Genomic DNA, 1,146,801 nt, shown 5'->3' with positions numbered 1-1,146,801 from the left:
GCTCATGGGTGCTTCAAACTTAATGGAGGTTTTGCATCAGCAGACAGAGAGCCACAAGCAGCAGATGATGGGCTTCAAACATTAGGATGGGCATGGATGTCTGAGCAGATGAGACTCTCCGGTCACTTTATTATGCGACCTGTTGTTTGTGGGGCTGGTATACATTTAATCTGGGTCAGAGGTGATCCCACCCAGGAGAGTAGCTCACGGTGGAGCATCCTTAAATAGAAAGATCAGCAGCAATCTTTCTTTACATCTGACAAGGCATATAATAATGTTTTCCTCAAGTATTTGTCGTCCAAGCAGTGTTTATGGAATTATTACTCCTTGAGTGGCACTGTTTATCTTATACATTATTTTTGCACAGAACTAGAAAGAATTGTACATATTAGTTTAGACACACCATGGGGCTGATACTGAGTCTATTTGGCACCAGCACTTCTTGTGGTAGCACCCAATTAGCTGACCTTGGCAGATCAAAGAAAGCATAATATTGTAATGCTCCGGGCACGAAGCACCAGGTGTGCTAGGCAATTCTCTGATGTGAGGGGACGGCCACAGTGCAGAGGCAGCACAGATCAGAAGTGCTTAAATTTTTCATGCCATATTTGAATGGCTGCCTTTCCTTCTGTGTGCAATCGGAATGGGTGCTGGGCAGCTGGAGCACTGCTTGGCCATTCCAGACACATCATGGGGTGGCTGCCTAATTAGCATTAAAGTTGGGGGCCTATTGAACCTAGTGCATAGCTTGCTGTTGATATTGGTTTGTACTGGATGACTCTGGTATATTTTAGGCCTCAGGCCCCTGTTGCCAAGGAGCAGCCTCCTGCCATCATATTATTGGCCTCACATGTATTCAGTTGAAATAAACTACCCCAGACTATAGTGAGGATAACAATTAAATGTATATTTGTTTTACTCTGAATAACATTTTACCTACCTAGAATATTTGCCAGTTGTCAAAATGTCTTTTCCTCCTCCACGCCAGTCTTTTAAACCCAAATCCTACATAAGCTGGTCCCTTAAGCATAGCTGTTGCTTACCCTCCTGATTGGAACTCCAGCTCCTTGTGGAATGTCCAATCCGATTTGGTATGCTTTTTCCTTGCGATGTGACATCATTATATGATTCATATGGAAGGGTCCCTGTCCAGTGCCGACTATGAAAACACAATAATGTCCCCCTTGCAATTATTGCATGTGAATCCACTCAGTACTAGAGCATTCAAAATAATCGTAGTCCTAAAATGCAATGTCATAGGAGTTCCCAGCACACTGAGCAAGGCTCATACTTGTGTTTGTTAATTATTATTATCTATCCATTTGTCCATCTATCAGTCCAGTATGGTTAACGGTTTTCATTATAGTGTTTGTGCATGATAGTACCAAGCCGATTCTCACTGCACCGTTAAGGCTTAGACTAAGTGCATGAGTAAACTATCCAGGTAAGTCTGCTACACAATTGCTACCTGGATAAAATTAATTGATTTGCCCAAATAATAGGTTTAATTGCAGTTATTAAATCATGAGCATTAAAATGTTACAACTGTTAAGTTCATATCGGAAAATGAAAACTGTTCTTACTGTCTTTATCATGTCAGATATTATCCATATGGCAAATTTCAGCAAATGAATGCTGTACTTTCTCATATTGTTACAGCAGATCATTGTCAAGAACTATGACACATAATTAATTATTTATTTTGACTGTTTTGCCAGGTTCAACTTAATTGGCTAAACGTAATAAAATGTTTAAAAGGCTGTTACACAGCAATCATCTGGCTTTTAATTCAACAACACGTCAACCTTTTCAATCCTAGATTACAGTGCCGTTCATTCAAAGTCCACATTTCTGTGTATTAACAGTTTGAGGTTAGAATGGCTCTGTTAATGGATGTGTGGAATTAAAATGACAATCAGTGTGATTTTCAAAATCTGCTCACAAAACCCAAGTAATGATGTTAATCAAGTCTGTCTCAGTAAATGTAAAACACGCACACTGATTTGTTTTGTGTATCAGTGGACTGATGTCTCAGTGAGTAAATGTATGACATGGTCTGGAGCTAAGCTTTACAGACCAGGAAGGTTCAGCTTCCATCACTGCTCAGTTGAGTTAGCTGAAATCAGCCAAAACAGAAAGGGGAATGTTAAGACTTGCTTCAGTTTTCCTGAGCTCAGCAGGAGACGATTTGTTGGTCACTCTCCACCAATTGCAACTGGGACAAGTGTGGTAGGATGCTTTGCGAGGACAGAATCGAGCATGGTTATGATGGGCCACGTTGTCAAATAGCTACTTGACGCTGTTCAGGATCACAAATGAAACATGGCCAAAAAAAGAGGTACTGGACAGCTGCCAATCCTTAAACTCAGTATGAATCTCAGCTCTCACCAGAAGATTATGGGACAAAATCTAAAGGACAATTAGAAGATCTAATTTTAACCAAATAAATCAAATTTTTTACATGAATTCGTGGCAGTGCTACAAATTCCATGAGTGCACAGCAGATATTCCCCTTTGCTCAGCATCGGCAGTCACTGCTATAAGCAGACCGATGTACCCTACAATCAAAAGCCAACCTTTACTGCCCAATATCTAGTTAAATGATAGCATGACTCAATGATCATAACACATACTACTTGTTGAGTGGACTGGATACTATGATCGTACAAATGCAATTAGGGATGGGCAATAAATGCTGGCCTCGCCAGTGACGCCCACACCCCATGAATGAATTTTTAAAAATTTAAATTGCTTTTCAGTCTGTGTTCTCCTGTCATTACGGAAGGCAGACTGAAAAGCAATTTAAAATTTTTTTTATTCATTCATGGGGTGTGGGCGTCTCTGGCGAGGCCAGCATTTATTGCCCATCCCTAATTGCCCTTGAGAAGGTGGTGGTGATCCACCTTCTTGAACCACTGCAGTCCGTGTGGTGAAGGTTCTCCCACAGTGCTGTTAGGTAGGGAGTTCCAGGATTTTGACCCAGCGACGATGAAGGAACGGCGATATATTTCCAAGTCAAGATGGTGCGCGACTTGGAGGGGAACGTGCAGGTGGTGTTGTTCCCATGTGCCTGCTGCTCTTGTCCTTCTGGATGGTAGAGGTCGGGGGTTTGGGAGGTGCTGTTGAAGAAGCCTTGGCGAGTTGCTGCAGTACATCCTGCAGATGAAACACACTGCAGACACGGTGCGCCGATGGTGGAGGGAGTGAATGTTTAAGGTGGTGGATGGGCTGCCAATCAAGCGGGCTGCTTTGTCCTGGATGTTGTCGAGCTTCTTGAGTGTTGTTGGAGCTGCACTCATCCAGGCAAGTGGAGAGTATTCCAGAGTTGTGCCTTGTAGATGGTGGAAAGGCTTTGGGGAGTCAGGAGGTGAGTCACTTACCGCAGAATACCCAGTCTCTGACCTACCCTTGCAGCCACAGTATTTATATGGCTGGTCCAGTTAACTTTCTGGTCAATGGTGACCCCCAGGATGTTGATGGTGGGGGATTCGGCAATGATAATGCCATTGAATGTCAAGGGGAGGTGGTTAGATTCTCTCTTGTTGGAGATCGTCTTTGCCTTGCACTTGTCTGGCGCGAATGTTACTTGCCACTTATCAGCCCAAGCCTGGATGTTGTCCAGGTCTTGCTGCATGCAGACAGAAACTGTTTCATTATCTGAGCGTTTGCGAATGGAACTGAACACTACAATCATCAGCAAACATCCCCATTTCTGACCTTATGATGGAGGGAAGGTCATTGATGAAGCAACAGAAGATGGTTGGGCCTAGGACACTGCCCTGAGGAACTCCTGCAGCCATGTCCTAGGGCTGAGATGATTGGCCTCCAACAACCACTACCATCTTCCTTTGTGCTAAGTATGACTCCAGCCACTGGAGAGTTTTCCCCCTGATTCCCATTGACTTCAATTTTACTAGGGCTCCTTGATGCCACACTCAGTCAAATGCTGCCTTGGTGTCAAGGGCAGTCACTCTCACCTCATTTCTGGAATTCAGCTGTTTTGTCCATGTTTGGACCAAGGCTGTAATGAGGTCTGGAGCCGAGTGGTCCTGGCGGAACCCAAACTGAGCATCGGTGAGCAGGTATATTGGTGAGTATGCTCCGCTTGATAGCACTGTCGACGACACCTTCCATCACTTTGCTGATGATCGAGAGTAGACTGAAGGGGCGGTCATTGGCCGGATTGGATTTGTCTTGCTTTTTGGACATACCTGGGCAATTTTCCACATTGTCGGGTAGATGCCAGTGTTGTAGCTGTACTTGAACAGCTTGGCTAGAGGCGTGGCTAGTTCTGGAGCACAAGTGTTCAGCACTACAGCCAGGATGTTGTCGGGGCCCATAGCCTTTGCTGTATCCAGTGCACTCAGCCATTTCTTGACATCACATGGAGTGTATCCAATTGGCTGAAGACTGGTTTCTGTGATAGTGGGGATCTCGGGAGGAGGCCGAGATGGATCATCCACTCGGCACTTCTGGCTGAAGATGGTTTTAATGAGACAAAGCGCAAAAGTAATCTAACAAACTGGTTTATTTTACATGGAATACATTAATGAATAGAATAACGATTTCACAGTGAGATTCATCTATTTCCTACCACTCCTTGTGCCATAAAAATAATAAAATACATGACTTTGTCACAACTCTGTCACTGTGTCAGCCTGGGCTTAGTGATAGCACTCTCGCCTCTGAGTCAGAAGGTCATTAGTTAAAGCCCCACTCCAGGACTGACCCACAATTCAGATTGGCACTTCAGTGCAGTACTGAGAGAGTGCTGCACTGTCTTTCAGATGAGACATTAAACCAAAGCCCTATCTGCCCTCTCAGGTGGACGTAAAAGAACCCACGGCATATTCAAAAAAGGGCAGAAGGGTTTTCCTGGTGTCCTGGCCAATATTTTTCCCTTGACCAACAGCTAAAAACAGATGATCTGGTCACTTACTTCATTGTTGTTTATGGGACCTTGCTGTGTGCAAATTGGATGCCATGTTTCCCTACATTACAATAGTGACTACATTTCAAAATTACTTTATTGGCTGTAAAGCACATTGGAACATCCTGAGGTGGCAAATGGTGCTATATGAATATGAGTCTTTACTCTAAGCAAGGCTTACTTTCAAGCTAGCCGTCCCTAATATTCTTTTGTTATAGGATGTATGCATTTGCATCTGGGCCGATCTATAGCCTGTCTGTCTGTCTCAGACTCACCTGAGAGAGACACAGAGAGGGAGACAGACAGGCAGAAACAGAGAAAGAAAATCAAAGATAGTCCTCTGACTCCTCCCTCAAGTCAATATGTTGAGGATTGGCTTGCCAAGCTGCCAATCAAAATTACTGCCTTGATTGAAATATCCACCAACCTTAATGTGGGAGCTCATGGCACTGTATGTTATGTTCAGCCAAGCCCCCTGCCAGACACATTGAATGAAAATCATTCTATCACACTGGTGAGAACTGCTCAGAATTAACAGGTCATCTTACTTGACTTAAACAAAATCACTGCTAACTAAACACTTTATTCTCTTCCTGAGCCTGGCCATAGTGTGCGTCACAGCTTTCTATTTGCAGACTTGACTGATTGCCTCCTTCTGTTCACAGCCAGAAAAGAACAGAGACTTCCCAACATAATGGGTGTAAGGCATTTATCAAATTTCAGGACAGGTTAACAAATTGCTTATTATTTAAGGACAATGAGCAAGCAACATTAAAATGAGAGCATTAGTATTTGAACCACAGATCATCTCAGACCCTTTCTTTAAATTTGTATGAACACAACTTTGCTTTAAAAATATTTAAAAGTAGCTCTTTTTTCCAAATCCTTTCTATGGAAATATAGTCCAAAAAAAATCCCAAATCATGTCACATGAATTAAACAAAAATATCTTCCAGACCATATGGATAGAAGTCCCAAAATGTTGCAGATAGGAATCCAAATATCAGAGGAATGTTCTATGTGTTAAAATTACATGCATGTACATCTTTGATTGTAATATTTTGATTTAAAATTTTTAATTACAGTGGAACTAATATCATTTAAATGAATTTCTGTTCTGAGAAATCAATCATAATTTCAATCTAAACTTGAAAAACACCAATCCTTTATCTAATTTAGCTGGAATTATTACAGAGATAATTCACAAATGCCGATTTCATATGAGGTAATTATGAAGTAGGAAATCTGGGAATGCTCTTGTATTCGGGTCACATCAGCTGACTTAGTTGAATTCATGCCTTCGAGAGCCCCTTATAAGCACCCTGTTCCTGTTTACAATACAAAATTAAATTCTGCAGGAAAGTAATGAAATAGTCTCTGTTTGACAAAAATGTTAGGAAAATAGCTTTATCCTAATGGAAGCGGCAGATGTTAATCAGTTTTGAAAGACTGCCACATCCCTGGTGGATTTCATAAAAGCTGATCTGCAGTGAACCATTTATTAAACAGAGAGCTCAAAGTAGACCTTACCAGTGATTATGACTATGCATCATTTGCAGAAGAATATGGTACATAATACATTTGATGCGCAATAAAAGTGTCTGAGGAATAATAATTTCACGCCAGTGTATTAAATCGCATTTCTCTTTCTTCTGATTTATGCGGTCAAATCACTACAATAGTCACGATTATTTTGTGATTGCAATTAATTTCTCTGCCAATGGTTGTGAGAAGCCCAGGTGCAATCTTTTTTCTTTAAAATCCAGAAACCTGGGAATTACAGCCCAGTTGATGCCCCATTTAAATAGCAATGACCAAGGGATTTGATATGAACACATTAAGCTCTTAGACAATAATACTGAACAGCATAATCTGCAGGCTAATATACTTTAATTTGGAACGAATAAGTTGCACGGGAATGTTGTCCCTCTCTGGAACAGGTTGTGTTATTTCTCAGTAAAATCATCTTCTGGCAAGCTTCCTGATGATTCAGCAAATTGATCCAGTGAGTAGCTGAGCCCGACAGGCAGGAAGATCCAAGGTTCAATCGCCCATCTGTACCAAGTCTCAGTGTGGGTGATGGTACAGGCATTACAGTTGGCCTGCGTGCCCTAGGTTAGAGAGGAGGAAAATCAGCCAAAGTTCCTACTTCCAACAGCTATCAGCAATTCCTGCTGGAAGTCCATGTGTGAACATCAAGTGAGAATGGGATTGGCTTCATCTGTGATGCTCTTTCAGTCCAATAGTCCACTGGCACACACCATCAAAGCTCAAGCATGAATAAATGCTGTTTTGGAAAATAATGGTGGGCAACCAGTACCAGTGCGACTGTACCCCAGCAAGGAGTCAACATCTTTAGGAAAAGTGGATGGGGAAAAGAAACCTCTTCATATCAGTCCATTATGATCTTGATCTGAGATTGTATGTTACTAAATACCACTTCTTCCTGTTACTTGACAAGAGTTGCACGCCAAAATAAAATATCCTGCCTCCACAAAGCGGCAGGTAATGCAAATTGAAGAACTCCAGTGTGACTCTCCAATGGGAAATCTCCAGAAAATTAAATAGTTCACTTTTTTTATATAATGGAAAAGTTACAGGGGTTGAAATTCATCGCGAGCAGTCGTGCAAAACTTTCAAAATCATAAACAGTTTCCATAGAATTAAAAAAATGCATTTTTTAAAAATCACATTCAGTAGAAATTTGTAATATTTCATCATCTGAGCCACATAAGTGTAAAGAATATTTTTGGTCCAAACCAGCTGAACTGTTCAATTCATAGGTGAAACAAATGCAAATGAGCTACAGGATATTTCCAGATGGATTTTGATCATGAAATATATTAACATATTCTCTGTTAAACACCCTCAGCGGTACAACAATGAATAAATCGACAGACATATGTCAGACATATGTGTTCTGACGAAAGGTCTTCGAGCTGAAACATTAACTGTTTCTTTCCCCACAGATGTGGCCTGATTTGCTGAGCTTCTCCAGCATTTTCTGTTTTGATTTCAGATTTCCAGCATCAGCAGTATTTTGCTGTCGTCTGTATGGCAAACCTAATTAGTTCTGGACTCTTCCTGGTAAATTACCGCAAGCATACTATCTGATTATTTCTGTATTTTTTAAAATTTCAAGCACCAATCACAAATAACGTTTCCCAGCCATCCACTGTACCAGGTGCTTCGAGTCATAAGCCCTGAACAATTACTGGAACATGGAACACGCCGACTTGCTTCTGGAAGTTTATCTGGAGTCTGTCTGCATAGTTATAGGAACAGAACAGGAGTTGGCCATTCAGCCACTTGAGCCTTATCTGCCATTCAATTAGATCATGGCTGATCTGTATCTTAACTCCATCTACCCGTCTTGGTTCCATAACCCTTAATATCCTTACCTAACAAAAATCTACCAATCTCAGTTTTTACATTTTTAATTGACCTAGCCTCAACAGTTTTTTTGAATGTAAGGAGTTGTACAACACCAGGTTATAGTCCAACAGCTTTATTTGAAATCACAAGATTTCGGAGCTTTGCTCCTTCGTCAACCTGACGAAGGAGCAAAGCTCCGAAAGCTTGTGATTTCAAATAAAGCTGTTGGACTATAACCTGGTGTTGTACAACTCCTTACATTTGTCCACCCCAGTCCATCACCGGCATCTCCACATCACAGTTTTTTTGAGGAAGAGAGTTCCAGATTTCCACTACCCTTTATATGAAGAAATGCTTCCTGACATCATTCCTGAATGGCCTAGCTCTAATTTTAAGGTTATGCCCCCTTGTTCTGGACTCCCCTGTTCAGAGGAAATAGTTTTTCTCTATCTATCCTATTAACTCCTAGATGAAAGAGAACAAAGCATTTCAACCAGCTGGAGGTGGGCACGTGGCATGTTATATTTGCCCAAATGCAGTGAGATGCAATACTTTGCCGATAGACATTGCCCTCTTTTCTAGATAATTCAGGACATTTTAATCATTATATTACAAAATGAACATACATTTAGAAAGTATTGTTATTAAGGAAAGGCTCTCTAGCTCAACATATTCATTTGTTGGTACTTCTTTAAAAAATAACAAAGTGTACTAAATATTAACATGATGGATGTTCTCTCCCTTTTTGTGCTTCAGAAGTGTAATTGAAATGTAATGATCAAAAGGTGGATGTCAAGGACAGATTTAAGCAACATACATTCTAGATTCATAACTAAAAAAGGGAGTTTGTCATCATTTTGCAAAACATTTATATTCAATTGCGGCAGCCACAAAACTGATGCACATATCCTGTTCTGACTGATGTGCAGAATTACTCCTCAGGATAAAGTAACCAGGCAACCATCTCAATGATTCAAATCGAGGTTTTGCGCATACACAGATACTATAGAGATAAATGTGACATGTCCCAAGGATGATGTGTCTCTATTTATACTGTGACCTCGAATATTACAGTTAAAATGTCTCACAAGTACCCTTGTTCAATATATTAAGCTTGTATTATATATGCGCATCGGTCTTTTCTGTATATATGTTGTCCATTCTACCCACATATCAAATTGAGTGTCAAAATCATAATGATCTCTAATTATAGTTAACAGAAATTCAATTAGAGAAATCCATTAGCATCATGCTGACTGTGACGCAATGACTAGCAATTCAATTTATAAAGTTGCTCTTCAAGTAGAGGTGTGCATTGAACCAAGCACAAACCATTTGATCTAATGAGAATCTTTCCAGTTCAGACACATTAGACAAGGAGCAAACTTTGGATTCCAAAGTTCAATCTTAGCCCAGATTCAGTAACTAATGACCCCAATTCTTCTCAAGTGCTTTTTGCAAAAGTGCAAGTATGTTGTGAACCAGATGCAAACAGCTGCTTAACACCAACCAGCACCAGGGGAAAGCCAGTCTCATGCTCAGGAAAGAGTTGTGCTAATCTAAAGAAGAGATAGCCGTGCCAGACGAATAGATATCTCACCTGGTTTATTCGGTCAAGTTTAACATTCGTTGCCATTTCAGACTTATTAAACACAATGGGGGCTAATTACCAAGCGGTGAGTTGTGCCACTTTTACGCCAATGGAAAAAGATTTGCACCCACTGCTGGTCTGCAGAGATCTTTATACAAGAGCTTCCTGGTTCACTTGCATATCCATTGGAGTCGTGATTGGTGTAAATGTAAAATAGGTACAGTCTACTAGAGTGTATGGATATTAGAATGCAGCCTTTAAAAAACAATTCTGGCTCAACACTGCAGCAGCAGACTGGGGGACAGGCAGGTAAGGAAGGAGCTTAACTCATCCATTTGACACTCAGCTAATTTCACTGCATGTCTCATCAACCTTTTTCTGATAATTTACAAGAATGTCTACTACAGGAGCAGTTGATGCGTGCAGCCAAAAAAGACAGCAGGGCACGTCTCACGGACACAGAAGATGCCATAATTTCACCAACTCAGACCTTCAAGCCCTCCTTGAGGAAATTCATAATCAGAAAACGCAGACTGCTGGGTGTCCATGGCAGCAAACCCGTCAGAAATGTCACTCATGCCATGAGGAGGGACGTGCCACTGGCGTAGAGTGCCAATTTTCTCACCCACAGGACTGCAGACCAGTGCTGCAAGAAGTTCTATGACCTGACCAGGACATGCAAGGCAACACACTGGCCACTCGATGACTGCTATAAATGTGGCAGAGTGTGAACAATGCATGCTCCACCCATTTGTACCTAAAAATTGCTAACAGGGTCCTATAACTGGCACGGGATCCTGATGTGTATATGTAAGCAGCTTCCCATCTGAAACAGACAGGCATGCTGCTCGCGTATTTACAAGTCTACCTGAAAATTGCATCAGGTGGGCTTTGGGGCCGAGGAGTCCCCCAAGTTTGAACTGCCAGCTGCCCATTTCTCAGGTGACATTCTTTGCTACTTTATGTAATCTACTACTTTTTAAAATTTGTTCTTGGAACGTGGGCTACACTGGCAAGGCAACATTTATTGCCCATCCCTAGTTGCGCTGAGGAACTGGAGTCACATGCAGGCTAGACTGAGTCGGGGTGGCAGGTTTCCTTCCCTGAAGGACATTGGTGAGGCAGTCAGATTTTTACGACAATCTGGCAGATTTCATGGTCATTTTCTGGTTCCATTTCACAACTTGTCACGGTAAAATTTGAACGCACAACTTCTGCATTGCTAGTCCAGCACCATGACCAGTAGGCTACCATACATTTACTGTACCATCTCATCAGTAATAAAATTTATGTGGTTTTTCCAAATTGACAGAAAGGGAGCCTGGAAGGTTCAATTGATTGAAGAGCCTAAGCATTTTGATTGGGAGGACTGTTTAACACTTTAACAGAGGACAAATACCTTTAAAGACACACTGCTGAGAATGCAAGATAAATACATACCTCAAATTAGCAAGCAAAGACCAACTAATTGTAAAAAGTTAGATTTTAAAAATTACAAGTGAAATAAGGAAGAAAAATTGAATTCTACAAATCAAGGAAAGAGAAAAGTTAGGATTAACTACTATATAAGAACACTCAAACACATCAAAAGAATAGACAGAGGAACAAAGAACTTAGCAATTAACATAGCTGCTTATGAAAAATGTAACAATAAGAAATTCACAATGATGGAGGACTGGAGGCTCTTTCTGGATGGATGAGCTAGAAGAGACCAAATGACCTTCTTCATTCTGCATCTATCATGATCTTGTGAACAGCTGCCCGAAAGTTATTTTTCTTCACCAATATAATTAAAATGAATTGTACAGAAACACCAACTGGACAAAAGGCAATCTATGAAGTTTGTGAACAATCGAAAGAGAGTTGGGAATGTTACTTTCCACACAGTCACGATTACCTGTGCCATTAATATCTTTTACATTTTAGGTACCTTGCAGTCATCCATAGAATTAGACCATCCTTTTTTATTCAACTTTCTCTCTACACTACTCATCTCCTGAAAACAGTGACTGAAGCTGGTGGCCATTCTTCATGAATTAATCTAGACAATAAGGCTCAGCAAGTTACTTGACTCATGAAAACAGGGCTTCTGCCGCACTTTTGGTGAAGTTATGGTGGTGGTGTGGGAGCAGCTCCAATGGAATTCCTGGCATATAAATCATCACAATCAACCCAATGCTTTCCTCACCTAATATCCACATATGCACCTTTCAATAAGGCAGACTGTATTATCATGGGCAATAAATATCGGCCTCACCTACGACGCCCACATCCCATGAACGAATAAAAAAAAACATCAGGAGTGGAAACCTTAGGCAATTTTGCTATTCCAATCCAAAGAAACTGAGACCAATTGTAGCACACCCACTACCATTCCAACTGACACCAGATAACTCAGTACAGATCAAGGCCCGAGTATTGCAGAGTGCATTTGTACACTGGGGCCAAATGAGGCGCTTTACACAATAGAAAGTGATTGTATTTTTGGAACAATAACCGATGTTGCAGCTAATCGTCCCATAACATCACCAATGCTTCTTTCTGTTTCATTTTACAATTGTAGAGTTGTTTGGAGATGGTGCTGTCATCTGGGAGTAAGCTTTGAGCAGTTAGTTAATTAGTTGAGAAGTTAGTAAATTCACTCTTGCATGCAGAGTACATTTTGTGATTTTGGCCCATATTTGATAAGATGTGCACATTTAGGTTATAGCTTGAATCTTAGTTGATAGCTTGTTCCACAAATCTCTAAACTACAGTTTATCCATAATATAATGAAGTCATTAAATCAACAAGTCAATAAAACAGACACTTGAGTTGTTTAGAGAGTGATTCTGTTGCCTTTACTGGTCTAGAGAGGTTTTTTAGCTTATATTGAACACTGAAATCATGGTTGACTTTAAGAGATAGAGGGAGAGAGAGAACAAATATAACATAATTAAAAATAATGGTGACAAAATAAAATAAGAAGTGGTAGCAAAAAAAATTATAGGAGGATATTGATGGTGTAGAACAGGATGTTCCTCGAGATATCAATCAGGGTATTGTGGCTTTGAAAATTATGCTTAGTGCCTCATTCAGGAAACATATTACTTATTTGCTGTGGGAATTAAAATTGCTAGTGGTAATGTAAACCACTCTAGTAGAATTTTTGTCTTGTTTCTTTATGTCAGGAAATGGGAGTGGGAAGGGTCTCAAAGTAAAATGACAAATTCAGGATTAATATTTTGTCATCGTCATCATGGGAACAGTATAAATAAATTAATATACTGTATATTGTTACTAACATTACATTGCTTTTTTTTAGATATCTGACTTGTAATTTGGTTTCTCGTTGCCCCACTTTTCATGGTAATGACTCTTAGTCCTGTACGAGACCTTCATGGTACTGACCCTCATGAGACCTTCATGGTGCTGACCCTCATTCCCACATGAGACCTTCATGGTGCTGACCCTCATTCCCACATGAGATCTTCATGATGCTGACCCTCATGCCCACATGAGACCTTCATGGTGCTGACCGTCATTCCCACATGAGACCTTCATGGTGCTGACCCTCATTCCCACATGAGACCTTCATGGTGCTGACCCTCATTCCCACATGAGACCTTCATGGTGCTGACCCTCATTCCCACATGAGACCTTCATGGTGCTGACCCTCATTCCCACATGCGACCTTCATGGTGCTGACCATCATGCCCACATGCGACCTTCATGGTGCTGACACTCATGCCCACATGAGACCTTCATGGTGCTGACCGTCATTCCCACATGAGACCTTCATGGTGCTGACCCTCATTCCCACATGAGACCTTCATGGTGCTGACCCTCATTCCCACATGAGACCTTCATGGTGCTGACCCTCATTCCCACATGAGACCTTCATGGTGCTGACCGTCATTCCCACATGAGACCTTCATGGTGCTGACCGTCATTCCCACATGAGACCTTCATGGTGCTGACCCTCATGGCCACATGAGACCTTCATGGTGCTGATGTTTATTCCCACTATGAAAATTAATTAGGATGACACGGATTTGGCCATTGGTAATAGCAGAACTGTAGAAACAATAGAAAATACAGACGACACTATAGAAATCAATTGTGGATCTGTAAGGGATTTTGCCATTCATTTTTTCCAAAGAGTGAGAGTCCAGATAAGAGGAAAAGATAGAATATGTTAGTACAACTTAGGGAGAGGCTCAAATTAAGAAATGTTTTAAAAAGTCATGTTTCTTGAGTGAAGGTAGGTCAGAGATTGAAATGAATTTCAGCTGTCAAGGTGAGTAAGTATATGCATCTCGATTTTGTCACATTAAAATTCCCTATTGGGGTTCACTTTGTGACTTGTGGACATGGAAGGCGATTTATTAGCTGTGTTCAGTGCTAGCCCTTATGGAATAACTAATGGAAATATGTGATCAATTTTTCAAATACTTTTCAGGCAGAGCAATCTAGATACAAATATAGACCAGGATTTCCTCCGCATTTGTGCCCAGATACACCCATAATTGAAATGCTTTCCGATTGCAGGTTCTTAAACATACTGTGCCTGATATGCATGAATGATGGTGAAATAAGTTGAAACTTAAAATTTTAAGACTCAAAGAGGAAATATACTGGCGTGTGTTTGGAGTTTCCTTGGGCCCCGATTGTTCATGCTGATTTATGCCCATTTTAAGTTCGGGTGTATTATAATGAGATTGGGAGAATACATAGGTGTAACTTGACATCGGCAAAATGGGCACAGCTTCGGGCACAATCTCGGGTACAACTTCCACGTTGTGCCCACGTTGTGCCCAAGGAGGAAACTCCAGGTCAAAGCATCTGTGAGTTTAAGATGGAGCTTAAGACATAAGTATGATAGTATTAAGCTTAAGATATAAGTATCATACTTGTCAGCTATGGCTCAGTTGTAGCACTCCTGCCTCTGAGTTATAAAGATTGTAGGTTCGAGCCCCACTCCAGTAACTTAAGCACAAAATTTAGGCTGATAATCCAGTGCAGTACTGAGAGAGTACACTTTAACAAAATTACTTCATTGGCTGTAAAGCACTTTGGGACGTCCAAAGGTCATGAAAGGCGCTATATAAATGCAAGTTTTTCTTTTCCAGATGTTGAACCAAGGCTAACGGAGTCTAAACAACCTGAACTATGCTGGGCAGTCACCGTAGCATCAATGGAGCGTCATTGTTAGATTGATCCACAAGCTAGGGATATTAACACTTCAGAGATTGATGAAGGATTACTAGTTCTATGCAAAGCAGTAGATCCTTTACTCCCTTAGTGAATTTAAAAGAAAAGCAATACAACAGCAGTCATCCCTTGTCCCAGGTGATGCAGACTGAAGGGCCCATTGGGGGAATTGATCCTTGTAACTTCAAGTAGTTGTTACCCTTTTTCTGTATAAGAGTGAGGCAACACTCAGTCATTGAGTATATTCAAAACTGAGATCAATAGATTTTTGGACACTAAGGGAATCAAGGGATATGGGGATAGGGTGGGAAAGTAGAGTTGAGGTAGAAGATCAGCCATGATCTTATTAAATGGCGGAGCAGGTTTGAGGGGCCGTATGGCCTACTCCCGCTCCTATTTCTTATGTTATGTTCTAACAACGAGTATGCTTATGAGGGGAGTGGGGGAGGGAGAGAAGGAGAGAAATGGTAAATGTGCTATGGTGCACCAGTCTGTCTTTTTAAATGGCAATGTCCTCATTTAAACTGGTCATTCCTGAAGTATCTGTTAAACTTGTCTTCACCATTAGCTAATCGTTATAATCTGCACTGAAAATTACATTGAAAAAGGCAACAGCTTAATAAGGGACTTTAAATATTTATTTTTAAAGATGGAAGAAACCTACCTCTATCATGTCAATTCATTAAATCTTTGTGAAAGTTCATATTTTTCATGCCAGAAAAAAAAACCTGTGCACGGATAGTGTGAGATTTCTATATATGGACAGATCTAATTTATCTGCAAATAGCAACCTATCCCTTAGCTTCTGAAAGCAGGCTTCATTGCAGGATTAGCGAAGACACCTGAAAATTAAAATGTGTGGAGCAGACCTATCAAATCCTTACAGCTCGCTTAGCATATTAGAATAATGGAATTGGGCACTTTGTAAAACACATGAAGAGTTTTGATTTTTGGCAAACGAGAAAATGGGAATTATGACACCAGCAAGACTGGTACAAGAAGTATGTCTATGTAAGGTAAATTCTGTTGATATTCTTGTAACAATATATCTTCTTAATCTTCTTCACCTCGGACCCCATCCCTCCTTCCATTCTCACCCTTTGACATATTTTCACTATTCCCGTTTGACCTTCCCCTCTCTGACCCCGAATGATCAGTCCTCAGCAAAGGCCAGAGGTTCATCCCCTTATGCTCCCACCTCAATGAATTTCAAGCTCGACATGATGCTGAGCTCTTCTTCCATCACCTTCGCCTCCACGCCCACTTCTTTGGCCAGGAGTCTTCTCCCCGCACAGCGGACCCTTCCTTCCATCTTCAGAATCCTTCTTCCACCTGGACCCCTCCCTCTGGCCACTTACCCTCTCTTGATCTTTTCATTGCGAACTGCCGGCGTGACATTGGCTGATTCAATTTCTCTATTCCCCTCACTCACTCTAACCTACCACCTCTGAACTTGCAGCACTCCCTTCTCTCAGGTCCAACCCTGACATTGTCATTAAACCTGCTGACAAGGATGGCAATGTTTTTGTTTGGCAAACAGACCTCTACCTTGCGGACGCTGAACGCCAACTCTCTGACACCTCCTCCTACTTCCCCCTGAACCATGACCCCACCTCCGAACATCAAGTCATAGTTTCCCAGACTGTCACTGACCTCATCTCCACTGGAGATCTTTCCCCCCACGGCATCCAATCTCATAGTCCCCAAACCCCACACAGCCCACTTCTACCTTCTTCGCAAGATCCACAAACAGGACTGCCCTGGTAGACACATTGTTTCAGCCTGTTCTTGCTCCACGGAACTTATTTCTTCCTATTTCAACTCTATTTCTTTTCCCCTGACCATAACCGTCTCCTTTTCACCATGGACATCCAGTCCCTCTACACCTCCATCCCCCACCAGGACGACCTGTGGGCCCTCCGCTTTTTCCTCGAACGGAGGCCCAACCAGTCCCCATCCACCCCCTCCATCTGGCTGAACTTGTTCTTACATTGAACAACTTCTCCTTTGACTCCACTCACTTCCTCCAAATAAAAGGTGTCACTATGGGAACCCGTATGGGTCCTAGATATGCCTGCCTTTTTGTGGGATACGTGGAAGATTCCTTGTTCCAATCCTACTCAGGTCCCCTCCCTCACCTCTTTTTCCAGAAGACTGATGACTGTATCAGTGCCGTTTCCTGCTTATACCTGGAACTGGAAAATTTCATCAACTTTGCTTCCAATTTCCACCCTTTCCTCACCTTCACATGGTCCATCTCAGACTTTTCCCTTCCTCGACTTCTCTGTCTCCATTTCTGGGGATAGGCTGTCAAACAATATCTTCTATAAGCCCACCGACTCCCACAGCTACCTTAGTTACATTTCCTCCCACCTTACTTCCTGTAAGGACTCGATTCCATTCTGCCAGTTTCTCCATCACATCTGTTCTGACGATGCCACCTTCTACACCAGTGCTTCCGATATGTCTTCCCTTTTCCTCCATCGAAGATTCCCTTCCACTGCAGTTGATGGGGCCCTCGACCGTCTCCGTCCCATTTCCTGCACTTCTGCCCTACCCCTTCCCCTCCCTCCCAGAACCACGATAGTATCCCCGTTATCCTCACCTTCCACCCCATCAGCCTTCTCATTCAACGGACGATCCTCCGCCATTTCCACCACCTCCAGCGTGATGCCACCACCAAACCCCTCCCCTCCCAGCATTCTGAAGGGACCGTTCCCTCCGCGACACCCTGGTCCACTCTTCCACCACCCCTGATGCCCTCCCCTTCCTATGCCAGTGCAGGAGATGCAACACCTACCTTTTCACCTCCTCCCTTCCCACCGTCCAGGGCTCCAAACACTCCTTCCAGGTGAAACAGCGAATTACTTGTACTTCTTTCAATTTAGTATACTGCATTCGCTGCTCACGATGCGGTCTCCTCTACGTTGGGGAGACCAAACACAGATTGGATGATCGCTTTGCTGAACACCTCCACTCAGTCCGCAAGGATGACCTTGAACTTCTAGTCGCTTGCCATTTTAGTTCTCCGTCCCATTCCCACTTTGACCTCTGTCCTCGGCCTCCAGTGAAGCTCAACGAAAGCTCGAGGAACAGCACCTCATCTTGCGATTAGGCACTTTACAACCTTCAAACTCAACATTGATTTCAATAACTTGAGATCATAACCACTGCTCCCATTTTTTCGGACAGCAGGTGCTGGTAATGGTTCTGCTGTTCCCATTTACAATTCCTCGAGCCCATCTTTTGCTCCTTTACCTGTGCCATTACCACCCTCCTTGCCTTGCACCATCATCCCTTTTATCATTTAATTACTCCTACCCTTTACCCTTTCACAGACCTTCCCTTTTGTTCTTTCCTCCCCTCTCCTTCCTCTCCCCCCCACCACCTCCACCCCGCCGCCTTTGCCTGGTTCTGTACTTGCTTAAAAACTGTTAAATCTTTAACTTCTTCCAGTTCTGACAAAAAGTCATCGATCTGAATCGTTAACTCTGTTTCTTTCTCCACCGATGCTGCCTGACTTGCTGAGTATTTCCAGCATTTTCTGTTTTTATTTCAGATTTCCAGCATCCACAGTATTTTGCTTTTGATATCTTCGTAAACCTTGCATGTAAACAATGCTCGGAAGATTTAAAATATTGCAGCTGTACAATAGAACACACATCGAAAATAACTGAAGGAAAAGCTGGAAATGTCGCTATTTTCCCAGTTAAAGCCTTATTATCAAAGGTCATGAAGATATGAATGGCAAATTGCAACAGCTGTTAAAGTGAAGAGTTTAGACTCTACCTGATCTTAACCAGCACAGCTGGCAAATATTTGTACCATTCAAGTAAAATGAAGTGCTTGTCTGCTTTTAAAAATTTCTTGGGGAGATTTTAAATATTTGTTCTTGGGTTGCAGCTGATGCTGGCAAGGCTGCATTTACTTGTCCTGAGAAGGTGGTGGTGATGGGTCTGCTCCTTGAATTGCCACAGTCCTTGACGTGATGTTGCTCCCACAATGGTGTTAGTTAGGGAATTCCAGCATACTGACCCAGCGATGATGTGTTCATATACTGTACAGGTCGGGAAGTTGCAGGCCTGACTTATCTGAGTCACAAACTGTAGAAATACAGGGGCCTGTTAGTGCAACCAGCATGGAGTGCGGCAGGCACAGAGTGAGACAACTGAGAGTTTGGTGAGTGTGGGAGTTCGGTGAAGTGGGGAAAGGAGGTGTAGCTTTGCCTTGCTTTTCCTAACTTTTTCCACAGAGCGGCGGCAGACCTGAGCGGTAGAACACTGAGAGTGGGGAATAAAAGCAGCAGCAGACCTGCAACAAGAGAAAACTACTGTGCGACGTCACAGGTGAGGCAGGAGATTCGAGAGGTGAGTACAGTACAAAAGGAGAGACCTAGAGCGGGAGGAGAGTCTGAGAGGTGAACGCAGTGTAAATCTAAGGCAAGTCATGGCAGCACAGCTCGCACCCGTGATATGCTCCTCCTGCACTATAAGGGAAGTCATGGACACTACCGGTGTCCCTGGCGACCATGTGTGCAGGAAGTGTGTCCAGCCGCAGCTACTGGCTAACCGCATTTCGGAGCTGGAGCTGCGGGCGGATTCGCTGTGGAGCATCCGTGATGCTTTGGATACTGTTGGGGGTGATGGCTTATCAGGGGTAAGCAGCAAGAGCCAAGTTTGTGGCACCACGGGTGGCTCTGCTGCACAGGAGGGGAGGAAGAAGAGTGGCAGGGCTATAGTGATAGGGGATTCAATTGTAAGGGGAACAGATAGGCGTTTCTGTGCCACAAACGTGACTCCAGGATGGTATGTTGCCTCCCTGGTGCTAGGGTCAAGGATGTTGCGGAGCGGCTGCAGAGCATTCTGGAGGGGGAGGGTGAACAGCCAGCAGTCGTGGTCCACATCAGTACCAACGAAATAGGTAAAAAAAGGGATAAGGTCCTGCAAGGTGAATTTAAGGAGTTAGGAGATAAATTAAAAAGGAGGACTTCAAAGGTAGTGATCTCAGGATTACTACCAGTGCCACATGCTAGTGAGTATAGGAACAGGAGAATAGACCGGATGAATGCGTGGCTGCAGGGATGGTGTAGGTGGGAGGGATTTAGATTCCTGGGACATTGGGACCGGTTCTGGGGAAGGTGGGACCTGTACAAGCAGGACGGGTTACACCCGAGCAGGACTGGGACCAATGTCCTCGTGGGGGTGTTTGCTAGTGCTGTTGGGGAAGGTTTAAACTAGAGTGGCAGGGGGATGGGAACCTAAACGGGGAGTCAGAAGGGAGTAAAGTTGAGAGCAGCAAGAGAGGGGAAGACCCAGGAGAAATTTACAAATCAAATAGTACAAACAGTTGTTCAAGAACAAGTGAAAGGGAAAAGCGTAGAGCAGCAGAAAGAAAGTGTACTTTAGACACTACAGATAAAGTGAAAACTAGAAGGCGTAAAGCGATTAACCCAGCATCAAAGCTGAAGGTCAGGCTAGGGTGTGTGGCCCAACTAAGAGTGGAGTATAAGGAATAAATTAAATGAACTACAGGTTCAAATTCAAATTGGAGGGTATGACATGATAGCTATTACTGAGACATGGCTGCAGGATGGTCAGGATTGGGAACTAAATATACCGGGTTATAAGGTCTACAGGAGAGACAGGGAAAATGGAAGAGGGGGAGGAGTAGCCTTAGTGATTAGAGATGAAATCATTTCAATGATAAAGGAGGATATAACGAGAGGTAAGCAGCCAACAGAGACCTTATGGGTTGAATTGAGAAATAGGAAAGAATCTAAGACTATAGTGGGAGTTGTGTATAGGACCCCTGGCAGCAGCTCTGAAGTGCTAGATTGTATAAATGCAGAAATTAGACAAGCGTGTAAGAAAGGCGTAGTGGTCTTAATGGGGAACTTTAACCTTCACATAGATTGGGAAAAGCAGACTAGCAACTGTCAGAAAGGTAGTGAATTTCTTGAGTGTGTCCGGGATAGTTTTCCACAGCAGTATATCCTAGAGGCAACAAGGGGGCAAGCCATACTATATTTAGTAATGAGCAATGAACCAGATTTAGTTAACGGCTTAACTGTACGCGAACATCTATCCAATAGCGATCATAACATGATCGAGTTCAATATAATGTTTGAAAGGGAAAAAAGTGAATCAGCTGCCAAGATTCTAAACTTGGGTAAGGCCGACTTCAATGGGATGAGACAGAGACTGCCCACAGTAAACTGGTCAAATCTGTTAATGGGTAAAACGACTGATGATCAGTGGGAAATGTTCAAAGAAACATTTAACGTGATACAGAACTGGTTTATACTCCTGAGGGGCAAGAACTCTACTTGCCAAAAAAAACAGCCATGGACAACTAAAGAGGTAAGGGACAGTATAAGACATAAGGAAAGGGCATACAAAAAGACAAAAAATGGCACAGATCCTGGTGAATGGGAAAGATACAAAGATCAACAAAGCGTCACAAAACAGACAGTAAGAGCTTACAAAAAGAGTATGAAAAGAAACTTGCAAGGGATATCAAAACCAATACGAAGAACTTTTATAGTTATATTAGGAAAAAGAGGGTGGTCAGGAGCAGTGTTGGCCCCTTAAAAACTGAAAGTGGGGATATTGTCATTGACAATGGGGAAATGGTGGACATGTTGAACGATTACTTTGCGTCAGTATTTACAGCAGAAAAAGAGGATAGTATGCCGGAAATCCCAAGAAAACTAATATTGAATCGGGGACAGGGACTCGCTAAAATTAACATAAGTAAAGCAACAGTAATAAAGAAAATAATAGCACTAAAGAGTGACAAATCCCCAGGACCAGATGGTTTCCATCCCAGGGTTTTAAAGGAAGTAGGTGAGCACATTGCGGATGCCCTAACTATAATCTTTCAAAGTTCTCTAGATTCAGAAACTGTCCCTCTTGATTGGAAAATTGCACATGTCACTCTGCTTTTTAAGAAAGGAGAAAGAGGGAAACCAGGGAATTATAGACCAGTAGCCTAACATCTGTTGTGGGGAAAATGCTGGAGTCTATAATTAAGGATAGGGTGACTGAACACCTCGAGAATTTTCAGTTAATCAGAGAGAGCCAGCATGGATTTGTGAAAGGTAGGTCGTGCCTGACAAACCTGATTGAATTTTTTGAAGAGGTGACTAAAGTAGTGGTCAGGGGAATGTCAATGGATGTTATTTATATGGACTTCCAGAAGGCATTTGATATGGTCCCACATAAGAGACTGTTAGCTAAGATAGAAGCCCATGGAATCGAGGGAAAAGTACGGACTTGGTTAGGAAGTTGGCTGAGCGAAAGTCGACAGAGAATAGGGATAATGGGTAGGTACTCACATTGGCAGGATGTGATTAGTGGAGTCCCGCAGGGATCTGTCTTGGGACCTCAATTATTCACAACATTTATTAACAACTTCGATGAAGGCATAGACAGTCTCATATCTAAGTTTGCCGATGACACAAAGATTGGTGGCATTGTAAGCAGTGTAGATGAAAACATAAAATTACAAAGCGATATTGATAGATTAGGTGAATGGGCAAAACTGTGGCAAATAGAATTCAATGTAGACAAATGTGAGGTCATCCACTTTGGATCAAAAAAGGATGGAACAGGGTACTTTCTAAATGGTAAAAAGTTAAAAATGGTGGATGTCCAAAGGGACCTAGGGGTACAGGTACATAGATCATTGAAGTGTCATGAACAGGTGCAGAAAATAATCAAGAAGGCTAATGGAATGCTGGCCTTTATATCTAGAGGACTAGAGTACAAGGGGGCAGAAGTTATGCTGTAGCTATACAAAACCCTGGTTAGACCGCACCTGGAGTACTGTGAGCAGTTCTGGGCACCGCACCTTCGGAAGGACATACTGGCCTTGGAGGGAGTGCAACGTAGGTTTACGAGAATGATACCCGGACTTCAAGGATTAAGTTACGAGGAGAGATTACACAAATTGGGCTTGTATTCTCTGGAGTTTAGAAGGTTAAGGGGTGATCTGATCGAAGTTTATAAGATATTAAGGGGAACGGATAGGGTGGATAGAGAGAAACTATTTCTGCTGGTTGGGGATTCTAGGAGTAGGGGGCACAGTCTAAAAATTAGAGCCAGACCTTTCAGGAGCGAGATTAGAAAACATTTCTCCACACAAAGGGTGGTAGAAGTTTGGAACTCTCTTCCGCAAACGGCAATTGATACTAGCTCAATTGCTAATTTTAAATCTGAGATAGATAGTTTTTTGGCAACCAAAGGTATTAAGGGATATGGGTCAAAGGTGGGTATATGGAGTTAGATCACAGATCAGCCATGATCTTATCAAATGGCGGAGCAGGCACGAGGGGATGAATGGCCTACTCCTGTTCCTATGTTCCTATGTACCTGTATCACACTGTTGCACAAAGTCAAAGATTTATCTCTTACTGTCTAGGCTCACACAAAGAATGATTTACTTGAGCAAGGTACGTGAGAGTTGGAGCCAGCACCCTTGGGACTCTGCCTGATCCCAACACCATTGGGACAAAAGGGAAGAAAAGTTGGTGGGGGAATTTAAAACAGCTCTTAAAATATATATAAAAATTGATGCGAGTGGCTTGCTTGAAGTGGAAAAGTGACTTGAACCATTGTGTCCCTCCTGAAATATGACTTGCAGCTTTCCAACATTTTACCGTCAGATCATGTTTGGCAAACATAGGATAAACACGGAGAAAATGAACATATTGGCGTTTTGTATTCACTGAAGGAGACATTGTTTGTATTTTTGCCAATAAGTCTATACCAGAACATGTTGCCAAGGTTAGGATGACTTTTATTTATCTGCATTACTCCAGCACTGGAGTAAGCTATCACCAAAATGCAAAGTACTGCCCTACTAACTAATTTACAAAACAGGACTCGCAAACACTTCTGTCTAAACCATTGCAATCAACATGATGAACAGAAAGGCTTGCAACTCTGGGCACGGTCCCAAAATATACAACAGCTTTGTGTGAAGAAATAGAAAGAGACGCAGGGGACTGGTAGACCATCTCACAAAGCAAGTTAGTCAATTACCTGCAGTCGAAATGTTTCCACGTTCCATATTTCTTTCTGTGGTGGATTAATTAACCAGGAACATAGAAAAGCAGAATGTTTGCTCTCAAGAAATGCAAATAACAGTTTAAACAACAAAGTCATCCTTTCAGTCTAAAAGGACATAAGTGTTTGTCTCTTTGAATGGCGTCCATATGACCACAACCATAGCTTGATATCCCTCCTTGATCTCTCTGTTGCCGTTAACATTGAGCATTCCATCTCCTCAAACATCTTTCCTCCAATGTCCACCTCTGTGGCACTGCTCTCTCATGGCTCCACTCCATGGCACTACATCACCCCTACTGGCTTCTTGTCCTGTGCTTGCATGCTCCATCCTTGCCCCCTAAGCGACTCTCTTACAATTTATTTACAATCCTAGCCTAGACCCCCCTCCCCATTGGGCCCACTTCCATCCTTCAGGAAATTAGTATGCCTCATCTCCTTCAGCATTCTAGCCTCCAACCTTAGGCTGGGTCCCCATAAACCTGAGGAGGTGCCACCATTGGAAGTCTCTCACCTTCAACCACAATCTCTCTAACCTTGTAAAGGTTCAACAAAACTATTTCTCACCGTGGAGCACCAGGAAGATCTGCAGCAGAGTCCCCAGTGACAAGTGGGACAATCTCTCATGACTGCTCAGGCTGCTGCTGTGAAGGCCTTACACTCCAATCTCCAAGACACTCTCTTCTCCAGCTTCAACATGCTGGGGATTAGATGGAGAGAGCCATTACACAATGTATCACTGCACTCTTTGCTGCCCAAGATCTGGTCCCATGGAGAACACTGAATGTACTGAGGGACTGCCCATTACTGACGGTGCCAATCGAAGGATATATTCTCAGATCCCAAAGGAGCAAGTGAAAGCCACACTGCATGCCCTTCACTCCTCAATTTTACAGCTTCAAAAATATAACATCCAACTTAAAAATTAAGACTGGATAATAGATTACAAGCTTTCTGGAACTCCAATTTAGGGTCTGGTATAAAGACGAGTTAAAGTAAGATAGCTTTTTTTTCACAGCAGGCTGCATTTCACAGAGCGGTACTTGTTCCAAAAATGCTTACAACAGAATAAATTGTAAACTTTAGAAAATTAACAAAATGGTGGTTCTCCCAAAACACTAAAGCCTGTTTATGCTCAATTACACAGTGCAGTAAATAGATATTTTTAAATGGATAGTACTGTCAAACTGAGTTTTTCATGCTAGGCACAGCTGACAAAATGTCAGTAAACTAAACCAACAGCACAACCTTTGGGAAACAAAAAAAGACCACACAATAAAAAACATTCCCATTAATTTTTCAAACCGTATTCATGTCTTTGGTTGGTTGAATTTTCTATCAACATTCACAGTCTACTGGTCGCAATGCAGAAAGCACAAAATTAAAGACTTTAACCTCTACAATCAGGAAAGCACAAATGACCCACTGATTTATATACTTAATGATCACCTGGCTTTTCTGCAGGAGATTGGAATTCTCTTGATTAAAGAACTCCCTTTGCTTAACATCCAGTGTAATAAGCCTTGAACTCAGTTTGCTTGTAGTTCTGAACAGGCTCTGTCTCCAAAATTATTTTCAGAAGGGTAATTCCCCTGTAAAAAGCATTGCGCTATTTCCCCATTAGCCCTTCACTTCGTCTCACAGGATTGATTACAATGGCCCAGATTTTGTTGGAGCGGGGCATCTCGAGACGTACCCCATTAGTTGGACTTTACCCTCACCCTTCAGCTTGAAAAATTATTTGTCATGCAAGTTGCTGGAAGTGCGAGCTGATAACCGGGGCAATGGGGCATCTGGAACTTTGCAATTCACAATTCACAGGGTATCTCTTCCTCACCACATTAATAACAGCGAGCGCCATTATTTTGGCAGCAAAATCTGGGCCATTAACAACGGCACCATGAAGTACAGGCATAAGTCACAGGTTTAACTTTATTTTAATACTCCCCCATGTGTTTAGGGGATTATCTGACAGGGGTGCAAATACATATGTAGAGTTGGGTAGGACATCAGTGACTATTCCAGGATTTGGAGCTGTAAGGAGAGTGGGATGCAATCCATGTTAAAAAACAATTATGGTGGGAGAAAAAAGACATAGGGGTAAGTATAAAGCAGCGGGAAGATGAGGAGGAAGAGCACGAGGGAATAGTTTTTTTCCTCGTTGACTATAATGATGAGGAGAAGGAACAGGATGAGGAGGACCAGGCTATACAAGAGTGCCTGGTGCACGATTCTGCCCCATGCTTCTCTGTCCGACCCCCTCAATATGATGGCCTGTATCACTTGCTTTCTCACTCCTATGCACCAGCTCAGATAGTTCCACCTGGAGGTATAATATAATGTTAGTAAGGACATGTCACTGAATGATTCACAGAGTACCAGGGAGCCAGTGGAGTGAGATGTGGGTGAGGATGTGCCACCTACCCAGCGGCTTCAGAGTCATGGGACCCAGAAGACATGGGCACTCACCTGAAAAGAAAGATGTTCAAGGAACAGTGTACCTGTGTGCAGGCTCTGAGGTCAGTCTCCAAAGATGTGCGGAAACTAATATCTGTGACTCTTCATTTTACAGCCCTCATTTGCAGCAAAATCACGGAAACCTCTTCTTCATTGCAGACATCAACGGAGCATGTGGCAGCTTCACTGGAATCTGCAGGAGACCCCCATCTAAGAAACAACCAGGGACCAGTCTGTGCGTCCCCCTTGGGTTCTGATAGCTTTCAGTAGACGAAATGTATCCCAGGCTACTGTGTGAGGCAAAGGAGGAGATTGCGGGGGCTCTAACAAATATATTCAGAACCTCTCTGGCCACAGGGGATGTGCCAGAGGACTGGAGAACCGCTAATGTAGTACCATTATTCAAGAAGGGGAGTAGGGAAAAACCAGGGAACTACAGGCCAGAGAGCCTAACATCAGTGGTAGGAAAATTATTGGAAAAAATTCTGAAGGACAAAATTAGTCTCCACTTGGAGAAGCAAGAATTAATCAGGGATAGTCAACATGGCTTTGTCAAGGGAAGATCATGTCTGACTAATTTGATTGAATTTTTTGAGGGGGTGACTAGGCGTGTGGATGAGGGTAACGCAGTGGATGTGGTATACATGGATTTCAGTAAGGCCTTCGATAAAGTCCCCCACAGGAGACTGGTCGAGAAGGTACGAGCCCATGGAATCCAGGGTGCCTTGGCACTTTGGATACAAAACTGGCTTAGTGGCAGAAGGCAGAGGGTGATGGTCGAAGGTTGTTTTTGTGACTGGAAGCCTGTGGCCAGTGGGGTACCACAGGGATCGGTGCTGGGTCCCTTGCTGTTTGTGGTCTACATTAATGACTTGGATATGAATGTAAAAGGTATGATCAGTAAGTTCGCTGATGATACAAAAATTGGTAGGGTGGTAAATAGCGAGGAGGATAGCCTCAGTCTGCAGGACAATATAGATGGGTTGGTCAGATGGGCGGAACAGTGGCAAATGGAATTTAACCCGGAAATGTGCGAGGTGATGCACTTTGAAGGGACTAACAAGGCAAGGGAATACACAATGAATGGGAGGACCCTAGGCAAGACAGAGGGTCAGAGGGATCTTGGTGTGCAAGTTCACAGATCCCTGAAGGCGGCGGAACAGGTAGATAAGGTGGTAAAGAAGGCATATGGGATACTTGCCTTTATTAGCCGAGGCATAGAATATAAGAGCAAGGAGGTTATGATGGAGCTGTATAAAACACTGGTTAGGCCACAGCTGGAGTATTGTGTGCAGTTCTGGTCGCCACACTACAGGAAGGATGTGATTGCTTTGGAGAGGGTGCAGAGGAGATTCACCAGGATGTTACCAGGGCTGGAGCGCTTCAGCTATGAAGAGAGACTGGGAAGATTGGGTTTGTTTTCCTTGGAGCAGAGGAGGCTGAGGGGGGACATGATTGAGGTGTACAAAATTATGAGGGGCACAGATAGGATGGATACTAAGGAGCTTTTTCCCTTCGTTGAGGGTTCTATAACAAGGGGACATAGATTCAAGGTAAAAGGCGGGAGGTTTAGAGGGGATTTGAGAAAGAACTTTTTCACCCAGAGGGTGGTTGGAGTCTGGAACTCACTGCCTGAAAGGGTTGTGGAGGCAGGAACCCTCACAACATTCAAGAAGCATTTGGATGAGCACTTGAAATGCCATAGCATACAAGGCTTCGGACCAAATGCTGGAATATGGGATTAGAGTAGACAGGGCTTGATGGCCGGCGCGGACACGATGGGCCAAAGGGCCTCTATCCGTGCTGTATAACTCTATGACTCTATGACCAGTCAGCTTGCTGATCGGTGGGGACGCAGATCCAGGGCCCAGTGGAGTAGCGATTGCTGGAGGCCACCTGCCTGATACTGCCATCTCTCAGATCAGCAGCACATGCCAGGGCTCCGGCCTTCCCCCTCAGAACACCGCGCCTGTGGAATGTGGGGGGCAAGCTCCCGAGATGCAGCCAGCTGTGGGTCCCTCCCACAAGCCAGCTGCCATAAGAGGAGGACCTCCTCAGTCCCATGACTCTTTTATAGAACATGAGCAGCGAACCAGCACTTGTGATACTGACCCTCATGTTGCACCTTGGAGAACCACAAGGTGAAAGAAGGGCATGTGTAGCCATCTAGGGGAAGCGCAGTGTTAGGAAAGAATAGGTTGGCTTGTATTCACTTTGGATTTTGTTGTAATAAAATACAATGCGCATTTATGTTATGCTTTGTTATTCATGGAGGTTAGAATCATATAGGACAGGTTGCACTTATTTGGTGCTGACTTATTCTATCAGGTGGTGATTATTGGTGGTTATCTGGGAGCAAAGAGGGCTGGTGTGTTGTTATGTTGTAGTTAAGTACTGAACTGAAGGAATGTTCTTTTATTTGGAGGAGGAGAATGAGGTAAGGCATTTGTGTCAAAGGTGGACTGTGTTAAAAAGAAGCAAAGATTTCAGTGATGAGATGTGTTCTGATGCTCCTTGCAGCAGTCATTAGGGAGTCTTCTAAATTCAGGTCATCATGATGGTCTTCTGCATGTCGTTCTGCCTTCAAAGCAGCTAAGTCATATCCCCAGTAATGTCTTAAGTCCAAGCTTTTTGGTATTGAAGTTGTGAAGGGCACAGCATGACACAACTATACATGACAGAAATATGCATAATACACAAGTTAGAGCATACTGTAGAACCCTTTTTGACCAGTCTCAGCTGTGAAAAAGTACCAAAGTCTTGGCTGTGAGAAAGTACCAATGACCAGTCTTATAGAGGCATGTGTCCCATTGTTTCACTCTTCTGCTACTATTCGGGCCACTGTTAGTGGGGTCATTATCCATGGAACAAGGGGGGAAGGCTTTCACCCACAAACCATCCATTGACATGATTTTCTTCTCTGGAGAGGGTAGGGAGAGCTAAATTTTGAAGGATGAGTGCATTTTGACAACTTTGAGTATATCTGGCATGGTCGTATAGAATCCTTTGCATGAAGTCACACACAGTCAGTACATTGAGGGACTGAAAACCCTTTCTGTTGGAGAAGTTGAGGGGTTTTTAATAAGAGCTCACAAAGTAATGCAGACGCCATCAATTGCACCCTGGGACTTGGGAAAGCCAGCAAACCCTAAAACTGATGACACCATCTCGCTGCTGCTTTGCTGTGATATCAAAGATGATGAATTCCCTAGCTCTCCTGCAAAGTGTGTCAGTCACCTGATGAATGCAGACCCATACTGCACTCTGGCTGATATCACAGAGGTCGCCCATGGCTCTCTGAGATGGGTTTGTAGATAGCAGAGCTGCCCTACTGTTTCTTTGGTGAAACGCACTCTTCTTACACACATCTCCTCACTACATCCCTCATAGACCCGTGTTGCTATAACGGAGGGGGGTAATATTTGGTGGGGTCCATCCTCCTTAAATGGTGCCTGAGTTTTCTTTGCTCTATCCTGTGCTGCTCCTCCTCCTCCATGATTGCATACAAAGATATGCCTATAGGGGATGCCATACCTGCTCTGGAGATCCTTGACTGTGGGTGGGAGGAGATGAAAATCTCCCGATGGTCTCACACTGTCAGAAGAAGTAAGAAGCAAATCGAGATCTGTGTGAGCAGAACGGCCAAAAATAATTTCAAAAAACAAATTGCTGCAAAAAGTCATTCAGAAGCAACATATAAATTGCCCAAGTTATATTGCATTTTGAAGGTCAGATTTTGGTTTGTCTCTCATCCAATCTGACCTTTGAAATCCAGTCCAGGAACATAGTAAATAGGTAAAGTCACAAATCAACCACAACACATCATCAACCATAACACGATTTGTCGGTGGTCTCCCACGGGACACGCTGGGGATTGGCCGCGCTTACATGTGGGGGTGGAGATTGACATCCTGATACAGGATTTAAAGTCTTGTAGCAGTTTAAAGGGGAAATGTGAGCAATTGGAGCAGAGGACCAGAGTTGAAAATCACAGCTGCCAGAAAACCTGCAGCAAAAAGAGTCTTCAACTTCTCCGATGCAGAGATGGAGGTACTTTTGGAAGAAATGAGGGCAATGCTGACAAGATGTGCCATGGTGAGGGCACAGTGGAGGGAGGTGGTTGAAGCAGCGAGTGCCACCTTCACAACTCCCAGAGCAGTAATTCAGTGATTAAAAACAACTTTAAGGACTTGACCAGAGTGGCCAAGGTAAGTGCGCCACCCCCGCATCTAAAAGTCATTGGCATTACCTTGGATGGTGTCTTTATGATACAATCAATGACTCAGTGTTGCATGTGCTGCCAGTGTGGACATTGAGCAGCACCAATGGTGTCTCACACACACAGTAGCCAGTCAAACAACTCCCTGCAAAAAACTGTCTCATCACCAACATTGCCAGCTGAAACTTTTTGAGGCAATTTTCAACTGCCAGTGGCCTGTTTCTCACCAGACAAACCGGCAGACGGCAATTAAAGATTGGAAGGGCACCTCAGCTGCACCTTAGATGCACAAGGTCCACTGGTGCAATTTTCAGCCGGGTCTATAAATGGGCAAACAGCATGTCCACCTGTTTCGGATGGGTCCTCAAATGTGCACATTAGGGCCTGATGCCATTGTAGGATTCTGATGTTTTTAAGTATAAATAGATAGAGCATGAAAATGAGATCGCCAGTGACCATTCTGCAAAATTGGCCCATATTTTTTAAATTTAATTTTGTGGAGCCAGGAGGAGCAGGATCTACCAGCTGGCTCAGCATAGAAGCCGGCTGATTTCCTGCCCTCTCACAGCCGGTGAGCTGCGGCGGAGTGCCTGTTTAGTGGCCTGCTACTCGCCGGCTACACTCAAATCAGGCTCGAACCTGAAGATGGTTTGGACGTCCCAAGGCCAGCTTCAGGTGGGTGGCGCGGTCACTCTGCCAGCTTCACGCCCGTTTCAGGTGGAAGTTGAAGACTCCCCCCCCGTGTCAGCCCTCCATGTGTCAGCCCTCCATGTGTCGCAGTCAGAAGTCCTCCAATTTTCATGCAGACAGTCAGTCCCCTGCAGAATTCCCACATGAGTGGAACGAGACAGACATTTAACATTGTTAGCATTTGTGTTGCAAGAAAAGATGGCACAAAATGCCAGGGAAAATCCATTGGGGGTTGAGAGACTAATATTTAGAAATTGACCTCCTACGAGTTGGAAGCATCACCATCCTCAGACATCCATTGGCAGAAGACATTGGAGATGGAGAATTTGGTGGGTGGATGGGTGGCAGCTACAAGTTTGCACAAACCTGATTCAGTTCTTCATCAGAGGCTTCAACAGACAAAATACAATGATTTCTAGGAGAATGTGTCCCGTATTCGAGCGCTTCTAACATTTCTTGAACCAGGCACAGGTTGACCTTTTGGATTGTCCTCATTTGCCTGCTCATCATTATTTCCATCCAGATCTTTCTCCCTTTCCTCAACAAGCCTAAAGTTGTTCTATGCTACCCTGAATGATTCAGTTCTCACTGCTGAATCGCCACATATTCATTTCTGTTACTCTGACCGCCATTCCAAGCTCAATATGCCTGATACAATGGATAAGGAGCCAGCCCACTCCAACTGGCGTCCTGCAGCTCACCATCACCTACCCCTTCATTCATTCCATCACATCCAAGCACCAGAGTTTGGGGGTACATCAGGATAGTGATCAGAGAGAGACAGCCTGGAGGCACAAATCCACAATGGCCCAGGAGGAAGAGGAGGATGGATGAAGAGGAAGATGTCTCTGATCAGCAGGTCCACAGACATCAGACATTGGCTGAGCAGATTTGGGACATTGATCTCATGGGCCCTGCTGTCAAACAAAAGATTATAAAGGAGCATCGTTCTGATTTACAGGCACTGCAAACTTGTCTTCTTGATTGAGCTACAGCTGCCTGGTCAGCTGGAGGAGTCCATCACTCGCATGCGCGGCACCATTAGGGAAGGTTTCTTGGAGAGAGTGGCAACGCCAAGAAGTCCTGCTAAGACCACCCCATGACTGAGACCTCTGGAACAATGTCAGCTTCCCTAGTGGCAGCTTACACTGCTGCCTTGGGGGCCTTGGCTACTCATGTTGGGAGCAGCATGGATAGGGGATTTTCAGCTCTGATTGAGGCCATTCGATCTAACTAAAGAAGTTAAGGATAGTATTAGATTAAAAGAAGAGGCTTATAATATTGCCAAGAAGAGTAGTAAGCCTGAGGATTGGGAGAGTTTTAGAAACCAGCAAAGGATGACCAAAAAATTGATAAAGAAGGAGAAAATTGATTATGAGAGTGAACTAGCAAGAAATATAAAAACAGATTGTATAAAGTATGTAAAAAGGAAGAGAATAGCAAAAGTAAACGTGGGTCCCATAGGGGCTGAGACAGGAGAAATTGTAATGGGGAATGAAGAAATGGCAGAGACATTAAGTAAATATTTTGTTTCTATCTTCAAAGTAGAAGACACAAAAAAATATCAGAAATTGTAGGGAACCAAGGGTTCCGAGATAATCTCCAGGACCTGATGGTCTCCACCCCAAGGGTATTAAAAGAAACAGGTGAGGAAATTGCAGATGCGTCAGTCATAATTTCCCAGAGCTCTCTAGATTCAGGAGTTGTGCCTTCAGATTGGACAATTGCAAATGTCACTTCTTTATTTAAGAAGGGAAAGAGATACCAGGTAACTATAGACCTGTCAGTTTAACATCAATTGTGAGGAAGTTGCTGGAATCGATCATGAGAGACAGAATGACTGAGCACCTGAATAGGTATCAGTTTGTCAAAGAGAGTCAGCATGGATTTGTGAAAGTCATACCTGACGAATCTAGTTGATTTTTTTTGAGGAGGTCACAAGCATGCTTGATAAGGGAATGCCTGGGGATGTTGTCCATATGGATTTCCAGAAAGCATTTGATTATTCCACACAAGTGATTTTAGCAAAAATGAGAGCACATGGAATTGGAGGTAACCTTGTGATATGGGTTGGTAACTGGTTGGTAGGTAGGAGATAGAGAATAGAGATAAAAGGTTCTTTCCCTGATTGACGGGATGTGACCATGCCATTCTCCAGGGATCTGTATTGGGGCCTCAACTTTTCACCATGCATATTAATGATTTGGGTTAAGGAATAGAGAGTTGAATATCCAAATTTGCAAATGACATTAGGTTAGAAGATACTGTACATAGGAACATAGGCACAGGAGTAGGCCATTCAGCCCCTCGTGCCTGCTCCGCCATTTGATAAGATCATGGCTGATCTGTGATCTAACTCCATATACCTGCCTTTGGCCCATATCCCTTGATACCTTTGGTTGCCAAAAAGCTATCTATCTCACATTTAAATTTAGCAATTGAGCTAGTATCAATTGCCGTTTGCGGAAGAGAGTTCCAAACTTCTACAAGTTGTATGAATGGGTGGAGGAAGTTACAAAGGGGCACAGACGGACTAAGTCAGTGGGCAAAACTATGGCAGATGGACTTCAATCTGGGGAAGTGTGAGGTCATCCACTTTGGATCTGAGAAAGACAAATCGGAATATTTTCATAATGGTGAGAGACTAGTTGCCGTGGAGGAGCAAAGGGATTTAGGTGTCCATGTACACAAATCACTAAAAGCTAGTTCACAGGTACAAAAAGTAATAAAAAACACAAATTGAATGTTGGCCTTGGGGACTGGAATTCAAATGTGAGGAAGTGATGCTTTAGTTGTACAGAGCCTTGGTCAGACCCGATCTGGAGTACTGCGCTCAGCTTTGGGCAGTGGTTGGAGGTCACATGAGGCTTAATTGTGATTCCTTCCATAGTCAAATAAGCTTACACATGAAGAATGATCACTTGAGGGTGAGGTCGTCAGAATGTCAATTGAATATTAATATTAGTCAACTGTCTGGTCCCATGGGATCACCTGAAAAAGTATTTTTACAACTATGCTTTACACTGACTAATCCAGGTGTGGGAGGTAACCATTTGCTTTCACAACCTAATTACTTGAGCTGATCCAAAGCCAAAACTGTTTGGCATTCAAATAAACTGGATACTATAGTTGGTCAAATCTAGTCCTGTCTTGTCCCACAAAAAAAACTCTCTCATTAACACTTATTGTGTTTAGAAGGCTCTGAACCCACCATTCAACTAAAAATGTTCAGTGGTGAACACTTTCTATAATATGTTTTCTTGCTTTGCTGAAATTAAATATTCTGCTCTCCATCAAACCAATACATTTAACTGAAGCACCATATGAAAGCAAGTTGGAATTCCCAGGGCAAGGCTTTTGAATTTTTAATAGATAAGTAGCTGTGGATACATTCATAATTGACAATGCACTAATTATGTTCAAATCATAAAACTACTGATGAGTTGGATGACATTAAGCGACAAGCATTTCAGCAATCATTTTAATTAATTCCCACATGCATTGGAATTTCTTTCAAAGTGGCCATTTTGCTATATTGACCTTTCTCACTGGATCAACAGTAGCATACAAGCTATGCACAGGATATTTTCCACAGTATGCTTAAGGATTATTAAAATCAGTTTTTATTGCCAATTTAAAGCCCGTGTTTTCTTTTGAGTTTTTTAAAATAGATTTTAGGGAGTAAATCAGTGGGGAAACATTGGATTCCAAAAAACCTAGCTAAGCTCAGAGAACAATGAAAATCAGTTTTTATTTTGAACAGGCCCAAAACTCAAAGCTAAGCAATGGACTTAAGAAAGATACAATCAAGTTTAATGACAACCCATGATTATTTTTGTAGTTGGCACAAACCTCTTTTATGGGATTGACCAGCAGACACTGAGTTGATAGTTTTTCTAAATTAAAAGTAAACCAGCCACTTACCTGCTACCATGATGGTAGGGTAATAAATATTGTTGGAGCTATCCACAGTTGCAATCTTGCTTTTAGTAAATGATGCCTTGTTGTGTAATCTGAGTCAGCCTTTTGATTGATGCCTTCAAGGGGCCATCAGTATGGTAACTGTATCAGTACACTGCTGTTCTTACTCCATACCAATAAATTGGAGAAGGGTTAGCGTCATGTGAACCTGTTACTAATATTGTATTTGGCAGTATTTGCATTATTTAAATAGACGCAGTTATGAGAACATGAATCAATGTGTAAAACACAAACCTTTAAATCTTTCTCCAAATTACACACCACTCAGCATTATCTTGGGTGTATTTTTTATATTAATGTCATGCTACTAAATGACCACACATCAGCCCTCTTTGCCCCTATATGACCTTGCCAATCAACAACATCTGAATGAAAGTGCAGCATCCCATTGAGTGCACCCTTTCCTGTATGACTCTATCCTCCATCAATAACAAGGTATCATGTCAGTACACATTCTATTCTATTACAGTGCATTCCAAAGTGCACACAATCAACCTACTCTTTCTCAACACTGTGTTTCCTCTGGATGCCTACAGGTGCCTTCCACCCCCCACCTATTCTCGTACTTCTGCTCTTGGCTACACTGCTTCTGAGGCCTTTGATTCACCACTATACTCAAGTTACTTTTCCAGGAACTTTTGGAGTAAGCTCGCAACGGGAAGTTATGGCATACGTCGCCGATCAAACATTTCCAGGAAATTCTGCACCATTGTGCCTGTAGCTGAAAATACAAAGTCAGGTCATTTTGTTTGAACCCCATTCATGCTTTGACCTATAGCTTATCGAATTAAGATCCTTTATAGAATAGTGCATGTGCTATTCTGTAATGTCTATCAAGTGTCAGAAAATCAATATCTCTCCATGTGCCAAAGGCCTGGAAGACATAAGTGAGTAAAAACTTCTCTGCTTATTGAGAAAGAATCTGGGCCTTTGAAGAAGTTTGGTTAATAAGGGAAAGATTTTTGTTCTGAGGTGTGAGCAAGCAGCCTCAACCAAGTATATCTATTTGGCAGCTCAGGCTGGGCTCCCTTGTAAATTGCATGCTCAAGTCACTGGATCAGGAGTGTATCCATTGCACTTAGGGCCATCAAAACTCAGTGTAATACATATTGATCATGTCCAAGACTCCTGAAACTATTTGATAGGATGATCTGAGAAAACAGTTTAATGCATTGGTGAAAGTTAAACATTCTTATTTGTTATTCTCATCTGCTGATTTTTATCATTTCTTTTCCTCCTTATAATTTTACTTTTTCCAATCATTACAAATTAGTCATTTAGCTTGAAACACAAAAGTGTGTCAGTGCAATGTTTTCTGCCAATTTGGAGAGATTAGCAGTATATGGTGGCCGCCTAAAATATTCCACTGGTATTTATTTTTATAATAAAGAAGTTTAATCTTTGTTCTGCACTCTTCTATCCCAGGTATTCCCAGATGTGGAAGCGGATACTTGTGGAGAACCATGAATAAAGTCATGAATAAAGAGTACGGACAAATAGCCCAAATTATAATACCAGTCATCCAGCCTTGGATACAAGAGTAAGAATATACACAATATATCTTACAGAATTCAGGGATTGTAAATTAACATTGAATGATTTTGATTTAATTGATGTTTGTTTTCTAGATTCATAAAAATTATTGTTCTTAGGAAAATAGATTTCCTAAAAGTAAGAAAATATTCATTACTTTTCAGTGGATTGTTCAGGCAACCTGGTTGGCCTGTTATGATTTAATTTATTATAATTTATTTGAATTGTGTTTTTCTGTATGTGGAGTATGTGAGTGTAGCCACACTAAATAAATTCCTCCCTGAACTCCTTAGACAGTCAAAAGCTTGTCCAGTAGATCACGATAACCATACTGATATTGCCTGGTACTTCGCCTACCTTTTATAAGATGTGATCTCCCCACCCCAGAAACATCTCTGCTCATCCTCTTTAGCCACCAAAATAAAATTCAAGGATAAAAGAGTAATGAATGATATACCCACTTGACAATTTTGGTTGCAGCTATCAGAATTCAAACAGTTCACCTTGAAGAAAGTGCTTCTTCAAACAGAGCATAAGTGGCCTTCAATGCCCATGTTATATGAACAGAATAAGAGCACTTACCACTGTGATCGTAAACTGGAGTTGTTTGCATGAGATTGCATATGTAAATTTAGCTTTTGTACCATTTGTGTGACAGCACTGTGCATCCATGTTAAAGGCCTCCTGGGCAATCACATGATACATGAATGAAATAGGGAGGCAGCGATCTGTGTCCCACAGCATTTCCTGGCCTTGCACACACAGAATCCACCAGTAGAAACAATCCCACAGGGCAGAAAAGCTACCTCTTTAGGCTTTACTGGTCCTCTTGCCTAACTAGCCTATCTCTTGCTGTCTCAAGACATTTAGTATGAGGGGAAGGAGGGTTGTTGAGGGTGCAATACTGTGGCTGGTCCCCCTCTGTTTTATAAATGGAATCAGAACCACTGTTGCGTGTTTTCCGGTGGCCCTGTGAAGTATCTTGGAATTGAGATAACCTCCTGCAGATTATTCTTTTCTCAACAGAATTTTGCAGATACCAGACGGGCAAGATAACTGTGGTGTACTATCCTGCTTTTCTTCTTGCTCCTCAGATGCTGGTTTTACTGTTCTAGTGCAGTGCTGAGGGGGTGTTGCACTGTCGGAGGTGTCGACTTTCGGATGAGACATTAAACCAAGGCCCTGTCTACCCTCTCAGATAATAAATTATCTGGTCATTATCTCATTGCCATTTATGGAGCCTTGCTGCATGCAAATTGGCTGCCGTGTTTCCTACATTACAACAGTGACTACACTTCAAAAGTACTTAATTAGTTGTAAAGGTCTTTACTGCAATAAATGAACTGCATAACTGCTTAGAAAAAAATGTTAACGAATGAAATACTGCACTATGATATACAAAATGTTTTAGTTCAATACATATCAGAAGTCATATGGTTAATAAGTTAATACTGATATTTAATCAATTAAAATAATAAAATCACTCACCTTTTCTAAGGCTTTCCTGAATGTAATCTCCTTGTTTAACATCTGGAAGGCATAGGCCGATTTGTTTTCCGTCAGTGACTGCAATGTTTGGGTCGAATTGCTCTCCCGATACCTGTGCCTATCAAGCCTTTTTTGTTGGCTGACCTTTCTGCCTACACATTTCAAGTTGTTTAGATATTTTCTGCAGTCATCAATATCCCTCATGGTTTCTGTTCTATGGATTTTTATTTTGCTGAAGCCTCACAATCTCTTTCAGGAAGTTAATCTGATTTTTGGAGCCAGTGATCGCATTTCTATTTTTAAAATCTTATTTGACCAAAGATTCAAGTTCTGTTTGGTAAACCATTAATTTTCCTTTTAATGAGCTCTTTGTCTTTCATTTCCTGGTATTACCACAATACAACATATCTTCAGCATCATTGACAAAGATTAAGTGACAATTTTTGTTGACTGGTTTGCACAATTACATCTCACCTCCAAGTCAGAAGGTCGTGGGGTCAAACCCCACACCAGGACTTGAGCGGACCCTGAGGGAGTATCACATTGTCAGAGGTGTCGTCTTTCAGATGAAATTTTAAACCAAGGCCCTGTTTGCCTGTTTAGGTGAATGTAAATGATCCCATGGGACTATTCAGAGAATACGGGAATTTTTCTGGTGTCTTGTCCAACATTCTTCTCTCAACCAACACCTTCATTGCTGATTAATTGATTATCTGTGGAACTTTGATGTGCACACATTGGCTGCTATTATTTCCCCACAAAACAACCGTGTCTACATTTCAAAAGTAATTCATTGGCTGTGAATTACTTTGGGACATCACAAGGACCTGAAAGGCTCTATATAAATACATGTTCTTCATTTTCTTTTTTATACTTGGATTTATTATCTTAATTTACATTGCCAATAAAATCCCACTTGTAAAAATGACAATTCACTTGGACAGAGTGGCAGTGCCCCAATTTTACTGCCCACGCACTGGGTTATCCAAACCATCTGTGAAGCAGTTTGAATTCAATATGTGTAATAGTCACCATTTTATCTGGAATTTTGGAATCTGTGGGCTGGATTTTCATCTTCACCACTTGGGCAGTAATCTGGTGGGGCAGATCGCCCCCCAACTTCATAGAATCTACCCGATTTTCACTCCATTGACTTCAATGGAATGAAGATCAGGTGGTTTCTGCAAGGGGGATCCACACCAAAAACTGACCTCCCAGGCAGGCAAGATGAAAATCCACCCCCCGAGTTTCCTCCAGAAGTAGAGATTTAATTTTAATTTATTCCATTTTTTTGAATGACTGTACTAGTTGAATCTAGTAAGCCTGCACTATCAACAGTGCTTTGCTATAACTTTAAAATTGCTTTTTTTCTCTGTTTGCCGGCACAAACTTGCATTTAAACATGTCATGTATGCATAGGGGCATTGACATACATTTATTTTTGATAACTTCATATTTTTGCTGTTCAAACAAAATGTTACATCCATATAGTTTTTTGAATGAAAAGGATGTAATTCGATTAGATTTTCAGTGATTAACAACAAAAGTAACATCCAGCGACAACTTCATAATCACTAATTGTTGTTGGGGGTGAAATTCCTCCTGTGGATAATTTTAAAAGAAGAAAAGAATCAGCCCGAGTACAAACAGAAGAAATACTTAAGCCAATTTTCCCTGAAAAGATTCAATGGTCTCTGCCTCAACCATTCCCTGTGACGAAGCATTCCATGGTCCAACAACTCTCTGCATTTCTTCGATGCATATGCTGGAAAATGGCTGACGAGGTTAAGGTATTCCAACACGCTCAATGTACCACTTCATTTTCCTGATTGAGGGACATGAATTGTTGCTTTCTAACTCTCTGGTTTACTCTCTTCTGTGTCATGACAATGCTCTGCCAACCCTTTTTAAACATCCATCCTCCGATGCTAGTTCATTGCATTTCTCCCCATCCCGATACGAGGAGTTTCTATACATTCAGATATTAAACTAGGGCTTTTTTTTTAAATGCACAATTCAAATCACTACTACTCTTACTTGGCTTTGTGGGGAATCCAGCTGTGGCATTCACCCCGCACTGCATTTCAAATTGTTTACTGGAAAAATCTGTTTCCTTAGAAGCTACCATTATATTTTTAGAATTTCTTTTAAAAGGCAAACGGCAAACATTTTCAGTTCTGTCAGAAATATTTTGCTACACAGCTTGTCTGACTCAACACAGTTTAATTTATTTTCTGCTCTACCCCTCTTTCAATTCTATGCTCTTCAAACTCCTTTCTCCTCCTGACTGCACTCTTCATATCATTTTCATTTACTCTGTTACTGTTCCTCCCTGTTTACTTCCATCCATTTCAACAACAGACACTTTAGAGAAGCTATTTACTTACAATTACAGTCTCTGGCTTTTTTTCCTGGAGTACCATCTGCTGCGGTTTCTCAGTTAAGCTCTCAGCTTCAGCTATTCTCAGCAAATTATCTCAGTTCCATACACAGCTCCAAACGGTGAGCTTCATCTTCTGAATTAACACTCCACCATCATTGATCCAATTCATCTTCGCTTCAAAACAATTCCAAATGATGGGTTCATTTGGTGGGATGAGTGCTGCTTTGTCAGAGTTGCCGTCTTTTGGATGAGACATTAAACCAAGACCCTGTCTGCCCTCTCAGGTGGATGTAAAAGATTCCACGGCACTATTTCGAAGAGCAGGGGAGTTCTCCCCGGTGTCCTGGCCAATATTTATCCCTCAACCAACGTCACTAGAACAGATTAACTGGTCATTATCACATTACTGATTGTGGGACCTTGCTTTGTGCAAATTGGCTCCTGCGTTTCCTACATTACAACAGTGACTACACTTCAAAAATTACTTCATTGGCTCTAAGTGCTTTCCTGAGGTCGTGCAAGGCACTATCTAAATTCAAGTCTTTCTTTCTCTTTCTTTCTTCATCTACCAGATCTCAATCTTCAATAACTGCGACTCAATTCTGTGACAAACAGTTGGCTTGAATGTGTTCATTTTTGGAGAATAATCTTATTTCTGACATATGTAACAGTATGTATTCATGGAAGAGATCAATCACAGTAAAGCACACAGCAAATCTTCACTTGAAGAAAAATACTTGGTTGCATGTTTCAACCCTATCTGATGAGCAACTTATACAGAAAACTGAATTTGTCTTGTGAGAGTAAGAAAAGCAGGCATATTAGCTGTTCTTAAACAGAGGTTAACGTTTTAATCGGCATCATAAAATTAACAATTTACATTGATGATGTACTCAGTGAAGTGTGTAACTACGTAATGAGTCTAGAGAGGCTTTTAAGTAATAAGCTTTCCATTAACTGACCTGAATTAATCTAGAAAGGCAATGCTATAGAACAACATTCTTACGCATTACTTTAGTGCATTTTTATAAGCAGTCGTGAAATATTATAACTCCCAGAAACAAAGAAATTTATAGTTAGAAGTGAGTTAATAATGCTAATCTATGGGCACTTAAAACACATTACTGCCAAATGGGATCAGTACATGTACCATCATAATGGTGTTTGTTTAAATAACGATTGTACGAAGGGAATGTTTTTATTCTCACATATCATATGAAGAGGCTTCTGTTGCATTGCCTTGTGACACTTTGGTTGCAACATTTGATGTCTGCAAGATATTATGCTATCCCATATGTACGGCTTTTAACATTACTTTTGTTTCTTTAAGCTTTGTCTTCTCCCCATTTGTCTACATTAGCTTATCCCAGGTTTTTAGTTCCATTTGCACAAGCAAGATCTCTGTTGTCGAGATTCATTATTACAGTAAAATCAAAAATAGATGGTCCCTGTTTGCAATATTTTATCAACAATCGTAAATATACTACATGCTGAAGCCCAGTATCAAGTGACTGTTAAAATGTAATCAACCAACTAATGATGCCAAATCAAAACATTAACCTTGGGTGAACAAATGGCTTAAAGCAGGTATAGGTGACACATTCATGAGTGGCTCTGGGTTCAATCTGCACAGGTTAGCTATGACAACTTTACCTACTCTGAAGACAAGCACAGACAATGTTGTCACATCCAAGTTGCCACAACTAACTTTGGTATTCCAGTGAAAGTGTCATTTTGTTCACCAAACAATGGGGCTAGATTTTCCACCCCTTGACTGAATGGGCAGATAAAATCATTTTTTTTCCAGCTGATTTTGTCTTCAAATTTTGAGTGAGGTAATTTCTGATGATGGATCTCATTCCATGTAATACAAGTCTTGTAGGAGTTAATGATCATGGTCTAAGCTAGTTCAGTCCTTCCCCAAGCAGTTAATCAAACAGGTATTGGATGATCTTTACCTGGCCCAAAATCAATCACTTTTGCGGCCCCATCTGGGACTTAGATAACAATGGTGGGAAAGGCAATAGATGCAGCAGTAAGTGTAAAAATAGTCTTGCAGATGGATTGACAGTATGGGGGGATTGTACACAAATCAGGAAAAACCACAGCAACTGAAGTAAGTTCAGGATAGCAGTATTAGGAGCAGACTTTAGAAGCATAATAGTCATAGATACCTTATACATTTTTATACTCTTTGAAGCAGTACTTTTGGCATCTTTGAATGTTTTAAAGTGTTCTGTTTTTAAGAAAAGCAAGTTAATGATCTCCACCAATAATACTTTGTGGAACACCTTATGTGACAAACAAGCTATTCCCTTTATTCAGCTGCTGTCACTTAAAGGCCAAATAAAAATGCATTGCTGATTCTAATAGATTATGTGTAATAGAATGAGGATCCATCCTGTTTCAAATAATAACATTTACATGTTACCATTTCATTCCAATTCTAGTGAGGCCAGGGCTCTGGGATTTTTTTAAAACTGTAAGGGATGGCTTTAATTTTGTTAAGTTCTATTTTCTGTCCTTTCAGCTTGAGAGTGTAGGCAAAACAATATGTACATCTGTCTGCCTGGAGGCATTACATGTATATTAATGATAAATTTAAACTGCTTTCTGTTTATTGCTTCCTGCTGAGAGCTACAGCAAGATAGAGAGAGAGAGAGAGAGGGAGAGCAACAGTGAGAGAGAGAGAGTTACAGTGAGAGAGAGAACTACATAAGACCATAAGAGATAGGAGCAGGAGTAGGCCACTCAGCCCCTCGAGCCTGCTCCGCCATTCAATGAGATCATGGCTGATCTGATTTTTACCTCAACTCCACTTTCCCACCCTTTCCCCATATCCTTTGACTCCCTTGCTGATCAAAAATTTGTCTAACTCAGCCTTGAATGTATTCAATGACTACAGTGCAAGAGAGAGAGATACAGTGAGAGAGAGAGAGAGAGCTACAGTGAGAGAGAGAGAGAGAGCTACAGTGAGAGAGGGCTACAGTGCAAGAGAGAGAGCTACAGTGAGCGAGAGCTACAGTGAGAGAGAGCTACAGTGAGAGAGAGCTACAGTGCAAGAGAGAGAGCTACAGTGAGAGAGAGCTACAGTGCAAGAGAAAGAGCTACAGTGCGAGAGCTACAGTGAGAATTACAGTGAGAGAGAGAGAGCTACAGTGAGAGAGAGCTACAGTGAGAGAGAGAGCTACAGTGCAAGAGAGAGATAGAGCTACAGAGAGAGAGAGAGCTACAGTGAGAGAGAGAGCAACAGAGAGCGAGAGAGAGCTACAGAGAGTGAGAGAGAGCTACAGCGAGAGCAAGGGCAAGAGACCTGCAACGAAAGAGAGAGAGAGAGAGAGAGAGCTACAGTGAGAGAGAGAGAGCTACATTGAGAGAGAGAGAGCTACAATGAGAGAGAGAGAGAGCTACAGCGAGAGACAGAACTATAGTGAGAGAGAGAGAGCTACAGGGAGAGAGAGAGAGAGAGCTATAGCGAGAGAGAGCTACAGTGAAAGAGAGAGAGCTACAGTGAGAGAGAGAGAGAGAGAGAGCTAGAGAGTCCAAGAAACATAAAGAGAGAGCGAAAGATTGAGAAAGAGACAGTGAGAGGGAGCGAGAACGAGGTCAATTTTCTTCTACTGGTATAACTTATATCTAAAAGGTTAAGAATAGGCAATAATTGTGTAGTTGGATCAGCTCATTTGCATAATTATTCAGCGATCCAAGTGCAGACATGGGCCAGCGTAGGAAGAATATTAGTGACGGGAGGCAAAAACTGCATTTAACTAAAATTTAAAGGGTGAGTTGGAGTCGGGTGGCATTTAAAAATAATTGTTTTTTGGGTCGTGACCTCAACCCAGCTCCACTTCTGGGTTTAACGTGGGCTCGTAAAAGTATAGGCTCCCCACTAGGAACGCAAAGTCAGAAAATTTTGCGGTCGAGCCCCAAAAATCAACTATTTGAAGGTTAAAATTACCCCCAATTAGTGGGGTAAAAAATTCTGAAAGCCTTTAAAAGGCTTATCAAACCCATTAGCAACCTTTGTCAAAGCTGATGGGGGAGGGGATTAAGAAGCGACAGCAAAAATGAAGGGAAAGGAAATCCCATGTGCAAAGGTTCAGGCCACAACTGACCCATACCGTCACTAGCTATGTCAACCTTATGGTTCATGTCCTTATAGCAGATGGTGCAGCACTATATCCAGCACTCTGCTGACCCAGACCCTACAAAGGCACTTAACCCACATCTGTTGCTAGTAGGCGCGATAATGCCTTCAAATATGGTTGATGGCATCTCGGCGGGTGCAGCTGATGATCAGCCTGGCATGCCTTCATTCACACAATACCACATAAAGAATGACATGACGTGGTTGGGGTGTTTCTGATGAACAACCCAGTATAATTATTGGTAGGGTCTTCAGACATATCTGTGCCAACAGCCCTGCTGTCACAACCTACCTTTAGAGTAGGACCCTCGGCATGCTCAAATCATCTGCCAAAGTGAGATCTGGTCATCTCAGATGGCAGGTGTGCGGGTACCAGTGGGTGGGCACACAGCACCTTTCATGTAGCTTGACGTGTCCAGCTTCTCTTTGGTCGTCCTCCTCTTCTTCTCCTGTATCTTCCCAGCTCTTCCAACAAGATGATTCCTATTGGGAAACCCATTGATGTCATTTATTGTGCTGCAGACAAAAAAATTAAAACAATTGGCAAGAATGCTCGTGAGAACCTAAATGTTAGGAGAATTAAAATAAAATGGGCCAGAAATGGGTTCAAAACTGCTAAATTATTATTGCTGCTGGCCCTTTAAACTTACTTTATATGTACTCCTGTGTACCTCAATCCTAATTATATTGGCATCCCATAGAAGTGGCATAGATCTCGCATATAGGCTGCAAAAATACATGGATGATATCTGAACTGCATTCATTTAATTATGATAATGAAGCTCCCACCTGTTTGACCTTCCTCTGCCCACCCATTTAGCTGTCAGAAATGCATGTGATACACAAAAGGGGCAGGTAACTGGCAATAAGGCCGCACATATAACATTCAGATAGGAAAATAAGCCTTTGCTAATCAAATTAAGCATCTTTTATAGAATGATGTATAAAGGCGTCAAAAAGTGCAAACTTTCAGATTTAGTCCTTCTCCCTGTCCCTGTTGGCTGGGCCATCAAAAGAAGAAACTATGTTTTAGCAAAGAAAGAAAGGCCAGAGTAACTGACATCACAAACACGTAGATCAGAGTGAGAAAGCAGCAGTTTACCATTTATCCCCCTACAAGATTAATTGATAAAAATGTGTTTACTTCCGTGTTGAGAAAGGGGGAAACTTTTCAAAAGAAATTAATTTTTGAGGAAAAGATTGATTTGTTCTAAGTTGTAAGAAGCTGTCTGGACCAGCTGTGTCTGAATGGCAGCCCTAGGTTCTTGAGTTCACTCCATCCAACTATATTTCCAGGTGACTGTGGTGAGAGAATGTGGTGAGGGCCAAGGTGTATGTATCATGGTAGTAGCATAGCAGGTTCAGCACAGGAGGAGGCCATTCGGTCAATCGTGCCTGTGCCGGCTCTTTGAAAGAGCTATCCAATTAGTCCCATTCCCCTGCACTTTCCCCATAGCTCCGTAATTTTTTTTCTTTGAAGTTTTTATCCACTTCCCTTTTGAAAGTTACCATTGAATCTGCTTCCACCTCTTTTCAAGCAGTGCATTCCAGATCGCTGCATAAAAAAATACTTCCTTATTGACTCTGTCAAAACTGTTCATAATTTTGAACGCTCTATTAAATCTCCCCTTAATCTTCTCTGTTCTTAGGAGAACAACCCCAGCTTCTCCAGTCTCTCCATATAACTGAAGTCCCTCATTCTAGCACAATTCGAGTAAATCTCTTCTGCATCCTCTCTAAGGCCTTGACATCCTTCCTAAAGTGTGGTGCCCAGAATTGAACACAATACTCCAGCTGAGGCCTAAACAGTGTTTTATAAAGGTTTATCATAACTTCCTTGCTTTTGTACTCTATACCTCCATTAATAAAGTCCAGGATCCAATAGGCTTTTTTAACAGCCTTCTCAATTTGCCCTGCCACCTTCAAAGATCTGTGTATGTGCACCCCCTGGTCTCTCTATTCCTGCACCCCCTTTAAAATTTAGTTTATATTGTCTCTTCTCATTCTTCCTGCCAAAATGTATCACTTCACACACCTCTTGCATTAAATTTCTTCTGCCATAATTCTACCTACGTCACCACTCTATGTCCACCTGAACTCTGTTACTATCCTCCACTTTGTTTACTACATTTCCGAGTGTTGTGTCATCCGCAAACTTTGAAATTATACCCTGTATACCCAAGTCCAGGTCATTAATATATATCAAAAAGAGCAGTGGTCCTAATACTGACCCCTGGGGAACACGACTGTATACTTCCCTCCAGTCAGAAAAACAATCATTCACCACTACTCTCTGATTTCTGTTCCTTAGAGAATTTTGTATCCATGCTGCCACTGTCCCTTTAATCCCATGGACTTTAATTTTGCCAACAAGTCTATTATGTGGTACTTTATCAAATGCCTTTTGAAAGTCCATATACACTACATCAACCGCACTACCCTCATTGACCCTCTCTGTTACTTCATCAAAGAACTCAATCAAGTTAGTCAAACATGATTTTCCTTTAACAAATCCATGCTGACTTTGATTTATTAGATCATATTTCTCCAAGTGCCAATTAATCTTGACCCACATTATTGTCTCAAAGTTTTCCCACCACCGACGTTAGGCTGACTGGCCTGTAGTTGCTGGGTTTATCCCTGTCGTTTTTTCTGAACAGGGGTGTGACATTTGCAATCCTCCAGTCCTCCGGCACCATCCCCATATCTAAGGATGATTGGAAGATCATGCCAATCACCTTAAACCTATGTCCTCTGGTTCTTGTCTCTTCCGCCAATGGGAACAGTTTCTCTCTATCTATTCTATCTAGAGCTGTCATGATTTTAAATACCTCTATCAAATCTCCTCTCAACCTTTTCTGTTCCAAGGTGAACAACCACAGCTTCTCCAGCCAATCCACGTAACTAAAGTCCCTCATCCCTGGAATCATTCTGGTAAATCTCTTCTGCACCCTCTCTAAGGCCTTCACATCTTTCCTAAACTTCGGTGCCCAGATCTGGACACAATACTCCAGTTGTGGTCGAACCAGTGTTTTATAAAGGTTCATCATGACTTCCTTGCTTTTGGACTCGATGCCTCTATTTATAAAGCCCAGGATCCCATATGTTTTTTTAACCACTTTCTCAACCTGCCCTGCCACTTTCAACAATTTGTGCACATATACCCCCAGATCTCTCTGTTCCTGTACCCCTTTTAGAATTGTGCCCTCTAGTTTACATTGCTTCTCTTCATTCTTCCTACCGAAATGTATCACTTTGCATTTTTCTGCCTTAAATTCCATTTGCCACGTGTCCGCCCATTCCACCAGCCTGTCTATATCCTCTTAAAGTCTATCACTATCCTCCTCCCCGTTGACTATACTTCCAAGTTTTGTGTCATCTGCAAATTTTGAAATTGTGCCCTGTACACCCAAGTCCAAGTCATTAATATATATCAAGAAAAGCAGTGGTCCTAGTACCAACTCCTGGGAAACACCACTGTACTCCTCCCTCCAGTCCGAAAAACAAACATTCACCACTACGCTCTTCTTCCTGTTACTTAGCCAATTTTGTATCCATGCTGCTACTGCCCCTTTTATTCCCTGGGCTTCAATCTTGATGACAAGCCTATTATGCAGCACTTTATCAAACGCCTTTTGAAAGTCCATATACACCACATCAACCGTATTGCCCTCATTGACCCTCTCTGTTACCTCATCAAAAAACTCTATCAAGTTAGCTAAGTACAATTTGTCTTTAACAAATCCATGCTGGCATTCCCTAATAAATCCATACTTGTCCAAGTAGCTGCTAATTCAGTTCCAGATTATCGTTTCTAAAAGTCTCCCCACCACTGAGGTTAAAATGACTGGCCTGTAGTTGCTGGGTTTATCTTTACACCCTATTTTGAACAAGGGTGTAACCTTTGCAATTTTCCAGTCCTCTGGCACCCTCACCCCACCATATCTAAGGATGTTTGGAAGATTATGGCCAGTACCTCTGCAATTTCCACTCTCAATTCCCTCAGCAACCTAGGGTGCATCCCATCCAAACTGGGTGACTTATCTATTTTAAGTACAGCTAGCCTTTCTGGTACCTCTTCTTTATCAATTATTAGCCCATCCAGCATCTCAACTACATCTTCCTTTACTGAGACTCTGACAGCATCTTCTTCCTTGGTAAAGAGAGATGCAAAGTACTCATTTAGTACCTCGGCCATGCCCTCTGCCTCCATGAGTAGAACTCCTTTTTGGACCCTAATTGGCCCCACCCCTCCTCTTACGACCCGTTTACTGTTTACATGCCTCTAGAAGACTTTTGGATTCCCTTTTAAGTTTGCCGGCAGTCTATTCTCATACACTCTCTTTGCCCCTCTTATTTCCTTTTTCACTTCCCCTCTGAACTTTCTATGTTCAGCCTGGTCTCAGAAAAACAGTTAGAAGTATCTGAGAGTTAAGCACTATCTTGCTGTCGTTTCATTTAATTTAACTTGCTTCCATACGCATTTCTTTCTGTTGATGAACATATTTCAAGCTAAACTGCAAATTATGTTCTGACAGTAAGGTTTTTTCCACCCATCAAACAGCTCTGGAGTACATAGTGGGTGATCCATACTGTTTCCAGTATAACTCACTGGAAAAAGGGTGGATTGTCAGCCCTGAGGCACATTATGTCCCAGTCATCCATGCATATTAAGTTTCAGTTGAGAAGATTTGCAGGTCTGCTTGTGGAAGCAGCCTTTTGGGGCAAGCCCAATTAAAGGGTACTGGGACACAGCCTGAATTGTAACACCAAGTGTTAAGTCACACAAGACTATCATCATGTGATTAGGCTGTGACTTGTCTTTTTAATGAGATTCGTTTACAAGAAACTAACAGCATTTTGACTATTTCCATAAGACACTCTTTGCAGAGAATGTCTTGTTCTCTCTGCACAGACATTCCAGTGTAATCATATGACTATCTCGAAGTCATTCTCTTAACGTGGAAATGCAGTCTCATTTAAACTAGAAAGGTCGCAAGCTAAATGTTTAGACTGCAATGTGGGTGGGTGCGAGGACTAAATTCATTGCCCTTGAACTGGAAATGAAAAAAACTTGACCATTAACTGATCTCACAGGCATGGACTGATTAATGAAATGTCAAGAATAGTACACTATGCTTATAAAAATCTTATCCTATGTTAAAAGAAATTGGCTTAAAAATTTATTTAGAAGGAAGAGTATATATTGGAAAGGGAGCAGGAGTATTCTAGTGGCTATGCTGTACCACAGTTGCTGCTGCTCCATGGTCCTCCTCATTTTGAAATGTTTCCAAGATTTAATGAGGGAAAGATATAAATCTTGTACTTTACAGAGGCAGATAAATATACTGTCGAGATTTTTTGACAATTATCCATAGATGGTTGTCAGTACTTTGTCAGACTAACGTTCTCAAGGGCTTCCCTTAGTTCCGTTTGTCAATCAAATACAGACACATCCGCTTCTTAAAGTCAAATACAAGGCCTTTACAGAGGTTGCCTCAGGAAGTCAAACTTTTTTTAGAAAATAAAATGTTCCCGCTTTATTATCTGCCTTCCCCCAGCCCCTCCCGAATCAGAATCCAGATTGCTATTATAAGCAGAGAGCATTAATCACACAAACTGCATTTGTTTCAAACTGACCCAATTTGATTGATCCTGAAGAAAAATATCTAAGTTATTATAGTTTCGTCAGGCTTTGTTGGTTTGCTTGCAAGAAAAAGAAATATCTATCCAACAAAACAATTTTTAAAATTGCAAATTCTGTGCTTACACAAAATAAAAAATAAATAGGTCAGTTTTGGCATGGACTGATGAATAGTCACCTTCATTTTTTTTTTATAGATTTGCATTCAGATTGTTTTTGTTCTTTGGTGCAAATGTAATTCACACAGTCTAAACAGAAAATAAAATACTGCAGATACTGGAAATCCGAGAACAAAAACAGAAAAAGCTGGAAATACTGAACAGGTCAGGGAGCATCTTGAAAAAACAAAGGTCAGTCAATGTTTCAGGTCTTAAGACCCTTATGAGTCGACTGACTTCTGTTTTTCCACAGACGCTACCTAACCTGCTGATTATTTCCGGCTTCTTCCATTTTTTGTTTTCACTAAGTCTAAAATTGTTTATTTCATATGTTTAATTGTTAATCTGCTGCAGTAGGTCCAATGTATGTGGTAAGCTTACAGGGATAGTTAAATACGATTATTATATTTTATAAAAAGTGTTTTCAGTACAATTCTTCACATTGCTCTCTCAGTCATAGCCATCTCCCAAGCAGGCTGTGGCTGGCTAGAGACATACTGGGAGTCGGTCAGATGTTTTTGAAATGGTTTTCTAACTGTACATTGTACTTAGCTGTAATCTGAAGAATCTTATGAACTGTCAACTCTCTATTTGCTGAAGATTAATTTTGGCTTCTCTCCCTTTATTGCAAGAGCAGCTGCTGCTCCCTTTTGCTGTCTTCCAGATTCATAATAATACCACCCAGTGAAACACTGCATAGATCACATTTGATGGAGAATGAAAAGGAGCATTCCAAGATTGCTCAGACATTAGGGCTAATAATCCACAGCCCTTCTGGCACACTCTTGCAGTAAATCCAGCTGGAGTGTGCCGAGGAGCGAGAAAAATTAGGCCAGGACCAGGTTACGCCATGTCCCTTAATATTCGTCATCATCCGCGCCAGACAAGTGCCAGGCAATGACCATCTCCAACAAGAGAGAGTCTAACCACCTGCTCTTGACATTCAACGGCATTACCATCACCGGATCCCCCACCATCAACATCCTGGGGTCACCATTGACCAGAAACTTAACTGGACCAGCCATATAAATACTGTGGCTACAAGAGCAGGTCAGAGGCTGGGTATTCTGCGTCGAGTGACTCACCTCCTGACTCCCCAAAGCCTTTCCACCATCTACAAGGCAAAAGTCAGGAGGGTGATGGAATACTCTCCACTTGCCTGGATGAGTGCAGCTCCAACAACACTCAAGAAGCTCGACACCATCCAGGACAAAGCAGCCCGCTTGATTGGCACCCCATCCACCACCCTAAACATTCACTCCCTTCACCACCGGCGCACTGTGGCTGCAGTGTGTACCATCCACAGGATGCATTGCAGCAACTTGCCAAGGCTTCTTCGACAGCAACTCCCAAACCCGCGACGTCTACCACCTAGAAGGACAGGAGCAGCAGGCACATGGGAACATCACCTGCACGTTCCCTTCCAAGTCACACACCATCTCGACTTGGACATATATCGCCGTTCCTTCATCGTCACTGGGTCAAAATCCTGGAACTCCTTTCCTAACAGCACTGTGGGAGAACCTTCACCACACGGACTGCAGCGGTTCAAGAAGGTGGCTCACCACCACCTTCTCAAGGGCAATTGGGGATGGGCAATAAAAAATTTAATTGCTGTTTGTGGGATCTTGCTGTGCACAAATTTGCTGCTGAGTATGCCGATATAACAGTGACTTTACTTCACAAAAAAGTCATTGATTGGCTGTAAAGCATTTTGGGATGCCCTGAAAATCTGAAAAGCACAATATCAATGCAAGCTTTTTCTTTCTCCCTTCATTACATTAAAACTACAAACATCGAGAGTGAAGCTTTGTATTCTGCACAAGTGGGAAGTCTCAAGTTACAAAGCAAAGATGATCAATGTGGGGTGTTGGTACTTACATTCAACATCACAGCAATTTTCTTTGCTTCCCATTAATGTAATGTCAACTGACTGCCTGTTATGTTATGATGGGCTGGTTACTTATTCCGAATGCCTGGTACTAGACTATCCGAGAAGGTATCCTATGGTGAGCTGAAGTTTGGTAAATGCTCTCATGGTGGTCAGTTCAAAAGATATAAGGATTGCCTAAAGATCAATAAAAACAAAATATGGCACCTCAACTGACACATGGGAACATGATGCTTGTGACAGGAAAAAGTGGCAAAAGATTATTCACGATGGCATGACAAAGCTTGAAGTAAGCCGAAGAAAAGAGAGCCTAAAGGAAATCAAGGAAGGATCAGCAGCTTAAGTCAATCTGACATCCACTGTCCTATGTGTGGGAAAACATTCCTTGTGAAAATTGGACTTTGCAGCTATATGAGAACCCACAACCTGAATTAACTGGAGATGAATCATAGACAACTATGAACAAACCATCATGTCATGATGAGTTTTATCACTTTTCAGTATAGTGCTGACAAAAGGAACAATTCTCACTTGGAAATAACTTCTGGGAGGCCACTTCAGCCTTTACTGATAGAACAACGGGGATGAAATTGGGCCATACAGCACCCGTTTCTCAGGTGCTACGTAGACACCGAATTCCTGAAAATGGGGTCAAAGATGCACATGCACACTTCCAACGGGAAGTGCGCAGGTCTCCATCTTGGTAAAGGGGTTTGCGTGCCCGACTAACGACCGCTGGCAGCATGCAGAGTGGGGAGATTATGATGCTGATCACTGTGCAGATCGATTTAAAGGGATCATGAAGTACTTGCAGGTTAGTTGCTGGATTATTTCTTCTGGCTGCAAGTGCATTTGTACGTGATTTTGGAGGTTTCCTCTACTTGGATAAAGTTTCAATACTCCACAGGGAGAGAGAGTCATCTGGCTGGTTTTGCTGTACTCATTGTGTCATTTAAAATATTGTGCCAAAAAAAGTTGCTTCCAGACATGAGTGGCCTGGTAGGGCTTCCTCTGGGAATTGAACATGATTAGGAAAGTGAGAGAGACCAAGCAGAGCAGGACAAGCTGCTAGAAGAGGGAGGAGGAGGAGGAGCAGGGCACTCAGCAGGAGGCCATATCGAAGGGAGGTCTTCGGGGACCAATTCTCTTACCTCAACTTCAGCGATGACCAGTGCATCAGACGTCTTCGGTTCACAAAAGAGGTCATGACTGAAATTTGTCAACTGCTGCAGCCACAAATGCTGCCTCAAAGCAAAGCAAGGACAGCATTACCTGTGGCTGTCAAGGTGACCGTGGCTCTTAATTTTTACGGCTCTGGTTCCTTTCAGGCTGCTGCTGGAGATATAAGCATCATCTCACAGTTTGCAATGCACTGCTGTATTGGTGAGGTCACTGAGGCTCTCTATACAATGAGAGACAGGTTCATCTCATTCCCACTTGCCAGAGACAAACAGTATGGTGCAGGGTGCCATTGACTGCACGCATGTTGCCATGCATGTTCCACATTTGAACTCAGCCATATTCATGAACAGAAAGGGATTCCACTCCCTCAATATGCAGCTGGTGTGCGACCACACGCAGCGCATCATGAAGGTCAATGCCCGCTATCCTGGCAGCAGTCATGATTTGTTCATTCTGCAGCAGTCCTCTGTTCCACCTGTATTTCAACCAGCACGGCAAGTAAAAGGCTGGCTACTGGGCGACAAGGGTCCTTATGAAATGGCTCATAACTCCGGTCAGGAACGCAAGCACATGTGCACAGCAGGCCTACAATGACAGCCATTCTGCCACAAGCAACATCATAGAGCACACCGTGGGCGTCCTCAAGCATCACTTCCTCTGCCTGGACTGTTATGGAGGAGCCCTGCAGTACTCAGCTGAGGGTATCAAGATTTGTTGTAGTATGCTGCATGCTGCACAACCTCGCCCTTATGAGGGAACAGCCCTTGCCACCGCCTATCAGTCGAGAAACTGAGGAGCATGAGCAAGATGAGAAGGAAGAGGCGGAGGCAGAGGCAGAGGCAACAATGTAAACAGGCCCTTTGTGCCAGGGCTCTGCGTGATCAGATTATTAATGAGTGATACCAGTAACCTCAACATCATCTCCCCATTCACCAACCGTCCCACACTCCTTACCTTTCCTCTCTCACATGACCATCAAATAGTCCTCCATATGATTACACATTGGTTCCTCCCTCAGCTCACCGAAGAAATAAAAACCATCACAACATGCAAATTCAAATCGACTTCTATATATTAACACCAGAAATTATGCAAACAAAATAAGACTATTCACCCTTGTGCATTCCCTTAGTGCCTGTCTTTTGTGTGACTTTACCTTGCCTAGTGCTCCTACGAGGTGCTTCCCCAGTACCCAGAGCATGGGTGGTGGAAGGCTGCTGACCTTCAACAGAGGAGAGTGCAAAATGGCCTTGAAGGACAACCTCAAGCAGCTCGGGGACTAGAGGGCCCAGCTTCAGACTGCACCATCTCGGCCTGGGCTGCAGCATTCTGGGCCGGCTGGCTGACAAGCAACAGCAAGAGCACTGGTGGAGTGGGAGAGGAATGCTGTCATCCTGAGAGAGGACAGCAGGTTCATGTACCATGGAGCCACTGTCACTCTCCCGGGACAGCGCCTCAGCAATTCTGGTGATCTGTTGGAGAACAGATTGCTCAACTGCTGTGACGCCCTGGAAGCCCCTTTCAACAGTAGTACCCAGAGCCACGATGGCAGCAGTCTGAGCTTTGATGGAATATGTTTGTGCTGCAATGGAAGCTGTGACATCGGTCATTAGACACTGCATTATGGTGGGTTCCACAGGTGTGCTGATGGAGAGACCACCCGTTCCATGTTGGAAAGGACAGGCTCCAAGATCTGCACAAAGCCCTGTGCCAAGTTGGAGCTGGACTCCTTCATGCTCCTTAACATTGTGTGCCCCTAGCATTTGGTTATGTACGTCCATCAGCTTTCTTCTGTAGCTTAGCCCATCGAAGTCATCATCTGACTCCTCTGCAGCAATACTAGTGTGTGACCTCGCCCTCCAGCAAGCTGGCACCTGCAGTATCCTCTCCCCCCTCCTTGGCCCAATTTCATCCCCGTTGTTCTATCAGTAAAGGCTGAAGTGGCCTCCCAGAAGTTATTTCCAAGTGAGAATTGTTCCTTTTGTCAGCACTATACTGGCTCATCCAGGCAAGTGGAGAGTGTTCCATCACACTCCTGACTTGTGCCTTGTAGATGGTGGAAAGGCTTTGGGGAGTCAGGAGGTGAGTCACTCGCCACAGAATACCCAGCCCCTGACCTGCTCTTGTAGCCACAGTATTTATGTGGCTGGTCCAGTTAAGTTTCTGGTCAATGGTGACCCCCATGATGTTAATGGTGGGGGATTCAGCGATGGTAATGCTGTTGAATGTCAAGGGCAGGTGCTTAGACTCTCTCTTGTTGGAGATGGTCATTGCCTGGCACTTGTCTGGCGCGAATGTTACTTGCCACTTATCAGCCCAAGCCTGGATTTTGTCCAGGTCTTGCTGCATGCGGGCACGGTAGTGCATTGACCAGTGGATGATGCTAGTAGTGCAGTTGATAGGATATGCTACTTGAAACTTGAACTCACTCCCCTTGACAACTCATGCTAAATCATTGAACTTCTTCTTGCACTGCATTCATGTTCTTGGAGCTATAATCCTGGCATTGACCTCCTCCGCTACTACCTACCCACTACCTCTTGAGCATATTTTAGGAGGGTCTCTTGCTCCCCCGTCCCCCATCGCAGATACAGAATGCCCCTCCTTCTCTCCACCTCTTGCGCCAAGGCCTCCTGTCCACAAAAGCAGGACAAATCCAATCCGGCCAATTACCGCCCCATCAGTCTACTCTCAATCATCAGCAAAGTGATGGAAGGTGTCATCGACAGTGCTATCAAGCAGCACTTACTCACCAATAACCTGCTCACTCATGCTCAGTTTGTGTTCCGCCAGGACCACTCGGCTGCAGACCTCATTACAACCTTGGTCCAAACATGGACAAAAGAGCTGAATTCCAGAGGTGAGGTGAGAGTGACTGCCCTTGACATCAAGGCAGCATTTGACCGAGTGTGGCACCAAGGAGCCCTAGTAAAATTGAAGTCAATGGGAATCAGGCAGAAACCTCTCCAGTGGCTGCAGTCATACCGAGCACAAAGAAAGATGGTAGTGGTCTTTGAGGCCAATCATCTCAACCCCAGCACATTGCTGCAAGAGTTCCTCAGGGCAGTGTCCGAGGCCCAACCATCTTCAACTGCTTCATCAATGACCTTCCCTCCATCATAAGGTCAGAAATGGGGATGTTCGATGATGATTGCACAGTGTTCAGTTCCATTCACAACCCCTCAGATAATGAAGCAGTCCGTGCCCGCATGCAGCAAGACCTGGACAAAATCCAGGCTTGGGCTGATAAGTGGCAAGTAACATTCGCACCAGACAAGTGCCAGGCAATGACCATCTCCAACAAGAGAGAGTCTAACCACCTGCCCTTGACATTCAACGGCATTACCATCGCTGAATCCCCCACCATTAACATCATGGGGGTCACCATTGACCAGAAGCTTAACTGGACCAGCCACATAAATACTGTGGCTACAAGAGCAGGTCAGAGGCTGGGTATTCTGCGATGAGTGACTCACCTCCTGACTCCCCAAAGCCTTTCCACCATCTACAAGGCAAAAGTCAGGAGTGTGATGGAATACTCTCCACTTGCCTGGATGAGTGCAGCTCCAACAACACTCCAGAAGCTCGACACCATCCAGGACAAAGCAGCCCTCTTGATTGGCACCCCATCCACCACCCTAAACATTCACTCCCTTCACCACTGGCGCTCTGTGGCTGCAGTGTGTACCATCCACAGAATGCACTGCAGCAACTCGCCAAGGCTTCTTCGACAGCACCTCCCAATCCCGCGACCTCTACCACTTAGAAGGACAGGAGCAGCAGGCACATGGGAACAACACCACCTGCACGTTCCCCTCCAAGTCACACACCATCTTGACTTGGAAATATATCATCGTTCCTTCATCGTCGCTCGGTCAAAATCCTGGAACTCCCTTCCTAACAGCACTGTGGGAGAACCTTCACCACACGGACTGCAGCGGTTCAAGAAGGTGGCTCACCACCATCTTCTCAAGGGCAATTAGGGATGGGCAATAAATGCTGGCCTCGCCAGCGACGCCCACATCCCATGAACGAATAAAAACAAAATTATCTCTCACATATTCAGCCATTCCTCGGAGTATCAGATTCAGTTTTCAAACAACTCCCACCATTTCTTGCAGCCAAAATGCTCCTCCCAGCCACTCGCACTATTGGGCCCCATGCTGATGCGTGCAGCCAATGATCAGCGCAGATAGCGCTGGCTGCACGCAGCAATCATGGAAATCAGCAGGCAGCACGAATTTAGTGCGCAGCCTGCAGCACAATGAACGGGCACTGGTCAATTCGTGGATAGCGATCCCCACGCCTGTTTTCGGGGATTATCCAATTTAATCCCCAGTGTCTCTCGCCAGAAAATCCACTAAGCAACATCCTAATTCAAGTCATTGGTTAAAAATTTAAAGGCTGAATAAAACATGTCTAAGCTCCAAAACCTTATGGTCTATATTCTATGAAATAGGAGCAAATGTACTTATTTATGACGAATGTGATAATCCCAATGTTTAGATTTAATATTCTGGGTCAATATACAATTACAGGACCTTTTTATAAAATAAATACTTGATTCCTAAAGTTAAAATTAAACTATTAAATGGTACAGCCTGAGGATTTCAAATAATTTTGAGGCAAAGCAGTGATTCTATATAGGTCAAATCATGGAAAATAATTCAACCGCTCAGTAACTGAAAGATATCAGACATTACAGGAACAGCATTGCAGTGTTCAGTGCCTCAGAGGCAAATCCCTTAAAGAGCACTGCAGATGTTTATTGTACTTTGGGATGTGTTAAGTGAACCTCAGCTGTAATCCTCATCCTGTTAAGCATGTGTCGTTCATTGGCAGAGGTATTGTGCTCAATAACTCTCAACATTTGTGCCATCTTAAAGGATGGATGAGGAGATAGCACCCATGTTCTGACCACTGGAATCAACACAGATGTATAATTAAAGGATGGTGTTGGAAAAGCAAGCCCATTGCTACTTTGCAATATCTAGGTTATTGGAGACCTAGGGGTAGAAATTTGTCTTGGGCAGCAGTGCTAAACGGGCGGTAACCCATATCGATACTGACTGCCCGTTATACGCCCCGCTTGATATGCAGTTCTATTGAAGGCAACGGGCATCTGATGCGATACCGCTCCTTTAGCACTGCCGCCCATGATGAATTTCTACTCCATGGATTTTTATTTGTGAAGATCACAATTTTACAACTGTCCAAAACAATGATTTATAGCTAAAATAATGAAAGATTGTATTGTTATCAACTTTGGTGATAGCCAAACCCAGAACTTAATATTTAGGGGAATACAGCATGCACAAAAGAAGCTGGTGTAGCCATACACGTCCAGGACAATTGGGAGGTAAATGAAGTTGATCCGAAACAAACGTGACCCTAAATGGATTAACTAACAAATTAAAAGTGAAGTAAAGGGGAAAAGCACCTCTCCAAATCCAGCATGGAGAAAGGAGAAGCGATATAAGATTATGCAAAAATAATTTATGAGGGTGATCAGAGAGACAAAGAAACACTGAGAAAAAAGCATAACTGCAGAGGCAAAACATAACTGTAAAAACACTATAGTGAGAAGAGGTGAGAACACCAAAAGATGAAAATGGGCTTGAAACTGAGGATGAGCACAAGATAGCAAATATTCTGAACAACTATTTCCCCCACATGTTCACAACGGAAGACATGAACAATACGCCCTTCCCAAAAAAAGAGTATGAAGCCAGAATTTGGGACTTTAATATAAATGAGATGGAATCATAGAAAACTGAAAGGCCATAAAACAAATAAATCCCCACGGCTAGAGACGGTTATCCCAGAGTGTTGAGAGAAATGAGCAAGGAGATTTTTGAGGCACTGACAATCGCTGAGGGAGTTAAAGGACACTAAACAGGTAACAATGGATTGGAAACAGGCTAATGTGGTGCCCGTATTCAAAAAGAGTGATAAAACAGACCCAGGAAACTAAAACAGGGGTTTTATCACCAGAGGTATCTGAACAGAACACTTGATAACACATGTCCTAAACCCAGTTAAAATATCTCTTGTGAATGCTCAGATTACTGCTATAGAGACCTTGGGCTATAATCTGCAAGAGGCTCTCTTGTCCAACTTCAATATGCTGGGGGATTGGATTGGGAGACCTTTGAGGTAGGGATTTGAAGACCTCATTGCTGCCCAGCAATGCCCTCCCCATTCAGTGGTCATTCTGAGGAAGTGCTCAACAGCAGTGGCATGGCAGGAGTAGGCATAGGTAAGGTGACTGTCTCTCAGAGCAACGCTACACCCAGCGTCCCTCAGCGTGACAGTGGATGTGCCAGAAAGTGGGCAGAACCAGTCAGTCCCAGGAGATATCAATGGATCAGTTCCAGGGACATCACAGGAACCAGCACAAGGAGTTACAGGGCATCTAGACATCAACTGGCTCTCATTGGAACCCTGCAGTCAGCCAGCACATTTACTCTTCCCACAAGAGAAATCACTTTGAAAGAAAATACAGGCTAGGGGTGAGACAGTGTACACAATACATCAGCAGTAAGGGGCATCTCCATGGAAAAGAATAGTAATATCATTCACACAGGACACAAAGTAGAGTAATAAATTGGTTGTGCTGTATTTGAACTTGACCCAGAGATTTCATTTATTTGTGTAGAATAAGATAGCAATGTAGAAAATGATGGCTATTAGCAGTGGCTGACGAAGTGCAGATACTGTTGTAGGAGGTACTTTGAGCTCAATTTTGAAATGGTGGCAGGTTGGCAGCGGGGGGGGGGGGGGGCGGGCGGTGGTGAAGGTGCGCGTGGCAAACCCGCATAAACAAAACTTGCTGTTTCCGACACGATCACATTGTAATTGATGGTGATTAACGTGCTCTTCGGGTTTCGGGCCCGGCAGCCAGCCTGATTGACAGACTGGCTGCCGTCAAGTGCTGCAGCACGAGGGGTAAGGAGTCATCCGGCTCTGCAATGGAAGATCGGGGTCGGGTGGGGGGGGGGGTGGAGAGTGGAAGATCGGGGGGGGGGGGAGAGAGGGAAAGATCGGGGGGGGGAGAGGGAAAGATCGGGGGGGAAGAGGGGAAGATCGGAAGATCGGCGGGAAGAGCGGAAGATCAGTGGGAAGAGGGGTAAATCAGGGGAGGGGGAAGATTGGGGGGTGAAGAGGGGGAGATCGGGGGGACATCGGGGGGGGTGAAGAGGGGGAGATCGGAGAGGGAGACATTGGGCATCGGAGCAGGGTGGAAAGGTAGGTTGATTTTGTGTTTTAACTTCGTGCAGTTTTATTTTATTTATTTTGTTTCTTTTTGCCTGATCCAGCCCTTCACTCCTGGTTTCACAAGGTGTGAATCAGAAGCGATGGGCAAGCCGCCCAGGTAAGTTAAAAATCGTTCTAACTACCTAATATGTCACAAGTAAAGTGCCTTCTGTACCTCAATGAGGTACATTTGCTCTTTAACTATCATCCCGCCGGGGGTTCGGGATGCCCGCGCGCACACAGGTGCGTCAGTGAGGAACTTGGAAGTCAGCAGGTTGGAGCCGGCTTCCAAACTCAAACGGGATTTCCCCGTTTTTCGGAGCCCCCATGCCCCCAACTCACTCGCAATTTCCTGGGAAAATCGAGCCCTTTGGTATTTACAGGTTAACAGAAGGTTCATTTAAAAGGAGCAGCTCAGGCACTTTGGTGAATTATTCTGGCATACCCGCCTTCATGACCACACTGGTGTTTCTTTTGGTCAGTTCTGCATCTTGCTTTTGCCGTGTTTCCAAGTAGGCCATCTCCTTCTCATCCCACACTTTTGCATTGCAAAGTTGTGGAACATGCAGGATACAACGATGATCTTGGAGAATCTCAGGAGAGCTGTAACGTAAGGCAACCTTGATTGGTCCAGACATCTGACGTATTACTTTAAGATACCAATGGTCTGCTCAGTAATGATGATACATGATCCTCTTATCTGCACATTGCCCTTGTGGTCTCTAGGAAACTATTGCTTCAAATAAGCCTGGCACAGATGACTGATGGAATCGAAGCCCTTTCTGTTCATGCCGGCCATTGCAAAGTGCCTAGAGGCACAGATGGCCACGTGGGTGCCAATTACCCTGTCCTTTAGGAAAGCCAGGAGTTAGATGTAATCAGGCAACCTTGTCATGTGTTTGTTGTTCAGTAGGAAAGATCAGTCTCATCTTTAATACATTGAACTATGGATAGCAAATTGGTTCATAATACTGGTTTCTCTATACTAACCTGAAATGATCCGGAGGCATAAAGGTTGAGGTCCACAGTCACCTTTGCAGCAACTTGAGTGCCTTCCCTATGTTCAAAGTTGGTCGATGGTCTCCTTGAAGCAGATGGAGTAACTCAAACTGCCACATGCTAAACATGAGCTTCCAGAGGCAGTAGTCATCAATCATTGTCAGGTAACTGTCTCCTAGGCCTGTAGATATGTTTGGTGACATATGGCTGGTGCAGACAGAACGCCTCTGGTGCCACCAAACATCCTTAGCAGCCCTTCTCTGCTCCTGCTTGTCCTCTTAAATTAAATCAAGTGTCAGCTGAGCACTTGATAATTGTAAACAAGTAACTTTTCAAATAAGGTGGGAGTCTGTCACAATTTGCAAATGAAACTCAGGTCAAAAGCTAGGAAATAAGAATCGTTCAACCTATCCAGATGTGAACAGAACCACTGACCTGGAAAACATTGTTACTGAAGAAGACTACTGCTAGGCTCAAGCTTAGTTTATCAGGGCTGTTCAGGTTCCAAGATTAGAAAATTGCCTACAAGCTGAAGAACTGGCTCAGTTGTTTCTAGTTATGAAGATAGCCCTATTGGACATTTATTTGAAATAAAAATCAGTCTCAATAATTAGTTGCACTGAAGGATGGAGGGAGCAAAGGGATTTTGAAGCATCTGGAACAATATGACCTTATATCTCCAAATCTATTTGGTTTTCTGAGTAAATAGGCAATCTGCTGCTTCAACTCTGCCAGTGGTTGGCAGCTTCATTGGATTGAGGAAAGGAAGTGGATAAACATTGGCTCTAAACATAAACCTCTTCTATATTCATATCTATCAATTTAGCCCTTCAGCAAAGTGCAAGTGTCCGACAGAGAATTACAATTTCTAGCCCTTTTCCTGCTCTTTACCAATGAAGCAGTATATGAGATGAAGCCAAAGATTGGCATGCTTGTTGATATTATTACCATCCATCAAATCTTCCCATCTCAAATTGCCTGAGTTATTGTTGCCATAGAATTCAATGGTGACCTGCAGGCATTCAATGGACAAAGCACTAACAGGTTTATCCTAATGCTGCTAAAACGTATTTACTGACACTGAGCCTATGACTAGTCTGTTGCTTATCCTGCTATTATTTTTGTGGGAAACAGGCTGACAGAGGATAAATCCATCATACATCCAAACAACATTATCAACTGCATATATGTATGTCATAGCAGCTCTGCACAAAGGTTATATAGCCCGCAATAACCATGGGAAACCACTTTGTTATAATTATTCCTATGATTACTGAATTTCTTTGTTTACTGAGCTAAATTTTGTAAGATGAATCACTTCATTACAGGAACTTTTCAGTGATGGGAAGGAAGAGCTGCACACTGAGTGGAGTAGTAGGCCATCGTTATACTGCCACTTTCACATCAATATATAGCATATATCTGGAGTTGGAAAACATTGCCACACCACTTGTCCTTGACATTGTTTGGAGTATAATTTCAGTGCCGTGTCCAGCAGATTTAAAAAGTACTCAGACAGTCCATTGCATCACCTGGCCATTTTATGAACTTAAACAGAATCTGAGCCAGGATACCGGGGAGAGCTCCCCTGCTCTTCATCAAAATAGTGCCATGGGATCATTTACAGCTACTTGAGAGGGCAGATGGGACCTCGGTTCAAAATCTCATCCAAACTACGGCACCTCTGACAGTGCAGCACTCCCTCAATATTGAACTGAAGTGTCAGCTTAGATTATGTGCTCAAGTCTCTGGAGTGGGACTTGAATCCACAACCTTCTGACTCAGAAGCAAGAGTACTGCCACTGAGCTAAGGCTGACACCAAGGTTAAGCAAAAGGATGAGAATTATAAATTTGAGGCATTGGGGGACGAGGAGTCGATGTAGTTCAGTGTGCACAGGGGTGATGGGCGAGCTGAATAGTATAGAGACAGCACAGTTTTGGATGAGTTGAAGTTTACAGTGGGTGAAGTATGGGAGGCTGGCCAGGAAAGCATTGGAGTAAATAGTGTCTGGAGGTGGCAAAGACATGACTGAGGTTTTCAGCTGCAGATGGACCGAGGCTGGGACTGAGGCAAGTGATGTTACAGAGTTGGAAATAGGCAGTCTTTGTGATGGAGAGGTTATGGAATTGAAAGCTCAGCTCAGGGTCAAACAGGATGCCAAGGATGTGAACAGTCTGGTTCAACTAGAGACATTGGTCAGGAAACGAGAGGGAGGAGGGCTGGGGACAAGGGGTACAGTCAGTAACGAGGATATGGAGTTTGTGGCAGGTGCCAAAAACAATGGTTTCAGTTCTTCCAATGTTTTACTGGAGGAAATTGTGGCTCATTCAAGACTGAATGTCAGACAAACAGTCTAACAGCGCAGAAGCAGTGGAGGGGACGAGAGAGATGGTGAAAAGGTAGAGCTGGGTGTCATCAGCATACATGTGGAATATAACCCCATGGTTTTGGACCTTGTCGTTAAGGAGCAGCATATCAAATGAAGAGGAGAAGGAGGTCCAGGATGGATCCTTGGGGGATTGCGGAGGTGATAGTGCAAGAGTGGCTATGATCAACTAGGTAAGAGTAGAAGCAAGCATGGTCAGCCTCAGAGCTGGACGATGGACAATGGAAGAGAGGAGGTGTAGGCAGATGGTGTGATGGACTATGTCAACGGATGTAGAGAGGTCAAGGACAATGAAGAGGGACAATTAGCAATTCAGCCAGGAACAGTACTCTGCCCAGATTTGCAATTTGCAGCCAGGCAATATAACAGGAGTCTTGTTGCTACAAATTGTACTCTGCACCTATCATTTTCAGACCAGTTATGCAATGTAACCATTGCCATAGAGTGTTAAAAAAGATAAAAACACTCCACTCTGAAGACTGGTGAAATAACTGAAGATACAGTTGCGAAATTTACAGTGTTTGTTATTTTGACTAACAAAAGAACAGGAGCTTGCTTCGTGTCTATAATTGTAAACCCCCTAACAAGCTGCCAAGTTAAAATAGCTTGAACCATGCCACATTGGTTGTTAATGCCAGACAAAACCTGGCATTATATTTGTTGCTGTTATGAGGGGCATAATGGGGAGAGATCATTAACATATGATGAAGTCCATAGTTACAGTGCTGAATAAGCAAAGGCAGCATTCCGCTACCACACAATGGACAGAACATGGCAACTTTGTGTGCACCCAAGCAGATGATTAGTAGATGGAGCAGGTTCAGTGCCTCTGGCTGAATTTACACCTCAACTGAAGATACTTGGCAGATTGATGCAGTAGGCAACAAAGGTTCCAATATTTTATATGGAAGAGCCAAACTCATGAAATGTCCATCATTCAAGCTCTTTTATTCCAGAGATCATGTCCCCATGGAATGCTTTACTGGTCGAATGCCTAGTCATGAGTAATTATCATTTGAAAGAACAGGGTTCAAGACATTGTGTGAATACAACTGCTGTCTGATCCATCTTCCTTTCAAATTTACCAAAGCAAGAACAGTGCTTTCAATTCATTTTACACAGTGCATGCTGCTTAGTTAATATGAAGTAAGGACAATCATGGATCAAATCCCATTCAAGAGTTGTTTTGCTGACAAATAAACAATTGGTTAAATAAGTGCATAGGTAATTTGTGCTCAGAAAGAGTACAGGTGACAAAATAAAGTGTAGATTGAAAATCAAACAGAAATGTTGGACATTCACTGCAAGTCTGTCAGCATCTGAAAAGGAACATAGGAACAGGAGTAGGCCATTCAGCCCCTCGAGCCTGTTCTGCCATTCAATTAGATCATAGCTGATCTGTATCTAATTCCACCTTGGTTCCATAACCCTTAATAACCTTGCTGAACAAAAATCTATCAATCTCAGTTTTGAATTTTTTAATTGACCCAGTCTCAACAATTTTTTTGGGGGAGAGAGTTCCAGATTTCCACTACCCTTTGTTGAAGACCTGCCTCCTGACATCAGCCCTGAATGGCCTAGCTATAATTTTAAGGTTATGCCCCCTTGTTCTGGACTCCTCTGCCAGAGAAAATTGTTTCTTTCTATCTACCTTATCAAATCCTTTAATCATCACAAACACCTCAATTCAATGATGCGTTAATCTTCTATACTGAAGGGAATACAAGCCTAGTCTATGCAACCTGTCCTCATAATTTAGCCCTTTTAGCCCCTTTTAGAAAAAAAGAAAGTTCCTTGATGAAGTAACAGAGAGGGTTGATGAGGGTAATGCGGTTGATGAGTGTATGGACTTTCAAAAGGCATTTGATAAAGTACCACATAATAGACTTGTTAGCAAAATTGAAGCCCATGGGATTAAAGGGGCAGTGGCTGCGTGAATATGAAACTGGCAAAGGGAAAGAAAGAGAGTAGTGGTGAACGGTTGTTTTTCAGACTGGAGTGCAGTATACAGTGGTGTCTCCCAGGGGTCAGTGTTGGGACCACTGCTCTTTTTGATATATATTAATGGCCTGGATTTGGCTTTACAGGGCACAGTTCAAAGATTGAAGATGACACGAAACTCAGAAATGTAGTATCGGTAAGGAGGATAGTAACAGAATTCAGGAGGGCGTGGACAGACTGGTGAAATGGGCAGACATATGGCAATGAAATTTAATGCAGAGAAGTGTGAAGTCATTCATTTTGATAGGAAAAATAAGGAGAGGCAATATAAACTAAATGGTACAATTTTAAAGAGGATGCAGGAACCAAGAGACCTGGGGGTGTGCATATACAAGTCTTTGAAGGTGACAGGACAAGGTGAGAAGGCTGTTAAAAAGGCACACGGGATTCTTGGCTTTATAAATAGAGGCATAGAGTACAAACACAAAGAAGTTATGCTAAACCTTTATAAAACACTGGTTAGGCCCCAGCTGGAGTATTGTGTCCAATTGTAGGCACCAAACTTTAAGAAAGTTGTAAAGGCCTTAGACACGGTGCAGAGAGGATTTACTAGAATGGTAGCAGGGATGGAAAGACTTCAGTTACGTGGTGAGACTAGAGAAACTGGGGTTGTTCTCCTAAGAGCAGAGGAAGTTAAGGGGAGATTTGATAGAGGTGTTCAAAATCATGAAGGGTTTTGATAGAGTAAATAAAGAGAAACTGTTTCCAGATGCAGAAGGGTCGGTAACCAGAGGACACAGATTTAAGCTAATTGGCAAAAGGGCCAGAGGCATCGTGAGGAAAAGTTTTTTTACACAGCGAGTTGTTATCATTTGGAATGTATTGCCTGAAAGGGTGGTGGAAGCAGATTCACTAATAACTTTCAAAATGGAATTGGATAAATACTTGAAGTAGAAAAATTTGCAGGGCTATGGGGAAAGAGCAGGGGGGTGGGGCGAATTGGATAGTCGAATGGGATAGCACGGTGGGCTGAATGGCCTTCTTCTGTGCTGTATCATTCTAGTGAGTAAGGCAGATGAGCTAAGGGCACTGATAGACATGTGGAAGTACGATATCTTAGCTATTACTGAAACATGGCTTAAATAGGGGCAGGAATGGCAGCTCAACATTCTTGGTTACAGGGTTTTCAAACAAGATAGGGGGGGGATAAAAAAGGAGTGGGGTAGCAATAAGAACATAAGAACATAAGAAATAGGAGCAGGAGTAGGCCAATCGGCCCTTCGAGCCTGCTCCGCCATTTAATAAGATCATGGCTGATCTGATCCTAACCTCAAATCTAAATTCATGTCCAATTTCCTGCCCGCTCCCCATAACCCCTAATTCCCTTTACTTCTAGGAAACTGTCTATTTCTGTTTTAAATTTATTTAATGATGTGGCTTCCACAGCTTCCTGGGGCAGCAAATTCCACAGACCTACCACCCTCTGAGTGAAGAAGTTTCCCCTCATCTCAGTTTTGAAAGAGCAGCCGCTTATTCTAAGATTATGCCCCCTAGTTCTAGTTTCACCCATCCTTGGGAACATCCTTACTGCATCCACCCGATCAAGCCCCTTCACAATCTTATATGTTTCAATAGATCGCCTCTCATTCTTCTGAACTCCAATGAGTAGAGTCCCAATCTACTCAACCTCTCCTCATATGTCCGCCCCCTCATCCCCGGGATTAACCGAGTGAACCTTCTTTGTACTGCCTCGAGAGCAAGTATGTCTTTTCTTAAGTATGGAGACCAAAACTGTATGCAGTATTCCAGGTGCGGTCTCACCAATACCTTATATAACTGCAGCAATACCTCCCTGTTTTTATATTCTATCCCCCTAGCGATAAACGCCAACATTCCATTGGCCTTCTTGATCACCTGCTGCACCTGCATACTAACTTTTTGATTTTCTTGCAATAGGACCCCCAGATCCCTTTGTACTGCAGTACTTTCCAGTCTCTTGCCATCAAGAAAATAACTTGCTCTCTGGTTTTTCCTGCCAAAGTGCATAAACTCACACTTTCCAATATTGTATTTCATCTGCCAAATCTCCGCCCACTCACCCAGCCTGTCTATATCCCCCTGCAGGTTTTTTATGTCCTCCTCACTCTCTACTTTCCCTCCCATCTTTGTATCATCTGCAAACGTCGATATGTTGCACTCGGTGCTGGTTAAAGAAACAATTACGGCTGTGAGGAGGGGTGATATGTTAGAAGGATCATCAAATGAGGCCATATGGGTTGAGCTAAAGAAAAAAAAAGGGGCAGTCACACTGCTGGGAGTGTACAATAGGCCCCCAAACAGTCAGAGGGAGATAGAAGAGCAAAAATAGAGGCAAATTTCTGAGAAGTGCAAAACTATAGTAGGGGATTTCCACTACCCTAATACTAATGGGGATACAATCAGTGCAAAATGTATAGAGGGTGCAGAATTCTTAAATTGCATTCAGGAGAACTTTTTTGGCCAGTACATAGCGAGCCCAACAAGGGCCGGGGGAAGTTCTGGGTTTAGTTTTAGGGAATGAACCTGGTGGAAGGAGTATTAGTGGGAGAGCATTTTGGTGGTAGTGATCATAATTCAGTTAGATTTAGCATAGTTATGAAAAAGGACAAAGATAGAACAAGCGTTAAAGTTCTAAATTGGGGAAAGGCTAATTTTACTAAGCTGAGAAGTGATTTAGCAAAAGTGGACTGGAAACAGCTACTTGAAGGTAAATCAGTGTCAGAGCAGTGGGAGGCATTCAAGGGGGAGATTCAAGGGGTTCAGAGTGAACATGTTCCCACAAAGAAAAAGGGTGGGACTGCCAAATCTAGAGCCCCCTGGATTGCAAGGAGCATACAGGGTAAGATAAGACAAAAAAGGAAAGCTTATGTCAGACACCGAGAGCTCAATATTGCAGAAAGCCTTGAGGAGAATGGAAAGTGCAGGGGTGAAATTAAAAAGGAAATTAGGAAATCAAAGAAAGGGCATGAGAAAATACTGGCAAGTAAAATTAAGGAAAACCCAAAAATGTTTTATAAATACATAAGGAGCAAAAAGATAACTAAGGAAAGAATAGGGCCAATCTGAGACCAAAAAGGTAACCTATGTGTGGAGGCGGAAGATGTGGGTATGGTTCTTAATGAATACTTTGCGACTGTCTTCACAAGAGGGGGATGATGCAGAACATGTAGTTAAGGAGGAGGAGGAGTGTGAAATATTGAATGGGATAAACATAGTGAGAGAGGAAGTATTAAGCGGTTTAGTATCTTTGAAAGTAGATAAATCACCAGGCCAGGATGAAATGTATCCCAGGCTGTTAAGAGAAGCAAGGAAGGAAATAGCAGAGGCTCTGACCATCATTTTCTGATCCTCCCTGGCTACAGGCGTGGTGCCGGAGGATTGGAGGACTGTTAATGTTATACCCTTGTTTAAAAAGGGAGAAAGAGATAGACCGAATAATTATAGGCCATTCAGTCTGACCTCGGTGGTGGGCAAATTATTGGAATTCTGATGGACATTATAAATCGTCATTTAGAAAGGCATGGGTTAATTAAGGACAGCCAGCATGGATTTGTTAAGGAAAGCTCGTGTCTGACTAACTTAATTGAATTTTTTGAGGAGGTAACAAGGAGGGTCGATGAGGGTAACACATTTGATGTAATGTACATGGATTTTAGAAAGGCTTTTGACAAGGTCCCACATGGTAGACTGGTCAAAAAAGTAAAAGCCCATGGGATTCAAAGGAACGTGGCTAGTTGGGATCCAAAATTGGCTCAGTGGCAGGAAGCAAAGGGTAATGGTTGACTGGTGTTTTTGCGACTGGAAGGATGTTTCCAGTGGGGTTCCTCAAGGCTCGGTACTAGGTCCCTTGCTTTTTGTGGTATATATTAATGATTTGGACTTGAATGTGGGGGGCTTGATCAAGAAGTTTGCAGATGACACAAAATTGGCCGTGAGGAGGAAAGCTGTAGACTGCAGGAAGATATCAATGGACTGGACAGGTGGGCAGAAAAGTGGCAAATGGAATTCAATCCAGAGAAATGTGAGGTAATGCATTTGGGAAGGGCAAAATAGGCAAGAGAGTACACAATAAATAGGAGGACACTGAGAGGTGTAGAGGAACAAAGGGACCTTGGAGTGCATGTCCACAGATCCCTGAAGGTAGCAGAACAGGAGGATAAGGTGATTAAAAAAGGCATACGGGATACTTTCCTTTATTAGCCGAGGCAGGGAGGTTATGCTAGAACTGTATAAATCATTGGTTAGGCCACAGCTTGAGTATTGCATACAGTTCTGGTCACCACATTACAGGAAAGATGTGATTGCACTAGAGAGGGTACAGAGGAGATTTACGAGGATGTTGCCAGGGCTGGATAATTTTAGCTATGAGAAAAGATTGGATAGGCTGGGGTTGTTTTCTTTGAAACAAAGGAGGTTGAGGGGAGATCTAATTGAGGTATATAAAATTATGACGGGACTAGATAGAGTGGATGGGGAGGACCTATTTCCCTTAGCAGGGGGGGTCAGTGACCAGGGGGCATAGATTTAAAGTAATTGGTAGAAGGATTAGAGGGGAGCTGAGGAGAATCTTTTTCACCCAGAGGGTGGTGGAATCTGGATCTCACTGCCTGAAAGGGTGGTAGAGGCAGAAACCCTCAACTCATTTAAAAAGTACCTGGGTGAGCACTTGAAGTGCCGTGACCTACAGGGCTACGGACCAAGTGCTGGAAACTGGGATTTAGCTGGATAGCTCTTTTTCGGCCGGCATAGACAGGATGGGCCGAATGGCCTCCATGTGCTGTAAATTTCCATGATGATTCTATGGTTAGCATTTCAGGTAGAGACACTTCAAAGTTATGACGAGTCACTCCCCAAAACCTTTAACCTGTCTTTTTTCTTTTCAGATAATTGTCCTGCTGTCCATTTCCAGACATTTCTGTTTTATTTCTCATTTTAAACATTTGTAATTTTTCTTTAACAGTGGATCTAATTGACCAAAAAGATTGTTGCTTCACAGTCACTTGTCTGTTTGATATCAAAATTTGGATAAACCAAAACTTCTTCCAGCTGAATGTCACGAAACTGAGGCCATGTTCTTCAGCTCCTATCAGCAGCTCCATACCTCTGGTCTTGACTCCATCAATCCCCCTGACTGCCATCTCATGCTGACTCAAGAAATGTGAAGCTTTGGCATCCTGCTTGACACCAAGCTCAGATTTCTCCACTGCATCCACTCGATTACCAAAAACGCTTTCTTTTACCTCTGCACTATTACCCGCCTCTGCCCCATCTCCTCTTCCACTGCCAAAACCCTAGTCCAGGCCTTCGCCACCTAAACGTTTGCCTTCTCTATAAAGTCTTATTTGTCCTCTCTGCCTCAATACTTCACAAGCTTCAACTCATCCAAAAATTTTGAAGACATTTTCACACCTACACAAAGTCCCATGCTCCAGCATAGCCCAGTCCTTTCCAACTCCCGTTGGTTCCCCTGCCCCAACATTTCAGTTTCAAACCTCTCTATGGCTTCCCCCACCCTACCTTTGTGACCTTCTCCTCCTTTAACACCCCACATGCACTCTCCACTCATCTCTTCACCCTCTACTCTATCTGCTCCACTACTGACAGTCATTCAGCCACTATGATCCTGACCTCAGAAACTTTTCACCTAGTTCCCTCTACCTTGCCACCTCCCTCCTTAAAACCTTCCTCTTTGTCTGTGCATTTGGTTTTCCATTCATGTCTCTCCTCTTTGCTTCCTTTCCCATGCTCTATGTCCTTTCCCTTCTCATTGTAAAGCACTTTTGGACATCTTTCTGTATACGGGGGGCACTATATAATTGCGGGTAGTTGTTGCTGTTGAAATAATTGCAAAAGGATGAATTATTTAAAAACCAGCAGCTTAATGATGGCAGCATTTTGCTGCAGTCACATCCTGGGGAAATTCCAAGTCAAGACGAGCTTATTAAAATGAAATAATCCATTAATATGAAATCAAAACATTTCTAACAGACTTCATTTACACAGCTGCTGCCAGGCTATAGGGCAGGAAGGAGTCTGTGCCGAGTGTATTGATCTTCTGACTGACATCTCAGCTAGAATCTAATTGGCCTTGAAGATAAAAGCATCAGTTGAAAGAAAAAAACAAATTCAAATTTAAATGTGTAGTCATCGGCATAAAAACAGAATATATAATGAGAAACATATTTTCTGATGTAATTACGCAAAGCCCAGTGAAAGCAGCCACTGCAGTACAATCTGATGACTGGCTGCTTTTTGCTTGTTACTTGGACAGCAGTTTTCTCACTTGTGAAATACCAGCTGTGTATAACAGCTGGAGATGAGAGTTCATAGCTCTGAATGTTTCTCTAAAACAATGTGGTATATTTGCATTGAATTACATTAGTAACTGTTGTGGATATGTGAGCAGACCATAGTTCAGATACATGGTTCTATTGATTGTGAGCCCACATTAGCTAAACACTCAAAACAAGAACAAAACTAAAATGAATATTTCCAGTGGATCAAGAACATAAGAACATGAAGTGAAGAAATTCCTCCTCATCTCAGTCTTGAATGACCGACCCCTTATCCTGCGACTATGCCCCCTAGTTCTAGAGACTCTAGCCAGGGGAAACAATCTCTCAGCATCTACCCTGTCAAGCCCCCTAATGTTTCAATGAGATCACCTCTCATTCTTCTAAACTCCAGAGAGAATAGGCCCACTGTACTCAACGTCTCCTCATAGGACAACCTTCTTATCCCAGGAATTGATCTAGTGAACTTTTGTTGTACCACCACCAAGGCAAGTTTATCCTTCCTTAGATAAGGAGAACAAAACTATATGCAATACTCCAGGTGAGGTCTCACTAAAGCCCTGTACAACTGTAGTAAGACTTCCTTACTCTTGTACTCCAGCCCCCTTTCAATAAAGGCCAACATGCCATTTGCTTTCCTAATTGCTTGCTGTACCTGCATACTAACTTTTTGTGTTTCTTGTACGAGGACACCCAAGTCTCTCTGAACATCAACATTTAATAGTTTCTCACCATTTAAAAAATATTCTGTTTTTCTATTCTTCCTACCAAAGCGAATAACCTCACATTTCCCCACATTATACTCCATCTGCCACCTTCTTGTCCACTCACTTAATCTGTCTATATCCCTTTGCAGACTCTATGGGAGTGATTTTAAACCCCAAGAACGGGTGGGTTGGGGGCGGGTAGGAGTTGAAAATAGTTGCTTTTTTGGGTCGCAACCGCAAAATTTTCGGACTTTGCATTCCCAGTGGGAAGCCTGTACTTTTCCGTGCTGACGCTAAACCCGGAAGTAAAGCTGGGTTGTGGTCGCAACCCAAAAAACAACTATTTTCAACTCCCACCTGCCCCCAACCCAACCGTTCTTGGGGTTTAAAATCACCCACTATGTGTCCTCCTCATAGCTTACTTTCCCACCTAGCTTTGTATCGTCAACAAACTTGGATACATTACACTCAGTCCCTTCATCTAAGTCATTAATATAGATTGTAAATAGCTAAGACCCAAGCACCGATCCTTGTGGCACCCCACTAGTTACAGCCTGCCTACCTGAGAATAACCCATTTATCCTTACTCTCTGTTTTCTGTCCTTTAACCAAGAAGAAAGTGAAAAATAGCCTAAAATGGGTGGTCAAACTTCAAATATTTTCCTATGCTCATTAGTTTTAATAAATTTGTAAATACATTGATAAACAAACTTGTTTAGAAACTCAGTAAAACTAATGCAGAGGAAAAGATGGGGATACATTTCAGCTAAAGAACGCTGAAGCTCTGTCCCTTTAAAGCTTAAAGTAATAACTACCACAAGTTTAACACCCGACCCAATGGAACTGTGATATATTGAACATGGTGAAGAACTTAATTCATCAACGGGTAAACAAAGTATGAAAATTTAGCTAATTGAACTGATGGAATTCTCAGATTCTCAGAACTGATGGACTCTCAGATTTGCACTCACCCCTGTTCAGAAAACTTCATCCAAATGGAATAGAAGAGTTACAATTTCAGAAACATACCAGTGACTATTTAACACTACTTTCCCAGAGCTGGTATTGGCGAATTAAATAATAACTTTTCCACAGTATACTTTCAAAATGCCAACTCTGTCAAAATTATCGCTAACTTACTACATTTCATGACTTTTTTCACCTCAGATGTTCACAGGCCTGCTTTGCATTCCCAGAATTTGTGGGCTTTTTTAAAACTGAAAACAGTTCTATTTAATTTTATGCAGCATGTTTTCAACAAAGAGACGTTCACGGAAAAGGGGCTAAATATGGGATTCTTTTTCTCATTATATTTTAACCTTTATGTGTCCAAGTGCGCTCTTCTTTTACGAGATGGCAATGAATATACTGATTCATCTCTTTCCCTTCCTGTCTTGACATGTCAGATATTGATCTGGTCACATCTGTAGCCTTGTCACTCTTCAGTACCTGGGCTTCTGATAACTGAAAACCAGGCTTCTGGAGCCTGTTTACAGCTAATGAAAATTTTTTTAAAGTTGATACATTCTCCAAAACAGACAGTAGGAACCAGGATGAAGGAGAAACAAGGAGGCCTATTTTAAGTTTTGGGTGTCCGATCAGCAGAGGCCAGAACCATTTTGAGGCCCAAGCCTCATTTAAATAGAAGTGGCGAGCTGGTGACGCCAAGCAGGCAGCTCGCTGGATTCAGGCCCAGAGGCCGACCAGCAGCAGGCAAGCAAGGTAGAGAGAAAAGGGGTCGCAATCGTGGAATGGGAGAAGCCCAGGGCAGCAGTGGCCCAGATTAGTTTTGTAGGATACGGAGGAGCACTCCTGCTCCTTCTGGCCCCACAAAATTAATTTAGAACGTAGCTTTTCGAGGCCTCTTTGGCTCTACGGCCAGTGAAACTGGTCAGAGATTGCAGAGCACATGGTCCAACCAGTTCTGTCCTAAAATGGCAATTGGGTTTCTACATACATCATAGGTCCCTGACTTGCATCTTAAAAGGGGCCTGGTATCTGAAACAGGCGTCCAGTGGTAGGCTTCTGTAAAAGTGGCAGCAGGCTGAGTCATGCAGTTTAACAACCCCATTTTGAGGCTGTTACCTCCTTGTTAATGCCAATTTCGGCATGTTAAAATGGACCCCAAGGTCTGTACAATGTTCTAAAAGTTGTTTTGAAGAATAAAAACGATTGAAAGAAATGTTTAAAAAAAAGGAATGTAAACAATCAGTTGAGAGAAAAGGAAGTGGGTGAGTAGAATGAAGATATTTACAATTAATTTATTTTAAATTAAAATTAGAACAGGGTCAATACTATAGCAATAAAGCTACCCCTGATGTGTAAGAAGCTCTGTAAGGCTGATGTGAATGTTCCTTTCAATGGCACAGGGTTAAGCTGAAAACTTGAAAAACTGGCCAGTGCAGGGGAGCAGTCATCTCCCTGGAGCTACTGGTCAACGTACGGTTAAAAACAATAACAGAAATATTGCAATACTGGCTTTTACAATGTGATTTACAAAAGTTCAAAGGAAAATTAACATTTAACCACAAGTAACCCTCAATATAACAAGATAATTATGTAGACTCCAGCTAACTGCTGGTGCTGATTGCTATTACCATTAATTTGTGAATATAGCTTTATTAAGTCATTACTAATTTCAAATTCCTAATTATCTGGAAGTTTCAGATGACACTACAATTAAAATGTTTATTAAAAGGTAACACACTGCTGCAACAGCAAATAAAACGTAAAATAAAGTATTTAAAATAAAATCAACTGGAATGATAATTACAATTATGCAATACAGTTATGCAATACAACAGCTCAATACAATTCTTAAGGTCCAATTTGCCGGGTAACTATAAATTTAAGACTAATTAATGTCTGCCGTTTATTTTTCCATTGCCCAATTACATTTATAGTTTGGTCAGAAATGGCTCCACATGCCGGTCTTAGTTGCCAGATGACACAAGCTTGGAGTTTCCAGGTGGTCAGCTTTGCAGCCGTCGAAGGGAGTTAGAGTCACTGCTTCATCTTCCCACGGGTAGCTCCCTTGAGCCTGTACTAAGCAGACAGCGGCATTTTCACAGTAATTTAAGCTGCATTAAATTTGACCACCAATTCATTCAAGTTTAGTGTTCCACCAGTCCAACACTCAGGAGCAATTGCACGAACAGAAGGACAGACACCGATCCAGTCCTCAATTGGAAGCCATCATTCGCTGGGCATTGTTCAGGGAGCACAAGCTGCTTCTGAACCTATCTGGTGGAGACCTTTTGTCTTTGACACCAGGAGGGACAGCTGTCTTGTTGTAATGTCCATATGTGAAAGCGAGGAGGAGAAGCTATGATCATCACATTAGTCTCCAAAATGTGTTCACTGATTGTCAAACAAGGACAATACAATCACTTTAGGTCTGTTAAATTCTCACGAAGTTGACACACTAAGGGGAAGATTTCATCAACCCGCTATATGTAATTAAATCATAAGCTAGTTTATACAGAATAGTTTGTTGTACAAACTGTACAGAGGAAATATTTTCCCCTTGTGATTAGCAACAACCGTGGAAAAGAGCAGCTCAGTTAGAGTGATTTAAAAAAAATATTTTTGCCTCATTTTATTTTAACCCTCATTGACGCTCTTTCGCTGTAGTGAAATCACCAACTTCTTTATGACTCTTGACATTGTGTTCTGTGGTTGCATTTGCTTAATGACATTCAGCGTAATTTGATAAAATGTGTTACGATATTTCCAATAACAAAACAAGTGTATGCTTTACAAAGTATCTCAGAAATTCAGTACTGAAAAGAATTAAAAAGACTTGTAAATCAGTACCTTTATTCCAACATCAGTGATATTTACTGATGCAATGTCCTTCAAATATCAGTTTTCTTTTGTTGTACTTAATTTCATTTATCTTTATGATTTCAACTCATTTTATCTACCATTAAAATGTTATATTTTGTGTTACTTGCATCGTCATTCCTTAATATTGGGGGGAATTTTTCATGAAGATCTCTCATCGGTCTGTGGTCTGATATAATTGGAACGGGGCCATTCTTTAATGATATGCACATGTTTCCTCCAGGATTATGTGCATTGCCACTGATTTACAGTATGTACAAATGGCAATGTCAAATGGCATTTTTATAACACGAGATTTCAGGATTTATACCATCTTTGAGGGTATGAATTCCCCAATTCTGTCCATTTTGCCATGAAAATTTTAAATCAGGCAGCAGTTACTATACTAATGTTGTGACAGCTCAACCCAACACCAGAGGGAAGTGGAGTGAGGTTCCCGAGAAAAGGGAGAAACACAACACTTTGCTTCAAAATCAGTTTGGGCACGAATGCTGAAATTACATTCCAAGTTTGGCATCGGTGCAAAATGGCTTTGGCTTTGCACCAACGCTAAATTTGTGGAGTGTGAATGCAAATGTATCATTCGTGGCTGTGTTCTCGTTTCTCATTTATTTATTCTCATTTATTTATCCTCAATCTTGTACTTTTATATTGGTTTCTCCTGACACAATCTGGTACTTGAATCAGCTTTCAAACTCTGATTTCGGCGAAGTAGCCATTTACATTCCATGCTCCCAAAGAACAACCTCCATATTCTGTTTCTTTTTGTCACACCTTTACATGTTGTACTCAATTACACAGAGAGATTTACAGTAGTCATTTGTACACACTGCTCTGCCAGTTTTCTATTCTGCTTAGCCTATCAGTCCAACTCTATTCTATCCATTGTTAGCACCTCGATGGTTTCAGCCAGTGTTTTATCCCCATTTCCTACACTACCTGGGCCAGATACCACTCCAACCAAGACTATTGACAGAACTGTCCATAATGGGCAAATGCAGCTGTGAAATTTTCAGTTAGGGCTCAGGGATATACGTGAGTTGCCATAAGCCATAAACAAATATAGTCAAATGTGACAAGCAGTATTCACACAGGAGGCAGGAAATGTCCTATCATAGAGTAATTGAAGCCCCTGATCAACTGTTTTAGTAGGAGGCTTTCACTATCACTGTAATTACTAAGATAGCTATGTCTCCAGAGCATGCTTTTGTTTCCTCTTGCTCTCTGGTGAGAGAAACAAAAAGAAACCCTCAAGTTGAGATTTATTGGTATAATGGAAGTGTGAGATTGTGGTCATCAGGAAAGAGATGCAAGATCTCCCTCCAAATGCAGGTAGTTAGTAGACATGACAGTAAGTAGCATGAATAGCAAATTGTCTGGGCCAAAACTCCAATGCAGTAATAATGGATTGCTGCATTGTCAAAGGTAACATTAAGCTGAATCTCTGTCTGCTGGTTAAAGATCTCATGACACTATTCAAAGAAGAGTAAGGCTCTCATTCTCCTCTTGACCACCACCTGAAACAGATCAGCTGGTCATTCACCTCATTACTGTTTGTGGGATCAAGTGTTGGGAAACACTGGGCATCCAGTGTACATCCCACAGAGTCTTCAGTTATTAAGATAAAGCAAATGTTCCTGTCTTGCTCTTCTAACATTAGAAGATAGCCACCAGGGGAGGAGAGCCCTGCACATCAATGTAAGTACTTAAGCACAGAGCCTTCTCATGACAGGCTGGGGCGGGGGGAGATGATACCTCACAATAGAACTCAGCTCTTGATTGCTGTGCTTCACATTCGACAGCTACTATCAGTCTCAGACAGGTAGTGCAGCATATCTGCAACCTTAGGACTCACCTAACCTCTATGTACCACGTGATAAAGTAAATTTATATCTGTGCCTGTCCAGTAGAATAAGAATAGCCAGAATAGGATTATTATAATGAAAGTATTTATGCATGGAGAAGCTAAGCGACTAACAACTGGATTCATTCACTACCAGCAGGACTGTTTCCTGTATTTCCATACGCAGTAGTTCTTACCACTGCTGCAGCCCAAAACCCTTCCAATATTATATCCAATAGGAAACACAAATATACCTTGGATACCATTTACAGATTACAGTCTACTGCTGAAATTTTCTTTTGCATTTGGCTTCACAGCAACTGGAAAACTTCTATTACTCTGTATTTTAGAACAGCAGGGAAGGCTCGCATTTTATTAAAGGCATGGAATCAATCAAGTTCAGGAGTTCTGCTGATCTAATGTGAGCTATTGAATTTACATGCTAATATATTTGCAAAACAATGAGTGCATTTATGAGCCTGACAGTAGCCGTGTCTTTAAAATGTAGTACTAGTCTCATCAGTTGTATACTGTCACAGAGATAAGCAAGCAGACCCAACTGTCTACAAATGAAATATCTTTCCATTAAATCTCTCCATCAGCACACTTCCCATTTTCTGTTTTGTAAAATGCCAAAATCTTTGTTTTTAAAAGCGCATTTTCCTTTTCCTGCTCAGTTTAAAGGCCTTTCTATCTGCAGGAGAAAAATGTATGAATAGTAATCAGGTTTCTGGTAGTTATGTTGAGCTCTGCTAATACATCCATCTCAGACCTTTAATAAACCTTCACTTGATGAGCTGACACTGGGGTAATAGGACTGAAAGTTGTTACAATAGGTAGGAAAACCACTTCACAGTATTTACATTACCAACTTAAATTTATCAATTGAATTTCTGGGAATCTTTTTTTAAATATAGAAACCACAGCTGTAGCAAAAAATTTATCTGCAAGGTGCAAACATTCAAAAGCATGCCTCATTATAAATCTGCTTTTATAAGCAAAACATTTGAATATTTTTATCGTCTTTCAAATTGGAAAATGTTGAAATATAATTAATTGCATATTCAACATTGCAGGAGTAATCACCAAAATGAATGAGATGCTTCTTAAGGATGAAGGAAAGGTTTTTGTCTGGTCTGGTCTACTATGAAGATGAAGGGAGGGCTTCCTCTTCGATGACTTCAGTTGCACATTGAAGCCACCTTATGTTCAGTCCACAGAACTCTTCAGCAGGTTTGACTAACAGAGCAGAGGAGGTTTTGATTACAATAAAAGGTTCAGAAGCTAATTTATGCTACTAGCTATTGTAGATTAGTTTCTGCTGTTGCGACTTTGGCACCAAATCATGGCTGGTGCTGCCATTTATTGAGAGCCAAATTCATAGAAAAACACAGCTAAACTGCAGACCCCACCACTGCCGGCCAGGTCCACTGAAAGTGGCAGTCTGATCACGGACTTGCATTGTATCAGTTCCAGTACAACATGAGGAGCAGCAAAGTGCTGGGGTACCAGTTATAATAGGCTACACTAATTGGTATAAGCAGCTGGGTTTTGAAAATGTCCTTTAACTTTTTCATCCCCAAATCACTTATCAGTGGTAGACAGTGAAATAAGAATGAATAATTTGCATTTATGTAGCACTTTTCACAACCTCAGGACGTTCCAAAGTACTTCACAGCCAATGAGGTACTTCTTGAAGTGCAAAAGAAAAAGAATTTGCATTTATATAGCACCTTTCATGACCTCAGGATTTCCCAAAGCGCTTTACAGCCAATGAAGTACTTCTGAAGTGTAGTCACTGTTGTAATCTAGGAAACATGGCAGCCAATTTGCACACAGCAAGTTCCCAGAAAACAGCGATGTGATAATAACCAGATAATCTGTTTTAGTGATTATCACTGTTTTATTGAGGAGAACAGGGAGAAAATATTTCATTAGCTATAAAGACAAAGGACATGATATTGTTTTCCTTTGTCCGGATCAAAAAAAATGCCCACTCAATACGATTTATTACGAGCTCCACTGTCAATGTCTGACATCATACATTATTTCTCCCTGCTCCATGTGCTTGGGTGCGAACATCAGGCAAATCACCAGCCCTGCCATGATGGATGCCAGTACAGTCTGCTCTAGCAGCCCTCCAATATAAAGATAGTGTGAGAGAGCTAACATTGCAGCCTCTTAATATAACTACTAATGAGTGTAACAGCAATGAGCATCAAAATACAACAGAGGTTATTTTCTACACGGTGGCAAGCTTTAATGTACCACGTACACCCATGCATTCAAAGTCAGTTCCTGACCATGTGAAAAGGTAAGAGAACTGCATTGGGATTCCTAAGGGAGGGACATGCAGAACATCCCCTTGCACAAATGGGAGAAGTTGATCTAGTACCCTGACAATTGCTCAAATTCTCTGCTACAGAAGATCCTGGGGAGTGAGATGATTGAGTTAGTTGCATGCATAGTAGGTTTACAACATAATAGGTTATTTTATGTTTAGTCCCTCCAGCCAATACTCTGTGAATGTCCAGATTTACTCTGATGCATGTCACCAGGGCCAGGGCCAAGAAGGAAAATGCAGGAAAACTGAACACATTAGTACACACTCTGGATATGGGGTGTGAGAATAGCCTTTAATCCACCTCCTGAATGTGTCGCCAAAGGCATTCCCTCGAGTCCTCAGAGATGCAATTTCCATTCCACTCGGTCAAATATGTTCTCTGCAGCCAGGGAGAGTACCAGGTGCTATTATAGTGGTACACCATAATGAAAATCTGTCCGTGTTATCCCTCAAAAAACAGCCCTGTATTTAGTCTGCGTGGACCAAACCAGGCATAACGATATCCGATGTGGAAGCCAGGACTTTGTACGATATTTTATTGTCTCTTTCGAGGAGGGGTAGGAATCTGTGTGACATGTATTGAGTGGGGTCCTTGCCTTTAAATATTAGTATGACTGTAGCTGTCTTGAAGATATTTGGGAGAGTGTTTGTTTCCATTCCATTGCATAGGCAGCTGGGATCAAGTGGATCCCTTGAAGAGTATAGTGATTGCCGGAGTAGAGTTAAGAGAGAAATCAGGAGGGCAAAAAGGAGACATGAGATTGCTTTGGCAGATAAGGCAAAGGAGAATCCAAAGAGCTTCTACAAATACATAAAGGGCAAAAGAGTAACGAGGGAGAGAGTAGGGCCTCTTAAGGATCAACAAGGTCATCTATGTGCGGAACCACAAGAGATGGGTGAGATCCTGAATGAATATTTCGCATCGGTATTTACAGTTGAGAAAGGCATGGATGTTAGGGAACTTGGGGAAATAAATAGTGATGTCTTGAGGAGTGTACATATTACAGAGAGGGAGGTGCTGGAAGTCTTAACGTGCATCAAGGTAGATAAATCTCCGGGACCTGATGAAATGTATCCCAGGACGTTATGGGAGGTTAGGGAGGAAATTGCGGGTCCCCTAGCAGAGATATTTGAATCATCGACAGCTACAGGTGAGGTGCCTGAAGATTGGAGGGTAGCAAATGTTGTGCCTTTGTTTAAGAAGGGTGGCAGGGAAAAGCCTGGGAACTACAGACCGGTGAGCCTGACATCTGTAGTGGGTAAGTTGTTAGAGGGTATTCTGAGGGACAGGATCTACAGGCATTTGGAGAGGCAGGGACTGATTAGGAACAGTCAGCATGGTTTTGTGAGAGGAAAATCATGTCTCACGAATTTGATTGAGTTTTTTGAAGGGGTAACCAAGAAGATAGATGAGGGCTGTGCAGTAGACGTGGTCTACATGGACTTTAGCAAAGCCTTTGACAAGGTACCGCGTGGTAGGTTGTTACATAAGGTTAAATCTCATGGGATCCAAGGTGAGGTAGCCAATTGGATACAAAATTGGATTGACGACAGAAGACAGAGGGTGGTTGTAGAGGGTTGCTTTTCAAACTGGAGGCCTGTGACCAGCGGTGTGCCTCAGGGATTGGTGCTGGGTCCGCTGTTATTTGTTATTTATATTAATGATTTGGATGAGAATTTAGGAGGCATGGTTAGTAAGTTTGCAGATGACACCAAGATTGGTGGCATTGTGGACAGTGAAGAAGGTTATCTAGGATTGCAACGGGATCTTGATAAATTGGGCCAGTGGGCCGATGAATGGCAGATGGAGTTTAATTTAGATAAATGTGAGGTGATGCATTTTGGTAGATCGAATCGGGCCAGGACCTACTCCATTAATGGTAGGGCGTTGGGGAGAGTTATAGAACAAAGAGATCTAGGAGTACAGGTTCACAGCTCCTTGAAAGTGGAGTCACAGGTGGATAGGGTGGTGAAGAAGGCATTCAGCATGCTTGGTTTCATTGGTCAGAACATTGAATACAGGAGTTGGGATGTCTTGTTAAAGTTGTACAAGACATTAGTAAGGCCACACTTGGAATACTGTGTACAGTTCTGGTCACCCTATTATAGAAAGGATATTATTAAACTAGAAAGAGTGCAGAAAAGATTTACTAGGATGCTACCAGGACTTGATGGTTTGACTTATAGGGAGAGGTTGGATAGACTGAGACTTTTTTCCTGGAGAGTAGGAGGTTTAGGGGTGATCTTATAGAAGTCTATAAAATAATGAGGGGCATAAATAAGGTAGATAGTCAAAATCTTTTCCCAAAGGTAGGGGAGTCTATAACGAGGGGGCATAGATTTAAGGTGAGAGGGGAGAGATACAAAAGGGTCCAGAGGGGCAATTTTTTCACTCAAAGGGTGGTGAGTGTCTGGAACGAGCTGCCAGAGGCAGTAGTAGAGGCGGGTACAATTTTGTCTTTTAAAAAGCATTTGGACAGTTACATGGGTAAGATGGGTATAGAGGGATATGGGCCAAGTGCAGGCAATTGGGACTAGCTTAGTGGTATAAACTGGGCGACATGGACATGTTGGGCCGAAGGGCCTGTTTCCATGTTGTAAACTTCTATGATTCTATGATTCTATGATTCTACATGGTGGAAGGATTTCAACAGGAGCACTCCACTTATCAACCTGGCACAGACCTTTGAAGCCAAACAGCCTCTCCGCTCAAATGTAAACTGCTGTCACGCTGACTGGTTTCTTCCTTTGTCTCTCACTAATACCTACTACTATAAGTCTGATTGCAGGCCCCACATTTCTTCAGGGCTAGTGATGCACTTTTGGCAGGGGTTGTACCATAAAGCATTGAGGGTTCAAGTCCTACTCCAGAGACATGAGCACAATATCTAGGCTGACACTCCAGTGCAGTATTGAGGGAGTGCTGCACTGTCGGAGGTGCCGTCTTTTGGATGAGACATTAAACCGAGGCCCCATTTGGCCTCTCAGGTGGATGTAAAAGATCCCATGGCACTGTTTTGAAGAAGAGCAGGGATGTTCTCCCAGGTGTCCTGGCCAATATTTATCCCTCAACCAACATCACTAAAATAGATTATCTGGTCATTTATCACATTGCTGTTTGTGGGACCTTGCTGTGTGCAGATTGGTTGCTGCATTTCCTACATTACAACAATGTCTACACTTCAAAAATAATTAATTGGCCGTGAAGCACTTTGGGATGTCCTGAGGTCATGAAACGTGCTATGTAAATTCTCTTTTTCAATCTGCTTGATAGAACCCCTATTTGAATATTTAAAAACCGTTGCCGCTTGATACAGGCAGACTCCTGGACCACTCAGGTCCTTCAGGCAATCAAAATGGCGGCAGAGCCAATGGAGGCGCGAACAGCGTGGTAAGTAGTGCACTGCAATTTTCAATCTTTAAGCGTCCCATTAGTGCCAGGCGAAACAGGTGAAAATAGGCCCTGTTGTGTGCAATGCCATTGGAGATTTACTAGTTCCAAGGAGAGCATGGAGCTCTCCCAGTGTCCAGACAATATTCTTCCCTTAAACACCACCACCACCAAAACAGATAATCTGCTCATTCATTTGCTGTTTGAGGAAATTCGCTGTGTACAAATTGACTGCAGTGTTTTCCTACGTAACAACGACTGCAGTTAAAAAGTAATCCATCACTTGTGAAGCACTTTGGGACATCCTGTAGATGTGAAAGGTGTTATGTAAACACAAGCTCGCTCACTCCTCACCCTGTGGTGGGAAAAGTACTTTGTTCCAATCTATAACCTTGCTGAACACAATTAAAATAACTTGTTTATTTCTACCTCCTCGACGCCTTTCGTTTATTTTGAAAAGCTGTACCATGTCTCACCTTCGTATTTTCTCCAACAAGCTTTCGTCACTTGAGCCTTTCTCCACAACCTAACGATTTGATTTGTTGCCATGAAAACCCTGTTTATAGAGATTTTATTACATTGTTCTTGTGATGTGAGAAAGGGACAAGGAATTGACTGATGTTGAATACCATTGAACTACAATTGTCAACAAATGTTGAACTTAAGGGAAATTTGGACCTTAGGGAGTTGCTGTTGACTTTGATTTTGGACATTTGAATCAGTAATTTGTTCTTAAGCAGGATTCAATCTAGTCAGAGGTGACTGTCAGGGGGATCTACTGTAGCTCAGTGGATTTATGAGATTTATTCAGCTTTCCACAATTACTGAATTATTGAAAGAATTGAAATGCTTAACATGTCCCGATAGGATAATTAGTTTCCAGCCATATGTGGAGAATTAGATTAAACCCCAGGCATTTCCTGCTATGAGACAATATTAAGTAAATGACAAGAAACAAGCACATGCTGTCACTTAATGTGCATATTGCAGTGATTTCTTTTCAATAAATCACCTGTGATAATGGACTTTTCTAACTTTATGGTTTGCTTTATACAGTCATCCTCAAAGATATCGCACATCAGGCGCTAAATTGGTCCGTGTAGCGCACGTTGTTTCGGCGCTACATGGCCTCTCCAACATCCAAGATGGCTTCTTGGATGCGCACGCACGCTTCCAGCATGACGTGCGCCATACGCCATCTTGGTATAGGAGTTAGCGCAGGCACAGATAACGCAAGCTGGAATCATGTAAAGTAGGGAGAAAATGGCGTCAATCAGTGGGCAACACTGATTTAAAGTGATAGACACTATTTTGGAACTTAACGCTCAAATCAACGTACAGTCTTAACCCCGACCATCTGAACATGTCTTAGAGCGCCTGGAGGACCCCCCACCAGCGCTATTTAAAGGGAACATGCAGGATTTACCGGTTAGTGGCTGGATTATTGCTTCTGGCTACTGAGACATTTGTAACTGTTATTGGAGGCCTCCTACACGTGAATACTAGGATGCGGGGACATAGTCTAACATTTAGAACCAGGACGTGCAGGAGTGAAGTTAGAAAATGCTTCTACATGCAAAGGGTGGGCAACGTTTGGACGCTCTTCTGCAGACGGCAGTTGATGCCAGCTCAATTATAAAAGTTAAATCTGAGATTGATAGATTTCTGTGAACCAATGGTATTAAGGGATATGGGGCTAAGGTGGGTATATGGAGTTTGGTCATAGGTGCACCATGATCTCATTGAACGGCGGAACAGGTTCGAGGGGCTAAATACCACTGCCATTTGCTGCCTCTTGATATGCGCCAGCTTCTCCTGCAAGAAAGCGGGACGTGTGTCTGGGTGATGTGTCTGTCATGGTTGAATAGCAGCCAGTGTGTGTGGCCTGTGAGTTGTGGGTGGGCGGCATGAAACAGTGGTAATGTGTAAGGGTGAGAGGAAGCATCTGGTTGGAAGAGTTGAGTACTGATGGAAAGAGTTTGTTGGTATGTGGGGGATGGGGGGTTGTAGTGCGTGGAGCAGTTAGTAGGAGACGCCACTTGACAGTTAACCTCACTCACCTTGACCACTCGTGTCAAAGCATTGAACGTCTTCCTGCACTGCATCCATGTTCATGATGCTGTGTGCCTGGCATTGACTTCAACCCTCACTGCCTTTTGGGTATATGTCTGGAGGGCTTCTTGCGCGCCCCCCCCCCCCCCCCCAGCACCCCACCCCCACCCCCTCCCCACTGCAGATATAGGATGTCCCTCCTTCTGTCCATCTCTTGCACCAAGGTCTCTAGTGCATCAGCAGAGAACCTTGGTGCATGCACTCTCGCAGGCCTGGTACCAACTCAGATCGGCAGATTGGTGAGCTCTGGCGTGCAGATTGAAGGATGTGGGATTTAGTAGTGCGCAACCTTTATTCAATGTGTCAACATAACTCATCAGTGTGTAAACATAGGGATGAGACCTGCATTTGTGTTTTACGTGTGCGATGTCTGATCTCTGTTCAGACTCCGTGCAGACAGTCGACAGTTATTTTAAGCATATAACAACAGGTACCAGCTACCTTTAAGAGATTTCGAAGAAACATCCTCCCTTTAAGAGATTGAGCTCCCACTTATGGTGGAAAGTGCGAATTGCATTGATTCCACATGCAAGGCCCAGAATGGAACGCTGATTGCGGGTAAGTCCTCCAGTGGGCTGAAACTTGCGTCCTGCCTGCGCAGGGGCCATCGGGCGCGGGCTATTGGAAAATCACGCTACCTACGCCCAAAAACGCCCCTTATCCAATATTTCTCCCATCAATTCTTAAAAGGATTCCATATTTTACCAATTCTCTTTTCCATTCTCCATTCTTTTTTGTTCCTCTGTGCCTCACATTATTACACAACCAAGAGTATAATTAGGAATCTGCACCTTGACCCCCACTGAGAGGTGATATCTCACAGGGCTGCCTTCTGGTGACGTGCTCATTGGTTTTACCAACCTTCCTGTGGGAGAGAACTTAGCAACTATTTGGTGATTTACCCTTTCAGCACTACCAAGATAAGGCACGCACCTTGTAGGGAATTACTACCACCGACCTTCATTCTATCTCTAATGATAGTATCAGCAGGGCACTAACTAAGCACGCTGTTGAATTCCATTCATTAAATAATTTTTCTTTTGTTTAACTTGTGTTGTTGTCACTGAAAATACGCTGGTTGCTTTTTGCAAATCTTTTAGAATGTTAAAAAAATTCTAGTCTAAGATTCCTGATAAAGTACAATCTTATCCGAACGTTAACACTTTGGTATTAAGTGCAGCCTTCCTGCAGATGAGAGCCACGTTGTGCCTGATGGAGTATCCTTAAGCTTTAAAAGATACTTTGCAGTCAGGAATCATCTTCGATTTCCAGGTATTATTCCAACAAAGGCATTCTATTGTTCAATCTTCACCGTGGCCCAATATCAGCACAGACAATTTCTGTTCTCTGAATTTAGCTCTACACACAGCTCTGTCACAAAAGCTATGTGAAAATATATTGTTGCCATCATCTCCAGTCCAAACTGACTAATAAAAAATGGAGAGAGATTGATTGTCAATGATTTTATTAGTTTGTCACTTGGCCTGACATAAGTTGGAGTTACTCAGTATTAGTGTGCGACTGTTCCTATTAATGAAAAAGATTTGGTCACTTTGCTAAGTGTTATTGAGCAGTTAACATGATTAAAATATGTCTTTTTTTATGTGATTGCAGTTTGTAGATTGCACAGTACTTCCTTGCCAGGGCAGTATATTCATTGCATCGGTGTCATTTGAAAGAGTTGTCCCTTGAAGTCTTGATCTAAAGGTTATTTACGATCCTTGGAACAAAATTACATTCATCTAGCAGGACTTCTCACCCTGACTGATAACTGACTGTAACTTCCAGGCACAGTCAGATGGTGTTCAAACCATTTGTGTCATTACTTATGGGAAACTGTGCTATGAAGCCCGAGAGGCAAAACAGTCTGCTGATTTTCACATAATAATATCAAGCCCTGCATTAATTCCTGTGATCTTAGTCTACTAGATTCAATTTTCTGTAGGGTTTTTACCTGCAGGGAGTCTGTCAGATTCTGAAAATAACACACATTTCAAATTTTTAAAAAAATCTTCACAGTAAATAAACATAAATAACCGAGAGATTAGTTTAGTTTAGATAATACAGTTTCTGTAAAGCTTTCTTCAAACTTTAGAAGCCTTCCCAACAGTATTCCTTTGGTTCTGTATATTTCTGATTTGTCTGCCAATGAAAACATTGAAAAGAGAACCAACATTCCATTCAGCCATCAGTTTGAAATGTGTTTTGTTGTTGGATAAATAGTTTGCTCAGTATATTATCAATATGTTTTTCATTTGTAAAGATGCCCAAAGGTGCTTGACAGAATAAGAAAGGAATGAACACTGAGCCTTAACCCTAACCTTGACCCTAACACAGGGCACCAGTGTAGGACAATGAGGAGGAGGGTGATGGACAAGCAGGACTGAGTGTTGGACCAAGATTTTAGCAGCTTAGTTTTGTTCAAGTTGGAGTTTATGGAGGATGGAACATGGGAGACTGATAATGAAGGTCAGAGGATGTTAGAGCAATTGAGTCTAGGGGGTGGTGAAGGCATGAACAGTTTTGGTGCTGATGGTGTTGAGCAAAAGGCAGAACTAGTCAATATTGCAAAGTGGAAGTTAATGTTCTTAGTGATTGATAGAATATGAGATTTGAAGCTCAACTTCAGATCGAACAAGGTTGCACACAGCCTGATTCAGCCCGAGCAAATAGCCAGTGACAATGCTGGAGTCCATTTTCATGAAAACAAAGTTTTTGCCGAAGGCACTTCTGGCCTGTCCACAGCTTACAGCCTGGCAGCACAGGTAATCACAAGGTGGAGGATTGAGGGAAGTGGTGAAGAGGTAGAGCTGAGTGTCATCAGCATACATATGGAAGCTGAGCCAGTACCTGGAAGATGTCATTGAGGGCAGGGTATAGATTCGAAGAGCAGAGGCCTAGTTTAGATCCTTGGAGATCTCCAGAAGTGACCACGCAGGATTGGGAAGACAAGCCATTGCTGAAGCGGAGTTATCTGCATTGGTACTGGTAGGAACAAAACCATACAAGGCAGTTCCACTAAGCTGATCCCACAGAGAAGACATAGTGGAGAAGTATGGTACTGCCAACTGTGTCTAACATTGCAGAGAGGCAGAGGAAGCCAAGGATTAAGCGCCATAGTCACTGAGGTTACTGTTGGAAGTCTTGGCACTATTAGTAGAAGCTAGACTGAAGGGTTTTGAACAGGGAGTTGTGGGAAGCAAAGATGACATATTCAAGGACCTTAAAAGAAAAGGAAAGTTAGCGATGAAGCTGCAGTTGGAGAGACAGATAGGTCAAAGGTAGGATTTTTGAGGAGAGAGTGATGATGGCGGTTTTGAATGGAAAAGGGCCAGTGTCTGAGGAATGGGAATCATTAGAAATGTTGGCAAACATAGAGCCTGAAAAGCTGAGTGATCAGGTATTGGGTGAGGAGGAAATTGGGGGAACAGAAGATAGGTCTCATGGAAGAAGTACGCTTGATGAGGGGATAATAAGGAGATGCTGCAGTGATGGGGTGGGGGGTTCAACAGTAGTGAGAGTGAAGGGCTTGAGATGGAGAGGAGCAGGAGGTAGTAACTGAAACAGCTGTGCGGATGGTCTCAATCTTGGAGATGCAAAATTCATGAGCTCCTTGCACGTGGTGTCAGATTTGAGGGCACGGGCAGGGGCAGGAATTTTGAGGATGCAGTTTGTCATGGAGGGTCCTTATCCTCCAGGATGATCCCAGAGTAGTAGGAGGTACAGCGTTGCTCAACTGCAGCGCGGACTTGATGGGCCGAATGTCCTCCTTCCGTGCTGTAACCTTTCTATGATTCAATGATCCTACTTCTATGACTCTCGGAATTTAGTTGTGCAAAACTGGAAACTGTACTGGGGAATGGCAGGGGTGGGAGGCGATGAATGACTTGATGGGGACCAGGGATTCAAAAGGCAGAAGCAAATTCAAACATTCAAATCACCATATTCAGATTAGATTTCATATTTTGCGATTTTTCTTGAATTTTAAGGCCCTAGTGTAACGATATTTGTCCAAATGCCCTTGAATTTTCTAAAACTAAGAAGGTGCATGAAAGCATCAGAAAAGCTGCGTGACAGCAATTATATTGCTTTCTACTGGTTCATCTGAGCTCAATCAAAGAACCACCCTGTGATGGCAGGGCACTAATCTGAGTTTTCTGACCACAAACTGAGCTGGAATAACAACTTCAAGGAAAATCAAAATGTCAAATACCAATTACATTTTCAACCTGCGACTAAGAACAAAAAGCTCCAGGGAAGATTTTTCAAGAGGTTATACTCAAAAGATGGAATATTTTGTAATTATATTAGTTTTAAAAATTGAATTCAAATCCACCAAATGGTAAATTAATTGACCTGGCACCATACTGCAATGGTAGTATTATAATTGCTTTTTGAATTGCTTATAAATACTTAAAGGGAAAAAATTTGCAGGGCCACGGGGAAAGAGCGGGGGAACGGGACTAACTGGATTGCTCTTACAAAGAGCTTGCATGGACTCGACTGGCCGAATGGCCTCCTTCTGTGTTATAACCATTCTATGAATTTTTTTATTCGTTCATGGGATGTGGGCATCGCTGGCAAGGCCCATCCTTTATTGCCCTTGAGAAGGTGGTGGTGAGCCACCTTCTTGAACGTGTGGTGAAGGTTCTCCCACAGTGCTATGAGGTAGGGAGTGTGATAGATTGGAGTTCCACAAAGTGTGGCTTTGGGTTCCTTTCCTCCTCTAATATCTAAATACACTTGAGGAAAGATGCAAGACTGAGACCAGCTATATGGAACTGTTGGCCAGGGGATGCAGAAACTATTGAGTTTATTCCGAACTGCTGACACACAGGCAAAAGCAACTTTTGAACTGAAGTAACCTGAGCTGGCTGGCCTGAGCTGGCTGGAACCGGTTTGAATTAGCTAAGTTTCATGAAAGACAAAGGAGATGTGATAAGACACAAGTCCTTATTTAGAAAAGGAGTAATGGGGTAATGCTACCTAAGTCCTTGGGACAGAGCCAATGAGGAGAAGACACGGACTAGGCGAGCAAGCCTAAACCAACAGAAGAGAGAGATACAGCACAGCTTGAAGAGATAAGATTCGGAATAAGAATGAAGAATCTCGGGCTTGGAGCCAGCGAAGACTCCGGAGACCAACCATCGCAGAAGTGGAAGAACCAACGTCAGGGACGTAGAGACGACGTCGAAAGAGAGAGAGAACGGAACACCTGGCCAGCGTCAGCTCTCCTTTTCGGGTATTAGCCTTTATATTCTGTGACCACTCAGGGAGTGTCAGAGAAACCTAGTGGGTGTGCGTTTAGATCCTAGTTTGGGTATAAAACTGTATAACCTGGTGCAAACTGCATGTCTATATCTAACCAGACGTATAAGCTATATGTATATGATCCAACGACATGAATAAAGCGTATTGAGAGTTAAGAGAGAATTGACTCTTCTCCTCTTTGTACTAAGCCAATAACCGTAACCGGTGACCTCCGGTCAACAGAACAGAAATAAAAACAAATAGAAAAACCGAAAATTCTGGAAATCTGAAACAGAAATGCTGGAAATGCACTGATTAGTCAGCATCTGTAGAAAGAAAAACAGACAAGACAACTTAACTTTTCAGTTGCAACCCTTCCCAAAACTTCACATCAGAATTTCTGATAAGGGTTGCACCCAGAATATTATGGTTTTTTTTCTCTACGGTTACTGACTGATCTGCTGGGTATTTTCCAGGATTTGCTACTTTTGTTTCATTTAATCGGGAATAAAAGTTCTCTTGTCCTGTTGTTCAACAAGTGATAGAAGGCGCAAAGCCCACCCAAGCGATAGAAATAATTGATATTTATCAGGCCTGCAATCTTCCCATATTTACTATATTTCATTTCATTTCATTGATTATTGTGCCAGATCTTTAAAGGGCCACTACCACTACCTGTGAAGTCAGTCTCAACAGCGATCTCGTTTTATCAGCAGTGCAGCTTTGCTTTATTACATAGAATTACATCGAATTTACAGCACAGAAACAGGCCATTCGGCCCAAATGGTCTATGCTGGTGTTTATGCTCCACACCAGCCTCCTCCCACCCTACTTCAGCTTACCCTATCAGCATTTCCTTCTATTCCTTTCTGTACTTATCCAGCTTTCCCTTAAATGCATCTATGCTATTTTCCTCAACTACTCCTTGTGGTTGCGGGTTCCACATTCTAACTACCCTTTGGGTAAAGAAGTTTCTCCTGAATTCCTTATTGGATTTATTAGTGCCTATCTTATATTTATGACCTCTAGTTTTGGACTCCCCCACAAGTGGAAACATTTTCTCTACCTTCCCAATCAAAGATGTGGAGATGCCGGTGATGGACTGGGGTTGACAATTGTAAACAATTTTACAACACCAAGTTATAGTCCAACAATTTTATTTGAAATTCACAAGCTTTCGGAGGCTTCCTCCTTCCTCAGGTGAATGTTGTGGAAATGAAATCCTCGAACCCTTCGCATTTATAAATCACAGAACAATACCTGGTGATTACAGATAGTCTTTCCAACTGCCCGTTGCCAAGGCAATCACAGTATGCAGACAGAGAGGTGTTACCTACAAGGCCACCGAATATACAAACACCCAAAAAAAAAACAGAGAGAGAGAGGCAGAAACATAGAAACATCCGGAAGGAAGAGAAAGACAGCAAATGACCCATTATATTAAAAACAGATAACATTTGTTCGCTGGTGGGGTTACGTGTAGCGTGACATGAACCCAAGATCCCGGTTGAGGCCGTCCAATCAAACCCCTTCATAATTTTGAAGACCTCTATCAGGTCACCTCTCAGCCTTCTCTTTTCTAGAGAAAAGAGCGCCAGCCTGTTCAGTCTTTCCTGATAGTTATAACCTCTCAGTTCTGGTATCATTGATGAGTGCAGCTCCAACAACACTCCAGAAGCTCGACACCATCCAGGACAAAGCAGCCCGCTTGATTGGCACCCCATCCACTCACTCCCTTCACCACCGGCGCACTGTGGCTGCAATGTGTACCATCCACAGGATGCACTGCAGCAACTCCCAAACCCGCGACCTCTACCACCTAGAAGGACAAGAGCAGCAGGCACATGGGAACAACACCACCTGCATGTTCCCCTCCAAGGTCACACACTTGGAGGGGACTTGGAAATATATCGCCGTTCCTTCATCGTCACTGGGTTGAAATCCTGGAACTCCCTTCCTAATAGCACTGTGGGAGAACCTTCACCACACGGACTGCAGCGGTTCAAGAAGGCGGCTCACCACCACCTTCTCAAGGGCAATTAGGGACACCCACATACCATGGACGAATAAAAAAAAAATTCTTGTAAATCTTTTTTGCACCTCCTCCAGTAAGGTGGTTGAATGGCTTTAGACATGCTATCCTGTACATTTGAAATTTATTTTGATTACCAATTCCTTAGCCAGAGGCTATCTGAAACTGGTTGCAAGTATGGGATGCTCTTCCTAGTTCGCCATTTCTCTTCTCGCTGTACTACTAAACAGGTGGAGGTTACCAAAGGATTCCAGAGGAAAGGGATTCGGTCTCATGTAAAACTTTGACTCTTTGTCCAAACTAAGTGTCATCACTTAGAATTGCCAGTTCTCAAGAGTTTCAGCCTCTGCTGTCCTTCTTCCTTGAGGAAGCCAATCTGTCGGCCATTTTGCAGACCAAAAATGTGACGGGCACGGCAGCCTCTTACAATTCATGACACTGTGCTAAGAGAATACTGCAATGAGCCAGCTGACCAATCCAGACACCTGAATTTTCCTTTCAGCATACCAATGACTTGCTCAATCCCAATTCGTGCGGAGATATGAACTTCATTGTAGCTCTTCTGCTGCACTGGTGGTGAGTAGCAATGGTGTCAAGAGCCATGGGAATATTGTGTAACCATTGCCAGCAAGTAGCCACACCGTGACTTACCCTTGATTTTAAAAGAGCAGGGACACCAGGCTGTCGCAGACAAAGGAGTCTTGAAAGTTCCCCAAAAACTTGGCATTAACATGAAGGAAGCTATGCCTGTAGTCGTACACAAGTTGAACATTCAAGGAATGAAATCCCTTCAAGTTTATTAAATGGTGAAGATTGACAGTCAGGGCTCCTATCGGTATGAGTGCAGTCGATAGCTCCAAGAATTCTTGGAAAACCTGCAATTCTATAAAAATTAATTTACCACTCACTCATCTGTCTGTCACCATTGTCAAAGGAGATGAACTGAGCTGTCTTGGCCACCTGCTTTATGCATGAAAACACTGCAAATTGACCAATATGGCAAAGGTAGCTTCCTGGAATGAGCCTGTAGTATAAAAATGTAACATGATTGTCACTTTCTCTGCTACTCTGAGCGTTCTCCTTGTTCTTGGGGTTGTCTGGAGTTTGCCCTGTAGGAGGGTGCAAAGTCCATTCAGGGCTTCAGCTGTGAAATGAAATGCAGCCTCTGGAAGCATAACTCTAAGGAGATGTTTAAAAAGGATCACGATGGTCTACACAGTGCTCGCAGGTTATCTCTGAGAGGGTCTGGCTCTTCTCCAGTGCTGTCTCATTCATCCGTCTTCTCTAACAAGCCTCTTGCTCTTCATCCTCTTCTATCAATCTACCATAGACAATGTTAATCCTTGTGGAAACCCCATATGGTCTTCAAATTAAATTTCCCAGTAGAAATGGATACTCCCAGAATACTTCAATTTGAAGCTGCAAACTCCAAAATCTTAGCCAATTTGAAAATACCAAGCCAAAGTGAAGTTACAACAAAATTAAGTTTTCTGCAATAGTAAATTCTGCAGTGCCCCTTTAAGAAATTACTTCTGCCTTTATCATGAGGTCCTATCAAAAACATATGTTTTATATGTATTAGAGGGGCAGACATGGCTGAATTTAGGATGGGTGGCATCGTCTAATCCTAAATCTGTCACTTGCATGGTTGCAATGGTTAGAGAGCTGGCACTTGTTCCTCCCTTCGTGTAGCACAAATGGGGTGGAAACCCAGGGGATCCAGAGTCTGTGCAGATTCCGGCCCCTCTGGTATGCAATGCTCCCTACATCTGCCCTCCCTCTCCACCAGGATTTTGAAGCCATAGTTTTTAGCACAAGATATATGAAGACCAATAATGCAATGGTGAGCGCCCAATGCACTGAAATATACTCTAATGCAACTGGCCAACAACTAGAGTGTTGGGAGTCTCGCTTAAGCTGTGTGCAGAGCTCATGAAGGCCCCACATTTTATTTAAATTAGGGTGCTGCCACATAATCCTGAACAGTATTCTAGATGCACAGTGCCCAGCTGGAACAAACACTGAATAGGAGGGATTGTTGCAAGAAAATGTTCCCTACGTGGTCCTTCTCCCTTCCCGTCCCGTGGAAAAATAATGCAGGCGTTCAACAGGCAGCCAGCAGCCCTTCACTGGCTACTGGCGCCCAAAATGCAGGCTGCTCCCCTCCCCTTTGCTCTCAGCACATTACAAATTGCCATTTTAGGAGGCAAGGTCAGCTCAGTAGTGCTGGCACCAGTGGCGCTGCGTGGGGACCGCACTATCAACCCATGGGCCATCAAAGGGCATGCTATTTTCCATCGGTCAGTGATCAGGAGGATACAGTGGATGTATCAACAGTAAACAGTTCTGTTGTTCACCTGGGGTACGTTACACCCCAGTCATGTTTTGGTTTATGCTGCAAATGGTAATATTAAAGTTTAGTACTAGATTCTGGCAGAAGGTGCAGAAAATATTTTTGATAGAATGATTACATGCTGCTGAATTGCTGTATACTTTGCTATTTCAGTATTATCATGTGATAATAGTTGGTGTCCAGCTTGAGTTAAATTTTTGACAATAGCCAAAGCACATACATTATTCCACTTAAAGCAATTACATTATAATAAAGAATTTGAAGTTTTTTTTGGCTTCATATGAATCCAGTGGGTTCATCTCAATTTCCAATATCTTCATTCTAGATTGCAGAAGCCCACTCCTTCACAGGTCATCCATCAGGGACTCTACCCAGCCCATTTTCACCTCCTCAGGAAAGATTCTGCAAAGTTTCTCCCTACCCATAGATAAAGTAAACAAAACTCCAGTTAATTTTTCTAATTTTAAACTGGTTGCATCGCTTGACGTGATGGCTTCCAGTCGCTCAGTAAGCAGCAAGTTCCAAATGTACAATATTCAATTCTCCAACTGTGCTTATCCTTATAATTCTTATTCCCATTCGTAACCAAACATTCATCTAGCTCTTTCTTTAAAGATTCTGATCAACACAGCCATAATTTCTTTGGCTGAGAATCTTTTCAATATGCCCACAATCTTGTGAGAACTTTTTTTCTGATCTCAAGTTTTGTTTGGAACTTAATTTACTCATTCGCTCTAGTTCTGGACTCACAATCCAAGTTAAAAAGAGTGCTGTTTGCATTTGCATTGTCTATTCCTCTCAGCGTTATAAAAACCTAGATCACATCTCCTATTCAATCATCTTCTCCACAATGAAAATAAGTTCAGTTCTTTAAGCATCTCTTCATAACCACCATTGGTAATGGCATACAAATGCTTACTACATTCATAGGACGTTCCCAAATCTGCTATTTAATGGAGGTGTTAGCCCATTTATAATGTAAAACTTAACACCTCTTAAAATAGCAAACAGAGGAAGGTTATGTGAACTTGTGAAGTGTTCATGCATTAAATTATCAATATCTCCAACAGTAATTACTAGGCTGTAGAGCCTTAAGTTCTGAGCACTTTTCTCTAAATCCCCTCCAAAGCATCAATTTCTTGTGTCCAAAATTGCATGCAATATTTCAAAAAAACCTTAACAATAATCTCTATGAGGCTAGAATAACTTGTATTGGCATTTTAGTCAAATGCTGGTGAAGTCCATCCTAGTATTCGGTTAGCCTTGTTGATAATAGTTTCCTCCAGTTACCTACTTGAAGAATGCCGAATATTTGTGAAGTACACCTGCAGCTTCGAAATCCAAGCTGCTCTTTATGGTCTCTGTGCCCTTCAAATGACAGCACCTTGCCAAATGCTCTCAAGCAATTTTCCCCACTATTGACAGCGGGTTAATTGGTCTATGGTTCTCCGTTCCACAGCTCACAGCTTTTGACTATTGGTACAATATTCATTATCTTCTGGTCCTCACATATGGTGTCATATTTGTGGAACTCCTAAAAATATTAACCACAGTTTCAATTATTTTTATTCTAATTTTCCAGAGAATTCTTGGGCCAAGGTGCCCTGTATTAATTTTGAATGATTATGTAACACATGTTTAATGTGTATATATATGTATGTATGTATGTATGTATGTATGTATGTATGTATGTATGTATGTGTATATATATGTATGTATATATATGTAGATAGATAGCAGATTTCCAAGCCAAAATGACTGGATCCAACATTGTTTATTGTCCATTACTGAAGAATGATGCGAAAAATTAATTTAATACCACTTCTGCTATCCTGATACTCTAACATTTATCACTTAGCGAGTCAATTGAAAGTTACTATGTGTACTGATCATAATGTGTTTATAATTTTTCAAGAATTAATAGGACATCTTCAATAGATTTATGTCAAACATTGTTGTTATGAAATCAGAGCTCAGTTTTGCCTTAGATAATGATTTCTATTAGAATTTTTAATGTGTCTTCTGTCAGAACAATCCGTTTTATAATTGACTTCAGTTAGATAGTGCTGAGATGGAGTTCTTTTGTTTTGGTATTAAGAGAGACAAATTTGCCTTGGTGTTGAGAGATACAAATATACAAAACTGTCTGGATAGCTCCATATTTCCTGTTGGGACCATCTGGCCTAGCCAATTCCCCACAGTGCTGCTGTTGCCTCTATTCAGAAGTAAATAGCATCAGAAATTACCTCGTCTTTCAAACACACAAACTTGCAGATTCATATGACAAATTCCAAATGGTCGGGGGCCAAGAGCAAACAATTCAACAAGCAGTCAGGACACTGCCGTTCACATTTTCTGCATGACTAATATCATATGTCTGGCCATTGAGAGGAAACTGTTTGATCTTCAGAGGGAGGCTGCCTTTGGAATCCCAAGAAAGTGTACAAAAACAGCCTGGAGGGGCTTTGTGGAATCTTCACCATCTGATGGAACACCAGAGACACAGTTGAAAAGCTATTGAAAATGAATTTCTAAAGATTCAAGACTGTATTGCTTTTGAATCAGTTTTTGTACTCTGCAAGTATCGTACTGCTGATTTCTTAGTGTGTATTTCTGCTTCTGTGTAATTACCTTCTGCAAATAAGTAGCCTGAGCACAACGGTTTGACAGTGGGATTACCCCTGTAGACTCTCATGTAATACTGGATGAGGGATCAAGTAGTTTAGGAATAGTACATTGTGGAAGAATGGCTAATGTTCTCCATCTCTCCACCTCTCTCTCCTCCTTTAAGATGCTCCTTAAAACCTAGCTCTTTGACCGAGCATTTGGTCACCTGTCCTAATGTCTCCTTCTTTGGCTCAGTGTCAATTTGTGTCTGATTACGCTCGTGAAGCGTCTTGGGACGTCTTACTTTGTTAAAGGCACTATATAAATGCAAGTTGTTGTTGGTTGTCAAAGTTCACATTTCAGTCAAGATTTAGCCAAGGAGGGAGGGCTCTGATTAGGCATATTTTTCTTCCAAACTAAAACTGCCATTTTAAAAAAAATCTTTCTGTGGCTTTGCACATGACGTGTCAAGAAAAGCGAGGTGTTTTTCCCAGTGTTCTGGCCAACATTTATCCCTCATCAAACACCTAAAAAAGGTTTAACTGGTCATTTGTCACATTGTTGTTTGTGGAACCTGTCTGTGCTCAAACTGGCAGCTGCGTTTGCCTTCATAACAATAGTGTCAATACTTCAAAAAGTAATTCATTGGCTGTGAAGCTCTTTGGGACATCCTGAGGATGCGAAAGGCATGATATCAATGAAAGTCCTTTCCTTATAATGGAAGCTGTCTATGTAAACTTGCAAAACTGTATTACACTCTCATACCGACGGTGCAGCATTGCATAGATACAGGTTGTGGATTTCTCCATAGATGCCCCCGAACTTTGCAGGCTGCTTGGAAGACATTGCGTGACTGCATGAAATGCCGATAGTGAGCTATCAAACTGTTTGTAGGTGAGCCCTCGAGGTCAGAATCCCTGAGCTCCGCAGCTGAAGGGCACCTCAAACCGGCCAGCCGACCAGCTCACAGTTTGCACCTGCTCCCCTCCTCCACTTTGACTTGCTCCTCCTCAAATCATGCAATGGGGATTCACCAGGTGCACCCTCCTGCAACTTACGACATGAACCTCCAGAGTGGTGTATCTGTGCTGGTCCCTGCCACTGTAGGAGTGAGTAACCCAGTATGCTGTGAGGTGCTGAGTCCAGGGTGGACATTGGCCTCTGCCACCTGTTCTCTGGACACCTATGAGGATAAAATGAACATATTTTACAATGCTGGCTGTAAGACCCCTTTGAAACACATCTTACGTGGTAGCACATTCCAGTATGTTTTGTGTTCAAGTGTGTAAGGGAATGAATGAATGAATAAGTCAGTGGAGATATGTGGATTCAAATTCAAAAAGATGGTACTAGTCAGGAAAGTGTCCACTTTCACCCTCGTCCAGTGCCACTAGTGCCTCTGTTCCCAGAATTTGCGGTATCTGCTCCTCCTAAGAAGTCAAAAAATCTTAGATTAGGTGGCCCCCATCTGCTCTTCATGTGCTGCCTTCTCCTGCAAGCAGATGGAAAAGGAACATCTATTGGAATGAGGAAGCTGCCAGAAGATGTGTGCTACCACACAGCAGCCATTCAAATCCCCAAACATGCAGCAGATAGATAACTTGTGTTGGCAGCTTGCCTCGTGTTTGTAGTTTGCCACATTTAATGAGCCATAGAACAAATGCACTGGCATGGCAGCAACAGGGAGAGCCGTGCAAAACCATGGATATGCTTGTGCATTTGGAAAATAGGTGAACTTTTGCCAGAGCGTTGTTCATTCTTCCTGGACCAGCAGTGAAGGGCTGTTACTATGTAATGTAAAGCAAGGCTGCAAATTGTGTGCATGCTTACCTTGGCAATGTTTTGAAGACTGGCAAATTTCTTCTTCACCTGCTCCCAGGATCTGGCCACAAATGAGCCAGCATTGAATCTTTCAGCAATGTTCAGACTTATTTGGCACTGCTCTTCACTGGAGGATGTCCCTCCATTCCTCCTCTGCAGAGCTTCCTGCAGCCTGACCTCCAAAGCTGGAACATGGAATGGTAGCATTCTACCTCATGACCTTGTTCCAGCCATTACTCCCCTTCTGCAGTAGAACAGCTGTAAGATCTGCCTTTTAACAGTAGTGAGCACCAGATGACCTGCCCCTTACCCCGGTTCCTTCACCTCATAGGTTATGCACCATGATATTATGTAAATGAGCTGACCTTGCATTGTCATGTCAGCAGGCACAGCACCTGAAGAGTAGCAGTCCCACCACGACCATATAATTGGCCCTTGCTAAGAAAGGGGAGCTGATGGACGGTCCCATCCAAGATGTTAATCTTTCTCTTTACGATCTTCACCAATCTACTGTGCATTTTCAGCATTTTCTCTGAGCTTCATATATTTCAAACACTAATGTTTTGAACAACAGTCGTTAAATCGCTTTCAGAGCTTTACGATAATTCTGTTGCATCAATTGAAAATGAAAATAAGTAATACTGACTTCAGTAACAAGGTGTTCATCCAGAAAGTATGAGCCGTCATTCCCTGGGTGGCAAGGGCATTACTGAGGACGTAATTGCTGAGAGCGGGATATAAAGTAACCTTCCAGGTTATTACAATTTGGTACAGTTGAGAGAAGCCATTTTAAAATTCATACCAATGGTTCTACTGGCTCCTCAGTTTTGTAAATGACCTTTCCAACGACATAACATTTTTGTTTCTTTCAAATATAATTTTTATTTCAGAAACCCTGATAGAAACATTTTCCAATATGTCGGAGAACTAGTTCTGTATATAAGAAAGAATTTGCATTTATATAGTGCCTTTCATGACTTCACAATGTCCCAAAGCACTTCACAGCCAACAAAATACCTTTGAAACACTATCTCTGTTCTAGGTAAACACAACCATCAATTTCCACACAGCAAGGTCCATCAAACAGCAATGAGATAAATGGCCAGATAATCTGTTTTAATATTATTGGTTGAGGGCTAAGTTTTGGTCAGGACACCGGGAGAACTCGTCTGCTTTTCTTCAAATAGTGCCACCTCCACTTAAGAGGGCAGATGGAGCCTCGGTTTAATGTCTCATCTGAAAAACGGCAGAGGAAAAATTGGATAAGGGTCCGTTCTGGGCGATGGTAGCACTACCCAATGGACCCTACGCAGACAGCACGTGAACTTCGTACTGCCTGATGCTTACCATGAAATCTCCATGCAGCAAGCACAGCTGCTGAGAGACTGCACGGAGAATGAGGAAGTTGGAAATGGGACGTGGACAGCGCACATCATCAGCTGCCTGCACTACTTAAAGGTGCAGGCACATTTCCAATGGCAGATACACAGCCAAGTAGGAGAAGGGAGAATGGCATCACGAGTAGCTGCACCAGCAAGAGAGCGGGCACCAAGATTCTCTGACGATGCTCTGGAGGCCCTGGTGGTAGGGGTGGACCAGAGGAGGGCAGCCATGTACCCGCAGGGTGGCTGGAGACTGTCTAGACTACAGCTGCGTAGGCATTGGCAGGCCGTGGCACAGGAGGTGAATGCGGGGAGCATTGCAGCACGCACGTGGGTGCAGTGCCGCAAGAAATTTAATGATTTGACACGAGTGGTCAAGGTGAGTGAATGCAAGTGTCAAGTGGCACATCCTACCAACTGCACCATTGCTCCACGCACAACACCTCCCGTCACCCACCCACCCACCAACAAACATTGACATCCATACGCAATGCATCTCACCCACACATAATACCACACTTGCAGGCCACACAAGTCACACAAACTGGGAGCTATTCGACCACGACAAGCACATCACCCACACACCTTGCAGGACACTCACTGACACACTGTCCTCTGTCTTGCAGGAGAAGGTGGCGTATAACACCCACCAGCAGGAGGGACCTGAGGCTGGACGGGCACGTCTGCACATCCTCACCCCCCTAGAGGAGACGGTGCTGCGGATCATTGGGCGGGCCGTCGCTGCAGCCGTTACAACGTGCCGCGCTGGAGGTCCCGGTCAAGGTGTGGGGGGGGGGGTCTCTGCATATCTAATGATCCTTCTCCTTTTCCACATCTCCCTCCTCCCATAATCTTTTCTGACTCGTGCTGCACATGCTGCCAGCACACACCTCTTACTTGCTCCTCTCCCCACTCCACAACTCAACCTGTTTCCCTTTGTCATTGCAGATACCCAAGAATACGTGACGGCACCGTCCGAGGAGTAGGAGGAGGAGGAGGAGGACACTGAAGCCACACCGTCACTCGATCTGACACTTGCTTCCACCAGCTCAGAGACTGACACTGTGCGTCCTTTAGAGGTTAGGTTAGGGGAGGGATCTGCATGTGGTGAGACACCGAGCACAAGTACGCAGGAGCCGGGGCGGGGGAAACGGATACCACAGGTGCCAGCTCGCCGGAGGGCGAGGTCACTCACTAGTTCTGCTGCACAGGAGTCAGATGAGGACTTCGATGGGCCAGGCTACAGAAGACGGCTGATGGGCGTACACCAACAAATGCTTGGGGCACTGGAAAGCCTGCCAGAAAACCTGCACACAATGAGAAGGGACATGGAGGAGTCCAGCTCCAACTTGGCACAGGGCTTTGCGCAGAGCTTGGAGCCCATCCTTTCCAACATGGAACGGGTGGTCACCTCCATCAGCACACCTGTGGAACCCTACATGATGCAGTGTCTGATGACTGATGTCACAGCATCCATTGCAGCTCAAACATCTGCAATCCAAGGTCTGACTGCTGCATCTGCAGCTCAGACTGCTGCATTGGAAGATCAGACTGCTGCTATCGTGGGTCTAGGGACCACTGTGGAGCGGGGCTTCCAGGGCATCACAGCGCTCCAGTAATCCGTTCTCCAGCTGATCACCAGGAGTGCTGAGGCGCCACCCCAGGAGAGTGGCTGTGGCGCCATGGCACTCGGACCTGCTCTCCTTTCTCAGGACGACAGCATTCCTGCTCCCACCCCGGCTACTCCGCCAGCGCCCCTGTTGTTGCCTCTCGGCCAGCCAGGCCAGACTGCTGCAGCCCATGCTGAGATGGTGCAGTCTGAAGCCGGGCCCTCCAGGCCCAGAGCTGCTCGAGGTCGTCCTCCAAGGTCATCTGGACGTTCCTCCATTGAAAGCCAGCAGCCTTCCATCACCCATGCTTCAGCCACTGGGGAAGCACCTCGTAGGAGCACTTGGATAGGTAAAGGCACACGGACAACAGGCACTAAGGGAATGCACAAGGGTGGATAGTTCTGTTATGTTTGCATATTTTCGTTTATTAATCCATAAATGAGAGTTTGATTTTGCATTTGGTGGTGGTTTTTATTCATGTAATGACTGAGAGGGACACCAATGTGTAATCTGATGGAGGGCGATTTGATTGTCTTGTGGGAGGGGAAAAGTGGGGAATGTAGGACTGTTGGTGAGTTGGGGAATGTAATTCCAATTATTGATAGCGGGCACGGATCAGGCGAGCACGCACAGCCCTTGCAGACAAGGTGTGTGGTTCCTGTTGCAAGTTTGCGTCTTCCTCCACTTCCTCTTCCGACTCCACCCCCTCCTCCTGCTCCTCCTCAGCATCTTCCTCCTCCTGCTCCTCTGCCTCTTCCTCCTCCTGCTCCTCTGCCTCTTCCTCCTCCGCCTCTGCCTCCACCTCTGGCTCAGGATCTTCTGCAGTCATTGGTGGCAAAGGCTGGTCCCTCATGATGGCGAGTTTATGCAGCATGCAGCAGACCACCACAAATCTGCCCACCTGCTCAGGGGAGTACTGCAGGGCTCCTCCAAACCGGTCTAGGTGGTGGAAGCATTGTTTGAGGAGGCCTATGGTGTGCTCCACGATGTGTGTGGCAGCATGGCTCTCATTATAGGCCTGCTGTGCACGTGTGCGTAGATTCCTGACCGGTGTCATGAGCCATGTCATGAGAGGCTAGCCCTTGTCGCCCAGTAGCCGTCCTTTGACTTGCTGAGTCGGATGAAAGATAGCTGGCACGCTGGACTGCCGCATGACGAAGGCGTCGTGACTACTCCCAGGGTAGGGGGCATCGACCTCCAAGATGCGATGCATGCAGTCGCACACGAGCTGCACGTTGAGGGAGTGGAAGCCCTTTCAGTTGACGAAGACAGCTGAGTTGATGTGCGGGGCACGCAGGGCAATATGTGTGCAGCCCATGGCACCCTGCACCATAGGGAAGCCAGCAATACGGGCGAACCCCAGTGCTCGCTCTTTCTGATTGTCTCTGTCGAGAGAGAAGGTGATGAACCTGTTCCTCATGTGGTACAGTGCGTCTGTGATCTCCCTTATGCAGCAGTGCACTGCATACTGCGAGATGTTGCACATGTCGCCAGCAGAGGCCTGAAATGCTCCTGAGCCATAGAAATTCAGTGCCACGGTGACCTCCACAGCCACAGGCAATGCTGTCCTTGCCCTGCTCTGAGGCTGTTGTTGTGGCCGCACCAGTTGACAAATCTCGGTCAAGGCTTCCTTGGTGAACCTCAGGTGTCAGATGTAATCCTCCTCGGTCATGTTGAGGTAAGAGAATTGGTCCCAGAAGGCCCTCATTGGGTAGGGCCTCCTGCTCAGTGCCCTGCGCCTCCTCGTCCTCCATCTCCTCGCAGCTTGACCTGCTGGGCGTGGCCTCTCTGCATGCTCCCAGTCATGCTCAATGTCCAATGGGAGCCCTAGCAGACCGCCCATGGTTGGCAGGAATGTTGTTCCACCAGGGTTGTAACTTTCCGACCCGTAAGGCAATACCTGTCAAAGCACTCTCAAAAGTAGTGTAGGAACTCTCAATAATAGGAAGCTTTAAAAAACACTTGCTACTCCTCTAGCAGCCAGAAGCAATAATCCAGCAACTAACCTGCAACACCTGCATGGCCCTTTAAATAGCGCTGGTGGGGGGTTCTTCAGGCACTGTAAGAAATGTTTAGATGGTCGGGGATAAGACTGTGCTTTGAGTTGAGCGTTAAGGTCCAAAATTCTGTGTATCACTTTAAATCAGCGTTGCACGCTGATTGCAGCCATTTTCTCCCTACTTTACATGCCTCCAGTGTTCGGGATTAGCTCCTATACTAAGATGGCGTCTGGCGCACGTCACGCTGGAAACGTGCATGCGCATCCAAGACGCCATCTTGGATGTTGGAGGGACCGTGTAGCGCCGAAGTAACGGACGCTACACGGCCCAATTTAACGCCCGGCATCTCGAACAGTACGGCACTCCCTCAGTACTGAAATGAAACGTCAGCCTTGTAGGGAATTCCTTATTTCCTGAGATTCTTGGACACTGAACGAATAGTCAAGCAAAGAAAGTCACCCTCACTCACTGTAGTTTCATTAATCAAAAGTAATTATTTATTGATGTTATCATTCATACGAGCATTCATGAAGCAAAATCATACCATACATATGACTTTCCTCTATAAAATCCTGTTATACACTTAATAATTCGCAACATTATTATGTAATGACTTAATAATTCATTCACACATCAGGCAAATCATTACTACATATACAACCTTTAAACCAAGGATTTTGCTCATCGGGCCTGAAGGTTGATCAGCTCTTCAGTACTCGAGGTCCTCTTCTTCTTGTGTGATTTGTGTTTTCACTGCAATGTGCATTCCTTGTGACAGCTGGGTGGTGAAGGGACCGTTCTTCTCTCAAAATCTTCTTTTTATATTTTTTTCACCAATAGAACGTCGAATTGGGGAGGGTCATTCTTTTTGTCCAATCAGTACCTGTTGCTGTGCCTCAATCATTAACATACCTCAACGATCAACAGTTTAGGCTTTGATCATGTGACTGGAGACCATTTGATGTCGAAAAGACCATGTGCTCGAACCATAGATTGTCAAAGACCCCTTTACTGTCTCTGTTTATGGCCTTTCATGTAGAGATAGCCCCTTACATTTCTATGCCAAAACATTCTTAATGGTCTTGATGTCTCCAATTTTGATTGCTTCAGTGGCTTCAAATCCATTCCTTATAGCATTTGACCATATGCTGGATGCAACACTGTTTGATGTTTTACAAATCCCAGTTCTTTGAACAGACTACCAGATAGGAATAAAAAGGCCAATTCCCCATTCACACCTACCATTGCTTTCCTGATCTGAAGCCTTTGATGTCTGTCTTTGTTGCCTTTTCTTACATTACCCCCTGCTGTGTTGAAACGCTTGTGTTTCCAAATGCCTGTGTGCTTTGAAAACCTGACAATGCTTTAAGCTCAATATTATCCATCTAGCTTATTTATTTAACAACCTAGATATCTAGCCGCAGTACAATGTCTTCAATCCCGAAGCTCATACTTCTCCAATGCCATCAGCATCATTGAGGGAAAAACGGGATTTGCGAGATCACTGTTTACCACGTTACTGTGTTTGCAGGTTTTCAAATGTCTTTGTTTAAAAGACAGTTAACCCTTTCATTCAAATGTCTTTTGTTAAAGGAGTTTTGAACTCCACAGCCTGGATTATGTGCTCAATTCTGTGGAGTGGGACTTTAATTTATGACCTTCTGGCTCAAAGATAAGATGCTACCACTGAGCCAAGACTGACACCTGCATCAAAACCCTACATATAATTAGTGTGAGGTCTTTTGTTGCTATGTATCTAGTGCTGGAAGAAGTTCATAGGTACACTTTATCCCTTGTGATTGATGCAAGCTCAGATGAAGTTAATGAGAAGGTAATGGTCCTTGTAAAGTGCCTCTCAGAAAAAAATGGGAAAGGAAAATTACTTTTTGGAACCTGCTGAAAATGAAAAATAATAATTGCTGAAAATAAAGTGTCACAAATCAACAAAATTACACAGGAAAATTCCAAGTGACAATATATCAATCATGATTTCAGGAAAGACACACATTGAGATGTGAAGGAATAATGTTGGCTACAATTCACGTCATCCACATTTATGTAAAATATTACTGCAGTTTCCAAGAGGAAGAACCAACAGTGAAAATGCACTTCTGTTTTAACAAAAGTGATAAATAGTAAAGTGAGCTCAGAGAATTGCTGGGATTATATTAGATGAAAGCGAGGAAATTATTAAATCATTCATGTACAAATTTACTAATTTTTTCATGACGCACTGAAAGGAGGCTGCACTTATGGCCACCATGATACTTAAATATTTTATCATAGAAGAAAGATGTCATGGTCTAGATAATATTAGAGATATTCAAAAATCACACAAAAAGTTGTTCTATGGCCTTCTCTGACATTCCATCATGCTAGCATTTTACATGAACGATACAATTGGCCAGAAATCACTCCAAGCGGCAAGGCAATGGTCACCGCCACTTCTACGAATTAAATTGACGAAATTACTTACTGCAGGCTGTGTGGCGTCAAATTGCTTGATTTTGAACTTTAAAAAAATTGTGCACTATCAACCCAGCCTCTGAGCAGCGCGAGTTGCGATGCGGCTGGAAAAGTCTGTGAGAGGAGAAGACACACCCACAAAATCTGTCAGGAACAGAAGTCACGCCCATAGATTCAGGCTGCATTGCTCAAGCAGGCAAGCGGACTTCATTCATTTAAAGTTAGTATTCTGTATGTAATTGTAAATAAAAATGTAATTTTTTTTATAAAAAGCCAACAAATAATTTAATTAAATAAAAGAAACAGAAAGGAAAAGTAAAAATGTATTTTTTTATATAATGACCAAAAACTATTAAATTAATGAGTAATATGAGACTCCACATTTTTAAAAGTTAATTTTTATTGTTTGTCAGTCATTAAGACTTACTGCGGTGTTAAAACTTAATTTAGACTTGTATTTCTAAGCGGACCTGTTTGGTGACATAATTAGTTACTTTCCAGCTGGGCAGATAAGCAAGTTGGCGCTTTTTCAATGATTTCTCTGATTGCAGCGTGTGATGTCCCTTTAATTCGAAGCTGTCATATCACCGGCGAACCACAAGGAGCAAGTTCTGAATTTCCATGATTCACTGCGCACGTGCGAACGTCAGAACTTGCTCCTCCATTTCGCCACTAACAACGGTGAGTGCTATTGAGCTCCTCCATTATTTCAGGAGCGATTTCTGCCCCAATGATACAGAGTGACAGTGTCAAGACACTGATTACAAACTCCACACAACTGCGTTCTGATAACCAATTGTGTACCTCCAGGTATAATGGAAATAGACCTCAGAAACTCCAAATAAACACATCTGTGATGAAACTTTTCGTTGAATATTTTAAATAGGCAGTTTCTGAGAAGTGAAGGGTCACAATAAGGTACTGTGCTGTTTTGGCGCAGTTTTACAGAGATAAACAGCTTCCATGCATCTGCTACTAAGTAATACGGTCTGCAAGTTGTTCAGAAATTAGTTATTTAAATATCTCAATATGTTAAATCATAATTAGAAAAATCAACAATTACTTTCATGGCTTTATTAAATTAGCAATTCTGTTCAATATTCTCAAATTATATATTGGCCACCTCAACAGAAAATTCACCCAAAATCACCCTGATGCTTCTCCCAGACATTACCAAATACTGGATACAGATGTCTTGATATTCTGCCACAGTTATATTTGAGATCATTTAAATTCCTTGATGATACAAATTAGGTTATTACAAAACTAAATGCATGGCCTGATCAACAATTCTAATTAACATCAGGTCTGTTTTACATTCTATTGGTCTAACATATGCTTGGTCGAGCATATATTAGAAATACTATATTATTCATGTTACTGCAAATTCCAGCTGCATATATTATGCTAATTGCCCAGGACAAACAAAGACAGTCTGCTCCTGAGGGAAGTAGTTGTATGTCATATTGTCCCAAATCAATGCACACCATTATACATAGAATTACATAGAATGTACAGCACAGAAACAGGTCATTTGGCCCAACTGGTCCTTGTTGGTGTTTATACTCCACACAAGCTCTTCCCACCTTTCTTCATCTAACCCTATCAGCATAACCTTCCATTCCTTTCTCCCTCATGAATTTATCTAGCTTCTCCTTAAATGCATTTATACAATTCACCTCAACTACCCCTTGTAGTAGCGAATTCCACATTCTAACCACTCCCTGGGTAAAGAAGTTTCTCCTGAATTCCCTGTAAACCACAACTCCAATTCCTGGAGTTCCCTCCCTTCTCTCATCCATTTGCGAAAGCTCCAATTTCTTATCTGTCACTTCTGAGTAGCAGGCTATAAGGGAGTTTGCTTGTCTTGCAAAAGAAAGCTGCCCAAAGCCTGCTGTATGACTTTTTGAGGAGGAGCTCAGTGTGGATAAGAATACACTACAAAAAAAACCTAAAAACAAGGCATTTCATAGGAACAGGAGTAGGCCATTTAGCCCCTTAAGCCTGTTCCGTTATTCAATAAGATCATGGTTGATCTGTGACCTAACTCCATCTACCCGCCTTAGCCCCATATCCCTTAATACCTTTGGTTAACAAAAATCTGTCATCAACTGCCGTTTGTGGAAGAGAGTTCCAAACTTCTACCACCCTTTGCGTGTAGAAGTGTTTCCTAACTTCGCTCCTGAAAGTCCTGGCTCTAATTTTTAGGCTATGTCCCCTAGTCCAAGACTCCCCAACCAGAGGAAATAGTTTCTCTCTGTCTACTCTATCAGTTCTTCTTAATATCTTGAAAACTGGGTTTCAGTTCTGATGTAGCCAGTTATAAAACACTTTTTTTTTTACTTGGATTTTTTTTACCTTAAGAAACAGACTCTTGAATTGAATGCAGATTCTATTTACATTTATGTTCCCGCACTGTCGAATGGCAGATCTTCAAAGGATTTCTAACCATAGTGAACATCAGTTACTCAGTTTATCTGTATGGTTTTGGTCTTCAACTAAAGGAGGACGACAAACATTTTCACTCATTATAATGTATGCAACTCTTCAGAACTAACAACTGGAGAATTTGTTTAGAGATAGTCGGGGGTGGGGGGGGCGAATTTCAGATACAGCTTATCTCAGACAGGCGGAGAGCAGCAGGTCCAGTCCACCCACTTGATGTTGGCAGGAGGCATGGTCAATTTTCATGGTCATGCCTCATTTGCATTGACTAGGTGAGTTAGAAGACTATTCATGCTGCTCATAGGTAGTTCGCTGCTTGGGAGGGTGAGAAATCTGGTGGGGCAACAGATTGATATGGGTCTTCAGCAGCATCTTAAAGGGGAAAGGTGAAAGGGCAAAAGTGAAATAGAACAGTAGTTTTCGGCAGAAGGGACATTTCTTTTTAGCACCCACAGCAGCAAAGAAATGAGATAATGGAAGCTGTTAAGGTTTAAAGCACACAAAACTACAGAAAAAATGAGTAAAAGACCCAGTATTACTTAATGAGCCAAGCTGATGCATAACAGTAGGCAAAATGAATAGTTGGTAATTTCACTGATGATTCCCCCGAGATAATGACCCTATAGTAAAGGTTTTATTAATTTCTCTATAGGACAAAGTAAACCCAGTTGCCGTGTTAGAGCAACAGAACTAGAGGTAGTCAAAGTTTGTAATTCAGCTTTGTTTGATGCAAAAACTAATGACTTTGAATTGAAATGTGAAAGTCTTGGTCAGAGACGGTTTGTATATAAAGCATTTTTACTACTTGCGTGGTAATGTAAACTTAAAAGTGTTTTTCATGAATTTAATGGGATGCATTTGCATCATCCTTGTTAACTAAAACAGCTGAAGAGTCTAACATTACCAAGGTAACTATTCATTAAATTTATTCTAAGTGGTAATAAAGTTGAAGTACAATGCAGGTATGTGCAGCAACTAATTGACTCAGATGCCAAGTAAAGCACTTCTTACCATTTTATTGTCCTAACAATGAAATTTTGGTCCAATAATTGAAAATCATGAAAGTGCCATAAAGATAATTCATGTGCATTCACTGAGCTTTTGATGTCCTTGAAATTGGAACAGAATTCATATTAAAATCTAATGGAAGTTTCCGTGATTACGGGACTGGAGCATAAAATAACTCCACTGCTAACAATTTGAAGTGTGCTAAACAATAGAAGATTCATTCCACCCCTTCACAGTGAGAGTTAGTGAACAACCATGTAATGTGACCCTCCCAGTGCAGATAAAAGCCAATTTTCCTGAGGGGTAAAGGTCAAAATCGGCTGTACCAGCAGTGCAGCGTACACTTATCCAGAAGAGCTGCAGTAGCATACCAGTTTTTTTCATTCGTTCATGGGATGTGGGCGTCGCTGGCGAGGCCGGCATTTATTGCCCATCCCTAATTGCCCTTGAGAAGATGGTGGTGAGCCGCCTTCTTGAACCGCTGCAGTCCGTGTGGTGATGGTTCTCCCACAGTGCTGTTAGGAAGGGAGTTCCAGGATTTTGACCCAGCGACGATGAAGGAACGGCGATATATTTCCAAGTCGGGATGGTGTGTGACTTGGAGGGGAACGTGCAGGTGGTGTTGTTCCCATGTGCCTGCTGCTCTTGTCCTTCTAGGTGGTAGAGGTCACGGGTTTGGGAGGAGCTGTCGACGAAGCCTTGGCGAGTTGCTGCAGTGCATCCTGTGGATGGTACACACTGCAGCCACTGTGCGCCGGTGGTGAAGGGAGTGAATGTTTAGGGTGGTGGATGGGGTGCCAATCAAGCGGGCTGCTTTGTCCTGGATGGTGTCGAGCTTCTCGAGTGTTGTTGGAGCTGCACTCATCCAAGCAAGTGGAGAGTATTCCATTACACTCCTGACTTGTGCCTTGTCGATGGTGGAAAGGCTTTAGGGAGTCACTCGCCGCAGAATACCCAGCCTCTGACCTGCTCTCGTAGCCACAGTATTTATATGGCTGGTCCAGTTAAGTTTCTGGTCAGTGGTGACCCCCAGGATGTTGATGGTGGGGGATTCGGTGATGGTAATGCTGTTGAATGTCAAGGGGAGGTGGTTAGACTCTCTCTTGTTACCTGCCCCTCATGATTTCCATGCACCATATGTGTGTGATACATTGCTAATAGGTATATGCCCAATCACCCCACAAAGCTGCAGCTCTTCTGCAGGCTTTAAAGGCTTGAATCAGCTTAAAGAGGCAATCCCATTTCACTACCTGCTTCTATCCCACATTGATTAGCTGTATAACAGATTAACTTCCCATAAAATTGTAATAAGTTGCTTTGTTTGTTCCTGAATCGTTTTGTTCCGACTTCTCTTTTGGAACTTTTTTTTTAAATGTTGCGAGAATCTTGTGATGATTACCTCAGCAATTCCTGAAAGAAGCAAAGTGCCCTCCTCTGAGGAGGAACACATCGAACTATTGCTGCAGTTCTTTGGGTTGGGCTCAGCTTTGGGCTGAAAAGAATGTGTAATCCTATTCTCTTTGCACATCAGTTATACTCTAAACCAATTTTTGTTCAGACATTTTTAAACCCATGATGAACAACATATTTATAAATGTTGGAGAAATATATGGTCACATTTTCATTTACAGAAGTCAATTCCACCTACATCCCCAGTCATAGCAAATTCACACCTCCACCACACTTTTGACATGATCTAAGTTGACAGAGTGACCTGGATGGATGAAGTATTTAGACAAATTGGGAATACACTGCCCGGAGAGTCACAAGCATGGACCTACATCCTTGTATCAATTGACACAACAAACTTGGACCAACAATAAATGCATCAACTTGACAACAATTCTTTATATCATGCAAAAGAAATCTTGGGGGTGGGAAGGATTACAATAAAGAATGATTGGGCTAGATCTGCCATTATGCATATTGTCTCCATCTGAGTTTACAATATTCCACTGGTGTTCTTTGCCCTTATGTTGCCTCATTTGCTTTGCTCTGTGTCTGCCCTTTTCATCATCTCTGCTTTTCCTCCATCTCAATTTAAGCAGGATATATTGACAGGTTGGGCTAATCAATCAGCTGGTGACATGACTTCAACAGCATCTCCACAAGAGATTGTTGAACATGGAAGCAGAAGACTAGCAATAATATTGGATTTTGAGGGGCAGGTGGGTGAGGAAAAGGAGGGAAATGGGAATCCAAAGAGTGAGTCAGAAACAGTACCAATTGATGAAAAAGCTGAAGATAATTCTGCGAGAATTTAAATGGCCATATTGGATTTGTACCTAGTTTGATATTAAATGATTAAGTACTAACCCCACCCCCCAGTAAATATGACTGACTGTTCTCCTTTCCCATTCATTTTTTCCTCTCACCAATTTACTCCTGTCTTAAGGACATTGTTTTTTGCTGGGATTGGTTCCACAGGCACTGTTTGGATTACAGCACTTCATCCAAGTTGCCATTAAATCACATGTAAACTTTAGCTACAAGCATCACAGGTAAGGAGAGGGATATAATTAGCAGATGTGTCTGAGCTTGTGCTCAGACCACATTAACAAAAAGCACATTTCCAGCTAGACTCACAGAGCAGCTAGGATCAAGAATCTTGGCTAACTTTCCACTCCTTAACCTATAGACAAGCCAATTTTGGGACCTCATTTTCCTGACTGAGAGACATTGACCCAGCACAGACTGGAGACCAAACTCAGACTCTTCACAGCTGCTGGATTCTCCTGTTAGTAGCTGAACCCTATCAATGTTAAAAGCAGGACCATTCTAAGTACAGGAATGAGATAGAGCCAGAGTCACTGCCCTGGCCTCCACATCTGTTTTTTTCACAGAAGATTAGTTAGGCACAATCCCTTTGAATTATAAAATTAGATGTTTTAACACCTGAACCAGGATTATGTATAGCATTACACCTCATTTAAAATTACAATGCATCCAAAATAGACCAAAAAAAATTGCTTCCCTCATCCTTCACATTTATACTGCTAGTCCACCTGTTGACAAGTTAAGTTAAACAGCATTTAATTTAAGGTGCACATGGAACATGTGAAAATGATACAATCCTATCATTAGGATTCCCAATCCTGAAATAACTTCCTTTTAGGGACCCTTAAAGTGATCATTTAAACAGATATGATGTTGTTTAATCACATTATTTAAGGCTGGCTATATAAGGGTGAAACGTTCATTCAAGCAAAATATCAGGAATCTAATGACAATTTGCATGAAATTCTGGGTTTTTGGGAAAACAACAACAAATTGATCTTCCCCCAGGCCAACTGAATTTTAGGACAGTATCATTTCTATTTCCATAGAACTTTACCTTCTTTGGCTGACCAAATGTACTTTTGGTCCTGCAGACTCTCAATATCCACTTTGAGAAAAATGAGGCTGTGCTTATCCTCTATGCATGCATTCTTGGCTCCTCTTTAAATAAACCAATAAATGGGACACTGTGTCATCAACTATGAATTAAATAAAAGTGCCCCCTAAAGGGGCACAACTAATAAGGAACTTAAACATAAGAAGAAGGAAACTTGTATCTCCTTATCTAAGGAAGGATATACTTGCCTTAGAGGCGGTGCAATGAAGGTTCACTGGATTGATTCCTGGGATGAGAGGGTTGTCCTATGAGGAGAGATTGAGTAGAATGGGCCTATACTCTCCGGAGTTTAGAAGAATAAGAGGTGGTCTCATTGAAACACATAAGATTCTGAGCGGGCTTGACAGGGTAGATTCTGACAGGCTGTTTCACCTGGCTGGAGAGTCTAGAACTAGGGGGCATAGTCTCAGGATAAGGGGTCAACCATTTAGGACTGAGATGAGGAGAAATTTCTTCACTCAAAGTGAACCTTTGGAATTCTCTACCCTGAGGGTTGTGGATGCTCAGTCGTTGACTATATTCAAGACTGTGACTCTAATGGAATCAAGGGATATGGGGGTCGGGCGGGAAAGTAGAGTTGAGGTCGAAGATCAGCCATGACCTTATTAAATGGTGGAGCAGACTCGAGGGGCTGTATGGTCTACTGCTGCTCCTATTTCTTACGTTCTTATGTTCTTATAAACTAAATAATAATATTATACCTAGTGTCGACTATGCCCTCCTGTCCTTGTGGTGTATTCTTGTCTCAATTTGCTATTTTGCATCATGATACAAGTAGGCTGACTAATTGCACTGGCTCGGTGCACGTAGCATATTGAGGGACAGCTGCAACAGCGGGAGACCCATGATGAAGTAACTGTCTGGTGCCGTCAGCTGAATGTATTTGCCAGTGTTGTCACCTTGGGACTCAATGGCACTGCAGTAATGTAAAAGACACTTTACAGGATGGACTCTCTGCTTGATATTGGTTTTCTTGTTGGATCATTTAAGGATTTGCCTGGGAAGCATTTGGAAAATAACAGAAACATCACAGTTCAATATATTGCTCCAGAGAAACATGGAACTTTAACTATTAGAGTGTCTGCCTTATGAAAAGTGGTTGAATGCAGAACCAAATTCAGGAAACCATGGCTTCAGATAGAAACATAGAAACAAAGATAAATAGAAAACAAAAGCAGGAGTAGGCCATTCGGTCCTTCGAGCCTGCTCCGCTATTCAATATGATCAAGGCTGATCCTTTATCTCAATACCATATTCCCGTTCTCTCCCCATACCCCTTGATGCCTTTTGTGTCTAGAAATCTATCTAGCTCCTTCTTAAATATATTCAGTGACTTGGCCTCCACAGCCTTCCGTGGTAGAGAATTCCACAGGTTCACCACCCTCTGAGAGAAGAAATTTCTCCTCATCTCAGTCCTAAATGTCCTACCCTGTATCCTGAGGCTGTGACCCCTCATTCTAAACCCCCCAGCCAGAGGATACATCCTCCCTGCATCCAGTCTGTCTAGCCCTGTCAGAATTTTATATGTTTCAATGAGATCCCCTCTCATTCTTCTAAACTCGAGTGAATACAGGCCGAGTCGACCCAATCTCTCCTCATACCACAGTCCTGCCATCCCAGGAATCAGTCTGGTGAACCTTCGCTGTACTCCTTCTATGGCAAGTATATCCTTTCTTAGGTAAGGAGACCAAAACTGCACATAACACTCCAGGCCCTGTATAACTGCAGTAAGACATCCTTGATCCTGTACTCAAATCCTCTTGCAATGCAGGCCAACATACTATTTGCCTTCCTTACTGCTTGCTGCACCTGCATGTTTGCTTTCCGTGACTGGTGTACAAGAACACCCAGGTCTCTTTGTACATCAACATTTCCCAATCTATCACCATTTAAATAATACTCTGCCTTTCTTTTCCTTCCGAAGTGGATAACTTCACATTTATCCACATTATACTGCATCCACCATGTATTTGCCCACTCACTCAACATGTCCAAATCGCCTTGAAGCCTCTTTGCATCCTCCTCACAACTCACGATCCCACCTTGTTTTGTGTTGTCAGCAAACTTGGAAATATTACATTTGGTTCCCTCATCCAAATCATTGATATATATTGTAAATAGCTGGGGCCCAAGCACCGATCCCTGCAGTACCCCACTAGTCACTGCCTGCCACCCCGAAAAATACCCATTTATTCTTACTCTCTGTTTCCTGTCTGTTAACCAATTTTCAATCCATGCCAGTAGATTACCACCAATCCCATGTGCTTTAATTTTGCACACTAAGCTCTTATGTGTGACTCTGAATTCAGATCATCTGCACCTTTTAAATGAAACAAAAAGGTCACAGGGAAAAAAAGTGATATTGTGATTCGTCCTATTAGTGGAATGGAACTCTCCTCAACTCCTTCCCTAAACCTTTCCAACTCTCTCTTTATCTCCTTGACCAAGCTTTCAGTCACTCTCCCTATTCTCTCCCTTCCAGAAACTTGCATCGGCATCCACTTTTCTTACACCAATTTGTGAAGCACCTTGGGATGTTTCTTTATATTAAAGGTGCTATATAAATGCAAGTTGTTGTTGAAGCATCTTACTGCTCCATGGAGATGTAGGCTGTGGATTTGGAACCACAATTCTCCACATTGGTAATTTCTGGATCTCAGCCGTGCCATCAGAGTGCAAACAAAGGCAATTGTAATATTTCAAACAGAATGTATTTATTCTGTAATATATTTAAATGTCTATTTTTGGTAACAGTTTATAAATTCTCCAATCCTACATGTAAATCACATGCTTTTAGTATAAATATATATTTTTTGCAATTTTCTACAAGTGATAAATGTCCCAAAGAGAGCATATTCAAATCTACTGAAACGTTAGCAATTTGGATACATGATGGGCTCAGTAAAAATTAACGATTCAACAACGATATCGCCTTACTCCTGGGAAATGACAGAATAATAATATAATGCAATTTTCTTTCCAGCATTAAATTAATTCCACAATTTATTTGTCTTATTGCTGTCATGTTTACCAACATATTTAAACTCTGACCTCTTCCTTGGTTTCTCAAGCAACTGAAACCCTATTATGTACAGTTAGATTCAATTTGGATATATACATTGGCCCAGAAATTGCTCTGAGCGATGAACCAAGAGTGCCTGCTGCTCCTGAGATTTGACCTCCCCACCTGAATTACTGCAGTCTTTTTCAAATGCGAATTCAAAAAACTGCACGTTCTTTTCCGGGCTGCGTGAATGGGGAAAGGATCTCTCTGTCCCCTCCACCAATCAGCTTGAATCAAGCCACGCTGTGAGATCCAGGAAGTGAATCTCATTCACAAACTGCGCAGAGTAAGAACCAGGAAGTGTCAGATGAGATTAGTAAATGTATTATAAAATCAGATAGAGAAAGCAAACCAAAAAGAGGGCAAGATTAAAAGACTGAAATAAAAAAGACAGAAAGAAATTAATACTACCACACTGTTAATAGTTAGTTTAGACCTGATATAATTCAGCGTACCTTTTTTCTGGCGAGATTAGTTAATTTCCAGCTGGGCGGGACAGCAAGTTCGCACTAGTCCATTGATTCCTGCCTGCGATATCTCTTTCATGCGAAGCTGTCAGATCAGCAGGGAATCAGGAAGAGCAATTTCCAGATTTTCACTTTTGACTGCGCATATGCGGTCACCGGAAATTGCTCTTGGATTTTGGCATTAATAACTGTTAGACTCACCGTTATTTTACGAGCAATTTCCGGCCCATTATTTAGCCACATTCCAACAGAAGGCTATCGAAGCACCAATCAGCTAATACTGATGCAGCATAAACTACATTAACAGTTGACATCTGAAATATATCTTCTAATCAGGTCAAATATTCCAATCTGGGTGCAGTTTACACCCGAGTGGTTCGAAAAGGGTGTTACATTGACACAAAGTCAGGTGTAATGTTTGCACTTAATTATCAGCTCATTATCATAATTATGCACAGCTTTGGTTGTGTGCAGAGAGTACACTAGAAGTGGCAGCAGAAAATTGCTGGATAATGGATTGCTGACTATTAAAGGGAAGCATCAGAAGTGGGAGGTGGGGACTGCGGGGGAATCCTTACAGCCTGAGCAAAACCTTAGAAGGCATTGCAACCCATTGGCGGTCTTCAGAAAAACTGAGGGGGGAGAGGATGAAGAGGTAACAGGCAAAAATGAAATGAAAGGAAGCTCGAGGTGCAGATATGTATCTGCAGGCAAGTGGCAGTGCAGCACAGCACCTGACCCCTGCCTGCCATCCCATCATTGGTTCGCCACTTCTTCCTCCAACAGATGATGGGAATTCTCACTGGGAAACCCACTGGTGACTATTATGGTGCTGCTGGGGAAAACAATGCAGTACAATGATTGGCATAACGGCACATGTGAACTGAAGTGCTCACAGAAAACAAAAGAATGGTCAAGAAATGACTGAAATACATTGCAACATCGTCGTCTCCTTGAAATGAACTTCGATATACTTAATCCTATAGAGCAACCCTGGATCCCATTTCACATGACGTTCTGCATGCGAGAACATTGGAAAATTGCATGCAGGATGTCCCTGCCCATAATAATATTTTAATATTTAAATGAAGCTCCTGCCTGTCTCCATTAATTTGACGCTGGAAATAGATGTGTGGCGTTACAGGACTCCACCCATATTTTCAATCGGGTTCGATCAACTTACTCTTACAAATCTACTCCTGACTGTCTGGGATCACATGAAGAATGGCCATTTTGGGAAAATAGTGGGGACTGTCAGTGCCTGTAGGACTGTTCTCGGCATGAATTGGTGCCTTATGAATGAGAGAAAATTGGCACAAAAGCAGATTCAGATGCTTTACAACCAAATCAGGCCTTGAAAATAATACCTTACCCTGAATTAATCTGAATTTTCAAACAAGAGATTACATCATTTTAAAATATGAATTTTTCAATGATGAAAATACACAAATGTAAAATGTTTAGAACAAAGTTGTGACATACAGTAAATCTACTGAGTGCTAACCTATTTTGATGCTACATCAGAGATTGTACAATGATAAATGATACTGCTTTGGTGTATAGAATACTAGATGACAAACACTGGAGCACTTAGCATAAGTTGGAAAATTCTAATTCATTTTGGCACTTGAGAAAAATGGCTGGTGATAAAAAAATTAACATGTATTTCTCTGAGGTGTAAATAAAATGCTTTGTATCAATGAAATTTACTGAATATGCTTTCAGTTGTACAAAAGTGTAATAAGTTATGTTATGAAATATAATATTTCAGTTATGAAAATATTAATTATTATTCTGGTAAAATCAGAATTATTGTTTCTTTCGATTACAGCATGTTTCACTTAGTTGTAGACCTGAGTTCTGATTGTTTCGGCAAACAATTAACACTTTCTGAATCTAACTGGATTACATTAAGGCTTGCTAAGTATAATTGTTTGTGGATAACCCCTATCCCAGACTATAAAAGGCCTGGTGTAGGTCGTGTCAGCTGAGTGTGGACAGACCTGCTGAAAAGCTGGAAGTTGAACGAGCAGTTATACAACCAATCCCTCCGTGGCCTCAGCCCACACAACCTTGCAACTCCCTGCAGTCTTATGTCCCCTTCTGCTCTTCGCACTCTGGCCTTCCATGCATTGCCTCTTCCTCCATCCCATTATTGGTGGCAGAGTTGTCAGGCTACTCAGTGCAATGCTCTGAAACTCTCTCCTTAAATCTCTCCACCGCTCTACTTCCCTCACCACCTTTAAAAGGCTTCTTAACACCCATCTTTTCAATTAAGCTTTCAGTCGCCTCTCCAAACACTCCCACCATGCCTCAGTGTCCATTCCTTCCTGCCCCCCGTCCCCCCATAAAGTGCCTTGGGGTGTTTCTACATTAAAGGTGCGATATAAATGCAAGATGTTGCTGTTGTTGTTGAGTTATACTGTCTGTTCTGGTTGTTCTTATATAAATCTCTGCAACACAACCCACAATATTACGATATAAACAGTAATCCTTCATTGCAACATTTTTTGATGCACTCTGACTTCGAATAGAAATGTTTTGTTTATGGCTCCTCTAAGATTTATAATGAATGGCTACTCACAAATAAAGAATCCACATTAAACCATCCCTCCAAAGGGATGAAGGTGTTGGATGCAGCTGGCTTGTCTGGAATATCTTTAAGGTTTGGACTCAGACCATTAATAAGGCCACGTAATATTGCTTCTTTTCAGCAGTATGCCCCAGGAAGAGCTGTTTCTATTTCCCTCAAAAAAAATTCAATACAGGAAAAATAAGTTCCTGCAGAGGCACATCCAAAACCCATCAGTCTTAATTATATCCTCTGGGAGAAAATTCTGTTTTCAGCTAATAATGCAACTAAAAATATATCAATTATAGAGGCCCATGGCCAATTACTCATATCTAACAATGTGGTGATGTAAAGTAGATTCCTGATTACTGGTGTTCCAAGAAATGTTATGCCCCAATCAGAGGCTAGATTCTGAAATGAATGTATAATCATTTTTCAGCATAATTTTTTACTCCAGTCTTATTTTAGATATATTGCTCTTTAACATTTTGGTCTTATTATACCAATTATCCTGTTATAGTTGTGGATTTTGGGCCATTCTTAATAAATAATAGTGAGGTGCTCAATTTACTGTTATGTGTTATTCCTTCAGATTTGGGAAGATAAACACTTTGTGAAAATGACTGCAAAACAAGTACAGAGCGTGTTCTAGCTCCATCCTTGTAACAGGAACAGAGCCTCAGGATGTTACTACTGGCTGAAAATTATGCTTCAGTTGGACATTCATTCATGAGGTTGAGCGTCTTGTTCATCCCAGAAACAGCAATATTACAGGAATAGCTTGACAACAGATGTCAGGTTCCATGTGACCATGTAAGGTTGAATGTGCGACTCTCATTCTGACTTTTAAAAAAATCATTCTTGGGATGTGGGCATCACTGGCAAGGCTGGCATTATTGCCTATCCTTAGTTGCCCTGATAAGGTGGTCATGATGTGGAGATGCCGGTGATGGACTGGGGTTGACAATTGTAAACAATTTTACAACACCAAGTTATAGTCCAGCAATTTTATTTTAAATTCACAAGCTTTCGGAGATTTCCTCCTTCCTCAGGCCTGAGGAAGGAGGAAATCTCCGAAAGCTTGTGAATTTAAAATAAAATTGCTGGACTATAACTTGGTGTTGTAAAATTGTTTACAATTGATAAGGTGGTGGTGGATCATCTTCTTGAACCTCTGTAACGGTTTGATACAACTGAGTGGCTTGCTAGGCCACTTCAGAGGGCAGTTAAGAGTCAACCACGTTAGTATGGCTATATATGGAGTTATACATAGGCCAGGCCAGTAAGGGCGGCAGGTTTCCTTCCCTATAGAATTCTGACCATTCTTTCTGTGGGTCTTTGCAATATACGGACAGAGGGTTTCAGTTAAAATAACTTCAGTCACTTAAATTTGTGCAGAAACTGGATGAGTGCAGCTCCAACAACACTCAAGAAGCTCGACACCATCCAGGACAAAGCAGCTCACTTGATTGGCACCCCATCCACCACCCTAAACATTCACTCCCTTCACCACCAGCGCACTGTGGCTGCAGTGTGTACCATCCACAGGATGCACTGCAGCAACTTGCCAAGGCTTCTTCGACAGCAGCTCCCAAACCCGCGACCTCTACCACCTAGGAGGACAAGGGCAGCAGGCACATGGGAACAACACCACCTGCACGTTCCCCTCCAAGTCACACACCATCCCCACTTGGAAATATATCGCCGTTCCTTCATCGTCGCTGGATCAAAATCCTGGAACTCCCTTCCTAACAGCACTGTGGGAGAACCTTCACCACACGGACTGCAGCGGTTCAAGAAGGCAGCTCACCACCACCTTCTCAAGGGCATTTAGTGATGGGCAATAAATGCCGGCCTCGCCAGCGACGCCCACATCCCATTAAAAAAATGCTTGGATCAAAGAGTTGTTGCAGGAAACTTGGTGGCAATTTCTTAAATAGTTTTGACAATGAATGGGTTGGACTGCTGGAAGGAAATAAAAAATGGTTAACACCGCGGTAAGTCTTAATGACTGCCAAACAACTAAAAATTAAGTTTAATTTTAAAAATATGGAGTCTCATATTAATTTTAATAGATTTTGATCATTAAAAAAAAATTTAATGAAAAAATTTAATTTTTTTTGTTACTTTTCCTGTCTGTCTCTTTTATTTAATTAAATTATTTCTTTGGCTTTTTATTAAAAAAATACTTACAATTACATACAGAATACTAACTTTCAATGAATGAAGTCTGTTTGTCTGCTTGAGCAATGCAGGCTGAATCTGTGGGCCTGACTTCTCTTCCTGTCAGATTTTGTGGGCATGTCTTCTCCTCTCACAGACCTTTCCAGCCGCGGCAACTCACGCTGCTCAGAGGCTGGGTTGATAACGCACAAATTTTTTAAAGTTCAAATTCAAGCAATTCGACGCCACAGAGCCCGCAGTAAGTAATTTCATTCATTTAATTCGCAGGAGCAGCATTGACCATTGCCTTGGCGCTCAAAGCAATTTCTGGCCCATTGTAAAATTTCAACCGAGAAGTGGGTGGAGGTGGCAGGGGAGGGGGTGGGGGCGAGTGAAAGAAGGGAATGCATTGGGCATAAGAAATTGTTTGTAACCCAACAATGTCTTTTAAAATATTTAGAAATTGAGAATAGAAGAATCTTACAGCAGTGAAAGAGGCCATTGTGCCTTTGTGCCTGAGCTGGCTCTTTGAAAGAACTATCCACTTAGCCCCATTTCCCTGTGCTTTCTCCATAATCTTTTAAATTTTAGTTTTGAAATATTTATTCATTTCTCTTTTAAAAGATATTATGGATTCTGCTTCTGGCAGGGCATTCCATGTACTAACAACGATCTGCACAAAAAAAATTCTCCCAAACTCTCCCTTTGTTCCTTTGGTTATGATCTTAAATGTATGCCCTCTAGTTACCAACTTGCTGACCAGTGGAATTGGATGTTCTCTATCAAAACCCCTCATAATTTTGAACACCTCGAAAAGATCTTCTCTTAACCTTCTCCAATGAAATGAGACTCAGTTTCTCATCTGATACTCCATCTTCTGTACCTTTCATCCTTCCTAACGTAGGGTGCCCAAAACTGAACGTAATATTCGAACCTCAGCCCAATCAACGATTTGTATAAACTTTAATTCTTTATTTTCATACTCTTTACCCATATTTATAAAACCTGGAATCCCATGATTTTTTAACAACCATGTTTTCAGATATGCTTCAATATGTTTTTCTGATTTACCATGTGTCAAAAACAATAATTTTTGTCTTTTAGCATTATACAGTTTCAATTATCTAAACAGGAGACTGCTCTCTGGACTAACTATAACATATGAACCAGAGGCACTGCGTTTAAACTATGAAGCTGATAAAGCATTTCCTTTGATGCCATGTTCAAACTCCTAATGTATCCTGTTTGACATGTAGAAATGTAGGCCTAGATTTTCCACTTATGCAGATTTGGGATCTCCAGCATGGTGGGACTTCTACCTGCCACAAAGATGTGGACCGAGCACCATCGTTTTACCTGTCGCTGTCAAGGTCACCATTGCCCTCAACTTCTTTGCCTCCGGATCCTTCCAGGGTGCCACCGGGGACATCACCGGGGTCTCACAGTCATCTACACACAAGTGCATAAGGCAGGTCACCGACGGCTTGTTTCACAGGCCCTCGCACTATATCAACTTCCCCATGGATGACCTCAGCCAGATGGAGAGGGCAGTGGGATTGCACGCTGTGGCTGGCTTCCCACGGGTGCAGGGTGCAATCGATTGCACCCATATAGCAATACAAGCACCTCCACATGAGCCAGGACTGTTCGTCAACAGGAAGGGCTATCACTCCATCAACACTCAGCTCATCTGTGACCACCGCAAGAGATTCCTTCACGTGTGCACCAGATACCCTGACAGCTGCCACGATTCCTTCATCCTCAGGGAGTCCACCGTGCCGCCCCTCTTCCACTCACCCAACACCCTCAAGGGCTGGCTCCTCGGGGACAAGGGATATCCCCTGCACACGTGGCTTATGACACCTCTGAGGAACCCCACCACCGAGCCACAGCGTTGATATAATGACAGCCACATCACTACCAGGTCTACAATTGAGCAGGCTATAGGGCTGCTCAAGATGCGCTTCAGGTGCCTCGATCATTCTGGGGGAGCGCTCCAATACGCGCCACACAGAGTGGGACGCATTATAGTCATCTGTTGTGCCCTACACAACATGGCACAACAGAGAGGGGTGCCGCTGGAGGAGGCCCCATCCACGTCTGCCACCTATATTGAGGACGAGGAGGAGGAGGAGGACGGGGAGGAGGAACAATCCATGGGCAGAACAGCGGCTCATCTGGCTGCTCGTGAGGCCAGGGAGTCACCGATATGTGAACGCTTCTCCTAACATCAGACAGTGTGAAGAGTCCAGTCCTCATCACCTGGACAGAGGAGCGGCCACACCAGCCCCCTCCCCTGCCCCCTGCACAAAACAGTGGTCCAACTACACCTACACCCACTGTAGAGTGACCCAATGGGTGGCATCAAGTGTGCATGTTCATGGTGAACCCCATGAAAGGGACCAATTCCACAAGCCAGCAAGAATGGGCAAGACATGGCAGTAGTGGTGATAATATTAGGATTTATTGTGCATGTGGCAGAAAACAAATATAAATAAAAAACATGACAAATCGTCAAACACCCTTGTGCATTCCCTTTGTGCTCACAAAACTTCGCCTTGCGTTTACGGGAACCCTTACGTGGTGCTACCCATGTGGCTTCAGCAGAGGTAGTGGCAGGTTGCTCTTGTCCATGCCCTGACCGATGAGATGCTCTGCGCGGATGCCCTCTGGGTTTCGGTGCCTGTGAGGGCCCCTCCAAAGACTGCTCCACCTGCACTTGTGCAGGGGCAGACTCGGCCACCTGGAGAGGGGGCAGCATTGTGTCTACTGGTTGAGAGGGGAGTAATGGGTGAGACGTGGGAGCGCTTTGAGTGGCATCCCCACATCCATGTCCCCTTTCACCATCATCCCTCTCCTGGCCCAGGCCCACATCACTCCTTCCACCTTGCTGGACGGCAGTTTGGAGGAGTTGTGTGAGGCCTTGGAAGGCCAGTTGTAAAGTATCTGTCAGCCTGTTCAAGGCGGCAAAATGTTGCTCACCCTGAATCCGAACGGCCGTTGTCAGGGCCTGAATGGACTCATTGTTGAGCCGTGCTTGACACTCGAGGGAGGCTAGCCTCTCCTCCATCGCAGCCGTTCCCGCACCTACCCGCAACACTATCTCAGAGATGGCTTCACGTCCCTGCGACACTATCTCAGAGATACCCTCCTGTACCTGTGCCACCATTCCACTCATGCAGGAGTTGGACTCCTCCATCCTCTGCGCGATTGTGGAGAGTGCGCCTGGCACCTGTTCCAGCACCTCGGCAATGTGCTGCTGCCCCTCGATGACTCTCCTTTTCATGGCTGGCCCCCAGGTTTCAGAATCTGGGTCCAGCTGAGCAGAGCCTGGAGAAGAGTGCTCCCACCGACGTAGACTCTCCACGGCTGCCCCGCCACCAGGGTCTGTTCGTGCTCACATGTGTGTGGTGACTCACCATGTGCAAGCCCAACTAAGTGAGGATGGGGACCCACCGAGGTGTGTGTATCTGCGCTGGTGGATGCTTGGCTCAGATGTGACAATGGACCCTCAGAGGCCGGCAGTCCTCTGAGGAATCGCCCTCCTTGGTCACGGGGCTCGCAGATGGGCCTGCAAGAGAACAGAGAGCAATATTAGGCATGTGGACAGATGTTGAGGTGCTGCAGATGCCAAGTGATGCTAAGATCATTCGCTATCATGAGTGCTGAGTGTTAGATTTCTGTCACCAGCCGCTTGTGCACTCCCAGTCTCGGCATCCGCCACGGACAGGCACTCCAGCGTCCGGCTTATCCCCAGCACCTGCTGCTCTGCGTCTGTTAGTGCCACCTGGTGTGGTGGGCCCCTCCGGTCCGTGCCCTCGCACGAGTGTTCTGGCATCTCTTCTCCTATCAAGGCAAAACACAGGGGCGTGATTGAGTGATGGTTGCATGGTGAGCCGCTGCATGCATTGGTGTGGGTGGGGTTGAGCGTGGGGAATTTGCATGGGAGGGTGCATGTGCGACACAGCCATGATATTGTATGAGGATTGGGTTGCGTAGTAGTGTTCGAATGAGAACTTGGGCGGTGAGTACGTGCAGGCAAGTTGAGGATAATAGTTGAGCATTGTAGTGCAGAAGGAGTTGTGTGGTGGTGGAGGTGATGTGGAAGACGAAGTGTGGGAGAATGCGTAAGTATACTCACTTTGGCTGACCTGGTTAGGTCATTAAATTTCTTCCTGCACTGCACCCAGGTTCGTGGCACATTGCCGCTGCTGGTGACCTCCTCGGCCACCTCCAGCCAGGCCTTCTTGGTGGTGGAAGGAGGACACTTCCTCCCATCAGATGGGAAAAGGATTTTCCTCCTCCTCCTCACCCCATCGAGCAGAACCTGGAGTGTGGAATCCAAAAACCTTGGGGCAGCCTTTCCTCTGGCCTGCTCCATGGTTCAAAATTGGTTGTTTGCTGCAGGAGGAGCATTGTTGGCCTGCCCCTTTAAATAGGGCTCCTCCAGCTGACAGCCTATGCTGCGCATGCGCAGTCCGCCCGCTGCGCAGCTTTCCAGCGGGAAACCCGGAAGCACAGGTAAGTGGCTTCAATTAGCCTGCGATCGCGTGCGGAGTACAGTGATTTCACCGGGCGCGTTACCCACGCGCTCAGTCGACCCCCCGCCGCCCTGCTAATATCGGGCCCATAATATCTCTTCCTAAAAGATTGTGTGTTAAGGTCAGAGAAACCTCAACTGCTTTGTCTAAAAGAACTGTTACATTCCAAGAAACTGAAAAAAGGCAGCTTTCTGAAGATTGTATATTGGCCTCTTGTGGAAGGATTCCAGTTTTCTCATTTGAATAATGCGTTGCTTCTTATTTTACCTGTGTTTCTTTGCTTTCATGTAGCATTTCACTTTTAAATAAGTCCACAAGAGTAAGAAAAAAAGAAGTTGCATTTTTATTGCACCTTTGACAATCTCAAGACATCCCAAAGCTCTTCACAGCCAATGAATTACTTTCTGAAGCATGGTTACTATTGTAAGGTAGGGAAATGCATCAGCCAATTTGCACACATCAAGGTTCCATGAACAGCAGTGGGGTAAATGACAAATTAAACTGTTTTTCGTGGTGTTGGTTTTGGGATAATTGTTGGCCAGGACATCAGGAGAAATTTGAATAGTGCCAACGGCTCTTTTACGTCCACCTGAGAGAGCGGATGAGACCTCGGTTTAACATCTCATCCAGAAGACGGCACCTCCAACAATACAGCACTCTCTCGGTACTGCACTGAGGTCTCAGCCTAGAATATGTGCCAATTTACCATGATTGGAGTTATATATAGGCTATGCGAACCCAAACGTAGCAAAGGATAGGGACATTGCTTTCAGTTGATAGCCTTTGCTTAGAGAAACTGTTGCCAAGTTGATAAAAAGTGTTGGGAAAAAGCTTGAACTGTAACAAGTTCTGTTTTTCAACACTTTTGATAATAGCCATGTTTATCCAATATTTTTTAAATTATTAAGTAAATTAGACATGAAAGAACTTTTCTTCTCATTGGCTTCTCAAATGTACTGTGAGCATTTTTAATATAAATGCTTCAAACCAAACATCCTTTCAAGGGGAATGGCTGCTTTATTTACTAATGCTGTTGTTGATTGTCCTCTGTGCTATCACTGAAAGTGCAATTACAAACTACATTATACAGTGATTGAATATTTAAATATGATTGCCTCCACAACATGGCATTGCCTATATTAATTTGTTGACATAGCAGAAAAATGTGCTATGGTCCCAGAGCAGCATCAGTACCAATAGTGAATGTACAATTGGGCTTTAAATGCTTTTTAACTAACATTACAACTGACAGATGATAACACAATATAGATTTTCAAAATTGTAGCAAAAATGCACAGAATGTCCTATAATATGCAGAACCCTGTCTCCGGCAAACACTTGAGAATCAAAGTAGCTGGAGAAAAGTAACATTTAAGAATATTTAGCTGAGAACAGTAGTGTACTAATAACCACAGCTATAAAGACAAAGTGCAGCATAAATTCTGCAAATCTTCCAGAAAGATCTATGAGGCTCTTTAATGTAACATTTCATTTCTAGCTAAAAATGTTCAGGACTCTATGTCAACCAGAATTGGACCAATTTACACACAATTTACCAGTTGATGTTTTTTCACCCAGTTGTCTAATTCAGATGATTTGGTTTGAGATGGCCTTTCCCAGTAAGAATCCTGTGGCCATAAATGTTTGGCCTTTCTTGTCCGTTCTTTATGTGTATACAGCACCACATATTGTCAGTAATGCAGTTTAAGTGTTTGACAATCTCCACGTTTCTTCATGAATCTTGTTTGAAAGGGATATCGTTTTCATGAATCGTGTTTGAGAATTTTTTTCTTATTTTCTTTGGCTGGAGGAGTGTCAGAAGAGTCCTATGTCATTGAGATATCTCAAGCACATGAAAAATGGTTAGCCAAACATTTTTCATGAAGTCAAGGCCTCATGAAGATTCCAGATAAAGAAACTCTCCCCTCAACAGTATGAGGGTAAATGTCGAATATAAAATCTCCAAAACTTGTAATTTCTTAACCCAGACATTTACACTTAATGGAAGTTTATGAGTGCAGCCAGATAACGATGAACATCCAAGCTTACAGTTTAGATATGATCTCATTTTTTTATTTGTCCAGGTTTAGAAAGACCAAGCGTAATAATGACGATTAAAATGAAATATTAAGATGTAAATTGCTTACCTTTACTGGAGTTCTGATGGGACTGGCACAAATCCTCAAACAGCATGCAGAAATTTAACATCTTGATGACCGCTAATGGTCATTACCATTAATGATGAGTTACATAACAATTTTCCCTGTTTGCTGCAATTATTTGATTCAGTTGGAAATCTTGACCACAGGAAGTACCAAAAAGACAATTTGATGACATCACTATTACGTTTCAAGGAGTGCAGGGTGGAAATTCAGTTTAAAAGCACATTTGGATACATCATTTCCTCACACTAATGCATGTGGCATTTTCCAAACACATTTGAGCACTGCTTTCATGGAGAAATGGTTCCTCTCAGCTCTTCCGATATTAAATTTGACATGAGACTCGATAATGTTGGTTAATACTTACTTTTGAATTTGGATTCTCCAACAAAAGTTTTTGACTGTTGCCATTTTCTAATTATTTTCCCATAGACAATCTCATTTCGTGTGTATAATTTCCATTTCATTTTGTTTGGTGAACAAAGTGCAGCTTTTGATCCTGCTAGATTTCCAGGCCAGTAGCTTGCATGAGTCATGTCATACTGTCTGCCATAATAAATATGGGCATTTTAGATCTGGTTACATTTCAACAAGTTTTCTTTGAAAACATATAAACCATACCTACCTGCGGTATGGTGATCTGTTATGGGATGCACCTCTACATATCAACAGTCATTTGAATTCCAAAACCAATTCACTGTGTGAAAGACTTTGGCACGTTTCAAAGATATGATAAGATGCTATATAAATCCAAGACTTTCTTGCTTTCTTTCTTCCCCTCGTGTTATAATGTAACAAAATCATAAACCTGTTATTAATGTTGTGTTTTCGGGTCTTTTCTGCTTCTCTTACTTTAGATGCTTTGCCATGTGTATTTTTAGATTATTCTCATAGGTAAACTTCAGCTCCCTACAATCTCGAGAATCTCACTGGCCCTGATATTGAGGTAAGTTTCTGATAACATGCCGAGGATGGCAATCTGCAAACCCTTCTGTTCATTAGTTAAGCTACTGGATCTATTCTGCGCCTCCACAGGGACTCCCTCTGACTTTGAAAAGATCAGCATCACAATATCATACTTTGCTTTAGTGTTTTCACTATCAAACAAATTTATTGAACAAAAGATGAACGAGTGAATATATAATAAAATAGAAATAGATTTACTCTAGATATTATATTAACCAATTCCTCAAATTAAAAAAATAATGAATGGTCACAGTCCATATGCTAAGCTATTCTTCTTTTAGTTAACCTTTAGATGCACTTTTATCCCTTTGGTAGTCCTTTATATCTGCAGAAACTAGCTAGTCAAGCCTACCTTTCTCTGCAGGTCCCAACCAACATAACTCATCTCTACCCCACTCAGCACAACTCCATTTCTTGAACAGCTTCAGTGCATTAAATATCCCTAGAAACAGAGGCCGGGCTTCCTGGAATTGAATGACTGTCAACAGCATTCAAAAGTAACTGGCTGCCATGCACATAACTAAGCAAATCACACAGTTTGCATTTGTTTCAAGTGGTTTGGCTCCTCCCCCTCGCCTTTCAATTAGAAAGTCAGACCGGACTTTATTCACCTTATTTTATATTGAATTGAGTTGGGACATGAGATTTTAACTAAAGCTGGGTTTTAAAACTCCTGGGAGGCCAATTTTAATTTCAGTTATGCCCCATCTGCACCAGTTTTGGGCACAGTCAGATGGACCAGACTGTAAACTTAGGTGAAAATAAGTTCTGCCTGATTTCCAGTTTAGCATTTGAAACTCCAAACCAAATCTGGTGTGAACTCCATTTCAACTCTGCACCAATGGGACCTGACCCAGCTCCACTCTTGTGGAATCTGCAAAGTAGGTCATGTAATGTACTGTAAATCCAGACACATTTGCGATAAATAAACTTTTGTTGTATTCATGAATTCTAGCAGTCGTATGAAAAGTTGTGTATCATGAAATAAATCCAAGAAAATCAACTGAAAAAAAATGAATAATCACAGAAAATTTAATCCCAATACATAGCAATAAATAATATTTCTTTATTTTCTTTGTCTGACACCAGAGAAACAAGAAAGGAGCAGAGATCAAACCTGTGACTTTCTTGCTTAAAAGATACCAGAGATGAAATTTCTCATGCTGCTAATTTTACCAAAGAAAGTTGGTAAAATTTAAAAAGCTGGAAATTTTAAAGAGCCCGGCATATTAAACCCTTAACTTTGTATTTACAAGCACAGCACAAGGCATCACTGGTATTTATGTTAATCACATGGCTGCTGCTGTACTTGCCTATGTCTGCATTGATCCTCAGCAGAATCCTCACATTATAAATAACTGTTCCTATACTATCCATAAATATTTCTAATATTTCATGCCACGTCACTGACACACATGCTCCTTTTGCTATTAATGCACAGTAAAGGTTATAGATACTGCTATGTAATGATCAATGGCACAGTACTGTTACCATGCAGCAAACTGCCTGCCATTCCAGTGATAATGATCAGAAATATATTGACACAACCTTTCCCAAATGCTGTATTCCCAGTTGAAATTCCTTTAGGCCTCCAATACATATATTCAAATGTCTAGAAAATCTTTATTTAAAGAGCCTATAATTGATTCATTGTTGACACTCCGTCTTTCCTCACCAAAATAAAATGGATTATTTTTACTTCTGATAGGCTGTAGATTTGATTTTATTCCCTTCAGTAATACAGACTAAAATCAAGGACATTAATCACCTTCAGAAATAGTCAAAGTTGTGACACTTTGCTCTCCTCCAGCAGCCATTAAAGGTTTACTATCCCATTCCATCACACTGATTTAGCACATATTAGCTGCATCTATTGAACAGAAAGTCTTAGGAAAGGAAATAAGCCATCTTCGGTGAGAGCAGGCCGTTCCAGATGAATTACAATTGCGTGTTTGGTGCTGTCAAATTTATTTATTTTTCAATTAAAGTAACTTTCATTTTTCAGACTACCCTTACGTAATGTATGAATAGTGATAGCAGAATAAAACATAATATTAGCACCATTAGCATTCACAGCCAAGCTACCTGCCCATGCATGGTAGCTATTACATTTTTTTAACAGTAATGACTTGTCAGGTTTTATATATCATATGTGATGATAGCAACTAATAGTTTTTTTTTGCTATTGAACATATATTTGACACAAAATTTATCAAACATATGTTTGATGACATTGGGAAGGAGATTGCATGACCATTGGCAGGCTCTGACTGAAATGTAATAATTTAAATTTAGCGGTGCATGTCAGTACTAAATTGTCTCATTCCATTACTGGGAAGGTTGGTACAAGGCCCAGATGGAAGTACTAAGATAAGGACAACATCAATCGCATTGCCTGATGAGTGTCCCTCGCTGTCACAAAAAACTAAGAACTTAGTAGCATCACCGCAACAATGGAAAACCTGATCTGAGGGTTTTTTTAAACAGATGTTATCAGTAATTAATTTGTAACAGAAACTACTGGAAGACAAAGGCTCTCCAGACCACTGAGGAACCAAAACAAATCATTTGAATGAACTGGCCAGTAAATAAAAGGAAATCTAATCTGACAGGATGTTAGTAAACAATTTCCACATAAAAATTCTGCAAGATAATAGATTAATTCTCAAATACCCACGCCCCTCCCCCCAAATGGCGAGACAAAATCCCACCAGCTCTTTGTAGCTTTATGAGATCAATAGGTACATGGATGCAAGTTTAACCAGCCTGAAATCTACAGGGCCAGTATTCAATAGGCTTGTGATTTTGCAGGGATTTCTAGTGCGACTTTCTGTCCAAATGTTTCTTTTAAAGGAATTGTCACTGTGATATATCTGGAGACAAATTTGAAAATATTAGTCAGCAGGATTTTCTGCTGGTCTTGATGTGTTACGCTGAGAATCAGCCTCATCTCTTCCTTCTTTTGCTGTTGTCTACATGTTTTTTTTCCAAAAAATAGCTTACAAATATTTAAACGGGTTCAAAAATTTCCGTAAGGATAAATGTAAGTATGTGTTTTGGAATAGTAAATACAGCTGGCACTATATTCAGTTCAGGTTCCTGAAAGTAACTTTTGTCTAAAGCATTGTTCCAGCACTAACGCGTTATCCACTTGTTAGGTGGCAACTGGAAACAGGAAAAGTTTACTCAGGATTTACCACATTACAACAGTGACAGCACTTCAAAAATACTTCATTGGCTGTAAAGCGTTTTAGGATGTCCTGCAGTCGTGAAAGGTGCTATATAAATGCAAGTCTTTCTTTCTTTTATTCCAACGTCATATTAATTTCTTCCATTTAAAGCTGATGTTAAAGTGCCAGAGGGAGCCAGCAGAGCATTGAACAGAGCAACAGATACTGCGAGCTCTGCAGCATGGCTTCAGCATCAAATCTCTGCTCCGAAGGCATTTGGAGGAGGAACAGCAGACCGCCATGGCTGAAGATGTCAGGGCTATTGGATTTATACCATCAAGCCTCGTTTACTACTTAATGCAACTTCAGTTACAACATGGATATGGTTGTATAGTGGTTATATTACTGGACTAGTAATCCAGAGGTCTGAACTAATAATGCAGAGAATGGGAGTTCAAATCCCACCATTGCAGTGTGAGAATTTGAATTCAGTTTTAAAAATATGGAAATATAAAGCTGGTATCAGCAAAAGTGACCATGAAGCTTTCGGATTGTCGTAAAAACCAAACTGGTTTGCTTTTAGGGAAGGAAACCTGCATTCCTTACCTAGTTTGTCCTATCTGTCACTCCAGTCACACACCAACGTGATTGACTCTAAACTGCCCACTGAAGTGGCCTAGCAAGCCATTCAAACTTTCTTGGAACAACTAGACAATAAATTCCCTGGATTCCAGAACGGTCCCAGTGGTTTGGAAGGTATGTGACCCCGCTATTCAAGAAAGGAGGGAGAGAGAAAACACGGAACTACAGGCCAGTTAGCCTGACATCCGTCATCGGGAAAATGCTGGAATCCATTATTAAGGAAGTGGTAACCGGGCACTTTGAACATCATAATATGAGTAGTCAGAGTCAACATGGTTTTATGAAAGGGAAATCACGTTTGACAAACCTATTAGAGTTTTGAGGATGTAACGAGCAGGGTAGATAAAGGGGAACCAGTGGATATCGTAAATTTGGATTTTCAAGAAGCATCCGATAAGGTGCCACATAAAAGGTTATTACACAAGATAAGGGCTCATGGGGTTGGGAGTAACATATTATCATGGATAGAGGATTGGTTAATGGACAGAAAACAGAGAGCAGGGATAAACGGGTCATTTTCAGGCTGGGAAGCTGCGATTGGTGCTTGGGCCTCAGCTATTTGTAATCTATATTAATGACTTAGATGTATCCAAGTTTGTTGATGATACAAAGCTAGATGGGAAAGTAAGCTGTGCGGAGGACACAAAGGGCTCAGTTTTAAAATGGAAGTGCTGATGCATTGGGGGTGGGAGGGCTACAAAAATCGGGGAAATGAGGACCGGGAAACAAACCCAGCTCCAACACGCCGACTTCTGCGTTTCACAAAGACCCATCTGGTACGCGCGCCATTCCCGAACCTGGAAGTCCCGCCAGCAATTAAAGCCGGCAGGATGATATTTGAAGAAGGGATTTTAAAGATTTTAAAGATTTAAAGAAGCAAATGTACCTCATAGGTACTTAAGGTACTTTATTCCTTACATATTCAGTAGTTAAAACGATTTTCCCGCGGCATTCCCACGGCTTCCGATTCACGCCTGGTGAAAACTGGTTAAACCAGGCGTGAAGAGCCAGATCAGTCAAAAATAAAGGAAATAAATGGAATAAAATAACATTTCACAATGTAAAAAATAAATAAACCTCCCTTTAAAATGATGTCACCTGCAGCCCCCTGCTCCTATGTCCGATATCTCTCCGATGTCTCCTCCCGATGTCTCCCTCTCCGAGGTCTTTCCCCCACATTGTGTCTCCCCGCCCAATGTCTCCCCCCTCAACGTCTCCACCCCCCGATGTCTCCCTCTCCGATGTCTCTCTGAGGTCTTCCCCCGCCCCGCCTGTCAATTAGGCTAGCTGCCGGGCCCGAATCCCAGAAACAAGATGAATGAGCATCAATTACCTCGCAATCACCTGGGGAAAGGTAAGTTTTTATTTTTCGGGTTGCCACGCCCAATGACCCGCCCCACCCTCCCCCACCCCGCTGCCGTCCCACCTTTTTAAAATTGAGCCCAAAGAGTCTGCAAAGGGATATGGACAGGTTAAGTGAGTAGGCAAGAAGGTGGCAGATGGAGTATTATATGGGGAAATGTGAGGTTATTCACTTTGGTAGGAAGAATAGAAAAACAGAATATTTTTTTAAATGGTGAGAAATTATTAAATGTTGGTGTTCAGAGAGATTTGGGTGTCCAATAAGCACAAAAAGTTAGCTTGCAGGTACAGCAAGCAATTAGGAAAGCAAATGGAATGTTGGCCTTTATTGCAAGGGGGTTGGAGTGCAAAAAGTAAGGAAGTCTTACTACAATTGTACAGGGCATTGGTGAGACCACACCTGGAGTACTGTGGACAGTTTTGGTCTCCTTATCTAAGGAAGGATATACTTGCCTTAGGTTCACTAGGTTAATTCCTGGGATGAGAGGGTTGTCCTAAGAGGTGAGATTAAGTAGAGGTGCCTATACTCTCTGGAGTTTAGAAGAATGAGAGGTGATCTCATTGAAACATATAAGATCATGAGGGGGCTTGACTGGGTAAATGCTGAGAGGTTATTTCCCATGGCTGGAGAGTCTAGAACTAGGGGGCATAGTCGCAGGATAAGGGGTCGGCCATTTAAGACTGAGATGAGGAGGAATTTCTTCACTCAGAGGGTTGTGAATCTTTGAAATTCTCTACCCCAGAGGGCTATGAATGCTGAGTCATTGAATATATTCAAGGCTGAGATAGACAGATTTCTGGACTCATGGTGAAATCAAAGGATATGGGTTCAGGCAAGTAAGTGGAATTGAGGTTGAAGATCAGCCATGATCTGATTGAATGGCAGAGCAGGCTCAAGGGGCCATGTGGCCTATGCCTGCTCCTATTTCTTATGTTCTAATGTTCTTATGCCAGCCTTACCAGCGATGTCCACGTCCCGAAAATGAAAATTGAAAAAAATCTGTACAGTTGACATGTCAGCTACCTGAACCTCAGCAAGCAAGTGTGTAAGAAGACACAATTGATTTCAACAACCACTACCATCTTCCTTTGTGCTAGGTATGACTCCGGCCACTGGAGAGTTTTCCCCCTGATTCCCATTGACTTCAATTTTACTAGGGCTCCTTGGTGCCACACTCGGTCAAATGCTGCCTTGATGTCAAGGGCAGTCACTCTCACCTCAACTCTGGAATTCAGCTCTTTTGTCCATGTTTGGACCAAGGTTGTAATGAGGTCTGGAGCCGAGTGGTCCTGGCGGAACCCAAACTGAGCATCGGTGAGCAGGTTATTGGTGAGTAAGTGCTGCTTGATAGCACTGTCGACGACACCTTCCATCACTTTGCTGATGATTAAGAGTAGACTGATGGGGCAGTAATTGGCCGGATTGGATTTGTCCTGCTTTTTGTGGACAGGACACACCTGGGCAATTTTCCACATTGCCGGGTAGATGCCAGTGTTGTTGCTGTACTGGAACAGTTTGGCTAGAGGCGCAGCTAGTTCTGGAGCACAAGTCTTCAGCACTACAACTGGGATGTTGTCGGAGCCCATAGCCTTTGGTGTATCCAGTGCACTCAGCCGTTTCTTGATATCACGTGGAGTGAATCGAATTGGCTGAAGACTGGCTTCTGTGATGGTGGGGATATCGGGAGGAGGCCGAGATGGATCATCTACTCGGCACTTCTGGCTGAAGATGGTTGCAAACGCTTCAGCCTTGTCTTTTGCACTCACGTGCTGGACTCCGCCATCATTGAGGATGAGGATGATTGCAGAGCCTCCTGCTCCTGTTAGTTGTTTAATTGTCCACCACCATTCACGACTGGATGTGGCAGGACTGCAGAGCTTTGATCTGATCCGTTGGTTGTCGAATCGCTTAGCTCTGTCGATAGCATGTTGCTTCCACTGTTTAGCATGCATGTAGTCCTGAGTTGTAGCTTCACCAGGTTGGCACCTCATTTTTAGATACGCCTGGTACTGCTCCTGGCATGCTCTTCTACACTCCTCATTGAACCAGGGTTGATCCCCTGGCTTGTTGGTAATGATAGAGTGAGGAATATGCCGGGCCATGAGGTTACAGATTGTGTTGGAATATAATTCTGCTGCTGCTGATGGCCCACAGCGCCTCATGGATGACTTTGAGCTGCTAGATCTGTTCTGAATCTATCCCATTTAGCACGGTGGTAGTGCCACACAACTTGTTGGATGGTGTTCTCAGTGCAAAGACGAGACTTGGTCTCCACATGGACTGTGCAGTGGTCACTCCTACCAATACTGTCATGGACGGATGTGTCTGCAACAGGTAGATTGGTGAGGACGAGTTCAAGTAGGTTTTTCCCTCACGTTGGTTCGCTCACCACCTGCCGCAGGCCCAGTCTGGCAGCTATGTCCTTCAGGACTCGGCCAGCTCGGTCAGTGATGACATTGAAGTCCCCCACCCAGAGTACATTCTGTGCCCTTGCTACCTTCAGTGCTTCCTCCAAGTGGTACTCAACATGGAGGAGGACTGATTCATCAGCTGAGGGAGGGCAGTGGGTGGTAATCAGTAGGAGGTTTCCTTGCCTATGTTTGACCTGATGCCATGAGATTTCATGGGATCCGGAGTCAATGTTGAGGACTCCCAGGGCCACTCCCTCCTGACTGTATATCACTGTACCGCCACCTCTGGTCGATCTGTCCTGCCGGTGGGACAGGACACATCCAGGGATGGTAATGGAAGAGTCTGGGGTGTTGGCTGAAAGGTGAGTGTTTGTGGAAGTTTCCTATACTTGGAGAAAGTTGCAATATTATATAGAGAGTGGTCTGGGTGGTCATGCAGTTCTGTTAGTGGAATTTAAAATAGTGTGCTGAACAAGGTTGCTGTCAGATATGGGTGGCCTGCTAGGCCTTCCTCATGGAATTGAACATGACTGGGAGCATGCAGAGAGGCCACACAGAGCAGGACAAGCAACTAGAAGAGGGAGGAGGAGGGAGGAGGAGGAGCAGGGCACTCAGCAGGAGGCCATATCCAACGAGTGCCTTCAGGGACCAATTCTCTTACCTCAACATCAGCGACGACCAGTGCATCCGATGGCCGCAGTTCACGAAAGAGGTTGTGGCTGAGATTTGTTAACTGCTGCAGCCACAACTGCAGCCTCAGAGCAGAGCACGGACAGCATTGCCGACAGCTGTCAAGGTCACTGTGGCTCTTAATTTTTACGGCTCTGATTCCTTTCAGGCTGCTGCTGGAGATATAAGAAACATCTCGCCATTTACAGTGCACTGCTGTTTAGGCGACTAAGGCTCCGTACACACTCAAATACAGATTCATCTCATTCCCTTTTAACAGAGACAAGCAGCAGGAGTGAGCATTTCAGGCTTCCCCATGGTGCAGGGTGCCATTGACTGCACGCATATTGCCATGCATGCTCCACATCTGAACTCGGCCATATTCATGAACAGAAAGGAATTTACTCCCTCAATGTGCAGCTGGTGTGCGACCACACACAGCACATCGTGCAGGGCAATGCCCGCTATCCTGGCAGCAGCCATGACTCCTTCATTCTGCGGCAGTCCAACGTGCCACCTATATTTCAACCAGCACAGCAAGTCAAAGGCTGGCTACTGGGCGACAAGGGTTATCCCCTCAAGAAGTGACTCAGGGCTCTGGTCCGGAATGCATGCACACGTACACAGCAGGCGTACACACAGAACATCATCGAGCGCACCTCAAGCAAAACTTCCGCTGCCTGGACCGCTCTGGAGAAGCCCTGCACTACTCACCTGAGCAAATATTGAGATTTGTCATTGTTTGCTTCATGCTGCACAACCTGGCCATTATGAGGGTCTTGCCCCTGCCACCGCCTATCCGGTGAGAACCTGAGCAACAGGCAGAGGAGGAAGTGGAGGAAGAGGAGGAGGAGGAGGAGGAAATGCAGCAGGAAGAGACAGGGAGGCAACAAGTTAGACAGGCCCTGTCTGCCAGGGCTCTGCGTGATCACCTGATTAATGACCGATACCAGTAACCTCAACGACACCTCCAAATTTACCAACAGTCCCACACTCCTTACCTTACTGCTCCCACATGACCATCAAATCGTCCTCCTTACGATTGCACATTGCTTCCTCCCTTAGCTCATCGCACAAATGAAAACCGACACCAAATGCAAATTCAAATCCAATTTATAAATGAACACATGTAATAATTCAAACAAAATGAGACTAATCACCCTAGTGCTTTCCCTTGGTGCGTGTCTTTCGTGTGCCTTTCCCTTTCCTAATGCTCCTACGAGGTGCATCCCCAGTGCCCGGAGCATGGGTGATGGAAGGCTGATGACCTTCAATTGAGGAGAGTGCAGATTACCTTGGAGGACAACCTCGAGCAGCTCTGGGCCGGGAGAGCCCGTCTTCAGACTGCACCATCTCGTCCTGGCTGGCTGACAGACAACTGCAAAGGCACTGGCGGAGTGGCAGGGATGAGAGCAGGAATGTTGCCATCCCAAGAGCGAACAGCAGGTTTGTGTTCCGTGGTGCCACTGCCACTCTCCCGGGGAGTAATCCTGGAGATCTGCTGGAGAACAGATTGCTGAACTGCTGTGATGTCTTGGAAGCCCTGTTCCACAGTGGTACCCAGAGCCATGATAGCAGCAGTCTGAGCTTCCAAGGCAGCAGTCAGACCTTGGATGGCAGATGTTTGTGCTGCAATGCAAGCAGTGACATTGGTCGTCAGATGCTGTATCATGGTGGGTTCCACAGCTGATGGAGGTGACCACCCATTCCACGTCGGAAAGGATGGGCTCCAAGCTCTGCGCAAAGCCCTGTGCCAAGTTGGAGCTGAACTCCTCCATGCCCCTTGACATTGTGTGCAGGCTTTCTGGCAGGCTTCCCAGTACACCAAGCATTTGGTTGTGTAAGCCCATCAGCCTTCTCCTGTAGTCTGGCCCATCAAAGTCATCATCTGACTCCTCTGCAGCAGAACTAGTGTGTGTCCGCGCCCTCCGGCAAGCTGGCACCTGTGGAATTCTCTACCACAGAAGGCTGTGGAGGCCAAGTCACTGAATATATTTAAGAAAGAGCTGGATCGATTTCTGGACACAAAAGGCATCAACGGGAATGGGGAGAAAGTGGGAATATGGTATTGAGATGGAGGATCAGCCATGATCATATTGGATGGCAGAGAGGGCTCGAAGGGCTGAACGGCCTATTCTTGCTCCTATTTTCTATGTTTTTATGTTTCTATATCCATTCCCCCTCTGCCCCGGCTCCTGGCACTTCTGCCACATGCAGATCCCTCCTCTACCCTGGCCTCCAGCGTGTAGTGTCAGTCTCTGAGCTGGTGGCTGCAAGGGTAAGATCAAGTGACGGTGTGTCTGCGTCATCACTGTCATCTTCCTTCGCCTCCTCTGACGGTGCCAGTTCCAGTTCTTGGGTATCTGAAATGATAAAGGGACACGGGTTGAGTTGCGGAGTGGGAAGAGGAGAAAGTAAGATGTGCGTGCTCACACCATCTGCAGCGCGTGAGCCAGAAAAAATTGTGACCTATATGTGACTCCAGACCCACAGCAATGTGGTTGATTCTTAATTGCCCTCTGAAATGGCCTAGCAAGCCACTCAGTTGTTAAATCTCGCTACGAAAAGTCATAATAAGAATAAAACCGGACGGACCACCTGGCATCGGACCACTAGGCACCGGACACGACAACGGCAAAACACCAAGCCCAGTCGACCCTGCAAGGTCCTCCTTACTAACATCTGGGGACTTGTGCCAAAATTGGGAGAGCTGTCCCACAGACTAGTCAAGCAACAGCCTGACATAGCCATACTCACAGAATCATATCTTTCAGCCAACGTCCCAGACTCTTCCATCACCATCCCTGGGTATGTCCTGTCCCACCGGCAGGACAGACCCACCAGAGGTGGCGGTACAGTGATATACAGTCAGGAGGGAGTGGCCCTGGGAGTCCTCAACATTGACTCTGGACCCCATGAAATCTCATGGCATCAGGTCAAACATGGGCAAGGAAACCTCCTGCTGATTACCACCTACCGTCCTCCCTCAGCTGATGAATCAGTCCTCCTCCATGTTGAGCACCACTTGGAGGAAGCACTGAGGGTAGCAAGGGCACAAAATGTACTCTGGGTGGGGGACTTCAATGTCCATCACCAAGAGTGGCTCGGTAGCACCACTACTGACCGAGCTGGCCAAGTCCTGAAGGACATAGCTGCTAGACTGGGCCTGCGGCAGGTGGTGAGCGAACCAACACGAGGGAAAAACTTACTTGACCTCGTCCTCACCAATCTACCTGTCGCAAATGCATCTGTCCATGACAGTATTGGTAGGAGTGACCACCGCACAGTCCTCGTGGAGATGAAGTCCCGTCTTCGCACTGAGGACACCATCCAACGTGTCGTGTGGCACTACCACCGTGCTAAATGGGATAGATTCAGAACAGATCTAGCAGCTGAAAACTGGGCATCCATGAGGCGCTGTGGGCCATCAGAAGCAGCAGAATTGTATTCCAGCACAATCTGTAACCTCATGGCCCGGCATATTCCTCACTCTACCATTACCAACAAGCCAGGGGATCAACCCTGGTTCAATGAGGAGTGTAGAAGAGCATGCCAGGAGCAGCACCAGGCGTACCTAAAAATGAGGTGCCAACCTGGTGAAGCTACAACTCAGGACTACATGCATGCTAAACAGCGGAAGCAACATGCTATAGACAGAGCTAAGCGATTCCACAACCAACGGATCAGATCAAAGCTCTGCAGTCCTGCCACATCCAGTCGTGAATGGTGGTGGACAATTAAACAACTAACGGGAGGAGGAGGCTCTGCAAACATCCCCATTCTCAATGATGGCGGAGTCCAGCACGTGAGTGCAAAAGACAAGGCTGAAGCATTTGCAACCATCTTCAGCCAGAAGTGCCGAGTGGATAATCCATCTCAGCCTCCTCCCGATATCCCCACCATCACGGAAGCCAGTCTTCGGCTAATTCGATTCACTCCACGTGATATCAAGAAACAGCTGAGTGCACTGGATACAGCAAAGGCTATGGGCCCCGACAACATCCCAGCTGTAGTGCTGAAGACTTGTGCTCCAGAACTAGCTGCGCCTCTAGCCAAACTGTTCCAGTACAGCTACAACACTGGCATCTACCCGACAATGTGGAAAATTGCCCAGGTGTGTCCTGTCCACAAAAAGCAGGACAAATCCAATCCGGCCAATTACCGCCCCATCAGTCTACTCTCAATCATCAGCAAAGTGATGGAAGGTGTCGTCGACAGTGCTATCAAGCGGCACTTACTCACCAATAACCTGCTCACCGATGCTCAGTTTGGGTTCCGCCAGGACCACTCGGCTCCAGACCTCATTACAGCCTTGGTCCAAACATGGACAAAAGAGCTGAATTCCAGAGGTGAGGTGAGAGTGACTGCCCTTGACATCAAGGCAGCATTTGACCGAGTGTGGCACCAAGGAGCCCTAGTAAAATTGAAGTCAATGGGAATCAGGGGGAAAACTCTCCAGTGGCTAGAGTCATACCAAGCACAAAGGAAGATGGTAGTGGTTGTTGGAGGCCAATCATCTCAGCCCCAGGACATTGCTGCAGGAGTTCCTCAGGGCAGTGTCCTAGGCCCAACCATCTTCAGCTGCTTCATCAATGACCTTCCCTCCATCATAAGGTCAGAAATGGGGATGTTCGCTGATGACTGCGCAGTGTTCAGTTCCTTTCGCAACTCCTCAGATAATGAAGCAGTCCGAGCCTGCATGCAGCAAGACCTGGACAACATCCAGGCTTGGGCTCATAAGTGGCAAGTAACATTCGCGCCAGATAAGTGCCAGGCAATGACCATCTCCAACAAGAGAGAGTCTAACCACCTCCCCTTGACATTCAACGGCATTACCATCGCCGAATCCCCCACCATCAACATCCTGGGGGTCACCATTGACCAGAAACTTAACTGGACCAGCCATATAAATACTGTGGCTACGAGAGCAGGTCAGAGGCTGGGTATTCTGCGGCGAGTGACTCACCTCCTGACTCCCCAAAGCCTTTCCACCATCTACAAGGCACAGGTCAGGAGTGTGATGGAATACTCTCCACTTGCCTGGATGAGTGCAGCTCCAACAACACTCAAGAAGCTCGACACCATCCAAGATAAAGCAGCCCGCTTGATTGGCACCCCATCCACCAACCTAAACATTCACTCCCTTCACCACCGGCGCACTGTGGCTGTAGTGTGCACCATCCACAGGATGCACTGCAGCAACTCGCCAAGGCTTCTTCGACAGCAACTCCCAAACCCGCGACCTCTACCACCTAGAAGGACAAGAGCAGCAGGCGCATGGGAACAACACCACCTGCACATTCCCCTCCAAGTCACACACCATCCTGACTTGGAAATATATCGCCGTTCCTTCATTGTCGCTGGGTCAAAATCCTGGAACTCCCTTCCTAACAGCACTGTGGGAGAACCGTCACCACACGGACTGCAGCGGTTCAAGAAAGGCGGCTCACCACCACCTTCTCGAGGGCAATTAGGGATGGGCAATAAATGCCGGCCTTGCCAGCGACGCCCACATCCCGTGAACGAATCATAAAAAAAAAGATGTTGGAACCGAGAAGGAGGATTAGGTATGCAGAGACCCTCATCATCGATACCTCCAACACAGCCAGTGGCCGCGGCCACAGCAACAGCCTGCCCAATGAAGGACAGCACTGTTCCTCCATAGGCATTAGTACATGTAGGCACACCAGTCCTCCTCCAGGTCTTTCCTGCTGCCTGTAATGCGCCACCTTCTCTTGCAAGAAAGAGGGAAGTGTGTCAGTGAGTGTCCTGCAAGGTGTTTGGGTGATGTGGCTGTCATGGTTGAATAGCTGCCTGTGTGTGACCTGTGAGTTGTTGGTGTGCGGCTTGCAAGAGTGGTACTGTGTGAGGGTGAGATGCAACATCTGATTTGAAGAGTTGGGTACTGATGGAAAGCGTTTGTTGGTAGGTGGGCGATGGAGGGTGCAGTGCGTGGAGGATTGGATGCGGCTAGTGGTGCAGTTGGTAGGATATGCCACTCTGCCACTTGACAGTTGAAGTCACTCACCTTGGTCACTGCATCCATGTGCATGGTGCGAAGCTCCTGGCATTCACCTCATGTGCCACTTCCTCCCACTGCCTCCTCAGCATATGTCTGGAGGGCCTCTTGCCCCCCTGTGGACAAAGGATGTCCCTCCGTGCGTCCACATCTTGCATCAAGGCCTCGAATGCATCGTCTGAGAACATTGGTACGCACTCTCTCGCAGGCCCAGCCATTCTTCAGTGTATTCCAGAACAGAGTTAGTTGCCACACCAATTCCAGGTCTCCCTGCTGCCACAATGAACCTCTCCTTTAAGAAGTGCAGGCTGCCTTTAAGTCGTGCTGGCCACTCCCAATATCAGGGCCCCCTGCTGGTGCGTACAGCCAACCAGCAGCACAGGTAGCACTGGCTGCACGCAGCAATCCCTGCAATCACCAAGCAGCATGAATGTTACATGCTGCCTGAATCTCAACGACCAGGCGTGGGTTAATCGCGCACCGCGATCCTAGCGCCTTTTTGCGGGGATTAACCAATCTAACCCCCGTTATGTTTTAGCTGTAATGAATCCAAAAATGCTCCCTGAGTTAGCGTGCATTCCTCCAACTGCACTTAAAAGAGGGGAGAAAGGGAATTACCTTTCAGTGAATGCAATCAGTGCACTAAAATTAAATTGAACTGGCTTTTGAGTTGGGCATGAGCATAAAGCACAACAGTCCCCTCTAAGTCACCTCTTTCAAAGCTGAAAAGCCCAAATTTTTACAGTATATGCTCATAAATCAGCCTCTGATACTGGAGGTTACTATCATAGCTCTTCTGTGAATCACCATATATCTCCCTTTGACCAGAACTGGACCCTATGCTTAAGCCGCGGCCTGACCAGAACACTGCGCTGCTTATTCCCGAACACCTCTGACTCGTATTCTACTTCTTTTGCATTCTATTTGCTCTGCCGTTTGCTGCCGTGCAGTGATTGAATGTGTAGACAGCGCTGCTACTTTTCCACATGGAATGAGGAATTTAGTGAAGAAGTTCGAACAGTAGCAGCAAAGGATTAAATCCAGAACACAAGAAATGGCTCTTGTAACAAAATGTGTGCCAGAAAGAACATTTGAAAATGGCAATTATTACTGATTAGAACCCAGAACCATAAATCAATATTATCTCTCACTTTCCAGGAGAAAATTGTCTAGTGTTTTTCTGTTGCTGCAAACATTTAAGGCATTTTGCATTGAAATTGACAAATAACATGTAGATTGCCTTGTGACTTTCCAGGCAGTTTCACCGTTTCAATTCTCTAATTGCTAAAAGCTTATTTTCTCTGAAATTGATTGAAATTTAAATTTGAAAGCACTGGGATTTGCTTAATTAAAAGCATTATTAGGAATGTGAATACAATAACAAAGAACTGTCAAAAAAATGAATACCAAAATGTGCAATTAAAGATTTTGTTCTATAGAATCAGTGTTCCTAACAATACACAAGGTAGTTTAGACACAGAATGGGATGTTGTATTTTGGCTAATGTAAGAAATTATGCAAATTTCAGCTGATGTTTCCCATGTCACTAACTCTTTAGAATATACTTTGAGATGGAGAGATGGGCATTCGTTAGTGGGAAGGAGTTGAAATGTATTTGATGTAGATGGGACATGCAGCTGATCCAAATTTGATCCCTGGCACTTGCTATAGGTTCCCGGGACAACAGGTAGAGCAAAGCAAAGAACTTTGTGATCAACTTAGAAGAGCAGCAGGACAGTACTGTGTTGTTATCATGGGTGACTTTAACTATCCCTCCATTAAGTGGTCTGACGCCAGACAGCCAAGTACAGAAGAAGGCAAGACAGCATTGATTGTTGCTTCCTTATTCAACATGCTAGTGAGATTACTAAAGAGGACAATTTACTAGATTTAGCACTTAGTAGTGATCCTGAGACAGTATCCGATCTCTATTCTGTGGATTATCTGGGCAATAGTGATCATTGTATTTTGCTGAGGCAATTTTCACTTGTAAGGGAAGATTTGGGGAAGGTGCTTTGGTGTAAGCTGTTGAGTAAGATTAACTATCACACAGAAGAAAATTGGAATGTTTTTAAATCTGCACTCGATGATAATAAAGCCTCTGAGGCCCAGGTTTGAATCTCGCCCAGAAAGATGGGATGAAAGGCGCTCTTTGTCAGCTTTAAAGGTGCTACATGATATGACAGTGGCCCTGTTTCCACCTACATCCTACTGAGCTCATCTTGCAACCTTTCATTTAGTGCTGAATTGGAAATCTTGTTTGTGGAGGCCAAATTGATGGCTGGTGTGGGACAACATGAAATTCACACTGCAAAATGACAGTGTAGTTTGCAGTATAATGAATTGCAGCTTTGTTGGAGTAATTTTGGCCCAAATATATTCTATTTACTCCCTGTATGTAATTCAAGTAGATCCTCAAATACTTTGGAGGGCCATGGTTCACCAGCTGCTGGAACATTAGTCACTGCCTCCCCCATTTAGCTGTGTTCAGCCACTGAACTGAAAAGGCATGTCTTCAGACTGAACCATCCATTGTCTGTATTGTTGTCCCTGTCCCCACCATGTCTATTATACATGTACACATATATTTTTACATTCAAAAATACGTATGTAGGATTTGACACAACACAACGTCCATCTCCCCATTGATGTAGTGTGTGCCTCTATCATATGTGAGGTGGTAGGTCGTGTGATATAACTCCAGAAATCTATCAATCCGATTTTTATGATTGGAATGTATTTGTTCCTAGTTAGACAGACCCACTGATATCACAGAACTGTAGGGCAGACAACATGATTGGTATGTCATGTAAAAATCATCCAGATTGTCTGATTTCTCCAGCACAATCATTTTTGACCTAATCCGTTAGTAAAGCTAACTATCTCGCTACCAATCCTGCCCCAGCCTTCACTCTCACTTTACTCCGCTGTCCTCAATATGCTGAATCTTACTGGGGCACGGTACAGGCGTTGATACCCCTACACAACCTTGCCCAACAACCCATTCTTCATATGGGAGCCTCAACACTGACTGTATGTAGACTAAAGCTGAGCCCAACCCTGTTCTTAACTGACACCCACTCATTCCTGCAAGGAGAAGCAAGATTTTCCCTGTCCCATCAATGGGTCCGATTGGAACACCACAACTAAGATGATGTTAACCTGGTATAGATCGGGAATTAAACTTGAGATCTCCTGGTCTATATGACCTAATGTAATACCTGCAAGTGCATTTATCCACTCGGTCACTGGGAGACATCTGTTCAACTAACTGGGCTGAATGGCCCCCTTCTGTGCTGCAAAATTCTATAATTCCCTTAAATCCAGGGCATTATTGATGTCACCCATAAGGCAATCCAGGCACACCTCACAATCCTATGCCATTCATGAACCACCAGGTATTCCACTTCATCAATGTCTTGGTGCTCAATGACTAGCAGCACAGCATCATGCAGGACAATCCCACTTTCATGGGCAGTCATGACACTTCCATCCTCAGAGAGTCCAGTGCGCCTGGGCTATTTGGAGGCGAAGACAGACAGCAAGGATAGCTGTTCACAAACCAATGTTATCATAAACTGCAGCATGCTCCACTGGCCCCAAAGTTGCCCATATAGTCCACACTAGCACAGCGGATCTCTTGAATGGTCATGCACAGCTGCAGCATTATGAACCGTGACATCTTCCACTAGGATACTTTCATACACACTAATGACAGCAAGAAACACTGTTGCTCAGATAGCATCTGCTTTTAAATGCAGGCAAGTCAGGCCTGAATCCCAATGCTTGGTAGCTGAGGCCAGGTTGAAGTGACACTAATAAAGTGTGGCCGGCTGCAGTATGGCTCTGCATGTGAAGCTTGAAAGGAACTCTTCTGCAAGGGGTTATCATGCAGCCTCAGTCAGGAGTAACAGACTGAGAAAGAACTCTGTGTGGTATGCATAATTTGCCCATGTACTTGGTGTGCTGAAATATTGACTAGCCTTACCTTGACAAACTTCCTGAGGTCGTTCGCCCTTTTTCTCACCTGTAGCCACGCCCTTTGGCTATTTGATGCAGCACTCACTCTGTCCATCGCCTCCTCTCAAGCACACTGTATACTTCCCTTGTGGAGAGAGTGACCTGGGCATCCCAAAAACAGGTGGCTCTGCTTCAGCCCCTTTTAAATAAAGCTGCTGCTTTTAAGGGTTGCACGGTTTTCACTGCCACCTGCTAACAGTGGCAAGCCCAATATGGGACAGGAGCTCATTGTGCATGCATCACAAGGCCAACCTTAGGACATCCTCTCGGAGAAGCCCAGCATGACATTGGTAAACATTAATCTCACTGTCCAATGATCTCACCATTGCAGTACTGGGCCCATAAAATTGGCCCTAACATATTTTTGTCCTGGATCTATGCCTTTATTTTGAATGAAAATACCTCTTTTCTGAATGTGGCAGCCTACCCATCTGATATTCTAGCTGGTAATGTTTGCTTGGCCTTGATGAAACCACACAAGCAAAAGCAGTTGATTTAACCATGCACTATTGTCTCCTCCCACTCCCCCCCCGCCACCCCCATCCCTGTCTGATTGTGAGAGAGATGTGCCTGTGCATTACATCAAATTAAAGAGTCATACAAATAAACTGTGGAGACCTCTTTTGAAAGGCCAAGTGCCTTGTTTCGCACTGGTGAATTAAAAGCACCTTCTCACCCTTGGGACACTAGCAGCTGCTCTTTCTATTCCAAGTGTCAGCTATGGTTGAGTGTTCGCATTCTTGCCTCTGAGTCAGAACATCGTGACTTCAAGCCCCAATCCAGAGACTTGAGCATATAATCTAGGCTGACACTTCAGTGCAGTACTGAGGGAGTGCTGCACTGTCGGAGGTGTTGTCTTTCAGATGAGCCGTTAAACCAAGGCCTTGTCTGCCCTCTCAGGTGGATGTTAAAGATCCCATGGCACTATTTGAAGAAGAGCAGAGGAGTTGTTCTGACATTTATCCCTCAACTAACACCTAAAACAGATGATCTGGTCCTTTATTTCAATGCTGTTTGTGGGAGCTTGCTGTGTGCAATTGGCCGCTGCGTTTCCTACATTATAACAGTGGCTACACTTCATAGCATGTTACAGGACAGAAGGAGACCATTTGGCCCTTCGTGCCTGTACTTCATTTGTTGTAAAGCACTTTGGGAAGTCTTGAGGTCATGAAAGGCGCTATATAAATACAAATTTTTTATTCTTTTCTTTCATTGTATTCATTTTTGAATGGACAGCATTAATACTGATACACAGCACTCTCTCTCTCTAGTGGATTTTCTCTACTTCAAAAATGCAACGAAAGTAATGTTATTTTATCCTATAACAACATAAACGCATCTTAATATGAGTAGATATACTTTAAGATCAGGACTGTTCGGTAAAAGTGTGAAGCAGGCAAACAGGCAGAGGAAACAGAAATAACTTTTCACTTTTCCTATTATGTCAGAAATATATAGGTCTAATTTCTCTGACTGTTACATGCATATTAACTCAACACAATGAAAGTGCGATGAAAACATTTTTTTTGAGTTCTGCAATTAACATTCTTTTAGCATGTGTCAAATATTCAGGGAAAAGACCATGATATTTCTATACATGCAAATTTATTCAATAGGTGAGATTACGACCTAAGCAGCAATTTATTGTTCCAACCGAGAACTGTTTAAAGGCTCCCCTGAGCTCCATTAGAGGGATTTTATTGCAACAGCACTTTTCCTGACACTTGCATCGCACAGAACTCTGCAGAAGCCATGCTTAGCAATATTTTAGAGCAACTGAGTTTTTTTTAACAACTATATTTAGCTGCAGCTTCAGATCAGACCGGATGGCTTTCTTGTGACCTGTCGGAAACACCTCCACTGGTATCCTGTGGATCATGCTGTCGGTATCAGCCCAGAGCAAATCCCGGGGAGATCAATCTGTTACCTGAATTTCATTGTACAGAGAAAAGATATGACATGACTGCAAATCAAAACTGTGAGACAAGACTTTTATTAGGTGAGTGAATTATGTGTGTCACACGCTGCATGTAATAAAGGTTACAATTACAATTTGTAATGCAGTTTTTATATTTATATGGCATGTAAAACCTGGCATTTACTAAAGTTCACAAATGTGGATATGTTTTTTAATACTTCTTTTCGGCTTTTGAGTGAAATTCATTGTGCAGTTGGTGTATTTAGAATCGAACAACTACAGTAGGAGAACCATTGCATTGTAATGCAACTCTGCTCTTGAAATATAAGTCATGTTGTAGGTATGGACAAAAAGTTTTTTCAGCTCATGTGATCTCAGAACATCAGCTCTATTTTCTTCCCAACCAGCTGTTTCTTACACATTTCTTCCCTATGGAATTCAGCTGACCCCAAAATATAATAGCACTTTGTATTCTTTGCTTTGAAAAGCTAAATGTGAATTCTCAGAGGATAGAATGTATCTCACAGGGGAATATTTCATGGGGAGTTTTGCAGAAAATTGTTCGTGAATTATTTTGAAACAGGTGGAATTTAATTTACATGATGTCCACTTTAATCGTTGAGTGTTTTTCAACACTTCTTGAACTCTTTTTCATATAAAAAGATGAATTTTTAGAGATAGGACAAGAGTGCAGGAGCATTGGCTGTTGTTGGGGAACACTGAATGACATAGAATGAAAGTAGCATTGACTTCAGTGCGAATAGGTTAATGCATGTTTTGTGGAGCAACGTGTTACAGCGTACATACATGTTTGAGATGTCATAGTTGAAGGTAAGGCTGATATGTGACATCGTTGCACTTGTATTATTCCAATTACTATTCCACAGACAGCACGAATATACTGTTCACTGAAACTGTTAGAGAATTAAACATTGCCATCTTGTGGTCACTATGGCATTATGACATTATTAGGACAGCATTTTTATTGTGCCGTATATTTGCTTGGAAAATAGGAACGTAGGAACAAGAGTAGGCCATTCAATGAGATCGTAGCTGATCTGTATCCTAACTACATTTACATGCCTTGCTTGATATCCCTTAATACCCTTGCTAGCAAAAACCTATTGATCTCAGATCTAAAGAAGTAACGGAGAGGGTTGATGAGGGTAGTGTGGTTGATGTGTATATGGACTTTCAAAAGGCATTTGATAAAGTACCACATAATAGACTTGTTAGCAAAATTAAAGCCCATGGGACTAAAGAGACAGTGACAACTTGGATACAACGTTGGCTAAGGGACAGAAAGCAGAGAGTAGTGGTCAATGGTTGTTTTTCAGTAGAGTTCCCTAGAGGTCAGTATTAGGACCATTGCTCTTTTTGATATATATTAATGACCTGGACTTGGGTATAAAGGACATAATTTCAAAGTTTGCAGATGACACGAAACTTGGAAATGTAGTAAACAAATGAGGATGATAGTAACAGACTCCAGGAGGACATAGACAGACTGGTGAAATGGGCAGAAAAATGGCAGATGAAATTAAATGTGGAGAAGTTTGAAGTGATACATTTTGGTGGAAGAATGAGGAGAGGCAATATTAACTAAATGGTACAATTTTAAAAGGGGTGTGGAAACAGAGAGACCTGGGGATGTATGTACACAAATCTTTGAAGGTGGCAGGACAAGTTAAGATAGCTGTTTTAAAAAAAAATGGGATCCTTGACTTTATAAATAGAGGCATAGAGTACAAAAGAATGGAAGTTATGCTAAACCTTTATAAAAAAAACTGGTTAGGCCTCAGCTGGAGTATTGTGTTCAATTCTGGGCACCACACTTTAGGAAGGATGTCAAGGCCATAGAGAGGATGCAGAAGAGATTAGAATGGTACCAGAGATGAGGGACCTCAGGTATGTAGAGAGACTGGAAAAGTTTAGGCTGTTCTCTTAAAAGCAGAGAAAGTTAAGGGGAGATTTGAATAGTTTTGATAGAGTAAATAAGGAGAAACTATTTCCAGTGGCAGAAGGGTTGGTAACCAGAGGACACAAATTTAAGGTGATTGGCAAAAGAACCAGAGGTGACATGAGGAAAAAAAATTTTCACAGCGAGCTGTTGTGATCTGGAATGCATTGCATGAAAGGTTGGTGGAAGCAGATTCAATAGTGACTTTCTAAAGGAAATTGGATAAATATTAAAGTGGAAAAATTTGCAGTGCTATGGGGAAAGAGCAGGGGAGTGGGACTAATTGGATCGCTCTACCAAAGATCACGCACAGGTACGAAGGGCCAAATGGCCTCCTTCTGTGCTGTATCATTCTATGATTCCATAAAATTATTAACTGAGCTAGCAGCTACTGCTTTTCGTGGTCGAGAGTTCCACACTTCTACCACCCTTTGCGTGAAGAAGTGTTTCCTAACTTCCCTCCTGAATGGCCTGGCTTTGATTTTAAGGTTATACCCCCTTGTCCTAGACTCCCCCACCAGCGGAAATAGTTTCTCTCTATTTACCCTACCAATTCCTTTCAAAGCCTAAAAATCTCAATCAAATCATGCCTGAATCTTCTATAGCCCAAGGTGTACAAGCCTAGTTTATGTAATCGCTCCTCATAATTTAACCCTTGGAGCCCTGGTAACATTCTGGTGTATCTGCGCTGCACTCCTTCCAAGGCCAATATATCCTTCCTCAGGCACAGTGTCCAGAACTGCACACAGTACTCCAGATGTGATCTAACATGGGCTTTATATAGTTATAGCAAAACTGTCTCCCCTATATATTCTAGCCCTCTAGATATAAAGGCGAACATTGCATTAGCCTTTTTGATTATTTTTTGTACCTGACTACTACATTTTAGTGATCTGTGTTCATGTACATCTAAATCTCTTTGGACCTCTACTGTTTCTAGCTTTTCACCATTTAAAAAATATTCGGATCTATCCTTTTTTGTTCCAAAATGGATGACTTCACACTTACCTGCGTTGAAATCCACCTGCCACAGTTTTGCCCCTCACTTGACCTATCAATGTCTCTTTATAATTTTATGCTCCCGTCTACACTACTTACTATGCCACTATCTTTGTGGCCATCGATACACTTGGATATATGGATCTCTATTGTCTTATCTAAGTCATTAATAAATATGGTGAATAGTTGAGGCACCAGCACACATCCTTGTGGGACACGACTAGTCACTTCCTATCAATTCGAGTACATATCCATTATCCCCACTCTCTGTCTTCTACCGCCTAACCAATCTGTTAACCAGGTCAATAATTTGCCTTCAATTCCATGAGCTTTAATTTTAGCTAACAGTCTCTTATGTGGAGCCTTATTGAATGCTTGGTACTTGTGCACTGTAGAATTCTCCTTTACTGTTTTATTTTAATGTTTCTTTCACTTTTTATGTTTGGTTTTACTTTTTTTTGAATTTTATTACACAACTCCCTTTTTATTCTAGCTTGTTTTCATAACCAACAAACAACGTGGGAAGAAACAGATTGGGCCGGATTTTGCACTGAGCAGCGAACTGAGCCGTTCATTAGACTCTGACTTGCCCAAAGACTTTTCATGGATTTTTGCACAGCAAGTTCCTTTTATCCGGTCCTCAATCCAGCACGGCGCCCTCTACAGGGCATCTGGGACCTGTGTGAACAGGGCAAGTTGCTGTGTATCCCCTTACCCAATCAGATTGAAGCATCATTAATAACGGCGCAGAGTCAGAACCAGGAAGTGTAAGTGACGATACCGGATTCTTTACTCTTAGTCTGGTTCAGCAAAAACTGAAAGCGAATAGACTTGAAAGTTTTAACACAATTTATTAGCTGCAGCTGACCCTATCTATAGAATTGATTTCAACTCTTGACAGAGTCTGGTCAATCTCATAGAACAGGCAATTTACACAGTCAAAGTTCACACAATTATACATTTTCAGAGTGGGGAGGGACATGAGTAGCAAGGGGTTAAAACCAATCATAAGCTGAGTCTGGGCAAGCCATACTAACTGACATAATGACCGACCACTCACAGGTGATACCTGTTCATACGTAGGTCACAGGAAAGGGAGTCTCACTTATCTCAGGCCTGGGATGTTTTTCGACCTTGTCCGAAATAAGGATCCATTCATTAGGTAGCTGCAAAACAACACTCCCTACACCTGCTTACCCCAGAATTCAGCTTATCATATCGCTTTGCTTGATTCATAATAAAGGAAATTAATAACATAAACGAATGATCAAGGATAAACTCATTTGAAAAGCTCATTGTTCTAATTCTAGCTAGCAAAATGGGCCACTTATATTAACCCTTGGTTTACCATACTGCCATTTGTTATGGAGGCATCTTATTGAGCTACTGAAAGCTTACTACATATGCATTTCATTAGAGGGGCACCTCATAGGTATTCTCATAAGTTAGAATAGTGAATTCAATGTCAAATCAGTTACAGAAAGCAAAATAAAGAGAGTAAGAAATATTGAATTAAAAGACAGAGATGAAAGAGACAGAAAGAAAAAGTAAAAAAATAAAAATTTTAATTTTTTTTTAAAAACGTCCAACAATTAATATCTGAAGGAATGAGACTCTATACTTGTAAAGGTTAATTATCAGTGCCAGAGAGGTTGTTTGGCAGTCATTAAGATTTATCACACCCTTAAAAGTTTGCTTAGACTTAAAAATCTTGATGCACCTTTTTTTGGCGAGATTACTTTGTTTCCATCAGGGCGTTGCAGGAACTTCACTCTGTTGCATTCATTTCAGCGGTGAGTCAGCTGGCGAGACGCAGTTCTCATGCAGTTTATGGAGGAGCAGGACGTCTGGTACAGCAACTTCCGGATTTCCGCTTTTGACTGCACGTGTGCGGTCGCTGAAAGTTGCTGTACCAGATGCACTGAAATAATGGTAAGCCCTGTTAGACTCACGTTATTTTTAGAGGAAAATCCGCCCCATTAACTAATCTTTCATCTGTTTGTGGGACATTTCCAGCACAGAATGACGGCCATGTTTACCTAGTTAGCAGCAGGCACTGCACTTCAGAAAGGAACTGGTTGTGCGAAGTGCTTTGAGTCATTCCAACATGATAAGATGGAGTGGAATTGTTACTTTTAATTACCACCAGCTGATTCCCCATGGAGTTGCATTTACAGGCCCCCTGACTTTCAACTCCTGGCCACCCGTTTTCAGGTGCAAAATGGATGTCCGTGAGTGAGATTTCTTTACCTTTCCATCTCTCTCTCATAAATGTTAGAAATTAGAATCTCTGTTTTACTTGTGTAAGCAATTAGCATTAACCTTTACAGGCATCAAGAAAACACACGTGACATAATTAGTTAACTTTATAATTCAGCTGGTGTTTTTTTTAATTTAACTAAAATTGAAGAAAGACTCTTTCTCTGCCAATTTCTTTCCCCTTTTTCTCTTCCCCCTTCAAATTAATATACTTTTTAAACTTTATGCAACACAAAACAAAAGCTATAACAGCTTTGCAATCAGAACAGCATCATTTTTTCTCACCCTATCACACATATACAGATAAACACACACACTTCCTTTTTAAAGAAAAATCAATCTAAATTTTACTTTAATAAAACTTTTCCTCATGTTTTCAAAATTTATTTGAAGAAAAGCTACTGAGCCAAAAAGTGCTATAAACTAAAGAAAAATATTCTATCAGCACAGCTGACTGAATGATCTTGATGCATACTGGGAAATGAGGTACTTGCACATGCTCAGACCTCACAATTGAAATTCAGCTCACTGAATCACAACTCAAGGTAAATTTATCAAGTCCAAGCCTAAACTTTAATGAAGGTATTAAAAGACACAAAAGGTAATTCAACAGATGAATTTAATCATGTTATTATAAAATATATAATTGCTACCGCTTTTTACCTTGTTAAAACCCTTATGTTAGCTATTAGAAATGTCAGTTACTGAAGAAAAAAATGGCAGAAAAGAAAATTTAAAAAAGCATTTTGAGCAACTTGTGGGCACCCAATGTCTAGATTGCATAATCGCAGGGTGACGAGTTTACTTTGGCAAAATCCATTATAAGAGTTGACACTGAAAGTGTGACAAAAACACGACACAGGAAGTCAAGTTGTGCAGACTGGAAATGTGCACAACTGTAAGATATTGGTATATTATTGCTGTCATTTGCTATGTGCATTGTGCTTCCAGGCCCCTGTTAAACAGCACTGATCCCGATGTTATATTGAGAGATAATGAATGCTTATCTTGTCCAGTTGTGAAAATGGAGGAAATGTTCAATAGTCTTCACATATTTAAAACACTTCAGCATATTTTCAACTTCCACAATTGTAAAAGAATTAATACAGAATCATAATAAGTATGCAATTTTTACATAGAATTACATAGAATGTACAGCAAGGAAATAGGCCATTTGGCCCAACAGGTCCATGATCCACACAAGCCTCCTCCCACCCTTCTTCATTAAAGCACTTTGAAATGTTGTACTTTGATAATTAGAATGAGAAAATACGATTACACCAGTTAAAGAAACAACAATGTTTTACAATTAAATAATAACAGATTGTACCAAGGAATTATTGGCAAGTTGATCAATGACTCAGTTTGAGTCTTTCGTTACATCCTCCCATCCTTCATTCTATGGTGCAGTATAGATTAGTTCCATTAGTGATGATTGATCACATCTTCCCATTTTTTAATAGAACTGTTTTTATTGGAGGGAAGGTTCTTCTTCTGCGGTTCCATTTATTGAGGTCTTTGGATTATTTAACCATGTGTCGGCATTGGTGAATTGAAGGGTAACATCACACAGTGTTTTACAAATGACACTTGTCAACGTTCTGAATTTGTGAAATGTCTGTAAATATGATTTTCTTCCTAACTCTACTGGGTTCAAATCCCTCCATGGCCTCGCCCTCCCTATCTCCTCCAGCCCTACAACCCTCCGAGATCTCTGCGCTCCTCCATTTCCGGTCTCTTGGATTTCCATTGTCCCACCATTGACGGCCATGACTTCAGCTGCCTCGGCCCTAAGTTCTGAAATTCCATTCCTTTCCGCCCCTCGACTCTGTCTCCTTCTTTAAGATCTCCTTAAAGCCTACCTCTTTGACCAAGCTTTTGGTTACCTGTCCCAATATTTCTTTATGTGGCTCAGTGTTTGATAATTGCTCCTGTGAAATGCCTTGTGACGTTTCACTATGTTAAAGGCACAATATAAATGCAAGTTGTTTTTGTTGTTAGATCATTTTTACAAGTTCTCAGCCCACTATGTTATCGCTGCTGCATGATAATGGTTTTACCAGGATCAGGTCAATTGAATTTAAATAGCAGGGTAATGCAACTAATCTATCTCATGTATATTAAAATTAATGATTGGGTCATAACGTTCCACTGCAATTGTGCCTCTGCATGATGCTGTAATGTCACGTTATGTGACTGGTTAACTCCAATCTGAGGTAATGTTACATGGCTGCCCATCAAAACAATGTTAATCTGTAGTTTTCAGGCTGCATGCTATTTCCAGCCTTTGCCATCTGGTGGTGCTCCACTAGTACCATTGATCAAGTGTTCCAGCAGCAGAGGACTTGGACATGAATGAATGGAACTAATATTGGAGCTATAAATATTGGAAGTCATCTAAATATTCATAATTTTAATATATGAATAACTCCCCCTATTCTTCAGCCTGCCCCTAATTCTGGTCTGCACTATCTCTGCCACCATTCCTGTTCTTGGTGGCCTGATTATTATGTCTCAAGGTCTCTGGATTATCCATTGATTCTTAGCTTTGCTTATCAGCCAACTCACTTGCAAACTTCACTGGAGTGATTTATTTGATCACCATAAGCCATGATTATCACTCCTTCCCCCTCCCCCCTACCCCGCCGCCCCGGCAGGTTTCTGTCTTGGTCCTGGTGTGAGAAATGCCATCAACTAAGAGCATTTACTGCACTTGGCGTAAGGGAGTCTAACCCCTCTACTCTTATGAGGTTGAATCCCCTCAACCTACCACACACCAACTTTGACCCTCCATCCCCATTTGCCCTCTATTAATGGTACTTCTTCCATCCAACTCTCAGTGGTTGAATATTAACTGACTCACTGCGGCTGCTCTCTTCTCGATGATGTGGTGGTCGCCTGTTTAATTGGCAGATTGTACTCCAGGCCCGGGGGAGGCATTGGGAGTTTCCCCGCAGTGAGATGTAAACTGGGTCGAGTGGAGGAGAGGAGAACCCACCCTGCGATGACATTCTGGACCCAGCATTGGGCAGATTTGTTGAACAGATCTTCCCACCCCCAGCTGGGAAATTTTACCAGCCTCCCTCCCCCATTGGGATAGTTTCCCTGCTTTAGCCCTGTGTCCATCCCCCTTTTTCCTTCCTTATCCTGCTGGTCTCCTCCCCCTTCCCTCTCTCCCTCCTCTCTGTCTCCATCCTCCTCCCCTTACCTTGCCCCCTTCCCTCTCTTCCTCTGTTCTTCTCCCTATCTTTTATAATCATGTAGATAACCGAGAAAAAGGAGGAATGTTTTGTGGAGAACAGAGAAAAAATAATTAAAATATGAGTATCTCACATAAATACTGTAAATCCACAGTGGGAGAGAGACAAAACAAATGTGAATATATGAGAATGAAAGGCTTTGAAGAAACAAAACACAAGAAACCACACTGGGTTCCAGTCTATCCATGAGCAATGCCACAGAGATCAACTAGTTTTTTTTTGGTTTTAATTATTTATTCCTCGTCCTATTCAGGTCTGTTGACTGCAGCTGCAACTGTTTTGGTCCAACTTCTTTGAGTGAGGCCTGGCAGCAATCCAGCCTGTATTTCTTCCATTGATTGCGATCATTTGACGAACTGAATGCAATACTTTGTCACTACACAAAGGAGTTCTGCGATGCATCCTCTTACCCATAATAATGCGCACAGGTCATACTATTCCCTTGTGACATGCAGTGAACTAAGACTAGAGATTACTGCAGTTCAAACCGTACGGTACAATAGCATTTCAGTTCAAATCACATGGCTTGATTGCTCTGGCGTGTCATTCGTCATTCCTTGCCACCTCAGCTGCCAGCAAAGGAAAAGCTTGCTGGAAACAGAACAAAACTGGCACCACTGAAACTCTGCCATATATATTTTGCAAACAAGCAAAGGCTGGAATATGTTTCAAGGATGTCTCACATCAAGGGGTTCACACGAAGATAAATCGCTCAAATTTTGTGATATCATCTGTCCATAATATTATCTGAATCCCTTAAATTGTCCTCTAGCACACTCCAGCCTGTGTTTTGAACTTTAAATAATAATAACTTATTAACTTCAGCTGCCATTATTTATCGCTTTCACACTGATGTAAAGATTTTTTGTGTGTGCATTTATTATAAAGTAGTGGCATAAATAGGGAAACAGGTTTGCCTTCTGACTCTTGACTGCATTAAAGCAAGAAATGTAGGTGCACTGAAAATGTAGGTAGACTGAGATTCCTTGGAGCATGTAGCAGGCATAATATAATTCCAGCCCATTGCAAGCCACATTGTAAAAGCACCCATACTCTTCATTGGAGTCCCTGGGAACTTTCTAAACTTACCTTTCAATGTCTTTGATGTTAGGAGAAAGCTGTCCCTCTTGTCCACTCTCCCCCAACATTAAACATTAAACTGTAGGAAGTGGAGATCTGTGCATGCCTCCAAACATGTAGGCACAGTGAACTCAGCTCAATGTGATCCACAACAATGAGCAACTGGCAGAGGGTCGCACTGTACAAATACCAGTGTAGATGTTGCATAGTGCAGATGCTGGTATAGATACTACTAAAGGATTTTGGACTTTTTGACATGGACTTTTTGGTGCCTGCTCTTGAGGAGGATTAAGTAAGGCCTATGGAGCGGGAATTGTCAGGCGTGACGCTCGCCCGGAAACCGTGAGATGGATAAAGGAATGGACTTGAAACCCTGGATTAGCAGGGTGAATATTTGATAAAACAGCATAATTGGTTAAAAGTATGAACAGCAAATGAAGGATAACTCATGTGCAGTCAATACAATTGAGACAAAATTACAGGTAGACTAATTTGGGATCGATAGCCGACTGAGGAATGGATCATTTGTATTGAAACACCAATGGAACAAAGGACTATGGGAACTTGTGCAAAATCAGAAAGCATGCTGGATATTGTTAACTTGACCAAGATCAGAAGGCATCATGGGCTTGTTACTGCGTCAATCTGCCTGAGAAAGATCGTGTACTATCGAGGGACACTGACTACTAACAATAAGATATAAACAAGGTTAAAGATAAGACCGCTGTCTGCTGGACCTTGGGAAACAAGCAAGTTGTTCTCTCAGTAACAAAAAAGAAATAAAAACACAGGCTTACAATGGTTTTTAGGAGATCGCAAGAAGCAATCAAAGAAGAAGTCGTCGATGAAAAATTGACTCTCTCAACTCCTGAAACCGAGGAATTAATGACTCTGATTTTCAAGTTGCACTCCCCAGAAAAGGTTGTATGGCATCTTTATCTGGAAAGCTGTTGTGTCTTAATGTCAATAGAATTCTTTAGAGATAGTAAAATAACTACAATGGGCTCAATTTTGAAATGGTGGCAGGTTGGCAGCAGTGGGGGGTGAAGATGCGCGTGACAAACCCGAATTTTAAAAAAATTAGCGTTTCCAACGTGATTGCAATGTAATTGACAGTGATTGGGTTGCGTGGTAGTGTTCAAATGGAAACTGGGGCAGTGAGTCTGTGCAGGCAAGGTGAGGATGATGGTTGAGTGCATGTAAGGAGTGATGCGAGAGTGTTGTGGTGGCAGTGTAGAAGGAGTTGTGTGGTGGTGGAGGTGATGTGGAAGACGGAGTGTGCGAGAATGTGTAAGTATACTCACTTTGGCTGACCTGGTTAGGTCATTAAATCTCTTCCTGCACTGCACCCAGGTTCTGGATACATTGCCACTGCTGGTGACCTCCTCAGCCACCTCCAGCCAGGCCTTCTCGGTGGTGGAGGGAGGACACTTCCTCCATCAGATGGGAAAAACATTTCCCTCCTACTCCTCACTCCATCGAGCAGCACCTGGAGTGAGGAGTCAGAGAACCTTGGAGCAGCCTTGCCTCTGGCCTGCTCCATGCTCCTAAATTGGTTGTTTGCTGCAGGAGGAGCTTTGGAGGACTGCCCCTTTAAATAGGGCTCCTCCTGCTGACAGCCTGTGATGCGGGTGCGCAGTGTGCCCGCTGCACAGGTCTGGAACGGGAAACCCGGAAGCCAAGATAAGTGACTTCAATTAGGCTGCGATCGCGTGCGGAGCACCCCGATTTACCCACGCGCCCAGTCGACCCCCGCTGCCAACCCGCTTCCCTCCTAAAATCGACCCCAAGGTTTCAGGTCGATGACCTTTCATCAGAATTGGTTCATCGTTGACCTGAAACATTAACCCTATTTCTCTCTCCACAGATGCTGCCTGACCTGCTGTGTGTTTCCAGCATTGTCTGTTTTTATTTTTAGCAATAAGTGAGCCTAGTTTCTTCTTCCTTCTTGAATTGATGGGAAATAGCTGAGCATCACGAGGTTTGTTCTTTATTCAACATCCTGCCTGCACTCATTGTTGTAGTTCCAATATATTATAACCAAACATGGCCTGCAGAATTGAAATTGTGAACAAGGTGAAGCCTTTCTATAATGTCTACTTTTGGGACTAGCTTCAGGTGTTCTCTGAGAGGCCCCAATTCAGAAGCAGTCATTTATTGCTGACACCAAACTTTGCTGGTCTGTGAAGGCAGGTGTTTCTATGCAGCAGCTGGTTAAGACAGGTTTCCCAGTAATATTCATTTTAATATATATATAATGACAATCGGTGTAAATATATGTTAATGATCCAAACTATTCCGAACATGGCCACAGCCTTCTTTAATTTTAGTGACAAATTGTGAAATTTGAAAATCAGTTTACACTGAATTTAATTCAATCAACAGGAAATCATCTACACATTGAGTACTGACAGGTATTCCAGCTTGGTTGAAATGAAATTGCATGCAGAAGCCATGATATCAGTCAGTACTCAAAGTGTAAATGATTTCCTGTTGTGTCGGGTTTTTTTGCCATCTAATTTCCCTCTTTTTTGCTTCTTTCTTCACCTGCAAACCGTGTTAGCTGCTCCTGGGCCAGTGTCAATGTTTGGTCCTGGCTGCCACCACAGGCCTGTGAGGTCGACCCATTGCATTACACAGCACGTCTGATTTTTCCTTCCCATTTTGGACAATATTTCAAAATTATGAAGGGTTTTGATAGAGTAAATAAGGAGAAACTTAATGGAGGGTTGGTAACCAGAGGACACAGATTTAAGGTAATTGGCAAAAGCACCAGAGGGGGGATAAGGAGACGATTATGATCAGGACTGTACTACCTGAAAGGAGGTGGAAGGAGATTCAATGGTGACTTTCCAAAGGGAATTGGATATATACTTGAAAAGGAAAATTTTTCAAGGATATGGAGAAAGAGCAGGGGGTGGGACTAATTGGATAGCTCATCCAAAGAGCCGGCACAGGCACGATGGGCCAAATGGCCTCCTTCTATGCTGTATGATTCTATTATTGGTGCTACAAATGCTAGCCCTTAGGCCACTGGCTCCGTCCGATGGCTCACGCACTGTGGCAATGAATCAATATTACAACAATAAGCTTTGCTACTGTCAGGAGCAGCTATATCATCGCAACAGTAAGCCTGAGCGCTGGCTTCAAAGACCAGTTTTTCCGGGTAATTGAAGCCAATAAGTGTAAAGATTGACGTCTTGGATCTATGAACAGACCAGGTCATTCTTCGATGCAGATTTTATAAGTCAAAATAGAAGCACAATTGCAGGGCGGTTATCTCATCAATGACAACAGCAGCATAATCATTTCCCAGGAAGGAATAACTTATTCGCGGTGCGGTGGGGGTTAATCCTCTGGTGTGATCATAATTGTGTGTCAGGGATGTGCAACCTGCTGTCAGCTCGTGTTCGTACTGACAGCTAGAACTGGCACAAAAATTTTGAATGTGACAGCAGTCAACGTCTGTCTGCTGCTGGCTCCTTTCAGCTGCATTCTGCTGATTTAAGCAGGTGTTAGTCTCTTAGCCTCGGGGTAACGCTTACTAGTTACCGCTCACGGCACAGAACCTCGTGCCTCTGCACTGTGAGCGCTACCTCAGAAAATTAATAACTAGAAAAGTGGGACAACTGCAAATCGGGACGCTATCTTGTGTGCTGGATTTTCCAATCCTCATTCCGAGTTGGGAGTGCAAAGATTTACCCCTATATCCACATGTGTACAGTAGGGAAAACTAATGTCGGCTCCTCGTAAAAAGGTGTGTGTTACTTTAATTCATTCTGGAGATATGGGCAGCACCAGCACGGCCAGCATTTATTGCCCATCCCCACTTGCTCTTGAGATGGTGACGGTGGGCCTTCTTCTTGAACTGCTGCAGTCCATGTGGTGCAGGTACTCCCACAGTGCTGTTTGGTTGGGAGTTCCAGGATTTTAACTCAGCGACCATGAAGAAATGACGATTTATGACCAAGGCAGGTTGCTGTGTGACTTGGAGGGGAACTTGATGGTGTTCCCAAGCACCTGCTGCCCTTGTCCTTCTAGGTGGTGCAGGACGTGGATTTGGGAGTTGCTGTCGAGAAATGTCATTTATGCCAGACTTCTAAACTGACAGAAAAGCTCTGGACACTTCAGGGCACTTACTTAAAGAATAGAAATTATTTTAATTTAAAGATAGTGTTTAATTTAACCAAAGAAAAGACAAGTGGAAAGTGAAGTTCCAAAAACAAGAAATTGTTTGGTGCACAATGTGGACAAAACTACAAAACTCGTGCAATTTTTTAATCAATTAGGTGAATACTGTACCTTGTCTTCTCCTGCGGATGCCAGTAGGTCCCTGCTTATTCAGCCATCCCTATGAAACGATGCTTCTCTCTGGGAGTTGATTCCTCTGTGGAGACCCTCAGTGCTGCCTTTCCCCTTACTGCAACAGATGGCTCTTCTTGCCCAGCTGTCTTGTCACAGGAGGTGATGCCCTCAGATTGGACTGACGTGTTCTGCTCCCCAACCAACCACTTCATTCCTTACTGGTGTCAGATGGTTCTGGTGGTTGTAACAGCCCAGAAGGTCTGACGTTGCCTGGGTAGATGGCAGGATGTCAGCGAAAGCACTGGGGATACTTGTTTCACTCTGGGCTCAAATAATTGTTGACCTTTTTATTTAATTGTAAAAAGATTGCGAAGGAATACTCTACATTCACGATATTTTGGATGTTTTCACACACAAATATTTCAATTATGCTCTACATGTGACAAATGATATATTTTCCAATGCACTAATTAGTGGCAATTTGAAAATGTTGTTGCCTTTCAATTCCAAGACTTAGCACAGCCTACTCAGTCACTGGAGTTTTGCAATGCAGCCTGGGTTTCTTGCTCACACTCCATGGCCTCCAACCTGAAAAACTCTACCACCTGTTCCTTTGCAGGTGTCAACACTTTTCATGTTAATAGCCTCCTTCCAGCTGTCTAACAAGATTTTCATTTGAAAATAATGGCCCAGAATTTCCTGGAGACTTGTGCCATTATAATGGGACATCTACGTCGCAGGGCCCGTTTTACGACGAAAAGTTCCAGGAAATTATGGTGTAAGTGACTTAGTTTCCTGGGACTTTTGTGGCGCTCCACCATTTTCCCTTGCTAAAACTGTGAACAGTTAATTTATAATAAATGCGAATATGCTGAATGAAGACTACTTTGATTGCCACTGCTACTTAGACTGTTACCGACTGGCGCTGGTGGGGCCCTTGGTGACTTGGTACTGGCTTAAGTTAACAGGGTAGAAATTTTTGCGCCCTTTTTTTGGGTGTAAAACAGGCACAAAGCATACCAATTTAGCAGTGGGACGGCCTATGCCCAATCTGCGCAGGCGTTGGTCCCACTGCTAAAATTGTGGGGCCCTTTTGTAGGGAAGACGCCTTAAACAGATGTTAGGCACTTTAAATATGTAAATTAGGGGCCTAACGCCATCCTCGGGCCTCTCGGCTTGGGTGCGTGCTGGTTGCTAAAATGGGCCCAGACCAAAATATACCCCTCTGAACCTAGCATGCTTCATATTAACAATCAAAGCAAATCCATTGCTCCAGCTGTAATCAGATTTAAATGCATAGTGTGGTTCTCAATATGCTTTGTGTATATATAATGGCCCAGAAATTGCTCAGAGCGGCGAACTGACATTGCTCACCACTCCATAGATTTATACGAACCCGCTGACCTGCCGCGGCATTTACTGGGTGCACTTCCTCTAATAGGAAGTGGAGAAGAGCCCAGTGTAAGTTCCAGCGAAGCTAGGACCCATGGGAGAAGCGAGAGGATCGATCTCTCCCCTCGACCAATCATTTTTGACACGCTGCAAACAGTCACTGCAATCTGGAACATAAAAACCAGGAAGTGAAAAGTACAACACTAAAATCATTACAAAAACAGTTATAGACAGCGAATAAAAGAGGGTAAAAAATGATTGAATTAAATGAAAGAGACAGAAGGAAAATGTTTTTTAAAAATTTAATTTTTTTAATTTAAAGCAAAACATTTTTTAATGACCAAAAATTATTAAAATCAGGAGTAATGAGACTCCACATTTTTAAAAGTTAATTTTTAGTTGTTTGGCCGTCATTAAGACTTACCACGCTGTCAAAACTTAGTTTAGACCTGTTTTGTGGCGATATTAGTTACTTTCCAGTTGGGCAGAAAAGCAAGTTGGCGCTGGTCCATTGATTCTGTTGATTGCAGCCGGCGATATCCCTTTAATGCAAAGCCGGCGAACCAGGAGGAGCAAGTTCAGGATTTCCGCGTTTCACTGCGCATGTGCGAACACCGGAACTTGCTCCTCGATTTCAACACTTACAATGTTGAGATCACCGTTCTTTTTTAAGCAATTTCAGGGCCATTAAAACACAGCTGGCAACACGTATATCTGGGGCATAATCTTAACTACTAAATGCAGACAGTACTCAAAAAATTCATGGTCAGTATTAACTGCATTTGTTAATTTATTCTAAAGGAAAGTCCCGTAATACTTAACAAGCAGAATACTCTGTATTATGTTTGTCACAAACCGAATTGCTTGAATTTTCAAACACTGAATTTAATAAGGATCAAAACAAGATGCATCCAAAAAAGATGCAGATTGAAGAGATAAATTTTGCCCTAACAGCAATTACTGACCACTGCATCGCTTTGCATGAAAAGCTAATACCAGATAACAGATGTGGAAAAGTCTTAATAATTCAGGAGTGATTCGTAAAATTACTTAACATCAACAAAACAGTATTGGATTCATTTGGCTAATGGTATGATCGCTGCGAAGCAATTTAAACTTCAAATTATGCACCAAACCTCTTAATTTATTGTTGGTTCTGCAAAATGAAAAGTAGATAGGTAAAATCATTTAGAATATATAAAGCTTTACAATATTGACACATCTTTGGATAATCAGATAAGGGCATCTAGTTTTAATTGTCTACCCTTTGAAATCAATAAACTGCTTCATAAAGCTGGGATAGTTTCCAATTTGGGAAATTATAATTTGTCAAACAGCATGGAATGGTACTGACAGCAAATGAGTGTCCCACTTAAAGCTACAAAATGCCAACGAGAATTATTGCGAATTTGAACAATGAGCCATGCGTGCAGATAGAATTCCCTTTGGTGCAGAGATAGCCATTGGCTGTGCAGCTTCTGATTGGCCACTTGCTGTGGCTTTTTTCAAATCAGTTATCCAGTAAATTTTGGCGTGAATTCATCACTGGAGGATCGAGGAGCACAATGGTCTAACTTATGGCATACTTTACCAATATCACCATCTCAAAAAATTCCGGGCCATTACTTTTCCTGTCTTCAGCTCACATCAGTGTCTCACTACAAGTTTGAGGCATCCTTACTTTTGGCAACACAGTGTACATTAGCTATGGATGCATGTTACCTGGATTCATTTGAGACTGGAAACTGTTTTAAAGTTTTATTCATAGAATCATAGAAAGGTTACAGCGCAGAAGGAGGCCATTCGGCTCATCAACTCCGTGCCAGCTCTCTGCAAGAGCAATCCAGCTCGTCCCACTCCCCCGCCCTATCCCCGTAGTCCTGAAAATTTTTCCTTTCAAGTACTTATCCAGTTCCCTTTCGAAAGCCATGATTGAATCTGCCTCCACTACCCCCTCGGGCAGTGCATTCCAGATCCTAACCACTCACTGTATGAAAAAGTTTTTCCTCATGTCACCTTTGGTTCTTTTGCCAATCACCTTAAATCTATGTGCTCTGGTTCTTGACCCTTCCGCTAATGGGAACAGTTTCTCTCTATCTAGACCCTTCATGATTTTGAATACCTCTATCAAATCTCCTCTCAACCTTCTCTGTTCTAAGGAGAACAACCCCAGTTTCTCCAGTCTGCCCACATAACTGAAGTCCCTCATCCCTGGAATCATTCTAGTAAATCTCTTCTGTTCTCTCTCTAAGGCCTTCACATCTTTCCTAAAGTGCGGTACCCAGAACTGGACACAATACTCCAGTTGTGGCTGAACCAATGTTTAATAAAAGTTCATCATGATTTGCTTTTGTACTCTATGCCTCTATTTCTGAAGCCAAAGATCCCGTATGCTTTTTTAACCGCTTTCTCAACCTGCCCTACCACCTTCAACAATTTGTGTATATACACCCCCAGATCCCTCTGTTCCTGTACCCCTTTTAGAATTGTGCCCTCTAGTTTATATTGCCTCCCTCGTTCTCTCTACCGAAATGAATCACTTCGCATTTTTCTGCGTTAAATTTCATCTGCCACCTGTCCGTCATGCCACCAGCCTCTCTATATCCTCTTGAAGTCTGTCACTATCCTCCTCAATGTTCACTACACTTCCAAGTTTTGTGTCATCTGCAAATTTGGAAATTGTGCCCTGTACACCCAAGTCGAAGTCATTAATATATATCAAGAAAAGCAGTGGTCCTAGTACAGGCCCTTGGGGAACAGCACTGTACACCTCCCTCCAGTCTGAAAAACAGCCATTCACCACTACTCTCTGTTTCCTGTTACTTATTGTAAACAATTTTACAACACCAAGTTATAGTCCAACGATTTTATTTGAAATCTACAAGCTTTCGGAGGCTTCCTCCTTCCTCAGGTAAATGTCAGGAATTCCTCGAAGCCTACGCATTTATAAATCAGAGAACAATACATGGTGATTACAGACTGCCCCTGCAACTGCCCGTTGCCAAGGCAATCACCGTGTTCAGACAGAGAGGTGTCACCTACAGAACCCCCGAATATACATTCAACAAAAAAAACAAACAGGAAAAAAAACAGAGAGAGAGAGAGGCAGAAACATCCGGAAGGCAGAGAAAGCCAGCAAATGACCCGTTATATTAAAAACAGATAGCTTTTGTTCGCTGGTGGGCTTACGTGTAGCGTGACATGAACCCAAGATCCCGGTTGAGGCCGTCCTCATGGGTGCGGAACTTGGCTATCAATTTCTGCTTTTTTGAATCGTTATATTAAAAACAGATAGCTTTTGTTCGCTGGTGGGCTTACGAAAATTTATAAATGCGTAGGCTTCGAGGAATTCCTGACATTTACCTGAGGAAGGAGGAAGCCTCCGAAAGCTTGTAGATTTCAAATAAAATCGTTGGACTATAACTTGGTGTTGTAAAATTGTTTACAATTGTCAACCCCAGTCCATCACCGGCATTTCCACATCCTGTTACTTAGCCAATTCTGTATCCATGCTGCTACTGCCCCTTTTATTCCATGGGCTTCAATCTTGTGACAAGTCTACTATGTGGCACTTTATTGAACACCTTTTGAAAGTCCACATACACCACATCAACTGCATTGCCCTCATTGACCCTTTCTGTTACCTCATCAAAAAATTCTATCAGGTTAGTTAAAAACGATTTGCCTTTAACAAATCCGGACTGGCTTTCCCTAATCAATCCACACTTGACAAAGTGATTGTTAATTCTGTCCCGGATTATCATTTCTAATAGTTGCCCCACCACCGAGATTAAACTGACTGACCTGTAGTTGCTGGGTTTACCCTTACACCCTTTTTTGAACAAGGGTGTAACATTTGTAATTCTCCAGTCCTCTTGGAACCACCCCTGTATTTGAGGATGTTTGGAAGATTATGGCCAGTACCGCCCCAATTTCCACCCTTACTTCCCTCAGCAACCTAGGATGCATCCCATCTGGACGGGTTGACATATCTACTTTTAGAAAAGCAAGCCTTTCTCGTACCTCCTCTTTATCAATTTTTAGCCCATCCAGTATCTCAACTACCTCCTCTTTTACTGTGGCTTTGGCAGCATCTTCTTCCTTAGTAAAGAAAGATGCAAAGTACTCATTTAGTACCTCGGCCGTCCCCTCTGCCTCCATGAGTAGATCTCCTTTTTGGTCCCTAACCGTCCCCACTCCTCCTTTTACTACCTGTTTACTGTTTACATGCCTATAGAAGACTTTTGGATTCCCTTTTATGTTGGCTGCCAATCTATTCTCATACTCTCTCTTTGCCCCTCCTATTTCCTTTTTCACTTCCCCTCTGAACTTTCTATATTCAGCCTGGTTCTCATTTGTGTTATCAACCAGATATCTGTCATGTGCCCCTTTTTTCTGCTTCACCTTACTCTCTATCTCTTTTGTCATCCAGGGAGCTCTGGCTTTAGTTGCCCTACCTTCCTCCCTCATAGGAATGTGCCTAGACTGTACACGAACCATCTTCTCCTTAACGGTCGCCCATTGTTCAATTACAGTTTTGCCTGCTAATCTTTGATTCCAATTTACCCAGGCCAGATCTGTTCTCATCCTATTGAAACTGGCCCTCCACCAATTGAGTATTTTTACTTTATAGAGTGGTCCATGTCCTTTTCCATAGCTATTCTAAACCTTATGGTACGATGATCACTGTTCCCTATATGTTCCCCACAAACACTTGCTCCACTTGGCCCGCCTCAGTCACCAGTAAATCTATCCCCATTCCTCTAAAATGTGCATCCTTCACTTTGTTTCATGTCTGTCATTTTGAGGAGAAAAAGGTAGGGTTAATGTTTCAGGTCTATGACCCTTCATCGGAACCCAAACAAATCACTGTTGATGATATGTTGCTGGGGTTAGATGAAGACGGATGGGAGGAGGCTTGTGGAGCATAAACACTGCATGGACCTGTTGGGCCGAATGGCCTGTTTCTGTGCCGTACATTCTCTGTAATTCTACTTAATCTTGAGTCTAATAATCCAGAGTAGCAAATGAAAGAAAATCTATTGATGTCAGTGATTTTGATCGAGTAGAAAGGGTGAAATTGTTTCCACTGGCTGGAGGGTTGGTAATCAGAGGACACGGATTTCAGATAATTGGCAAAAAAAACCAGGGGGGAGATTAGAAGGAATTTTTTTTATTAGTGAGTTGTTATGATCTGGAATGCACTGCCTGAAAGGGGGGCGGATCCAGATTCAATAGTAACTTTCAAAAGGGAATTGGATATATACATAAAAAGGAAAAATTTGCAAGGTTACGGGGAAAGAGTTGGGGAGCGGGACTGATTGGTAGCTCTTTCAGAGAGCCAGCACAGGCACAATGGACCGAATGGCCTCCTTCTGTGCTTTATGATTCACCCTCTTGCTATTATTTGCCATTGCTGAGGCTGCTTTTGCTGCAACTGAGCTCCCCATCTGAAATACCAGCTCCGTGCTTACACTGTTACCTTTGCAGCTGCACCACCCACCTCAAACACTGTCACTTTGGGCCCCAAGTATGGTTGTCACACAATTAGCAGTACATTTCAAAGCACCATAATTTTGTCCTCTGGGACCAACTTAAGTTTGTTGCTCGATGCCAACCTGTTAAAAACAGCATCCATCACGCACAGTTATAATATAAAGCATTCAGATGGTAAGCTGAAGGTATCGGCATGAAAAGGCAGAAAGATAATTCAGAAGCAAGAGAATTAATGGATTACCTGAAGCAATTTAACATTATGGCACTAGGTAGGAGGTTGTGAGAATGATGACATTAAGAAATAGGAATGATAAGGATGATGAATGTGACTGCAAGTTATGCGATGGTTTGCTGGAAACGGGAAAGTAATTTTTCAAATGGTGCAGAAACAGTCAGAGGAAGAGTTCTCTCTGCCTTTCTCCCAACTTTTCATTGTCATCCATTTTTCTGCACAAGTCGCCTCCCTTGAGGAAGAAAATGCCCAAAATAACATTTTGAATTTTTCCGACTAATTCAGTTGATTTTTGATATTATAACCCTTAACAGTATTAATGACATCTAATGTATAATCATAGAGCATGTGAAGGATCAAACACTGGAAACCCAAAATGCTGTTCCTTCACAATTATCTAAATGTCACGCTTCGGGATTCCTTCACCATTTTTCCATGAAAACAATCCAGATATGGGTTATTTTAAAAGCTGTTTTAATTTAAAGTTTACTTTAAAGGGATTAAATTCATGGGACAGCAGGGCTGGCAGCTTTGTATTGAGTTCCAGATGGGGCGTCTGAAACCAGCATCCTGGAGACAGTGGGAATAGTTTGACATTCCAGTGATCATTACTCATTCCTGTCACAACAATCCTATTCATTTGAACTGAGCAGAGGACTAATTTTGAGGACAATGGCACGGACAGAGTTGCAGCAGAAGGAGATTCTATGAAGAGTGCTGCTGTGATTGGAGGAGAGTGATGGGAAGCAGGGGAGGGAAGGCTTGTGAGTTCTGGGGCTACATGTGGTCTCGGGCAAAGCAAAGAGTATTAGAGATGTGAGTAGCAGTCTTACCTTAGCAGCTCTGGTCGGATCATTGAATTTCTTGCGACATTGCAGCCAGGTCCTGGGCACAGTGCTCCTTGCATTAACCTGCTCTGCCACTTCTGACCAGTACTGCTGGGCTATTTGCCTTGGCACTCTTCTCCTATCGGCTGAAAGAACAGCTCACTTCTCCTAGTCATCTCCTCCAGAGAAGTGTCTGAAAATTGGGGTGTCATTGTAGAACTTGTACGAGCCACCATCTTCTCTTTACAGCAAAGATTCAAAACCGCCAATGTGCACCTCTCCTTTAAAGAGGTGCAGGCTGCCTTTAAATGGCATCACTGATACCCGATTTCTCACCCCGCCAATCAGCGAGCTGTCAATAAGCAACACAAGCAGCACTGGCAGCTCGCCAACCAAATGAGACACAAGCATCAGATTGGCTCATGCCCCCTCGGTGACATCATTGGGCACGCAGAGCAGTCACTGCGCCCATTGTGCATTCATTTTTGTGGCAAGTTGAATTTCTTCCCCACAGTGTTCAAACCATCTTTCACAGCATATCTATTACTTGCAAGTCCTGGCAGGGCTCCCCAAGCACAGTCCATGCACTTTGTATTTGTGTTCATGCCTATATATGTGTGTGTATATATATATATATATATATATATATCCGGGACTGTGGCCGCTATAATATTTCACCATCACCAATGCAAATTCAGGCACATTGTTAGAACGTTGTAAGAATCTAATTGGAAATTGCATCTCGAAGACTTTCTGATATCAGGAAATTAATAAAAATAGTTTTGAAAACTCTGCCATTGAAATCTGTTAATTATTATCATAGCAGATATTGAACTGACTGCGTGATGGACTGCCCTGTGAGAGACAATGGTATGAAGACAATTTATCAAATCAACAGAGCTACTTCCTGCAAGCTGAAGCCTTTTGAATTCTGTTGATTAACATCAAGGAATGGAAAGTTACACTGGTAGGGTGCCCTCATACCACTCAACGGGCAAACTACACAAGATTTTTATGTAGACCCCCATTAAGATGAACTAATGTCCCCACCAAAATAATTCTAGTAGCTGGGATTTGTTCTTCTGATGGATATAATTGCATTAAATTAACACGGTGAGGGAATAGAGGCCAGTAGTAGTAGTAGTAGTATAGTATCAAGGATACTGGTGAAACATTAAGGTTATCAGATGTTAAAATTTAGGTTCCCTCAGTCAAAGGACTGGACAGGTAAAGACTGAGCAAAAACTAGAGAGAGACAAAGGAACTGCAAAATGTAAACGGAATAGCTGTAGGAAAATGTTGGAGTGCGTACAAATAGGTTGGATGCTGGTTTTAATAAGAATGTGTGAATGGAATCACAGGCATAAAGCAGGAACCATGTTGCAGTCTTCCATGAATAGGTTTGTAACTAGGAGTCTTACATTTAACTGGCTGAGAAGATCTGTGGGTGAGGAGGCAGTTCCAGTATTTAATTCGTTTCTCAGGATGTGAAGAACATATTAGAAGCCCAGCCCTCAAAATGTTCTGAAGTTTGATGAATTTTAATGAAATTTGTTAAGAAAAGACTAAGGGCACGAAGAGAGATTATTTTTCATAAGTCAGTGGACTGTGAGAGCACCTCATTGACTGGGCTAATAGAAGCTCAGTACATTTGTAGCAGGAAGGTTTGATTATAATCCAGTATCATGTTAACACTTTGCTTGGATTCTTTATGGATGCACTCAGCCTAGATTTTGTAATAGTGGAATGTTTTTGAAATAATATACAGGTTTTGATTACTTTCCTAAGGAGGCACTAAAAAAAAGGCAATAGTTGGTATTCAATAATTACATTCTCCTGAATGCCATTTGCTAAATGAAGAAGGCTTCCAACATGCCACACAAAGCTGAAGCTTCATGACTTTGATGTCATATAAATGCACAGCTAATGTTAAATTTATTCAAAACACAGATGGAGAAGCCTGGCGAGACATCTTTCTAATGAGCAGCAGCGAGCGTGTGCAGTGTATTGGAGCTATAACGTGCTGTGCCATAGAGAGAACATAAATCCGTGCCCACTGAGCTGCCCATCTTAACTGTGTCACTGTGGGGAAGCCCAAGGCAAATTCAAGCATTTCCCCACTGATTTGCTATCCAGTGCCATGTAGCTTTATCTGTCATAAGTTTGTGCGGCTGTTAATGATAATCAGTTTATGTGAAGAAATACGAAAAAATAAACAAAGCAAAATGTCGTAATTATTTATTGTTAAACTGAAAAGTAAATAAGCACTGACCTCTAAAGTATCACTTCAACTGAGCTACTTCTGTTAAAGGATGAGGATTTGAGTATAAATCTAAAATTGACTGCAATATCATCACAAAGAAGCAGATTTTCCTTCTGTATCTGGGCATGTTGGATTACATGTGAAGAGGAAAATCAGGCAGGGAGCACTATATCTCTATAAGTGAGCCCAGCTAATTTTCCATCCATTCATTTTATGACTCCTGGTCCTATTATTTTCGTTTATTTTAAAATAATACTCAGGATTTACCATATCTAAGCCATTTAATACTTCATATACTTCAACAAGATCCCTCCTTAATGGTCTTTGCTCCAAGCTGTAGAGATTCAGCTTTTTTAACCTGAAGTAATCCCCCTTATAATTGGATTGCTCTTCTCTTCACTCTCCCTAGTGCTTGCTCATCTCTCGGGAGCTGCGCTTAATGAGGTAGACCCTAACTTTGTGTGATAGTGTAAAACAAGTGATAGTGAGTCGGCAGCCCGTTTTACATCTCTCCCGATTTTTATTTCCATTGACCTCAATGGGAGCATGAGACCGTGAATGGACCCGAGTATTCCAAATGTGGTCTGACCAGTGCACAGATGGATAAATTCACTGATCGTGTGTTGTGATCAAAGGGAGCACTGGTCAGAGATAGGATACCACTCACCACTTCCCCCGAGTCTAATGAAACACCTCTCATTTGCGTTATGGGGTCGATTTTAGGATGGCCAAGAGGGTGTGTTCGTGGCAGGGGGGCTCCGAAAATTGGGGATTCCCGGGGCGGGTCCGGAGCCTGGCTCCAACCAGCCCACATCCACGTTCTCCAATGATGCGCTTAGATGCGCAAGCAGCCCCCGCGTGCGGGACTCCCACCGACAATTAAAGCTGGCGGGATCCCACTTAAGGCAATTATTTTGCTAGTTCAGGTTGTTTGCAGATCTGATTGGGAGGATATTTTAGGAGGGGTGGGATTTTCATGTCAACTGAGCGTGTTTCTCGTGCTGGAGGAAACACTCCCAGTTGAAACAGACGTGTTGCAGCCAACAGCCTGTGGGAGCTGCAAAGGTCCATTTGACAGGTGCGGGGGGAGACCCTCACTCATTGCAGGAGGACACTCTGTCACTTTGGACAAAGTTTGGCCTCCACCACCCTCCTCCTAACACTAAAATTCACCAACTTGGAACCTCAACCCCGCTGTGCAGATGCATTTACCTATCTTGCGGACCCCCTCAGATGTACATCTTCTGGATGGGGGCCTCCATAGCTGCAGTCATGAACTCCTCGGAGGACGAACAGCATCACCAGCCTCGCCGGCCACGCTGTCAACCTCTGACATGTGGAGCTCCAAAACACAGTGCAGTGACACATCCACCTGCACAGCAGGAGGGAGGGCCACCACGGAGAGAGATGCGTCGCAGAAGGCACTACACTCGCCACAGGGTCTACAGACCAAGGCTCAGCCTCCTGGACCTCTCTGAGGAGGCTCAGAGTCACTCGACATGTAGTCGTGGACATCTGCAGCCTCCTTGATGCTAAACTGCTCCCAGCTGGCCCGAGCACCATCTTCTTACCTGTCACTGTCAAAGTCACCACTGCCCTCAACAACTTCTCCTCCAGATCCTTCCAGGGTGCCACCGGGGACATCGCTGGCATCTCTCAGTCATCTGCACAAAAGAGCCCTGCAAATATACCGACACCCACTCTGCATTAACATAATGGGTGACATCAGGTGTGGGTCTTCATGGTGATCCTCAGGAAAGGGAATTATTGCACAAACCAGACAAGATTTGCAAAGACGTGGCAGTAGTGGTAATGACAAATTTTAATGTGCTTTGCAAAACAAACAAAACTAAATCAAAAACATGACATTCTGTCATACACCCTTGTGCATCCCCTTTGTGCTCACAAAACCTTAGCCTTACGTTTACGGGAACCCCTACGTGGTGCTACCCCTGTGGCTTCAGCAGAGGTAGTGGCAGGTTGCTCTTGTCCATGCCCTGACCGATGAGATGCTTTGCGCGGACGCCCTCTGGGTTTTGGTGCCCGTGAGGGCCCCTCCAAAGACAGCTCCATCTGCACCTGTGCAGGGGCAGACTCGACCACCTGAAGAGGGGGCAGCATTGCGGGTACTGGTTGAGAGGGGGGCAACGGGTGAGACGTGGAAGCGCTGTGAGTGGCGTCCCCTTCCATGTCCCCTTTCACCATCATCCCTCTCCTGGCCAGGCCCACATCACTCCTTCCACCCTGCTGGACAACAGTTTGGAGGACTTGTGTGAAGCCTTGGAGGCCAGTTGTAATGTATCTGTCAGCCTGTTTAAGGCGGCAGAATGTTGCTCACCCTGAATCCGAACGGCCGTTGTCAGGGTCTGAATGGACTCATTGTTGAGCCGTGCATTAAGCTCGATGGAGGCTAGCCTTTCCTCCATCGCAGACATTCCTGCACCTACCCGCGACACTATCTCAGAGATGTCTTCACGTCCCTGTGACAGTATCTCGGAGATACCCTCCTGTACCTGTGCCACCATTCCACTCATGCAGGAGTTGGACTCCTCCATCCTCTGCACGATTGTGGAGAGTGCGCATGGCAACTGTTCCATACCCCAGCAATGTGTTGCTGGTCCTCGATGACTCTCCTGTTCAGCATCTGGGTCCAGCTGAGCAGAGCCTGGAGAAGAGTGCTCCCACCGACATGGACTCTCCACGACTGCCCCTGCCACCTGGGTCTGCTCGTGCACACAAATGCGTGGTGACTCACCATGTGCAAGCCCAACTAACTGAGGATGGGGACCCACCGAGGTGTGTGTATCTGCGCTGGTGGATGGCTGGCTCAGATGCGATGATGCACCCTCAGAGTGCCGGCAGGTCCTCTGAGGAATCGCCCTCCACAGTCACGGTGGTCGCAGTTGTCCCTGCAAGAGAACAGAAAGCATGTGGATAGATGTTGAGGTGCTGCAGATGCCATGTGATGCTAAGATCATTCGCTATCATGAGTGCTGAGTGTTAGATTTCTGTCACCAGCCATTTGTGCGCTCCTAGTCTCGGCATCCGCCACGGACAGGCACTCCAGCGTCCGGCTTAGTTCCATTGCCTGCTGCTCCGCGTCCGTTAGGACCACCTGGTGTGGTGGGCCCCCTCCGGTCCTTGCCCTCTCCCGGGCATTCTGGCATCTCTTCTCCGATCAAGGCAAAACACAGAGAGGCGTGATTGAGTGATGATTGCATAGTGACCCACTGCATGCATTGGTGTGGGTGGGGGTGACCGTGAGGGAGATGCATGGGAGGGTGGGTGTGAGACATAGCCATGAGATTGTATGAGGATTGGGTGGCGTGGTCGTGTTCGAATGGGAACTGGGGCGGTGAGTAAGTGCAGGCAAGGTGAGGATGATGGTTGAGTGGATGTGAGGAGTGATGTGAGAGCATTGTGGTGGCAGTGGAGAAGGGGTTGTGTGGTGGTGGAGGTGATGTGGAAGACGGAGTGTTGGAGAATGCGTAAGAATACTCACTTTGGCTGATTTGGTTAGATCATTAAAGCGCTTCCTGCACTGGACCGAGGTTCAGCACACATTGCTGCTGCTGCTGACCTCCTCGGCCACCTCCAGCCAGGCCTTCTTGGTGGCAGTGGGAGGCCACCTCCTCCCATCAGATGGGAAAAGGATTTCCCCCCTACCCCTCACCCCATCGAGCAGCACCTGGAGTGAGAAGTCAGAGAACCTTAGAGTGAGAAGTCAGAGAACCTTGGAGCAGCCTTGTAGCGGCATTGGAACTAAGCCGGACGCTGGAGTGCCTGTCCATGGTGGATGCCGAGACTAGGAGCGCACAAATGGCGTGCTTCCGGGTTTCCCGTTCCAGACCTGCGCAGCGGGCGCACTGCGCACCCACATCACAGGCTATCAGCAGGAGGAGCCCTATTTAAAGGGCAGTTCTCCAATGCTCCTCCTGCAGCAAAGAACCATTTTGGGAGCATGGAGCAGGCCAGAGGCAAGGCTGTGATCGCGCGCGGAGCACCCCGATTTCACTGGGTGCGTTACCCAAGCGCCCAATCAACCCCTGCTGCCAACCCTCCTAATATTGGGCCCTATCTGTTTCCTATCCTGAAGGCAACTTCCTTTTCAGTTTTCCAAGCAAACTCTTTTTTTGTTTATATGATACATTTACTTTGTAAACTTTTGCTTTGTGATAAATTGTCATACTGCAGAGGTCGTACCATTTTAGCCTTTCTTTGGCCATCTTGCATGGGCCTGGAGTACACTGGGGTTAATAAATCTTAAGGGACTAAATCATAGCCAAGGAGCCAGTCCTGATTTCAACTAAGCGTTGTGTTGCTTCCAGGAGCCAAAGGATCACTGAATTGATTCCAAGTCAGTATCATGTGATCCCTACAGTGAAGTTGTTTAATCTGGAGTCAAAACCTTTCGGTCAGCTCATTCCAATCTCCCTGACAGCTCTTCCATTGAGACGCCATCAATTTGCAGCTCCAATAACTGAAGTGAAAGAGCAGACCACCCGTTGGTAATTTTGTTGTGAATAAACAATAAATTTAATTGGCTCCACAGCGACCAGTTAGTTAATTCTGGAAGCACAGTTGGTACCCGCTTGGCTCTAACCAGGGATCCATTTACACATCAGCATCTTTATGAGGCATGGGTGCTCTTATTTAATAAAGTGATTTTTGCAGCAAATGCAGCTCCATCTGCACGAATTAGGTGAGTTTTCCTCATCCATTGAGAATTTGATGCGTTTTAACTTTAGGAATGATTGCAAAGTTAATAAAATAAAATTATCACCTGCTTAGCACTGATACTGAGTTTCATATGGACCTCTGACAAAGGATATATTAATTTGAACCATATAGAATAGTAGCAATAGACAGATGCTGAACTCGGGGCAATGGGTATCTAATAGTGTAATGTTGATTCACAACCATCATTAGCTACGAGTATAGTTGATCAGTTGACAACATATGGTAAGATAATAATCAGATCTACTTTCAATCATGTGTTCCTTCTCTTTATAGTGTCATTTGAAGATGTAACAATCTCTGGAGCACAGTATTTTATTGCATTAATTATTGTACATCAGATGACAATATTTCCCAAAACAACTGCATTGTCGTATTTGCAGTTATAAAGGTTGTGTTTTATATAGTGCATAGTACGTTACAAAATATAAATTGTGAACTAATCAAAACCTACTTCATTATTTTCACTAATACCTTCATTTTGCATCAATTGATGCCAATATAACTGAAAAGGTATTTTCCTTTTGTGAATCAGACTGTTTTGGAAAACACCCACAGCATGAAAGTAGATTTTATTTAGAAAGTGTTCCAGGTTATCTTTTATATGAGTTTCAATGCAGCAAAAGTCTAGTCAGGAAATAGCTGATTAAGTTCAGCCAGTTGCTTTGTAAGGATTGTGTATGTCTCTCGCGCTGCATTTAGCTGCCTTTCAGTCAGGCTCACAAGTGCCTGCTTGTTAGCCTGGACCCGATCCCAATGGTAGTTCTGTATCTGTCAAAAGAAGGATATAAAGCACGGGATTAGACTGACAATGGAACTTACATTACAAGGACATAAACTGTACTCTCCAGACAGTCTATTGTTGTTCATGCTCAATTAAGGTTACGTGCATTAGGTGTCTCAATCTTAATTTAAAACTGTAACTGAGGCAAAAGACATATCAAGGGTTAAATATCTTTCGGCAAAACACAACAATTTCTATCAGCCATTCAGATCCACTAATGTCCTATCTTAAACCCCATTTGTATTGAAACCATTGGAAATTATGAAATAATCGGCTTTTTATCCAATATAACCAGTTGGTAAATGATGTGTTTGGAACAGTAATGTCGAGCTATTAACACAGAATGTAACATTTCCACATTTCTCAACAAAATAACTCCATTTCAAAAAGCAGTTCATTGCCTATAGTGCTTTGAGACACCTGGCAGTGAGAGGTGCTGTCCAAGTGCGAGACTTATTACTAGTAGATCTCCTGTGGCATTGCTCGAGGTAGTCAGAGAGCTACTCTTTTATGAAGCAGGCCAAACAGCAAACGTCCCTCATGTTCACAACAGACAGGAGAAACCCTTCCTTCACCCCCTCTGTCCTGTGGCAACATGTTTTGTTATCCCTTTCTCTTCCCTTTGCCCCTCTGCTCAACAAGGTCTCTTTCCTCTTTCAACAATGTTCCTACATCAAAGGTTTTCTCTCCCTACCCCCCCTAACAAAGTATACCTCTTTCTCTCTATCCTTTACAGTGCACTCCGGTAGAAGTTATGGTGGAGGTGTGTTGGAATGGCCACATTCTTTCCCACATTCTTTCTGTCTGACCCCAGAATCCTAGTTGGTAATAACTTACCTCCTTTCGAGCCATTTCAGAAATCTCATTGAATTGTTTGTCAACAATCTTTTTAGCTTCTTCTGCCTATGAAAAATCATATTTTCAATAAAACAATGAGTTTCCTGTAAGCAGTTAGTGAATGCTGTAATATAATCCATTGTGAGTGTTGCCTTAAGTATTACTATGGGGCTGATTTTCGGATGGCCGAGCGGGTGCGTTGGGGGCAGGGGGGCTCCTAAAATGGCGGAATCCTGGAGCGGGTTCGGAGCCCGGCTCCAACCCACTGACTTCCGGGTTCCCCAATGACGCGTTCGGATGCGCACGCAGCTCCCGCATGCGGGACTCCCACCGGCAATTAAGTCCGGTGGGATGATAATTTACATTGTTATTTAGGTAGTTGAGGTATTTGACGGACCACATTGACTGGAAATTTTGGCAGGGGTGCAATTTTGAAGGATTCTCAACGTGTTTCCCGTGCTGTGGGAAACACTCCCTGTTGGAGCAGACGTGTTTCAGCCAGCAGCCAGTGGGAGAAGCAAAGGATTATTTGACAGTTGGGGGCAATACCTCATTTATTGCAGCAGGGCACTCTGTCACTTCAGACAAAGTTTTGGCTGCAACACCTTTGTCTTTCCACTCAAAATTATTAATTTATACCCTAAACTCTGCTGTGCAAACACATTTACCTGCTTTTCAGACCCCCTCAAACTCACACTGTCAGGATGGGGGGGGCGCCATAGCTGCATCACTTCATCCGAGGACGAGCAACATCACCAGCCTCGCCAGGCACGCTGTCCACCTCCGCCACGTGGAGCTCCACAACACAGAGCTGCACCATAGGCACCAGCACAAAATAGTCGTGCAACTACACATACACCCACTGTAGGGTGACCCAAGGGTGGCATCAAGTGTGGGTGTTCATGGTGAACCTCATGAAAGGGACTTATTACACAAGCCAGTCAAGAATGGCCAAGACTTGGCAGTAGTGGTGACAATAATAATATTTAATGTGCCATTAACAAAAATCAAATATAAATAAAAAACATGACAAACCGTCAAACATCCTTGTGCATCCCCTTTATGCTCACAAAACCTTTGCCTTACGCTGACGACTACTCCTACATGGTGTTTCCCCTATGGCTGCAGCAGAGGTAGTGGCAGGTTGCTCTTGTTCATGCCCTGAACGATTCGATGCTTTGGGCCTACGCCCTCTGGGTTTCGGTGCCCGTGAGGGCCCCTCCAAAGACTGCTCCAATTGCACCTGTGCAGGGGCAGACTCAACCACCTGGAGAGGAGGCAGCATTGCAGGTACTGATTGAGAGGGGCAATGGGTGAGACGTGGGAGCGCTTTAAGTGGCATCCCCACTTCCATGTCCCATTTCGCCATCATCCCTTTCCTGGGCCAGGCCCACATCACTCCTACCACCCTGCTGAACAACAGTTTGGAGAACATGTGTGAAGCCTTGTAAGGCCAGTGCTAGTGTATCTGCCTGCCTATTTAAGGTGGCAGAAAGTTGCTCACCCTGAGTCCAAAGGGCCGTTGTCAGGGCCTCAATGGACTCATTGGTGAGCCATGCTTGAAGCTCGATGGAGGCTAGCCTTCCCTCCATCGCAGACATTCCCGCACTTACCCACGACACTATCTCAGAGATGCCCTCACGTCCCTGTGACAGTATCTCAGAATTCCCTCCTGTACCTGTGCCACCATTCCCCTCATGCAGGAGTTGGACTCCTCCATCCTCTGCACGATTGTGGAGAGTGCACATGGCACCTCGCAAATATGCTACTGCCCCTCGATCATTCTCCTTTTAAAGGATGACCCCCAGGGTTCAGCATCTGTGTCCAGCTGAGCAGAGCATGGAGAAGAGTGCTCCCACCAATGCGGACTCTCCACAGCTGCCCCTGCCACCAGTGTCTGCTCGTGCTCACATCTGTGTGGTGACTCACCATGTGCGACCCCAACTAACTGAGGACGGGGACCGCCGAGGTTAGGATCAGATCAGCCATGATCTTATTGAATGGCGGAGCAGGCTCGAGGGGCCGATTGGCCTACTCCTGCTCCTATTTTTTATGTTCTTTTGTTCTTATGTGTGTGTATTTGTGCTGGTGGATGGCTCGCTCAGATGTGACTGTGCCCCCTCAGAGGCCGGTAGGTCCTCTGAGGAATCGTCCTCCACCGTCACAGCGGTCGCTGAAGGCCCTGTACAAGAACAGAAGGCAATATTAAGCATGATGACAGATGTTGAGGTGCTGAAGATGACAAGGCATATTAACATCATTTGCCATTGTGAGTGCTGAATGTTAAAGTTCTGTCACCAGCCGTTTGTCGGGTGGCAGTCTCAGCGTCCCCGATGGACGGGCACTCGAGGGTGCGGCTCACTTCAAGAGCCTCCTGCTCCGTGTCCGTGAGGATGACCTGATGTTGCGGCCCCCCTCCAGACTTCGCCCTCTCCTCTGCATTCTGGGCTCTCTTCTCCTATAAGGGGAGAAAGTAGAGAGGCGTGAGTGAGGGATGGTGATGTGGCCAACCGCTGAATGCATTGGTTTGGGTGAGGCTGACCGTGAAAGAGATGCATCAGAAGGTGGGTATGAGATAGAGCCATGACATTGTATGAGGATTGGGTTGTGTGGTAGTGGTGGGATGAGTACTGGAGAGGTGAGTAAGTGCAGGTAAGTTGAGGATGAGGTTTAAGTGGGTGTGAGGAATGATGTGATAGAGTAGTGTTGGCAGTGCAGAAGGAGTTGTGGGGTGGGGGCGGTGATGTGGAAGACGGAGTGTAGGAGAATGAGTAAGTGTACTCACTTTGGCTGACCTAGTTAGGTCATTGAAGCGCTTCCTGCACTGGATCCAGGTGCAGGAGACGTTGCTGCTGCTGGTGACCTCCTCTGCCACCTCGAGCCAGGCCTTCTTGGTGGCAGAGACAGGTCACTTCCTCCTGTCCGTTGGGTAAAAAATCTCCCTCCTCTTCCTCACCCCATCCGGCAGGACCTGGAGTGAGGCATCATTAAATCTGGGAGCAGCCTTTCCCCTGGTCTGCTCCATTCTGTACTTTTGGTTCTTTGCTGCAGAAGCAGTATTGGAGGACTGCCCCTTTAAATAGGGCTCCTCCGCCTGTGATGCGGGTGCGCAGTCCGCCCGCTGTGCAGGTTGACGACGGGAAACCCGGAAGGCACGGTAAGTGCCTTCAATTTACCCGCGATCACATGGGGAACGGACCGATTTCACTGGGCGGGTTACCCACGCACTCAGTCACCACCCCCACTCCCCCCCCCCGCTGCCATCCCGCCTCCCGGGGCCTTTAAGTTACTACTACTAAATCATTCAGGCAAAACTGCTTTCAATCACCCAAGAAGATTGCATGGACATTCGAGATATGCAGAAAAGACATATGCTGGGAATATCCTCTTGGGTTCTCCCGATCGGCCACCGTAACTTTGGCAGCGGATTAACAGAATCGTCAAATTACCGTGATTGAAATCAGCCAACAGTCTGTGAAATGAACAAATGCAACAGATTTTGTTTTAATTACTCAAGTTCGATGCGTGTCTGCTGACCACAGTCCACTGCAGCAGACCGAGCAGACTTTTTTCATTATTATTATTCTTGGGATATTAACAAGGCCGGCATCCCTAGTTGCCCCTGAGAAGGTGGTGGTGACCCTTCTTCTTGAACCGCTGCAGTCCGTGTGGTGAAGGTTCTCCCAAGTCCTTTTAGTAGGGTGTTCCAGGATTTTGACCCAGTGAGAGTTAAGAAAGAAAGAATGAAATAAAATAAATGAACGTATCTCCTTAAACTTTCTTTAAACTTGGAACTCCATCTGGTGTATGTGAATTCGCTCCTATTAGCACCATCTTCTGAAGCAGTGCAGTACTGCAATTGTTAAGATCACACAGAAGCTGAGTAATTGGTGTCAGTGTTAAACCTAATGCCAGTGGCAAATGTGTGATAGTAACCAGCAACACCGGGGGTGCTGTATAACGCTCACTTGCTGCCCGTTTCCTAACCGTTTGAAAACTACTGTAAGTAGAATTGTGGTGTGAGTGCTAATGGACTCAATTCATGCAATAGCACAATTAACCAGACAGATTTGGCATTTAATAGTGAAGTGCCCGTGTTGCAGCAGTAATCAATTATTCATTGCTGGAGAAGCCTGGGGCCTTCAGTTAAAGTTGAGCTTCTATAAAATTTTCTTTCACATTCCAGGTTTTTTTTGTACTATGGGAACTCCATTCAGTGTTTATCTAGCACTGGATTTAGGAGAGGAGGGTCAGTGAGAGCAGGAAAGGCCTAGCCATGATATTAGGGGATACGCAAGGCATACTATCAAGTCCCACTGTTCCACTACACAGTGGGTTACCATGCACAGTTACCTAAATAGTAACAGTGGAGATGTGCCTAAGGAGGCTGAGATTTAGCAGGAGGCATCAACAGAACTGTGCCATCTCATCCAGGAAGATCTCTGGACAACATGTGATATCTGTCATACTTCCAGTGGCCATCAAAGTCAGCAGGCCCATCGATTTTATGCATTGGGGTCATTCCAGGACAGCAATGGGGTTGTCTGCTATGGCTAAGCCTTTCCTGCTCTTACTGACCCTCCTCTCCTAAATCCAGTGCTAGATAAACACTGAATGGAGTTCCCATAGTACGAAAAAAACCTGGGATGTGAAAGAAAATTTTATAGAAGCTCAACTTTAACTGAAGGCCCCAGGCTTCTCCAGCAATGAATAATTGATTACTTGCTGCCCACAGCGTAAAAGGCGGCTTCAGATAATACGACTTCATAACTTTCAACTGAACAGACAAAGAAATACTTACCAGTATCTTTTTCTGAAGTTTGGCTCTGTCCAAGGTTCGATTTGCATTTTCCACTTCAATCAGTTTGCAGGTTCTCCTGAACAGCATTTCCTTTTCAGTTTCATGACATAAAAAACAAGGTTACTGCAGGAAGCAACAAATACATAGAAAGCTTCAAATCCCTGCTGATGGCACTGGTGAGCCAATGCTTAATGCATTCCAAGACATTCATCTGTCCAGTATTAGTCCTTATTTTAACTGGGTTAATATCTCCATTAATATCACAGACAGAGCAATGACATATGAGTGTGCTCAGTATTTGTCCAGTAATGTTATCAATAGTAGTTTCTAGCCTACAGTTTCTTACAGATTATTACGCCAAATTAAGTTCAATTTAAATAAACATTGCTTCCCATGGTAAAAACAATGGAACATAATAAAAGTCTATTTCAAACAATGGGAAACTTAATGGCTAAGTGAGGGAACATACATTCTTTTAATCTTCTTCAGGGAAAAATATGCCCTTTAATCCAATTTGTATTATTTACTGTTTGTAATAGATGAACTAAGTGACTCAGGGGCATTAATTTAAATAGTTAAAGGAATGGAAAGCTCACAACTAGTTTCCTTTGACGTGGTGAAAAATAGAAACTATTTGGGAAACTAATTTTACAATCAGTACAGTTTTGTCTTAGGTCTACAGCCTTTACTCACCTTCTCAGCATCCTGAAAACGGGAATAGAATTCAAAATGAGAGCCCAGTGTATTAATGTCATTGGCTGCCGTAAATTCAAAATTCTTCTATAAAAAAAATAGGTGAGATGATTTAAGTAACTGGCTCATGTTTCATCATAAAACGTAAGATCTAAGAATGTATTATTAAAAATTAAACAGCTTCATGTCTGTAAAGTAAAGGAAAGCACAAATGTGCAGTGTGTGATAAGACATTGACACAACAAGGAATTGCGATGATATGAACTGAGAACAAAACTTGAGCTGATTTATGCTCATAATTATGCAAAAATTTATGCTATTAGTTATTCTTATGCATTTATTAAAATATAACTGTTATTTAAAATGTACAACATGGAGGATAATATTTTTGTTAAATAAAGTGCAGAGTTATGGTTCATTTTTTAAAGTCTATTGATTATTTCTTCAACTCTTTTCCTAAAAAGATTTTTTGGAATCAAAGTTATCACAATCTCTTGCCTGTGGCGTTCTCATATCGCCTTCTGAAACAAGATCTGATTAATATAGGAATTGCTGGAAAAATATTCTTTTAATTCTGTAACAACAGCAGTGACACAAAGATTGGTGGCATTGTAAGCAGTGTAGATAAAAACATAAAATTACAAAGTGATATTGATAGATTAGGTGAATGGGCAAAACTGTGGCAAATAGAATTCAATGCAGGCAAATGTGAGGTCATCCACTTTGGATCAAAAAAGGATAGAACAGGGTACTTTCTAAATGGTAAAAAGTTAAAAACAGTGGATGTCCAAAGGGACTTAGGGGTTCAGGTACATAGATCATTGAAGTCTCATGAACAGGTGCAGAAAATAATCAAGAAGGCTAATGGAATGCTGGCCTTTATATCTAGAGGACTAGAGTACAAGGGGGCAGAAGTTATGCTGCAGCAATACAAAACCTTGGTTAGACCGCACCTGGAGTACTGTGAGCAGTTCTGGGCACCGCACCTTCGGAAGGACATATTGGCCTTGGAGGGAGTGCAGCGTAGGTTTACTAGAATGATACCCGGACTTCAAGGGTTAAGTTACAAGGAGCGATTACACAAATTGGGGTCGTATTCTCTGGAGTTTCGAAGGTTAAGGGGTGATCTGATCGAAGTTTATAAGATATTAAGGAGAACAGATAGGGTGGATAGAGAGAAACTATTTCCGCTGGTTGGGGATTCTAGGAGTAGGGGGCACAGTCTGAAAATTAGAGCCAGACCTTTCAGGAGTGAGATTAGAAAACATTTCTACACACAAAGGGTGGCAGAAGTTTGGAACTCTCTTCCGCAAACGGCAATTGATACTAGTTCAATTGTTAAATTTAAATCTGAGATAGATTGCTTTTTGGCAACCAAAGGTATTGAGGGATATGGGCCAAAGGCAGGTATATGGAGTTAGATCACAGATCAGCCACGATCTTATCAAATGGCGGAGCAGGCACGAGGGGCTGAATGGCCTACTCCTGTTCCTATATTCCTATGTTCCTATGTCCACAGGCACAGGAGAATTGTCGAGCAATTAATACGTCATGAATCAAACACCACTACAAGTGAAGCTGATCGCAGAGGAGACAAAGGATCTCATGTGGACAATCCTAGAGAGCCTACTGCAAGAGATGAATGAAAATTGTCCTGGTGGAAAAGATGTTGAATGATAGACAACTCTGATCGGGAAGAAATCAGAAGAAATTGAAGCAGAAAAACAGGGAGTTGACAGAATTAAAGTCTGTTAAACAAAACGAGGTCACTTTCAAAATTTAATTTCCTGGAGCTGGAGCCTAAAGGCCATGGTGCTGTATGACAGTCAGCATCCAGGATAGTTTAACACTAATGGTGAGTTCAAATACAATGGATAAATTTTAACTTCCAGCGCAGAAGGGAGCAGGGAACAAGATTTCCAGGTGTGAAACCAGAAAGGTAAGTGGGCGGATCGTGGTCACAGATCGCGACCTTAATGAGGCTCATCAATTGCACTTCCGGGTTTTGCGCCCGGTGGCCAGCCTGATTGACAGGCTGGCTGGCTATCGGGCAGGAAGGCCTGCTGCTGCAGGCCACAGCCGGTGATCAGAGGGAGACCAGGGAGGGGTGAGGGGGTGCGGGGAGAAGATCAGTGGGGGGGGAGGGGTGTGGAGAAGATCGGCGGCGGGGCGGGGGGTGGGGAGAAGATTGGGGAAGGAGCAAGGAAGAGAAATGGGCGAGGGGCCGAGGAAGAGGTCGGGGGGCTGAGAAGAAGATCAGGGCCCTCAGGAAGAGATCGGGGGGCTGAGGAAGAGATTGGAAGACCGAGGAAGAAATCGGGGGGGGCTGCTGAGGAGAAGATCGGAGGTCGGGTGAAGATTCGGAGTTAGGTGGGGGTCCACCATTGGGGGGGTCATCATCGGGGGAAGAGGGGGCAGCCAATCACGGGGATCCTGTTGGCCATGTGAACTTGTTGGGCCTGGATGAAGCACTTCTGCTCCTTTGGGCCCACAAGCAGTGCAATATAGGCACTCATGTCATAGATCCAGCCCTTCTCGCCTGCTTTCACCTGGCATGAATCGGAAGCGATGGGGAACCCCAACAGGTAAGATTAAATTTATTTTGTTATTCCAATACACAAAATATTAAGTATCTCAAGTATTTCAATGAGGTACATTGTCCTTTAAAGTATCGGCCCGCCAGCTTTAAGTGGGGGCGGGACTTCCTAGAGTCTGTTCTCCACACGCAGACAAACCTGCCTGGGTTAAATTCAGAAGCAGGCGTGTTGGATGCGGTCCCACTCTGAAAACGGAGTATTTTTACTCCCCACCCGCCCATTCTTGGAGGTTAAAATTTACCGCAAGATCTTCCATTCTGACCAGTTACTTCTAGCTCAGTCCTGCAATTTCAGTGGCTCCAAGCAAACTCATCAATCACAGGATATTACCATATTGGTATGTCAGGGCATGGCTGGCACCAGATTTAAATCTTGGCTCTAGTGAGGTTTATGATCAGTTTGGGTCTATTTTAATTTGTTGCAGGATCCTTTTCCATCATTTAACAACCTCGGTGTATCATTGTTTTGTTCCACAAGCAATCGCTTCATTGTTCTTTCAAGTTATGTTACCTTCAAGGTATCGAAAGCTTCTGATAACTTGATGCAAATTCTGCGAGAAGATTGAAAAGGGAAATTACATCTTGAGACAAAAAATCTGTTTTATTTAAGATCAAACACTGATGCTGACTCAAATATTTAACGTTGAATATTTCAAACACATTATCTGTGTTGTGTCTTTTATTTCTTTTACTTACTCTTATTGACATTACAAATGCTAACACTGTTCTGGTAGAAGCTGTGTGACGAATGTCTCAGAAATGGCAGAAAGCTGAAGGCACTTCAATGGGTTAAATGTACACATGAGATTTTGTGGATTAAATTTAACTTTGGCAGGGGCGCAAAACAAGTGTTAGTGGATTGACCGTCCGTTTTACACTCTGGCCAATTGAAGGCAGTGGGAAGGAAAATCAGACAGGATGTATCCGTTACCGTCCATTTTGCATCCCCACCAAAGTCAAATTTCACCCCTATGCTACCTGCAAAATGAGGATAAACATCACTATATTGATGCAAGTATGACTTAGAACGGACAATCCCCGTCCTTCCCTTACCGTGTTACACTGTAATCAGTGGGATTATCATCCTGCCCAATCCCAGTGTGCAAAGCTGTAGACAAGTGACCACAGGCCACCGCCATTCCTGTTTAAAGATAAGAAAGATACATTTTAATTATTAAGATTCCACAGTGAAAGCCACAAATCAGAGGAGAAGGGATTATAAAATGAACACCCAATGTCAAAACTAAATTAGATAGCAACACAACAGAACTGCGATGTAGGATGAATTATGTCACTTGAACATTGGGTTAATACATCTTTGACAATCTATCCCATTTCCGACCAGGTTGTATTATTATAGCTGAAGTTGCTATTTTCCTTTGATGTTTCTGAAAAACTGTGCAGTTTTTTACTGACATCATCCAGATTTTTTATGTCTACAAGAATTATTTTTAATCTTTTTAGAAAGATCCAGGTTGGGACCTAGAAAATACTGTTGATGATATCAGTGAACAAGTGCTAATGTATTTGTATAAATTAACATCTACATTAAAAGATTCTACATTAATGGAGAAATGTCACACATGGAGCAATGAGCTTTCATCCACAAATATCACCAACAGTAATTTCGAGGCTTTGGTCTTCTGGCTCTTTCACTACAGAGGGATTCTCACAGAGCAGTTGTAGCTGTAGATCAGTAGCAACTTTTCTTGTTAACAAGAAAATGACCACTAAGAATGCATGTCGTCTCACTCAAGTAATTTACATATTTTAACTAATGCCAGCATATTTCTACCTAACGAGAACCATTTCACCAAATCGAGAGTCAGGTACAGGGAAATGCAGCCACAAGCCCTCATAGATGAAGTGCAAATACATCCTTACTTAATCTTCCATTGCACTGGCCCTTCCTCACGGTTCTCCCCTGTGAGACCAATTTATCTGAGATGTTCCATTTTAGGAATTGTAACCTATAGTTGGGGTCAGGTGATCAATGGGAAGGGAAAAGAGAATAGATGATGGCATGAATCTGGGCCAAACTCTTGTGTTCTTTAAGATAACGATTTTAACACCCTAACATCTTTATAATTTAATTGGGGCCTGTTTGATCTTCAACGGAGTTTAAGAGACAACAAACATTTTTTTTTCTGAAATTACTTAATACGTCCAACACGGCAATACAGAACAAAAGGCTGTGTGCAAAAATAAATTATTCCAACCTCAAAGCACTACAATTACAGTAACCTACTTTGTTCTGAATAGCTCATTTCGAGAAATGTCTGTGGAACATAAATCACATAAATTAATAACATGAAAAGTTTTCAAGAAAACACACTCCTTCTATCATACAAATGCAATGCTTCTTTATGACTCCTTCTACTGAAGTGCCTGAGCAAGGCTCCAACAACAAGCACCTATTTGAGAGGCCCAATTAAAATAAAACATTTTCTCTGGCTCGCTCTTCCAACCCCATCTTCTTTTTACACCATTCATCCCGTTTTCCCCCACTCCCACTCCATCTCTATCACCCACCCCTCCCCGAAAATCTGCTTGTGATCACTGGCAGGAAACAGCTCTTTACTGGTTGACGGCACCCACTTTCCAAACCCTGCCTCCCCGGCCTTCCCAGTGCAACATGAGTGGCACAACTAGAAAATACTTGGGTGTGGTCTACTACGCGTTGTGTACAGGAGCACATAATGGGCTAAGGGGAAACGGGTCCATATTATATCCGCCTCGGGGTGGAGTTCCAGTGAGGCAGGACATTCCCCACCCCCGCCCCACCGCCGATATCTGCCCAGCCCCGAACCTTTGCCCTGGAGCTCATTAAGTATGCATCACAGGCTCCAGGCGGGAATCCCGCCATCAAGATGGAGCCTACCGATGCAAGGGCGGAGAATCCTGGTGGTGCTGCAGTGGGGTCACTGCTGCAACACCAGAAAATCAGGTGAGGGACCTTAAAGGGACAGATGCTCCCCAAATATTTGAAAACAAGACCCACTGAAGGCATGGCGGAGACCGAGGCCTTCAGCAGATAAGCCTCCGGGTGACGACTGGAGGGAGAGAAGCTCACCACAAGGCCCTTTCCCTCCATTGGGAAAACTCTGGCCAGTCATGTGGAAGGTGGCAATCATCCCCAGAAAATGACGGCAAGTGGGTTAGAAAGAAGGAAAATCCGCTGGGTATCCAGGCCCCACCACTATTTGCATGCAGGGAACGGGGAAGGACAAAATAAGATACGGGGTGAATTATGAATTATTTCTCCGTGGCGATCCTAGTAGGGGGCTGACATTCTCTGCTATGGGATCTTGGAGGAGAATCTCCCTGGTCATGTCTTTTCTTCCAAGGCATGAAGTATGAATAAAGTAGCCAAATGTTACTGTCAAATACATATGCACTGTAGTCATCACGGTTATGGTGCTGCTTGTACAAACGCCACCAAACCAGCATTATCTTAGTTTGAAGGCAATGCCTTTTCTGTTAAAGAAACTGCTATCTATCCAGCCAATCTGTCTTGATTGGATTTGCCCTATTTCATGTGGAATATTTCAATTAATACTACAAAATAAAAATGAGAAATAATTCATAATTCACCCCGTATCTTATTTTGTTCTTGCTTTGCTGAAGAAATGGAACATTCAACATCAAATTATTTTGAAAGGGCTGGATTTCCTTAACTAAACGTTGTTCACATTTTTAAATCAACTCTCTGTTTCTACTACCCCAATTAGAGCAGAGAAGATCAAAACAAAAAAATAATTAGATGGGGCATTTCAAGTCTCGATGAAGAGATCATTTACATACTGTGAGGTTAAATTTGCATCTGATCTGGTATGTACGTCAAGCTATCTTAATAGTTCCAGTTAAATCCAAAAAAAATCAAGTTCATCCATTCGTGAAACAGAAAAACAGAGTGTTCTGCAGGGTAATTGCTTTGTGTGATTCTGACCTATAAATATTCAGAATAGTAAAATGACATACAATGGGCCTGATATTTTTGAATCATATGACAAGATCACAATGCAAAATGATGTAAAAATAAAACAGCCTGTCTCTACCCCAAAAACACAATTAAAATGTGACTACTGTACAATTTATTCAAGAGGGTAAAAAATCTGAATGTATTGTAATCCTAGTGATTACAAGGTTCAGACTCTCAGGTGAGCTCCGTCTCATATCCAGAGGGTACGAGCATTAATCCTGAGTTAACACTGCACATGGCTTTACCATAGAATATGTCAGCTACCTCATTTCACTAGTCACAGCAGAATCCAAAAGAACAATTGAAGAACACATGCAGTGGCAGATCACTGCGATTAAATTAAATCAGCTGCCTACGATCAGGATCTATATACCAAGTTGAATAAAATATCATTGAAACATACCTCAGTTACAGATTTGGTGAACGCTGTCAATAAATAATTGTGTTCCCTTTCTGTTTGAAAATAATCATCAATGTCCTAAAATAAAGCACATCAAATAAAGCATTTCTGTAAATGGCCTCTATATCCTTATGAGAAAATATTACAATGAATTAATAGATAACTCTGATATCATGGTTTTGTATAAGTAACAGTCATTATATGACCAAAAATAGTATTTAATCCATTCAAGGGACCAGTTTTGCTCTTTAATTGCTTCTTTTGTCCTGCAGTGTGACATGATTCTGCATTTAACTGGAGGATGTAAGGTAGAAATGTCACTGCTTGCTGCTAGTTACAAGGCGAGTGTGACAAATTATCGATCTTTCCACTAGGGACAGATGCTTCATCTTCATGAGGCATTCTCCAGCACAGCAACGATGATATTCATCACATTCAACTTTCAGTCATTGCCGGACTCCAACATGAACCTTGTTGACACCAATACAATCACTAGTCTCAGCAATGGAACTTTCCCAGGCAGAATGAGTGAGCTGTCCTGTTTATACTCCTGGGTATCTCCACAATGTATTTTTTTTTCTTCTTCTTGCTGCAAACAACTGGGAGTGGGTGGGAGTCATTGAAAGAAGGAATATCAGGAAGTGGGTGGTATGGGGATGCTTCAGCTGACAGGAAGATTGAATGGGTTGGGTAATCCAATTGGTGGTGGGTGGGGAGAGGGGGCACAAACAATCACTTAAACTGTTGTATGAGTTTGATTTCACCCAACCTAGCACCACAATGAGACCTGTCCCTAACGTTGGCATGCATTGACAGTCATTCAGAATTTGGTTCATTTCTAGTTAAAAACTGAATTTTGCATGATTTAGAGTCAAATCAGTGCCTATTTGCCACTGTAAATACTGAATAAACCATGACCATAGTACTGAGGCTGCAATATTGTACATGTTGAACACATGTTGTAAACTGTAATAACGGTTTCCACTAAATAGCATAGGTGAAATAAAAAGAAAAATGAATTGTTATACATTGTATGGCTTTCCTGGTTTGAAACCCGACAGTAGTTCACACTATTTTTATGAATCCCATTACCTAACCAGGAGAGATTAAACAGAGATTTTCCACGTTGGAACTGGAGACACAGAACTGTGCTCACTGGAAGTGCCAATCAGGAAGTTGCACGTCCCCGCCATGTGATTTTACATCCAAAACCAAAATAAAATGAAATAGAGGGTTGATGCCGAAGGCGGACACCCCACGGTCAATTGTTAGGTGCCAAGCACGGGCGCACTTGGTTCAGTTCAAATTACACCAAGTTCGAAAACCTGAAACATTCAGAAGTAAAAAATGCAATTCACATTTTTTCCAACTATGTCATTAAACTTGAAAAGTGGCAACATCCTGAAATGTAATTAGTTTAATTAAAAGGTACAGAAACATAATCAGCTAGGATTTGACCAGCAAGATGTGAAGCATTTATGAAGGTTAATTTAAAGTGTTGTGATTTTATTTATTGCCTCACTGCTGCAGGAAATCCATGCTTCCTCCACTACAGCTCAAAGTTGTGCTGTATGCATTGAGCTGAGATTACATTATTGATCTGAATTAAGATTGCTGCACTGTGCAGGAAGCGACTTTAGGAAGGTAAAGCTAGCAAGAGCCAGTGTGTCACTGCTAACAAAGATGTAAGTTTCATCCTCCGCCTTGCCTCCAGTCTAGCCTGGGGGTGATGATGATTATCTTTTGTCAGTGAATCTCACGCTGTGTTGTTATATTTCTGGATGACGAGAGATTCAGCCACTCCCTGTCCATATTACTGGCAACTCTGGACAACTGCAAACTGTAACGCTGCATCACTCTAATGTCGGCAAGAACTCTTCCCCCGCATCACCAGCTGAAGGATGCTTGACTGTTCCAAATATTTTTTACCTGGCAACAAAGCCATTTTTTCAGATCAATCGTAGTACTGTCTTATTTTGCGCACAGTTACACTCTACTAAGCTAAAACCTCGAAATCTCAGGAGGAAAATAAAACCTTATCATTTTGCAACCTAATTATGTTTTGAAATAAATTTGTTTTTGCCCCGAGGACTGTGTCAAAGGATTAATTGCCCTAATTTTGCCAAATTTAATGAACCCAAATTAAAATGGCAAGAAATTTTGCTGTGGGCACTTTTGTGAAAACCAAACTCGTTGGCAGGAACAAAAGAAAAATGGCCAAACATAACACATTCCTTTCATATTTCTCAAGGAGATAGATAATAGGTATAACTGACACCATTGCTGTACTCCAGCTATGAGGTTCACTCAACTTGTGCATTCTGGCTCCATAAAAATGTAGAAAAATGCCAATTTACCCACAAGGTTCAATCTTACCCAAAGGACATTCTCACTGTTTAAAGAGATAGGAACACAGGAGCATTAGGAAGAAAAGTAGGCCATGCAGCCCCTCTGGCCCGCTCTGCCATTCAATTAGATCATGGCTGATCTGCACCTCAACTCCATTTTCCTGCCTTTGCTTCCACAACCTCCTTCCCCTGCAATCTCTACCACCGAAAAGGACAAGAAACATCATCATGGAAATACCATCAACTCAAAAGAAAAAAACATAATACACCATATATGTAATATGAGGAACAGGGAGATTGGAGTGCACATATATGGATTAATTTAGATTTAGATATAGATCATAGGTGTGACTAGTTGACCTAAGTATGGTACACAATATGTCACAAAATAGATGGTCAGGTATGAATGACTAATGTGTATCTGCTCGTGCACACCTCTGCACATAACAGCAGATCTTAAAGTGTCATATTAGATCTTCATTAATATTTATTCTTATTAGATCTTCAACCATTCATCATTTAATCTCTCTTCTTAATTCACAATGAAGCTTGCACCCAGTAGTGACCAACCTATCACGCACAAACCAACCACACAGCACACAGCCCTTCATACCTTGTGATGCTCCTTGCACATCTCTTCTACAGCTTGGGTCAGCTTATCGAAGATTCCCTTCCTCAATTTACCTTTCATCGGAGGCTGTTAAGTAATCCAAAAATCAGGTTTAAAGTGCAACAAACAAGAAAATTCATTAGAAAATTAATGGAGATTCATCCTTTCGTAGTGAGTTTATTAGAAGAGTGTGATGCAATATAAATTATATCATCCTGCGACTCCAGAGATGTATTTTTGCTCCAAGTAATATAAATAGGTTGTTGCTATTATGTTACATTTTAATAGTTCAAAATTTAACTTTATAACATTTGAAAGATCAAATATCTTATGGATGAGTGGTTTTTATTTCAGACTCTTATAGCACAAACACAAAGAGGCAAAATGAAGTCGGTCATGTGCAACATCAATGTTCCAAAGCTTGGCACAAAAGTTCCAATGTAATTCCAGCTATAATGTTGCATTTTTCCTTTCATGTAACCCAATAAACAGAGAAAGCGAGGAAAGGAAATAAAGTGTTCAGTTATATTCCTGACATAGCTCCCTTCAGTTCTCTGATCTCAGCGGGGATTGATTCCTGATCTAATGTACAATAATCAGCTGGGGTCTGCTTTTGATGATAATGATTTTAGGTTTCATTGTGGTCAGGTACACAATTCATACTTTGTGACTGACAGACAGTCAATCTTATATTCCTCATTTAGGTATCTGACAAAGTGACAACATATCACAGGATTCAGGCTCTGTATTGTAATTACCCTACAATTACATCATGCATCATAATTGCACAAATGGATAAATTAAAATGTTAGATGAATCATCTATCAAAATTGTATTAAACCATATTCAGAAAATAATTACAATCAAATTGTCTATGTTACATATATTTAGTCATGAAATGATTTAACAAAGCAGTTTTCACAACATATAACAGCCTGTTATTTGCTAGTTTTTTTTCTAATGAAAAAAGCATTTTAAAAAGCTTTTGGGTTTAAATTGAACTGTAGGATTGTAACATTTTGGGACTATTTGGCCTGGAAGGGATTTTATTTTAATATATGTCATCTTCTGGATGTAATATCAGGTTCAGCTTAAAAAGGAACAACTCCCAGAGATACACAAGCCATTTAGAATATTGATTAGGATGGTTTCCAGACAATACAGCCTTCATAGACTCCTGACTGTTTACTTTGTGTGTTATATTAGCTTTGAGACAATGAAAGTTATTAAGGGCTGATCCTAGGTATTTCCTGCCATTGTCATAGAATGGCTTTCATTCATTATGCCCAGCAGGGGAGCTTAGCTGAATATACAGACAGATGCCGAAGGCTCCCAATGCCAAGGGGGCAACTTTTCAATCCTGGTAGCAACTTTGATTGGCAGCTTGAAAGAACAATACTGAAGACATCTGGGATGTGGAGATGCCGGTGATGGACTGGAGTTGACAATTGTAATCAATTTTACCTTATTGTAAACCTTTTTAGGTGACACCTTTCTGTCTGCTCACTGTGATTGCCTTGGCAACGGGCAGTAATCACCAGGCATTGTTCTGTGATTTTAAAATGCGAAGGATTCGAAAATCTCATTTCCACACCGTTCACCTGACGAAGGAGGAAGCCTCCGAAAGCTTGTGGAATTTAAAATAAATTTGTTGGACTATAACTTGGTGTTGTAAAATTGTTTACAGAAGACATCTGGAGTTGAGAGAAGAGTCAGAGAGGGGTCTTTGTTTTCTTTCTCTCCTTCTGGAGGGGCAGTCTAAAAGTGACACAGAGGGACCATGCTCTTCAGTCAGTCAGGGACGCTGAAAAATTCCAGGCCTAGGCATCAATGTGTATTGTTAAAATTACAAAGGGATTTCATATCCTATTATTATCACACAGCAGAATTACTACCCTCGAGGGGTATTGTAAATGATGCCCTCGTTATAGCAGAAACTTTTTGAAGGATATTAATGACCTGAATTTGTTACTATCCAGAATTGTTTGTACATTCTTTTTAAAGTCTTTCATTGTTTTTTAAGATGTTTTTCTCTGGATCTTTCAATTTGCTGAGGTACGGTGTTATATACTTTGAATTGTGAACCTATACCATTGTATCCAATTTGTCTGTGGTTTTTGAAGTTTTACACTAGATATTCTATTTGGCTTCAGTATCGCTGGTCACTCCTGCAAGTGGACCTTGCATCCCTTATAAACCAGATTGTTTTTACTTGCACATCACAGGGATTGAACAGAGAATCCTTACCACTATACTCCGATTTACTGTAATATATCACGTGCTGCCATATGATCTCCTCATTATTGGTAAATGGATGAATATACAATCAATAAGACAAAGGTTCAGGCTATAAACCAGCAGACATATTTATTTAATATTTAACAGTTGAATTAACAATGCTCAGTACAAACAGTATATTTACAGTAATTACAACCTTTACTATTCTCCTCAAAATGTCAAAAACAACAAAACTGCTTCCCTAAGCATAAAATGAACCATCAAAGCACAGTCACTAAGGGATCAATTTTCGGATGGCCGAGCGGGTGCATTCATGGCGGGGGGGGGCTTCTAAAATTGGGGATTCCCGGAGCAGGTCCAGAGCCCGGCTCCAACCCGCCCACTTCTGGGTTCCCCGATGACACGAATCAGTGCACTCGCGGCCTCCGCATGCGGGACTCCCACCGGCAATCAAAGTCGACAGGATCCCACTTAAGATCATTATCTGGGTACTTGAGGTCGTTTACAGACCTCATTAGTTGGAGATTTTTGGAGGATTCGGATTTTGGACTACCCAGAGTGTGTTTCCCATGCTGGGGGAAACACTCCCTGTTTGAACAGATGTGTTGCAGCCAGCAGCCCAGTGGCAGCTGCAAAGGTCCATTTAACAGGTGCGGGGTAAACCCTCATTCATTGCAGCAGGGCACTCTGTCACCTCAGACAAAGTTTTGCCCGCCACACCGTTGTCTCCACACTCCAAATTATTAAATCATACCCTAAACTCTGCTGTTCAAACACACTTTGTGGACCCCCTCATGCTCACACCGTCAGGATGGGGGGGGTCCATTGCTGCATTCATCACTCCATTGGAGGACGAGCAACATCACCAGCCTCACCTCCGCCACGTGGAGCTACACAACACAGTGCTGCGCAACAGGCATCTTCACAAAGTAGTCCCACTGTAGGGTGACTCAATGGGTGGCATCAAGGGTGTTCATGGAGTACCTCATGAAAGGGCATTATTGCACAAGCCAGTCAAGAATGGCCAAGACGTGGCAGTAGTGGTGACAATGTAATGTGTAATGTGAGTTGATCAGAAATCAAATATAAGTAAAAACCATGACAAACCCTCAAACACCCTTGTGCATCCCCTTCATGCTCACAACACGTTTGCCTTACGCTTCCTACTACACATACGTGATGCATGCCCAGTGGCTGCAGCACATGTAGTGGCAGGTTGGGTGAGGCTGACCATGAAAGAGATGCATGAGAGGGTGAGTATGAGACAGAGCCATGAGATTGTATGAGGATTGGGTTGAGTGGTAGTGGTGGGATGAGTACTGGCGAGGTAAGTAAGTGCAGGTAAGATGAGGATGAGCTTTGAGTGGGTGTGAGGAGTGATGTGATAGAGTAGTGTTGGCAGTGTAGAAGGAGATGTGGGGTGGGGGCGGTGATGTGGCAGATGGTGTGTAGGGGAATGAGTAAGTGTACTCACTTCGGCTGACCTACTTAGGTCATTGAAGCGCCTCCTGCACTGTATGCAGGTCCATGATATGTTGGTGGTGCTGGTCACCTCCTCTGCCACCTCAAGCCAGGCCTTCATAGTGGCAGAGGCTGGGCACTTCCTCCCGTCCGCCGGGTGGAAGATCTCCCTCCTCCTCCTCTTCCTCCTCCTCCTCCTCCTCCTCACCCCATCCAGTAAGACCTGGAGTGAGGCATCATTAAACCTGGGAGCAGCCTTCCCCATGGGCTGCTCCATGCTGTAATTTTTCCTATTTTCTGCAGCATCAGCCAGTGGAGGACTGCCCCTTTAAATAGGGCTCCTCCAGCTGACAGCCGATGATGCAGGTGCGCAGTCCGCCCGAGCTTTCCAGCGCGAAACCCGGAAGCCAAGGTAAGTGGCTTCAATTTACTTATGATCACGTGCCAAACCCATCGATTTCACTGGGCGCATTACCCATGCACCCAGTCGATCCCCCGCTGGCAACCCGCCTCCCTTCTAATATCGGGCCCTAAGTCTTTCATGGTGAAATACCACAACATAGTCACGGATTTAACCCAATCTCTTTGCTGGCTTCAGATTGACTGCTGGGCTAAGCTCAAGGAGCCAAATATAAGCTCACAATTAACAGCTTGAGGCCACAAAACTGACTGCCGAAGGTGCTGCCCCTCTCACAGCCTGGACCATGTCTTCACCCCAGTCATAGCTGTGAATCCAAACCATTGCAATGGCAACCTACCCTAGGATGTCAATCATCTAGGATTTTTGGAATTGAATGCAATGGCTTGATTTATTGATCTTTGTTAAATATGTTGAATAGCCTCTTACATGGATACGCATCCAGGTAGAATGTGAACAATCGAACTGTGCGTACCAAAGATGTCCTCAACTACACATGTCTCTTGCCCTGAGGTGTGAATATTAGCCAGACTATAATTTTCATTTCCTTCACCTTGCCGAAATACAGTGAAACCTGTACAAAGGGACACCTCCAATAAAGGGACACCTGCAAAAAGGGACACCCATTGACAGTCCCAAATAATTTACTGTACATAGAATGACCATTTTGCAAATAGGGACACCTGCAAATAAAGGACACCTGATGGAAGTCCCATAGGTGTCCCTAATTTACAGGTTTCACTGTAGCTATCAATAACTGACCTCAATCTTGTATGTGTGCTGTGGAAAGCAATAAAAAAATCCAATTAATAATCTCACAAAAACAAAAAAGCTTCATCTTGTCACAAACTGCGACATTCAATTTGTCCATTAACTCTTTCCCATCCAAACCACTTCAAAATATCTGTGGAATATTTACAGTGGTGTAGTAGGAGGTTAATAACATTTAGTTAATGATATTGTTAATGCAGAAATTAGCTTGGATAATCTCAGTCCAGTTTCTAGTCTTATGGGTTCACAGTACAAAAGTTGGATGCAATTACGAATGGGCAATCTCTATCTACATTTTTTCGTCATTGACAATCAAAATCTAACCTAATATCTCAATTGATGTCAGCAGCCAGTGGTGGAATCACATGATAGGAAGGGAAGATGTACTAATACATTGCAATGCCAGACTAGAGGTGTCAATGAGGCAGCTGAGAGGAAATGGATGTTTTACAGTCAGTTACTATTCAGACTTTCAGACTACCTCATACGTTGCAGGAAAGGATGCCCCAGAGCATGGTACATTGGCGAGACCATGCAGACACTGCGACAACGGATGAACGGACACCGCGCAACAATCGCCAAACAGGAGGGTTCCCTCCCAGTCGGGGAACACTTCAGCAGTCAAGGACATTCAGCCACCGACCTTCGGGTAAGCGTACTCCAAGGCGGCCTTCGAGACACACGACAACGCAAAATCGTCGAGCAGAAATTGATAGCCAAGTTCCGCACCCATGAGGACGGCCTCAACCGGGATCTTGGGTTCATGTCACGCTACACGTTACCCCACCAGCGAACAAATGTTATCTGTTTTTAATATAACGGGTCAGTTGCTGTCTTTTCTATGTTTCTACCTCTCTATCTCTGTTTTTTTTTGTTTGTTGTTTTTTTTGGTGATTTGTATATTCTGAGACCTGGCAGGTAACACCTGTCTGTCTGCATACTGATTGCCTTGGCAACGGGCAGTTGAAAAAACTGTCTGTTATCACCGAGCATTGTTCTGTGAATTATAAATGCGACTTCATTTCGAGGACTTCATTTCCACATCGTTCACCTGAGGAAGGAGGTAGCCTCCGAAAGCTTGTGAATTTAAAATAAAATTGCTGGACTATAACTTGGTGTTGTAAAATTGTTTACAATTGTCAACCCCAGTCCATCACCGGCATCTCCACATCATGACTATTCAGACTAGCATTGACCCATTTCATGTAATGCTCACTATTTTTATTTTTCACCAGCTCTTGTCAAAAGAAGAAGCTTTACTTTCCCTGTACAAGTAGTTCTGTCTGTTTGTACTATCTTTAGTTTCCTACAACCTCTGTAATGCATAGCTTTCATCAGGAAATGTTTTACTCCATTTAATTTCTTGTACATTGCAGTAGATTCTTGCACCAACAGAAAAAAAGATACAATTTTATATATGTTCTGGGGCTACATACAATATGTTTCTATAACTCTTCTTTGTAACAGTGAGCTTTAAAATTGATATTTTGCAAATATCACATCAAATATTAATAGCTACTGAGAATATTCACTGTTTGAACATTATATTTTATTGAATAGGGCAAGTGATTCACATATTAATGAACCCATTTGCTGCAGGGAGGCCTCTTATTACCATACCCTATTTTACAGCTAAATTTATGAAATATCAGGTGGTCCAGAGGCTGACCCAGCTAACATCAAGGTAGATCTGGGGGTGGAGGCCTTCGGGAAAGGGGATGGGTATTCTGTGTTTGCCTGGCATGGTCTCTGCCACATTTTCCAAAACTTCTCTTGAACAATTACAGCATTGTTGTCCCAAATAATTAATGGTGGACTATTTCCCATACACCCAGACTTCGATATTATTTTTTTGATGATCAAATATTTGTGTGTGCAACACCTACTCAAGTAAGAAGCTAATGAGTTGAGATCTTGCTATACAATATTAAGATATGTGTTCCATTTCACCCTTAAATTCTCTACCTCAAATTATATGTTGAAATGCAATCATTAAGGCTGTATTACAAAAGTAATAACTATGAAAAGACTTCTAGGGGTTTCATTTCCTTTGACGGTGCACTGGTTAATCCAGGGTTAATGTACACAGTAGGCACCTCAGCATCTGAGAAGAGAAAAGATAGACTAATGTTTCTGGTAGAAACCCATTTCTGATAAAGGGTCTGTACATGTCTTTTCTCTGAAAGAGCTGCTGTGTATTTCCAGCATCTCCTGTTTCTTTTAAAAGGATGAGTCCTTTACCTGTTGTTGCTCACTCATTGAGATGTTCAATCTCACCTCTGCTTTTGTCAGAAAATTCAGGAGCAAAGGACTTCTATTAAGAATTGGATGAGCAGTAACCATCCGAAGGTACTTCTCCAACTCCAGGCAGTACTTATGGCAATCATCTCCCATAAGACATTGGAATCTGTTACCTTGAGACAAAAGATCAACAAGTCAATATTGAGCCTAATTTCATTCATCTTATCTCCTGAATGTTTTTTAAATTTCAAATCATAATCAACATTGCCTGTAGGAAATAATCTTTTGAGAGATATGGATGGGAGGCTATTTAATTTAGGAATGTATGTTTGTGTTTTGGCACTATTCGGTTTATACAGAACTGTACTTATTCTCTAAAAGGTATTAGCATAGATTTTCCAATTAGTTGTGCATGATTAATGGGTGAAAAGTGGTCATAATCAATTGGAAAAATGTATAGAAATCTGTTACACCAGATTGCCTTTTCCAGTGTTCCATTTGGAGTTTGCATGCGGCTGCACCCACCAGTTTACAGTTAATGAAATTAAAATTGGCTCCCAATGGCATTATTTAGGCAATGTCTCAGGATTTATGCCAGTTTGGCACTGAGTCATTTACCGACCCATATAAAATGGGTCACCAGGGCTGATCGGGTGTCCTGTTCATGGAAATACATTTAAGAACCCCTATAGTGAGTTTTGTAGCAGTATTTTGAGGCTATTTCATAACCTTTTTTCCTTGCTTTCTCTTAACCCTGCCTTGTTACTACTTTCTGGTCAGGCAGCTTCCTGCCAAGAGTTCTGGCTTCTTACAAGTGATTTCTCTTGAGCTCCAACACCAGGCTCAATATGGACTGTGAGCTCACCCACAATACGTAAATAAGCCTGACTCTGCACAACCAGGTGGCGTAAGCACATTATCGGTTGTCTAGACGTTAATTACACACCAATCGACTAATGCCTAGTCAGAAACCCAGTCAGAAAATCTACACTCTTGAACCATCTTCAATTTTTTTTTTGCTCTGTAAGGATACAATTTATCAGCTTTGTCAGCAGATTCTATGAGAAGCCAACAGGGATTTTGAAATCCTGTCGCTTTTTTATCATAGTATCATATCATAGTAGGTACAGCACAAGAGGAGGCCATTCAACCCATCGTGCCTGTGCTGGCTCTTTGAAAGAGCTATCCAATTAGTCCCACCCCCTGCTCTTTCCCCATAGTCCTGTAACTTTTTTCCCTTCAAGTATCTTTCTAATTCCCTTTTGAAAATAGTAATTTCTATTGGAAAGCTTGTGACTCTAAAGAGCCCCAGTGACTTACCTGAATGCTTCCTGGACTTTGCTTCAGCATAGGCTGCAGATGTCTCTGGTTTCACTGGAAGCGGAGGAAACTGAACGCAAAATTAGCAGACAGGACAACAGCACTTCAACACATTGGAAAAAAGAACAATAAATAATGTGGTCTTATATGGATGGGAATAATGTACATTTTAAAATTAGGAGTTATTGTGATAAAATTTCTTTTTTAAATCTTTCCCATTTCAACAACTTTTAGCAACTCTGAAAGAACAGTTTGGAATTTTTGCTTTGACAGATGGTGGCAAAATACTTACAATGACCCCTGGAAGTCCCGGAACACCTTCCTGGGTCATAAGGGAGTGATGCAACCACTCAAAATCCTTAAACTGACGATGTACATGGAACCTAACGTTGTCAGCTAGCTATAGATTTTAAACAAAACTCTCGTTAGTGAAGCTGCCCCTTAAACCGCAGTTTTAAACAGATAAAGTTTGTCAGGAATAATTGTCACCTTCAACCATGCATACCAACCTGTAGAGATGTCACCACATAGGTGAAAACATTTCCATCTTTTAAAGCATCTGTGATATTTACTGTGAAAGGCACACTGCTGCGATTCTGAGCTCCTTCCTCTCTATCATTATTCTGAAGACGGAGCAACATCATTAATACATAAACACAAAATTAAAATGATGAAATGTTGATTATAAATATTCACTAAAGTACACCCAGTATAAATATGTGACAATTAAACACCAATGGAAAACAAGTTGTATATCAATTATTACATGACAACAGGAATAATTAATATCATTACCTATATACGGCTACCATCCAAAATAATATGGATTTCAAAAGAAAGGAAACACGTAAATGGACTGTATCACAAGAGTCTGGTAAATGCAAAGAGATGTTGGAAAAACATTAAGAGGGAGCTGTATTCAATGCCATTATCTCATTGCTATCACTGATGATGAGTGTCTTTGCCCCCTGGAAAGGTTATATTTTAAAATGTTCAGAAATAAATTTTCACAACACCAAATATGTACAGTATACTTTCTCAATAATGATCCTCAGAGATTGACACTTCAGTATAATGGACATCATTTTGTGTCACAGTGACTATTTTTTAACGACTAAGCTTTTACAGTCCGTACAGTACTGTACTCTAGTACTTAACACAACGTACTCGATGTTGTCTCTTTGATAAGTTTGGATGTTTACTGTATCTAAAAGCTTGTTTTTTTGCAGAAATAAAATTGTTGCAAATTGTTTCTCACTTCAGTGTTATATTAGTGTTGCAAACATTTCAAAGTCATGGATACCCTTCAGTCCCAAGGCGATCCTAACTGAAGTTCTACTGGTGACTAATTTTGTTCTATTTGTTTCAAAAATGCCATAACATTTATTGAGGTTCAGGATTTTTCTACTGTAACAAAAAATATACATTAATAAACTCCAACATAAGAACTGGTATATGGTGTAATAGGACCAAAAAGACCTTTACTAAAATTTCCATTTCACAGTGTCCCAAAGCAGGAGTAGCACAACAACAACAACAAAAAGAAGAAGAAGCAGCATTTATATAGGGCCTTTAACGTAGTAAAACATTCCAAGGTGCCTCACAGGAATGATTTTCAAAAACAAAATTGATACCAAGCCACATAAGGAGATATTAGGACAGGTGACCAAAAGCTTGGTCAAAAAGGTAGGCTTTAAGGAGCGTCTTAAAGGAGGAGAGAGAGGTAGAGAGGCGGGGAGATTTAGGGAGGGAATTGCAGAGCTTAGGGTCCAGGCAGCTGAAGGCACGGCCACCAATGGTGGAGCAATTAAAATCGGGGATACGCAAAAGGCAAGAACTGGAGGAGCTTGGAGGGTTGTAGGGCTGGAGAAGGTTAGGCAGCTAGGCAGGGGCGAGGCCATGGAGGGATTTGAAAACAAGGATGAGAATTTTAAAATCGAGGCATTCCCAGACCGGGAGCCAATGTAGGTCAGCGAGCACAGGGGTGATGGGTGAACGGCACTTGGTGCGAGTTAAGATACGGGCAGCAGAGTTTTGGATGAGTTCAAGTTTATGGAGCATGGAAGATGGGAGGCCTGCCAGGAGAGCATTGGAATAGTCAACAAAGGCATGGATGAGGGTTTCAGCAGCAGATGAGCTGAGGTTAGGATGGAGACGGGCGATGTTACGGAGGTGGAAGTAGGCAGTTTTGGTGATGGAACGAATATGTGGTTGGAAGCTCATCGCAGGGTCAAATAGGATGCCAAGGTTGTGAGTACATGTCTGGAGTTAAGTGCCGAATTGGTCCTGAAGTGCTGTGTTGTGAAAAGAAGTTAGAAACCAATTAAAATTGAAGAGAAGGGCTTATGAGTACTTTATGAATAATAATAAGGAAAAAACTAAAGAATATGAGAACATAAATTACTATAAATTTACAGGGCTATGGGGAAAGAGCTGGGGAATGAGACTAATTGGATAGCTCTTTCATAGAGCCAGCACAGGCATGATAGTTCGAATGGCCTCCTCCTGTGCTGTACCTACTGTGATACTATGATACTATTAAAAAAGAGAGATTAAGAGTGCGTTATGGAAGGCTAAGAGGGAGTATGTGGAAAATAATTCAAAAAACATCAAAAGGAACAGTAAGGCATTTTACTAAATATAACAGTAAAAAGAGAATTGTTATAAGCAAGGAGGGATTCCTGAGAGGAGAGGAATATCAATTTGTAGAGAATGATCAAAAAGTGACAGAGGTATTTAATAAGTACTTTGCATCGGTCTTTATGCAAGAGAAGGAAACATAGAAACAAAGGAACAGGAGTAGGTCATTCAACCCCTCGAAGCTGTTCCAATAATCAATTAGATCATGGCTGTTCCAGATTTTCACTACCCTTTCAGCCTAGAGGGAGTGGTGTCAAAATTTGCAGATGATACCAAAATAGAAGGTATAATTATTCCTTTGGAAGACCAAAGGAAATTGCAAAGGGATATTGACTAGATGGGGAAATAGGCTAAAAAGTGGAAGATGGAATTCAATGTCAATGGAGGAGCGGAGTAAGGAAAATGGTTTTGTTGGTGGCAAAAATGTATTAGCATCATGAAATGTGACACAAGCAATTTTTTTCAACAAGGGAAATGCAACAGAATTTTTAATCGATCTGCACTCACTTTAACGATTCCCCTGAAGTGCGGTATCTGATTTTTAGCAGGATTAGTGAGCAGTACATTGGTAAAACAGACATCTCTGATTATAAAAGTATTGTGTGTGCTCTGTGCAGTGCTGCTTTCTGATGGGTTAGTGGCTGGCTCCCAGGCATGTGGAAGAGGCCAAACATAAAGTAAACAAGTCCAGCTCTGCCTCAAGGATTCAAAATAATTGAATTGTACTGTTTTTAAAGCACAAGAGTTACAACAGTGACCAACATGACTATGTCAAATTTCTGTTCATTTAAATAGCTGAGGGTTAATATTGTCATTGTATAAATTGATGTAAAATCGCAGTAAAAAATGAAGGTCGAAGCCTTTCAATTCATCAAAGGCCAGTCCTAATCATAATGATACATGTAAATCAAGGAGCACTGCAACAAACTATCACTGATATTAACCCTTTGGCCCAGAATTTGTTGTCAAAATAAATGGTGAGACGAATGGCACTCACCGTTATTTTTGCCCAAATCAAACAGCAACTTCAGGCAAGAGGTAGATGCGAGGTTAAACACGGAAATCCAAAAGTTACTGTCCAAGTTGCGCCCTCCGCCAGTAGCTTCGCAAAAATGGCGTCTCACTGTCTGACTCACGATTCAAATGGATTGAATGGCGTGAAGTTGCTATATTTGCGCAGTAGATATGAACTAAACTTGCAACAGAAAGTTGACTCCAGTCATTTCAAGTCTAAGTACCCTTTTAATGACATGATACGTGTTAATTACTGCCAGTCAACGTCTCTGGCTCTGAAAATTAACTATTACAAGTGTGGAGTTTCATTCCTTCAGGTTTTAATTGTTGGAGATTCTTTTTAAATTAATTTTTTTTTTAAACTTTTTCTTTCTGTCTCTTTTTTCTCTCTCTCTTAATCCAATCTTTCTTTCTGTCTATTTCTCTTTCTATACCTGATTTGACATTGAATTCACCCACTCTAACTTACACTTCCTTCTCAGTCCTTGCGCTGTTAATTTCACAATCCTTCAATCTGATTGGTTCAGGAGATACACAGTTGGTTGCCCTGTTCACTCAGATCCCAGATGCCCTCTAGGGGGCGCCGTGCCATTTCCATCTCCCTCTTCCAGAGACTTGTGGTGCGAAATATCATGGAGATTAAATGGGCAAGGGCAAGTCTAATTAACAGTGGGCGCCATTCGTTGACCGACTACGGCAAATTCTGGGCCTTTATTTCTTAATAAACGTCCCTCCTTTCAGTAGCTGTTTTAGCGGTGCTGTAAACTGCACTTTCTACATCCAATGCCACTTTGTACATCCAGTGCAGGTTAAAATACAGTCCTGACTTGACTTTGGGTTGCAGGTAATGTAATTGAGTACTTCCCTTTCCAAATATATAGAGTGCTTCAGAATACAATAGATGTGTTTAATACATGTACACATGTTGTCTTGACCACTTATCCCAAAACTAACCATTAAAATGTACCTCAAAGGAACTCATGATTGATTAACTTGCCCAGTGTTATGAATCATTTTGAACAAACTAGAATGCATGTAAAAATCTGTTTTTTAAAAAATTAGGCTTTGTTGCAGTTTTAATAGCAGACAGATTTTAATACATTTGATACATTATCCACTATTCCATTGTTACTCAACATCAGAGCAACTTTAGTTTTCCAGAATGAAACATTACCGACAAAAATATTTCAACTGGAGGGTTCGGTTGGCAGTTTTATCTCCTCTCCTTGGTCACTCCCAAATCGAAAATACTGGAATTAATGATCACAGCAAAGGAAAAACATTTTCTTTCCATATCTTGACGCGATTTAATTGACTAACATATATTAACACAGAATTCACAGTATTCAGGTCAAATACTATGGGTAAAAGGGAACAAAAATAGCACTTACCATCTTCAGTCTGTTTTGGGGGCTTCTTTATGTCTGGAGCGGGCTCTGCTATACCTATGATTAATGTTTAGCACCTTAACCTCATATTCTTGTCACCGATCATGTCAAAACTGAGAGACAACTCAGTTACATCTGAGGGAATGAACGCACTGACGGACAAGTGAAGCTGCAAAATGTGGCTATTGGCTGTAAAGGGTCGAAGTGCAGCAGAACAACCAGAGTTCAAAGTGCGAAACTAATGCAATCAGGCAGGCGAGAAAATAATCACAACATGTTACAATATAATAAAGGCACATGAATTACAGCACTTTACAAACAGGATTACTATCTGCTAAGACTGGATGACTGTGCATCCACACATAGCCATTTCATCCTGCATCAGCAAGATGCAAACAGATGGCCATATGATTTTTTTCAGAATCTTATCTTGCCCAATGTTGAATAGAGAGGATGCCCGCCCTTGCTTTTTTTTCTTTTCAGAATTCACACCTATTCTAATCACACAAAGTATCTACTTGTATTTCGCATGTAATGCTATCTCCAATTTTCAGCCTACTCAGATGCTATTTTTCTATCTAGTGATTTTTTTTTCTGTTTCACAAAACAAATGGTCCGGGTGTGAGATTAGAGTTCCTCCTGTCAATATTCTAATGAGAAAGCCAGCGTGAGTACAAAATAGGAAATCCCATTTTGTTCTCGTGCCAGATCTTTGGGTAAAATTGTCGACAGGCAGAGTTTGTTCCCTATATCTGAGAACTGAGAGAGTCCAATTGTGTGCTGAATTGGTTATATGCAGTGACCTCTTGAAGTCCCGCAACTAAAAGAACACAATGATCCCAAGTATGTAATTTAATCTGTGTGTTATGCAAGTATTGTTACACATCTTTAAACAGAGATCTAACATAAATTTCTGTTGTCATTTTAACATTGTGTTCACTGGAGAGCTAGCTCGCATTATAAGATTAAGGGAAACTGAGATGTAACTGTGGAAGAGCAGAAAGGTCACGAGTTACAGTCAGCCTTTTTTTTGTATCCAGTGAATGATTCTGTTGACATTAATAACTGTATACACAAGCTCTTCTGGACATTTGAAATTCCTTTTCCAGGAACAGTACTGAGAATAGATATATTCCAAATAATTATTTGTGTGTAACTGATTGAAATTAATCAACTAGATAGTGAAAGGTGTACTTGCAACAGAAACATCCTGTCCTCCATTTTAACAAGAAGAATGATGGTGACCCAGCAAAATTTTTGGAGAGCTACCAGCCCTGCAACAACAATCTGAAAGATCAATAAACAAAGTAGTAGCAAAAATAGCATTTGTGCATGTTGACTTTTGATTTGAGAGATGTTTAAAATAGAGCATGATTCCATTTGCTGCATTTCTCAGTTGTCCATTTAATTGCTGTTACCAACCACCGAGGTTATCCTGGGGACAATAATTTGCCCAGGAAATTAGTTCTCAATAACCCAATTTACCCTGAATTACAGACAGCAAAATACCTTAAGTCAATTCCAGCAACAAATGGGATGCCAAAGAGGACAACAATGTTGCAGGAAGCTCAAATGGTGTCAGGTAATGAGACAACTTCTAAATTAAACAGATAATTTTAAAAAATGTTTTGCTTAACATTCTACATTATCATAACTTGTAGCAGTGTGCTGAATCATAAGTTATTTGTAAAGGAAAATAAGAAGAACATAAGTTAAGTCAAGGACAATTAAAAGGCAAACCAGCCCAGGGGTGCTGAAACCTATTATGGCACCTCGAACTCTGCCCTGCTCAGGTCAGCTAACTCAACAAAATCAGGAAACAAACCTGGGACTGTATTACTCTGCATAGCTCACCTACTTATTGGATAAACTTGCTGAATCATCATAAGAGCTCAAAAGTCAATGTTTAACCAAAAATATTCAAACTAAAATAGAAAATGCATCTTCTTTTCATTGTTTGCTTTTTTTTCACAAGTAACTCATGGTTCTCTGGAAGTCCCGAAGGGTATCTCATTTGTGAGTATCTAGACATAGTATTCACCAATGTTGCTTATAATACTGCTTAATAAAATCTTAATTTAGCTCACTCTTGCCTGTGAACCTCATTAGGACGTTGCGTCCAATATGGTCTTTCTTTATCATAATGATTTTTGGGTGGAAACAAAGCAGAACCAGTTTGAGGTTCCAGTTCAGGGAAAATTCTGAATATTCACAAATAGTTGGCATCTTTCTTACTTGCTGTCATGTATCTCCTAATGATTAGTTCTAGAGTAGCACTGCCAGAGACCTGGAAATAGACAACTGCACCACTCCATGACTGGAGAAAGGTCTTATTGGACCAAAAAAGGTAGCAGAGAAAATAAAGATATTATATCTTGAGGAACAGTATAAAAAAAATCAAGTAAACTTAAGAAACATTAGTACATGACTTATTTTGGATAAAATATAGTACCTTGCTGTAGCCCATTGGATTTCTAATGGGGGTCCATGAGAGGATTCCATAGGGTCCACAAGGGGATTTTAGGGATCCCTGGGATCTGTCATTAAATTTCTCTTTTGATTTAGTAGTATTACAATTCAGTCTTCTTCCCAATGCTTCAAGTATATGAGGTAGCATGCCACATTTCTATTATTGGTATATGCACTGAAAGTAATACAGCCTACCTGCTATATAGCAGAAAAACACTGTGCTGACAGACTATACAGCTCAAGCTAAAACAACTAATTGGTGTTTATTAAGAAGTAAAATTATACAGAATCTTGGCTAAATCAGTAGATGAATATAACAAACACAGTACTTAACTTCATGTTATCTGTTCCAAAACAATAAGGATTCCAAAGCTTATCAGCTCGGGATGGTAACTTCTGAAAATAAGCACGATTGAACAGGAGTCTGTGATGAAAGGTTTTAGGTGAGAAATGAACCTCATGAAGATCGTATTAGTCCCTAATTTGCTTAATGACATTAAACCGTAAGGAACATATGACACCAGCCTGACCTTATGTCTCTGATATCCAAGCTGCAAAAATGGAAGATAGAAAGGTATTCTTCAAAATTATCAAAACTATTCCACTTTGAATTACTTCTTGCAGTGACAGATCAGAGACAAAAGGAATGCAGGTGTTAACAACTTCAACAAACATAAACCAGCCAAACAGGATTTAGATTACCCTAGTGTTACAGCCATTATTGATAATAATTGTAACTCCTTCTCGCAGTACCACACCCATATACCTGAAGAAGCAATCAAACCATTTTATCCTTTAAGAGGACAATTTCCAAGCATCAACATAGATAGAGGCAAATAATTTCCCTTTGAAGTGCACACCTACATACTTGACAGGGTCTGTGTATTTCTCACACTTCCCTCTACTCATAAAGACAATTTGGCATAGGTATAAATTCATAAAGAAAGGTGAAATATAGAATTTCTTATGAATTGAAACGGGTCTGATCCTTGGATCCTTTGGAACTAGCTCATGATTTCTGTTGTTGATAATATACCAATAAAAATATTTTCTACAATGAAAGCACTGTTTTCCTTTTGGTAGCTGACAGTGTCTTTAAGAGGTCCCTGGGAGCATGTTCATATTTGCAGAGGGTCTCCCAAACATAAATGTTTGAAAACCAGTGCTTTAGCTAACTGACACATTACACCACAAATGCTGGGAAAAAAAATTCAGTATATTGAAAAAGGGATGAGCTAAATATTTTGAAAGAGCATCATTAATGCAAGGGAACATGAACAATTCCTTTAGGAAAGTGACCAACATGTCATAGAACCATAGAACAATAGAAAAGATACAGCACCGAAGGGGGCCATTCGGCCCATCGTGTCCGCGCCGGCTCAAAGAACAACTAGGTGCCTATTCTAATCCGACCTTCCAGCATCCGGTCCATAGCCCTGCAGCTTACAGCACTTTAGGTGCAGGTCGAGGTACTTTTTAAAGGAGTTGAGGGTCCCTGCCTCTACCTCCAATTCGGGCAGCGAATTCCATACGCTCACCACGCTCTGGGTAAAAAGGTTTTTCGTCATGTCCCCTCTAATTCTTCCGCCAATCAGCTTAAATCTATGTCCTCTAGTTCTTGAACTCTCCACTAGGGGAAACAGGTATTTCCTGTCTACACTATCTGGGCCCCTCATAATTTTGTACACCTCAATCAAGTCTCCCCTCAGCCTCCTCTGCTCCAAGGAAAACAGCCCCAGCCTATCCAATCTCTCCTCATAGCTGCAATTTTCAAGCCCTGGCAACATTCTTGTAAATCTTCTCTGCAACCTCTCCAGAGCAATTACGTCCTTCCTGTAATGTGGTGACCTGAACTGCGCACAATACTCCAGCTGTGGCCTTACCAGCATTTTATACAGTTCCATCATTGCATCCCCGCTTTTGTATTCTATACCTCGGCTAATAACGGAGAGCATTCCGTATGCCTTCTTCACAACCTTATCTACCTGTACTGCCACCTTCAGGGACCTGTGCACATGCACTCCAAGGTCTCTCACTTCCTTTACCCCTCTCAATATATTCCCGTTTACTGCATATTCCCATTTACTGTTTGCCCTCCCTAAGTGCATTACCTCACACTTCTCCAGGTTGAACTCCATTTGCCACTTTTCCACCCACTCCACCAACCCATTGATATCTTCTTGGAGTCTACAGCTATCCTCTTCACTATCAACTACATGGCCAATTTTTGTGTCGTCTGCAAATTTGCCAACCATGCCCCCCACATTCAAGTCCAAATCATTAATATATACCACAAACAGCAAGGGACCCAACACTGAGCCCTGTGGCACACCACTGGAAACGGATTTCCATTCGCAAAGACATCCATCGACTTTTACCCTTTGTTTTCTGTTACTGAGCCAATTTTGGATCCAATTCGCCACATTTCCCTGTATCCCATGGGCTCTTACCTTTCTGACCAGTCTGCCATGTGGGACCTTGTCAAATGCCTTACTAAAATCCATGTAGACAACATCCACTGCATTACCCTCATCAATCCTCCTTGTCACTTCTTCAAAGAATTTAATCAGATTTGTAAGGCATGACCTTCCCTGAACAAATCCATGCTGACTATCCCTGATTAAACCATGCCTTTCCAAGTGACAGTTTATCCTATCTCTCAGTTTTGATTCTAATAGTCTGCCCACCACCAAGGCAAGACTAACCGGCCTATAATTGTTCGGCCTTTCCCTCGTACCCTTTCTAAACAATGGTACTATGTTTGCAGTCTTCCAGTCCTCCGGTACCTCCCCTGCATCTAGTGAGGATTGGAAAATGATCCTCAGAGCATCCGCTATTTCCTCCCTGGCTCCCTTCAATAGTCTAGGAAACAATCCATCCGGCCCTGGTGACTTACCAACTTTCAAGGATTCCAGTCCCTCCAGCACTTCCTCTCTCGTTATGTTTACCTTAGCCAATATTTCACACCTCTCCTGTTTAACTACTACATTCAGATCATCCCTTTCCTTTGTGAATACGGAGGCAAAATATTCATTTAAAACCCTACCCACATCTTCTGCTTCTACACACAAATTATCCTTATCATCCCTGATAGGCCTCACCTTTTCCTTAGCTATCCTCTTGTTCTTAATGTATTGATAAAACATCTTTGGGTTTTCTTTAATCTTACTAGCTAATATTTTTTCATGCCCTCTCTTTGCTCTCCTTATTTCCTTTTTTATGTCATCCCTGTACTTTCTACACTCCTCTAGGCTTTCTGCAGTATTTAGTTTTCTGTGACAGTCATAAGCTTTCTTTTTCTGCTTTATCTTGCCCCATATACTTCTAGACAACCAGGGGGCTCTAGATTTGGCAGTGCCACCCTTTTTCTTTGAGGGGACGTGTCTGCATTGTACCCGTGGAATTTCACTTTTTAGTGCCTCCCACTGGCTTGCCACTGATTTCTCCTCAAGTAGTTGTGTCCAGTCCACTTCTGCCAAATCACCTCTTAGTTCTGTAAAGTTTGCCTTCCCCCAATTTAAAATGTTTACTCCTGATTTAACTCCATCCTTTTCCATAATAATGCTAAAACTAACTGAATTGTGGTCACTATCCCCAATATGGCCACCCACTGTCACTTCACCCACTTGCCCATCTTCATTTCCCAGGACTAAATCTAGAATTGCATCCCCTCTTGTTGGGCTTGTCACGTACAGATCATCCCTTTCCTTTGTGAATACGGAGACAAAATATTCATTTAAAACCCCACCCACATCTTTTGCTTCTACATACAAATTATCCTTATCATCCCTGATAGGTCCCACCTTTTCCTTAGCTATCCTCTTGTTCTTAATGTACTGATAAACATCTTTGGGTTTTCTTTAATCTTACCAGCTAATATTTTTTCATGCCCTCTCTTTGCTCTCCTTATTTCCTTTTTTACGTCATCCCTGTACTTTCTATACTCCTCTAGGCTTTCTGCAGTGTTTAGTTCTCCTGGCACCGATTGAGAATTTTGCGCCCTCCGTGCCCCTCACACTGTTTGAATCCCAGTTGATGTTAGGGTAGTTGAAGTCCCGTACTATTATTGCCCTCTTATTTTTGCACTCAGAAATTTGCCTACATGTTTGTTCTTCTATCTCCCTTTCGCTATTCGGGGGTCTATAGTACACTGCTAGTAGTGTGACTGCCCCTTTTTTATTTCTTAGCTCAACCCATATGGCCTCGATTGATGATCCATTTAGTATATCATCCCTTCTCACAACTGTAATTGATTCTTTAACCAATAATGCTACCCCTCCTCCTTTTTTATCACCCACTCTATCCTGCCTAAAAACTCTATATCCAGGGATATTGAGCTGCCAATTATCCCCCTCTTTAAGCCAGGTTTCCATTATAGCAATGATATCATGCTGCCATGTGTCTATCTGTGCCCTTAGCTCATCTGCTTTATTTGTAATACTCCTTGCATTGAACTATATACCTTTTAACCCCATCAAATTCCTGTGCTGAACACTGTTTAACCTTTGCTTCTTTTGCCTTTCTGAGTTGCTAACTACGTCACTAACTGCTTTTCTACTTCCCGTTTCCTGGTCTGAATTTGTCCTATCTGTATCTGCCCTTTGGTTCCCATCCCCCTGCCATACTAGTTTAAATCCTCCCCAACAGAACTAGCAAATGCTCCCGCGAGGATATTGGTCCTGGTTCTGCTTGGGTGCAACCCGTCCAGCTTGTACAGGTCCCACCTTTCCCAGAATCGGTCCGAATGCCTCAGGAATTAAAACCCCTCCCTCCTACACTATCTCTCAAGCCACACATTCATATGGTCTATTGTCCTATTTCTGCTCTCGCTAGCACATGGCACTGGGAGTAATCCTGAGATTACTACCTTAGAGGTCCTGCTTTTTAATTTATTTCCTAACTCCCTATATTCTGCTTGCAGGACCTCATCCCTTTTTTTACCGATGTCGTTGGGTACCAATATGGACCACGACCTCTGGCTGTTCACCCTCCCCCTTCAGAATGTCCTGCAGCCGCTCCATGACATCCTTGATCCGAGCACCAGGGAGACAACATACCATCCTGGAGTCACGTCTGCAGCCGCAGAAACGCCTATCTGTTCCCCTTACAATGGAATCCCCTATCACTATTGCTCTCTCATTGTTTATCCTCCCCTCCTGTGCAGCTGAATCACTCGTGGTGCCACGGTCTTGACTCTGATTGGTATTCATAAATTGTCATTGATTGGTATTCATAAATTTATTATCAAATATCTCTATTTGGGATCAAACATTTTATGCTCAGCTTCAAGGCAAGATTCTCTGTTTTAAGTACAATTGAAGCAGGGATTCTCTGTATTATTTATGCTTCTTTCTGGTCTGTGCAGGTAGTGCTTCTGTTTTAACATGCATCATTGCTCAGCACAAGCAACATGCAAGAGAGCTCCTCAGAATGAAGGTGGGTGTCATCATAATGATGAAGTTCCCTCTAAAAAGCCTTGTCAGCGACAAAACAAGTGATTTTTTTTGTTTCTTTTAGAAGAATTCATCTTACTGTTATTCTATAATTATTGTTGAATTCAAAATCAAATGATCCATATTACCAGTATTAAATGCTTTAACAAACTGATCCATATTACCAGTATTAAATGCTTTAACAAACTGATCCATATTACCAGTATTAAATGCTTTCACTTTTTAAACCAAAATTATAACTGTAATTGATGTAATTTTCAATTCATATTTTATAGTGAATGGAAACCTCTGTGATGAAGTGCACTCCCTGCGACATATTTTCCAAGGCACTTATCCAGACCAGCTTTGCTGTGTTTGCTTCACTTCACGATTCTGTAAAATTAATCAAGTGTGTTTCCCCATCAATTATCTAAAATTACGATTCAGACCAGGGTCATTGCTGGCAGAAAGTATTTCAGGGATAGATATTTAAATATTATAAGTAGCTCATAACAGTGTGTGACTCATAATTGTTACCATAAACATATGGAATGTGGGGCTTATTCCATGTACATGAGAGAACAGCAGGATCAGAACTATACTATTTTCCCACAAGACACTAGCAGTTTAAAAATAAATCAAATAGCTGTGTACTTGATATAATCGTCCACGGACACTAGCTGTAACCATGGTGATTCCTTCACTGACTGATACAATGATTTTCACGCACTGATAGCATAAAAATAAAACTCATCAGCACTACAAAAAAAACCTTCCACAACCTGCAACCAACTCATACACTTAAATAAAATAGAACCAAACACAACGTCCCACTAAACTCACATCTTAGTAACCATCAAGCACGCAAATGCTTTCACTGCAACTTCTTTGAGTGACAAAAAATGCAATAATGACTGCCCTGAGCATTTTGGGATGTTATCTTCTATTATTGTCAGCTTGGTTTAGTCTTGGTATTTTTACCTCTGAATCAGAAAGTTATGGATTCAAAGTCCCACTATGGACTTGAGCACATAACCTAGGCTGACAGCACAATTTTGAGGAAGTAATGTATTATTGAAAGTGCTGACTATTAGATGAGATATTAAATTAAGGCCCATCTGTGTATTCAGGTCATGTGAGAGATATATATTATTTATTCAAAGAAGAGTGGGGATCGGTCCCAGAGTGCGAGCCAACATTTACTCCTCAAAGATTAACTGGAGATTTATCTAATTTCTGTTTGTGGGAGGTTGCTTCGTGCAAATTGGCTGCTATATTTGCATACATAACCGCAGTAATTAATTGGCTGTGAAGCACTTTGGAGTGTCCAGAGAACTTGAAAGGTGCAAAATACATACAAGTCTTTCTTTTACTAACAAAAACAAAATCAATTTTTCAAGCAAAAGTTGGATCTGAAGGTGCTACTAAGTATTCTACTTATGAATAAGACTTTGTCAGTTTATGTGTTATACTGTCTCTTTCGCTTTTGTAATAAATTTAGTATTCAACAATTTAAAATACAGTATCTTCTATTGAGGGACTTTATTGCAGTAATTAAGGGATACAAAAAAGTTTCATCTCCATTTGGCTCACTTTTTCACAACAGAATGCAAACATGAAAAATCTGAAATAATTTAAACAATGCCAATATTCATAACATTATTCCAGAGCTATGGTGGATTAAACCCAACATAGTGAACAAGGGCTTGATTTTTGAGTGAAGTAGCGGGTGCGTTGGGGGCGGAGGGGCTCCGAAAATCGCGGAAATCCCAAGCGGGTTCGGAACTCAGTTCCAACCCGCAGACTTCCAGGTTCCCCACTGACTCATCTGGGTGCGCGCGCACCTCCGGAATCGGAAGTCCCACCGGCAATTAAAGCCAGCAGGATGATAGTTAAGAGACTCATTTAGATACTTGAAGTACTTAATTTTGTCCACATTAAGGCAGGGGTCCGATTTTTAAACATCCTCAGCGTGTATCCCGTGCTGTGGGAAACACTCCGTCTTCTACCAAACAAGTTTTAGCCATCAGCCAGTTGCACATTCAAATGCTTGTTTGACAGATAGGGAGAAAAGGTGAGTTCTTGCTGCAGGGCACTCAGTTCTTTCACACAAACTTTTGACTGTGAGATCTTTGTGTTTTCACTGAAAATTTTTACTTTCAACTTACAATTCTTCTGTTCACACATATTTAACTACTTTTTGGACCCCCTCAAACTGACACCATCAGGATGGGGAGCAGCATGGCTGCATTCGCCACTACATTCGAGGACGAGCAACATCATCAGCCTTGCCAGGCACGGCGTGCACTTCCACCACTTGCAGCTCCACAATACGGTGCTGCGTCACAGGCACCTGCACAAGAGCACAGAGGGCAACAACAGAGAGAGATCGAGGTCGCAGGAGGCACGACCCTCGCCACAGGGTCTACAGACCGAGGCTCAGCTTCCTGGACCTCTCTGAGGAGCAGTGCATACGGAGGCTCAGAGTGAGTCGCCAGGTAGTCGCGGACATCTGCAGCCTCCTTCATGCCGAGCTGCTCCCGGCTGGGCCGAGCAGCATCTCATCACCTGTCGCTGTCAAAGTCACCACTGCCCTCAACTTCTTCGCCTCCGGATCATGCCAGGGTGCCACCAGGGACATCGCCGGGGTCTCTCAGTCATCTGCGCTCAAGTGCATAAGGCAGGTCACTGACCTGCTTGTTTCGCAGAGCCTCGCAGTACGTCAACTTCCCCATGGATGACCTCAGCCAGATGGAGAGGGCAGTAGGATTCCATTCTGTGGCTGACCCTTAAGAGGGTCAGAGGGATCTTGGTGTGCAAGTTCACAGATCCCTGAAGGCGGCGGAACAGGTAGATAAGGTGGTAAAGAAGGCATATGGGATACTTGCCTTTATTAGCCGAGGCATAGAATATAAGAGCAAGGAGGTTATGATGGAGCTGTATAAAACACTGGTTAGGCCACAGCTGGAGTACTGTGTGCAGTTCTGGTCGCCACACTACAGGAAGGATGTGATCGTTTTGGAGAGGGTGCAGAGGAGATTCACCAGGATGTTACCAGGGCTGGAGCGCTTCAGCTATGAAGAGAGACTGGGAAGATTGGGTTTGTTTTCCTTGGAGCAGAGGAGGCTGAGGGGGGACATGATTGAGGTGTACAAAATTATGAGGGGCACAGATAGGATGGATACTAAGGAGCTTTTTCCCTTCGTTGAGGGTTCTATAACAAGGGGACATAGATTCAAGGTAAAAGGCGGGAGGTTTAGAGGGGATTTGAGAAAGAACTTTTTCACCCAGAGGGTGGTTGGAGTCTGGAACTCACTGCCTGAAAGGGTTGTGGAGGCAGGAACCCTCACAACATTCAAGAAGCATTTGGATGAGCACTTGAAATGCCATAGCAGACAAGGCTACGGACCAAATGCTGGAATATGGGATTAGAGTAGACAGGGCTTGATGGCCGGCGCGGACACGATGGGCCGAAGGGCCTCTATCCGTGCTGTATAACTCTATGACTCTATGACTCTAGGTGCTGGGTGTAATTGATTGCACCCATATAGCAATACAAACACCTCCACCCGAGCCAGGACTGTTCATCAACAGAAAGGGGTATCACTCCATCAACAATCAGCTCGTTTGTGACCACTGCAAAAGATTCCCTGGCAGCTGCCACAATTCCTTCATCCTGAGGGAATCCAACATCCCGCCCCTGTTCCATGCACTGAACACCCTTAAGGGCTGGCTCCTCGGGGACAACAGATACACGTGGCTCACGACCCCTCTGAAGAACCCCATCACCGAGCAACAGTGTCAATATAACGACAGCCACATCGTCACCAGGTCTACAATTGAGCATGCTATAGGGCTGCTCAAGGTTCGATTTAGGTGCCTTGATCGATCTGGGGGAGCGCTTCAATACACACCAGAGTGGGACGCATTATAGTAGTGTGTTGTGCCCTGCACAACATGGCACAAGAGAGGGGTGCCACTTGAGGAAGCCCCGTCCACATGTGCCACCCACATTGAGGAGGAGAGGAGGAGGAGGAGGAGGAACCCAAGGGCAAAGCAGCAGCTCACCTGGCTGCTCGTGAAGCCAGGGAGTCACTTATTTGTGAACGGTTCTCCTAACATCAGAAAGTGTGAAGAGTCCAGTCCTCACACCACCTGGATAGAGCAGCGCCCACAGCAGGCCACCCACCCCCACTCCCTGCATAAAACAGTCCTGCAACTACACATACACCCACTGTAAAGTGACCCAATGAGTGGCATCAAGTATCGGCGTTCATGGTGAACCTCATGAAAGGGCCCTATCACAAAAGCCAGTCAAGAATGGGCAAGATGCGCCAATAGTGGTGACAATCATAATATTTACTGTCACTTTAACAAAAAGCAAATATAAATGAAAAAGATGACAGTCTGTCAAATACCCTTGTGCATACCCTTCGTGCTCACAAATCCTACGCCTTTCTATTACAACTTCGTCTTCGTGGTGCATCCCTTGTGGCTGCAGCAGAGGTAGTGGCAGGTTGCTCATGTTCATGCCTTGACTGCTTAGCTGCTTTGGGCCTACGCCCTGGGTTTTGAAGCCTGTGAGGGCCCCACCAAAGTCTACTGCAGACTCAGCCACCTGGAGAGGAGACAGCATTGCGGGTACTGGTTGAGAGGGGGGCAACGGGTGAGACGTGGGAGCGCTTTGAGTGGCGTCCCCACTTCCATGTCCCCTTTTGCCATCATCCCTCCCCTGGGCCAGGCCCACATCACTCCTACCATCCTGCTGGAGAACAGTGTGGTGGATATGTGTGATGCGTTGGAAAGCCACTTCTAAAGTATCTGCCAGCCTGTTTAAGGCAGCAGAATGTTGTTCACCCTGAGTCCGAATGGCCGTTGTCAAGGCCTGAATGGACTCATTTGTGAGCTGTGCTTGAAACTCAATGGAGGCTGCCATTCTCTCCATTGCAGACATTCCCGCAGTTACCTGCGACACTATCTCAGAGAGTTGCTCACGTCCCTGCGACACTATCTCTGAGGTTCCCTCCCATACCTGTGCCACCATTCCCCTCATGCAGGTGTTGGACAGCTCCATCCTCTGCGCTATTGTGGAGAGTGCGCATGGCACCTGTTCCAGTACTTGGCAAATGTGCTGTTGCCCCTCGATCATTCTCCGTTAAGGGATGGCCCCCGAGGTTCAGCATCTGCGTCCAGCTGAGCAGAGCCTGGAAAGGAGTGCTCCCACCAACGTGGACTCTCCACAGCTGCTCCTGCCACCAGTGTTTGCTCGTGCTCACTTGTGTGTGGTGACTCACCAGGTGCCCAACTAACTGAGTACTAGGACCCACCGAGGTGTGAGTATCTGCGCTGGTGGATGGCCCGCTAAGATGTGACGGTGTACCCTCAGAGGCCGGCAGGTCCTCTGAGGAATCGTCCTCTGCCGTCACTGCGGTCGCTGAAGGCCCTGTAAGAAAACAGAAGGCAATATTAAGCATCATCACAGATGTGTCATGTTCCGATGAGCACACTGAGGTGTTGAAGATGGCAAGCGTTGTTAACAGCAATTCATATTGTGTGTGGTGAATGTTAAAATTGTGTTACCAGACGTTTGTGGGGTGCCAGTCTCGCCGTCCCCGACAGACAGGCACTCGAGAGTGTGGCTGAGCTCCAGCGCCTCCTGCTTCATGTCTGTGAGGATGACTACTTGTTGTGGCCCCCCCCCCCTCCAGTCCTCGCCCTCTCGCGTGCATTTTGCGCTCTCTTCTCCTAGAAGGGGAGAAAAAACAGACGCGTGAGTGAGTGATGGTGAAGTGGCCAACCAATGAACGCATTGCTTTGGGTGAGGCTGACCGTGAAAGAGGTGCATCAGAGGGTGAGTATGAAACAGAGCCATCACATTGGTTGAAGATTGGGGTGAGTGGTAGTGGTGGGGTGACCAATGGGGAGGTGAGGAAGTGCAGGTAAGTTGAGGATGAGCCTTAAGTGGGTGCGGGGAGTGACGTGATAGAGTAGTCTTGGCAGTGCAGAATGAGTTGGGTGGGGAGTGGGGGCGGTTTGATGTGCAACACGGAATGTAGGAGAATCAGTAAGTGTACTCACTTTTGCTGACCTGGTTAGATCATTGAAGCGCTTCCTGCACTGGACCCAGGTGCGGGAGATGTTGCTGCTACTGGTCACCTCCTCTGTCACCTCAAGCCAGGCCTTTTTGGTTGCAGAGGCAGGGCACTTCCTCCCGTCTGCTGGGTAAAACACATCCCTCCTCCTCCTCACCCCTTCCAGTAGCAGCTGGAGTGAGGCATTGTTAGACCTTGGAGCAGCCTTGCCCCTGTGCTGCTCCATTGTGGGTGTTTGCTCCAGCAAAAGCCTTTGGAGCAATGGCCCTTTAGATAGAGCTCCTCCAGCTGACAGCCTGTGATGCGGGTGTGCAGTCCACCCGCTGCGCAGCTTTCGGACGGCAAACCCCGGAAGCCACGTTAAGTGGCACCAATTGAATTGCGATCGCATGGGAAACGGACATTTTTTATTCGTCAGGTTACCCACATGCCCATTCACCGCCCCCCTCCCCCCTGCCACTGCCATCCCGCCTCCATTCAAATATCAGGGCCCATAAGTCCATACAATGAATTTATAATCTTAACTGGATCATTAGGAAAAGCAGCAAATACAAGTGAGTTGCTCTGTCCAGTTATTAAGTGAAAACTAGAGGGCAAAGAAACCCACGTCTTTCTTGTGCGTCTCCTAGCCACTGGCGCAAGAACAGAACAAGTTGAAGCATGGAAACAGATTGTACTCTTGGTTATGGAATGGTGTACAGCACAGGGAGGTCGATCTTGAAATGGATAAAAGTGACTGCAAAAATAGGAAAGAAATACAAATGACGTATTTTCTTAAAGAAAAAAACATAATAAAGAAGAATTATAAGCCTATCCTGTATCATAATTTTTGATTGCTGCTGGCTCCCAACAATTGGTCAATCCTAATGAAATCATTTAGTAGCTTCCAGCACAAATTACAAGGATGATGGAACAGTGTGTTAATTTAAACTCCCCAATGAGCTCCTTTGAAGGCTCAGTAAATTCACCTAATGAGTAATTTGAGTTCTACAGACCAGAGTGACACTCAGCACACTACAATTGGTCCCTTGGTTAGAAAGGGGAAGATTGGGTAGGGTTCTCACACCTCCTAGAAATATACATGTATGTATTCCAGGCAAGGATGCCATCAGCCTTAACTATGATGACCCCTGGAGTTAGATCGCCATCCAACTTTCTCTGTCAAGATTCACAAAAAGTTAATGACTATTTGAGCAAGATAGCAGAGGGTAAACAGTGACTGTGGAGCTGCATCTCAACAACTTCAATAAAAGAGGTGGCGAGCGCGGACCTAAGCGGTCAATAAAACGCACGTCGAGAGCAGAACTAAGGGGTCAATAAAAGGCATGGGGAGAGCAGAACTGAGGGATCAATAAAAGGCATGGGGAGAGCGGACCTGAGGGGTCAATAAAAGGCATGGGGAGAGCGGACCTGAGGGGTCAATAAAAGGCATGGGGAGAGCAGAACTGAGGGATCAATAGAAGGCATGGAGAGAGCAGAACTGAGGGGTCAATAAAAGGCATGGGGAGAGCGGACCTGAGGGGTCAATAGAAGGCATGGGGAGAGCAGAACTAAGGGGTCAATAAAAGGCATGGGGAGAGCGGATCTGAGGGGTCAATAAAAGGCATGGGGAGAGCGGACCTGAGGGGTCAATAAAAGGCATGGGGAGAGCAGAACTGAGGGGTCAATAAAAGGCATGGGGAGAGCAGAACTAAGGGGTCAATAAAAGGCACGGGGAGAGCGGATCTGAGGGGTCAATAAAAGGCATGGGGAGAGCAGAACTAAGGGGTCAATAAAAGGCCTGGGGAGAGCGGATCTGAGGGGTCAATAAAAGGCATGGGGAGAGCGGACCTGAGGGGTCAATAAAAGGCATGGGGAGAGCGGACCTGAGGGGTCAATAAAAGGCATGGGGAGAGCAGAACTAAGGGGTCAATAAAAGGCATGGGGAGAGCGGAACAGAGGGGTCAATAAAAGGCATGGGGAGAGCAGACCTGAGGGGTCAATAAAAGGCATGGGGAGAGCGGAACAGAGGGGTCAATAAAAGGCATGGGGAGAGCAGAACTAAGGGGTCAATAAAAGGCATGGGGAGAGCGGAACTGAGGGGTCAATAAAAGGCATGGGGAGAGCGGACCTGAGGGGTCAATAAAAGGCATGGGGAGAGCACATCTGAGGGGTCAATAAAAGGCATAGGGAGAACAGATCTGAGGGGTCAATAAAAGGCATGGGGAGAGCAGATCTGAGGGGTCAATAAAAGGCATGGGGAGAGCGGACCTGAGGGGTCAATAAAAGGCATGGGGAGAGCAGAACTGAGGGGTCAATAAAAGACATGGGGAGAGCAGATCTGAGGGGTCAATAAAAGGCATGGGGAGAGCGGACCTGAGGGGTCAATAAAAGGCATGGGGAGAGCAGAACTGAGGGGTCAATAAAAGACATGGGGAGAGCAGATCTGAGGGGTCAATAAAAGGCATGGGGAGAGCGGACCTGAGGGGTCAATAAAAGGCATGGGGAGAGCAGAACTGAGGGGTCAATAAAAGGCATGGGGAGAGCAGAACTAAGGGGTCAATAAAAGGCACGGGGAGAGCGGATCTGAGGGGTCAATAAAAGGCATGGGGAGAGCAGAACTAAGGGGTCAATAAAAGGCCTGGGGAGAGCGGATCTGAGGGGTCAATAAAAGGCATGGGGAGAGCGGACCTGAGGGGTCAATAAAAGGCATGGGGAGAGCGGACCTGAGGGGTCAATAAAAGGCATGGGGAGAGCAGAACTAAGGGGTCAATAAAAGGCATGGGGAGAGCGGAACAGAGGGGTCAATAAAAGGCATGGGGAGAGCAGACCTGAGGGGTCAATAAAAGGCATGGGGAGAGCGGAACAGAGGGGTCAATAAAAGGCATGGGGAGAGCAGAACTAAGGGGTCAATAAAAGGCATGGGGAGAGCGGAACTGAGGGGTCAATAAAAGGCATGGGGAGAGCGGACCTGAGGGGTCAATAAAAGGCATGGGGAGAGCACATCTGAGGGGTCAATAAAAGGCATAGGGAGAACAGATCTGAGGGGTCAATAAAAGGCATGGGGAGAGCAGATCTGAGGGGTCAATAAAAGGCATGGGGAGAGCGGACCTGAGGGGTCAATAAAAGGCATGGGGAGAGCAGAACTGAGGGGTCAATAAAAGACATGGGGAGAGCAGATCTGAGGGGTCAATAAAAGGCATGGGGAGAGCGGATCTGAGGGGTCAATAAAAGGCATGGGGAGAGCGGATCTGAGGGGTCAATAAAAGGCATGGGGAGAGCGGACCTGAGGGGTCAATAAAAGGCATGGGGAGAGCGGACCTGAGGGGTCAATAAAAGGCATGGGGAGAGCAGAACTAAGGGGTCAATAAAAGGCATGGGGAGAGCAGAACAGAGGGGTCAATAAAAGGCATGGGGAGAGCAGAACTAAGGGGTCAATAAAAGGCACGGGGAGAGCGGATCTGAGCGGTGAAATCAAAAATATCAAGAAAAGAAAAAGAAGTGACATCACAGACGAGCGCCGAGGGTAAGTCAGTGTTGAGTATTCAGTTTATTGGTAAGTGTTTTTAGTGGTTATTGTGTTTAGTGGTTAGTGTCTTTAGTGGTGGTTAGTGTTTTTAATGGTTAGTCTGTTAGTGTTAGTTAAGAAGCCTTAAAACTTAACAGTTAAAGAGAGCGGGAAACAAGTTTAAAGTACATAAATTAACTAGTTTTAAAAAAAACTAAAAATAAACCAAGTCAATTAATTACATTAAAACTTTGATTAATTAAATATATAAAACAAGGTTAGATAGGGATGGCAGGGCAGGTGTTCTGTCTTAACTGCAGCATGTGAGAGTAGGTGGAGACCAGCGAGATCCCAAGCAACCACATTTGCGGTAAATGTCTGCAACTCGGCACTACAAGAGCAGGTCAGAGGCTGGGTATTCTGCAGCAAGTGACTCACCTCCTGACTCCCCAAAGCAATTTCACCATTGACAAGGCACAAGTCAGGAGTATGATGGAATACTCTCCACTTGCCTGGATGAGTGCAGTTCCAACAACACTCAAGAAGCTTGACACCATCCAGGACAAAGCAGCACACTTGATTGGCACCCCATCCACCACCTTAAACATTCACTCCCTCCACCACCGGTGCACCATGGCTGCAGTGTAGACCATCTACAAGATGCACTGCAGCAACTCGCCAAGGCTTCTTTGACAGCACCTCCCAAACTCGCGACTTCTACCACCTAGGAGGACAAGTGCAGCAGGCACATGGGAACACCACCACCTGCATATTTTCCTCCAAGTCACACACCATCCTGGCTTGGAAATATATCGTTGTTCATTCATCGTTGCTGGGTCAAAATCCTGGAACTCCCGACCTAACAGCACTGTGGGAGAACCTTCACCACACGGACTGCAGCGGTTCAAGAAGGATGCTCACCACCACCTTCTCAAGGGCAATTAGGGATGGGCAATAAATGCTGGCCTTGCCAGCGATGCCCACGTCCCATGAATGATACTGATTAGCAATAGTTAACTGTATATTCCTAATATTTAAAGGTATATATGTTATGAACATTTTATTTAGTATATAAAAATTATTCAACTTTTATATTTACAGTTAACATCTAAGGAACAATACAGTTGTGTTACGGCTAAGTTCCCAGAACAGCTATGTTTTGCTTGCCTAAAATCTGTCTTATGTCCATTAAGATGTGCCACCATTACAGTAGATGTTCCTTGTGCACAGCTGTTTACAAATCTGGTCTTAGAAGTGAGAGGGAGAGCTGTAATTTGCAAATCATTTGGTTGATGAGATGACAAGAAGCAGAACACGTGCTTGGGGTGGGGGGAAACGGGTGGCTTTGGACCTATGGTTCCCAAAGCTTTCCACCACAGGGGGTTTCCTCGCCTCATGTTGCAGTCTGTTGTGGACTAATGGATAGAGATTGATTGCCAGAATTAGTCAACAACTCCATTATTGATGTATCATGCGATAGAAAAAAATGACAGGAGCAAACCCATTTATGTGAATACAACGGATATATTTTCCAATGATACTCATTTAAAGTGTTACCATATTAATTGATATATCGGCTTTTTTAAAAAAGCAAAATGATCAGTTTATGTTTGGGATGCAGATTTACATTTTCTTCCTGGGAAGAGCTACGGCCTGTGTGTGTGTTGATACGGTAACAAAAACACTTACAACGACTGAGTCCAAGTCAAGACACTGCTTGCTTTATCTTTAAGATAATTAGCAAAAGAAGCAGAGAGGAGATGAGGACAAATGTTTTTATGCAGCGAATTGTTATGATCTGGAATGCACAGCCTGAACGGGTGGTGGAAGCAGATTCAATAATAACTCTATTGATATATACTTAAAAAGGAAAAATATTGCAGGGCTTTAAGGAAAGAACAGCAGACCAATTGGATGGATCTTTCAAATAGCCGGCACATTCACGATGGGCCGAATAGCCTCCTTCTGTGCTGTATGATTCTATGAGGATGACGGTGCAGCTGCGCCGTATCTGCTTCACGCCAGTGACGAGTGTCCGTTGCAGCCGACAGTTCCGGGGAGGCAGCACCATCATGCCCAGATAAATGCAATTTCCTTCCTTAACATAATGCAGCCTCTATTAAGACCGCAGCAAATCATACGTTGTAGTTGCAAAATCTGCGCCCCGAGTGGCCCTGGAGGGGGGAGCACGCGCTGTCTGCCGGTACGCTTGAGGCTTTCCACGACTGGTGCGGACCGCAGGGCCTGGAGTGCATCCTCTATCAATATAATAAAATCATTATTTGACTTTGTTTATTATTTATTTTTTTAAAAAATAACACACACCCTAACTCCACCCCCCCCCCTCCTTATAAAAGGGGCCCTAAATACACAAAAGAATGAGAACCCAAGTTGCCACTCAATTGTCTCGCCACCCTCCCCTGTGCGCATGCGCGCGCCAGACCGAGTGCGTATATTCCCCACAATGCACTGAGATAAACAACAAAGATGGCGGAGGAGGAAGGAGGCGGCGGCGAGGAGCTGGAGAACCGGCTGATGCTGGAGCCGGGTAATCGCCGCGATCCGGGCCCGGTGGGGGGGGGGGGAGAGTAACGCAGCGCGGGGCGCGCTCATATGCTCGTGTGGCCCGGCGTCCCGCTGACTCAAACCGAATGGGGAAAGTGCGTCAGTGAGCGGCGACCGCGGGCTCGCAACGCCGCAAGCGGGCGGGCGGAGGGAGACGGCCCGACTGTAAGGGAGCCACCGGCCCGGCTGTCAGGGCACCACCAGAGGATTGCAGTAGCTGCTGATTCACCGAGCGCCGGCTGTCATCAGGGTGTCTGAAATACATTTCATTGATGCTGTGGTTCTGAATGAGAATCGGAGCCAATATCTGGTTCCTGTTTATTTGTGTTTAATAGCCGTGGAAATAATTCAATACTCATGTTCATAGTTGATTTGGGATTTTGAGTAGTTTAATATTTAGTGATGATGAATAATTTTGTTTTCAGCATTCACTGTGGTTTGGGAATAACTTGCCTAATATTTCTAAATTCTACTAATAATATAGTGCCCAGATTACAGGCTATTGATAACTGGGGTCGGCTCCATGCGAGTCAAGGTCATTGATGACCAAGTTCTATCAGAAGAGAGACTGATGTATTGGAAGTTGGAGTGCCAGAATTGATTGGATTGCCTTTGGCTAAAGAGGAGAAAAAAAATCGAGTTTCCAAATCTAATTATTTCTGCATATATAAGTATCGGCTGAAGAACAAATTGGTGCTGGTTGTAATGTATGCCCCTGTCAGATCTCCAGCTGATGCACGGTGTCTTTGCTCACATGTGAAGAATGGCCATTTGGATGAGTTACCAGAGTGTGACCAGTAAAACCATAGCACAACATCCTGAGGGGGCTTGACAGGGTAGATGCTAAGAGGTTGTTTCTCACTGCTGGAGAGTCTAGAACTAAGGGGCATAGTCTCAGGATAGGGGGTCAGCCATTTAAAACTGAGATGAGGAGGAATTTCTTCACTGAGGGTTGTGAATCTTTGGAATTCTCTACCCCAGAGGGTTGTGGATGCTGAGTCGTTGAGTATATTCAAGGCTGAGCTAGATAGATTTTTGGACTCTAGGGGAATCAAAGGATATGGGGATCGGGTGGGAAAGTGGAGTTGAGGTTGAAGATCAGCCAAGATCTTATTGAATGACGGAGCAGGCTCGAGAGGCCTTATGGCCTACTCCTGTTCCTATTTCTTATGTTCTTACTTCAGGAGAGGAGGGCAGAACATTTACAGTCACTTTTAAATTAAACCCCATATTGGTGCACACATTCCTAGGAGTTCCTATCAATAGTTGTGTCTCTGCTGGATTCTTTCAAAACTGAAGAGCAAGGAAAAGAATGTCCACTGATAAAGTATTACACATTTTAAATACTCTGTAATAGTATGCTTACTGATAGTGTTGCTGCAATTATAACTATGCTATGCAGCAAATCAATCTGACTTTTGCCATGCTTGTTTCTACCTAATTACTTGAAATTTTGGATTTTATTTTCTCCATTTCCTTCTCATTTGCTCAACTGCTCTCTCATTTCCCCTCTCCTTGTTTTTCCCAGTCCTGATTTACCTCTCCTCCCCTCTTATACAGTTACTGACAGCTCTTTGTTTCATAAATCTGAAGATTTGACATTTTGTATCATGAACTATGTGTGTAATTTTCCAGAGCTGTTCTTGACCAGTTTTGGGTTTCAGGTTAACTTCAAATTTTTGCTCAAACAAATTATCATTGCTTAAAAACATTTGTGACCAGATATTAGATAAATGCTCAAAGAAGTCTGGTCTGATTAAAACTTTTGTTGTGTAGATTGAGATAACATGTCTCATTATTTTAATTTTTCCTTGAAGTGTAAACACTTACCCAACCTTTAGCAAAAGTGGTAGAGGGTGGAGAGTCAGCTTTTGGGAAAGATGAGGGTAAATAGGGAGTTTGACATTTACCTAATTTGGGACAGGTTTTAATCACTGATATTTTATCATTGGCTTGTATTTAGTTAAGCATGTCTTAGTTTTAGTTTTTGTTTTGGTTTTTATATGTTTGTAATAAAAAGTTAAACAAAAGATGCACAATGATAATGCATTTAGGTAGACTTGGATTGTTTAAAATAATATGCAGATTTTGGCGCTGTGAGCTTCTCGTGAAATAAAGTCTTGCTGCAGGCTGCGAACACACAGCCTTGTCATATTGGCAGGGACACCTAGATGGGCTGTTTTTACACTAGGTGGGAGATGAATTTTAAATCTCTACAATATCATTCAACTGTTTTTCCAACCAGTGTGTAAGAAGCAATGTGAAATTTCTGGCTGTAGAGTAAGTTAACTTTTGGAAGGTGTACAAAGAAAAATGGTAATCTATCTTGGGAAACAATTATTCCAAGAAATCTGCCCAGTTTTTGATCTCCACACCACTTTCTCTAGAATCACATTAAGTGAATTCCTCGATTTTTGTTCCTTTATTTTTAATTGTGTACCTTTATTTTTGAACCCATATGTCTATGAACTACTTATTTGGATCAACTTTATCAGTCCCTTTCATAATTTTTGTACATTTCTGTAAGTCATCTTGAAGTCTGTCCTTCATGAGCCTATTTCCTGTAACTTTTTGATGATTAGATGCTTGAGACCTGGTCATCCTATCCTGGTTGCCTGCTCAATGCTTCATCCTGTCAAGAGCCACATATTCTTCTTGTGCTGCACACAGTACTCCTCATGCTTCACATAGTAATTTTATTCTGTTCCCACATTAATGCAAACCAGTACCCTTTTTTCTGTTTTTTTGCTGCTTCCATGCAATGGATTGATAGTTTGAACGATAGTCCCACAATACTAGTTTTTCCCCAAATTACTTTTCTAGCAAAAACAGACTAATTTGTGAGCTGAGATTTGTCCATTTAAAATGAAGGTACACTGCCTAAACTTTTCTTCACTCCCCTGCAACACCCTGTGTCTGCATAGATGTAGCCCCAGTATGATACTTTTCCTGATCTGTGTTCTATTTTACATATGGGTAGCATGGTCTAGTCAGGTAGCTCAGAAACAGTGATGAGGGAAGGTATTTATCATTAAGATAGGACAAGAGTTAGTAAGCAGTGTGAAAAGGAGCAGGGCTAGAGGTTGGTGAGGAGGAACAGTTTATGGAGTGTAATGTTGCAGCTTGGTCTAATAAGGATTAGCTGTTCTTTTAGATGTTTCCTATACTGTATACCATTACAGCAGCTTTGTTCCCATTACTTAAAATTGATGTGTTGGCTGAAATTATTTTGAGTAGAAGATTAGGATGCAGTGGTGACCTCTCAGCTGACAAATATTTACCATGTATGTGAAGTATAGTAAGGATGTACCAATTCAAATATCACTGATGATGTTCTGCAAGAAACTGCTATATCCACAGTAGCCACTAGGTGAAGTCAGTGTGCCATTTTAAACAAGTATTTTAAAAGTTATAAATAAGCTATATTATAGTATGTAAAACACACAGCTGAACAGCAAATAGTGTGCTGAAGTGGTGAGTTAATCATGATGGTGGGGTCAGTGTTGCTGGGGGAGAGTTCTCCTTACACACTTTGTAAGCTTTTTTGTAAAATGTCTGTTTTCTTCACCTTGGTCTTATGTGGATATATTTTCTTCAAAAATGACGAGGTTTTAAGTGAAACAGGGACTTGAACAATTTGTGGGTATTTTAGATACATTTATGCTAAATTAGCTGATCTTTTAAGGAGGTGGGGGCACTGCAATTCTTTGCTGTTCCAGGCAAGAAAAGGGAAAATGAATCAGAGTTTCCACACTACCCAGTGACAACTCCTGGAAAGTGCATGTGTGTGAATGTCAGTTAAGGCCAGAATGGTTTTGAATTCTGGACTCGAACAGGAAGGATAGCCATTTATGTGAGGCACCAAAGGACTGCTGGCAACTGCGAATCTAAGCGATAACTGCTTTGGGAATTCTTGTGAAATCTCAGTATTGTCTTCATCTGTGAATATAATACATTATTCCTTGAGATTTTAGATCTTTTTGAAATTTTCATTCAGATATAAATTTTATTCAGTTTTTCAGAAATTCTGTCTAATTGCTATCTGCATTGAGGTAGTCCATTACAGTGCATCAGATTGCTAAATTCTTGTGATGCTGTCAGTTGACCCTAAATTGAGGCTTTTTTTAATGCGTGTGTATATATAGAGTTGGAAAATGTGGTGAATGAGTGGACTAATCGATGAACAATTGGGTGCAGTAGCATCAAACAGCTCGGGCAAGTTATTCTTCCAACTAAAATTACTAATTGGATTTATTTTCAACAGTGAATATGAAATGTTTCTACTGTGCAGATTTATCTCTATTGTATTTCAAGAGTTTATATATACATTATTTTATGAAGTCTTTGCACATTTTGATTACATGGTGCTTGCGAGCAGAACATATAGATTAATATTTCTTGGTTTGCATTTGTGCTTGCTTGAGTTTAAGCAATTTGTTTGTTCCTTCGATTCAGTTGGGTCAGGGGACAAGGTGATCCTGCCTCCTATTGCTGCTGTTGGTTGGGGTCGGGGTCTTGCCCTTGCCCGTCTATGGGTAGAGCACTGCTGCTGCTGCCCTAGTTCCCTTGTTATCCTGGTCCATCTTCTCCTGGGAGGTTTACATATTGGAGGGTATTTGTGTGCACTACATGATACAACTTATCATCTAAAGAAAGAACTTTCATTCCGTTAACACCTTTCATATCCTAAAGACACCCCAAAGCCCTTCACCGCCAATGAATTGCTTTTGAAACATAGTCACTGTTATGTAGAGTCAACATGGTTTCATGAAAGGGAAATAGTGTTTGACATCCTATTAGTTTTTTGAGGGTGTAACTAGCAGAGTAGATAAGAGGGTACAGTGGATGTAGTATATTTGGATTTTCAAAAGGCATTCAATAAGGTGCCACCCAAGAGGTAGTTACACAAGATTAGGGCTCATCGGATTGGGGGTAATATATTAGCATGGATTGAGGTTTGGTTGACGGACAGAAAACAGCGAGTAGGGATCAATGGGTCATTTTCAGATTGGCAGGTTGTAACTAGTGGGTGCCACAAGGATCAGTGCTTGGGCCTCAGCTATTTACAGTGTATATCAATGACTTCAATAAGGGGACTGAGTGTAATGTATCCAAGTTTGCTGATGATTCAAAGCTAGGTGGAAAAGTAAGCTGTGAAGAGGACGCAAAGAAACTGCAAAGGGATATAGACAGGTTAAATGAGTGGGCAAGAAGGTGGCAGATGGCGTATAATGTGGGGAAATGTAAAATTATCCATTTTGGAAGGAAGAATAGAAAAGCGGAATATTTTTTAAATGGTGAGAGACTAAGAAATGTTGGTAGCCAGAGGGATTTGGGAGCCCTTGCACATGAAGCAGAGTGTTAATATGCAGGCACAGCAAGCAATTAGGAAGGCAAATGGTATGTTAGCCTTGATTGCAAGGGGGTTGGAGTATAAGAGTAAGGAGATCTTGCTGCAATTATATAGGGCTCTGGTGAGACCACACCTGGAGTACTGTGTACAGTTTTGGTCTCCTTACCTAAGGAAAGATATACTCAACTTAGAGGCAGTGCAGCGAAGGTTCCTGGGATAAGAAGGTTGTCCTATGAGGAGAGATTGAGCATCTGGAGTTCAGAAGAATGTGAGGTGATCTCATTGAAATGTATAAAATTCTTGGAGGGCTTGATCAGGTAGATGCTGAGGCTGTTTCCCCGAGCTGGATAGTCGAGAGCTAGAGGTCACAGTCTCAAGATAAGGGATCGACCATTTTAAGACCAAGATGAGAAATTTCCTCACTCAGAGGCTTGTGAATCTTTGGCATTCTCTACCCCAGAGGACTGAGGATGCTCAGTCATTGAGCATATTCAAGACTGAGATCGATGGATGTTTGGACTCTAGGGGAATCAAGGGATGTGGGGATAGGGCGGGAATGTGGAGTTGAGGTAGATCAGCTATGCCCTTGAATGGCGGAGCAGGCTCGAGGGGCGATATGGCCGACTCCTGCTCCTGTTTCATATGTTCTTATGTAGGCAAACACAGCAGCCAATTTGCATGCAGCAAGGTTAAATAAATTAGATAAATGGCCAGTTAATATGTTGTGATGTTAGTTGGGGGATGAATGTTGGTCAGGAGAGCTCCCTCCTCAAATTGTGCCACAATCTTTTACATCCATCTAAACAGCTAGAAGGGATCTTGGTTTAATGTCCCTTTCAAAAGGTAGCACTTATGACAGGACAGTGCAGTGCAATTTGATTTCTGCATTGAGGTATCAGCCGAGGTTATGTACTCAAGTTCGAGAGTGGGGCTTGAACCCACAACCTTCTGACTTACAGCATGACTGCAACCAACTGAGCCCAGCTGACACTATAGTGTTGTTCAATTAATGTTTGTGATTACAATGAATCTAACAGTGTTTCTGCTAATGAGAATTCAAGCAGATTAAAGCACTATATGACATTTGTTTTAATTGTTTTCCTGTCTTGAATTCCACCAAGAAACAGTGAGGCATCCTCAGAAACCATGCAAGCATTGTTTGTGTGCTGATCATCAATAAAAGACAATTGCAGTGAAATGCAACGTAATATGTATTTTGTATATTTTAATGCAAATTTGAGTTCAAAACTGAATCGGTGTGAATACATTTGGATTAGTGAAATGCTTTTAATTTAAGTAGAAGTTTTATGATTACTGCAATCTTCATATAAGATATTCCAAAGTCAATTCATGGCTAACTTCCCCACATCCTACATTTTCATTTATATTACTGCAGCAGAGTAACTGGAAAAAAATAACAGGAAAAAAGGTTCACCTGTCATAGCAACTAGGAGGGTAACTATAAAAAGTGCTTTTCAATTTCAGTGAGGAAATCTGGAATGAGAACAGGCCATTCAGCTTGAAATTGGCATTATTTTTACAAGCCATGTGTGAATTGCTTCATTATAGACTCCATCCAATGTACACTCTTGGAGAGCTGTGTAAAATTCCTTCCTGAAGTTTATAGAAAAGGTTGATGGAGTGAAGCCCAGAATATTTATCTTATATCTTTAAATTATTCAAACACTGATTCACTGCTTGCTATGGTTGATATTCCCATTGAATCATACCAGTACCATTGTGTCCCATAGTGTTTGTTCATCTCTATCAATACTTACCCTTATAACCTGTAATTCTTCACTGAAAATTTCCATTTCTTCGTCTTTTCCACATTTCTTACCTTCAGGATTGGCTTGTTTATATTTTCACATTTCTGCAGCTCACTGTGGACTACTTACTACAAAGAAAGTAAGTCTTCTACAGCTGCTCTGTAACTCTCCATTCGGAGATGCACAAGGGTGACTTGCCAAATGGCTGCCTAGTTGTTAGAAAGCTGAACTGAGCAATGAGATGAGAGATTTATGGAGTAGAGTAGCCTGATGGTTATAGTACTGGACTAGCAACCTAGAGATTGCATTCAAATACCACCATGGTGAGTTGTGAAATGGATGAATACCACACTGATCATGTCAGATTGTTGTAAAATTCTGACTGGTTCATTAAACTCCTTCAAGGAGAAGAACCTGCCACCCCTACCTGGCCAGTCCTCCATTATATGGTTGACTCTTTAATATCCTCAGGGCAATTAGGGATCAGCAATAAATACTGCACTTGCCAGTGTCACCCACATCCCATGAACAAATTTTTTTAAGTAATGTGTGAAAACTTGGGATATACCATTAACAGTACTGAATATACCACCAGTGTATAATAAACCAGCTGGTGCATGACTAAAATGTCCCAGATTGATTCTGATGTTTGTTAATATATCTAGGGTAATGGAAACTGAAACTATATGGAATTTTTTTTCTCTCCCTTTTTAAGAGGACTGGTGTTTGAATAAAATTTTTATTAAATCTGCTTGCACTGCCACCAGAATTTTATTCTGTTCCTGTGATCACTGGTATAACCATTCCTGCACTATTTGTGGTTAGTTATGAAGTTACTTTCTGTTTTTCATTGCTGAGACTTAATGTCTATAAAAGGATTTCATTTTATCTGTAATAGAAACTGGTGTGTAGGAAAATGGGCCAGAGTTAGTCAATTTGACGACACTGAAAGCCATCATAATACACTAACTTTTTAAAAGTTATGTTGTGACTTTTCTACATTATTAGATTTTTTTCAAAAAAAATCTTTCCATTATTAGGTGATGAAGATGAGTTTGCTGAGATGGAGGTGGAAGACCATGACAGTGAAGAGGCTGAAAAACCTAGGACCATCAATTTTGATCCTAGTCTACCAACCACACACTCTGTATGTACAAAAATGCAAACTATTAAGACTATAGAATAGTGACAGGATTTGTTTCTAAAAACAAACTCTACCAACAGAACAAATAAACTCCTGCTTTCAAACATACAACCTACATTGAAAACTTGAGTAGGGAGTGGGTTGTGAGTTGGGTCAACCAGATGATCTGAAAAATATCAGTTTAGTCATTGACTTTCAATGTAAATCCTTTGCATGACTGAGTAGAGTAGGTAAAGAAAGAACTTGCATTTATATAACGCCTTAATGATATCCTCAGCATGACCCAAACTACTATGAATAGGTTGTTACTGGCTTCATGACTTGAGATGTTTGTCATAATTCACTGCCGGCAGTGACCTAATTACCGACCTTGTCAGTTTTCAAATGGGGGGGAAAAAAATTCAATCACGTCCTGTAGCTCAAAAAAAAAAGCTGAAATTGGTTGATACATTTCTTTGTGATGTAATTTCAGTTGACATACAATTTTTATTTCCACTTCTCCACATGATTTGCGACAAATTGGATAAAGAAGTAGGAAGTAAATTGCATTGAGAATGAAAAACATTGTCTGCAAGCGTACTAACAGTCAATTGCAATCATTTGGAAACACCAACTCTTAATTTGCTCTAAAAATGTTTCTACATTAGGACTGCCTGATTGCATCATCTGCTGTTGTCTAATGCAAGCGTCATGCGATAGCATTTTATTTATGAAACAATAGGTAAGCTGTTAGGATGTCACCTGTTCAAGTTCCACAGTTGCTATTGGCAAAGCAAAGTTGACTTCAAGTGGGTGGAGAGATTTGTAGAGCTTTGTTCTTATTGGTAACTTTCTCTCTGATAATGAATAGTGATTCAGAATCCCCAAGAACCATGTCATATTTTGATGCCCAGTGGTTTCTCACAGAACTTCCTAGTAGTAAGTTATTTCCTATTGTAAAAATCATATTTTGTGAACTGATATGAAAAGTGGTGTTAATTGTATATGATTTATATCAATTAGTGTTAATTGTATTCAGGTGGTGCATATAAATTGGGAACACTCTTGTATCCATTTATAAGAGCTGATCCAGGGTGTGGTGTGTGTAATGTGGAGCACTGTGAATAAAGGCTTGGAAGCAACTGAAGACCAGGCTCAAGCATTCTATCCTTCACCACCTGGCTATCCACTAGCAACTCCTCGTTTCCTACTTCGCAATGTTATTGAAATCTTTTAACATTCAGAAAATATGGATAGTGAATTGAAATTTCACATCACTGGAATTTTGATTACAGATAGTAACGCGACCTCTACCACCTAGAAGGACAAGAGCAGCAGGCGCATGGGAACAACACCACCTGCACGTTCCCCTCCAAGTCACACACCATCCCGATTTGGAAATATATCGCCGTTCCTTCATTGTCGCTGGGTCAAAATCCTGGAACTCCCTTCCTAACAGCACTGTGGGAGAACCGTCACCACACGGACTGCAGCGGTTCAAGAAGGCGGCTCACCACCACCTTCTCGAGGGCAATTAGGGATGGGCAATAAATGCCGGCCTTGCCAGCAACGCCCACATCCCGTGAACGAATAAAAAAAAAACAGTTTCAGGCAGGAGAAGACATTTGGTCCATTTTGCCCACCTATCCAAAGTATACCCATGGTGCATTTCTAATAACCCATTTGTTGACAAGAACCTGTCATTCTACCACTCGTGCCAGTAATTTGTTCCACATATTTATCATTTCAATAAAAAAAGGTCTCCTTACATTTCCTATTTTCTTTTGTTACCTTTAATTTGTAAACATGACCCCTGTGCTTAAATTATGTACACAGCAAAAAAAGCTTACTTGAACGCAATTTGTCCAACCCTTTCAGAATTTTAAACACTATCGTATCCACTCTGTCTTCTCTTTTCAGGAGAGAAAAGACCCAGGATAGTCTATCTTTCCTCATGTCATTCCTTAATTCTGAGATCAACCGTGTAGCCCGTCTGTGTACCCCCTCCAATAATTGAATATCTTTTTGAAACATGGAGACCAGAACTGCATGCAATGCTGCAGGTGTGGTCTCACCAGAGCCAAGTACAGTTTTTAAATGATCTGTCTGGATTTATATAATCTATCCCTTGCCATGCATTCTAACAATCTCTTTGCAATGGAAACAAGATAGTATTGGAAATGTAAACCTGAGGAGTTTATAAAGTTGTAAATACATGGAACTTAAAATCATAGAAAACGGAAGGATGTTGTACAGTTGAAGATTTTTAAGCATCTTTGTGCAGGTTGACAGAAAAAATTATTTTGATTCATGCTATTAAGTGAAGCATAGATTGACTCTAGTGACTCAGTTGGTAAAGGCACATTAGTGTAGAACTGAAACATACGGACCAGATAGGCCTCAGATTCGACCCCCAATCTGTGCGTAATTTGTGATCTCAGCTCAGATGGTGGTAGAGGTACTACATTATGCTTCCACAACCTTGAGCTAGGCAGGGGAACGCTGAACGAGGCTTCTTGCCTTTAACCAACCAGTGTTTACAAAGTTGCGTATATAAAAAAATATTGCCTTCTGTGGATTTTGCCCAAGCATTAACAGTAAACGCAACAAACAAAAAATGATGAGCAGCATATTTTTATCTGCAAACTGCAAAAAAAATCTTCAATTTCTTCATAAAGCAAAAACATTTGTCAACATGTTCATGAATAGATGTGACCTTACCTTTCAATTTTGTGATGTACATTGTAAATATATATCGGTTTTAGAAATATAAATTTATATTAAATATATAATCAGCTATTCTATTTTTTTGTTCCTTAGTACTTGGGTGCTGACATGGAGGAGTTTCACGGCCGGACCGTGCATGATGAAGATAGTTGTCCAACCATCCCAGTACTTCCTCATATTGCTGTTATTCTTATTCCTGGGCAGACCTTACCACTGCAGCTCTTTCGTCCTCAGGAAGTATCCATGATGCGAAACCTGATTCAAAAAGACAGGACATTTGGTGTCCTTGCCTACAGGTTAATTTCTTCCACATTCATTAAGCTTTAATAGCTGATCACCTCTTAATTGTTTAAAGGGGCTCCATAAATTACAGAATAGATGCTTTACTTGGGGGGGTGGGGGGGGAGAAAAGCCGATGAAATGAAAAGTGATAAACCATCACGGCACACTGACACCTAAAATCCTTTCACAAAATTACTACTATGCAAGCAGGCTATATGATAGTTCTTCAAAAACATTGAAAATATTTATATTATTGATGAGCAGAATTATTTTGGCAACTGTGCTTAATACATTGTTTGCGAACTAAACCACTGTGTTTGTGCAAGGCATAATCTACTTTTGAAGTTGCATATGCTCAGCCCCTTACCACAGGATAATTTCCTTTTCCACATTCAGTAAGCTTTAATAGCTGGCTAGTTTTTCATCTCTAAGATCTTTATGCAGAAATGTATAAAACTGGCACAAATGTCATTTGAGAAATTGTAGTTATGAATGGTACTAGAAAGACTTGCATTTGCATAGCACTTTATCAATCAGAAATGTTCCAAAGTGCTTTCCGTACATCAAATTACTTTGCAATGCAATGACTGTTGCGTAGGCAAGCACAGCAACCCTCTTTTGCACACAGCAAGATTCTAAAACAGCAACGATATGAACAATCAAGTGAGCTGTGAGATTTTTTGTTTGGTGGTATTGATTGAAAGAGGAACATCGGTTAAGATACTGGGAGAATTCCTTTTCTCCTCTTCAAATAGTGCTATGGGATCTTGTAACCACAAGAACAAGCAGCTGGGGCTTAGGTTTAATGTCATAATCTGAAGAATAACAGCAGAACTGCTTCAGTACTGCGTTGGAGGGTCAGCCTAATTAATGTGCCCAAATACTGGAATACGGCTTGAATTTAGCACCTATTGCATCACAGGTGAGTGTGACCAACTAGGTCAAGCATGAAACCAATAACTCTGATCATGGGGAATAGCAGTCCCTTTGTACATTATAAGGAAGGCCACTTGTTATAGAAAAACAAATGAAATTGTGGAATGTGATCCCCCAACACACAGGTAAAAGTTCCAGAATCCCATGTAATTAGAACAGAATTGACTTATACCAAAAACCAGTGTCCTGCTTTCAGCTTTTCCCAGTGCGAGACTGGCAGCTGTGAACCCAAGTGCTAGGTTGCATTTAGGCTACAAGTTTTGAATTAGTGCACATTTTTTCCAAAAAGTAGTGGTGAAAATGTGGAATTAAGAACATATTTCTCATTTCCTGCTGTACGATGTAAATTATTAATATCTTTTATTTGTGAGTTCTGCCTAAGTATCCATGTGCAGCATGAACTTTGCCTGGATATATTAAGATGGAGGTAGCTCGCTATTATGTGAAACTTCCACCAGCATTAACGGGGAAAACGCTCCTGTGGCTGGAGTCATAGTTGGCACAAATGAAGATGATGTGGAGATGCCGGTGATGGACTGGGGTTGACAATTGTAAACAATTTTACAACACCAAGTTATAGTCCAACAATTTTATTTTTAATCCCACAAGCTTTCGGGGGCTTCCCCCTTCCTCAGGTGGTGTGGAAATGACATTTTCAAATCCTTCGCATTTTACAGAACAATGCCTGGTGATTACTGTCCGTTGCCAAGGCAATCACAGTGAGCAGACAGAAAGGTGTCACCTGAAAAGGCCACCGAATATAAAACCCCCCCCAAAAAAAGAGAGAGAGATAAGGAAGACAGTCAATGACCCGTTATATTAAAAACAGATAACATTTGTTCGCTGGTGGGGTTACGTGTAGTGTGACATGAACCCAAGATCCCGGTTGAGGCTGTCCTCATGGGTGCGGAACTTGGCTATCAATTTCTGCTCGACGATTTTGCGTTGTCGTGTGTCTCGAAGGCCGCCTTGGAGTATGCTTACCCGAAGGTCGGTGGCTGAATGTCCATGACTGCTGAAGTGTTCCCCGACGGGGAGAGAACCCTCCTGTCTGGCGATTGTTGCGCGGTGTCCGTTCATCCGTTGTCGCAGCGTCTGCATGGTCTCGCCAATGTACCATGCTCTGGGGCATCCTTTCCTGCAACGTATGAGGTAGACAACGTTGGCCGAGTCACAGGAGTATGAACCGTGCACCTGGTGGGTGGTGTCCTCTCGTGTGATGGTGGTATCTGTGTCGATGATCTGGCATGTCTTGCAGAGGTTACCGTGGCAGGGTTGCGTGGTGTCGTGGACGCTGTTCTCCTGAAGGCTGGGTAATTTGCTGCGAACAATGGTTTGTTTGAGGTTGGGTGGCTGTTTAAAGGCGAGTAGTGGAGGTGTGGGGATGGCCATAGCGAGGTGTTCGTCATCATTGATGACCTGTTGAAGGCTGCGGAGAACATGGCGTAGTTTCTCCGCTCCGGGGAAGTACTGGACGACGAAGGGTACTCTGTTGGTTGCGTCCCGTGTTAGTCTTCTGAGGAGGTCTACGCGATTTTTAGCTGTGGCCCGTCGGAACTGTCGATCGATGAGTCGAGCATCATATCCCATTCTTACTAGGGCGTCTTTCAGCGTCTGTATGTGTCCATCGCGTTCCTCCTCGTCTGAGCAGATCCTGTGTATTCGCAGGGCATGAAGATGGTAGTGGTTGTTGGAGGCCAATCATCTCAGCCCCAGGACATTGCTGCAGGAGTTCCTCAGGGCAGTGTCCTAGGCCCAACCATCTTCAACTGCTTCATCAATGACCTTCCCTCCATCATAAGGTCAGAAATGGGGATGTTTGCTGATGATTGCAGAGTGTTCAGTTCTATTCGCAACCCCTCAGATAATGAAGCAGTCCGTGCCCGCGTGCAGTAAGACTTGAACAACATCCAGGCTTGAGCTGATAAGTGGCAAGTAACATTCGTACCAGGCAATGACCATTTCCAACAAGAGAGAGGATAACCACCTCCCCTTGACATTCAACGGTATTACCATCGCCGAATCCCCCACCATTAACATCCTGGGGGTCACCAGAAACTTAACTGGACCAGCCACATAAATACTGTGGCTACAAGAGCAGGTCAGAGGCTGGGTATTCTGCGGCGAATGACTCACCTCCTGACTCCCCAAAGCCTTTCCACCATCTACAAGGCACAAGTCAGGAGTGTGATGGAATACTCTCCACTTGCATGGATGAGTGCAGCTCCAACAACACTCAAGAAGCTCGACACCATCCAGGACAAAGCAGCCTGCTTGATTGGCATCCCATCCACCACCTAAAACATTCACTCCCTTCACCGGTGCACCAGTGTGTACCATCTACAGGATGCACTGCAGCAACTCGCCAAGGCTTCCTCGACAACACCTCCCAAACCCTCGACCTCTGCCACCTAGAAGGACATGGGCAGCAGGCACATGGGAACAACACCACCTGCACGTTCCCCTCCAAGTCACACACCATCCCGACTTGGAAATATATCGCCGTTCCTTCATCGTCGCTGGGTTAAAATCCTGGACCTCCCCACCTAACAGCACTGCAGAAGAACCTTCACCACATGGACTGTAGTGGTTCAAGAAGGTGAATCACCACCACCTTCTCGAGGGCAATTACGGATGGGCAATAAATGCTGGCCTTGCCAGTGATGCCCACATCCCGTAAACAAATTTAAAAAAAAAACATTTTGTAGTTTTGCACATAATAGTGATGTCTTTCCTGCCATACTGTTAGCATCAGGAGTGATTCTTTAAGGCTGGTGAATGGATGTTATAAATAGATGTGACACAAATGTATAGGTTCTTTATCCACTAAGATATCTATGGATATACTTCAACAATTGATCCATTACTTTTCTTCTATTTTTCATAATTTGTTTTCCCACTCAACTAGATAAAGGATATTAGTGCTGGGGAATTGAACCTTTCTATTTCAGGCACCCATTGTCAGCTCATTTCACCTCGGACCCTTCTAGCCAGAGGAGACTTGCATTCCATCAGTTTGGGTAGGCTTTGAACCCAGATTCCAAAGGTGGAAGGCTACTGTGGCAACTAGTTTCGGCTGCATTACTTCCAATGAATATAGTTGAACAACAGATGTTCCATTGAAATGCATTATATGCAAACTTCTTGAATCAGAATGGTTTAGTAATATTGCGAGCATTGAGATTCTGAGCAATTGATACATTTATCTTCATGCCCATCCTAAGGCTAAATGGAATTTTTTGCTGAATGGAAAATAGGCATCCATTCTACTGTCTTAGTGTCCACTTTTTCTTTCCTAGTGATCCTTCTGACAGAGCTCCAGAGTTTGGAACAACAGCAGAGATTAATGAATATAGGGAGGAACAAGAATATGGTATTGAGACAGTGAAAGTGAAAGCTGTTGGACGTCAGAGGTTTAAAGTTCTTGAAACAAGAACTCAAACTGATGGGTAAGATAGTAATTTTCAGGCTGCCTTGCCATTCTTTTGATCTTTGTCCCCGACGTAACGTTTGTTTAAAAGTGGTATGATTAGAATTTGAACAATACTTTGGGTGCTAAGAACAAGCATTGGTGGTATTAAATTTTCTGTATTGATCATGTTAGTTCTGTTCTAAAACCACATACAAAAATTTACTGTAAATATATACCTTCGGTTAAAATAATAGCTTAAGAGCTGCCCTGATGACGCACCTGATTCAGGCAGTAATCGTCCAGGCTTGATATGCTAGTTTAGCTGATCGCAAATGGGGTGGAGGTAGGAGCATTGGCATTGTTATCAACAACCCTCGGTTAAGAGAGGAAATTGGCCATGGTTCCCACTGCTGATCACTGACACGGCAGGCACTGCTAGAAGTGTGCATGTCTGCATCTTGGGAGCGGACAGGATTGGTCTTAATTGTGATGCTCACAGAGAATTGACCTATTGACTCACCAACTGGTTCATATATGAACATTGACCATTTGAATGAATTACCAGAGTGCAGCCAATGCCTATGGAGCCAAACCCTATTAACTAGTTCATCCTTTCTTGGAAGGGAGGGAGAAAGTGGCAAGGAGAAGGAGGAAGAGACAAACAATGCTTTGTTGCCCACAGTAATTGGTGTATAACAATATCCTGCTCAGTCTTCAGTGAAAGGTGCTCATCGTTAGGATTTGCCTGTCTGCAAGCAAAAGCCTTTCTCCTATTTATGGGCAATAGAGCAGAAGTTACTCTTACATGTGAAGTACAACCAACCAAGAAGTATTGCTTGTCTTTATTTTATAGTAGTGGGCATTTTGAATTGGTGCTTCCCCCCCCCCCCCCCCTCAACTTTATTCCCTCTCTACAGGCTCACTTACAAGTTGTTTTGGTGCATATTTTTCTCAATGTTGGTTTCACAAGTGTGTTGAATTGTCTTAATACCAATATTTTTATATATGGTGCAATAGCTTCAACTATTTTTAACTCAAGTCTTTAATTCTTCTCATTTTATTCTCCCACAAGTCATTGACAATTTCCCCATTTCCAAATGTCAGCAGGCTTAAGGTTAATATGCAGTAGGCTCTTAATGCTTTGATAGTCCTTTAGCTGCTTTTCTAAAGGGTGACATTCGGAGTGCCAATATATCCAGGTTGATCTCAAGAGCTCTAGTACACAGTGCAAATTGCCTAATGCTGGTAATGTTGCTGCTTTACCTATTTCAGGTATGTAAGATGCTATTGGTGTTTAACTTAGAGCTGCCTCATTTTATTTTCCTGCAAATTTATATTTTTGTGGAGATTAAAGTTTTGCTCCCAGGTTCTGAAACAGTCCCCAACTCTTCCAGCATTAATGATACCACTTTTATTCCCTTCACTTGTTTCTTTCTTAATCCTGCCTGAATGAGTGGTCACAAATATAAAATCCTGGAATTCTTCCTCTTTCATTTCCCTCCCCTGCCCATTCTGCAATATATAGAATATCATCACAACAGAGGCAGTTTATTGTGTGTTAACAAATGTTCAATTAATTTGTTCCTAGAATTCGGGTGGCAAAAGTTCAGATCCTGCCAGAATGGGTCCTTCCTTCGAGCGTATCAGGAGTGCAGCTTAATTCACTTAACAAACTTCACATGTTTGTCTCAAATAAACCCCCCGCATGCCGGTTAAAGCAAGCTCAGAGATGGTGGCAGAAATATCAGAAGGTTGGTTATATAGTCTTGTCTAAAGATATCACTAACCAAGCAATCATCTTCACTAGGAAATGAGAAGCAGGTCTGAAGCTGTTCTCTGGGAAAATTAGCTTCTATTAATGACTGACTTCATACAGATAATTGATCCAGTATTGCAAATGAAAAATTGCTGTTTCTGGACTGTTAAAGTCTGCAAAAAATGCAACTTGTGAAACTGTTTGCCTGTCCTTGAATTAAAAAATCTACACAAGCAGTAACCTGGTCGGTTAAGGGTTTTTTAGTTGAAAATTTGCGCGATGTATTTCCTTGCACTACATTTCTGAACAAATTTCTACCAACTACTTTGCAGTGTTCTTTCAGTTAGATAAAATGCAATGTGCACAAACAAGTATTTGTTTTGTTCTCATTCCTTATCTGTGGAATATATAGCATAGTAACTTGCATTTAATGAGGTTTATCCTAGCGTGGTAAACTAAGCTGAGATTTCTAAGAAAATATTATATTTAAATAGGAAAAGTTTGTGATGTTATAAAATATGTAGTTGTACCAGCATAGCCTTATTTCTCTGAGTCACAGTGATCGATGTGGTATATTCACTATCCTCATCTGTTAGTGATGAGAATGTTGGTTTACATCTGAGATCTTCTGCTGAATTTCTGTTCTGAGCTGTTTAAGGGAGGTGCCAAGCAGAGACTTGTTGCTTTGCTGATGGGAGAGTCATCCTGGGCCCCTCTTCTATACTCCTATCATCCTTTTTGAAAGGGCTTGTCCACCTTGCTAAGCTGGAAGCCTAGCTGTACAGTATTTAACAAATTACTTGACCTTTTTAAGATTGTTGCAATGTTAAGGAACTAATAAATTGTACACTGCAAAGATCAAATCTCTGCAGTTTTGCCTGATTAAGCGCTTACTGTAGCTTGGCTCAAACACCCATTTACAAAGATTTTTTAAAAATTAGATGACAGTTTCTGGAGGCCTAAGACAATAAAGTTGTTAAGCCCTGTTCAGTTGATGGTGGACATCAAAATCATTGCCCAGGTCTTTCAGTGATCTGTTGTTTCACTTGTTTAAAAAAAAAATTGGCACAAAGTGAAATTGTTTCATTTCTAAACTGTGCCAACTGTTGGATTACACAATTGATTTTAAAGCTTCCCCAACAAATTAGCAATTGTGGTGAGGTGTTGACTTGCTCCCATGATTGCTTTTAAGCTAACCAGAATGGGCCAGTAATTGGTCTTCAGATGTTGTCTTCCCCAAACACCCTTCAAATGTGAGGCCTGCCTTTGGCACTTCCCCTTAGCAGTGTGGCTGAGATCAGCAACTCAGTAGTATGTGATCCCTTGCAGTCGAGCTTCATGTTGCCTCAGTATCCTTTTCAACTATAGAAAGTTTTTTTGTGTACTCATTTTAATAAAGCTTTTACCCAAATTTTAATTTTCATTGTTCTTTTCAGAGAAAGTTCCACTGTGCAAATCTGACTTGGTGGCCTCCATGGGTATATTCTTTATATGATGCAGTGAGTATAAATCTAAATTTCCTTTGTGGTAATCAAAATGACAGATGTCAATACTGCAAAATGGAATGCTGTTTCATTTTAGTTACCCATTACTGATGTGAAGAGCCCCTAGATCAGAGAGATATAGCTCGATACAAAAGAAAGTTCCCTCTACTCTGTACTAACAATGTGCCTTAATGTCCTTTGGCAACTTTGTGTTTCCACTTCACATGCCAGCCACCTGCATGAGATTGCTGTGAGGTTGTCCCTACTACAAATTAAGTTGAGACGTTCCAAATTTATTTCACGTGTTGCAGTCAGCAAAGTGAGGAGACTTGTCCCATCATTATGGGCAGGGCTCAGATTCATGTCCATGTCACTACCATAGCGCACTGAAGGATCAGTGCGCTGTGGCAGTGATGTCCAATCTGTTGTTTGCTAGCCAAGTGCGGCCTGCAACCTGATCTTATTCAGCCTGTGGAGCTTTAGCTTTTGGTCCTTCCCACTAATGGAATCTGCTGATGAATTTGTGGGAATTTTTTTTAAAACTCGGGCAGTGCTGCAGGTTCTCTAAGAAGTGCAATGGCTTAACCTGCAGCTCCCGCTCTCACCAGTGCTGCTCTTCTCCTTCAATGGGGACCAACAGTACTGGATTCTTGAAGCAAGTTCAGTGAACCCACCGGCAGATCAGTTATTTCTACCAGTGGGTTTTCCCAGAGGTGAGTTTTTGGGGATTTATGGTGCTTAATTGCAACATGATTATATGGGATAGGCTGGATGGAGCAGCTGATCTTTTTATGTCCCTCATTTTCATATTGAAGCCCTGGAAAAGGTTCAGAGGAGACTCGGTAGAATGTTTAAAAGCATTTCTCTGTGGCTCTGTACTGGGATAGAAGCAGAAGAATGGCCTACCTTGGAGCACCTGACTGACTAGGTTCCCCAATGCTGAGCCTGAGGTTGCCAGCACCCTGGCCCCCACAGTTTGCTGCTAACCATAAAAACTGTTGGACTCTGTCCCCAACATATGGCTGCATCATTAACCTCCCTTCCCACCATGCCCCAGATAAAATGGCCATCTCTAACTTGGCTACCCACTTGAGTCCTGATTCTACTTCTTACTGCAGCTCGAGTCCCTGCCTGTTGCTGCTTCTAACTCAGCCATTCACCTGAGCCCTGTTATGTTGCTTTCACTACCTATAGAAATAGAGAAAGAAAGAGTGCTAAAAGAAGCATAAGAGATAAGAGTAAAAAGAGCAGGAAGAAGAGACAACAGTGAAAGGAGAAATTAATTTGGAGAGGATAAACTCATTTGGAGAGAGACTGATGTGAAGTTAGAGGCTAAAATGAAGGCAGAGAGCAATATAGTGTGTTTACAGTTAATTTTTGCAATATGAGCAAAGCATTTTTTGTTTATCACCCACACTGAAGTTAAAGTATAAATACACCCTTAATCAGCTATTCTCTGACTACATCAGAAGGATCTGGCCCATTACGATAAACGTTTAGTCACCCTTGTGCTAAGCCACAGAATCTCCATAAATTTATTTTATTTAATGTATTGTTTGCTGTAACATTATGTATTATCCAGTTTCATGTCCAGACCTCAAATTTATTATTTAAGGTTAATGTGTTGATCAGAAAATGGAGCTTAAGCTTAGTTGCTAAATGCTTTTACAGACATTGAGAATTTTTTCATTAAATACACCAAACAGATGAGTTAATTCACTATTTTAAAAAAAAATCTTGAGTGATGTTTCGATGTGCTCCAAAGTGCATTTGCCTAAATCGTTGTCTCATATCTCAGCTGTTGTGGGTAAATGCAGCATCTATGTATGCTGCTTAGTGGTAAAAATGGCAGATGTTTGACTACAGTAGCTACCATCGTTGACACTCATGATGGATGTATCTCTAACTGGCTGGGAAGCAGATGGGGATTGAGAACGTGATCTCAAGGCATAAAAGCTATAAACAGATGGAAAATCAGGACAGTTGGACAAACCGTATAACATCATGCTTTGGGTGCCTAATCAGGTGGTCAGGCACTTTAAAATGCTGCCATGGTCATATTCAACAAGCTGGAAACTATGATTAGGTAATGTGTTAATTTGCTACTAATGCAGAAAATACATGGGTGCTTCACTGCCAGTGATGCCCAATATTTTGACACACAACACTGGGAGACCTCCTCAGAAAGGGCATGATCCAGCACAATATGTGTCTTCTCCATTGGAACTTGCCAGATGCGATGTGAGTTCCTGATCTGTGATGTGCAGGCAAAATGCAAAAACCCACAAGGAAGGAGCAAATTGGGGCGAGTCATCCAGCACCACAGTCAAGTACATCCTAGTGACAGGTTATAGAATGAGATTAAGAATAATCTTCAAAAAAGTGAAGATTTTTGCAGCTTTGAATTCTTTGTGTATACTGTGCATAAGTGTGGACATTTTTTTTAACTGAAAATCACTACAGAGAGATCTTGCATGTGTATAATAGTAATAGTACAAGTGTAGTTAAAATCATCAGATATAGATTTTGATTGCATTTCTAAAAAGTTCACATTTGTCAGATATTACACACATCAAATTAGAATCCAGGATTTATTTCACTGAGTAGGGAGGACATGATAATCCACCACGAACTATTGAAATTTAAAAGTTTGTGAAATTAATTGCTAAACTCTTCTAATACAACAGATATGGGGCTGCTGTTTAAAACGGAAATCAATTTGAATGCAGATTGTTGCAAACAAACCATACGCATTGCTTTTTGTTGTATGATTTCCCTCCTTTTCCATATATGATTGCCTACCATCTTGAAAGTTCCATTGTGAAGAGTGAAGTATTAAATTCACCCGTCTGTTTCAAAACCAAGTATTACTTTCACAGATGAATCATGGAATTCTGAATATTTATCTCCATAACTCCATACAGCGATTCAAGAATAAGATCCGTTACCAAGTTTAAGATTCAATTGCGGGACTGAGACACTTCAGCTCCCCCAAATTGCTCCGCAGATTTGGCCAGTGAGTAACTGCACCACAGACCAGGAAGATTTCGACTTTGATCCATGTCTGTTGTTCAACTGAGCCAGTGGTAGGGGCATTACAGTTGGCCTCCGCTCCTCTGGATTGGGGAGAGGAAAATCGGCCAAGAATCCTATCCCTACTGTAAGTACACATTTGTGGATGTCAGGTTGCAATGGATGCAGTTGAATAGTCTGCCAGCTTTAACTGTCAAGGCTTACGTGTGTAGTGGCCATTTTACTGAGGTACCAGAGGCATCTAGGAAACGACAACTTAGCATGGAATCCACTCTTTCAAGACGAGGGGAGGAGAAAAAATTGCATTGGGTGGGGGGGGGAAATATTGCCAGAAACCTTATTTTTCCTAATTTCAGTTCCATACAGCAAGCAGGACATGGAGAAATCATTGTAAAGTACTTGAATACAGGAAATTATTCGAACCATTTCAGAGAGAAGTAACAGTTCAAATACAGTTTTATAATGGCATTCACTAAAACACCTGTTGTATAAAGCAGGTTATAAAGTGTGACTAATCATCCCCTGGTGTATGCAGTCGTTTGTTTACCTCTTTGTCCATATATAGGAAATACTAATGGAAAGAATGAAAAAACAACTCCGTGAGTGGGATGAAAATCTCAAGGATGACTCGCTTCCCTCAAATCCTGTAGGTAAGAATTAATTAAATGTTTCACTCTTTCTTTCATCGTGCATAAAAAGTCTATTGTTAGTTTTGCCATGCAGATTCAAGAAGCTTTTCTTCTGCAGTGCAAATCAGACTGCGGTTTTTAAAAATGTAACTTCTTAACTTGGTTCATGCTCGTCAATGGATTTAACTATATGTTGAAAAGGTTCTGAAGTATCTAGCCCAGATATAGTTTGAAATCTGTGTGCAGTCAATGTGTATTGAGGGGGGGGGGGCGGGGTGGAATTTGCTATTTTTTCTTCAACAGAAACTGTATTATTGTGTTCAGATTTTTCTTATAGAGTTGCTGCTTGTTTACCAATTGATGATGCCTTAAGAATAGAGCTTCTGAAAATTGGTAGTGCAATTCAGCGGTTGCGTTGTGAATTGGATCTGATGGACAAAGTAAGTGCTGAAAAATGTGTTTTACTGTAATAAACTATAATTGTGCATTTAAACTGGTTCAACTAGTAATTTGTGATGTATTTCATCAACCACTGAAACCAAACAAGCAATTCTATCTGTATAATTAAACGCCTTAAGTGTTGCACCCCTTCAACCAATACCATTGTTGAGACCAATGTCCCTTCAACTAATCAGATCACAGAACAATGTAATCAAGGACACTGTCTAAGGTCACATGAAAAATGGGTAATTGGGCAAGTTGCACGATGGCTGCTAGTGCTCTTTTCCAATGAGTCGCAGTTTTCAGGAGAGGGGAGAAAATTAGAAGAGAAGGAAAAAATACAACGCCATACAAATATGTTCACTACAGTGCTGTAGCATTGCATGTAGTAAAAATAACAGGAATTGCCATTTACTATAGTAAATATGTCTTGAATACAGTGCTTTTGTAATGTAACACAATTACAAAAATCTTTACATTTATTTAACTAATTTTTTGTTTACAGTGTACGTCTCTTTGTTGTAAAAGATGTCACCACACAGAAATAACTACCAAAAATGATATTTTCAGGTGAGTTTTCCTTTTGATGCAATTGTCACTGTAGGATTCTAATTCTATAACCCAGCACATGAGATCCTTGGACTGTTAGCATTGCCACAGGCCAGCCACTGCTATTATATAGAATAACAGCCTGGTTGAAATTGAGTATGCAGAAGGAAAAATATGAACAAACGGTTTGATTGGTAATAATGTAGATCTATTTAGTTAGAATCATAGAATCATAGAAGTTTACAACACGGAAACAGGCCCTTCGGCCCAACATGTCCATGTCGCCCAGTTTATACCACTAAGCTAGTCCCAATTGCCTGCACTTGGCCCATATCCCTCGATACCCATCTTACCCATGTAACTGTCCAAATGCTTTTTAAAAGACAAAATTGTACCCGCCTCTACTACTGCCTCTGGCAGCTCGTTCCAGACACTCACCACCCTTTGAGTGAAAAAATTGCCCCTCTGGATCCTTTTGTATCTCTCCCCTCTCACCTTAAATCTATGCCCCCTCGTAATAGACTCCCCTACCTTTGGGAAAAGATTTTGACTATCGACCTTATCTATGCCCCTCATTATTTTATAGACTTCTATAAGATCACCCCTTAACCTCCTACTCTCCAGGGAATAAAGTCCCAGTCTGTCTAACCTCTCCCTGTAAGTCAAACCATCAAGTCCCGGTAGCATCCTAGTAAATCTTTTCTGCACTCTTTCTAGTTTAATAATATCCTTTCTATAATAGGGTGACCAGAACTGTACACAGTATTCCAAGTGTGGCCTCACCAATGCCCTGTACAACTTCAACAAGACATCCCAACTCCTGCATTCAATGTTCTGACCAATGAAACCAAGCATGCTGAATGCCTTCTTCACCACCCTATCCACCTGTGACTCCACTTTCAAGGAGCTATGAATCTGTACTCCCAGATCTCTTTGTTCTATAACTCTCCCCAACGCCCTACCATTAACGGAGTAGGTCCTGGCCCGATTCGATCTACCAAAATGCATCACCTCACATTTATCTAAATTAAACTCCATCTGCCATTCATCGGCCCACTGGCCCAATTTATCAAGATCCCGTTGCAATCCTAGATAACCTTCTTCACTGTCCACAATGCCACCAATCTTGGTGTCATCTGCAAACTTACTAACCATGCCTCCTAAATTCTCATCCAAATCATTAATATAAATAACAAATAACAGCGGACCCAGCACCAATCCCTGAGGCACACCGCTGGACACAGGCATCCAGTTTGAAAAACAACCCTCGACAACCACCCTCTGTCTTCTGTCGTCAAGCCAATTTTGTATCCAATTGGCTACCTCACCTTGGATCCCATGAGATTTAACCTTATGTAACAACCTACCATGCGGTACCTTGTCAAATGCTTTGCTGAAGTCCATGTAGACCACGTCTACTGCACAGCCCTCATCTATCTTCTTGGTTACCCCTTCAAAAAACTCAATCAAATTCGTGAGACATGATTTTCCTCTCACAAAACCATGCTGACTGTTCCTAATTAGTCCCTGCCTCTCCAAATGCCTGTAGATTCTGTCCCTCAGAATACCCTCTAACAACTTACCCACTACAGATGTCAGGCTCACTGGTCTGTAGTTCCCAGGCTTTTCCCTGCCGCCCTTCTTAAACAAAGGCACAACATTTGCTACCCTCCAATCTTCAGGCACCTCACCTGTAGCGGTGGATGATTCAAATATCTCTGCTAGGGGACCCGCAATTTCCTCCCTAACCTCCCATAACGTCCTGGGATACATTTCATCAGGTCCCGGAGATTTATCTACCTTGATGCGCGTTAAGACTTCCAGCACCTCCCTCTCTGTAATATGTACACTCCTCAAGACATCACTATTTATTTCCCCAAGTTCCCTAACATCCATGCCTTTCTCAACCGTAAATACCGATGTGAAATATTCATTCAGGATCTCACCCATCTCTTGTGGTTCCGCACATAGATGACCTTGTTGATCCTTAAGAGGCCCTACTCTCTCCCTAGTTACCCTTTTGCCCTTTATGTATTTGTAGAAGCTCTTTGGATTCACCTTTGCCTGATCTGCCAAAGCAATCTCATATCCCCTTTTTGCCCTCCTGATTTCTCTCTTAACTCTACTCCGGCAATCTCTATACTCTTCAAGGGATCCACTTGATCCCAGCTGCCTATGCATGTCATATGCCTCCTTCTTCTTTTTGACGAGTGCCTCAATCTCCCGAGTCATCCAAGGTTCCCTACTTCTACCAGCCTTGCCCTTCACTTTATAAGGAATGTGCTTACACTGAACCCTGGTTAACACACTTTTGAAAGCCTCCCACTTACCAGACGTCCCTTTGCCTGCCAACAGACTCTCCCAATCAACTTCTGAAAGTTCCTGTCTAATACCATCAAAATTGGCCTTTCCCCAATTTAGAATTTTAACTTTTGGGCCAGACCTATCCTTCTCCATAGCTATCTTAAAACTAATGGAATTATGATCACTGGTCCCAAAGTGATCCCTCACTAACACTTCTGTCACCTGCCCTTCCTTATTTCCCAAGAGGAGGTCAAGTTTTGCCCCCTCTCTAGTCGGGACATCCACATACTGAATGAGAAATTCCTCCTGAATACACTCAACAAATTTCTCTCCATCCAAGCCCCTAATGCTATGGCTGTCCCAGTCAATGTTGGGAAAGTTAAAGTCCCCTACTATTACCACCCTATTTTTCTTGCAGCTGTCTGTAATCTCCTTACATATTTGCTCCTCAATTTCCCGTTGACTATTTGGGGGTCTGTAGTACAATCCTATCAAAGTGATCTCTCCCTTCTTATTTTTCAGTTCTACCCATATGGACTCAGTGGGCGAACCCTCGGATATATCCCTTCTCCCTAATCAAGAACGCAACTCCCCCTCCTCTCTTACCTCCTGCTCTATCTTTCCTATAGCATCTGTACCCTGGAACATTGAGCTGCCAGTCCTGCCCCTCCCTTAGCCATGTTTCAGTAATAGCTATAACATCCCAGTCCCATGTACCCATCCATGCCCTGAGTTCATCTGCCTTGCCCATCAGACTTCTTGCATTGAAATAAATGCAGTTTAATCTAGTCTTCCCTTGGTCTTTGCCCTGCTTTCTCAGACCATCTGTCCGGTCATGTTCTGTACACTCTCCCTTACTGCCTTTTGTTTCTGTCACCACTTTATTTCCCACTGACTTCCTGCATCGGTTCCCATCCCCCTGCCACATTAGTTTAAACCCTCCCCAACAGCACTAGCAAACACTCCCCCTAGGACATTGGTTCCAGTCCTGCCCAGATGCAGACCGTCCAATTTGTACTGGTCCCACCTCCCCCAGAACCGGTTCCAATGGCCCAGGAATTTGAATCCCTCCCTCTTGCACCATCTCTCAAGCCACGTATTCATCTTAGCTATCCTGTCATTCCTACTCTGACTAGCCCGTGGCACTGGTAGCAATCCTGAGATTACTACCTTTGAGGTCCTACTCTTTAGTTTAACTCCTAACTCCCTAAATTCAGCTTGTAGGACCTCATCCTGTTTTTTACCTATATCGTTGGTGCCTATATGCACCACGACAACTGGCTGTTCACCCTCCCCCTCCAGAATGTCCTGCAGCCGCTCCGAGACATCCTTGACCCTTGCACCAGGGAGGCAACATACCATCCTGGAGTCTCGGTTGCGTCCGCAGAAACGCCTGTCTATTCCCCTTACAATCGAGTCCCCTATCACTATAGCTCTGCCACTCTTTTTCCTGCCCTCCTGTGCAGCAGAGCCAGCCACGGTGCCATGAACCTGGCCACTGCCACCTTCCCCTGGTGAGCCATCTCCGCCAACAGTATCCAAAACGGTATACCTGTTTTGGAGGGAGATGACCGCAGGGGACCCCTGCACTGCCTTCCTACTCTTCCTCTGTCTGTTGGTCACCCATTCACTATCTCCCTCAGTAATTTTTATCTGCGGTGTGACCAACTCACTGAACGTGCTATCCACGACTTTCTCAGCATCGCGGATGCTCCAAAGTGAGTCCATCCGCAGCTCCAGAGCCGTCAAGCGTTCAAACAATAGCTGCAGCTGGACACACTTCCCGCAGGTGAAGGAATCAGGGATACAGGAAGGAGCCCTGAATTCCCACATCCCACAAGAGGAACATGACACGGCGCTGGGATCTCCTGCCATGACTTAACCCTTAAGTTAGCTTAACAACAACTGCAATGTCAAGAGAAAAAAAAGGAAAGAAAAACTACTTACCACTCCCTTTAAGGAGTTTACTCCTTTAAATTGTTCTCAATTTAGAGAATGTTAACTACACTAGGGACCTTGATTGACTAAAAAATAAACGCTACTTCCTATAAGACCTGCAGACCTTCCCTTTCCTTTTACTTTAGTTACTGTCGATAAGTAGAAATACTCACCTGAACCTACTCACCAATCAGGTGCCTCCCCTGTGTCGCGTCCCGATCTGATTCCTGACGTCACTTCGAACTCGGTCGCAGCTCCGCTCGGCTCCTCTCAGCGCTCTGAAATCCCGCCTTTTATCGGACGCTCCCTCCGCTCGGCTCGGCTCCTCTCAGCTGTTCTCAGCGCTCTGAAATCCCGCCTTTTATCGGACGCTCCCTCCGCTCGGCTCGGCTCCTCTCAGCGCTCTGAAATCCCGCCTTTTATCGGACGCTCCCTCCGCTCGGCTCGGCTCCTCTCAGCGCTCTGAAATCCCGCCTTTTATCGGACGCTCCCTCAGCTCGGCTCCTCTCAGCGCTCTGAAATCCCGCCTTTTATCGGACGCTCCCTCCGCTCGGCTCGGCTCCTCTCAGCGCTCTGAAATCCCGTCTTTTATCGGACGCTCCCTCCGCTCGGCTCGGCTCCACTCAGCTGTTCTCAGCGCTCTGAAATCCCGCCTTTTATCGGACGCTCCCTCCGCTCGGCTCGGCTCCTCTCAGCTGTTCTCAGCGCTCTGAAATCCCGCCTTTTATCGGACGCTCCCTCCGCTCGGCTCGGCTCCTCTCAGCACTAAAGATTTTCCTTTCAAATTTATAGCATACCATTTATGCATGGTCTCAGTGCAATATTTAATAAATTTGCAATTACTGCTATAAATTTGAAAGGAAAAACTTAAGTGCAACTAAATAGATCTACATTATTACCAATCAAACCGTTTGTTCATATGTAATTAAGATCTGCATTCAGTGCACACCTCAAAGTTGTCATTCACCACAGAGCCAAAAATAATGTCCTTCCCTGCCATCTTTGGACTGTAGGTGTTTAGCAACAGTGAGTTCCAAATTTCACCCCATCCCCCCACAGTATTGCCAGACCAAATGATTCCCCAATGCTACCAAACACTAGCAGCCTCACCTCAGTTCTGCCAAATTTTAGGGCCACCCCCAGTGCTGCCAAAGCCAAGGGGCACGTCTAGCTTTCACAGAATAATGGACAACATCATGGAATTCAATTCCGAAAGCACCATTTTTTTTTTAAATCCCCAAAATGCCTCTTAATAAAAATAGCATTTTATTTATTCAAAGTCACTGTATATCAGTGCCCTGATATAATCACTTACCTGCCATAAGTACCCCCACTGTTGTAAAACAATGTATCCTCCGACTCATGGAAAATCAGCTCGTATATTCAAAAAAAAATTAGTTAGAATATGGTTATTACTGCAACAATCTAATAAGGATGACATTTTTGTTCTGGAACCGATGAACGTAAGAATTGGAGTAGGCCATTTAGATCCGTGCCTATTCCGCAATTCAATTAGATCATTTGACTGATCTGTACCTCATCCCCATTACCTTTGCTCCATATTGTTACCTAACAAAAATTTATCGATCTCCAAGTCTTGAAAAATTTCAGTTGACCCATATTTGACTGCCTTTTGGGGAGAAAGTTTCAGATTTCTACTACCCTTTGTACGAAAAGGTGCTTCCAGATTTTGCTCCCAAATGGCCTAGCTCTAATTTTAAGATTATACCCCCTTGTTCTGGATTCCTCCACCAGAGGAAATAGCTTTTCTATATATCTACTCTGTTGAAACCCCTTATTTTAAACACCTTGATGAGATCACCCCTCCTCGTCCTTCTTAACTCAAACCAAGTTTATGCAACCTGTCCTCATAATTTAATCTTTTAAGTCCTAGTATCATTCTGGTGAAATCTGTGCTGTACCCCTCTACGGCCAACATATCCTTCCTGAGGTGCAGTACTCCAGATAAGATCTAACCAAGACTCTGTACAACTGAAGCATCACTTCCTCACTTTTGAATCCCAACCCCCTTAAGATGGTCAAATTCCATTAGCCTTTTTGATTACTTTTTATACTGGTTCACTAGCTTTGTGATTTGTGTATATGGACACCTAAATCCCTTTGCTTCTCCACATCTCCTCGTCTCTTGCCATTAATATTCCAATTTGTCTTTCTCAGATCGAAAGTGGATGACCTCACACTTCCCCCATTTGAACTCCATCTGCCATAGTTTTACTCACCGGTCTGTATGTCCCTTTGTAACTTCCTGCTCTCATCTACACAACTCACTGCCTCCTAACCTAGTGACATCTGAAAACTTGGATATACAACTCTCTTCCTGCATCCAAGTTATTCAGACATATGTATAAAGTGAAAAGCTGAACTCCAGCAATTATCGTAGAAGTTGAACTACCTCAATGATTGTATATTTTGGTTTGCATGGTTATTCACTGCTTAACTAATTCTTCTCTTTTTTAATAGTTTATCCTTGTATGGACCCATGGCTGCCTATGTGAATGCTCATGGTTATGTACATGAAACCCTCACTGTATATAAAGCTAACAACCTGAACTTAATTGGTCGACCATCAACTCAGCATAGCTGGTTCCCTGGGTAATCTCTAATTTAACTTTGTCTCTGACTATGTTAAATTTCACATTGGCTACTGTACTGTAGTCAGTGAAATACTAAATGTCCCTGTTCTATTCAGTGCCTAATTCATTCTGATCACTTCACTTTATTATTTAGCAATGCTCAATGTTTATATCACAAAGGTAGCACACCATCTATTTTGACAGTATTGGACATTTTCTATTACATAGCATTGATATTATGTTTGACTACTTTTTATGCCGAGCTCTAATCAAAAGAATTACCAGTATTTAAATACTGGTGTTTATTCATATCAAGCAAGCAGTATTGTCAAAGTTTCTGCAAGGTTTAGGCATCACAACAAATGCTGCATTGAAGAAAGTAAACTTTTGGGTTATTGAAGTGGAATTAGATCCTAAACTACTCACTTGGGTGTATGTATATACTGCGTGAAAAAAGCACGACTTGCCTGGATAATGGAGAATTTGGCATCTGAAGCAAGACACGAATTCAATTGATCAAAACCTAAGCATTGAGAAAAATTAATTCACTGGACAGTATCTGCACTGCTGTTTAAAATGTAATATAAATAAATGTTTGCTTTAATAAACTGATATGTGGAACAAATGTGGTTGTCAGGGGGAAAATTGTGTAAATTGCAAATCAAGTGTAGAGTGCTTTATGGATGAACTAGAAAAAAGAAATTAGGGCCCAGTAGTGAGGCAACAAAATCTATCCATGAAATCAATATAAAATTTAATTTTGCACATCTGACTGTTATAACAGAGCTAGTTATGTACATTTCTCATTAAATTTAAATTATTTTTAATGTATATGTGCAAATGCAAAAACAATTATATGAAAGTAAGATTGACATGAGATGAACTGTTACTAGTATCTTCTCAATATCGTTGTTTATCATGTATCGTGTGCCAATTTTGATTTATATCCTCACATGGTTCACTTGCAGGTTTCTTAACACCCCTCATTTTGCTGTGAAATATTTTGCAGGTTTGCATGGACTATCGCCCAGTGCTGCACTTGTGGAAGTCACATGGGCTGGAAGTTTACAGCAACTAAGAAAGAATTGTTGCCCCAGAAGTTTTGGGGATTAACGCGGTCAGCTTTGCAACCCAGGATACCAGAACTGGATGATGAAAATCAGGAAGGATGCTGGCGACCATGTCTTTGAGAGAGAGGGGGTGTGTGTGTGTGTGTGTGTGTGTGTGTATACATATGAATGAAACAGTGAATAGCACTGTAGTTACTTGTGCCAAAAGATGAAACCTCTAGTTCTGCTAATCACAGTTATTCAACAAAAGAATAACAAACTGTGAGTGGTATGCACAACATGGCTCTGTTGGATCTGATTACTTCAAAATTAAATATTCAGATTCAAATGACTGGCAAAGCACTGTTTGAAATATGCTTGCACATTGTCTTCATTAAGTGACAATAAATTACAGTATTGTTGTAGACCAGCTCACCAGATCAGGTGCAATGATTTAATAAATGTTTTTAAAAAAAACATTTTTAAAAAATCTTTTTGAGTTAACATGATAGTCATTATTAAATGTTTCTTGCAATATGGGTAAACTGTATTTTTATTTAGGATGTTGAAATTCTTGGAGAAATTCATGGATTTAATGTACCAAGAAAGCTTTGCTGTATCATTTAGGGTAGGGCCATTCATAGCCTAAATCTGAAAAAGAAAGTAATGTCTATCATATATCTGTGCTTTTTTTTTTAAAAAAGGTGACATTTCAAACGTCTAGTTCAAGCATTTGGTGTTGATTGAGAGTTCTGGGTTATTAAGATATAGTTTTTATAGTAATTCTCTACAACAAGACCTTACCATTGTGTGAAGAATAATCTTCCTGTATCATACTCTGCATCAATTGGCTTCTTGACTAGGACCAGGAACTTAATTGCATTTCTAAGGATGGATGCTGAAAGTAGATATTGCATTGTCTTACATCTTTGCCAACTGCTCTTGTGCAAATCAGTAAAAGAATGTAGGAAGGGGAAGCTAAGCATTAAATCCTGAGGGTCAATTTTACAACCTTGCACTCCTAGTGGGGAGCCCCCTCTGCTGGGAGTGTTTATAGTGAATTTGGGTACATGGACCCTACAATTTTCCATCCACTCATTAGTGGGTTGTTCGGAGTACCTACCCAAATTCCAGATATGTGCTCCCAATAGGCAAGTTTCTTTGTCGGGAGTACAACTCTATAAAATCAGCCCCACTAATTCAGTAGCTAGACTTGAAAGCGAAAAGATGTTCGCAATCCAATGAGGAGGGCATGGTATTTGAATTTTGCATGGATGCTAATAGGTAAGGCCATTGAGCATCACCTTGCATTGTTCTTTTAAGATGCTAACTGACTTCCAGAATTTTATATTTAATGAACAAATAAAAGTAATGTTTTATAACATGGAAACATTATGCAGTACAATTAACTTTTGAAAAAAAATTGTTTTGCATAATTCCAGGAGCTGACCTGTAACAAGATTATTGTAATAACTTAATGAATGCTTTAATTGTAATTTTGTTTAATAAATCTACAGTTATTAGTCTGCTGAGGCTGTTGCAAAAATTATCTGCTGTAGGCATTTCAAAGTAGCAAATATAATATTATTGATAGACCAGAATTTGCTAAAATGCATTAGTGATATGATGAACTTGTTAATAAGGCACTACAGTGCTGTTCTTTGTTTTCATTCATTCTGGCAAATTACTTAGTTCCTAGTGTTACAATGGGATCTATTTTTCTTGGAGACTGTCTGTAAATAAATGGGATTTACTGCTTGTTTAGTAATTTGAGAATCATTGAGTTGAAAGCATTGTTTTAACTGTAAGTGTTCTGAGAAGCAGTGCTCTTTTCAGTAACACTGGCTTTTTGTCTGTTTTCTCTTGAAAGAAAAATTATATTCTTTACAAAGCAAATAAAAAGGATCTGTGATGCAACTGAGCTCATTAAAGAGATTTTGGAGACATTACCTTTAAAAGAATCTTGGTGTTTTATGACGCTAACCTACTTCCATAATTTTATATTTAATGAGAAAATTAAAGTATACATTTTTTATAACATGGAAGCATTATGCAGTGCAATTTTGCCTTTTTGTTTTTTAAAAAAAACATTGTTAAATTGGTAAAGCTACAAGCAGTTTTTTTTAAACTCCTAGTGGAACAGTCAGTTTAAATCTTACTCTGTGTTCTTGGAAGACAAGTCTTTTTAAAACATAACGCTGGTAATTGTGACACCATCTGTCATGTAACTGTTCCAGAAGAACATCCAAAGTATCAAACAGGATGCAAGGCTCTTTTATGACGCAGTGATTGGGGGGGAAAAAATTGTTGCATTCTGTGTAAACTTCTCAATATACAGAATCTGAGCAATTAGAAGTATATTGGAGGATTGAGGCTGTTTTTTTATGATGATTTTGTATTTCTTACTATTGGGAATATATATATACTGTCTTTAGGCGTCCCTGCTCTGCTACTCACATCCCAGTTCCGAAAGATTTGAGTCGACCCTAATTGGTTACGGTGGCACATAATTTATTGTGAACAGTTTAATACACACTGTATTTAAGCAGCAGTTTACAGGATGGAAACTGGAGGTGTATTACCCGCTGGGTCAGGCTCCCGCCTTGGTCCTCGCCTCTCGTAATCCTCACTGCTCCCACCCTCTTGGATCCTGCCTTTTGCAGACTTTCTACACAGGCGTTGGGCTCCTGCCACTTCGTCCACCTTAACAACTCGTCTGCTGCTTCTTGAGGGATCCCCGACACTGAGCCCTTGCTTGAGCTCTGTCTTTATACACTGCTTAGCTGGAAGTCCTGTGGTCAGCTGACTACCCATCCCCAGCCAAAGTAGTGAGGCAGACAGTAGTCCATCAGCTTGACAAAAGGATCTCAATTGCCAGCACCAGGCTGACATCATTGACTTGCTGGGAGAATAACAAAACCCTTACTCTCGAGGAGATGGCTTAATGTTCCCTCATCAATAGTTGTTAATGTTAACAACATGGGACAATTGCCAAGTATTCAGCCTCATCCATGAGATGGGCGGCTCGTCCTTCCCCAGTATCTTGAACAAAGGATGAGCTGTGTCCCCACAATACACATTTTACAGACTAATCACTTCAAAAATACTGTCTGCAGCTGTTCCTAGGAAAATTATAAGCTTGGATCACTAGCTGTCCAAGGAACAGCTAGTGATCCAAGCTTATAATTTGTACAGCATATGTGGTTACAGTTAAATGTATTTCATGATACACACAGTGCATAAACAATTCCTTTTAAATAATATTTAAAAGTAGAATGGATGTAAATTCAACTATCCTTTATGAGTTTCATTTGCAACAACAAACAAAAATCTACTGGAAACACTCAGCAGGTCTGGCAACACCTGTGGAGAAAAGAGACAAGTTACATTTTGGATCCTGATCCTCCTTCAAAACCCTTTTTCTTCAGATCTTGAAGGGTCCATACTAGAAATGTTAGCTTGTCTGTGTTCTCCACAGAAGCTCTCTGATCTGAATATTTCCAGTATTTTCTGTTTTTATTTGATTTCCAGCATCTGCAGTATTTTGATTTTTGGTAGTATTCAACTATACTATTTGTATCTATCATAAGGATATAAATAAGAGCAGGAGTCGGCCATCCGGCCCCTCAGGCTTGCTCTGCCATTCAATAAGATCATGGTTGATCTTCGACCTCAACTTCACATTTCTGCCCGATCCCCATTTCCCTTGATTCCCTTAGAGTCCAAACATCTATCGATCTCTGCCTTGAATATACTCAACGACTGAGCATCCACAGCCATTTGGCGTAGAGAATTCCAAAGATTCACAACCCTCTGAGTGTAGAAATTTCTCCTTATCTCAGTCCTAAATGGCTGACCCCTTATCCTGAGATTATGATCCCTAGTTCCAGACTCTCCAGCCAGGGAAAATAGTGTCTCAGCATTTACCGTTTCAAGCCCTCTGAGTCGTGCATGTTTCAATGTGATCACCTCATTTTTCTAAACTCCAGAGAGCATAGGCCAAATCTACCCAATCTCTCATAGTACAACTCTCTCGTCCAGGAGTCAATCTACTGAACCTTCATTGCACTACCTCTAACGCAAGTATATTATCCAAAGAGTTTACTGGTCCGTTTGAAGCTTCAGTGAATGTTCACACATTCAGAATGCAATTACAGTTCAGCAAAGGAAAAGCTTATTGTCAAATTGGGGGGAAAATAATAATGAAATGAATCCTTGAAACTTCTGTTGCTGAGAGGATATTTTTTCCCCATTAATTGAGCGTGATTCTGGAAGTTCTAGCTATTAACTTTTTTTTAAAATCTCAATTCATTTGCAAGAGTTCCTCGAACTGAAGGAGACCATATCAAACTAGGAAATAATTCAACCACTTTGATGCTTGCGTTCAGAATTATTATCCAGTTGTCAGTTTTAAAGCTCAAGTTTCTATTTTGACGTCTTGATATATGAAGGTGACATAAACAAATTTATAGAGCAAATATTCTGATGTGTAGGAGCAGCCTTGCTGGCATTAATCTTGCAAGTGGGGACCAGAAAATTATTCTGTGAAGTTGGCATATCATTTTGGAGCCCATTTAGACAGCCTGAAGATTTGGCTAATGCCTGCATGTCCATCTTCTCAAGCACCACCACAAAACAGATATAATGAGGCACATTCAGTCAATAATGCTTTTGGTCTCTTGGGGATGTGTTTCAGATGCTTGTCTTCAACCATCTGTCATATTTTCATTGCAATTTTATTTTCCTCAACATTGCTGTAAACTGTAGAATTGAGAGACTTTTAATTAAAGTAAGAAAGGATTAGCCAACAAAACTAAAATATACGGAGCTTTGCAAATTCCATGTAGTTAATCCCTATTCAGGACAAAAACATCAGTGCATAGTTAATTAATAATAATTGAAATCACAACTTAAAATGAGCCTAAAAAGGGATTTTTTTTTCCCTGTTATTTCCTAGAACTGAATTGAAATTGATGACACGTATTAACTAAAGGAGTGACAAAAGTTTCTCAATAGCTGGATCAAGTTCACATAGAAACAAAATCAAATGTAAAACATTTTCATTAATCCTGCTGACTTGCCGAAGAAAGGCAATTAATATTGATCTTAAATTAGTTTAACCTGGAAAATATAGTCAATGAAATACTGAGGTGTAGTCAATATAATATCAAAGAACATAAAACAAAACCAGTCAGTACAAAATCAGTCAAAATAGCATTTTTTCAATTTATCGCAGTCTACCTTGCACAGAAAGCAGCAAATAAAATGTGCAATATACTAATACTGCTTCATTTTAATAAGATGTACTCAGGAGGCAGTGTCATGCTACAAATACTGTAAAATGAAATAGGATTATCTCAAACTGTAGCAGAGCAAATTCACTCAAGTTGTTCCACTGACAATGAACACCTCTAACTTACTGAACAGAAAAATCTTGCACATGGATCCATTTATTCCAAGAATAGAAAATAAATAATCCATACTTTCCTAGTCTCAAAACAAACTCTTATTTTGAGGCCAACATTATATATTTGGTGCCTTTTATAAAACAAAATCTTAGTCACCTATGTGGGCATTAACAAAAGTAGACCCATTTTCAGGTTTCAGTAAGGTATCCTGTATAAACGTTTCTAACAAATAAAATCTATTTGAACAAATGTTGTAATTAATATATGTTAAAAGTCTTTTATTAAAAATGTAAATATTTGCAAGAATAATTCAACTGAATTTTTAAAATACTTGATCCTCAAAGGAAATGGAAGAAAACAGACTTGCTTTGTTTACAGTATGTATAAATGATTTAGAGCTAGTATGGGGAATTTAGGGTCTTTCCCAGAGGTTCGTGGAGCTGGACGATAGTTCAGACAAAGTAACTCACCTGACTTGGTAGTTTTGTGAATCAAAGTGATTATTTATTTATTTATTTATTTATTTAGTGATTTAAAAAGAGCACATAGCAAGAATAAAGCAACTCAATACATGGATTATTCTACCCGGTAATACAAGTGGGGGTTCGCAATGTTCCTTATTTAATGATTTAAAAGAGCGCATGAGCAGGCACAAAGCAAAGGGAGCAAGTAGCTTATACAACCTTATGCATCAAAGCAGCCGTCTCGGTCTAGAAGTAGGATGTCAATTGCTGCAGTAACAGGTGCGTCGTTGAGAGATGTGACGAGTGATGTGTCGAGGTTCTTCTCATCAAGGTTTGTCTTTTCATCAAAGTTTAGAGACAAAGTGGTTTGGTCAAAGCTCAGAATCGAAGTCTTTTTGTCAAAGTTCAGAAACAAAGGGCTCGATTTTCGCACCCCCGAGCGGGTGCGTTCATGGTGGGGGGGTTGCGAAAATCAGGGATTCCTGGGGCGGGTCCGGAGCCTGGCTCCAACCCGCCCACTTCCGGGTTCCCCAGTGACGCGCTGACATGCGTGCGCAGCCCCCGCATGTGGGACTCCCGCCGGCAATTAAAGCCAGCGGGGTGCCACTTAAAGTACTTGAACCGGTACTTCAGGTTGTTTACAGACCTGATTGACCTGATATTTTAGGAGGGGTGGGATTCTGCAATGCACTGAGACTGTTTCCCATACTGGGGGAAACACTCCCAGTTCAAATGAATGTGTTGCAGCCATCAGCCTGTGGCAGCTGCAAAGGTCCATTTGACAGGTGAGGGGGGGTGGGGGAGACCCTCACTCATTGCAGGAGGCCACTCTCACTTTGGACAAAGTTTGGCCTCCACCACCCTCCTCCTAACACTACAATTGACCAACTTGGAACCTCAACCCCGGTGTGCGGACACATTTACCTACCTTGCGGACCCCCTCAAACATACATCTTCCAGATGGGGGCCGCCGTAGTTTCAGTCATGACCTCCTCGGAGGACGAACAGCTTCACCAGCCTTGCGGCCACGCCGTCCACCTCTGACATGTGGAGCTCCACAACACAGTGCTGTGACACATCCACCTGCATAGCAGGAGGGAGGGCAACCGCAGAGAGAGAGATGCGTCGCAGAAGGCACTATCCTCGCCACAGGGTCTACAGACCGAGGCTCAGCTTCCTGGACCTCTGAGGAGCAGTGCATACGGAGGCTCAGAGTCAGTCGCCAGGTAGTCGCGGACATCTGCAGCCTCCTTAACGAAGAGCTGCTCCCGGATGGACCGAGCACCATCTTCTTACCTGTCGCTGTCAAAGTCACCTCTGCCCTCAAATTCTTTGCCTCCGGATCCTTCCAGGGTGCCACCGGGGACATCACCGAGGTCTCCCAGTCGTCTGCACACAAGTGCATAAGGCAGGTCACGGACGGCTTGTTTCACAGGGCCTCACGTTATATCAACTGCCCCATGGATAACCTCAGCCAGATGGAGAGGGCAGTGGGATTCCACGCTGTGGCTGGCTTCCCACGGGTGCAGGGTGTAATCGATTGCATCCATATAGCAATAGGAGCACCTTCACATGAGCCAGGACTGTTCGTCAACAGGAAGGGCTATCACTCCATCAACACTCAGCTCATCTGTGACCACCGCAAGAGATTCTTTCACGTATGCACCAGATACCCTGACAGCTGCCACGATTCCTTCATCCTCAGGGAGTCCACCGTCCCGCCCCTCTTCCACTCACCCAACACCCGCAAGGGCTGGCTCCTCGGGGACAAGGGATATCCCCTGCACACGTGGCTTATGACACCTCTGAGGAACCCCATCACCGAGCCACAGCGTTGATATAATGACAGCCACATCGCTACCAGGTCTACAATTGAGCAAGCTATAGGGCTGCTCAAGATGCGCTTCAGGTGCCTCGATCATTCTGGGGGAGCGCTCCAATACGCACCACACAGAGTGGGATGCATTATAGCCGTCTGTTGTGCCCTACACAACATGGCACAACAGAGAGGGGTGCCGCTGGAGGAGGCCCCATCCACGTCTGCCACCCATATTGAGGACGAGGAGGAGGAGGAGGACGGGGAGGAGGAGGAGGATGAGGAGGAGGAACAACCCATGGGCAGAACAGTGGCTCACCTGGCTGCTCGTGAGGCCAGGGAGTCACCGATATGTGAACGGTTCATCAGACTGTGTGAAGAGTCCAGTCCTCATCACCTGGACAGAGGAGCGGCCACACCAATCTCCTCCCCTGCCCCCTGCACGAAACAGTGGTCCAACTACACCTACACCCACTGTAGAATGACCCAATGGGTGGCATCCAGTGTGCGTGTTCATGGTGAACCCCATGAAAGGGACCTATTCCATGAGCCAATCAAAAATGAGCAAGACGTGGCAGTAGTGGTGATAATATTAGGATTTATTGTGCATGTGGCAGAAAACAAATATAAATAAAAAACATGACAAATCGTCAAACACCCTTGCGCATTCCCTTTGTGCTCACAAAACCTTCGCCTTGCGTTTTCGGGAACCCCTACGTGGTTCTACCCCTGTGGCTGCAGCAGAGGTAGTGGCAGGTTGCTTTTGTCCATGCCCTGACCGATTAGATGCTCTGCACGGACGCCCTCAGGGTTTCGGTGCCTGTGAGGGCCCCTCCAAAGACTGCTTCACCTGCACCTGTGCAGGGGCAGACTCAGCCACCTAGAGAGGGGGCAGCATTGTGTGTACTGGCTGAGAGGGGGGCAACAGGTGAGACGTGGGAGAGCTTTGAGTGGCGTCCCCACTTCCATGTCCCCTTTCACCATCATCCCTCTCCTGGCCCAGGCCCACATCACTCCTTCCACCCTGCTGGACGACAGTTTGGAGGGCTTGTGTGAGGCCTTGGAAGACCACCTGTAAAGTATCTGTCAGCCTGTTTAAGGCGGCAGAATGTTGCTCACCCTGAATCCGAACAGCCATTGTCAGGGCCTGAATGGACTCATTGTTGAGCCGTGCTTGACATTCGATGGAGGCTAGCCTTTACTCCATTACAGACATTCCCGCACCTACCCGCGACACTATCTCAGAGATGCCTTCACGTCCCTGCGACAGTATCTCGGAGATACCCTCCTGTACCTGTGCCACCATTCCCCTCATGCAGGAGTTGGACTCCTCCATCCTGTGCGCGATTGTGGAGAATGGCACCTGTTCCAGCACCTCGGCAATGTGCTGCTGCCCCTCGATGACTCTCCGAGGTGCGTGTATCTGCGCTGGTGAATGCATGGCTCAGATGTGACGATGGACCCTCAGAGGCCGGCAGGTCCTCCGAGGAATCGCCCTCCACGGGCCTGCAAGAGAACAGAGAGCAATATTAGGCATGTGGACAGATGTCGAAGTGCTGCAGATGCCAAGTGATGCTAAGATCATTCGCTATCATGAGTGCTGAGTGTTAGCTTTCTGTCACCGGCCGCTTGTGCACTCCAGCGTGCAGCTGATGTCCAATGCCTGCTGCTCCGCATCTGTTAGCCTGGTGTGGTGGGCCCCCTCCGGTCCTTGCCCTCTCCAGGGCATTCTGGCATCTCTTCTCCTATCAAGGCAAAACACAGAGATGTGATTGAGTGATGGTTGCATGGTGAGCCGCTGCATGCATTGGTGTGGGTGGGGTTGAGCGTGAGGGAAATGCATGGGAGGGTGCATGTGCAACACAGCCATGATATTGTATGAGGATTGAGTTGCGTGGTAATGTTCGACTGCGGACAGGGGCAGTGAGTACGTGCAGGCAAGGTGAGGATGATGGTTGAGTGGATGTGAGGAGTGATGTGAGAGCGTTGTGGTGGCAGTGCAGAAGGGGTTGTGTGGTGGTGGAGGTGATGTGGAAGACGAAGTGTGGGAGAATGCGTAAGTATACTCACTTTGGCTGACCTGGTTAGGTCATTAAATCTCTTCCTGCACTGCACCCAGGTTCGTGGCACATTGCCGCTGCTGGTGACCTCCTCGGCCACCTCCAGCCAGGCCTTCTTCGTGGTGGAGGGAGGGCACTTCCTCCCATCGGATGGGAAAAGGATTTCCCTCCTCCTCCTCACCCCATCGAGCAGAACCTGGAGTGAGGAGTCCGAAAAACTTGGGGCAGCCTTTCCTCTGGCCTGCTCCATGGTTCAAAATTAGTTGTTTGCTGGAGGAGTATTGATGGCCTGCCCCTTAAAAAGGGCTCCTCCAGCTGACAGACTATGCTGCGCATGCGCAGTCCGCCCGCTGCACAGCTTTCCAGCGTGAAACCCAGTAGCAAAGGTAAGTGACTCCAATTAGCCTGTGATTGTGTGCGGAGCACATTGATTTCACCAGGCGCATTACCCACACGCCCAGTCGACCCCCCGCTGAGAACCCGCCGCCCTCCTAATATTGAGCCCAAAGTCTCGTTGGAGGAGCTCATACTGCAGTCGTTAAATCTTGAAGCTTCTTCCAGCTTCTCTGATGTTGTCTGTTTGTTGTTTTGACTACTACGATGTCTTTGTATGCTTCTGAGCAAATAGGTGTGAACCAAGTTACAAGAAGGCCCAATTTGTCCAAAGCATTAAGATGGGTGGCTGATTGGACCACTCATGGATCGTATGAACCTCTTATATCTTCCCCTCTATACAAAGCCAGTGTTCTATCAGTTCTTTGTCCTATGGAGTTGTTGTTGACATCAAAAACCTTCTGGAAGCTTCTCCTTATCAGTTGTTATTGAAAGTCGCAGCCTGTCTCCAGTTTCTGTATCGTCTTGCTCCTGCAGTGTTAAACTGATGTCCAACTGTCCAGTTTAAACGGTTTGCTCTTTGCTGTTTTGCAATTGTGCATTTATACTGTAATGTCCAGGGCAACTTAACCCTTGCTTTCAAACGTACTGTAAATGTACTATCCAAGTGAATGTCCAAATCCTTAAACGGACTGGTTAACCCTTTATGTTGAATCGTCCAGTAGTTCAAAAGAGTAAAACGGGCTTTGACCCAATGTCCAAAATCCTTACAGTCCCTTCTCAAGTGGATCTGACTAATCTTTTGACCGATCCACTTTCACACACTTTGAGCATTGTCCGTGATTGGTAAGTTTTCTTTATCATTGGGCCATGTTCCTGTATAGGATGGGTTTGCCATGGCATACGCAGAAAGAAGATTGCTTTGCCATGCTTGCGGATTAAACATTGCATTACACATAAGCAGATTATCAGAATAAGCACTAGTATACATTACGTACAGGTTAAAGCCTTACTAATCATTCTAACCCACGTGCGTTGTCCAACATTATATACTGTCTCCCACCACTCATGATCTACTAGTTTTTGTATTTTTTTGTTCTATAAGTGCATGAGCTGGTTTCATCTTCACAAAGTTTGTCAGAAAATTACAATGTGCAATATTATCAAGAAACCTTGGCCTTAAAAGATTCTCCAGCTCTCCTTTTACCATTATCCATTTTGTGGATAATTCTTGCTGAGTATAATATCTCCCGAGCCCACAGTTGTCCCAATTTCATTGATAGCACAAAGAAACACAACACTGAACCTTGAAACTCCAAGTTCTATGTTCTTTACTTTAATGAGTTGGTTTCTCTCTGGAGCATGTGTCAGTGCCTTCATCAAAAGTTTTCTCACTGACCTGAGCCACATTAACTACTTCATGTCATGCAAGAGATCGGGGGGGTGGGGGTGGTGTCTGGAGGCCTTTGCTCATCTCTCCCTTCATGGACCCGATGGTTTGGATAGTGGCCAGGCTATCAGGACAGGCAAAGACACAAACATCTCCAAGAGAAAGCTATCAATTAACCATTTCATCTCATTCATGAGCCCTAGGGGAGCTTTAATGTTCAATACAATATTACTGAAACATCGACTAAACATTCCCAGCCTGGTCTAAGTTATACTGTTTGTTTATTTTACTTAACCTCTTGGACCTTTTATTTCCAAAAATATCCCGCTATATTGTGTTTTGAGCCCCATTATGTCATTTACTCTTGCCATTATTTGTTCCAAACCTTTTGTTATTTCGGCTATTGGTTCTGTATCTTATTGGGTTTCATATATCAGATCTCTATCTCCTTTATTCATGCTCTTTAAATGGTCCCACGTTTGTTCCCGCATGCTCTCTAAGTCTGTCTGGTGTTCCAGCCGTGACTCTGATTCATAACCATTCTCATCTCCCTGCCGCCTTCTACTTTGGGTCCCCATACCATTGGTGAGTGGGGTGGTTGTAACATTGTCCCAGACAACGTTAATCACCACATTTGTAAAAGATAGTGCCACAGCTAAACAGTCCCTCATGCCTTTTATTAAATGCTAGCTTTTAAGGTTTCCTTAATTAGGTCTCCTTCTTTGTTACCATCTAGGATCTTTCCTTTCTTCCAGGCCAGGGAAAGGCTTGGTGTACCACTGTCTCCTGTGAATTTACAATGTAGTCCAGCTTCTTCCTCTCTTACCCATCCCAGCTTCCCGTTCCAGTTTTGCCCTGTTGGGTTGCCACCTTGATATACCGTGATGCTACATTCTTCATTTTATTCTTGAAATCCATTTACTCACAACATTAACATATATATAGTAATTTCATTCTTGATGATGTTTCGATTGCCTTTCTCGATGTTGGTCTTAAGTCAGGATCTAGGACAAAACAGAACATGGGTAATGTCTGCTCTTTGTTAATATCTTACTACCTTTTCTTTTATCCGGTTTTGTGTAAATGTCTTCTGCCATTTATGTATCGTAACCATCTTTGTCTGTAATCCCATGGAGGAGCGTACCTATCAGGTAGACGGACTGGCCTTTGTCTCAGTCACCTAGGACTAGGGGTTCTCCGTCCTACCACAGGTGGGTGTAATATGTTATCATCCCCCTGGTCCCATAGGATAGGAGGGAGATAAGTAATCTCTTCCTCCATTGGGCTCGTTACACCATGTACGTCTCCTTTGTACTCTTTTAGTTGGTTAACATGGAACCATTTTCCTTTTCCTTTTTTCTGGGCTACTTTGTACACAGATGGACTGCCTTTATTCACAATGGAATATGGTCCAGAAAAGTGAGCCGCGAATGGCCCTGTTGATAGTTATGTTTTTACCATCACTGTCTGTCCAACATCCCATTTTACTGCTTTGACTTTGGTGTCAAAATACATTTTGTTGGCCTTTTTAGATTGTCCGATATTAATGGCTGCAAAGACCATTGTCTGTTGCAGCTGGTCACGTAACTGGTTGACATACAGTTCCTGAGTCAAGGCCTGATACCGAGGCTCAGACATATCCTGATACATCAGATGTTCAGGGATTCTCATCACCCTCCCTGTCTTAACTCATGGGCTGAAACCTTGGTGGTACGTGACTCAGTGGATCTCATAGCCATCAATGCCAAGGGGCAGCAATCGGTCCCAGGTTTTGCGGGATTGCTCAATCAACTTCTTTAGCATTGCTTTTAGTGTTCGATTCATTCTCTCCATTATGCCAGGTGAGGTAGGATTATCTGAAATATGGAATCATGTTTTGATTCCTAACAGCTGCATAGCAGTTTGCATTACCCTCTCCATAAAATGACTACCTTGGTCCGAGTCGATGGCCTTTTGGAATCCCCATCTGGTGAATATGTGATTCACCAGTATTTTAACAGTGGCCTGTACTATCGCACTGGGGGTTGGAGATGCTTCTATCCACTTTGAGAATGTGTCTACTACTACCAATACATACCGATTACCTCAAGAGGAAGGAGGAAATGGCCCAATATAATCGATCTGTAGATCTGTCCAAGGGCCTGCTGTCGGCAGGGTGTGGCGGATCAGTGCCTTCTTGGTATTAGCATCCAGACTGTGTTGTATACAAATTAAACAGTTTTGACAATAATGCTTCACCTGGCTTTTCATTCCTGGCCACCATGCTACCTGCTGGAGCCTTTCTAACGTTCCCTGTGGACTGGGGTGTCCTGAAGTGGGTGTGTTGTGGGTTTGGTAAAGAAAAGCATTGCGCTCATTCTGTGGTGCCACCCACTTTTGATCATACAGCAGGATCCCACCTTTCACCTTTAATTTGGGCTTATTAGCATATTCTCCCCTTGGACTTTCTTTCTTTTCTAGCATCACCAAGGCTGCCTTTATTACAGGATACTCTTTTTGTAATTGTTTCAAACCGATTGGGTCGGGCAATTTTTTCAGGCTGATTAGTTTCCATTGGGGAAAACATTTCTACCGGATCCCAATCCATTCCCTCCTCTCCTTTCTTAGCCAATTTGTCTGCTTTCTGATTGCCTTTAGGTGCCTTTATTGGACCATGGTGGTGGTTGTGGTTGGACACTTTACACTGCTACTTTTCTTCGTGATATATCAGATTTCCTTCCATCACCGTGGGGAACTGACTTGAATTAAGAAACTTAAAAATTTTATATGCTTGACAAACGCATTGCAACAATAGTATTAAATTTCAAAGAAACCCAACAAAAACATGGAAGAGACTGGCTCGCTTTTCTGTCTTATCTTCTATGGTCTCTCTCCTTTTTACTAGCAGACCGTCTGAAATGAACCCTGTCTATCCCACGCACGCATTTACACAGGACAGCTGAATTTGAAATTTCCAACTCCAAGGGGGTGATTTTAAACCCCAAGAACGGGTGGGTTTCGGGGGTGGGGGGGTGGGAGTTGAAAATAGTTGTTTTTGGGTCGCAATCGCAACCCGGCTTTATTTCCGGGTTTAACATCGGCGCGGAAAAGTACAGAAAGTCTGAAAATTTTGGGGTTGTGATCCAAAAAAACAAGAATAATTCAATTGAATTTTTAAAATACTTGATCCTCAAAGGAAATGGAAGAAAACAGACTTGCTTTGTTTACAGCATATATAAATGATTTATAGTATAGGGAATGTAGGGTCTTTCCCAGAGGTTCGTGGACCTGGACGATAGTTCAGACAAAGTAAGCCACCTAACTCAGTAGTTTTGTGAATCCAAGTGATTATTTATTTAGTGATTTAAAAGGAGCACATAGCAAGCATGAAGCAACTCAATACGTGAATTACCCTATCCGATAATACAAGTTGGGGTTCGCAACGTTCTTTATTTAATGATATAAAAGAGCACATGAGCAGGCACAAAGCAAAGGGAGCAAGTAGCTTATACAACCTTATGCATCAAAGCAGCCGTCTCGGTCTAGAAGTAGGATGTCAATTGCTGCAGTAACAGGTGCGTCGTTGAGAGATGTGACGAGTGATGTGTCGAGGTTCTTCTCATCAAGGTTTGTCTTTTCATCAAAGTTTAGAGACAAAGTGGTTTGGTCAAAGCTCAGAATCAAAGTCTCGTTGGAAGAGCTCATACTACAGTCATTAAATCTTGAAGCTTCTTCCAGCTTCTCCGATGTTGTCTGTTGTCTGTTGTTTTGATGTGGAGATGCCGGTGATGGACTGGGGTTGACAATTGTAAATAATTTTACAACACCAAGTTATAGTCCAGCAATTTTATTTTAAATTCACAAGCTTTCGGAGGCTTCCTCCTTCCTCAGGTGAACGTTTGTTGGAAATCTGTTGTTGGAACGTCTGTTGTTTTGACTGCTACGATATCTTATCTTTTATATGCTTCTGAGCAAATAGGTGTGAACCAAGTTTCGAGAAGGCCCAATTTGTCCATAGCATTAAGGTGGATGGCTGGTTGGACCACTCATGGACCGTATGAACCCCTTATATCCTCCCCTCTACGCAAAGCCAGGTGTTCTATCAGTTCTTTATCCTTCGGAGTTGTTGACATCAAAAGCCTTCTGGAAGCTTCTCCTTATCAGTTGTTATTGAAAGTCGCAGCCTTTCTCCAGTTTCTGTATCGTCTTGCTCCTGCAGTGTCAAACTGATGTCTAACTGTTCAGTTTAAATGGTTTGCACTTTGCTGTTTTGCAATTATGCATTTATACTGTAATGTCCGGGGCAACTTAACTCTTGCTTTCAAATGTACTGTAAATGTACTATCCAAGTGAATGTCCAAATCCTTAAAGGGACTGGTTAATCCTTTATGTTGAATCGTCCAGTAGTTCAAAAGAGTAAAATGGGCTTTGACCCAATGTCCAAAATCCTTACACTAGGGACAGAAACAAAGTTTGCAGGCAATACTAAACTGCAGAGGGCTCAAATAATAAAGAACAAGCAAACCAAAGAGAAAGGGATCTGAATCGGTTGAGAAGGTGGGCTGATAAGTAACAAATGACATTTAATGTGGATAAATGCAAGGTAAGGGGAAATAAATAGCATGAATAGAAATTAAATAACTCTTGGCTACAAAGGCATTACACAGCAGAGGGATCTGGAGGTATTTGGTGGACAGCTGAACCCAAAAGCATTTTGTACAGCAGCAATAAGGAATGTTAATCGGAACTGGGGATGTATAGCGAAACCGCTAGAGCACAAATCCTGGAGGTGAGAATGAATGTGTACAGGACACTGTACAGCCACACCTGGAGTACTGTCTGCATCTTCGCGGATGCCTCTTCGCCAGTTTGGGCGTTCTAGGGCAAGCGATTCCCACGTGTCGGTGGGGATGTTGCATTTTTTAGGGAGGCTTTGAGAATGTCCTTATGGCGTTTCCTCTGCCTCCTAATGATAGCCTGCCATTGCGGAGCTCGGAGTAGAGCACTTGTTTTGGGAACCTCGAGCGTCACCCAGTGGAGCACGTGGAGGCTAAGCGTAAGCAGCGGAAAGAGTGCGCAGAATCCAGAGCGTCTCACCCACCCGCCTTATTAAACACTACCTGCTCCACCTATGGCAGAGTCTGCGGCTCCAGGATTGGACTATTCAGCCACCGCAGAACCCACCCTCCCAGAGTGGAAGGAAGTCATCCTCGACCCTGAGGCACTGCCAAAGAAGAAGATTGTCTGCAATTCTATTCATCATACAATAGCAAGGATATCCAAGCATATCTGTGAAGTAAAGAGCAACCAAACTGATACCAAGTTTAAGCAATTTGATCAATGAGAAGAGGTTTAACAACTTGGGATTTATTACTCTGGAGAAGATTTGTAAGGGAACAGATAAATTGAACCCCGATAATGTGTTAAAGATTTTTGGGACAGGTCAGATAAACTAATCTTTTCTAGTCTCTTTCCCAAGGGCCCCTGTCCCCTTGACAAACTGCTTCCTCAAACCCCTATCCTTTGCACCTGGTATTTCTGAAACATATTTTTGGCTATTTTATTTTGCCCTGCTTTCAAATGGAAAAGACAGAATGGATAGGAAATAACACAGAAAAATGAAAAAAGAAAGTAGCAGAAAACAGACAAACATGCAGAGACAGAAGGAAAAGTATAAACAACAACTATATCCATGTATAAGCACTACACTGAAGCATCACATTCAAGTGTTCTGAGGCATCATTGCATTAAAAATATTACGATTCAACTGTCCCTCTTAAATTCAAGAACTCAAAATATTGATGACAATTTGATCTTAGGCAAGACCAAAGTAAGCAGAGGAGGAGAAAACTATTGGCAAATAAAGATGAATAGAAACTGTTATAATTCATGCTCTCTGCCGATGCTTTCAAATCAAGCTCATGGCAAAATGCAGTTCCATAAACAGATCTACATCTTCTATGAACTAAAGCTTGCTGTCTCATGTATTATGTAAATGGGATCAGTGTACTGCAGAATTATCAATTAACCATTCAACTTTGTATTTTGAACTGGAGAATGCACGTGTTGCCCACCATGTTCTGCTGTTCATTCTAAAGATGGGAAACACCATGATTTCAGACCCTATCATTCAGGCTAAAGTTAAGAGGAAAATTTATTTACAAAGAATGTAATTGCGCAGAAGGAAAGGAGTCCAGGAAGCAGCCAGAAATACAACATTTGACTGAAAATAATAACTGTCCAAAATCTTAGCGTCCTTTTTGGAATTTTTTAACTGAATCTCTGAAGATATTGTACATGGCAAAAACTTTCCACAAAGCCCCTTTGGCAATCCAAACAGGGAAATGGAGATACAGGGAAACTACAGACCCATTATGCCATTCTTCTGAGATTCGAAGGCAAATTACAACATACAGGATCAATGAAATTCTTTCCCCCTCGGCAAGTAATCATGCTACCCGTTCAAGATAAGGTGTGAAGGGTAATCTTCCAGCCATTCTGGTGGTTTAATTTGCATTTGACATTTGACATCCATATCAAACATCACATCTGCTCCTATTTCACTACTTTAACAGGAGTGCTAATGTATTTAAAATAAACAGGCTTATGCCTCCGTTACTGTAAGGTTGTAATTTAGTCTCTATTCAGCAAGGTCAGAGAGAATAAATAACATCCATTGAAACAGGCCACTTTTTTGTCTACTGTGTTTATACTTTTATAATCGTAAGAATTGTGAGCAAAACCATTATCAAAATGAATGAGGTATCAGGTCTGGGGGAGTGCTGGTGGAAGTGAAAGGCAACCAAGACAAGCTTCAAAGCTGAATTTTCAATTTCAAAGCCCTGCAAGGAAAAATTAACTTCCAAGTCAGTTACAGACAATTCTACCATAGGCTGGAGCTCTCTTATAATATTTAATGATGCACGCAAGTACTGTATGTAACATATTCATCTTTCACAAAGTATTTTACTTTAAGAAAATGAATAGCAATTTGTCATAAATGTCATCAACAAGTTGTTAATAAATTATGCCACAGAACTGTTTGCAATTTTTTTATACTGTTCAGCTTTATTATTCATTACCTGGAATGAGATAGTGTGACTATCTCTTACATACAACATCTTTTTTCCTCAATCGTTTTGGTCATATCAGTTAGAATTAATCTCATATTTGAAGAAGAAGGATTTGCATTTGCTGTCCAAGTTATTTTTCATTCAGATACTCAAAAAATATCTACATATCTGCAAGATATCTTCGTCTTTTTTTTAAATTCGTTCATGGGATGTGTGTGTCGCTGGCAGGCACAGCATTTATTGCCCATCCCTAATTGCCCTTGAGAAGGTGGTGTTGAGCCGCTTTCTTGAATCGCTGCAGTCCACGTGGTGAAGGTTCTCCCACAGTGCTGTTAGGTAGGGAGTTCCAGCGACGATGAAGGAACGGCAATATATTTCCAAGTCAGGATGTTGTGTGACTTGGAAGGGAACGTGCAGGTGGTGGTGTTCCCATGCGCCTGCTGCCCTTGTCCTTCTAGGTGGTAGAGGTCGTGGGTTTGGGAGGTGCATCTTGTAGATGGTACACATTGCAGCCACGGTGCGCCGGTGGTGGAGGGAGTGAATGTTTAGGGTGGTGGATGGGGTGTCAATCAAGCGGGCTGCTTTGTCCTGGATTGTGTCGAGCTTCTTGAGTGTTGTTGGAGCTGCATTCATCCAGGCAAGTGGAGAGTATTCCATCACACTCCTGACTTGTGCCTTGTAGGTTGTGGAAAGGCTTTGGGGAGTCAGGAGGTGAGTCACTCACCATAGGATACCCAGCCTCTGACCTGCTCTTGTAGCCACAATATTTATGTGGCTGGTCCAGTTATGTTTCTGGTCAATGGTGGACCCCAAGATGTTGATGGTGGGGGATTCGGCGATCGTAATGCCATTGAATGTCAAGGGGAGGTGGTTGGACTCTCTCTTGTTGGAGATGGTCATTGCCTGGCACTTGTCTGGCATGAATGTTACTTGCCACTTATCAGCCCAAGCTTGGATGTTGTCCAGGTCTTGCTGCATGCGGGCACGGAATGCTTCATTATATGAAGGGTTGCAAATGGAATTGAACACTGTACAATCATCAGCAAACATCCCCACTTCTGACCTTATGATGGAGGGAAGGTCATTGATGAAGCAGCTGAAGGTGGTTGGGCTGAGGACACTGCCCTGAGGAACTCCTGCAGCAATGTCCTGGGGCTGAGGTGATTGGTCTCCAACATCCACTACCATCTTCCTTTGCTAGGTATGACTCCAACCACTGGAGAGTTTTCCCCCTGATTCCCATTGACTTCAATTTTACTAGGGCTTCTTGATGCCACACTTGGTCAAATGCTGCCTTGATACCGAGGGCAGTCACTCTCACCTCACCTCTGGAATTCAGCTCTTTTGTCCATATTTGGACCAAGGCTGTGATGAGGTCTGGAGCCGAGTGGTTCTGGTAGAACCCAAACTGAGCATCGGTGAGCAGGTTATTGGTGAGTAAGTGCCGCTTGATAGCACTGTCGACGACACCTTCCATCACTTTGCTGATGATTGAGAGTAGACTGATGGGGCCGTAATTGGCCGGATTGGATTTGTCCTGCTTTTTGTGGACAGGACATACCTGGGCAATTTTCCACATTGTCGGGTAGATGCCAGTGTTGTAGCTGTACTGGAACAGCTTGGCTAGAGGCACAGTTAGTTCTGGAGCACAAGTCTTCAGCACTACAGCCGGGATGTTGTCGGGGCCCATAGTCCTTGTTGTGTCTGTTTAATATACTGTGGAAACTGCCATAAATCACATTCCTCTGAAATGAGATTGTCTTGGATACCATCACACCTGCAGAAGCAGTGGTAACAATGTTGTAAAAAGGCCTATAAATAAACTGAGATACCACCAAAAAGATTATGAATATTGCTGTTATTTAATAAACTCTCTTTTCTTACTACCCTTCAAATAATCTACAAACTGAATTCAGTTAACAAACGACACGTAGTGTATAAATCATAGGAACTAAATTGTAGCACCAAGGAATGAAAGTTGCTGAACCTCCAAATACTAAATATTTTGTATCTGGGAGATGAATTCTGAACATGCATTGACTCAAGTATAGCCATTTTGGGTAGATTTATGAATTTGACCAAATTCACAGCATATTTGTTTTTTAATATATCTGGTTCTTTAAAAAAAATTCTGCACCTTTCTATTGGTTTTTCAATACTTTGGCAGATAAAGACAAATGACTGTTGTGAACACATGGAACTGCAATAACATAGCAAGGGTCCTTTTTATTTTGAATTCCTAGTGATATAGTGTGGGAGGTCCGATCTCTGCCAATCTAGTGGTAAAATATGAATCAATTGTCCCTCGCAGTTTCAGAGTGCTGATTATCCAGTAATGCCTTTTTCTGTATCCAACCTCTGCTGTAATGTTATTATTTCAAATCCCTTTTATCTCAATCCCTTCTGGTGCACAAGTGAATGTACATCTACATTTCTTAGTGTATGTACTGATGGATGTGTCCATGTTCTCTGATAATCCAGGGAGTCTTGCACACTGCAGGATTCTTTAGATGAGACAATTAATCACGGTCTCATCCTCCGTTTCAAGTGGATTAAATATATCATGGCGCTATTGGGAGGAGAGCATGGAATTCTCCTGTTATCCAGGCCAACATTCCTCCCTCAACTAATACCACCAAAAATAGATTAACTGGTCATTCATCTCATTGCTGTTTGTGGGAATTTGCTGTGTGCAAAATGGCTGTTGTATTTACTTACATAACAAGAGTCACTGCACTTCGAAATAATTAATTGTACGTGAGGTGGTTTGAGATGTTTCTGACAGATGTGATAAAGTGCCATGTAAATGCAAGTCTTTATTTTTCTTTCTTTAGAAGTTCATCTTCAGCTTCAATTTTACAGGATCTAAAGCTCCAAAAATACAATTACTCATGCTTAATGATTTCGTGAATCGATTCTGTTTGCACAAAAGATATTAAGTGTTCAATAACAACTAACTACTATAAATTAAATATGCTGAGTGGGTCGCAACATTCTGTCTCAAAATAAAATATATCAGGCTTTATCAATGGGAAAATCCATTTTAAAATGGCAACATTTACCTGTTCTACCGGTTACACCTGTAGGTGGCACGGTGATAAGACGTTTTCATTTAATGTCATATTAACTCCCCTCTCCTCACCCCTCCCTGGTTCTTCACTTTGCAGCAGCCACCACCAACATCTGGTCCCCCTCCCTTTGTTGACCTTCATTGTATTCACCAACAGCTCACTCCATCCTGCTGGCTTCCAGTGTGGTGCCATTATTTGAAGAAGAGGGGGCGATTCTCCGAGTTTCATGGCCAACATTTATCCCTCAACAAACATCATTATACCAGACTATCCGATCATTTATCTCACTGCTGTTTGTGGGACCTTGCTGTGCGCAAATTGGCTGCTGCATTTCCCCACCTACTAACAGTGACTACTCTTCAAAAGTACTTAATTGACTGTAAAGTGCTTTGGGACATCCTGAGGCGCTATATAACTGTAAGTTCTTCTTGAGGCACTTTACCTAAACAATGGACAGCAAGCTCAACAACATTCGCACAAAAGCATACTTATGGCCACCTATGTTGTCTGCTAAATGCTGCATTAGTGCTGATCAGATTATGTTGTCAATCAATAGCCCAGTAATATAGGCTAATTGGTTCTAGCATCTGGCCACTGTTTTCCCAGACACATAAGTGTATTAGTCATTAATTGTAATTTTTAAGTAGTTCATGCAGAGCTAAAAGAATAAAAGCCATTCTTCCAGTGCCAAGCTGTTAAGGGAAACACAGTAAAAATGATTTATATTAGCTCAATGATTGACCTTGTGATTAAAATAATTGTTCATATGTGAAACAATCCTGGTTGAGGGGTTGATACAGGTTGAGCTGGAAGAATAGAAAAAAAAGGGTGCAAAAAGCTTTGAAAGAGGAATTTGAAACTCTCTGATTGCAGTGAAGCACCTTGAGACTAAATATGGTTCCAAGTCAGCTTTGAGAAGTTGCATTCATATTTTTGCGTAATTACCACAGCTTAGAAAAATCCATCAACCTAATTACTGTATGGAAAAGTAACATGAAATATAATAAATTGCACTTAACAATGAAATGAGAAATTGTAATAAAATGTAAGAAGAAGTTAAGTAAAACCATTTCCTCCAATTAATTCTATCAACAACAGTGTTAATATACATCTCTATGCACTTAACACAGGGGACTAAAATTTAATATGCATGAATTTGGTCTAATGCTTTTTTAAACATGCTATTAATATACATGAAAGTCTGAGTCTTTTCCATAGGTTCACTCTGTGCATTCAACTCATGAATCATAACATTCTGGGTACACAGCTGATGATCCAGCTGGAAAATGTAGATAAGGGGAAAACAACCCCTGATGACCAGCTAGCAAGTAATTCAGCCATTTATTCTATGAATATCCTTTTTCCTTATTTTTTAGTGGATGCAAGATGGTGCATATTGAGCCAGGAAATGTGAAACACACTTTCGTCAATAAGAGAACCTCTTAACACTGGTGAAAAAAGATTTGGATCTGACTATTGACTGAACATGAAGCTCGCTAACTGCTTGGATCCTTCTTCAGATATCCCATTATAACCCAAAACAAGATATTGTAATGTTTCAGAAATACTTGATAAGGCCACATTTGAAATTTCAACTTTCAAGAGGACGTTGCTGTTTTGGGGAAGGTTTAAAGAAATGTAACGAGGAAGATTTGAGGCTTAGGGCTCCAAGTAATGAAGTGAGACGAAGCCACAAAGCTGGATGTGTTTTCATCAAAAAAAAAGATTGAAGAGGAGATATGATGGAGGTCTTTAAAACACGGGAGGAATGCAAAATGTATGTATAAGTAGGTTATTTCATTTGCACAGTGAGCACAGAAGTAGAGAATACAAGTATAAAATTAATGAATATCAAACAAGATTTGAGATTTAAAGTATTTTTTTCCTCCATAGAGTCATGGGTACGTGGAGTGGGTCCCCAGATAAAGCAATTTACCGTGTGTCAATTAATACCTTTAAAAAGAGAAATGGATGAATATTTGGCTATTTTGTGCTTTCTTATATTATGAGCAAGGAGAATATTTTTCTTGACTTTGCCAAATGCATAGAATCCAAAGAACATTAGAGGAGAGATGTTTAAGTGCCACACTACAAATAAAACCAGTCTCAGGGGTATTGATCTTTATTAAGCCTGCGTGATCTCGATTTTGGGTGCATCTTTTTAACAGATTAATCACTGCAACAAGTGTGAATATGTCAAGAGCAATTCTTACTACACCAGTGTGACCTCTTGTTCCCACGTCAGCCTTCATGTAGTCTCTCTCTGAGTAGGATTAGCAACTTATTGATAGTCAGTGCTCAATGGTTGGCAGTGTTGTGCTGTGGATCAGTGCCCACTGGGAACTGGTTCGAATTGCCCAAACCTGTTTCACATAGGACCCTTATAACCAGCAGACAAATAAGACTTTCATCCCATCACTCTGGACAAGATTAGAATCCAGATACTTATTCAAATACTTATCCAATTCCTTCTTAATTTGTGTTATAGTCTCTGCCTCAATAGCCACTTGTGGTAAAGCATTCCATGTACTCGTAACCGTTTGTGTGAAGAAACTTCTAACTTCCCCCATTCTTATTTATAGTGGGAATTCTGAGTTTATGCTCTCTTGATGTTGATTGCCAACCATTTTTTTGAAAAACCTCCATTAGATCACCCTTCCCCTTCTCTGTTCCTGTGAAAAAGCCCAAACCTTTTAAACCTTTCTTCACAGCCAAATTTCTCTTTCGTTGTATCATTCCAATGAAACTTTGCTGCATTCCTTCCAAATAATATCTGGAGGTGCCCAGAACCGCACACTACCTGTAGTCCAACCAATGTCTTGTACAAATTCAACATCACCTTTTTGCTTTTGTATTCAATGATTCTATATATTAAACCCAAAATCCCATTTGCCTCTTTTATGGGCTTTTGTACCCGCAGTTCTAGCTCTAAAAATCTGTACATCAACACCTATAGTTCTCTCTGTTTCATTAATTTGTTAAGAATCTTACTGTTTAGGGTAAATATTTTTTTTAATTGAGTGGAGCTTCGCTTTCTCAGTGACTCGGTAGATAAGTGCATCATGTGGTAAGGTACTGAGCCGCATTATTGGAGATGTCCCCATGTTTGATCCATGGTTTCTGCTAACTTAGATGATCTCAGCCAGGAGATAAACATGAGCACAACATTTGGCCTCAGCATCCTTGAGATAGGGAAGATAAATGTCAGTCAGGGTTCCCGCTGTCGATTGCTATCCATCGACCTCTAGTAGAAAGTGTGCATGTGAACATCAGGTAAGGATAGAATTAGGGTTAACTTTGACATTTCATTGTTAAATAACCTGCTGAAATTCACTGTTTTGCTCACACATGAAGAATAGTGACTTAATCAGGATACCGGAAGGCTGCTGGTGCCCATGAAACTATAATTGAACAAGTATCATTGCCTTTAGAACAAGTAGATTGCAGGAGAAAATTCAGAGGAGAAGCTGGCAAAACATTGCAAATACAGCATGTGTTGTGATATTACAATATCATCATCTGTATTCAAATTGATTGAATCACTATTCAGGTCTGACTTCATCTCATCTTGGTTATCAGATTTCTACCTCTAAATAGATTCAATATGCTTCTGGCTGAAAGAAACAGAACACATTGCCAACTCTGGTTTTCTCTAAATACTACTAGGAACGTGCAAATATATTCACACTATGCATGGTGAATGCAATATACATGTGGATGAGATGTTTAATGCATTTTACTTCTACTCATCTTGTGAGCATAAGTCATAAGCAACTACTTAGAATATTGGACTTCTAACCAGGAGATAAAAGTTGTGTTTTGACTATTATTGACACCCATGCTTGCTTTCTCATCCCATACCTTACTGCTCATGTATATGTCCTGGGAGTAACAAATAAGGAACAACATTGATTGCCATGGACCATCTCTTCATACTGGCAAAAAAGGAGCAGCATGGATTCAAAAGACTGATTTTTTTAAAACTTGAGACACAAGATGAAGGTTAACATAGCAGAGGAAGATTGAAAAAGTTACAGGAAACAAGGTAAATCTTGTGATTCGATAACACTAGTTTAGGTTCTAAAAACCTAAAAACTGTAAGAGGAAGGAAAAACTAAAGGAGGTAAAGAGTTCTATAGTTTTAAATTTCTGGGAATGAATTATAGTAGAATATTGTGTGACGAGTATTGATTTCAATACAGTGAGCATATAGGAAAAACATGTACGACAATAGACTTGCAGCCTAGGAGGAGGAAGAGAGGAAAGTTCAGAAATAATATTAGTGGAATAAAGACAAGAAAGGTTACAATAGAAAGGTTAGAGAGTAGAGTTGAGTGAGAGATTGCCTATCTCATGACAAGGTTTTTCTTGTACACTCTCCTGGGAGCTAGAGGTGTTCGAAAAGTGACTGGAAACATGAGAGTAATATTCAAGTTTTGGATGGGTTTGGGCTTTATGGAGAGTTAAGAGTTGTTGAGGAGAAAAGAAGTGATTGGCATGAAGGAGGAAAGTAACTTTTTGAAGCCATCTTCAGCAATGGAGAAGATGTGAAAGTTCTGTTGGAAGTTAAAGCAGATGGGGAGGCCAGGAATGTCAATTGATGAAGGATGGTGCCATCAAAGGAAAGAAGTAGTTAGAGTTGCAAGAGGCATGAAGAAATTTTACTTTTACTCATCTTCGAAGAATTAAAATAAATAAGATTTTCAATGTTCCACTGATAGGCATGATGGAGACTTTGGGATGGAGAGAAAATGAAAATATTATGTGATCAGGCATTTAGTCTGTAATGGCAGGCCAGCAATTTCTATTTGGACTTCAAGAGGATGCATTCTTGGGAGGATAGGGGGACAGTATTACATTCAGACCTTACAGCGCTCTCTAAATATCTGTGATCAGAAGCTATGTACCATTGTCAATTATATCTGTAATCTTCCAAATTAATTTTAATTTAGATTCCCCATCCATTTTTTCACCTGTATACCATTAAATAAACCTCAAAGGAAGACGATAGTGGTTGTTGGAGGTCAATCACTTCAGCCCCAAGACATCGTGCAGGAGTTCCTCAGGGCAATGTTCTAGGCACAACCACCTTCCCTCCATCATAAGGTCAGAAATGGGGATGTTCGCTGATGATTGTACAGTGTTCAGTTCCATTCGCAATCCCTCAGATAATGAAGCAATGCATGCCCGCATGCAGTAAGACCTGGACAACATCCAGGCTTGGGCTGATAGGTCCAAGTAACATTCGTGCCAGACAAGTGCCAGGCAATGACCATCTCCAACAAGAGAGAGTCTAACCACCTTCCCATGACATTCAATGGCAATACCATCGCCGAATCCCCCACCGTCAACGCCCTGGGGGTCACCATTGACCAGAAACTAAACTGGATCAGCCACATAAAAAGTGTGGCTACAAGAGCAGGTCAGAGACTGGGTATTCTACGGCGAATGGCTCATCTCCCAACTCCCCATCTTCAAGGCACAAGTCAGCAATGTGATGGAATACTCTCCACTTGCCTGGATGAGTGCAGCTCCAACAACACTCAAGAAGCTCGACACCATCCAGGACAAAGCAGCCCGCTTGATTGGCACCCCGTCCACCACCTTAAACATTCACTCCCTCCACCACCGCGCACCGTGGCTGCAGTGTGACCCACCTGCAAGATGCACTGCAGCAACTCGCCAAGGCTTCTTCCACACCACCTCCCAAACTCGCGACCTCTACCACCTAGAAGGACAAGTGCAGCAGGCACATGGGAACACCACCACCTGCACGTTCCCCTCCAAGTCACACACCATCCTGACTTGGAAATATATCGCTGTTCCTTCATTGTCGCTGGGTCCAAATCCTGGACCTCCCTACCTAACTGCACTGTGGGAGAGCCTTCACCACACGGACTTTAGCGGTTCAAGAAGGCGGCTCACCACCACCTTCTCAATGGCAATTAGGGATGGGCAATAAATGCTGGCCTTGCCAGCGACACCCACATCCCATGAATAAATTTTAAAAATAGCAGGCCTGTCCTTATATTATTTTACCCTACAGTTGTACTTTTAATGCCCGTTATTGCACTCTCATGATAAAATATTTAATAAGGGTCAAATTTACTGTTAATAACCTTTGGAAAAAATGTTTGAATTCTGGTTAATTAGCCAGATTTGAATGTTAACATTGTGGTGCTTAGTCTTATAGAGTGGAGTGTTTTTTGTCAAAATCAAACACTGATGCCATATGAGTATTCAGTTCCCCTTGGAAGATTCATTCTAATTTGGAACTATATTTTGTGTTGTGTGTTGGATGCATATTTGAGGTACATGCAAAAATAGCCACCCCCCCAAGTCAGTGTTCTTATACATTCCTACTCTGGTGAATACGTTCTGGTTAGACAGAGAGGATGGAGTCAGAATGAATATTAGAACGAAACACAAATACTGCCTTAAGTGTTTATTCCAATCCCATTACTCATACAAAACAGGGTACATAAAAAGAGATAACCAGTAAACATGTATTCTGAAAATAATGAATTTAGTAAAACATGCAAAAATTGCTATAAATGACATTTAAACGCATTCCATTTTCTCAGAAAATATTTCTAGATATACAAATCATGATTTGACATGGGGCTCAATTTTAAAAGAGTGGCAGAATGGCAGCGGGGGTGATTTGCAGGCGCCAAACCCGGAAGGGAAGTAGGCGGGTTGCGATGCGATCGCAACCCTAATGAGGCCAATTAAAGCCTCTTCTGGGTTTCGTGCCCGGCAGCCAACCTGATTGACAGGCTGACTGCTGACAGGAGCTGCACATCTCGGGGGGGGGGGGGGGGGGTGGAGGAGAAAGAGAGAGAGGGACCTCATCAGCCGTTGCGAGAGAGTGTCGGGGGCTGGGGGGAGACAAAGATTGGAGGGGGGGAGAAGACATCAGACATCGGGGAGGGGGAAGTGCAGGAGATATCGGACAACGGAAGTGGGGGAGAAGACATTAAACAACAGGGTGGGGGGGGAAGTGCAGAAGACATCGGAAATGGGGGGGGAAGACATCGGACATCAGAGAGACATCGGACATCAGAGCAGGGAGATGCAGGTGACATCGTTTGTAAGGTCTGTTTATTTATTTTTAATTGTAAACAATTTTACAACACCAAGTTATAGTCCAGCAATTTTATTTTAAATTCACAAGCTTTCGGAGGCTACCTCCTTCCTCAGGTGAACGATGTCCACATCGTTCACCTGAGGAAGGAGGTAGCCTCCGAAAGCTTGTGAATTTAAAATAAAATTGCTGGACTATAACTTGGTGTTGTAAAATTGTTTACAATTGTCAACCCCAGTCCATCACCGGCATCTCCACATCATATTTATTTTTAACAATTGGAAATGTAATTTTATTTAATTTATTTAGTTTACTTTTGACTGATCCGGCCCTTCTCACCAGACGTGAATTGGAAGCCGTGAGAAAGCCACCCAGGTAATATCAAAATCTTTTAAACTATTCAATATGCCAAAAATAACCTACCTTAAGTACCTCAATGAGGTACATTTGCTTGTTTAAATATCGTCCTGCCGGCTTTAATTGCCGGCAGGACTTTCGGGTTCGGGAATGGCATGCACACCCAGATGACTCTGGGTCGTGCGCGTTCTTCAGTGGGTTGGAGCCGGGAATCCTGCCCGCTCCGGATTTCTCCGATTTACTTTGCCCCCCCGCCTCCAATGCATCTGAACTTTCATTTTAAAATTGAGTCCATGATGTCAAATAAATTCGCAGCCCAATATAATTACAAATATGTTAGGGAACAAAGTCCATAAGCCCACAATTTTTCACAACACAGCCAAACATTCTTAGCATTGAGCAGCTATCTGCCATTCATCCTAACCACTACATCTCATCCTCAGAGATATGTATTTAAACTTCACTTAACAGGAAGGGTGTTTTGAAGTGAGAAGCCAAGGTGGAAGACCTAAGCCAACAGGGCAGGAAACTACCAAGATTAAAATGCAAAGAAAAGACATGGTTAATCATGAAGTGTGCTTAGGTGATGCCAAATTTGAACTTTAAAAGACTAAAAGTTATAGGAAGAGGAAAGGACTGAGGGAGATAAGGAGCTCTATCACTTTGACGTTTGGTAGAGCATAGACTAGAAGGGTGTGTGATAGGTCTTGATTTCAATACAGTAGGTATGTACGGAGGTGGAAAAGTGGCAGCATTTGCTGAAAGGATGCAATGGGGGAAGAAGGGGAAGGGGCGCAGGGTTGGTAGTTGGAGGTAAGAGAGGGATTGATAATTAGACAACAAGCTTTTTCCTGCATTTCTCTATGAATGCAAGAGTAGTGCTTCATGGGTCACTCCAGAAATGGGAGCGGTATTCAGGTCTTGGGCTGTATGCAGAGTTAAGAGTTATTGAGAGGAAAGGGGGTGTTTGGCAATAAAGAAGAAGCCATTGTTCTTGGAGGCAGTTTTAGCAATGGAAAAGTGGTAGCTCTATTCTGATCAAGGGTAGCATAGCATAGTGGTTATGTTACTGGACTAATAATCTGCAGTCATAAGTTCAAATCCTACCATAGCAGCTGGGGAGTTTAAATTTAATTAAATAAACTCTGGAATAAAAAAAAACTGGTATCAGTAATGATGGCCATGAAACTACTGGATTGTTGTAAAAACCAATCCAGTTCACTAATGTCATTTTAGGGAAGGAAACCTGCTGTCCTTACCTGGTCTGATCTATATGTGACTCCAGACCCACAGCAATGTGGTTGATACTTAATCGCCCTCTGAAATGGCCTAGCAAGCCACTCGGTTCAAGAAGGTGGCTCACCACCACTTTCTCAACAGCAATTCGGGATGGGCAATAAATACTGGCCTTGCCAGTGACGTCCACATCCCATGAACGAATAAAAAAAAGAGGTGATGAGGCAAGAATATCAATGGATGTAGGATTAAAGGTAGGTCCATCAAAAATAACAGGTGGTGGTTGTTGGTTGAAAGAGACATGAAGAAACTGTGTCTTTGAAGAATTAAAAGAAACAAAATGTTAATTGTTCTATTGAAGGACATGGAGTAAATTGAGACATAATTCTTCCACCATTGCATTGCAGGGGACTGGAGATTGTGAGCACTGAGAACATGTGATCTGATGAAAATTGGAATTGGAATGGAGAATAGAATTATCAGCAAAGGAATGGATAAGGTTTGTTGATGATTTGGGGAGGTCATATGAAGAAGGAGCATAGTGGGAGAGAGGATATATCCCTGAGGAACCGCTGAGTTAATGGGAAAAGATAAGCCACTAGCTACCTCAGGAATAGTCAGCGAAGTTTATTTTTGTCTATGCAAACAAAAGATAATAAATGTTTAACTACCTGACATAGACAGCAGTTTAAATCCCACCAGTTGCTCAGTTCAAATTGCTGTAATGTGCTAACATAACACTTAAAAATAAATTTGTTAAATGAAAAAAAAACAGAAGAACAGCACAGTAAATATTACCATTTCTTTCAAATTTATCATTTTTATAAAGGATAAATTTGATTAATTTTGAAGGGTTAAGTTAGCTTGAACCAACTTCGGATGATTGTAAAGAAAGGTTGTTTTCCTGCCAGTAGATCCAAGGCCTATGTTACTGCCCAGGCTCATCTGTGAAGAATGACCACGTGGATGAGGTGTTGGAGAGCTGCCAGTGCGTGTGGAGCCAAAGCCCACCATGGTCTTCGGGCAAAGAGGGAAGGAAATTGGAAAAACAAGTATGCTAAAGAAATACTACTATAACTGGCAAAAAAAGATGAAAATAAACTTTGTGATTAGTTTAATACCCTTAAAGTCTGTGCTTTATGATGGGCCAAAGATGAGAACAGGAAATCATCAAAATCATTCTGGGTTATGTCTCTACTTCTTGATCTTCCTTTGTTGTAAATGTGTCACCATAATGAAATTCAATCGAGCATCTTCAGACTTTCTTTCCTTTCAGAGAATCTACCTTGTGCGTTTGTATTGGCCACAAAATAGTCTAACACTGAATGTTATATATTCTACAAATGTATCCCACTGACTTAACTGAAATTCCTTGATATGCACAAATAAACGGCTGTGACTGCTCATTAATTTAAAAAATGTAATCATCCTAGATTCACAATGAGTCTTTTGGTTCGTGCAGATGGTACTGATGAGAGTGGACTCCATAGGAACAGGAACATAGGGACAGGAGTAGGCCATTTTGCCCCTCGAGCCTGTTCCGCCATTCAATGAGATCATGGCAGATCTGTGACCTAACTCCATATACCCGCCTTAGCCCCATATCCTTTAATACCTTTGGTTAAAAGTTAATACTTGCATAGAGTTTCGTCTGGCTGTCAGCTTCCCGCAAAATGATGCAATTAGCCTCTTGGGCATTTTTCCACCAAAGAACAGGTAAATGAAAGGATTGACACAGCTGTTAAGGCTGGCTAAAAGCATAAAGATGGCAAACACCGCATCTGGGAAGAAAATAAGCCAAACGTTACCATCTATTGGGAAATCAAGAATTAAGCATGAACATTAGAACAACTTGCCCCTTTAATGTAATAGTTATCTCAAAATGCTTCATTTAGAGACTAGCAGTTGAAGAAGTAGGGGATCTGAAATTACATAACATTTCTATGTGCTCTGTAAGTTAGAAATAATAAGAGGTTGGTCTATATTTTTAAAAATGTTATCTAAAATATGTAAAACCATTGATTCTAATATGCACACCTTGTATTACAATGCCTTCAAAAATGAATGTTTAAGGACTGGGGAAAGAGGTTTCAGAAAAAAATCTGCAGTTAGAAAGAAAAAGAATCAGTGCCATTTAATGAAAGTATCTTACTTTCTTTTGGTGGGTCGGGGTCCCACACAGACCAGAGTTGCACAGTGAAGAATGGGGACCAGCAGATGATGTACGCCAGCACTATCACCACCGTCATCCTGACCGTCTTTATCCGGGCTTTGGACACAGCAGCCACACTGCTGGCTCTCCAGGCCATGGGTTCCTTGCTGCCGTCCTCTCCGTCCCGGTGCGTCTTGGTGTAGAGGTTGGTCTGGATCGCTCTGCAGATCCTCACCTGGCACACGACTACAGTCAACGTGGGGATTAGAAAGACCGCCAGCGTGGTCCAGGTCACGTAAGCCTTCAGCCCCCAGGGTTCGGCAAAGTGAGCCCAGCACTCAAAGACGCCGGGTTGGATTTCAGCTTTGGAAAAGATGAAGATCTGAGGGACGCTGCCGAGCAGGGAGATGGTCCAAGTGATGCAGACGAGGGCGTTCCAGCACACCCTCTTCCTCCCCCTCCTCTGGTAGGTGACCATGGGGTTGCAGATAGCTTGGTAGCGATCGATGGTCATCGCCACTATCATGTAGGGGGAGGCAAACATGCCGACGATCTGCAGGTACTTGACGAGCCGACAGATCGCATCTGGGCCGAGGAATCTGTCGGTGATGTCCCAGAAGAGCTGGGGAAAGACTTGGAATAAGGCCACCACCAGGTCTGCCAGACACAGGTGGGTAACTAAAACGTGCATCCGTGAGACCTGCTTGCACCTTTTCCAAAGCAGGAGGAGGAGGAGGGTGGAGTTTGTAACCAGGGCCAGGGTGAAGATCACACTTAAAACAACGATTTCAACTTTGGCACGGGAATAGTCTTTGCCATCACTTCGGATCCTCTCTCCCCTGCTGACGTTGAGAACTTTAGGTTGAAAAATGCTGCACATCTCCCCCTGAAATTCGTCACTGTAAATACTCTTCCACAGAGACCTGTTGCGGGAGTGGTTTGTCATGTTGTTTAACCTGTAGGTTAAAAGTAGGAGTTTGGGTAAATTCACTGTTCATCGTGCTCGAGAATAACCGACGAATTGGGTTTTTTTGGAAACAGGTCCGTATTCTTACTGCTCTCGATTCGATTTTCTCAAAAACAAACATTAGGAGCATCAAAATCTGACAACATGCTGTTGACATGTGAAAACACGTAAAAATATGGAAAATCATATTTTTTTTACCTTAATTGAAACATTAAACAGATGTTCTGGTTTTGCGAAGCTGAAAAGGGTTTTGTTCTGTGCTGAACCCCTTTATGTTTCCTTCAAAACAATCGTGGAAAACGATGAGACCTGGCCCCTATCTCGCTGCTTTCCTCAAATAGAACAGAGCCTGCAGCGGCTCATGTTGTATTTATAACCAGTGCAGACAATGTGATTGAGGAGAGTTTCTCAGTACAGTACACCAGTAAACAGCATTCAGTTAGACGTGAGGAATCTCCTGGTGAGGCGAAGCTCACTGCAAATACTTCATGCAAAGGAAGAAAAATATCTGGTGGCTTCGGGTGGAGGAAAAAACAGCAAAAAATTCCCCCCTGGTTGAACTTAAAAGCAACAACCACTTCTGTCAGAACACAACTCACCAATTACATTTCAATACTTCAGTCGCTGCACCGGACGTTTGGTGTTTACGAGGCTGCAGATTGAATTGAATTGACTTAATTGGGGTTGAACTTCTAAAAATCGAAATCGCCATCTAGAGAAATAAATGATTTATGTTCAGAATACTGATCAACACATCGTTTATCATTTTTATTTATGCCTCACTTCATTAAAACACCCAACATATAAAGCTCATTCCATGATACATCTGGTACAACTTTGCACAGTTCTTGCACGGATAAAGTCATTGCACATAGATTCTGGATGGGATGAGGGATGATATTTGGGTAAAAACCAACTCATGATCTTTAGCGTGCATTTCATGTATTTCATGTTTGTGATAAAATTTTATATCTATATGTAAAGAAAATTGCCAACTTTCCTATTTTTATCTCTTAAAATACAAAGGATTCCAATGAACCTGCTCATCCAAATACTTTGAGGTAATGCTGCACTTAAATAGTGGTATATTCACTGATGGAAAAGGCGCAGTGTAGGTGAGAGCTGAACTGATTTATCATTCCTCACCAGGGGACGTTCAAGATGCTGCAAGTCAAGTCTGAAAAGGGAGACACGACATAACGGGGAGTAGTAAAGTGCCCTCCAGCTTTAACCATGTTACATCGAAGTCCACTTATCCAGACATGAATAAACTTTGGGGATCCCCTAACAATGTACTTTTGAAGCAGCACTTCCAGGTCTGACTCAATTTTGTGCGTCCAGAGCTGATCTGACCACGTCAATCTTCAGACGTTCGGCTTTTCTATTGGTTGGCTGAAAATCTAGTCCTGGCCGCTGGTTTTCAGCCAATAGGAAAACAGTCTTTTTGGCAAACATTTCCAAAATGGGAGTGGGAGAAAACAGGTAAGTGTAACGTTTGAAGTTTAAATTCAATTGGATTGAAAGAAATACATAAAAACGAAAAGTATGGCAGATAAAGGTCAAATAGATGTGAGTTTTTTTCATTTAAAATGCTCACGTGTTTTTGTAGTTTAGGTTTTATATTACAGTATTAAAATTACTTTGGCATTTGAGTACCTTTATGGCTGTAACATTAGTGTTTGTTTCAGTGTCATGGTGTGTGAGCTGAGATGTTTAGAAAACTAGTCAACTTGGGCAGATTGCTGATTCCCAGGATCTGCCAACAGCCTAAAATTGCTTTTACATTGATTCTGTTTTAGTTTGGATTCTGGGGGCCACCCCTACCCTTGTGCCAGACCCATTGACCCAGTTTTTAAACAACTGAAACCAGTTACAAATAATCGTAGGAAGATGGTGCATCAGAGGCAGCACACACATTTAACAACAGCAACTTGCATTTACCTCCCAAGGCACTTCACAGGAACGTAATCAGACAAAAATTGACACCGAGCCAAAGAAGGAAATATTAGGACAGGTGACGAAAAGCTTGGTCAACGGGGTAGGCTTTAAAGAGAGTCTTAAAGGTGGAGGGAGCAGTGGAGAGGTTTAGGGAGGGAATTCCAGAGCTTCAGAACTAAACGACTGAAGGCAGTCACCAATGATGTGGTGAATGAAGTGGAGGATGCCAATGTCACTCCACTATTTAAGAAGAGTAAGATAGATAAACTAGGAAATTATAGGCCTATTCGTCTAACGTCAGTTGTGGGAAAGTTACCAGAATCCGTTACTAGGGACAGAGTGACTGAGCATTTGGACAAATATGAGCTGATCAGAGAGACCCAGCTTAGATTTGTGAAGGGTAAGTCAAGTCTAATGAATCTATTTGAATTTTTTAAGGCGATCTAACATGGTAGATAAGGAATGTCTATGGATGTTATTTATATGGGCTTCCAGAAGGCATTTGAAAAGGTTCCATATAAGAAACTATTAACAAAAATGAGAGCTCATGGAATTGGCGGTAATCTATTGGCTTGGATAGGGAATTGGTTAGGAGGTAGGAGACAGAGAGTAGCGATAATGGGTATGTACTCAAATTGGCAGGATGTGACTAGTGGTGTCCCCCAGGGATATGTACTGGGACCACAGCTTTTCACCACATTTATAAATGTCTTGGATGAAGGAATAGAGAGCTGTATATCTAAGTTTGCAGATGACACTAAGTTAGGTGGCGCAGTAAATAGTGTAGATGGGGGTAGAAAGTTGCAAAGGGACATTGATAGATGAAGTGAGTGGGCAAAACTGTGGCAGATGGAGTTCAATGTGGGAAAGTGTGAGATCATCCATTTTGGACCTAACAAAAATAGGTCAGAGTATTTAATAAATGGCAAGAAGCTAGGGACTGTGGATGAGCAGAGAGGTTTAGGGGTCCAAGTACAGAAATTACTAAAAGCTGGTGGACAGGTACAAAAAATTATATAAAAGGCTAATGGAATGTTGGGCCATTATCTCAAGGGGGCTGGAATACAAATGGGTGGAAGTTATGTTACATCTGTACAGAGCTCTGGTTGGACCCCATCTGGAGTACTGCATTCAGTTCTGGGCATTGCACCTCAGGAAGGATATATTGGCCTTGGAGAGGGTGCAGCGCAGTTTCACCAGAATGATACCAGGGCTAAAAGGGTTAAATTATGAGGACAGGTTGCAGAGACGAGACTTGTATTCCCTTGAGTATAGAAGATTAAAGGGTGATTGAATTGAAATGTTCAAGATGATTAAAGGAATTGATAGGGTAGATAGAGAGAAACTATTTCCTCTGGTGGGAGAGTCCAGAACAAGGGGGCATAACCTTAAAGCTAGGCCATTCAAGGGTGATATCAGAAAGCACTTCTTCACAAAAAGGTTCATGGAAATCTGGAACTCTCTCCCCCAACTAGCTGTTGAGGCTAGGTCAATTGAAAATTTCAAAATTAAGATTAGACAAGGGTCTTAAGGGATATGAAACAAAGGCAGGTAGATGGAGTTAAGATACAGATCAACCATGTCTAATTGAATGGTGGAACAGGCTCGAAGGGCTGAATGGCCTACTCCTGTTCCTATGAAGAACAAGATGTATGGAGGAACGTACAGTTCTTGGAGGGTTGTAGGGCTGGAGGAGCTTTCAGAGATAGGGGTGGGCAAGCCATGGAGGGATTTGAACACGAGGATAAGAATTTTAACATTGAGGCGTTGGTGGACCGGGAGCCAATGTAGGTCAGCGAGCACAAGGATGATGGGTGAAATGGGGCTTGGTATGGGTTAGCAGTGTTTTGGATGAGTTCAAGTTTATGGAGGTTAGTATTTGGGAGGCCGGCCAGGAAAGCAGTGGAACAGTCACGTCTGGAGGTAACAAAAACATGGGTGAGGGCTTCAGCAGCAGATGGACTGAGGCAGGGGCGAAGATGAACAATGTTATGGAGGTGGAAGTAGGCCTTCTTTGTGATGGAGAGGATATGAGGTTGGAAGGTCAGCTTAGGGTCAAATGGGACGTCTCAGTTGCGAACAGTCGGGTTCAGTTTGAGACAGTGGAGCAGGATGGAATTTAATGTTGCATTCACTACAGAAAAAATTAATTTGACCAAACAGAATAAATACAAACAAATAAATGAGATGTTCCTTTCTGTACAGGACAAATGTTTTAACACTTATTTGCATTTTAGCAAGTTGGATGTTTTAAACTTAACAGTCTAAAAATTCCATGGACCTTTTTGAGGGAGTGGAATTGTGGTGGGATGGGACTTCTGCTTTAGCCAGGCAGTGACCCTGTTCCAAATCCAGCGAAGGGTCATTTAATTATTTGGGGTGGGCATCTTGCACTAGTAGGGGCACAACAGAGGCATCCGCCCCACTGAGGAGGCAGAACTTAGAGTGGCACACTGCTGCTCTGAGAGGGGACACCTGAGGCCCTTAACAGAGCGAAAATAAGAGACCAAAAAAATCTTTATTCTCAATAGGGAACAGATCAGTAGCAATCTTAAGGTAATCGATCAAGTACCTTTGTTTTATTTACTGTTGGAGCCTTCAAGGGGCCTGGAATGAAATCCACACCAATTTTCAGCAGCATAAGTCCTGTTGGGCCTATTGGGGTGAGCTGGGCGGATTTCCCAAGTTGGCCTGGGAATGCCCCGGACATGCCTCAAAATTAGATGTGCCTGGATGAGTGCAGCTCCAACAGCACTCAAGAAGCTCGACACCATCCAGGACAAAGCAGCCTGCTTGATTGGCACCCCATCCGCCACCCTAAACATTCACTCCCTTCACCACCGGCGCACAGTGGCTGCAGTGTGTACTATCCACAGGATGCACTGCAGCAACACTGCAGTGCCGAAGAAGCATCAGCCCCACCTGGTGCACAATTTGTGAGGGTACTTACGTGGAGCAAACCTGGCAGATCTGGGTTCCACCCCAAATTGTGGTTTCCCCCCTGCTGGAATTGCGCTGGAGTTCCCCCACCCCCACTCCCTGGACTGGAATTTCTAGACGAACATTTCACATCCCACAAATCATCATTTGCACTTTAAATAGTGGAAGTAAATATGGTAATAAGCCATAGAGAATCTGTAAAGGGAAAGCAGAAAGAAGGATTGGAGATGGAACAGGATAAACACAGTCTCATATGTAAGCTGAAGAATTGCTGGTTTGGGTTTGTTTTAATCAAATTGAAACAGGAAAGTAACTTTCCAGTCAGCAGTTTGTGAATGAAATCTTCCAGCCCCAGCTTTATTGATGTCACATAATAATTAAAGAACATCAGATACTATGGTTATTACTGTATTTTAATTAAACTTTAGATTCAATGTATTTTATAGAATAAATTATATGCAGCTACTTTGTTTAAAGCAGAGCTTTCTTTCTTTGATTGTTCTCATTCCCTTTTTCATTGAAATTATGCATTACTGTTCAATAAGTATCACTCAGTACCTCACAGCGCGAGAAGTTTAGTGCTCCATCTATCCAAAATCATTAAGTGAGGCTTTAAATAAAGAATGTGTTTTTTGTGTTGGTGCTTTTCTACATTTTTTACATTTTCCGATGTTACATAACAACAATATCGTTTTGCTATAAAGTTGAAAAAGGGAAATGGTAAGTATTTTTTCTCAGCATACCAATGGAATAAAAGTAACATTTAAAGGCTTATGGACCAGGTTTGAGCTACATTCAGTGGCAATAATTGGACGTCACTAGTTACAGACTGAACCATACACGTTACAATATATAAATAATAAAAAGTGTATATTTTGCTTGCAGTTCGGTTTTAAGGTTGCCCACCTGTTCGTTGATATTTTTGACTGACACAGTCGATGCACCTGTTGAAAATAATAAGCTTTCCTAATCTGCGTTAATGATTGCTCCATTGTTTTGTTTAACAAGCCTTATGCAATGATGAAGAGTAAGATTTATTGTCATTCTGGTTCACAAGTATTAACAGTTGCCCTGCACCTGAACAGAATAAAATAGACTTCCGCTCTCAATTAATGCTGATATTCTTGTGTTCAATAATTTTTCTGATAACAATGAAGGAGGAGATAATTATCAGTCATTGAGAACCTGCCAAATGAACACAGCTTAGGACCATAATACTTCTCAATTAGTTTTTTTATTCGTTCATGGGATGTGGGCGTCGCTGGCGAGGCCGGCATTTATTGCCCATCCCTAATTGCCCTTGAGAAGGTGGTGGTGAGCCGCCTTCTTGAACCGCTGCAGTCCGTGTGGTGAAGGTTCTCCCACAGTGCTGTTAGGAAGGGAGTTCCAGGATTTTGACCCAGCGACGATGAAGGAACAGCGATATATTTCCAAGTTGGGATGGTGTGTGACTTGGAGGGGAACGTGCAGGTGGCGTTGTTCCCATGTGCCTGCTGCTTTTGTCCTTCTAGTTGGTAGAGGTCGCGGGTTTGGGAGGTGCTGTCGAAGAAGCCTTGGCGAGTTGCTGCAGTGCATCCTGTGGATGGTACACACTGCAGCCACTGTGCGCCGGTCGTGAAGGGAGTGAATGTTTAGGGTGGCGGATGGGGTGCCAATCAAGCAGGCTGCTTTGTCCTGGATGGTGTCGAGCTTCTTGAGTGCTGTTGGAGCTGCACTCATCCAGGCAAATGGAGAGTATTCCATTACACTCCTGACTTGTGCCTTGTAGATGGTGGAAAGGCTTTGGGGAGTCAGGAGGTGAGTCACTCGCCGCAGAATACCCAGCCTCTGACCTGCTCTTGTAGCCACAGTATTTATATGGCTGGTCCAGTTAAGTTTCTGGTCAATGGTGACCCCCAGGATGTTGATGGTGGGGGATTCGGCGATGGTAATGCCGTTGAATGTCAAGGGAGGTGGTTAGACACTCTCTTGTTGGAGATGATCATTGCCTGGCACTTGTCTGGCACGAATGTTACTTGTCACTTATGAGCCCAAGCCTGGAGGTTATCCAGGTCCAGGGCTCGGACTGCTTCATTATCTGAGGGGTTGCGAATGGAACTGAACACTGTGCAATCATCAGCGAACATCCCCATTTCTGACCTTATGATAGAGGGAAGGTCATTGATGAAGCAGCTGAAGATGGATAGAGTGTAAATTTCAAGCTTGAAATGTGTGTTTCAGGCCAATAATGGATAGCACATGGTGTTCGAAGCCCTGCTGTAAGAATAGGGTAAGGTTGCAATCCTGCACATTGTGGCTTTTGCATTTCTTATACCCATGGTGTAGATTTAAAAGACAAGGTGGTAGAACACCATTTAACCCTTTTTCTCACTTCAATTCTCTCCTTTCTCCTTCTCTCCTCAAGGCACTGACTCTTTGCTGAGGTGCAGTTCCACAAGCAGGGGTAATCTATATTTACAGGGAAGCCTAGTTGGCAGACTTTCTGACTGTAGAGGACATAAAAGCTGAGCTAGTCCTGTTCTCATCCAGCACCCATATGTGCACTTTCCAGTGGGGGCTGCTGGATCATGATCAGGAGCAAAAGTTTTGGCAAATTTTCCCTTCCTTAATCCCAAAGGCATTCATGCCAATTGTAGCTGCCCCAGTTAAGATCAGCTAATCCAACAGAGGCAAGGGGTAAAACCTAGGACTTTCCTGGCACAGAAATAGAAACTTTACCAGTTAACCTTTTCAGGCTTTTTCTGTCAATTTATTAAATTTTATCAAAAACAAACATAAACAAATTTGACCAAACATTATTCTCTTCACCCACCTCTCGATTAATTTTTGTGAGAGTTTAACCGAGTAAATCACAAAAAAAGTTTTCCCATGTCTAGTTTAAATCATAATCCTGAAAATTACTGGTATTCTTTTTAAGGCATTTCTAAGCACTCACTTTTAATAATCTATTTGCAAATAATATATTTTTCACCTGTTTGCTCTTCATCAGAAAACAGATTCAACATTTGAATTTGGATTTTCAGAGTTTCAGTATCAGAGTTCACTACTTTATAATTTTTTACTTAATAAAAATGAAAGGTTTCACACTGAGGATATGTGGGTCACTTTTGATCCTTGTACTGTTTGAGTACCAAATGACATCAAATTGTTTCCCCTTTTCAACTCAACTTAGGCATTTAACAGCAGATGTACATTTTTCACTAAATTACTGATGGAGGCTTTTTTTAATAAACCAACTGTCTTGTAGTACAGTCATTTTACTATATTCTAAACATTATATATTTTACATTTTAATTGCTCTAGATACTGTCAACATTCTAAAGTATGATGGAATTCATAAAATATTAATATAGTACCTTTCACCACCTCAGGACGTCCCAAAGTGCTTCACAGCCATTTAAGTACTTTTGAAGTGTAATCACTGTTGTAATCTAGATGAATTTGGTAGCCAATTTATACACAGCAAGGTCTCACAATTAACAATCAGATGATGATCAGGTAATCTCTTTTTGGTGGTGTTGGATGAGGGATAAATGCTGGCAGAGCTCCCTTGCTCTTTTTCAAATAGTGCCATGGAATCTTTCCATGACTTCACCCCACCCTACCTCGGTGATCTCCACTAGTCTTGTGTCCCTGCACACAGTTCTACTTCTCATTCTTTGCTGCTCTGTTCCATGACTGGTGGTCAGTTCTTCAGCTACTATTTTCCATCCTCTAAAACTCCCCCTCCTTCCACAGTGAAAAACCCTGGAAGTGGTAGCAAAAGTTGGAGAAATGGCGGAACGGCTCGCTGACAGATTTCTTGCCCAGAAACTGACTGAAAACAGGTGCCAATTTGGAGGAAACGCCTGCTTACTAAGCATTCCAATAAAAGCACTGCACAAAACCATCTCCCTGCGATTGCTTCTACCTCCTTTTGATTTCTGTCCAGTTGTTAATATATTGTGGATGTTTTCTTACTGTCAGGATCGTAAATTTAAGAAGTAGCATTTTGCTTTAATAGTTGATATCAACACCTTGATATGTGGGGCAGTGCTATCATTCAGCTTTGCACTATAATGTGATCATCTTGGACCAACAATTAGATTCCTCATCAGTGCAAATCTGCTAAGCAGTCCTTCAACATACTGGATCAGGTCAACCTTTCCTTGGCCTTGCTGTGAGGGTGCATAATGATTTCTGTTCAAACAGCCGAATCCCACTTTCCAGCTCTTGGTCCATAGCCTTGTAGGTTACGGCACCTCAAGTGCACATCCAAGTACCCTTTAAATGAGTTGAGGGTTTCTGCCTCTACAACCCCTTCAGGCAGTGAGTTCCAGACCCCCACCACCCTCTGGGTGAAAAAAATTCTCCTCAACTCCCCTCTAATCCTTCGGCCAATCACTTTAAATCTATGTCCCCTGGACATTGACCTCTCTGTTAAGGGAAATAGGTCCTTCTTAATCCACTCTATCTATGCCCCTCAGAATTTTATACACCTCTATTAAATCTTCCTTCAGCCTCCTCTGTTCCAAAGAAAACAACCCCAACCTATTCAATCTTTCATCATAGCCAAAATTCTTCAGTCCTGGTAACATCCTCGTAAATCTCCTCTGTACCCTCTCTAGTGCAATCACATCTTTCCTGTAACGTGGAGACCAGAACTTTTCGCAGTACTCTAGCTGTGGCCTAATTAGTGTTTTATACAGTTCCAGCATAACCTCCCTGCTCTTATATTCTATGCCTCGTCTAATAAGGGAAATTTTCCCATATGTCTTGTTAGCCACCTTGTCTACCTGTCCTGCTACCTTCAGGGATCTGTGGACATGCACTCCAAGGTCCCTCACTTCCTCTACACTTCTCAGTATCCAACCATTTATTGTGTATTCCCTTGCCTTGTTTGCCCTCCCTAAATGCATTACCTCACACTTCTCTGGATGGAATTCCATTTGCCACTTTTCTGCCCACCAAACCAGTCCATTGATATCTTCCTGCAGACTACAGCTTCCTTCCTCACTATCAATCACACGGCCAATTAGTGTGTCATCTGCAAACTTCTTAACCATGCCCCCTACATTTAAGTCTAAATCATTGATATATACCACAAAAAGCAAGGGATCTAGTACTGAGCCCTGCAGAACCCCACTGGAAACAGCCTTCCAGTCACAAAAACACGCGTCGACCATTGCCCTTTGCTTCCTGCCACTGAGTAAATTCTGGATCCAACTTGCCACTTTCTCTTGGATCCCATGGGCTTTCACTTTTCTGACCAGTCTGCCATGTGCGATCTTGTCAAAAGCCTTGCTAAAATCCATGTAGACTACATCAAACACGCTACCCTCATTGACCCTCCTTCTTACCTGCTCAAAAAATTAAATCAAATTAGTCAGACATAACCTACCCTCAACAAATCCATGCTGACTGTCCTTGATTAATCCGTGCCTTTCTAATTGACGATTTATGCTGTCCCTCAGAATTTTTTCCAATAATTTGCCCACCACCAAGGTTAGGCTGACTGGCCTGTAATTACTCGGTCTATCCCTTTCTCCCTTTTTAAACAACAGTACAATGTTAGCAGTCCTCCAGCACCACGCCTGTAGCCAGAGAGGCTTGGAAAACAATGGTCAGAGCCTCCGCTATTTCCTCCCTTGCTTCTTTTAACAACCTGGGATACATTTCATCCGGGCCTGGCGATTTATCTACTTTCAAAGCTGCTAAACCCCTTAATATTTCCTCTCTCACTATGTTTATCCCAACCAATATTTCACATTCCTCCTCCTTAACTACTGTGTCTGCATCGTCTCCCTCTTTTGTGAAGACAGATGCAAAGTATTCATTAAGAACCATACTTATGTCTTCTTCCTCCATACACAGGTTACCCTTTTGGTCTCTAATAAGCTCTACCCTTTCCTTAGTTATCCTCTTGCTCTTTATGTATTTATAAAACATCTTTGGGTTTTTCTTGATTTTACTTGCCAATATTTTTTCATGCCCCCTTTTTGCTTTCCTAATTTTCTTTTTAATTTCACGCCTGCACTTATTATATTCCTCTAGACTTTCTGCAGTATTGAGCTCATTCGCTTCCCTTTTTTGCCTTATCCTACTCTGTATGCTCCTTGACATCCAGGGGGCCCTGGATTTGGGAGTCCCACCCTTTTTCTTTGTGGGAACATATTTGCTCTGAACCCTTGCTATCTCCTCCTTGACTGCATCCCACTGCTCTGGCACTGATTTATATTCGAGTTGCTGTTTCCAGTCCACTTTTACTAAATCACATCTCAGCTTAGTAAAATTGGGCTTTCTCCAGTTGAGAACTTTTATTCCTGGTTTCTGTTTTTCCTTTTCCATAACTACTCTAAATTTAACTGAACTATGAGCACTACCTCAAGAATGCTCTCCCACTGATACCCCTTCCACTTGCCCAGCTTCATTCCCTAAAACTAAGTCTGGAACTGCCTCCTCTCTTGTTGGGCTTGTTACGTAATAGCTAAAAAAGTTGTCCTGAATGCTTTTTAAGAATTTTGCGCCCTCTATACCTTTTACACTGATTCTATCCCAGTTAATATTAGGGTAGTTGAAATCCCCTACTATTACTGCCCTATTGTTTTTGCACTTCTCAGAAATTTGCCTCCATATTTGTTCTTCTCTCTCCCTTTGACTGTTTGGGGGTTTATAGTACACTTCCAGCAGTATGATTGCCCCTCTTTTGTTTTTCAGTTCCACCTATATTGCCTCATTTGATGATCCTTCTAACATATCATCCCTCCTCATAGCTGTAATTGTTTCTTTAACCAAAATTGCCACACCCCCTCCTTTTTTATCCCCTTCTCTATCTCGTCTGAAAACCCTGTAACCAGCAATGTTGAGCTGCCATTGCTGACCTTCTTTAAGTCATGGTTCAGTATTAGCTATGCTATCATACTTCCACGTGTCTATCTGTGCCCTCAGCTCATCCGCCTTATTCGCTAGACTCCTTGCATTGAAGTATATATCAACAAGCATTGCAAAAGTTCTTTGTTGTCTGTTTACAACCTTTGTTTCCTCTGCCTTCCAAACTTGCTTACTAATTTTCTGCCTTCCATTTCCAGCTTTGCTTCTCTCCCTTCTGAATCTACGCTCAGGTTCTCAGCCCCCTACCAAGCTAGTTTAAATCCTCCCCAACAGCACTAGCAAACCTCCCGCGAGGATATTGGTCGCGGCCCTGTTGAGGTGCAACCCGACCGGCTTGTACAGGTCTCACCTCCCCCAGAACCAGTCCCAATGCCCGAGGGATCGAAAGCCCTCCCTCCTGCACCATCTCTCCAGCCACGCGTCCATCTGCTCTATTTTCCTATTTCTATATTCACTAGACCGTGGCACCGAGAGTAATCCAGAGATTACTATTTTTGAGGTCCTGCTTATTAATTTCTTTCCTAGCTCCCTAAAATCTATCTGCAGGACCTCATCCCTCTTTTTACCTATGTTGATGGTACCGATATGGACCACAGCTTCGGGGTGTTCATCCTCCCCCCTCAGAATGTTCTGCAGCCGCTCAGTGACATCCTGGACCCTGACACCAGGGAGGCAACATACCATCCTGGAAACGCCGGTATGTACCCCAAACTATTGAATCCCCTATCACTGTTGCTTTCCTGACCTTCCTTCTCCCTCCCAGTACAACTGAGCCACCCGTGGTGCTGTGGACATGGCTCTGGCTGTACTCCCCTGAGGAACCATCACCCTCACCAGTATACTGAATACTGGTTAGAGAGTGAGATGCACTCAGGGGACTCCTGCACCACCTGCTTGGTCCTCCTTGACTGTCTGGCGGTCACCCATTCCCTCTCTGCCTGCACACTCTTAAGCTGCGGGGTGACCACCTCCTGAAACGTGCTATCCACATAGCTCTCAGCCTCTCAGATGCACTGCAGTGACACCAGCTGTTGCCCAAGATCCAAAACCCGGAGCTCGAGCTCCTCCAGCTGACGACACTTCCTGCACCAGTGGTTGTCCAGGACATGGGAAGCGTCCTGGAGTTCCCACATGGCGCGGGATGTGCATTCGACAGGACTGAGGTGCCCCACCAGGCCTCTATTAGACTACTAACTAAACTTACCAGAAATAAACTTAAGACTTAAAAAAAAAAAGCACTCACCAGGTACTCACGAATCAGCTTCTTCCCTTGTTCTGACGTCACTCTAGATGCTTTTTACTGCTCTTCCTGCTCTCGGGCTCCCTTTTATCCACTCTCGGGCTCCCATTTTACCACTTTCCTGCAGGTCCACTCTCGGGCTCCCTTTTATCCGTTCTCCTGCAGGTCCGCTCTCGGGCTCCCTTTTATCCGTTCTCCTGCAGGTCCGCTCTCGGGCTCCCTTTTATCCGTTCTCCTGCAGGTCTGCTCTTGGGCTCCCATTTTACCGCTCTCCTGCAGGTTCACTCTCGGGCTGCCTTTTATCCGCTCTCCTGCAGTCCCACTCTCGGGCTGCCTTTTATCCGCTCTCCTGCAGTCCCACTCTCGGGCTGCCTTTTATCCGCTCTCCTGCAGTCCCACTCTCGGGCTGCCTTTTATCCGCTCTCCTGCAGGTCCACTCTCGGGCTGCCTTTTATCCGCTCTCCTGCAGTCCCACTCTCGGGCTGCCTTTTTTCCGCTCTCCTGCAGGTCCACTCTCGGGCTGCCTTTTATCCGCTCTTCTGCAGGTCCACTCTCGGGCTGCCTTTTATCCGCTCTCCTGCAGGTCCACTCTCGGGCTGCCTTTTATCCGCTCTCCTGCAGGTCCACTCTCGGGCTGCCTTTTATCCGCTCTCCTGCAGTCCCACTCTCGGGCTGCCTTTTACCCGCTCTTCTGCAGGTCCACTCTCGGGCTGCCTTTTATCCGCTCTCCTGCAGGTCCACTCTCGGGCTGCCTTTTATCCGCTCTCCTGCAGTCCCACTCTCGGGCCGCCTTTTATCCGCTCTCCTGCAGGTCCACTCTCGGGCTGCCTTTTATCCGCTCTCCTGCAGGTCCACTCTCGGGCTGCCTTTTATCCGCTCTTCTGCAGGTCCACTCTCGGGCTGCCTTTTATCCGCTCTTCTGCAGGTCCACTCTCGGGCCGCCTTTTATCCAGGTCCTGCACTAGTTCCCAAGCCATTTTAAAATGAATTTTGCCAGGATCCGTAAATCTACCCTCCCAGCTCACTGTATTTCACAGTTCATTGTTTAATCTACTATAAATGAGGAACAAAAATATTGACGGCATAAATTTACTTATCTTAAGTCCAGAACTGCAAAAAATGTGAGAAATTAACATTGGTCAAATAATCGCATCTCCCATTTTTGTTTGTTTTCATATGGACTGATAAAAAAACCAAGTTCAGTGCCATTTTAAGTCAATGGCAAATTTGATCTAGTGTAACACGAATAATATGGAGCTTCAATACATGAAACATGACAATTGGGAGTAACTAGAAGGCAGTGATCTAAACTGGATGTTCAGATTAAAATTTAAGAGTGAAACTGGAATAGTTTACAATAGATAGTAGAAGTCAGAATTACAACCATTTTGTTTACAGTTTGTGTGTTTGTGAGCGAGGGAATGGCAGGAGTTGATTCAATTTAGATTTCACTTTTGTGTGAGCAGCAGCTGTCATTGTATTGTGGATGCATAATGACATTCACACAAGAAAATCAACAATTTCAGCATCATTACTGGACATCTACTGATTAATGGTCTATGGTTTGTTATTCATCTAAATCCCCAAAATAGACTTGAAATCATGCGATGTAGCTGTGTTAGTATTTTTTTATACTTCTAACACAGCTGCAGCATCCATTGAGATGACTAGTGACACAGTTGACTAGTGTCAATGCCATGCCCGAGAACCTCACACATGCTGGTAGTGCACTCCTCCACACTCTCCAACATGTTGCAGAAGCTCCCTGGTGTACAGAAAGCATTTTTATTTTAAAGGCCAGGCCCCAATGTTCTGTTCTCTTCAGTAGAGTTAGGATGTAAGCTAGCCCTCTGGTGAATTGTTTCCTTGCCTGTCCTTTCAAACTGCACCTGCTCACTTGTGCTCAGTGAATCATTCAATGCCAACCTCTCTATCTCACTATAGATAGCACACAGGGTGCTGATTTCTGTGCTGATACTTGGAACGGCAAGAGTGAGTGACAGTGTATCATTGGGAGGGTTCTTCCCTTCACTCTATTCGGGTGCAGGGCTCAAGTCATCTGATGGATCTAGAAAAAGGCCAGAGAGACAAGGCGAAGCAGATGAGTGGTAGCGCAGTCAGTACTAGGTTGTTGTGCATGTGTGAGAGTTAAGTTACAAGAGGAAAAGAAGAGAAGATACCCAAACTGCCTGCTGTGCGTGGCTTTCAGTCCGCGTCCCCTCTTTTTGCCACCGATGTTCATGGCCATTGCCTCCATTTATGTCAGAGTTTGCAGTGCAGCGTGACCTCCTCCTGTTCTTGAACTCTCCCTTTGATTGTGTGCCAGATTCTCCTGCAAGAAGAGTAGTTTAGTCTGTAACCTGTTAAAAGGGTTTTGAAGATGTGTGAGACAGCTTAACATAGTGCATGCCAAGAAAGCAAAGTAGCAAGTATGGCCAAGAGGGGGAAGTAGTTGTGAAGGCAGTAGCAAGCAATGAGTGTGTGAATGCAATCAGAAGGGGGTATAGTGAAGTGTTTGATTATGATTGGACCAGAGGCATGGGAAGTGGGAGGGAAGGATTGAGTGTTGGGACTAAAGAAGGATGGTGTCGGTTTGTACAGAGAGCAAGGGAGATATGAAGGGTAATCTTATCTTGGCAGTCCTCATCATTACATTTCTTCCTGCACTGCAACCAGGTCCCTGGAACTTGCTCCCAACATTGACTTGCCCTCTCCAATGCAGCCAACTAATTTGTTGGGGCACCTGTTGCCTATTGGAGGGGAATCTTTTCTGTTGCTCACTTGCTCCATGAGCATTTCTATGAGTGCATCATAAAATTGGGAGATCCTCAACGACGTCCTTCTGCCTGCTGCCTTCCCCTTTAAGGGACTGCAGACTGCTTTATAGAAACAACTGACTCACTGGATTTCCTGCCTCCCAATCGGCAAGCTGCCCATAGGGAGTAGGATTAGCGCCGGCAGCTCGCCTATTCAATGTAAATGAGGCCCAACCACAAAAATTGATTGGGCCTGGAAACAAATAGTGCCCCAGTAGTGTTTGCCAATTGTAATTAATATTGAAAAGGTGTATAAATGCAGCATATTATCCATGCATAAGTATGAACCAAGTACATAATTGCTAATTAACTAGAAAGCATCAAATTTCATTTTGAAGAAAATTTTTTCTCTTAGTCCTATAAAAACCATGATCATAAGAAGATAGTCAAAATGTACTAGGTTCAAGCTGAATATTTGATCCACTAACTTTACGAATGTTCCAAGGCGCTTCACAGGAGCATTATCAAACAAAATTTGACACTGAGACAAATAAGGAGATATTAGGAGAGCTTGTTCAAAAAGGAAGTTTTTAAAGAGCGCTTTAAAGGAGGAGAGAGAGGTAGAGAGGCGGAGAGGTTTGGAAGGGAATTCCAGAGCTTCGGGCCTAGGTAGCTGAAGGCACAGCCACCAATGGTGAGTGATTAAAATCGGGGATGCACAAGAGGCCACAATTGGAGAAGAGCAGAGACCTCAGAGGATTGTAGGGCTGGAGGAGGTTACAGAGATAGGGAGGGCGAAGCCATGAAGGGATTTGAAAACAAGGATGAGAATTTTAAAATCGAGGCGATGCTGGATCAGGAGCCGATGTAGGTCAGTGAGCACAGGGGTGAAGGGTGAACGGGACTTGGTTCGAGTTAGAAAATGGGCAGCAGAGTATTGGAGGGTGGAAGATGGGAGGCCGGCCAGGAGAACATTAGAATAGTCAAGTCTAGAGGTAGCAAAGGCATGGATGAGGGTTTCAGCAGCAGATGAGCAGAGACAGGAGTGAAGATGGGCGAGGTTACGGAGATGGAAGTAGGCGGTCTTGGTGATGGAGCGGATATGTGGTTGGAAGCTCATCTCAGGGTCAAAGGTTGTGAATGGTCTGGTTCAGCCTCAGACAGTGGCCAGGGAGAGGGATGAAGTTGGTGGCTAGGGAATGGAGTTTGTGGTGGGGACCGAAGACAATGGCTTCGGTCTTCCCAGTATTTGGTTGGAGGAAATTTCTGCTCATCCATTAGTGGATGTCAGACAAGGAGCGTGATGAATCAGAGACAATAGAGGGGTTGGGAGAGGAGGTGATGGTGACGTAGAGCTGGGTGTCATCATCATACATGTGGAACCTGACATTATGTTTTCAGATGATGTCGCCAAGAGGCAGCATGTAGATGAGAAATAGGAGGAGGGGGGCAAGGATAGATCCTTGGAGGACTCCAGAGGTAACAGTGCAGGAGCGGGAAGAGAAGCCATTGCAGCTGATTCTCTGGCTACAGCTGGATAAATAAGAATGGAAGCAGGCGAGGGCAGTCCCACCCAGCTGGACGATGGAGGAGAATTTTTGGAGGAGGGTGGTGTGGTCATCCGTATCAAAGGCTCTGGACAGGTCGAGAAAGATGAGGATGGATAGTTTACCACGCTCACGATCACATAAATAAAACATAGGCAAAGACTGAAACCAGAAAGATGAAATCAGAGAAAAGCAACAGCAAGATTTTACTACTTTCACTCATCTGCAGCCTGACTTTAAGCGTTATGTTATGGTTGTGCCAATACATTTAGTGTGATCCATCAGAATTTTTTGTACTCATTTGAGAATTAGAATCAGACCCTGTGAAATGTACAAATGAAACACAAAGCTTTTCTTACTTCCCCCAGCACTGTATCTCAATCTTAATGCTGTGTGTCAATGATATTTTGATTGCCACATTTTCAGTTCTTGTACCTAAGTTGAATTCAACAATGTTACTTAAAAAAATACATTTTTTGTTCCATGTTTAATGAATTTTAATTTTCTGTGTCACTCTCCCAGAAACCAGGCACCTTTCCCAGTTAAGAGTGCAACCAACATGCACCAAGGCCTCTGCCAATACTGCTTTGCAGCACATATACAAATGTTTCACAGCAGCTCAGCAGGATTCCTCTTATCATTCTACTCAGAAACTCCTGCACAATTGAAATTAGGAACTACAGCTTAGAGAGCAGTAGAGTACCAACAAATTAATTTGATTCAAAATGGGTTGCAAAAGGCATCAAAGAAGCCAGATTTTAAAGCCACAGAATTGCCTCTTGAGAATTTGAATTTTCAGTATTAAAAAAAAGGAAAGATCTCTTGGGCTTGCTATAATAACCACATGCTGCTAAATCCAATAATAAGCAAGGGTAGGGGTATGAAAAATGACTTATATCAATCCAATGAACTAATTTCATTTTTTGCAAATACTTCTGGCACTTCAACATTATGCCAAGTTTGCATCAGCATAATTTAAAAATAAGTTGGTAATGCAGTGCACAATTGGATGTCACCAATCATTTAGTACAGCATTCTAGTGTAACCTTCAGTGATATGATCAGCATAGGACAGTTCATCACAACTAGTTTTACTTTAAATGTAAAGGGTAGTAATTATTTCAGTTTCAAATCGGGGGAGTATGTCGGCCAATAAATCGATACCCACTGGGAGAAGGTGATGGTACTGGAGCCATTTAAAGAGATTGTGTGGCATCACTTACACTTTTTATCCTCTCGGTACTGAAAGTATTTGTATTATGGAAATTCTTCTGAATGCAAGCAATTGCAGTTTTGTGCTATGCAATTGTCAAGTGAATGCTCCAAATTAATGAATAAGATTTTGAAGGTTCAAAGTAATTTGTACAAGTGAGCCCATGTATTGAAGAGTGATTAAAATTATTGGGCCCCCAAAAAGTTAGTGTATCAGTATAAATTATAATTTTGAAAAAAATGCAATGTGTTCCAAGTATCCAAATCATTATTAGTAACTGTTAGAAGTAACACAAGTAAGAAGTTACAGAACATTAACTTTACACACACAAATGTCCTACTCAGTTCTGAACAGGTTTAAGAGCAGCATGTCGTTGTGTGATGAAAATAGGAAAATACCCGATTTTTTTTAAAAAGGGTATCAAAATTAACTGACTTGCAAAAAACCAAAGCCAGAGTTCTAGTTCTGACTACAAACCCAGCTCTGTAAAACAGATGGTGGGGGGTTACATAGGAATTAGACCATAAGACCATAAGAGATAGGAGCAGGAGTAGGCCATTTGGCCCCTCGAGCCTGCTCCGCCATTCAATGAGATCATGGCTGATCTGATTTTTACCTCAACTCCACTTTCCCGCCTTTTCCCCGTATCCTTTGATTCCCTTGCTGATCAAATATTTGTCTAACTCAGCCTTGAATGTATCCACAGCTTTTTGGGGTAAAGAATTCCAAAGATTCACGACCCTCTGGGAGAAGAAATTCCTCCTCATTTCTGTCTTAAACGGGCGACCTCTTATTCTGAGACTATGCCCCCTAGTTTTAGATTCCCCCATGAGGGGTAACATCCTCTCAGCATCTACCCTATCGAGTCCCCTCAGAACATTGTATGTTTCAATAAGATCTCCTTTCAGTCTTCTGAACTCCAATGAGTATAGACCCAACCTGTTCAATCTTTCCTCATAAGACAACCCTTCCATACCGGAATCAACCTAGTGAACCTTCTCTGAACTGCCTCCAATGCAAGTATGTCCTTTCTTAAATAAGGGCACCAGAACTGTACGCAGTACTCCAGGTGTGGTCTCACCAGCACCCTGTACAGTTGTAGCATGACTTCCCTGCTTTTATACTCCATTCCCCGAGAAATAAAGGCCAATATTCCGTTTGCCTTCCGGATTACCTGCTGCACCTGTATGTTGACTTTTTATGTTTCATGTATGAGGACACCCAGATCCCTCTGTACCGCAGCATTTTGTAGTATTTCTCCATTCAAATAATATTTTGCTTTTTTATTTTTCCTCCCAAAGTGGATGACTTCACATTTTCCCACATTATAATCCATCTGCCAAATTTTTGCCCATTCGCTTAACCTGTCGATATCCCTTTGCAGACACTTTGTGTCCTCATCGCAACTTGCTTTTCCACCTATCTTTGTATCATCAGCAAATTTGGCCACAAGACACTCTGTTCCTTCATCCAAGTCATTGATATATATTGTAAATAGTGAGGCCCCAGCACTGATCCCTGCGGCACCCCACTAGTTACAGATTGCCATTTTGAAAATGACCCTTTTATCCCGACTCTTTGTTTCCTGTGAGTTAGCCAATCCTCTATCCATGCCAGTATATTACCCCCAACACCATGAGCTCTTATCTTGTGCAGTAATCTTTTATGTGGCACCTTATCGAATGCCTTTTGGAAATCCAAATATACTACATCCATTGGTTCCCCTTTATCCACCCTGCCCGTTACTTCCTCAAAGAACTCTAATAAATTTGTCAGACACGATTTCCCCTTCATAAAACCATGTTGACTCTCCTTGATTGTATTATGAGTCTCTGAATGTCCTGCTACTACTTCCTTAATAATGGATTCTAGCATTTTCCCAATGACAGATGTTAGGCTAACTGGTCTATAGTTACCTGCTTTCTGTCTCACTCCATTCTTGAATAGGGGTATTACGTTTGCGGTTATCCAATCCACTGGGACCTTTCCAGAATCTAGTGAATTCTGGAAGATTACAACCAATGCATCCACTATCTCTGTAGCCACTCCCTTTAAGACCCTCGGATGCAAGCCATCAGGTCTAGGGGACTTGTCAGCCTTTAGACCCATTAGTTTACTTAGTACTTTTTCTCTAGTGATAGTGATTGTTTTTAGTTCCTCCCTCCCCTTTGCCCCTTGATTTTCTACTATTATTGGTATATTATTAGTGTCTTCTACTGTGAAGACAGATACAAAATATCTGTTCAATTCCTCTGCCATTTCCTTGTTTTCCATTATTATTTCCCCAGTCTCATTCTCTAAGGGACCAATGTTTACTTTAGCTACGCTCTTCCTTTTTATATACTTGTAGAAGTTTTTACTGTCAGTTTTTATATTTCTTGCTAGTTTACTCCCATAATTTATTTTCTCCCTCTTTATTATTCTTTTAGTCATCCTTTGCTGGTTTTTAAAGTTTTCCCAATCTTCGGGCTTACCAGTAATCTTTGCCATGTTGTATGCTTTTCTTTTAACCTGATACCATCCTTTACTTCCTTAGTTAGCCATGGTTGGTTCACCCTTTTTGTGGAGTCTTTCCTCCTCACAGGGATATATTTTTGCTGCGAGTCATAAAATATCTTTTTAAATGTTCGCCACTGCTTATCCACCATCATACCATCTAATCTGTTTACCGAGTCCACTTTAACCAATTCCGCCCTCATTCTTTTATAATTGCCCTTATTTAAGTTTAGTACAGTAGTTTCAGACCCAAGATCCTCGCTCTCAAACTGGATGTGAAATTCTATCATGTTATGATCACTGCTTCCTGAGGGATCCTTTACTTTGAGATCATTAATTAATCCTGTTTTGTTACCCATTACCAGAAACAAAATGGCCGGTTCCCTGGAATTGACTTGCATTGGCAGCTTTTCCTGTTTTGCTGAGTTTTTACATCTTGATTGTGTCTATAATGTGGCCGTGTCAATCTTCAGTAAGTTTGCTAATTAAATACTAGCCTGCATCTTCACCGACAAAAAGTCATCCCCCCTCATTACTCCTGCTACCTTAAAATCTCCAGTGGTTCCTCATGTCCCAGTGAGTTGACTTCAAAATTCTCTTCCCCACCTTAAAATCCCTTCATTACCTGGCCCTATCCTACAGTAATAATCTCCAATTTTATATCCTTGCCTGCACTCCCTACTCCTCTTAGCACTGGGATTTTCATGGCTCTTGCTCTGTTAGCTCCACTGTTAGTGGTTGTTCATTCAGAACTCCAGTCCTGGCTCCCTGCTTCCAGGTCTTCTCTTTAACTGCTTTTAGTTACATAGAATGTACAACACATAAACAGGCCATTTGGCCCAACTGGTCTATGCTGCCGTTTATGCTCCACACGAGCCTCCTCCCATCCCTCTTCGTCTAACTATCAGCATATCCTTCTATTCCTTTGTGCTTATTTAGCTTCCCCTTAAATATATCTATGCTATTTGCCTCAACTACTCCTTGTTATCTTACCACTCTTTGGGTAAAATTTCTCCCAAATTCCCTATTGGATTTATTAGTGACTCTCTTATATTTATGTCCCCGAGTTTTGGTCTCCCCCACAAGTGTAAACATCTTTTCTACATCTACCCGATCAAACCCTTCCATAATCGTAAAGACCTCTATCAGGTCACCCCTCAGCCTTCTCTTTTCTCGAGAAAAAAAAGTTCTAGCCTGTTCAGACTTTTCTGACAAGTATATCCTTTCAGTTCTGGTATCATCCTTGTGCATCTTTTTTTCCATCTTCTCCTGTGCTTCTATACCCTTTTTATAATATGGAGACCAGAACTGTGCATCGTACTCCAAGTGTGGTCTAACCAAGGTTCGATTCAAGTTTAACATAACTTCACTGCTTTTCAGTTCTATCCCTTGAGAAATGAACCCGTTCTTGACTTGCTTTTTTATGGCCTTATTATCCTGTGTTGTACTATAGGATGTTGGTTCCCCCAACATAACCATTTTCCCCAATGTAAAGTACTTCAAAATATTTTCCTGTACATGTACTATTAAAATGCAAATTATTGTATATTTTTCAGAAAGTAACAGCAATGCAATCAAAAAGTTATTCAGGTAAATTCTTGACAGATTTAAAAATTGCATTTTCAGTACTTGGTGGAAGGGAAATTGTGATATTCCTTCTGCAAAATATATTAAATTGAGGATGTATTTTGAGGTCTATGCCATAACTGAGTAATTTTTTTTGCATGTTCTATTTTAGGTTCATTAAATGATTACAAAGTGCTGTAGGATGATGCTCCAAAGAATGTTGCGGTAAGTGGTAAATGCCAATGCAGACAAAATAGTTGGGAAAATACAGAACAAGTGCTTTCAGTGCTGTTTTGGTTCTCAACTGACACAAGTGAAGCATCATTTTATGACATATTTCATTAGCCCACCCAATTCTACTACTATTTACCCTTAGACCACTGGCAGATCTAGAGAAATGACTATGCATTAGTCAGCTGCTTTTGTAAGTTTTCAGCTCAAACACACAAACACAAACTCTTATTTTGCTTTCTGACTTTGTTTCCCCCATGTTTTTCTCTCTCATCTGACATTATGCCATATACATTTAATGAATATTTTCCTTTTAAAAACTACCTTTAAGATTCTGTACTTAAACCTTGTTTCTTTCTCCTGGTTCTCGCTGCCCATTTTGGAGGTGGGAGCAGCTTTAAAAAAAAAGGGCTTCCACTTGCTGAAAACTTAACTGACAGCCATTTTTTTTTCTAGTGGCCAGCAACAAAAAAAAACAGGGCCAGCTTTGAAGTTATCGGGACCAAGGGCTATTACACTGATGTACCTTAAACACAAAGTGGGAGGGTGCAAAGAGAGCACCCCCCCATCAGGCCACAAAAAATAATTTTGTACGACACAAAGACTTAGAAAGGTAAGATAGAGTGGCAAAGCATCAGGCCCAATAGGGGATGACAAATGCCAGCTCCTTGCACGATGGGGAATGGTTAATGGCAAGTGAAGAAATTTCTAACATGAAAGCCTGTAAAAATAGGTTTACAAAGCATGCCACAGGTATACAGTCTATGTTTGTATATTGTTGTTATGGTGGGAGCTATAGTATAATTTTACTATTTCCACACTTCGATAATTTTTTAAAAAACATTTGTTTTTTAAAATTTCTTTTTAGAAACTGTAGTACTCAAACACTGACAAGATTAGATTTTGGCAAATGAATTTGTTGTTTTTGAGGACTAATGACAGTATAGCCAATCACTAACAGTCACAAGCTCATCATGACGGTTAAGTAGTGAAAAATAAGAGGGAAAGTCACTCAAACTGCTCTTGCTCTCTTGCATATGACTGGTGCATGAGACAAAATAAGAGGCTTAAAAAAAAGTAAAATAGCACAGATGAACCTGAAAAGACAAATGTAAGAATAACATTTGTTTACAAGCTCAAATTTTTAATTTTCTTTAAATGTCCTTCATTACAGATAAACTACTCAACGGTTAGAGCATTAGTGGGTGAACCTGAACTCAAATTTCATATATCGGCAGGTTTCCAGATCTAGTCCTTCATTTAGCTAGTACATGGCCAACTACTTTTAGCCACACTAACTGTTCAAACCTTGAAGGTGCAATTAGATGAAAGAGTCACCAAATCCATACTGATCAGAACTGACTCCTAATAATCTGCACATATCCAAATCTACCCAATTTGTTTCAATTTAGACTAAAATCGAATTCTGTTGCTTAATAAAGCTAGTGAACATGTAAGTAAACAACAATGATCTTAGTGACAGAAAAATCAAACAGCTGAATCAACAATACAATAATAAACATGTACATAATTAAGAGTCTGAGGTTGATGACAAGAATGACCAGAGAAAATGTCGCTCTGCTCATGCAGATGCACGAACATTTTAGGAGAATAAAAACTGATTTCAATGTAAAAGTCTTTTTCCCTCCATTCCAAAACCTGTCAGAGGCCTTTATGGATTTTTTACAATGCTCAATAGTTCTTCCTTATCCATCAGGTAACCACTTTTTTTCCATGTATCCCTAAGTTCCTGCAGCATTGTCCCAATCTCCTTTCCAGAAATTATTCCTATTCGTCGTAGGTCATGGCCACTAACAGGAAAGCGTGGAATGGACCACTGCTCCATCTCCTTCAGTAACTTCTCCTCTCCTTGGTACTTCAGCAATTCACACACTCTGCTTTGCACATCTGGTTCTCTGAACTGAAAATTGAGTAGAAAACAGATAAACCAAACCAATAGCATCAGTCCAATGAATAAGTACACCACAGCAGTACCAGGAACTGACACTAACTGTTTAGCAGACAACTGTACAATGCAAAACAACATGTAAACTAATGAACAGATAGCATGAAAAAAAAACAGCCAGACATGTAAGAGCACTGCAATATTATATTGGAGGATTATTAAATGTCATATCTGTGATTTGTCTCTTGCTTTTAATATCTCAGCTAGGCAAAAACTAAAGCTGTTTTAATTTGTTTCAGAACTTCTGTCAGGTATTGAGATCAGTCAATAGTGACTCCTGGATAGTTAAGCAACTCGATGATATGTTTAATGGTTTATTAGTTTGACAGAGCACTGCATAGTAAACCCGATTTTGCATGGTGTGCCTTTTAAGGCGGAATAGCAATCTCACTCCTACTGAACTCTGTAAAGACTGTGATTATACTAGACACTGGTTTGATTCTGGTGCCTTCTTATGGCGACGTAGGAGCCATCAGACCAGTTACACTGCTGGTCTTGTATTTCTGCCCGACCAGGGGAAATGGAGCTCTGCTCATGCAGTATTTCAATCTACTCTTCAGATTGGTGTACAAGTTATTTTCTCTATTCTCAGAGCCCAGCACTCCTTTTCCCCCACAAACACAAATTCCTCACTTTGAACCTGTGGGTTTTCCACCTAGGTTACTGAAACAACTTCAACAAAAAATGTGCAATAGAATCAGACACAATTAGGCCTGGGTATGGATTGAATCTGTCTGATATGTCGTTGCCATAAAAATCCACATACATCAGCTGAAATCTGCCACAAAATTTTCAATTTATCACCTCATTAAGGTTGTGCGATCCCAAAACCGTGGAAATAAATACCACGCTCAGACAGTCAGGGCACAGAATCACTGAAGCCAGAACATTTCCCATTTTAAAAATGCCTCAGTACTACATAGGAATACCTATGGAAATCTTTATGATGCAGGTTATTTTCACCAGCAAATCTCATCATAACTCTCAACTTCAATTTGAAAGTAATCTGAATGCCTCACTTACAGAAAAGCCAGATTATATAAACTTTGATGTATTCTATTTATGTTCCTGCCATTTCTTTTGTAAATTTTAACCAATTTCATTTGTTACTTACGTCTATAATGAAATCTCTGTAGGGTTTTAGTGGATCAGCACCATCAGCCTTGATCAAATCTCTTCTATACTTAACTAAGAATAAGCCAAGTTGCTTTTCCTCTTTTGAAATTTTTAGCCTCAAGTCAAGTCTCAGAACATCGTCCTGTGTTCGAAACAGTGCTGAAAGGACAGTCATGGGTTTTGGAGAGCGATAGTACACATTTTTGCACACTCTGTTTAGTTCTTCCAGGCTGCCTTCAATTACTGGTAACCCTACAGAGGAAAAAAATTGAAGCTAAAAGCAAGGAAATATAAAAACTATATACATCATAAAAATGCCACTTAAACTGAAGAAACTATCTAGCTACTAAGAAGCTATACCATACATTATCAACTCTACAAGGAATGGTACATTACTGTAAAAAAGATCAAGAGTTATATGCCTACCAATATACTGGGCTACATCCAGGTCATACATAAGGCTGACAAGATGAGCAGCATGGTTTCCAACTAGAGTTTTTTTCAGCTCAAACCAGATTCTTTCTCCAGAAATGCCAGCCATGCCCTTTGCATGCTGTTTGATAGACTTCAGCGTCTTTGGGTCATGGTCTCCTGACTCTTCGGCAATCTTGCCATAAAACCTAGAAGACATAAAGTTATCAGTATAATGAACCAGGTCTTCTTCTAAGGATTCAAGGTTTATCTACCTCCCACAACATTTAAGTACTAGTAGTCCAGCCACTCTTCCAGAGAAAAAGAGTCTAGTGTGCCTGAATGTTGTCAAAACATACAACCGAAAGACAGAGAGAAGGATAAGCGTAAAGTGGTTCTTGGGGTAGGGCTCTACATTCCATGGGTCCCTCAGTTTACCAGAACACGTTCATCTTCAGCAGAGTCTAAATATTTTAAACATGGTGCTTGGGGGATAGGGGTTGGCAGTCATGGTGTGGCAAAATTCTCATTTGTCACATAATTTGTATAAAATTAATTTGTGGCTCTGTACTCATATTCTCTGGCCAGAAAACGTTTACAGCTGGAGTCACGAGCAAGGGAGAATTTGATTAGATTCTCAGAAGCATAGACCATATTTTCTTTAATCTCCTAAAGCGGCCACTGTAGCTATTCAATGAAACTATTCAGTGAATGTTTTCTTCAACTGCAATTACCAAAATACCGCTTTACCTCTAAACTTTGTAAAGTATCTCATGCCAAGGGAAAGACTGCTAGTGAAGTGCTGTCACCGTTGGTGAGCAAGAAGCAACAGTTAGACACTTGGACCAATATTTATTTTTGGAGGGGCAAGGGGGAAGAGCAGGGGATAAAAAGGGTATGGGGTAGCAGAGCTCAGTGCAAGGCTGTCCGCATGCATCAATAGAGTGCCATAATGATGATTTCCCATCAATTGCCCACTCAGCTCTCCTCAATCAACAGGACAGTAATGCCATTTTTTTTTAAATGAAAGGCTGGTGTGAATGAAAACTGATGTATATATTGATCTATTGGTGGTAGTCTCACTTACAATTAGGCCAGCATCAAAAATGCAGGGAAACAGCACAAGGTCAGCATGGGAGGTCAGATCTCCTGCATCAGTGGATGTGGATCTGGGTGAAAGCACATACATGTACATAAATTCAGTTCAATATATGGGTCAAAATAAAATACAGGGATTAACAGGCCCCAGCCAGGCTCAAACCAGTAGGCCTGGCAACTTGCAAACTCTAAGACACAAGACTACAAGCAGGAGGACCACCTTGTGTCAAAATCTGCTTTATTCAAATATACTGAGTGACAGTTGTGCCTTGATGGCCTAGAGGGATCCCACAAATAGAGTCCTTCTCCAATGAACATAATTTACTCTGGCCCTTCTCTCTGTAATTACAATAGAGAGCAGTAATCTGCCCCTGGTGGAGTGACTGAATTTAACATCACAGGTCATCATGAAACTTGTCTATTGTATTGATTTTGACCATCTTGGTATTGTTATTCTATTCTCTCAAGTGTATCCTAATACTGGTGGAGGGAGTGCTGAAAGGAGAGTATGAAGGTCTTTCTTAAAAAACAATAATGGTTTCAGTCATCACATCTTAAGTGAAGTATACAAACACTGAAATAGTACTTCAGGTAGAGATTAGAAAGAGAGCTTTAGTTAATTTACACCGTAGGCTGGACAATATTCCTGAAACATGAAATTCTCTTGTGCATAAATTTTAAAATATTTTAGCAAATGCAATGGCTACTTTCTTATGTGGTTCATCAAAAATAGTACTTGCTTTTCTCCCTCAACCAGAATAGAACTATTTTATAGCACAATTGCACTCAAGTTTTCTTCAGGGTTTTGCTACTTTACATGAAAGAATGAGTGGTAAATGCAAAGTTCACCTTTTGCACAGCTGACATATTGCAAGCTACAATATTACATGTTCCCAGGCCTTAAATTTTATTAATTCCAGCAAGGGGAAGGCATAGTAAAAGGACAAGTGCAAGGAATGATGTAAATACTTAGATCTACACAAATCATCTGCAATTACTCCTCTCCCACCTTTAAAAACAATTTTCAGGATTCTACGAAGAACTCTCAATGCTAATTTAATTTCATGAAACAAACGTGCTGGAATGACTTTTTCCTTCGAATGACATGTTCCTTGGAATGTCCTTTCAATCTTGTAACGGTGTGATAATTGATACTTTATTCCTATGCTTTCCTCTTATTCACATAGTCCTTGCTGAGTATTTATAGACGACGAATATGAGGATGAGAATGTTATTCCTTCCAATTACCCTACTATAAAATTTTCCTTCAGAAACCAAGGCCTTCCATTAGTCAGGTTTATTCATAATGCAACATTTTTATAATTGACATAAAACCATCTTTAAATCAAAAAAACCAACAAAAATAAACCAACCTAAAATACCGCATTATTCTCAAATAATCTTCCTGTATCCTCCGTGATGGATCGCCTACAAATCGAACTTTCTTGTTTTTCAGGTCCTCATAGCCATTGAAATAATCATATAATGTACCATCAAGGGCTGAGAAATAATTGAAGATTAAAATCAGTTTCAGTACACCAAAATCACAGCCTAAAAAAATCAATTTTAATGTTTACTTTAATGACAAGAACAAATATTAATTAAAAACATAAATGAAATATTATCTGAAGGCAACACAAGGCATAGTCCATCTGAAACTAAAACAGATTACCTAAAAACATTGAATTGATCGTCAGGTCTCTTCGTTCAGCATCTATCTGCCAGTCTGTTGTGAACTGTACTTCAGCATGCCTTCCATCTGTCACAACATCAACTCGCAATGTAGTAATCTCAAAGTTCTGATTATGCACCTATGCAAGATATTTTAAATTGGTAAATTAATATTTTTCATTCTGAAAACTAAAGGAATATAACAATCTTGACTTGATTTATTTACAACCAACCCAAGCAAATAAATTATTAAAGTGCTACAACTTTATATTCCAGATATACACAAATTCCAGCCATTATGCATCAGGTTTTTCCCCCCACTGTATTTAACAGGGTATTTTTAGACATATTGCATCTGGGAATGTTCTCCTTTAAACATTAGGGTCTTCCATTACCCAACTCAATAAAATTCTGCAGCTACATTAATAAAGTATAACATTGCTTGGAAACAAACTCAAAACTTTTGAGAACTATTTAAACTTCATGCTGTTGAGTTTAGCAAAATAAAAATATACTGCTAGTCTACTGCTGATAATTCAAAGTAGCTTTTTTTTGCATAAAGTGGAATTAATCAATGTAAATAATGCAGCAAAGTGAAAATATAATGCTAAAAAGTCTAAATTGTCAGATAATTTGAATTAAGCAACTTTGAGTTAAGAGTAGACTGTATTCTTAAGTATCTTTCCTGAATCGCTTGTGATACATCTCCTATAAAATCAAACTTTGTACACTATTTGCAAAAGCTGTTAAGTAATGAACATTTATTTTAACCACTGGCTTACTTTACATGTCCTGTTAAGAGCCCCTTAAATTCTTTGTCAACACACATCTTTGGGTAACTTATCAGTAATTTTATTAATCTCATACTTTGAACCTTGAGTTTGATTAATAAAGAGATCAGAATTTCATACAACATTAGCCACAGCAACATCTTAATGTAAGCAAAATCAACATGTCTGTCCTGTGCTGATCTGTAGGCCTACTGCTGAACTGACCTTGTATTTGATCACTTAATTTGAAACTTAATACTTAAAATGGTTTTATATTCCGATTACAGTAACAATTCTCATTTGTTTTGATACGTTTCTAATATTTTGACACTGCATCCATGAGATGAGATTTGACAGCAATCCTTTTATGCCTCCCTAACAAGTGTCTTCATAACAACGATGCCTTTTACAAAAGGGAATGGGCTTTTACAACATAGCGGATCAGCTCAGTCACCGGCCTCATTTAAGAAGCAGGAGGAGATGGATTACTTTCGCATCTTAGACTTACTCTTGCAGTGATGGTGCCGTGCTTCTCCCCTTTGTTGTTGATCATCCGAATACCGGCGGCTTGGAATAATTCTTTCATATGTTCAGGGGTGGCAGTGGTGGCGAAGTCCACATCTTCTGGCTGTTTCCCGCTTAACAGATCCCTGACGGCGCCACCTGCGATTCTCAACTCACGGTTGTTTTTACTGAACAATTCTGAAAGGGAGTGGGGAAAACAAAATGTGCTTGATCACTATTACAGGTTTCCAAAACAATCTCTGAAGTGTAAATAAACATTTCACCAGAGAAAATGTGCAAAAAAAAAATCACGAAGAAGACCGTTGTCCGAATATCTGAAGACTGACAGCGAGATGGGAACAGGTGCATGTTGTGGGTTGAAACAAAGAGGCGTGATTGACAACGGCCTTGTCAACAGTCACTCCGCTCAGACAACGCACCGAGCGGGATATGCGGCAAAGGGACGGCGGCATCAGGTCACAGAACGGCCAGGACAAGAGGCCCCGGTGAATATATAAATTGAGAGAGAGAGAGAGAGAGAGAAATCCGCCCCACAAAGAGCGGGCCGAGACACGATGCAGGAGTGCACAAAGATGGCGGCCCGCCGAGCCTGAGCAGGCGGCGCAGCCACATCAATCCCCGGGGCCCAGGTGGCCTCGTCCTCACCTGCGATGCTCTTCAGGCCGTCCGTGAACAGCGACTCAAACTCCGACGTCTTCAGCTGCATCGTGACGAGGCCTCGCCCCAGGGCCCTGCTTGCACCGGCAATGCGTAGCACTCTGCTCCACATCTACGGCCACCGCTGCTGGGCCGCGCATACCACTCACCGGGAGGGAGGTTGGTCGCCGTTGGTTGGTTGGTTGGTGAGGGAGGGAGGGGGGAGGAGCGACTTGCTGCTGCCTGGAGACCGCGCGCGTGCGCACTCAGCTACCCGAGCGAGCGCCTCACCACGCCTGCGCGTAGGCGAGTCTCGCGCGCTCAGTCAAAGACGAGCACGTGAGCCTACACCTGTCAATCAAACTGTTTGCAGTCGGTTGTCGGGAAGAATCTAAGTCAGGTGCGCAAACTTTACTAATCTTTTTTGGCAAAGGGGTATTGAAGCAACTGGAGAATGGCCAAAGAGGTTGGTACAATTGTTAAGAGATAGCAAAAATGGTTAATAGCTTTCAAGTACTGCAACTGAATAAAATGGTTGATTGGAAGCATGTAGAATGTTTCAATAGTATGGTAAAATTTAAATTATATCACCTCTTTTCTGGTAAAGAAAGCAATTGCTACTAGGCACTTGAGTCCTCTGGATGCACAAAGCACCTCACAGCTAATTAATTACCTTGGCAGTGCAGTCACTTATTTTGTAGGCAAAGGTGATAGCCTATTTTCACACAGCAAGATCCCACAAAGAGCAAGTGAGATAAATAACTAGTAAAATGTGTTCTGATTGTGTTGTTTGGGAGATGTTGACCAGGACACTGTGAGAAGTGTTCAAGTATTGTTGTGGGACTTTTTACATCCACCTGAACATGCAGATTGGCCGGGGCGGGGTGTTGTCTCAGTTTAATATCTCACCTGAAAGATGGTCCCCTAATAATACAGCACTGGACTGAAGTGGCAGCCTAGGTTATATGTTCAAGACCAGGAGTGGGGCTTGAGCCCACAGCCATTTGTCTCAGAGGTGGGAGTACTACCAACTGAACTTGGCTGATGCTATATTTCTGTTTGCAGCCTTTTGCTTTTGTATTGTTATGGCTAAAATATTTAACATTACATTTGAAATGAATTTTATGTGCAGAGTTGCTAATTTTTCTTAATGTCAGCATCTGCTTTATGCCCTTTATAACAGGGCTACATTGCACTTTTCTAAAATTGCTGTGGTTCACCCACTGAAGATTGCCACTCTTAAATTTTCATTGGAATTGGAGCTCATTCTTTTTTGCAAGACTGGCATTAACTACACAGTTAGTATTTCTTTAACAAATCCCAGGTGTTAAACAATTCTTTGATATTTTGCTTAATCCAAATCCCTGGGATGGGAACTGGAATCCACCCAGGCCCTACTGGATTAAAGTGAACCAATTGGGTAATGTTGCTGAAAGAGCTCATAACAATAGCTGGTGTGGATATTAATGATGTAATTGGATATACTGATGAGGCTGAGGTTGGGGCGTAGTAAAATGATGGGACATTTGGTTTTTGACATACCTAGAAGTATTTAAGGTGGAAGAGGCAAATGGGACCAACAGTGTTTGGCAAGCATTTTTTAAATGTGCTTTGAATAAAGCTAGTGGCAAACTCCTTTTACTTCTGTGACACAAATGAAGGATTTTTGTCTGAGTTATTTATTGGATTCTTTCTTGTTAGTCCAAGCATATGAAGGGTTACTGCCAGCTGTTTCTGCAGAGAATGCACATTCCAGTGATCAATGGCTGCTGTTCTCCTTGGATGGGGGCCTGTCTTGCAGATCATTCAAAGAGCTTGGAACTACTCAGTAGGTCAAGGTATTCAATTCAATTGGTGGTATCCTTTAGGATTGTTTACAGCGCATGTTTCTTTGGCAGCTGAATTTGTGTGGGCAAATGTTTCAAATCCTGTGAATATGCAATACTCTTATGTCTTTGTTATGGGTTATCTTTTAAAGAAAATTTGGAGTTACATTGTAATTCATTGCAACCAGACAGCAGTCAGGCTGAAGCCAGCTGTAATAAAGTAAGACAGAAGGCTCCATAGTAGCAAATAGCCATGTAAGAACATCGCCACATTTCAACGGTCAGTTTAATAGATTTTAATCCTCTTTGGATATGGGAGTGGTGCCAGAGGACTGGAGGATTGCAAATGTTACACCCCTGTTCAAAAAAGAGGAGAGTGATAAACCTGGTAACCACAGCCAGTCAGTCTAATGTCTGGTGGGAAAACTTCGAGACACCATTGTCAAGAACAAAATTAATTCTCACTTGGAGAAGCATATGTTAATAAGGGACAGCCAGTACAGATTTGTTAAAGGTAAATTGTGTCTGACTAACCTGATTGAATTCTAAGTAACAGAGAGGGTTGATAAAGGTGGTGCAGTAGATGTTGTGTATATATGGACTTTCAAAAGGCATTTGATGAAGTGCCACGTAACAGACTTATTTGGAAAATACAAACACTTGGGATGAAAAGAATGATGGTAACTTGGGTACACAATTAGCTAAGGAATAGGAGATAGTGGAGGGAATTCCCTATTTTGTGTGATTCTTGGACACTGGACGAATAGTCAAACAAAGTAAGTCACCCTCAGTTTTGTTAGCCAAAAGTAATTATTTAATATCATTCCTATGAGCATTCATGATGCAAAATTAAGCCATATGAATGACTTTCCTTTATAAAACCCCACTATACACTTAATAATTCATGACCTTATTATGTAATGACTTAACAACTCATACACACCAGACAAATCATTACTATAGATACAACCTTTAAACCAAGGATTTTGTTCATCGGGCCTGAAGTAAGATCAACTCTTCAGAACTCAATGCCCTCTTCTTCTTGCGTGATGTTCAACTGAACCATAGAAAAGATACAGCACAGAAGGGGACCATTCGGCCCATCGTGTCCGCGCCGGCTCGAAGAACAACCAGGTGCCCATTCTAATCCCACCTTCCAGCACCCGGTCCATAGCCCTGAATCTTACAGCACTTTAGGTGCAGGTCCAGGTACTTTTTAGAAGAGTTCAGGGTCCTTGCCTCTACCACCAATTTGAATTCCATACACCCGCCACCCTCTGGGTAAAAAAGTTTTTCCTCATGTCCCCCGTAATCCTTCCACCAATCAGCTTAAATCTATGTCCTCTAGTTCTTGAACTCTCCGCGAGGGGAAACAGGTACTTCCTGTCTACTCTATCTAGGAGTCTCATAATTCTGTACACCTCAATCATGTCTCCCCTCAGCCTCCTCTGCTCCAAGGAAAACATTCCCAGCCTATCCAATCTCTCCTCGCAGCTGCAATTTTCAAGCCCTGGCGACATTCTTGTAAATCTTCTCTGCAACCTCTCCAGAGCAATTACGTCCTTCCTGTAATGTGGTGACCAGAACTGCGCACAATACTCCAGCTGTGGCCTTACCAGTGTTTTATACAGTTCCATCATTACATCCCTGCTTTTGTATTCTGTACCTCGGCTAATAACGGAGAGCATACCGTATGCCTTCTTCACAACCTTATCTACCTGTACTGTCACCTTCAGGGACCTGTGCACATGCACTCCAAGGTCTCTCACTTCCTCTACCCCTCAATATATTCCCGTTTACTGCATATTCCGTTTTACTGTTTGCCCTCCCCAAGTGCATTACCTCACACTTCTCCGGGTTGAATTCCATTTGCCACTTTTCCACCCACTCCACCAACCCATTGATATCTTCTTGGAGTCTACCGCTATCCTCTTCACTATCAACTACATGACCCATTTTTGTGTCGTCTGCAAATTTGCCAATCATGCCCCCTACATTCAAGTCCAAATCATTATTATATACCACAAACAGCAATGGACCCAACACTGAGCCCTGTGGCACACCACTGGAAACTGATTTCCATTCACAAAGACATCCATCGACTTTTACCCTTTGTTTCCTGTTACTGAGCCAATTTTGGATCCAGTTTGCCACATTTCCCTGTATCCCATGGGCTTTTACCTTTCTGACCAGTCTGCTATGCAGGACCTTGTCACATGCCTTACTAAAATTCATGTAGACAACATCCACTGCACTACCCTCATCAATCCTCCTTGTCACTTCCTCAAAGAATTCAATCAGATTTGTAAGGCATGACCTTCCCTGAACAAATCCATGCTGACTATCCCTGATTAAACCATGCCTTTCCAAGTGACAGTTTATCCTATCTCTCAGTATTGATTCCAATAGTTTGCCCACCACCAAGGTAAGACTGACCGGCCTATAAATGTTTGGCTTTTCCCTCGTACACTTTTTAAACAAAGGTACTCCGTTTGCAGTCTTCCAGTCCTCCGGTACCTCCCCTGTGTCTAGTGAGGATTGGAAAATGATCCTCAGAGCATCTGCTATTTCCTCCCTGGCTTCCTTCAATAGCCTAGGAAACAATCCCTCCGGCACTGGTGACTTATCAACTTTCAAGGATTCCAGTCCCTTTAGTACTTCCTCTCTCATTATGTTTACCTTAGCCAATATTTCACACCTCTTCTCTTTGACTATTCTCTTTAATTTTCCTTTGTGAATACGGAGACAAAATATTCATTTAAAACCCTACCCACATCCTCTGCTTCTACACACAAGTTACCTTTATCATCCCTGATAGGTCCCACCTTTTCCTTAGCTATCCTCTTGTACTTAATGTACTGATTAAACATCTTTGGGTTTTCTTTAATCTTACTAGCTAATATTTTTTCATGCCCTCTCTTTGCTTTCCTTATTTCTTTTTTTCCGTCATCCCTGTACTTTCTATACTCCTCTAGGCTTTCTGCAGTATTTAGTTTTCTGTGACAGTCATAAGCTTTCTTTTTCTGCTTTATCTTGCCCCGTATACTTCTAGACAACCAGGGGGCTCTAAATTTGGCAGTGCCACCCTTTGTCTTTGAAGGGACGTGTCTGCATTGTACCCATGGAATTTCACTTTTTATTGCTTGCCACTGATTTCTTCTCAAATAGTTATGTCCAGTCCACTTCTGCCAAATCACCTCTAAGTTCTGTAAAATTTGCCTTCCCCCAATTTAAAACGTTTACTCCTGATTTAACTCTGTCCTTTTCCATAAGAATGCTAAAACTAACTGAATTGTGGTCACTATCCCCAATATGGTCACCCACTGTCACTTCACCCACTTGCCCATCTTCATTTCCCAGGACTAAATCTAGAATTGCATCCCCTCTTATTGGGCTTGTCACGTACTGGCTAAAAAAGCTCTCCTGGACACCGATCAAGAATTTTGTGCCCTCTGTGCCCCTCACACTGTTTGAATCCCAGTTGATGTTAGGGTTGTTGAAGTCCCCTTCTGTTATTGCCCTCTTATTTTTGCACTCAGAAATTTGCCTACATATTTGTTCTTCTATCTCCCTTTCGCTACTATAGACCCCCGAATACACTCCCAGTTGTGTGACTGCCCCTTTTTTATTTGAAGTGTGCGTTCCTTATGACTTCTGGCTGGTGAAAAGAAGAGAGCCCCTTTTCTTAACTCAAAATCTTTTTATATTGTTTTTTACCAATAGGACATAGGATTGGGGAGGGACATTCTTTTTGTCCAATCTTTCCCTGTTGTTGTGCCTCAATCATTAACGTACTGCAATGATTGACAGTTTAGGGTTTGATCATGTGACTGGAGACCCTTTGATATAGAAAAATCATGTGCTCGAATGATGGCGTGTAAAAGGGTCCCTTTACTATCTCTGTTTATGGCCTTTCGTGTAGAGATAGCCCCATTCATTTCTGTGCGCAGACATTTTTAATGGTCCATACATCTCCAATTTTGGTTGCTTCAATGGCGTCAAATCCATTCCTTATACCATTTGACTATATGCTGGATGCAATACTGTTTGATATTTACAAATCCCAGTTCTTTTGAACAGATAGGAATGAGAGGCCACTGCTTTTTTTCACACCTATCGTTGCCTTCTTGATCCGAAGCCTTTGATGTATGTCCTTGTTGCCTTTTCTTACATTACCCTCTGCTGTGTTGAAAAGCTTCCAAAACCTGACAACTCTTTAAGCTCAATATTATCCATCTAGCGTATGTATTTAACAATCTAGATATCTATTCATAGTACAATGTCTTCGGTCCCGAAACTCAGACGTCTCCAATGCCATCAGCATCGTGAGGAAAAAACAGAATTTGCGAGAACACAGTTTACGACATTACTGTGTTTGCAGGTTTTCAAATGTATTTGTTTAAAAGGGGTACATTTAACCCTTTCCTTCAAATATCTTTTGTTAAGAGTTTTGAAACCCACAGTAGAGTGTCGTGGCAAATGGATGTTTTTCTGACTTAAGAGAAGTATGCAGTGGCGTCCCCCAGGGATCAATATTAAGACAGTTGCTTTTCTTGTTTTATAAATGACAACTAGGGTATAGGGAGTACAATTTTGAAGTTTGCAGATGATGCAAAACTCAGCAACATAATAAATAGTGAGCAGGATAGTAGCAGACTTCTGGAGGACATACAGACTGGTGAAATGGGCAGACACATGGCAGATGCAGTTTAATGCAGATAAGTGTGAAGTGATCCACAGTGGGAGGAACAAGATGCAGAGGCAGTATAATCTAAATGGTTCTATTTTGAGAGGAGGTGCAAGAGCAGAGGGACCTGGGGTGCATAATCCTTTTGAAGGTGGCAGGGCAAGTTGATAAGGTGGTTAAGAAAGTGTATGGGATACTTGGCTTTGTAATATAAAAACAAGGAAGTCATGCTAAATGTTTACAAATCACTGGTTAGGCCTCAGCTGGTGTATTGTATACAATTCTGGGCATCTCACTAGGAAGGATGTCAAGCCCTTGGAGAGGGTACAGAGGAGGTTTACCAGGAACATACCAGGGTTGAGAGACTTCAATTATGTGGAGAGATTAGAGAAGCTGGGATTGTTCTCAGAGCAGAGAAAGTTCAGGGGAGACCTAATAGAGGTATTCAAAATTATGAGGGGTTTTGATAGAGCAAGTTTGAAAACCTGCAATCACAGTAATGTGGTCAACTGTGTTCTTGCAAATCCTGTTCTTCCCTCACTGATGCTGATGGTATTAGAGAAGTCTAAGTTTTGGGATCGAAGGCATTGTCCTGCATTGTAGAGCTAGTAGGTAGAAACTGTTTCCTCTGGCAGAGGTCACAGATTTAAAATAATTGGCAAAAGAAGTATAGGGGAAATTCTGAGATTTTTTTTCACACAGGGTTGTTAAGACCTGGAATGCACTACCTGAAAGAGTGGTGAACTTTCAAAAGGCGATTGGACATATACTTGAAGAGGACTAATTTGCAGGGCTATGGGGGGGAGAAAGCTGGGGTGTGGGGCTAAATTGGATAGCTCTTTCAAAGAGCCGGCACAGGTACAACGGGTCGAATGGCCTTCTTCTGTGCTGTAAGATTCAATGAATGCTGAGGCTTAATGCAAAAGAAGAATCTTTGCTGTTTTGACATTTGAAGAGTATTAATAAAGTTTATAATTATTGTATAAATACGGTTTGTATCTTCATTTATCTGTTTAATGTTAAATAAATTTGTTTAGTGCTTTTTGGTCTGAGCCATGGTCTAATAGAGAATGTATATTTTTCTGCGTACCAAAGACAAGCCGATCACATGGCAGCACATGGTGTATTGAAGTATAGTTACAAGGGTTCTCTGTTTGTCCCTTGAGTCTTGCAACATTTATCTGTGTATTGGGCATTTGAAGGCATACTTTGATTAGTAGGACACATGAGGTCTGCTTTCAGGAATGGCCAGCAATGTTGATACCAAGGAAATACCCAGAGTTAAAAACCCCAAAATGTAAATTTTGTATAGTTATTGCGAATTTGTCCATCAATAGCTTTCAGGTGTCTTGGTTTTACATGATGTTTGTGGTCATTGCTATAAAGGAAGAACATGCATTTATATGGCACCTTATCACATCTTCCACAGCACTTCATATCCAATGAATTACTTGACATGAATTACTGTTATGTTGGTAACGCAGCAAGGGTTCACAAGCAGCAATGAGATGAATGGCCAGTTAATTTTTTTGTTGGCGTTGGTTGAGGGAAGAATGTTGGCTAGGACATTGGGAGAACTCACTCTTCAAATAATGCCATGGGATCTTTAACATCTACCTGAACATGCAGATGGGACCTCAATGTAAAGTCTCATCCATGGGACTGCACCTCTGACAAAGCAGCACTCGCTCACTACTGTATTGAAGTGTCAGCCTAGATATGTGGTCAAGACCTGAATCCACAACCTTCTGGCTCAGAGGTGAGTGTGCTACCAACTGAGCTAAGCTGACGATTACCATTTATGGGATGTTGGATTCATCAGGTGAATCAGCATCAATGTGTATGCCAGCTTGTTAGGTACATTGCCTATAAAATAGGGGTAAATCCCAAACTGGCAAGAAAGGAAAAATCACTGCCATTACACTGACAAGTAATAATTCATTACAACAACTTGCACTTTTTTTTAATATAGTGAACCCCCGATGTGTCTCCAATCAACCGACAACCAGGAACATCTTCCTGACCATTTTCTGCTGCATTCCTGTCTTTTAAAAAAAAAGAGATAAAATAGAGTACACAACTAAACAAACAAAGTAACCAAGGCTACTGATTGATTTATTACCACAAAAATCAAGTAATTTGAGCGTGAAAATATCAACAATAATCTTAGCATACTGTGTAATAAAAATATAAATTTTGTTTGTTTAGTCGCCATAGATTATCCACCTTTAATTTATTTTTATGTATTAAAGGTTTTATTAAAAATAGGCAACTTTTTCAGAAAAGGCTGGAAATAGTACATTCATTTGGTATTTCTAAGGGGAAAGAAGGGTTATGACATTTCAGGTGTGTACCTTTCATTAGTTCATACAAGAAATTTCATAACCTGTCTTTTCTCTTGGTATTTCCAGCAGTTTCTGGTTTTATTTCAGATAAAAGAATTTCCAGAATTTTCAGTTTCTCATTATTTATCAACTTTATAAGTTTCTTTGCAAATTTTCTTACTAAATGTTTATACATAAGGGACTGTGGTTATGTCACTATCTAACGCTTCACTACGGAAATTTCAAATTGTGTGAATCACTGTTGATATCTAATTTGGCCACCCCCTGCCCAGAGCTATTTTACATCAAGTCCGTTGATAGTTACCTGGTGATGTAGCGGTTTAGCTTAATAATGCACTAGTGTCATGGAGTGGTAGTGTGCAGGTTCACATTCATGATTCCCTATCTGACAAGTTTCAGCCCTCACCATGGCAATTGGGAGAAGCATATACTTCCCTAAAGCAGAGATAAAATATCAGAGCATTGTGTCACACTGGGCTACTCTTAGATTCCTCCTTGCAGCTGATTTCAGAGCATCAAAGACAAAGGCCTGATATCAAATCATGAGGGAGAAAGAGAAAAATGAAAAGGGGAAAAACAGCTGATAAATACATCATGCTTCTTTGGTATAATACCACTGCAATATATGCATTAATAGCTGAATCATCAATTAATTTAACGCTCCAGTCAGTCCTTCTATTTGTGTTTTGGGGCTGGTGGCTGCAATTCATATAACTACCATCTGAGGGCAATATGAAGATAGGAAAACAAAGGAATTTGTAACTGAACAGGAATTTGTAACTGAGGAAACAGATAAAGCAATAAAAATAAATAGAATTTAATAGAAATCTTTCTAGGTGCAAAATTAGCCAGCACATAGTTAATATGTCGACCAAAGACTGCAAAACACAAAGTGAGACATTCTGAAAAGAGCACATCTCGACTCAGAGCAGCCATAGGTTATTGATAGTAATTTGACTTATTCCCATGGTGCATTGTCTATAAAATGTCTGACTTTAGGACAAAAGCAATACATGAGGAAGATACAAGTGTAATAAAGAGTAGGATCAGACGTGGCTCCTGTGCTGTTGATTAACTTGTATATACTCGCTATCCAGGCTCCTGGATGGAGAATGACCACTTAGGTGAGGTACTGAAGGGCTGCCAGTGCCTGTGGGACCGTATCGCAGTGTAAGTCGGAAGAAGGGAGAAAAATCTATGATAACATTAAATGGACATGTAAATTTTGTTTTAAATTTTTCTTCTCTTTATTTACAAGCACTATTTTATTGATCAATATACTTTTCTCTGCTAACTTTAAAGATGTGCATAATGTAGATGATATACCTCATGCTTTTTTTAAAAAAAACTTTCAATTGCAATTAATTCTGGAATAGATTGTAGGAATCACAGGAAACCAGATTTTTAATCTATCAATTTTAATTTGACAAAACCTTCAAATTCTTTAATCAGATATTTTTCTTATTACAATGTTCATTTTGATTTATTAATCTCCAAGTTAATATCCAAATCTATGGTGCAAGATACCTGAGATTATGGAAGGAGGGCAATATATGAATTCTGGGAATATCTTGTGGCAGTTTCACCAAAAGGATCATACATTGAGTTATAATTGACCTGTTGCTAAGTGAAGCTGTCAGAGAAATATCCTTTGTCTCAGTCGCAGTATGTTGTCATGGAAAAATGAATGTGTGTCTTACTGTTTTGCAAATAAATCCAAAGGTAATTCATTTTCAGCAAGAATGCTCTCAACTGAGATTGCAGCTGTTTGGTTACTTCTGTGACTGTGATATATCATTCTCTTTTCATATAGGTTAATAATGGTGGCAGAACTTCTGTTTATATGCTTTATAGGTTGCTGTGTTTTTAGCCTTCTTGAATCTATCTGGAAATATTTTGGTAGTATGTGTACAAAATACAGTTTTTCAAACAAAAGTGGAAGTCATCCCTTTTTTTCCCATTTTAAGTAGGGCTATGGCTCTTTTGTAAAAAGGTTTTTGAAATCATGCCCAGTGGGAACTTCACAGTGCTGGTTGCATACTTCAAACTGTCTTTGCATACTAAATAGTGGACTTCCTTCCAAAATGCATGATGAATGTGGGAGGGTAACAGTAATAATGGACATTTCATAAGAAATTCTGATTGTTGATTTCTTTATACAGAACCTTGCTACCAAAGATTCATATTTTTTTGGACAAGTTATATGTGGAAATCACATTAATTTGTCATAAACAGTATAGGATTCCAGCCACAGTCTTATAAATAAGTGACTATCATAGATTTAAAAATGTAGCTATGTTAATTTCTGGCCTGCATGTCAGAAATCATAAATAGAAACCAATAACGCAAGCAGTTCCCTCTCCCTCTCAAGAATAGCAAACTCACTTGCTGTTTGACATGTAAGTAGCCATTACTGCTGGAAAACAGACTTTTTTAAAAAGCTGTTACCACAATAGCTCACTGGCATCTTCTACGACAGGGTGAACAAGATTTTGTGTAGTTCAGGGACCCTGCTAGACTATGCCATTGTGCATTAAAAATGTAACCTATAAAAGAATTGTTTAATGCAATGTTTGTGATCATGAAATGCATTTAATATGTAACCACATGAATTATATTAATCATATGTTTGTATTAACCGCATTTATTTTATGTAACCACATTTATTCAGTATATTAACCAAGGCAGTTGTATAGTAGTTAGTTTAAACAATGTGTGTTTTTAATACTTTGTTTAAGATTCATAAATATAAAAGAATCTAGCATGTCTGGAAAAAGGCAAGCTACATTTCCCAAAAGAGACAAGGAGAACACCAGGTGTCTTGCCGTTGTCTAGAACACGTCCATCAAAAAATGTTGAGCACTGCTCAACATGTTACTTGCCTCTACGCTGATTCCATGTGTAAAGGGTTAAAGTAAACACAGACTTTTACTGTTATCAACCTAATCTCCTCAACAAGTTGATGAGTTTCAGCATTTTTAACCCTGGTCTCCTCGACAAGTTGAGGTTAAGTTGCCATTTTTAGCCCGAATCTCCTCAGCAAGTTAATGAGATTAAGTCAGCATGCCACATAATCTCAGCTGTAGTGTATAAATATACAGCTTGAACAAAGGTTCAGAGTAGAGGAACCCCCGAGGATGCAGACAAGATTTGTCCGGGCAGACGTAAATGCTGGCAGGAGCCTAACGTCTGAAGAAGTCTGCGGAAAGTAGGATCCGCGGGATCCGAGGGGCGGGGGCCGAGAGGCCAAGGCACGAGCTCCACCCAGCGTAGAAGCAGGTAATGTATCTCCAGTTTCCATTCTGTAAACTGCTGCTTCAATATTAAATTGTTCTTTCCAATAAAGTACTTGCCACTGTAACCAATTAGTGTCAACTCCAATCTTTTGGAACTGGGAAGTAAGTAGTGGAGCAGGGGCTCCCTAAGAGGTCATATACTCTATTTCCTACAATCCTTAAGTTGGTAAATCTGGGAGTTGTCAATCTAGGCTTGGATGCGGCCTGAAGCTATAGCAATTTTTTTTCATACAGTGAAGAATGATGTTATCGACTTATTAATATATTCATTGTCTCATTGAAAAAAATGATATAGTTCCCCTGAATGAGTTCCTTATTTCCATACTCTGAGTGTATTTTTCCTGCTTAACGCTTCAACAAAAGATGAAAAGAAGGACAAAAATAGCCTGCAGCAATGCAAATGCTTTAAAGATCAAATATAGGGCATATCTATTTGGTTTGAAATGACAATTTATACATATGCGATCAAATAATATTTTAATGTTCAGTTTATAGAAATTCTTCTTTTCCAGCAAGGTTAATTTAAACTAATATAAACATTTTGGAGTGAAAATTGTGTTTATATCATTTCCACATGAAGCAATTTATGTATGTAAATTATCATTTGGAGCATCAATAAAGCATCCAAGCTGATTTTATTTTTAGCATGGGAAAATAAGTTACTTGCTGTAGGTGCAGTCATATCTTTGAAAAGGATATAGGAATATCAGATGTCATTTAAAAAAAAAATGTGATGAGAGAAATTGCAGCTGATTTCATTCTTTCTGGACAAAGATGTATAGGTTCTTTTTTGCCTCCCCAGGAAATTGCACGATGGAGAGGGTAGTGTTGATTGTGTGTGAGGCTGCACCACATCGGACTTGATGGACCAGAAGGTTGTTTATTATCTTTTTCTTCCGTTCATAACATTCCAACTATCTATTGGTAAATACACTGAGTATACTTGCCACTGAAATAAAACTGAATGAATTGTTAAATCAGTTACTAGGATCAGTGAAACAGGCAACCTGCCATGTAAATTGCAAAGAAATTGAGTGAAAAGAGTCCCTAAAATTTGGCATTTTTGTACCAGTACCATCTGAACAAAACATACTGCTGATATTTTTGTGTTTATGGTACAACGTATGCAATGCTAAGCAGCTGTCACAATCATTTGGACAGGGTATTTGTTGGAAGTCTGAATACATCTGAAATCAAAAAGGTTTTGGCATCATCATTGGAATGAGCCATCAAAAACTCTGACCCACCAGTTGATGGTGAAATAATCAACACTTGATTTAATTTTTCTAAGTAATGCTGTTTTCCAAATTAAAGTGAGGAAGTGTTAACCTCCGACCATTATCCTACTTCGAACGTTATTGCAATGAATTCCCCGTTCTTTAAAATTCTAACAGTCTCAATTTAACACAGCTCAAAGTTGGATTGTGCTTTGATTTCCACCATGTTTTCAAGCTGAAGCAGATTTTAGCCTTTTATTTTTTCTTTAATCACATTTGCGCTCAACTCTAGTTTCTTTTACATGCTGTTAATTCCAGGGACTACATTTTGGTGCATTAGTTAAGCCACTAAAAAGCACCAACTTTTGCAGCATACAGTGTGCAAAATGTAACATCTACTGTCCAATAAGTGATGATACTGAGTTCTGGTGCTGCTCATTCTGAAAGTTATAGAGCAGACAAAATTTCATTAACATGGCATCAGAAGAGCTGTCAACAAAATTTAGACTTTTCAGCAACACTAATGACACTTAAGCAATTTATTTTGGCGGTATGATATAGTGATGCACAACTTATCTTGTTTTATACATTAAAAGATGTACAGATTTCTAATCGGGCAGAGGTTCCTGCTGTGTACTGCTATTTTGAGTTTAGTACATGCCTGGTGATCTATGCAGCATCCGCCGATTCACTAGAAGCCTTTCTTGGTCAGTGCATACAGAATTACACATTTTGTATTATTTTATAGTTACACAATTTTATTTTATTATGATTTTGTTAACTTCATTGAAATATCAGTTCAGACAGACCACCAGTTCCCAAATATTAGCAATTCGACAATTACTGGCACTATCCAAAATAATATCCCTTCATTGTGCACACAGCCTTGCTGTTTCCTGTTCCAATATACATTACATTACACTTATCTAGATTAAAATCCATCTGCCAGGCCAGCTGCTTAATTGGCTCAGATCCTTTTGAATGCTGTTTATCTCCCTTGTACTTGTCACCTGACCATATTGTGTATCATTTTTTAAAAATATTATTACAAGATGTTATTTATGAATAATAGTGTGCAAGAGATGGCCTCTATTTGTTCTTCCCACTCCCCCTGCCCATGAAAAGCAGCCCAATTTTTTAGGTAGATTTGGGGTATAAAAGGAAGTAAAATTTGGTGGTTTGGCTTGCTGCCACAATCCTGTTAAATAATTGCCCTCAAGATCACTGGCTGGTATTGCGACCCACCTGGAGCCCTTTCCACTGCATATAATATGGGGAAGGTAGGTGTATCTGATGTTCCTACACCATTTTCCCATAATCTGATTTCCTGGAGTACCACCACTATTTAAGTAGAATGAGCAGTGGTATCCCTGAGGTGGATACTGCATTGAGGAGGCCATTTTCGACTGAAACTTACAGGAACTTTGCCTTCACTATTGGTTGATTTATGCTCCTAAACTTTTCTGAAGATTTCTGACCGGTTTTGTGAGAACTTGAAAGTATGTGTTTAGATTAGGGAAATGGATTTCCCAGTCAGGCTCCCTCTATTCCTGTGCTATGAAGAGGAGGATGAGAATATGGAAGAGACGAGAGGCTCTTAGAATGAGGCATCACAGATTTGTTTGTTTGTTACACATCAATACCCACTCTAAAGGGTATACAGCTTGAGAAAGTGTTATTTAGATTTCTCTGTCTGTCAATGCCTCGGTAGGTTACACTTTCCACTGGAAGCTATTGTGGGAGTTATGCCAGCTGCTGGATGAAGACCTGCATCCCACTACTCCAGGAGAACAGCATTGTTCGTAGCAATGAAAGTGGCCACTGCCATGAGTTTTATAGCCACTCGGGCCTTCTAGGCAGCTTCAGGTGGCCTTTGTCACATTAGTCAGGCAGCAGCACACCATTGAATAAAGAAAATCGCTGATGTTCTATTCAGGTGAGCCTCAGTTTATTACCTTCTTCATAGAATCTGTGAAACAATGCCAGTGAGTAGTCCAATTCTAGGGTTCCCACTGTTGCAAGGGGCAATTGAGGGAACACATGGTAGTGAATACCCCATGTCAAATACCAGCCGTGACTATTCAGAACCATGTATTAGGATGGTTGATCAGGGATATCCCCTGCAGTCCTGGTGGCTTATGACTCCAGTAAGCCATCTGCAAACTGAAGGGAAGAACAAATGTTATGAGACTCATGGACTACAATCATTTCAGAGAGCAGAACATAGACATTTTAGGTTCCTTGGCAAATATGCAGTACAGTTCTGCAAGAGTCTCCCAAATTAATGTTGCTTTCTTTGTTCTGCATAATATCACTGAAAAGATCCAAACTTCCTGAAGTTGAAAGGAGTGAAGATGATGATCCTGAATCCTCATATCAAGAGGAGGGTACACAGCAAAGAGAAAAGGTGGATTTGTAATATCCTCCAGTTCTGATGAAGGGTCCACATAGGAACCATCACCTGTTCTCTACGCAGATGCTTCCTGACCTGGGGAGTGTATACAGCATTTGCTGTTTTTGTTTTAGTAGAGAAGGTGGAGCCAGAAAGCCACCAGCCTGCAGCCAGACAAAGGGTCCTGCTAAAAAAAAACAATTTAGCACTATTTGGTAATTAATCAAATAGTTTGAGCCATCTCAAGGTTGGCAATGGTGGGCTTAGTTTTGACCAAGAAAAGAGCCAGTTTAGGAAAGCAGCAACTTTGTCGCTCTTCTTTCCATCTCCCAGTATACTGTCACCAATTACATTTTATGTGTGGCCAAATATTGTCAGTATCACACAGCATGATGCAATCACTCTTGAATAATGATGAAACTAAAATCAAGTTTTGCTCTAGATTATTCCATGGCTGGAAACTTGTGCTTGATATGGTTCTGGTTTGGACAGTGTCCTTCATTTTACTAGATTTTTTTTTTCAAATCAAATTAAGGTCAAATACTGTGCTTGCTATTATATTGTGAGTTCTGACACTTATTTATGAAATGGTGCTTAAAAATGTATATTCTACAATGTTAAGTGCTGTTGTAAATATAATGCTTTCTATTTTTGTAGTGGTGCTTAGCATTCTGTTGCAGTGTAGAAGGTTCAGAAAATATCATTTAAGTCAATTGCAGTGAGATGAGCACCATCATAGCTGTTATTTTACATAATTAGTGCACGAGTTTCATCTAATGCTTTTAATGAGGTTAATTATTTATGCAAGACTATGTGCCACTGTGACAACATATAAATTGTTATATTATTTTCTTTAGAGTAGTAATCCTGAGAACATGAGTTCAAATCCCACCATGGCAGTTTGAGAATTTGAATTAAATTTAAAAACAAAATTGGTGGGAATAAACATCTGGCACCAGTAAAAGTGACCACGAAGCTGTCAGATTGTTGTAAAAACCCATTGCCCTTTAGGGAAGGAAACCTGCCGTCCTTACTCAGTCTGGCCTATCTGTGACTTCAATCCTGCACCAACGTGGTTGACTCTTAACTGCCCTCTGAAGTGGCCTAGCAAGCCACTGAGTTGTATTAAACCGCAAGAAAGGAACAAAAGAACAAAACTGGATGGACTATTCTGAGGCAATATAGCCATTGACGAAGTCACACCCAGCCCAGTCGATCCTGCAAATTCCTCCTCACATCTGGAGACTGGTGCTAAAATTGGGCAAGTTGTCTCACAGAATAGTCAAGCAACAGCGTGACATTGTCATATCTGCAGAATCCTACCTAACAGCCAACATCTCTGGCTCCTCCATCACCAACCCTGGGTATGTCCTGTCCTATTGGCAGGACTGACCCACCAGAGGTTGGGGCACAGTGGTATACAGTTTGCAGGGGGGTTCCCTGGAAGTCTTCAACACTGACTCCAAACTTCATGAAGCCTCATGGCTTAATGCCAAATATGGGCAAGGAAACCTGCTGATTACCAACTCCCGCCCTCCTTCAGCTGATGAATCGGTATTCCTCTGTGTAGACCACCAGTTGGAGGAAGTACTGAGGGTAGCTAAGACTCGGAATGTATTCTGGGTGGGGAATTTCAATGCTCATCACCAAGATGGCTTGGTAGTACCACCACTGACCGAGCTGGCCAAGTCAGCTGTAGTGATAGTGACTGCCCTTGATATCAAGGCAACATTTGACCGAGTGTGGCATCAAGGATTTCTAGTAAAATCAAAGTCAATGAGGGAAAACTCTCGAGTGGCTGGAGTCATAGCTAGCATAAAGGAAGATGGTAGTGGTTGCTGGAGGCCAAACATCTCGGCCCCAGGACATTGCAGCAGGAGTTCCTCAGGGCAGTGTCCGAGACCCAACGATCTTCAGCTGCTTCATCAATGACCTTCCCTCCATCATAAGGTCAGAAGTGGGGATGTTCACTGATGATTGCACAGTGTTCAGTTCCATTCACAACCCTTCAGATAATGAAGCAGTCTGTGCCCGTATGCAGCAAGACCTGGACAACATCCAGGCTTGGGCTGATAAGTGGCAAATAATATTCACGCTAGACAAGTGCCAGGCAATGACCATCTCCAACAAGAGAGAGTCTAACCACCTCCCCTTGACATTCAACGGCATGACCATTGCCGAATCCCCCACCATCAACATCCTGGGGGGCCACCATTGACCAGAAACTAAGCTGGACCAGCCACATAAATACTGTAGCTATACGAACAGGTCAGAGGCTGGCAAGTGATTCACCTGCTGACTCTCCAAAGCCTTTTCACCATCCACAAGGCACAAGTCAGGAGTGTGATGGAATACTCTCCACTTGCCTGGATGAGTGCAACTCCAACAACACTCAAGAAGCTCGACACCATCCAGGACAAAGCAGCCCACTTGATTGGCACTCCTTCCACCATCGGTGCACTGTGACTGCAGTGTGTACCATCTACAAGATGCACTTCAGCAACTCACCAAGGCTGCTTCAACAGCATCTCCCAAACCCATGACCTCTACCGCCTAGAAGGACAAGGGCAGCAGGCGCGTGGGTACACTGCCACTTGCATGTTCCCCTCCAAGTCACACACTATCCTGACTTGAAAATATATCACCGTTCCTTCATCGTCGTTGGGTCAAAATCCTGGAACTCCTTACCTAACAGCACTGTGGCAGAACCTTCACCACACGGATTGCAGCGGTTCAAGAAGTAGTTCAGCATCAGCAGAAGTTAGAATCCAGTTGTAGAAGGCAGAAAATAGGTTAAAAAATGCCCAGAAGTTAACCAGCAACCTAAAAGGACAAACTAGTAAGTAAGCTCTATGGAGGGAATGAGTCCTTTAATTAGTACTGCGGCAGGGTCCTTGCTGCCGGTTAGCACCATGGTTTGCTCACGTGGCAAGTCAGGCGCTGGGTCAGCTAAATTTCTTAAAAGGGTTCTACAACAAGCATAGAACCCTTATTTAAATATTACAATGAGCCTTTTACGTGATTCCGGAGTGCCCCCTGAAGGCCTACGGAGGAGCCCGATCCAACGTGGCGGGCAACACACTTCTGGCACAGAATTGGTGTGTGGACGCTGCCCGCCATATTGGACCGTTAGGCGCCACTTTTAACGCCTGTAAAATGGGCGCAGTGCGATTGAAATTCTAGGCCAAGATCTTTAATTGACCATTCCTCTCTGGCCCTCCAGATTGAATACTTGGCTTGTGTAATTACATTGACATTCAAACATGGAAACACTATTGTGCTACTGAATAAGGTGCAGTTTTGTGCTCTGGTGCACAAAAGCATTAATAAAATGTGAATGGTAATAATAGAATTTGCTTTACAATTTTCCCAAGACTGTATCAAACATTAACATTTCAGCTTCATCTCATCCTTGTGTCACAGTTCTGAAGAGTGTTTTTGTGGTGAGTAATTAGTTTTCTGACCCCTAACTTGTGTTAGGACAGTAGAATTACCTTACGCTGAATGCATATATTTTCTGACTCATGGCAGCTCAAATCGCAGAAGATTGATTCATTGATTTTATTAAAAATGATACATTTAATGCCAAATCTGAAACATTCTGTGGCAATGGCAAATTCTGTGTAAATTGCAGTCATGGTGTACGTACCATATTAATATCTCGAAGTGTGCAGATTAGGATCCTACCTCGAATGAATCAATTTATTCCAAAGGCCAGGTTTTGTATTGTTTTACTCCCTTTAGTATTTTTCTGATTGACCTGTAAATGCTTAGTAATCTGAAACTCCGAGGAATGCACATGAATTTTAACACCTAAAATAAATCTGGTCCAACAGCAGATTAAGTGATGTTAAAATATTTCTTTGTTAATATCAGGGCAGGAAAAAACCTCAGTTTTAAAAACAAAAAACTGGGAATAGCTTGTGCAGCCATCTAGGGCACTGTCCTTGACCTTTTAAAGAGCAAATTGTGATTCAAATGTGGGTGATTTCAGTTCACTGCTGCCAAAGGCTATGTGGGGTCACAACTGAAATGCAGCTGCCTCATTGCATTTTAAAATATATCTTGGTCAACCAGGAGGGGACAGAGATAAAGGAAAAGGGTTAGCTAATTTTGCTGCTTTACTGCCTAATCCTGAATGTTGAAAGAGATACCTGCGTGCGTGTTTGCTGTTTGTCAGTCATTCTCTATGCTATGTTTTATGGTTTCAAATTGGTCAAAGCCAGTCCAGGAGCAGACTTTTATGTAAAATCCTCTCTTCAATTACATCATTCATCAGTTGGAGGCAACACTCCCAATTCATGATATTGGAGAGGAACTTCACTAAAGGAAGAATTTAACAGATAATGTGTGAGCCCAAGCTGCCTGTAGCAAGCTGTTTGAAAGCTCAGAACACAACAATAAGGGAAAGCTGGAGGATTCATTATTTTTACAGATATCTCCCTCTGTTTAGGACAATGTGACAATACACTTCCTCTTTGCTTCCATCTGCAATACTGTGGAATTAACTATATGAAATGAAGACCCCTACAGCACAATGTGTGTTATCCAGGGACTACTTGGATTTTTTAAAAAAAGTTTTATAATAAGGTGCAGCCTGAAGCATCTGAAACCAGAATTAGATCTCATATTGACCTTTGTCATCACTAAGAGCGCAGGAAGATTTGGAGAAATTGCACTTGGATGCCCATGGGCAAATTGCACATTTTCCATTGCCTAATGTTTGTTCCAGCAATCCTGAGTCAATGAATGATGGTTAACTGCATTGAACTTCTGGATACAAAGAACAGTGTTGAAAGGAATAACCCCGTTTAGAAGACTACAATAGGCTGGAGGAACATTCTGCTAAATTACACAGCTTGCATTCTGCATGGATTATTTTGGATTGATGAAGAACCGAGAAATGCACCTCTTTTCCTGTTCCTGGCGTAAAAATGGAGATCTGAATTAAGTGTTAGCAACCTGGCATTGCAACTGTTTAAGATACTGCATTGCTGAGCCGCACAGATCAGGTTGTAGGTAAGGTCAGAATCAGGCCCGACTGTGGTGTCTCCGACGTTGAATGGTCTGCTGACGCTCACTGTCGAGGCTCGTTTGAGCGAGATACTGGAGGGCGACTAGTGCCTGTGAAACTGTAAGCTAACAAGGAATCAATGCTTTAAGGGGAGGAGAGAAGAAAATTAGATTAAAAATGAAGGGAAAACCCCATTTTTAAAAAAATGTGCGAGCAACATGTGCCTCTTAAGTCTTTGTATTGTGGAAGACTGATGACAGTTCAGTGTTTGAGAGTGGGGTCTAGTATGGAGTTGACAATATTGATTAAGTCTGCTGTGACACTGGAATTCAGTCTGCCACACAGTGCTACCATATTCTATCATGGGCTCAGTGGAACTTTCACATTGCCAATGACGACAAGTGGAATTGAGCTTTCTTGAGTGCTCCCACTCTAACAATTTAACATGGTTAACCTTTCCCCTAGTATGGATCAGTTGTGATTGCAAAGCTAATGATCTGAGTATCTAACTGAAGACAGCTTGGCACTCATGAAATAGAGGTGGTCGAGTAAGAATGCAATCAGTCTTTCTCCAGAGTTATTAACTTGGTCCTCTCTGTACTGAGGGTCAGGTGATTAGCCCCTCCCGTGTGTCTCTCTGTCAGGACTGATTTAGTATTTCAAATGGGAATATTCTTTAAAGTGATGACAGAATGGTTGTATTTTCATTACATAGAATTACATAGAATGTATAGCACAAAAACAGGCTAGTCAGCCCAACAGGTCCATGTAAGTGTTTGTGCTGCACACAAACCTCCTCCCTCCCTCCTTCATCTAACCCTTTCAGCATATCCTTCTATTCCTTTCTCCCTCTTATGTTTATCTAGCTTCCCCTTAAATGCATCGATGCTAGTCGCCTCAACTACTTGTGGTAGCGAGTTCCACATTCTAACCACTCTAGGTAAAGAAGTTTTTCCTGAATTCCCTATTGGATTTATTAGTGACTGACTTATATTTATGGCCCCTGTTCTGGTCTCCCCCGCAAGTGGAAACATCTTCTCTACGTCTATCCTATCAAACCCCTTCATAATCTTAAAAGACCTCTATCAGGTCACCCCTCAATCCTTTTTCTAAAGAAAAGAGCCCCAGCCTGCTCAATCTTTCCTGATAGGTATAACCTCTCAGTTCTGGTATCATCCTAGTAAATCTTGTTTGCACTTTCTCCCGTGCCTCTTTTTTATAATATGGAGACCAGAATTGTTCACAGTTCTCCAAGTGTGGTCTAACCAAGGTTCTAACTTCCCTGCTGTTCAATTCTATCCCTCTAGAAATGAACTCGTGTTTGATTTGCTTTTTTTTATGGCCTTATTAACATGTATCACTACTTTTTAGTGATTTCTGCATCTGTACCCCCAGATCCTTCTGCTCCTCTACCCCATTTAGACTCTTATTATCCAAGCAGTATGTGGCCCCCTTATTCTTCCTACCAAAATATAATACCTCACACTTACCTATATTGAAATTCATTTGCCAATTACACGCCCATTCTGAAAGTTTATTAATGTCTTCCTATATTTTGCCACAGTCCTCCTTGGTATTAACTGAACCCCCCCCAATTTGGTGGTGTCCACAAATTTTGAAATTGTCCTTCCGATTCCAGAGTCCAAATCATTTATGTAAATGGTGAACAACAGTGGTCCCAGTGCCGATCCTTGTGGGACACCACTTCCCACTTTTTGCCAGTCTGAGTAACTACCGTTAACCCCTATTTTCTGTTTTGTAGCCAGCTTGCTATCCATTCTGCTATTTGTCCCCTGACTCCACATGCTTTGACCTTAGTCATGAGTCTACTATGTGGTACCGTTTCAAAGACCTTTTGACAATACAAATATGTTACATCTACTACATTACCCTTGTCTACCCTTTCTGTTACTTCTTCAAAGAATTCAATAAGGTTGGTCAAGCATGACCTTCCCTTTTGGAATCCGTGCTGACTATTCTTTATTATATTTTTGTTTTCTCAATGTTTTTCTATCGCATCCATTATCTTTCCTACCACCGACGTTAAGCTAATTGGCCTATAGTTCCCTGGAGTGGTTCTATCTCCCTTTTTAAATATAGGAATCACATCAGCTCTGTGCTGACACTGTTCCCTTTTCTAATCAATTTTTGTATATGTGTAATAGTGCCTCTGCTATATCTTCCCTAACTTTTAATATGTGCAGATGCAATCCATCCGGACCAGGGGTTTTATCCTCTCTAAGTTTGATTAGTTTATCAATTATCTCCCCCCTTTCTATCTTAAATGTTTTTATATCTTTTTTGATCTCTTCTAATGTCACGTCCACCATGTTAGTCTTCCTGGTAGATACTGAGGCAAGGTAACTAATATTTCTTCCATTTCACTCTCATTACCTGTGAGTTTATCGTGTGTATACCTCAGTGACCCTATCTCAATCATGATTTGCCTTTTGTTATTTGTGTCCGTAGAATACTTTACTATTTCTTTTTTGCATTCCTTGATAATTTAATTTTGTAGTTTCTCTTTGTCTTCCTAATTGTTTTTTTTAATTTTCTTTCCTAGCCTTTTTGTATTCCCATTTGTCATCTTCCTTTAGTGTAATCCTTTTTCTTCAGTTTCAGTTTTGTCCGTATTTCTTCATCCATGGTGTATCATTACTGGCAAATTTGTTCATGCTTTTTAGTGAGAGATATTTCTCCTGGACTCTCTTGTTCACCGTTTTAAATGTTTAGCACTGCTGTTCTATTTCTTTGTTTATCAGTAAATTTTTCCAGTTTATTTTTCCAAGTTCCATTCTCATCCCCTGAAAATCAGCTTTTTTCCCATTTATTACTTTGGTCTTCGTTTTACTTATGTCCTTCTCAATCTTCATCTTAAACCTTATTATGTTGTGATCACTATTGCTTAGATGTTTCCCTATGCTTACTTCTCTTATCTGTTGTGATTAATTTCCCATTAATAAATCCAGCATTGCTTCCTGTCTTGGGCTTTTTACATACTGGGTAAGAAAGGAGTCCTGTGCACATTGTAAAAACTCCATTCCCTGTACCCTTTTACCTACCTCTTCTTGCCAGTTTATTTGGGGATAGTTACAATCTCCCATGATTATTATTCTATGTCCTTTACTCATTTCACATAGTTGCTTACATATTTCTTCTTCCACCTCCTTTCCACTATTCTGTAGTATACCCCGAGTAGCGTGAGCAATCCCTTTTTATCTTTTACGTCAGTCCTTATGGATTCTGTTCCTATACTTCTGTTAGTTATGTCTCTTTTTTTCTACTGCCATAATGTTATCTCCAATTAGTGCAGCTACCACACCCCCTCCCCCTTCCCTATCCTTTCTGATTATGTTACAGCCTCCAATATTTAATTGCTAGTCCTGTTCTTTATGTAGCCATGTTTCAGTTATTCCTACTACATTGTAGTGATTTTACAATTCGAGCCCCTTTGGGACTATCCCAGATCAGGTGTTCACTCTCAACCTAAGGTCGAGGTAGCCAAATCCGAAAGAAACTGACTGGGTCTGAAGGTCTGGTCTATCTCTCCCCAAGGGAAAGGGATCACCCGAGAATATTTCCATCCTCCATGTAGCGTTTTTAGCAAGTTCCAGCCAGATTGTAATATCCTGGATATTGTGAGGGTCCGGGGTCTCTCCTCAGTAATGTACCTCTTCACCAAAAGAACATAAGAAATAGGAGCAGGAGTAGGCCAATCGTGTGTAAAGAGTGTACGGAGATGGGGTTCACGAGTTAGTGATACAGAAGACTATGTGAGACAATATAAAAACTATACAGAGGTTTATTGATGAAACAATTTACAATCTACAGCTGGTGAGACTGGTCAATCACAACATTAATAGGTTCTTAAGTTAAAGATTATAATTCTTAAAAGCATTTGGACAGGATATCCATCAATTATCAAGGTAGCTTTTACCTTAAATCCCCGCGTAGTAGAAGACTATAAAATCACCTTCCTCTGATAGCCCTTCTAAGCGAATCTAAAAAACTTGAGCTGAGCTCTCAGAATTTATACCATTTTTTCCCGATTACTTCATCTTGGCTGTGAGCATTCTTGTTGACGACGGCTCTTGTTGATTAACTTCTTATTTCAATTCTTAATATAAATCAAAACTAGTTACATTTTAGCTGACCGCTGTTTTTCTTCAGCCGATGTTCATTGTAAAAAGTTATTTCAAGTTCTGGTTAAAGGTAGGTGTCCTTGACCCAGCTGCTGTTTTCAGCTTTTTGCTTATGTGTCCCATTATGTAGGGTTTATCAGTTACTTGTCAAAGGTATGTTCCCTTGATGAAATCAGTTATCCATGATTTTGCTGACTGGTGTTTTCAGCATTTCATTTACTGCAAAGTATTTTCAAATGATTATTTAAAAATGTTAAAAGTTTGTTGTAAAAGGTCTTCAAATGATTATTAAAAGTAGGTACCCCTTGTCCCCAAATTCCTTCACAACATCTGGTTCCTTGCTACGGATTATTGCCTCCAGTTCCCCTGTTGTATTTTGAAAGTTGTGTACACTGCTGTACAGACAGTTCAATTCACCTTTTAATAGTTGTTCCTTTTACTTAATTTTAAAGAGTCCTTTTATACTTCTGCTTTATAACTCTTTGTTTCTTGACCATTTATGTTACCTTTATTCCTTACCCTGACCTGACCTTTATACTCATCTCCTGTTTGTTTTATCTTTAAGTTTTTGTTATTGCTGCCAGATGCCTCCCCCTATCTTGCTAGTTTAAAGCCTTATGCACCGCCCTATTTATCCTTTCCGCTCGGACTCTGGTCCCATTACGGTTCAGCTGGAGCTTGTCCCAGTGGTACAGCTCCTTCCTGCCCCAGTACTGGTGCCAGTGTCCCATAAAATGGAACCCCTTCTTCCCACACCACTCTTTCAGTCACGCATTCACGTTTCTGATCTGCCCATCCCTATGCTGATTAGCACGTGGCTTGGGTAGTAAACCTAAGCTTACCACCTGTGAGGTCCTGTTTTTTTAAATTTAGTTCCTAACTTCTGATATTCCCTTCGCAGGACCTCCGCCTTGTTCTTTATTTCATATGTGTCAACGTGGACCACGACAACTGGATCCTCCCCCCTCCCTCTCCAAGTTCTTCTCCAGTTGCTCCGAGATGTCCTTTACCCTCGCACCAGGAAGGCAACACACCCTCCTGAACTCTGGTCATGACTGCAGAGGACGCAATCAACCTCCTGATTTTAGAATCCCCGATGACGACAACCTTTCTATTCTGATTCAGGCTATGTGAGATTACTGTGAAAGTGCATTATCCAGTCCCTAACCTGAAAGTTCTAAAATTGTAATAATATTGTCAAAACCCGAGGTTTTCGGGTGGATTGCCTGACCGAGAAGTCACATTTTTTGGACACAAGCCAGTGTTGTGGCAAACACCATTCATATGTGATACACATCTTAACATCCACATTCTGAGGTCAGTTTAATCATGTTAAACCACATTTACTAAGGTGATACATATTGGACACCGAAGCATTTATTTTGGCAATACCACTCATATTCATACTATCTCAGACTATTTATGTATGTCTTCAGCTTATTTGTTTACATTCTCTACTTTGATAGAAACGAGAGAGGAACAACCCCTCATTTTAATACACACAGCATAAAGTATTTGCAACTTAAACAACCTTACCCTGCCAAATTATTCAATTTATAACTTGGCATCCTCTTTGAATGTGTGTCAGTCTGACTGTCTCTGAGACATGACATCTCAAGCAGAAGCCATTCTACCTGATCATAACATGCAGCACATGATACAAGTCTTCATTGACTCACATTTATATAAGCAACAATTTTATATTCCAAAGAGGTAATCAGTCAGTTTGTTCTTGAGTAACTAACAGCAATTATCACATTCCAATTTTTATGTTGCCCAAACTGGATTATAGTCAACCATTTCCTTGAGCCATCGTTTAGGTTATTGGACCAATGCAGAAAATACTGGAAACACACAGCAGGTCTGTACATATGAGGAAAAAGTAAAGTAACATTTTGAGTGTAGTCCATGCATAAGAACTGTTCTTATGAGCATACAGCATATTTCCAGGATTTTCTGTTTTTACATCAGATTTCCTGCTATGCAGTTTGGACCAAAGCTATGCACTGCAGAGGCTGGACTAGAATCTCTCTTGCATAGCTGAACTACAAGAAGACAAGATAATTTACATTGTACAGTCTATTCCTGTTAATTTGAATTCTTTTTCTACAGTTTAAAAAATGGTTGAGCATAGGACACTGCCCTAATTCAAATTATGCAACTTCAAATTAACAGGAATAGACAGTAATCCAAGTTACGTCCTGCTTCCTTCGAGAAAATTTTGCCGGGGCATAGCCTACTACCACTTGACCAGTCAGACTTCGAGAGATTAGTCATTCAGTAATTCACATCTCTCCAGAGCAAGCTTATCCACAGTTCATCACCACTGTTGCAGCAGGAAAGATAGAGTTACAGAGAGGCTAAGACAGTCACTGGACTTTCCTACCAAAGATGCAGTTATTAGCAGGGATTTCAGTGAAGTACTGTATTAACACCTTGTGAGATTTCTTTTCACATCAATTTTGAACACACTTTGCAAGTTAATACCCGGGTACGGTAGCATAGTGGTTATGTTACTGGACTAGTAATCCAGAGGTCTGGACGAATAATACGGAGTCATGAGTTCAAATCCCGCCACGGCAGCTAGGGAATTCAAATTCAATTAATTAAATAAAAATCTGGAATAAAAAAACTAGTATTAGTAACGGTGGCCATGAAACTACCGGATTGTCGTAAAAACCCATCTAGTTCACTAATGTCCTTTAGGGAAGGAAACCTGCCCTCCTTACCCGGTCTGGCCAATATGTGACTCCAGACCCACAGCAATGTGGCTGATTCTTAATTGCCCTCTGAAATGGCCTAGCAAGTCACTCAGTTGTACAATCTCGCTACGAAAAGTCATAATAAGAATAAAACCAGATGGACCACCCGGCATCTGACCACTAGGCACCAGACACGACAACGGCAAACCAAGCCCAGTCGACCCTGCAAAGCCCTCCTCACTAACATCTGGGGTCTTGTGCCAAAATTGGGAGAGCTGTCCCACAGACTAGTCAAGCAACAGTCTGAATAGCCATACTCACAGAATCATACCTTTCAGCCAATGTCCCAGACTCTTCCATCACCATCCCTGGGTATGTCCTGTCCCAATGGCAGTGATATACAGTCAGGAGGGAGTGGCCTTGGGAATCCTCAACATTGACTCCAGACCCCATGAAATCTCATGGCATCAGGTCAAACATGGGCAAGGAAACCTCCTGCTGATTACCACCTACCACCCACCACCCTCCCTCAGCTGATGAATCAGTCCCCCTCCATGTTGAGAACCACTTGGAGGAAGCACTGAGGGTAGCAAGGGCACAGAATGTACTCTGGGTGGGGGACTTCAATGTCCATCACCAAGAGTGGCTCGGTAGCACCACTACTGACCGAGCTGGCCAAGTCCTGAAGGACATAGCTGCCAGACTGGGCCTGCGGCAGGTGGAGAGGGAAAAACTTACTTGACCTCGTCCTCACCAATCTACCTGTTGCAAATGCATCTGTCCATGATAGGAGTGACCACCGCACAGTCCTTGTGAAGACGAAATCCCGTCTTCGCACTGAGGACACCATCCAACGTGTTTGAGGTATTTACCACCGTGCTAAATGGGATGGATTCAGAACAGATCTTGCAGCTCAAAACTGGGCATCCATGAGGTGCTGTGGGCCAGCAGCAGCAGAATTGTATTCCAGCACAATCTATAACCTCATGGCCCGGCATATTCCTCACTCTACCATTACCAACAAGCCAGGGGATCAACCCTGGTTCAATGAGGAGTGTAGAAGAGCATGACAGGAGCAGCACCAGGTGTATCTAAAAATGAGGTGCCAACCTGGTGAAGCTACAACTCAGGACTACATGCACGCTGAACAGCGGAAGCAACATGCTATAGACATAGCGAAGCGATTCCACAACCAACGGATCAGATCAAAGCTCTGGAGTCCTGCCACATCCAGTCGTGAATGGTGGTGGACAATTAAACAACTAACGGGAGGAGGAAGAGGCTCTGTGAACATCCCCATCCTTAATGATAGCAGAGTCCAGCACATGAGTGCAAAAGACAAGGCTGAAGTGGTTTGCAACCATCTTCAGCCAGAAGTGCTGAGTGGATAATCCATGCCAGCCTCCTCCCGATATCCCCACCATCACAGAAGCCAATCTTCAGCCAATTCAATTCACTCCACGTGATATCAAGGAACGGCTGAGTACACTGGATACAGCAAAGGCTATGCACCCCCACAACATCCGGACTGTAGTGCTGAAGACTTATGCTCCAGAACTAGCCGCGCATCTAACCAAGCTGTTCCAGTACAGCTACAACACTGGCATCTACCCGACAATGTGGAAAATTGCCCAGACATGTCCTGTCCACAAAAAAAAGCAGGACAAATACAATCCGGCCAATTATCGTCCCATCAAGCATCAGCAAAGTGATGGAAGGTCTTGTCGACAGTGCTAACGAACAGCACTTACTCACCAATAACCTGCTTACTGATGCTCAGTTTGGGTTCTGCCGGCACCACTCGGCTCCAGACCTCATTACAGCCTTGGTCTAAATATGGACAAAAGAGCTGAATTCCAGAGGTAAGGTGAGAGTGACTGCCCTTGACATCAAGGCAGCATTTTGACCGAGTGTGGCACCAAGGAGCCCTAGTTAAATTGAAGTCAATGGGAATCGGGGAAAACTCTCCAGTGGCTGGAGTCATACCTAGCACAAAGGAAGATGATAGTGGTTGTTGGAGGCCAATCATCTCAGCCCCAGGACATTGCTGCAGGAGTTCCTCAAGGCAGTATCCTTGGCCCAACCATCTTCAGCTGCTTCATCAATGACCTTCCCTGCATTATAAGGTCAGAAATGGGGATGTTCGCAGATGATTGCACAGTGTTCAGTTCCATTCGCAACCCCTCAGATAATGAAGCCCGCGTGCAGCAAGACCTGGACAACATCCAGGCTTGGGCTGATAAGTGGCAAGTAACATTCGCGCCAGGCAATGACCATCTCCAGCAACAGAGAGGATAACCACCTCCCCATGACATTTAACGGCATTACCATTGCCGAATCCCCCACCATCAACATCCTGGGGGTCACCATTGACCAGAAACTTAACTGGACCAGCCATATAAATACTGTGGCTACAAGAGCAAGTCAGAGGCTGGGTAATCTGCGACGAGTGACTCATCTCGTGACTCCCCAAAGCCTTTCCACCATGTACAAGGCACAAGTCAGGAGTGTGATGGAATACTCTCCACTTGCCTGGATGAGTGCAGCTCCAACAACACTCAAGAAGCTCGACACCATCCAGGACAAATCAGCCTGCTTGATTGGTACCGCATCCACCACCCTAAACATTCACTCCCTTCACTACCGGCGCACAGTGGCTGCAGTGTGTACCATCCACAGGATGCACTGCAGCATCACCTGCACATTCCCCTCCAAGTCACATACCATCCCGACTTGGAAATATATCGCCGTTCCTTCATCGTCGCTGGGTCAAAATCGTGGAACTCCCTACCTAACAGCACTGTGGGAGAACCTTCACCACACGGCTTGCAACGGTTCAAGAAGGCGGCTCACCACCACCTTCTCAAGGGCAGTTAGGGATTGGCAATAAATGTTGGCCTAGCCAGCGACGCCTACATCCCATGAACGAATTTAAAAGATATTGTAAATTATTACACTTCTTTATTGCCTGCGATCAAAGCTATGTTATATGGTACATGCATGTGTCTAATTCTACTATACAACTTCATTAAGAATTTGCAGATGATTTTACAAGTGCTTCTACCAAGGTAAGATGTCAATATATTGCAGGTTCGAAGAGTTTATTGCCAGGAATGGTGTATAAAATTTGTAAGATTGAATTCATACCAACATCCACTCCATTGCTGAAACCTTACTCAGCTGTAAGTTATACAAAGGTTTTCAACAGTAGTCATGAATTATTTACATCTAAATATGATGGATATTGCCACTTAGGGCTCAATTTTATGGGTCAGTTGGGGGCGGAGGGGCTCCAGCAATCGCGGAAATCCCATTCGGGATCAGAAGCCGGTTCCAACCCGCCGACTTCTGGCGGGATGACAGTTAAAGAGCCAAATGTACCTCATTGAGGTATTTTAGGCACTTTACCTGTGACTTGTAACAATTTTTGTAACGATTTTAAACTAACTTGGGCGGCTTGCTCACCGCTTCTGATTCACGCCTGATGAAACGAGGCGTGAAGGGCCGGATCAGGCAATAAGAAACTAAATAAATTACGTGAAACAACATAGAAGGAAGTTAAAACACTACCTTTGCACCCTGCTCTGATGTCCGATGTCTCCCTTTCCAATGTACTCGTCGTCCCCCCCTCCCCGACCATCCCCTCGTCATCTTTTTCCTCCCCCCCCCCCCCCCCCCCAACGTTGCAGCGGCACGAAACCCGGAGAGGATGTTAATCATCAGCAATCAACATGCGATCGCGTCGGAAACTGTAAGTTTTGTTCATGCGGGTTTGCCATGTGCACCTTCACCCCCGCCCCACCGCCAACCCGCCACCATTGCAAAATCGACCCCTTAGAGTTTGTAATGCTATGTCAGGGTTTTGAAAAGTAAAGCAGAAGTGTGGGTGCCTCTCCATCAGTCTAATAAATATAGCAGTGATGTACTTGTAAGAATGTAGCAATACAACATTTGGTTTGTAAATTAAAACAATATCAGAAATGTCATTGTATTTTTATTATAGAAAGCGATTATATTAAAACATTTTCAGATACAATGTAAAATAAGTGCCTGACACATTTTATTCTCTCTACTTTTTATTAAATTGTATAGTTTTGCTTTACAAAGAAAGTAATCTTGTGTGTGTGAAGATTTTCTTGCTGTAACTTTTACCTTTCCAACCACTCCGATGTGCAAAAATTAAAACGTAAATTTTTCAAAGTTATCACAACTTCAAGCAAACACTTGCCTCAGGCCCTCGTTTGAGACTCTGATTACAGCTTCCACGTTCCAGCACTGCCACCCAACATCTGTTGTAGAAATGTAACCTGTGCCAAAATACTGTACCTGCAAGGGGTAGTGCAGCAAACATTGTGATAGGAGTTTTAACATTGTGAAGGTCAGTCACAGCACCACATTTAACAGATGCTGCAGGTAAATGTTGACACTTTTAAAATGCGTTTTCCCACTGACAAAGCCTAACATAAGAGTTTTCGATGCGACCCATTTAGTAATTTTTTTTATGTCCAATAGATACATTTCAGAAGTAATCACAGAATTAATTCTAAGTGTCAAGTCCCATCATTTCTCAGCCTGCAGCCATGACTGTACTTTCATCACTATTGTATATATTGGCTCAAACCTTAGGATCACAAATGCATCTATAATTCATCAACTAATCATCCATTGTCTTATCTGGTTTTGTGTGTCTGATTCAGTGTTTTAAAATCCTTCCTGGAAGAATGCAACTTCTATTTTTGGGTTACAGCATATTTATTACTACTAAAGTAGCAACTAAAGTATTTAGCCAAAAAATTCATTAGGAAGAAATATAAACGCAAAATGTTTCTGAGCATCAGAACTACAGGATGACTGACAAATCTGAGGACAAAAGTGAAATGGCCTCAAAACAAGTAATTTTTCGGACACAATTGAAAAACAGACACATTAGCGAGTTTTGATTCAAAATCCTTAATTTGTCGTGATAAGACACAGCACGTAAAATGTTGCAAGATTATTTTGCATAAAAAATGCTTCATGTATCTGTGTTTGAACGATCTTTTGCAAACTATTTCCAGCTCTAAAGATAAATATTCACATGAAAACTTCATTACACCTTTTTGTTTTTCAATCTTTTTGCCTTTCAATTCTGATATTGGTGACTTGCTGGAAATAATGAAACGGGTGTAGTTAGGGAAGCACTTCAAAATACTAACTCAAAGTAACTTAAAGAACTGGATACCATTATACAAACAAATGTGACACTGTTATTTACATTGCCAAGATGAAAACAGGGAAGATCAAGAGTCTTTGTATGGCAAAATCAGACCTGGGGCAAGAATTACATTGGACAAGCATTTTACCAGTAAATTTATTTGTTTTATTGTTTATTTTGTCTACAGTGCACCCTTTGCCTTTGTGGCCATTGCTGGTTTGATGCTAGTGTTTAACAATGTGCAATAAGGAAGATTCTGTTTAATATGTAATGTAAGTCTCAGTAATATTGATCTTGTTGCGCTCAGTTTTACTGCATACTTTAAACATCGAATTGTTTCTGTTGGCTCAATGACTGAGGAGATGGGTAAGAATACATGTTTTGTATTTCTTATTTTGTATTGATGATTTTTCTCTTTGAATAACCCATTGCTGGGGCTGCAGCTAATAAGCCATAAAATGGTGATTTCTAGTTCATACTGGGGTAGGATATCTGTCTTCGTCCATCACTTCTCAGATCAGAAATGCAATTAAATTTCAACAGGATTTAAAGGTCTGACACAGCACATCTGCACCACTTACCCCCTTTCCCTCATCAACACACATGAACATACAGTCCCCTTGCTCCTCTTTAGGAAAACTGAAAGATAATCTGGGGTTTATCTTTTACTCTCGATAATCTTCCTGTGTTTGTAAGCCTGGAAGTAATGTTTCAACCATCCGGCATTTATTACTTCTGAGGCTTCTTTTGAGCGTGAGGATGATTGGAAACCCATGCTTTTTGCAATCTGCATCATTTAATCTTCTGTGAACAGATGATCAGTGTAAGGAAGGCCTAATTCATCTTATTTTGACCATTTCTGTTAATTCCAATCGGGTAGTGCTTTGTAAAATCATGCCTGCCTGTAGCCTTTGGACGGCTTTTTTAAAGGCCCTGTTATGCACAATAAACGGGTATTTCTGGATTCAGAACAAACCATTTGAAACTGCCAGTTTATTGTATTTAATAACTGAATTGCAGAATTGAATTACCTTGTTTGTATTATCATTGAAATACCAAAATTAATTTATCTCCAGGATTCAAATTTATATTTATTGACACAATTGACGGTTAAAGCAATTTGAACACACAAAAAAAATGCAACCTTTAAATGTGCATGACTTGAATTTTGAGAGGAGCAAAGCAACAAAAGGATGGTCAGGATGCTAAATGCATTATCCATGAATTAAATCTGGGATGACTTGTCTGATAAATCAAAGAAACTGATATAATTAATGGTGCACATTGGTACTGCAAACCAATCTGGGCAGACTAGCAACAGAATTTTAAACACATGAATGAATGGATTTAACCTGCTCCAAATATAAAAGCTCAGTTGAGGAAAACACAAGTCATATTTTTAATTTGTTTTTACTTTAAAAGGAAGTTAACATTTGTGATGTGAGCATTCAGAATTTTGTTTTTGTTGCCACATTCAAACATATATTTTCTTCCCCAGTTTTTCTAGGTTACCTGATAATGTATATGCTGGTTAATATGTTCGAAGCCTCTAACAATGCTGCTCTCAAGCAATGAAATATGACATTTTCTGAACCTTGTATGCCTAATTGGAAGCATAGTAAATATCTTTATGGGAAGATACTGTAGAAAACTGGGTAATCACATATGATCTGAGACTGTCCTACACCCAAGAAACCTGGAAACAAATGTTATTCTAGCTCTGCTTCTATTAAATTGATGACATGATCACTGCAGTACTGCTGACTCTTTGGTTAACTATCTTAAAGAAATGCAACAAGAAGTTAAGTTGATGCCTATACCTGCTTATGACCAGTGCAAGTCAACAGCACTAAGTATTGAGGTATTGCTGGCTTCTTGTGTTTTGCTCCGTTTCTGCTCACTCATCCATAGAGCTCCACTCAACAACATTCAAATATCAGTTACATTTATTTTATGTTAACAAAGAGATGATGAGATAATCAGCTCACTGTTAGCATTAACACACTTATAATGGCTACAGTTATAATGGAGCTGATATAATTTAGTGTGAGGCTGTCTCCTTGAAGTGGTCTCATGTGGTTGAGATCGATGAGTATAACTAGTCCCTATGTTAATTTATATTGAAGATATACAACAATAAGTCATTTCTAAAGCACTTGTAATGAAGCTATTCAAGAGATGTTACTGCTGATGCCTGGTTTTAGCATAATGATCCTGTTGACCAATGCATCTGTGGGTAAAACATTGGGTGTGATTGCAGTTGATGTCTGTGCTAACCTGGAAGAAGTCCGAGGCAGCAAAGTTGAGGGTGATGGTATCCTGGCCTGCCATTGGTCGTGCTGTTCATAGGTTGGCTGAAGGTACAGCTCTGCAACTGCTGTAACGTCCTCACCCAGTGCCTGCAAAGATCCTCGGACATTGTCAGGTAGGTATACCAAGGCCTGCAGATTCAGCTGGAGGTATAATAGTAGGTGCGGGCAGTCCAGCTATGGTGCCAGCTGATATCCCTGGCATGCCTTCTTTCAGTAAATGCTGCAATTGGGGCATTTTAAAAGCAATTCCATTGTTAATTTTGAATTAACTTGCCAACCGGGATGGAACACTCCAGCTTGCAGGTAAACTTGTTGTTACTCTGTGAGCTGCGGTGAGAGTTTGTGTTCTAAATACTACTTTTCAGATCCCCTCCTCTTTAGCAATCTTGCTTTTCCATTGAACTCTTATAAATGCTTTATTTGTAGTTGGTGATTCTGCAGACAATATTTTAGTCCTTTTCTATTAACAAAGATATTTTGTATCTTTTGATTTAAAAAAAACAAAGAGCCAGCACAAAAAGACTAGTGAAAATCCCTTCATAAAAAACCTCTGTCCCTTTTTATAATTTTCTTGCTGCCTAGAGCTTTGCTTTTATGTCCACTCCAAGCGAGTGGGCTATGCAATCCCATTATAAAGGATGGAAAATCACTTGAGGAATACTTAAAATACTACTTACATAGAATTGAATATTAAAATTCAATTTGAGTGTGAACACTTCAGAGTGGCTGGAAAATAGCACGCACTGCTAGTTGAGTGTGGATCCAAGAAAATGGATCCCTGCCCATTTTGTACCAGCAGGACCGATCCAACCAGCTTGAATATCAGCCCTCACATTACTCAGTAATACTCTGAGAATCAGGGCTGAGGCAGGAAAGAAATTTTCATACTAATGTTGCTGATCCGGTCATTTTGTACTGACTTCATCCCAGTTTCAAAGTTAATCCAGTACTAAATTGGTGATATATATAGGGTGTGCTGATTTTCCTTTGGAATCAATGCCCCTGTTTTCATTCCAGTTAGACCCTCAAAGCAATATTCTATGCACACTTTTATATTGTGTCCATTATAATATAACAGATGCAGGAGGCTCAAAGTCCAGCCAGTCTTAGTACCAGCCTGAGTCTGATACCACCTCCTTTCTCCCAGGTAGTCTGTAATAACAGTGGTGATAATGGTTTGTGTATCAGTGATGTTTGTGTCTGTGTTTGTGACTGACTGAGTAAAGTGAGCTATGCAGAGTGAAGGCTAAGTACAATATGCTGGATGTCTCCTTTTAATTTCCTTGGAGATGGCACTGTACTATACATAGCCGAGAGACTGAAACTATTATGTTATAATTGGGGCTATGCCAGTAGGTCAGTGATGCTCATTCTGCTGCACTTGTGCAATGGGGCTCTAGTTGTGCAATCAAAAGCAATATCAATGCACATTAACATTATAGGTTTACAGCTACAGGCTTGAACACACTGCTATTTTAACTTAACTTTTGAGAGAAGGCTAATTTTGGCAGATTGATAGTTCTACGTTTTCAGAGACATTGGATTATATGAAACGTATCAGACAAAATAGGAAGATTTCTGTATTTTAAGTTGTATATGATTTTAGGGTACATCTGATCTTAAAATGACTCTTTGGTCATCAGTGCCACAGAAACAATCAACCACTAGACCTATCGATGTATTCAGAGAAACATCTGTCTGGGATGGATTTGCTTTGTTCAGAAGTGACCTAAGTTTAAAAAATTGTTTGGTGGTTGGAACAGATTAATTAATGTATATGGAGATACCCTATTCTATCTGAAGGTTGAGACGTTGGGAAACTCAATGATAAATGTGAAACTTCATGTAAGGGAAACGTATGTGGAATTTCCTGAAATTAACAGCTTTACAGGGTTTAAGATATATTAAACTTTCAGGTTATTTATTTCAAAGAAGTGGTTGAAACATCAAGGATGTCTCATTGCATAAATAATTGCCCTGGTTGGTTAGCTCTAGCTGGAGTTCCAGATTCCATGAATGAACTGTGATTTGCAGCATCCACAAACAACATTACATTGTGGAAATCTACAAAAACTTTGATCTAGAAGTACTACTAGTTGTCAAATGGAGTGAGAAATACAATCTGAAGAGTATTTTAATTCATTGTCGACTGATCCTAATTTTTAAAAAAATGTACTATGCTGATTCAGTATCTTACACTACATTGAGTCTGCAGCACAGAAACAGGCCATTCGGCCCAACTGGTCTATGCTGGCGTTTGTGCTCTACGTGATCTTCCTCCCTTCCTACTTCATCTATCCCTATCAGCATTACCTTCTATTCCTTTCTCCTTAGTGTGCTTATCTAGCTTCCCCATAAGTGTATCTATGTTTTCTGCCTCAACTACTCCTTGTCGTAGCGTGTTCCACATTCTTACCACTCGTTGGGGTAAAGAAGTTTTTCCTGAATTCCCTATTGGATTTATTAGTGACTACCTTATATTGCTGAGCTCTAGTTTTGGATGCCCCACAAATGGAAACATTTTCTTTGCTGTTAATGCATATGTATTATTTAACCTGTAAATAGTTCGATATTTTCCATCTTTCAGGAGATTGTGATCATATGGCATGGGTTTTGGATCATTGGAGTCTTAGTCTGATGATGAAAACTGTTTTTTTTCTATGGATAAAATTGTTGAAAGAAGAGCCTAAGCTCTAACAATGCACAGTATACTTAAAGTACATTACAAAAAAAGGTGTATGCGATTAAATACGTAACTATGTTGTTAGATAAGTCACCAAGATACTACAATAGAGAGTGGGGAAATTTAAATGTGAACAAAAACTTGATTCATTTTGTAGATTTGGACTGCAGTTATATTTCACCCGCTGGCCTAAAACTAATTGCTGCAGAGTGCGCAACGCAGTTGGCAATGTAGTGCTTTGCCTTGAACAGTAAAAATTTTAATGTCTTGAGAGTCAGCGCAGGAACATCTGTTTTCTAAAAACATTTAAAAATGCTGCAGTAAATTTACAATATTATATACTCCGCATGATGCGACGCCCAAAGTGCGGCTTGCATCCCTTGGTTTCAGGTCATGTACAGTCACATCAGGATCTAATTCCAGAGTTGCTCTGCCATTTTTGCATTCTGGTCCAGTCAAAACTGCTGCAAAATAGTATTCGAACTGCACACAGTCATAATGAAAGGTTTTTTGCATAGTGTACACCCCAGAATACTCACTTTTTCTAAATATAAAATGAGCTATTTCAGGTAAAGGCATAAAGTAAACCACCAAATAGCTAATTGGTGAGGAGAATAGGACTTCAGATTCAATCCTTAGAGAATTTAGATTTTCAAAAAATATTAATTGCAGAAAGGAATAACATCTCTTCTGAAAACACTTCAATATTTCAATTTTACTAATCCCAGTATGTAGTGCATGTTACTCTTAATATAATATTTGCACACTTCCTTTCCGGAAGAGGCTGTATCTATTTAACTTTGCAAGTGTCTACTTTTAGTCTAGTTTGAGGACCTGGGCTCAGTCTGTATTTGATTGTATCACTGCTACTATTCCCTACAGTATTTTTGAAAATAAAATACTGAAATGAAATTAAGAAATGGTTACCACCAGCTATGAAAGACGTCCTGTAATCCAATATTGAGCTGAGCTGATGGTCTGGTCTGGCCGTCTCAATATCAGCGTAGCTCCATTGATACTATGCTTAAGGGAATTAGATAAAGCCAATTCAATGAAAAGCTAAATTGGAAGATGGATACCACAGTTCTGGCAAGAGTTATATATTTTGCATAATAAGGCAGATGGCCTATAGTTATTATTAAATGGAACCTTTCTGCTGCAGTGCCATTATTAAAGGATATGAGGAAATTGACTGACATCCCAAACCTCATTAAATTTATAATGCAACCAGATATGGAGCTGAGCCTTCTGTAGAAGCCAAAAGAAAATCGATCAAAGTACTTTAAAAGGGATCAGTAATTCTGTTGCCTTCACGACATTGATCAACATAACAGATTTTTTCAATGTTTTCTGTTAGCTTATGTGTATTTAAAGATTTAGAATGTATTATTGAGTATACTAAGAAAACACCCTGATTTTATGTGTGCTCAGAATAACCACAAAAATTTAGTATTAATAAGTTGGGGTCTCTGACAGCTGTACTTTAATGTATTATGGAATAATATTATTACCTTTGCCTTTCCTTATTCAGCTTGAAGTCTGAAAGCCTTACAATAAAGTTCAAAAGCATTTAGCTCTTGCAATCTATGACTTTCCCACTATGAGTCAGTAAAGATCCTGCTTTCTTGTCTAAATGTATTTCAGGGCACTAACTGATAAGATTTTGCATGAATTACTTTTAAGCTGTTTAATCTTAATCTTAGTCTGCAGGGCAGGAATTTTATCTTGTTATTCTATGGTTTTGCAGATCCTCCGAAATTGGTGATCATGATACGAGTAGCACTGTTGAATGATGTAATGCTTTAGGTGATATTGTGGCTTTTTCATATAAAAACAGAAAATGCTGGAAAAGCTCAGCAAGTCAGGCAGCATCTGTGGAGAGAGAAACAGAGTTAACGTTTCAGGTCGAAGCCCTTTTCGTCAGAACTGGAAGATGTCGCTTTTTAACAAGATTTATCCTACAGAAGTTGGAAGGATTAGTTAAATATCTGCATTTTTTTTTATGCACATAATGTATGTAGCATTGATTTTTAATTAGATTTGGCATTATAGTATCTGTTCTGGCAGATAATATATTTCTGTTTTGCTTTTCCACCTGAACCTTGTCGGCTGCAATCAACACCTCGACTTCCCAAATTGCTGTGAGTTTGACTATTTAACTGCAAAAATATAAAATAAAGTATTTTTATTATCTGTACTTTCTTTTACTCTGAGATTTTTTTTTGTTTTAAATTACCTTGATCATTTTCATTATTTTTACCTGCCCGCTATTTTCAAGATGACCTCCCAGTGCTTATTTGTTTAGTTGTGTCAGCTGTGGCCCGATTTTTCATTTATTTCTTCCTCTGCCTTGATGTTTTCATGGCTCCCTACTAGGCCACCAGGCAGCTTTCTTTCTTTCAGCAACAGACTTGTGCCCTGATCTCTAGATCTCCCATTCCCAAACTGGGTGATGGAGCTGTTGCCTTCCCCATGGGATGAAGAAAGACGATAGGAGCCCCTGTGGCAGTGAAAAGATTGCTGCTTTTGGAACAAAGATATGGTCCTAGATGAAAATTTTGCCACTTTGACAGAGAAGACAAAGGGCTCACTTGTTAAATTGGTGAGCAGGCACCTAAATTTATGAATTCAAGATGAATTATAAATAACTTGGATGAAGGAATAGAGAGCCATATATCTAACTTTGCTGATGACACTAAGTTAGGTGGCACAGTAAATAGTGTAAATGGGAGCAGAAAGTTGCAAAGGGACATTGACAGATTAAGTGAGTGGGCAAAACTGTAGTAAATGGAGTTAAATGTAGGGAAGTGTGAGGTCATCCACTTTACACCCAAGAAAGATAAATCAGAGTATTTTCTAAATGGCAAGAAGCTAGGAACTGTGGATGAGCAGAGAGATTTAGGGGTCCAAGTACAGAAATCACTAAAAGCTAGTGTACGGGTACAAAAAGTAATTGAAAAGGCTAATAGAATGTTGGCCATTATCTCGAGGGCTGGAATGCAAAGGGATAGAAATTATGTTACAGCTGTACAGAGCCCTGGTTAGAACCAATCTGGTGTACTGCATTCAGTTCTGGGCATTGCACCTCAGAAAGGATATGTTGGCCATGTAGGGGATGCAGCGCAGATTCACCAGAATGATACCGGGGCTAAAAGGGTTAAGTTATGAGGACAGGTTGAATAGTCTAATTTTGTATTCCTTTGAATATAGAAGATTAAGGGGTGATCTTATTGAAGTGTTTAAGATGATCAAAAGATTTGATCAGGTAGATAGCGAGAAACTATTTCCTCTGGTGGGAGAGTCAAGGGGGCATGACCGTAAAGTTAGAGCTAGGCCGTTCAGAGGTGACGTCAGAAAGCATTTCTTCACACAAAGGGTAGTGGAAATTTGCAAAACTCTCCCCCAAAAAGTTGTTGAGGCTAGGTCAATTGAAAATTTTAGATTGATAGATTTTAGTTAGGCAAGGGTATTAAGGGTTACGGAACCAAGGCGTGTAGATGGGATTAAGATACAGATCAATCAGGCTTGAGGGATTGAATGGCCTACACCTGCTCCTATGTCCCTAATCTAAGGTGGCTGCCTGAAGGATCATTATTGAGAATCTGTATGGTAAGAGGAGTCTCATTCCCCCCCCCACCCCAACTTGTGGGCAAAACATTCTCACTTGTGAACAGTACTTAAATTGGAACATGAAAAGCATGAGGTAGTTGAGATACTGGATGGACCAAAACATTGATGGAGGAGGACTAGAAAGACTGGCTGTACTTAAAGTAGATAAGTCACCAAGTCTGGATGGGATGTATCCTTAGTTGCTGAGGGAAGTAAGGGTGGAAATTGCGGAGGTACTGGCCATAATCTTCTAAACATTTGTAGATATGGGGGTGGTGACAGAGGACTGAAGAATTGCAAATGTTACACCCTTGTTCAAAAAAGGGTGTAAGGATAAATCCAGCAAGTACACGCCAGTCAGTTTAACCTGGTGGGGAAACTTTTAGAAACGATTATCCAGGACAAAATTAACAGTCACTTGGACAAGTGTGGATTAATTAAGGAAAGCCAGCACGGATTTGTTACGGGCAAATCGTGTTTAACTAACTTGATTGAGTTTTTTGATGAGGTAACAGAGAAGGTTGATGTGTATATGGACTTCCAAAAGGCATTTGATAAAGTGCCACATAATCGGCCTGTCAGCAAAGTTGAAGCCCATGGAATAAAAGGGGCAGTGGCAGCATGGATACAAAATTGGCTAAGTGACAGGAAACAGAGTAGTGGTGAATGGTTGTTTTTCAGACTGGATGAAGGTGTACAGTGGTGTTCCCCAGGGGTCAGTACTAGGATCACTGCTTTTCTTGATATACACTAATGACTTGGATTTGGGTGTACAGGGCACAATTTCCAAATTTGCAGATGAAACTTGGAAGGGTAGTGAACAGTGAGGAGGATAGTGATAGTCTTCAAGAGCACATAGACAGGCTGGTGGAATGGGCGGACACGTGGAAGATGAAATTTAACGCAGAGAAGTGCGAAGTGATATATTTTGGTAGGAAGAATGAGGAGAGGCAATACAAACTAAAGGATACAATTCTAAAGGGGGTCAGGAACAGAGAGATCTGGGGGCATATGTGCACAAATCTTTGAAGGCGGCAGGGCAGGTTGAGAAAGCGGTTAAAAAAGCATACGGGATCCTGGGCTTTATAAATAGAGGCATAGAGTACAAAAGCAAGGAAGTTATGATGAACCTTTATAAAATGCTGATTCGGCAACCACCAGAGTATTGTGTCTAGTTCTGGGCACCGTACTTTGGGAAGGATGTGAAGTCCTTAGAGAGGGTGTAGAAAAGATTTACTAGAATGGTTCCAGCGATGAGGGACTTCAGATATGTGAATAGCCTGGAGAAGCTGGGGTTGTTCTCCTTAGAGCAGAGAAGGTTGAGAGGAGATTTGATAGAGGTATTCAAAATCATAAGGGGTCTGGACAGAGTAGATAGAGAGAAGCTGTTACCATTGGTAGAAAGATCAAGAACCAGAGGACACAGATTTAAGGTAATTGGCAAAAGAAGCAAAGGCGACATGAGGAAAAACTTTTTTATGCAGCGAATGGTTGTGATCCGGAATGCACTGCCTGAGGGGGTGGTGGAGGCAGATTTAATCGTGGCTTTCAAAAGGGAATTGGATAAGTTCTTGAAGGAAAAAAATTTGCAGGGCTACAGGGAAAGGGCGGGGGAGTAGGGCTAGCTGGATTGCTCTTGCAGAGAGCCTGCACAGGCTCGTCAGGCCGAATGGCCGCTTTCTGTGCTGTAGCCTTTCTATGATTCTATGAATTCTATTTATTTTGTGGATAAATTCTGCTATAGAGTTATCAGGGTTTATTCACTTCCCTTACCTCCACCGCCTCCCTTTCTGCCATCCTCTATCACCTACCTTTCTTCTTCCACCACTACCACCACCTCGCTCTTAACTCTTCCACCACTATTTCCCTTCTCCCATCCACCTTCCTTCCTTCCTTCCCCATTAAAACCAACACCACCTATGTCTTCCCTCTGCCGCCGCTTCCCTTGCCCCCCCCCCTCTCCGCCGCCCCTTTCCTTGCCCCCCCCCCTCCCAAATCAGGTATCTAACTCTCCTCTCACAGCTTACTATGCTCTAGTCTCCCCCTCTCTGGTTTCTAACCTCACTCTACTTTAACCCACTGGTCTTTTGTGCCGCAGTCCTCCTTCAGGCCTGGTACAATTGACCCACACTCTCAAATCACTTCACCTGGTCTTGACTACAATGCCTTGGAAGACCAACTACTAAACAGACAAATATATATATATGTGGGTGGGTCGGGCGGGGTGTAGGGGGTAGGGTGGTAGGAAGAGAAGGTAGTGGGAAGGTGAAGGGACAAAGGATGCGAGGGATTGCTGGGACTCAAGTGATGGAGGGAATGGGAAGTGTGCTGCTGGGGACCACATTTTCCCCACAGTCCCTGCTCCAAATGTAGCTTGAAGTTATCGTTGATTCTTTTCCCAATCCTATCGCACTCTGACATGCCACCCACCACATACCACCTGAAATGAAAGAAGAGGAAAAAGACTCAGAAAAGCAGAAGAGGACAGAGAGAGAAATAAGAGTTGGGAAGAGTTGAAGAGAGAGAAGCCGAGAAAAACAGCAACACAAAGACAACAGATAAGCTTCTGTGTGCAACTTTGTGGAAGATCGACGTGTGTGTGTGAATATACTGAAATAGTTTGCATCTCCACTACATCATAGTTCATTGTGTTTTTAATTAAAAGAAACTCCATGTTGAATACTTTACAACACTTCTGGAATGATTTTTTTGATGCTCATTAAGGTAAAGATGGAGAAGACAATATTTTTCACATCACGCCCTGTATCTACAGAAAGCACATGAAGGAAGCATGAATTTTAAATCAATGTGATTTAACCCAGAACCGTAACTGTCATTTCCCACACAAGGTATTCTTATAGCCGATTAACAATTTAGCACCAATTAGTTCCAAATAATTGAGTGTTTTGTTTTACAGATGAATGCCCATTAAGAACTGTATTGAGACTGCGCAAATTAATTACATTCGGGATGCTTTCAGTCAGCAGGGAGAGGAGACTGTCATCACATTACTCCAGGCTGGATTCAAGCCAAGAACCAGGAATCAAAAGACAGCACTCTGACCTGGCTTGCCACGCTAGTCTGTGAGTCATTTATTTTTTTCTCTGCTAGTCTCTTTTATCCTGAAAATGGTGAGCCATCTATGGGTATATTTTCTCGGGTATTGGTGCCTCTCAGGTGCATTGCCCTAGTGGCAATTCTCCTACTGTAAGTTTAGACAGCCAGTGTAGGCAAGCAGTTTGGCCATAAGGGATATTGCAGTCAACCCTGATTGTGTCCTCATCCAATATCCACATGTGCAATTTCCAACTAGGTCATTGAATGACGATCAAGAGCAGGATTAGTTAAAGCCAGTTGTAGTTGGCCTACTGTTGTCAACCTGGGACTTTTCTGCTCTGTACGGCTGCGTACCGTGCCACGCGGTGCTCTGTACGGCTGCGTACCGTGCCACGCGGTGCTCTGTACGGCTGCGTACCGTGCCACGCGGTGCTCTGTACGGCTGCGTACCGTGCCACGCGGTGCTCTGTACGGCTGCGTACCGTGCCACGCGGTGCTCTGTACGGCTGCGTACCGTGCCACGCGGTGCTCTGTACGGCTGCGTACCGTGCCACGCGGTGCTCTGTACGGCTGCGTACCGTGCCACGCGGTGCTCTGTACGGCTGCGTACCGTGCCACGCGGTATATTCTGTTACTGCAAATTTGACCATTATTGCATCCCCGGAACATCTATTTTATTAATGGTTAAAATTATATATCATCCAACCTTCTTGCGTTTGTAATTATTTTAAAATATTTGTAAAAACTCCCATGTCTGCTCTGTGGTTTGGCAACAGGTATCATTAATCTTTGTCAGAATTGCATGCTGATGAGCTGATGTCATGAATTTTAGAGACCGTGAAACCAAGTATCAGATTTCTGCATTTTGTTCTAGCAGTAGAAACTGACTCTGATTGGGAAAATGATCTTGTTGCTTTTATAATAGTTGAAAAACTGAGGTATCTACATTTGTATGGCCTTCATACTGTACCTTTGCTGTTTTGTTAAGAGTTTCAGCACACCAGTGCCAAAAAGTGCAATAGGGCACGGCCAAAGCAGTCCAATGTTGATGTAAATGAGATGTCTCCAAAAGATGATTTTGATAACTTTTGCTTTGCACCAGTGCCAAACAAGCGAACCTTTTCTTTTGGTAGAAAACTAGAAGGCTAGTAAACAGCAGTCCATAGATTGTTACTCTCCCCTCTGTGCTCCCGAGTGATTTTAGCAGGCAGCATAACTGCACCTCCTTGTTTCCAGCATTCAAACATTGTTGGAACTAGACTGACAAGTGCAGTGCATGAACATCATTAGATGACAGCCTGTAGTGAAGATTTGATGGCCTAAATGACACACTCCCCAAGAATATTACATTCTGGTAAACGGACTTAATCGTGTTCATTTCTTATCCATTTCTAAATCTAATATATAAAAGTTGAGCGGATCACAACTTTTCCATTTCAAAATGCATCAAAATCTGCTCTGTCAGCCAATCTCTCTGGGTAAAATGCATTTTAAAAGTGTCCACATGTACCTATTTTGATGTATATGAGACCAGGCCTCAGGTGACTGTGATAGGACTTCACAATGATGTCACATACTGCTAGTTAACATTAGCATGCATATCCACTCTAAAGCCACTGGGTGGCTTCAGAGCAATTCATTGTAGTTTTGGCCCTATTCATTGAATTGTGAGGCATCACTAAGGGTTGTTGATCTGCTGCACGAATCCCTACCCCATTGTTAACAGGAAATACCTGGCACACCAGAGAAACTGCCAGTTTATCTCTGTATCCCCCACCCCACACAGCTTTGAGTAAAATCCATCTCTGCAAGTCGAGCACACTCTGCCTCCCGCCAACCCCCCCAGCCAATTGAGTTGAATAAGACACCAACACAGTGGGAAACACTGCTTACCTTCTCTCTATTGAGATAGAATTCATTATCTGTAGAGGGATGGGTAGCTTGCACCCCAACGTTGATTATCTCTGTTGTAGCCGGCCGACAGATGTATAGATGGCTGTTCAACATCATTGAGATTTTTTTCATACCGCTCGCACTGCTTAAGGAGTTTGCTGCGCAGCCGCCAAAAGAGAGTTTACCAGCTATTTCCACTCCCCCGACTTACATTGTTTACCTTCTCAAACCCCCCCCCCCCTTACATTGTGATTGTTTGCCGATACCACCCCTCCAACTGAGAATAATTGTTGGCCAACCTCCCCTGCGCGCCCCCCCCCCACCACCACCATTGGAATTGCTTCCTACTTACCTACCTGAGATTGTTGACCAGGTCTGCCCCCCCACACACACACACACACAGCTTGTTTTCTGGCTTTCTTCCTTACCTCACCAGCTCCCCAATTGAGATGTTTTCCCTGCCTTTTCTCGTTCTCATTCTGCTCCCTTTGTTCCCCCTCCTCTCCCCATCCCTTCCTCCTTCTCCCCCTCGCCCTTTTTCTCTCTTACCCCCTGCCCAGGTCCAACTATTCTCTCACCCTTTAACCGTTTTTAACCTGAATATTATGGAGTGCCATGGAAGATTGTCTTTTAAAAAAAAATTGGGAACAGATATTTCATTAGGACCTGTAATAGTTGAACTCAAAATTGGCAAACTTGTTTAAATGAATGAAACTATAAATATAAACAGAAATGGCTAGGGATGCATAGCAGTTTTATCAACATCTGAAAAGAGAAAAGGCAGGTTAATGTTTCTGGTGGAGGCCCTTCATCAGAGCTCGATAAAGGAAGATAAGAACATCCCCTTGACGAAAACAAATGGGAGAGAACATGTAATGGCTAAGAGTCAGAAATGGGAACTGCTATTACAAAGAGGCATTAAAAGGATTTAATAGCCTGTGAAAAAAAATATATTTTCATTTGAAAAGTACTGGACAAAGCACAAAGGTTATCTTCTTCAGACTGAAAAAGTATTGAAAAAACAAAGTGTGAGTTAAACAACTCTATAAAAGAAGTAAAATGTGTATGGGAGAAACTGGCAGGAAACAGAAGAGACAGCAAATATCTGAAGTTACTGAAATCATTGTTCAGGTTAAAGCATTGTAGAAGTGCCTAGGAAGATGAGATACTGAACTTGGTCAGAGCAATCAATGTCAGAGGACAAAGGCTAAAAGGTCAGAGTGAGAATTGGAGGGGGACTTGAAGTCATGAGCCAGGTAGAGGCTGCACATTTTCTTACTCAGTGCCTATTAAATAAAAAATTGTCTGCCATTTTTCTAAGTTGCTGAAATTTATATGCCCAAAATAAATTTAAACAAATAAAAAAAATTACACATTTTGGAATAATATAAGTAAAATTTTCCATTGAATTGTCTTTGTCTTACTTTAAGGTCTTAACTTGTCTCAAAAAGCTTGAACTTAGACTGGACATTTTTAACTCTGAACAGTTGGAGCTTTCAACCACATCTATGCATTCTAAGCATGTGCCGATGGCAGAATTTCCCAGCATGCAATCTGTGCGCCAACATGAGTTGAATGTTAGAAATACGTTCCCTCATCCAGTGAGGATTTGGGGGTTTCTGTGTTTTTTCCAAAGGACAGTTTAGGTTCTCACCGCTTAAATGCAGCAAGACTGTTAATTAAGCCTGTTGCCTATCTTGCCTTTTGTCCTGTTTGAAGATGCAATTGACACTCATACAGTAAACCTTTCTTTATAGTTGTTTTGTAAATATTTTAGTAACTAAGTCAACTTGATAATGCATTTTCTGTCTCGATATACACCTACACTTTTTGGCACCTGTTTGTTCCATGTCACATTTTAAATAAATAATTCATAATATGCATAATAGTACATTTTAAGGTTTTCCTCATTCAGTTGAAAGATGAAAACTTTAAGGAAATTTGTAGCATGTTATTCGTGTCCTTATTTTAGCTTGTGGCAGTTGGGTGGTCCATGGACTTCATAGTTTATGTTGGAAGTGATGGTAAAAGTACTTTGTAATGTAATGTTTTCTTTGTTAATAGATTGATAGTAACGGTTTACAAAGCAAAAGGTATGCTTTGCAAAGTGTAAGAATGTATTAGTCTGCATGAGTCCCTTAATGGAAGGAATTTTACTTAGGAAACCATTGTTTTCAGTATGCATGGGCAGTTATACTCACAACTGCTTCAAATTAAGACAATTATTTTTGGTTCATTAAGCACAAGTATTCTTAGCACAGTAAGCATTAACTGCCTAAAGGACAGCATTTTACTTCCAGACAATTGCTGAAGAAAGATATGTGCTGAGGCATTGGTGTACTCCTTACCATCATTAATTGGTGAACTGGCTCAAAATAAATGTATTCTTGCTTTGCCTTGAAACCACAGATCTATCAAACTAACTATAAGTTTTGAGTCTCTCATCCTTGGCTACAGACACAAAACAAACTTAAAGAATCATAGAATGGCTACAGCACAGAAGGAGGCCATTCAGCCCGTTGAACCCGAGCCAACTGTCTGCAAGAGCAAACCAGCTAGTCCCACTCCCCCGCCCTTTCCCTGTAGCCCTGCAAATTTTTTTCCTTCAGGTACTTATCCAATTCCCTTTTGAAAGCCACGATTGAATCCGCGTCCACCGTCCTTTCAGGCAGTGCATTCCAGATCATAACTGCTCGCTGCGTAAAAAAATTGTTTTTCCTCATGTTGCCTTTGGTTCTTTTGCCAATTACCTTACACCTGTGACCTCTGGTTCTTGACGCGTATGCCAATGGGAACAGCTTCTCTCTATCTACTCTGTCTAGACCCCTCATGATTTTGAATACCTGTATCAAATCTCCTCTCAATCTTCTCTGCTCCAAGGAGAACAATCCCAGCTGCTCCAGTCTATCCACGTCCCTGGAACCATTCCAGTAAATATATTCTGCACCTTCTCCAAGGCCTTCACATCCTTCCTAAAGTCCGGTGCCCAGAATTGGACAATACTCTGGTTGTGGCCGAACCAGTGTTTTATAAAGGTTCATCATAACTTCCTTACTTTTGTACTCTATGCCTCTATTTATAAAGTCTACTATCCAGTATGGCTTTTTTTCACCGCTTTCTCAACCTGCCCTGCCACCTTCAGTGATTTGTACACATATACCCTAGGTGTCTCTGTTCCTGCACCCCCTTTAGAATTGTACCCTTTGGGTTATCGAGAGAGACAATGATTTCTTGCCAGTGTTTCAGACCTTGGAGACGAGCCGGAGATTTACAACCCCTACAGCTAATCAACAAATAAACAATACACACTTATTAACCTCAGGATATAATCATTAAAGTGATAGAGCTCTCCCTTAGTAGCAGAACAATATGTTACATATTCATTGTGTAGCACGCTGAAGCAGGCCTAGGACCCAGTGGTCAATTAGTCATGCAAACCAGAGCTCAACGTTAAAAACAAGTGAGGTTTATTCACCCACGGTAGTTTGTCTTTAAGTGCCGAGATGAACAAAACAGTAACAGGGATTACTTGCCAGCATACACATTGTCACTCTTAGCTCCTTCTCTCCACCCTCCTCCCGACTGAACTATTTCCCTGCTGTTTATCCTTCCAGGCTGGGAGTCGTTCCTGATTGACCTTAATTGCCTTTAAAGATGTCTTAAGGCTATACCACCTTGCCTTGGTCATTCTGATATTTTATACCATTTCTTAAAGCTGTACCCCGATAGCGGATCTGAGCTCTCAAAAGCCTATGGCTCATGTATCATCCCTCTCTGTCTCTTTGGTGTGATGCTCCTACCTTAATATGGTGCTTTCTCCTGCTTACCATGAGCAATGCCACAGGAGATGAGCTAGTTTGAAAGAAACAAAATGTATCGTTTTCTTCTTGGACAAAACCTTGTACAGTTTAAAGCACTTGGTAAATGAGCGCTTTAGTTCAGATTGTGTAATTTAATTGTGGGAGCTTGCTGCTCGTTACTTTCGATTGTGATGGTTGAAACCAATGCAAAAATAAACCTGAAAAAGCAATAAAATTATCTCCCACAAATTCCTCCAGAATAATTAAGGCTGGAGCTTGTTTCAAACACAGCTAAAACTTTATTCTTGTGGTTTATAATGTAAATTCAATGCCTCAAAATTTTACGCTTTACACGTTATTCTCTGTCCACCACAATTACGTGTCATTATATGAAAGAGTAAAACACGAGTATTTACTGTACATACCATTGTGTGATATAATAAAACAAAAGGGGCTATAAATTGAGTCACATAGTGCCCATTTTGTAGGTGTTACGCGGCCTTCTAAGGATCCAAAATGGCCTCCTGAATGCGCGCGCATGCTTCTCGCGTGACGTGCGCTGGACGCCATCTTGGTAAAGGAGTTTGTGCACGTGCAGATAACGAATGCCGGCAGCATGTAAAGTAGGGAGAATGTGCGTTAGATCAGTGTGCAACGCTGATTTAAAGGGACAGATACAATTTTGGAACTCAGCACTCCAGCCAATGCACTGCCTGTACCTCGCACAGCTGATTGTCGTAAACAGCATGGAGGACCTCCCACCAGGGTTATTTAAAGGGATCATGCAGGATTTACAGATTAGTTGCTGGATTATTGCTTCTCGCTGCTGATGCAATTGTACCTGTTTTTGGAGGTCTCCTATACTTGAATACTGGGACTAGGGGACGTAGCCTAAAGATTAGAGCCAGTACTTGCAGGAGTGAAGTTAGGAAATGCATCTACATGCAAAGGGTGGTAGAAATTTGGAACGCTCTACTGCAAACAGCAGTTGATGCTCCCTCACTTGTTAATTTTAAATCTGAGAATGATAGAATTTTGTTAACCAAAGGTATTAAGGGATATGGGGCTAACATTATATGGAGTTAGGTCACCGATCAACCATGATCTCATTGAATGGCGAAACAGGCTCAAGGGGCTAAATGGCCTACTCCTGTTCCTATCTTCCTACATAAAGTTTCAATACTCTACAGGGAGTGGGCTGGCTAGCTGACAGGCAACAGCCAGGCTGCTCGCAGATTTCAGATAAATGACAAGACAGCACGAATCTCACGTGCTGCCAGCATCTCAACGACCGGGCACTGGTTAATCGCGCACCGCGGCCCCCGCGCCTGGATTCAGGAGTTAACCCACAAGATGCGTTCTGCGGATCAGAACTGAAACAAGCTTCAAAATCCAAAGTTACCTGAATTGGAACGTTTTGGGTTTATTTGAGTGCCTAAATTGACCGATCAAAAGTAATGTTCTTTGTAATCAAGGGATGGAGTAAATGATTTCACAATTCATGTGAATTAACTTTGCACACTGAGTTGTTCTCACAGTACAGTAAAACCCGTATAAAGGAACACCTCCAAAACAAAGGATACCTGCAAAAAAAAAGGACTCATTGTCAGTCTCAAATAATTTACTGAACATAAAATGACCATTTTTAAAATAGGGACGCCTGCAAATAAAGGACACCTGATGCAAGTCCCTTTGGTGTCCCTAATTTACAGGTTTCATTGAGTACTTATGATTATGTTCTAGGTAGTTATTAAAGACGAGAGATGCTAAATGTTAGCTATTTAATTGCAACCGGACAAATTAATATTTAGCAGTTTGTTCACTTCTATCTTGAAGAGTAAATCTGTTGCAATAGTTTGATTTGGTGTAAATATTGTGACTCATAATGTGCAAGAATGGTGAAGGTCATGTGCATTGTTTTATATATACCACAAATTTTAATGGCAATGCTACACTTGAACAGTGTGAGGCTTTGTGTGCCAGTCATACAATTGCTCATCATTTACTGCCATTTTTAAAGGGCTAATATTTTGAAGGTTTGTCAGCGTAGCTAAGATCTCTGCAAAACAGCTGGGTGTCAGATTTTAGGGCATTTTCTAACTGAAGAAATTTGCATTCGATGTGAAGTACACAGATTTTATTATGTATATCATGTATAATGTGAACACTTAAAGTGTGAACTTGGGGTTGCAAGATTACTTAGAGGAGAGAGAATCACAAGTGAGAAACCTAGGATGGGTCTAAAAGTTGAACGTTAATTGATGGAATTAACTCAGTAATATTGAAGGTGGTAAACCCTTAAAGAATCGTTGCCCAAGTATAAAGAGCAGGGCCTGGTTTGCTGGAGAAATGCCACTTGAAGGCTAGAACCCCCTACGTACTGATTGACTGGTCTCAGCAGCAAGGTATTCATTTGGGTGGAATCAAGCAGCCACTACATTGACATCTGCTGTAAATCAACTCCAAAGGTTTCAGCTGCTTAACCTAATTTAATTTTTGGACATATTATCATAATCGCATTGTGTATGTTTGTTGGAACACTAATTTCAACAACACAGTTTATGTACTATCAGTTGCAAACAACCCATCTCTCTGCTGCAATATTCCTGTTGCTGGAACTACTTGTTCTGAAAATCTGTACACCTCTAGCCAGGTATATATTTTGAATACATAAGCATAATTTAGTATTTATAAAGACAAACACCACTACTGCTTTCAATCTATATATCAGGAGTATAGGGGCTCAATGAAGTGGTCACTCAGATAGTAAACCTAGAGGAATTGCAGTAACAACCGTATTGGTGAGACCGCACCTGGAATACTGCATACAGTTTTGGTGTCCATACTTAAGAAAAGACATACTTGCTCTCGAGGCAGTACAAAGAAGGTTCACTCGGTTAATCCTGGGGATGAGGGGGCGGACATATGAGGAGAGGTTGAGTAGATTGGGACTCTACTCATTGGAGTTCAGAAGAATGAGAGGCGATCTTAATGAAACATATAAGATTGTGAAGGGGCTTGATCAGGTGGATGCGGTGAGGATGTTCCCAAGGATGGGTGAAACTAGAACTAGGGGGCATAATCTTAGAATAAGGGGCTGCTCTTTCAAAACTGAGATGAGGAGAAACTTCTTCACTCAGAGGGTAGTAAGTCTGTGGAATTTGCTGCCCCAGGAAGCTGTGGAAGCTACATCATTAAATAAATTTAAAACAGAAATAGACAGTTTCCTAGAAGTAAAGGGAATTAGGGGTTACGGGGAGCGGGCAGGAAATTGGACATGAATTTAGATTTGAGGTTAGGATCAGATCAGCCATGACCTTATTTTATGGTGGAGCAGGCTCGAGGGGCCGATTGGCCTACTCCTGCTCCTATTTCTTATGTTCTTATGTAACCTTATGATAATTTCAGAAGAGAGACTAAGAATTAGTTAACATGTAAGCGCAGTGGTTCCACACATTGATGGCAGGGAATGCATTCCAGTACTTTGCTTGAATGCCCTGGAGAGAGAACATTGGTGTAGAAGGTGCAACGTTCATACTTATCAGAAAATGGTAGTTCCGCGCTGCAGCAGCACATCCCAGCCCTTTGCAAGAAAGTGATCTCTGACAAAAATATAGTGGTTTTGTTAGTCTGTGTTGGTGGCTGTCCCCTTTGAAATCCAGCCACACTACTTTAGCTGTTTGAAGACAGCTATAGCTTTTTTTCAAAAAAGTCTCATCATGTCCCAGCTGAATTCAAAACAAATGTTGTGAGGATGCTTTCAACTGATTTTCAAACTGTGGGGTTGAAGAGAGCAACCAAGCTACTTTTGAACAGACTTACACAGTTAAGTGTATGATAGCTGAATTTTTTAATCCAAGTTTGATATGATAATCCAAACAAACCATGGCAACTGATGATGTGGTGTATAAGTGACTGGATCTGTTCATTAAGATTAGTTAATATAAGATATTACAAGTGTTTGGAAACTCCACACAAAAAGAAAAGGAAAACTGGCCAGCTCCCATAGTCAGAAGAGATTGCAGGAAGGAAACAAACTACATATATAAAAGTTATCTATAAAAGAATAGTTAAGCAATAGATTGCAATAATAATAGAATCTATTATAAATGATGTGATAACAGGACACTTAAAAAATAATAATAGGATTTGGCAGAGTCAACATGGATTTATGAAAGGGTAATCATGTTTGACAAACCTATTGGAGTTCTTTGAGGATGTAACTAGTAGAATAGATAAGGGAGAACCAGTGGATGTGGTGTATTTGGATTTTCAGAAGGCTTTCGATAAGGTCCCACACAGGAGGTTGGTGAACAAAGTTAGAGCATACGGAATTGGGGGTAATATACTGGCATGGATTGAGAGTTGGTTAACAGACAGAAAACAGAGAGTAGGAATAAACGGGTCTTTCTCAGGTTGGCAGACCATGACTAGTGGGGTACCGCAGGGATCGGTGCTTGGGCCACAACTATTCACAATCTATATCAATGATTTGGATGAGGGGACCAAATGTAATATTTCCAAGTTTGCTGATGTCACCAAACTAGGTGGGAATGTGAGTTGTGAGGAGGATGCAAAGAGGCTTCAAGGGGATATAGACAGGCTAAGTGAATGGGCAAGAACATGGCGGATGGAATATAATGTGGAAAAATGTGAAGTTATCCACTTTGATAGGAAAAACAGAAATGCAGAGTATTTTTTAAATGGTGAGCGATTGGGAAATGTTGATGTTCAAAGGGACCTGGTGTCCTTGTGCATAAATCACTGAAAGCTAACATGCAGGTGCAGCAAGCAATCAGGAAGGCAAATAGTATGTTGGCCTTTATTACAAGAGGATTTGAGTACAGGAGTAAAGATGTCTTACTGCAATTATATAGGGCCTTGGTGGGACCGCACCTGGAGTATTGTGTACAATTTTGGTCTCCTTACCTAAGGAAGGATATAGTTGCCATAGAGGGAATGCAATGAAGGTTCACCAGACTGATTTCTGGGATGGCGGGATTGTCATATGAGGAGAGATTGAGTAGACTAGGCCTGTATTCTCTAGAGTTTAAAAGAATGAGAGGTGATCTCATTGAAACACACAAAATTCTTACAGGTCTCGACAGGGTAGATGCAAGGAGGATGTTTCCCCTGGCTGGGGAGTTTAGAACCAGGGGTCACAGTCTCAGAATAAAGGGTAGGCCATTTAGGACTGAGATGAGGAAAAATTTCTTCACTCAGGGTAGTGAATCTTTGGAATTCTCTACCCCAGAGAGCTGTGGAGGCTCAGTCATTGAGTGCATTCAAAACAGAGATCGATAGATTCCTAGATATTGAAGGCATCAAGGGATATGGGGATGGTGCAGGAAAATGGCATTGAGGTAGAAGATCAGCCATGATCTTGTTTAATGGCGGAGCAGGCTCGAGGGGCTGGATGGTCTACTCCTCCTATTTCTTATGTTCTAACTTACTGCTTTTTCAACCTGAGGAGTTAGATAATAGACTTTCTGCGTCATTGATTATTTTAAACTTAAAATGAGGTCTGATGTGATGCTCTCCTGCCTTCAAAGACTGGAGAAAGGCCTTGTGGAGACAGAGGATGAATTACGGTAGCCAATAATTAATTGCCATGCGGGGTGCGTTGTTCGTTATCCGGGGCACATTACTGAAAACTTAGCTGGATCTCAAGGTTAGAGTAAATACCTTTGAACGTATGGGGAGTTGGGACTCACAGATGAGTGATTTAAGATACAATAGCCAAAATAACCTAGAGTAAGGAGGATAGAAAATCCCCAGAGACATTGGTGTCCATGATTTTCTGCAGATGTAAGTTATTGCAAATCAGCCAGTTTATTGTCACTTGAGACAATCCCCTTATTGTATTCTACTTCATGCCGTACACTCCCAGTGTTTTGCTACAGCTATGTTTTCTCATTACTGGCTTGAGATATTTGGCTTGAAGAGCAAACCATTGCCCATGAGAGTGGATTTGCAGTTCAAGAATATTCTTGTGCCCAATCGTTGCCAACTTACAGCAGATGGCATTACTATGAAGAGGAATAGACTGATCTACCAGAAGTCTCCCTTCAGACCATTGTTGGCATTTCAGAAACTTTTAATGCAAAAACCTATGTAATTACAAAAAGAACAGATGCATAGTATTGTACCAGGATTAGTGCATAAACAGTATGATGTGAAAAAGGTCTGTCTCTAAGCAGTAGATTCATTACAGAAACTGGAAATCTGGGGTGGGAGAAATGCCTTGAGTGCAATTTGCTCTGGATTTTCCAATGAGTAAATTAGGCAAGTCATTTTTTAAAAATTAAGCTTCTAAATTGGAATTTAGTATGTTCTTTCAGCATATTGGCATCTCACAATGTTACTGTAATGCTGGAAAAATGTGCTCGTTTCCATGTAGGAGTTTCCATTAAATTCAGTGGTTCAAGGAAGGATTAACTAATATAAAGTCGTAAAGGATTTTGACATTAGGCTGACAGACCGAACAGTTCACATTTAGATTGGTTTCTGCTTTAAAATCTGACTGTCAAGTAATTATATAGAATGAAGCAGACACTTATTGAGTATAAATTGGCTAGTATGAATCAGTGTTGTTGGTTGTCTGTTACTGTTGACTCAAATAATAACATGAAATAAACGTGAGATAAAATAACTTAAAATACCATTATTAGAATGTAAATATGGTTTTGTGCTTTTTTTCACAATTTCATAAACATGGTTTATGCTACCCATTTATTTTTTTCTGCTAGTGAAATGTAAAATATATGACTGCTTGGTCAGTTTTCTGCAGCTCATGGCTTTCAATTGATTGCAAGAGACAACATGACACCCAGGTACCTAAGGGTTTTAATGTATTTATTCAGGAGGAGCTATTACCTTGGAAAGGTTGGTGATGCCTAATGCCTGATTCCATACCCGTGAGCATTTATGTGTGACATTTTTTGATATTCACAATATGAAACACAGGATGATAACTGTAGGGATCAGTACATGAAACAGCAAAATCACTTGACTCCCAACTTGGAAGACCAGCAATTTCAGCCTAATGCATTTCAGATATTCCAAGTGTCATGGATTCATCGGGTGAACTTGGTCAGTTTTCAGACTGGTCACTGGATTAGAGTGGCACAATTGGGCATTCCGTTGGGAGGGGGGAGCAGATGGGGGAAAAACAAACTCATTCCATTGTAAACATAATTGCTCTTGGGCAGTCAGAGTGGCAGTGACGGTGAAGGAATTTGTGATCTATATCATTCCACTCTTTCAACAGGAGAAGGCATTATCAAGGTGAAAATCAGAGTAAAATATACATATGGTTTAAAAAAATTAAAGAAGTTCTAGTAGCATTTATCAAATCAACACATGTCGGTCACCTAATAGTTCTCTTTTTTCACTTTTAAGGGGAAAAGGAATTTAGGATGACTGATGGAAAGGAAAGATTTTTCTTCCGGTCACTGTTCGTAAAATGGCGCAGTTATATGTTTGATGTATTGTTAATATGAGGAGGACAAATTATCCATTTCTGTCTTCCAATACAGAAACTGATGACTGTAAATATCAGGCTGATTATAAGAGGTGTCCAGTATGGTGGTAACAGTGAAGCTGGCTGTTATTTTCATAATTATAATGATGCTTTTGAGCAGTTTCCATATTACGTCTTTCTAACATTTCAATTAAGAAAATTGCATATTCCATTGTTGGCATCATGCTGAAGACATTTTGAATAAAGTGGTATTTGAAACTGTTTCCGGCTTACGAGACCGAAATGGCTGACAGAAATATCCCTTTAAATGTTCATCTACTGATTGCTAGTGGTAGCAGTTCATGAATAACAGTTTAGTTTTCTCCCTCACCTCAAAAAATGTGGCATCCCTCGTTTATGTGGAAAAAAACTTTAACTGTCCACAATTTCTTCTTGTTGGTAAAGCCAGACTATTGTTGTTTCTCTCCTGTCCCCATCTCAGAGAGTGTTCAAGCAGTTTTCATAGGGCCTACCTTTTAATTCGACTTGCCATGGCTCCAAAAAGAACATAAGAGAGATTTTGTGTTCTTGTAAATACTGGCCAGGGTTTTCCACTGGCGTGTTCACCAGCCCGTGATTTTCCACCCGGTGTCTTCAATTGGCAGAATATCACAAAATGTGCAACCAAAAATTGCATGTATATCCAGATGCTACGTAAACATTGACCTTGTTAACATATCTACTTTAAAAGATTTTTCTTTTATTTTTGTTTCTTTCATACTTGCAGCAAGAGGAGCAACGGGACAATAGATTCAGCAGAACGACTTGAAAAATAACCATACCGGGAGCCAGGCATGTACTCTTATCGTGGGCTGATGGGAATCGCCATTACAAATTTGCCTCTGCAGCAAGAGATTCAACTTTAGAAAAGTAAGCTTAAATAAAACGATCAAAAACTTGACCTTAACTTAACTGGGCTTGTCTAAATCTAGGTTTATAATGTCAAATGGGAACCAAATCATCCAGTTTTGTTTTGACTGCTGTTTGTCATTATTTATGAAGTATTAACCTCAACTCCAGAAGAGCATTTTCTACAGTAGTGTAACAGTTATGTTTCCTTTATATCCTTATGGCCTCTCTGAGCAACATTACTCAATTAATGCCAAGCTGTAAGTGGTTTTATTTTTTGGATTTTTGTTAATTGAGATCTAGGTTGACACTGCCCAATCACATTTAATTTAAGACCCTTTGACATCAATTAGAGCAAGAAAACGTCTCTATTCCATCTGTCTGGGATGGATTTTATTCAGGGTTATAAAGGCGAAAATGCAGTACACTCTAACTCTGTTCTAATCCACTGTGCCAGTCAGTCTCCTACATTTCTGTTTTCATTTCTCCAGGATAAAGATTAAACTACTTCAGTTGCATTGCCATTATGGATGACTCATGCATTTGTCCCTTGTAGACTTGATCCATAGAGTTTTGTCTTTTTCTTGAAAAGATAAATCTTTAAATGGCCAAATAACTTCAGGACGTGGATGGATTCTGTTAACTTTTTTCCTAGACAATGCATAGTATCAACAATGAAGATGCCACAAAGACCATGATTTGCCTCGTAATTCCATCAAACCTAATCTCTTTGCTATTAGAATTGCTCCCTGGGGGATCAGGAGCCTCTGTGCAATGCAGGCTTATAAAGTTTTGACTTATAAAGCACCCCATCTACTATGGTGAAGCAACAAACACACACCTGCAGTTTTATCACTTTCCTTGAGGCCTGCACAACAGGATCCCCTATCGATGGCAAGGCAATTTGACAGCACTGAAAAAGGTAACATTTGGTAGCAATTGACAAAGGAGAAATGATGAAGGATTTAGGATAAAGAATGGAGTCAGTGGTTTCCTCAAAACTATGTACACAAATGCTGAGAAAAAAGTAGGGAGGTGAATGCCTATGCTAAGGAAGGAAACTATAATGTAATGAGAAACAGCAAAGATATAAATGATACTTCATGTTCTAATCAAGCAAGGTCTAAGACAAGTAATGCAGTTGTGATGGGAGATTTCAATTTGCTCAGGATTAATTGGGAAGATTATACTGGGAATATAAAAAAGTGAATTGCTATTTCTGGACCTGCTTATGGACTTGTTGTGTGACTCAAATGGTCAATGAAGCTCAAGACAGGAGGGGAGAGTTATTTTTGCAAGGAATAGTGGATAGTAAGAGGGCAGCTAAGTTAACGATGACTATTAAATAGTGGCATTTAAAATGAGACTTAAATACAAGAAGTGTGCAACTTTTATTTTTAACTTCAGGAAGGCAGACTTTGAGGAAGGAACGAAGAATGATGGATCACCATAGACTGTTAGATGGATGGGTACAGCAAGTAAGTGAAATAGACTCAGGCATAACTTGGGAAATGCAAAACAAAGATACTTCATCAGGTAAATAGTGCGATAGAAGAGGTAGGAAACCACGTGGGCAAGAAGGAAAGTAATGCAGGGGATAAGGATAAAAAAGGGCTTAGATTAACTATAAAATATAGGTATGATTAATGATAATGATTAAGTGTAGGCAAAAGGTGAAGGAGGTGAAGAAATCAAGAAAGAGACACAAAAAGGGTCATGAGATTAGGATTGCACAAAATATAAGATGATTGTTAAAAGTTTCTATAAAGATAATCAGGGAACCAGGTGACAAAGGAAAACAGTGAGACTCTGAACGATCCCTGGGGAATAGGATAACTAATGACCACAATATGGCAGATGTCCTTAATGATTTATTTGTTGTCAGTATTTACAAATATATTTGAGGACTGCCTTCCCCATTGCAGGTTTGGAATTTAAAGGGCAAGAGGAAGAAAAATTGAAATATTAATTGCCAACAAAGAAGTAATGGGCTGATTAAGGATACTGAAAGACTGCAAGTCACTTGGCCCTGATGGATTTCAATACAGACTATTAAAAGAGGTAGCAGCTACATCTTGATGGATATCATGAGGGAATTGCAAAATACAGGAGTTGTGTCAAGGGACTAAGAGAAAAATACACCAATTTATAAAAAGAGATGGAAGAATAATCCAGGGAATGACTGACATGTGACCTTGACTTTGATGGTTGGGAAAAATAATAGAAAATGTCTGAAAGAGAATAGTGTAACATGAAATAATAAATTGTGGTCAATATGGATATACAAATCATACTTAACAAGTCTGAGTTCTTGAGGATACAATTAAGTTGGTTAACAAGGGGAACTCAGTAGATTTGATACCTCCTAGGCTTTCACAAAGTCTTGATAAAGTACCACGCAGGAAATTACTTTACAAGGTGTAAAGGTATGGAATTGGAGGGAAGCTTTTAAGTGATTAAATAACCTGTTGAATCAGAGAACACAAATATCTGAAGGGAGCAGCATCTGCATGGAAAGAGATGACATGGGGAGTGCTGCAGTGATTTGGGCCACTGTTACGTTCAACGGATATTATTGATTTGGAGGAAAGAATGCCAATACCTCTCCGAGTTTGCTGCTGAAGCCGAATTGGGATGGGACAAAAATAGTAGGGAACCGGTGGACCAGTTGCAGAGGAAACTGGACAAGTGGGAAACTTGGAGCAAGAAGTACAAAGCCATGAGGCTAGATAAGGGAAATAAAAAGTGGGAGTACAAAAAAAACCTCAGATCAGCTAGCATCAATTCCAATTCCGTTCAGACCTAAAAGCAATATCTCAAAAATAACACACGTACACATACATTAAAAAAATGAATAAAATGTGAGCCAGCATTTGTTTATGAACACCCAGTGGGTTACAAGTTGTCATCTTTATCTTCTTCGATGTGTCTTGTAGATAACGTATAAAATCACTGAATATAATTGAGTAAATATGAGCTCATGTTGCGAGGCCAAAGATTGGAATATTTCTAACAACCATATTGTTAATAAAGTTAAGGACTACAAATGGTCAACGCTGGCAAAACTCTAGTGTTTTCTGTGAAAGGAGGGATGAGCCAGATGCAGCAGTTTTACAGAGATTAAAGAGCTTTCAATCTCTGATATTTGAATCTCTGCTTCCCCTCTGTAAAACCTCACTCAGGTGTTGGAGAGGCTCCTTCTTAGCCTTGTATTGCTCCATCTGTTTTGTCACCTTATTCACTAGCTCACGGAATACGGGTTCGTGGAGCTGCGCAGTTTGTATCATGTTACCCTGGTTGTCCCGAAATACTTGGTGAGTTACAGGCGCAATTGGTGGAGTGGAGGGGTGCCTGTTTTACCGTGATATCAGGGCCATTGGTCAGAGTCTGGGTCTTCATCCAAGCCTAGTGCGGTGACAATCCAGATAACAACCTTGTGAGCTTTTAATTTCTCCCTCATCTCCATAATGCTTTTACTGCACTCGGCATGACTAACTGAGGGTCCTCTTTGAAACACTACCACAGCCTCTGTTTGCTGTCTAAAAGTTGCCTGTAACTCCTTGTTCCGCTCCTGTACAGTTTCCTTTTATTACACTGTTTTGAGCACTGTTTTAACTACTTGATCAAGGCTTGACTGGTTAGTTCTAATCGTTGGGCCAGCAGGCCTTTTCCCCTTTTAGACTCTTCATCAAAGAGAGCCCTAATCCATTGAAATGGGTCTTTGTGTCAGATTGTGTCCAATGGAAATTCTGTTCCTTGATGTTCAAGGATAAACTTCTTTAAACTCTCATCGAGATTAGATTTTAATCCTGTCTAGGCTTTATAGTAGTTTATTGTAACACGCAAGTACTGGAAGTCGGTAGAATGCTCGAAGCACTAATCCTACCTATCGGAGAAATCAGATTGCGACCTTTAAGTCTCTGTTCTGTGATACACCAACGGGATACAATGCAATGCTCTGGGGTGCCAACTGTTAGCGGATTGTTTTTATTTCTGAAGAGACGTTCTATCTATTGCTCAAAATCAATAAGGTTGTTGAAACATTGAGGTCAAGCGTTCATAGATTTATTAAGCATATAGTACATGTAATAGTACTTAAAAATATGCTCAAAAGATAATACAACTACCCCTGATGGTTGGAGACTCAAACGCATTAACAGTTCTGAGCTCAGTATCCAGTTCAATCAAACTCTTACGAATCCAAATGCTCGTTGCAGTCTGCCACTTTTTATATGTTTCTAATCTACAAGTTCTTTCTCAAAATATGACCAGCTACACAGATGTCCTGTTCATGTGTATAGTATACAATACTTCAATTGATGGAAATGTAAACATCTTGCTTTCTATTTCTAAGGAATTGAACTCCGTATAAGGAGCATCTATTTGGACCTACGCCTTATCAATAACTTCAGTTAATAAGTTGGTTTCTGTGCTATTGAGCACTTTTTCCATTGGGCTAACCAGATCGGTATAACTCCCTTGCAACAACAACTTTCATTTAAATAGCACCTTTAACATAGTAAAACATCCCAGCAGCGTGATCAGGTAAAATTTGAGAGAGAGAGGCAAAGAGGGAGACATTTGGATGGCTGACGAAAAGATTGGTCATATAGGTAGGTTTTAAGAAGCATCTTAAAGGAGGAGAAAGGTGGAGAGACTAAAAGCTTCATGGAGGGAGTCCAGAGATTAGGGCCTAGACGGCTGAAGGCACGGCCACCAATGGTGGTGCGAGGGAATGGGGGATGCACAAGAGGCCAGAGTTGGAAGAACATAGAGTTCTCGAAAGGTTGTAGGGCTGGAGAGGTTACAGATATAGGTCCTCCTTGTCCTCTCTGCGTGGTTAATCACACCATCCTCCAGTGCCTTTCATCCGTTGTCCAGTATGTGGGACTTCCCTCTCGGTTCCACTTTTACTTGTTTGATCATAGCTAGAGCATCTCCAGCAATGGCTTCCTAAACCTCCCATGCACCATTTCCTCGGGTCCCGCAAGGATCTAGCCTTGGTCCTCTCCTCTTCCTCACCTGCGTGCTGCTCCTTGGCGATATCGTCCGCCGACATGGGTCAACTGCCACGTGTACGCTCACGATGCTCAGCTCTACCCCTCCACCATCTCTCTCAACCCCTCCACTGTTGTCTGATATCCATCCAGCCTTGGATGAGTTGCAATTTCTTCCAGTTAAACTTTTGGAAGATTGAAGCCATGGGCCTGGGTTTCAACTTTGAGCTGGGAAGGGAGGGAAGTTTATCTAACGCGAAACCCAGAAGTGAAATTGGCGGGTTGGAATCTGTAGTCGCAACTTAATTGAAGGATAAAAATGTTACTTCCGGGTTTCGTGCCCAGCAGCCAGCCAGATTGACAGGACGGCTGCCTGTTGGACAGGAAAGCAGCTGGGGAGAGATCAGAGTCTTTGAGGTTTGTATGGAGGAGGTCAAGGAGAGATTGGGATCTTAGGGGGTTGGATGGGGGGACTGATCGTGGGGGAAGCCGGCCAGCATGGGTAGGTGAGAAGCTGGCCAGCGTTGATGGTGTTTGGGGGTGGGGGTGGGGGTGGTTGGGTTGGCTGATCGTGGCGGTGAGCTTGTTGGGACTGGATGAAGCACTACTGTTCCTCTTGGCGCTCAAGCAGTGCAGTAAAGGCACTTGCCTCTTGATCCGGCCCTTCTCGCCTCCTTTTCACTGGTGAGATTTATGAGCCTCGAGAAACCCACACTGAAGGCGTTAAATTTAAAGGTCAGTAAAATTCAATTTAAAAAGACATAGTTAATGTCTCATAAGGACGTTAATTGCTGCGATAACTACCCACCCGCCTGAACTAATTAAGTTCCCAACATAATTGGGTTCCTCACATGCATCCAAATGCGCCTCTGTTAAACCCGGAAGTGGGCATGTTGGAGCCGGGTTGTGGTTGCGCTTGAGAAATCAATTATTTTGACTACCCACCTGTTCTTGGGGGTTAAAATGCCCCCCCCCCCCAATCATCTTTCGCTCCTGCCACAAACTCCATAACATTGCCACCAGTCCCATCCCTCTCCCCAACTGTTTTCTCAGGCTCAACCACAATCTCGGTATCCTTTTCGACTCTGAGCTAAGCTTTCGACCCCGTTTACCCCATCATAAAGACCGTCTACTTCCAACTCCATAACATCGCCTGCCATTGCCCCTGCCTCAGTTCATCTGCCGCTGAAACCTTCATCCATACTTTGCCATTTCCAGACTTCACTATTCCAATGCTCTCCTGGTCAGCCTCCCATTCTTCACCCACCGTAAACTTCAGTTCATGAAAAACTCTAATGCCCATATCCGATAGCACACCAAGTCCTGTTCCTCCATTACCCCTGACCTCATTGGCCTCTGGTCGCCGAACACCTCACATTTAAAATTTTCATCCTCATGTTTAAATCCTATCATGGCCTTTCCCCTTCTTATCTCTGTAACCTCCTCCAGCCTTACCACCTTGCTTCCCAGAACTCTTTGTGCACCACCCCCACCATTGGCAGTTGTGTCATTCAGGGTACATAGGGGGTTTACTTCGGTGGGGGGGGGGGGTGAAAAATGCAGCTTTGAGGTGACGTTATTGAGGTGTTTAAGATTTTTCAAGTGAGTAAATAAACTGGATCTCAAAATGATTTCAGTATTACCACAAGCTCGAGTACAAGGGATCATCAAAGAAAAGATGAATATCCAGTCAATATATAACTTCTTCACACGGAGTAGGAAATGTGTGGAAAAGCCTACTCATGAAAGCACTGAATGTAGAGGATATAGATTTTAAAAGGGTGATGGATAAGTTTTTACAGGCTATTGAGGAGAGCAGCCTGCGACCCTTGAGACCATCCTGATGGATGGAGATGATCATTTCCGATTCTATGGCCTCGATTTTAACCCTACCTGATGGGCAGGAGAGGGGTGGGATTAAAATATCCGGATCAAGCAACCCGATCCCATTCCCGGCCGTTTTAAATTTAAAAAACCCAAGTCAGGCCGTCGGGGAGGCTCCTGCAAAATTACATTATTGGCGCCACAACTTAAACTTAAACCCCATGACGGGGGGGCCCGCACTGTGGGATGCCCGGCAGCAGATCCGAGGGGGGAGGCGCTGACTGCCTTAGGTAAGTACAAGATCTGCTCCTTTTTAGCACTCCCCGTGGGCCACGAGGAACAGGAGTGCTCCCCCCAGGCCTCTCATGGAAGGCTTCGCCCTCCCCCTGCCACAATGATGGCTGCGATCACTTTGCCTGCTACTGGACTCCCCCGCACCCTCCCCGTTAACATCAGGGCTGATGTTTCTAAGGAGATTGGTACATGTGGGAGCGGGATTTGTTCAAGTATGTCCAGTGATGCATCATGGGTAATTGTGGTCTCCTTGAGTTTGTTTGATTGCCTTAAAAAGACAAGTAGGAATTTCCCTAAGTTTTTCCTGCCTTCCCCAGGAATTAGTGTCACTCGTGACGTGAGAATGGTGCACAAAGTTACACAATCTAATGGATAGGGTGCCTGCTGATGTCCCAAATGCCCTTTTCTCACTTTTCATAAGTCATTAAGAGTTGTTCTTGTACAGTACAACAGTTTTGCAATTCATCCGGAATGATTTGAATATACTTATGCCACCCTTCTTTAGTATATCTCTTAAGCCATTTGAAGTTTTGTGTTTATAATTCCCTCTTTTATTAGTGGAACACTCTCCATTAGCTTGATGGTTTTAACTGCTTCAGTATAGGCTTGTACATTATTCTTAGTATCTAATACATCTGTATCTTGAAGAAGATTCTTGTTTACAATTAATTCTTTCTTTGAAACATATTTGGCTTTACATTAAACGTCATAATGCACAGCAGAAGACATTGAAATCTTGACTTGATTAATGGTACCAAGCACTTGTGGCCTGTAAATAACTTGAAGGATGCCAACCCATGCAAGTATCTGGCAAATCTCACTTGAGCCCATGCACCCGCAGGAGAATCTACCTTGATTTAGAGTAAACCTTCTGCTTCTGTGGAAGTTTGGGAACAAATGCAATTGGTAAAAGCTTATTTCCATGCTGCTGCAAAGCGCACCTCCCAAGCAGAATTGCTTGCATGTGCACTCACCAGCCCTGTAGGTTTGCTTGCATCAGAAAATATTAAGTTTGGTGCTGATCATACTTTGTTGGTAACTTTCTCAAATGCATCTTTGTGGGCATGATCCTAAACCCACTCTTAAGTTAGTCAATGGATGCATAACAGATAACTTGCCCAAGTCATTGATCGTTGCTAAAACCAGGCATAATTCAGCAACGTCTTGCGGGCAGGAGACCGTTGACCGTAACTAGCTGAACCCTCAGGGAGCCACCTTCTCATGAATTTATTTTGATATTGACTTTAAACTCTATGCTGAATTCAAGGGGAATATTGTGAAATAAATGTCCTTTCATCACAACTGTAGTTCAGTCATTTATTTAAAATGAGGAAAATCAATAGATACATTTTCAGAGATGATTTAGAATATTTCTACCTGCCTATTTGTATTAACAAAAAAAATTAACTGAATCCTCCTTAATTTTACCATAAATATTATTGCTATGTTGTGTATTCAATTTTAAGATCACTTATTTGCTTATGTAATTTTGAAGTTGTGACCTGAACCTTTGACAAATGTTACAAATGTAAAGAACCTCCTTTCTCAACTGCCTTTTTAACTTCTGATGGTACAGGTCAAATGAAGGGAACCCTGAATTCAGCTACACAATTTGCTGAAAGCATTGTTTCATGGTCGTGAATGAAAGGATTTATATCCATGAGAAAGCAAGTCATTAGCTCGTTTAACTAAAATATCTTGCCAGTGCCTTCCACAACTCTGCTGCTTTTCCACTGGTGTTGTGGTCATAACACATTGCTGTGACACAGAGTTGGCCTTCACTATGATTTTCATCATGAGATGCTGTGTTTGTGGACATTCGATCAGAGGAAATGCTTTCAGGCTGCTTCCTATCAGTTCAACAAAGAGCTTTTTGTGAAAGTGATGCCAGTGCCATTTTACCAAAGAGCTTGTTTCAGTGACATTTAACAAATGTCGCTAAGGGCAAAAAGATGGCTGCAACTCAGTAGGAAAGAATTTGGAAAGGCTGTGGCATAGAACAAAGATTCAAATTGGACAGACTTGATATTTTTATACTTTGTCAAGAACAGTGCAAGAGAAATCTAATCATTTTGGTTAACAGCCAAATGTCAATTTAACAGAATATTCCTCTGTATTCTTTTCCACAATCGATGGAGATAATAAATATTTTACATTTCATTTTATATAACACATTTGAGAGACAAATGTATATATCTCTCTTCGAAAAAGTTAATCAAATGAACTATGTGTCTGAAAGTAATATTTAATTGCCCGTAAGATTTTAATAACACAGGTTATGCTTTTAGTTCAACATTAATTTTAAACTGAAGGCCATTTAGACCTAGTCCCTTGACACATTAATGCGCTTTAATTTAACTTTTCTAGCACTGACTCACAGAATCTTAGAATGGCTACAGCACAGAAGGAGGCCATTGGCCCATCGAGCCCATGCCGGCTCTCTGCAAGAGCAATCCAGCTAGTCCCACTCAACCTGCTCTTCCCCCATAGCCCTGCAAACTTTTTTCCTTCAGTACTTATCCAATTCCCTTTTGAAAGCCATGATTGAATCTGCCTCCACCACCCTTTCAGGCAGTGCATTCCAGATCATAACCACTCGCTGTGTAAAAAAGTTTTTCCTCATGTCGCCTTTGGTTCTTTTGCCGATTACTTTACATCTGTGTCCTCTGGTTCTTGACCCTTTTGCCAATGGGAACAGCTTCTCTCTATCTACTCTGTCGAGACCCCTCATAATTTTGAACACATCGATCAAATCTCCTCTTAACCTTCTCTGCTCAAAGGAGAACAATCCCAGCTTCTCCAGCTTCTACTGAAGTCCCTCATCCCCGGAACCATTTGCGTAAATCTTTTCTGCACCATCTCTAAGGCCTTCACATCCTTCCTAAAGTGCAGTGACCAGAATTGAACACAGTACTCCAGTTGTGACGGAACCAGCGTTTTATAAAGGTTCATCATAACTTCCTTACTTTTGTACTCTATGCCTCTGTTTATAAAGCCCAGGATCCTGTATGCTTTTTTAACTGCTTTCTCAACCTGGCTTGTGACCTTCAGCGATTTGTGCACATATACTCTCAGGTGTCTCTGTTCCTGCACCCCCTTTAGAATTGTACCCTTCAGTTTATATTGCCTCTCCTCATTCTTCCCACCAAAATGTATCACTTTGCACTTCTCTGCATTAAATTTCATCTGCCATGCATCCGCCCATTCCACCAGCCTGTTTATATCCTCTTGAAGTCTGTCACTATCCTACTCACTGTTCACTACACTTCCAAATTTTGCGTCATCTGCAAATTTTCAAATTGTGCCCTGTACACCCAAGTCCAAGTCATTAATATATATCAAGAAAAGCAGTGGTCCTTGTACCAACTCCTGGGGAACACCATTGTATACCTTCCTCCAGTCCGATTAAACAACTGATCACCACTACACTCTTTCCTGTCACTTCGCCAATTTCGTATCCATGCTGCCACTATCCCTTTTAGTCCATGGGCTTCAACTTTGATGACAAGCCTATTATGTGGCACTTTATCAAACACCTTTTGGAAGTCCATATACACCACATCAACCACATTGCCCTCATCAGCCCTCTCTGTTGCCTCATTAAAAAACTCAATCAAGTTAGTTAAACACGATTTGCCCGTAACACATCCATGCTGGCTTTCCTTAATTAATCCACACTTGTCCAAGAGACTGTTAATTTTGTTCTGGATTATTGTTTCTAAAAGTTTCCCCACCACCGAGGTTAAACTGACTGGCCTGTAGTTACGGCGTTTATCTTTGCACCCTTTTTTGAACAAGGGTGTACCATTTGCAATTCTCCAGTCCTCTGGCACTATCCCCTTATCTAAGGATGATTGGAAGATTATGGCCAGTACCTCCACAATTCCCACCCTTACTCCCCTCAGCAACCTAGGATGCATCCCATCTGGACCTGGTGACTTATCTACTTTAAGGACAGCCAGCCTTTCTAGTATGCCCTCTATGAATGTTTAGCCTATCCAGTATCTCAACTACCTCCTCTTGTACTGTGACTTTGGCAGCATCTTGTTCCTTGGTAAAGACAAATACAAAGTACTCATTTAGTGCCACAGCCATGCCCTCTGTCTCCATGCATTGGTCTCCTTTTTGGTCCCCAATCAGCCCCACCCCTCCTCTTACTACTTGTTTACTATTTATATGCCTATAGAAGACTTTTGGATTCCCTTACATGTTAGTTGTCAGTTTATTCTCATACTCTCTCTTTGCCCCTCTCAGTTCCCTTTTCACTTCCCCTTTGAGCTTTCTATCTTCAGTCTGGTTCTCACTAGTATTAACACCCTGACATCTGTCGTACGCCCTCTTTTTCTGCTTTACCTTACTCTCCATCTCTTTTGTCATCCAGGGAGCTGCAGCATTGGTTGCCCTACCTTTCTCCCTCGTGGGAATGTACCTAGACTGTACCCGAACCATCTCCCATTGAAAGGCCGCCTATTGTTCGATTACAGTTTTGCCTGCCAATCTTGGATTCCATTTTACCCAGGCCAGATCCGTTCTCAACCCACTGAAATTGGTCCTTCTCCAAATAAATATTTTTACTCCTAGGTTGCTCCTTGTCGTTTTCCATAGCTAATCTAAATGTTATGATACTATGATCACTGTTCCCTTAATGTTCCCCTACTTGACCCACCTCATTCCCCAGAACCAGATCCAGCAATGCCTTCTTCCTTGTTGGGCCGGAAACGTACTGATCAAGAAAGTTCTCCTGAACACACTTCAGAAATTCTTCCCCTTCTCTGCTTTTTACATTATTACTATCCCAGTCTATATTAGGATAATTGAAGTCCCCCATTATCGCTACTCTATGGCAGTTGCACCTCTCTGTAATTTCCCTGCAAATTTGCTCCTCTATATCCTTCCCACTAGTTGATGGCCTATGGAATACACCCAGTAGTGTAATGGCACCTCTATTGTATCTTAACTCTAACCAAATTGATCCTGTCCTTGACACCTGCAGGACATCCTCTCTCTCCAGCACTGCAATATTCTCCTTAATCAATACTGCCACACCCTCCTTTCTTTCCTTCCCTATTTTTCCTGAACACTCATGTCTATCCATCCAATTCAAAGTAGTGAATTTTTAGTATTTTTTTTAAAGACAGTATCATGTTAGATTTTCAGAATCACTATAAGCGACCATACGAAAGTCATTTGCTTTTTTAACACCAGATAGAAAATGAACATTTAACAGTAATCTAATTCATGTCAAGCATCTTAAAACCCATTGCAAGTAATGGCTCTGCAAAAAAGACAGCTCGGAATGTGAGTAAGGACTTTAGCGGTTTAGTTCTCGTTAAAACATTTGGACCACAGGTGGTAAAATTTGAGACTTCACTTGTGATTTGTTTTCCGAAGGAGGTGTTGGCAGCCTGATTCGGCCAGTATACTCTTTTTCTGACTTTATACATAAGACAAGGCATCTGTTTTCTTAAGGATTATATAGGTGCGGGAGGTGGGGGAAGGGATATAGTTCTGTACCCTGGAGATCTAGCAAGACCAGTGCATAAGGCAGCTACATAGCGTTTGGGGACGGTGGGGGTTTGGGGGGAGGCGTGAAATTGGGCCATGTAGCGCCCGTTTTTTAGGCACTATGCGACCAACTAAAATGGGGTCCGACGTGAAGTACACAGGATGCCATCTTGATAAAGGCGTTTGCTGCACGTGCCAATGACCGCCGGCATCATGCAGAGTAGGGAGATTGTGACATGAATCAGTGTGAACGCTGATTTGAAGGCACCGCTGCTATTTTGCAACAATATACTCCAGCCAATGCCATGTCTTAACCTCGCACAGCTGAACACATTGTTAAATGGAGTGAAGGACTCCGACCATTGCTATTTAAAGGGATCATGAAGTACTTGAAGTTTAGTTGCTGCATTATTTCTTCTGGCTGCTAGTGTAATTGCACAAGTTTTTTGAGGTTCCTGACACTTGGCTAAATTTTCAGTAGTCTGGCTGGTCTTGCAGTACTTTTAGTGGCATTTCAAATATTGTGCTAAAAAAAAGTTGCTTCCAGACATGAGTGGCCTGGTAGGGCTTCCTCTGGGCATTGAACATGACTGGGAGAATGAAGAGAGGCCAAGTAGAGCAGGACCAGCTTCTAGAAGAGGGGGAGGAGGATGAGGGCACTCAGCAGGAGGCCATATCTGCAGAGGGTCTTCAGGGAGCAATTCTCTTATATCAACTTTAGTGATGACCAGTGCGTTAGGCGTCTTAGGTTCACAAAAGTGGTGGTGACTGAAATCTATCAACTGCTGCTTCCTCAAAGCCGGGCAAGGAGAGCATTCTCTGGCTGTCCAGGTCACCGTGGCTCTTAATTTTTATGCCTCTGGCTCCTTTCAGCAACATCCCACAGTTTGCCGTGCACTGCAGTATAAGGGAGGGCACTGAGGCTCTCTTATATAATGATAAATACATTCATCTCACAAGAAGGAGGAGCGAGCACAAGGTCTTGCATGGATTGCAGGCTTCCCCATGGTTCAGACTTCCATTAACTCTATGCACATTGCCTTGCCTGCTCCTCACGTGAACTCTGCCATATTCATCAACAGAAAGTGATTCCACTCCCTCACTGCGGAGCAGGTGTGCGACCACAGGCAGCGCATCATGCAGGTGATTGCCCGCTATCCTGGCAGCAGTTGTAATTCTTCAATTCTGCAGCAGTCCTCTGTTCCACCTGTATTTGAACCAGCACAGCGAGCCGAAGGCTGGCTACTGGGCGACAAGGGTTATCCCCTCATGTCATGACTCCGGTTAGGAACCCACACACACATACACAGCAGGCCTACAATGAGAGCCATGCTGCCACAAGGAACATTATAGAGCACACCATCTGTGTCCTCAAGCAACGCTTCCACTGCCTGGACCCCTTTGAAGCAGCCCTGGAGCACTTAGCTGAGTGGTATCGAGATTTGTGGTAGTGTGCTGCATAACCTCGCCATTATGAGGGAACAGCCCTTACCACCGCCTATCAGGCGAGAACCTGAGGAGGAGGAATTGGAAGTAGAGGAAGGGAGGCTTTTTTTTTATTCGTTCATGGGATGTGGGCGTTGCTGGCGAGGCCGGCATTTATTGCTCTTGAGAAGGTAGTGAGCCGCCTTCTTGAACTGCTGCAGTCCATGTGGTGAAGGTTCTCCCACGGTGCTGTTCGGAAGGGAGTTCCAGGAATTTGATCCAGCGACAATGAAGGAACGGCGATATATTTCCAAGTCGGGATGGTGTGTGACTTGGAGGGGAACGTGCAGGTTGTGTTGTTCCCATGTGCCTGCTGCTCGTCCTTCTAGGTGGTAGAGGTCGCGGGTTTTGGAGGTGCTGTCGAAGAAGCCTTGGCGAGTTGCTGCAGTGCATCCTGTGGATGGTACACACTGCGCTGGTGGTGAAGGGAGTGAATGTTTAAGGTGGTGGATGGGGTTTCAATCAAACGGGCTGCTTTGTCCTGAATGGTGTCGAGCTTCTTGAGTGTTGTTGGAGCTGCACTCATCCAGGCAAGTGGAGAGTATTCCATCACACTCCTGACTTGTGCCTTGTAGTGGTGGAAAGGCTTTGGGGAGTCAGGAGGTGAGTCACTCGCCGCAGAATACCCAGCCTCTGACCTGCTCTCGTAGCCACGGTATTTATATGGCTGGTCCAGTTAAGTTTTTGGTCAATGGTGACCCCCAGGATGTTGACGGTGGGGGATTCGGCAATGGTAATGCCATTGAATATCAAGGGGAGGTGGTGAGATCCTCTCTTGTTGGAGATGGTCATTGCCTGGCACTTGTCTGGCGCGAATGTTACTTGCCACTTATGAGCCCAAGCCTAGATGTTGTCCAGGTCTTGCTGCATGCGGGCTCGGACTGCTTCGTTATCTGAGGAGTTGCGAATGGAACTGAACACTGTGCAATCATCCCCATTTCTGACCTTATGATGGAGGGAAGGTCATTGTTGAAGCAGCTGAAGATGGTTGGGCCGAGGACACTGCCCTGAGGAACTCCTGCAGCAATGTCCTAGGGCTGAGATGATTGGCCTCCAACAACCACTACCATCTTCCTTTGTGCTAGGTGTGACTCCAGCCACTGGAGAGTTTTCCCCCTGATTCCCATTGACTTCAATTTTACTAGGGCTCCTTGGTGCCACACTCGGTCAAATGCTGTCTTGATGTCAAGGGCAGTCACTCTCACCTCACCTCTGGAATTCAGCTCTTTTGTTCATCAACGTAGACAGACCCTTTCTGCCAGGGCTCTATGTGATCAGATTATTCATGAGCGATACTAGTCACATCAACTGCACCTCCCCATTCATCCAACCGTCCCACACTCCTTACCTTTCCTCTCTCACTGACCATCACATTGTCCTTTTTATGATTATACATATTGGTTCTTCCCTCAGTTCACCACAGAAATAAAAATCACCACCAAATGCAAATTCAAATCCAAATTTATCAATTCACTCATTAAATAATGCATACAAAATGAGACTATTCACCCTTGTGCATTCCCTTAGTGCCTGTCGTTAGTGTGCCTTTACCTTTCCTAATGCTCCTACGAGGTGCTTCCCCAGTGGCTATAGCACGGGAGGTGGATGGTTGCTGACCTTTAATTAAGGAGACTGCAGATGGCCTTGGAGGATGACCTCGAGCAGCTCTGGGCCAAGAGGGCCGAGCTTCAGACAGCACCATCTCAGCCTGGGCTGCATTAGTCTGGGCTGGCTTGCTGATGGGAACAGCAAGGGCATTGGCGGAGTGGTGGGGGTGGGAGCAGGAATGTAGTCATCCTGAGAGGACAGCAGGTTTGTGTTCCATGGAGCCACTACCACACCCCCGGTCCAGCGCCGCAGCAATCCTGGTGATGTGTTGGAGAACAGATTGCTGGACTGCTGTGATGCTCTGGAAGGCCCTTTCAACAGTCAAACCCATTGCCACGATGGCAGCAATCCGAGCTTTCACGACAGCAGTCAGACCTTTGATGGAAGCTGTGACATCGGTCATCAGATGCTGCATCCTGGTGGGTTCCACAGGTGTGCTGATGGAGGTGACCACCCATTGCATGTTGGAAAGGACGGGCTCCAAGCTCTGCACAAAGCCCTGTGCCAAGTTGGAGCTGGACTCCTTCATGCTCCTTGACATTGTGTGCAGGCTTTCCAGTGCACCAAGCATTTGGTGGTGTATGTCCATCAGCCGCCTTCTTTAGCCTGGGCCATCAAAGTCATCATCTGACTCCTCTGCAGCAGAACTAGTGTGCGACCTCACCCTCCGGTGAGCTGGCACCTGTGGTATCTTTTCCCCCCGCCCTGGCTCCTGCACACTTGTGCCCGGAGGCTTACCACGTGCAATATCAGTCTCTAAGCTGGTGGCTGCGATTGTAAGATCGCGTGACTGTTTGTCTTCATCACTGTCTTCTTCCTCCTCTGACTGGGAAGATTCCAGTTCTTGGGTATCTGAAATTAAAAGGGACAAGGGTTGGGTTGTGGCAAGGAGAGAGGAGACAATAAGAAGTGCTTGCTTATACCATCTGCAGCCTGTGAGTCAAAAAAGATTGTGGGATGAAGGAGGAGAGAGAAGGAGGATTAGTTATGCAGAGACCCTTATCATCGATCCCTGCAATGCTGCCAATGGTCACGGCCTCAGCAGTGGCACCTCCCATGATGTTTTGAATGGCGTGAAGTTCCTGTAGTTAACTGACAGATACGCACTAAACTCTCAAAAAAAAAAGTTGTCAAGTCATTTCAAATCTAAGTACCTTTTTAACGGTGTGTTAAGTCTTAATTACTGCCAAACAATCTCTCGTCACTGAAAATTAACTTTTACAAGTGTGGAGTCTCATCCCTTCAGCTTTTAATTGCTGTTGGACATTAAAATGTAATTTTGTTCAACTTTTTCTTTGTCTCTTTTATCTCTGCCTCTTAATTCAATCTTTCTTAACCTCTCACTTTATTTTGCTTTCTGTACCTGATTTGACATTGAATTCACTATTCTAACTTACACTTCCTGGTTCTGACTGCGCTGTTTTAACAATGCTTCAATCTGATTGGTTAAGGAGATACACAGTTGCTTGCACTGTTCGCACAAGCCCCAGATGCCCTGCAGCGGCCACTGTGCTTTTTAGATTTCTAACTTACAGGAACTTGTGCAAAAGCTCAGAGACTTGTCCTTGCCCATAGACTTTCCAATGAACGGCTTGTGCAGTTTGTTCGACGCTCACCGCAAAATCTGGCCCACAGTGTTTGGAATTTTGAAAATAAATCTTTGTATTTATGTAAATATTAGATGTACTAAATTGAAGAGCAAAAAAATCGTAATACATAACAACGACTTGCATTTATATAGCACCTTTAACGTCGTAAAATTTCCCAATTTCACAGGAGCGCTTTTCAAACAAAATTTGACACCGAGCCACATGAGATATTAGGACAGGTGATCAAAAGGCTGGTTAAAGAGGTAGGTTTTAAAGAGCATCTTAAAGGAGGAGAGAGAGGTGGAGAGGTTTAGGGAGGAAATCCCAGAGATTAGGGCCTAGGCAGCTGAAGGCATAGCCACCAATGGTGGAACGATTAAAATCGGGGATGCGCAAGAGGCAAGAATTGGAGGAGCGCAGAGATCTCGGAGGGTTGTAGGGCTGGAGGAGGTTAACGAGATAGGGAAGGGCAGGGCTGTGGAGGGATTTGAAAACAAGGATGAGAATTTTAAAGTCGAGGCATTCCCAGACCCAGGAGCCAATGTAGGTCATTGAGCACAGGGATGATGGGTGAACGGCACTTGGTGCGAGTTAGGATACGGGCAGCAGAGTTTTGGATGAGCTCAAGTTTATGGAGGGTGGAAGATGGGAGGCCAGCCAGGAGAGCATTGGAATAGTCAAGTCTAGAGGTAACAAAGGTATGGATGTGGGTTTCAGCAGCAGATGAGCTGAGGCAGGGACAGAGTCGGGCGATGTTACGGAGGTCGAAGTAGGCTGTTTTGGTGATGGAGCGGATATGTGGTCGGAAGCTCATCTCAGGGTCAAATAGGGTGCCAATGTTAACAAGGACTGCAATGGTACTCGAATTATTGTTTGCTTCTACGCCATCTGCTATTGCTAATTCTAAGACCAGAAACAACAGGTTGGTTTTGGCTGTGTATTTGGTGGAAGAAATGCAATGGTTTTGAGTCAGAAAGCTCAAAACATTACATCATTTGAACATTGGCGATGTTAGTTTAAAGATGTCAAGATATGGGACATCTGGGAGTGATAACGAGGCAGTCATTTGAACAGAGCATTCCAATGGACCAGACAGCATAGCTCAAGTGCTTTATAACTATTGGGGCAGAAGTTGCTCGTGAAATAATAGTGCGCTGAACAGCGCTCATCGTTGTTAGTGGTAAAATGGAGGAGCAAGTTCTGGCATTCGCACACACAGTGAAACGCAGAAATCCGGAACTTGCTCCTATTGGATCGCGGCAATATGACCGCTTCGAATTAAAGACATATCGCACGCTGCAATCAGAGAAATCATTGAAAAAGTGCAAACTTGCTTATCTGCCCAACCGGAAAGTAACTAACTACGCTTAAAAATACCTAAACTAAGTTTTAACAGCCCGGCAAGTCTTAATGTCAGCCAAACAACTAAAAATTAACTTTTAAAAATGTGGAGCCTCATTACTCCTTATTTTAATAGTTTTTGGTCAATAGAAACATTTTTTTATAAAGTTTAAAAAAATTATAAACATTTTTTTTATTTTTCCCTTCTGTCTCTTATTTTCACTGTCTATAACCTTACATTGGATTTTAATGTTGTATCTTTCACTTCCTGGTATAACAATTCAAGCCGGCACAGAGAGTTAATGCAGCTTGTCAAAAATGCTGTAATCTGATTGGTGGAGGGGAGAGATTGCTCCTCTCGCTTCTCCCAGGGTCCTAGCTTTGCTTGAACTGACGCTGGGCTCTTCTCCGCTTCCGATTCGAGGAAGTGCCCTACAAAAAGACCGCGGTAAGTCAATGGGTTAGTATAAATCTATGGAGTGACGAGCAGTGTTGGTTCGCTGCTCTGAGCAATTTCTACCCCAACGTGAATCCTGAGATTAGACTGCTGTCTTGAAATCAATCAAGGGTATCCGTAATTTAAAAATAGGTGTTCTACATTTTATATCATAGTTTCTTTTAATTTGTCTCTTTTTATAGTCATAGAAGGCCATTCGGCCCATTTAATTTCCTCCTTGTAATATACTAACCCTATCATCGCCCCATCACGTTAACGAGATGAGTCCAGTTTCGTGGTCTCAACAAAGGTCCGTGGAAACTAATTCAAGCTGTTGATCACCTAAATAAAAACATACTTCTTGGTTGTTTCTCCTAACCTTACCTTTCACAACCTTGAACCTGTATCCTTTTAACGTGCTGCCTTGGCACATCCAAAAGTTCTGTTCTGTGTTTACAGTCTCTTTCCCATTAAGCATCTTACATATCTCTTTAACAGTCCCTTTTGTTTGTCTTTTTTAAGGCTGAAGAGCCCCAGCTTATCGAATCGTTCCTCGCAGCTCATCTGTTGTTACACTTCTCCGCATCATCTCTCTCTGGCCTGGCTGGCCCTCTTATGTCACAGAGACCAGAACTGAATGCAGAACTTGAGGTGCAACCAAACCAGAGGACAGCACAGCTTTAGCGTGACTTCTGGGATTTGAATTAAATGATTTGGCAGTATACCCCAGCATCCTGTTTGGTTTGTCTGCTATCACCTCACACTTATGGTGAGTGGTTAATTGCTTAACACACCAAGTCTCCTTCAGCCTTCCCTTTGGTAAGTTCTGTTCCATGGACTACATGTGCCTCATAACTTTTTACTTCCAATATTCAGTATCTTGCATTTTTCCATATTAAACTTCATTTTCCACTGATAAGCCCAGGTGCAAAGCCTTTCAACCCATTTTGTAATATATTGTCTGAATCTTCAGTCCCTTTGCTTAGTACCCTCAGCAAATTTAAATACCTTGCACGTAAAGCTGTGAATCCGGCCCATTTATGTATTCCAGGAACAGATAGGGTCTTAGCACAGACCTTTGTGTGCTGCATGCAATACCTCCCCCATTTCGAACTAACTCTCCAATGACTACCTTCTGCTTTCTACTCTTCTGTATGTTTTGAATCCACATCCACATTTTACCTTTGATAATCACTGATCTTAACTTATAAAAGAGTTTATTTTGCAGTACTTTATCCAAGGTCTTTTGGAAGTCTAGGTGGAATGGATCATTTGGCTTTCACCTGTTAATTTAAAATGCCATCTCCTAATGTCCCAACCCTCAACCCCACCCTCTCTTTTCTGTGGGCACCTCTAGCTTCAGGTAGGTAGCTCATCATTTGTTGCATTATGGTGGCAGTGGCTGTCAGCATAGACACTGACTGCCATTGTGCTGGGCATCATTCATGTTTGGTATTCAAACTGAGAGATTAATGATTGTGACATTGTTATTGCACACGTTTATTGAGCATTTTGTTTGCATATGAGGGTTAAAAATGCAATTGTAGTGAAATGGTATTAAATTTTGAGAAATATTCCCTCTGTCATTGTGCACCCATAGCATTCTTCAGTGAGCCCCATCCTGATATTTCTGTGTCCCTCTCTTTCAGTGTCCATGTTCCTCATCTGCAGAGAGCTATTAGTCAGGTTATAGTTTCCAGCAGTCTCTGTCACGCAAGATATGCCTCTGCCCTTCAGGTCCTGTTCAAACTTTCTCCTGTGATGTTCTAACATTAAAACTAAATACATATGTAGATGTGACTAAGCAATAATACATATGCTTGTCGACTCGACTGGGGAACTTGTAGTTTGGCTGATCACCAGATGATTCACCAGGCTTAGTCCTTGAATCAATAAGATTACTAAACGTTGCTTGCTACAGCACACACATGCAGTTAAGTCATTTCTGTTCATAAGTTCAAAATGTTAGAGAAGATAATCCCTTCCTTGAAGAAACCAGGTGTAATAACACAGTTGGTTTCCCATCTGTGTAAAAACAATGCAATTCGCAGCAGCACCTTGTTTGCTGAAGGTGTCCTCAGATTTTTTTTAATGGATTGTCAATCTAGTATAAAATGTTGGTTAGGAATAGAATTCAATTCAAACATTGCTCACAAGCATAAATGAATATACTGTGATTACTTGATGCTTTTCTATATAGTGTACACATTTCTGTACCTGTACAACTAGTGCCACAACTTGTATCTGCATAGCGCTTTTAACATAGTAAAATATCCCAAAGTGCTTCACAGGAGCATAATTAGCCAAAGAAGGAGACATTAGGTCAGGTGACCAATCGCTTGGTCAAAGTGGTGGGTTTTAAGCAGCGTCTTAAAGGAGTGGAGAGAGAGAGGGCAAGGCAAAAGAGTTTTGTGGAGGGAATTCCAGACCTTAGGGCCTAAATGGCTGAAAGCCGCCAATGCGGGTGAAGGAAGTGGGGGATGCACAAGAGGCCTTGGTTGGAGGAATTCAGAGTTCCTGGAGGTTGTAGGGCTGGAGGAGGTTAGAGATATGGAAAGGGATGAGGCCATGTAGGGGTTTGAACATGAGGATGAAAATTTTAAAATGGAGACGTTGGTGGACTGGAATCAGTGTTGGTCATCGAGTACAGGAGTGATGGGTGAACAGAACTTGGTGCGAGTTAGGATATGGACAACAGAGTTTTGGATGAACTCAAGTTTATACTCATTGGGCTCGATTTTCGGACGTCCGAGCTGATGGGTTCGTGGCGGGGGGGGGCTCCGAAAATCGGGGATTCCCGGGGCGGGTCCGGAGCCTGGCTCCAACCTGCCCACTTCCGGGTTCCCCAGTGACGCGCTTAGATGTGCGCGCAGCCCTCGCATGCGGGACTCCCAGCGGGATCCCACTTAAACCAATTAAATAGATAGTTCAGGTCGTTTGCAGATCTGATTCGTAGGATATTTTAGGAGGGGTTGGATTTTCAACTCAACTGAGACTATTTGTTCCCGTACTGGGAGAAACACTCCCAGTTGAAATGGACATGTTGCAGCCACCAGCCTGTGGGAGCTACAAAGGTCCATTTGACAGGTGGTGGTGGGGGCGGGGGGGAGACCCTCATTGCAGGAGGCCACTCTGTCAATTTGGATGAAGTTTGGCCTCCACCAGCCTCCTCCTAAAAAAAATTCACCAACTTGCACACTTACCCCGGTGTGCAGACACATTTACCTACCTTGCGGACCCCCACAAACGTACATCTTCCGGATGGGGGCCGCCGTAGCTGCAGTCATGACCTCCTCGGAGGACGAACAGCATCACCAGTCTCGGCGGCCACGCCGTCCACTTCTGACATGTGGAGCTCCACAACGCAGTGCTGTGACACATCCACCTGCACAGCAGGAGGGATAGCAACCACAGAGAGAGATGCGTCGCAGAGGGCACTACCCTCTCCACAGGGTCTACAGACCGAGGCTCAGCTTCCTGGACTTCTCTGAGCCTCGTAGACATCTGCAGCCTCCTTGATGCCGAGCTGTTCCAGGCTGGCCCGGACACCATCTTCTTACCTGTCGCTGTCAAAGTCGCCACTGCCCTCAACAACTTCTCCTCCGCATCCTTTCAGTGTGCCACCGGGGACATTGCCGGCATCTCAGTCGTCTGCACAAAAGAGCCCTGCAAATACACCTACACCCACTCTGCAGTGACACAATGGGTGGCATCAGGTGTGGGTCTTCATGGTGATCCTCAGGAAAGGGCATTATTGTGCAAACCAGACAAGATTTTCAAAGACGTGGCAGTATTGGTGATAACAATTTTGATGATTTTTTGCAAAACAAAGGAAAATAAATCAAAACCGTGACATTTCGTCTTTCACCCTGTGCATCCACTTTGTGCTCACAAATCCTTCGCCTTACGTTTATGGGAACCTCAACGTGGTGCTACCCCTGTGGCTTCAGCAGAGGTAGTGGCAGGTTGCTCTTGTCCATGCCATGACCGATGAGATGCTTTGCGCGGACGCTCTCAGGGTTTCAGTGCCTGTGAGGGCCCCTCCAAAGACTGCTCCACCTGCACCTGTGCAGGGGCACACTCGCCCACTTGGAGAGGGGGCAGCATTGCGGGTGCAGGTTGAGGGGGGGCAACGGGTGAGATGTGGGAGCGCTTTGAGTGACGTCCCCACTTCCATGTCCCCTTTTACCATCATTCCTCTCCTGGCCCAGGCCCACATCACTCCTTCCACCCTGCTGGACGACAGTTTGGAGGACTTGTGTGAAGCCTTGGAAGGCCAGTTGTAAGGTATCTGTCAGCCTGTTTAAGGCGGCAGAATGTTGCTCACCCTGAATCCGAACGGCCATTGTCAGGTCCTGAATGAACTCATTGTTGAGCCGTGCTTAAAGCTCGATGGAGGCTAGCCTTTCCTCGATCACAGACATTCCCGCACCTACCTGCGACACTACCTTAAAGATGCCTTCACGTCCCTGTGACAGTATTCCACGCATGCAGGAGTTGGATTCCTCCATCCTCTGCGCGATTGTGGAGAGTGCGCGTGGCAACTGTTCCAGTACCTCGGCAATGTGCTGCTGCCCCTCGATGACTCTCCTTTTCATGGCTGGCCCCCAGGGTTCAGCATCTGGGTCCAGCTGAGCAGAGCCTGGAGAAGAGTGCTCCCACCGACGCGGACTCGCCACAGCTGCCCCTGCCACCCGGGTCTGCTTGTGCTCACGTGCGTGGTGACTCACCATGTGCAAACCCAACTAACTGAGGACGGGGACCCACCGAGGTGTGTGTATCTGCGCTGGTGGATGGATGGCTCAGATGTGATGATGGACCCTCAGAGGCCGGCAGGTCCTCTGAGGAATCGTCCTCCGCAGTCACGGTGATTGCAGATGGCCCTGCAAGAGAACAGAAAGCAATATTAAGCATGTGGACAGATGTTGAGGTGCTGCAGATGCCAAGTGATGCTAAGATCATTCACTATCATGAGTGCTGAGTGTTAGATTTCTTTCACCAGCCGCTTGTGCACTCCCAGTCTCGGCGTCCATCACGGACAGGCACTCCAGCATCCGGCTTATTTCGAGTGCCTACTGCTCCGCATCTGTTAATGCCACCTGGTGTGGTGGGCCCCCTCCGGTCCTTGCCCTCTCCCGGGCATTCTGGAATTTCTTCTCCTATCAAGGCAAAACACAGAGGCGTGATTGAGTGATGGTTGCGTGGTGACCCGCTGCATGCATTAGTGTGGGTGGGGTTGAGTGTGAGGGAGATGCATGGGAGGGTGTGTGTGAGACATAGCCATGAGATTGTATGAGGATTGGGTTGCGTGGTAGTGTTCGAATGGGAACTGGGGCGGTGAGTATGTGCAGGCAAGGTGGGGATGATAGTTGAGTGGATGTGAGGAGTGATGCAAGAGCATTGTGGTGGCAGTGCAGAAGGAGTTGTGTGGTGGTGGAGGTGATGTGGAAGACTGAGTGTGGGAGAATGCATAAGTATACTCACTTTGGCTGACCTGGTTAGGTCATTAAATCACTTCCTGCGCCGCTTCTGGACACATTGCCACTGCTGGTGACCTCCTCGGCCACCTCCGACCCGGCCTTCTTGGTGGTGGAGGGAGGATACTTCCTCTCATCCGATGGAAAAAAATTTCCCCCCTACCCGTCATTCCATCGAGCAGCACCTGGAGTGAGGAGTCAGAAAACCTTGGAGCAGCCTTGCCTCTGGCCTGCTCCATGCTCCTAAATTGGTTGTTTGCTGCAGGAGGAGCTTTGGAGGACTGCCCCTTTAAATAGGGCTCCTCCTGCTGACAGCCTGTGATATGGGTGCGCAGTGCGCCCGCTGCGCAGCTTTCCAGTGCGAAACCTGGAAGCCAAGGTAAGTGCCTTCAATTAGGCTGCGATCGCGTGCGGAGCATCCAGAATTCACTGGGCGCGTTACCCACGCGCCCAGTCGACCCCCCGCTGCCAACCCGCCTCCCTCTTAAAATCGACCCCATTGTATTAGCACAAAAGTGAAGCAGCATGCAGTTATTTGGCAATAAGTCTTTGTAGTAAAATTCTGAAAGCTCTAAATGCAATATCACAACTGATTTAATATACCTTTTACTAGATTGTTCATAAAAAATCATTTAAATTCAGCTTTAGAAAACCGAAAGGAAGTGTCCTGTCGGTTATCCAAACTTGTTTTTTTTAATGAATCTGTTGATTCTCCAAATGCTAGATTTTGTTTTTATTGTACAATATCTTCACTCTTCCCCTTGATGATCACGATTGACTCAAATGCCACCAGGCAATCGCTGGATTATGGATTATCTGTGACAAATGATAGTTCTTGTCCCTCCCCCATGCGTCGTGATTTTGTAGCAGATGTAATGTAAACAAGGGAATGGCTGCAGAAATGGCATGAGTCAGAGTGTTTAATCATACTAATTGAGTTTCAACAGTACAGCTGAAGAATTAGAAAAAAGATAAATAAGTATTCAACATGAATTTAAAATACCAAAACAACCGTTGAGTTGCTGGCTTGAAAATAAATACTTCTTCTTGGAAATCTTGGAGAAAGCCAGGATAACCAAGGCTTTGAAATAGCTTGAAGTGTCAACTTTCTCAAATGGTTTTATTGATAAATGAGTCACACCAGCCCAGAAGGCCCCAAGTTCAGTATTTGTGCGGAGTTAGCTGATTTCAGCCAAGGTGGTGGAATTACAATTGGCATCAGGGCACCTGGGCCAGAGATGGAGGGAAACTGTACACATTCCTTGTTCCTTATTCTCATCAGTTGACCCCTTCTGGAAAATTCATGTGTGTTGCCATCAAATGAGCATAGTACTGGGGTTGGCTATGGTCTTCTCCGAGGTTCAATAGCCTACTGGCAATCGCTGGTAAACTAACAAATGAAGAATGGCAACTTGGATGAGGTACCAAATGGCATCTGGTCTTGTGCATCCCAGCAGAAGTCAGTGCCTTCATGAGAGATCAAAGTGAGGAAAAATAACCTGAAATAACATGATGTGGAGATGCCGGTGATGGACTGGGGTTGACAATTGTAAACAATTTTACAACACCAAGTTATAGTCCAGCAATTTTATTTTAAATTCACAAGCTGTCGGAGGCTACCTCCTTCCTCAGGTGAACGATGTGGAAATGAAGTCCTCGAAATGAAGTCGCATTTATAATTCACAGAACAATGCTTGGTGATAACAGACAGTTTTTTCAACTGCCCGTTGCCAAGGCAATCAGTGTGCAGACAGACAGGTGTTACCTGCCAGGTCTCAGAATATACAAATCACCAAAAAAAACAACAAACAAAAAAAAACAGAGATAGAGAGGTAGAAACATAGAAAAGACAGCAACTGACCCGTTATATTAAAAACAGATAACATTTGTTCGCTGGTGGGGTAACGTGTAGCGTGACATGAACCCAAGATCCCGGTTGAGGCCGTCCTCATGGGTGCGGAACTTGGTTAATATAACGGGTCAGTTGCTGTCTTTTCTATGTTTCTACCTCTCTATCTCTGTTTTTTTTTGTTTGTTGTTTTTTTTGGTGATTTGTATATTCTGAGACCTGGCAGGTAACACCTGTCTGTCTGCACACTGAAATAACATGTTTAAGATGTTGAGAGAAATCTGTTCACATGGTTTAACCTTGTAGAAATTAGTGTCAAATCATTCAACATTTTAGATTAATTATGTGAGAAATATAGGTGCCACCTGCCTGTTTCATACTTCATATAGATGACTGTGACTTTTTTTTAAAAAAGCTAAGTAATACTTGAAGTTAAAATTTCCTGGCACATAATATTTACTGCTACCTGAAAAGGACAACTTGAATTTCTTTGGGATTTATTACTGAAGCTGAAAAATATGGGTACTCATTAAGTTCATTTTTTTCTCTCTTCAGTAATATTTATGAAATAATTTAATTTGGAGAAAATCCTAAGAATAAATTTATTTTTATTACTACTTGATTTAAACTAATGTTTTTGAGATGAAAGGCAAGTTGGACCCTCTGTACAACCCAGGTCATTACTGAGCAACATTTGAGATTTGTTCAAATAATCATGAACGGTTTTGACAAAGTAAATAAGGAGAAACTGTTTCCAGTGGCACAGGGGTCGGTAACCAGAGGACACAGGTTTAAGTGATCAGCAAAAGAGCCAGAGGCAACATGAGGAAATATTTTTTTTACACAGCGAGTTGTAATGATCTGCAATGCACTGCCTGAAAGAATAGTAGAAGCAGATTCAATAAGAACTTTCAAAAGGGAATTGGATAAATACTTGAAGGGAAAAAATTTACAGGGCTATGGGGAAAAAGCAGGGGAATGGGATTAATAGGATAGCTTTTTCAAAGAGCTAGCACAGGCATAATGGGCAGAATGTCTTCCTCCTGTTCTGTAACTACTATGATACTTTAAGCAGTTCCTGATGTTCTACATTAGGCACTATTCAAATTCTAGATGTTTTAAATGTGAATATGGCCACGTGCCAGATAACTGGTTTATGAAGATAACTTTGCCTCAATAGTGAATACCGAAGGCACCATGGTCTGCCATTAAATGTAGTTTTATGCATGGAAAACAATAGTATTTGCCCAATGGTTACTTACACCTGTAAATGTACAAATGGTGAGATTGTAGTGGAATACCATCTTAAGCACTCAACCAATGGGCCACAGGACCGATATAAGAAATTGTAAGCATGTGAAAGGACCATTGTTGATCAATATCAGGTTCAGGATTTCTTAATCTGTACACATTTTTATATGTCTGCAATTCTGACATCTGTTGGGACAAATTCAAATACAAAAACAATCTAAATTAATCACACAAAAAAAATCATGACTTGTTTTGTTGTGCAGTCAAATTGGAGGAGTCACAGACTTTCAGTTTGAACTGCATGAAGCCTTTCAAATGTATTTTAAGCCAGATGGTAAAAGCACTAGTAAAAGATAGTCACTGACATGTGGCTGGTGAGATTGACCCGACCCACCAAATGAGGCAGCAAATGTAGAAGAGAATACTGATGAACCAGATGAGGACGATGAAAAGAGGATATTGTGCTGAGGGTATCTGAGGTGATCAATGGGGTGGAAAAAATACATTAACGTCATTGTGAAATTCAAGAAGTGGACTACATTAAGGTCTCAAACCTGAAACTGATTGCTGCATTTGGAAAGCAAAATACATGGATATTCTTAAATACAAGATCACAAATTAGTACTTCCATAAATAAAAATTAACAAAATATAAGTAGATACAACTAACTGTAGCAACCTGCCAGCAAAACAGATAATAACAAAGTAAGAATAATTTCCAGCAAAATACAACCATAAAAGACAAAGGATAAATGAAACTGGATGCTAGAACTCTGAAGTAAGAATAGAAAATGCTGGATGCACACAGCAGGTTGATCAGCCTCTGAAAGAGAATTCATCTTTTATGAGGAAGAACACAAATGAAAGTGGAAACCCATGTTTGTAAAGAATATATAGATTACCATGTTACGCTGGTCAATGTTCATGCTCTCAGACAGACTCATCACTAATGAGAGTATATTACTATAGTAAATACTGTATACAGATGGACTTGGAAAATAATTCAGAAGTGCATTATTAATGTTGGTTGATCCTTTATAAACTTTTTCCCCAACTTAAGATTTCAAAATATGAAGTTATTTGGCATATTTTAGTTTTATTTTGAATCCTAATCATAAACTGCTCATTACTTATGAACTATTTCTAGAATAAGTCTACTTCTTGTTTCATTTCAAAAGTTTAGGCTGCATTATTTGTATAACTGAACATATGTCAGCACTATTTGAAATATATTATAAAATGTGTTTTAATTTTTATGTAAGTTAACCAAAGTCAAAGTGGTGTACTTCAATCAACAGTACACTTCACTGGGTGAAAAACCCTGAAGTTTAATAACCCATTTTTTAAAAAACCAAACCAAAGAGTGGTGGGATGCAGGCTCACACCCACATGCTTGTTCCTGTTGGTGCATGAGCCATCATGGGGAGGTGCTAGTTAGAGCTGAATTATTTCCCCAGAGAGTGGGAGGGAAGATGGATGGTTGTGTTGACCTGCACTGGTCTTAACATCATTTACCGAGTGGCATTGGTAGAAGTGTGGGAGCAGGTTGTCCGCCTGCCAATTTTGCATTGTGATGCAAACCAAAAAATAACTGCACGATAAAGATAGAATTAAACGTAAATTACCAGATAATTGCAGCCTCTGCATAGCTGATCATGCTTGAAATTAACCAATTTCATCACACACAGTAATCACTCCAATTAGTCACTTGTCATGCTAATCTGGGATTAAAGTGTAATAACAAAAGCAACTTGATTTTTGTTCCATTTTTCATGCTGCCAATCATTAGGTTTGGCCAATAAATATTGAATTCTATAATTAGTAGTGTGGTACAGCCCAATATTCTATTTGTAACAAAACTCATTTCAGGGAACGTCTTCATGTAACCGTTCCCCAACTTATAAACAATGATGAATTTGGTTTTGGTGATTATGCTTATTATTCAATTTTTGGTTCCAGCACCAATCAGTTTGAGGTGCAACTGGACCAGGTTGATTCATTCCTGTTCTTGATTACCAGAATTCATTTAAATCCCTGCTTCTTGTCTGTGTTTCCACAGCCATGATAGATATAAATGTGTAACCCTGTGAATTGGGGAACTTACATAACAGCACAGTACTTCCTAATCTAAATTTGATGTGCTTATTGTTAGGTAAATAGCAGGTGTATAAACTTGTTTTCATAATCCAGTGACTTGACGACATGATACTCAAGTAATTGAGCCACTGGTTGTAAAAATGAAACACCAATGGTATTGGAGATTTAATTGTCACAGACTCGAGAGAATCTGTATCTTGGTAAGCTTGTGGGGGAGGGGGGGGAGTCATGTTTTAAATGATGTTGGTCAATGACAGAGTGTAATAAATGTCAGCCTTCTCCTGGTATTGACAATGTTGTTTCTGGAGGCTGTGTCGGGCAGATGAGTTCAAGTGTCCTCAGCCTAATGTTTTCTTGATTTTTAAACAAATCAAAGCTTCAAATGAATCAAGGGGAATAGGTTTATATGGGGTAATTTTATGAGCCAGTGATGCTAGCAGGGAGTCTTGCCCACTGGAAATGCAAATCATAAAGTTGGGCGTGCACTGTCCCTGTTAAAGTAAATGGTTGGAAAATGGCAGGCAGTCCATGGCTAAATTTCCGATCGGTGTTGGTGGGTGAGGCTCCGCATTTGCATGGTGGTACAATTACCCCTATGGTGCCATCTTTCGTGCACTTATATAAGTAAGACGGTGGGGTACAGAAATCAGTCAACATTAGTCCTCCGATTGGTTGTCTATATTGCTTTTATGCACGCGCTACATGTCACGCGTTTGGAACCTGCTGCGGACACAGAAAGAAATAGTACTTGGATACCAATGGGCATCACACTTTTCCAGCAAATAATGGTAAACTGCAGTTAAACTTCTGTATAAAAAAAGACTAAAGTTTCACCTGGCAACACTGTTTTATGCATTTATGTGTTAAAAAATACCCTTTCATAATTTATGTTAAAATGGAACATATTTAACATCTATAGCTTTTATAAGTATCATGCACTTGGATTTTATTTTAATTCCTGATGCTCTTCGCCTGGTCAGTCTGTAGCCAACCGAGTCACTCATCTATGCCTGGGACTTGGCTAATTTCACTATGTGACTGGCTGCGAGGAGCCATGTGGATTTACCCTGCCTCTGATTGACCTCCATTTCACTTCTTGCCTCCCCCCAGTGATCTGATGAAACATCTTTAGCATTGATCAATGTAAGAATTATATATTCTGGTAAAACAAATTTTAGGAAGCGTTTATTCAGATAAACGACTCATTGGACACAACAAGAAAAAACAGAGGACAACATACGAAAATATATGTTTCATTTCATTTTTCATTAATACAAATTTGAGCACAAATACAGAGCTACATAATGTTATTGGTGTCGCCTTGTAGTGATGCAAAACTCATTAGTAGCTGTGGATGTTTCAAGGGTCATGGCAACAAAGAATCTCATTAAAAAATGAGTAAACCTTTAATCGTAAGTAGCAGCTGATTGTTACTTAGTGATTGTTAACTTTCTAACAGTAATTTTTAATCAGGGTACAAAACCCATTCCATTATAAATTAGCTTTGCTAATGACTATAATCTCTGACTGGAGCCAAGTACTAATTACAGATGTGTTTTACAATCCAGGTCCTGGCATTGCTGTTCATTCTGGTTAGTGAATCAGGTGGAAGTCATCTCTCGAAAACCAAATGTCTCGTTCCTCATCAAGACTAATAAAAAGTGGAAATTCCTTTCCAAAGTGGTCTGCAGATTCTCACCCCACCTACCAACCTTATCTGGATCTGTGGAAGATAATAATGAGGAGAAAAATGATCAGATGTGAGCAAGTACTAATATTTTTCTTGCTGCAATTTTCTCTTCCTTCCCTGAAGGTAACAACTCGTGCTGGATATGGTTACACAGGCAGCACTGGCCTCATTTAAATATCCTTAGTGAGGTTTAAAAGTAATTATTGTGTGTGAATATTAATGTACAAATGGTCATATGAAATTCCTTTATCTACATATCTCAATTTAGGTGTTGATGCCTCAATTAAATGGCAAAGGAATTTCACACCCAAATGTTTTAAGCAGTTGTATACTAATCTTAGTCCTCTACAATTTTAGTCTCGCTCGGTGACTTCATTTGTGATATAAGAGCAATCTATAACTACACTGCCTGTCTTCAGTGTGAAAATTGTAAAGGTGATGCCAGACATATGGCAGAATATGTTTTATCATCACAATGGTTGTTTTTTTTCTTAGCACACATAAAAAGTGGCATATTTCATGAAGCAGAGAGCAGTAAAGTATTCCTTATATGATGGAACTATTAATAGAAATTATATGGCAAGATTATGAAGGTTTAAAATAAAATAAAATTAGCTTCAAGAAAAATCCAGATTGATGAATAATTGGTATGAAAATGGTTAAAAATAGAGTAATTGATGTATGTAAGTGAGCTGCACGTTCAGTGTTACGATGCCTTTGCAGATCATGAAAGCAAAGCTTAAGCAGTTTATAAAGATCACCTGAACCCCAGAATTTGTTTACAGACTTTATTTTACTCTCCGGTATCTTTTGTTCGATGTAATGTATAGTGCACATGGAATTTTAGTTGCAGTTTGCACTGTTCTTGTGAGTTAGGGTTTGTTGAACATTTTTAAGAATCACGTTCCTAGAAGTGCATTCTGCTCTAATTTAAGTTCTATAATTTCAGATTCAAGAGAATATATTCATGATGTGTGTCTTGTTTTATTTTATTCCTTTCAGTGAATTATGTGTTTGTCGTGGTGTCAGCACTGAGGAAAGGATGTGTTTCCACATTGGCGATGCAGTGTGAACCTTCAGCATACCTATGTTAAATATAACCTGACCAGATGTAGAGCAAAGCTGCCTCAACTCTGCCCCAACTACGTCTCTGAGCTTTAATCTCAACGTAACAAACCTAACAACACAATTTAAACGGGAAATTGAGGAGCAAATATGTAAGGAGATTACAGACAGCTGCAAGAAAAATAGGGTGGTAATAGTAGGGGATTTTAACTTTCCCAACATTGACTGGGACAGCCATAGCATTAGGGGCTTGGATGGAGAGAAATTTGTTGAGTGTATTCAGGAGGAATTTCTCATTCAGTATGTGGATGGCCCGACGAGAGAGGGGGCAAAACCTGACCTCCCTTGGGAAATAAGGAAGGGCAGGTGACAGAAATGTTAGTGAGGGATCACTTTGGGACCAGTGATCATAATTCCTTTAGTTTTAAGATAGCTATGGAGAATGATAGGTCTGGCCCAAAAGTTAAAATTCTAAATTGGGGAAAGGCCAATTTTGATGGTATTAGACAGGAACTTTCAGAAGTTGATTGAGAGAGTCTGTTGGCAGGCAAAGGGACGTCTGGTAAGTGGGAGGCTTTCAAAAGTGTGTTAACCAGGGTTCAGGGTAAGCACATTCCTTATAAAGTGAAGGGCAAGGCTGGTAGAAGTAGGGAACCTTGGATGACTCGGGAGATTGAGGCCCTAGTCAGAAAGAAGAAGGAGGCATATGACATGCATAGGCAGCTGGGATCAAGTGGATCCCTTGAAGAGTATAGTGATTGCCGGAGTAGAGTTATGAGAGAAATCAGGAGGGCAAAAAGGGGACATGAGATTGCTTTGGCAGATAAGGCAAAGGAGAATCCAAAGATCTTCTACAAATACATAAAGGGCAAAAGAGTAACTAGGGAGAGAGTAGGGCCTCTTAAGGATCAACAAGGTCATCTATGTGCGGAACCACAAGAGATGGGTGAGATCCTAAATGAATATTTCGCATCGGTATTTACGGATGAGAAAGGCATGGATGTTAGGGAACTTGGGGAAATAAATAGTGATGTCTTGAGGAGTGTACATATTACAGAGAGGGAGGTGCTGGAAGTCTTAACGCGCATCAAGGTAGATAAATCTCCGGGACCTGATGAAATGTATCCCAGGACGTTATGGGAGGTTAGGGAGGAAATTGCGGGTCCCCTAGCAGAGATATTTGAATCATCCACCGCTACAGGTGAGGTGCCTGAAGATTGGAGGGTAGCAAATGTTGTGCCTTTGTTTAAGAAGGGCGGCAGGGAAAAGCCTGGGAACTACAGACCGGTGAGCCTGACATCTGTAGTGGGTAAGTTGTTAGAGGGTATTCTGAGAGACAGGATCTACGGGCATTTGGAGAGGCAGGGACTGATTAGGAACAGTCAGCATGGTTTTGTGAGAGGAAAATCATGTCTCACGAATTTGATTGAGTTTTGTGAAGGGGTAACCAAGAAGATAGATGAGGGCTGTGCAGTAGACGTGGTCTACATGGACTTTAGCAAAGCCTTTGACAAGGTACCGCATGGTAGGTTGTTACATAAGGTTAAATCTCACGGGATCCAAGGTGAGGTAGCCAATTGGATACAAAATTGGATTGACGGCAGAAGACAGAGGGTGGTTGTAGAGGGTTGTTTTTCAATCTGGAGGCCTGTGACCAGCGGTGTGCCTCAGGGATCGGTGCTGGGTCCGCTGTTATTTGTTATTTATATTAATGATTTGGATGAGAATTTAGGAGGCATGGTTAGTAAGTTTGCAGATGACACCAAGATTGGTGGCATTGTGGACAGTGAAGAAGGTTATCTAGGATTGCAACGGGATCTTGATCAATTGGGCCAGTGGGCCGATGAATGGCAGATGGAGTTTAATTTAGATAAATGTGAGGTGATGCATTTTGGTAGATCGAATCGGGCCAGGACCTACTCCGTTAATGGTAGGGCGTTGGGGAGAGTTATAGAACAAAGAGATCTAGGAGTACAGATTCATAGCTCCTTGAAAGTGGAGTCACAGGTGGATAGGGTGGTGAAGAAGGCATTCGGCATGCTTGGTTTCATTGGTCAGAACATTGAATACAGGAGTTGGGATGTCTTGTTGAAGTTGTACAAGACAATAGTAAAGCCACACTTGGAATACTGTGTACAGTTCTGGTCACCCTATTATAGAAAGGATATTATTAAACTAGAAAGAGTGCAGAAAAGATTTACTAGGATGCTACCAGGACTTGATGGTTTGACTTATAGGGAGAGGTTGGATAGACTGAGACTTTTTTCCCTGGAGAATAGGAGGTTTAGGGGTGATCTTATGGAAGTCTATAAAATAATGAGGGGCATCGATAAAGTAGATCGTCAAAATCTTTTCCCAAAGGCAGGGGAGTCTATAACGAGGGGGCATAGATTTAAGGTGAGAGGGGAGAGATACAAAAGAGTCCAGAGGGGCAATTTTTTCACTCAAAGGGTGGTGAGTGTCTGGAACGAGCTGCCAGAGGCAGTAGTAAAGGCGGGTACAATTTTGTCTTTTAAAAAGCATTTGGACAGTTACATGGGTAAGATGGGTGTAGAGGGATATGGGCCAAGTGCAGGCAACTGGGACGAGCTTAGTGGTATAAACTGGGCGACATGGACATGTTGGGCCGAAGGGCCTGTTTCCATGTTGTAAACTTCTATGATTCTCTCAACTTTTCAGTTTTCTGCAACAGCCTGCCTTCTGACCTCACCGAGGGTACCAAATTGCAGGTCATTTTTTTTTGCTGTAGACTCACTCCCCACTAGGGAATTGCATTGTAACTCCCAAACTCATTTTGTTAACATTCTTGCAGCCAACTGGGAAAGAAGAGAATTTCATGCCATCAATTTTGACAAATACAAATTCAGAGATGAAAGTGTGCCAAATCATAGCACCATCCAATTCATTCCTCCTGAAGTATGTGATCATTGTTGGTTTTAACACATACATTGATGCTGCTGTTTTGCTGCACCTTGAGCATCAGTTACACGCTGAGATTTTTGTCATGCCATTGTCAAAGTGCAGCATATTGGTGCCAGTGCCAGGTTGTATTGGCACAGCAAGATAATCTGTAACAGGTGGTCTCACATTCTTTTTGCTTTGCATCAGAGTTGGTCAGTGAAAAGCCTGTTGTTTTGATCGTTGAAAAGTTCAGCTGCCTTCCGAAACAACAATTCCATTTCTGCTGATTATTTCTTCCATTTTCTCAATTAACTCTTTTCAATCAGCAGAAAACTCTCCAGCAGGATGAGGCTGGCGAGGACACACAGTGCTGCATTTGAGCACAAAAATGCAGAGATCTGTCGAGGTGCAATGAACAGTGTAACTGCAGCTTCCTGCATACATGACTACTCAAATGTTGCTGGTATTGCATTCGTGTTACTGTCTCTCCAGATGGTGAACAAGATTATTTTTATAAAAAGAACAATTATTATTTTCAGTTTTAAAAAAATCTTCTGATTTCTGAGCAACAGTTTTAATGCAGAACAATGCGAAGATTCTGAGACTCGATGAAGCTGTGAATATATTGAGTTTTACAGTGGTTCTCAGGAAGTCAATACAATCACTTATTTATAACCATAATCTAATAAACAGTGGGTTAGAACTGTAATTTAATAAAAATAAAAGTCGAGATGCTGTCATAAACGGCAAATGCACGGCACGAGTGGTTTCTGCATGTTGCTATGACACTGAGTTTAAATTATTGCTGTCATCTCATTCAAATTTATTTTTAATTCTTAGAATATGGACAATAATTAGGTCTTGTTGTGAATTCCTAGAATTGCATGCTGCTGAGGTTAAATTTGGTGACATCCTGTATAATTGCACTGTGGATGTTTGTATCATTGCATTGTTGGTGGCATTGTAGAAATATGATGTGGAGATGCCGGTGATGGACTCGGGTGGACAAATGTAAGGAGTCGCACAACACCAGGTTGTAGTCCAACAGCTTTATTTGAAATCACAAGCTTTCGGAGCTTTGCTCCTTCGTCAGGTGACTCCTGACAATTGTAGAAATAGACAATAGTGTGACAGTGTTTAGAAATAGGGTCACTGTATGTATATACATATTTGTTGAACATGAAGTCCCAATATGTATCATATTATAATGGCAAGGATTTTAGATTGTACAATATAATTTGACCAGATCTTTCATGACTTTTAATTATTTTTGATGATGAAATTTATGGGAGGAGGAAGCAATGTTGGCTTTCCACAGTTACACCCTTATTTTCAGACAACTGAACAACGATGCATCACAAAATGTTAAATTATTTTTTAAAAACTAGCCCCAAGATAGTTCAAAACTTATGAGAATCCTCAAATGATATTGGCTATTTTAATTCTGCAGTCTGCACAATTGGATAGAATCAGAGAATGTTATAGCACAGAAAAAGGCCATTTGGCACATAAAGTTTGCACCAATGTTTTTCTCCACATGACCCACCGAGTCAAATCTCAGTGTCCTGCTTGCTGTCCATACCGTTTAATATTCCTCTTTTTGAAGTATGGGCTCTCCTTCTACAATGGTTTGTGACAGAGAATTCCGCATTCTAACTACTTTCTGTATAATTTTTTTCTAAATTTTAAAATTATTTTTGTGATCATAAATTTGTGCCCTCCTGTTATTGTCTTGTCAAACAATGGAAACAATCTATCACTATTTGCCTTGTCATAACTCTTGAATATCTCCATTTAACCTTCTCAGTTTTAGTGGAAAAAGCTCTAACTTCTCATCTCTCTCTTCATAACATTATTCCTTTTCCATTATTTTTATTTCCTTCACCTCTGAGTCAGTACTAACACTGAACTGTATCTCCCACCTATCAGTTCTAGCGCAGGTTTAAGCAGGCTTAAATTTGCCATACCCCTTACTTTTGATTAAAGTCTTTGCAGGAGAAAAACAATCATTCAAAGTGGCTAATTACTGAGAATTTCAGCTGAATGATTTGTATGCTTTTCTATGAAGATAGTGTTTCTTTTTAATTGGTTAACTATTTTAATGTACTGGAGCTTTTTTATAATTTCAAAAAATGTACTTTCAGAAATAAATTTAAAATTTGGTTTGGAGATAACCCAATTTGTTCACCAATGTCCTTCAGGGAAGGGTCCCAGCCACCACTACCCGGTCTGGTCTATACAAGACTCTAGTTCAACAATGTATGGTTGATTCTTAATGCCTCTGAAGTGGCTGCATCACCTTTTAGGGTAACTATGAATGAGCAAGAATGCAACTTTGCCAGTGTCACCCACCCCCCAAGAAAAAATGGGAAACAAAGTCTATGATGGCAAAATTCACCTGTTAGAAATACAGGAGAGCAGATAAGGTTCTCACATTTTATTCACTTAATTTATGAAAGATGATTTGAAGTACTTACTTCAACTATCATAATTACTAACCGCAACATAATTTTCTATTGTTTCACTGAATTAATTTATGAATTCATAAACACCATGGAAGCCAGTTTACAATTATTCCAACTATTGAGCCTGATTGTGGAGGACTTTACATTTGGAACAAACAGCTGCAATAATAACATAACCACTTTGTAAAATATAAAATTTTCAATCCAGTTTCAAAGTATTATTGCTGATTGTTGCCTCTAGATTTACAGAGATAAAACTGAACAACATGTCACAAGTAAGACAGTAATGACTGGGTACCAATATTTTTGTGGTGGAAACTTAATTGAAACAAAAGAAAAAAAATTTGATTTCTTCTCATAATATTGCTATTACGTGTGAGTTGCAAGTTGTGACACCCACCCAATTAATGCATCGTTCTGCTTCATTCTGCAGTGCTATCTTCACAACCAGATTTGTTTCTGCTGATGTGAGAAGTGTCTGGAATAAAATTTTACTGCTGAGTGATTAGAATTAAAGCAACAAGAACACACAAAATGCAAAAGCTTTTAATTTTGTCTTATCCCTAGGAACATAGGAACAGGAGTAGGCCATTCAGCCCCTCGAGCCCGCTCCGCCATTTGATAAGATCGTGGCTGATCTGTGATCTAACTCCATATACCTTCCTTTGGCCCATATCCCTTAATACCTTTGGTTGGCAAAAAGCTATCTATCTCAGATTTAAAATTAGCAATTGAGCTAGCAACAATTGCCTTTTGCAGAAGAAAGTTCCAAACTTCTAACACCCTTTGTGTGTAGAAATGTTTTCTCATCTCACTCCTGAAAAGCCTGGCTCTAATTTTTCGACTGTGCCCCCTACTTCTAGAATCTCCAACCAGCGGAAATAGTTTCTCTCTATCCACCCTATCTGTTCCCCTTAATATCTTATAAACTTTGATCAGATCACCCCTTAACCTTCGAAAATCTAGAGAATTCAAGCCCAATTTGTGTAATCTCTCCTCGTAACTTAATCCTTGAAGTCCGGGTATCATTCCAGTAAACCTACGCTGCACTCCCTCCAAGGCCAATATGTCCTTCCGAAGGTGCGATGCCCAGAACTGCTCACAGTACTCCAGGTGCAGTCTAACCAGGGTTTTGTATAGCTGCAGCATAACTTCTGCCCCCTTGTACTCTAGGCTTCTAGATATAAAGGCCTGCATTCCATTAGCCTTATTGATTATTTTCTGCACCTGTTCATGACACTTCAATGATCTATGTACCTGAACCCCGAAGTCCCTTTGGACATCCACTGTTTTTAACTTGTTACCATTTAGAAAGTACCCTGTTCTATCCTTTTTTGATCCAAAGTGGATGACCTCACATTTGCCTACATTGAATTCCATTTGCCACAGTTTTGCCCATTCACCTATCAATGTCCCTTTGTAATTTTATGTTTTCATCTACACTGCTTACAATGCCACCAATCTTTGTGTCATTGGCAAACTTAGATATGAGACTTTCTTTGCCTTCATCTAAGTCGTTAATAAATATTGTGACTAATTGAGGCCCCAAGACAGATCCCTGCGGGACTCCACTAGTCACATTCTGCCGATGTGAGTACCTACCCATTATCCCGACTCTCTGTCGCCTTTCGCTCAGCCAACTTCCTAACCAAGTCCGTACTTTTCCCTCGATTGCATGGGCTTCTATCCTAGCCTACAGTCTCTTATGTGGGACTTTATCAAATGCCTTCTGGAAGTCCATATAAATAACATCCATTGACATTCCCCTGCCCACTACTTTAGTCACCTCTTCAAATAATTCAGTCAGGTTTGTCAGGTATGACCTATCTTTCACAAATCCATGCTGGCTCTCTCTGATTAACTGAAAATTTTCGAGGTGTTCAGTCACCCTATCCTTAATTATAGACTCCAGCATTTTCCCCACAACAGATGTTAGACTAACTGGTCTATAATTCCCCGGTTTCCCTCTCTCTCCTTTCTTAAAAAACGGAGTGACGTGTGCAATTTTCCAATCTAGAGGGATGGTTCCTGAATCTAGAGAACTTTGAAAGATTATAGTTAGGGCATCTGCAATGTGCTCACCTACTTCCTTTAAAACCCTGGGATGGAAACCATCTGGTTGTGGGGATTTGTCACTCTTTAGTGCGATTATTTTCTTCATTACTGTTGCTTTACTTATGTTAATTTTATCGAGTCCCTGTCCCCGATTCAATATTAGTTTTCTTGGGATTTCCGGCATGCTATCCTCTTTTTCTACTGTAAATACTGACGCAAAGTAATTGTTCAACACGTCCGCCATTTCCCCATTGTCAATGACAATATCCCCACTTTCAGTTTTTAAGGGGCCAACACTGCCCCTGACCACCCTCTTTCTAATATAACTATAAAAGTTCTTCGTATTGGTTTTGATATCCCTTGCAAGTTTCTTTTCATACTCTTACTATCTGTTTTGTGACCCTTTGTTGATCTTTGTATATTTCCCATTCGCCAGGATCTGTGCCATTTTTTGCCTTTCTGTATGCCCTTTCCTTATGTCTTGTACTGTCCCTTACCTCTTTAGTTGTCCATGGCTGTTTTTTTTGGCAAGTAGAGTTCTTGCCCCTCGGGGGTATAAACCAATTCTGTATCACGTTAAATGTTTCTTTAAACATTTCTCACTGATCATCAGTCATTTTACCCATTAACAGATTTGCCCAGTTTACTGTGGACAGTCTCTGTCTCATCCCATTGAAGGTGGCCTTACCCAAGTCCAGAATCTTGGCAGTTGATTCACTTTTTTCCCTTTCAGACACTACCTTGAACTCGATCATATTATGATCGCTATTGATTAGATGTTCACGCACAGTTAAGCTGTTAACTAAATCTGGTTCATTACTCATTACTAAATCTAGTATGGCTTGCCCCCTTGTTGCCTCTAGGATATACTGCTGTGGAAAACTATCCCGGACACATTCAAGAAATTCACTACCTTTCTGACAGTTGCTCGTCTACTTTTCCTAATCTATGTGAAGGTTAAAGTCCCCCATTAAGACCACTATGCCTTTGTTACACGCTTGTCTAATCTCTGCATTTATACAATCTAGCACTTCAGAGCTGCTGCCAGGGGTCCTATACACAACTCCCACTATAGTCTCAGATCCTTTCCTATTTTTCAATTCAACTTATAAGATCTCTGTTGGCTGCTTACCTCTCGTTATATCCTCCTTTATCATTGAAGTGATTTCATCCCTAATTGTGATAGTGAAGGATCATGCGTCGGAACCATCAATGGAATGTGTCAGTGGTTCAGCTTTAAAGTAGTTTGAATTTGTGGTTCGAAATAAGGGCTGAAAATCTGAACACCCCCAATGTAACTCCAGTGGACCGTCTGTAAGTTAGGCTGGGGCATGGACATGATGGGTTCTGGCCAGACAGACAAGTTTCCTGATGGCCTTGTCAGAATTTTGGAGGCACAAACACATTCTCGACCTTTTGGAGAGGAACTGAAGATTGGAGATGCGGTGGCAGTTTGCAAGGATAGAGGGGAGAAGGGTGGATATTTGGGTTGGGGGAGGGGTAATGACGATGGTTCTAAAAGCAAGAGGGATGGAACCTGGGGAGAGGGAACCATTTACAACATGGGGTAACAGGAGGATCAGGAAAGAAAGTTGGGTGATCAGCAATTTAGTGGAAATGGAATCAAGGGGATAGGAGGTAGTTCATGGATAAGATGAGCTTAGAGAGGGCATGTGGGGAGAAAGGAGAAAAACTGGAGAGACATGCAGGTTCAGGGCTAGGGAGACTTGGGGTTGGTAGGCAAGAGAAAGCGGTGAGGAGTCAGTATAGAAAGCTGAATGGATGGTCTCAATCTTAGTGACGAAGAAATTCATGAATTCCTCCCATATGTTGGAGGTGAGGGTGGAGGGGAGAGGTTGTTTCGGGAAACAGTTGGTAGTGAAGAAAAGAAGTTAGGGTTATCTTTGCTCTCCAGCATGATCCTGGAGTCGTGACTGGTTTTGGAAAAGGAGGCCCAATAGCAGATGATATGGTCTGGTCAGCACTGATGGATAGCTAAACCAGTTGTGCACCGGATAGGCTCAAGTTACATCGAAACTACAGCACAGAAACAAACCTTTTGGCCCAACTGGTTTGTGCTGGCATTTCTAATTTTGGACTCCCCCACAAGTGGAAACATTTTCTCTATGTCTACCCTATCAAACCCTATCTTTATCTTAAAGACCTCTATCAGATCACCTCTCAGCCTTCTCTTTTCTAGAGAAAAGAACCCCAGCCTGTTCAACCTTTCCTGATAAGGATATCCTCTCTGTTCTGGTATCATCCTTGTGAATCTCTTTTGCACCTCTCCAAAGCCTCTATATCCTTTCTACAATATGGAGACCAGAACTGCACAATACTCTAAGTATGGTCAAACAAAGGTTCTAAGTTTAACATAACTTCTTTGCTTTTCAATCCTCTCCCTCTAGAAATGAACCCAAGTGCTTGATTTGCCTTTTTTTTATGGCCCTATTAACCTGCATCACTACTTTGTGATTTGTTTATCTGTACCCCTAGATCCCTTTACTCCTCTATCCCGTTTAGACGTTTATTATCCAACCAGTATGTGGCCTCCTTATTCTTCCTACCAAAATGCACCACCTCACACTTGTCAATATTGAGATTCATTTGCCAATTACTCGCCCATTCCACAAGTTTATTAATGTCCTCTTGCATTTTGATGCATTCTTCCTTTGTATTAAGTACACCCCCCAATTTGGTGTCTTCTGCAAATTTTGCAATTGTACTTCCGATTCCCAAATCCAAATTGTTAATGTAAATTGTGAACAACAGTGGTCACAGCACCAATCCCTGTGGAACACCACTTCCCACCTTTTGCCAGTTTGAATAGCTACCCTTAACCCCTACTCTTGGTTTTCTGTTTTGTAGCCAACTCTCTATCCACACTGCTATCTGTCCCCTGACTCCACATGCTCTGACCTTAGTCATGAGTCTACAATGCAGTACCTTATCGAAGGCTTTTTGAAAATCCAAATGTATTACATCTACTCCATTACTCTTGTCTACCCTCTGTTACTTCAAAGAATTTAGTAAGGTTGGTCAAGCATGAATTTCCCTTCTGAAATCGATGCTGACTATTCTTTATTATATTTTCATTCTCTAGATGCCTTTCTATTTCATCTTTGAGTAAAGATTCCATTATCTTTCCTACCACTGACATCAAGTTAATTGGTCTATAGTTCCTGGACGTGTTCTATCTCCCTTCTAAATATAGGAATAACATTAGCTGCCTGACAGTCCTTTTTACCCTTATCTCTTTATTCATCCATGGTGTTTCATTATTGGTGAGTTTGTTCTTGCTTTTTAGAGGAATATACATCTCCTGAACTCTTGATCAACATTTTAAATATTACCCACTGCTGTTCCATTTCTTTGTCAATTTTTTTCCCAGTTTACTTGCCCCAGCTCAATTCTCATCCCCTCAAAATTAGCTTTCTTCTAGTCTATTACTTTGGTCTTTTATCTAACTGATGTCTTTTTCAATCATTATTATAAACCTTATTATCGTTATTGTCTAGATGTTCCCCTATGCTTACTTCTCTTATCTGTTGTTCATTTCCCATTACTAGATCCAGCAGTGATTCCTCTCGTTGGGCTTCTCACATATTGGGCAAGAAAGGAGTCATGTACACACTGTAAAAACTCCATTCCCTTTTCTCCTTTCCCTACCTCTTGCCAGTTTATTTGGGGGTAGTTGAAATCTCCCATGATTATTATTTGATGTTTTTTTACTCATTTCATGGATTTGTCTACATACTTCATCCTCCACTTCCCCTTCCACCATTAGGTGGTCTGTAGAATATGTCTAGTAATGTGATTGATCTCTTATCCTTTGTCTCAATCTATGTGGATTCTGTTTCTATCTTAATGTTACTTTTGTTCCTTTTTTCTGTTGCCATTTTGTTGTCTCAATTGGTACAGCTAACCCTCCTGCCTCCCCTATCCTTTCTAAATATATTATATCCTCCAATATTTAACTGCCAGTCCTGTTCCTTATGTAATCATGTTTCAGTTATCCCTATCACATCTGGCTCCTCACTACTAGTTATTGCCTCCAGTTCCCCCATTTTGTTTTGGATGCTGTGCACATTGCTGAACAGGCAATTTAATTTGTTTTTATTAATTGTTCTCCCTTTTTTGTCACTTTGTACTCGTGTTCTGTAACTGTATTTGTGCCCTGACCATTTATGTTCCCCTCGTTCCTTAACTTGGTGTGACCTTTACTTTCCTTTCTTGATTTTTTTTTTCTTCAGACTTATGTTATCTTCCCCCCCCCCGCCCCCTGTCTTACTAGTTTAAAGTCCTATTGACAGCCCTATATATCCTTCCCACTAGGACACCAGTTCCATTACAGTTCAGGTGGATCCTGTCCCACGGTATAGCACCTTCCTGTCCCAGTACTGGTGCCAGTGTCCCATGTCCCAAGTCTGTACCCCTTGGACTTGAGGGAGCGAAGATAGTGGCCTTAACATGGGGAACAACATTGAAGAAAGAGAGATAAAGTTTTTCTGGGGTCAGGGTCATCAAAGGTGGATGCAGGATCAATGGCTGCAGAATTATTGTGGTGAATGGAGGGCCAAAGGCTACGTAGTTGGATTTTGAAAGTGTAGTTGCAAGTGACTTGGGGGAGAGGTTTTTCTCGGGATGGATACAGAGGGAACTGGAGTTGGAAGAGGATAGGGGGATGTGGGTGGTGAGGAATACAAGGAAGTGGTCAGAGATGACCTTGTTGTGATTGGGATCATGGGAGCAGAGATGCTATGGGAGATAGGAAGGTTGCGTCGGTGGCCATGAATGTGGATAGGGGAATTTAAATGGATGCAGAGATTTGCTGAGGGGAGAGGACAAGATTGAAATCAATGACGATAGGTGAAGAAAGGAGGGAGGATATCTCTGAGAATCTCAGGGTGGAATAGAGGGGTGGGGGGCAGTGAACAGCTAGGATTTTAAAGGATAGGGGCGGAACAAGCTGAGGAATTCAAAGGTTGAAATAGTACCAGAGGAGTAGGGGGAAGAGACTAAGTTGTAAATTGGTGATAAGAGCCAACCCTCACCAGGATGGTTTGGACAGAGTAGGTGGGGAGGCTTCAGTAAAGGGCAAGACGTTGCCACCAGCGAGCCAAGTTTCAGTCAAAGCCAAGTATCAATGTAATCATCCACAATAAGATCGTGAATGGTAAGGGCCTTGTTCGCAAATGAACAGACATTCTGGAGGGAGATGGGTGGTGATTGTTGGTCCATTGGAGGAATCTAAGGCGGCAGTGGTGGGCAGCATGAGCAGGACGGGAAGGAGGTTGTTGAAGTTAGCCCCCAGTGACTGCACTGGGCGGGAAGGAGGTTGTTGAAGTTAGCCCCCAGCGAGCACAGTGGGCGGAAAAGTTGGCGAGAGGATGATGGGGCGGTTGGGTTGCTGCTCATGAAGAGGCAGTGGCCGCTGCCTTGATGGGCGCTTTGTAAAATGCTAAGAGTGGTTATCGAAGATGGACTCAAGCCTGCAATGGTGACCGGAGGACAGGGAGATATGAGTCATGATGAGTAGGGATAGGATTGTGGAGGCAAAATATCCAACAAGAGAGAAATTAAAGGAGGCATAATTGGGTGATGGGAAGGGAAGGCGATAGGACAGAAGTACTCAAGAGGGACCAATAGAGGAAAACAAAGGAAATAGAAGTAATGGGCTTTGGTCCAGAGCAACAGCTGAAATGGGCATGCAAGTGGACATGGAGGGAAGTTGGGTTACGAAGACACTGCAGAGATTAGAAGATATATGTCCGAGTTGTAAATAGAGGACCTTCCTTCATACTCCAGATGCTTTGTATCAGATAGATCAAAAAATTGTTAAACTTGGTACCTAAATGTTATAAAATCTAATTAACAAACGCTGATTAACAAATAGATGTCTCTGTTTCTCACTATGTTTCTCTGTCACTAGCTGCAAAAATGCATCAAAATATTTGTAATTTGCTGAGTAACATCTAGCTTTAAGTAATAAACAAATTTGCCATATTTGTGGTTTTTGATGACTCTGGCTAAGATGTTGCTACAATTCAATAAGATTTTGGGGTTTTTATTGTGGATGTATTTTGTGAAAGACAGAAGGTGTGGATTTCTGATGAGTTTCGGGCACTTAAGTTTGGATTTATTAATGAAGTACTGTGCAATAGTTCTGTTTCATACAAAAATCCCAAAGCCTGCTGTAAATTCATTAGAAATACTGCAGAGGGAAAGATGCATGACATTATAAGCCAAAAAAGGAAAGCTTATGTCAGACACCGAGAGCTCAATACTGCAGAAAGCCTAGAGGAGTATAGACAGTGCAGGGGTGAAATTAAAAAGGAAATTAGGAAAGCGAGGGCATGAAAAAATATTGGCAAGTAAAATCAAGGAAAAGGCAAAGATGTTTTATAAATACATAAAGAGCAAGAGGATAACTAAGGAAAGAGTAGAGCTTATTAGAGACCAAAGAGGTAACCTGTGTGTGGAGGCGGAAGACGTGGATATGGTTCTTAATGAGTACTTTGCATCTGTCTTCACAAAAGAGGGGGATGATGTAGACATTGTAGTTAAGGAGGAGGAGTGTGAAATATTGGATGGGATAAACATCGTGAGAGAGGAAGTATTAAGGGGTTTAGCATCTTTGAAAATAGATAAATCGCCAGGCCCGGATGAAATGTATCCCAGGCTGTTAAGAGAAGAAGGGAGGAAATAGCGGAGGCTCTGACCATCATTTTCCAATCCTCTCTGGCTACAGGCGTGGTGCTGGAGGACTGCTAACGTTGTACTGTTGTTTCAAAAGGGAGAAAGGGATAGACCGAGTAATTACAGGCCAGTCAGCCTAACCTCGGTGGTGGGCAAATTATTGGAAAAAATTCTGAGTGACAGTATTAATCGTCAGTTAGAAAGGCACGGATTAATTAAGAATGGTCAACATGGATTTGTTATGGGAAGGTCGTATCTGACTAACCTGATTGAATTTTTTGAGGATGTAACTAGAAGGGACGATGAGAGTAGCGCGTTTGATGTAGTCTACTTAGATTTTAGCCAGGCTTTTGACAAGGTCCCACATGGCAGACTGTTCAGAAAAGTAAAAGCCCATGGGATCCAAGGGAAAGTGGCAAGTTGGATCCAGAATTGGCTCAGCGGCAGGAAGCAAAGGGTAATGGTCGACGGGTGCTTTTGTGACTGAAAGGCTGTTTCCTGTGGGGTTCTGCGTGGCTCAGTACTCGGTCCATTGCTTTTTGTAGTCTATATCAATGATTTAAACTTAAATGTAGGGGGCATAATTAAGAAGTTTGCAGATGATACAAAAGTTGACCGTGTGGTCGATAGTGAGGAGGAAAGCTGCAGACTGCAGGAAGATATCAATGGCCTGGCCAGGTGGGCAGAAAAGTGGCAAATAGAATTCAATCCGGAGAAGTGTGAGGTAATGCATTTGGGGAGGTCAAACAAGGCAAGGGAGTACACAGTAAATGAGAGGATACTGAGAGGTGTAAAGGAACAGAGGAACATTGGAGTGCATGTCCACAGATCCCTGAAGATAGCAGGACAGGTAGATAAAGTGGTTGAGAAGGCTAACGGGATACTTTCCTTTATTAGCCGAGGCATAGAATATAAGAGCAGGGAGTTTATGCTAGAACTGTATAAAACACTAGTTAGGATACAGTTCTGGTCACCAAATTAGGAAAGATGTGAATGCACTACATAGGGTACAGAGGAGATTTACAAGGATGTTGCCAGGACTGGAGAATTTTAGCTATCAGGAAAGATTGGATAGGCTGGGGTTTTTTTTGGATCAGAGGAGGCTGAGGGGAGATCTAATTGAGGTGTATAAAATTATGAGGGGCCTAGATAGAGTGGATAGGAAGGGTCCATTTCCCTTAGCTGAGAGGTCAAAAACCAGGGGGCATAGATTTAAAGTGATTGGTAGAAGGATTAGAGGGGAGTTGAGGAGAATTTTTTTCACCGAGGGTGGTGGGGGTCTGGAACTCACTGCCTGAAAGGGTGATAGAGGCAGAAACCCTCATCACATTTAAAAAGTACTTTGATATGCACTTGAAGTGCCGCAACCTACAAGGCCATAGACCAAGAGCTGGAAAATGGGATTAGGCTGGATGGCTGTTTTTCGGCCAGCACACACACGGTGGGCTGAATGGCCTCCTGTGTCGTAAATTTCTATGATTTTATGATTCTACGACACAGCCATGTATGTTTTGTTTCATTTTATTTTGGCATCTACCTGTGTAAATGTCGTTTTTTTCTACAGTGCTTAGGTGCATGAATAATTCAGTTCCATACTGCAGCCTGTTAAAATGATATGCCAGTTGTGGAAATACCATTCATTTTGTAATATACAAGTCCTGCGGCCAGATACAGTGGTAGATTGACTTGAAAGTTGGAGAAGTGATTGTGATTGGGGCGGTAATGTTCAAAGCTCAGGACATGATTACACACTTGAGGTCATTTCTGTAACCTGAGGGGCGATAGTTTACCAATAATAGCTAAAAGCTGCAGTCACTGTGTTTTGTACACATATACATATATTGCACCCTCGAGATAACTTTATCTTCAAAATGGGAAATATTTTTACCCATTTAGTGTAGGTTGCAATCTAATGTCAGAAAGCAGTAGTATTTGTTCTGTCAAAAGCAAAATACTGCAGATGCTGGGAATCTGAAATAAAAACAACATGCTGGAAACATTCAGCAAGTCAGGCAGCATCTGTAGATAAAGAAACAGAGTTTGGGGGCTAGAAATTGGGCCGTGTAGCGCTGGCCTCCCGGAGTTCCAAGATGGCGTCTTGAATGCGCATGCATGCTTCGAGCGTGACGTGCGCCGGACGTCATCTTGGTAAAGGGTTAAGCGCATGCGCAAATAATGAAGGCCGGCATTTGATCAGTGTGCAACGGCTGATTCAAAGTGATAGACACCATTTTGGCACTTAATGCTCCACTCAGTGCACTGAGTGACCATCTAAACTTGTGTTAGAGTGCCTGGTGGACCCCTCCACCAGCGCTATTTAAAGGGACCATGCAGGATTTACAGGTTCGTTGCTGGATTATTGCTTCTGGCTGCTGATGCATTTGTAACTATTTTTGGAGGTCTCCTATACTTGAATACTAGGACAAGGTATCATAGCCTAATGTTTAGAGCCAGGACGTGCAGGAGTAACGTTAGGAAACACTTCTACACGCAAAGAGTGGCAGAAGTTTGGAACGCTTTTCTGCAAACAGCAGTTGATGCTAGCTCACTTGTGAATTTTAAATATGAGATTCATAGATTACTGTGAATTAAGGGTATTATGGGATATGGGGCTAAGGCAGGTATATGGAGTTAGGTCACAGATCAAGTATGATCTCATTGAATGGCGGAACAGGCTCGAGGAACTAAATGCCAGTGGCACTTGCTGCCTCCTGTTATGCGCCACCTTCTGCAAGAAAACGGGACGTGACTGGGCGATGTACCTGTCATGGTTGAATAGCTGCCAGTGTGTGTGGCCTGAGTTGAGGGTGGGCGGCTTGACCTCACTCACCTCGACCGCTCATGTCAAAGCATTGAAGGTCTTCCTACACTGCATCCATGTTCGTGGTTCTGTGCTCCTGACATTGACTTTGTCTGCCACTGTCTTTTGAGCTATCGTCTGGAGGGCCTCCTGCCCCCCCGCCCCTCCCCGGCGATATAGGATGGCCCTCCTTCTATCCATCTCTCGCACCAAGGCCTCTAGTGCATCAGCCGAGAATCTTGGTGTATGCACTCTTGCAGGCCTGGTACCAACTCAGACCAACAGATTGTTGAGGTGTGGCGTGTAGATTGGAGGATGTGGGATTTAGTGGTGTGCAACCTTTATTCAATGTTTTAAAATAACTGAACAGTTTCTAAACACAGGGACGGGACTTGCATCTGTGTTTTACGTGTGTGATGTCTGATTTCCGTTCAGATTCCGTGCAGACAGCAGACTGTTATTTTTAAGCAAATTACAGGTACCTGCGACCTTTCAGAAATTTTGTCTGGCTGTCAGAGAGACAGCCTGCCTTTAAGAGATTCGGGCTCCCCCTGCTGGTGGAAAGTGCAAATGTCATTGAATCCTTGTGTCAATGCAGGATTTCAACGCTTGGCTGAGGTGAGTGCTGAATGTCTCGTCCTGCCTACGACAGAAGCACCAGGTGCAGGTTAGTCATAGATCGCGGTTCCCACACCCGGTTTGTGGCCTTATTCAATTTAACCCCCAACGTGTCAGGTCGATGACCTTTCGTTAGAAGTGGAACTTCCAGTTCTGACGAAAGGTCATCAACCTGAAACATTAACACTCAGTATTTGTTTTATTCTGTCCTAAATTTCTGTTTTCAGCCAATCGCATTTATCATTTAAATCATAAAGATATTATATGTGACATTTTAAAGCGAGAGAATACCCACAGAAATCTCTGCTGGACATGAATGTAAACTGGGTGCGGAGCTGATTCCTGTTCCATTGCCACCAGGCGTGTCCAAGGACAGATACTATAACAGTGTGGCAAACATGATCAGCAGTCTTTTGCTTTCCTGAGGCATTGAGCTAATTTTATCCATCCCAGAAGGGTGAAAGGCTGCCAGGATTTTAACTTGGTACCTTTTTGTCCATTTAGTCCAATGCTCAACTGACTGAACTGTCTGGCCCTCAAATAACTCCGAACAGGTTTGTAATAACTTGCTGCGAATCAAAAATGATGCTACTGCTGAAATGGATTAATCACTAAAATCTTGTAATTTTTTTGATGAACAAACTGTGGAACTATGAAATAGCGACAAAGCTGGAAATGTTTTTACTGAAATAGCATATATATTAAAGGCAGGGGTTTCTGCTTGTGCACAAGCCAGCCAATGATTCCTTCCCCCCTGCCTCCCAATTCACTAATTGACTGGAAAATTGTGGGCTGGCTAATGCATATGTGGAAAGCCCCCAGCATATTTATTTAAAAACGCATTCACCAGATAAGATAATAGAAACGTTCATTACGGAGGCAATCAAAGCAGATTTATGGATTTAGACATTAATGAGATAGAGGTTCTGAATAGACTTAGAGTGTAAAATAAATTCTAATGGAAGGATGGAATCTATCCCAGAGTACTAAGGTAGATGAGGAATGAAATTTGTGAATTGCTGACAATAATCCTGAGAGTCACTGAATGCAATGAAAGTCCCACTGGATTGGAAACAAACTAATGTAGTATCCATATTCCAAAAAAAATTACATTCAATCTTGGCAACTGCAGACCCATCAATCTTGCATTGGTAAGCATTCATCTCATTGCTGTTGTGGAATCTCGCTGTGTGAAGAAAGACTGCTGTGTTTGACTCCATAAATTGGTGCACTTTGAGACATTTGTGAGGGATGTGATAAGTCATGTAAGTCTTTTTCAATTCTTTTTAGTTTATTGCAGTAGTTTACCAATTATTATCAGGCTCAAACATAAGGATTACCTGTATGATTTAGTAAATAGCAGCCAACATGGCATCAGGAAAGGAAGGTCATTCCTTGACTTTTTTTGAAGAGTTGCCATTCCAAGTGACTGATTTGGTGGACCAAGATTTCCAGAAATTTTTGGTGAAGTTCCTCATAAAAGGCTGCCATTGAAATTGAAAGTAGTGAGGAATCAAGGTAAAAACCTTTTTTGTGGATAAGAAATTAGCTGAAGGAATCAAAACAACTTGCTCGGGGAATAAAGAAACGGTGTCAAGAAATACTGAGTAGAGTACCTCAAAGATTGGTGTTGGGGCCTCTACTATTCCTAACGAATTAATGACTTGGATTCAGTTGCCCAATGCAAATTAATTACATTTATAATTACTAAACAAGGGTTTGCGAGGGGACAGTCAAGTCATAGAAAGTGGCCAGGGTCCTACAAACAAAGTTAAATAAAATCTGTAAAAGGCACAATAATGGCAGATGAAACTTAATAAAGATAAATGTAAGGTACAGCCCACTGGGTAGGATAGTAAAAACAAAAACTTTAGATTCATTGATAATGCAGTTAGGGGATGGTGGTTTTTTTTCTTTTACTGGATCGATGATTTAAGAAAGGCTGTATTTATCTTCTGATGTGTGATTAAGCATTAGCAAAATAGCTACCAAAACCCCTGAGTACCTATATTTGTACTGTTTTCTGATGAGGATCAGACCAAATTCATTTCCGAAAAAGAGAATCACTGTCATGCATATCTCAGCACACCAATTAGCCAGCAATTACTCACTCATAGTGGCAAGCATTAAGGGGAAAAAACACACTTAATTTTACTAATCAAAAAAACTTTATATGCACACTTGCTGTTGTCAGGATTTTTGTCACACTTTTATGTCAATATTTAACATTCAAACTATGTAAACATTTAGAATGGAATTTTTAAAACTTCATTCTCGGGATGTGCGTGTCGCTGGCATTTATTGCCCATCCCTACTCGCCCTGAGATGATGAGCCACCTTTTTGAACACTGCAGTCTGTGTGGTGAAGGTGCTCCCACAATGCTGGCTGTTTTTTTTAATGGAGGTTTGATACAACTGAGTGGCAGTTAAGAGTTAACCATGTTGGTGTGGACTGGAGTCACATATAGGCCAAACAGGGCAAGGATGGCAGATTTCCTTCCCTAAAGGACATTAATGAACCAGCTGGATTGTTACAACAATCTGACAGTTTTTTATTTCCAGATTTTATTTAAACTGAATTCACATTTTCAAATTGCCATGGTGGGATTTCAACTCCCACTCCCTGGATTATTAGTTCAGACCTCAGGCTTAAAAGCACAGTAACATAACCACGATACTACCTTACCCTTACATGTGTATCATGTATGTAAACAGTTAGGTGTAACAATGCAGTTACTGACTCTCGCCACTAGGTGGCATTTGGAGAAAGCTGAACTTTTTGATAACTCCCACCTCTACCATTTTCTTTGTTTTCCTGTTTTCCAAGTAATTTACTCACAGTTGAAGTTTTTAATTTAATATAAAATACGATACATTACCTCCCTAGTCCTAGCTTTTTACCCTCCTCCCTTTTCCCTTGGGCCCTGCTTCCATTTTGACATGTCATCTCTCACTTTTTTCCACCAACCCTCTTTGGTTTTGTCTCTCCTCCCAGGATCCTACGCTCGTTTTGCCTCTACAGTTTTGTGCCACTGGACCCTGCTCTACCATCAACTCTGCTGCTTAGGGACCATTTCCCACCTCATCGCCCATGGGCCCGACTGTATCCTGCTTCTCCCCGATCGCATTCCACCCCATCTTCCGCTATAGCCCATTCTTCCTGTGGCCCACCCCACTTCTGCAACAGTGATTTTGTGCTGCTTAGCCAACTGCACCCCCCGCCCCCACCCCCACCCCCAGCTCCCCCTCATGTTGACTCTGCTGCTCTCAGACCATTTCCTGCCCTATCAAGCTCCTTTTTACTGCCCAATGCACTGTGTTACCTGCTTCAACCTGCCCTGATCCTGCTCCCTTGCTCCTCGTTCCAATTTCTTAGCCTTGGCCTGCCTTGCTCTTGATCCTGCTTGTGTGCCTGCTCCAACTACTGATTGCCTGGCCTTGTCTTCCTCTGGTATTGTTTATATTTGGGGGGGGGGGGGGCGCGCGGGGGCATGGGCGGGGAGGAAATGCTGAGAAAATAGAGTTTAGGATGCAAGTCAGAAGGCAGAGGGAGAAATGAATGGACTTGTTCATGCAGGGGAATAATATGTTTTGGGAAGCACAATGCAGGGTTCTGGGGTGAGAATGACACCAAGGACTGCGATCACAAGGAGAGCATGCAGCTGGGTTGCGGGGGGTGGGGGGGGGGTGGTGTGGTTGGTGATGGTGGATGATCAAAGTTATCAGGGAGCGAATAGGGAATGAAGCATAATAAGCTTTTAATCAAGGGAAAGGGCCAAAGGTGGCAATGGAGGTGAGGGGGCTGGTGTGAATGGGAGAAAGTTGTGGGAAATGATGCAAAGGTTTGGGGAGGTGATGGGAGCAACATTACGGGGTGGGAGAAAGAGAATAGGCTGAAGATGGATGGAAAGAGGTGGCACCAACTGAGGACGACAAATGGCATTTTTACCATTCCCACTACTGCAAACAACCATATGAAGATGGCATACAGCTAAGAGGCATACTGTATTCACCAACTACCATGATCAATGCCACAGGAGATGAACTAGTGTATATAAATAGAACTGATGTTAAATTATGCAATCCAATTTCACATTCTTACATTGAGACTGCTTTTGCTGTCACAGATTATCTGTGCCTTTGATTGGATTATAACTGGGGTTTTCTAATGTATATATCATTTCTTAACATGTTATTTGGGAAACAGTGAGAATAAAAGAAACGATTTTGGGGTGTGAATCAATTCTTGAAACTGCTGACAAAGAAGTAAAAATGTAATTCTACGGATTTCACGGCACTGTGTATGAGGTGCTGGCATACCTCTGAAAATAACATACCCTCCCATCTGTCCAATGGACTTTTAGATGATTGTAGACTATTTCAACATTAAATTCTATACAATGTGGTTATTAAGTAACATTTAGCAGGAAGGAGTTGAAGATTGTAGTCTAATGTTTCTGTATTCAGAAAGCTGAAGTTTTACTTCATTACCTCATTTAAGAATGGTTAAAGAATTATCCTGGGAAACCGATACTGTGTTACTGAGTATTTCTGCTTTTGTTTCATGATAGATGCAAATACACTGTGGTTGTTTTGTTGACACATAATGAAGGAGCAGAAAAATAACATCAGCAATCAAAATCCCACCAATCTGAAATTTATCTCCATTGAATTATCATGTGCCCAAAAGCTTCAAATGTTTAGACATGGATGATGACAATAAATGACAGTGGTTAACTCAAACTTAATTTGACTCTCTCTCTCCATGGGAAGCACCTTGCTTTCAGTCATTGGTGTTTCCTCCCATGACCTGGTAAAAATTTAGAAGGAAGTACAAATGTGAATCCTCACTCTAGCATTCAGTGGCCCTTTGCATCTGTACAACAACATGATCCATTTCTGGATTGTATAAAGGATTCAGACTTAAGCCAGGTTGGGTTGGCTCAAAATGGAAAAAGAATATAAATTATGATACAGAATTTACCACTATCTTATGTGGTTATTTTGCATTGCTAACAGAAATGACTGGTTGTTTGGAGGTGGGCTTCAAAACAGCATGCAAACTGACCTGTGCATATGAGCAAATATATTTTGCCTAGAGGTCAAAAGGAATAAATCTACTCCAATCTACAGCTGCCTATGGAAGGTGTGTACAACTCCTAACCCCTAAAGCACTGATTAATGGTATCTGCAATTCTCCACTTGACAAGCCAACAAAATCATTCATGGGATCAACCTGGATTTAAAATGACATGTTTGTAGGGTGTTATTTTTGTTTTTAAACTCCCTAAAAACAAAATATAAATTTTACAATATCAGATATTTTGATAACTTCAATTAACGGCCACCCTTAATGTCAGACTGGTACTAGAAGGAAAACTGCCCCCTCCCAAATTAAACATTTCCTTTGTCAAGTTTGTTGAGAAGCACAAAGACAGGAAATATTTATATGACAGCTTAAATAAACACTAACACCTCGGAACACCAACCGAAACTGATCTTAAAACATATCTGGATAAAGCACCTGCAGATTGATTATATCTGAGCAGAGATAAGTGCAATACCATTAATCTGGCCATTATAAGCATTCAATATAAGCTGATTTAGGTCAGATAAACTATTCTGCATAGACATATCTATACTGGATAAATAATGCAGACAGATTACACCCTGTTCCATGTGGTCTGTGAGTGACTTGGGGTTAAATAATTCTGAGAGACAGTGGTGAAAATAACTAAAATAGACACTTAAGATACTAATGCCAGTGCTCCTGGAACATCTGTCCATAATGATGCAATGTTAAAGTAGAGGTCCATTTCTGTTGAACATAGATTTTTACTCAGTCTATAGATACATTTGCAAAACAGGAAAAATTAAATAGAGTCCCACTCTTTAGCTTGAAAAACTTCTAGAAGTTGCTTCAAACAAGCAATTTTTTTATTTGAATTGGAGGTTAGGTGGAACAAATCTGCAATCTACAATTCCCTATAGATGATTAATCAGTTCCACAATTCCCCATCCTCCAAGAAAATAAACACACGTGCACTATTTTTAGTTTTTGCACCAAACACTAATGAAATAATGAACAGATCCTGAAACAGATCACAAGTTTGCAGGTAAAAATGATTTTATTACTACACAATAATCATCTCTTCCCCCTCCCCACTAAATGTGGTTATTTCCATCATTATGCAGTATTTAATTCTACTACAATTTAAGTCAGTACAAGAATATCAACCATCTAGGTACAGGTATTAGCATTACACTAAAATCACTCTTGTACATAGCTTGTTAATTTATACTTCACTGTGTGTGTCTGTGTGTGTGGAAAATGCTGGAAATACACCAAATCTTTTGGGCACTTCTGAGGGGTAGATTCAGGCACAGGAGATTACACTGAGAAATTGGTCCTCCCAACTCTTATTTTTCACCCAGAAATCGGGCACGACGGGGGCCAATTTCTCCCCTACTATTCCTGAACTGTGTTTTGACAGTGTAGTAGACCTAAGAAGGAAAGATTGCAGTGAGAATTGAAGTGGTGAGGTCAAGAACATGTTCACAAACATTGCGCAGATATTTGGTTTGATGTCCATGTGAGATTGGACCATGATCGACCAATACTTAGACTAAATTGGAGGAAGTACATGTAAAAAGAGCATTTGTGGCCCCATACAGTGCTGTTGAAGAAGTAAATGTACAGTTATTGCATCTATTACAATATCACAAGTTCCTGAGGAAGAGGTAGTTGGTTGAGGTGCAGGGGATTGATCGAGCAAACAAGGGTGTTGGAGTGGTAATGATTTCTCTGGGAAGCAGAAAGGGAAAGTAAGAAGGTGTGCTTGGTACTAGAATCATGTTGTATTTTGTCAAAAAATAACCTGAAATGATCTTGGATGTAGGAACTAGTGGGATGGAAGATGAAAAGGGTAGGGACCCTTTGTAATTGTGACAGAAGAGAGAAGGGGTAAGAACAGAAATGTGGGAAAAAGGGCTTTTGCGATGATAATGTTGAAAAACCCTCAGTGGAATTAAAAGGACATTCCAGAAGCTTTGGTTCAGACAGTGGAGTCATTACAACATATGAGACAGATTTTAAAAATGTTGAGCTCAAGGCAAGGAGTCTTTGCTGGAAGAAACCTAATCCAAGTAATAGTGGAAGTTTGTGGGCTTGTAATAGTTGTCTATGGTAAGCCCATTGTCTGAGATAGAGTAAGAGAATTTTGGGAAAGGAAGAGTTAGATATGACCCATCTGAAAGTATGGGATGAGTGGAAATGGGAAGTATACTCCCATCAATTATCCAGATCACTGTATGAGCCAAAGCAGCACTGACACAATCATCACTGTAGTAGAGGAAGGGATCAGGAAATATGTGTGAATAGTATTTGAACAAGAATTTCAGACATCCTCTAAAAAGACAAACTTAGCTCGGACACATGTGGGTTCCCAAAGTGACACTTTAGACTGAGAGGAAGTGTGTGGATGTACTGCAGCAACTCCCAAACCCACGACCTCTACCACCAAGAAGGACAAGGGCAGCAGGCACATGGGAGCAACACCACCTGCATGTTTCCCTCCAAGTCACACACCATCCCGACTTGGAAATATATCGCTGTTCCTTCATCGTCGCTGGGTCAAAATCCTGAAACCCCCTACCTAACAGCACTGTGGGAGAACCTTCACCACACAGACTACAGCGGTTCAAGAAGGCGGCTCACCACCACCTTCTCAAGGGCAATTAGGGATGGGCAATAAATGCTGGCCTTGCCAGTGACACCAACATCCCATGAACAAATTTAAAAAAGACAAACCGTTGAGAGTAAGAGCCAAGTGGAGAAGGGGAAGAGTAGGTGGAAACTAGTTGGAACACATCTGAAGGAAGAGAAAGAAGGCCTAGATATCATCATATTGAGGGATGGAGGCGAAAAGGAACTGCATTTCCATAATGAAGAGAAGACATTGGGGCTGGTATTCTCGAAGTGGTGGACAGCACCAGAGCAATCAGGAGTATAGGTGGGGAGAGACTGGACAATGGGGGAGAAAATAACGTTGAGATAAGAGGAGGCAAATTCTGAGAGATAGCAACAAGCTCAAATCATCCTTGGACTGAACAAAGCAAGAAGCACTGCAAGGTTAATGAGACTAAAGGCAATGTATGGTGAGATGTTTGGTAGAGAAGATCAGTAACAAGCTAGATAGTTTTTTTTTGTTCAGCTTTTTTTGGAACAGGAACATTATACGGCAACAATATTCCAGTCTCAGGCATTATAGAGTTGAAGGGAGCAGTATTTGCATGGGAGGGGACATTCGTTTCTTGGAAGTAACTTTAACTGTGGAGATGTGAGAGTTCCATTTGAGATCAGAGGAGAGGGTGAGTGAAGACTGTCAGTAGTGAAGAGGAGACAATTGGGGCTAGAGAATCTGAAAATGTTAAAATTGCAGGGGACTAACCGGAGACCAAAGATAAGAGGTGACAGTTGTCGAACTTCCACGACACATAAAGGAACTATCTTTGATGAATTGAAATAAATAGATTTTTGATTCTCACCAAAGGAGATGAAAGTGATGAAGACGTAGCGATTCACCCATTTACATTGAGAGAGGAATGAAGTTTTGTGAAGGGATGCACACTGAAGGAAGATAAGTGGAATCATCAGCAAACGAGTGGATGAAGAATGGTTAGTGCCATGGAGAAGCAGACGAGAGAGAACAGAGAGGGGCATGACGAAGAAAGTGTCAGTGACAGGCAATAAGATGTCAACTACAGCACAGAGGGTTGGCAAGTAAAACGTCCAATATCCAGTTGCAGCGATCAGGCCATTTTAGAATTATAAATCTCACCGGATAGGGTTATGAATCTCAACAAAATAGGAGTATAATAGTTCCTTTACTGCAGGGCAATTGCAAACGACAGCTGCCAGCGCGAAGAGTACCAATCTTGGCTTCCCGTTGGTAATAAATCAGCAGTCCCCTCACAAGCTGAGTGTGTGTGTGTGTGTGTTCTCACCCTTCGGACAGTGCAAGAGGCTCAATGCCCGGCAATGGCAGCGCACCAAGGAGCTCGTGCCGCCAGGGCGCGCCCAGCCCTGACTGACACCTCGATGACGTAACCCCCCCATGTTGCTTCACAGAGCGGAATTTGACGGTGTGAAGATGGGATGCTGCACTGAACTGCCTCACAGGTTGGTGCAAAAAAAATATAGAAGGTACTTTAAATTAGAAATTGTCGATTATTAGCCGCCTTTGTGGACTTGAAATGCAGTAAAACGGGATGGGGGGAGGGGGACACTTGTTTACCTGATGAATGCAAAAATGTACTAAGATATTTTCTTTTTTAAAAAGAGACTAAAAATGTCAGCTATTTTAGTAATGTCTGGGTGTAGAATGCATTCTTTGCATCCTCCGAGGAAATATACCCAGCAGCAACAACGACAAAAAAAAATCTAATTCTGTTTTGCGAACATTGTTAAACTGTGAAGTGTATCGGCTTATTCGTTGTAGGTGACTGTTAATAGCGAAATAATGAAATCCAGAGCTGTAAGAGAAACATAGATATGCAATAAGAGCTGGAAGATCTGCAATGTTTGCTTTTGTTACACTGTCTTTTTTTTAAATAAAACACAGCAAAACGTACCCAGAAAAAACACAGTGCATTGTATATTTTGGAAGCATTTTGTCTGCGGGGTTATTTAAACGTGTTTGCAAAAATTTGGGTGTCGTTTCTCAAATTCTCGTTTTCTTTCTTGAACCGTTCAGATTACGTAAAATCTAACCACACGTTCATTGAGACACTCCTGAAGCTTTTCTTTAGGATTCTTGTGCCTTTTTTTTGGCATGTTGTCATGGATTCCTATAAACCGCTGGCAGTGGCCAACGATGCGAGTCACGGTGAGGTCGCCCCTCTTTGTCCACCCCGGAGAAACAGATTAGTCTTTCGCTGGTTGGCAGCAAGTGAAGCTATTTAGCTCGTTTTCGTCCTGGCCCCTGATGGCACTTTTCCCAAATTATTTATTTATTTATTTATTCTTAACAGATTGTCGGAGAAGAAACACAACCCACGCTCCGAGTGAAGCAATATTGTTGTGACCGTGGTATCTTTTTTTTTGTGTTTGTGTGGACAGCACAGAAGGTAAGATTATTTTTAAGGGGCGGGTCCAGTATTTTTTATAAGCGATCTGACCGGATTGGATTGATTTGTACAATCGACGGCTGCCCATTATTGTCTGGAACCAGAACTGAGGTGTCATGTCCAGCGCCCCCACCCAGCATGTGCAGGGATAATTTAGGCAGCAGAGGATGGTGGCAAAACACAGCTCCGGACTGAAGAGCCGTGTTTGTAGCAATGATTAGAATATCTTCAGCTGTGAAACTTTGTAGCTGGCATTGCTCAGGGTACGTGATACCTGCTGCTGGGGACCGCATCAGCACTGAACGCTGCAGACGACCAGCCCCTGATAGTTACCTTCGCGCTTTTTATTGTATCTCGACGCGATACAAATCGAAGGTGTTGGCCGGTAGCAAAATTGCTGCCACTTAGCGGAAATAGAGCATCGCACAGATTCACAAATGATCTAAAATATTGTTTATAAAACTATATATATATTTTAAAGAATGGGTTACTGCTGTGTGAGAACCAACACAGTTTGATTTTAAGTGGCTGCATCGCAACGAAGCAGTCTGGAGATGTCGCCCGTTTAAATCCCATGTATCCTGAGTTTGACAGTAAATGCCACCTTAGTTCGTGTCCACCCGTCGATTTAACATCGCCTGGAATGTCTGCATTGTCAGCATGGTGTGTTAAGTGTTAACGATACCAGTAATGTGTTTTAGAGGAAAAAATATTGGAGGAAAATCAAAAGTGCGCCGGAGCATGTTGGAAGAGCTGAACTGATCTCTGCACAAATGCAAGTGAGCAGTTTGTTGCGTAGCAACCTAGCATTTAACACTTTCACCGTTTTCTAGCTTTTTTGCGGAGAGGAATTTCACTTTTCTAAAGATTGGTTGTCAATTTGATTTTTGTACTGAGAATTGGCAAAAAATATTTAAAATTAATTACTTGATGAAAACAGGCTTTTGAGTGATTCATAATATGCATCACCTTTCAATCCCGAATGAACGTTTTAAAGGTTGTACATCATCTGTTTAATAAAATGGACACAGCAAAAGTGGTACTAAAAAAGAGGTGGTCTGCTCTTGCTTTTATTTTTGAAACAAATGTTGCCAATCTTATTCAACTTAGCTGATTTCTAAGATGCATTTTATTTTTCACGTACTTGAATTTTAACATTATTTTAATGCAGATGCAAATATGAGTCTCAAATTTAGAGTCCAATTTGAATATTCCAAAAATGTAGGGAACTTTGATTCTTAACTAAAAATACCAGAAATGCAGAACAGAGTTGTCAACATGTGTAAAGAGAAGAGGCTGGTGATGATGTTTCAGGTTTTTTGACCCTTCATGAGTTGTGTTGAAGGGTCATGCATCAGAAATAATCAGCCATAATCTGCCTTTTCTCTTTAGATATATTACCTGTTCTGCAGTGTATTTCCAGCATTTTCAGTTTTTATTTCATATTTCCATTATCTGCAGGCCTCGATTTAGATTCTTCTGGGTCGAGTTTCTGCTTGTTTACGCCAGTGATATCAGCGTAATCAGGGCAGAATCGGCCGAACCAACACAAAAGATTGGGGAATTTTCAATTTAAGAGCGTCATGCCCAAAACTACTTATGTTTCCACAATCTGTTACGCTGGTTCAAGATTCAATCTGCTCGGATCAGGCCTCACCCATAAAACTGGCCATGCCCCCAGGTTGAAATTGCGAGATTCTGCCAATTGCACTGGTTCGGGAAGGCTCTTCAAATTACGTTCATTTTTTGAGGTGCACAGGCACTAGCAGGAATGTTTTAAAAGTTTTTTCATATCAAAAAAGATTTTAATTTACGAAGAAACTGACTAGTGTACACCAATTAAATTATGAAATGGTTCAGTATAGTTTTTCAAAATCACTTTCAGTGATTTTAAATCAGATTACTACTGGTGGAGGACGGAGCTCTTATTAAAAATGCTTATTTTTGGTGATAAACCCATTTTCAGCTGTATTAATAAAATTGCACCAGGTCACCACTCTTAAATAAGAGCATAAGAGATAGGAGCAGGAGCAGGCCATTTGGCCTCTCGAGCCTGCTCCGCCATTCAATGAAATCATGGCTGATCTGATTTTACCTCATCTGCACTTTCTCGCCTTTTCCCCATATCCTTTGACTCCCTTGCTGATCGAAAATTTGTCTAACTCAGCCTTGAATGTATTCAATGACTCGGCCTCCACAGCTTTTAGGGGTAAAGAATTCCAAAGATTCACGACCCTCTGGGAGAAGAAATTCATAAGAACATAAGAACATAAGAAATAGGAGCAGGAGTAGGCCAATCGGCCCCTCGAGCCTGCTCCGCCATTCAATAAGATCATGGCTGATCTGGTCCTAACCTCAAATCTAAAATCATGTCCAATTTCCTGCCCGCTCCCCGTAACCCCTAATTCCCTTTCTAGGAAACTGTCTATTTCTGTTTTAAATTTATTTATTTAAATTCCTCCTCATTTCCATCTTAAAAGGCAACCCCTTATTCTGAGACTATGCCCCCTAGTTTTAGATTCCCCCATGAGGGGTAACATCCTCTCAGCATCTACCCTATCGAGTCCCCTCAGAATCTTGTATGTTTCAATAAGATCTCCTCTCGTTCTTCTAAACTCCAATGAGTACAGACCCAACCTGTTCAATCTTTCCTCATAAGACAACCCTTCCATACCCGGAATCAACCTAGTGAACCTTCTCTGAACTGCCTCCAATGCAAGTATGTCCTTCCTTAAATAAGGGCACCAGAACTGTACGCAGTACTCCAGGTGTGGTCTCACCAGCACCCTGTACAGTTGTAGCATGACTTCCCTGCTTTTATACTCCATTCCCCGAGAAATAAAGGCCAATATTCCGTTTGCCTTCCGGAATACCTGCTGCACCTGTATGTTGACTTTTTGTGTTTCATGTACGAGGACACCCAGATCCCTCTGTACCGCAGCATTTTGTAGTATTTCTTCATTCAAATAATATTTTGCTTTTTTATTTTTCCTCCCCAAGTGGATGACTTCACATTTTCCCACATTATAATCCATCTGCCAAATTTTTGCCCATTCGCTTAATCACATCGTGTCCACATCGCAACTTGCTTTTCCACCTATCTTTGTATCATCAGCAAATTTGGCCACAAGACACTCTGTTCCTTCATCCAAGTCATTGATATATATTGTAAATAGTTGAGGCCCCAGCACTGAGCCCTGCAGCAACCCACTAGTTACAGATTGCCATTTTGAAAATGACCCCTTTATCCCGACTCTTTGTTTTCTGTTAGCCAATCCTCTATCCATGCCAGTATATTACCCCCAAAACCATGAGCTCTTATCTTGTGCAGTAACCTTTCATGTGACACCATATCGAATGCCTTTTGGAAATCCAAATATACTGCATCCATTGGTTCCCTTTTATCCACCCTGCCTGTTACTTCCTCAAAGAACTCTAATCAATTTGTCAGACATGATTTGCCCTTCATAAAACCATGTTGACTCTCCTAGATTGTATTATGAGTCTCCAAATATCCTGCTACTACTTCCTTAATAATGGATTCTAGCATTTTCCCAATGACAGATGTTAGGCTAACTGGTCTATAGTTACTTGCTTTCTGTCTGACTCCCTTCTTGAATAGGGGTATTACGTTTGCGGTTTTCCAATCCACTGGGACCTTTCCAGAATCTAGTGAATTCTGGAAGATTACAACCAATGCATCCACTATCTCTGTAGCCACTTCCTTTAAGACCCTCGGATGCAAGCCATCAGGTTCAGGGGACTTGTCAGCCTTTGGACCCATTAGTTTACCTAGTACTTTTTCTCTAACGATAGTGATTGTTTTTAGTTCCTCCCTCTCCTTTGCCCCTTGATTTTCTACTATTATTTGTTATTATTAGTGTCTTCTACTGTGAAGACAGATACAAAATATCTGTTCAATTCCTCTGCCATTTCCTTGTTTTCCATTATTATTTCCCCAGTCTCATCCTCGAAGGGACCAACGTTTACTTTAGCCACCCTCTTCCTTTTTATATACTTGAAGCTTTTACTGTCAGTTTTTAAATTTCTTGCCAGTTTACTCTCATAATTTATTTTCTCCCTTTTTATTATTCTTTTAGTCATCCTTTGCTGGTTTTTAAAGTTTTCCCAATCTTCGGGCTTACCAGTAATCTTTGCCATGTTGTATGCTTTTCTTTTAACCTGATACCATCCTTTACTTCCTTAGTTAGCCGTGGTTGGTCACCCTTTTTGTGGCGTCTTTCCTCCTCACAGGGATATATTTTTGTTGCGAGTCATAAAATATCTTTTAAAATGTTTGCCACTGCTTATCCACATCATACCATCTAATCTGTTTACCCAGTCCACTTTAGCCAATTCCGACCTCATTCCTTTATAATTGCCCTTATTTAAGTTTAGTACAGTAGTTTCAGATCCAAGATCCCCACTCTCAAACTGAATGTGAAATTCTATCATGTTATGATCACTGCTTCCCAAGGGATCCTTTATTTTGCGATCATTAATCCTGTTTCGTTACCCATTACCAGATCCAAAATGGCCTGTTCCCTGGTTGGTTCCCTGACGTATTGGTCGAAGAAACAGTCCCGAATACACTCTATGAACTCCTCCTCAATTTGATTTGTCCAATCTATGTGAAAGTTAAAATCGCCTATGATTATTGCATTACCTTTTTTACAAGCCCCCCTTATTTCCTGATTAATATTTTGCCCTACAGTGTAGCTACTGTTAGGGGGCCTATATACTACTCCCTTTCTTTTTCTTGCTATTTCTTACCTCCACCCAAACTGATTCGACATCTTGATCTTCTGAGCCAGGATCATTTCTCACTATTATACCAATTTCATCCTTTATTAACAGAGCTACTCCACCACCTTTATCTTTTGCCCTATCCTTCCGAAATGTTAAATAACCCTGAATATTTAACTCCCAACTTGGTCACCTTGCAACCACGTCTCTGTAATGGCCACGAGATCATACCCATTTGTTTCTATTTGTGCCGTCAATTCATCTATCTTATTACGAATGCTGTGCGCATTCAGATAAGGAACCTTTAATTTTATCTTTTGACCATTCTTTCCTACCCCGGCCCCATTTGCTAGTGCACTCTTATGTGTGTATGCTCTGTCCCTTTCTGATACACTCTGTTTATCATTACCCCCATCACTTTCCTGTACTACTTCCTTGTCTTTTCTCTTTATCAATCTAAACTTTGCCCCACCTGAGCCCTCTATTTAGTTTAAAGCCTTCTCTACCGCCCTAGTTATTCGGTTTGCCAGAACACTGGTCCCAGCATGGTTCAGGTGAAGCCCATCCCAACTGGTGCCAGTGCCCCATGAATCGAAACCCACTTCTCCCACACCAATCTTTGAGCCACGCATTCATCTCTCTGATCTGATTTATCCTGTGCCAATTTACTCTTGGCTTAGGTAATAATCTGGAGATTATCACCTTTGTGGTTCTGCTTTTTAATTTAGTCCCTAGCTGCTGAAACTCCCTCAGCAGAACCTCTTACTTAGTCCTACCTATGTCGTTGGTACCGACGTGGGCCACAACAACTGGATCCTCCCCCTCCCACTCCAAGTTTCTCTCCAGCCCTGAGGAGATGTCCTTAACCCTGGCAGCGGGTAGACAACACAGCCTTCGGGACTCTCGCTCTTGGCTGCAGAGAACAGTATCTATCCCTCTAATTATACTGTCTCCTACTTCAACCACATTCCTTTATACTCCCCCCACTTGAATGGCCCCCTGATCCACGGTGCCCTGGCCAGTTTGCTCATCCTGCCTGCAGTCCCTGCACTCGTCCACAAGGGCTACAAGAGCGTCATATCTATTGGACAAGTGCAGAGGCTGAGGCTCCTGCAATACTGCCTCCTGGATCCCCGTACCTGCCTCACTCGCAGACACATCAAGGAATACTTATTAATGGAAGGAAAAAAATGGAAACAATTACGTTCCATTATGCTGCCAGATTCCGCTGGTCCATTGAAGTTTTTATGTTGTGATTATGCAAATTAATTTTATCGGAAACTTGAACTGTAACCGAACTAGCACAATTTACTGATTGCGCCCAAACCAGAAACTCTACCCCTAGATTTTTAACCTGTTGGACCAATGATAATTGTAGGGAAAATACAGTCTCCGTGGGCCAACTACATTCTAAAAAAGTTTTCAATTCTCTCACTGATTTGAAGCACTCGTCTTACTGTCGTATAACTACTTATGCCAGGACTAGCATTGTTACTATTAACCCTCTATGACTAAAACAGCAGTTTGCCTGTGTATAGGTGCATCTCTTTGTTTTCTTTCTTTTTCTATCTTTCCGCACCCCCCCCCCCACCCGACCTACCTTGAATTGGATCTCTCTTCTATTTTTTCTCTCTTTACCCTCTCTCTCAAATTTAAGATTATTTCTCCTCCCTCCCTCTTCCTTCAACAGGTTTTTGGATTCTGTTTCACTGGCCGTGAATAATAATCTAGATGGATAACTTCGAAGAACTTTGCTTGTCCCAAGCTTGAATGCATTCGAATTAAAAATAGAATAAAGACTTCTCACCCACTTGCTCTGCCACCGCCCCCCCCCCCCCCACATCAGATGCCTGCATTCTGAGTCAACTACTCTTATGTACTCCACACTATTTTGAACTGACATTAAAAAAGTAGACAGATTCCTGTGCATGTGCACACTAGACCTATAAGTTATATGAAGAAATGCATTCCTTGTGCATGTGTTGGAGCCCGGGCTATGCTGTGGCCATTGGCAATAATGGTCTTTTACATAGGAACACAGATTCCTGCACATGTGCATTTTGTTTGCTTTCATTGTAGGTGTTACATTGAACCTCTGATTGTGAAAATTGTGAAGTATGGATGAGGAGGGTCCGGGATGTTCAGAAGCAATGGGGGGAAGGAATTGTCATAATAGCTGTATGTCACAGAATTTTTTAAAAATAGAATGTGATTAGATCCATCACAAAAGTGATCCATTAGAAATTACATGACAGAGTTGGCATCTAATTGGTCCTCAGTTACATGATTCTGGGATCTGAAAGATTCCTGGTTCTGGGACATGCTTGATTGGAGGGACAGTGGTTCTGGGATAATGTCCTGGGATACATTTCATCAGGTCCCGGAGATTTATCTACCTTGATGCGTGTTAAGACTTCCAGCACCTCCCTCTCTGTAATATGTACACTCCTCAAGACATCACTATTTATTTCCCCAAGTTCCCTAACATCCATGCCTTTCTCAACCGTAAATACCGATGCGAAATATTCATTTAGGATCTCACCCATCTCTTGTGGTTCCGCACATAGATGACCTTGTTGATCCTTAAGAGGCCCTACTCTCTCCCTAGTTACTCTTTTGCCCTTTATGTATTTGTAGAAGCTCTTTGGATTCTCCTTTGCCTTATCTGCCAAAGCAATCTCATGTCCCCTTTTTGCCCTCCTGATTTCTCTCTTAACTCTGCTCCGGCAATCACTATACTCTTCAAGGGATCCACTTGATCCCAGCTGCCTATGCATGTCATATGCCTCCTTCTTCTTTCTGACTAGGGCCTCAATCTCCCGAGTCATCCAAGGTTCCCTACTTTTACCAGCCTTGCCCTTCACTTTATAAGGAATGTGCTTACCCTGAACTCTGGTTAACACACTTTTGAAAGCCTCCCACTTACCAGATGTCCCTTTGCCTGCCAACAGACTCTCCCAGTCAACTTCTGAAAGTTCCTGTCTAATACCATCAAAATTGGCCTTTCCCCAATTTAGAATTTTAACTTTTGGGCCAGACCTATCATTCTCCATAGCGATCTTAAAACTAATGGAATTATGATCACTGGTCCCAAAGTGATCCCTCACTAACACTTCTGACACCTGCCCTTCCTTATTTCCCAAGAGGAGGTCAAGTTTTGCCCCCTCTCTAATCGGGCCATCCACATACTGAATGAGAAATTCCTCCTGAATACACTCAACAAATTTCTCTCCATTCAAGCCCCTAATGCTATGGCTGTCCCAGTCAATGTTGGGAAAGTTAAAGTCCCTTACTATTACCACCCTATTTTTCTTGCAGCTGCCTGTAATCTCCTTACATATTTGCTCCTCAATTTCCCGTTGACTATTTGGGGGTCTGTAGTAGAATCCTATCAAAGTGATCTCCCCCTTCTTATTTTTCAGTTCTACCCATATAGACTCACTGGGCGAACCCTCGGATATATCCCCTCTCACTACTGCCGTGATGTTCTCCCTAATCAAGAACGCAACTCCCCCTCCTCTCTTACCTCCTGCTCTATCTTTCCTATAGCATCTGTACCCTGGAACATTGATCTGCCAGTCCTGCCCCTCCCTTAGCCATGTTTCAGTAATTGCTATAACATCCCAGTCCCAAGTACCCATCCATGCCCTGAGTTCATCTGCCTTGCCCATCAGACTTCTTGCATTGAAATAAATGCAGTTTAATCTAGACTTCCCTTGGTCTTTGCCCTGCTTTCTCAGACCATCTGTCCGGTCATGTTTTGTACACTCTCCCTTACTGCCTTTTGTTTCTGTCACCACTTTACTTCCCACTGACTTCCTGCATCGGTTCCCATCCCCCTGCCACATTAGTTTAAACCTTCCCCAATAGCACTAGCAAACACTCCCCCTAGGACATTGGTTCCAGTCCTGCCCAGATGCAGACCATCCAATTTGTACTGGTCCCACCTCCCCCAGAACCGGTTCCAATGGCCCAGGAATTTGAATCCCTCCCTCTTGCACCATCTCTCAAGCCACCTATTCATCCTAGCTATCCTGTCATTCCTACTCTGACTAGCCCGTGGCACTGGTAGCAATCCTGAGATTACTACCTTTGAGGTCCTACATTTAGTTTAACTCCTAACTCCCTAAATTCAGCTTGTAGGACCTCATCCTGTTTTTTACCTATATCGTTGGTCCCTATATGCACCACGACAACTGGCTGTTCACCCTCCCCCTCCAGAATGTCCTGCAGCCGCTCCGAGACATCCCTGACCCTTGCATCAGGGAGGCAACGTACCATCCTGGAGTCTCGGTTGCGTCCGCAGAAACGCCTGTCTATTCCCCTTACAATCGAGTCCCCTATCACTATAGCTCTGCCACTCTTTTTTCTGCCCTCCTGTGCAGCAGAGCCAGCTACGGTGCCATGAACCTGGCCGCTGTCACCTTCCCCTGGTGAGCCATCTCCCCCAACAGTATCCAAAACGGTATACCTGTTTTGGAGGGAGATAACCGCAGGGGACCCCTGCACTGCCTTCCTACTCTTCCTCTGTCTGTTGGTCACCCATTCACTATCTCCCTCAGTAATTTTTATCTGCGGTGTGACCAACTCACTGAACGTGCTATCCACGACTTCCTCAGCATCGCGGATGCTCCAAAGTGAGTCCATCCGCAGCTCCAGAGCCGTCAAGCGGTCAAACAGTAGCTGCAGCTGGACACACTTCCCACAGGTGAAGGAACCAGGGACACAGGAAGGATCCCTGAATTCCCACATCCCACAAGAGGAACATGACACGGGTCTGGGATCTCCTGCCATGACTTAACCCTTAAGTTAGCTTAACAACAATTACAATGTCAAGAAAAAAAAAGGAAAGAAAAACTACTTACCAGTCACCAGCTAATCACTTACCTGTTGGCTGTGACTTTGTGCCTCCAGCAGCTTTTTAATATATTATAATAAAAGACCCCTTTGATAAAGCAGTGTTTTAAAATATGGTCCTTTGCCAGATATTTTATTCAGTGTTGATTGCACTCTTTCACTGAGTTGTTTGCAAATGGCACTGACTTCTTTCCCTGCTATTGTCTGCCTTGTTGACAGGTACTAAGAGTAAAGAAGGGGGAGGGGCAGTGGGGTGGGGCAACGTGACTGCAACGTTCTGATGTTCAGGTTCTATTTAAGCAAAAAATATCAATTCTGAATATCAGAAGTCAGCTCTTTAAGTGTAAAATTTTGAAAAAAGCAGTTGTCTTGGCTTTATTTTGTAAAATTGATTTTAATATTAAACTTATTCTTCGATATTTCAGAATTAGAGAAACTTTTTCACCAGTTAGATTTTTTCAGTAAAAGTTATAGTGCCATCATGTTTGTGCTCCTTAAACCACATTGTAGAGTTTGTTTACAAGAGCATTAAGGTGAAGGGAAAAAATGTCCTTGGCACTCATTTCCTACCATGTCTTTCTGGATGCTTTAGCTCATATGTGAAAATAAATCAGCACACCTTTCATGATTAATCCCACTGTTCAGTGTTAAAATATGCAAGTAAACCTGACAGCATGCTTCCTGTTTTATTTACCAGTACGGCTACTGTTTACTGATGTGAGCTGATGAAAAAAATGCTCTTGAATAAGAGTTAAGTATGTGTGTTTGGAACCTATTATTTATTTGCATTAAAATTCCTGCTGTCATTAGGACATCTATCCCAGAGTTCTGTCGTACATTATAGACGTCAGTCCAAAGACTGCATGCTGTAGAGAGAGGAAGTATTAAGAGGGTTAACATCTTTGAAAGTGGATAAATCGCCAGGCCTGGATGAAGTGTATCCCAGGCTGCTGAGGGAAGCACGTGAGGAAATAGTGGAGGCTCTGACCATCATATTCCAATCGTCCCTGGCTACAGGTGTGGTATTGGAGGACTGCTAACTTTGTACTATTGTTTAAAAAGAGAGAAAGAGATAGACCGAGTAATTATAGGCCAGTCAGTCTAACCTCGGTGGTGGGCAAATTAATGGAATCAATTCTGAGGGACAGCATTTAGAAAGGCTCAGTTAATCAAGGACAGTCAGCATGGATTTGTTAAAGGAGGGTTGTGTCTGACTAACTTGATTGAATTTTTTGAGCAGGTAACAAGGCGGGTCGATAAGGGTAACGCGTTTGATGTCGTCTACATGGATTTTAGCAAGGCTTTTGACAATGTCCCACATGGCACACTGGTCAGAAAAATAACATCCCATGGGAACCAAGAGAAAGTGGGTAGTTGGATCCAAAATTGGCTCAGTGGCAGGAAGCAAAGGTTGACGGGTGTTTTTGTGTGGAAGGCTGTTCCCAGTGGGGCCCCGCAAGGCTCAGTATTAGCTTTTTGTGGTAAATATTAATGATTTTGATGTGAATGTGGGGGGCTTGATCAAGAAGTTTGCAGATGATACAAAAATTGACCATGTGTTTGATGGTGAGGAGGAAAGCCGTGGACTGCAGGAAGATATCAATGGACTGGTCAGGTGGGCAGAAAAGTGGCAAATGGAATTCAATCCAGAGAAGTGTGAAGTCATGCATTTGGGGAGGTCAAACAAGGCAAGGGAGTACACAATAAATGGGAGGATACTGAGAGGTGTGGAGGTGATCCACAGATCCCTGAAGATAGCAGGACAAGTAGATAGCTGGCTAACGAGGTATACAGTATACTTTCCTTTATTAGCCGAGGCACAGAATATAACAGGGAGGTTATGCTAGAACTGTATAAAACATTGGTTAGGCTATAGCTTGAGTACTGCGTACAGTTCTGGTCGCCACGCTACAGGAAAGATGTGATTGCACTAGAGAGGGTACGGAGGACATTTATGAGGATGTTGCCAGTGCTGGAGAATTTTAGCTATGAGAAAAGATTGGATAGGCTGAGGTTGTTTTCTTTGGAACAAAGGAGGCTGAGGGGAGATGTAATTGAGGTATATAAAAATAATGAAGGGACTAGTTAGAGTGATAGGGAGGACCTATTTCCCTTAGCAGAGGGGTCAGTGACCAGTGGGAATAGATTTAAAGTAATTGATAGAAGGATTAGAGGGGAGCTGAGGAGATTTTTTTTTACCCAGAGGGTGGTGGGGGTCTGGACCTCACTGCCTGAAAGGGTGGTAGAGGCAGAAACCCTCAACTCATTTAAAAAGTACTTGGATGTGCACTTGAAGTGCCGTAACCTACAGGGCTACGGACCAAATGCTTGAAAGTGGGATTCAGCTGGCTCGCTCTTTTTCGGCCAGCAAGGACACAATAGGCTGAAAGGCCTTCTTCTGTGCCGTAACTTTCTATGATTCTGTAATTTACAGATATTTGTATCAGTTGTGACATGTTGGAATGATTTTCATATCCTTTTTTGGAAATAGTTTCTTGTACTAAATGAACATCTAAATACTTAGTTAATCATCTGTAACTGAATCATTAACAGAATTAACTTCAGCAGTGTATTCAGCCTTTTAGACACAACACTGCAGGTTAAAGCTGGGTAAGATTGCCATTGTTTTGTTAGTGTGTAGGTTTGTGGAAACGGGTTCAGTCCTTTGTGCCACACATGTGTGTTAGACAGTGCATCATTCTCTGCCAGATTACTGACTGCGTATTATTTTGTTCTATGCATTTTTGTACAAGTACTTGAGTTTTTGCTCAACATTGTCAGTTTCCTGATAATGTTAAACCAATATATTTAACATAGCCACACATTCTACAAGAGGGCACAGCTTTTTACCTTCCCTCTTCTAAGTTCAACTTAGAAGAGGGAAGGTAAAAAGGCAGCTTGAATTTAACTACTTTATGCAGGTAGTGGTGGGTATATGGGTAGACTGCCAAAAAAATCAGTGGAGTTGATTGTTTCAGCAAATTTGAGAGAGTTGGATAAGTACTTGGAGAAAAACATGATGGAGGGATATGACTGATATTGTGGAATATGATACTTCCTAGACACTGAAACCAACCAGTCGAACTGCAAATGTCTTTTTGAGTCCTGTATATGTCTAAGTTTAAAGCAAGCAAGCTTTGTTCTTATTTGCTTATTCTTTCACACTGCCTACTAAATGCCACCTTATGGCTGAAATGGTATACGGTAGGGATATTTCACTGCTGTCGAGGGCTTCAAGGTAAGCTAAACCACATCTGTGGTGATTCGGATTCAAGGTAAGCTAAACCACATCTGTGTTGATTCGGATTCAAGGCAAGCTAAACCATATTTGTGTTCTTGCTCACCAGGATGGCCATTCATTGACCAGTTGATCTAAGTGGCAGGAAGGCCTGGAACTGCAACCAACCTCTTCCCAATAAGGAGGAAATTATTAGTTGCACAACACCATAAGCAAACTCTGTGTTTTCTTTCCTGGGTTTGGGGGGCGGGGGGCGGGTGGTGGGGTGGAGGAAGCTGTGTGGATAAGAGATCTGGTTCGATTGGTGATTCAGTTTAATTCTTCATGGTATCAGCTGTGGCTTCGTGGGTGGCACTCTTGCCTCTGAGTAAGAAGGTTGTGGTTTCAAGTCCCACTTGAGACTTGAGCAGAAAATCTAGGCTGATGCATCAGTGCAGTGGTGAGAGAGTGCTGCACCGTCAGAGGTGCTGTCTTTCGGATGAGACCTTAATCCAAGGCCCTATCTGCCCTCTCAGGGACGTAAAAGATCCCATGGCACCATTTCGAAGAAGAGCAGGTGAGTTCTCCCTGGTATCCTGGCCAATATTTATCCCTCAACCAATATCACTTTAAAAAAAAACTGAATATCTGGTCATTAACACATTGCTGTTTGTGGGATCTTGCTGTGCGCAAATTGGCTGCTGCGTTTCATACATTACAACAGTGACTACGCTTTGAAAGTACTCAATTGGGTGTAAAACGCTTGGGATGTCCTGAGGTCATGAAAGGCTCTACATAAATGCACGTCTTTCTTATGGAAATGAAGAGATTAAAAAGGAAACTACAATATATGTGAAATCAGGAAATTGAACAATATGAGCAGTTAATTACTCAACTTCATTAACAATTATTCAATTAATTAGTCACTAAATTTCATTGCTTTTTATGATTTAGAAGTGATATATTTGCAGATACAAGGTTTTCATAGTGATTTTTAAAAAAACTAACCACCTTAGTGTACGCACCAGGCTGAATATAGAAAGTTCAGAGTGGAAGTGAAAAAGGAAATAAGAGGGGCAAAGAGTAAACGGGTAGTAAGAGGAGGGGTGGGGCCGATTAGGAACTATAAAGGAGATCTACTCATGGAGGCAGAGGGCATGGCCGAGGTACTAAATGAATACTTTGCATCTTTCTTTACCAAGGACGAAGATGCAGCCAGAGTCTCAGTAAAGGAAGATGTAGTTGAGATCTGGATGGGCTGAAAATTGATAGAGGAGGTATTAGAAGGGCTAGCTGTACTTAAAGTAGATAAGTCACCTGGTCCGGATGGGATGCATCCTCAGTTACTGAGGGAAGTAAGGGTGGTAATTGCAGAGGTACTGGCCATAATCTTCCAAACGTCCTTAGTTATGGGAATGGTGCTGGAGGACTGGAGAATTGCAAATGTTATACCCTTGTTCAAAAAAGGGTATAAGGATAAACCCAGCAACTACAGGCCAGTCAGTTTAACCTCGGTGGTGGGGCAACTTATAGAAACGATAATCTGGGACAGAATTAGCGGTCACTTGGACAAGTGTGGATTGATTAGGGAAAGCCAGCATGGATTTGTTAAAGACAAATCATGTTTAACTAACTTGATAGAGTTTTTTGATGAGGTAACAGAGAGGGTCGATAAGGTCATGCAGTTGATGTGGTGTATATGGACTTTCAAACAGCGTTTGATAAAGTGCCGCATAATAGGCTTGTCATGAAGATTGAAGCCCATGGAATAAAAGGGGCAGTAGCAGCATGGATACAGAATTGGCTAAATAACAGGAAACAGAGAGTAGTGGTGAACAGCTGTTTTTCAGGAGGGAGGTGTACAGTGGTGTTCCCCAGGGGTCGGTACGAGGACCACTGCTTTTTTCGATATTTATTAATGACTTGGACTTGGGTGTACAGGGCACAATTTCCAAATTTGCAGATGACACAAAACTTGGAAGTGCAGTGAACAGTGAGGAGGATAGTGAAAGACTTCAAGAGTATATACATAGGCTGGTGCCATGGGTGGACACGTGGCAGATGAAATTTAACGCAGAAAAATGCGAAGTGATACATTTAGGTAGGAAGAATGAGGAGAGGCAATATAAACTAGAGGGCAGAATTCTAAAAGGGGTACAGGAACAGAGAGATCAGGGGGTATATGTGCATAAATCATTGAAGGTGGTAGGATAGGTTGAGAAAGTGGTTAAAAAAGCATACGCGATCCTGGGCTTTATAAATAGAAGCATATAGCGCAAAAGCAAGGAAGTCATGATGAACCTTTATAAAACACTGGTTTGACCACAACTGGAGAATTGTGTCCAGTTTTGGGCACCGCACTTTAGGAAAGATGCGAAGGCCTTAGAGAGGGTGCAGAAGAGACTTACTAGAATGATTCCAGGAATGAAGGACTTTAGTTACATGGATAGACTGGAGAAGCTGGGATTGTTCTCATTGGAACAGGGAAGGTTAAGAGGAGATTTGATAGAGGTATTGAAAATCATGAAGGGTCTAGACAGAGTAGATAGAGAGAAACTGTTCCCATTGGCAGAAGGGTCAAGAACCAGAGGACATAGATTTAAGGTGATTGGCAAAAGAACCAAAGGTGACATGAGGAAAAACTTTTTCACTCAGTTAGTGGTTAGGATCTGAAATGCACTGCCCGAGTGGGTGGTGGAGGCAAATTCAATCATGGCTTTCAAAAGGGAACTGGATAAGTACTTAAAAGCAAAAATTTTGCAGGGCTACGGGGATAGGGCAGGGGAGTGGGACTAACTAGATTGCACTTGCATAGACCCGGCATGACTTGATGGGCCGAATGGCCTCCTTCCGTGCTCTAACCTTTCTATGATTCTAACACTTATGCAATTAAATGCTATTTGATACGCTTTAATATAATTGTATGTCATTCAAAGATATCCAGACTTTGTACTGTCTCAATAAGAGAGTTTGCTAAACTAGACTGATAAAAGGCAACAAGCTGTTTCCATTCTGAAAGGCAGGAGATATAAGAGAGAACATGCACCTGGCATGTATGGTTAGTGAGACTGGAGTCTTGAGGCTGTCTGTCGGGAGAGCCCAGAATCTGATGCAGCACACTTTTACAGTGAAAATGTAACTGTACTATATCTGGGATTCTTCAATGGTAGCAACTGCACAAATACGGTGTGGTATTATATTTTCTGTTGCAGTGCAAGTAACTAGCTTATTTCATCATCAGGTAGGCAAAAACAATTCATTGCATATCATGTGCACATAAACTGCCAGGAGAAAAAGGAAAGAAATGTAGGTGCATTAAAGGTTTACTGAATTCAGTTTAAAAATTGGACTTTTAAAAAAATTTCAGCCTCCCAAATATCACAACTGTCATTTTTAAAACATTGAAATTTTAAAATGTCTTTTGTGGTTTGTCTGAGTAGTACAAAATGGCTATGAGAGTACATCAGTTGTAGGAATGTTTCTATTCTTTTGAAAGTTTCGGCTATAAATGCAATAAAGTTCTATAGGTCTCTTGCAACCTTTCCCCAGCTCTCGTCACAAAGCTGCTAAATTTTTCAATTTTGCAGCTAATCCATGGGATACTATTCTGCAGGGATCCATGAAGCTTCAAGGTGACTGAAGTATCAGTCTTTGAGCTTGTAGTTAGGTTGTAATGCTGCTTTTGGTGCAATTGGTTGTACTAATCTAGTTGGTAACATTTTGACGATGATCAAGTATTGCCTCAAACAGGACATTTCTGCATTATATTTTTTATATAAGTTTGGAGATGCACAGGATATTTTTTTTAAGTACTTTGGTTAAGATAGAAGCTGTCTTCACTTGCTGGGCTACAGTTGAGGGCCAGAGCTCAGGTGCAGTCAGGCATTTTGATCTGCAGACTTACCAGGATGCCAAAGCTTTGTCCTAGGCTAATCAGAAAGCATTACTTGCCCTTATGAGGCCTGGACGAGGTGTGAACAGTAACTTGTCAAGTTACTCTATTCACCAAATGCAGCTTTGTGACTTTGAATGGGCTTGATTGATAGCTCTTTATTCAGAAGCTTGTTGATTTGGGATAATATATGAAAGTGTTTCCTATAATTTTTAGTTCAATTTCAGTTGAGTCTAAAATGATTGAACTCTATGCAGTGGGCAGGGTTACTGTCTCACAAATGTACAGATGTCATGTTGGAAAGTCTGGTTTCTCTGTCTTGCTTATTATCAGACCTTAAAGATAATCTCTGGATTACTACCTGACCCACGTGCGAATTGGCATAGGAACAAACAGATTAGATGGTTAAATGCATGGCTGAAAGAGTGGTGTGGGAAGCAGGGGTTTCAATTCATGGGGCACTGGCACCAGTACTGGAAAAGAGGGAGCTGTTCTGTTGGGACGGGCTTCACTTCAGCCCTGATAATAAGGGATGAGATAAAGTGAGAAAGGATCTTCGCTCAGAAAATCAGGATGTAGAATCAGTATGGGTGGAGCCAAGAAATAACAAGGGGCAGAAAACACTGATGGAAGTAGTTTATAAGCCCCCTGACAATAGTTATAGTATTGGACTGAGTATAAATCAGGAAATTAGAGGAGCATGGGTAATGCGATAATCATGGGAGACTTTAATCTTCATATATACCGGGCAAACCAAATTGGCAAAAGTAGTTTAGAGGACAAGTTCAAGGAATGCATTCAAGACAGTTTTCTAGAACAATATGTCGAGGAACCAATTAGGGAACAGGCTACTTTAGATCTAGTATTATGCAATGAGACAGGGTTAATTAGTAATCTTATAGTTAAGGATCCTCCGGGGAGGAGTGATTATAATATAATAGAATTTCATATTGAGTTTGAGAGTGATGCAGTTAAGTCCGAAACTAGGGTCTTATGTTTAAACAAAGCCCTATTACTTAGGTATGAGGAGCGAGTTGGCTAAGGTAGATTGGGAAATTAGATTAAAAGATATGATGGTATATAAGTAATGGTGAGTAATTAAAGGAATAATTCTTAATTCTCAACGAATATACATTCCCTTCAAGAATAAAATCTCCATGGGAAAAGTGATCCAACCGTGGCTAACTAGAGAAATTAAGGATAGTATTAGATTAAAAGAAGAGGCTTGCAATGTTGCCAAAAAAGGTAGTAAATCTGAGGATTGGGAGGGTTTTAGAATCAGCAAAGGATGACCAAGAAATTGATAGATGGAGAAAATAGAATGAGAATAAACTAGCAAGAAATATAAAAGCAGATTGTAAGAGCTTCTACAAGTATGTACAAAGGAAGAGATTAGTGAAAGTGCATGTGGGTCCCTTAGAGACAGGAGAAATTATAATGGGAAATAAGGAGATGGCAGAAACTTGAAACAAATATTTTGTATCTGTCTTCTCCTCTTCACAGTAGAAGACAAAAAAAACCTGAAATAGTGGGGAACCAAGGGTCCAATGAGAGGGAGGAACTTAAAGTAATTAAGATTAGTGAAGAAAAAGTACTGGAGAAATTAATGGGATAAAAGCTAACAAATCCCCTGGACCTGATGTCCTACATCCTAGGGTTCTAAAAGATGTGGCTGAAGAGATAGTGGATGCATTAGTTTTGATCTTTCAGAATTCCCTCGATCAGAGAATGGTCCTCGTGGATTTGAAGGTAGCAAATGTAACCCCGCTATTCAAAAAAGGAGGGAGAGAGAAAACAGGAAACTGTAGGCCAGTGGTAGGGAAAATGCTATAATCTATTATTAAGGATGTAGTAAAAGGGCACTTAGAAAATCATATGATTAGGCAGAGTCAATCTGGTTTTATGAAAGGAAAATCGTATTCGAGCTTTTTGAGGATATAACGAGCAGAGTAGATAAAGGGGAACCAGTGGATGTAGTATATTTGGATTTTCAAAAGGCATTCGATAAGGTGCTACACGAAAGGTTGTTACGCAAGTTAAGGACTCATGGGGTTGGGGGTAATATATTAGCATGGATAGAGGATTGGTTAACGGACAGAAAACAGAGTAGGAATAAACAGGTCATTTTCGGGTTGGCAGGTTGTAATAAGTGGGGTTCCGCAAGGACTAGTGCTTGGGCCTCAGCTGTTTACAATACATATCAATGACTTAGATGAATGGACCGAGTGTAATGTATCCAAGTTTGCTGATGATACAAAGCTAGGTGGGAAAGTAAGATGTGAGGAGGACACAGAGTCTGCAAAGGGATATAGACAGGTTAAATGAGTGGGCGAGAAGTTGGCAGATGGAGTATAATGTGGAGAAATGTAAAATTATCCACTTTGTTAGGAAGAATAGAAAAGCAGAATAATTTTTAAATGGTGAGAGACTAAGAAATGTTCGTATCCAGAGGGATTTGGGTGACGTTGCACGTGAATCACAGAAAGTTAACATGCAGGTACAGCGAGCAATTAGGAAGGCAAATGGTATGTTAGCCTTTATTGCAATGGGGTTGGAATATAAGAGTAAGGTGGTCTTGTTGCAGTTATATAGGGCTCTGGTGAGACCACTCCTGGAGTACTGTGTACAGTTTTGATCTCCTTACCTAAGGAAGGATATACTTGCCTTAGAGGGGGTGAAATGAAGGTTCACTAGATTGATTCCTGGGATGAGAGGGTTGACCTACGAGGAGAGGTTGAGTGGAATGGGCCTATGTTCTCTGGAGTTTAGAATTTTGTATGTTTCAATGAGTCACCTTTCATTCTTCTAGAGGGCTTGACAGGGTAGATGCTGAGAGACTGTTTCCCCTGGCTGGAGAGTCTAGAACCCCAGGTCATAGTCTCAAGATAAGGCTGAGATTCAAGACTGAGATGAGGAGGCATTTCTTCACTCAGGGTTGTGAATCTTTGGAATTCTCTACCCCAGAGGGCTATTGTTGCTGAGTCGTTGAGTATACTCAAGACTGAGAGCGATAGCTTTTTGGACACTAAAGGAATCAAGGGATATGGGAATTGAGGTAGAAGATCCGCTATGATCTTACTGAACGGTGGAATAGGCTCGAGGAGCCGCATAGCCTACTCCTGCTCCTATTTCTTATGTTCTTGGAAGAAATACATTTTGAAAAAGATATTTAAACTCTTGTGGACTGATACAATTACTTAAAAAATAATTAAGATTGAATTATGAGTATCTTGCTGTGTTTTTATATAATTGCTGTGTTTGTATAATTTAAGTATCTGCTTTATTCACTGCTGACACTCCTGCCTCTGAGTTAGAAGTTCATGGGTTCAAGTCCCACTGCAGGACTTGAGCACATAATCTAAGCTGACATTTCAGTGCAGTGTTGAAAGAGTGCGGCATTGATAGAGGTACCCACTTTTGGACAATACATTAACCCAAGACCCCTTCTGTTCAGCTGGATGTAAAAAAAGTAATTAATTGGCTGAGAAGCTCTTTGGGATGCTCTGAAAAGCATGACATAGATACAAGTTTGTTTTCTTTTTTCTGTAAATAAATTGGACTATTAGTGATACTTTGAACATAATAGTCTGATAGTGTGTGTCTTTTGGAATACATATAAAAGCAAAACAAGCAGCCAATGGGGTACTGGTTCACAATCCCATGGTGAAAGGCTAATTGTTGGTCCTGTGGCACGGTATTCCACTTATGCATAAGGGTGTGAGCTTCAATTCATTGGAGATGTGGATTTGCTGATGAAAACTACTTTTTTGTTGTGAATATGGGTTAAAAGTGTTAGAAGAAATCTGGAATTTTAATAGCATTCAGCTTAATCTGATGTAGATGTTCATGTATCAAAAGAGCTATTAGCTTCAGCGGTTAGATTCCAGTGCTGTAGAACAGATGCTGTTAGATCAAAGAAACATTAAGTCTTGGACTGGCATTTTTCTGCTCCTGTGCCCGTTGGCTTGGCACTTTCTTCCCATTCATTTTTATGGGCAGAAAATTGCAGACTGGTGATTGTAGGCTGAGATTTTTTGCTTCTACATCTCACTATTTTGTAGTGGTAAGAACAAAATGACAGCCTCAGTACAGGCTGCAACTAACGAGTCATGATGCCTCTTTCACAACAGAATCTGTCAACCAGAGACCTCCCAGACCACTGAGTTGCATTTGATCCTTCATCTGCATGGAGATTGTTCTTGAAGGTTCCAAAGATTACAAACATAATTACAGACAAGAGGAGTCATTCAACCCTTCTAGCTCATTTTCCCATAAAACCACACAATTGTTTGTACTTAATTTCCCTTGCCCACAGTCAAGGTTTAACTTGAAATAGTGGTCTGGATTAATCTTTTGTAGTCCACTTGGTATGTTATCCACCTCTCCCATTAGCCTCCTTTCAAGGCCGAAAATCTTTGCTTATAACCCGGTCCTCTAACACGAGGGTTCAGCTATGTGGCTGTTCTCTTCCAGGCTTAGATGTTGGTCTTGAGTGTCTGTGACCAGAACAGAACTCAGTACTGAAGGTGCAGGCTGATCAGAGCATTATAGAGCTTCAGCATGACACCCTCAGGTTTCATTCTCCACCAATATTGCAATACAGTTCAGCATTCTGTTTGTTTTGTTTATTTCTGCTCTGCAATAATTGCAACATGGCTAAGTGTTTAGTCTGCTGTCATTCCCAGATCACCTTCAGACTCTCCTCCATGCAGTTCAACAGCATTGTTATCTACTTATCTGTAGTGAATTTAATTTGCTGTGTTTCTGCCCACCTGTGCAATAAATTGGATAGCCAGGGGGTGAAGGATAGAATACTAGAGCCTAGTCTTCAGTTGCTTCCAAGCCTTTATTCACAGAGGTCCAAATTACACCCACCCACACTCTAGATCAGCACTCTTATAAATGGATACGAGAGTTCCCAATTGATACGCACCACCTGAATACAAATAACACTAATTGATACAAATCACATGGATACAATTAACAATCTGCACATTATATCTCAGTTCTTCTGTAGCAACTGTCCTGCCCCTTCTAGTTTAGTACCATTTGCAACTTTGTTTATTTCTGAATCCAAGTTGTTTATGTAGATTGGAAACAGTCCAATCTCTGGGGCACTCTACTCAGTACGCCTTCTGAGCCCAACGTCACTGCCCTAATCTTTCATTGAGAGCAAATATCACCTGATTAATTTTCTTTCTGTGTTGAGAGAACTAAAACTATCCACCAAAAAAGTATTTTGTTTCCTTTACGATTTAAAAAAAACTTACTAGGAAGTTAGAAAACTGGATGGTAGTATTTCCTTACATTACACTTTTTGCTAGAACCACCAGAGAAGGTTTGAGCCCATTTTGCCTGGTTTATGGATTGCAATAGTACAGTTTGTAGAAGCTTTTGTACAATGTTATCTGCAGGCTAGTTACATGAAGCAAATTGTATGTTTTTATTAAGTATACTGTCTTAATCAGACAGTTTAGGAGGATGAACATCTTATTGCAGTTTTTCAAGTTGGTCAGCACATTTACATCTCTGAATCCCACCTCCAGGGTCTGCATCAGTTGAGTGTGCTTCTGGTTAAATGTGGAGATTGAATGAGGAAGAATATTGCATTTCGTATTATTGATTCCTCGTTTCATGAATGTAATTTAACTCCCTATTCAAAACTCCTCCCTGTCCCTCAGTTTTGTTTTTGACTTTATGCTATCTTTTAATTTGTGCGCTTACCTCTTTTATACAGGATAGGGAAGAGCACTTGATTCAAGAATGGAAAAGCTTTCAAAGGAACTGTCTCAGCTTTTTTTTCTCTTCTGGATAATAATTTCCTGTTTATAAGTGGAGTTGAAGTACATTTTTAAAACAAGGAAGATCATACCTATGATAAGTAATCAAACATATCCCAAATTGGATATAAGATTATTTTCATGTGTGATAACTCTAACCTCAGAATGGAGCTTGTTCCACAAATACACACGTGCAACAGTTGCATTTTCTGTCCTACTTATCCTTAAGATGTGAATGAGAATGGCTTGTTCAGTATATGCTGTGGACTTGCTTCCACTAACGACTGGATTATAATTAACAAAATTGACTTCATTTAGGGTTGTACCAGTAATCAGAGAGAGGAAACTTTCGTATTTGATTGGTTTTGCCTCAATTCTAAACAAGGTATAATTAATGACAAGCCCGGGAAATTAATTTCTTTGACATGTTGTTCTTCAGTATTGACCCTTCATTATCACACCCTTTTTGTACTTGGCACTTGGATCAGGTTACCCAGGGAAATCCCACAAAGTGTAGGAAATTGCCCCATGACCTGCTGTGGTCTCTCCCCCCCCCCCCCACCCCCCCCCCACTCATTTATACATGAGTTATTGAACTAAAAGAAATAGAAAATGTTGGAAATGCAAAGTAGGTCAAACAGCATCTGGAAAACAAAATGTGAGATGCACTCTACTCCTCAAGTTGTTAATTTATGGAATAATGCAAAATTTCTTTGCACTTTTTAAAACTGTCATTTAAATTACATTGGTTAATTCGAATTAAAGAAAGAACTTACATTTACATAGTGCCTTTTACAACTATGGGACATTCCAAAGCACATTGTAGCCAATGAAGTGCTTTTGAAATGTAATCACTGTTGAAATGTTGGGAAACGTGGCAGCCAATTTGTGCACAGCAATTTTGGCCTGGACACTGGGAGAACTCCGCCACCCTTCTTTGAATAGTGCTGAGGGATCTTTTTTGCCCATCTGAGAGGGAACATAGGGTCTTTGATTAATGCCTCATCTGAAACAGGACAGTAATGATAGTTGCGTACTGTGCATTTCCTGTTGCATCTAAATGAAGTCCATCTTTCAGAATGGATTCATTGAGTTATGGAAAAGTTCCATAGCTTCTGTTGGAAATTACTTAATTCAAGCCTTTCCTATAAATCTGGCCAGCTTTTTAGAATTGGATTTTGATTCTGACCAGGAACTGGAATGATGCATTTCCTTCCTTGCAATGTCTATAAGTGGCACAATCATTTCCTGTAAAACTTTCCCTGTTGCACTTTGTTGATTACGCCTCGATTGTTATAAGAAAATAACTCACCGTGAGCAATGCCACAGGAGATCTGCTAGTAATGTTCTTTAAATCAAACATTTTGCACTGCATCAGTATTAGGTTACCTTCACAGAATGAACTGCAGCAAATATCAATCACTGACTTTTTTAATGTTTCTTTTTATTATAAACTAATGTTTAGAACCAAGTCGGGATCAATAGAATAAACTCAGCCTGTTTTATCCTAAGCCTCTTATTGAATTTTAAATCATTTTAGCAGCATTTCTTTGGTAGAAAAGCCTGATGGATTTCATATTACAATAAATGTTACTTTGGTGTAATGTGTAGCTAATGGGGACAGTTTATACCTTAGGCGAAGAATGGACACATTTCAGTGGTGACTGTAATAAATGTAATAAAGTAAGCACATTTTATCTGAAAGGAAAATAAATTCTTCTTATAAAACTCATTCCAGTTCTGGAAAACTGAGCACATGCACATTGAACTTGTTTTTTTATTCAAGGTAATGTAAACTTTCTTTGTGTAGTGACAGAGACAGTGTTCTGCATTGCACTATTATAAATCATGATAATACTTCATTAGATGATTTGAGCAACCATAAGCTCTTGTATTTATTATGTTAAATCCAGAACCTGAATAGATAAAAGTCTACTCCTGTTGATTCAAAGTTGCTTAACTAGAATTATCTGTTAACTAGAATTGACAGTGTGCAAAAAAAAGTTTCCTAGGCTGTTTCACCTAAATTACTTAATTCAAGCCTTTTCAGAGCTAAAAACAAATTTGCATTAACAAGAGTAGACTGTATTTGAACTGGTTCATAGACATGTTTCCAATCTCCTAGATGCAATGCACACCGACAAATTAATTCTAAGTATAAAATTGTTGCATATTGAAGATCAAGTGTGTATCTCAAAACTGGTTGGTAAAATTTAAAAGATAGACTTAAAAATTGTGTTGGGCCATCCATTTAAAAAAAATATTCATAGGTGTATAAATGGTATTGTTTTTTCTTCATGTCGCCAACTATGAACCCCTCTATGCAGTTGTTCTTAAGTTTTTTATTGTACTATCTGCACTTTGTTTGGTGGTACTCTTTTTCTTCCTTAATTATTCAGGGCTCATAGAAGCTGAGTGGAGTTGGAGGAGGCAAGCTTTTGATTATTATAGGCCTCTGATCCTACTGGCAACAACCCTTTCATCAATGAAGGCATGCACAAAGTTGTTTTGCCCTTCTTGAGCAGAGGTCAGGAAAAGTACATGAAAGCCATCAGACATCTCTCTCCCCGAAATAATGTATCACATGCAGTGGTGAAACATTGAAAATTGTGACCTGTTTCCTGTTGAATATTTTGTTCTAAAACCTGAAGTGTTGCAGGCCATCAGCAGAAATTTCAATTTATCTTGAAAGTATTAGCTGGCATTAACCTATCCATAGCTGTTTGTCTATGTAGTTATTCTGGTATAAGTCTTCACAGTAGTAAAGTTGACAACATCATGCTGCTCTTCCAGTGGTGTAGTATCAATCTGAAGCGTTCATTTGAATTTTTTCTGAGGCAGATTTCAAAGGTTAAAGGTCTTCTCTTAGGCTGCTATAAACAACTAATACCAAAAAAAACTTTTGCAAGATTATGGTCCAATTTTTTGGTGGAAAATGACACTTGAAAGTGATAGTTCTGTTATGCATCACTGTTCCACTAGCAAAGCTGTGGGAAATTATTTTTAAAAACTGTCTTTTAGGAGCTGTCTTGGAAGTTATTATATTAAAATTTAGAACCGTTGCTAAAATATTCCCTTGTATATAATTTAATAGGAATATTAGAATTATTAGTATCCTATTATGCAAGTAATCACAATTACAGTCTTAAGATTGTACTATTAATTTGTTTGGTATTCATTTTGTTCAGTTTTTATTTTGTGAATTCCTCCCTATGTGGAACTGTTTGCAAGCAACTCATTAGCCGCACAGCTTTCTATTGACAGCTGTAAGGAAATCCAGATTCCTTGAACTAGCTATTTTTTTCAGTTCACACACTGACAATGAAATAAGCTGTAATATTACAATAACAAAACTTTATGATGATAATAATCATGAAATATAAAATAAACATAGGAAAACAATTTATGCTAGATGCGTAGTGTCAGTGTGAAGCAAATTTCACTTAACACCAACTCTAAGCTTGCAGTGTAAATCTGGAGTGAGACCTGACCTGATTTTGGAGTGCAGCAGAAGTAGTAGTGTCACACCATTTTAGTTTGACTTTGAATTGAAGTGCTGTCAAACCTGGTTTACAAAGTGTTCAGTGGCTCTCAATTTAAATGCTTGGAGAAAAGATTCTCCTATCTGTGCTCTATAAACATTTCAATTTCTAGCTGTTGGAAGATAACTTTGTGTATACTAGTTCCAGGCTTCCACAGCGCTCTCTCCCAAGCATTGATGTTCCAGCCAGATAGGAGCTAAGCAGTGTAAACATGGTTCTGCCCAGCTGGAACCCACACTACAGCTATTGGTCTTGGACTGGTAGTTGTAGTGTAAAAGCAACCTTAATTTCAACACTCCACTTCTGCTTGCCCTGACTTCAAAGGCCTTTTGTGCAGTTCAATAATCAGTTTCCCCCCTATTCTATTTTATTATTTAGATTTGCTTTTTCTTGAATTCTACTTAATGTCTGTTGTGAGATTTCTATTTTCTTAAAGTAAATGTTGTAATTTTGGTGCTTCAGGAGTTTCCACATTCATGTTAGAGGTCTCTGATGGTGAAACACCATATCAAAAAGTTGACTTAGCTGCATTGGAATGTTATACCGATTTTTAGATTTTTTTTGAACTCCAGTTGGCTGGATAAAAGGCATTTGTAGTCGGTTTTCTGCCAGTCCTACAGCATGACCATTGGTTCCTGCAGTATGATTGTGGCCCAATGAGATAACTTCATTTTCCCCTAAGATCAACACGTGATGTTATTCTGTGTTTGCCGGTTTTTTTTTGCTTCCTTCTATCATTGTCAGTGATAATTCTTTGGATTATGACAACCGTTCTATGTATGTTTACTTCATTATCACAAAATTAGACTTGGTGTTTCAGCCTTTATGAGGATGATATTGTCATAAATTGGATAGCCAGTTGTTGAAGGATAGAATTCTAGAGCCTGGTCTCCAGTTGCTTCCAAGCCTTTATTCACAGAGATCCACCTTTCCCAACAGTGCACCCCCTAGATAAGCTCTCATATAAATGGACATGAGAGTCCCCAATTGATACGCACCACCTGAATACAATTAACACCAATTGATATAAATCATATGGATACAATCAACAGATATGTATTGTTAATGATCAAATTGAGCTGAGAAAGCTCAAGAGCTACTTTTAAACTCTAAGATCATATGTGATACAGGTTGTTCTTTGGTGTAGAATCTAATTTTTCTGTTCTATTGACCTTGAAAAGCCTTGTGACAGTCTGCATGGTGAGTTGTTTTGAAAGCTCTGCAAATGATGTGGGATTCCAGATAATCCTGTGATGATTTTCAGAAATCTGTATTCCTACATGCAGTGCTTTTGTTGCCTTTTAAGATCTCAATATCACAAAAGTTTGAAATAACTATAGGGGTGCAATTTAATGGTATTTCATATGTCACAATGTAGTTTGTTCAGGACCATGAAATGGGTCAGAAGGTAATTGTCATAGAAACATTGACTTTACTGATGAGTAAGAAACTGTGTGACACAAGATCACAATAGCAAATAAAACAACCATGCATGCTAGTTTTATTGTCTGTAAGAAGACCAGTAATGTATATGAATGTAGGAAACCAGAAAAACAAATGGGAGGTTAAAGATCAAAAGATTATATGAAAATAACAATTTGAGAATTGTGTGGTGGTGCAAGATGTTGGAATACTACTGAGTGGTAGCTAGCATGTAGATTTGAAGCAATCATTCTCTATGTAGAGAATTCTTAACATCAACCATACAGTCATGGTTGAGTGCCTGGAAAACTATTCTTCCCTCTCGATTTCTTCCTCATCCACCCTTCAACCCCTGTCCCAAATTGTGATGAGGGTAGAATGAAAATATGAGGTTGATTCACTTTGGGCTACTCTTACGCACCACCTATCAGCAGAGGTCCAGGGATAGGTTTACCTCCTTTCTGTGTGGGATTAAATTAAAAACAAATAAAATGAAATGTGTTCAGAGACCTTCAACTTGTACAGTTAAAGGGGAATGTAACTTTAAAGTCTTTAATTTTTGTTCAAAATACTTTACTTTTTTTACCGAAGAAAGTGATACTCGCCAAAACATTTTAGGACACTTGGGGAAAAGATGTCAATTTTATTGCTGGTGTGGAGGCCTTTGAGTAGAGTTTTCCTTCCTAGGTGGCTGCTCCAATGAGAGTTGAAAGTGGGGGGCTGTGACTTCAAACTGGTCTGAAAGCTGCTCCTGAGCCTCCCACCCCTGGAAAACCTCTGAAGTTGCTAGAAAATTTATATTTCCAACATGTATCATGGTGCACCGGGACTCTGGCTGGTTGGAAGTTGAGCCCCTTACTGCTTACTATAGGGTAAATACAGAATGCTCTCTATCAGTGATGTCATTGATGTGATGTACTAAAGAGAGAGACGTGCCTTGAGAGTCTCCATACTGGCAATATAATTGATGTTTTTACTGAAATGTCAAAGAAACTTATGGTGGATCTATTTCGTTCTATGAAAACAGGACCCCCTGATCTTTTTTTGTCCTCAAGTAGGAGGATATCTATGGAGGAGTAGAACACACTTCTACATTTTTACACCTGTTGTCTACATTAATCATTCAGTTTAGATGCAAGGTGAAGGTTTTGCTGCACTGTGCCAGCAATGTATTTTAAAATTCAACTCCGACTACCACTATGCAAGTATGACGTTTGCCAAACAATTTGTCCTTTGGCCTTTCTGCGTCTGATTCCTTATTAATGCAAGATTCTTGCCAGTTTCTGGAGGGGAAGTAGGCCCACTAAGAATTAAAATGACAAGTTCAAAGCCACCCAGTCCAGTCTTGTTTTTTCATCCTTTATAAGTGATGCAGTTCTATTACACATATTAATTTTTGTGATTCAGCGGCATGCCGAACACTTGACAATGTGGATTCTGTCAAGGTTTGTAAATTCTAAAGTGGCATTTTGATGCTTCAATTTTTGAATAGATTTTAATTAAATTTAGGAATCATATTTTCTTTCAGCAGCCTCTGTGCCCCTTGCAAGAAGTGTGACTTAGTAGTTAACAGTGTATCTCACCATGCTTTTGTGGCCTGCTTGTCCTTTTCACAGTAAATTGCCACATCAGCAGCTTAAATCTTAGATTTTCCCCAAACTTCGTAAGTAATTGTTTAACTAAGTCCGTGGTTGTTTCAGTAGTTTGTTTAATAGAAATTGAAAATAATGATCACTTATCTTCTTGTTAAAAAAATGCACAGTCTTTTTAAAAGCGGAATTAACGATCATGATTAGAATAAATGGATCAAAATTTTAATTTGATCGTTATTTTTTTAAATAGAAGTTCATTTAGGATACCCCTTGGAGGCTTATGAAGAGCTAAAATGAAAATCATTAAAAGACAAACAAGTTAATCAGAAAAACATAACTGCTGATTACAGATTGCAGAATTTTGGAGTAGTATTATGATTTCTATTTTTCGCACATTATGATTTCAGCTTTGTGCACAGAATTAGCCTAAGGAAAAACATATTTTCTTTGTAGAGGTCCCTTATTATCCTATTGGTTAAGACTGAGTTGCCAGGAAGTGGATTTTTTTTCTTCATTTTTTAATGTCTTAAGGCAGTGATGCCCCAGTTGCAGCTTGCAGGTCAAATGCCGCCCACAAGCTTCTTTGATCTTTGATCCAACACGTGAAGCCCCGGCTGGTTCTCTTTACATGGAATTATGTGGAATTAACAGCACAGAAACAGGCCATTCGGCCTGACTGATCAATACTGGTATTTATACTCCACACAAGCTTCCACCCACTATAATTACCTCTTCCCACTCTTACTCCATATCCCTCTATTCCCTTCTTCCTCGTGTGCATCAAGCCTCCCCCTCAATGCATCATGCTATCTATTTCAACAACTCCATGTGGCAGCAAGTTCCACAATCTCACAACTCTCTAAAGATATCCCTCCTGAATTTTTTATTTGATCTGTTAGTGCATGTCTTGAATTTATGCCTCCTTGCTCTGGATGCGCCCATATGTTCAAACAGCTTCTCTGCCCTATTTAACCCCTTCATTATTTTAAAGACCTCTATTAGGTCTCTTCTTAGTCTTTTCTAGAGAAAACGGCCCCGGCCTGCTTAATCTTTCCTGATGGTTGCATTCTCTCAATTCTGGTAACATCGTTGTAGATCTTTGATGCATTTTCGCCAGTGCTTCAATGGCCCAGAAATTGCTTAATAAAGAACGGGGAGCTCAACAGCGCTCACCGTTGTTAGTGACAAAATCGAGGAGCAAGTTCCAGCATTCACATATGCACAGTGAAACATGGAAATCTGGAACTTGCTCCTTTTGGTTCGCCAGCGATATGACAGCTTCGAATTAAATGGATATCGTCAGCTGGAATCAGTGAAATCATTGAACCAGGGCCAACTTGCTCAACTGCCCAGCTGGAAAGTAACTAATATCACCACATAACAGGTACGCTTAAAAATAGCAGGTCTAAACTAAGTCTTAATGACTGCCAAGCTACTAAAAATTAACTTTTAAAAATGTGGAGTCTCATTACTCCTTATTTTAATAGATTTTGGTCATTCAAGAGAAAATTTTAAATTAAAAAAATTAAACATTTTTTGTTACTTTTCCCTTCTGCCTCTTTTATTTAATTTGATTATTTCTTCCCCTTTTTTGCTGTCTATAACTGTTATTACATATAATTTTAATGTTGTACCTTTTACTTCCTGGATTTTACATTCCAACCTGCAGAAACTCTTCGCAGCTTGTCAAAAATGCTGCAATCTGATTGATCAAGGGGAGAGCATGATCCTCTCCCTTCTCCCACAGGTCCTAGCTTCACTGGAGCTAACGATGGGCTCTTCTCCGCTTCCGATTAGAGGAAGTGCACCCAGTGAAGACCGTGATAAGTTAGTGTGTTAGTATAAATCTACAGAGTGGTGGGTACTGTTGGTTCTCCGCTCCGAGCAATTTCTGGGCCAATATCTTTTTTGTAGTATGGAGACCGGAACTGTGCACAGTACGCCAAGATTTCTTCAGTACCTTCAAACTGTTTAAAATTCCTGGGTTTGAAAAGGCTACTGCCTGATTGGTGGATTTTGACCAATCAGGGAACAGTCTTTACCAAGTCCTCCAGGTCTGGCGATTTTGAAGAGTTGAAGTATTCCCTCTCATTTCCTGTGCTGCTTTAGTGGAGTGATTGACGTCTCTTCCACTGCTCAAGTTCAAAGTGGAAATGTCTTTTGAAGCCGGCATTATACTTGTGATGATAATGGAATTTTGCTAAATATTTACTGCGACCTGAAAGGGGGAGAGAGAAGCAGACGAGATCAAGAGACACCACCAGGAGAGGAGAGAAATGACCAGACAAGGGTGGAAAGAAAAGGGATGATGGGGGGGTTGGGGGTGGCAGGGAAATGAAAGAATAAGAGGAGACAAAGCAACCAGCCTTCAGGGAACAGGTGCAAAGAAGTAGTAGCATGAATGGGAGAAAGGAGGGGTGAGGATAAGTGGAGGGGGAGGTGGGAAGAGGAAGAAGACGGTGGCCTTGCACGGTCTCACTTTTTTGGGGGCTCAAATTACTGTGTAGTCATGTGTCAAAAGCAATGAATGATCCACATGTATCTGATCCCCAGCTCCCTGTCTTAAAATGCTCAATTACTTACAAAATGTGATTTTACTAAAGGCAACATAGCACACCAATCAAAAATACAGTTCCAATTCTCCTCTATCTCCCTCCCCGGCTAATTAAATCAGGGTCCTCTCTGAATTCTTCAGTACGAATAGACAGCTGCTAAACCAGACTTTGGTCATGCTATGAAAATGCGCAAACATTGAGATTAGCCCGCTAAATTATTTCCTTGAATCTTTTATCAATGAGCATGGAATGAAAATAAACAAAGTCCAATTTATGTGAGCCAAACAGCATTCATTTTGTCTGATAAAATTCTACTAATAAGGTGTTATGGTCATATTCAGAATAAAATGAGTCAGTTATCTATGAATGAGAGTCTGTGCGCTATTGTTGTGTTTTGCAAGGGTTGTACAACAATGGCTAGTTGCCAATTTCCTGGAATTGAGCAATGCATTTCCCTGGATGTGAACACACTCAGTTGTATTTTCTTTAACTTCAAGGTATAGAGGCAAATCTCTGCTGACTGTTTTTGGAATGCAGATATAGCAGTCTGAAAAACCACACATTTATCCCGCCTGTTCAAATGACAAAAATTAATATGAATAGGAGTGCTGAAGAGAGAGAGAACAACCAATTACCTGTATTCTGTGACCACAATACCTCATTGGCCTCTCTCCAACATTTTATAAGTCAAATGAAAAGCTCTTCAGCAGGTAGATAAGAATTTGTAAAAAGAGATTAAAACAGTTCAGTAAATATTTTGCTTTTTAATGCAAACTGTTCTGGCCTTTTTTTGTTCTACTTAGGTGAAGCCAGTGGGTCACAGTGCCACACAAATACTACAGTAAATGAACAATATTGCTGAGTTTCCAGCTCCCTGCCTTGTTTTCCAAAAGCATGCTGGAATCTTGTCAAGAAAGAAATTACATTAATATTGGTTGGTGTTAGCTAACTACGACGTTTGGTATTCCTCCTTGCAGCAGAAAATGGCCTCAACATTGATGTGAGATGAAGGGAATTCTCAAACAATTTTGTGTGTTAGGGAAACACTTCTGCTGAAACGATTTAAGAACCATTTCAAGAATGATTGTGAATTTTTCATACTCCATTATTAAAGAACGTTCATTAAAGTTCACGAAAGATTCTGGAAAGTCCTTGGAAGTTGAAAATATACAAATTCCCAAATGTTCATTTATGACTGTCCATGTTACCGGGCTCTAAGGGTTAAATTATGAGGAGCAATTACATAAGCTAGGCTTGTATTCCCTGGAATATGGGAGGTGAAGTGTTGATACGATTGAGGTTTTTTAGGATTTTGAAAGTAATTGATAAGGCCAACAGTCAGAAACCTTTTCCGCTGGTGGGGGGATTCTAGGACAAAGGGACGTAATCTTAAAATCAGAGCCAGACCAGTCAGGAGAGAAGTTAAGAAACACTTCTTCATGCAAAGGGTGTAGAAGTGTAGAATTCTCCCCGCAAAAAGCAATAGATGCTCGCTCAATGAATAATTTAAAATCTGAGGTTGATAGATTTTTGCTAGCCAAGGGTATTAAGGGATATGAAATCAGGATTTAGCCATGATCTCATTGAATGGCGGAACAGGCTGAAGGGGCTGAATGGCCTACTCCTGTGCCTATGTTGATAAATATTTTTTAACTGGTGGAGGCACTCATTATTTTAAAACTTGATGGAAAAATATGTAGCTTATTCATAATGAACATCCAGTGATACCGGTCATGAATATTCATCCTGAAATGTCCAATTGGTATATATTTTTGATTATGCAATATTCGCACCAAAAATGTGTTCGTAAAATGCCCATGTAGTTCCACAATATACATATTTACTCAAAATGACTGAAACTTTAAATAACAAAGATTTCATTGGTTTAAATGAGTTATATTACTTAGTCAAAATAAGGTAGTTATTTGCTTGAGTTTAACACAGACCTGGGAATTAATATCTTGTAACAACTCTTAGCCAACCTAAGGTCTGTGTGAAATTATTGCCCTATATTAGCCATCTGTCAAACTGCGAGTGCAAGGAGTAATAAATTAACTTTGCCCTAAACAATCCACATCTTGTCAAATATCAATAAATGATGTTTGCACATGACTCAATCTATAAACCAAATACCTGAATTTGAAATTATATACCATCTAATTCTAATTTATAAAATTTACAGTAGGGATTTGTGACTGCGTAAAGTCAATCTAAAGCTGCAGGAGCTGAGAATAATTCTGGAATATATTTTATCAGAATTACTTCTGTACCACTTTTTTTTAATGGGCAAACTATGAACATTTTTTAAAATTTTTTTTAAAAATTCGTTCACGGGATGTGGGCGTCGCTGGCAAGGCCGGCATTTATTGCCCATCCCTAATTGCCCTCGAGAAGGTGGTGGTGAGCCGCCTTCTTGAACCGCTGCAGTCCGTGTGGTGACGGTTCTCCCACAGTGCTGTTAAACACTCAATCAATAATAACAGCAACAGCATGCATTTATATAGTGCCTTTAATATAGAAAAATGTCCCAAGGTGCTTCACAAATGCATAATCAAACTAAAATTAAAACCAAACCTAGATATTAGATGCCGTGACAAAAAGCTTGGTCGAAGAGCTAGGTTTAAAGGGTCCTAAAGGACGGAGGGAGAGAGGTGCAACTGAATCATACAGACCAAAGGGTCCCCACTTTGATTTATGGTCTTTGCTGAATCAGCAGTTTGGACACTACAATTGCCCTAAGTCCCCGTCTGGCCGGGGGAAAATCGTCCAAACTTTCCGTTTGTTATTGCTGCAGTAACCCAACCTTGAAACTATAGGAACATAGGAACAGGAGTAGGCCATTCAGCCCCTCGTGCCTGCTCCGCCATTTGATAAGATCATGGCTGATCTGTGATCTAACTCCATATACCTGCCTTTGGTCCATATCCCTTAATAACTTTGGTTGCCAAAAAGCTGTCGATCTCACATTTAAATTTAGCAATTGAGCTAGTATCAATTGTCTTTTGTGGAAGAGAGTTCCAAACTTCTACCACCCTTTGTGTGTAGAAATGTTTTCTAATCTCGCTCCTGAAAGGTGTGGCTCTAATTTTTCGACTGTGCTCCCTACTCCTAGAATCTCCAACCAGCGGAAATAGTTTCTCTCTATCCACCCTATCTGTTCCCCTTAATATCTTATAAACTTTGATCAGATCACCTCATAACCTTCGAAACTCGAGAGAATTCAAGCCCAATTTGTGTAATCTCTCCTCGTAACTTAATCCTTGAAGTCCGGGTATCATTCCAGTAAACCTACGCTGCACTCCCTCCAAGGCCAATATGTCCTTCCGAAGGTGCGATGCCCAGAACTGCTCACACCTGTTCCAGTTCATGACACTTCAATGATCTATGTACCTGAACCCTTAAGTCCCTTTGGACATCCACTGTTTTTAACTTTTTACCATTTAGAAAGTACCCTGTTCTATCCTTTTTTGATCCAAAGTGGATGACCTCACATTTGCCTACATTGAATTCCATTTGCCACAGTTTTGCCCATTCCCCTAATCTATCAATATCCCTTTGAAATTTTATGTTTTCATCTACACTGCTTACAATGCCACCAATCTTTGTGTCATTGGCAAACTTAGATATGAGACTTTCTATGCCTTCATCTAAGTCGTTAATAAATATTGTGACTAATTGAGGCCCCAAGACAGTTCCCTGCGGGACTCCACTAGTCACATCCTGCCAATGTGAATAACTACCTATTTTCCCTACTCTCTATCGCCTTTCGCTCAGCCAACTTCCTAACCAAGTCCGTACTTTTCCCTCGATTCCATTGGCTTCTATCTTAGCTAACTGTCTCTTATGTGGGACTTTATCAAATGCCTTCTGGAAGTCCATATAAATAACATCCATTGACATTCCCCTGTCCACTACTTCAATCACCTCTTCAAAAAATTCAATCAGGTTTATCAGGCACGACCATCCTGGCTCTCTCTGATTAACTGAAAATTCTTGGTGTTCAGTCACCCTATCCTTAATTATAGACTCCAGCATTTTCCCCACAACAGATGTTAGGCTAACTGGTCTATAATTCCCCGGTTTCCCCCTCTCTCCTTTCTTAAAAAGCAAAGTGACATGTACAATTTTCCAATCTGGAGGGACGGTTCCTGAATCCAGAGAACTTTGAAAGATTATAAGAGACTTGTTATTGTTACATATCTACAGTGCATTTTATTATGCCATTGAATATTCAAAACATAAATTTTCATTCAGAACATGAAAATTAAGTGAAACAGTACAATTGGTATGAAATATTGGTTGCCGGATCTATAAAAGGCCAAAGTTAACCATATGGATCCGAGAACTGAATTAGAATTAGTCCCACTCACCCATCACCCCTGTGCTCGCTGACCTACTTTGGCTCCCAGTCCAGCAATGCCTCGAATTTAAAATTCTCATCGTTGTTTTCAAATACCTCCATGACCTCACCCCTCCCTATCTCTGTAACCTCCTCCAGCCCTACAACCCTCCGAGAACTCTTGAGTTCCTACAATTCTGGCCTCTTGTGCATCCCCAATTTCCTTTGCCCCAACATTGGCAGCAGTGTCTTCAGCTGTCAGGGCCCTAAGCTCTGGAATTCCTCCCCTAAACCTCTCGTCCTCTCTCTCTCTTCTCCTTTAAGGATTAGAGGGGAGCTGAGGAGATTTTTTTTTACCCAGAGGGTGGTGGGGGTCTGGACCTCACTGCCTGAAAGGGTGGTAGAGGCAGAAACCCTCAACTCATTTAAAAAATACTTGGATGAGCACTTGAAGTGCCGTGACCTACAGGGCTACGGACCAAGTGTTGGAAAGTGGGATTTAGCTGGATAGCTCTTTTTCGGCTAGTATGGATACGATGGGCTGAATGGCCTCCTTCTAAGTCAAAACTTTCTATGATTCTATTCTATGAAGTCTACCAAATGCACAATCAATAACTGATACTAGGGTGTTGCTTCCTTGACACAGATCACACCTCACAAGATTCTATGGCCCCACTACTCCCTTCCTTCATTTGGCCCGTCGAGTCCGTGCTGGCTCTCTGCAAGAGCAATCCAGCTAGTCCCACTCCCCTATCCTATCCCCACAGCCTTGCAATTGTTTTCCTTTCAAGTACTTATCCAGTTCCCTTTTGAAAGCCACGATTGAATTTGCCTCAACCACCCCCTCAGGCAGTGTATTCCAGATCCTAACCACTCGCTGTGTAAAAAAAGTTTTTCCTCATGTCACCTTTGGTTCTTTTGCCAATCACCTTAAATCTATGTCCTCTGGTTCTTGACCCCTCTGCCAATGGGAACAGTTTCTCTCTACCTACGCTGTCTCGACCCTTCATGATTTTCAATACCTCTATCAAATCTCCTCTCGAACTTCTCTGTTCTAAGGAGAACAACCCCAGCTTCTCCAGTCTATCCACATAACTAAAGCCCCTCATCCCTGAAATCATTCCAGTAAATCGCTTCTGCACCCTTTCTAAGGCCTTCACATCCTTCCTAAAGTACAGTGCCCAGAATTGGACACAATACTCCAGTTGTGGCCGAACCAGCATTTTATAAAGGTTCATCATAACTTCCTTGCTTTTGTACTCTATGCCTCTATTTATAAAGCCCAGGATCCCGTATGCTTTTTTAACCGCTTTCTCAACCTGCCCTGCCGCCTTCAAAGATTTGTGCACATATGCCCCCAGATCTCTCTGTTCCTGACCCCCTTTAGAATTGTATCCTTTAGTTTGTATTGCCTCTCCTCATTCTTCCTACCAAAATATATCACTTCGCACTTCTCTGTGTTAAATTTCATCTGCCACGTGTCCGCCCATTCTACCAGCCTGTGTGTATACTCTTGAAGTCTATCACTATCCTCCTCACTGTTCACTACCCTTCCAAGTTTTGTGTCATCTGCAAATTTGGAAATTGTGCCCTGTACACCCAAATCCAAGTCATTAATATATATGAAAAAAAGCAATGGTCCGTGTGCCAACTCTGGGGGAACACCACCGTATACCTCCCTCCAGTCTGAAAAACAACCGTTTACCACTACTCTCTGTTTCCCGTTACTTAGCCGATGTCGTATCGATGCTGCCACTGTCCCCTTTATTCCATGGGCTTCAACTTTGATGACAAGCCTATTATGCGGCACTTTATTAAACGCCTTTTGGAAGTCCATATACACCACATCAACCGCATTGCCATCATTGACTCTCTCTGTTACCTCATCAAAGAACTCAATCAAGTTGATTAAACACGATTTGCCTTTAACATATCTGTGCTGGCTTTTCTTAATTAATCCACACTTGTCCAAGTAATTCTGAATTTTGTCCTGGATTATCATTTCTGAAACTTTCCCCACTATTGAGGTTAAACTGACTGGCCTGTAGTTGCTGGGTTTATCCTTACACCCTTTTTTGAACAATTCTCCAGTCCTCTGACACCACCCCCCCCCGTATCTAAGGAGGATTGGAAGATTATCGCCAGTAACTCAGCAATTTCCACCCTTACTTCCCTCAGCGACCTAGGATGCATCCCATCCGGACCAGGTGACTTATCTACTTTAAGTACAGCTAGCCTTTCTAGTATCTCGTCTTTATCAATTTTTAGCTCATCCAATATTTCAACTATTTCTTCACTTATTGTGACTTTGGCACCATCTTCTTCCTTGGTAAAGACAGATACAATGTACTCATTTAGTACCTCAGCCATACCCTCTGCCTTTGTGCGTAGATCTCCTTTTTGGTCCCTAATCGGTCCCACCCCTCTTACTACCCGTTTAATGTTTACATGTCTATAGAAGAATTTTAGATTCACTTTTATGTTAGCAGCCAGTCTATTCTTGTACTCTCTCTTTGCCCCTCTTATTTGCTTTTTTGCCTCCCCTCTGTACTTTATATATTCAGCCTGGTTCTCACTTGTATTATCAACCTGACATCTGTCATATGCCCCCTTTTTCTGCTTCATCTTACTCTCTACCTCTTTTGTCATCCAGGGAGCTCTGGTTTTAGTTGCCCTCCCTTTCTCCCTTGTGGGAATGCATCTAGATTGTACCCGAACCATCTCCTCTTTAAAGTTCAATTCGAGTTTTGCCTGCCAATCTTTGATTCCAATTTACCCGGGCCAGATCCATCTCATCCCATTGAAATTGGCCCTCCTCCAATTAAGTATTTTTATTTTAGAGTGGTCCTTGTCCTTTTCCATAGCTATTCTAAACCTTTTGATACTGTGATCCCTGTTCCCTAAATGTTCACCCACTGACACTTGCTCCACTTGGCCCACCTCATTTCCCAGGACCAGATCCAGCAATGCCTCCTTCCTCGTTGGGCCAGAAACGTACTGGTCAAGAAAGTTCTCCTGAACACACTTAAAACATTTCTCCCCCTCTTTGCCCCTTGCACTATTACTATCCCAGTCGATATTAGGATAGTTGAAGTCCCCAGTTATAACTACTCTATGGTTCCTTCACATCTCTGTAATTTCCCTGCAAATTTGCTCCTCTTTATCCTTCCCACAAGTTGGTGGCTTATAGACTACCCCCAGTCGTGTAATGGCACCTCTATTGTTTCTTAACTCTAACCAAATAGATTCTGTCCTTGATCACTCCAGGACACCATCTCAGCACTGCAATATTCTCCTTAATCAGTACTGCCACCCGCACCCCACCTACTTTCTTTCCTTCCCTATCTTTCCTGAAGACCTTGAATTCAGGAATATTTAGTACCCAATCCTGCCCTTTTTTGAGCCATGTCTCCGTTGTCGCCACAACATTATATTCCCATGTGGCTAATTGCGCCTGCAGCTTGTTTACTAAGCTTAGTGCATTTACATACATGCACTGTAAACCTATCTTAGACCTTCTTTTGTATTCTATCTTAGTCTGATCCCATCTAATATCGTACTATTTCTTATTCTAGTGCTAGCTGTCTCTCCCAATCCTTTGTGCACCTTGTTTCTCCTTTCCTTTGCTACATCCTGGTGCCCAACCCCCTGCAAAATTAGTTTAAACCCTCCCCCACAGAATTGGCGAACCTCCCTGAAGGACATTTGTCCCAGCTTTATTGAGTTGCAACCTGTCTGGCCTGTACAGATCCCACTTTCCCCAGAGCTGGTCCCAATGCCCCAGAATCTAAAGCCCTCCTGCACCATCTCTCCAACCACGCATTCATCTGCCCAATCCTCGTATTTCTATACTCAGTCGCACGTGGCACTGGAAGTAATCCAGAGATTACTACCTTGAGGTCCTGCTTATTAATCTCTTTTCTAACTCCCTAAACTCTTCCTGCAGGACCTCATCCCTCTTTCTACCTATGTTGATGGTATCGATATGGACCACGACCTCCGTCTGTTCGCCTTCCCCTCCCAGAATGTTCTGCAGCCGCTCCGTGACATCCTTGACCCTGGCACCGTGGAGGCAACATACCATCCTGGAATCACATCTGCAGCTGCAGAAACACCTGTCTGTTCCCCTAACTATCGAATCCCCTATCACTATTGCTCTCATAGCCTTTCTCCTTCCCCCCCTGTACAGCTGAGCCACTCATGGTGCTGTGGACTTGGCTCTTGCTGCACTCCTCAGAGGAACCCTCTTCCTCACCAGTATTTACTGGTTAGAGAGCGAGATGCCCTCAGGGGACTCCTGCACTACCTGTCCAGTCCTCCTTGTTTGTCTGGCGGTCACCCAGTCCCTCTCTGCTTGCACTCTCAAGCTGTGGGGTGACCACCTCCTGAAACGTGCTATCCACGTAGGCCTGAGCCTCGCGGATGCACTGCAGTGACGCCAGCTGTTGCTCAAACTCTGAAACCTGAAGCTTGAGCTCCTCCAGCTGACAACACTTCCTGCACCTATGGTTGTCCAGGACATGGGAAGTGTCCTGGAGTTTCCACACGGTACAGGATATGCATTCGACAGGACTGAAGTGCCCTACCATACTTCTATTTATTAGATTATTAACTAAAGTTTAAAAATTTAAAATAAAGACTTAAAAAAAACACTCACCAGCTACTCACCAATCAGCTCCTTCCCTTGTGCTGACGTCATTTTCGGTGTTTTTTCACCTCTCTCCATGCTCTCTCCTCTCTCACTCCTCCTTTTAGGGCAGACGAGGCAAGGGAATACACAATAAATGGGAGGATATTGAAAGGTGTAGAGGAGGTTAGGGACCTTGGAGTGCATGTCCACAGTTCCCTGAGGGTGGCAGGACAGGTGGATAGAGTGGTTCAGAAGGCATGTGGAATACTTTCCTTTGTTGGCCGAGGCATAGAGTATAGGTGCAGGGAGGTTATGCTTGAACTGTATGGGACACTGGTTGGGCCATAGCTTGAGTACAGTTCTGTTCACCGCATTACAGGAAGGGTGCGATTGCACTAGGGAGGGTATAGAGGAGATTGATGAGGATGTTGCCAGGACTGGAGAATTTTAGCTGTGAGGAGGGATTGGATAGGCTGGGGTTGTTCTCTTTGGAACAGAGGAGGCTGAGGGGCGATTTGATTGAGGTGTACAAGATTATGAGGGGCCCAGGTAGAGTGGATGGGAAGGACCTATTTCCCTTGGCGGAGAGGTCAATAACCAGGGGGCATAAGGTGATTGGTAGAGGATTAGAGGGGAGCTGAGGAAAATTTTTTTCACCAAGAGGGTGGTGGGAGTCTGGAACTCACTGCCTGAAAGGGTGGTAGAGACAGAAACCCTCAACTCATTTAAAAAGTATCTGGATATGCACCGAAGTGCCGTAACCGACAAGGCTACGGACCAAGTGCTGGAAAGCGGGATTAGGCTGGGTGGCTCATTTTCGGCCGGCGTGGACACAAGGGGCTGAATGGCCTCCTGTGCCATAAATTTTCCATGATTCTATGATAAACTCAAAGCCTACAATTTAATATTCCACTTGGTGGGGAATCCTACAGTTGTAAAAAGTTATAAAATATAGTTATTTATTTTAGTGCCAGTTCCTCTTTAGAGTACAGGGGAATCAAGTGATATGGGGATCAGGCGGGAAAGTGGAGTTGAGGTTGAAGATCAGCCATGATCTTATTGAATGGTGGAGCAGGCTCGAGGGGCCATATAGCCTACTCCTGCTCCTATTTCTTATATTCTTATATCCCACGCTCCGCTCTCACTCCTCCTTTTATCACTGATCCCACGCTCCCCTCCCTCCTCTCTCACTCCTTTTATCGCTGATCCCACGCTCCCCTCCCTCCTCTCTCACTCCTTTTATCGCTGATCCCACGCTCCCCTCCCTCCTCTCTCACTCCTTTTATCGCTGATCCCGCGTTCCGCTCTCTCCTCTCTCGTTCCTCCTTTTATCGCTGATCCCGCGTTCCGCTCTCTCCTCTCTCGTTCCTCCTTTTATCGCTGATCCCGCGTTCCGCTCTCTCCTCTCTCGTTCCTCCTTTTATCGCTGATCCCACGCTCCGCTCTCTCCTCTCTCACTCCTCCTTTTATCACTGATCCCGCGCTCCGCTCTCTCCTCTCTCACTCCTTTTATCGCTGATCCCGCGTTCCGCTCTCTCCTCTCTCGCTCCTCCTTTTATCGCTGAACCCGCGCTCCGCTCTCTCCTCTCTCGTTCCTCCTTTTATCGCTGATCCCGCGCTCTGCTCTCTTCTCTCTCGCTCTTCCTTTTATCGCTGATCCCGCGCTCCGCTCTCTCCTCTCTCGCTCCTCCTTTTATCGCTGATCCCGCGCTCTGCTCTCTCCTCTCTCGCTCCTCCTTTTATCGCTGATCCCGCGCTCTGCTCTCTCCTCTCTCGCTCTTCCTTTTATCGCTGATCCCGCGCTCCGCTCTCTCCTCTCTCGCTCCTCCTTTTATCGCTGATCCCGCGCTCTGCTCTCTCCTCTCTCGCTCCTCCTTTTATCGCTGATCCCGCGCTCCGCTCTCTCCTCTCTCGCTCCTCCTTTTATCGCTGATCCCGCGCTCTGCTCTCTCCTCTCTCGCTCCTCCTTTTATCGCTGATCCTGCGCTCCGCTCTCTCCTCTCTCGCTCCTCCTTTTATCGCTGATCCCGCGCTCTGCTCTCTCCTCTCTCACTCCTCCTTTTATCGCTGATCCCGCGCTCTGCTCTCTCCTCCTTTTATCGCTGATCCCGCGCTCTGCTCTCTCCTCTCTCACTCCTCCTTTTATCGCTGATCCCGCGCTCTGCTCTCTCCTCCTTTTATCGCTGATCCCGCGCTCCGCTCTCTCCTCTCTCGCTCCTCCTTTTATCGCTGATCCCGCGCTCTGCTCTCTCCTCTCTCCTCTCTTGCTCCTCCTTTTATCGACGATCTCATGCTGCCAATGCCTCCTTTCCAGACTGAAAAGCCCAAGTGTCTCCAGTTTCTCCTCATAATTCAGGCCCCATACACTAAGAATTAGCCGCCCCCAGCATTTGAATGTCTCCCTTGTTCCTTGGCGACCAAGAACTGGACACAGCATTCAAGGTGCAGTCTGTACAGAGCTCTGTACAGCTTGATGTTGACTTCCTCTGGTTTGTATTTTACTGTTTCGATTATGTAGTTCAACATTCTGTTGATTACAGCTCTATATTGGATGGACATGTTGTTCTTCAAGTCTACTAAGACTCTTGGGTCTCTTTCAACTTAATTCTTAGCAATTTCAACACCATTCTTGGAGTACATGCATCACCTATTTTTCCTTCCTATGTGCAATACTTTATATTTTCCCACATTAAATTTCATCTACCATTGTTTGGCCCACTCACGTATTTTGTTTAGCTCCTTTACATATTTTCTTCAGCTCATTCTGTGATTTCTGGTCTGCCTCCTTCAATTCCGAAGCCTCTGAGTTTGGTATCATATGCAAATACAACCAATTTGCATTGAATTTCAGAATCCAAATCAGGGATGTAAATTAGAAACCGCAGTTGTCCTAACATCGAGCCCTAGTACTTCCCATCGCCCCGCCCCACCCCACCCTGACATTACTCCTCTAACCCATTGTTTTCGACCCCTCAGCCAACTTCTTATCCATACTCAAATGAAACCCTACAGCTTTGAACTTTATTTATAACCTTTTGTGTGGAACTTTATCAAATGCAAATGCCTTTTGGAAGTCTAAGTTCACAATGTCCTATGCTTTACCACAGATGACTTGGATTGTCATTTCCGAAAAGAAATCAAAAAGCTTGGTCAAGCAGGATCTTCCCCATCTAAAGAGGTGTTGACTGCTGTTTACTAGATCCTCAGGTTTACTCCTGATAATTGATTCAATTATTTTACTCTGAATTGAAGATGAATGTGTGTGCAGTTGTCTGTTTGTTTTGTCACTTTTTTTTAGCCTGTTTCCAATCCATTGGTATGCCTTTAGCATCCTTTGACTTCCTCAATGGTTGTCAGTGCCTCACAAATCTCCTTGCTTCTTTTTCTCAACACTCTGGGATAAATACTATCTCCCTTTCAGTTTGCCTAGGATTTCTAGCTCATTTATATCGAAGCCCTGAATTTTGCCTTAGTACTCTTCTTTGGGATGCCATGTTGTTCATGTCTTCCCTTGTGAATACTTGGAGAAGTAGTCATAATATTTATTATGTTGTGCTCATCTTCGGTTTAAAGCCCTAGTTGCATCTATTAATGTTCTCAGCTTTTCTGTGACAGTCTTCTTGCTATTATTGGTTGTGGGTTCAAGTCCCACTCCAGGGACTTGAGCACAAAATCCAGGCTGATACTCCAGTGCGGTACTGATGGCCTTGACAGCTGAAGGCACGTCTTTCGGATGAAACGTTAAAACCGAGACCCCGTCTGTCCCCTCGTGTGGATGTAAAAGATCCCTTGGCACTATTTCAAAGAAGAGCAGGGGAATTCTTCCCGGTGCCCTGGCCAACATTTATCCCTCAACCAACACCACTAAAACAGATTATCTGGTCATTATCACTACTGTTTGTGGGAGCTTGCTGTGCGCAAATTGGCTGCCGCGTTTCCTACATTACAACAGTGGCTACACTGAAAAAAAACACTTCATTGGCTGTTAATGCTTTGGGACATCCTGAGGTCTAGAAAGGTGCTAGATAAATGCAAGTCTTTCTTTTCTTAATTATAGTATTGAAAGAATTTTGTACTGTTGTGATTTATTTCTGCAGCTATGCTTCTTTCATTTTCCCTCTGTGATCACCTTTTTAGCTAGGTTCTGCGTAATCTTACATTCGTCCCAGTAAGCCACTTTTCTTTTGTCTCTGCAGGATTTGTGGAGGTCATTTTTCTTTCTTTCACCGTTAATTTGTTCATCCATTTAGGGTCACGATTAAATTGAACCTGGGACCTCCCTCGTCTGATTATCAAGGCATTGAACTAGGTGGTCATTTACCCATTAGGACCTAATTTTTTAATTGTGTAATGCTTGGTAGTTTGGTACTTTTCTCTTCCTCACTCAGACCTCTGATTGCAAGCAAGTAATTGCTTTCAGAGGTCTGCCAATGTTTTTCTTTAGTTGCCTTCTAGTGAGTGGCTTGAAGCGAATGGACTCAATTTTCCTCCTGCCACTCCTTCCCTTTCCCATGCAAGTGTGAACTAGTTACTGACCAATACTTCCTGCAGTGATTTGATCCTCCCCGGATAGTGAAATACTATGTTAGTGCTATGGATGGGTTATACAGGCATTTACTGTAACTGTTAGTAGCTCATGGTGATATGCCAAACTAATATTACTGTTCCTGCTGTGTTATTTGGCATATTCTCTACCATCAAAAGAGTTCAAGTTTCAACTTGTATTTACAGTTCAGCTATCTCCAAGATATAGAGCAGGACTTTGCTGTGAAAATAACGGTGAGGCTAACAATACTCACCGTTATTCATGCGCAAACTGGACAGCAACTTCTGGCAAGCGCACATGCTTGGCTCCCAATTCAAATGTATTGAAGTTCCTGTACTGACGTCGTAGATACGGTCGAAACTCACCAGAAAAAGTCAGGGCTTGTCCATTGCAGTCTAAGTACCATTTTAACGATGTTGTAAGCCTTAATTACTGCCAAACAACCTCTCTGGCACTGAAAAATAACTTTGACAAATGTGGAGTCTCATTCCTTCAGCTTTTAATTAATGTTGGAAATTTAAAAAAGGAATGTAAATTCAAAAAATTTTACCTTTTCTTTCTGTTCCTTTTATCTCCATCCAGTGTTTCTTTCCCTCACTTTATTTCACTTTCTCTACCTGATTTGACAGTGAATTCACTATTCTAATTTACATTTCCTGGTTCAGTCTCTGCACTACTCATTAACAATTCTTTAGTCTGATTGGTTAAGGAGAAACACAGTTGCTTGCCCTGTTCACACAGGTCCCAGATGCCTTATAGAGGGTACTGCACTGTTTGGATATTTGGCTGACAGCAACGTGCAAAACCCCATAGTAGGTCCATGGGCAAGTGCAAGTTGTGCTGGTGCCGTTTGTTTGCCACTCAGAGCAAAATCTGGCCCATTGGGTTCAGAACTTAGAGAGTTTATTTAGGCCACTGATAGAAATTTGGTGTGGGAGTGTCTCTTTTTGTCCTTTTGAAGGACAACACCCGATGAAAGGATTGGTTTTGATCATATCAGAGCTATCTCCTGAATAAGAAGGATAGTAGACTGCAGTTTCTAGCTGAAACTGCCCAAGGAATGAAAGGGTAGTCTGCAATGTTGTAAACAAGTGTTAGATTTACATTGAGTCTACAGCACAGAAACAGTCCATTCGGCCCAACTGGTCTATGCCGGCGATTATGCTCCACACGAGCCTCCTCCTTTCCTACTCCATGGACCCCTATCAGGATACTCTTCTATTCCTATCTCCCTCATGTGCTTATCTAGCCTCCCCTTAAATGCATCTATGCTATTTGCCTCAGCCAATCCTTGTAGCGTGTTCCACATTCTTACCAATCTTTGGGGAAAGAAGTTTCTCCTGAATTCCCTGTTGGATTTATTAGTGACTATTATATTGATAACCTCTAGTTTTGGACTCTCCCACAAGTGGAAACGTTTCTCTACGCCTACCCTATCAAACCCTTTCATTACCTTAAAGACCTCAAACAGGTCACCCCTCAGCCTTCTCTTTTCTAGAGAGAAGAGCCCCAGCCTGTTGAGCCTTTCCTGATAAGTATATCCTCTCAGTTCCGGTATCATCCTTGTGAATCTTGTTTGCATCCTCTTCAATGCATCTATATCTTTTCTATGATATGGAGACCAGAACTGTGCACAGTACTCTAGGCATGGCCTAACCAAGGTTCTGTACAAGTTTAATATAACTTCACTTTTGAATTCTATTGCTCCAGAAATGAACCCCAGTGCTTGGTTTGCTTTTTTTATGGCGTTATTAACCTGTATTGCTACTTTTAGTGATTTGTGTGTCTGTACCCAAGATCCCTTTGCTCCTCTATTATCCAAGCAATATGTGGCCTCATTATTCTTCCTACCAAAATGCACCACCTCACCCTTATCTGTATTGAAATTCATTTGCCAATTACACGCCTATACTGCAAGTTTATTAATGTTGTCGTTCATTTTAACACATTCATAAGAACATAAGAAATAGGAGCAGGAGTAGGCCATAAGGCCCCTCGAGCTTGCTTCGCCGTTCAATCAGATCATGGCTGATCATTGATCTCAACTTGCCCGAACCCCATATCCCTTGATTCCTCCAGAGTCCAAAAATCTATCCATCTCAGCCTTGAATATACTCAACGACTCAGCATCCACAGTCCTCTGGGGTAGAGAATTTCAAAGATTCATAACCCTCTGAGTGAAGAAATGCCCCCTCATCTCGGTCTTAGATGGCCAACCCCTTATCCTGCGACTATGCCCTCTAGTTCTAGACTCTCCAGCCAAGGGAAACAACCTTTCAGCCTCTACCTTGTCAAGCTCCCTCAGAATCTTATATGTTTCAATGAGATCACCTCTCATTCTTCTAAACTCCAGAGAGTATAGGCCCATTCTACTCAACCTCTCCTCATAGGACAACACTCTCATCCCAGGAATTAATCTGGTGAACCTTTGTTGCACAGCCCCTAAGGCAAGTATATCCTTCCTAGATAAGGAGACCAAAACTGTACACAGTACTCCAGATGAGGTCTCACCAAAGCCCTGTACAATTGTAGTAAGACTTCCTTATTCTTGTACTCCAACCCTCTGGCAATAAAGGCCAACATGCCATTTGCCTTCCTAATTGCTTGCTGTATCTGCATGCTAACTTTTTGTGTTTCTTGTATCAGGACAACCAAGTCTCTGGACACCAACATTTAATAGTTTCTCATCATTTAAAAAAATTCTGTTTTTCTATTCTTCATATCAAAGTGAAAAACCTCACATTTCCCCACATTGTACTCCATTTGCCACCTTTTGCCTACTCACTTGACCTGTCTATATCCCTTTGCAGACTCTTTGTGTCCTCTTCACAGCTTACTTTCCCACCTAAATTTGTATCATCAGCAAACTTGGATACACTACACTTGGTCCTTTCATCTAAGTCATTAATATAGATTGTAAATAGCTGAGGCCCAAGCACCGATCCTTGCGGTACCCCACTAGTTACAGCCTGCCAACCTGAAAATGACCCATTTATTCTTACTCTTCTAGAATCTAGGGAATTTTGGAAGATCATAACCAATGTATCAACTATCTCTCCATCCACCTCTTTTAGAACCCTTGGATGTAGGCCATCGAGTTCCAGGGGATTTATCAGCTTTTAGTCCCATTAGTTTCTTGAGTACTTTTTCTCTACTGGTAATAATTACTTTAAATTCCTCACTCTCATTAGCCCCTTGGTTCCCCACTATTCCTGGTATGCTTTTTGTGTCTTCTACTGTGAAGACAGATACAAAATATTTGTTTAACGCATTTGCCATTTCCTGATTCCCCATTATAATTTCTCCTGTCTCTGCCTCGAAGGGACCAACGTTTATTTTTGCTACTCTCTTCCTTTTTATATACTTGTAGAAGCTCTTACAATCTGTTTTTATATTTCTTGGTAGTTTACTTTCATATTCTATTTTCTCCCTTTTCATCAATTTTTTGGTTGTCCTTTGCTAGTTTCTAAAACTCTCCCATTCCTCAGGCTTACTACTCTTCTTGGCAACATCATAGGCTTCTTCTTTTAATCTAATACTATCCTTAACTTCTTTAGTTAGCCACGGGTGGATCACTTTTCCCGTGGAGCTTTTATTTCTCAATGGAATGTATATTTGTTGAGAATATTGAAATATTTCTTTAAATATCTGCCAATGCTTTTCAACAGTCATACCCTTTAATTGAATTTCCCAATCTACCTTAGCCAACGCACCCCTCATACCAATATAATTGGCTTTATTTAAGTTTCAGACTCTAGTTTCGGACTTAAGTACGTCACTCTCAAACTCAATGTTAAATTCTATCATATTATGAACGCTCTTCCCCAGAGGATCCTTTACTGTGAGATTACTAATTAAACCTGTCTGATTACACAATACAAGTTCTAAAACAGCCTGTTCCTTGGTTGGTTCCATTCTTCCTTTGTGTTAACTACACCCCCAATTTCGTGTCGTCTGCAAATTTTGAAATTGTACTTCCAATTCCCGAGTCCAAATCATTGATGTAATTTGTGAACAACAGTGGTCCCAGCACCGATCTCTGTGGAACACCACTTCCTATCTTTTTCCAGTCTGAGTAGCTACCCTTAAACCCTGCTCTCTGATTTCTGTTTTGTAGCCAGCTTGCTATCCATTCTGCTACTTGTCCCCTGATTCCACATGCTCTGACCTTAGACATGAGTCTACAATGTGGTACCTTTATTAAAGGCCTTTTGAAAATCCAAATATATTACACCTCCTTCATTACCTTTGTCTATTCTTTCTGTTACTCTTTCAAAGAATTCAGTAAGGTTGGTCAAGCATGTCTTTCCCTTCTGAAATCCATACTGATTACTCTTCCTTATATTTTCCTCTTCTAGATGTTTTTCTATGACATCTTTGAGTAAAGATTCCATTATCTTTCCTACCACTGACATTAAGCTAACTGTTCTATAGTTCCCTGTTATTTATATGTCTGTATATATGTCTGATGATTTCTTTTTATATTCCTTGATTTAATTTTGTAGTTCCTCTTTGCTTTCCTAATTGTTTTTTTTGACATTCTTCCTATCCTCTTCGTATTCCCTTTTGACATCCTCCATTTATTGTCTACATACTGAGTGAATGCTTTTTTTTAGTTTCAGTTTTACCCTTAAATCTTTATTCGTCCATGGGGTTTCATTATTGGATAGTTTGTTCTTGTTTTTTAGAGGAATATATTTCTTCTGAACTCTCTTAATCACCGTTAAAATATTTCCCACTGCTGTTCTATCTCTTTGTCAACATTTTTTTCCAGTTTACCTTCCCTAGTTCCATTCGCATCCCCACATTTTTTGCTTTTTTCCATTCTATTACTTTGGTCTTTGTCTTACTTATATCTCCTCAATCATTATTTTAAACCTTATTATGTTATGATCGCTATTGATTAGATGTTTCCCTATGCTTACTTCTGTTATCTGCTCCGATTCATTTTCCTTTACTAGATCCAGCAGTGATTCCTCTTTTGTTGGGCTTCTCACATACTGGGTAAGAAAATAGTCATGTACACATTGTAAAAACTCCATTCCCCTTGCTCTCCCTCTTCTGGAACTATTATTTAGAGGTAGTTGAAATCTCCCACGATTATTATTTGATGTTTTGTACTCATTTCATAGATTTGCCTACATATTTCCTCCTCCACTTCCCTTTCATTATTAGGGGATCTGTAGAATATGCCTATTAACATGATCGATCCATTCTTATCCCTTGTCTCAATCCATATGGATTCTGTTTCTATCTTAATATTCCTTATGTCCCTTTTTTCTATTGCCATTATGTTGTCTCTAATTAGTACAGCTACTCCACCCCCCTCCACTTCCTTCCCGATCCTTTCGAAATACGTTATATCCTGCAGTATTTAACTGCATGGATATTCTTTATGCAGCCATGTTTCCGTTATCCCTACTATATTTCACTATAAATGATTGCCTCCAGTTCCCTCGTTTTGTTTCGGATTCTGTGCTTATTGCTGTACAGGCAATTTAATTTGTTTTTAATAATTGTTCCCCTCATTTTATTTTTAACAGTCATTTTGTACTCATGTTCTGTAACTGTATTTATTCCCTGACCGTTTGTTCCCTTGTTCCTCACCTTGTTCTGACCTTTACTCTCATCTCCTATTTTTTTCTTCAGACTTACGTTCTTTCCACCCGATCCCTCCCCCCGTCTTACTAGATTAAAGTTGTATTGACAGCCCTATTTATCCTTTCCGCTAGGATTCTGATCCCATTCCAGTTCAGGTGGAGCCTGTCCCAGCGGTACAGCTCCTTCCTGTCCCAGTACTGGTGCCAGTGACCCATGAAATGGAACCCCTCCTTCCCACACCAGTTTTTCAGCCATGCATTTACCTTCCTGATTTGCCTATTCCTAAACCAATTAGCACATGGCTCGGGTAGTAATCCCGAGATTACCAGCTGTGAAGTCCTGTTTTTTTTTAAATTTAGTTCCGAACTTCTGATATTCCGATTCAGAATTATTTTTTCTCAGATCTTTCCCTGCGTTTGTTTTACTCTCAGCCGCTTCTCCTTTGCTTTATAGCGCTCCTCTCAGCCACTTCTGCACTTGATAGTGCTCTCCTGAACCGCTTTTCCCGTACTTTATAGCGCTCCCCTCGGCCGCTTCTCCCGCGCTTTACAGCGCTCTCCTGAGCTGCTTCTCCCGCGCTTTGTAGCGCTCCTCTTGGCCGCTTCTCCCGCGCTTAAAAGCACTCCTCTTGGCCGCTTCTCCCGCGCTTTATAGCGCTCCCCTGAGCTGCTTCTCCCGCACTTCATAACGCTCCTCTTGGCCGTTTCTCCCGTGCTTTATAGCGCTCCCCCCAGCTGCTTCTCCCGCGCTTTATAGCGCTCCCCCCAGCTGCTTCTCCCGCGCTTTATAGCGCTCCCCCCAGCTGCTTCTCCCGCGATTTATAGCGCTCCCCCCAGCTGCTTCTCCCGCACTTTATAGCGCTCCCCCCAGCTGCTTCTCCCGCGCTTTATAGCGCTCCCCCCAGCTGCTTCTCCCGCACTTTATAGCGCTCCCCCCAGCTGCTTCTCCCGCACTTTATAGCGCTCCCCCCAGCTGCTTCTCCCGCGCTTTATAGCGCTCCCCCCAGCTGCTTCTCCCGCACTTTATAGCGCTCCCCCCAGCTGCTTCTCCCGTGCTTTATAGCGCTCCCCCCAGCTGCTTCTCCCGTGCTTTATAGTGCTCCCCTCAGCTGCTTCTCCCGCGCTTTATAGCGCTCCCCCCAGCTGCTTCTCCCGTGCTTTATAGCGCTCCCCCCAGCTGCTTCTCCCGCGCTTTATAGCGCTCCCCCCAGCTGCTTCTCCCGTGCTTTATAGCGCTCCCCCCAGCTGCTTCTCCTGCGCTTTATAGCGTTCTTCTCAGTTGCTTCTCCCGCGCTTGATAGCGTTCTCCTCAGTTGCTTCTCCCGCGCTTTATAGCGCTCCCCTCAGTTGCTTCTCCCGTGCTTTATAGCACTCCCCTCAGTTGCCTCTCCCGTGCTTTATAGCGCTCCCCTCAGTTGCTTCTCCCGTGCTTTATAGCGTTCCCCCCCAGTTGCTTCTCCCGCGCTTTATAGCGCTCCCCCCAGTTGCTTCTCTCGTGCTTTATAGCGCTCCCCTCAGTTGCCTCTCCCGTGCTTTATAGCGCTCCCCTCAGTTGCTTCTCCTGTGCTTTATAGCGTTCCCCTCAGTTGCTTCTCCTGTGCTTTATAGCGCTCCCCCCTGTTGCTTCTCCCGTGCTTTATAGCGCTCCCCCCTGTTGCTTCTCCCGTGCTTTATAGCGCTCCCCTCAGTTGCTTCTCCTGTGCTTTATAGCGCTCCCCCCTGTTGCTTCTCCCGTGCTTTATAGCGCTCCCCTCAGTTGCTTCTCCTGTGCTTTATAGCGTTCCCCTCAGTTGCTTCTCCTGTGCTTTATAGCGCTCCCCCCTGTTGCTTCTCCCGTGCTTTATAGCGCTCCCCTCAGTTGCTTCTCCCGTGCTTTATAGCGTTCCCCCCAGTTGCTTCTCCCGCGCTTTATAGCGCTCCCCCCAGTTGCTTCTCCCGTGCTTTATAGCGCCCCCCTCAGTTGCTTCTCCCGCGCTTTATAGCGCTCCCCTCGGCCGCTTCTCCCGTGCTTTATAGCGCTCCCCTCGGCCGCTTCTCCCGCGCTTTATAGCGCTCCCCTCGGCCGCTTCTCCCGCGTTTTATAGCGCTCCCCTCGGCCGCTTCTCCCGCACTTTATAGCGCTCCCCTCGGCCGCTTCTCCCGTGCTTTATAGCGCTCCCCTCAGCCGCTTCTCCCGCGCTTTATAGCGCTCCCCTCAGTTGCTTCTCCCGCGCTTTGTAGCGCTCCCCTCAGCTGCTTCTCCCGCCATTCATAGCATTCCCCTCAGCTGCTTTTCCCGTGCTTTATAGCGCTCCCCTCAGCTGCTTCTCCCGTGCTTCATAGCGCTCCCGCCAGTTGCTTCTCCCGTGCTTTATAGCGCTCCCTCAGTTGCTTCTCCCGCACTTTGTAGCGCTCTCCTCAGCTGCTTCTCCCGCGCTTTATAGTTGTCCCCTCAGTTGCTTCTCCCGCGCTTTATAGCGCTCCCTCAGTTGCTTCTCCCGCACTTTGTAGCGCTCTCCTCAGCTGCTTCTCCCGCGCTTTATAGTGGTCCCCTCAGTTGCTTCTCCCGTGCATTATAGCGCTCCCCTCAGTTGCCTCTCCCGTGCTTTATAGCGCTCCCCTCAGTTGCTTCTCCCGTGCTTAATAGCGCTCCCCTCAGTTGCCTCTCCCGTGCTTTATAGCGCTCCCCTCAGTTGCCTCTCCCGTGCTTTATAGCGCTCCCCTCAGTTGCCTCTCCCGTGCTTTATAGCGCTCCCCTCAGTTGCTTCTCCCGTGCTTAATAGCGCTCCCCTCAGTTGCCTCTCCCGTGCTTTATAGCGCTCCCCTCAGTTGCCTCTCCCGTGCTTTATAGCGCTCCCCTCAGTTGCCTCTCCCGTGCTTTATAGCGTTCCCCTCAGTTGCTTCTCCCGTGCTTTATAGCGCTCCCCTCAGCTGCTTCTCCCACTCTTTATAGTGCTCCCCTCAGTTGCCTCTCCCGTGCTTTATAGCGCTCCCCTCAGTTGCTTCTCCCGTGCTTTATAGCGCTCCCCTTAGCTGCTTCTCTCATGCTTTATGGTGCTCCTCTCAGTTGCTTCTCCCACTCTTTATAGCGCTCCCCTCAGTTGCTTCTCCCGTGCTTTATAGCGCTCCCCTTAGCTGCTTCTCTCATGCTTTATAGTGCTCCTCTCAGCCGCATCTCTCGCGCTATGTTCATTTGTGAAGAACACCAAGCCGTACAATTAGATTTTGTCCTTCCAAAATTGGGTTGGATCTGGGAAGAGCATTTCAATATTACTTGGGTGATGTACTAGGGATTATAGGTCTCCCACTGTTTGATATGACTTACTAAGAATATTAGACAAGAAGCATTTTGGCACACTCATTTCGAACCATACTGTTACTCAAGCTTGGTGAGAACACTGATGTATCTTGCTCATTCTCAAACTTAGTTATGATGAGGGTTAGGGCTGCTAGAAAGTGGCGACATATCAAGTATACTTGTACCTCCTATTTAATTGGCTATGATAGTTGTTGTTATCTTTGTTTGACCTACAATTAATTCTTGCATCATAAACCTTTGCTCAAAGCTGTATCGCACAAACACAGAACTATAATTAGAGTTGTCTGTCAGAAGATTGATATAATAAGCTGAAGGATAATTGTTGTTATGCACTGGGGGAGGTGTTGGGAGTTAAACCTGCATAATAATTGGCTGAGATTTGTTCTGCACATGTCTGCTGAATTCTTGAATGGGAATATTTAGGCTTCAAGTAATTACTGGAGACAACAATTATTTGCCCTCTGTACCACCTGAAATGGAAGGTATCCAAAGCTTGGAGCTATTGAATTAGTTGCTCCATTTTTACTTAGAAATGTCTGTAAAAACAATTTCAAATTCACTTGTCCTGAGTTCAATATCTATCTTTATGTTTTCTCACATGAACATTCACTGTCATTTTTTGCTTTTTGTCAAGATGCATGCAACTCAAATTTTAAACAATTTTATATGTCAGGTGGATAGGTTCCGTTAGATTCACAAAAAAATCAGCAATCATATCACAAGGTGATGCAGCAACGCCCCTTACCTTGGAGGTTCCCATACATTCTGGCTGCTCTGCCAACATCTGAATTGGACAACGATTTTTGAAAAAGATTGGTGTGGTAAATATTGGATGTTTTGGCACAATTACATTTTTTAAAAAATGCAATTTTGCAGGTGTAATATCAGTTGAGCTTTTGCTCTGTTTTGATGTGCGATCACATGCTTTTAGCTCATTTATAATTTATATTTGTTAAAGTCTCAGTAAGATGAATCATAATATATTTAAAATTTGATAGTTGTAATGTGATTCTACCTTAACAGAGGAATAAAGCTACAGAAGAGGGAAAGAGTAAGATAAGAAAAACTGTGAATACTGAAAATTTGAAATAAAAGCAAGAAAGTAGTTCAATCAGCATCTGAAAGAGAAAGAAACTCTGAGGTTCTAATAAAGGGTCATATCCGAAAGGTTAACGTTACTTTATTAAATGCTGAATGATGGGCTGTGCATTTCCAGCATTTTCTGCTGCACATGTTTTAATACATTTGTGCAATTTTTTTTGCTTCAAATGTGAATACAATTGTCTCTTTGGGGAACTAAGGTAGAGAAGTCACTGAGTTCAATAATGTGAGAGATCTAAATTAACATCAATGCAAGTGCAGTTATTAATCTTCAGTATGTGGTTCAGTAATCATATCACTTCAAATCTGAGAGTTAATTCAACACTCTAATACGCCACGCAGCAGTTCTTCCCAGCCAGTTTTTCTGATGATTGTAATTGGAATTATATCACCATAAAAAAATTGAAAATTGATGAAAGTTTAAGAAAACCTTAACTTTCAACTAAAATGAATCGGGTTGAGGAGGGGGGGGGCGGGGGTGCGCAGGAACAAAGAGCTTTTAAAATGTAAAATCTTTTTTTGACTCTGATGGCAGAACTCCATATCCAAGGTCACTTATTATTTGAGATCATAATTTCATTCTGTTCAGTGATTTTTTTTTTATCATTGGCTTCTCGCAATATGTTATTAATAAAGTGGCTGAATGTGTGCTGTAAGTCATATTCCAGTGTCGGTGCATTTTATCCAATGTAGTGATATTTTCTTGGTTACATACATCAGCATCAAAAAATGTACCAGAAATTATTTGGAGCTGTTGTACTGGTAAATGATCTCTCTACTCTGCATCAAGCACAGGTCCCAGGGGTAGTCATTAAGGAGTACAGTATTCAATCAGCTGCCATTTCATGGGCTGTGCAATAGCCTTGCGGCTATAGTTTACTGACAGGTCATACTGCCCACGATTAATTACATACATTTTGGAACAATCTTAATATTGCCACCATTAAATACCTTTTTGCTTGCTCCACCTTCACAAAAGCAGGGCTTGCTTTTTCTTTTTACCTGTCAGTTGAACAAGGTATTTTAGCAGTTTCAGATATTGTTTCTGAAATATTAAATTTTCATCAATTTTCAATTTTTTCACTGTTTTAAAGTCCCTATTAAACATCAGAAAAATATATTAGGAATCAGAACTATGAATTGAATCAGCTGGAAAGACTTGTCAGGAAGCTAAATGCATATAATTCATATCCGGGAAACTGAAATTGATTCCTGGGACATGTGATTAATGTTCCTCTTGCCAGGCTACTTCAATCTGAAATGCCATCTTGCTGCAGGTAGCATGCCATCTGTACTTCTTGTCCTTATACTGCTGTTAATGAGCAGTTCTCCAAACATTTTTCCCCCAAGCTGTCAAGTCGTGCATGATTTTAATATAGACTTAGTTGGGTGTTTTATTGCATTCAATTAGCATTTTCTTAGCAGCTTCAAAAGTTCTGCCACCCATTTGTTTCACCAAGCCTCATGCTAATACTTCCGTACTGTCTTGCTACTGGGGGGAAAATGGACCAAAGTCCATCATAGAAAAGAGAGTAGGGATAAACGGGTCATTTTCAGGTTGGCAGGTTGTAACTAGTGGGGTGCCGCAAGGATCGGTGCTTGGGCCTCAGCTATTTACAATCTATATTAATGACTTAGATGAAGGGACCGAGTGTAATGTATCCAAGTTTGCTGACGATACAAAGCTAAGTGGGAAAGTAAGCTGTGAGGAGGACAAAAAGAGTCTGCAAAGGGATATAGACAGGTTATGTGAGTGGGCAAGAAGGTGGCAGATGGAGTATAATGTTGGGAAATGTGAGATTATTCATTTTGTCAGGAAGAATAGAAAAACAGAATTTTTTTCAAATGGTGAGAAACTATTAAATGTTGGCGTTCAGAGAGATTTGGGTGTCCTCGTACAAGAAACACAAAAAGTTAGCATACAGGTACAGCAAACAATTAGGAAGGCAAATGGGATGTTGGCCTTCATTGCAAGGGGGTTGGAGTACAAGAGCAAGGAAGTCTTACTACAATTGTACAGGGCTTTGGTGAGACCTCATCTGGAGTACTCACTAGATGAATTCCTGGGATGAGTGGCTTGATCTGTGAGGAGAGATTGGGTAGAATGGGCCTATACTCTCTGGGGTTTAGAAGAATGAGAGGTGATCTCATTGAAACATATAAGATTCTGAGGGGGCTTGACAGGGTAGATATTGAAAGGTTGTTTCCCCTGGCTGGAGAGTGTAGAACTAGGGGGCATAGTCGCAGGATAAGGAGTTGACCGTTTAAGACTGAGATGAGGAGAAATTTCTTCACTCAGAGGGTTGCGAATCTTTGGAATTCTCCACCCCAGAGGGCTGTTGATGCTGAGTCATTGATTATATTCAAGGCTGAGATAGAGAGATTTTTGGACTCCAGGGGAATCGAGGGATATGGGGATTGGTCAGCAAAGGTGAAGTTGAGGTCAAAGATCAGTCATGATGTTATTGAATGGTGGAATATGCTCGAGGGGCCGTATGGCCTACTCCTGCTCCTACTTCTAATGTTCTTATGATCATGGTTCCCCTATATTTTAAGTAAGATATAAAGAGGAATGCATTTTACTTGTATTACATATAATCTACAGCACAGAAACAGGCCATTTATACCAACTGGTGTTTATACTCCACGCGATCCTCCTCTAACTCTAATAACCTCTTCCCACCCTGCCCTATAACCCACTATTCCTTTCTCCCTCATGTATGCATCAGGTCACCCCTTAAATGTGGCAATGCTATCCACTTCAACCACTCCATGTGGCACCAAGTTCCACATTCGCGTCTCTCTGTGTGTAATGAAATGCCTCCTAAATTCTTTATTTGGTCTGTTAGTGGATATCTTGTATTTATATCCCTTTAAGAAATAATGGAATTATGCAAGGCCATTTAAACCATCAAGACTGTTCCTTCCACGGACTTGTATTTATTCACCCCATCTTAGACTCTAACTAACTTATTTAATCTCTGGAGGAAGATGAGGCCTCCATCAAGACAAACTGCGAAATTTCTTCCTGATCCCCTAAAGTAATGTAAGGAACTCTTAAATGCCATTGCAAGTTGTACAAATATGAACAAAAAGCAAAAAAACTGCAGATACTGAAAATTTGAAACAAGAACAGAAAATGCTGGACCTGTGGACAGAACAGAAGAATTAAATTTTTGGATGTGGACTTTTCATGAAAACTAAAGGATACTATAGATGACATGCACATGAAAAAATATATAGAATGACCTGTAAAGTGCTTAAATGGAAAACACGAGGACCGAGAAATTGGATTGCACCCAAAACGCTTAGTAGAATAACAGCATCGCTTCTTTGGACTTCTACTTACAATTACCTATTGTTTTCTTTATTGCATCTTTAGTCCTACATTGTGGTTACTGTTTTAACGTTTGGGTAACTAGTGGCTCTTTCTGCTAAATCACCTTCTATAATGGGATATTATTTTTGCATCATATTTAGTACCAATCTGTATTGCTTTACATTTTCAGTTAAATTCTATTTGGCAGTTTATCTCATTTAGTAAGCTAGTGCATACCTCACTGAATCTTCCCTATTTTCTGCAGATCATGTTTTCCTACATAACTTTGTCTCGCCTGAAAACTTCAAAATTCCATTTCTAGTGGCTTCATCAAGATCATTTTTAAATGTTGTGAACAACAGAGGACCCATTGTTTATCCGTGGCTTCTTCTGCTGGTGTTTGCTACCCAATTAGAATTGCCAGAGTGGATTAAAACCCTTTTCCCCCTGCTATTATTTAGCCAGTTCATTACCCAATTTGCAACCACTGTACCTCCTTTCTCCCAAGAAACTTCACATGAGGTATCTCAGTTCTTGTGAGGCATCTTTTCGAACGCTTTCGAAAAGTCAATAATGTTCAGCAATTCTGTTGAAATGCTTGGAGTTACAAAAATGAATTAGGAGTGGCCAACTTTTCAGTACTCGAGGAGGAAAAAGCAATTGTATATTGACAAAGAGGCACAAGATTTAAATGTATATACTAGTACGCTTACCGATGTTCTAGATATAGTTACAAGTATAACATGCAAGAAATGTTGAAACCTCACCAATTAATGTGAAAATTGGCATTCTTTATTCCCAAGTAGTTAGTTTAAATCTAGGTTGTCCTCTCATTCCCTGTCTCATTCCCTCTCTTTCTGGCACACATTCCCTTCTCTCTTCCTGCCTCATTCCCTTTTCTCGCTACTAATTTCTCTCTCATAATTTCCCCTCCTCACAATCCCTTTCTCACTACATGTATTACTTTCTGTCTCTCTGTCCATAGGCATTCAGTTTATAGCCAGCAATCGGCACCTGCAGTAGAATTGGGAACTGAGGTAGAGAGCTGGCAGAGTAGGAAGCAGCAGAGGCACCAGAGCTGGTACGGTTGGCCTTTACAATAAACTGTTGAGTTAATATGCAAGTGTCGTGGAAGCATAATATTTGGGTATTAATTCATAAACTTACTGTAAAAGTTGACTGTTCCAGCAGTGCTGCCTCTCGTGTTCCCAATTCTAGCAGCAAAAGTTGCCTATCTTAGTTGGGAAAATGATCAAGGTAAAAACACGGCAGTGTTCCAAGTAGGCAAAAAGTGAGCTTACGTCTCTCACTCCCTCACTTCCTTTCTTCCACGTCCCCTCACTTCCTGTCCAGCAAATCTTCTGTCTCTTGATCTTTCTCACATTCCTCCATGCCTCTCATTCTCTTTCTCACTCAATGCTCCCTTTCTTCCTTCTTTCCCTTTTTCTCATTCACTCTTTCTTAACTATATTTTGCTTTCTCTTTCCCTTTTGCCCTTTTTTTGCATTGTTCCTTCTCTTTCTTACAGTCTGTCCCTGTCTTGGTCTCTCTCTCATTCTTTCCTTTTATTCTCATTTTCTCTATCCTTTCCCCTCTCTTTTATTCCCTCTTTCTCTGTGTCTCTTTCAAACCTTCTCTTCCTGACTTTGCATTCCCTTCTTCCCTTTTTGTCTCATTAGCTTTGTCTCACAGTTACCAGCAGTAGGCTTTTTGTCTCATAAACCCGAGTGGCATCGACTAGCTTCTTTTCTGCTGCAGAGGCCAGTAACACTGACAGCTTGTGCTTGTGGTAGCTGCATCAGTGTTGCGTCTCATTTCCTTTTGTGCCAAGCTCCAGCTGATGTTGAGGGCTGAGTGTGTGCAGCACCACTTCTCTTCCATTGTATCTGGTCATGCATTCAGGCAAACATTACTTCAATCATAAATGATTCTGGAAGCCAAACAGTAATCAAACTATCGGCCATAGAATGGACATGAATTAGAAAGTCCTATTTTTTTAAAACAACTTCTCTAATTTCTGCCAAAAAAGTAGACCCAATTCATGCTTTAATTATATTTTGGAACTTCAGGCTTTGCGACTTTTGATCAAGAGCTGCTCTTCAGACATCTGAAGAAGCCATGAAGCTTCTTAACCTGAATATTGTACATGCTCTAGGTAGCAGTGACCACAATGTGATTGAATTACGCATTCAGTTTGAGGGAGAGAAGAGTAGGTTTAAGACTAATGTTTTAAACTTAAATAAGGGCAATTATGAGGGCCTGAAGACAGAGCTGGCTAAAGTGAACTGGGAAATTAGGTTAACGAATATATCAATGGAGATGCAGTGGCAGACATTTAATGAGATATTTCATAACACTCAGCAAAGATACATTCCAATGAGAAAGAAAGACTCTAGGGGAAGGACGTACCACCCGTGGCTAACTAAGGAAGTTAAAGATGGTATCAAATTGAAAGAAAAAGCATACAATTCCGTGGAGATTAATGGCAGGTCAGAAGATTGGACAGAATGTAAAAAACAGCAAAGAATGACGAAAAGAATAATAAGGAGAGAGAAATTAGAGTACGAGAGAAAGAAAGCTAGAAATATAAAAACATAAGAACATAAGAACATAAGAAATTGGAGCAGGAGTAGGCCAATCGGCCCCTCGAGCCTGCTCCGCCATTCAATAAGATCATGGCTGATCTGATCCCAACCACAAATCTAAAGAACACAAGAAGTCGGAGCAGGACCCGGCCACATAGCCCCTGGGCCCTCTCCGCCACCCACAGGGCATTGACCGATCCGAACTCAGCTTCATGTCCAATTTCCTGCCCGCTCCCCATAACCCCTAATTCCCTTTACTTCTAGGAAACTGTCTATTTCTGTTTTAAATTTATCTAATGATGTAGCTTCCACAGCTTCCTGGGGCAGCAAATTCCACAGACCTACCACCCTCTGAGTGAAGAAGTTTCTCCTCATCTCAGTTTTGAAAGAGCAGCCCCTTATTCTAAGATTATGCCCCCTAGTTCTAGTTTCACCCATCTTTGGGAACATCCTTACTGCATCCACCCGATCAAGACCCTTCACAATCTTATATGTTTCAATAAGATCGCCTCTCATTCTTCTGAACTCCAATGAGTAGAGTCCCAATCTACTCAACCTCTCCTCATATGTCCGCCCCCTCATCCCCGGGATTAACCGAGTGAACCTTCTTTGTACTGCCTCGAGAGCAAGTATGTCTTTTCTTAAGTATGGAGACCAAAACTGTATGCAGTATTCCAGGTGCGGTCTCACCAATACCTTATATAACTGCAGCAATACCTCCTTGTTTTTATATTCTATCCCCCTAGAAATAGCGCTACGAGCAGGATACGAACCTGCGCAGTAGAACCCCATTGGATTTCGAGTCCAACGCCTTAACCACTCGGCTAAGATAGTAAGAGTATCTGCAGGTATTTAAAAAGGAAAAGAGTAAGTAAAGTGAGCGTTGGTCCTCTAGAGAGTAAGTCTGGGGAATTAATAATGGAGAACAAGGAAATAGCGGATGAATTGAACAGATATTTTGCGTCCATCTTCACTATAGAGGATACAAATAACATGCCAAAAATAATTGTGAATCAAGAGGTGAAATGGAGGGAGGAACTTAAAACATTTACAATCATCAGGGAAAAGGTTCTGAAAAAATTATTAGAACTAAAAGCTGACAAGTCCCCAGGTCCTGACAGGATTTCATCCTCGGGTCTTAAAAGAAGTGGCTGCAGAGATAGTAGATGCATTGGTATTAATTTTGCAAAATTCCCTAGATTCTGGAAGGGTCCCATCAGATTGGAAAATAGCGAATGTAAATCCTCTATTCAAGAAAGGAGGGAGACAGAAAGCAGGAAACTACAGGCCAGTTAGCTTAACATCTCATAGGGAAAATGCTAGTATCTATTATTAAGGAGATTATAGCAGGACACTTAGAAAATCTCAATGCAATCAGGCAGAGTCAACGTGGCTTTGTGAAAGGGAAATCGTGTTTGACTAATTTATTAGAGTTCTTTTGAGGAAGTAACAAGCACCGTGGATAAAGGGGATCCTGTGGACGTGGTGTACTTGGATTTCCAGAAGGCATTTGACAAGGTGCCACATCAAAGGCTACGACACAAAATAAGAGCTCATGGTGTAAAGGGTAAAATATATTACCATTCATAAAGGATTGGTTAGCTAACAGGAAACAGAGAGTAGGCCAAAATGGGTCATTTTCAGGTTGGCAAGATGTAACAAGTGGAGTGCCCCAGGGATCAGTGCTTGGGCCTCAACTATTTACAATCTATATCAATGACTTGGATGAAGGGACCGAATGTATGGTTGCTAAATTTGCTGATGACACAAAGATAGGTAGAAAAGTAAGTTGTGAAGAGGACATAAGGGGCTCGATTTTCGGACCCCCGAGCCGGCGGGTTCGTGGCAGGGGGGCTCCGAAAATCTGGGATTCCTGGGGCGGGTCCGGAGCCTGGCTCCAACCCACCCACTTCCGGGTTCCCCAGTGACGCGCTTACATGCGCGCGCAGCCCCCGCAATTAAAGCCGGCGGGATGCCACTTAAACTAATTAAGTAGGTACTTCAGGTAGTTTACAGACCTGATCAACATGGTATTTTAGGAGGGGTAGGATTTTCCAAACAACTAAGACTGTTTCCCGTACTGGGGGAAACACTCCCAGTTGAAATGGACGTGTTGCAGCCTGTGGCAGCTGCAGAGGTCCATGTGACAGGTGTGGGGGGTGGGGGGAGACCCTCACTCATTGCAGGAGGCCACTCTGTCACTTTGGACAAAGTTTGGCCTCCACCACCATCCTCCGAACAATAAAATTCACAAACTTGCAGACTTACCCCGGTGTCCAGACACATTTACCTACCTTGCGGACCCCCTCAAACATCTTTGGGATGGGGGCCACCGTAGCTGCAGTCATGACCTCCTCGGAGGACGAACAGCATCACCAGCCTCGCCGGCCACACCGTCCACCTATGACACGTGGAGCTCCACAACACAGTGCTGTGACACATCCACCTGCACAGTAGGAGGGAGGGCAACCGCAGAAAGAGATGCGTCGCAGAAGGCACTACCCTCGCCACAGGGTCAACAGACTGAAGCTCAGTTTCCTGGACCTCTCTGAGCAGCAGTGCACACAGAGGCTCAAAGTCACTCGACATGTAGTCGTAGACATCTGCAGCCTCCTTCATGCCGAGCTTCTCCCGGCTTGCTCGAGCACCACTTCTTACCTGTCGCTGTCAAAGTCACCACGGCCCTCAACGACTTCTCCTCTGCATCCTTCCAGGGTGCCACCGGGGACATCGCTGACGTCTCTCAGTCATCTGCAGAAAAGAGCCCTGCAAGTACACCCACACCCACTCTGCAGTGACACAATGGGTGGCATCAGTTGTGGGTCTTCATGGTGATCCTCAGGAAAGGGCATTATTGCATAAACCAGACAAGATTTGCAAAGACGTGGCAGTAGTGGTGACAATATAATAGTTGATCAGAAATCAAATATAAGTAAAAACCATGACAAATCCTCAAACACGCTTGTGCATCCCCTTCATGCTCACGACACGTTTGTCTCATGCTTCCCACTGCACATAAGAACATAAGAAATAGGAGCTGGAGTAGGCCAATCGGCCCCTCGAGCCTGCTCCGCCATTCAATAAGATCATAGCTGATCTGATCCTAACCTCAAACCTAAATTCATGTCCAATTTCCTGCCCGCTCCCCGTAACCCCTAATTCCCTTTACTTTTAGGAAACTGTCTATTTCTGTTTTAAATTTATTTAATGATAAGAACAAGTTGATAGCCAAGTTCCGCACCCATGAGGACGGCCTCAACCGGGATCTTGGGTTCATGTCACACTACACGTAACCCCACCAGCGGGGAAAAAAAAGTTATCTGTTTTTAATACAACTGGACATTCTCTCTCTGCCTTTCGGGTCTCTTTCTCTGTCTGTGTAATCTGACCCATTGTGTATTCAGTATACTGGGATGTAATGTTTTCCGTGGCTAACCTGTCTGAACACCAACGACCCCTTTGATTGCTGTGATTGTCTCCCAGCCTAATATATGCTATGCGATTTTAAAACCCTTCACTCACTCACCTGACGAAGGAGGTAAGCTCCGAAAGCTTGTGATTTTCAAATAAAACTGTTGGACTATAACCTGGTGTTGTAAGATTCCTTACATTTATTGCAAGGGGAATGGAATATAAAAGTAGAGATGTTTTACTACAGTTGTACAGGGCATTGGTGAGACCACATCTAGAATACTGTGTGCAGTTTTGGTCTCCTTATTTAAGAAAGGACATAATTGTTTTAGAGGCGGTTCAGAGAAGGTTCACTCGACTGATTCCTGTGATGAGGGGGTTATCTTATGAGGAAAGGCTGGACAAGTTGGGCCTGTATACACTAGAGTTTAGAAGAATGAGAGGTGATCTTATTGAATCATATAAGATCCTGAGGGAACTTGAAGGGGTAGATGCTGAGAGGTTGTTTCCCCTTGTGGGAGAGACTCGAACTAGGGGTCACAGTTTAAAAATAAGGGGTCTCCTATTTAAGACGGAGATGAGGAGAATTTTTTTCTCTGAGGGTTATGAGTCTGTGGAACTCCCTTCCCCAGAGAGCAGTGGGGGCAGAGCCATTGAATATTTTTAAGGCTGAGTTAGATAGATTCCTGATTAACAAGGGAGTCAAAGGCTATGGTAAGGTAGACGAGAAAGTAGGGCTGAGGTCACAATCAGATCAGCTATGATCTTATCAAATGGTAGAGCAGGCTCGAGGGCCCTCTTAATTCGTATGTTCGTAGAGGATTTTAGGGTGACATAAATTATGTTCTTAACATATACAATGTGTAGAGTTATGCATTCGGGCCACTTTTATAAATGAGAAAGAGTTAGAGGGAGAAAAATGTGTAGACAGAAATGCATTTTAAGGAAAACCACAATCATTAATGTCTCTGGCAACAGATTGAAAAACCTTGGATCTTCTGAATCGCAATCTGCAAAGGAGAATCTGATACCAAACTCATCTCTTAACATTACATTTCAAGAACTGAACTCTGATTTTTTTTAAAATGTATTTATTAACTCCAACCCAGAAGAATATCAATTTAATGAGCAATTTTGTAAATTTTTTACCTTGCTAACACCTACAAAGCAGTTTATCCAATCTTACTGAAATGAGAAACATGTATTTCAGGTTTTAAAATTGCATTCAACACACTAAACTCTTCATTTTAAATAAAAAATCTAAGCCAACATTAACATTTGGTGGTTGAGAAGCATATAAAATCTATTTTCTAAAACAATTTTCAAAGACATTCATCAGAAGAAGAACATTTTTATTTTTCATGTGGATGATAACCCATTTAGGGACCCCTACCTTCATGAAGTTTTGTTACCTAGCTCGTGACATTGCTAGTTTTAACTGCACACCCAGCTGTGAGTTTCTGTGAAGGTGTAATAACATCATAGGATGTTGCTTCTAAATTTTTGGTTGGAATCATTTTGATACTTGGATTCTCTGAGAGATTCTATAAACATGTAAAGCTGTCTCACTGTCAAAAGTTCATTGATGATACTGTGGGCAGTGATGTGAACATTTTCCAACAGAGTCTTGAGACCTTCAAATGCACGGTCAGTTTAATGGCGGATAACAGCTGTTTCAATTGTATGTTGGACAAACTGGTGTTTTTTGTTTAAAAAAAATCATTGCTGTTGCAATAATCATTGGGTTTATAAGGTTCTCCAATATTTTGCAGTGCTTTAGTTTCAAGTTATTTAACTAAAGTTATCTGTTTTGTTAAATCACATTCTACTGGATTTTCTGCTCACCCAACATTTATCTGATTTTCTTTGACCAGACCAAGCCAGGCACTGACATTGTGTAGTCATGGTAACAAAGTCTCTCATAGTCGGTAACTCTGACTTTTTTATAGCATGGATCATTTTTAATAAGATTGGAGTGTGTGATATAAAGATTTTACAGAGCACACTCAACTAACAAGATAATTTTATCGGAGAATTTAAAAATAATAAGCAGCATAATGGTGCATCAGACAGCATGTATTCTGGAATCTTTCATCTTGGATCCAAAATCTTAAAATTACATTGTATGTTGTGCAGACCTTGCAACTCAAGTGCATTTTGCTTATGCCATGGAAGTGTTTTTTTTTGTTTTCCTCTTCCTTGCTAAAATTATCCTCAATGGAGATTTTCCTTGATTGACTGTTGTATGGAAGTGTGCTCTGAGTTTGCAAGCTGAATCTGCAAATCAGTTGATCTCCCATTGTGTGATATTGCAGACAGTGAATAATTTTGTACATTTGTATAAGGTAAGTAACTGCTTTGTTATTATACAGCATTTTGTTGGATCCTTTGGCTAGGTTTCAGAACACTGAGTCACCAACAATGCACACTGTACAGTATGCACTCTTACTGTAGTGTGCAAAATGTCATTACAGGAGATAAGCACATGTTGTATAATTGTTTTGCCTCTCAAGAGTCATACCCAATCATAACTCCTTTACGCCATAGAAAATAGGAAAATGAGACTCTGTAAAATGAGTCCCCAATTCAGTGCAGAGAAGAAGAGCCGAATGGCAGCATCCTGTGCTAAAACAAAAATCTATTTTTTTGTCTCTATCTAAAAACTATTTTGCTGCCTTGAGTCGAAGGGGTTTGAGATTTTACACACTTTTACTTCAACTCATTCCATATCATAACCTGAAGGCAAACACTATTTGATGCTAGTTTTCGAAAACAGATCTGTGTATAATAAAACAATTATAATGTGAAAAGTAGAAATTGTACATTTAAGTGAAATTCATACACATTGAGTATGTGATAAGTTATGTAGTTTGATCCTACTGAGACAATGGTGAATAGAGAGTATAATAGCCAAACCTGTTTGGTATGTGTTTTAGTTCTTTCTCACTTAATCGTACACTATAGTCTTATTGTATTGCGTAACAGGAACTGGCAACAAATGTCCAATTCAAAGGATTCAGTCTTTCAATAAAACCTCTCCAAGAATACTTAATCTTTCACAGATTATTTGTCTTACTTTTGGCTGGCAAACTGAAAATGCCAATGCCAGGAATTTCATTCAGTATGATGCCATTTCTTTGAAAGAAACATTCAAAATGAGTAATTGGCATAAAATATTAAACTGAGCATGAACAATTTAACCCATGAAGTATGTTCTTTCCTCAGACTGTGCACAATCGAATTTGTCACCCAACCTATGTAATCTCATGAGCATGTATATTGCAGAATTTCTCCCAGTACTTCTCCAAAAAGTCAATTGAGTCAAACTTCAGAATATACATCTCCCGGCATTGCCACGGATTGGATACAACTTTACCCCATGCTTCCCCCCCACCCCCTAAAAAGAAGCAAGAGCTCCGTGGCAGCACTACAGGGAAATCTGATATATACTTTACCATTGGCATCTTGAGGTTTGAATCTTTCCTCTTATCTCATTGTGCCATCAGGAAAAATGGGTCTATGCCTCCCATTGGACAGCCAGGAATTGGAAGGTCCCTATCCTAGCAGCCCATAAGTCATAAAAAACAGGAAAACTGTAATTTACCTTTTTATGTTCATAGCTGAAGTCAGAGAGCTATTTTCACCCCTGCCCCATCTACCATACGAGAACAAAACTGATGGCAGAATATCCACAATTGTACCAACTATCATAGTGGTATCATAGTTTGACACAGCACAGGAGGCAGCCATTTGGCTCAACGTGCCTGTGCTGGCGCTTTGTAAAAGCTATCCAATTAGTTCCATTCCCCTGCTCTTTCCCCATAGCCCTGTAAATTTTTTCTCTTCAAGTATTTATCCAATTCTCTTTTAAAAGTTACTACTGAATCTGCTTCCACCACAATTTCTGCATAACGACTCGCTGCTAAAAAAAAATGTTTCCTCATGTTGCCTCTGGTTCTTTTGCCAATCACCTTAGATCTGTGTCCTCTGGTTACCAACCCTTCTGCTACTGGAAACACTTTCTCCTTATTTACTCTATTCATGATTTTGAACACCTCTATCAAATCTCCTCTGAACCTTCTCTGCTCTAAGAAGAACAACTCCAGCTTCTCCAATCTCTCCACTAACTGAAATCCCTCATTCCTAGTACCATTCTTGTAAATCTCTTCTGCACCCTCTCAAAGACCTTGACATCCTTCCTAAAGTGTGGTGCCCAGAATTGAACACAGTACTCCAGCTGAGGCCGAACCAGTGCATTATAAAGGTTCAGCATAACTTCCTTGTTTTTGTACTCTATGCCTCTATTAATAAAGCCAAGGATCCCAAATGCTTTTTTAACAGCTTTCTCAAATTGTCCTGCCACCTTCAAAGATTTGTGCACGTACACCCCAAGGTCGCTCTGTTCCTGCACTCCCTTTAAAATGATACCATTTAGCTTATATGATCTCTCCTCATTCTTCCTACCAAAATGTATCACTTCACACTCCTTTGTGTTAAATTTCATCTGCTATGTTTCTGCCCATTTCACCAATCTTTTTTTTATTCATTCATGGGATGTGGGCATCGCTGGCAAGGCCAACATTTATTGCCCATCCCTAATTGCCCTTGAGAAGGTGGTGGTGAGCCGCCTTCTTGAACCGCTGCAGTCCGTGTGGTGCAGGTTGTCCCACAGTGCTGTTAGGAAGGGAGTTCCAGGATTTTGACCCAGCGACGATGAAGGAACGGCGATATATTTCCAAGTCGGGATGGTATGTGACTTGGAGGGGAATGTGCAGGTGGTGTTGTTCTCATGTGCCTGCTGCCCTTGTCCTTCTAGGTGGTAGAGGTCACGGGTTTGGGAGGTGCTGTCGAAGAAGCCTTGGCGAGTTGCTGCAGTGCACCTTATAGATGGTTCACACTGCAGCCACAGTGCGCTGGTGGTGAAGGGAGTGAATGTCTAGGGTGGTGGATGGGGTGCCACTCAAGCGGGCTGCTTTGTCCTGGATGGTGTCGAGCTTCTTGAGTGTTGTTGGAGCTGCACTCATCCAGGCAAGTGGAGAGTATTCCATCACACTCCTGACTTGTGCCTTGTAGATGGTGGAAAGGCTTTGGGGAGTCAGGAGGTGAGTCACTTGCCGCAGGATACTCAGCCTCTGACCTGCTCTTGTAGCCACAGTATTTATGTGGCTGGTCCAGTTAAGTTTCTGGTCAGTGGTGACCACCAGGATGTTGATGTTGGGGGATTCGGCGATGATAATGCGGTTGAATGTCAAGCGGAGGTGGTTAGACTCTCTCTTGTTGGAGATGGTCATTGCTTGGCACTTGTCTGGTGAGAATGTTACTTGCCACTTTTCAGGCCAAGCCTGGATGTTATCCAGGTTTTGCGGTATGCACGGATTGCTTCATCATCTGAGGGGTTGCAAATGGAACTGAACACTGTGCAATCATCAGCGAACATCCCCATTTCTGACCTTATGATGGAGGGAAGATCATTGATGAAGCAGCTGAAGTTGGTTGGGCCTCGGACACTGCCCTGAGGAACTCCTGCAGCAATGTCTTGGGGCTGACCAGGATATACCTGGGCAATTTTCCACATTGTCGGGTAGATGCCAGTGTTGAAGCTGTACTGGAACAGTTTGGCTAGAGGTGCGATTAGTTCTGTCCTCCTGACGTTTGTTACTTTGCACATAATTGCACATATAGGAACTGCTCTGTGAAGGACTGATTTGCCTAAACCTTAAATATCCCAAATTCCAAATTTGACATTTATATTCTTAACATAATGTGAAATTGCCCAATTGGGGTCAGTTTAGGTGCAAAATTTGATTTATTGGTAATTCATAGTTTCAAGCACAGGAGTTGATAGCTGGGTGTAAGGTCATTGCATTGAAATGGTTCTTAAGTTGTTTTTCATAATTTTGATTTAATAAATTGGTTTAGCAACAAATATTAATGTCATCTCCATTGGAAGTTTATGTCTTGTTTATGTTGTGCATGGCTCAGACATTCTGATAATTATTAATCTGTGTTATGAGAGAAATAGAAAATTGTCAAGCAATATTTTCAATATGTAATACTTTACTCTTTTTAACGTTGAGCCATTCTGTACTTAAATGGTGAAAGCAGATGTGTAATAAATCTTGTTTTGTTGCTTCATCCATATTATGATATTACTGTCTGGAATCATATTGTGTTTTACCATACTACACTGTCTAGTTATTTTTTTTAAAAACACACCCATACAAATGAGAAGGACAAGTAAGCATGAATCAGAAGTATTCTCTGTCAGATTTGTTAACTTACATTTTTGATCTTCATTTATAAACTTGGTACAAGATAATGGGCTCGAATTTAGCAGGCCTGCGGGTTCCCAGCGGGTGGTCCTCCGGGAGCGTGGTCAACACGCTCGGCGAAATTAGTGGGTTGCCCGCGCGATCGTAGCAGGCAACACACTAATAGGAATCAATTACCTGCTCCTCCGGGGTCCACGCTGCTGGTCTGCGCGTCGGGCGGGCTGCGCATGCGCAGTACGATCTGTCAGCTGAAGGCTCTCTCGTTAAAAGGGCAGTCCTCCACTGACAGATGCTGCAACCAATGGAACAAATTGCAGCATGGAGCAGCCCAGGGGGAAGGCTGCTCCCAGTTTAATGATGCCTCACCCCAGGTATCATCAGATGGGGTGAGGAGGAGGGGGAGGACACAGATCTTCCCCCCGGCGGGCGGGAGGAAGCGGCCTGCCTCTGCCACCAAGAAGGCCTGGCTCGAGGTGGCAGAGGGGGTCACCTGCGCCACCAACATATGGCCCACCTGCATACAGTGCAGGAGGCGCTGCAATGACCGCAGTAGGTCAGCCACTGTGAGAACACGAAGTCTTTCCCCTACACTCCGTCTGCCACAACACTGCCCCCACCCCACATCTCCTTCGGCACCGCCAACACTACTCTGTCACATCACCCTTCATACCCACTCAAACCCCATCCTCATCTTACCTCCACCTACTCACCTCGCCAGTACTCATCCTGCCACTAACACGTAACCCAATCCTCATACAATCTCATTGCTCCATCCCATACTCACCCTCTCGTGCATCTCCCTCACGGCCAGCCTCACTCAACCTGCCACCACCTGTGCTGCAGCCACAGGGCATGCATCACATTTGTGCAGTAGGCAGCGTAAGGCAAACGTGTCGTCAGCATGAAGTGGGTGCACAAGGGTGTCTGAGGGTTTGTCCTGGGTGTTACCTGTATTGAATTTCAGAGCAACAAACAGCACACATTATATTGACACCACCACTGCCATGTCTCCGCGAATCCTGTCCGTTGTGTCCAATAATGCCCGCTCCTGGGTATCACTATGAGGACCCACCACTGATGCCACCCATCGTGTTACTGCAGAGTAGGTGCAGGTGTATTTGCAGGGCTCTTCCGCGCAGACGACTGAGAGACATCGGCGGTGTAGCCGGCTGCACCCTGGAAGGATGCGGAGGAGAAGTTGTGGAGGGCAGTGGTGACTTTGACAGCGACAGGTAAGCAGTTGGTGCTGGGGCCAGCCAGGAGCAGCTCGGCATGAAAGAGCCTGCAGATCTCCACGACTACATGTCGAGCGAATCTGCGCCTCCCTGTGCACTGCTGCTCGGAGAGGTCCGGGGAGCTGCGCCTCGGTCTGTGGACCCTGCGGCGAGGGTAGTGCCCTCTGCGATGCGTCTCTCCCTGCGGTAGCCCTCCCTCCTGCTGTGCAGGTGGGCGTGCAACAACACCGTGTTGGGGGGCTCCACGTCTCTGCGGCGGACGGCGTGGACTGCGAGGCTGCTGGGGCTGGTCATGCTGTTCGTCCTCCAAGGGTGTCCACGGACCACCCACCTGGCAGGTGTTGGTCTGAGGGGTTGTGCAGGGTAGGTGGGTGGTTCCTCGCACTAGGGCTGCGGTTTAGTGTCGGTCTGTCCTCTGGCTTGGCGGGGGGTGGTGGAGGGCAGGGGTTGCCCTATTTGACGCAGTGGCCTCCTGCGTGGGTGAGGGCTCTCCCCCGTGGAGTGCACCTTGGCACCTGCCACAGGCTGCTGGCTGCAACACGCCTGGTTGGAGAGAGACTGTTTCCCCCAGTGTGGGAAACTCACTGCCTTGAACCTAAAATCCCACACTTCCTTTTTTGACAGCTGCTTCAGCTCATTAACTGACCTCAACAAGCAAGGTAAGTACTCTCAAGTGGAACCCCGCTGGCTTTAATTGCCTGCGGGATTCCCACCGCACGTCACCGCGGTACCCGGAATTGGGCGGGATTTCGGCGCGATCCGGTCACGTGACCGGATATTGGGATTTTCGGGGCCCCCCCGCTGGAAACCCGCAGGTAACCCGACGCGAAAATCGAGCCCAATGAGTCTGAACAAGATTCTCCTTCACTCCTCTTACTCAATATTTTGTTTTAGCTTGCAAAGAAAGTAATGAAATAAAAAGTTAGATTCCTGATGATTGATATGAGTTGGCTGAAACAGTTTGTTAATTGTATTTTTGATCAGGATTGTTGGAAATTATGTGATTATTATATCAGCCTGACACTTTGCTGATAGAAATTGGAAAATGGAAAGATTTAGACAACAGAATGAGAAAATGTTTTAATCGAAGGGCACTACAGTATTTTACCTTAAAAGCTTATTCAGGTTATGATGCCAAAGGCTGGGTAAAATGCTATATTTTACAATGGCCTAGCTTCTAAATTTTGAGGGTCTATGATGGTATGTCATATTGAATCAATCACAATTCATGTGTACGGATGTTGGCTTAAGGGAATCAAAGATGACTGCTTACATGATTGTACCTTTTTACAATAATATCTTCAAAATGATATGAAATAGTATGATTTTCATATATTTATTGTTTTGACACTGTTTGGAAACTGTTTTGTGAAAATGGCAGTGGTCTTTTAGGAGTGCTGTCATCTCTCATTCTCCTGAACTGGTTTGATTTTGCTGTTCACTAATTGGGTACTTTTTAATAGGCAAGATGAGTACGCTGTGCACAAATGATTATGTAGTAAGATGTGTAGATGCCGGTGATGGACTGGGGTTGACAATTGTAAACAATTTTACAACACCAAGTTATAGTCCAACAAATTTATTTTAAATTCCACAAGCTTTCAGAGGCTTCCTCCTTCCTCAGGTGAATGGTGTGGAAATGAAATTTTCGAATCCTTCGCATTTGAAAATCACGGAACAATGCCTGGTGATTACTGCCCGTTGCCAAGGCAATCACAGTGAGCAGACAGAAAGGTGTCACCTAAAAGGCCACCGAATATACAAACCCCCCCAAAAAAAAGAGAGAGAAGGAAGACAGTCAAAGACCCGTTATATTAAAAACAGATAACATGTGTTCGCTGGTGGGGTTACGTGTAGTGTGACATGAACCCAAGATCCCGGTTGAGGCCGTCCTCATGGGTGCGGAACTTGGCTATCAATTTCTGCTCGACGATTTTGCATTGTCGTGTGTCTCGAAGGCCGCCTTGGAGTATGTAGTAAGAAGGGTTGTTGGCAGGTTGGGAGGAGAAGAGGCGTCTTTAACAAAGGAGAGAAACAATAAAAGAAAAAAGAAAAAATGTAATAGAAACAAGACCACCACAATTTTTAAAAATTTGTTCTCGGGATGTCAGCAACACTGGCAAGGCTGCATTTATTGCTGATCCTCATTGTTCTGAGAAGGTGGTGGGCCTTCTCTTTAAAACACTGCAGTCCTCGTGACAGTGCTCCTACAGTGGTGTTGGGTAGGGAATGCCTGGATATTAGTCCAGGGACGATGAAGGAATTTTCCAAGTTCGGGTAGTGTGTGATATGAAGAGGAACTTGAAGGTGATGGTGTCCCCAACATTGCTACTCGTCCTTCTTGATGGTAGAGATAGCAGGGGAGGGCGATTCTGTCAAATTAACTTTGCATTGCGTCATGTAGATTGTACAGACTGCTGTGTGCTGATGATGGAGTGGGTAGATATTGAGACCTGTGGGAGGGACACTGATCAAGAGAACTGCGGTGTCTGGATGGTGTCCGGGTGAGTGGTGAGTATTCCATCATGTACTCGACTTGAGCCTTGCAGATGATAGAGAGGGTTTGTAGGGTCAGGTGGTGTCAGTTGTTGCCTCCAACTTGATCTTGTAGCCATGGGGTGGATGTGGCTGATGCGTTTCAGCTCCTGGTCAATATCGAACCCCAAGAAATTGATGGTGGGAGATTCAGTGATGGTGGGGGTGATTTTAAACCCCAATAAAGGGTGGGTTGGGGGCGGGTAAGATTTGAAAGTAGTTGTTTTTTGGGTCGCGACCGCAACCTGGCTTTGTTTCCGGATTTATTGTCGGCGTGTAAAGGTACAGGCTTCCCACTGGGACTGCAAAGTCCGAAAATTTTGCGGTTGCGACCCAAAAAAACAACTACTTTCAAATCCCACCCGCCTCAAACCCACCAATTCTTGGGGTTTAAAATCAGCCCCGGGGGTGTTGTTGGAGATCAGCGGGAGAGACTGGGCTTTCACTTGTTTAAGGTGGTTATTACATGGCCCTTATGTGGAGTGAATGCTACTTGCCACTTGTCAGCCCAAGGCTGGATTCAGATCTTGTTGTAGGATGGCGTGTGTTGCCACGACTACCTGATTGTATACCACTGTGCCCCCATCTGATAGATCTATCCTGCTGATTGGACAGGACATACCCAGGGATTGTGATGGAGAATTCTGGGATGTTGGCTGATAGATAATGATCCTATGACTGCAGTTAAATCAGGCTGTTGCAGAACTTCAACACCAGATGTTAGTGAGGAGGGTTTTGCAGGGTTGACTGGGCAAAGATTACATGAATCTCATCCTTATTTTTGAACTTGGTGATTTAAGAGTCAACGGAGCATGGACTTGGAGTCACCTGTAGGCCTAACTGAGAAGGAGTGATATGCTTCCTTTCCTAAAGAGATTAGTGAATCAGTTGGGGTTTTATCGACAATCTGGAAGCTTTCATGGTTACCGGATTTATTGAATTCAATGTCAGAACTTGCCATGGTGGGATTTGAACTCAAATTAAGCTACTGTACCCATATTTAATCGAAGTGAATTACTTCCAAGTTAACCTGCATCTCGTTGTTTTGGTTTACAATTTGTATTGGTAAACTCAGTGGAAAATTTGCCTCTTTACCTAAGCATCGCGAACTATATGTTGTTCCCCTCCCCCCATACACTGGAATACAAAACCATCCAATCCAATATTCAGATTCAGTACCAACAACCCTGTTGCATGTTGCAAGAAAGCTTTTTACAAATTCACATCGTTCCATACAAAATTATTTTGAGTTTTAATTGGTTATTGTTGGAGTTGAAAGCCTTCATTTTGGAGGTTCTAAAATTTAGGTTATCGGCAAGCTAAAACTGATGTAAAATAATGCAACGAAATGTCCATTGACCGATCGTTATGGAATACATACTCATTCTACCAACTCAGAACAACTATCTTCCAAGGACAGACCCACCTCTAGATGAGCAGGAATGAGACCTTTTCCCCTTCTTAGGGCACAAGTCCTACAAGATCTGGAGGAGTACATTTGGATAAAATACATGTACCTGTATTCATGTATCTGTCGCGATTGGATGTCTTCACTAAAACCACCTGCAAGAGAGAAGTTCTGGCATGGGTGACATATTTTGAATTTTTGTGCTATAATTGTCGGCTTGTTTTGCATCATATTGCCAATTGCCAATCTCTTGACATGGAAGAAATATATGGCTTCAGTGAGGAATCCTGTAAATGTAGCTATTTTTAAAATGCATTGAAGACATTTAGGAGGCAGGAATCAACATAGATGCAATTCCCTGAGAGATGACAGACTTTTTTCAACTTGCACTTTGTATGGAACATATTTTGTGATTAAAAATGTAAGAAAATTGCTGCAATCAGAAAAATCAGTCAATAAATCCCCAAAAGTTAAATGTTCTAATATATAAATGATGGGGTCAAATTCTATCAATGTGCAAATAGATTGGTTTATCAGTTAGTGGAATTCAAGTAACTGTAATTGTCTGTATTTCTTTGAGTTCTGTGGAACTATATTAACACCAAATGAAAGTACTGACCACATCCTTTTTCATGTGTATGATGAAAAAGATGAAATGATTGTGTGTATGTCTTTACAGAATAGAAGCATTTTTATGAACATTTTGCTTTGAAGTCTTAGCAATTAAAAATGGGAAAGTACTTCCATGCTGGTTTCTGGGAACAGAATCTTATAATAAGAACATTGTAAGATTGTGTAACACTGGCCTCCTGGCTTTCATGTTCGTAATAGCTAAAATGCGATCCATAGCATGCAATGTTATATTGTTGCTCAAATGCAGTGATTTCTTTGACTGTTTTGAAAAATCTGCTGTCAATTGTGAAGACTCATGTAAGCACCAGATAACAGGGTTTTCAACTTCTTCCATACAAAGTCCCAAAACAGTTAGGTATGTTTGTAATAATTGGTAAAAAGGATACAAGTCATCAACTGCAACAGCACTTCGCATTTTCATGTGCGCATGCTATGTCTCGCTCTCCCTCTCTTCACCCCCTCCCCTCCTGTCTCATAGGGCTTTAAAAACTAGAGGTGTACATGATTAGCATTGACCTTTTCTGTCAACAGGACATGGGTGTAGATGATTTGTTAGCTTTAGAATTCAAATGATGTTTTTTTGAAAATTGAAGTAACATTAATTGAAGAAGACCTCTTTCCATCATGTATCTTTCTTTGTTTGCTCTCTCCCTCTTTCTCAGTTTAATACACTTTTTATAGTTTTTGAACACAAAACATAAGCACAATAGGTGTATCATGAGGATATTGTCATTTTTCTCTCTCTGTATCTCACACTTGGTTGCACTGTTTATAAAGCAAAAACACTCAATATATATTTTGCCTCCAATATAAATTTGTCGTATTGCTCAACTATTTGAAGAAAAGATACTGGGCAAAAACTGCTAGGAGTCAAAGAAAAATAACCCATAGAATGATACAGCACAGAAGGAAGCCATTCGGCCCATTGTGCTCTGCCAGCTCTTTGAAAGAGCTGTCCAATTAGTCCCACTCCTCTGCTCTTTCCCCATACCCCTGGAAATTTTTCCCCTTCAACAGTTTATCCAATTCCCTTTTGAAAGTGAATGTTGAATCTGCTTCCACCACCCTTTTCAGGCAGTGTATTCCAGATCATAACAACTCACTGCATAATTTTTTTCCCCCTCATGTCCTGGTTCTTTTGCTAATTACCTTAAACCTGTGTTATCTGATTACCAACTCTTCTACCACTAGAAACAGTTTCTCCTTATTTACTCTATCAAAACCCTTCATGATTTTGAACACCTCTATCAAATCTCCCTTTAACCTTCTCTACTCTAAGGAGAACAACCTCAGCTTCTCTACTGTCTCCACATAACTGAAGTCCCTCATCCCTGGTACTATTCTAGTAAGTCTTCCCGGCACCCTCCCCAAGGCATTGACATCCTTCCTAAAGCGTGGTGCCCAGAATTGGCCACAATACTCCAGCTGTAGCCTAACTAGTATTTTATGAGGGTGCAGCATAACTACCTTGCTTTTGTACTCTGTGCCTCTATTTATAAAGCCAAGGATCCCATATGCTTTTTTAATAGTGTTCTCAACTTGCCCTACCACCTTCAAAGATTTGTGTATGTACACCCCCAGGTCTCTCTGTTCCTGCACTCCCTTTAAAATTGTAGTATTTAGTTTATATTGCTTCTCCTCATTCTTCCTACTGAAATGTATCACTTCACACTTCTCTGCGTTAAAATTCATCTGCCCATTTCACCAGTCTATGTCCTCCTGAAGTTGTTACTATCCTCTATATTGTTTACGACATTTCCGAGTTTTTGTCATCTTCAAACTTTGAATTTGTGCCCTGCATACCTAAGTCCAAGTCATTCATGTTTCTATCAAAAAAAGCAGTGGTCCTAATACTGACCCCCCGAGGGAACACCGCTGTATACTTTCCTCCAGTCTAAAATACAACTGTTCACCACTACTCTCTGCTTTCTGTCCCTTAGCTAATTTCGTATCCACGCAGCCACTGCGCCTTTAATGTCGTGGACTTGAATTTTGCGAACAAGTTTATTATGTGGTACTTCATCAAATGCCTTTTGAAAGTTCATATACACATCAACTGCACCACCTCCATCAACCCTCTCTGTTACTTCCTCAAAGAACTCAATCAAGTTAGTCAAACACAATTTGCCTTTAACAAATCCATGCTGGCTTTCATTTATTAACCCATATTTTTCCAAGTGCCAGTTAATTTTGTCCCAGATTATTGTGTCTCAAAGTTTCCCCATCATTGACGTAAGGCTGACTGGCCCGTATTTGTCAGATTTATCCCCCTCCCCTTTTTTTGAACAGGGTGTAACATTTGCAACCTCCAGTCCTCTGGGACCACTACCATAATCTAAGGAGGATTGGAAGATTGTGGCCAGAGCCTCTGCAATTTCCACCCTTACTTCCCTTTGCAAACGAGGGTGCATCCCACCTGGGCTGGGTGACTTTTCTACTTTGAGCACTGCCAACTTTTTAAGTACCTCCACTTCATCTATTTTTATCCTATCCAATTTCTCTACTACCTCCTTCTTAACTGTGACATTGGCAACATCCTCTTCTTTAGTGAAGACAGATGTAAAGTACTCATTTAGTACCTCAGCCATTCCCCACTGCCTCCATAAGATTATCAGCTTTTTGGTCCCTAATTGGCTCCACCCTTCCTTTGACTACCCTTTTACCTGCCAGTCTATTCTCTTTGCCCCTCTTATTTCCTTTTTTAATTCTCCTCTGTACTTTCTGTATTCAGCTTGGTTCTCTACTGTATTATGAACCTGACATTTATTATAAGCCTCCTTTTTTGTTTGCATTTTAATTTCTATATCTTTAGTCATCCAGGGAGTTCTAGCTTTGGATGCACTTCCTTTCCTCCTCGTGGGAATGTGTCTAGTCTGAACCCAAACAATCTCCTCTTTTGAAGGCCTCCTATTAGTAGAACTGACTGGTATTGATACATCCTGGGAAATTTGGTACACTGCACATGCCCAGATTGCCAAACCAAAATTAAGCGCTCAATGTTGCAACTCTGGGCAAAGGTATCAAGTCCTAACCCAGGCTTTTGGGAAAGTAATAACTTCAGTGAAGGCATTAAAAGACGTTTCAATGGAAAAATGTCATTGTTATTGTGAAATATATAATAATTAGAAATTTTTATTTTGGTTAAATGCTTATTTTGGACATTAAAAATGTCAGTTGCGGTAGAGAAAAATAAGTGGATGAAAAAAAATTCAGACAGCATTTTGAAAAATTTGTGGGAACCCAGTGGCTAGATTGCACATTGCAGGGTAATATACTCTTGCGACAAAATAGCTATTGGTGTCACACAATGATACCTTCAATATTGAAAATATATATTGATTATAATGCTACCTACAAGAGCAACAGGTACTTTTTTTTATTCGTTCACGGGGTGTGGGTGTAGCTGGCATTTATTGCCCATCCCTAATTGCCCTTGAGAAGGTGGTGGTGAGCCACCTTCTTGAACCGCTGCAGTCTATGTGCTTCTGTTTCAGAAATCTTTTCATTACATGGAGTGAAGAGTAATGTGCAGAATGAAATACATTGATCAAAAGGCTCATCTTTTATTTTCCCCACTTAATATCCATTGAAGAATTTGCAGGACTTATATCATTTTATGAAATTGTTTTACCTAGAATCTCTTGACTTTGTCCTTCAAATCCCTTTACATGATGCTGGTACATGAAGTTTTTCAGTTGCTTTTTAGCTAGAGGTGACTAAAGTTTAAAAAGTTAATGCTAGTAACAATTAATGGTTGGAAATGTGGTTCAATCAAATTTTCAGATGAAAGTTCATTTTATTGTGCAATGATCCAAGGCATCCATTGATTGGAAGAAAACTCAATAGATGTAAGGAACTTCGATGTCTCCAGATAGAAGTTAGTACCCTGAAATAATACGATGGGTTATTAGCATATGAGTTCTTCACAGTTTGTGTGAAATTTCTCTTCCTACTATCTTAGTGGAGTTGTTAACCCATTTAAATGAAAGTTTAAATCGTGGAAAGAAAAATTTTAGATAAACGTGTTGAACATTTTTACTGCAGCATCCCGCCGTTTATTCTCAGGGCCTAAGTTATTAGGTGACACTTGTTTTACTGATCACATCAATAACCAAGAAAGAAGTTGTACTATATGAACTGTGTGAACACTTAAATGTACATTAGATTGAATTACTGTCCTGTTCGCATTCATTTTAAAATTTTCCAAAAACATTCAAAAATGTCAAGATTCATAAATTACGATCTACAATTATATTTAAATATTAATAGTTTTTGGGCCTACTTTTTATCCTATAAATTGCAGTATCTGCCCATGTCTCTATATTAAGTGTAGAAAAAGGAAAGTGGTTGTTATGGATGTTTTAGACGAAGGAGAATAGAGTACTTGTTTCAAAAAATAAGGGTTGATGTTGCCTGTCAAAGTGAATAAATAACACATGCATGGCTGGAGACGTGCAGTTTCCTCAACAGAATAATGTATTGTTTGTTGGTATTCGAATCATACTGCTGGGATCAGTTACATTATTTACTGAACATCATTAACAGCTAACTGAATACATTTTTTAAGCAGGAATGTGAGCTGAACTGAATTGTGCCAATTCTGGTTAATTGGTGATAACTGGGGTGCGGGTTATTTTTGGCAATCCTAAGGGTAGGTACGTGTCTTTTTTTCTTTAGGTGCTAAATGGCCTCTTTCAGATCTGTGCTAGTATTGAGATGTATTTGTGTCTGATATCTTTCAAGTACTTGGGGTCTGAGGACTTCTTGTACATATTCCACAGTAGTCTTAAAAGATATGTGTTAGCTCACACAATCTTTGATTTTATCTAACTTCCAAAAATTGAATCTTGAAGCAATTGAAATTCATATCTCTGGAAACACAGTACAAGTGGAATAGGAAAAAATGCATTTATATAGCAAAGTTTTCACATCTTTCAAACAAATTGAAGTCCTTTGCAAATAATTTCTCTAAAGTGCAGTGGCTGTTGTTATGTAAGTGAACATGGCAGCCGTTTTGCACACATAAAGACTGCACAAGCAGCAATGGCATAGTGATATTGGTCAAGACACTGGACAATGTCCCTGGGTCAAGGCATTGAAATAGATCCAATGCTGTCCTGGCCGGCTCCCACCTTGCACCTTCCGTAAACCTGAGCTCATCCAAAACTCTGCTGCCCGTATCCTAACTCGCTCCAAGTCCTTTTTACCCATCACCCCTATGCTCGCTGACCTACATCGGCTCCCGGTCTGGTAACACTTTGATTTAAAAATTCTCATCCTTGTTTTCAAATCCCTCCATTTCTTCACCCCTCCCGAACTCTGTAACCTCCTCCAGCCCGACAACCCTCTGAGAGCTCTGCGCTCATCCAATTCTGGCCTCTTGCACGTCCCTGATTTTCATTGCTCCACCATTGGTGGCCGTGCCTTCAGCTGCTGAGGCCCTAAGCTCTGGAATTCCCTTCCTCGATCTCTTCGCCTTTCTACCACTTTCTCCTCCTTTGAGACACTCCTTAAAACCTACCTCTTTGACCACCTGTCAAAGCTTTTGGTCACCTGTCCTAATACCTCCTTATTTGGCCCAGAGTCAAATTTTGTTTGAGAACTCTCTTGTGAAGCGCCTTGGGACATTTTACTACATTAAAGGCGCTATATGAATGCAAGAAGTTCTTTTTGGTTTTTGTGGGAACATACCCTGAGACAATTGCTACTATAATAATGAAGTAAAATTAACTGGGTGTGTTGTGAATTTTCAACCTGTGCAAAACCTGCTTGTTGATCCTGTAGAAATGTTTGTAGAATTTAATTATGTTATACAGTAAACGATTTTGTATTTTTTTTTAATGCGATGACATTTTATGTGTTAAACCTATATATCATTTTTTAAAAAATGGTTGTTCAGTTAGTGTGAAATATAGAATCTTTTCCCTGATCTATGTTATCATAGATATCATTTTTTTACTTGCATAGTATTATGGTTGATTTCCAAGGAAGAACCATGTAATTTATGAAAGGTACACTAAGCGTGAGATTTTATTCTAGTACAAGGTTTCCTTAGAATGATTATATTTCAGACTCAATGTAAACTAAATAGTTCATCAGATTGACCAGAATAATGTACATCTCTCTGTTGAGCCAGAGTGAATGATTTTTTTTTGCCAGTTTCTAAAGATGTAATTGGTCAATGATCCTGCCTGCCATTCCATTAACTAGGTAAAGAATAATGGATTTTCTGTGAGTGGACTTTTATAAGCATATAACACAGTTGAACAGTTCTGATGATATCGTCAAGCCACAAGAGTGAAGCTTTGAGTGCTTTATAAATTGTTTTTTTATAACATTTTCAAATTCGTTCTGTTTATGCACAATGCATTTGACGCATGATCTTGGTAGGATTATATTTTGTGGATGAGGTAGAACAGCTGTAACAATCCATCCTGTAGATAGTAAGAAAATTTAGGACTTTCCAAAAAATCCTTAAACTGCCATATTGGATCTTAAATCATTGTAAAATTCAAAATGGGGAAAACTGCAATATTAATTTATAATATTGATTATGCCTGTTAGCTTATTCATACAGATTACTGGAACTGATCAAAAATATAAATACTTTAGAAATCTAAAATTGGAAGGCCTGCGTGTATGGTGTCATATCATTCATGTAATGTTGCTACGAGCACTAATTTCCAAATTTAAAATCGTTTGTGCTTGAGACACTCACCATTTCCATCCAAGACCATTCAGCACCAACAAGCACCAACGTGTAGTCCAAGTCCATTAGTTCTGATGAAGGCTCTCACCTGAGACATCAACCTATTTTTTTCTTTTTCACATGCCAACTGACCTATTGTGCCTTTCCAGCATTTTGTGCACTTATTTCAGATTTTCGGCAGTTCTTGGTTTTCTAGTCAAAGTCTAACTTTACCATAGATCTCTAAAACTACTGGCTTGTCAACAAATGTATGCATTGTATTTTAGAAGAAACTTGTGCCATCAGAGTGTTTTATAAACTTAAAATCCCATGGTATCCTTTGCTTTGATGTCCTTTTCTAGGCAATTGGGTGCTACCTTTCTATCAAAGTTACTTCTTTGCTGCATGTTGGCCCAGATTTAAGCACCCACTGCAAAATTTTAAATATGTATTTTGGACGTTATTTACCAAGAAACATTTGCTCAGATTTTGCTTCTTTTATGCAGTAATGTATCTGTGTTTATCTGTGATAGTAATTTAGGCGCTCAATGTAATATTTTGTTTACATCTCCAAATGAATGAGAGTAAGGTAGAATAAAAGACCTCAGTAGTTTAAAGTTGACACTGAGGGGAAGCTTCAATGAGCTCATCATAAATTTTAGAAATCAGTAAAACTATGTTTAAGAGGTTTCCAGATGGGAAGGGTTAATATCCCGTTAGATATCGCAGGCATTCTTGACCCTTGACCGTAAAAAGCATCACGAGCGGTGGGTTCCTAACTAGGTAATCTAAATTCAAGTCCCAAAGTACTGATTAACATTCTCACCCAGGCCTTTCATGGAGAATGAATTTCATCAATCTGAAGTTGTTTGTATTTATCAGGTTTGCTCATTCCTGTCTGGGATGCTCTGCTCTGTTTTGGGCTCCACTGTTTGATATAGAGACCCTGAGTATAACTGCACGATACTGTCTCTCTGCATTTACTTTGCTGGAACAGGCTGCTTTAAATCAATAGGAGATTTGTCGACATATATTTTTATAGGTCTGTAGATTTAGAAGTGCAGCCAATAGAGGGAGAAATACTGTTCGAAGTTGGATGTACTCTTGTAAAGTAAAAGCACTTGAGTTAAGGGAAAGATAGGGGAGATGAAAAGAAGAAAAGTGAGAGAAAGAAAACTGCATGGTAAATTGTTAGAATTTTGTTTCCAATATTAAAATGCTCAATTTGCATTTCTTTTTATTGTGCATTCAGGCAGCCAGTGGTTAGTAAAACACAATGATGAATACAATATAAATAAAACCCTTTATACTGTTTTATTTTATGATATGTTGCTATAATAACCTAGTTTGTGTTGTTATAACAGAACGTGACACCTACATTCCAGTTATGAAAAGATGGTGACTTTTTAAAATTTATGGCAGATAACAGAAACTGTAATAAGATAAAGTCTTTTTACTATATATTTACTTACAACATTACATTTGACAGAGAGACAGTGTTTTGTGTATTCCTGTACAAGTCTGTCCCTTTCAATGAAGTGCTACAAATAGCTAATGAGAAACAAAACAATCTTAATTAACAGAAAAAAATTATGTTATTTTGTGAAAAATGATCAGGCTTAACCAAAAGATTCTTGAACTTTGCCATGTTCTTTCACTAAATTTTAAAATAAATGACCTGCTTAATATCTGTTTTTAGGTTGTGCATTATCATGAAATATATATATATTTTTTTATTCGTTCATGGGATGTGGGCTGGTGAGGTCGGCATTTATTGCCCATCCCTAATTGCCCTTGAGAAGGTGGTGGTGAGCAGCCTTCTTGAACCGCTGCAGTCCTTGTGGTGAAGGTTCTCCCACAGTGCTGTTAGGAAGGGAGTTCCAGGATTTTGACCAAGCGTCGATGAAGGAACGGCGATATATTTCCAAGTCGGGATGGTGTGTGACTTGGAGGGGAACGCGCAGGTGGTGTTGTTCCCATGTACCTGCTGCTCTTGTCCTTCTAGGTGGTAGAGGTCATGGGTTTGGGAGGTGCTGTTGAAGAAGCCTTGGCGAGTTGCTGCAGTGCATCCTGTGGATGGTACACACTGCAGCCACTGCGCCGGTGGTGAAGGGAGTGAATGTTTAGGGTGGAGGACGGTGGATGTGGGGTGCCAATCAAGCGGGCTGCTTTGTCCTGGATAGTGTCGAGCTTCTTGAGTGTTGTTGGAGCTGCACTCATCCAGGCAAGTGGAGAGTATTCCATCACACTCCGGACTTGTGCCGAGTAGATGGTGGAAAGGCTTTGGGCCTCTGACCTGCTCTTGTAGCCACAGTATTTATATGGCTGGTCCAGTTACGTTTCTGGTCAATGGTGACCCCCAGGATGTTGATGGTGGGGGCTTCGGTGATGGTAATGCCATTGAATGTCAAGGGGAGGTGGTTAGACTCTCTCTTGTTGGAGATGGTCATTGCCTGGCACGAATGTTACTTGCCACTTATGAGCCCAAGCCTGGATGGTGTCCAGGTCTTGCTGCATGCGGGCACGGACTGCTTCATTATCTGAGGGGTTGCGAATGGAACTGAACACTGTGCAATCATCAGCGAACATCCCCATTTCTGACCTTATGATGGAGGGAAGGTCATTGATGAAGCAGCTGAAGATGGTTGGGCCTAGGACACTGCCTTGAGGAACTCCTGCAGCAATGTCCTGGGGCTGAGATGATTGGCCTCCAACAACCACTACCATCTTTCTTTGTGCTAGGTATGACTCCAGCCACAGGAGAGTTTATCCCCTGATTTCAGTTTTACTCGGCCTCCTTGGTGCCACACTCGACTAAATGTTGCCTTGATGTCAAGGGCAGTCACTCTCACCTCACCTCTGGAATTCAGCTCTTTTGTCCATGTTTGGACCAAGGCTGCAATGAGGTCTGGAGCCGAGTGGTCCTGGCGGAACCCAAACTGAGCATCGGTGAGTAGTTTATTGGTGAGTAAGTGCCGCTTGATAACACTGTCGACGACACCTTCCATCACTTTGCTGATGATTGAGAGTAGACTGATGGGGCGGTAATTGGCCGGATTGGATTTGTCCTGCTTTTTGTGGACAGGACATACCTGGGCAATTTTCCACATTGTCGGGTAGATGCCAGTGTTGTGGCTGTACTGGAACAGTTTGGCTAGAGGCGCAGCTAGTTCTGGAGCACAAGTCTTCAGCACTACAGCCGGGATGTTGTCGGAGCCCATAGCCTTTGCTGTATCCAGTGCACTCAGCCGTTTCTTGATATCACGTGGAGTGAATCGAATTGGCTGCGAGAGGAGGCCGAGATGGATCATCCACTCGGCACTTCTGGCTGAAGATGGTTGCAAACGCTTCAGCCTTGTCTATTGCACTCACGTGCTGGACTGCACCATCCTTGAGGATGGGGATGTTTGCAGAGCATCCTTCTCCCATTAGTTGTTTAATTGTCCATCACCATTCACGACTGGATGTGGCAGGACTGCAGAGCTTTGATCTGATCCGTTGATTGTGGAATCACTTAGCTTTGTCTATAGCATGTTGCTTCCGCTGTTTAGCATGCATGTAGTCCTGAGTTGTAGCTTCACCAGGTTGGCACCTCATTTTTAGGTACGCCTGGTGCTGCTCCTGGCATGCTCTTCTACACTCCTCATTGAACCAGGGTTGATCCCCTGGCTTGTTGGTAATGGTAGAGTGAGGAATATGCCAGGCCATGAGGTTACAGATTGTGCTGGAATACAATTCTGCTGCTGATGGCCCACAGCGCCTCATGGATGCCCAGTTTTGAGCTGCAAGATCTGTTCTGAATCTATCCCATTTAACACGGTGGTTAGTGCCACACAACACGTTGGATGGTATCCTCAGTGCGAAGGTAATCAGCAGGAGGTTTCCTTGCCCATGTTTGACCTGATGCCATGAGATTTCATGGGATCTGGAGTCAATGTTGAGGACTCCCAGGGCCACTCCCTCCTGACTGTATATCACTGTACCGCCACCTCTGGTCGGTCTGTCCTGCCGGTGGGACAGGACATTGGCTGAAAGGTATGATTCTGAGTGTGTGGCTATGTCAGGCTGTTGCTTGACTAGTCTGTGGGACAGCTGTCCCAATTTTGATACAAGTCCCCAGATGTTAGTGAGGAGGACTTTGCAGGGTCGACTGGGCTTGGTTTGCCTTTGTCGTGTCCGGTGATCCATCCGGTTTTATTCTTATTGTGACCTTTTTTTAGCGCGATTGTACAACTGAGTGGCTTGCTAGGCCATTTCAGAGGGCAATTAAGAATCAACCACATTGCTGTGGTTCTGGAGTCACATATAGGCCAGACTGGGTAAGGACGGTAGTTTCATGGCCACAATTACTGATACTAGTATTTTAATTCCAGATTTTTATTTAATTAATTGAATTTAAATTCCCCAGCTGCCGTGGTGGGATTTGAACTCATGACTCCGAGTTATTAGTCCAGGCCTCTGGATTACTAGTCCAGTAACATAACCACTATGCTACCGTACCCTATATGAGCAATTTGAATTCACGTCAACTACTTGTCATTTTGCCTGCCTTTTTTTTTGATGTCGCCTTTATTGAGAATGTTTTGAAATATGTTGGAAGTTACAAATAGACAACAGAATGAACATCTATTGTTAGAAATATGAAAGACAAGTCAACTCTGAACATAATCACTTTTGGTTCCCTCAGCTCCCTTCTTGGTTTCCCTCGGCAACTACCGTTCTCTTCAGGCCACTCTTTTTTTCCTCCAACACCTCAAAATTAATTTAACATTTAACCAACCTGATTGCGTTTCGGGATATTTATGACATGATAAGGCACTATATAAATGTAAATCTTTCTTTCCTTCGCTTACTCTCACTTCCGTGTTGTGATCCCTTCCAGCCAAATTACCAAGAGCACTAATGTTAAGTTCAGTGGAACTTACTCACCTGGAATTTCCTTTGCTTCCATCCATGATTTCCCCAAGACTACCAGGCACCTCCCATACCAAGCGGCTGTTATCAGCCCACAAAGTATCACATTATAAAATCAGGCCATCCCTGTCCGTCTAGTTCAGAAGAATCTCCTTGGTGACAGGCTTTATGCATTCCTCTCAGCTAGGTGAGTTTCGAATAAGTATGTGTATGTTATGAGGTTGTCACCCCGTCCAACTCTCTGGTCTTTAATCTTTATCACTGTACTTGATTTCTCTTTCATGCTTTCCTGTTATTTATTTTCCCCATTAAATCTTTTGTCGGGTCTCTTGAAAATACGTAAAATGCTGGGGCTGGCTCTTTCCAGTCTCCCAACTCAATTTATATTGTACTCTTGAATTAAGACTTGGAGGAATGAACAACTCCTCTTCTATTTAACTGTCATATTGCTCTGTGCACTTGTATGAATTGGAAGAATTGTTCCCATGGCAAATTATAAACCTCCTCAAATGGGTGATGCTTTCAAACTGATCTTGTTTCTCCACATATCAATCTATTTAATCACCACTGTCTTTCCATTCTTTTTTGCCATCAGACTTTGTTTCAAGCCCAATTGCAGGTTGTTTCAGTGTCTCACTATCATTTTCATCCTGAATCCCATCCATCCTGCTCTCTTTGAAATAACGATCTACATGATCAAGTTACGTCTGTAACCTAAACAAACCAATTCTTATATTAATTATGACTCCATACTGAAGGTTCTTCATTTTCTGTTATTACAGATTTTTATTTTCTCCTTTAATAATTTCCCCAGATTGAAAATCATTCCTCAGGGGTTTTTATTGATTTTCACCCGAAAATTGCAGACTTGTCAGCTTGCATGACTTCCCAACATTTTGTTCATTTCTGTGAGTCTCTGTCTCTTAACGCTGTAAAGAGGTGTTATCTGGTATGTCTGTAGTGCTTCCTTCATTTCTCTTTGCTGCATCATCAAAGATAAGCCATGCAATTGATTTAATGGTTATGTTTTTATTAGTTGATTCCTGTGGCAATACTTATGGCGAAAATTTTTCAAAAAATAATGTGTCCGTGTCCATCTCTCGCTGTCTGCCTCTCTCTCTTTCTATAACTGTCTCTTGGCTTGTTTCCCTCTTTGTAATTCATTCCGTCTTCCAATCTGCTTTTCTGACTTCCTTGCTTCCTTCTTCCTCACTCTTCCTTCTAACTTGCTCTTTCCCTCTCTGTTGCATTTTTTCCATTTTGTTCCCTTGTTTTCGAGCTCTCTCTCATTCTCTTGACATTTTTATATCTGCTTATGCGTGACTTTTTCTCTCTTCCGTTTGTCTTTGTGATAACTCTTAATTTCCCTCTGCCTTCTCTCTTTTCGGTATGTCTCCCATTCACTATTATTAGGATCAATGACACAGGGAAGAAAAGGAAGGAGGTCCTGCTAAGGGAATATCAGAAGTTAGGAACTAAATTAAAAAAACAGGAACTCACGGGTGGTAATCATTGGATTACTACCCGAGACACGTGTTAATTGGCATAGGGATAGACAGATCAGGAAGGTGAATGTGTGGCTGAAAGACTTGTGTGGGAAGGCGAGGTTCCATTTCATGGAACATTGGTACCATACTGGGACAGAAAGGAGCTGTACTGCTGGGACGGGCTCCACCTGAACTGGAATGGGACCAGTGTCCAAGCAGGGACTAATGTCCGACCAGGGGTCTGTACTGGGATCACTGCTTTTTTTTTGATATACATTAATGACTTGGACTTGGGTGTACAGGGTACAATTTCAAAATTTGCAGATGACACAAAGCTTGGAAGTGTAGTAAACAGTGAAGAGGATAGTAATAGACTTCATGAGGATGTAGACAGGCTGGTGGAATGGGCGGACATGTGGCAAAGGAAATTCAACTCAGAAAATTGTGAAGTGATACATTTTGGCAGGAAGAATGAGAAAAGGCATATAAATTAAATGGTACAATTCTAAAGCGGGTGCAGGGACAGAGACACCTGGGCGTATATGTGCACAAATCTTTGAAAGTGGCAGGACGGGTTGAGAAAGTGGTTAAAAAAGCCCACTGGATCCTGGGTTTATAAATAGAGGCATGAAGTTCTAAATCTAGGAAGTTTTGTTGAACCTTTATAAAACACTGGTTCGGCCACAACTGGAGTATTGTGTCCAATTCTGGTCACTGCACTTTAGGAAGGATGTGAAGGCCTTAGAGAGGGTGCAGTGGAGATTTACTAGAATGGTTCCAAGGATGAGGGACTTCAGTTACGTGGATAGACTGGAGATGATGGGGCTGTTCTTAGAGCAGAGAAGGTTGAGAGGAGATTTGATAGAAGTGTTCAAAATCGTGAAGGGTTTAGATAAAGTAAATAAAGAGAAACTGTTCCCATTGGCGAAAGGGTCAAGAACCAGAGGACAAAGACTTAAGGTGATTGGCAAAAGAACCAAAGGCAACATGAGGAAAAACTTTTTTAAGCAGCAAGTAGTTTTGATCTGGAATGCGCTGCCTGAAAGGATGGTGGAAGCAGATTCAATTGTGGCTTTCATAAAGGAATTGGATAAATACTCAAAGGGGAAAAAATTTGCAGGGCTACAGGGAAAGAGCAGGGGAATGGGACTAACTGGATTGCTCTTACAAAGAGCCGGCATGGGCTTGATGGGCCAAATGGCCTCCTTCTGTGCAGCAACAATTCTATGATTCTATTCTATGAAAGGATAAATAGAGCTGTAGGTAAAACTTTAAACTAGTAAGACGGCGGGGGAGGGGCCAGTGAAATTAACATAATCCTGAAGACAATAGAAATAGGAGATGAGAGTAAAGGTCAGACCAAGGTAAAGAATAAGGGTAACATAAACAGTTGGAGAACAGATACAGTTATAGAGCATAAGTGTAAAATGACTGTGAAAAATGAAGTGAGTGGAACAATTAATAAAAAAACAATTAAATTGCCTGCACAGCATCCAAAACAAAACAGGGGAACTGGAGGCAATAATTTGTAGTGAGGAGCCAGATGTAGTTGGGGTAACTGAAACATGGCTTAATAAGAACGAGATTGGCAGTTGAATATTGCAGGTTATAACCTATTTAGAAAGGACAGGGAAGGAAGAAGTGGGAGGGGTTAGCTGTACTAATTAGAGACAATATAATGGCAATAGAAACAATGGACGTAGGTAACATTAAGATAGAAACAGAATCCATATGGATTGAGACAATGGATAAGAAGGGATTGATCAGGTTAAAATGGTATTCGATAAATCACCTAATAGTAGAAGGGAAGTGGAGGAAGAAAAATGTAGGCAAATCTATGAAATGAGTATAAGACATAGAATAATAATCATGGGAGATTTCAACTATCCCCAAATAAATTGGCAAGAGGAGGTAGGCAAAGGAGAAAAGGGAATGAAGTTTTTACGTCGTGTTCAGGACTCCTTTCTTACCCAGTACGTGAGGAGCCCAAAAAGAGAGGAATCACTACTGGATCTAGCAATGGGAAATGAACCAGAGCAGATAAGAAAATTAAGTGTAGGGGAACATCTAGGCAATAGTGATCATAACATAATAAAGTTAAAAGTAATGATTTGGAAAGATATAAGTAAGACAAAGAGCAAAATAATAGATTGGAAAAAAGCTAATTTTGAAGGGATGAGAATGTAAACTGGAAAAGAATTTTGACAGATAAAGAGATAGAATAACAGTGGGTAATATTTAAAATCGTGATCAATAGAGTTCAGGAGAAATATATTCCTCTTTAAAAAAAAACAAGAATAAACTAGCCAACAATGAAACACCATGGATGAATAAAGAGATAAGGGTAAAATTGAAACTAAAGCAAAAGGCATACTCTAAATACACAGACAATAAAGGAGAGGATGACAAAAGGGAATATCGACAGTTTATCGACAGTTTCCTAGAAGTAAAGGGAATTAGGGGTTACGGGGAGCGGGCAGGAAATTGGACATGAATTTAGATTTGAGGTAGGATCAGATCAGCCATGATCTTATTGATTGGCCTACTCCTGCTCCTATTTCTTATGTTCTTATGTTCTTAATATGAAGATGTTAAGAAAGAAGTCAAAAAACCTATTAGGAAAACAAAGAGGAACTACAAAATTAAATTTTCGAGGAACATAAAAAGAAATAAAGTATCCTACAGACACATAAATAACAAAAGAAAAATCTGTAAAAGTATAGGGCCGCTAAGGGATGCACAAGGTAAACTCATAGCTAATGACAGCGAAATGCCAGAAATATTGAATAGCTACTTTGCCTTCAGTACTTAACAGGGAGACTAACAAGATGAATATGACATTAGAAGAAGGAATCAATAAAGATAGAAAGACATTTAAGATAGAAAGGGGGCAGATAATTGATAAACTAATCAAACTTAGAAAGAATAAAACCCCGAGTCCGGATGGATTGCATCCGTGCATATTAAAAGAAATTTGGGAAGAGATAGCAGAGGCACTATTACAAACATATATATATATATATATATATAGATATAAAAATTCATTAGAAAAGGGAATAATTCCAGAGGACTGGCAGACAACGAATGTTGTTCCTTATTTGAAAAGGGAGATAGAACAGGTTCAGGGAGCTATAGACCAGTTAGCTTAACGTCTGTGGTAGGAAAGATAATGGAATCTTTACTCAGAAATGTAATAGAAAAACATCTAGAAACCGAAAATATAACAGAGTAGTCAGCACTGATTTCAAAAGGGAAAGTCCAACCTTATTTAATTCTTTGAAGAAGTAACAGAATGAGAAGACAATGGTAATGCAGTAGATGTAATATATTTGGATTTTCAAAGGGCCTTCGATAAGGTACCACGTAGTAAACTCATGATTCAGGTCAGAGCGTATGGAGGCAGGGGACGGGTAGCAGAATGGACAGCAATCTGGCTACAAAACAGAATACTGAGAGTAGGGATTAAGGATAGCTACTCAGACTGGCAAAAGATGGGAAGTGGTATTTCACAGGGAGTGGTGCTGAGACCACTATTGTTCATAATTTACATTAATGATATGGACTCGGGAATTGGAAATACAATTTCATAATTTATGGACGACACCAAATTGGGAGATGTCGTTGATACAAAAGAAGAATGCGACAAAATACAGGAAGACTTTAATAAACTTGCAGTATGGGTGTGTAATTGGCAAATTAATTTCAATATAGATAAGTGTGAGGTGGTGCATTTTGGTAGGAAGAATAAGGGGGCCACATATTGCTTGGATAATAAGAGTCTAAATGGGGTAGAGGAGCAAAGGGATCTAGGGATACGGATATACAAATCATTAAAAGTAGCGTTGCAGGTGAATAAGGCCATTTAAAAAAAAGCAAACCAAGCACGAGGGTTCATTTCTAGAGGGATAGAATTGAAAAGCAGAGAAGTTTTGTTAAACTTGTGTAGAACCTTGGCTAGACCACAATTGGAGTACTGTGCACAGTTCTGGTCTCCATATTATAAAAAGGATTTCGAGGTGTTGGAGAAATGAATTTGTTTTGTACCAAGGATGATATCAGAACTGAGAGGATATGCTTCGCTGGAAAGGCTGAACAGCCTGGGGCTCTTTTCTCTAGAAAAGAGAAGACTGAGGAGTGATCTGATAGAGGTCTTTAAGATAATGAAAGGGTTTGATAGGGTAGACGTAGAGAAAATGTTTCCACTTGTGGGGGAGTCCAAAACTAGAGGTCATAATTACAAGATAGTCACTAACAAATCCAATAGGGAATTCAGGAGAAACTTCTTTACCCAGAGTAAGAATGTGGAACGTGCTACCACAGGGAGTAGATGAGGCGACTAGCATAGATGCATTTAAGGGGAAGCTGGATAAGCACATTAGGAGAAAGAATAGAAGAGTATGCTGATAGGGATAGATGAAGAGGGTGGGGGGAGGCTCGTGTGGAGCATAAATGCCAGCATAGACAAGTTGTGCTGAATGGCCTGTTTCTGTGCTGTGGATTCTATGTAACTCTGTATCTATGTATGTGTTCTTCTACTGGTTTATTCAGTTTTTACTTTTAATATCTTTTGAAGCACATAGCACTCAGCACAATGGCAGCCAGTGTGGTGGGAGGTGGGCAACTAGACCACACAAGAAACCACACAAGAACTGTTGCAACACTTGGGTGAGAATGAAACTGGGGTACAGGGGCTTGGCTGAGAGGGAGCTGTGGCCGAGTTTGGGTTGGTGATTTACTGAACTATTGACTATACTTATTAACCACTTAGGTGAGGGGTAAGAGAGCCACATATCCAAGTTTGCATATGACACAAAGATAGGCAGCATTGTAAGCAGTGTAGATGGAAGCATAAAATTACAGAGAGATATTAATAGATTAAGTGAATGGGCAAAACTGTGGCAAACAAATTTCAATGTAGGCAAGTCTGCGCTCATCCACTTTGGACCTGAAAAGGATAGATCAGAGTACTTCCTAAATGGTGAAAAGACCGAAACAGTGGAGGTCCAAAGAGACTTAGGGGTCTATGTACACAGATCATTAAAATTGCATGGACAGGTACAGAAAATAATCATAAAGGGTAATGGAATGCTGGCCTTTATATTGAGAGGACTGGAATACAAGGAGGTAGAAGTTATGCTCCAGCTATACAAAACCCCGGTTAGACCACACCTGGAGTACTGTGTTCAGTTCTGGGCACCGCACCGTAGGAAGGATATATTGGCCTTGCAGCGTAGATTTACCAGAATGATACCTGGACTCCAAGGGTTAAATTATGAGGAGAGATTGCACAAACAAGAGTTGTATTCCCTGGAGTTTAGAAGATTAAGGGGTGATTTGATCGAAGTTTTCAAGCTATTAAGGGGAACTGAGGGTAGATAGAGAGAAACTATTTCTGCTGTTTGGGGAGTCTAGGACGATGGGACGTTGCTTAAAATTAGAGCCGGGACTTTCAGGAGTGAAGTTAGGAAACACTTCTACACGCAAAGGGTGGTAGAAGTTTGGGACTCTCTTCCGCAAACAACAGTTGATGCGAGCTCAGTTGTTAATTTTAAATCTGAAATTGATAGATTTTTGTTAACCAAAGGTATTAAAGGATATGGGACTAAGGCGGGTATATGGAGTTAGGTCACAGCTCAGCTATGATCTCATTGAATGGCAGAACAGTCTCAAGGAGCTAAATGGCATACTCCTGTTCCTACATCCCGGCTGTAGTGCTGAAGATTTGTGCTCCAGAACTAGCTGCACCTCCAGACAAACTGTTCCAGTACAGCTGTTCCAAACTGTTCCAGTACAGCTACAACACTGGCATCTACCCGACAATGTGGAAAATTGCCCAGGTATATCCTGTCCACAAAAAGCAGGATAAATCCAATCCGGCCAATTACCGCCCCATCAGTCTACTCTCAATCATCAGCAAAGCGATGGTAGGTGTCGTCGACAGTGCTATGAAGTGGCACTTACCAATAACCTGCTCACCGATGCTCAGTTTGGGTTCAGCCAGAACCACTCAGCTCCAGGCCTCATTACAGCCTTGGTCCAAACATGGACAAAAGAGCTGAATTCCAGAGGTGAGGTGAGAGTGACTGCCCTTGACATCAAGGCAGCATTTGACCGAGTGTGGGACCAAGGAGCCCTCGTAAAGTTGAAGTCAATGGGAATCAGGGGGAAAACTCTCCAGTGGCTGGAGTCATACCTAGCACAAAGGAAGATGGTAGTGGTTTTTGGAGGCCAATCATCTCAGCCCCAGGACATTGCTGCAGGAGTTCCTCAAGGCAGTGTCCTAGGCCCAACCATCTTCAGCTGCTTCATCAATGACCTTCCCTCCATCATAAGGTCAGAAATGGGGATGTTCGCTGATGATTGCACAGTGTTCGGTTCCATTCACAACCCCTCAGATAATGAAGCAGTCCATGCCCACATGCAGCAAGACCTGGACAACATCCAGGCTTGGGCTGATAAGTGGCAAGTAACATTCGCGCCAGACAAGGCCAGGGCAATGACCATCTCCAACAAGAGAGAGTCTAACCACCTCCCCTTGACATTCAACGGCATTAACATCGCCGAATCCCCCACCATCAACATCGTGGGGGTCACCATTGACCAGAAACTTAACTGGGCCAGCCACATAAATACTGTGGCTACAAGAGCAGGTCAGAGGCTGGCTATTCTGTGGCGAGTGACTCACCACCTGACTTCCCAAAGCCTTTCCACCATGTACAAGGCAGGCACAAGTCAGGAGTGTGATGGAATACTCTCCACTTGCTTGGATGAGTGCAGCTCCAACAACATTCAAGAAGCTCGACACCATCCAGGACAAAGCAGCCCGCTTGATTGGCACCCCATCCACCACCCTAAACATTCACTCCCTTCACCACCGGCGCACAGTGGCTGCAGTGTGTACCATCCACAGGATGCACTGCAGCAACTTGCCAAGGCTTCTTCAAAAGCACCTCCCAAACCCACGACCTCTACCGCCTAAAAGAACAGGGACAGCAGGCACATGGGAACAATACCACCTGCACGTTCCACTCCAAGTCACACACCATCCCGACTTGGAAATATATCGCCGTTCATTCATCGTCGCTGGATCAAAATCCTGGAACTCCCTTCCTAACAGCACTATGGGAGAACCTTCACCACACGGACTGCAGCGGTTCAAGAAGGCGGCTCACCACCACCTTCTCAAGGGCAATTAGGGATGGGCAATAAATGCTGGCCTTGCCAGCGATGCCCACATCCCATGAACGAATAAAAAAAATTGTTCCTATGACCTTTTTGTTCTTGTGTTGTACACAGAGTTAAAGCCCTGACCTGCATTGGCATAACCCTAACCCTAACCCTAATGCAGCTCCAATGCATATAGAGGTGAGAGAAATTGAATCACAGAACCTGAGAGTGAGCACGAGACTGGGACATGGAAAGGAGTGGGTTGGCCATGAGGCTGTTTGTGAGCTCAGGGCTGCAGCAGGGAGCAAGCACGACCCAATAGTGTAACAAGCTTAAGAAAGTTTGGGCTGGGCTGGTATCAGGCAAGTGCTAGTGATGATAAAGTTGGGGCTCTGACAATAGACATGGCAAGGGGCTGGTTTCAGAGGAATGGAACAGCAAATGTTGTCAGTGAGTCTTCTGTGCACGCATATATCTTTTGGTCTGATCATGCCAATGTTTGCTCATATTGGGACTTAAGATGGCTTGGGCAGTGGAGTACTGGGATTTGAATGGATCTGGAATTTCAGGTCTCCACATGATTTCTCCTTGATCTCTTCATCCTTTTGCTGGGTTCAGGCACTCAACCCCATCATCACCGTGTAACATCTACCCTTTCTAGTTCCTGATAAAGAGCAGACCCAAAACCGGGTACAATTATAGGAGATCTGAGAAAGAACCTGACAGAAAGTACACCAACATTGTGGAGAAGGTAGAGTGCTAAATTATCTTATTTCTTGAAGCTTGACTTAATTTGTGAAAAGTTCCATTATACCATGAGCAATTTAGGACTTTTACCTTAATGGCCTTTTCAAGGTGGTAGCAAGGTAACTAATTTCAAAGAATTGAAAATGTTGGTCAGGAAAGTTTTGATCATTCTGAGTTGTAATTGCACTGATTTTTTTATATTGGAAACAGAAGGTTGTTCCTTTGTACTTGCATTAGAGCCTGGTTGTGTGCTGGCCCTTGAGAATTGTAGTCTTGAAGCATAAACATTGTAATATTACACCAGTCAGATCTGGAGGATGACTTCAATAAAGATTGTAATATTACATGAATCAGACCTGGAGGTTGACTTCAATAAAAATTGTAATACTAGATGAGTCAGACCTGGAGGTTGACTTCAGGATGGGGTTTTGCCAGTGGTGAGCTTGCAGTGTAAAATTGAGTGCACACTCCATATTCATTTGCACTGCATTTTGCAACCTGTGATTTTGGGAGGGAGGAGAGGGCAGAATGATGCTGCACTACCATCAAGCATAAGGCTCATTAACATTGAATATTTATTGAAGTTAAATGAATGTTACATGGTGGGGCCATATTATGAATTCTGAGACCTGCCCTCTTCGTGTAGGCTTTGGGATTTTTGATCTTTTTATTCCTTCACTGAAAGGATTTGGCAGTGCGTTAAGTTTAAGTGTTGTGTTTTGAAACAGTATGATTTTGCACATATTGGAAAAAGTCACAGGCTGCAGCTATTGGAACAAAATGGTATTACTCGGCCCAGGCATTGAAGAAATAGTAAAAGTAGGCGAGCCAGTTTATGGAATGCTGTGGCTTACTCTATTTCCAATTTAGATAATAAGAGACAATTGACTCATCCTGGGCTCATTAAGCCAGGATGGCCGCTGATAATTTTGGGAATAGCAGGAGATTGTTTCCTTAGGCCCCTCAAGGTGGAGAGGAAAAGGTTGCTGGTTTTATTGACATACCGACTGGCAAATCACAGAGAGCACTATCTTTCCACTTTCCATGAATTCAGGGAGAGAAAAGGAAAAAAAAGTCATATGGGCAGTCAGTCAGGTTTTAGACAAGAGACTGTGAGGTGCAGGTCTAGGCCTGGACCTGGGCATGGAGTTGAAAGCTAAGGTGCCAGAGGTCAGTTTCTGCAGTTAGAAGTTGTCTAGAAAGGAAGGTAATGCCAAAAACATGTAGGTCAGCCAATGAAAGGGACAGGGCGATTGGTTGGTTGTTTTTTTGAGGAGAGAAGTGAAAATGTAGTGAAGTAAGTGAGGTTCATTTATAGTTGTCACTTTGTATGTTCACTTGGTGTCTATAAAATAATGCAGCTTCATAATTTGTATTTGACCTTGTCTCACTAAAGTGATTCCTCAGTTTGTCTTATTGCAAAAGTACATCTAAAGTACGACATCCCATTGAAATCATTAGGGTTGCTATTATTAAAACCCTGGGTTAAGCTATACTGTTAGATATTGGGCATGATGTGGAGATGCCGGTGATGGACTGGGGTTGACAATTGTAAACAATTTTACAACACCAAGTTATAGTCCAGCAATTTTATTTTAAATTCACAAGCTTTCGGAGGCTTCCTCCTTCGTCAGGTGAACACATCGTTCACCTGACAAAGGAGGAAGCATCGTTCACCTGACGAAGGAGGAAGCCTCCGAAAGCTTGTGAATTTAAAATAAAATTGCTGGACTATAACTAGATATTGGGCAGTACAGGCACACAACTGAATTAAGACGGCCTGACTGCTTATGGGACTGACTAGCATTGCTGCACCCACGAGAATATCTGAGGCTGAGCTGAAACTTGCAACAGCTTCTTAAAAGATTATCGTTTACATTGTTAACTGTCTTTGTTTTTGCAATTAGATTTTGCTTCCTGCACTAACTGGTTTTGCTGGGTCATCTGCATTTTTCCTTTTTTGTTATGTCCTCTTCCAAAACTTTCCTGCATTATTTTAGATTGCTGCTGAAATTTAAATAGCGCCAAAGTCATGAGATTGGGAATTGCTTTGGGGGTTCCCATAGTGCTGCAAATTAAAAATTAGGAAGTCGAGTTGATAAGGAGACAATAAGCACAAGTGCTGCAACAACTGAGGTGTTCCGTCCATATCCATTATTGCTTTACGTTTACATACGCTTCCCCACATACCTGACATGCCACTTGCCTTTAACGCCTCCAGTTCAAGAGAAAGTCTTGGAGTTGTATCACCTGCAGACAGCATCTGGCACAGGAATGGTTTGTCTTGTGTATTTGTAGGTTACCACACAACAAAGCTTTACTGGATTCGTCTGTTAGGAACACTAATAGGAAAGGTTTTATTAAACAATCGATTTTATGTTCAAGACAGTTTTTACAGAATCTGTTCAAGCAGGCAATATCTGTAACATGTCAACAAATCAGCTCAAGTCTGCAAGGCTGTACCAATGGTCGCCATAAAATATAGCTTTGTGTAGTTGTAATTTCATCTATCTGTTTAATGGCTATATCCTTATCTTTTCTGTACATGTATGGGCAGCTTATGGAATGCTGAGCAAAGTAAGTTAGCTTAAACCAGACTGAAGGTCATACAGGAGGTATGATGTAATGGCCTTCTAGCTGAGGAGAAAAAGCGAGATCATTGTAAGAAAGTCACGGAAGATCCATGGAGGTAATCACCCTGCGACTGAAATTGGCAACTTTAATGTGAGGTCTCCCGCAGCCTTTCAAATGGTTGTGTGTGTTGTCGGTGAGTATCATTACCTTCAATAGAATCTGTACATGAAGACTCTGCATTTAGAACCTTAATTCCTGGCAATGAGACAACAGCTTCAAACTGGTCTTAAGGCACCCCAGGGGACATCTGCCACACTAGGAAGTCTGCAGTGCACATGTATCAAACAGGTAACAAGTGCTAGGTTTGCAAGGGGCAACAACTTCATCGCTATACCCATGGAAAGGCAGTATCTGCTGGACAGGGTGCAGAACTTTGACTGGATGCAAGATTCTCTCAAGTACAGGTAGCATAGATGGCACCCATGTTGCCATCAGGTTTCCTAATATTTTCTCCATTGTCTACATGAACAGAAAGGATTTGCACTCAATGTTTAGGTGGTATCTGGCCATAGAAATGTTATTATGCATGTCGATGGCTGTTATCCAGAATGCAGCCATTGACGTGCATAATAACATTATTATGCAGCAGTCTACTGTGCCTGCATCATTTGAAGGAGATGAAACACTTGGAATAGGCTCTTAGGAGACCAACGTTAACCTCTACATCCAAGATTCCTCACCCTGCAGAGAAACCCCTCCAACAGCAGAGGAATGCCATGGGCAGGAAACCTGAGGATCTGTTTGCCATAGCACTGCTGACCATGTCCACCTGCAAGAAGAATGTGCCATCCAACTTTGGCACAATGAATGAGTATATAAAGGTGTAATGGTTGTGTAATGCTTTGTGGTATCTTCCAGAGTTTCCAACTTAAGTTTGTGCAATACTTGAGGGGTCTCACAAAAATATGTGTGCAAAAGTGGGGAGCACATTTCACTTTCTTTCTAACTTGCAGCCATGTACAAAGGGCCTAGATGACTGCATTGATATTCAGCAACCTCCCTCCATGCAATTTGCATCTGTACTTTCATTGGAAGGTACTCATCAGACCCAAATACAGATTTTTTTTTTGGCTAATGTGAGAACGCTTTCACGTAATGTGACTGCAAGATAACAAAATTATGAAATAACCAAAGTGGAAAGAAAAAAATGGTTGAGGAAGCTCATTGCACCGTCTCTGTCTTGCATGCCTTCTGGATTGTAGGAGGCACTTCTGTTGCAACCTTAAGAGGAGAAGGCTGAGAATTATGGTGTGCTGAGCATCAATTGATGGCGAGTTCCCAGAATCTAGGTACCGAGCTGGCTCCTGATATCCTTTTCTTCCAATCAATATTTAATTTCACTTTCATGCAGTCTACTCCACTATGTAATGGCTGTTAATTTTCCATTTCCGGTCATTGGTACTCTGATTACCAATAAGATTTTTTTCTTTATGTTATTTTAAAATGACATCAGATAGTTGTGTCTTTATGAATTTTTCTTTGTTCTGTGACAGTTAGTCTGTAGTTGGCCAATCCACACAGCTGACTGTCATGCAGACAATCCTCGTGGATTTCAGACTTAAAGGTATTTTTGTTGTTTCGTATTCATGTCTTGATGCTCAAAACCCAGCCGATTTGTTCCAATTGAATGCCTCAGGGCTCGTTTATAAATTCATTTTGGTAATGACTGTCTAAAAAGGTATTTCCCAACCGTTGAGTATTAGGAACCAGTCCCGTTTAGTGAGAGGAAACACTATTCATAAGCCATCATCTCATGCTTACTGAAATGTTAGTCTGTTCAAATTCTGTTTATTGAAGACATCTTCAAAAAGACTGCAGGTAAATTCAGAGGGACCCAATGCATAAATATCAGGCCTTGTAGGCATTTTCAGTTTCTTGATATTGTAACTCTACACAGAATGGAGATGGACAGAGTTCTGTAAATAGGAGGCTGGCAAATGTGTACCAGAGACGATGGAGGTTATATTGGATAACCCCAGAAACCTCCTCTTCCACTGTCTGTTGCTCAGGTTCTCACCTAATAGGCGGTGGCAAGGGCTGCTCCCTCATAATGGCGCGTTTGTGCAGCATGCAGCATACAACGACAAATTGTGATTCTCGCTCAGCTGAGGACGACAGGATTCCTCCAGAGCGGTCCAGGCAGCGGAAGTGTTGCTTGAGGACGCCTATCGTGTGTTCTGTGATCCGTGTGGCAGCATGGTTCTCATTGTAGGCCTGCTGTGCATGTTTGTGTGGGTTTCTAACTGGAGTCATGAGCCATTTCATGAGGGGATAACCCTTGTCGCCCAGTAGCCAGCCTTTGACTTGAAGTGCTGATTGAAATATAGGTGGCATGTTAGACTGTCGCAGAATGAAGGGATCATGACTGCTGCCAGGATGCGCTGCCTGTGGTCGCACACCAGCTGTTCATTGAGGGAATGGAATCCCTTTCTGTTCATGAATATGACCGAGTTCTGATGTGGAACACGCATGGCAATATGCGTGCAGTCAGTGGCACCTCACCTGCAGCGTGGGGAAAACTGCAATATGAGCAAAGCCTCGAGCTCGCTCCTGCTGCTTGTCTCTGGCAAGAGCGAATGAGATAAATCTGTTTTGGAGTGTGCACAGAGCCTCAGTGACCTCCCTTATACAGCAGTGCACTGCAAGCTGCAAGATGTTGCTTACATCACCAGCAGCAGCCTGAAAGGAGCCAGAGCCGTAAAAATTAAGCGCCACGGTTACCTTGATAGCTGCAGGCAATGCTGTCCTTGCCCTGCTCTGTTGCTGCAGCAGTTGACAAATTTCAGCCATGACGTCTTTAGTGAACCGCAGCTGTCTGATGCACTGGTCGTTGCTGAAGTTGAGGGAAGAGAATTGGTCCCTGAAGACCCTTGTTGGATATGGATTCCTGCTGAGTGCCCTGCACCTCCTCCTCCTCCCTCTTCTAGCAGCTTGTCCTGCTCTGCATGGCCTCTCTCCATGCTTCCAGCCATATACAATTCCCAGAGGAAGCCCAAGCAGGCCATCCATGTCTGGAAGCAACTTTGTTCAACACACTTTTAAATGCCACTAACAGTACTGCAAGACCAACCAGACCACTCCCAATAGAATATTGCAACTTTATCCAAGTATAGTAAACTTCCACAAACACATGCCAGCAGCCAGAATAACTAATCCAGCAACTAACCTGTAACTCCTGCATGATCCCTTTAAATAGAGCTGGTGGGGGATCTTTCATGCCATTTAAGTCTTGTTCAGCTGTGCGAGGATAAGATAATGCATTGGCTGGAGCGTGGAGTTCAAAATGTTGCCCGCTGCTTCAAATCATCAATGTACACTGATTCACGTCATAATCTCCCTACTCTACATGCTGCCGGCATTCATTAGGTGCACGCGCACAACCACCTTTACCAATATGGCATCTTGCACACTTCACGGCGGAAGTGTGCACCGCATCTCGGACGCCATTTTCGGGGCATAGTTGTCCGCGTAGCACCTACGCAACGGGCGCTACATGGCCCAATTTCGCCCCCTGTGTTTTTCTAAGACTTTGCAGAGAAGACATAAGATGTACACACTTTTTCAAAACAGTGACTCCACTTGGAGATGTCACTGCAGTACTGACATAGAAACGTAGAAAATAGGAGCAAGAGTAGGCCATTCGGCCCTTTGGGCCTGCTCCGCCATTCAAAATGATCACGGCTGATCGTCTAACTCAGTACCCTGTTCCCGCTTTTTCCCCATATCCCTTGATCCCTTTAGCATTAAGAAATATATCTATCTCCTTCTTGAATACATCTAATGACTTGGCCTCCACTGCCTTCTGTGGTAGAGAATTCCACAGGTTCACCACCCTCTGAGTGAAGAAATTTCTCCTCATCTCTGTTCAAAATGGCAACGGGCAGTTGAAAAAACTGTCTGTAATCACCAAGCATTGTTCTGTGATTTATAAATGCGATTTCATTTCGAGGATTTCATTTCCACAACATTCACCTGAGGAAGGAGGAAGCCTCCGAAAGCTTGGAAATTTAAAATAAAATTGCTGGACTATAACTTGGTGTTGTAAAATTGTTTACAATTGTCAACCCCAGTCCATCACCGGCATCTCCACTAAATGGCATACCCTGTATCCTAAGACTGTGACCACTGGTTCTGGAATCCCCAGCCATCGGGAACATCCTCCCTGCATCTCGCCTGTCTTGTCCTGTTAGAATTTTATATGTTTCGATGAGATCACCTCTCATTCTTCTAAACTCGAGTGAATATAGGCCTAGTCGTGCCAATCTCTCCTCCTATGTCAGTCCTGCCATCCCAGGAATCAGTCTGGTAAAACTTTGTTGCACTCCCTGCATGGCAAGGACATCCTTCCTCAGATAAGGAGACCAAAACTGCACACAGTGCTCCAGATGTGGTCTCACCAAGGCCCTGTATAACTGCCCTGTATAACTGACCGTAGAACTGTAATATGTAATGGCACATGGCCTGATCAGGAATGGGGAATTTCATTGTTGATTTCAAGATTTCTTTTACCATTCAAGATTGAGGGAATTACTCCTAGGTAGTTGATGTTTGTGCAATTGTTTTCTGCAGAGGAATGTTACTTGCTGATGCGTACATATCAATCACCTGAGTGTGCAAATGCTGACATATGCATTTGTATCTACACGAACCTTAAAAACTTCACATTAATATTGACTTCATATTAACAATGATGTGAGAATAAGTTACAGGGACTATCTTTTCTATTTAGTGAAGGAGAATAGGAAACGAGGTATGTTTCATTTTCATTATGCATAAACATCAGTAATATTTATATGATGTGGTGGTGTGATTTTGATGCATGTTGCTTCATAGCATTGTAATATCTTACACATACAACAGAGAGAGATTTGCCTCACAATTTTTCATAAAGTCATTGCTTTTGTAACAACATGCCTAAATTTACTCGGGTCTTTCCCTTTCGTATTTGATTCTGGACGGTATTTTCCTCTCTGATGCTATTTGGGGCAGGCTGACTTTTGTCTTTTTTGCTGCTGGTTTGTTTTCCTGTTGCTGCTGGCAACATCACAGGACCTTCTCAGAATGCTTTGTGACCTCTGCCTGTCCCTGGTGGGTCAGCCATTCTTCAAGCCCCTGGAAGTGTCCTGTTGCTAGGCATGCAGTTTCATCTCTTGCCTTAATGGTTGCAGTGATTTTCTTGTGCGGCTTTCTCTGCAGCATGAAAATGTGCCCGTATTTGATGTGCCCTTTCTTCTGAGGTTTGCCTTCTGCTTGATTTTTAACATTCCAATTAGCTTTCCAATGTGATGCCTGTTAAATGGTGAAACGTAGCTGTTACTGTATTTGGAATGAGTGTGGTCATATAGTTTTACAAACTAACACTTTTTTACCAAGATTATGTAGGTTAAGCATTTAATGACATCAAAATAAGGCTGTCGTGTTTATACAGTTAGACTGCTCCAATGCTATTTATTTTTATCCTGTAAAGTATGTATTGTTTTATTTTAAGTGAGAAAGGCTTTCATTTCTATAGTGTTTTATCATGTTTCTGAGAAACATCTCAAAGCAATTCATAAAAAATTAATTGCAGTGCAGTGACCATTATATCGAGGCAAACACAGCAGTCATTTTACACACCAGGATAACTTCTTGCTTTTTGTTAATAGGACTATAGGATCTTTATGTTCAGCTGAATTATTGGAATAGGCAAATGGAGTCTAGATTTAACGTCTCATCTGAAGAGTAGCAGCTCTGACAATGTAAGTGATTCCTCAGTACTCTACGATTAGCCCCTTGATATTAATCCTGTAGCTCAGGTCTCTCTCAGGCCGTGGCCAGGCAAATGTAAAAGTACCAGATTTTGTTAGACCAGAGGCCAGAAAGACTCATTTTCATGATGCCTGCTGCTGATCTTGCTCCAGCCACAGTCTGCAAGGATTTTCAGAAAACTCTGATGATATCATGGTGTAAGGTGTAGAAGAAAGCCCAGGGTATTTTGTGTGCCAGGACATCAACTATTGATGTCATGAAGCAATTACGACGTGTGTGTGTGGAGTCTCAATTTGTTATTTTTGCACTGCACCCACACTCTGCCCCCCACCCCCCACGCCCAGGTGAATACATTCTGCCACCAGTTTAGAGGGAGACCGGCAATGTGACTGCAGTGTAAATTAAGCAGAGTGTTGTTCTTATACTGCACTCCAAAGTATAAAAGAACCTAGAATGTCAGCGTGCATTAAGTGGTGAATTCCTGGAGAGTGGATTGATCCCTACAACCTCCTAATTCAGAGGTGAAGGTGCTTTCAACTAAGCAACCTGTTCTCATACATGTGCTTATATATCGTGAGTGTGTATATCTATATCTATATATACCCCCTCTCCAAGAATTCACCACTTACTGAGTGTGTGTCATCTTCAGCTGTTTCATCAATGACCTTACCTCCATCATAAGGTCAGAAATGGGGATGTTCGCTAATGATTGCACAGTGTTCAGTCCCATTCACAACCCCTCAGATAATGAAGCAGTCCATGCCTGCATGCAGCAAGATCTGGACAACATCCAGGCTTGGGCTGATAAGTGGCAAGTAATATTCGCGCCAGACAAGTGCCAGGCAATGACCATCTCCAACAAGAGAGAGTCTAACCACCTCCCCTTGACATTCAATAGCATTGCCATCACCGAATCTCCCACCATCAACATCCTGGGGGTCACCATTGACCAGAAACTTAACTGGACAAGCCATATAAATACTGTGGCTACAAGAGCAGGTCAGAGGCTGGGTATTCTGTGGCGAGTAACTCACCTCCTGACTCCCCAGAGCCTTTCCACCATCTACAGGGCACAAGTCAGGAGTGTGATGGAATACTCTCCACTTGCCTGGATGAGTGCAGCTCCAACAACACTCAAGAAGCTCGACACCATCCAGGACAAAGCAGGCCACTTGATTGGCACCCCATCCACCACCCTAAACATTCACTCCCTTCACCACCGGCACAGTGTGTACCATCCACAGGATGCACTGCAGCAACTCGCCAAGGCATCTTCGACAGCACCTCCCAAACTCGCGACCTCTACCACCTAGAAGGATAAGGGCAGCAGGTACTTGGGAACAACACCACCTGCACGTTCCCCTCCAAGTCACACACCATCCCGACTTGGAAATATATCGCCGTTCCTTCATCATCGCTGGGTGAAAATCCTGGAACTCCCTTCCTAACAGCACTGTGGGAGAACCTTCATCACACGGACTGCAGTGGTTCAAGAAGGCAGCTCGCCACCACCTTCTCAAGGGCAATTAGGGATGGGCAATAAATGCTGGCCTTGCCAGCGCCACCCACATCCAATGAATGAATAAAATAAAAATGTTCCTATGACCTTTTTGTTCTTGTGTTGTAGCCCTGACCTGCACTGGCATACCGAGGAGCAGCTATTTTAATGTTTGTGAACTTTTGTTCGCATCAAGTGGAATGGAACATTAATTTCAGGCATCCAGTATTAAGTTTAGTACAGTTAGCTGCAGAATAAATTTCCTTTTTTTTCTCCCAAATAACCTCAGAAGAATAACACCTTTCATGCCACCGAGGACATTTTACATTTCCCAAAACAGCCATCCTTTTAATCTCTGAATGAGATTGCCAATTAGTGTCAAATTACAAACAGTTTCGATCTGTGGGTCCGTGCTCTCTGGGAATTGAATTCAGATTGACGGAACTAATTTCGCTGAAGGCTTTTGCAACCCGCAGAAGGAGGATCCCATTAGCCTAGGCTGGATTCAAACCCGGGTCCCGAAGGTCACTGGAGTTTTAGTGGCAAGTCTACTAGCGGCTTGTACTGGCATTCATCTGAATTGATACAAATATATCATCAATTTATTCCAGCACTTCGTCAATGTGCATAATTCGTACAAATAGAGCTCCAATTTAGCCATTGGGAAGGTGAAGTTAACTTCTGTTTATTACTATAGGCATGGTAAAAGCTTAAAGTCTCCTGACAATAATCATTACTGGGGCCTCCAGTACTTTCTGGGTTGTGATAACTTTGAATTCTATCAATCATACAAATTTTTTTTTGAAGATCTCCAAGAATTAGGGGTTACGGGGAGCGGGCAGGAAATTGGACATGAATTTAGATTTGAGGTTAGGATCAGATCAGCCATGATCTTATTGAATGGTGGAGCAGGCTCGAGGGGCCGATTGGCCTACTCCTGCTCCTATTTCTTATGTTCTTATGTTCAATGTAGGCTCAAAGAGCTGATAAAAGAGATTAACTTGAGCAGTAATGGTGTATTACATTATGAGCCAGAAATTGCGCCCAGCGGCGTGGCAAGGCTCTCCGCGCATCCTGCGAAAAAATTGAAAAAAATATATACTTATTGCGGGGTCCGCGATGTCAACTTCCTCCATCTTGACATTTTCTCAAGCTGTACGTTGTCAATGCAACGCAAGTATGGGACAGACTGCGAGAATGGAAGCCACACCCACAGAATCTTTCAGAAAGAGAAGTCACACCCACAAGCAGGCAAGTAGAAATCAATCATTTAAAGTAAACTTCTATATGTCAGTGTAAATAAAAATTTAACATTTTTTAAATAAAAAGCCAAGCAAATAAATGAATTTAATTAAAGAGACAGAAGTTAAAAGTTACATTTTTTAAAAACTTTTTAATTTTTTAAAATAAAATGATCAAAAAAATTACAATAAGTAATATGACATTCCACATTTTAAAATTTAATTTTTAGTTGTTTCACTAGCATTATTAGTCATCATGCTTTTAAAAAGTAGTGTAGACCTGGTATTTTTCAGCGTACCTTTTGGTGACGTAAGTATTTTCGATCCAGCCGGGCAGATGGATAAGTTTATGATTTTTCATTGATTTCCATGATTTTAGCGTAGCATGTCCCTTTAATTTGCAGCTGTCAAACCGCCAGCGAACCAGTGGGAGCAAATTCACGATTTCCGGGTTTTAGCCCGCATATGCGCATTTGTGAATTTGCTTCATCAATCTACTGCGGAGAGAGCGGACATCATTGAGTGATGGCGTCCCGAAGTGAGTAATTTCTGCCCCAATAGAAATGAAAGCGTGTAGTCAGCCCACTCCCGGTTCCATGAGGGGGAAAAAAGGTGTCAAAGCTTAGCAAAGGAGATATTTTCCAGGTTGATGTATCGCCAAGATTAGAAGCCAGGATTGCATTAGCGTAGTGTTGTTTTTTGCCTTTAGATAAATTTATGAAGAAATTCAAACATTTTGAGGAAGGTACACTCAGCCATCTGGATTGTGATTCCAAAACTGGTGAGGATTTTTGGGCTGAGCGAAGAGATGTCATTCCTGAGGAATGAAACACTGACCACATTTGGTCCTTTATGGTTAATTATCATCCACTTCCTCTGTCCCACCACTGCAACAGTGTCAATTTTTCTATTTTTCACAGTGACCACCCTTTGACCTTTCTGAGTGAGAACAAATTAATGCTCAAAGAAATGTGTGAAAAACACAAATTGAAGAATTAGGTTAAGACTGTTCAGGTTTATTTCACTTGTGATTATTGCAGCTGGGGGAGATAAGACTATAATGCTGCACTGAGCTAAATTTGAAGCCAGGTTCCAGAGCTGAAAGGACAGTGCGAAGGCCCCCACCTTTGTTGATCTGTAATTTTAGTGCTTTGTTTTATTTACTAATTAGAAATTAAAAATATCCTAGATTAATTTGCATGAACTACTTCTCCACTATCAAATATTTGCTTGTGTTTTTTTGATTGTGATGAAGACAATATGCACAGTACTGAGAGAAAACATTCAACATGTTGACTTGAAAAGGGAAGTCATTTCCTGTAATAGTCTAGAATGTATTTGATTTATATCAAAGCTTGGTGGCTTGGGTCTTATGTTCACAAAAAAAGTAATTTCGTTTTCCTGTAATATAGAAAAGCGAGAAACATGATTAATGGAGAGAAAAGTCAGAGTGCTAACTACTGATTTGCCCTTGGGAAATCTTGAGGTATTTTATAGCATACTTTGGCTCAGTTGGCAAAGAAACTTTGGTTTCCAAACTTGTAAACAACAAAGGACACCAAGAAATAGAATGCAATCAGCATTGCATACATTACCAATATTGAGAATTGATGCACGAAGGACCTCACAAACGTTTATCTCAAAATGAGCTTTAGAAGCATTTGTGAAGTCCTTCATGCATTACTTCTCACTATTTCTAATGATGCATTAATTGTTCATTAAAAGTAAATAAAATCAGCTTACTCTATTTGTATAATTTATGTGCCAGTCTGCAAGAGTGTGGCAGACAATTCAACCATGTTGGGGCATAATAGCTAAAGCTGATCCTGTCCTCACCAACATTTCCATTCACACATTTGGTGGCATAAGTTACACGATAGGAACCCTCGGCTGATTTTTTTTTAGTCTCCCTTTTCCAAAGGACACTGAGGCCAATTGTGGCATCTTGACTGAGATCTTCACAGAGCAAGGTATTCAATTAAATCTGGGACCTTGCAGTCTGTACAGCTTAGTTATGTACTGCCTTCGTCAACAGCCATTGAGGATCAATATGTGATATTATTTTGATAAATGGTGGTGGTTCTACCCTAAATACTAAAACATGTGCCAATTATATTTTAGCTGGCTCTGAGGCAAAAAAGCAAACTGATGTGAATATAAATCGACCCATTGAATTTTGCTCATTTGGCACATTAACTTGTCTTAATTGCCTTCATTTTTATAAAATTCTGCATGATCAAAAGGTTTTTACTTATAATTTTTGAAATGTTTCCTAGAATTTGCAATTTTTTTGTAAGAAATCCGACAAAGCTTTTGCTTATTGTTCAGGAGGTACAGTGCCATTTTCAGAGAGCTAATAAAATATAAAAATGGGCAGATTTCACTTATATTCACAATCAACACTAGATATATCCCAACACTAAAACAAGAGCAAAATACTGTGTGGATGCTGGAATTCTGAAATAAAAACAGAAAATGCTGGAAACGCTCAGCAGGTCAGACAGCATCTTTGGACAGAGTTAACATTTCAGATTGGTGACCTTTCATCAGAAGTTAGAGATTTAACAAGAGATTTATATGCAAGTACAGAGCCAGGGAAAAAATGGGGAGGGATGGGGTGGTGGAGAAAGAACAAAAGGGAAGGTCTGTGACAGAGTGGATGGCAAGAGAGATTAAATGACAAAAGGGATGATGTGTAAGGCAAAAAGGGATGGTAATGGAACAACAAAGAAACAAAAGAGGAGGTGTAAATGGTTACAGAAGAACCTTTAGCAGAATCTGCTGCCCAAGAAAATGGAAGCGGTGGTTATGATCTAAAGTTGTTGAAATCAGTGTTGAGGCCAGAAGGCTGTAAGTTGCCTAATCGAAAGATGAAGTGCTGTTCCTCAAGCTTATGTTGAGCTTCATTGGAACAGTGTAGGAGGCCAAGGACGGAGAGGTCAGAGAGGGATGGAGAATTAAAGTGGCAAGCAACTGGAAGTTCAGGGTCACGCTTGTGGACTGAACGGAGGTGTTCAGCAAAGCGATCATCCAATCTGGGTTTGGTCTCCCCAATGTAGAGGAGACCGCATCATGAGCAATGAATACAGTGCTAAGTTGAAAAAAGTACAAGTAAATTCTTAGAGGGCTTGACAGGATAGATGCTGAGAGGCTGTTTCCCTTGGCTGGAGAGTCTAGAACTAGGGGGCAAAGTCTCAGGATAAGGGGCCAGCCATTTAAGAATGAGATGAGGAGGAATTTCTTCACTCAGAGGGTTGTGAATTTTTGGAATTCTCTACACCATAGGGCTGTGGATGCTTAGTTGTTGAGTATATTCAAGACTGAGATCAATAAGTATTTGTACACTAAGGAAATCAAGGGATATGGGGATAGGGCGGGAAAGTGGAGTTGAGGTCGAAGATCAGCCATGATCTTTTTGAATGGCGGAGCAGGCTTGAGGGGCCGTATGGCCTACTCCTGCTCATATTTCTTATGTTCTTAAATTGCTCTTTCACCTGGAAGGAATGTTTGGGACCCTAGACCTTGGGAAAGGAGGAGGTGAAAGGGCAGGTGTTGTGTCTCCTGCGTTTGCATGGGAAGGTGCCAGGGATGCAAAACAACTAGCTGATCCAACATGACGACTTGAGCTATTTCCAATTAAAAGCTCACTACTTTTTCTGAATAATGATTGGTACTTGGTTTCTCCACTGGTTATTTTACCTTCAGACATGTTAAGGAGGATGAGACCGTGGTCCCATCGTGAGTTTCCCTCCGTTAAGTCCTTTCTGCTTTTTTATAGGGAAGGTTAGACTTCCACTGGCCTCTGGTATTCGTGTAAGATATTTTAATATTTACATAGCTGGATCACTATATAAAGACAGTGTTAAAGTTCCTTCATGAATTCCTGCTGCTTTTATTGAATTAGCTGTTAGATTGCTGAATTAGAAATAAAGCTTAGAATTTTCTGAAGAATATGTGTTGTGCTCAAGATTAGATGATCATTGTAGAACACTACCTGAGTGCATGGAGGGAGGTTGGCAACAAATCTATCTCAAACAATGTGTGAATTAATTTGGAGATACTTTCAATAGAAACAAAGTTTTCTTTTGTATTCATTCTGAGGATCTTGGCATCGCTGGCATGGCTGGCATTTATTGCCCATCCCTAGTTGCCCTGAGAAAGTGGCGGTGAGTCTTTTTCTTGAACCGCTGTAGTCCATATGGTGAAGGTACTCCCACAATGCTGTTAGGTAGGGAATTCCAGGATTTTGATCCAGTGGCGATAAAGGAAAGCCAATATATGTCCAAGTCAGGATGATGTGTGAGCTGGAGGGCAACTTGGAGGTGATGGTGTTTCCATGCATCTGCTGCCCTTGACCTTCTGGGTGGTGGAGGTTGCCGATATGTTGCAGAAGAAGCCGTGGTAGGCTGTTGCAGTGCATTCTGTAGAAGATAGTACATACGGCACGGCGGTGGCGGGTGTAGTGGATGAAGTGCGAATGAACCGGTCTGCTTTATCCTGGATAGTGTCTATCTTCTTGAGTGTTGTTGCAGCTACACCCATCCAGACAAGTGGAGAGTATTCCATTCAACTTCTGACTTGCGCGTTGTAGGTGGTGAGGCTTTGAGGAGTCAGGAGGTGAGCTGCTCATCGCAGAATACACAGTCCCTGATCTGCTCTTGTAGCCACTTATGTGGTTGGTCCGGTTGAGTTTCTGGTCAGTGGTTACCTCCAGGATGTTGATGGTGGGTACTTGGCGATGGTAATGCCAGTGAACATCGAGGGGAGGTGGGTAGGCTCACTGTTGTTACAGCTGGCCATTGCCTGGTACTTGTGAGGCACGACCGTTACTTGCCACTTATTAGCCCAGATCTTGTTGCACCCGGACATGGACTGCTTCATTTTCTGAGGAATTGCAGTTGGAGCAGAACACTGTGCAATCATCAGTGTACAGACCTACTTCTGACCTTCTGGTGGAGGGAAAGGCATTGATCAACTGAATATAGCTAAAGGCAAGAATGAGGAGGCAGCTTGCTTTTTTGCTTGAACTCTAATCTGTAAAAGAATCAGTCAATATTTAGAACTAATTGGGAATGGATACTTTTACCTGTTCTTACTTAGAGATCTGATTTAAAATCGTGAAGTTTATTTTTTCTTATTACCATATTTTACCTCCCATCCAAACAGTGGAATCCAAATGATATGCTCAGTATTGTGTTTGGTTTCTTTGAGCACATCATTTTTAATTATACTGCCCTACTTCTATCTTCTGTATTGGGAAATATTTGTTCCCATGACACTGTGCTTCTGATGGAATTTCAGATGTGGGATATAATGATGGTTTCAAACAGCTAGTGGCACAAATGAGGGTTTTTGAAACTGGAAAATTTTTGTTGTATTACGATCTAATTTGAATAATTTATTCATCTATGGGGATTGAGATTACTTTCTTACTACTATTTCAATCCCTATAATTACCTCGTTCATTGTCAGAGGAAAGAGAAAATACTAGAGTAGATTTTGTTGCAAGTTCTTTATATATTTGCAAGAAAATAGGTAAAAAATTTGGAAATTTTCTTGATTTTATACAGCTGAAAGGATGGAAACAAAACACAGTTAAGTTGCAGATTTCAATGGCAGAGGCCTCGGAGCAGATCACCTCTGCCTCTCGATCAAGGAATGGTGTGTGGCATTGGGGCCTGGTATAAGACAAGAGGACAAAAAACTTAATAAAGTAGTACTATATAAAATGCTGCAATTATTTTATCGTTATTCTCTTTTGCCCTTCTCTCCTAGAGATGTTAACTCTTAGGTGGATGAAGGAAAAGTGGTTGTAGATTTGGAAATGGAGTGTGTGCAAATGTGATTAGAATTATTTACTTACATGGAGGGTAAATGCTGACATGGAGTGATTGGACCAAATGGTCTGTTTTCACACTGTAACTTCATTGTATTTCTGTGCTGTGGTAGAGTTTTCCTGGTGTCTTACAGCACCTTATTCAAGTGGCCATCATTCAAATGTGAGCCTTGACAATGATTGTCAGCAGGCTATTTCACCACATGGAGAGCAAAGCCAAACCCAATCCTGTCCTCACCTGACATCCACACATGCACACTTCTGTCAAGTGTTGCTCGATAGTGATCAGGAGTGGGAACCCTAGCCAGTTTTCCCCTCCCTAACCTAGGGATGTTGCCCTCTCTGTGACCAGCTAACTCAGATTGAGGGTCAAACCTGGGACCTTCCTGGCTCGCCTAGTCACTGGATGAATTTCTATTATGATAGACCTCGCAATAAAAGCTCAAGAAAGGTTCCTGTTTGCAATATTGAATATTGTATTTGTGAACTGCTCAAAGATTATGCGAACCATTTGCCAAGCATTGTCAATGAAATAGAAGCTACATGCAAAATAGAGAGAAAGCTATAAATTGCTACAGTTCAATGCCATGAAGCAGCAGATGGTAGTTCATTAATAATCAGTAGGGTCATGTAGTAGCATTTATTTGGAACACTGAGCTGACAGAAGCGGATATTGAAGTGCTTCAGGACATTTAAAATGGAATGGAGGTGGAAGCATGTAACTTTGAAACAAAACCTATTGGTGAACTGGAAAGGCAGATTTATGGGCAGGATTCATGTCTGCTAGACCCAACATCTTTGTCAATCAAAATGGGCATGTCCAAGCATTGACGTAAAATGGAATTTTTAAAGTAATTTGCAATGGATATGATTTTAAACTGAATAAGTGGAGGCCCACTAATTGTGAGTTGTTTGGTAAACATGAATCCCGCTGCTCCATGTTGGTGACTTCCAATGAAACTAATATCTGTTTCTGGTATAATGCGAGAGCCAATATTTAGTGTCAGCCTTGCCTCTATGGTTGGATTCTGGCCTCTGAGTCAAAAGGTTGTATGTTCAAGCCCCATTCCAGAGACATGAGCACATAATCTAGGCTGACACTTCAGTGTAGTATTGAGGGAGTGCTGCATTGTTGGATATGGCATCTTATGAATGAGACTTTAAACCTTAGGTGAACATAAAAGATCCCATGACACTCTTCGAAGAAGAACATGGAAGTGTACCTGGTGTCCTGCCTCAATCAACACCACTAAAAACAACTTAATTGGTCATTTATCTCATTGCTGCTTGTAGGACCTTGCTGTGCACAAATTAGCTGTTGTGTTTGCTAACATTACAACGGTGACTACGCTACAGCTATGAAATGTTTGAGTGTCCCAAAGTAATTGAAGGTGCTATATGAATGCAAGTTATTTCTTTCTTCAGCATTTGTTGATTTACTTTCCATGAACCAAAAAACATCCATCAGTTCCATGACCACAGTCAGCAGGGCCGCAGTTCATTATTTATTCAAAGCAGTCACACAAGACAAACAATTGAAGTACATCTTAGGATCTATGGTCTTGTGAAATATGGAGTTAGATTGCAATCTTGATGAAGCAGAATGGAGCAGCACATACTTTCAATTAAAAAATTAATGTCAAGAAGACAGTAACAATTTTAAATTGAACTGAGTGCAACTGAACTCAACCTTGCAGATTTCTCCTTTTTCCAAAGAGAGCCTGGAACAGTCTGTCAATAATGTCGTGTCAGCCAGCTCTAGATACAGAGACATGTCATTACTAATGAGATTTTATATTGAAGGGTATTAAACATTAAACTGCAGTTTCAGATGTATAAAGCATGGGTCATATATTGTAAATTTTTCGAGACTGATATCATTTTGAGAAATTTTGATGCCATAATATTGTGGTGTCTCGTTTACATCTTTGCTTTGAAGCTTCTATACCCTTAATTGCTGTTCACTGCTTACTTGTGCATGTTCCATGTGGATTTTCCAAATTATTAGACTTATGGCAATGCTCTTTTAACAAGTTCACTGCTAAATGGTTCAGGCAACGTAAGTTCCCTTAATCAGGCCCCTTTTTGGATAGGAGATGTCTTGATCCACGTATTACAGCATGTCCCTTGACAAGACATTGACACAGTTTCACTGATACATGCCTCTATGGAGCTTTCACAAGTCTTAATTCTAAGAGTTACAAACTTGCATCCACCCAGCACAGAATGCAACTGTGATCCTAACATTTGGAGAGTTCTGCAAAAACTGATTTCTCCCAATCGAGTCACTGCAGACTGTTGCCCATCTCAGGTGGAGAAAGGGGAAATCGCTGTAGCACTTGGCCACGCATAGCGTGACCAGCAGTGCTACTTAAAGGAAAAAAAAAATTAGCTTTCCTTTTTCCTGCGTTGCATAGTGCAGTCGATCGCTCTGTGGATGATTACACTCAGCTATGTTGCCTTTTACATTTTGCAGTCCAGCTACACTGCCTTAGTAATGTTAGATGTCAAGGATGCACTGGCGCTCCTGGCGTTCAGTGTTGCGAAGGCGTAAATGATGAAAAATACATTAGATGTTCGATTTCTATTTTTTACCGTTTTATTTGAATACGCCCACTTGCATCTGCTATCACTTCTAGTGGAAACTCCCAAAATGGCAGCAGAGGCTAGGGAGTCAGTGGAATGGCTCACTGCTGCATTTCATGCACCCACTTGCTTAGAAACTGTCAGAAAATGGAGGGGTAAATGCTTGGAATTTCTGAGCCTCATTCTGACCACTGAATGATGGCCGGCAAGCATGATTTAAAGGGAAATTTAGAAGCACGTTTCACTTATTGTCACAACAATGCAAACCAAGTTAGGTAAAATACTAACTCAGCATCTCTAAACACATGGGGCAAAATTCTGAGGGACCACCACGTTAGCGCTCGTGAGGCAGAGCAGAACCCACAGCTGCCCAAATGGAAGAATGCCTAGCCAGTCCCAGATTTCATACTAATGGAAAACTGCCACTCAACATTGCTAGGTGCTGTGTTGAAGGTGCAGTTTAAAGGAATTAGATTTGACATATCAGGTGCTGGTAAAAGCTTATTATTGTCTTTTTTGTTTGCTGTTACCAACCACTTTGCCATCTGATTTTCTGCCAATAGATGAGCTACCACTCTTCCTTTTTTTTAAGTCGGGACACAATGGATTTTCCATTGGAGATCCCACTTTATCTTTGTTTCTAGGAAGAAAGGGAGGAGGAGCAGCAACGGGGGCGACCAAGCTGGTGAGATTGCTTCAGAAGATCATGGAAACAAACTGCCAGTACTGCCACAGGCAGATGCAATTCACTGCATTACAGATAGACAATGTAGTCATAATGACACATTTTTCAATGTAGGTATTTCCTCTGATACAGAGAAACGCAGTCCATCCAGACAGTAAAGCAACTAATGTAAACTTAGCACAATATTTCCAAGCTATGAAACGTCATCAAAAGAATATTAAAAAGGTATTTACTTTCCTACTCTTCTCCCTTCCTTACCACACGTAAAGTGCACTGCACCTGTCTTGAGCTGTATTGATAGGTTAGGTCATTTGAATGGCCCAGTTGCACCTCTGGCAAGTCATGTGTTAATGAATTGGATGTCATGATGGCCTTGATTTTCAGAGTGGCTGTGCCTAATTTTCAAAGATAAAATTGATGTAACAAATCAGAAAAGGAGGCGGAGAGCCATAATTGCTGATCTGCAGCCTTTTGGTACATCAATTGCATTCTGAAATGGGATGTGATGAGTGCAGGAAATTCATTTCAATATGTTAATTACATCATTTAGATGCAATGACATTTCTTGAGATTCTTGTGTGTCTGACACTGATTTATCTACCTGCCTGTTTTAAAAAAAAATGAGCATCCAAGGTTACTGAGCTGTACACAGAAGTTTTTTTAAAGAGCCCTGTAAGAAGATTCTTTGCTCAACTTTCAGCCCATTCATTAACCATTTTTCTGAGGTTTTTTTTGGCTGTTATCACGAAGTATTCAGGAGCCTTTGTAGCAATGATTGTGGCACAAGTTTTTTTCTAAAAAGCTGCAATAATACCACAATGTGTATCCACATGGAAATCCCCCTAAATGTGAGATTTTTGGAGAAAGAGGAGGACAGAAAGAGGGATGCAAGGCAGATCAAGCTGCACTAAAGATGTTTTGTGACCACCTGAGAGTATCCCTACACCCAGATTTACAGATTGAGATACGCTTACCTGCAAATGTAAAACAAAAAGTAGTCCTTGTGCAGAACACCTCCCAAAGAAATTTTTTAAATAAGAAACGATGATCCCCAGCTGATAAGCAGCTGCGGACATTTAGCTCCTGGAACAGCACCTGATATCCCACCCTCCAAAGGGCAAGTTGGCAATGATTGGCATTTTTCAGACAAGGAGCTTGCTTCCACTATATAAATGAGGCTGACCCTTGTTAGATCTGAACCCAAAGAATGTTGAAGGGTGAGGACTAATATTTTGCTTTTCCCTGAAGTATTATATTTTGCTCAGAACTGGTGGGTTAATTTTCAGCTTTATCATTTTAATGACTTAATTTGTACTTGTTTTGTAAAATCCCGATGGCAGTTCACATGGGTGATAAATAGTGCACCATATCAACAAGACAACCATACCAATTAATCTACCTACATGACTTCACCTTGCCATGCTATATGTGGATGTTCACTTCTAATGTAATCATCATAGCTGTAGATCTCAGTGACCTTATAACTGCTTTATATAAATGTCATGTGTGAATCATTAATATAATGAGGGAACTACATAAAATAATGTGTCACAAGGTTCTATTTCATATTCATCATTATCTATTATATGTAATTCACAAGGTATTATTTGAAATTTCATGACCTAAAGTTTGAAGATTGAAAAAATATGTGGATGGGAACTAATTGGGCCCAGCCTCATAAATTAGTAGCAAGGACATTATGCTGCAATTAAATGTTCCTCTTCAGTAGAGTTAAATAAAACAGATACTTACTGAAGTCATCAAAATGTTCTTACCATTCACTTCAAGGCCAATTACGCATAGGTAGTGCTACCAACACTACTGTTATTTCATGGTGCAGAGACAGTTCCAAATACATTACAGGAAAAGATTTTGACATTTGGGTTGTATCCATTGAATTTTTGATATACTTTGAGCTGGTGCGGTGTTGGTGTCCGGTATACCATTAGATGCTTACCACCAAAATTAAATAAGTGGGGGTAAAATTTCGGTGGGGGTTCTCCCGATCTTCTGACATAACTTACGTGGAAGATCGGTGAAATCCCTGGAGAATAGGTGTGAAAGGTAGTTTGTGCAATTTCTCCAGGGTTTTTGTCTACCTTCTGTGGAAGTTAGAGCAGGAGACCTGCGGAAATGTTACCACATGATTACTTCCATTAATTAGTGTATGAAGCAGAGAAAAGCTCCTGTTCTGATATTGAAATACTGAGCATGCAGGCGAAGCCATTTTATTGCCAAAGATACATTAGATCAACAAAGATAGATTGAGCTTTTGGCTTATTGGTAACGTGCCTACCTCTGAGTCAGAAGGTATAGGGTACAAACCCCACTCCAGACTGTCCGGGCGAATGGAGACCGGAGCTCTGGCTCCAGCAGGATACTCATGCTTGGTGGGTGTGGGTGGCCCGCCCTCTTTGTATGGGCTGTAGGCATCGCTAAAACCCTTCCGTCGTATAGGACTAACCATCCTATCAGCTAATATAAAGATGCTTACGGCCATGGAAGGAGCATTCACATTGCAGACTGTTAATCAGCCAGTATGTGAATCATTCCAGTACTTCACTTTATTCTCCAAGGAAAGAGTATGAAGATTAAAAAAAACAAAAGATTACAATTTCATACTATATCTTAAAGATTTTAACTTTACAGTAATTATAAAGATGTCAAAGACTGATGGTGGTTTAGGTGGTGGTTAGTCAGTTCATGGCCATGAGAATGTCATACATCAACAATTGGTTAATTAGATCTGTTTAAGTTTATGCTGGCAAATTTACATCACTGTTGATAAGTTTAGGAAGCTGTAGACAGTTCCATGAGTAAATTCAGCAGCACTAATCTACATTGTTCTCATTAATCATTTTTGACTCATAGGATATTCTGTGTAACATATAATATATTAGGGCAATTTACAGTGATTGCATAAGTCAAATTGTATTTTATTATAGAGTACTGTAGGAGTGTTAGATATCTTTCCACCTTCAATTCTATAATTATATGCATATTTGCATAGAAGCTGTAAATCAGTGGCTTTGATTGCTATTAAAAGTTTGTTTAGTTTTATCTCTTACATTTGTTAAACCCCAAGATAGAGTGGGAGATGGTAGGAAAAATGTTATAGGTAGGCTGTAGAAACTGCTCATAGCAATGCTGGCGAGTCGGGGGAGCTGTGTGGAAGGCTGGTTCAGGGTTTGGGAGCAGAGTTCATGTCATGTGTGAGCATGGGGAGAGGTAAAAGAGTCTGGAAGAACCAGGAAGAGGATTTTGAGATGTGGAAGTTGTAGTATTTGAGATTGATTGGAATATGGTAGCATGGTCATGTAGGAGTGGGAAAGAGATGTCAGGATATGGCAGCCATGAGGGGAAGATTATGGAACAGTTCCTGCAGAGTGGAGGGTGGCAAATGTAACCCCACAATATAAAAAAGGAGAGAGAGAGAAAACAAGGAACTACAGACCGGTTAGCCTAACATCAGTAGTAGGGAAAATGCTAGAGTCCATTATAAAGGATGTGATAACAGGACACTTAGAAAATATCAATGGGATCAGACAAAGTCAACATGGATTTATGAAAGGGAAATCATGTTTGACAAACCTACTGGAGTTTTTTGAGACTGTAACTGGTAGAATAGATAAGGGAGAACCAGTGGATGTGATTTGTTTGGATTTTCAGAAGACCTTTGATAAAGTCCCACATAAGAGGTTAGTGTGCAAAATTAAAGCACATGGGATTGGGGGTAATATACTGACATGGATTGAAAATTTGTTAACAGACAGGAAACAGAGAGTAGGAATAAATGGTTTTTTTTCGGGGTGGCAGGCAGTGACTAGTGGGGTGCCGCAGGGATCAGTGCTTGGGCCCCAGCTATTCACAATATATATTAATGATTTGGATGAGGGAACCAAATGTAATATTTCCAAGTTTACTGATGACACAAAACTAGGTGGGATTGTGAGTTGTGAGGAGGATGCAAAGAGACTTCAAGGCGATTTAGACAAGTTGAGTGAGTGGGCAAATACATGGCAGATGCAGTATAACATGGATAAATGTGAAGTTATCCATTTCGGAAGGAAAAACAGTATTATTTAAGTGGTGATAGATTGAAAAATGTTGATGTACAAAGGGACCTGTCCTTGTACATCAGTCACTGAAAGCAAACATGCAGGTGCAGCAAGCAGTTAGGAAGGCAAATGGTATGTTGGCCTTCATTGCAAGAGGATTTGAGTACAGGAGCAAGGATGTCTTACTGCAGTTATACAGGACCTTGGTGAGACCACACCTGGAATACTGTGTGCAGTTTTGCTCTCTTTACCTCAGAAAGAATATACTTGCCATAGAGGGAGTGCAGCAAAGGTTCACCATACTTATTCCTGGGATGGCAGAACTGTGGTATGAGGAGAGATTGGGTCAACTCGTCCTGTATTCACTCGAGTTTAGAAGAATGAGAAGGGATCTCATTGAAACATATAAAATTCTGACAGGGCTAGACAGACTGGATGCAGGGATGACGTTTCCACTGGCTGGGGGGTCCAGAATGAGGGGTCATCGTCTCAGGATATGGGGTACGACATTTAGGACTGAAATGAGGAGAAAATTTCACTGAGGGTGGTGAACCTGTGGAATTCTCTACCACAGAAGGCTGTGGAGGCCAAGTCACTGAATATATTTAAGAAGGAGCTGGATAGATTTCTAGACACAAAAGGCATCAAGGGGTATGGGGAGAGTGTGAATATAGAATTGAGATAGAGGATCAGCCACAATAATATTGAATGGTGGAGCAGGCTCAAAGGGCTGAATGGCCTATTCCTGCTCCTATTTTCTATGTTTCTATGAATGTTGGAATGGGAAGGAGTCCTGGGCAATGGGAACACTGGGTGTGCCAGTGATGGGATGGTGGATTTTGGAGTACGGGAGCAATTGAATGGTGGTGGCACACAGTAGGAGCATTAGGGGATGGAGGTGGTGTGCTGAGTTTGGAAGCACTGGGAAGGGAGGTGTGGAATGCCACTGACATGGCAAGTAACATTCGCGCCAGACAAGTGCCAGGCAATGACAATCTCCAACAAGAGAGAGTCTAACCACCTCCCCTTGACATTCAACGGCATTACCATCGCCGAATCTCCCACCATCAACATCCTGAGGCTCACCATTGACCAGAAACTTAACTGGACCAGCCACATAAATACTGTGGCCACAAGAGCAGGTCAGAGGCTGGGTATTCTGCAGCGAGTGGCTCACCTCCTGACTCCCCAAAGCCTTTCCACCATCTACAAGGCAAAAGTCAGGAGTGTGATGGAATACTCTCCACTTGCCTGGATGAGTGCAGCTCCAACAACACTCAAGAAGCTCGACACCATCCAGGACAAAGCAGCCCGCTTGATTGGCACCCCATCCACCAACCTAAACATTCACTCCCTTCACCACCAGCGCACTGTGGTTGCAGTGTGTACCATCCACAGGATGCACTGCAGCAACTCGCCAAGGCTTCTTCGACAGCACCTCCCAAACCTGCGACCCCTACCACCTAAATGGACAAGGGCAGCAGGCACATGGGAACACCACCACGTTCCCCTCCAAGTCACACACCATCCCGACTTGGAAATATATGGCCGTTCCTTCATCGAGCTGGGTCAAAATCCTGGAACTCCCTTCCTAACAGCACTATGGGAGAACCTTCACCTTACGGACTGCAGCGGTTCAAGAAGGCGGCTCACCACCACCTTCTCGAGGGCAATTATTGATGGGCAATAAATGCTGGCCTTGCCAGCGACGCCCACATCCCATGAACAAATTTTTAAAAATACACCCTGGCATCGTGATGCTGTGAGCAGCACGTGTGAAGGTGTATTGCTACATATCTTACTGGCTGCAGGTGGTGTGTTAACTGGAAGAATAGAAAGAAAAATTTCAGACTGTAATTCTGACTATCACTGCTCCAAGTGAATCAATCAAATTGCTGAAATATTTTTTTTTCTGATTTCTGAAAATTTGGAACGTGAGTGAACAGTGAGGAGGGTAGTGATAGACTTCAAGACGATATAGACACTCTGGTGTCATGGGTGGACATGTGGCAGATGAATTTAACGTGGAAAAATGTGAGTTGATGCATTTCGGTAGGAAAAATGGGGAGAGGCAAACTGGAGGGCACAATTCTAAAAGTGGTGGATGAACAGAGGGATCTGGGGGTACATTTGCATAAATCGTTGAAGGTGGCAGGGCTGGTTGAGAAAGCGGTTAAAAAAGCATACGGGGTCCTGGGCTTTATAAATAGAGGCATGGAGTACAAAAGCAAGGCAGTCATGATGAACCTTTATAAAACATTGGTTCGGCCATAACTGGAGTATTGTGTCCAGTTCTGGGCACTGTACTTTAGGAAGGATGTGAAGGCCTTAGAGAGGGTGCAGAGGAGATTTACTGGAATGATTCCAGGAATGAGGGACTTAGATGATGTGGATAGACTGGAAAAGCTGGGATTGTTCTCCTTGAAACAAAGAAGGTTGAGAGGAGATTTGATAGAGGTATTCAAAATCATGAAGGGTCTCGACAGAGTAGATACAGAGAAACTGTTCCCATTGGCAGAGGGGCCAAGACCCAGAGGGCATAGATTTAAGGTGAATGGCAAAAGAACCAAAGGTGATAAGAGGAAAACTTTTTTACACAGCGAGTGGTTAGGATCTGGAACGAGGGAGTGGTGGAGGCAGAGGCAGATTCAATCATGGTCTTCAAAAGGGAACTGGATAAGTACTTGAATTGAAAAAATGTGCAGGGCTACGTGGATAGGGCGGGGCAGTGGGACTAGCTGGATTGCTCATGCATAGAGCTTTCGCGGACTTGATGGGCCGAACGGCCTCCTTCCGTGCTGTAATTTTCTATGATTCTTCTGAAGATGTGTTGTTTTCTCTGTGAGCAGAGTGTATATATCTAAAATATACAATTTATAGCATAACAAACACTTAAAAACTTAATACGTTTACAAAAGTATTTAAACTTACCTATAAAGTCTTGTGGGTATCAGCCAAAATATATTTTTTTTCCCTGAGAGGTCGACTTGCTCTCAAGCTCGGGCTTGAGTTTTGCTCCTTTTCAAGAGTTTCTGTTCTATAGCTGGAATATCGGTCCTTCCCATTATTTTCTCTCCAGTCACCATATAGCTCCATTAGAAATCAGCTTAGGGGCCTGGAGCACTTGCCTATTTGGAAAGACTACATCATTTCTGAATTGGATGGAACCCTTCTTGCATACGTACACAGAAAAACAGTTCCTCAGTAAATTAAATGTATTAGTATAAATGTATGATTTGTAGGATTATTGGATGTTATTATTGGTTTATTACTTGCTTTCAGAATGCTGGTTCCAAATTTTACTATTGGAACCAGTGTTGTACACAACACTGTATACTCTCTCAACTCAAGTCACATTGTGAGAGCTTTAACGAACACGCTTGGAAGCCAACCCGATGAACGTATAAAAATGAATGATGGGAAATCTGCATTTACTCTGCTGAAATTGACTGTTTTAACCTAACAGCAAATTCACAAACTTAGACTTTTGTGGGTCCTCTGCAGATTCCACTGTTTGTACTGCAGTGTGCAGTTGATGATGGATGAACTGCGTGTCTGCAGTCGGCTGCAGTCCTGCAAAATATAAGTGCATTTAATGTTTCCTATTGATTTGCTCCTGCAGATCTCTATTTTCAGATCATTTTTCTCTTTATCCCATTACTCCCAGTAAACTCGTTTCTCAGCTACATCTGCTATCTTGTAGAATCTTAATCTCTCTCTCCTCTGACAGTTTGAAAAACACAAAGCAAAGGAAAAGACTGGAAGAGCCAGGATGATTAAATACTCAAAACATCAACCAGTTTACTCACGTGTTGCTTTGTTAATCAGACTGCACTGCACTCCCACCACCTCAAGAACATCAATAAAGCACAGTTCAACTCCCACACACTCTTGTTCTGCTCTCAAGCTTCAGTACCTCCACAACATTTCACTCTCCTCTAGCTTTGGGGGAGGGTTTCTGGCTCTCAGTCTGAGAAAATACCTAAGGCAACATTTACCACTGGACCAAAGGAGGCTCCACGTTGCTCCAGAGTCTGGATTTTTACTACTGCTGTTATTTTGTCATTTTCAGTGCTGCTGATTGAGTATTGTTTTGCAAACAATTTAAGATACACGGCCTGTTGAGACAGAAATTCTTGAACTCAGAATTATGACTGGTGTAATCATGCTTTTCGAATCCTTCAGTAACCATTGCTCATAGACAAAATATATTGATGAAAATTAATGTTGAAAAATCTGGTAGATGTTGAACGTTATTGGTGTTTTAATGGATAATTTAATAACTTATGCTCATGATACAGAGCATCGTGTGCTGGGATTGCATATTGGGATATCGGGTGCAGAAGATAGCATGCCTCTTATGCAGCTGGTCTCACTTTTCCATCTATTAATTTTAATGGAGTGAATAGCGATACAGTGTGGGTTGTACTTGTTTTTGGTCGACCCGATGACATCACTCTCTGCGCATGCCCAAAGTGTTTGACTCTACTGGTGACGTCTTGGTGCTGTGCGTTGTCTGAAGTTGAGAGTGTTAATACTATGCATTGTCTGAACTCGGGAGTGTTAGCGATGTGTGTTTGAACTCGGGAGTGTTAGCGATGTGTGTTTGAACTCGGGAGTGTTAGCGATGTGTGTTTGAACTCGCGAGTGTTAATGATGTGTGTTTGAATTCGGGAGTGTTAGCGCTCTGCATTCTCTGAACTCAGGAGTGGAAAAATGAATGTATATGAAAGTATAAGTAAATTTTAAAAACTGATTAAGTACTTTTATGATTTCAGTAGCACACAATCAAACCATTCACTTGGAATTCACAAAAAGGAAGCCTATCTGAACCTTTCCATTAGGATCACATAAATGATCCTTCTCACAGATGTGTAGGCCACAAACAGGATCCTGTGGCCCGTGAGTGTTGCCATGTCATAGAAAAGTGATGTGTTAGGGGCATTATACTGCTTAGATAAAGTGCAACTGATCACAAAGTCGGTCAGCAACATAAAACTCTACGTGGGAGGAAAAATACAGGAAATCAGAACTATTGGAATTTACCTTCTGTAGCAGAAAACTGCTACAGCTTTACCTGGGGGATAACTTAAATTGCGTTTTTACATTGTTTTCATTATACTGCTTTTGATACTATATTAGATCTACACTTCTAATGGATAAATAATTTGAGTATTGAACCTGATTTTATGAGTGTGCAGCAGGCAGCTCCTAGCTTCAACACGTGAGAATATTGTTTAACAGATCAGGCAGTGTCAGTGCTCTCAATCAATATATTTTTAACAATTTTGCTTTGGCTGCACACTTCCTGATCCCAAACTTTAGTTCCTGTTGTCACTATTTTTGGTCATGCTTTTGTGTTAACATTTACCATTATAAATTGCTTTATCAACATTGCTATTCATATTTTGGTATGACAACAGTCACAATATAGCTACATTTTCTGGTTACGAGGTGGTTCTGAGGATCGATTTCTCCCCGCCCAATTCTGTTGTCATCTTGTGTGTATATATATATGTATGTGTATATATATAAAAAAAACTTGTATCCCTCAATGGACTATGGGCACTGCCACAGGCAATTTAATATGCTGTGCATAAAAGGTACAATAGACAAAGAAAGGATAATGCTGCTGTGAAACACTTATAAAGTACATAGTATATGCACTAAAAGATAATTCCATTGTGGCTGATGTAGTTAAGCTGCAACTGAGTACAGTATGGTTTGTGCGTGCTTCACTTTTGAATCCATGGTATGAACATATGAATGTTGCAAACTAGGTAAATTATATCTACCATAGAGGTTCTGTATTTGAGAGCAAGACACTGTGGGGTAGATTTTTGTCTTCATCTTCTGGGCAGTAATCTGATAGAGCAGATCACCCACCGTTTATAGAACCCTCCTGATTTTAACTCCGTTGATTTCAATGGAATGAAAATCTGTTCCACCAGATCACCACCCAGACCGTGAAGAAAAAAATCTACCCCAGTGTGTTTGTGATTGAACTGTCAGTATGTTTGTATTCATCTGTCTAATACTGCAAATTTATACAGTAGACAATGATATACATTTACGGTTTATGTATGAGCCTTTTACATTATATGTACTGTTGTTGCTCAGGGGCCATTTTCTTGTATGACAGCAAAGTGGGTCAATGTTATGTCAGGCACAGACCAACAAGGCTATTTCTGGAAGAATACTTGCCAACAAGTACTTTGTCAATGTGCATGGTTCTGATGTAATGAGACCACAGTAGTTAAACACTGCACTGCATTCAGACAGAATAACTTGATCTGTGTTGGGAGTAGGTCTGAGAGCAAGTTAGTTTACTTGATTCTATTCAGGCAGTATGTCAGACCTACACCACAGGCACAGGCTACTTGTTGGAATTGCAAAATGTAAGTCGAGCTATACAATTCACATCATTACATGTAATGCTCTGATGCATAAATGGTGTGACCTTATGAACTTCCTTTCTTCCTACCAAGTTTCTCAATGGTGATGCGTCTGTGGGTTCACTAACACAAGTGAACTCAGAATGGGACTGTTCGGTCTGCTTTCAGTACCATCTTAATTGCTGAAATGATTCCAAAGCTGGTGATTGCCGCAGTCAAACTAATTGAATGGAGACAGTGTGAACACTACAAAAGCATTCCTGTTTTGTTAAATATTCACTGTTATTATAGTAATGATTTTAAGCTACAGCAATACTTGTTTGGTAATCATTTTCCTTCTCAGAGTCGCTAACATCCTTCCTAGAAATCTTCTCCTTGTGCTTTAAATTCCTCTGTGGCAAGTCTGTGAACAGTCGAGTATCTGAGGCAATTATTTCCCAATCCCTATAAGTTTATGCGAATCCTGATGTATACCAAAATCCAGAATTGAAAAACCTAATCTATTTTTGTATGTTTCACACTGAGAATGAGTTGAATCACCTGGTGAGAGGAGATCATTCTGTATCAACAGCAAATGAGAATGTTTGAGTTGGAAAACTGAACCAGAGTGTATGTGTTTTGTAAAACTCGATTTGTTCAAATAATTACAAAAACATACATTTTACAGATGATTTGTAATTAAAGCCAGAGGAGGATATTGATTAAGATGACCATGATGTCAAGGATAATTCTAGATTCACTCCTTGGTTTTTGCTGGACATTTCTTTGAGGAAGTAACTTCCAAGTTAACAGTGGAAAGCTCTACAAAGTAATTTCCAAAAACTCTTAGCAGGGAATTTGAGCAAAAATCCGTGAATGGATATAAAATTGGCTGAAAAATAGAGCAATGTGTTTCATTTACTATTTTTGGAACTTTACTCTTTGCAATTGGCTGCCACATTCGCATGCAAAGCAACAGTGCTTGCATTTAAAAAATCATTTATTTGCTGTGAATTGCTTTGCAATGTCATAAGGATGTGAAAAGCACTATGTAAAGGCAAGTTCGTTCTTGGGGTTGATATACAGAGTTCCATTTGGAAGCTACGTGGAGCAGTTTACATGCCTTCGGTCATTGGGTGTGGATTTTTATTCTTTGAATGAAAATACACCTCAGTGAGCATACCTTCAGTTCTCTTTCTGACCTGGTGCTGCTTGGAACTTGTATGTTACGTTACTTTGTTGTGTAGTTATAATTTCAGTGCAGTCTCCAGTCAAAGAACTAAAGTTGCGGTTCATTACAAAATGAAAATATGGCAGAGCGGGGGTGTTGCCTGACGACTTAGAGTGCAAAACTTCTTAAGTGATTACCCTCGCTCTGTGCAATGAAAGCAATTTTTTCATACAGAGGTTGAACTTTAGACTATGCCTATAGAAGGTAATACAACTTTTTAAAATTGTGCTTGTGCAGTGCCTTGACAAGAAATGTACGGCACCTATGTGTGCACATGCAGAATAAGTTATGACCAATGGACTGCCTGTCTGCGAGTCAGCAGCATGAACAGAGTGGGTCTTATCAGAACTAGATTTACTGATGTGCTTGATGAGCCCAGAATTGATTTCTTGACCTATAATACAAATTAAACGTTACTCTTCATCAAGTTACTTTAATACACAGGTTTATACATTTCAGGTGATTTGAAGTGAGATGAGTACAGCATGATTGTGGCCTGATCTGTTTCAGCCAACAAGTTTTTATTGGGAAAAGGGAGGATATCTTTAGACTCAGTAATGCATTTGCCCCTTTGTGATGACCCCTACATGAACCACTTAGCATTTTTTTTTCCAGACAATGTTTTTGCAGTGCAAGCTAAGTTTTCTGGAAGTTAACTTTCTTGAAACCAGATGAAATGGTCATTACAGATGAAAACTGGAAACTTCAGGTGAAAACAGTTTAAATGAGAAATAACAGGAGTTAGTCAATTGCCAAGAGCTTTGACATCTTGGAAGTAGTTGAATGGACATACTTGTCTTGTCTCCATAGATTTCTGAATGAATCCAAGAGTAAACATACTTTCTGGCTGGCTCCTTTTTTGCTGTTAAGTCCATTCTCCATACCATTTTAATTAACTTGTCCAGCCCAGCCTTTTAACATAAGGATTTCAATTTGTACTGCTAAATACTTAGGCAGAATGGGGGTAGGAAGGTAGTTCTGAATGGTATGATGATGGTTAGTTTTCTCTATCGTACATTTCTTCCCCTCCTCCCCCACCGTCAAGGCAACTGCATTATCCTTTCTCGGAGCAATGTTCCCAGTTCATGGATTTTTTTTCACATGATGGTGCCCTACTGAGCAACACATTGGTGTGAGATTGCTCACTTACCCCCACAACTTGGCATAAAACATCATTTGAGAGTGGACTTTGTTTTGTTATTACTGAACATTTTTCCAGGTTGATTTAAATGACCAGAAATGATCACAGTAAAATGCAATTGTACATGCATAAAATGTGCAAATAGAATAGAACATAGAGTACACTTTTATCAAGTATTATAATTTTGAATTAATGGGTGTTTGAGGAGTAACTAATTTTAATCATACTGTGATTTCTGTGGGACTAGTTGAAAGGAAAGTAGGTCAGTATGTCTTGAGTAAACACCTCATCACAACTTTTAGGGGAAGCATAGCAGTTTTGGAGCTAATTGAATGAATTGAATAGGGGATCGTAAGTTGTTTGCTAAAATAACGGAAGGTCAAATTGAAATTTGTTATTTGTGGTGAACAGCCATGCTTGTAGCAATCTAATATAGTTGTCCTGATATATTTTTATTCATACAGTGCCTAATGTTTAATAAATATGCATGAGGAGATACGAGAGATGAAGCTACAGTTACACAATTAAGGGATTAATTAGTAGATAATAAATTAACTGTTCATACAAGAGCATTAATTGGACTCCCACACATTGTAATGATCTGTTCAAAGCAAAGCAGACTTGGAACATTTTAAGTACCGGTTTATTATTCACATACATAATGTTTACATTTGTTGAAGAATAAAAGATTAGTACAAAGGACACAGTAATAAAAGGTATATATTTTCTCTATCTCTACACAGCAATGGCAACCCTCTGATGGCAAGTTTCTTTTATCCATTTGATCCCATTGAGCAAACATTGCAGAATGTCTTGTTCAATCAATTGATCAATTTTATTTATGCTCTGTTGCTTGGTTACATGAATTTGGCCAGAGTTCTAAGAGTGCAGGGACTTTGTATTGACAGTGGACTGTAAGACAGAGATCTAAGAAAAGTATTGCTGTTTACCTTTGGGGGAGGGTGAGCAGTAGAGTTCGCTATCCTGAATGCTTGTTGTGATTTTGGGATTGAATCCCACAAATTCATGGTACTGTGTAACAATTCGGATTGCTATTCGTTGTTAATGTCATACTGCTCTCAGGATCTCTGTATATTCCTTTGATGTTGAAAAGCTTCTTGCTTCATTACCAGAAGTGCCGCAGTTCCCAACAGTATCACGTCAGTACAAACTGATACACATTTAAACCAGTTGTTGCAATAACTGTCCTTTTTTCTTTTGGAGCTTGTGGTGTGTATGGTGGTGCCCCAGTTCCTGCTTACGCTCACCAACCAATCATGTCTCTTGTTCACCAGTGGTTCTGTTCTCTACCTTTTTAGCCCCAAAGCCCTGCACTTTATGCTTTAACTCCTTTACTTTGGTTTCTGAATTGAAAAATGATACAAAGATTAGATTTGCTTTTATGTACCTATTATCTGGATTTATATTTGTGTCATGCATTCATTTTAATCTCAACAACTGACATTGTGCAGTGCTGTAATGAAAAATGGTCCAAAGTAAAGGAATATGACTATGGTCTTTTGCTTACCATCTTTTGTCACTTACTAGTTCCTCTGTTTTCCTTTGGAGAAACCATATTTTTGCAATCTGACAAAAAAAATTCACTTAATGAATACTTTCAGAATACTGTGTGCGACTGTATATGATATATATCTCCCTGTTTGTGTGTGTATATATGTATGTGTGTGTGTATATATGTATGTGTGTATATAAAATATTGCTGAAAATGTGTTTTTATTAGAAATCACAAAGGAATAATGAATTTAATATATTAGATTAAAGATACTCATTGAGGGTATTGTTGCTCAGTGCTTACGTACTTTTATATTGGATTTGTTTCATTTATTATTTACAATTGTATTGCAAAGCTGTTTGACTAATAATGAATATATTAACACTAGGGGATCGATTTTTGAGTGAACTAGTGGGGACGGGGGGGGGGGGGGTGGTCCGAAAAGAGCGGAAATCCCGAGTGGGTTCGGAACCCAGCTCCAACCCACAGACTTCCGGGTTCCCCACTGACGCGTCTGGGTATGCACGCGCCTCTTGAATGCGGACGTCCCACCGGCAATTAAAGCCGGCGGGATGATCGTTAAGAGACATATTTAGATACTTGAAGTACTTAATTTTGTCCACAGTGAGGCAGGGGTCAGATTTTTAAACATCCTCAGCATGTTTCCCGTGCTGTGGGAAACACTCCTTGTTCTACCAGATGTGTTTCAACCAGCAGCCAGTTAGACATTCAAATACTTGTTTGACAGATTGGGAGAAAAGGTGAGTTCTTGCTGCAGGGCACTCAGTTCTTTCACACAAAACTTTTGGCTGCGAGATCTTTGTGTTTTCACTGAAAATTTTTACTTTCAACTCACAATTCTTCTGTTCACATATATTTTAACAACCTTTTGGACCCCCTCAAACTGACACCATCAGGATGGGGAGCGCCATGGCTGCATTCACCACTACATCCGAGGACGAGCAACATCACCAGCCTCGCCCGGCACGGCGTGCAGTTCCACTACTTGCAGCTCCACAACACAGTGCTGCGCCACAGGCACCTGCACAAGAGCACAGAGGGCAACAACAGAGAGATCGAGGTCGCAGGAGGCACTACCCTCGCCACAGGGTCTACAGACCGAGGCTCAGCTTCCTGGACCTCTCTGAGGAGCAGTACATATGGAGGCTCAGAGTGAGTTGCCAGGTAGTCGCAGTCATCTGCAACCTCCATGCCAAGCTGCTCCCGGCTGGGCCGAGCGGCATCTCTTTACCCGTCGCTGTCAAAGTCACCACTGCCCTCAACTCCTTCACCTCCGGAACATTCCAGGGTGCCTCCCGGGGACATCGCTGGAGTCTCTCAGTTGTCTGCACACAAGTGCATAAGGCAGGTCACCGACAGCTTGTTAAGCAGAGCCTTGCATTACGTCAACTTCCCCGTGGACGACCTTAGTCAGACGGAGAGTGCAGTAGGATTCCACGCTGTGGCTGGCTTCCCACGGGCGCAGCGTGTAATCGATTGCACCCATATAGCAATACAAGCACCTCCACACGAACCAGGACTGTTCATCAACAGAAAGGGGTATCACTCCATCAACACTCAGCTCGTTTGTAACCACTGCAAAAGATTCCTTCACGTTTGCGTCAGATACCCTGGTAGCTGCCACGATTCCTTCATTCTGAGGGAATCCAACATCCCGTCTCTCTTCCACGCACTGAACACCTTTAAGGGCTGGCTCCTCAGGGACAAGGGATACCCCCTGCACACGTGGCTTATGACACCCCTGAGGAACCCCATCACCGTGCAACAGCGTGCATATAACGACAGCCACATTGCCACCAGGTCTACAATTGAGCATGCTTTAGGGCTGCTCAAGATGCAATTTAGGTGCCTTGATCGATCTTGGGGAACGCTTCAATACGCACCAGACAGAGTGGGACGCATTATAGTAGTATGTTGTGCCCTGCACAACATGGCACAACAGAGAGGGGTGCCACTTGAGAAGGCCCCATCCATATCTGCCATCCACATTGCGGAGGAGGACGAACCCAGGGCAGAGCAGCAGCTCACCTGGCTGCTCATGAGGCCAGGGAGTCACTGATATATGAACGGTTCTCCCATCTTCAGAAAGTGTGAAGAGTCCAGTCCTCAGACCACTTGCATGGAGCAGCGCCCACAGCAGGCCACCTACCCCTCCCTGCACAAAACAGTCCTGCAACTACACATACACCCACTGTAAAGTGACCCAATGGGTGGCATCATGTGTCGGCTTTCATGGTGAACCTCATGAAAGGGCCCTATCACAAAAGCCAGTGGTGACAATCATAATATTTAATGTCACTTTAACAAAAAGCAAATATAAATGAAAAAGATGACAGTCTGTCAAACACCCTTGTGCATACCCTTCGCGCTCACAAAACCTTCGCCTTTCTCTTACGACTACTTCTATGTGGTACATCCCCTGTGGCTGCAGCAGAGGTAGTGGAAGGTTGCTCCTGTTCATGCCTTGACTGCTTAGATGCGTTGGGCCTATGCCCTCTGGGTTTCGGAACCCATGAGGGCCCCTCCAAAGACTACGACACCTGCACTTGTGCAGGGGCAGACTCAGCCACCTGGAGAGGAGGCAGCATTGCGGGTACTGGTTGAGAGGGGGGCAATGGGTGAGACGTGGGAGTGCTTTGAGTGGTGTCCCCACTTCCATATCCCCTTTCACCATCATCCCTCCCCTGGGCCACATCACTCCTACCACTCTGCTGGGCAGTTTGGAGGGCATTTGTGACGCCTTGTAAGGCCAGTGCCAGTGTATCTGTCCGCCTTTCTAAGGCGGCAGAATGTTGGCCTGAATGGATTCATTTGTGAGCTGTGCTTGAAGCTCAATGGAGGCTAGCCTTCTCTCCATCGCAGACATTCCCGCACTTACCTGTGACACTATCTCAGACAGTTGCTCACATTCCTTTGACAGTATCTCAGAGATTCCCTCCCGTACCTGTGCCACTATTTCTCATGCAGCAGTTTGACTCCTTCATCCTCTGCACTATTGTTGAGAGTGTACGTGACACCTGTTCCGGTACCTCGCAAATGTGCTGCTGTCCCTCGATCATTCTCCTTTTGAATGATAGCCCCAGGGGTTCAGCATCTGCGTCCAGCTGAGCAGAGCCTGGAGAGGAGTGGTCCCGCCGACGCGAACTCTTCACAGCTGCCCCTGCCACCAGTGTCTGCTCGTGCTCACTTGTGTGTAGTGACTCACCAGGTGCCAACCCAACGAACTGAGTAGTAAGACCCACTGAGGTGTGAGTATCTGCGCTGGTGGATGGCTCACTAAGATGTGACGGTGCACCCTCAGAGGCCAGCAGGTTCCACTGAGGAATCACTGTGGTCGCTGAAGGACCTATAGCAGAACAGAAAGCAATATTAAGCATCATCACAGATGTGTCATGTTGCGATGAGCATACTGAGGTGTTGAAGATGGAAAGCATTGTTAACATCAATTCATATTGTGTGTGATGAATGTTGAAGTTGTGTCACCAGTCGTTTGTCGGGTGCCAGTCTCGCTGTCCACGACGGACAGGCACTCGAGGGTGCGGCTGAGCTCCAGCGCCTCCTGCTCCGCGTCTGTGAGAACCACTATTTGTTGTGGCCCCCCCCCGCCAGTCCTCGCCCTTGCGCGTGCATTTTGCACTCTCTTCGAGAAGGGGAGAAAGAACAGACGTGTGAGTGGCCAACTAATTAATGCACTGCTTTGGGTGAGGCTTACTGTGAAAGAGGTGCATCAGAGGGTGAGTATGAGACAGAGCCATCATGTTGGTTGAAGATTGGGGTGAGTGGTAGTGGTGGGGTGACTAATGGGGAGGTGAGGAAATGCAGTTAAGTTGAGGATGAGCCTTAAGTGGGTGCGGGGAGTGATGTGATGAAGTAGTCTTGGCAGTGCAGAATGAGTTGGGGGGAGGGGGGGGCAGTGATGTGCAACACGGAATGCAGGAGAATCAGTAAGTGTACTCACTTTTGTTGACCGAGTAGGTCATTGAAGCGCTTCCTGCACTGGATTCAGGTGCGGGAGATGTTGCTGCTGCTGGTCAGCTCTGTCACCTTGAGCCAGGCCTTGGTGGCAGAGGCAGGGCACTTCCTCCCGTCCACGGGGTAGAATATTTTCCTCCTCATCCCGTCCAATAGCACCTGGGGTGAGGCATCGTTGAACCTTGGAGCAGTCTTGCCCCTGTGCTGCTCCATTGTGGTCTGTGGGTGTTTGCTCCAGCAAAAGCCTTTGGAGCAATAGCCCTTTAAATAGATTTCCTCCAGCTGACAGCCTGTAGATGCGGGTGCGCAGTCCGCCTGCTGCGCAGCTTTCCGACGGCAAACCCGGAAGCCACGTTAAGTGGGACCAATTCAATTGCGATCACGTGGGAAACTGACATTTTTTTATAGGTTGGGTTACCCACGTGCCCATTCACCCTCCCCCCCCCCCCCAACCCCCACCGCTGCCATCCCGCCTCCATTCTAATATCGGGGCCTGATTTCTTTCCCATTGACCTGTTTTCCTTACGGTTGACCTGATTCTAATTGTGAATTGTGAACTAACTTTGGACAGCATACCACCAGCACCATTCTGTGTTTACCCAGTTTTTAATCCACTGTTATGATTTTTTTTCCCGCATCAACTCTCTCCCCTCTTGTCCTGAAGATGCCAACTCATGCTGGCCCTAGTTCACAGACAGTGAGCGCCCTCCAGTACCCTGCACCAAGTGGCAGTTCTTCATGTGTGGGCCTGGACAGTGATTATTGGCATGCCATTGGATCTGGGTGAGGGCATATTCCATTGAACCTGATTTTAGACTTGCATTATGTCCAGATAGGCACTTTTCGCCAGGAGTCACTGGCTAGCAACTGGGAGTGGGAGCTATGAATTATTTTCCCAACTCCGCCCAGCTTCGTTGCGCGAAGACTGCTTATAATGACTTGACTGCTGCCCTTACTGAGAACAGTACGGATTTGAAACAAACGTAATCAATTTGTGGTTTGTATGGCTCAGCACTATATTGAGCGGTATCTTTACCAGTTAGAGCTGAGCCTTGTTATTTCTAATACAAATCATGCTACTAGTACATAAGCAGCAAAGCCCAAAAATCTGGTTGAGAAACATGTTTTATTAGAAGCATTTTTGAAGTTTGGCCTCAAATCCTGTTTATTAGTTATCTTGTTCGACTAGATATCATTTTTAAAACGTTGATATTAGCTTGATACATATTGACTGCATACACTTTCCCTTGTAAGCCAAATAGCTTCTGGGAGTGCAACCTCAAACTCTGACTCATCTATTTATAACATCTGTAACTAAGATAACATCATTTTTCCATAAAATATATTAACTTTATGCACATACTCAAACCAAACTTGTTTAAGTCTTTGCAAGACTGAAAGATAATTCCATGATTAAACCCTTTTGTGTGAACTACTTCCTAGCAAGATTTGCATTTCCTTTACAATGACTCACTTCGGATCTGTCTTTGTCCATTGTAAGAACATTCAAGTTTAATTTAAAATCCAATTTCAGTCGTCTGCCTCCTCATAGAGGGCTGGCACTAGAATGTCGTTAGTACACCCTCAAGAGTTAAAAATACAATGCCATTTGCATTTTAATACACACACAGCTCGACTTTGTCAGCAGCTCTTAAAGTAGTTGAAATCCCAGTAAATAGGAAATAAATGTCTGGCAGAGGGAAATAGATCTCAGAAACCCAAAAGTTAATTTCCGCCCTTTAGTCATCAATGAGACCATTTGGGTGAGCCCTAAACTTTGTGTGGTCTCTAATGAATCTGTATAAATTCTTCTGGACAAAGACCTGTGTAATCCTCCTTTTACGTCAGAACAAGGGACTGTCTTGGGAATAAAAATCGAGCAATAAATTAAGAAGGGCTGCATCTTTCTTTTCAGCAGCAAGTTCAGTGTGTATGATTAGAAGCAATTTTACAATGTCAGCCAAGCAGATCCATTGGGCAATAAAGAGGTTCCAATATGGGAAAGTCCCTAGATCGGACAGTTACCAAGTCTAATTCTACTAGACTCTATTCCCTGAACTAACACTCCTCCTGGTAAAACTCTTTCTTTGTGTGCTGGAGCTGAACACCCTTCCAGACACTTTCAAGACAATCACATTCACACCAATGCACATAAAGACCAAAGACCCTACCTCATATACAAACTGTTGACCCATATCCTTGCTCAATACTGATTACAAAATCATGGTCATTTAACTTGGATTCAATGAACCAGCCCACTCCCCGGGCAAAGTCCATGCAGGCCCATTGGGCTTTATATAAAGGCTTCATTTGGGAAACAACAAAATGACTGTTGACCAAGGTGCACCATTGCAGCAGCAACAACTTTCCTCACCCTACTGTTCTTCCTGAAATCAGTGAAGACACTTGATTGAGTGGAATGGGAATTCCTTTTAGTTGTACTTAGGGAAATGGCGTTTAACTGAATACCTGAAAAGACAATACTTTAAATTTTCAAAAGTTTTCATTGAACTCTGTCGTATAGCTGGAGAATCTGATCATTTTGACATAAGAACATGTGAGGCTCAGCTCCCAGCATTGAGCTTCGCTCAACTAAAGTCCAGGGCAAAAACTGGGTTTACGATATTGACCTATCTCTGACCCTTACTTGGGTCTAGTCTGCTGGCAGTGTAGCCTCATAATTTCAGCCTTAAGATGTTCTGCTACTGTTGAACTATGTTAAATAATTCACTGCTAGCATCAAAAGATTTAAAACGGTACTTTGCTTCAAATACTTAAACATTTTGTAAATGCATTAGCAGACGATGTTAGTGTGTTGCAGATTATTCATCTCCTGATCTCGAATTATTGCACATTTATGTCTCTTTGGTGTATTTCACCAATATCAGCAGGTACATTTACAGGACATCTTGGTGCATGGCATTTATTATCAGAAAGTAAAATTTTATCATGTTTGATTTTGATTTTCTTTTCTTTGAATTTTTTTTCACACATGTCTAATGTTATTAATTATTTCACTTATATTTAGGTCTTCCTGCATTTCAGTGAAATAATTGAAACTTGAGTCAATTTAGCCAGAATCACAGTTCGGGTAAGTTATTTAATCTCTTCTTCGTACCCATTGACAAAATGTTGACACAGATGTTGTTTTGTTTGTAAATGTGGCCATCATTACATCACATAGTTTTTGAAACTTGGTGTTAAAGGTTAAATTTTCGATATTTGATCAAATTGTCAATTAACATTCCAATGCTTGTAGAAAATAATTATTAGGGAATTTTTCCTCTTGTATAGCGTAAATTCTAAATCCGTACTTGTTTCTTTTGAACTATGTATAATTTAAACGCATATTGTTCTCCTTTATATTTCACTGAATACATTTTTACTTAACAAGAAATGCAGCTTTGGGATTTAAAATGTAATACTTCACAGTGTGACAACAGAAAATAAATAAAATGTTGTTATTGAAACAACAATTCTGACTTTATCTTGCCATTAAATGCACCTGCATGCAACAGTATTGAAGGAATTTATATGTTAACACTTCCCCCCACCCCAACCCCACTATAGCAAATATATGAAAACTACAATTTTCAGAGCAAGGAAGTAACCTGCTGGAGATCTGCTGTATTGTATGGTGGGTCATTTTAAGGTGGTTACATTAAGTGGCGACTAGTCAGTCTTCCCTACCAAGGATGCCAACGCTGCCGTTCCTTGGCAACTAAATAGTTCAGTACGGGTTGGGCTTGAACTTTTTTTTATTGTGTTGGAGCAGTGAGATCAACTGAGAACAGTTACTGATTTAATGTAATGAGATCCAGGAAAACCTGGACCTGCCACATACAATGCTCAAATATGACTTCACTTTTCAGAAGATCTGAGGTGACAGGAAGCTTTATATTCTTCCTGGGAAAATGGGGTATTTCTCCAAATTCCATTAGTTCCAAACTAATGTAAAAATGGTATTTAGCCCATTCTTTTGAGTAATTTAACTGCACTTAAATGTAACTAGCTTCACCAAGAATTGATGATTCATAACATCTGTTGTGCTTGGTAGTTGTTTTTACATTGCACATGACCCCCACACTGGTTTCCACAGCCAGCTGCAATCAAAATGTAAACCTGATGGGACTTGCTACGAATGGCAGCTGGAAACACCTGCCAGCCGTGGTGAATCCTGCCAGTTTTACATTCAGTTTGCAGCTGTCTGCACAAGGATCACACTATAGGAATTGGCAGCCCAAGAGTGGGTCTTCTCAAGTACAAAATCAGCTGAAAAGTAGTAATTCATGGCCACAAATCCTTTACTGGCTGGATTTGCCTGTAGGTTTACTTAAGGGGAAGATAGACAATTATATGAGGGAGAAAGGATAGAAGGATATGTAGCTAGGGTGAGATGAAGTAAATAGAGTGGCAAGAGGCTTGTGTGGAGCATAAACACCGGCATAGACCGGTTGGGATGAATGGCCTATTTCTGTGCTGTATATTCTATGTAATACTTGGTAGCACTTAAGGTGTACAGTAACCACACAATCTCACAATTACATTTTTTCATTCCTGTAAAGGGCTGCCAAGGTGGAGGTGTTAGTGATTAGAAGTTAGAGGCAGACATGGTGGGGGTTGTTTGAGATGTCGAACTTGACGAAGGTGTTGAATAATTAGTTTCCTGATGTGCTAGCCGCAAATTTATCACCTGGATTGGTTGTTTTTATGCTGCTGCAAAAGAATTGCAGAATGCACCAGGAATATTATGCAAAACATTTATTACCAGAATAAGACAGACTCTTGTGTGGCTGTTTTACTAAAAAAACAATTATGATGGTAGTATCAGTGACTCCTGTCTTGCCTGCTGGTATAATTATTCCATTGGTTGCTGCAAATGAGTAAATGGCTATTCAGTCTGGACCACACTAAACTGCCATTAAATGAATTCTGGGTGTTTATAGGGGACGGACATTCATTTTCTAGAAACTGGATAATATATGTTCTTATGTTACAATTTCTTTTAAGGGGAAATGATTTCTGATTTAATTTGCATATAATCTTTAAAAAATGGGAGTCGAGCCATCAATGCCTTGTTCAGTTCTTCTTGGCTTGGTAAGTAATTGGTTGTAGTATGATCATTGACATTACTTGTATTGTAGAAGAAAAGTAGTGGTATCCTGTTTGTGCTAAACAGACTTTGTCTCTCCATACGAAAATCATTTCAATTTTATACTGATAGATATTGACTTACTGTAACACATGCTAGGTCAATCAAGAATGGAGGAATTGGGGCCTGTGGCAGAGGTGTACTTCATAGATTTATTAACGGAATGGTATAATAAAACTGTCAGTTACCAGGGCAAGATTGCTATCCATCATGCTTTTGTCAGCAGATAATTATGCAGCCATTACTCAAGTTAACATTCTTCAGCTTTTTAAAAATTACATCCAAACCCAACTTAGCTCAAATAGGTTATTCAGGCTTTTCTAAGTTTACTTTGTTTTTTTTTTCAAGTTGCTGTCTTCTTTTTCTCTTGGAATACAATTGATAACACACATGAGGACATTGCTGCTCATAGTGCAGTGTATTTGATTGTTTTGATATTGTTGATATATACACACTTGTGCGTGTTTAGAACCTATCATTGTAAATGAAACTTTTTTAAGTTATGTGAGACTGTACTATTTACAAGAAGTTGGAAGTTATGCTGTGCAATATTGTCGTATGAATGTCTGTATCAAATTTCTCGTCAGCTATTTTATCCCATTTATTTGAAGAAGGTTAGTGCCTCAGTGAAAATAGTAGACAAAGGAATTTAATACCAATAAACTAGATGTTTGTATGATATTGCAGTGTAATTCCCATGCCCTAATGACCAAAACTGGACTCCTATAAACAGAAACAATCTTAGTCATCAGTCATCTTGATGTCATCGAACTACCATCTTGCTGAAAACATTGAAACATAATAAAGTGACTGTAAGTAATGCTAGATATACAGTTTCCCTGGTCAGAAATATATTTATTTAAGTCCAGTTATAGAGAAGTTGCATCAATTACAACTTTGCGGAAAACTACCCTCAACCTGACTGAAATGCATGATTGTAGCATTTTTAACTCTATTGTTGCCATTCTACTGCACTAATAGACTGACACCGATCACTGTAGTGAGCAGTTTGAAGTCAGCAGCACTGCATTTGTACTGTGGGCTGCAAATGAGAGCTTTGGCCCTGGCTGGTAACTTTTGACTGTGGACAGGAGCATCTGCTAACCCAAAATGTTTAAGAAGAAATTGGCTTCTGTTTTTGAAGTGCCTGGTTAGTCCATTGATCTCCTTGAGTGCTTTTTAAACCTGACCTTCCATTAAACTGGAATTATATTCCACATAGTCAATCCTAAGTGAAAGGACTTCATTATGTTCTGGGGTCCAGTCAGGATCTGACTGGAATTATACTGTCACCTTTGCATCGCTGCAAAGTGGAAACTGTTCCGCAGCAATGCAATAGTGATTGTACCATTGTGCCCCTGGATTGCTAACAAGTTTAGGGAAACTCCCAATTTGTTGTGCTGACTGATTTTGTTTTCAATTCACGCATTGTGATGCTGAAATAGTTTTTTGGAGGCACGTATTAATTAAAAAGAATAAACTTAAATCGGAACAATAAATCCAGTAGTTCATGCATAGAAAAAAAAGACTTGCATTTATATAGTGCCTTTAACGACCTCAGGACATCCCAAAGAGCTATACAGCCAACGAAGCACTTTTACAGTGTGGTCACTGTTGTAACGTAGGAAACAGCCAATTTGTGTACAGCAAAGTCCGAGATAATGACCAGATAATCTGTTTTAGCAATGTTGGTTGAGGGATAAATATTGGACAGAACTCCCCTGCTCTTCTTCAAAACAATGTAATGGGATTTTGACATCCACCTGAGAGTTTAACGTCTCATCTGAAAGATGGCGCCTCTGACAGTGCAGCACTCCCTCAGTACTGCACTGGAATGTCAGCCCTCTGACTTAGAGGCAAGAGTTCTATCCATTGAGGCATGGCTGACCATAGACTTAAAAGATTTTTCTGCATGCAAAGAATGAGTTCCAAAGTTGGTTCTCCATTTGAAAATGAAATGGTTGATAATTCTGACTAATTTTATTATTTTTATTTTCCTATTTCTGCTTTTACTTTAGAATGTTTGTTTTTCTTTTAGAAAGTCAATGATGAGATGAGGAAAAATTATTTTGGTAGATTTACTCAGCTCAAAAATAGTAGGAGGAAGCTGGATCAGCAATAGACATGGTGAATAAGTCAGGGTGCCCCAGCAGTCTTTCATTAAATGTGTATGTTAATTCAACTCCCTTCTATTTTCTGCCCCATGCCCCACTTAAACTGCCAACTAGTTTGTACTAACCACAGATAATTTGCCCCAGCTTGTTTTGAAACTCCATTGTGATTTGCATACATTCCTGCACAGTGGTACTGCTGATCTACACAGTGACAGTAAACTGGGACATTCTGTAGCCAATATAATCTGGCTAGACAGGTTCTATTTACTCCAACATTGTTTATCAACCTAAAGATTTGGATTGTGCTGTTGTGTAGGATTAAAAGGAGGTTCGACGTATGATGAATTGTGAAACATAAGGATTTTCTGCCTTAATACTAGTGATGTTTTGATTTTTTTAAAACTTAAAACCAATGCTATTATGGAAAAACTCCTTCAAGTTTATTTATCACTAATGGCATTGGTTTTAAGTTTTTAAATAAAATCAAAACATCACGAGTAGAAAATGGGACTCAGAGAGCATCAGTATCCTAATTATTACAAAAATCTCTTGATAAATGTAGTTCCTCACAAGACCCAAATAACCACAACAACTTCATCTTTAAAATGTCCCAAGGTGCTTCACAAATAAAACTCATTTAAAATAGGGTATCATAATTTCTGCTAGAAATCACAAGAAGGGGTAAAAAGAGATTTCTTCATCGTTCAAGCACCCCTCACATAGCATTAAATTTATCCAATCTTGATTTGGTTTTGGTAATTCACTTTTATTTTCATTTTGTTTTGATATCATTGAGACCACGCACCTGTGACTCTGCTGTCACATTGCATAAAAGTCCTGGATATGTGCAATAGGTCAGTTCTTCCTTTCTTGATTTTTGAGAACATTCATGAAGCTCCCACTAACACTTTTATTCAATTTCCACAGCCTGCTGTTCTCAACAAGTTTTAGGGAAAAAAAGTAGTTTTCATTTTTTAATGCTTATTTCTTTACCATTTGTCTGCCTTTTTTTTTGTTTTTCTTCTAATTTATTTCTCAAGCCCAAGCTATATTGAAGTTGAGTCCAAATAAACCTCCTTAACTTTCAGGCACAGGATAAATGAGCAGCAGGCTTGAATTGCAGATCAGTCCTATTTGATTTGGCATGACGATAGAGGAGCTCCCGAACTCACTGAAGATTTCTCCTCAAGGTGGTCTCACCATTTCATTTGGGTCAGGGGATTGTTGTATTCTCCTGTAAACTTACTCCCCATCAATTGGATGAGGTCTGCAGGTTTTACTGTGTCAATGCACAGAGAGCGGTTGTTTTTATGTTCACTCAGCTCGGGACTTCAGGAAATCCTTGCAGTTATTTGTGTGGTATGGAAAGAAGACCTTTGGTGCTTTGATGATGCAGAGGCCTATAGAAAAATGGCTACGAGAATGCATCCCTGCTGTTAACCAATTGAGTGGTAAATGCTCTCGAGGTCCAGGTTTGGGTTATTCTACTTGTTATATGACTACTTTCTGGGCTTCTCTTAGTCAAGTTTCCTTTCACAATATCTGTAAGGCAGATACATGGAGTACACTTCATACATTTACCAAATATTGCTGATTACATTTGGCCAACACCCAGGACACATTTTTGGCAGCAGAGGTTAAAGCATTCCAGTTTGGGCTTTCCTTCCGTCTAAATTGGTATTACTTTGGTATGGCCCTACTGGTGCGTGAAGGATACTTGAATGATCAAGAAAGAAAAATCACCTACCTTGAAGGCTCTTCATTTTTTGAACAATAGCAACCCACACACACTACAATCCCCCCAACCACGTCTTCAGGCCTCATTGGGGTCGTTAGTCTTGTTTTATGGTTAGAGACGAATTAACAAATTACATTTTAGGACAGCGTTGGTTAAAAAGTATTGAGCTGTCACACATACCCCGATCAGTATGGAAGCAGGGGTTACGTGGGAAGTGAATCTGAAAGAAAAGGGGGAAAAAATGTGATACCCCTGAACCAATCAAGATTGGAAAAGTTCCAACGGTGTGTGAGCAATGCTATAAGGTAATCCTATTTTTCTTGAGCCTCTTCTGCATCCATGAATTTTTCCAACACAGTAAATTACCATGTAATTCTCATCACAGTGAGTAATAGACTGTTGCTTCATTCAAATTTTGTGGCTACTATAAAACATATTGATCGCATTCAAAGGAATCTGGATAAATTCAGTGAATAAGTTAAGGAATACTATTTGCCTTAGAACAGGACTCTGGAACGGGAAATGTATATGTTATGCAGAGATGACCATTAGCAAAGTTGGAAAGAAGTTTAGAATCGATCATTCTTTGAAGGTATTCAGGCATTGTGAAGCTATTGTCAACAAAGCTAGTCATGCATTGGGACCTATCCCAAGCATATTTGAGCATGAATTCACAACATTTATTTTAATCTTGGATGGATCATTTTTGTTATTTTGGCCACCCTATCTTCAAAAGGATATTGATGTATTGGAGAAAGCTCTAAGTTATCAAAAGAGACTAACTGCACTAAACTAGATTTAAAAAAAAGATTAAGAACAGATGTGATCCAAATTTTTGAACTCAAATTGTGAGGGCAGAAGTAAGGAACACGAGAATAAAATTAACCAGCTTCAAACAAGACCTGAGATGAGAAGGAATGTTTCCACCTACAAAAATGTAGGATAAAGCTTAGAAAATAACAGAATGGCTTGTCAAGAATAGGTTTATGGTTGTAAGAATAAGTGCAAATAGAGCACGACTGTTCAAAATTTTCATCTTTGTGCATACAACAGCACCCCACGGACCGCATACAAATGTTTGTTAATTTTCACATACTCCAAGCTGCTAATACTAGTGCTCTTTAGGCAGCCAACAGAGCAATTAAGAAAGCAGAATACAACAAATAGCAGATGTGGGTCTTCTTATTTGGGATTTATTAACCAATGAGAGAGTAGGGGTGAAAACAGACCTTTCCAAACCTCTAGGCCCATGAAATTCAGTCAAGAGAAACCAGTACAGTGAGCAGTATGGAAACTGAATTGTCAGGGTTTCTCAGGCTGAACAACCAGGGCTCGTGGACAATATGGCACACAAGCCATAGTATGAACACATTAAAGATGGAGACAGTCAAATTCTCTGTGCAGCATAATGGTTCCGGGGCTTCTGGGACCAAGGAAGTGTTACATTAGGGAGCACAACTGATCTAAGGTACAAAGTTAGCTTTATTTACGTTTTGAGAGCAAAGAGAAAACTTTGTAGAATTTTTCCTTTGAAAGACTATTAGATATATTCAGTCATGGGTTGGATTGTGAGTAAACTTGTTGGGCTGGACAGCCATTTCTTGTATTGTGCTTTCTTCTTAATTGCTCTGTTGGCTGCCTAAGGAGCACTAATTCAGAGCTAGTAACCAGGAAACTTTGATTAGGATCTCCCTCGGAACCTTTTTAAAAAAAAAATACAAAGAACTCTTCCGGTAAATGTCCTACCTAACTCAAATCAATTGGTATAGTTTTAAATACTTTAAAAAAAAAATTAACTGAAATTTAGAAGATAGGGTAAAAAAAATCTGTAATTTTGCTTGTTTTAAAATTCTATTTTTAAAAAATCCCTTAAGTTTTGATATTTCAGTGCAAAATAAGTTTTTTTTAACTCCATTCGCCTTTTGACAATATACAGAAGAAAAATGGGAAAATGTGATTTTCAAAGCTACGCACACAGTTTCACAAAAGACTGAACAGAATTTGCAATTGAGGGAACCAAAAGAATATTCAAGTTCAACATAACTGTTAGAATTTGTTTTTTTAAGCATTGGTTATAATGATAGTGATGATGGCTGCTTCTTGAAAGCTACATATCATCAAGTTTTAAAAAAAAACCTATGTGCTGGTATTTTTCGAGAATACAGAGATGAATTCTACACTCAAAGAAAAGAATTATAGTCTTCACAAAAGAGGGGGACGACGCAAAGGTTGTAGATGAGGAGGAGGAGGAGTGTGAAATATTGGATGGGATAAACAGTGAGAGAGAGGAAATATTAAGGGGTTCAGCATCTTTGAAAGTAGATAAATCGCCAGGCCCAGATGAAATGTATCCCAGGCTGTTAAAAGAAGCAAGGGAGGAAATAGCGGAGGTTCTGACCATCATTTTCCAATCCTCCCTGGCTACAGGCGTGGTGCCAGGGGATTAGAGGACTGCTAACTTTGTACCGATGTTTAAAAAGGGAGGAAGGGATAGACCGAGTAATTATAGGCCAGTCAGTCTAACCTCCGTGGTGGGCAAATTATTGGAATTAATTGATGGACTGCATAAATCATTTAGAAAGGCTCGGTTAATCAAGAACAGTCAGCATGGATTTGTTAAGGGAAGGTTGTATCTCACTAACTTGATTGAATTTTTTGAGGCGGTAACAAGGCAGGTCGATGAGGGTAACACATTTGATGTAGTGTCCATGGATTTTAGCAAGGCTTTTGACAAGGTCCCATGTGGCAGACAGGCCAAAAAAATAAAAGCCTATAGGATCCAAGGGAAAATGGCTGGTTGAATCCAAAATTGGCTCAGTGACAGGAAGCAAAGGGTAATGGTTAACGGGTGTTTTTGTGACGAGGCGGCTATTTCCAGCGGGGTTCCATAAGGCTCAGTACTAGGTCCCTCGCTTTTTGTGGTGTATATTAATGATCTGGACTTGATCAAGCCCACCACATTCAAGAAGTTTGCAGATAATACAAAAATTGGCCATGTGGTTGATAGTGAGGAGGAAAGCTGTAGACTGCAGGAAGATATCAATGGACTGGTCAGGTGGGCAGAAAAGTGGCAAATGGAATTCAATCCAGAGAAGTGTGAGCTCACGCATTTGGGGAGGGGAAACAAGGCAAGGGAGTACACAATAAATGGGAGGATACTGAGAGGTGTAGAGGAACAAAAAGACCTTGGAGTGCATGTCCACAGATCCCTGAAGGTAGCAGGACAGTTAGAGAAGATGGTTAGAAAGGCATACGGGATACGTTCCTTTATTAGCCGAGACATAGAAGAGCAGGGAGGTTCTGCTAGAACTGTATAAAACATTGGTTAGGCCACAGCTTGAGTACTGCGTACAGTTCTGGTCACCACATTACAGGAAAGATGTGATTGCACTAGAGAGGGTACGGAGGAGATTTACGAGGATGTTGCCAGGGCTGGAGAATTTTAGCTGTGAGAAAAGATTGGATAGGCTGGGGTTGTTTTCTTTGGAACAAAGGAGGCTGAGGGGAGATTTAATTGAGGTATATAAAATTATGACAGAACTAGCTAGAGTGGTAAGGGAGGACCTATTTCCCTTAGCAGAGGGGTCAGTGACCGGGGGCATAGCTTTAAAGAAATTGGTAGAATAATTAGAAGGGAGCTGAGGAGAAATTTTTTTCACCCAGATGGTGTTGGGGGTCTGAAACTCACTGCCTGAAAGGGTGGTGGAGGCAGAAACCCTCAACTCATTTAAAAAGTACTTGGATGTGCACTTGAAGTGCCGTAACCTACAGGGCTACGGACCAAGTGCTAGAAAGTGGGATTAAGCTGGATAGCTTTTTTTCCGGCCAGCACGGACATGATGGGCCGAATGGCCTCCTTCTGTGCCGTAACTTTCTATGAAAAACCAAAATCCCACACAAAGTACAAATGATTTATTCAGTAAGCCTGGAAATTTTTCCATATGACTCTTTATTTTTGCTATCATGTTTTTGTGTTTACGCTTCGAGGTAATCACAGTTAGCAGTTAATATTTTAGACTTAGGCATATTTCTCGACTTTATATAGATATGCAGATTTAAGTACTCAATGTGAAAGATCATTTGTTGAGTAAATTGCAAACATTTCACAATAACTGTGTTGGGGTTGAACAACAGAATCCTGACTCCTGCTTTAAACTCAACATGCTTAATAACTAAAATTTCATTTCTTTTTCCTGTGTGAATCACTCTTTGTTTACTGCAGTCAGCTTTTGCACTGGTATGTGCTTCAACTAAAATTAAGTTTTCAAATGGGAAAATCAAAATGCACTGAGAATAGATCAAAACTCACATAAGGCAGTGTATTAATTTACTGTAATGATATTCTGTAGTAATTGAAGTGAATATGCAACAAGAATTTATTAGCAACAGGTAAATCATTTAAAATGGATTCTGAGTAGGTACTAGATGCTTTAGCACAGGCACAAAAGAAGTGGCAGCATTTCCTTTCCCACTTCAGTCCTGATCTTTCTCCTTTTAGCAGCAATTCTCATTTTAGGAAAAGCCCAGCATACAAATGTCTAATGAACTGTCAGCTAACAATGGTGCCAAGACAGTTCTTTTTTCACATGGTAAAATTGGAGCCCACTTGTGTATGAGCTGTGCTGCCCTCACATTCACATTAGATCGATGTTTGCCTTATTCCTGGGAGGCCTTCTGTAAGCCACTTGGACAGGAATCAAATGCTGATTGCAAAGTGTGAGCTGAAAAACAGAGATTAAATCCAATGGGCTTTCTATATTTGCACTTTGTTGCCAATTAAGATTTTACAACAGTGGAATCAATTTTTGAATTAAGAAAGGTAGGTGAAGGTGAATAATGCAAGACACCACGAAGGTTAAAAGGATAGAAGAGGTAATTTGAGAATTAGTTAATGTCCATTTTTAAAAAATCATTCTGAATTTGGGCATTGCTGGCAAGGCGGTCATTTATTGCCCATGCTTAGTAGCCCTTGAAGGTGGTGGTGGGCCATCTTCTTGAACCACTGCAGTTTGACACAGCAATGATGAAGGAACTCATTATGTCTAAGTTGAGATGGTGTCACTTCAAGATGACGTTCACAAGTACCTGCTGCCTTTACCTTTCTAGGTGGTGGAGATTGAAGGTTTGGGAGGTGCTGCTGAAGAAGCCTTGGTGACTTACTGCAGTGCACACTGTGGCCATAGTATGCTGGTGGAGGAGGGAGTGGATGTTTAAGTTGGTGGATGGGGTACCAATCAAGTGGACTGCTTTGTCCCGGATGGTGTTGAATTTATGTTGCAGCTGCACCCATCAATGCACGTAGAGAGTATTCCATCACACTCCCGACTTGTACCTTGGAGATGGTGGAGAAGCTTTGGTGAGTCGGGAGGTGAGTCACTCACCACAGAATACTCAACCTCTGACCTGCTCTAGTAGCATCAGCATTTATGTCACTGGTTCAGTTGAGGTCCTGGTCAATGGTGAGCCCCAGAGTGTTGATGGTAACACCATTGAATGTCAAAGGGCAATGGTTAGGCTCTCTTGTCGGAGATGGTCATTCCCTGGCACTTGTGGCACAAATGTTACTTGCCACTTATCAGCTGTCAGAGTTCTATTGTCTCGTAACCTTCTTCATACAACAAACGATGGTCCTTTACCAATTCGTATTTCAAAACACTTGTCTTTTAATTCACTACACAAAAATCACACTACCTTTGGCAACACATAGTACACTTTCCACCGCCTCTTCCTTTTCTGGACCTTGCACTTTTATTCTCACTTGACTGGGAAGGTTGCCACCCCCTAATTACTTCTTAAAAGGGGAGGTTTCTTGTAAAGGGCCATTTCCGTATTTGGGAATCAGGGCCCTCATCAGCCTATGGCTGACATACCGGCCCTCAATCACACTGCTACACATCCTCTCCTCCGTTTCCCTCCCCCCCCCAAACATAGTGCCATCGGCTCTAGCAGCCTGCACCATGAGGCAAGACGCTCAGGAGAGCTTATCAGCATTCCCGTAAGCTTCTCCAGCCTGGTGTTCCACCTAGAGCAATAGGGCTGGACTGAGTAACCACAGGCATTTTTCTCCATTAGACCGCATTCATTTGAGGGGCATATGATGGGGTACTGGTTTCTCCTAGTGACCAGAGAGGTAGTATTTTAAGGTTTCTACTGCCCATTTAATTGATAGGTACTTCTCTATTGTAGGCAACAGTTTTCTGCTCAAGTAGAGCACTGTATGTTCCTCTCCCTCCACGAAGAGTACAGCTCCCAAACCCACTTGGGAGGCATCGGTTCGCAAGACATATTTTTGACACAACTCTGGGACCGTGAGCGTGGGATCATTACACAGCGTTTGGCTCAAGTCCCTGAAAGCAGTTTCCGTCTCAGGGTCCCACTTAACCAGGTTAGGTGCCTTAGCTTTAGTCAGGTCAGTAACGGGGGTGACTCGGGTAGCAAAGTCAAGAATAAAGCACCGGTAGTAACCGACAATACTCAAAGCCCTAACTCACTTCTTATTCCCTGGTTGGGGCCAGGCTTTTATAGCTTCCACTTTATTCATCTGAGACTTCACCACCCTGCCCCCTATGGTATACCCTAGGTATTTGGCCTCAGACAACCCCAGGTGGCACTTCGCTGGGTTTGCCATGAACCCAAATCATCTTAGGCTGTCTAATACAGCCTCTACTTCATGTAAATGTGAACACCAGTCTGTACTATAAATAATGACATCATCCAGGTATGCAGCACCATACCAGGTATGAGGCCTCAACAATTGGCCCATGAGCCTTTGGAAGGTGGCTGGGGCCCCATGCAATCCAAATGACATGGTGTACTGGTAGAGCCCCTCGGGAGCTACGAAAGCCATTTTTCCTTTCGCAGCCCCTGTTAAAGATCTAAGGTGGTAAGATAATTCACTTTCCCCAATCTCAATCAACTCACCTACCCAGGGCATCAGGTAAGCATCGAATTTAGATTCCTCATTCAGTTTCTGAAAGTCATTACAGAACCGCCGGTTCCTGTCCGGTTTCAGAACCGACACAGTGGGGCTACTCCGTTCACTGTGATTCTTCAATCACCCCTAATTTCAACATCCTCTGAATCTCCTGGCAAACTTCATTCCATTTGGTTTCTGGGATTTGGTACAGTCTTACCTTTATGGTCACTCCTGGTGACGTCACATCGCCCTCATCCTCCCGGGTCGAGATCCGAGTAGATCACAGTTTACCTGGTGCTAAGCCTGCCTATACTGATCCCCAGCCAGTTCACTAGCAAGGTGTACGGTGCTTTGCACCTTGGAGTCAGGGCCTACCATTTATTGTGTATTCTCTTGCCTTCTTTGCCCTCCCCAAATGCATTACCTCACACTTTTCCAGGTTGAATTCCATTTGCCACTTTTCTGCCCACCTGACCGTCCATTGATATCTTCTTGCCATCTACAGCTTTCTTCCTCACTATCAACCACATGGCCAGTTTTTGTATCATCTGCAAGCTTCTTAATCGTGCCCCCTACATTTAAGTCCAAATCAATAATAGACACCACAAAAAGCAAGAGACCTAGTACTGAGCCCTACGGAACCCCACTGGAAACAGCCTTCCAGTCACAGAAACACACTGGATTCAACTTGCCATTTTCCCTCGGATCCCATGTCAAGAGCGGTCACTCTCACTTTACCTCTGGAATTCAGCACTTTTGTCCATGTTGGACCAAGGCTGTAATAAGGTCTGGAGCCAAGTGGTCCTGGTGAAACCCAAACTAAGTATCTGTGAGTAGGTTATTGGTGAGTACGCGCCATATGATAACACTACTGACGACTCCTTTCATCACTATGCTGATGATTGAGAGTAGGCTGATAGGGCGGCAATTGGCCGGACTGGATTTGTCCAGCTTTTTGTGGACAGGACATACTTGGGAAATCTTCGATATTGTTGGGTAGATACCAGTATTTAAACTGCACTGGAACAGCTTGGCTCGAGGCACGGCTAGTTCTCTAGCACAGGCCTTCATCTCTACAGTTGGGATGTTGTCGGGGCTCGTCGCCTTTGCTGTGTCCAATGCACACAGCTGTTTCTTGATATCGTGTAGAGTGAATTGAATTGGCTGAAGACTGGCATCTGTGATGGTGAGGACCTCAGGAGGAGGCCGAGAAGGATCTTCCGTTTGGCACTTCTGGCTGAAGATGGTTGCAAACGCTTAAGCCTTGTCTTTTGCACTCGTGTTGGGCTCCGCTATCATCGAGGATAGGATTGTTCATTGAGACTCCGCCTGTTGGTTGCTTAATTGTCCATCATCATTTACAACTGGATGTGGCATGGTTACAGAGTTTTGACCTGATCCGTTGGTTGCGGGATCACTTAGCTCTATGGAGAGCATGCTGCTTTTGCTGTTAGCATGCATGTAGTCCTGTGTTGTAACTTTAGCAGTACACCTGGTGCTGCTCCGAGCATGTTCTTCTGCATCCGTCATTGAACCAGAGTTGGTCATCCGGATTGATGGAGTGAGAGATATGCCGGGCCATGAGGTTACAGATTGTGGTGGAATACAATTCTGATGCTGCTGATGGCCCAGAGCCCTTGTGGATGCCAAGTTTTGAGCTGCTAGATCCGTTCTCAATCAATCCCATTCAGCACGGTGCTAGTACCACACAATATGGGTGTCCTCAGTGTGAGGACGGGACTTGGTCTCCACAAAGACTATGCAGTGGTCGCTCCGACAAATACCGTCATGGACAGAGACAACTGCAACATGTAGATTGGTGAGGACGAGTGTACTACCGAGCCACCCTTGGTGATGGATATTGAAGTCTCCCACTCAAAGTATATTCTGTGTCCTTGCAACCCTCAGGGCATCCTCCAAGTGGTGTTCAACATGGAGGAGTACTGATTTATCAGCTGAAGAAGGACAGTAGGTGGTAATCAGCAGGAGGCTTCCTTGCCCATGTTTGATCTGAAGCCATGAGAATGAGACTTCATGGGGTCTGGAGTCAATGTTGAGGACTACTAGGGCCACCCCCCACCCTCGCCCCTACTGTATACCACTGTGCCCCCCACCTCTGGTCTCCATTGCTGGTTGGAATAAATAAAACTAACTTGATTGGTTTCGTTTACAGCCCATATTTAAGAAATGCTTGTAGCAAAAAAAGTGCCAGTTTCTTCTATATAACTTAATTAACCCAGAGGCTGCACTATGGCACATTGTCATACAAATGCTTAATGCTTTCATAAGACATTCATCTGTTTGTTAATTGAACAGAGGCATTAATTTAAAAAAAATAAATAGGTTACTTGCATTAAAAAGCAGACAAAAGAATTTCATACAAATGCAGAGTGTAATTTCCCTGCTAATGGGTCTCATAAAATGTGTGCACAGTAAATCCCATTATTTGATCATTATTTGGCGAACGGAACTTTGCAATGAAAGCATAAAATATTAACTTGAAATTCTAGATTTTAATTATTTTGATGATTCAACTCACTTAAAAAATAAATAAAACCAGCAAAGAATGTTATTGTGCTGGACTGTTTTTATGTGCTGATATTAAAAATCTGTGATCTGATCTTTGATCCCCAAATAGTGGTGATTTAATTATACATATAGGTACTAAAGTCCCTGCATGCGGTCAAGTATAAAATTTGCCTACTCCAAATTTTCCCTCGGCTTTATTTCTCTACTCATCTTTTATCTCTCAATGGGACAGGCTGACTTTTCCTGTGAGCTGTAATTTTGTCATGGAGTTTTTGGGGAAAATCATGTATTAGTCATGGTAAAATGTCAAAAAACAGGAAAATCACAGTAATATTCACAAATAACACAAACATGTTTTGTGGTAACCGTATTTCCTTTATTTTACTATATTTTACTCTCCTGACTTCTTTATTCTCCTCTTTCTCTCTTCCTCCACTTTTATTTCTCTCCACTGTTTCCCTTCTATTTCTATCTCTTTTATTTGCATTTTCTTGCTCTTTCTACTTCGAACTCCGATTTTCCCTCTTTCCTTCTGTCTTATAGGGCTCGATTTTCGCGTCGGGTTACTTGCGGGTTTCCAGCGGGGGGGGGGGCCCCGAAAATCCCGATATCCGGTCACGTGACCGGATCGCGCCGAAATCCCGCCCACTTCCGGGTACCGCGCTGACGTGTGGGGCTGCGCGCGCAAGCCCCGCTGGTGGGAATCCCGCAGGCAATTAAAGCCAGCGGGGTTCCACTTGAGAGTACTTACCTTGCTTGTTGAGGTCAGTTAATGAGCTGAAGCAGCTGTCAAAAGAGGAAGTGTGGGATTTTGGGTTCAAGGCAGTGAGTTTCCCACACTGGGGGAAACAGTCTCTCTCCAACCAGGCGTGTTGCAGCCAGCAGCCTGTGGCAGGTGCCAAGGTGCACTCCACGGGGGAGAGCCCTCACCTACGCAGGAGGCCACCGCGTCACATAGGGCAACCCCTGCCCTCCACCACCCCCCGCCAAGCCAGAGGACAGACCGACACAAAACCGCAGCCCTAGTGCGAGAAACCACCCACCTACCCTGCACAACCCCTCAGACCAACACCTGCCAGATGGGTGGTGCGTGGACACCCTCGGAGGACGAACAGCATGACCAGCCCCAGCAGCCTCGCAGTCCACGCCGTCCGCCGCAGAGACGTGGAGCCCCCCAACACGGTGTTGTTGCACGCCCACCTGCACAGCAGGAGGGAGGGCTACCGCAGGGAGAGACGCATCGCAGAGGGCACTACCCTCGCCGCAGGGTCCACAGACCGAGGCGCAGCTCCCCGGACCTCTCCGAGCAGCAGTGCACAGGGAGGCGCAGATTCGCTCGACATGTAGTCGTGGAGATCTGCAGGCTCTTTCATGCCGAGCTGCTCCTGGCTGACCCCAGCACCAACTGCTTACCTGTCGCTGTCAAAGTCACCACTGCCCTCCACAACTTCTCCTCCGCATCCTTCCAGGGTGCAGCCGGCTACACCGCCGATGTCTCTCAGTCGTCTGCGCGGAAGAGCCCTGCAAATACACCTGCACCTACTCTGCAGTAACACGATGGGTGGCATCAGTGGTGGGTCCTCATAGTGATACCCAGGAGCGGGCATTATTGGACACAACGGACAGGATTCGCGGAGACATGGCAGTGGTGGTGTCAATATAATGTGTGCTGTTTGTTGCTCTGAAATTCAATATAGGTAACACCCAGGACAAACCCTCAGACACTCTTGTGCACCCCCTTCATGCTCACGACACGTTTGCCTTACGCTGCCTACTGCACATATGTGATGCATGCCCTGTGGCTGCAGCACAGGTGGTGGCAGGTTGAGTGAGGCTGGCCGTGAGGGAGATGCACGAGAGGTTGAGTATGGGATGGAGCAATGAGATTGTATGAGGATTGGGTCGCGTGTTAGTGGCAGGATGAGTACTGGCGAGGTGAGTAGGTGGAGGTAAGATGAGGATGGGGTTTGAGTGGGTATGAAGGGTGATGTGACAGAGTAGTGTTGGCGGTGCCGAAGGAGATGTGGGGTGGGGGCAGTGTTGTGGCAGACGGAGTGTAGGGGAAAGACTTCGTGTTCTCACTGTGGCTGACCTACTGCGGTCATTGCAGCGCCTCCTGCACTGTATGCAGGTGGGCGATATGTTGGTTGCGCAGGTGACCCCCTCTGCCACCTCGAGCCAGGCCTTCTTGGTGGCAGAGGCTGGCCGCTTCCTCCCGCCTGCCGGGGGGAAGATCTGTGTCCTCCCCCTCCTCCTCACCCCATCTGATGATACCTGGGGTGAGGCATCATTAAACTGGGAGCAGCCTTCCCCCTGGGCTGCTCCATGCTGCAATTTGTCCCATTGATTGCAGCATCTGTCAGTGGAGGACTGCCCCTTTAACTAGAGAGCCTCCAGCTGACAGATCGTACTGCGCATGCGCAGCCCGCCCGATGCGCAGACCAGCGCCGTGGACCCCGGAGGAGCAGGTAATTGATTCCTATTAGTGTGTTGCCTGCTACGATCGCGCGGGCAACCCACTAATTTCGCCAAGCGTGTTGACCACGCTCCCGGAGGACCACCCACTGGGAACCCGCAGGCCTGCTAAATTCGAGCCCATAGTCTCTTTTTCTCACTTGCTTTACTTATTTTATCTTTCCTTCTTTTCACTTTCCCTTTTTCTTATCTCCTTTCTGACTCTCCTGCTTTCCTTTGCCCTGCCTTCTGGAAGTCTATATAGGCAACATCTGTAGACGCTCCCCTATCCACCATGCTTGTGACCTCCTCAAAAAGCTCAACTAGATAAGTCAGACATGACCTACCGTTCATAAATCCATGCTGACTCTGCTTGATAAGCTCAGACTTGTCCAAGTGCTCAGTTACTCTTCTCTGATGATAGATCCCAGTAAGTTCCTCACAATTGATGTTAAACTAACAGGTCTGTAGTTACCTGGTATCTCTTTCCCTCCCTTCTTAAATAATGGAGTGACATTTGCAATTTTTCAATCCAAAGGCACAATTCCTGAATTTAGAAAGCTTTGGAAATTTATGAGTAACACATCTGCAATGCCCTTATCTATTTCTTTTAATATCTTGGGGCGGAAATCATCAGATCCAAGAGATTTGCCTATCCTAAGTCCCATTATTTTCTCCATTACCAATTTGTTGTTCAAATTAAATCTACTAACTTTTAGGTTCCATTGTATCACTGATATTTTGTCATCTTCCTCCACTGTGAAAACTGATACAAAGTACTAATTTAACAAATCTGCCATTTCTTTATTATCCATTATAGTCTCCATTATGAATCCACCAGAATCCTCCTTCATTGGTGTTACTGTTATTGCTGCTCACATTAGTGCATCAGCCAGCTGCTTACTGGCTAGCTGTAGGTTGCCAGGGGGTTTGTGGACCATATGTTGGGTGATACTCTGTGCTGGATACAGCCTGAAGGCACCCCAGACAACTCTTTTGTATTTCTTACCAAATGTTCCACGCGGTTAGAGTCGGGCAGAAAGGTTCAGTGTGAACAGAACTGGGAGATAGTCAATCCCCATATCACCCCAACTCTTGGGTCTGACTACTTGCTATCCATAGCTGGTGTTACATTGGTGAAATCCTAAGTCCACCAAACGCAGCACAGAAAACAACCCTCAAGCCTCAAGTACTGCAGAATTCATAAAGATAAAAATTGTGCAGTATGAAGTAAGCAGTAGCCACTGGGACAGAAAGGCAAATTCACAAAAAATGTGCATTTGCTCGAGGATTTCCACGTCTGTTTTCATTTTTCCTGTACTTGCTCCCCAAGATAAGAGTGGCTGTAATAGCAATGCATCTCTGTCACCATACTGGATATGAGCCTATTTAAACAATGGAAACTGAACTTGAATGACTTTACCATTATAACACCAGCTATGGCAGCAAGTAGTCAGACCCAAGAGTTGGGGATGATATGGGGACTGATTATCTCCCAGTCCTGTTTGCACTGAACCTTTCTGCCCGACTCTAACTATGCAGAACACTAGGTAAGGAATACAAGAGTTGTCTGCGGTGCCTTCATGCTGCATCTCGCGGAGTATCACCCAACCTATGGTCATCTTCATCTGGTTGGGAAACAGGTGATCCACAGTTTGTAAGCAATTTATGAAATTATGCAAAAATACAGCCCATTTAACTACTATTTACTAGACAAAATTGTAACAGACTGCCTCTGGCATTAACTCTTATTTGTATAACCATTGGATGTCACCCACCCTCGATAGAAGCATCTCTGTCTTTGTCTTTTCCTCTGCTAATAACACAAAACAAGCAACAAAGTATACTCACAGTATGAGCCAAGTACTTTATACTGGTTGTGATATTTGTTTTGCAAGTGAATCAAACATGTGTCCATCAAAATTTTGAGTGGTGAATTGCACAAATTGTGTTAGTGCAACAAGTGTCATTGAAGATAGACAGTAATCTCCGTAAGCTATTTACAAATCATGCTTCTTCAAGAATTTTCTATCATGAAACAAAGCAAATTAATGTTAACTGCCTCAGAAGCTGCCTGACTGAAGCATTATATTGAGTTGAAATAATGCAGTATCAGAATGGAAATCACTTGGGCGAAGATTTTTTTTTAAAAAGCTTCAATAATCTAATTAGCTATCATCCTTGCTGTCCACATATTAGTATCAACCATCATTTATTATCCCTTTGTCCTCCTCGTCTTTATTTTATAATTTTAATCACCCCCTTTAGCCATTGCCATTCACCACTTCTTGGCCAGAAGGGGATGGTCATGCAACCATTGTTACTCTAGAGCCAGGTAAGCTCAGATTGAGTTGCCCCTTTATCTTCTGTGTCTCTCCTGGAAAAATTCTCACCTTTGCTTAATGCTTTCTCTGGCTTATCAGAAACTGTGAACTTATCATGTACAAAATTGCAAGCAGCAGTCCACACCCTATTCCTACATACCATAGTGCATTGCTGCATCAATATGTTGCTGCCCTCGCATCCTTTTGATGAAACAAATGATATTAATTTTTTTCTTTAAAGTAGTTACGTGGTTTTCTTGGATGGCTCAACTGGTTAAGGCTATTTGTAGCTGGACCATACAGACCAGGAAGGTTCATGGTTTGTGCTTGGCTAACTGACCACGGCTAAGGTGTAGGTGGTGATGATACTGTTGGCCTCAGTGATCTTGGGTTAGGAAGGGGAAAATCAGTCAGGTTCCTGCCCCTGATTGTTGTTTCGTTCCCCCACCAGAAGTGTACACTGTAGACACTGGGTGAGGGCAAGGTCTAGCTTGGGTGTGAATGCTCCTCACAGTTCAATAGGCTGCTCGCTGTCACTGTCTAAGCTCGCATTATGAAGAATGACCAATTGGGTGACAAATGGGAAGACAACTAGTATCCGTGGAAGTGAATCCAACAAGGATCAAGGGGAAAAAAATTATGGGAAAGCAGTAAAAACAGCTGTGTGAATAAACCATGTGTGAAAGAGAATTGTCTAACATTGTGTAAACGTGTCAAAATATAACTATTGGGACACAATTATGAATTAAAAAGTATCTTGAATAAGTTCAGTCTAGTGTTACTGTGAGAATAGTCATAGTTTGAATTAAAACTGAATCATTCAGTTTTTAAATTGTCATCATTGATAATATGGCCAACCAGCAATAGCCATAATTATAGTACTAGTGGCACAAGAATAAAATCAAGTTTATTTTACCATTGCTCTTATGGAACCATTAACTTAGATTAAGTTTGAGAATGTAGGTGTTATTTCTGATGCTTGCGTCTAGATGTTTGACCCTTGCTATGACATTGAATCAGTGTGATTATCACTTTCTGTGAACAAGTAATCAGTGGAGAAAGGTTTTTAAATGAAGTTCATCAGCTATGTTGTTACTTGGTGCTAAATTTATCTTTAATGATGTGGATATTGTCGAGAATAATAGAAGCTGCTGCCAGTTATGAGCAGAATATTAATTGAACAAATCTTTGACCATGCATTATCTATGCCTGCGTGTTAAAAGTAAGGAATCTTACAACACCAGGTTATAGTCCAACAGTTTTATTTGAAAATCACAAGCTTTCGGAGGCTTTCTCCTTCGTCAGGTGAAGTGTGGGATTCCCTGAAGGTTACCGCATTTATAGTCAGAGAACAATGCCTGGTGATTACAGATAATCTTTCCAACTGCCCGTTGTCAAGGCAATCAAAGTGTTCACACAGAGAGATGTTACATACAGGACCACCGAATATACAAACAGCCAGAACAAAAGACAGAGAGAGAGAGAGAGAGAGAGAGAAACATCCGAAAGGAAGAGAAAGAGAGAGAATGACCCGTTGTATTAAAAACAGATAACTTTTTTTCGCTGGTGGGGTTACGGGACGCAACCAACAGAGTACCCTTTGTCGTCCAGTACTTCCCCGGAGCGGAGAAACTACGCCATGTTATCCGCAGCCTTCATCATGTCATCGATGACGACGAACACCTCGCTAAGGCCATCCCCACACCTCCACTACTCGCCTTCAAACAGCCACACAACCTCAAACAGACCATCGTTCGCGGCAAATTACCCAGCTTTCAGGAGAACAGCGTCCATGACACCACACAACCCTGCCACGGCAACCTCTGCAAGACATGCCAGATCATCGACACAGATACCACCATCACACGAGAGGACACCACCCACCAGGTCCATGGTTCATACTCCTGTGACTCGGCCAACGTTGTCTACCTCATACGTTGCAGGAAAGGATGCCCCGGAGCATGGTACATCGGCGAGACCATGCAGACACTGCGACAACGGATGAACGGACACCGCGCAACAATCGCCAGACAGGAGGGTTCCCTCCCAGTCGGGGAACACTTCAGCAGTCAAGGACATTCAGCCACCGATCTTCGGGTAAGCGTTCTCCCAGGCGGCCTTCGAGACACACGACAACGCAAAATCGTCGAGCAGAAATTGATAGCCAAGTTCCGCACCCATGAGGACGGCCTCAACCGGGATCTTGGGTTCATGTCACGCTACACGTAACCCCACCAGCGAAAAAAAGTTATCTGTTTTTAATACAACGGGTCATTCTCTCCCTTTCTCTTCCTTTCAGATGTTTCTCTCTCTCTCTCTCTCTCTCTCTCTCTCTGTCATTTGTTCTGGCTGTTTGTATATTTGGTGGTCCTGTATGTAACATCTCTCTGTGTGAACTATTTGATTGCCTTGACAACGGGCAGTTGGAAAGATTATCTGTAATCACCAGGCATTGTTCTCTGACTATAAATGCGGTAACCTTCAGGGATTCCCACACTTCACCTGACGAAGGAGAAAGCCTCCGAAAGCTTGTGATTTTCAAATAAAACTGTTGGACTATAACCTGGTGTTGTAAGATTCCTTACATTTGTCAACCCCAGTCCATCACCGGCATCTCCACATCATGCGTGTTAAAAGGGATACTTGAACAACACAATCTATTAAAAATCTTCAGATGTTTTGGATCGTAGTATGATCAGGATGTCATCATGTAATCATGGGAATCTCTGTTGCACTTTTTGAGCAACCTTATCATTGCTTTTGTATCCAACATATCGCATTGACTCCCCTCACCCAAAGTGCCACAAACAATTGCTCAATTTTCATTCATATAATGTTTCTCTACGTTTGTGTGAAGTGTATTTAACAAGGTAGTCAGTGGTAATTTACAATCTAACCTTACGGTATATGTGCTTGTAGGTATGGAAAATGGGTTTTAATAGCTTACCAGCATAATCACTGAAGTCTACTTTAAGCTATTTGAAAATGATTATTTATTCAAATTAGATTGGAATATTTTCTCTATCTGTTGAAATGGAAGACTGGAGGTCTTTACTTTAAAATATTAAGCTTCTCAAATTAATAAGCTAGATTACTTTCCTAATTTGGTGAGTGAGGATGATTCAAATTATCACCAGTTGCACAAGTTTTGTTGTATCATTAGAGTTATGTAGAACATTATCGCATGCTACTATATGAAATATGTGTAAATTAAATTTTCCTGTGTTGTACCACCAGCTGTTTCGAGTGGATGAACCATGACTGGAGTGGTTGAAAACGACATAAAATCTTTTTAGGAATGAAAGCAACTTAAATAATTCCACCTTTATTATCAGTCATACGCTAAAGCGAATGTGATAGCTTTTTGATCCTCAGTGATAATATTGCATAGTTTTGAGATGCAACTGTCATACTTCAGATTTTGCATATATAAATTATTGTTCTACAAAATGAAAAGAAAGCAAATAATTTTGAAGATATAGGCAAACTTTCCCACCAACAGAAAATACTTGATAATTAACTTTAGGAGTGACATTTCAAAAAATATATTTAGAACAAAGAAATTGATCTGATGTTCTGTCTAAGAGCAATTAACTTCCAGCTGACCAAAGACAACACAGCAATCATACCTTGTAGCTTTAAAGGGACGTATTAAATTACACACTGTTGTACTTTAGTAGCAGAATAATACATTGTACCTTACACATTATTATGGTGCTGTCCTTGTAAAACAGCTCATTCTCTTGCTTACCATGGGCTGGACCATGTGAATTCAATTAGTGTTTATCTCTTTCTATTTATTACTGCCAACAATACTAATGGGGGCCCTTCAGCTCACAAAAATGCTACTGTACAAGTCAATTGTTGGATGTTACACTAGCAGAGCCCTGTCATGTCTCATAACATTTCTGTATTATATCTCTTGTGCATCTTTAAAATCACTGTAGTTAGTTGTATTCTTCAGAATTGTTTTGGACTTTGTGAGGAAGTAAAACCATACACAAATCTGTCCAGAGGTGGCTATTGATTTGGGAGGAGGTGACTAGTCAGTTTCCCACAATAGTCCATTACCTGTATTTAAAATTAATGGCACCAGTAATTCCCTAATTTTTTGAAAAAATTTAAATGTATGAAAAGATGCAGACAACAATCAGACTCTCTCGGGTAGTTCTCAAAATCAAGCTACTTGATATGCAAGTCAAGCGTCAAACGGAAATTAAACCAACAATTAACCAAGGGGATGCTGTTCCCACTCTTAAACCTGAATAGTAAAATTGATTAATAACATAATTGCTCGCCTAGTGGGAGACAACACTTTTGATCTTGTGTGATATATTCAGCTGTAGAGACCCTGAAGAATGGGTTTTCCTTGTTTTGTCAGCTTAGTGTTCAAGTCCAGAATCCAGCTTTCAGCTATGTTTCAATTTTTAGAGTTGATACTTCGATGCTGTGTGGTAGGTAGGAACATCATCTCATCCACGTACAACATTACATCATGAAGCCGGTGGACATCTGTCCTCCAAGAGACTTGCAGATTATTGGACAGTGTAAGAAATGCATTTGGAGAAGATGTGTTATTGCTCATTGTCTTGTTCAGTCTTTGTTGTTTTATAATTATTCATATGATTATTATCTTGTGGCATTATTTAGCTCCTGTGCAAATGTAGTTCATATAAATAAATTCACTGATTAGTTTCAGCCTGGACAGTAAGGTCTGACGGCCTGGCGTTTTCTGCCTTTAAGAGTGGACAGGAGAGCATGGTGGACAGCCCATGAAATTTCCAATGCAAAATATTGAGGTAAAAAACATAATTAGCAATACTGTAGCATGATACTCATTCACCGCATGTGCATGAATGTAAGTTTTGGATCACAGGAGGCCTGGTTTGCTTATAGAAACTGCCTTTTGCTGTGAACACAAATAGAGTTGGGAGAGGGCCTGAATTGTACCAGTGGACATTCTGGTCAATAGATAGCATCTATATGAAGATAATGTCCCCTGTGCATTCCATAGGGGAAAAATACTGTTGGCTTGTAGAAATAGTTTAGACTGGAAATGTTGCTCTATAGGTGGATTCTTGGGTTGACTTGCAAGACATCCAATATTCTAACCAAAATACAATATAACCTAGAACTCGAGGAAATGAGAAAGAAAATAGCTATGGCTGTGGTCAAGATAAGAACCCACAAAATATAAGTACAGTATTTGAAGCCTGAAGAATAGAAAATGTTATCCAGAATCTTAGCATTTAAAGTAAGAATAGGACTGAACATAGGTAAGAATTTCTGCCTTTACACCACCTCCTGTAACTTGTGATTTTTTTCCTTTCTGACATCAGAATCACACTGTGACCAACAGTGTTCCTAAGTTTCAGGTTGGATAAATCCAAATTAAAAATGACATCAACAAGCTATGTCTTGGGATGTTTGTATGTGATTTCCTTTGTTTTGTGGAAAACTTAGTGCATAGATGGTCAATACACATGGTTGACTGCATGCAAACAGTCTTTGGCAAGTGTTGCAATGTGACTGTCCTGAATACATATTAATTGTTTCAACCCATGCCTGGCTGGCCTGAACACAGCCCACTGTCTGTTTATATGCGTTCCTCTGTATTGCTACATTAATTCATTCATTTTTGTGTGTCCAGCATCGGCTGGACATATTGTTTGAACGAGAAGGGTGTGTATACCACTGAGAAAAGACATAGTTCCTTGGCCTTTACTTAGCTTACTGTAATGTGAGTCTGTTTAGATATTGTTTGCTGAAGATGTAATATTCACAAGACACTGCACTAACAAAGAAAGAGACATGTTTATAATCCAGGGACTTTCTTCAGTTTTGTATTCATCAAGTCGTATATGTGTACAAGCCAGTAGGACCTTCAAAAGAAATAATGTGCTTTTACTATCAGAGGCAGTGGCCTGGATTTTCCTCTGGCAAACTGCCTGTACTTGGGTGGTCCTGGAGTGGCGCAGCATGCAAAATGGGGCATGAAGGCCTAATGCCAGTCATAGCATCCCCATTGCTTCCTTACCTCAGATCACCATACTCAACGCAGACTAGAAATCAAGTTTCAGACCTTCTAAATTGTTCTGAATTGTCTGGCTGTTACACACCACGTTTGCCAATTGAACTTTCAGGAGAAGATGGCTTTAACAGCAAATTAGCTAGCTAATTTCAGACTAGTTCAGTAATAGAAAGCTGAAGCTTGTAGAAACCAGAACAAGTCCTACCTGGAGACAGTGACTGATGAAGTTCCACAGATGTATGTTTAGTGTCCATGTTCATAATATTTGTAAATGATAACGATACCATTATCTGTAAATTGCTATTAACAAATAATGTAAAGTACAAAATAGAGAGCAACAATTGTGGAAATGATTTCTGCACTAGTGCTGTTTTGGGCCTAGTGCTGCTATTTGGCAATGAGGCTAAGAAAGGCATAAAAATACAGGTTTTGCTCCACCACAGTGCATTGTGTTGGCATTGTAATAGTAAGGACTGCATGCAAGTTGTTAAACTTTTAGCAAAACTTTCATTAAATTTCCATTCAGTGCTCTGGGGTGGAGGGTTAGACTGATTGGATGAAGTTCTCCTTTTTTTTTTCTGGCTGCAGAGAACCTATATTAAATGGGTTTTAGCAAACCTCCATTGAAATACATAGAAATGCATCGGAGTTACAACACCGAAAGAGGCCATTCGACCCAACCAGTCCCTGCCTGCGTTTACCCTCCATGCAAGCAAATAGTTCCAATCACATTTACCCACCTTGTTCCCAGATCCCTTCAACCATTTTCCCTTCATCCACCTACCCAATCTAATCTTGAATGTTGAAATATTTTCTGTCTCAATCACTAACTTTGGAAGCCAGTTCCACAGCCTCACAACTCTCTGTAAAAAAAAAAGTTTCTCCTCTGCTCTTTCTAAATCTCGCAATTAATTTTGTTTCTCATTCTTGAAACCTCAACTACTGGAAAGAGTATGCTTCTACCTTTCCTGCCCTATCTTGAGCACAGAGGTTGGTAAAAACAGAGAGTGAACCTCTAACGCAGTGAATTGCTAACAGAGTGAGGAGTTTCAACTGGGAATTTGGTGAGTATGGGAATTAGGTGCGGGGTGGGGGGCGGGGGAAAGGAGGTGCTAAATGATTAAAACCGAGAGGTTATAAACTAATCTATCAATTTTTAAAACTTTTAAAACTTAAATAAAAAATACATACATTTTTTTAAAAGACTAAGTAATTACTAATTACTTTGAAATCAAGCTGAAGGACAGGATTGGTACTAAATATACCTGGTTACAAGGTGTTCAGGAAAGATAGGGAAGGAAGAAAAGGAGGAGGGGGGTGGCAGCATTGATTCAGGAGAATATTGTACTGCTGGAGAGAGAGGATGTCCTTGAGGGGTCAAGGACAGAATCTATTTGGTTAGAGTTGAGAAAGAATAGAGGCGCCATTACACTACCGAGTGTATTCTATAAGCCATCAACAAGTGGGAAGGATACAAAGGAGCAAATTTGCAGGGAAATTACAGAGAGATATAAGAAGTATAGAGTAGTGATAATGGGGGAACTTCAACTATCCTAATATAGACTGGGGTAGTAATAGTGTAAATGACAAAGAGGGGATGAATTTCTGAAGTGTGTTCATGAGAACTTTCATGATCAGTATGTTTCCGGTCCAATGAGGAAGGAGGCATTGCTGGATCTAGTTCTGGGGAATGAGGTGGGTCAAGTGGAGCAAGTGTCATTGGGGAACATTTAGGGAACAGTGATCATAGTATGATAAGGTTTAGATTAGTTATGGAAAAGGACAAGGAGCAATCTAGAGTAAAAATACTTAATTGGAGGAGGGCCAATTTCAGTGGGTTGAGAACGCATCTGGACCGGATATATTGGAATCAAAGATTGGTAGGCAAAACTATAATCGAACAATGGCGGCCTTTGAAGAGGAGATGGTTCAGGTACATTGTGGGTACGTTCCCATGAGGGGAAAGGTAGGGCAATCAAAGCCACAGCTCCTTGGATGACGATAGAGATAGAGAATAAGATGAAACAGAAAAAGGGGGCATATGACAGATGGCAGGTTGATAGTACAAGTGAGAACCAAGCTGAATATAGAGAGTACAGAGGAGAAGTGAAAAAGGAAATAAGAAGGACAAAGAGAAATTGTGAGAATAGACTTGCGGCTAACATAAAAAGGAATCCAAAAGCCTTCTATAGGCATATAAATAGTAAACGGGTAGTAAGAGGAGGGGTGGGGTTGATTAGGGAACAAAAAAGAGACCTACGCATGGAGGCAGAGGGCAAGGCTAAGGTACTAAATGAGTACTTTGCATCGTTCTTTACCAAGGAAGAAGATGCTGCCAAAGTCACAGTAAAAGAGGAGGTAGTTGAGTTACTAGATGAGCTAAAAATTGATAGAGGAGGTACTGGAGAGGCTGGCTGTACTTAAAGTATGATGTGGAGATGCATCTGGATTGGGATGCATCCTAGGTTGCTGAGGGAAGTAAGGGTGGAAATTGCAGAGGTGCTGACCATAATCTTCTAATTTTCCTTAGATATGGGGGTGGTGCCAGAAGACTGGAGAGTTGCAAATGTTGCACCCTCTTCAAAAAAGGATGTAAGGATAAACCCGGCAACTACAGACTAGTCAGTTTAACCTCGGTGGCAGGGAAGCTTTTAGAAATGATAATCTGGGACAAAATTAATAGTCACTTGGACAAGTGTAGATTAATAAAGGAAATCCAGTACAGATTTGTTAAAGGCAAATCGTGTTTAACTAACTTGATTGAGTTTTTTGATGAGGTAACGGAAAGGCTTGATTAGGGCAATGCGGTTGATGTGGCGTATATGGACTTTCAAAAGGCTTTCGATAAAGTGCCTGTCAGCAAAATTGAAGCCCATGGAATAAAAGGGGCAGTGGCAGCATGGATACGAAATTGGCTAAGTGACAGGAAACTGAGAGTAGTGGTGAACGGTTGTTTTTCGGACTGGAGGAAGGTATATAGTGGTGTTCCCCCGGGGTCGGTACTAGGACCATTGCTTTTTTTGATGCATATTAATGACTTGGACTTGAGCGTACAGGGCACAATTTCAAAATATGCAGATGATACAAAACTTGGAAGTGTAGTAAACAGTAAGGAGGATAGTAATAGAATTCAAGAGGACATAGACAACCTGTTGGAATGGGTGGGCAAATGGCAGCTGAAATTTATCACAGAAAAAAAGTGCAAAGTGATACATTTTGGCAGGAAGAACGAAGAGAGGCAATATAAACTAAATGGTAGAGTTCTAAAGGGGGTGCAGACCACACTTTGAGTACTGTGAACAGTCTGGTCTCCGTATTATAAAAAGGATTTCGCGGCACTGGAGAAGGTGCAAAAAAGATTTATTAGGATGATAGCAGAACTGAGAGGTTATTCCAATCAGGAAAGATTGAGCAGGTTGGGGCTCTTTTCTCTAGAAAAGAGAAATCTGAGGGGTGACCTGATAGTGATTTTTTAACGTTATGAAAGGGTAGTCTTAGAGAAGCTGTTTCCACTTGCGGGGGAGACCAGAACAGGGGCCATCAGTATAAGGTAGTCACTAATAGATCTAATAGGGAATTCAGGAGAAACTTCTTTACCTGGAGTGGTTAGAATGTGGAACTCGCTCCCACAAGGAGTAGTTGAGGTGACTAGCAGAGATGCATTTAAGGGGAAGCAAGATAAATACGTGAGGGAGAAAGGAATAGAAGGGTATGCTGATAGGGTTAGATGAAGGAGGGAGGAGTCTTGTGTGGAGGGTAAACACAGGCATGACCAAAAGGTCTGTTTCTGTGTTGTACGTTCTGTATAATTCTTTGTAATCTTTTTATTTTAAACACATCTTATCAAATCATCCTACAATCTGCTTTTCTCTTTAAAAAAAATTCAAATCTTCCTTCCTGCTCATGTTAACTGGTGCTTATAACTCGAAACACACACAAATATGACTCTAGACACTTCTCCAATTAATGACTATTTGGTTGAAAGCAAGTTAGTGGCTAGTTTCTGTTCTTTCAGTTTTTCATCTTGGGGTAACATCACATGCAGGTGAAAGGATATTTGGTGAACTGCTTATAAGTCCCCACTAATTGTGCTCTGAAGTAGCACCTGAGAGTGGCCCAGTGATAATTCTCCCTCTAATTTTTCTACTGTCCAACAGCAAACCACAGCAGCACAGCTGAGATTAGGAACATCTCACTAATCTGTAACATGCTGTGTTGTGCTCATTGATTTTTGTTTTATTTGAACAGCTCTTGTCAGTTCTATCTTCCGTGGTTGATCTTAGTGGCGCTGTCGAGGCAAAGCTTGAGCAACACTGTTTTCACTAAAAATAATGTTGATGACATTCCACACACACCAAATCACAATTAAATGCCGCCACTTCCTCCACTGTGATCAAGCAATTTTGTCATGGGTAATATTTGGCATCATTTCTGCAATGATGCGGAAGAAAGAAAATGTGCTGTATGTTCTGCAACAAAGCTATTTTTAGAATCGTTGGAAGAATATTATCATTCTGGTTTCTGTGTGATCCTCTGGCCTCTGTGTCATGACAGCAGGAGACTCTGCCATTAGCAACTTCATTCTTTTTCAAAAGCACAATAGCAATATCCTGATTTTCAAAACCAAGGTGAGTTGAATGCAGTTGAATCTGACATCAGGCAACAGCAATATTAAGTGAGTTCATTAATGGCAATGTTGTAGTTTTAGTTGCCCCTTTGAAGTAATTTTTCTCTGATAATTCAGCAGAGAATCCAGGGTACGCAAGGAGAAGTCAGAGTCGTCATAGATGTGACAGAATTTGGCAGAGATTTGAAGCTAACTGGAAAACTGGAAAGAGAGAAAACTAAGCTTTAGGGAATTATAAAGTGATGGGTTACATTGTGATTTGCACACCAGTATTTCTCTATCTAATTTATTTTCAAAATTTTAAGAACATTGAACCAAGATGTGAATTACAGAATAGAGATAAATTATCTGAAGTATCAAAATATTCAGCTTTTAAAAGAATAATGAATAGTTAAGGTCAATGGCTTATCCTGCTGTCTTCATTTGGAAATAACACCCATGTTTCCACTTTAAAACAAAGAAGTGAGTGCTGGCTGGCTTCCCAATTGGGACTGCTAACTTCCTGTTATCTCTGAGGCTTCACGCAGGAAAATGTTTTATTTATTAACTTTGTGTTGTAATAAACCCATGCTGATTTTTTTAAAATGCTATTTTCAGATGAATACTCAAGTACATAGCCACAATAGAGCCTTACTGTAGAATACTCAAATATTTTAAGGACATAAGTCAATTTTGCAGCACCCTTGCCTTCCATTTTACAGATCAAGTAAACTTATAGTTGATATATGTGATCATTTTAACTGCTGTTATAATAATTTTCTGGAATTGGCTTTTTTCAAGGATCCTGTCCATTATTAGAAAAAGTGTGAAGCAGTTTAATTATTGTGTTCATAAGAATCTTAATTGCATTTTATTTTTATTTAAGTATCATCAAAATTGCAATTTGCTCCATAATTGGTGCTCCTCCCTGGCTACAGGCATGGTACTGGAGGATTGGCTAATGTTGTACCGTTGTTTAAAAAGGTAAAAAGAGATAGACCGAGTAATTATAGGCCAGTCAGTCTAATCTCGGTGGTGGGCAAATTATTGGAATCAATTCTGAGGGACAGCATAAATCGTCATTTAGAAAGGCACGGGTTAATCGAGGACAGTCAACATAGATTTGTTAAAGGAAGGTAATGTCTCACTAAATTGATTGAATTTTTTGAGGCGGTAACAAGGAGGGTTGATGAGAGTAACACGTTTGATGTAATATACATATATTTTAGCAAGGCTTTTGACGAGGTCCCACTTGGCAGACTGGTCAAAAAAGTAAAAGCCCATAAGTCTCTAATGTGACTGTAACAATTGCCTTAAGAAAATTCACACATTCAACACCCATCACATTCTCTTCATTCCGTACACTCCATGGTTTCCTCAAAAATTCAATTAAATTAGTCAAGTACAGCCTGTATTTTACAAGTCACTAATTTCATCCTTTATTATGGACTCTAGAATTGAGTTCCCCATAACCAAGGTAAAACTGGCCTGACTCATGTCTTTCTGCTTTTGTGAACAGGAATGTATAACTTGCTACCCTCTACTCCTTTGGGACAATTCCCGTTTCCAACAATTTTCAAAAACTATGGTTTACGCCTCTGCGAACTCATTCATTATTCAGGGATGGATACTATTTGGTCCTGCTAACTTTTTTAAAAAGTAGTTTTCTTTTGAATACGCATCTCCAGTAGGTGCCGCCTCTTCATCCTCCTCAGATGCCCCATGTAGTCCTACTTTTATCTCCTCCAAAAACAGATGCGAAATACGAATTAAGGATTTCCACCATATCCTGACTGAAGGACAATATGCCTTCTTCATCTCCAAGTGGTCCCATCCATTCTTTAACTAACCATGTATTTCTTATGTGCTCATAAAGTTTCTTGCTGTTTCTGTTAATGTTGATAGCCAATCTTCTTTCTTTTTCCCTCTTTGCCTTCTTTTGGACCTGATATAATACGCATAGTTTTTTTACCTCCTTTATTTATCATATTCCTCTTTTAGGATCTGATTTTTGTTCTAACCTGTACCGTATCCATCTCATATTTAGGATCTGTCACCACTGGTCTGCAGTTTGATATGCCATTTGTTTCAACTAATTTGGATTCATTCCACTTTCATGCCACTTAAATTAGCTAATTGGTCATCCAAAGATCGTTATCTTCATTTATTTTCAGTGCAAACCTAATTAGGTTATGGTCATTATTTCTGAAATGTTCTTGCTTCAGGTAATGTACATGTACTGCTTCATTATCCAGAACGAGATCTGGCAAAACAGCCTTTCTTGTTGTACATGCAACATACTGATTAAGGAAACTAAAATAGTTGAAGTCCCCCATAATTGTAACTTTGTTATCTCTGCAAACCTCTAAATTGCCTACTCCAAATATGATAATAATTGTTTCACTATTTCTTATTCATATCCAGACAGACTCTGTGTTAGCATCATTATCAATACAGGGGTGCCCCTACTTCCTTTTTTTTCATTCTCTATTACTCTGAAAATTTTATAGCCAAGAATATCGGGTGCGTTCCTGGCGGGGGGGCTTCGAAAATGGGAGAATCCCGGAGCGGGTCCGGAGCCCGGCTCCAACCCGCCCACTTCCAGGTTCCGCACTGACGCGCCGGCGTGCGCGCAGCCCCCGCTGGTGGGAATCCCGCAGGCAATTAAAGCCAGCGGGGTGCCACTTGAGAGTATTTATCTTGCTTGTTCAGGTCATTAACAGACCTGATTAAGGGATTATGTGAGGAGGGGTGGGATTTTATAGAAAACTGGGACTGTTTCCCATACTGGGGGAAACACTCCCAGTTCAAATGGACCTGTGGCAGCTGCAAAGGTCCATTTGACAGGTGGGGTGGGGAGACCCTCACTCATTGCAGGAGGCCACTCTGTCACTTGGGACAAAGTTTGGCCTCCACCACCCTCCTCCTGACAAGAAAATTCACCAACTTGCACACTTACCCCGGGGTCCAGAGACACGTACCTACCTTGCGGACCCCCTCAGATGTACATCTTCCAGATGGGGGCCGCCATAGCTGCAGTCATGACCTCCTCGGAGGGCGAACAGCATCACCAGCCTCGCAATCCACGCCGGCCACCTCTGACATGTGGAGCTCCACAACAGAGTGCTGTGACACATCCACCTGTACTGCAGGAGGGAGGGCTACCGCGGAGAGAGATGCGTTGTAGAGGGCACGACCCTCGCCACAGGGTCCACAGACCGAGGCTCAGCTTCCTGGACCTCTCTGAGCAGCAGTGCACACGGAGGCTCAGAGTCACTTGACATGTCGTCGTGGACATCTGCAGCCTCCTTCATGCCGAGCTGCTCCCGGCTGGCCCAAGCACCATCTTCTTACCTGTCGCTGTCAAAGTCACCACTGCCCTCAGCAACTTCTCCTCCGCATCCTTCCAGGGTGCCGCCGGGGACATCGCCGACGTCTCTCAGTCGTCTGCACAAAAGAGCCCTGCAAATACACCTACACCCACTCTGCAGTGACACAATGGGTGGCATCAGTTGTGGGTCTTCATAGTGATCCTCAGGAAAGGGCATTATTGCACAAACCAGACAAGATTCGCAAAGACGTGGCAGTAGTGGTGCCAATATAATATGTAATGTGAGTTGGTCAGAAATTCAATACAAGTAACAACCATGACAAACCCTCAAACACCCTTGTGCATCCCCTTCATGCTCATGACACGTTTGCCTTACGCTTCCGACTGCACATAAGTGATGCATGCCCTGTGGCTGCAGCACAGGTAGTGGCAGGTTGAGTGAGGCTGACCGTGAAAGAGATGCATGAGAGGGTGAGTATGAGATAGAGCCATGAGATTGTATGAGGATTGGGTTGAGTGTTAGTGGCGGGATGAGTACTGGCGAGGTGAGTAAGTGCAGGTAAGATGAGGATGAGGTTTGAGTGGGTGTGAGGGGTGATGTGACAGAGTAGTGTTGGCGGTGCAGAAGGAGGTTTGGGGTGGGGGCGGTGATGTGGCAGATGGAGTGTAGGGGAATGAGTAAGTGTACTCACTTTGGCTGACCCACTTAGGTCATTGGAGCGCCTCCTGCACTGTATGCAGGTGCGTGATATGTTGGTGGTGCTGGTGACCTCCTCTGCCACCTCGAGCCAGGCCTTCCTGGTCGCAGAGGCAGGCCGCTTCCTCCCGCCCGCCGGGGGGAAGATCTCTGTCCTCCCCCTCCTCCTCACCCCATCTATTGATACCTGGAGTGAGGCATCATTAAACTGGGAGCAGCCTTCCCCCTGTGCTGCTCCATGCTGTAATTTTTTCTATTTGTTGCAGCATCTGTCAGTGGAGGACTGCCCCTTTAAATAGAGCTCCTCCAGCTGACAGATCTTACTGCGCATGCGCAGCCCGCCCGACGCGCAGATCAGCAGTGGGGAACCCGGAAGACAAGGTAAGTGGATCCAATTGGGCTACGATCGCGTGGGGGGCTGACTAATTTCACCGGGCGCGTTACCCACGCGAACCCGCAGCCCTGGTAACATCGAGCCCCTGGTTTCCAGTCTTATCCTGGCTGGAGCCAAGTTTTCATCAAGGTTACATCATGTGCCTCCATTCTAATTAGTGCCTCTAGTTCCCTGACTTTATTTCTGAGCTTTACACATTTGCACACAAAGAGTGCAACCCGAACCCAATCATATTCCTCAGTACTCTTTTCCCTTCTATTTTTTCCTCATTATCTCCTTCACTATGTTTCTCTTCAACCTCTCTTCTGTCTTCCATCTTCCCCACCACCCCGCCTCCTACAGTTTACTATTTTGTGCTGCTTTACCCCTTCACTATAGTTATTCTTAGCCCCTCCCATCTCACTGCTGTTTGTGGAATAACGCTGTGTGCAAAATGGCTGATTTTCCTTTCTTTACCACTGCTCTGTCCTCGGTGTTCAAAATCTGCTCGCCAGATATTTGTTCCCTTCCCTTCTGCTCTCCCTGACAGCAAAATGAAATGAGAACGAGTAAACAGCATTACAGTGACATTTCCAATGACCCATTTTAAATTTCAACATCCAAACAAGACAGTATGTAGTACAAATTAAATAAATTAATCAATCACAGGCTTATGGAAAAATAAAAAAAATGCCAGGGAGTAATGTTTTTTCCTTCAGCTCACTGTTAATAGGTTATATTGCCCAGCATTACACAAGCTTATTTCCCGTAAATTGCGAATCCCAATTATTTTAATTTCTATTTACATTGTAGTCATATTCTGGAGTGCCCACATTTTTATTTACTTGAGGCTCTCATTTGGCTCTACACTTTATTTTATAGCTTCTTGTAGTTGGGTGGCTTCGTCCACTGAGAAGTTGAAACAGGTTGTCTGTGCTCATAAGTTATTAAAGAACGAGATTTGCATTATGACATTGAAGAGATGGAAAAGGGGTGATTGCAAATGTCAATCTATTCACATCTATGTTGCCAGGAAACCATAAAGGCTGAGAGATATAACTCCAGAACACAGCATATACTCTATAACCATTTAAAGGTGGTAAATGAAAACAAATGCAAGAAGCACCAAAGATTAAACCAGGCAGTAACACCTTGAAACAAACTTCAGCTCACTTAAGTCATTTATTGTCGAATAACATTATTCTGCTTAGCCAAAATTCCATTCTTAAAATCAGTAATGTGCAATTCAGCAATCTGAAATTATGCTTCACTCATACGTGACATCATTTAACAAATGGGTACTTCTGTGCCCAGTTTTGCAAACCCTAACGTGCATAGCAAATTATTATTGCAGTTAAGAAAGTTTATAATAGTTTATGCAAATTTCAATATATTGAATTATTAATATTCAATCATTAAATGCTTCCTTGATTTTTTTTTTATTCGTTCATGGGATGTGGGCGTCGCTGGCGAGGCCGGCATTTATTGCCCATCCCTAATTGCCCTTGAGAAGGTGGTGGTGAGCCGCCTTCTTGAACCGCTGCAGTCCGTGTGGTGAAGGTTCTCCCACAGTGCTGTTAGGAAGGGAGTTACAGGATTTTGACCCAGCGACAATGAAGGAACGGCGATATATTTCCAAGTTGGGATGGTGTGTGACTTGGAGAGGAGCGTGCAGGTGTTGATGTTCCCATGTGTCTGCTGCTCTTGTCCTTCTAGGTGGTAGAGGTCGTGGGTTTGGGAGGTGCTGTCGAAGAAGCCTTGGCGAGTTGCTGCAGTGCATCCTGTGGATGGTACACACTGCAGCCACTGTGCGCCGGTGGTGAAGGGAGTGAATGTTCAGGGTGGTGGATGGGGTGCCAATCAAGCGGGCTGCTTTATCTTGGATGGTGTCGAGCTTCTTGAGTGTTGTTGAAACTGCACTCATCCAAGCAAGTGGAGAGTATTCCAACACATTCCTGACTTGTGCCTTGTAGATGGTGGAAAGGCTTTGGGGAGTCAGGAGGTGAGTCACTCGCCTCCTGACTCCCCAAAGCCTCCGACCTGCTCTCGTAGCCACAGTATTTATATGGCTGGTCCAGTTAAATTTCTGGTCAATGGTGACCCCCAGGATGTTGATGGTGGGGGATTCGGTGATGGTAATGCCGTTGAATGTCAAGGGGAGGTGGTTAGACTCTCTCTTGTTGGAGATGGTCATTGCCTGGCACTTATCTGGCGTGAATGTTACTTGCCACTTATGAGCCCAAGCCTGGATGTTGTCCAGGTCTTGCTGCATGCAGGCTCGGACTGCTTCATTATTTGAGGGGTTGCGAATGGAACTGAACACTGTGCAATCAACAGCGAACATCCCCATTTCTGACCTTATGATGGAGGTAAGGTCATTGATGAAGCAGCTGAAGATGGTTGGGCCTAGGAACTCCTGCAGCAATGTCCTGGGGCTGAGATGATTGGCCTCCAACAACCACTACCATCTTCCTTTGTGCTCGGCATGACTCCAGCCACTGGAGAGTTTTCCCCCTGATTCCCATTGACTTCAATTTTACTAGGGCTCCTTGGTGCCACACTTGGTCAAATGCTGCCTGCCTTGATGTCAAGGGCAGTCACTCTCACCTCACCTCTGGAATTTAGCTCTTTTGTCCATGTTTGGACCAAGGCTGTAATGAGGTCTGGAGCCGAGTGGTCCTGGTGGAATCCAAACTGAGCATCGGTGAGCAGGTTATTGGTGAGTAAGTGCCGCTTGATAGCACTGTCGATGACACTTTCCATCACTTTGCTGATGATTGAGAGTAGACTGATGGGGCAATAATTGGCCGGATTGGATTTTCCTGCTTTTTGTGGACAGGACATAACTGGGCAATTTTCCACATTGTCGGGTAGATGCCAATGTTATAGCTGTACTGGAACAGCTTGGCTAGAGGCGCAGCTAGTTCTGGAGCACAAGTCTTCAGCACTCCAGCTGGGATGTTGTCGGGGCCCATAGCCTTTGCTGTATCCAGTGCACTCAGCCGTTTTTTGATATCACGTGGAGTGAATCGAATTGGCTGAAGACTGGCTTCTGTGATGGTGGGGATATCGGGAGGAGGCAGAGATGGATCATCCACTCGGCACTTCTGGCTGAAGATGGTTGCAAATGCTTCAGCCTTGTCTTTTGCACTCACGTGCTGGACTCCGCCATCATTGAGGATTAATGTAAGGAATCTTACAACACCAGGTTATAGTCCAACAGTTTTATTTGAAAATCACAAGCTTTCGGAGCTTACCTCCTTCATCAGGTGAGTGAGTGAAGAAGCCATGCCCCCCGTGCCTCCCCCCCCATCCATACAAACAAAGACTTACTTGAAGACGCCCTCTCCCTGGCTGGTCTCCCATCAGACTGAGACCAGCCTGTCAATCAAGTCGGTCAGACGGACGGCAAACCGACAAAGAAAAATAAAAGACGTCCTTAGGTCAAACTCGTACTTCTGGGATCCCCTTCCCAATTTGACTCCCCACCCTCCCCCTTCCCGTGCCCATAATATATAAATCATGCCCATAATATATAAAACACCAGTTTAAACATGTTGAATTCGCCCCCCTGACCCAGTCTCAGAATTTAGAATGAACTGGAGAGCAGCAGCCAAAGACTAATTTTTAAATCTTACTTTATTGTGAGGTGACGGCCAACAAAACAAGATTAACACAGGAGATTGTTTTCGGGTGCTTGAAGAACTGTTTCCTAAACACACTGATGCGACGACAACAACTTGAATTCTATAGTGTGTTGAGCGCAGGAAATGCCCCTAGGTACTTTACATAGGACAAAGGGGTATGTAGCATACTAGAGCAGTTAGGAGATATAATCAAAACCATAGTGAAAAGGGCAGGTTATCAGGAGGCTTTTAAAGGTAGGGAGCGAAAGATCAAGGTAGAGGAGTTTTGCAAGGGAGATCCAGACTATTTGCCAATGCAGAAATGACAGTTTAACAATTGAAATAAGTACATATAAACGTGCTTGCTCGATGAACGATCAGTAGGAACACTTACCAACATGTTCCATTCAACAATTCATTTTACTCTACAAAATTTTCCTGCTTGTGCAGTCTTTTTGTTGTGGGTTGTCCTTCTCCCATCATTCGAATTTTCTCTGTCTGCTTGTTGCTTCTCTGTGATTTTGCTTCTGTCTCTCTTAGTCTTTTGTGGTTCCTTCTCTGTCATGTTATTTTCTCTGTTTTGTTTTGCATTTTATCTGTCTTTTCTGGTGGATGACATGGATGGAGGCTGATCAAGCAATCCAAATGAGGCTGCAGAGAGATTTCTGGTCATGGGTAAGGGCAGGAATCTGGCCAAGGTGCAACACAGCAACGGAAAGCAATGTGAAGAGAGTGGCTGTCTAACTGTCTTGCTGTATGTCTGATCCTTCAGTCCTGCATCTCGTGTCCTCCCCCTTCACTCTGCAAGCTACTCTCCCAATGAGCCCATGTGGACCTCTTTTCCTTTTGTCCGGTGCCTTGCTGCTGTTGTGTGCTACACCTTGACTGTGTCACCTCACCCGTCCTGACTCCTGCTCCTTGTGCCCCTTCCAATATTCACAAATCACTCGACTTCCTTCCCAGTGCTCCCAGACTGGGAATTCACCCAACAATCTCAGATCCTTGGCCCCCCTCCCAATGCCCCGATCCCATGATCTCCCTTTGCAATTAAAAGTATTTTGTGTTATTTGACATTTTAAAATAACTCTTGATAATACAGTTTTTTAAAATTAATTCAATATACAAGTGACTGTCCATGTAATACAAGATAATGACCCAGTAATTGCTCCCGGGACAAACGAATGGCGCTCGCCGCTTTGTAGATTTATTCTCACCCACAAGCTTACCGTGGTCTTTACTGCATGAAGTTCCTCTAATTCAAAGCTGAAAAGAGTCTAACGTTAACTCCAGCAGAGATAGGACCATCCGAGTGACAAGGAGAGCGCTCTCTTCCCTCAACCAATCAGGTTGCAACATTTTTGACAAGCCGCGAAGAGTCAGTGAGTCAAAACCAGGAAGTGAAAGGTAAAAAATTAAAAACCTTGTAAAAACAGTTAGAGACAGCGAAAGAAAGAGAGGGTAAGAAATGTGGAATTAAAATATAGAAATAAAAGAGAAAGAAACAGTAAAAGAATTAAAATTTAAAATGTCCAACAACTCTTAAAATCACAATTAATGAGACTCCACATTTTTAATATTTAATTTTCAGTGCCAGAGAGGTTGTTTGACAGTCTTTAAGACTTGCCGCGCCGTTGAATCTTAGTTTAGAGCTGATATTTTTGAGCATACCTTTTTTGTGGCGATATTACTTAGTTTCCAGCTGGGCAAGAGAGCAAGTTGGCGCTGGTCCATTGATTCCAGCCGGCGAGGTCCCTTTAACGTGAGTCAGATCATCGGCGAACCAGGAAGACCAAGTTTAACTGCGCATATGCGGAGGCCGGAAATTGCCATTCGATTTCGCCATTAATCACGGTGAGCGCTGTTGAACTCACTGTTATTTTAGAAGCAATTTCTGGGCCAATAAAAGGATCTTTTCAATGACTTTGTGTTTAAGAATGCCAGTGCATGTAGCTGATTGTTATTTGGAAGTCCATAATTGCCAACACTATTGATTACAGCTTGAATCAAAGAAGATTTTTTCCATCTGCATTTTCAAAAGGCCTTCCATAGCAGTCATGAGTCAATTAAGCTTTCTTTGAACAACGTTTGGAAGTGTTTGTGTGCAATGGGATCCTTTGAAGATGATTTGGCAATTATTTTTAGCGAATGCATAAAATCACCTCCTAGATTCCCTTTTCACCATTTCTGTGGCAGGCTGTACAGTTGAGGAAACTGAAAGTTTTAATTCTTTATTTCTGGTCAATGTGGGTTAAGGGCTGCTAATACAGTATCAGGTTACGAGCAATAAACCCCAAAGTAACTAAGGAAGCAGCCTTTTTAACCGCTATAGTGGGGGAAGATATGTTTGTGATGGGATCGTGTCGTAGGTGGTGAAAGATGGACTTCCATATAACAATCAGCTACAAGCACTGGCATTCTTTAACACAAAGCCATGAAAAAGATCCTTTCATTTTCTTTGCTTGTGTAGTCACTTGGATACTGATTTCATTAAAAAACAGAATTGTCAAGAAATATTTTAAAATGTCAAATAACACAAATACTATTAATTGCGGTGTCACACATATACTTTCATTGTCTTAAAATGAACACTAATAACTTGCATTTAAGGGTAAAATGGACAAGTACATGAGGGAGAAAGGAATAGAAGGATTTGCTGATTGGGTGAGATGAAATAGGTGGAAGGAGGCTCATGTGGAGCATTAACACCAGCATGGACCACTTGGACTAAATGTCCTGCTTCTGTGTTATAATTTCCATGTAATTCTATAGTACCTTCAACATAGGAAAATGTCTCCCAAGTGTCTCCAAGAACAGAGGGAGGAGTGAAATGTTGGAAAATCTTCTGATTCTTATCTTTCTTTGTTCGTGATCCAAGTTTGCTTTGAATGTACAAAGCCACAAAAACATTTAAGGTCTGTATTATTTGTGCAAACTTAGCGAGTGAATGAAAATGCTTTGGCTTTTGAAAAAAGGGGAAAAATTAGCTTAAAGGAGAATTAGCTTTAATAGAATTCAAGGTACATTGAATGTGCAGCTGGTCCTAAAATTAACATGATCCAGATCATCTGCTGTGTATGGATTGACCACATGAGTACAACATTCAGTGATACTTCAACATCTTTTGCCAGCATATCACTTTTATATTTGATTCACTTACAGACAATCAAATAATGCAGGTGCGCAATATGCTTTGAAGTGTAGGGTTTACACCAGTGAGCAAATGTTTACAAGTAAGGATTTAAATACATCAAACAGGTTGCATTGCTGAATAGCTGTTTGTGTTGTGCAGTGACCCTTATTCAAGGAAAATTAATAAAAACACGACTGGATACACCATGGCAATGCTCCTGAGGAATAGGGAGATGTGATGCTCCCTAATGTGGGCCCACTAAGCTTTGATAGCAACCATGTCTCCTAATCCAAGAACAGTCAGGTATCATTCTCTCTCCGGCAACAGTATTTTTTTTCTCTTTTTTTTCTCATTCCTATTTCCAGAGCCGTTACACTGCTGAAATAAATCGTTATGAGTTTGGTCGTCAGAGGTGGATCATTACGCACTTGTGTATCACTTTTTCTCTCCCTCCATTTCTCTCTCTCCCTCCCTGTCATCCACTTTTTTAAACCGTTTTTTCCCTTTAGATCTCTTTTCCTCACTTCTTTCTTCATGTCACTTTTCCCCCTTTCTTTCCTCTGTTTTTCTCCAGTGTTTCGTCATTAACATTTCCTTCTCGCCATCTGTTCCTCTTTTTCCTACCCTCTCTTCCTTCTCTTGGCTTTTTTCTTGCCCTACTTTACTTCACTTTGCTTTTCCTCCTGCAATTTTTTTCATTTTCCCTTTTTCTGCCTTTTCTTAATCTTCAGTTACACCTCTCTGACATGTTTCTTTTTGCATCATTGCATCACCCTGTTTCCGGTAGCATTTGCACTGCTTGATGGTGAGACTGGCAAACTGGATGCACTGGGGGATCAGGTGCCAATGTAGGTTAGCGAGCACAGAGGAGATGGGCGAATGGGACTTGTTACTGGTTAGGATACGGGCAGCAGGGTTTTGGATAAGCTGAAGTTTATGGAGGGTGGAGGATGGGAGATCGGCCATGCAGCGTTGGAACAGTGGAGTCTGGAGCTTATAATGGCAAGAATAAAAGTTTTGGCTGCAGTTGGGCTAATGCAGGGGTCATGAAGGGCAATGTTACAGAGGTTTAAGTAGACGGTCTTTTGTGATGCAGAGGATTTGGGGCTGGAGGCTCAGCTTGGGGTCAAATAGTATCCCGAGGCTGCGAACAGTCAACTTCAATCGGAGAAAGTGGCTGGGAAGGGGGATGGAATTGGTAGCGAGGATACAGAGTTTGTGTCCAGGCTAAATAAGATGGCTCAGTCTTCCCAATATTTAACTGGACGAAACTACGGCTCATCCAGAACTAGATATTGGACAATAAAACTAACAACAAGAAGCAGTGGAGAGATTGAGCGGGGTGGTGAATAGGCAGATTTGGGTGTCATTAGCATACTTGTAGAATCTCACACCATGTCTGTGGATGATGTCGCGAAGGGGCACCATGTAGGTGGGGAAGAGGAGGGGGACAAGGGTAGATCCTTGGGGGACTAAAGAGGTAACGGTGCGGGAGCAAGAAGAGAAGCCATTGCTGGAGATGCTCGGGCATTGATTGGATAGGAACCAATCGAGAGCAGTCCCACTCAGCTGGACAACGGAGGGGAGGCATTGGAAGAAGATGGTGTGATTGACCATGTCAAATGCTGCAGACAGGTCGAAAGGGACCAGGAGAGATCGTGCACCATGGTCACAGTCACAGAGGATGTCATTTGATTAGGGCCGTTTCAGGGTTGTGGCAGGGGCTCACTCGTGATTGTTTTCAATTTCCGCAAAAATACTCCATAGCTCAGTGCCTTGCCAAATAAAAAAAGGAATTCAATTTAGTTAACACAAGAGGAGCTTTGACTTGTAATTCAAAGGTTAATGCTGTACACTACACGCATCTACAATATCTGCCCAATTGCAGATTCAGAGACTGTGTTGCCAACACCCATTTTCTGACATATAATGAATTCATTCATGTGGAAATGTTTATTTCTCACTCAGATGCATGAATCATAGTTGCAGAGCTGAGCATAACTTTCAGATGAATTTTGCATTTGGAGGGATATAAATTACAAAATATATCTAGAGGAGAGGAACTGCAGGCGGAAGGAATGAATCTTGGCCTATTGATCTCCTGGTCCTTTTTTTCTGGTTGCATACAGGTAGAGGAAAATTGATTCTACAACAGTTTTAAGGTAATTATTTATTAAATGTACCTTGTACTGTTAAGCATGAGTTATTGGCAGCTTTATCTACTTTAAAACCAGGTGTGTACAGAGGCGCCGGTGTAATAATCAACGTCATCACACAGATAGCTTTTACTATTTGGAAGTATGTAGTGATGATCAAAGACTCCTTGTGATGCTTAGGAAGCCCACATTCCCACTGCTGTGATATATATGCTACTGTTTTCCTTTTCTTTTTTTCTCCAATTTTCCTTAATCCTCCACTTGCCCTCCATCCACATCACGTCAAGAACCTCGAGCTTCCAAGCGATCGCACAAGCGATCTCCTCATCCGTGCTATTCTAGCAAGCTACCAAGAGAAACAAAGCCCACTGGAGTCTATTTTCCATGTGAACTGCTCAGTGTCTCCCCACACCAGTGTGACTGAGAATGGAAACTTGAGAGAGTGAGAAAATCAAACCTCTATTCCATCACTTCATGATGTGAAATGTGTATTGTCAATCCATTACTTGGGAAAGGGGAGGAGCTTTATTCTCGTACTGGGGATCACATATTCCCTCTGTAGAAGCGCTTGATTCTAGACACAATTAGGCTTTGCAAAAATATATAAGTTGTGCTTTTTTTTAAGGTCCATATAATTTTATCAGTTTCCTTAAACCTATTTCATTTGCTGTTGAAACATTTTAACATTCTGCATAGGGAAATTTAATACAACTTTTTAAATAAAATTTTCAAAATTTATTTTAAAAATTAATTTAACAACTTGGGTTTTACAGCTTATCTCTTAAGCATTAAGAAAATAAAGTAAAAATGCAGTGTGAAATAATTATAGAACAAGAGGAATAGAATATAGCAAGACTTGACTGCAATTGGTTTCAAAATGAGCGAGGGAAGAAGTGAAAAAAAACAATTTGTAAATATTGAACAGAAATTGAAGAGAAAAATAAGCTAGAAAGTTTAACGGATGAAGCAAGAAGTTTTAAAAAAAGGGAAGAATACAAGAATTTTTTAAAAATCTTGATCAAATGAAATAAATAAAAGCTTGTGGTTTAATATTAAGTTTTGGCCCATTCTTTTAAGAGGATTTCTCCATGTCATTTCAATTGCTTGTGAGGTGCCAGCTATCAAATATTTAACTGCAGAGAAAATGAAAATAACAAAATCCTGTATGTGTGAAAATCTTTGAAAAGTTTTAAATTAGCCTTTTGAAGTGATATTAAAAAGTAAGGTGAAAAGTTTCCTTTTTATCTTCCAAGAAGTTCAAATAGATTCTGTACGCTCTGAAAGCAGTAGTATGGTAGTTTGGGTATATATTTGCTATAGCTGAGCTGAGAATTGTTAATAATAGTTGTTGGTGATGCATGAAATGTACAAGACTGTTCATGTTCATTAAGGTTTTGTCAAACCAGGCTAGTGTTGTAATAAGCAATTTTAGATTTGTCGAAATGACTGTTGATAGGAATTGTAAAACATGCCATCTCAAAAAAACTGTAGCCTGCTGTTAAATTATGAATAATTCCTATTAGGATAAAGTACTACTGTACATTGTACAAAAACATTATCTATACTTGCTTTGTCTTTATTTTGGGAATGGTTTAATAGTAGCTGTCAGAGATTTCATGACTTAGTAAATGAAAGAAGCACACCTCACAGTACATTTTGTGTAAAGGATCATATTGGTATTCAACCCGAAACCCTTGATAATAGTGCGGTTGCTGCAAAAGCCTCTTATCTTTTAAATCCTACACAAAACTAGAAAGAGAAAATTAATAGTTGGGTTGCTTTATTTGCATTGGGATGTTCCACAGCTGGAAGCAATTCAAGTTGTAGCAAAAGTACACTTGGCATCACAAACAAGTGCATACTGTGCCTTGCACTTGTACTGTGCGTCTCTTTATGTGTTACCCTGCATTCCCACGAGTGCATTTCCATTACAGAAATTCACTGTTACATCTTGTCCATAACAGCTTGCTTTGAATAAGGTTGAATTCAAGCACGGATTGTTTTTTGTGTTTAGCTGACGTGGTGAATGCTGTCTCTGCACAGCTGAGGGTTGCAGAAACATGGAATCTTTGTGACAAATCAATTCAAAAGAATGAAACTTCATTAGGTAAAGCTATTTGCAACATTTAAACTATTTCAAAATAGTATGCTTGCAAAACATTATTTGGTTTCCAAAACTGTTATTAATTTATAGCTAAAGGATTTACTCACTTCCACATAGTATGTTTGCAACAAAGCTAAAGACAACTGTTTTGTTGAAAGCGATGTATAATTACCCTTTCATTCACACCTCTCAAGTTGTTGGGTGACATGCATGTGGAGCTGGTATAACAAGTTCAGTATATTTTTGAAATTGAAAACATTTAAAAACTTTTAGACTAATCTCACTATTGCATGTGTTATACTCATTGTAATGAACAAAGACTCAGGAGACACATAGTTCACAGTCGTTCAGACCTAATGCTGAAACCAATTCAGTTTTAACCAGCACAGTCTGCATGAACTGGTCACTGCACATCACTCTCTCACTTCTGACCTCTGCTGATCAGATTGTGCAACTGTCAGATACAAAACGTGGAACAGATTAATACACTACATCAAATGACATAAAAACTATGAAATGGATTAATACACAATGTTAAAGGGGAAATTTTGTGAGGCCCCATACAGTGGTTTCATATATAGTGTTCTCATCAGAAAAACATGTGTCTGCTGCTGCTGAGGACCATTGAATTTTAGATCTACAACGTGAGCCTAGCCTGTAACAACTGGGTGCACAAGAGTTGCAGAACCTGGTCTGCTGAAACAGACTTCACAAACGCAGAAAGTAAGTTTTTAAATTTTTGCTTTTTCTTTCCTATTTGTTTGGTTTTGTTGGGTGCCCCTCCATTTTTGTACTTCCATTTTTTTTTCTTCCGACAGTACTTTGCTTCATTATTCTTGAATGCTGCTGGCTTTGACGTTGCACCTTACATAATGCTGAGGATGGGTATTTCTTTCATCCTTCTGAACCCTGCTGTGCACAATTGAGATGAGGAAGATGAGTTCCTGAAGGGTTAACAAATACAGGCAACATCCTTTTTGGTGTTTTAGCCACACCCATATTACCCCAGGATCTGTACTTGGATATGTCAAAGCAAATCTGTCTTCACCACCTCCACTTAAAAATACATGTTGCCACAGAGTTGTGCATTCTGCTGTATAATTACCTACGTGCAGTATCGAAGAGAGCTCTTTCCCATATAATTGAAGGTTACTATAGGAGGAAGATTACATGCTACTCAATCATTCTAAGCCACCCAGGAAACAATTAGCACGTCAGGCAGTCTGCAGTACAAAATATGCATCAGGGAAGGAACCACTACAGTATTTGTAAGAGGCAACACCTTCCATTGCTTCTGTGGAAATGAGGCATCAGGGATGGCAGGGTTCCCTTAAGTGCAAGGAGTCATGTTATTATTGGGGCTCTTCATTATTCATCCCATGGCCTTCATTTGCATTCATTTTGCAATTTTCAGGTGGTATCTGCCACATAAATATCATTGTGCATGTTAGTGGCAGTTATCCGAGAAGCAGCCATGATGCCAACATTGTGAGGCATTCTGTGGTACGCAGATTATTTGAAAAAGGGGAGAAAAAATGACTGGAACTGAACTGTATCAAATGTAAAGAGAATGAAAGGAACAAAGAAACATGGCAAAAAATTTTTTCGACATTTATAACAAGATACAGTCTAACATAGTCTGCTGGAATAGGGTCGTTATATTATAAGGATGCTTGATGAAGCTTAGAAAATTAGGAGGTGATATTCGAGGCAGCATAAGAAAACAATACACAAGGAATGGAGAATTTCAGACTGTCAAATAACACTGAAATTATGTCCAAACTTATTCCTAGTATTATGTTGAGAAGAACTATTACTCAGAAGTTCCTGGTGTAGTCAGAAATGCAACATTTGTTTTGTTAAAAAAGTTAATCGTTATGATTTGAATTCAGTCCCGTACTTCTCTCACATCCATCATAAAGAATTCACTTCCATAGGCAAACCTTTACTCCTTATTAACTGAAATGTGACCTGATGCATCAAGTAATCCGAGATAACGGGCTGAATTTTAAAATCAAGTTGTGGGTGCGTGGAGGTGGGGGGGGGGGGGCTGTGAAAATCCCGATTGGGTTCAGAAGAAATTAAACAAAAAACCATTGCACAAAGTTTTAAAAAAACAAAGTAAACCTACCTTTCCACCCTCCTGCGATGTCTGACATCTCCCTCTCCGATGTCCCTCTCTGCCCTCGATGTCTTTCTCCGATCTCCCCCCACCACCATCACCCCCCCCCCCCCCCCACTGAAACCCGGAAACAACTTTAATCACCATCAACTACATTGCGATCACGTCGGAAAAGGTACGTTTTTTTTATTTGGGTTTGCCACCCGCATCTTCACACACCCCACCACCACCCCCACCACCCGCTGCCAACCCACCATCATTTCAAAATTGAGCCCAATGTGTTGTAAGCGAACAACATTCTTTTTTATTGTTATTGGGTATCACATGGCCCTTCCCCTCCATCTCGCATTAGAAGACCATTAACATCAGCCGAGCCTGGCATTTCTACACTAAGCTGAAGTATTGAACAGGCTTATTTGTGGATAGAATTATTTGCAGAAGAGAGCAGTAAAAGCAGGTTACTAAAATAAGCTCTGAAATAAGCAGTAGTCAGGAGCTAGTTCATTAAAGGTTAAATAGACAAACCAGGAGTCCTTTCAAAGGTTTTTTTTGCACTTCGGATTGCACAATTTATGTAGGTTTATTCATGTGAAGCCGTAATATAGCTTTTGTGTTCCACATCCAGTTCTGAGATGTGCATGCACACAATTGAGCATTGATCCAAAAATGGTTCATCAGATAATTCTCAACAGTGAGTTCTCATGAGATTAGAAGGTGAAAACATGTGTTGAAAACTAGCCAAACAAAGTTTCAAGTAACAGCCTGACAGATATAATAGATGGCCAACTGCGCAAATATTTTGGTGAGACATCAATTCTTTGCAATTAAATTGTTTCGTCAGTGTTTTTGTAGCTGGCAAGATTCTTGAGTCAAAAGATTCGCTTTTAAAAGAATGTACAGCTTTCATTTGAAGTGTTAGTATTTAAAAAACAACTATTTTAAATTAAGAAACATAGTAAAAGAAATGCAAACATGAAAAATGTACTCCATTTTATCACAGTTACATACTGTGAAAAAGTGGTGTACAGAATAGGAGGGTGCATATGTTGAGCTCCCAGGTTTTCAAGTTGTATCAACTCAACATGGGAGTGCAATTGGTGCAGCCATTTTAAAGTATGAGTGGCGAAATGCAACCTTGACTATTATATTGTTCAGTACTCTAAATCTTAGTGTAAATCCTTAGAAAAAGCTGAAGAATAACTTAATGTGGATTGCAGGCTTCAGCTACTTTTGAAAATTGTACACAGTTAGTGAAATAATAAATCAGTCACTTTAATCTAATTTGCACTTATTAATCTGAGCTCTATATCGATGTGTCAAGAAGGTATAAAATCACTAAGATCAGTTCAATAGTCTCTCAATGTGAAATGTGACAGGAGCAGTCTGCTTTGCTTCAAATTGTAAAATCTCTGTTATATCTTGTTCATGTGAATTTTAAATGAATACAAAATAGTTTAAACTATGTGTTGGGGACTTGGGTTTGGCAGTACTGAGATGCGATCTTAGAGGCAAGCAGAACTTTGAAGGGAATCCTGGCGTCTGAGAACACATGAAGGGAGTTCTTGGGATCTAGGAGCATTGCAAAGAGGAATTCTGAGAGTACTGGGCTTGTTCGCAGGATCTGAAAGCAGTACAAAGCAGCTGAAAAACTGCCAGTGAGAAACCACCAAGGACATACGAAAACAGCCAATCTTGAATGAAAGAAAGGAAAATGTGAACCCATCAACCATTCAAAATGATTTTTGAAATCATTTTCATCTGCCATATTTTTATGAGTAACTGAAATTTCTAATGTCCACAATAAGTTTTAAACAAAATAAAAAAAAATTAAAATTCACAATAGCATGATTAAATTTACCCACTGAATTACCCATTGTGTCTTTTATACATACATTAAAGTTTTTACTTCAAGGCCTCAGCCTGTCTCAAAAGCCAGGGGGTTTTACCTGCATATTTTACCTCAAAAATAGCTAGAGGGAGATTTAAAAATGAATGCATTCTGAGTATGTGCAGTTTGCAGAATTTCCCAGCATACATACTGTGCATCAACAGGAGTTGAAGGGTAGAAAGGTGTCCCTCATCCTGTGAGAATTTAAAAGTTTTTCTGCCTTTTCCAAAAGGCTGCAAATTTAATTTTCAAGATTTTTATTTCCGGCAAGTGATGACATTTATACCAATGTGGCAGTCGATCTTCCATGGCATTGCAAATAGTAAATTAAGAACGACTGCAGCAGTTAAGGGCGGGGGAGATAATTGAGCCCTAATGGGGGACAGAGGAAGAGATAGAGCAGAGGAGAGGAAGACAATGTGGGAGTGATATAGTGGGGGAGAGAGATGGTGGTGTTAAGTCAGGGAGCAGATGGAAAGCTGACAAGCTCTCAAGCACAAGGGGGGGCGGGGGGAAGGAAGGAAACAATTCTCTCCTTCTGTTAAAGATTGGGGCGGGATACTTCCTGCTTTGCTTTTTTCCACCTGACCTGGATTTCCCTCTCAACTGGGGAGGGGGTTGCAGTGAGCTCCCCTTACCTTCTCCAGGTTCAGATTTTGATTTCACTCCAAAGCATCCAGGGCTCAGTGGTAGCTGGAGAAATAGGAGGGAAAAAAACAAAATAAAATGAAAAGGGCCCACAGGGTAGCTGTGAAGGAGAGTGGAAACAAAGATATATTTATGCAAATCTGCCTGTGACTGCTGGTGTTCTATAATGGTCCTCAGTGAGACTAGCTGGAAAACAATCTGCAATTTCAATATTTCTGGAACTGCACCATGCATCCTTATAATGGGAGCTAGAAACCCAGGCCTTGATTTTAACTCCAGGTGGGTACTAAGTAGGTGGATAGTGGGGTGAGTGGTGAACTCATCCGCTGCCCCAGAGAACTGGCCTGGAGTATTTTAACTCCTAGGCATCATGGGCGGGTTTCCCACTTAATACGCTGAAACTCATCCACTTCTGGAGTGCAATATCCAGCAGGTCAGACCATGAGGCCTATTTAAAGCAGGGTGGCATTTCCCTCTGCAAGATTTTGCAGTTTCATTGCTGGAAAAGGAAATTGCTCAGAAATGAGTTGCAGGGCAGCCCCCTGGTTCTCTTCAGACCTCCCCGCAGGTCCTGCTGGAAGAGGTTAGCATGAGGAGGGAAATTTTCTTTCCAGCCAGGAGGATCCTAAAACACCAAGTCTATCAGGCATGGAGAGAGATTGCTGAGATTGTCAGCTCCAGGAGCATCACTCCCAGAACCTGGATCCAATGTAGCTAGCGCTTCAATGACCTCAAGAGTAGCAAGAGTGAGTAGAACTCTTAATTTCTCCATCTCTCCCAACAACACATTGCAACAGTCCTTTCCCCTCACCCCACCACTCTCAACAATTCCCTTCCCTCCGTCACATCCTTCACCACCCAGCACAAGGGAACTCTATACCACTTCTCATAATCATAACAAACACGCACTCAACTCTTCCTCGCTCCCTTCACAGCAGCCACCGGCACCATTCTCTTCTCACTTGCTAGCCTTTGCACAATTACCAACTTTTTTTTTGATGCCATGTTCATATATAAATGGCATTCAGTATAGTAAATGTGGAGTCAAAAAGAATATTTTTTCCATTTTCCCATATCTTCTACTTCAATATTAAAAAGGCAAGATGTACTTTATATAAATGTGCTATGTCATCTCACCATTTTGAAAATTAGTACAGTCAAAACAATTTTATTTGGTTAATTGCTGCCTTTTTGTATCTGTCATATTCTTGATTAACCCCTCAGTAGTGTATGATATTTGAAGAAAAGCTATTAGCAAAGGAGATTAGGTTCATAATTGTTTAGCTGCATTTAATAGATCCATATCTGGGCAATTTTGAACATCATGAATAAATTCAAAGGTGTCAGGTTCAAAACACTTCGGATTTTTCATTCCAATTGATGCTCCTTCAGTTTGTGTCTATATTATCATGACTACTTTTTTAAGCACTGAATTTCCATAGTATTTCAAATTTTGAAAAACTGTCCTATACAAGTATAGCTTTCTTGGCGCTATTATCATAGAGATGTGTTTGGCAAATGTTTTATTTTGTGGGGAAAGAAGAAACATTTAATTTTAGTCTCTGTGTTATTAGGTTTTAGTAACATGTTATGATATGATTTGTGGCATTTTATTATGTACTTGCAGACAAGAGTTTGAACACTTTTTCCCATGAAGACAATGCCCCTTGAAGTTGCAATGCTGAAAATTATTGTAGAACAGAGAATAAGGAGCTCAGTAATGAGGTTTTTTTTTGCATAATAGTCTTTGAAAAAAGGTGAAGAATATGAACCTCAATATAATTTATTCAGTGGTGTAGAAATTGGCAGGCATATTCTCTCAATCTGTCTTTGTGATCCTCTTTATCTCTCTCTTTTTCTGCACCTGTTTCTTGTTCTGTTTCTGTCTCTATCTCTTTCTATTACCAGGATTCTCTTTTTCTGTCTCTTTAGGAACAATTTTAACCCCCACCCACACCACGCTGGTGGGAATGGTGAGGGCGAAAGCTTATGATGGCTGATTTCGCCCCCCCCCCCCCCAAAAAAAAAACCCTGACTTAACTCAGGGCGGCCTGACCCCCACCAGTTTTGACTCCCGCCTGCTGGCGATGATGTTGTTTCCACTGGCTTCGGGCGGGAATCAATGTCGAGCCATGTAATTGAGGCCTGGGAGTTAAAATCTCCCAGGCCCCATGCTCCAAGGAGGTGGTGGGCAGTGGAGGGGGGGAGAGGCGAAGACGATGACATCAGTTTCCCCAATAGTTAGCTCGAGGAAATTGCAGCTCATCCGAGACTGGATGTAATACAAGCAGATTTGACAACACAGAGGTAATGGATGGGTGAGGTGGTGGAGAGGAACAGCATGGTGTCATCAGCGCAAATGTGGAAGCTCAACCCATGTCTGCAGATGATGTCACCAAAGCACAGCATGTTGATGAGGAAGAGGAGGAGCCGAAGGACAGATCCTTGGGGACCTGAGATGTAACGTTGTTAAATGGCATGGAAAAGGTAAATCTGGAATATGACTTCAAACTGAATTGAGAGTAGGACAAAGGGACACTGATTCACACTAATCATAGATAAAAAGGCAAATTTAAGAGTGCAGTCAGGAAGTTCTTCCTTGCACAGAATAATCAATACATGGAATGAACTTTCAGGTAATGCTGTGGTGGTGAAAGCCCTGGAATCATTCAAGGCAAAATCAGATGTTGCAGTGCAGGAGTGCAGGGTCCTCTCTGCATGTCTGAACTAAGAATGGGCTTCCTTACCTGTACTTATTTTGTGATCTATCGCCCTTAGCTTTTCACGTATAAAGCTTGTGCAGTGACAGGAGCACCAATGTAAACTTACAAGATCTGCTAAGGCTGGTAGCTGGATGATCAGTTTTTGTCTGAATGTTGAGAGCCATTGGCTTTAGTATATCTGACAAATTTATTTTTGGTCTTGCCACCAGCTATGCAAGAACTGTGGGTTGGGAATGTAGAAACAAGAAGCACAGTACTAGAGCAATATAAAAGCAGCTTTACAAGATGGAAAGTTATTAAATGCTAGGCCAACATAACTTCAAACCTTCTTCCCTTTTTTGTTTTCCTTAAATTTCTTTCCCCCATGCAATTTTCTTCACTCGTTTTCTGAAGGCACCAGTGTGCTTTGATGGTTGCACGGATGCAGCAGCCATCTAGATCTTTGGTCAAGTGCCTGTTCTTTGTGTGACCTTACACGGTGAGTGCTGGCAGGCTATTCTACAGTGATTGAACATAATTCCATCCTCACATGGGGCTCGATTTTAGGGTCGGGTTTCCTGCGGGTTTCCAGCGGGGGGGCCCCGAAAATCCCAATATGCGGTCACGTGACCGGATCGCGCCGCGATCTCGACCACTTCCGGGTTCCCCGATGACGTGCGGGGCTGCGTGCGTGGCCCCCGCTGGTGGGAATCCCGCAGGCAATTAAAGCCAGCGGGGTTCAACTTGAGAGTACTTACCTTGCTTGTTGAGGTCAATTAATGAGCTGAATCAGCTGTCAAAAGAGGAAGTGTGGGATTTTACCTGCATCGCTGAGTGCTTCACACACTGGGGGAAACAGTCTCTCTCCAACCAGGCGTGTTGCAGCCAGCAGCCTGTGGCAGGTGCCAAGGTGCACTCCACGGGGGAGAGCCCTCACCCACGCAGGAGGCCACCGCGTCACATAGGGCAACCCCTGCCCCCCACCACCCCCCGCCAAGCCAGAGGACAGACCGACACGAAACCGCAGCCCCAGTCCGAGGAACCACCCACCTACCCTGCACAACCCCTCAGACCAACACCTGCCAGATGGGTGGTGCGTGGACACCCTCGGAGGACGAACAGCATGACCAGCCCCAGCAGCCTCGCAGTCCACGCCGTCCGCCGCAGAGACGTGGAGCCCCCCAACACGGTGTTGTTGCACGCCCACCTGCACAGCAGGAGGGAGGGCTACCGCAGAGAGAGACGCATCGCAGAGGGCACTACCCTCGCCACAGGGTCCACAGACCGATGCGCAGCTCCCCGGACCTCTCCGAGCAGCAGTGCACACGGAGGCGCAGATTCGCACGACATGTAGTCGTGGAGATCTGCAGGCTCTTTCATGCCGAGCTGCTCCTGGCTGGCCCCAGCACCAACTGCTTACCTGTCGCTGTCAAAGTCACCACTGCCCTCCACAACTTCTCCTCCGCATCCTTCCAGGGTGCAGCCGGCTACACCGCCGATGTCTCTCAGTCGTCTGCGCGGAAGAGCCCTGCAAATACACCTGCACCTACTCTGCAGTAACACGATGGGTGGCATCAGTGGTGGGTCCTCATAGTGATACCCAGGAGCGGGCATTATTGGACACAACAGACAGGATTCGCGGACACATGGCAGTGGTGGTGCCAATATAATGTGTGCTGTTTGTTGCTCTGAAATTCAATATGGGTAACACCCATGGCAAACCCTCCGACACCCTTGTGCACCCCCTTCATGCTCACGAAACATTTGCCTTACGCTGCCTACTGCACATATGTGATGCATGCCCTGTGGCTGCAGCACAGGTGGTGGCAGGTTGAGTGAGGCTGGCCGTGAGGGAGATGCACGAGAGGGTGAGTATGGGATAGAGCCATGAGATTGTATGAGGATTGGGTCGCGTGTTAGTGGCAGGATGAGTACTGGCGAGGTGAGTAGGTGGAGGTAAGATGAGGATGGGGTTTGAGTGGGTATGAGGGGTGATGTGACAGAGTAGTGTTGGCGGTGCCGAAGGAGATGTGGAGTTGGGGCAGTGTTGTGGCAGATGGAGTGTAGGGGAAAGACTTCGTGTTCTCACTGTGGCTGACCTACTGAGGTCATTGCAGCGCCTCCTGCACTGTATGCAGGTGGGCGATATGTTGGTTGCGCAGGTGACCCCCTCTGCCACCTCGAGCCAGGCCTTCTTGGTGGCAGAGGCAGGCCGCTTCCTCCCGCCCGCCGGGTGGAAGATCTCTGTCTTTGCCCTCCTCCTCACCCCATCTGATGATACCTGGGGTGAGGCATCATTAAACTGGGAGCAGCCTTCCCCCTGGGCTGCTCCATGCTGTAATTTGTATCATTGGTTGCAGCATCTGTCAGTGGAGGACTGCCCCTTTAAATAGAGCGCCTCCAGCTGACAGATCGTACTGCGCATGCGCAGCCCGCCCGACGCGCAAACCAGCATCGTGGACCCCGGAGGAGCAGGTAATTGATTCCTATTAGTGTGTTGCCTGCTACGATCGCGCCGGCAACCCACTAATTTCACCGAGCATGTTGACCACGCTCCCGAAACCCAACCCGCCGGAAACCCGCAGGCCTGGTAACATCGAGCCCATGATATCCACACATATGCAGTTGCCACCACTTTCTCCTGAAGGAGGGAGTCTCATTCCACTTCTTCACTCCAGGGCTGTAACTCTGGATTTACATTGCACTGATGTGAAGCAAAACACAGTTTGTATTGTACATGCAACCTTAGTAAAAATTTAAATAACACAGCTCTGAAAAAGTTGTTCAATAATGAATATGTTTTAAGGCAGCAACACACTCACAATTCACACAATAGTGAAAACTACTGAAACTTTGCTCTTGCATTTAAGTTCTTCAAACCTTTGGGTTTACCAAACCTGTTTTAGGTACTTATAACAAACTTGCAGCCATGATTTATTTTCAATTTTTACACTTTCCAATTGAATTTTTTTTATTACATTCTGTTCTGAATTTAAGTTAGTTGTTTTGTTGCTTTTCTGCCATGTTTACAGTTGAGGTCACCTTCACAATGGAGCAGTTACACATGACAGGAAGTTGGAAGTTAGTATTTGCAGTGTGCTACCATAATATGCATTTTCTCATATGCATTAAACGGATTGAAAAAGGCAATTTTCAACCAGCATTATAATTCAAATGTTCTTTGAGCGGCCTTTATCTGAAGAGTAGTATTTAGTCTGAACTGAATGACAGGAAACACAAAGATGGTGAGAACCTGTCTTGAAGTGTTTTATTGACATGTAGACATGTGGCTGCAAAACAAAATGAATCATTGTAAACTTTGTCATATTTAAATGACTTTGGAATGATAAATATTTTGGGCTGTAATTCTATTAACAGATCCATTGATGAGTGATGCATGATGAATGCACTGCAGAGGACTAAATGAAAGAGAAACAGAAAACACTGGAAATACCCAGCAAGTCAGGCAGCATCAGTGGAGGAAGAAACAGAGTTAATGGGGTTGATTTTAGGATGGCCGAGTGGGGGCTCGTAAAATCGGGGAATCCCAGAGCGGGTCCGAAGCCCGGCTCCAACCCGTCCACTTCCGGGTTCCCCAGTGACGCGTTCAGGTGCGTGCGCAGCTCCCGCATGTGGGGCTCCTACCGGCAATTAAAGTCGGCGGGATGACCATTTAAATACTTACTTACCTAGTTGAGGTACTTGACAGACCTCATTGACAGGAAGTTTTGGCAGGGGTGCAATTTTCATAGATTCTCAGCATGTTTCCCGTGCTGTGGGAAACACCTTGGAGCAGATGTGTTTCAGTCAGCAGCCAGTGGGAGATGCAAAGGATTTTTTGACAGTTGGGGGGAATACCTCATTTATTGCAGCAGGGCACTCTGTCACTTCAGACAAAGTTTTGTCTGCAACACCTTTGTCTTTCCACTCAAAATTATTAATTTATGCCCTAAACTCTGCTGTGCAAACACATTTACCTACTTTGCAGACCCCCTCAAACTCACACCGTCAGGTTGGGGGGGGGGCGCCATAGCTGCATTCATCACTTCATCTGAGGACGAGCAACATCACCAGCCTTGCCAGGCACGCCGTCCAACTCCGCCACGTGGAGCTCCACAACACAGTGCTGCGCCACCGGCACCTGCACAAAATAGTCGTGCAACTGCACATACACCCACTGTAGGGTGACTCAATGGGTGGCATGGAGAACCTCATGAAAGGGACTTATTGCACAAGCCAGTCAAGAATGGCCAAGATGTGCAGTAGTGGTGACAATATAATATTTAATCAAATATAAATAAAAAACATGACAAACCGTCAAAAACTCTTGTGCATCCCCTTTGTGCTCACGAAACCTTTGCCTTACGCTTCCTACTACTCATACGTGATGCATCCCATGTGGCTGCAGCAGAGGTAGTGGCAGGTTGGGTGAGTGTGACCGTGAAAGAGATGCATCAGAGGGTGAGTATAAGACAGAGCCATGAGACTGTGTGAGGATTGAGTTGAGTGGTAGTGGTGGGATGAGTACTGGGGAGGTGAGTAAGTACAGGTAAGATGAGGATGAGGTTTGAGTGGGTGTGAGGAGTGATGTGATAGAGTAGTGTTGGCAGTGCAGAAGGAGTTGTGTGGTGAGGGTGGTGATGTGGAGGACAGAGTGTAGGAGAATGAGTAACTGTGCTCACTTTGGCTGACCTAGTTAGGTCATTGAAGCGCTTCCTGCACTGTATCCAGGTGCGGGATATGTTGGTGGTGCTGCTGACCTCCAGTGGTACCTCGAGCCAGGCCTTCTTGGTGGCAGAGGCAGGCCACTTCCTCCCGTCCGCCGGGTAGAAGATCTTACTCCTCCTCCTCACCCCATCCAGTAAGATCTGGAGTGAGGCATCATTAAACCTGGGAGCAGCCTTTCCCCTGGACTGCTCCATGCTGTAATTTTGGCTGTTTGCTGCAGAAGCAGCATTGGAGGACTGCCCCTTCAAATAGGGCTCTTCCAGCTGACAGCCTGTGATGCGGGTGTGCAGTCCGCTCACTGCGCAGGTTTACAAACCCGGAAGCCAAGGTAGGTGGCTTCAATTTACTCGCGATCGCGTGGGGAACGCACCGATTTTACTGGGTGGGTTACCCACGCACTCAGTCGACCCCCCCCCCCCCCCGCCCGAAGCCAACCCGCCTCCCTGGTAATATCGGGGCCAGTGTTTCAGGTCGATAACCTTTCATCAGAACTGGAAGAAGTGACACTTCACTCCTGGGTATTTCCAGCGTTTTCTGTCTTTATTTCAGATTTCCAGCATCCGCGGTATTTTGCTTTTCACTAAATAAAAGGCCTGAGAACCACAATGCATGAAGTAAAAGCCTGTCAATTACAGTATCAGTAATAAAAAAAATAATTAAATAAGCTTTAAAATATTACGTGAGCAATAATGGAAAATATAATTATTTCAGAATACACTATGCGATGTGTCTGATTTTTCATTTTCACTGCGGTGCTGTTAGAGGAAATTCACTGAATTGCATTGCATTGGAATTCCAAAAGGAGTTCACAAAATGAGAAACTGAATCTGAGATTGAATATAAAATTCACAGCGGTCCACTGGGAACGTTCTAAGATTTAAACTAAAAAAAATGGAAACTGAGACTGTGTCTGCTTTGAGCTTTTCTTTTACAGATATTTATTGTGTAATAATGAAAACTGATGTAGCAGGAAATAGTTTTTTGGGGTAGAAATTTGCTTGTGTTTCTCCCAGTTTTTGGACCTGAAATCTGCGTTAAACTTACCGATTTCGCGGTGGGATGTCCCGCTTTAGAAGTGCGCACAATATGCGGGGGCTGACAAATTGGGTAAGGCAATCCTTAGTCGTCCCTGGTGGCCACCTGAAATAAACACTGGCTAATTAAAATATTTAAATAAGGGTCCTGCACTTTAATTGAGAAACTCTTTTGGGAAATTAGTGCCTGGGAGTGTTTGATTTGCTCCAGATTGAAGCAACGATATATAAGGGGATCCCCAACTCCATTAAATCTCAGAATAGTTGTTTTGGCTGCTGGGGATTTTTTGTGCCAATGTTTGGCTGCTTTGGTTGAGTTTGAAAAGTTTTTCATACTAATTAGTTGTTGGAGAGCTGATTTTTGGCTGTAGCTGTACTCTGTCACATCACTGGCTGCAGGGGCACTGGAAAAGATGAGAATATTGCCATTGAAGCTGCCACAGCAGCAGCAACAATAGCAGTGGCAACAAAAACCTGTAGAGGCTCAAAGAAGACAGCGGAGGAGGCCTTACAGCATGTGGGTGTTTTGCAACAGGATACCTTGCCTCAACATGACAGAGGAGCAGTGTGTGAGGAGGCTGCGCTTTAGGCAGGCAGTCACTGACCTATGCTGCCACTGCTGCTGTTCCTGCTGTTGCAGCAGAAACTGGAGCCAAACACAGAGGGACACACAGCACTGACTGTGGCTGTGAAAGTTACGGTGGCACTCAACCTTTAAGGCACAGGTTCATTCCAGGCTGCATAAGCAACATCAGTCAGTTTGTTGCCCACACGGTTTTCAAGCATGTGACGGATGCCCTATTCAAAAGGATTTCTCCTTTTGATCAGCAACCCTCTATCAGGTTGCTGATCAAGAGGAGAAAGTATTCGCATTTGCCCACATTGCTAGATTTCCCCAGGTGCAAAGTATCAAAGAGAAGGTCGTGTTGACAAACTTGATTGAATTTTTTGAGGAGGTAACAAGGAGGGTCGATGAGGATAGTATGTTTGATGTCGTCTACATGGATTTTAGCGAGGCTTTTGACAAACTCCCACATGGCACACTGGTCAAAAAAATACAAGCCCATGGGATCTAAGGGAAAATGGAAAGTTGGATCCAAAATTGGCTCAGTGGCAGGAAGCAAAGGATAATGGTTGACTGGCGCTTTTGTGACTGGAAGGCTGTTTCCAGCGGGGATCCGCAGGGTTCAGTACTAGGTCCCTTGCTTTTTGTGGTATGAATGATTTGAACTTAAATGTAGGGGGCATGATTAAGAAGTTTGCAGATGATACAAAAATTAGCCGTGTGGTTGATAGTGAGGAGGAAAGCTGTAGACTGTAGGAAAATATTAATGGACTGGTTAGGTGGCAGAAAAGTGGCAAATGGAGTTAAATCCGGAGAAGTGTGAGGTAATGCATTTGGGGAGGGCAAACAAGGCAAGGGAATACACAATAAATGGGAGGATGCTGAGAATTGTAAAGGAAGTGAGGGACCTTGGAGTGCATGTCCACAGATCCCTGAAGGTAGCAGGACAGGTGGATAAGGTGGTTAAGAAGGCATATGGAATACTTTCTTTTATTAGCCGAGACATAGAATATAAGAGCAGGGAGGTTATGCTAGAACTGTATAAAACACTAGTCAGGCCACAGCTAGAGTATAGTTCTGGTCACCACATTACAGGAAGGATGTAATTGCACTAGAGAGGGTGCAGAGGAGATTTACAAGGATGTTGCCAGGAGTGGAGAATTTTAGCTATGAGGAAAGATTGGATAGGCAGGGGTTGTTTTCATTGGAACAGAGGAGGCAGAGGGGTGATTTAATTGAGGTGTACAAAATTATGAGGGGCCCAGATAGAGTGGATAGGGAGGACTTATTTCCCTTAGCAGAGAGGTCAATAACCAGGGGACATAGATTTAAAGTGATTGGTAGAAGAATTAGAGGGGAGAAGTTTTTTCACCCAGAGGGTGGTGGGTGTCTGGAACTCACTACCTGAAAGGATGGTAGAGACAGAAACCCTCATCACATTTTAAAAAGTACCTGGATATGCACCTAAAGTACCATAACCTACAAGACTATGGACCAAGTGCAGGTAAGTGGGATTAGGCTGGGTGGCTCATTCTCGGCTGGCGTGGACACAATGGGCCAAATGGCCTCCTTCTGTGCCGTAAATGTTCTATGATTCTATGAAGTCTAAGGCCAAGCAATGCTACCAGCTGCCAGAGCTGTAAGGCAACAAGTTATTGAGGAAACATTTTCTTGCGCAAAGCCTCCTCCCAGCGCACCTACAGTCCAACCTACCATCTGAATTCCCTCCAACACTACTACCACATGGGCCTTCCTCTTACATATCTAGGAATATACAGACCAACATAAATGCACAAAAAACTCTTCATTTAACATTTTGCACATTGTGGATTTAACAACGTTTCCTTCTCTTCATATTGAAATGAAATCACTCTTGTGCAATCATTTAGTGCCTAGCCTCTTTGTGCCTTTATCTGTTCTAGTGCTCCTATGAAGTGGTTCCCCTATCACAGGAGCCTGAGAGGTGGAAGGCTGCTGATTAACCACTGAGGGCACTTGAGGTGATCTCGAGCAGCTCGGGCACTTGACACTGTGTCGTCATGAGTACTGCTCTTTTCCAGCTCCTCAGCTTCTAGGTGATCTACATTTTCTTCACCATAAAGGGAAGAGAGGGAGAAGGATTAGCAGTTAGTGTCGAGGATAAGCAGAGACAGATGAGTGGCTGCTGAAAGCAGCTGCACTTTGTCAGGCATAGTGTGCGAACATGAGATTTCAGTGCGAAGGTACTGGGTGTAAGATAGCCGAGAATCACGCAGGATACATCCTCCAGCCTCGCCACTCGCCATGCCATTGACTCGACCCATCCCCAAGATCTGGACGACGTCCTCCTCGACTTGGGAGAGGGCCTGAATAGACACCCTCCTGTTCGCAAGTAGTAGCCTAGTGAGAAGCGTTGTGAATGTGTATGTCAAGGCAGAATAGTGGTGCTGGTGTGTGAGGGGTGGCAGCGGTGTGTGGAAGTGAAAGCAATAATAGTGAGGAGAGTGTGGCATTAGGAGCAGAAGGAGGTGGACTGAAGTGTGCTGCAATGAATCAAGGAGAGTGCTGGTAATCGGGAAGGGTAGAGTTGAGAGTACTGGGGCTTCAGGTATTGCAGGTTTATGAGAGATAGGAGTTAGGAGTTTTCCCTTAGTCACCCTGGTCAGGTCATTAAACCTTTTCCTGCATTGCAGCCATATCCAGGAGGCAAGGCTCCTGGTGCTGATGCACTCTGCCACCTGTGCCCACTGTTGCCGAGTGCTCATCTGCCACCTGGTGGAAAGAGGACATCCCTCTTACTGTCAACCTCCTCCACCAGCACCCCCAGTTTTGCTTCTGAGAAGTGGGGGGCCCTTGAAGCTGGTCCTTTTGGTCTGCCATGTTCAGAAGTTGCCTTCCAGTTGCCTGCAGCCAAAGTAGACCTCCCCTTAAAGAGGTGCAGGCTGCCTTTAAATGGTGTCAGGGACATCCATTATTCCCAGCTGCTAATCTATTGCGCCAATAGTGATTAAACATAAACGGGTCTGGACAGATTTCTATCCCTTTGTTTCTTGAAATATCAGCAATTATTCCTGAGACACTTCTGGCTTTATATTTGTTTGCCGTATGTGTTTTTGCATTTGGGCACATATAAACTAGATATTGAGGCGCATTTCAAAAACAAACAACGCAATTAGGTTGTGTAAAATGACTCAATGGCCTGCAATTTCCTGGAATTTTGGGCACAACTATGGCCCAAGGGTGGAGTTGCGCTGTTTCACCGCGAAAATTAACGTGTAACTGATTTACGCCGAAACTTTGCGCACAAATTTCATCATTGTTTGCGCGCTTCCGCGATATGTCTGCCGAAACCCTCTGCTGCTCATTAACATAGCTCCGCCCCCTGCAAAAGACCACTTCACGCAAGTTTCATGCATTTACGGGGATAATGTGCTGCTGTAGATCTATGTCCAAAAATATAGGCGCAACACAGCCCAAAGTCACCTAATACCTGCGTAATTCCGATTTCTAGAGTTTGGTAGCGATTTTCACAGTAATTAAAAAAAAAATTCTATCTGAAACCTGCACAAGACTTAACCAAAGTGCCGTCAGTCTCAGTAAACCCGAACCTTTTTCGATCTCTGCTCTCTGCGTGTTCGGAAGGACTAAGCAGCTGGAATGACCTTCCCAATGGGCATAGCCTGATCTGCATAATAATGGAGGAGGTAAAGGAGCAGCAGAGGCAAGAAGCTCTGAGAGTGAGGCGCCATGGCAGAAGACAGCAGCCCACTCGCTATTACCACTGTTGGACGCGCTGCATTTGCGCTTGTTTTACACTGGTTTTTACATTCTGCTGTAGACAAAAGAGCTTAGCGAGAAATTTTGATGCGAGTTAGCATCAGTGTAAATTTCAGTATGATTTATGCGTCAGTGTGATCCAAGAGATTCAGGGCCAATCTACTTGGAGTGCAGTTCTATTGCCACTTTTGCATTGCTTCTGAATGCTTCCTCACGCCACTTGAGCTTGATATCGCCTGGAGTTTAATTCCAGTGCAATGTCGGAACAAATTTAAAAAGTGTTAAAAGTGCTCCCCAGGGCATTTTATAAATTTAAACAGAGTTTTACATTGGTATTTTAAGAAAGTGGACATTCCGACCTGTGCGCTCAAAACATAAATATTGTACTAGTTGGGAGCAGCGATTTATCTGTGTGTAACTTGTATGCTGTGCCTGCTGCCCTCAGGCAGCTAGTGCACTATAATTGCAGTACTGCCCCACGGTCATTCATCAACAAATGAAGGCTTACCTGATGAAAAGCCAAGAGAGGTGATGTATATCCCACAAGTGGATAATTCAAATATTAAAGTTGTAAAGTTATCTTTAGCACCACAAATCACATCTCAGTCTTCTGTCTATGACTCCTTATCATACATCATGCTTATATTGCACATCAGGTAAGTAATCAAAGTTAAAGAGCCAAGTTAGAAGCACGTAAAATGTAAATAGGAATTAGGATGATGCATAGAATGTGGAGTAGTATTGAGAGATTGGTATGAAACAGGGTTATCTTGCAGTGCCATCTTTTATCAATTGTATCATTACTCCCATGAAATATGAAAAATATTTTCTACACATAGCAACAAGTATGTGTAATACTAAGGTATATAAATTTAACTAGTCCACTCACCCCAAATCTGTGGCAGCTTGATTTGTTGTTGTAGGCTAATTAATTTTAATTTACAAATCCTGGTATGGCCTTGTGATACTAATTCCTTCTATTTATTTGGCTTGAATCTGTACCCATTTTGTATTTAGTGTTTGAGAGAGTCAAAATATTTATGGCCTTAAAAAGAGAGAATACTTCTCAGCTCAGATAAAGCAATCCGATCTACCTTCACCCTCCTCTCCTAAACATTCCATGCTCCCCTGTGCCATGTACCCTTCCCTGACTAAGTGGTTGCATTGATTACCTGCTCAGACCTCTGTCAATGATGCTTTTAAAATGGTTATTAGGAAGTACACTGGACTGATGCAGGTTGACTTGCCCCTGATTCTCTTCAATTTGTTTCCTCCTCTGATATGTAGGAAAGGAACTAATTTTGTTTGTCAATTTGGCTAAGAATAGGAAATTATTGCGTTGGGAGTCATGGGTGCAGATTCACAATCCATTGTTTTATTCTATGAACCATGTTAATCATAGGGCTTCCCTTGTTTAACATTTTAAAATCTCTGGAAATACTTCCCTGCAAATTCCCCAATCAACAACTGTATCAGTAATGGATTTACTTACAACACCACAGTAAGCATCATTTGTACTTTCTGCTGCTACATTTCTTCCAGTTGGAAACAGTGTTTGCCAATAGAAATATGATCATCTGCATTATTTGCAGCTGCTGTTTTCTTCCTCCGATAAACCATATATGCTAAACAAATTAAATTTAACCAAACTAGAAGGCCTTCTGACTCTCATGCTGTTGTTCTCATTACGTCAAGTGATTTGAACTCAGATAATTGTTGCATGCTGTAACAATACCGAGACAGTTTACAAGGTGTCCGGCAGTTGAAAATGAGAGAAACAACAGCCACCACTGGGATGCCCAAGGCCCGCCAGATATGATTTTCAGATGGGCCTGTAAATGGATGCCCAGCACTTCAGCCCAAAGTATGCAAATTACAGGACCCCTTCGTTAGGCCGGTTGTCGGACCCTGCTGCAATTTCCGGATACAAATGGGCAGAGCTTTCGTTGCACATCTGCATGTGTCGTCTGTCTGTAACCAGATGGTCAGTGGCTCAGCCAGCGGTCCTTAAAGTGACTGCTGGAGGTTGCTTCAAAAATGGCCTGGGGGCATGCTTATAGGGCCAGAAAGAACAGGAATGCTCCTCCTGGCCCCACAAGAACACTGCGGCCTGCTGCTGGCAGCTCGATGGTCTCCAAACCCCATCCCCCCTCCCCCGCCCCCCCCGCCTTTTAGTACCGACTACCAGCTGGGTTCACCCAATGATCTGCCACATTTTCAGCCCCCCGCTTTGCTGCCCCCTAGTGCTCTTTGAGTGCAGGGTAACCTGTCTGCTGTATTGTAATGAGGCCCAAACCTGAAAATGGTTCAGGCCTGCTGCTGAAAGGTTTGGGCAGGAACAGATGGCGCACCATCAACTTGGCGCCCATTTCAGGTGTATGTTTAAAGTCTCTCCTATTGTCTGTTATTACAGAACATGGTGCCACTTGGAAAAGGTACAGAACATTTGATTTTTTTGAGAATGTTAATTTGTATGTAGGATTCTGAGATTGGCGATCAGCTACCCACAAGCATCATTCCAGACTGAATAGTAATGCCCAAAATATTTTATAAACTTTTTTTAAAATACAGTTTCTTTCTGGCCTTTCTTTGCCTTAATTTAGTTTGTAAATGTAATCACCCAATAATGCTAACCTTTACTATTTTATAGTAGCCTGTGGAAATTATGGCTTGCGGTTTTGGTCAATGGCTTGCATTCAATGTGTGTAATTTCTTTTCACCAATAATTTAGCCTTCCATATAAATTGTGTTTAGCAGTTCTACTACAGAACAAATTTTTTTTTATTCGTTCATGGGATGTGGGCGTCGTTGGTGAGGCCAGCATTTATTGCCCATCCCTAATTGCCCTTGAGAAGGTGGTGGTGAGCCGCCTTCTTGAACTGCTGTATGGTCCCATCAGTTCAAAATTGTTTGACTAATACATGAGACAATGTATTAAAGTTTGTCATTATAAGAAAGAGACAGAGCCATTATCTGTAATGGCTAACTCATCGCAGGTATCCTGCTGGGATGTTGTCGTTTTCCTATTAACACCCGAGATAACGGGCTTTGTTTTGTTCCGATTTAGAGAAGAGCTCATCAAACAGCATCCACTTCCCATCCACCCAGGAGACTGAAATAATTACGATTGATTCCTGATCTGTTGACAGAATTTAGAGCTTCTGCTAAGTCCTTTGACTTTTGTGAAAACTTTGCTTTTGATCTGAAGTGCCAAAATTTGCCATATTTTGTATTTTTTCTATTTCACTGAGTTAAGGAAGGCTGAGGCATGCCCTGCAAAAGAAACATCAAATGGCTCACATTATTTCCCCTTCTCTTCTAGTTCTCTCCTACTTTTTCTTGTTTGTTTCTTACTGCTCCTGCTTCACTTCTACTGCTTTCTCTACCAGTGTGAAGAATCAGAAAAAAAGACATTAGCTAACTGTCCATAGAAGTGAGATTGGCTATCTGCAATGCTTACTTCCTGTTAATTGTAAACAATTTTACAACACCAAGTTATAGTCCAACAAATTTATTTTAAATTCCACAAGCTTTCGGAGGCTTCCTCCTTCCTCAGGTGAACGGTGTGGAACCGTTCACCTGAGGAAGGAGGAAGCCTCCGAAAGCTTGTGGAATTTAAAATAAATTTGTTGGACTACTTCCTGTTACTATCTCTGTTGCTCTTCAATTCTCTCATACTTTTTCTTTATGTCTCTCTTTCTCTCCCTCCACAGCTCTCACAAGGATTCTCATTTTTGCCTCTGCACCTGTTTGCTTTTGATCCTTTCACGCTCTTTCTGTCTTGCACTTTCTCTACGCCTGCCTCCTTTCTCATCTGCACATTTTTAAAGAATTGTTTGTGTGTATACTTCACGTGATCAAGTAGTTATTTCTTAATTTCTACTGTTTGCTGGTTTTGGAAAAAAAAACGTGAATTGAGATCTGATTAGTTGCTACTTGTCTTTCAATTTTAATTGCATGGTAGTTCAGCTTTGATTTTGGATGTCAGATAATTTAATTGTAGTTTAATAGTGGAGTCAGCCGCAGACATTAATTCTAAGCTATATAAACAGTACAGAATTTTAATTTGCTAGCATCTTTAAGGGGTGATTAATTTTGAGGAATAGGCTGGTTTTCAGCAATGGGTATTGTAATTAATAACAGATTCCTTAATTAAGCCATGACTTACATTTTCATCTTTTTAATAGAACTGCTTATAACCTATTGTACTGTTGTTCATTACTATTTGTTTAAGCAGTGAGTGTTGGCTACCAACAAATTATTTTTTGGCGATCATAACCTGACTATTGTGTGTGCAACCACAAGTATTACTGACTGCCATGAAAAACTGCCCACCATTTTCATTGTGATGACATTGATAAAATGTGTTTCACTGATTTTTACCATCATTTTGTGTTTTTGGCAATAACCGAAAACCAGTTTGCTAACAATTTGTTCTATGATAAATGTGCCCTTAGAAGATAGTTCATACTTTGAGAATAGAAATTAAATGTATTTCTTTACTTTAACGACTTGTGAGCTGTATATTATACATTGGGGAGATTATTTAACAGCATTTATTAATAATATTGGTCTACACGCCTCCCAATCCTCATTTTAAGAAGATAAAAAACAAAGGGTTTCATTGGAACCCCATGCTAAATACAATTCACATGTTAAAAATCCAACCCTTAAATTACAATTGTAAGAGTTAGAGAAATAACAGATGTGTGTTGAAGAGAGTTCCAAGTAGGATGACTGAAGTGGCTGAAGGCTTCACCACCAATGGTGAGGCAAAGAGAAGGGACGCACAGCTTTTATTCTGTTGAGAGGCCTCCAAGGATACAACTATCAATTGAATCAGATTTCAAAGATTCAGTGGGTGCACATATGAACATTTGCAGAACAAAACTCATCTCAGTGACAATCAGACATAACAGTTGCCTGTCCAAGCAGGATACTCCCTGCTAGGACAGCAATTACAAACCATTAACCGTTATCTGCTAGTTTGCATTCTTTGACAACTGCCTGAGAGAAATTTCCAAAACAAAAGATCACTGTTCTGAAAAAAATCCTTAACTTGATGCATAGAATTCAAAGGGAAACTGGAATGGCAAACCAGACCTGGTTTCACATACCAGGGTGCAGAAATAATAGCTTCTCTTGGGAAATTGCAGTCTTAAGTCTATTTTAAAAATCCTTGGGCATTTTAAAATTTTATTTAAAAATATTAGTACAAAAGCAAGGAAGTGATGCCAAATCTGTACAATACATTGATTAGGCCACAGTCTGGAGTACTGTGTGTGCTTTAAGGCACCCTGCTATGGAAAGGATATCGAAGCAATAGAAAAGGTGCAATGTAGATAGATTCCTTGGGATAATACCAGGGATGACGGGATACAGTTATGACAGATTGAGAAAGCACATACTTCAATCTGTGGTCACCATCAATCCAGGAGAGCAACCCTGGTTCAATGCGAAGTGTAGAAGGGCATACCAAAAGTAGCAGCAGGCATACCTTAGAATGAGATACGAACCCAGGGAAAGTGCTGCATAGGGCTACCTGCATGCTATACAAAAAAATATCAGGCTATAGCCCGAGCTAGGTGGTCCCATAACAAATGGGTCAGAGCAAAGCTCTATAGATCTACCACATTCAATCGCGAATGGTGGTGAGCAATTAGAAGTATCAGGACGTGGAGGCTCCACGAACATCCTCAACCATGGTGGAGCCCAGCATGTGAGTTCAAGAGACAAGTCTGAAGTCTTTGCAAGTATTTTCAGCCAAAAGTGCTGAGTGGATGATCCTACTCAGACCTTGTCCTGAGATCCCTACCACCATAGATTCCAGTGTCCAGCCAATTTAGTTCAGTTCATATGACGGTAAGAAGTGTCTGAGTGCACTGGCAATAGCAACGGCTGTGGGCCTTGACAAGGTACTGAACATACTGCTGAAGACCTGTGCACCAGAGCCAGCCACTCCCCCAGCCAAGCTGCTCCAATACAACTATGATATGGCATCTGTCTGACAATGTGGAAGGTTACCTAGCTATCCATAAAAAAAAAAGAATAATTCTAACCTGGCCAATTGGCACCCTAACAACCTCCTCCCAATCATCAGTAAAGTGCTGGAAGGAGGTATCAATACTGTAATAAAGCAATATGTAATCATCAATAACCTGCTTACTGTTACTCCGTTTGGATTCTGCCAGGACCACTTGGCTCCAGATCTCACCATAGCCTTGATCCAAACCTGGATACAAAAGCTAAGTGCTAGAGGAGAAGTAAGAGGAGCTGCCTTTGACATCAAGGCAGAATTCAACTGAGTGTCACACCGAGGATCCCTAACAAAAGTGAAGTCACTGGGGTTCAAAGGGTAACCCCTCCAGTGACTGGAGTCATGCTTGACACAAAGGAAGATAGTTGTGGCTGTCAGGAACCAGTAATCACAGCCCCAGAACAGCACTGCAGAAGTTTCTTCAGCGAAGCGTCCTTCGCCCAACCATCATCAATGGCCTTCCCTTCATTGTAAGCTGACTATTTCACAGTGTTCAGCTCCATTAACAATATATTCGATAATGGAGCCCATGTCAGTCTACAACAGGACCTAAATAACATCTAGGCTTCGGCTGACAGGTGGCAAGTAAAATTTGTGCCAAATAGATGTCAGGTAATGACCATCTCCAACAATAGAAAGGCCAGCCATCCCCCCTTGACGTTCAACAGCACCACCATTACCATCTCCCTCACCAGTGGGGGTCGCCACTGACCAGAAACTTAACTGGAACAGCCATGTTAACACCATGGTTACAAGAACAGGGCAGAGGCTCAGTGCTCTACAATAAATGGTTCGCTTCCTGAACTCTCAAAGCTTCTCCACCACCTACAAGGCTCGACATAAGTGTGATGGAATACTCACCACTTGCCTACAATGGTGCATCCACAACACTCAAGAAGCTCGACACCATCCAGAACAGAACAGTTCACTTGATTGGTGCCCCTGACACTGCACTCAATATCTACCCCATCACCATTAGTGCACAGCGACGACAGTATAGAGGGCTATGACTTGAGCCGCATAGCACCCGTTTTGTAGGCGCTACGCGGCCTCCTAAGGACCCAAAATGGCATCCAGAATGCGCGTGCACACTTCTAGCATGATGTGCGCCGGATGCCATCTTGGTAAAGCCGTTTGCGCACATGCAGATAACAAACGCCGGCAGCATGTAAAGTCGGGAGAATATGCAGTAGATCAATGTGCAACGCTGATTTAAAGGGACAGATGCAATTTTGGAACTCATCGCTCATCCTAGCTGAACAGGTCGTAAACATCATGGAGAACCCCCCCATCAGCGCTATTTAAAGGGACCATGCAGAATTTACAGGTTAGTTGCTGGATTATTGCTTCTGGCTGCTGATGCATTTGTATCTGTTTTTGGAGGTCGCCTATACTTGACTACTAGGACTAGGGGACATAGTCTAAAAATTAGAGCCAGGACTTGAAGTTAGGAAACGCTTCTACACGCAAAGGGTAGAATGCTCTTCCACAAACGGTAGTCGACGCTAGCTCATTGCTAATTTTAAATCTGAGATTGATAGATTTCTGTTAACCAAAGGTATTAAGGGATATGTTAGGTCACAGATCAACCATGATCTCATTGAATGGCGGAACAGGCTTGAGGGGCTAAATGGCCTACTCCTTTTACTAGCTTCCTATGTTCCTAGAATAAAATTTCAATGCTCTAGAGGGAGTGGGCTGGCTAGCTGACAGGCAACAGCAAGGGCACTGCCTGAGTGGCAGGGGTGGGACAGGAATGGTGTCATCCTGAGAGAGGACAGCAGGTTCATGTTCCATGGAGCCACTGCTACTTGCTGCCTCCTGTTATGCGCCACCATCTCCTGAAAGAAAGCGGGACGTGTGTCAATGACTGTCCTGCAAGATGTTTGAGTGATGTGCCTGTCATGGTTGAATAGCTGCCAGTGTGTGTGACCTATGAGTTGTGGGTGTGCGGCTTGCAACAGTGGTAATGTGAGAGGAAGCATCTGATTGGAGGAGTTGAGTACTGATTGAAAGAGTTTGTTAGTATGTGGGTGATGGGAGGTGCAGTGCGTGGAGCAGTGGATGCAGCTAGTGGTGCAATTGGTAGGAGATGCCACTCGACAGTTGACCTCACTCACCTTGACCACTCGTGTCAAAGCATTGAACATCTTCCTGCACTCCATCCATGTTCGTGGTGCTATGCGCCTGGCATTGACTTTGTCCCCTACTGCCTCCTGAGCACATGTCTGGAAGACCCCATGCCCTCCTGTGGATATAGGATGCCCCTCCTTCCATCCACCTCTTGCACCAAGGCCTCTAGTGCATCAGTAGAGTACCTTGGTGCATGCTCTCTCACAGTCCTGATACAAACTCAGATCGGCAGATTGGTGAGGTCTGGCCTGCAGATTGGAGGATGTGGGACTTAGTGGTGCACAACCTTTATTCAATGTTTTAACATAACTCAACAGTTTGTAAACATAGGGATGGGACCTGCAACTGTGTTTTACATGTGCGATGTCTGATCTCCGTTCAGAGTCTGTGCGGACCCATATCTTATATTTTGCAATTAAGAGGTGCAGGCTGCCTTTCAGAGGTGCAGGCTGCCTTTAAGTAGTGCTAGCCACTCGGGTGATATCGGAGCTTCCCAGCTAGGCCCGGCTGCTCGCAGGTATCAGATAAATCACCAGGCAGCACGAATGTTACATGCTGCCAGCATCTCAACGACCGGGCATGGGTTAATCGCGCACCGTGACCCCCACGCCCGGTTTTGGGGATTATCCAATTTAACCCCCATACGCTCTACGGGATGCGACTCACTGGGGTTATTTTACCAGAACCTCCCTTCCCTGCTACTTCTACCACCAAGAAGGACAAAAGCAACAATGTCACAGGATCATGATCATCTCCAAGTCATTTATCACCCGAGTCCACATAAACGATTTAGGTACTGGTCAAGTTTCCAGAATAGAGTAAACCAGTGGAGGCTGTTGAAATAAGCAGCCAGGGGCATAAAAAAGGAATTAGATAAAATCTGCAATTGGGCAAATCTGTGGCAGATAGCTGCAATGAAAAAGGCAGTAGGAAAAGTAAATTTCACAAGTGTGCTACGGAGGAGGTAGGAGAAGCAGAAGGTGAGGTAGAAAATGATCTGGGGGATGATAGTAGATTTGCCACTTAGCGTGTAAAACAACTGTGGAGCAGAAATAAAATGCTGAAACAGAATGCTGCATTATGTTGCTAAATCAGTGTAGAATAAGTTGGAGAATGTCATGCTAAAATTGCAATGTCATTCTAAAACTAAAACTATCTGAGTAAACATCGAGTACTGTTCAATTTTGGACAGAAAGACTTACAAGAAGGATCTAAAACCTAGAGGTGGTGCACACAAGAGCTAAGAGACAGATCATTAACACCAAAGGATTGAATGACTGGAGAGAATGGGGCTTCTTAGCCTTGAAAGGAGGTGTCTTGAGAGGGGGCTTATAGAAATATACATGGTATTAAATGGCATAGATAAGGTCAATTGAGAGCACTGCTTTAAGGTATATTGGTAAAATAGAACAAGGGATATGGGTTAAAACTAATGAAACAAAGTTTAGGACAGACATTAAGAACTGACTGCAATAATGCAACTTATAAAGTTACTTCGACAACACTTTCCTCCTGTGTAGCCTGTACCACAGAGAAGGACAAGAGCAGCAATGTCATGGGAACACTATTGCCTCCAAGATTTCCTCCAAGTCACACACCATCCTGACTAGGACACGTATTGGCATTGATTCATTGTTGCTGGGTCAACATTTTGGAATTCCCTACTTAACACCTCATTTCAAGGACTGCGGCGGTTCAGGGAAATGGCTCACCACTATTTTCTCAGGGCAACGAGTGATGGGCAATAAATGCAGCCTTGCTACTGTTACCCACATCCCAAAAACAAAGCAAACATAAACAGTAGGGCCAGTATTGCATGGAGCTGAGAAGATCAAGAGGGAATCAGTGAAAACATTCAGGATTATGAAAGGATTTGGGAGAGTAAATATTGACAGAGTATTTCCATCTTCTGGTGGATAGGAAAGGGAATTGTTAACTTAGGATTTGTGCTAGATGCATAAATCGGGAGTTTAGAAGAAATGTTCTGGGCATGAAATACCTTCTCACAAGTGGCTATTGAATTTAAGTTAATAAGAATGTTTAAGAGGAAACTGAAGCAAAATATTAAAAGATATGAGGAAAGAGTGAAATAGGATTAAAGTGGATTGCTTCAATATTGCGTGAGCACTGGAACAGACATGATGGGCCAAATGGCTTCCTTGTGTGCTAAAATTTCTATGGTTTTATGCTCTGTTTATGTTCTTAAGTTGGTATGCATGAAATAGTGATAATGAAAGATAATTGTTGGAAATCCTGAAGGTGGCATTTGAATTATTAAGAATTTAGAATTGGTCAATAAATTTGGAAATCAATTGTCCATCAGCAGGTTTGCTGAGTTTCTGGTTGACAAGCTACACCCTCAATCGTTACCTAAATATTGGAGGTGGTACATATTTGGGCAGCACACAGCAGTTCTGTTCATAGACATTTAGCCATACTCGAGTTCTCTAGAACTCAACAAAATACACTTAATTCAGAAAGCAAGAAGATGAATTTAATTCAGCTGAAAGAGACCGAATTTCCTGAGTTTCCCCACTGTGCTTTGCATTGATTAAGTTAGACCATCAATTTCAGTATGCCAGAATACCACAAAGGCATGAATGGGGTTTCTATAAAGGAAATAATGGATGTCTGTAAAAATGCCTGTGGGTATTTAACATATTTATTTGGAGTTGCTTATGAGGCTCTTCAGAATGTTTAGCAAATAATAGTTGGTGTGGTAGGAAAAGAAACACAGACAATAGAAAAACAACATTAGATACTGTCACAGCTGTGAGAGCAAAATGGAGGTTTTATATGAATCCAGAGACTGATTGAGTTTTACAGCGAACATTAATGTTTTTTTTCTGGAGACAACAACCCTACATTATTGAATTTTTTAAACTTTTGCCTTTCTTATCCTCACAAGAAAACATTTGTATTAAATTGCCTTTGAAATAATTGCATTTTTAGTAATAATTGATTTTGAAATGTAAGTTACAATATGCCCCTTCATTTGTTAATCATGGGATTTGTTGTGCTCAGCATGCACGATTCATGTTCATTCAGTGGGTTAACTGTTAAAATAGCTTCATTGTACTCTGAATGTTCAAATTTACCCATGAAGAATTAAAACATAAGATATAGAGGATAAGATCCTGTACAGTTTTTGTACGGGATATATTTTGTTATTAATCATGTCTCTATTAATATTGTTGGTATATGATGTAAAGAAAACTTGGTAGTATAATGATATAATGAAAGTTATTACAGATATCTAGCTATTTAGCCAGGTCATCTGTGTAAGGCAGATTTATAATATTCCAAAGGATCTGGATAAGTTAAGCAGATGAGCAAAGGAATGGCAGATAATAATGGGGATATATATATAAGGTAATGCACGTGGGAATAGGAAATGTGAAAGACATAGATAATGGGGCTGATTTTCAGTTCCCCTACCCACCCCAAGTTTGGGCACAAGTCGGGCAGAACTGTTTGCTGGACCAAACCTGGACCTGCCTACATTTGCAGGTTCAAGTCATGAGCTTAGACCCAACGCACCCCAGGTGCAGGAAATAATAAAGATCTGCAGCAATGGTAATGGCCACCATCTGCACAGCCTTTTGACAGTTGCCCAAAAAACAGTAGTCAGTAGGCCTCCAGCCCCATGAGTGTTTCTTCTGGCCCCTGCAAGAAGGTGGCACTACCCTGTTTCTTTGCTGCCTGTCTTTCTCAGATCCTCTGAGTTGCAGGACCTAATTTCTACTTCCTTTCCTAATGGGTGCCCGTCCAGCGATGGGAGAGGAAGAAGAGGCAGACAGCATCTTTGTTCCCTCCCACCCCTCCCACTTCATTTGTATTGGATTAGAATGCTGACACCTGCTCCAGCCAGAGGTTCTCTTCCCCCTCCTCGGGGGAAATCCCAGGGCGCCCAAAGGGGCTGGACAGCAAAATTCTCTCCTTTTTACCTCTGCTTTATACCCAGGTTCCCCAAAGTATTCCCCAAATACAAAGCAGAGGAAACTCAGCCCCAATAAATGGACCTCCAATAGCAAGGGAGGAAAAAGATTTGAATGTGATTATCAATTGTTAACTGAAAGTATTCAGTCAATATGAGGCTTCTACAACAAGGTTATTTCAGCACCCATGTGCATTTCCACTGTATTTTGTTAGAAATAGGTTATTTGTGAGGTCACAGTCAGACTATTAAGGGCAATTTTGGATACTGTTCTTTCAAAAAGACATTGATATGGTGACAAGTGTTCAAAGAAGTTTGATAAATGTCGTTTGAAGGTATAGGGCTCAAAATTATGAATAATGTTCAATTTCAGTTCTTTTCAATGGAGAAGAGTTGGGCCTAAAATATCATATATGTCTTCAAAAGTCTGAGAGATGTCAATAGTGCAGATGTAAGGAAGTTATTAAACTTGGTTAAGAAACATGTAACCTAGTGATGTTAAAAGTGTGCATTTGTTTCGAACATCCACATGTTCAAAGTAACATGTGGCTCCGCGTTCTTCATTCTCAAACAAAGCACAATGTTCCTTTAAACTCCTTAGCCAGTTATTTAACTCTCTACACATTATATGCTATATTAAATAATTTTAACCAGAACAACAACAACAACTTGCATTGATATAGTGTCTTTTACACAGAAAAAACACCCAAGGCGCTTCACAGAGGCTTAAGAAGAAAATAGACAACGAGCATATTAGGAGCGGTGTGATCAAAAGTTCGGTTAAAGGAGGTGAGGGAAATGGAGGGCCAGAGAGATTTAGAAAAGGAATTCCAATGCGTGGAGCCGAGATGACTGAAGGCACTGTCACCAAGGGTGGGAGAAGGGCCAGAGCCTTCTCCCAACAGAGTAACAGTTGGGTGGGCAGGGGTTATAGGGTTGGAAGATGGGAAGGAGCAAGGCCATGAAGGGAATTAAACACAAGGATGAGAATTTTAAATTTGAGGCACTGGGGGACTAGGATCCAATATCAGTCAGCAAGGACAGGGGTGATTGGTGAGTGGGACTTAGGTGCGGGATAGGATATGTGCAGCAGAGTTTTGTTTGAGCTGAAGTTTATGGTGGAGGATAAGTGGGCGTTTCAGCAGATGGAGCAGGGGCGAAGGCTGTCCATGTCACAGAGTTGGAAGTAGACAGTCTTTGTGATGGAGAGAATATGGGGTTGGAAATTCAGCTTAGTGTCAAATAAAATGACAATGTTGGTAAATGTAGATAAGGAAGAGGAGGGGGTCAGGATCAGAGCCGTTTTGGAAATGGTGTAGCTGTGATCAGATAGGTAAGAGTGGAACCAATCAAGGGCAATCCCAATAAGCTGAATAATGGAGCACAGGCTTTGGAGGATGATGGCTCGTGTCAAAGGGTGCAGAGGAGGGATAATGCATCACAGTCATTTGTGACTTCGGTTAGGGGCTTTTTGGAGCTGTAACAGGGACAGAAACCTGATTGGAAAGATTCAAACATGGAGTTGTAGGAAAGATTTGGGAGGTAACAAAACATTCAACGACTTTAGAGAGAAAGGGAGATTGGAAATTGGGTATTAGTTTGCAACACAGAGAGCAAGAGGGTGGGTTTTTTAAGGAGATGGGTTTTTTTGGGGGCCAGGAAGGGAAGTTGGGCTAGTGGTTTAGTGGGAATGGGGTCAAAGGAAGTGGATTTAATGGACAAGATGAGCTTGGAGAAGGCATGAGGGAGATTGGAGAGAAACTAGAGAGAGACATGGATTCAGGGCTAATGCAGGGAGGAAGCCTTGGGTGAGGTTTGGCTCAATGTGGAAGGGTCGGGGGGGGGGGGGTCGGGAGGGCAAAAGCAGCAGGGGGAAAGTGGCAGAGGCAGCTGAACAGTTGGACTCAACTTTAATATCAAAGAAGTCCATGAGCTCCTCACAGTTGTTGGAGGTGGGGGTGGAAGGGGCAGGGGAGAAGGGTTTAAGGAGACAGTTGGTAGTGGAGAAAAGAAGTCAGGGGCCTGCCTTCACGTTTTGAGATGCATTGTCTGATGTCTTGCATGCTGAAATAAGAACAAGAAATTAATCTTGGTAACTCAGACAAGGAAGTCTCATAAGAGGGTGGTGCAGAAATTATGGAGGGAGATAGCAGAGGCACTCAATGCGATCCCCACCACCCTGTGTACTGCCACAGAGTGCAAGTAGTTGTTTAATGATCTCACAAGAAAACAATGCGAACTGTTGAGGAGTATAGGGACCTACATCTCAGGGCCCAGCCTTCAAAAAAAAACAATGATGTACGTCTTTCAGGGATAGCAGCTTCAATGAGACAAATATCGCCTCAGTCCTCGAAGGCTTCAGGGGAACTGTTCCAGTTATAGACTCAACCTCTTGTCACTCAGAGCATCTTTTAGGAACAGATGATTTAGAACTTGAGCTAAGTGGGTGAAATAACATGGCATGGCTGATGGTAAGAGGGAATAGCATTTCACTAGTAGGATAATTTTGGTGATCATTTCTTGTGGTGGGATTGCGACATCTGATTTTACTCTTTATATTTTAAGCCTCCTGAAAACGGCTAGTTTTCCAAAGGAAAGTCCAGGCCATACTCTCTCTGGAAAGAGAAGGCTTGAGGGATATGATGAGAATGTCAGTAAGTGGGAGGTAGTGTTTCAAAAAGGGAGTGATTTACTGGGCTTAATGACTATCCTGTTCTTAAAAATTCTCATTGGGGTAGATTTTAGGGATTAGCACTTCTAGCTAAGACCTTCTATTGGGAATTGAGGTGCACAGGTTAGTGCAGTTTTTTCTACATTAATTTTAATGTTTGGAGAATAGCACTCTGATCTCTGTATCCAAACACCTAAAATTTGCTCCTGTTGTATGAAGTTCTGTGTCAGATGCACCAACTTGTATGGCCACCCAAATTATCTCATATACAGCAGGAACAATTACATAGCAAGAGGCAGCAGGATTATGACTGAGAGAAAGCTGCACGAACATACAAAGGATTCGAGAGAGCATGTTGGTATGCAGGAAAAATGGCTAATTTTGTTTTTTAAATCATCCATATTAAAATCTTTTTTTCATCTATATTTTTGTGTAATGGGTTGATTTTAGTGAATGCTACTTCATTTCGGGTTCCCATTCTCTCTGCTTTTGAATTTCTGCTTTTGAATTTCGACTTTCATGATGATCATGTGACTAGCAGTGAAAAGTGCTGCGCTCCTGCAATTGTCACACAAGGCTTCTTGAAAGGCTGGATTAAAAACCTTGGAGAAGATGTTAGTTAATATAGGAAGGCAATAAGAATGGATATATTCATGCAGTATAATAACTCAGTAGTGGTCCATCTGACTTTTGACATATCAGAGATTTTCAGGGCTTTTTTTTGTAAAATACAAGTAATGAAATAAAGCAGTGCATCTGAAAATGGAAAATAATTCTGGTATTTTTAGACTGTTGCACAGTTTTAATATCAATCAGAAGAATAACAATGATACAATTTTTCATCTTTGTTAGATACATGCAAGTGCAAGTCATTGTGAGTGACAGCCAGAAAAGGAAATGAAAGCAATTCCTTTCAGTGCTTCCAGAGTACAGAAACCAATCTAAGGAGAATGAATGTATATTTTATACAATATAAAATAAAAACAGAAAAAGCTGGAAACACTCAGCAGTTCACATATCTGTGGAGATAAAAACATTTTTTTATATTTCAAAATATACTTTATTTCATAAAATTTAAAGATACACACAGTTCAATGTAAAAAGACACAATTTCAAGCAGTGTAGTTTGAACCAATACAATGCAGATCATACACACTATGATCTCATTATTACAATTCAAAACACAGTATATATCTTCTAATACATTCTGTACAATACAAAGTGGGGTGGTCTTACGCGGTGGCCTTTCCCCATAGAGCCTTTGCGTAGGTCGCACCTCGCTTCAGTGCGTCCCGCAGCATGTACTCCTGGACCTTGGAATATGCCAGTCGGCAACACTTGGTCATGTACAGCTCCTTCAGTTGGAAGACCAACAGGTTTCAGGTGGACCAAAGGGCCTCCTTCACCGAGTTGATGGTCTTCCAGCAACAGTTAGAAGCATAGAAAGGTTACAGCATGGAAGGAGGCCATTCGGCCTATCGAGTCCGTGCCGGCACTATGCAAGAGCAATCCAACTAGTTCCACTCCGCCGCCCTATCTCTGTAGCCCTGCAAATTTTTTCTTTCAAGTACTTATCCAGTTTCCTTTTGAAGGTCCTGATTGAATCTGCCTCCACCACCCCTTCGGGCAGTGCATTCCAGATCCTAACCACTCGCTGTGTAAAAAAAGTTTTTCCTCATGTCACCTTTGGTTCTTTTGCCAATCACCTTAAATCTATGTCCTCTGGTTCTTAATCCTTCTGCCAATGGGAAAAGTTTCTTTCAATCTACTCTGTCTAGATCCTTCATGATTTTGAATACCTCTATCAAATCTCCTCACAACCGTCTCTTCCAAGGAGAACAATCCCAGTTGATATCTGTTGGTGTGCGTCCCGGGGAACAACCCATAGAGCACAGCGTCCTGTGTTACCGAGCTGTTGAGGATGAACCGGGACAGATACCAATGCATCTCTCTCCACTCCTTCTGCGCAAAGGGGCAGTCCATCAGGAGGTGGACGACGGTTTCGTCCCCGCTACCGCCTCGAGGGCAGCTCACGATGGTGCTGAGATTGTGTCGGAAGGACCACACTGGGAGGGCCCTTCTCATCGCCATCCAGGCTACATCCTGGTGCTTGTTGGTCAGTTCTGGTGACAAGACGTTCTGCCAAATGACATCGACCTTCTGGTCGAGGAACTGCCCGATCGGATCCACCCTTTCCTTTCCCTGCAGGACTCCCAGAACGTTCCGTGCCGACCACTGTCTGACGGCCTTGTGGTCAACAGGGTTCATCCTCAGGAACTTCTCCACCTGGGACAGGTGGTGGGATATGGTCCAGCTGGACGGGACGTCCTGCATCTGCTTGGCCAGTGTGGCCAGTCCCAGCCTTCTCAGTGTCGTGGATAGGTAGAAACTCAGCACGTAGTGACACTTGGTGTTTGCGTACTGGGGCTCTACACACATCCTGAGGCAGCCACACCTGTTTCTGTGGAGATAGAAACAGAGTCAATATTTCAGGTCGATGACCTTTCATCAGAACTGGAAGATGTTAGAAGTGAACAGCTTTTATGCAAGTATAGAACCAGGGAAAAGGGGGGAAGGGCAGGAAAGAACAAGGGGGAAGGTCTGCGATAAGGTGGAAGGTAGGAGAACGTAAATGACACAAGGGATGATAGTGCAAGGCAAAAGGAGGTGATAATGGGACAAGTAAAGAAACAAAAGATGGGCCCAGAGGGGGTGTAAATGGTTACAGCAGAATAGCAGAGGGAGAGGGAAGCATGGAAAACCTGGCAAAGCGGAGAGGGTTGCTGTGGCCCAGGAAAGTGATGGAAGAAAGGCAGGTCGACCCCAGGGGTGCGGACCACCCCGCTGGCCGTGTACCAATAGGGGATCCCCACCGTAAGCACCGACCCACTTCTCCTCCACTACCAGTGGGTCTGATGTAGTCAGCTTCCATTACCAGCACCCGCTGTCGGAGAGAAAATGGGAGGAGTGGTTAATATCTTCCAGGAATGTTTATCTTGGAGAAGTTCTGCTCTTCTCTCCGACAGGATTTTCGGTTGTCTCTTTTACCCTGTTCACCTTCATTGCTATCTGTTTCCCTTCTTGTGTTTGAACCAGGATGTGTACATTAATTTTGCTGTTGCATTCAATTTTCAGGTTTTATAAGCATAAAATGAAGGCATTTTAAAATGAAATCAATTTCCAGCAACAAAATAGTACACAAAAAAATTGAGATAGATATTTGCTTCAAAACCAATGAGAACATTGACTTCAAAAACTTCAGATCATAACCGCTGCTCCCATTTTTACGGACTGCAGGTGCTGGTAATGGTTCTGCTGTTGCCATTTACAGCTCCTGTAAACCCATTTTTTGTTTCTTAACCTGTCCCATTACCACCCTCCTTGCCTTGCACCATCATCCCGTTTGTCATTTAATCACTCCTGCCCTCCATCGTATCACAGACTTCCATTTTGTTCTTTCCTCCCCTCCCTCTCCCCACCTTTCCCTGGCTCTGTACTTGTTTATAACTGTTAAATCTTGAACAACTTCCAGTTCTGACGAAAGGTCATCGACCTGAAACAATAACTCTGTTTCTTTTTCCACAGGTGCTGTCTGACTTGCTGAGTATTTCCAGAATTTTCTGCTTTTATTTCAGATTTCCAGCATCCGCAGTAATTGTTTTTGATTTAGTATTACGTATGTAGTTATTTGCTATTTTATATCCATTTTCTGGACATACAAAATACTTAATTTCTACTGCATGAGTGAAAATTGTATAGAGTGCAGAAGTTAAGCCTTTTTTGTTTCCTCAATAGCCGCTGTGCTGAACCATTTCGTGCTGAATAGTGCAAAAAAAATGTAATGCTCAGTGAAGGTTAAAATTATTCCTAGTTGTAGCATGTGAATAAAATTGTTGTATTTAATTAGCTGTTAGGACCTGTAGTTACAATAAGACAGTTTTGAAACAAATTACAGTAAATGCATGTTACCTCACGCTTGCTGAGCAATTTTGATAATCACCCTGAAAGATGCTGCCTGCAACTATTTAAAGAGTTAAATGCTTTTCTGTGCACTCTGAGGTATTCCAACGTTGATCAGCTCCCTCTGCTGATAAAATTCTCTGAGAATAGTAAGGAATCCAAAATAACCTAACTCGTTGATGCAAGTCAAAAATGTCATTTGAAAATACTTGATAGAGCTGGCTATCCTGTCAAAAACCCATCATGGAAAATCTGTATGTAAATTCTGGTCAACAGAACCCTGAGTCCACTGTTTTTTATTATAATGCCATTTTTAATCCATGAAAAAGATATGTGGGTAGATATTCTGCCAGCATTTATTGTGCCACTGGAGATGTGGCGGTGTGGAAGTTCTGCCTGCTGCTTTGGCTCAGCCGTGACCTTATCCCCAAGATTATTACCATAATGGAACGGGTGTCTGAGCCAGTTGCAGTGCTACGGGGGCAGCCACCAATTGGAGTCAATGGGATGTCAGAGTGGCATCCTGTCTCTCCGTCCGAGAGAGGGAGCACAAACCTGTCGGGTTAAAGAAATAAACTGTTGCAAGACTCTTTGGAGAATCTTCCTTGCTGATAAACCACCAAATCAAACGGCAGTCGATTCCTCTGGTGCCCAGAATGGCATCAGCACCTGCTTTCTGCAGGTATTGGTACTGCTGCACCTTACAGCGCATCTAGTGGGACTCACACGGGAGCCCAGGAACACCCCCAGGCTTCTCCCAGCTGGTTTCTCCCCTCCCCCCCACCCGTGTCCACAGACACAATGAGGTCCCACAGCCTGTTTGTGCAAGGATGTCATAAAGGTCTCTGAGCCAGATGGTTATAAATTAGTTCTCTGTTTAAACAAATATTAGTCTGACAACAAATATGTCAGGACATGGGAGGCATTTGTAGTAAAGTCTAAAATCTGCTGTGAAGCCAGCAGATGTGAGTTAATGGGAACTGGAACTTGCTTGTCCAATTGTTAGGTAGTGGAGCATCTGCTGTCCACTGACGTCAGGGTGGGTAGGAGAAGTGTGCACCCATCCTCTGTTTCAATTTGCTGTTCCTGCACAGAAGGAGGGGGAAACCCAGTGGAGCTGGCTTCCGCTTCAACATCTGGTCCCTCCGCTAGCCTTACACCCGAATCTGCCTCCAAATGGAGCAGAATTTAAGGGCCATGATCATCTTTCTTTTTAATAAGACACTTATTTTTAAGAAGTTTCAAATGAACAATACTACAATATTAGGTTGACAATTACAGTATGTCAGGTTGATAACACAAGTGAGAACCAAGCTGAATATAGTAAGTTCAGAGGAGAAGCGAAAAAGGAAATAAGAGGGGCAAAGAGAGTATGAGAATAGACTGGCGGCGAACATAAAAGGGAATCCAAAAGTCTTCTAAAAGCATGTAAACAGTAAACGGGTAGTAAGAGGTGGGGTGGGGCCGATCAGGGACCAAAAAGGAGATGTACTCATGGAGGCAAAGAGCATAGCTGAGGTACTAAATGAGTACTTTGCATCTGTCTTTACCAAAGAATAAGATGCTGCCAGAGTCTCAGTAAAGGAAGATGTAGTTGAGACACTGAATGGGCTAATAATTGATAAAGAGGAGGTACTAGAAAGGCGAGCTGTACTTAAAGTAGATAAGTCACCGGGTCCAGATGAGATGCATCCTAGGCTGCTGAGGGAAGTAAGGGTGGAAATTGCGGCGGTACTGGCCATAATCTTCCAATCATCCTTAGATACGGGGGTGTGCCAGAGTACACCCCCAGAGGACACAAGGATGTAAGGATAAACCCAGGAACTAGAGACCAGTCAGTATTGGGGAAACATTTAGAAACAATAATCCAGGTAAGAATTAGTAGTCACTTGGACAAGTGTGGATTGATTAGGGAAAGCCAGCATGGATTTGTTAAAGGCAAATCGTGTTTAACTAATTTGATAGAGTTTTTAGATGAGTTAATAGAGAGGGTAGATGAGGGCGGTTGATGTGGTGTATATGGGACTTTCAGAAGGCGTTTGATAAAGTGCCGCATCATAGGCTTGTATTCAAGATTGAAGCCCATGGAATAAAGGAGGCAGTAGCAGCATGGATACAAAATTGGCTAAGTACCAGGCAGCAGAGAATAGTGGTGAACGGTTGTTTTTCGGATTGGAGGGAGGTGTACAGTGCTGTTCCCCAGGGGTTGGTACTAGGAACACTGCTTTTCTTGATATATATTAATGACTTCGACTTGGGTGTACAGGGCACAATTTCCAAATTTGCAGATGACACAAAACTTAGAAGTGTAGTGAACAGTGAGGAGGATAGCGATAGATCAAGAGGATATTGAAAGGCTGGTGGAATGGGCGGACACGTGGCAGATTAAATTTAACGCAGAAAAATGCAAAGTGATACATTTCGGTAGGAAGAATGAGGAGAGGCAATATAAACTAGAGGGCACAATTCTAAAAGGGGTACAGGAACAGAGAGATCGGGGGGTATATGCACAAATCGTTGAAAGCGCAGGGCAGGATGAGAAAGCAGTTAAAAAAGCATACGGAATCCTGCGCTTTATAAATAGAGGCATAGAGTACAAAAGCAAGGAAGTCATGATGAACCTTTATAAAACACTGGGTCGACCACACCTGGAGTATTGTATCCAATTCTGGGCACCGCACTTTAGGAAAGATGTGAAGGCGCAGGGTGCAGAAAAGGTTTCCTAGAATGATTCCAGGGATGAGGAACTTTAGTTACGTGGATAGACTGGAGAAGCTGGGGCTGTTCTCCTTGGAACAGAGAAGGTTGAGAGGAGATTTGACAGAGGTATTCAAAATCATGAAGAGTCTAGACAGAATAGATAGCGAGAGACTGTTCCTGTTGGCCGAAGGGCCAAGGACCAGAGGACATAGATTTAAGGTGATTGGCAAAAGAACCAAAAATCACATGAGGAAAATCTTTTTTACGCAGCGAGTGGTTAGGATTTGGAATGCACTGCAAGGTGGGGGAGTGGGGGACTGGTGGAGGCAGATTCAATCAAGGCTTTCAAAAGAGAACTGGTTAAGTACTTGAAAGGAAAAAATTTGCAGGGCTACAGGGACAGGGTAGGGGAGTGGAACTAGCTGAATTGCATAGATCCGGCATGACTCGATGGGCCGACTGGCCTCCTTCCGTGCTGTAACCTTTCTATGATTCAAAAAAATCTGTCAAACTAAGCTTACTAATGTTTTTGTCATTTCCTAAATTAGACAGGAGCTTTGCACAAGAACATTTAACAAGTTGAAAGATAAAGGCAAAATAATTATCGTAATCTTTTACCATAATTGCCACTCACAGATTGGGAAAGCATCATAACATTGTTTATTCAGTTTGCTGGCATGTTTATTCTGTTTTTTAGTCACACATGAACAGCTGTAAAGTGGACAACATCAAGCTACAGGATTTACCATTAATGTCCTTTACTATGAATTTTATATCTATTTATTAGTTATTGGTGGCAACTGGAGATAATCATGACAGTAAAGTAAATTCAGAGGCTACGGTCAGGGAATGTGATGCTGTCTTGTAGTACTGCTGCATGTAGAGAAGAAACCACGTCAAACATCACTGAGAGGGAACAAATAAGCTGATATGACATATCTGGCAGATACTGAGGTACCACAGCCTGCTTGTACAAGCACATCATAAAGGTCTCTGAGCCAGATGGGTATAAACCAGTTCTCTGTTTAAATGAATATTCGTCTGTCAGCAAATATGTCAGGACCAGCAAGGCATCCGTAGAAAAATCTAAAATCTGCTGTGAAGCCAGCAGATGTGAGTTAATATGCACTGGATCTGGCTTGTCCATTCTTCGGTAGTGGAGCATCTGTAGAAGAATGGAAGTTAAGTGTATGCATATCTCGAGGATTGAAAGGTTTTTTTTCATTATATTTGGTAAGTCAGCCAAAAAAAACACTAAGCGTTGGCTTTTTAAAGTATAAACAATATTGTCCACCAAGCCCTAAGGCTTGATGCAGTGGTATTACAACTCCTTGTCCAAGGCATATGCGATTTTTTGCAGACAGTTTGCAATATTTTACATTGAAAAATGGTCCAAAACCCAAGTGCGTGTTGTACGTGAATGTACGTTATATGCTAAGCTTTTTCTTGAAAGCAGAACTTGGACTGATTTTTGTATGTACCATCCACATTTTGAAGTAGAATATTAGCCTGGAAACCAGGTGTGCACAAAATGTGCATAATATGCAAAAAGTGCGATTAAGACAGGGAAGAGTGCTTATTTATGCAAGTGCATGAAGTTTATATTTTTATATGAGAAAATACATACGGGAGTAGGGTTTCTGCTTTGGGTGCAGTCGGCAAATTGAGTGCAAATTGCGCTTGAAATTACACTGGTTAGGTTACAGTTCAAATTTCTGCTAAAATATATTTGCATAATCACAAAAGTAAAATCTTCTATGAACCAGTGCAATAGGACAGCATAATAGAAATTAATTTTTTTTTGCATTAAAAATATTCATTGATGCATTTAAGAGTGGTATCCTGTGTAGTTTTACTAATACAGCTGTAACTGGGTTTATCACAAAAAATAAGCAATTTTAATTAGAGTGTCCAGTACCCCATCTGTGAGTAACCTGATTTTAAATCACTGAAAATAACTGTACTGATCCATTTACTAGTTTCATTGGTGTACACTGGTCAGTTTCTTAGTAAATTAAATAGATTTTTAATATGTAAAAACATTTAACACATGCACCTAAGAAAACAAGCTTAATTTGAAGACCCTCCTCAAACAGGCGCAATCGGTGGAAACTCGCAATCCTCGTTATTTCGATCTGGGTGTGTGGTCAGTTCTGTGGGTGGGGCTGGCTTTGGGCACCATGATTGTTGAACTAGCTTAAAGATCGCGGAAACTCGATTTACACTTGACGTAACTTACGCTTGATTTTCTGCACACTTTTGCGCTGTTTAGAGCGGGTTGCGTTGATAAAATCAGCGCAATCTAGCGGAAACTCTAGGCCCTCATCAATAAACAGGCGTGCAGACATAAAATAATGTACAGGATTATATTAATCAATTATGAGTTCTGGACTTCAAAATTAAATTTTTTTTGGTTTACATTTTCACAGTGTGATATGGCCCTCTACAGAATTTGGGCTTTCATTAGCTGCAAACTGGCCCTTAGATTTGTACATTGGTTCTTATTCTCTGGAACATTGTGCAGTTCTGGCATGATTGACAGGCTAGGTGTGTAAGCAGCATAGGAATAAAAACAGTTGCTACAAATTCAATAATATTTCCATTTTTGTATCTGAGGTTAAAAGAATTTTAAATCAAAATGTTTGCCGCAGCCTAATTATTTTTGCAATGTCAACAAAAACCATAGCTCATTTAACTGTAACAGCCTTGAAGCCATTTATTAATTATTGAACATATTGATTACTTAAACAAGTTCAGTGTTTGCTGCTGTTTTCAAGCATTTTCTCACCTAATTGCTTTTTGAGATATAAACAAAGCACAGCTCTGTCATACGTTTTGTATGGTTCTGTTGACAATTATGTGGAAATCTGTGGTTTATTAGAACTTTTGTAAGCAGTCATTAACTGGATGGAAATCATTGCACATATGTATGAACTTTCAGATCGAAGTAATTTTGATTGTCCTTCAGCAACCTTAAATATAATTTAGAGTCTTAATTTTTGGTGACTGTAGAGACTAATATAGATCACTTCGAACAGAATTGTGTTAAGTCCTGTTGCGAGTTTCGCACAGGAGCAACTTACACTACTTCCCAATGAAACTCCGAAACACACCAGCCCTCCTCTACTCCACTGATTTTGTTTACGAATCCAAACGTATGTCCGATTTTTTTTGTTTTCAATCTTCACGTTGTGATATACAAAACCTAAATAGTGCAAATGCCAATGTACAATGCATACCTGATTCCTTAGCCTGATACTGGAAAATCATTGACGCCAAAGCTTTTTGCTGAACAAATCCCATTGAAAAATTGCACAACTGATCAGAGGATACCTGATTTGGGAATAGCGGTGTATGGAACACAATAGGGGTTCTGTATCTCCGCCATGCCATTAGTACTTTTGCTTTATTTGGCCTGATCTGCTGCTGCTCCCCATTCTACATCCCTTATTATGACCAGTTCTGACAGGAAATACAACCTGACTGCTGTCATAGTTGCAGTGTTTATGCTGCTGTGTCTACAAAAACTTGTCAAACTATTTACACCATATTATCAGTTTCTCTTGGTTAAGTGGAAGAATAGTATCGATCAATAAAAATGTTAGGTTTTCTCCCTTTTATGTCAATATGTAATGTGTTGTGGGTGAGAATGTAAAAACTATGTAGAAAGGAATATTGTTTTTACAAGTTACCAGATACTGGAATATACCCAATTTCAGAAACAGAATACGCTTGAACTGACAAATAATAGATGCATGGGCAGGGGGAGCAGAGACAAGAATTGTGGAGGTTCATCTTTTGCACAATATTAACAGGGGTCCAGGTTAAGCAGTTCCATCTTTTTTAATTAGTTGGATTAAAATGAAAACTATTCAGAATGTTATGGCCAATGAGTTGCAGGCATGCTTTAAGAGATGAGAGTTCCACTGCCTTGCACATTCTGCTCCACAGAGCATGCTGCATATCAGTTGGATGGTTGATGGACCATGCTGTCCTATAACTGTCAATGCGAGACAGGTTGTAGCCTGCAAGGAATTTGTATAGGAGAGATGCAGGATGACATTTCCTTTTCTCTACAAAGTGAGTGAATTCATTATAAGTCGAATTCATAAGGATCGGATCCAGAGCTATTCTGAGGGTAGCTTTCAGTACAAGTACTCGGGCACTGGGGATTTGAGAAGGATAAGGTTTTTATTTAATTAAAAGTCATTTGTGTTGTGAGATAAGATATACATGTGTGGGGGTAGGGGAGGAAGGAATGGGTACTGTTATCTCAAACCAATCTTATCCTTCCAGAGCATTTTATGGCTAATCTCAAGTCTCTTATCTCACCACACAAAAAGTCTCTGAAATATTAGGGAAGCATCATTCCTTACGGAGCTCTCAATTTCAGCTTGCTTGCCATGGAAATTGTACAGAAACAGGGAAGTGTTTCTGTGTCTGGGTGGTGAATCAATAATTAGAGAGTGAGTGCTATTCATATGTAGCTAATTGCTGTTGACAAAGATTCATTTGCGAAGCCTGGAAGCAAGTAATTTATTTTCCTTCTTTTTTGGGCAAGGAAAGTTTATAACAAGGGAGCACGGAAAAAGGGAAGGAGAGGCTTCCTGAATGAGGTACAAGGGCCAGAAAAGTCCCATTCAGGCTGTACTAAGTTAATTGACCTCAACTGGGGCAGCGGTGGAGGCAACTGGCGTCACTGCTTCTCCGTTAGAGAGGGAGACATCAGCCAGGATTCCTGCTCCCGATCACTATTGAATAATCCCTTCTGGCAGTGCACGTGTACGGACATTGGGCAAGGACAGGATTGAGTTCAGTTGTGAATTGGTCTACAGGACAGACTTGACATTTAAATGAGTTAAAGGTAGGCCAATAATAGCTGCCACCATGGTCAAATATCCTGCTAACATTCACTGTCACGGCTCACATGATGAATGCTCAATTGGGCACAGTATTGGAGAATGTGTGGCACCCTTAGAACTGTACATCAGCAAGAAGTCAACACTTTCAGGATGGGCGGGGGAGAATTGGTGAGAAAATGAAAGGGAGAGGAAATTACGAAATAATACAAACATTTTATAAAGTATTTCGTGGAAATATGAGAAATAGTTTGGATGAAATAACATTTCTCTCTAATTTGGGTCATCATACCATGAATTATGTTACCATTGCTTCAGAGAGAGAGCTAATTAATTCCAATATCTTCAATTAATACTCTTTGAAACTTTGGGAGGATAAGTATTTTTGGGAATATGATAATACAACGTGTTGACAACAGGTCACTTGTGTTAACTAATGTGTGAGTAAACCTGAATGCATGCAGTTACTGGGGATGATTTCCCTCTCTGGATGCCCGACAGCCGTGGTGTGCTGGAGGTGTGCTACTTGCGCAGAGGGAGAGGATCCCGCTATTTTCCTGTTCTGGGACCCAGATGCACTCCGAGCAGCCCTGTCCCCTGGCCGCAACTAGTCCCAAAAGACAGGGCAGTAAATAGGAACCCAGCTGCTGGTCGCTGGCATCAAGGCCTTCTGGCTATAGATGAAGAGCAGTGCCCAGAAAGTTCCGTGGCTTGAAGATCGTTGCCGGGTGTTGGGGGGGGGGGGGCGGTTTAGTAGGGGGGAATGCTGGCACCCGACTGCCCGGTTTCTTCAAGTGTCCCTGGGGTGTCCGATAGTCATCGGGTGAATAAGGTGAGGCCAGAGGCAAGGATAAGGGCCTCCCCCTTCCCCCCCCACCTCATCAGCATTGCAACCCTGGGCTTGTGCCTACTCTAAAGAGCAGGCCCAGTGATGCACTGTTGTGGTGTAGAGGAAATCCCTACATTGTATACGGGGGCACAGGGGCAGAAATCTAATGTAACAGGTCTCCGGCCCTTTTTCCTTTCTGCTGCACCGAGGGATTACTCAGGCGCTGAGAAGAGGAAAATTACACAGAATAGTTCTAGAGTGAGATAGCAGGTACTGCACATGATGAAAATGTCAAACCATTGGATACGTTGTTCCCATGTACTGTTATAAATTTATTTTCCATTGTCTCAATCCCAATGAAGCATTGTTCCAATGCTTCTCTGGCTGAAGGTAGATAGGGCCATCTCTTCTTAGTTCTTAACTTTGCTTTATAATTGCACATTAGCAGGTATACAGGAAAAAAATATTTAAATTTTTCCTCCGGTATTCCTCTTTGGAAGCAGTCCACTTCTGCTTGGGACACCATTGTGGGGCTCAGTTGGATCAGTACATAAGCATGATCTGATTGGGTTTGAGGTGTCTCCATGATGACACACTGGTGATGGAAGCTCTAAACTAAGTCGATCCTCTGTGGTAATCCAATACCTGAACCAGGCAGCTGAGCAGTACTCCAAGACGCTGTTAATCATTGATCAGACAGCCTGGCTCACTAATGAAACCTGCGGGGGTGCATCTGCCAATGAGGGCAGTAAAAATGCCTATTTACAATCTTAATGGAATGGGCAAATAGGTTTTTTTAGCTTCTCATTTTCTGTTATTAATGTGAGGGCAAAACTGAAATTTATTATCTAAAGTGAACTCTCATCTGAATTCTAGCTACTGTTAATTAATTACACGATTGTATAAGTAGTTAGTAATAAAACTGCATCTTTTAGAAAAGCCCAAGGATGAAATAAATGCAAAAACTGTTTTGGATTATTATCTAAATGAGTAACAGAACCTGTTTCCCTTTTTCAATTAAATTTAGATTATTGTTAAAAGGTAATGAGCGGTTAGATATCAGATGAGAAATAGTAAAATTTTAATTGGCGAACTCATGATCCAGGCTTCTGTTTTCTGGCCATTTTTTGTTTTCAAGAGTACAATTCATCGTCAATACATTCTCACGTGAACCTCAACGATCTTAACAAGGTGTAAGATGTTTTTCTTAAAAATAGTTTCTAAGAAATAAACAAAGCTAAATATTTTGTCATAACAGTACAGTTGGCCAGAGTATGTTTTCAGCAACAAATATTCAAAGATTTTTATGTTAAACATGATTATAGGATATTTTGTGATTTAAAATGTTTCGGTTCTTTTTTAAAGCTATAAAACACAATGCACAACTCATTATCCAGCAACAGATAGATGCGCTCAGGGAGCTGTACAGTATGTAGTCCATGAGTAGACGTTTAAACATTGGTCTTGACCTTTTGGGAACAAACTTGATACCAATCAAGGGAAAGGTTAGCAGTGACTTATAATTTCAAATTCCCATTCGAGACCCAATGGATGTGAGTCCACAACATACAACTGTCCCAAATGTGTAGTTTGCCCTCAGGGAGGTGTAGGTTAAAGATGAGAAGAATTGAAATCTCACACAATGTAGCTGGGGTGCCCTTTTAATATTTGATTTGGGGTTGATTAAACTACAAGCACTTAAAGCTGGCATGAGAGAGAAAGCGAAGAAATATTTCATTCTTCAACCTTGTCAACTCTTACTATGTCAGCACAACAAGAGGGCAAGGCAACACTAGTGAGAATGTGCAGTGTCAGTTTTAAATGTCTTAAGGCCATAAGATCTGAAACGTGAAAATTGTTCAGCACTCAGCGCTGCTGAGGGTGAAGCTGCAGTTGAATAGTGCATAATATTGCCAACATTATGTGACCTAATAACAAACAGGACTGGCACAATAAAGACAACTCAGTTTTTCAGTAACTATTCTTTCTACTGAGTGCACAATTACTTGTTTGGTAAATAAGGTTGCATTGTGGACATTAACATACTGGATGTAAAGCATATAATTTTTCGATAAAATTGATTTAGATATTGTCTTTAGTGTATTTTCTTGCAGTTTATCTTGATCAATATATTGCTTGTTTGTTTATACTTTCCTCCTATTTCCTCTCTTTACCACCCTCAAGTTAATCCCTCATACTCACAGTTACCATTCTTATTAAGAAAGTGTGATGGTCTAACCCGTGGACATCTGAAGAACTTCCAACAGAGCCACTTTTTGATCACCCCACCAATGTGATGTGCTAGAAACTTGTAAGGAGGCGTCTCACAACAGTCTGTATTCATTTTTCCTGAGTAACCCATCTGGGACTGCCAAAATCCAACTTTCACTGGAAGCTTGAGTGATCTTCCCATTTAAATTTCAGTAGTCTGGTGTTATAATTACTGTGCTGCCATTGCTTATATTTTAACAAAAGTTATAATGGTTTTAACATCACCACAATGAAATTGAAATTCTGTGTAAAATAATTCACTTTAATTTGCTTCAAAGGATGCTCTGTTTGTATTCAGGTGACTTCAACAACTAAAACATGCATTTCTATAGCACCTTCAGCGTAGTAAATGTCCTACGGTGATTCAAACAAGATAAATGGATGCCAAATGGTGGTAGAAGAGTTAGGAGTCATAATCTAAAGCCTGGTTAAAAAGATACATTTTGAGGAAACTTTTGAAGACGGTAGAGTAACAGCACGTTGGAGGGGCTTATGGAGGGAGTTCCAGACAGTAGGGCTCAGATGACTGAAGTCACTGCCACCAGTGATGAAGCAGAGAGAGAGGAACACACAGGAAACAGAAATAGACCAACCAAAAGACATGAGCTAGGATGTAGGGCTGGTTAAGATTGCAAAGGTAAAGAAAGAAGGAGCTTCTTTCTATTACTCATTTCATGTCTTCAGGACATCCCAAAGTGCTTTACAGCCAATTAATTATTTTTTGAAGTGTAGTTACTGTTGTTTTGTAGGCAAACGTGGCAGCCAATTTGCATACAGCAAGGTCCGACAAACAGCACTGAGATGAACAACCAGTTAATCTGAACTCGGCTGCTTATCTTTGAATACTACTGTAGGATCTTTCATGTCCACCTGAGCAGAAGGACAGTGCCTCAGTTTAATGTCTGATCCAAAAGATGGCACCTCCAACAATGCAATATTCCCTCAGTATGGCACTGAAGTGTCGGCCTAGATTATGAGCTCAAGTCCTGAATTGGGACTTGAACCCACGACCTTCTGATTGAGAGGTGAGGGCACTGTCACTGAGCCGAGAATGACACACGGGAGGGTGGGGTGATGTCATGAAGGGATCTGCAAACGATAACAACGATTTAGAAATTGACTGGGACTGGGAGCCAATGGAGGTTAAGTGTGACTTTGTGCAGGACTTGATGTGAGTGGTGGAGTTATGAATGAATTGAAGTTTGTGTAGGGTGGAGCTAAGGAGACTGGCAAGCAGGGCATTGGGGAAGTGTAGTCTGGAGGTAACATAGGCATGGATAAGAATTTCAGTGGTAGTGGGGGTGAGATAAGGAGGGAGGACTGCAATGCTGCAAAAATAGAAGTAGGCAGTCATGAAGATGATTAGGATCAAAGAGGACACTAAGATTGTGCACTGTCTGGTTTAGCCTGAAATGAGATGGAGTCAGGATCTGGGTTACAAAGTTTTTGTTGATTCTGATGTAAAGAGTTATAAGGTGACTTTAATCAAGATTTTTTTAAAAAAGAAACTGCATTTTAAATTGTCATATTGTAAATTTATCATGGGAATTTTTCAACGTGAAAGGCAAATTGGTAGCAAGGATTTTGCAATATGGTGATAAAATATTCATAATAAGAGTCCAGAAAAAGAGTGTCAATAATAATGAGGTGCTCCAATAATTCCACTGTACATATAATTCTTTGCTTTCCTTCTGATTAAAAGAATCAAAACTTCCACTGATAAACTGTTCTGGAAAAACATGAAGTGAAGCAGAAACTATTTATATTTATGTAAAAAGAATGACTACTCAACTGATTGCTTTCCAGTGTCACCATTTGGTTTACAAATAGGTCATTTGTTTATGAGGTCTTCACTGTTACACAAAGAGCATTGCCAGTTAGGTAATACTCATTACTTTGCTAAGGAGTCATGCGCTCGATGGCTTTTCTCCATTTTAATTAAAGTGACAAGCGTCTACATTTTTTTTTGTACGGCAATGAAATGTAATTAATGAAGAAAAGCTGCCAAATCTTATTTCAGTGCCAGAGTGCTACTGTTCCTGTGGCAACCAATTTTAATTGCTGGTAGCTAAGCCTTCTGCACATCTGACATGTGTCAACCAGTACATTATGCATGTGGTCTTATGACATCTACGTAACTGTTGATGCCTGCTCATATTGTTGGATTTGGTTAAAATACATCATAAGATTTTTATGATCTTACATAATGTACTTTGGTTGGGTTAGACTGATATTATGGCCTGGTGGTGGTGTTGCTCTTTCGGTAAATTTTGGATCACTACAAAAGCTAAATATTTAAAAAATAAGGGGTGAAACAAAAGAATGGTGCAGTGGTATTAGACACTGGTCTTCACCTCAAGTAGAGGAAGCTTCATTCTGTATCTAATTATGCTATACCTGACTTCAGAGTGCTAAATACTGACACTGAGGGAGAAAAATTGGATAGGGCCTATTTTTGGGTGGGGGTAGCACGATTCACTATTACCTCGTGCCCAATGGCCCCTTCGCAGGCAGGGCGAGACTTTCGTGAGGCCTGAGGACTTATCTTCAAGTAGCGTTCCGAATCAGCGTTGACACGAGGATTCAATGCAATTCGCACTTTCCACCAGCAGGGGAGCCCCAATCTCTTAAAGGCAGGCTGTCTCTTAAAAATTTCTTAAAGGTAGCCGGTACCTGTTATTTCATCCGGCCTCAGTACTCATCATGAAGCAGTATTGAAATCTTGGCCTTCCATGATGATTGAAGTAAATGCACGCTTTCCAGCAGCAAGGGGAGCACCAATCCCTCAAAGGGAGGCTGTCTCTTAAAATCTTTAAAGGTAGCCTGTGCCTGTTGTTTGCTAAAAATAACAGCCTGCTGTCTGCATATCGCACACGTAAAACACAGATGCAGGTCCCCTCCCTATGTTTACAAACTGATGAGTTATGTTAAAACATTGAATAAAATTTGCGCACTACTAAATCCCACATCCTCTAATCTGCATGCCAGACCTCACCAATCTGTGGATCTGAGTTTGTACTGGGCCTGTGAAAGAGCGTGCACCAAGGTTCTCTGCTGATGCACTAGAGGCCTTGGTGCAAGAGGTGGACAGAAGGAGGGACATCCAATATTTGTGATGGGGGGGAGGGGGGGGTGCAAGAAGCTCTCCGGACATATGCCCAAAAGGCAGCAGGAGGCAGTGGGGGACGAAGTCAATGCCAGCACACAGCACCATGAACATAGATGCAGTGCAAGAAGAAGTTCAATACTTTGACACGAGTGGTCAAGATGAGTGAGGTCAACTGTCAAGTGGCATCTCCTACCAACTGCACCACCAACTGCGTCCACTGCTCCATGCACTACACCCCCCATCATCCACATACCAATAAACTCTTTACATCAGTACTCAACTCTTCCAATCAGACGCTTCCTCTCACCCTCACGCAATACCACTGTTGCAAGCCACCCATCTACAACTCACAGGCCACAAACACTGGCAGTTATTCAACCATGACAGACACATCACCTGACAGGTGTCCCGCTTTCTTGCAGGAGAAAGTGGCACATAACAGGAGGCAGCAAGTGGCAGTGGCATTTAGCCCTCGAGCCTGTTCCGCCATTCAAGGAGATCATGGTGGACCTGTGACCAAACTCCATATACCCGCCTTAGCCCCATATCCCTTAATACCCTTGGTTCACAGAAATCTATCAATCTCAGATTTAGAATTCATAATTGAGCTATTATCAACTGCTGTTTGCGGAAGAGTGTTCCAAACTTCTCCCATCCTTTGTGTGTCGAAGCATCTCCTATCTTCACTCCTGCACGTCCTGGCTCTAAATGTTAGGCTATGTCCCCTGGTCCTGGTATTCAAGTATAGGAGACCTCCAAAAACAGTTACAAATGTCTCGGCAGCCAGAAGCAATAATCCAGCCACTAATCTGTAAATCCTACATGGTCCCTTTAAATAGTGCTAGTGGGGGTCCTCCAGGCACTCGAAGGCACATTCAGATGGTCGGGGTTAAGACTGTGCATTGAGTTGAGCATTAAGTTCCAAAATGATGTCTATCACTTTAAATCAGCGTTGCACACTGATTGTATCCATTTTCCCCCGACTTTATATGCTTTCGGCGTTCATTATTTGTGCATGCGCTAACTCCTATACCAAGATGGCATCAGGCGCATGTCACGCTGGAATCGTGCGTGCACAGCCAAGACGCCATCTTGGATGTTGGAGAGGGTGTGTAGCGCCGAAACAACGGATGCTATACAGCCCAATTTAGCGCCCTTTGTGCCTGAATTAACAGTGCCCAGTGTGAACAACCCTCACCTTGATGAAAACAAAAAAAAAAACAACAAAATGTAAAGGAACATTTTAAATGTGAAATAAATATCAAAATCTGTGAAATGTTTCTCAGCAACCCTCGCAGGAATGTACAATCTATCAGATTAATGTTTCAGACCACTGTCATTTTTTTCATCATGTCAGGTAAATACCATGTCAGGAATATTTTAATAAAATAAAATGGAGGTAGATGCACTGCTGAGAGGTCATAAGGATTAGTGCTAAAGCCTTGATTGTAACCATGGGGGATTATAATCTTCCTGACATAGTCTGATACTTACAGTGGGGACAATCTGTAGGCATGAGAGACTTTATTGAACTACTTGGAGAATCTTTTCTTAAACAGCCAGTGAGGGAACCCATAAAGGGGAAGGCATTATTGAATTTGCTCTGAACTGATGAGAAGGTAGTGATAAAGATAAATTGAAGTAAGGCAACATTTGGGGTCTCATGATCATAATTTTAATTTTGAGTTTGACATGAGGACAAAACAGATAATCACCATTAAGAATTTGTATTTCAGTAGGGCAGACTCTGAGGGGATAAAATGCTGTATGAAAGGAATAAAATGGGAAGAATAATTTAAAGGGAATGGTGTGAAAGAAAATGGATGCATTTAACGGAGATATTTTTTATATTGCCGAGCCATTTTATCTCTAACAATTTGCAGACTAAACAGGAGAGGAAAACTGACACACATGAAAAAGGAAGTTCGAGAAAGCATTATGGGGAATGAAATGGCATATAAAATTCTGAAAAGTACAGGACAGGAACAAGATAGGGAGAACTACAAAATCAAGAAACTGATAAGAGGTGCAAAGTGGCATGAAAGAGATATAATGTAAAATATAAAGGGCATAGGAAAAAAAACAATCTTTAAATATACCAGGAACAAAAGAAGGACCCAGAGGAACAATGGACCATTTATCAGTGGCAGCGGGGAGGTAGTGTCTGAGGAGTGGAAAATGGTCGAATTAATCTTTATTTTGTGACTGTCTTTACTATTGAAAGAGGCTGGAGAGATGCCTGAGTTAAGAAGGGTATAAAGGAGAAAGCAGATGGGATACCCTTTGTACCATAAAGAAAGACGCACTAGAAAGTAGAAGCTTGAAAGCTCCACAGGTGAATTTGGATCCAGGAAAGTCCTCCTCTCAGGTACAGGATTCAAGAACTAGAACACACAGTTTACTAAGTTAAGGGTATCAAAAGATAACAAAAAAAATTAGGCAACAATTTTTTCATGAGAGGGTGATAAAATTTTGTAACAGATCAGCGGGGGTGATGCAACAGAAAATCATGGCAGGTTCTAGAAAGGACTGGATGCATTCCTGTTAGGACAAGGGGATACAGGGCCATTAGTTCCAGCATCATTGGAAGCAAACTGGTGGGAGATTTGGAAGTGTAGGTTAGGATGCCCGTAACATTGCAATTTTACCATATAGAGTATTTCAGATAACATAACACTGGACACTGTTTAATTTAGAAAGGAAAGCAAGTCTCAGATTTTTCATTTGCCTTGTGCCTGTGTTGAAACAATCCATCTCTCTATTTGCTTGTAGCATATTGCACAAAGACAGATGTAATTGACCATAATTTGTTGGTTCAGCTGATCTGGATGGAGCTGGGATCAGCTGAGTTGAGAGTCTGCTAGAGAAACTATTTTTAACATTTAGAAAAGTAATTGTTGGAAGAATGAAAGCATCTTGCATTCTGATTTCAAAAATAAAATCAGGCCTACCACTCATTTAAACTTACTTGGCTATGCTGTTTGTATAACCATAGTAAAAAAGTTCGGACATTAGGTGTATCATTTTAAAAGATGTCTTCGAAACTTTAACCAGAAATTGGTAGTAAATTGTGGAAAATATAAACATCACCTGGAAAGGAATTGTCTTTTTTAGTTTTTCACACTCACCATGTGCATTTTGATCAAAATAGGTTACAGAAATATTATTATTCTTAAAGGTACTGCTAGTTTTTTTTAATGCATCAAGGAATGAATGGTAGCTCCCCAGATGGCTCAGCAAGTTGATCCAGTGTAGAGCCATACAGAGCAGGAGTTTCCCAGGTTCGATCCTGATGCTGAATTAGCAGATCAGGGATGGTGATGGGTGAGGTCTTGGGTAAGGGAAGTGAAAATTGACCAGGTTTCCTGTTGTTATCCAGCAACCCCTGCTGGGATTGCATAGTGAGCACAAAATTGTGACATGGTTTAATACTGCCTCTGATTGTGTAGCCTGCAGATGATCACTATCAAGGCTCACACCTGAATAACAGCCACATGGGCAAGGAACCAATGGGTGCCTGTCACCCGTGGTAACATTGCTCAGAAAGGGCCAGACGCCTTTGAGAGAGGGGTCAAGCAAATTATTTAAGAAAGCTAGCAAGAAAAATAAAGTAACAGTGCAATGGAGCCTTTCAGGTGCAAGCGTCAGGCATTTAGGAGAATGCAGAGAGAAATAATAACTTCAGTAGCAGTGGTGTCAAATATAAGACTAAAGGCACAATTTAGAGACCATAGTAGGATGACAAAGGTGAATTATATCTTGTATTATAAGTAGTTTTTTAAAGAGAAAACCTTAACAGATACAAATTCTGTACTGATTCCTAATAACATTTTCAGTGGAAAGTTGAGGGCTGGTGGAAGATTGAACAAAGTTTATATGTGCTAAAATCCTAGCCTCTTTATAAAGCAGTTTTGTGTCTGAATTCTATTGAAAGAACATAAGTGGTCTCTGGCAGATTTTGCAAGTGCAATAAATATTTAACATCGGCACCCAAGGGAGACCTGCAGATTGTGTGGGAAAAATGAGGGAAGGTATTTTAAAAACACTTGTGTCCCAGTAGTCCTGTGCTTGAAGTATTTTCCATATGCTGTTGTATTTGTAGTTTATGGCTTTCAGAATTTTCTTTACTTTCTGAATCCTATATGTTTAACCTCAATGCGCATTAATTTGCAGAGTTTATTTTTGGTTGGTTTGGGCACTGTAGAGTTGACACAATCAGTAAAAATAATAGGGCTGATTTTCATCTCAGCACCCCTGGCAGGAACTGGAGGCGTGCTGCACCTGCTGAAGAACCAGTGCATTCAGTTTCCTGGCTGGGGCCATTTGCATCACTTGGGCGCCGTTCTGGTCCACACCTATTGCCTGGTACGGCCCATGCGTTGGTATAGCACCTAAAAAACCACCCTCACTGAGATCGGCTAATTCGCCACAAACTGGAGATTGAATCTGAATGGCTCACCAACTCATTGGATAACTTCACTGGGAGTAATTTTAACTTTGAACGATAGTGTAAAATGGGCGATATCGAATTGACTGCCCATTAAACACCCCATCCGATTTTCCCTGCTATTGACTTCAATGGAAAGGAAAGTTGAGTGTGGTGTATAATGGACAGCCAATTCGATATCGTTAATTTTACACCATCACCCAAAGTTACAATTACTCCTGCTGAGCCATAATGCTTACAATTTCCCTAGAAATAATAGTCAGAGGAATTCTTTACAAACATATTTACCATGTTGCTTCATCTATCAGATAAAGGAATTCTTACTCTTGGATAATGGTAACAGACAATATGAACCCTGCCAGTAAAACTCCAACAGGAAAGTTCCAAAGCAATTTGAAGGAAAACTAGATTTTTTCAAAACTAAACAATCTGAACTATGTACATACTCCTTGGATGTTTGGATGACTGTGTAAACCACTCGAGTTTTGCTATTGCGTTATGTAGTACATAACCCTCTGAGTGCACTGCAGTAATACACTCCCAATCATTGCTTCCTTCTTGTTTATATTTCAAAGCTGCAAAACTTTTTTGGTTTTTTTAATGTCTATTAATAGTAATGTGATTCCACTGCCAGCACAGATGTGGGAATGCACAGTACATTCAAATGAGAGGGCATTCAATGAAATGTATCAATGTGTATGGTTGATTTCTCACATAAGGAAGTGAATAACTTGAATAGCTGTCTGATTTTTCTTTGCTCAGATGATTGTCAGGGGTATAACATACTTTCATTAGGCGAGCGGCTAGCAGAGAACATATGTTACCTGATTGAATTCCATCCCTGTTGACTAGTCATGTGGTGTTGCTCCGTTGAAAACTGGAGCCTTGACAAATTTTGGCTGAATATTTTATGGCAATAGAATTGCAATTGAAAATGAAAGAGAATTTTAAAGCCAACATACAGTGAGATATAGATGTTCTGATAGCACATGCTGGTGAGTTTACTTTCGAAAATTTTGAGTGTGATCTATATTACAAGAATATATAAGTATTACAAATCTGATATTCCACTCAGGAACCATATAAATTCACAATCAATATGGCCTCTATCTCTGGGACCTAACTTTTGTTATCAATAATCTAAATTAAAACAAAATCGTTTCCAGCCCATATAGGTAAACTCTTAAAATGTTACAGTAACCATTGTAAGTGTGCAGACTGAAACAAGATTGGAGTGAATATGTTGAATTGAGGATAATACTGCAGTTAAACACAAGAGCTATTATGAGCAGTTTATAGGATGAGAGCTATGGTTATGGGTGTGGTGTCGGGAGCGAGATTTTAGGTTCTTGGTGAACTGCAGTAGCTTTTGGGAAAGAGGAAACTTGCACCAACTAAATGGGCCTGTCAGAAAGGATGGATAGACTGACATAGGGATATGTAAACTAAGAAGTTGAGGGATGAAGGTTAGTAAAGGTAAGCAAGATAACCAGGAACATTCAGATAGGACACAGCAAAATCATGTGTACATCATAGTATGAGAAGATAATACTTCGTAAGAAACCTCAGGTAAAGCAAGGAAGAAACAGTAAAGGGAGAAAAGTGGAGAATAAATGGGACACTGGTGAAGGAATGGAAAGGGTGTTATACACATGCTAGATGTTTAGCGTCACAGATGGCTGAATTATAAGAGTTAGTGCACACAGAACATGTGGAAATTGTAGGTTTAATGGAAGCTTAGGGGGAGGAGCACAAATCGAGTACAACACTGTAATGTTGTACATTGTTTTGAAGTGTTAGATGTAGATGCAGGGCTGGAAGAGTCGCTTTTTATAGAAAGGATAACGTAAAGGTGCACAAAAGGCAGGATATCAGAGAGGGCATGGCACAGACTGAATCTCTCTGGATCAAGCTTAATGAGGGAAATAAAGGGAAACTACAAGTGGAAATTTGCTACACCATTTCCAGTGCCTACCTCAACAGTAAAAGGTTAATTGTTCATCTTGAAGCCCACTAGCCTAGGTACTTTGCACACAGGATCATAAAGTGAATGTTTGCCTATGGAAGCTGATTTTTACATTCAGCACAGAGAAAAAGTAGCTGCAGAGTGTCCCAATCACAACAATTCTGCTTTTACACATTCTGTGAATTAGTTATGTAAATTGCAGCAGAAATATTCTGAGTAAAGTATTCTTGCATAAAAGCTAATTGTAAGTAATTAAATCTATGTTAACCAATGGTTGTGGGGTGTATTGTGAAGTAAAGTATATTCTTGATTGTGATATCCAGTAAGAACTGATGAATTGGGAGAAAATCTGTGACAAAAGCATGGTAATGATGAACAGTGGGGGAGAAAAGAAAATTGATTCATGTGAATTTACTGATAATCACATAATTATGTTTAGATTCTCAAAGTATTAATGCAACTTCTCAGCATCATAACTGCAAAAATGTTGCTGGATCTCTTACCAATTTTGGCTAGGGTTTTTCACTTCTGTGCTTTCCAGCCCATGAATTTCCATCACCTTAAAGTAAATGGGTGGAACATTCTCGGATGTCGAACACAAAAGTGGAAAACCCCAGCCATAATCTTCTCTTCTGCACTTAGATTAAGATTCCTGAATGTTTTGCCTAAATCTCTGTGATATTTATGTAACTTAGGCTTACCTACGTGTCCATTTGTAAGCACAGCTTGGCTGCCACTCCAGACCTAAGCCCATTACTCTTATTTTTCCTTTATTGGCCATTCATGGACCCTGCTTTCCTCGGCTCTCCTCTTCCCCTCATCTGGCTATGCCACCTTTTATCTTCCCCCTTCTCCAGCATCAAGCCCCCCTTGATCCTGACTCTACCTATCAGTACTCCTCAGCCTACCTTCTCTCCAGCTGCTATACCAGACTAGAATCCCTCATGAATGCTCACCAGCACTCCTGTCCTTGCTGACCAATGTGCACTCCTCATCCCCAGTGTATTCAATTGAAGATCTTAATCTTTAAATTCCTTCATGGCCATGACAGTGTTTTCCAACTCTATATTCCCTCCCCCATCCATTTATTTCCTCTGACTTCGGACTTTTGTGCATCCCCCCATCCCTCTGGCTACAGAATTGGTAGCAGAGCCTTCAGCTGCGTGGGTGCTTCTTTTTGGAGTTGGCTACATAAACCTCTCCATCACCTCCTCCTCCTTTAAAAGTCTTCTCAAAACCCATCTGTTGGCCCAAGCCTTCAGTCACACCTCCTAATCTCTTGCGTCTTGGCCCAGTATCTCCTATCCTTAACCCTGTTTGTGAAGTGCTTTGGCATGTTTTTATGTTAAAGATGCGATATAAATGCAAGTTGTTCTTGCTATTGTACAATTAGCCCTTTGTGTCATATGACAGGATATACTGAAAAGCTTAAGTCACAACAGTGGTAACATTATGGATGTTGAAGGAGACGGTGATGGACCCCAGTGTTGCACAGTTAACAGTAACTCCTCATAAATATAAAGCTGAAATAACGACAGTATATTAAGTAGAATAAGAGTTTAACTGGAACATGTTGTAATCTTTATGATTATGGAGTTTTAGTGGCATTCATAACTTTTTGAGTGCTAGATTTTTATAGCATTATAATTGACGAACTTAAACATTCTGTAGATGACAAAAAACTAATGACATCAATTTTATATATTGTTTCTATTTTCTCTCCTGGCTCATTTTATTTTTTCTGTCCTCTAAATCTTCATACTTGTGTCACATTGTCCCTGTCACTCATCAGACTGCTAAAGTCCTTATGCCTTAAATTCCATTATAATGTGATCAGAATTTTGGATCAGTTATAAATCCATAATATGCCCAATTTTACCAATTTAGGCAGTTAGCTGCAGCTTTGAAAGCCGATGAATGTTTCGCCATATAATAATGGTGTTTCTTCCTCCCTTCCCCCAACAAGCAGATAATAGAAATAAAATGACCAGTCTTGTCTTTTATTCTTCTGAGTGACATCTGTGCAACAAGTAATCAAATTGCTGTAGCCTTAGCACCTGAAGGGAGAATTCAGATCAGCAGGCCTTTACACCAGATAAAATAATTCCTCAGGAAGTGTGTCTCCTATGTGTGGTTTACTAGAATCAAAATGAGCTAATGTTCTCAGAGAATTGAGCAACATTATTCAAGGCACCGGTACAGCTTTCTGCTAATGCCCCAGGTTATTCAAAATGCACAGACTCTAGCATCAGAGCCTGCACTAGGGAGGCAAATGCTTAATCAGCCTGCCTGAAATGTCTGCTAAGTGACTGAAGCTTTCACATCTAACAGTAGTATAGAGAACAAAGAAGAAAAATCATGGGCAAGAAACAAACACTGTCATGGTAGACAGAATGCACTTCAATATTTTGGGCTTTTTTATGAAATTTGTTTTAAAATAGGTATTTGGAGTAAAACTGATCACAAAGCTCATCTGCAATTAAAAAGAAGCTACATTTTGGGCTAAATCAATTCACAGGAACACAAGATAGATACTAATGAGGATAGCCATACAGCATTTCATAGCTCATTCATTTAAAAAGACTCTGTGGTCTCCCTATCACAGTATCAAACTGTTTCTTCAATCATTCCAGGGTTTTCACCCGACTGCATTACCTGGAACTGCATTCCATGTGAAGAAGAATTTTCTAAAATCAGTCTTAAAGTTGTCTTTTTCTCGTTTGAACCTGTGCCCCCTTTTCTTACCATCAGGATTTTTAAGCACCATTTCAGATTTATCTTTTCGACATTGTTTATTATCTAATCTACCTCGATAAGATCATTTCTTTCAAAACAAAAAAGCTTCTCCAGTCTTTCCTTACAACTCAGTTCTGTGATGTCAATGATTAGTCTTGAGGCTGTTCACTGCAATGCTTGCAGGTCTTGATCAGAACTAGGCTCAGTACTCGAGATGTGATCTGACCAGAGCACTGTACAGTTTAAGCATAACTTCCTCTGACTTGCATTTTGCTGTTTTGACTGAATAATTTTGTTGATTGCTTCTCCACAGTGATTGGACATGTTGAATGTCAAGTTTACTGAAACTCTTAGATCTCTTCAATTTCACTCTTGGCTATTTTGACACGACTCATAATGTGCACATATTTCTTCCTGTCTATAGTACATGAACAGTTGTACATGTTAACTTTCATCTGCCATTGTTCTTCCCACTTACCTATTTTATCTGGTTCATTTCCTTTCAAGGCTGAAAAGCCCAAGTTTCTCCAGTCTTTCTTCATAATTCAGTCTTCTGATGCTAGAGATCAGTTTTGCTGTTCTTCTCTGCAATGTCTCCGGGGCTTGCCTATCTTCTTTGTGTCCCAGTGATCAAAACTAGATGCAATACTCGAGGTGTGGTCTGACTGAAGTACTGTATAGTTTAAGCATGGCTCTCCTCCTCCTCCTTGGGACTCCATTGTTTCAATAGTTCGGCATTCTGTTGGCTTCGTTGATTGCTGCTGTGCGATGAGTGGACATGTTGAGTGCCAAGGACATTAATGCCTCTAGATCTTTAAACTTCACCCATGGCTGTTTTAACAGCATTCAGGTTCAAGGACAACATTTATTGACATCAGAATTCTGCTAATGTATGGATTTCAAATATTACTTAATGACATCAGTTCGAGACAACAGCAAAATTCTACGGCAAAAAAGCATTATAAGTTTTTAGACTTTAAACATGATAGCATTCATTCCATGTTTTTAAAAATCAAACATTACTAAGAAAACTTCTAAGGTATCAGCTAGGGGGAAACAAACCAATTTACATACATAAATTATATAATTTGCTTAAATGTTAGAAACAAAAAAATCATTATGTTGCATTTACATGGACATTAGTGTTATGAAACTTTGCATGTATTGTGGCTTGAAAGATGTCGTGAGGCCTAATATAAAGTATAGATGAAAAAAAATCAGTCCAAAGTGATGCATCACTAGATACATTGTGTTCTATGCTATTGTTTCCAGTTTTAATGTGAATAACAGTTCATTATTATATTAATTCAGATGTGATAATATTTAATTGAGGATTCTAAATTGATTGACAGAAGGTGCTACACTTTTAAAACATTGTAGCATTAACAGTGCATTCCAAAGAGTCTCATGAAATATTCATACCAGTGTGATTGAATTGTTTTACCATTTTAACTTGGGGAGATGTGTAAGTGAATACTGAACAGCTGTGATAGTACATTAAGAAAAGAAAGGTTAATGCCCGGCATTATCAGCTTGATGTTTAAATATACTGCAGTGTGTGTGTGTGTGCGCACATTGTTTGGACAAATAACAGGGTTGCCTATTATTTGTACAATTGTAAACAATTTTACAACACCAAGTTATAGTCCAGCAATTTTATTTTAAATTCACAAGCTTTCGGAGGCTTCCTCCTTCCTCAGGTGAACGTTATTGGATTGCATTTTTATTTTGAATGATATTTACCTGCCAGTGAGGATGCTTATGCTGCATTTCCAATATTTTCTGCCCTGCAGATCCGCTCTCCTTCCTGTGCATTTCCTATGGCTGAGAGTGGGGCAATGTACTGATTACCATCCTTGTCAGTCATGACCAACTATTACTAGGCATATGACAGCAGCCTAGTGCTGACTTCCCATTCAATTATCCCAATTCCACAGGAAATGCCAAGCTTCTGCTCGGTGCCTTGTCACACATTGCAGGTTGGAAGATTGAATCTGTGTTCCACCAGTCTTTAGTGCCATGCATTGCTACTGTTCTGCCTGATAAGTCTCATGTTTTTAATCAATACTTTATGTTACTGAAACATAGTTGCACATTTTCCCATTTCCCCAACTTGCATGCACACGTTCTAAATTTAGATTATTTCTCTCAGCAGTGTGAATGAAAAGTGGGATGATTGTAATGTAACTAATGCATGATGAGTCACTCTTTCTTTATCTGCTTTCAATATTAACTGAATTAGGTTATGGTCACTAGTTTCCAAGTGTTCTCCTACCTTCAGGTCAGTTACTTGCCCTGTTTTGTTTAACACAACCAGAATTAGCACTGTAACCTTCCTTATTGGACATGTAACATATTAATGCATTCTTAAAAAAATGCTCCCCATTTTGGCCACAAGCTTCTGACTTACCTCAATCTACCTTTGATTAGTTAAAACTCTCCATTAATACTAACCTATTGCTACTGCAAACCTCGTTGAATTGCCTATAAGTCTAACCTTTGATTTCTTTCCCACTGTTTGGTGTTCTAGAATATACTCCCAGTATGGCAATAGATCTGCATTATTTCTTGGTCCAAACTAGGCAGACTCTGTCCTGAGCACTACCATTAACAAAGACTTCAATTTTTATGGCTGTGATGATGTCCTTAATTAATAATGCCACCTGTTCTTCTTTTTCTTCTCGATCTCTCTTGAAAGTTTTAGAGCTGGGAATACTGGGCTCGAATTTAGCAGGCCTGCGGGTTCCCAGCGGGTGGTCCTCCGGGAGCGTGGAAAACGCGGACGGGTAATTGTGTGCGTCCCCCACGCGATCGCGGGATAATTGGACCCATTAAGCCCTGCTTCCGGGTTCTGCGCTCCCCAGCTGCGTGCCGGCCGGCTGCACATGCGCAGCACCGTCGACGCGATGTAGGAGCTCCAGTTAAAGGGGCAGTCTCCCAAAGCCCCTCCTGCTGCAAGCAAGAGGTCTGGGAGAATGGCTCAACAAAGGGGAAAGGCTGCGCCCCGTTTTTCAGATCTGGCACTGCAGCTGATGCTGGAGGGCGTGAGGAGGAGGAGGGAAACACTCTTCCCAGAAGATGGACGCAAGTTCCCTGCCGCCGCAACCAGGAAGGCATGGGCAGAGGTGGCGGCGGAGGTGACCAGCAGGGGCAACACCCCAAGGACTTGGGAGCAGTGCCGCAAGCGCTTCAATGACCTGACTAGGTCTGGCAAGGTGAGTACACCAACGCACCCTCCCACATCCCATCCCCACCATCACGCCAAGCAGATCATAACCCCCTCCTGCACAGCCACCACTGCGCTCCATCAGCAATCCTCACAGCCACTCATTCACCATCCTCGCCGTGCACGCAAGTACCCACCGTCCCTGACCCCACCCGAACACTACCACACACCCCAATCCCCATGCAATGGGATGGGCACGTGGGCCACGCTTCCTCCCATCCGTTCCGCGCCACGCTCAACCCAACCACACCGATGCTCGATGCGTCTCACGATGCAAGATGCACCCACTCACACATCTGTGTTTTGCCTTCACAGGAGAAGAGAAGCAAGAACAATCGCGAAAGGGCACGCACCGGAGGTGGGCCGCCGCAAGTGGTGGAGCTCACCGACGCAGAGGTGGAGGCGCTCGACCTCGCCCGCACGCGACATTGCCTGTCGGTGGCCGATGGCGAGTGTGTCGCTGCCGAAACGGCCGGTAAGGGAAAGCTGACACTCAACACCCATGATCGCGAGTTACCGTCTCATCACCTGCCATCAGGCGCACTGTCAAGTTGGTCCACATGCCTCAAAGTGCCCTCTGTTCTCTTGCAGGTCCGTCTTTGGGTCAAGCGAGCGTGGAGGGCGATTCCTCAGAGGACATGGCGGTCTCTGAGGGTGCATCGTCACATCAGAGCCAACCATCCACCAGCGCAGAGACACGCACCTCGGTGGGTCCCCCTCGCCAACTAGTTGGGGTAGCACTTGGTGAGTCACTGCGCACGAGTGAGCATGAGCAGACCCTGGTGGCAGGGGCAGCCGCGGAGGGTCCGCGACGGAGGGAGCACTCATCTCCAGGCTCTGCTCAGCCGGACCCAGATGCTGAACCCAGGGGGCCACCAGAGAAAAGGAGAGTCGTCGAGGGCCACCAGCTAATTGCTGAGGTGCTGGCAGAGGTGCCGCGCGCATTGTCCACAATAGCGCAGGCGATGGAGGAGTCCACCTCCTGCATGTGGGCATTGGTGGCGCAGGCACAGGAGGGTACCGGCGACACAGTGTCGCGGGTAGGTGCGGGACTGTCTGCGGTGGAGGACAGGCTGGCCTCCCTCGAGCGTCACGCACAGCTCCACTTCGAGTCCTTGCAGGCCCTCACAACGTCTGTACGGATTCAGGGTGAGCAACATTCCGACGCCACCAACAGGCTGAGGGATACACTAGGGGTGGCCTTGCAAGGCCTCACACATGCCATCCAAACTGCCGTCCAGCAGGGTGGAAGGGGTGATGTGGGCCGAGGCCAAGAGAGGGATGATGGTGACCGGGGACATGGAAGCGGGGACGCCTCTCAAGGCATCCCCACGTCCCACCCGTCACCCACCTCTCAACCAGTACCCGCAATGGTGCCTCCTCTCCAGGTGGCCGAGTCTGCCCCTGCCCCGGTGCAGGAGGAGCAGTCTGTGGAGGTGCCCTCACGGGCACCGAAACCCAGGGGCCGTCCGCCAAAAGCATCTACCCGGTCAAGGCAAGAAGACGAGCAACCTGCCACTACCTCTGCTGGAGCCACAGGGGTAGCACCACGTAGGGGTTCCCGGAGAAGAATTGCAAAGGCCTTATAATCACAAAGGGAATACACCAGGGTGTTTATTATTTTGTACTTTGTTTCTTAAATGATGTCACATTCCAGATATTAAATAGTCTATTCTCACCACTCCTGCCACCTCTCGTCCATTCTTCCGCGGCTTGTGCAATAGTTGCGTTCCGTGGAGGCCATCATGACGGCGAACACCTGCTGCCACCCATTGGGCACACTGCTGTGGGTGCAGGATTACTGGCAGCACTCTTCAGTGGAGGGGGCTGGTATGGCCGCTCGCCTGTGCAGGTGAGGAGATGCGAGCGCCTCGCAGTGTGTGACTCTAGGAGAACCGTTGACGTATGAGTGCGTCCCTGGCCCGGCGACCATCCCGGTGAGTCGCGGCTCGGCGCATGGGTCGTCCAACATCCTCTGGCGCGTCCTCCTCCTCCGCCTCCTCCTCCTCCGCCTCCTCCTCCTCCTCCTCCTCGCCCTCGCCTTCCTCAATGTGGGTGGCGGGTGTGGATGGGGCCTCCTCCAGCGGCACCCCTCTCTGTTGGGCCATGTTGTGCAGGGCACAGCAGACAACTATGATTCGTCCCACTCTGAATGGTGTGTATTGGAGCGCTCCCCCAGAACGATCAAGGCACCTGAAGCGCATCTTGAGAAGCCCTATGGTCTGCTCAATTGTAGACCTGGTAGCAGTGTGGCTGTCATTGTACTGACGCTCCGGCTCGGTGATGGGGTTCCTCAGAGGTGTCATGAGCCACGTGTGGAGGGGATACCCCTTGTCGCCGAGGAGCCAGCCGTTGCCGGCGTTGGGTGCCTGCAGGATGGGCGGGACGGCGGACTCCCTGAGGACGAAGGCATCGTGGCAGCTGCCGGGGTATCTGGCGCACACGTGTAGGAATCTCTGGCGGTGGTCACAGATGAGCTGGGCGTTCATGGAGTGATACCCCTTCCTGTTGATGAACAGCCCTGGCTCATGCGGAGGTGCCCGTATTGCGATGTGGGTGCAGTCGATTACACCCTGCACCCGTGGGAAGCTGGCCATGGCATGGAATCCAACCGCTCTCTCCATCTGGCTGCGCTCGTCCATGGCGAAGTTGATGTAGTGGGAGGCCCTGCGGAACAACCCATCGGTGACCTGCCTTATGCACTTGTGTGCAGAGGACTGACAGACCCCGGTGATGTCCCCGGTGGCACCCTGGAAGGAACCGGATGCGAAGAAGTTGAGGGCAGTGGTGACTTTGACGGCGACAGGTAAGAAGATGCTGCTTGGTCCATCAGGGAGCAGCTCGTCGTTAAGGAGGCTGCAGATGTCGGCGACTACCTGGCGATTGACTCTGAGCCTCCGTATGCACTGCTCCTCGGAGAGGTCCATGAAGCTGAGCCTCGCTCTGTACACCCTGTGCGGAGGGTAGTGCCTCCTGCGACGCATCTCTCTCTGCGGTTGCCCTCCCTCCTGCTGTGCAGGTGGGTGTGCCGCAGCACCGTGTTGGGGGGCCCCACCTCTCCGAGGCGGACGGCGTGGACTGCGAGGCTGCTGGGGCTGGTCATCCTGTTCGTCCTCCGACGATGTCAACGCACCACCCATCTGGCAGGTGTTGGTGTGAGGGGTTGTGCAGGGTAGGTGGGTGGGTCCTCGGACTGGGGCTGCGGTTTCGTGTCGGTCTGTCCTCTGGCTTGGCGGGGGTTGGTGGAGGGCAGGGGTTGCCCTATGTGACGCGGTGGCCTCCTGCGTGGGTGAGGGCTCTCCCCCGTGGAGCGCACCTTGGCACCTGCCACAGGCTGCTGGCTGCAACACGCCTGGTTTGAAGGGTCCTGTTTCCCCCAGTGTGGGAAACTGACTGCGTTGAACCTAAAATCCCACACTTCCTCTTTTGACAGCTGCTTCAGCTCATTAACTGACCACAACGAGCAAGTTAAGTGCTCTCAAGTGGAACCCCGCTGGCTTTAATTGCCTGCGGGATTCCCACCAGCGGGGCTTTCGCGCGCAGCCCCGCACGTCAGCGCGGTACCCGGAAGTGGCCGGGATTTCGTCCGAATCCGGTCACGTGATCGGAGATCGGGATTTTCGGGGCCCCCCCGCTGGAAACCCGCAGGTAACCCGACCCTAAAATCGAGCCCACTGTGTTTCTCTTCTTGATTCGACTAAAGCTATGTTTCCATCAAGACCACATTATGTCCCTCCGTTCATAATTAATACCCCAGTTCCCTGACATTATTTCTAATGCTATGCACACTTGAGTGTAAACACTGCAATCTTGACCCATTCATAATTTGCAGTACAGCTTTCCCCTTTTTTCTTAGTCATCCCTTCTCCCTAATGCCTCTCCCATCTGACCTAATATATGACTCTCCACGCCCCCTTCATCTTTCTATTTTAGACTGCTTTGCCATTTTGTACTACTCAATTCTTAACCCCCCCCTTCCCCATACCCTCCAAGATTTTCGCTGCATATGGTTTAAATCCTCCCACACTGCTCCAGTGCTCTCTTTATCATTTCTGCAAGGACATTATTATCAGTTCAGTGTAGGCCCATCCTATCGGTAGAATTTACCTCACCCCAGAACCTGTCTCAATGCCGAGAGATCGGAATCCCTCTCCCAATATCATCTTCCCTCTTCAAGCCACAGCCCTCCGGTAACTTGCCCAAGTAGCCATTATTATGTGATTCTTGAAGTTGATTGTTGGTAGGCTATGTGACAATTTTCCTCATCCGCAGCGTCCACATATCTGCATTGACATCATTGATTGTTGTTGAATGTTCGAGAGATTTTTTCCTTAATAAGTGGGGAGGGGTGAGGCCAGCTGCAGAACCCCTGCCATCACTCTGGCTGAGATGAGTACAGATGGTTATGAAGTGTGAAACCATATGTGAACTATTTATTAAAACATATATGGACCTAAAAATGAAACCAATTACTTAAAATCCTCTCATTTTGAAAAAAAGTAACATACTTTCAGTCATGCTGTCCCGTTACTGTCGGTCATAATTTTCACTTGCCTTTCACTAGAACATAAATGATCTCTACCTTCAAGATCTGTACTAGTTGTCTCCAATTTCTGTAAGCACAAGGATCTATATTTTGTCTTAAATCAATGGGGTATATTTTCCACCGTTCACTAATTTTAGCAAAATAAATTTTCTTGCTTTATTCTCATATCAAAATATTCGCTAAAATCAGTGAATGGTAGAAATTATATCCCTATCTAACTAAGTGAGATTTTAAGTGCAGGATTATCCAACTTTCATTGGAAATCTGTGTGATCCGACATGCACTGGGTCATTCCCAGGACAGGTCTTAGGCTTTTTGACAGCAAAAATTCTTAATGGGATACATCTGTGCAGATTGATCCTGTGAAGATTTGTGCCTCTATTATTGACAGCCTCTTGCACCTTAACTGTCAGGAGTGATGGAGTTTAGGATCGAGAAAGCTGGACCACAAGCTTCAGGCTTTTGTCTGATTATTAAACCTCAAGAAATCCCCCAGACTAGTTATTTATTGAGCACTTTGAAGGGAAAAATATAGTTCCTTGAAAACATTCCAGCCCTGTTGTGCTTTCACTGGGGGTTCCCTCCTCTCCAGACCCTTACTTGAGCATATTCCTTATATGTTTCCTGTTCCTGATTGACTCATTTACCCCACAGAAAGGTGCCAGGAAGATTCACCAAATAGCCCTAAATGACAAAATCATGGATGTTTTATACTTATTTTATTTCCTGAAAAATTGATTTCTTTCTTTGCGTACTGTCAAATGTGAGTCATTTGGTTCAACAGGGGCCATCAAGTGCCTGCACTGCTTTGAGCTAATGATAAAACTCCATAACAATTGTATTTGTTACCTTTTAGAGATTGTATTACTGCATGCACTAAATTGCTACATGCAAACATGGACAAAAGAGCTGAATTCCAAAGGTGAGGTGAGAGTGACTGCCCTTGACTTTTTTTTATTATTCGTTCATGGGATGTGGGCATCGCTGGCGAGGCCGGCATTTATTGCCCATCCCTAATTGCCCTTGAGAAGGTGGTGGTGAGCCGCCTTCTTGAACCGCTGCAGTCCGTGTGGTGACGGTTCTCCCACAGTGCTGTTAGGAAGGGAGTTCCAGGATTTTGACCCAGCGACAATGAAGGAACAGCGATATATTTCCAAGTCGGGATGATGTGTGACTTGGAGAGGAGCGTGCAGGTGTTGTTGTTCCCATGTGTCTGCTGCTCTTGTCCTCCTAGGTGGTAGAGGTTGCGGGTTTGGGAGGTGCTGTCGAAGAAGCCCTGGCGAGTTGCTGCAGTGCATCCTGTGGATGGTACACACTGCAGCCACTGTGTGCCGGGGGTGATGGGAGTGAATGTTGAGGGTGGTGGATGAGGTGCCAATCAAGCGGGCTGCATTATCTTGGATGGTGTTGAGCTTCTTGAGTGTTGTTGGAGCTGCACTCATTCAAGCAAGTGGAGAGTATTCCATCACACTCCTGACTTGTGCCTTGTAGATGGTGGAAAGGCTTTGGGGAGTCAGGAGGTGAGTCACTCGCCGCAGAATACCCAGCCTCTGGCCTGCTCTCATAGCCACAGTATTTATATGGCTGGTCCAGTTAAGTTTCTTGTCAATGGTGACCCCCAGGATGTTGATGGTGGGGGATTCGGCGATGGTAATGCCGTTGAATGTCAAGGGGAGGTGGTTAGACTCTCTCTTGTTGGAGATGGTCATTGCCTGGCACTTATCTGGCGCGAATGTTACTTGCTACTTATCAGCCCAAGCCTGAATGTTGTCCAGGTCTTGCTGCATGCGGGCTCAGACTGCTTCATTATTTGAGGGGTTGCGAATGGAACGGAACACTGTGCAATCATCAGCGAACATCCCCATTTCTGACCTTATGATGGAGGGAAGGTCATTGATGAAGCAGCTGAAGATGGTTGGGCCTTGGACACTGCCCTGAGGAACTCCTGCAGCAATGTCCTGGGGCTGAGATGATTGGTCTCCAACAACCACTACCATCTTCCTTCGTGCTAGGTATGACTCCAGCCACTGGAGAATTTTTCCCCTGATTCCCATTGACTCCAATTTTACGAGGGCTCCTTGGTGCCACACTCGGTTTGATTGGCACCCCATCCACCACCCTAAACATTCACTCCCTTCACCACCGGCGCACTGCGGCTGCAGTGTGTACCATCCACAGGATGCACTGCAGCAACTCGCCAAGGCTTCTTCAACAGCACCTCCCAAACCCATGACCTGTACCACCTAGAAGGACAAGAGCAACAGGCACATGGGAACAACACTACCTGCACGTTCCCCTCCAAGTCACACACCATCCCGACTTGGAAATATATCGCCGTTCCTTCATCATCGCTGGGTCAAAATCCTGCAACTCCCTTCTGAACAGCACTGTGGGAGAATCTTCACCACAAGCAGCAGGTGGCTCACCACCACCTTCTCAAGGGCAATTGGGGATGGGCAATAAATGCCAGCCTCGCCAGTAATGCCCACATCCCATGAACGAATAATAAAAAAATATATAATTTTGACAATGGGTAGAAATCTGTAGTAATATAATTGGCAGAAAATAGAATTCTTCTTTGTTTTTATCAAATAAATAAGTACAGTTTTCTTTAATGAGTTGTTGTTTACTGTTCTGTTGTTAATATAATTTAAAATTATGGTCTGAGATAACAGAGGCAGGTTAGCCAAACACCATCTAATCCACTGTTTTTGGTTTGAGGCAAAAAAGGTATTAAAAAATTTCATGTGCTCATGCTATTTACAGTAATTTCAGAATTGTCCTGAAAATTTAACTGCATTAATCTTATTGCCAGAGTTTCCTGGTTATCCAGAAACAGCTGATGCCCTTCTCTGCTGCGAACAGAATCACAACAAAGACTTGTCTGAAAGGCTTGGGGCGGGGGGTGGATAGCTGCAGTCATTTGTAATGCAACTTGGTAGACTCTTCCAAGCCCTATATTCACTCAACCATTTTCCCATCACAGCTGGTGAATTTGGGAACAGTGTCAGCTCAAGCTTCCCTCGAGTGGAGGGAGTGGTTTAACAGGTGCCAAGTTGCAGTGATTGTCATCATTTTTCTCACTGAATACAGATACTCTCCCCACTGGGTAGAGCTTCACATGTGAAAAACAAATGGTTGCAAGGGACTTGGTTGGAAGCCTAATGGCAATGTGAACAGGCAAGAAAAGACAGTGATCCAGTTTGCTAAATATTTAACCATTTTTTTCCTTCCTGTCCTAATTGCTCCAGTGGTACTTCGAAGTTCCTATTTATTCTCCTCGTGCTGTATGCCAAACCAGTTCTCCCTCTTCCTGTATCCTGAACTTACTTTCATTGGCCTTGATATTGCTTCCATGCTCCACAGCTTTAAACTTATTTAGCTCATGGTCATTGTCATTATTTTGATGCTACCAGTCACCTGCTTGGTCAAAATAGAATGCCAAAGCTAGGAGCCCCCACTGATTATTGGCTCTGTACCTAATGCACCCCACCCGCCACCAGTAAAAACAACAATTCTGTCAGTAATCGTTTAATTTTACAGTCAATTTAAATTTAATGCACTAAATTTATCTAGTGTTCCATAGTTCATTTAGTCCTATCAAAATTTATGATTTGATGCAGGCATTTAATTTCGCCTCCTGCTTCTGTACATTTTGTTGTAAAACTGTTGGAGGCACATGAATTTTCAAATTTATGTTATTTAAGAATGCAGGAAGTATGAAAATGAAGTATAACACTGAAGTATCTATGTTAAAGTACTGCAATGTGCTATAGCAGCAGACTCACAGATACCAACCTGAGTGCATTTTATTAATTTTCAGAAAGATGTGTAACTTTTATTGTCTGTTCAATTTAAATGTTCTGTTTCAAAAATTATAGTAGCATCAACAATCTCTCATTTTGCTCAAAATAATTGTTGCAGAATTCATTTCTCAATTAGGCAAAACAACACAAAAATGAGTGTGCTGGAAGGCCGTAACAAATAATGGGGGTGCATTTCCTCGGACCTTCTACTGCTCTATTGTGGTAAGTTCAGTAACCCCGTTTACACACGTGAAAGCGGTTTCCGCCAAAGTTACAGCGGAGCAGGAGAAGCTCCAAGGAAATTCACCCCATAAGGGATTGAGAAGGTACTTTGCTCCGGTGATTTATCAAAAACATCTTAACACTTTAATGTGTTACACCTCGAAACACATTCCAATTTGCTACATTATACAATTCGAGGATATGGGGTGGCTTTATACTGTGTTTGTCGAGTTGCACTGTTGCCTTTTCGAGGTGATGTCGGGCGTCATCTTGGACAGCAGCCTGCTGTGATTGAGTCAAGTGATTCGAACTGAAAAGTTGCTCTGTGAGTTTTGAAGGGCTTTTAGGGCACAATCACAATGTAACTACTGGTCTGAAACTAGCAGCTGCAGTTTGGGTTCCAGCCAGTTAGAACATTGTTTAAAAAAAATACTTGGCAACTGCCTGATTGGAGCTTCAACTGTCCCATTTTGGAGAGAGCTCTGCACATCCTTGGATACACATTGGTGGGGTGGGGGGAAATTCAATCAGGCCAATTATTGGGCGTGGGTAGTGCGATCCGCTATTAACCCGCGCCCAATGGCCTCTGCGCAGGCTGGATGAGCACTTCATCCGGTCTCAGTACTCACCGTCAAGCAGCATTGAAATCTCGGCCTTCCACGATGATTGAAGTAAGTGCGCATCACCAGCAAGGGGAGCACCAATCCCTTGAAGGGAGGCCGTCTCTTAAAATCTCTTAAAGGTAGCTGGTGCCTGTTATTTGCTAAAAATAACTGTCTGCTGTCTGCACGAAATCTGAACGGAGATCAGACATCGCACACGTAAAACACAGATACAGGCCCCGTCCCGATGTTTACAAACTGATGAGTTATGTTAAAACATTGAATAAAATTTGCACACTACTAAATCCCACATCCTCTAATCTGCATGCCAGATCTCACCAATCTGCCGACCTAAGATTGTACCGGGCCTGCGAGAGAGCGTGCACCAAGGTTCTCTGCTGATGCACTAGGGGCCTTAGTGCAAGAAGTGGACAGAAGGAGGGGCATCCATTATCCGTGGTGGGGGGGGGGGGGGCAAGAAGCCCTCCAGACATATGCCCAAAAGGCAGCGGGAGGCAGTGGGGGACGAAGCCAATGCCAAGCACACAGCATCATGAACATGGATGCAGTGCAAGAAGAAGTTCAATGCTTTGACACGAGTGGTCAAGGTGAGTGAGGTCAACTGTCAAGTGGCATCTCCTATCAACTGCACCACCAATCGCATCCACTGCTCCACGCACTACAACCCCCATCACCCACATACCAACAAACTTTTACCATCAGTACTCAACTCTTTCACGCAGATGCTTCCTCTCACCCTTACCCATTACCACTGATGCAAGCCGCCCACCCACAACTGACAGGCCACACACACTGGCAGCTATTCATCCATGACAGGCGCATCACCCAGACACACGTCCTGCTTTCTTGCAGGAGAAGCTGGCTCACAACAGAAGGCAACAAGTGGCAGTGGCATTTAGCCCCTCGATCCTTTTCCACCATTCAATGAGATCATGGTTGATCTGTGACTTAACTCCATGTACCCACTTTCGCCCCATATCCCTTAATACCCTTGGTTCACAGAAATCTATCAATCTCAGATTTAGAATTCACAAGTGAGCTAGCATCAGCTGCCATTTGCAGAAGAGCGTTCCAAACTCCTCCCACCCTTTGCGTGTAGAAGCATTTCCTAACTTCACTCCTGCATGTCTTGGCTCTAAATGTTAGGCTATGTCCCCGGGACCAAGTATTCAAGAATAGGAGACCTCCAAAAACAGTTACAAATGCATCAGCAGAAGCAATAATCCAGCCACTAACCTGTAAATCCTGCATGGTTCCTTTAAATAGCACTGGTGGGGGGCGGGGGGGGGGGTCCTCCAGGCACTCTAAGACATGTTAATATGGTCTTGGTTAAGACTGTGCATTGAGTTGAGCGTTGAGTCCCAAAATGGTCTGTATCACTTTAAGTCAGTGTTGCACACCGATTGTATCCATTTTCTCCTTATTTTACATGCTGCCGGCGTTCGGTATTTGCGCATGTGCTAATACCTGTACCAAGATGGCGTCCGGCGCACATCACGCTTGAGACGTGCGTGCACAGCTAAGACACCATCTTGCCACTTTAGGACGCTGCGTTGCGCTGAAACAACGGGCCCAATTTCTAGCCCATAGTCACAGAGGCTCTCTTCTAACGGTTAGAAATTTAAATGTTTAGGAAGTGGGAAGAAACTGCTCTTTCAACATTTAAATTGAGGCAAGATAGGTTTAAAACAGACTCCCTGAGAATTTTGTAAACCAGTTTTGACACTGCACTTACTTTCCGTGTAATGTCAAGTCCAAGTGGTGTGAGACCACCCCTTTCAGGGAGTCCCACTTTACTTTGCTCCATAATTAAGTTGGGCTCTGCAAAAAGAAAAAGAAAGACTTGCATTTATATAGCGCTTTTCATGACCTCAGGACACCCCAAAGTACTTTACAGCCAATTAAGTACTTTTAAAGTGTAGTCACTGTTGTAATGTATGAAATGTGGCAGCCAATTTGCACACAGCAAGGTCCCACAAACAGTAATGTGATAATGACCAAATAATCTGTTTTTATAGTGATGTTGGTTGAGGGATAAATATTGGCCAGGACACCGGGGAAAACTCCCCTGTCTGTGGATTTACACTACAAGTTTTAGTGTTGGTGTGAAGTAGAAATGGTTTGCATCCAACACTAAACCTGCAGTGATGCTGTTTCTTCTTTCCCTGTCGGTGATCTCAGGTTACTTCTGCAGCCCCTGGCCAACAAGTGTAAATGTGTCCTAAAAACCATTAGAAATTTCAGTTGGCAAAAGCGTTGACTGAGGGGATATTGAGCCGTTAAGACTAGAAAGGTGGGGACAAATCAAAAGAGTATGCCAGAAATGCAAGAAGTTTGGAGAAAGAACAAAGCTGTCAAAATCTATGGCAGCAGTTTGGAGAACCTTCAGAAGGTCAGAACTTAATAGGCTGAACTTAATACTCTTCGCATAACATTAAAGTTCCTGAATATACATTGAACATTATTAAAAATGTCTCATTTATTCACCCTGCCCATCCCAAAAGAAAGAATCAATTTAAAGACCGTTTAGCAACAGATTATTATTCTTACAAGCAGTTCATGCAAACTTGCTGAAATCAGCAAGGTGGTTGCCAGTATTTTAAGAAACCTACTTAATTCAAATATTAACATCGGGCAGGGAAGTTGGGTTGGTTGAGAAGTACATAGGGTATAGATCCCCAAAATTATGTTCAGAAATAAAAAAAATTTTCAGAAAAGTGAAATCCAAAATTAGTATCCTCATCTTGATTAGAGTGTTGAAACACAGCTGGTGACTGCAGTGAACGGTTAATATATTGCGGTTAATTGAAAATATAGAGGTTAATTGGGTCAGAATGGAAGGAAGGCGCTCTGTTCCTTTATTATTCTGCAGTTCTCAATTGGAACTGAGTGTGTGGGCAGGGAAGATAAAGCATTCAAAGAACTGCACTTCAGTCACAAAAGTGATACTTATGGCTCTTGAAACTTCAATTGGCTACCTCTGGTATGAGTTGGCAATTTCATTATTGGATGGGAGAAAAACCTTCAGATAGTTCCTGGAGTTCCATGCCAAAAAAGCCCCACATCAAAACCATAATTTTTGGTAGCAACAAGGTAAATAATGGCACCCATCTCAGTTTATTTGGAGTTGTATCTTCCTGAACAAGGATTCAAATACTACAGAAATTTAAATAACCAGTAGGGGACAGGCCAAAGGTACCAAGCAGCAGATCATCTTGCATGCCTTTATCTTAGAACTGACTTTCTTTCTTTCCAGTCTAGCTGGTTGAAGTCCATGTGGACTGTTGGAGCTTAGTTATTGAGACATCACAACTGGGATACCATTCATTCTGTTAGCATGGTTCACTGATTCAGTTGGCTTAAGTACTCCATATGGCTTTGAAATGATAGCAGAGTTGCTGAACTGTTTTACATTTGGGGGATGGAGGAAGTCCTTCAGTGCTAAGAGAGAGCAGTGCTTTTTCTTTCAATACCTTCTAATATTTACAAACTTCACTGTGCTATCTCAACAGATTCCTCAAGGTGCAGAAGTCTAAGATGATACTCTGCATTGCATAATGCAAGTAGAATACCCTGGGGATGGATTAGTGAACCGAAAGAACAGAGTTATGATTTAGGCCTTTTCCCAACACCCTTTACTCCTGCACATCATGACAGGCAGCTTCCATACAGGCCTATGGAATCTGTAAACCTAAAGTTATCCTCGTAACTTTACTTCTGTAATGAACGGATGCAGTGTACCTCGGGGCTAACAATTTTGTCTTTAAACTGCTGGGTTATGCCGAAAATAGTAAGGGTTGTCCATTGTTCTTTCAAAATTTCTCCTGTAGGTGGAAAAACACCACACTGACAAACCATATATTTCAGGCTAAACTGCAAAATTATATTTTAATAAGACATAAAATTTAAACGGAAACAAAAATAAATCAGATAAAATAACAATTCAATACTTCAGTTTCTATTATGATAAACTCTTTTCTGAAACCAACATAATAAAAGATCTCTTAGTCTTGTGATAAGCTTTCTATTGTAAGCAGATGCCTCTGTGGTCACGGAGTTCTGTTTTGCCACAGTCACCTGGAAATAAGTTGAACTAAGTGAACACAAGAACGTACGATAGATGCTCTGATATTCCTCTCATTCCTTTGAAATAAAAGCCAGGTTCTTTGACCTTCTCTCCCTGCTCCTCCCATTCAAATGTAAGGAATCTTACAACACCAGGTTATAGTCCAACAGTTTTATTTGAAAATCACAAGCTTTCGGAGGCTTTCTCCTTCGTCAGGTGAAGTGTGGGATTCCTTGAAGGTTACTGCATTTATAGTCAGAGAACAATGCCTGGTGATTACAGATAATCTTTCCAACTGCCCGTTGTCAAGGCAATCAAAGTGTTCAGACAGAGAGACATTACATACAGGACCACCGAATATACAAACGGCCAGAACAAAAGACAGAGAGAGAGGGAGAGAAACATCCGAAAGGGAGAGAACGACCCGTTGTATTAAAAACAGATAACTTTTTTTCGCTGGTGGGGTTACGTGTAGCGTGACATGAACCCAAGATCGCGGTTGAGGCCGTCCTCACGGGCCACAGCGAAAAATTGCAGAGACCTCCTCAGAAGACTAACACGGGACGCAACCAACAGAGTACCCTTCGTCGTCCAGTACTTCCCCGGAACGGAGAAACTACGCCATGTTCTCCGCAACCTTCAACATGTCATCGATGACGACGAACACCTCGCTAAGGCCATCCCCACACCTCCACCATTCGCCTTCAAACAGCCACCCAACCTCAAACAGACCATCGTTCGCAGCAAATTACCCAGCTTTCAGGAGAACAGCGTCCACGACACCACACAACCCTGCCACGGCAACCTCTGCAAGACATGCCAGATCATCGACACAGATACCACCATCACACGAGAGGACACCACCCACCAGGTCCATGGTTCATACTCCTGTGACTCGGCCAACGTTGTCCACCTCATACGTTGCAGGAAAGGATGCCCCGGAGCATGGTACATCGGCGAGACCATGCAGACACTGCGACAACGGATGAACGGACACCGCGCAACAATCGCCAGACAGGAGGGTTCCCTCCCAGTCAGGGAACACTTCAGCAGTCAAGGACATTCAGCCACCGATCTTCGGGTAAGCGTTCTCCCAGGCGGCCTTCGAGACACACGACAACGCAAAATCGTCGAGCAGAAATTGATAGCCAAGTTCCGTACCCATGAGGACGGCCTCAACCGGGATCTTGGGTTCATGTCACACTACACGTAACCCCACCAGCGAAAAAAAGTTATCTGTTTTTTATACAACGGGTCATTCTCTCTCTTTCTCTTCCTTTCGGATGTTTCTCTCTCTCTCTCTCTCTCTGTCTTTTGTTCTGGCCGTTTGTATATTCGGTGGTCCTGTATGTAATGTCTCTCTGTCTGAACACTTTGATTGCCTTGACAACGAGCAGTTGGAAAGATTATCTGTAATCACCAGGCATTGTTCTCTGACTATAAATGCGGTAACCTGCAAGGAATCCCACACTTCACCTGACGAAGGAGAAAGCCTCCGAAAGCTTGTGATTTTCAAATAAAACTGTTGGACTATAACCTGGTGTTGTAAGATTCCTTACATTTGTCAACCCCAGTCCATCACCGGCATCTCCACATCATGCCTCCCATTCAAAGCAGGCCTCTTGTGTCACAGGTGCTAATCTAGAGACAACTACCCTCCTAGCAGTTGCCCCCTATTGGGTCAGCTATTCGTGAGACTAGCAGTCTCCTTCTGACATGGCAAACCTGTGTACATTATCTGAAGTAATAGCTCATTTTTGAACTATTTGACATTTAAAGAAAAACAACTTGTATTTATATAACGCCTTTCAGACATTAAGGTCACCCCAAAGTGCTTTACAGCAATGAAGCACTTTTGAAGTGTAGTCACTGTTGTAATGTAGGAAACATGACAGCCAATTTGTGCACAGCCAAGTCTCACGAACAGCAATGAGATAATAACCAGATCATCTGTTTTTTTTTACTGAATGATGTTTGTGGGATAAATATTGACCAGGACACTGGGGAGAACTCCCTTGCTCTGCTTTGAAATGGTGACATAGGATCTTTTGCAGAAAACAGCATACTTTTTGAAATGCAGCAATTGTCCTTGGCAACCAATTTGCACAAAGCTAGGTCCCACAAACAGCAATGAAATAAATGACCAGATTATCTGTTTTTGGTGGTGGATAAATGTTGGCCAGGACACTGGAAGAACACTCTTTTGAATAGGACCATGGAATCTTTCATGTCCACCTGAGAGGGCAAATGGGGCCTCAGTTTAACGTCTCATCCAAAAGACAGCATCTCCAACAGTGCAGTAATCAATCAGTACTGCACTGAAGTGTCAACAAGATTATATGCTCAAGTCTCTGGAGTGGGACTTGAACCCACAGCCTTTTGACACAGAGGTGAGAGTGTTTCCACTGTGCCATAGCTGACACCTATAGATGTGGTCCTTTTTCTGCATAGAAATAAACATTCCAATAAGTTGAACACCAGCACAATAGTTTGGTTTACAGGTTGTTTCCTTTGTGTGATGATATATGTAACATTAGTTTCATTATGCAGCATTTCCCTCTGGCACGCTTGGACTGAGAAAATCACTAACAAGATGGAACCACAGCAGATCCCTCCCTCCTTTTGAAAGTCTAGACCTTTCTGTCTCAGAAGCTGATGCATTTAAAATTGTCTTTGTGTCATTGAGTATTTTCTTAAACACTTTTACTCTGAGGGCTTAACCTATGTCAAAAACTTACAGTTGAAGTTGTTTTTCTTCCCGGACCTATCACTGAGTCAGCTGAAGAAAGTTAAGAACATACGCCTGCAATTCCCTGGATGTCACAATCTGAGCATGTGCACCATGGCTTGACCTGTACCTATATGATTTTCTCATTGCAACAAATCAAAGCATGTCTTTCCTCAGCCTGCAACAGTAGTTATGTGTTTGTTTACCCCATATGATTTCAAAACAAGTTGGAGCATGAACTTTGGAGCCTTTTTTTGAAGTAAAGTTTGATGGGAAAACAATTTTCAAGTGCTTTTTTTTTACTTTGAAGGTGGCAGGACAAGTTGAGAAGGCTGTTAAAATGCAAATGGGATCCTAGGTTTTATTAATAGAGGTTTAGAGTACAAAAGCAAGGAAGTAATGCTAAACCTTTATAAAACACTGGTTAGGCCTCAAATGGGATCCTAGGTTTTATTAATAGAGGTATAGAGTACAAAAGCAAGGAAGTAATGCTAAGCCTTTATAAAACACTGGTTAGGCCTCAGCTGGAGTGTTACGTTCAATTCTGGGCACCACACTTTAGGAAGGATGTCAAGGATTAAGATGTGCAGAAGAGATTTACTAGAATGGTGCCAGGGATGAGGGACTTCAGTTATGTGGAGAGACTGGAGAAGCTAGGCTTGTTCTCCTTAGAACAGAGAAGATTAAAGGGAGATTTGATAGAGGTGTTCAAAAGGAGAAATTGTTTCCAGTGGCAGAAGATAACCAGAGGACACAGATTTAAGGTGATCGGCAAAAGAGCCAGAGGCGATATGAGGAAACATTTTTTGACGCAACGAATTATAATGATCTGGAATGCACTGTCAGAAAGGATGGTGGAAGCCGATTCAATAGTAACTTTCAAAGGGGAATCGGATGAATACTTGAAGTGGAAAAAAAATTACAGGGCTATGGGGAAAGAGCAGGGGAATGGGATTAATTGGATAGTTCTTTCAAAGAGCCGGTACAGGCATAATGGGCCGAATGGCCTCCTTCTATGCTGTACCTACTGTGATATTATGAACGATGGTACTTCAGAGGTTGATTTGTGTGTCTATATGAGAGAGTGCACCTCAGTTTTTTTTTGTTCATGCTGAGAATTCAAACAAACCATTCTTTACATGAAAATGTATTGACCAAACTTGCATAAATAAATCTTTGTGAAAATTTTTCAAGTACTTTTTTTTACTTTGAAGGTGGCAGGACAAGTTGAGAAGGCTGTTAAAAATGCATATTTGAATCCTGGGCTTTATTAACAGAGGCATAGAGTACAAAAACAAGGAAGTTATGCTAAACCTTTATAAAACACTGATTATGCCTCAGCTGGAGTATTGTGTTCAATTCTGGACACCATACTTTAGGAAATGGTTGTTGGAATTCTCAACCAACAACAACTTGCATTTATATATATTAACGTAGTAAAATGTCCCAAGGCGCTTCACAGAAGTGTTATCAAGTAATATTTGACTCTGAGCCACATAAGGAGATATTAGGGCTGGTGACCAAAAGCTTGGTAGGTTTTAAGGAGCGTCTTAAAGGAGGAGCGAAAGGTGGAGAGGTTAGGGAGGGAATTCCGGAGCTTAGGGCCTAGACAGCTAATGGTGCAGCGACCAAAATCGGGGATGCACAACAGGCAAGAATTGGAGGAGTGCAGAGATCTCGTATGGTTGTAGGACTGGAGGAGGTTACAGAGATAGAGAGGGGCGCAGCTGTGGAATGATTTGAAAATAAGGATGAGAGTTTTAAATTCGTGGACCGTGAGCCAATGTCGGTCAGCGATATGAACAAAAAAATACTGCATGTCCTGGAATCATCCTCCACTTCCGCCTGCTTCCTTCCTTCCCCATTTACTATTAAAAGCAGTGTGTCAGCACATGCAGATGTCACACTCACATTTTTTACAAGTATAAAAAATCTCAAACTGATGAGCACATTCCAACCCCCAAAGTTTTCTGAAGAAGCAATAATTAAACTCTGATTCACATGTGAGTGGGCCCCTGACTAGGTGTTAATTATTGTGGCTGGGAGTTGACTCATCAGTTGTAACTAGTGTGTTTTTGAAGTTATAAGAGGGATATCTGCAAAAACACAGAGCTTTAAACACAGACCTTGGTGAGATTTGGGTAGCCACAGCTGTAGGTGTTGGTGTGCTGCTGAGCTGCTGGATCTTGATCTGAACATTTCACATATTCAAAGAGGAGGAAGGATGAAAAGAAAAAACATTTAGCAGAAGGAAGGAGTTGATTGACATCGTCATCAGCAAGGACTGTAGGGTTGTGGTTTGGTTTGCTGCAACAGGAAGAAAGAAAGAGAGAAAGAGGTGGGTGTCAGAGCACTTGGGACTGTGGATTGTTGGTTCTTTCTGCCTTAACACCTAAGAAGAGGTTGGAGAAAAGGAGGGAGGAAAGGAAAAGGAATAAGAAAGGCAGTCACCTGTAATTAACCCTAGCATTTATTTCAGGAATGCAGAGCATAGAAACATAGAAAATAGGAGCAGAAGTAGGCCATTTAGCCCTTCGAGCCTGCTCCGCCATTCAATATGATCATGGCTGATCCTCTATCTCAATACCATATTCCCACTCTCTCCCCACACCCCTTGATGCCTTTTGTGTCCAGAAATCTATCTAGCACCTTCTTAAATATATTCAGTGACTTGGCCTCCGCAGCCTTCTCTGGTAGAGAATTCCACAGGTTCACCACCCTCTGAGAGAAGAAATTTCTCCTCATCTCAGTCCTAAATGCCCTACCCAGTTATTTTTTTATTATTCGTTCATGGGATGTAGGCGTCGCTGGCAAGGCCAGCATTTATTGCCCATCCCTAATTGCCCTTGAGAAGGTGGTGGTGAGCTGCCTTCTTGAATCACTGCAGTCCATGTGGTGAAATACCTTGCAGCCTTAAAGGAACACATCTAACTTTAGCAGCAAAACAATACATTGTGAGTTACATGGTACAATTTTCCTCTTCTTTATAAAATGTGTATCCTCCTACTTATCGTATGAGCGTCGCTGGCAAGGCTGTCCCTAGTTGCCCTTGAGAAGGTGGTGGTGAGCCGCCTTCCTGAACCGTTGCAGTCCTTGTGGTAAAGGTACTCCCACAATGCTATTAGGTAGGGAGTTCCAGGATTTTGCTGAAGGAACGGCGATGTATGTTCAAGTCGGAATGGTGAGGGACTTGGAGGTGATGGTGTCCCTATGTACTGGCTGCCCTTGTCCTCCTAGATGGTGGGGGTCATGGGTCTGGGAGCTTATGTGTAACAATTGTTTTGTATGCATTTGTGTCCATCACACTTCAGGTGCCATACATGCTATATCACACTTAAAGAGTATTAAAAAAAAGAATGTTACACTGACCTATAATTGGTCTGAGGATTCACTAAGTCCCATCAATTTACAATTGATCAGAGTCACACCAATACACTAAGTTGTACACAGTGACACTTTAGCAACACTGTGTTTGAATTGGTATAAAGCATCTGTCCTTATAAAACAGTACATGCTTTGTCCAGCTGTGAGCAGTGCAATGGGAGATATGCCAAGTGGAAATATTTGTCACCCTATTGCTGGATCTGACACAACCCATATTTCTATATTGCTTACGAGTGCATCAAGAGTAGATTCTAGTGTACAAGCGGAAAGTTGTTTTTAACATGTAATTTTAGGAGAAAGTATTCAAGTGCATAACTGCTATGTGAAATTCTAAAGATTTGCATATTCAGATTACAGTTCTGGTAGCCTTCAGGACTGACAGTTCATAAGCAAAATTGATTTGCATACAGATTTTTGTCTGTTGTGCCAACATTTCAACATTGGATGGCAACATCATTTTGGATACGCTGAGTACCAAGTTTCATTGATGTTGGGATAAGATGCTTCAGGGAACAATTGTGTTTAAGTATTAAAGTACAGTAAATTTCCAAAATGCATGAAAATTGACTCTTGGTGTTGGCCCCTGAGATTCATGGTTTCTGTAGGCATTAGGTACATGATGTGACTGACATTTTATCAGCCACTTCTAAACCATTTGCAGTACAAAGTTATACATAGCTGCTTGGATTTCAGTTATTGGAATTATCTGGAAAACATCTTATCTTGGCAGTGCGTTAGTAAAAAGCCTACATTATTAGCTCAACAATTCAAAATACATGAGAAGATACTAAGCCTAAGATGGTTTCTTCGGTTAAAATGTAATTCAGTCATCTTCCTGAGGAATGATGGGATGAAATGCTGATTTTGTTAATAAGGATGGCTCAGAACCCCTTGACTCCATTAAGTTCACTCTGATGACCATTAAACATTTTAGGAAGGAGATTGTTTGTTTACTTGGGGCATATCCGATAGAAAGTATAGTATGTCAATTCCACTTTTGATCAACTTCGATAAGATTTATATTAAAAAGTCACCTTTTTACAAAACCATTTCTGTGACTACCACTTACAATCAAAAAATTTAATCAAGGATCATTTTAAGGTCAGATTCCTGGCCTTCTAAATCTTACATAAGTTGAATCTCAATAAAGCTCTGCATGAAAACCATTATCTCAGTCATCAAGTCAAGTGCAAAATCAACAAATAACGGTGGACCTCCATGACATCAATACATGCCAGTAAAGAACCATTCTTTCCTATATTTATTTCAATTTTTATGTTGATTGTACTAAGACCTTAGCCACACACTGTAGTTGGTAACTTCTGTACAAAGCTAAACAGGAATCTAATTAGTGTGTAATAGCATAGGCTGTATCCTGTAAATTTGTATTGCATCTCCATGTTTATGGTGCAGTATTTTGAGTGGAAAAATGTACCTGAAGTCAAACTTAAATTTATTAAATCGTTTGATAATGCCATCATTAGCAGATACTGAAAGTAACGATGTTGTAGTGCAAATTCCTACTGATTGGCCTCAGTACCCCCGTATTAGGGAGAGGAAAATTGACCAGAGATCTTCCTCCCGATTAGTATTCAGCAACCCCAGCTGGAAGTGTGCACGTGTGGATGTCCAACGTGGAGACGATCGAGCTTGGCAGTAGTATGGTTTGAAAGCCTGCCGACACACACGTTGTGTAGACTCATACATGAATAATGGTCCCTTGGGTGAGGTTTCAGCTGAGCACCTATACAACTCTACTTGAAAACACTGAATGCTTTCAGGGGAAAAGAAGGGGAGTAAACCAGAAAAGGATGGAGGAAGAAAATAAATAGCTGCTGACTTTTCTTGTGCTTCCTTCCCCTTGCTATAGTGAAACACTAGGGGAGGTCTATTGTGACCAGATGTCACTGAACATAATTTTTTTCTCTGGTTCCAGAGCTTTCTAGTGTTCTCATTTTTTGAGAGGACAGTAGTGCATGCGTAAGCACTAATGCCAGTGATATTCCACAATAATAAAAAGCAGAAAATGCTGCAAATGCACAGCAGATCAGTCAGCATCCCAGAATGAGAGAGAGTTTAATATTGTGGATGGGACCCTGTGCAATTCCAACATTTTCTGTCTTTATTGCAGATTTGCAGCATCAAGATTTTATTTTTATCTTCAGTGTTTCAAAGGTATTTGATATTGTCACTACTATATTGACCCTGACTGAAAATAGTTTTGGAGTATGGTGAATTTGCAGCCAGTTATATTTTGAATAGACGTTTCAACAGCCCATCATCATCAAATTATAAATACTTCAACAAAAAACGAGTGACAGGCTTCAAAAAGATAGCAGACTCTGGTAAGATGTTCTGCCAACTGACACAAACAACTTAAAGAATGCCAGAAAGGAACTCATTATCATAAAAAAGATGGAGAATAAACAGTAGGAAATAATAAAATACAGATTATTGAGCAAATGAGTTTTTATGAAGGTCTTTCTCATGAGATTTTGAATTACCTTTGGATTTAAATGTCCATATTTCTGAATGAGTTGAGTTCTGAAAGATGATAATGTAGTTTATGATATTAAAGCAACATAGCAAATTTATTAAATTCATTATTCAATAGCATGATAAAGGGCAGAGTGGGGAGAGTGATGGCTTGCGGCGAGAATGGCAGCTCAGTAAGAAATTTGTTTTTCTTTTCCTCTACTCTTTAGATCTTTAGTACATTTTAAATAAATCCTCTTATATTAAAAAAGACCAAAAATGGTTTATAACTAGTGAGGATGGAGGTACAAAACAATAACAAGAGTTGGAACAAAAACAGAAAATGCTGTAACACTCAGCAGGTCAGGCAGCAACTGAGAACAGACAAGTTAATGTTTCAGGTATTGACCATATGTCAAAACTGCATGGAGCTAATACAAACGTTAAACCTTGAATGTGGAACGATAATATGCTTTCAGAATAGGTTTGAGCTGTAAATTCATTGCAGGTATTTTGATGGTTGTGATTCCATCAGAATTCTTCTGTTTGTCTTGTCTATAATGTAATGTTTTATGGAACAGAAATAATAGACTGGGACTAAAATCCTGTGTATGAACGAGTTCTTTCAATTCTCCATCACCAATGGGTTGAGTACCTTTGAATGGTGTTTTACATGCTCGAGAAGGAAAAACTATTGGAGGTATTTATGGAGAAACCCTACCAGCTGGGTGGCTATTTGTTGCCATGTAAGGAACAAATTGAGATGTGAAAATTTGATTGAAAGTCGAAATGCAGGTGTGATTGAAGTTCTTTTTGACAAAGCTATCTGAGAATTGTAAAGCAATTATATTCTAGTTAGTTTTTGCAATTACATCTGAGATATAGAAAACCCTCATAAAATTGGACACATTGCTCATTCTGTTTCCAATAAATAAATATTTAAATATTTATTTATTTTTAAAATTTCCAATGTTAATTGTGTGTTTTTGATTTGTGATACTTCCAAAGTGTCCCATTTCCTTCCCCTCCCTTCCCACTCAGCATCAATCTTTTTTAACCTTGAATGGAATCAATTGTAGAGATCCATGAGCAATTATTGAAAATGAAGGGTTAGAGGTAACATACATATCTGTAGGAAATAGTAATGTTAAAATATCAGGATATATTACAGTAACTATAAAATATGTTTTGTGAAAGAAATTGGCACCTTCCATACCAATTTTATTTGTAAGATAATTGGAATAGATCCACCATTAAACAGTGAGTAGAAATCATGTTAGAGTCCTTGAATAAGTTGCCTGGTAAGGATGCTTAACATGAGTTTTGGATGGCCCAAAGCTATAGTGAGATGTAATATTTTCTAGTTGTATAAGGAAATATTGTGTGTTGCAGTATATGTTGACCAGTACAAACATTTACTGAACTTTGATGCAACTCTTCCTGGTAAATTGCTTACTTTTGCTGATGATTTAAAATGTTATGCGACAGCCAAAACTAGTACAACTTCATGAGTATTCATTACAACATATCTTTTAGAGCAGGTTTGCTGTTGTGCTTTTGGTTAAACCAAATTGTACACTCTGATGTTTCTATTGATCAACCAATCATTGTGACAACCCATCATAATGCTTAAGAGTCTACAACTTTTTGTTTCTTTGGCACTGTGCACATACTTTCTCCCTATAAGGACACACTCCACTTACCTAGGTCTAAAGACTTTAAGCACAGGTTGGCAAAGCTAAAGCTTTTGGGGGGCAAGCACATTGTACTGGTAAGCTTTCTACTGCTTGTCAAGCTAGGACCAACCTATCAGTTGCCTTGTAGGATGACCTTGAACTGAGTGGAAAAAGTCCTGTCCCCACTACACCATATACTGAGCCACATTGCTGTTCCATCATCAACAGTACTCTGGAGTGCAGAGGGGTCAAGTATCAAATTACCATGCCTTCCATGAAGGGTTGACTCACTTCATCCATCACCAGGGGTGTCATCTTGTAGCCAAGTCGTTCCCAAAGAAACCCGACGTATCGCCCTTCTGCTTCCCCATGGAAGATCTTCATTAAGTGGTCATTAGACAACTGACAAATGTGAGTTTGAGCTATCACAAGTTGGACAGCAGATAGCAGGAGCTCCTCACAACCAATATGGTGAGCAGCACAATTCACAATAAAACATGAGTGCATTGTTATGATGCTTCTGACTACTGCATAGTTACATACTATGCCTCAGAAAATGGTGATTCCACCAGTTAGAGGTGTAGAGCTTCAACAGCAACTGTGATCCAATCATTGCAGGCATTCAGCCTTGGACAAATGAACACGTGTTATCATATTCTTCGAGGTAATGCCTTCAGCAGCTGATGACCCAATCCTCAGAATTTCCTTATCAGCTATACAACAAACATCTGTTGTCAGCATGGTGGAAGGATCTTTGCAGGACTGCTTGCAATGTGCCAGCCATCCTGATGTTCTACATGTCTAATGATGTGCACTAAGCTCACATCAGCTGCTTCATGCGAGGGGCTTTGACAAAAATACAAGCTTGCCAAGAGGATGATGTCCCCCTGCCAAGGAACAATTCGTTCGGTGAAGGCTGTAATTCTCCTTCCTGGAAATATTTCAACTTAACAAATGCATTTTACGGCTTGGGCCTGGATCTCTCAAATGAACAAAAGGATCCCATTGCATGTCTAGGAGTTCTGAACCATTGAGGAGAACTGTTTAGAACCCTGCCTCATCATCTATAAGCCTAACCTGCAGTGCGACTTTGCTATCATGGAAGAACCCGATGGTGCTGCAGTGGGACACTTGTTGAAGCACCAATAGGAGGAAGAGGCACAGTTAAAGGGGCAGAAGTGCTCTGACACTTGTGGGGGAATCCAAAACTAGGGACTATAAATGTAAAATAGTCATGAATAAATCCAATAGGGAATTCAGGAGAAACTTCTTAAGCCAGAGAGTGATTAGAATGTGGTAGGGATGGGGATACAGCGATAGGTCTCTCTGCATGATTTTCCTTCATTTACCACTGCGAAACCGCCCAATTTTGAGTCTTATAGTTTCTGGTCACATCACTATGTAAATCGCACAGTTTTCCAGCCTCCACGAAAATGGCCACTTACCATAACCTGACAGGTCTGACAACAACTCATTATAATGCTCTCTCCAGAGCCCGAGGATGCCCTCATGGGTTTGTTCAGGAGCACCAGTCTTGTCAGTCATTGGCATTAGCCCAAAAGAACCCGTTTGATCATGACTGACAGCAGATTTTAGCCAGTTGAAAATTGATTTAGGATCGTTTTTCTGTAATTGCTCACCATAGTGGATGAGCCCACAGATCCCACTTCGTCTCCCTAATGAGATTCTTAGCCTGACAACGTGCTGCATGATTATCTACCTTTGCAGCAGCTTTTGATTAGTGCAAAAAGGTTTCAAGTACCATTGTAAATATCCTATACTTTCGTCTAACAGCTTTTCTTGGCTTGTACGCTCAATGCTTTGAATAGTGAGCATGTTTCTTTCATAAATGTCTGTCATTTCTGCTAACCAAAACTCAGTATGCTTGATGAAGAAAATTATAAACCAGCCATAAATAAGTGTTGCTTCACAATGTTTTAAAATTTCTAATAATATCAACAAAATTTGTTTTGAGATTCCACTTTTTTTCAGTTTCTTGTTACTTGGTTGTAGTATTCGTGGTTTGTGGAATATATTAGCAAACAATAAATAGCTTTGGGAAGAAATAAACTAATTAAGTGGAAATTCAGAATACTTGGTAAACCATATGTGAATAATCCCCTTAGAACTCAAAACTCCTTACATCAAATGCTGCTTCTGACTTGGAGATGAGAGAGTTTTGCCAAAGACAATAGGAGGTATGAAGAGTCTGTTGTACATCATTTTTTGAATAAACTATTCCTAAAGACTTTATATTTTACTTGTATATACAATTTATTTCATCACCTTTGTGAGTCTTTTATTCAGAATGTCTGAAAATTGAGATCCCCTCCAGCAGTAAAAACAAATCCCAGAAGGAGCAATGTGAATTACTTCCTTTACCCTATCACTGTGCTGTCACAGTAATCTGATTGCATAAAGTTCAATGTTCTGTTTGTCTGTGTGAAATCAGAACAAACTGAGAAAACTGGACTTGCTTTTACAGATCTTCTGTGGCAGAAAGTGGATGTGAGAGCATTGCATTATATTTTCTACACTAAAATTATGTATCTCCAAAAGTGAGAAAAAACTAAATTGCATTCCTGGTAAGACTACACAATGTCTTGTAACCCTTTGGGTTTACTTCAGTTTAGTTGCCTTGTAGTGTATGTGGATTAATGTTGATTAATTTTCACCCTTTATACCTCTCCAGATTCTGGTCAGTGACTCATGGCTGTGTGCTAGTCTGAACTAAAGATCAGTGGAGTCACAGGAGAAATCGTCACGTTTCCTTTTGGATCTTGTTTGATCTCCGAAGCACTGAAGATGCTACCAAACATAAGAACTTTCCTATTATGTTTGCTGTGCTGGTCCAAGTGGAGCTCATCAATGGAGATTCCAGAAGAGGGTAAGACAAAATTAATTAAAAACCTGCTTTTTGCTTCATGTTCATTGTTCTGGAGATTTGGTTTTAAGAAGTGTGGAGTCAAATGTGATAGTGGTATTATTCCCCTTTACATGCAGTCAAAAGAAATTAATGAATGATTAATTTTAGAAAATGTTTGTAAAATAGAATGGTGTCGGTGTGTCTCTATTATCCTGGGCAGTCGCTTAGATGGTACAGTTGGAAATGATTTGCATAAAGAACCGGTTTGAATTTGCATTCAGTATTGTAATAGTAATCGTCTGGTCTCTCATTGTGATGAAAAACACAATACTCAAAATGTTTGTAAGCTGATGTAATTGCTATATTAAAAATCAGTTCACGTATAAACTAAGAAAATTTATTTAGGAATCAGAAGTTAAAGTGAGGAAAAATCCGTTTTTTGCATAAAACTTTGTAGCAGAATCCAGTCAGGCTTTGTAATTGTGTGATCCAGTTACAACCAGCTACTGACATGCAATAAATTATTGATGAGACTGATCCATTATTCAGGCTTTTAATGTAGCTGCTGGGCATGGCAACATAAATGTTCATTAACAGGGCACACCATATACGCAGTGTAAAAATCCAACCATTTATAATGAGAAGGATAACTGATCAGTTAATGAAGTGGCTGTCATTGTGGTTTCATAAATGCAGTGTTGCAACTGAGTCATTCAGTGTATTACACACTCTACTAATTGGTGGATTCACTGCCAGTGGTGTTCATGGTTTTCTTTTTAATTATAAAGCCATGTAAACGTATGAGAGTAAAATAAGAAATGCACTGTTTTATAAAAGTGGTTAAAGAGAAAATGGCATATGACTGAAGATCCCAAATTCTTCAATGTTTTAACTTTTTAATTTTCCTAAGTAAATTAACGTATACGATAACAGTAGCAAATCTGAGAAGAGTGAAGTGGATTAATCGCTCAGCTGCTTGCAGTGTTGAGTTTGATGGATCTAATATTTGTGTGAGGTAGTATCACAGTGTAATTAGAGGAAATTAAATTAACTTTTAGCTATTAAATTGTCAGATTAGTTTGAACTGCTCACCAAAATGTTGCTGGACAGCACTGCCTTACATTAAATAAAACAAGGAATTAGGCTCCATTGTAACATATTTTTCAAAGTATGTTTTAAAAGGCAGAGTTCCACCAGAAGCCAGAATTGCTAATTCTGTCATACCACTAACAATGTGGAGAATATTGCTTGTCTGGTCCCAGTCACGGGGGAGCGCTGGGTACCTGTACTTAACACTGTTAAAACCGATCATCTTATCCCAGAATCGTAAACCAAAAAAATAAGTGAACAGCAGGAAACTGAACTATCATATAATCTGGCTAATCATACCTTCAACCAGCAAACAAAACAAAATTATGTGCCCTTGAGTTACAATCAGCAACATAAATTTTAAAAATCAAGGAGTATTTATAATAATAATCGAATTGAAAAATGAAGACATTGAGTGACAATAACTTCAGCATTTTTAAATGTGATTATATTAAGCTGTGGAAACACAGATTTAATATATATAAATTAACCTGAAATTACAGGATTGCAATCATTTGTATAGTTACAGCATGAAATAGCAGTACCCAAAGGGGACAATTAACCTGTCTTATCACCATCTACAAACATATTAATTTGTATTAATTTTAAGGGTAGCAGATGACCATGTGCATTTAGGAAATAGTTTTAAAGTGAGTCTTCACTCTTGCATCTTACAAATAGTCTTTATGCTCTTTGGTTTGAAATACTAAAGAAAATGTCAATTAGACGATATGAAGAATGTAATAATGGTTGTTTCCATTTTCCCTTTGCTTACTCTGGATCTAAAGCTTTTGTTCAAGAAAAAAGTAAGTTAAACTGGTACAATTATTGTTGTTGAAAATTTTTGACTGTTCATTGTGGTTCATTACCTGCGGTACTTCACAATCAGCTATCTGCACACAAGTACTGAATATAAGTTCATTACTTGTTTTCTCTCATCCAGAATTGTTCTTAATAGAATTTCTGTACAAAATGCTGGCCCTTGATTTACAGCTAGATGAAAAATTATGAATGCCAGAGGGTTGAGATGACATAAACAGTAAGAGTGAAGCTGAAGCAATTTAAGTGATCTGGATCCCAAAATGAGGTTACAACCTCTAAATCAATACATGATGTATAGATTTTTAATACAGACTTCAAATTCCTTGAAATTGGGATTACACAGTACAAGAAATTTCTTGTCTGATAGGTCTCTCACCTCTAATCTCTTCCACTTTGCTCTCCCATGCACTTTTACACTCTGCATCTTCAGTAGTTTGAAATCAAAATTCATCACACTGTCTCTTACTGCAACTCTTTCTTTCCAAGGAGCTCTGAGTTGTGAAATTACTGTTCTCTGTTAGTCTTTACTTCCTTCTACAACCTTCAAGCTTTTGAAACCCAAACTTGACATCACCTAATCACTACTGCCTGATGTACCACATCTTCAACATTTTTCAACATTAGTGGTTTCATGTCCCATGGGCTTTGGCCCTTCAACCAGTTTCTTAGTTTTAAAAGTTTAATTTTTGTTTCCTGGCACTAACTACAGTGATGGATTAATGGTTGCCAATGACCAGTGCACTCATATCGCTTATCACAGATCAATAAATGATTCTGAAGTAATCACGCCCAAGTTTAGTTGTGATCAGCAATTAATTACAGGAAAAACATTTTTTTAATATGATGAGCAATATAAATAACTTAAAGCAACAACTCCATCGTGTTTAGCAGTCAGAAAGTCCTAGAAAATGCTCTAACAAACTTCTCAGTGCAGATTTGCAGGTGGATAGAACTCTTCTGTCCATACTGACTCCCGTAACCCTTAGAACAGGTCAGCAAGGTTATTACAGAAGGCAGAGTAAGGAATTAAACTGGAATCAAAAAGCAGATGCCCTGCGGGAGGCAGCTCCGAACCACAATGGAAGAACTGGAAGAAATCAAATCAAGGTGGGGATATCTGTCATATAAATTAGATGCTGAAAGCAGTCATGTTCTTGCAGTGCTTTGTGATGTAAAACTACTGAGGGTCCTGTAATCTCACCCATCAACATTGGGGAGTTATGTTTATTTTTAAGAATGCCATACATCAAAAATAAGTCACATTATTAAACCAAAATGAATGACTGTCACTCCTGATGATTGACATTTTGGGTCTTTGTAATGCTAATCACAAACTGCAGTCAAAGACTGAAATATTTTGCTGTGTGCAGTGAAAGCAACAGACTTAATCCTTAGAATGCAATGTTGCTTCTTTTGTATCTACATCACAGAAAGCTGAAGGTTAAAAAAAAATCTACTAGAAATTGCTGTCATACAATAATTGAGAAGAATTAAATATTAAGTGTCAACTTTGAATTAATTTTTCTATGGCAGGAAAATATTGGCAAATATTAAGATGATAGACCCAAAATAAAAATCAGCAAGGATCTTGGGGGTTTTCCAATGGAGCTAAACTGTGATTGTGTCATTTATATTGGTGCTGAAGAACTTTAATACACCAGGTTCATAGATTGTTGAGGAAAACTCTTCTCTGGCGAAGAAAAAAGAGCATTGTGGCTAACAAATACTGTGCTGGGTACGATGGTTTCAGACTTGCTTGTGCCGTGGTTACTCATTGTCTGCTGCTCGAAGTAATAATGGTAACATCAGCCCTGTGATTCAGCAGATGCCACACTAATCTGTATAAAATGAAAAATCATGCATAGGATACTTACTTCCTCTTGCCGTGATTTTTAGTCACGCTTTTGTGTCAACATTTACCATTATGATTTGCTATGTCAGGCTTTCCCATTCAATTTTGCTATGTCAATTGCCATAGTGTCGTTGCAGGCTCTGGTCGCAAGATGGTTCTATGTAGCAATTTTCTGAACTTTCTCCCAACTCAGTTGCTATCTTGTACAGAAAAAAAATGTACATTCAGCAACTGACTGTGGGCAATGGCGTGGTCAATTTACCAGTATTAAGTTAAATACTTAGATTGTACTGCACTGGCCTATGATGAATAGGAACATAGGAACAGGAGAAGGCCATTCAACCCCTCGAACCTGCTCCGTCATTCAGTTAGATCATGGCTGATCTGTACCTCAACTTGATACCCTTACCTAACAAAAATCTGTCGATCTCAGTCTTGAAAGCTCTGATTGTCCCAGCATCCACAGCCTTTTGGGAGAGAGAATTCCAGATTTCTACTATTTTGTGTGAAAATAGCAGCACAAAATAACCTAACAATGGTTTCAGGAGTAAATTTGACAAAACATGAGCATAAATCCTATAAACATAGGTAAAAATATATACTTGGGTTCTTTTTTCATTGAATAATAGTAATGATTGATAGCAGCTTCAAGAGTTCTAAATCTGCATAATTTAATCAGAGTGGAGATCATTTAATTGAAAATAGAAAGGAATAATTGATACTCATTGGACCAAATGCTAGTACATCCTGCACTCCATGGGATTCTACTCAAATTCTACTCGTCACAATGTCCCCTTTACTGACTGCTTAATAGGCCATTCTGATACCCCCAAATGGATCCCATCCACACTGGGACCTGTTCACTGATAGCCTATGTTTTTATTTGCTACTGTTCTTTCTATCATTCCAGCCAACTGACTGTTACTTTAAAATCTGTAATCAATTGGACACAAGTTAAAAAATCATTCTTTTACACACAAATATGCAAGACCTATGTTGCATTTTTATACACCCCAGTCTTATTTTTATATTTTAGTCCCAATCCTTTGTCACGGAATTCCGTTTTGTCTGAACACATGGCCCTGCAATTTGGAACACAGCCGTGTGACGAAAAGTAGGAACCTAAAGATTGATCTTGGACAATTAATGGAAAATTAGAGATTTGATAAACACATGAAAACTGGAAAAGTTCCCAGTTTGATCTATAGCCTTGATGAAAGTGTATATTAGAAGGACAGGGAGCCCTAAGTGTCTTTGATGTCCAAAATGAAGTATTTACAAATGCACATGACAGCCAATATTTATCAAGTTTGATGAACGTTCGGAACTAATCACAGGGGAACAATTATCGTAGTTTAGAATCGCAACAATAAGGAAATGAGCCTTATGACCTTTATAGAAAAATGAACATTTAGGCTATACAGATATGCTGAATGGAAACTTCAATCCCAGGATGCAATAAATATACTTTATACTGAAGCAGTGGTAACTATTTGTGCATGTGGTTTGGTCAAGAGAATGATGGTACTTGACTCTGCCACATAGTTCCCAATCCACATATAAGAAAGCAAGCATATGAGGATATCGCCAGCACAGCCAAAGGGGCTTTTCCATTCAGCTGGGTTGAAACCATGTCTACCACCTTTAGAAACTGGGAGAAGATCAGGAAAAGATTCCACAATATGAAATAAAAAAGCAAGCAAAGTCAAGCTTTAAATTGACAAGCCCACAGGACTAGCAGTGGTGGACCACAGGAGATCAACATGGTAACACTACCTGAAGAAGGTGATGTGGAATTGTTTGTCTCGGAAAGTCTGCAGTGGATGACAGAAGCCAAAGTGGATCTATCCCCCAGTGACTACAATAATAAAGGTGATTTGAATAGACCAATGTTGGATTCCAGACTTCCTAACTGAAGTACAAAGATCAGTGGAACTCTATGCTATATGCATAGTGTTGTGGCCACCATGCACAATGTTTGCTTGGGGAGGATGTGGATGTCCACCTCACCTCCAAATCTAAATTGAATATTTGCATTGTACAGATGGGTACATCCATCTATAACAACCATTGAACAAAGGCTGTATAAGTGAAAATATTTTTGATTCAGGGATTAAATAACATATGGGCATTGCTCCACAATGCTCTGAATTGTGCTATTGACATGGGGAAGAGGCCAAGAAGGATCATCCACTCAGATCTTTTGGCTGAAGACACTTGCAAACACTTCATCCTTGGCTGCTGCATTCACATGCTCCACTATGGTTTAAGATTGAAATGTTCATGGAGCCACCTCCTGCTTTTAGTTGTCCACTTGTCCACCACTATTCTCAATTGCATGTGGTGGCGGTACAGAGCTCTGCCCTGTATAGCCTGCTGCTTTTGGCATATTGCATACAAGTAGCCCTGTGTAGTAGCTTCACTAGGTTTGCACCTCATTCTAAGGTGTGCCTGCTGCTGCTCCTGGCATGGTCTTCAACACTCTGCATTGAACTCCTACGTTGGTGTCCTGGCTTGATAGTGATCAAGGAGTGAGGGATGTGCTTGGCCCTGAGGTTACATACTTTTGTGTTATACCATTGTGCAGCCGATAGCCCACACTGCCTCATGGATGCCCAGTTTTGGGCTGCTAGATCTATCCTTACAATATCCAACAATCTGGTTGCTATTCTTATGTTATTTTTACACCATAGAGTCCATAAAAAGTGGAATGTACTTCAATTTAATGAAACCTTGTATCTTGCCTCAAATCATTTATGTTTGCACAGTGATGGAATTTCCTAACAATATTTTTGAGAAATGTTTGATTATAGAAAACAGCCTGAGAATTGTAGTCCTTTTTTTTAGATCAGCCTGGCTAACAGAAGAATCCATGAGTACTGCATTTTCTTTGGAGCAGAGTCATTGAATCAGTGTCAAGAATGCAGCAATTTAAGTTGAGCTGAGGATTTACTGAAACTTAATTTGAATCAGATGCTTCCTCTGTTTCATACCAAACTCTCAGCAGGCTCCTGATACTGCGAAACCCCTATTTTGGTGAAGACATTATGTTGTTAAAAATTAGATTTTACTATAAAATGGACCTCTTGTACGCAAAACAATATTCCTTGCAAGGCAGCAATGAATTGCTGCCAATAACTGCTTGTTCATGTTGTTCTGCTATTTGTGCCGGAAATGTTACCATGACCATAAGGAGTTGGTGGAAATTCAGATGAATGGCTGAGTAAAGTCATGATTACAACAAAACAAGACAAGTTTCTTTGTATAATTCCTCCCCACTGAATATCACACAAACATCAGGATCAGGACTGAGCCCTGTCAGAGGCTTCTTCTCCTCCTTTTCATTCTACTCATTGTTTTCCCTCTTCTTCCTCCCTTGGCATTCTCTCCCTTTCCCTCAACTTGTTTCCCTTCCCTTTGCTAGTCTTCCCTTTCCATGTCATCTTCCACCCCTTGCCCTTCCTCTCTTTACCCTTGTCCCTCCTTTGCCTTTCCTTTCCTCTTCCTCCTTTTCCCTTTTCTTCCCCTCTCCATAAGTTTCCGCACAGTGATTGAACACCATCCCTTTTGAGGCAACTAATTACTCCCAGTGTTGAAGATAGTGGGGAAAATTCCTGTACCACTAATATCCATTATTTTCAGGTATCGTGTACTCAATGAAATTCTATATTGTAATATTATATCATTGACTTCTACTGTTTCTATGTATGGCAGTGTTAATGGTGGAGAAGATTAAGATTAAAATTTATAAGACATAATGAATGTTTTGTTACCAGCCTAATTAAGACATTATCTGCTTAATAGCTCACAAAAGACTGGCACAAGGCCAACTTAAACATATTGGGCCGGATTTTGCTGTAAAAGTAACGGTGAGGCTAATAGCACTCACCATTGTGTATGTGCAAATCAGACAGTAACTTCTGGTAGACCGCACATGCGCAGTTAAATACAGAAATATGGAAGTTGCTGTTCAAGATGCCCCGCTCCTCCAAAAGCTGCGTGAAAATGGTATCTCGCTGGCTGACTCACATTCAAATGTATTGAATGGCATGAAGTATCATAGTATCACAATATCATCGTAGGCCCACACAGGAGGAGACCATTCGGCCCTGTGCCGTCTATTTGAAAGAGCTATCCAATTAGTCCCATTCCCCTGCTCTTTCCCCATAGCCCTGTAAATTTTTTCCCTTCAAGTATTTATCCAATTCCCTTTTGAAACTTACTATTAAACCTGTTTCCAACAACCTTCAGGCAGCGCATTCCCAATTGTTACAACCAGCTGCGCGAAAAAATGTTCCCTCACGTCGCATCTGTCTTTTTTTGCCGATCACCTTAAATCTGTGTACTCTGGTTACCAACCTTTCTGCCACTGGAAACAGTTTCTCCTTATTTACTCTGTCAAAACCATTCATGATTTTGAACACCTCTATCAAATCTCCCCTTAAACTTCTCTGTTCTAAGGAGAACAACCCCAGCTTTTCCAATCTCTCTACATAACTGAAATCCCATCATCCTTGGTATCATTCTAGTAAATCTCTTCTGCACCCTCTCTAAGGCCTTGACATCCTTCCTAAAGTGTGGTGCCCAGAATTGAACACAATACTCCAGCTGAGGCCTAACCAGTGCTTTATAAAAGTTTAGTACAACTTCCTTGCTTTTGTACTCAATGCTTCTATTAATAAAGCCCAGGATCCCATATTTTTTAACAGCCTGCTCAACTTGTCCTGCCATCTTCAAAGATTTATGTATATGCAGCCCCAGGTCTCTGTTCCTGTAACCCCTTTAAAATTGTACCATTTAGTTTATGTTGCCTCTCCTCATTCTTCCTACCAAAATGTATCACCTCATATTTCTCTGTGTTAAATTTCATCGAGCATGTTTCTGCCCATTTCACCAGTCTGTCAATGTCCTCCTGAAGTCTGTTACTATGCTCCACATTGTTTACTACATTTCCGAGTTTTGTGTCATCTGCAAACTTTGAAATTATACCCTCGATACCGAAGTCCAGGTCATTAATATATATAAAAAAAAACAGTGATCCTACTACTGCCCCCTGGGAACGCCACTGTATACTTCCCTCCAGTCTGAAAAACAACTGTTCACCACTACTCTCTGCTTTCTGTCCCTTAGCCAATTTTGTATCCATGCTGCCAGTGTCTCTTTAATCCCATGGCTTTAATTTTGCTAACAAGTCTATTATGTGGTACTTTATCGAATGCCTTTTGAAAGTCCATATACACAACATCAACCGCACTACCCTCATCAACTCTCTCTGTTACTTCAAAGAACTCAATCAAGTTAGTCAAACACGATTTTCCTTTAACAAACCCATGCTGGCTTTCATTTATTAGCCCATATTTTCCAACTGCCAATTAATTTTGTTCCGGCTTAAAATCTGTAAAAGTTTCCCCACTACCGTTGTTAGGCTGACTGGTCTGTAATTGCCAGGTTTATGCCTCTCCCTTTTTTGTACAGGGGTGTGACATTTGCAATCCTCCAGTCTCCGACACTGTCCTCATACCTAAGGAGGATTAGAAGATTGTGGCCAGAACCTCCGCAATTTCCACCTTTACTTCCCTCAGAAACCTTGGATGCAGCCCATCTGGACCGGGTGACTTTTTTACTTTGAGTACTGCCAATCTTTTAAGTACCTCTTTATCTATTTTTATCCTATCCAATATCGCTATTATCTCCTCCATTACTGGTACAATGGCAGCAACCTCTTCTCTAGTGAAGACAGATGCAAAATATTCGTTTAGTACCTCAGCCCATGCCCTCTGCCTCCACAAGAAGATCTCCTTTTTGTCCCTAATTGGTCCCACCATTTCTTTGACTACCCTTTTACTATTTATATGTTTATAAAAGACTCTTGGCTACCCTTTTATGTTAGCCGCTAATCTATTCTCAAACTCTCTCTTTACCCCTTTATTTCCTTTTTAGATCTCCTCTGTACTTTCTGTATTCAGCCTGGTTCCCTAATGTATTATGAACCTTACATTTTTTCATAAGCCTTTTTCTGTTTCATTTTAATCTCTATATCATGAGTCATCCAGGAAGCTCTAGTTTTGGATCCCCTTCCTTTCCCCCTCATATGTATGTGTCTACACTGTACCCAAACCAACTTCTTGTTCAATTACTGTTTTGCCTATCAATTTTTGATTCCAATCCATCTTGGCAAAATCCCTTTTTAACTCACTGAAATTAGCCCTCCTCCAGTTAAGTATTTTCACATTTGATTTTTTCTTGTCCTTTACATAATTATTCTAAACCTAATGATATTATGATCACTGTTCCCCAAATGCTCCCCAACTAAAACATGCTCCACCTGCCCCACTTCATTCCCCAGAACTTGATCCAGCACTGTTTCCTTCCTTTTTGGGCTGGAAACACACTGTTCCAGAAAGTGCTTTTGCACACATTTCAGGAATTCCTCCCGCTCCTTGCCCTTTAAACTGTCACAGTCCCAGTCTATACTGGGATAATTGAAGAACCCTGTTATCATTACTCTATAGTTCTTGCATCTTTCTGTAATTTGCCTGCAAATTTGCTCCTCGAGCTCCATCCCACTATTTGGTGGCCTATAGTATAAACCCAGTAGCATAATAGCTCCTCTATTGTTCCTTAATTCTAACCAAATGGAGACTGTCTTTTACCCCTCAACTACATCATCCCTTTCCAATGTTATAATAGTTTCTTTGATCAACACTGCCGCCTCCTCTCTCCTTTCTTTCCTTCCCTTCCTTCCCTATCTTTTCCAAATACATTGTAGCCAGGAATATTAAAGTACCCAATCCTCCCCTTCTTTGAGCCAGGTCTCTGTTATTGCCCACTATATCATAGTCCCATGTGCCCATTTGGCGACTTGAAACTGCAGCTCACCAACCTTGAGTACCACGCCAAGTGCATTTATGCACATGCGCTCCAAACTCATCTTAGTCTGCCTCACATTTACCCCCTGTCCGATCCCTCCTATTTCTGAACTCATCTTTACTCTAGTGCTATTTGTCCCTCCCAGTCCCCTGTGCACCTTGTTTCTTCTCTCTAGAATTTCATCCTGGTGCCCATCCCCCTGCCAAACTAGTTTAAACTCTCCCCCACAGCAGTAGTTAGCTCCCTGCAAGGACATTGGTCCCAGCTCTGTTGAGGTGCAACCCATCTATCTTGAACAGATTCCTCCTACCCCAGAAGTGGTCCCAATGCCCCAGGAATCTGAAACCCTCCCTCCGGCACTATTTGTCAAGCCACACATTTACCTGTCTTACCCTACTATTGCTATTCTCACCAGCGCGTGGCACTGGAGTAATCCAGTGATTACTACCCTTTTGAGGTCCTGCTTTTTAACTTTCTCCCTAGCTCCTGAAACCCTGACTGCAGGACCTCAACCTTTTTCATTCCTATGTCAGTGGTTCCCACATGGACCACGACTTCTGGCTGTTCCCCTCTCCTCCCCAAGAATGTTCTGCACCCTCTCAGTAATGTTCTTTACCCTGGCACCAGGGAGGCAACACATCACGTGGGCGGTTTCAGAAATGCCTGTCTACCCCCCTGATTATCGAATCCCCTATAACGATTGCATTTCTTTTGCCTCCCTGTGCAGCCAAATCTCTCACGGTACTGTGGATTTGCCCCTGACTGCACTCCCTCGAGGTGTCAACACTCTCATTAGTGTTCAACACCGAATACCAGTTTGTGAGTGCCACATTCCCAGGGGACTGCTGCAATGCCTGCCTGTTCCTCCTTGTCTGTCTGGTGGTCACCCACTCCCTCACTGCCGGAATTCTCTGTAGCTGCGGGGTGACCACCTCCTGAAATGTGCTATCCATGAAACTCTTGTAAGCTCCAGTACTTACCTCATAGATACGGACTAAATGTGCCCAAAAAAATTTAGGGCTTGTCTATTCCAGTGTAAGTTTTAATGGCGTGGTGAGTCTTATTTACTGCCAAACAACCTCTCTGGCACTGAAAATTAACTTTTACAAGTGTGGAGTCTCATTCCTTTGCGTATTAATTATTGATGATTCTTCAATCTGATTGTTTAAGGAGATACACAACTGTTTTCACTGTTCACACAGCCCCAGATGCTATGTAGAGTGCGCCACGACACTTGGCTGTCCCAATGATAGCAACTTGCAGTGCAAAACCCCAAAGAAAGTCTATGGGCACGTACAAATCTAATGAATGGCTGGTGCTGTTCGTTCACTGCTCACTGCAAAGTCCAGGCTATTGTAAACTTAGCAGTTTAAATTGTGAGCAGATGCACATTTTCATCTTTTAATTATTTTGTTGAAGCAGTTACAGGTTTGCTGCCAAAACTATAGCACAAACATAAATTGTTATACATGAACATAACTATTGAAAATATTTGCAGTTCATTGGTATCTGAGAGACATTAAATAAAGCGCTATAAAGACAAGTGACCATTATGGGCGGAGGACGAATTACCTTAGATCATTGAGCTCATTTCCAAGTGATGTGATTTCTAAATACACTTCTAGGAGTGTCTTCATGTGGAGATGCCGGTGATGGACTGGGGTTGACAATTGTAAACAATTTTACAACACCAAGTTATAGTCCAGCAATTTTATTTTAAATTCACAAGCTTTCGGAGGCTTCCTCCTTCGTCAGGTAAATTTACTATAACTTGGTGTTGTAAAATTGTTTACAGGAGTGTCTTCAGTTGAGCTCAGCTGTGTCTAAATATCACAAGGAACAGGATTCTGAGGCTGGAGGATGAAATGTGTTGTATCATAGAAGTGACTGGCAGACTTCCTTCTCGATGCATAACCCACCCCCCTCCCATAGCTACTTTTATCCTTTCACTGTCATTGACCCTTGTTTGTGTGCATTTCCTAACGTTCAAATATTGTCTCTTGCCTCAGAAGAAACTGTTTCATTTTTGTTTTTGAGACTGTGAATTTCCTGAAAATAATTATAGCCCCACTTCATCTACTTTATTATTTGTTGATTTTACTTGTCTTCCTCCCAAAGGTTCTGGTGACCTCACTCTGTTGATTTCATTTATAATTTATACTCCTGTACTTTCTGTTGTTACACATGTCAACTCTCATTATGTGCTGAGGTGATCAGCCATTCTCTGCTTTAAGAGCAAAAATTAAGTTTTATCTATAACAAGATATGTTTACATGAATGCTAGTAGCATTAAAATGAAGTGCTGGAACTGGGGGTTCTTGTGGCAGTAGGGGACCATGATGCGCTGAGAATATCAGAAATATGGCTAAATCTAGGGGATCAAAATAATTATAACATTCAGATGTGCAGAGTGTTTCGAAAAGACAGAGTGGACAAAAAAGGAGGCAATGTAGCCCTATATGTTGGACTTCTGGGGAGGTAAAAGGAGTTGATTATGTGGGAAATGGAAATTACAAATTAGATTACTCTGGATAGACATTGCAAATGCTAAAAAATCAGATCTAACATGAAGGGTATGCTAGAGACCAGTGGGTCAGCATAAGACAGAGGACAATTTGCTCAATGAAAAGGCAGGATGGGTATTTGTGAATAGGGAAGTTATTTTACTGCAAGACTTCAATCACAAAAATAAACTGGGAAAATCCAAGTTGTTTCAAGTCAGGGTTGGCAGATGGACTGCTTGACTGCTTCTTGACCCAGTGCATCAAGAAAACCATGGGGAGCAAGCTCATCTTGATCTGGTATTTCTTAATGACCCAGAATATGGAAGTCATAGAGTGATCACAGAATCGAGGAGTCATAAATACCCAGGACCAGGAGCTTGTTACATAACTGCAAAAGGGCTAAAACTGATGAAATGAAGAAACAGCTAAAGCAAATAAATTGAGGAAGGTTGTTCAACGCTTCAACAGAAAATCAATGGAACACCTTTAAAGGTATAATGGTGAGCATGAGGGATACATACATTCCCAAAACCAAGAAGCCTATATTAAGCAAACATGACCATAAATGGATCAACAGACAAATTAAAAGTAAGATGAAGTGAAAAAATGTCCTGTACAAATCCCGTAGGGAGAAAGGGGGAGGGAATCAGTGCAGGAAAATGCAGAAACAAGTTGAAAGGAAATGAGGTGAAAGTCCTAGACAGGCTAATTGGGCTCAAGACTTATAAATCCTAGGGATAGATTGTGTTTATCACAGAATGCTGAATTCGATTTGGTGAGAGATTTGTGAAACACTGACGATCATCATGAGGGAGTTATTGGATGCTGGGGAAGTACCAGAAGATTGAGAATAGGATAGTGTGGTGTCCATATTCAAAAATAGTGATGAAACAGACATGGCCAACTATTGAATATTAGTCTCACTTCCATACCATGTAAAATAATAGAATTGATTTTCGGGAGTAAAGTGATATAGCATCTGTGCAATAATAATCTAGTTATGAGCAGTTAGCATGGATTCACACAGGGAAAATCCTGCCTGACCAACTTCCTCAACATCTTTGAGGACGTGACAACCCAAGTAGACTATGGTAAGCCCCAAGACATTGTGACAAAGTTCCACCCATAAGGCTATTAATTAAATGCAAAGCTGTGGGAATTCAGGATGAACCCTGGGAATGGATAAGAAACTGGTTGAAGGGTAGGAAACAATGAGTACTCATTAGAAGGGTTTTGTCAGAATGGGGGGACGTACTGAGTGAGGTGCCTCAGGACTCGTTGGTGGGACCACTACTGTTTCTAATTTACATGAATGACCCAGATTCGGAAACTCAAGGCAAAGTGGTCAACTTTGACACCAAACTAGGATGGTTAGTGAAATTGGAACAGACATCTCAGAGATTCTAGAATGAGTTGGGCAACATGTTTAATCGGGCAGACAATAGCAGATTAAATTTAATACAGACAAGCGTAATGGTATGGAAAAAAATTAAACTGCTGGAATAAACCTAGGGGGACACAGATTGAGACTAGGACAGCTATCAGGAAATTCTTCTTCATACAAATCAACAGATGGAGTCGTGGTGGAAAAAACCCTGTAATCATTTAAGAAACAATTGGATGCTATAATGGGGGACATTAGGATCTCTCTGGTTGGATGAATCTCGATGGACCAAATGGCCTTCCTCATCCGTAATTATCTTGTGACCTGGTGGTTAAACATTTACAGTATTGATAGCATATTTATATGTTGATCATACATACGAAAGTAGAAGCAAAAACCTGAAAGGCCTTCACCATTTTTAAATGTATTATCAAAGAAAGGATTTATTTATCCCATATTGAATCAAAGTGGAACTGTACTTCAGTGCAAATATTGTAATTTGATTTTACTTGTGCTGACTGTAAAAGTGCATTATAACACTAAAAGCACCCGTTTAACCTCCATTCTTTGAATATGCAGTTGGTACAACTTTTAATTCTTAAACCTTTTAGTTAAATTAATTTAATTTAACTAAATTAAATGAATTTAATTAAATAAACTTTTAATCAACCCTTAAATTTAGCTTTTTCTTCGGCAAGACTTACACTGCCTCTCCATTTGATCATCTGATTGAAAAGAACTAATCCACTTGTCAACTGTTTTCAATCAGCAGTCGAGCAGGCCAGTAAATCACACTGTGTGTACATTTTAATGTTCATTTACGGGACTCTGCCATTTCTCTTGTCAAAACATAATACAGTATCAGTACAGCTATTGTTAGACTGAGCACTTCCAATAAAATAGAGGTATTAGGGCTCTATCTCTGACTTGTTGGTATTCCGGAGGTATGAAATCAGCACTTGTACAAGAACAGATGGATTTTAATTTTCATAATAGGTCAAACTTATTGTTTCTATTTATTAATCTATCGTGGTCTGTCAAGTGTTTCTATCTATTAATCTGTCGCATAATCTTTCATGCTACGGGTATTTTTAGATCACCGTGTGCAGACGTTAAAATTAAATGTTCCTGTGAATCTTTACCACAATCCTTTGTTTTAAAAAATAAACCCAAGCTAAGAATTAATATTCTTTAATTTTGTATGCATTTCAGGGAATAGTTCTGAGAATTATAATGATCATAACATTACAGGCAGCTTTTGCAAATTATTTTCATATATCTATAAGGCATAACTCCAATGGGAAATGGATTTATAAAAATATTCATTAAAACTTTATTACTATGTTCTAGCTATGACAGCAGCTTCTGCAACTTGACCTCTAAGGCCTCAATTTTGCATATGGTATTTGAATTCAGCTCACACAAACCTTTAAGAGAAGAATTATTTAGCTGTTATTGGGAGTACTTAACAGATTTTGAATTCTGGTTGACCTTTTTATTTCATTGTTGCCATATAAGTAATTATATACTTTAAAATATTTTTCCAGTTCAGCAGCCTCCAACTATAACAGACCAATCGCCCAAGAGGCACGTTGCATATCCAACAGATGATTACATTATCAAGTGTGAAGCCAGAGGAAATCCAGCACCTCAGTAAGTATTTCCATCTGTACATTTGTATTATGGCTTTTATTTAGAGCATTGCATTACTAGTGAGCATAATTGTGTTTATTTTGCTGTGTTAGGTATTTATCTGATTAAAACTTTTGTATCTGGCACATGCCCACAGACCCTGGAAAAGTGTCCCACCAAAGTGTCAGTAGGGTGTGAAACATGAAAATTGAATCAAATTTCACATTCAGTAGAAAGCAACCCAATAATTAAAACGAAAAACACTTAATTCAGTGTATCTCAAAAAAAAATCCCTCCAGAAAGTTCAGCTTTGTTTGTGCTTCCTGATAGTTCTCCATTTCCAATTTGATTATCCTCTCTGCTGCCATTGCAGTCAGTCGTAAATTTTACCCCAACCCTTCCACTCTCTCCTTGTCACTTTTAGTTGCTATCTGTTGCTCCTTTACGGACTCTACAATAGCTCCCTCCCACCTTGTTCAAAGTCCTTAACATTGAATACTGTTCTGTTCTGTTACTGTATATTAAGGCCTGTAAAAAAGATAAGTAATGGAAATTGAGGAGACAACATGTGCGATAGCTATGCAGAAAGATTAGGAGACACATAGAAGACAGAGGGAAGGAGAGACTGGCACAAAGAGTAAGAAAAGGAGTTGGGGCCAAGTGGAGAAGTACACACCACAATGATAAAAATATATGACTGCTACTGAGAGAAGGAGAGAGAGAATAAAATGATGGAAGATGAACAGTAAGATGGAGAGAGCAACAAAAAGAATTGGAGATTTGAAAAGACTGAGAGACATGATTGTTAGGAGACAGATTTTTATGGCAAAGCCACAAGAGATCAACTGGTATTTATTAAGTTACTGACTCAAAACAATCTCATTTTACTCAGCTCATACAGCTCATGTTGGGCCCTGAAGTTCTTGGATCGCAATTATGCAGAAATTATGCCAAACTTTACGGCAGTTCTGTGGCAATCTTGTCAATGGAAACTTAAACAGAAATTCCCTGTGGAGGTCATTTTTTGACGTCAGAATGTAAAACCAGCATAAAATAAATGCAAATACAATGCCACCAATAGGGGTAATGGCGAGTGGGCTGCTATCTTCTGTGATGATGCCTCACTCTGAGCCTCTTGCTTCTGCTGCTGCCCTTCTTCTTCCATGATTATGCAGGATATCCATTGGGAAGGCCATTCTAGCTGCTTAGTCCTTCTGAATGTATTGGGGTGGAGGAGGGGGGCACTTGGTTAAGTATGGAGCAGGTCTCAAAAGATCAGAAGAAAATTGCTATCAAACTCCAGAAATTTCAGTTGTGCTGTTATCAGATGAATTTGGGCTGTGCTGTGCCTACATCTTTGCTCATAAATTTACACCAATTCATTATTTGCATAAATGCAGGAGACTCGCGTGAGCTGGTCTTTGTTATGGGGTGGAGCAATGTAAATAGCCTAAAGGAGGGTTTCAGTGGATGTATCTTGGAAGCGATGCAAATTGTTGAGGATGTTTGTATGAAGAAATGTTTCAGTGTAAAACCGGCGTAAATCAGTTATGCGCAGATTTCCTTGTGGGGGGAAAGAAACGCAGCTCTTACCCTGTAGTTACACCAAAATGTTCCAGGAAAATTCCAGGTGAGGGCTTCTGCAGAGCTACCAGTGTTGATAGAACTGCATCCCAACATCAGCCACTAACTTCAGAGCAGGAAAGAGTGTCCCTAAATTTTTTTTTATTCGTTCATGGGATGTGGGCGTCGCTGGCAAGGCCAGCATTTACTGCCCATCCCTAATTGCCCTTGAGAAGGTGGTGGTGAGCTGCCTTCTTGAACTGCTGCAGTCTGTGTGGTGAAGGTTCTCCCACAGTGCTGTTAGGTAGGGAGTTCCAGGATTTTGTCCCGTCGACGATGAAGGAACGGCGATATATTTCCAGTCGGGTTGGTGTGTGACTTGGAGCGGAACGTGCAGGTGGTGTTGTTCCCATGTGCCTGCTGCCCTTGTCCTTCTAAGTGGTAGAGGTCGCAGGTTTGCGAGGTGTTGTCGAAGCCTTGATGAGTTGCTGCAGTGCATCCTGTAGATGGTACACACTGCAGCCAGTGGTGAAGGGAGTGAATGTTTAGGGTGGTGGATGGGTTGCCAATCAAGCGGGCTGCTTTGTCCTGGATGGTGTCGAGCTTCTTGAGTGTTGTTGGAGCTGCATTCATCCAGGCAAATGGAGAGTTTCCATCACACTCCTGACTTGTGCCTTGTAGATGGTGGAAAGGCTTTGTGGAGTCAGGAGGTGAGTCACTCGCCGCAGAATACCCAATCCACAGCCTGCTCTTGTGGCCACAGTATTTATGTGGCTGGTCCTGTTAAGTTTCTGGATGTTGATAATGGGGGATTCGGCGATGTTAATGCCGTTGAACGTCAAGGGGAAGTGGTTAGACTCTCTCTTGTTGGAGATTGTCATTGCCTGGCACTTGTCTGGCGCAAATGTTACTTGCCACTTATCAGCCCAAGCCTGGATGTTGTCCAGGTCTTGCTGCTTGTGGGCACGGACTGCTTCATTATCTGAGGGGTTGCGAATGGAACTGAGCACTGTGCAGTCATCAGTGAACATCCCCATTTCTGACCTTATGATGGAGGGAAGGTCATTGATGAAGCAGCTGAAGATGGTTGGGCCTAGGACTCTGCCCTGGCAAGAATTTATGTCAGTAAACACTAAGGTGCAATAGTTGTCTACTAGGTGAATACACCAGCCAGGGGAAGGATAAACTGTCCCAGATTTCCCTTCAGGTTAGCAACTGATAGTGCTTTATACTTTTGGTTTTGGTTTAAACCAGCAACGAGTGGAAATAGTGATGACAGGTTTGGAACTTTTATGTTTATTTTTAATGAAAGTTGAATTTTAAGCTTTTGCTTTATTTTTTTTCAGTTAATACTGTACAACAATAATAACATGATGCCCTTTCCCACACAAGCTAGTATATTTATTTGATGTTTAAAAAGTCTCTTGTTTGACATAAAAAAAGTATCCTGTTTATGTATCCAGGACATGAAAAGTTCCATGTGTTTTTGCCTTTATCCTTTGGCTGATGTCTTTTCATGCAATTTTATTTAAAATTGTTTTCAAGTGTACATTTATTTCCATACATTTAGTATCAATGAGTGGCTTTATTTACTCTATCAGTGCTAGTTTCAGCATCATGACGCTCGAGCAGAAAACAAATCAGGAAAATAGAAATTTCCTTGTATCAACAATTTAAGGGTATCAAATGCTGTGTTGCAGCTTGACTTGTCTTTTTGCTCCATGGAAATTCTGAAATTTAAGTAGATGAATTTGTAATTCAGAAAGACCAAGTGTGCACCTCAGAAAATTCAGTAAATCTTTCTTGGTTTTTATCCTAGTTTTAAGTGGACAAAGGATGGCAAAGAATATGATCCATCACAGGACCCTAATGTGACCACAACCTTAAACTCAGGAACATTCACAATCAAAAACAACAACGGAAATTTGAAGAATTTTCAGGGAAAATATCGTTGTTACGCTGGCAATGAACTGGGGATAGCAATATCCGAGGAAATTGTTTTTATCACTGAACGTAAGTTCTTCTTGATTTCAGTTGCTTCTTTTTAATTGTTTTATGGAAATCTAAGAGCTGAAGGAATTGTTTTGAATTTAGTGTTACTGATCTATATATGCTTTATTCAGCACATTTAAAAATGATTAGACAATCTATAAGTGAGATCTCTTTGGGGTCGAAATGGTTCCAAAATAATACCCCAAGTGACTGAAACTTGGAAACAGGTTATAAAAACAGTAGTCCGATTCTTGAACCAGTCAGGTCTGCAGTATTCCAGAACACTGTTAATGATAGACCAGCCAGCCTGGCTCACTAATGGATTTCTCCCACTCAGTTCGACTTCAAGGAAATGTTCCAATGGTTACGGTAGTCTGAACAAGAAGCAAAAGGAAGCAGCATTGGTAAGCTGGTTTTAGTGGTTAAAATCCAGCAGTATCCCTATGCACACTGAGAGGTTCCCAAGCCTTGGCTTTGCTAACCTGGAACTAAGTTTTTTGGACTACGGTAAGTGGGATTATCCCTGTGGGAAGAGAGTGTGCAGTCCATATTGAGCAAACAAAAATTTCCCATTAGCTTGACTCGGAGACTCTCTGCATGTGTCAAACACCCAGCTGATCAAAAAGAAATAGACAACCTGTATCAACTTTTTACACAATATATATGTCTAGTGTGAGCTTAATATTACCACCCAGCTAAAAAAAAGAAACCTCGTTGTAGATGTTTTTGAAAACACAAAGGGCCCAAATATCCTGGATCGTACTTACACGGAAATTATGCTAAAATTTACATTGGTTTCCGTGCTGATCTTGCCAACGGGAATCTATGTCAAAATTTCCTGCGGAGCTCATTTGCCTACACTAGAATGTAAAACAATTGCAAATGCAGCGCCACCAATAGTGGTGATAGCAAGTGGGCTTCTGCATGGCGCCTCACTCTCAGAACCTCTTGCCTCTTCCTCTCCCATTATTATGCAGAACTGTGGTCTATTCATTGGGAAGACCATTCCAGCTGCTTAATCCTTCTGAACGCGTTAGGGGGGAATGAGGGTCTGAAAAATTTTGGATGCACTGAGACTCATAATTTGGTTAAATCCAGGAAACTTGCATGGGCTGGTCTTTTGCATGGGGGACTGAGATTTGTAAATAAGCAGCAGAGGGTTTCGGGGTGAACGTATCTGAGATGCGATGTAAACAGTCAAGGAAAATAGTGCGTAATGACGTTTCAGCGTAAAACCAGCATAAATCAGTTACGTGCGAATTTCTTCGGAAAAGAACAATGCAACGCCACTCTTGCGCGTAATTACGCTGAAACTTTCCAGGAAATTCTGGGCCAAAGTTGTATCCAAGTATCTATTTTGATACAAACATTTCAAAGGTTTGTTGTGCAGTGCAAGAAATTGTATGGATGTTCATTTATTATTTCAGTGTCCCAATTCAGAAGCAGGCTTGTAAACATGATGTGATTTTGATTCAGTTTGAAATTTCACAATGAATATCCAATAAGCCAGTTATACCCCACAATGTGCATCAGTGAAAGGGGCTTTTGGCTCTACTTCAATGGAAGCTTTATTGGACCACCTGGGAACCTTCTAAACCAAATTTTGAATCTTTTTAATATTAACAGGATTTTTTTTTAGTGCTAGCAGGCAACTGGCTCTCTGCTAAAGTTACAATTTAACCAATAATGAGAGAGCTTTGTGCATGTGTACAAGCATGTCAGTGCTGACCTTTCTTTTCCCTGGCTAGAGAGCAATGTGCGACTTGGCTGTGTAACTCATGTCTGCCAGAACTGCATTGGCACTAAATTTGTGTGAACTGCTGTTCTTTACAGTGGAGTCTGGATGATTGGAGTCTGGATTGATTCTGGAGTCAAGAAGGACAAGGGCAGCAGACGCATGGGAACACTGCCACCTGCACGTTCCCCTCCAAGTCACACACCATCCTGACTTGGAAATATACTGCCGTTCCTTCATTGTCACTGGGTCAAAATCCTGGAATTCCCTACCTAACAGCAGTGTGGGAGTACCTTCACCACACGGACTGCAGCGGTTCAAGAAGGTGGCTCATCACCACCTTCTCAAGGGCAATTAGGGATGGGCAATAAATGCTGGCCTTGCCAGCAATGCCCACATCCCATGAATGAATTTTTAAAAAGTGACTGTTAAACTGATTGTGTGAGGATACATATTAATCTGATGCTATTGTCATAAGTATTTCTGTGTTTACAAGGTAAATAATACCTTAAATCGTCAATCCATCGCTAACCTTCTAATAGGTTCACCTTTGAATTTATGTTGAGACTTATGCTGGTGTTTTGGTGTGAGACCATGGTATTTGACTATAACTGGAGTCATAACTGCCACACTCAAAATAAATGTAAGGAATCTTACAACACCAGGTTATAGTCCAACAAATTTATTTTAAAATCACAAGCTTTCGGAGATTATCTCCTTCGTCAGATGAATGAATATATTCATCTGACGAAGGAGATAATCTCCGAAAGCTTGTGATTTTAAAATAAATTTGTTGGACTATAACCTGGTGTTGTAAGATTCCTTACATTTGTCCACCCCAGTCCATCACCGGCATCTCCACATCACACTCAAAATAAATTCAGTTTTGTTTCTAACTCAATACTTCACACAATTGTATTGAGGTAAATTAGATATTTATAACTGATATGTAAAATAACATACAGTAACAACCATTCAGGGACCTTTTAGTAGTGAGACCACTTAACAATGATCACATTAAATTATCCATGAACCATTTTTTATAAGAGTATTTTACTTTCTTTCTTTCCCTATTTGGTTTCCTATGACTCACACCATTCCTATCCAAGAGAGCAGATGGCTACTCTGTTTCCCAGACCTCTCCCGATGCCACTGTATAATTGGCTGCTAGGAGGTGTGCAAGAGTTCCCTTCTTCTGATTTTCCCTTCTCCCTGTGGAGAAGTACTTGATCTCTTCTCAATGGTGAGCTGATCGGCAATTCACCAAAAGGGAATTGCAAGTGAGAAATTAAAATATTTAAAGAATTTTTATTTCTAAATACAACTATTCATTTAATAGTTCTAACTGTGCTCGAACTCAAAATCGGTTGATCCCGGGTAACACTTGTTTCCCTAGAGTTGGTCCCAGTCTAAGAGTTAAACTCAAAAATAAAAAAAAGACAAAAGCCGTCTTGATGTAGATTTAACCCAAAGTAACATTTTAGAAATACATTTGAAGTATAACCCTCTCGATAGATCTTAGAAGTATCTACTGTTGCAACTGGGCAATATTTTCTGCTCTGTGTGATACCAGAATTACATGGCTGTGCTATCTATTCCTGAATAGGTTTCTTAACAAGAAATGTTCAGTGTTGGATAACACCCTGCAGGGCACAAAATTACATTTTTAAATTCAATTTGAGATGGCTGAAGTGTGTTTGATTTGGTATTTTAATTTTTTTGGACAAATATAATCATTACATTGAACCTATATGGTAAGCAGAGACAAATATTTTAGGTTTTTTGTGATTTGTTCCGTATCTTTTTATGCTTTTCCAACTGCGAACTACAAGGGCTGTAACAACAAGAACTTGCATTTATATAGTGCCTTTAACATTGAAAAATGTACCAAGGCGCTTCACAGAGGGAAAATGAAAAGAAATGGATATATACAATCCCGCATAAGTAACTATTAATAGGTCATGTGCCTTAGATCCAGTATCTTTGCAAAGATAGGCCTGGTGCTCCACTGTTGTCCTGTCTATTCTGAGATTGCTTTGACATTTAATGGTCACTTGAAACATTTTGCATAATTCTGCCTCCAATAGAGAAATCATATAAATGCTGCTTACTGCACTCCTCTCTATGACCTAAAACCAAATTGAACTGCCTTCTCAAGTGCAATAGTATATATTATCAAAACAATTGATAATACTGGAGTTATTTCAAGGCTGTAATAACATCTTATGGCTTCATTTTTATGGCTTATTATGCCAAACAGCTTGGTGAAATCACTGCATCGTAATCATGATCAGATATCAATTATTCTGTTTATTTCCCCTAATTCTACAACATGCTTTTCAACAAAGCACACTTCTTGCAGTGCTCCAAAATAGCCTCACGGCAAGTATTTGGAGTATTTTTAAAAACAGCCCAGATGCTGAGGAAGTAGGGAGAATCTTAAACTCTACAGCTAGGCAATTATCAGGATGCATTTGACAGTTTTTTTCCAGATACCTTTGACTTATCTTAGTTTGAATGACACTGAATTGAGAAAGCTCTTGGTATATGTAATATGGGTTAAAGGACTCAGCACTAAAATGCAGTTTTAGGAATTTAGATTGCCTTTCTTCCTTACCCTGTCTTCCCAGTAGGTCAACAGTGTAAATCCAACGTGTGATATTGTACTAAGCCATGAAAATCAAGATGATCCAAGGTTTATCTCTGGTCTCTGCTGAGACTACCAACCTTAGTTAGATGGCACTGGGGTGCTACAATTTCTATCTGCATATCCGGAGGGGTTGAGATTTCCACTCCTGATTCCCCTTGCTAAAAAGAAAAAATATCGATGTGAATCGCAGGTGAGGAGAAACTGGCCTCTGTTGAGATATCTCTGCTAGTCAATTAGTCCACTCTCAGACATGAAGAATGGTCAATTGGGAGAATACCAACTGGCTACATCTACCTATGGGACCATACCCTACCATGATTCTTCATGTCTAGCAATGAAAGGGTAAGTGGGAAAAAATCAGAGAGAAAAATGTATGGAGCAACACAGGAAATCTCATCTCCCTTTTCTTGGTGGCAGCCCACTGTACAGACAGGAGCTTACAGTGAACAGGCATTAAGGGCCGAATCCAAGAATTATGGCAGAAGCAGTCAGGTGCATGGCGCGCTCTGCATCAATCCCATTCTTGAAATACCCACATTGAAAATTTTATCAAATTATAGTGAGTTACTATGCTTTAGTACACCTGGAGCTTGGATGATGTCATAAGTTGCAAAAGCAATATTAGAACAGTTTGCAATCATTTGAATCAGGACACTGTAGAACACCTTCAAACCTAGTTTAGTCATAAAAAATAAACCTTTTTGAGGGGGTTTAGAATACAAGATGAATACAAAAATTAAATTATATCCTTACTACTTAGTTCTGTACATCTATTGTTCTTTATAATTTAATATTGCAACACAGTCTCTTCGAGAACAAAATGGAGAAAATGGTTAGTTTTTAAAATTCATTTTTGGGATGTGGATGATGCTGGCAAAACCGTATTTATTGTCCACCCTTGTTGTCCTGAAAAGGTGGTGGTGGGCCATTTCCTTGAACCTCTGGAGTCCTTGTGGTGATGCTCCCACAATGTTGTTAGGTAGGAAATTCCAGGAAGCTGGCCCAGCGATGATGAAGGAATGTTATATGTCCAAGTCAGGATGTGGGGGACTTGAAGGGGAACCTGGAGGTGCTGACACTGTTGCTCTTGACCTTCTTGGTGGTAAAGGTAGCACCTGTTGAAGTATTCTTGGTGAGCTGCTACATCTTGTAGATCTTCCATTTTGTAGCCACAGTGTGTTGGTGATGGAGGGAGTGGATATTGAGTCCAGTAGTGGGGCATCAATCAAATAAACTGCTCTGTCCTGGATGGTGTTGAGCACCTTGAGTGGTGTAGATGCATGCATCCATGCAAGTACCGAATATTCCATCACACTCCTGATTAAAACCTTGTAGATGGTGGAGAGACTTTGTGGGAACAAGAGGTGAGACATTCATTGCAGTGTTACCCAGCCTATTCCCTGCTCTTGTAGCCAGTATTGATATGACTAGTCCAGTTAAGCTTGTGGTCACTTGGTGGGGAACTTTGTAATGGTGGTGTTAATGTGGGTTAATGGGAGATGGCTGGAATTTTTCTTGTGAGATGGTCATTACTTGAAACTTTTCTGGCGCAATTGTTAGCTGCCATTTGTCAGTCCAAGCCTGGATGGTATCCTGGTCTTGTTGTAGGCTGGCAAGGGCTGCTTCATTATTGGAGGAGTGTGAATGGAGATGAACACTATGGAAATATCGGCAAACAGCCCCACTCCTGACTTCATGATTGAGAGAAAATCATTCATGAAGCAGTTGAAGATGGTTGGGCAAAAGACGCCTCCCTAATAAACTCCTGCATTGATGTCCTAGGACTGTGATGACTGGCCTCCAACAACCACAACCATCTTCCTTTGTTTAAGGTATGACTCCAGCTACTGGAGGGTTTTCCCTTTGAGCTTCATTTGCATCAGTTTTGCTAGGGTTCCTTGGTGTCTTACTTGGCCATGTGCTGCATTGATGTTGAGGGCAGCTACCGTCACCTCTGCTCTAGCATTCAGCTTGCTTCCATGTCTGGATCAAGGCTGTGATGAGGTTTGGAGCCGAGTGGCTCTGATGGAACCCAAGCTGAGGATCAGTGAGCAGGTTATTGGTGAGTAGGTGTCACTTGATAGCATTATTGATGACTATTTCTGTCAAGAACTGCAGGATGTGTTGAGCTATGTGGCAGTGTACAATTTGGCCACTGATGGCCCACATCTCCTCATGGATGCCCAGTTTTGTACTGCTAGGTATGTCCTTAATCTGTCTCACTTAGCATGATGGTAGTGCCACACTATATGATGAAGGATGTTCTCACGGTGGAGACTTCATCTCCAAAATAACTGGTGATGTAACTTCTACTAATGCTGTTGAGGACAGATATGTTTGTGACAGGTGGGTTGTTTAGAATGAGGTGAAGTAAGTTACTTCCTTATGTTGATTCCTTTGCCACGTGATGCAGGCCCAGTCTGGCAGTTTTGTCACTCAGGACTCAGCCTGCTCAATCAATGGTGGTACTACTGAGCTACTGTTGGCGGTGGAGATTGAAGTCCCCGCCAAGAATGCATTCTGTGCCCTTGCTTCGCTTAGAACTTCCTCTGAGTAAGGTTCAATATAGAGGAGTACTAATTCATCAGTTGAGGAGTGTGGTCGGTGGTGATGAGCAGGTTTACTTTACCTGGAGTCATGACATCTCATCTTACGGACTTCCAGGGCCACTTCCATCTGACTGTATATCACAGTGCCCCCACCGTAAGGTGGGTCTATCCTGCTTGAGGGACAGGACATACCTGATGTAAGTATAGGATGTTGGCTGATAGACAGGATTCTGTATGCATAACTATGTCAGGCTGATGGTATACTAATTTGTGGGATATCTCTCCTAACTTGGGCTCCGGTCCCCAGATGTTAGTGAGGAGGGCTTTACAGTGTTAACTGGGCTGAGATCTATCTTAGTCTTATATTAATATAATGCCTGGGGCATCACTGATACATCAGTCTGATGTTCTTCTTCTTATTGATCTTTGAAGGCCACTTCAGAGGACATTAAAAATCAACCATATAGTGTGGGACTGGAATCATATATAGGCCAGACCGGGTAGGACTGTCAGACTCCCTTCCTTGAAGGACATTAGTGAACCTGTATAGTTTTTCCAACAATCTGGAAGCTTTCACTGTTATTTTTTTCTGGTGCTGCCAGGGCTATTGATTTCACAACTTGCCATTTTGGGATCTGAACTGGAGTCCTCGAGATTGCTAGTCCAGTGCTAGAGCCACTGTATCCACACAGTACCAAACAATTATTGCACCACCTATAATGGTGCAGCAGATATTCTTGCATTTACAGTGGCAGACTGGATTGAATATAGTTTCCAAGAGGTATGTCCAGTGATCACAGAAATGTGTATATGAGCTTCCCTGGTGGCCACATAGTCTAGGAGGTCTCAGGTTTGATTCCAGACCTATGCTCATCTCAGGTGGGTAGTAGATGCAATGCTGCAAATTACCTCAGCATCCCTCGGCTAGAGAAAGGAAAATCACCCAGGATCAATACTCCTGATTGCTGCCTAGTTAGCTCCACTTTATGTGTGAATATTGATTTGATACTCTCCAAGAGTAATTTGCTGATAGTGCCTCACACATGAAGAAGGACACTTGGGCAAGCCACTGGAGTACTGTCCGCTCTGTCTGAACTGTATCCCAGGGGAAACTGAAATGTATAGATGCTGTTGTTGTTAATTGTATGATTTATATCAATTAGATTTTAGATTTGAGGTTAGGATCAGATCGGCCATGATCTTATTAAATGGCGGAGCAGGCTCGAAGGGCCGATTGGCCTACTCCTGCTCCTATTTCTTATGTTCTTATGAGTGTTAATTGTATTGAGGTGGTGGGTATCAATTGGGGACTCTCTTGTATCCTTTTTATAGAACAGCTTATCTAGGGTGTGGTGTGTGTGTAAGGGGAATCTCTACAAACAAAGGCTTGGAAACAACTGAAGACCAGGCTGTAGTATTCTGTCCTTCATCACATGGCTATCCAATTATATCAGTAGTTCAGACAATGGGAGTCTAGAACTCTGATGGAGCTAACACCATGTAGCATATTTTTGTGTTGTTTAAGATAGCTGCTATAAGTTTTTAAAAATTATTGGGAAAGAAAGAACTATTGTGCCTTTCACATCCTTCACATTCAGATTGAGACATCCCAAAACGCTTCATAGCCAATGAGTTATTTTTGAAGTGCAACTATGATGTAGAAAAACATGGTAGCCAATCTGTGCACAACAAGGCCCGACCACCAACAGTGAGATGAATGAGATGAATGACCAGTTAATCTACTTTGGTGTTGGTCGATGGGATGAAACTTGACCAGGAGACGAGGAGAGCTCCTTTTTTTTCTCTCGTCCACTTAAGCAGGCAGATAGGGCTTCGGTTTGAAATCTCATCCAAAAGACTGCAGCTCCAACAATGCAGCTCTCCTTCAGTACTGCACTGAAGTGTCAGCCTAGATTATATGCTCAAGTATGTAGTGGATCTTGAACACACAAGCTTCTGACTCAGAGCTAATAAAAGCACTAATGAGGCAAGCTGCCACTTGAAATGCATGTGTTACTGTAAAGTTTTGAACTAAACAAAGCACATATTTTTCTATGTAAGGAAATGTTTCTACTATTCTGATAGACTGAATGTTTCTGATAAATGTTGCCAATTTAATTGTATAATTTATGTTAGTGGAATTCTTTCGTGTCAAATTCTTAGTTTACATTTTTAGGTGATTTTTGTTTCTGTTCATCAAGTTGTGAGATGATAATAATGGAAAATTGAATATTTTTCTATTTCTGGCACAAGTGTCAGCATCAAATACTCCAGGTTAGCAGGAGAGAAAACTCTTTTCCCTCTGCCTGAACAAAATACTTTACCTCTAACCTCAGAAGAGCATCCTATTCTACTGCACCATGGTAAATTTTTCCCCTATTTCCCATACCAGATATCTTTGTGGTCTCTCTAAGTGAAATTTGGTCTTAACTGTACCAAAGTTATAGGAAATGTTGAAATGTTGTCCCACATCCAATGGAAACTGGATTAGACTCATTGAAAACATTTTTTCAGAGGACCCTTGGAAAGTGAAAAAAATCTTAACATAAGTTTGGGCAGTATTTAACCGGCGTCCAAGAGTTGGAAGCACAGAGTGCTGACACACTCTGCACCTTTGCTGCCAAAGTCCTAATTCTTGGTACATAATCTAATACTTATTGTTGTTTTTTTCTTGTACAGTGAAAAACATGACTAGTTCCAGGTTGCTTCAGAAATTTGGAATTGATGAGCTGCTTTTTCACTTGACTTCCGTAGTACTGATGGAAAAAATACAAAAGAAAGACTTGCATTTAAATAGCATCTTATATCATCAGAAACCTCTAAAGTGCTTCACATACAATGAAGGACATTGATATTTTTATGACTACTCATTCTGCATCCAACAAAATTTTACAGTTTTGGTCAGGACCCCAGGCAGGACCCCGATGTGTCTGAATAATAACATGGGGGTCTTCAACATCCACCAGAAAATACAGATGGGACCTTAATTTAATGTCTCATCCAAAAGAATGCCTTCAGCAACACTGTAGCACTCCTTCAGCACTGCTACATCAGCCTAGGTTATGTGCTGATGTGAATTACACCTTCATTTAGATTTCATGATTCAGAAGTGAGTGCTACCAACTGAGCAATGTAACAAGCACTTTTAGTCTTTGTAATATGGATTAAAATTATCTAAACGTAAAAATATTTAATCTTCTTTAAGCTTTATATTCTTGCTGAAAGGTAAAGCTGTCAGGTTAAACAAAACAATTTTGGGCTGATGTCAGAAAAAACGTCTCACAGAAAGAGTAATTAACACCTGAAATAGTCATCCAGATAGAGAAATGAAGGGGATGACATTAACTTTATTGAAGATAGAGGGTGTGATGGTGGATCTAAAATTGTTTTTTTTTGAACCGATGAGCTAAATTGGGCCGGATTGCCCCCCTTGTCTGTATTTATCTTGTGATAGTAAAGATTATATGTATTGTTTGGTCAGTAGAGTTTAAATATTATTTATTAAGAAGTTCACTTCAATAAAAATCTCTCGAGACTGAATGACACTGTATGATTATAGAACACCAACGTTGTGTTATACCCAAAAACATGCCTCCTGTGTGCAAGTGTGTTTGTATTTTTTTAAGATTTAATGAACAGGATTTCTAAAACAAAGTGCATGAAGAAGTAGCCAATTTGCAAATCACAACCTAATTACTCATTTATTCTGCAAATTAATCAGAAACTGAAAACAGTTAAAATCATAGTTTTCTAAAATATGCTGTGTTTAGGACAGTAAATTGTCTATATTTAATGTGTTGAGCATTTAGAAATGGATAATTCTGTGCTTTTGTTCTGTGCTTTTCATGCTTTTGTAGTTTAACTGTTGTGACTCCAACAGGAATGGTGCATAATAATTACAGTCAATGAAAAATTGTTAAGTGCCAGGCAATTTTATTCTGGCATCAAACTTGTGCTTGAACCAACCATGTGTTTAGCGGCAGTCAGCTATAACTTTATGTGTACAAGAGCGAATCTGTAACTTGAACAGTTAACTATTGATTTCCATTTGGTTGCTGATTTTGTTATTCAAGTTTTATGTCTTGTGCTCGCCTGCTGAGTTTTTCTCTTTTCTTCTGCTCTCATTCCCTTATTTGATATTTGGAGTTGGCATTTTTCATTACTACTGAACTTTATATATTATGACTCGTACTTTTGTTCTTTCAGCTATCCCAAGATTTCCAAAAGAGAGCATGGAACCTTTTAGGGTAGATGAAGGGGAGTCTGTGGTGTTACCATGTAAACCTCCCAGTGGGCCACCTCCATTAAATATTTATTGGATGACCAGCAGTAAGTACTATCTTTTACATGTTTATGACAGCAGATTCTAGCCAGTTGTTAAACTAAATTGTTAAAGTCTATCTGCATGATATCTGGTAATTACCTTTTTTCACTGTTCGATAAAGAAGCAAATATTGGGCTCATTGGCCTAAATGGCTTTTTGCTGTTGTGAAATTTTCTCAAATTTCCTATAAAAGTAGTAACATGTGAAAGGAAAGGTCAAGTAATGTAATCCATTTTTTATTTTACAGTCCTTCTGCTGTAAAAATGTGTCATTCTAAAATTGCATTGATGACTTGATATTTTACTCTTTTGGAGTGTATAAAATATTACACAGTAGATATAGGGTAAACTCAGATTATTTCTTCAAAGTCAATCAAGAAATTAGGTCCAGAGGACATAAATGGAAATTAGGAAAATTTAATTTAAAATGAAAGAGTAATAAATATTTAGAATAAGCTATCAGACAGGGCAATACAGTCCCCACCACTTACACCGTCCATATTTCGGGTAAATAGCACTAATCATCTGCCATTTCCATAGGAGCCGCTTACAACGTATTAAGCGCACTGACTATTTCGGGAAGTTCAGTAAATACGTACCCATTTAAAAGGCTATGCTGATCTCAGCCAAAACCACGTCCTCAAGTAGTTTCAATGAACTGTTCACACCTTGTTAATCCCCTGTTTATATTTTCCGATTTAAAAGGCTCTGCTGATTTCAGGCAAAGTCAGGTCTTCAAGCAGTTTCAATCAGCTGTTCGCACTTCGATAAATTGCGATTACCTCAGTGATGAGATTCTGGAAGCAACTGTTAAGAATTAGGAGAGGCAGTTGCTTGGTGCGATTCCCTATTTTAAAAAAAATGTTGGTTACTTGTCTTTTTGGTGTTACCGTCCACTGCGTATAGCAAGCAAATTGTGTTAACACCAATACACCCACTATAAGCGGTGGGGATTGTACTAACAAAATCATTGGGGTTGTTCAAAGTATAGTTACATGCAATGATGGGAGAGTGAGCGGACCAGAGGGATGAGGTTAATTGACAAAATGGCCTTTTCTTGTTGCAGCCTTTCTTAACTTTCTTTTAACTGCATAAACAGGTACCAAAAAAAATGACACTTTCCCAGATCTATAAGAATAATTGTGTTTCAGAAAGTTAGAGATAATCACTGTAGTAAAAATATGAGTTACTGTTAATTCATTTTTAGTTGTAATTCATTGATAACATTATTTGTACAATCAATTGACAGCTTCATTGGGATGAAAAAGAGAAATAGGCATATTATAAATTGTGGAAGGGAAGTTAGAAAGGAGTGTTCTGATAGCAAATCGTCATTTACAGTAAAAATTACGATTTCATAAAAGTTTTTTATTTTTCAGAAATTCAACGCATACAGCAGAACAGCAGAGCTTCCCAGGGACTTAACGGAGATCTTTACTTTTCAAATGTCCAGTCAACTGATAGCCGTGATGACTACCTTTGTTTTGCACATTTTTCCAGAACAAGAACAATTGCACAGAAAGAGCCCATCAGCCTGATTGTTAAACCTTGTAAGTTTTCATTCTTTTAGTGACTATTTCTGAACAGAAATAAATAACAATACATAGAGGTAACATCTCAAAATACGTTACAAGGATATGGCTGTGGTTGTGGAAAATGAACAGCAACAAACAGGATACAACAACAATAACAACAACTTGCATTTATATAGCGTCTTTAACTTAGTGAAATGTCCCAAGGTGCTTCACAGGAGCGTTATCAAACAAAATTTCATATCGAGCCACATAAGGAGGTAATAGGTCAAGTGATCAAAAGCTTGGTCAAAGAGGCAAGTTTTAAAGAGCATCTTAAAGAAGGAGAGAGAGGCGGAGAGGTTTAGGGAGGGAATTCCAGCTGAAGGCTCGGCCGCCAATGGTGGAGTGATTAAAATCGGGGATGTGCAAGAGGCCAGAATTGGAGGAGCACAGAGATCTCGGAGGGTTGTTGGACTGGAGGAGGTTACAGAGATAGGGAGGGGTGAGGCCATGAAGTGATTTGAAAACAAAGATGATAATTTTAAAATCGAGGCGTTCACGGACCAGGAGCCGATAAAGGTCAGCGAGCACAGGAGTGATGGGTGAACGGGACTTGGTGCGAGTTAGGATACGGGCAGCAGAGTATTTGGATGAGTTCAAGTTTATGGAGGGTGGAGGATGGGAGGCCAGCCAGGAGACCCCTGGACTCGTCCAATCTGGAAGTAACAAAGGCATGGATGAGGGTTTCAGCAGCAGATGAGCTGAGGCAGTGACGGAGTCAGGTAATGTTGTGGAGGTGGAAGCAGGTGGTCTTGGTGATGGAGTGGATATGTAGTCAGAAGCTCATCTCGGGGTCAAATAGGACTCCAACGTTACGAATGGTCTGGTCAGCCTCAGATAGTAGCCAGGGAGAGGGATGGAGTCGGTGGCTAGGGAACGGAGTTGGCTTCGGTCTTCCCAATATTTAGTTGGAGGAAATTTTTGCTCATCCAGTACTAGATGTCGAACAAGCAATGTGACAAATGAGAGACAGTGGAGGGGTTGAGGGAGGTGGTTGTGAGGTAGCGCTGGGTATCGCCTGGATGTGGAATCTGATGTGTTTTCGGATGATGTTGCCGAGAGGCAGCATGTGGATGAGAAATCGGAGGGGGCCAAGGATAGATCCTTGGAGGGTTCCAGAGGTAACGGTGCAGGAGCAGGAAGAGAAGCCATTGCAGTTAATTCGCTGACTACAACTGGATAGTTAAGAATGGAACCAGGTGAGCGCAGTCCGACCCAGCTGGACAGAGGAGAGACATTGGAGGAGGATGGTGTGATCAACTGTGTCAAAGGCTGCAGACAGGTCGAGAAGGTTGAGGAGGGATAGTTTACCATTATCACAGTCACATAAGATGTAATTTGTGACTTTGATAAGGGCCGTTTCAGTACTGCAGCAGGGGCGGAAACCTGATTGGAGGGATTCAAACAAGGGGAGATGTCAGCAATGTCAACTTAGTAAAATTCAGCTAGCATGTTAATATATAATTTGTGCTTACTATGAGCTCTCAGACCACACCATCAGTTTCTGATGTCTCGTACAACAACAGAAGTTCCCCTCTTGATGATACCGTTTTCCTCCCATCTGGCCCATTCCTTTAAGCAACTGACAACTGCATCCTATCATGTTTCTTCAACCTGCCCAACATTCAGAAAAACATCTGCTCCCCAGTTGAGTCATTCTGGAACTCCTTTTATCACGCCAGTATTGGAATGTGTTTCAGTTGATGCGAGTTATTTCTGTAAGGCCCATTTGAACTTGTTGCCTTAAGTAGGTAGAAATGATTCCCAAAACCACCTGGAACTGGGACTGCAAATCCCACTATTTCTGCAATTAGTTCCAGGAAGTCCCTCCACATCTTTGATATACAAGGACAAGCCCATAACGTGTGGAAGTGTTACTTCAATGTCAATACAGTGCCAGCATTTATGTGTGCAATCTGTGCTTTTCTATGCAACCCACTGTCCAGCATACTCTGCACAATACCTTGTACTGAATAAGTTTAGTTCTTTGTCATTCAGACATCCCTCATGCACTGAAGAACTTGTCCAATCTTGGACAGGCAATCAAATATTATTTTTTTGCCCTCATGTCACAGAGACCATCCTCTTCCTCCAAGTGATCTCTGTGTAAAATCCCAGGAGCTGCACAATGGCTCAATGCTTTGATCCCCCAATTTTGGGAAGGATTTTTGTACTCCCACACTGCTTTTATTCAATTTCTACGACAACGCCCTTCAATTTTAGGAGAAATAAGTACAGATTTTAGCCCAGTTATATATATTATCCATTTCTCTTTTCACTGATTCCTCACGTGCAAGCTTAATTGAGGCTGACCCCTCCTAGTTATGATGTCAATCCCAACCGCCCATCCACTTGACGTCAACCCCGACCGCCCATCCACTTGACGTCAACTCCGGACACTAGTCTTTTTAACTAATCTGGTAAAATTGTATGTTTTGGGAACAAAACGCCACTGTTCTTGAAGCTTCTTTCCGAGTGCTACATCTTCATGCTTTCAGCAGGTCCAGTCTATAAAGCAACAATACTTGAGATTATCAAGCAGCAGGATTTTTTTTTGTTACCCCAAGTGATATCTCCAGAATATAACTTTTTTTCTGTTGAAAAGAAAAACACCCAGGCCAGTGGTGGGTGCTTTTTCCCAGAATAAAGCTTAGTATCTCAGCTTGCCCCGTCTTGAATCCAAACTCAGGGACATGTATAAAATTTAAAGCTTGGTACTCTGGCTTTGAGTATGGAGTAGACTAGGCTCTCAGATACACTCTTTTATGTCTCTGCTGCTTTTCTACCAAAGATATTTGAAAAAAAATATTAGCACCAGCTTTGTTTTATCATTCAAACCCAGATCCAGCAGACTCTGGATATTGTATTCTGTAGCCTGCAAAACTGAGAGGCTTCCTTACACCCCTGCCAATCACAGATTGTAGGGGATGTGTGAAATTTTTCACCTGGCCACTTTCCAGTTGCCTGGCAAATAAAATAAACAAAACAAAGTAAGATTCTATTGTACAGAAACTAAAAGTGCTGGAAATTACTAATATTAAATATTAAGAGACAGTGGGGAACGAGAACAATTTCTACTCAAACCCATTACAAGGGGTGCACCCATCAGGTCTTGATGTGTGTTTGAGGTTCCTAAGCCTGGAACACAACATTATTAACAGTCCTTTGTTTTTATGTTCACCAACTCAGGGCTGTCGGAGCTCCTGGAAATTTTCTGTTGTGTGGAAAGGAGATATCCAATAACGTCAAAGAGACCAGTGAATTGGCTACTGGAGTGCATTCTCCATTGTATTATTTAGTGGGTAAATGCCCAAAAAGTCACATCCCATAGCTACTTGTCCTCACAGGGGTGTTTGCTTGTGCTGTTGGGGAAGGTTTAAACTAGAGTGGCAGGGGGATGGGAACCTAGGCGGGGAGTCAGAAGGGAGTAAAGTTGAGAAGCAAGAGGGGAAGACCCAGGGGAAATTTACAATGCAAATAGTACAACAGTTGTTCAAGAACAAGTGAAACGGAAAAGCATAGAGCAGCAGAAAGAAAGTGTACTTTAGACACTACAGATAAAGTGAAAACTAGAAGGTGTAAGGCGATTACCCCGGCATCAAAGCTGAAGGTCAGGCTAGGGTGTGTGGCCCAACTAAGAGTTCTATATACAAATGCACGGAGTATAAGGAATAAATTAAATGAACTACAGGTTCAAATTCAAATTGGAGGGTATGACATGATAGCTATTACTGAGACATGGCTGCAGGATGGTCAGGATTGGGAGCTAAATATATCGGGTTATAAGGTCTACAGGAGAGATAGGGAAAATGGAAGAGGGGGAGGAGTAGCCTTACTGATTAGAGATGAAATCACGTCAATGATAAAGGCGGATATAACGAGAGGTAAGCAGCCAACAGAGACCTTATGGGTTGAATTGAGAAAGAGGAAAGGATCTAAGACTATAGTGAGAATTGTGTATAGGACCCCTGGCAGCAGCTCTGAAGTGCTAGATTGTATAAATGCAGAGATTAGACAAGCGTGTAAGAAAGGCATAGTAGTCTTAATGGGGGACTTTAACCTTCACATAGATTGGGAAAAGCAGACGAGCAACTGTCAGAAAGGTAATGAATTTCTTGAATGTGTTCAGGATAGTTTTCTTCAGCGATATGTCCTAGAGGCAACAAGGGGGCAAGCCATATTAGATTTAGTAATGATTAATGAACCAGATTTAGTTAACAGCTTAACTGTACGCGAACAACAATCCAATAGCGATCATAACATGATCGAGTTCAATGTAGTGTTTGAAAGAGAAAAAAGTGAGTCAGCTGTTAAGATTCTAGACTTGGGTAAGGCCGACTTCAATGGGATGAGACAGAGGCTGTCCACAGTAAACTGGGCAAATCTGTTAATGGGTAAAATGACTGATGATCAGTGGGAAATGTTAAAAGAAACATTTAATGTGATACAGAATCGGTTTATACCCCTGAGGGGCAAGAACTCTACTTGCCAAAAAAAACAGCCATGGACAACTAAAGAGGTAAGGGACAGTATAAGACATAAGGAAAGGGCATACAGAAAGGCAAAAAATGGCACAGATCCTGGCGAATGGGAAAGATACAAAGATCAACAAAGCGTCACAAAACAGATAGTAAGAGCTACAAAAAGAGTATGAAAAGAAACTTTCAAGGGATATCAAAACCAATACGAAGAACTTTTATGGTTACATTAGGAAAAAGAGGGTGGTCAGGAGCAGTGTTGGCCCCTTAAAAACTGAAAGTGGGGATATTGTCATTGACAATGGGGAAATGGCGGATATGTTGAACGATTACTTTGCGTCAGTATTTACAGTAGAAAAAGAGGATAGCATGCTGGAAATCCCAAGAAAACTTATATTGAATCGGGGACAGGGACTCGATAAAATTAATATAAGTAAAGCAACAGTAATGAAGAAAATAATAGCACTAAAGAGTGACAAATCCCCAGGACCAGATGGTTTCCATCCCAGGTTTTTAAAGGAAGTAGGTGAGCACATTGCAGATGCCCTAACTATAATCTTTCAAAGTTCTCTAGATTCAGGAACTGTCCCTCTGGATTGGAAAATTGCACATGTCACTCCGCTTTTTAAGAAAGGAGAGAGATGGAAACCAGGGAATTATAGACCAGTTAGCCGAACATCTGTTGTGGGGAAAATGCTGGAGTCTATAATTAAGGATAGGGTGACTGAACACCTCGAGAATTTTCAGTTAATCAGAGAGAGCCAGCATGGATTTGTGAAAGGTAGGTCGTGCCTGATTGAATTTTTTGAAGAGGTGACTAAAGTAGTGGACAGGGGAATATCAATGGATGTTATTTATATGGACTTCCAGAAGGCATTTGATAAGGTCCCACATAAGAGACTGTTAGCTAAGATAGAAGCCCATGGAATCGAGGGAAAAGTACGGACTTGGTTAGGAAGTTGGCTGAGTGAAAGGCGACAGAGAGGAGGGATAATGGGTAGGTACTCACATCGGCAGGATGTGACTAGTGGAGTCCCGCAGGAATCTGTCTTGGGGCCTTAATTATTCACAATATTTATTAACGACTTAGATGAAGGCATAGAAAGTATCATATCTAAGTTTGGCGATGACACAAAGATTGGTGGCATTGTAAGCAGTGTAAATGAAAACATAAAATTACAAAGCGATATTGATAGATTAGGTGAATGGGCAAATGGAATTCAATGTAGACAAATGTGAGGTCATCCACTTTGGATCAAAAAAGGATAGAACAGGGTACTTTCTAAATGGTAAAAAGTTAAAAACAGTGGATGTCCAAAGGGACTTAAGGGTTCAGGTACATAGATCATTGAAGTGTCATGAACAGGTGCAGAAAATAATCAAGAAGGCGAATGGAATGCTGGCCTTTATATCTGGAGGACTAGAGTACAAGGGGGCAGAAGTTATGCTGCAGTTATACAAAACCTTGGTTCGACCGCACCTGGAGTACTGTGAGCAGTTCTGGGCACCGCACCTTCGGAAGGACATATTGGCCTTGGAGGGAGTGTAGCGTCGGTTTACTAGAATGATACCCGGACTTCAAGGGTTAAGTTACGAAGAGAGATTACACAAATTGGGGTTGTATTCTCTCGAGTTTCGAAGGGTAAGGGGTGATCTGATCGAAGTTTATAAGATATTAAGCGGAACGGATAGGGTGGATAGAGAGAAACTATTTCCGCTGGTTGGGGATTCTAGGAATAGGGGTCACAGTCTAAAAATTAGAGCTAGACCTTTCAGGAGCGAGATTAGAAAACATTTCTCCACACAAAGGGTGTTAGAAGTTTAGAACTCTCTTCCGCAAATGGCAATTGATACAAGCTCAATTGCTAAATTTAAATCTGAGATAGATAGCTTTTTGGCAACCAAAGATATTAAGGAATATGGGCCAAAGGCGAGTATATGGAGTTAGATCACAGATCAGCCATGATCTTATCAAATGGCGGAGCAGGCATGAGGGGCTGAATGGCCTACTCCTGTTCCTATGTTCCTACTTTGGGCTCTTATTAATTATATCTCCATTGACGGTGTCTGCAAGGCAGCTACCCCTCACACTTTTACCTGACATGACTATTTACATTTGGCCAGCAGTCAGATCAGTAGATCTGCTGGCAGCAAAGATTTGGGGCATCACAACTTTGGCCTCTTTACTCTTAAATTGGCCATAGTTTGGTATGGCTCCAATGGTGTGTGAGGAATGCTTCAGTGACAAGTGAGATCATATACCACGTGGGTCCTTCAAATGATAGCATCCCTCAAATATCACAGTACCTCTCACCCACTGCCTCAAGCCCTAATGAGGTCAGGAAGAAACAAAGAACTTGCATTAATATATCACATTTCATGTATTCAAGATAACCCAAAGCGGTTCAAAGCCAATGAAATACTTTTGAGGTGTAGTCACTGTTGTAATGTAGGCAAATATGGACCGAAAAGGCAGTGGTATGTTTAAAGAGCTCAGCAGCTATCGTGGTAGGATTTGCAGAAACCTTACTTCTAATTTGATTTCAGTGGTTTTAATTATTTTTTTGCTATTTTCAATTACTTTTCCCATCTGCCTTTGTGCTGTGTGCTGTGGGTCTACCGTTTACCCCCCCACCATTTCAGCTGGGACACAGAGGGTTTCCCATTGCGAATTCCGCTGTATCTTTGCTTTTTGGAAGAAGAGGAGAAACAATCGAGGAATGTTAAGCTGATCAGGCATCATTGGAGTCACATGGCACCCACCTGCCAATAACCCCACACTGGAATATATGGACAGAGTCACACATACCAGTATTTGTCAGCTTGTAGATGCTATATTTTACAATGGAATTCATCACTGAGTTATATCATATGCTGTGACGACCTGCAGTGGAGGCATTCCACACAGTGACTGTAAAGATTACAATAACTGTTAATTTTTATGATAGTAACTTCTACATCGGATTGGATCCTTGCCTGCCTTTTCAATTTAGCTGATAAAGAACTGAGAAAGCTTATAATGAGAAAAGGCTATTTGGCTCATCGAATCCATCTTTCCACAGGCTATATTTACTATTTGTGTATTTATCTAGTTGTTAGCACTATCTGTCTATGAATCTTATCCCACTCATTTACTCTCCTCAAAAAAAGGACTACACGTAAAAGTCTCTGATCCTTAAAGATTTCGAGCAGAATAAGTACTTATTCCTACATCTCCACTGTTCAATCTTGGTTAGTTCCTTTCTGCAGTTCCAAGAATGCAATGGCGCAGGATCACCACTGAATTATTTGATTATCTCTGCTTTCAATATAACTTCAATTCTATTCCAATTTTTTTGACAGAATTGATTAATACCATAGTAACTGCTTTTGCAGTCTTTTTCACATATTCAACACTGCATGGGGAGAAAGTTTCTTCTCATCTCTTGTTTGCTCAAAGCTTTTTATTTTTGTATCTAGTTCAAATTAAATAGCCTGTTTGCATCAATGTCATTTACCCCTCTCAGCATTTTAAAGATTTGGAACTTGCCACCTTCCCCTTAATTTTCTTTTTGCGAATGAAAAGCAATTGAGCTATGGGAATCTGCCATCATAGCTTTATGAGCTTAATTTAAATCCTCACTGGAACTCGAGCAAGTTCCTTCAGATTGTGTTCTTACTCCAGCTGTGACAATGCCTTCAAGTAACTCTGGCATATCCTGCCTCCAAACTCTTTCCTTTCTTGCTGAAAGTACAGTTCTATCTGTAGCTCCAGCACTTCAGCCAGAAATGCAATTACCACCCTCTCTAAATGCAGGGGGAAAAAATGGAGATCTCAGGGGATCCAATGCACCAAGTATATTTACAGCTTTGGCACTTGCTTTAAAACTTTGGGGAGGAATATTTGGAAACATACAGCCCTGTCGGCTTCAAATGGCGTTGGTGACTTGTTTTTCGAGGCCTGTGTGTTTCCATTCCAACAATTCTGTCTTTTTGTCAGAAACTCACTCTGTCTTTGTGCACCATCAAATTGATCTTACTGTTTAGAAATTGATTGGTCTGTTTCCCTAAGATGTTTAAGCACTTTTCCATGTTGATCTGAAGCTCTTTATTGTCACCGGTGGTTGTTTTAGCATTCCCCGAACAGTTTGGATAATCTGCAGCATTCTTTGCACCTTTTAGACAATGATCACCATATGAGACTCACTATATCACTCACTAGCAACGCGACTGGGAATGCCATTGGAGAGACACTGGCCTCTGTTTTTCTCTCTTTACAGTGCAAGTATATTGCAGTGTAGTGCTGACACTACTCACCATGAGGCTCCCAAGTTCACAAACATCATTTTTACTTCTCCTGCAACGTCATGTTTTCAACATAAAACTCAGGAACATTACATTGCTTCCAACAATGATCATATAATGCTTCTGGAAATTTATAACTGATAAGTCATTTAGACTCACCACTATGCACTCCCTTGTGAGTTTTCACTTTTTTTTTCATTCCTACTGTAGCAGTTCTAAGTGAACCTTGAGGGCCTGGGATCTGATTTGTAAACAGATGCTTTAAATGACTACGAGCCTCTTGTGACGGAGGTGGCACTTGTCTCAGGGGTGCTGAGTACCAGGATGGGCCTTATCTGGGCTGGGAATCTCTGCAGCCTTAACCTGCTGTCTTTCTTCCACCTATGAAGACATCTGAGGAAACTGAGCAGAGAACTCTCTACATCTGCTGTCCCAAGGGGAGGCAGAATTCTCACAGCCATCTCCTGCTCTCCCACTTGCTATGGGATGAGGATATTGACTACCACTGACCTGTGGGAACACAGACCTTCTGGAATTGCTAATACCCCATAATCCCTGGGAGAGAGTATTCAAATATCCTGCAAACCCTCTGAGATGGTGCCTTGGAGATCTTTCTCTTTCGTCACCCAAGGTCTGAATGCTATTAGTCGAGCCTGCACTTTGGAGGTGCTGGCATGCATCCAGACCTCTGTCTTCTGTGTGATGCAAGCAGAGATTCCTGCAGTTGCAACTCGCACCAGGCTGCTCTGGATAGTTGAGAGGCCTTCTCTGATTTACCGCAAAGGCTGATATTAGACTCTGCCGCCAGCCCTGCAATCTGCCGCCCTATTTTGGAGAAGCTTTGCCTGGACTTCATAGGAGCTTAATATGCTGCTAGCGCCCTTCTTTTCATGGCGGACCTCTGACATCATTGTTCAAATGTTGCTCAGCCAAGGGCTATCATTTACTTAGCCTACACTCAGGAGCATTCTTCTCCAATTCCACTACCTCTTTCTTTGGCTTCCTCATGTGTTGTGCAGCATCCAGTGTTCACTCTTCATTTGGACTATCTATGTCCCTCCAAGTGACACTATCTGGGCTGGTTAATGAGAGGATGAATGACAATGTGGGTGAATTTCTGCTGATTGTCCATTCTGTTATGCACGTTGGCTCACTTTCTTCATCTGCTGCTTGTTCCCTACTTCCACACCCTGTGGAGCGAAAAATACAGTTCCCTGCTAGGCACCATTTCCTTACTGTTCTGTGTAAAGAATAAAAATGTTCAATTAATTTGAGCCCAGCCGTAAGTAGGTACGCATTTGCAAATTCTCTCAGAGCCACTTGGTGCTTTTCCAGCTGGTATAACTCTCTATGTCATCTCCCTGTAAAATAGTGGTTGTCAACAGGTTTTCAAAATGTCAGATTTTAAGACAGTGAAATTATAAACCAGTCTTACAGACACTATTTATGTCTTGCATGATATGATGCTGACCACAAAGTGTAGGGATCGATGCTTGATCTATGCAATTTTAGTTGATCTTAGCTGGAATGTCAGTGGGAGTGCAATAATTAGCAGGGAGTAAAGACCTCTGTCTCAAGGTTATGAAGGGGATAAAAATTAGTTCCCATTCCCACTCCTAATCACTATTCAGTTTTCTGTTAGAAGCACAAATTTGAGGATTGAGTTTGATAATAGGCTCAGCTGTGATAGTCCCACGATTTCATAGCTGCTGATGCTCATTCCCGAGGCTCATACATGGCAAAAGGCTGTGTGAGCAAAATACTGAGGATTGCCATTAATGAAAGCATACACTAATCTAATCCTTTAGGAGAGACATAAATTTGAAAATTGGATCAGACAAAAAAAATTCAAATGTTGATGACTAAAATTTATTTTGTGAAGTCTACCTTTATAATGAGTTCATGATAAGCTTTACATGTCTTTAGCCATGCATGCTGTATGTACAATTCATTTTTCTGTTCATCAAGACAAATCTTTATTCCCTGCCAAGTTTTTTGTGTGTTCGAATTTTTGTTTTTTCTGTTACATCTTGTTTTTATTTCTTGTTCACATTGTTTTGTTTGTTCCAGTTGTAGTTCCCAATGTCACAGAGTCACCTGCCAGTGACACTGACTTGTCTGCTGGTGAGTTCTATTAAATGTTGAGTGAGGCCACTTAAGCACTAATTAGAGTAACCGCATACTAACAGCTGCTTATGCTTCAAGCTTAGTAATGTAAGTCTTAACATATGGTACATGGTGTACTATGCCACTGGCTGAGGATTCACACAATCAGTGATAATGTCAGGGACATCACTTCCATTTGGCTTTGAAACTTTGGTTTAAGCTGCCAAGCTTAACACAAAATCAGGCATTCCTAAAACACAGATACGGTATAAGCAATGTCTGTTGAATTGTAAATCTGATAAACATATAGTTTGGGACATTGATATTTTTTGATATCACCACTGATCTACATACTATGCATTTCCAGCATTTTCTGTTTTTATTTCTTCACCTTGAAATATGGTTTAAGCGTTATGAATGGTTCTTCTTTTTCTTTTAATCCTTGACCTTTTTTGCATTACCAATATATTCAAAAAGTGTAGTAACAGGACTTAGTTTCTTTTGTTAGCAAACTTGCTCTTATGTACAGCACATTGTGAATCATTCTTTACTGCATTGGAACAAAAACAGATTCCTAGGAACATTCACAATATACTTCAGTGTATTACTCCAATGTACCCCTCTGATTCCTGCATTCTGCACCTTTTGATCTTTTAAAAAATAAACAGTCTCCAATGCACTCGACTCACCCTGAGAAGATAATAGAAAAGCAATCAAAAAGTGTGCTTTCATTCGTTTTAAAAAAATTAATCACCAAGGTACTTGCAATCTGTTTGCTGACTTTTTTCCACTTGTTAGTCTGAACTAACCTCGGACAATATTCCCTTTTATAATGTATTCCCAACTATTCATTACTTGATGTATAATTGTTGTAACTGAGAACTTCTGTATTAAGAAACAGTGGGAGCATGACGAGGATAATAACTTGCCTAGCTAACCGCTCAGTCTTTCGATTTTAAACAGAGATATTAATAGCACTCATTGACATTGGCAGGTAGGATCTGATCCGGATACGTTGTACCATTTTTGTGTTATCACTGAGTCTGGTGGTTCTTTTGTGTTTTTTGTACATGAAATATACCGTAAGAATTCAACACAGATATCTGTCCGTGTTTCTCTGCTACCCATGTTGGAATACTAAGTTATACATCTGATTCCCAAAGTTTTAAATTTTTCTTTCAGGAGGTAACACATTTTCTGCTTAGGATTCTGCATGGCCTAGGAAAGACCTTAAATAGAATTAGAAAAGAGGAGATTAACAACCCCAAGTGTGTATGCAGGATGTTTTCTTATGTGTGTGTATAGCCCTTGGCTCAGGAATCATGCTCGCATTTGCCAGTTACAAGGTCTTGTGCAAGGAACAGTAGGAAAGAGCTCCTAGTTACTTTTAAATTTTCTTTATTACGCTCTTTGAATTGAACGCACAGTAACTAGCTTGTTTACCGTGTAGCCCTGAGTGCTTTGATAGAGCAATACCAGCTTTGCCCAGGTTTCCAAGATATGGCATAATATAGATATGCAAATTACTGCAATTTGTTATTGATGTCAACACAGTGTCATGAAAAAGAGACAAATGTTCACTTAATTCACTGCCTATGTTGTAATTTTAATAACATAATGATGTTTCTGTCTTAAAAAGTTACAGTTATTCTGGATCTTCAGAAATAATTTTGTAATAGCTAAAACATCATTAAATTAACATAATTTGGCAACTATTCTAGGCCACTACAGTTAAACATTCATGGCAACATGTATGCAAGCATAATGATGTTCAGCAGACCTGCTGTTCACATTCGCCACCTCTCTAAATGATGGCAGCTTCTAAAATATTCAAATGAAAGTCAAAGTCTATTTACAGGAATACTCTAGCTTCCAGTAAATTGATGTTCTCACTAACGATTGTCTGCCTCGTGCAAAGATTAGAAATAACACAAACAGTATTTTTTTAAAAGCCATTGCACACAGCAGGTGCAGTGGAGTTTCAAAGAAACCTTCCAAAGAAACCATACTATACCACTGCCCGTGAATGTTAAACATTAATGATGAAGTACAGACTCTATTAAGCCTGCTGTTGTGTACTACTTGCATTATTGTGAATAGTGCACACCAAATTAATTGCTTTTAGCTGTTGCAATTTCTATTTATTTTAATCAAGCATCCATATTAACACAATTTAAAAAAATAGCAAAAATAACACATCTTTCACTTATTTGACTCTGAAGTACCCTGATTTATCCAAATTTCTTGGAACACAATACTTGACATAACAGTTTATCATACAATTTGCAAGCATTATAGCAATAGTACCAGGAAGCAAGAGCAATAGTGGAAGTGGTCACCATGAAAATTAGATTTTCAATAAACCTTACAAGTAATGGTTTATACATTCAAATATGTGAGCTAGGAGTTCTTAAAAAAAATGCTTCTGAAACAGGATCTAGATTTGTAAGGATATATGAGGATCAAATTCAAACTGATCTAAGCTGAATATATTTTTACCTGCATACATACTGGAAGTAGAAAATGCAGGAAATAAACAACAGGTTGTTCACTTTCTGAAAAAAGAAAGATGGGTTAAAGTTTCAGACGGGATCCTTCACCTGCCTGAAATGCAAATCTGTTTCTTCCCCATTTTTATTTCAGATTTCAAGCTTTCACAGGTTTTCTTTAAGTCTCTTAAAAAATTGTATTTATTTCTTTCCAATCTCAATGTGGAGACTTTTTTAAACAGTATCACATCTACAACTCGCAGCTTGCTTTGTTTTCTGCGAACACAATTTAAACTCATTACTATTGTTATTAATTGAAATATTAATTTTTTCCAAGCATGGAATCATAGATTCTTACAGAAGGAAGCCATTTGGCCCATCGTGCCTGTGCAGGCTCTTTGAAGGAGCTGTCCACTTTAGTCCCACTCCCCAGCTTTTTCGCCATAACCCTACAAATTAGTTCTCCAAGTACATGTCCAATTGCCTCTTGAGTGTTCCGATGGAATCTGCTGCCACTACCCTTTCATGTAGTGCGTTCCAGATCTTAACAACCCTCTGTATGAAAAGATTTCTCCTCATTTCCTCTCTAGTTCTTTTGTCAATTATATTAAATTTCTGAGCTCTGGTTACCTACCGATTTGCCAGTGGAAACAGTTTCTCCCTATTTGCTGTATCAAAACCCCTCGTTATTTTGAATACCTCTATTAGGTCTCCCCTTAACCTTCTCTGCTGTAAGGAGAACAATCCCAGCTCCTCCAGTCTCTCCACGTAACTGAAGTCCCTCGTCCCTGGTATGATCTGTGTTTTAATTTTTTTTTCATACTTTGGATTAATGTGGTATAAATTATACATCAGCATGGGCCATATCTGTGAATCCTTTGCAGTCTGTGGATGTATTTATTTCTGTGGTGTAATTTATATTGTATTTTTCATGGTTTGAATGACCAATAGTAAAAATGAATTGGATAGGATTGTTGACCTTTTGTATTTGCCTCTCACTGTTGTTTTGTGGCTCTTCATTTTAAGTTGAGAAGGCAGATTAATCTGGACTTCTCCTTGGTTACCTTTTATGATCAGCTGATAGGAGATATATTTTTGTGGCATTGGCCTGATGCTGACAGTTTTCAGGCATATCATTGCTGTTCAGTGCTGTGTCTTGCAGCCAAGCATAAACTGGTGAAAATTGGCCAGGAACAGCAGCTCAGTCCAGGTGACATTTGAACTTTCAATACTTTGGTTTGGCACCTAACATTTCATTATTAGAGCTGTCTGGTTACATAGATTATCAGGTGTTCTCTTTGCCTGAGAAACCAAGTGTACCTTTTTTTCTGTTCCCAATTATATTTTTAAAGAACTCTCAGCTGCTATAGTTGAAACCTAGGATAAAATGTCTTTGTAATGTTTGGTTCATTAAAAAATATACACAAAGACATTGGGCCCGATATTAGGAGGGAGGCGGGTTGGCAGGGTGCTCCGCACGTGATCGCAGCCTAATTGAAGGTACATACGTGTGCTTCCGGGTTTCCCGTTGTAGACCTGTGCAGCAGGCACACTGCGCACCCGCATCACAGGCTGTCAGCAGGAGGAGCCCTATTTAAAGGGGCAGTCCTCCAATGCTCCTCCTGCAGCAAAGAACCAAATTGGCAGCATGGAGCAGCCCAGAGGCAAGGCTGCTCCAAGGTTTTCAGACTCCTCATTCCAGGTGCTGCTAGATGGGGTCAGGAGGAGGAGGGAATCGTTTTTCCCAGGGGACGGAAGGACGTGGCCTGCCTCTGCGAACAAGAAGGTTTGGCTCGAATTGGCAGAGGAGGTCAGCAGCAGCAGTAACATCTCCCGAACCTGGGTCCAGTGCAGGAAGCGCTTTAATGAGCTAATCAGGTCAGCCAAAATGAGTATACTTACGCATTCTCCCACACTCCGTCTTCCACATCAACTCCACCACCACACAACTCCTTCTCCACTGCCACCACAATGGTCTTGCATCACTCCTCAGATCCACTCAGCCATCATCCTCACCTTGCCTGCACTTACTCACCGCCCGAGTTCCCATTTGAACACTACCACGCAACCCAATCCTCATATAATCTCATGGCTATGTCTCACACGCACCCTCCTATGCTTCTCCCTCACGGTCACCCCCACCCACACCAATGCATGCAGCGGGTCACTTTGCAACCATCACTCAATCAAGCCTCTCTGTGTTTTGCCTTGATAGGAGAAGAGATGCCAGAAGGCCCAGGAGAGGGATGATGGCAAAAGGGGACATGGAAGTGGGGACACCACTCAAAGTGCTTCCACGTCTCACCGTTGCCCCCTCTCAACCAGTACCCACAATGTTGCCTCCTCTCCAGGTGGCCCAGTCTGCCCCTGCACAAGTGCAGATGGGGCAGTCTTTGGAGGGGTCCTCACGGGCACCGAAACCCAGAGAGCATCCGCGCAAAGCATCTCATCAGTCAGGGCTTGGACAAGAGCAACCTGCCACTACCTCTGCTGAAGCCACAGGGGTAGCACCACGTAGGAGTTCCCGTAAACGTAAGGCTAAGGTTTTGTGAGCACAAAGGGGAAGCACAAGGGTGTATGATAGAATGTCATGTTTTTCATTCAGTTTTGTTTGTTTTGCCTTGCACATTAAAATTTGTTATCAGCACTACTGCCACGTCTTTGCAAATCTTGTCTGGTTTGTGCAATAATTCCCTTTCCTGAGGATCACCATGAAGACCCACACCTGTTGCCACCCATTGTGTCACTGCAGAATGGGAGTAGGTGTATTTGCAGGGCTCTTATGTGCAGAGACGCCGGCAATGTCCCCGGTGGTACCCTGGAAGGATGCGGAGGAGAATTTGATGAGGGCAGTAGTGACTTGGACAGCGACAGGTAAGAAGATGGTACTAGAGCCAGCCAGGAGCAGCTCGGCATCAAGGAGGCTGCAGATGTCCATTACTACATGTCGAGTGACTCTGAGCCTCCTCAGAGAGGTCCAGGAGGCTGAGCCTCGTTCTGTAGACCCTGTGGCGAGGGTAGTGCCTTCTGCGACGCATCTCTCTCTGCAGTTGCCCTCCCTCCTGCTGTGCAGGTGGATGTGTCACAGCACTGTGTGTGGAGCTCCACGTGTCAGAGATAGACGGCATGGCCGGCGAGGCTGGTGATGCAGTTTGTCCTCCGATGAGGTCATGACTACAGCTATGGCAGCCCCCATCCGGAAGATGTACGTTTGAGTGGGTCTGCAAGGTAGGTAAATGTGTCTGGACACCAGGGTAAGTGTGCAAGTTGGTGAATATTCTTGTTAGGAGGAGGGTGGTGGAGGCCAAACTTTGTCCAAAGTGACATAGTGGCCTCCTGCAATGAGTGAGGGTCTCCCCCACCCCCCCCCCCCCCCAACCTGTCAAATGGACCTTTGCAGCTCCCACAGACTGCAACACATCTGTTTCAACTGGGAGTGTTTCCCCCAGTACAGGAAACACGCTCAGTTGAGATGAAAATCCCACCCCTCCTAAAATATCCTCCCAATCAGGTCTGCAAATGACCTGAACTATGTACTTAATTGGTTTAAGTGGGATCCCACTGGCTTTAATTGCCAGTGGGAGTCCCGCATGCGGGCCCTGCGCGCGCATCTAAGCACATCATTGGGGTACCCGGAAGTGGGCAGGTTGGAGCAGGGCTCCGGACCTGCCCCGGGGACCCCAAATTTTAGCAGCCCCCCCCCCCCACCACGAACACACCCACTCGACCCCATTAAGTATTGGAACTGCAATTGACATATGAGACCCTATCTTCCCATTTCCATTCACCATTGCAATTTTTTTCCCCTGGTACACAGGATTATTAGAACGTGGAGTGCTTTACCACAAGTGGCTACTGAAGTAGATACTGTAAAATCATTTGAAAAGGAATTGGATAAGTATTTGATCAAGGACATGGAAATTAGATTTGAATAGGCAGCTTCAATTGAAGAGCTAGCGCAAGCGCAATGGGCCAAGTTGCAGCCTCCGATGATGTCATTTCTATAATTCTGTGATCATTGATGCGGAAACGATATTTTATTTTAGCAGCAGCAAATTCAGTGGTCTCCTTCTTTGTCCACTGTAGGTTCTGTACTCTATGAAGGTGTGCACTGAAGAGGCAGGCTGTGCACTTCTGCTGTAGCGGTGTTCAGCAAGAATAAGACATCCCAACCTCCAGTTGTTGACTTCGATTAAAGAATTACTAAAAGAAAATAGGAATAGGATAGCATAGATGCCTTCAAGGGGAAGCTAGATAAGTACATGAGGGAGAAAGGAATAGAAGGATATGCAGACAGGGTTAGATGAAGTGGGGTGGAAGGAGGCTCGTGCAGAGCATAAACGCCGACACAGACCAGTTGGGCTGAATGGCTTGTTTCTGTGCTATAAATTCTATGTAATTCTTCGAGTTGATGTTTCATCTGAGAAGAAAATCTGATTTTCCAAGAAGCTGTCTCTGCATCTATTCTTTCTGCTTGCACTACAAATATATTTTTCACTGTTTGCTCAGCTTACAATTGTTTTTTATGTATTAGCCACATCTTTGCACATGGGTATGTCATACATGTTTGCCCATAACTGCATCCATAATCACATGCCTGGCAACTTAAAACATTGTTTTTAAATATGTGTCTAAATATCCATCTTACAAGTAACATTTAACGTACAATTATGATAATTTGCTTTGATGTAATACATTCTCTAGAGGTTTTAAATTTGGGGATGAAGAAACAAAAACATCATAATGAGAACTAACAGGTATGTTTATCTAAATACTTGATTTTAAAGTGTGAACCTTTTAACACATAATTTGTGTGAAACTAAGGCAAAACAGAGCAGAAGATTTGAAAACAATAAATAGGATAAACCAATAGTATAAATGGGTTCAAAAGACAACTCGAGGTATTTCTGGAAAGAAAGATATATTGAGAAGGGTGGGTCAGTTTGATTGAGATCATTTAAAAGATGATGGGCTTGTTGAGGCCAGTGACCTTTTCTTGTTCCCAAAAGTTTTTATATTCTTATCGATGGGTGTAAAATTAGTTTTGCAATAATATGCCTGAATAAAACCTTCACAAGTCAATTTTAGATGTGTGAGCTTGGCTCATTTAGTATCATCATTGCCTCTGGAACAAATTCGCTCCTTATCACTGTATGAGGTCATAATCTAAGTTTACACTTCAGTGCAGTACTGAGGCTGCATTGTTGAAGGTGCAATCGAACTAATCCAGTTGAATTTTTTGAAGAGGTCACTAATAAGGTAGACAAAGGAGTGTCTGTGGATGTTACCTATGTGGACTTCCAGAAAACATTCGATAAGTTTCCACACAAATGATTATTGACAACAATGAGAGCGCACAGAATTGGAGGTAGCCTTTTGACTTGGGTTGGAAATTAGTCAGGAGGTAAGAGACAGAGACTGGGGATAAAGAGTATGTACTGAGATTGGCAGGATGTGACAAGTTACGTTCCCCAGGGATCTGTTCTGGGGCCTCAACTTTTTACCATATTTATTAATGACTTGGATGAAGGCATAGAGAGTTATGCATCCAAGTTTGTCGTTTACATTAAATTAGGAGGGACAATAAGTAGTGCAGATGGGAGCAGGAAGTTGGGAAGGGATATAGACAGATTAAATGAGTGGGCAAAACAATGGCAAATGGAGTTTAATGTGGGCAAGTGTAAGGATATCCACTTTGGATCTAAAAGATAAATCGGAGTATTTTCTCAATGGTGAGAAACTAGGAACCTTAGAGGAACAAAGAGATTTGGGAGTTACTCAGTAAATTAATAGGACTCAAGGCGGATAAATCCCCTGGACCTGATGGCTTACATCCTAGGGTCTTGAGGGAAGTGGCAGTAGGGATTGTGGATGCTTTGGTAATAATTTTCCAAAATTCTCTGGACTCAGCAAAGGTCCCGGCAGATTGGAAAACTGCTAATGTAACACCCTTATTTAAAAAGGGTAGTAGGCAGAAGGCGGGAAATTATAGACCAGTTAGCCTAACATCTGTGGTGGGTAAAATTTTGGATTCTATTATTAAGGAGACAGTAGCGGAACATTTGGATAAACATAATTTAATAGGACAAAGTCAGCATGGCTTTATGAAGGGGAAGTCATGTCTGACAAATTTGCTTGAGTTCTTTGAGGACATAACGTACAGGGTGGATAAAGGGGAACCAATGGACGTAGTGTATTTAGACTTCCAGAAGGCATTCGACAAGGTGCCACATAAAAGATTATTGCTCAAGATAAAGAATCACTGGATTGGGGTTAATATTCTGGCATGGGTGGAGGATTGGTTATCTAACAGGAAGCAGAGAGTTGGGATAAATGATTCATTCTCGGATTGGCAACCAGTAGCCAGTGGTGTTCCGCAGGGATCGGTGCTGGGTCCCCAACTCTTTACAATCTATATTAACGATTTGGAGGAGGGGACCGAGCGTAACATATCAAAGTTTGCAGATGATACAAAGATGAGAGGGAAAGTAGAGAGTGAGGAGGACATAAAAAACCTGCAAGGGGATATAGACAGGCTGGGTGAGTGGGCGGAGATTTGGCAGATGCAATACAATATTGGAAAATGTGAGGTTATGCACTTTGGCAGGAAAAATCAGAGAGCAAGTTATTATCCTAATGGCGAGAAACATGAAAGTACTGCAGTACAAAGGGATCTGGGGGTCCTAGTGCAAGAAAATCAAAAAGTTAGTTTGCAGGTGCAGCAGGTGATCAAGAAGGCCAACGGAATGTTGGCTTTTATTGCTAGGGGGATAGAATATAAAAACAGGGAGGTATTGCTGCAGTTATATAAGGTATTGGTGAGACCGCACCTGAAATACTGCATACAGTTTTGGTGTCCATACTTAAGAAAAGACATACTTGATCTCGAGGCAGTACAAAGAAGGTTCATTCAATTAATCCCGGGGATGAGGGGGTGGACATATGAGGAGAGGTTGAGTAGATTGAGACTCTACTCATTGGAGTTCAGAAGAATGAGAGGCAATCTTATTGAAACATATAAGATTGTGAAAGGGCTTGATCGGGTGGATGCGGTAAGGATGTTCCCAAGGATGGGTGAAACTGGAACTAGGGGGCATAATCTTAGAATAAGGGGTTGCTCTTTCAAAACTGAGATGAGGAGAAACTTCTTCACTCAGAGGGTAGTAGGTCTGTGGAATTTGCTGCCCCAGGAAGCTATGGAAGCTGCATCATTAAATAAATTTAAAACAGAAATAGACAGTTTCCTTGAAGTAAAGGGAATTAGGGGTTACGGGGAGCGGGCAGGAAATTGGACATGAATTTAGATTTGAGGTTAGGATCAGATCAGCCATGATCTTATTGAATGGCGGAGCAAGCTCGAGGGGCCGATTGGCCTACTCCTGCTCCTATTTCTTATGTTCTTAAAGCTAGTAGACAGGTAAAAATGGAAAGAAAAAAGCAAATGGATTGTTGGTCTTTGCCTCAAGGGGGTTGGATTACAAAGAGGAGGATGTTGTGCTTCATTTGTACAGAAACATGATCAGACACCATCTGCGTTCAGTTTTGGGCACCTCACCTCAGGAAGGATGTATTGGCCTTGGAGGGGGTGCAGTGCAGATTCACCAGAATGATACTGGGGCTTAGAGGGTTAAATTATGAGGACAGGTTGCAGAAACTTGGCTGGTATTCCCATGTTATATAAGATTGAGGGGTGATCTGATCGAGGTGTTTAAATGTTAAAGGGATTCGATAGGGTAGATACAGAGAAAGTATTTGTTCTGATGGGGGAATCAAGAACGAGGGGACATTAATCTTAAAATTAGAGCTAGGCCATTTAGGAGAGAAATCAGGAAGCACTTTTTCACACAAAGGGTAGTAAAAATCTGGAATTCTCTCCCCCCAAAAGGCCATGGAAACTAGGAGCTTTTAAGACTGAGATCGATGGATTTTTGTTCGGTAAGGGTATCAAGGGATATGGAGTTCTGGCAGGAAAATGGAGTTGAGGTAAAGATCAGCCATAATCTAATCGAACGGTGGAGCAGGCCCGAGGGAATCGTCCTGTTCCTCTGTTCCTATCCTTTGGGTGAGGTGTTAAATCAAGGCCAAGTTCGTCTGTTCCGATGCTTCGGATGGATATTGAAGATACATTGGTACTTTATAAATACAAGCATTATAATTGATAAATCATAAAACTTGACATTTTAAAATATATTCATATTTTTGCCCCAGTTATATTTTCAATTTAGTTTGCTCCCTCTTTGAGACCACTTGCAACAATGCATCACTCGTTCTCTAAGAAGGAGAGTGTGTGAAATTTTTCTATGGCTCTGCTCATGCTTTTAGAAGTTGATTGACGGTGTGCACAAGGCTGACTTTGGGCTTTGAAGCCTCAACTCAATTTTTTTCTTCGATAATTCTGGATGTATATAGAATATAAATCATGTTCTGATACTCCCAGAGCACATTGCACTTCAGAGTAATACACCAAATCATTGAAATCACCAAAAGCTTATTTACTTTTTCAATATAAGGGTTTGTTTATGCTTCAGCTGCTGGTCTGATTGTGACAAAATTGATTCAAACCTGGCAGCACCTTGTTTATGGTGCCTAGCTTTGTTCTGTGAGCTTGATTAGTGGGCCCCTTTTACCACCTGACTATACTGTGATAATGATATCCCTGGTGTGCCACTCCTGACACTGTGAAGCAGGGAACTTCCTCTATGCAAGTTCCAATGAACATTTATACACTTAACTCTGGTAAAATGGCATTTTATACTACAGGAAGACTTTTGCCAGTATACTTCTGGTAAGCGTCCTTTATACTATGACCTATACAGCTTCACTCTTTAATAGCATATTCACAGTTAGTCAAATAAAAGTCTTCAATTACTTGACTGATAGGGACAATATATAAAAAGAATTCCAGTATCTTGGAAATTTGGTTAAGAGCAAATTCATTTTTGACTTTAACAAGCTCTGATTGTATTCATTTATTTTCAATTCTGCTCTTCTGAAATTGTTCATCAAGCACTAACCAAATTAACATATACGGCTTGCATCTTCACTTCATTTTCTTTGACTTAATGTTTCATTTGTGGAGTCTCTTATTGAAGTTTAAGTATAATGCCATGAAAATTATCATGTATTTATTCACCTACGGTCACATTCAAATTGAATTTCCTTTTCTTGCAGCAAATTCAATAAAAGGCCGAAAGCCAAGTTTTCTGACACCTTCTGGCAGTAGCTCAAATATTATTGCGCTGCGAGGGGAAACTCTTCAACTGGAATGCATTGCTGAAGGCTTGTGAGTAAAAACAAAATAACACTTGAAGCAATTAATGACCCAGTTTGACAGTTAGGAACAAATGGTTGATATTTTAGTATCCAAAAATATTCAGTCTTACTTCAGTGGAGACAGTGCACAGATGTTCACCTTTTTCACCAATACTACAAGTTGTTTCAGCATACCGTATGATTTTTGGTCTATTTGTAATAATTTCTGGAGCAGAGACATTTGTCTCTCCCACTATCCAATGATTCGACTTGACACCATATTGGTTATAGAGGTTGATCAGACTTTATTGTATAAGGTCGTTCAGACTATATTATATTACAATCTGTCAGCAGTGCAATAATAGATTCATATTACCCGCCTCTTGCAATTGGACAATCGGCACACCTGGCTCATTGATGGTGATCTTCCCGATAGTTACACAGCGTTAGGCCAAAGGCCAGCATCGATCTGCTGCATGTATCTAACTATCTGTTCCTCCTCCGACTGTGTTTCTGCTCTTATACTTTTATTTCTACCTGAAAGATGTGCCGCTCTGTACGTACTGTTTAACGGATGTCTCCCCAGATGGTGAGATAATGATGTGTCAGTTCCTCTGTCCTGTGGAGATACCCCAATATTCACAGAAGCAGGACAAAAGTCACTAGGTTAGCTGATGACCCCCTCCCAAGGTTTACAGCGTTGCTGTTTATTCAGCTACATGATTTAGTTAGAAGAGTCCAAAACATCAGAAGGGTTAGAAAGATTCAGAAAGGTTAGTATTTTTCCATTTCACTAGACTTTTAACCCCATACTACCAAAATTCATCTCTTCCTGGATTAACCTATTCTAAATTTATCATATTTGATGGATTCTCAAACTCATTATATTCTTACAATTTACATAATTGTGGTGTTACCAGAATTTCTTTGCTGTGCTCATTATTCTCATGTAAAGTAGCTACTGTGTTAGATAATTCGAATATATTCAAGTATAATTTTGAAATTAGCATAATCTATGTAATTGGTGTGGAGATGCCGGTGATGGACTGGGGTTGACAATTGTAAACAATTTTACAACACCAAGTTATAGTCCAGCAAGGAGGAAGGAGAAAATCTCCGAAAGCTTGTGAATTTAAAATAAAATTGCTGGACTATAACTTGGTGTTGTAAAATATGTAATTGGTGTACAGGATGAATTTTACCACATGTATTCCAACTGTTTTGGACTACGGAATTCTGGTTGATGTGATTAGATTATTTGCCAACCACCTGTTGTTTCCTTCACAGCCCCACACCACAAATCTCCTGGACTAAGATGGATGGCGATATGCCGAAACATACAGCAACAGAAGAGAACTTCAACAAAACTTTGAAAATAATTAATGTGACAGAACTTGATGATGGAAAATACCAGTGCAAGGCTGAAAATACATTTGGTGCAGTGATGCATGCCTTCTCAGTTACAGTGGCAGGTAATGGACTAAGTTTGCCCATTTCATTTCTATTTTGCCAGCTTCAATTTGATCACCTTTCAATACAGCTATGCTTTTTGCATAGAATAGCTTAGATAAACTGTACACTAATCGGATTTAATAAGATTTTAACCACGTCCCACAGAACATGATTTTTTAAAAAGAAATTTGCATTATTTAAGTTTGCCTTCAATTAATCTGTGCAACATCTAATGCAATAACAATCAGTACACTCAGTTTACATTGATTCTTGTGTCGAAACTTCGGCAAATCTGTGGAGGAGCAAAAAAGGCTGGCAGGAATGTTCTCTTCATTTGATTAATTACCACAGAAAGAGTGAATTTAATTTCCCCAGGCTACACTGTCAACTAAGTGAAATCTGATGTGTTTGGACCTAGTGCTAGTGGCCTGCGAATGTGCCAACTAAACCCAAAATAAGGATGAGGACAGCTCAATTTTGAATTGTATTCAGTCCAAATGAAGACAAATTTGCCTCGTGATTCAAGTATATTAATGGTATTTAGAATTCAGAAGGGAAATAGACATGTTGTTTACGAAGATTTAGCATTTAATTATTTATTAAAGTGTTATATAATTGCACAATTTTAGGTCTATGCAGGTTAAAAATGATCAATCAGTCCATAATATTGATGTAGATTGCAAAGTTGCCATGGATACATGTCTCCCATTGCTTGGATGGTGGCTGGATGATCTGGTAGTATTTCTTACCTATGGTACTTGGCACCAGTAAAAGGCCTCTTCTGCAGTGGTTTCAGCTGACTTAAGAATCATGGTTCTGAAGGTTTGAAAGGAAAGAAGACAAGGTCTTGTATATTCTGTTGAGATGGAATAACAATACAGGACAGGATTATGTTATTTTAATGCTTTGTTTAAATGCTTGTGAGTCACATGGGGAACTTAAAATGCAACCACTCACCTGCTCCAAGAGGTTTGACACACCTGATCTCGACCATGGCTTCAGGAGTTACCTATAAATATTTATATACAAGTATAGCTCTAGCCATTGTAAGGGAGCAGTGGGTGAGCCAGTTAGCTCATAGAGTTCTCAATCATTTAATAAATTGAGGGAAGAGGGGCATGATCCCTTCCAGTAGCAGGTAGACTCTGGTAGGAGTGGGATAGGAGGGGAGATGGACCTGGTCAATGCTGATTTTTGCCAGAAAATGCTGACCAAACCCCAAAACGCTGTCTGTCAGCATGGAACGCTGTTGATTGGCATATATGATGGGGAGAGGTAGATATTAGTGAAAGAATACACACCGTTAACCAGTTATAATGCTTCGAGGATGGGCAAGGAAATTGCTGAATGCTTTGCCCAGGGAAAACAGACTGAGGAAGTAAGAAAACCTATTTTCTAAATGACCACCTGGGCTTTGCAGTTTTCTATTCTGCCTCTACCCTGTCCATGATGTAGAACGTGGCCTGTAGAGAGATTTTCAAAAATTGCTAATTGATTTCAAGATCCACATATTTAAAACAAAAACGATGTTGTAATTTGAGCATGGAACAACATGAGAAGCTGTGAGATGACAGCTGAGCACATTGATGGAGTTTGCCACATGAGCTGTTGGTTAGAGGGACACAGCACATGATAGGACATGAATTGTTAGGTGTACAGTGCAAGAAAAAACATGATTAGTTTTTTTCTAGTTACAATTTTGGTGAGTGTATGACTAGTTTTCATATTCCTTGTCTTCCCTTATTTTAAGCTAAATTGCTCCATCTGGTGGAAACCTTTTATAATGGTTTAATAAAGTTATTTCAAGACAATAACAAAATAAATGTAGATTTAGCTAATTAAAATATAAATCCACTCTCCTTCCTGTAGCATAACTATTTGTAGACTTAAAAAGCTCTAAATCTGTCAGTTAATAACTGGATGTTAATTGATGATACTTCACTAGAAAAAAAACAGCATTGTGGGAGCACCTTCACCACATAGACTGCAGTGGTTCAAGAAGGAAGCTCACCAGCACCTTCTCAAGGGCAACTAGGAATGGGCAATAAATGCTGGCCTTGTCAGCAATGCCCGCATCCCAAGAATGAATTATAAAAACCTTATAGAAAATCATTACTGTAAATTGCTTAAAGTTTAAAAATAATCTTAACAGATTTTATGGAGCCAAGCTCTTTTAAAAAAAACTTTAAACCTTTCTCGTAGGAGCATAGGAACAGGAGTAGGCCATTTAGCCCCTCGTGCCTGTTCCGACATTCAATGAGATCATGGCTGATCTGTAACCTAACTCCATGATACCCGCCTTATCCCCATATCTATTAATACCTTTGATCAATACAGATCTATCAATTTCAGATTTTAAATTAACAATTGAGCTAGCATCAATTGCCATTTGCAGAAGAGAGTTCCAAACTTCTACCACCCTTTGCGTGTAGAAGTGTTTCCTAACTTCACTCCTGAAAGTCCTGTTTCTAATTTTTAGGCTATGACACCTAGTCCTACACTCCCCAGCCAGCGGAAATAGTTCCTCTCTATCTACCCTATCAGTTCCCCTTAATATCTTGAAAACTTCAATCAAATCACCCCTTAATCTTCTAAATTCCATGGAATACAGCCCTAGTTTGGGTAATCTCTCCTCGTAATTTCACCCTTGGAGTCCAGGTATCATTCTAGTAAATCTACACTGCACTCCCTCCAAGGTGTGATGCCCAGAACTGAACATGGTACTCCAGGTGTGGTCTAACCAGGGCTTTGTATAGCTGTAGCATAACTTCTACCCCCTTGTATTCTAGTCCTCTCGATATAAAGGCTAGCATTCCATTAGTCTTTTTGATTATTTTCTGTACCTGTCCATGACATTTTAATGATCTATGTACATGGACCCCCTAAGTCTCTTTGGACCTCCACTGTTTTGAGCTTTTCAGCATTTAGGAAGTACTCTGATCTATCCTTTCAGGTCCAAAGTGGATGAGCTCACACTTGCCTACATTGAAATCCATTTGCCACAGTTTTGCCCATTCACTTATTCTATTAATATCTCTCTGTAATTTTATGTTTCCATCTACACTGCTTACAATGCTGCCTGTTTTTGTGTCAGTGGCAAACTTGGATATGTGGTCCTCTATCCCATCATCTAAGTCGTTAATAAATACAGTGGATAGTTGAGGCCCCAACACAGATCCCTGTGGGACACCACTAGTCACATCTGCTAATTTGAGTACCTGCCCATTATCCCTACTCTTTGTCTCCTGCCGCTCAGCCAATTTCCTAACCAGGTCAATAATTTGCCCTCAATTCCATGAGCTTCAACTTTAGCTAACAGTCCCTTATGAGGGACTTTATCGAATGCCTTCTGGAAGTCCATATAAATAACATCCATAGACATTCCCCTGTCCAGTACTTTAGTCACCTCTTCAAAACATTCAATCAGGTTCTTCAGGCATGACCTACACTTTACAAATCCTCCTGGCTCTCTGTCATCAGCTGAAAATTTTCAAAGTGTTCAGTCACTCTATCCTTAATTATAGACTCTACTAATTTCCTGTTAACAGATGTTAGGCTAACTGGTCTATAATTCCCTGGTTTCCCTCTCTCATCTTTCTTAAATAGCGGAGTGACATGTGTATTTACGACACCATTTGAAATAGCTTGACTCCAAAAAAGATAACAGAAAATACTTATTTATTTTGTATTTTTTTTTTAATAATAGCTTTCACCTTTTTATTCTAGAACCTTCTGTTTGCCAATATTCAATACTGTTCAAGTTCTTGAATTAGCACTGATGTCAAGGAATCTCCATCGCCAGAATGCTCACATCATGTTCTTGACTTCGTTGGAAGTCCAGCTTCTAGATTACCTTTTAGAGATTTTTGAAGCTTTTAGCCAGAATTGGTGGTTTAGGGAGGGTGAAGTAGGCCATCCCAGGCATTGACCTTAGAATCTTACACTGCTCCAGGGATACAATGATGTTGAAATTGATATTGCAAGTATCTTCAGCTTTTTGATGGGTTTACAAGAGGCCTCAACTTCCTAAGCTACCCTCTAAAACTGCATAGGAGATTTTGATTAATAGGCTCCTGTGACCAAGAGTGAGTCTCAATGTCTCTTTATTTAATTGTAAACAATTTTACAACACCAAGTTATAGTCCAACAATTTTATTTGAAAATCACAAGCTTTCGGAGGCTTCCTCCTTCCTCCTTCCTTAGTCTTATGTTGCATGAATTCACCTGAGGAAGGAGGAAGCCTCCGAAAGCTTGTGATTTTCAAATAAAATTGTTGGACTATAACTTGGTGTTGTAAAATTGTTTACAATTGTCAACCCCAGTCCATCACCGGCATCTCCACATCATCTCTTTATTTAAGACATTGGTGCCTTTTCAAAGTGGCACAATTTTACATTTTTTAGGCCCAAGAAGGCTCTTCCAAATTGATATACCTTCACTTCTGGAGTTTTAGTGGTGTCATATTTAGGATTAAACTGTCAGTTAACTGGCAGGAAATTAATATTTGCCTAGTTCCAGAATCTAGCACCAAAAAATTGATGGCACTTCCATTGATTTTGATTACACATCACTACCTCTTGATTACAATACAGAAGTCCTCTTTGGTCAATGCCAAGATCTTCAGTGGCAAAATGCTTAGAATCAAATTCCTTGATGTGGATGGTATCAAGACCTACAGAGCTTTTAGATCAGAAGCAATGATGAATGCTGATGAAACATCTGTCATTGCCAGAACAATAGTAACTTGTTGAGGACCCAATTACCCTCCCCTGTCGTTGGCTCAACGGTAGGTCACCAAGACTGTACATGCCAGGCTCAATCTGAGTGAGAAAAAGCAGAGGGAAATGAGCTGCCAGAGGCAGTAGTAGAGGCGGGTACAATTTTGTCTTTTAAAAAGCATTTGGACAGTTACATGGGTAAGATGGGTATAGAGGGATATGGGCCAAGTGCAGGCAATTGGGACTAGCTTAGTGGTATAAACTGGGCGACATGGACATGTTGGGCCGAAGGGCCTGTTTCCATTTTGTAAACTTCTATGATTCTATGATTCTAAATGAAATCAGTGGCTAGGTGTGGAGTTGAACAGGATGGCTAACCGTTAGAGAAGACATTTAACCATTAAAAAATAAATTTTGTCAACAACGCATAATTTACAATCTTATGTTGCATGAAATCCTGAGTTCTCTTCATTGTACTCTAGTTTTTTCTACGTGTGCTTGTGATGCAAGTTACAATGTTATAAATTGGAAATGTAAATAACAATTGTAATTCTTCAACAGCTGCCCCTTATTGGATCAAAAAGCCCAGAAATAAAGTATATTTTTCTGAGGAAAACGCTGAATTGGAATGTGAAGTTGGTGGCCAGCCAAAACCTGAAGTTCAATGGAAAGTGAATGGGAAACTTTTGAGCGGTAAGAAAGATTTGTAGACAATAAGAAAAATTAGATTAAGAAGAAAAAATGCAGGCCAATAACAAGAGTCTGTTTGATGTTAAAATGTAATCCAACATAATGGTTAGAAGGAGGTTAAAGGGGAGATTTTCCTGGGTCTGTGCACAATGATTATTGGAAAAATGGGTGGGTTGGAATGCATATCACTAAAGAAACACACCCAATTTTCCACCATTAATTTGGAATATCCCCACATACCTCTGCTTTCAAGTCTCAAATGCCCAGTGCTTCAAGCCTGCCCTCATATTGTTGAGTCCCAGTGCTCATCATCTCTCTAATGCTAAATGTCTGCAATCTGTCTTCATATCTCTGATGGCCAGTGCTTGATAACTACCCTTTATGCCTCTCTGTTGTTAATGTCCAGCAGGCCAAAGGTGCCATTTCTGATCTCCTGCCCTTTGACTGGATTCTGTTTTTCCTACCTCTAGAGCTGGAGGGAAATAAGTACAGAATAGTAGCTCTGTAGCATATATCCTGCAACAGAAACCATCACAGTATCAGTCAATATAAAGGCCCCGGCATTAATGGGGAGCTGGGGAAGGTTTGGGAGAGGCCCAATTTGGAAGAAGAAGCCGGCAAGGCTGGGACATGGAGGCCCTGCCGATCTTAACGGCATGGCCTCATTATCATATTGAAAGGCCACCTCCGCCCAGCTGCCGACCTCATGGACAATCTAGCCGGCAGGTAGGAGGGAACACTGGTGGCAGGAGGCTGCAGCCGGGCAATCTTGGGGACTGTCCTCGGCACTGGGAAGGGAGCATCAGCTCTGGTCGGCAATCGGGAGGGCTGGAGGGAGGTGGGCAATCAGGAGGGCTCGAGGGAGGTCGGCAATCAGGAGGGCTGGGATGGGGGCTGGGCTGGGGGAGGCCGAAGGCTTCCTTGAGGGGTCTGGGGGGAGCACTCATGCTCCTCCTGGCCCACAAGGTGTGTTAAAAGAGCTGCTCCCGCCTCGGATCAGCTGCCGGGAAACCCCCTCAGTTACTGTTAAATTTAAGTCGCGGCGCCAATGATACCGTCAGGCCGCGACTTTGGTATATTAATTAGGTCCCGCCTGCCTTTTGCGGGAGCCTTGTCCTTGGCCTGATTTCTGCACTTTAAAATTTAAAGGGGCAGGAATAGGGTCAGGTTGCCCGATCCTGATATTTTAAACCCCCTCCCCCGATCTTCTCCTGCCCATCGGGGGTGAGGGGGTTAAAATCGAGGCCAAAGGGTCTGAAAACCCCAAGTTACAGCAATGCATCTCAATGGGCAGAAAAGTGGTAGCACTATTGAGCATTTTTCATCTGCCGTTAAACTCAACAGTGCTGTATTTTCCGAGATTTTGAATATGGGGAGAATAAAGGAAATAAAGTCTGTAATATATAGTTTTTAAATGCAACAGGTGTTTCAAAACCATATTGCAGAAGGGTTGAAAAAAGAACATTCATATTGCATGCTAAACATAGAAATATGTCCCAAGGTGCTTCACAAATTGACAATGGACAATGGTCAGTAATAGCAGAGTAAGAGGAGATGGCCAAAGGCTTGGTTGAAGACATGGGTTGTGAGGAGGCTTTTGAAGGTGGGAGAAAGGTAGCAAAATGGAGGGATTCTAGGAAAGCGTTTGAGAGTGTGAAGCTGAGATGGCTGAATGCTCTCCCAACAATGCTGGAAGAGGAGAGCTGGAAGAGGGTAGTTACATTGATAGGAGATCCGTGTCAGAAGAGCAATGGATTGGAGGAGATTGCTGGGGTAAGAATGGGAGAGGCCATTGAGGTTAAGGATTTTGAATCCATGCCAGTGGAGGATGGAGAGGATAGAAATTATAAAGGTTTAGGACTTTCTGAGAATAGGGTGCAGGTTACAGAGTTTTGGACAAGTTGAAATTTATGTAAGGTGAAATTTGGGAGGCTAATGAGCTGAGAAGTCGAGTCTGGAGGTGATCCAAGAAAGGATGAAAGTCTTAATGGCAGTGGTGGACAATGTTGCAGAGATGGAAATAGGCAGTCTTGATGATGGATAGCATCTGGGTTTGAAATTCAGTTTGGTCATCAGGACACAATCTTGTGTATTGTTGAGTTGAGCCTGAGTGAGCAGCTGGGGAAGATGATGAACTCTGAAGCTAGCATGCACAGTTTATGGCGGTCTTGTGATGCTGAGTTGGAGAAAGTTCCGGCTCATCCGCGACTTGATTTGGACAAACAGTTGGACAGTGTACTAGCGGTCATTGAGTCAAAGGTTATGGGGGAGAAGTAAAAGTGGGTGTTGTCATCGTATATATGGAAGCATCATTTTATGGATGGTGTCACCCCAGGGCAGGATGTAAACAAGGAGATTGCGCAACAACGGTAATAGAAGCAGTTACAGACGTGCTGGTTCAGAGCAACCTAATTGCCTGAAGGTTTACTCGAACAGCAGCTTGGAGTTACTATTAGGTTCAAACTTGCTCCTCTACTCTTCGCACCGTCACTTCAGCCAGCCTGTGCCACATGTCCTTCTTAGCCCAGGCCAATGTAAATTCTGACGTCAAATGACATCACTCACTGATGACTTTTTAAAAAATTCCCAGATGATTTTGCTTCTCTGGCTGTTGCTTTTTGGGTTCCTGCTCTGTCTCAGCCTCACTTGTATTCAGTCTTTTTTTTTTCTGATGGTAAACTCAAGTACTCTGGCAGGTTGGTGAGCAGGGTACTCCACCAAATCAGCAAATGGCGCGCTTGGGCAACAATCGGGAAAAGCATCAATTAGGGAAAGTGATCATGAGAGAAAACAGAAAAGCTGCAATTGAGGTAAAGGAGTATTGAGGGGAAAATAATCATCTTCCTTTGTAATTAATTCTTGTATCTGCCTCACATCTGTAGTGTGTGGGAAAATATACCATGTGTCACACTTGAAAGTGTCACAATTTTCACAGATAACTACAGTAAATGTAGGAAAATCTACCAATCGTGAACCAGTGGACAGCTTTTGGGGAACCAGTGGACAGCTTTTGGGGAACCAAGACTATCTGCTGCAACCTATTGAGACAAGATCTAAACAGTGATATAATGAGGTGCACACTGCTGCCAGGGTCTTGGTTGAGCAGCCCATTAGCAGACTGAAGCAAAAGTTCAGATATTTGGACCAATTGTAGGAGTGCAACAGTACAGCCCAGCAAAGCTGCCCAAAATGATTGTCACTTGTTGAATCTTGCATGTCTTTGCCTTGCAAAAGGGCCTTGCTGCTGAGGACTTCCTCAGCATGGCCAGATTTCTGTGCAGAAGCAGACCACTGTACACAATGCAGTTTTTTGAAGCTCTGTTTAATAGCTGTCTCATTCTGATTTCCCAGTCGTGTTTCAGGTTGCTTGGCGCACACTGATTTCCCAGTGTGGAATCCAGGCAAGATCGACTACTGAAGAAAAGTTTTTGTTCTCATTATACCTGGCTGGATCCCGTGTCTAATTGTGTGAGAGTAAAATAAATTTCTGTGTGCTAAAAAAAATGGAAAGATACTAGAACAGCTTCAGAAATGCAACACCATCTCTGTGGAAATGACTGGTTTCTCCCCCCTCTCCCCTCGCACGCCCCCCCCCCCCCCCCACTACATGACACGCAGCCTGGTGAATTAAACAGACCGGAGAAAATAATTTTTTTAAAATGAGGAAAGAAATGATTGAATGACAAAAAGGCCACAATTGATGATTACTGGCTAAACTATGAACTCAGGAAAAATTCATGCAGGTTAACATGAAAGTCTGATTCAGTGTTGCATATAGAGGTAATTAGCTGGGAAAAGGACCAACCGCATGGTTTGCAACTTCAAACTAATAGTCATGACTAATCAAAGAGTCTAACTTGGGGAATCTCTGAAGTCGCTGGTGCAAGTAGTCACAACAACTACTGCAATAGGATCCAAATTTAGATACCAATATGAAAGAACTGTTCTGAACAGAAGTCAATGGAACTTGGATTCAGAGTATGTTTTACATATTTGCATTTACCTACATTACAAGAATGACTGCACTTGAAAAATACATAATTGGCGCTAAAGGACTTGGGACATCCCGAGGTCATGAAAGGCACTACACAAATACAACATTGTTCTTCCGTTCTTCCCTTCCCCCTCCCCAAAAAGAAATGTGGTTGCAACAATTGAGTGATGCAAAGAGTAGGCCATCTTTTGTGGGTTTGTTTCTTCGTGGCAGCTAAACCTAAACATGCTCCGAGAAAAAATATTGGGTCTATTTGAAAAAACTCAGTCATCCACAGGCCAATCTACTCAATCTCAATGACAATGAGACTTTCACTTCCTTCAGATTGCTTGGATTTATTTCACACACTGTCAAGTGTTGATATAATCAACACTGTATTGACTTGTATTTTTCTCTGCTTAGTAACCTGGAACAGGGAAGGGAGTTGCCTCCATATTTTTGTTGTTCCTTCAACCTGTTGTTAATAGCCACCATCATGAGTGAGATTGATCCTCTTTCTCCAGCACTAGTTATGGCAAAAAGGTTGGAAAAGCCATTACAGATAGCTCTGTGGAGTCGCATAATGTGTACTTTTTTTTTAAATGCCAGCGAAGGTGAGGCCAGCCAGAGGTTAATATTATTTTTGCAGGTTTTTTTCAAGGTTCCTGAACAATTATACATGGCTAGAGTACTGTGCAGGATTCCAGCTATGAATTTGAATGATTTTTGCAGAGGGCAAACTTTACTGTATGTTCAGAAACCTGGTCCTTGCTTACGACACACACATTTTGTATCTGGTATATTTTGTTTTGAGAGTGATCAGTTTCCTACAGCATTGCAACAGATGGTTTATATTACAGAGCAGGGAAAATCCTTTCAAAGCTTGAACGAAATTTGTTCAATAAATAAAGGACTTTAATAACGGAAAAGATGCCAGGTGTAGCTATTGTGGGTTGAAACTGATGGACTAAGAAGGTGCATTCACATTTCAGTTGTACCACCTCCTTGATACCTTCCCTAGAACTAATTGAAGTAGCCAAATGCAATATGTTTCCTCACCATTCTTTGTCACCAGAAATCAATAGTAGTATAAAATGAAATTGCTTTGTAACAAAACTGATGACTGTTAATAAGAAAGATATTTTTATGTATTACAGAGACGAAACCTACCATCAATCGCAAGGTTTCTCAAGGTGTTATCACTCTCACAAATCTGCAGCTGAATGACAGTGTAGTTTATCAGTGTGAAGCTTCTAACAAGCATGGATCTATCCTTGCCAATGCAATTGTCAATGTCCTGAGTAAGTGCCAATGTTGAATGATGATTGTTTATTGTACCTGTTAAGCCACAGACATGGTATTTGTCAAACTTCTTGTTCAATTTGTTCTTAACAATGCAGCTTACAGATGTACAAACATCAGTCATTGGGAAAATATCCTAATTGAAGGTTGTGTGTCTCACCAATAGGTTGCCAATTAATTTAAAATTAAATCTTAAAGCAAATGCAATAATCCTTTGTTTTTAGAATGCTTTTTTAAATTTTTTGTTTACTGAAAGCTGATTGATACTTAAAACAGAATATGTTAAAAGATGTATGTAAAAGTTTACACAGCTACATCTCCATCTGGGAAAAACATGCAAACCTTCTCTCAGCAACGCTTTTATAAATGGTTTAACAACAGTAATACTATCACAGCACAGAAAGTGTACAATTCTGAATGATAATTCTGATTTTTCTCACTTTCAGCAGCTTTTCAAAAGTTTATAATATTTAAAATATTTTACTGATGCAACTTTAGCACTCTGAAATGTGCTGTATAATTCATATTTATTGGTTTTGCAAAATTATGAAAAAATTGTAGTTAGGTTCATAAGAAAATCTTAGCATAATAAAAAATGTTAATAGTATCATGAGTTTAAAAAGGTCAAATGACGGATTGGACAGCTGTAAAGTTAATTAAGTACCATCTTTATTGCATTTTTTTTTGTTTCTTGAACATTTATCTAAATGGATGATGGCGTACATGAAACATTTTGAGTTGGTAGGAAGATAATTAGCAGCAGAAGATCCATGTCCAGCCAGGAAGTTGGTTTTACCTGAATGTAATTTACAAAATCAGTTTGGATACCTGTAAAATCTTTGTGGAGATGCCGGTGATGGACTGGGGTTGACAATTGTAAACAATTTTACAACACCAAGTTATAGTCCAGCAATTTTATTTTAAATTCACAAGCTTTCGGAGGCTTCCTCCTTCGTCAGGTGAACGATTTTCACATCGTTCACCTGACGAAGGAGGAAGCCTCCGAAAGTTTGTGAATTTAAAATAAAATTGCTGGACTATAACTTGGTGTTGTAAAATTGTTTACAATTGTAAAATCTTTGCATTTTTATGTTCAACAGAGTTTAAAAGGTGTATGAATATAAATATTCCATCTGGAATAAATATAAAATTTAACATTGGTTGAATAAAGTTCACACTTTGATTAATTAAAAAGTAAAATGCATTGTTAAAAAAATAAAATCTTACTAATATATTACGTTTCATGACCTTGAAAGGTAATTTGAGTGTATACATAAACATTATTTCATACTTATAATCTTCAGAAAGTTCTCATGAGATAAATTGTTTCAGTGTATTGTCCTAGCTGGGAGTTCTCATTCTGTGCCTTGTGTTTCATGGAGTCGAAAGCTGTCTGAAAATCGTGACTTTAATGTTGCAATCACTTTAATGTTGTAATCAGCTCAAATTATAATTGTCTTTCACCCATTTGATTGAAAATAATCTCCTTCAGAAGAGATTTTCAGCCAATTAAACACAGATTTTAAATAATCCAGGGCACAATTTGAAAACGTACAATGGGTTTGAGCCGGCAAAATAAAATTGGGAAGGAAAGAGAAGGCAGAACTGTGCAGTGGTATGCTAACTTTAGGATTGTTTAGAGTTAATATTGCAGTGATTGGGAGAAGTTTAGGGTTTTCAGGCTTCCAGTAGGAACCATTGCCATTTGAACTGTTCATACTGCTGCAAAACATTTTTTTCTGAGACAGCAACAAGAAACTGTTGACTCATCATTTATCTCAAATGCATATTAAATGTTTGATACACGTACTCACAGTATAATATTCTCTTAGACTGAACTGTTGTTTTCATTATAACACTCACTGTAAATTTAGCTATACTAGTGGATAGAGGATGAAGCAACATTGAGGAGAATGATGGAGTGGGACACTTCAGTTCTTGGCAACAGTGCATGATTAAAATCAACCCGTTCAGCTGATTCAAATTTCTCGAGCTTCTGTGAAGTTTGTGTCAGCTAAATAGGCTGACTTACGTGTACAGTACTGCTGACAATGAAGAGTCCCACTCCATTGCTTTCCCAAACGCTGCCCTTAGTCACAGACAAGTGAGCCGCCAGATTGGGAAGACTTAAGGTCATTGGTCGATCAGGGTTCCTGAACCACATTGTTTGGAAGTGCTTAAGACCACCTTTGCCAGAAATGAAGCTACTTCTGACATCTCAGTAGTTTTATTACCATAATTTTGAGTGTCACAACGTGTGAGCTGTAGTACTGAAGAAAATACCAATTTGACCTGGCAGAGTTTCAAGGAATATTGACACGATAATGGAAAATGGTTAACAGTGTTATTAATGTAATGTCAACATAAGAACATAAGAAATAGGAGCAGGAGTACGCCATACGGTCCCTTAAGCCTGCTTCACCATTCAATAAGATCATGGCTGATCTTTGACCTCAACTCCACTTTATTCCCAATCCCCATATCAAGCTTCAAACACTTAGAGGTCCCAGACACAAATTGCATAAACATACTTTTACATAGTGTTTTATTATTTTTTTCAATGTTCATCAACAGATCTTGCTCCAATGATGCTGACCCCTGATGATCAGAAGTATATTGCAGTTGAAGGAAAAGTAGCTCATCTGCATTGTAAAGTATTTGGTTCTCCTTCACCAACAGTATTTTGGTAAGAATTTGTTTAGTCTGGAAGAAAATATATATTATACTAATCTAATATCAATTCTCCTTTAAAATATATTGTAGATTATGACCTCTGAAACATTATGGATCTTCTTCATTATACAGTTTATATATTCTAATTTAAATTGGTAATTTCTGATTTTGTTTTGTCTAGGTTAAAGGAAGACATGGAAACCGCACTTGAGGGCCAGGGTTATTTTGTGTATAAAAATGGTACTTTGGAGATAAAGGATGTTCAGAGGGAAGATGCAGGATTCTATACTTGTTGGGCAACTAATACATTAGGCAATGATACTACTACCAGTATGTTAGAAGTCAGGGGTAAGTTTACCTTGTCTATTTAGCAGTGATGTTTTTTTTCTATTCTATAACATTGGTGAATCCATTCGTGAAAACTATTTTAAACACTTGGAACTATTTTAAACAATTGTGGAACTTTTTTTAAAACTGATCTTGGTTCCAAGAATGTTACACATATTGAATTATTAAAACTCTACTTATGAAACTATTCCCATTCTATTGATAACATAATGAATCAATCAGGCTAAACTGCTTGTGTTATGTTTTAATAAGCTAAGCACAAAATTATCTATGATAACAGGCATTGATAGCAGATGTGATACTTAAAAAGAAACTGCAACACTCCACTCTGGTGTCTTACATTTTTACAAATGTGATATGCCCTTGTATTTTCTTCAGAGTACAATTCATTTTGAAATTAATTCAATATTGGTAATATTTTCTGAAAGTGAATCATAAAACAACATACATGGTTGCATTCTTTGTCAAACTTTCCTGCAAAGCCATTATGATATATACCAAAGGAATAAATCTTGTACACAAAATAGTTCACAATTGAACTATCAATTAGAATAAATCGAATCCCATTTCAGCACTTGAATTTCACCAAAATTTTAAATGATTGCCTTTAATGATTGTGATGCTTAAGATTAGGTACAGATTTCAGCTATCACTCAAAAACTAATTGGAAGGAAAATCTTCAATTTGGAAGAATAATAAGTTAAGAATGTGTAAGCAAGCCAACTTAGCCCAGCTGTTTCTGCATAACCCTGTTTTAAACTCAGATTTGCTCTTTAGTGTGGTATTGCACTCACCTCTTAAACTGATAGATGTTGTATTGCATCTGGTTCTTGTATTACACCACTTGTGCTATTTTTACACAATACTTTCAGCACTGATGTGACCTTCTCTTGGGTACAAATTCACATTAGGGAAGTGTTAAAAAGTGAGATTTCTGATCACATGGAGTGAGACTAACCGTAAAGTTGTGCGGCATGCATCAAAGTAAGTACATTTTTAAAACAGAATGAGATTCACATGAACTGAGTGAGACTTGACAGATATGCAAACTCAGTACCCAAAAGTGCGTTGTAAAATGGGAAGTGCACATCAAGATCACTATTAGTGAAGAGGTCATCTTCCAGCATTAAAGATGGGTATAAAAACAACTGGTTGGAAGGCTGACCAACAAAAATCTGTGTGCTGCTATTCCAGCATTCACATTTTAATGATTGAATACAAATGATTATGTGTTCACTTCAGTCATTTAAAAAATGTATTAGTGGCACTCTGCGTGCTTTTAAGTAATAGGGGTATGGTAGCATAGTAGTTATTTTACTGGACTAGTAATCTAGATGCCTGGACTAATAATCCAGAGACATGAGTTTAAATCCTACCACGGCAGCTGGGGAATTTAAATTCAGTTAATTAAATAAAAATCTGGAATAAAAACCTAGTATCAGTGGTGACCATGAAACTACCGGATTGTCGTAAAAACCCATCTGGTTCGCTAATGTCGTTTACGTAGTTATTCTCTCGCTTGTTGAAGATGGTCATTATCTGGCAGTTGTGTAACACGAATGTTACTTGCCACTTATCAGCCCAAGCCTGGATGTTGTCCAGGTCTTGCTGCATGTGGGCATAGACTGCTTCATTATCTGAGGGATTGTGAATGGAGTTGAACACTGTGAAATCATCGGTGAACAACCCCACTTCTGACCTTATGATGGAGGGAAAGTTATTGATGAAGCAGCTGAAGATGGTTGGGCCTAGGACACTGCCCTGAGGAACTCCTGCAGCAATGTCTGGGGGCTGAGATGATTGGCCTCCAACAACCACTACCATCTTCCTTTGTGCTACGTATGACTCCAGCCACTGGAGAGTTTTCCCCCTGATTCCCATTGACTTTAATTTTACTAGGGTTCCTTGGTGCCTTACTCAGTCTGTGCCCCCATGCAGCAAGACCTGGACAACATCCAGGCTTGGGCTCATAAGTGGCAAGTAACATTCACGTCAGACAAGTGCCAGGCAATGACCATCTCCAACAAGCGAGAGCCTAACCACCTCCCCATGACATTCAGTGGTGTTACCGTCGCCGAATCTCAAACCATCAACATCCTGGGGGTCACCACTGACCAGAAACTTAACTGGACCAGCCACATAAATACTGTGGCGACAAGAACAGTTCATAGCCTGTGTATTCTGCAGCAAGTGACTCACCTCCTAACTTCCCAAAGCCTTTCCAACATCTACAAGGCACAAGTCAGGAGTGTGATGGAATACTCTCCACTTGCCTGGATGAATGCAGCTCCAACAACACTTGAGGCTTGACACCATCCAGGACAAAGCAGCCCGCTTGATTGGCACTTCATCCACCACCTTAAACATTCACTCCCTCCCACCGGCGCACAGTGGCTGCAGTGTGTACCATCTACAAGATGCACTGCAGCAACTCGCCAAAGCTTCTTTGACAGCACCTCCCAAACCCGCGACCTCTACCACCTAGAAGGACAAGGGCAACAGGCACATGGGAACAACACCACCTGCACGTTCTCCTTCAAGTCACACATCATCCTGACTTGGAAATAGATCGCCGTTCCTTCATAGTCACTGGGTCAAAATCCTGGAACTTCCTACCTAACAGCACTGTGGGAGAACCTTCACCACACGGACTGCAGTGGTTCAAGAAGGCAGCTCACCATCACCTTCTCAAGGGCAATTAGGGATGGGTAATAAATGCTGTCCTTGCCACCGATGCCCACATCCTACAAATGAATAAAAATAAAATACAGATATGCCAAAAGTCTGGTTTCTCCAATTTCAAAATCATGCAAACAGACACCAAGGGCTCAATTTTCAAATTAAAAAAATGGGTGGGGTGGGGGAGCATTGAAAATTGCCACCATTTCAGACCCGCCTCCAACCCGCCCATTTCCGGTTTTCACGGTGGCGGGATGAGGGGTAGGCAACCAACCCGCTCCCGATTTCAACCCCGGGGGGCCGGGATTCCCGGGCCTTCTGTTTTATGCCTCTTGAAAGGAGGCGAGAAGGCCCAACACTAACAGATAGGTGCCTAGAAAGGCACAGCTTGTGGGCCCGGAGGAGCAGATGTGCTTCCCCCAGGCCCAACAAGCCTACCTGCATCAAACCCCCAACAATCGCAGACACCCAAACCCCGACTGTGGACACCCAACCCCCGATCCTGATCCCCCGACCCCGATCCACCCCCTCTGGTCCCCGATCCCGATTTCCCGACCCTCCCCCTCCGACCCCAATCGTCCCCCCCATTCCCCTCCTCCGATCCCCAACCCTCCCCAACGATCGCGAACCCCCGCAATGACCCCCGATCCCATCCCCCATGACCTGCGATCCCCATGCCCACCCATGCCCCCCGTGTCTCCCCCCCATCCATGCAGACAAAGACTTACCTGCAGACTTACTTGAGGACGTCCTCTCCCTGGCTGGTCTCCCATCCGACTGAGAGCAGCATATCAATCAGCCGGGCAGTCGGATGGGAAACCGACAAAAAAAAATAAAAGACTCCCTTTAGGGAAACCCGCATTAATGGGTTTCCCGACTTCAATTTGAACCCCCCGCCCCCTACCCGGCTCCGACCCCCCAAGTGTGATTTACAGCTTCAATGGTGTTTCTTGTGGATTCCTCTTAATTAGTAATACAATGGTTTGCTTCCAGGAACAATGTCCTTATATAAAAATAGTGCGTTATTCCATTTATAAAAATAAACCCCAAAACAATACATCTTATTTCCGGAAAGACCTTCAACAACACATGACATGGCTGCTGTTTTCCTCAGTACATATGCAGTTAGAAGTAATGCAAATGATTTGGCGCAGCATGACATCCCAAGATTAATCCTGTGAATTTCTGCTCTTACTGTATATGGTGTGCTTTGCTGCCCAATTACAAAGATTTTGCCGAATGCAAAAGGGATGGGGAAGTTGAGAATATGATTTTGGCAAACAAGAAATTAAGGGAAAATTAATGTTCCAAGAGCGGCATCGAAATCTCAGGTAATCTTCTGTGAAAGACATTCACTTCTGTGGTAAGCAAAGTAAAGAAGTTTGTACAGTTCTTGTGTGAAAGACCTGCAGCACCACTGGAAGCCTGCAGATGGTGGTGTTGTATTGAATAGATGATGGACCATAATTTGCTGTCAAAATAACAGTGAGGCTAATGGCGTTTGCAATTATTTATGCGCTAATGTTACAGCAACTTCAGGCAAGGAGCTGATGCACGGTTAAAGGAGGAAATCCAAAAGTTGCTGTCTGAGATGCATTAGCTTCATGAAAATGGCATCTCAAGGTTTGCCTCACCATTGAAATGCATTGAACGGTGTGAAGTTACTGTATTTGTGCGGTAGATACAAACTAAAGTCGCCACAGAAAGTTAAGTCTTGTCCATTTCAGTCTAAGTAACGATGTAATAAATGCTAACTACTGCCAGTTAACCTCTTTGGAACTGAAAATTAACTATTACAAGTGTGGAGTCTCATTCCTTCAGGTTTTAATTGTTGGAGATTTTAAAAATGTTTACATTTCTTTTTACTTTTCCTTTCTGTCTCTTTTTTTTCTATCTCTCTTAATCCAGTCTTTCTTTCTCTCCCTTTATTTCTCTTTCTGTACTTGATTTGACATTGAATTCACCCATTCTAATTTGCACTTCTTTTTCAGTCCTTGCGCTGTTAATTTCACATGGTTAAGGAGATACCCTGTTGCTTGCCCTGTTCACTCAGGTCCCAGATGCCCTGTTTCCCTCGTTGCCACGTTATCAGCTCGCACTTTCAGCAACTTGCCACACAAAAGATTTTAAAACTTAAACATCCAAGGGCAAGTCTAACTAATGGCAGATGCCATTAGATGCCCTGCCACAGCAAATTATGGTCCAATATAAACTCAGCAGCTCTATCATCAGAAAGTTTGTGGTACTGGAGCGCTTTGTAATACATAAGCAGAAAATAATCGTTATAAATTTAAAACTATAAATGGTGATGGTCAGAATTAGAGGTCCATTTTTCAAAAATAAAAACGGAAAATGTGGATATACACAGCTGGTCTGCCTCCCCCCAGAAAGATAACAGAAGTTGTCTCCTTTTAGGGGAGGATGACATATCCTCACTCTGATAAAGATAAATCATACTTTAATGTTCTAACATGTCAGTATTACATAAAGGTTGTATGTAGTTCTATGTTTCAAGGCAACAACACATCCAGAAAACCTCTCCTCTCCCCCTGCACCCTTACCGCTAACAACAAGTGCAAGGAGCTCACGGATTCCTTTGTCACCCAGATAGAGACTATCCATTAAGTTGCTACTGTTACCCTTCTTCCCTTTGCGCACTAATCCAAACCACCCCCAAGTTCCCCCTCCTTCCCTAGCCCTGTACCCATGTCTCTTTCCAGTTTATCATCCATCTCCCCATATATCCTCTCCAAGCTCACATGTCCTTGAGACCCACATTTTGCTCTTTCAACCCAATTCCCCCACTAAACCGCTGACCACCCAACTTCCCTTCCTGGTCCTCATGCTAGCAGATATTGTAAATGGTTCCCTCTTCTCAGACATTGTCCCTCTCCCCTTCAAAACACTGTCAACACCATTTCCTCCAAAGATTCAACTTCAACCCCTCTGTCCTCGCTATCTGCAGCCCATGTCCTTGAACGTGTTGTCGTCCAGAACTCCCTGTTTGAACCTGGTTTCCACCCAGGCTGACACTTCATGGAGTGCTGCACTGTCAGAGGTGCTATCTTTTAGCTGAGGCGTTAAACTGAAGTGCTGTTTGCTATCTTAAGGGGACGCACAAGATCCCATGGCACGATTCGAAGAAGAGCAGGAGAATTCTCCTGGTGTCCTAACCAATATTTATCCCTCAACCAGCATCACTCATCTGATTATCTGGTCACTTATCTCATTGCTGTTTGTGGAACATTGCTGTGTACAATTTGGCTATTGCGTTTCCCTACAACAGTGACTATACTTCAATAGTACTTCAATTGGCTGTGAAGCGCTTTGGGACCTCCTGAGGTCATGAAATGTGCTATAGAAAAGCAAGTTCATTCTTCTTGTATGTATTATATAGGGACAGTAGTAGGCCATTCAGCCCTCAAGCCTGTTCTGCCATTCAATTAGAGCATGGCTGATCTGTGCCTCAGCAATATTTACCTGCCTTTTATCCCTATCCCTTGAGACCCTACCAAACAAAAATCTATCTATTTCAGTCTTGAAAATTTCAATTGATCTTGCATATATAGCCTTTTTGGGTGGAGACAGTTTCAGATTTCCACTACCTTCCAGTAGCTTTGAACCTAATAATACAATACATTTTTGTGCTAAACTCATTTGACATATTCCTGTAGATAACATCAGGCAGAGGTGGTGTTTTTTCTGGACATTTGTTTTTTAACAAATTGTACTTTGGGCTGCATTTCCAATTCACAGTGATGCTGAAGTTGCTGTATAGCTGTGAAGTTGGGAATTGATATACTTATGAGAGAAGTGGTGTGAAATTCCCTGAAGGAGACAGTCTCACGCAGCCTGAGTTTGATACTGCATGGGTATAACTCGAGTGCCATATCAAGTCTAATTTATTTAGCGCTCAGAGGGATCCTTTGGACCTCCATGACTCCAATTAAACCTGCCTGGAGCTGATTTAAATATTTAGAGATATGGACACTCCTTCCCATCGCTCTCAAATTATCCAAATTTTAATGACAGAGTTTCCTTCTGGGCAGCAGTATTGCAGTTCCAACCAGGCAGTGCAAATCGGTCCCAGAACACTAACTGGAACATAAATGGAGCGTAAGGGATATTTTTACTTGGAGCATGTTTTTTTTTGCAGCCTTGTTTAGAACCAGTTCAAGACAAAAAATAAAATACAGTTTTTAAGAGCAAATTATGTTGGTAATAAACAAAATATATAAAATCAGAGGAGTAAAGTTTGATAGGTGTGCAGGAGATTGAAGTCGTGTCATTGCTGTGAATACTATTTGACTTTAGCTTAAAAGAGAAACACTGTGGCAAGATTCTCAGTATTTATTAACAGACAATTCCAGTCTATTTTTAAATACTGGTCAGATGTATCCATTGAACTAATGTAGAGCAGGTTTTACTTTCAATATTAGAATTTTTGAATAGAGTTGCATTAAATGTCATCACATCCAGGATGGCAGTAGGGGCAATGCAATTGGCATCAGCACCTCTGGGTTAGGGAGAGAAAAAATGTCATTTATATTGTAAAATCATACAGGGTACCTGTCCCTGATCACTAACAACCTCTGCTGGAAAATGTACATGTCTTGATGTTAAGTAAGGACAAGCTCAGGCTCATTTTAATGCCTCCTACAGTCAAACAGTTTTTAAAAAATAATTGGAAATTAAAATTGGGTGGTTTCTATCATGGTGGGCAATCCACAATGCCAGCTTTACACTTGGGCAGCAAGTTGAAAATCTGCTCTCATAGTTTCCAAATATAAAGCAATTAAAGTATTGTGACAAATAATACATATTAAAATAAATCTACAATGCCAAGTTATCTAAAAATAATGAACTGAAGTGAAGTGAAATCAATATATTTGAGCTCCATATAATGCCTAAACTGTTTTGTCAAATGCTTTTAGGCATTAGGTTATTGCTTATTTTTATGCAGTTCATTCCCCTAGAAAATCAAATGTTGCTCAAAAGAGGGACAACTGTCACTCTCAAATTGTGGTCAGGATTGACAGCTCTGTCTTTTCAGCATTTTGAGCTAGATTCACTTAAATGAATGCCAGCACCAAAAGATGACTTATAATAGTTCACTGCAGAACTTGAATTTTCTATCCTTCACAAAGTAAGATGTGGAACAATACATTAATAATCGGGTAGGATCGATAGACTTTCCATTGCATAGTATGGATTTATAAAAGGTAGCCATTTTAGGTAGAATCAAATGTTTCACCTAAAAGAAAACAAAAAAGAGAAAAAAATTAATAATTCAACTGGAATCAGAATTTTAAAAAAAGAGTAAAAATATCAATTGATCCCCCTCTTACCGACCTTAAAAAAGCTCACTAGCACTATATATCAGCTAAGATATCAGCTCACACTAACAAAAGGTTTTATGAGGAAAGGGACAAGGGATGAGAGAGCAGATGACTTGTAGCTTCAGGGACTTAATGAAAGTGTTCAGATTGTACAGAAGTGTTGTACAGAGTGGAGCATAAGTTTTGAGGAAGGAGAGTAGACATAGTCGTTTATGCATTGCTAGTGTGATGAAATATCAATATCAATATCAGTCAGACCACTAAGCAAACACTGACACCAGGAAAGATGATAGGAAGTCTATTGCTGGTAGAATTTTATAAAGTGGTGGGTGACAAAGTGCCCTCTGCTACATGAGTAGGCAAAATCAAAAGGCAAATGACCACAGATGTTAAATTAGGTAACCACATCAATTTAATTGAAACCAGACTTAATGTTGAGAATCATTAGGCTACCTGTAACATTCTCAGACAGGTTTTAAGGACTGATGGTCAAATCTTTTTCCCAACATTTGGCCCAGTCTCATCATTTTGAAGTATTTGGACATAATATTGACTGAAAAGCCATCTCAAATTCAAATTCAGATGCCACAAGTCTCACCATAATAAACATCGCAATGAGACAAATCAATTATCAGCCAGAAGAAAGCGAAATCTTTTCAGGCGCTCAATCCTGAAGAGATTTACTGACCAGATAGCATGGGACAACATCCATCTAAGGGATCAGCTGTTTTCCAGTTTGTTTTATCGGTTTCTGAAGTTGTCTAACTCGGCATCTGTGGAGCTCTTTCCCAGGCAGTTTTATCTCTTGGAACTCAGCCCTTTAAAATCAGAATTTAAATGCAGAGTTAACCATTACTTGCTGATCCAGAGTTGTTGGAATATGCATTAGGCTATGAGAAATCTGTTCATTTCGTTCCCCAATGCAATATTTTCAATTCTTTCTGCGTTCACAGCAGCTATGATGATTGATTTTGTAAGACAGTTGGAATTACCAAATGGTTTCTGTCTACACCCTGTTGTCATGCCACCTAATTAAAGAAAAAAATTCTCTACACATATTTTAAAATTCTGACAAAAATATTAGCCATTTCCTCGTAGTTGGCTCTGGGGAGTATGATTACCCCAGAACAGTTGGGCTCATTAAAAATAGATGAGACATTCATGCAGAATTCTGCTCATCATTAAAGAGAATTTTAGTGTAGGATAACGTACAAAGAATAATTGCATTTACCTCCACATTATTTTTGTGCAATTGGATTGTTTTCCTCCAGAAAGACACCTTGTGTGTCTATTTTAGTAGCGTGAACAACTGGAATGAAGTGTGACAGGTGGAATCTATTTCACCTATATTATTGAAGTGTTTACAGCCTGTTCTTGTGCTACCCCACTTCCACCTTCCATGCTTACTATCTCTGTGGTTTCAGAGCATGAAGTATTTAAGTATAATGTTAATTAGGTTGGTAGAGATAACCAAATTTTATTATAAATGAATAAGAACTGTTCTTGAACATTTGAACAATCTGCCTCTGCTACTATGGATTAGAGTTAATCCAATGAAAACATTTTTTCCCTACAATGATTATTTTAGTCAATTGCACAAGATCATTAAGTTTAAACAAAAAAGTGAGAGGACTCAGACATCGCCTCATCATCTCACCCCACTCATGTATTCCCAGTATTATTGACCTCAATTGTGTGTTGTCCATCATTACCACCCAACTTGTGTATGATGCAATGTTTCTGACTTCTCTTGCCCACTACCGGGCAGTACTCATAACTCCTATGCAACCCAGTATTACAAACCCTTCATGCATTCCTCCATATGTCCAGTGTGGAAAGGCAATGGAGTCTGGAGTGGAGTGTTTGGCTGCGGATGGTATGAAATGCATGGATGTATGTGTCTGCTGAGTAAAGCTTGGCTGCCTCCGAGGGTGTTGCGTCAATACTGTGGAGTCCAGTGAAGAGTTGAGTACTTTATCACTCCTTGCTCACTGACTGTCTGGTGATTCCAGATTTGAGCCCACATCCATTCATTGGGCCCCATGCTGGCCCATGTTTGACCCCTCTGGGAGTGGCTCCTCCATTGGCCCAACCTGCCGGCTGGCTCGGTGTTGGAGCCGGTTTATTTCCTGCCGTCCCACGACTGGTGAGCTGCAGGGGAGCAGCCAATTGGCACCCACATCTCCCAGGCTATATGGACTGAGGCCGGAACCCGAAAATGGGTCAAGACTCCTGACATCGGCTTTGGGCCGGAGGTGAGGTCGCTCTGCTGACTTCATGCCTGTTTTAGGCGGAAATGAAAAATTCCCCCCATAAGACCATGATGTCTGTCCTGTTTATTTGATGTACATATATTATTTTAAGCATTTGGAGGTCATTTTTGGATCCATTATTTGTGAAGTTAATTGTAAGATGATACATACATTCTTCACTATATTTTTTCACATTTGACAACCATGTGCATCACTGTTTGACACGAGTTTGTCAGCGGAAAAATTAGTAATCGCTCATGAAAAGCATAAATTACTAGAGGGCACATGCATAATGTAAGAAAGCAGGTAAATATGATATCCTTTTATTAAAAAAGGGCATAAAGATTATCTTGGGTGCCACAGGGTAGTGAGTCAGATATCTATAGAAGGTTAAACACGAGAACATCCTGAAGGAGGCAAGAATGAAGGATCTAAAGAATTATAGGAAGTAAGTGAAGGTTATCAGGCCTTTATGCGAGGCAGTATATTTATTGGAGTATCACAAAGAAATAACAAACCTGTCGGACAAAGAGATCGCAGTGGATTTATATATTTTGATTTTAGAAAAGTGTATAAAACACTGCCACGCAAAGATTGGTCAACAAATTTGGAAGGCACAGAGTAAGGGTGTGCTTGAGCAATTGATTGGAAATTGATGGAATCAGGATAAAGGGTAGCTGCACATGGAGCTACATTAGCATGGAAGGAGGTGATTAGCAGGCTGTAGCGGGACTCAGTTCTCAGGCTGTTATTGTACACATCACAACAACTTGCATTTACAATGAACCTTCAATGTAGAAAATGTTCCAAGGCATTTTATAGAGGAAGGGGGGAGAAAAAAAAAATGATCAGGAATAAAGGAATGAGCTAGAGTGAAAGAGTCCAGAGAGGTAACCGAAAGTTTGATTGAAAAGATCGGTTTTGCAAAGGTAAAGGGGGGTTTAAAGAAAAAAATTCCTGAGAGTAGAGCCCGGGAGGTTGAAGCCACTGCCATCAATGGTGGGATGAGGGGAGGGGATTGAAGAGGTAGAATGGAGTAAGACCATGGACAGACTTGAAGACGATACCACTAATTTTAAATTTAATGCAATGCAGGGTCGAGGAGCCAGTGTAGGTCAGCGATGATTGGAGTAATGGACAAACCGAATTGAGTGTGAGACAGGATACAGGTTGTTAAATTTTGAACAAGTTGGATTTATGGAGGATGAGAAGCCAGCAAGGAGTGCATTGGAGAAATCAATAAACATGGATAAGAGGTTGGCAGCAGTGGCAGTGAGGTAGGAGTGGAGGTGAGTTATATTGCAACAGTGGGAGTAAGCTGTCTTGGTAATAGATAGGATGTATCAATAGAAGTTCAACTCTGGGTTGACAGACTGTCTGACAGCACAGAGTGTTAATTGTATCCATATGATTAATATCAATTACTGTTAATTGTACTTAGGTGGTGCATATCAATTGGGGACTCTCTTGTATCCATTCATAAGAGAGCTGATCTAGGGTGTGGTGTGGGTGGAATGTGGAACTCTGTGAATAAAGGCTTGGAAGCAACTGAAGACTAGGCTTTAGTATTCTATCCTTCACCACCTGGCTATCCAATTTACAACACAGAGGTGGTCAAAGGAAGTGGTGGAAAGGTAGACTAGATGTTATCAGCATATGTGTGGAAGCTGACCCCGTGCCTATGAATTATTTCACCTAAGGAAAAAACATTGATGAGGAAGAGGAGGAAAGGGGCCAAGGAAAGATCCTTGGGGTCACTGGAGGTAACTGTGCAGGGGTGGAAAGAGAGGCTATAATTTGAAACAATAATCGTGACCATGGTGAGTTATCCCCTCTTGACCTCCTCAACCTCTCCGCGATGTTTGATACGGTCAACCATGCCATCGACCTCTATCATCTCATCCCCATTGTCCAGCTCCATGGGACTAACCTCAACTGCTTCCACTTGTACCTGCCTAAACCATTAATAGCTAACAGTTGCGGGCGTAATTTATGTGCGTAAGTGCAAAGTGAAGATACTGGGTAAGGGAGTTAAGCAATGGGAATTTCAGGTAAACAATGGTGGTCTACAGGACTTGTGGGTAACTTGCAATGTACAGCAATAATAAAGAAGGCAAATAAGATCTTGGTTTATAGAGACGCAAGAACAGAGCATAAGTCTCGGGAAACACTAATGAGCTATTACAAAGCATGGTGTGCGCTGCAGTGGAGATATTCTGTTGGAGAGGATACTGCAAAGGGCAACTAAATTAATATCTTGGATCAGGCATATGAGCAACAGAAACTGCAAAAGTTTAAATTGGAGAAGAAGAGGCTCAAATGTGATTTTACAAGGTATTCAAGATTTTAAGCATGATAATAAACTGAATATGGGGTGAACTAGGTGATGTGGTGGTTTGGCTATTGGCCTTTCACCCCTTGGGAATTTTCCAGCTTGCTTTTGAAGTATTGCGGGAAATCCATACTAACCTAATTCCTTGTCTGCTTATTTTAAATGTATGCCCCCTCATTCTCCCATTACTATCCAGCTCCAGTAACCTAACTGATTGCACAGATTCCAATCCCTTCATTATTTTAACAACCTCAATTATATCTCCTCTAAACCTGCATTTCTCTAATGAAAATAGTCTCGAGTCCTTGAACCTTTCCTGATAACTAAGAGCCTGAAAGCCTGGTACAAGCTAAGTATTGAGTTCTTAGTTTTAAATTGCATTGCCCTGCAATATCCACTGGCCTCATCACACTGCTTGTGGACCTTCAGTAATTTATCACTTACGACCCCCAGGTCCTTTTCCTGTTCCATAAACATTAGCAAGTATCCCTGCCTTGTACACACATGCCTGGAGTCTTCCAGACCCACCGTGCAGAACACTGCAGTTATCCATACTGAAGGCCATTTGCTAGACAGGCCTACTTCCCTAATTTGCAATCTGCTCATTTTTATGCAATCTGCAAATGTGTGAATGATTCCACAAATGCCCTCATCCAAATTATCGATGAAGATGATGAGCAGCAATGGTCACACCACAGAGCCCTGCAAGACTTGTCTCCATGCAGACCAACTCCTATTGATAATGACCCACTATCCGTGAACTTTCAACCAATGACCTTCCAACATCTGACCGCTAATCTCAAGTGAGGAAATCTTTCTCCATAACCTGTCCATGTGGCACGTTATTAAAGGTTGTTTTGAAATCAAGATATATAATTTCTGCTGAACTCCGGTCATTTACTAATTTGGCCACTTCCTCAAAGAACTCATTCAGGTGAGTGAAGCAGGACTTCTGTTTTGTAAATCCACAGTGTTAATATCTAATTTTTGCCAACCTCTTAAGGTGATTATAAATCACATCCCTTACAATGTTCCCTATAAAAGTGATCAAACTTACAGAGCTGTAATATCCATAGACTGATTTCTCCCCCTTCTTCAATGTTGGGACCACATGAGCCTCCCTCCAAGCCTGTGGAACTACCCCAGACTTGAAAGAGTTATTAAATATACGAACCAATGGCTTGTATAATAATCCATCCATTGCCTTCAGTACTTCAGAGGTAAATGTCATCAAGCCCAACAGCCTGATCAGCCTTAAGTATCTTATTCCTAGCTAAGACCATCTTGTGCATTTAGTTGTATAAAATTAATTTTAGAAGCACCCCAATCTGACATCATAGACATGTAAGCATCATCTTCAATATTGAAAACAGACGCAAAATATCCATTCAGCACTTAAGCCATTTCCTGATCCTCCAAACTAACCTAGTCTGCTAAATTTCTATCTGGTTTGCAATCATTTTCTGGCTTCTGGCATAATGGGGAAAAAATTTACCATTGGTACTGCACTTATCCATAGTACCTTTTTTTCCAAGACCTTTTTAGCATTTCTAATAATGGTTTTAATTATCTTATATCTATCCCTACTCTCTTGACAATTATTTTCTTTAAACCCACCCTCGGTATCATAAAATGTAGGATGAAAGTTGTTTTAAAAAGTGTTTTCTTGCATCTTTCCTCCATGTTTAATATTGCTTGGATTCAGGACATAGTCCAACTCAAGAAAGCAGTAGCTCTAATTTTGTACTTAATTCCTTCAGGGCTGGTTGGAATAACATTCTTGTACTGAGAGTAGGGCTCAGAGGTATCTTGGAACAGGAGAGTTCAGTTTTAGAGAGGAAGACAATTCTTATTTTCTGATGTGGAGCATATCAGAAAAATGCTTCAAAGAGCGAACATAGTGATGAAGGAAAGCTGTCTTTCAGTACACCTTGCTACACTCAATGACCTAGAGATCCACATTAAGGAAGAGTGTTGCTGTTCTTTATTTCCCAGAGCTGTAATTTAAACTGGTGAATGTTATAAACAATACAACCTTGAAGTTGCACATTTTTGATTTTAATGAAGATACCAACAGGTCAGTTTTCCCATCAACCATTTGTGTAAATATTTTCACCAGGATGGGAATAGGATTTGTGCTCAGCATTTGAAAAAAACACACTAGCCTCAAGCCTGCGATTCTCTCTCTTCCCACCAGACTGGTCAGAATATTTTAACTGTAGAATAGTTTCTGTTAAATATTTTAAAGGTTTTATTTTAAGTAACAAGTGGATCTCCTATGGTGTTGAATGGAGGAAGTTGGAGGAAATGGTGTCTTTATTGCCTATACCTTCATATAGTTGTTCGTCTGTCACCTCTTTTGCTACTCTCTTTTTCTATTCTTCTTTCTTTTACAAGTGGGAGATGAGGGTTGGCATGGCATAGTGCGGTGGGGAAGGGACATTCTCGAGCCACATTTTGCAGTAGCATCTATAAGGAAAATGTGGCCTGGAGCCCTCAGTAGCTCCCTTCCCAGCCCCAATTATTATTGCTCTTGCTCCCACCTCATCCCTTTAATCCTATTGCATGGCTTATCCCTCTTGCCTTCCCGCTCCTCCCATCCATTTCTATTGCCCACTCAATCCCATTGCCTTCCGTGCCCCTCACCCCCATCTGCTTTGTTGTCCTCCATCTCTGTATCCCCCCTTCCCCATCTCACATCCTATTGTTTCCCCGCCTTCTAATACTGGCGATCCCAAGTGACCACCTTTCCTGTCAAATCTCTTTTTGTGCAGCTGCATCACCTCCCATTGTCCATCACTATACCCACACTCACCAATCCCTTATCATCCCCACAGAAGCTGAGCAAACCTGGTTTATAGAACAAAGCATTATAAGCATGTTAAAAACAAGTTGCTATTTTCTAATTTATCACTGGGCAAGTGGCACAAAGGTAGGACAATGACCAGTACAGGGCAGTCCAAGTGTCTGGGGTGGACAGCATGATCAGGAGGGCACCTCACATAGACCCTTAGATTACTGACAGAGTCCAGGACACTCCCAACTCCCTGAAGCGACTGGTTTTGTTTATTTTCGGCTCATGCACTGTGATGCTGAAATGAACATCAATAACAGTATTGATCAACTCATTGGTGGCTCCACAAGCAGTGAGTGTTAATTACAAATGGCATTTTAGCCCTGTTTGTAGTCTGTGTAATTTATGAGATTGTTTATTAAAAAAATTGGTTAAGAAATGCCACTTATGAAGCATCCATGTCAATGTAAATTTTAACCTGAAATAGGTCAGTCATCTGCGTTTTGTAATCTTATGCATTAGTCCAATAAAATGTTGTTGGAGCTATACTTTAGCTTCAAGGATTCTGCGCATTTTAAGTCAGTGTCCCATGGCAACCATTTTGTATAATTTTCATTTGTCTTCAGATCTGTCCTGAGAAAACTCATCTGAATCTCTGAAGGTCATTTATTTGTGGTTTATTCCCTGAGGTGAAGACCAGTTGGTCGGGTAATATTAATTTTAAAAATATAATTAGCATGGTGATGAATCTATTACCAAAGACGTAAAGAAATAGCTTTCTGGTAGAAATATAGGTACTGTAACATTTCTAATGTGTAACCCACTCGCTAGGAGTAAATTGATTTGTTTGACTTTAGTGTGCTTTTCTTTTCCTTTTCATTATTTGGAGAAAAGCCTAATAAATCTGTAATTTAAAAAAAGACTAAATATAGCCATAACTTGCCCCAGAGCACAAAACCCAACCGCATGGTTCCCTGCAGAAGTTCTATGAAGTAATCACCACTTGCATGAGTCACTTCTAAATCAAGAGCATTAGTTATTGTTTGATTATAATTTTGGAGTGGGGGGGGTGAGGGGTGAGGGAGGGGTAACAAGCTAGGGGCAATACGGAAGTTATGCCTGGATAGCAATGTGCTTATATTTCCAGCAGTAGTGTAGGGCTTCTGCTTCAAACAGATAATATACTGATTCTGTCATATTGATGTATATCAAATAATTCATATGTGAATTGTTGTGAATACATTGTATTGCTGTCTGCAAAATTGCATTTTCAAAGCAAACTTTGTGAGAAGAAAAAACCTGTAAGCTTTCCTTTTCCCCCATTCTGGGGTATATTTATCTTGTGCACGTTTCTAGGTTTGCCCATCTTTCACCTTTCTAGAATTCTTAGGAAAAGTAAAATTATTCCACTTCATATAGCAGCACTGTGCTGTCATGTTATTGTAGGGAATAGTGCAACATCCTGTCTGGTTCTAACCAACCTTAATGATTGTGACATTTTTAACATGGCATTCCAGACTGCACTTTGCAGAAAGATGGAGAATAACTTATTTTAGTATCACACTACTGTTGGGATCAAAGGCACAAATGTTTTGCAGACATCACAGAGACATTATACAAGAATTTCACTGCATAGAGCTAGTAAACTTAAAAAGCAATTTAATAGATTGCACGATAACTTTGGATGAAGAAGGTCATTTGACCCATTTGATTTTATTCTTTCACAATACCCTGCCCATATGAGCATCTGGCTCTTTCTTAAATGAGTGTCCTGGTCTTAACCACCATTCCTGAGAACCGATTCAGGCCATTGATCACCCTCATTGTAAAGAAGTGCTTCTTAGTGCCTGTCCTAAACTTTTCTTTTACAAGCTGGAACCTGGTGCCAAGCACAATCAAAAATAGAGTTCAGGGTTTACCCCTTAAAAATCACAGGGGTTATATTGGATAATCCCTGAAACTGGGCGCGGGGGTCCCGGTGCACGATTAGCCCATGCCCAGTCGTTGAGATGCAGGCAGCACGTAACATTCATGCTGCCTGATGATTAACCTGCTTTCTTCGAGCAGCCAGGCCTAGCTGTGCTGTTAAGTGGCTGCTCACCAAAAATGGTGGGGGGGGGGGGGGCGATATTATGCAAGTGGCTAGCACCACTTAAAGGCAGCCTGCACCTATTATTTGCAAAATATAAGATACGGGTCCGCATGGACTCTAAATAGAGATCAGACATCGCACAAGTAAAACACAGATGCAGGTCCCGTCCCTATGTTTACAAACTGTTGTGTCATGTCAAAACATTGAAAAAAGGTTGCGCACTACTAAATCCCACATCCTCCAATCTGTACACCAGACCTCACCAATCCGCCGATCTGAGTTTGTACCAGGCCTGCGAGAGAGCATGCACCAAGGTTCTCTGATGATGCACTAGAGGCCTTGGTGCAAGAGGTGGACAGAAGGAGAGGCATCCTATATCCGTGGGGGGGGGGGGGGGGGGGGGCGAGAGACCCTCCAGACATATGCTCCTGAGGCAGTGGAAGGCAGTAGGGGACAAAGTCAATGCCAGGCACATAGCACCACGAACATGGATGCAGTGCAGGAAGTAGTTCAGTACTTTGACAACAGTGGTCAAGGTGAGTGAGATCAACTGTCAAGTGGCATCTCCTACCAACTGCACCACTAGTCGCATCCACTGCTCCACGCACTACACCCCACCATCCACATACCAACAAACTCTTTCCATCAGTTCTCAACCCTTCAAATCATATGCTTCATCTCACTCTCACATATTACCACTGTTGCAAGCTGCACACCTACAACTCTCAGGTCACACACACTGGCAGCTATTCAACCATGACAGGCACATCACCCAAACATCCTGCAGGATACTCACCGACATACGTCCCGCTTTCTTGCAGGAGAAGGTGGCGCATAACAGGAGGCAGCAAGTGGCAGTGGCTCCATGGAACATGAACCTGCTGTCCTTTCTCAGGATGACAGCATTCCAGTCCCACTCCTGCCACTCTGCCAGTGCCCTTGCTGTTGCCTGTCAGCTAGTCAACCCACTCCCTGTAGAGTATTGAAATGTTATTACAGGAACATAGGAAAATAGGAACAGGAGTAGGCCATTTAGCCCCTCGAGCCTGTTCCACCATTCAGTGAGATCATGGATGATCTGTGACCTAACTCCATATACCTGCCATAGCCCCATATCCCTTAATACCTTTGGTTAACATAAATCTATCAATCTCAGATTTAAAATTAACAATTGAGCTAGCGTCAACTGCCGTTTGTGGAAAAGCGTTCCAAACTTCTACCACCGATTGCGTGTAGAAACGATTTCTAACTTTACTCCTGCAAGTCCTGGCTCTAATTTTTAGGCTATGTCCCCTAGTACCAGTATTCAAGTATAGGAGACCTCCAAAAACAGGTACAAATGCATCAGCAGCCAGAAGCAATAATTGAACAATTATTTCTCATAATTTATCTCTAACATCAAGGATCGGCCTCATTGCTGTCCTCTTTGTTCCATTGAGGGCCTAGATGTCCCCTTATGTTGTGACAATCTGAATTGTACTCTTGATGAATCTTGACCAGAGCACTGTACAACTTCAGCATAACTTCTGGGGATTGAATGTACCTGGTTTAGCAATCTGGCATCCTGTTCATTTTGTTTATTTCTGCCGTACACTGTTTGCATTATGTAGTAACTTGCATTTGTTCATTTTGACCTTGATTTGCTATTGATCAGCCACGTGTAAACCCAAAGATATTGGTTGCCTCCTCACAATTCACAATTGCCTTTGCTTGGTGTTATCTGTGAATTTAACTACCTTGCACAGGGACTGTGAATTCAGGTCATTCATGTCTACCAACAACACAATAGGTCCCAGCATGGATGCTTGGGGCACCCGACTCAATAGCTGACTGAGTACCCATACCCATTTCAGCTAATTCACCTTATGACTTCTTGGATGTCTTGGAAATCACTGGATTTTCATTTCAACAATGAGGAGGATGGAGAAAGTGGGGGAGGAAGGGATAGGGAGAAGACAGAAGTGGAGAGGCAGAGGAGGTAAGAGAGAGTTGTGGGGGATGGTGGATGGGATGAGGGGAGGGAGAAAAAGAAGGGACAAGGGAGAAGGAGAGGGGGTAATGGTGATGGAGGAGGAGAGATGGGAGGATGGGGACAGTGCCCGGGCAATAGTGGATGAGTGGGGACTGGAAAGTTGCTCATGGAAGGAGGGGAGAATCCAAAGTTGGAAATTATGCTTCGTAGGGGTGGGCGGGTGAGATTCCTCAACGATGATGGAGTGAGGGGAAAAAGTGCTGCCCTGTGGAGGGGCCAGGGTGCTGGTTGAGCACTAGGGGTTAGTTGGCAAGGGCCGTAATTCTATTAAGTATGGGGGGACGGGAGGATAGAGGTGGTAACGGCGCTCTGCTTAGTGTCAGGAAGGAAAGGAATAGGTCGCAACGCTGCGGCGCCTCATGGGTGGGTCGGGCCACAACGTTTGAGAGTGGGGTGCATAAATCAGCTCATTTTGGGCAGAGGTGAGTCGCAGGCCAGAAGGTGATCATTGGGGGAGTGTGGGATTGGTCAATAGTGGAGGGATAGAGGTTGTATGCTATTCAGTGGGGAAACGACCTGTAGGCAGTCTTGTTTCTGCTCTGTGTGTGGAGCGAAAAACAAAGTAATTTATAGTGCTCAGCGGAGACTGTGGGGACAGTGTCACATTGGCAGGCATGGGTGGGCAGAGTGGTGTAAGGGAAACTTTTAGTGCTTGCTGAGTTGGAAAACAGTTGGGGTGGCAGGAAGACTGGGGGAGCTGCATTAATTATTTATCTTCCTTTCCTTATCCATACCAACATGATTGCTGGCTGAGAGAATAGTACCTCAAGAAATAGGCTGCTCCACAGAATCGCTCATTATACCAAATATCAGCTATTGTTGTAATAGCTAATGTTATGTGGCATTTAACACAGGAAAAAACCCTGTCATCGATAGGCATAACTGGTACTTCAGGTTACTGTAAATAATTTCATAATGCATTTTCCCATTGACATAGTATTTTTCAATGTGTCTTCAAATAGAATGTTGTGGTTCATTCAGCGATTCTAAAATATTTCTGATACCACCCAGCAGTTCAACTACTTCAATTCCTTGAATAGCATCTAGGTCACTCAAAAGAACCAAGTCTAGGAGAGAGATTGTTCATGAGGGCTCCCTAATATACTGAGTCAAGACGAAAATGTGAGATAAATTAACAAGCTCTGGATCTTTCCACTTGGACATTCCCAATTTATTTTGGGCTGGATAAATTTCCCCATCAGTACTACTTTCTTATTCTCATTCACTCTTCAATCCTTGTAATAATGTAAAGAACTATTCTTATCATAAAGTGAAGAATCTTACTTTGGCCTGGATGTGTGCAGCAAATCCCAAATGTTGTACTGACCATTTTCTTATTGCACATATCTAGCCAGGCAATTTCATGGTACGTTTTTCGTGTGATGCAGGCTCAACAAACCAGTCACGCAAGTGTCTTTTACATATAAAAGAACCCTCACCTTCCCTATCCTACCTTTCCTGATGCACTGCACTTCTATAAGTTTCTTGGGTTGCCCACGTATCTGTCATTTCTACATCATAACTGCCAATGGCCAATCATGCTTCCAGTTCAACGATTATACATGCATGCGAGAAGCACTCAAAATGTAGGGATGTAAGTTTAGTCTTTGCCCTTTTAATTATTTTGTTGTCTGGCCCTTATGTCTAGCTAACAGAATGGTTCTTCTGATGATGTATTCTTCACCCTGTCTTAATCATGTCTGTCATCCAGTTTATCTGACCCCAACTGTTATCCTCCCATTGAATTTAAACAGCACTCAGTAGCTATTTCTTTGTTCTCACAAGGCTGCTGATTGTTGTACTATTTAGTCATTGCCTATCACTCCTGTACCAGCTCTTTTATTTGGAAAACAACTCCCAATTCACATTGTTGTTCTTGCACTATTCGTCTAGTCAGTTGCTAACATCTTCAATTTCCTTGTCAGTCTCACCCTCCCCTCACACTTGCCAAACACTGGAAATATTCCAGAGAAAATAATCTCTCCTCTCCTGTTTTACAATACGCTATCAATTCTCACATTTTGTCTTTAAGGACCCAAATATAGCCTCTCACTATAATTTTCATTCTCACATGGACAACTACCATCACACCTGTACCTGCTTCCTGCCAGTTGCACCTCTAGCTTTTCTTCAACAACTACAACAACTGGCATTTATATAGCGCCTTTAATGCAGTAAAACGCCCCAAGGTGCTTCACAGGAGTGTTATCAAACAAAATTTGACACCAAGCCACATAAGGAGGTATTAGGACAGGTGACCAAAAGCTAGGTCAAAGAGGTGGGTTTTAAAGAGCATCTTAAAGGGGGAGAGAGAGGCAGAGAGATTTAGGGAGGCACGGCCATCAACAGTGGAGTGATTAAATTTGGGGATGTGCAAGAGGCCAGAATTGGAGGAGCACAGAGATCTCGAGGGGATTGTAGGGCTGGAGGAGGTTACAGAGATAGGGAGGGGCGAGGCCACGGAGGGATATGAAAACATGGTTGAGAATTTTTAAATCAAGGCATTCCCGGACTGGGAATCAATGTAGGTCAGCGAGCACAGGGGTGATGGGTGAACGGGATTTGGTGCGAGTTAGGATATGGCAGTTTCAGATGAGCTCAAATTTATAGAGGGTGGAAGATGGGAGGCTGGCCAGGAGAGCATTGGAATAGTCAAGTCTAGACTTATCAAAGGCACGGATGAGGGTTTCAGTAGCAGATGAGCTGAGGCGAGTTGCTACGTTAAAGGCACTATATAAATGCAAATTGTTGTTGTTGATGGTCTCAATCTTAGTGACAAAGAAATCCATGAGCTCATCGTACTTGTTGTTGGAGGTGAGGAAGGAGGAGGCAGGGGTGAGGCTTTTAAGAAAACCGTTTTTAGTGGAGAAGAGAAGCTCGGGGTTTTCTTTGCATTCCAAGATGGTCCTGGAATAGTGAGTGTTTGAACAGTGCTGGCTTCAGGTAGATAACTCACCATTCTGTTTTCAATATTGTGATAACATAGATGTCAATCCACTCTCCTAGAAAGAAAAGAAAGAACAAACTTGCATTTAAATAGCACCTTTCAGAATCTCAGGGTGTCCTAAAGTGCTTCACAGCCAATGAATTGCTTTTGAAGTGTAGTCACTTCTGTTTTGCAAGCAAATCATCAAGTCTCCCATTGGCGGTATTTATTTAATTGTCCTGTCCTGACCCCTTGCCTCAGCAGCAGCCTCATCCTGGCTGTCATGTTTCTGTAATACTTAGCTAATTTGACTACCAGTGGACTCTCATCTCTATTTTTCATACCATTCTCTCGCAACACTTCTGTCCGAAATTTCAATAGGGTTCTCCCGGCCATCCACCATAACTTTGGTGGAGGATCAGCAGAATTCCAAGAGAAATTGCGGAACCGCCATTTCTGCAGGGCTTCTGCCAAATTTAAGGCAGGAGATTGGGAAAACCCCTTTGAAATTCTACCACTATGTATCTTTTTTCGATTACCAAGGTAACAGACTCAAGCTGGATACTTGGTCACGTTTCTGTTTCCCACTTAATTAGTATCCAATCACTACCACACTTTTGCATCCCTATTGCTTATGATCCCAATGCAGCAAGCGATTGGTCCACCAAATTCTCACTTTCCGTAACAATCCTCAGTCTTTCCACTTCCTGTTCCAATTCAACCCTTTAATCTCTCCAATTCCTTGCACTTCCTATGCCTAAAGACCATCAGAATCAATCTCCTTCCCTGTGTTTATGTTCGCATCTCTATTGATGGCCCTGAAACATGCACAGTCTGTGGAATACCACTGATTTTCCTGCTGTCATTTTGAAATGATGTGACAAAATAAATTTATTCCAAATTGATCATTAAAACTCCAAACTTATAAAGCAGTTTTTAACTTGCTTGGAAATGTATTCAGGAATACCCAAATTCAGGACAATAAAAGCTTTTTTTTAAAAATGAACTTTCAGGAAACCTTTTCCACCTGACAACCTGGTGTTTGAGGCCCGAGATTTTTAGTCTCTCTGACTCCAAGTTCGATGCCTCATATCCCTGGTATTGGTTTCAAATCCCATCCCAGTTTCTTTCTCCTAGTGCTGGTCATCAGGCAGCCTCTGCTCCTTTGATCCTCTCTCTCTGTTTTGCCACTGCTGCTCCTCATCCTTCCATAGCAGAGTACCAAAACAGAATGATTTTGGAAAGAAAATAGAGATGCAGTTTCTTCTTGGTCAGCTAGGTGTCTTGACACATGCAGGAAACTTTGCTTGTATGTGTTTCCAAAGATACAATTTCTGTTTGCCTCATATGCAGTGTACACTATAGGGACACACCCTACTCAATTAAGTCCAGAGACACTAAATGCAGTTTGGCAGATCTAAGGCTTTTGAGACTCCCAAGTGTACACATTGGTGTTGCTGGAGTTCAGCTAGTTAAAACCACACCGCCTACCAGAACAGAGCACTGGTAAGCTTCTAGCTGCTTGTTCAGCAAGGGCATGCTTATCTGTTATGTCCTTAGCTTCCAGGATTAAGAGAGAAATCAGGAGGGCAAAAAGGGGACATGAGATTGCTTTGGCAGATCAGGCAAAGGTGAATCCAAAGAGCTTCTACAAATACATAAAGGGCAAAAGGGTAACTAGGGAGAGAGTAGGGCCTCTTAAGGATCAACAAGGTCATCTATGTGCGGAACCACAAGAAATGGGTGAGATCCTGAATGAATATTTCACATCGGTATTTACGGTTGAGAAAGGCATGGATGTTAGGGAACTTGGGGAAATAAATAGTGATGTCTTGAGGAGTGTACATATTACAGAGAGGGAGGTGTTGGAAGTCTTAACGCGCATCAAGGTAGATAAATCTCCGGGACCTGATGAAATGTATCCCAGGACGTTATGGGAGGTTAGGGAGGAAATTGCGGGTCCCCTAGCAGAGATATTTGAATCATCCACCGCTACAGGTGAGGTGCCTGAAGATTGGAGGGTAGCAAATGTTGTGCCTTTGTTTAAGAAGGGCGGCAGGGAAAAGCCTGGGAACTACAGACCAGTGAGCCTGACATCTGTAGTGGGTAAGTTGTTAGAGGGTATTCTGAGGGACAGGATCTACAGGCATTTGGAGAGGCAGGGACTAATTAGGAACAGTCAGCATGGTTTTGTGAGAGGAAAATCATGTCTCACGAATTTGATTGAGTTTTTTGAAGGGGTAACCAAGAAGATAGATGAGGGCTGTGCAGTAGACGTGGTCTACATGGACTTCAGCAAAGCATTTGACAAGGTACCGCATGGTAGGTTGTTACATAAGGTTAAATCTCATGGGATCCAAGGTGAGGTAGCCAATTGGATACAAAATTGGCTTGACGACAGAAGACAGAGGGTGGTTGTAGAGGGTTGTTTTTCAAACTGGATGCCTGTGTCCAGCGGTGTGCCTCAGGGATCGGTGCTGGGTCCGCTGTTATTTGTTATTTATATTAATGATTTGGATGAGAATTTAGGAGGCATGGTTAGTAAGTTTGCAGATGACACCAAGATTGGTGGCATTGTGGACAGTGAAGAAGGTTATCTAGGATTGCAACGGGATCTTGATCAATTGGGCCAGTGGGCCGATGAATGGCAGATGGAGTTTAATTTAGATAAATGTGAGGTGATGCATTTTGGTAGATCGAATCGGGCCAGGACCTACTCCGTTAATGGTAGGGCGTTGGGGAGAGTTATAGAACAAAGAGATCTAGGAGTACCGATTCATAGCTCCTTGAAAGTGGAGTCACAGGTGGATAGGGTGGTGAAGAAGGCATTCGGCATGCTTGGTTTCATTGGTCAGAACATTGAATGCAGGAGTTGGGATGTCTTGTTGAAGTTGTACAGGGCATTGGTGAGGCCACACTTGGAATACTGTGTACAGTTCTGGTCACCCTATTACAGAAAGGATATTATTAAACTAGAAAGAGTGCAGAAAAGATTTACTAGGATGCTACCGGGACTTGATGGTTTGACTTACAGGGAGAGGTTAGACAGACTGGGACTTTTTTCCCTGGAGAGTAGGAGGTTAAGGGGTGATCTTATAGAAGTCTATAAAATAATGAGGGGCATAGATAAGGTCGATAGTCAAAATCTTTTCCCAAAGGTAGGGGAGTCTATAACGAGGGGGCATAGATTTAAGGTGAGAGGGGAGAGATACAAAAGGGTCCAGAGGGGCAATTTTTTCACTCAAAGGGTGGTGAGTGTCTGGAACGAGCTGCCAGAGGCAGTAGTAGAGGCGGGTACAATTTTGTCTTTTAAAAAGCATTTGGACAGTTACATGGGTAAGATGGGTATAGAGGGATATGGGCCAAGTGCAGGCAATTGGGACTAGCTTAGTGGTATAAACTGGGCGACATGGACATGTTGGGCCGAAGGGCCTGTTTCCATGTTGTAACTTCTATGATTCTATGATTCTAGGATTCTAGGATTAGCTTTGATCGGGAAGTATCCAAGCCCTCAGTGACAAGTCTATCCTCCAGATTCCATTAATGAGGTATGCTGTGTGGTCAGCTTAGTGGGAATAAAAAATATAAAATGCAAAAGATGTACAACTATAAAAAATGCCTCACAATGAAATACGTTCGATTTGAAAGCATTTTTAGAGCTATCACTTGAATTATCTTAATGACTATTGGCAGTCAAAATTTAATTTGAAATTTAAGGAATTACACTTACTGATGATAACAAATTTAGGTATTAGCAAATCTTCAGCTGCTTCATCAATGACCTTCCCTCCATCATAAGGTCAGAAATGGGGATGTTCGCTGATGATTGCACAGTGTTCAGTTCCGTTTGCAACTCCTCAGATAATGCAGCAATCCGTGCCCGCATGCAGCAAGATCTGGACAACATCTGCGCTTAGGTTGATAAGTGGCAAGTAACATTTGCACCGGAAAAGTGCCAGGCAATGACCATCTCCAACAAGAGAGAGTCTAACCACCTCCCCTTGACATTCAATGGCGTTACCATCACCGAATCCCCCACCATCAACATCCTGGAGGTCACCATTGACCAGAAACTTAACTGGACCAGCCACATAAATACTGTGGCCACAAGAGCAGGTCAGAGGCTGGGTATTCTGCGGCGAGTAACACACCTCCTGACTCCCCAAAGCCTTTCCACCATCAACAAGGCATAAGTCAGGAGTGTGATGGAATACTCTCCACTTGCCTGGATGAGTGCTACTCCAACAATACTCAAGAAGCTTGACACCATCCAGGACAAAGCAGCCCGCTTGATTGGTACCTCATCCACTACCCTAAACATTCACTCCCTTCACCACAGGTGCACCGTGGCTGCTGTGTGTACCATCTACAGGATGCACTGCAGCAACTCACTAAGGCTTCTTCAACAGCACCTCCCAAACCGGCAATCTCTACCACCTAGAAGGACAAGAGCAGCAGGCACATGGGAACAACACCACCTGCACGTTCCCCTCCAAGTCGCACACCATCCTGACTTGGAAATATATCGCCGTTCCTTCATCGTCGCTGGGTCAAAATTCTGGAACTTCCTTCCTAACAGCACTGTGGGAGAACCTTGACCACACGGACTGCAGCAGTTCAAGAAGGCGGCTCACCATCACCTTCTCAAGGGCAATTAGGGATGGGCAATAAATGCTGGCCTTGCCAGTGATGCCCACATCCCATGGACGAATAAAAAAAATTAAGAAGGAAACAATTCTGGAATTAGCTGAGAAAACTTGTATTCAGCATATTCTTGGCATGTTGCTGTCGAAGAAGCCTCTAAAGTATTTCTATAATTGCCATATTTTTCCCAATAAATTGAAGAACGAGACCACAGGAAGACCCAGTTGTCCCCTTTACTTATTATTAGCAGTGCATGTTACTCCTGTGATTTCATTGCATGACCCAGACACACAATCTGTAAAAGTGAGATATTTAGGTGAAATTTTAAGCTCATTACCATTTTTTGTTAAATGTGAAGTTTAAGGTGACACTCAAGTACATAGCTTTTTTTTAAAAAGTAATTTTAAACTATTGTTGCATGCTTGTTAACTAAGAAATTATTACCATGTACTGTGTAAATCATTCTTCCTTACAAACTACAAAGTCTGTAACTTAAGGTTTACATCGAGTTATCAATATTTCCCAATTTACCTTGTCTCTTCAATGTTAATGGTGACCTACACTGTGGGCTTAGTCCTTCCCCTAGGTTTCTCAACAGTAACATTAAAAACTCCTTGATTACGGCTGAGAAAACTATTTACTGAATCCTGTATATCTTGTTTAATGCACAAATTTAGGAGAATTTTGCATTAAACAGTAGCCCCGATTTTAACCTTGCTCACAGGGCTTGAACGGTGTGGACGGTGGGGGGGAGGGTGAAAATGGCAGTTGAGTTCTACCCGCAGGCCAGTGGGTGCCTCATCAATATTCAAAAGTCTTGGTCCGATGACGTAATTTCAATAAAGAATTGCAGTCAGGGATTCGCCAGCAAAATCCCGATCGACTTACCTCGACTGACCATTCTCTTGGGTTCCCATTGGTGGTCTCCTGGCGACCAAAATCCTGCTCCCTTCCTCTGGCCTTCATGTAATTCCCGCTGACTTCTGCTTGGAGCTTGTTGGCAATGTTTGAAAATCTCAGTGCAAAGGAAACTGCAATTCAACATTGTGGCCACTAGTGTGTGCTGTTACCCATCTTATCCTGAATGTCTTGAACTTTTTGTTCATATTTGTAAACTTAAAGTTATGTTATGTTATAGCCATGGTATTAAATCCATGTTTAACAAATGTAATTTTTTTTACCATTCTACAATTAAAGCTGATAAGTTTAGTTCACACAGAGGGAAAACTGTATTCCTCTAGATAACATCTGTGTGGCTTTGATGAATGAATCTTGAGGCACTGTGTTTGATACTCTGTTCAGAACAACTAAATAAATACTCAGAATCTAATTGAAATATATCTGCAGCACATTTTCAAGTTCAACTTACAGAAAGCGAATGGGGAAGAAGTAATTTTACTCAACACAACACGATTACTCCAGCCAATGCAAAATTTAAAAGTGAATTTTTATAAATCAACAATTCTTAGAATGCCAATCCAGGTTAATAAGATAGTTACTTGTAATTTATATTAATATACAAGTGCCACTTGTATTCTGCTGAGGAATGAAACATTGTCAGCAGTCATTAATGCAGTCAGCATTATTTCAGTGGGGCTCAGGAGCAGCGTGAAGTTAGTTGATGCATCATGAAAGCGAATAGAAACATGCTGTAGCAAATAGGCTAGTATAAATACAGCCCTTGCTATTTATCTCCTTCCCCAATTGCACAGGCCTCAGAGCAACCTTTGGGCTGGGTCATTTGCATGACATGATTGCATCCGCTGCACAGGCCCACCCCCTGGCAGGCCTTGTACTGGAAAACAGGAGTGGAATTGGTTGCTGGCCTCAAGGCCTTTTTAGCTATAGTTGGGGAACACCAGCCAGAAGGCCTCCAGCCCTAAAGATCCATCAGTAGGCTGGAAGAGAAATGTAGCACTTGTCGGGTTCTGAAGCCCTCTGCCAGGTCCCCCTCAGACCCTTCGATCTGAGGGGGTCCTGGGGGCAGGGCGTACTGACGGCTTCTTTGGGAGCCCTTGAAAATGGGTGCCCTGCTGTCTCACAGTGAGGTGACAAGACCCATAATGCTCCCTCATTGCCATGGCTACCCTGGCCCTCCACCTGTTACAGGACCTAGACTCAGCTGTCTGGGGAGAGGCCAGAAATCCCGAAACAACATAAGGGCTCTCCATCCACTTTTCCTCTCTGCAGCACATATTCCCCAGGAGCTGTGGAGAGGAATATTGGGCCACAATCTGCATAAAATACATGTGCTTTTTTATCACAATACAAAGGGAATAAACTTGTTATATAAACTTATAGTTTATGTAAGATTAAATAAACGTTTATATTTCTGTACTGAACAAAATATATGATATAAACCCTTCAGTGAAACTTTATTTTAATAACTGCCTTTGCCACTATTGTTAACTTTAACATTTTGCCACAACAGATATTTCCAATACTGTATTTCTCTATTCAAATCTTGCTTACTGTATCCGACATTAAAATAGGTTTCCAGTATACTGCTTGTATTATCTATCGATGATTTTATGATTTATTTATACTTTAAAGCTTAGTAATATGCAATCAAATTAACAGCTGGTACTAGTTACTGAAAATGTAGTAAGTATAGACATTCCTTTGTAAAGAGAATTTATTAAAGTATCAAATTGATTTTGTGTGATGCATATAGATCAATATTGATTAGTTTTACTCAATAGTCATGTTCTGCTAAGTGGAAGAATTTAAGTTCACAGAGAAAGTCCCAGTAAACCAGCATAAACTGTATTGAACAGAAGGCTTTTCTTTCCAAATTGATGAATTCAGAACAAACATAGACATACTGTTACTTGCTTATTTTTTAAGGGAGGTCCTCTCATCATGACAAATTTTTGGATCAGGTTACATTTTTGGAATATTCAGGATTATCCCACTCTCTAAAATATACCAAAGGAGTTCCAAGATGGGCACTGGAGTGAGTTTACATTTTGCAATGCACGTTTTCCCCCCACTGGGACTCTTAATACCATTTGCATATTGATGACTTGGGTGAGGGCATGTTAACTTAGTCATTAGTATGGAAGGAAGGAACCTAAAGAAGGCATATAAACATTGAATGAAGCACTGGTATAGTGTGGAGATCAGAAAAGAGATCTAATAACTGTATTGCATTTATCTAGCATCTTATAATGTCAAAACATCGCAAAGTGTTTGACACCATTACTGTTTGAAATGCAGTGACTTATATGGCCTATTGCGGCAGCCATTCCGCACTAGCAGGATCAAAGAGTTATAGTGACAAATCTGATAAAAATGTCAGCCCAGTGCTTATTTGCAGTAAAAAGGCTAATGAGATACTGGGTTGTATTAGCAAAGGAATATGATAAAATGAAAAGGTTACATTGTTGCAGGCCAGTCTGGGGTACTGTGTATAGTTCTGGTTACATAATCCTAGAAACTCTACGAATCTCTTTGAGAGGTGAAGGAGAGGAGAAAGGTGAAGGAATTCAGGCTTGTTTTCTATTCTTGCAGTTTTCAAGATTATTAAGGTGATGAAGAAATTGTTCACGATGATGAATGATTCAAATATTGGGAGCAAGTTAAAAAGTAATAGGTTAGGAATAGGAGGTCAGGTGGAACTTGGCCATCAAAAGGGGAATATATTTATGGAACAAGATACCCAAGATAGCACTTAAAGAGGCAATCAGATTTGTTTCTGGAGAGGGATGGAATTGAACGACATAGTGACAAATTGAGTCGGTGGGGGTTGATCTAACAAATTTTCTTCCCTCACCTCCTCTCTTGAAATTGCTGATTCCTAGCTTTGGTATGATTCTACAGGAGCTGCCTGATAATAGAATGATTTTCTTCAAGCTATCCACTTAGCACACTTGCACTTCATGTATATTTTGAATGAGTTCTTACAATGAACAGATGGCCTTGTGTTATAATATAATTACATCAGAAAGGATACAAAAATGTATTATTTGGCCTAGAAGCACAGTTTGGCATTGTAGAAGTTAAATAGTTTGAGACTGCCTCTCCTCATCAAAGCATAGATAAGAACTGGAGAAGCTTACACACTTGGAAAAAATATCTTATATCTCCCATTGTTTTGAAGGTGTTAACTTTTCTCGGAGGAGGACAATTTCAAAAACATCTCGTTGCGTGTGCATGCTACTGACCTATGTTCTTTGTCCTGGTTTCTAGCTATGTGATTGGCAGGAACCTGGGGCAAAGACCAAAAGCCAACAGCTCTGAAACTAACCTCCATTCATAATAGATGACGCCAGGGATACATTTTTAACAAGTTGGCTGCTTCAGTACTTACATACATGAGAAAAATTATTTTGTTAGAACTATAAGGCACCAGAGGTTTTATTAGCTAAAACAAATGGGCTCGGAGTCAGTCCTTCTTCTAATTTTTATAGTCTGTATATTATAGCACAATTAATGAACTGGATCCATTTGGATATTCCTTTCTCATGGATATTTCTGTGGCACCAGTTCCCAATGTATTTAAGTTAAATGTGATAGCAGTAGTGTAGGCAGGAGGGATGTTCAGGGTTTTTAAACACCCCCTGAAATTTCTCTGATTTTTTTTAAACAAACCACTCTTTCTTTCAAAATAATGTGCTTTAGATCATTTGATGGACACAGAAACAACAGATTTTCTTCCATAGCGAGTCAGTTCCGCAATTTAACCAGTGAAAACTGATTAGTTGTGCATGCACCTCTAAATGTTCACTGGAATATTGCAGTGAACAGTAACAAAGCAATTGATAAACTAGTGACAGATAACCAGTACTTGCACTTCCTGCTTTAGAGTTTTAGTCTGACAAGACTGTTTTTTTTCTTTTATTTGCTTTATTTGAATTGTTAGATCAACTGAAGTAATAATGTTTCTATTTGAACCTTATTGTGAAATTCCTATTTGAAAAATAGACCTTTTGAAGTAGTGTTGTTTGGTCTGCTAAGCGCATATCCAAACACACCGACCCCGCCCGCCCCCCACCAAAAAAAAACAAATCTTGCCTATGCCACTGTGTGATAGGATGTATTTAATGAAAATAAACAGAAAAATTGGGGTACCATGTATCATCACAACATCTGAGTTAACAACAATTCAGTGGTATGTTGCTTTGCTATTTAAATGCCATTCCATTTGGTCAACAACAATAAAACTGTTGGTTGATCAAACCTGTGCTGCACCAATCGATACTTAGCGCCGTTGGCAGCTGATAGTTTTATATTCAGTTAATCATATATCACTATTCTTCAGTATTAAATTGTATATTACAGTTACTCCTGTGCATTGTAGTTTGGTTGCTGTTGTGTTTCAGAATCTAAAAAAATGTTATTTAAAAAACTGATATTGAATCAGATGATGACATAATCTTTGGCCCATCAAAATTATTGTACCAATCACAATACTTAGTATGTATCTGCCCAGAATGGCACAATATTCTGTGAAAATAAACACTTTAGTCAAGCTATAGATGTCAACCAATTAAACCAAGGACAAATATAATTTTGCTGAACAATGGGGTATACAACACATCACAATTTTTTTGTGGTTAAATGCCTGAATTGATGCCTTTTCAGAACCATTGTTCACCTGTAATAGCAGCAGCAATTTCTGCAGCCTTACCTGCCCTATGAGGCAACATATTACACATTTTCTTTTAAATGCTGATTGAGCTGTAGTGTATTTCCAGCAGCTTCTGTTTTTATTTATATTATTATACTCGTACTTCTATAAATACAAGTTCTTCCTCACAAAAGAAACAATACTATTTTATATTGTTTACTGCATTGTAACTATGATCAATGGAGGCCTAATCAATCAGAGATAAAGCAAATGAACAAGTAAGTCAGATTTAAGAAGTTGCTTCTTCAGGCACACACTTCACAGTGCGATTGATGACTTTAATAATCACTGCATATTGATCTAAATATCCAAATGCTATCACTTCAAACATTCATACATCTGAAATTATTCTCTTCAGTTTTATATATTTATTGCAGATGTGGAAATTGTGTTAATAGCATTCTCAATCCTCTGTCTCTTTCAGTCGCTACAGAAATAATGGTTCCTCCTGAGGATTTGATGATACAGAAGTCTGCAATGGCACAGTTTAAATGTCATGCTGAATATGATTCGGCTTTCGAAAGTGACTTTGAGTTATCATGGAAAAAGGATGGAGACGAAATTTACAGTGACCAAACAGAGAATGACAGGTAATATTTTGTAAAATGCACAAAAAGCACTCCATTGCAGTCATCATTATTGCTAGTGTCAATCCATCACCAATAACATCAGGTAGAATAAAAGCTGTCAAAATAGTAGGTATCCATTTCTTAGGTCGACTGTCTTTCAATCTTGTGCAAACTGATGGAATCTTGTTGCATGATCTATACTGAGGGCTTGTGTGTGAAGAATTTTTTACATGTTTACATAATTTTTATGTTTGGCACGTGCACACAATTCGTTTGCAGCAAATATTTTTCACGTACGCCAGGAAATCCATTTTTCTCTGTTCCCTATTTTTAGTAAAAAAATAAATGTGAACATAAAGTGGAGAACACTCTCTTTTGCTAAAAATAGCAGAGGAGAATACAAATCTAAGTTTTTGCATCTTTTTGAGCTAAACTAAGAGAATTAGCTTCAAAATTTGGCACATTGCTACTTCATTCCCTGACTTTGTACTTTTTTCATGAAGGTCCATCTGTTCTATTTTTAAGGTTATTTTATCCCTTTCTCATTTTTCCTGCTTGTGCCTATCTAGCAATGCAGCTCACAAGCCAACTGCTGGGATATGCATGATTGTAATTTGGTGTTAACTCTTTTGTTATTCTGGTCTGCATCTTGACCACTGTGGCAAGATGCAGACCAGAATAACAAATGGCCAGACCTGGGACTCAGTAGAGAAGGGAATAAACAGAAGTCTAGCTCTGTTCCTATGTTGGAATTCTAGCATTTATGCCATTGCACCGCGAGTGCATTTGTGTGACATAAATGATGTCATCAAACTGGCATCTATGGGGGATTCCGTTGGATGGAGTGTTTTCTAATATAAAGAATCACACCGATCAAACCTACTTCAACTAAATTGGTATACCATCTATAATTTTGTCATCTTCTAGAATACTAATGGATGGCGATATCCTTCAAATTATTGACGTAAGTGAAGATGATGAAGGGACATACACCTGTGTAGCAAGAACCTCCTTAGACACTGTAACAGCAGAAGCAAAACTTACTGTACTTGGTAAGTATTACTTAAAAAATAATAGTGATTGTGTTCCATGCATTTGTTAGGAGCACTTGTCATAAGGTACCTGTCAGCTAAGTCTGACTGGCCAAGATATTGAGCAGTGCAATCTGCCATGCATGGTGACTTGTCAGCTCCGATTATTCTCAGGTAATTTGAAGTGCTACATATCGATAAGAATTTCAAATCAGCAGGCCCAGTGATGTTTTACAAGGAAGTAAGACAAGAAGAGTATTAACATCCAAAGGAATAATTTTCATTCTTCAAAGTTGTAAAAGCAGTGTCATTGACCTGCAATCAGTTGGTATGCTGTTCGTGCTAACATCCCAATGCTATTTTGCAATATTTTGCTGGACTCATTCACTCCCAAATAGCTGCCGGTAATTGCTTCATTTTCTGACCATAATTATACCAGCTTTTAGATTTAGATATCGTTCCTGCTCAGTGTTTTTCAGCACGATTGCTGTGATTTAGTTGAAGTACCTTCTAAAGAAAGTGTTCAGTGCAATGTAAATTTAAAAACGTTGCAGATTTTCCTCTTCTGTAGCTGTGCCATTGAAAGTGTGGTGGAGCAGGAATTTCACCTGTCTGACAGTTAAATGCTGACACTGGCAAATTTTCCTGAGTCAGCTTAATTTCAATGATTTTCAGCTGGGTGTCTGCCAACAGTGGGGCGCCTACCGTTGGGAGGGGTGGGGGGGGGGCGGGGTCCAGAGACTGTCTGCTGCTGAATGAGTCTGTCACCTGCAACAGCTTAAAGAAGCCATCCTCCTCCTGGTCGGGAGAAAACATCTGGCCTCTGCTAGATCTGATAGGAACTTCTCAGTCGGGGAATCTGAACAAATTACCGCGTGATCAATTGCACTTTGTGGGAATGGCCTTTTGTTTTTGAAAGGCCCCAATGGTCCTAGCAGCAATACACACCAGTAACATTCTAACATGACGAGCATCCAACATGGCTTTGGTGGTGATGATGGAAACTGATGAAAAATGCCACTATGTAATATACAGCCTTATTTGACCATGCACTTTGGTCGGGCATTTCTGGTATCTGGTGAAAGTGACAATGGAGGATTGCTACAGGACCAGAAATAAGCAGAGGCCCAGGGAGTCGGGTCCCTGCTCAATTTTCCACCCCCAGCAGCTCAAGTTATGCCAGAAAACCGGCGTAACTCAACAGAATAGTCCTCCCAAGTATCTTCAGCAAGCGATAGAGTTAAGTACCCACTTAGCTCAAATTACTTTATGTCTACATCGGACTTTCTATTGACAAAAAAGTGAAGTCCCAGTCCCTACTCTACACATTAATACCAAATACTTACCGTATATGTCAATGTCGGCATAAACTCTGTCACACTCAATTCGCTATTTTTTTTTAAACTCCCCAACAGTATCATAGTAGGTACAGCACAGGAGGAGGCCATTCAGACCACCGTGCCGGTGCCGGCTATTTGAAAGAGCTATCCAATTATTCCCATTTCCCTGCTTTTTCTCTACAGCCCTGTAATTTTCCCATCAAGTTTTTATCCAATTCCCTTTTGAAAGTTGTTATTGAACCTGCTTCCACCACCCTTTCAGGCAGTGCGTTCCAGATCAACAACTCGCTGCATAAAAAAAATGTTTCTTCATGTCGCCTCTGGCTCTTTTGCCGATCGCCTTAAATCTGTGTCCTCTGGTTTCCAACCCGTCTGCCACTGGAAACAGTGTTTCCTTATTTACTCTTATCAAAACCGTTCATGATTTTGAACACTACTATCAAATCTCCCCTTAACCTTCTCTATTCTAAACTGAACAACCCCAGCTTCTCCACGTAACTGAAGTCCCTCATCCCTGGTACCATTCTAGTAAATCTCTTCTGCACCCTCTCTATGGCCTTGACATCCTTCCTAAAGTGCGGTGTCCAGAATTGGACATAATACTCCAGTTGAGGCCTAACTAGTGTTTTATAAAGGTTTAGCGTAACTTCCTTGCTTTTGTACTCAATGCCTCTATTAATAAGGCCCAGGATCCCATACGCTTTTTTAACAGACTTCTCAACTTGCCCTGCCACCTTCAAAGATTTGTGCATCTGCATCGCAAGGTCTCCCCTTTAAAATTGTACCATTAATTTTATATTGCCTCTCCTCACTCTTCCTACCAAAATGTATCATATTACACTTCTCCACATTAAATTTCATCTGCCATGTGTTTGCCCATTTCACCAGTCTGTCTGTGTCCTCCTGAAGTCTGCTACTATCCTCCACATTGTTTACTACATTTCTGAGTTTCATGCCATCTGCAAACTTTGAAATTATACCCTCTATACCCAAGTCCAAGTCATTAATATATATCAAAAAAGAGCAATGGTCCAAATACTGACCCCTGGGGAACACCACTATATATTTCCCTGCAGTCTGAAAAACAACCGTTCACCACTACTCTCTGCTTTCTGTCCCTCAGCCAATTCTGTATCCACGCTGCCAGCGTGCCTTCAATCTCGTGGGCTTTAATTTTGCTAACAAGTCTATTTTGTGGTACTTTATCAAATGCCTTTTGAAAGTTCATGTACACAACATCAACCGCACTACCCTCATCAACCCTCTCCAGTACTTCATCAAAGAACTCAATCAGGTTAGTCAAACATGATTTTCCTTTAACAAATCTGTGCAAACTTTCATTTATTAGCCCATACTTTCCTAATTGCCAATTCATTTTGTCTCTGATTATTGTCTCTAAAAGTTTCCCCACCACCGACATTAGGCCAACTGGCCTGTAGTTGCTGAGTTTATCCCTCTCCCCTTTTTTGAACAGGAGTGTAACATTTGCAATCCTCCAGTCCTCCAGCACCATCCCCATATCTAAGGAGGATTGGAAGATTGTGGCCAGAGCCTCTGCAATTTCCACCCTTACTTCCCTCAGTAACCAAGGATGCATCCCATCTGGACCAGGTGACTTTTCTACTTTGAGCACTGCCAACATTTTAAGTATCTCCTCTTTCTCTATTTTTATCCTCCTCGATATTGCTACTACCTCCTCCTTTACTGCTACAATGGCAGCATCCATTTCTCTAGTGAAGATGGATGCGAAGTATTAATTTAGTACCTCAGCCTCCAATTTGACTACACTTTTACTATTTATATGTTTATAAAAGACATTTGGGTTCCCTTTTATGTTAGCTCCTAATTTGTTCTCACACTCCCTCTTTGCCCCTCTTATTCAATTTTTTAGATCGCCTCTGTACTTTCTGTATGCAGCCTGGTTCTCTACTGTGTTATGAACCTTACATTCATCATAAGCCTCTTTTTCCTGTTGCATTTTAAACTCTATATCTTTAGGCATCCAGGGAGCTCTAGGTTTGAATGCCCTTCCTTTCCCCCTCGTAGGAATGTGTCTACTCTGTACCCTAACCAACTCCTAGAACGCCTCCCATTGTTCAATTATTGTTTTGCCGACCAATTTTTGATTCCAATCCACCTGGGCAAGATCCCTTTTTAACTCTTTGAAATTAGCCCTCCTCTAGTTAAGTATTTTCACATTTGATTGTCCTTTTCCATAACTATTCTAATCCTAGTAATATTATGAACACTGTTCCCCAAATGCTCCCCCACTGAAACATGCCCCATCTGTCCCACTTCATTCCCCAGAACTAGATCCAGCACTGCTTCCTTCCTCTTTGGGCTGGAAACACACTGTTCCAGAAAGTTCTCTTGTACACATTTCAGGATTTCCTCCCCCTCTTTGCCCTTTACATTGTTACTGTGCCAATCTATATTGGGATAATTGAAATCCCCCATTATCACTACTCTATAGTTCTTGCACTTTTCTGTAATTTGCCTGCAAATTTGCTCCTCTATCTCTTTCCCACTATTTGCTGGCCTATAGTATACACCCAGTAGTGCAATAGCTCCTTTATTGTTCCTTAATTCTAACCAAATAGATTCTGTCTTTGACCCCTTAACTACATCATCCCTTTCCAGTGCTACAATAGTTTCTTTGATCAATACTGCCACCTCCTTTCTTTCCTTCCCTATCTTTCCTGAATACCTTGTAGCCAGGAATATTAAGTACCCAATCCTCCTCTTCTTTGAGCCAGGTCTCTGTTATTGCTATTATATCATCGTCCCACGTGGCGACTTGAGCCTGCAGCTCACCAACCTTATTTATCATGCTACGTGCATTTACACACATGCATTCCATGCCTCGCATTTATCCCCTATCTGATCCCTCCTATTTCTGAACTCTTCTGAACTCAAGCACTATTTGTCCCTCCCAGTCCTCTGTGCACCTTGTTGCTCCTCTCTAATGTTTCATCCTGGTGCCCGCCCCCCTGCCAAATTAGTTTAAATCCTCCTCCACTCATTAGTGGAGGAGGATTAGTTAATCTCCCCATGAGGACATTCGTCCCAGCTCTGTTGAGGTGCAACCTGTCCATCTTGAACAGACACATCCTGCCCCAGAACTAATCCCAGGAACCTGAAGCCCTCCCTCCTGCACCATTTCTCCAGTCACGCATTTACCTGCCTCACCCTACTATTCCTATACTCACTGGCACGTGGCACTGGGAGCAATCCAGAGAAGACTACCTTTGAGGTTCTGCTTTTTAACTTTCTCCCTAGTTCCTGAAAATCTGACTGCAGGAGCTTAACCTTTTTCCTTCCTATGTCATTGGTTCCCACTTGGACGATGACTTCCATGGTCCCCCTTTCCCCCTCAAAATGTTCTACACCCTCTCAGTGATGTGCTTTATCCTGGCAACAGGGACGCAACACACTATGCAGGACGCATGTCGGCGGTTGCAGAAACACCTGTCTATCGCCCTATCAAATCCCCTAAAACAACTGCATTTCTTTTGCCCCCCACCCCCTCCACCCCGGTCCCCACCCCCGCCCGCGTTCAGCTGAGTCTCCATGGTGCTGTGGATTTGTTCCTGACTGCACACCCCTGAGGTATCAACACCCTCACTGGTATTCAACACTGAATAAAAGCCATCTTTTACTACCACTTATAGCAACAGGCTCCCATCTGCACATGAAATTCTGACATATCTTGCCTCGGACCATATTCATAACGTTGGCGAGACAGCCTGGTTTTTTTTTCAAGTGTACCCTGGTCAAAGCTTATTGCATCAAGGGACAACCATGTACTGGGGGGTCAACAATGTAAAGACTGTGATTGAATTCTTGTCACCACCAACATGACTGAAACAGATAAGTTATATTTTCTCATAAGAAAGTCAAAAAATCCATATTACTTTAAAAGTGCAAAGCATCCAGCAAACGTCCAAATACGTGTAATGTCTGCTTACGTCGACAAAATTAGAATGGTCCCCAACATGAGGATATAAGTGGGTAGGACTGTATAATGGAACATGTTTTGGGCTCAGTGAGCATTTTATCTTGTATAGCAAGTGTGTTCTTAACATCAATGGTTAATTGGACCGGGGGGTGGTGGGGTGGGGTGGCGGGGGGGGCGCGGATTGGAGGCTTCACATGCAATTAATTACTTTATGAAGTGCAGTCACTGTTCTAATGGCCACAAATGAAGTAACAAATTGTATATAGCAGGGAGAAACGCATATCCTTATAAATCAGAGGCAAAAGTGCGACCAACTGAGCACACACAGTCAAGCTTTGTTATAACAAGCTTTCTCAGAATCACAGAATCATACAGCACAGAAGAAAGCCATTTGGTCCATCGTCCATGTACCAGCTCTCTGAAAGAATATTAAATTAGTCCCATTTCCCTGCTCTTTCCCGAGAGCCCTACAGATTTTTCCTTTATAAGTAGAGATCCAATTCCCTATCGAAAGTTACTGTTGAATCTGCTTCCACTACCTTTCCAGGCAATGCATTTCAAATCATAGCAACTTGCTGAGTAAAAAAAAAACTCTTTATCTCCCCCCTGGCTTTTTTGCCAATTATTTTAAAGCTGTGTCCTCTGGTTACTGACCCTCCTGCCAGTGGAAACAGTTTCTCCCTGTCTACTCTATCAAAATCCCTCATAATTTTGAACACCTCCATCGAATCTCCCCTTAACCGTCTCTGCTCTAAGCAGAACAATTCCAGCTTCTCTCGTCTCGCCAAATAACTGAAACCCCTCTTCCCTGGTACTTCCATGATCAACTTTTCTGTTGCTTCTGTTATATTTGGTATAGGAACTGAAATTCTATAAAATGAACCCCAACTAAAATGAAACTAATTTTCATTGAGTTTTTTTTTTGCGAATATTACTTTCTTCCTCCTCTCTTGAAGACATTGACTTCTTGCTGGGGCATGGTTCCATAGGCACCAGTTATCCTTTTGTACTTTGCCCAAATTGATAGTGAGTGCAGCATTTCCAGCAGGTGTGAATCGATTGCCAGAGAACCATAGAAAAGATACAGCACAGAAGGGAGCAATTCGGCCCATCGTGTCCGCCTCAGCTCGAAGAACAACCAGGTGCCCATTCTAATCACACCTTCCAGCACCTGGTCCGTAGCCCTGCAGCTTACAGCACTTTAGGTGCAGGTCCAGGTACTTTTAAAAAGAGTTGAAGGTCCCTGCCTCTACCACAAATTCGGGCAGCGAATTCCATACACCCACCATCCTCTGGGTAAAAAAGTTTTTCCTCATGTCCCCTCTAATCCTTCCACCAATCAGCTTAAATCTATGTCCTCTAGATCTTGAACTCTCCGCTAGGGGAAACAGGTACTTCCTGTCTACTCTATCTAGGCCCCTCATAATTTTGTACACCTCAATCAAGTCTCCCCTAAGCCTCCTTTGCTCCAAGGAAAACAACCCCAGCCTATCCAATCTCTCCTCGTAGTTGCAATTTTTAAGCCCTGGCAACATTCTTGTAAATCTTCTCTGCACTCTCTCCAGAGCAATTACATCCTTTCTGTAATGTGGTGACCAGAACTGTGCACACTACTCCAGCTGTGGCCTTACCAGCGTTTTATACGGTTCCATCATTACATCTCTGTTTTTGTATTCTATACCTTGACTAATAACGGAGAGCATTCCGTATGCCTTCTTCACAACCTTGTCTACTTGTATTGCCATCTTCAGGGACCTGTGCACATGCACTCCAAGGTCTCTCACTTCCTCTACCCCTCTCAATATATTCTCGTTTACTGCGTATTCTCGTTTACTGTTTGCCCTCCATAAGTGCATTACCTCACACTTCTCCGGGTTGAACTCCATTTGCCACTTTACCGCCCACTCCACCAACCCATTGATATCTTCTTGGAGTCCACCGCTATCCTCTTCACTATCAACTACACGGCTAATTTTTGTGTTGTCTGCAAATTTGCCAATCATGCCCCCTACATTCAAGTCCAAATCATTAATATATACCGCAAACAGCAAGGGACCCAATACTGAATCCTATGGCACACCACTGGAAACGGATTTCCATTCGCAAAGACATCCACCCACTTTTACCTTTATTTCCTGTTACTGAGCCAATTTTGGATCCAATTTGCCACATTTCCCTGTATCCCAAGGGCTTTTACCTTTCTGACCGGTCTGCCATATGGAACCTTGTCAAATGCCTTACTAAAATCCATGTAGACAACATCCGCTACACTACCCTCATCAATCCTCCTTGTCACTTCCTCAAAGAATTCAATCGGATTTGTAAGGCATGACCTTCCCTGAACAAACCTGACTATCCCTGATTAAACCATGCCTTTCCAAGTGACAGGTTATCCTATCTCTCAGTATTGATTCTAACAGTTTGCCCACCACCAAGGTAAGACTGACCGGCCTATAATTGTTCGGCCTTTCCCTTGTACCCTTCTTGAACAATGGTACTATGTTTGCAGTCTTCCAGTCCTCCGGTACCTCCCCTGTATCTAGTGAGGATTGGAAAATGATCCTCAGAGCATCCGCTATTTCCTCCCTGGCTTCCTTCAATAGCCTAGGAAACAATCCATCCGGCCCTGGTGACTTATCAACTTTCAAGGATTCCAGTCCCTTTAGTACTTCCTCTCTCATTATGTTTACCTTATCCAATATTTCACACCTCTGCTCATTAACTACGACGTCCAGATCATCCCTTTCTCTTTGTGAATACGGAGACAAAATATTCATTTCAAACCCTACCCACATCCTCTGCTTCCACACACAAGTTACCCTTATCATCCCTGATAGGTCCCACCTTTCCCTTAGCTATCCTCTTGTTCTTAATGTACTGATAAAACAACCTTGGGTTTTCTTTAATCTTACTAGCTAGTATTTTATCATGCCCTCTCTTTGCTTTCCTTATTTCCTTTTTTACGTCATCCCTGTACTTTCTATACTCCTCTAGGTTTCTGCAGTATTTAGTTTTCTGTGACAGTCATAAGCTTTCTTTTTCTGCTTTATCTTGCCCCGTATACTTCTAGCAACCAGGGGGCTCTAAATTTGGCAGTGCCACCCATTTTCTTTGAGGGGACGTGTCTGCATTGTACCTGTAGAATTTCACTTTTTAGTGCCTCTCACTGGCTTGCCACTGATTTCTCCTCAAGTTGTTATGTCCAGTCCACTTCTGCCAAATCACCTCTTAGTTCTGTAAAATTTGCCTTCCCCCAATTTAAAATGTTTACTCCTGATTTAACTCTGTCCTTTTCCATAATAATGCTAAAACTAACTGAATTGTGGTCACTATCCCCAATATGGTCACCCACTGTCACTTCACCCACTTGCCCATCTTTATTTCCCAGGACTAAATCTAGAATTGCATCCCCTCTTGTTGGGCTTGTCACGTACTGACTAAAAAAAGTTCTCCTGGCACCGATCAAGAATTTTGCGGCCTCTGTGCCCCTCACACTCTTTGAATCCCAGTTGATGTTAGGGTAGTTGAAGTCCCCTACTATTATTGCCCTCTTATTTTTGCTGTCAGAAATTTGCCACATATTTGTTCTTCTATCTCTCTTGCGCTATTCGGGCGACTGTAGTACACTCCTAGTAGTGCGACTGCCCCTTTTTTATTTCTTAGCTCAACCCATATGGCCTCGATTGATGATCCATTTAGTATATCATCCCTTCTCACAACTGTAATTGATTCTTTAACCAATAATGCTACCTCCCCTCCATTTTTATCACCCACTCTATCCTGCCTGAAAACTCTATATCCAGGGATATTGAGCTGCCGATTATCCCCCTCTTTAAGCCAGGTTTCCTTTATAGCAATGATATCATGCTGCCATGTGTCTATCTGTGCCCTCAGCTCATCTGCTTTGTTTGTAATACTCCTTGCATTGAAGTATATATCCTTTAACCCATTAAATTCCTGTGCTGAACACTATTTAACCTTTGCTTCTTTTGCCTTTCTGAGTCGCAAACTACGTCACTAACTGCATTTCTACTTCCCATTTCCTGGTCTGAATTTGTCCTATCTGTACCTGCCCTTTGGTTCCCATCCCCCTGCCATACTAGTTTAAACCCTCTCCAACAGGACTAGCAAATGCTCCCGCGAGGATATTGGTCCCGGTTCTGCTTGGGAGCAACCCGTCCAGCTTGTACAGGTCCCGTCTTTCCCAGAATCGGTCCCAATGCCTCAGAAATTAAAACCCCTCCCTCCTACACCATTTCTCAAGCCACACATTCATATGGTCTATTCTCCTATTTCTGCTCTCGCTAGCACGTGGCACTGGGAGTAATCCTGAGATCACTACCTTAGAGGTCCTGCTTTTTAATTTATTTCCTAACTCCCTATATTCTGCTTGCAGGACCTCAACCCTTTTTTTACCGATGTCGTTGGTATCATTATGGACCACGACCTCTGGCTGTTCACCCTCCTCCTTCAGAATGTCCTGCAGCTGTTCCGTGACATCCTTGACCCTAGCACCAGGGAGGCAACATACCATCCTGGAGTCACATCTGCGGCCACAGAAACGCCTATCTGTTCCCCTTACAATGGAATCCCCTATCACTATGCCATGAGGATCAGGTGAACTGGTTGTATTTTGCCTTCCAAACTTGCTGACAATTTGACCAATTGGAGCAGCCCGACCACCGCCACAGCTTAGATCAGCTAACTTAACACAGACTGGCGAATCAACCCTGCAACCTACCTGACCTGTATTACATAGAATTACTTAGAATTTTGCAGGACAGGAACAGTATGGCCCAACTGGTCTATGCCGGTGTTTATGCTCCACACTTCATCTCACCCTATCAACATATCCTTCTATTCCTCTCTTCCTCATTACTTACCTAGCTTCCCCTTAAATGCATCAATGCTATACGCCTCAACAACTCTATAAGGTAGTGAGTTCCACACTCTCACCACTCTCTGAGTAAAGAAGTTTCTCCTGAGTTCCTTATTGGATTTATTAGTGACTATCTTATATTTATGGCCCCTGCTTTTGGACTCCCTCACAAGTGGAAACATCTTCTCTATGTCTACCCTATCGAACCCTTTAATAATTTTAAAGATCTCGATCCGGTCACCTCTCAGTCTTCTCTTTTCTAACTCACTGAATAAATGCACTGAGCCTTCAGGGAACCTGTTAACAATTGTTCATATTTTTTCTGAATTTTACATTAGTTCACATTGTGATGCAGTTGTACATATCTTTATGGCACTTAAGAGAGTATACATTAATACGGTGAATCTACCACTTAGGTTTTTAATAGAAATTTGGCTGAGAAAATATTGTTGAATAAAATAAGGTTGAGCATGAGGACAATTTCCAAAGCCTCTAAAGTGATTTAAATTGGTTACCATATTATGCAAATTATTTGTGCAGAACTACACTCCATACAAGAAGAGAAATGCTCAATCTATCAGCCTGGTATGTCAGGTGATTCTCGTTTGGTTAGTAAACAACCACAAGTTTGAAGTATAATCTACTTGGTCGTTGGCTTTGATTTATTGTCTCCCATAGGCAAAACAATTTTCCAATACTCACTATCTCGGCTTACACATGAATAATGGCCCTTTGGGTGAGGTACGAGAGGGTTCCTAGCACCCATGGAACATACCACAACAAGGAGCTGTTCTGTATAAAGGGGACGGGAGAAAATTAAAAACAAAATTAACTTTTATGTCCTTTCAGGTAGGAGATACCTTATAGTTTAAAAACAAGTACTGAAAGTAGTACTGCAAAGCTTTGCCCCATTAATCAGTCAGAATTGATGAAAAGCCTTGTGATCCTGTTGGAGGAAGATGTCTCAGTGGTGACAGTGATGTTTTGGTGCTGCTTCATGCGCGTGAAAGGCCCATGATTCATGAGCACTGCAGGCTTAAGTGACTGATGTTCCTCTTCTGCATGAGTGAAAGGAGATCTGCAACTTAACTGTCTTAGGAGAAGTATTATCTGGCAGATGACTTTCTAAGGTGGCCTTTTAATTAATTCTGGAGTGTTTTACTATCTGTCAACCTTGTTTATGATTGTTTTTATTTCTCCCTGGCTGGAATTATCACTCTACTGAGCAGTGAAATTATAAATTGTTCTTCAGTCCCTCAGAAAAATATTGAATAATATTGGGTTGGAGAGTGTAACAAGCCTGTAAAGCAGTTAAGACAGTCTGTGAACTTCATTTGAACTCCAGGTTGTGTTGTAATTCAGAACTCACTCTAGGAAGCCACGTAGACTGGAATGTGTTACAAGTCTGCACATTGAGGGGTTCAGATGATAACAGAAACCACCAGAGTGAATCTCAAGTAGATTAACGTCATCTGTACCCTGAAATGAATTGCGTTCTTTAGACCCATTCCAACCTCTGATCTATATATAGATATATTTATTTATTTATATATATGTGTGTATGTTCAGTTGGAGCTCAGGGTTTTATTCTCCTTTCATCTTTGTTGTTGATATCTATTATGACGAACAGCGACAGCCAGACTTTTTCCTCATTCACAATGTATGGTTTAAACTAAAGTCCCTCTGTGGCAAAAAGATTTGAACTGAACCAATATTAAGTTTCATTTCATTGTATTGCAGGGTAACAGTATACAAAGTTTATTTTTCAAAGTTATTTTGGACTTAGCACTGTTCTAATCGAGTCAGTGGAAGCTGCAGAGTCTGCCATTCTCTGTTGTTCACAAGATATTACAGATTAGAAAGGCAGTTCGACCCATCTCAATTCATCCATCCAGAAAGATCCTAACCTCATTGTAGTATCCATTTGTTTCTTAAATAATTCCAGGGTTTTTGCTTCCACTATACCTGGGCATATAGTCCACATATTTATTGTTTTTTGTGTAAAGTCCTAGTATCAGTTTTTAGGTTCAAATTAGTAAAATGAAATTTATGTTATGTAGTTGTATTCCCACAGTTTAATTAAAAGTAATATTCTTTGTTAACTTTCTCCATATCCTCAATAATCTTGTATACCCCTACAAAATCACCTCCAAGTCACATCTTGTCCAGGCTGAAAAGCCCAAGTCTTTCCTCATAACTGAGACAGGAGGCAGTCACACCCATTGGGTTAAGTAGCAGTTTAGAGTTGGTCAATGCTAACGGACAGAAGGGTGTGACTGTGAGTCAGGCAGGTTTGGGACCCAGGATGTAGTGATGGAGGAGCCTCAGCCCTTGACCTTGTCCAACAGGTACGAGATACTTGCTACCTGCATGGATGATTTTTTTAAAAATTTGTTCATGCGATGTGGGCATCACTGGCAAGGCCAGCGTTTATTGCCCATCCCTAATTGCCCTCGAGAAGGTGGTGGTGAGCCTTCTTGAACCGCTGCAGTCCGTAAGGTGAAGGTTCTCCCACAGTGCTGTTAGGAAGGGTGGACCAGGATTTTGACCCAGCGATGATGAAGGAACGACGATATATTTCCAAGTCGGGATGGTGTGTGACTTGGAGGGGAACGTGCAGGTGGTGTTGTTCCCATGTGCCTGCTGCCCTTGTCCTTCGAGGTGGTCGGGGTCGCGGGTTTGGGGGGTGCTGTCGAAGGAGCCTTAGCAAGTTGCTGCAATGCATCCTGTGATTGGTACACACTGCAACTACAGTGCACCAGTGGTGGAGGGAGTGAATGTTTAGGGTGGTGGATGGAGTGCCAATCAAGGGGGCTGCTTTGTCCTGGATGGTTCGAGCTTCTTGAGTGTTGTTGAAGCTGCACTCTTCCAGGCAAGTGGAGAGTATTCCATCACCCTCCTGACTTGTGCCTTGTTGATGGTGGAAAGGCTTTGGGGAGTCAGGAGGTGAGTCACTCGCCACAGAATACCCAGCCTCTGACTTGCTCTTGTAGCCACAGTATTTATGTGGCTGGTCCAGTTAAGTTTCTGGTCAATGGTGACCCCCAGGATGTTGATGGTGGGGGATTTGGCGATGGTAATGCCGTTAAATGTCAAGGGAAGGTGGTTAGACTCTCTTTTGTAAGGAATCTTACAACACCAGGTTATAGTCCAACAGTTTTATTTGAAAATCACAAGCTTTCGGAGCTTACCTCCTTCGTCAGGTGAGTGAGTGAAGGGTTCTAAGATCTCATAGCATATATTAGCCTGGGAGACGATCACAGCAATCAAAGGTGTCGTTCGTGTTCAGACAGGTTAGCCACGGAAAACATTACATCCCAGTATACTGAATACACAATGGGTCAGATTACAAAGCCAGAGAGAGAAGGAGACCCGAAAGGCAGAGAGAGAGAGAGAATGTCCAGTTGTATTAAAAACAGATAATTTTTTTTTACGCTGGTGTGGTTACGTGTAGCGTGACATGAACCCAAGATCCCGGTTGAGGCCGTCCTCATGGGTGTGGAACTTGGCTATCAATTTCTGCTCAACGATTTTGCATTGTCGTGTGTCTCGAAGGCCGCCTGGGAGAACGCTTACCCGAAGATCGGTGGCTGAATGCCCTTGATTGCTAAAGTGTTCCCCGACTGGGAGGGAACCCTCCTGTCTGGCGATTGTTGCGCGGTGTCCGTTCATCCGTTGTCGCAGTGTCTGCATGGTCTCGCCAATGTACCATGCTCCGGGGCATCCTTTCCTGCAACGTATGAGGTCGACAACGTTGGCCGAGTCACAGGAGTATGAACCGTGTACCTGGTGGGTGGTGTCCTCTCGTGTGATGGTGGTCTCTGTGTCGATGATCTGGCATGTCTTGCAGAGGTTGCCGTGGCAGGGTTGTGTGGTGTCGTGGACGCTGTTCTCCTGAAAGCTGGATAATTTGCTGCGAACGATGCTCTGTTTGATAGAGATGGTCATTGCCTGGCAATTGTCTGGCTCGAATGAGAATAAGGACTGCAGGGAGGATGGGCACACTGACCACAGCACCATGGTACAGAAGGCCGAGGCCATTTAAATGAAGGGAGTAAAAAGTTATATGGTAGTGGTAGGGGATAGTAGAGTCAGGAGGATAGATACTGTTCTCTGCAGCCGCAAGCAGGAGTCCCGAAGACTATGTTACCTGCCCAGTGCCAGGGTTAAGGATGTCTCCTCGTGGCTGGAAAAGAACTTGGAGCATGAAAGGGAGGATTCAGTTGTCTGGGTCCAGGTAGGAACCAACGATGGAACTAAGAATGAGGTTCCGCTGAGGGAGTTTGAGAGCTAGGGTCTAAATTAAAAAGCAGAATCTCTGGATTACTACCTGCGCCATGCAAAAATTGGCATAGGGTCAAACAGATCAGAGAGTTAACTGCATGGCTTAAAGAGTGCTGTGGGAGACAGGGGTATCGATTCATGGGGCATTAGCACAGTCCTGGGGAAAGAGGGAGCTGTTCCGTTGGGATGGGCTCCACTTAAACTGGGCTGGGACCAGTGTCCTGGTGAATTGAATAACTTGGGGTGTGGATAGGGCTTTAAACTAAAAGCGGGGGGGAGGGGTCAGGTGAGGGGAAATTTAGAAATCTAAAGAGATAAGTCAAGGCAATAGAGCAGTGTAGCGATTTGGGTAAAGATAAGCACTGTGACAGGAAGGGACAAGGAGTTTAATGGCAATAGTTCATCAGCGAATAAGGTCAAAGCAGGGAAAAATGGTAAAAAGTTAAAATGAAAGGCTCTGTATTTGAATGCATGAAGCACTCGTAACAAGAGAAACAAATTAGTGGCACAAATAGAGATAAATAGGTTTGATCTAATAACCATTACAGAGACATGGGGCTCGATATTAGGAGGGCGGCGGGTTCGCGGTGGGGGGGGAATCTATTGGGCGTGTGGGTAACGCACCCGGTGAAATCAGTCTGCCTCGAGCGCGATCGCAGCCTAATTGGATCCACTTACCTGTTGTTCCGGGTCCCCCGCTGTTGAGCTGCGCGTCGGGTGGACTGCGCATGCGCTGTAAGGTCTGTCAGCTGGAGGAGCTCTATTTAAAGGGGCAGTCCTCCACTGACTGATGCTGCAAGAGATTGGAAAAATTACAGCATGGAGCAGCCCAGGGGGAAGGCTGCTCCCAGGTTTAATGATGCCTCCCTCCAGGTGTCATTGGATGGGATGAGGAGGAGGGGGAGGACAGAGATCTTCCCCCCGGCAGGCGGGAGGAAGCGGCCTGCCTCTGCCACCAAGAAGGCCTGGCTTGAGGTGGCAGAGGAGGTCACCTACACCACCAACATATCGCGCACCTGCATACAGTGCAGGAGGCGCTGCAATGACCTCAGTAGGTCAGCTAAAGTGAGCACACTTACTCATTCCCCTACACTCCATCTGCAACATCACCGCCCCCACCCCACACCTCCTTCTGCACTGCCAACACTACTCTGTCACATCACCCCTCATACCCACTCAAACCTCATCCTCATCTTACCTGCACTTACTCACCTCGCCAGTACTCATCCCGCCACTAACAGTCAACCCAATCCTCATACAATCTCATGGCTCTATCTCATACTCACCCTCTCATGCATCTCTTTCACGGTCAGCCTCACTCAACCTGCCACTACCTGTGCTGCAACCACAGGGCATGCATCACAAATGTGCAGTAGGAAGCGTAAGGCAAACGTGTCATGAGCATGATGGGGATGCACAAGGGTGTTTGAGGGTTTGTCATGGTTTTTACTTCTATTTAATTTCTGACCAACTCACATCACATATTATATTGCCACATCTTTGCGAATCTTGTCTGGTTTGTGCAATAATGCCCTTTCCTGAGGATCACAATGAAGACCCACACCTGATGCCACCCATTGTGTCACTGCAGAGTGGGTGTAGGTGTATTTGCAGGGCTCTTTTGTGCAGACGACTGAGAGACGTCGGCGATGTCCCTGGTGGCACCCTGGAAGGATGCGGAGGAGAAGTTGTTGAGGGCAGTGGTGACTTTGACAGCGACAGGTAAGAAGACGGTGCTTGGGCCAGCCGGGAGCAGCTCGGCATGAAGGAGGCTGCAGATGTCCACGACTACATGTCGAGTGACTCTGAGCCTCCGTGTGCACTGCTGCTCAGAGAGGTCCAGGAAGCTGAGCCTCAGTCTGTGGACCCTGTGGCAAGGGTAGTGCCCTCTGCGAAGCATCTCTCTCTGCGGTTGCCCTCCCTCTGTTGTGGAGCTCCACGTGTCAGAGTTGGACGGCATGGCCGGCGAGGCTGGTGATGCTGTTCGCCCTCCGAGGAGGTCATGACTGCAGCTACGGCGGCCCCCATCCGGAAGATGTACATCTGAGGGGGTCCGCAAGGTAGGTACATGTGCCTGGACCCCGGGGTAAGTGTGCAAGTTTGTGAATTTGATTGGTAGGAGGAGGGTGGTGGAGGCCAAATTTGTCCAAAGTGACAGAGTGGCCTCCTGCAATGAGTGAGGGTCTCCCCCCCGCCCCACACCTGTCAAATGGACCTTTGCAGCTGCCACAGGCTGATGGCTGCAACACGTCCATTTCAACTGGAAGTGTTTCCCCCAGTATGGGGAACAGTCCCAGTTGTTTGTAAAATCCCACCCCTCCTGAAATATTTCCTTAATCAGGTCTGTTAACGACCTGAAATACCTACATAAATACTGTCAAGTGGCAACCCGCTGGCTTTAATTGCCGGCTGGAGTCCCACATGCGGGGGCTGCGCGCGCACGTCAGCACGTCTGTTGGGAACCCGGAAGTGGGCGGGTTGGAGCCAGGCTCCCGACCCACTCCGGGATTCCCCGATTTTCGGAGCTCGCCCGCCAGGAACGCACCCGATAGAGGGTGCTGATATCGGGCCCATGGTTGCAAGGTGACCAAGGTTGGGAACTAAATATTCCAGGGTACTTGATGTTTCAAAAAGGTAGACAAAATGGAAAAGGAAGGGAGGGGTAGCCCTGATAATTAAGGATGACATAAGGACAGTAGTGAGAAAGGAACTTGGCTCAGAAGATCAAGAAGTAGAATCAGTATAGGTAAAAGTAAGAAATAACAAGGGGCAGAAACCATTAATGGGAGTACTTTATAGGCCCCCTAACAGTAGCTATACCATTAGATAGTGTGTTGATCAAGAAATAATAGGAGCTTGTAACAAAGGTAATGCAATAATCGTGGGGGACTTCAATTTTCAAATAGAATGGACAAATCAAATTGACAAAGGTAGTCTGGAGGATGAGTTCATGGAATGCATTCGAGACTGCTTCCCAGAACAATATGTCATGGAACCAACCAGGAACAGGCTATTTTAGGTCTTGTATTGTGTAATCAGACAGGTTTAATTAGTAATCTCACAGTAAAGGATCCTCTGGGGAAGAGCGTTCATAATATGATAGAATTTAACATTGAGTTTGAGAGTGATGTACTTAAGTCCGAAACTAGAGCCTTAAACTTAAATAAAGCCAATTATATTGGTATGAGGGGCGTGTTGGCTAAGGTAGATTGGGAAATTCAATTAAAGGGTATGACTGTTGAAAAGCATTGGCAAACATTTAAAGAAATATTTCAATATTCTCAACAAATATACATTCCATTGAGAAATAAAAGCTCCACGGGAAAAGTGATCCACCCGTGGCTAACTAAAGAAGTTAAGGATAGTATGAGATAAAAAGAAGAAGCCTATAATGTTGCCAAGAAGAGTAGTAAGCCTGAGGATTGGGAGAGTTTTCGAAACCAGCAAAGGTTGACCAAAAAATTGAAAAAAGGGAGAAAATAGAATATGAGAGTAAACTAGCAAGAAATACAAAAACAGATTTTTTTTTTATTCGTTCATGGGATGTGGGCGTCGCTGGCGAGGCCGGCATTTATTGCCCACCCCGAATTGCCCTTGAGAAGGTGGTGGTGAGCCGCCGCCTTGAACCGCTGCAGTCCGTGTGGTGACGGTTCTCCCACAGTGCTGTTAGGAAGGAAGTTCCAGGATTTTGACCCAGCGACGATGAAGGAACGGCGATATATTTCCAAGTCGGGATGGTGTGTGACTTGGAGGGGAACGTGCAGGTGGTGTTGTTCCCATGTGCCTGCTGCTCTTGTCCTTCGAGGTGGTAGAGGTCGCGGGTTTGGGAGGAGCTGTCGAAGAAGCCTTGGCGAGTTGCTGCATTGCATCCTGTGGATGGTACACACTGCAGCCACAGTGCGCCAGTGGTGAAGGGAGTGAATGTTTCGGGTGGTGGATGGAGTGCCAATCAAGCGGGCTGCTTTATCTTGGATTGTAAGAGCTTCTACATGTATGTAAAAAGCAAGAGAGTAGCAAAAGTAAACGTTGGTCCCTTAGAGGCTGAGACAGGAGAAATTATAATAGGGAATAAGGAAATGGCAGAGACGTTAAACAAGTATTTTGTATCTGTCTTCACAGTAGAAGACACAAAAAACATACCAGACGTAGTGGGGGACCAAGGGGCTAATGAGACTGAGGAACTTGAGGATGTGACTGGCAGGGTAGATAAAGGGTTACCAGTGGATGTGGTATATTTGGATTTTCAAAATGCATTTGATAAGGTGCCACATAAAAGGTTGTTGCACAAGATAAGGGCTCAAGGGGTTGGGGGTAACATATTAGCATGGATAGAGGATTGGTTAACGGCTGAAAACAGAGAGTAGGGATAAACGGGTCACTCTCAGATTGGCAGGCTGTAACTGGTGGGGTGCCGCAAGGATCAGTGCTTGGGCCTCGGCTATTTACAATCTATAGCAATGACTTCGATGAAGGGACCAAGTGTAATGTATCCAAGCTTGCTAACAATACAAAGCTAGGTGGGAAAGTAAGCTGTGAGGAGGTCACAAAGAGTATGCAAAGGGTTATAAACAGGTTAAGTGAATGGGCAAGAAGGTAGCAGATGGAGTATAATTTGGGAAAATGTGAGGTTATTCACTTTGGTAGGAAGAATAGAAAAACAGAATATTTTTGAAATGGTGAGAAACTATTAAATGTTGGTGTTCAGAAAGATTTGAGTGTCCTCGTACAAGAAACACAGAAAGTTAGCAAGCAATTAGGAAGGCAAATGGAATGTTGGCCTTTATTGCAAGAGTGTTGGATACAAGAGAGAGGAGGTCTTGCAACAATTGTGCAGGGCTTTGGTGAGGCCACACCTGGAGTATTGTGTACAGTTTTGGTCTCCTTTCCTAGGGAAGGATATACTTGCCTTAGAGGCGGTGCAACGAAGGTTCTCTAGATTGATTCCTGGGAAGAGAGGGTTGTTCTAAGAGGAGAGATTGAGTGGAATGGGCCTATACTCTCTGAGAGGTGATCTCATTGAAGCTTATAAGATTCTGAGGAAGTTTGACAGGGTAGATGCTAAGAGGTTGTTTCCCTTGGCTGGAGAGTCTAGAACTAAGGGGCATTGTCTCAGGATAAGGGATAGGCCATTTAAGAATGAGATGAGGAGGAATTTCTTCACTCAGAGGGTTGTGAATCTTTGGAATTCTCCGTCTCAGAGGGTTGTGGATGCTGAGTCGTTGAGTATATTCAAGGCTGAGATAGATAGATTTTTGGACTCTAGGGGAATCAGGGGATATGGGGAACGGGCGGGAAAGTGGAATTGAGGTCAAAGATCTGCCATGACCTTATTGAATGGCGGATCAGGCCCGAGGGGCCATATGGCCTACTCCTGCTCCTATTTCTTATGTTCTTACGATTCCTGACACTAGAATTCATTCTTGTGGCATTTCTCTGCACTGCCTCCAGTTCTTGAATATTTTCCTTGTTTTTTGGAAACCAGATATGGCCACAGTATGTAAAAAGTGGTTTGACCAGAAAACTATAATGTCTGATCACTATTCTACTGTTCTGGGTATGTAGTTCACCATCCTTTGGCTTTGCTGGATCCTGCTCTGCATTGTTTGAACATGTTTAACATTGAGTCTACTAAGACACTGAGAGGTCTTTCACCTTCATTCCTCCTCATTCTTCTCGACCTGTCTACAGCCTTTGACAAGGTTGATCACACCATTCTCCTCCAATGCTTCTCCTCAGTCGTCCAGCTGGGTGGGACTGCGTTCGCCTGTTTCCATTCTCATCTATCCAGTCATAGCCAGAGAATCACCTGCAGTGGCTTCTCTGCCCGCTCCCGCAACGTTATCTCTGGACTCCCCCAAGAATCTATCCTTGGCCCCCTCCTATTTCTCATCTACATGCTGCCCCTCGGCAACATCATCCGAAAACACATCAGATTCCACATGTACGCTGACGACACCCAGCTCTCCCTCATCACCACCTCTCTCGACTCCTCCACTGTCTCTCATTTGTCACACTGCTTGTCCAACTGGATGAGCAAGTATTTACTTCAACTAAGTATTGGGAAGACCGAAGCCATTGTCTTTGGCCCCCGCCACAAACTCCTAGCCACCGACTCCATCCCTTTCTCTGACCACTGTCTGAAGCTGAGCCAAACCGTTGCAACTTTAGCATTCTGTTTGACCCTGACATGAGCTTCCGACCACATATCCGCTCCATCATCAAGACCGCCTACTTCCTCCTCCGTAACATCGCCGATCTACGCCCCTGCCTCAGCTCATCTGCTGCTGAAACCATTATCCATGCCTTTGGTACATCTAGACTCGACTGTTCCAATCATCTCCTGGCTGGCCTCCCATCTTCAAACCTCCACAGACTTGAGCTCATCCAAAACTCTGTTGCCCATATCCTAACTCGCACCAAGTCCTGTTCACCCATCACCTCTGTGCTTGCTGACCTACATTGGCTCCCGGTCCAGGAACAGTTCGATTTTAAAACTCTCATCATTGTTTTCAAATCGTACAAATATTAGTGAGTCCCTGGCCTCACGACCAGCCAGGTGAGCAGCTGCTCTGCCGAAGGGGTTCCTTCCCCTCTTCCTCGTCTTTCTCCTCCTCGATGTTGATGGCAGATGTGGATGCTGGATGAGGGCATGGGGCCTCATCAACCAGTAACCCTCTCTGTTGCGCCATGTTGTGCAGGACACAACAGACGTCTGTAATTCAACCCAATCTCGCTGATGCGTATTGAAGCGCTCCCTCAGACTGATCCAGGCACTGAAATCGTATCTTCAGCAGTCCTATCGCGTGTTCAATGACAGACCTGGTGGCGATGTGACTGACGTTTTATCATCACTGTTCCCCGCTGATGGGGTTCCTCAAAGGTGTCACTAGCCACGTGTGAAGGGAGTATCCCTTGTCTCCGAGGAGCCAGCCCTTAAGGCTGTTAGGTGCATGGAAGAGGAGTGGGATGTTGGATTCCCTCAGAATGAATGAATCTTGGCAGCTGCCAGGGAATCTGGTACACACGTGAAGAAATCTTTTCCTATGGTCGCAAACGGGATGGAGTAATTTCCCTTTCTGTTGATGAGTAGTCCTAGCTCATGTGGAGGTGTTCAGATTGCTATATGCGTGCAATCAGTTTCACCCTATACCCATGGGAAGCCAGCCACCGAATGGAAACCCACTGCCCTCTCCGACTGGCTGAGGTCATCCATGAGGAAGTTGACATATTGCGAAGACCAGCGAAACAAACCATCGGTGACCTGTCTTATGCACTTCTGGGCAGACGACTGAGAGACTCTGGCGATGTCCCTGGTGGTGCCTTGGAATGATCCGGAGGCAAAGAAGTTGATGGCAGTGGTCACTTTAACTGCGATGGGCAATGCGATGCCACCAGGCCAGCCGGGAGCAGCTTGACATGAAGGAGGCTGCAGAAGTCTGCGATCACCTGGCGACTCACCCTCAGCCTCCGTAGGCACTGCTCCTCAGAGAGGTCCAGGAAGTTCCGTCTTGGTCTGTCGACCCTGTTGTGAGGGTAGTGCCTGCTGCGATGTCGCTCCCTCTGTTGTTCCCCTCTCTGCTCTGCTCTGTGGCGCACCGCTGTGTGGTGGAGCTGCAAGTGGCGGAAGTGCACGTCGTGCCTGGCGAGGATGGTGATGTTTATCCTTCTCAGATGTACTGGTGAATGCAGCCATTGCACCCCCCATCCTGATGTCGTCAGTTTGAGAGGGTCCAAAAAGTAGGTAAATAAGTGTAAACAAAACAATTCTGAGTGTATACCAAGAATTTCAAGCCTAAACACAAAGAGCTCCCAGCTAAAAGTTTGTCTGAGAGAACTGAGTGCCCTGCTGCAATAACTCACCTTTTATCTCCATCTGTCAAACAGGGATTTAAATGTTCAAATGGCTGCCGGCTGCAACCCACCGAGTTTCCCATGGCGTGTTTCACACATCACGGGAAACACGTTGAGGCAGCGTTGAAATCGCTTGCCATCAGTGTTAATTACATTTATGCACATTTCAAGTACTTTAAGTACTTGAATTGCTGGTTTAAATATTGTCCCGCCGGCTTTAATTGCTGGAGCAGCACATGGCGTGGCTGGAATCTATTATTTCTTGATGCAGCCAGAGTTTGGGGTTGACCATAATGCAGTTCTCTAGCTGGTGAAACCCAGTGTGTGGACTATGTTTGTCACCTGAAGTTTTCATCAGGAAATTATCCTCCATGTGCAGGTGAATCCAGAGATAACCTGGTTCACTGGTGTCATGGGTCACCTGGAGTGATTTACATACTCATACAAGCTTATAAGATTTTCAAGGAAGAAAAATGGCTCTGGGTCATGCGTATTTTTTGGCGGTTTGGAGCTGGGATTCCTTCCCGCTCCAGAAAATCCTGATTTTCTTTGCCCCCCCCCAGCCCCCAATGCACCCGCACTTTGCTTTTAAAATCGTACCCCATGTCATTTACGTAAATTAAAAACAGTAATGGTCCCAGCATTGAGCTGGAGGCACTAGCCCCCCCCACCCGCCTCACTCACACTGACATAACTTCTCCATTTATGTCCTGCCCTTAAATCAGTTTACCGATTCGACACTGGGATCATGCTCTGAAAAGGACGCTAATTGTTACGTCAGTGGAAGGATGATGAGGGTATTTTAGCAGTTATGATGAGATCTGGAATTCTATTGTGTGAAATTAAAGACCAGTGATGCGAGAAGTGATTTACTAGATGGTACTAGAAAAGAGCAAAACCATTATGTTGCATAATAACACACACAAAATGGTGTGTGCTATTTCAATGTAATATACTGTGAAATAAAAACCAGTATCACTGCAGCTCATATCATATGACTGTATAATTCCCACTTCATTGTAAAAAAAAAGTTAGAGGACTTTCAACTTTGCCATTTACAATGCACTTGGACTGATTCTGTCCTGTCTGCATTCTTACAGAAGTAATATATTCAGTTGTAATACTAAAATTATGAACAGTGCGACAGTGCAATATTTATACGATTCCTACCAGAAGGGGTGGCAATAAGTGATTGAAAAGGAGGGATGGCCAATACTGATAGGTAAATTATTGCCATTGACCCACAGAAAAGCTTTACAACATTTTCGACAACAGTAAAAGCTGCCAGTAAAGAAATGACACAATCTGCAAGGTCACAGAATTTTCCATTCTGTCCACTCCTTGCAGGAAAACAGAGTACATAACTGAGCAGTGATTGGATACATTTACTTGATCAGAATACTCTCTTGCAACACAAGGCATAAGCAACACAAAAATTTTAAGCCAACACACTGAATAAATATTGTATCTCGAAACAGTGACAAACAAGTTTGCTGTTTACACTATTAAATGTCTTGGAATCTTACAAATCCACAATTGAATAATGTCTGCCTTACCAGTGCATTAATCTAATGCATTGAATGTGATGTCACTGAGGTCCCAATATTTAATGCATTAATTGGTGGTTATTGGGTTGACATGGCAAGCATGTTTTCTAAAGTTTGCGATTTTCAGTAACACACGGCTTCTTTAAAAATATTAATAATTACAATCAGTTTTTCTCCCTCTAGGAGGCTATTTTAAGTTATTTATATCCCTCATAAGGCTCCCCAAATGGGTGAAAAGGGCTAATGTTTTCGAAAATGTAAAATAAATTCATCTCGAAACCAATATAGTTGTTTATTTTAAACACACAAAACTACTAGGATAGACAGAAATATCAACTAACATGTAGAAAAGATTAGAATTTAGACATGAGAAAAATACAAACTTTTACCACCACAGTAAACATTTCTGCTTTATGGGATGGTTTAAATAGATTGCATCTGAAAAAACTGTAGGGAATGTTTACAGTACAATTAATGCTGTAGAATCATATCTGTTAAAATTCAGACCATATTTTGTAATTGCACATTGTGTATCAAAACAATACCAACATCATTTAAAAAAAATATTGCTGTTCCATCAGATTTAACTTTATAAGCATGTTAACAACATTGATCTTTTATCGTTATCTTCTCATAACTTATTAGCTATCAGCTTTTCTTTTCATATAACCAATAGCAACAAGTAAATGAATTGAAAACACAGTCACTACTAATAATAATGGGCCAGTTTTACCACCAGTTTTGTGTTACTATTATTAATATAGATCTATTGAGGTTTACCACGTAGTTAGCTCATTACGAACAATAGTGGTTTAAAGTGGTTCTATTTTTCTCAATTTGATTATTTTTTGTTGCTGTTTGTAAGCGAGACGTTTTGAGCAAAAGTCCCCAGGTAGTTTTAAGCTAAAAGTTAACTGGCATGCAGAAGCTGGTAAATGGAACTCAAGTTTTTGCTGGACAGAGAACAATGTGAGAACAGACAGCATAACCTTGTACAGATAATGGATTGATATTATTAGTAGTATAACTGACAACTGAAGTAGCAGAACTGTGGCATTATTAATATTACGCCTTTCCTCATTCAGACTGTGAATAACATTCATACCACACTCCAATTGAACTGCAGTCATAAAAAAGATGCCCCAATGTTCTGCATTCCTTGCTCTGTACTTAGATGCACCAGTCTCTGCTACTTTCTATCAAAATGTTGTTTTCCAAAGCTTGCTCATTTGTGCTACAGACTCCGACCATAACCCTCCAACATTTGTTGGCCCACAAGTAAGAAGAGATTTGGCAACCGACCTACAGGTCTGCAGGGGGGAGGGGGTGGGGAACAAGGGTATGGTCAAGTAAGGCCTATGTGGAAAAGTTTAGTAAACTACATTTATAATCTGGTTCAACATGATAAATTCTACCTTAACCATTGCTGGTCATTCAGAAATCATGGGTCTGGATTCTGAAGTGGATTGAGACATAATGGGCCAGAAATCGCTCCCGAAATAAAGGTGGAGCTCAACAGCGCTTTCAGTTTTTCGTGGTGAATTGAAGGAGCAAGTTCCCGCATTTGCACATGCTCAGTAAAACGCGGAATTTGTGAACTTGCTCCGAGTGGTTTGCCGGCGATATAACAACTTTGAATTAAAGGAATATTGCATGCTGCAATCAAAGAAATCATTGAAAAAGCGTAAATTTGCTTATCTGCCCAGCTGGAAAGTAACTAATTCAGCCACCAAACAGGCACGCTTAAAAATACCAGGTCTAAACTAAGTTTTAAAAGCGCGGTTAGTCTTAATGACTGCCAAACAACAAAAAATTAACTTTTAAAAATGTGGCGTCTCATATTACTCCTTATTTGAATGGTTTTTGGTCTCCTAATCTAAGGAAGGATATACTTGCCTTGGAGATGGTGCAATGAAGGTTCGCTAGATTGATTCCTGGGATGAGAGGGTTGTCCTATGAAGGGAGGTTGAGTAGAATGGGCCTATACTCTCTGGAGTTCAGAAGAATGAGATGTGATCTCATTGAAACATATAAGAATATAAGGGGGCTTGACAGGGAAGATGCTGAGAGATTGTTCCCCCGGCTAGAGAGTCTATAACTAATGGGCATAGTCGCAGGATAAGGGGTCGGCCATTCAAGACTGAGATGAGGAGGAATTTCTTCACGCAGAGGGTTGTGAACCTTTGGAATTCTCTACCCCAGAGGGCTGTGGATGCTGAATCATTGAATATATTCAAGGCTGAGATAGATTGATTTTTGGAATCGAGGGGAATCAAGGGATATGGGGATCGGGCAGGAAAGTGGAGTTGAGATCGAAGATCAGCCATGATCTGATTGAATGGTGGAGCAGGCTTGAGGGGCTGTATGGCCAACTCCTGCTCCTATTTCTTCTGTTCTTATGTACTTATTTTTTAAAAAAGAATTAAAAATTATTTTTTTATTTTTCCCTTCGGTCTCTTGAAATTAATTCAATTATTTCTTTGGCTTTTTATTAAAATAATTAAACATTTTTGTTTACATTGACATTCAGGATACTAACTTTAAATGAATGAAGCCCGTTTGCCTGCTTGAGCAATGCAGCCTGAATCTGTGGGTGTGACTTCCCTTCCTGACAGATTTTGTGGGCGTGTCTTCTCCTCTCACAGACTTTTCCAACCGCGCGGCAACTCACGTTGCTCGGAGGCTGGGTTGACAGCGCACATTTTGTTTAAAGTTCAAATTCAAGCAATTCGACGCCACAGACCCCGCAGTAAGTATTTTCATTAATTAAATTTGCAGGAGCTGCGGTGAACATTGCCTCGCCGCACTGCGTGATTTCTGGCCCAATGGGAATTCATGAACCCTGGTGTTAGTAGGGAAGAAAAACTGGAACCTTTTTAAAAAGATCTTTATGTTGGAGAGTGACAGGCAGAAGTTACCTAAGGATAGAACACCATTCTAAAGCATTGTGGCTCACTTTCCCCACTGTGAGAGAAACATCGGCACAGCCACCCATCCAATACTTGCTAATAGAGTCAAGAGCAGCAGAGACAGCAGCGCTGGTAGTGTTGGATTTTGCAGTGTTTTTTGAGTTAATTCTGTTTCTCCTGCTCCTGCGACATTTAATATCAACTCAGAAACTTATAAAAGCTGACTCTATTAGTGATGTTACTTCTCCCACGCCTGATTCTGGCAGCTTTCTCTCCCGCTCCAGTATCTGCTCCCGCAACTTAAGGAACCTGAATCTCCTCTCTTCGCCACAGTTGTCTGGCTGCTGGTGGTTGGCTATGGGCTTGCTGTTGGTGCTACCTGCTGACTGGCTGCCTGGGAGCTGGCAACAGCAGTAGCAGTCCTTCCACAGCAGGATAAATTGCTGTTTAGGGATATGCCTTTTTTCAAGGTATATTCTCCAAAGCTGGCTATATGCTACTCAGGTTGAAAGAGGTTAATGAAAAGTTGAAAGGGCATGTACGTGGGACATGCATGTTGTTGCTTAGTTGGGGGGGGGGGGGCAGGGGGCGGGGACATTTATGTCCCTACTATTATTTTATTGATGGTTGCACCTATGGAGAGAAACACACGGTGGGAGTGATTGGTAAAACACCAATACAGGTTGCTTATGCATTTCATTTTGTTCTCTCTCTGAACTTGTGTTTGCATTACAATTTTTCTTCCAGAATAAATGACATTTCTTGCTTTTTTTTGCTGTTTTCCTCCTTCAATTTTTGGTTCTGCTTTCGCCTGCAGCTTTTGTCAAAATTTCATTTATTTATATACATCAACCTTTTTGCACTTTCTCTCTGCCATCCCTTTTTGTTAGACAGCTCCTTCTCTTTAGAGCTGTGATACATGTCCAATAGATTTTTTTCTACAATGCACAGCAGTACATACTGTAGATTTAATATCTTCTATGCTGCTGTCCACTATGGGAAACTACCACCTCCAGCCTGGGGAATAGATTATTTTCGGATGGAGCATTGGGAGCTTGAACTGTACGTGTGGAGGGGGGACGGGGAGGGGCGGCACGGAGAGTGGAAGGAGAATGCCAGGTTGAATTAAGTGGGAAGAAGAGCACCAGGTTAAATTGAAGCAGAGAGGGAGAAGTATGAACTGGAAGGGTTGGAAGAGAAAAGAGAGTTTTTATGAAGGGATGGAGAGTAAGATAGGGTACAGAGTCTCCGTGAACTGGGTCCAGAGGGGGTAGAGTACTTCCGTGAACGAGAGCATGCAGGGACTGTGGTTGATGCAAGAAGGTTCTGGGGAAATGATGAACCGGTTGAAAATCTAAATGTCACTTTGTTTTTCCTCTTTGAGGGTAAAAATCTAACAATTGTGATTTGTAGAAGTTCCCAAAATTAATCAAAATGCATGTTTTAATGAAGAAATTAAGAATTTTATGGGAGAGCATGCTTCCAGACCCTAACTGGAAATGTACACCCAGCTTTGCGTCTTTAATATTTGGAGTTCTCTCTTCATATAGTGGTGCGTACCTGTAGTTTAAGTTACAAACCTCATGTAACTACTTGCTTCCACACTTCGTAGGTTCACAATCAGGGCCTGAGCTGTCAGCTTTCTTGAACTGTAGGTTAGCTTTTGCTAGTTTTCTACATTGGCACGTACATACCATGATGAGATCAAATGACTTGCTAAAATATTAACACAAAAGCATACCTATAGAGGTGTGTTTGCTATCATTGCTGTAGCAATAGGAGGTCATTTTCAACTTACTGCTGGAGCGCAAAACCATTGTTGTGGATTGGGCACCTGTTGTAAAAACCACCCAATGTTACTTTCCATTGATTTAAATTTGACTCGCCAGTGGTAAATTGAAAATTGCTCCTTCCTAATTTCAATGACAATGAGACAGTGGCTGACGTGGAATGTTTGCTGATTCTACAGATTTTTAAAAAAATAATAATGGATCCTTTTAGTTCTTGGCTCCAAATTATGATTGTCAATTTTAATTGGGCAGTTTTAGCTACAGAAGAGGCTGGAGATAATAGAAGTGTCACGTTGATGCAGCGGGAGCCGTACTGATAGGGAACTGAAGAGTTTTGTCAGAAAGCCCAATTTTGACACTGACCTTGTTTACTATTCTTACTGGATGCCTATTGGGAAATAGTCCATTCTCTGGCAGTCAGTTCTCAGTTTAATGAGAAAAATTGCAACAAAAAAAATCCCACAATGGATGTACGCAACCTTGAGAATTGCATATATTGATTAATTTTTATTCATTTCTTTGATAAGTATGCAAGATTTTAATAGTTAAAGCCTTTGTGTATATGGTTTAATAATTTGTGCATTAATAACAGTGTCCCTATCGAGTGTATTCTCATTTCTCAAACCTGACATTTTGAATCCATCAGTTGAAGTCATCTAAGCAGATGTTACAAATCCACATAAATTTAATACATGGCTTTATTACCAGCTAGTCATACAACACCCTTTGGCCTTATCACATTTCCCAGTTGCGCTATCTACCTTACTAGTTTCAGTGGTACTTCTGCAACCATCTGTTGCTTTTTTGTTCTCACCAGATATTTTCACCAATTCTTTGGCACAGCTTTCCCTGAAGCTATAGTCAAATGCTACTAAAATTGAGCCTTGTAAATTCCATTTTAATTATTATAATTGGCAACACATGCTGTTGTCTCTGCAATGTGAGCAAGTACATGTTAGTATATTACACAATATATTTACTGTATTCTGAAATTTATTTTACACTCATTTCTCTGTATTGGCTTGGCTAATGTGGGTTCCCCACAGAGTTGTCAAAAGCAACAGCTGGTCTACGTCTGAATATGTTGCAGGCCACAACCACTTTTAATTTTATTCAAACCTGCTGTGTCATTCTGTTTAACGTATATGCAGGTTAAAATAAATTAGTTAGCACTACTAATTGCTTATCATAGTTAATGCTGTGGCACTATTTTTGCAATAAAAGAGGTTTTTCCCTCAAATTTGAAACTAGGAATAGCACAGTGGCACAGCAATAGGAGCAGCAGCAGTCACACAGAGTGGTGGGATACAGGTTAGATTTATAGTGCTGCTGATTTGCTGTGCTGCTGAGATCTCAGTTAGGAAAGGCGAGAGCTGAGGCCATGCACTTCATTTGTATGGTAGAACGAGTAGTTTCTGGATCGCTGTTGTGCAGTTCAGAGTGGCAGTGTTGAAGTCTGGGAGTAGGTCAATTGCCACTTATATAGTTGCAATTGAACCATAGCCCAGGGAGAGAGATGGAGAGGAAAATAAAGGAAGTTGATAGATATGAAGAAAATATTAGAGTCAGACTTGGAAACTGGAAAGTCTGATATTAAACCAACAATGCAGTAGCCATTTGATGACCCTATTAAACACTGTAAATATAATGTATGACTTTCCAGGGAGGTATTTGATTGAATGAATAAACACGAGTTTGCAAACACAGATGCGCTCTTGCACACAATCTGAAATTGTCATCTTAAGTGAATGGTGCAGATGCAGTTTTGGATCTGACTTTGTAAGCAAACATCAATGAGAACCCACTACCATTGGACTGGCCCAGTTGTGGAACTCGTGTTAGTACAAACTCTGCAACCATAAAATTTGCTCTTGTTGTGAAGTCTCAAAGCTAAAGTGCCAGCTTGGGATGTGATTTTGGACGAGGTTCATGTTATGAAATGTTAGCGCATCTCAGGTCATGGTTTAACATCTGGGTACTCTCTGATAAATTTAACAGAAAGACTGATGGAAGAGGTGATTGTTTTAAGTACGTTTCATTCAAAGCTATAACAGCATATATTGGAGATCACAATTCAAAAGTGATAAATCCGGATTTGAGACAAAAGCCCAGGGACAGCCAACCACATCTTGTGAGCTGTGTGCTTGTGAAAAACAACTATATGCTACTGTTCTGTGCTGAAGTGCTGCTCTTTGCTTAGCTACACTTTCCACACTCAATCCCATTTGGAGTCTGGCAAATCAATAGACTAGAATGATACCACTGCTGCTGCCACAGCAGTAGCTTACGTGCACTACCAGTTTCTGGCAAAAAGAAGTTCAATGGAGTAGGGAATCTACTGCTGGTTTACTGCACTTTCACAACATGGACATCACAAAAATTATAACATTTTTCAATGAAATGGTAGAGCTGATCTACAATGTACAGATACTGATTGAGAACAAGTAATGGGACTGTGGGGGAACAGAAGACACAACACTAAGCTTTTCCTGAACAAGTTCAGCTGGAACCTCAGCCTGCACCAGCTCCTGTTATGCTGCACTGAAGAATAATGATTCAAGAGAACAAGTTAGTAAAAGTTACCAACCTTTAGTTGAACATCATGTACTGAATGGAAACTGAGAGGGAAAGAGCACAGTAAGAGAGGGGGGAGAGCAAGAATCAAAAACATATGAGGAAAAAACATGCGAATGAGAGGGAATGAGTGAGGAGAAAGAATGAGAGAGGGGGTTAAAACTGAGACAAGGGCATGAGAGAGGACAATCCAATTTTCAACCAAATAGCTGGAAACAAAACGTATGAATTGACACACTGATGGGCTAGATTTCAAAATTATGTGCTTGGTATATTTTACTTAATGGGAACATGAGTAAGCATCTTATCATAGAATGATACAGTACAGAAGGAGGCCATTTGGCCCATTGTGCTTGTGCCGGTTCTTTGAAAGAGCTATCCAATTAGTCCCACTCCCCAGCTCTTTTGCAATAGCCCTGCAATTATTTCCACTTCAAATATTTATCCAATTCCCTTTTGAAAGTTATTATTGAATGGGTGGTGCATTCCAGATCATAACAACTCGCTGTGTAAAATTTTTTTTCCGCATGTCACCTCTGGTTCTTTTGCCAATTACCTTAAATGTATGTCCTCTGGTTACCGACCCTTCTGCCACTGGAAACAGTTTCTCTTTATTTACTCTATCAAAACCCTTCATGATTTTGTACACCTCTATCATATCTCCACATGTTCTCCTGAGAGCAGAGATGATTAACCCCAGATTCTTTCGTCCCTCCACATAACTGAAGTTCCTCATCCCTGGTACCATTCTAGTAAATCTCCTCTGCACGCTCTCTAAGGACTTGACATCCTTCCTAAAGCGTGGTGCCCAGATTTGGACACAACACTCCAGCTGGAGCCGAACCAGTGTTTAATAAAGGTTTAGCATAACTTCCTTGCTTTTGTACTCTTTGCCTCTATTTATAAAGCCAAGGATCCCATGTGCCTTTTTAACAGCTTTCTCAGCTTGTCCTGCCACCTTCAAAGATTTGTGTACATACACCCACAGGTCACTCTGTTCTGCACTCCTTTTAAAATTGAACCATTTAGTTTACATTGTCTCTCCTCATTCTTCATTTCACATTTCTCTGCGTTAAATTTCACCTGCTATGTCTCTGCCCATTTCACCAGTCTGTCTGTGTCCTCCTGAAGTCTGTTACTATCCTCCTTACTGTTTACTACACTTCCGAGTTTCGTGTCATCTGCAAGCTTTGAAATTATGCCATTAATATATATCAAAAAGAACAGTGGTCCCAACACTGAGTCCTGGGGGACACCACTGCACACTTTCCTCCAGTCTGAAAACAACCGTTCACCACGACTCTCTGCTTTCTGTCCCTTAGCCAATTTTGTATGCACACAGCAACTGCCCCTTTAAGCCCATGGGCTTCAATTTTACTGACAAGTCTATTATGCGGTACTTTATCAAATGCCTTTTGAAAGTCCATATACACAACATTGACCGCACTACCCTCATCAACCCTTTCCGTTACTTCATCAAAGAACTCAATCAAGTTAGTTAAACACAATTTGCCTTTAAAAAATCCGTGTGGGCTTTCATTTATTAACCCATGCTTTTCCAAATGATATTAATCTTGTCCCGGATTAATGTCTCTAAAAGTTTTCCCCACCACCGACATTAGTCTGACCGGCCTGTCGTTGCCGAGTTTATCCCTCTCCCCTTTTTAGATCAGGGGTGTAACATTTGCAATCCTTCAGTCCTCTGGCACCACTCCCATATCGAAGGAGGATAGGAGGATTGGAAGATTCCACCCTTGCTACCCCCAGCAAGCTAGTATACATCCCATCTGGACTGGATGATCTTTTTAGTACCTCCTCTTTATCTATTTTTGTCCTATCCAATGTCTCTACTACCTCCTCCTTTACTGTGGCATTGGCAGCATCCTCTTCTTTAGTGAAGACAGATGCAAAGTACTCATTTCGTACTTCAACTACGCCCTCTGCCTCCACAAGAAAATTTCCTTTCTGGGGCCCTAATCAGCCCCACCCTTCCTGTGACTACCCTTTTACTATTTATATATTTATTAAAGACTTTTGGGTTCCCTTTTATATTACCCGCTAATCTATTCTCACACACTCTCTTTACCCCTCTTATTTCCTTTTTCAGTTCTCCCCTGTAATTTTTGTATTCAGCTTGATTTTCTACTGAATTATGAACTCGACATTTATCATAAGCCTACTTTTTTAGTTTCATTTTAATCTCTATATCTTTAGTCATCCAGGGAGCTTTATCTTTGGCTATCCTTCCTTTCCCTCTTGTGGGAATGTGTCCAGTCTGTACCCGAACTATCTCTTATTAACTTTGAAGGCCTTCCACTGCTCATTTTCTGTTTTACCTGCCAATCTTTGATTCCAATCCACCTGGGCCAGATCCCTTTTCAACTCACTGAAATTAGCCCTCCTCCAGTTAAGTGTTTTCACATTTGATTTTTCCTTGTCCTTTTCCATAACTACTGTAAACCTAATATTGTGATCACTGGTTCCCAAATGCTCTCCCACTGAAACATGCTCCACTTGCCCACTTCATTCCCCAGAACTAGATCCAGCACTGCTTCCTTCCTCGTTGGGCTGGAAACATACTGATCAAGAAAGTTCTCTTGTACACATTTCAGGAATTCCCTCCCCCCCCCTTTGCCCTTTATACTGTTACTATCCCAGTCTATATTGGGATAATTGAAGTCCCCCATTCTCACTACAGTTCTTGCATCTTTCTGTAATTTGCTTGCAAATTTTCTCCTCTATCCCCTTCCAACTATTTGGTGGCCTTTTGTACACACCAAGTAGCGTAATAGCTCCTCTATTGTTCCTTAATTATAACCACATAGAATCTGTCTTTGACCCCGTAAGAACATCATCCCTTTCTAGTGCTGTAACAGTATATTTGATCAGTACTGCCTTTTTTCCTCCTTTCTTTCCTGAATACATTGTAGCCAGGAATATTAAGTACCCAATCCTCCCCTTCTTTGAGCCAGGTCTCTGTTATTGCCATTATTATCATAGTCGCATGTGGTGACTTGTGCCTGCAGCTCACCAACCTTATTTCCCACGCTCCATGCATTTACACACATGCACTCCAAACCCATCTTAGTCTGCATCGCATTTCCCCCTGTCTGATCGCTCTCATTTCTGAACTACTCTTTATCCTAATGCTGTTTGTCTCTCCAAGTCATCTGTGCACCTTGCATCTCCTCTCTAAGTTGCAAATGTAACAGCAGGATATAGTAATTCCTCTGGAATTGGCACCCCAAATGTATTTCCCATCAGACTCTCTAAAAAGCAAAATCAGACTATGCATTCACATTGTGTTGGCTCCAATGTAACAGTTGAAGACAACATAACTTAAAAGAACTTCAATTAACTTTGTTACCAGCATCAATTGCCCCAGGCTGGCTGATTCACGCTGGTAATTAGGTTGAAAGATGCGTCAGCAGACAAGTGATGTACACACTCAGTGTTGCTCTTTCTTCTGAAACATGCAAGGTATAACATGGCAGGTCTGAGTCAGTTGGATTGTTTCATGCTGCCTCCTTTAATAGAACCAATTTCATTGTACTGCTATTAACATCTGGTAAATCATGTAGGAGAAATGCAGATAAATATATAAAAATACACAGAGACAAATCTTAACATCATCCAGTTAAAATAATAGAATATACTATGCCTTACATAAATTGTAAATTAACAACACTGGTATTAAAACTAACTATGCTGTTTCATCCACCACCTATTTTAATACTAAATGCTAAAATACTTCCAAAATAATTGGTACTCACAACAACAAACTATCTCTGTTTCTGTTTAATTACTTACATATAGTTGTTTACCTTCAGAGCTGTCAACCGTCTGTGTGGACATAACCAGGACTACGGGTTGCTGTTAGACTGGAGCCTGTGATCTTCAGTACAGCCATATTACAGATAACAAATCCAACGAACTCTACTTTACTATCAGTAATTAAAGAAAAACGAAAACAGTTAATGCTGCTAGCTGAGGGTATTTGAGGACATACTTCAGAGTTCAGTCATGACAATTGTGCAGCTTTTAGTAACTGAACTATTTGAGAGGTGCATTATGGAAGTGAAAAAGTGAATAATTTCTTAGAAAATTACTCTATTTGTTTCTATAATTTTAAGAGAATATATACTCAAGTATTCGACCATTGTAAAAATTAATAACGTATCTTTGGTTTAGAGTAACGTGCAAAACTGCTTAAAGGGATGAAAAGTCCATGGCGTACTTTTTGTTCAAAGCACTTCCCCATTTTATGGAAAAAAAGACTTACCATAAATTTCTTTGGCTTTTTTCTTTCAAAAGAAAAGATCAATATTCTTGTCACCAAGGAAGCCTTTGTCCCAAATCTACCTTGCTGCAGCAGCAGGGGTACGACTTCAAACCAGCCTGCGAGCTATCTAACCCTTGGAAACCATGCAGCAGGCTGGAAATGAGGGCCTTCCTTCTGTTTAAAGGTGATTAGTGCAACGTGGGAAGGAGAAAATATTCTTATCTGAAGAACTGTTCCCTTAAGGACAAAAGGGGAGAAATAAACCTGTGCAGCTTGGGTCCCATGTGTTTTTGAACTCTAATTGTTGTTGGGTTGCTGTAATCAGCATCCAGGAGTTGTCAAGTGTGCAATCCTTTCTCACCATAATGAGATACACCTACTGGTTGAACACTTGTGTCTAGTATGTGATTCTAAAAATGTGATCTTTCAGTTAACAAGTAAGAGACTTTTTTTTTACAAGATTTATGGATGGTACTTTAGATTGAAAATACCTTCTCCCTCCATATAGTTACCTTTAAACAGTATCTTCTGAAAGTGCTGCAAAATATTTCATGGATATTTGTCTTCCTACATAGATATGCTTTATAGTTATAAACCTTCAATTCATATTAACATTGAAAACTTGAGCTGGATTCCTACCCGGTCCATTTTTCCTCAGTGGATTTTACATGCGCTATGTGATAGTGCACTTGTGAAATATCGACCAGGAAGTCAGCACCTATTGAGCAGGGGCGTATGCGCTGTCAGCCAGAGTGGGAGATATTGGCGAGAAGGCCATATTAGGAGCCAGTGGCTTCAGTCTCAAAACACTGATAGGAGCCTGGTCATTTTTTTTTAAACTGAGTGGAGTCGGTCTTTTTTATTAAAACAAATTGCGCAGGGCAATTTTTTATACGATAGAAAAACAGAAGAGTTGCTTTATATATTTTTAAAAAATCAGAGCAGAGCCATCCTATATATTTTTGAATGCAATCTTCACATTTAAACAAAAACAGAGGGAGGCTGTTTTTTTTAAACGGATTTGGACCAGTCAGTATCTGGCAGGGGTGGACACATTCTGGACTAGAGCCCACAAATCATCTACTTCCTTCATGGTTTTAAGGGGAGCCCGACTTGTTGCTCCTCCTGCTGCATCCTTCAATTCCCTGCCGTCCCCAGACATCCTCGCCACCGGCACTTAAATTTGGAAGCTAGGAGACACGGCAGGGGCTAGGTCTGGGGAATGTTTGTTGATGCCATTTGCGAGCCCAGGTCATTGAAAGTGGGATGGCCATTATGGCTTCAGACATCAGGGATGCCCTCCAGAGGAGCAAGCGAGGGAAAAGATTGAAATGGCCTGATCACCAAAACTGATGTTTTTTAAAATTATAAACTTAGAACTTATTTAGAAAGGTGTTCAAATTTTAAAGTATATGTAATATTTTAAAAGTCTTATGTCTGCACACACTTTCTGTTTGCTCCACTTGACTTCCTATTGTCAAGATATGTCACACTTTTTGTGTCAGCATTTTCCTTTATAAATTCCCATGTCTACATTTATAATGGAAACAATTATGTAAACTTGTTACACTGTGATTACACCCTCCCAGTACTGGTGTTCCTACTGCACATTTTCTGCCCTGTCACCTTGATCTACTACCAGTGACGGTACTGTAGCCCTGTCCTCTTTGGTATCTGCTGAATTCTGAGTGTGCCTGCTAGCCTGGTTCGTTTTTTCCCTCTTCCCACTAACCCAAAAAATAAGTCACATTGCTCCAGACCCTGGTATCATTTTTTGAATATTCATCCCTCCTTCTTCTAAACCCTGACGGAGCACCATGCACCAAGTTGTTTTAAATAATGCCAAGTGTTAATAGCCCGATTCAGAGCTCCTTGTCTCCGAGTTTTTTGAAAAATTAATGTTTCCAGTTCATAGCCCAATTCTGAGCTCCCTGCTCCAAGTTTCAAGTTGTTTTCAAGCTGTGACACATGAAGGATGCTGCTATTATAGCATACTTTTGTTACAAAAGAGAAAGTAGTGAGAAACAATCCATTTGGTAAATTATGTAAAATAAACATGTTGCAAACTTGGTTATTAAATATCTTATAGCACCTGTTAAACACCCATATTTTCACATAATTGCATTTGCCATGATTACTCTAGTTCCTTGCCATTCTTGTTATGTGATGTGAACCAGCTACACCAAACTTAGCATTGGTGATGAGAATGAACCCCTCAACACCAAGCAGAAGATACTCACTCAAATGGCAGCTGTGACAGAAGCTGGGCACCCATTCCACACAGTGCAGCGTGACAGCGTGGAATATGGGAAAATATTAGTGGCAGAAGCAGACAATGTAGAGGTGCCTGTATACTAGTGACTGAGCTATTAGGTATGACCTTGGATGAGGCAGTTGATAAATGCAAAATTAAACTAGGTTGTGCACCTACTTGATTTATATATTTTTCTAAAATAATGGGGGTGGTTTTCATGTTGCTACTGCTCCGTTTGCAATTAAAAATTTTGGCGGTAGTGGGTCCAAAATTAGGTGACTGGTGAAAGCACCGTCCTACTGCTGAGGTGCCATCCATCCGGATTTTCGGGACAGCCTCCATTCTGACAGCTGGAGCTCCCATCAAAAACCGGCGAAAGGCTCATAAATAAATGCAAATTGGCATCAGATGAGACAGTGGAGACTTCCGACGCCTTTTTTTTGTCTCAGCACGCCTGACGACCATCAGTTTCTGGCTCCGCCCACAATCCACTATAGTACAAGTTGGGAGGAAGCCATTTCATGTGATAATTAAAGGGAACCTCAACTGTACTCGGAAAGCCGTATGGAGGTTTGGGAATACATGTTTATAGCGGTCGCTTGTGGATTTTGAGCATAAATGGCTTTCAAATTTAATGTATTTGCTACTTTAGATTCGGCAAACATGATGCCTGCACAACAAGTTGACATAGTCAAAACCCATGTTCAGTGCAGATATAAGAATTCATAATGGCTAAAGTTGACACAAAAATGTTCCACCAGGAAGTCAAATGATGCACACAGGAAGTGCAGCAGAAGTAAAGATTTTTAATATTCTAGGTAGATTTTCTTTTACTTGTCAATTTTCTCCCCTTTCTTGAAAACATTGACTTCTTGTCAGAGTATGGTTTTATGGGTACTAGTCACCCTCAAGTACCTTGCTCAAGGGATCAATATTGATGTCTCAGCCTTGACAGTAAATGTTGGGAGGTTATTTAACTGCAGTAGATATCAGAGCCATGAATGGTCCTGTTCTCACCCAACATCTGCACATGCCAGTTTCAGCAGCGGTCACCTGACAGCAACTTGGAGTGGGAACTCTGACCAATTTTCTGTTCCTTTACCCAGGGATACCAAAGCCAATTGCAATGCTCCTAATGACATTTCAATTTAGATCAGCCAACTCAACGTGGGTGCATTTTTTTAGTAAAGTGGTCTTACTTGAAAGTAATATGAAGTGTTCGCGGATTGCAAAATGTGCAGGAAATGGAACATTTTCTGGTACAATGTGAAACAGCAATGCAGCCCCAGAAAAATGTATCCTAACTATTATAAAGAACTCTCCATTTTCTTTTTTTTATTTTATGTGCCTTTATCTGTATGCTGTAAATTATGCACTAAAAACTTGTAATATTTAATGAAGATAGAGAGGAGCAGGCAATTGTATCAGCTTTATTCAATATTTTAAACTGTTTGTCAAGACCAGGTATAAAGCTCTTCTAAAAGGCTTAGGCTAAAGTTATATCACAGATATTAGGGGGAGTTTTAATTCCCAGGTGGGAAGTTTGCAGGAGTAGGCCATTCAGCCCCTTGAGCCTGCTCTGCCATTTGATAAGATTATGGCTGATCTGATTGTGACCTCAACCCTACTTTCCCATCTACCTACTACAACCGTTGACTGCATTGTTAATCAGGAATCTATCTAACTCAGCCTTAAAAATATTCAATGACCCTGCCTCCACCGCTTTCTGGGGAAGGGAGTTCCAGAGACCCACGACCCTCTGAGAGAAAAAATTTCTCCTCATCTCCGTCTTAAATGAGAGACCCCTTATTTTTAAACTGTGGCCCCTAGTTCTAGTCTCCCACAAGTGGAGACATCCTCTCAGCATTACCTCTTCTAGTTCCTTCAGGATCTTATGTGTTTCAATAAGATCACCTCTCATTCCTCTAAACTCCAATGTATACAGGCCCAACTTGTCCAACCTTTCCTCATAAAATAACCCCCTCTTCCCAGGAATCAGTCGAGTGAACCTTCCCTGAACTGCCTCTAAAGCAATTATGTCCTTTCTTAAATAAGGAGACCAAAACTGCACAAACTATTTTAGATGAGGTCTCACCAATGTCCTGTACAACTGTAGCAAAACATCTCTACTTTTATATTCCATTCCCCTTGCAATAAATGATAACATTCCATTTGCCTTCCTAATCACTTGCTATACATGCGTACTAACTTTTTGTGATTCATGTACTAGGACACCCAAATCCTGCTGTACCTCAGAGTTCTGCAATCTCTCTCCATTTAAATAATATACTACTTTTCTATTCCTCCTGCCAAAGTGGACAAGTTCACATTTTCCCACATTATACTCCATCTGCCAAATTTTTGGCCACTCACTTAACCTATCTATATCCCTTTGCAGACTCCTTACGTCCTCTTCACAACTTATTTTCCGACCTACCTTTGTGTCATCAGCAAATTTAAGCATCCATACATTCGGTCCCTTCATCCAAGTCGTTGATATAGATTGTAAATAGTTGAGGACCAAGCACTGATCCCTGTGGCACTCCACTCATTACATCTTGCCAACCCAAAAATGACCCATTCATGCCTACCCTCTGTTTCCTGTTAGCTAACCAATCCTTTATCCATGCTAATATGTTACCCCCTACAACATGAGCTCTTATTTTGTGTAGTAGCCTTTGATGTGGCACCTTGTCAAAAGCCTTCTGGAAATCCAAGTACACCACATCCTCAGGATCCCCTTTATCCACGTTGCTTGTTACTTCCCCAAAGAACTCGAATAAATTAGTCAAACACGATTTCCCTTTCACAAAGCCGTGTTGACTCTGCCTGATTGCATAAAGAAGCAGCTAACCGGCTAACCATCTAAGAGGTAATACTGACCCTGTGTAAGAATTTTAATAAAACTTCAGTTGGAGTACTGCGTGCAGTATTTGGCTCAAAACGAGAGGAAAAATATTGGCTATATTTATTTTTGAAAGACAAGAAACAAAGATGATGCTGTGTATCAGAAATTTAAGTTTCTTAAGCCTGCTCCGATCTCTCATGGTCTTATGAGCACATGTTAATTGGTTACTTTCTTGGGAAAGTTTGAGGTTCCAAAGTGACCTAATTAACAAGTGAATAGACAAGATAGATCCAGGCAAATTTTAATGAACATTTCAAATATCAAAGGATTAAACATTAAAATTAGAAAGTCAGGAGTAAGAAAGGAAGTCAGATGGATCTGTATCATCCAAAGGGGAATAAAGTTATGAAATTTTCAAATTCCCAATGAATTTGAACAGCATGAAGAGTTCAAGAGACATCTGGATGTATTCCTGGACAGAGAAGAGATATTATGAGGTTGGTGGGGTTGATCTATGAAATAGGAATAGATTTCTTCGGGACCTAAAGGCTTTTTCTTGTTCAATTTTTAGTGACACAATATGGGCAAAAGTTGCATTACAGAATCATGGAAAAATATAAAAGCATAAAATATTTATTCATGCTAGATAGATTTCGAGACACAAAAGACATCAAGGGGTATGGGGCGAGAGCGGGAATATGGTATTGAGATAGAGGATCAGCCATGATCATATTGAATGGCAGGGCAGGTTTGAAGGGCCGAATGGCCTACTCCTGCTCCTATTTTCTTTGTTTCTATGTTTCTATGAGCTTTTGTGAGCAAGCAAATAAATATTTTGTTCGATGTCAAAGGATTATTAGTCATTTAGCAGTTTTACACTGTCAACTGTTTTCTATTTTCTACAGATAATTATAGAATTTTTGCTTATATATATGCTTCAGATACAGGAATGTTACAAACTGCTGTTTTGCTACATGCAAGGAAGAGAATTATACTGACTCACTTTTTTTAGAATTCTTTTTTATTAGCTGCTGGTTGTTCGTGAAACTGGAAAATAAATCCTTTCCAGCACTAGGCATTATATTGATTTTTGTGAATCTCAGTAAGTTGGAAACAGCGTGACACAGTCAGTGCCACAGGTACAAACTACATGAAGCAACCAAAAGATTTACAAGGATTGATTTTTTTTGTCATGCCATTATTATTGTTTCTTTGTTATTAATGGAAAATCTGGAAGCTTTCATCATTATTTCTAAACAGCATCTGTCAATGTTAATTTATCCTTGGGCAAAACACATTGAATATTTAACAGCTTTTGTTTCCAATTTTGAGTATGTTGTGCGTTTGCAAAAATGATTGACATTTAAAAAGATTATTTCTGTTAGATGTTCCAGGGTCACCGGAAGATTTGGAATTGTCTATCCTGCTGAACTGGAGTGTTAGGTTAGAATGGAAGCCTGGAAATAGCCATAATAGTCCCATAACTGGTAGGTAAAGCTTAATATTTTATAAATATCTTTTCCTCCTATCTTTTTTTAAGTGGTGCTCAAAGAGGGGAACATGGTGAATAATTGGAGGCTTGGATTTGATTCTGATCCCAGACAAATGGATAGAAATTCTTCTGATTTGGATGGCTATTAGGATCACATCTGAAATAAGTCCGAATGGGGCTAAATACGCCACACAGGACTGCTTTTAATTGGGTGTCAAGTTGACAGCATTTAAAGGTGCAAAAATAAATGGCTAGCATTGATAAAGGAAATGTTAAAGCAAAGGATCCTCTTCTGAATTAGATTGTTGGGGCAGAGTACCGGGAGGTTTGCCCAACATCTAACCTGTTCTGTATCTAACCGAGGAGTGCTTCACACTGCTACTATGTGCAAATAAAGAGAAAATGCTCCATTTCCACCTTGGTTTGCAAAAAAAATCCTCAGAATAATCTGGTTCCACCTGCACTAAATTCAAATGTTAGAATTCACAAGCAGATTTCCAGCCATAAAAATCAATGATGGCAAATAATGCACAAATAATCATGTAACATCAGAGTCATTTTAACCTTTCTTATCTTTTTAATGGGGAAAAAGTATTTTTTTAATTACACAACAAAGTAAAATATGTTTGTTTTTCTGTTATGGTGTTTAAATATAATATTCTTTGTACTTTATGAAAATGATGTGAATGAACAAAAATGCTGATATGTCTATTTTTGAAATTTAAACTTCTGCTTGTGCAAAACAGAGGGCAGAACTGCTTTGAATACAAAGTCTCAAAACTCAACAGTTGCATGAGAAATGTTCGTCTAATATATGTCTCAAAGATTAAGTTTCAATGTCTGCTGTTTTATCAATTAATTACTGCATCACAACTAAGTCTTCAATGATCATAATAGTTATCAAAAAAATTCAAACAAAAAATTATAATTTGTATCTCCTAGTAATGTAAAACAAATACCGAATTTTCCATGTTATTTTATATATTTATTAATATCTGAAGCAACTTCAATTTTTTGTAGAGTTTATCGTGGAGGAAAATACATTTGAACCTGGAAGGTGGCATGAGAAGGAAAGAATTGATGGAAATCAAACTTCAGTTGTACTGCAGCTCTCCCCTTACGTGACCTACCAGTTCCGTATATCAGCTCGAAATAAAGTGGGCACAAGTCATCCCAGTTTGCCTTCGAGAAAGCACACGACAAAATCTGCAGGTATGTAAATGAAAATGACAATTTATTCCTTTCCTATCAAAATAAGACTTTTAGCAAACTGTAGATAATAAGAATTAAAATGGCAACAATAAAAATTAGTTTAGGAATGCATTAATTCTCTTAGCTATACCTGCTGGAAGATTTCCATTTTAGTATTGCATTTCTTCAAGGCACATCAAAGTATCACAATATATGGGGGGATTCCAATTTCCTACTTTGTCTAGCTCTTACTCTGTAGCCATGACCTGCATATTAGTTTTCTTTGATTTCTTTTCCTTGCACTGGTTGACCTATAAAGAGTATCCTTGTGTCCCTCTTCTTCTGTTGTTGGTCTCTCATTTTAATTCCGTCTTTAATTTTTGTCTCCTTCTCTCTGTCTTTCTTTGTTTATCTGTGTGCCTCTTTTTTTATTTCTTTCTTTCTCACTTTCTCTGTCTCTCTCTCTCCATCACCTACCCTACACCATTCAGACTTTCACAGATAATTATTTCATATTTTCGTATGGAATAAATCATTATCTGAATGTTGACTGTAAAAATCGAATCATTCATTGCCCAAAAATTGGTTAAAGTTATGGAATAATTCATTAAGCCAGAATTTACTGTCAAAATTACATAGAGTCCTCAGCACAGGCCACTCGGTCCAACTGGTCTGTGCCAGTGTTTATGCTCCATACGAGCCTCTTCCCACCCCTCTTCATCTAAGCCTATCAACATATCCTTCTATTCCTTTCTCCTTCACACGCTTATCTTGCTTCCCCTTAAATGCATCTATGCTATTCATCTCAACAGCTCCTTGGGGTAGCAAGTTCCAAACTCTTACCACTCTCTGGGTAAAGAAGTTTCTCATGAATTCCCTATTGGATTTATTAGTGACTATCTTATAATTATGGTCACTGGTTTTGGTCTCCCCCACAATTGGAAACATTTTATCTACATCTACCCTATCAAACCCTTCCATAATCTTAAAGACCTCTGAGTTCTGGTATCATCTTTGTGAATCTTTGTTGCACCCTCTCCAATGCATCTATATCCTTTTTATAATATGGAGACCAGAAATGTGCACAGTACTCCAAGTGTGGTCTAACCAATAATGGCAAGGCTAATGGCACTCGCTGTTATTTCTAGGTAAATGGCACAGCAGCTTCAGGCAAGGAGCAGATGTGCGGTTAAAGGAGAATATCCAAAAGTTGCTGTCTGACTTGCGCCACTCCACTGTTAGCTTCGCGAAATCGGTATCTCGCCCTTAGCCTCCCCTTTTTTTAGGAACTTACTGTATTTGGCACAGCCTCCATGGGTCGAATGGCCTCCTTCTGTATTGTAATGATTTTATGATTCTATGATTTGCCATTAATTACCCATTAAACTCGCCATAGAAAGTTAAGTCAGGTCATTACAAGCTTAATACCCTTTTAACAACATGATAAGTGTTAATGACTGACAATCAACCACTCTGGCACCAAAAAGTAACAATTACAAGTTTGGAGTCTCATTCATTTGTTCACAGTGCAGCTGCTACTGAGGTTGCATTTGTAACTTCCATTTGAATTTAGACATCGTTCAGTATTTTTTCCCCTACTTTCCCCAGGAATTTAATTTTCTATCAGACTTACATTATTTCTAATTTGCATTTTATTGTATTGCAACTGGATTTACTGCTGGTATGCATTGAAATGTTATTCTTTCTTAACTCTTGGTGCCTGTAAATTGCTTTGCAAATTTTCATGTTCACCAATAATGTCTTGATAAAGTTTCACTTTACTTTGAATACATCAAAAATACCTTGTCTCAAGCTAATGACTGTTCATTGATCAGCATAGTTTGGTCAAACATCTAGTAGAATAAACCAGTTGATGATCTTGGAATAATCAATGTGAACCATCAGCATTTACCGTATCAGGCCAACCTGTGGCAGTAACATTTCCTGTTGAAGAGTTAATTAAAGCACCAGGGCATTTATACCTTAAAGCATAGACTTTTAATAGCATAGTAACTGAACCTGAGTAGAATATCTAGTATAAAACCCAAAAATCTAACAGGGCAAATCATAGTTAGTATGACTCTTTTTTCTATTAGTGAAATTTAAAACAATGGAACATAATCCATAAAAGGAGTATGTCATTCATCCCATCGAGCCTTTTGTTGCCTATGAAAGTTGTATCGTTTTAATCCCAAATCTCAGCCCTTTCTCCATATCTTTAATTCCCAAGTAAATAGCTTGCCCCCTTTTAAACATCTTAATTGGTTCAATAGCCATTTGGTGCAGTGCATTCCACATTCTCTCAACCTTTAGTGGGATGATTCTTTTTCATTGTTTTTAACTGGATTAGTTTGAATTCTAAGGTTATGTTCCATTGTTTTAAATTTCGCTAATAGAAAAAAGATTCATTTCTGTCTCCCCTATAAATTCCCTTTCTTAACTATCTGTCAGATTACCCTGTTAGATTTTTGGGTTTTATACTAGATATTCTACTCAGGTTCAGTCATTGGGCACTCCAAGAGATGATCCTCACGTCACCCATGAACCAGAGTGTGTATTTTCCTAATCAATTTCCATCTAAATAATAGCAAGACCGGGGATCAGGGAACCCTTGCCACTGTATGCCAGATTATTGGAATGTATCACATACTGTCATGTGATTTACCTCATCTTTGACAGGTAGATTGAATATACACTCTTAAACCAACAATTTATTTAACATAGAAAAGGTAACATAAGTAAATGAGCAGCACTCTACACAAAACATTGTAGAATAGTTTGTATATTTTGCTGTCTTTCACAATATATCAGAACAACATTGGTGCTTTCCCTGAGCTATATTTCAACATAACTAGATTCCTGAACATAGTTGCTCATTATTTGCAAGGCAAAACACTATCACTGAATTAAACTAGCCCAGACTATGTGCTTGGCTGTAAACTGTAGAAGCACCAACTGGGCTTGGGGAACTACAGATAATCCCCAATTGGAGGCTTCTGGCTGCAGAGCAGTCCATCAAAGATCTACCGTCAGTCAGTAACTTTGCACCTTCTCACAGGTCTTAGACATAGCTGTCAATCAAAAGCACCACTTTAAGATGTTTGATGCTTTGATCTGTGCCAGAGGATTTCACTGAGCTGTTTCAAGATCACGTGAAGACATGTCAAAAGAAAATATATTAACAAACTGAACTACGTGTAATTAGATAGATTGGCTACCATTTAACCCTATTCAAACACAGGCAATGCTAGTGGAACCAGCCTGGTTCAGAAGTTTTGAAATAAAAAGCTTAAACTAATAGACAATTAACATAATAATCACGCTACTACGCAGTAAGAATCATAACTCAGATAAGTATTAATTGACTTTCAGCCTACCTGTTCAAAATATGTATTCCTGCACCTTGCAGAATCAATCAACAGAGACCAAAACTCACCTTGTGTTCTGTGACCAATAATACAGAAACCAATCAATAAACTAAAACAGACAAATATGCCTCATTTTTGTCACACACCCCTTAACTGCCCCATTGACAAGGAAAATAACTCAAGTTTCCTCAGTCTTGTCATCCTTCATCCTGGTGAATCATCACAAGACTTTCTCCAGGGCTAGTATATCCTTCCTACGGTGAGGCACCCAAAACCAAAAATCAGCTTTGACCAGCATTCTGTATAATTGCTGGTGTGCATCCTTGTTTATACGATCTATACCTGTTGTGATGAAACTTTTTGACCACTTTTTGCATGTGTGAGCTCGCTTTTAATGACTTATGTGCCTGGACTCCTAAATCCCTTTTATTCATCTACACCCCTCACTGTATTCCCATCTGATATTCTTAGGTATAAATTGCACTACCTTTCAGTGAGTTACATTAAATTCCATTCACCTTCTCTTCACCCACTCTGTTAATCTATATCTTTTTGTAACGTTATGCCCTCTTCTTCACAGATCACTATACCTCTTAGATTAGTGTCATCCAAAATTTTAATATACCCCCCTCTTTTCCAAAATCAGATAATGTATTGAGTGAAAAGTTGGGGCACCAACACAAATCTCTGAGAAACACCACTTGTTGCTCACCAATCTGAAAATGTCCCTTTTATCGAAACTCTTTGCCTTCTTCCTCCCAACTAATTTCCACTTCACAAGGTTGCTCTTCAGTTTTACCTACCAATCTCCAGTGCAGAACCTTATTAAGTGTGTTTTGAAAATCCATCTGTATGATTGTCAAAAATGAAGTCTTTTTGTCTCTAATGTATCATGGTATTGGATTCTTTCTTTCTGTCACAGTATAATAGAAACTGCTGTGCACTGTATTCACTTGTCACATCTCACTAAACAGAGAACGTTCCCTTTATCCCTAATCTCTGCTTCCCTCCCCTCAACCAATTACCAACCCATGTCACAAGGATACCTCCAATTCCGTGCGCTTTCATTTTTGCTAATGATCTCTTGTACAGAATCTAATCAAATGCCTTCTGGAAGTCCATATAGACAACATCCATAGACACTCCCCCATCCACCATGCAAGTAATCTCCTAAAAAAATTCAGCGAGATCAGTCAGACATGACTGACCCTTCACAAACCCATGCTGACTCTTTTTGATCAGCTCTTATTTGTCCAAGTTCTCAGTCACTGTCTCTGATGATAGATTCCAGTAACTTCTCACAACTGATGTTAATCTGATGGGTCTGTAGTTGCCTGGTTTCTACCTCTCTCCCTCTCTTCTTAAATAATGGAGTGACATTTGCAATTTTCCAATCCAAATCACTTATGAGAAGTGAGAGTGCTTGTTTTAGTTTAAAAACCTAAACTATCTTGAAGAATGTCACCGCTAAAAATAAAAACAGCTTCTTATGTTTAGATAGCTTTGAAGTCCTAACATTTCTCCAATGTTTGACAGTTCAGCATAGGTGACATATTCACATCAGACAATGATCTGTTTCTTACCTGGACTTTTAAAGTCATATCTGGTGACATATTGTTTGATGACTCTAACACCACCAAATGTAATTAAGGAGGGGTTGGGTAGGAGGTATCTTACTGATAACTCCAGAAACTCTTGGTGTTGAATGAAATGGAGCAAAGTGAGAAACTTGTGACACCACCTTTGCTTTAGATTCAGAATCAGTTATGGTTATTAACCGTAAAGCAGCTGAACCCGGAATAAATGGCTCAGCTACCTAATCAGGATTGCTCAAGGTCAATTCCACGGAACAATCCTGTGGGAACTGAAGTTAATGTGATGACAATATTGATCAAAATCTATCTCCAGCATAATTAAGTTAAGGAAAGAATGTAAAGCCTAACAGAAGCAACCTTTAACATGCACCACAGCGGCACTGAGATTTTCACCACACCACTCCAGAGATTTGAGCAGATAATCCAGGCTGACACTCCAGTGCAGTACTAAGGAAGTGCTGCACCGGCGGAGGTGCTGTATTTCAGATGAGATGTTAAACTAAGGCCCCGACTGCCCTCTCAGGTGAACGTAAAAGATCCCATGGCACTATTTCAAAGAAGAGTAGTGGCGCTCTCCCCAATATCCTGGCCAATACTTGTCCCTCAACCCACATCACTAAAACAGTTAATCTGGTCATTATCACATATACTGATTATGGGACCTTGCTGTGCGCAAATTGGCTGTTGCGTTTCCCTACATTGCAACAGTGACTACACGTCAAAAGTACTTAATTGGCTGTAAAGTGCTTTGTAACATCCTGAGGTCATGAAAAGCGCTATATAAATGCAAGTTCGTTCTTCCTTTCTTTTGCCAAAGTGGTCTCCTGCACTGCAATTTTCTTTTTTTTGGATTCAGAAAAGCTGACTAAAAGGCATGATTTGAATATACATGTGTGGAACTGTGCCACCATACCCACAATCTACAACAATCCGAGCAGGCATTACAACTATTGTTCCCTGCTGGTGTCACTGAAGTGCTTTCGCTAGTGCACTGGTGAATTATTAAGGAGCTAGAAATGTATTTGGCATTTGAAAAAGAGACAACTAAGAGGATTCAACTAAAATGGTGCCAGGACTGCTGTGTCCTGGATGGTGTCAAGCTTCTTGAACATTCTTGCAGCAACACCTATCCAGGCAAGTGGTGAATGTTCTATCACACTTCTGATTTGAGCCTTGTTGATTTTGGAGAGGCTTTGAGGGGTCAGAAAGTGAGCCACTTGTCATAGAGTGTCAAGCATCTGTCGTGCTCTTGTAGCCACATTGCAATATGGTTAGTCCAGTTTGGCGCCTTGTCAATGATGACCCATAAAATGTTGATGGAGGTTCGGTGATGCTAGTGCCATTGAAAGCTGGGCTTTCCCTTATTTGAGATGGTCATTACCTGGCACTTAAGTGGTATGAATGTTACCTGTCACTTGTTATCCCAAGTCTAGAGGTCATTCAAGTCCTGTTGTGGGCTGGCATGGGCTGCTTCATTATCAGACGAGTTATGAATGGAGCTGAGCACTGTGGAATTATTAGAGAATAGCCCCATTCCTGACCTTATGACGGAGGGAAGGATGTTGATAAAGCAGCTGAAGATGATAAGGCCTCTGCCCCCAGGAACTCCTGCAATGGTGTCCTGGGGGTGTGAAGACTGGCCTCTGACAATCACAACCATACTCGATTGAATGCTGCCTTGATGTCCAGGTCAGCTACTGTCACCTCTCCTCTTGCATTCAGCTCTTGAGTCCATGTCTGGATCAAGGCTGTGATGATGTCTGGAGTCAGGTGGTTCTAGTGGATCCCAACTTGATCCGTGGTGAGCAGGTTATTGAGTAGGTGTCGCTTGATAGCGCTATTGATGACTCACTCCATCGCTTTACCGATGGTTGGGAGGCGGCTGATCGGGCAGTAATTGGCTGGGTTAGATTGTTGCTATTATTTGTGGCTAGGGCAATCTGTGGCAATCTTCCATGTTGTTGGATAGATGGCAGTGTCATAGCTGTACTGGGACATCTTAGCCAGGAGAGCGTTTAGCCTTGGGTTAGCCTCTGGTCTTCAGAACAACAGCTGTGATGTTGTCAGAGCCCATAGCCTTTAAAGTGCCGAGTAAACTCAGCTGCTTTTTAATGTGGAATGAACCAAATTGGCTGGACACTGGTATTTATGACGTTGGAGTCCTTGGGAGGAGGCCAAGTAGGATCATTCACTCGGCAAATTTGGCTGAAGATATTTGCAAATACTTCAGCCTTATCTATTGTGTGTCAGGTATGACCAAAACTGTGCCCCTTGTACTTGAAGGAGTAATGATGGGAGCCATACCACGGGGAAACATCAGCATGGGAGAGAGTTAAGGTTTTGCTGGGCACAAGGACATCAAAGATGGAGCTGAGGGAGTGGTTAAACTGTTCTAATGGTGATGGTTGAGGGAGAAGTGCTGGTCAGGACACTTGGAGTACTCCCCTGTTCTTCGAATAGTGCCATGGGATCTTCTGCGTCTACCTGAGAGGGCAGATGGGATCTCAGTTTAATGTCTCATTCAAAAGGCAGCACTTCCAACTTCATCAGTGTTGCACTGAGATTACATGCTCAAGTTCTGGAGTGGAAATTGAACCCACAGCCTTCTGACTCAGAGACGAATGCCACCACTGAGCCAAGGCTGACACCAAAAAAACAGTCTTGCAACACAAAAGAAACGTTAAACATCAGGAAGAGGTAATGCAATAAGGAGAATGCAGATAAAATATCTAAAAAATGCAAAAATTACTTTAGATCAGCGGTAAACGGTTAAACAAACCTTTTTTAAAAAATCCAACAGCCAGAACAGAAAGTTCCAGCAGTGCAAATGGAGTGACCAAGTTTTAAAAAAAACTGTGATTTTGGCAACAGCCCAAGTTGTACAAGATCACCTGAAAATAGGAGCTTCAATAAAGCTCCTGTTGTGACACCTCCAAAATGTTTGAAACATCGTTAGTTGCTGAATTTAGAGCATCACAAACTGAGTGCTCCATCCTCCTCACCCAACTCATTGGACTTTGCTGTACAGTATTCATGTGTTATACCCAACTTGCTGGAGGGTGGCATCTCACAGCGTATGCTGTTAGACTTTTTCCTGCACCCTGCAGCGTGAAAAAAAGCTTGCCGGATCTTGCTGGAAGTGCGAGCTGATAATGACGTGGTGAAGGCAACAGGGCATCTGGGACCTAAGTGAATAGCGGGACCAACAGTGTATCTTCTTAACCAGTGAGATTTAAGGAGTGAGAAAGAAACAGGGGAATGACTGAGCAGGAAATAGTGAATGAGAGTCAAATCAGGTTCAGAAAGACAAATAAAGAGAGGGAAAGAAAGATTGGATTAAGAGAGAGAGAGAGAAAAGAGACAGAAAGGAAAAGTAAGTAAAAAATTAAAAATTTTACATTTTTTAAATCTCTTAAAAATTTACGCCATACAGGAATTAGATTGAACAGTTTAAATTGTTCCTTTTCTGGGCCAAACAGTTTGATTGGCTTTGTGTTCACAATTATCGCAGCGTTAAAAGGGTACTTTCGCTCTTAATCACCAGCCTTAACTTTCTGTGGGGAATTTATTGGGCAATTAATGTGCAAATCCAGCATGTTCTTAAAAATAACGGGGAGGCTAAGGGCGAGATGCTGTTTGTGCAAAGCAAATGGCGGAGTGACGTAAATCGACCAGCAAGTTCTGGAGATTCGCAACTTACGGCGTATCTCTTAATCCCCTGAATTTGCTGCCTGATTTATGCATTAATAATGCCGTGCGTCATTAACATGCCATTATTTTTCCAGCAAGATTCAGCCCATTATTGCATTAAGCCATCCACTACTTCAGGATGTATATGGAATGTATATCAATACCACATACATTTATTCATTGCCATATAATGCAGACATAAACAACTGTGAACTTGCATTTTTTTTAAAAAGTAAAAACAGTTCTGGGTAGAAAAAGTGAATCTTAATTTGTCTGGGATTTGTCCAAGGGTTAAATAATCCTGCGAAGAATCAAAATAATTTTCTATTGTAATGAGATTTCAGTTCTTAAGTTAATTGCTTTTGTTTTATTTAGTTCCTGAGAAGAATCCAAAAAATGTCAAAGGAGAAGGAACAAATATTGACAATATGGAAATTTCATGGGAGGTAAGGAAATTGGCTTGTTTTAATTCTAATGTGGAATTTGCTAATGATGTTGAAAATCTTCAATGCCATCTTCAAATATATATTGGACAATTGTATAATGTTGGAGTTTCTTCACCAGCTCTGTACACTATACTGATGTAACTTCAATTGGACTGCTGCAACAGCAATAAGGAAAAACGGTAGTCATTTATTTAATTCTTTGCAGTGCCCATTACTACAGAGTGGTAGTTACTTTACTTTGTGTTGGCAGTTCAAATGGAACACTTCTTCTTATCCAGGAACGTAGGTGTGTACTTTAAACATATATTTTTGGACACAGTGCTTCCAGACAATCACAAATTTTATTCATAGAGCAAATGACAGGGAAATACGGAGAGGGAAATAGGCAAATCAGACATATTGATCTCTGCACCCAAATCTCAGATCCATGGTCTGCACTGGGAATGGAACTTCACAAGATTTATGCTCATGCAGAAAGTTAAATACCAAAGGACATGATGTGTATATGAATGATACACTTAAAAAAAAGCAACAGTGATGAAGATTCACAATGTAAGATTAGTGATTATTTATCAAAGTAATCAGGAACATCTATAAACAACATATATTAGAAAAATGTTTTTAAATTTTGTCGTTTCTCTTTTTTCATAGATCTCACACCATGTCATCAATCAGTTCACAATTGGGAGAGTAGAGGGCAACTTGTTGTAGATCTTTGCCAAAACCATTTTTAATTATCCACAAGGAGGTGCATAAGAATGGTGTTGGTTGACTGTTTCTCCTCTGCCTCTGGTAAATTACATCACCTCCATTCATTGAATCCTCCCAGGTGAGCCAGATGAGATTTGAAACTCATGGGCGGAAATTGCGGAGGAAAAGCTATGTCTTACCACTCTCTGTGACAGGAGATTGGCACATCAATGCACTGCATCATTAAACAGTCTAGAAAAGACGTTATTCTCAAGGGGATTGGGTGATGCTGTGCATTAGGACACTATCTGTTCCCTAAAATCTACCTTCAAATAATCTCCAGACTGCTGGAGGTTGCAAATCTTTATCTATTTGCGTAAAAGCGGTGCAACTCACTATGTGGAAATTCAACTCCAGTTTCTTCATGTTTCTTGCAAGCCCAATGAACAGATACCAATACCACACCTTTGATCATCCAGATCTATTAAGATTCTTGGCCTTTCTCCTCTGTCTTCAAATGTAACTTACACATGCTCGCTAACTTTGCTAAAGCTGCCTCTAAAAAAGGCTCAGTTTCCTTTCTAGCACTTGAATGCTTTTAATTGAGTTCTTCTCAATAGCTTCTATCTCTCTCTAAAGCCCAAGTTTGTCCAAAATTTGAATGCTGCTCTCGATTCTGCCTACATTTTCAACGTGTTGAAATCAAGTCTGATTTCATTATCTCCTGCTCTATTTCCCCCCATTCTTCCTTCTTCCCTTTTGAATTCCAGACTTTAAGTGATGCAAGGTTTGTATTTTAATCTCTATTTACCAATTTACCTCAATTTTTAAAAACTATTTTCACACTTCATGGATTTTCTACAATATGAGCATTTGCTGCTTGATTTCTCAATACATGAAAAATGTTCACCAAAAATGACATTCTTCATGTTGAAGAGCAGAAAGGCTCATCGAAAAGTGTAGAATGTAAAAGTATTCTTCCATAAACTGTTCTGTTATGTTGCATTATAAGTGTTAAAGTTCTCAAAAGCATATCAAACACTGACATGAATTTAAGAGCACAATTCAAGGGCATCTATTTGAAGTACCTAGTGAAAAGTTTGCTTTAAGGGACAAACCTAGCATATATACAAATATAATGTTAACGGTGAGATTTGATGAGAGCTGGGGCTTAGCTGAATTCATAATAAAGAGAAAGTAAGAATGCAATGATTGTGCTGCACAACACATTTCACCTCATAACACAATATTTTGCATTTACATTGCACCTTTACTGTAGAAAAATGTCCCAAAGCACTTCATATGCATATATATATAAATGATCTGGACTTGGGTATAGAGGGTATAATTTCAAAGTTTGCAGATGACATGAAACTCAGAAATGTAGTAAACAATGTAAAAGTTCTCAAAAGCATATCAAACACTGACATGAATTTAAGAGCACAATTCAAGGGCATCTATTTGAAGTACCAAGTGAAAAGTTTGCTTTAAGGGACAAAATAGTAACAGACTTCAGGAGGACACAGACAGATTGGTGAAATGGGCATACACATGGCAGATGAAATTTAACACAGAGAAGTGTGAAGTGATGTATTTTAGTAGGAAGAATAAGAGTCATAGAATCATAGAAAGTTACAGCGCAGAAGGAGGCCATTCGGCCCATCATGTCTGTGCTGGCTGGAAAAGAGCTATCCAGCTTAATCCCACTTTCCAGCACTTGGTCCGTAGCCCTGTAGGTTACAGCACTTCAAGTGTACATCCAAGTACTTTTTAAATGAGTTGAGGGTTTCTGCCTCTACCACCCTCTGGGTGAAAAAAATTCTCCTCAGCTCCCCTCTAATCCTTCTACCAATTACTTTAAATCTATGCCCCCGGTCACTGACCCCTCTGCTAAGGAAATTAGGTCCTTCCTATCCACTCTATCTAGGCCCTTCATAATTTTATACACTCAATTAAATAACCCTCAGCCTCCTCTGTTCCAATGAAAACAACCCTAGCCTATCCAATCTTCACTCATTGCTAAAATTTTCCAGTCCTGGCAACATCCTCGTAAATCTCCTCTGTACCCTCTCTAGTGCAATCACAACTTTCCTGTAATGCGGTGACCAGAACTGTACGCAGTACTCAAGCTGTGGCCTAACTAGTGTTTAATACAGTTCTAGCATTACCTCCCTGCTGTTATATTCTATGCCTCGGCAATGCCTTTTTAACCACCTTATATACCTGTCCTGCTACCTTCAGGGATCTGTGCATTCACTCCAAGCTTTCTCTGTTCCTCTACACCTCTCAGTATCCTCCCATTTATACTGCATTCCCTTGCCTTGTTTGCCCTCCCCAAATGCATTACTTCACACTTCTCCGGGTTGCATTCCATTGGCCACTTTTCTGCCCACCTGACCAGTCCACTGATATCTTCCTGCAGTCTATAGCTTTCCTCCTCACTGTCAACCACATGGCCAGTTTTTGTATCATCCGCAAATTGATCATGCCCCTTACATTTAGGTCTAAATCATTAATATTTACCACAAAAAGCAAGGGACCTAGTACTGAACCCTGTGGAACCCCACTGGAAACAGCCTTCCAGTCACAAAAACATTCATCGACCATTACCCTTTGCTTCCTGCCACTGATCCAATTTTGGATCCAACTTGCTACTTTCCCTTGGATCCCATGGGCTTTTACTTTTCTGACCAGTCTGCCATGTGAGACCTTGTCAAAAGCCTTGCTAAAATCCATGTAGACTACATCAAAAGCGCTATCCTCCTTGTTACCTCCTCAAAAAATGTAATCAAGTTAGACAAACAAATCCATGCTGACTGCCCTTGATTAATCCGTGCCTTTCTAAACGTCGATTTATACCTTCCCTCAGAATTGTTTCCAATAATTTGTCCACCACCGAGGTAAGGTTGACAGGCCCGTAATTACACGGTCTATCCTTTTCTCCCATTTTAAACAATGGTACAATGTTAGCAGCCCTCCAATCCTCCGGCACTACGCCTGTAGTCAGAGAGGATTGGAAAATGACGGTCAGAGCCTCTGCTATTTCCTCCCTTGCTACTCTTAACAGCCTGGGATACATTTCATCCAGGCCTGGCAAATTATCTACTTGCAAAGATGCTAATCCACTTAATATTTCCTTCTTCACTATGTTTATCCCATCCAATATTTCACATTCCTCCTTTTTAAATACAATCTCTGCATTGTCCCCCTCTCTTGTGAAGACAGACGCAAAGTATTCATTAAGAACCATACCCACAACTTACGCCTCCACACACAAGTTACCTTTTTGGTCTCTAATAGGCCCTACTCTTTCCTTAGTTATCCTTTTGCTCTTTATGTATTTATAAAACATCTTTGGGTTTTCCTTGATTTGACTTGTCAGTATTTTTTCATGCGCTCTCTTTGCTTTCCTAATCTCTTTAGTTTCACCCCTGCCCTTTCTATACTCCTCTAGGCTTTCTGCAGTATTGTGCTCTCGGAGCCTGACATAAGCTTCTCTTTTTTGCCTTATCTTACCCTGTATGCTCCTTGACATGCTGGGGGTCTAGATTTGGCATTCCCACCCTTTTTCTTTGTGGGAACATATTTGCTCTGAACCCTTATTGTCTCCCCCTTGAATGCCTCCCACTGTTCTGACACTGATTTACCTTCAAGTAGCTGTTTCCAGTCCACTTTTGCTATATCACTTCTCAGCTTAGTAAAATTTGCCTTTCCCCTGTTGAGAACTTTTACTCCTGGTCTATCTTTGTCCTTTTCCATAACTGCACTAAATCTAACTGAATTATGATCACTACCAGCAAAATGCTCTCCCACTGATACCCCTTCCACCTGCCCAGCTTCATTCCCTAAAACTAAGTCCAGAACTGCCCCCTCTCTTGTTGGGCTTGCTACGTACTGATTAAAAAAGTTTTCCTAAATGCATTTTAAGAATTCTGCGCCCTCTATAACTTTTACACTGATCCTATCTCAGTTGATATTAAAGTAGTTGAAATCCACTATTACTGCCCTATTGCTTTTGCACCTCTCAGAAATTCACCTACATATTTGCTCTTCTATCTCCCTCTGACTGCTTGGCAGTCTATGGTACATTCCCAGCAGTGTGATTGCTCCTTTTTTATTCTTTAGCTCAACCCATATGGCATCATTTGATGATCCTTCTATCACATCATCCCTCCTCACAACTGTAACTGTTACCTGTACCAATATTGCCACCCCTCCTTTTTTATTTCCCTCTCTATCTTTTCTGAAAACCCTGTAACCAGGAATGTTGAGCTGCCATTCCTGTCCCTCTTTAAGCCACGTTTCAGTAATAGCTATGTTATTACACTTCCACGTGTCTATCTGTGCCCTCAGCTCATCTGCCTTATTCACTGGACTCCTTGTATTGAAGTATATATCATTTAGCACTGCCACACTCCTTTGTTGTCTACTTTCTAACCTTTGTTTCCTCTACGTTCCAAACTCACTTACTAATTTTCTGCCTTCCATTTCCAGCTCTGCTTCTCTCCCTTCTGATTCTATGCTCAAGCTCCCATCCCCCTGTCAAGCTAGTTTAAACCCTCCCCAATGCTAGCACTAGCAAACCTTCCATGAGGACATTGGTCACGGCCCTGTTGATGTGCAACCCGTCCGACTTGTACAGGTCCCACCTCCCCCAAAACCGGGCCCAATGCCCCAGGAATCTAAAGCCCTCCCTCCTGCAACATTTCTCCAGCCAGGCATTCATCTGCTCTATCCTATTTCTATATTCACTAGCACGTGGCACCGGGAGTAATCTGGAGATTACTACCTTTGAGATTCTGCTTATTAATCTCTTTCCTAGCTCCCTAAAATCTGCCTGCAGGACCTCATCCCTCTTTCTACCTATGTCATTGGTACCGATATTGACCACGATCTCTGGCTGTTCACCCTCCCCCCTCAGAATGTTTTGCAGCAGCTCAGTGACATCCTTGACCCTGACACCAGGGAGGCAATGTACCTACTTGGAACCACGTCTGCAGCCACAGAAATTCTTGACTGTTCCCCCAACTATTGAATCCCCTATCACTATTGCTCTCCTGACCTTTCTCCACCCACCCTGTGCAGCTGAGCTATCCGTGGTGCTGTGGACTTGGCTCTGGTTGCATTGCTCAGAGGAATCCTCTCCCTCGCCAGTATTCAGAATACCAGTTAGAGAGTGAGATGCACTCAGGGGACTCCTGCACTAACTGCCTCCTCCTCCTTGTCTGTATGGCAGTCACCCATTCCCTCTCTGCCTGCACACTCCGATGCTGCGGGGTGACCACCTCCTGAAATGTGCTATCCATGTAGCTCTCAGCCTCGTGGATGCACTGGAGTGATCTCGGGCCTCTCTTTCCACCACTCCTCCTTTTATCCCCGCACTCTCTCTCTCCGCTTTCGTGCTGGTCTCGGGCAAGAGGCAATATAAACTAAATGGTACAATTTTAAAGGGGGCGCAGGAACAGAGAGACCTGGGAGTGCACATACACAAATTTTGAAGGTGGCAGGACAAGTTGGGAAGGCTGTTAAAAAAGCATATGGGATCATGGGCTTTATTAATAGAGGCATAGAGTACAAAAGAAAAGAAGTTACGCTGAACTTTTATAAAACACTGGTTAAGCCCCAGCCAGAGTATTGTGTTCAATTCTGGGCACCACACTTTAGGAAGGATGTCAAGGCCTTAGAGAGGGTGCAGAAGAGATTTACTAGAATGGTACCAGAGATAAGGGACTTTAGTTATGTGGAGAGACTGGGGCAGTTGGGGTTGTTCTCCTTAGGACAGAGAAGGTTAAGGGGAGATTTGACAGAGTTGTTCAAGATCATGAACGGTTTGATAGAGTAAATAAGGAGTAATTGTTCCCAGCGGCACAAGGGTTGGTAACCAGATGACACAGATTTAAGGTGATTGGCAAAAGAGCCAGAGGCGACATGAGGACACATTTTGTACGCAGCGAGTTGTAATGATTTGGAATGCACTGCCTGAAAGGCTGGTGGAGGCAGATTCAATAGTAACTTTCAAAAGGAAATCAGATAAATACTTGAAGGGAAACAATTTACAGAGCTATGGGGAATGGGATTAATTGGATTACTCTTCCAAAGAGCCGACACAGGCACAATGGGCCGAATAGCCTCCTCCTGTGCTATACCTGTGACACTATGATACATCGGTGTTGTTAAAAAATGGCTGCCGAGCCAAAGAAGGAGCTATTAGGAAGGATGACCAAAAGCTTGGTCAAAGTGGTGGGTTTTTAGAGAGTCTAAAAGGAGGTGAGGGAGGTGGAAGGGTTTACGGAGGAAATTCCAGAGTGTGGGGCCTAGGTGGCTTATTTAGTTTAGTGCTTATTATAAAATTGCAAATTATATAACACTGCTAAATATTGTTAATTCACACTGTTATTTGAATCCATTTACAAAGGCATGTTTGGAGATGGGATTTGAGGAAGCCTTTACGAGCAGGGAGCGAAGTAACAAGGGTATGGGCAGAGGCAGACATTGTTGGGAGGTGGAAATAAGCGACCTTGGAGAGGATAGTGTTTGAAACTCAGTGAATGTCAATAACTCAATGAATGTCAATAAGGACAGTGAGGCTGTGCATCATCTTGTTCAGCCAGAGTGAGCAGCTAGGGAGGAGAATGGAGTTGGGCAAGGGTATGATGTTTCTGGTGGGAGCCAAACTGGATGGTTTAGGTCTTGCCAATGTTCAGATGAAGTTCTGGTAAAATTATCCTCAATGAAAAAAGCTATTCAAAAAGATAAATAAGGACTAGGTGATGTAAAATAATGTTTTCTATTGACACAATATTGACGTGCTTTTAGATGATCTTTCACAATACAAAAAGGCACAATCCCTCCAGTGAAAAATATAATGAATATCCATTTGTTGAAATGGCAACAGAAAGATTTAATTCATTGGGAGGTTAGCTTATGTTTACTATGAATGGTGATATGCCAGTTGTTGACTGAGGCTGGTCCGAAATCGGGCCTCGGGCCCCATTAACATTTTACGTGCAAACTGCCGACATCTGCTGCACTTCTGTAGGCAGCTCACGTATTTGAACAACACGAGCGTTGGACCGCTTGCCTTGCCGGCAGCGGCCCGAAGGTCGGTCCCAGGAGGAGAGTTGGAACTTGTAATGGTCTGGGGGGCAGTTGCGACGACTATGGAGTTGAGGGAGCTCTCCTGCTCTTGTTTAAAATAAACTTATTTTTCGTTGGCGGCTGCTGTTTAGGCCGCTGAAGAATCCTGAGCACGGCAGGCCTGATACCTGCACCGTTCATCATTGAACAATTTCTGTGAGGGGACAGAGAACAGGTATTTACATATTTAAGACACCAAATGCTTGCTTTAGGCAGCTGCATGGGCGCCTGAAAAATGACCGGACCCAATTTCAGGTGGACGTTTCTCATGCATCCTTGGGGCACAGAACATTGGTCCCTGAAATTGAGCCTCGTCGCACTCATTTTATGCCAGTAAAACGGTTGCAAAGGAGTTCAATTTCTACCTCACTGTTTGTTCATAACACGTTGCAACTGATTTTCATATTGAAATTCCATTTTACATCAGTTGCCGATATAAAGTGTTCAATTAAGCAAAGTTACGGTTTAAAGGAAGGAAAGTTATTAAAGGGGCGCTGTGGTTACTGAACTGCTACATAATTCTAATCATTAAAAAGGGAGATAGCAATGTACTGAAACCTTTTAGTCATTTTTCACTCCTATGCTTTATGCTTCATAAACCATTACAGCCGTTGTTAATCGGGTCTAGTTCTCAGATCCTCTCAAGCAACAGAAAGCATTAGTGAAGTACACTCTCAACCAGAGAACATTCAATTCCCATGGTACCTTTCAGTAAAGTTCTTGGGGTCAATTTATAAACTAAAATTATCACAGCACTCCATGTTGAGAGTCCTTTCACACACCAGAACCGGTTGGCTATCTCCTCATAGTTCCAGAGTACCAGTGAGAGACTTTTGAAAGCGCTGTCAACATGAAGGTAAGTACCTTTGAATGTATCCAGAAAATAAAATGAGAACTGCTGATTAGTTGCTGCACATGAATAAACCCTTCGTTTGGAATTCCTCCTGCAATCATACAACAGCATTGAACTTAGTGATTGCATGAATGTAGGATGCTGCCTATATCATCTCTCATTTACCAGACACACCTGCCTCACTTTTCAAAACATCATTCTCATGAAAATCTGATGTTTTCATGTCGCCCTTGTTGTCCATTGGCATAGTTTTAAGTTACATTTGCCTCTCCCAGCCACTGACACCTGTGGTGTTGTATTTGTCACATTTGCTCAGAAATTTGGGTCTTTGTTGTCCTCATGATATTGGTCTTTTGAGTCAACATTTTGGGGGGCATTAATAATTGTTAACATTTTCAAGATAACAAAGAAAAATTATGGGGCTCTAAATTGGGCTGTGTAACGCCCGTTGTTTTGGCGCTACATGGCCTCTCTGACATCCAAGATAGCGTCATGGATGCGCACGCATGTTTCCAGCATGACGTGTGCCAGACACCATCTTGGTATAGGAGTTAGCACATGTGCAAATATCAAATGCTGGAAGCATGTAAAGTAGGGAGAAAATGAGTGCAATCAGTGTGCAACGCTGATTTAAAGTGATAGACACCATTTTCGACCTTAATGCTCAATTCAACGCACAGCCTTAACCTCGACCATCTAAATGTGTCTTACAGTGCCTGAAGCACACCGCCCCCGCCACCAGTGCTATTTAAAGGGGCCAGGCAGGTGTTGCAGGTTAGTTGCTGGATTATTGCTTCTGACTGCTGGTGGAGCAGGAAGTGTTTTTTGAAGCTCCCTATTCTTACTGAGAGTTCCAAGACTACATTTGAGAGTGCTTTGGCAGGTACTGCCTTACGGGTCAGAAAGGTACAACCGTGGTTGAACAACATTCCTGCCAACCATGGGCTAGGGCTCCCGCTGGACATTGAGCACGACTGGGAGCATGCAGAGAGACCACGCATAGCAGGTCAAGCTACGAGGAGACGGAGGACAAGGAGGTGCAAGGCACTGAGCAGGAGGCCCTACCCAATGAGGGCCTTCCGGGACCAATTCTCTTCCCTCAACATGACCGAGGAGAATTGCATCCGATGCCTGACGTTCACCAAGGAAGCAGTGACCGAGACCTGTCACCTGGTGCGGCCACAACTGCAGCCTCAGAGCAGGGCAAGGACAGCATTTCCTGTGGCTGTGAAAGTCACCATGGCGCTGAATTTCTATGGCTCAGGAGCATTTCAGGCCTCTGCTGGCGACATGTGCAACATCTCGCAGTATGCAGTGCACTGCTGCATAAGGGAGATCACAGACGCACTGTCCCAGATGAGGAACAGGTTCATCACCTTCCCTCTCCACAGAGACAAGCAGAACGAGTGAGCATGGGGAATTTCTCACATTGCTGGCTTCCCCACGCGCAGGGTGCCATTGACTGCACTATTATTGCCCTACGTGGCCCTGCATACCAACTCAGCCGTCTTCGTCAACCGAAAGGGCTTCCACTCCCAGCAGCTGGTGTGCGACCACACACATTGAATCATGGAGGTCGATGCCCACTACCCTGGGAGCAGTCACGATGCCTTCGTTATGCGGCAGTCCAACGTGCCAGCTATCTTTCACCCGCCTCGGCAAGTCAAAGGCTGGCTACTGGGCGACAAGAGCCGTCCCCTCATGCCGTGGCTCATGACACCGGTCAGGAACCCACGCACATGTGCACAGAAGGCCTATAATGAGACGTATGCTGCCACAGGCAACATCGTGCAGCACACCATAGGCCTCCTCAAACAACGTTTCCGCTGCCTGGACTGGTATGGAGGAGCCCTGCAGTACTCCCCTGAGTGGGTGGGCAGACTCGTGGTGTTATGCTGCATGCTGCACAACCTCGTCATCATGAGGGACCAGCTTTTGCCATCAATGATTGGAGAAGACCCTGAGCCAGCGGTGGAGGAGGAGGAGGCAGAGGAGGAAGAGGCTGAGGAGGAGGAGGATGGGGTGAAGCTGGAAGAGGAAGTGGAGGAAGACGCAAGGGTGCAACAGGAACCACACACCTTGTCTGCAAGGGCTCTGTGTGCTCGCCTGATCCGTGCCTGCTATCAATAATTTGAACTACATCCCCCAACTCGCTAACAGTCCTACACTCTCCGCCTTTCCACTCCCACAAGACAATCAAGTCGCCCTCCATCCGATTACGCATTGGTGTCCCTCACATTACACAAATAAAAACCACCACCAAATGCAAAATCAAAGTCTCATTTATCAAAGAATAGCTGAAATTATGCAAACATAACAGAACTATTCACCCTTGTGCATTCCCTTAATGCCTTTTGTTTGTGTGCCTTTACCTATCCTAGTGCTCCTATGAGGTGCTTCCCCAGTGGCTGGAGCATGGGTAGTGGGAGGCTGCAGGCCTTCAATGGAGGAGCATGCAGATGGTCTTGGAGGACGACCTTGAGCAGCTCTGGGCTGCGAGGGCCCGGCTTCAGACTGCACCATCGCAGCATGGACTGCAGCAGTCTGGCCTGGCTGGCCGAAAGGCAACAATAGGAGCACTGGCGGAATGGCAGGGGTGGGAGCAAGAAGGCTGTTGTCCAACTGCCATGATGCCACTGCCACTCTCCCGGGGCGGCGCCTCAGCAATCCTGGTGATCAGCTGGAGAACAGATTGCTGGAGCGCTGTGATGCCCTGGAAGCCCCATTCCACAGTGGTCCCTAGACCCACGATAGCAGCAGTCTGAGCTTCCATGGCAGCCATCTGAGATCCAAATGCAGCAGTCAGACCTTGGATGGCAGATGTTTGTGCTGTATGGAAACTGTGACATCAGTCATCAGATGCTGTATCATGCTGGGTTCCACAGGTGTGCTGATGGAGGTGACCACCCGTTCCATGTTGGAAAGGATGGGCTCCAAGCTCTGCGCAAAGCCCTGTGCCAAGTTGGAGCTGGACTCCTCCATGCCCCTTCTCATTGTGTGCAGGCATTCTGGCAGGCTTTCCAGTGCCCCAAGCATTTGTTGGTGTATGCCCATCAACCGTCTTCTGTAGCCTGGCCCATCAAAGTCCTCATCTGACTTCTCTGCAACAGAACTAGTGAGTGACCTCGCCCTCCGGCGAGCTGGCTCCTGTGGTATCCGTTTCACCCGCCCCGGCTCCTGCACACTTGTGCTCGGTGTCTCACCTCGTGCAGATCCCTCCCCTTGATGAACTGGATTCTTTTTTCCCCTCAGTCTGGTTCAGTAAACACTGAGTCGAATACACCTTTAAAGTTCAACACAACTTTAATAGCAGGTCTTAGTCTGTAGCTTCGATTCAGACTCCTGAGGGAGTCCGGACGATTCTAACAGAATAAGGAGACAAAGACATATACAAAAATTCATACCTTTATACAGATCAATATGGGTTGGAACATCTTTAACACAAGAGTCAACACCAATCATAAGCCGGGCACAGATTGGCCATGCTAGGTTACGTGATTTCAAGCCAATCACAGGTAACCCATGGCCTGATCATGCCGCAGTGACAGACACTGATAGATGCATCCTTTCTTCTCACTAGGAATGTGCCTTTTGGTCTTGCTAAGGTGTTACCAATCTTGATTAGCTCGCAACATGGAGACACTCAGACCAGTCCCTGAAACACATCAAAGACTTCTACATTGATAAGACAATGCAGGCCTACTGACTACGCAAACATATGGCCCAGCAGTGGGGGGGGGCCTTTACCAACCTCAGCTATCAACTTGTTAACCCTTTCCTAACCACATTGCTACTTCTGCTATTTTACCACGTAGGCACTTTACTATTTTACTGGACACTGACCACACAGGGATTCTCTCCCTAACCTAACCTCTAAAGGATGCGCAGTGTCAGTCTCCGAGCTGGTGGAAGCAAGTGCCAGATCAAGTGACGGTGTGGCTTCAGTGTCCTCCTCCTCCTCCTCGGACGGTGCCGCCACGTGTTCTTGGGTATCTGCAATGATAAAGGGAAACAGGTTGAATTGTAGAGTGGGGAGAGGAGCAAGTAACACATGCGTGATGACAGCATCTGCAGCACGTGAGTCAGAAAAGATTATGGGAGGAGGGAGATGTGGAAAGGGAGAAGGAGCATTAGATATGCAGAAACCCCCTTCATTGGGGCCTCCAGCATGGCATGTTGTGACGGCTGCAGCGACGGCCTGCCAAATGATCCTAAGCACTGTCTCCTCTAGGGGGGGTGAGGAAGTGTGAACGTGCCCGTCCACCCTCAGGTCCCTCCTGCTGCCGGCTGTTATGTGCCACCTCCTCCTGCAAGACAGAGGACAGTGTGTCATTGAGTCTCCTGCAAGGTGTGTGGGTGATGTGCCTGTCGTGGTTGAATATCTGCCAGTTTATGTGACTTGTGAGTGGTGGATGTGTGGCCTGCAAGTGTGGTACTATGTGCAGGTGAGATGCAGCATGCCGAGTGCAGCATTGCATATGGATGGGCAGTGTTTGTTGGTGGGTCTGTGACGGGGAGTGTGATGCGTGGAGCAGTGGTGCAGTTGGTAGGATGTGCCACTTGACACTTGCATTCACTCATCTTGACCGCTCGTGTCAAATTATTGAACTTCTTTCGGCACTGCACCCACGTGCGTGGTGCAGTGCTCCTGGCGTTGACTTCCTGCGCCATAGCCTGCCAATGCCTGCGGAGCTGCAGTCTGGAGGGTCTCCGGCCACCCTGCGGCCCTCCTTCCGTCCACGCCTTCTACCAGAGCCTCCAGAGCATCATCTGAGAAGCGTGGAGCCCTGTCTCGTGCTGATCCTACTATCCTCGTGGCCATCTTTCCCTCCACCAAGTAAGCTGTGTACCTGCCGTTTGAAATGTGCACCTACACCTTTAAGAGGTGCAGGCTGCTGATGACGTACGCTGTGCGTGCCCCATTTCCAACTTCCTCATTCTACGTGCAGCCTCTCAGCAACGCAGGGTAACACTAGCTGCACGGAGATATCATGGTAAGTAGCAGGCAGCACGAAGTTCACATGCTGCCTGCGTAGGGGCCATCGGGCACGGGGTGCTAGCGCATCACGCTACCACCGCCCACAAACGACCCTTAACGAATTTTTTCCCCACGGTGTTTGGGAGGGATGAGGGTAAAGGTTCTTCTTTATACAGTAACCTTGATATTAATTTCTGGGTGGATTTACATTCCAACTTTAACATTGGTGCAAAGCTGTTTTCATTTCACAACCAACCCAAAAGTTGTAGTTTAAATCTGAAGTTGCGGCTCAGACTTACGCCAGAGAGAAGTGGTGTGAGGCTCCTTTAAGAGGGTTATTTTCCATTGCTTCAGTTTGACATTGCATGAACTATAACCCCATTGCAGTGTCAAACTGTGTTTAAGGAGTGGCCATTGGGTCCTGAGAACTTCCGAGACATATTTTAAACTGAGGTGAAGCTAATTTAGATATCTCAACAGTGTGGACATTGGGAGAGGAACCCTGTGTATGTACAAAGCAATCCTCTGGATAGAAGATTTGGAGTTACAGCCAGGCAGTTTAAACAGGGTACTGCTCTGGGATCAGTCGCTGCAGTGTAAATGCAGCAAAAAAAACCCTCAGTATCCTTGTTGAGTACTCTTTGTAGTTTTGAGCAAAGATGATTGTGGATGATGGTGAGTTAGTGCACTAATTTTAACCTGATTTGTTGAAACCATTTTAAGTTACTTTGATGATACCTAATCAATAGATAGTTGACTGGAGAATAGTAGACATTCTCAGATCCTTAGTCGGTGGTGACCATTTGTAATGAGAGGTGAAAATATACTTTGTTGTTACTGAGTCTGAGTGCTTTAATGTACTGCTCAATATGTGGAAATGCTAGATGTCAGAAGGGCAGCAATGCAGATGTAATTTTTGTTTAAGCATGTGACAATATGTGCATCTGTAAGCCGAATGGGTTCATGAATGTGTAAACGGATGCTATGTGTGTATAAATTCCTACACCTCAAAAAATCCATCTAATCCAGAAGAAAGTGATACAGCAGTTGGAATTGTCAGATCCAACTGCAGATCTAATGACTACTGTACGATATTGTGTCCAAGATGGTTCCAGTGTTAGCCTTACTGTATTTTAGACTTATTTCATGCTAGGATCAATTTGGAGAACCTTATTTAACAGGTCTACGCTGGCAGCTAAAGATTGAATTTAGGCACATATTATATTTACATATATACATATATTGCAATAAGATTCACAATGTAATTAAAATTCCCCTGATTATTAATATGTGCCCGTAACAAATAAAGATTATTTATTCAGGGAAGATTAATTTTACTATTTTAAAAATGGACTGAGTAAATAGTTATTGGTGCCTACTATTAATTAGCTTTAGGTGCCTCACTAGGAAAGGGAATGCAGAGATGTTTCTGTTTCCTTCACTTAACAGTAGGGCCTCTTCCAGCGCAGGCTCCACTGCGTGGAGTTGCCACATGCTCCCTAGTGGTCCACAGTTTTGCAGTTCCATCCATCACAGGTACCATCAGGTGTTGCAGGCTGAGAACGTCTCCAATTACTGGAATTTTTTTTTGTGCTTTGGTGGGCATAGCTCATTTAAAAGCAGTTCTCATAAAGTCTGGATCAGTTGGCTCAACAGAAAAGGATGGTTCCTGCTGCTCTTCCTTCTCCACCACCACCACCTGCTCCTGGCCATCTGTTCTCTGTGTGTCACCTCGTGAATCATCCTCTAACTCATTAAATAAATCCCCTCGTAAACATACCTGAGCTGGTGTTTGTGAGGTTAGGTGCGTGTAGCTCTGGATGTGGCAGAAATGCTGGCGCAATAGGCTCATGCTTTGGTTCCCGGGACACACACCCAAAAAATAAGAGGTATATGGGTAAACACCTTTAAAGTCAGTTTTCATTGCTGTTTAAAAACCTTTATTTTTTCGGGTGTTTTCCAGTTTTTATTTTAGCTTCAAACACCAGAAGAAAGTCAGAGGAAAAAAATAGAGCCCAAAAATGCAGTAAATTTGGAGAATATCAATGAAAATCAGTTTTTATTTTGAACGTCTCTAAACCTAAAGAAAACAAGCAACAGAGATCAACTAAATACATTTAAGCTGCATAACAACCCACGATTATTTACAACATTCACAGATGCCACTTTAAATGTTCTTTTTATCTTAAAGGTACATGCCCTCCTCTTTAGATTCACTGCCATTCCATACATCTCATGCACTGATCAACTTTTTCATTGGTCACACTCCAGCCTGTGGTGGTGTCAAGGGCACACTTTCCTTCTGCTCTCGGATGCTCTACCTAATATAAGCAGTAAGGGAGAAGTTTGTCTATCAGCCTTTAATCAATAAAGCAACAGCGACAAGTGAATTTAGCTAAGCAGGCTTCAACTCCACATTTTGCACTGCAAGTCAATCCCAGGATGCACATGCATCATGCTAGTGACATCATAGCGTCTATTGCTTGCATGCGTCATCATGCAACATACATGATGATGTCACCATGCAATGTCTACACATCCCAGGATCCACAAGGAGCAACAGCCTTTAAAAGGAGAGTTTGGACTTTTAAAAGGGAAAAAAAAACAAGCAAAAATTGTTTATTACTGATCCAGCAACACAGAAAAATCCAGGAACTTATTGGTCGAAATCAGTAAAAACACAATTTTAAACACAATGCTGTCATCAATGCAATGCTTGAAATGTAGCTTCCTGCCCAGTGAGTCAAATGGAATTGTGCTTGTCTTGCATGCAGGGTTTCACAGCAGTGAATGAGCGGGTAGCATGCAAAGGACCAGCTTGAGAAGAACATTACTAACCCTGAACTGAGGGTAGGCCTCTGACTTCTTTATTAGTAACTTCTTCTGCGCTGTCTTGGCTAATGATTGGCAGGGTGATGTCCTCAAAACAACTCACTATTCTAAAATCAGGGATCCTTCCCAACTTTGAGTCTGCTCCCTCCTGTTATGTGCAGCGTTTTCATGCAAACAGAAAAGCTATTTGGAATTGTCAGAAATCACGACAAATGTCATTGTGTAGCCAAAGTGGATGTGATAACATGTGCATGCGCCATGTAGCTGTATTGAGATGGAAGTATTTATTTGGGGTGAATCTATTTGAGAATGCAATAGACTGTAATCCACTGACTACCACTTTGACTTCCTGTATCACTGATGTTGGAATAAGGTTAGGTCTCCATTTAGCTACTGCTGTAAACATAGTGATGGACCCCTGTCATCAGTGGAATGCAGCTAAGGCAATGAATAATGCAAAATAATTGATTAAAAATGTAAATTAATACTATTTGGATGGATTGCCATTAGCTGCACGTGAATGTCTAAAGTCCCCACACCGAATATTAGATTTTTAAATATTACTGTTGGTAAATGTTATGTTTTTCCAGTGGAACCATGATTTTCACTGGCTGAGCAAGTAGTCAATAAATGCACTTGTCTATCCTGAGGAAACTAGAATTTCTTTTAGATAGTCTGTTTGGTCTGTATTCAGTCAAACATCTTCAACTCTTTTAAATAATTCTTGTTTTTTGTTTCCTACTTGTCGATAGTGGGTAGGAACCCAGAGAGATATGTGTAAAAGTCTCCTTGTCAGAATACCGACTGAGAATGATTGAGCTTTTCCTGCAGTTCTCTGCTTTTAGTATTTCTGCAATCTAAAAGTGTTCATTTTGGGGTTCTTTCTAAAGACAGTATGCAACCAACACCCAAACTTCATTTTCTTCCATTTACTAGTCCTGTCAGGCCATGGCCTTTCTGTACCCAGGAAGGTAGATGAATGTTCTGTTCCACCAGTCCTGCTTTTGGCTGACAACCAGCAACCACACAAGAGAAGCCGGGTGGAAACTCTCTTTCAAATATAGTTTTCTCTCCCATCTGATGGAGAGGCACCAAGCCTCCCCTCGGTGACTCTTCTCAGCACCCTGGCTGAAAGTTTGGGCCGCTGCCAGTCCGGGCTGGTCAGCCCCCACTTCCGCTCTGCGTAATCCTCCCGAGCCACTGACTGGCAGCCTGACGGACTCTGGACCGGGCCGAGCTTCATACAAGTCGGCAAGTTACCTCTGGACATTTATTTCAGGCAGGCAACTGGCCCTGGGACGTTAATAAGGCCTGACCATTAAAATGGCACAGACCACCCACTGTCGTTCCCAAACTGGCAGCTCGTACATTCCGCCGGCTTTCTACCTGGGTGTTAAAATACCCATTCATAGCCTAGTCCCTCAACAAGTTTGAAGCTAAGAAAGGCTTGAGTCATGAATACAGTGGGTGACAGATGATAAAGTCAATATTGTATTGTTTTCTGAAATTGAAAAATATTTATTGTCTTTTAATCTCATGTTTGTATTTGCTCAATCAAACTTCCAAAATACCTTTTTTCTTGCTTTTTTGGTTTACTTGCATCGATTTAAATAAACAATTTCTCTGATTGTTGGACTGGAGAATTGCAAATGTTAACACCCCTGTTCAAAAAAGGGGAGAGGGATAAACACAGCAATTACAGGCCAATCAGCCTAACTATAATCTGGGACAAAATTAATTAGCACTTGAAAAAGTATGTGCTAAGAAATGAAAATCAGCACAGATTTGTTAAAGGAAAATTGTGTTTGACTAATTTGATTGAATTCTTAGATGAAGTAATGGAGAGGGTTGATGAGGGTAATGCAGTTGATGGTGTGTATATGGACTTTCAAAAGACATTTGATATAATACCACATAATAGACTTGTTAGCAAAATTGAAGTCCATGGGATTAAAGGGACTATGATAACATGGATGCAAAATTGGCTAAGGGACAGAAAGCAGAGAGTAGTGGTGAATAGTTGTTTTTCAGACTGGAGGGAAGTATACAGTGGTGTTCCCCAGGGGTCAGTATTAGGACCACTGCTCTTTTGATATATATGAATGACCTGGACCTGGGTACAGAGGGTATAATTTCAAAGTTTGCAAACGACACGAAACTCGGAAATGTAGCAAACAATGTGGAGGATAGTAACAGACTTCAGAAGGACATAGACAGACTGGTGAAATGGGCAGACACATGCAGATGAAATTTAACGCAGAGAAGTATGAAGTGATACATTTTGGGAGGAAGACTGAGGAGAGGCAATATAAACTAAATGGTATAATTTTGAAGGGGGTGCAGGAACTGAGAGACCTGGGGGTGCACATACACAAACCTTTGAAGGTAACAGGACAAGTTGAGAAGACTATTAAAAATGCATATGGGATCCTTGGCTTAAAAATAGAGGCATAGGGCCCGATGTTAGCAGGGCTGCGGGTTCTCGGCGGGGGGGCTATCGGGCGCGTGGGTAACGCGCCCAGTGAAATTAGTCAGCTTCCCGCGTGATCGCAGCAGACAATCCACTAATTGGATCCACTTACCTGCTCCTCCGGGTTCCCCACTGCTGATCTGCGCATCGGGCGGGCTGCGCATGCGCAGTAAGATCTGTCAGCTGGAGGAGCTCTATTTAAAGGGGCAGTCCTCCACTGACAGATGCTGCAACAAATAGCAAAAATTACAGCATGGAGCAGCCCAGCGGGAAGGCTGCTCCCAGTTTAATGATGCCTCACTCCAGGTATCAATACATGGGGTGAGGAGGAGGGGGAGGACAGAGATCTTCCTCCCGGCGTGCGGGAGGAAGCGGCCTGCCTCTGCCACCAGGAAGGCCTAGCACGAGGTGGCAGAGGAGGTCACCAGCGCAACCAACATATCGCCCACCTGCATACAGTGCAGGAGGCGCTCCAATGACCTCAGTAGGTCAGCCAAAGTGAGTACACGTAGTCTTTCCCCTACACTCCGTCTGCCACATCACTGCCCCCACCCCACATCTCCTTCAGCACTGCCAACACTACTCTATCACATCACCCCTCATACCCACTCAAACCTCATCCTCATCTTACCTGCACCTACTCACCTCACCAGTACTCATCCTGCCACTACCGCTCAACCCAATCCTCATACAATCTCATGGCTCTCTCTCATACTCACCCTCTTGTGCATCTCTTTCACGGCCAGCCTCACTTAACCTGCCACTACCTGTGCTGCAGCCACAGGGCATGCATCACATATGTGCAGTAGGCAGCGTAAGGCAAACGTGTCGTGAGCATGAAGGGGATGCACAAGGGTGTTTGAGGGTTTGTCATGGGTGTTACTTATATTGAATTTCTGACCAACTCACATTACATATTATATTGGCACACTACTGCCATGTCTTCGCGAATCCTGTCTGGTTTGTGCAATAATGCCCTCTCCTGAGGATCACTATGAGGACCCACAACTGATGCCACCCATTGTGTCACTGCAGAGTGGGTGTAGGTGTATTTGCAGGGCTCTTTTGTGCAGACGACTGAGAGACATCGGCGATGTCCCCGGTTGAACCCTGGAAGGATGCGGAGGAGAAGTTGTTGAGGGCAGTGGTGACTTTGACAGCGACAGGTAAGAAGACAATGCTCGGGCCAGCCGGGAGCAGCTCGGCATGAAAAAGGCTGCAGATGTCCACGACTACATGTCGAGTGACTCTGAGCCTCCGTGTGCACTGCTGCTCAGGCTGAGCCTCGGTCTGTGGACCCTGTGGCGAGGGTAGTGCCCTCTAAGACGCATCTCTCTCTGCGGTTGCCCTCCCTCCTGCTATACAGGTGGATGTGTCACAGCACTCTGTTGTGGAGCTCCACGTGTCAGAGGTGGACGGCATGGATGGCGAGGCTGGTGAGGCTGGTGATGCTGTTCGCCCTCCGAGGAGGTCATGACTGCAGCTACGGCAGCCCCCATCCGCAAGATGTACATCTGAGGGGGTCCGCAAGGTAGGTACATGTCTCCGGACCCCGGGGTAATTGTGCAGGTTGGTGACTTTGACTGTCAGGAGGAGGGTGGTGGAGGCCAAACTTTGTCCCAAGTGACAGAGTGGCCTCCTGCAATGGGTGAGGGTCACCCTCCCCCCCCCACCTGTCAAATGGACCTTTGCAGCTGCCACAGGCTGACAGCTGCAACACGTCCATTTGACCTGGGAGTGTTTCCCCCAGTGTGGGAAACAGTCCCAGGTTGCTCTAAAATCCCACTCCTCTTCACATAATCCCTTAATCAGGTCAGTTAATGACCTGAAATATCTAAATAAATACTTTCAAGTGGCATCCCGCTGGCTTTAATTGCCTGCAGGATTCCCACCAGCGGGGGCTGCGCGCGCTTGCCGGCGTGTTAGCGGGGAACCCGGAAGTGGCTCCGGGGCGGGCTCCGGTCCAGCTCCGGGATTCTCCGATTTTCGGAGCCCCCCCGCCAGGAAAGCACCCGATAGCGGGTGCTAAAATGACGCCCATAGAGTACAAAAGCAAGGAAATGATGCTAAACATTTATAAAACACTGGTTAAGCCTCAGCTGGAGTATTGTGTTCAATTCTGGGTACCAAACTTTAGAAAGGATGTCAAGGCCTTAGAGAAGGTGCAGAAGAGATTTACTATGTGGAGAGACTGGAGAAGCTAGAGCTGTTCTCCCTGGAACAGGTTATGGGGAGATTTGATAGAGGTGTTCAAAATCATGAATAGTTTTGATGGAGTAAGTGAGGAGAAACTGTTTCCAGTGGCAGAAGGGTCGATAACCAGATGACACAGATTTAAGGTGATTGGCAAAAGAGCCAGAGGCGACATGAGGAAACATCTTTTTACACAGCAAGTTGTTGCGATCTGGAATGCACTGCCTGAAAGGGTGATGGAAACAGATTCAACAGTGACTTTCAAAAGGGAATTGGATAAATACTTGAAGGGAAAAAAATTACAGGGCTATTGGGAAAGAGCAGAGGAATGGGACTAATTGGATAGCTCTTTCAAAGAGCAGCACAGGCATGATGGGCCAAATGGCCTCCTCCTGTGCTGTACCATACTATGACATTGGAATCAATTTTCTTCAGCTGTTGTCCAGAAAATGCACAGCATGTTATCATTATATTCACTATTTTCTTGTTGCAGGAGTCCCAAACAAAATCAACTAATAGAGAAGAAGTGACTGTCCAAACTTTTTTGCATGTAATATTGGCAATGCAAGTGAGGTTTGAAGTAAAGAAAGCACTGAACCTGATTTATTGTTAACAATTTTCCGTGCATCCAAAGAGGTGTGTGATTTGGTTTCTTTTGTGAGTTGCTAATACATATGCTCCAAATAGATTTAATGGTTTTCAAAGTAACTTATTTCACTGCTCAACTAGGGCAGAAATAAAACTGACACAAACACACGTTCCCTTTTCTTGCGAAATGAGAAGTACCTTGAAATCACAAAAGTGCATCTTAATAGCAGATCATCCAATTATATTTTATCAATTGTTGTTTTCATAAGAATTTATGTTACATTGTGTGAGAACTTCAAGAAAATGATAATTGTATTGTAAATTGTATTTCTTAATAATTGGAACAACCACTAGTTATGCTCAGTTCTTTGGAGTAAATGGTGTATTTTTTTCATGTGCTTTGCTGTCTGCTATATCTCATAAGACTATCTCTCATGGTCTTCGGCTGCTGTTTGCCTTTTTTTTGATCTAGCCTTTGATCCCAGTTTTGCGGATGCCTTCCCACCTATTATAGTATTTCATTCCCTATGGCCAGATGGTGCATACTGTCTTCTTTCATTTAGTGGTAATCCCGAAAGGCTTATGTCGCTTGGTTGTTCTAGTGGAAGAAATAGAGTGACCTTAAAATAATTGCTTCTTTGGAAATTCATCTGGGCTCACTTTATAAGTTCCGAAGTATAAAAATGGAGTTGATTATTCAGCAACTAATAAGCATTTTTCCCCCCAAACATGGCCATGATTTAGGTGAATTAATAAATACTGAAGTAGCATAACATTTAAAAAATAAACTGGTTAACACTTCTGGTACTGAATGATATTTGTAGCTTGCAAAATATGCCTGCTTTCTGGCCAACAAGATTACAAACTCTGCCTTGTTGTAATTTTCCTAATCTCAAATACATATACAGAATGGACTGGTGCTGAGTGCAAGGCTGCAATAGAGTGGAGTGATTCAGATACTGTCAGTAGGTTTTGAAAAGTCACATTTCGGCATTTGTTCTCTGAACCCTGATACTGTAACTCACTCCAACTCAACAGTTTTCTCATATATAATGCAAGTAGTTATGTTATTTTTGCACTTGCAAATGGTTAAAGTACTCCAGAGTCTGCTGCTGTTATGGAATTTTCAAATACACACTACATTAGTCTTCTGAAGCATGGAACAACTTTTGCATTGTGTGAAGGAATGCCATAGGTTTAAAGTTGAAAGTTTGGAAGTCTGTCATATGAAGGTTCAAGTTGCTGTCATGATACTGGAACAACATTTGCAAAAAAAGCAGAAAAAAGTAGATGTATAAAAGAACACCATTGTTTTCTAATTTGAAGAGACTTTAAAAAGGTGATCCTGGTGAATTTTTGGAGAGCAAGAATAGAAGCACGGTTACTTACAGTGATCGTTGCACCAGGTTTGCTCACTGTTTGATTTCAAGTGCTTGAAAGCAGATTAACAATTAAAAGTTAGAGGAACAGTGTTTTATTAAAATATATATTTTATTCGCTGTCTCTGTGCTATGAAACATTAGCAGTATCCAAACCGATTTAAAGAAACATTTCCTGAAAATCCGATCTCCTTGGTCTGGTAATATAAGAATATAGTCATACTAGTTAACAATGGGTGCATAATGGATTTGGAAAATGAAGAGTGAGCTTTGAATACTTGGGATTTGTTTAAAAACTCTCTCCGCACCCTCTCATTATTTTTCTCGCAATCCTGTGAACCTCCCATCGGTCTACCATATGGAGTATTCCAGGTTGCATACTGCTTCTTTATTACTATTTTACTCTGCACTTAGATAAATAAAGTTGTCCTTGAAATGAAACGGGATAGGTAATTGCCATTCCTCAAAAAATGAAATTCTTCTGCGGTACTGTTAACTTGCAACCTACGATAGAACTGATAATATTACAATCAGCAAGTTGGAGTGCTAGCAGTCTTTGGGCTCAAATCAAATCACTTCTGGGTTTCAAAATAAACACCGTAGCTGCTGTAATGTCAAGACATCAATTTTTTTTCCTTTTCCAATGTTTTTTCACCTTCCCTCCCCTGACAGTGTTGACTCCCTTGCGGGGTATGGTTCCAGAAGAAACAGTCACCCACCTGTGGTTTGCACATGTGTGCAGTACTAGTCGAACGGAAAATGCGACTATGGAGGACCTCACAGCCAAGCCTTATCCTGGCCTAACATTTACACAAGTGCTTCCAGCAGGGGTTATTGGGTAGAGAGCAGAAGCAGGAACTACGGCTGCTTTTCACTTTGCTGTACCAGGGCACTGAGTAAAATTATAGCACTACTGCAACTGTTCCTGCTGAGATCAATGAATTCCTGTCTCAAATGGCTCAAACATAGGAACATAGGAACATGAGTAGGCCATTCAGCCCCTCGTGCCTGCTCCGCCATTTGATAATATGGCTGATCTGTGATCTAACTCCATATACCTGCCTTTGGCCCATATCTCTTGATACCTTTGGTTGCCAAAAAGCTGTCTATCTCAGATTTAAATTTAGCAATTGAGCTAGTATCAATTGCCGTTTGCGGAAGAGAGTTCCAAACTTCGAACACCCTTTGTGTGGAGAAATGTTTTCTAATCTCGCTCCTGAAAGGTCTGGCTCTAATTTTTAGACTGTGACCCCTATTCCTAGAATCCCCAACCAGCGGAAATAGTTTCTCTCTATCCACCCTATCCGTTCCGCTTAATATCTTATAAACTTCGATCAGATCACCCCTTAACCTTCTTAACTCTAGAGAATACAACCCCAATTTGTGTAATCTCTCCTCGTAACTTAATCCTTGAAGTCTGGGTATCATTCTAGTAAACCTACGTTGCACTCCCTCCAAGGCCAATATGTCCTTCCGAAGGTGCGGTGCCCAGAACTGCTCACAGTACTCCAGGTGCGGTCTATCCAAGGTTTTGTATAGCTGCAGCATAACTTCTGCCCCCTTGTACTCTAGTCCTCTAGATATAAAGGCCAGCATTCCATTAGCCTTCTTGATTATTTTCTGCACCTGTTCATGACACTTCAATGATCTATGTACCTGAACCCCGAAGTCCCTTTGGACATCCACTGTTTTTAACTTTTTACCATTTAGAAAGTACCCTGTTCTATCCTTTTTTGATCCAAAGTGGATGACCTCACATTTGTCTGCATTGAATTCCATTTGCCACAGTTTTGCCCATTCACCTAATCTATCAATATCACTTTGTAATTTTATGTTTTCATCTACACTGCTTACAATGCCACCAATCTTTGTGTCATCGGCAAACTTAGATATGAGACTTTCTTTGCCTTCATCTAAGTCGTTAATAAATATTGTGAATAATTGAGGCCCCAAGACAGATCCCTGCGGGACTCCACTAGTCACATCCTGCCAATGTGAGTACCTACCCATTATCCCTACTCTCTGTCGCCTTTCACTCAGCCAACTTCCTAACCAAGTCCGTACTTTTCCCTCGATTCCATGGGCTTCTATCTTAGCTAACAGTCTCTTATGAAGGACCTTATCAAATGCCTTCTGGAAGTCCATATAAATAACTTCCATTGACATTCCCCTGTCCACTACTTTAGTCACCTCTTCAAAAAATTCAATCAGGTTTGTCAGGCACGACCTACCTTTCACAAATTCATGCTGGCTCTCTCTGATTAACTGAAAATTCTCGTGGTGTTCAGTCACCCTATCCTTTTAATCACTCTTGCCCTCTACCCTATCACAGATCTTTCCTTTTGTTCTTCCCTTCCCTCCCCTCCCTCTCCTCCTTTCCCTGGCTCTGTACTTGCTCAAAAACTTTAACTTTTTAACATCTACCAGTTCTGCTGAAAGTTCTTCGACCTGAAACATTAGCTCCACAGATGCTGCCTTACTTGATGAGATGACCTGTTCCGCCAGATTGCCACCCAGGCGGTGGAGTTAAAAATCATCCCCAGTTTCTTGTTATTTTTCAGGGATTCTCGCAATAATTTAGTGAATAAATTCACCATGTGAAAACAGAGGTGGCAGAAAACAGAGAGTCGGAATAAACGTGTCATTTTCGGGTTGGCAGATTGTAACTAGTGGAATGCCGCAAGGATCAGTGCTTGGGCCTCATCTGTTGACAATATATATCAATGACTTAGATGATCAGAGACCCCCACAGAAGATGTGATTCTTAATGAATACTTTGCGTCTGTCGTCACAGAAGATGGGGACGATGCAGAGATTGTAGTTAAGGAGGAGGAGTGTGACGTATTGGATGGGATAAACATAGTAAGAGAGGAAGTATTAAGGGGTTTAGCATCTTTGAAAGTAGATAAATCGCCAGGCCCGAATGAAATGTATCCCAGGCTGTTAAGAGAAGCAAGGAAGGAAATAGCGGAGGCTCTGACCATCATTTTCCAATCCTCCCTGGCTACAGGCGTGGTGCTGGAGGATTGGAGGACTGCTAATGTTGTACCGTTGATTAAAAAGGAAGAAAGAGATAGACCGAGTAATTATAGGCCAATCAGTCAAGCCTCGGTGGTGGGCAAATTATTGGAATCGATTCTGAGGGACAGCATAAATTGTCATTTAGAAAGGTACGGGTTAATCGAGGACAATCAGCATGGATTTGTTAAGGGAAGTCGTGTCTGACTAACTTGATTGAATTTTTTGAGGAGGTAACAAGGAGGGTCGATGAGGGTAATGTGTTTGATGTAGTGTACATGTATTTTAGCAAGGCTTTTGACAAGATCCCACATGGCAGACTGGTCAAAAAAGTAAAAGCCCATGGGATCCAAGGGGAAGTGGCTGGTTGGATCCAAAATTGGCTCAGTGGCAGGAAGCAAAGGGTAATGGTTGACGGGTGTTTTTGCGACTGGAAGGCTGTTTCCAGTGAGGTCCAGCAAGGCTCAGTACTAGGTCCCTTGCTTTTTGTGGTTTATATTAATGATTTGGACTTGAATGTGGGGGACTTGATCAAGAAGTTTACAGATGATACAAAAATTGGCTGTGTGGTTGATAGTGAGGAGGAAAACTGTAGACTGCAGGAAGATATCAATGGACTGGTCAGGGGGGAGAAAAGTGGCAAATGGAATTCAATCCAGAGAAGTGTGAGGTAATGCATTTGGGGAGGGTAAACAAGGCAAGGGAGTACACAATAAATGGGAGGATACTGAGAGGTGTAGAGGAAATGAGGGACCTTGGAGTGTATGTCCACAGATCCCTGAAGGTAGCAGGACAGGAAGTTAAGGTGGTTAAAAAGGCATACAGGATACTTTCCTTTATTAGCCGAGGCATAGAATATAAGAGCAGGGAGGTTATGCTCGAACTGTATAAAACATTGGTTAGGCCACAGCTTGAGTACTGTGAACATTTCTGGTCACCACATTACAGGAAAGTTGTAATTGCACTAGAGAGGGTACAGAGGAGATTTACAAGGATGTTGCCAGGGCTGGAGAATTTTAGCGATGAGAAAAGATTGGATAGGCTGGGGTTGTTTTCTTTGGAACAAAGGTGGCTGAGGGGAGATCTAATTGAGGTATATAAAATTATGACGGGACTAGATAGAGTGGATGGGGAGGACCTATTTCCCTTAGCAGGGGGGGTCAGTGACCAGGGGGCATAGATTTAAAGTAATTGGCAGAAGGATTAGAGGGGAGTTGAGGAGAATTTTTTTCTCCCAGAGGGTGGTGGGGGTCTGGAATTCACTGCCTGAAAGGGTGGTAGAGACAGAAACCCTCAACTCATTTAAAAAGTATTTGGATGTATACCTGAAGTGCTGTAACCTACAGGGTGACGGACCAAGTGCTGGAAAATGGGATTAAGCTGGATCGCTCTTTTTCGGCCAGTACGGACACGATGGGAAGAATGGCCTCTTTCTGTGCCGTAACTTTCTATGATTCTATGATGAGGGGACCAAGTGTAATACATCCAAGTTTGCTGAAGATACAAGCTAGGTGGAAAAGTAAGCTGTGAGGAGGATGCAAAGAGGTTGCAAAGTGATATGGACAGGTTAAGTGAGTGGGCGAGAAGGTGGCAGATGGAGTATAACATGGAGAAATGTGAAATTATCCATTTTGGTAGGAAGAATAGAAAAGCAGAATATTTTTTAAAAGGTGAGAGACTAATCTTAGTAGTCAGAGGGATTTGGGTGTCCTTGTACACGAATCACAGAAAGTTAACATGCAGGTACAGCAAGCAATTTGGAAGGCAATGGTATGTTAGCCTTTATTGAAAGGAGGTTGGAGTCTAAGAGTTAGACGTTCTTGCTGCAATTATATGGGCTCTGGTGAGACCAAACCTGGAGTACTGTGTACAGTTTTGGTCTCCTTACCTAAGGAAGGATATACTTGCCTTAGAGGGTGTGCAACGAAGGTTGACTAGATTGATTCCTGGGATGAGAGCGTTGTCCAATGAAGAGAGATTAAGTCGAATGGGCCTATATTCTCTGGAGTTTAAAAGAATGAGAGCTGGTCTCATTGAAACATATAAGATTCTGAGGGGGCTTGAAGGGGTAAATGCTGAGAGGTTGTTTACCCTGGCTGGAGAGTCTAGAACTTGAGGTCATAGCCTCAAGATAAGGGGTCAGCCATTTAAGACTGAGATGAGGAGGAATTTCTTCACTAAGAGGGTTGTGAATCTTTGGAATTCTCTACCCCAGAGGGCTGTGGATGCTCAGTCGTTGAGTATATTCAAGACTGAGTTCGATAGCTTTTTGGTCACTCAGGGAATCAAGGGATATGGGGATTGGGCGGGAAAGTGGAGTTGAGGTAGAAGGTCAGCCATGATCTTATTGAATGGCGGAGCAGGCTCGAGGGGCCATATGGCCTACTCCTGCTCCTACTTGTTAAGTTCTTACGTGGTGTGGGACTGAACCATATGGAACAGGTGGCTGTAGATTCAAACCCTGGCCTACCCTGAGTTAACTGATCTCAATCAGGGCAGCAAAGGTGGCTCCACAATTCACCTTGGTATTCCCTGGAATAGGAATGAGAAAATATACAGGATTCTGGTGCTTCCTTACGAACATACGAATTAAGGACATGAGGAGGCCATTCGGCCCCTTGAGCCTGCTCTGCCATTTGATAAGATCATGGCTGATCTGATTGTGACCTCAATCCTACTTTCCCGTCTACCTACTATAACCTTTGACTCCCTTGTTAATCAGGAATCCATCAAACTCAGCCTTAAAAATATTAAATGACCCTGCCTCCACCACTCTCTGGGGAAGGGAGTTCCACAGACTCACGACCCTCTGAGAGAAAATATTTCTCCTCATCTTCGTCTTAAATGGGAGATCCTTATTTTTAAATTGTGTCCCCACGTTCTAGTCTCTCCCACAAGGGGAAGCATCCTCTCAGCATCTACCCCTTCAAGTCCCCCCAGGGTCTTATATGTTTCAATAAGATCACCTCTCATTCCTCTAAACTCCAGTGTATACAGGCCCAACTTGTCCAACCTTTCCTCATAAGATAACCCCTCTCATTCCAGGAATCAGCCGAGTGAACCTTCTCTGAACCGCCTCTGAAACAATTTTGCCCTTTCTTAAATAAGGAGACCAAGACACACAGTATTCTAGATGTGGTCTCACCAATGCCCTGTATAACTGTAGCAAAACATCTCTACTTTTATATTCCATTCCCCTTGCAATAAATGACAACATTCCATTTGCCCTCCTAATCACCTGCTATACCTGTATACTAACTTTTTGTGATTCATATACTAGGACACCCAGATCCCTCTGTACCTCAGAGTTCTGCAATCTCTCTCCATTTAAATAATATACCGCTTTTCTATTCCTCCTGCCAAAGTGGACAATTTCACATTTTCCCACATTACACTCCATCTCCCAAATTTTTGCCCACTCGCTTAACCTATCTATATCCCTTTGCAGACTCCTTGGGGGAAAAATTGGATAAGGTTCCGTTTTGGGCGGGGGTAGTGCGATGCGCTCGTACCCCGCGCCTGATGGACCCTGCGCAGGCAGGACACAAGTTTCGACCCACCCGAGGACTTACCTGCAATCAGCCTTCCTTTTCAGGTCTTGCACATGGAATCAATGCAATTTGCACTTTCCACCACCAGAGAGAGCTCAATCTGTTAAAGGGAGGATGTTTCTGAGAAATCTCTTAAAGGTAGCTGGTACCTGTTATTTGCTGAAAATAACAGTCTGCTGTCTGCACGGAGTCTGAACGGAGATCAGACATCGCACATGTAAAACACAGATGCAAGTCCCTTCCCTATGTTTATACACTGATGAGTGATGTTAAAACATTGAATAAAGGTTGCACACTACTAAATCCCACATCCTCCAATCTTCACGCCAGACCTCACCAATCTGACGATCTGACACCAGGCCTGCATGCACCAAGGTTCTCTGCTGATGCACTAGAGACCTTGGATGCAAGAGGTGGACAGAAGGAGGGACATCCTATATCCGCAGGGGTGGGGGCAAGAGGCCCTCCAGACATATACTCAAAAGGCAATGGGAGGCAGCAGGGGACGAAGTCAATGCCAGGCGCACAGCATCATGAACATGGATGCAGTGCAGGGAGACGTTCAATGCTTTGACATGAGTGGTCAAGGTGAGTGAGGTAAGCTGTCAAGTGGTATCTTCAACCAACTGCACCACACACTACACCCCCCCATCACCCACATACCAATGAACTCTTTACATCAGTACTCAACTCTTCCAATTAGATGCTTCCTCTCACCCTTACACATTACCACTGTTTCAAGCTGCCCACCCACAAATCACAGGCCACACACACTGGCAGCTATTCAACCATGAAAGGCACATCACCCAGATACACGTCCAGCTTTCTTGCAGGAGAAGGTGGCACATATCAAGAAGCAGCAAGTGGCAGTGGCATTTAGCCCCTTGAGCCTGTTCCGCCATTCAATGAGATCATGGACCTGTGACCTAACTCTATACCCGTCTTAGCCCCATATCCCTTAATAAACTTGGTTCACAGAAATCTATCAATCTCAGATTTAACATTCACAACTGAGCTAGCATCATCTGCAGAAGAGCGCTCCAAATGTCTCCAACCCTTTGTGTGCAGAAGCATTTCCTAACTTGACTCTTGCACGTCCTGGCTGTAAATGTTATACTATATCCCCATGTCCTAGTATTCAAGTATAGGAGACCTCCAAAAACATTAACGAATACATCATTTTAAAAAATTCATTCACGGGATGTGGGCGTCGCTGGTGAGGCCGACATTTATTGCCCATCCCTAATTGCCCTTGAGAAGGTGGTGGTGAGCCGCCTTCTTGAACCGCTGCAATCCGTGTGGTGAAGGTTCTCCCACAGTGTTGTTAGGAAGGGAGTTCCAGGATTTTGACCCAGCGACGATGAAGGAACGGCGATATATTTCCAAGTCGGGATGGTGTGTGACTTGGAGGGGAACGTGCAGGTGGTGTTGTTCTCATGTGCCTGCTGCTCTTGTCCTTCTAGATGATAGAGGTCGCAGGTTTGGGAGGTGCTGTCGAAGAAGCCTTGGCGAGTTGCTGCAGTGCATCCTGTGGATGGTACACACTGCAGCCACGGTGCGCCGGTGGTGGAGGGAGTGAATGTTTAGGGTGGTGGATGGGGTGCCAATCAAGCGGGCTGCTTTGTCCTGGATAGTGTTGAGCTTCTTGAGTGTTGTTGGAGCTGCACTCATCCAAGCAAGTGGAGAGTATTCCATCACACTCCTGACTTGTGCCTTGTAGATGGTGGAAAGGCTTTGGGGAGTCAGGAGGTGAGTCACTCGCCACAGAATACCCAGCCTCTGACCTGCTCTTGTAGCCACAGTATTTATGTGGCTGGTCCAGTTAAGTTTCTGGTCAATGGTGACCCCCAGGATGTTGATGGTGGGGGTTTCGGCGATGGTAATGCCGTTGAATGTCAAGGGGAGGTGGTTAGACTCTCTCTTGTTGGAGATGGTCATTGCCTGGCACTTATCTGGCGCGAATGTTACTTGCCTCTTATGAGCCCAAGCCTGGATGTTGTCCAGGTCTTGCTGCATGCGGGCTCAGACTGCTTCATTATTTGAGGGGTTGCGAATGGAACTGAACACTGTGCAATCATCAGCGAACATCCCCATTTCTGACCTTATGATGGAGGGAAGGTCATTGATGAAGCAGCCAGAAGCAATGATCCAACCACTAACCTGTAAATCCTGCATGGTCCCTTTAATTAGCGCTGGTGGGGGGGTCCTCCAGGCACTCTAAGACACATTCAGATGGTTGGGGTTAGGACCGTGCATTGAGTTGAGCATTAAGTCCCAAAATGGTGTCTATCACTTTAAATCAGCGTTGCACACTGATTGAATCCATTTCCTCCCTACTTTACATGATTCCAGCATTCGTTATCTGTGCCTGCACTAACTCCTATACCAAAATGGCGTTTGGCGCACATCATGCAGAAAACGTGCGAGTGCATCCAAGACGCCATCTTGGATGTCAGAGAGGCCGTTTGTGCTGAAACAATGGACGCTACACGGCCCAATTTCCCGCCCCTTATGTCCTCTTCACAAGTTACTTCCCTACCTACCTTTGTGTCATCAGCAAATTTACCTTCTTACGTGTGGATATCGGATGAGGAGAGTATCAGGTTTGGTTGTAAATCCCCCCTTCCCACAGTCATATATATTGTCTAGTCTCACATGAAATATGGTTACTTGGGTATAATACTTGAAGACTGCTGGTAACCTTATATCCGTATCTCAACAAGCTAGCATTCAGGAGAGGGGGAAGAATTGCTCTTATGTTAAATTAATGAACTAAAAGTAAGCAAATTTCATATAAACATACAAAGACTTTTTCTAAATGAGGTGGTGATTTGTTAGTAGTTTCCTGCATTTGATGTTCAAGCACTTCCACTAACCAAACAATGCACCTTATCATAAAAATAATCAATAGAAAACCTTGTTATGGTGTTGTGGTACTCTGAATTAACAATTTTTATTAATTTTTGGGTATTTTGATCTGCAAGGAGATATTAATGCAAATTTATATATCTTTAAAACATATTCCAGGAATATGGAAATAAAACTCAAGCTTCAAGTCTTTGTTCTTTAATCCTTTGAAGCTTAGAACAGCTTTTCAACATCTAGATAATGCTAAAAAGTCATATGATTATAGTTTTATTTAGAGGTAAATCAGAAGACTAATTGAAAAAGACTGGTCCCTTAACAGCAGAATTGGTTGTTCAAGGCAGATCACTTACAAATTGTGAACGTATTGGAGCACTACAGTTTCCTTACAGCTATTCGATCAGTTTCTGAAGTTAATGTTCCAATCAGTGCAAGATTTCAATAATTGCTCTTGCGCACATTTGAAGAAAACTTGAAAATACTTGAGGACGATTATAAGCTGTGGCGGCTTCATCCAAATCCTCAGGAAACGCTTGTTCCTGCATTTTATTCGAGCAACCAGCATGCAAAGAAACAACGGAATGCTCCTTTCTGTGCTCCTGAACTCAGGTACAGGGACTTCCCAAATTACCCTGGAGTAGTTCTGGATTGTAGTCTCACATATTGTCAACATCAAGTGAAAACTGCAGCCAAGATAAAGACTAGGTTCAACTTATCCCACAAATTAGCTGGAACCAGCTGGGGAGCAGATGTTAACACCCTACAGACCTTGGCCCTTCTTTTCTCATTGGCTGAATATTGTGCACAAGTACAGGCAGGAAACACACGTACTGATCTTCATAGTATCGTCGTATGTTACAGCGCAGAAGAAAGCCATTCGGCCCCATCGTGTCTGTGCCCGCTGTTTGACAGAGCTATCCAATTAGTCCCACTCCCCTGCTCTTTTCCCATGGCCCTGTAAATTTTTTCCCTTCAAGTATTTATCCAATTTCCTTTTGAAAGTTATGATTGAATCTGCTTCCACCACCCTTTCAGGCAGTGCAAGCCAGATCATAACAACTCACTGTTGTTTCCACATGTCGCCTCTAGTCCCTTCACTAATCACCTTAAATCTGTGTCTTCTGGTTACTGACCCTTCTGCCACTATAAACAGTTTCTCCTTATTTACACTATCAAAACCGTTAATGATTTTGAGCACCTCTATCAAATCTCCTCTTAACTTTCTCTGCTTTAAGGAGAACAATCTTTTTGATGTGCAACTGAACACCATTATGAGAATCATCATAGCAGTTCTGAAACCAGCAGCAATAATCTGGCTCCCTGTCCTCTCATAAATCTTGCCACCACCTCTCACAAGAGAAGCAGCAATAATCAGAGAATACAACCGGGCCCTAGAAAATTCAGATCTGCTTACTAATGAAGATCTCAAGAAACTCCCGAGATGTCACCTGAAGTCTAAAAACCCCTTCTGTTTAAGGGTCGAAACTCCCACAAAATCGGAACTCTCACCGAAAGATAAGTGGAGTAGGATGTGGGAAACCAGTGGGGTGAAGAATCAGGACCCGATCGTGCATCCCGCGGATCAACCACCTGGCTTCACCGTGCCACTTAAAATATAGATCACTACGAACAGCATCAGAACTTCATATGGGCACTGCAACCACCTGCTACATAAATGGAAACTGAATTATGGCCTGATGAGTAACTGTAAAAAGCTATTGAAACAATGGAGCATCTTGTGAGTCATTGCTCGCTAAGATCCTTCCCTGGAGTATTAGCTTTTATTCACCAGAGACTATAGAGATGACAAACTTGCACAGCAAGTCCAAGTAACTTAATGTCACTTTTCTAGCTGCCATATGAAAGAAGAGTGCCTTTAACATGAAATAAATGAACGTCTCAACTCCTGCAACAAAGAAAACATTTGCCAATACGTATTTTCTAATTGTAAACTTGAGCAACCAGCAGGAAAGTTTGTTTTATAGAGATTGAAATGGTGTCACTGTACAGGAGATCCTAGCTTGGGAGGGCAGGGATGCTTAGCAGCATTTTGGCGTTACAACAAATTCCATCAATCCATATTCTAGAAAGATGACCAGGTGAACATCACCAGCGTGCTCATTAAAAAGGTCCATGACACAAACAACATATGCAGGAGATCTAAAAGCATTTTCATATTGTATTCAAGATTTTAAAGTAAAATTAGCCTTCAACCACCCAGCCAGGAAGATCATACATGGTGGAGCAAATAGATGAAAGAATTGGCTGAAATAGAACAGATAGTTGCAGAACTTTTTGATTTTGAGAGGCTGGAAAGAGTGACGGAGGCTAATATGTACTAATGTATTCTGTATGTGTCTTCCTTTACATGACATGTTGTTTATCACACCTTCACTGATATCAAATGGAAGTCTATTACAGTAAGTGTGCAACCAGCTCTTATATCTGACAGTGTTATATGCATCACAATAGATGCATTTCTGAACTTGCAGACAAATTCTATTTTGACTGATGCATACCATCTGAGTGGTAATCTACCAATATTGATCCTTTCTGTTCTTCACAGAGGAACAAAAACCACATGCATACACCATTATTATTCCAGGCATCAGTACAGAGATACATCCACCTGCATTCCCACAAAGTATAGAATCACTAGTACGTTGGAATCACACAGCAGTTCATGAACTTAATTGCAATTTTGGCTTTGGAAAAACATGTGTGACAGCAGAAACTAAAGTAGGAAACTTAACCTTTGTACACAGTAAACGACTGTTTAATTCCATGTGGCATTGCATTCTGCATGCCATTAGATCACTAGAAATATTTTTTCATGAATGCTGTGGTCATTCTTCTAATTTTACTTAGCATCATCTAACATTTGCAATTCACTCGCACCCATAACTCTTAATGGAAATTACTGAAGTTTTAACTAATAATTTTTAAAACGTGCTACATTTTGCAGAGATTGCAGAGGACTGAAAAATGAAGAACTTAATTTGATTATTTAGAAAATGATTAAGAAAAATATTTGGAGACTATCAACCAATAAGTTTAATATTTGTTGTCTTTGAAACGATGTTGAATGATCTCGGAGAAGAACACTTGGGAAAACATAGTTTGTTAACAGCATTTCAGCATCATACTAGGAAAGGGAGGTCACGTTTAATCCACTGGAGATTTTTAAAGATATTACTGACGTGCTGGACAAGGAAATGCAGTTGATATATATTTGGATTTTCAAAACGTTCGTAAGAAAGTTTGTCATGGTTAAGGTAAGGAGTCGAGGCCGGTGAGGGAGAGTCCTGTATGGAAAGCTGACTTAAAAACAAATAAAAAGAGGGTGGTCATGAATAGAAGTTATCACTTTAGAAAAAGGTTACAAGCGGGTTATCCCCAAGATCTGTCTTGCGACCTGTGCAATTATTAATATACATTAATGACTTTGACAAGAAATTTGTAAACAAAATCTCCATATTTGCAGCTATCAAAGTAGGAGCAGCGGAAATAATGGAGAATAATTCATCCAGATTCAAAAGGATTTAGATTGTTTAGGTAACTGAGCCAACCTTATGGCTGTGTGTTAAATAATTAGTTTAGAGCAAGAAATCAAAAGAGGCATTTTGTGTTAAATAAAGCAGTGTTACAGTATTCATATAGAGGATGCAGAAGCAGGTAATAAATATTATTCAAGTTATCAGGAATTAAGTTATGAGAAAAGGTTTTGAAAGTGGGCACATTTACTATAGAAAAGATAAAACTTTAATGCAATGTAATTGAAGATTTCAAACTTTTGAAGGGAATTGACATCATTGATCCAGATAAATTGTTCATTATAGGGAACATTCAAATTTCAGGGAAAGTAAGTTCAAAATCGAGAAATAAGGACAAAGAAGATCGAACTTTTTCACTCAAAGGATAACTCAAGAGAGTTTTGGAATAAGTCACCGAGAAGGTAATTGAAGTGGACACTGTAAATGCGTTTGAAAGATGGATTTCTAGAGGGAGCAAGGATTGAGAGATGTGGAAAAATTACTTGAGTCATTTTGTGTGGTGACGTCGCTAATATATTAAAAAGTATGCGTTCTTAATTTCTCTTTACAAATCAGTTAGAGTAATTCCTCCTCCATGGTGAGAAGGGGGATAGGTTGGGGTCAAACTCCAATAGCATTTTCCTGTTCTTAAAAACTCTTTAAAAAAATGTTCTTGGTGATAAACGTATCTTTAGAAGTCATGTAATCAGAAACTTCATGTTTCAGAAGCTTCAAAGGATACTTGAAGGGTCATGAGGCATTTTGGAGAGTGTGCAACATAAATAGTTTTGGTTACTAAAAGAACAATCATAGCTAGCTACATTTTCTACTTCATTATTTTCCTTGGGTTGATAAATTGCTGAAGTATATATTTTAGCAATGGCTTCTTCAAATGAAAAAGACATTTGTGGAACTGAATAGAATACAAAAGCTAGCAGTGAACTATTTCGTTCAGTGGAAATGTTTATGATACCACATTGAAAATCATTCATACATTTAAGCTTTGCTTTTTGTTTTAACAAAATTTATCCCTGTCACAATGGGAGCATGCACAGTTTTCAGACTATAACTGACAAAAGGCTGATTGGAACTAATGGATGTTTGAATTTCCCAATTGAGAACTCTGTCTGCCTAATTCAATTTGAATAAGACAAAAATTGTAACGAAGCTGTTTATTTTTCTCGAAAGTGGAAATTCCTAATAAGAGCTAAAACCTCTGTGGTACCATATCCTCTGAGCAGCAGTATGTTCCAAAGCACAGTGTATAAATTTCACATATCCCACCTGCTATCAGATCTATGCAGCCTGGCTTTCTGCGCTGATTACAGAGGCACTGACAGATGGAATGGGAAAAACTTGGCCCTGATAAATGGGGTAGAAAATGCCCCAGGTCTTTGTTCAACATAAAAGACAGATCTCTTGAGGACAATACTGCACAGGCATTTTTTGAAAGAAGAGTATATTGTGCCCATTATTGTGTACTTGATGGAATTAATCTGTGAAATCATAACTTAAATTTAGTGAGCAAAAATGAAATTGTGGTTGCCTACACTGGTGTGGAATGATAAAGATGGAAAGATGAAAATATGAGGAGGGTGCTTAATAGAACAGGCTTTTCTTTACATTAACGGGATTGATACCTGGTCCAGGCTTGGGCTAATAAGTGGCAAATAACATTTGTGCCAGACAAGTGCCAGGCAATTACCATCTCCAACAAGAGAGAGTCTAACCACCTACCCTTGACATTCAACGACATTACCATTGCCGAATCCCCCACCATCAACATCCTGAGGATCACCATGACCGGAAACTAAACCAGACCAACCACATAAAAAGTATGGGCTAATAAATGTAAGTTAGCACGGATTTGTTAACGGAAAATCATGTTTGACTAACTTGATTGAGTTCTTTGATGAAATAACAGAGGGTTGATGAGGGCAGTGCGTTTGATATAGTGTATATGGACTTTTAAAAGAAATTTGATAAAGTACCACATAATAGACTTGGTAGCAAAATTAAAGCCCTTGGGATTGAAGGGACAGTGGCAGCTTGGATATAAAATTGGCTAAGGGACAGAAAGCAGAGCATAGTGGTGAACTTTTTTTTTTCAGACTGGAGGGAAGTATACAGTGTTCCCCAGGGGTCGGTATTAGGAGCATTGCTATTTTTATATATACATTCATGATCTGGATTTGGATATACAGATTATTATTTCAAAGTTTTCAGATGACACGTAACTCAGAAATGTAGTAAACAATGTGGAGGATAGTAGCAGACTTCAGGAGGACATAGACAGACTGGTGAAATGGGCAGACACATGGCAGATGAAATTTAATGCAGAGAAGTGTGAAGTGATACAGTTTGGTTGAAAGAATGAGGAGAGGCAATATAAATTAAATGGTACAATTTTAAAGGGGGTACAGGAACCGAGAGACCTCGGGGTGTACATACACAAATCTTTGAAGGTTGCAGGACTAGTTAGGAAGGCTATTAAAACAGCATATGGGTTCCTGGGCTTTATTAATAGAAGCATAGATTACAAAAGCAAGGAAATTATGCTAAACCTTTATGAAATACTGGTTAGGCCTCAGCTGGAGTACTGTGTTGAATTCTGGTCACCACACTTTAGGAAGGAAGTCAAGGCTATAGAGAGGATGCAGAAGAGATTTTCTAAAATGGTACCAGGGATGAGGGACTCCAGTTATGTGGAGAGACTGGAATAGCTGGGGTTGTTCTCCTCAGAGCAAGAAGGTTTAGAGAAGATTTGATAGAGGTGTTCAAAATTATCAATGGGTTTGATAGAGTAAATAAGGAGAAACTGTTTCCAGTGGTTGAAGGGTCGGTAACTAGAGGACACAGATTTAAGGTGATGGGCAAAATAACCAGAGGCGACAAGAGGAAACATATTTTTACGCAGCGAGTAGTTATGATCTGGAGTGCGCTGCCTGAAAGGGTGGTGAAAACAAATTCAATAATAACTTTCAAAAGGAATTGGATAAATACTTGAAGGGAAAAAAATTGCAGGGGCAGGGACTAATTGGATAGCGCTTTCAAAGAGCCGGCAGAGGCATGATAGACCTAATGGTCTCCTTCTGTGCTTTAACATACTATGATACTATGATGACATTACGTGTTGAAATGTTAGGGATAAAAGAGCATTATCCCATTTTAAAACTGGGTTTCTACAACAAAATAACTGTTGAAAAATTTGCATTATATGAGTGTATGCTGATAATTTAATCCTATTACAACAAAGTGTAGTCTGGCTATAATGGAATAAAAATAGTGGTGTTTGTTACATAAAATTAGGAAAATTAGGAAAAAAGATTCTGTGTGTAGCATTTCATGAAAATTGTTTCTTTGGTCAGTGTATCTTCAGATGCCCTTCTGTTACACATTCAGAGATTTCATTCAATTGTACATAATGGGCTAGAAATCGCGCAGTGCAGCGAGGCAATGCTGACCGCAGCTCCTGCGAATTAAATTAACGAAAATTCTTACTGCAGGGTCTGTGGCGTCGAATTTTAAACAAAATGTGCGCTGTCAACCCAGCCTCCGAGCAGCGTGAGTTGCCACATGGTTGGAATCGTCTGTGAGGAGAAGACACGCCCACAAAATCTGTCAGAAAGAGAGTCACATCCTCAGATTCACGCTGCATTGCTCAAGCAGGCAAACAGACTTCATTCATTTAAAGTTAGTATTCTGTACATCATTGTAAATAAAAATTAATTTTTTTTATAAAAAGCCAAAGAAATAATTGAATTAAATTAAAGAGACAGAAGGGAAAAGTTAAAAAAAAAATTAATTTTAAATTTTTTTTGAATGACCAAAAACTATTAAAATAAGGAATAGTATGAGATTCCACATTTTTAAAAGTTAATTTTTAGTTGTTCGGTAGTCATTAACGTGAACTGCGCTGTTAAAACTTAGCTTAGACTTGGTATTTTTAGGCATACCCATTTGTTGGCGTAATTAGTTACTTTCCAGCTGGGCAGATAAGCAAGTTGGCGCTTTTTCAATGATTTCTCTGATTGCAGCATGCGATGTCCCTTTAATTCGAAGCTGCCATATCGCCGGTGAACCACTAGGAGCAAGTTCACAATTTCCACGTTTCACTGCGCATGTGCAAACGCAGGAACTTGCTCCTTCAATTCACCACTAAAAACTGAGAGCGCTGTTGAGCTCCTTCGTTATTTCAGGAGCAATTTCTGGCCCACTGCATTTAAGATGTATTTCTGAGATTATTTTGAGTACCAAATCTGTGGACTAGTATTAAAATGCATTTTTAGAAGGAGAAATAACAGAGAGATGAATAGAATCCATTTGATCTTAATGTAGGTTACTGATTTTTCATGAATATATAAAAACAAACCTGCTAATAAGCATGAATTTCTAAACCATCTTGTTCTAATTAACATGTTTGCCAAACCTCTTAAGGACGGATTAGCTATAAATTAACCTTGATTTCTCTTTTCTGTATCAATCATGCGACGAGGCATAGGTCTTGACATTCTGAGGATGATAACACAAATATGCTTGACACTTTAACCCATTAATCATTAACAGGTTAACTTCTGTTTTAAAATAGCATAGAGACAAATCTCAAATGAACATAAAGCATCCCTTGCCTACTATCTCATGGCATAATTTGGGTCCGAAGGAAAAGTTCTTCAAAAATTTAAAATCTAGAAAATATTTGGGATAATATTTAACTTATAGGTGCATTAAGATATTCAGTAATTCCTGCAGTTTTTTTTCTTAACTAGGTTGCTGACTTCAAGTAATCTTCATTAGATGTAAAAATCTGTAGATCTTATACTTTCTATTCAAATGGTTATTTCATTCAAAACCAAAAGTTATTAATGATTTTGTGATGTAGACATGATAGGCCTTTCTTTGATGTCGTGCAGGTACAGCAAGCAATTAGGAAGGCAAATGGTAGGTTAGCCTTTATTGCAAGGGAGTTGGAATATAAGAAGATGGAGGTCTTGCTGCAATTATTTAGGGCTCTAGTGAGACACACCTGGAGTACTGTGTATCGTTTTGGTCTCCTTACTTAAGGAAGGATGCACTTGCCTTAGAGGGGGTGCAACAAAGGTTGACTAGATTGATTCCTGGGATTAGACGGTTGTCCGATGAGGAGAGATTGATTAGAATGGGACTATATTCTCTGGAGTTTATAAGAATGAGTGGTGATCTTGTTGAAACATATAAACTTCTTAGAAGGCTTGACAGGGTAGATGCTGAGAGGCTGTTTCCCCTGACTGGAGAGTCTAGAACTAGAGGTCATAGTCTCAAGATAAGGGGTCAGCCATTTAGGACCGAGATGAGGAAAAATTTCTTCTCTCAGAATTCTGTACCCAAGAGGGCTGTGGATGCTCAGTCATTGAGTGTATTCAAGACTGAGATTGACGGATATTTGGACATTAAGGGAATCAAGTGATATGGGGATAGGACGGGAAAGTAGAGTTGAGGTAGAAGATCAGCCATGATTTTATTGAATGGCGGAGCAGGCTCGTGGGGCTGTATGGCCTACTCCTGCTCCTGCTCCTATTTGTTATGTTCTTATTGTTCTTCTGTTCTTATCTGATTTTCTTATGTCAAACCAAGAGCTGTTCCTGCTTGACAAATTACCTTCACAGCCACCCAGCCAGTGAGATTGTGCACCAATAAGATAACTCCATGGTGCAGGAAGGGTTAATAATTCCAATAGTGGCTTCTACTAGGTAAAGTGCATTTGAAAAACAAGAATGTGAATCATCACTATTTCAATTTAATTAATCTCTGCGTCACCACGTTTTCACTAAATCTACTGAGGGACTTCCTCTCTTCAAATCCTGGATATTCTTAGAAAATAGATCTGCATCATTTTGTGATCCTTACAGCAATTTAGTTGAAAATAATATTTTGAAATGCATTCCAACAACTAAGAAAATTAACTGTAAATTCATATTCTTATGAACTGTGGACAGTACTTGTAATAAAACACCTTCAATCAATTATATACAAATTCTAAACTACAATTTACAACCTACAAAAATCATGTACACACTTCACAAATGTACTATTTAGTACAAATGCTATCAATGCACACAGACATAGTAAAAAGAGTGGGGGTAATTTCCACTTTCAACACTGAGCCGGTAATGTTGAAAATTTACCCCAGTATGTTTCAGAATTATATATAATGATGATGATGACATAGTGGCATAACATATGGGAAAGAATTTCCTCTGTGTGCTCTGTGTAGAAAAATTGTAAATATGTTTTTTATAAACATGTTTACAATTTTGCTGCATTGTGCACAGAGGATATCTTCCCCACTAGTTATTTTCACATTGTGCGACCTCTTTTCAAAAAAAGTTGCCAGATTTAAAATGTAATTGGCTGATTTTGTATGGTACATCCAGGATTTTTAATTCAATGTTGTTTTCTATGACCCAAGAAAACTAATTCTGGGAAATCTTCTCTCATGCAACCATGAAACCCAAGTTTATAACTGTGTTGTAAATGACATAAAACAATGCCTGAAGATGCAGCTTGTACAGCAAATTTCATAGTAATCGTAACCCGAATTCAGATTTAAATTCTTCACTGAGGACCATTGGCTTGCAATTGCTGATGGTAAATGGGAGTATTAAGTTGATGTTTTTGCATTTCTGTGTGCATTCTGTTGAAGCAAAAGAGTTTAAAATAAAGTTTGCTTCAAGCCTTTCAGTGACATTTGAAAGTCTCTGCATGCTTATGGTATCCTTCCAACTGGGCATACTCTGGTTGTTTCTGAAACAAACAGAATGGTTTTGTGAACACTGTTGATTTTTCCATCTTTAAGATTATTTAGCTAAATTGCTCTTCAGTTTTTTTTTCTCTTATAACCTTCTTTTTGAATGTCTGTGCAGACAAATGGAAAAGAATGTTATCTGATGAAGTGCAATTAGCTTAATCAACAAGAAAAGGAGTTTTGTGAAAATATTAATGTATTATTTTCATTCTGTTATTCTTATTGGACATAAATTTTCAATCATCAAACATAGAATATACAAATTTAGCAGAATTATATTTGTTTATTATCTAGCATTTTTAACATTTCTCTTTGTTTCATGATTTATTTGTTTATTTTTCAAACTATTTCAGAAGCGTTAGATGGGTTTATTGGTTTATTGACATGCCAAATTTTCTACCTTCAGAAACCACAAATCACAAACAAATGGAATAATTACACATTAGACCCATAAAATGTCTGACAAAAATTATGCTGATCTGTAATTTATGGCAGAATCACAATGGACCTTGCCTCATAAATTAAAAATTCGAGTCTCATCACCGATCAAAGATGGTCTTTTAAACCCAGTATTTGACTAAACCTGTGCCTGGATGTGGGGGGATAAATTTAGCTTATACTAGTTTCCGGCACAAAATGGTTGGCGTGAACTGAATGCATACCCAATGATGTTAGCAAGAGGCCCGAGTCAAATTCAGCTTGAGGCCTTATTTAAATGAAACGGGGAGCTGCGGATACCAATTGGGCGTCCTGATCCAACTTGCCGGTCGGTGCCTGATGAATTCTGGCCAGCTCTGATGTCAAGCCAGCCTCCATGTAGATCATGGGGCGGTGGTGAGGCGGGAGGCGAAGAGGATGGCGGAGCAAGTCTGGGCCGGCAGTGGCCACAGTATTTGTGTGGAGCTGGGAGGATCACTCTTGCTCCTCTTACCTCCACAAAAATGCAATTTTTAAAAAAAATTTTCTCCATTTCTATAGCGGACTCTTTAAGTTAGGGTCCCCTTAGATTAGGTAGTGGTTTAGATTTTGTTAGTGGTCAGGGACTGGAGGAAGTGACTGCGAGTTACGCAGGTGAGGGGACCCCAGATGCAGTGGTAGAGGAGTATCAGCCTTTGCCCTTGTCCAATGGGTACGAGATATTTGCCACCTGTGTGGATGAGAACAAATTCTGTACAGAGGATGGGCAAATTGACCATGGCACCATGGTACAGGAGGCCATTCAAGTGAGGGGAGCGAAAAGTAATGTGGTAGTGTTAGGGGATAGTAAAGTCAGGGGGATAGATACTGTTATCTGTAGCCGCGACCGGGACTCCCAAAAGCTGTGTTGCCTGCCCAGTGCCAGGGTTAAGGACATCTCCTCGCAGCTGGAGAAGAATTTGAAGCAGGAGGGGGAGAATCCAGTTGTTGTGGTCCATATAGGAACTAGGGAGAACTAGGAATGAGGTTCTGCTGAGGGAATTTGAGGAGCTGGGGTCCAAATTAAAAAGCAGAACCTCAAAGGTAATAACTTCTGGATTACTACCTGAGCCAAACGCAAATTGGCATAAGGACAAACAGATTAGATGGTTAAATGTCTGGCTGAAAGAGTAGTGTGGGAAGTAGGAGTTTCAATTCATGGGGCACTGGCACCAGTACTGGGAAAGAGGGAGCTGTTCCGTTGGGAAGGGCTCCACTTAAATCGGCCTGGGGCCAGTGTCCTGGCAAATCAAATAATTAGGGCGGTACATTGGGCTTTAAACTCATAAGGGTGTGGGGGGGAACGGGTTCAGATAAGGGTAAATTTATAAGTCTAAAGAGAAAAGTCAAGGCTGTAGAGCAGAGAAGCGATTTTGGTAAAAACAAGCAGTGTGTGTCAGGAAGGGACAGAGAGTTTAACAAAGGTAATGGGGCATTAGTGATTAAGGTCACATCAGGGAAAAATAGTAATAAGTTAAAATTAAAGGTGCTATATCTGAATGCACGAAGCATTCATAACAAAAGAGATGAATTAATGGTACAAATAGAGATAAATGGGTTTGATCTAGTAGCCATTACTGAGACGTGGTTGCAGGGTGACCAAGGTTGGGAACTAAATATTCCAGGGTGCATGACTTTTAGAAAAGATGGGCAAAATGGAAAAGGAGTGGGGCTGGGGTAGCCCTGATAATAAAGAATGAGATAAAGTTAGTCGTGAGAAAGGATCTTAGCTCAGAAAATCAGGATGTAGAATTAGTTCTAGTATTGTGTCATGAGGCAGGGTTAATTAGTTATCTTATAGCTAAGGATCCTCTAGGGCAGAGTGATCATAATATGGTAGAATTTCACATTGAGTTTGAAAGTGATGTAGCCAAGTCCAAAACTAGGGTCTTAAATTTAAACAAAACCAATTACGTAGGTATGAGGGGCAAGTAGGCTATGGTTAAAAGATATGACAGTAGATAAGCAATGGCGAACATTTAAAGAGATAATTCATAATTCTCAACGAATATACATTCCATGGAGGAATAAAAACTTCACAGGAAAAGTGATCCATCCATGGCTAACTAGAGAAGTTAAGGATACTATTAGATTAAAAGAAGATGCTTACAATGTTGCGAAAAAAGAGTAGTAAGCCTGAGAATTGGGAGGGTTTTCGAAATCAGCAAAGGATGACCAAGAAATTGATAAAGAGGGAGAAAATTGAATATGAGAGTAAACTAGCAAGAAATATAAGAACAAGTTGTAAGACCGTCTACATGTCAAAAGGAAGAGATTAGCAAAAATAAACATGAGTCCCTTAGAGGCTGAGGCAGGTGAAATTATAATGGGGAATAAGGAAATGGCAGAGACATTAAACAAATATTTTGTATCTGTCTTCACAGTAGAAGACACAAAAAAAAATACCGGAAACAGTGAGGAATCAAGGGTCTAATGAGAGTGAGGAACTTAAAGTAAATAAGATTAGTGGAGTTGAGGTAGAAGATCAGCCATGATCTTGTTGAATGGCGGAGCAGGCTTGAGGGGCTGTGTGGCCAGCTCCTGCTGCTATTTCTTATGTTCTTATGTGAGGATCACTGGTTTGGCCACTCAAGACCTGGTACAACTAGATGGAATTTGCAGGGTGCAAATTCACCCTAATTGTACTCAAATTTTGCATCTGGGTCCTGCAGCCGGCGTTAGAACCCCGATTTGCATTTGCAAGGCACCAAACACGGGTTTCAGGCAGACGACCTGGATGCCTAAAAGGCATCCACTTCCAATATCATGACCGGCTTACTTGCAGGGTGGATCGGGTGTGGGAGGTCACCACCCAAAATTTGCAGGCTCAACAACCATTTTATCCCCAAAAAACAGGCAGTTGAGTTGAATTTCTTCCCCTTAGTTTTTGTTTTTCACAGGTAACTGTTTTAGATCTAGTAATATTCTCCTCCTTCCCCTGCCCAATAGACTTTTGACGTGACATTGGTATAAATTCTTCAATTGAAAGAGGCCATTTTGTGTGCCCATATTGAAAGTTGGTGTTTCTTTGCCTTCATAGTGTTTTAGTTACTACTTTATTTGACTTTTGCTGCTACTTTTACTCAGGAATTCTCCAAGTATGCTTCACTCTCTAGACATGGATTTCTCGAGGAGAATGCCTTTATTTTTGTGTTATGAAGAGGAGGAGGGCATGCAAGATGCCAGATTAGAGGCTCTTAGAGTAAAGCATCATAAAAGGCATCTTTTCCCTGTACGTGGACACAGTCACCAGGATCTGCAGACCAAGAAGGTCTTAATTAGACATTTCAGAACATCTGTGTCTCAAAAGGCTGCACTTTCACATGGAGGCTATTGGAGAAATATGTCTATTGCTGACTGAAGATCTGTAGCCCATTTTCATCCAGATCACCATTGTCTTAAATTTGTTTGCATCGAGCTCCTTCCAGAGAACATAAGGTGACCTGTGCCACATTAGCCAGTCAACATCTTACTGCTGTATCAAGCTGCTCTCTTCAGGAGAGATTTCTTTTTCAATAGATCCAGAGAAACAAAGAGAGAGAACAAATCAGCCTTATAGGTGGGTTAGCTTCCCACAACTGCAGGGAATAATTGAAAACTCAAAGCTCCCAATAAAAATCCTCTCTCTTTTATGAGCAGAAAGAGCTGACATTCCATCAATTTGCAACTCGTGTGTGATGCTAATCACCTGATCTTGCACGTCAATTTTAGATACCCAGCACGCTGCCATGACTCTTTAATCATGTGACAATCTACCATTCCAGCCCGCATGACTCAAGGCCATGTATCAGGGTAGTTAATTGCTGACCAGAACTATCCCATCCACTGATGATTCTAGTGCAGCTTTCACAGACAGATGGGGAGAACAGATATAATGAGGTCTATGCAACCCCAAGCAATGTTATAGAGCACACTACAAGCATCCTGAAGTCTCACAGTAGTGCCTGGATAAATCTTGTGGAACACTGCAGTACAGCCCAGCCAGAGGATCATTTGAGCACGTTGTATGCTTCATAACATTGCTTGCTACTTCTGGAACCTGAAGTTGATGATGATGAGGGAGAAGAAAGATCTGAATCCCAATACCACAGTACTGCACGAGGAAGTTATGAAGAAAGGAGGAAGTGGAACAGGCGAGCCAGCTGTTTTCCCCTCAACACCCTCACAACGTTCCTTATTGTCCAAGACTTCTGCCAAGTTTCTTCGTAAGTCAGACGTTTCCACTTCCCCTGCCATCATCCAACTCCCAAAAGTTGAAATACACGGAAATTAACTCACAACTCTTTGGTCAAGCCATGTTCACTTCAAACAGTTACTTTCATGAGGAAGTCCCCTGCTCCCGGCCGCGACCCCCAGTCTTCGCCGGCAGGCTCTGATGCTGTGCTGGCTCTATTATAATGAGGCCCGGGACTTAATATCTGACCTCACCATTCATGTATAGGCAATGAACCCTGCACCTTCTGCATGTCCAAAACTGGACGTGCTCCAATTTCTGGTCCACTGTTTCAGCCACCTCCCTCCAGACAGCCTGTATCACCCTCTTAGGGGGCTTCCAGCCCTCAGTGTCCATGAGATAGTTCATCTTTTCCATGACTTCTGCCAACAGCATCTCCACAGATGCATCTGAGCACCTTGCTACACTTGTTGCTGCTGCCACGCCCAAGACTGCGGCACCTACCGCCAACTTTTTAAAAATTCGTTCATGGGATGTGGGCGTCGCTGGCGAGGCCAGCATTTATTGCCCATCCCTAATTGCCCTCGAGAAGGTGGTGGTGAGCCGCCTTCTTGAACCGCTGCAGTCCGTGTGGTGACGGTTCTCCCACGGTGCTGTTAGGAAGGGAGTTCCAGGATTTTGACCCAGCGACAATGAAGGAACGGCGATATATTTCCAAGTCGGGATGGTGTGTGACTTGGAGGGAAACGTGCAGGTGGTGTTGTTCCCATGTGCCTGCTGCTCTTGTCCTTCTAGGTGGTAGAGGTCGTGGATTTGGGAGGTGCTGTCGAGCTGTAAATGTAAGTTTCCCTTTTAATTGACTGCAGCCAGGCTACATCAGAGCTATGTTTCCCTTCCAGAGGTAGTAAGACAATGAAGGGCAATTTACTGGCCTCTAAAGCAACTTGCGTGGCTAAGGAGGGCTCTGGGTGATATTAGTGACAGGTTAGTGGTGATTCACATTGACAGACATTAGGAAAAAACCAGCTGCAAACCCACCAACAGGAGAATTCAGTCCATAGCTTCAAAAATTCCAATAAGTAATCAGTAGTATTCAGAGTATCATACAAATTCACTCCTCATTTCCCCACCCCTTTTCCAATACATATACAAAGGAAAATTGAATTGGCATCTACCATCCATCTCTAAAGGTTTATAAGATGCCCAAATTAGCTCACTTCTGGACTGTCACACATAACCAATGCAAATTATGCTGATAGTTACCTCAGCCAAATCAATTACAGTGGGATCACAGTACAACCCTGGGTGAAGTGTAATTAACTCCCACGAGCTAAAGTCATCAAAGATGAAGTCAGACCAGAGATGCATTAACTAAAACGACTTTATTTAACAACATCTATGATGTTAATACCATTACAAGATTAAGCATTGAGGATTATATCAAGTAATTGGACATGTACTATTGATTTGACAGAGCCCAGATCACCATAGGTTTGACTGTAGTTTACATGTATCACAGTATCTCAGCACCAGCTGGGTTTTGTTTAGTAACAGTATCACAGTTATTTCAATATCTAGAATTACAGTATGATTTAGCAACGTTTAGTTTACAGTCTTGTTGACTGGAGGTCACCGGTTACGGTTATTGGCTTAGTACAAAGAGGAGAAGAGTCAAATCTCTCTTAACTCTCAATTCACTTTATTCACGTCGTTAGATCATATACATATAGCTTATACGTCTGGTTAGATATAGACATGCAGTTTGCAACAGGTTATACAGTTTTATACCCAAACTAGGATCTAAACGCACACCCACTAGGTTTCTCTGACACTCCCTGAGTGGTCACAGAATATAAAGGCTAATACCTGAAAAGGAGAGCTGACGCTGGCCAGGCATTCCATTCTCTCTCTCTTTCGACGTCGTCTCTACGTCCCTGACGTAGGTTCTTTCACTTCCGCGATGGTTGATCTCCGGAGTCTTCGCTGGCTCCACGCCCGAGATTCTTCATTCTTATTCCAAATCTTATCTCTTCAAGCTGTGCTGTCTCTCTCTCCCGTTGGTTTCGGCTTGCTCGCCTAGTCCGTGTCTTCTCCTCATTGGCTCTGTCCCAAGGACTTAGGTAGCACTACCTCATTACTCCTTTTCTAAATAAGGACTTGTGTCTTATCACATCTCCTTTGTCTTTCCCGAAACTTAGCTAATTCAAACCGGTTTCAGCCAGCTCAGGCCAGCGACTGAGCTCAGGTTACTTCAGTTCAAAAGTTGCTTTTGCCTGTGTGTCAGCAGTTCGGAATAAAATCAGTAGTTTCTGCAGCCCCTGGCCAACAGTCTGTATTTAACACTTCTGTTATGTTTCCATATTAAGGCTGTCTATGACATGAAAAGATGTATAACCTCATACTTTGTCCTAGGTCGGCTGCTGTAACATTGGACAATTCTGTTTTCCTTTAGAATGTTGAGGTCTCAGCTCTGGGAATGCCTGTGGCCAGTCCTCCATGTTTGTTGTCTTTTCTTTGGTCATCATCTTCTCACCCTAGGTCAACGAATCTTGCCTATATGTTGTTGCTTTTTACGTTGCTATACTTTTCTCACTGCGTTAGAGACTTAAGCCATTAGGATAATCATTGGGATACACTTTGTTGGTCATTATTTCTGTTCAGTTAAACACTTAACGTTTCTTAACCTTCCAGTTCCATTTTTAAACTCTCAACTTTTGGAGATCTTTTAGAAACAGGCCACCTGGATGGGCAAAACATCATCATAAATACCTTACTTAACAATAAGTAAATCCCACGAAGTGAAGGTAGCTTTAGTGAACAACCAAGATAATCAATTGAATCAAGTGGATCCTTCTCCATGGTGTCATTCAACTGGACAGCACATGTTAGAAGTTGTAATTGCTCGAGTAGTTTGACAAGGAACAGAATTTCAATCAAGTATCATACTTCTTTCCTCTTTCAAGTACTTAAATCATGATAAGGAAGACAATTTATCATATCAGTAGTTTTTCGACAGTCTTTCCAGCTTATTAATTTTATCAGTTTTAGGATCATAGTATTTTAATCAGTCTTTCATTTGCAGTCTCAAACAGAACCCCGTTGAAGCTGGCACTAGTCTTAATTAGAAATAACTGTCAGTTCTTGGATGTTTGAACCATTTGTCTATTTCTGGGCTCTTTCTTACTGCTCAGATTAACCCCTTTATCTACCCAGAATGTTTGCAATGTTTCCAGAATGTGAGTATTTCTAACAATGTGTCCAGGATGTGTCTTGTTTCTTTTCGAGTACATATCCTGCATTGCCAATAAAGTGTATTCTTTCTTGTATTTGTTCTGCAAAAATTGTTGATGCTGAAACCGGTTTTACTTTGGGCCGTTGTTATAGTGGTGTGATATTTCCATAATTGGTTCACAAGCCACTAACATTTTCTCTGCACATATTTTGCAGCCCCTGAAACCTATTGATTGGAATGGACCTGGACTGCAGTACAAAGTTAGTTGGAGACAGCAAGGAGTTGACACAAAGTGGCATGAGCATATAGTCAATAAGCATCACTACTTTGTTGCGAATACCCCAACATTTGTACCTTATGACATCAAGGTGCAAGCATTAAATGATATTGGACCAGGTCCTGATCCAAAGATAGTAACAGGATATTCAGGAGAGGATTGTAAGTATTTTTGACTTTTATTTATTTTGTTGGGAGCTTGTTGCACTTTGAGATGTATTTCTGTATTTGAGCAGCACTACAGAAATGCAATTGTTGTTGTACAGTCTGTTTCCCATATCACTCGTACGAATTTCATCTTGTAAGGGATCATCATTAGATACTTCCGACACCAGAGTGCAGTTATCCAGACAGTAGAAATGGGAGCTGTTTGGGGTAATTGTTGAGGTAATTACTTTTATATTGAAAAGTAAAGGTATATTGAATGAATATACATTTTAGAGAATTTTTCACATAAGAATAAATTCTGCAAATAAGTGGTTAACACATGTGTGGATACACTAGCCCAGTGGTTATAGTATTGGACTTAGAAGCAAGAGGTTGAGTTCAAATCCCATGAAGGCCAGTTGCGTAAATGAATTCAATAAATCTGGTAACTTGTGGGCTAGCACTATAACATGACCATGAAAGCCGCCAGATTGTCGTAAAAACCCAACTAATTCACTTCATGAAAGGCCACCTGCCATCCTTACGTGTTCTGGCCAACATGTGACTCCAGTCCCACATTACGTGGTTGATTCTTAATGCCCTCAGGGAAACCGGAGATGGGCAATACATACTGGCTTTCCACGATTGCCAACATCCCAAGAAAACTAACAATAAAGAAAAGTATTCAATAGCCTGTTCCCCACAAAATATCAAGTGTGCATATATATGTAAAATGTGCAACCACACATTAATAGTAACACCTCATACATTGCTTCTCCTGCCTGTAAAATTTTCTCCCAGTGATATCACCTGGAACACCGCTCCTTGTATGCAGACGTTGAGATGATGAGTCAATGATCACTTGCTGGAAGAGGTGTCAGAGCATGCATTAGTGCATGGAAAATCTGTGACTTTTCCCACTGATGCCCTGCAACAATATCTTCAATTCTGTGCTCTCCATATACACTAGTTTCAAATTTGTACTATGATGTATTCTTGCTAATTACCTCCAACAACTCTGTGTTTTGCACGTGAAAATGGAAAAAAGGTGTCTCTTTTAATCTGAAAAAAATTCAATACATTTGCATGATTTATGTTTTGAAAATTATAGTATACCTTTAACATGGAACAAAAGCAGCTTAGGAAAAAATATACAATAGTATAACTCATAAATATAGCTGTTTTGATCATTCAGATTCAAGGTTTTTCAGTAAAAAGTGCCGTTTATGCACTATAGCATAATATATTCATAGCAACATTGGTAATTCCATAGGGAAAACCCACTGCAAGGCATGCTGAATTCAATTGTAGTGAACAACTTCACATTCTTCCTCTGTGAAAAGATCAGAAGTGTGTAAAATTTATAGTTTATTTTTAAAGACCAAAACAAATTGAAGAGTTTTTTAAAAAAGAAGCATGACGGCCAATAATTCACTGCTTGTCAACTATTTCAGTGAGCTAGTGGTTAATCAATAGAACAGACTCCCGAGGGAGATGGTGGAAGCAGTTGGTATTGATTCATTCAGATGCAAATTAGATAGATTTCTTTCAGAAAATAACATTTTGGGATATAGTATACAAGTAATTTGAGACATGACATGTGGTAAATGTAGCAATGCTTGGGAAGAAAAGGATGCCTTTGGATCTATGGTTCCCAAAGTTCTCCACCACTGGGGTTTTCCTCATGTCATTTCGAGATCTGTTGTAGTCTGATAGAGATTTGATTGCTACAATTAGTCACCAACTCCATTATCATTGTATCATGTGTCTACCAGGATGGCAGAAGGTGAACTAGATGGACCTTGGTCTTTTCCCGTCTCGTAATTGCTATGTCCCTGTGCACTGATGTTCTCCTGGGACAGGTTGTGGCCTGTATTATTGGGCCCTGCAGCCTGCTGTACAACGTATGCAGAAAATATGGATGGGAAAACATCTGTCGCACTAGAGGACCTGTGCACCAGGCATGCGCTAGACTGATTAAAGCTTCAAAATACGTCAGTGAAGTGCTTTCCCCATAATGCACTCTCAGAATATGAACAGTACTGCTGGAGTCTAAGCAAAATAGGCATTGAATGGCTCATTCAGTCCAGCAGGTTCCTGTTCCTAAAGTCAGAGTTCTCTTGGTGGCTGCATCAAATAACTTCAGTTTGCCCCAGTGATTTCATTGTTTATTAAACAGTGTCCTTGGGTTTTATTCTTGCTGCTATTTACATCTTAAAGCTGCACTCTGACTGCCATCTGTGGGTATTAGTCAAGGGAACTATAATTTAAGTCTGCCAAATAGGGCCTAGTGGTATCTTAATAGTCACCCCTTTCTGTCTGCTGGCTTTGGAGGAGGAAGTCTATAATAGGAACATAGGAAGACGAGTCGTCTATTCAGTCCCTCGAGCCTGATCCACCGTTCAGTTAGATCATGGCTGATCTGTACCTCAACTCCATTTACCTGCCTGTGCTCCATATCCCTTGATACCCTTATCTATCAAAAATGTATCGATCTCAGTCTTAAAAATTTCAATTGATCCATATTCCATAGTCTTTTGGAGGAGAGAGTTCCAGATTTCTACTACCCTTTGTGTAAAAACGTGCTTCCTGATTTCACTCATAAATGGTCTAGTTCTAATGTTAAGATTGTGCCTCCTTGTTCTTGATTCCCCCACCAGAGGATATAGTTTCTCTGAATCTACGCTACCAAATCCCTTTATCATTTTAAACACCTCAATTAGTTCACCCCTCAACTGTCTAAACTCAAGGGAATACAAGCCAAGTTTTTGTAACCTTTCCTCATAATTTAACTCTTTAAGCCCCAGTATAATTCTGGTGGATCTGTGCTGTACCCCCAATATATCCTTTCTGAGGTGTGGTGCCCAAAACGGAACACATTACGCCAGATGGAGTCTGACCAAGGTTCTGTACAACCAAAACACAATTTATTCCCCCCTGAGATAAAGGCAAACATCCCATTAGCCTTTTTGACTACTTTTTGTATCTGTGCTGTAGCTTTTAGTAATTAGTGTACCTAGATACCCAAATTCTTTTGCTCCTGTACAGATCCTAGTATCTCACCATTTAGGAAATACTCCAATTTATCTTTCTTGGGTCCAAAATGGATGACCTCACACTTGCCCACATTGAACTTAATTTGCCATAGTTTTGCTCACTCACTTAATCTGTCTATGTTCCTTTTCAACTTCCTGTCCCCCTCTGTTAGTCTCTATTTTGAGAGCTGGTGACATAAGTTAGTTAAAATTAACCAAATTTAAGGCTTATTCTGTGTTGGGTGGAAAATTTGACAGTGGATAATTAAAATGAAATCCCATTATAAAATAGAATTGGATGTAACGGAGGAGCTTGTTAACTTATTTGCACTTCCTTCCTAGGAAGGCAGAATTTGTGATAGTGTGTTTATGGGAGTTGATGGAAATGAGTAGAAGATGCAGAATTCAGGATAGAAGAATTTAAGAGCAACATTTTTGGTCACAGTGAAGTTGAGGCAAAGTGAAATATTTAGGCTATGCGCTGTTACTAATTATGCTCTATTAATGGATGGATATTGTAGTGAAACACTGATGTTAAAAGCCATTAGGTTGCCTCCAGTCACCAAGGCAGTGGTAGTGGTCAGTTCACATGGAGCCAGTGTTCTTCATTCTGAGCTTCCAGGTGCTTACCCCATCTGCTCATAAGATATAGTTCAGAAAGTAAGTTTGTAACGGGAGGGGAAAAAGGGAGAATGTCCTTCAAGGGTCCCAGCAGCATATCTATGTTCCAGCCTCCGCTATTGTTTTCTTTGAAGAGTATAATGATTGTATCTCCACCCAGTTGAGAATCCAGATATTAGAGATTCCTGCTGTTAATATAAATTCTATCTATCATACAGATTCTGTCATCGATCAGATGGATTTTGATAACTGAATGAGCCTATCTCACCATTTAACTTCCTCTTTCCGTGTGATCTGCCACAAAGGTTATTCAGCAAATATGACACGGGCTATTTCAGCCTGATGGACTATAGAGGGTATTAATGGCAACGCAGGAAGCCGTGCTTATATAGCCCACCGCTGACTCTCCATTAATTTTTCAGTTTCAAATTATGTAAAATTCCCCATGATATCTGGAGTTCCTAAGAATGCCAACATTTGAGTTCAAGTGATAGGTTTGTATGTGCTCAAGAGACATTCTGGATGGGTAATCAAACACATGGCAGAACACCTATTTACCAACACTCTTCCATTTTAGTTAGTTGCTTTCACAGATAGCATTTTCTTAGTCACAGATAGAAAATATAAAATCGAGACTCTACTGGTCTGGTGCAAGAATCTACAACATATATAAAAATCAGTAAAGCAGATATTATGAATAAATTCAAAGAAGTGAATATCTACAGGGCATTTGACTCAAAAAGGATACATCTCAGAAACCTCAAGGAAATGAGAGAAGAAATAGCCTAGGCTCTGTTGATACTTTTTGGAGAGTTCTTCTAACTCTGAAAAGTAGAAGAAAACAAGTGAGATCCCAATAAAGTAAGACATAAACTTGAATATTATAGACCACTTAGTCTAACATTTACATTATGGAAAATGTTTGAAATACTTTGTGTTATTTGGGATACTCTGTATATTCATTTAAAACACGTCTGCAAGGCTTCATCATTGATAAACCAACGTTAACAAATTTACTAAATTCATTGATGAGTTAATTTAGTGGATGAAAAATTTTCTTGGACATTCATAAGACATTTGTTTCAAGTATCACATGTAAAAAATTTTTTATTATTTGAACTTGGGATATGAGCAATGTCCACGGGATGTGGGCGTCGCTGGCGAGGCCAGCATTTATTGCCCATCCCTAATTGCCCTTGAGAAGGTGGTGGTGAGCCGCCTTCTTGAACCGCTGCAGTCCGTGTGGTGACGGTTCTCCCACAGTGCTGTTAGGAAGGAAGTTCCAGGATTTTGACCCAGCGACAATGAAGGAACGGCGATATATTTCCAAGTCGGGATGGTGTGTGACTTGGAGCTCCCTGAGCAGATGGTGCTGGTCGTTCTCCTTGAACTGCTGCAGTCCTTGTAATGATGACGCCCCACAATGGTGTCAGGTAGGGAATTCCAGGAATTTAAATCAACAATGATAAAGGAATAGTATTATATGTCCAAGTCAGGATGGTGTGTGACTTAGAGGGGAACTTGAAGGTGAGGGTATTTCTATGATGTTCTGCTCTTATCCTTCTTATTGGGAGTATTTATAGAATATTATAATATTTACTAAGAGCATCATGTGTCAGGTGATGAGCATAACCTTATAGCAGTCACATTAGGCACAATTTTAATAGGGCGGCGGTATGGCAATGGGGGTAGGGGGTTGTCAATGGGCACGTGACAAACCCGGATAATAAAAACTTACCTTTCCCCACACGATCGCGACTTAATTGGTGGCCTTTAATCTTGTTTCTGGGTTTGCTGTCTGAAAGCTGCGTAGTGGGCGGACTGTGCACCCGCAAGACAGGCTGTCAGCTGGAGCGTCTGGATTTAAAGAGACATTGCTCCAATGAATTTTGCTGGAGCAAAGAGCCAGAAGACCCAATGGAGCAGCACAGAGGCAAGGCTGCTCCAAGATTCAGCGATGCGTCACTTCAGCTGCTACTGGCCTGGGTGAGGAGGAAGAGGGAACTATTTTACCAGGCCGACAGGAGGAAGTGCCTTGCCTCTGTCACCAAGAAGGCCTGGCTCGAGGTGGCAGAGGAGATCACCAGCAGCAGCACATATCCCGCAGCTGGGTCCAATGCAGGAAGCGTTTCAATGACCTAACTAGATCAGCAAAAGTGAGTACTGATTCTCCTGCATTCCATGGTGCACATTACCCCCGCCCCAGCCCCCAACTCATTCTGCACTGCCAAGACTACTCCATCACATCATTCCTCACACCCAATTAAGGCTCATCCTCAACTTACCTGCACTTCCTCACCTCCCCATTTGTGAACCCGCCACTATCACTCACCCCAATCCTGATCCAGTGTGATGTCTCTGTCTCATACTCGCCCTCTGATACACCTCTTTCATGGCATTAATCAGCTGACCACTTCACCATCACTCACTCACACATCTGTACTTTTCCCCTTCTCGGAGAAGAGAGCGCAAAATGCACACGAGAGGACGAGGACTGGAGGGGGGCCTCCACAAATAGTGGCCTCACAGACGCGGGGGAGGAGGCCCTGGAGATCAGCTGCACCCTCGAGTGCCTGTCCGTCAGGGCGGCAAGACTGGCACCCCACAAAAGTGTGATGACACAACTTTAACATTCATCACACAACATGAATTGATCAGCATGTTGAACACCTCAGTATGCTCATTGCAACATGACACATCTGTGATAATGCTTAATATTGCCTTCTATTCTGTTACAGGTCCTTTAACAACCGCAGTGATGGCGGAGGGCGATTCCTCAGAGGACTTGTCGGCTTCTGAGGGCGCACCGTCACATCTTAGCAAGCCATCCACCAGCGCAGATACTCACACCTTGGTGGGCCCTACAGTCAGTTCGTTGGGTTGGCACCTGGTGAGTTGCCACACACAAGTGAGCACGAGCAGATACTGGTGGCAGGGGCAGCTGTGGAGAGTTTGCATCGGTGGGCGCACTCCTCTCCAGGCTCTGCTCGGCTGGACACAGATGCCGAAACCTGGGGGCCATCCTTTAAAAGTGGAATGATCGAGGGTCAGCAGCACATTTGCGAGGCACTGGAACAGATGCCACACACAGTCTCCAGAATAGCCCAGAGGATGGAAGAGTCCAATTCCTGCATTAGTGGAATGGTGGCACAGGTACGGGAGGGAATCTCTCAGATAGTTTTGCAGGGGGACGTGAGCAACTGGCTGAGATAATGTCACACGATATCTGCTGAAATGTCTGAGATAGTGTCGCAGGTAACTGTGGAAATGGCTGACATTATGTCACACGATATCTGCTGAAATGTCTGAGATAGTGTCGCAGGTAAGTGCGGGAATGTCTGCGATGGAGAGAAGGCTGACCTCCATTGAGTTTCAAGCACGGCTCACAAATGATTCCATTCAGACCCTGACAATGGCTGTGAGGACTCAGGGTGAACAACATTCTGCCACCTCAAACAGGCTGATAGATACTTTAGAAGTGGCCTTGCAAGGCATCACACATGTCTTCCAAGCTGTTGTCCAGCAGGGTGGCAGGAGTGATGTGGGCCTGGCCCAGGAGAGGGATGATGGCGAAAGGGGACATGGAAGTGGGGACACTACTAAAAGCACTCCCACGTCTTAACCATTGCCCCCCTCTCAACCAATACCCACAATGCTGCCTCCTCTCCAGGTGGCCGAGTCTGCCCCTGTGCAGGTGCAGGTGGAGCAGTCTTTGGAGGGGCCCTCATGGGCTCCAAAACCCAGAGGGCGTTGGCTGAAAGCATCTCAGCAGTCTGGCCATGGACATGAGCAACTTGCCACTACCTCTGATGCAGCCACAGGGGATGCACAACATAGAAGCGGTAGGAAGGGAAAGGCTAAGGATTTGTGTTCATGAAGGGTATGCACAAGAGTGTCTGACAGACTGTCATGTTCTACATTTATATTTGGTTTTTGTTAAAGTCACATTAAATGTTATCATTCTCACCACGACTGCCATGTCTTGCCCATTCTTGACTGGCTTTTGTGTTAGCGCTCATTCATGTGCTTCATCATGAACAGCGACACTTGATGCCACCCAGTGGGTCACTTTACAGTGGGTGTATGTGTAGTTGCAGGATTGTTTTGTGCAGGGAGTGGGGAGGCTGGTGTTGGCGCTGGTCTTTCCAGGTGATGTGAAGACTGGACTCTTCTCACTTTCTGATCTTACAAGAACCGTTCACATATGAGTGACTCCCTGGCCTCACGAGCAGCCAGGTGAGCTGCTGCTGCTCTGCCCATGGGTTCATCCTGCTCCTGCTCCTCCTCACTGTGGATGGTGGATGAGGGGATGGGGTCTCCTCAACCGGTACCCCTCTCTGTGGCGCCATGTTGTGCAGGACACAACACAATACTATAACGCAACCCACTCTCGCTGGTGCGTATTGAAGCGCTCCCCCAGAATGATCAAAGCACCGAAATCTCATCTTCAGCAACCCTATTGCATACTCAGTTATAGATGTGGCTGTTGTTGTGTCGGCACTGTTGCTCGCTGATGGGGTTCCTCAGAGGTGTCATGAGCCACGTGTACTGGGGGATTCCTTGTCCCCGAGGAGCCAGCCCTTAGGATGTTCGGTGCATGGAAGAGTTCCGCGATGTAGGATTCCCTCAGAATGAACGAATCATGGCAGCTGCCAGGGAATCTGGCGCACACGTGAAGAAATCTTTTGCAGTGGTCACAAACGAGCTGAGCGTTGATGGAGTGTTACCCCTTTCTGTTGATGAACAGTCCTGGCTCATGTGGAGGTGCTCGGATTGCTATATGCGTGCAATCGATTGTACCCAGTACACGTGGGAAGCCAGCCACAGAGTGGAATCCCGCTACCCTCTCCGTCTGGCTGAGGCCGTCCATGGGGAAGTTGACGGATTGCAAGGCTCTGCAAAACAAGCCATCAGTGACCTGCCTTATGCACCTGTGTGCAGACGACTGATAGATCCCGGCGATGTCACCAGTGGTACCCTGGAATGATCCGGAGGCGAAGAAGTTGAGGGCAGTGTTCACTTTAACAGCGACGGGTAATGAGATGCCGCCAGGCCCAGCCGGGAGCAGCTCGGCATGAAGGAGGCTGCAGATGTCTCCGACCACCTGGCGACCCATAAGAACATAAGAAATAGGAGCAGGAGTAGGCCATCTGGCCCCTCAAGCCTGCTCCACCATTGAACAAGGTCATGGCTGATCTTCTATCTCAAGGCCATTTTCCTGCATCATCCCCATATCTCTTGATGCCTTTAATATCTAGAAATCTATCGATCTCTGTTTTGAATGCACTCAATGACTCAGCCTCCTCAGCCCTCTGGGGTAGAGAATTCCAAAGATTCACCACCCTCTGAATGAAGCAGCTTCTCCTCATCTCAGTCCTAAATGGCCTACCCCTTATTCTGAGACTGTGACCCCTCGTTCTAGACTCTCCAGCCAGGGGAAACATCCTCCTTGCATCTACCTCATCGGGCCCTGTAAGAGTTTTGTATGTTTCAATGAGATCACCTCTCATTCTTCTAAACTCGAGAGAATATAGGCCTAGTCTACTCAATCTCTCCTCACACCAGGAATCAGTCTGGCGAACCTTCGTTGCACTCCCTCTATGGCAAGTTTATCCTTTCTTAGGTAAGAAGACCAAAATTGTACACAATACTCCAGGTGCGGTCTCACCAAGGCCCGATATAATTGCAGTAAGACATCTTTACTCCTGTACTCAAATCCTCTTGTAATGAAGGCCTCCCTAATTGCTTGCTGCACCTGCATGTTAGCTTTCAGTGATTCATATACAAAGACACCCAGGTCCCTTTGAACATCAATATTTCCCAATCTCTCACCATTTAAAAAATACTCTGCATTTCTGTTTTTCCTACCAAAATGGATAACTTCACATTTTTCCACATTATATTCCATCTGCCACGTTCTTGCCCACTCACTTAGCCTGTCTATATCCCCTTGAAGCTTCTTTGCATCCTCCTCACAACTCACATTCCCACCCAGTTTTGTGTCATCAGCAAACTTGGAAATATTACATTTTGTCCCCTCATCCAAATCATTGATATTGATTGTCACCGGTGGTACCCTGGAATGATTCGGAGGCGAAGAAGTTGAGGGCAGTGGTCACTTTAACAGCGACGGGTAATGCGATGCCAGCCTCTGTATGCACTGCTCCTCATAGAGGTCCAGGAAGCTGAGGTCTGTATACCCTCTGGCAAGGGTCGTGCCTCCTGCGACATTGCTCACTCTGTTGTTCCCCTCAGTGCTCTTGTGCAGGAGTCTGTGACGCAGCACTGTGTTGTGGAGCTCCAAGTGGCGGAAGTGCACGCTGTGTCTGGCAAGGATGGTGATATTCCTCGTCCTCGGATGTAGTGGTGAATGCAGCCATCGCGCACCACCATCCTGATGGTGTCAGTTTGAGGGGGTCCGAAAAGTTGGTAAATATGTACAAACAGAACAATTCTGAGTGGAAACCAAGGATTTTCAGTCTAAACACAAAGATCTCCCAGCCAAAAGTTCATCTGAGAGAACTGAGTGCCCTGCTGCAATAACTCACCTTTTATCCCCATCTGTCAAACAGGCATTTAAATGTTTAAATGGCTTCCAGCTGAAACACGACTCCTTCACCATGGCGTGTTTCACACAGCACAGGAAACACGCTGAAGCAGCGTTGAAATCGTTAGCCAGCATAATTAATTACATTCATGCACATTAAAAGTACTCCAAAAAAACAAGATTTTCTTTGCCCCCCGCCTCCTATGCACCCGGACTTTCGTTTTAAAATTGAGCCCATTGAATGCATTTAGAAATACACCACCCAATTAATCAGAACTATTGCTCATTTTCTTCAGCCAGTCGGAATATGGCTCAAGCCAATGTGCTTGGAGATTGGACTTTGAGGAAGAAAGTATCAACAGATGGTAGTGGTTGTTGGAGGCCAATCATCTCAGCCCCAGGGCATTGCTGCAGGAGTTCCTCAGGGCAGTGTCCTAGGCCCAACCATCTTCAGCTGCTTCATCAATGACCTTCCCTCCATCATAAGGTCAGAAATGGGGATGTTCGCTGATGACTGCACAGTGTTCAGTTCCATTCGCAACCCCTCAGATAATGAAGCAGTCCGAGCCCGCATGCAGCAAGACCTGGACAACATCCAGGCTTGGGCTCATAAGTGGCAAGTAACATTCGCCCCAGATAAGTGCCAGAGAGTCTAACCACCTCCCCTTGACATTCAACGGCATTACCATCGCCGAAACCCCCACCATCAACATCCTGGGGGTCACCATTGACCAGAAACTTAACTGGACCAGCCATATAAATACTGTGGCTACGAGAGCAGGTCAGAGGCTGGGTATTCTGCGGCGAGTGACTCACCTCCTGACTCCCCAAAGCCTTTCCACCATCTACAAGGCACAAGTCAGGAGTGTGATGGAATACTCTCCACTTGCCTGGATGAGTGCAGCTCCAACAACACTCAAGAAGCTCGACACCATCCAAGATAAAGCAGCCCGCTTGATTGGCACCCCATCCACCACCCTAAACATTCACTCCCTTCACCACCGGCGCACTGTGGCTGCAGTGTGCACCATCCACAGGATGCGCTGCAGCAACTCGCCAAGGCTTCTTCGACAGCACCTCCCAAACCCGCGACCTCTACCACCTAGAAGGACAAGAGCAGCAGGCGCATAGGAACAACACCACCTGCACGTTCCCCTCCAAGTCACACACCATCCCGACTTGGAAATATATCGCCGTTCCTTCATTGTCGCTGGGTCAAAATCCTGGAACTCCCTTCCTAACAGCACTGTGGGAGAACCGTCACCACACGGACTGCAGCGGTTCAAGAAGGCGGCTCACCACCACCTTCTCGAGGGCAATTAGGGATGGGCAATAAATGCTGGCCTCGCCAGCGACGCCCACATCCCGTGAACGAATAAAAAAAAAAAAAAAAAATTATCAACGAGCATTTATATGCTTTAACTGTTCTGAATTGATTTTTTACCTTACGGATGTCAGCAAAGCTCAAATAAAGCATTTTAAAACTATTTTTAAATCCAGATTGTTAGGTTGTATACTTGAATTATTTTTTCTCCTGTATTGAAGTATATATAACTAAAATATGCAATATTTAATCTTACTGTCTGTAAAATGGGATGTAAACTACTGAATGTTAGTGGTTCATGACATTCATCTCACCAAAGTGGCATTCTCTAACAACCGACTGCTGGAACATGAGAAACATAAGAAATAGTAGCAGGAGTAGGCCACACGGCCCCACAAGCCTGCTGCGCCATTCAATCAGATAATGGGTGACCTTCGACCTCAACTCCACTTACCTGTCCGATCCCCTTGATTCCCCTAGAGTCCAAAAATCTATCTATCTCAGCTTTGAATATATTCAACGACTCAGCATATACAGCCCTCTGGGATGGATAATTCCAAAGATTCCCAACCCTCTGAGTGAAGAAATTCCTCCTCATCTAAGTCTTAAATGGCCGACTTCTTATCCTGCGACTATGCCCCCTAGTTCTAGACTCTCCAGCCATGAGAAACAGCCTCTCAGCATCCACCCTGTCAAGCCCTTTCAGAATCTTATATGTTTCAATGAGATCACCTCATTCTTCTAAACTCCAGAGAGTGAACCTTTGTTGCACCGCCTCTAAGGCAAGTATATCCTTCCATTGATAAGGAGACCAAAACTGTGCGCAGTACTCCAGGTGAAGTCTCACCAAAGCCCTGTACAGATTATTGAACTCTTCGGCTGGATATATGCATTTTAATCCTGGTCGCAAATAATGTTGGAAGTTGGGCTTTCACTGGAGGCCAAGGAATCTGAGGGTGAAAACAACGAATGGGAAAGGTCCCTTCCGCAGCACTCAAGTAAACCTTCTGGCAAGGTGACCATGAGCACCATTGAACACATATGCGGAGATATCCCTGAGCTCGACTGTTCTCTCCTGAGTTAAATAAAGGTGGCATGGTGACAAGAGAACAGACTTTGCATTGGAGTGGGACAGGAAAAGATTACATAATTTATTTTAGGAATTGCAAGAAACAACCTTTAACATCATCCATTCATTTTCGACATAGAAATAGAGATTCATAGATAGAATTAAGAGTTTTTGCCAATGCAGGCAATAGTTCCTTATGAAACCAGACCTTGCACAAATTAATCACATAAAGTTTGGTGGATTATGTCATAGAGTGGGATCTCCATTCGTTACTTCATTGCAGGACAGGAAGCGACGGGGATGGTCACTTGTTGGGTCAGCTTCTGGAGGCTTTATATCAGAGCTACATGGATCAGTTTGCATGCTTTCACAAAGCATTACTGAAATAAATTGACAACTCAGAATAAAAAGGGCTTTAATAATGTTGTGCTTTAAGATTCCCATGAGCAGTTTTGCACAATTTAATATACTTCTATTGTATGTGGAGGTTGAATAGATCAGAAAGAATGTCAGATTACCTATTGTAGAAGTTCTGCCTTTATGTATAAGGATCCTGCCTAACTTGCCCCTTGATTCTCTTTTTGGTACTACTCGGACTTAATTCTTAAATTGTGAAAGTTATTTTGTTGCTGTTATTCTCAAAGTCTTAATGCTGCCTCCTCTGCTCAAAGACTAAAAGTACTGTTTGGAATTTAACATTTTATTTGTAGTATATTTAAATTGCTTATTTTAATACTTGTAGCAACATTATTATTTCTTAGAAAGTAAATCTGTTTCTGTGTAATGCAATTGGAGGTTAACTATTTTAAATCAAAGAGGATAAAGTAGAAGATAATCAACCTTAAAGTAAATTTTGCACTAATAGATTTTCAATTCCTCGTAACAAGTATGCTGTTACATTTGGGCTGCATATGTAATGATTTCCAAACTCTTCACTGGGGATTTTTGGGACCACTTGGCATCCAGTTGTTATGTGAAATACTTAATAGGTCAAGTGTGATGCAGGTCACATTGAGTGCAGAATTCTCATGCATTGTCTTGATGGCATTCATCAACCCAAACCTTAGAAGAATATCCTCTTCTGCACTAGTGCATTGTTATGCTCTTTGAGCAATAGTTTCAATTGGTTGTAACACGGGATTACTTGATCAAATTAATTTAATATCAGACTTTAAAAATTCATAGGTGACCATTCAGATCCAGTTTTAGAGTGAAAAGATAAACAGTACCTCTTGAAAACTGAACAAGAAATAGTATGGCCAAGTATAAGTTGCATTTAATGGATCTCATTGTCCTTTATGATTTTATCATAGGATAATACATGTACTGGCCAAAAAAGTTCTCTATTCCTAGCCCAATAACATTTTACTTCTTATCCATTTAATTTGTAGCTTCTTTCCTTTTATATTCACTGGTATATTGCCACCAGCTTGTCCAGCATCTACGACCAACCTTCTGGTAACCTTGTTACAAGCATGTACTTACCTTTGAAATGGAAGTAACATCTGGTCGTCAGTTAACTTGTGCAGAGTTCTAGTTTTCACTGCTTACCGTGATTATTAAGCCCTGGGAAGCCGTCTCATCAGCAAATGCATTATTATGCAGCAGTTCAGCCTCAGTCCACAGCATTCCTAGCATATTTAGTTAAAATTGAAAGGTAACTTGGGTGCATAGCACCTTAGCCGCCTTAACCATATATTTTCATAAGGTTATCCCTGAACAGTTACTTTAATGTGTACTACAGTGTTAGTGTTCACTTTCACTCTGTGTTTTCACTTTTTTGTGTTATGGGGGTTTGTTTAAATCTGCTAAAACAACTTTTTTTTTCCATCGATCTATTTCTTTAATTGTTTGCGGTTGCTAGACTTTTTCTGCCATTATGCATCCTCTTTGGAAATTATGGTTGGTTTTAATTAGTTGTGGTGTATCCTATGACAAACTGGATCTCTGTCCTTGTTTAATAACAGAAGAATTTATATATTTTTCTGAGGGGGAAGAGTAGTAGCTTTGCCAGTATTGTCTCCACTTCAAAATGGCAACTGCTTGCTGAGAGCAGCTTTCCACGTAAAGTAGCTTTGGAGCAGGAGTCCAGTATTAATGGCTTGTAGCTGTTGGTGTGGGGTTTTTTTTCTCTCTGATGTCTTGAATTATTAATGAGGGAATGAGTAAGACTGGGACTAGCTACCTGGAATGAAATTGTTCAACAAGTGAAGAAGAATCACAGTCCATCCAGGTGAAAGAAATGATTGATATTGATGACTAGGCTCTGATCTTCCCATATTTGCAGTTTATTTAATGTACTATTTTCCAGTCCTTAGAAGGACCACTACTTGTGATGTTTATCTCAACAGGGTCCTATTTACAAGCCTCGCAGCTCTGCATTATTTTGAAAGTGAGTGAATGGCTTTCTATGGGAATCACCCTGGTTCCTTTGAAGTCTGCGTTGAATAACAGGTTTACTTTTGTGCAGGTACCCTTTTTGATCCTCCTTTTTCCAAGTTCAGACTTCAAAACAAAGGGAGAAACATAACTTGAGTCTGAAAACTTTGATTTTTCTACTTCACTTTGCCGTAAAGAATGCTCTATGAAATTCAGTGATTGATGCACTGAAGTGTATCAAGCGTGAATTCTATATGATGTTGGGTGTGTAGGATTGAGACTTTCAGTGCACCAAAGGCACCGAATGCAGCCAGCAATCACAAAGGAAAGCATGCCCCGGGTGAACAATGAACCTCTTTTACCCTTAATCTAAGCACTGGAATAGGTACAAACTTTGTAGAAGGCTCATTAAGGCCGTGAGAAGAAGTTAAGTTGGCGGGGGGGGTCTCTCCATATCGTGATTGGAGCACCATTTGAGAAGTCTCTAATATATTACAAAAACATTACCTTGACTGCCCCTCATTGCCACTTCTGCACTCCTGTGGCACTCTGCCCTGGCTGCCCTTGCCATATAATGCAGCAGCCCTTGATTGGCAGAAATTCTGGCCCTTGTTCTTCCCTGGGAACCCCCAGCACATTGTGCTACGTGAGGTACATTGTGATAAGTGAATATAAGGTGGGACATTGGATTCTAGAGTATTGTATTCATTCATCTAAGCTGTTAAACTGTGCTATTCCACCATCAACCACCCTTGATGGTGGTTCTCAGTAAACAAAAATATAAACAAATAAGAATGAGTTAATTAATGAGTGCCCCAGATAAGATAAATAACTTTCTGGGCCTATTTAACTGTCTGGCAGCAGTTAATGGATAAATTCACCCCATGAGGTGGATCCTTTCTGGCTCCCTGGTAGTCTTAACATGAGATAAATGAAACTACTTTGATCAGTATGATCAAAGCAATCTGTAATAGGCTCAGTAATGCATTTAATTGGTGTTTTTAAGCATTAAAGCAAATATTTTCTCTCCTTTACTCTGTTAGATATTGACTTATTTCAAACATTTAATTTCAAATGTGAAGCAAGATATTATCCTTTGGTTTTTAAGTGGTAATTGTTTTAATGAAAATTCCAATGGTTGTTTATTAGCCCAGTTAAGGGTGTTTGATTTCATGCTGTTAAATTATACCACGTTATGCCGGTGTATACTAGTAAAAAATGATGCAGTGGTAGCACTGTTTGCCTTTATGTGACTGACACTGTCTTCTGGAAGTTAGGACCGCAGGTTCCCAGGAATACGACTGTATTTCCAGGGCTCCTCAGAATTTGTCAATATTTATATGGGCTCATGGGAGTGTATCAATATTTGCAGGGAGTTTGAAAACTATTGCAGGAGATGGACAGTTATGCTGTGAGAAAGCCTTCATTTTGGAGAAAGGAGAGATTAAAAAAACAAAACTTATTGCCTCTCAGCTCTTCCTGCTGTCCAATTATGCTACATTGTTGACCATAAATTGTGGGAAAATTTTCTCTTTGGACCCTGTGAGCTTCCTGAATGAAAGACATTGTGCTGATGATAGGTATAAAGACATTTATAATAGAACCGGGGGAGGGAATTGATAAATTAATCAAACTTAGAGAGGATAAAGCCCCTGGATTGCATCTGCGCATATTAGAAGAAGTTAGGGACGAGATGGCAGAGGCATTATTACATGTATATAAAAAATTCATTAGAAAAGGAAATAGTGCCAGAGGACTGGCGTACAGCAAATGTTATTCCTATATTTAAAAAGGGAGATAGTACAAGTACAGGGAACTATGGACCAGTTAGCTTAATATCAGTGGTGGGAAAGATAATGGAATCTTTACTGAAAGATGTAACAGATAAACATCTAGAAAATGAAAATATAATAAAGAATAGTCAGCACGGATTTCAGAAGGGAAAGTCATGCTTGACCAACCTTATTGAATTCTTTGAAGAAATAACAGAAAGCATAGACAACGGTAATGCAGTAGATGTAATCTATTTGGATTTTCAGAAGGCCTTTGATAAGGTACCGCATTGTAGACTCATGGCTAACGTCAGAGCATGCGTAGTCAGGGGACAAGTAGCAGAATGAACAGCAAGTTAGCTATAAAACAGAAAACAGAGAGTAGGGGTTAAGGGTAGCTACTCAGACTGGCAAAAGGTGGGAAGTGGTGTTCCACAGGGATTGGTGCTGGACCTACTGTTGTTCACAATTTACAAAACGATTTGGACTTGGGAATCGGAAGTACAATTTCAAAATTTCCAGATGACACAAAATTGGGGGGTGTACTTAATACAAAGAAAGAATGCATCAAAATGCAAGAAGACATTAATAAACTTGCAGAAGGGGTGTGTAATTGGCAAATGAATTTCTACATAGGTAAGTGTGAGGTGGTGCATTTTGGTAGGAAGAATAAGGAGGCCACATACTCCTTCTGGATAATAAGAATCTAGATGGGGTAGAGGAGCAAAAGGATCTGGGGGTACAGATACACAAATCACTAAAAGCAACACAGGTTAATAAGGCAATAAAAAAAAGCAGACAAAGCACTGGAGTTCATCTCTAGAGGGATGGAATTGAAAAGCAGAGCAGTTATGTTAAACTTGTATGGAACCTTGGTTAGACCACACTTGGAGTACTGTTCACAGTTCTGGTTTCCATATTATAAAAAGGATACAGAGGCATTGGAGAAGGTGTAACAAAGATTCACAAGGATGGTACCAGAACTGAGAGGATATACTGATCAGGAAAGGCTAAATAGACCGGGGCTCTTTTCACTGGAAAAAAGAAGACTGAGGGGTGACCTTTTAGAGGTCTTTAAGATAATGAAAGGGTTTGATAGGATAGACGGAGAGAAAATGTTTCCACTTGTGGGGGAGTCCAATACTAGAGGTCATCAGTATAGTCACGAATAAATCCAATAGAGAATTCAGGAGAAACTTATTTACCCAAAGAGTGGTAAGAATGTGGAACGGCTACCACAAGGAGTAGTTGAGGTAAATAGCATAGATTTAAGGGGAAGCTAGATAAGCACATGAGGGAGAAAGGAATAGAAGAGTATGCGAAAAGGTAAGATGAAGTAGGGAGGGAGGATGCTCGTGTGGAGCATAAATGCCAGCATAGACCAGTTGGCCTGAACGGCCTGTTTCTGTGCAGCAGACTCTATGTAACTTGATGACTGGTTTCTGTCCGTAGGTAAAGGGAGAAAAACAAAGTTTTGAGAAAAATTCTGTTTACAACAACATTAGCAAATCATTTAATCAGCCTAATTCAAAATCAATGTGTGGCTTTCTAATTGTTCACATATTTATTTATGATAACAGATGACTAATCTCTGGTGTGGTTAAGAGTGTTCAAGCTTCAGTAAAGCTGCAGAATAAGAAATAGTACAATTTTTCACAGTACATTTCTGACTGGGGGAGTTGGGATGGAAGGGCACGTGTTTATAAGGCATCACCAAGGTTCATTAGACTGCAAATGTGACTATCCCCTGAAGTCTATCTTGAAGCGTGCACACTCCAGTAGTGCATTAGTCTATTTAGTCTGTCGGATAATGTAAGATCACATTTATATCAGAGTGATTTGCAGAACAAAAGAAACGTGGGAGTAAGTGCCAGCTTTTATTTATTCAAATAAAAACCCGGCCTGCCCCCAGAGAACTACGCAAACTTAAGGTTCTTTCGATTGTCAATACATTCTAAAGAACGTCAGCAATCTTTTTATAAACCCAAGCCTTACACAAAGGATTGTTTCAATCTTGAAAATATTCCCTATGCGTTAAAAGTGTATATTTTTAATAGCTCACAAAAACTGATTTTTTTTATGACAATAATACCTGCCTGAGTAAGTTTTTATATCGAGAGTGAGGAAAGAAAACACATTCAGCAGTTAAAGATGGCTGTTCATGCTATTTTAAAATTATTTCAAACTACAATATTTTTATGTTGCAGCTGCATTTCCTGAAAAAAAAATCCCTTTGATTAAAAACAACCTTTCCTACAATTTAAATGTGCCCTGTATCAATGGGACTGGAGTCCTATTTGCTTTCTTCTAAAGTCACATGGAAGGCTCATTAAAATAATTTTACTGACATGCTGTACAATTGAAGAGTTGAACATCATTTATTAATTCTTACTTCTAAGGCCAGTGAAGGCAGCTGACAGAGCATGAATTGGGAGTTGAGCTTAATCTGATGAAAAGCTGTGCTTAACCCCTCAGTACCTCTGGTAATAGCTAGTTACAGTAGTAATTTGTCCCACAAGGTAAGAAATTGTATTTAGCAGAAGATGAATAAACTTTAAGTTAAAGAAGTCAAATATATTTAAAACTTCACACTTGTATTCTGTTAATATCCCATATAGCATATTGTGGTCTGCATAGTATTTGAATAAAATTTCAGAAATATGGACAGTCTGAGAATCATATAAGCTTTACCATATAGATTAGGCTTTACTTTTTGCATAACTTCATGTTCAACTGTCATTGCAAAGTATCTTCAAGAACTTTTAGTTCAAAGACCAATATGAACTTATTGTTTTTTTGACACGGTCATGAAATAATAAAATTTACTAAAATTTATACATCTCTTCCCCAATCTGTAACTCAAGTTCTGGGCTTTATTAAAATTTGTATAAATTGCTGTTTGAAGAACCATAAGGATAGTAAAACATATGATACATAAAAATGTTGCCTTATTTCACAATATCTTAAAATAATCAAGACTTCTCTGCATTTATTTTACCAGTTCCTGAAGCTGCACCTTTGAACGTTGCTGTTGAAATCTTGAACAGTACTTTAATTAAGGTTACTTGGTCAGAAGTACCAAAAGAGAAAATTCATGGACACTTGGAAGGTTATAAGGTAAAGTCTCCCATGCATTATTGAATAATATCACTTGATATAAGCCTATATTATATTGTTATGGTAGTATTACAGATACAAATTTTTATTAGTTATTATTGAATATGTTTTTAGGATAACATTCCCTCTTAAAATTTAGGTGACAGTGTGCATATGTATTCGTCTTTGATCTTACAGCAAGTCATTTCTAATTGTTAATGTTCATTCAGTTTTTAGTGAAATAATGGTAATATATCATGTTCAACAGCACAAGTCCTGGTGTAAGACCAAGACCAATTTAATTACAAATGAAAAATAAGTTAGTCATGGAAAGAACAATGCTCTTCTCATTAAAAACCATCCTCACTTTTTCTCTGGTGAATTAGGAGGAAAACTTGTATTCAAGTCCCAGTGAAATGTACTTCTGCTGGCTCAGCACTCACTAACCTACAAGCAAATTGTCAGCCGTACTTACGAAAAATGACCTTATCATGTCTATCCAAGAAGCAGATATAAATTTGTGTTTATGATGAGAGCCAGCATGAAAAACAAAGGAAGGGAGATTTTTATAAACAAATTTTGAACTGTGTTCCTAAATATCATCACCATTACCAATCTGTTTCTGGGATATTGGGATGATAACTGATGAGCACCAGAGGTCCCCAAGTGAATGCCGGTATAAATTACCTGAGAGATGTCCAAGGGAAATGAGACCATCAAATGATTTGCCACAGACAACAAAGTGCGATGGTGGGCTTGGCTATTGGGAAAACATAGGGAGGAGATAGCAGAGGCACTGTTACATATATATAAAAATTCACTAGAAAAAGGAATAGTGACAGAGGACTGGCAGACAGCTAATGTTGTTCCTATATTTAAAAAGGAAGATAGAACTGAATCTAAATAAGGACGCGTAGCGCCTGTTGTCTAGGTGCTACACGGACGCCTAAGGGCCCAAAATGGTGTCTGTGATGCGGCGAGATGTGCGCAGGACGTCATATTGGTAAAGGCATTTGTGCACGTGCAGATAAGAAACGCCACCACCATTTAAAGTAGGGAGAATCAGTAGATCGGTAGATCAGGGTGAAACGCTGATTTAAAGGGACCAATGCAATTTTGGAATTCAACGCTCCAGCCAACGCACTGTCTTAACCTCGCACAGCTGAACAGGTCTTAAACAGAATGGAGGACCCCGCACCAGCGCAATTTAAAGGGATCATGCAGGAGTTACAGGTTAGTTGCTGGATTATTGCTTCTGGCTGCTGATGCATTTGTATCTGTTTTTGGAGGTCTCCTATACTTGAATATTAGGACTCGGAGACATAGCCTAAAAGTTAGAGCCAGGACATGCAGGAATGAAGTTAGGAAACACTTCTACACGATATGGGTGGTAGAAATTTGGAACGCTTTTCCACAAACGGCAGTTGACGCTAGCTCAATTGTTAATGTTAAATCTGAGATTGATAGATTTTTGTTCACCAAAGGTATTAAACGATATGGGGCTACGGCGGGTATATGGAGTTAGGTCACAGATCAACCATGATCTCATTGAATGGCGGAACAGGCTCTAGGGGCTAAATGGCCTACTCCTGTTCCTTTCTTCCTATGTTCCTATAATAAAGTTTCAATACTCTACAGGAAGTGGGCTGGCTAACTGACAGGCAACAGCAAGGGCACTGGCAGAGTGGCAGGGGTGGGACAGGAATGCTGTCATCCTGAGAGAGGACAGCAGGTTCATGTTCCATGGAGCTGCTGCCTCCTGCAAGATGTTTGGGTGATGTGGCTGCCATGGTTGAATAGCTGTCAGTGTGTGTGACCTGTGAGTTGAGAGTGTGCAGCCTGCAAAGGTGGTAATGTGTGAGGGTGAGAGGAAGCATCTGATTGTAAGTGTTGAGTACTGATTGAAAGAGTTTGTTGGTATGTGGGTGATAGGGGGTGTAGTGCGCGCAGCATTGGATGTGGCCAGTGATGCAGTTGGTAGGAGACGCCACTTGACAATTGACCTCACTCACCTTGACCACTCGTGTCAAAGCGTTGAACTTGTTCATCCATGTTCGTGCTGCTATGCGCCTGGCATTGACTTCATCCCCTACTGCCTCAAGAGCATATGTCTGGAGGGCCTCTTGCCCCCCCCACCCTCCCCCGCCCCCGATATAAGATGCCCCTCCTTCTGTCCACCTCTTGCACCAGGGCCTGTAGTGCATCATCAGAGAACCTTGGTGCATGCTGTCTTGCAGGTCAGACTGTTGTGGTCTGGCGTGCAAATTGGAGGATGTGGGATTTAATAGTGCACAACCTTTATTCAATGTTTTAAAATAACTCAACAGTTTGTAAACATAGGGACAGGACCTGCATTTGTGTTTTCGTGTGCAGTGTCTGATCTCCTTTGAGACTCCGTGCGAACCTGTATCTTATATTTTGCAAATATCAGATTCCCGCAAACGTTGAGCAGCCCAGTTGTTGTTGATCAAAAATTCCAGAGGTCCCATCATCACCTTACTGCACTATATTGCAGCACAGACTCACTTCCCAATTGACTTCCATCACTTCCTGCAGCCACAGTGCACTTTCCCTTTAAGAGATGCAAGGCTGCCTTTAAGTGGTGCTAGCCACTCGCGATACCTGGGCACCCTGCTGGTGAGCAGCCACTCAACAGCGCAGGTAGGGCTGGCTGCACACAGCAAACATAGAAATCATCAGGCAGCACAAATGTTATGTGCTGCCTGCATCTCAATGACCAGGCACGGGTTAATCTCCAACCTCGACTCCCGCGCCCAGTTTCGGGGGTTGTCCAATATAACCCCCAACAAGTCCAAGGAGCTACAGACAACTTAGCTTAACATCATTGTAGGAAAAATAATGGAATCTTTACTCAAAGATGTAATAGAAAGACATCGAGACAATGAAAATATAATAAAGAATAGTCAGCACGGATTTCAGAAGGGAAAGTCATGCTTGACAAACCTTACTGAATTCTTTGAAGAAATAACAGAAAGCATAGACCAGGGTAATGCAGTAGATGTAATCTATTTGGATTTTCAGAAGGCCTTTGATAAGGTACCGCATTGTAGACTCATGGCTAAGGTCAGGGCATGTGGAGTCAGGGGACAGGTAGCAGAATGGATAGAAAATTAGCTACAAAACAGAAAACAGAAAGTAAGGATTAAGGGTATCCAGTCAGACTGGCAAAAGGGTGGGAAGTGATGTTCCACAGGGATCGTTGCTGGGCCCACTGTTATTCACAATTTACATTAACAATTTGGACTCAGAATCGGAAGTACAATTTCAAAATTTCTGGTTGACACAAAATTGAGGGTGTCGTTAATGCAAAGGAAGGATGCATCAAAATGCAAGAAGACATTAATAAACTTGCAGAATGGACAGGTAATTGGCAAATGAATTTTAATATAGATAAGTGTGAGGTGGTGCATTTTGGTAGGAAGCATAAGGAGACCACATACTGCTTGGTTAATAAGAGTTTAAATGGGATAGTGGAGCAAAGGGATCTCGGGGTACAGATAATCATTAAAAGTAGCAGAGCAGGTTAATAAGGTCACAAAAAAGGCAAGTCAAGCACAGGCATTCATTTCTAGAGGGATAGAATTGAAAAGCAAAGAAGTTATGTTAAACTTGTATAGAACCTTGGCTAGATTACACTTGGAGTATTGTCCACGCTTATGGAAAGGATATAGAGACATGGAGAGGGTGCAAAAAAGATTCACAAAGATGATACCAGAACGAAGAGAATACCCTTATCAGGAAAGGCTGAACAGGCTGGGGCTCTTTTCACTAGAAAAGAGAAGGCTGAGGGGTGACTTGATAGAGGTTTTTAAGATAATGACAGGGTTTGATAGGGGAGAGGTAGAGAAAATGTTTCCACTTGTGGTGGAGTCCAAAACTTAAGGTCATAAATATAAAAATTGTCGCTAATAAATCCAGTAGGGAATTCAGGAGAAACTTCTTTACCCAGAGAGTGAGAAGAATGTGGAACACGCTACCACAAGAAGTAGTTTAAGCAGATAGCATAAATGCATTTAAGGGAAGGCTAGATCATAAAAAACATAGAAAATTTACGACACAGAAGGAGGCCATTCGGACCATCGTGTCCGCACCAGCTGAGAATCGAGCCACCCAGCCTAATCCCACTTTCCCACAATTGGTCCGTGGCCCTGCAGGTCACGGCTCTTCAGGTGCACATCCAGATATTTTTAAAAATGAGTTGAAGGTTTCTGCCTCTACCACCCTCTCAGGCAGTGAGTTCCAAACCTCCACCACCCTCTGGGTGAAAAAATATTTCCTCATTTCCGTTCTAACCCTTCTACCAATCACTTTAAATCTATGCCCCCTGGTTATTGACCCCTCCGCTAAGGGAAATAGGTCCTTCCTATCCATTCTATCGAGGCCCCTCATAATTTTGTACACCTCAATCAAATCACCCCTCATCCTCCTCTGTTCCAAGGAAAACAACCCCAACCTATCCAATCTGTCATCGTAGCTAAAATTCTCCAGTCCTGGCAACACCCTCGTAAATCTCCTCTGCACCCTCTCGAGTGCAATTACATCCTTCCTGTAATGTGGTGACCAGAACTGTTCGGAGTACTCAAGCTGTGGCCTAATTAGTGTTTTATACAGTTCCAGCATAACAGCCCTGCTTTTATATTCTGTGCCTCGGCTAATAAAGGAAAGTATTCCACATGCCTTCTTAACCACCTTATCTACCTGTCCTGCTACCTTCAGGGATCTGTGGACATGCACTCCAAAGTCCCTCACTTTCTCTACATCTCTCAGTATCCTCCCATTTATTGTGTATTCCCTTGCCTTGTTTGCTCTCCCCAAATGCATTACGTCACACTTCTCCAGATTGAACTCCATTTGCCACTTTTCTGCCCATCTGACCAGTCCATTGATAGCTTCCTGCAGTCGACAGCTTTCCTCCTCACTATCAACCACATGGCCTATCTTTGTATTATCCGCAAATTTCTTAATCATGCCCCCTACGTTTAAGTCCAAACCATTAATGTAAACCACAAAAAGCAAAGGACCTAGTACTAAGCCCTGTGGCACCCCATTGGAAACAGCCTTCCAGTCGCAAAAACACCCGTCGACCATTACCCTTCGCTTCCAGTCTGAGCCAATTTTAGATCGAATTTGCCACATTCCCTTGGATCCCATGGCTTTTACTTTTTTGACCAATCTGCCATGTGGGACCTTGTCAAAAGCCTTGCTAAAATCCATGTAGACTACATCAATCCTCCTTGTCACCGCCTCGAAAAATTCGAGGATAAGCACATGAGGGAGAAAGGAGTAGAAGGGTATCCTGATAGGGTTGCATGAATTATGGAGGGAGGGGACTTGCGTGGAGCATAAACGCCAGCACAGACCAGCTGGGCCAAATGGCCTCTCTGTGCTGTAGTTTTGATGTAATTCAATGTAACATTTTGTGATTAACTTGAGATAGTGCCACCTCCCAAATGATGCATGTTTATTAGTAAGTACAAAGAAGAAATATGTCCTACATTTGTAGTTGCTGGAAAAAAATGTTTGATCGAGAAAAATATTAATTGATGGATTTTACTGATTGTTTCAGAGCATGGTTCATAAAGAAACAAACATTTTGATTTCTGTTTAAATGGAATACTCCTTCATTTTTTCAAACCAATTTTTACATTGTAGTATCTTTTGCACAAATTTGTGATCGCTGTATAAAAAGTAGACGTATTTGTACAGTATCAAATGGAAAATATAAGCTAATAAATAGCTATGGAGAGAAATGGGTGTAAGTATAGAAATATTTCCTTTTGCCAAGACAAACCTATGCAAATTCAACAATGATTTAGTTTTAATAGCCCTGTATTAGGGGTTCTTAGCTGGAATTTTGTAACAGGAACAAAAAGCAGTTCAAACATAGAATCATAGAATCATAGAAGTTACAACATGGAAACAGGCCCTTCGGCCCAACATGTCCATGTCGCCCAGTTTATACCACTAAGCTAGTCCCAATTGCCTGCACTTGGCCCATATCCCTCGATACCCATCTTCCCCATGTAACTGTCCAAATGCTTTTTAAAAGACAAAATTGTACCCGCCTCTACTACTGCCTCTGGCAGCTCGTTCCAGACACTCACCACCCTTTGAGTGAAAAAATTGCCCCTCTGGATCCTTTTGTATCTCTCCCCTCTCACCTTAAATCTGTGCCCCCTCGTTATAGACTCCCCTACCTTTGGGAAAAGATTTTGACTATCGACCTTATCTATGCCCCTCATTATTTTATAGACTTCGATAAGATCACCCCTTAACCTCCTACTCTCCAGGGAAAAAAGTCCCAGTCTGTCTAACCTCTCCCTGTAAGTCAAACCATCAAGTCCCGGTAGCATCCTAGTAAATCTTTTCTGCACTCTTTCTAGTTTAATAATATCCTTTCTATAATAGGGTGACCAGAACTGTACACAGTACTCCAAGTGTGGCCTCACCAATGCCCTGTACAACTTCAACAAGACATCCCAACTCCTGCATTCAATGTTCTGACCAATGAAACCAAGCATGCTGAATGCCTTCTTCACCACCCTATCCACCTGTGACTCCACTTTCAAGGAGCTATGAATCTGTACTCCTAGATCTCTTTGTTCTATAACTCTCCCCAACGCCCTACCATTAACGGAGTAGGTCCTGGCCCGATTTGATCTACCAAAATGCATCACATCACATTTATCTAAATTAAACTCCATCTGCCATTCATCGGCCCACTGGCCCAATTTATCAAGATCCCGTTGCAATCCTAGATAACCTTCTTCACTGTCCACAATGCCACCAATCTTGGTGTCATCTGCAAACTTACTAACCATGCCTCCTAAATTCTCATCCAAATCATTAATATAAATAACAAATAACAGCGGACCCAGCACCGATCCCTGAGGCACACCGCTGGACACAGGCATCCAGTTTGAAAAACAACCCTCGACAACCACCCTCTGTCTTCTGTCGTCAAGCCAATTTTGTATCCAATTGGCTACCTCACCTTGGATCCCATGAGATTTAACCTTATGTAACAACCTACCATGCGGTACCTTGTCAAATGCTTTGCTGAAGTCCATGTAGACCACGTCTACTGCACAGCCCTCATCTATCTTCTTGGTTACCCCTTCAAAAAACTCACTCAAATTCGTGAGACATGATTTTCCTCTCACAAAACCATGCTGACTGTTCCTAATTAGTCCCTGCCTCTCCAAATGCCTGTAGATCCTGTCCCTCAGAATACCCTCTAACAACTTACCCACTACAGATGTCAGGCTCACTGGTCTGTAGTTCCCAGGCTTTTCCCTGCCGCCCTTCTTAAACAAAGGCACAACATTTGCTACCCTCCAATCTTCAGGCACCTCACCTGTAGCGGTGGATGATTCAAATATCTCTGCTAGCGGACCCGCAATTTCCTCCCTAACCTCCCTTAACGTCCTGGGATACATTTCATCAGGTCCCGGAGATTTATCTACCTTGATGCGCGTTAAGACTTCCAGCACCTCCCTCTCTGTAATATGTACACTCCTCAAGACATCACTATTTATTTCCCCAAGTTCCCTAACATCCATGCCTTTCTCAACCGTAAATACCGATGTGAAATATTCATTCAGGATCTCACCCATCTCTTGTGGTTCCGCACATAGATGACCTTGTTGATCCTTAAGAGGCCCTACTCTCTCCCTAGTTACCCTTTTGCCCTTTATGTATTTGTAGAAGCTCTTTGGATTCACCTTTGCCTGATCTGCCAAAGCAATCTCATATCCCCTTTTTGCCCTCCTGATTTCTCTCTTAACTCTACTCCGGCAATCTCTATACTCTTCAAGGGATCCACTTGATCCCAGCTGCCTATGCATGTCATATGCCTCCTTCTTCTTTTTGACTAGGGCCTCAATCTCCCGAGTCATCCAAGGTTCCCTACTTCTACCAGCCTTGCCCTTCACTTTATAAGGAATGTGCTTACCCTGAACCCTGGTTAACACACTTTTGAAAGCCTCCCACTTACCAGACGTCCCTTTGCCTGCCAACAGACTCTCCCAATCAACTTCTGAAAGTTCCTGTCTAATACCATCAAAATTGGCCTTTCCCCAATTTAGAATTTTAACTTTTGGGCCAGACCTATCCTTCTCCATAGCTATCTTAAAACTAATGGAATTATGATCACTGGTCCCAAAGTGATCCCTCACTAACACTTCTGTCACCTGCCCTTCCTTATTTCCCAAGAGGAGGTCAAGTTTTGCCCCCTCTCTAGTCGGGCCATCCACATACTGAATGAGAAATTCCTCCTGAATACACTCAACAAATTTCTCTCCATCCAAGCCCCTAATGCTATGGCTGTCCCAGTCAATGTTGGGAAAGTTAAAGTCCCCTACTATTACCACCCTATTTTTCTTGCAGCTGTCTGTAATCTCCTTACATATTTGCTCCTCAATTTCCCGTTGACTATTTGGGGGTCTGTAGTACAATCCTATCAAAGTGATCTCTCCCTTCTTATTTTTCAGTTCTACCCATATGGACTCAGTGGGCGAACCCTCGGATATATCCCCTCTCACTACTGCCGTGATGTTCTCCCTAATCAAGAACATCACGGCAGTAGTGAGAGGGGATATATATGACAAGAAACTAGCTTATCTTCCTCACAGATATGACCAGGCACTCCATAAGCAGTTCATTTGTTACATAGTGGTAAACATATCTTAATGGATTGCTATATATTGTCTTTAACCTGTCTCCTGTTTGAAGTCCCATGCCTCTCTCTGTAACAATGCAGGCATTGGTTTCATTCTTTCATGGTACGTAGGGAGTTAAAAGCTCGGTTCACTTACAGAAGATGGCCCAGCTTGTTTTGTTATACAAGTGCCCCAGGACAGGTGTCAAATCTGACCCAGATAACTGAGAGAGGGGCCAAGCCATTTAATTTAATTTGTATATATATTTGACTGGCAACTTTTTCAGAGACACAGACACAATTTCTTTTATTCCCAGTAAAATTTTGAAATGTATTTCTCTGTTGTCCTATTGTAATTGCTTAGTCCCTTGAAGGCATCGTGGATAGGCCAGAGAGACTCCATGGATGGTCACCAACAGCCTGCCATGTAAATTTAATATTGAAAAAGAATTGTCAAGTCCCATTTAAATTGCACTGTAGGCATTTTGGTTATTTTCTGGTTAATGAAATCTTCAACTACGTAAATTTACAATGTGTTAATTCACTTAATCACTATTCACTTTTCCATTTACTGCTTCATAGATCAGTTTGGTCATTTATAATCCAAGCCACAGGCTAGGGGACTATTTATTCTACCACCTTCCCAAGTTGAGGAAGATCACGTGAGGGTACATGGTATAACCAGTATGCTGAAATACAGTGATGAGGTTTTTCTGTTTGAGTGCTGAACTTCGTGCAGATGACTTAGACATTGGGCCGAAAGAGGCGCACTCTGGGTCATAGGTAGTGAAGCTCACCTGCAGAAATAGTCTGAGATGCTGAACCCAAGAAAGCTATCTGGAGTAAGAACTTCGGGGGTCTTTTAGTTTTTAAACATGAAGCTACATATGATTTAATATGATATTCTTTAATCTTTTGAGGCCAGGCTCAAAGCCAAAACCTCAAGCCTCATTTTACTATACACCGAGAAATGATGTATACTCCGAGAATTGAAATCTACCCCAATAAGCAAAATAAAAAGAGCTGGAGGAAAAAAATAGATTCAGGATTTGAAGAGGATTTATCTACCATTCTACGTACGTAATATCTATTTATAATATATTAAAGACTTTGCATAAGGCAGCATTTCCTCTACATATTAACCATACTTTCAGTGATGCAATTTTTGATTACTCATAAGTCAGTAATTGTTGGAAGAAATTTCTAATTGAACCATTTGGCAATTAATTTACCACGGGCAACGCCATGGGTGGTCTGCTCGTATATATAAAAAATTCATTTCTTTTCCTCCAGTGGGTTCTGAGATTTTGGTATTGAGAAAAGGGTTGGAGTAATATTTAAGATCAATAAGAATGAGATATCTGGCAAACACATTAAAACATGTAGAGTTGTTTTTATTTTTAAGAGTGACATACATCAGACTAGGTAACGATTTTACACCAAAAATAAATGAATTCACTACTAAAAGTGACATTTGGAAGGTCTCTCGGAATTGTATGAAAGTAGAAACTCCCTTGTCTTTGTAAAGTCTACTAGTTGGAATTTACAGAGAAACTGTAACACCTGCCCCTAGAATCAACAATTTCCCTGGTGTTTTGGAGGTCTATTCTTTCACCATTAGGTTTTGGTTGCCCTTATTGTCTTATCAGTAGATAATTACGAACTATATGGAAGACATTCCTGAACATTCCTTGTATCACTTCCAACACATAGGTCAGCAATTCAGTGTTATGAAGAGTTTCACATTTCTACAGTTAAAAAATGTCTGAAGCCATCTCCAATACATTCCATTTTTTAATAAAAATACTTCATTTAAAATTGTGAGATGGTAAAAACGGGCTCTCCTGAGATGGCCCAGAAAGTAGCTGAGCCAATGTGACCGGGAAATCCCAATTTTGATTTTTGATCAGTGCTGATCTTTGTTGAGGTTGCCTTAGATTTGCTATAATTGACATCAGTGTATTTGAATTAGGGAGTGAATTGGTCAGGGTTTTTCTCCTAATCACTATCCAGTCACCTCTGGTATAAGTGAACATCATGAATGTTGAATGAGGACAGGATTGAGTTTGGTTGTGATGCCCACTGTGGTTTGACAGCCTACTGGCACTGACTCTAAAGAAATTAATACTAGCCATTTGATGCTGTTCTGGAGGGTGATTGGTATCCATGGAACCACACCCTACAAAGGAGTTAACATCTTCGAGAGAGGAGATAACGGGAGAGGAGAAAAATTACAAAGAGGGGAAAAAAAACTCCTAAACTCAAGATTGATAATTGCTTCATATGCTTTTCATTTGAGATGAAAAATTTGCTCAATTATGATACATTCCCACAGATATAAAAATTGGGGCTGTTTTTATTTTTAATGCAATTTCCCATTCAAATATAATGCAAAAGATTTTCAGTAGTGTGCAGAGCAAAATCAGTACATCCCAAACATTAATGATCACCGAGCATGTTTTGCTGAGCAAGCATTGCAGTAAATAAGAACATAAGAACATAAGAAATAGGAGCAGGATTAGGCCAATCGGCCCCTCAAGCCTGCTCCGCCATTCAATAAGCTCATGGCTGATCTGATCCTAACCTCAAATCTAAATTCATGTCCAATTTCCTGCCCGCTCCCCGTAACCCCTAATTCCCTTTACTTCTAGGAAACTGTCTATTTCTGTTTTAAATTTATTTAATGATGTAGCTTCCACAGCTTCCTGGGGCAGCAAATTCCACAGACCTACTACCCTCTGAGTGAAGAAGTTTCTCCTCATCTCAGTTTTGAAAGAGCAGCCCCTTATTCTAAGATTATGCCCCCTAGTTCTAGTTTCACCCATCCTTGGGAACATCCTTACCGCATCCACCCGATCAAGCCCCTTCACAATCTTATATGTTTCAATAAGATCGCCTCTCATTCTTCTGAACTCCAATGAGTAGAGTCCCAATCTACTCAGCCTCTCCTCATATGTCCACCCCCTCATCCCCGGGATTATCCGAGTGAACCTTCTTTGTACTGCCTCAAGAGCAAGTATGTCTTTTCTTAAGTATGGAGACCAAAACCGTATGCAGTATTCCAGGTGCGGTCTCACCAATACCTTATATAACTGCAGCAATACCTCCCTGTTTTTATATTCTATCCCCCTAGCAATAAAAGCCAACATTCTGTTGGCCTTCTTGATCACCTGCTGCACCTGCATACTAACTTTTTGATTTTCTTGCACTAGGACCCCCAGATCCCTTTGTACTGCAGTACTTTCCAGTTGCTCGCCATTAAGATAATAACTTGCTCTCCGATTTTTCCTGCCATAGTGCATAACCTCACATTTTCCAATATTGTATTGCATCTGCCAAATCTCCGCCCACTCACCCAGCCTGTCTATATCCCCTTGTAGGTTTTTTATGTCCTCCTCACTCTCTACTTTCCCTCCCATCTTTGTATCATCTGCAAACTTTGATATGTTACACTCGGTCCCCTCCTCCAAATCGTTAATATAGATTGTAAAGAGTTGGGGACCCAGCACCGACCCCTGCGGAACACCACTGGCTACAGGTTGCCAGTCCGAGAATGTACCATTTATCCCAACTCTCTGCTTCCTGTTAGATAACCAATCCTCCACCCATGCCAGAATATTACCCCCAAATAAACACTTAAGTTATAGGTATTTTTAAAATCTTGCTCAACTATTTGTTTATTTCACATTTATTTATGTAAGATATGTAATGCATAGTACAAAATGGTTCCCCTGAGTCTTTCATGAAAGATCATCTTGAGCTTGCATTTGTTAAAAAAAAGATATTTTACTTGTAATTATTTACAATTTTGAATGAAACACTATACTTATGTGAGAGATATTGTACTGAGCTGAAGAATTACAATAACGGAAAATAGTAATTTCATTATATTATTGGGAGATTGGTTGGTTAAAAGGATATAGAGGTATTGGAGAAGGTACAAAAAAGATTCACAAAGATGATACCAGAACTGAGAGGATATAATTATCAGGAAAGGCTGAACAGGCTGGGGCTCTTTTCACTGGAAAAGCGAAGACTGAGGGCTGACCTGATAGAGGTCTTTAAGATAATGAAAGGGTTTGATAGAGTAGACGTAGAGAAAATGTTTTCACTTGTGGGGGAGTCCAAACCAAGAAGCCATAAATATGATGGTCACTAATAAATCCAATCCAGGAGAAACTTTTTACCCAAAGAGTGGTAAGAATGTGGAACACGATGCCACAAGGAGTAGTTGAGGCAAATAGCATAGATGAATTTAAGGAGAAGCTAGGTAAGCACATGGGGGAGAAAGGAATAGAAGGGTATTCTGATAGGGATAGGTATAGAGAGGTGGGAGGAAACTCGTGTGGAGCATAAACGCCGGCATAGACCAGTTAGGCCAAATGGCATGTTTCTGTGCTATAGACTCAATGTAACTCGGTATAGCTCATGAACAATATATGTGCTCGAGTTGCATGTTTTACTGAGAAATTTTAAATAAACTGACCTTATTAGTCCCAGTCTAATTCCTTTTTCTTGAGCAGAGTACTATGAAGTAGGAAAGTTATTTGACATGAGTTACAACAGTAACATGTTCTCAGTGCTGTCACAGAAAGCTTTGAGTTATTTTTTCAACTGTCAGGGGTTTTGTGAGAAGGTGGCCCTTATTAGTTGATTGATGGGCCGAATGGCCTCCTTCCATGCTGTTATCTTTCTATGGTTCTATGATTTCCATATTGTGAGATAATTTCCTGTCACGTAATATTGTTGTGCTACGTAATTTGGACACCTGATAGTCTGAAACCTAACAGTTGCATTTTTGTGGATTTGAATTTTCAGTGATAGCTTCCAGCAGAGAATGGAATTTTAATTCTGAAAGTCATTTCATTTGAAACTATTTATAAAAGTTTTTTTAAAGAAGGGTTACTCCTAGTTGGATACCATGGTACTCTAAGTATGCAGTTTCTTTGTTTCCCTCCACCCAAAAAAGTGTGTGGAGCTTTTGGCTAATGTTGTGTCATGTTTGCTGAACATAAATCCTGCTCTCTAGTTGGCAGAATATTCTAAACTCTGATGGATCAGGAGAACAGTTATTATTACTGCTTTTCCCACTGATCACCGTACTGATTAAAAATTCTGGCATGTGATCAATTACAGCTGGTTTTATTTAGAGCTGGTTAAAAGTGGAAGCTTTGACACTTCAGCCAGAAAGGTATCAGTGCAAAGAGAAGAGCTGTCAGCTGGGGAACACTGGTTACAGGGCTGATCATTCTTTGCTGAGAGGAAAATTGCAATGTGTCTGGAAAAATGAAGAAGAAAACCATTAACTAAATGGATTGGACAAAGGGGAGAGGGCAGTTTGGGTTTTAGCAAAAGAATATCCTAAAGCTTTTATGTTCCTATCACTGCTGTCAGACAGAATATTTGACCAAAATTGAAAATGTTTGTACATGAATAAATAAGTCAGAAAGGATGTCCTCCTCATTGTGTGCTTTTCGATCTTCTAATTTGTTTAGCCCTGCAAAAATGATATACATATCATAAGAACATAAAAAATAGGAGAAGGAGTAGGCCATAGGGCCCCTTGATAATAATAAGATCATGGCTGACCTTCGACTTCAACTCCACTTTCCTGCTCGATCCTCATATCCCTTGATTTCCTTAGAGTCCAAAAATCTATCCACCTCAGCCTTGAATATGCTCAACGAATAAGCATCCACAGCCCTCTGGGGTAAAGAATTCCAAAGAATCACAATGCTCTGTGTGAAAAAATTCCTCCTCATCTCACTCCTAAATGGCTGACCCTTTATCCTGAGACTATGCCCCCTAGTTCTAGACTCTCCAGCCAGGGGAAACAGCCTCTCATGACATCTACCCTGTCAAGCCCTCTCAGAATCTTATATGTTTGATGAGATCACCTCTCATTCTTCTAAATTCCAGAGAATACAAGCCCATTCTACTCAATCTCTCCTCAAAGGACAACCCTCTTATCCCAGGAATCAATCTAGTGAACCTTCATTGCACCTCTCTAAGGCAGGTATATGTTCACTTAGGTAAGGAGACCAAAACTGTACACAGTACTCCAGTTGTGGTCTTACCAAAACTCTGTACAATTGCAGCAACACTTCCTTACTGTTGTACTCCAACCCCCTTGCAATAAAGGCCAACATGCCATTTGTCTTCCTAATTGCTTGCTGCACCTGCATGTTAACTTCTTGTGTTTTGTGTACAAGGACCCCCAAATCCCTCTGAACACCAACATTTAATAGTTTCTCACCATTTAAAAAATATTGGGCCAGAAATCGTGCAAAGCGGCAAGGCGATGCTCAGCGCAGCTCCTGCAAATTTAATTAACGAAAATACTTACTGCGGGCTCTGTGGCATCGAATTGCTTGAATTTGAACTTTAAACAAAATGTGCGCTGTCAACCAAGCCTCTGAGCAGCGTGAGTTGCCGTGCGGCTGGAAACATCTGTGAGGAGAAGACACGCCCACAAAATCTGTCAGGAAGAGAAGTCATGCCCACAGATTCAGCCTGCATTGCTCAAGCAGGCAAACAGACTTCATTCAATTTATGTTAGTATTCTGCAAATAAAATGTTTTTTTTCATAAAAAGCCAAAGAAATAATTGAATTAAATTAAAGAGACAGAAAGGAAAAGTAAAAAAAAAAATATTTTTTATTTTTTAATGACCAAAAGCTCTTAAAATAAGGAGTAATATGAGACTCCACATTTTAAAAAGTTAATTTTAATTGTTTGGCAGTCATTAAGACTAACCGCACTGTTAAAACTTAATTTAGACCTGTTTGGTGGCATACTTCGTTACTTTCCAGCTGGGCAGATAAGCAAGTTGGTGCTTTTTCAATGATTTCTCTGATTGCAGCGTGCGATGGCCCTTTAAATCGAAGCTGTCATATCACCGGTGAACCACTCGGAGCAAGTTCACGATTTCCACGTTTCACTGCGCATGTGCAAACGCAGGAACTTGTTCCTTCAATTCACCACTAAAAACTGAATGCGCTGTTGAGCTCCTCCGTTATTTTGGGAGCGATTTCTGGCACAATCTGTTTTTCTGTTCTTCCTACCAAAGTGAATAACCTTACCTTTCTCCACATTATACTCCATCTGCCACCTTCTTGCCCACTCATTTATCCTGTCTGTATCCCTTTGCAGATTCTTTGTGTCCTTCTCACAGCTTACTTTCCCACCGAGCTTTGTATCGTCAGCAAACTTGGATAAATTACACTCGGTCCCTTCACCTAAATCATTAGTATAGATTGTAAATAGCTGAGGCCCAAACACCGACTGCTGCGGCATCCCACTAGCTAAAGCCTGCCAACCTGAAAATGACCAGTTTATTCCAACTCTCTGTTTTCTGTCCATTAACTAATCTTCTATCCATGCTAATATATTACCCCCAACCCCATGAGCTCTTATATTGTGCGAACAACCTTTAGTGTGGCACCTTATTGATGCCTTTTCAAAATCCAAATGTACTACATCCACTGGTTCCCCTTTATCTACCCTGCTAGTTACATCCTCAAAAACTCTTAATAGATTTATCAAACAAGTTTTCCCTTTCATAAAACCATGTTGACCCTGCCTAATCATTTTATGATTTTTTAAGTACCCTGTTACCACATCCTTAATAATAGATTCCAGCATTTTCTTGACGACTGATGTTAGGCTAACTGGCCTGGAGTTCCCTGTGTTCTTTCTTCCTCCTTTCTTGAATAGCGGGGTTACATTTGCTACCTTCCAATCCACGGGGACCGTTCTAGAATCTAGGGAATTTTGGAAGGTCACATCCAATGCATCCACAATCTCCACTGCCACCTCTTTTAGAACCCTGGGACGTAGGCCATCAGGTCCAGGGGATTTGTCGGCTTTTAGTCCCATTAATTTCTCCAGTACTTTTTCTTTACCAATATTAATTACATTAAGTTCCCCATTCTCATTAGACCCTTGGTTCCTCACTGTTTCTGGTATGTTTTTTGTGTCTTCTACTGTGAAGACAGATACAAAATACTTGTTTAATGTCTCTGCCATTTCCTTATTCCCCATTATAATTTCTTCTGTCGCAGCCTCTAAGGGATGCATGTTTACTTTCGCTACTCTCTTCCTTTTCATATACTTGTCGAAGCACTCACATTCTGTTTTTATATTTCTTGCTTGTTCACTCTCATATTCTATTTTCTCCCTCTTTATCAATTTTTTGGTCAACCTTTGCTGGTTTCTAAAACTCTCCTAGTCCCCAGGCTTACTACTACTCTTGGCACCATTATAACCCTCTTCTTTTAATCTAATACCACCCTTAACTTCTTTCGTTAGCCACAGATGGGTCACTTTTCCCATGGAGTTTTTATTCCTCAATGGAATGTATATTGATCGAGAATTTTGAATTATTTCTTTAAATGTTCACCATTGCTTATCTACAATCATATCTTTTAATCTAATTTCCCAATCAACCTTCGTCAACTCGCTCTAGTTTCGGACTTAAGTACGTCACTCTCAAACTCAGTGTGAAATTCTGACATATTATAATCATTCTGCCCCAGAGGATCCCTTACTATGAGATTACTAATTAACCCTGTCTCATCACACATGCTAAAATAGCCTGTTCCTTGGTTGGTTCCATGGCGTCTTGTTCCAGGAGACTGTTTCGAATGCATTCCATGAACTTGTCCTCCAAACTACTTTTGCCAATTTGATTTGCCCAAACTATATGAAGATTCAAGTTCCCCCATGATTATTGCATTACCTTTGTTACAAGCTTCTCTTACTTCTTTATTAATGCTCTGTTCAACAGTATAACTACTGTTAGGGTGCCTATAAACTACTCCCACCAGTGTTTTCTGCCCCTTGTTATTCCTTATCTCCATCCATACTGATTCTAATTCCTGATCTTCCGAGCCCAAATCCTTTTTCACTACTGTCTTTATGTCATCCTTTATTATCAGTGCTACCCCCACCCCCGCCCCCACGTTTTCCATTTTGTCTGTCTTTTCGAAAAGTGAAGTACCCTGGAATATTTGTCACCTTGCAACGACATCTCAGTAGTGACTACTAGATCAAATCCATTTACCTCTATTTGTGCCATTAATAATCAGATCCAAGCATGTCAGATCACTGCATTTTTTAAAAACAAAGACACTTAGGAATAGAAATCTTTTGCTGAGACCCCCTCAATGTCACAGCTGGCCAGAGAATAGCTGAGCCATGCACACGAGTAATGTCCTGGGTTTGATCACCTCTCTGTGCTGAATTAGTTGTTTCAGCCACAGTGGCAGTAGCTGCGCGACTGTTGTTCTCAGAACCTCTGGGTTTGAAAAGTCAGGCAGAGTTCACGATCCAGCTCTATAAGAAGTAGATTTGTATGGACCGAAGAATATTTACACATGAATAAGTCACTTTGATGAGGTGCCAGTGGGTGCATAGTGCCTGTGAAATGATATCCCAGCAAGGAGCTATTGCCTTCAGGAGAGGAAGGGATAGGACAATAGTAGTGAAGACAAAAAACACCGCTTTATTTCCCCAAATCCTTCCTTCCTCTCCTAATTCATATTGGATTGTGCCTTGATGGATTCAGGCAACTTTCCAGTAATTTGCTGAAATGTTGATTCTCCACACATGAGCTTAGACAGTGAGTGTCAGTAGCTTGTTTGACCATGGGAGCATCACAGCAGAGCCTGATCCTGTTTGCTCATGCACACTTTACAGCAAAAGAAAGAACTTGCAATAAATATAGCATCTTGTCACATCCTCATCTAAAGCACTTCACATCGAATTAATTATTTTTGAAATGTAGTCATTATTGTTCTTTAGGCCAGCAAGTGCCCACTTCATAGCTATTCAGAGGAGGGGCCCTGACTGGATTCCCTCATCCCTTCCTTAATCTCGGTAAAATGAGACCAGTGTTAGTTACCCTATTGCTGCCCCTTCTGACATCAGCTAACTCCGCATTAACAAAAATCTATCTTGGCATCTTGCTGGTCTGCATGACTTAATGCCACTCACACATATTTAAAATGCATTTGACATTACACGAAGCAACCAGGGTAGCCACAGAAATGCTATACTTTTAAAATTATTTTGCCGCCTTTTTAAATTAAGGCAACCATACAAAAAACAGTGACAAGGAACTTAACCTCATACTCCAATTGTCTCAACAGTGTGTCTGTACTGATATAAATTTTTCACATGACCCACACGTATGCTTTTGTCACTCCTGTCAGAATATAACAAAATACTATGTACTCCCAACTGAATTCTTTTAACATGCTATTTAACTTATCAGAATGAGTGAATATATTGGACTAGAATTTGCTGGCAAAATAACGGCAAGTTTAATGTGCACGCTGTTATTAATGTGTAAATTGTCCAGCAATTTATGGTGAGGAAGAGATATGCCGTGAATTGCGAATTGCCACAAGTTGCTGGACAATTTGCAACGGTCCACCGTTAGCCGCCCGAAAACGGCAGCTCGCCCTCAACCTCCCCATGAGTTTCAAGAAATTGCTGCATTTGCACAGTAATTACCAATTGAACTCGCCACTGAAAGTTAGGGCTGGTACTTAACAGCGTAAGTACCTTTATAATGACAAAATTATGTTCCTGCAATGCCACTCAACCTCTCCAGTCCAGAAAAGGAACAATGGAAACTATGGAGTCTCATTCCTACAGGTAGTAAATTGTTGTTCGAGATTTTTAAAATTTAAAATTAATTTTTATTTTCTTACTATTCCTTTCTGTCTCTTTTTTTTCTCTCTCTCTTAATCCAATCTTTCCCTCTCTTTATTTTTCTTTCTATATGACTCTAATTTACCCTATTTCCTTCTCTGTCATTCCTTTGTTTCTTTCTCAGTCCTTAAATCTCATTGGTCAAGGAGATAGACTGTTGGTCCCGTCGATCACCAAGGTCCCAGATGCCCCATTGCCCTCATCGTGCCGTAATCAGCTCACACGTCCAGCGCAAAAAGATTTTGAGCTGACAGGTGAGGGAAAAGTCTAACTAATGAGGCACGCTATGAGAAGCCCCGCTTCAGCAAATTCTGGGCCGATTGTTTAAGAATTCAGTGAGCCATTGATATTGTAATGTTGCTAAGGAACTGACAACATAAACCAGAAGGAAAGAAAGTTGACGGAGAGTGCCTGTTGTTCAAAATACTCCCCTTGGGACTGTCTTAAAAATATATTGTAATGAAAATTAATATTAGATGTTCAAAAATATATATAATTTACTGACTTGATGAAGACCTGCCACTTTGAGTTTTTACTTCTCTCCTGCAGGAGAAGTTGCATGCCTCTATGCATTTCAATGGACATTAGCATTTCAAACAAGATAGGGAGCTGATCCACATCTATCTCAATCCACAAAAAACACACCGCCTGCTATATACCATGGTAGGAACCTGACAACACCAGGTTATAGTCCAACAGTTTTATTTGAAAATCACAAGCTTTCGGAGGCTTTCTCCTTCGTCGGGTGAGTGTCGGATTCCTTGAAAATTACCGCATATATAAGAACATAAGAAATAGGAGCAGGAGTAGGCCAATCGGCCCCTCAAGCTGCTCCGCCATTCAATAAGATCATGGCTGATCTGATCCTAACCTCAAATCTAAATTCCTGTCCAATTTCCTGCCCACTCCCCGTAACCCCTAATTCCCTTTACTTCTAGGAAATTGTCTATTTCTGTTTTAAATTTATTTAATGATGTAGCTTCCACAGCTTCCTGGGGCAGCAAATTCCACAGACCTATTAAATTATGTTTATCCAAATGTTCCGCTACTGTCTCCTTAATAATAGACTCCAAAATTTTATCCACCACAGATGTTAGGCTAACTGGTCTATAATTTCCAGCCTTCTGCCAACTACCCTTTTTAAATAAGGGTGTTACATTAGCAGTTTTCCAATCTGCCGGGACCTTTGCCGAGTCCAGAGAATTTTGGAAAATTATTACCAAAGCATCCACAATCCCCCAAGACCCTGGGATGTAAGCCATCAGGTACAGGAGATTTATCCGCCTTGAGTCCAATTAATTTACTGAGTACCAATTCCTTAGTGATTTTAATCGTATTTAGCTCCTCCCCCCCTAGAGCCCCCTGTTTGTCCAGTGTTGGGATATTCTTAGTGTCCTCTACCGTAAAGACTGAAACAAAATATTTGTTCAGCATTTTTGCCATCTCCATGTTTCCCACCATTAATTTCCCAGTCTCATCCTCTAAGGGACCCACCCTTTTTCTTTTTATATAACTATAGAAACTCTTGCTATCAGTTTTTATATTTTTTGCTAATTTATTTTCAGAATCTATCTTCCCTTTCTTAATCAATCCATTAGTTACTTTTTGCTATCTTTTGAAGACTTCCCAATCTTCTATCCTCCCACTAAGTTTGGCTACCTTATATGTCCTTGTTTTTAGTCGGATACTATCCTTAATTTCTTTACTTAGCCACGGATGGCTATCATTTCTTTTACACCCTTTTTTCCTCAATGGAATATATATTTTTTGAAAGTTGTAAAATAACTCCTTAAATGAACACCACTACTCATGTACCATCTTACCCTTTAATCTATTTTCCCAGTCCACTTTAATCAATTCCGCTCTCATACCATCATCGTCTCCTTTATTCAAGCTCAGTACACTTGTTTGAGAACCAACCTTCTCACCCTCTAATTGGATATGGAATGTAACCATGTTATGGTCACTCATTCCAAGGGGTTCCTTAACTCGGACATTATTAATTAATCCTGGCTCATTACACAGGACCAGGTCCAAGGTTGCCTGCCCCCTTGTAGGATCAGTTACATACTGCTCAAGAAATCCATCCCGAATACACTCAATAAACTCTTCCTCAAGGCTGCCCTGCCCAATTTGATTTGTCCAGTTAATATGATAGTTAAAATCCCCCATAATTATAGCTGTTCCCTTATTACATGCCCCGACTATTTCCTGATTAATGCTTCTTCCAGCAGAGTTGCAACTATTAGGAGGCCTATATACTACACCCACTCGGGTTTTTTTCCCCTTATTATTCCTTAACTCTACCCAAACTGTTTCATTATCCTGATCCTTTGTCCCAATATCATTTCTCTGCATTACAGTGATTCCTTCCTTTATTAACATAGCCACCCCACCTCCCCTTCCTTCCTGCCTGTCCTTCCTGATTGTTAAATACCCTGGCATATTTAATTCCCAGTCGTTTTCACCCTGCAGCCATGTTTCTGTAATGGCCACAAGATCATACCCATACATAGTTATTTGTGCCGTTAACTCGTCCATTTTGTTACGAATGCTACGTGCATTCAGATAAAGAACTTTCAAATATGTTTTGTGACACTTAGTTCCTGCTTTTTCCTTTTTTAACACTTTACCTTTTACTCCATACCTTCTGTCCCTTCCTGACACGCTTTCCTCTGTCTTCCTGCTCAGGTTCCCAACCCCCTGCCACAGCTTTGATGCTGGATTAATCGCCTTACGCCTTCTAGTTTTTATTTTATCTGTCGTGCCTAAAGTACACTTCCTTTCCGCTGCTCTATGCTTTTCCCTTTCACTTGTTCTTGAACAACTGTTTGTACTATTTGTATTGTAGATTTCCCCTGGGTCTTCCCTTCTCTTGCTGCTCTCAACTTTATTCTCTTCTGACTCCCCACTCAGGTTCCCATCCCCCTGCCACTCTAGTTTAAACCTTCCCCAACAGCACTAGCAAACACTCCCGCGAGGACATTGGTCCCGGTCCTGCTTGGGTGTAACCCGTCACGCTTGTACAGGTCCCACCTTCCCCAGAACCGATCCCAATGTCCCAGGAATCTAAATCCCTCCCTCCTACACCATCCCTGCAGCCACGCATTCATCCTGTCTATTCTCCTGTTCCTATACTCACTCACACGTGGCACTGGTAGTAATCCTGAGAACACTACCTTTGAAGTCCTGCTTTTTAATTTAGCTCCTAACTCCTTAAATTCACCTTGCAGGACCTCATCCCTTTTTTTACCTATGTCGTTGGTACCAATATGGACCACGACTACTGGCTGTTCACCCTCCCCCTCCAGAATGCCCTGCAGCCGCTCCGTGACATCCTTGACCCTAGCACCAGGGAGGCAACATACCATCCTGGAGTCACGTTTGCGGCCGCAGAAACGCCTATCTGTTCCCCTTACAATTGAATCCGCTATCACTATAGCCCTGCCACTCTTCTTCCTGCCCTCCTGTGCAGCAGAGCCGCCCGTGGTGCCCCGAACCTGGCTCTTGCTGCTTTCCCCTGATAAGCCATCTCCCCCAACAGTATCTAAAGCAGAATATCTGTTTGAGAGGGAGATAGCCCCAGGGGACTCCTGCTCTACCTGCCTAGTCCTTTTACTCTGCCTGGCGGTCACCCATTTCCTTTCTGCCTGCATAATCTTTACCTGTGGTGTGCTATCCACGATAGTCTCAGCATCGCGGATGCTCCACAGTGAATCCACCCGCAGCTTCAGCTCCGAATGACGGTTAGCCAGTAGCTGCAGCTGGACACACTTCCTGCACCCATGGAAACAGTCGCACAGGGTTCCAGCATCTGATCAGTATCCAGCAACCCATACTCAAAAGGTTTTTTGTTTGGATATTATGTGGGAACATGTTTGGCCTTTGCCATGATGCCCCCTGTGGCTCAGTAATTTCCTTGATGTGGAGATGCTGGTGATGGACTGGGGTTGACAAATGTAAGGAGTCTTACAACACCAGGTTATAGTCCAACAGCTTTATTTGAAATCACAAGCTTTCGGAGCTTTCTTCCTTCGTGACAACCTGGTGTTGTAAGACTCCTTACAGTAATTTCCTGACACCGATTGACTTAAAAATGAAGAACAGCCATTGCTCTCAGATGCTCTCAAAAAAGAGCATGAATACAGTTTCCAACATTCTGAAGCAGAAGAATTATTTTAAGAGAATCAGAGTTAGATGTTAAGAAACCACCCAAACTTCAACATTGAATCTGCCTACAGTTTCTCATCTTGGTTTGGCATTATGATTGCCCTTAAGCCCTGTCACACCATGGTAAATACGTTTTTATTGAACAGGCAATTTATAATTTAAAACATAAATGTAATCTTTAACAATAACAACTTACCTCTTTGCAATGCAAGTGAGAAATCAGTATGCATCCAAATGTGAATGAAATCCTACTGTGAAAATACAGTATCATCACACACAAGTCTGTAATCATAATTTACAGCACGGATATACAGTGATATATGAAGACCCTCATTGTACTTAAATATTTGCTACATCAGCCAATTACTTCAATAGGCAAAGCATTGAAACTATGCAACAGAATCATTTTGCTGATGAAGAAGCTTCATTCGATTCTTCTCAAGGGCAATTAGGGATGGGCAATAAATGCTGGCCTTGCCAGCGACGCCCACATCCCATGAACGAATAAAAAAAATCTGAGGAAGGTGACCTAATTATTTAAAAATCAATTAGAAAACATGTCGTCAGTTTGTGCCATTTATTGTTGCCATTCTCAATTACTGCCGCACAGAAGGAATAATTTGTGCTTGGATTAGAACATATTGTTCAGGAGCATTGGCAGAAGTGATGTTACTTGCCTTTTGGAGTTATGCCTCCCATCAATAGCTGATGCTGACCTCTACAAACCTGCGTGATGTTTTGATAACAAGAAATCAACAAACAGCCGAGCCTAAGACAGTGTGCTGCAGGGTGAGGAATTTAATTCAGTGATGCTAGGCTGTTGTATGGCCCAAATCACAGTTTCTAACTACAGACAAAAACTGAATTCACACTGAGCAGGTGTGCAATTTTATTTTGCAGCAGAGTCAATTTGAGCAGCACCAAAAAATTAACACAACTCCAAATAATTTAGAACAATTGCTAATGTGCACAGAAGTGAATTAGCATCTGATGTAGCGATTGGCATCTCGTACCAAATGAATTGACATGCTCACTTCAACCCACTTTACATCTGTGCTTAAAATATTACTTATAACAGTCTCAATTCTACTCTTATGTTGTCTCTATGCATAGAGTCAAACTAATTAGAGAACAGGATCAAAACTTCAAGTTCCCAAAAGAATAGTGTTGATTTAAAAAAAGAAAAACATTGCTGTGTTGTTTTTCTGCTGATCCCGTGGAAACGGACTGTTTATTATTGCCACAGAATTCGCCTTTTCACATTGGACTTAACATTTTCATTTTATGTCCACTTTCAGTTTGAAACTGGGCATTAGACCGCCCCATCATTAAACCTGGGCTTGGTTACATTATACAAACCAAACTAAGAGCAAATGATTCTCATATTTGCTGAGGTTGTGGAGAGCCAATTTGCACTGGCAGGACTAAAACTAATCCCGCTTCCTTTCTGGGAAGTCGGGTTTCATCTTGGATCGCTGTTATGACCTCAAGATATATGGGCGTACACACCTAGCATATAAAAAGCACTGACAGTTATGAAGTGAAAACAAAATCTTCACTTGGCAAGAGGAGCTTATTACAAAGATGGCATCGGGACAATGAAAAGCAGCCCATGACTGGTCAGATTGCTATGAGATCTGATCTAAAGACCACGTTTATACTGAGGTAAGGGAACTGCAGATCAGGCTGCAAATTCCCAGTTACTGGGGATTTTAGTTAGTCATTCTGAGTGTGATTGTGAGTCAAATCACTGATTTGACCCCTATTTACACCCCAACTTTAGCATTGCAGAAGGTGTGCACCACTGATGTTGGTTGTAAGTGCAGCCTGAATGAAATGGCTCTCATCTTGTTCAAAGAAAGCATCTGCCCTGTCTGCATAATTCAAAAATAAAATTATGACACATCTGCCAATCAGCATTACTGCTCCAAACAGTACCATCCCTTTTGTTAATGTTCCTCCACTAATAGGACCCATCTGTCAATCAGCCCAGTATGCGCTAATTAAAATTTGCATAATTACACAGCTTCAGAAGACGAAATTTTAAAAAAAGCTAATCAATTTAATGCCCTTAAAAAGTACTGATTCAAAGCCTCAACTGTTTCTATTGTTGTTTCATAATGCTTTTGTGTAAAATGTCATAAAGATTCTTATTGATAACAACAGTAACCTACAGATTTTCTGAAGAGTCACCAGATGTGCTGAAACATTATGGAATTTTTTTTTAGCTTTTCATGTATAACTATAAGTATTTGAACTATAATTCAATCAGACCTGAGTAAAGATGAATTTAGTCCTTGGCTTGTATTCATCAACACCAAAATATGGTTACAGGAGATTATAATTTGGTGTAATTTATGACATGGATTGTGAAACAAAAGAGAGAATGGTATTTTTCACAGAAAAAAAAGTTGAATTTAAGGGTAATCAATATTTTATGGAGTACTAACTTGAAATTAATGACTGATGCTACACTATCTTGTTTCACATCTCTTCCCACCCCATTCAAAGTCTCTATCCACCTCTCTCCTTTCACACTTTACCCATCTCTCATAATCCCACAACAGGCACAATTCCAGTTTCCTGTGGTCTAAGCATGCATTCAGAAAATTAATTCGGGAGCAAAATCTAATCTGCAAACTGCAGAAACGGAAGTATTGGCTCAGAAAAAATATATATATTGCTGTTTTGGACTATTTTTGATATCTCTACAAAATTTGTTTCAGTCTAAGCTCTACTAATGCAGGCAAAATAGATTTATCATTTTATGTCCAATTGCAAATTACACTTCAAAAGATAAGCTTAGTGAATTGCCATCTCTTGTCTGTAGTTAAGTCTCTCACACACACTCAAAACCCATGTAAGATCCTTTTTGCCTCAGGCACATGTCCTCTGTAGTGAAGAGGCCTCAACAGTGGTGGCATGCAGTATTTAAAGATTTTTTTCATTTAATAACGCTTGCTGTATAGCTCCACTTCTTTTGATTTTTCTTCCTAGAAGCAGAGAGGGCAATAGATCTGATGCGTGCAAGGCATTCTGAGGCACTGTGAATTCCGAGAATTGACAATGCTCCAGAATTCCTTGTAAGACACAATCTCATTACCAGAAGTGGGCACAGTTGTGAGGGGTACTATGCCAACAGATCCCTAATTAATGTTTAATTTCAGTGATGTATTTGTGATGGTCATATCATAAATTTGACATTAAAGAATAACAAGATGTATCTCCTTTTTGCTCCCTGCTTGACCTTGTGAGAGGTAGAAAGAAAAGTTAAGGCGGATAATCTCAGTACAATTCTCAATTAACATGAATTAGCAGGACAGAATTACTGTAAAATTTCAAAACAGCTTGACAGGTCGAGCACAGATACACACTCTGTTGGCTGGACAGGATAGGGAATGGAGGCAGAAATATGAGAGAAAATCCCTTCCCACTATCCTAACTGGCTCTGCACATTTATGGTGTCTACTTTTGCCAGACACTCAGCTAAAGATCCTAGGGGTGGGATCCCTGACTGTGAGAGAGTATGTGTTGGGCTTTTTCATGAGATTGAGAAACCCCATTTCTGTGGGAGCTGGGACCATCATGGAGGTGAGGGAGAAATTATTAGGAATGGATTTCACCTGTGAAGGACTGCGTATTAGAGAATTTCTGAATCAGAGGGTAGATGGGCAAGAAGAAGATGAAGCAAACTTGGGCATCAATAAAAAGTTGACTGTCAGGCAGTGGATGTGAACTAAGGCAAGATAAGAAAAGCTAAGGATGAGGAGAACCATCTGACCCTTCCAGCTTATGCCTCTATTATTGCAACTCACACAGCTTCACAACCAACTGCATCTTGAGCTCCCCAATTCTTTGGCTACACTATCTTATCTGGTAAATCATTCCAAACAATCATCCTTTGAGAATTGGTTTTACTGAGATCTATTTTAAATTTACTAATTACTACTTGAAATTGATGTCTTCTTGTTCTAATTATAAGGCTGATCTTAAATTAATATCTGATCTTAAATTAATATCCTTGGTTCACCTTTTCTATGCCACTTAATATTTTATATGTCTCAGTGAGGCCACCCCTTAACTTTCTACTCTAGATTCTAGAGCTTCAGGTTCTCTCGGCTTTCCTCATATCTCAACTTATTTTTACTTGGGATCATTCTTGTTGTTTTTCCTTTGAACCTTTCCAATACATATAGTTCCGTTTTGAAGTATGTTAACCAGAATTACACAGAGTATGGACAATTCTGTGATGGTATGCTCATGAAGCAACTCCTCACATGACCCATGCAAGTGGACAGATAGGCCTCAGTGTATTTGGTGCTGAACTATCAATTCCATGAGGACAAAGTATTTCAAGATTTTTAAGTGGCATTGTGTACATGCCTCATTAGCCCCATAGAAATTATATAAATTGATGCTAAATGGTCCCACTGCAGATTCCCCATGGTGTTTTGCAGCACAGTTTTTTGATTCGCTGGGCACTCGTGTAAAATGAACTCTAGGAAGTCAAAAAACTTGTTGAAGAACTATACCAGTTACAGTTAGAATATCCTATCAGTGAGAATTGTATTCTGACTTCAAAATTTACTAATTAGCTGAACTTTATGCACTACTATTATTTATTTTTGCTGTTTTCTATTAATTGAGCAGTCCTACTGGTACAGACCTCCATAAGCATCATTTCTGTTCTCACCACTTTGCCCTTGTAGCCACAAGTAGTGCTGACCATGGGTATTCCATTGGTCCTGCAAATGGCTGTCCTGAGGAGGAAGAAAAATTCCTGCTGTGCAGTGCTCTGAAATGGTGGGCACCTGACAACCACCCTAGGAATTATATGATATGACCTAGGCACTTTGGTATGGAACACACCTTCCTTTGATGACTACATTTCAGCTGGGAGGCAGTCACCAAGTTATGCCATCTACCTAAACATGACCTTCAGACAACCGAATAATGCAAATGTTTGTAAGATATCTTGGCAGCAACCACGATGCTTCCACTTTCTGTCAGTCACTGGTGCCACAACTCTTTGAAGGAGCAGGTTGAATGGACAGATAGCTGCTTGAGATTCAGGGATACTTCATGCTGTCCTGGAATTCCCACACTGATACTAATAGAAAATAGGATGAGACTCATGCCTCCACCTGAATGATCATGGAACATACCATAAGGATGTTAAAGCGACATTTTTCATGTCTGAACAGATTAGGTGGGACTCAGGGACTATAGCCCCGAGAAACAGTAGAACTTCGCTGCAGCCCTGAGAAAGTATCGAAGATCATTCGTGGGTTCTGTGTTCCACACAACTTCACCATAAGAAGAAGGGGGCCAGAAGGGCTGGAGGGTGAGACTGCATTCTTGGCTGCAGAGAAGGAAGAGGGAGAAGATGAAGGATAAGTGATCCCAACTGATGCACGCCCAGGCAGACCATCGTTATCAAGACTGATTGACAAAATCTTTAGTTAAAAGGAGCTCTGCAGCATTGACAAGAGCAGTATTATGCACCTCTATTCCACTCACCCCATCTAACATGCTGGGTCAAATATTCCCTGCCTTCACCATGATCCCTACATGTTTGGCTCCAGTCATATATATGTTCATTCTGGCCAAAAAATCATTCTCAAACATTTCAAGGAAAGTACAATCAGTTTATTTCTCTACTCCAAATGTCTGGCCTTGCATCAGTGTTTGCTACCCTGGATGCTTGCCCTGAGTGAAAATGTACAATGTGCTTTATCTACTTCCTAATCTCCTGTTCTTTCTAAGTACTACCTCAGTGGGGGAAAAAGCATAGCGGGACACTGCTCCTCAGTGAATCATCTATGGCAAATGCTCTGTTTTTGCTGGGTCATGAGACAGTCCTACCACAAGTGCTAGCATCTTGGCATCTACACTGGTTGGTTGCAGCTGTTCCCAATCTACCTCTTCTGTAGCCCTCTGAAGGGGTCAGCTGAGAGGGACAGATATGTCCCGATTCTGAGAAGTGAATTCCTCATTCATCTCTCCTGCTGCTATGTCCCGACTGTATGAAGACAGAACTTTGGCAGGCACTAAAGAGTGTGAAGCCTGCTATCAAAGTCAATCTCCCACCCTCTGTCAACCAGAAGTAAGAACCTCTTGTAAGTTGGAGCTCAAGGACTCAATAGTAGCAGACATTGTTTTGGCAAACAAAACTGCATCAGCGCTTGGCCCTCTATCCTTGGGCCCTGGAACTGTCACTCACTCCATAGTGCTTTCCAGATTCCAAAAACCTTCATGAATGGTAACACAGATGTTGGAATAGCACCAATGTATGTTCTCTGCCATTTCATGCAGGGAGCTCAGAAGATTCTCCAAGGACTACATGAAAAGCATCTGCTGATCAATGAGAGCAGCTCGGTATGCAGCCCCTTTAAAGTTCGAATCTATGGGTTCCACAGCAGCTGCTCTTATTATCTAAACCTTTCCTTCCTCCTGTTGCTGCGAATCTATGTACCTCCTCAATGATGCTCTCCCTATTTAACTCACCCAAAGTGATGTATCTGGACTGATTTTTGTGTGCTTTGGAGCACTTGACAGGTGCTAATGTGATGGGGCTGTTTCCTCTTCCTCCTCCTCCTCCTGCCTGGTGCCAGAATCCTCATCTTGGAAGAATCCCACACAAAGAGAAAGGGAACAATTCTTAACATAGGGTATGCAGCCAACAGCTGTGCATGGGAGATAATTTAAATTATTTGTTGATCTTTTGTGGTGTTGCACACTGTGTGACAACATGTACAGTTTTGAAAAGTTTTATTTCCATATTCTCAAAGAACATCATGACAACAGATCCTAAAACAATGGATGACAGAATCTCCCATTATAATGACATGGGGATAAAAAATGAACAGAATAAAATGGAGAACTTAAATTATAAGGAAATGTGTAATTGGCTTTGTTTGATACTATTATACAATTGCTGGGGGGCAGATGGGGCTGCCTGTTAATAACTGATTGAGTATTAAGTGCTAGCAAGAAAGTAAGAATAAAGCAAGCCCTTACCTTGTGGGTTGGCACAAAGCCTCCAAGCTTGGCTTCCACACCAATTTTTTGGAGGGCCTTCTCCTTGTAGCAGATGAGGCATCGCAGGTTAACTGCTCCGCCACCAGTGCAAGTTGTCTGCTGATTATTATGTACAGCGGCCTTCTTTGAAAAAACACTAGGAGGTAACACAAGGGACAACCTATGTTGTACCTGTTGATGAGCAGTAAGTAATTCTAGAAAGCATTTAGTGAGTTGCTGAGAAAACATGACAAATGTTTTTCAGTGAATCCCTTTGGGAGCCGCCAAGTTGGAGGCACAGCTTCAGATATTGAGGAGGTTTAAGAAGTGAAAGGTGAGGCCAGTGTTTTACTGGCTGCATTGCAATATGGAGACTTAAGTTAAAAGAAAATGTTTTGTTGGTTTGTTTGACAGTCAGTGACTAGGGCTCTGTATATGCCTTTTAAGTATACATGCATGAGGTCTCTTTTACTTGATAAGTGAGCAGCAGGATTGGGCAGATCATCTCCACATTATCTATTTGCACCACTCCAAAAATGATGCTATTAGCTCTTTGGTACCAATAACATAACAACACCAATAAACTTATCAAATACGTGGATGGATTTCAAGGACATTTTTTAAAAAATTCATTCATGGGATGTGGGCGTCGCTGGCGAGACCGGCATTTATTGTCCATCCCTAATTGCCCTTGAGAAGGTGGTGGTGAGCCGCCTTCTTGAACTGCTGCACTCCGTGTGATGAAAGTTCTCCCACAGTGCTGTTCAGAAGGGAGTTCCAGGATTTTGACCCAGCGACGATGAAGGAACGGCGATATATTTCCAAGTCGGGATGGTGTGTGACTTGGAGGGGAACGTGCAGGTGGTGTTGTTCCCATGTGCCTGCTGCTCTTGTCCTTCTAGGTGGTAGAGGTCGCGGGTTTTGGAGGTGCTGTCGAAGAAGCCTTGGCGACTTGCTGCAGTGCATCCTGTGGATGGTACACACTAAAGGTGAGAATGATTTCTCCACACAATACTGCAGGAAAAGCAGTTGATGCTGTATTGTTTAACTCCCTCCAATAGAGCCAAATAAATATCTGGGGAATTGGTTTGAAGTTGCAAAGTATAGTCTGAGATGATGGGTGCTGGAGCTAAAGGGAGGGGATGAGTATCACCTGTGGAGGCAGCTAGCCAAGGTTGAATGTGAAGCTGAATGTATGTTGTAGAGTTTGTTTTGATTACTTTTCGGAAATCGGGGGGCATTCAGTCAGGTCTTCAGAAAATTAAATAGATGGGTTAAAGTCCACAATAGAGCAATTTATACATGGAGAAAGTGGACTTGATGGGCTGAGGAACCTTTCTTTTCCACCATGCACTCTTATATTCTAGAAGCTGGCAGGTTCTTGTGTTGCCTGAATCTTGCCTTGTGAAATGCTTCAGTAAAGGTTTTTGACGGACACTTAGTGCTTTCTCTCATGAACAAGAAATATTAAACATTGGTATTTCAGAAAGTCTAACAGCATTAAATAAACATTACTGCCGTCAGATATTAGAAACCTGTGAAAATGACAAATCAAATACTTGGTATCAGCAGGAGCGACGAAAGTGTCATTTTCCAGGTCATCATAGTTTTGTGAACAGCACATAATGAGTACTTTCTATGTTTGTGCTTCCACTTACATAGCTAATGTCTGCACTCAGAAAGGCTCGCAAATCCACAGCTCCATCTGAATGCATAATATTGCTATTCAGCCAGTCTCATCAGAGGTAGTATTCACAAATTTATTCACAGATAAACTAGAAATACTAAAGATCGGCAAGACAGTTTTTCAGATGCTTTTGTCAAAGTTTGTTGAATAATACAAATCTACAAATCTGCAAAATCTAAGACCGTATCTCTGAGTTGTCAAAAGTACTGCATGGCCTCTTTGTTAAAAATACTTGGAACTTGACTTAATATTTACATGTTTCTGAGACACAAAAATAGTTCAAACTTTTTATACAAATGTAAGTAAACAATAATTTGGTAATTTTATTTTTATAACAAAGGATCTCCATAATCATCGATAAATGAAGTGCTGAGCAATATAGACCAGGAAGGTTTGAGGTTCCATGATTGTGCAGACTCTTATGTGTGAAACGTGCACTTGACTGGGATATTGGTGAGCGACTGACACCCACAGAACCATACACTATGATAGGTCATTGCCTTTAGGAGAGAAAGCAGAATACTTCAAGGTTCCTTAAATTATCACAAAATAGATACAGATAAAGAAACCATTCTTAGCTGACCCATCCAAAAAGACCTTACAGTTTCTCATCCCTCACAACATTCAACTGTTTTTTAAATAATTCCATAGTTTTTCCTTCCACAAGCCTGCCTGGAAGTCTATCCCAGGTGTTAATCCCAGGTTTTAATCTGTGGGATGCCTTGAGATATTTTTCTACATTCAAGAGTCTATCTAAATGCAAGTTGTTGTTGTTGCTGTTGTTTTTGTGCCAAAGAATTTGTCATCAGTCTAAATTTGTCTTGGTTCCCCTTGTCCTGTTGTCACAGCTTAGTTTGAGATAGAATTCTGGCTCTCCTGCAATTGGAATAAAAGGATCCATCAGAGGGACTGGAAGGGTTACAGAGTATTATTTACAAGTTCATGTGTAGTTCAGTCTAAGGACCAATGTGAATAACTGCCTTTGTCTGATAGCCCATAAACCAAACATTTTTGGTTGATCTGCAACCTGTTGACCATTCCATAAGTATGAATCTGTCTCCTTTTTAGTTTTATCAATTTATAAAAAGCATCTTCCTTCGTAATATGTGAAGTGGGCTTCTCCTCAGATTAATACACTAAATTGTAGCCAAACATGCCCAACTACTTTCACCATAGACATTATTGAGGCAGCTCTATTCACTTCTCAATAAGTTGGACTTCTTCTTGAACTTTTCTGAATTCATCAGTCATCAGAAGATACGACTTGAACTTTAACTGGAGCAAATTAACTCAAAAACTTATAAAAATAGACTTTTGATAGTGATGGGAAATAGGCCTATTGGCAGGGACAAGCTGAAATGAGTCACAAAATATCTCAGTAATGATTTGGTCTTTACATCTATTGCCTGAACTGGATTTTTAAAATTTATATTTTTGTAATGTTAGATTCAGAATTTTGAGTCAACATTAAGCCAGCAGAACTGAAACCAGGCTAGTTGCCATGGTAATTTTAAATGTTAATTAGCTAGCCAAAGAATAACAGTTGGTCCCTCATAGCCATCAATGTTGCTTATGTAAGTTTCTGTGGCTTTAAAAAAAATGAGAACCTCTCCCCCCAGAGAATCACTGACAGGCATCTGGGACTATCGGTGAAGATTGTTTTCATTTAGTGCTGAGACGCAACCATTCTGGGCTAATATAAACAGCGAGAGTGTGGTGTTTGCCCATAGTTCTAAGGAATATCTAGAATTACATAGAATTTGCAGCAAAGAAACAGACCATTCAGCCCAACTGGCCTATGCCGGTGTTTATGCTCCACACGAGGCTCCTCCCACCCGACATCATCTTACCGTATTAGCATATCCTTCTATTCCTTTCTCCCTCTTGTACTTATCTAGCTTTCCCTTAAATGCACCTATGTCAGTCACCTGAACTACTCAATGTGGTAGCAAGTTCCACATTCTAACCACTCTCTGGGTAAAGAAGTTTCTCCTGGATTCCTTATTGGATTTACCAGTGTATATCTTACATTTATGACCCTTAATCTTGGACTCCCTCCACAAGTGCAAACATCTTCTCCATGTCTCCCCTATCAAACCCCTCCATAATTTTAAACACCTCTATTGGGTCACCACTCAGCCTTTTCTTTTCTCGAGAAAAGAGCCCCAGCCTGTTCAGTCTCTCCTGATCGTTATAACCTCTCAGTTCTGGTAGCCCCCTTGTAAATCTTATTTGCACCTGCTCCAGTGCCTCAATATCCTTTTTTTTAATATGGGGACTGGACCAAATGGCTTGGTTTGCAACAGGGCCTACATCTAGGGAGACACTAAGGTTGAATCTTAACTGCTTTTACTGTGAAATCTGTATTCTGTTCATTCATGAACTTTATTTAAAATAAACTAGTTTATTTGTTTTGAAGTTGTGCCCATCTCAATGATTGCTTTCTGCTCCACCTTCCATAAAGAGGAGAGTGCCTACGGCAGCATATTAGATTTTTTTTTATTTTTATTTTTTATTCGTTCACGGGATGTGGGCGTCGCTGGCAAGGCCAGCATTTATTGCCCATCCCTAATTGCCCTTGAGAAGGTGGTGGTGAGCCGCCTTCTTGAACCGCTGCAGTCCGTGTGGTGACGGTTCTCCCACAGTGCTGTTAGGAAGGGAGTTCCAGGATTTTGACCCAGCGACAATGAAGGAACGGCGATATATTTCCAAGTCGGGATGGTGTGTGACTTTGAGGGGAACGTGCAGGTGGTGTTGTTCCCATGTACCTGCTGCTCTTGTCCTTCTAGGTGGTAGAGGTCGCGGGTTTGGGAGGTGCTGTCGAAGAAGCCTTGGCGAGTTGCTGCAGTGCATTCTGTGGATGGTGCACACTGCAGCCACAGTGCGCCGGTGGTGAAGGGAGTGAATGTTTAGGGTGGTGGATGGGGTGCCAATCAAGCGGGCTGCTTTATCTTGGATGGTGTCGAGCTTCTTGAGTGTTGTTGGAGCTGCACTCATCCAGGCAAGTGGAGAGTATTCCATCACACTCCTGACTTGTGCCTTGTAGATGGTGGAAAGGCTTTGGGGAGTCAGGAGGTGAGTCACTCGCCACAGAATACCCAGCCTCTGACCTGCTCTTGTAGCCACAGTATTTATATGGCTGGTCCAGTTAAGTTTCTGGTCAATGGTGACCCCCAGGATGTTGATGGTGGGGGATTCGGCGATGGTAATGCCGTTGAATGTCAAGGGGAGGTGGTTAGACTCTCTCTTGTTGGAGATGGTCATTGCCTGGCACTTGTCTGGCGCGAATGTTACTTGCCACTTATGAGCCCAAGCCTGGATGTTGTCCAGGTCTTGCTGCATGCGGGCTCGGACTGCTTCATTATTTGAGGGGTTGCGAATGGAACTGAACACTGTGCAGTCATCAGCGAACATCCCCATTTCTGACCTTATGATGGAGGGAAGGTCATTGATGAAGCAGCTGAAGATGGTTGGGCCTAGGACACTGCCCTGAGGAACTCCTGCAGCAATGCCCTGGGGCTGAGATGATTGGCCTCCAACAACCACTACCATCTTCCTTTGTGCTAGGAATGACTCCAGCCATTGGAGAGTTTTCCCCCTGATTCCCATTGACTTCAATTTTACTAGGGCTCCTTGGTGCCACACTCGGTCAAATGCTGCCTTGATGTCAAGGGCAGTCACTTTCACCTCACTTCTGGAATTCAGCTCTTTTGTCCATGTTTGGACCAGGGCTGTAATGAGGTCTGGAGCCGAGTGGTCCTGGCGGAACCCAAACTGAGCATCGGTGAGCAGGTTATTGGTGAGTAAGTGCCGCTTGATAGCACTGTCGACGACACTTTCCATCACTTTGCTGATGATTGAGAGTAGACTGATGGGGCGGTAATTGGCCGGATTGGATTTGTCCTGCTTTTTGTGGACAGGACATACCTGGGCAATTTTCCACATTGTCGGGTAGATATTTCAGTAGCTGGTATTCCGAGCATGAGTTCTGTGCTATCATCCCTGGATCATGCTATCATTTAACTAGATATTGGGCAGTAAAAGATGCTGTCCGGATCATTGATGGAACATGGTTCCATTGACTGAACTCGAGAAGGTATCTAGCGCAAACCAGAAAATTGCAATAATCACGTTCATGAAAAAAGCAAAGGAACAATGGATGAAAGGTGCAGAGTGAAAGTAAATATACATTAATGTTTTGTGGAATCTGCTGCCGATATCTGCTCTGATTCAGTGGTGTCACGCGTTCCCTTTGGCGATCTGGTCAACTGCTTCTTACGGAAGTTAAGTCCTGTTGCCCAATACCTACTCGCAAGGTCGTGTGACCCAAGAGTGTAACAGTGAAACTGTTGTGTTCTGGACCGGATCTCCTGGTTTTTTGCACATGTACTCATAGAACCATGGAACCACAGAAAAGATACAGCACAGAAGGGGGGGCCATCGGCCCATCATGTCCGCGCTGGCTCGAAGAACAACCAGGTGCCCATTCTAATCCCACCTTCCAGCACCTGGTCCGTAGCCCTGCAGCTTACAGCACTTTAGGTGCAGGTCCAGGTACTTTTAAAAAGAGTTGAGGATCCTTGCCTCTACCACCAATTCGGGCAGCGAATTCCATACACCCACCACCCTCTGGGTAAAAAAGTTTTTCCTCATGTCCCATCTAATCCTTCCACCAATCAGCTTAAATCTATGTCCTCCAGATCTTGAACTCTCCGCTAGGGGAAACAGGTACTTCCTGTCCACTCTATCTAGGCCCCTCATAATTTTGTACACCTCAATCAAGTTTCCCCTCAGCTTCCTCTGCTCCAAGGAAAACAACCCCAGCCTATCGAATCTCTCCTCGTAGCTGCAATTTTCAAGTCCAGGCAACATTCATGTAAATCTTCTCTGCACTCCCTCCTGAGCAATTACGTCTTTCCTGTAATGTGGTGACCAGAACTGCGCACAGTATTCCAGCTGTGGCCTTACCAGCGTTTTATACAGTTCCATCATTATATCCCTGCTTTTGTATTCCATACCTCGGCTAATAACAGAGAGCATTCCATATGCCTTCTTCACAACCTTATCTACCTGTACTGCCACCTTCAGGGACCTGTGCACATACACTCCAAGGTCTCTCACTTCCTCTACCCCTCTCAATATATTCCCATTTACTGCATATTCCCTTTTACTGTTTGCCCTCCATAAGTGCATTACCTCACAATTCTCCAGGCTGAACTCCATTTGCCACTTTTCCGCCCACTCCACCAACCCACTGATATCTTCTTGGAGTCTACAGCTATCCTCTTCACTATCAACTACACGGCCAATTTTTGTGTCGTCTGCAAATTTGGCAATCATGCCCCCTACATTCAAGTCCAAATCATTAATATATACCACAAACAGCAAGGGACCCAACACCGAGCCCTGTGGCACACCACTGGAAACGGATTTCCATTCGCAAAGACATCCATCGACTTTTACCCTTTGTTTTCTGTTACTGAGCCAATTTTGGATCCAGTTGGCCACATTTCCCTGTCTGCCATGTGGGACCTTGTCAAATGCCTTACTAAAATCCATGTGACAACATCCACTGCACTACCCTCATCAATCCTCCATGTCACTTCCTCAAAGAATTCAATCAGATTTGTAAGGCATGACCTTCCCTGAACAAATCCATGCTGACTATCCCTGATTAAACCATGCTTTTCCAAGTGACAGTTTATCCTATCTCTCAGTATTGATTCTAATAGTTTGCCCACCACTGAGGTAAGACTGACCAGCCTATAATTGTTTGGCCTTTCCCTAGTACCCTTTTTAAACAATGGTACTACGTTTGCAGTCTTCCAGTCCTCCGGTACCTCCCCTGTATCTAGTGAGGATTGGAAAATGATCCTCAGAACATCTGCTATTTCCTCCCTGGCTTCCTTCAATAGCCTAGGAAACAATCCATCCGGCCCTGGTGACTTATCAACTTTCAAGGATTCCAGTCCCTCTAGTACTCCTCTCTCATTATGTTTACCGTAGCCAATATTTCACACCTCTCCTCGTTAACTACTACGTCCGGATCATCCCTTTCTTTTGTGAATACGGAGACAAAATATTAATTTAAAACCCTACCCACATCCTCTGCTTCTACACACAAATTACCCTTATCATCCCTGATAGGTCCCACCTTTTCCTTAGCTATCCTCTTGTTCTTAATGTCCTGATAAAACATCTTTGGGTTTTCTTTAATCTTACTAGCTAATATTTTATCATGCCCTCTCTTTGCTTTCCTTATTTCCTTTTTTACGTCATCCCTGTACTTTCTATACTCCTCTCGGCTTTCTGCAGTATTTAGTTTTCTGTGACAGTCATAAGCTTTCTTTTTCTGCTTTGTCTTGCCCCGTATACTTCTAGACGACCGGGGGCTCTAGATTTGGCAGTGCCACCCTTTTTCTTTGAGGGGACGCGTCTGCATTGTACCCGTAGAATTTCACTTTTTAGTGCCTCCCACTGGCTTGCCCACTCCTTCAGTCTCAGTTACTACTGGGTGAGGCGAAGTTTGATTCAAATTGTAAGATGCTTTATTTCACAATAGCTAAAACATACAGAAGTACGAGAGAATCATTTGATGCCATCAATGCAACTGTTCGCGTACTGCTACACAATTAAGAACATGCAAGCCTGAGCCCACTCCAGTGAGTTATCTAACTCAAAAAGCACAATCTTTGTGTGCCCCATCCTATTACCCAGCACTTGGTTTCCTTCACAGCCTTCAGCTGCTCGACTGCCTCTTGGTGTCTGTGTTCAGATTTTTAAAAGCCTCTCTCACAGCCCCTCACAAAGATCCAAAAAAGTTTCCAACACCAAGGCTCAAAATTCTCCTGTGTCCATTTTATTTTCATCCCTGTCAACAATCATTTAAAGTTCTCAGTAGTCTCTAATGTTTTATAGGAAGGCAATAGATAAAATAATTTTCTAAATTGTAGGAAGGAAAGTTGAAGCAAGACTAAATCATTTATATTTATAGTTGATTTGTGTTTCTGCTGTGATTGATGATGCACTTATCAATGAGAGAAGACTTTGATAGCAATGGTTGGCAACTGTTGTGAAGTAATCAATAAGAGGGGCAAGATTCATGTTTCTGGCTGATTCTTCTTCTGACCTTGAATGGAAATGAAAATACTTGCTTTAGGATTGTTGTACAAGAGTATAATTAATTCTGTCAGGATTCACCCAATTGCAAATTGCGATGGTAGATAAGTTAACATTGCAATCAAATCCCTTCTCCACTTTAAGAAAACAACCATGACAGCAAAATCACTTTTCTTCACAACTCATTGATGTTCAACACTTTTGTAGATTATCTACAGATCAATTTTCTTTTATGAATAACTTTTGGTGAATATGATAAATAATGAGATTTTCTGAAGATAACTTACAAATATTTTCTAAAAGTCTTGAGCAATATAATTGTGATGTTTTCACACTTCAATTGATCTTTCAGGAGAATTATTAGAAGGGCTGATTTTTCCAGGCTCTTCGGGTGCATTCATATTATAACTAGTGTCTGTGTGAGGTGGTTTGGTGGCCTGAATGCTGCAGTTACGGTGTAAATGGAGCGTGAATCCAGAATCAGGATCTGGCTGACACTGGATCGAAGAAATATGAGACTCCCAGAGGAGGTATTATCACTCTGCTTCGCTCCAGAGTTATTTTGGGACTTGAATTTACATTTCACAATTTTAGCATTGTTTCAAAGCTGGAACTTCTTCACACTGAGGTAAAATTTGTCATTTGAATGCAACTTACCTTAGGAAATAGAAGCTGATTTTAAAAGGGCACTGTGTAGCTGAGCAGACTAATTTATATGCCCTTCTTTATTAGCTGAGTTGAAAGTTTATAGCAGGAAATTATTGAAAGACTGCAACACCTACAGAATTCACTGGTCTTCAGCTATCTGTTTTAAGTATGGGACGAAAACATATATTTCCTGTTTTTCGTGTACCAAAGCAAAACGTTCAGGAAACTTTTACAAAATCTTTGAAAATGTATTAGATATTTGACCTGTAGTCTGATCAGTTAGTATTTTTAGAACATCGAACCCCAGCAGGACAGATAACACCCATTGTGTCCATGCCAGCTCTTTGCTAGAGCAATCTAAAACTGACCTTACTGCCCAGTGTCTCTCCCTATAGCCTTTTATCTTGCTTTGATTCAAATATTCATCCAGTCTTCCCTTGAAAGGTGCAAATGTAACTGCCTCAACCATTCCCTGTGGCAAACCTCTGCGTAAAGAAATTTCCCCTCACCCTCTTCGTGACCATTTTAAATTGAAAGCCCCCCTCGTCACTGACTCCAAATTCAGAGCTGCTCAACTCTGGGGCAGTATGTTCCTGGCTGTATATGCTGCACCACGGCCAGTAGCTTTTTTTTTACAGGGAGTGACACATCTGACTCAGATCTCAGGTTGGTCTGTAAGGATGTTCCCCATTGTAATTAATGAAGCTTCTCCGATATACATTCAGCTTCTGTCTATCAGTGACATCACAGCATTTAGCATGAGACAAGAAAACTTGACATGACAATTTTCCTTTGAGGTAAAAGAAGGTTGTGAATCCAAGCCCCACTACAGGGTATGAATACATAATCTCAACTGACTGTCCAGCGGAGTACAGAGTAAGTGCTGTACTGTTAGAGGTGCCACCTTTAAGATGAGATGTTAAACTGAGGCACCATCTCAGGCGGTCGTAGAAGATCCCCTGGCACTTTTCAAAGAAGAGAAGGGGAGTTCATCTGGTGTCCTGGCCAATATATATCCCTCAACCAACATCACTAAATTGGCCATTTAACTCTTCGCTGTTTGTGGAACATTGCTGTGTACAAATTGGCTACCACATTTCTCTACACTACAACATTGATTGCACCTCAAAAGTACTTCATTGTGCTACATAAATGGAAGTCCTTCCTTTCTAAAAAAAATTCAAGATTTAAAAAAATTGCTGAGGCATATTTTTATCAGTGTATATTTGTAAATAGAATGGGGAAGTGAATTGAACAAAAAATACTCCTCTTTGACTTTCCCTTTCAGCAATGCCCCCTTTCCTTCAGACATCCTTTGCCCACACTGCAAACTACCAACTGCAAATGTAAACTTAGTATTTTTAGTGTCTTAGATTTTTCTGTTCACAATATTTATAAATGACTATTTTGAATAATGCATCAGTCATTTCATTAAATGTATTAATTTGGCTGGGGCTGAGGAACATTTTCTGTCTGGCTACGGCTATTTAAAAGTAGGGTCTAGTACTGTACACGTTTTATGATGTGCCCAATAGTGTTCCATAGTTCCAGACACAAGGTAATTGCTATGTCCAGTTTCTTTTTGTTTTAAAGTTTAGACTGAGACAAGTACCCTAAAAGAGAGAAAATAATAGATTTTTCTGGAATCTGGTGGAAAACCTGCAGCCAGACTTTTCATTGCCCTAATAGCTAAAATAAGCAATTGCATTAAAGCAGCAGCAGTAGCAATCGAAGCAATGAATGTGTGTCGCTGAGTGTGGAACAATGAAAAAGCCTGAACAGAATTTAAACTGAAAAAGGAGAAAGCTTCAGTGAAAACTGGAGCATTTAATCAATGCTAGAGCTACTGTTATTATGTACTATACCCATGAAAAGTGGAAGACTTTTTTGTTGAGAGAGAGAGAGACTGACTGAGATGAGCATTGTACCATTTATTCACAATGGTATCACACACAAGTGATGCAGTGCGCTTCAACATGATACATGTCATCATGTTGTATGTTTGCAAATGACCAGAAAAAAGAGTTGTGATTTTTGTTTCATGAATTGGTGCCTTTTTAGACTGCAAGTCCAGGAAAATGATTTATCCTGCTTGAACAGCTTGTAAGTTTACAACTTGCACACTATGACAATGAAACAAGCACTAATATTATGCATTAATATTATGCATTAAAGCACTGAATAACCAGAAGTAGCTTTATTATTGTAACATTAGGGCGTTGGAGCGAGTTATAGAACAAAGAGATCTAGGAGTACAGGTTCATAGCTCCTTGAAAGTGGAGTCACAGGTGGATAGGGTGGTGAAGAAGGCATTCGGCATGCTTGGTTTCATTGGTCAGAACATTGAATGCAGGAGTTGGGATGTCTTGTTGAAGTTGTACAGGGCATTGGTGAGGCCACACTTGGAATACTGTGTACAGTTCTGGTCACCCTATTATAGAAAGGATATTATTAAACTAGAAAGAGTGCAGAAAAGATTTACTAGGATGCTACCGGGACTTGATGGTTTGACTTATAGGGAGAGGTTAGACAGACTGGGACTTTTTTGCCTGGAGAGTAGGAGGTTAAGGGGTGATCTTATAGAAGTCTATAAAATAATGAGGGGCATAGATAAGGTAGATAGTCAAAATCTTTTCCCAAAGGTAGGGGAGTCTATAACGAGGGGGCATAGATTTAAGGTGAGAGGGGAGAGATACAAAAGGGTCCAGAGGGGCAATTTTTTCACTCAAAGGGTGGTGAGTGTCTGGAACGAGCTGCCAGAGGCAGTAGTAGAGGCGGGTACAATTTTGTCTTTTAAAAAGCATTTGGACAGTTACATGGGTAAGATGGGTATGGAGGGATATGGGCCAAGTGCAGGAAATTGGGACTAGCTTAGTGGTATAAACTGGGCGACATGGACATGTTGGGCCGAAGGGCCTGTTTCCATGTTGTAACTTCTATGATTCTATGATTAACCCAAAATTACAAATATCCAAGTTTATTTTTATTTATTTAACATTGATTTTTAAAAGCATTGCCATTCTAGGTCCTATACTGACCTTGTTCACCCTGTTATCCTGTTTCTGTAATTCTAACTTGAATTCTCCCTGTCCTTTTTTGGATTTGGGACCACCTTAAAAAATCAAATTGATTGGCTAAAAAGTAGCTTCGAGAATTGGCTAAAAACTGTTTTTTTTTGGCTAATTAAAAAGCAGATTGATGAAGATTGATATAGTCACATTATAGATGTGATCAGGTCAATCTTGGGTGCATTTCCATCTGTCTAGACAGGAAAGGGTTGTTGATAAATGAGTGTACTTGGCGTCAACCCACAGAGGAACAGCATGTCTGCACAATTAAACTCATTTGTGGCAAACAGCTGATTAATATGGCAAAGGAAATTCAGGTAAAATCCACAGCGAAAAGGGGGAAGTCACACACAATAGGGATACAGCAGGATAATTACAGTTGAAGTGGGCTCCCACACCCAATGAAACTAAATATTTTACACTGGATTTTGTTGTCAAAAGTAAGCATTATTAAATATTTCAATTGCAAAGGAGGAACCTGTCTGAAGATGCATTAATTACATGCATAAGTAAATACGATTTTTATATGTTTAAATGCCTGACTGTACCAATCCATGCACTGATTTATCTATAATAAATCCATTAAGTTTTAAAAGTCTTGCATCTGAGTGCACTTTCTATTCTACAATGCTTCTTGCAACAGTCTCATTTTGTTGAAACGGTAGTAAATCACAACCTGAAGAGGTAAGGAACACACAAATTAAAAGTAAGGAAAGTGACTACAAAACTACCAATGAGAAATTACTAAAGATTTATTGAAGAACTAATCCTGAATGAGCAGTCAGGAGAACCTACCAATAAAAGGTGAACTAATCAAATCACTCAAAATATTTTTGGAAAATAATTTTGTTTGCCATTTTTTCTCAGTAAATTAAATTTCTAATGTCTAATGTAAGGTTTGTATGATAAAAATGGAAACAAATACAAATTCCAAAACAGCACAATTGAACTTAACTACAAAATTGTCTATTGTGTCTTTGAGTACCTTCGTTAATGTTTTTATTTGAAGGCCACAGCCTCTCCCAAAAGCCTGGGTTTGATCTTTGTATTTTTACCCACTGCTGTGAATTTGCAAGTTGAAGGCAAACTTTGCATTCTGTGTATATGCATTGTGTACATTTCCCAGATGCATCAGTGGCATTTCACCAGGCCAACTGTAAGAAATATCTCTCTTCAGCCTCCAGCACTATCTAGTTTGTTGTTTTTCAAAATTATTTGAAGGCAGGCTAGAGGATAAATTTCAAAAGATTTGTTCAGGTACAGTTTATATTGAACGTTTTTGTAAATAGAAAGACTGGGTGTGAGAGAGAGAGACAAAAAAACAGAGACTTCATACATGACAGACTGTATTAATTACATATCTGTTGGAGTTTGTTAATGTTAAAATTCCAAATATTTTATTACTTAGCCTTCCAAGTAGAAAAAGAAATTCAACTACATCATCCTGTAGATCAGTTAACAAGGAACTCCGTGAAATATTTGATATAAACAAGTTGCCCACCTACTGACTATAGCCTGAGAATTCCGTGTGTGTGTGTGTGCACGCACCCTCGAGAGTATATGAATGGAAAGGAGTGCTGATTAAGATATAGTAAAGATATTGTTCCAGAAATTGCGCTGAGCGACGAACGAACGTCACCCGCTGCTCGTTATAAACTCACCCACAAACTATTTGTGGGCTTTTGGGCGCTAACTTGCTTCAATGGTGAGCTGCAAAAAGTGCAACGTCCTTTCCCGGGCTTCTCTGAGATGTGAGAGCGGGGAAAAGATCTCTCTCTCCCCTCAACCAATCAGCTTGAAGTATCCTTGACAAGCCATGCAGTCTGAACACTATTCAATTAATTTGATAGCCTTGATAACGGGCAGTTGGAAAGATTATCTGTAATCACCAGGCATTGTTCTATGACTATATATGCGGTAATTTTCAATGAATCTCGACACTCACCTGACGAAGGAGAAAGCCTCCGAAAACTTGTGATTTTCAAATAAAACTGTTGGACTATGACCTGGTGTTGTAAGATTCCTTACATTTGTACATCCCAGTCCATCACTGGCATCTCCACATCAGAACCAGGAAGTGCAAGCTACAACAGTGAATTCATTATAAAATTAAAGAAAACGAAATAAAGAGAGGGAAAGAAATATCAAATTAAAAGATAGATAAAAGAGACAGAAAGAAAGAGTTCTAAAAAAAATTAATAAATGTCCAACAACAATTAAAATCAAAGTAATGAGACTCCACATTTTTTAAAAGTTAATTTTCAGTGCCGGAGAGGTTGTTTGGCAGTCATTAAAACTTACCATGCCGCTAAAAGTTAGTTTACACCTAAAAAGCCCAGAGTACCTTTTTTATGGAGAGATTAATTCGTTTCCAGCTGGGCAGTGCAGCAAGTTCGCACTGATCCATTCTTTCAGCCGGCAAGCTGTCCTTCCCACGCAGTTTTCAAACGAGCAGGGCAAATGGTAGAGTAATTTCCAGATTCCCGTATTTGACTGTGCATGTGCGCTCACCAGAACTTGCTCTTCCATTCGCCCTGAAATAACAGTGAGCCCTGTTCGCCTCATCGTTATTTGATGAGAAATTTCCGGGCTACGTATGTATGTTTTGAGTGGTGGAGTCAATGCTTTTGTGTGCTTAGAAGGAGGAAACCTTCAATTTCTTGAAGTCTATTTGTATCTAATTTTACCCTGTGATAGTGAGTGCAACGAACCAATGCCATGGGGGAATGAAGGAAGTAAATGGTTGGTAACACTGCAAAGGTGGGAAAGTTTTGTATTTCAATTGATGCTTCCTTTCACATTGCACTGTGGAATAAATATTTCTGCACTGCTGTTCCTCTGTGGGTTGACTCCAAGTACACTCAGTTATTAAAGTTTGTAAGTATTTGAAGGACAGTTGCCATCATCTGAATTCCTCGGGTAAAAGGCAAGGTGGCCTTGCCAGTTAATTTCTTCACAAGTGCTGTCTGTACCAATAGGCTTTGCAATAGATTGTGCAAATTACTATAGAATAAATTTGCATCTCTTTGAGTGGGGTCTCTCCATCCTTAGCAGGTAAAGATAATATCTGATGCAGCATCAAGCCACACAGACCAAAAGGTCCGAGGTCTTGGGGAGAAAATTGGGGGAATAAAACATTAGCTGTCAATTGTTATGCGACATCTATTATGATCACCCCTTCATTGTTATTTGTCATTGGCCTTCTTATCACCACAATCACCAGACGTTTTACCATGAACAGTGACAAGGAAAGAACATTTAGATATACATTGTATTAAAATATAGATTGGCAATGTGAACTACAGACATGTCCAAACAACGTACTTTGTTGTAATTTATTCTAGTCTCTCCATCTTTCTATGTGTAATATATTGTCAACAGTTCATTTATTGTGTAGCATGTGCTTGTTTTCTAATACAACTAATTTACAGGAAACAAATTTATTTTTTTCTGTAACAGATTGTCTACTGGAAAATAAAAAGTTTGTTGGAGAGAAGAAAACGACATGTTGAAAAACACGTCCTTACTTTCAGTGGACAACGCGGTCATGGAATGGTCCCAGGTCTAGAACCCTACAGTGAATATGGTCTGATTGTGATGGTTTTTAATCGAAAAGGTGATGGGCCTCAAAGTGGATCCATCCATTTCAAGACTCCAGAAGGAGGTAAAGAATAAGCCTACTGTAATATCAATTACAGAAGGTTAAGCAAACTTGAATATATTGTAAATTTTTATAAGTTGCTGCATGTCAAAGGATCGTACGTGGATACAATTGAATCTCTTTATGAGTGTAGATAAACAGTAATTTACAGAATAATGTACAACTTCTAATGCACTTTAGTCCTCTGTTAAACGTACTTTTCTTTCATAACAAATGACTTTAAATTACATGTATCACATGCAAAAGCGAAAATGATATTGGATCAGATTTAGGACATCACTGAATAATGCAGTTATCTTGAGGGTGCTTGTTCAAAATTCTCCTTGCAATTGAGTCGTAAAGCAGGAGATAAAATAATGATTTTGGAATATATATTAGTGATACTCTTCAAAAAAAATTAGATAATTACATTCAAAAAGGAAATAATGATGCTTAACATATTATATGCAGCCCGACACTAAGAACTATTCCAGTTGATGCTGCATATGAAATAGCTACTAACAATGATCATTGTCTGTATGAGCAAGCACACAGAGGTGGCAGAGTTGAATAGTTTGGTTCCCCTTATCTCTTCAGTATTTTTAGGTCATGTTATGATTGAACCAAGTGAAGATGTGGAAACTAATGGAGCAAATATCAATGGAGCAGTCATGAACAATTTGAGTTTTGCTGCCAGTATTATATTAACAGTTGATTTAGAGAAGGGCATGCAAAGTCAAAACCATACCCTGAAAATCAGCAAACCAACACAAAACCCCTTACAATCAGTCTTGAGCATGAGCATTATGTCAAATACCAGATGGTTAATTACGACTTAGGGTAAGTGACTAAACTCACTAAAAGTGACTAAACTTGGAAATGGCAAGAGAAACAGGATAATGATGGCAGTCCAATCATTCAGACAGCTGGAATAGAACTGGAAATATGGCAATGTAGTATGAACACCATGTTCTTCCCTTGGCTCAAGAGTTGGAGCTAATCATGGGGCAGGCATTGCAGGCTGTGTAAGAAAGTTTTGAGAGGCAGAATTGGATTTGTTGCAGTGGAACAACAATATAATCCATGTTACAATAGTTAATTTATATCATTCAGTTTGTTTATTCTTTTGAGTGCAAATATTTCTTCCTTATTGCTGCAAATGAGAGAGAAGTCTTTGCACTCGACCTTTTCACAGACATCTTCATCAGAGCAGGAGCTGTGTAAATCCTGATGCCCCAAAAGATAAACTTGTCTTCAGTTTAAGACAGCATCCAGCTATTTTAGCACAAAACATCAAATGAAACACTGCTCACCACTGTAAGGGAAAGTAATAGGGTTCAGAGTAACACAAGAAGTTCTCGTGCTACATTCCATTAGGTGACCAACAAAAAAGCATGTTTCCGAGTCAAATAAAGATAAGTATATTCGAGACCAGATAAAGAGCAGGTTCTACAGTTTCCATTTTGATCACAGAAGAACTGGGCTTTGCCTCAGTTACAGACAGAAACTTGAAAAAGTTCTTCAAAAGAGATTTTCAGTACTCATGCTATCTGCATAAGGTTCCTGTTTTTCCTAGTAGAATGATGATGTCAGAGTCCATACCCTTGCCAGTTTATGTATCTTTGTCATTCTGGTTTTTGTTATAGGAAGATCTGATTGCCTCCATTGGGGATATCAACAAATTGAACAAATTAACTATCTGTAGATGTATTAAGCAAGTCACCGGTGCCTTGTTTGTTCAAACAACCAATTTCCTCTCCTTCCCCATGGACAATTGGTAACAGCATGAGAAGGCTATGCACTTTTACAGAGTATCAGGATTCCCCAAAATCCATGGAGATTGCATCCATGTGTCCCTATGTGCTCCCTTTGCAAAATGGCACTACCTGCATGAATTGGGAAAGCTTCCACTCTATAAATGTTCAGCTCCTTTGTAACCAGCAGTGCTGGATGATGCAATCCAATGCTTGCTTCTGAGGCAGCTGTCATAAAGCCTTCATTTTAAAGCAATCTATTGTGCCATCAATATTTACCCTACACACTAAAATGGCAAGGTGGCTCCAGGGAATTCAAAGCTACCCACCAGCTGAAAATTGATATAATGAGGTGGCTTTCTTCCACCAGAATAATCATAGACCATACTGTTGCATGTTGAAGCAGTGCTTCAGATGCCTGTATAGGCTTGGGAGTGCCGTGCAATGCAGCCAAGCCAAGGGTTCAAGGATCAATATAGTCTGCTGCATGCTGCTAAGAGGCATTATCAGGGAGCTCCTGGTGGGAGAAGGTCTCCAATCTCAGCAAGGAGAGTACTAAGATCAGCAGGAGAAGTATGAAGAGGCTGTGGGAATTAATTTGTTGCTGGCTATGAGCTTTTTGGCAAGCTCTCACAGAGGAGACCTTACCCCCAACTTGAAAATGTGCTCATTGCATTCTGTCCACACCTTCTCCATGCACTCCACACTTATGCACCTGCAGTGCCTATACTCTCCTATGCAATTCCCAAATTTATTCATGACAGCTGTTCAAACATGTTACAAAACCTTAGCAAGAACACTCTTCAGAACACTGCAACGTGTCCTTTTAATCGCACTACAAGTGACCTTTTAATCATACTACATGTCAAATATGTGCCTACTTTTTGCTTCTGTGGTACTTAGCTGTTGGTAGCAGTGAGTGACATATTTCCCCTTAATCCTATTCCTGTGTTACGGTAAGAGTAGCAAGAGTATGAGGAGGCAGGCTGCTGTGTATCCATAAGAGAATCTTGGAATTGAGGTGGCCTTTGCTCCCGGCAACTGGGTTGTAAGAAGGACCAACATCCAGATCTGCTGTTGCCACAACTGCAGGGATGACCTGACCCTCCACACATAATAGCATATGCACAGGCATCAGATGGGGCTGGCAAGAGGGTCTGAAGCTGACTCCAAAATATACGTGGGCAATGTACTAAAGATCGGGCATATGCTCTTCCTTCACTGTCCAACTTCCCATTGAGGGTACGCCTGATCATTTGACATCTCGCGGAATATCTCAGAACAGGAACAGCCTTCCCAACCAGAATCACTCCAACAAATAAAGCCTGTAATAGGAAGTGACCACCCTGGGGGCAAAAACATTATGGGAAATAAACTTTTTCATCATGGCAAAAATGTTTCATTTGTGAATCTTTTATCACAGAGCTGGAGATCTCATAGGCTTGACACGAAGGGGGAAAAATTGGATAGGGCCTGTTTTTGGGCAGGAGTAGCACAATCCGCTATTACCCCACCCCCAATGGTCCCTGCGCAGGCAGGACAAGATTTTTGCCAGGCTTGAGGACTCACCTGCAATCTGCATTGGAAATCAGCGTTGAACGAGGATTCCATGCAGGTCGCACTTTCTACCAGCAGGCGGAGCTCCAATCTCTTAAAGGCAGGCTGTCTGTTAGAAATCTCTTAAAGGTAGCTGGTACCTGTTATTTGCTGAATATAACAGCCTGCTGTCTGCAAGGAGTCTGAACGGAGATCTGACTTCGCACATGTAAAGCACAGATGCAGGTCCCATCCCTATTTTTGCATACTGATGAGTTATGTTAAAACATTGAATAAAGGTTGCGCACCACTAAATCCCACATCCTCCAATCTGCTTGCCAGGCCTCACCAATCTGCCGATCTGAGAGTGCATGCACCAAGGTTCTCTGCTGATGCACCAGAGGCCTTGGAACAAGAGGTGGACAGAAGGGGGGACATCCTATATCTGCGGGGGGGGGGGGTGGGGGGAGCAAGAGGCCCTCCAGACATGCACCCAAAAGGCAGTGGGAGGCAGCATGGGATGATGCCAATGCCAGGCGCACAGCATCATGAACATGGATGCAGTACAGGAAGAAGTTCAGTGCTTTGACTTGAGTGGTCAAGGTGAGTGACGTCAACTGTCAAGTGGCATCTCCTACCAACTGCACCACCAGCCGCATCCACTGCTCCACCCTTAACACATTACCACTGTATCAAGCCACCCACCCACAACTCACAGGCCACACATACTGGCAGCTATTCAACCATGATAGGCACATCACCCAGACACACGTCCCACTTTCTCGCAGGAGAAGCTGGCACATATCAGGAGGCAGCAAGTGGCGGCGGCATTTAGCCCCTCGAGCCTGTTCCGCCATTTGATCAGACCAGGGTGGACCTGTGACCTAACTCCATATAACCACCTTAGCCCCATATCCCTTAATACCCTTGGTTCACAGAAATCTATCAATCTCAGGTTTAGAATTCTCAATTGAGCTCGCATCAACTGCCGTTTGCAGAAGAGTATTCCAAACTTCTCCCACCCTTTGCATGAAGAAGCATTTTCCAATTCACTCCTGCACGTCCTGGCTCTAAATGTTAGGCTATGTCCCCGCATCCTAGTATTCAGGTGTAGCAGACCTCCAAAAACAGTTACAAATGTCTCAGCAGCCAGAAGCAATAATCCAGCTACTAACCTGTAAATCCTGCATGGTGCCTTTAAATAGTGTCGGTGGAGGGTCCTCCAGGCACTCGAAGAGACATTCGGATGGTCGGGGTTAAGACTGTGTGTTGAGTTGATCCTGAAGTCCCAAAATGGTAGCTATCACTTTAAGTCAGCGTTGCACACTGATTGAAGCCATTTTCTCCCGACTTTACATGATTCCAGCGTTTGTCCTCTGCGCCTGCGCTAACTCCTATACCAAGATGGCATCTGGCGCACGTCACGCTGGAAATGTGCATGCGCAGCCATGACCCCATCTTGTTTAGCATGCATGTCGAAGAGGTTGTGTCGCGCCAAAACAAAGGGCGCTACACTGCCCAATTTAGCGCAATAAATGCTTCCTAATTTAGCACTAAAGGCTTTGAATATATGTTTTATCTTCTGAATACTTCAAAAAAGCAAACCAAGCACTGGGGTTCATTTCGAGAGGGATAGAATTGAAAATCAGAGAAGTTATGTTAAACTTGTATAGAATGTTGGTTAGACCTCACTTGGAGCTCTGTTGACGACACTTTCCATCACTTTGCTGACGATTGAGAGTAGACTGATGGGGCGGTAATTGGCTGGATTGGATTTGTCCTGCTTTTTGTGGACAGGACATACCTGGGCAATTTTCCACTTTGTTGGGTAGATGCCAGTGTTGTAGCTGTACTGGAACAGCTTGGCTAGAGGCGCAACCAGTTCTGGAGCAAAATTTTTCAGCACTACGGTTAGAATGTTTTCGGGGCCCAAAGCCTTTGCTGCATCCAGTGTACTCAGCCGCTTCTTGACATCACATGGCTTGAATCGAATTGGCTGAAGACTGGCTACTGTGAGGGTGGGGATCTCGAGAGGAGGCCGAGATGGATCATCCACTCGGCACTTCTGGATGAAGATGGTTGCAAAAGCTTCAGCCTTATCTTTTGCATTCACGTGCGGGGCTCTGCCATCATTGAGGATGGGGATGTTCACAGAGCCTCCTCCTCCCGTCAGTTATTTAATTGTCCACCACCATTCATGACTGGATGTGGCAGGACTGCAGAGCTTTGATCTGATCCGTTGGTTGTGGGAACGCTTAGCTCTGTCTATAGCATGCTGCTTCCGCTGTTTAGCATGCATGTACTCCCGTGTTGTAGCTTCATCAGGTTGGGACCTCATTTTTAGATACGCCTGGTGCTGCTCCTGGTATGCTCTTCTACACTCTTCATTGAACCAGGGTTGATCCCCTGGCTTGTTGGTAATGGTAGATTGAGGGATATGGCAGGCCATGAGGTTACAGATTGTGGTGGAATATAATTCTGCTGCTGCTGATGGCCCACAGCGCCTCATGGATGCCCAGTTTTGACCTGCTAGACCTGTTCTGAATCTATCCCATTTAGCACGGTGGTAGTGCCACACAACACGATGGACGGTGTCCTCAGTGTGAAAACGGGACTATGTCTCCACAAGGACTGTGGGGCGATCACTTCTACCAATACTGTCATGGACAGATGTATCTGCGACAGGTAGATTGGTGAGGACGAGGTCAAGTAGGTTTTACCCTTGTGTTGGTTCTTTCACCACCTGCTGCAGGCCCAGTCTGGCAGCTATATACTTCAGGACTCGGCCAGCTTGGTCAGTAGTGGTGTTACCGAGCCACTCTTGGTGATGGACATTGGAGTCTCCTACCCAGAGCACATTCTGTACCCTTGCTACCCTTAGTGCTTCCTCCAAATGGTGCTCAACATGGAGGAGGACTGATTCACCAGCTGAGGGAGGGCGGTAGGTGGTAATCAGCAGGAGGCTTCCTTTCCCATGTTTGACCTGATGCCATGAGATTTCTGGGGTGCGGAGTTAATGGTGAGGACTCCCAGGGCCATTCCCTCCTGACTGTATACCACTGCGCTGCCATCTCTGGTGGGTCTGTCCTGCCGGTGGGACAGGACAGACCCAGGGATGTTGATGGACGAGTCTGGGACGTTGGCTGAAAGGTATGACTCTGAGTATGGCTATGTCAGGCTGTTGCTTGACTAGTCTGTGGGACAGCTCTCCCAATTTTGGCACAAATCCCCAGATGTTAGTGAGGAGGACTTTGCAGGGTCGACTGGGTTTGGTTTACCTTTGCCTTTGTCGTGTCCGCTGCCTAATGGTCCAATGTACGGTGGTCCATCCGGTTTTATTCTTCTTATGACTCTTTGTAGCAAGATTGTACAACTGAGTGGCTTGCTGGGCCATTTCAGAGGGCAGTTAAGAATCAACCACATTGCTGTGGGTCTGGAATTACATACAGGCCAGACTGGGTAAAAACGGCAGGTTTCCTTCCCTAAAGGATATTAGTGAACCAGATGGGTTTTTACAACAACCCGGTAGTTTCATTATCACCATTACTGATTCCAGCTTTTTATTCCAAATTTCATTTAATTAATTGAATTTAAATTCCCCAGCTGCCGTGGCAGGATTCGAACTCATGTCTCCGGACTATTAGTCCAAGCCTCTGGATTACTAGTCCAGTGACTATGCTACCGTACCCGAGTTGTGAACAGTTCTGGTCTCCATATTATAAAAAGGATATAGGTGCAAAAAACATTTACTAGGATGATACCAGAACTGAGAGGTTATACCTATCAGGAAAGATTGAGCAGGCTGTGGCTGTTTTCTCTAAAAAAGAGAAGGCTGAGGGGTGACCTGTTAGAGGTCTTTAAGATTATGAAAGGCTTTGATCGGATAGACATAGAGAAGATGTTTCCACTTGCGGGGAAGACCAGAACTAGGGCTATAAATATAAGAAAGTCACCAATAAATCCGTTCGGGAATTCAGGAGAAACTTCTTGACCCAGAGAGTGGTTAGAATGTGGGACTCGCTATCACAAGGAGTAGTTGAGGCGACTGACTTAGATGCATTTAAGAGGAAGCTAGATAGACACATGAGGGAGAAAGGAATAGAAGAATTTGCTTAGGTTTTGATGAAGTTGGGAGGGACGAGGCTTGTGTGCAGCATAAACACCAGATCTGTTGGGCCAAATGGCCTGCTTGTGTGCTGTACATTTGATGTAATTCTATGAAACTGTGGAGTCTCACTCCAGCAGCTGGTGAATTGTTCCTAGAGGATTTAAAATTTTAAAAAATCTGTTTTGGCAGTATTTTTGTGCCATTCTTGCCATCCACATTCCTGGTAGTGTCAAAAGGCAATAATTTTCACGATGCAAAGCTGTTTTAACACTCAGTGATGCAAATTTGGTAGATTTCTTTCAGAAAATAATTTTAGGATGCAGTATATGAGTAAGAATGTTTGTACATTTCACACACATACCCTGCCATTCACTCATTATTAACTTCTCAAGGACCAATACAACAAATCCCAAACACAACTGGGTTGTCCTCTCCTTCCACTTGTTCCTTTTTAATTTTTTTGTTACTTTTCCGTTCTGTCTCTTTTCTTCTCTCTCTTAATCCACTCTATCTTTCCCTCCCTTTGTTTCTCTTTCTGTGTCTAACTTGACTCTAATTCACCCTATTTCCTTCTCCATCATTTGCTCTGTTTCTTTCTCTATCCTTACATTTCATTGGTTAAGGAGATAGACCATTGGGCACGACGTTCATGAGGCCCCAGATGCAATGTTGTCCTCGCGACGCCATTATCAACTCGCAATTCCAGCAATTTGCGGCCAAATATAGTGTGATCTGCAGAGTGAGGGAAAAAGCCCAATTCACCGCGATCATCGCGAGACGTGCTATTCCAACAATTTCTGGTCTTTTGTTTCAATCTAGCTGCAAATGTAGTGTGACAGAATTATTCTGACTTCTACCTGAGATTTTAAGCAATCTACCCTTAAAATACTGTTTTATTTTCATGGATTTGCTCCAATACAAATTTTGAATAACAAAGGGCACCCAAAATCGGTCTGATGGAGTTGTGAAAGTTTGCCTTTTTTTGCTTTAATAAATCATTTTCTACTGTTGGTAAAAAGGTAATACTAGGAATTTTATGTATTGGCACAAATGAACTAATCAAACTCCATTTAATATCTGGAAAACTAGTTTTACTTTTGGCAAGATTACATTTTGTAAAATTTTAATCAGTCATGAAAATATTAGCAGGATTGAGGTTTGCAATGTGTTTCCATTCCTAATGTAAAATATAAAACTTAAAACCATAATTTAAAAATATGTTTCACATTCTGTTTTCTTCTGACAGTCCCTGAGCAGCCTGCTTTTCTGAGAATTGCAAACTTTGCCAAAAATGCTGTGACACTGATGTGGGGACCTCCAGCAAAACCAAATGGCATTCTCACCGGTTATTTGCTTAAGTACCAATTGAGTAAGTAGAAAATGCAGTTTAATAAGCTGGATTGCCAATCAACTTCATTTGGTTTATTTACGCTTGTATTGTACTGTTACGATTTCTTTCAGGTTGAACATAAATTTGGAATTTTGGTAAGGATTAACTTTCAGACTATAGATTGAACTGGGATATTATCATGGAGCCATTCTATTTAAATAGATATCTTTGACTTTATCACTTCAGAATTGAGGCAATCTTTAGAAATGTTCATTTTATAAAACTATTTATATAAATATGTGATTGTACAAAATATTAGGCAGGCCATTAATGGCTCTCTTAGTACACTCTCCATAGCTTCCTTGGCCAACTTGGTTGCTTCTCAGAACAGCTCTGCCATCTCTAAAAAGAAACCCCAGAAAATCTGCAGCTGTTTCAAAAAAAAACCCATTGCAGGACTTTGTCTTGGGAAAGTTCTTCTCTCCATAACTTTGTGGGTGGTTTGAAGCAGTAGTAAAGCAAACATAGTTTGGAAGGGAAGTACCAGAGAGAAGAAAACTTTAAAAGGAAGCAGAGCTGTCAAACCATTGGGATAACATGAAGAAGCAAGTTTTACACAGGAGTCCAGGTACACAAAGAGAAAAAGCTTGAACATGGGAACAGGGAATTTTGGTTTGTGTTCTGGGAGAACAAAATCTAATCATCCGAAGGCTTTTCTTCATCCAAACCTATCTTGTGAAGAAAAAAGTCCATACAAACAAGGAAGTAGCAATGCATGTCTAAGGAACAGTTTAGGACTTTTCAAATATAAATTCTAGGTTTCTCCAGCTGAAAGGGGAGATCTGTTTTTGGATTCACAATGTAACGATTTCTGTAAACTTTTTGAGTCATTTATCGGGCAAAGTCTATTGAAAAAATGGTGGCTATGAGATATATTGTGTTGAGAGGTTTATGCATGAGAGAGTCAGATTTAATGATGCAACAGTAGGTACAAAACAGATGCAATAATTGCTAATCAAAAAGCTAAAGAAAGAAAGTTATGTACTTAGAGCGAGGGGTACAGGAGCTCACATGTGTGGCTAAGTGCAAGGCGATTACCGAGGGCAGGTATTAAAACTTAAAGGCAGTTCATTGGGACAGGACAAGGGGTAGGAATCTGTATAACCAAATACAGGGTTACCAAGCTAAGAAAGCAACTCCTGAGGGGAAACAAATAAAATATGATTATCAAGATAGAAAAGAGTAACAAGACAGGTAAGAAAGCCAGAGAAATTGCCCAGGAAGTTCCATTAATGAACAGGTACTATATGTGTCATCTGACAACATTTTATATTGGCGTTGGAGTTTTGGGATCTATTTCAGCATGTCAGCATTTGCTGATAAAGTCCAAGTGAACCAGGCCATGCCCCCTCAGTCCTCCATTCCTATCTTTCCTGCTTGCCAGTTTCATTCTGAATTTGGCTGCTAATGGACAACACTGGGGCCCCCTTTTCTTCAATGCTGCTAATAGTCATGATCATGGCATCGCCAGTGGTCATGTAGGCAGAAACTCTTGTGCGAATAGGAGTTTCAGGCTATAGTGTACAGCAGCCAAAATCACTGCCATTATTGGTATTGAGGAGAGAGGGTCATGTAGAAGTGGGATAGGGAGACAATGGATGGCATTGGGGGGTGGGGGGAAATGGGTGGTGATGATGACGAGAGGTGTGGGGAGAAGTTGTAATGGATAACAATGAAAGGGATAAACGGTGTCAATGAAATGGACAGGACAATGGATGGCAATGAAATGGGTTAATGAATGGCAATAAAAGAGGAAATGGATGGTATTGAAGAATGGCAACAAAGGGAAAAGGAAATGGATGGCAGCGAAGGGGGGATGTAAGGAGAAATGAAAGGGAGAGGGATGGGGCAGAAGCGGTATGCAGGGCTTTGTGTCAGGGAGAAAGGGGAATGTACCACTAACTGATGGGAAATGGGGAGAGAGAATGCCAACAGTAATGGAGTGGGGCAGGAGTGTCAATATGAAGTATGGAAGATGGGTTTGTAGGGGGATAACAATACCAGCTTATACTGGGGGGTAAAGGAGCACCAACTTAATCAGAGGATGTGGGGAAGAAGTGTGCCTGAATGGGGGATGGGGTGTGAAGGAGATGCAAATGGAAAGCTAAGTACCAGCTTGAACTGGGATGGAGAAGGGAGAATGCTGCCAGCTTGAATTGAGTAAGGAGAGGGAGAAGACTTCCAGGTTGAAAACCGGAAAGGTCTCACTAGACTGGAAACAGACCATTTTGAAAAAGGAGGCCAAAACAGACTCAGGAAACTACAGACCCATTAATCTTGCAAAGATGCATGGTAAAATAATTCATTTGGTTTTCAGAAGTAAACTTGGGGAAATACTTAATAATATAGTAAGTAGCAGCCACACAGAATCAGAAGTGGAAGATCTGCCTGATTAACCACCTTGAGAAAGTCATGTCCCAAGTGGACTCTGAAAAGCTTGACAACACAATGTACCTCAACTTCCAAACAACCTTTGATGGAGTTCCACTCAAAAGGCTGCTACTTAAGATTAAAACGGTGGATATTGAAGATAAAACTTAGAAATGTATATGCTGAAGGATAGGAAGCAAAAGATTTTTGTTAGGGCATTGATGTTGGGTTGAAGGTACGTGCTGAACAGAAACCCTGCTGTTTCCAATTTCCATTATCTTGGATTCAGAAACTGGTCAAATTCACAAATGACAGCAAATTGGATTGGGTGGGGGAGGGGGGTAGCTGAATCTGAGTATGCAGTCAGAAACGTATGTAAGTGGGCAAACAGCAGGTGAAATTTAATGAGGACAAGAATAAAGTATAGCACAGAGGGAGAAAAAAAAAGTGACAGAATTACTACATGAATGTTGTACAAATAACTGAGAAGAGAACAATATGTACCAGTTGACTCAGCGTTTTGATGTACTGAAACAATACTTAAATTAAACCATGACAGAGGAGCTAGGGAGCATGGGTTCAAACTAGCAGTAGGCAAATTTAGGATTTATATCAAGAAGTTTATCTTTGCATAAAGAGTGTTCAACACATGGAATGGACTTTGATTCAGGTAGTATGGGAAAAACCCTGGAACAATTTGAGACACAGCTGAATGCTGAGCTAGGTGGGACTGCAGGTTCTTCCTGGATGGATGAACTTGGATAGTTCATGGCCATCCTCGGCTATATCTATTTTGTAATCTTCTGATAACCTCAAGTTGAGAAGAACTGGCTATTTGTGTTTTTTACTTGAACAGTTTAATATTTTCTCACAGTTACCACTTCAAAACTGAAAAACACAGAGGCCTTGTAAGTTTAAATCTCATAAACTTTTTGAATCAATCAGGACATGATAATTGAATGCTCTGATTTTAATATGACTTGTGTCAGTTTTCTAGCTAAGGGCAGTATTTCCTACAAATAAAAGAAAAATTGCTATTACAGAGACTGAGCTGTTAAATTATGATATTCCTGTTTGAAATTTATGCATGTATAACTTCATTTTCAGACTTGCAATCGTTATGTCCTAAGTAATGAAGGCAAATTATTGGCATTTTTCTAGAAGGGTCTAAATTAAGGAATAATTCAAAACAGAAAGTAATATATCTTGTTATTTGTAATGGGCTTTGTTGTAAAAAGCTGTTGTAAATCAGCACAGGGAAATAGCTTAAATTATGATCAATTCCATTCATAAGACATCGTATCTGTTGTTATATGTATTCTACTGTTTTCCCTCTAAGGCTTTAAATACCAAATGGTGCCGCATAGCTGTTATTACATTTGCTGTTATCTGTCAGTTAGAATCAAGGCAGACGCTGTTATAACAAATGTAACTTAGCTAACAAATTTAACGGAGAAAGTAATAATTCAAAAAACATCCTCATAATGCGATCTAAAATTAAATCCACTTATTATGTGCATAAAGAATTCCTGCGAATAGCTGAATATAGTACCGTTTTCCCAAAAGAGCAATCAGAAAAATTCAAAAGCTATAATGAACAATCAATATGCAATCATTGTATACCCATATGCTTATGATCATGGGTATACATACCCTTGGTGTAGAGACATGCTGTGACCAATGGCAGTGATGAGAAAAACACAAAGGTAGAAATTCTGCCTCCTAGGGATGGGCAGAATTCCGGTGGAGGTGTGGCAGGGAAGGGGAGTCACAGTATGGGGCAGATCCCTGCTCCGTCAAGATTCCACCACAATCTGGGGAGGTTAAGTAGTTCTCAAGCCCGCCGCATTTGCAGCCACAGCCTTCTCTGGGGACATCCCCAAGCTACCCTGGGTCTTCCATCTAGCTCACCACCTGATAGGCCCAGGGGAGCATATGTCTGCTGAGAAAAATCGTAGATCCTGTTCCGGTTGTAAAAGAAATCCTCAAGAGTGCTGAAAAGAATGGTAATCAATCCCAGAGGGCGTCCTCTCTTGGGATGGCACCCTGCCACTCCAAGTTTCCACCAGCATAGCAGGTTGGGAGCCTCTATTACGTCTCTGCAGGTGCAGAGTACTCACCACAAATTCTAAAATGACTATATCCCCAGATTTGGATCGTGGTTATGGGCAGGCAGAAAACCCACCCCGCTGTACTTCCATCCCCTTGCCAGGGTCTGTGGAAGTTTAAGGCGTAATGATTGTGAACTCCATATGATTTTTTGCAGTCTTAGATATCTGTTGGGACTGTAATATTAGTAGCTGCTTGTACTTGGGAAACATGTTGTCCAACCATAGCAGTTACTAATTATGGATCTTGTTTTGAATGTATGAATTCTATGAGTAAGTTTAACTCAATTTTACTACTTCAGATTTAGCGAATGCTACCATATAATTTAATAGTCTTTCAGCAACTTGAAATTGAGCATATTCTCCAGCAAACAATGCTGACTTGTTATGAATTTATTCAGATAATTTTCAAAAATTAAATAGTGTATTTGTATATATAAAGTAGATTGTCAAAGTAATATCAATTATTAATTTTCCTGATATAGTGATTAATTGTTTGGGAATAAGGTACTATATTCAGCTAGTCACAAAAATTCTTAATGCACATAATAAGTGGATTTGATTTTAGATTGCATAAGGATGTTTGCTAAATTAAAGCAGAATAGCTGCAGGGCTACAACAAATCGCAAGCAAATAGTCTAATTCTCCAGCTGTCACTTTAATACCAAACATTATACTCAAATAACGTTATTAAACAAGACAGAAACTTGGGCCGATTTATAACACACACATGAAAAGCTGGCAGTCTGTATTTCTCAGTTAATTTTATTTTGTACAGCTTGGAAAATCAGACCAGGCTTTGAGGCATATTTCCAACAGATGCTTGTCAGCAGAACATTACAGCAGTTGCAGTGAAGTCATGAACAGCTGAACGCATGAGAAAGGAAATGGAGGGAGCTAAGTTAGGTGAAAGAATGAGCATGTGCATGGTTTATGCCTGCTGATAATGTTTTAGATTGCCTTTTGCAGTAATACAGCTCCAAGGCACTGTTAAGATTTAAGTTCAACAAAGATTTGAGATTGGAGGGTTCTGTACGTGTAGGTCCTTGGATTCCAACAATTCAAGCAGTGTGAGTCTTTTTTCTGAAGATATGTAAATTGCATTGCTTCCCTTTTTCGAGGTTTCTGTTTTTTAAAAAAAGTTTGCTGGCTGAATCGTAGATCACCGAGATCTTTTAATTATATTTGACAACCCGTATTTTTCTTTCGCTCCAATTTGTTTGATCAATGTTTACTTTGATTGATGTTTGCTCAGTGATTGTAATGGCAGCATGGACTATCTTTAATAACTGTCATTACATGTGCGTGGAGTCATCTATCAGCACTGCAAGAAGTTTCATTTACTTTTTTCACAGAGGCACTGAAACAACATTATAAGTGGGACAGATAATTTCACTTGCACGTTTTCTGTCTGTTAAATTCCTCTGATGTAGCTTATTGATGCACATTGATGGTGGCAGTGGAACTAGGAAAGACAGAATTGTCCAAATTATCAGGAACCTTATCTAAGTGTAAACACAAATGTAAAACCCTGTTGCATGACCATCTCTGTTTTGTGACTATGTTGCTGGTTTATTTTTGAATAGTATTTATTTATGAATATTTGACAAGTAACAATATTGACATTTCATTGTCCTTTCTGTAATGTTATTATAAAGGGTATTTACTGTAGAAAAGTAATATCAATTGTTTCTAAAGGATCATTACTAAAAGTAGAACATAAAAGCTACTTAGACATCAGGATAGTAATGCATTAAAAGCTGAATTACTATCGCATTTCCAAAGTAGCTGAATGTCTGCAAAGCGCTTTTCAGTTTATATCTGCATCAACCATATCCTCGTGCCACTTAGTCGCATATATCCTAGGGTTCAAGTTCATGTATTTCTTCTTGTGAGATCTCTGATACAAGGTCTCAAACATTGGTGTGTCATCTGAATACATTAGTATCCTTTTACATAAGCCAGCTATAATTAGATCTTTTGATTCAGAATGGCACAAAGTTTTCCTTGGTGCATAATATATTGGCCTTTGAGTGTGTTTGAATAGGTTTAATGCATTTGAACTTTTGGATAGAATTTTTATTTAAACTAATGCTAACCGTTTCCTGGAAGTGCATTTATACAAAACCAGGAACATTAAGTTTGCCAGCCATCCAGTTTTCAACTCGACAGTCCTTTCTTGAGCACGTTGCCTGTTTTTTAGGGGAAAATAAAACCAGACAGTAAATGTTTGTTTGTCAGCAGCTGTTTAGGAAATTGTGCTCTGCACATGCATAAATATGGTCTTCTGTAGATATCCAGACGAAAAAAAATTTGTTCACTTCCCAATTCTGCAGGAGTAGTTAATTGATTTAATGTTTCTACAGCCAGACTTCCTCCAGTAAATGGAGTTCAGAATTTTGATTATTAGAATTTTACTGTACTGCAGTAGGAATGAACTTTACTGCCTGCCTACAGTATGAGGTGCAAGATTCTTTCATGTCTTTCAGATGAGGTGTTAAACCAAGGCACCATCTGGCCTCTCAGGTGGACGTAAAAGATCCCAGGCACCATTTTGAAGAAGAGCAGGGCAGTTCTCCTTGGTGTCCTGGCCAATATTTATCCCTCAACTAACGTCACTAAAACAGATTATCTGGTCATTATTACATTGCTGTTTGTGGGACCTTGCTGTCTGTTGATCTGTCTTTCTTTCTGTCTTTCTGTCTTCCTGTCTTCATTTCTTTCTTTTTGTCTTTCTTTTTTTGTAATATATTTTCATGAGGGAGAGAGAAAAAGACAGACAATATAGCACCTGCAGGGATCGGGCTTAGTATAGACAGCCACTATGAGTTATTTTTTCATTGCTTATCATCACCAAAGGTATATTCAAAACTATTGATTACTCAAGACGTCTCAGAATTTTTTAAGCAATACTGCAAAAGAGCCAAAAGCTTCATAAATAATTGTCGTGCCGACCACTACCATATAGTGCAGCCATACTTTACCAAGGTCAAAAGCAAATACGAAGGCAGGGCAGAGTTCTGGGCAGGGGGCTGGGCTTATAAACCTTTTTATTGTGCAAGTACAGTGAAACCTGAACAAACAAACACTCCCAAAAAACGGACACCTGCAAAAAACGAACACATATTGGCAGTCCCACATCACTTACATTGTAACAGATACAAGCTGCACTTCGAAACCATGGACACTTGCAAATTACGAACTATGGACAGCCTTCAATGCATCAAGTCCGTTTGCAACTTAAAACACGGGACACGCAAGTTAGTGCAAGGCGGCAGCGGTGAAAGAAACAGCTTTTGGGGAACAGGAATCTCTTTACCCAGCACCCATAATGGCAGAGAAACTGCTGTAGCTCTGGGATTGAATGCTTGCACAGCTGTACCCCAGAGATAGAGCGGTTTCTCTGCTGCTATGGATACTGGGTAAAGAACTTCCCATTCGATAAAAGCCGGGAACTGCACCAGGTAACACCACATCTCACACCACTAGTATATCAGGTGCTGACGAGCTGCTAAAACCCCAACCCACTCCCTGGCACTTCAAACATCAGCAGCCGCAGCATTCAGAGGGAGGGGGTCCTGGACAGGGGTCTGCAGGCCATTGATTGGCCACAATTTGGCTGGTATCTCCCAGCTACTCTGATCCTACAGCAGCCACCGCACCCTGTGCAGGCTGCCCAGGATCAGTCCCCAATGGCAAAGGACCCCAGGATGGCAATGAACTGGGAAACCCAACAAATAGAAAATGAACTGAAATCACATCCTGTTGGCAGGGCTCCAGAATTAGGCACGATCCCAAGTGAGGGCGAAAAAAAGAAGGAACGTTGCAAGAGATACAGCCAATCTCAGGATACTTGACTCATTTGATTTACCGTACATGCAATGACCATTTTGAAAATAAGGACACCCGCAAAAAAAGGACACCTGATGCAAGTCCCTTAGGTGTCCCTAATTTACAGGTTTCACTGTATATATGACATTGCAATATCCACTGTATGAGCATAAAGGGGTTGAATTTCCAAGGGGATTCCACTGTAACTGCGACGGAGAAAAGGCATAAAAGGGGTCTTCTGGGATTTCCATGGATCTTCTGCTGAAGTTACGACAGATGATCAGGAGAACCCTTACGAAAATTAATGGCGAAAGTGTACAACACACTAAACCACAAGTATATTGTAACTAAATTTAAATTTATAATTTATTACAAAACCCTAACTATATCAATACAGCATATACACTTCACAAAGTGAAAGCTGATGCCCCAACTATTTTTACACTTGGCTTGCAGTTGGTTGCACAAGACCTTTGCTTAAGGAACCCAGCTGCACGAGCACGGGTTTCGCACAATGTAAATACACCCAAGCACAAAGAAAGAAAAGAAAGACTTGCATTTATTTAGTACCTTTCATGACCTCACAACATCTCAAAGTGCTTTAAAGCCAATGAAGTGCATTTGAAGTGTAATCACTGTTGTAATGTAGGAAATGCCGCAGCCAAAATTGCGCACAGTAAGGTCCCACAAGCTGTAATGTGATAATGACCAGATAATCTGTTTAGTGATCATCTCATCCAAATGACGGCACCACCGACATCAATCCCTCAGGACTGCACTGAAGTGTTGGCCAAGGTTAGGTGCTGATGTTTGTGCAGTGGGACTGCACAACCTTCTGACTCAGAGGTGAGATGGCTGCCACTGAGCCACAGCTGACGCCTTAAAAAAAATTACCATGGAAGCACCTTGGTATGATTTATATCAAAATGTTACTGTTAAGTTAAATCTAGCTCTCAAGGGGTTAAAGTCACTGAACAGAAGTGCTGCAGGATGTGTATTAAAGCTAGAAAAATCAGTTTGTGGAAACATGCTTCTCACATACCACATCCACCTGAGACAGTGCAAATTCACTCAGATATTCCAGTGAGCTTCGAGAAGGGGGAGCAGTTGATTTAATTGGCAGCACTACTGGCCAGACCCCAGGCACAGAGAGCTGGGGGAGGGTCACAGGTCAAGCCCTTGGCTTCCTGTTCAATGCGAAACAAAGATCAGGGAGATTTTCTGCAGCCAGTTTGAGAAGATCTGCTCAGGGAGACAAAGAGGGGTCAAGTCCTCCTTAAGATAGGGCCTAACAGGATCATAGATATGTCTCACTAAAATAGTGATACTTAGCCTGGTAAGGTCTATTATTACGTATGCTGTATGTTCGGTATATCTTCTTATTTTCCTTGTTATGAGAAAAATTACAGATTTAAGTTAAAGTACAGTGATATATTCTGATGTTGCTGTGTTCATTCACTTATGGTTTGTAAAATAAACCAGTTCATTGATTTCTATTTGATCTTGATTCATTAAAGTGATAATCAGTCCTACATTCAGCAGATTGGAGTAGCGTACATGGGGCCACATGGGAGATTAGGGTATCCAGCTGAGATAGAAAGGGTTTCATTGTTACGCCTCCTCAGGCCATGCTATCATATGACAAGATATCGGGCAGTAAAGGTAAACTCCTGATTACAATGGATGCGGTGAGGCTGAACCTGAGAGAATATCTGGTGCAGGCCTGAAATTTGCAACAACTGATTTATAAGGATAATACAGTGTAGGACATTTAAAACAATAAACTAAATAAACCCAAAGATAAAAATCAGAAGTACACAGCAGGTTGGTCAGCATTTATAGATAGAAAGGTTAGGTTATGACATTTCAATCTGATTTCTGATGAAGGTACACACCTGAAACGTCTTAACTCGTCTTTTCTCTTTACAGATGCTAGCTGAACTGCTGTGTATTTCTAGCATTTTTTATTTTTATTTTACATGTCCAGTGTTTGCAGTTTTTCCTTTTTATTAAATGAAATGATCCGAGTGTTCTTAGGATCTGCTCCATTTATGCTTAGCACTCAAAGGAAATGACCGTTGAATTTTTCAAGTCCACTTTGAAAGAATTGTTGTTAATTGCAAAAGAAAAGGACGTTATACCTAGTTGGATGATTATTTGGAAAATCATTCCCCTTAACTGTGACTGCAGCAGCTGGTTTGTTCTTTTTTAGCTGAACAAAATGCAGGTTGAAACATTCTAATTATTAACTCCATCCTAAGAATACATTGGATGTAGAATGTTGTGTAATTCTCTCATTCTACTACACAGTAAATGCTAAGCCTAGTTTGGAACATGAAAAGGACATTCTAAATGCAAAATGGAACAGTGGATGCTAGTCATATTCAGCAGCTCGAGGTGAAATTCTTGAAGCAACAGAGCCACGTGGTTAATACTGGGATTAAGCTTTTTAACGTTATTATAATGGAATGTCAAGTTAATGTCCATATAATTTGCTGAAGAAAGAGGACCTGCCATTTGCAGCAGCCTGTAATGCAGCCTCTTTCTGTTTGATGGCTTTAGGGGGTGATTGTGTATTGCACTGGAAACCATGTAAATAAAAGATGACAGAATGCTGCAATATACAGCTAGCTTTGTTACTATTAACTACCAGCTTAACAGAAATTTCTGTTTTATCACAATATGCAGCATTTTCTTTTTTCTCCCCTGCTTTCTTAAACGCCCCTAATCATGCTGCGGCTGGTAAATCTGTAAACTATATAAGGAATATTAATGAAAGGGCATCAGATGAATATTTAGTCCTTCCACATCAATTCGGCATCAGAGAACTGGCTGAAAATTTACCCTCCTGCCAAGGGTTATTAAATGGCTCAAATTTTGGTTCACCTTTGAACTGTATTACATTACCCTGCCTTATAGTATATCCACAGTTACATGAGCCAAGCCAACCCCCTTGGGGATGCAGTGCACTATTGCGTGAACTCATTAACAACTTCTTGCCAAGGCCGTGAAAGATTAAATTATGCAATCTTATCTTTCCAGGACTGGTTGGGATAGAGTTAGGTGATTCTGCCGACCTCTGTAACATTCAGGTTCACTTCTGGGGGTGCTTGCAGCTGCAATCGTAGTATTCCTTCCCTCATAGTCATCAGCTTCTCATTCTTCTGTGTCCAATCCTGCACATATATTATGCCTTTTGGCTGTTGCTTTACTTCTTGGCACTGTTTTTGAGACTTGAACTTTTACATAAGTGTGATGTACTTCTGAAATTTCCCAAACCCTTGCAGATAAAACATTTTCAAAACCTTCCAGTTTGAGTGAGAAAAGCACACATATTTTATAGCCTTAATTATAAAATGTAAGGCCCTGTTCCAACTATTTGTTAATTTAATCAGTCAAGGTTATCCACTTTGTCACAAGGATTCACAAGATGTCATTCCCTTTTGGACACATCAGTATCCTGTCATGGCCAGATTCCAAATAGCCGATGAAGGCCAAACCATTGGGAAGATCCTGAACACACTTTCCCTTTCTCAGCTTTATATCACACTAAAAGACAGTAGTACTAAATAAAAATGGCCTTCCTTGAGAAGACTCCAAATGTTCCTTATGAGGACAGATAACAGCCATTTATTTAGTGGCCTTTACTGACCTGTTTTTGTCAACAATTTGGAAACAGCTGTCAGTTGCAATAGCCTTTTGTTTGTATCGTGCTCTGAATATTTTCTAAACCTTCCCAGAATTCTAATATTAACTCTCCTATGTATTTGCAGAATTGAGCAGTATGGATTAAAAGGCCACTTTTTAGGCCACTTACCTGCCAGGCCTCACTGAGGTACAGTTTTTCACAGGTACTGGCCATTCTCTGGTACCTCCCACAGTGGATTATGCATGGGTGAGCTTTTGACAGTGAGTGGCAGCACTGTAGAGGACATCACAACTGAGCTCAATCCAAACACACACTTTTCTAGTAGCTTCAGAAATGGGCATCCTTGCCAATTTTCCCTTTCTTAATTCAGGCTTTTTCAGCCATTTGTAGTGCTCCTTTCACTTCCCAGCTGAGATGATACACTACTGCAGTTGCTTTTTATGAATGTATTCTGGTATCGGTGAGTTGGTTCTCAGTGTTTACACGACTAAATCTAGCTCCCTTATCCCGATTTTTCATGATTTAGTCTTGGAAACACTGGGAGCCAGCTCATGGATGTCGGTAATTCAGAATCCAAATTAAGACACGGCCAATAGCAAGTTTTCCTTTACTATGTATTGATAGAATCATAGAAAAATACACACAGGAGGCCATTCAACCCATCGTGCCTGTGCATTCTCTTTGAAAGAGCTATCCTATTAGTCCCACTCCCCTGCTCTTTCCCTATAGCCCTGCATTTTCTTTTCTTTTGAAGAATATATTCAATTATTTTTGAAAGTTTTGAACCTGCTGCCAACACCCTGGCAGGCAGTGCATTCAAGATCATAATAACTCGTGTAACCTGAAGCACTTTTGAACCGCCAATCTCCTCCTTTCCCAAATGAGTAATGCGTCAGTCAGAACAGGGAGAAAAAATGCAATAATACTAACTATTGTGGATGATCCAAAATAACTTGTGCTTATTTCTATAGGATGAAAGTATTTTGTACTTTGTTCGAAAACAATTGAAACCCTACACTCTTACAGATCAGTTATACTACACATTTTGCTCCATAGCGAAGTAAATTACAGAGAATACCTGAAACCAGACTGCTTTAAATAAGGGTGCCAGATCCTGCTGTGAGACAGACTCCAGTGGGAAGTCTTAAAAACTGCAACTCTGCAAAGTGAACTTGTTAAACCTCAAAATAAAGCTCAAAAGTTCCCAGGCAGTCTACACATCTACCTTCATTTTTTTTACTTTAGGAAAGCTCTTCACTAACATGAAAAATTTAACCAGCAATCAGAGACTGGTTAGCAGAGTTTTTAATGTGCATTTGGATGAGCACTTGAAATGCCATAGCATACAAGGCTACGGACCAAATGCTGGAATATGGGATTAGAGTAGACAGGGCTGATGGCCGGCGCGGACACGATGGGCCGAAGGGCCTCTATCCGTGCTGTATGACTCTATGACTCTATTATACTCCTCTCCAATTGAAGAATGCTGTATTGGGTTGTACTGCTGGCTGTTGAGCAATATCTGCAATATATTGCAAATTTGTCAAATTTTAAGGGATAAATTCAAAGTCCATAATGCTGATGGATTAGCACATTATAAATAGAGCCTATCTTTATTTTCCTTAACAAGTACTATTGAATATTTTTCAGATGAAAACTTAATAGTTACACACTTAAGACATTTAACTCGCAGGAGAACAGGGAAAAGAATCACATGCAATTAAGGAAGACAAAAGCAGCCATAAAATTAGCCAAGAAATCTCTGGAAAAGGAGATGATGCATAATTGTGGCAGTAATAGCAAAAGCTTTTTTAGCTATGTCAGTAGTCAGAAGACCATAAAGGGCCGTATAGGGCCACCAAAGGATGTTGTAGGGCAGATTCAAACTGATTCTCAGGTTATGGTAGAGCTGCTAAATGACCATTTTGCATCAGTCTATACTCCTGCAAATGATGCTTATGTTCCAGATGAGGGGTGCTTAGTATTGAATAGCATTATTAATATTAAAGTAGATAGTAATGTCATCTTGGATAGATTAGGAAAGCTCAAAATTGATAGGGCTCCAGGTCCAGATAATATCCATTCAAAGGTGATTAAAGAGATGGGACAGGTGCTCTGTGAGCCCCTTGGCGTATCTTCCATAGTTCAATAGAGTCAGGGATAGTTCCCTTAGACTGGAAGCTAGGTCACGTAGTTCCTATTTTCAAAAAAGGGGACAAATCAGAGCTGGGGAAGCCTGACTTCCATTGTTAGGAAGATGTTAGAAGGGATTGTAAAAGATGCCCTTTATGATGGGAAAGGAAAGGGGCCATTAGAAATTCACAACACGGCTTACAAAAAAATTGTTTGTACCGAACAAATTTGATAGAGTTTTTTGAGGAAGTCGTTAGGGTAGTGGATGAGGGTAATCCGGTAGACATAGTCTACCTGGACTTTTGGAAGTAACCTCACACGAGGTTACTTCATAAGATAGAATCTTGTGGTATCAGTAGAAATTTGAAAAGTTGGATTAGAAGTTGGCAGATGGAGTATAATGTGGGGAAATGTGAGGTTATTCACTTTGGTAGGAAGAATAGAAAAATATTTTTTAAATGGTGAGAAACTATTAAATGTTGGTGTTCAGAGGGATTTGGGTGACCTTGTATATGAATTACAGAAAGTTAACATGCAGGTACAGCAAGCAATTAGGAAGGCAAATGATATGTTGGCCTTTATTGCAAAGGGGTTGGAGTACAAGAGTAAGGAAGTCTTGACTCAATTGTACAGGGCTTTGGTGAGACCTCACCTGGAGTAGTGTGTACAGTTTTGGTCTCCTTACCTAAGGAAGGATATACTTATACTTGCCTTAGAGGCAGTGCAACGAAGGTTCACAAGATTGATTCCTGGGATGAGAGGGTTGTCCTGTGAGGAGAGATTGAGTTGAATGGGCCTATACTCTGGAGTTGAGAAGAATGAGAGGTGACCTCATTGAAACATATAAGATTCTGAGAGGGCTTGACAGGGTAGATGCTGAGAGGCTGTTTCCCCTGGCTGGAGTGTCTAGAACTAGGGGGCATAGTCTCAGGATATGGGGTCGGCTATTTAGGACTGAGATGAGGAAAAATTTCTTCACTCAGAGGGTTGTAAATCTTTGGAATTCTCTATCCCAAAGGGCTGTGGATGCTCAGTCATTGAGTATATTCAATGCTGAGATCGCTAGATTTTTGGACTCCAAGGGAATCAAGGGAAATGGGGATCTGGTGGGAAAGTAGAGTTGAGGTTGAAGATCAGCCACGATCTTATTGAATGGCGGAGCAGGCTCGAGGGGCCATATGGCCTACTCCTGCTCCTATTTCTTATGTTCTTATGTTCTTAATCATTCAGTATAAATCAAAGGCCACCATTTTGACACTGTACAGGACGCTGGTCAGACTGCATCTAGATTACTGTGCCCAGTATTGATACCCCCACATGGTGAGTGATATAATGGCTTTGGAAAAGAGGAGAGCTACAAGAATGATTCCTAGCTTAAAGAACCTCAGCTACTCAGATAGGCTCAAGGACCTTGGTCTGTTTACTTTAGAGCAGTGTAGACTTAAAGACGACCTGATAGAGGCCTATAAAATAATTAAAGGGCTGGATTGCGTCACTATTGATAGATTATTCCAGTTTAACAGATTGGGGAGGACCAGGGGACATGAGTTTAAACTATGGAAGAGTAGGAATAGACTGGATATTAGACGGTTCTTGTTTTCCATGAGAATTGTGAGCCTCTGGAATACATTGCTGGCTGGTGTGGTGAGTGTTGACTCCCTGCATGCCTTCAAGAGGGAGCTGGACCGGTTCCTGACTGAGGCAGAGATTGCATCATATAGAGAAAGTAAGTGTCTTTATAGATAATACTTGGTTCACCTGATCTCCTGGACTGGTTTTGATCGCCAAAGGAGGCGCAGAGTATTTTTTCCCTCATTGGCCCTGGGTATTTTCTGGGTTTTTTTGCCACACCCAGGAGATTACATGGCTGTGGGGGCGCGTGTGAGGGGGGAGGTCAAAGGAGGGAAGAAGTGTTTAACCATGATGGTCCGGCCATCATGGTATGCGGCAAGCTTGATGCACCAGCTGATCTTTTCCTGCCCATCAATTTTGTATATTCATACTACTATTCTCTTTTTCTGTTTTTGCCAAGGCTCAGTTCAAAAGGTTGAATTTTCATTACAAGCACATACTGATCCCTGTGCGATTGCTATAGGGTATTATACTGCGCCTATTTCAATGCAAATACTGCTTCCTTGCAATTTTCTCCAAACTGAACACCTGGCGGGCTTGTTAAGAACTGGAGGGTTAGGAAGCTTTGTGCAGTCAATTTTCCCACTCACTCAATATCTCATGTTGCTGTGTTGGTCAGATTTAATGCTGAACTGGACAAAAAAAACAGTGGACGTACACGTGAAGTTGAGTATTATTTAAAGGGAAGAAGTGGAGGAGGTGAGAAAGATGTGCACTGACAGAATTTAGCAGAAGGATATCAGCAAGGATCAATTATGAGGGGTGGGGGAAGGATAGAAATCTGATAACATTAAAAAAGAAATAAGGTCAAATTGGCCTAATGTGCTCTATCGGAATGGACAAAATTATAACATTATATGTACTATAACAATAGGGAATCTTTCCTTATGAACACTTGCAGACTGTTTTGAAGGCATTTTCAATTCCAATGATAAGACACGAAGAATGAAATATTTTACTTCAATCTCACTGTAATAAGGTTTTAGTTAACAATCAGTTGTTTTGGACGCTTTTATCTTCGGTTGAATCACAAGCGATTGCTTCTTCAATTTTTGCCAAAATAGACAGTATTTTTTGAGGTAAAATGGTAAGTAAAGCCTTTTTTAAACTGAATTCAAATTGTCAAACTGCCAAGGTGGGAGTTGAAATCACTATCACTGGGTTCTTTGTCTAGGCTCTGGATTACTGGTCCAGTAACACAACCACTACACTACCATATCTTCATTGTCATTTTAAACATGTCATGAGGATCTGTTAAAATTGAAAAACAGTCAGAATTGAGCAGAATTCTCGTTAACAATATTCTTTTTTATAAAAAAATCTGGAGTACTGTTAATTTTAAGTGAAAATGTTAAATATGTCGATATCTTCCAACAATAATGCATACAGCTGTGAGAATTTTTGAGAAAGTGAAACTTTGACTTTTCTTTTTATATTTAAAATAACTTATTCGAAAATCAAGACACAAGTTAACGACAAAGGTTGTCGAATTACAGGCAGCAGTAATACCATTAACTGAAGTTTAGGTTTATATTCCACAAATTAAATGGAAACTACATTTCAGGTATACTATGCCATTAAAGTCTTCTCACTCTGCTATATGTGCCCTGATGACTCATCCAGGATAACAGATGTAGAGCTCTATTTTCCTTGTTCTCATAGAACCAGTATTTATTTACCCATGTACAAATGTTTATCTCCATCTCGTTAATTTTGCTTCGTCCAGAAGAGCAATTTCTCTCTGGCGAGTGGCCACAAGCAGTTCCCAGATGTGTATTTAGTGAAGGGCTGGCTGAAATGAGCCAGACTGTAGAATTTTTTTTTTAAAACAAAAGTTAAACGTAAATAATGATAGGAATACAAAAGCCCCAATATTTTCGGGAAAACAGGGAGGATGCGGGGCGGCAGTGGCATGTGGGAAACCTGTTGAGGCCAGGGACACGTAGGTCCTGTCGAATTTAATGGCAGGACCTCATTATAATTTTTATCTTCCGTTTCCCTCCCGGCAGCCGGCCAAATTGACAGGCTGGCTGGCTGCCGGATGTGAAAATCAGCGGCAGGAGGCGGCAGCCAAGGACCCTTGGGGACAGTCCCCGGCAATCGTGATTATGGGGCAGGCTGCAGATCAGTGGTTTGGGGGGGTGGGAGATGGTCAGCCGTGATCGCAGGGCAGGCTGCAGATCAGGGGTTTGGGGGGGATGGTTGGCCACCATCGCGGGGCAGGCTGCAGATCGGGCTGGAGGTAGCCAATCGCGGCAGGGGCTAGAAAGAGGCCGCAAACGACAGAGGGGAGGCCAAAGGCTTCCTTGAGGGGCCAAGTGGAGCACTCCTACTTCACGTGGCCCGCAAGGGGTACTCTAAAAAATAGTTGATAACCTTCTGGAGCCGGCAGCTTCTGCCTTCCTTTTGCTGACGGGTTTCCCGAACACTGTTAAATTTAAATCAGGCTCCCAATTGCAGTGTGGGAGCCTGATTTAAATATGTCAATAAAGTGCCCCACCTCTCCCAGATGGTACACTTACATGCCTTGCTACCCGCTGCCATGAAAATGGCAACGGGCGTGTATGCAGCGGGTTGGGGATGCATTCCCTGTTTTTTAGGGTTTAACTGTCTCAGCCTCCTCCTGCCCATTGTGGGGTGGGAGGGGGGGGGGGTGGGTGGTAATATTGAGGCCAATGTTTTGTTTTGGAGTTTTTAGTCAAGATATTTTTCTCTGTTTCTGCACCTCAGACAATCCCCATTGGCGGGATCTTGCTCCTTCTGACCCAGGGTGCATCTTTACCTGTCCAATACCTGGATAGTTTGTAGTGAGCCCAAGAATTAAGCCTTCTGCTGCTGACCATACATGGATTCTTGAATTGGAACAAGACAGGCTGGGAAAGACTTTTCAAAATTTGACTGGGATACAGAAAATTTAAACGTGTGTCTCTTAAACTCAAAAGTAGTTGCCAATCAACCATATGTGCAATCATGAGATTCTTGTATTTGGATTAAATAGTGCGGTCCCTTCCTTGACTATATCACTAAACACAGAGTCTATTCTGGGGCATTTGTGTATCAATAACCACTGCAATCCTTTGAAGACCCAATATATCAGGTCAGGAAGATGTGGAGCTCAGCTAACATTAACTATAGGCTTAGTCAAAGATTATGACCAGTGAAATAAGAATCAGAATGGTTTCTTTGACAGCTCAGAGAGTTTATCCAGTAAGCAGCTGAGCCATAGAGATTAGGGAGGTTCCAGGTTCAAACCCCAGCCTGTGCTGTATTAGTTGACTTTGGAATGGCCATGGGAGAAATGCAGCAATTTGTTCCAACACCCTATGGTTACAAAGGATAAAACTGGGCAGAGTTCCTGCTCCTGATTGCTGTCTGGTGCTGTAGGACAGTAAACATCAGGTAAGGCCAGAATTGAGATCAGCTATGATGTCCCTTTGGTTTAATAACCTGCCAACACTCATGATCACAAATCAGACAAGGAAAATAGTGAGTAAGTAAAAAGTAAGTAAGAAAAATAATTGGGTAAGTACTAGAGGGCATGCGACTAATGCACTTGTGGGACTGGACACCCTTGAGGAGTTGACAAATTCAGGAGACAAGGAGATGGGAGAAAATTGGCAAGGGGAAATTAAGGAATTTCCATCAATGGAGGCTATTTTCCGATATAGTTTGAGTATTGCAGTGTTCGCTGACTGAGTTCATGAGCAATGTCAGCTGAGTACTGTTTTGACTTTTTCAACAGAAAAGGTTGGAACGTCTATGGTGTTGCGAGCCAGCAATTTAAATAAAGATTTTTCCTACTTGTGCGATGTTTTAAAAATTTTTACTCTACCTAACAGTGGGAAATAGTTTGTACCTCAAATACCCTCCCAACTACCCGCATCACTTTACTGATCTATTTTGAATGTTTTCCCCCCTTACCACTGACCAGAGAGAAGATAGAAATCTGAAGGTTATTTTAAATTGGGCTGTTTGTACCTTTGTTTATTTCTGAGGGAAGCAAAGCGAGGGATAGGGTGGATTATCAATATTACCTGCAGTGTAACCTCCTACCAAATTCACTTTTAATCTCCATGGCGAAAAATATTCTTCCCCCCAGTTTGACAGCCCTGTATTTCAGAACTGTGAATTTAGAGCCAGATCCAAAATGGTGACTTAAATGCCGACGGCATCACCTGTTTATATTTGTCATTACCTGTACCCAGAGGTTGACGGCTCCCCAAGAAACCTGCTTTCAAGGAGAGTCTTATGCCTCCACTGGTGATGCTTTTTTTGTTTACCTTACCTCTCATAATGTTGTTGGCATCCAAGATAACCTTATAAAGTAAATGGGGCATGAGATTGTTTGAATTAACTTAGTCCTGACAGAGCAGAGTTGTAGAATAGGCAACAAGGACAAGATAATGTCATTTCACTGAGGTACCAAGTGGAAGAGATGAGGCCCATATTAAAGGTTATCCAAAGGATGAAAAGAATAAAAGTGAACACAAGGTCAATCAGGTATCAATAATTCAGTGGCTACAAGCTTATGTTTCAAAAACCTTAAGATTGTAGAAGGAAGGAAAGAAAGATTGAAAACCATAAGAAATCTTACAGTTTTGGGATCCTGGATAAGAATGAGTTCCAATAGGAGACATATGAGCTGGGGTATTAGAAATTGGTGGAAATTTGAATCAAACTCCTTTGAGATTTTGCCCAAAGTTCTGGAGAAATCTTCAAACTTGGATTCAATTAATCAGATTAAAATAAGAATGAAAATAAATTGAAGTAATTATTTGCACAAGCTTTCTTCACTGCTGAAATTATGGTGGTGCATTGGCCCTGTCTACCTCCCACAGTGTAACATAGGCCACAGGGCCAAAGCACAACACCAAAACCACCATCCCTTAAACTTCAGTTGATGCACACACAGGGCAAAGTCAGCTTACCACTGCGCAGCCTTGTGGGAGAATGAATGCATGTCACGTACCATAAAATGACAGCTGGTATAACCTAATGTAACTATTCTAAGTGCCAATGGTGTAAGAGTTTCTGAAGTGATTCTACAACTCTTATGTTGTTTAAATAATTTTAGTTCCACTTTTTTCTTGTATTTTTTGTGGAGTGGTATTGACTACAAGAAATGTTCACTGGCAAGGAAATTCCGTAGAGGTGCTGAAATATTCAGAAAGGCATAGGTACTTGAAAAATCTGTATTTTACAGGGAACATCTATGCCCACAGATTTCTTATGGCCTTGATGACAACTATGGAATTCAACACAGTCAACAAATAGGGGGGAAAGCTTGCAGGACGTATTTGAAGCTTAGAACAGGCAAAAGAGGGATTGGCAGAGGAGTACTGACTGTAATAGAGAAAGGCAAGAAAGTCTGTAACGAAGAGAGAGAAGTTGGAGGCTAGAGGTGAGAGAGGGATCAACCTATCACAACAAGCATATCCAGGAGTGCGAGAGACGCGCCCTCCCAGATATGGGACCAGTATTCAAGACAAGATAGCCTTGAGCTTTAGAGAGTGTTAAGAGTTGTTGAGAGGAAAAAAGTGATTTATAATGAATTTATAAATGGAGTTCATCAAATGTTCCTAAAAACTAACCAGCAGAGTGTGTCAAACATGCCAAGGTGCTTAAAAGAGCAATACTGTGTTATAGCTTCCAACTAACTAAATTTGAGCCATTTGACAGAAACAGTAATTCATAGTTGTTCAGGCTACACTGTTGCAGTTATAGCTTGTTTTAACTGAACGCACAAGAGATGATAATCATGAATAACACTGAGAGAAAATTGGAGGCACAGCCGAAAACTGGAGGAATCCATTAAACCATCTCATTTCACTGCTGAAATTCAAATCAGAAGGTTCCTTGTTGAATGAATATATGTGCTCATTGTGCTGAGGGATGTCAGTGCCAGCGAATAGAACACTTTTTCCCTCTTTCATAACCCAGTACCAGCAACAAACTGGTATATCAGATATAGCACAGGCAAAGTGTAAAGCAAAGCTCCCTTTGTTGTATCCCAGCACTGTACCTGAACCCAAACCTCAGAAGAGTAGCACTGTTGTGCAGTGGGAATTTTCTCCACTTCACACTTCAATCATCTGTATGGCCTCTCTGAGTGAAATTTCCAATTAGTGCTGAATTATGGACGGTTCGTGCTGTTAGTATATGTTCACTTGGAACTGGGTCGAGACAGCACAAACTCATTTCATCTAAGACCGTTACACCCTGCAGAGAGAGAGATTTTCAGCCCATCAGTCTGAGCAGGGTTTAGACTCAGTTTGCAAAAGTGAAAGCAATTTGCGCTATTTCACTTAGTCACTTAGCTTCTCTGGTCGAAGGTTATTTATGCAATTAGCAATGCGATGTTTAAAAAAACGATCCTCCCTATCAATAACATACAATGAACCACATGTTTTATGTGAGTAGTAGTATAAGAAGCTTTCTATTGAGAATCTTAAAAGTAATCATTCTATCAATTTCCTGTGTGAAGTAAAAAAGAAAAAAAATCTTAACATATGCACTGAACAGACTGTTTTTTTTAAGTACTGAGTAAATGGATAATTTCTCTAACCTTAATTTCACTGAGGCATCTTCACTTCACCAGGGAAGTTATCACTGAGTTATGTCACCTGCAGCAGCCACAACTTGAGCCTCGAACCAGAGAATGGACAGCACTGCCTTTGGCTGTCAAGGTCACCCCGGCCCTTAACTTTTATGCTACAGAGTCGTTCCAGGCTACAGCAGGTGACATCAGCAATATTTCCCACTTTGCTGTTCACCGTTATATCAGGGAGGTGACTGAGGCTCTCTACGCCAGGAGGAATACCTACATCGCTTTCCCAATGGACAGAGCAAACAGGACAAGAAACCACTAGGTTTTGCCCACTATTCAGGCTTCCCCAGGGTGCAAGGTGCCACTTTGCCTTGCCTGCTCCCCATCGTCAAACTGCTATCTTTCTGAATAGAAAGGGATTCCACATCCTCAAAGTCCAGCTTGTTTGTGACCACAGGCAGAGTATCTTGCAAGTCTGTATTCGTTTTCCTGGTAGTAGTCATGATTCATCCATCCTGTGCCAATCCTCTGTGCCGCCTTTATTCCAAGTAGGCTGTCAGGTCACAGCTGAGCGACTGGATGAGAAGGGCTATCCCCTTCAGATATGCTTCATGATTCCTGTCAGGAACCCAGGAACAGCTGCAAAGCTGGCGTAAAAGAGCCAAGCCTCCACCAGAATCGACATAGCTGACACTTGGCCTGCTCAAGTAGTGCTTCAAGGGCACTGGCAGGAGAGCAGGCATGCTGTCCTCCTGAGAGAGGATAACAGGTGCTTCTCTCATGGAACCAATGCCAATCTCCTAAGGCTTCAACTCCATACTCCTAATGCTCTGCACAAGAACAGAATGCAGGAGTGATGTGATGCTCTGGAAGGCACTCTCAAGACTGGCCCCAAGACACAAGATGGCAGCCGTCTTAGCTTCCATGACAGGAGCGTGAGCTGCCATGGAAGCTGTCAGCAGAGGTTCCATCATGGTGGGCACCACTGTCATGTTCATGGAGCTGACCACTCACTCCATGTTGGACAGAATGAGCTCCATGCTCTGCACAAAGCCCTGACACAAGTTGAAGCTAGATTCCTTCATGCTCTGAGTCATTGTGTGCATGCCTTCACCTGCAAGAAAAAAAGGGAGTGTGTTATTGACATCCTTGCGGGATGTTTAGAGAATGTGCCTGTCATGGTCGAATAGTTCCTTTGTTGTGCAGAAGATATGAGGTGTGGGCAAGTGAGGGTTGCAATAGTAGTGAGAATAGGAAGTGCAGTGTGTGAGAGTGTGAGGAGAAGGAGGTGAAGTGAAGTGTGCTACAATGATTGTAGGAGAGCGAGAGGAAGTGGCGGAAGGGTGTATTGTGAGTAGTAAGGCTGCAGGTGGTGAAGGTGTGGGCAGAGAATAAGAGAGCTGAGAGTTAGGATTCTTACCTTGACAATTCTGGTGAAGTCATTGAACCTTTTTCTAATTTGCAGCTCGTGATAGTAACCTCCTCTGAAACCTCGTCCCACTGGCAACAAAGCTGTCGCTAGGAGGTCTTTCTCCCCCCTCCCCCCAAGGGGAACAAGATCTCCCTCCTCCTGTTGACAGCCTGGATCAGGACCACCAAAGTGGCAGCGGAGAAATTGAGTGCCTAGTCTGCAGGACATGCAGCTATTCTTTCTTCAGAAGCATTCCCTTCCCTCTGCAGCCAGAGTGCACCTCCCCTTCAAGTGACATCAATGTAGCCTGCTTTCTCGACCCCCCAACACCGCACCCCCCCCTCCCCCCTTACAGGTCCAGAGCCAATGTACAGTGTTGGCTTCACACCTGAGTCATTATAATGAGCTGGCATCAGCAATTTAACGAGGACCCTGCAACCACTTGAACAGGCATGTGGAGCGCACGGACCACCCTTTGCGCACCTGTTTTCGGGCACTATCTATTTTCTAGGCCCCCTGGGGGGATGGGGAAAGAGTCTTGGTGTTGCAGGAGGTTAAGCCCACTGTTCATCCATCACTTTTTTGGGGTTGAATCCAGCTCCGATTGATAGAATGGCAGTTGTCTCTGCTGATTTACTACTCCTTTGTGAAATGAGTTTTAACAGTCACAGCCTCCTTTCTCGTGAATATTAGTGCCAGCATAAAATTGCCCATTTTTCCATAGCAATTGGATCAAATTTGATAATCTCACTTGAGCCATAAGGATAGCTGATGTGATGCTGTATTGAAGTTGGGATCAAGGCACGTTACAATAGAATCGTACAGCACAGAAGGAGGCTATTCAGTCCATCGTGCCTCTGTAGGCTCTTTGAAAAAGCTATCCAATTAGTCCCATTGCCCTGCTCTTTCTCCATAGCCCTGCAAATTTTTCCCCTTCAGGTATTTATCCAATTCCCTTTTGAAAGTTACTATTGATTCTGCTTCCACCACTCTTTCAGGCAATGCATTCCAGATCAGAGCAACTTGCTGCGTAAAAAAATGTCTCCTCATCTCTCCTCTGGTTCTTTTGCCAATTACCTTAAATCTTTGTCTTCTGGTTAATGACCCATCTGCCAGTGAGAACAGTTTCTCCCTATTTATTCCATCAAAACCCCTCATATGCTTGGGGCAAAGAAGAGTACTCTCTGCTCCACAGATGCCTCACACTGATGCTTCATCAAATGTCAAAAGTGCAAAAGATAATCAACTCGCTAACATTGGTCAACCTCATCTTGATGACGACAAAGGTTGAACAAGAAAAAATAATTGAAGAAAAGTGAGCCTCCACTGAGTTTATCAGTATATCGTCTGACAGGTGGGCACAAAACTCCATGTAATCTTGAGAGGTGGTATCTCAAATGCAACAATGTTTCATCTCATGGAAACAAAATCTAAGTTTGGCTGAAATCCAAAAGATTAAAATTTTCCTTTTTTTCCCTAACAAATGCTCAGTTGTTTTTTAAACAGAAATATACCATAAGGGCTTATACGTGATGAAGTCTGCTCACAGAAGAAAAAGGTGTTCATTTTTTACCATTTCAAAGCCGTTTCTTTCCCTTGGCAACTTTCCTCCTTCTCCATTGCTCCACGCTTTCCCTCCTCTCCTGCCTTGCCTTAATCTTCCCTCCTTTTTAGGCACTGGTGTGGATGTAAACTAGAAGTGCAACTTTATAAAGGAGGGCAACTTTATAAAGAGTTCACTCAGTGCATTGAAGACTAATGAAAGTAATAATAATAGGAAGAATAAGGAGAGATCATATAAGTTAAATGCCATAATTTTAAAGGGAATGCAGGAACAGAGAGACCTGTTTTTTTTTATTCGTTCATGGGATGTGGGCGTCGCTGGCAAGGCCAGCATTTATTGCCCTTCTCTAATTGCCCTTGAAAAGGTGGTGGTGAGCCGCCTTCTTGAACCTCTGCAGTCCATGAAGTGAAGGTTCTCCCACAGTGCTTGTTAGGTAGGGAGTTCCAGAATTTTGACCCAGCGACGATGAAGGAACGGCAATATATTTCCAAGTCGGGATGGTGTGTGACTTGGAGGGGAACGTGCAGGTGATGTTGTTCCCATGTGCCTGCTGTCCTTGTCCTTCTAGGTGGTAGAGGTCGCGGGTTTGGGAGGTGCTGTCGACGAAGCCTTGATGAGTTGCTGCAGTGCATCCTGTGGATGGTACACACTGCAGCCACGGTACGCCGGTGGTGAAGGGAGTGAATGTTTAGGGTGGCGGATAGGGTGCCAATCAAGCGGGCTGCTTTGCCCTGGATGGTGTCGAGCTTCTTGAGTATTGTTGGAGCTGCACTTATCCAGGCAAGTGGAGAGTATTCCATCACACTCCTGACCTGTGCCTTGTAGATGGTGGAAAGGCTTTGGGGAGTCAGGAGGTGAGTCACTCGCCACAGAATACCCAGCCTCTGACCTGCTCTTGTAGCCACAGTATTTATGTGGCTGGTCCAGTTAAGTTTCTGGTCATTGGTGACCTCCAGGATGTTGATGGGGGGGGATTCGGTGATGGTAATGCCGTTGAATGTCAAGGGGAGGTGGTTAGACTCTCTCTTGTTGGAGATGGTCATTGCCTGGCACTTGTCTGGCGCGAATGTTACTTGCCACTTATGAGCCCAAGCCTGGATGTTATCCAGGTCTTGCTGCAGGCAGGCTTGGACTGCTTCATTATCTGAGTGGTTGCGAATGGAACTGAACACTGTGCAATCATCAGCGAACATCCCCATTTCTGAGCTGATAATGGAGGGAAGGTCATTGATGAAGCAGCTGAAGATGGTGGGGCCTAGGACACTGCCCTGAAGAACTCCTGCAGCAATGTCCTGGGGCTGAGATGATTGGCTCCAACAACCACTACCATCTTCCTTTGTCCTCGGTATAACTGCAGCCACTGGAGAGTTTACCCCCTGATTCCCATTGACTTCAATTTTACTCGGGCTCCTTGGTGCCACATTCGGTCAAATGCTACCGTGATGTCAAGTGCAGTTACTCTAACCTCATCTCTGGAATTCAGCTCTTTTGTCCATGTTTGGACCAAGGCTGTAATGAGGTCTGGAGCCGAGTGGTCCTGGCGGAACCCAAACTGAGCATCGGTGAGCAGGTTATTGGTGAGTAAGTGCCGCTTGATAGCACTGTTGACGACACCATCCATCACTTTGCTGATGATTGAGAGTAGACTGATGGAGCGGTAATTCGCCGGATTGGATTTGTCCTGCTTTTTGTGGACAGGACATACCTGGGCAATTTTCCACATTGTCGGGTAGATGCCAGTGTTATACTGTACTGGAACAGTTTGGCTAGAGGCGTGGCTAGTTCTGGAGCACAAGTCTTCAGCACTACAGCCGGGATGTTGTCGGGGCCTATAGCCTTTGTTGTATCCAGTGCACTCAGCCGTTTCTTGATATCACATGGAGTGAATCGAATTGGCTGAAGACTGGCTTCTGTGATGGTGAGTGTATGTATACAAATCTTTGAAGTTGACAGGACAAGTTGAGAAGGCTGTTAAAGAAGCATATGGGATCCTGGGCTTTATTAATAGAGGCATAGAGTACAAAAGCAAGGAAGTTATGCGAAACCTTTATAAAACTCTGGTTAGGCCGCATCTGGAGTATTATGTTCAATTCTGGGCATCACACTTTAGGAAGGATGTCAAAGCCTTCGAGAGGGTGTAGAAGAGATTTACTAGAATGGTACCAGGGATGAGGGACTTCAGTTATGTGGAGAGACTGGAGAAGCTGGGGTTCTTCTTAGAACAGAGAAGGTTAAGGGGAGATTTGATCGAAGTGTTCAAAATCATGAACTGTTCTGACAGAGTAAATGAGGAGAAACTGTTTCCAGTGGCAGAAGGTTTGGTAACCAGAGGACACAAATTTAAGTTGCTCCGCAAAATAGCCAAAAGCAACATGAGGAAACATTTTTTTATGCACAAGTTGTAGTGATCTGGTATGCACTGCCTGAAAGGGGGTGGAAGCAGATTCATTTGTAGCTTTCAACAGGGAATTGGATAAATACTTGAAGGGAAAATATTACTGGGCTATGCGGAAAGAGCAGGGGAATGGGATTAATTGGAAAGCTCTTTAAAAGAAGCGGCACCACTACGATGGGCCGAATGGCCCCCTCCTGTGCTGTACCTACTATGATACTTGTATTTATGGAGCATCTTATCATGTAAAAACATCTCAAAATACTTTGCAGAGTGAATTAATTTTCAAATGCAGTGACTGTAATATTGGTAAATGTTTTGAATATTTAACTGATTCACAGGGTTATGTTCTGCTGCCTTTGATGTTTAATCTTATTTTAACTATTAAGAAAATTAAGGGATACTGCTGCCATAAAATTGCAATCACAATATCTTTAATGCACCCTTAGGCTATGATCATATTTAGCCAATGGAACAAGATATTCATATTAAATAGGCATGTTGGTGTGATGTTTGATGCCAATTATTTTTGTATTGTTGCATTGTGAAACGTTATTTTGGGGCTTATGGATACCAAACTTTGCTGACAATCTTTAAGTATTAAATACAGTAACACCAATTCCATAACTATTGACAGAAAAAATGCAATATCTTGCTATTGATATGTTTAGTGACAATACCTGTCAATCATGTCCAAAGCATTTACTGTCATATAAATATGAACTGCAGTTTTGAATTGGTTACATTTACGTGTATCAGTATTTTTGAACCCTCAATATTAGGAGAGGGTTATAATTAGGCTTTTATGCAGTTTGTATCTCTACAGGCTGTAAAATGCGGTTCTTTCCAGAGCTAGAGACAGTTCATAACAACATGGGTTATTATACCTGCCATATCAGCATCTTCTGACTTGACCATCAGTGAATCTGTCCTCATGTTTGATGCTCAACTGCCAGGAAACAAACACATTCATTCCCACCAGACCACCAAGGTTGGATGCATGCATGCATTCTCTGGAGTGGCTCAACCATGACAACTGCTACACTTCATTAATGGACAGCTAAGAGTCAGATGCCCAAAGGTCGACCAACATAAATAGAAACTATCCCTAACAAATTGTACATACATATTTTTTTTAAATCAGCTATGTATACTCTGGTTGCAGGCTAAAATTTAACACTTCTAACCAGCTCACCTGATAGGAAAATATTATTTCAAATTAACAGTGTAAACTTAAAAAAAGGGCCATTGTTGATGCAGTTGTTGCTGAATACCATGCTCATTCTTGATAAATGAGAAATATTTCCATGAGATGTAGAAATAGCAGCAAACGTAGACGTGTTTGTTTTGTTCCTTAATATGTAACTACTGACTTTTTTGCCAAAGGCGGTCAATTCCGAATTCTGAATACTTTTATTTGTACACTTCCTCTGGATTGTATATCTGGAGGTTTTTCAGTGATTGTTATGGTTAGGATCAAATAGTTTTGTAAGTGAAATTGGGGACTAACTTTTACATCAAGGGTCACTTGGTATCTCCATTGCTCTTACTCCTGTAGCAATATCCACTGACTAAGACAAATATTAAATGTCACTGTTAAGATAATCTCTAATTAAGAAAAAAAAGAAAGACTTGCCTTCACACAGTGCCTTTCACAACCTTTCACAACATATAAAGTTCTTAGAGGGCTTGACAGGGTAGATGCTGAGAGGCTTTTTCCCCTGGCTGGACAGTCTGGAACTAAGGGTCATAGTCTCAAGATAAGGAGTTTGCCATTTAAGACCAAGATGAGGAAAAATGTCTTCACTCAGAGGTTGTGAATCTTGGGAATTCTCTACCTGAGAGGGCTGTGAATGCTGAGTCATTGAATATATTCAAGACTGAGATCAATAGATTTTTGGACACTATGGGAATCAAGGGATATGGGGATCAGGTGGGAAAGTGGAGTTGAGGTAGAAGATCAGCCATGATCTTATTGAATGGCAGAGCCAGCTCGAGGGGCCGTATGACCTACTTCTCTTTCTGTTTCTTATGTTCATACGGTCTTATAACCTCAGGACATCCCAGAGTGCTTTCCAGCCAATTAAGTACTTTTGAAGTGTAGTCACTGTTGTAATGTAGGAAGCATTAATTGTTGACTAATCATAAAAAATTGCTTTGTTATTACTGAGATAAAGTACTTTTAACTCTGACAAATTTTAAACAATAACCACACACATTTTGTAATCTAATTTATAAATATAAATTGAAACAATTCAGCAGTATCATAAAGATTTATTTACCATTATGGGAAATATTATTGAGTTGGTAGCAGTTATTTCTATCATTAGGATAGTTAATAGGGAAAAACACAAATTAAAGTCGGTTTAAATAAGAGTGGATTTCTCTGAGGCATTGCATATTGAAAATGTTCAAACACTAATTAATTACCCATCATCCTTTGAGTGCCAGAGGCAAACCAGCCAGACTGTGGCAGAGGTTAACATATTTGAATGTATGTAAACCATCTATTTTCTCTATATATTTGAAGAGAGCATTTAATTTTACTCTTCAAATGTACTGATGTGATAATAGGATTAAATCATCAAGATTATTTGCTGCAGCAGTGGTTTTCCAAGGTATTCAATCGGGAAGCCAAAACCCTTCCATAATTTCAAAGCAGTCCATCATCTAATTAGAACACTGAAAAAGAGGGCATAAACTTAGCATTGTGATTGGTGAAATCATTATTGTAAAACAGCCACTAAATTCCTATCCAATTGTGGCATCAGTATCTATTATTAACTCATGAATAGATGATATTGGCTTCTCATAATAGACACTGTAGTTTAAAAATCCTGCTCAAATAGTAATGCAGCATAATTTTGAACATGTGGATGGTTAAATCCTATATTAGATCACTATGATATAAATATCAAAGCTGTATATTGGCTGGTACAGCATGGTAAAAATCACTGGAGTGCTCACTTGCATAAAATGATGACAGGAATCTAATGGTACTATCTGTTTTAGTACTTGGCTTTGCCTCATGTCAAAACAATCAGTAACGGAGTGAAATCTCTGATATTCGCATGCCCCCTTGTTCATTCTTGCCCAATTATATTTTGTTGAAGAATATGCAAAAATGTCAAGATCTCTTAGTCTTTTTAACAAAATGGTGCCTTTAGAAGAGAATAATTCAATATTGAGCTCTGTGAGCACATTGTAGCTCAAAAATTGCCTTTGTGTAGCCTTGTCCTTGTAATCATCTTTGTCATGCAGTTTCACCACTGCAACAAATTTGCCTGCAAGCTGTCTGGATTAATTGTGCTGTAAATGTTTAGCATCGACAATAAATTGTGGGGCAAACTCCCCATTAAGAGAAATGAGACCTTTTGACTATATGTGACGAGTGCACTATTTTAAACTCTCTTTTAGACAATAATACATAGCTGCTTTGCTGCTGATAACGGTAGTCTGTATCGTGGCATTATCAGAGCATAGGAACTTTTGAACATGGCTGACATTCTTGTATTTATTCAGTGTGATCTTATAAATTCTAGCACGTAATATTTAGAGTGCAAGTAATTATCTTATCAAGAGAAAACAACTTATATCACTCCTGGATATAGTTAAGCAATTTCATGGATTACGCACACTGGGGTGAGGGTTTCAAATAATCCTAGGAATATTTAGTTATTTTATAGGCAAATTATCCCCTTTACCACATGGCTGAGCATTTCCATTCTCTTTGCTCCCCCTAAAAGTTCTTCTGTTATAGTTTCTATTAATTGCTCTTTTTATCATTAAATTGGGCCAATGGGAAGTAAGCCATCTTGGTAAAGGGGTTTGTGCATGCACGCCTAACAACCTCCGGCAGCATGCAGAGCAGGGAGATCATAATGCGAAGCAGTGTGCAATGCTGATTTAAAGCCACTACTGCCATTTTGCAACTCCACACTCCAGCCAATGCCCTGTCTTAACCTTGCACAGCTGAACACAACATTAAAAGGCATGAAGGACCCCCAACCAGTGCTATTTAAAGGGATCATGAAGTACTTACAGGTTAGTTGCTGGATTATTTATTGTGCTTGCTGGTGCAGATGTACACATTTTTGGAGGTTTCCTATACTTGGCCAAAGTTTAAGTAAGTACTCTACAGGGAATGGTCTGGCCGATCTTACAGTACTTTTTGTGTCATTTAATATGTTGTGCTGAAAAAAGCTGCTTCCAGACATGGGTGACCTGGTAGGGCTTCCTCTGAGAATTGAACATGACTGGGAAAATGAAAAGAGGTCTCACAGAACAGGACAAGTTGCTAGAAGAGGGAGGAAGAGGAGGAGCAGGGCACTCAGCAGGAGGCCATATCCACGAAGGGTCTTAATGGAGCAATTCTCGTACCTCAACTTCGGCTACGACCAGTGCTTGAGACATTTTCGGTTAAGAGGTCGTGACTGAAATCTGTCACTGCTTCAGCCATAACTGCAGCCTCAAAGCAGGACAAGGATAGCATTGCCTATGGCTGTCAAGGTGACCTTGGCTCTTAATTTTTATGCCTCTGGCTCCTTTCAAGCTGCTGCTGGAGATGTAAGCAACATCTCGCAATCTGAAGGGAGGTCACTGAAGCTTTCTGTACAATGAGAAACATATACATCTCATTCTCTCTTGCCAGAAACAAGCAGGAGGAACGAGCACGAGGACTTGCATGGAATGCAGGCTTCCCTGTGGTGAAGGGTGCTATTGACTGCACGCACGTTGCCTTGCGTGCTCCTCATCTGAACTCATCCATATTTATCAATCGAAAGGGATTCCACTCCCTTAGTGTACAGCTGGTATGCGACCACAGGCAGCGCATCATGCAGTTAAATGCCCGCTATTCTAGCAGCAGTCATGATTCTTTCATTCTGCGGCAGTCCTCTGTTCCACCTGTATTTGAACCAGCACAGTAAGTCAGAGGCTGGCTGCTGGGCAACAAAGGTTATCCACTTATGACATTGCTCATGACTCCAGTCAGGAGCCCACACACTTGTGCACAGCAGGCCTATAATGAGAGCCATGCTGCCACAAGGAACATTATAGAGCACACCATTGGCGTCCTCAAGCAACTCTTCCACTGCCTGGGCTGCTCTGGAGGAGCCCTACAGTACTCAGCTGAGCACGAATCACAATTTGTGGTTGTATGCTGCATGCCATTATGAGGGAACAGCATTCGTCATCGCCTATCAGATGAGAAGCTGAGGAGCAGGAGCATGAGGAAGAAGTGGAGGAGGAGGAGGAAGTAGAGGAAGAGGAAGGAAGGCTGCAACGTAGACAATCCTTTATTGCCAGTTCTCAACATTATCAGATTATTTATGAATGATGTTAAAATTGGATAGCCATGTGGTGAAGGATGTAATACTAGAGCCTGGTCTTTAGTAGCTTCCAAACCTTTATTCACAGACGTTCCCCTTTCATTAATATATATATATATATATATACACACACACCCGAGCTAAGCTCTCCTATAAAAAGGATACAAGAGAGTCCCCAGTTGATACCCACCACCTGAATACAATGAATACTAATTAATATAAATCAAACAATTAACAAATGATACCAGTAACCTCAACTACACCTCCCCATTCACCGACAGTCCCACACTCCTTACTTTTCTTCTCTCACTGACCATCATGCCATCCTCTTTCTGACAACACATATTGGTTCCTACCTCAGTTCACCACAGAAATAAAAACCACCACCAAATGCAAATTCAAATCCAAATTTATCAATTCATTCATTAAATGATGCATACAAAATGAGACTAATCACCCTTGTGCATTCCCTTCGTGCCTGTCTTTCGTGTGCCTTTACCTTTCCTTGTGCTCCTACAAGGTGCTTCCCCAGTGGCTGCAGCATGGGAGGTGAAAGGCTGCTGACCTTTAATTGAGGAGAATGCAGATGGCCTTGGAAAATGACCTCGAGCAGCTATGGACCAGGAGGGCCCGGCTTCAAATGCCACCATCTTGGCCTGGGCTGCAACAGTCTGGGCCGGCTGGCTGATGGGCAACAGCAAGGGCAGTGGCGGAGTGGCAGGGGTGGGAGCAGGAATGCTGTCATCCTGAAAGAGGACAGCAGATTCCTGTTCCATGGAGCCACTGCCACTCTCCCGGGACGATGTCTCAGCTATCCTTGTGATCTGTTGGAGAACAGATTACTGTGACGCCCTGGAAGCCCCTTTCATCAGTGGTACACAGAGCCACGATGGCTGCAGTCTGAGCTTTGAAGAAATCTGTGACATCGGTCACCAGACATTGCATTATGTTGGATTCCACAGGTGTGATGATGGAGGTGACCACCCGTTCCAGGTTGGAAAGGATGGACTCCAAGCTCTGCTCAAAGCTCTGTGCCAAGTTGGAGTTGGACTCCTTCATGCTCCTTGACATTGTGCATAGGTTTTTTGGCAGGCTTTCCAGTGCACCAAGCATTTGGTTGTATATGCCCATCAGCATTCTTCAGTAGCCTGGGCTTTCGAAGTCCTCATTTGAATCCTCTGCAGCAGAACTAGTGTGCAACCTTGCCCTCCGGCAAGCTGGCACCTGTGGTATCTTTTCACCCTGCCCTGGCTCCTGGTGCACTTGTGCCCTGTGTCTCACCACGTGCAGAGCCCTCCTTTATCCTATCCTCGAAAGCACATGCAGTGTCAGTCTCTGAGCTGGTAATTGCGAATGTAAGATTGAGTGATGGTTTCTCTTCATTATCACTGTCTTCTTCCTCTGTCTCCTCTGACTGGAAAGGTTCCAGTTCTTGGGTATCTGAAATGAAAACGGGACAAGGGTTGGGTTTTGGTGAGGGGAGAGAAGAAAGTAGGAAGTGCGTGCTTACAACATCTGCAGCTTGTGAATCAGAAAAGACTGTGGGATGAGGGAGAAGTGGGAAAAGAGAAGGAGGATTAGGTATGCAGAGACCCTCGTCACGGATCCCTCCAGCGCCGCCAATGGACACGGCCTCAGCGATGTCCCTTCCCATGATGGCCAGCACTGTCTTCTCTATGAGGGTTAAAACGTGCAAACGGGCTTGTCCTCCTCCAGATTTTTGTTGCTGCCTCCTGTTATGTTCCACCTTATTCTGCAACAAAGAGGGAAGTGTGTCAGTGAGTGTCCTGCAATATATTTGGATGATGTGGTTGTAATGTTTGAATAGCTGCCAGTGTGTGTGAGTTGTGTGTGTGAAGCTTGCAACAGTGCGAAGTGTGTGAGGGTGAGATAAACCATATGAATTGAAGGGTTGCGTACTGATTGATGGAGATTGTTGGTAGATGAGTGATGGGGTTGTAGTGATTTGAACAGTGGATGAGGCCTGTGGTGCAGTTGGTAGAACATGCCGTTTGAAGATTGAACTCACTCACCTTGACAACTCGTGTCAGATCATTAAACTTCTTCCTGCACTGCATCCATGTTCTTGGAGCTATATTTCTGCCATTGACCTCCGCCATTACTTCCTCCCACTGCCTCCTGAACATATGTCTACACCTCCCCCCCCCCCACCCCGCCGCGGATACATGATGTCTCTCCTTCTGTCCAGCTCTTGCACCATGGCCTTCAGTGCATTATCAGAAAACCTTGGTGCACGCTCTCTCACAAGTTGAAACATCTTCAGGGCTTATCCAACTTAACCCCCTAGTAGTCAAATGTTTTTGACATTTTCATGGCCCCTCAATTCTGAGACATTTTTGATATGATCAGTGCCATTTTGAGAGCCTATTTCCCCATTATTGTTGTATTTTCTCACGACCAAAAAATTTACTCATGCTGACTTTTCCATAATATTAGCAAATTCTCCTACCAAATTCTGGATGGGAATTAAGAGAGACATAGATCTGAAGAGAGGCACTTGCTTTGTTTTTTTAGATTCACCTCACCATCACCCGTGCAGCCACTGTCCCTCAACAAAGGATAGGGGCCTGACTTGAGGTCATGTATTCTCTTACGTCACTCAGTGATTAGCCACTTAGAGTTGTGCTAGTGTGCCCAGGGTTAGCTCTCCCTCTAACAAGATCAGTATGAGAACAGTTTTTATTATGTGGGATGGCATATGATCATAATCAACTGTTTTAACAATATTGTATCAATAGACAATTGCTCTTCCAGAGTCCATGCCATTAAGTGGCAATACTATTAGTCAGATAAAAGAACTGCACACAATTGCTTTTCCAAGCTTCAAGAAACTAATGAGAAAAAGAAAGGACAATATTACTATTTATGGTATCAGAGGCAAAGGATCATTTTTATTAGAGGTGAGGATGTAAGGGGCAGGGTTGAGGGACTTAAGGAGCATGTTGGTAATGAATAAAAGAAGACTAGAGTTATCTTTGCTCTCCAGAATGATCCTAGAGTAGTGGGTGGTTTTGGCAGAGGAGAGTGAGGCCCAGTATAGCTTAATGTAGCCCAGTGAGATTTGGCAATAGATGGCTAAGGTAGTTCTGCACTAAATATACATATGCTCAAGCTTGTATCCCTTGGACTTGAGGGAATGAAGATGGCAGTCATACCAGGGAGGACGACAGGGATGAGAGGCAGTGAAGGTATTGCTTTAAGTACTGTCGAAAGATCATTCGTAAATTTTGTGATCCTTGAAGTACTCCATTGATTACAGCTGCCTGCTCAGAATTATCATTTATTATTACTTTTGTTTCCTATTGTTGAGCCAATTCATTGTTAAATTTAAAATTGCCTGCTTTATCCCAAGGCTTTCGTGTAAGTCATAGGTCTCTTGTGAAAGACCTCATCAAATACCTTCTGAAAGGAGAGAGAACTGATTTCAATTATATTAGTATCATCTGCAGAAGATATCATGTCCTCCAACGATTCCATTAAATTGGTTAGACATGACATACTTTTCATAAACCTATGTTGGTGTGTTGTTGTTACTTTCCTCTTGATATATATATATTACCTTAAATTACTTTCTTTTAGAATATTTTCCCATTTTATATATATTAAACTAAAAAATCTAGAATTCCCAGAATTGTTTTTCTGGCTATTTTTTAAAGCTTGCTTTCCAATCTTTTAGTACTGCCCAGTACCTTGCGAGCATAAGGCGGTACCAGAAAATTGGTAAAACTCCTGTCATACCTTCCATCGCTTCTACCTTCATTTTCTTGAGTACTTTTTGAACTGCTTTTATGTTGGTCTTTTAATTTGGATTCTTGAAGCACATCATCTGGAAGTCACTTTCCTGTAATCTGGCAGCAGACTCACAGGTGCAGTTTTACCTAGATCAATCTGCAGACTATGGAAAGTGGATTTAACAGCATAAACACTGGAAACCAGCTCATGCACATCAGTCTCTTGCTATATGAATTGAAAGAACTTGACAAATGCAGCTTTGGAAGCATCCCATCTGGTCCTGAAGCAGTCAAGGTTTATAATAATGATTTAATGGAGTTGAGGTACAGATCAACTATGATCTAATTGAATGGTGGAATAGGCTCAAGGGGCTGAATGGCCTACTCCTGTTCCTATGTAATTACCAGCCTCTGTTTTTTTATGAACTCTGATCCATCCCCTGGGAAATCATTTTTTTTCTACAATGAAAACTATTGTGCCATAATGTTTCAGAATTTTGTCCATATTGATTAATGTCTCACCTGTTCGATCATTATGAGGTCCCACATGTACCTTAATATTTGCTTATTCTCTTGAATATATGGCGATATATTATTCTAGTTTTTGCTTTTCATCCGTGGATTATCTGTTGCAATCTTTTGATTTATGTTTACATAGTTTCATTAAATAGTTCACAATATTTTTTGTTTTTCTTTATGCTGTTTCTAACCACATTGTTTAATCATTTGGGTCCAGGTTTCATTTGTATATCAGATATACCCTTGAAAGCATTCAATTTCTGTTAGGTTGCATTTCTCCTTCAATACTGTTTATCGATTTATCTTTCAACAATTTTTTTTAAAGTAATTGTATCACAATTGGATTTCTGATTCAAGTGACACTTCAGGTCCCAAATAAAATTCTTTCATGGATTTAACATCATGCCTTCAGAATAATAGAGGTTAATGTGATGAATCAGGCTTCCAAAATCCTTCTGATATTTGTAGTTTTATAAAAAGTTCAAGATGACCTTATTTTCTGGCTGGTATTATCTGTAGCTCAAGGGCAGAAATTGATCCTTATCAAACCAAATTAGTAGTCATCAGAGTACAAGATATGGCATCTGTTTTTATATATTTATGAATTCATTTATAATTTCTTTTAAAAGTTCCAGTCATAATGTAACATTTTGAAGAACTTTTGAAGTGCAGCTTTTAAAACTGAGCTTGCTAAAGCAGTCACAAATCTGAATGCTCTTCTTGGCAAAGTTAAACTGATTACTGCCAGGGCAAATGGATATAGTTGTCGCATTTTTAATTAGTCCTGGAAAACACCAGATTAGAAACATTAAATGTTCACCACCAATATTCTGCTGGTGTTTACAACAAATAAAACCTGTCCAGGAGAATGACCTCTATGGTCCCTTGTGTACTGTGCTCCCTGCTTTACACTTTGGAAATGGTTCCAGTCGCACTGCTGTAAATATCGAGACCCAGAGTCCAAACACACTTTTGGACTTCAGACACCAATTTACACACTTTAAGTAAATTGGTGTCTGAAGTCCAACAGAGCATTTATAGACATTTTAATGGCTCCGTGTTGCCATCAGTTTACTGTAGATTAGCCTTTTTGTTCTGAGGACTGCAGCCGACAGAGGGAGAATCATATGTTTGCAGTCAGTTACACTCCAATGATGTAAAAACACTTATGGATATCTTCAGTCAAAAGAAAAGTATGTAAATTTGTGCTGATTTGTGAGGAGTGAAGTGAGCTCATACAATCCACTCTGAATATCATTTAAACACACAGCTGGAACACTGACCATCAGCGGATGGGATGTCAGCTGCACAAAAGAGAGAATGGGAATGTAATCCTCAGAATGATGGGTCTGCCACAGAATTTTTCTCCTTAGAAAAATGGTCTTCATATTTGCATAATTCTAGCAAGAAGGGAAGCAGTGGGATTTGACTAAAGTGCTACAAATATCCACTTTTTTTCTCCTGGTATGTCACATTTGGGCACAAAGCTAAAAATAGGAGGAGAAAAAAAGGAATTGAAGCTAATTTGCAAGAAAAAATGGGGCAATACCTGATTGCATTCAGTCAAAAACATAATGTATGTATGTTAGGAAGGCCTAGTGCAGGAAAATAATTTGAGGGCCAAAAATAAGGATAGTAGTGAATTGTTTTATTCTACTTAAAAATATAAATTTTAATTTTGGCATGCTGGAAAATTTGATAAGCTTTACTGTAGAATTTTGACCCTTTGTTGCCTCAGAATCCCAACCATGTGATCGGCTAGGAACCGTGTTCTATTGTAAAAGCACCAATACATTTCAAAATGGGAAATGCTTTTCAAATGATGCAGGGGTAGAAATTAGAATAGGCCTCTTTATGGGTCTAGACTTGGCATTACACAAGCAACTCGTCCCAATGCCGTCCTGAAATTGGGCCCCAAGCCTCATCTTCATAATCGGGACAAGCTGCTGGCACCTGTCCCGCCTCCAATCGCCCCACAAGAGAAATTAATTTTGTGGCAGCAGCCATCAGGTAAGTTCCAGAAAGAGGGTTGGATCGGGTAATGTGGGCGGGGGGAGCTGATTGCCAGGACTATGGAGTCAGTGGAGCACCTTTACTCTACAGTAGTCTCTACCTGGCTCCTCAGAATTTTTTTGTAAGAACACCCTAACACTTACCTTTTGTTAGCAGCCACAGGACTCGCCGGCACAGACTCGATGGGCCAAATGGCCTCCTTCCATGCTGTATCCTTCTATGATTCTATAGGGGCTGCTGAAGAATCGATAACAAATTATATAAAGGGGTCTTTAAACAGGTGTTCGGCTCCTCATTAACATATTTAAGGGGCGTAACACCTGTTTTAGGCATCAGCCCACGACGCCTAAAATATTGTCCCCACAAATTTAGCAGCGGGACCACTGCCTGCGCAGTTTGGCCAGGCCATTCCACTGCTAAACTGGAATGCTGTTGTGCCCAAACAAAAGGCGCATGTATACGAATTTCTATCCCATAAGTTATTTAACTGCTTCTATCAATTTTCAGCCAATGTTTGATGGAATGTTGTCAGATATTAGTCATGCATTCAATGTGTAAGCTATAATTTCATAGCACTGTAGAAATGAGTAACTTGATGACGTTACTTCCTGTTGCTGCTATTCTCATGCGGTATGACAAACAGAGCATTAAAATATTGAAAAATGAACTTATACTACTAATTGTTGTTATTAGGTTCCAAATCTAGGCAAAGTTCTTGGATCACTACCGTCAACTCAAACAGCAACTATGCATATTGATGTGCAAAATCAGCATGTAATTTGGCTGCATGATGGCTAGAAATGCTGCTGTTTGCATCTGTAAATTCCAGAATGCTGTGTATGTCTGTTTGGTCCCAATAGTCATGAAGAAAGAGCAACATCTAATGCCAGCCATTTTGTGGGATGGCAAAATGTATTTGGAGTGCTGACACAAAACAAGTAGAATTTAAGCATTTAGAGGCCAGTTTCTGATTTTGCGCTTTGTGCAGGGAGCCACACCCACTGGGTGCACCTGTTGGAAATTCAGCTATGTGCTGTGCAAGATTTTAATTAAAATGCTCAGAAAATCATGCTCGGTGCATGCTGGAATTTCCAATGTGTGCTGCTGGCAAATGAGGCAACCTGCTGGATGTGCAAGGTCAGATAATTGACCCTTTTAATGCCTTCTTTTCTCCAGGGAATGTATCACTGGCTGGGAGGGTGTAGCAACTGTATGATGTCCCCTGATGGTTTAACCCAACACCCCTAATTTGTGATTAAAATACTGCATTTTTGGGATTCATAAAAAGGGACATAGAATGTGAGAGCAAAGACGTAACGTTAAAATCAATTGTTAGGTCACAGTCAGAGTGCTGTGTGCAGTTTTGGGTGTTCCATTATAGAAAGGACATTAAATCCATCGAGACCATAGAGCATAGATTCACCAAGATGACACCACGGATGGGAAACTGTCAATGTGAGGACACCTTTGAGATACTGGCACTATTTCCAATGAACCAGAGTAGCATAAGAGATTTAATAGAGGTTTTTAAGATTATGCTGGGTTTTGATAGGGTGAATAGGGGAAAAATATTTCCTCTGATTGGGGAGTTAGTGACGAGGAGTCATGAACTTAAAATTGTCATTAGGAGAAATTTCTTTTCATAGAGTTGGTGGAATGCTTTGCCACAGGGAATGGTTGCGGCAGAGATCATTGCATCTTTTAAGGGAAAAGTAGATACATATTCGAAGCAGAGGATGAGACAGGGCTCTGGGAAGGGAGCACGCATTGGATTTGAGCCAGCACAGACATAAATGGCAGCCTTATAAGCTTCTGTGGTTCTCTGGGTAATTTTTGATTTTGCAGCTCCATCGGGAAGCCTCGCCTGCTGCTGGCGTATATCGGGAATTTGGGTACAGGCTGCATGCGGTTTTCCAAAGGTTTAAGTTAATGGTAGGAAAATCATGTGAAGGATACACCCAAATTTCCAAAATGCACTAACATTGTGCAAGGCTCCCCATTGGGAGTGTGAAGTCTTCACTGAAGGTGATGGGTGTTTAAGAATAAATGCTTTGCTTATCCTTATGCTGTAACAATGATCAGTGAGAATCTCTGGTTTCGACACGTGAAGCTATATACCTGAGAATTCAATTTTCTTCAGCTTTTGGCTTCGAAGATGCAAACAATCAATATTGCTTTTAACTTTTTATCCAAATGATTTTATTTGAAGGCAAGTTTCTCTTTACTTAGAATAAAAAAGATCACAGCCCAGCGTGGAACTGTGCCGTACACATGAAGGAAGCTCCAGGCTTAAGCCCCAGTATGTGCTGAATTAGTTGATCTGAGCCAAAGTGGTGGTGGTCCTGCATCACAATTGGCCTTAATGACCCGGGCTAGGTAGAGGGGATAAAATCAGTTGGGGTTCTGCTCCTCATTGCTATCCAGTGTTTGCTTGTTAGAAAATGAATACATGTGGACATCAAGTAAGGACCAGAATAAGGCTCGCCTCGCCGCTCCCCCCATCCCCCAACCGCCCCCCCCCCCCCCCCCCGGCCATCATATAGCATGTCACCAGGTTACGTTTGCTTTTCAAGCATATTTAAGAAGAATGACAACTGATTGTGGTCCCAGGACAATTGGCACCTTGGGAGCCATGGTCCAACATGCCTTCAGAGAGAAAGAGGAGAAATCGAGAATGTCCTAATATCCATTAGGAAGCTACTTTGTAAAGTAAATTCAATGAGGTGAGCCACCTACCATGAATTCTAACTTGAGTTTTGGGTCTTGGTGTTGCAGTGATACCCTGACCCATGTTTCTAGCGAGGCTCCATGCCAGAAGCAGAGTATCACTGAATTTACCCTTATATCTCACTGTATTGGTGAGTGATGAACCAGTGAAATGTTGTCTGTGACTAAAGCCACAGCAATAAAAATATTTTTTTAGATTTTTTTTATTGAGGTGGCCTTTGTACCCATCAGGTGGAACTTGAGGAAACCATCCTGTGGGCTCCACTGCTACAAATATGGGGCAGCTTGGTGCTGCCTACTTTCTGGCACACTTGCAAGTGACAGATGTGAGGTCCAGATGTGTAGCTATACTGAAAGACAGCACCATTACTGCTACACATTCGAGCCATGCCCCTACTTCTGGGCACTGCCTCACCATGACCATTAATCAGTGTGACTGCAGATGGCGCCAATGAAATCAGTAAAGCCCTCTCACTGATCTAGAAACCTGTAGGAGCTGTATGAGATTGCCCGTTCCACTCTAGAACTCCAAGTTTTCATAGCAATCCATTCAACATTGTTGGGACAAGCACTAACTGGCCTTAGGATTTCTGCCATAAGTGCTCTGCTGCAAATGTCCCATGGATTGCCACGTGCTCCATGGCGGATTATAGTGTAGCGAAACTGTCCTGCGGGCTGTGCAAATGAGCTGCCATCTCTACCACATAGCTTGTCACGATCACCAATGACTCCACCAACAGTCAACACACAGGAAGCATCCTTTTAAATGCAATTCCTATGAGATCCAGTTCCTGAGCTCATCCAACAAGGCAGGACATAAGCTAGCCCTCCAGCTGGTAGATTCCTGCTCCTTTTCTGTCACTACCTCCTGTTCCTGCTCTCTCATGCTCTGTTTCACTCAGTACACTCCTTTCTAGCTCACTCTCTAAAACCTCCAGGATGGATGTATTTCAGGTGGTGCTTGGGAGGAATCAAGTGAGTGACAACATGTGCTATGAAGTTCTGGCTTGCATGAGCAAGTGACCGAGCAGCCCAGCACTCATACCTCTGTTTTATGGCTGGCCACAGGAGTTGGCAGTAGGTCAGAATGTTACAGGTGGCATTACTCAACTCCCTGCCTTCCTGGTGAATCGGAGCCATTGCTAAAATCCAGTTACGTGTTACCTGTACCTGCGTTTGCAGGTGGGAAAATAATGATGAATGGGTACAGTCCTCCTGTGCTGCAGCCTCTCTCGCATCCTCTGTTGCTTTTCCTCTTCTGAAAACATAAATGGAGCAGGATTGGGTAGAATAGGCCTGGAGTTTAGAAGTATGAGAGGTGATCCCATTGAAACGTATAAAATTCTTAGAGGGCTTGACAGGGTAGGTGCTGAGAGGGTGTTTCCCCTGGCTGGAGAGTCTAGAACTAGGGGTCATAGACCCAAGATAAGGGATCGGCCATTTAGGACCGAAATGAGGAAAAATCTCTTTACTCAGAGGTTTGTGAATCTTTGGAATTCTTCACCCCAGAGGGCTGTGCATGCTCAGTTGTATATTCAAGACTGAAATCAATAGATTTTTGGTCAAGAAAGGGAATTAAGGGATATGGGACTAGGGCGGGAAAGTGGAGTTAAGGTAGAAGATCAGCCATGATCTTATTGAATGGCGGAGCAGGCTAGATAGGCCGTATCGTCTACTCCTGCTCCTATTTCTTACATTCTTATATAGGATACCCATAGGACCTAAGTAAAGCATATTAATACCAGAACCTATGGCACAAACATTTCTCACCAACTAAATGGACAAAGAATGGTAGCAAAAAAACTGTCCAAAAACACAACAGCCCAGAATTTGCTGGAGCGGGGCATTTTATCAGCGTGCCCCGTTAGTTAGACTTTTTCCCATACCCTTCAGCTCGAAAATTTTCTGTGGCGCAAATTGCTGGAAGTGCAAACTGATAGTGCGAGGGCAATGGGGCATCTGGGGCTTCGATGAATGATGGGACCAACAGACCAACACCAATGAGAATTAAGGATAGTGAAAAACAGAGGAATGACAGAGAAGGAAATAGGGTGAATTAGAGTCAAATTACGTACAGAAAGAGAAGTAAACAGAGGGAATGAAAGATTGAATTAAGAGATTTAAAAAAAGACAGAAAGGAAAAATAAGAAAAAAAAATTTAAAATTTCTAAGAACAATTTACTACCTGCAGGAATGAGACTCCACAGTTTCACTTGTTTCCTTTCTGGGCCAGTGAGGTTGAATGGCATTGCAGGAACATAAATCTCGTCATTAAAACGGTTCCTTACGCTGTTAAGTAGCAGCCCTAACTTTCTGTGGCCAGTTTAATTGGTAATTAACGCACAAATGCAGCAATTTCTTGAAACTAACTGGGAGATTGAGGGCGAGCTCCTGTTTACACGAGGCTAACAGCAGAGCGGAGCAGATCATGTGCAATTTGTGGTGATTCACTCATGGGGTATCCCTTCCTCGTCACAAATTGCAGGATGATTTACACATAAATAACCACATGCACATTAAACTCACTGTTATTTTCCCAGAAAATTCTGGGCCAACGTGTGCTTCCAAACAGTAGTTTGTCTCCCTCAGTCTCTTTAAATCATCATTGTTGCATATAACGACTTGCAGCAATCTTGGATCCCTGTTTTAGTGGGAAGGAAAGAGAACATTGATATGCCATTATCTCCCCTTCATTATAATATTGAAATAAAGCTTCCGCCACTTTTCAATAAGAACTATATTCAGCGTTCTGAGCATTATGTTGCACTCCATTATACATTAATTAATGGGGCATAATAGAGCTGGAAATACCAGATATACAGTTCAATATCTGCTTTAGCAGCATTTCAAGTGACCTGAAAAGCATTGTATCATACAAATTGCTAGGCAACATTTACTTTTATGTGAATCCTTGTACCTAGACAATTATTTGGTCACTTTGGACATTAGAATTTGAATTGCCACTCACCCCAATTTGAGCTGCAAAAAATTGTATGATAGTTAGAACTCTATAATTATGCTGAGAAAACAGCAGAAAAGATAGTCCTCTATAGTAACTGGATTAAAGAACACCTTGATACCTTGAGGGAAGGCATGAATTGACCAACCTGCTGGGAGAGGAAAAGACCAGTATTCTAGTCATTATGCACAATTAGAAAGAAAATGAAACCGGAGAACATCAAACAAAACCACTGCCTTCCTGTAGCTATTTATTTACTTTAATTAGTTGTTGAACTAACGGAGAAAATTATTTTCTTTGCATCTTCCAGATACAGTCTCTGAACTGCATAATGGCTTATTCTGACAGTTACATGTTTTATTTTACAGTTAACGACACAGAAGAAATTGGTGCCTTAAATACTATTAATATTACACACCCTAATACAACTAAGATAGTAGTGTCTGACCTAGACACCAGCAGCAAATATAAGTTCTACCTGAGTGCTTACACTAGAGCTGGACCTGGGAAACTCATTACAGAAGAAGGGATAACGGTTATGGAAGGAGGTAAGCCAATTATGTTTGCAAATTGGAATCTGCAGTAAATAAGTGATTATTGCAGAATATGCATGTATTGTAATTCAAGCATCTTTGAGCTGCTTATTATTAAAATCATAAAGATCTCTGTTGCACACCAAGTATTAATCTTTGTGCATAATTTAGAGCAGCCGGTATGACAATGCATTCTCTATATACCGAACAATAAGTTTTTAAAATTCATTTCACTCATTTGCTTGGTCTTTCATTTCATAAAAATGGCAAATGAAAATGGATAAATTAGAAGCACAGCAATGTAAAATTTATAAACGCGTTAAACTGTGAAAAACCTGTTCCATATTGAATTCCAAATTCTAACCAGCAATTAAGAAAATATATTCTTTAAATTATCATATTTAATGGTGGTATTTTTTAATCTGTGTGCGATCTCAACAGTTCTGCAATCTGCATGAATACTACCTATACTGAACAACTGCAGCCTCAGAACTTTGATTGTGAAATGCAATTATGTTATGGAACAATGAGTACTTTGCATCCGTTTTCATAATAGAAGAAGAGGACAAAATACCAGCAGGAGAAGTGAACCTAAAATAAGTCAAGGGGAGGAACTTAGTGGATTCAATATAAGTAAAAACAATGGTAATGATGAAAATAATCGGACTTAACATAGACAAACATCTAGGGCCAAATGGTTTCCACCCCAGAGTATTAAAATAAATAGGTGAGAAAATTATAGATGCATTAATCATAATTTTCCAAAGCTCCCTAGATTCAGGAATTATGCCTTTGGATTGGTAAATTGCAAATGTCACTTTATTATTTAAGGAGGGAGGGAGAAACCTGGTAATCACAGGCCTGTCAATTAACATCAGTTCTGGAGAAGATATTGGAATCTATCATCAGAGATGGAGTGAGTGAGCAATGGAACAAATATGAGCTGATCAAAGAGAGTCAGCATGGATTTGTGAAGGGTAGGTCATGTCTGATTGATCTAATTGAATTTTTTGAGGAGGTCACGAACATGTGGTGGATAGGGGAGTGAGTATGGATACTGCCTATATGGACTTCCAGAAGGCATTTGTTAAGGCTCTGCACAAAAGATTATCAAAAATGAGAGCGCATGGAATTGGAGGTAACCTTGTGACATGGGTCGGTAATTGGTTGGGAGATCGGAGACAGGGAGTAGGGATAAAGGGTTCGTTCTCTGATTGGCAGGATGTGATATTGTTTCCCAAGGATCTATATTGGGGCCTCAGCTTTTCACTATATATATTAATGACTTGAATGAAGGAGTAGAGAGTTGGATATCCAAGTTTGCAGATGACACTGGGTTAGGAGGCATAGTAAAATGTGTGGATTGGAGCAGGCAGTTGCAAAGACAGACTAAGTGAGTGAGCAAAACTATGGCAGATGAAGTATAATCAGGCCAAGTATGAGGCTATCCACTTGGCATCTGAGAAAGACAAATCAGAATATTTTCTCAATGGTGAGAGACTAGGAACTGTGGAGAAGCAAAGGGATGTCCATGTACACAAATCACTCAAAGCTACTGCACAGGTACAAAAAATAATCAAAAAGGCTACTGGAATGTTGGCCTTCATCTCAAGGGGGTTGGAATTCAAAAGTGAGGAAGTTATGCTTCATTTGTACAGAGCATGGGTCTGACCCCATCTGGAGTACTGCGTTCATTATTGGGCACCGAATACCAGGAAAGGTCTATTGGTCTTGGAAGGAGTACATTGCTTATTCACCAAAATGATACCAGGGCTTAAAGGGTTAAATTATGAGGGCAGGGTGCATAAACCTGGCTTGTATTCCCTTGAGTTTAGATGGTTGAAGGACACCACCAAAAACAACTTGCATTTATATAGTGCCTTTAATGTAGTAAAAAGTCCCAAGGCGCTTCACAGGAGCATTGTTAAACAAAATTTGACACCATGCCACATAAAGAGATATTAGGACAGGTGACCAAAAGTTCGGTCAAAGAGGTAGGTTTTAAGGAGCGTCTTAAAGAAGGAGACAGAGGCAGAGAGGTTTAGGGAGGGAATTCCAGAGCTTGAGGTCTTGGCAGCGGAAGGCACGGCCGTCAAAGGTGGAGCGGTAAAATCGGGCATGCGTAAGAGGCAAGAATTGGAGGCGCGCAGAGATCTCGGAGGGTTGTAGGGCTGGAGGAGGTCACAGAGATAGGAAACGGGCAGCAGAGTTTTGGATGAGCTCAAGTTTATGGAGAGTGGAAGATGGAAGGCCAGCCAGGAGAGCAATGGAATAGTCAAGTCTAGAGGTAACAAAGGCTTGGATGGGGGCTTCAGCAGTACATGAGCTGAGGCAGGGGTAGAGACGGGCAATGTTTCGGAGGTGGAAGTAGGCGGTCTTGGTGATGGAGCGGATATGTGGTCGGACGCTCATCTCAGGGTCAGATAGGATGCCAACGTTGCAAATGGTCTGGTTCAGCCTCAGACAGTGGCCAGGGAGAGGGATGGAGTCGGTGGCTGGGGAACGGAGTTTGCGGCGGGGACCAAAGACAATGGTTTCGGTCTTCCCAATATTTAGTTGGAGGAAATTTTTGCTTCGGATAAGCAGTGTGACAAATGAGAGACAGTGGAGGGGTCGAGAGAGGTGGTAATGAGGTAGAGCTGGGTGTCGTCAAGTACACATGGAATCTGACATATTTTCAGATGTAGGTGAGAAATAAGAGAGGGCCGAGGATAGATGCTTGGGGGACTCCAGAGGTAACAGTGCGAGAGTGGGAAGAGAAGCCATTGCAGGTGATTCTCCGGCTACGACTGGATATATAAGAATGGAACCAGGCGGGCGTAGTCCCATCCAGCTGGACGAAGGAGGAGAGCCGTTGGAGGAGGATGGTGTGGTCAGCCGTGTCAAAGGCTGCAGATTGGTCGAGAGGGATGAGGAAGGATAGTTTACCAGGGTCACAGTCACATAGGATGTTGTTTTGACTTTGTTAAGGGCCGTTTCAGTACAGTGGCAGGGGCAGAAGCCTGATTGGAGGAATTCAGTCATGGAGTTGTGGGAAAGATGGGCATGGATTTGGGAGGTGCCAACACATTCAAGGATTTTGGAGAGAAAAGGAAGTTGGAGATGGGGCAGTAGTTTGCAAGGAAAGAGGGGTCAAGGGTGGTTTTTTTGAGGAGAGGTATGATGACGGCAGATTTGAAGGGGAGTGGACAACACCTGAGGAGAGGGAACCATTGGGTGGTCAACAGTTTGATGGGAATAGGGATGAAGGAGCAGGAGGTGGGTCTCATGATCAAAATGAGCTTGGAGAGGGCATATGGGGAGATAGGAGAGAAATTAGAGAAAGATGTGAGTTCGTGGCTAGGGCAGGTGGGAACCTGAGGGGAAGTTTGGCTTGGTAGGCGAGGGGAAGGGAGGGAAACGGCAGAGGCAGGTAAACGATAGTCTCAATCTTAGTGGCAATCTAATTGAGGTGTTTAAAATAATAAAGTGATTCGATAGGGTAGATACAGCAAAACTATTTATTCTGGCGGGGAAATCAAGAACAAGATGGCATGGTCTTAAAATTAGAGCTCGGTCATTTAAGAGTGAAGTCAGAAAGCACTTTTTCACATGAAGGGAAGTGGAATTCTGGAACTCGCTCCCCTAAAATCCTGTGGATGCTTGGTCAATTGAAATTTACAAGACTGAGATTGATAGATTTTTATTACATAATGGTATCAAGGGATATGGATCAAAGGTGGGTAAATGCAGGTGAGGTACCAATCTGCCATGATCTAATTGAATGTCGGAACAAACTTGAGAGTGCCTACTCCTGTTGCTAGGCTGTATTGGGAAGAATTGTCATGCCATGCAAGGAAAACAAAATATTACTGACTTTTGAATAAATGACAATGATGCTTATATACAGGAAAGAAAAAAACCAAATGCTGAGCAATGTATGATAATTAAATGTCACATTCAAGTAGTGGTTGCAATATTTACACGTGTTCTGTGGTACATTGAATGCCTTTTAAATTAGGTTACTATAAACCATCATTAAATTAAAGCAAGTAAATCAAAGAGAATGTTATGCTGAAAACTGAATATCTTCAATACTTTTAGTGGACTATTACAGCTATATTTTGGAATATGGTGATCTACTTTTAGGGAATGCTGCTTTGAGTGAATATGATCCCTCAGGACATGCTTTGCTACATTCAAAATCAACCAGTCGAGCAAAACTTTATATAGATACTTCTACACCTTAAACGTAAGAGTTGCAACAGAAATGTAGGAGTTGTAAACTAATCAAGCTACAGCTTTCAGACTCCTGTTCATTAATTGGAAGAAAGATTTGCTCGTAGCCTTCAGAAGAATATTCCCAAGTAATTACTGAATAGAGATTGCTGTAAATTTCTGCCCTTCCATTTGAGTCTGATAATTCTCTATAGCTGGAATCATTACTTACAGCAGCACCATATTTAATTATCTGCATCAAGCATTCATCCTTAATGTTTGAATTTTCATCACTTTGTGCAAACCAGCCTAGTTAAGCAGCTTATGTGAACCAAGGTAATTCCAGGTACATCACTTGATGTGCTGGGTTCTTTCAAGTGGCTTGTTGAGCAATGAAGCAAAATCGGGATTTGTAGTGGAATTACATTTCTGGCTGTTTGAGTATTTTAGCAGCAGCTATTTTGTCAAGTGCTGTTTTGAAACACAGAAATACAAATATTGTGTGTTCAAATATATAAAATATGCATATATTTAATTCTATAAGGTGATGTATGATATTGTTTCCGTGCTGCTGCTTCTGTCTTTGTTAATGGGAGTTGGACGCAGTGTTTCATGTTGAACATTTACAACCAATAGGCCATGATTTCTTGGTTCATTTAAGACTGAACATAAAACATTTAATACATTTTTATCATCTTTACTATAGTTTGGTAAATTCTAATGACTATTTCATTTCCCTTCAGCACAAAAGAAATACTGTTGCAGATTAGAATAAATGGCACAGAGCATTCCAGATAAGATTTTGAAGATTAAGCCTTTGTTCTAGTTAAATAAATGTGAAACCAAAAACATATCCATTATTTAAAATACCAGATCATTTTAAAAGTAATAAATGGCAATTATGCAAATGTCTTCACTTCACGATTAACAAAGGCCTATACAGTTGTAGGAAACAGGACTGGAATAGTTAATCACCCTTGGTTTCTTTGATCCAAAACAGGCAAAAATACATCAAACCCAATGCCAAGTCAAGCCAAACCAAGAAAATAATGATTTCTCAATTTGGCAAATGGTTTGTGAAATGTGGATCGGGTCTGTATTTCAGTGATGAAACTCACAAACTAGCAATTAAACAGAAAACTGTAAAAATATAGGGAAGAGATTTCCTCTGGTTACTAATTGCCAGCACATCATGAAAATAGTACGATTTTCTAGATTATTTTATGGGGAAATTGTAGCAGCACTCTAAAAGAACACATTTACGCTATTGCTCAAAACAGAGATCAGAGAAAATCTTGCCAAATAGGTAACCACTCGGCAGCCACTCTATCCTCATATTACAATAATACATATGGTCTTCAATCATAGGCAAATATTTTCCCCTTGAGTTTGGGGGCATTGATCTCCCAGGTTGTCAACCACGTTTGGGTTTTTCAGAAATAAATGAGAAGTAAAAATGCATTAAACACAATTTTGTTACATGTTTGCTTGCCCTGTGGCATGTTGCACACTATTGGATTCATTGCTTTCGTTGCCATGTTTTTTTCTGGTGCACCAGTTTCTTGTCACTGGTCCTAGCAAGTAGCAACTGCGGCTGTAAGATGGTGAAAAACAGAAGCAGGCTAGTAACACAATAGACCTGTTCCCAATTCAGAAAATGCCCCGGCTAGCAAGCAACTTATGCACAGCAATGCAAGGAAGCACAGAAGTCGATATTAGGAGGTAAATTGAGTGGTATTGCAAATAATGGGCTGATTAATTTTAGTGAGTCAGCAACAACGTAACCAGTGAAGTTGGTAATGAGTAACTAGCAACGGAGTTTGAGAAATAACAAATATGTCAAGTGAAAAATGATTCTGCTTTGAAAAATTTGGATTCTCTGAAAGTAATGTCGGTGAATGCTGATTATGGGCTGGTTAGCAACAGCGATTCATCATTGACGAAGTGCAGGTTGTAAAATTGTTGTGGTCTGTTTATCGCTGAGTCATCACCAGCCAACAACAACTTGCATTTATATAGTGCCTTTAAAGTAGTAAAATGTCCCAAGGCGCTTCACAGCAGCGTTATCAAACAAAACTTGACACTGAGCCACGTAAGGAGATATTAGGACAAGTGACCAAAAGCTTGGTCAAAGAGGTAGGTTTTAAGGAGTGTCTTAGAGGAAGAGAGAGAGTTAGAGAGGCGGAGAGGTTTAGGGAGGGAATTCCAGAGCTTAGGGCCTGGGCAGCTGAAGGCATGGCCGCCAATGATGGAGCGATTAAAATCAGGGATGCGCAAGAGGCAAGAATTGGAGGAGCGCAGAGATCTAGGAGGGTTGTAGGGCTAGAGGAGGTTACAGAGATAGGGAGGGGTGAAGCCATGGAGGAATTTGAAAACAAGGATGAGAATTTTAAAATCAAGGCATTCCCGGACCGGGAGCCAGTGTAGGCCAGCGAGCACAGGGTTGATGGGAATACGGGACTTGGTGTGAGTTAGAATACGAGCAGCAGAATTTTGGATGAGCTCAAGTTTATGAAGGGTGGAAGATGGGAGGCCAGCCAGGAGACCATTAGAATAGGCGAGGTAACAAAGGCATGAATGAGAGTTTCAGCTGGGGCAGTGGTGGAGACTGGCGATGTTACGGAGGTGGAAGTAGGCGGTCTTGGTGATGGAGTGGATATGTGATCGGAAGCTCATCTCAGGGTCAAATAGGATGCCCAGGTTGCGAACGGTCTGGTTCAGCCTCAAACAGTGGCCAGAGAGAGGGATGGAGTCGGTGGCTGTAAAACGGACTTTGGCTTCTGTCTTCCCAATATTTAGCTAGAGGAAATTTTTGCTCCTCCGGTACTGGATGTTGGACAAGCAGTGTGACAAATGAGAGTCATTGGAGGGGTCGAGAGAGGTGGTGGCGAGGTAGAGCTGGGTGTCGTCAGGGTACATGTTGTCAGCCAATAAATTAGCATAAATAAGACAAACAAAAAAATCCTTTCCCCTTAAATGTAGTGGAAATAATGAGCTATGAAAACCAAGGCCAGAGGACAGTACTTTGCAACCTGTATAAATGGTAGTACTAATCTTTGGAAACATGGGGGTAATTTTCACCTTCACCACTTGGACGCTAAACTCGCAGAGTTTACCAGCTTAACACCCAAGCGGTGAAAGTGAAAATTACCCCGATGTGTCCACTACCACACAGCAAGATTGGTAGTGAAAGTGTATTACATCTCCATGCTCATTTATATGATCTTGTTAGCAACAGGACGATTTGCAGAGAACATTGGATGGCATTGTAGCAATATCTCTTCAAACACTTTTTCATGTAAAAATACAAATTAACTCGATATCTGTCAGTTACTAGCTAAAAAAAGCTGCTTGAAATGTTCCACAACAGTGCAAGTGCTTTTTGCGTATGGATAAATAAAATTTGCATTGGATGACAGCATAATGATTCAGTCTCGGCTCAGTATCCACTATCCAAGGAAGCTTTTGGCATGATTCATAATATGAGGCAAGCCATTGTGTGTTACTATAAGTTGTTGAACCTGTTCAACAATTCTGTGCTCAGTGGTGTAACTAATTACCTTAGAAGCACAAATAGGATTTCTATCCATATATACTATTTCAATCAGTAAAACAACACACAGAAAAAGACTGCTGTCTATGGCTAGACAAAAGTACAAAATATTTTTTGATTATTTTTATTGGTTTAAAAAAAACCCAGAATGATTTAATTTAGTACTGTCTTTGTGCATGAAGCGTGTGTTGAAGTCTCAGTATGGTTGCAGATATAGGCAATGTTTGCTACTTGGCCATTAATTCTTATTAAAATTTCTATTTATTTAAACTTTAGAAATATACCCAATTAACAGATTATATGAGGCTTATCATCAGAACCTACAATTGTGCTCAAAATGAGAAACAATCAAACCATTCATTTTTAAAATACGTCTTGAAAATTCTAGGTAACAAATGATCGCCAGCGTGTTTTTATTGCCATGGTCATGTGTGTGGTAATTTATCACTTTAGATCAGGTTAGCTCTTCACCTGAGTTATTCAACGAAAAGCTTCTTTGTCAGGTCCAGAATTGATGACTGTCATGCACTTATAGTATTGTATGCAAAGTTTTTTATATCTACCTGGATTCTCAGATTCTGTAAGAAAATATGAGCCAGTAGATCTTTTCAGCAATTTAGTTGCAACTTGCATGTTGCACATCTTGAGTTCCAAGTTGGCAGGGACCCTGGGATTCCAAGAAACCTATAAAAATACAGCGAACTGGAAGAGAAGTACAAGGAGAAGAGGAGAGAGAAAACAAAGGTTGAATCGAGACTCTTAAGAAAGAGAAAACAGTCAGGTATAAATGTTATGGTAATATCTTGGAAAATGTTTCTGGTAATTACATAAAATTGAACACACCATAAGAATAGTTTTGTTGGTTTCCCTGCTTTTTTGAGTATATTCACATTTATATGGACACATGACCAGGGGGTAATTTTAACCCCCAAGAACAGGTGGTTGGGGATGGATGGGAGGTTAAAATAATAACTTTTTGGAGCGGGACTGCATTTCGGCTCCAACGCGCCCACTTCTGGATTTAACCCAGGCAGGGTTGTATGCATGTGCACAGCAGACACCAGGAATTCCCACCCCCAGCGTGCCTCGGAGATACGGCGGCGGGGGGGAGACTGAAATGAATTTAACCTTACCTGTTCGGGTTTCCCATCGCTACCGATTCACGTCAGGTGAAAGCAGATGGGAAGGGCTGGATGCATGAGTTGAGTGCCTTTATTGCACTGCTTGTACAGGACCCCCGCCCCCCGCGTTCGGCCGGTCCCCGCCCCCGGTGGTGTACACCCTCTCTGATGCTGGACCCACCCCCCCCCTCCCGATCTCTGATGCTGACTGCCCCCCAATGTCGTCGCTAGCTGACCGCCCCCCCCCCCTCCTGATCCCCGATACTGGATGACCACACCATCCCCCCCCCCCCCCCCCACAATGTCGTTGTTGGGTGCAATCCCTGATGTCGACGCTGACATGACTCCCCCCCAATGTTGTTGCTGGCTGACCCTCCGCACCGTGTCGTCGCTGGCTGACCTCCCCTCCCCCGATGTCATCACTGGCTGACGCCCCCCCCCCCTCCCCCGCCGCGATGTCGTCGCTGGCTAACCCCCCACCCTAGATATCCAATGCAGGCTGACTCCCCCCAATGTCGACCATGCCCCCCCACCCCCACCCCCCGATTTTTGCAGTGCTGATGAACCATAATGTATTGGTTCTGTATGTGATGCAAGAATCTTTGCAAATTTACTAGAATGGTCCCAGGGATGAGGGACCTCAGTTATGTGGATAGACTGGAAAAGCTGGGATTGGTCTCCTTAGAGCAGAGAAGGTTGAGAGGAGATTTGATAGAGGTGTTCAAAATCATGAAGGCTCTAGACAAAGTAAATAAAGAAAAACTGTTCCCACTGGTGGAAGGGTCAAGAACCAGAGGACATAGGTTTAAGGTAATTGGCAAAAGAACCAAAGGTGACATGAGGGAAAACTTTTTTACGTAGCGAATGGTTAGGATCTGGAATGCACTGCCTGAAAGGGTGGTGGACGCAGGGTCAATTGTGGCTTTCAAAAAGAAATTAGATAGGTACCTGAAGGAGAAAAATTTGCAGGGCTACGGGGTTAGAACGGGGGAGTTGCACTAGCTGGATTGCTCTTGCAGAGAGCCAGCGCAGGCTCTATGGGCCGAATGGCCTCCTCCTGTGCTGCAACCATTCTATGATTAGAAATCCCTGGCTCTTCCTATTGAGATATTAGTATTAGTAAAATTCATGCTCTGGTCATAAAATGTCTTGGACAATAAGTTGAAAGTTGTAGCCAGTGAGCTGAGAAAACATTGTTGAACCCAAACTAATTACTGTCACCAGTAGAACGCACTTGAACCAGCTGCTCTTCAACAATATGCCCTTCACTCTCTGACCTATGGAAGCTAAATTTAAGAGACACTTGAAGTGAATTTATTTAAAGAATATATTGCAAGACCATCAGCTGTTGTGGCCACATGATTTAAATATTTAATGTCAGTGTAAAGTGCACTGCTCAAAAACACTGGCTGCTTGAAATAAATCATTTAAAACCAATAAACACAAAGGCTGAACCCTCACAATCTACCTGTATAATTAAAAGCTTTGCATCTGCTGTGGGTCTGACATACCCATAGAGCACAGTTAAGGGCCAGACATGTTCATTGAATGTGAAACGTATTTATCTTCCAAAGTTCTCTCGATTCAGGAACCGTTCCTTTAGATTGGAAAATTGCACATCTTGCTCCGCTATTTAAGAAAGGCGAGAGAGGGAATCCAAGGAATTATAGAGCACTTAACCTAACATCTGTTGTCAGGAAATGACTGGAGTCTATAATTAAGGATAGAGTGACTGAACACCTTGAAAATTTTCAGCTGATCAGTGAAAGCCAACATTGATTTGTAAAGGGTAGGTCATGCCTGTCGAACCTGATTGAATTTTGTGAAGCGGTGACTAAAGTAGTGGACAGGGGAATGTCTGTGGATGTTGTTCATATGGACTTCCAGAAGGCATTTGATAAAGTTCCTCATAAGAGACTGTTAGCTGAAGCTGAAGCTCATGCAATTGAAGGCAAGTTATTGACCTGGTTAGGAAAATGGCTGAGTGGCAGTAGACAGAGAGTAGAGATAATGGGCAGGTACTCAAATTGGCAGGATGTGACTAGTGGTGTCCCACAGGGATCTGTGTTGGGGCCTCAACCATTCTTTGTATTTATTAACGACTTAGATGACGGGATAGAGAGCCACATATTCAAGTTAGCCGATGAGTCAAAGACCAGCAGCATTGTAAGCAGAGTAGATGGAAGCACAAAATTACAGAGAGATATTAATACATTAAGTGAATGGGCAAAACCGTGGCAAATGGATTACAATGTAGGCAAGTGTAAGGTTTGGACCTAAAAACGATGGATCATAATATTTTCTAAATGGTGAAAAGATGGAAACAGTGGAGGTCCAAAGAGACTTTTGGGAACGTGTACATAGATCATTAAAATGTCATGGACAAGTGCAGAAAATAATCAAAAAAGGCTAATGGAACACTGGCCTTTATATCGAGAGGACTAGAATACAAGGGGGTAGAAGTTATGCTGCAGCTATACAAAGCCCTGGTTAGACCACACCTGGTGTACCACGTTCAGTTCTGGGCACTGCACCTTAGGAAGGATATATTGGCCTTGGAAGGAGTGCAGCGTAGATTTACTAGAGTGACATCTGGACTCCAAGGGTTAAATTATGAGGAGAGATTACCCAAACTAGGATTGTATTCCCTGGAATTTAGACGATTAAGGGGTGATTTAATCAAAGTTTTCAAGATATTAAGGGGAACTGATAGGGTAGATAGAGAGAAACTATTTCCGCTGGTTGGGGAGTCTAGAACTAGGGGACATAGCCTAAAAATTAGAGCCAGGACATTCAGGAGTGAAGTTTGGAAACATTTCTACATGCAAAGGGTGGTAGAAGTTTGGAACTCTCTTCTGCAAATAGCAGTTGATGCTAGCTCAATTGTTAATTTTAAACCTGAGATTGATAGATTTTTGTTAACCAAAGGTATTAAGGGATATGGAGCTAAGGTGGATATATGCAGTTAGGTCATAGATCAGCCATGATCTCATTGAATGGTGGAACAGGCTCGAGGGGCTATGGCCTGTTCCTACATGCCTATGTTATTAGCTCAAATTTAACATTCACTAAAAAGCTACCAATCAAATAAAATATACAAACACAAATATACATACAGTACATGCCACTTTTTCCTCCAAATATTTCTGTTTACAAAAATGAGCCAATGATATCCCTGAAAAAAGCGAGACTGCCTTTTGTTTTCCCCCCTCATTTTCCCTCTTTTAATCTCCCCCTTTCTCCTGGCAGGAAAATGTTAATTCCTCAACCAGTTCTGTCCTTTCTTGTAATATTTCTTCACGAGCCCAGTGGTCCTTTTATCCTCAACACAGGTTTCCATCCTCTTACTTGCTTCAGTCTTGTGTTTTGCTCCATTCCCAGAGTTCCCATCACTGAATTAGTCCTTCTGATATTTTGTGGCCATTGCACATGTACAGTCTTCCTGTGCCCCTCATTGTTAATTGTTGCCCCTCAGTCGCATGATTGGCACTTCTGTTTTTAAGTATATAAATGCTGGAGATTAGAAGACCATAAGACGAAAGAGCAACACTATCAATGGAGCTGGCAGGCATTAAAGCAAAAATGTGGAGTGAGTAAACGGTTAATTTAAGTTCCAAAAACAGAAGTTGGAGGAAAAGAATTAAAGAAAAAGTAATGACAGGAAATAAGTCAGACAAATACAATACTGAGAATACAGAGCCAAAAGTTAGTAAAGTCGGAAAAAGATATATTAAGGAACAGAAAGAGGAGTGAGAAGTGGACTGGGAAGATGAAAAAAAAGTCTGACTCTATACTGCACATTTCACATTGACGCCGAGGAATTCAGGGTGCACATCAACTGGAAGGTGCTAAGTTCTGATCTAATAAACTGCACGCTAACATCAAGTGGTGCAGTATACCTCCCACCGATTCTTCTTTGAACATCTGTCAGATTCTTCTTATTCATTGGTTAATATTATAGAAATTACTTGGGGCAGTGGTGCCAGTTTGAGTTTTGGGCCACACCAGGTTTGCTGCTTCATGGTGGGAACAGAAATTCTGGGATCTCAGAGTGCAGCCACAGTAAAAATCAGAAGCTGCTCAGCAGACTTCAGCCAACCTATGAGCAACATCGCACAGAGGTGAATTCGCAGTTTGGACCCAAAAATCCGCAGAAGCAACATGCTGGATAAGTGCCAGGGTGCCCCTGCAGGATACCTCTGCTGGAGAATGCAGGGTCAGGGGGAGGTTCCCTATGTATTCATGAAGAGTTCCTCAAGATGTTATAGGCTACTCCACACCTTTCACCCCCACCCCTCCGCCTCAGGAAGGTGTGGAGTAGCCTATAACATCTTCAGGGGTCCAGGTCACGTTCCGTGCTTACATCCTTAGCTAGGGTTTACTTCTGCCAGCCACAGGTCTTTCTGTCTATGTTCACTGGGCACAGCAGCCCACCAGCAGATTCCCAAGCCAGGGACAGGGAAACTCTCAGCCTGGAAGCCCCCCCCCCCAAACCCTCAGACACGCGTGTCATTCATTGGGGTGGGTGCAGGCCCTGCCTCAAAGACATTCCTACAGAAACAAGCAGGGAGGCCGAGTCCCAGACTAATTTCCAGCCCTTCTACTGCACTGCTGTCGGACTTATGATGGCAGAACGGTGGATGGATTGTGGATTTTCGTCTCCTTTAACTTCAGGGAGTTGAAATTCTTCTGAGCACTTTTTCTCGTGCACTAGTTAATGTGCTGTGTCATATTCCAATTTGGGTTATTTTAATGAAGCCATTAACCTGTTTTAGTTTCAACAGATTAACAACTTTGTTAGAAAGATCACAGAGTAATTTCAAACTTCTGCTGTCTTTCAAATTTTTCACTATGAGCCTGTATGATGAGAGGGCATTATTAAAGACTAGCTTACTCCAGATTCCTCCAGAGAGTGGAGAATGCTTTGTGGGACGAATAGTAACTAATTGGTCTCTGACATTACGTTCTCAACTCACCGGGTGTAACTTTCAACTTAATTTACAAGACATCTTGACACCCAAGCATGAGTTTTACTGATAGCAATGTCTTGTCAGGAATGTTCATGTAGTTCTAAAGTCTTTCGTAATATGATTGAACTACAAGCTGAAAAGGATGAAGGGTTACACCTGAAACGTTAAATTGTCTGCTCTCTACAAATACCGAGTGGTCTGTTGAGTATTTCTAGCATTTTCTGTTTTTGTTTCAGATTTCCAGCAGTTGTAGTTTTTTTGCTTTTTACAAGCTGAGAGGATTGCTTTGCATGTGCTGAAGTAGCTATCTCTGTGCACAGTTGAAACCTGCTGATTAAAACACCAGATTTCATCAACCTTATTATGCACAACCAGTGCAGTGTTAAGCAGCTACTAAAGTCCAGTTTTCATTGGCCATAATTTATTATGTGCAGCCTATTATTAAGTTGTTAAATGGCAGTTTTTATCACGCTCATTATGCACAACCCAACAAAGTGTAATTGCATTGGACTATCAATCCAAAAACAGTGGGGATCTGCTGTTTGGTATCTATTTTTGATATATGTAAATGACCTGGACTTGGGTATAGAGGGTATAATTTCAAAGTTTGCAGATGACACAAAACTCAGAAATGTAGTAAACAGTGTGGAGGATAGTAACAGATTTCAGGAGGACACAGACAGACTGGTGAAATGGGCAGACACACGGCAGATGAAATTTAACGCAGAGGAATGTGAAGTGATGCATTTTGGTAGGAAGAATGAGGAGAGGCGATATAAACTAAATGGTACAATTTTAAAGGGAGTGCAGGAACAGAGACCTGGGGGTATATGTACACAAATCTTTGAAGGTGGCAGGACAAGTTGAGAAGGCTGTTAAAGAAGCATATGGGATCCTAGGCTTTATTACTAAAGGCGTAGAGTACAAAAGCAAGGAAGTTATGCTAAATCTCTATAAAACACTGGTTAGGAAGGATGTCAAGGCCTTAGAGGGGGTGCAGAAGAGATTTACTAGAATGGTGCCAGGGATGAGGGACTTCTGTTATGTGGAGAGATTGGAGAAGCTGGAGTTGTTCTCCTTAGAACAGAGAAGATTAAGGGAAGATTTGATAGAGATGTTCAAAATTATGAACAGTTCTGACAGAGTAAATAAGGAGAAACTGTTTCCAGTGGCAGAAGGGTCGCTAACCAGAGGACACAGATTTAAGGTGATCGGAAAAAGAGCCAGAGGCGACATGAGGAAACATTATTTCGTTGTAATGATCTGTATTGCACTGCTTGAAAGGGTGGTGGAAGCAGATTCAATCGTAACTTTCAAAAGGGAATTAGATAAATACTTGAAGGGAAAATATTTACAGGGCTATGGGGAAAGAGCAGAGGAATGGGACTAATTGGAAAGCTCTTTCAAAGAGACGGCACCAGCGTGATGGGCCAAATGGCCTCCTTCTGTGCTGTACCTACCATAATATTATGATACTTCATAACTCCCTTCTCCATCACTAAAAACAAAATGTACAAGATGTACACCATTAATTCTGAACCTAATTTGTCCAGCACTTATAATATTATACTCATTGGACTGTCCCCTCCCCCACTCCAGAATCAGTCTGAACCTGAACCAGTATTGTTCCCAACTAGGCGCAGCGAAACACAATGATATATTTACAGTATTGTGTCTTCGCCCCTGCCTCAGCTCATCCTCTCCTGTGCTGTACCATTCTATGATATTATGATATGATTTAATTCAATTCTGATTCAGTCAGAGGTTTATGTAGAAATGCAATGGGAAATATTGGTAATGACAAAAAATAGTTTGATCCCCAGACATATGCGGGATAATTTTAACCTAACACTCGTTGTGGGCAACAGGCAGGTTTGGGTCGGCTGCCTGTTTGAGACCCCAACCGACTTTATTCCCCATTGATGTCCACGTAGAGTAAAATCAGGCGGGATGTAAAACAGGTGGCTGACCCAAGCTCGTCAGCTTCCCACCGGGCGAGTTAGGTTAAAATTACCCCCATGGTTCAATGATTCATGGACGACTATAAATGGAACAATTCTTTAAGGTTATAAAGGTTATAGAATATCTGGACCCATTCAGAATTAACTTGTAAATTTTTATTGAACAAAATTCACAGCATGAGAATGAATAAAGGTTAGGTCATTAGTTCTACTATGTGGCAACTGGAGTCTGTGGCGTTCTATTTCTTATTAGATCCTCATTAAAGAGTCTACTCATACCAGTTTTCATCAGAATTTTCCTACATTGAGCTCCCAACATTGAAGTCCGCAACAATGCTTAACCCTTCATCTGGGAGAGCATGATAACCTTGATCCTGAATCTCTCCACTGCCATCATCAATAGCATTCCACAATCAGCTGAGAGGAAGAGCGCTTCTGCGAGGCGAAATTTATCATCTTAAGATAAACATGTAAAAAATAAGAGAGAATATGTGCAAGTCAAGAAATAGATTAAGAAAGGGATAAGGAAAGCAAGGATGGCGTATGAGGAGAGAATCTCCAGAAAGTATTAAAAAGAACAGTAAGGTATTCTACAAATAAATCAGTTAATACTTAACAAGTACATCGCTTCAGTGTTTACAAAAGAGAAGGATATTGAGGAGCAGACACATGAGCTTCGGACTGCTGCTGATGTGGAGGATAAACCCCAACAAAGGTTAGGCCGAACGGCCTGTTTCTTTGTTGTAATTTCTATGTAATTCTATGTAATCTTACCTCAGACAACATGCTCCAATGCCCAATAATCTCACAAATTTACCCAGTCAGGTCAGCTGACTCTGAATATCACTCAAAGAGGAGATTAAAATTTTAAACCTTGTCATTGGAACTGACACACTTCGTTATGAAATCCACAGCAGCCAAAATCCTTACCTGCATTTTTGTCATATTTTGACTTCATTTTCCAAAACTCTGGCTCATCCAAAATTCTGCTGCCTGCATCCTGTCCCCCACTAAGTCCCACTTGGCTATCACTAATTCTGGCTGGCCTGCACCAGTTTCTTATGCCCCAACAGGTCGATTCCCTTAATCTCGTCTAAAAATGCCTCTGTGACCTCATTCCATCCTAATGCTGTGACCTCCTCCAACCTGATCTCTGCCTGAACTGTTCATTCCTCCAACTCGACACTTCTGTGTATCCTTCCCTTTTTTCCACCATAGGTGGCAGAGCTTTCACCTATTACAATCCTATGCTTTAGAATTGCCTCCCCCCCACATCACATCTTGGCCCTAATTTTAGTCTCTCTACTGCCCCATTTTTCAGCAGGAATGGGGCGGTAGCGAGAACAAAATTGCAGGAATTGTCTTGATGGCAACTTCCCACTCAAGAATTGCCCGCTACGAATTTCGAGAGCACTTCAATTTAAGTGTCCAGCAGTCCCACCAGAAACTGGTGGGGGCCTCATTATGCCACAAAAAATGGAGTCATATGATGTAACGAGGACCCCAAGGCCATTTTGGTAAAGGACAGTGAAGCGTTAGTAGAGTGTCGGACCGTCCACTATGCAGAGCGGGAAATTACCAGAACCAGCGTCCCTTAAAGGGCTCACTGGAAACAGTTCTGGCAAATGCTTGCCGTGCTTCAAGATAAGCATAACTGTTCACCCTATTCCTCTCTAACACAGTCCTCCCCCCTTTCAATAATACTATCCGTGCTCCTAACCGCATCCCCCCCCCACCTCCCTCCCAATCTGCTCTGTGCTTTGCGGTGGCCCGCCTAGATTTCGGGATCTCCAAAACTGTGAGCTGTCTATTATTACTCGAATCATGCAGGCAACTCGCCAATTAAATGTAAATGATACCAGACCATCAAAAAGGATTAGGCTTCTTGCTGACATCATCGAGCAGGTGTTAAAAACTACCTGTTCAACTGTCACTTTGGTCACTGCTCCTAAATACCCACATGCTCGGTATCCATTTCTCTCTTCTGTGAAGCATCTTCGGACATTATTCCATGTTAAAGGCATCAGTGAACATTTGTGGTTGGTATTACTATTATTCTGAGAGCCTGCAGGGCAATGCCTCAAAACTTTCTGTTGTAAAGAAAATCTCAGTTCCGGCTTATACTAAATTTGAACCACTACTGTCCAGCTTTTTGTTTATTGACTACATTATGTGTAGCAAATAGGTTGACATTAAACCAATAAAAATAAATGTATTTAGTGTATTGCTCAATCTTCAAATTGTTGGGTACTTTGTCTCTCCCCTGCAGTTTTCATTTTGTGTGTTGAGTTTTCCAATTTTTTTATGTTTTGGTATTAGCATGTTAGACTTTCTCTTAAAAACCCTGACAAACGTTTCAAAGCTTTCTCTTTGAATTACTATTGTTACTGCAAGGAAGGGTAAATCCAAAGTTGTATCCAGTAAGGCTCAACTCTAATTGCTGATTGTGCTTAACACATGAATTGCGACTTGTCACATACTATTCTGAAGTGACTGGAGCAAAGTACTCGTGTAATTTTTGTGACGCATTTTTACTGTTTATTTAATGAAAAAAGTGTTATGTCTGGGGAGTATGAATCTTACCGTTATGTAAATTAAATTTGAACTTGTACAAGTCCAAATAGAACACAATTTGACTTTGATCAAAATAAATTGACCCAATTTCCAGTTGGCTTAAATCTTTGGCCCAGATGTGTGTGTTCAGCTTTAGCAGTTAGATATAAGTTGCATTTTATTTGAAACAAAGCTGTCAACAGAATGGTTTGATCATGTTATTTGAAAAATACTGGATTGATTCCTTGCAGCTAAGACTTTTAAGGCTAACCCTGCAGTCCATGAATTAATCCTTCCATTGATCTTCATTAGAGACTTCAGAAAAAGATTTCCTGCCATTCTATAGAATTTAGCAGTGACACTGCAATGTTTACTGATTCTGAAAGCATCATTATTTCACAGGAAAATCAGTGCATTTTAACAACTACCATTTAAAAAATATATTTTTGCTTTCTTTTCTTTCAAAAGATTATTTTCTCCTGCCCACAAAGAAGACAGGTGATGGAGTACAAGTGTATTTTAAATAGCAGAACTAGCAACTACTAACAATCACTAGAATTAGATATGATTTGCTTCAGGTAACACTAAATAATTGACAAATGGGGCCTGATTTTAGCAGGCCTGCGGGTTTCCGGCGGGTTGGGTTTCGGGTGCGTGGCCTCCGCGCCCGGTGAAATTAGTGGGTTGCCCGCGCGATCGTAGCAGGCATTCCACTAATTGGAATCACTTACCTGCTCCTCCGGGGTCCGCGCTGCTGGTCTGCGCGTCGGGCGGGCTGCGCATGCGCAGTACGATCTGTCAGCTGGAGGCTCTCTAGTTAAAGGGGCAGTCCTCCACTGACAGATGCTGCAACCAATAGAACACATTACAGCATGGAGCAGCCCAGGGGGAAGGCTGCTCCCAGTTTAATGATGCCTCACCCCAGGTATCATCAGATGGGGTGAGGAGGAGGGGGAGGACAGAGATCTTCCACCCAACGGGCGGGAGGAAGCGGCCTGCCTCTGCCACCGAGGAAGCGGCCTGCCTCTGCCACCAAGAAGGCCTGGCTCGAGGTGGCAGAGGGGGTCACCTGCGCCACCAACATATCGCCCACCTGCATACAGTGCAGGAGGCGCTCCAATGACCGCAGTAGGTCAGCCACTGTGAGAACACGTAGTCTTTCCCCTACACTCTGTCTGCAACAACACCGCCCCCACCCCACATCTCCTTCGGCACCGCCAACACTATTCTGTCACATCACCCCTCATACCCACTCAAACCCCATCCTCATCTTACCTGCACCTACTCACCTCGCCAGTACTCACCCCGCCACTAACACGCAACCCAATCCTCATACAATCTCATGGCTCTATCCCATACTCACCCTCTCGTGCATCTCCCTCACGGCCAGCCTCACTCAACCTGCCACCACCTGTGCTGCAGCCACAGGGCATGCATCACATATGTGCAGTAGGCAGCGTAAGGCAAACGTGTCGTGAGCATGAAGGGGATGCACAAGGGTGTCTGAGGGTTTGCCATGGGTGTTACCTATATTGAATTTCAGAGCAACAAACATCACACATTATATTGGCACCACCACTGCCATGTCTCCGCGAATCCTGTCCGTTGTGTCCAATAATGCCCGCTCCTGGGTATCACTATGAGGACCCACCACTGATGCCACCCATCGTGTTACTGCAGAGTAGGTGCAGGTGTATTTGCAGGGCTCTTCCGCGCAGACGACTGAGAGACATCGGCGGTGTACCCGGCTGCACCCTGGAAGGATGCGGAGGAGAAGTTGTGGAGGGCAGTGGTGACTTTGGCAGCGACAGGTAAGCAGATGGTGCTGGGGCCAGCCAGAAGCAGCTCGGCATGAAAGAGCCTGCAGATCTCCACGACTACATGTCGAGTGAATCTGCGCCTCTGTGTGCACTGCTGCTCGGAGAGGTCCGGGGAGCTGTGCCTCGGTCTGTGGACCCTGTGGCGAGGGTAGTGCCCTCTGCGACGCGTCTCTCTCTGCGGTAGCCCTCCCTCCTGCTGTACAGGTGGATGTGTCACAGCACTCTGTTGTGGAGCTCCACGTGTCAGAGGTGGACGGCGTGGATGGCGAGGCTGGTGATGGTGTTCGCCCTCCGAGGAGGTCATGACTGCAGCTACGGCGGCCCCCATCCGCAATATGTACATCTGAGGGGGTCCGCAAGGTAGGCACATGTCTCCGGACCCCGGGGTGAGTGTGCAGGTTGATGACTTTGACCGTCCGGAGTGGGGTGATGGAGGCCACACTTTGTCCCAAGTGACAGAGCAGCCTCCTGCAATGGGTGAGGGTCTCCCCCCCACCCCCTCACCTGTCAAATGGACCTTTGCAGCTGCCACAGGCTGACGGCTGCAACACGTCCACTTCAACTAGGACAGTTTCCCCCAGTGTGTGAAACAGTCCCATGTTTCCCCAAAATCTCACACAGTCCCTTAATCAGGTCAGTTAATGACCTGAACAAGCGAAATAAATAACCTCAAGTGGCATCCCGCTGGCTTTAATTGCCTGCGGGATACCCACCAGCGGGGGCCACGCACGCACCCCCGCACGTCATCGGGGAACCCGGAAGTGGGCGGGATCGTGGCGCGATCCGGTCACGTGACTGGATATCGGGATTTTCGGGGCCCCCCCCGCTGGAAACCCACAGGAAACCCTACGGTAAAATCGAGCCCATGAAGTCAAATAATTATAGGTTTCAATTATTACTAAATGATATTGGGCCAGAAATTGCTGGGAAGTTATGTCATTAAAATGATGCATTAACATCACGCGCCATTATTAATTTGTAAAAAATCCAGCAATTTGCAAATATAGCATGATGTCAATGGTGAACATAAAATTCCAATTAACATTGTTTGCCACGAAATCCACCATTGCAGCAATTTCTGGCCCATTGATAGTGGTTAAATATCCACATGCTTGCTATGAAATCTGGTGAAAAGGATGGATTCTCATATCTCTTTATGTGTCCTCTAAATACTGTTTGGAGGAGTGACTTGTACATTAATGGTGATTTTTAGCCTTTACTTTCTAACAAAAATGGCATCCATAAAGTAAAGATTTTCATAATACTTGAATCTCATCCATTGCAAAATCATGTATGATTTTGACTTCATTTTGGAAAAAGTGAATATGTTTTACACACGGGTAGTTTTATTAATTCAGTTATTTGGCCTGGAACCAAATAAATATAGAGATTATTTTAAACATGGAAGAGGCTTTTAAGCGTATATACTTTGCCTCATTATTATATTTGCAAAGTCTAAAAGATAAATTAATTTGCTGAAAACAGTTGACTCCTTTTTACTTTTACATACCAAGGTAACATTAGTTGGTTCTTTGCTCAAAAAAAAATTAAATCCAAAAACTAAGGGCAAAATTTTCACTTGTTATGGCACTAACACCGCCTCTGATGCAAAGACAAATAAAATGCTTGTGTTTGCACAAAGGAGATTGAAACAACATTTTCCTTTCCAAACGGATCATCACAATTGCATAAAATGACTTGGCCACAGAAATCTTCACTGCAGGATACAGAGAGTCTGCTGGAAGTGAAATAGAATGATGGGTGCAGAGTACAATGTAGTCATTACAAGTTTGATCAATGTTTGTGCCATCTTTTTGCTTTTTCTATTTTTTTTACTTTAAATATTTTTGTGATCAGCATCTCAGTTCACTGTCACTCTCACCCTTGTTCCCTATCCCCCAAAGAGTATTTTTTCTTGTCTAGATATCTGGTAAATTTGTTTCAGCTAATTGGTTCTATCGCACGTCCTCACATGATGTTCCTTGATTTTAGTAGGGGGCAGAATAACATTTCACCTGATTGTGACTTATGTTCAAACCACAAAATTTAGTATACAGTGAAGAACAAGTGAACAGCAGCAGTGATGCTCTATAGAATTTACAGTCGTTTTTAAGCTTAACTATCTCCCTGAATAAATAGAAAATAATAAATAGCTGTGATGACTGCAAAAACCATGGGGTAGATTTCCGTCTTCACTGCATGGGCGGATCAAATGCTCTTTATAGAACCCACTTGATTTTCAAATTACCGCTCAGGTGGTGTAGTGGAAAATCTAACCTTATAATGTACATAATATACTTACATGAATTTTTTTCTCACTGTCCATGGAAGCTCCCTGGCCTGGCCATCTATGAAGGTTTTAGACAGACTCTCCAATTTAAACCTGACACGCTGAAAAATACTGTCCATAAAGGACGAGGACCAAGCATGTTTAAATAACTGTCTGTTAAAGTCCAAAAAAGAGCTGTCAAACACACATATATTTCAAATCGATCCCACAAAATGTTTGCATTTGAATCAAAGGATTGGCCCTCCCTCGGAAGCCTGGAACAGGCAAACCAACTAATGCTGTAACTATTGTATCATAATAGATAAGGACATGCTTTTTTATGTGCGAGGCTGTTTTTAACTCCTAATGTACTGCAACAGAGAAATAAACAATATATTATAAGACAATATATACATGAGGTAAAATTGTTTAATTTTTTTCCCCTTTTGCTTTGAAATCTAAGCACGTGAGAAAATGCTCACCCTGGTGGAGTTAGCAGTTTACTCGGTTTTTATGTGTTTGAAATGACTGGAGCTGACAATGCAATAATACAAACTCTCAATTGGCGTCTTTATACACCATTAAGGAGCCAAAAATTTGGAATCCCAGTGCTAAATCAGCTGACCGTTGTTACAAATGGGGAGAAGTAACCGGTGTGATTAAAATACATTTCCTATAGTTATTGTTACAAGTCATGACATGGAGGCCAAGATGCGTGTGCGCCGAAGTGAAAATTTAGCCCAATGTTCATGCATGTATGCACCAGAAAGCTCCAGCCCAAACTATGAATAGTTTGCTCTGTTCTCAATTGTTTAAATAACATTGAAAAATTAACACCATTTTTATACACTTATTTTTAGCTTTACACAGTAGAAGAGTATTGCAATGTGTGTTGTTCAAGTAGTGTCATTGTTCCCTTTATGTTCTTTCCCAATATCCGTTGACAGTTCTGTAAATTCTCATGTGCCTATCTCTGTGCTTTATTTTTCAGGATTCTCCTCCACTTTCTCTATTCCAACTACTTCCCCTACCCCAGTTGCCAATGATTCTCTGTCTTCCATAGGTATTTCATATTAAGTTGCATAATATCCTGAATTTCAGCAACATGAAATTCAGAGTGCCATATCATAGGAAACTGTTTCAAGTACTGAGGCTTTTGTTTCTGTAGGCAGTGGATTAGCATGTTGAGATTTATAAATTTCTCCCTGCTGTGTCTACATCTGTTCTCCACAGTCGAGGCTTGCCATAGAGAGCACAGTGAAGGAATACTACCTGCAATGATGATATGTGCCTTTTCAAGTTAGGACATGAAAAATACACAATAAAATGACATATAAAAGGGCATTTTTTCAAAAATTACCATTTTCAACACTTTTCAAATGTACTCGCTTTGTGCCATTTATCACAAAGTTACATGCAGATTGTACCGATCTGATAGGGAATTGTATTCAATGAGTCATAATGGTATTTTCACAGTCTCTGAAAGTGTTTTTTACACCAGAGGAAACAAAAATATTATGTCGGCAGTAAAATGTAAAATAACCATTCTGTCTTCCAAAAGCCTGGACTAAAAATTCTTACAAATGAGTACAATTTTGCTCCAGAATTTGCATCGATTCGTAACAGTTCATTTACTTGCGAGTAAAAGCTCTGTAACTCATTAACACTTATAGAACCCATCGGTTGGGGGTCTTTCACATCTTGGAAAGAACCAGAGTTGATTCCTTGTAACCAGTGTGATATTTTCTTTCCCTAGAAATATACGTATATAGGGTATGTGGTTGAAACAGAGAATGAACCATTAATCAACATCCTTCACTTCTATTTAATATGAAGTCACTTTAAGATGACCTTGAATTGAATTGAAGGCTGAGATACCAGAAAACAATATGCTTGGCTTTTTTGTTATTGAGGAGACATGGCTTAGACTAAGCTACTGCTTATATTGCACTTCTATCAGCAATCATTTCCTTGTGCTAATTAAATTCTTGCTCTGTGCAGCATCTAATGGCAGTTCTGCAAAGACCTAAGTGAAAAGCTTGGTAGTATCGAATATTATTCCAGTAAAAGTTTTGTAATACTGACAGATAAAAACAATGTATTTTTTTTACAATTTTGCCTGTAAAGAGTCTGCTTCTTATTCAATTAGGATCTCATCAGCTTTACCAATTTGTCTTGATCTATATTCTTGGGGCTCAGCAAAAGCTTTCTCAACTGACCAACTGATAAGATGGAAGTGACAGTTTCTCTTTTTGCAGAGCCTGCTCTATGCTGGTATCTTACTGCAGAATGGAACATTATAGAGTCAACTGTTCGGCAGCTTCAACATTTCAAAAGAAAATATTTGAATTGGATGTTATTCATTTTAGTTAGTTATTTAACAACAGGCATTTCTCATTCTTCTTATCAGTCTCTTTGTAGGACAGCATTAAAAACTAATTTGCAAAAATTAAACATTATTGTTTTCAGCTCATATTTATTTCTTTGTTCCATCCTGCAGTATGTCAGGGTTTGAAATTAAAATAAATGCCAGGGCAAACATGCACTTATTGCAGATTTGCAAACCAGAATCTAATCAGCAGCCAACAGTTCCCCTAGCACTGTTTTAACTGATCTTTAATTACAAACCCTGCAGTGTGCATGCTATTGGCAAAGTTGTAATCTAACCGTCCTTTTTACTTTCCTCTATCTGCAAATAACAATGCTGCATTAATGCGATATTGCTTGTCTTGTTACTTATTCAATAGTTCCAGTCTTGCTGAACATCAGTTCTTCTGTAAGTGCAACATATGCAAACATCAGCTGGATTCCAGGAATGGGACATGCAGCTTCTGAATTTTATGTTGCATACATGAATAACCGTAAGCTGTTCTTGCTCTCTAATTCATGCAGAAATTGTAATGAAATCCCCGTGGGCCTATTAACATACCTATTCCACTAGCCCCACTAACTATGATTAATGAAGCAGATCAATGCAGTTTATTTCTGTATAACTCACTCTTAAATTAGTAGCAGCTATAGGCAACTTTTTATTATAAATACCAAATTGTATTGTCATTGTATAATATATATTGTTATGTAGTTTCCAATGACCTATTTCCATGGTGGCATTTTAAGAAATAATAAAGTATAGTGATAAATGTGGCACAACTTTTCTTATTCAACCTAATTATACTTGAGTTGTTTTGGGATTAAAATCCCAACCAATGTGTTGGAGTTAATTTTCTTAATGCAATTTCCATAGGTAAAGGTAAATGGAAGATTTCAGACGCAGTAAATGTTTCACAAACTTTCCACATCTTAGAAGGGCTAGAACCTGGAACTGAATATACAATCCGCCTTATGGCTAAGAACTGGTTTGATAACACTAGCATTTTTGAAGATGTTATAGAAACAAGGGGAAAAGGTGAGGCACTGGTCCCATTCAGAATCTAGAGAGCACATTTTTCATACACTTAAAATAAAAACACTGATGAAACCAGTGGCGGAGCCAGTGGGGGTTAAGGGGGAGGGGTTATGACCCCCCCCCCTTATTTTGAGGTCGGTTTGGAGGACCGCTTCTATTTCACTCCAGGAACCTCTGTCACTTGTCCTTGGCCTCCAGGTTTGGCCAGCAAGTCTGTGCAGTTCCTGCTCAGCCTTCAGCCTAGGTATGTGAACATTCCCCAGTTACCAACTTGGTCCCCCTTCCTACCAAGTTAGCCAAATCTCGAGATCAACAACGCCCCCCCCCCACCACCACCACCCCCCCCCCCCGCCCCTAGTTGGCCAAACCTCGCTCCGCCACTGAAAGAAACATAACTTGTATTTAAAAATATTGTTGTTGATATGGAAAAATATTATTCTAAGATTATAAAAATAAAAAATGTTTCAGAATAAGTTACAGCAAAACACATCTGGATGTTATAATTCACAGGAATTATGTTATGTTGAGACAAAGGTCCAGCTGTACATGATGTTCAGTTCTTTGGATTTCTTTGTATATTAGTGCTTTGCTGCTATCCTGATGAGTCAACTTGCTTTTTCTTAATCAGCATTGTTTGTGCATGGGCTACTGATGCTTTTCCCCTGCTTAACTGGTTCTTGTTACTAGGCTTTATAATTCAGTCATGACTGGTATTTCAAGCCAAATTCATACATGATGAGATAACAGTGAATGAATCAACCTAATCAGTATCCATGCACACAGTGGTAATTTAGGGTTTTTTTGAATTTCAAAGCTATTCTCAATTCCCTGAATAATTTTATGTATTTATACAGCAGATGTCAAGACCAATTTGCTTAAATTGTTATCTAATATAGAAGAAATGGTTATTACACACAGTGTTACCCATAATTGTGTTTTCAGGACATAACTATGACAGCTTACTTTGTTCAGTTCATATTTAGCTTTGTGAACACCTAAAATGGAGTTTTGAGACAGGAGCACAGCCAAGGGTTGATTGACATCATAATCACTGAAACAAAAACAGTGCATTGATATCATCAATAGCTAAGAATAACATAAAAGTCTTCACCCTTTCTTAGTAGTTATGTTATTTTTCTATAATATATACAAGTTATGTGCTTTTAGGAAGTTCAAAATTGTACTTGGCTTTTCGGCACAATCTGACTCAGTTCATTCATGCGTGCATTGTGCCAAGTGATATCAATGAAGAACGTTCTTTCTAACAAACCCAACTTCAAGGGTATAACTTCGCACAGCTGAAGCCAATGAGATTTTGCTTTGTGCAGCTCAGTACCAGGTTACGCGTACCTTGCATATATTATAAAATAAATAATCAGTTTCCAATAAGCAAGTTTAAATATCTAAAAATATAACAATTCTTGACATTTCGATAAGGTGCATGAGTAAAAATGATTGATGGTATATCAATTGTATAAAGTTTTAACAATGTGTTTCGTACTATACCTTTCTTTCTGTTGGTTAAAAAGATGCCTTCATTTTACTAATTGCTTCTTTTCTTAATGATTAATTATATGGCCTACAACAGCTTATGCAGGAATTCATGGTGGAATATCTACTCAAGGATGGTTTATTGGCCTGATGTGTGCCGTTGCTCTCCTTACCTTGATTTTACTAATTGCTTGCTTCATAAAGAGAAACAAAGGAGGAAAATATTCTGGTATGTACTTAAATTTAATTATGTAACATACGAGGAAGTATATGACCACTAAATATAAATGTATATTAATATAGACATGTTGGTCCTGATTGAAGGAATGCAAAGCACAATAGGAAAGAAAATGTCAAAAATTGTTCCTGATGGTCAGGCATACAAATATTATTTTTTGTTTTTTTATCATTTAATAGTAAAATAAGCCCATAATAAAATACGATATAATTATGATCTGTGTTAACATTTGCTGTAATATAACATCTATATATATATCAATAATATATTTAAAATCTTATGTCTGCAAACTTCCTGTATCAACTTTTCCAATATAAATTGCTATGTCCACATTTAGAATGGAAATTGCAAGTTCCTCAGCCTGTATGGCAGAGAAATTCCTCTACAACAATCAACTCTATGTTTTTGCTTCTAAAATTGCCATAATTTTTTTCAAAGTATTATATAAAAGTAAGGACAGGATGTGTGACTTCAAAATGGTCCAATAATCCCCACTTTCTAATCTTTCACTTGAAGACTCCCAATGTATGACACCACAGGAGGTCGACTTGTATTATTAAAAATCTTGCGCATGCATGCACTTCCTGTCCAACTTCCTGTTGTCAGAATTTTTGGGCATGCTTTTATGTAAATATTTAACATTGAAACTGCCTATGTAAACATTTAGACTGGAAATCCTGCATGTAAACAGTTGCCTGTAATAACATAGTTGCAGACTGCCCAGTAGCTGGTGCTGTGGAGTGAGTTTCTGAAGTCTCCAAACTCAGTCACCACTTTATATTGAGAGAAACTACGATCATCCAATAACCATGAGCAACACCACAGCCACTTTTCTAGTTGTCTATTAAAATATAATCCAGATACAATGATTTATTTAAAAAAATAGTCAAGTTACTTTCTTATTTATGTTCCCTGCGCCAAAACAGATCTCAACCCAACATCTATTCTTCTTGTCTCAAAGGCTCAGCTTTCTAAAGCCAACCCAACCTTCATCTACTCCAGTTTACTGATCAGATTCCCTTCATTATTAAGACCAAAGTCACACTTGACATACATAATAACCTAGTTTCCAGCCCCAAATAATAAACATAGATTGGGAAGGAGAATGGTATCAATATTATGAATGAGCACAGGACCTAAAGTTTCTGAACTGGTTCAAACTAGCCATGAGCAGAACCAAAATAAATGCACGTGTATGGGATATATGTGCATGAGAAAGTGGAGTTGGTATGTCCTAAAGTCTAGCAACCAAGTGTTGGAATAAATATGTGTTTCTCACTGTATAGCGGGTTGGGGCATGCTGCTTGTACCGTCTGAATCCTTATCTTCGTGAAACAAAGATATTCTATTCTGAATGTTCATCCCTAATCTATAGTATGGATAAATCTGGAGTAGTTTTTCTCCTGAAAATGAATTACTCCTATAGGCTAAAATTATTCATCTTTCTGGGCCTATGCCCCATTCTCCGTGACCTCCAAACTCAAATTCCTCAAATGCATCTAAGAGAACACCAGTTGTAAGATTTCAATTTTTAAAAAACTGAAAAGTAATGACATAATCAATGACTAGAGTTAAAATATCAGCATATGACCTTTGTGTACAGTATTTTGAGCCAGAAAGCAGAATAAATAATGATATGAAACATTTCTACTCAGCAAATTTAATTGTTTTTGTTGGAAAAACAGATTGTTAAAACTAGCAAAACGTAGAGCTGAACATCCTAAATAAAGGTAGAGAAAAATGGGTTATAACTAATCAGATGCTATCCAAAATAGTTAAAAAATCTATCATTCTTTATTGTATCCGTAAAGAAGTAGCAATTTTCAGCATGGCAGACACAGCAAGTAATAAATGGAAAGGAAACAATTTATCTCAAGCAGTTTATGGGCAAGTTAATTCTGCAGAATGTGTCATTTCGTTCAAAATTATGATAACTGGTAAAACTAAAAACAGCAAATGCATTTTTAATTTTTTTCTCCATCTAATTAAAATTAAAAGTATTCTGTACAATTGTCATTCAACTAAAAATGTTAGAAACGGACTTGGTTACAGACATTTTGTGAAGTAACTCTTTCCTGTCACACCACAAAGCAGAATACATTTAATTCATTATGTCACTGAAAGGAAAGTCTATATAAGCCTCTGTGCATTTAGACTGTCTCCAGTTGTTTGAAAGCATAAAAGTCAGAAATAGGGATGATTGAGGAATCACAGAAAATAAAAATGTGTTTGCATTAATGATATTTAGGATTAAGTGGCAATTCAGCAAAGTACCTTTTCCTTTTAAAGTATAATGCAAAAAGCTGAACAGCAGTTATTTTTCCAGATTTTGTTTTGAGCTACATTTTCTCAATCGAAGTCTGGTGCTGGAGGTGTAGCACCAAGAAATAGCAGGCCAAATTTGATTTATGATAGCCTTATGTATTATTCATTTTCTTCTGCAGTTAAAGACAAAGAAGATGCTCGTGCAGATCCAGAAGCCCAACCAATGAAAGAAGAAACATTTGGAGAATATGGGTAAACATTGTTAAAGTCATGCGGCTGATCTGTACAAATTCTTTACCACTCATGTTCTATTTGTCTTTTATTTTGCACCAGTAATACTTTACTTTGTTACTTTAAATTCAGCCATGCTTAAACATTATGCAGGTGTTGTTGCTGCTGCCTCTAACATTTTGTAAGTTCTGCTAAATTCATATTTTTATTTTATTTGCTTTCCCTTTGTTTTTAAATCAAACTGCATGCCAAGATTTTATATTCATTCAGAAACCACTTAAACAATGACATTGGTCATTTTTATCTTGGTTACTTTGTAAATCAGTAATCTTTAACCAGTAGCTGAATAGGTATAACATTTAGGATTCCTTTAGCATTTTATTTCAGACAAGATAACCTCTTACAACTGAATGCAATAGCAATTTACTACATGATGGTTTCTGAACATTTTGCACAGAATGTAACAGGCAGTAGTTTCCTTCTCGCTGCTTGTTTTCCTTTCCCACTAAAATAAATAGCCATCGAGTTATGCTATTTCAGAAAAATAATTTGTTTACATGCAACCCAATTTCTATCTTTTCTCCTATTAAATACACGGTTTTTGCAATTTATTTACCAAGATAATCACTCAGTGAATTGGCCAGCTGCTTTGGAAATTATGCTATTTCATTTTTTCCCATTTTGATCAGTGCATTATTAACATATAAATCTGCAGTTGTTTGCAAAGCACTCTAAAGAGTAGGGCCTCAGCAGATGAATTGTATTAAAAGGAAAACAAGTATTTTCTGCCAAATAGGTTTCATACTTACTCTTCGTAAATTCATATAAACAGTCCTAAATTTATCTTGTAGCAATGTTCAATTGATTGCTATTTCAGCTCGAATTTATTTCATCATTATTTACTTGATGTTGCTACAGTTTTATGTTACTGACTCTTAGTTCGATTTTATTAAGATTCATGAATAGATGGGCTAGGGACCGTTAATTTTCATTTGGATAATTAATTTGAACAGAATCACCTGGATTTATGTATAAATTTTCAATCATAAAATTACCTGTGCGAATCACATTTTAATGCTTTTGATGATCAGTACTTCAGCATTCAGCAAATTTTTTAAAAATCATTTGATGGAAAGTAATTTTCCATCATGACAGCAAGATTACTGGATGGGAAAGTAACTGGAATATTTTGCTCCCACTCTAATTTTCATTGTAATTCTGAGCTGAACACTATATTGACCGACCGTTTTTTCCAACCATACTTTCCTGTGGAACATATATACTACCTGCTTTGATTTCCATGTTGTAATTAAATTACCAGAACTCCCGTAGAGTCGTAATATAATCCTTTTTGTGGGATTTTTATATTCTCCTGAGCCAGGACTAGATTTGTCTTTGTACTTTCTACATATTGCTATGATGAGAACAGATACCACCATCTTTCTTATTTTGTGTAATGAGACTTGGATACCAAGTTTTTTTGCACATCATTTGCTTTATACCAATTTTTTAAAATGTGCACAGACTACAGAATATTCAGTCAAACAAAACCAATAACTAATCCCTCGTTGATCAATTCAAATCGTAATTATCTTTTCTGTTTATTGATATTTCACCACTTCCATTGCAGTCCTGACCTGTGACTGCAGAAATAAATGATACTGCTCACTAAATGTTACATCTTTAATATGTGTACATCTTGTGATTGATGTTATCTTCATGATGGCATCTCAGTTACAACGCAGAAGGAAAGGAAAATCAATTCAACACATCTACTATTATTGATTCGAAGCATTAAACTACTTTTGCAATTGTGACTTGATTAATACAGGAAAAAAATGCAACATTATTACTCAATCAGAGGTGTATAGCTTAAGTATCTTTGGAAAATATAGATGTAGAAATTGGTATAGGTCACGCCTGATATCTGGACTAAAAATCATGATTAGGTGGACCTAATTTCGGGTGGAATATCCATATTGGCAGCAGCCGACTTCTGATTGCCTGGGGTGCCTGCTTAAAACAAGCGTTAGGCCCCTTGATTATGATAATCGGGGTCTTAAAGCCTGCTTTAATGCCAAATTGAGCAAAATCTGAGCAGAGCATGTGCCGCACATGCGCCACTCAATTTTTCCGGGTCTATAACGGCATAACCAATGGTCCTTGAAGGGAACCACTGGAGGCCATCAAGGATGAGGTCAGTTTTTCTTTTTTACTTATCTGAACCAGGAGGAGCACTGCCAGCTCGTGCTCACCTCTCTCCCATTTGCCTCTCTCTGTTCACCAGGACCTAACTGAGGGCTGCTGCCGGTGTCACAATCGGCCCAAATTAGGCACCTCTGAACACCCGTAGCTCACCCGTTAAATGCAAATTTGGCATCGGCCTCGTGCCAGCATGGACCGGCTACTAACTTGCCTCCCATTTTGGTTGCAAGTTCAATTTCAAGCCCATAGTCTCTGACATACACAACAAGATCTACCAATTACATGTGACAGCATCAACTAATGGCCGTTTATTGCTTTCAACAACAGACAAAGAGACTCATTTGGAATATGCCCCAGATCTTAAGACTGATACAGAGTTTAAGTTTGACTTTCTCCTCAAGTTTTATTTGCAATTTAACCAGCTGAACCCTGCACCATATTAAGCACATGGCAGAGAGCTTGCAGGTTAGAGTCATAACTGGATTTGGGTTCTGGTTAGGTATTTAAATTTATATTTTCCAATCGTAGCAGACATTTACATGCCTATGCCAAATGAAAGAGTAATTGTGTTATTGAAGCAATTTCATGTGGGAAGTAATGTTTTATTTTTTACATTGTTATCTTAACTCTGATCCGTCGGGTATTTAATATCTAATAGCAGCTTAACTGCAGTCTAAGTTATAGTTTGGCAAGCAGAAAATGCCTAATGTACTTAGTAGGTTTACTTTAACGAAAGGAACTCTGTACTTGAACCACCTTAAAATGCCACCAGTCAGACCTACATTCACAACACTGCAGTGAATATTTTTTGGTGCATCACAGACATGTAGAATAAGCACTCTTGAGCTAACCATGAATTGAATTAATCATAAAAAATATACCTTGGACAAAAAACTTTTTTTTTAGTATTGGTAAATCTCTTCTTTTTTGCTATTTGTCTAAATGTAAATTTTTAAAAAAGTTTTAGGTTAACTAGAGCATTAACTTTCAACTGCAAGGTTATTACTGTGATTTCCAAAGTTGTCTGTCACTCACCTTTGGTTGTTTCAGTTAATTGTGCCAGATAGTGACTAGTGCTGCCCAGTGGCATTTGCGAACTATGCATTGAATCTTTTTAGGAAAATTGAGTAAAAAAATTGACAGAAATTCGTTTGGTTTTGATACGCCTCTTACAATTGATCATGAAATAGCATTGACCATTTCAGAGATACCATCCTTCAGATTAGACATTAAACCAATGCTCTCTCTGCCTGTTCCACTGGTTCAGGTAGATATTCAAGGTATCAATGTTCTATTCAATGAAAAACAAAGCGTTCTCTCGGTGTCCTGGCCAACATTGCCTGCTCAGCCTAAACCACCAAAACAGATTAGCTTGTCATTCATCTCACTGTTGTTTGTGGAATGTTGCTGTGTGCACAATTAATTCTTGGTATGTGAAGCACTTTGAGACCTCTGTGAGAGTCTTGATAAGGAATTGTACATATCTAAGTTTTTCTAAACAGAAGTTCTGGCTGCTTTACATTTAGATAACACATTTAATACATTGAAGATAGAAAACAAAGGTTTAGAAAATTACACATTGCTTTCCTACTTATGAAATTCATATTGTGCTTGCAGTGTATTTATGAGATAAATATGTTTGGCAACAGTGAACTCTATTCGAAACCAAGTAATCTCTATAACTATAGTAAATGGCAGGGAAATGTTTCTCTTACTGCTAGAATAAGTAGCAAGCAAAATATCTTAAGTAATTGCACAAATATGAATTAAGATATACAACTGTTGGAATTTTTTCACTTTAATTTAGTTGATGGAGTAGGTCATAAACCAGTGAACTATTTTCCTTGCAGAGCAAAGAGTTTTATTTTAATGCGTTATATGCTTTGATTTTATGCTAATTGCAACGGGACCAGATCCTTGGAAAGGTAAGACAATAACAGTGCTTATGTCCTATCAGTTGTGCTGTTGATGTATTTTTTTCCACATTTTTATAGTTGCTGATTTTAATTTTCCCATACATCAAATTTGTGCGCTGCCAATGAATCCTTGAAACAATTTCCATCACATTTCCTTCTGTGTAAAGCCTCTATTTGTGATGTAAACATTCTATTTCATTCACTACCTGAATGATAATTTAAAACATGACCCAGCATGTTTTCAAACCATAACTTGATTGTATTTAAAATCCATTTTGTGTTTTCAAATTTACAGCAGGTGATTGCGAATAAAAATTGTCTTTTTGTTTCATACTTCATCAAAGGGCAATTGATGGGCCTTTTTAAGCTTAATACCTCAACAAAGTTTTAACTGCATCAGTTATTACACAGAAGTCTGTACCCTGAATTAACTATCAGATTACCTTTACATTGTTTAGATGAGAATTAAATGCATATAGTTTGTGGGGTTTTGTTGCAGCAGAAATTATTGTTTTTGTTACGGTTTAAAGAAAATATGGTTCAAAACTTATATTGTGCATTATGTGTGTTTGTTCTTAGAAATATGGTTGATTGAGAGACATATTCAGCTTCACTATTTTAAAAGCAAATACTATTTCAAAAAAGTTGTAATTAATAGAGGTGTAAGTAACATAAATGCCTGTTCTTAATGCAGTTAAACTATGACTGCCTAACCCAACTGTTATGACCATGTTATGGTCAGTTTTTTTTGTATCTTATAGTACATTCATACTTATCTGGACTTGACTAAAGTATTGTTGTCCCACTGAATATGAAACTTTGTCAGCTAATAGTTCTGCAACTGTTCTGCTATCATCTATTAAATGCCCAATTCAAGAGCAGTAATGAACCAGAAGAACAAAATCACCGGAGTAAGTTTGTAATAATGTATGAAATGAGAACAGGCCATTCTGCTGACCAAGTTCACTCCTTCCACAGAGAATGTATAATCTACCTTATAATGCAATGTGAGAACATAAAATCCCTGATTTTTCAAAGGTTCTCAAGCAAAACTCCAGAATGTGAGGACATCCTAACATTTTCACTATTTAACTCTGACCTACTGTGTTTCACACGATATCTATTTCTGCTGACAGCACATGAACCAACTCATTCCCAACCAGATATTACCCAGCTGCTTATTAAAGGAATTACTCTCTCAACCTCAATGGTTTTTGCACAGAGCCTATTTCACATATCCACTCCTCTGTGGGGGAAAAATTATTTTATGAGAATTCTTTCACGTTAATTTAACATTTAATCATGTTTGAAATGGAAATACACAACATTCAAAAAGAACTAGAACTAAGCAGCCATACTAAGGAATGGCAAATTGATTTTAATGCAAGTAAATATTAGGTGGTACACAATGGATTTGGAAACATGAAGCATTAATATTAGCCCATGAGCAAAGATGGATAAGGATTTGAACGTGACTATTGATCATTCACTGAAAGTTCCCAGAAAATTTGAAGTCGTTACCAACTAACTTAATCAAATAAATACTGGGATGGATGTCAAACTATGGACTATATACATTATAAGAAGTTATAATGGTGACTCCACATTTGGAGTATTGTGTGCAAGTTTGGCTACTCAGCCTTCAAAAAGGGGTGGATGCATTGAAATGTTCAAAGAGGAGCAACTGGAAAGGCTCAAGGGTTGAGTCCTGTGATTTATGAGAAGATGTTTACAGAGCCTAAATTGTTTTCATTGGGGAAAAGATGATGGTAGAGGTTTATTCCTGAACTTCTGGTGTTATTGCTGGGAATGCTGATAATGCAAAGGACTAGTGGTTGTTCGTGCAATGTAGGCATGACCTAAGCCCTGCACTGGGTGATATTTTTATTCCTCATGGCACAGTTTTTAAAAAAATCTGACCAATCAGCATTGCTGTTAGGCACTGATTAAACCCTTAACATCGCTAATAATTGTGATAAGAGCAAATGTGGCCACTGAAACAACTGTGGAAAGTAAAAGAAAAGGAGTGATTACAGCAGTTACCACGTTTCACTGACGGCACTGAATCTGAACTTGTCACTGAAGTGCAGGCTCGCCAGTAGCAAATGTTCAGCTCGGTGGATTACACAGCAACTAAGGCCAAATGACTTTGTGTGTGGAAGGAGATGACAAAGCAGGGATAATTTTACAAAATCCTATTCCTGGCGGAACCTCACTCACCTGGTGTGCATGTTAATAATTAAGCACTGCTTCCCATGAGGTTCCATCCATAATGGTTAGTAGATGCCTCCCTGTGATTGTGACACCAGGGTCTGTGAGGGTGTGCTGTTGTCTACGTTACCTTCAGTCAGCCTTCTGTTTTCTGTGCTAATACACTAAATATAAACAGACACTTAATACAAGCAGACACTGACAACGCTGCTCATTGTGTAAACTCTGCAGTGCTTGCTGCGATCTTATTATTTTAACTCCAGTAAAGGGCAAGCAATGACTGTCAGTGCAAACTGTAATGCTACAAACAGACTTTAATTGGCCTTCACAAGTTTGATACAAGAAAAAGTGAAATCCTGATAAAAATGTGGACACAATCTGGAGTCAATGGAAGCATCTGAGGCAGCAATTTATGCTCCAATATCATTTTGGGTGTTTTCCACCAGGTTTAGTAACTAGGCCAACAATCCAATAGAAAATAAGCCTAAGGGGAATATGACTCAAGTCTTCAAAATGCTGAGAGGCAAAGGTGATGTAGATATAAAAAGATTATTTAACTTGGATTTTGGCACAGAACTAGAAGGCACATTTGTCACGGAGATATGAAATTAACTGCCAGCAAAACCTGTTGACACTGCCAAATACCTCCTCAAGAAAGAACTTGACAAGCCTCTGCCTAGAATGGTGCTAAAGGTTATTGGGATAAGTGGAGAATAAGATGATTATTTTGCTTTTTGCCTTTTGAGAATCAAAAATTATTTAGGCAGAACTTTGACATAGGAGCTTAAAGTGTCAGTGAGAATTCTGTACATAGTCTTGACGGCCCACGTGACCTGTTGTCCATGCTTTCTCATGTGCCAATTTGGTAACCTCCACTTCTCCCCCTCTCCTCTCACTTCATGTTGACATTCTCCTTACTTTTAAACCTGTCCCCCCTGCCTCAGCACTTCTCCTGACTCCCACCTCCTGCTGCTGCTGCTTCAGGAGATTAAATGTCAGTGCAGGCTGTGTATGAGAATGCCTGATCTGAAGAAATTGCTTGGCCACAGTGTGCAGCAGAGTTCAATCCCTTGGAGTGACAACAGGAGGTGGAAGCCAGAAGCAATGCTGACTATTGGCAAACAACCATATTCTGTCCCCAAAACGCTGACAGTGTGGAATGTAGTCAGTTGGCATGTATGCCGTATGCTATTATCCAAAGTGTGCAAATTGTCGTACCTACAGAGCTAATGGAGGGCCACAAATGATCATTAGGAGAAGTGATTTATTGCAGCAAGTGGTTTGTTCTTACTCAGATCTGGACAGAAACAATATTTTCACTGTCTCCAGGACACTTTTTGTGCAAGATTATGGGACTCTTAGCAAATTGTGCAAAACACTGTGGGCTCAATTTTCGCAGCCGCAATCGGGTGCGTACGTGACGGGGGAGTTGCGAAAATCGGGGATTCCTGGGGCGGGTCTGGAGCCCGGCTCCAACCTGCCCACTTCCGGGTTCCCAAGTGACGTGCTGACAAGCGCGCGCATCCCCCGCATGTGGGACTCCCGCCGGCAATTAAAGCCGGCGGGGTGCCACTTAAAGTACTTAAACAGGTACTTCAGGTCTTTTACAGACCTGACTGACCTGATATTTTAGGAGGGCTGGGATTTTGAAATGAACTGAGACTGTTTCCCGTACTAGGGGAAACACTCCCAGTTCAAATGGACGTGTTGCAGCCACCAGCCTGTGGCAGCTGCAAAGGTCCATTTGACAGGTTGGGGGGGGGGAGACCCTCACTCATTGCAGGAGGCCACTCTGTCACTTTGGACAATGTTTGGCCTCCACCACCCTCCCCGTAACAATAAAATTCACAAACTTGCACACTTACCCCGGTGTCCAGACACATTTACCTACCTTGTGGACCCCCTCAAATTTACAACTTCTGGATGGGGGCCGCTGTAGCTGCAGTCATGACCTCCTCGGAGGGCGAACAGCATCACCAGCCTCGCCGGCCACGCCGTCCACCTCTGACACGTGGAGCTCCACAACACAGTGCTGTGACACATCCACCTGCACAGCAGGAGGGAGGGCATCCGGAGAGATCGATGCATCACAGAAGGCACGACCCTCGCCACAGGGTCTACAGACCGAGGCTCGGCTTCCTGGACCTCTCTGAGCAGCAGTGCACATGGAGGCTCAGAGTCACTCGACATGTAGTCGTGGACATCTGCAACCTCCTTGATGCCGACCTGCTCCCGGCTGGCCTGAGCACCATCTTCTTACCTGTCGCTGTCAAAGTCACCACTGCCCTCAACAACTTCTCCTCCGCATCCTTCCAGGGTGCCACCGGGGACATCGCCGACGTCTCTCAGTCGTCTGCACAAAAGAGCCCTGCAAATACACCTAAACCCACTGACACAATGGGTGGCATCAATTGTGGGTCTTCATAGTGATACTCAGGAAAGGGCATTATTGCACAAACCAGACAAGATTCGCAAAGACGTGGCAGTTGTGGTGAAAATATAATATGTTATGTTAGTTGATCAGAAATTAAATATGGGTAAACACCATGACAAACCCTCAAACACCCTTGTGCATCCCCTTCATGCTCACGACACGTTTGCCTTACGCTTCCTACTGCATATATGTGATGCATGCCCTGTGGCTGCAGCACAGGTAGTGGCAGGTTGAGTGAGGCTCACCATGAAAGAGATGCATGAGAGGGTGAGTATGAGATAGAGCCATGAGATTGTATGAGGATTGGGTTGAGTGGTAGTGGCGGGATGAGTACTGGCGAGGTGAGTAAGTGCAGGTAAGATGAGGATGAGCTTTGAGTGGGTGTGAGGGGTGATGTGCTAGAGTAGTGTTGGCGGTGCAGAAGGAGATGTGGGGTGGGAGCGGTGATGTGGCAGACAGAGTGTAGGGGAATGAGTAAGTGTACTCACTTCGGCTGAACTACTTAGGTGATTGCAACGCCTCCTGCACCGTATGCAGGTGCGCGATATGTTGGTGGTGCTGGTGACCTCCTCCGCCACCTCGAGCCAGGCCTTCTTGGTGGCAGAGGCAGGCCGCTTCCTCCCGCCCGCCGGGGGGAAGATCTCTGTCCTCCCCTCCTCCTCACCCCATCCAATGATACCTGGAGTGAGGCATCATTAAACCTGGGAGCAGACTTCCCCCTGGGCTGCTCCATGCTGTAATTTTTCCTATTTTCTGCAGCATCAGTCAGTGGACGACTGCCCCTTTAAACAGGGTTCCTCCAGCTGACAGACCTTGCTGCGCATGCGCAGTCCGCCCACCGCGCAGCTTTCTAGTGTGAAACCCGAAGCACAGGTAAGTGGCTCCAATTAGCCTGCAATTCCGTGCGGAGCACCCCGAATTCACTGGACGCGTTACCCACGCACCCAGTCAACCCCCCGCTGAGAACCCGCCACCCTGCTAATATCGAGCCCTGTAAGTGTGGAAATTCATGGAATATTTTAACAGGCCAGGTCACTTGACCAGGTGATTAACCTTAAATCCACCTAAGTGATAATTAGACAGGAAACTAAAATGAACAAATTTTTAAAAAATCACAATCATCACAGCTTTATCAACAATTATAGAACTTAGAAATATGAAAGTAGAACACAAATGGAAGGGACAGGGAGAAAAAAGAGGCAATGATAGTGAAGTGGGAATTGAGAAATTTCCTGATTCCACATGAGATAAAAATATTCATAAAAATGATGGGAGCCTGCTGGCCATTCATTTAGTTGGAGCATTGATTCATGTATTAGAAGTTGATTCCAAATACAATCAGGGTATGGGGATACGGGTGATCAGATATGGAAATAAACTTATCCAGCTGCCAATGTCTGCCTCTATGAGTTAGCGTCAACATCTGCTCAGTATTATACTGGGCTTTATGAAATCTAGTAGCTGGTGGGATGTGGAAGCAAAAGAATTGGTCATTCTACTAGGAATATACTACAGACCACCAAATAGCTGAAAGGAAGTGAAGGGAGAAATATGCAGTCACATATATGAAATGAGTAAAAAAAATCATAATCATGGGAGATTTTACAGTGTGTACAAGACTCCTTTCTGACCCAATATGTAAGAAGCCAACAAGGGAGGAAGCACTGCGAGACCAAGTAATGGGAAATGAACCAGAGCAGATAAGAGAAGTAAGTGTGGGACAGCATCAAGGAAGTAGTGACAACAATATAAGGAGGTTTAAGATAATGATTGAGAGAGATATAGATGGTACAAAAACCAAAGTAATAGATTGGAAAAGAGCTATCTATGAGGATGGAGCTGGGGGAGGGAAAGTGGAGAAAAGTATTGACAGACAAAGAAGTAAAAATCAATGAATGGGAGATCAATAGAGTTCGGGAGAAATATATTCCACTAAAAAATAAGGAGAAACTAGCCAATAAAGAGGTGAGGATAAAATATAATCTAAGGAAAATGGGAAATACAAAGTTCATAAACAATAAAGGAGAGGATCACAAAAGGCAATAAGATGAGTTTAGGAAAGAGGTAAAAAAAAAGACAATTAGGAAAACAAAGAGGAAATATAAAAAGAAAATAGCAAAGAATATAAAAAATAGTAAAGTGTTCTGTAAACACAGAAGTAACAATTAGGGATAGGGCAACTAAGGAATAAGCATGTTAAAATTACAGGAGATGATACTGAAATGGCAAGGATATCAAATAGATACTCTGCCTCAATATTCACTGAAGAGGAAATGCCAACCGTAGAAGTCAAGAAAGATATTACAACAGTTAAGATAAAAAGCAAGGAGATACTGGACAAACCAGCCAAATTAAGAGGGAGAAAACCCCTAGTCCAAATGGATTGCACTCACGGATACTCAAAATTACTAAGGAGGAGATAGCAGAGGTGTTAATATCCACATAGAGCGACCTCTACCACCTAGAAGGACAAGGGCAGCAGGCGCATGGGAACAACACCACCTGCACGTTCCCCTCCAAGTCACACACCATCCCGACTTGGAAATATATCGCCGTTGCTTCATTGTCGCTGGGTCAAAATCCTGGAACTCCCTTCCTAACAGCACTGTGGGAGAACCGTCACCACACGGACTGCAGCGGTTCAAGAAGGCGGCTCACCACCACCTTCTCAAGGGCAATTAGGGATGGGCAATAAATGCCGGCCTTGCCAGCGACGCCCACATCCCGTGAACGAATAAAAAAATATATAAAAACTCAACAGTAGAAGGAATAGTGCCAGAGGATTAGTGAACAAATTTAATTACTATCTTCAAAAAGGGTGATAGAACTAACCCAGGGAAGTATAGACCAGGTAGCTGAATGTCAGTGGTAGGGAAGTTACTAGAATCTACAAGATCAGATAACATCTGGAAGCAGAGAGTACAGTAATAAAATAGTCAGCAGTGATTTCTAAAAGGAAGGTCATGTTTAACCAATCTTATTGGAGGTAATTTTAACCCCCAAGAATGGCCCACTTTCAGGTTTAACTTGGGTGCATTGGTATGCGTGTGTGCAACAGACACCCAGAAGTCCTGCCGCCACTTAAAGCCAGTGGGCCGATATTTAAAGGACCTGCAGCAGCAACAAATTTAACTTCTCCTGAACGTATCTCCTGTGGCTTCTGAAACACGGCCTAGAAACGGAGGTGAGTTGCAGCCAAAGCTGATTTGGCCCTTTAAACCAGTAATTGACACACCTCAATAAAAGGTGATATTACAACTGGGCACACAGTTGTCTCAGACAAACCTTTGGCTGGGAATTCTTTCTGTTTAGACTGAGATTTCTTTGTTGAAACTGAATTCTTGGTTCAGACAAATTTGCCTACATTTTAGAGCCCCTCAAACTGACAACATCAGGATGGGGGCGGGGTGCGCAATGGATCTATTCCACACTACATCTGAGGAGGAGGTACATCACCATCCGCGGCAGGCACGTCGTTCAGTTCTGGGATCTGCAGGTGCACAAGACAGAGGTATGCAACAAGGACCTGGAGAAGAGCAGAGAGGGGATCAACGGAGGGGCTGAAGTTGCAGGAGGCACTATCCACGTGAGAGGGTCCACAGGCAGAGGCTGAGCTTCCTGGACCTCTCTGAGGAGCTGTCCCTGCGCAGGCTCAGATTGAGTCAGCAGGTGGTCACGACAGATATCTGCACGCTCCTTCATGAAGAGCTGCTCCCAGCTAGGCCTGGTGACCATGCATTGCTCATCGCAGTTAAAGTCACCATTGCCCTCAATTTATTCGCCTCCGGATCCTTCCAGGGCGCCACCGGTGACATCTCCAGGGTGTCTCAGTCGTCTGCATGTAAGTGTGTAAGACAGGTGATGGTTGGCTTGTTTGCCAGGTAATCCGACCACGTCAACATTCCCCTCAACGACATCAGCCAGACTGAGAGGGCAGTGGGTTCCAACCCTCAGCCTGGCTTCCCACGGATGTAGGGTGTAATTGATTGCACACAATTAGCAATCTGAGGACCTCCACATGAGCCAGAATTGTTCATAAACCGAAAGGGATATCACTCCATCAATGCTCAGCTGGTGTGTGACCATCGGAGGAAATTTCTGCAGGTATCTTCTAGATTCCCTGGCTGCTGTCATGATTTTTTCATTTTGCGCGAGTCCAACACCCCGGACCCCTTCCACACACAAGACAGACTTAAAGGCTGGCTCCTTGGAGATGAGGGATACCCCCTGTAGACATGGCTTATGACACCTGTGAGGAACCTCACCAATGAGCCACATCACCACCGGGTCTGTCATTGAGCAAGCCATAGAAATGCTGAAGATGTGCTTCAGGTGCCTGGCTAAATCTGGGGGAGCCCTTCAGTACTCGGCAGCGAGGGTGTGCAGAATAATCGTCGTGTGCTACATCCTGCAGCAGAGAGGGTTACAGGTGGAGGAGGTCAAATGTGCCCATGAAACATCCTCATCTGTTGGCAATACTGAAGAAGAGGAGGAGGAGGACGAGGAAAATGAAGATGGGGAAAGCATCGCCAAAGCAGCGGCGCACATAGCTGCTCATGATGCCAAGGATTCCCTCATCTCCAACAGATTCTCATAATGAGATCTGCAAATTGAAGACTTTTAAATACTCAGGCCGCCTGGAACAACCACCACTTCCACCACCAGCAATTCCAACCCCCCCCCCCCCCCACCATTTGCACAATACAGTCCTTCAACCACGCATACACCCATTACACACACGCCCAATGGGTGGCATCATGTCTTTGCATTCATGTTGTGGCACATGAAAGGGCGAATTCACAAAAGGGACTCAATAATGGGCAAGACATGGCAGTGGTGGTGAGAATTATCAAATTTAATGTGACATAAACTTAACAACATGAAATTATATCAAACACCCTTGTGCATGCCCTTGGTGAATTACAATTGCTTATCCTTTCTCTTACTACCGCTTTTACATGGTGCATCCCCTGTGGCTTCAGCAGAGGTCATGGCAGGTTGCTCAGATCCCTGCCCTGACGGCCGAGATGCCCCGCCACGACTGCTCCATTTGCATCTGCGCAGGGGCAGACTCGGCCATCAGGAGAGGAGGCAGCATTGAAGATACTGGTTGAGGTGGGGGCAACAGGTGAGACGTGGGAGCGCTTTGAGTTGAGTCCCCACTTTCATGTCCCATTTGGCCATCATCCCTCTCCGGGGCTAGCGCAACATCACTCCCACCACTCTGCTGGCCAGCAGGCTGGTGAACAGATGTGCCGCATTCTTAGGCTACGGCTAAAGTATCTGTATACCTGTTTAAGGCGGCAGACATATTAGCATCCAGAGTCCGCACGGCCGTTGTCATGGCCTGCATGGACTCATTAGAGAGTCCTGCTTGAAACTCAATGGAGGATAGCATTCTCTTGATCACAGACATTCCTGCACTTACCTGCACCGCCACTCCACCAGTGATGGAGTTGGATTCCTCCATCCTCTCTGCTATTGTGGAGAGTGTGCGTGGCACATTTTCCAGTACCTCGTGAAAGTACAGCTGTACCTCTATCATTTTCATTCTCAATGATGGCCCCAGGGTTCAGCATCTGTGTCCAACTGAACAGAGCTTAGAGAGGAGTGCGCCCCCCCGACGCAGACTCTCCACAGCTGCCCCTGCCACCATTGTCTGCTCGTGCACACTTGTGAGTGGTGAATCACCAGGTGACAACCCAACTATCTGCCTAACAGGACCCACCAAAGTGCCAGTATCAGCGCTGGTTCATGGCTGTATGCCATGTGATGGTGCACCCTCAGAAGGAGTGAGTTCCACTAGGAATCGTCTTCCATTGCAGCTGAACCATTCCATTGTTGAATCCGTCAAGGCACTGGAAGACAACAGAAACCAATATTAATTATTCATCGGAAAAGTGACAATCTTTCCAATGACCATACTGAGGTGTGGAACAGTTCAGTCATTGATAAAATCAATTCATCGTGCGTGTGAAAGTTGTTAAAGTTCTATCACCAGTCATCTGCAGGTTGCCAGTCTTTCCATCTCCAACGGATAGGCATGCAACAGTCCAATTAATGTCCATGGCCTCGTCCTCTGCATCTGTCAACTGTCAACTATTTGTGGTGTTCCACCTCCAGTTCTACTCCTCTCCCTTACATTTTGCGCTCTCTTCTGCAACAAGGGGAGAAAGAACAGATGTGTGAGTGACTGAAGGTGATGTCTTCACCCGATGGATGCATTGCTTTGGGTGATGCTGACAATGAAACAGGTGCATTGGAGGGTGACTATCAGACAGATGCATCACATTGCTTGAGGATTGGGGTGAGTGGCAGTGGTGGGTGGACGAATGAAGAGGTGAGGAATCGCATAGAAAATGAAGTTTAGTTGATGCTGAAACTTAAGTGGGTTTGAGGAGTGATGCGATGGAACAGGCTTGCCAACATAGAATGAGGAGGGGTGGGGGGTGCATTTCACAGGATGTGTGTGAATGGAAATGTACTCACTTTTCCTGACCTAGTTAGCTCATGAAACCGCTTCCTGCATTGAACCCAGGACCTGGGCCCCGTGCTCCTGCTGCTCAGCTATTCTGCCACCTCCAGCCATGCCTTCTTAGTGGCAAAAGCAGGTCTCTTCCTCCTGTCAGCTGGGTACAGCACATCCCTCCTGCTTCACACACCAGCCAGAAGAACCTCATGCGACGCTGAACCAGTTCACATCATGTCATGCAGGTACACAGTATGTCCACTGCGCAGCTTGGAGACACGAAACCCGGAAGTAAAATTGAGTGCCTTCAATTGAGTTACAATCGCTCAATCTGACGCGCTAAAATTATTTCCGGGTTTCCCACGCGAATATTTACCCGCTGTGTTCCCGCCACCGTGCTTTAATCATGAATTGAATTCTTTGAAGAAGTGACAGAAAGAGTAGACAAGAGCGATGCAGTGGATATGGTATATATAGGCTCTGGGAAGGCCTTCGATAAGGTGTCACATAAGTGACTCATGGCAAAGGTCAGGGCATGTGGAGTCGGGCGAGATAGCAGAATGGATTGAACGACAGCTACAAAACAGAGAACAAAGGTTAGGAGTCAAGGGAAGTTTCTCAAACTGGCAGAAAGTGGGAATCCACTGTTGTTTCCCATATACATTAATGATTTGGACACATGAATTGGAGGTATGGTGTCAAAATTTGCAGACGATACCAAATTGGGGAGTGCAGCTAATAATATGGAAGAAGGCACCAAAATACAGGGAAATGTAAAGAGGCGTTCAGTTGGACGAATAAATGGTAAATTAAATTCAATATAGCAAAGAGTGAGGCAGTTCATTGTGGTAGGAGTAATAAGGAGGCCAATTATTCCTTGGAAGGTAAGAAACTAATGGAGTAGAGGAGCAAAGGGATAAGGGAATTCAGATACATAAATTTCTAAAAGTAGCAACCCAAGTTGATAAGACCATAAAGAGTGCAAACATCGTGCTGGGATTCATTTCTTGAGGAATAAAATACAAAAGAAGGGAGGTAATGTTAAATTTATACAGAACCTTTGTTAGACCACACTTGGAGTACTGTGCACCGTTCTGTTCTCTGTACTACAAAAAAGGTATTGCAGCACTGGAGAGAGTGCAGGAAAGATTTACAAGGATGTTACTATCAAGGTTGATTGAGCAAGCTAGGTCTCTTCTTTGGAAAAGAGAAAACTAAGAGAAGACCTGATAGAGGTCTTTAAAATTATGACTGTGCTCGATAGAGTGGCTCTGGAGAAACTATTTCCGCTTGTGCTTGAGTCCAAAACAAAGGGGCATAAATATAAGATAGCCACTGACAGATCATCAAGAATTTAGTAGCGATTTCTTTACACAGAGAGTGGTGAGAATGTGGAACTCGCTGCCACATGGATTGGTTGAAGCAGATAGTATTGACACATTAAAGGAAGGACTTCATGCATACATGAGGGAGAAGAGAGTAGAGAGATATGGGTGGATAAACATAGAAACATAGAAAGTAGGAGCAGGAGTGGGCCATTCGACCCTTCGGGTCTGCTCCGCCATTCAAAATGATCATGGCTGGTTGTCTAACTCAGTACCCTGTTCCCGCTTTTTCCCCATATCCCTTGATCCCTTTAGCATTAAGAAATATATCTATCTCCTTCTTGAATACATCTAATGACTTGGCCTTCACTGCCTTCTGTGGTAGAGAATTCCACAGGTTCACCATCCTCTGAGTGAAAAGGATGGGAAGAGATCATTAGAGTGAGAGGAGGATTGTATGAAGTATAACCACCACCATAGACCAATTAGGACAGAAGGCCTGTTTCTGTGCTGTAGATTCTATGTACTTCTATGTAAGTATCTTCCAGGCTGTTATGGAATTGTTTGCAGCTATGAGCAACATTCTAACATTAGGAACCAAATCTTGCACAGGGGCTTAACATATTCAAAGCTTGATGTAATTGAGGCTGACAGTGATATTGTTTTCTATAACTGATTCTATTCATTTGATCAAATTAGCAATAATGAAAATTATAAAATATTGGAGCAACTTCACTGCTGCAATTTACCGATCAATATAAAAGGACTTAATTATTGCTCATTTAACCCCTGAAACAGATACTGTGATCATAGATTTGAAATGGTTTTGGTGGAGGGGATAAAGCAGTTGCTAATAACGTCAGGTGATCAGCATTTGAGTTGTTGAAATGAAGGATGATTAAATAAAACTATTGATGCATTACGGAATCATGACATTCCTTTAACAAAGAATCAAGGATGATAGGATTGTTAAGCGATTCATCACAAAGGAGCAACGCATCTCAAGAGATTTTCCAGATCCCCATCCCCAATATACCACGCACTAGATTTCTGACAGCAGATGTTTTTTTTTCAGTGATAATGAAGATAAACCTTTGAAAGAAAGCCAGCAGTCACTGAATGAGGGGGTGAAGCCAACAGGAAGTGACGACAGTTTGGCAGAATATGGAGAAGGTGGATCGGAAGGGCTGTTTAATGAAGATGGTTCATTCATTGGACAGTATAGTGGAAATAAAGAGAAAGATGCAGCAGATGAAAATGGAAGTTCAGTAGCCACCTCTCCAGTTAAAGCATGAGTAATGTGTTCATAAACTTTACTTACTTTCTTAATAAATTTGTGATACAACTGAATATTTGTTAAATTTCAATTAGCTCAGATTACCAACAAGCTTACAAAAAGAGAAAAGAAAAGGTGATGGGCCATAAGGAATGCTGACCTGATGTACGATATTTGATAAAGAATAAGATGCATGGGACATTTTGTTGCAGTCCACTTTTCATTCTGAGGGATATATTGTGCAAAATCCATGTAAAGTGTAAGTGTCTGTAGGTTCATAACAGAAATGGCTTCCAGTTGCTGACACAGTAACAACTTGTAACCATTTAAATCCTTGCTGCTGTTAGCAGATTTGAGTCCCTATAGTTACGATTAGTTAGTAAGTGGCTTGTGACCCTACATGTTTAGAAGTTAAGAACCTGCGGGACTGCGGTTGATATGATATATGAACTTATGGACACCAACACCTGGTACACTGACAACTCTTAATGCAATGATTATGGCAGCTGAAGGGACCAAGAACTTTTTTCCTGTGTTTTTTAACCAATAGAACATCTCACAAAGTACTATAGTAGCATTTTACAAATTAAGGTTTGTAGCCACAGGAAGAAAGTAACAAATTAAATATTTACATGTAGAACTCCATCCAGCACTCACGCCACATGTCTGGAATGCTTCTGTCAGTTTGAAGTGACAACTTCCAGTGGGAGTCTGATTTAGAATTGAATATTTGTCGTTGAATGGCATGCAGAGGATGATAGAAGTGTACTGTTGAGGTGAACGTGCACTTGTTCAGCTGGCAGCGATGGCACAGTTGAGTTGTCAGAACTATAAATCATTGTATAAACTGTGCCAATATTAGGTGTGCATAAGACTGTTCAAATCCTTGTGTCTTATTTTTCTTCAAATATGCTCTTTACCCAAAGTTCCGCATTTAACGATTGTATTCAGTCATCTGGTTTGGTTATTATCAAGGCAAAAGACTACAATGTACATTTTGTAATTAGGAATACATTTAGAATTTGGGGAGGGATTGTAGAAAAGTAATTCTCAACAAATCAACAATGTTTTTAAAACAATATTCCTGCTACAGGTTCTGGATGCACTTCTTGAAGCATAAATTTTTGTTGACCCACAGACTAGGTGTCTTTAAGGAGTAACTAAATGTGTGACTTTATATTGTGTATAAAATATGTAAAACATAGCACCGTGATATTGAACTGAATGAACTCTGTGTCTCCACCTCAGAAAATTGGTATACTTCGAAGAGTTGTTGTAGGTTCAATTTTTTATTAGTGAACAATTGTGGAGTTATTGTACTTGTGTCACAGTTTTTATTACTGAAGTTCCAATAAGACTTATTTTTGTTTTTTGCTTAACAGTGCTGGTAAAGTTTTATTTTAAAAGGTAATTCAAATTGCAATTTTTTTGTAAAATGGACAGATAATTTCTATTAACGCATTGGAAAGTATTTGCTTACTTCTGCAACTGTTGCAGAAAACCTTACAGTACTTAAAATGGCAAAAAGCTGACCGTCTTAATACAAATACATCAAAACTTTTAAATTCATGTTTTGCAGTAGTCTGGCTTGTAAGAGAAAATTTGGAATTACATGTTTTGGTGGGAAGAAAGTTAAAGGAATTGTATATTTTCATTAGCCTTACTAAATATGCATGTCATCCAGAGCACAAATTCACAACTTTTTAAAGTGTGGCAACATTTTTAAGCTTTGGTTTCGACATGGCTGTGCTTCATTTTATCATAACTCTTTCTATCAGGATGAATTGTATTATTAAAACTATTCTTTCATTTGTGTAACTATCGTATTTACTGCAAATGAACCGTTTAGTATTTGTAAAGGGCAGACCTTAACCATTCCAAGATTTGTAGGAAACAGTGTTCTAATGATGATCTGATTCAATAAAACTACTCCCAATGCAAAGTTGCTTCTGTATTTTCTGTAGTAAGGGAGTAGCTTTTTAGTTTGGCTTGCTTTTCGTTTTGAAATGTTGATGAACCAAAGTATAATTTCTGAAATGTAGCCTCATGTTTGTACGGTATATTTCATTTTATTATACCTTTGGACTGAAATGCTGCACGATTGGCAAAACAGCCATCGCACACGAGAACAAATTCTATTGCCAACTGACACCACAAAGCACAAACCGTGAGACCAAGTATCTTGCTTTTGAAATAAACTTGAGCCCAAGGGTATAATAAACCAAATACTGACTGCAGTTTTTAGGCTATATGTAAACTATTGCTCTTCAAGTTCCAGAGGTTACCTTCAGTATGCATGATATTATCAGCTGTTGCCCCTTATTGAAACTCTTGATCACTCCATAACTTTTGGCTCAATTGCTTACCACTATAGTCTTCAATAGCAGTCAGTATCTGTGCATTGTTTTATGTCTTCTCAAAGGAAAATTTGAAAACTTGTATCAAGTTTAACAGAACAATTTTCATAATTTGTATGCTTACACAGATATTGTAAAATTCCCTAGGAATAGATGTAAACTTATTTAACTTTGTAGTGGTGTGATGTTATCAAAAAATCTGTGAATAAATAGTACTTGCAGTCACTGTATTAGTTAGAAACAGTTTAAGTCCTACCATTTGTTGACTAATGTACTTTATAATATATGACCATAAAAAAAATTCAGAGATATCCCTTCACGTGATACAATGATGAGTTTTCACTCAAAAGAAGAGTCATGTAAGGTTTTCTACATGGGTATTTCTCTTATATGAGATCATCATGGAATGTTTCAACTACTAATATGTGTTGTGTAAATGACCTTGTGATCTTTCAGAACATGGATGCTTGTCTTATTAAACACAGAATAACAACGTTCTATGTGTCCCTTGGTTTTTGCACAGACCATAATGTTTACGTACATTACTGTAGTGCAGTAGTATTCAAACTTATCTTGTGGGGGACCTCCTGAAAGTATTGACACATTCCCATGTGCTTTCTGGAAATACTAAAACACTTCTGGGACCCCCTATTGTAACTTCTGAAAGACGGTGTCAGCTATCTAAAAGAAAACAAGCCTATGATGCAGAAAATGTTTTTTTTAATTAGCATATAACCAAAGAGATAGAACTTGATAGTAAGTCAATAAATAAAGAAAAATGCTTGGCTCCAATTGCCATTCAGTGACTCCTGACAAAATCATCCAAAGACATAGGGTCAGGATCCATATGTACACTGACACCTCTCCCACCTCTCACGACCATTCCATTGCCTTTGTGTCCAGTCCTGGATGAGCTTCAATTTCCTCCAGTTAGACATTGGGAAGACCAAAGCCATTGTCTCTGGCCCCTGCCACAAACTCTGTACCCTTGTCATTGATTCCATCTCCTGCCCAGCCACTGCCTTAGGTTGAAACATTCTGTTCGTAACCTCAGTATTTGACCCCGAGCTGAATTTCTGATCCTATATCCTCTCCATTACAAAGACCGTCTATTATTAGCTCCGTAACATTACCCACCTCCTCTCCTGCCTCAGCACATCTGCTGCTCAAACCCTCATCCATGCCTTTGTCACCTGCAGTCTAGACTATTCCAGTGCTCTCTTGGGCGGCCTCCCATCCTCTACCCTTCACAAACTTAAGCTCATCCAAACCTCTCCTGCCCATATCCTATCTTGCACCAAGTCCCATTCACCCTTTACCCCTGTGCTCGCTGACCTACGGTGGCTCCCAGTCCCGTAAATCCTCAAAATGAAAATTCTCATTCTCGTGTTTAACTCCCTTCATGGCTTTGCCCCTCCCTACCTCGATACCTTCTTCGGCCTCACAACCCTCCAATAACTCTACATTCTACCAACTCTGGCCTCTTTTTGCAGTCCCCACACCCTTCGCCCGCCATTGGCTATTGTGCATTCAGCCACCTAGGAATTCCCTCCCTAAACCTCTTGGCCTCTCCTCCTCCCTCTTCTCCTTTGAAACCTTCCTTAAAACCCATCTCTTTGATCAAGCTTTTAGTCACTCCTCCTAATATCTCGTTCTTGACTCAGCATCCATTTTTGTCTCATTAGACCTCTGTGAAGTGCTTTGGGATTTTTTCTACGTTAAAGGTGCTATATAAATCCAAGTCATTGTCTTTTATGAGTGCATATTGTTGGTGGTAATGTTGTGAATTTTCTAATGAGAGCAACTGCTTTGACTTTTCATATCAGTGAATGTGTACTTGTTTAATGTTACATATAGTACTTCTGCTTTACTGTCTTCACAATTTTAAGCAGTGATGCAGTTTAATTTAATCGATTAAACTAACAGATTATCTTTTTCTTGAATACTTACAAAAATACATTTGACTGCAGAGGAGTTATTTTGTTACATATGAGTTCATACCCATTACATTATTGATATTGCTATTAAATTTGGTTAGGTGTATATAAAATTGAACCATATTATTAGATAATATTTTTATTTACAATTCAAGACCTTCTGCAGAATTGTTAATTCTTCAAAGCATTCAGCATGAAGGTGAAGTACAGATTTAATTGACTATCCAATAAAAGTTACTTTCTCTGCTCAAATGGCATTTAAATGAAAATTGTTGTTGATTCGAGCAGAAACTGCTAGGACCAGATAGTGCTGGGTTGGTTCTGAAAGGTAATAAAGGGTAATCATTTTACTGATTGTTTTGCAGGTGGCACGGTGCCAAACTCTTAGTATGGCAATAAAATTAAATGACCTAATACCAAGATGGCTACATAGATTGAGAATGCTGGGCTAAGGTAAAATTACGGTCTGATGGGCGAAGGTAAAATTAATGAAATTGCGGTGGCTCTGGCCACAATCTTCCAATTCTCCTTTTATATGGGGATGGTGCCAGAGGACTGGAGGATCGCAATTGATACACCCCTGTTCAAGAAAGGGGAGAGGAATAAGCCCAGCAATTACAGGCCAGAGCTCCCTGAATGACAAAAGAGATAGTGAGTAAGATGAAATGGAAAAAAGGGTGTATGACAGATGTCAGTTTGATAACACAAGTGAGAACCAGGCAGAATATAGAAAGTTCAGAGTGGAAGTGAAAAAGGAAATAAGAGGGGCAAGGAGAGAGCATGAGAATAGACTGGCAGCCAACATAAAAGGGAATCCAAAAGTCTTCTACAGGCACGTAAACAGTAAATAGGTAGTAAGAGGAGGGGTGGGGCCAATTAGGGACCATAAAGGAAATGTACTCATGGAGGCAGAGGGGATGGCTGAGGTACTAAATGAGTACTTTGCATCTGGCATTACCAAGGAACAAGATGCTGCCAGAGTCTCAGTAAAGGAAGATATAGTTGAGATACTGGTTGGATTAAAAATTGATAAAGAAGAGGTACTGAAAGGCTAGCTGTACTTAAAGTAGATAAGTCACCTGATCTGGATGGGATGCATCCTAGGTTGCTGAGGGAAGTAAGGATGGAAATTGCAGAGGTACTGGCCACAATTTTCCAAACATCCGTAGATACGGCGGTGGTGACAGAGGACTGGAGAATTGCAAATGATACACCCTTGTTCAAAAAAGGGTGTAAGGATAAACCCAGCAACTATAGGCCAGTCAGTTTAACCTCAGTAGTGGGGAACTTTTAGAAACCATAATCGGAGACAGAATTAACAGTCACTTGGACGAGTGTGGATTGATTAGGGAAAGCCAGCATGGATTTGTTAAAGGCAAATCGTGTTTAATTAATCTGATAGAGTTTTTTGATGAGATAACAGAGAGGTAGATGAAGGCAATGCAGTTGATGTGGTGTATATGGACTTTCAAAAGGCATCTAATAAAGTGCCATACAGTAGGCTTATCATCAAGATTGTGGCCCATGGAATAAAGGGCGCAGTAGCAACATGGATACAGAATTAGCTAAGTGACAGAAAACAGAAAGTAGTGTTGAACGGTTTTTCGGACCGGAGGGAAGTGTACAGTGGTGTTCCCCAGGAGTCAGTGCTGGGACCACTGCTTTTAAGAACTTGGACTTGGGTGTACAGGGCACGATTTCCAAATTTGCAGATGTCACAAAACTTTGAAGGGTAGGAAACAGTGAGGAGGATAGCGATAGACTTCAAGAAGATATAGACAGGCTGCACATGTGGGCGCACACGTGGCAGATGAAAGTTAACACAGAAAAATGCGAAGTGATACATTTCGGTAGGAAGAATGAGGAGAGGCAATATAAACTAGAGGGCACAACTCTAAAAGGGGTACAAGAACACAGAGATCTGGGGGTATGTGTGCACAGATTGTTGAAGATGGCAGGGCAGGTTGAAAAAGTGGTTAAAAAAGCATACAGAATCCTGGGCTTTATAAATGGAATTGTAAACAATTTTACAACACCAAGTTATAGTCCAACAAATGTATTTTAAATTAAATTCCACAAGCTTTCGGAGGCTTCCTCCTTCGTCGGGCGGATGGTGGAAATGAGGCATAGAGTATAAATAGAGGCATAGAGTAGAAAAGTATTATAAAACACTGGTTTGGCCACAGCTGGAGTATTGTGTCCAGTTCTGGGCACTGCACTTTAGGAAAAGATGTGAAGGCCTTTGAGAGGGTGCAGAAGAGATTTACTAGAATGATTCCAGGGATGAGGGACTTTAGTTATGTGGATTGACTGGAAAAGTTGGGGTTGCTCTCCTTGGAACAGAGACAGTTGCGAGGAGATTTGATAGAGGTATTCAAAATCATGAAGGATCAAGACAGAGTAGATGGAGAGAAACTGTTCCCATTGGTGGAAGGGTCAAGAACCAAAGGACAAAGATTTAAGGTGATTGGCAAAAGAACCAAAGGTGAAATGAGGAAAAACTTTTTTACACAACCTTTCTATGATTCTATGATTCCAGCGGCAGATGGTCGGTAACCAGAGGACACAGATTTAAGGTGATCGGCAAAAGAGCCAGAGGCAACATGAGGAAATGTTTTTTTATGCAGCGAGTTGTAATGATCTGTAATGCATTGCCTGAAAGTTGAAGCAGATTCAGTAGTGACTTTCAAATGGGAGTTGGATAAATACTTGAAAGAAAAAAATTTACAGGGCTATGGGGAAAGAGCAGAGGAATGGTACTAATTGGATAGCTCTTTCAAAGAGCCGGCACCAGCACGATGGACCAAATGGCCTCCTCCTGTGCTGTACCTACTATGATACTACTATGATAGTTCATAACTCCCTTCCCCATCACTGAAAATAAAATGCACGAGATGTACACCATTAATTCTAAACCTAATTTGTCCAGCACTTATAATATTATACTCATTGGACTGTCCTCTCCCCCTCTCCAGAATCAGTCTGAACCTGAATCAGTGCTATTCCCAATTAGGATGTGTTTGGCCCAGCAAAGCACAATAATGTATTTACAGTATTGCGTCTTGGCCCCTGCCTCAGCTCATCCTCTGCTGAAACCCTCATCCATGCCTTTGTTACCTCTAGACTTGACTATTCCAATGCTCTCCTGGCCAGTCTCCCATCTTCCACCCTTCATAAACTTGAGCTCATCCAAAACTCGGTTGCTCATATCCTAACTCGCACACAGTCCCGTTCACCCCTCACCCCTGTACTCGCTGACATACATTGGCTCCCAGTCTGGCAACGTCTCAATTTTAAAATTCTCATCCTTGTTTTCAAATCCCGCCATGGCCTTGCCCCTCTCTATCTCTGTAACCACCTCCAGCCTACAACCCCCTGAGATCTCTGTGCTCTTCCAATTCTGGCCTCTTGCACATCCCTGATTTTAATCACTCCACCATTGGCGGCCGTGCCTTCAGCTGCCTAGGCCCTAAGCTCTGGAATTCCCTCCTTAAACCCCTCCGCCTCTTACTTCTCTCTCCTCCTTTAAGATGCTCCTTAAAACCTACCTCTTTGACCAAGCTTTTGGTGACCTGTCCTGATGTGGCTTAGTGTCAGTTTTTGTTTGATAACACGCCTGTGAAATGCCTTGGGATGTTTTACTACATTAAAGGCGCTTTATAAATGCAAGTTGTTGTTGTTTTTCAATATAGATGTTTTGACTAATAAAATTGAAATGCTCTCAGACATCACATTTTATTTTTGTTAATTTGATACAAATTCTGAAGATTTGTTGCATAATATGTTACCTAAACATTTTAAGTACTGTTGAATCAAAACATTTTACCATCAATTTACTGTAAATTTTGGATCACAATACTCCTAGGTGTGTCATATTCTCCCCACTATACACACACATCTTGGATGGTGAATTTTAGCAAACTTTAATGTCCATGTACAATATGTCCTTCACTGCACTTTTGGCTTTGGCATTGCTAATATAAAGGGGTTGAATTTCCACAGGGGTTCACTCAATTGTCTTCAGTGGAAGAACAGCAGAAACGGCCTAATTTTACTCCATTTTTCTGGAGTTTCAGCAGATTGTCCACCAAAGTTATGGTGTATGATCAGGAGAACCCCACGGAAGTTCATGACAAAAGCGTTTAGTTACGTGAGCATTAAACAGTGCAATAGGAAAGCTTCAAATAGTTGAGTACATTGGGATACATGACAGTAGAGTCACTGGATGTGTTTTTTAAAATGTATTCTTAAGATGTGCTTGATAATAGCAGCATTTATTGCACATCCCTTGCTGAGGGCATTAAGAGTCAACCACATGTTGTGGGACTGGCGTCATGTGTAGGGGTGGCAAGTTCCCTTCCCTGCAGGACATTAGTGAACCAGTTGGGCTTTTACAACAATCTGGCAGCTTTCATAGTCATTTTTTTCTGGTGCTACCTCACAAGTTGCATGATTTTATTGAATTCTGTTTCACAACTTACTATGGTAGAATTTGAACTCATCACCTCTGAGTTGCTCATCCAGCATCATAACCACTAGGTAACCGTACCCTGTTTCCAGATGGATGAAACTAACGTGTGGCTTTGACAAGATTTTAACTGGAGAGGATTCAATGAAAATAAGTGCCTGAATGCAGACGGTCAGCAGCCTTTCAGGAATTGAGGGAAAGCTTGTGTAGGTCAGTGAGGGGCAGCTGGGAAGAGTTTGGGTCAACATGACTGAACTTAGAATTAAAGCTATAAGATAATTTTTTTGATCACTTACGTGTGGGTTTAACCAACTAAAATGGGCAATCCTGGATTTCCTTCCACATACCATCCCATTCAATTTTGTTGGGTTTTGTGGTTTGTTATATGAAAATTAGGCCTTGAGGATGTAATTGAGACAACCAGGAGATTTCCTAGCATTTACACTGGCGCAGTACACATCATCAAACCGTTATATAAAATAGGCGTTCAGGCTTGTGGGTCTGTGTTGTTTAAGAAAGTGAATTAAAAAGTCAAATCTTAATTTTTGCAGCAGCATTTTCAGGCTGTTTCTGAACCCTTTTTCTTTTTTTTTTGGTTTCTCTCCTGTTTCCACTTACTTGATCAGTAGGTTTTCTACCAAGTGTTCTTGCACTGCCTTATTGTTTGAAATATCCACAATATTGGAACGATGAGTTCCCGGAGGGAATCACCCTTTAGTTATGTTTATTGGAGGAAGAAAAGTAAGAGCAGTGGAGGGATGCTAAGCAGGACAGGCTACACCAAAGAAGGACTATGCCCACCACTTGTGGGAAGAAGACAAGACTTCACTTGACCAGGTAGGAGATGACACAACAACTGTATGAAAGCTGAGCACAGGTGAGGGCACAATTGCATTATTGTACCAGTTTATCACTGGTACAAAGGGTGCCTCCCTGAACACTTTATAAACCTGCCTCATCCTAATTTAAGCATTTTCAGAACAGGATTCTCCACTCCCCACACTCTAAATATTTAAACATCTGCCCATTCACGTATCCAGGTATGCTCATAGTCTCTCCGAAACAGAACTGTTAATATTCTAGCCAGGCAGGTGCCAAGCACTATTAACAGCATTCTGTCTGGTTGGAACCCGAATTTCAGCGACTGGCTATGGCTACAGTGCAAGTGTGCCCTCATATGATAATAGTATGCACATTCTGTTCAATGAATCTGATGATGATTCTGAATTTCTAAAAGTGCTGCTAATTTTTGTTACATTTCCATAATTTCTTTTGGCATTTTATGCCGTAGTTGTACCAACTGCATTCGTAATTTTAACTTCCAAGCAATTTAGTAAAGTCTGGCCTCACCATTCTTGAGTCCCAGGCAAACAGTCTACATGGCATCCACATCTCGCACACAACTCCCCTTCAGACAATTTTGGAGGGAAAAATGTTTTTATATTATATCCGAAACATTATGTTATGCCTCTGGTTTGTAATGGGGTCTGATTTTTAACAAAATGGTCCTAGAAAGAAATTAACATACTAATAATTTTGTGACTGATTTGTTCAATTACATTAAATTTATTAATTTAACAAATGCCTGATAACAAGAAAATGTTACCATCTCCAATTTGTCCAATACTGTTGTCCCTATAAATATGAGTCTACTGTATATCTGACCCAGTTCAGTGAAATATCGTGACCTTGCCATAGCCTGTGGAAATGCGAGATTATTGGCTTTGTTCCTCTTCTGCCCTCAGATTCCTAGGCCCAAGTAGCCTGGTGCAGACTCCAACTGTGAAGTCTGCCTTGAAGTGCTGAACAACAGAAGCAAATAAGCAGAATCAACAGACACTTTAATGGCTATGACTGATGTCCATTTGCTTCTGTTGTGTAGTATAACTGCGAGCAGCTGAATAGATAGAAGCTATTTTTAGCTTCATTCCTGAATTTCACCATGTTGCCTCACTGTTTTGCATCTTCCCATCCCATCTCAAAACCTCCCACCTTTCGTCAGTCACTGCTTATAAACTAAGCTGTTCGAGCTTCCTTAACAGTCGGTCAGTATAGTAAACACTCCAATTAAGTTATGTGGGCTCCTTGCCAGTTAGTTTTGAATGGATTAAAGTTCATATTCAGTTGCTGAAGCCATGTACCAGCTTCTCAGGATCATAATCCTTTTGCAGGGTGACAAGTATAAGGTCTGGCTTTCAACCTGAAGAGTAGAGAATGCTTCTTCAGATTGGAGTCTTTGAAGCACCCATTGAATGGAATTGAATTGAAAGCAGCAATTTTATGTTGAGCTGTGTATTTACTGCAGCTGACTTGAACTTGCTGCTTTCCTCGGTTCATTAAATGACTAAGAAGTAATGCTCAATCAGGTACCTCCTGATAGTGACTTTGATGCAGAAAACTAGATTGTAATCCACGATATTTAGCATTCACCATAGTTGCCAATAATTTGAAGCAAGTTCAACAGCTAGTCTTGCATCGTTTACTCAGCTGTTTATTTACAGAGCTGTTTTGCTTAGTTTTAATGAAATCCCAGTAGATTTGGTTAGGTATTCATTGCAGTGCACCATTTATTTAATAGGCTTGTTTATATAAGCTTGAAGCACACGAATGTTGCTGCTGGTTCAAAGCAAATTAGTTGGTGTAAACAAACAGTTGGCAGTGATTTCCATACATGTCTAGCAGGAAACTCGTAACATCCAGAGGGGTAGTTTGACTTGGCTCTTGCACCTACAATATATCATTGTGAGAAAAGCTGCAGTATTCAATCGAAAGTCCACTGCGGACTGTAATACGTGATATGACTCAAGCACTTTCACTAGTGCACAATGTTAAGCCTAAGCTATTTTTAAGGTTATAACAAAAATATAACAAAGGATTGCCTTAAAATAAAGGAATCTTGACTGCTGCCTGGCAGATTGAAAAGATGGCTTCTATGAGTCAAAGGCTGTTCTCCTAAATCCTGACACATGACAACTTTTAACAGCCAGGAACACTAGGTTGAATACAACTGTAATAAGGCCCAAGCAGCCACCAGGGTCGTTACTGAACATATTATAGGCATCTTGAAGGACCACTTCCAATATCTGGACAAATGTAAGGAATCTTACAACACCAGGTTATAGTCCAACAATTTTATTTTAAAATCACAAGCTTTCGGAGATTATCTCCTTCGTCAGGTGAGTGAGTGAGTGAAAGGTTCTCAAATCACATATCTTATATTAGGCTGGGACACACTCACACCAATCAAAGGTGTCGTTGGTGTTCAGACAGGTTAGCCACGGAAAACAGTTCTGAATACACAATGGTCAGATTACAAAGCCAGAGAGAGAAAGAGACCCGAAAGGCAGAGAGAGAGAGAATGTCCAGTTGTATTAAAAACAGATAACTTTTTTCCCTGCTGGTGGGGTTACGGGTAGCGTGACATGAACCCAAGATCCCGGTTGAGGCCGTCCTCATGGGTGCGGAACTTGGCTATCAATTTCTGCTCGACGATTTTGCGTTGTCGTGTGTCTCGAAGGCCATCTTGGCGAACGCTTACCCGAAGATCGGTGGCTGAATGTCCTTGATTGCTAAAGGGTTCCCTCCCAGTCGGGAAACACTTTAGCAGTCAAGGACATTCAGCCACCGATCTTCGGGTAAGCGTTCTCCAAGGCAGCCTTCGAGACACACGACAACGCAAAATCGTCGAGCAGAAATTGATAGCCAAGTTCCGCACCCATGAGGATGGCCTCAACCGGGATCTTGGGTTCATGTCACGCTACACGTAACCCCACCAGCAGGGGAAAAAAAAGTTATCTGTTTTTAATACAACTGGACATTCTCTCTCTCTCTCTCTCTGCCTTTCGGGTCTCTGGCTTTGTAATCTGACCATTGTGTATTCAGAACTGTTTTCCGTGGCTAACATGTCTGAACACCAACGACACCTTTGATAGGCTGGGACACACTCACACCACATATAAGATATGCGATTTGAGAAACTTTCACTCACTCACTCACCTGATGAAGGAGGTAATCTCCGAAAGCTTGTGATTTTAAAATAAAATTGTTGGACTATAACTGGTGTTGTAAGATTCCTTACATTTGTCCACCCCAGTCCATCACCGGCATTTCCACATAATATCTGGACAGATCAGGAGTGTATTACAGTACATCCTCACCAGGGTCTCAATGTCATGCTTACATACCTTTGCTATCCAGAAAGTTTTAAGTATGGAGCAAGTGGCGGAGGAAGCCTATCTGAAGTCAAGGCCACAGAATGATACTGGCAATGACTCTGAAGATACCTCTGCTGAAACATCATTGCAGGCAGTGGAGGTCGTACAACTAGCTCTCATAGACGAGACCTTCAGCTAAGTGCCTGAGGCATTAATTCATTAACAGTTATTGCACTTTGCAGTGGCCCAATTCACTTTCACCAATATTTTCCCCAACAGTACCTCAAATATTATGGATGCTTGTTCTTTAATCATAGAATTTTACATCACAGAAGGAGGCCATTTGCCCAACTGCACCTGTTCCTACTCTCAAAGAGTTTTCTACTTCATCCCAGTCCTCTATCCTCTTCTAATTTTTATTGTTCACTTCCATTTTAAAAGCAATTATGAATTCTGCTCCCACCACTATTTCTGGTTGGGCATTCCATTTCCTAACAGTCCTTTGAATTAAATAAAATCTAACCTCTTTTGGTGATGATCTGAATGTTATGACCTCCAGTTACCGACTCATAAACCATTGGAAATACTTTTTCCTGTATAACCTAATGAAAACCCCTCATAATTGTGAACATCGCTATCAGATCTCCTCATAACCTTCTTTGTTCTAACGAAAAAGCCGCAGTTTCTCCAGTATCTCCTCGTAGCTAAAGCTTCCCCATCTCTGATTCAACTTAGTGAATTTCTTCTGCACCATCTCCATTGCTTTGACATCTTTCCTGAAGTAAGGCACCCTAAGCTGTCAGTACCTGCATGATGAGGGAGGTCATGGATGCTTCGTGTGTTTGGTATCACCATGCATGCAGGAATGTTCAAACTGTAGCCGAACCAATGATTTACTTCTTTGCTTTTCTACTCTTTGCTACTATTCACAAAACCCATCGACAAGCTCAGAAACCTTTCGCTCGAGTGCATTTCCTGCATGCATGGTGATACCAAACACATGAAGCATCCATGACCTCCCTCATCATGCAGGTACTGACAGGTTCAGATCCCCCCTCCCCCACCAATACTAAATCCAATTGCTTACTCTTAAAAAATTAATAAAATCAAACACATCAACTTAGTGATTTAACCCCTCAAAAATAGTTCATGTAATGGAAAAAAATTAACAATATACTGTACAATATTGAGGGCTGGTCTTGACCTGCTGCTACTTTATTCTGCACCATGAAAATAAACTTTATGGACAAAGATGAAATAAGTTATAGCCAAGTTTAATATCCTGGAAGTATATGTGTCCACTGTGTTTTTAACCCTAGTGTTTCCCCTTGATGAAAGTGTATGTTGTGTGTCTTCTCAAACCTAGTCCAGCACTCCTTCTAGGTGCTTCCCAAGTAGAAGAAGTAAGTTAGGTAGCTTGATGTTGGTATCCTCTTGATCCTGTAGCTGGGTCATGCAATTCGTCTGCCACATTCAAGCCTGCAGTTGTTGCCTTAGTCTGCCCAAATTCTGGCACGTATTTTGCCATTTCAGCAAGTGGGCTGGTATGTGGCGTCACTTTGAAAGTCAGCAGGATCTTCCATGCCTACTCCAGCCATGTCCCTGCTGTTGATCACTCCCTCACCATGTCCACTCTAATCCCTCCAATCATCAGCAAGATTTGTGAAACCTCGTGTAATGGCTCTCTCAATCTGATGGCATAGCATGTTGAAGCCAGACAAAAGGACTTCATAGCAGCAGCAGCATTTATAAGGGATACCCCCATTGTACAAATGAACGCTGTCACTGGGGGCACTACTGTAGAAGGTCATGGAGTTGCCACATTCTTCATGGTGAATTGCAGTTCCCACTAAGCTGTTTGCAGGACTGCACAGATGTGGACATCACACTCCTGCACCAACATCATCAGAACTTCCAAATGTTTTAGATAGAACTAGTACACTGCAGATAATGACCTTGCTCTGAGAGCAAACTTCTTTTATATGCAGGCCCCAAATCTCAGGACTTTGTGACTGAGGAGGGATATGTGTTGGCCCTCCGATCGGCAGGTTCCCATTCCTCCATTGCTACCATCATGTACTCCTATCAACTTGCTCATTGTGATTTCCCTTCCTCAAACTTACTTTCTCATCCTCCATGGTGGATGTAGCTATGCTTGAGACAGGTGCATTGAATCACAGAAAGAGGTGCTGCCTTTTTCTGTGTCATTCAGAGCTCCGGCTGAATCTTGGGGGACGCTATAGGAACATATGTTACAAAGCTAGTTGTGAAATATCCCTTCAAATGGTACTGAATTGCTAATGTGCAAAATAGTGTTATGATTGGGTATGTGTCAGTGAGAGATTGAGTGAATGAGCAGGGGAGACTGAATGACAGGAAAAGAATGGGACTAGTCCTGAATTTAGGGGTGGCCGCCACAATTTCAATCTCTAGGATTTTGATACTGGCCTTTTAAATTACAATTAAAGGCAGCATGTTTCCAGGTTCTCCCCTTGTGTGGGTTTGCTCCCTCTTTTTGTATTTGCAGCAGAGAAACCATGTTGAGATGTTGGAAGTTTGAAGAGCACAACATTGACATGCAATTGCCCATCCTACACTCCAGGGTATGTTACATAATGAACATTCATCATGCAGCTGGGTTTTGCGAGAAGCTTGCTTTATGGGCAATCTCTGCAGATGTCAGTACATTAATAGTTGCAGCTTTAAATAGCAGCTTGAAGGTTTAACCAGCTGCAGTTTGGGAATGCATGTGGAGCGAGGAAAAACTGTAAAGTTGTCTGCGTTTGTTGCATACTGCCTCAGTTAAGGTGAAACAGGTTGAGAGGACACTCTTTGTGACATAAATACTTAGCCCATCTACTTCAGAGAGGGAAATGCGAGGTAGTTTTACTTTATAAATTATCTGAAGCTGGCAGACGTCTTCCTCATGGATTCCCAGGCATTCTGAATATTGGACATCAAATTGACACTTTCTGCTACCTCCTTATATTCAGTCCACATGCATCTCCTGTGGGGATTGTCCCTTTGGCCCACTTCATGATGGAGCAGCTACACATTTTTTTATATTCAGTCATGGGCTGTGGGCGTTGCTGGCAAGGCCAGCATTTATTGTCCATCCCTAATTTCTCTTGTGAAGATGGTGGTGAACTGCCTTCTTGAACTGCTGCAGTCCGTGTGGTGAAGGTTCTCCCACAGTGCTGTTAGAAAGGGAGTTCCAGGATTTTGACCCAGTAACGATGAAGGAACGGCGATATATTTCCAAGTCGGGATGATGTGTGACTTGGAGGGGAACGTGCAGGTGGTGTTGTTCCCATGCACCTGCTGCCTTTGTTCTTCTAGGTGGTAGAAGCCTTGGCGAGTTGTTGCAGTGCATCTTGTAGATGGTACACACTGCAGCCACGGTGCACCGAAGGTGGAGGGAGTGAATGTTTCAGATGGTGGATGGGGTGGCAATCAAGCAGACTGCTTTATCCTGGATGATGTCGAGCTTCTTGAGACTGCACTCGTTGGAGCTGCACTCACCCAGGCAAGTGGAAAGTATTTCATCACACTCCTGACGTGTGCCTTGTTAGTGGTGGAAAGGCTTTGGGGAGTCAGGAGGTGAGTCAGTCGCCGCAGAATACCCAGCCTATGACCTGGTCTTGCAGCCACTGTATTTATGTGGCTAGTCCTGTTAAGTTTCTGGTCAATGGTGACACCCAGGATGTTGATGGCGGGGGATTCGGCGATGGTAATGCCATTGAATCAAGGGGAGGTGGCTAAACTCATATGTGTCACTGAATGATGAGGGGTTTTTTTTGCAGGCACTGCACTGTTGTTTTGCAATAATTTCTCACTCTGATCTTGCTGCAGAAAAAAATGACCTCTGCATGTGTCAGTGCTGCAGCTGTACTGGATATTACCATCACATCAGTCACATAGTCCAAGCAATGGGACTGGAAAATCTTTCCAGCAACAACAACTTGCATTTATATAACGCCTTGAATGCAGTAAAACATTAAAACTTCCAGGAGCTTTCAAGATGCATATGGCTCTGTACAGAGCATAGAAAATATAGGCATTAGACTTTACAGTACTCCCCAAAAATGGCATGAAATGACCAACTGTTAATATTTGGAAGTATAGTGACATGAGTAACCTAATCTAAACATTTAAAGACACTCGTAGTTTAAAAATCACCTAAGCTCCATGACTTAGTTACAGCTTTTTAACCGACTCCTAGGTATCAATTCTGTATATTCCCTTGCCACCCTTTAAACTTCTGAAGAGTACTTTTGTACTTTTGTTTGTCCCATCACTCAGTTCTGCATTGAATTTCATTCATATGCTCTACAAATCATTTCACATTTTTAGTGCAGCATGAAAAGAACTGAATTAGCATTTCTATATTTAGGAATGTTTGAACTAAGTGTTTCTGGAAATTGCATTTTAAAAATTATTAAATGGTGATATGCTTCATACGGCAAACTGAAGGGCCTACCTTAATTAGAACTTTCAAAGCAATTTGGTACATTTCTCACAAGTAGCCCAGAGGTTTAATTGGATGTTGGCTTGATGACTGACATGGTTTAATGCAGATAAAACGTACATCTTCCCCTCATGAATGAAGGGTAGGGTGTTTTATTGTAATTGATGAAAATTATATTTAAATAACATTTACAGCAAGAATCAACATGCTGACAAATTGTATGATTTGGTCCGACATAAATATCAATGTCAAAACAATGAAAACATCTACATTTCAGGATCATTCACAGTTTTTTTCAAGTTACTTGTGTCAAGGTGTTTGTTGCTAGATCTTCCTGTTGGTGTCTGTGCCCATGTGTAACCTTCACTGTGGTGCTAAGGCAGTCTGATGACATTGTAAAATAATTCTTTATCCAATACTGCTGCAACTGACAACAGTGCCCCCTATAGTAGGTTGTAATCAATATCCTGCAAACCTGACGAAGCTTTGCTCTTTTCAATATGCTTTCTTTGATCATCAGCTGAACATATTGACCAACTGGAAATTATCTACGCCCTGCCTTTGATTTTTTAAAACATAGGTTGGTAATCACACCAGTGCCACGTATATCAGGTATGTAAATTCCTTGAATGAGATGGGAAGGACTTCACTCTGCTACAGATTGCACAAACTGTTCTGATAATGGTAGTGAGCCATACAGGAAAGTTTGATAAAATCTAACACAAAGATAAGCGTCCCAAAGAAGGAAAGACAAGCCTCAGCAACTAAAGAAAAAGAAAGCATTTATATAGCGTATTTCACAACCTCAGGACATCCTAAAGCACTTTACAGCCAATGAAGTACATTTCAAGTGGAGTTTTTTTTTATTAGTTCATGGAATGTGGGCATCGCTGGCGAGGCCAGCATTTATTGCCCATCCCTAATTGCCCTTGAGAAGGTGGTGGTGAGCCGCCTTCTTGAACCGCTGCAGTCCGTGTGGTGACGGTTCTCCCACAGTGCAGTTAGGTAGGGAGTTCCAGGATTTTGACCCAGCAACGATGAAGGAACGGCGATATATTTCCAAGTCGGGATGGTGTGTGACTTGGAGGGGAACATGCAGGGGGTGGTGTTGTTCCCATGTACCTGCTGCCCTTGGCATTCTAGATGGTAGAGGTCGCGGGTTTGGGAGGTGCTGTCAAAGAAGCCTTGGTGAGTTGCTGCAGTGCATCCTGTGGATGGTACACACTGCAGCCACGGTGCGCCGGTGGTGAAGGGAGTGAATGTTTAGGGTGGTGGATGGGGTGCCAATCAAGCGGGCTGCTTTGTCCTGGATGATGTCGAGCTTCTTGAGTGTTGTTGGAGCTGCACTCATCCAGGTTTGTGGAGAGTATTCCATCACACTCCTGACCTGTGATATGTAGATGGTGGAAAGGCTTTGGGGAGTCAGGAGGTGAATCAGTCGCTGCAGAATACCCAGCCTCTGACCTGCTCTTGTAGCCACAGTATTTATGTGGCTGGTCCAGTTACGTTTCTGGTCAATGGTGACCCCCAGGATGTTGATGGCGGGGGATTCGGCAATTGTAATGCCATTGAATGTGATGGGGAGGTGGTTAGACTCTCTCTTGTTGGAGATGGTCATTGCCTGGCACTTATCTGGCGCGAATGTTACTTGCCACTTATGAGCCCAAGCCTGGATGTTGTCCAGGTCTTGCTGCATGTGGGCACGGACTGCTTCATTATCTGAGGGCTTGCGAATGGAACTGAACACTGCAATCATTAGCAAATATCCCCATTTCTGATCTTATGTTGGAGGGAAGGTCATTGGATGAAGCAGCTGAAGATGGTTGGGCCTAGGATACTGCCCTGAGGAACTCCTGCAGCAATGTCCTGGGGCTGAGATGATTGGCCTCCAACAATCACTACTATCTTCCTTTGTGCTAGGTATGACTCCAGCCACTGGAGAGATTTCCCCCTGATTCCCATTGACTTCAATTTTACTAGGGCTCCTTGGTGCCACACTCGGTCAAATGCTGCCTTAATGTCAAGGACAGTCACTCTTACCTCACCTCTGGAATTCAGCTCTTTTGTCCATGTTTGGACCAAGGCTGTAATGAGGTCTGGAGCCGAGTGATCCTGGCAGAACCCCAAACTGAGCATTGGTGAGCAGGTTATTGGTGAGTAAGTGCCGCTTGATAGCACTGTCAACGACACCTTCCATCAATTTGCTGATGATTGAGAGTAGACTGATGGGGCGGTAATTGGCTGGATTGGATTTGTCCTGCTTTCTGTGGACAGGACATACCTGGGCAATTTTCCACATTGTAGGGTAGATGCCAGTGTTGTAGCTGTATTGGACAGTTTGGCTAGAAGCGCAGCTCGATCTGGAGCACAAGTGTTCAGCACTCAGCCGTTTCTTGATATCCCGTGGAGTGAATCGAATTGGCTGAAGACTGGCTTCTGCGATGGTGGGGATATCGGGCGGAGGCCGAGATGGATCATCCACTCGGCACTTCTGACTGAAGATGGTTGCAAACGCTTCAGTCTTGTCATTTGCACTCACGTGCTGGACTCAGCCATCATTGAGGATGGGGATGTTTACAGACCCTCCTCCTCCCGTTAGTTGTTTAATTGTCCACCACCATTCACGACCGGATGTGGCAGGACTGCAGAGCTTTGATCTGATCCGTTTGTTGTGGAATTGCTTAGCTCAGTTACTGTTGTGATGTCGGATTTTTTTTGTTAGTGTGATACGCTTTCAAATAACTTTGAGAGAAGCTCAGTATGCAGAGTTCTAACAAGCCAATTATAAATGACGTTCAAAGTTACCATCTTTGTACAGTTTACAACTAGGAGCAAACAGAATGGACCTTCTATGGAATCATTCCCAAGGGGTTGAATTCTCAGAGAATAAATCTAATACTCATAGGATGGGGGGGGGGTCTTAAACACATTTCACAATGAGATGCATATAACACACTCTAAAGTACATGCACTTTAAAATGAAATATACATGAACTATCCAATGGCAATATTCATTGTGATTTATTCAACTGGATATTAATGCTGAATCGCAGAATCATAGGAAGGTTACTGCATGGAAAGAGGCCATTCGGCCTATCGAGTCCACGCTGGCTCTGTGCAAGAGCAATCCAGCTAGTTCCACTCTGCCACCCTTTCCCTGTAGCCCTTCAAATATTTTCCTTTCAAGTACTTACCCAGTTCCCTTTTGAAGGCCATAATTGAATCTGCCTCCACCACCCCCTTGGGCAGTGCATTCCAGATCTTAACCACTCACTGTGTAAAAAAGTTTTTCCTCATGTCACCTTTGTTTCTTTTGCCGATCACCTTAAATCTATGCCCTCTGGTTCTTGACCCTTCTGCTAATGGGAACAGTTTCTCTCTATCTACTCTGTCTTGATCCTTGATGATTTTGAATACCTCTATCAAATCTCCTCACAACCGCCTCTGTTCCAAGGAGAACAATCCCAGCTTCTCCAGTCTATTCCACGTAACTAAAGTCCCTCATCCCTGGAATCATTCCAGTCAATCTTTTCTGCACCCTCTCGAAAGCCTTCACATCTTTCCTAAAGTGTGGTGCCCAGAACTGGACACAATGCTCCAGATGTGGCCGAAGCAGTGTTTTATCAAGGTTCATCATGACTTCCATACTTTTGTACTCTATGCCTCCATTTATAAAGCCCACGATCCCGTATGCTTTTTTAACCACTTTCTCAACCTGCCCTGCCACCTTCAACGATTTGTACACATATACCCCCGGATCTCTCTGTTCCTGTACCACTTTTAGAGTTGTGCCCTCTAGTTTATATTGCCTCTCCTTGTTCTTCTACCGAAATGTATCACTTTGCATTTTTCTGCATTAAATTTCATCTGCCACAGGTCCACCCATTCCACCAGCCTGTCTATATCCTCTTCAAGTCTATCACTATCCTCTTCACTGTTTCCTACCCTTCCAAGTTTTGTGTCATTTGAAAGTGAGAAAGTTTAAATATTATTGAGCAATTCTCTGAGAAGCATATTGCAGTTTAACTTGGGAAGCATTGAAACTCAAACTAATGGGAATCTTTAAACAGCAACATCACATAGTACTCATCATCTAACTGCAACATGAAACCATGAACTGAAGATTTAATAGCTTCAGTATATGTGAGACCATTATAAAACGTGTGTCTACAGATTTTGAATTATAAATGTTCAGTAATATCCCTCAAATTGCTTTTGGAATTGATAGTCTGGATAAAACACTTGTGGATTTTTTCGAGGAATTTAAAACGATCATAATCTGTTTTCACCATTTTGGGGAAAGGGTGTGACTAATTTGACAAAACACCTTTGCTGGGTTTTTTTGAAAAATAAATTTGGACTTATTTTTTCCCAACTGAAAATCTTGCAGTTGCAATTATCTCACACTGTGCAAATGCAGAAAACCTAAAAGCTGCAAATATCGTTGCAGACATCAACACTTGTGAAAATCAGTTCGAAAATCATCGTTAGATCATTTTGTGGGGATCATATGCTCTTCCTCCATCATAAATGTGATAGGGAAAGATGTGAGCAGAGGTTTCCTTTTCTATAAACTCTGTTTCTCAGTAACACCTCTTTTGTATTACTTCTTATTTGCAATTACTTGAAACATGAACCCTACCATAACTTTATAGTGTATGTCTCTTGAGTTCACAGATCCATTTACACATTTATTAAGTTCTAAATGTTTATACTGTGCCCACCAGGAATGATAATCGGCTTAAGTGATTTACAGAAATAAATTTGAATTTTAGTCTAACTGTCCCCAAGCAATTCTGCCTTAATTCTGAAAGGAAGCTGTGATATTGATGCACATATAAGCTTCTCCTGTATATGAGCCATGTCCAAACTTGAGCCCCACTCAAGGGAAAAAACCACCTGAATTATAAGCCGAACCCCCAACCCAGGGGGATATTCTTTTGCTTTAAAAATGCAGGATGGGTCAGCACAACATGCTGTTTTATGATTAAAAGAAAAATGCTTTTAGAAAGCTGGAATGTTAGGAGATACATGTCGCAATTAACAGTCTATGCAGCTAGCATAGATTTGACAGCTATTTGACATGGACTACCTCAGACAATCATAACTTACAGGGGACATTTTTGAATATTTCCTCGATGCATATTTTGATATTTAAAAGCAATGATTTCTGCCCTCTGCTGAGGGATTAGTTATTCTACCCACTCATAGTCGATAGGTGGAAAATCTAGTGAAGAAAAGCATTCATAAATAATAGTGTTAAAATACCAAAGGATTTGCATGGCAAATGTTTGAGACTCTGGCTTACTGATGAATATGGAATAAAGTCAATAGAAAAGGAAATGTATACAACCGTGTAAAATTATACCAATCTCAACTTCTTACATGATGTAATGGGAGGCGGATAAAGGAGGGCCCGAGAGAAGTGCGGAGAAAACAGGAGTTCAGTCGCGTGTCCAGTCAGAACCCACCCACCAGGTTCTGAGAAAAATCCAAGTGTGGCATCACAGGGAAACATGGAAGTGCTTAGTTGGTGAGTATTTGACTCGTTTAACTTTCAAAACAAGTGTGACTGAGTAATTGTAAGGTTTTACTAGTAGTAGATGGTTTACTAGCAGTTGTAAGGCTTATTGGGAGTAGCAAGGTCATCTAAATTGGTCAGTGGTCAGGGACAGGAGGGTGTGACTGCAAGCAAGGCAGGTAAGAGGATGGAGAAGGTAGAAGTGGAGGAGCCTCAGCCTTTGCAGTTGTCCAACAAGTTTGAGGTGTTTGCAGCTTGTATGGATGAAAGCGGGGGTTGCAGGGTGGATGAGCAAACTGACCATGGCACCATGGTACAGGAAGCCATTCATGTGGGGGGAGTTAGTAGAAATGTAGTGGTAGTAGGGGACAGTATAGTCAGGGGGACAGTATAGTCAGGGAGAACAAGAGTCCAGAAAGCTGTGTTGCCTGCCCGGTGCCAGGGTTTGGGACATCTGCTGGAGAGGAATTTGCAGTGGGAGGGGGAGGATCCAGTTGTCGTGGTCCATGTAGTTACAACGACATAGGTAGGATAAGGGAAGAGGTTCTGCTTAGAGGGTATGAGCAGCTCGGGGCTGAATTAAAAAGCAGAACCTCAAAGGTAATAATCTCTGGATTATAACCTGAGCCACAAGCAAATTGGCATAAGGTAAATAAGATTAGAGAGTTAAATTTGTGGCTTAAAGATTGGTGTGGGAGAAATGGGTTTCGATTGATGGGGCACTGGAACCAGTACTGGGGAAAGTGGGAGCTGTACCATTGGGACAGCCTTTATCTGAACTGTGCTGAGAACAGTGTTCTGGCGAATCGTATAACTAGGGCGGTAGAGAAGGCTTCAAACTAAATAATGGGGGTGAGGGATCAAGTGAGGAAAGATGTGATAAATTAAAGAAAGAAGACAAGGCAAGAGAGCAAGGTAGCAATAAGGGAAATGATAATCAGAGAGTGGCAGGAAGGGACAGAGCATGCAAACTTAAGAGTGCGCCAACAGATAAGGCGAGAGGTTGCAAAAATAGTAAAAAGACAGCACTAAAGGCTTTGTATCTGAGTGTGTGTAGCATTTGTAACAAAATGGATGAATTGACAGCTCAAATAGAAATAAATATGTACGATCTGACAGCCATTACAGAGACATGGCTGCAGGATGACAAAGGCTGGAACCTGAATATTCAAGAGTACTTGACATTTCGGAAGGACAGGAAGCTAGGTGGAGGGGTGGAGAGGTGGCTCTGTTAATTAAGGATGACATGGTATAATAAAGTGGTATAATAGAGTGAAATGACCTTAGTTCTAAAGACCAAGATGTAGAATCAGTTTGGGTAAAGATAAGGAATAGTAAAGGCAAGAGTCACTTGTGGGAGTAGTTAAAAGGCCCCCTAACAGTAACCACACTGTAGGATAGGGTATACAGGAAAAAATAATGGGGGCTTGTGAAAAAGGAACAGCAATAATCATGGGTGATTTTAATCTACATATAGATTGGAAGAATCTGATTGGCAAAGGTAGCCTGGAAGATGAGTTCATAGAGTGCTTTCGGGACAGTTTCTTAGAGTAGCACATTCTAGAGCCAACCAGAGAGCAGGCTATTCTAGATCTGGTAATGTGTAATGAGACAGGATTAATTAATGACCTTATTGTAAAGGAGCCTCTAGGTAGCAGTGATCACAATATGATTGAATTTCGCATTCAGTTTGAGGGAGAGAAGAGTAAGTCTAAGACTAATGTTTTAAACTTAAATTAGGGCAATTATGAGGACATGAAGACAGAGCTGGCCAAAGTGAACTGGGAAATTAGGTTAAGGGATATGTCAGTAGAGACGCAGTGGCAGATATTTAATGAGATATTTCCTAACACTCAGCAAAGATACATTCCAGTGAGAAAGAAGGACTCTAGGGGAAGAATGTACCATCCGTGGCTAACTAAGGAAGTTAAAGATAGTATCAAATTGAAAGAAAAAGCATACAATTCCATGAAGATTAATGGCAGGTCAGAAGATTCGACAGAATATAAAAAATAGCAAAGAATGACTAAAAGAATAATAAAGAGGGAGAAATTAGAGTACGAGAGAAAGCTAGCTAGAAATATAAAAACAGATAGTAAGAGTTTCTACAGGTATTTAAAAAGGAAAAGAGTAAGTAAAGTGAGCGTTGGTCCTCGAGAGAGTGAGTCTGGGGAATTAATAATGGAGAATAAGGAAATGGCAGATGAATTGAACAGATATTTTGCGTCCGTCCTCACTGTAGAGGATACAAATAACATGCCAGAAATAATTGTGAACCAAGAGGTGAAAGGGAGGGAGGAACTTAAAACATTTACAATCACCAGGGAAAGGGTTCTGAAAAAAATATTAGAACTAAAAGTTGACAAGTCCTCAGGTCCTGATGGACTTCATCCCAGGGTCTTAAAAGAAGTGGCTGCAGAGATAGTAGATGCATTGGTATTAATTTTCCAAAGTTCCCTAGATTCTGGACGGGTCCCATCAGATTGGAAAATAGCGAATGTAACTCCTCTATTCAAGAAAGCAGGAAACTACAGGCCAGTTAGCTTAACATCTGTCTTGGGGAAAATGCTGGAATCTATTATTAAGGAGGTTATAGCAGGGCACTTAGAAAATCTCAGTGCAATCAGGCAGAGTCAACCCGGCTTTGTGAAAGGGAAATCATGTTTGACTAATTAATTAGAGTTCTTTGAGGAAGTAATAAGCATCGTGGATAAAGGGGATCCTGTGGATGTGGTGAACTTGGATTTCCGGAAGGCTTTTGACAAGGTGCCACATCAAAGGCTACAACACAAAATAAGAGCTCATGGTGTAGGGGGTAACACATTAGCAGGGTAAAGGATTGGTTAGCTTACAGGAAACAGAGAGCGGGCATAAATAGGTCATTTTCAGGTTGGCAAGATGTAATGAATTGAGTGCCGCATGGATCAGTGCTTGGGCCTCAACTATTTACAATCTGTATCAATGACTTGGATGAAGGGACTGAATGTATGGTTACTAAATTTGTTGATGACACGAAGGAAAGTAAGTTGTGAAGAGGACATAAGGAGTCTGCAAAGGGATATAGATAGGTTAAGTGAGTGGGCAAAAATTTGGCAGATGGAGTAAAATGTGGGAAAATGTGAACTTGTCCACTTTGGCAGGAGGAATAAAAAAGCAGTACATTATTTAAATGGAGAGAGATTGCAGAACTCTGAGGTACAGAGGGATCTGGGTGTCCTAGTGCATGAATCACAAAAAGTTAATATGTAGATATCGCAAGTGATTAGGAAAGCAGATGGAATGTTGTCATTAATTGCAAGGAGAATGGAATATAAAAGTAGAGATGTTTTGCTACAGTTGTACAGGGCATTGGTGAGACCACATCTAGAATACTGTGTGTAGTTTTGGTCTCCTTATTTAAGAAAGTACATATTTGCTTTGGAGACGGTTGAGAGAAGGTTCACTTGACTGATACCTAGGATGATGGGGTTATCTTATGAGGAAAGGTTGGACAAGTTGGGCCTGTATACACTGGAGTTGAGAAGAATGAGAGGTGATCTTATTGAAACATATAAGATCCTGAGGGGACTAGAAGGGGTAGATGCTGAGAGGATGTTTCCCCTTGTGGGAGAGACAAGAACTAGGGGCCAGAATTTAAAAATAAGGGGTTCCCATTTAAGACGGAGATGAGGAGAAATTTTTTCTTTCAGAGGGTTGTGAGTCTGTGGAACTCCCTTCCCCAGAGAGCGGTGGAGGCAGGGTCATTGAATATTTTTAAGGCTGAGTTAGATAGATTCCTGATTAACGAGGGAGTCAAAGGTTATAGTAGGTAGACGGGAAAGTAGGGTTGAGGTCGCAATCAGATCGGCCATGATCTTATCGAATGGCAGGGCAGGCTCGAGCAGCCGAATGGCCTACTCCTTCTCTTAATTCGTATGTTTGTATGTTCGTAATTGCTTCTACAGAGTGTTTATGAGCTGTTGACTCTGGTATTAGGCTATTAATGCCATTTTTTAAATCCAAAATGAAGTTGCATGTTCTTAACTATTCTGAAAAAGGTTTCTGTTTCAGATAGTGTATTGTCATCTGCACATTTTTTCTATCTAAAAATATTCAATAATTGCTTACTCCACACAACAATAGTTGTTTGACATTTTGGTTGTAAAATAAATGTTGCACTCAGTGATTTATTTTATAAATGCAATTTTTTATTATTATTCAGAAACTAACATAAAATGCCAAGGGTCCATAGTGCAGGACACAACCAAAATTGAAATGAACTAAAGAGACAAGGTAATCAGGAAGTCGCAATTAGAGGTCACCAAGTTTCAATTTTAAATGCTGAAAATTTTAGGAAGTTGGATAGATTGAGCATCAGATGGAGCTACTGTGTTTGGATGTTTTTTCTAGTTTAAAACATTAAGTTCTTCAGCTAGACAGTGACATTTCAACTATTCTAGGGAAAATAGCTGGTGAAAGTAGCTGGAGAAGCTTGGAAAATAGTTTGAATTCTCAAGGAAGCTTTACCGACTTATCACAGTTGGCAAACTCAATATTCTGTAAAGCCTTTATTTGCCCCAGATGATAAATTTCAGTGACTAATTTTGCCTATGGCTGTATACTAAAGCGATTAACACCTCAGTGCCTAAATGTGGGTGTCTTTCTCCATCCTACCTCCATCAATCATCCTCTGAAATATTGCAAAGCTTGGCTAAGTTGTCAGTCAGTCACAAAAGTATGTTTGGAACCACACCACAAGACCTGCTCTTGCTCAGGGACACAAGAGGAGCTTCAAACTCCACTATCTCTGCCTGCAGAACTCCCTTGCAGAGAGTGTTGTAGCTCAGAATTCTATCCCCTGTGGGCAAAAGTTGATATCAGATTGTTGTTGGGAAATACATTGCATACAGTAAATGTCTTGTGTTGAGATCCTCCCCCTCTGTATCTCACTGAAACCCGACCCATGGAGAAACCTAATGGTGCTGCAGCGGGGACACCACTACAGCACCAGAACAGGCAGCAAGGAATCTTAAAGAGGCAAAGATGCCCCAAAGATCAGATCAGCTGAGACCAGTGACTGGAACAGCTAAATGTTCAGGGTAGACTAGAGGGAGTGGTGGCCGCTACAAGGCCCTCTGCCTCCATGGGGAGACTTCCGGGGCTGACCTTCACCTTCCACATGGTGGCCTTGGAAAGCAGTGGTAAGTGGGGCAGAGAGGAGGGCAATCCTACGGAGACAACAGCCCTGCACCCCACCACCATTTTTTTTTTTTTTATTCGTTCACGGGATGTGGGCGTCGCTGGCAAGGCCGGCATTTATTGCCCATCCCTAATTGCCCTCGAGAAGGTGGTGGTGAGCCGCCTTCTTGAACCGCTGCAGTCCGTGTGGTGACGGTTCTCCCACAGTGCTGTTAGGAAGGGAGTTCCAGGATTTTGACCCAGCGACAATGAAGGAACGGCGATATATTTCCAAGTCGGGATGATGTGTGACTTGGAGGGGAACGTGCAGGTGGTGTTGTTCCCATGCGCCTGCTGCTCTTGTCCTTCTAGGTGGTAGAGGTCGCGGGTTTGGGAGGTGCTGTCGAAGAAGCCTTGGCGAGTTGCTGCAGTGCATCCTGTGGATGGTGCACACTGCAGCCACAGTGCGCCGGTGGTGAAGGGAGTGAATGTTTATGGTGGTGGATGGGGTGCCAATCAAGCGGGCTGCTTTATCTTGGATGGTGTCGAGCTTCTTGAGTGTTGTTGGAGCTGCACTCATCCAGGCAAGTGGAGAGTATTCCATCACACTCCTGACTTGTGCCTTGTAGATGGTGGAAAGGCTTTGGGGAGTCAGGAGGTGAGTCACTCGCCACAGAATACCCAGCCTCTGACCTGCTCTCGTAGCCACAGTATTTATATGGCTGGTCCAGTTAAGTTTCTGGTCAATGGTGACCCCCAGGATGTTGATGGTGGGGGATTCGGCGATGGTAATGCTGTTGAATGTCAAGGGGAGGTGGTTAGACTCTCTCTTGTTGGAGATGGTCATTGCCTGGCACTTATCTGGCGCGAATGTTACTTGCCATTTATGAGCCCAAGCCTGGATGTTGTCCAGGTCTTGCTGCATGCGGGCTCGGACTGCTTCATTATCTGAGGGGTTGCGAATGGAACTGAACACTGTGCAGTCATCAGCGAACATCCCCATTTCTGACCTTATGATGGAGGGAAGGTCATTGATGAAGCAGCTGAAGATGGTTGGGCCTAGGACACTGCCCTGAGGAACTCCTGCAGCAATGTGGCAGGCAAGGAAAGAGAAGCCAGCAGCGGACCCAGTTTTGCAGGAAAGAGAATATCCCGATCAAAGTGATGAGATGGCCGAAGGACTCACCAGTTAAATTTTCTCTCATTCTCCACTCTTATTCCACACCAAATTGGGTTGGATCACAGGGGAGAGTTGCTCCCTTGATGTGCTGCATGCAACCCCATCGCCCATAGTCTGGGCCTTTTATATTCTTAGCATTCACTGGGGGCAATTTTGTGAGAAACCTGTCACTATTACGTTGCTTATGGCCACATCATGTTTATGCCAAATAAATCATTGAATATGTTATTTGTATATCATTGGTCACAATTTATATGAGTTACAAAATAGTTGTAGCACTGGAAATCAAATGAAAATTGTTGTTGAGTGAAAACTATTTTTCACTAAAGAAATACAAGAAGAAATGTTCATGCGTTTTTGTTTTTGCTGCTTAAAACTATAATTTCATATTTTTCACCCATTCATTAAATTTGGTTCCATCATCTTAGATTTCTCTGCATCATGTCTTGTTCCCCAACCAAATAATCTGTGGAGTATTCTTTCCCAGACCCCAATCAGCCTGAAGCTTGGGGGGTGAAATTGGGCCATTTAGCATTGTTTTTTAGGCGCTACATAGCCAACTAAGCCTCGAATATGGGGTCCAAGATGTGTGCAGGACGCCATCTTGATAAAGGGGTTTGCACGCGCACCTAACAACTGCCGGCAGCATGCAGAGTAGGGAGATTATGATGCGAATCAGTGTGCAACGCTGATTTAAAGGGACCGCTGTCATTTTGCAACTCTATACTCCAGCCAATGCCTTGTCTTAACCTCGCACAGCTGAATACGATATTAAAGGGCATGATCCCCCACCATCAGCAGTATTTAAAGGGATCATGAAGGAGTTACAGGTTAATTGCTGAACTATTACTTTTGGCTGCTGCTCGACTTCTGGGTGTTTTTTGCTGAGTTCTAGGGATGTTGAAACTTTCAGTAATTCACAGAGAGAGAGGCCTGGCTGCTGTTACAGTCCTGTGGCTGTTATCTAATTAGTTGCTTTCAAACATGGGCGGCCCCTTGGAAGGAAACATGACTGTGAGCATGAAGAGGACAACACAGAGCAGAACAAGCTGCCAGATGAGGGAGGAGGAGGAAGAGAAGGAGGAGGAGCAGGGCACTCAGCAGGGGGCCATATCCACAGAGGGTTTTCAGGGACCTGCCTCATCATTAGTGAGCTGCCTCAAAGCAAGGTAAGGACAGCACTGCCTGTAGCTGTCACAGTTGAATAGCTGCCAATGCGTGTGAGTTGTGGATATGAGGCATGCAACAGTGCTAAGTGTGTGAGGGTGAGGCAAACCATCTGAATTGAAGGGTTGAGTACTGATTGATAGAGATTGTTGGTAGGTGGGTGATGGGGTGCAGTAAATTGAGCAATGGATGAGGCCAGTTGGTAGGATATGTCACCTGAAGTTTGAACTTACTCACTTTCACCACTCGTGTTAAATCATTGAACTTCTTCCTGTACTGCATCCATGTTCTTGGAGCTATGCTCCTGGCATTTAACTTCTCCGCTGCTTCCTCCCAATGCCTCTTGAGCATATGTCTGGAGAGCCTCCTGCACCCCCTGCAGAGACAGGATGTCCCTCCTCCTCTCCACCTCTTGCACCAAGGCCCCCAGTGCATTATCAGAGAACCTTAGTGCTCACTCTTTTTCAGGTTGAGACATCTTCACAAAACGTCTTCAAAACTAATCCACTTCCTGACATCAATTCCATCAGCCACAGTGCACCTCCCCTTTGGGGCACAACCTATTTCCTCCTCCCCCAGTCGAAATCACAAGTGATCATAAATAAAGTGCAAGTTCGCAGATTTAATTTTAAGAACTTTTTTCATTGTGTAGTTCAGCATTATTTTCATGCATTTAGTGGCGACGTGGACATATCTCTTGATTCAAACTGCACATCCATCATTCACAATGAAATGCAATGTTCATCAACTGATGGGACAGGTCTGTTAATTGATTGACTAGTTGGTGTTGTCTTGAAACCTACCATAGGGTTTTTACTCGTATGCACTGGGATATATATTGGGACCCCTGCTGATGCGTGCATCCAATGAACAGTGCAGGTCGCGTTGGCTGCACACACGCAATCATTTAAATCAGCAGGCAGCACAAATTTAACGTGCTGGCTGCATCGCAATGAACGGGCGCAGGTTAATCGCGGACCACAATCCCCTCGCCCGTTTTCAGGGGTTATCCAATTTAATCCCTATAATGTTTGGCCAAGTCTAAGCCTGGACAGGAAGCAGGATATTTTTTAAAAATTCATTCATGGGATGTGGGCGTCGCTGGCGAGGCCGGCATTTATTGCCCATCCCTAATTGCCCTTGAGAAGGTGGTGGTGAGCCGCCTTCTTGAAACGCTGCAGTCCGTGTGGTGACGGTTCTCCCACAGTGCTGTTAGGAAGGGAGTTCCAGGATTTTGACCCAGCGATGATGAAGAAACTGCGATATATTTCCAAGTCGGGATGGTTTGTGAATTGGAGGGGAACGTGCAGGTGGTGTTGTTCCCATGTGCCTGCTGCTCTTGTCCTTCTAGGTGGTAGAGGTCGCGGGTTTGGGAGGTGCTGTCGAAGAAGCCTTGGCGAGTTGCTGCAGTGCATCCTGTGGATGGTACACACTGCAGCCACAGTGCGCTGGTGGTGAAGGGAGTGAATGTTTAGGGTGGTGGATGGGGTGCCAATCAAGCGGGCTGCTTTGTCCTGGATGGTGTTGAGCTTCTTGAGTGTTGTTGGAGCCGTACTCATCCAAGCAAGTGGAGAGTATTCCATCACTCTCCTGACTTGTGCCTTGCAGATGGTGGAAAGGCTTTGGGGAGTCAGGAGGTGAGTCACTCGCTGCAGAATACCCAGCCTCTGACCTGCTCATGTAGCCACAGTATTTATATGGCTGGTCCAGTTAAGTTTCTGGTCAATGGTGACCCCCAGGATGTTGATGGTGGGGGATTCGGTGATGGTAATGCCGTTGAATGTCAAGGGGAGGTGGTTAGACTCTCTCTTGTTGGAGATGGTCATTACCTGGCACGAATGTTACTTGCCACTTATGAGCCCAAGCCTGGATGTTGTCCAGGTCTTGCTGCATGCGGGCTCGGACTGCTTCATTATTTGTGGGGTTGCGAATGGAACTGAACACTGTGCAATCATCAGCGAACATGCCCATTTCTGACCTTATGATGGAGGCAAGGTCATTGATGAAGCAGCTGAAGATGGTTGGGCCAAGGACACTGCCTTGAGGAACTCCTGCAGCAATGTCCTGGGGCTGAAATGATTGGCCTCTAACAACCACTACCATCTTCCTTTGTGCTAGGTATGACTCCAGCCACTGGATAGTTTTCCCCCTGATTCCCATTGACTTCAATTTTACCAGGGTTTCTTGGTGCCACACTCTGTTAAATGCTGCCTTAATGTCAAGGGCAGTCACTCTCACCTCACCTCTGGAATTCAGCTCTTTTGTCCATGTTTGGACCAAGGCTGTCATGAGGTCTGGAGCTGAGTGGTCCTGGCAGAACCCAAATTGAGCATCGGTGAGCAGGTTATTGGTGAGTAAGTGCCGCTTGACAGCACTATCGCCGACACCTTCCATCATTTTGCTGATGATTGAGAGTAGACTGATGGGGCTGTAATTGGCTGGATTGGATTTGTCCTGCTTTTTGTGGACAGGACATACCTGGGCAATTTACCACATCGTTGGGTAGATGCCAGTATTGTAGCTGTACTGGAACAGCTTGGCTAGAGGCACGGCTAGTTCTGGAGCACAAGTCTTCAGCACTACAGCCGGGATATTGTTCGGGGCCCATAGCTTTTGCTGTATCCAGTGCACTCAGCCGTTTCTTGATATCACGTGGAGTGAATCGAATTGGCTGAAGACTGGCTTCTGTGATGGTGGGGATATCGGGAGGAGGCCGAGATGGATCATCCACTCGGCACTTCTGGCTGAAGATGGTTGCAAACGCTTCAGCCTTGTCTTTTGCACTCACGTGCTGGACTCCGCCATCATTGAGGATGGGAATGTTTGCAGAGCCTCCTCCTCCCGTTAGTTGTTTAATTGTCCACCACCATTCACAACTGGATGTGGCAGAGCTGTGTCTATAGCATGTTGCTTCCACTGTTCAGCATGCATGTAGTCCTGAGTTGTAGCTTCACCAGGTTGGCACCTCATTTTTAGGTACGCCTGGTGCTGCTCCTGGCACGCTCTTCTACACTCCTCGTTGAACCAGGGTTGATCCCCTGGCTTGTTGGTAATGGTAGAGTGAGGAATATGCCGGGCCATGAGGTTACAGATTGTGCTGGAATACAATTCTGCTGCTGCTGATGGCCCACAGCGCCTCATGGAGGCCCAGTTTTGAGCTGCTAGATTTGTTCTGAATCAATCCCATTTAGCATGGTGGTAGTGCCACACAACACGTTGGATGGTGTTCTCGGTGCGAAGACGCTACTTCGTCTCTCCTACCAATACTGTCATGGACACATGCATTTGCGACAGGTAGATTGGTGAGGACGAGGTCAAGTAAGTTTTTCCCTCGTGTTGGTTCGCTCACCACCTGTCGTAGGCCCAGTCTGGCAGACTATGTCCTTGAGGACTCGGCCAGCTCGGTCAGTTGTGGTGCTACCGAGCCACTCTTGGTGATGGACATTGAAGTCCCCCACCCAGAGTACATTTTGTGCCCTTGCTACCCTCAGTGCTTCCTCCAAGTGGTGCTCAACATGGAGGAGGACTGATTCATCAGCTGAGGGAGGGCAGTAATCAGCAGGATGTTTCCTTGCACCATGTTTGACCTGATGCTATGAGATTTCATGGGGTCCAGAGTCAATGTTGAGGACTCCCAGGGCCACTCCCTCCTGACTGTATATCACTGTGCCGCCACTTCTGGTCGGTCTGTCCTGCCGGTGGGACAGGACATACCCAGGGATGGTGATGGAAGAGTCTGGGACGTTGGCTATGTCAGGCTGTTGCTTGACCAGTCTGTGGGACAGCTCTCCCAATTTTGGCACAAGTCCCCAGATGTCAGTGAGCAGGACTTTGTAGGGTTGACTGGTCTTGGTTTGCCGTTGTGTCCGGTGCCTAGTGGTCCGATGCCGGATGGTCCGTCCAGTTTTATTCTTATTATGACTTTTCGTAGCGAGATTTTACAACTGAGTGGCTTGCTCGGCCATTTCAGAATTCACCACATTGCTGTGGGTCTGGAGTCACATTTTGGCCAGACTGGGTAAAGACGGCAGTTTTCCTTTCCGAAAGGACATTACTGAACTAGATGGGTTTTTATGACAATTCGGTAGTTTCATGGCCACCATTATTGATATTAGTATTTTAATTCCAGATTTTTTGTTTAATTAATTGAATTTAAATTCCCCAGCTGCTGTGGCAGGATTTGAGCTCATGACTTTGGATTATTAGTCTAGGCCTCTGGATTACTAGTCCAGTAACATAACCACTGTGTTACCTTACCTGTGTATGGATGGTATATGATTTAAGTTTGCTTTGTTGCTGATGGAAGAGTAGCTGAACATGACAAACCAGGAAGTCTCAGATTTGATCTCCAGTCTGTGGTTAAATTAACTGATTTTAGCCACAGTGGCAGTGTGGGTGCCAAAAAGTGACTTTAGTCCCCTTGGGATACTGAAAGGAAAATTGGCCTGTGTTCCCTGCTCCTGATCACTATTCAATGATCCCTGATGGAAATGTCCACGTGTGGATGTGGGTGAGGGCTGGATCCCACCACCCCCCGGCCAACTCCTGGTTAAATAGCCAGCTGACACTGTCTGGTCTCACACATAAGGAATGGCTGCTTAAGCGAGGTACTGGAAGGCACCTGTCATGCTGGGGAAGAGGAAGATACTGCAGAAGATTGGAAGAAAAAAACTGTCAACAATAATAATGAATGCTTCTTGATCATAAGGCAGAGTAGCACAGTGGAAAAAAGATCTTTATTTTAAAACCAGACTTTGGGCATCTAGTTTACATCGTAGATGTTCTCAGACAGCCCACTGCTAATCTAAGATGACACTTCAGTTCAGTTTTCATGCTGGCTACATGTACACCTCAAAAGTAATTCATTGGCTGTGAAGTGCTTTGTGGTGTCCTGAGGACCTAACAGGTGATGTATAAACGCAAATTATTTTTTTCAAATACTGGTGTATCTGGTCCAAAAATGGTTAGGTAGCAACCGTCGGCTACGAGGAACCACTTAGAGTAGCATTAGTTGATCCTGCCTCTTATATTTTTTCTGTCTCGAAAAGGAATCTTTCACCCAGCCAACACCTCTTTGGTTAGCTCGATTGGCACTGAGACCTCATTTTGTGGGAATTGCAGTGGAGAACCTCTGACTTCGTTCATGGCACAGTAACATGGCATTAAAATACTGTGCCACTGTGCTGGCTGACTTTCCCCTCTTCACAAATATAGCAAATAGGTTATAAAAGTAATTACTCCAGACATCAATCTATAACATTAGGAACATGAAGTAATACTTTATCTCTAAAGTGATCAGGTTTTTTTCTATTTTTACTGTTCCCATGTGGGATGTCGAAGTGGATGCTGTCCTATTTACTGAGAAGAAATGAATCATTCTCCTCCCAGTACTGATTTAAACTCACCACCATACCCTCCTGAGTGATGCAGGGAACAAAGTCACAATGCGTTGGGTCACATTGGCATTCCCCAGGACCCAGATAAACAATTTAATAATACAGCTCAATGGCAAAAAAATGTGAACAGCATTAGCTATGTTGTGGAATGCAAAGGATAGAAGGAGACAAGATCCCTTAGTGTTAATTTTTGTTATATATGTAAAAGAATAAAAATAGTCAAATTAGCAATTTAAGGATTGATCAACTCTATTTAAAGTGGCACCATCTTCAAAGTGTTTGCAATTTTTTCCATTTGTAAACAAACATATGAACAGCGATGTAAAATTTGTCAAAACATGCAATGTTGAAAAAATGGGATTGGGATTTAATTTTATTTCTGGAGTTTTTTATGTGATGCTTAATTTGGCTCTTGAGCCATCAGACAAAAACTGACTTAATTACAAAGATTCAGCCATAGTTTCACCGTCAGCTTGAATGGATTACAACATTGGTTGAAAAACTATTTAATTTTCAGCTTACCTCAAAGATATGAAGGACTGAACAGGACACAAATTGTCATAGCAATAATAGCAGCTTTATTCCATTTACTTTTATGCAGGCAAGAATAATATGATTGTCAACATAATCATCACAAAGATAATGTTAACTTAGATTCAGAATCGGAAAAGCATGGCGTTAGTTGGGTTTAACTTGACATAACTCAGTTTCAAACATTACAATATTGCAGCCTCAGCTGTGTACAACATAGTATCGTATAACCGTGATATTCACTTTTGACTATTACAGTAGATGCTTGGCAAAGTTAACATTTTGCACTTTATATAAGTGGAACAGATAGCAGTCAGATGCTTTTGATATTAAGTCTATAATTTGAATGAAAATATAAAGACATACACTCTTCTTGATCAGGTAAATTAAAACACTTCAATCTTCCTCTGTGGAATACAACTTCAGCAAATTATCTATGGTCCTTTTGTTTCCTTTTTCATTATTAGGGGTCGTCTCCTAATTTCTAGTTATCACCTTGCATATACTTATACTATGGAGTTAGTTCCATGAATCCACACTCCCAGCAGGGAACTGCTCTGGAATGGAGTGCAGCTTCCGGGCTGGGAGCACAGGATGGGATTGTGGAATTAGCCACCATATTTCTTATACTCTACAAGCTTAGAGTTAACTGTTGGAATACTCTGTCCACACTATTACATTCTATCTAAACCCTCCTCACACTTCAACCTATCTACAAAATTCTGATATTCTTTACACTTTTGCCGCACATTCGGAAACACACTCCATTCTGTCATTGTTCAATATACTTCCCAATTTAAATAAGAAAATGATTGTCTTACCAGGTCATTTTTCAATTTCTTTTTAAACTGTCAATTTTAGCACTGCCATGCTGAACCTCAAGTAGGGTCTCCCTCCTTGATATGCTACTCTGGTAATGTCAGTTATGAGAGGCAACCCAGAATGCTAATTTCCCAGCGTGGCAGGATTAGTCGGCCTCAGAGTTGCTCTGAAATCACAAATTAATTGTTTGCAGTGTTCCAGGATGCATGGGACAGTCCGTGCAATTGAAGTCATGGCCTAGCAGGGAAGGAGACCTTGCTCAAGTTTCTTCAGATCAGTGCAATTTTAAAAGAAATCCAATGAGAAAAGAAAATGTACTCCCACTACACATTAAGTACATTCATTTGTCAGGATTAAAGTAAAATTTCAGGGAGTCTGACCAATCAATTACTCTTCATTGAGTTTAGAATTTCAATTAAAATTGCATAAACACATCTGGAAACTGTTATTGTTCAGGGATTGGACCCAAAGAAGAGTTTTTGGATTGAATCCTTTGCTCAATAGTGTCTCTATACAGTGAACTACTCAAAGCTAGTTCCAATTAAAAATGTGGAAAAAGACCTGTAAATTTTAGTTGATTGCCTATCTATTTATCCACTTATTGGAAGCATCCAATTGCTACCTATTGCTATATACATGTAATAATTAAAAATTAACAACAAATTTAATTTATATGGCGCCTTTTATGTTCCCATAGCTAAGCTGTTCTAGTACAGCTATGTCACTGGTATTTATCTGACAATTTGGTAGATTGCCCAGGTAGATCCTATCCACAAAAAACAGGACAAACCTATGCCAGCCAATTACTGCCCTCTCAGCCCCCTCCCAATCATAAGCAAAGTGATGGAAGGAGTCATCAGTACTGCCATCAAACAATACTGGCTCACCAATAACCTGCTCATTGATGCTCTGACCAGGTTCGAACAGAACCACTTGGCTCCAGACCTCAGCATGGCCTTGATCCAGACCTGGACGCAAGAGATGAATGTTAGAGGAGAGGCAATACCACCTGCCCACAACATCAATGCAGCATTCAGCTGAGTATGGCACCAAGTAGCCCTTGCAAAATTGAAGTCAATAGATGTCAAAAGGCAAACCCTCTTGTGGCTGGAGTGACATCCGATACAAAGGATGAAGGTGAAGGTTGTCGGACACCAGTCAAGACAGCCCCAAGACAAAAATCCAAGAGTTCTTCAGGGAAGGGTTCTCAACTGAACCGTCTTCAGCGACTTCATTAATGAACTTCTGTCCATCATAAGGTCAGGAGTGTTGCTGTTTGATGACAATTCCCTAGTGTTCAGCTCCATTCACAACTCCTCCAATAATGAAGCAGTTCATACCAGTCTCGAGCAGGACCTGAATAACATCCAGACTTGGGCTGACAAGTGGCAAGTAACATTTGAGCCACATATGTTCCAGGTAATTGCTATCTTGAACAACAGAAAGCCCAGCCACGTCCCCTTACCCTTCAATGGCATCATCATCTCCAAGTCCCCCATCATAGAGGCGCATTCCCACAAGGCAGAAAGATAGGGCCACGAAAGCCAGAGGTCCCTGGATGACAAAAGAGATAGAGAGTAAGATGAAATGGAAAAAAGAGGCTTATGACAGATGTCAGGTTGATAACACAAGTGAGAACCAGGCAGAATATAGAAAGTTCAGAGAGGAAGTGAAAAAGGAAATAAGAGGGGAAAAGAGAGAGTATGAGAATAGACTGGCAGCCAACATAAAATGGAATCCAAAAGTCTTCTACAGGCATGTAAACAGTAAACGGGTAGCAAGAGGAGGGGTGGGACGGATTAGGGACCATAAAGGAGATCTACTTCTGGAGGCAGAGGGGATGGCTGAGGTACTAAATGAGTACTTTGCATCTGTCTTTACCAAGGAAGAAGATGCTGCCAGAGTCTCCGTAAAGGAAGATATAGTTGAGATACTAGATGGGCTAAAAGTTGATAAGAGGTACTTGAAAGGCTAGCTGTACTTAAAGTAGAAAAGTCACCCGGTCTGGATGGGATGCATCCTAGGTTGCCAAGGGAAGTAAGGGTGGAAATTGCAGAGGTACTGGTCATAATCTTCCAAACATCCATAGATACGGGGGTGGTGCCAGAGGACTGGAGAATTGCAAATGTTGCACCCATGTTCAAATAAGGGTGTAAGGATAAACCCAACAACTATAGGCCAGTCAGTTTAACCTCAGTGGTGGGGAAACTTTTAGAAATGATAATCCGGGACAGAACTAACAGTCACTTGGACGAGGGTGGATTGATTAGGGAAAGCCAGCACGGATTTGTTAAAGGCAAAACGTGTTTTACTAACCTGATAGAGTTTTTTGATGAGGTAACAGAGAGGGTAGATGAGGACAATGCAGCTGATGTATATATGGACATTCAAAAGGTGTTTGATAAAGTGCCATACAGGCTTATCATCAAGATTGCGACCCATGAAATAAAGGAGGCAGGAGCAACATGGATACAGAATTAGCGAAGGGACAGGAAACAGAGTGTAGTGGTGAACGGTTGCTTTTTGGACTGGAGGGAGGTGTATAGTGGAGGTGTTCCCCCTGGGGTCAGTGCTGGGGCCACTCCTTTTCTTGATATATATTAATGACTTGGACTTGGGTGCACAGGGCACAATTTCCAAATTTGCAGATGACACAAAACTTGGAAGGGTAGTAAACAGTGAGGAGGATAGTGATAGACTTCAAGACTGGTGGCATGGGTGGACACGTGGCAGGTGAAATTTAACCCAGAAAAATGCGAAGTGATACATTTCGGTAGGAAGAACGAGGCGAGGCAATATAAACTAAAGTGCACAACTCTAAAAGGGGTACAGGAACAGAGAATTCTGGGGGTAGATGTGCACAAATCATTGAAGGTGGCAGGGCAGGTTGAGAAAGAGGTTAAAAAAGCATACGGAATCCTGGGCTTTATAAATAGAAGCATAGAATACAAAAGTATGGAAGTCATGATGAACCTTTATAAAACACTGGTTCGGCCACATCTGGAGTATTGTGTCGAGTTCTGGGTACCGCATTTGAGGAAAGATATGAAGGCCTTAGAAAGGGTGCAGAAGAGATTTACTAAAATGATTCCAGAGATGAGGGACTTTAGATACGTGGATAGACTGGAGAAGCTGGGGTTGTTCTCCTTGGAACAGAGACGGTTGCGAGGAGATTTGATAGAAGTATTCGAAATCATGAAGGGTCTAGACGGAGTAGATAGAGAGAAACTGTTCCTTTTGGCAGAAGGGTCAAGGACCAGAGGACATAGATTTAAGGTGATTGGCAAAGCAACCAAAGGTGACATGAGGAAAAACTTTTTTACGCAGCGAGTGGTTAGGATCTGGAATGCACTGCCCAAGGTGGTGGTGGAGGCAGATTCAATCATGGCCTTCTAAAGGGAACTGGATAAGTACTTGAAAGGAAAAAAATTGCAAGACTATGGGGAAAGGGTGGGGGCGTGGGACTAGCTGGATTGCTCTTGCATAGAGCCTGCATGGACTCGATGGGACGAATGGCCTTCCTGCTGTAACCTTTCTTTGATTCTATGATTCTAACATCCTGGGAAGGGGAGGAGGGGTCACCACTGACCAGAGCCAAACTGGACTGGCCAAGTGGAAAGATGAAGGTATTTACAAAGGGAGTTCCAGAGAGTAGAGCTAAGTCAGTGAAAGCTTCTGCCTCTAATGGAGGGGTAAATGAAGGAGGGATGCACAAAAAGCCAGAATCAGTGGACCAAAATATGCAGGAGTGGATGTAAGGCTGGAAGATGTTGCAGTGAAAGGGTGGAGGCAAAGTTGTGGGATGATTTGAAGAGAGATGTTTAAATTTAATATTTGAGGGGAAAGGAAGCCACTGGAGGTCAGAGCTGATGGGGATGATGGACATTTGGGATTTAGTGTAGGGCAGGAGATAGGCAGTTTTATATATCTATTTGTTAAATATAATTTTCATATAAATTGAAATAAACAATTAAATTTCACAAATGAAAACTATTTCTAATTTTACTATATGGTTCCCATTTGGGCACTCGAAACATCCTAATTGCTTTTTGCTCTCTTTTTGCTAATTTCAGACCATTTCGCAATTGCCTTTGAATAGTTTGCCTTTGATTAGTTTTTTTCCAATAGACTGATAAATGTTACAGGGGAAGACTTTCTCCTCAATCATTGTACTTATGCACCAGTGAAACGGCTCCAGGTGGGAGGTATTAACCAAATTACCTGGTGAACAGCGACATTCTGTTCCATTATCTATTAAACAGAGAATTATATGGCAATTAAATGCTTTTGCTAATATCTCCCACCTGGAACATTCTCACTAGTACACAAGTATAACAACCAAGCAGACCTGCAACATTAACTCGGCTATCAGAGAAAACAGAAGCAAATCAAGGTGAAATGCCAAATGGCCTGAAATTAGACAAGAACAGATGATAAATGGAGCATTTATAGTGCTCATATGGCAGAAGCTTAGCAGCAGCTTAATTCTTCCTCATTCAGTATCGGCTATATACTGCAGGAGTAAATGCATCGGGATAGATGTAATCCCTGTGAAATGTTTTTGAAGTTGATATCATGATATCAGGTCAGTGCCTGTGTGATTGTCTTCCTGGAATTCATAAAGATGCTTCCTCTTGGTCCTTACTCTATGTTTCTCCATGGAAAAAGTTCACTCTGATTTATCAAATTCCAAACAGTTGTTTCTTGGACATTAGCGACGTAATTTTGCGAATTTGCCACCCTTCGATGCGGAGCTTCATCTGCTGAGTGTGCATATTGGGAATTTGGCATACACCCTCCTTGATTTGCTGTGAAATTTGTTTGTGCTGCATTTATGGCTGTCAGCCAGTCTCAACCAGTATGTGAAGAGCTCCCAAGATTTCACTGTGGCCACAACCACTGTGAATATATTCTTTGAAGATCTGTTTAATTTTTTTCCAATCGCACCCATTCCAATCACATGGAGCTCAAACTCAGTATTTGCTGATGCTGGGTACAAGAAGCCTTATGTTGAAGGACAGACTTCATTGCTGCTAATTGGCATCAACTGGCTCTAGCTATTTAAATATATTGGCACATTGTGCTGAGGCAACAATTCATTTTTTTTAAGAGAAAAGAAGACCTTAGCACCAACTGGTATCAACAAAAAATAAATTCATATTAAACACAGCTGACAAGTCTTTGATTTTTATTACAGTCTAAGAAGCAATTATTGTCAGTCAGTATCAGTTTCAATGAACATCCCTCAAAATGTTTGGATCCAACCACTGGGAAGTATTTGGCACCAGCTGTTGCAAAACCTTCTTTTCTATTTGGTCTTGGGGACACATGAAACTTTCTATTGTCCAGTCGAGGCATGCTTCTCGCACTAGCCAATCTCAGATTCTAAAGCTGGATCAAGCTTGATAACTATGACCTCTTCTTACCAAAATATTAACCCTTCTTTCCTTGATCTTTGATTTTCCATCATGTACTTTAACCCTCCTGGAGTCAGTAGCTTTTACTTGTGTAACTTTGATGTTGTGAGGGTGAAGTGATAATAATCAAGAGTTGGGATGCAGCCTTGCTCTCCTCGTTCTGCTTTAGCCATGCATTTACTTTTCCATTGAAAGAAAAGAGATGGGATTTCTCTGAACCAGAATTTGAGGAGGAGCAGTGCCTCCACTTGGTCCCCAAGTCCACTTTTGACTGTTTGGAATGAACTTTCGGTATCTTCTGCGCTAAACATGAATGTCCTGGTCAAAGAGAGTGTTTCACCAAACAGCTATCACAGAGATCAACAAAGTGCACATAAAAAGCACCACTCCCCTGCCTGGTCTGCCCCAGTCACCCAAGAGTAATTCCTCCAACCTCACTTTGGCGTAACTTAGGGCATTTCATCCATAACACAAGTACTTGAATTTCCACTTCCAGGCAAAGCACTACCAATACTATATACTTCCTTTTGGCCCTCCTTTTACCACAATTTTTTTAACCAAATATCTGTCTATAGATGCAGCTCATTTATAGCTTCATCACTTACTTATCTATCCATGAAGATGATAAGCTTATTAGACCATCTTATCAAATGAGTGCAGCACTAAATGATGGGGAAATGACTGTGTGTGGGTGCTATCCTGAAATTGTGTTTTAACAAATATCAACGACTACTCTTCCCATTGTGATTCTCAGTGCTGACAACCACAGTTTACTCTTATAGTGTGTGCAAGAAGCTTTAATTGAAAAATTGGATAACCAAAATGGTATGTAAACATATCTATGTGATGAGAAAGAGTGGATTGTTCAGTTGTAATTTTGATGAAAGAGATGCTCAGTTGTTTTAATATGTATTTTATGTGTGCTTTGACAAAACAAAATTTTAAGCTACTTGGAGTTATAATATTGCTTATTAACCAGAGTGCACAAGATAAAATAAGAGCAAAAAAAGTCCATAAGGTGCAATGTTATAAGCTCTTAATTTTTCCACGAAACAGCAGCACGTGGTTAAGAAGAACAAAACATAAATTGTGTTTGTAAGGAAACTAATGGAATTTATTTTCTTTTAAATTGAGTTGAGTTCCACCAAAAGGAGCCAGCTGTGCTCTGTTGTCCCATATGGCTTGGGGAAGATATAATTAAATCTAGAATGGGTTTTATAGGTGAAAATGTGCTTTAGAAACCTGCCCATTCACCACCAGTGGCTGGATTCATACTCAGCCCAGAATGATCCAATCAAAGTCTCCTCTTAAGGGTCCTAAGTGAAATGAATTTTAGCAGTTTCAATCCAGTTCCTGAAAAGTGGGAATCCACAACATAAAGTTGCCAAAATCCAGAAATAATTGGTATTGAATTTACCGCTGTAGAAAATGTGCAAAGTGTACATGCAGAAAGATAAACATACAAACATAGAAACATAGAAAATAGGAGCAAGAGTAGGCCATTCGGCCCTTCGGGCCTGCTCCGCCATTCTAAAAGATCATGGCTGATCGTCCAACTCAGTACCCTGTTCCTGCTTTTTCCCAATGTCCCTTGATCCCTTTAGCATTAAGAAATATATCTATCTCCTTCTTGAATACATCTAATGACTTGGCCTCCACTGCCTTCTGTGGTCGAGAATTCCACAGGTTCACCACCCTCTGAGTGAAGAAATTTCTCCTCATCTCGGTTCTAAATGGCATACCCCATATCCTGAGACTGTGACCTCTGGTTCTGGACTCCCCAGCCATCGGGAACATCCTCCCTGCATCTAGCCTGTCTAGTCCTGTTAGAATTTTATATGTTTCGATGAGATCACCTCTCATTCTTCTAAACTCGAGTGAATATAAGCCTAGTCGACCCAATCTCTCCTCATACGTCTGTCCTGCCATCCCAGGAATCAGTCTGGTAAACCTTTGTTGCACTCCCTCCATGGCAAGGACATCCTTCCTCAGATAAGGAGACCAAAACTGCACACAATACCCCAGATGTGGTCTCATCAAGGCCCTGTACAACTGCAGTAAGATATCCCTGCTCCTGTACTCAAATCCTCTTGCAATGAAGGCCAACATACCATTCGCCTTCCTAACTGCTTGCTGTACCTGAATGCTCACTTTCAACGACTGGTGCACAAGGACACCCAGGTCTCGTTGCACCTCCCCTTTTCCCAATCTATCACCATTCAGATAATAATCTGCCTTTCTGTTTTTACAACCAAAGTGGATAACCTCACATTTATCCACGTTATACTGCATCTGCCATGTTCTTACCCACTCACCCAACTTGTCTAAATCACACTGGAGCCTCTTTACATCCTCCTCACAGTTCACATTCCACCCCAGCGTTGTGTCGTCTGCAAACTTGGAAATGTTACATTTAGTTCCCTCATCCAAATATATATTGTGAATAGCTGGGGCCCAAGCACTGATCCCTGCAGTACCCCACTAGTCACTGACTGCCTCCTGGAAAAAGACCTGTTTATTCCGACTCTTTGTTTCCTGTCTGTCAACCAATTCTCAATCCATGCCAGTATATTCCCCCCAATCCCCCATGTACTTTAATTTTTCACATTAACCTCTTGTGTGGGACCTTATCAAAAGCCTTCTGAAAATCCAAACACACCACATTCACTGGTTCTCCCCTGTCTATTCCAGTTACATCCTCAAAAAACTCCAGTAGATTTGTTAAGCATGATTTCCCTTTCATAAACCCATGCTGACTTTGTCCAATCCCGTTAATGCCTTCCAAAAGTTCTGTTATCACGTCTTTTATAATAGACTCCAACATTTTCCCCACTACTGATGTTAGGCTCGCTGGTCTGTAATTCCGTTTTTTTCTCTCCCTCCTTTTTTAAATCGTGGGGTTACATTTGCCACCCTCCAATCTGTAGGAACTGTTCCAGAGTCTATAGAATTTTGGAAGATGATCACCAATGCATCCACTATTTCCAGGGCCACTTCCTTTAGTACTCTGGGATATGGATTATCAGGCCCTAGGGATTTGTCAGCCTTTAGCCCCATTAATTTCCCTAGCACTATTTTTTTACTAATACTGGTTTCCTTCAGTTCCTCCCCCTCACTAGACCCTTGGTTCCCTAACATTTCTGGGAGGTTATTTGTGTCCTCCTTTGTGAAGACAGAACCAAAATATGTGTTTAATTGTTCTGCCATTTCTTTGTTCCCCATTATAATTTCCCCCATTTCTGACTGTAAGGAACCTACATTTGTCTTCACTAATCTTTTTCTCTTGACATATTTATAGAAACTTTTACAGTCAGTTTTTATGTTCCCTGCTAGTTTACTCTCATTCTATTTTTCCCCTCTTAATCAAACTCTTTGTCCTCCTTTGCTGAATTCTAAACTGTTCCCAATCCTCAGGCTTGCCGCTTTTTCTGGCAATTTTATATGTCTCCTCTTTAGATCTAATACTATCCCTAATTTCTTTTGTAAGCCACGGTTGAGCCACCTTTCCTGTTTTATTTTTGCGCCAGACAGGAATGAATAATTGTTTTAATTCCTGCACACGTTCTTTAAATATTAGCCATTGCCGATCCACCATCATCCCTTTTAGTAAAGTTCCCCAATCTATCATAGCCAACTCGCATCTCATAATTTCATAATTTCCTTTATTTAGATTCAAGACCTGAGTTTCGGATTCAACCACTTCACTCTCCATCTTAATGAGGAATTCTATCATGTTATGGTCACTCTTCCCTAAGGGACCCCGCACAAAAAGATTGTTAATTAATCCTTTCTCATTGCACAATACCCAGTCTAGGATCGCCTGTTTTCTGGTTGGTTCCTCAACATATTGTTCTAGAAAACCATCATGTACACACCCTAGGAATTCCTCTCCCACAGTATTATTGCTAATTTGGTTTGACCAATCTATATGTAGATTAAAGTCACCCATGATTATACTTGTACCCTTCTTGCATGCGTCTCTAATTTCCTGTTTAATGCCCTCCCCTACATCTCCACTACTGTTTGGGGGCCGATAGACAACCCCCACCAACGTTTTCTGCCCCTTGGTGTTTCTTGGCTCCACCCATACAGATTCCACATCGTGAGTTTCCGAGTCAATGTCCTTCCTCACTATTGCTTTGATTTCCTCCTTTACTAACAATGCTACCACATCTCCTTTCCCTTTTTGCCTGTCCTTCCTAAATATTGAATACCCCTGGATGTTCAGTTCCCATCCTTGGTCACCCTACAGCCATGTCTCCGTAATCACAACTATATCATAACCGTGAATATTATTCTGCGCTGTTAATTCATCTAGCTTATTGCGAATGCTCCGCACATTAAGACACAATGCCTTTAGACTTGTCTTTTTAGGATTGCTAGTCACCTTAGTTTTATTTTGCACTATGGCCCTATTTGTTTTTCGCCCTTGTTTTCTCTGCCTTCCACTATTGCTTCTTCCCTTTCTGTCTTTTGTTTCTATCCTTGTTTCCCCCTCCTCTGTCTCCCTGCTCAGGTTCCCATCCCCCTGCCATTCTAGTTTAAACCTTCCCCAACAGCACTAGCAAACACCCCCGTGAGGACATCGGTCCCGGTCCTGCTCGGGTGTAACTCGTCCCGCTTGTGCAGGTCCCACCTTCCCTAGAACCGGTCCCAATATCCCAGGAATCTAAATCCCTCCCTCCTACACCATCCCTGCAGCCACGCATTCATGTGGTCTATTCTTCTGTTCCTATACTCACTAGCACGTGGCACTGGTAGTAATCCCGAGATCACTACCTTTGAGGTCCTGCTTTTTAATTTATCTCCTAACTCTTTAAATTCACCTTGCAGGACCTCATCCCTTTTGTTACCTATGCCGTTGGTACCAATATGGACCACGACTACTGGCTGTTCACCCTCCCCCTCCAGAATGCCCTGTTTTGTAATTTTATTTTGTAAATCATGTTGAAAACTGGGAAATTTTGTAAGAAGTTTAAAAATGTCCTTTTCCCAGCTTCTGGCATAAAGTGATAAAGCACTTGTAAACAGGAAACCCTGGGTTTGAATCCCAGGAAGTGGAATTTTCAAAACTGAGACTTATCTTCATTTGTAGAGAAAGAGAGATACAAAAACATATTTGTAACAGTGGTTTGGCACATCCTCTCTACTCAACTCAGTTGGAATGATGGACACAATTGAGTAAAAGAAAAGCAGTACATTAAGACACAAGAAACCAGGTTGTCAATCAATACAACCAACCCTCTTACTATACTGTAAACTGTCTCAACAGTACACACAATTAGACCTGTTTCAGCAGGCTGCACTTTGCAGACAGCTGAACAAGGCAACGTGAATCAAAAAAAATTGTACACAGTAACAATGAAAAAGGGAAAGGAAAGTGTTGGAAGTAAACACTTTACACATAAAAATCCCCTTACTGTATTCATGTAACTGGTACGTGGTAAATAGAATATAGTAAATAATAGGAATTTGGTGTTGGAAGTAGCTGCCAGTGAAGCTAATTGCACCTATATGCAATTTGGTGACACCATGTTGATAGTACCTATGAATATAAAGTATCCCAGACATTTTTTGTCAGTTATGACTATCAGTAGGAGATCTGCATTGGCACAAGAATACTGTGGCCGTAGAGGCATATGTTGTAATAAATTTATTACTTCAGGTTTTCTTTTTTTTCCAAAAAATTCAAAACTATTGGTTAATTTAAAATGGAACAAGACTATTTAGGAGCACTAACAATCAGGCTTAAATGAACCACTTGTATCAACACCATGACGACAAAAGCAGAGCAGATGCTGGGTAATCTGCAACGAGTAGCTCACCTCCTGACCCTTCAAAACCTCTCCATCATCCACAAGACTCAAATCAGGAGTGTGATGGAATATTCACCACTTGTCTGGATGGGTGCAGCCTCAATGACACTCAAAAAGCTCAACATAATCCAAAACAAAGCAGTCGACTTGATTTGTACGTCTTCCACAGAACCCAATATCCACCTTTTCTGTCACCAGTGTACTGCGGCTAAAGTATATACTATCCACAAGATGCACTGCAGCAACTGAGCAAGTTTACTTCGATACCAGCTCCCTCCCCTTACCCACTGAGAATGTGAAGAGTAGCAATGTCGTGGGAGCACCATCACCTCCAAGTTGCACGCTCTCCGGACTTTGACATATATCAATCTTTCCTTCACTGTCGCTGGGTCAATATTCTGGAATTCCTGACATAACACCATCGTGGGAGCATCATCACCACAAGGACTGCAACAGATCAAGAAGAAGCGCCAACCTTAATCTGTTTTTTTTATTCGTTCAAGGGATGTGGGTGTCGCTGGCGAGGCCGGCATTTATTGCCCATCCCTAATTGCCCTTGAGAAGGTGGTGGTGAGCCGCCTTCTTGAACCGCTGCAGACCGTGTGGTGAAGATTCTCCCACAGTGCTGTTAGGAAGGGAGTTCCAGGATTTTGACCCAGCGACGATGAAGGAACGGCGATATATTTCCAAGTCGGGATGGTGTGTGACTTGGAGGGGAACATGCAGGTGGTGTTGTTCCGATGTGCCTGCTGCTCATGTCCTTCTAGGTGGTAGAGGTTGCGGGTTTGGGAGGTGCTGTCGAAGAAGCCTTGGCGAGTTGCTGCAGTGCATCCTGTGGATGGTACACACTGCAGCCACAGTGCACCGGTGGTGGAGGGAGTGAATGTTTAGGGTGGCAGATGGGGTGCCAATCAAGCGGGCTGCTTTGTCCTGGATGGTGTCGAGCTTCTTGAGTGTTGTTGGAGCAGCACTCATCCAGGCAAGTGGAGAGTATTCCATCACACTCCTGACTTGTGCCTTGTAGTGGTGGAAAGGCTTTGGGGAGTCAGGAGGTGAGTCACTCGCCGCAGAATACCCAGCCTCTGACCTGCTCTTGTAGCCTCAGTATTTATATGGCTGGTCCAGTTAAGTTTCTGGTCAATGGTGACCCCCAGGATGTTGATGGTGGGGGATTCGGTGATGGTAATGCCGTTGAATGTCATGGGGAGGTGGTTAGACCCTCACTTGTTGGAGATGGTCATTGCCTGGCACTTGTCTGGCGCAAATGTTACTTGCCACTTATGAGCCCAAGGCTGGATGTTGTCCAGGTCTTGCTGCATGCGGGCTCAGACTGCTTCATTATTTGAGGGGTTGTGAATGGAACTGAACACTGTGCAATCATCAGCGAACATCCCTATTTCTAACCTTATGATGGAGGGAATGTCATTGATGAAGCAGCTGAAGATGGTTGGGCCTAGGACACTGCCCTGAGGAACTCCTGCAGCAATGCCCTGGGGCTGAGATGATTGGCCTCCAACAACCACTACCATCTTCCTTTGTGCTAGGTATGACTCCAGCAACTGGAGAGTTTTCCCCCTGATTCCCATTGACTTCAATTTTACTAGGGCTCCTTGATGCCACACTCGGTTAAATGCTGACTTGATGTCAAGGGCATTCACTCTCACCTCACCTCTGGAAATCAGCTCTTTTGTCCATGTTTGGACCAAGGCTGTAATGAGGTCTGGAGCCGAGTGGTCCTGGCGGAACCCAAACTGAGCATCGGTGAGCAGGTTATTGATGAGTAAGTGCTGCTTGATAATACTGTCGATGACACCTTTCATCACTTTGCTGATGATTGAGAGTAGACTGATGGGGCGGTCATTGGTCGGATTGGATTTGTCCTGCTTTTTGTGGACAATTTTCCACATTGTCGGGTGGATGCCAGTGTTATAGCTTTACTGGAACACCTTGGCTAGAGGCACAGCTCGTTCTGGAGCAAACAGAGAAAACATATATATATATGGTAAAATATTAAAGAATAACAACTCCTGTGAAACATATCA

General features: G+C 41.9%; 4 protein-coding genes across 5 annotated transcripts; 2 read left to right on the top strand and 2 right to left on the bottom strand.

Moving 5' to 3' along the window:
• The first annotated feature begins 230,902 nt into the window (after positions 1–230,902).
• Positions 230,903–264,330, top strand: crbn (cereblon). Its single transcript, XM_067998923.1, has 11 exons — positions 230,903–230,985; positions 239,165–239,271; positions 242,068–242,270; positions 246,492–246,641; positions 248,193–248,355; positions 249,797–249,859; positions 253,443–253,527; positions 253,831–253,946; positions 254,453–254,517; positions 261,220–261,351; positions 262,342–264,330. Exons 1-11 carry the CDS (start codon positions 230,925–230,927, stop codon positions 262,520–262,522), a joined length of 1,326 nt encoding a protein of 441 aa, XP_067855024.1. The 5' UTR covers positions 230,903–230,924; the 3' UTR covers positions 262,523–264,330.
• A 13,017-nt stretch (positions 264,331–277,347) lies between these two features.
• LOC137333927 (vasopressin V2 receptor-like) lies at positions 277,348–295,753 on the bottom strand. Its single transcript, XM_067998282.1, has 4 exons — positions 294,808–295,753; positions 294,291–294,436; positions 293,941–294,137; positions 277,348–277,624 (listed from the first exon to the last, which is right to left on the bottom strand). The coding sequence occupies exons 1-4, from the start codon at positions 295,751–295,753 to the stop codon at positions 277,348–277,350; spliced, it is 1,566 nt and encodes a 521-aa protein (XP_067854383.1).
• Positions 295,754–319,648: 23,895 nt separating this feature from the next.
• trnt1 (tRNA nucleotidyl transferase, CCA-adding, 1) lies at positions 319,649–326,972 on the bottom strand. Its single transcript, XM_067998922.1, has 7 exons — positions 326,773–326,972; positions 326,111–326,304; positions 324,834–324,972; positions 324,535–324,661; positions 322,079–322,272; positions 321,651–321,904; positions 319,649–320,491 (listed from the first exon to the last, which is right to left on the bottom strand). The coding sequence occupies exons 1-7, from the start codon at positions 326,894–326,896 to the stop codon at positions 320,243–320,245; spliced, it is 1,281 nt and encodes a 426-aa protein (XP_067855023.1). The 5' UTR covers positions 326,897–326,972; the 3' UTR covers positions 319,649–320,242.
• A 257,586-nt stretch (positions 326,973–584,558) lies between these two features.
• Positions 584,559–1,098,310, top strand: chl1b (cell adhesion molecule L1-like b). 2 transcript variants are annotated; one of them, XM_067998919.1, is made up of 26 exons: positions 584,559–584,623; positions 719,356–719,550; positions 735,598–735,703; positions 739,065–739,258; positions 750,378–750,500; positions 751,874–752,044; positions 762,901–762,954; positions 774,597–774,708; positions 775,965–776,149; positions 781,409–781,540; positions 786,668–786,811; positions 789,387–789,498; positions 789,667–789,833; positions 822,980–823,145; positions 824,052–824,176; positions 866,057–866,158; positions 867,184–867,375; positions 876,383–876,453; positions 927,399–927,621; positions 947,355–947,470; positions 994,019–994,223; positions 1,002,844–1,002,966; positions 1,048,293–1,048,472; positions 1,075,896–1,076,027; positions 1,078,481–1,078,553; positions 1,096,168–1,098,310. In XM_067998919.1, the coding sequence occupies exons 2-26, from the start codon at positions 719,469–719,471 to the stop codon at positions 1,096,385–1,096,387; spliced, it is 3,510 nt and encodes a 1,169-aa protein (XP_067855020.1). In that variant the 5' UTR covers positions 584,559–584,623; positions 719,356–719,468; the 3' UTR covers positions 1,096,388–1,098,310. The 2 variants fall into 2 exon arrangements, with proteins under 2 accessions (XP_067855020.1, XP_067855022.1); XM_067998921.1 differs by lacking the exon at positions 762,901–762,954.
• The last annotated feature ends 48,491 nt before the right edge of the window (positions 1,098,311–1,146,801 follow it).

This window comes from Heptranchias perlo, chromosome 17 (genome assembly GCF_035084215.1).
Source record: "Heptranchias perlo isolate sHepPer1 chromosome 17, sHepPer1.hap1, whole genome shotgun sequence".
In the NCBI taxonomy this organism is placed as follows: domain Eukaryota; kingdom Metazoa; phylum Chordata; class Chondrichthyes; order Hexanchiformes; family Hexanchidae; genus Heptranchias; species Heptranchias perlo.
This window is presented reverse-complemented; position numbering and strand designations above follow the sequence as displayed.

Coding starts and splice junctions, on each gene's coding strand:
- crbn (XM_067998923.1), top strand. CDS start 230,925: ATGGCGGAGGAGGAAGGAGGCGGCGGCGAGGAGCTGGAGAACCGGCTG. Junction 242,271..246,491: donor TTTGGTGTCCTTGCCTACAG/GTTAATTTCTTC, acceptor TTTCTTTCCTAG/TGATCCTTCTGACAGAGCTC. Junction 254,518..261,219: donor ACCAAAAATGATATTTTCAG/GTGAGTTTTCCT, acceptor CTTTTTTAATAG/TTTATCCTTGTATGGACCCA.
- LOC137333927 (XM_067998282.1), bottom strand. CDS start 295,753: ATGACAAACCACTCCCGCAACAGGTCTCTGTGGAAGAGTATTTACAGT. Junction 294,138..294,290: donor CCAGACGAAACTCTATGCAA/GTATTAACTTTT, acceptor GTTCCTATGGAG/TCCACTCTCATCAGTACCAT. Junction 277,625..293,940: donor GGCCAATACAAACGCACAAG/GTAGATTCTCTG, acceptor TGTCAACCCCAG/TCCATCACCGGCATCTCCAC.
- trnt1 (XM_067998922.1), bottom strand. CDS start 326,896: ATGTGGAGCAGAGTGCTACGCATTGCCGGTGCAAGCAGGGCCCTGGGG. Junction 326,305..326,772: donor CGGCCTGAAGAGCATCGCAG/GTGAGGACGAGG, acceptor ACTCCCTTTCAG/AATTGTTCAGTAAAAACAAC. Junction 322,273..324,534: donor AGAATAATGCGGTATTTTAG/GTTGGTTTATTT, acceptor TATGTCTTCTAG/GTTTTATGGCAAGATTGCCG.
- chl1b (XM_067998919.1), top strand. CDS start 719,469: ATGCTACCAAACATAAGAACTTTCCTATTATGTTTGCTGTGCTGGTCC. Junction 752,045..762,900: donor CAGCCTGATTGTTAAACCTT/GTAAGTTTTCAT, acceptor TGTTTGTTCCAG/TTGTAGTTCCCAATGTCACA. Junction 927,622..947,354: donor AGGATATTCAGGAGAGGATT/GTAAGTATTTTT, acceptor TTATTTTACCAG/TTCCTGAAGCTGCACCTTTG.